Below are 1,049,482 nucleotides of genomic sequence, written 5' to 3' on the forward strand. Positions count from 1 at the left end.
GCTGGGAAAGCAGTAGGGGGTTAGCGCCAAGCAACCTGACCTGATTTGCCTTTTAAGAGGCTCACTCTGGCCAGCTAGTGAAGGGATGGGGAGGTGCACAGAGAGGTCACTATTCGGGTACCTCATTCCCCACCCATGCGCCCCTCATTCCAGGTAGTCGTTCAGGAGGGTGTGGTAGGGAGGGGACGAGTGGGAGGAGCAGAGCTCTGAGGGTGAAGCCCCAGAAGAGTTCAGGGTTCCCATGACTTGGCCCAGGGGAGCCCCAGTTCTCCATAGGCCCAGCCCAGCCCGGATGAATCGGGGTTTGGAGAGGGCTTCAGCTCACATCTGGGAGGCTGCAAGCCTGTCTTAGCCCAGGAAGCCAGATCAAACAGCTCCTGAAGGCTGTGCACAGAGCTGCTTCTGGGATCGGTGAGAAGAGCATGTGTGGACTCACTAGGGAAGTGGTGGAGATGGGTAACCCTGAGCTGAGCTTGGGAGGGCCAAGCTAAGACAGAGTCCTGAAGCAAGAGGGACTGGTCAAGCCAGGTCCCCTCCCTAAGGCCCAGTGTCCCTCACGGTCCAGCAAAAGGTGCCAAGTTCCCTAGAACATTCTCAGTCCAACAGACCTTGTACTCCAAGCCATGAGCTCAGAAATGTCCTATGTCTTGGTGTCTAGCTTCCCAGTCATGAGAAGCTCAGCTTTGTCATGAAAACAGTAAAACCGAATCATGGCTTTCTAGCACAGGAATTCTCTCGATGCCCCATATAAATAGTTGGGGGTCTTTTAAATAATAGAGATATACCCCTGACTCTCCTATTTTATTTTCCTTCAAAATCTCCCAGTGCGTGTCCATTTAAAAGCACATAATTATTCTGGAGAGCCAGTATACGGACACATAATAGACAAACTATTTCAAAACACAGGGTCCGTGCCCCTGGGAACTGCTAGTAAGACCACACTACGGCGGTAAGCAGCCTGTCTCCCCACTGGGAAGGGAGCACAGAGCCCAGAGCAGATGCCATCTGATGTTTGCAGGGTGAATGCACGACCCTTCGGCACGTGACCGATTCAATCCGAGCGCCTCATTTTGAAGTTGAGGCAACTGGGCCACAGAAGGGAAATGACTTGCTCAAGGTCACTTCCCTTCATTGGCTTACTGAACACGCAAACATAGCATAATTCGGTAGTATGTCTCCATGAAAGTATATACACGCATCGACATATGCTTCGGCATATATGGAAAATGCTCTTGGCTGCGTTGCGGTGAGTACCCCAGAGAGACGGGTAGGACATACAATCAAGGCAGCATTCTGAAGCACCGGGCTGGGCTTCCAGGAGGAGGTGACATCTGAGTTGAAACTTTTTTGTTTTTAAGTAATCTCTCCTCCCAACATGAGGCTCAAACTCAATGACCCCGAGACCAAGAGTCAAACGCTCTCCTGACTGAGGCAGCCGGGCACCCCCTGAGTTGAATCTTGAACACTGAGTAGGAGTTTGTGAGATTTTGGAGGGGGGCGGAGAGCACTGGGATAGTCCAAATGGAGGAAAATACACAAGCCCAGACCCCAAAGGTAGGTGACAGTGATCTGGGTGGGGGGCATCAGCGTGAGGTGAGGCAGTAGAGCGGGGTGCAGCGGGCTCTGGGAGCTGCAGGGGGACACCTGTGTGGCCTCTCCCGGGGGCCAATAGTCAATAGCAATATTAACAAACCACCTACCACTTACCCAGCGCCCAGAACGAGCCAGGGATGCTAGGCCAGCCCACATGCGCTGATCAGAGCAACCTGCTAAGATGCTAGTGAGTCCTTCTAGGATTCTGTGTCCTTTGACTTGGCTTGCTTGTCTCCACGAGTTCCGATGACCATGTGAACTTATGGGCAATGTTCAGAAGCGTGTGTACGCGCAAGGACTCTGGTACAGACAGCCGGGGAAAGGTTACCCGATGGCTGATTGTTTCTTTCTTCTCTGCTCACCCTGGGGGACCCTGAAAGCAGGGAGTCACCACGTAGGGCTGAAAGGCTTCCGTGCCTAAGAAATCAGGGCCCATGGAAAAGTGGCCATATTGCTTTTTATTAGAAGCCTCTGTGTAGGGGCACCTGGGTTGCTCAGTGGGTTAAGCCTCTGCCTTTGGCTCAGGTCGTGATCCCAGGGTCCTGAGATCGAGCCCCGCAACGGGCTCTCTGCTAAGTGGGGAGCCTGCTTCCCCCTCTCTCTGCCTGCCTCTCTGCCTACTTGTGATCTTTCTCTCTCTGTCAAATAAATAAATAAATAAATAAATAAATAAATAAATAAATAAATAAATCTTTAAGGAAAAAAAAAAAAAAAGACTCTATGTATTTATTTGAGAAAGAGCCTGGGGAGGGGAAGGGCAGCAGGAGAGGGAGAAGCAGACCTATGGCTGAGCTGGGAGCCTGAAGCGAAGAAGTACTCCATCCCAGGACCCTGAGATCACTGAAGGCAGACGCTTCACCAAGGCACCCAGCCACCCATGATCATAATTATTATTAATAAAGTGACTGAGCACTTTCCATGTACCGGCATTGCTAGGGTTTTATACAGCTTTGCACGGATTATGTGACTGAGTCCTAACTACAGCCCCATTAGGTGGGAGCCCTCGAGCCCCCTTTTATAAGAGGGGAAACTGAGGTAAACCTAGGTGAGTCACTTGTCCAAGGTCACACAGCTTGCAAGCTGGTGAGCTGGGGTTTGAACCCAGGACCACCTGAGCCCAAGGGTGCCCCTGACCTCACACACTAATGCCTCTTCTCAGAGAGGCAAGTGGGCCACATGCTTTGGGCATCCCCCGCACTGTGACTGTGGTCCTACCATGTTGGGGGCCTGCACTGTGCCAGGCCCACTGTCCCCCACACCGCTTCCTCCTGCTGCAGGCCTTCCATGTTGTAACCAAGCCACAGAGACTCCCCAAGCCTCTGGATGGCAGCCAGAGTCCGAGCTTCCCAGCTATTCCTGCTGACAAATCACTGCAGGTTTGGAGCGCCATGTCCTGGCTCCTCCACTGCTCATTTGCTGGGTGACCTCAGGCCACTCCTTTACATAACCTCTCTGAGCCATGGCTTCCTCCTCTAAGCCCTTCCCAGCAGGGCCAGTGTCAAGTACCTAGCAGAGCTCTTGCAAAGCCCTGGAAAGGTGAAAAATGCCCCTGCCCCCTGCATGTTCTTCCCATCCTCTGGACCAGCACAGTCTTCTGATAAGGATGTTTGCACCCATTTTCCAGAGGCCAACACTGAGGTACAATAAAACAAGGGCGGTCCAGGAACCTAGTGCTTGCCCCTGGCAAACTGGGCTACAAAGGATGTCGGGCAGGGCCCTGGGCTGCCACCAGCTTCCTTTGAGGATGGGAGCAGCCCAGAAAAGGGGAAACCTCAAGAACATAAGAGTTTGTGATCAAGGGTCTCAGCTCCCACGTTTCTAGGTGAGGAAACTGCCCAGAAAGTGGGGCCACCACTCAAAGAGTGCTTGGATGTTGGTCCCTGGAGAGCATCCGTGGGAGGTCTGGGGGAGGTGGGCTCCTTCACTCACACGGCTGACCAGTGTGCCCGCAGGGGGCAGGAGGCCTGCAGGGCACAGGACCGCTCCCTAGAAGCGCTGATGTTTCGGTGTGACAGGAGGAGCTGAAGCCACAGGACCGCACAGGCAGGCAAAACCCTGCAGCTTAACCCAGGGGAGGGCCCTGGGAGGCACAGGGTCCTAGAGCAGAAACCTGGCCAGACTTTTGTTTGGTAGAGAGCACGTGACAGGTGTGTTGGGAGGCACAGATCAGAGAGGGTCAGCTCAGGCTGCTAGGCTGCAAAACCAGGCCAGCCAGAGACAGGACAGAGGGATCCCCTTGGGTTCCTGGGGTGGAAGGCCCTAATAGGGACCAACTGGGAGGTGTCCACATCGACACCCCTCCCTTCCCAGCTAGAGCCCCTGAAATTCCCCCCTCCCCCTTCAGCTGCCGACATCCCCTCATAGCATTGCCCTGAGGAGCAAGGCAGGAAGGAGGCTCCGCCACAAGGGAAACTGAGTCAAGGAGCTCGTTGCAGGACTACCTCTTACCTTAACACACTTAAAAACGTTATTCTTGGGGTGCCTGAGTGGCTCAGTCAGTTAAGCGTTTGCCCTCAGCTCAGGTCATGATCGCAGGGTCCTGGGATCCAGCCCTACGTCGGCTCCCTGCTCAGCTTGCTTCTGCCCCTGCACCCCTGCTCATGCTCTCTCTCACTCTCTCTCTCTGTCTCAAATAAACAAATAAAATATTTTTTTAAAAACCCACATTATTCTTACTAGGAGCTATCTCAGGAGGTCTTCGCTGGCTCAGTCGGTACCACTCTTGATCTCAGGATCGTGAGATCGAGCCCCATGTTGGGAGTAGAGATTACTTAAAAATCAAATCTTTAAAAAAAAAGTGATAATTTTTAAAAATAAAATCTTAAAATTAAAATAAAAAAGAACTGTTTTATATTCTAACAAACAGAGACACAGCAGGAGCCGGGCAGCCGCGGCCCCGCGTAGGAAGCCACTGCCACTTTTGAAGGCTCCTGGGGCTCCTCCTGGTCACATGCCCCAGCCCACCTGACCCCACGAGTCTGAACGTTGCATTAATTATTCCGTCAGCATCCTATATTTCCCCCTTATAATAGACCGCTTGATGTTCATGCTTTTGAACCTTATTTAAACTGTATTGTGCTCTCTGTGTTCTTTGGCCACGTGCTTCTCCCTCATTATTTCCCTGGTACACAGAAGCTGTAGTTCACTCACTTGCTTGGCTGTGTAGCAAGGCCGACATCTTAGACTTTATGTCTTTGGCATAGGGACAGAGAGGAGCTGTCTTGTGCATCCTCAAATGTTTACCAGCATCCCTGGCCTCTATCCCTTGGGTGGTAGTAACGCCGCCACCCCTGGTCACTGGGGCTGAAATGACCTCCAGGTCTTGCCAAATGGCCCAGGGAAAAAATCGCCCCCAGCTGGAAATCTCTTCTAATATCCGCTGCATACCTATGTCACTTTTACCTTTCTCTTAAAGGACATTCGTTTCCCGTGTTTCGCTATAAACACCAACGCCGCCGTAGACATTCTGGTACAGTCAGACGTACGTGAGCTCGAACTTGGACCCTAGACCTAGGCCCAGAGTGGCTGGGTCGTACGGCACACGGCTTCTGTCCAACTGGCTGAGGCCAAACATCTTCACAGCCCGCCCAGCAGGGTCTTGAATGTTGTCACTCTGGTGGACGAACCTTCGTGTGCTTTCCACACCCACTCCGCCTCCCTCGGGCTGTCAGGGCACATGAGAAGCCCAGTTCAATTTCACACTCTACGTGCCCACTATATTAGGAAACAAAACAGAACAAACCAAAAACAACAGAAGAGGAAACAGTAGAGCAGGTTTGAACACTTGTAACTTACTTGAAATGTTTGTTTTGATCGAATTGATGCAGGTGCAATGCAACACTGTAGGGTAATTAGAGGGTTTACTGCCTGTGATAAGTTCCAGGTCCCAGACATTGGGTTTCTGAGCCCAGCTGTGTATCCCTGTGACTGTCACCACCGTCCTGGGAAGGGTGAAGCCCAGGCTGGCATGTCCCCCCATGATGGGTGGTTTCTGCCCGCCTCCCCCAACTGTATGCTCACTCCTTGAAGACAAACCTGGCCCTTCTCTGAGACCCTCCGGGCATAGCCGCGGTGTCTGCAGGCGTGCCATCTGTGTCAGAGACCTCTGGGCCAGACAGGGGGTGCTGCCTTCACCCCGGGTCTACAAGCAGCAATGCTCCCCGCTGCAAAGATCAGGGACCAATCTCCTCTGAATGTTTCAGTGCCGAGTGTGGAATAGAAGTTGGCAAAGACCTTAACTGTTACCGCAGCTTCTGCTGCTGCGGCCCGGCATCCCAGCCCCCTCCAGGCTGCCCCCCCATCCCGTCTGATACAATCCCATCAGTAACAGTAATTCCCTCCACCCCCACCTCCAGCTGAGCCCACTGCTGGGCAGAGAGAAGATGGGAGATGAGTCACTCTAACAACCGTCCCATCGGGCCACCATTTGGTCACCGCTCTTCTCAGGGCCCTCTCAGCATAGAGTCTGGGAATTCAGTGAGTGTTCGTTGAATGAGTGAATGATGAGAGGGAAAGTTGGGTTAAATAGAAAAGCCCAGACTCAGAGTCTGTTCTCTGGTCCGATACTTGCCGGCGGATGGCCCTGGGCAAGTCATACCCCTCTCTGAGCCTCCTGATCTCACCTGGAGATGGAGTCAATTCCAATGCACAAGAAAGGGCTGTTGGGAGCCCTAAGCCGCACAGTAAGGCAGGTGGGTTGCTGTTTTGCTGGGGGAAATAGCTCACAAGCCTGGGAATACACCGGAGTCCACATGGGACGAGCATCTTGAGACTCTGAAAAAGTAGCCGAAGAGCTGCACCCTCTCTCAAGAAGAGCCTCAACCTGGCTAAGAGCCAACACCAGGACCCAGCTTTGCAATGGAGAATCATCACCTTAGCATCCTGCACGTTCAGAGCCCCTGCAGGCAAGTCGGGCCCTAATGAGGCAGCTGGTCAGGTTCTGTAAACAAGGCCAGTGGGTCAACCCAGTGGTTCTTGGTCCCCGGCACTTGCCCCACCTCCCACCAATTCAATCAGAATATCTAGAGGAGGGGGCGCCTGGGTGGCTCAGGGGGTTAAAGCCTCCATCTTCAGCTCAGGTCATGATCTCAGGGTCCTGGGATTGAGCCCCGCATTGGGCTTTCTGCTCAGTGGGGAGCCTGCTTCCCTTCCTCTCTCTCTGCCTGCCTCTATCCCTACTTGTGATCTCTGTCTGTCAAATCAATAAATAAAATCTTAAAAAAAAAAAAAAAAAAAAGAATATCTAGAGGAAGGAAGCCTGGTGGGCAGGGCGGAGAAGCACTGCGTAGGTTCAAGGTCTTATGTACTGGCGTCAGGCTGCACCAGGAGACATCCTTACTTCAGGTGGGGCATGGGGTGCATATCGAGATAGTTCTCTAAGATTATCCAAATTCCCCCACATAATCCTCAAATGTGCTGCCTAGGATAGGGAAGGGGGCTAGGGATTCTGGAGTCTCTGCGGTGTTCACTTAACACCCCCTATTCTTTGTCCTGTATCTAATGGGAGACAATGGAGGGAAGGAAAGTATTAAAGATATAATACCAAACAAGTATCAGGGACTGCTGGACACAAAAGGCCAGCATAGAATTGGGTGGCGGGGGGCAGAGGGATGACCATACTGGAAAACCCTTGTGAAATTTCAGAACACCAAGACTGAGGCGATCCTAAAAGCATCCAGAGGGGCGCCTGGGTGGCTCAGTGGGTTAAGCCTCTGCCTTCACCTCAGGTCATGATCTCAGAGTCCTGGGATCAAGCCCCACATAGGGCTCTCTGCTCAGCGGGGAGCCTGCTTCCCCCGATCTCTCTACCTGCGTCTCTGCCTACTTGTGATCTCTCTCTGTCAAATAAATAAATAAAATCTTTTAAAAAAATAAAATAAAATAAAAGCATCCAGAAAGAGAGATGGAGAGAGGAGGCCACACACAGAAGATCAGGAATCGTAGTAACGTGGACAGTCTCAAGGCAACTCCAGGAGCTGGAAGATCACAGAGTGATGCCTTCAGTGTCCAGAGGAAAATACGTCAGTACCCACGCCATCAAAGGGGTAGGGTAAGACATTCTCAGATTAAAAAAGAAAAGAAAAGGGGCGCCTGGGTGGCTCAGCCAATTAGACATCTGCCTTTAGCTCAGGTCATGATCCTGGGGTCCTGGGATCGAGCCCCATGTCAGACTCCCAGGTCCCAAGTCTGCTTCTCCCTCTCCCTCTGCCCTGCTCATGTTCTTTCTCTCCCTTTCTTTCTCTTGCTCACTCACTCTCTCTCTCTCAAATGAATAAATAAAACCTGAAAAAAGAAAAGAAAAATTTTCCCGGACAACCTTTCTCCAAAATTAGGAATGAAACCAAGAAATAAGAAGACTCGAGGAAATGAAATTTAGGAAACAGGAAATCCCCAAGCGATGGGGCAGGAGAAGCCAGACTGTGAAAGTGCTGGAACCCAGAGCAATCACTGTGGAGTGGGACAGAGAGTGAGGGCTCTCCGAGGAGCTGGCCAAGCAAGGGAGCACAACTCATGGGCTCCCCCCAGAGCTTGGCTGTCTTAGAAGGAATATTAGAGCGCTGCCGGAGTTTGGTGGTTGTATTAGTGATAAGCACAAAAGTAAACCAAGCAAGTCAAACAAGGAGGCAATTATTAATCCCCTGGAAAACCCGAAAGTCCTGCAAGGAAAGATATGCAGTCATAGGACATCTGGTGGCTCTGTTGGCCATAATGTTTATATGTAGAGTATACTACATAGACAAAATGGCAATATAGCTATCCTAGGAGGACAGGGGAGGGCACAGCAAGTGCCTGCATTGACTAAACCCTCCTGGTCCCTAAGAGAAAGGCAGTGCTAACACTGTACTGGAGAGCCCGTGAAGAGCAGTGTGTGTTGTTTGCAAATATGTGGGTAAGTCACAGAAGGATCTAGTTGCCTCTGGAAAGCACACATCAGGGGTGGAGACAGGAGGCAGGGGACTAGGTTATTTTGGTTTCTTCCTTTAAAGTCATATAATTTTATTTGATTTTTGAAACTCTGCGCGTATGTTTTTAAATTAATAAAATATTTAAGAAGCCCGGCATTGGACTTCTCATTAAAAACTCTGCAAGCTAGAAGGTCCCAGAGCAATCAGTTTGCCTTAAAGGTCTGAGGGATAAAGGATTTCCTGCCTGGATTTTATGCCCACAGAGAGAATCAGCCAAGTGTCAGGCTGGATATAAACTTTTTCAGAAATGCAAGGTCGCAAAAAAAGAAGAAGAAGAAGAAAGTCACTACTGTATATCTTCCAGGAAGCTTTTGGAGCACATGCCCTCGTAGACTCTGAGTACAGACACTGGAACAGGACAGCTAACCTGGGGTGGGGGTAGGGGGGCTTCCCAAGGCTGGCTGGGCTCTAGCCCCCAGCGCTCAGAGGCCCCAGAGCAGAGAAAGGAGCCCTCAGCTTGCATGGGCCCCTGGTGAAGATTAGATAAGATAGCCACATGCCTGGGGCGCCTGGGGGGCTCAGTGGTTAAGCCTCTGCCTTCAGCTCAGGTCATGGTCTTAGAGTCCCGGCATTGAGCCCTGCATCGAGCCCTGCATCTAACCCTAACTCTGCATTGGGCTCTCCGCTCAGCGGGGATCCTCTCTGCTCAGAGGGTATCCTGCTTCCCCCTCTCTCTCTGCCTACCTCTCTGCCCACTTGTGATCTGTCAAATAAATAAATAAAATCTTTAAAGGAAAAAAAGAGAGAGAGAGAGAGAGAGAGAGAGATAGCCACATGCCTGAGCATTTAACACCACTGTCTCTAGGAGTATGCTGAATCAGCTGGAAAAATTAAGAAGACACATTTAAATGCCTTACGAGGTTGTTCTGTTTTGTTTTTCATGCGTTAACTGCAGGGCACACACAAACAGAACTACAAGAAAAGAACTGTCACGGGCCACTTGGTGACTCCCCCCACCTCCAGTTAACATTTACATAATCCTAATAAAACCCTTGACCAGTGGTTAAGGAAGAAGCGGTAGAGCCCTCCAGGGGCTGTGAGGGAGAGGGGGAGGATGGGTCGGCTGAAGAGAGCTAAGCCTCATTTGTCCTGACCGGGAGGCAACCGAAATGACTAGAATTGAAAAATCAAGAAGCAGCAATGGAAATGTCTTCCTGAGAAACATGGAGGCCAAAACCAGAAGGAACAAGTATGCGTGGAAACTGCTATTCCCGGGAGCAGGAAAGGGAAGGAAGGTGGCGCGGGGGACCCCCGGGGGCTCCGTTGGTTCATCTTCTCCCAGTTTCAGCTCAGGTCTTGATCTCAGGGGAGTGGGACTGAGCTCCAGGGACCCCGTGCTGGGGTGGAGCCCTCCTAGGATCCTCTTTCCCGCCCCTCCCACTCCCAGCCCTGCTCATCCTCTCGCTCTTCAAACAAATAAAGAAATCTTCAAAAAAAAAAAAAGGAAACACATTAAAAAAACAACAACACAGAAAAGAAAGGGAAGTGCTAGGGAAACATTTCATTTCCTTCTGATCATGTTGGTGTCCTTTGACTTAGTTTTTAACCTAACTGCATGCATTACTTCGTTTACAATATAAATATAATTTCTCTAAATTATCAAAAAGACATACCTCAGGGGGCGCCTGGGTGGCTTAGTGGGTTAAGCCTCTGCCTTTGGCGCAGGCCGTGATCCCAGAATCCTGGGGTTGAGCCCCACATCGGGCTCTCTGCTCAGCGGGGAGCCTGCTTCCCCTCCTCTCTCTGCCTGCTTGTGATCTCTGTCAAATAAATAAATAAAATCTTTAAAAAAAAAAAAAAAGACATACCTCAGGGCAGTGGGATGTGGACCAAGGGAGGGGCAGCAGCAGGAGAGGTCCCTGATGGGTGCTCCCAGACCTGACCGCCCCCTCGGCGGCCCCCAGGCCACAGGGTCTCGCCTGCTGGAGGGCCCCTACCGAGCCCCATGTGACCCAGAGGCTGTCCAGTTCACAGAGCCATTGTCTCCTGGGCCATTTTCTCCTTCTGTCCTCCCAGCAAGCCTGCTAGGGAAGCAGGAGTCATCATGCCTATTTGACCCCCAGAAGCTGAGGTTCAGGCGCATATTTGGGGGTCCGTGGTGGGTCCCTCCCATGGCAGGTGCACCCTCCTATGAACGCAGGTGGAGAACCTGTCCAAGAGCCAGGGAGAGGTGGCACACAAGGAATTTCAGAGATGGAGTCACCCCTCGTGGTCCAGGGGCTCTCAGCATGGTGGAGATCCCCACAGAAACATTCCCACAGCTCTGGGGTATTTGACGTCCTCAAACCAGTCCATGTGGCCTGGGTGGACTGGATTGATGTAAATTCTTTTTTTTTTTTTTTTGAGATTTTATTTATTTGACAGAGAGATCACAAGCAGGCAGAGAGAGAGGGGAAAGCAGGCTCCCCGCTGAGCAGAAAGCCCGATGTGGGGCTCGATCCCAAGACCCTGAGATCATGACCTGAGCTGAAGGCAGAGGCTTAACCCACTGAGCCACACAGGCGCCCCACTGATGTAAATTCTTTGGCAGTCCCAGGACAGGGAGAGAAGGGAGACCGAGCCCCAGGAAAGGGAGGGGGAGGCGGAGGGGGAGAGGGAGACACAGGCTCAGTGAGTGGTGACAAAAGCTGCCAGAGCCCAGCCTCATTGGGGCCATTGCTAACCCTGTCCCCACCCCAGGGGCAGGCTGTGGAGCTAGGCCCATTTCACAGATGCAACCACCGAGGCTTCACAAGGCTTAAGCAAATGGCATCCCTCAAGCTGTGATTTGAGCCAGGACCAGGGTTTCTCACACATACCTGGTGATAAGAATCTTGTGGGATGCTTGTCAGCCAGATTCCTTTCCTGGAGGTTCGGACCCACCCCCTCCGGGTGAATCCCGGGAGGGGAGGGGTCTCTTCAAGGAGTGCCGGGTTGGGGGTGGGGGAGGGGTGGAGATGCGGGGGGGTGGGGGGACTTCAGGATTCACAGAGGGGCTGATCCAGAGCCTCCAAGCCCCCCTCCCCGCCCGGCTCACCCTATCTCCTAACCCTGTGGTTTTTAACCAGCTGAAGAGCTTGGCGGCTCCCCCGCCGCTGGACACGGGGGTTATTTCCGGGGCTGGACCATTATAAATAACTCCTGTGTGGGACATGTTTGTGCACAGCATGGTTTTCCTGTTGGATTGTTTCCTTGGGATAAGTTCCCAGAAGTGGGATTCCTGAGTGGAAGATGGCCTTTTTCCCACTCCTAAGCCCCAAACCTAACGTAGCCCAGCCCCAGGACAGGATTGGCCTTCCCGTGGTTTCAAGGAGGGGCTGCCAGCACGTCCCACCTGGTGCTTCCAGAGGAAAAGGACTGATTCCTGGAAGGGCTCCGGCGATGCGGGCCCAGGTGACTCAGCGCCCGGCTTCCTGGAGCCCGCCCAGGCCGCTCACCAGCCGGGATGGGCTCTCCTGTGGCGGTCATGGCCAGCGAGGAAATGGTGCCTCGCTCCCTGGGGAAGTGGGTCTGTCGGCAGCTTCGGGAAAGGCCAGAAAGGAGATTTGGAAATCCGGTGGGCAGATCATTTTTGATGCTTTCTGACAACAAAGGGCTCAAAGGGCTCTGGCCCCGGCCCCTCTGACCTGCCTGACAGGAATGACCTGCTGTTCCCAGAGGAGGAGATGGCCCCGGGGCTGAGGGTTAAGGAGGCCCCTGCACTGACCTGGGCCTCTGGCCCCGTGGCCTTCCACCACCTCCCCTTCCAGGTTAGCGTGGCCTCAGCTTGGGGGCAGGTGTCCCAACACTTTGGTTTCTCCCCAAGGCCGTCCCTTCCCCCCACTGGCGGGGCAGGGCAGGAGTAGCCCCTGACTGCTGTTCCTGAAACATGCCTTCAGTTGGTCACCCCGGGGAAGGGGGTCCCCAGAGTCTGCTCTCTCCTGAGGGAGCGGCACGTGAAGGTGGGGTATGGTGAGTTGTGGAACAGTCCCACTGGGGGGCTCTGGCTCCCTGGCTCCCCACAGGAGGGTTGGGGGCCCAGCCTTTGCAGGCTCTGGGCCATCGCCTGAGCATGGAGGGCCACTTCCCCAGGGCCTCTCCATGGGAGACGGGACCTTCTCCTGGGAACACCCCCTATCAAGACGAGAGGAGTCAGCCCTGTGAGGAGCCTGATGCAGTTTGCTTCCTGCACAAGATTGGGAATGCTCTGAAGGCAGGACCCGTGTCTGCGGTGTTTCAGACTCAAGGGAGTGAGTTCTCCATCTCTGGAGGTAAAACAGCTATGGTGTGGACATGTCTCAGAAGCAGAGAGGGAGTTCTTGCTGGCTGGGTGGGGGTTCCCGTGGGCTGAGTGCCCAGCCTATGCCACCATTTGGCCAATACTTATGCCCCCTTACAGCTGAGCAAACAGGCACAGGGGCTGGAAAGGCCTGGAGATCTAGAGCAAGTGGGCTCTTCATGAATCATCAGCTGTTCACCCAGCGCCTGCCGCTGTGTGCCAAGCCTCCTTGCTTCCCGAGTCTCCCTTGACCAGCCCGTCCAGCCACTGCTCCTAGTCCATCACAGGCAAAAGTGGCTGCCCTCCCCCCGCTCCCACGGAAAGGGAGTCACCCCCGACACCCACCCCTGAAGCTGCTGTTCACCCAGCCGAGGTGCTGCCAGGTCTCAGGGCAGCCTGCATGCCCTCCTGGGTGGGGTGGGGGCCTGTATGTGGGCTCGGGGGGCCCCAGCCGTTGCAAGCTGCGGGAGCCTCACTAGCTCTGCTGGGCAGGACCCCTGCTGAAAGGCGTTGGCCACCTTCTCTGAAGGATTCTCCCGAGGCCAGGACACCCAGTGATGCAGAGCATGAGAGCAGTGGCAGAGGCAGACAGAAGAGTAGACTCCCCGCTGAGCAGGGAGCCCGCCTGATGCGGGGCTCGATCCTGTGACCCTGGGATCATGACCCGAACTGAAGCCAGACACTTAACCGACTGATTCCCCCCCAGGTACCCTGTGACCACAGACTTTTTATAGAAGACCTTCTGTGCACAGGGCCAGGAAACCCCTTTGCCTCGGGAGATGCACGTTTTAAAGACAATGGGGGCCAGAAAGAAGTCTGGGCAGGAACTTGTCAGTCTGGGCAATTGGCCATTTGCACCCAAATGCAGGTTATTCTGGTTTTCCCTCTTCAACTGTGTCCATGTCAGTCCCTAGTTCCATTTGCTGAGGTTCCTGGAAATGCCATGTTCCCATGCAAAGCAGCCATCGGCACATCAGCACAGCAAGCCTCCCACGGCCCAGTCCAGATGCTTGACTGAAGCAGGCAGGCCCGAAGGCTGAGCCCCGTGGCCGACCCTTGGAGACTCTCGGTTCAGCTGCGGTGAATTACAAAGCATCATCTCTGGCTGTCCTGTCCAGGGAGCTGACCTGCTCCTAACCGCCCCGCTCTCCAGCCTGCACTTTCCACTCTGCCGAAAGGACAACATAAAGAGGTTGTTCCCCAGACACACTATTATCTGTCACACCTCCACGACTCGGCCTACAGTGTTCGCTTTGTCCCGGGCATCCTGTCCCTCTTCCGCACCTGGCTGACTCCCACATCAGGACAAAGGTTTGTCGAGTTCTGCTCCCTGGCTCCCTGGCACCCTGTCCAGCTCCCGCAGGCCCCTGGGTTCCCCGACTGCGGTACTGCTGGGCTGTGCCGGGCCCCGTCTGCCTCCCCGCCCCACCCCTGTCTACACCCTGGCATCCCGGGGTCTCCTGAGTGCCCCCAGGGTCAGGCCCCTGGAAAGAAGGCACAGTGCTCAAGGTGAGGGCCCACCAAGGCTTGGGCAAGTGACCCTCGGATTCTTCCTCTGTCACAGGACGATCCTCACCACGTGAGGGGTTATGGGAAGGACCCTGGACCGATGAAGTGTTCAGCACACAACCTCGGTGTTCACCGGCCGATGAATGGCTGGGAGTGGCTGGAGTGGGGGGCAGGCAGAGGGACACGCCAATGTCCTCAGGGAACCTCCGGGAGGGCACAGTCGCGGAGAAGCGTGGCTGAGCCTGAGCGGGGCTCCTCCGTTTTACAGGTCACGGAGCTGGGGAAGAAGAAATCAGGAGGAGAGCCTGGGGGGCGTGCTGTTTCCTGCAGCCCCACCAGTGCGGATGTCCGTCGTTTTACTGGTGTGCGCCCCTGCGGGTCCAATTTCAAAGCGGTATAAGGGTGTTGGAACACCTAACTGCCTTTCTCTGAGCGTCTGTTTCCCTTTAAGGCTGGGTCTGAGAACTGTAATCCCTTAGGGAATGAGTCAAGAGAAGTCCTTCATTAGCTCAGAATTGTGACATGAGCTCAGCCCTGGAGAATGTGGCTGATTTGGGGGAAGTGGTCCTTCTGAGATGAAAAGGCCACCCTTGATGGGGGGAGGGGCCGAGGACCCGAGCCTGGCCCCGGGGGGCTACTGCCCCTGGGATCTGAGGAGCAGAGAGCGGTTTTCCCAGCTGCCGCCTGGCCAGACATGCCCCAAATCCCACCAGCACGCCTGCCCCTTCTTAGGACAGGCGCTTCTCTGAACACGTAAATATTTTGTCTGGGAGAGGGAGCGCTTTGCTCGACTACTGAGGGAAAGGAAGATGGAACTGATTTACGGCGTGCCCGCTGCGGGAAAACGGGCCACACCGCCGTTAGGATCCACGGGGCAACCTGGTGAGGGGAGAGGTACCCCCGCCCCTGCAGGAGGGAGGACAGGACGCAGAGGGTCAGCGTGCAGGCAGGCGCCTGGCAGAGCCAGAGTGCAGACAGCCCCGGCCCAGCCTTCTTGGCACGCGGCTCCCTGTAGGAGGAGACGAGACGGCGCAGCGCGAGGGTTCTGGGGGCACCCAGCCCTGGGTTCCTGGGTGGTGCTGCCTCCCACCAGCTGTATCTTGAACAACCTTCACCTCCTGGGCTTCTCCCCACCTGCGGATGGCAGATGGCATGGTCAGGGCACGGACACTGAGCCCCAGCCCCAGGCTATGGTGGGGACAGAAGGAGATATGCAGAGTTGGTGACACCCTGTCTGCACTGAGGCTTGGTAAAGTCAAGGACAGTGTGCTTATATTTTTGTTTGTTTGGCAAAGAGAGAGACAGCGAGAGAGGGAACACAAACAGAGGGAGAAGGAGGCTTCCCGCTGAGCGGGGAGCCCCAAGCGGGACCCAATCCCAGGACCCCGTGAGCATGACCTGAGCCGAAGGCAGATGCTTAACGACTGAGCCACCCAGGAGCCCCAGCCTGTGTATTCTTACCAGCTCACACAGGTTCAGGAATGTACAGCCCCAGCCCCCAGCCCAGGGATACCCCTGCCCCTTCTCAGACTCAGGCAGCAGCAGGAGTCCCCTGTGGGATCACCTTGGGATCTGTGCAGAGAAAGCAGGTGACGGTGGGAGCTACAGGCCTGGAGTGGGACCTTGTTCATGGGATGGATGGCTTCTGGAAGCTCCCTGACCCCCGGCAGCCACCCATGATCCTGCGTGCGAGCACTCTCTGTGTCCCATTCTTTCTCTGGGAGCCTAATTCAGGAACTACATTAGGGAGGCCAAGTTCAGAATCCTTACATGAACCCTGAGCTTTTGCCCCTAAGGCCAAATGCAAGGGACTGGCCTCCTGTGGGCCTCAGGCACCCTATCTCTAACATGGGCAGCCTGTCCGATTCCTATCTTCTTGAAGGAAAGGGATCTGGAGAAATAATGAGATCTGACCTAATTAAAATTGCAAGGTGCCTTGAGGATGAAGTATGTAAGCCGTCAGCCCGAGGGCTGTTGTCTCAGGGCCCGGAATTGCTTATCGGGTGATGACGGCAGCTGCGGAGGCTGTGGGAACTCTGAGACTGCAATTTCTGTGGGATGCAGGGGGCTCACTCTGAAAGCCCAAGGTGGGGGTTGCAGGGCCTCCCTTGCTCAGGCTCTGTCCCTGACAGGCTGGCCGGGAGCCCCAGGCGGCCCGCAGAAACAAACGCCCCCGGCAACTTCATCCCACCTTGCAGAGGAGGAAACTGAGGCAGAGGGAGGCCCAATCACTGGTCCAGGATCCTTCAGCAATAGGTGTGCCACGTCTGCCTGACACAGAGTCTGGTCTCCTGACCACGACGCCAAACTGTCTCCGTGGTTACTACCATCATCCCAATAGAATGTTAATGATAGCCCTAATTAGCATTATTGCTGAGGGCAGTGCCCCAGGCAGGCAGATCTGGGTGACTGCGTCACTGGGGCCCTGTCCTGGGCCAGTGCCTAGAACTGGGCAGCGTCCTGTCCCAGCCGGCCCCAGGACGATGCTGAGGATCAGAGGTCCCCGTCATGCAGCCTGGGTCACGGCATGGGGTTCTCCCCGCCCCCCATCAGACCCTGCACCCAGGCAGCCGCTCCTACCCACCTGCCCCTGGATGTGTCTGGTGACAGACCAGCGGAGATCTGTGAGTGGGAAGAAGGAAAAGTCAAGCAGAGGCAATCACTGTTTTTATAAAGCACCACTCCCTCCCTCTGCGCACACTTAGCACCCCTGCTCCCAAAGACGGTGCTTCCTGCTGGTTAAGAGCATGGACCAAGGCCCAGTTGGCCTGGCCTCAAGTCCTGGGGCTTCTGCTCACTCCCTGTGTGTGCCTGGACAAGTGACTCACTTTGCTGCCTCTCACCCTAGCACAACAGTACACACCCCAAAGCCCCTAGGTGGACTGGGTGAGCTCAAACTGTGCCTGCCCCAGCCTGGTTGGTGTCCAGGAAGGACATACATCTGGACCCTTCCAGGCCGTACCCCTGAAGCAGCTGTTGGCCTGCTGCTGGAGGGACACGGGGCTCCCTGGGATGTGACTGTAGATCGACTTTGTGGCTGAGTTTGACTCTGGAATGGCTGGCTTCCCGTGTACCTGATGAGGCGGGGACAGTCCCGCGGCCCCAGCAGGTGTTGGCTCTGACTAGGGGAAGCGGGGGGACGGGGGGGGCTTTCTGGCCGTGGGGACCCAGGCCCATGCTTTGTGATCCCCCAAGGCCATAGCAGAGCCCACGGAACAGGTTCCCAGCTTCCTGGCTTCAGGGCTCCAGCTTGATCTTGTTCTGCTAAGGGAAAGAGATGCAAATATCACATGATCCTGTCCTGGCCTCTGGGACACGGCCCACTCCCCTGCCTCAGCTCTGGGCTTGGAGGCAGAGTCTACAGCCTCAGAATGGGGACATCTCGGCAGGCATGGGGTTGGGAGGGACAGGGGCGCCCGGACAGAGGCACCAGCACCAGCAGGAGCAGGAGAGGTAGATTTTCAGGGAGGTTTCAGAAATAGGCAAAGGGCCAGAGCCGAGGCCATGAGGTCCCCCAGGGAGTGTCGCTAGCGCTGGGCCTGAGGTCCAGGTGTCGCAGAGGGGATAGGACAGGGCAAGGTGGTGGCTCTGGCTGTGTGGGTAAGACCACCTGTTCCTCTTCGTCTCTCTGAATGAAAGCAACAACAGAATCGATTGCTTGAGAACTTCTCTTCTTTTCAGGAGAAGTGAGGGGGTCTCAGGGGACCTCAGCGGCTCGTCCCCGTATTCGTGGACAAGGAAGACGGCAAGAGGGTGGAGGAGGACAGGGCAACTCTTCTGGGAATTGGAGACGCCAAGGCCCAGCCCAGGTGCCTGCCCGGGTGCCTCCCTCCCTCAAGGAGTCTCCCGGGTTGTCCTGGTCATCTCCGGTGGTTGGTGGCCACCAGCACAACCGGGCAGCTCCAAGGAGCCCCCTGGTGGCCCAAGAAGTTTCTGCAGCCACATGGGCGCGGGCTCTCGCCCCTGGACATCCCCTGATGTGGGACCTTTCTCAGGACCCAGCGCTGTGCCAGGCAGCTGGCTGGGTGCCACCAGGGAACCATCATCGTCGGCAGCCCTGTGAGGTGGGCGCTACCCCATGTTATAGACGCGGACCCCTGGAGGGGACTGGGTTAGCAGGCTGCTGCCCAAAATCCATTGTCAGGGGAAGAAGTGTATTTACTTCTATTTTTATTATTTCTTAAAGATTGTATTTATTGGGGCACCTGGTGGCTCAGTGGGTTAAAGCCTCTGCCTTCAGCTCAGGTCATGATCTCAGGGTCCTGGGATCGAGCCCCACATCGGGCTCTCTGCTCAGCGGAGAGCCTGCTTCCTCCTCTCTCTCTCTGCCTGCGTCTCTGCCTACTTGTGATCTCTCTGTCTCTGTCAAGTAAGTAAATAAAATCTTTAGAAAAAAAAAAGAAAAGATTGTATTTATTTATTTGAGAGAGACCATGAGAGAGAGAGAGCGCGTGCACAAGCAGGGGGGAGTGGTGGAGGGAGCAGCAGACTCCCCGCTGAGCGGGCTGCCAATGCGGGGCTCGATCTCAGGACCCTGGGATCATGACCTGAGCCAAAGGCAGATGCTTAACCACTGAGCCACCCAGGCACCCTGAAAGTGTATTTATTTTTAAAATAATGATCAAGCATGCAGATGCTTGCATAAACTCTAGAGGACCATGCAAGAAGCTGGCATCACCACGGGTTTCTGGAGGGCAAGCTGGGGGGCTGGGGTATGTGTGGGAATGAACCATTTTCACTGGGTTTAGTTTGTGCTTTTTGATTTTTGAACTATATGGAAATATTGCCTATACTTAAAAATGCATGCAAGATTTGAACATTCGTGGATCTTCAGTGACAAAAAGAACCTTGGGAGGGACCGAATTTCCTCCCAGTTACAGCAGCACGGATAGGACGCTGCTCAGCAACTACTTGTATGCCTCTGGTGGTGGGGAGCTTACCCCTTACTTGGGCAACTCCCAGTCTGGAGAGATCCTTTCTCTGTGGGCTGGAACAGATCTCTCTGCTCAAAACTCCCTCTTCTGGGATGAACTTCTGGCTCTCTGTAAGCTGTCTGCTATTAGCTGAGCACTCTCTGGGTGCCAGGGGACATGTTTCCAGCTCTCAGCAACCTCAGAGATCAGTTTTTGGAATTTTAGGAATGGCCAGGACTCTGAGGCCAAAGTAGGACTCACCCTCCCCACATGGGGCAGGTCCCTGTTTGCAACAATGGAGAGGAAGCCTTATTGCCCCAAATCCCTGTCTCCTTATTTTGTGGTGTCGCATCACCTCGCCCTCCAGGGCTGTGGGGGTGAGCCTGATCTGAGACCAGCCAGGGGCTCTCTGCAGCGAGGATTATGATGCAAACTGCTTTTGGGAAGCCCCATGGGTCGCTGTGGAAGGGTTCTGGGCAGAGGTGTGACAATCCGATGAGATTTGACAAATGTCCTAAAATAGGTTTCCCTCTCCCACTTATTGAATCATCAGGTAAGGAGAGCTGTCTCCGCGGACTCGGGGCTCCCGTCCTTGGGGGAGACTGAGAGAAAGCAGAGGAGGGAAGAGGCAGCCTCCCTTTCCCGTCTTTAAAATGGTAGCCTGGGGGCGCCTGGGCGGTGCAGTCCCGTTAAGAGCCCAACTCTTGGGGGCACCTGGGTGGCTCAGTGGGTTAAGCCTCTGCCTTCGGATCAGGTCATGATCTCAGGGTCCTGGGATCGAGTCCCGCATCAGGCTCCCTGCTGAGCAGGGAGTCTGCTTCCCTTTCTCTCGGCCTGTCTCTCTGCCTACTTGTGATCTCTCTGTCAAATAAATAAATAAAATCTTTAAAAAAAAAAAAGAAGAAGAAGAAGAAGAAGAAGAAGAAGAAAGTGTCAAACTCTTGGTTTTGGCTCAGGTTGGAATCTCAGGGTTGTGATCTCAGGGTAGTGAGATCAAGCCCCACGTTGGGCTCTGCGTTCAGTGCTTGAAACGGTCTCTGCTCCTCCTCCCATGGTCCTCCTCTCTCTCTCAAATAAATAAATAGATAAATAAATCTTAATTAAAAAGTTTAAACTAATAGCTTGTTTTCCAGCTCTGCTGTCCATGGATTTTCCCTGGAACTTTGGTTTTGAAACAAGCGCTCTGCTATTTTCTGGTTGGGATTCCCCCTCCCCGGCATGCCCAGGACAGGATTGAGCAAACCATGCACAGTGTGTGAGAAGAGCACTGGGCACAAAGTAGGGCAAGACCGTAGCTCCCACGTCTGGGAGCTGACAGGACAGGAGCAAAACTGGTGTTTACTCCTCTTGGGACCTGGGGATGAGGATGGGGAGTCTGCACTCGGCTTCCCAGGAGGCAGGAGCTCTCATGGTAGCCTCCAAAAAACTCTCCCAGCCCTAAGCCCATGGAGCAGGACACAGAGTTTGCATTAGGTCTCCCCCGGGGCTTCTGTGCAGGAACGAGGGTGGGCCTCTGTCTGGGGCAAAGGGTGGAGGTGCCTCTGCTCTCAAGATGCCGGGGGCAGGCAGCACCAGTCAGCCCCTTCTGGGGCCCCTCCCATGGCATCTTCCACCTAACTCTTCTCTGCTCCTGCCAGGCAAAAATTCCTTTTTACAGACAAGGAAACACAGCTCTGAGAGTTCTGCCTTAGTTGTGTATGAAGGCAATGGAGGAGAAGAGTATTAATAGGTGTGCTGGGAATCAGATGGCTTACTTGAATAAATGTAAGAACAAGGCTTTGGCTGCAGGACTTTTCAGAGCCTTTAGCATGCAGAGGTATGTCTTGAATCTCGAGAAGGGGCTTGGAATGGGGCGATTCCCAACTTACCTGACCGCGACACCCTATACAGCCCTGACCCCTGATAAGAAGACCCAGAACCCTTGGTCCGCAGAACAGAGCATGGGAAATGTCAAAGGAGAACCCTGGAAATCTCAATTCCCCAGAACATCTGGGCTGTCTGGTGGTGCGGATGTGGACACTGAGGTTTAGGGTGGGACTCCCTCAAGGTCAAGGCAGAAACAGAGTGCAGATCGAAGCTCAGGGCTATCTGGTGTTTGGGCCACTTTCCTGGGGGAGCCAGGGCCCTGGACAATCAGCAGGCAGTGCCCACTCCGAAGGAAGAGGAGAGTGCTGGGGCCAAGACCTGCTGTGTGCTCGTAACTGAACCAGCCACTCGGTCAAAGCCACCGGGAGCAGTGAAGAAGCAGCGGATGCTGGCCAGCCTGAGTCCTGAGAGGTGTCACGGAGGGCTGGAGCCCTGAGGCCCCACGCTGGTGGCGAGCGGGAGGACCCAGCAGGCCCCAGTGACAGCCCGCTGTGACTCCACCTGGGCTTTCACCCTAGGGGCCTCAGGGAAGGGTCCTGCCACTGAGCCCGGGTTCAGATTCCGACCTCTCCACTTCCTGACCCCACTACAATTCCTTGTTGTCAGAAAGCTGTGCCTCAGTTTCCCCATCCGCACATGCTGAAGAAAGCAGGGGCAACCCAGCCTGGTGTGGGCGGGGCAGGGAGGGAGATGGTGGGGCCACAGCACACCAGCAGATGTGCCCCCGAGTTCTTGTGAGACCCCTGAAGTTCAGAAGAACAAGGGAGACCCAGGGGGGTCCTGCCAGCCCATGGGTGGGGGTGGGGTAGCATCTGGGGGGAGGACGATCCCCGTTTCCGTGGCCCCACTGGTACCTGGGGCTGACCCGTGTCCGCGGCAGCTCCCCCATACAGTGTGTAGTACGGGTGTGAGGCCGGCAGGAGGTGGTCTGGGCAGAGCCCCCGGCAAGCCACAGTCTGCGGTAAACACGAGTTCTGTCTTCTGCTTTTCTTTTTTCTTTTTCCAGGTTTATTTATTTGTTTGTTTGTTTGTTTGTTTGTTTTTAAAGATTTTATTTACTTATTTGACAGAGAACACAAGTAGGCAGAGAGAGAGAGAGAGAGAAGCAGGCTCTGCACTGAGCAGAGAGCCCGATGCGGGGCTCGATCCCAGAACCCTGGGATCATGACCTGGGCTGAAGGCAGAGGCTTTAACCCGCTGAGCCTCCCAGGCGCCCCTCTTTTTCCAGGTTTAAACTTAAAAATAGAGGTTCTGAGAAACCAGCAGATTGGCTAGCAGGCCGGTCTTCAGGCACAGTCTGAGCTGCCTTTTGGGGATTTGTGACATCCGTAGAAGGCGGCATGTACGAAGATGGACACTGCAGACAGCAGTTAGAGAGGGTGCCCTGACTGGTGGGGACAGATCCCAAACACCGGACGGAGGGCAAAGAAGCGAGTCACAAAAGGAAAAGTGCAGCAAGAGATCATTTATACAAAGTTTAAGAACATAGCAGGTGACCTGTGTAGCCTGTGGTCTGCACCTTCAGGAGAACCTTCCAGTGCGGGCAGAGGGACAGGCCATGAGGCTGGTGGGAGGGCGCGGGCGTGGGTCTGTAATCGCTCCCACTCACTGAGGACACACTCTGTGCCATGCTCTCTTCCTACAGCCTCGCCCACCATCCCCATTTCTCAGATGAGTAAACCGAGGCACAGAGAGGTTAAGTGGCCTGTCCAAGGTCACAGTAAGCCAAGTCAGGGCTCGAGCCCATTGCTCTTGGTTATTAACTCACACGGCTTCTCGCCTGTGGCTCACAGTACCCTCATGTCTTAAAATGCCCGAGGGCCTCTGGAGCAAAGGCAGCGAAGTAGTCACTTTGGCAAAGTCTGGTGGTGTGATCTTGGGTGTTCTTTCCTCTCTTCTTTATAATTTTCTGTAGGTGTGAAATGTTTACAAAAGCCCTTAAGCTCTGGTCTGAGACCTCTGCTGGCCACAGGTCTTGTCCAGCCATAATCCACACCACACAGGCTAGTCCGTCCAGTTGCCAGGGTGGCAATGACCGACTCATTTCCAGGGCTCGCCAGGTGCCTCCTAGCATGTTCTTCTGCTGCAGCGGATGGCCACAGGAGGCCTGGGGCCTGGAAGAAAAGGACTATTCAACACAAGGCTTGAGACTGGGAGGGCAGGTCACTCAGTGGACGAACAGCCTGCCCATGGCCTTCTGATCATTCTGGAGAAGGAACTAATGACCATGTAATTAACAGAGGTCTGGTCGCCAGGAGCTGATGGCATAGCTGTCCCAGCTGACCCAGTCTGGGCAGAAGTGGGTGTCCTGCTGGCCTGTGTGTCCTGGTTGGGGCAGCCAACAGTGCTCACTAGGTTTCTGGAAATGTGGACAAAGCTCCTGGACCCTCAGGCAGCTCTCAGGACCGAAGGGCTGGGACCCAGAGAGGCTAGCAGTGGCCTGGGCTCACTCAAGAGGCGGGAAAACTAGGGCTGAGGGTGGAGGCCGGTCCTACATGGGGTCGGCGGGGGAGTCCACAGCAGAGCTGTGTCCCCTTCATGCCACGCTACCTCTGGATGGGCACCAAGGGGCCCTGAATCATTTGCTGACAGCATAAAGCCTGTATCGGGGGAGGGAAATCTAGAGGTTTTTCTCAGCCACGGGGCTGGCTTCCATGGTTGTTTCCTGGGGTTTGCGAACACACAGGCTCAAAGGATCAGCTTTGTCCCTGCTCCCAGGCAGTGTCCTCTCCCTGTGTCCCCATAACATCCTTGACTCCCAGAAGGCATTGGGTGAAATTGTCCAGTCCATCTGACCCCAGGCTGTGGGAGGAGCTCAAGCCTCACGGAGACAGCAAAGTCTGAGCATTCATTCATTCATTCACTCATTCACTCATTCACTGGCTCACTCCTTCCTTCATCCCACCCGTGTGCCGATGAGTCCATAAAATTGACAGAATGCCCGGCACAAGCCAGATGCTCCACCCGGGGGAGGGTCAACAGCCACGACACCTGCCCTCGGGGAGGTGAGTCTAGCAGGGACTAGAAGATCCAGTTCTTTTCTTTTCTTTTTTTAAGATTTTATTTATTTGTGAGAGAGAGCATGAGGGGTGGCGGGGGAGGGCCGAGAGAGAGAGAAACAGACTCTGCACAGCGTGGAGTCTGACTCAGGGCTCGATTCCAGGACCCTGAGATCATGGCCTGAGCCGAAGGCAGATGTTTAAGCACTGAGCCGCCCAGGCGCCCCCAGAGGACGCAGGTTTTTTTTTTTAAGACTTTATTTATTTGAGAGAGAGATTGAGTGAGAATGAGCAGGGAGAGCAGCGGAGGGAGAGGGAGAAACAGATTCCCCACTGAGCAGGGAGCCTGCTGCGGGCCTCAATCCCAGGACACCAGGATCATGGCCTGAGCCGGAGGCAGACGCCTAACGGCTGAGCCCCCCAGACACCCCTAGAACCCAGTTCTAATACTGAAGTTTGCTTTGTCTGAAACTAACATAGCGACTTGGGTTTCTTTTGATTAATGATAGTGTGTAGTATCTTTCTCAACCCCTTTATTTGCAACCTGTCTGAGTCTCTACATTTAAATTGGGTTTCTTGTACATAACCAACAGCTGGGCCTCGTTTTTTTGTTTGTTTTTTTTAGATTGATTTATTATTTGTTTATTTAGACAGAGAGAGAGACAGAGCATGAGTAGGAGGAGTGGTAAAAGCGGGGAGAGAAGGACAACCTTTAGCAGACTCCCCGATGAGCGGGAAGCCTGTCTCAGGGCTCGATCTGAGACCCTGAAACCACGACTGGAGCTTAAGTCAGACGCTTAATGACCGAGCCACCCAAGGGTGCCTGCACCTTGTTTTTTAATCCACTCTGACAATCTATGAACTTTAATTGGTTTATTTCAACGATTCACATTTAAAGTGATTAATATCTTAACACACTACCATTCCAAACTGTTTTCTTTCTTTTTTTTTTTTTTTAAGATTTTATTTATTTTATTTGACAGAGAGAGAGAGAGATCACAAGTAGGCAGAGAGGCAGGCAGAGACAGAGGGGGAAGCAGGCTGCTTGCTGAGCAGAGAGCCTGATGCAGGGCTCGATCCCAGGACACTGAGATCATGACCCGAGCCGAAGGCAGCAGCTTAATCCACTGTGCCACCCAGGCGCCCCTCCAAACTGTTCTCTAATGATTACACATGTTCTTGGTTTCCCCCTTTTTCTCTGCCTTCCCTGATTTTAATTGAGCATCTACTACTATGATTTCATTTTACTTCCTTTCAAAGAATATCAGTTGTGCTTCTTTTTTAGGATGACCTTAGTGGTTGGTCTAGAGTATGCAATTTACATTTTACTTATGACTTTATTTCAGAACAATTTTAGATTTATAGAAAAAGTCCAGCAAAGAATTTTCCCCTGTAGGACATAGACATTTTTATGGAATGTAAGTCCACCTTCAATGGATACCTTTTCTGTTCCCTGCATGGTGCAGGTACCTTGTAAAGAAGTATTCCCACTTCCTGCTTTGCGCCCAGCAGTCCTGCCGTCACACATTTACCCAACCATATGCTATCATCATCTGATACATTGAGTTTCTGACTCTTATCATTTTTCTTCTCCATGAAGAATTTCTTTAACATTTTTTTTGTAGGGCAGGTCTGCTGGTGAGGAATTTTGGGTGGATTTTGGTTTGGTTTTTTTTCTGTTGTTTCTGAAAAGCTTCTGCTCTGTGCTCTTCCTGCTTGCTTCAGCGATGTGGTATGGAGCTCCTTTGTCCCTCTGTAGGTAAGGAGTTGGTGTTTCCCCCCAACCCCCCCATCTGGCTTCTTTGAAGCTTTTCTTGTCATTGGTTCTGAATATGAGACACCTAGGTGTCAATTTGTTCGGTATTCATCCTGCCTTACATTTTCTTAGATTCCCAGATCTGTTGTTAGGTATTTGCCATTAACTTTCATTTTCAGCCCTTGTTACTTCAAATTTTTCTTCTGCTACGTTGTCTCTTTCTTCACTTCCTGGTTTTCCAATCACGCATGTGTTTCACCTTTTGAAATGGTCCCGTAGATCTTGGATGTTCTGCTCTGTTTGCCTCTTTAACATTTTTCCCCTCTTTGTATGTTAGTTTAGGAAGTCCCTACTGACACGTCTTCCGTGAGCAACTTGAGTCTCCCCTTTGCAGCGACGGGTCCTCTGATGATCTCATCAGAGGCGTTCTTCATTTCTGTTTCAGTGTTTTTGATTCCTTTTGAAATAGTTTCTTTTAAGTTTTTTTCATCAAGTTTTCATCTCTCCGCTTCCATTTCCCATCTGTTCCTGCACGCTGTCAACTTTTTCCATTAGAGCCATAACGTATTAATCATACTTATTTTAAATTCTCTGATGGTTCCAAATTCTGTGTCTTAACCTGAGTCTGGCTCTGAATGCTTTTTCTCTTCAGACTGTGTCTTTTCTTGTCATTTATCACACTGTGTCATTTTTTCTTGAAAGCCAGATGTGTTGTACTGGGTAACAGTGATTGAGGTAAATGGGCTTTTAGCATGAGGATTTAGGTTGATTGGGCTGGGGTTGCATTTTGGGCTCTGTTTGGCATAGCTGTAGGAACTCTCAGCTTCAAATTCCCCTGCTGGCCTTGTTTGGGTCTCCCCTGTTGTCTTTGAGACTCCCTAAGACCCTGAGATCCTATGATTCCCTTAGATCAAGTGTGTGACCATTGTTACTACACTGGAAGACTGTTCGGTGGCGGTAAAGAGAGAGGAGAAATGTTCTGTAACATTTCTTATGTCCTTGGGCTGTAACACTCACTAGTGTTTCTTAGTAAGCCTCCAAGTTTAGAGGGGGTCGGAGTTGGGAAAATGCCACCCCCCAGGGTGAATAAGTCTCTGGTACTGCCTTTTCCCCTGGAAAGCAAGTCTTTGATACCGAGAACTCTGAAGCTACGGTTCACAGGGGTAACTTGTCCTCTGCAGAGATTTCTGGAGGTCAAATCACCAACCTGTAGCCTCCTCCTTCGGACTGTGGCCCTCCCCCCAGAGGCCTCTCACTTGGCACTAGTCCATACTCAGCCCCCCACGGTTCCCAAAAATGACCATTCAAGCCATCCTAGGAGTTTCTGGCTTCCAAGACTTCCGCCGCAGGTGAGCAGATCTCGCTGTGACTCTCCAGGTCCGCGGAAGGCACTTGACTCTGAGACCTCTGTTCTCTGATGGGTCTGAGAAAAAGTCACCCATTTTCAGTTTGTTCAACTTTTTTCTTGTTGGAAGGACAGAAGCCACAACGCGCAGCTCCTCAGGTGTCAGCAGAAACAGAGGGGGCCTGGGCTCTCCTGGACAAGCTTGCTGTGTGAGGCTGGTGAGCTCTCCAAGCTTCTGGAGCCTGTGCTCTTTCATCTGTATGGCCGGACCCATAACCCAGGCGGGTGATGTAGGGCAGGAGCAGGGGCAGGGGCTGCAGGACGGAGAGCGAGGTGCCCATCCGGGAGGTGTGTAGGAGTGTTTCGCAGGGCAGGCCCAGCAGGACGCGGCTGTAGGGAAATCTGCTGGCTCAGGCAGGGAGAAAGGGAAGAAGCCTGGGGTGGGGAGCGGCCCCATCCTCCCTCCCCAACCCAGGTCTCGGTTTCACTTCTCCTACGAGTCCCGGGCAGCACGCCTGCCCCTTCCCCTGTCACACTCCTATTTTTAAGTGATTCGGTGAGAATTCCCGGCCACTAGCTCCCTTGTGTCCCTCCCCGGCCCAGTCGGAGGCGGGACGGAGACTCCGCATCTCCTGGGCTAAATAGCGCCAGGGGCGGGGGCGGGCCGGGGGTGGGGGTGGGGGGTAGGGGGGCGTTGGGAAGCCGCCGCCTGGGCGGAACCGGGAAACCGTTTGCACCTGGGGCCGCTCGAGGCCAGGCCATCGCCACTGTATTAAGAAAGGCTCCCGGTCCTGGAGGTAGGGGCCGCTGGAACAGCGGGAACAGAGCTGGCGCCGAGCTCCGAGTTCCGCGCCGCGCCCCTCCTCGTTCAACCCCGCCGGGGCGTCCCCCGACCAGGGGTGTCCTCCCAGCCGCGCCGGTCCCCAACCTCGAGGCCCCTTCCCCGCCGCGGCGAGCGCCCCGGGAGGGTGCGGGCCGGCGCAGGGCCGGTGTCCGGGGCGCGGTCGGCGGCTCCCGGGGCGCGCGGGGCCGGGACGCCCGCCCCCCGCCGCCGCCGCCGCCGCCTCCTCCTCCTCCGCGGGCCGGGCCGGGCCGGGGCGGAGCGGCGGCGGCATGGCGGGCGGGCGGGCCGGGCCGGGGGCGCTGCTGGCCCTGCTGGCGCTGCGGGCGCTCGGGGCGGCGGCGCACCCGCAGTGCCTGGACTTCAGGCCGCCCTTCCGGCCGCCGCAGCCGCTGCGCTTCTGCGCGCAGTACTCGGCCTTCGGCTGCTGCACCCCCGAGCAGGACGCGGCGCTGGCCGGCCGCTTCGGAGCCCTGGCGGCGCGCGTGGACGCCGCCGAGTGGGCCGCGTGCGCCGGCTACGCGCTCGACCTTTTGTGCCAGGTGAGCGGGCGCGCGTCGGGGCCTCGGTGGCCGGGCGGGAGGGCGCCGGGGACAGCCCCCGCCGGGCGGCGATAGAGGGCGGGCGGCTGGCTTTGGAACCGCGGGCCCCCGGGCGGGGTCATCCCGCGCGGGGCGGGGAGCCGGACTTTGCCATTCATTAGTTTCGTGACTTAGACATTCTCCCGGCCTCAGTTTCCCCTTGGGAAGCAAGAGGACCAGACACACCGATGTCATCTCTCCCCTGGAGTTCGGGGGTCCCCTCTGAACCGGGACCTCCTGAAGTCAGCCCCTCAGTGTCCCGGCCTCCAGGAGCCCCGCCCTTATGGGGGTACCAGGATGGGAAGGCTTTGTCCCTCTCAATGCTTCCCTCACCACCCCCCCCCCCCACTGCCCCTGGGGAGGCGGGAACAGTCTGGACCTGCGGGGAGCAGGGAGCGGGGTGATGAGCTAGACTTGGGTTTGTGGAGGAGTATGGGGGACGCTGCTCCCAGTGAGGGCCCCTGCCCTGCCCTGAGGACACCATCTCAGAGCCCCCGCCCCCTTCCTGGACCAACTAAGGGGCGCTCACACCCTGGGTGAGCCAGGGCGACGTCTCTGGCCCTTCCCGCCCCCACCGGTTCCTGCTGTACCCTCCCTGGGAGCGCCCCCACCAGGCAGAGGGGCTCTCATCCTTTCAGACCACCTGAGGGACATATCCCTTTGGTGTAACCTCTCAGTCCCATCCCCTCTGAGGGCAGAGCCCCTGCTTCTGCCCCCACAGGACTGTGCTCTGGCTGCTCCTTTTCCTCCTGCATGGGTCTGATTCTGGAGTGACTGACCAGAATCCCTGGGGAAATGGAGTCGAGGCCAGAAAGCCCTTAGGCTGGCCCTGGCCCACTGTCCAGGCAGTGAGACCTGGGTGGAAGTGTCTTGCCAGGCAGCCTAGCTGACAGCCTGCAGCCAGCCGGGGGAAGGGCAGGAGGGCAGGCTTGGAGTTAGGCTTACTGGGTTGTTCTGGGGCCTGCCGCTTCCTGGCTCTGCAGCCCTGGGGAGGTCACCACGGCACATCATTGCATCATCTTTAAAATGGGGGCACTCCTAGCCGTCCCTCAGAGTTGCCACACAGACTAAAGGGCACATACTCAGGGCTCAGTGGAGGATTCTGGTGGGATTTCTCTAGTGCCTCTTTGGCCTTCAGTGGCTTCTCAGCCCTAGGCAGGGACGCGGTGGGGCCCAGAGGCCAATTCAGAAAAAGCCCAGAGAGACAGGGACTTGCTCAGTGGTCACACAGCTCAGGCATGGCCATGCTGGGCACTTGGCGCACACTCGGTGCCATGTGAGTGGGCCATCTGGGTCAGAAATAAGAAGGCCTGGGAGTGGATGAGGAAGGGAACCCTGGGGAGCGCCAGAGTGCAAAGCCCCTGTGCTGGGCATCTCAGGGGAGCCAGAATGGTCTGGTCAAGCATCTGTCTCACTAGCCTGGGGGCACCTTGGAACCCGGCCCTTCCCCGCTGTGGTCACACGCTGGTTCATGTAGCTACGCCACATTTGGTAATTGAGCACTTACTACATGCTAGGCTCAGCAGGGCAAATCAGGTGGGCGGGTCCTAGGAGGAGGAAGGGAAGGGTCAGTCCTTCTACCCCTCCCTGCAGGAGGCTCTCCTCTTTCCTTGAGAATCTTCCCAGCAGGGCTTGGCCTTGGGCAACCAGTGGTGGAATGGCCACTAGCCCTTTACCCCAGGCGTCTCTGAGAGTGACCTCACGTCTGGAGTGAACTTGGATGGGAGTGGAGGTTGGATCAGTTTCTCTGGCAGGGAGGGCAGGAGAGTGCTCGGGGGAGGCCCATGATGCCTGTGAGCCAGGGCCCTGTCTGGATTCATCACCTCTTGATTTCCACCCTGGGAGGTGGCCACGGGCCTTATTTACAAAGTTCAGTCAATGACAGCACTGAAGCATTCGCATCTACCGTAGGGAGGCGGCGTCCCATGGAAACATGCTCACTCCCACAGTCCCCTCCAGAGCCTGCCCCCCGTCAGGCCCCTGCAACTCCTTCAGGCACCCAGAATGGCTCCTTAGCTGGAGGGTGACTGTCCCTTGTGGCCCCTTCAGACTCTTTCTGAGGGCTTCGCCCTTATCCAGCCAATGCCTGTGTCATCAAGAGGAGAAAAGGCAGCTTGGGACACATGGCCCCCAGGTTCCTAGTGTGCACACCACGACCTTCCTGGATAACTGAGCTTGCCTCTCTGTGTAACCAGAAGTCATCCAATCTGGTTTCTGATGGAAATCTATGTGGAACATCTCCTGCGGGCACATGTATTGGACCAACGTTTCCCCAGAGCCTATTAGGACCTGGCCCTGTGCTGGGTCCTGGGCCCAGAGGCAGTTGGCAAGTCACAAGCCCAGCCTCAAAAGTCCCCTTGTTCAAGTCAGGAGACAGACACACCGATCTTATCAGAACACATAAAAGCCTTCCCAAGGGTGACTGAACACTATGGGGCATGGGGACAAAGGCTGTACTTTCCTTGGAAAAGTCAGGGAAGCCTTCCTGGAAGAGGAAACATTGAGAGTTCATCTATTTTGAGCATTTACTGAACAACACATGCATCATCTCATTTATTCCTCCCAACAACTATGAGGTTGGAATTCCTTTCTCCTTTTACAGATGACGACGACACAGGCACAGAGAGGTTAAGGAACTTGCCCAAGGTCACACAGGGAATAGTAAACTCAGTTTGCAGTACACTCTAAGTCCAAAGCCCTTCCCTTAATAACTCTCTCATATTGCCTGTTTTCTTGGAGCCCCACTGTGTGCTGGGACCCCACTGTGTGCTGGATGGTCTCATAGTCTACGGGACAGATAGACATACCAAGAGATAATCAAGTCCTAGGCAGACAGACCGGCTGAGTCATCTCTCGCCATGGGGAGGTGCCAGCACAAGTGGAAAGTTCACCCCACAAGCCACAGTCACATTCTGATGATGTTGTGTCTGAGGTGCGGACAGAGAGCCGGGAGAGCATGCAATAGGGCCAGGGGTAGGAGGATGGGGGGAGTCAGAGAAGGCTTCTCAGTTAGGCCTGGAGCCATGAATAGGAATTTGCCAGATGTGGAAATGGGAGAGGAGGAAGTATCCTCCCAAGAGAACACTGTGTGCAAGGTCTCAGCCTTCCTAAGGAACAGGTGTAGACGATAGAAATTTTGGGGACTCAGGGCGGTGAGTCACGGATGTCCCCAAGCCCACAGTGGCCGTTTCTGGGCAGCAGGCTGTTTGCTTCCGTGCTGAATGGCCCAGGCGGCTGAGCAGTGTGATACTGTACCAGTTTTTCTTGGGTTTTCTCCTGCCTCTTCCACTGATCGTCCTTGCCAGCAGCGATCACGACACTCCCCTGTCCTGTCCTGCTTTTGGATTGCTCGGATCTGAGGACCACATTTGCATTGTGTTTAAGTAAGAGTACACAGGCCACGAGTAAGGGCTTGCCAGGCCCAGCGTTGGGTGCGTGGAGGCTCAAACTCCAGCCTGGCTGTCCCTGGAGGCCTCTGTGCTCCCTCTCTAGCTCTGGGCTGGGCTTTGACCAGTGGAGGGCACTCAGACTGGCTTCTAGAAGTCTCTTCTAGTCCTGTCATGTCTCTGGGGCTGAGGACAGTGTCTGGCACACAGTCTGTGTCTGGTCAATGCTTGCTAAAGGAAACACTGCTCACTAATCCGGGAAGAGTGGCAGTCCAGGCGTCATGAGGGCTGGGTCTGAGCCCTGGTGTAACCACTTCTTGGCACAGGGCCTTCCTAGAGCCTCAGTTCCTCATCTATAGAATGGGAGTCGCAGTGACCTTACCTTGCAAAAATTAAGTGAGGCGTGTGTGCGTGCCGACCCTTCCTAGCCCACCCAGAGCTGCTGGCTGGACATGTGGGAGGCTCCGGGGGGCTGTGAGGGAGATGGTACTGCGTAGCGACCTCATCAGCGAAGGGTGACACGGGAAACGTGGTCTTCGTGTCTGGGCCCAGGACAGCGGCTGACCAGAGACCAACCACACGTCGCCAAGTGGCCCTCAGCCTCACAGTAGCACTAATGTGCCAGGAGGACAAGGCCGTGGTGTGACCACAGTCGTTGAAAGGGAGGGCGTCACCCTTGGCCCAGGGCCTGAACACACACGCCAGAGGGCAGTCTGCCCCCTCCTGTCCCTGGAGGCCTCCTGCTGGAACCCAGCCTGGCCCTGCCAGCAGAGGGGGAGCGTGGTTCCAAGAAGCCATCCCCACCGTGAATCAGGACCTTCTGCTGGACAGGGTGGAGGGCAGAACACTTTATCCATCAGCTCCCTCCTCCCAGGGCTCAAAGTTTTGCCCCAGGAGGCATGAACACTCCGTATTCCAGATCGTGCCCATAGGGGTACTGCGTGGGGCCCCCAGTGTCTCATCAGTGGGGGACCCTCAGCAGGGGCCAGGGAGGCCGAGGGTGGCTGCACCATCTGCCCCCAGAGCAAGAGGTCAGCTCAAGACCCCACCTGAGGTTTCTGAGCAAGGGAGGAAGAAAGGGCTGGGGCCGGCGGGGGAGGGGGGGTGGGACACGTGGGCAGGCGTGTTACCAGCTTGCCACGAGCCAGACTCCTCAGAGCTGGGGAGGGCGGGGCTGACCCCAGACCAAACCCCTACCCCTCCGCGCTGACCGAATGGCATTGAATGACACTGGGGGGGTACTTGTGCCCTGGTCCCCCGTCTGCAGCACTCTTCCGTTCGTGGGCCTTTGTGAAGGTTGAGTAACGGAGGAAGGAGCGCCGCTCACTGTCTAGGGCAGGTCAGGTAAGTTAGTGCCCAGCACACGCCCTAAGCACTCACTCTGGCCCCGCTCTGTGCTAGGCACTGTGAGGTTCTGGGACACACAGTGACCAGACAGGCAAAACACCTGCCCTCGTAGGATTTAGGTTCCAAGGAAGATAGACAGTAAACACTCAGACACATTAAGTTTTATTATGATACCGAGTCCTGGTAAGGTTTTTTATTTGGGGTTTCTTGGGGGGGCGGTTTAAGCAGAGTCGGAGGCTAAGAGGTACTTGGGGTGGGGGATGTGTGCTCTTTGAGGAGCTGTCCCTTGAGTGGGGAGTAAGTCACGCCGATATAGGGCTGGGGCATCGCATGTAAAACTGTCTCAGACCCTTTCTGGCGCCCAGTAGGGGCTCAAGGTCAGCTGCTGCCGCTAGCGGTAATAGTAGTGGTTGTGGCTGCTCGTGCCGACAGAAGCAACAGGGCAAGAGGAAGAGGATAAGGGGACAGGAAGGTGAGGGTTGCAGCCAGCGAGGAGAATTCCCGTGTTGCTAGACAGATGGCGTTGTCCCCACTTTACAGGCCGGCAGCCTGAGGCTCTAGCAGGTGGGTACCGGGCCAGCGGTCACGCAGCTGGTATGCACCTGCCCACAGCATCCCGGGGCTGGCCCTGTCCCTGCAGGAATGCTCGCCATACGCGGCCCACCTCTACGATGCCGAGGACCCGTCCACACCCCTGCGCACCGTGCCCGGGCTCTGCGAGGACTACTGTCTGGACATGTGGCAGACGTGTCGGGGCCTGTTCCGCCACCTGTCGCCTGACCGAGAGCTCTGGGCCCTGGAGGGTAACCGGGCCAAGTTCTGCCGCTACCTGTCGCTGGATGACGTGGACTACTGCTTCCCCTACCTGCTGGTCAATGAGAACCTCAACTCCAACCTGGGCCGCGTGGTGGCCGACGCCAAGGGCTGCCTGCAGCTGTGCCTGGAGGAGGTGGCCAATGGGCTGCGCAACCCCGTGGCCATGGTGCACGCACAGGACGGCACCCACCGCTTCTTCGTGGCCGAGCAGGTGGGGCTGGTGTGGGCCTACCTGCCCAACCGCTCGCGGCTGGAGAAGCCCTTCCTGAACATCAGCCGGGCGGTGCTCACCTCGCCCTGGGAGGGCGACGAGCGGGGCTTCCTGGGCATAGCCCTCCACCCCAGCTTCCGGCACAACGGCAAGCTCTACGTCTACTACTCCGTGGGGTTCGGCTTCGACGAGTGGATCCGCATCAGCGAGTTCCGGGTGTCCGCGGACGACGTGAACACCGTGGACCACGGCTCGGAGAGGTGCTTTCCCTGGAGGGGCCCCGCCGGGGGGGGGGGGGTGGGGGGTGGGGGGTGGGCAGGGCTGGGATTGGGCTGGCGGGCGCCGGTACGCACAGGGTGGACCTGCACCGGTCTTAAACCCTCCATCACACCTGGTGAGGGGGGCTGAGCCCGTGTTTTGGGCTAGGCACCCCAGGATCATGTCCAGACTTCTGGATCAGCCACTGCGGGTGGTTTGTTGCATTCGATTCTCCTAGCGCCCGATGAGGGTAGCAGTAGGCTCCCCATTTCCCAGGTGAGGAAGTGGAGGCTTGGAGAGGTGAAATACCGGCCAGGCCACACAGCGGGAAGCCTCAGAGCTGGAATCCAGATGTGTCTGTCTCCTGAGCCCCACCTTCCGCTTCCCCTCCCCCGGACCCTCTGCCTCCCCACCCCAGCAGGTGTATTCAGCCCTCTCAACGCTCTCTGTGTATTATCTGTGCCCCCCATGAAGGGCATTTGCATCAGTCTGGGTCCAACGGGAAAATAAATCCCGTGCCAAGTAGTAGGTCAACAGGCAGGACTGGATACTGGAAATTAGTTCCTCAGGCATTAGAAATGAAAGAGCAACCTGGGGAGGAAGTAAGTTAAGCCTGAATTTCCCAACTGGAGGAAGCTGTCTCCACCTCCCGGCTAGAGGGTCAAGGTGAGAATGTAGGGTTGCTAGAGCCCCAGGAGGGAGTGGGGTGGGGTGAGGGGGTGGGGCAGCTGGAAACACAGTGGGTCTGGGCTGGGGAGCCGGGGCCAGGGAGGAAGTGCAGCTGCGGCCAAGGCTTGCCCAGCAAAGAGAGAGAGAGATGGGGAGAAATACCCTGGCTTCTCCCTTCCTCCCACCTTCCAGTCTCCTGCCAGAGCCTTCCATTGGCTGTCCCTAGCTGCAGGCCAGCCAGCAAAGAAGCATGGGAAATGTAGTTTGCAGGATCCTAGTCTTTGACTTAGAGAGCAGGTAGGGGCCCGAACAGGACTGACCTGAGGCAAAAAGGCAAATAATGGCACATTGGACATTTAATAAAACTAAAATCTTGACATTGAAAGTATAAAAAGGAGAAGGAATCAAATAGGCTGGCTAACATGAAGGCTAATGTAGGTCTTGTCATGCAGCGTTAATTTTGACTGTGAGCATCCTGACAGCCAGAGCGAAAGGAGAAAGCATAATTCTCATTATCTGATACGAGGCTGAGCAACCCGTTCTCCAAGAGATACCAAGTTATCACATGGCTCACACCGAGAGACAAAGGGACAGAATGGATGTGCTTCATTGCTAACTTTTCAAAAAGGATTCCTGGTAAAAACAGAAGGTGGGACACACAGTATAGAGAGAAGTCTATTTCAGAGTGAGTGTTCAGTGAGGGTCCTCTGGGGACCTGTCAAGCACAAGCCTCTAACTTGACTCACACAGGGAGAGGTAGGGGCTCAGGGAGGGGCCAAGAACAAGTGGTCACCCTTGCCCAAGTCAGCTGTCAGTCCTTGTTCCCAGGGCTGGGATCCCCGTGGTAGGTGGACGTCTCACAGTCCGAGCTGTCCTTTCCAGGGAGGACTTGGTGTCTGGGGCTCTGTTTCACCCCCAGGTGATGTATATTGGCCTCGATGGAGAGATTTCCAGTCTTGGTTCCGGAGCCCTTAAGTCCTGGGTTCAAGTTACTTGATCTTCAGTGCCTTGGTTTTTCTTCTCTGTATTAATAAGAGATTAGTTAAGTCAGTGACCTATCCTGGAAAACCTAAGCAAACAGGGATTTGGCTACAAAGGAACTGGGAGGATCTGGAGAAGGAAAAGGGGAAGGTCAAAGTGACCTGAAGATTAGTAATTGCAAGAACCCGGGGGATCAGAACAGAAAACGTCCTTCTGCTGCTAAGTTTGCTGCTCCTGGTACCAAGATGTCTGGGTGGAACCCAAGAGTCCCCCTTTGCGAGCCACTGTTCCCATTCCTGCCACCACCCCTTCTGGAGGCAGTGCCAGAAGCCAGCGAAGTGCGACTTCTCCTGTCTTCTTGCCCTCCCACTCTCCACTGGAACCCTAACCAGAAGCCAGCTGGCTGGCCATGCAGCAGAAGGCCACGGCCTTAAAGGAGATCCCTGAGGGCTTGAGTGTGTAACTGAGCACAACCCACCCCGTGCAGCCCACCTCCTTAGAAATTACAGTACACAACGAATGACAGGTGTGTGTAGAAAGTGCTCGTCTCATGTGGCTGGTAGGCAGGTAGTTATGATTAAGAAGAAACCTTTTGTGCCAGTGACTTGGGCACTGGGGAGGTAGAAGTGGGGAACAGTAGGAAGACCTGAGTTCTAGCCCCAGCCCTGCTACCTATGGGCTGTGTGACCTTGGACAAGTTGCTCAACCTCTCTGAGCCTCTGGTTCCTCCTTAGCACAATGGAGTGAATTATCCCTGCCCAGCCTACTAGACCCTTAGAAAAATCACCTGCTACAAAATATATGAAAAGTCTTTTCAAGTGCAAAATGGCATCCAAGAGAGAGGTTTTATTGGTGTGATCTTGTTTTGTGTTTTTGGCTGTTTTGTGTTTTTGGTGTTTTTTTGTTTGATGGGTGTGGCCTGTCTTCTTTTAGGATAATCCTGGAGATCGAAGAACCAGCCTCGAACCACAATGGGGGCCAGCTGCTGTTTGGGGACGATGGGTACCTCTACATCTTTACTGGTGACGGCGGGATGGCCGGAGACCCCTTTGGGAAGTTCGGAAATGCCCAAAACAAGTATGTTCTGCTTTGGGCTAGCCAGTGGGTTGGTTTATATACTGTTCTGCAGGGGGACTTCCTTCCTCAACCATGCAGCATAGGGAAGTAAGTAGAAAGGGCTTGGGGTCCCAGCTCAGTCTGCAGCTAGCCAGTGGGGGACCCCCATCAAGTCGCTTCCACTCACCGGTTGGAGGGAAGAATATAATCTCCAGGGGGAGGCTTGTCATAAGGAGTAAAGGTGGTTGTGTTTGCGAGGGGCAGGCATAGAACCCACTTGTCACGGATGCCTGATAAAGGACATCAGAGAGCCTCTGGGAAGTCAGCCCAGCCCTGCTCGAATCAGAGGAAGGAAAGGGAGCCTTCCCAGACCAAATGGGGAGTGTGAGCTGGTCAGAGCAGGGCTGTATGGGAAACTGAGGCTCAGGCTTGCTGTTGTACTTCTGGGCTTGAGCAGATGGCCTGCTGATCTTCGATCTTCTCCTACACACACACACACATACACACACACACACACACACACGCACGCTGTCAATGAGGATATCTAGGGCAGCCTCTTCCATTCTCTTAGCAAAAATGACAAAACCTTCCTTAGCCCAGAAAGTAAAAATAGCGAGGGTGATGTTGATTACAGTAATTAAAGTGTTCGCAGTCCGTGACGTGCGCTTTCATACGTGACAGTGTAAGAATCCCTGCAGCCTTCTCATGTTTGGGATGTGTTTAGTGATGTAGTGGGGAAAATAGAAATTAAGGATTTGGGGATAATTGGACGGAACTTAAAACATTATTTTGCTGCTGAGTTTTGCCCACTTGCATCATAAAGCTGGCTGCGAGGCGTGGGGGCTCAGGGTGGGATCAGAAGCTTCGTGCCCAGCGGGCTGGAGCACGTCAGGGGGCTCCTCAGAGCAAGACATAAGAGACCACAAATGGGGGATTAACCATGGGGGATTCCTGGGTGGGAGCCCCTTCCAGGGTTAAAGAAGGCAAGGCTGAGATGTCTGATGGTGAGCCGGAGGCTGAGGTGCGGACACTGGGCTGGAATGAGGGTACACAGCGGTGCACACTGCTCAGTCCTGCCGGAAAAGCAGTGGGGCAGGGCAGGAATGGGGGGGCACTAGAGTGCTCAAAGCGAAGACAAGAGCCGGGTGATAAGGAGGTGCTCTAGAGAGCTCTCCTCACTCTTGGGGCCCCAGAAACTGATGTTGCCTGGTGCCATGGGAGTGGCCCAACCAGCCCAGAGCTGCCTGGGGGAGTGGCAAGTTGTCCCACTCTGCAGCCTGGGTGGCCTCATCTCTGAGGTGGGGGTGGTGGGTGTGGCATGTGGGGTGAAGGGCTGCTGAGGCCCGTCTGACATGGGGCCGTTCTGCTCCCTCATGTCCTCGATGGTGAGAGAGAAAGCAAGGACCCCAGCCTCCCATTTCCTGCTGAGATCTGCAGCGTTTTCTCTCCCCGTGCCTGAGCCCTCCCCTGTACTTCTGCACTTGACTTCGATTACGGCCGTTCACTCACCAACCACTGAATGAGCCCCTTCCACATTCCGGTCACTGTCTTGAGTGTTGGGAGAAAACTGTCCATCTGAGTCTTGGGGGAGTGTTGTCACTCCCTGGGACAACGCTGTAAGAAGACAGGACGGAAAGAGAGCACCCTCACCTGGCGGCGAGGAGACAGGCATGCGGAAGTTGGGACGAGTGTTGTGGCTGTGAGCCTGGGTTTCTGGGGTCCCGCTGCGTGTGCCCACCTTTTACAGCCCACCCTTTACTAGCCGTGTGACAACAGGGCACGTTATGTGACCTTTCTGAGCTCAGCTGCCCCATCTCTAAGAGGGCATCACAGTGGTACTCACCGACCTAAAAGGTTGGTGCTGAGGATGAGATGGGACAGTAGAGGCTAAGTATGTCCAACGCTTCCCGCTGCTTGGCACATGAGAAGGTGCCCCAGAAATGCCGAATGAATCAATGAATGCATGCATGCCTGAATGCGGGTACCCAGCTGGTAAGCAGCTAGAGAGGACTTGAACCAGGGTCTCTGGCCCCACAGCCTAGGCTGGCCTTGACCTGGCCCGGCACCTTCCTTGGGCTGCCCCGGGTGCCCTGGGGTGAGCCCTGGCGCTGGCTGAGCCCGAGCTGCGCCTTGTCCGCCCTGCCCCGCAGGTCGGCGCTGCTGGGCAAGGTGCTGCGCATCGACGTGGACCGCAACGAGCGCGGCCCCCTCTACCGTATTCCACGGGACAACCCGTTCGTGGACGACCCTTCCGCGCGGCCCGAGGTCTACGCCCTGGGCGTGCGCAACATGTGGCGCTGCTCGTTCGACCGCGGCGACCCCGCAACCGGCGCGGGCCGCGGGCGCCTCTTCTGCGGAGACGTGGGCCAGAACAAGTTCGAGGAGGTGGACCTGGTGGAGCGCGGCGGCAACTATGGCTGGCGCGCCCGCGAAGGCTTCGAGTGTTACGACCGCAAGCTCTGCGCCAACGCCTCCCTCGGTGACCGCGCCCCCGGGGGCCCACCTCCCCGGCTCTGCATCCCCCCTCCCATGGTTGTGCTCAGCGCCTCCCTTGTGCCCCCCGCGCCCCCGTGGCGCATCGAGACCGCCCCGAGCTCCTGGAGATGCTCATACCCCATGCCATGGGGTGTGCGCCAGTGCCTGCCTTGGGACCTGGTGCGTCCCATCCTGGATCTCCCCTGGCCTCTCCCTGCCCCCCCAGCGCTGCAGGGCTCCTCCTGGCTCTCCCTACCCACCCCATCCCTGCAAACCCATGCTCTCTCTTCCCCACCCTATCCAAGCCCTAAGCACCTTCCTCCTTCCTGACTCCGTGGGGCCCCCAACTCCAGCCCTCCCGGTGACCTCACCTCCTCTTGCCCCTCTAGACTCAGACCACCTACCACGCTCATTGTGGGGGAGGGGCTGCCCGGCAAGCTCATGCCGGCTTCTCCCCTCTCTGCAGATGACATCCTGCCGATTTTCGCCTACCCGCACAAACTGGGCAAGTCTGTCACCGGAGGCTATGTGTACCGGGGCTGCGAGTACCCCAACCTGAACGGCCTCTACATTTTCGGCGATTTTATGAGTGGGTAAGTGGCCCGTGGGCTCCGGTGCCAAGCAGCTGCTGCTGCTGGCTTGCTGTAGAAAGCAGGGCACCGGTGCGCTGTGTGTGTGTGCCCGCAGGGGGCACATGGTCGCTGCCCTCTGACCGGGACCTCCGAGCGGGAGCCAAGCAGGTGTCCTCCTCTGGGAAGAAGTCGGGAGTCTCATGTCAGGAAGCAGCCTAACCCGTCCCCTGTCTCCGGATAGTCTTCCCGAGCCTTGCTGGCTGCCTCAAGCAGCGCCATGAAGGCTCGACTCGCAACCACAGACGGGAGGCTTGTTGACGTGCAGCCCCCTTGGTCTTTCCCTCCCACCGGACAGTCATGGGCTCCAAGCCTGACAGCGGTGCTGGGGGGCAGGGAGGGCACAGGTGGAAGGTGGGGGCAACAGGAACAGCTTCCTCAACAGACTCTGGGCCGCCTGGTTTCCCCAGAAGCCAGGACCTGCCTCTCATTTCACGGACTGACTGGGTTTCTGGGGAGAATTCCTCTAGAAGAGTCTGGAGAGGTCATTCTGCTGGGGAGGGGGGAGCTGGGGCTCCAGCCAGGGGCTGACTGTGGGGGTCCCTGGTGCCTTGTTGAGCCAGCCACGTGCTCCAAGTAAAGATTTCTCTTCCTTCCTTCCTTCCTTCCTTCCTTCCTTCCTTTCTTTTTAAGTTCATGGGGTACCTGACTGGCTCAGACAGTAGACTATGTGACTCTTGATCTGGGCCATAAGTTCAAACCCCAGGTTGGGGGTAGAGATGACTTAAAAATAAAATCTTAAAAAAAAAAATGTATCTGAGATTGCTGCGTCGGATCCTGGCCCACTTAGTCGCTGTGTGACCTTGAGTCAGTTACGTCACCTCTCCGTGCTTCCGTGTCCTCATCTGTAAGAGGAAGATGATAACAGTACTTGCTTCCTAGGGTTGGAGGACTGAGTCAGTTAAGACACATACACCACTTGGAATCTAGTTTGCGCTCAGTATCTGGTGGCTCCTAGTTATTCCTAGCTGGGGCGCCCGGCTGGCTCAGGTGGTAGAGCAGGAGACCCTTCATCGCAGGGTTGTGAGTTCAAGCCCCACACTGGGCGTGGAGCCTCCTCAAAGAAAAAGCAAAATTAAAAAAAAAAAATTATTCTCACCCTAGCCTCTCCACATGAGGACACCTGGACAGGGTCCCCAGGAGTAAAAACAAGGAGCTATGGAAGCTCGAGGCTAGCCAGATAATTCCCATCTCTTGCAGGCTGCTGCTGTGAGACTGGTTTGTGGCCTGCACATGGCCAGCTGGGGCCGAGGGAGAAGCCTGACCTGGGCCTCTGGGTGCTGGGGCCTCTTCCCTTAGGGTCTGCCTCTCCTGCTCAGCTTTCCCATCTGGGAATGGGTCTAGATGAAGCCTCTCTTTCTCTCTCTCTCTCTTTTTTAAAAAAAATTTATTCATTTGACAAAGAGCACACAAGTAGGGGGAGTGGCAAGCAGAGGGAGGAGGAGAAGCAGACTCCCCACCGAGCAGGGATCCTGATGCAGGCTTTGATCTTGGGACCACTGGGATCACAACCTGGGCCAAAGGCAGATGCTTAACTGACTGAGCCACCCAGGAGCCCTCTTTTTTTTTTTTTTTTTTTAAGATTTTGTTTTTTTTTAAGTAATCTCTACAACCAGTATGAGGCTTGAACTCACAAGATCAAGAGACACATGTTCCACTCACTGAGCCAGCCAGGTGCCCCGAAGCCTCTCTCTGTACCTGATTCTCTTTTCCCCCTCCTGCTGTCCCCTAGGAGTGCTGAAGCCTCCTGTCCACAGAGATTCAACTAATTTTGCTAGCTTTTCCCAAGCCCTTCTGCTGGGTCCGGCTTTGTGCCACAGTCAGGGCAACAGAGCTGAAAGCACCTTGCGCCCAAGTCAGGGAGACAGACCCATGCTTGGTCCATTCCAGTCCAGCCTCAGGGAGCCTGTGCTCGGTGCTGGGGGCTCCCAGTGCAGGGGCAGTCAGGAGAGCTTCCCAGAGGAGGGTACGTCCAAGCAGGGTCTGGTGACTGACGGGAGAAGAAGGGAATTAAGGGCAAAATGGGCATATTCTGAAGATGCCCAAGCTCCACCTTGTGTGGGAGTGGAGGCTGCTCCAGAGTCTGCCCGGACTTCTGATCACCAGCCCTGGAGAATTCCTCGGCTCCTGACTGCCTCCCGTGGGTCAGCAGCTGGGGCTGAGCTGACTGGGTAGGAGACAAGCTGGTCACCTTCCCCCGCCCTTCTCTGGTGCAGAGGAGGTACCCAGGGAAGGCTGCAGGCTGGGCCAGCTTTATGAGGGCAGCGGATCCTGACCATCAGACTACAGGGGAGTGTCGAGAGCCTGCACTGTGGGTTGCGGCCCGTGCGTTTGCCAGGACCCCGTGTTCCGAAGGCCCGCACTTGGTTTCATGTTCAGCTCTCACTGTCTTGAAATCCTTAGTACTTTTGGAACAAGGGGCCCTGCACGCTTTCTTTACACCGGATCCTGCAAATGCTGTAGGGTCCTGGTTCATGAATAACACATGAGTGGGTGGGTGCATGAATGGACCGTGGGTGGGGCTCCCCTGCCAGGCGTGACCGCACAGCTCCTGCTTCTTTGCAGGCGTCTGATGTCCCTCCGAGAGAACGTGGAGACAGGCCAGTGGCGGTACAGCGAGATCTGCATGGGTCGAGGCCAGACCTGTGTGTTCCCGGGCCTCATTAACAACTACTACCCTCACATCATCTCCTTTGCTGAGGATGAGGCCGGTGAGCACTCCTGAGGCCCCAAGGCCTCTCGTTTTCTGGGCCACATGCTTGGGACGGTTCCCCTGCCCCGTGGGTCCTCTGACCTGGGCGGAGACCTGCAATGGAGTCTCAGGCCTTCTGGCCGGGGAGCAAGTGGGCAGCAGCCCGAGACCTCGCTCGGGTGTCGGTCCTCACCAGCCTGGGCTTCTGTCTCCTCATCTGGAAGGTGGGAGCACAGGCCCCACCCCCACTTCCTGCAGACCTGCTTCTGGGCTGTGGAGTGAGGGGACCAGGAAGGGGTTTGTCATGGTGGAAATGCAGGCAGGTGGGGGCAGAGTGTGTCCCAGACCTTCACTGCCCTGGGCGCCTGATGGCCAAGAAACCTGGCCTGTAAAATTAAGCCACACGATCTTCAGAAAGTGGGTGGACACCACCTTCCTGTTAGTGGGTTCCCATTCAGGCTCTTGTATTTTCGTCGCAAGGAACAGGGAGGGAGGAGAGAGGATGAAGGCCCCGGAGACTGGATCCTGCTCCGGCCCCTTTGTCCTTGGCCCCGATTGTCCCTGGACAAAAGCTGAGGGGCCCCCAGTGGGGCCTGGGGGATGCTTGGCAGGGTTGCTAGGCAACGCCCACCCAGGGGCCTTTGGAGGGGTATCCCCTGCAGGGCCCAGTGCCCAGAGCCCCCAGGCCTAAGTCTGGGAAACCTTTGTTGGATGACACCATCACAGTCTACATTTTCAAAAGGGCAGCCCCAGCCCCCACTGCCCTGTCAAGCCCACTGGGCTTTGAAAGCCCTTTCTTTCGGTCAGTAGGGGGTTAATGTGTTTTGGAAGGAGGTGCCCCAGGGGCAGGGCCTGGAAGGTGCAGTTCTCAAGGGGCCCCCCGTTCAGCCGTCTGAATGACATCAAGTAACCTTAGCCAGGAGGAGCCTCCTCGAAATCGGCCCAGGGACAGCGTGCTAGTGAGCTTGGGCAGGCAGCCCCTGGAAGGCACAGAGCCCTGGGGTCCAACACAAACAAACCTCCCCCAGCCACCGGCTCTAGCTCTCCAGTTGTTCTTCTGACACTTGCAAATTGCAAAACAAGGACCTCTGCTGGCCCGCTGTCCTCCAGGGACAGTCTACACCCCAGAGAAGAGGACGGTGTGGCCTGGGTAGGGCTGGGCAGTGCTGGGTGGGGGAGGGGAGGCTCCTTGCCTATGCGTGGCGTTGGGGGCTGTTGTTCCCGCAGACGAGACTGACAGGCCAAGGAGTGGGCCTGGTGTTAAGCCTGTCACTTTACCGAGGTGGGGCTGGGGGTACCGCACCGGACCTGCCGCCCGGAGGCCTCCCAGAGGAGGGCCCTAAGCTTCAGCTTGGTCAGCCAAAGGAAGGCCCTGGAGAAGGGCATTCCAGCCCAAGGTAGCAGCCCGTGCAGGAGTCTTGGGTCGCTCCACAGGGCTGGACAGTTGGTGTGAGGGCTGCATAGCCCAGGAGGGGACAGTGGCTCCCAGAGGCTTCTCTCCAGAAAGAGGCCCAGAGAGGGAAGTGACAGCCCAAGACTGCACAGCAAATTCATGCCTGTGTCTCTGGGTTCTCCAGCAGGGGCTGTCTTGCTGGGGTATGTTTGCATCCCCTTGGAGACCTATTAACCGCCCCCAGCCCCCACCAAAGCAGGGCAGGTGCTCCTGGAGGGGGGTCAGAGGTCCCTGAGCACTCAGCACCCTGCCCTCCCCAGCCCCCTGCTCCCCCCACAGCAGGGTCTACCCCAGTTAACAAGTCGGCCCGCCAAGTGTCTTTGCCTTTCCTGACATCCCTGGGGTTCCGGGGCCTTGACTCTCTGGCCCCACCCCCGGGCAGCCCTCCTTGACTGCACTCATCCCCACAAAGATGCTTTCCTCAGAGTTCGCAGCTCTCTGCCGGTCTTAGTCTCTCCTCGGGGACGGCCCCCGTCTTTGTGAGAACTCTTCACTGTCTTGCAGAGAAAGAGGTGTTAGCATGGCTGAGCCATCACATCACGCATGGGCTGTGTCTGGGCCCCCAGCCCCCATGCGTCCTGCATGGGCACGCTTCGGGGGCAGCAGGCCTTCCTGAGTTCCAGGAACAGCGGTTGCTGGGGAGCTGGACTGTGGACCCTCACTCGTGCCCAGAGGGGTGTGCACCGGGCATAAGGCCAGACAGGGACGAGGGTGGGGCTGGGTCTCGAGGAGGAGGCCAGAACATGGCTAGGTCCACGCAGAGCGGCCGGCAGCTGGGGACACTGTTGCCTTTCTCAGCCTCTGGTTTCAGCTCTGGGCACTGAAGGGCTTCGCAGACCTCCTTGAGGTTGGGGTCCCTTTCAGAGCCTGAGGGGAGCTGGCCAGGGCGGGGCAGGAGGGCAGGGGACAGGGTCCTGGCCGGGACCATATTCTAAGCAGTGTTCTCACTCCTTGCCTGGTTTCTTGCCCAAAGGGGAGCTGTACTTCATGTCGACAGGTGTGCCGAGTGCCACAGCGGCCCGTGGGGTTGTCTACAAGGTGATCGACCCTTCCAGGTGAGCCCTGCCCACCGCACTGCCTGGGCTCCTGCTGTCTGCCAGCACCCCTCACCTCCATTGCCTTGTTTTCCTCTCCACCACCCCCTACAGGAGGGTGTTATCCATAGCCCCATTTTTCAGAAGGGAAAACTGAGACCCAGAGTAGGGTAGTGACCGGCCAGGCCCATAGTGCTGGTGAGGGGCAGACCCGGGGCTCAACCTGGATCTACTGCCTCAAATCTAGCTCTACTCACCGTAGGGGCTGCCGAGGATGCCGCCTGGGCCAGATAATCATGGGTTTGACCTCGCTTTCTGGCCTGCTGTCCACCCGACCCTGTTGTTTCTCCTCTCTGACTCCCCCCTCACCCCTCATTTCCTGGGCCATCGCACCCCTTGCTCCACCTCCCGAGCCCCCGACTTGCCTCTGAGACACCCTGATCTCCGCCTGTCCCCACCACGAGGCTCCCCTCCCCTTGCCCACCTCTGCCTGGGCAACCCAAACCACCGGCTCCTGTCTAGAACACGCTGGGGCTTCCAGAACTCCTCCTTGGCCCTCCCAGTGCCCGTCTCCATCTGCTCTGCTTCTATGTAGAGCCGCTAATTCGGTGCCAGGCAGTGCTCTGACTCCTTCCTTGTAAAACTCCTTGACAGCTCAGCTGCTTCGTTTACAGAGGTGAAAATCCTATAAAAGTGAGCACCCCCTCCCAGCCAGAGCCAGAGCTGGGCTCGGGACGGGCAGCTGGTTCCAGAGCCCTGCTCTGACCTCATGACTGCATGAAGCTACCCCTTCAGCCTTAGGCCTCACTGCCTCAGAGGGGCCTTTCCAGCCAGGCCTTGTCCGGTGCTCCCCGTGGCTCTCACCACTCAGAACCATAATCTGTACTCTTCCCCTGGCGGGAGAGTCTCCAGGGCTAGCTCTGCCCCTCTACCCCTTCAGAGGCAGTGCTGGCCCTGGGCCTGGTCGGGAGCACAGAGCAGAGACGCAGGCATGTTTAACCAATGAATGGGTGATTGGGTTTCTCAGTCCTTCTCAGCTCTTTGAGTTTTGCTTCTCAGGTGCTTCCCATTCAGCACCTGGGCGAGCTGCCCCACGTGGGCACATCGGCACCCACCCCCAGCACTACCCGCCCCCCCCCCCCCCCAGGGCCCTCAAATCATCCACTTACATCCAGCATTCAGCAGCCCCCCGACGTGGACAGTTGCCCTAACCTCTGAAACATCCTAGGTTTGGAAAATTCCTGAAACACCACCACGCTTCCAAAAAACCGTTTTAAAAAATTAGAGGAGGTTTAGATTGATGGACAATTTGCAAAGATAGTTCAGAGTTTCCCATGTACGCCTCGCTGATGTCCTCTGTCATTAGCATCTTGGAAGTCATGGTATGCTAGTCGCAGTTAATGGACTGATGTTGCCACATTTCTACTAATTACAGGATTTCTCTAGTTTTCCCCTACTCTCCTTTTTCTGTTCTAGAATCCTCTCCAGAATCTCACATTTCTTGGTCATAACATTTTTTTAGCTTCCTCTGGTCTGTGACAGCTTCTCAATCATTCCTTGTTGACCACATTTTTTTTTTTTAACACAAATCTATTCATTATTGACATCATTATCTATCAAGAAACACATAAGGACTTCCACCTTTCATGCCTCCTTCCCATGTCCCCCAGGTCCCCTCTGGCTTTATCTGCTAGCGCCTGTGGGACTTATGGCAATGCGGAGGACCACATGCAAACGTGGCATTTTTCTTTGTTCGTTTTCCCTATTTTGTGTAAACATTTCCACGTTGCAACATCACTCAAAAGCATCATCTTGAATGGCTGTGTAATTGGCTGGTGAGTCACCGGGCCACAATTACCTTACCCGTTCCTGGGACATTAAGCTTATTTCCCATTTTTGTTTTTAAAGAGTGCTTCTCTAAGGAAATATCACATATATGGAGCATGTAATTCATGCCAGATGCTGCCTTCGACCTACCCTCTCCTTTTGCCACGAGGCACCTTTCTTTCGCTGTTGGCTCCCCCCCCCCCCCCCCCGTACAACTGAAGGGAACTGAGGCTTAGGGGGTTCTCCGGCTCAAGGGAGCCAGAAACAAACTAGACTCCTTCCCTTCCCTTCCTCCCTTCTCTCTTTCGTGTTTCTCTTTTGGAATGCATGTCTTTCTTTGCACCCACAACATCCTGCAAAGAGGCTGCAGATGAACACCGGAACGAAGAACTGGGGAGCGGGCAGTGGGCGAGGAGGGTGTGGGCATCCCTCATTGCCCAGACAAAACCACTGTAGCATTTAGGGGTGCATCTCCTACCTTTTCCCTAACAGAGATTTTTTTTTTTTTTTTTAAACATTATTTCCTTACGGAACAAAACCATGCTGGGTCTGTCTGAAGCATGTGGGTATTATCTGGGCTTCAGAGCAAAACCCAGTCTTTCTGCAGCTTTGGGAAGCCTGTGTGCCTGGCTGTGTTTCTTCAACCTCGGGGGTGAGGGGAGGGAAGACCCATACCCCTCCTCAGTTTCCCTCTTTGGCCAAGCCTGCCTGGAAGCCACCTCCTGTCACATGGCCACTTCACCCCTCGGGCTTTTCCCTTGTGCTGCTGGAACCTATTGAAGTCTGGACCCACGTGGGCCAGTCCCAGAATAGTGTCGGTCCCATTCAAAGACTCACAGATCCACGGCCAAAAGCTAATTAAAATGGAATTCCACGCCTTACTTGTGCCCCTCGGGGATGTCAAAGGAGACCCGACTCAGAGTCCTGGAGACCCGACTCAGAGTCCTGGAGACCCGATTCAGAGTCCGAGTAACCCTTCTCAGAAGCGGGTCTCCCTCCTCTCTCTGAAGCCCCGCCCTCCAGGCCCCAGATCCCTCCGCTCTGCTGCCAGCCCTGCGGCTTTCTCCGACCCTTTATCTATAGATGACCTTACCTTTCACTCCACTGCGGCATCACCAAAATCCAGGGCCAGAGGAGCAGAGACAGAGAGCTCCTCAAAGGCCGTGGGGTGCGGGGGCCAGGATGGGGCGTGGGGGCCAGGGTGGGTGCGGGCATCAGGCTGCAGTCATGGTTCCGGCAGCAGCGGGGCTGGTGGTGGAAGGAAAGGGGCTGTGACTTCCCATCACGCTCCCAAGACAGCTCATGCTCTGAAGCAGAGGCGGCTCAGGAGAGGCTGAGCCACTGGCCTTCGGGCCCGTGAAAAGCAGATGCGGGCCGGACTCTAGGCAGAGCGTCATCAGGACTTCTGTGCTGGGGCGGCGCTCCCAAAGCCCTGGGGCCACGCGGCAGGTGCTCCGCCGGTGGCCACTGTCGTTGTTCACATCCCCTTGAATGCACAGGTGTCTGACTACCAGGGGAGAGCGGGCGTCTGAGGGACAGGCTCAGGGCAGGCTCCCAGGGTGGCACTCATGACCTCCGTGTGTTGGCAGACGGGCACCTCCCGGCAAGTGTCGGATCCAGCCTGCCCAGGTGAAGGTGAAGAGCCGCCTCATCCCGTTTGTGCCCAGAGAGAGTAAGTGCCTGCCAGCCCGGTCGCAGCGGGGGAGGGGAGCTCCTGCGACCAGGACCCAGCAGCTCCTCCCCAGATACGGGTCCTTCCGGCTGGCGCTGGAGGCCCTTTCTGGGCCCCAATGCCTAGCACTGGGAATGGCACCCATGGGACACTCAGTTAAAGTAGGTGCAGCTCCTTGAACCCAGGCCATGGGTGAGTGGCCCCAAGGGTGCTGCACGCCTCAGAGGGGACAAGCAACGGGGAGGGGTGGCTGGTGCCAGGGCAGGTACGCTCAGAGCCCTTGGGACAGACAGAGAGCGGGTACATGGTGTGGGAGCGAGGCTGGAGCGAGTCATCCTAGTTGCAGGTGCTGTAGGGGGAGGGGCACCTCCTGGGGCTGCTGGAGGCCTGTCCTGTCTGATCTGTTTGGTGGGGAGGGAGGTGGGCGCAAACCCTCAGGACCTGCGGGCCAAGCAAGGCCACAGATGATGACCCCTGGCATCTGGTGCCAACCGAAAGGGCAGGCATGACGACGGGTTTGTTCCCCTGGGCCCGGGCTATGTGGGAACATAGAGCCAGGGCTGCCCGGCCATCCAGGTCCTAAGAGAAGTGGGAGATGGATCCATCCATCCATCTGTCCGTCTGTGCAGTCACTTACCCCACACATGTGCTTCCTGCCAGGGACAGACTGCTCAGCCAGACAGACCAGGTCCCTGCCTCCTTGGGTTGTTACATACAATCTCTCCATTTGTAAATTTTGGCACCTTTGGCTCAAAAGCTTAAAAATCACCCTGCAGGCCAAAGGAAACACTTCAATGGGTCCAGTGGCCCAATAGATAGGGGACCCGTTGGTTGACTGAGGAGCAGGGGAGCAGCAAGGGGGGAGGCTGGGCACTTGGCAGCTGAGGGTAGGCGACCCTGAGAAAGGGTTGTCCCCAGCAAAGGACAGTTGGAGGAAGGAATGAGCTCAGTGTTTGAGGAAGTTAATTCTAGCTGCAGCTGGTTTCAGGCCTGGACCAGTTTTCCATTCATTCAGCAGTTTCTGGCACTTTTGATAGTCACCCCTTCTGTGCTGGATGCTGGGGCCACCGGAGAAGTCAGACTCTGTCCTGGCGAGGACAGACAGAGGAGTCAGTTACTGTCCCAGGGCTGTTACAGAAGTGTGTGCCAGCTGCCATGCGGACCCAGAACCGTGCAGGGCGGGGGTGGGGGCTCCTGCAGGCTGAGGGTTGAGGCCAGAACATAGAGAAAGGTGCGCTGGGGGTGGGGGTGGGGGATTCTGGGCAGTTGGACCAGCAAGAGCCAAAGCAGAAGGCTCCCTGGCAGCCCGCGGAGCCGGAAGTCCTTCCCTGCATGTAGAGTGGGGGCCAGGGCGCAGGGCGGGGGAGCATCTGGCCCATGTCCCTGTCTCCTGGCCCTGACCTGCTCCTTGCCTTGAATCAAGGCCCTTTCTCAGCCTTCATCTCAACTGCGGTGGGGGGTGGAGGACTTAGGACTGGTGACCCTGGCTGGGGTCCCTCCCCATAGTAAGGAACTAGTCTGGGCGGTCACCTCTCCTGGCGGAGTGTCTCAGGCAGGGTGAGGTTTATCTCCGTGGCTGACCAGGGCCGGGTGTGAATGTCGGGGTGCGGCAGGAACAAACGGGGTCTCTCCTCGGCTCCCCGTGCTCACTGTATCCAGGCCCTGTGGTGGGGTAGATGGGGGGCCCTGGACCTCACACTGGCTCTGGTCAGTGTGGGCCCCAGCCCCCAGCCAGCGAGCAGCCTTGGGAGTGTGGAATGGAGAGTTCCAGCCTGCCCTGACCGTCCCTTGGCAGCCCAGTTCCTATCCTGCCTGTCATTAGATCCTCAGCAGATTTTCCCCATCAGTGGGCCTCAGCTGCCTCAGCCTTAAACCAAAGACTGGAACCAGAAAGTGTCACTTGCCCCAGAAGCCCTCCTACACACTTCTCTTGCACTGGGCTCATGAGTTGACAGTGTGAGGGGCTGTTCCCCTATGCCTGCTTGCAGAGGAGGGACTCCCAGGAGGGCAAGACTAGGAGTGCTGGGAGATCCCAGAAGCCGACTGGCACAGCTGGGCGGCTGGGGTCCCTCTGACCGCAGGCTCTTCCTCTGCACAGAGTTCATCCAGAGGGCAGAGAGCACCCCACGGCCCACAGCGCGTGCACCCACCCAGCCGCCCCGACGCAGACGCCCCACAGCTGCTCCGCCCCCGCCCACCCCCCGGCCCGCACGGCCCACCCCGCGGCCTGCACGGCCCACCCAGCGGCCTGGGGGCCGGAGGGGTGGCGGGGGGCGGCGGGGGCGACCAGGCACGGCGGACCCCACGGCCTCAAACGGCGCGGTGCGCCTGGTGCGGCCCGCGGGCCTGAATCCCGGCCGCGGGCGTGTGGAGGTGTTTGTGGGTGGACGCTGGGGCACCGTGTGTGACGACGGCTGGGACATCAAGGCGGCTGCCGTCGTGTGCCGCCAGCTGGGCTTTGCTCACGCCGAGCGGGCCACCAAGCGCGCAGCATTTGGCGAAGGCCACGCGCTGCCCATCCTGCTGGATGACGTGCGCTGCGCCGGCACCGAGCGCAACCTGCTGGAGTGCACGCACGCTGGCGTGGGCACGCACAACTGCGAGCACCAGGAGGATGCGGGCGTCGTGTGCAGCCATGAGGACCCTGACCTGTAGGCGAGCACCATGCGTCCGGTCGCAGCCTGGCAGGGCTTCCCCGCCCTGAGTGCCCACAGCGCCGCACCACTCTGCGGGCAGAGGCGTCCCCTCTGTAACGCTGTCCTGTGGACGCCTGTGAGGTGTGTGCAGTGCTCACGTGCTCTGTGTCCCTGCCTGTGTGTCTCCCGCAGACCAGAAGCCACAGCGTGTTGGGGTCTGTGTGGCCGTGGGCCCCAGGTTTTCTTTTCTTACCTCCAAACATCTCTGGTTCGTTTAGGAATATAGTCTGGCCATGGACACTGAGTACTGAGGGCTACTACCTGTGAAGGGCAGACATGGTCCTTGGCCATATTAACAGAGGCATAGCTGGCAGATTGAAGGAGGGGATCAGGCCTGACCTGCCCAGGGCTAGAATGGAAGGCCCTGGACCATCTGGAACATGGCTTAAGGAAGGTGACTCAGAGAGCATGCGTAGGTGGCCCAGCAGGTAGAGAGGTTCTGAGGAGAACAGGAAGGTATCCAGTGGGGGCAAAGGGAAGCTGTCAGCTAGATGGGTCCAGGGTGAACTGTGGGCCATGGCCATCTGAGCAAGGAACAGGCTTGCCTGGGGAGGGGTGGCTGGGGGCGGGGGTTTCTGGATGACCCCTGGGAGAAGCCTCTTGGTCATCTTGGACTTCATCGTCACGCTGGGTCCACGGGCGTGCTCTGGGGACTCCATGGGACAGCAGCCACCCACCAGGGCACTCCAAGCACCGTGGCCCCCAGTGAGTGAGTGGAGTAGCAGGTTTCTCTAAAAGCTATGTTGAGGCCACTGAAGCCACTTTGGTCATCTCCATCCCCACACTGTGCAGGGAAATCCCAGGGGACCCTCTGATTCCTCCAGCATCTCCCACCCCACCCCACCCCCGCAAATGTCCAAAAAGACTACTGATGCTGTCACCCGAAACTGTGCTAAAAACGTGACTGTTTACAACCCCCTTCCTGCCTCCTCTTTCTGACCTGTACTGGGGGCTGGAGATGGGGGTGGAGGAGGGGGCTAGGCCTGGAGCTTCCCTCCTGCTCACAGGCGGGATGTTCCTTTGCCCACCAAGGGCCTCCATCCTGCCCCCATGCATCAAGTACAGTTGGGCTAAGCCTCTGATAGGGGAGCAGAGGGGATAAGCAGATGGTCTCTGGGCGGTGGGGACAGGGTATAGCCCATGTCAGGGTCTGTGAGGTCTCTGGGGGTGTCAGCCCAGCCCAGCCCTTCCATTATTCTGAGAGCTGAGCCAGAACCCAGGGTGGTGCCCCCAGCAGAGACAATGGTGCGGGCGAGTCTGGGGGTCTCCTGGCTGCTCGCCAAAGCTGAGTGTGGAGTACAGGACTGCCGAAGAAAGCTCAGGGTCACCTCTTGGACCCCTCACACCTCTGCCTTGAGTGGGGTTGGTGAGGGTCCTGGGCCTTCGCTGTTTGCCTGGCCCCATGGAGCCCCGTGCGGAAACCAGAGCCGTGCCATTGAGCATGGTCTGTGTGCGGGGCACCGTTTTGAGGACAGTGTGGCATGTTTGAACTCACTGGAGCCTTCGAGCAGCCCCTTCTCCTCCTCCCTTTACAGATGGGGAAACTGAGGTGCACAGCCAGGGAAGGGGGAAGCCAGATGAGAACCCACACGGCCACACGGCCTAGCTCTCGCACCTGAGGGACCCTGACCGTTCGTTGCACTGCCTGAACCTGGGTCTGCCATGCCAGCTGTCAAGGGGGCTAGACCTAGGGGTTCCTCCGGGGCTTCTGCCCACTTTGGGCTGGGAAGCCGCTGGTGGAGACCCCTGCTTCCTCCCACTGCCCAGCAGTAGCTAATAGGCATCTTGCCCAGACACAGGGAAATTCTGAACCATGCTAGGAGCTGGGAGGGCCAAACTCCTCACTGCATCCATGGAGAAAGGAGCCCGGGGGGGCTGAGTGTCCCGGGCCTGTCCCAGATAGGGCTGAGCCAAGGTTAGAGCCCAGCGTAGAGGGGTGGCCCTCCAGAGCAGGGTAGTGCTGTGGCCATATCCAGTGGGGTGACCCAAGCTGTTGGCTCCCCAGACCCAGAATGGTGGTGGTGGTGAGGGGGATCATACAGCATCTTCCTGGGGCTCCTCCGTGCTCTTCCCTGCCCTTCCTCCCCCTGTCCAGGCCCCTCTTCATTTCAGGGCCTGAAGGCCACGATGCCATCGGGTGTGGCCTGGGAAGTGGGACGGAAGTGACAGGGGGTATCTCCCGCAGCTGCTCAACAGTGATAGCCTGAAGTCACCATCTGGGGCTCCTGGTACCTCCCCCCAAGTGGTGGAGTGCCCCAGCCCTCAGCGGGGCCCTGTGTGTCACCACTGTTTGGTGGCAACTGGGAGCAATCTCAGGCCCTCCACTCCTCTGGGTGGAGCGCTGCCCTGCTCCAGTCCCCTCTACCTCCTGACCCCTCAGGCTCCAAACAAGGCTTAGGCTTCAGCCTGCCTCCTGACAAGGAGGTTGACACAGGCTCACTGTCCCTTAAATAGCAACAAGGGCGGACCGCTGACGTTTGCTGCATTCTCACTACGTGCCGGGCACTGCTGCAAAAGTTGTACTCAGTACCCACTCACTTAATCGTCATATGAAACCATGAAGGCAGTGTTCTGCTCACCCTTCATTGTGCAGATGTGGAAACCAAGGCCCAGGGAAGCTTTGTTACTAGCTTAATGTCATATAGTTAATATTTGACTATATGAAAAGTAGGCAGGAGGGTCCTGGAGCCCCAGCTTTGGACTGTCACCTTGCTGCCTGAAGAGCATTGAATTCAGTGCCCCCCCTTCCCATTGGCCCCTGTCATTGGGTAGATGGGGACACAAACCCAGAGAGTGACAGAGTTGGCTTCAGACTCCTTGTCCAGTGCTCCTTTCACTCCACTGCCTACAGCTGCCAAGGGAGCATTCCCAAGTGACTCAGTCCCCAGGGACTTTGATCCAGCCTCGGAGACCTTCATTGTCTCTGGGGATAGGGGCTGACCCTGGCCAAGTCTCCCTTTGGAGCCTTGGATCAGCCTCGGCCATCACCCCCCGTAATCGGGCTTCCAGTCACCTCTCAGAACCTGGCCCAGAGAGGGGCTGCTTCTACCCAGCATCACACAGCTTAGTTCTTGAGCCCTTGGAGTCCAGTGTTGCGGGGATGTCCAGGGGTGGCCGGCACCCAGGACGGCATCTGGGGTGTCAGCCTCGTAGCAACACCCCAGGTTTCTGAGGGGCCTCGCTTGTTCCTTGTGTGCCTATCTCCCCCTAACAAGCCTGAGCTGGGCCAGGCCTTGGTGCTGTGTTCAGAGGAGAAGTAGCTTTGTACCACTTGAGGGAGGGCAGCCCCTTTAGAGCCTGGCTTCGGAGCAGCCAGCTTTCGGAGTCTGCAGCCTCGCCCAGCGAACCCGCTGGGGAACTACGTCTTCTGTCAAACGTGAGCAAGAAACTCTTGCAGGACTCGTGAAAACACGAGGGACTGGGGGCCTGTCAGAGTTTTTGACTCAATAGATCTCAACGGGGCCGAGAATTTGCCTTGTGACACAGGATGATGCTGATGCTGTTGGCCTATAGGCCGCACTTTGAGAACCACCGTCTCTACCTGCACTGTCCGATAATATGAGCCACAGAGGTCAATTTAAATTTCCCAGTAGCCATATTGAAGAAGCAAAATGAAATAGGTGAAATTTATTTTAATCATATATTTTCTTTAACCCAGCATATTCTAAAATTACCATTTTAACAGTTAATCCACATAAAAATGTTAATGAGATTTTTAAAACTTTTTTTTATATGCAATCAGTGTAACCCAGTGTCTATTTTATGCACACAGAACACCTCAGTTTGGGCTAGCCATGTTTCAAGCGCAGGACTGGCACATCTGGCCAGTGGCTACCATATTGGAGAGCCCTGTCCAGACCTTCCTGAGGAAGCGCCAGGCTGTTGGCCACGTGCTTCCAGGCAGTGCCCTCTGCTGGCAGCTTGTAGTCCTGCCTGCCCAGGCAAAGGGCAGGAGACCCACCTGAGTGTTGGGGTGCCCTCTCATCGCTCCCCATGTGACCACAGAAGAGCTGGGAGAATCAGATGAGGCGGCAGTGGGACAACAGTAGACTTGATACATGGGGAAGGGACACTGGTCAGGGGCAGGGGTGCTCTGTTGAGAGAGATGCCAGGTGAGCCCCGGTCACATTGAGCCAGAGGTTACGGGGGTTGAGTGACGCACGAGAGATTTAACGCCCACTCCTGTCCTTAGCGCTAGTGGGACGGGCTTAGGCTCACAAATGTACCCTGAGGCTACCCCATGCCTGCCTCATGTGAGACCCCAGACTGTGCCCAGAGCAGTTTAAGATCTGGCCCTGTCTTCAGAAAACAACGGTCGGGAAGGGAGGACCCCCTTCAAATTGCCCCCAGGCTCTGGAGCTTTCACAGCCCAGGAGGGTCTGTCTAACCTGCACCCCCACCCCCCACCCCAAGCAGGACCAGCCAGCGGCTGCTTCTCACCGCCACATGGGGGCGCCCCGGCAAGCTAGCGTCTCCACGCCCCAGCGGCAGATGCGCCCGGCTCCCCGCGCCCGGGTGGACGCCCAGGCTGCGGTGGTCGCGGACAGAATTCCTGTCTCTTCTGGGTCCAGTTCTTAAAGCGTGGCCCTCTCCGTCACCCTGCATCCCACAGCCCCCACAGTCATGTCCCTGCTGCGGACTGTCCCCGGCTGCGCCTGGGAAGAGGTACAGACCTCGGTTTCCCAGCCCCCAAGCCTCTCCGGGACTGGCCCACGAACGGGGCAGCGGCATGTCCCCTTGTCAGGACCCGGCAGCATCTTTGGGCACCACCCCCCGCCCCCAGCCCCCAGCCCGTGGAGCTTTATCGGGACTAGGAGCGCGCACAGCCGGCCCTTCCATCCACGGCTCGCGCTCGGGGTGCCCCCCCCCCGCTCCCAGTGCGGGAACGAGAACCGAAAGTGCGGCGCTGGGCATCCGCCGCCGTCACACCCGAGCGGGCGAGAAGAGGGTTACATAAACGGCACGGAAGTCTCGGTTATTACCTAACAAATGCCCTCTGGCCACCGCGGGCACATCTGTCGCCTTCCGTCGCGAGCGACCTCGCGCACCCAGATTTGCGCGCGCTCCGACTCCGGCTCCTGGGGACTCTCCGGGGTCTGGAAGGCTCCGGAGGTGCCGCGACGCGAGGAGGGCCGACCGACTCTGGTCCAGCCGGGCGCTCTTCGCTCGCGGACACGGCCCCCCTCGGCCCCCGGGGTCCTCGCCACCTGGCCCGTGGGCCCTGCGGGGAGACCAAGGGCGCTCGGCGGGGGCCGGCCGGGCGAGGGGAACCACTTTGGGGCTGGGGGCTCCAGAGGGAGGCGTGGGAGCGGTCGGCGTAAGACGCGCGTGTGGAGGCTGGGATGGGTTCCCAGGAAGGTTTTGGGGAGAAGGGAGGGGGCCTAGGACCGCGCGCGGAAAACGCCGTTATTTCGGGGCGCCCCGGAGAGCGGAACCAGCCGGCGGGACTTAGCGCGGCCGCCGGGGCAGGAAGCGCGGAGGAATCGGGGTTGCCCTGGACAACGCGTTCTGGGCGGAGCTGCTGTGGGGCTGGAGCTTTTGAGAGGCTGGGGGCGGGGCCTGGGGAGGCGGGGAGGGGGCGGAGCATGGGGGTCTGAGCCAGAAACGGCGTTGTGACTGGCGGAAATCCCATGCTCTGGGCGGGGCCTGAGCTGGAGCTGTGCTGAGGTTGGGGCGGGGCTTGGGGAGGGACGGGGGCGGGCCCCGAGAGCGGGGGCTGGAGGCGGAGACGTGGTTGGCGGGGACGGAGCGCCCTGGGAGGGGTCGAACCGGCGGGGGCGGAGCCGAGCGGGAGTAGGCGGTGCTGGGTCGCGCCGGGCCTCGGGCCGAGGCGGCGCGCGGCGCTGACAGCTGAGTCGGCTCGCGGCCTCCCGCCCCCTCGGTGCCCGGCCCCGACCCTGGCCTGGCCTGCCCGGGAGCCATGAGCCCCGGGCTGCTGCTGCTGCTCGGCAGCGCCGTCCTGGTCGCCTTCGGCCTCTGCTGCACCTTCGTGCACCGCGCTCGCAGCCGCTACGAGCACATCCCCGGGCCGCCGCGGCCCAGGTGAGCGGGGGGTGGGGGCGGGGGCCTGGATGGGGCGCTCGAATGGGGGGCCGGGGGACCGCGTCCAAGCCGGCGTCGGGGCCGGGGGTCCAGCCTCGCCGTTGCGCGTGGCCGCTTGGAGACGGCGGCCGGGAGAGGGGCGCTAACTATTCTTAGTAACAAATTACTCACAGCCGCGGCAGCTGCTCGGCGCCCACCGCGCTCTGCTGGGCCCCACAAACGTGATGGCAGCGACAACCCTGTTAGGTAGGCGCTATTGTTACCCCATCGTTCAGACGCGGAGACTGAGGCGCGCGGAGGCAAAGTCACCTGCCCAAGGTCACACAGTTGGTAAGCCTAGATTTAAGCCCGGGTCAGCCTTGCCTCTGAAGTAGGCACTCTTAACTTTAAGACTCGGAACGGGGTCACTCAACCTGGATTGCAACACACTCTACTCTGGTACATTCCCCTTTGTATTTCTGTCCTGGTATATCCTTTTTGTCTTCTCCTTAGTACTTCCATTCCATCCTTGTCCCCCACCCCCACCCAACTTACCTACCACCCCCAACAGAAGCTTACCTTTCTGAAGCTAAATCAAACGTGTCATTTCTCTGCTCCAAAAGCTTTCCATCCCTTTAGAAGGAAATCTAATTCTAGATTAAGTCCACCCTATGGCCAGCAAGGCCCCTGCTGAGCTCTCAGAACCCACTCTGTACTGTTTTCATCCCCCCCACCCCCCGGCTTGCTCACTGCTGCCCCTGTCTTTCTGCAACCCCCCTCCTGCAGTTCCAGGGTCTTGCTGTTCCCCATCCACCCTGTGTAAAAGCCCACCTAGCCGCAAACTCCTTAAGGGGCCATCACCCCTGAAGTTACCTTCTGTTCACTTGTTGACTGTCTGTTCACCTGTTGACTGTGTCTGTCTCCCCCCCCTTTAGAATGTGAGCCCCAGGAGGGCAGGGACGCTGTGTGTTCGCTCGTGTATCCCCAGCACCTGGCACATTGCAGATGCTCAATAAATATTTGTTGAATGAATGAATAAACAATGGTATTAGACACACTTTTTAAAACCTCAGGACATGAACATTCTGGAAGGTGGCCACTTCCAGCCCAAGCCAGATGAACTGGCATTGGAAGCCTGAATCTCTATTTGGTGGGTTTGGGAAAGATCTCAGTGGCTGGTGACACAGGGAGGTGATTGTTCTCCCTGCTGGCTCTCTGTCTTCCCAGGTGCCCTCGCCCACTTGGGGGCTTCCTTTTCCCGTGCTTAGCAGCTCTGTCTTCCACGCCACTCAGATGGTTCTTCCCCTCACCTTCCAGGCTTGGCTTCAGTGCTAACTCCTCAGGGAGGTCCCACCTGCTTCCATGCCTGAAAATATCATGTTCGCTTTGTAAACTCTGTGTCATTGTAAGAGTTGGGTAATTATCTGTGCAACCTCTTGTTAAGTGTCTGTCTTTCCCATAGGCCTGTGTCTGTCTTGTTCACTACCATATTCCTGACATCTGGCACAGCCACAGCTGGTACGTGCATAGTAGACACTCAATAAACAGTGATTCAAAGTGGGTGGTAGAAATTGCCTACCAGCTCTGTTAGGTACACTGTCACCCTTCCAACTTTTCAAATCAGCCAAGAACAGCTTGGGGTTGAATGAACATTGTGCTCATTCTGCTGGGTCTCATCATGACTTGGTCTTCTCATAAACCCATGTACTTCCAGCACCGCAGACCTGGTCTAGTCTCTTTGTCTTGAGAAGGCAGAACTTAAATCAAGCCCCTTTTGGCCCCTCGCCCATCTCTCTTTTTTTTTTTTTAAGTTGCATTTTAAAAATAAAACTGTGCCATAAGATTTACCCTTCTAAAGTGTACAACCAGTGCTTTTTAGTATAGTGACAGAGTTGTTCAATCTTAACTGCTGGTTCCAGAACATTTCCATCACCCCAAATAGAATCCCACTAGTTGTTGCTCCTCATCTCCCCTGACCCCTCATCCCCCGGCCCTAAGCAACCACTAATCTGTTTTGTCTCTAGATTTGTCTGTTTTGCACATTACATATAAATGCAGTCATACAAGATGTGGCCTTTTGTGGCTGGCTTCTTTCACTGAGTACCGTGTTTTCCAGGTTTGTCCGTGTAGTAGTATGTGTCTGTATTTCTTCCCTTTTATGCCTGAATTCTCCCCCAAATCCTACACTGCAGAATCTACGTGTGACCTACAGGTGCGTGTGGGTGGGTGGAGGAGTGGGAGGAGGTTAATTATATAATCCTTAATTATATAATTAAATATAATTATAGTTGGGCGCTTTAGTCTAAGGAGTTGAACTGAATGAGGCATATGCAAAAAGATTGGGGATTAACAGTTGTTTGGTGGTCACATATAAAACTGCATTAAATGAAAGTTCTGGAACCTCTTCTAGCACAGATCAGCTGCTTTGCTATTCAAAGGCTGGATCCTCAAACCATGATTGGCAACACCATGACTGGCAAAGAAGTGTACATATCGAGTGTCTAGTACTAACATTTGCCGCTTGGTGCTTCCAGGCTTTGCCAACTTTCAGGCAAGCATCCCTCAGCCTTACAAGGGGCAGCTGCTGTGCTCCCCTGCCCCGCCCATCCTCCTCCTTATTCAGCGGGAGTCACCAGGATGCCCTCTCTTCCAGGATGCCCTCCTGGAGTTCCCCACAGACAACGTCCTACTGCAACCCTCCGTGTAACAGCTGAAAACTCAGACCCCATGTTCGGATCCCACACAAATACTTGTGGTTTCTTCATTTTTCTCTCACTGCTCTCAACTTCCTCATCAGCCCCCACTCTCCCGGTAGCGTGGGATGGATGTAAACTTGACAACAAAAAAGTCTCTCTCTTCCAGTTTTTACTTATTTTGGCATCAGTTTTTCAAGGGTGGCTCCTGGGGGGCATCATCTCCCTCTTCCCATTCCTACTTGCCAGGTTGCCCGAGGTGGGGTCTGTTCAACAAATTGCCAGTTGGCTCCTGTGATGGTGGTGACCCCTTGCTGGCTCCGTTGGGTGGCACGTCCAAAGGACCTTCGGGTGCCCAGCTGAGCGCTCACCACCCCATTCTGGCAGGAGGCACAGGCATGGCCCCTCACCCTCACTCAGCCATTGTGGGGGCTCCCTTCCTCCCTGGGGCTCGCCTCCCAGTGGGCTCTCCAGACGACCTCCGCTTCTCCACCAGCCAAGACTTTCCTCTGCCCTCAGGAAACCTTGGATTGCCCCAGTGCCAACCCCAGTGCCACAGACCGGGCTGGGAGGGGGATTTTCATCCTCCTCCCCCTCGCCCTGGGCGGCTCCGCCGTATCCCGTCTACCCCCAGCCCAGGCCCGGGGCGCTACCATCCTTTCCCCGGGCTTCCCGCGCGGCCTTTGCCTCCCCAGCGCCCCCTGCAGGACCTGGAAGGAACGGATTTTAGTTCCTTTCTTGCGGTGGGGGGGGGGACCCCACGCCACTCTGTCGCCTGGGCCTTCTTGAGGGGTCACTGCCCTTCGTCCCCAAACGGCAGCGGGCCCCAGTGTTCCCAGTGGAGGCTCTCAGACAGGCCTGGGAGGCTGAGGAGGGTCGAGACTCTGTTCTCGCTCCGGCGATTCCAAACAGAACGTTCTCCCGACACGTGCAGCTAAGGCGAGTGACCACGGACCCTAGATTATTCTGGAAACGCAGCCAGTCCTGTGCGATGTCCAGGGTCCGTCTCTCCGGCGGTGGAGCAGAGTGAGTTCACGGCTGCTCACCCGGAGTGCACTTCCGCTGCCCGCGGCCCCGCGGCACTTCTTTCCTCACGCATCTGCCCTCCCACTCTGCAAGTGTTCTTGCTTCTTTTCGGTCCCTGCCACCTCCCCCTCCATCCCCGCTCTCAGCCTTTATTCTTGCCTCCTACCTCCCGAGTAAATGGAACAGCCTGGAAGAACTTCCTTCCAGGGCCGCGGGCTGCTGCCCCCTTCCCTGCCCTGGGCCCACGCGCCCTTCCCACCCGGACCTCAGGGCTTGCGGCCGAGGAGAGCCGGCCCCTAAGTTCAGCGACACCCAGCAGCACCCCCGCTGCCATCGGTTTTCCTTGTCTCCTGCATCATTCCCATTTTTATATAACACGTTGTTTAAAAAAAAAAAAAAAAAAGAATGAAAGAAAAAAAAAAAAGGAAAAAAAACCCACCACCTGTCTCTTCCCTTCCGGTTCCCTCCAACTGCCGCCCCCTGGTTCTGCACCCCCTCAGCAACCCCCTGAGAAGCCCACCTACCTTTGGGCCCCCATTCCTCCTCCTCTTCCTCTCTTGGGCCCGCCACCCGGCCTCTCTGCCCACCCTGCTCTGGCCAAGGTCGCAGTGACCAGTGACCCCTGTAGCTCCATGCACAAAAACACTTCAGTCCTGGTCTTGCCTGGCCCCAGGGCAGCCTGGGGGAGCGCCCGTCCCTTCCCTGTCCTGCTCTCTCTGCAGCCTTCCCCCTCCACTCCCCACGGCTCGCCTCCAGCCTCCCCAGCAGCTCCCACGCAGTCTCCCTGGTTGGTGGTCCCTTTGCTGCCTGATGGCCTGGCTCAGTCGTTGGGTCTCTTCCCCGTCTACACTAACCCCCGTGGGGTCTGATTCCATTGCCGGGGCTCTAAGTGCTGCCTCTCTGCTGCGGACTGTCACATTCCCATCTGTAGCCTGGCTTCAAGTGCGTACTCACCTGCTGCTTCCCTTAGTAGCTTTCCTCTGCAGACGTGACACGTTCAGAGCCCAATGCCTAATTTAAACCACTTGTCTCAGGTTGGTCCCCAGGAGCCGATCCTGAGACAAAAATGGAAATGTAAGTGGTTTGGGGGGGGGTGATCCTGAGGGGAGCTGGCAATTAGATAGAGGGAGGAGGTCAGAAAGCCAAAAATCAAGTTACCTCTGGGAGCAACTGAGGTGCACCCCCTCCCCGGGGAGCTCTGGGAGCTTACCCCCACACAGATGGAGGGCACAGGGTCATTGGTGGAGGCTGCCCTGGGGGTGTGGAGCAGGAACTTCTGGCCCGCCCTTCCGGCAGGCAGAGCTGGGCACCCCCTGGCAGAGTCTCCATGCTGGTCCTCAAATACCCAAGGGCAGAGGTGCGCATGATGGGGTCTGCCACCCCCCACCAGCTCCTTTTCAGTCCTCCTCACCTTAGTAAATGGCAGCCCCATTCATCCTTCCGACACTCAGCCCAGGAGACTTGGGTCAGCCCTGACACCACTCTCACACCCACCCCCGCAGCAAGTCCGCTCTGCTCTTCCTACAATGTACACTAGAAATGGGGCTTCTCGACTGCACGGGTCTGAGCCGTGTCCCCTTTCACAGCCCCTCGCTGGTACCCCTGCCTCCCTTCCTGCCCTCCATCCATCCCATTTACTCCCAGCACAGCAGCTGTGAGTGTGAGCCATTGAAAACCCATCAGACCCTGTCTCTGCTCTGCTCGAAACCCTCCAGTGGCCCCAATTTCAAGGTCAAAGCAAAAGTTTGACAGCAGTCCACAAGGCTATGGGTGATCTGCCCCCTACCTTGGGAAACCTATTCTGTACCACATCTCCCTTAAACACTGTACTCCAGCTTCAACACCTGCCCCCCGTTCCTTGAACTTACCAAGTATACTCCTACCTCAGGACCTTTGCACCTGCTATTTCCTTGACCAGGAATGCTCTTCTCCCAGATACCCGGGCAGCCAAGTCCCTCACTTATGGCAGCTCACATGTTACCTTCTTACAGGGCCATTTCCTGACCCTGCCTTTAATTATCCACCCCTGAGCTTTTTCTCCCATTACTCTCCGACTGCATATTTACTTACCTATTTGTTTATATGCTCTCCATCTCCCGCCAGGAGGTGAGTTCTCTGACCCAGAAACCCCATCTGCAGTTTTGTTGTCCATTCTAGATGGTGTGCAGTCAGTGAGCTTGACTGGAGTAAGTCATGCAGGGGATAGGAAGCACCTTAAAAGTTGCCACAAGCTGACGCCAAACAGACTTGATCACATGCTGGTGATCACACCAGACTTATGCACACACTGCAGACTTAGCATCACCAAACAATCCCCTGGCGAGAAGGACTTTGGGGCGGCCTGGTCCCCACCGTGCCACGGTGAGCAGATGATCACCTCTGTGCCTGTGCTGCCGCACCTGTAAGACAGGTTAACAACAGATCTACCTCCCGGCAGTAGGGAAGGTCAGCTGGAATGAGGCGGAGGATGGTGTCCAGCCTGCAGTCAATGTTCAGTGGATGTCTCAAGGTAAATGCGCACAATAATACTGTCCACTTTCCACGTGCCAGCCCCCCGCCCCTGCACCAGGGAGATGGTCTCATCCTTCTCTCTCTTCTCTATGGAGACATCTGGAGCTGGCCGGACCTGACTTTGTGTTCTGCCTTCATTCTTACTGCCCGGTGCCCTTGAGCCTGCACCATACCTCCTCGCGCCTCAGTCCTTCCATCTGCGAAGTGGGCCTAATAACGCCGACCTCACGGGGTCCTGTAGGAAGGGGGGCACTCTTTAACGGTGACTTCTGGTGATCTTAATATTTCCCGTTTCTTCTAGTTTCCTTCTAGGACATCTCCCCTACTTCTGGAGAAAGGATGAGGTTTGTGGCCGCGTGCTCCAAGATGTGTTTTTGGATTGGTGGGTCCCAGTTGTCATTTGTTGCCCTTACTCCAACCCAGGTCCCTCATGGGGCACCAACCCCCTGTCCCCCAGGCCAGTGCATACAATCCCCCCTCCCCCGCCAGGTTACTGCTACCCCCAAAGTTCCTCCCCTGAGTGGAGAGGCAGAGGAGGCTGGTTCAGAAGGCAAGCTCTGCCTTCCGCCAGCCGTGCGACCTGAGACCAGCCATCAGACATTCTGAGCCTCAGTTTCTTCATCTGTAAGCTGGGTGGGGGGTGTGACTCGGTAATAGTCAGTGTATGTGGTGGTGTTTTACACTTGCCAAAGCATTTTCAAAGACACGATCTGGCTTGATTCCCAGCAAAGGAGAAGTGTAGCAACCCTATTTCACGGATGTGGAAATGGAGACCCAGTATGTGTTTGTGTGTGACTCAACAGGGAGTCCTAGGATGGGACCCTGATCCTCCTGCTGGGTGGTGATGGTGATGGTGATATTCACGTCTCTCATAGCTGACAGCCTCCTTTGGGTCATTTTGGTTTCTAGGGCTAAGAAGTATGGCCCTGTCGTGCGGGTCAATGTCTTCCACAAAACCTCGGTCATCGTCACGAGCCCTGAGTCGGTCAAGGTAGGAAGCCGAGTGGTTCCATGGGGAGGGCCCTTCCCTTCCCAGGTTGGGGGCATGAAACTCAGATCCCAGGGACTGCGGGAGATATGTCCTGGAGGCACCAGCATTTGGGCTGGTTTCCCAAGGATCCAGAAACGAGTGGTGTCTTTCTCTCTGACCACCCACCGTTTGGGAATGTGGCCCAGGTAGCACACACATTTAGCTCGCTCATCTCTTTTAGCCTTGGTTCCTTCATTTTCAAGGTGGGATCTTAACCCCTCTGTCTCCGGACTAGAATGAGAATTAACGATCAATTGATTTATTTCACAAATATTTATATAAACATATATTTACAAAGAAAGGGACAACAGATACCTAAATATGCACTTCTTTATGTACTTCACGATTATGAATCCATTTAATCCTCACAGGGGGAGAGCCTTTCATTAGCCCCCACGTTAGAGATAAAGAAACAGGGAGCATGGATCAGTCTGTACTATGGACAGGAAGACACCTGCCATGTGGGTACTAAGCACTAAGAATGGCCAGCAGATCATTTACCTTGGAGTTGGCTGAACTGGGCTCAAGTCTGGTGGTTCTGCCATCACTCTGGGCCTCTGTGTCCTCATCTATATAATAGAGATGATGCTGGAGCTGAAATAACACGTAAGAGTCACCCAGCCCGTGCCTGATACCCAGCAATTGCCCAATAAACATCAGTGCTTCTGTTCTCACGCTGGGTACTTAGCAGCTGAGCAGGGTGATTCTTGGCAGGAGACGGAGGGTCCAGATCAGGAGAAAAGACTGAACCACCATGGTGTCTCTAAGAGGATGCTGAAAATCATTTTTTGTAATTAATTTCAAATATAGACACAGTTTATGCATTTTTAAAGCACTAAAAACCACATGCAAAGAACTTGGTGATGCCCAGCGAGAAAAGTTGAGCGATATATGTTAATATGATGAATGCATTGGTTAGTGTTCAAGTGTTAAGCCAACCTTGCATTCCTGGTCATGATACAAATTACTCATCTTCTGCCAAGAATTTTTTATTTCTATATTTATTATTTTCTTAAAATGCCTTTGTCTGGTTTGGGAATCAGTTTAATAGACCTTGTAAGGGGAATTGGGAAATGTCCCCTCTCCTCTGTCGTCTGAGGGCATTTGTATGGGGTAATGCTATTTTTTCCGTGAATGTTTATAATGAGACTCACCAGTGAAGCCATCTGGGCCTGGCATATTCTTTGAAGGAATTGCTTCTTGTTTTGTTTTAATTACTCGCTTTCTTTAATTGATTTATGGCCATTCCAATTTTCTATTTTTCTTGAGTTTAGTAATTCATGTCTTTCAAGACATCTGTCCATTTCATCTAATTGTTAAAATTATTGGTATGAAGTTGTCCATAATATGTATTGATTAACTTTTTCATGTCTACTGGCTTTGTGGTGATATCCCTTCTTTCATTCCTACAAACAGTTATTTGGGTTTCTCTTATTTTCTTCATCAGGGTAGCAGAAGGTTTATCAATTTTATTTATCGTTTCAAAGAACCAGATTTTGGTTTTATTGGATTTCTCCATTCTATTTTCTCTATTCTTTATTATTTTTTTGGATTTATTGGATTTCTCCATTCTATTTTCTCTATTCTTTATTATTTCCTTCCTCTACTCACTTTGGATTTAATTTGTTCTTGTGCAAATTTTTTAAGGTGGAAGATGAGAAATTTGATTCTAGACCTTGTTTCTTTTCTAATATAAGTGCTTACAGCCATATATCTCCTTGTAAGTACTACTTTAGCACAAATGTAACATAATTTCAATATGTTGTGCTTTTATTTTCATTTGGTGCAAAACAGTTTCTAACTTCCTTTGTGATTTCTTCTTCGATTCATGGATTATTTAGATTATGTTATTCAATTTCTAAATATTATGGTATTTCCAAATACTTTTTGTTATTAATTTCTAGTTTATTTCCATGAGGCCAGAGAAAATACTCTTCATGATTTCAATTGATCTAAACAAATTGAAGCTTATTTTATGACCTCCCTTATGATCTTCCTTAGTGAATGTTTATGAACACTTAAAAAGCATGTATATTCTGTGATTGTTGAATGGAATATTTTAGAAATGTCAGGAGAAATTGGTTGGTAGTGTTAGCTGAATCTTCTAAGTCCTTACTGACTTTCTGTATAGTTTTTCTAGCAATTACTTTGAGAGGAATGTCAAACTCTGACCACAATCATAGGTTTTCCTATTTCTGCTTTTGGTTCTATCTATTTTGCTTCATATATTTTGAAGTTTTGTTATTAGGCATGAACACATTTGGGATTGATATGTCTTTGTGATGAATTGACCCTCTTATCTTTAGAAATGTCCCGATTTATCCTTGGTAATATTCCATTTCTTGTAGCTACTCCAGCTGTCTTCTGCTTAGTGTTGAAGAGTTGATCTTTTACCATCCTTTTACTTTTAGCTCATTTGGAGATATATATATATATATATATATATATATATATATATATATATATATCTCCACATACATACACACACATATAAATATGTGTGTATGTGTGTGGATATATACACACACATTTTTTAAAAGATTATTTTTTTCACTTGAAAAGGAGAGAGAGAGGGAGAGAACAAAGGGAGAGAAGAAGACTCCCCACTGAGCAGAGGGCTCAATGTAGGACTCAATCCCAGGACCCTGGGATCATGACCTGAGCCAAAGGCAGATGTTTAAGGAGTGAGCCACCAGGTATCCCCGGGTTTTTATATTTAAAGTGGGTTTCCTATAGATAGCATATAGTTGGGTTTTGCTGTTTTACAGTCTGACAATCTCTGCCTTTTAATTGGAGTGCTTAGATTATTCATATTTAATGTAATCACTGATATGGTGAGGTTTAAATCTACCGTACTGTTACTGTTCTCTGTCCTATCTGTTTTTTGTTCTCCTCCCCTCCTTTCCTGCCTTCTTTTGGATTAAGTATGTTTTAGTATTTCATCTTATCTCCATCATTTGCTTATTGGCCCTCTTTCTTTTTCTCTTAGTGGTAGTCCTGGGATTTATAGTATAATCTTTAACTTATATCAGTCTACTGATATACTACTTCATCTCTGTCTACTCTAAAGATTTTTTCTTTATCACTGGTGTCAGAAATTTGATTATGATCTTCCTTGGTGTACTTTTCTTTCTGTTAATGCTCTGTAGGAGTCTTCGAACTTCTTGGATATGTGCGTTCCTTGTGAGTATTTGCAATATTTGTAATAAATGTGTTGAAGTTCCTGTCTGCAAACTCCGTCATCTCTGTTATTTCTGGGCCTGGCTATAGGTAGACTTTTCTGCTCTTTGACATGTCTAGTGATTTCATGTTGGACCCTGGACATTGTGAGTTGTACATTGTTGAGTGCTCACTTTTGTTTCATTCCTTTGGGAAGTTGAACAGTTCTTGGGCTGTGTAAGCTCTGAGAATAGTTTAGCCTGTAGTTACTCCATATTTCTCCTTTTCCTAGAAGTTGTTTTGAATTCGGTCTTGTGTTCACTATATGCATGTATGGGTCATTCATCCAAAGATGTAGGGGATCCCTGTGCAGATTTCTGCATAGGACCTCTTCCTATGCATTGTTCCCTTCCCTCGGGTGCTCTGTCTTATAAATTCTAGCCTCCTCTGGCCTGTCTGGATTCTGATTTCTATCTTACCAACTTGGAAAGCCTGCTGGGCTATATTTCAGTTTTATATTTTATTGCCTTTATCTTGAAATTATAGAAAGTTGGAGTAATCTTAGGTTGTAGGGCTCACATCTTTTTTTTTTCCTTTTTCTTCTCTTGGGATTCACAGTCCTGCACGTCCTTTTGTCTAGTGTCTGAAAACAGACATTTCATGCATTTTGCCTTTAAAAAAATTTTCTTTTACTGCTTATGGCAAGAGGTCAACTTCCCAGCAGTTATCCCTTAATGTGCAGAAGAGTGCTGTCAGTATGGACACTCAGAGAAGGCAGCAAAGGTGCTGAGGGTGCCCCATTCACCCCTCATGTCCCAGAACCTAGCTCACTGGGCCTTCAAAGGATCCCCAGCCCCAGGGACAGCAGACATGGGGACCCCCTACTATGGGGACACACGATTGGAGCCTGTGTTGAGGTTGCTGTATCTCAGTGTGGAGACTCCTCAGTTTAGGTTGGGGGGTTAGCACAGACCTTGGGTTATTTAGGGATGTTTTAGAGGGACCTGGGAGTTGAGCCTTTATTGTCATAGGGATGGAAACTGTAGGAGTAGATAGTGACAAAAGTTGGTTTATAAGTGACAGTGTTTCGGGGATGGGGGGCTGGGGTTCTCAGGATATAGCTCATGATCCAAAGTCAGCCATTTTGGGGGTTTTCTTCCCCTGAAAAAATTGATATTACACCCCCCTAGGCTCAGCTCCCGGATACCAGCAGTCCCTGGATTAATGTAGAGTAGAGATATCGTCTTGCTTCTTTCCAGTGCCCACGGGATAAAGCTCAGTGAGCCAGAAGGCAGACCTCTGGGATCCAGCCCCGCTGCTGCCCCTCCCCACTTCTTCCTCTGCCTGAAGGCAGCATGTGGCCTGGGCTTTCTCTGCCTGGATCACAGTCTTCTCCTTCCTCTCTCCCATGGCAAACTGCCTGGATTCAAATCCTAGGTCCGACATTCACCGTGTGTGTGACCTCAGGCATTTTAAATCTCAGTTTCTTCATCATATGTAAGATGAGCATAAAAATAGCACCTACATCTTCAGGATGACTGTGCACTAAGTGAGCTATAGGATGCTGGTGTGGCCCTGGCATTTATGGAGCAGCTGCTGTGTCCCAGTGCTCTCAGACTTTTTATGCAGAGTGAATTTACTCTTCACAGCAACCTTCCCAGGCAGGCACTCTTCTTACCCCATCAGGGGAGATGAGGAAGCTGAAGGCAGAGGAGATGAGTAACTTGCCTGTGGTCATAGAGTTAACAAGTGGTAGAACCAAGATGCTGAGCCTGGGTCCAAATTCAAGCCAGCTGACTCCAAATTCAAGCCTGAGCTTTGGCTGTACTGGCTCAAGATCTGTCAGCCAATGTTATTATTGTTACCATCCAGCTTGCGGTGAGGCAAGTTGAGATCCTTCCTCCAAGAAGCCTTCCTTGACTTCTGTGCCTAGGTTGGCACTAACGATACTGAATCTGTGCTGAGGGTCTCTCCTGTGTCCCAGAAGGCCTCGCTTTGAGCTTCTCCCCTTCCCCACTCTGGTTCTCGCTGCTTTGGAAGATGGTGTGTCCTGAGGTCCATGCGTGGGCACGGAATTGAGGACCCCCCACACACTCTCACTGTGTGGCCACAGGAATATCACTGCACCCCTCTGTGCCCTGCTTTCCTCATCCCCAAACAAGATGCTGTTGCTGGAAGGCAGGGTTCCTGGAGGGTTAGGTGAGATTGTGCTAGACGAAGTCCTCACGCCACAGCTGGGACTCAGGTAATGGTGACTGCTGGGGCATTGTTTCCCAAGAGTTCAGAAAACTACTTAGTCCTTTGTAGCCTCTCACGGGTGCACGAGCTCATGTTGGCTTTTTGGGGATGTTTAGAAGTTCCTGATGTCCACCAAGTACAACAAGGACTCCAAGATGTACCACGCAATCCAGACTGTGTTTGGTGAGAGGTAAGGCTTGAGGAGGGGCTGGGGGAGAGGACGGGAAATTCTCTGGTGGCAGGCAGGGGGGCCGCAGGGCCCAGGGCATTGGGCATAGCATGAAGGCCTGAGCCCTGGCTTCCAGGCATACAACAGGTGCCCCATATAGTGGCCACCGCTCTTGTCATTGTCACCTTCCTTCTCCTCTTTCCCCTCTGGATAGTGGATGGGCGGGTGCGGGGGTTGCAAGGTTGGGGCACACGACCATCCCATTTCTTAGTTATTTTTTGTCCTGGTAAAATTCACAAAAGTCATCATTTTCACCACCTTGGAGTTACAATTCTGTGGCATTTGGTCCAATCACAATATGGTGTAGCCATCACCACTGTGTAGCTCCAGAACATTCCCACCATCCTGAAAGGGGATCCCATCCGCATGAAGCCATCAGTCCCCCTTTCCTCCCCATTTCTCACGTCAGACCTTTGTCTCCGGCAGACTCTTTGGCCAAGGCTTGGTGTCGGAATGTGACTATGAGCGCTGGCACAAACAGCGCCGGGTCATGGACCTGGCCTTCAGCCGCAGGTGAGTGTCTCCAAGATGGCGGGCTTTGGGAAGGGGGTGGGTTTCACAGGAGGGGCTTCCCCCCAGCTGAAGGGAGAGAGGAGAGGGCATAATAAGTCAGAGAGAGAGCAAGGCAGGCTGCCAGCGGTGTAGGACTGAACATCACGGAGTGAGTGGCAGTGATGCCTGCGGGTGGGGGTCTCCCCCCCCGCAGGGACTCAGCCACTTAGACCACATCAGTCCTCCTCTGGGTTTTTCATTTTCTTTATCATAGTTCTCACTTTGGGCTACATTTTGTGTTTTAAATAGCTTTTTATTGCGGTCCGGTTTCCATACCATACAATTCATCACTTACAATCGAGTGGGTTTTCGCCTAGTCACAAAATTGTACAACCATCACCACAGTCCATTTTAGAATACATTCATCACCCCCAAAAAGCAAGCACTCCCCATTTCCCTTCAGTGGCCTCAGCACCTGGAAACCATTAATCCTCTTTCCTTCTCTGTGGATTTTCGTATTCTAGACATTTTGCATAAAGGGAATCCTACAACATTTCTTTTGGCTTCTTTCACTTAGCATAAGATTTTGGAAGTTCATCCATGCCCAAGCATGATTCAGAATCCCCCCCTTTTTAAAAGATTTTATTTATTTGATATATATATAGAGAGAGCAAGCACAAGCAGGGGGAGTGGCAGACAGAGGGAGAAGCACGTTCCCCACAGAACAGGGAGCCCAATGAGGGACCCGATCCCAGGACCCCAGGACCATGACCCAAGCCAAAGGCAGTCACTCAACCAACTGAGCCACGCAGGTGCCCCAGAATTTCCCTTTTTTATTACCAATTGGAATTCCATTGTATTGGACATACCACATTCTGCTTATCCATTCAGTCAATAGACATAGTTGAGTTGTTTCCAATTTCTTGGCTCCTTCAACGGATGCTGTTTCCCCAGCTCCTTGGTCAGCTTGATGGAAACATTCAACGAGAAAGCTGAGCAGCTGGTGGAGATTCTGGAGGCCAAGGCTGATGGGCAGACCCCGGTGTCCATGCAGGATATGCTGACCTGCACCACCATGGACATCCTGGCCAAGGTGATGGAAGGCTGGTGGGCCATGGGAGCGGGGTCCGACATGGTCAGGGGCTGCTCTTCTCTCCCTCTTCCCTTTCCTGGCATCCCCCCCCACCCCGCCTCCTCCTCTACCGGTCAGCCCCTGCTCTGGGTGGGGAGCTTCGTACCTCCTTGAATATTCAACATGCGCTCTCGTGAGACCACACCTGCGAACTCATTCTCTGCGAGTGGACCCTTAGAGGTGTGGGGACTGGCCTCTGTCAGGTCAGTGGCAGAAGCTGGACTGGCTCTCACGTCTGCCTGCCTCCCAGCCCAAAGCCTACCTCCCCTTAAGTGCCTACCCTGGGTCTGGCTTGGCTCTGCACCCTGGTAGGCTCAGCAATGGCCCAATAACTCCCCCCGCGAGGTAAGGGCAGCTCAGGCAGCTGGAGGGCACGCAGATGGTGACGGAAGGGTCATTGTCACTCAGTAATTCACTGGGAGGCTGGGTATAGAAGGGACACCAAGGAAGCCTGCATTTCTGGGGAAACGCATCTCGTCAGGGAGGGAAACCAAGTTTGTGGAGTGGCTCCTGTGTGCCATGTGGTCCTCACTGCCTTCCGGGGGGTTGGAATCATTGTGGGTCATCGTAAGGAGTTGATGACATGATGCACGTAAACCCTTAGCCCTGGGGCCTGGGTCTCTCTAGCTGAGCAGTGCCAGGTTCTGCGCTGGGGTTTCAAGTCTCCCCACCAATCCACGGATGACCTCGCCCTTCTCTCTCCCCCAGGCAGCTTTTGGGATGGAGACAGGCATGCTGCTGGGTGCCCAGAAGCCTCTGTCCCTGAAGGTGAAACTGATCCTGGAGGGTATTTCTGCATCTCGAAACACTCTGGCGAAGGTACTGCCTGCACCCCCCTCCGGTGACCAGCCACCAGAACTGGCGTCCTAGTTTGCTGGATGTTCACCTCCTCCAGTGACCTTTTTCCAGAATGGGTTTTGAGCACTGGTATGAGCGAGGTGAATCTGTTAGGATTTGCGTACATCTTCTAACATAGAGAATCAAAAGCAAAGTGACTTAAGTAAATTAGGAGTTCATCTTTCTCTCATGTAAAATCATCCTGAAACAGACCATGGAGGATGGCTGTGATAGCGACACAGTGTCTGAGGGTCTTGGAATGTTTTGTCTTTCCGTTCCGCTGTCTCCGGCACGTCAGCTCATTGTTATAAGATGGCTGCTGCAGCTCCGGCTATCACTGCCTTGTTCCAGGCATGAAAGAGGAAGGAGGAGAAAGGTGGTACTTGAGTTGATCCTCAGACAGATGCCCAGGGCCTCTTCCTGTTCCCTGGGACTTCAGCCTCTGAGCTGGGGGTCCCCTGATGCCACCCCATCTTCTCTGCTGTTGATTCTACCTACTCCCCTCTGGCTGTGGCTTCCTCCTTCCTCGCAGTCCTAGCTGCCTCCATCCTCAGGCATCCCTTCTTATTTTCCAGGCATCTTTCCCATCATACCTAGGGATTTGGTACAGGAAGGGGAAGCCGATGCTTGGGCCCAGCCTGCCATGTTGGTCAAGTCTCCTTGGCGGCTTCCTCTTTGCTAGGATTTTCGCGCAATCTTCTCACCTCCCAGGTTGCCAGGGCCTCAGTGGGTTTCTAAAGCCGTTGCAGAGTTGGGGGAGCGGGAGAGGTGGACGCGTGTGCCTGGCCGGCGTCCTGAGTGGGAGCCCCTGTTCAGTTTATGCCAGGGAAGTGGAAGCAGCTCCGCGAGACCCGGGAGAGCATTCGCTTTCTGCGCCAGGTTGGCAAGGACTGGGTCCAGCGCCGCCGGGAGGCCCTGAAGAGGGGGGAGGAAGTACCTGCCGACATCCTCACGCAGATCCTCAAAGGTGCGAGGGCTCCCGCATGGGCCTGGAGAGGGCCGGGCGGCAGGGGTGCCCCCATCACGGGGGCTGATCACACTTGACTCCCCGCGTCTGTCTCTGACTTTCGGGGAGAAGGACGTTTGCTTCCTTGCTCAGCTGTGGGGAGAGGGAGGGAGGGGTGTGCGTGCAGCGGGTGTCTGCGGCCGGGCCCTGAGACCCTCCTTGTCTTTCAGCTGAAGAGGGGGCCCAGGACGATGAAATCCTGCTGGACAACTTCGTCACCTTCTTCATTGCTGGTCTGTACCTCCAGGGGTGGCCAAAGGCTCAGGACTTTGCAGGAATGGTGGGAACCAGGCATCCCCCAAACCCTGACTTGGGGTGATTTTTCAGGCTGTCTGCGCAGAGTTCAGATGCAGAAGTGAGGGGCCAGGATAGGGGGGCAGAAGTCCTCTCTCTGCTCGGGGAGGTCCGGGAGGCCTTCTTGGTGGCTGCTGACCTGGTGATAGAGCTGGCCACCATGAGGGGTCATGAAGCTGCCTTTTTTTTTTTTTTTTTTTTTGACAGAGGGATGCAGTGAGAGAGGGAACACAGAACACAAGCAGTGGGAGAGGGAGAGGGACAAGCAGGCTCCCCGCTGAGCAGGGAACCTGATGTGGGGCTCGATCCCGGGACCCCGGGATCGTGACCTGAGCTGAAGGCAGAGGCTTAACGACTGAGCACCCAGGCACCCCGTGAAGCTGCCTATTGGCCCGAGAGCTTGGCCATGTGAGCTCAAGGCTCCGCCCCACTCAGGATTTGTGGGGAGGCCTTCCTTAGACCAGCATAAAAAGATGTGCCCGGCAACTTCATTCCTTTGCTCATCAAATTTTTTTTAAGGATTTTATTTATTTGAGACCCAGAGAGAGAGAGAGAGAGAGAGCATGAGCAGGGGGAGCAGCAGAGGGGGAGGGGGAAGCAGATGCCCCACTGAGCAGAGAGCCCGATGCGGGGCTCGATCCCAGGACCCTGGGATCATGACCTGAGCCGAAGGCAGATGCTTAACCTACTGAACCACCCAGGTGCCCCAGAAGGAGCTTTTAGGGTGTAAAAACCAGATGCCTGGGAGCAGATGCCGTTTATTGGACTTACTCTGGCGTGCGCAGGGGATCCGCGGGTGGGCAGCCTCTCTCCTTCCTATCTGTACGTGCAGCGCAGATGCAGGGGGCAGAAGCGAGGACCTGAACTGCCACCACATGCTCAGGGTCTCAGAGGCGGGTGGGCCGGGCCAGCAGCAGCCCGGTAGCCCCATGTGGAACTGCTCCTCTCCATTCCTACAGGCCATGAGACCTCTGCCAATCACTTGGCATTCACGGTGATGGAGCTGTCCCGCCAGCCTGAAATCCTGGCAAGGTATGGAACGGGGACATTTGGGGGTCGGGTAGTGGCTCCCCTTGAAGCTGGTGAAGGGATTCACTGATGTCTTGTTCCTAGAAGACAGACAGCTCCAGCCTCCCACCACGGAGCCTCCTCCAGTGTGTCCTGCTTCTCTTTACCCCAGGGCCTTTGCACATGCCAGTTCCTCTTCTGGAAGCTCCTCTCCTTGCTTTTCTCTTAGAGAACTCCCTGTCCAGCCCCACAGAAGCCTTCTCACACCCCTAAAGTAGCCATTCTATGTTTTCCCCTCCTAGCTTCCTTCCAGCTCATGAATGCCTTTTTCTCCTGGGCCGGTTTGCTTTGAGTCTATTTCAGTCATGAAATTAAAGCTCCAAAAAATCAGGGATCATGGCTCTTTCCCTCTCCACACCATGCTCAGTGCCTGGCCAGGGGCTGGCACTGAGAACTGAACAGAATTCCCAACTCAGCACTGAGGAAGGGCTTATATTCAACTTGCAAGACAATGGAGGGTGCCTGGAGATGGCCTTTGAGCTGGGCCATTGGTTTCCTTAAATGCAGACGGTTGCGCAAACCAACTGCACCAATGTGAAAGCACTCTGAAAACGCTGATAGGCTTGGGGGTGGGAGCCCTGGAGGTGGGGAGAGCCTTGATTACAGTTATTAATTGGCAGTGTCCAAGGGCAGATGTGAATGATCGCTTGTGAGGATAAAGTGGTTGGTTAGGGTTTTAACTGTATCTGTAATACAGATACATAAAAAAAAGAACATAAATATGCTCTTTATAAAAATATGGAGAAAGCAGAAAAGTTATACTACTACTACTAATAATAATAATAACAATTACCGGTATTATTATTATTCTACCCACAGTGCCCTGCCCCCTGGAGGCAGCTCACAACTAGCTACTGAATTTCACCATGTATTTTATCGCATCGCCCCACATTATTTATTATAAACTCTTCTCCCAAATCCGCTCTTTTATATTGTGGATATAAACAAACACACACATACATGCATAAAATTGGACATTGTAATTTTTTAAGGGCATAGTTCAGCGGCATTAAGCACATTCCCATTACTGTGCAATTATCACCACCATTTCCAGAACTTTCTCATCGTTGCAACTGACACCGTCTCCAGTAAACACTAGCTTCCCAACGCCCTCAGCCCGTGGCCCCATTCTACTCTCTGTTTCTGTGAATTTAACTCCTCTGGGGACCTCATACAGGAATCACACAGTAACGGACGTTTTTGTCTGGCTTATCTCACTTAGGATAATGTCTTCAAGGTCCACCTTTGTTTTAGCAGGTGTCAGAACCTCCCTCTCTTTTAAGACTGAATAATATTACATCGTAATAGACCACATTTTGTAAAAAGACTTTTTTATTTGAGAGTGAAGGAGCAGAGGGAGGGACAGAAGGAAGGGAGAAGCAGACTCCTCACTGAGCAGGGAGCAGGACATGGGACTCGAGCCGGGGACCCCGGGATCAAGACCTGAGCTGGAGGCAGATGCTTGGATGACTGAGCTGCCCAGGCACCCCATGGACAGACCACATTTTGCTGGTCTATTCATCTGGTGACGGACACTGGGGTTGCTTCCGCCCTTCGGCTACTGTGACTAAGGCAGCCATGAACTTGGGTGTACAAGTATCTATGGGCCCCTACTTTCTATGTGGGGGCACACACACCCAGAATGGCACTGCTGGAGCATACGGTAATTCTACATTTCCCGTTTGGAGGAACCGCCATCCTATTTTCCATATACACCTGCAGCGGGTTCCATTCCTATGGACAGTGCACAAGGGTTCTCATTTCTCCACATCCTTGCTAACTCTTGTTCTTTTCTGCCTTCCTCGTGGGTGTGACGTGGTCCAAACCCACTCTTGGTGCTGCATATTCTTCTAACGGTCCCCGTCATTACTCAGCCAGCATCCCTGCACTGCTCATTCTGTTTCCAGCTGTCGGCTGCTACGAGCCAGGCTGAGACAGGCTGCTTGGTGCAGAGAGCTGGATCGGTGGTGCGTTTATTTTCTGCCACCAGTTCCAAGCAGCAAGCACAAAGGGGGAATTCGTACAGGCCCTGAACACAGCTGCCAACTGCTCAGGCATCTCGGTTGGGACACGGCGGTTCCTGGATGTCTTCAACAAAGGGGCGGACTGTGCGTGCGTGTATATGTGTGTGCGTGCACGCGATGGGCTGTCCCAGGAGGCTCACTTCTTGCTCCCCTCCATCCCCCCTTCCTAAAACTAGGCGGTGGGGGGGACCTCTCCTTGGGGACGAGCTTGTCTTCATCTGCCCCAACAGGCTGCAGGCGGAGGTGGATGAGGTCATCGGTTCTAAGAGGCACCTTGACTGTGACGACCTGGGGAGACTGCAGTACCTGTCCCAGGTGTGGGGGCGGGAGAGAAGCTTCTGGGCACTTGGGGGTGGTTCATCAAGCCAAGCCTTCTGCACCTGGAACCCTTTCTCTAACTTCACTGCACGTGAGAATGTCCCAGGAGATTTAAAAAAAAAAAAATTCCCATGACCAGAGCTGCCATGGATCAATGACATCAGAGTCACTGGGGCAGGCTGAGGTGGGTCAGGAGGGGCCGCAGCCTTTGTAAAGGCCTCCCAGGTGACTCCAGTGCACAGCCTAGGTGGGGAAGCAGCCCTTGATGGAATGACGCTGTTTGTACTTCCCAGCTGGGCTGGGCACTTCCAGGAGCCCCAAGCCGGCCTCCAGGGGCCAGACTCAGCAGCCCCCTCCCCACCCCGGCAGAGCACAGCCCGAGGCCTGGCTTGAGCTCAGGGGGGGCCCCTCTGGGATGGTGGTGCCCTGGTTCAGAGAGAAGGCCTGGGTCCTGGTCTAGGCTCCACCACAGGGGTTCTGCCCAACTCCCTTCTCCTTTTGGGTGTCAGTTTCTCCTGTGACAAGAGGGGTTGGACAAGAAGCTGAGGCGAACTTTGCAGGGGTCTGGGACCCAGTCCTAGACATGGGTGCATATTCAGCCTTGGGAGTGGGAGCAAAGGTGGGTCCGGGGCACGCCACTAGCGCGATCTGGGGAATCTCCTGACTTCTCTCCTTGTCTCCCCGTGTGGCTTCTGTAGGTTCTCAAAGAGTCGCTGAGGCTGTACCCACCAGCGTGGGGCACCTTTCGCCTGCTGGAGGAGGAGACCTTGATTGATGGGGTCAGAGTACCTGGCAACACTCCGCTCCTGGTGTGTGGGGGCCCTCCCTGCCTGCCCCTAGCTCTGAGGTCGGGATGTCCGTGGCCCCATTGTCACCACTGGGGGTTCTCATTCAAGCTGCACTATAGCCATGTGAGGTCTTTCTTCCCTTTCACACAGTCCAGTGTAAAGTTACAGTGGATGCTTCTGGAAGGGAGGCACCTTGTTTACATCTGAGGACACTGAGGCTTAGAGAGCTTAGGTCACTTTCCTGAGGTCACATAGCCGGCCAGGGACAGATACAAGATGTGCCCAGTTTCACAGCTGACCCCGGGCTGTCCAGTTCCTTCTCTCTCTCCTCCACTACCCCTTCTCCCTTGGAGGTGACTTCCCCCCTCCTCTCCTTGTTTGTTTTTGGGTTTTGTTCTTTAAAGAGCAAGCACGAGAGTGTGACTGGAGGGGCAGAGGCAGAGGGAGAGAATAATCTTTTTTTTTTTTTTCAGTTACAGCATTTTGCCTTTATTTACTTTTAAATTTATTTATTTATTATTTTTATTAATGTATAATGTATTATTAGCCCCAGGGGTACAGGTCTGTGAATCATCAGGCTTACACACCTCACAGCACTCACCATTTCCCATACCCTCCCCAATATCCATAATGCAACCCCCCTCTCCCTACCCCCTTCCCCCCAGCAACCCTCAGTTTGTTTTGTGAGATTAAGAGTCTCTTATGGTTTGTCTCCCTCCCAATCCCATCTTGTTTCATTTTTTCCTTCCCTACCTCCCAAACCCCCCACTCTGCCTCTCAAATTCCTCATATCAGGGAGATCATATGATAATTGTCTTTCTCCGATTGACTTATTTCACTTAGCATAATGCCCTCTAGTTCCATCCATGTTGTGGCAAATGGCAAGATTTCATTTCTTTTGATGGCTGCATAGTATTCCATTGTGTATATATGCCATATCTTCTTTATCCATTCATCTGTTGATGGACATCTAGGTTCTTTCCATAATTTGGCTATGGCGGACATAGCTGCTATAAACATTCGGGTGCACGTGCCCCTTCAGATCACTACATTTGTATCTTTAGGGTAAATACCCAGCAGTGTGATTTCTGGGTCATAGGGTAGCTCTATTTTCAACTATTTGAGGAACCTCCCTGCTGTTTTCCAGAGTGGCTGCAACAGCTTGCATTCCCACCAACAGTGTAGGAGGGTTCCCCTTTCTCCGCATCCTCGCCAGCATCTGTCGTTTCCTGACTTGTTAATTTTAGCCATTCTGACTGGTGTGAGGTGATATCTCATTGTGGTTTTGATTTGTATTTCCCTGATGCTGAATGATGTTGAGAATTTTTTCATGTGTCTGTTGGCCATCTGGACGTGTGCTTTGTAGCACTGTCTGTTCATATCCTCTGCCCATTTCTTGATTGGATTATTTGTTCTTTGGGTGTTGAGTTTGATAAATTCTTTATATATATTGGATACTAGCCTTTTATCTGATATGTCATTTGCAAATATTTTCTCCCTCTCTGTTAGCTGTCTTTTGGTTTTGTGGACTGTTTCCTTTGCTGTGCAAAAGCTTTTGATCTTGATCAAGTCCCAATAGTTCATTTTTGCCCTTGCTTCCCTTGCCTTTGGTGATGTCTCTAGGAAGAAGTTGCTGCGGCTGAGGTCAAGGGGTTGCTGCCTGTGTTCTCCTCAAGGATTTTGATGGATTCCTTTCTCACATTGAGGTCTTTCTTCCATTTTGAGTCTATTTTTGTGTGTGGTTTAAGGAAATGGTCCAGTTTCATTCTTCTGCATGTGGCTGTCCAATTTTCCCAACACCATTTGTTGAAGAGACTGTCTTTTTTCCACTGGACATTCTTTCCTGTTTTGTCAAAGATTAGTTGACCATAAAGTTGAAGGTCTATTTCTGGGCTCTCTATTCTGTTCCGTTGATCTATGTGTCTGTTTTTGGGTCAGTACTATACTGTCTTGATGCTGATGAGAATGATATTTGCTTTGTAATAGAGCTTGAAGTCTGGAATTGTGATGCCACCAACTCTGCCTTTCTTTTTCAACATTCCTCTGGCTATTCACAGTCTTTTCTGGTTCCATATAAATTTTAGGATTATTTGTTCCATTTCTTTGAAAAAAAATTGATGGTATTTTGATAGGGATTGCATTAAATGTGTAGATTGCTTTAGGTAGCATAGGCATTTTCACAATGTTTGTTCTTCCAATCCATGGGCATGGAACATTTTTCCATTTTTTTGTGTCTTCCTCAATTTCTTTCATGAATACTTTATAGTTTTCTGAGTACAGATTCTTTGCCTCTTTGGTTAGGTTTATTCCTAGGTATCTTATGGTTTTGGGTGCAACTGTAAATGGGGTTGACTCCTTAATTTTTCTTTCTTTTGTCTTGTTGTTGATGTATAGAAATGCAACTTGTTTTAGTGCATTGATTTTATATCCTGACACTTTACTGAATTCCAGTATAAGTTCTAGCAGTTTTGGAGTGGAATCTTTTGGGTTTTCCACATAAAGTATCATATCATTTGCAAAGAGTGAGAGTTTGACTTCTTCTTTGCTGATTCAGATGCCTTTAACTTCTTTTTGTTGTCTGATTGCTGAGCCTAGAACTTCTAGTACTATGTTGAATAGCAGTGGTGATAGTGGACAGCCCTGCTGTGTTCCTGATCTTAGGAGAAAAGCTCTCAGTTTATCCCCATTGAGAATGATATTGGCTGCGGGTCTTTCATAGATGGCTCTGATGATATTGAGGTATATACCCTCTATCCCTACACTTTGAAGAGTTTTGATCAAGAAAGGATGCTATACTTTGTCAAATGCTTTTTCAGCATCTATTGGGTGTAACATATGGTTCTTGTTCTTTCTCCTATTAATGTATTGTATCACATTGATTGATTTGCAGATGTTGAACTAACGTTGCAGCCCAGGAATAAATCCCACTTGGTCGTGGTGAATAATCCTTTCAACATACTGTTGGATCCTATTGGTTAGTATTTTTGTGAGAATTTTTGCATCTGTGGTCATCAAGGATATTGGTCTGTAATTCTCCTTTTTGATGGGGTCTTTGTCTGGTTTTGGGATCAAGGTAATGCTGGCCTCATAAAATGAGTTTGGAAGTTTTTTTTCCATTTCTATTTTTTGGAACAGTTTCAGGAGAATAGGTATTAGTTCTTTTTTAAATGTTTGGTAATATTCCTTGGGAAGATGTCTGGCCCTGGGCTCTTGTTTTTGGGAGATTTTTGATGACTGCTTCAATCTCCTTACTGGTTATGGGTCTGTTCAGGTTTTCTCTTTCTTCCTGGTTCAGTTTTGGTAGTTTACAGGTCTCTAGGAATGCATCCATTTCTTCCAGATTGTCTAATTTGCTGGCATAGTGTTGCTCATAATATGTTCTTATAATTCTTTGTATTTCTTTGGTGTTGGTTGTGATCTCTCCTCTTTCATTCATGATTTTATTAGTTTGGGTCCTTTCTCTTTTCTTTTTGATAAGTCTGGCCAGGGGGTTACCAATCTTATTAATTCTTTCAAAGAACCAGCTCCTAGTTTCATTTATTTGTTCTACTGTTCTTTTGGTTTCTATTTCATTGATTTCTGCTCTGATCTTTATGGTTTCTCTTCTCCTGCTGGGTTGAGGCTTTCTTTGCTGTTCTTCCTCCAGCTCCTTTAGGTGTAGGGCTAGGTTGTGTACTTGAGACCTTTCTTGTTTCTTGAGAAAGTCTTGTATGGCTATATACTTTCCTTTCAGGACCGCCTGTGTCCCACAGATTTTGAACTGTTGTGTTTTCATTATCATTTGTTTCCATGAATTTTTTCAATTCTTCTTTAATTTCCTGGTTGACCCATTCATTCTTATTAGGATGCTCTTTAGCCTCCATGTATTTGAGTTCTTTCCAACTTTCCTCTTGTGGTTGAGTTCTAGCTTCAGAGCATTGTGGTCTGAAAATACGCAGGGAATGATCCCAATCTTTTGGTATTGCTTGAGACCTGATTTGTGACCCAGGATGTGATCTATTCTGGCAAATGTTCCATGTGCATTAGAGAAGAATGTGTATTCTGTTGCTTTGGGATGAAATGTTCTGAATATATCTGTGATGTCCATCTGGTCCTGTGTGTCATTTAAGGCCTTTGTTTCCTTGTTGATCTTTTGCTTGGATGATGTGTCCATTTCAGTGAGGGGTGGTGTTAAGGTTCCCTACTATTACTGTATTATTGTCAATGTGTTTCTTTGATTTTGTTATTAATTGGTTTATATAGTTGGTTGCTCCTATGTTAGAGGCATAGATATTTAAGATTGTTAGAGCTTCTTGTTGGACAGGCCCTTTGAGTATGATATAGTGTCCTTCCTCATCTCTTACTATAGTCTTTGCCTTAAAATATAATTTATCTGATATAAGGATAGCCACCCCAGCTTTATTTGGATGTACCTTAGCATGGTAAATTGTTTCCCACCCCCTCACTTTAAATCTGGAGATGTCTTTGGATCTAAAATGAGTTTCTTGTAGATAGCATATTGATGGTTTTTTTTTAATCCATTCTGATACCCTATGACTTTTGATTGGGGCATTTAACCCATTTACATTCAGGGTAACTATTGAAAGATATGAATTCAGTGCCATTGTATTGCCTGTAAGGTGACTGTTACTGTATATGGTCTTTGTTCCTTTCTTGTCTTCTTCTTTAAGGCTCTTTCTTTGCTTAGAGGACCTTTTCAATAATTCCTGTAGGGCTGGTTTGGTGTTTCCAAATTCTTTATTTTTTCTTTGTCCTGGGAGCTTTTTATCTCTTTTATTTTCAATGATAGCCTAGCTGTATATAGTATTCTTGGCTGCATATTTTTCTCATTTAGTGCTGTGAATATATCATGTCAGTCCTTGAAGCCTGCCAGGTCTCTGTGGATAAGTGTGCTGCCAATCTAATATTTCTACCATTGCATGTTACAGACATCTTGTCCCGAGCTGCTTTCAGAATTTTCTCTTTGTCACTAAGACTAGTAAGTTTTACTATTAGATGATGGGGTGTGGACCTATTCTTATTGATTTTGAGGGGGGTTCTCTATGCCTCTTGGATTTTGATGCTTGTTCCCTTTGTCATATTAGGGAAATTCTCTATTATAATTTGCTCCAATATACTTTCTACCCCTCTCTCTCTTTCTTCTTCTTCTGGAATCCCAATTATTCTAACATTGTTTCGTCTTATGGTATCACTTATCTCTAGAATTCTCCCCTTCTGGCCCAGTAGTTGGTTGTCTCTCTTTTGCTCAGCTTCTTTATTCACCATCATTTGGTCTTCTATATCACTAATTCTTCTGCATCATTTATCCTAGCAGTAAGAGCCTCCATTTTTTATTGCGCCTCATTAATTCCTTTTTTGATTTCAGCTTGGTTAGATTTTAGTTCTTTTACTCCAGAAAGAGATTTTATTTCTCCAGACAGGGTTTCTCTAATATCCTCCATGCCTTTTTTGAGCCCAGCTAGCACCTTGAGAATCATCATTCTGAACTCTAGATCTGACATATTACCAATGTCTGTATTGATTAGATCCCTAACCTTTGGTACTGCCTCTTGTTCTTTTTTTTTTTTTTTTTTCTGTTGGTGAGTTTTTCTGCCTTGTCATTTTATCCAGATAAGAATATATGAATGAGAGAATAAAATACTGAAAGGGTGGCAAAGACCCCAGAAAAATGTACACTAACCAAATCAGAGGAGACCCCAAACTGGGAGGAGAAGAAAGGGGATAAAAAGAAATTTATACACACATACACACACACACACACACACATATATTAAACTGGTGAATAAAACAGAGCCACCCCAAGAATACTATATACAGCTAGGCTATCATTGAAAATAAAAGAGATAAAAAGCTCCCAGGACAAAGAAAAAATAAAGAATTTGGAAACACCAAACCAGCCCTACAGGAATTATTGAAAAGGTCCTCTAAGCAAAGAAAGAGCCTTAAAGAAGAAGATTTTGGGCGTATTTTGATCTCTTAGAAGAAACTACCTCCCAAAATTTTAAAGAAAGAAAAAGTTATATATATACGAAAATAAGGGTAAACATAATGAAGGGATGGAATATGACTGTAAAGATGAAAATTTAAAAAAAATTCTAAAAAAGGAATTGATAAGAGAAGTTGGTTGGGAAAAAAAAAGAAGATAAAAAAAGGGGGAGAGAATGTGCACAGGCTGGAGACTAGAATAAAGCCATGTGCTAGATTTAGAGTATATTTTGATCTTTTAGAAGAAATCGTATCCCAAAATTTTTTAGGAAAAAATAACCCTATATGTATAAAAAAAATAAGGTTAAATACAAAGAAGGATAAAATATGACTATAATAATGAAGGCATAAAATTTTTTTTTAGAAAGGTAGTGTTAAGATAAACTAGTTAAAAAATGTTAAAAGAGGAAAGAGGAAAAGTTAAAAAAATCAGAATAAGAAAAAAATAAAATTAAAAAATTTTAATTTAACTTTGAAAGATTAAAGGATCATGGAGGGAAATGCCATGAATTCTATGTGCTGCTTTCCCTGAGCTGTGGAGTTTCACAGTTCTCGCTGATCGATGACCTTGGTCTTGGCTGGATATTCTTGCTAATCTTCTGAGTTGCGGTGATTCTCAAATGTCTTTGCCCGAGGCAGAATCTCACTGCCCTTGCCAGGGGCCAGGCAAAGTGATCTGCTTGGGTTCGCTCTTGGGAGCTTTTGTTCCCTGAAAGCTTTCCATAGAGCTCTGGAGGACAGCAATGAAGATTGAGGCCTCCCATTCTCCGGCTGGAGGAGCCAAGAGCTGGGGCCCCCACACCTCAGTGCACCCTCAGAGGAAAGGGGTCAATCACTCCGATATCCCTGGTCTCCAGCCGTGCTCTGGGCTCACCTGGCCTGAGACCAAACATTTCAGTCTCTGGCACACAGCCTCGTTTGAAGTCTCCAAACCCAGCATATTCCTGCCTCCAGAGGAGGAAGGTGAGTCTCCCAGATGTGCCCCTTGTGGGGTCCCTGCTCAAAGAGCAGTGGCCTGACTATGCCATGGATCATGGTTTAAGGCAACCCCGAGCTGAGAGCTCATTCCTCAGCTTTGTCTCTGTAGCTGGCTTCCCTGCTCCGCTACCTGGGAGTTCTGCTGCATTCAGACAGCCCTGATCCTTCTGTGACCCCGCAGGACTTGAGACCACACTCCCTGCAAAGGCTCCACCCCCGCCTAGCCACTGGAGTGATGTCCCTCAGTGGAGCAGACTTCTAAAAGTTCTGATTTTGTGCTCCGTTGCCCACTGCTTCCCGGGAGCCAGCCCCTCCCCCCGTGGTCTATCTTCCCCTCACTTTGGATTCACTTCTCTGCACGTCCTACCTTTCAGAAAGTGGTTGACTTTCTGTTCCTAGAATTGCCACTCTTCTCTTCAATCTCCTGTTGAGTTTGTAGGTGTTCAGAATGGTTTGATGACTATCTAGCCGAACTCCTGCAACCTGATGTCATTTCAGTCCACTACTCCTCTGCCATCTTGCCTAGGAGAGAAGAATCTTAAGCAGGCTCCATGCTGAGCATAGAGTCCAAGTGGGGCTCGATCTCACGACCCTGAGATCATGACCTGAGCCAAAATCAAGATTCAGATGCTCAACTGACTGAGCCACCCAGGCGCCCCTACTTGTTTCTTTGTTTACACATACATTCTTTTATTCCCTCATCGGGCATCCCTTCATGCACAGTGACCTCCCAGAAACCCACCCCCAAACTAGAAATGTGTCACTGTCCAGCTGCCCTCCAGAAGCAATCACTGTTCTGAATTTTGCCATCACCTCGCCTTTTCACGTGCATGCACGTGCATGTGTGTGTTGTGTGTGTGTGTGTGTGTGTGTGTGTGTGCCCACATGGTAGTATCTCCCAGGATTGCTTTGTGACTGTGGGCCCTCAGTTCCCTGCTGTATCGTATTCTGCTGTGCGTAGACCAGCACCCCGTTCTCGATTCTGGGTCAGTGGGCATCCTGCTCTCCTGAGCACTGCTGGTGGCCATTCTTGCCAGCATGACCTGTGGATGGGGCAGACAGGGATGGGAGGGCTGGGATGTGGGATATCTAAATGGTCAGCTTGGTAAACTAGTGCCAAAGTGTTTTCCAGAGCACCTGGGCCAACCCAGATGCCCATAGATGTGGTTCCTTATCCTCCCCAGCACCTAGTATGGTTCAGCTGCCTTTTTTTTTTTTTTTTTTGCCAATGGAATAAGTGCAAGGAAGGTACTTCCCTGAGGTCTTGATTTGCACTTTCCTGGTTCCTTACTGTGAGGCTTGCAGCCCTGTGCTCCTTTTCTTCTTCTGGGTTGTCTCATCCCTGTGCAGAGCTCTCTTTAAAAATTCTTATGTTAATCCTTTGTCGGGTATGTATGTTCCAAATTTCGTCTTTAGCTTTGTGGCTTCTCTTTGCTAAAGCGTTTTAAATGATTTGAAGTTCTTCATTTTTTAGTGGTGCCTTCTCTTGTTTTGTCTTAGGGACCCCCCCCTCCGGCCCCGAGCCCCCATCCTGAGGTCAGCATTGTCGCTTAGAATGTCTTCTAACAATTTCACATTTTTCTTTTGCAAGTTAAGTTCCTATCTACCTGGAGTTGATTTTGTGTATGGTGTGAGGTAGGGATCTGGTTCTGTCTCCTGGGGCTGCCGGAACAAAGCACCACAGATGGGCACTTAGCAGTGGAAATGTCCTTTCTCGCAGTTCTGGAGGCTGGGGGTTCAAGTTCAAGGTAGGATTGGTTTCTCCTGAATCCTCTCTCCTTGGCTCGCACTTTCCCACGGGGTCCTCCCAAGACTCTTCTATGTGTGTCTGTCCTAATATCCTCTTCTTCTAAGGACATGAGCCAGACAGGAGTAGGGTCTGCCCTAATGACCTCATTATAACTTGAGTATCTCTTTAAGGAGACTATCTGTCACATTCTGAGGTTAAGACTTTAACATAAGATTTTTGGGGGGACACAGTTCAGCCCAGCACATGATCTGATTTTATTTATAAAGGAAAGCAACATGCCTCCAGTTCTATCCATTAGGCAGCCCCCTCCCCCCTTCCCCCTCACCCAGACTTCCCAGGACTCTGCTATGCCCTCTCCAGCATGTATGAGAGCTTCCCGATATGTGTTCTTTATTCTGTTTATCTGCCCCCTCCTTTTTTTCTGCACAATCCTGCACCAGTACTACCTGCCTGTGACCCAGGAGGTGGTTTAGAATCCCCTTATGTCTGGCTGGGCAGGGGTACAGATGTGAGGGCCTTGAGTGGCAGACCCCGGCTCCAATCCCAGACCCTCTCTGGCAGGCTGAGTCATCTCTGGTCCTCAGTGCCCTCCTTGTAAGTTGGGGATGATGATGCCTGCGTTGTAATTTACTGAGAAGAGTCAAAGAATGACATATGTCACATGTCTGGCACAAATCCCTAGCACACAGTAGGTGCTCTTCGCTGATCTCAGACCCCCTCTCCACCTCATGCTCCCCCTCACTTTTCAGAGCTTCATTCCAGGCCCTCCCTTCACCCTGCCTGCCTTGGACTCTCAACACAGAGAACCAGGGGACAGAGTGGGCTCAAGCCGCTCTTTTGTGCAGGAGTAATGAGGCAGAGGTCGGGAACCAGGGCCCAAGTTATGGGGGACACATATGGCCCATGGAGGTTAGGGGCACGGAACACTAACCCCAGTAGGGAGACAACTGAAAGCGTGGTGGGGACCTGCGGGTTCTCTGCCTCACTCCCCTCCCCAACCCCCCACTCCTGAGCCCCAGATGCAAACCTTGTGCTGAATAATGGCTCTCAGAGATCTTGAAAAAGATGCTCTCGAAGCAGACCTGAGTTTGAATCTCAGTTTGGCCAGGTGACTTCAGGCAAGTCAGCAACTTTCTCTCTGAGCCTCAGTTTTCTCATCTGTAAAACAGGGCTAGTTGTGGTCCCACCACAGCACAGGGCCAAGCATAGGATGATGCTGTAGCCAGCTGGCCCTTGTTGGTACCCTGGGCTGCCCCCTCCCGTCATCTGAGGCACTTTCCAGATGCTGGTGGAGTCCCACACTGGCCCACGTGTGTGGGTGGAGTAGAGGGAGGGGGTCTTCTGTGCTCCTGGTCCCTCCACGGGGTGGCCCTGGCGGGTAAGGGAGGTGTGAGGATGCTCACGTTTGGAACCAGAGACAGCTGGATCCTCTCCCCTCAGTTTAGCACCTATGTCATGGGGCGGATGGACACGTACTTTGAGGACCCACTGACTTTCAACCCTGATCGCTTCAGCCCCAAAGCACCCAAGTAAGTCTTCAAGCTGTGCATGTGCAAGAAGAGTGGCCCAGGGACCTCGGGTCTGAACTGCCAGTGACCCCTGAGCCCATGTAGCCTCTCAGATCACTGTGAGGGAGTCACGATTCCCTGCTCTGCCTCCTTTCATGGAGAGGAAATCACAGCGCAGAGAGGTTAGGTAACTTGAACAAGGGCACACAGCCAGGAGCCGCAGAGCTGTGGTTTGAGGCCAGCTCAGACTGGTTTCAAAACCCATGCTCATAACCCATCCCCGGTACTGGGAAACCCTGTGACTGGCGTCAGGGGACTGTCCCTCCCCCGGCCTTGATGGTCCTATCTGAGAAATGGGAATCCTGTTGGCTCCCTCTGCAGCTCGCTATGGGGGTGAACGCCTGAAAGTACAGTTGGGGCTGGGGGTGGTGGCCAGGGTCCGGGGACAGGCCACCTGCGTCCAGACCCAGACCCTGCCCAGAACTGCATATGTGACTGGTCGAACATAGAAGTGCCATCGGATTGCAAGCTCTTTAGTTCCTCCTTCTGTGAACTGGGGATAATAACGACTCCTTCTGGAAGGCTCCAGAGAAGGCTAGAATGAGAAAATGCTGATGCAGAGCCCGACAGAGCCAGCTGTTGATGTTTTTAGTGCGTGCACAAGCCAGCTGTGGTGCATAGCCATTCATCCGCGGGGGATGGGTTTGTCACCGCTGGGGTGGGGGGTCTGCGGCTGGGCAGCCACCTCCTGACCGCTCTCTCCCTGCAGGCCGAGGTTCACCTACTTCCCCTTCTCTCTGGGACCGCGTTCCTGCATCGGGCAGCAGTTTGCTCAGGTAGGAGTCCAGGGCTGGGGTTTCTGCCGGAAGCTGGCTTCAGGGCTGGTGTCTCATCCCGGGCCAGGAAGCATTTCCGAGCCCTGCTCTGGGACCCTTGGGCGGGGGGAGGTGGGGGGACGGGCCAGCCGGCTGAAGGCTCTGCTGCACGCTCATGCCCCGGGCCTCCTGCCCGTCCTCACTTCCGCACACAGATGGAGGTGAAGGTGGTCATGGCCAAGCTGCTGCAGAGGCTCGAGTTCCGGCTGGTGCCCGGGCAGCGCTACGGGCTGCAGGAGCAGGCCACGCTCAAGCCGCTGGACCCCGTGCTGTGCACTCTGCGGCCCCGGGGCTGGCAGCCCGCACCCCCACCACCCTGCTGAGTGGGCCCAGGGTGGATGGGACTCATCGGGCAAGGGCGCCACACCCACGCTCCTCTGCAGCCCCATGGCCACCCACCCTGCTCCCCTGCCCCCTTCCTCAGGGGCACCCTCCACGCTGGCTCCCAGTGGGTCCCCTGCTAACCACCACCTGCTTCACACCCCGCCCCCCAGAGCTCCCTGCCCACTGCTAACTCCACGCCCCTCCTGGACTGGCCCCCGCCTAATTCCCAGCTGCTGCCCAGATGTGCGGTCTCCTACCCCGAACCTCTTTGCATAGGCCACTCCCCCTGCCACACACCCTAACTCTTGCTCACTTCCTAAAACCCTCTTCAGGTGTCACCTCCTCTAGGAAGCCCTCCCTGCCACCCCCCGGCCGGGCCAGGGGCCCCTCCTACTCTGTGCTCCCTTGGTCACCTGTGCTACCTCTAACACCACACTGACCACACTGTATTGTGAGTGTCCTTTGATGTGACCGGCCGCCCTGCCAGGCTGTGAGCGCCTCGTGGGCTGCCAGGTCTGTGTATGATTCGTCTCTGAGCCTGCCCCCGGGCCTGACCCAGAGTCGATGCTCAATAAATATGTGTCGACTGCATGAATGAATGGTGAAACCCAGCCAGAGCGCTCGGGCCTCAGTTGCTCATCTGGTAAATGAGAGCGGTGTGGAGGCCAGTCCGAGGGCTCACGCAGCCTGGAAGCTAACCCCGCAGCTAATCCCAGACATCTTGGGAGAAGACTGCCCAGGGGCTTTCTGTGTTAGGAGAAACATATTCTCTTTGTTGGAGGCAAGACCATGTTTCTGTGTGTGGTGTGAGGTTGGGATTGCAGGCAGGGTTTTGAGAGCTTGAACTGACAGGGTCCAGGGCCCTGGGGCCTGTGAGGTCTAGGCGACTCCCAACAAGGCGCTGATACCCAGAGGGCCTCACACAGCCTAGAGCCCCCAGGACCTCTCCTGGGGACAGCTTGGTGGAGCAGGGCACCTGAGTGCCTGGCCTGGCACCTGCTCTCTTCCTCTGCACCTTCTGGCACAGCGCTTCCCTCCTGACCAGCTTGGAGGAGGCGAGACTGGGACTCCCACAGTGGGGGAGGTGCGTGGGTGAAGACGTCGTTGTTTTCTCCCCAGGGCCTAGAGGTGGCCAAGGGGCAGTAAATACTAGACCAGCCACATCCTCTGGGCCCATCCAAGGAAAAGGAACCCCTGAGTTTCTCCTTCAGCACATGGGAGCATGTTTTCCTGCAGAGAAAACCAAACACCTGAGCCCACTGCCTGGGGTACCTGCCCTGGAAAGGGCCCCTCTCTGCACCAGGGAGGGCATAGATCTGGGCTGGCCCTTGCTTTACGTCAGTCACTCAATGCCTGTGCAGTCTTGAACTGAGGCGATCTTCCTATTCTGCAGAAGAGGAAACCGAGGGTCAGGGGAAGAAGTGACATGCCAGTACAGGTGGGTATATTGTACCAGAGTAGAGCTAGGCCCCCAGCCCAGGTGGGTCATGGGACTGGTACCAGTAGTCTGCCTGGCCTCTGGGCAGAGGCTCCGGCCTCCAGGACCCTCTGTAGCTGCAGACGGCCTGCACACGGAGTGCTCCCGCTCCCTCAGCCCTCCGGCCACACTGAGCACTGGGCGAGGCGCTTCTCAAGCTACACTCCCACCCAGTTCCCTGTCTGGGGGGCTCCAGACCCTCTTGTGGTCTGAGAACAGTGTGCCTGGGCTCTGCCTCCAGCACTTGGCCAAACCCAACCTTTGCTTGTCTCTCCTCAGCTCTAAAGCGCCCCTTCCCACGGCCACCCAAATGCCACTGTTCTGAGCCTTCAGCCTTGCTGTGCTCCCAGGGACCTATCGTGCAGGGACCCCTAGGCCCCGTCCTCTACAGCCATCTCTGAGGTTCACCAGTCCCCCTGCAGCCCTCCAACAGCCCCACGGCTTCCCCCATCCCACAAACTTTATGGCCCACACGTACCCTAGGCACGGCCCACTAGGCCCCCAAGCCAGCCCTAGGCACGCCCCACTAGGCCCCCAAGCCAGCCATCCCACACCAACCCCCCAGTTCTCCACCAGCACCCCCTGCTCCATGCCCTACGTCCTGCCATGGCTCAGCTTGGCCCCACAGGACAGAACTTCCTTCAGTGTATGTCTAAGAGGTCCACAGGCTACCAAGCCTCAGCACTCAGGGGCATGACCTCGCATTGCCTGGAGGGGTCGGCTCCCACTGCAACTTCAAATTGCCTTTACCATGCTCTGACTTAGCAGATATCTATCCATTGCTGAACCTGAGTCTTCACACCATTATTTCTTCAAGTCCTCCTGAGTATGACCCATTTCACAGATGAGAAAGTTAAGGCCACAGCTCACAGCCAGGCCATAGTGGAGTAAAGACTCAAACCTGTAGCCCCTTGCACTCTGGCCTTCCACCATCTCAGCAAACCCTGTTGCTGAAGGCCTGGGCTTGCCTCCCGGGGCTGGAGGCCTGAGGTGAATGGGAAGAGCAGAGCCTGTGTCCCGCCCCGTGCTGCTTGGCTGTCACTGTCTGTGGATCAATGCACCCATCCTGACCTTCCGGAGCCCCTTTCTCCTCTGTTAAAAGGACTTTCTGAGTGAGCATGTGGTTCTCAGGCTTGGCTGTGTCGACGAGTGGCTTGGGCCAGCTGGATCAGCCGCTGGGGTGGGACCCCGACGCCTTTCCTAGGCCGCCTGGGGAGACTCCAGTGTGCACAAAGATGGTGTCAACCCTGGGGACCCAGGCCAGATGGAAGAGATTAAAACCAAGGCCTTGCAGCCAGGCTTCGTGGGGTCAGATCCGACCTGCACTGTCCCTTTTATGTTTATGCGACTTGGGCCTCAGTTTCCCCGTCTGTAAAGGAGGACGGATGATAGGAGATCCTAAGACTGATGGCAGAATTTAGAGCGTGAGTATCTTTATCACTTATGACCTCTAGGGAAGGAAGGGCTTTCCTGGGAGGCCAGGCAGTGCAGTTCCCAGAAGAGCCACACGGTGGCGCCCCAGCGCAGCTCTCGGGTCGGCGCGGCCGCGGCAGGCCGAGTGGGCGGTGCCTCCCCTTCCCGCGGGGACGGGAGGCCCGGAGGGGCGGGGCTCGCAGCATCGCGGGCCCAGCCTCCTGGGGGCGGGGCCAGCCGGGAGGGCGCAGACTCCCGCGGGCCCAGGCGAGGGTGGTCTGTGGGGTCCGCAGGCCACTCGGGTGCGGGTGGGCAGGCGGGCGTCGCCATGCCCCTGTCGCAGGTGGGGCCGCCGAGACGCGCAGCGGGTGGGCCCCTAGAGGGACAACCACGCAGGCGGGCGTGCCGAGACCGCGACCTCTCCTGGCGATGGGCTGGGTCTGGCGGTGAGACGCTGGCCGGTCCCGGTCCCGGGGAGCTTCGGCAAGAAAAGCCCCGCGGAGGAGAAGCACACTGAGAGGGGGACAGGGGAACCGGCGGCTTCCTCCTGCCTGGGAGAGCTGGGGCGGGGCGGGGCAAGGGCCATTCGGGGCGGAGCTGCTCTAACACTTAACTTGCTCTTGGCCGAACTGAAGCCACCACCAGGGCCCTGCTGCTTGAGGGTCCTGGAAGCTGGTGATGAGGGGGCCTCCCGGGTGGCCTGTGGCCAAGGTCAGGCTGGTGGTTGGACCCGAGAGCCTTGGCCTGCCTGCGCTGGGGCTGAGAAGCGCAGGGGCTGTGGGAGGTTTTCTTCCTCTCTGCTGCGCACACTAGGACAAGAGGCTGGCTCTGGAGTCACCTAGTGGCCCTGCTGGGCCTCAGAGGTAGCCAACGTGAGTGGACAGAGGGCCACAATTAGCTGACCCCCCCCCAGGCAGATTCTGGATGGAGCTTGGCCCCTCTGATTGTCTTGGCCAGTCAGGCCTGGTGTCCTTTATGGTGGCCCAGAGTTTGGTAGGGCCACCCCGGGTCAGCCTCATGAACAGTATGGGTGTGTGTTTCCTGCATGATTAATGAGAGAGAGCAGGGCCACCTGGAGGGGACCTCAGGACGGGAGCAAGAAGGTGCTCAAGCCAGTGCCTCTTCCTACGTTTCCTCCCCTCTGCAAAGACGTTTGCTTTCCTCTGGGGCAAGAATCCTGCCTCTTCAGCAGGCTTCCTGATGAATGTACGACCCAAAGGAGGCTCTCACCCCCCTGGGGCAGATGACTCCTAAATCCACATGTCTGCCCGGAAGTCATCCTGGGCTCCAGACAGCCTTGGGCATCTCCGCCTGGACCTCTAAATATAACCCGAGCTTGGAGGAGGGGCAGACACTGGGGGTATTTCTGGCAGGGAAGGGAGACTTATTGCCCGAGGGCCATTTCCCTGAATCAGGGCTGGGGTGGGCACACGTGGGGTCAGGGCCCTTCCCTGGCCTGGAGCTTGAGGAACATTTGTTTCTCCCAGAACACGGCTTCCCCTGCACTTCCTGTCCTTGCTTGAGGAAGCCATGGTCACCCTCCCGGTGTTGCCCACTTTAGGTAGTCCCTGCTGGTGGGCCGGACCCTGGGCCAGCCAGGCAGAGTAGAGTCACCGCCTGACTAGGTAGCCAGGGGCAAGTGTGCCAGTCCCTGCGGAGGTGCCCCAGAGCCCCAACCCACTGGCAGCCCCCACCGTACTGTGCCGAGCTCCCAAGCCTGACCTGGAGGGTGGTCCTTGGGCCACAAGACGGTGAGGCCAGGCAGGAGCAAGGGGGGCACTGGGGCCTTCCGTGCGGGGGCCTGGCTTCCCAGGTGGTGTGTGGAGGGTCCCCGGGTCAACGCTGTGCAGACAAGGGCAAAGGACTACGGTCCCAGCTCCTCTGCTGGTTTCTGCTTTTGGGGACAGAGCGGGACGATGCCAGCAGCTCTGCTAGGGGTCCTCTACCCGTGCCCAGGGGGAGAGCCCTTATCTAAGCCCCTTTGGTGGCCCTGGGACCATGGGTGAGGAGGAGCCCGAGATATCATGAAGTTGCGGATGATGCCTCCAGCTCACGCCGCCCAGCTCTGAGCCCGCTGCGCTGTAAGCCCGCCCCTAGGAGGCAGGGCCTCACTCTTCCTGTGGGGGGTCTCACCCCTGCTGTGAGCCCCAGAGCCCCAGGAGGAGGCCAGAGCCTCCCCAGCAGCCCCATGTCCCCGGAGCCATGCCCACCCCTCACACTCCCCAGACGAGGGCTGCTCCTTGGCCCCCACCCAGAGGTGAGGACGTTGCCCGCGAGGACCCGAGAGCGGCCCCCACCCTCCTAGCCCAGGAACGCCTCCTGCTACTGGACACCTCTCTGAGCTTCTCTGCGGGCTGCGAGCATGGAGGCTGTGGGGCTCCTCCAAGGCCCCCCGGGCGGCCATCAGCCTCAGGCACCTGGGCTGGACAGGGGCCCCCGGGGGCGGGAAAGCAGCTGCCAGAGCCACACCGCCCGTGTGTGTCTGTGTCTACTTGTGTCTCGTATCTCTGCGTTTCTGCAGCCTCCCTGCCACGGCCTGTCTGTCTCCTCTATGTGGGTCCCAGCGGCCATGCCTGTGTGTCTCAGGCTGCGACCTGCGCTGTAAGGAGGGTCTGTTGGAACCTAAGGCAGCGAGCAGACCCCGGAAGGGTCCTGAGGCCCCGCGGCGCCCAGGCCCTCACACTGCCGCGGGCCGCACCCTCCCTCCAATGTCTGGGAGGTGAGGGGCCCTGCCCGAGCTCACACACCCAGGAGGCCCCCAGTGTGGACATACACTGTCCTTCCTCATGTCATGGCCACTGAGGGCCCAGGAGAGGCTCTGTGTTCAAAACTTTCCTGCCTCTCTTTTGTGGGGGGCCCAAGGCCCAGGAAGACAGGATCTCCAGCAGGGAGGAGTTCCTGCCCCCCCCACCCCGAGACCAGCAGGTGTCCATGTGAATCTGGGTGAACAGGTGAGCAGGCAGGAAACGGGCCTCCTCCCTGACCCAGCATGCTGGGGTGCCCCCCTCCTTTGATCAGGCTGGGGCCCCCCCACCTTTGATCAGGCCAGCCCGGACCCTCCCTTCCTCCGGCGCCCTCCTCGAAGCACAGGGCTGGCGGGCTGCAGTGTGTGGGGGGGGATGTTGCCCTCCCTTGAGACCTTGACGTGAGGCAGGCCTGGAAGGGGCCTCGCCCAGAGCTGGCCCCACTATAGTCCAATAAATGTGTTTACACCCCCCCCCACATACATGCTCACCCCCCCACTCCCCTGCACGCATACACGCACTCCCACACATAGATGTGCACACACCCGTGCTCACTTGGCCCGTGCCCACCCACGTGCATTGTCACACACGTGTTCACCAGCGCACACACAGCCACACGTTTGCACTTGCGTGCCGTGGCCCATGGCTGCTGTGGTGACCTCAGGAGCAGAGGAATCGAGTTGTTTTTTTCCCCAACACATGTTCCCACAATAAAAAAACAACCAACAGGAAAGTGCTTGGGGTCGGGGACAGGAAGGGGAAGTGGCCTGTGCGAAGGGAGGCAGCTCTAGCGGGGGGACACGGGGCGGCCTGTTCGGGTGGGACTCAGGGGCCGGACAGGCTGCTGGCCACAGGGTGGGGAGGTGGAGGGTCCCTCCAGGGCATCTGGGCCTTGGGGCTCATCCCACCGCAGCCTCCCACTTTCGGATGAGAAGCCGAGGCTGGGGTGGGCTTGTCCCTGTCTCCAGGGAGGGCTGGCAGAGTGGCGTTCGGCCCCGGGGCGCGCTGACCCTCTGTGCATCCCGGTCGCGGTCCTGCGGTGGCCCCAGCAGCGGTGGAGATGAGGGAGGGCCTCGGTCTGGGACTCCAGGTGGCTTGGCGGGACTCTTTCTGTGGCACCGCCTAGTGTGTCCGGCCCTGGGCACAACCCAGTCCCCCTGGACTGGGCTACTAGCAGTCAGCAGACGCCCGAAGGCGCGTTCCCCATGTGCTCCTCTGTCCACACCACTCGTGCCAGGTTGCCCAGAGCAGGTGCTGCAGAAGACGAGGGCCGAGCGTGGCCCCCTGGGACCAGGCACACCTCTCGCCGGGGACTCTGAAGTTCTTCCTGCCCTCAGCCTGGCCCAGGGCCAAGTACACAGGAGGTGCTCCTACATACTCCCCCGATGCAGAGGAAGAGGTGCGGAAAGGGGCCACGACCTCCTGGGCGACCCCAGGAGCGGGTCTGACCCCACCCAAGGGCTGAGTGGAGGGCTTGGCGGGTGGGCTCCACTGCCCCTTCCTGGTCCCACACCTCCCTGGGGATGAAGCTGCCCCTTGCAGAGATGGCCACGCTGTTGCTGGGCTTCATCTCAGGTAATCCTCAAAACCCAGCAGGTGAGACTCTGCCCCATGTGCAGGTAAGGACGCCCTCAGGAGCCTCTCCTCTCCCTGCTGACCTGCATCCGGTTTCCACTCAGTGAGTTTCCACTCACTCCCAGAGCTGCCCGGGAGTGGGATCTGCTGGTGGGTGGGGAGGAGGGCCCTGCCTAGGGCGGAGGGAGGGGCTGGGGGCTTCCAGGGACAGCCCCTGCCTTGCTTCGTCTCTCTCTCTCCCTTTTTTCTTTTCTCACTTAAAAATCTCAGGAGGGACCCACGACAACCAACAGTCCTTGTTTGCCTATGATTGAGGGTTCCCAGGAGACAGGCAGGACTTCCGGGGCCGAAACAGGGCAAAGCCCATGGAAACCAGGACAAGTTGGTCACTCTAGAGGGGCCCCAACGGCATTGAACCAACCCAGTCTGATGCTTGAACTCCCTCCCCATGTCCTCTTGCAGTGGTTGTCCAGCCCTGTTTACATACCTCCAGGGATGGTGAGCTCATTATCATACAACAAGAGCCAACCAAGAGGTGTGCAAAACCAGGGCCAGGCACTGACCACAGTGAGGGCACATTGTGCAGGAGGATGCAGGGGCCCCGGCCCACCTTCAAGGACAGTTAGACAAGGCTACACAGAGGAGGCGAAGGGGGAGGAGGACAGGGAATTCCTGACCAAGGGAACAGCACAGGCAAAGGCCGGGAGGCCTGGAAAAACCTTACAGGGATTGACTTCCTACGCTGTTATCTCTGACAGCTAGTGTGACTCTGCAGGTCTCCCCCACCCCATCACCAAAAGGCAGTTCCTTTGGCACATGGGGGCCTGGGCCCTCCGGTGTTCATGCCCCAGGTGTCTGAGCTGAGGCCTCGGCGTCCGAAGGGCTGCTGTATGCCTCTGAGCTGTTCCACCCCCCTCTCATTTTTCTGAGGCTCATGGACCCTTGAGCACCAGCCTCTGCCCCCTTTTCCAAGAAGCCTCCCCTGACTTCCCTAGCCCTGACACCTCCCCTTCCACAAGTCCCAGCCTCCTCTCCTTGGGATGACCATGACCTCCAGCCCCTGCCAGGGATGCGTGGCCTTCTCCAGTCAGGCTTCCCCAGTTCTTACCTTCGCACCTGCTGGTCTCTTCCCGGAATGCCCTCTCTTTCCCTGAAAAAGCTTTCGTATTCTTCAAAGACATAACTCAAAGGTCAGCTCTTCCAGGAAGCCCTCCTGTATCTAATTGGGGTTGATTACCAGCTTCTCTCCTCTTTAAGCCACTTCCCTCCTTCTGTGCCCTGCAGGCAGAACCAGGTAGACCTTGAGCCCAAGGGGGCCCCGTGATGCCCAGCCCAAGGCTGATGTCTCTGGGAGTGGAGCCCAAAGCCCTCCGCTTGCCTCATTGCCCTCGTCTCTGGCCCAGGCCCTTGTGGGGACCCAGGAGAAGGCCTGCGCTACCTCTTAGGCAAGCACACAGCAAGTGTATACTAAGCACTTGCTGAGATGTTTCCTCCCAACCGGTATTTCCTGAGTCCCCACTCTGTGCCGGACACTGGGTCACGTGGCTCCCCCAGGCGATCACCTCCATCCCCCTCCGGCACCCCCAGCACACGAGGAACAGTTGGCACCCAGGAGGTGCCCAGAAGTGGCTGCTCTTGGTCTGCCAGACAAAGGCGAGGGCCATGCCTTCCGTAACCTTGGAGACAGACAGTCGGGCTCCAGAGTCCGGCTCTGGTCACACCCCTCCCTGGCCGGGTGGCCTTGGGTGGGTCATGGCTGCTCCGGATAGCCGAGTGAGAAGACACGTGTGGCAGCACCAGGCGTGGGCTCAGTGGGCAGCATCACTCTTTTTCTACAATGGCCATAAAAGCCCCTCACCGGCGCTGTGGGTCCCTTCCCAGAGAGAGCGACTCAGGCACTCTGGGGTCTCCAGGCCTGGGGCTGGGGTCTTGGGGACTGACCAAGTACCCAGGGGTACAGCAGTTTCTCAGGCAACATTCCGAGGCTGCCCGGGAGAGGCCCAGGGCAGGAGAGGGCAGGGCCCAGATTTATCCACCAATCCGGCGGGCTCCTAGCTCGAGAGCCTGTTCTTATCTGCCCAGCCCAGCATGGGGGGGCCGCTGGGCCGGCTGCAGCGGGACGCTGCCTGGGGACTGGACACGGAGCAGGCCCGGCAGCCCCAAGCCCCACCAGGTGGGTGACAGCCACTGACGGCTCTGAGCGTCCCTGCAGGCTGGTGGCCGACTGCCCGCCCATCTCCTGCACCATGTCGGACGGCGAGGGCCCCTCGGCCGGTGAGTGGCAGCGCTATATTTACCCACCACGGCTCCGGTTGCAGGGCCAATGCTGCTGGGTGCAGAGGGCACTGGGCGCCCCTGCCCCAGGCTGCAGGCAGCTGTGGGGCTGGACCCCCTTCCTCCTAGCTGATGCCTGGGGTGGGTGGGGGTGGGGGGTTGCTGCGCTCCTGGAAGGGGAACTGGCCTTTCGGAGCTAAGTTCTGCTGCACCGCGGGCTTCCCGGTGGGGCTGGAGCAGGAAGCTGTGCCCGCTGCGAACCCCTCCCGCCGCTAGCCAGGGAGTCGGGGGCTGCCCCATGGTGCTGCGGGCGCTGGACTGTGCCTGGGCATGGGGAGCCACAGACCCCTGGAACCGCATGCAAACGAGTGTGTGTGAACATGTGCCTGGGGTGGGGGGGCCTCCAGCTTCCAGCTGATTCCCCAAAGGTCGGAGACCTCTGGGAAGTTCGGAGGCCTGGGTCTGCTTGCACAAGGCAGGCCCTCCAGGAGTCCCCAGATCTTCTAGGTTGGAAATGGCCCGGGACACAAAGACAGAGGGCCAGTCAGAGTCTGTGGTCTGCACACAGACCCTCTGTCCTCCCCGGGGGACTGGCTGCCTGTGTGGCTGGCTAGCTGCCCTCAGCTCCCCCAGCTGAAGGCAGGTCTGAGATGGACATCCCTCTGAGCTGGCCATAGTGGGCCCAGGGCTGCAGACAGCCTCCTCCAGGCGGCCCGGGTTCAAATCCCCAATTCTCTCACTTCTAGATTGGGTGACTGACCTGGGGCAAGGAGCTTCCCTGTTCTGAAGCTCCGTATTCCCAAGTGGAAAAAAAAGGCAGCGCCCGCCCTCCCCGCAGGTGGTTGTGAAGGCTGAATGTGAGAAGGAGCAACCGCCGATCTGTATCGGGGCACTCAGTCATGGCCTCGCGGAAGCAGCAGGTGGAGAGTCCCAGGCAGGAGCCTGCGTCTCCCGGTCTGGCCACTCCAGCCGCACCTTCTTGCCTAAGCCACTGCACGTCCGTGGCCCCTGGAGTCCTTATCTGTCCCGCAACGCCACGCGGGGACGTGCCTAGACAGGTCCGGCCAGCCTGGGGGTCCTGGACTGGTTGTGAGGGACAGCGGTGGGGTCCTCCTGGCATGGTGTCTGGTAGACAGTCCCGGCGCCGGGGCCGGGCCAAGTCAGATTTGGAACAGAGAGCGAGAGTGTGTGTGCGTTGGGGAGGGGGACACCGACAAAACTGGCCTGACCTCACCCTCTTCCGCCAGGCATTAGGGGTGCAGGCTGCCAAGAATTGTCCGCCGAGGAGCCGGTATGTGGGGGCGGGGGGGGGCGGCAGACGGGCCCTTTCTGGCTGGCTCTGCCAGCACCTGACACAGACCCGGAATAGCTCTCTCCTTCCGCCAGGGACATGGCCCTGCTTTTAGCAGCTTGTAAAACCACCCGCACAGAGAGGGGTATTTCAGGAAGGCCAGAACAGTATTTAGCCTGCTGGGCCGATGGAATGGGCGCCGAGCGTGTGCGTGTGCGTGTATGTGTGCATGTGTGTGTGTGTGTGTCCAGGAGGCTAGAGGAGACACGGCCTTTATGCCCCTGTACAGTGTAGGAGAGGGTCAGCTGGGCGGGGGCCGGCAGGCGCGGTGGTGGCTGTGCCCACCCTGGCTGGGCGGGTCACTTGGGCGAGCGTGGGGCTTGGCTTCCTATAGAGCACTGTGGGATGGTTTTTTTCTCTGCTGTGCTGGACTTGCTGGGGAATCTGGTTGGCAGTAGAGGCAACACCTGGGTGCAAGGGCGTGTTCGTGTTTGGGGGGTCTCCTAGAGTGTGTTGTTCAAAGGTCAAGACTTTCTAGGATTCCAACCCCATGGCAGTGGTTGGGTCCCGGAGGATACCATGAAAGATTTCTACCTCTTTTCAGAAACCAGTCCCTGGGCCTCTGTCTGTAGCGAGAAACTTCTCAGCTGCCCAGCCGTGACCTGTGGGCAGGTTACTGAAGGTCACCGGGCCTCGGCTTCCTCATCTGTCCAGTGGGCACAATAATAGGACATTAGTTCCTCAAGTCCCAATGAGGATTAAGTGGCGGAGAGCATATAACCTGCTTGACATGACGCCTGGCTTACTGCCAGCACTGGTAACTGTAATTACTGTCCCCTAGTAAGTGAGCTGTGGCCAAAGAGGAGAACAGAGGGGACAGACTACGTGCTGCGTCTTGTCCTGGCCACCTTGGAGATGTTGTTTGATCCCTGGAGGGTGTGCATGAACTCCACCATACAGGTAGGGAAACTGAGGCTCAGAGAGGCAAATAGACTGGCCCCAGGTTGCCCAGCTGGTACATGGCAGAGTCAGGATTCGAACCCACCTCCCCAGACCCATCCAGGAAATCCTACCCCGCTCACCCACAGTGGGGGCTGGGGGGTCTTGTAGGCCCTTGTGGTTTTCATCTGAACTACAGCCCTTCTCCTTTGGGACGCAGCTAGCTCAGGATTGGCTCCAATAATTTGGAATCTGTGCCCCCAAAAATGTGGTACCTTGTTAGGGTGTCCAGAAAACTGCACGGGGCAGGAGCAGAGTGGCAGGCGGTCGACTCCAGGACTTGTGGCCCTGCGCCTGGACAGGGGAGCCTGGAGGCTAAGGTTACCACGAGGCAATGTTGTATTTATAGCAGGAAGCTGCCAGCCCGCACACGCCGTCCAGGGAAGGGGCTTCCCTCACAGCTGTCTGGATTCTAGACCTGGCTCCGCCCCTGAGCAAAGCCTAGCACAGGACGGGCCCCTTTCCCATCAAGACTCAGTTCCCCCATCTGTAAAATGGGGCCCTTCCATGTCCCTTGCTGGGTCTGGAGACAGTGTCTCTAAGGGCTGGTGTGGCCTGGATGGAGGGGCCGGAAGGTGCTGGCTCCAGGCACTCTGGGTCTGTTGATTGTCCCTTCCTGCCTTTGACCTCGTGGCCGGCCCCTCCCCTCCCGGCAGAACTCTGCAGGAAGAGAATCCAGCCTCTGCGCGGGCAGAACCCACGTGTTTGGGAGGGCTTCCAGCAAAGCCGTTTTACAATTCCAAGCCCCACAGAATAGGCTGTTGTTATTCTCAGCAGAGCAACGAGGGCAAGTCCTTCCGAGCCCAGGGTTCGAATCTCGGCTCTACTGCCCTGTCCCCAGGCTCTGTGGTCTCGGGTGAGGCACTTAGCCTCTCTGAGCCTCAGTGGTGGGTTTCCACTTGCCTCGCTTTGGGGGATGTGATGAGGACGTGATGAGGGCTCAGCCAACAGAGTGACTCTCTTTGTCTTTCTGCATAAACTCTCCCTGAGGCCATGGCCCCTTGGTTCATTGCAGTAGACAGTGGACAGACTAGCTACTGCCTGTCCCCCTGTCTTTATCCTCCTCCCTCAGCTCTGCAGCTCCTGGACCTGTTCTGAGCCAATTTACCCAGGGGGCCAACAGCTCTCTGGGGCCCCCCAAAGGTCCCCATAGTTGGCTCCCCAAGTGTCTGTCTTTGCCTGGTAACAAGGGTTTTTTCCCAAGGGCGGAGGACCTGACATTGCAGTAGGCCACCCCATATCCCACTCACTTCCTCCAGCATCCCCAGAACCCAGAGAGAACCCCACTTCCTTTTCCCTCCTCATCCTGGCCTGGATTTGAGTCTCCTTCTTTACCAACTGGCCTTGGGGTCTGCAGCCGTGTCTACAAAGAGATTTAAGCAAAACATTTTAGTTTAGGTCCTGCTCTTGGAAAGGAAGTGTCTTCCCCCAGGAGAGGCAGGCTTGGTTTCAGGGTCTTGTCATCTCTCTAGGGTGTCCCCTCCTGTTGATGAGGGCTTCCCTCTTTCTAGACAGGTAAGTGGATTCGGGTTTCATCTCTTGGGCAATAGGGAGCCAGGGAGGACCCGAGCTGGTGATACCTGGATTGCTTCAATGTGTGTGGGGCAGGGACCAGAATCTGGAGGCCAAGAAGCCCAGAAGGAGGCTGGCAAGGATGGCCCTGGGGAGAGAGGCTGAGGCTGACTCAGGAAGCGAGGGATGGGGGAGTAGGGGACTTAGCAACTGAGTGTGGGGGCCATCACGGAGGTCCAGAGGACAGATGCTTGTCTCCAGGGGACTGGGGGTGACCTGGCAAGGGCCCAGAGCTGGTCTGTAAAAACACATGGGGGTCAAAATAAAAGACAGAAACTGGGGGCATCTGGGTGGCTCAGTGGGTTAAAGCCTCCGCCTTCTGCTCAGGTCATGATCCCAGGGTCCTGTGATCGGGCTCCACATCAGGTTCCCTGCTCAGCATGGAGCCTGCTTCCTCCTCTCTCTGCCTCTCTCTCTGCCTACTTGTGATCTCTGTCTGTCAAATAAATAAATAAAATCTTAAAAAAAAAAAAAAAAGACAGAAACTGGTGGCCAAGGGGCGTCTGGGTGGCTCAGTCAGTTAAGCATCTGCCTACTCTTGGTTTGGACTCAGGTCATGATCTTGTGGTTGTGGAATCAAGCCCTGCCTTGGGCTCAGTGCTCAGTGTCGAGTCTGCTTCAGGTTCTCTCTCTCTGTCCCCCATGGGCTCTCCCTTAGATAAATAAATAAAATCTTAAGAAAAAGATAAAGGAAACTGGTGGCTGAGATGAGTTAGCGATACCCATTGTCATCCAATCCTGATTTCAAATCTTTGAAACGCAGACCGTTTGTTTTTTGCTGACTGTAGGGCTGGGACAGACTCAATGTGTGCTAGGAAGAAAACAAAAGCGAAAAACAAAACACATAAATCTCAGTGGCTTAAAGCAACAAAGGTGTATTTCCCGTTCATGCAAAGTCCTTTGCGGATCTGGGTAACTCCTGGGCGGGTTGCCTAAGCGGGAGCTCAGCCTGACACCTCCATACGGACCCATGCTTTCTGGGTTATGAGGCCCGGCAGAGAGACAGAGACACCGCGGGGACAAATGCTCCCACGCCCAAGTCGCCCGTCCTGCCACTGCGGGCATGTCATTGGCTGGGCATGTCACATGGCCACACCTAATGGCCGGGAGTGGGGGTACCGCTCTCCGTTTGTGAACGGCAGTCATATCCGCCCCCCCCCATGGACTTTTGTCCCCAACTGACTTTAAAAAAAAAAAAAAAAGTAATCCATTTTAATTATGAAATGTTGGGAGCGTGTCGTCGGAGCTGCGGTCCGTAAGCATCTGAAATGCAAATTATGAGTCGTTCCACTATGCAAGTCACAAAGCAAGGGACGAGATTTTTCAAAACGTGTTCTTTCCCACAGATTTGAATTTGCATTTAAAAGCACAGACATAAGCGACGGAGCGATTGTGTCACCACACCAATAAGGAAAAGCATAACCAAGAGAAACAGGAGCCGTTAATTGCCGCGAAGCTCCATGGATTCATTATTTGCTCGCGCACCGGAGGGGGTGCTGGCCGGACAGCTCCCGAGCCCGCTCGGCCACCGCGGTCCCGGGGTGAAGAACGGGGTCTGAGCTCAGGGGAAATGACGGTGGGGATAGATGGGGAGGGGGATTAGGGGTCCGAGCGCCATCTCTCTGAGGCAGACGCTGTTTCCTTGATCCCGCGCCGCCGCGCCTCGCAGAGGCTCGCCGTCCGTTTGAGGAGGGGCCGCAGGAGCGAAACCAGCGCAACCGGAGGGCTGTGGCCGTGAACGCCGCGTGTCGTTTCGTATGAGATGAGACCCGGCTTCCCGACGTTTGCAAACACTAGAGGTTGGCTCTAAGCCTTTCCGTAAGGGTCGATGACGTCAACCGAATAGCTAGAAACAAAGCTGGAATTTAAAACATTAATATTAGTAATTAAATATAATTTTTATTCATCGATTAATATGATTAATATTATAGTGATTAAAATAAGTTAAATATGAACCACATTCCTAAAGCTGGGATGGAAGAACTCCCTGCTGGGGATCACGTTCCCCTGAGCCCAGGCCCCCACAGTCCCGCCTGGAAGCCAGACTGTTTAGAGAGCTCTCGCCCCAGTTTAAACACATCTTCTAGGGTTCCCGCCTGATTTATTTCAGATGGAAAAACGTGTCAGCGCAAGGTGCAGTTACAGAAAACACTCTCCCTTCTGCTTTTCTCTGGAGGGGCCCATGGTCTCAGTGGACCACCTGACTTGGCGGTACTTATCAGGCTTATCCTGTGTGCATGGGTCCTGCCAGGCCCTGCCACGTGAGGGAGAGCTGGGGCCCTGGCCCATGGAGGCCCCTGGGGGGCCTTGTGCTCAGGGGACTTGTGCTCAGGCCCCTCTGAGTCCCCAGCAGTGCTCAGGCTGCAGGCTCCAGGCAGCGCCCTGGGGCCCAAGCCGGCACTATAACTTCTGGTTCTGGAAGCGGCGTTATTGAGCGGCGGTTCATACATCTCCCACAGTTCACCCACCTCGAGTGTCCAGGGCGGCGGATCTTACTCCATTCCCAGGGTTGTACCACTGCGATCACATAGCCCGCTTGGGGACATTTTAATCACCTCGGGAAGAGACCCCCACCCCTTTGCAGTCCTTCCCGGCGCCCCAGCCACTCCTGTCTCTGTCTCTGCGGATTCGCCGTTGTGGCCATTTCATTCTTATAAGCAGAATCGTGCAGCGTGGGGCCTTTCCCCTCGTGGGATGTTTTTAGTCTCCCCCTGCGTCTGTGTCCGTGCTTCATCCGTCGTGTGGCCAAATGTCCTCCGGTCGTGTGGAGAGACCACACGTGACTTATCCAGGCACCAGGTGACCGATGTTCGGGCCGTTTCTACGTTTCGGCTATGATGACCAACACTACCGTGGACACAAGCGCACGATTCGGGACAGATGTCTCCATCTCTCTCGGGCGTACGCCTCCAACAGGCTTGCTGGGCTGGAGGGTGTCTCCGTGGCACCTTCTGAGGACCCCTGGACCATCTTCCGCAGGGACAGCACCCCAGGGGTGCACGAGGGCCCCCCTTTCTGCACATCCTCACCGACGCTGCTTGTTACCTGTTTGATTCCGGCCATCTGAGCGGGTGGGTGTCTCACCGTGGTGTTGACTGGCCTTTCCCTGCAACTGGTGGTTTTGAGTGTCTTTTCCTTTGCTCCTTGGCATCACCCCCTTGGCTCTGAGACCGTAAGCCTCAATGTCCTCATCTGTAAAATGGGGACCAGGTTAGTGCCGCGTCCCAGGCTGTGGTGAGGTTTCACTGAGATCATGCCAGGGTCTTGGCCCAGAGCAGCTGCCCAGCAAATGTTTCCTGCCTGAAGCTGCGGTCTGGGCTTACAGGGCCTCCCCTGAAGGCTGGTGGGAGGGAAGGAGTCAGAGAAAGCTAGAAAACTGGAAGTTTCTGCAAGTTCCAAACCCATTTAGGAGAGGGACAAACCTCATCAGAGAAGGCGGTGACTGACACGGGTCCAGCCCTGGTGATTTCTTCCCCAGTTGCTCGTCTGAGCCAGCCAAGTGAGCCGGCCACGTCTGTACAACCCAGATGAGGCAGGTGTCCAGACCGCAGGCTCGGGGAAGATAAGCCTGCCCGCCATTCGGGTTTCCGGCTAGGGACACCTGTAAGGGTTTCTTATCTTGTTTGGCCTCCTCCTCTTGATTACTCTCCAGGCTGGTCATGTTGCCCTTCCTGGACTTGCAAGCCTCCGTCTGTCCATGGAGAGCTCTGGAAATAGGCCAGGAGCATCCTTGCACGAGCTTGGGCAGGAGCCTGGGGCCTGGCGGAGGTGCTGATGGGATGGTCAACCTGATTGTGTGGCTGTAACCTGAGCCGGGAGCTGGGTGGGAGGTGAGGGGACACAATCACCCCGTCACAGCGGAAAGCAAACCTGGCTCCAGATAGCAAGCTCATTAGGCTGCCCCGGAGGGAACAAGTCCAGTTCTGTTCTGGGCCCAGTGGGAGAAAGGCAGAGTTTACCCCGATAGCCCTGGGGCACCTTGCCATCCTGGGTCGTGCCCCAAGGGGACTCCAAGCTCTGGGGCTGGGTGTGGATGCTGCCACTGTGTCCACGGCCCCTCGGGGCAGCAGGCGAGAAGCAGGGACAGGAGTGTGGCTGGGAATCAGTGAGACTGGCATTGGCGTTCGAGCTCAGCTACCCAGTGCTGTGTGACCTTTGCAAGTCACAGAACCTCTCTGGGCCCTGGTTTGCTTGTGGGTAAAATGGAGCTGATGGTACCGTAGAGGGTGGCTGCCAAGCACGAATGGACTAGTGCTCATGGTCAAGGGCAGGGTGTGGGGGGATTCTAGAGGTGGGAGTGAAGGTTCGGGTCTACACATGCTTCCTTCTCCTGGGAAAGGTGCTCAGGAGAAAGCAGGGAAGGAGGGAGGCGGGACAGGGCTTCCGGCGGAGAGTAGCTTTATTTTGTTCGATGTCTGTACACTTGAGTGTCAGCCCAGTGAAGGAGGAGACCAGGCCTTTCTTGGAGCCTCTGCCTGTGTGTGTGTGGGGGGGGGGGGGGCGGTGGTCATCAGTCTGGCTGTGGCTCTGCATTTGCTTCCCGGGGCTCCCGTGACAAATAGCCACAAACTTGGTGGCATGAAACCACAGAAATTAATTTTCTCACCATTCAGGAGGCCCAAAGCCTGCAATTAGACGCACTGGGCCCAGACCAGGTGTGAGGAAGGCTCTGCTCTCACGGGTGAGAATCCATCCCTGGTCTCTTCCTGCGCCCTCGACTGGAGGCCGTGTCCCTCCGTCCCTGCCTCCTTGGTCACGTGGTCCCCCTTCTCTGCATCAGATCTCTGTCTCCCTCAGTACTCTCGCATGGCATTTAGGGCCATCTGGAAAAACCAGGAGACTCCCTCCCCCCCCCCATCCTTAATTTAATTACATCTACGAAGACCCTTTCCCTATATATGGTAACATTCCAAGGACCTAGGGAGTAGAGCTTGGCGCCTTTAGCCTGCTGCAGGCACCAACACAGATGCCCGAGAAGCTTGTGGCCTCCCAGGGCTCTGGCTGGGGACCCAGGGAAGCAGCCTGAGGGGCTCAGACCCCCCAAGAAGGAGCTTTGCGCCCGATACCTTCCTGGCCTCGGGGCCCTGCTCTCCCTCCCTCCTGAACCGCCCTTGGCTGCTGCACCGAAGCTGGCCCAGGGCCAAGGGCAGCTGTCTCCCCTTCCTTTCCGCCCCCTGTGAAGAAAGTGGTTGATGGCCTGGAGTAAGCAGGGTCGGGGGGAGAGGGAGCCCCATGGGCCCTGACCGCAGGAAGGAAGAGATGCTTCCTTTCAAAAATAACATGTTAATAAAATTAGACTTTTTGAAAGAGCAGTTTAAAAAAAATTTAAAAATAACGGAGCCTGAATAAGGAAATAAACCCGAAATTATGAGGGTGATGGACGACGTCCTCAGGGAAGCCGAGAGGGAGCGTGAGTGAGAACCAGGCCTCTGTGGGAGGCGCACGGCAGGTGACTGCGTCTGGCCGAGCCTCAGTTTCCCTGCCTGGAACTCAGGGCCTGCCTGAGGGCGGCCAGGAGCAGGACGCGGGAAGGTTGCTCGGCAGGCAAACACCTGGAGGGGTCCTGCCTGCAAAGACGGGGTGTTGCCTCTTCCCCCGGAGAGGCGCCCCCCACCACCTGCCCATCCCACGGGGCACCTCTCTTCCCAGCCCTGTGGCCCAAGCCCCCTGACACTTCAGCGGGTGGGAATTCTTGGGGACTTTTCTCCACTGGAGCGTGGTCTAAGCCCCTCGCCTGGCACACACGGCTTCTCTAGGGGACCGACCAGCCCTCCCCCACCCTCCCGCCCCAAGTACAGCGAGGGGCTAGAACTCAGCACTTTCTGGGCCATTTCTCACCTTTTGGTTCCTCCTCCGGGAACACCTCCTCATCCCTAGCAAAGCCTTTCTTCCGTCCTAGCCTCTCCCTTCCTGCCCTGCCCCTACAAGATGGTGATCACTGTGAGGGCGGCATCCACGTCTGAGTCCGTGCCCAGCAACTGGCACATAGTAGGTGCTCAGCAAATGGCCTCGTCATTCCCCCGACGCTGCTGGCTGCTCTTCCTCCTGCGGCGACCTTTACGAAGGAAGCACTAGAGTCCAGACCCGTCCAAGGCCCCTCTGTGCACCCCGTTCTCTCTCCCCCACAGTCCCACCACCAGGGCTTACCCTCACTCCCACTTTATGGACAAGAAAACTGGGGGTCGGAGGGTGTGGATCGTCACATGTGAGGACCTCCCTCGTCCCTTCCCTGGGTCACTGGGGTTCACAGACAATCCCTTCCCTCTCTGGGCCTCAATTTCCTGATGTGGGAAGTGGGAGAGCTCTCTGAAGCCTTAGCCCTGGAGGTGGGGGCACAAGACACCACCACACTGTGTCCCTTCTTGTGACATCCCCTTAATCCTGGGGCAGGGGTGCGGTCTGCAGGGGAGAGGAACACTCTCAGCCTGGAACGCCGCCTCCCCCACCCCTGCTTCCCCCAACACTGGCATGCGTGACTTCTGCGTGAGGCCAGGCCTCGACTCCCAGCCTGGTGTGCCTGGGGTGGGGTCTCCCCCTGCTGGAGGAGAAGAGGGGGGAAGGGTGAGGCACAGGGACTGCAGACCGACTCCCTGGGGCTCCCTTTGGTGGCCTGGCCTTCTTGTCTTCGAACTCTGCTTGCCCAGCTGTAAAGTTAGAGGTTCTGGGGTGGTGGGCTGGGTTTGAACACACGAATTCACTTGTTTCTTGTTTTGAGGACTGATGAATCAGCTTGCCGTCCTGGGGCCGAGAACACGGGCAAAGCCATCCACCCACTGAGTGGTCTGAGCAAGCCTCAGTTTCCCCACCTCTAAGGCGGGACTGGTAGCAGCTGGGCTGGGATGTGCTACGTGGACCCCCTCCCCCACACCCCCACCCCAGACCCCTGCAGATGGCAAGCGCCTGCCTCTCAGACACCGGCGTGGTTACAGGAGGGGACAGGTGGTCACAAGGAAAAGCTGTAAATCTAATCAGTCTTTTTAAAAACATCTAACCGCTCTTAATCCTGCTAATGGTTTCTCTTCCTTTCATGAGAAGGAGGTCCAACTTGCGGCACTGGGCCAGGAACAACAAGCCTTTGTGTTCTTCGGGAAAATCGAGACGGAGCTCAGAGAAGGACGAGTCAGGTGTTGGCGCCTTATCTCTCCTGGCAAAGCCTGAGCCTCTGGGCCAGGTCCCTGCTGGCCGCCGAAGGGAGGCGTGAATAATGGAAGGGCTGGCACTGGGCCCCCTGCCACCGGGGCTATGTCGGGAAGCGGAGGGAGGAACCATGGGATGGGCAGCCTCAGATGGCATCGGGCTCCTAGAGGCCCAACGGGTCTTGAGGCTGGGCTAACACTGGCTCTGAGAGGCCAGGTATCTCTGCATTAGGGTCCCGGTGAAGGCCCTGGGCTTCAAGCTCAGATTACACTGGCTGTGTGTCCTTGGGCAAGACGCCTAGCCTCTCTGAGCCCTCGCCTCCTTATCTATGACATCCCCACCTACATCTTGTGATGGTTTCAAGGGCTCCAGCAGGGGGTCTGCGGGGTTCCTGGCACACAGTAGGTGCCTCACAGTGGCAGAGATAGAAAAAAGCACTCAGGGCAGGGCCACTTCCCCTCCGGGGAAACGGGGGGCTTTTCCTGGTCCCCGGAGCTTCTAGACTCCAATTCTGATTTGCACTGTTGATGATCAGTGGCTCAGTCGCCATAGACCCCTCGCCATGGGGCTGGGGTGGGGAAACTGAGACGCGTCCATTGGTCAAGCAGGGGCTGCCTGGAGGAGGTGTGCCCGAGGAAGGCAGAGGGCAGGAGTCAAGCCCCAGCAGAGAGTTGGCACAGGGGCGAAGAAACAGAGGCTCGGAGAGCTCAAAGAACCTGCCAGGTCGCCAGCTGGTGAGGGGTCGCCCTCTCCCTGCCATTACTGTACTCAGCGAGGGGATAGCGTCTTGACCCTGGGACGGCTTTCAGTGAAATGGAGCTCCGGAAGGGAATTACCCTGGGTGAGGTCACCAGGTGCCATCAGTCCAAGGGTCAGCACCTGCCCTGAGGACCCTTCCCTGTGCTGCTGGAGATGGCACCACGGGGACAGGTGCTGCCGATGACCATCATCACTCCGATTCAGGGCAGCTCTGGGTGTGGGATGCCAGGCCCAGAACACAGGCAGGAGCATGGCACCAAGGAACAGGGTCTGCGGCGAGACCCCCCACCGATCAACTGGAGAAGTCACGGATAGCAGGTCTGGCCCCGCCCTGTGCTGCAGGGAGGTGGGAGGGGAGGGCTGGCCCTCAAGGCCACTCCGTCCCCCTCCAGCATGAGTCACTGCTTGGCTCAGGGCCCAGGCAGCCAAGGGAGGCCTCTGGCCGGGGTTCCCTGAGGTTAGCAGCCTTGGTGTCCAACCACTCCTTGGTGTTCCTGGCAGGCTTCTGTTCCTTTAAGAACCTGAACTTGAGATGCTAGGGTGGGTGGTGAGCTGGCTGGAGCTCGGGGATGTTCTAAACCTCCCTGTAGAGGATCGCGGGCCTCACTTTTCAGTGCTCCAAATGTACAGCCTGGGGTTCTCAAACTTTGGTCCTTACAGCTGCGTGGGGTGAGGGTGCTGCCCAGAACAGTGCATTCCTGAGCCCCACCCAGGCTCCTGGGACCTGCATCTCGGGCTTCCCCTGTGGCCCACGGTCCCGGTCTCCGGCCCCCCTTGGCCCATCTGCGAGGTTCTCCACACCCTCCTCGTGTTCACGCTCTCCAGTCCTCACACGTGCTCCTCATCCGTATGCTCACGCCCACACTGCCCGGGACAAGTGAGCCAGACGTGCAGACACACACACGCGTACACACACACGCACGCACATACACCCAGACCGGTCACATAATTTGCAGGGCCCCGTGCAAAATGAACACGCAGGCCCTGTTCAAGAATCATCAAGGAGGGGCACCTGGGTGGCTCAGTGGGTTAAAGCCTCTGCCTTCGGCTCAGGTCGTGATCCCAGGGTCCTGGGATCGAGCCCTGCATTGGGCTCTCTGCTCGGTGGGGAGTCTGCTTCCCCCTCTCTCTCCGCCTGCCTCTCTGCCTACTTGTGATCTGTGTCTGTCAAATAAATAAATAAAAATTAAAAAAAAAAAAAGAATCATCAAGGATCACGAGGTGGTGACAGAAGACATCAAACCAAGCCTGGGGCCCCGGGTGACAGCACAGGTCACACATCAACAAGGCCAAACCCTGCACACATGCAGGCCACACACCCTGGGGTGCTCGTGGACGAGCCTGCCCACTGCACACACACACACGCACACACATGCACACGTGCACACACACGCATATGCACACATACGTACGCTCACAGACATACACACATGCTCCTGCGTGGTGAGGCTTTCAAGACCGCTTTTTATTGGGCTCAGGAAGTGTGCTGGTTAATGTTTAATAAAGCAGAATCAAAGTTGAGTCACATGTGAGTTGCTTGTAAGCAAGAAATGCCAGATGGGGTATTAGCTGAATCACTGTCTTGGGTTTCGTGAGTAACATTTTAACCAGGTTGTGACTAGTTTGGGAAAACTTCTACGCTCCCTCCCACGCCTACTCCAACATCTAAGTTAAACCGGCCTTTATTTCACTCTTGGAACGCCACAAAGCGCACCGAATCAAATGTCGACTTCAGGATTTCTGCCAACAGGTTTCTCTCCCAGACGAATCCAGGAGTGGGAAGGGGAACCTTCCTGCTACCTGCCCACCTGCGCACTCAGTGAGGTGGCCTTGGTCTCTCACCTGTTCGTAAGCCCCGGGCTCCCTGCCCCGAGCACTCAGGGCTTTGGAAGGGAGCGCTTAGGGCTGTACAGACGCACCTCGGAGATGCTATGCGTTGGGCTCCAGACCGCCGTGATACAGGGACGGTCACTATAAAACAAGACAAATGGATGTTTTCGTTCGCATGGCATATATAAATGATCTAGGAAGTGTCCAAGAAAACAGCGCACATACCTTCATTAGAAAATATTCCTTTCTAAGAAATGCTGGCCACGCTGAACTTTCAGCGGGTGCTGATCACTGAGCACAGATCCCCTGTTTTTCTTAAAGATTTACCTGCTTATTTATTTTTGTGAGAGAGAGAGTGTGAGCCCACACAAGCAGGGGGGAGGGGCAGAGGGAGAGGCAGACTCCCCCCTGCACAGGGAACCTGATACAGGCCCGGATCCCAGGACCCTGGGATCGTGACCCAAGCTGAAGGCAGACACTTAATGGACTGAGCCACCCAGGCAGCTGAGCCCCGATCGCCTTAACAAATACAAGAATAACAAGAAGAATAATGAAATTTCTAGAGAATTATCAGACCGGGACCCAGAGACATGAAGTGAGCGAATGTGGTTGGGAAAATGGTACCAGGAGACTTGCCCGACACAGGATGGCCACAGCACTCGTTTGTAAAAATCGCGGTGTCTGCCAAGCGCAGCAGGACAAAGGGTGCCTGTGCTCCTCAGAGCCAAGGATCGCACTGATTGTCAGACGCACGTTCTCCTCTGGACCACTAGGAAAGGGAAAACCCGCCCTCCGTACCCCAACGCCAGCCGAGGCGTTGATGGGTGAACTCGCTCCCGGCTCGGAGGCGTTCAACTGTGAAAAGCGTGTCTTAGTGTGGGTGCGAGCAGGGCTCAGCCTCCCAGTCCACAGATGGGGAAGACTGAGGTCCAGACAGGGTAAGAACCTGCCAGGGGGCTTGTGGGCTCCTGCTATTATGTGAACAGAGCCTTAAGAGGGCTTATTCCAGAGTTCTACCCACGACGCACGCAGCGTTGCTTTTTCCGGGCTGAAGGGAGACTTGCCTCAGTTTCCCTGAAATGCTACTGGTGCGCCCCTCTCTGTGCAGCCTGGGGGCTCCAGGGTTCCCATGGTGGAGGCTCTGTTCTGGCACCTCCCCCACATTTGACCGGAGGTAGGCACAGTTGGGAGCATTTTCTTCAAAGCAAGTTTTAGAGATAATAGTAATTTTGAGGACTGAGTCCTGCTTTGAGCCCAGCCCGCAGCTTCCCATGCAATAATTCATTATGGGAGATTTTTCAGAGACAGCCACTGGCCTTGGAAGGCGATGAGCTCATGAATATGCATGGACTCATCCTCATAAATTATGCATTCGATAGGGAGGCTTCCTGGGGAGGCCAGGGAAGGCGGGGAGTGCTTGGTCCCTACAAGGCTTGCTCACAAGCCCTTCTTGTAAGCCCAGACCTGCACGCCCTCCCTCCCTGTGACAATGAAATTGCGGGGTGCCGCTGGGCTCCATTCAAACATGGCACTCTGGCCTTCTAAGAATCTGGAGTTTACTTGGCTGTTGCTTCTTTAAATTGGCAAGGCTGGCGCGTCCGGCGGGGGCAGAGCAGGTGTGCCCTCACCACCCCCCAGGGAACTCACTTCAGAATCGTAGACCTTGATAGTCTGACCACACAGAGTCTCCCACAGCTGAAAAGCTGAAGCCCAGACGTGTGATTTACATGTTGTTTAGATTTCAAGGGCTCGTATCCCTCTGAATGGGAGCGTGCTCCGGTCCCGGGGGCCCCGGCATCTTGCAATGAGCCCTGGGCTGAGAGTCAGGGTAGGACCCAGGGGGTAGCAGGAAGGGAAGGAGGTGTCTGGGGAGAGCACAGGCACTGCCCTCCCCCAGAGCCACCCTCGGCCTCCCAGATGGGTTGCCATGTGAGCAGTGGGCACAGGGGCAGTGGGTTCAAGGTGAGCTCTGCATGGTCTGCTCGGCGGGATGGAGGCCGCCCCTCCCCCGTGTCCGTCCCTCCTCCTGCCCAGCTGCTGACCCCTGGGCCCATCTTCCCCGGGCCTTTCCGGATGTTCCTCCATGTCTTACGGGTCACACCTCAGCCACCCTTGAGGATAGTGCTGCGCCGGGGGGTCGTGTTTTTCTGTCTACGTCCTTCTGGGACTGGCAGCTCCTTTTCTGCTACTCACAGCCTCTGTGTATGGGCACAGCAGAGCCTTCCTTTCTTTCCTGCCTTCCTGGTCATGACCCAGGCCTCAGCTGGAGAGGGAAGGGCCTGTCCTGGTGAGTGGCTGGGAGGCGGCACTGCAGGTTCGGAGAGCGCTAAAACCTAGGCTGAAACCATTCCATCTTTCAAAAAATAAACTCCCAAACACTTAGAAGAAGCAAAACCTCTACAGAAAGTTCGAGACGCAGAGAACAAGAAACCACTATCACGGCGGTCCCTTCGTTTGGAGATGCCGCGTGCTGGCCTGCGGGCTTCCCTCCCCGCCACGCCTGTTGCTGAGCAGGACGGTGCCCACAAGCCACCCGTTAGAGGGCGTCTCCCGTCCCTCGGTCTCACCATCACCTCCTGAGTGTTTCTCATGTTGCTGTGTCAACTCTAGAATTACTGCTTCTAATGACTGCAGAACCGAGTGCCTGGAACCATTCCCTTCTGTTTGGGCGTCACTGCGAAGGGATTTAAAAAGTCACTGCTCAAAGGAAGTGAATTTCATCCATCTACTAATTTAATTCTTCCGTCGTGTCACACGGAGGGCAGCTACTGACCCGTCCCTCGTCCACACGACTAGCCTCCCACGGCAGGAAACGCGCTTCCCTCCCCAGCCTCACTGAAAGGGCCTCGAAGTCAGGATGGGAGCCCGCTCCGCCCCCAGACGCACGCTCACAGGCCCACTGCTCGTTTTGTCCCCACCAAGGAAGCACCCATCCTGAGCCCGACGGTCCCCACGCTGGCATCACCCGTCCCGCATCCGGCTGAGCAAACCATGTCTCACTCTGTCCTTGTCTTCAGCCAGTAAGTACAGGGCGGGGGTTCAGATGCTGCCCAAGGGCCACCAATTGACCAACACCCGACCTGGGGGAGCCACAGGCAAGCAGGGGGCCATCCAGCCTGAGGGTTGACGCCGGCGGAAACTGATGGCCAGTCAGAGAAACACCGTGGAGGTCGAACCAACTCCACGACTGAACAGAAGTGGGGATGGGTCAGGAGAGGGACCCCACCCCCCGGCAGTGACCTGGACCGTCAGTGTCTTCACTGTCCCAGCAGGGCAACAATGCCGCCTGCGCCTGGAATTCTTCGTAAGTGTCCTTTTGTTTCCTTTAAGATTTTGTTTATTTGAGAGAGAGAAAGCGTGAGAGAGAGAGAGAGAGCATGGTCAGGAGCAGGGAGGCAGAGGGACGAGCAGACTCCCCACGACGGAGCAGGGAGCTGACACGGGGCACGAGCCCAGGACCCCGGGATCCTGACCTGAAGGCAGACACTCAACTGACTGAGCCGCCCAGGTGCCCTCAGTGTGTTCTTTAAAGATTCACATTTAGTGCAAACATACAGCAAAGCAAGCGCGTTGTAAGTGCTCTGCGTGGTGACTTTTCACAAAGTGTCACCACTTTTCACGCCTGTGTCACCAGTACCCTGACCAAGAGACAGGATGCGACCCCCCAAGTCCCCCAGAGACCTCCTCCAGGCACTACCCTGACGCCAGACACATTCCAGATCCCGCACTATAGATGGGCGTTGCTTGCTTTAGACGACGTCCTGTATTTGCAACTACGAAGGCTGGGCAAGAGCCGCGGCCGCTGGAACTCACATGCCTTCCGGCCGGACTGTCAGTTCCTGAAAGCATTTTGGAAAACTGAGATTAGCTGCTAAAGCAGAATGATGCCGTCAGGATGCCTGTAGACATCTGTGTGTGTGCGTACGTGTGGGCAAGCACGCGGGAACACACCTACGACTCCCAGGGATGGCCCCAAGAGACAGAAATACACGTATTTACTGAAAGACAAGAATGTTGGCAGCCGCAAGTTCACGAAAGCTTCCGACTGGACACTGGCTACGTGCCCGTCGACGTGAAAAATCGGTAACTAGACCAGCGCATCCCCACAGGAGAGCAGCGCTCAGCCGCGAGAAGGGCAGGACACACAGCCGGACCGATCGCACAAGCTAAGGGAGGCCGACCAACTGGAGGGCCCACCGTGAGGTTCCCTGGGCCGTTCCCGGGGTTACAGAGCTCGGGGCCGGCCCCCACATGCCCAGCGAGCGTGGCTGCAGTCGGCGTCACTATCCTCGAGGCCTCCCTCTGGAGCGTCTGCTGAGCTGGACAGATGTTCCACAGGTTTGGGCTTTTACCGTTCGTGTTCCTTCACCTCTTCAAGCCTCAGCACGAATAAAAACACATGTGGGAGCGGCGCCGGCAGGGCTGAGGTGGTGCAGCACCGACTCCTGATTTCCGCTCAGGTCGGGTCGCGATCCGAGGTCGTGAGATTGAGCCCCGCGTTGGGCTCTGTGCTCGGCGTGGAGTCTGCTTTCCCCGCCCCTCTGCCCCTCTCCCCACTGCTTGCTTGCGCGCTCTCTCAGATACATAAAATAAAATCTTTTAAAACGAAATGAGCTTGGGGAGTGATGTGGGATGGCCGCTCAGGGCTGTGGGGGACGCCCCTTCGGCCCCGTACGCGGGTCAGCACACCCACTCTGCTGGGCTGGACCAGGCCGGGCCAGGGGGAGGCTTTGGCTCCCAGAGGTCACTGACCTGGGGAGACCCTCCCTCCAAAGCAGGGTTTAGGTGTTGGGGCTGGACTTTGCTTCTTGCTGGACCGCAGGCCAGCTCAGGGCCTTGAGCACTTCCTCGAGGAGGAGAGGGTTTGCGGCGCGGAGGTCTGGGCAGCGGAGTGGGGGCGCCCGAGCCAGGCAGGAATCCCAGGCCGGCCAGGGATTTGCAGTGCGACCTCCGACCTCCCGGGACGCCCTCCTCCCGCCCTCCTTTCCTCCTCCTCCTCCTCCCCCCCTCCCCCTCCTCCCCCTCTTCCCCCTCCTCCCCTTCCTTCTCTCCCTCTCACTTTTTCCCTTCGTTGTCTCCGCAGCCCTGCAGACCGTAAAGTGCTGCTCACAGAGGCCACTGACCTACCCCAGGTCCCATGGACAGAAAGAGCCGGGGCCAGCATTCAGCCCTAAGTGTCCTCCCTTGTGCCTTCCTGCCCATCACTGGGGCTAAGGGTGGCCTTTCCCACTGGACACAAGCTAAGCTGCTCCTGCTGGGCCCTTGTTCACAAGACCTCCGCCTGCCAGAACCCCTTCCTTTTGGTCGCTTCCCCAAAGGAGCACAAAGCTGGGGCTGCTGCCCTGTGTGTCCCCCTAGACAGCTGGACCAGGAAAATGGTGTGAGACTCTGAGCAGGGGAGCCGTGCTGCCCCCGCTCTGACGCGGGGAAACCAGGCTCGGAGGAGGCAGGATGAGGCTCAGCCTTGCACCGTGGGAGGGGTGAGGCCAGATCCAGCCCCCACACAGCCAGTGGCTCTCCTGTGGGGTGCGACCTCCCAGAGGGGGCTGGGGGTGGAGGGCTCAGCCAGGGAAGCCACAGCACCTCTGTTGCTCTTTCTCTGTGGATGACAACCTGAAGACGTGCGTCCGTGTTGCCCCTTGGCCAAGACGCTGCTGTGATCTGTATCTAAAGGCTCCTGAGCACAGGCTGGTTCTTTCCAGGAAAGGGCTGCGGCAGGTGGTGGCCTGAGAGGCGTATTCTGCCCAATGAACGGTCTCTGCCCCCCACATGCACACCCACGTGGGGCCAGTCGGGGCCCGGCCTTGAACAGGGACAGAGTCGGGGCTGAGGAGCCCCTGGATGAACGCCCCGGACTCTGCAGACAGACAGAAGCGACAGGACGCGCGCGCAGGTGTCTCTAAGAGGAGATGCGCGGCAGGAATCGGCTCACCTGGTTACGGAGGCTGAGAGCCTGAGAGGTCCCGCCGCCTCCAAGCTTGAGACAGGAAAGCTGGTGGAAAAACTCAATCCAGTCCGAAGGCCTGAGCACCTGGGGGCCAGTAAGTCCCAGGGGGTGTGAGTCCCGGTCTGCATCCCACAGTCAGGAGCACAGGTGACCCAGGGGCGGAGCCAAGATGACGAGATGACATCCCGGCGAGCACACTCGCCCTTCCTCCACCTTTTTGTTCCATTCAGGCCCCGAGGGGACCGGGGGTCCCCCCACACCGAGGAGGGCGATCTTTACTCAGCTGTACATTCACACGTGCTTCCCGAGACACCGGCACAGTCACTTCCAGAAATAACGTTTGACCGCTGATCGGGGCATCCCTTGGCCCAGCCGGGTCAACGTGTGAATTCGCCGCGACACCCACGGAGGGTGGGAGGGGTCTGTGTGGAGAGCAAAGAGCCTCTGTCCTACAGACATCCCGCTCTCTTGGCTGGAAGGACGGACACCTTTGGGAAGAATCCGAGCTCTTCTCAAGATACGCTCATCGACGCTAAGCCATGGCGGTCACCACGCGCAGCGGGGGACGCCCCGTGCACGTTCCATTCCAAGGGGTAAGCGGGAAGGAGCTGCTGCCCTGTGGGTGACGTGGGGCCCCCAGAGCCATGCTTCCAGGAGAACCGGCTCCAGAGCAGGGACAGCAGGGCAAGGAAGGAAAGAGACCAAAGGACGCGGAACTGCCTCCCTCAGGGGGCTCTGCATGGGAATGGCACCTCAGTCTGCCCCGGGGCCAAGGGCAGGCCCTTCGTGCTCACTCTGTGCGCAGCTGTGGGTTAAGAGCTATGGGGTGAAGGGGGGTGTGGAGGAGGGGGCTGTGCTTCTGTTCACCTGCAGGACTGTTAAAGCTCCGATGGCTGAGCCCAGAGATTCTGAGTCACTGGGCGGTAATCTGCATTTCTCACAAGCTCCCGGGTGTGGCTGGTGTTAGGTTCTGCATTCCTGTTTTCAAAGGCCAGAGCCCAGCGGAGCTCCGGGACTTGTAGAGAGACCGAGGGCAAAGAGGGCCGTGGAGGGTCAGAGCAGGCTTCCCGGAGGGGACACCCGAGGTGCTGCTGGAAGGAATCTACTTGGTGGCTGAGCGGAGGAAGAAAGGAGAGAGGCCCCCACCAGCCTTGCAGGCCAGGTACAGGGCAGAAAAAGCGGGACGAACTGTGCATGGCCACGGAAGCTGGCATGCTGGGTGACGGATGCTAGACCTTTGGCTTGGCCAGCGGGAGGTCTGTGTCAGTGTCCTGGGACACCCAAACCATGGCCTTACCCGTTCCTCAACTGGCTTTGTTTTCTTGTGATAAAACACACCACATTGCCCGTGTTTAAGTGCGCAGTTCAGGGGCGTTAAGCGCATTCGCACTGTGAATTCGCCTCCGTCATGTCTCCAGAACTCTGCATTCCACAGAACAGAAACTCTGTGTTCATTATTCATTAGGCGCTGACTCTGCCTCGCCCCTCCCCCTGCCCACGGTAACCACTGTTCTACTTTCTGTCTCTATGAATTTGACTCCTCTAGGGACATCATAGAGGTGGAATCATACAGGATTTGTCTTTTGTGACCGGTTTAGGTGACTGCCTTTTGTGATTGTCACTTAGCATTAATGTCCTCAAGGCTCATCCATGCTAGTAGCGGGCTCAGAATTCCCTTACTCCCCGCGCCCCCGGCCTTAGGTGAAGAGAAGTTTATTCTCTGCAAGCACCAGAATTTCCTTACCTTAAAAAAAAATTTTTTTTTTTAAATTTCAATTCTAGAATAGTTAACAGTGTAACGTGAGTTCCAGGTGTGTAATATAGTGATTCAGCACTTCCACACGTCGCCTGGTGGTCATCACAATAGCGAGACTCCTCGTTTCCATCCCCTACTTCCCCCGCCCAGCCCCCCTCTGGTAACCACCCGCTTGCTCTCCATAGTTACCAGCCTGTTTCTTGGTTTCTCTCTCTCGTGCTCTCTTATTCCCTTAGCTCGTGTTTTATTTCTTGAATTCCACCTGTGAGTGAGACCATACGGTATTTGTCTCTCTCTGACTTATCTCACCTAGCACAAGACTCTAGCTCCATCCATGTCGTTGCAAATGGCAAGATTTCATTCTTTTTCAGGGCTGAGTAATATTCCGTTGTAGATATCTAGACACGACCTCTTTTTTATCTATTCGTCAATAGATGGACACTTGGGGTGCTTCTGCAATCTGGATGCATGTGTCCCTTTGAATTAGTGTTTTGGTAGAATGTCTTCACGCATTAAGGCTGAATACTATTTCGTTTTATGGATACACTGACTTTTGTTTCTCCATTCAGCTGTCCCTGGGCACCTGTTGTCTCTCGTCAGTAGTGCTGCTGTGAAGACAGGCTTGCAAATATCTGCTTCGCACTGTTTTGAGTACACAGCCAGAAGTGGGATTGCTAGATCTTATGGCAATTCTATGCATAATTATTTTGGGGAACTGGATCAGTATTTCTTATCACCCACAGATTGACTGAGAATTTCAGGGAGGCTTAGCAACGGTGGGATGAGCCGGCCATGACCCTCTCACACTATTTAATGCTTGATTAATAGCGTCATTATCTTGGACTTAAAAGCCAGGTTAGAACTCTTCACCGTTGAAACTGCATTAGACAACGTTAAATATCCACCCAAATCCGCATCAATAATCTGTTCCACTTGGCAAGGGAAAATGTTTAAAATGCAATGAAGCTAGCAGATACCCACAAGTCTGTTGCCAAGCAGCAGTGATGCTCACAAACGGCCCAAGCCTTTCTTGTAAAGAGAGGAGGAGGCCGGCATCCGCACGGAGACAGCGCGTCTGTCGCTAATGGAGAGAGGCCGGGCCGTGGAGCTTCTACAGGAGGCAGAGTAGTCCCTCATCTTGGAGTGCGTGCTTTGAAAGCGCGGCCCGTCCACTGGGAATCACAGTCTTCCAAGGTCCTCTTGCTGGTTTTGCTGATTCATATTCCCACAATTCCTTCACCGCATAATATTTTCCCATTGCCATGGTGACCGTGTGAGGACAAGGCAGAGGGAGAGACTTCAGAGTTTCCTGCTCGTTTCACAGAGCTGAGATCCGACCTTCTGCTGGACAGTGGGCTACATGTTTCTATTTTAAAGGGAAGAGGTAGCTTCCACCAAGCCCAGTTTTCTCGGGCTCAGAGAGAGCAGGAGTCAGGGAATGAGAACAGCTGGGCAACTGGTCCTGGTTCCAGCACTTTCTGGCTGGTTCTGGCACATTCTGATTGTTGATCTTGGGCAAGGCTCTTTCCTTCTCTGAGCCTTGGTTCCTTTCTCTGTGAAATGAGATGCAGAATGGCAACTAGGGTTCTCTGTGGAATTGATCGAGAAAATGCAAGACATTTACAAATTGTACAACTTTATTTAAAAAAAAATCCCCCCAGATTCCTCAAATACAAAGCCCCTTAGTTCCGGCCAAGGTGCTGCCGCAGGTGGTTTTAACTAGCGGTGCTCTTGGCTGTGTTCCTTCCGACCGCCCCAACGCCCCCATTCACACACACAGCAGCCTTGACCTCATCAAGGACAGGAACTTTATTGTGTCATTCCGATCCCTCCAATTTGCAGAACACACGCCTTTTCCTAGTGCAGGCTTCAAGAAATACTTCCATTGAGCTCAAACTTGGATCCAGCAAGCACTTGCCAAGTTCAATCTGTACCAGGCTGTGGGGCCACGGACACAACTTGGGGGAGGGAGCTGAGTCACCCCACTTCTGAGACCGGCCTTTGATTTCATAGCAGCCTTTCCTGTGGGTGGGGGACAGAGAGAAGCACACTTAACTTACAAGGGCACAGTGAAATGGAAGATTCAACCCTATTTCAGAAATGTTCCAAAGTGGTGTGTCCTACAGCTGCGAAACTGCTTAATTACAATGCCACGTGTTATGAGAACGTCTCAGAACCTCTCTGTCGGCAGAGGTGACCCAGAAAAGGGAAGGGGACATTCTGGGTGGTGGGGTGGGGTCTCAGAGAGTTTCGGAGAGCAGCTGTCCCGGCTGAGGGTGAGGGACTCAAACTGCCGCACTGACCAGGCTGCCACAGAGGAAGAGATTTCGTGGTGCCAGGACAGCTGTGCGCAAAGGCGCACGGCGGCCGGCTGGGATTGAAGGAGCTGTCGGTAGCTTCGTGGGTCCAGAGCGTAGAAGGGGAGGGAAATAGACAGACGCAGGCAGGTCAGGAATGACTGCACGCGCTACAGCACTCAAGTAATGCACACAAAGAGAATCCGTGCTCAGATCGTGTGTCCTGGGCACCAGACCACTGGCCAAAGTGGGAAACTTCGAAGTGCATTCGAAAAACCCCCAATGTTGGTTTGTCTTTTTGTCCCCAGTTTAGGGCTCCAGAGTGACTCAAGCTGGCATTGGCTGGGTGTTTTGATGTGGAGTCAAGACAGCCAAGAGCTGCCGACCCCTCCACCACTGAGGGGATCTCGCTAGAGGATCCTCTTCTGGTCCTTTCTCCGCAGAACCCACTTGACCAGCAACTGACTTGAGAGGCATAGAAGGGAGGAGTGGTCACCCTCTCTTCTGGCGAGTCAGCTCAGCAGGGATTTTTCAGCTGTGATGGGGACTCGGGGAACTGGGGCTGTCAGTGAGCAGACAGTAAGATCTGTTCTGCAGATGGTATCCTGGTCGCCTGTGCAAAAAACTGACCCAGTTTAAGGTCCTCCCGCGGGAAGAACCCATCCCTGAGATGCCAAGAAAAGCACTGTTCCAAAGGTCATGGCTCTGGTCCCAGGGACCCTGCCCTGGGCGCCAGGAGGAGAAGGCTCTGGAGGAGTGTGTGCAGGAGAGGGTCACTTGGGAAGTCAGAACAGAGAAGCCAGAGTCTCGGCAATGGGAGGGAAACAAGAGCCTCTCTCATTTCCAGGGGTCCCTTTCTCACCCCCCAGCCGTGCATTCAGAGCAGATAATCCAAGCCTGATGTCACTCTTTTGGGGGCCTCATAACCGAGGAAGGGGGAGCTCCCCACACTACCCATCCCCACCCTTTAAAACACCAGTCTGGACCAAGGACAAGGCGTAGGTGTTTCAGGATCTGGACAAACGTCGTGGTGTCCTCTAATGTACCTGCTGTTGATGCTCAGGTTTTCTGGGGACGGTACATTGGAGACACTCAGTTTAAAGGCTGAGAAAACTACCCCCGGTCCCCACTTTCCAGAGCCGCCCGCCAAGGAGGGGCAGGCAGGCAAAAACACTCAAGGCCCCTTTATTTGGTTACTATCCCCTTTCTTCCTTCTCGCCTGGAAATAGAAACAGGGGCCAGCTGGACTTGATCTAGCCCCCGTCACCCTTCCAGCTCAGGTCCTACCCATCCCTCCTGCTCCTCGAATTCCAGACACCGGACATCCATAAATGTCACACACAGACCTTCCTGTCTCCTCCTCTCGTGTCCACAGGGCTCACATGACATCTGAACCCCATTGTAATGCTGTTCCCCACTTTCCTCCAGAGTGAAGAGATTGCCCTCTCTGTCTCCTTCTGGTCCTTTTCGGAGAGTCAGGGCCACTTCAAATTCCGGTTCTGACACTAGACCAGTAATTTTACCTCCCTGGGCCTCAGGTGCCCCATCTGTAAAATGGGGGTCATAAAGCACCTGGCCAAATAATGAGAATTCTGTAACCATGTGAGGTGTTGAGCGTAGAGCCTGGCACCCAGCACCGATGGAATAAACATTAAGTCCTTCCCTTTCCTACCCTTGCCTCTAGCAATTTCCACTGTGATGAGAATGATCTGTGTCTGCCTCACCCACTAGATGTTGAATTTGAAGTGGCTATGATTTAGTCCTTAGTGTTTGCCCCAGCAGAGTGATTTTCTCTCTCTTTTTTTTTTTTTTTAGAAATGAGTCATAGTAGGTAATATATTTTATGTCATAACCCATATGTATAAATATCAATTAGGTCAAGATGCGTTGGGATCCTCTGTCATTACTGATTTTTTTTAAAAATGGTCTAACTGGGGGCGCCTGGGTGGCTCAGTGGGTTAAGCCGCTGCCTTCGGCTCAGGTCATGATCTCAGGGTCCTGGGATCGAGTCCCTCATCGGGCTCTCTGCTCAGCAGGGAGCCTGCTTCCCTCTCTCTCTCTCTCTGCCTGCCTCTCCATCTACTTGTGATTTCTCTCTGTCAAATAAATACATAAAAATCTTTAAAAAAAAAAAAAGGTTAACTGTTCTATAAATTGCTGAGAGAGGGATATTAAAATCTTGTATGATTGTGAAGTTATCTATTTCTCCCCTTTGTTACTTTTTCAAAGAATTTTAATTTTTAAGTCATCTCTATACCCAATATGGGGCTTGAACTCACAACCCCGAGACCCAGAGTTGCACGCTCTACTGAGTGAACCGGCTGCAAGTCCCTATTTCTCCCTTTTAGAACTGTCAGTCTTGCTTTGAGGCTCTAGTTGGCTCAGACACCTTTATTATGGGTATGTCTTCTTTTGACTCTTTCATCTTTAGATGGTGTCTCTCTTCAACTCAAGTGATATTCTCTGTCCTGAAGCCCATTTTGCCTGGTATTGATAGAGCTACTCCAACCTGGTCATACCTACAACTGGCATGTTGCATCCTTTCCAACCCATTTACTTTCTGTCAATGTGAGACTTCATATTTAAAATGGGTCTCTGGTAGACATATATGTTTACCTGTGTCTCACTTCTTGTCCCATTCTAGTAACCTCTGCCTTCTGACTGGAGTGGTTGTCTGTTCCCACTTAACATAATTTATTTTTTATTTCCCCTTTGTCACCTCTGTTTTTAATTTCTCTTATTCACCTTTCCTGCTCATTTTTTAAAGATTTATTTATTTAGTTACCGATTTATGTATTTATTTTAGAGAGAGAGAGCTCAAGTGAATGGGGGATGGGGCAGAGAGAAAGAGAATCCTGAAACAGACTCCCCACAGAGTGCAGAGCCAGATGCAAGGGTCGATCCCATGACCCTGAGATCATGATCTGAGCTGAAATCAAGCATCCAGTGCTTAACCAATTAAATCACCTGGATGCTCTTTTTGGGAATTATTTGAATATTTTGGGAAATTCCATTTTAATCTACCCATTGACTTTTTAGCTACACCTCTTCGCACTCTGTCTTTTTAGTAATCATTCTGGGGATTATAACATACATCTTAATTTTTCACTTATGCTTCAGGTTAAAGTTGGGTGATTCACATAAAATGTAAGAATCTTGCAACCATTTGGTGCACTTATCCTCATTCCCATCATCCTTACGTTGCCATTGTAATATGTATTATAGTTGTATCAATTATGAATTCCACAAGACGGTGTTAAAATTTTTGCTTCAGACAGAAACGGGTAATTTTCTTTATATTTTTATTTATTTATTTAGAGAGCAGGGGGAGGGATGGAGGGAAGGGGGAGAGAAAGAGAATCTCAAGCAGGCTCTGCACTGAGCATGGAGCCAGACACAGGACTCAAATTCATGACCTCACAAACTCACAACTCATACTCAGTTAAGCTGAGGTCTTGAGCTTAACCAAAATAGAGTCAGACACTTAACCAACTGGGCCATGTAGGCACCCCAGAAATGGATAATTTTTTAAGTAAAGAGGAAAATGGTCTTTTGTATTTGCTATTTCTGATGCCATTCATTCATTCATTCATGAAAATCTGAGATGTTCTCCTTCTTCCTTTGCCTTCAGACCGAAGAACTTCCTTTGGCATATCTTGTAGCACAGGTCTGGTGGGCATGAGTGACCGAAGTTTCCTTTATTTTAAAATGTCTTTATTTGAGGCACCTGGGTGGCTCAGTGGGTTAAAGCCTCTGCCTTTGGCTCAGGTCATGATCCCAGGGTCCTGGGATCGAGCCCCACATCGGGCTCTCTGTTCAGCAGGGAGCCTGCTTCCTCCTCTTTCTCTGCCTGCTTCTCTGCCTGCTTGTGATCTCCGTCTGTCAAATTAATAAATAGAATATTTTAAAAAATAAAATAAAGTGTCTTTATTTTATCTTTATTCTTGAAGAATACTTTTGCTGGATATAAACTTCTGGGTTGATAGTATTTTTTTCTTTCAACACTTTAAAGCTGTTGTTCCACTGTCCTCTGGCCTCCATGGTTTTCGACAAGATGTCTGCAGTCATTCAACGATTGATTTCCTTGTATATAATGCATGGTTTTTCCTCTGTCTGCTTTCCAGCTGTTGCCTTGATCTAGTTTCCAGCAGTGTTTTGTGATGTGTCCCAGACATAGCTTTCTTTATCCTATTCAGATGTGCTGAGTCTCTTGAAATTTTAATTTGTGTTTTTCTTCAAGTGTGAGAAGTTTTCAGCTATTATTTCTTCAGATAACATTTTCCACCCTGTTCTCTTCCTTTCCTCTGGAATTCTTAAACCTCTGATATTGCTTTACTGTCCTTGAGGCACTGTTTTATTGTCTTTATTTTCTCTCTCTCTTTCAGATTGGAAAATTTTTATTCATCCCTTTTCAAGTTTATAGATTATTTTTCCTTCTCATTCTGAGTCCAGTGAATTTTTTCATTTCAAATACCGTGGTTTTCAGTTCTGAAATTTTCATTTGATTAACTTAAAATGTATAATTCAGAGGTTTTTTAGTATGTGCACAAAATTGTACAAACGTCACCACTACATAATTCTAAAACATTTCATTACTCCCAAAAAACCCACAATATTCATTGGTAATCACTCCCATTCCCTCTTCATTCCAGGTGCTGGCAACTACTAATCTACTTTCTGTCTTTATAGAAATCTCCTATATATATTTCCTATTATAGAAATTTCCTATAATGGAATCATAAAATATGTGGTCTTTATGTCTGGTTTCTTTCACTTAAGAATATGTTCAAGGTTTATTCATGTGGTAGCCTATACCACTGCTTCATTTTTTTAATGGCTGAATAATATTCCATTGCATGAATATACCACATTTCGTTAACCCACTCATCAGTTGGATTTTTTTCCTACTTTTTAACTATTATGAATAATGAGGCCAATTAGTTCATTTTCATATTTTATATCTCTTGGTTGAGACATCCTATCTTTTCTTTGTCAGAACATACTTTTCTTGGTTTTTTTTAAAGATTTTATTTATTTATTTGACAGACAGAGATCACAAGTAGGCAGAGAGGCAGCAGAGAGAGAGAGAGAGAGGAGGAAGCAGGCTCCCTGGGAGCCCAACGTGGGGCTTGATCCCAGGATCCTGAGATCATGACCTGAGCCGAAGGCAGAGGCTTTAACCCACTGAGCCACCCAGGTGCCCAGAACATACTTTTCTTTACCTCACTGAATATTGTTATAATAGCTGCTTTAAAGATCTCATCTAATCATTCCAATATCCGGGTCATTTTAAGGTTGGTTTCCATTGATTGACTTTTTTTTTTGAGAATAGGTGGCATTTTCCTGGCTCTGCCTATACAGAGTAATTTTGGATTGTATTCTGGACATTATGGGTGTTCTGTTGTAGAAACTCTGGATTTGGTGACATTGTTTTGAAGATGGTTGATGTTTTTGTTTCAGCAGGAACTAACTTGGTTAGATTCAAACACTTGTGGTGGGTGGGAGCCCAGATTCTAGTTTAAGCTGCTTTTAATGTGCCACACGCCTGTGTGGTTTGGAGGTTGGCCAGAAACTTGGGCAGAGTTAACACACACAATTTTATGTACTCCTTCTCTGGCTCTCGCCATTATAGGGTTCCTCCCCACTATCCAGCCACTTTGGTTGTCCAAGCCTCCATCTTCTGGTTCCTCAGTCCAGAGGGACAATAGGCTTCCTACTGAAATCTACAACCCTGTCCCCCCATCACAAATGTGCCTGCCTCCAGGGAAAAGCCACAAAAATGGGAAATTGCCCTATGTGGGTTGATTCTTATAGGTTAAAAAAAAAAAAGATTTTATTTACTTATTTGAATGAGAGAGAGAGAGCATGAACAGAATGAGGGGCAGAGGGAGAAGCAGAATTTCCACTGAGTAGGGAGTCTGATGTGGATCTTAGGACACTGAGATCATGACCTGAGCCAAAGGCAGTTGCTTAACTGACTGCCCGCCCCCCAGGAACCCCTCTTCTAGGTTTTAATGTTTCTCCAAAACCCACCTGCCTATGTTTACTCTCCAGGACCCTCAAGATGTTGTTTTTGCTATTTTGTCCATAGTTTGTTTATTTGTAGACATTGTCTGTGGGAAGGTTGGTTTGTGAGGAATTTACTCCTCCATGCAGAAGATGAAAACATATATATGCATGTGTGTATGAATATATGTGTATATTTGAATATATTAATATATTTGAATATATAGTCAAATACATGTATATTTGACTAGATATTTAAAACAAATAGTTTCTGAATCAATACTTACCCTACTCCATGTTTACACATGATATACTCTGATATTTTCTGCTCTGCTTCATGGTATTTCATTTAAAAAATGCTGGTTTCAGTCCCTTGCTAAATTGATTTCATGAGCTAAGAGTGGGTCACGACCTACAGTTTGACCCATGGTTCTCTAATGTCTGGCAGGCAAGGGGCAGGTGCTCTTACTAGAAGAGCTCATTGAAAAAAATGCAAGAGGTCTCCCCTCCCCCGCCCCAGTTTTTGAACATCCTGGGAGCAGGGTCGTCGTAATGGACGTTCTCACAGATGGGTGAACATCTGTGTCCCCTCCCCTCCCCCTCCACCCCTGCCCCTACCCTAGGTTCTGCAGTGACCAAAACCCAAAGTAAGAGTCCTCCAGGGTCCACGGTTTGCTGCTACAGGTCATTCACAGGCTTTTGCTTGCATGGCCCTGACCCCACAAGGCAGCAACATAACGGTGTAAACTTTTTATTTCACTAAATGAGGACATTTAAAAATAATGACCATCTACTCAAGCCATCATTTCGTTAAAAAAAAAAAATCACAAAACATCAGCTAGACCATCTCAGAACAAGGCAGAGAACTGAAGTCAAATTCATTCTGCGCATCATGAAAACGCACTCCATGGTGGGGTGTTTGGGGGCCTGTGATCCAGCCAGGGACACAGGAGGCGGGACTAGAAAGGCACTGGGAGGTTTCAGAATCCCCTTCCCTCTTGTGTCAGGCCCAGAACAGGGTGGACATTTGCCCAGGGTCCCACACCTGAAAAAGAGAAAATGTTTTCCAGTTTTTCCGCAGAAAATTCACCAAAATTCCTAGTAGCTCTGACTGCAGACGCAGCGCTTGCTCCCAGATCCCATCTGTGCTCCGTAGGCTCCCCAGATCACTGAGCTCATTTCACTAACTGCCGCCCGTCCCCTGGGGTGGCTTTCTCTGCCCTACTTGCCACCACCCAGATACGCAGGGCCTTGTGGCGGAGAACAGAGACAGGGATGGGAAGAGGACCCCGCCAGGCCAGGTGGGTGTGCTCCCGCCACCCCCCGCCCCCGCAGACCCGCCCTGCTCCCAGCCGCTTGGGAGGCCCAGAGCCCCATTAGTGCTTGCATAATGGATGCCTCTCTGCTTGGAAATCACCAGCCCATCTTACTTAATGACGACGAGAGAAGCAGGATAACGGCACTCTGCTCCTGAGGCTGGTCTCTGCCTCCTAGCCCCCTTGGAGGAGGGGCAGCCAGGGGCTCCCGCTGGGAAGAACTGGCCAGGTGTCTTTCTTCTTCGCAAAGACTGGGTGAGCATCTTCTCCCTCCCAACCTCAGGCCGTCCTGCTGAGGGCTGGGGTACTGGGCCTCTGAACCATGCCCAGGGTGGATGGGGTGGGCAGGAAGAGCTTGGGTCGGGGAAGAGCCGTTCGCGGGGCTAAGAGGGGCCAGGGTTGGAGGGATGGAGTGAGGCAGAGCTCCAAGCAAAGAACAGAGGGCTTGGAAGCGACAGGGTGGGATTCTAGGGGTGGAGGACTTTCCCTTGCCCTCAGAAAGGGTCTGGTCATCAGAGCCAGCCATGTGGGCACGGCCTAGCACCCATCCCTGCTCTTTGCCGCGGGGTCCTGGCAGGGCCTGGAGTCAGCTGATGCACCTGGTTTGGCCGTCGCGATTGTTAAGATTCAAGTACTTGTTAGGACTCAGGACATTTCTGTACCGCTCCGTATTGCTGGAAGGCTGCCTCTTCTTGCAGTCTCCCGCTGAGTGCACTCTATTGTCCTGCCACCCGGCCTCCTTCCAGGGACCCTCCGACCTCCCCATGTCCAGCAAGGAAAGGGCTCCTGCCAGACACATCAGGGCCTCCAGGCCCTTGCTGCAGGCCCGGCCATACCGGCTATTGCAGAGTTCACGAAGTCCTTTGGGCCATCTTTATGCCGGGCTGCCGGCTGCATGACCGCCCACTTACACCTTGTCTGCTCGTGGGGACGAGCCAAGGATGTCAGCCTTGCTCATGGGTGACCCACAAGCTCAGGGGTAAGGAGCTGTCCTGGTGCATCCTTGGGGAGCCTTGGGTCAGGAGTAGATGCAGAAAGAAAGGGCTGGAGAGGGGGTGGGAGCTTGGGGGTGGGGGTGAGCACGTTGCTGGCATCCCCCTGAATGGTGGAGAAAGTTGAGAGCGAAAATTCTAATTGCAAATCCCACTGACAGCTTGAGTTGAAGGGGAAAGATGAGCTAAATTTAACCTAGTCAGTTAAAGAGCCAGAAATGCAATTTACTAATTAGCTTAAAATGGAAACGAGTCCAGTGACCATAAAGAGATTTTCTAGTTACAAAATACAAAAAAAAAAAAAAAAGAGGTTGTTCCTTTCTTCATACTGACATGCATTTTTATATTCTAATACTGTTATATAATTAGGAACGTAGCCTGCTGGCACAGTGTTAAGACAGGCAGAGCATCACAGCCCGCTCGTAAAGTTCCAGGAGGCTGTGTGCCCATGGCAAATTCATTTTCTAATTACGGAGCATCGGGAGGGATCTGGTCTGGATTCTCAGAGAATGCAGAGCCCACTGGGCACCCAGACAAGGTCCCACACTGGAGTTCCTCTCCACGGCACTGGGGGGCGCAGGGGCCCAGAGGAGGGGGTGGGGCATCTGGCAAGGAGGAAGGAGGGGTCCCCAGAATGGGAAGCATCTGAGATGACCCCTGAGAGAAGGTGACTGGGAAAATGCAGTGTATCCGCAGCCTGTTTAGGCTGTTGTAACATGATACTACAGCCTGGGGGGCTTAGACTCCAGAGATTTGCCCTCTGGCAGGTGAAGATGGAGGTGCCGGCAAGTCTGATTTCTGGGGAGACTCTCTCCGGTCCTTCAGATAGCCACCTTCCCATCGCATGCTCACATGGAGAAGAGAGAAAGCTCTGGTGTCTTCCTTTTCTTAGAAGGACACCAGTCCTGTCACATGAGGGCCCTACCCCGTGACCTCATTTAACCTTGAGTCCCTCCTTCTCTCCAAATGAGGGTGCATCAAGGGTTAGGGCTCCCATGTAGGAAATTGGGGGACAAAATTCAGTCTGTCGCAGGGAGCAACGAGAAGAAACAGCATGAAGTCTGAGATGGAACAGAGTGGGTGTGTACCCCGAGAATGAAGGGTTTCATGTCACAGGTGAGCAGGCTGAGGCGTGCGCAGACGTGCTAGACTCCCCACTGGAGGGTCTGACTTGAACCCATCACATCAGTTGGCAGGTCGGGCTACTCTTCGGTCTCCAGGCAGTGGGGGGTCTCTGGGGACTTCTGAGCAGGGTGGCGATGGCATTCGAGCTGCATTTTAGCAGACCAACCTGGCCATGCTTGGAGGATACATTTCCATTACCATGGGATGTACTTCGTTGAATATCATTTTTGGACCAATTTGGGAGGCATGCCTAAAACAGGGGTCTAACTTCTGAGCCTCTGCTGTTTCCCACATAAAGGCGGTGCTGGGGTAGCAACAAAGATTTTGAACACAACATTTGTAGATCGGTCCAGGACATTATAGTCATCGCACAAAAGGTAGCATTTGGGAGAAAGTGTCTCTTAGCAAATTTGCATGGTGCAGTTTATGTTTTTACTCTTCCATTTGAAACAGATGGTTTTCCCAAACTATGGCTATCTTTTAAGAATATTTCCTGCTGCTGTAATTTGGTGCAATAAAATGTCCTTTGGGCAAAAATAAAATCTTAGCAGATAAAACAGCTGTTCATATATTAAATATGTAGAAAAGTGTGTCCTTGAGGTCCTCATAGTTGGAACTGAAAAGAGGGAAGTCCTATCTGTTTTAAGTAGAGAAAGTGTAAAAACCTGTGAAATTAATTACTGCAGAATCCAAATGACGTCTAGATGAACATGTCATTATCCCATTCATCGGATATGGTTAGTTTTTAATCAGTAAATGACATCATCAAAAATGCACATAATCATGTAATTAAGAACCACATCACAGTATATGGTATATAAATGAATTCTAAGTTGTTGTCATTCGTAATATTGGTCATAAATTAATCCCTCTCTTCCCAAATGGCTATATGTTGGCCATAAATTTGTTCTCAAACTACCTTTCCTGCCAACACCTCTATTTCTTGTCAGAGTGGCCAATATATTAAAAATAGGAGCCTACACATTGACACACTATGGGGATTTTTTTTCCTGGCAGGTTTACTAGAAGGCCCTTCTTACTGGAAACTCCAACTACATTGTCCCAAGCCTTCCGCCAGTTTTCAAGTGCAAGAATTAGAGTTCTTCAGAAACCCACCTACTATGTAAAAACAAAGTAAAAAGACACATAAATCTTTAACCTCTTTGATGTTTTCTTATTAAAAAGGAAGTTCCTTTAAGGGCAGGAGTTGGCACCTTCATTGCTACAGCACCTGACTTTCAGAAGAAGGTTCCCAGTAAATGTCTGTAGAATGAATACACGAGCAAACAAACAAACTAAAGAACAAATACACAAATTGAAGCTCTCGAAGTTAGATTAAAATGCACATTAGTTTTTAAAATTAACTTCGGTTCATTAAAGCCATAGTGCACATATTTTTAAAAACCAGGTAGATTTACAAGGTTTAATACAAAAAAAAAAAGGGGGCAATTAGCTCCCTCCTGCTATCCCCACATTCGAACCTCCCAGATGTAACTGCTACTTCCAAATATTGTATCTCTTCCTTTTGGTATGCATTTATCTTTCTTGAAATAGCATGGGTATCCTGATTCTTCCTGATCTTCTAGGTTCAGGAATGAAGGTTCAGGAGGATGAAGACCTAGCTCTCATTTACGCGGCTCGTTACACACCCACACGTCCACACACACTCCTCCCCCTCTATCCAGTGTAGTAGTCATGCCGTAATTTATTAGTATTATTACTCAAGTATAAAAAACATAGTGGCGTATTAGTTTCAGGAGTATAATGTAATGGTTCAACGATTCTATGCATAAGTCAGTGTTCATCATAAGTGTATTTTATTTTTTAAAGAGATTTTATTTCTTTATTTGACACAGAGACAGAAGGAGAGAGCACAGGTAGGCAGAGCAGCAGACAAAGGGAGAGGGAGAAGCAGAACCCCTCCTGAGCAGGGAGCCTGAGGTGGGGCTCGATCCCGGAACCCTGGGATCATGACCTGAGCTGAAGGCAGATGCTTAAACACCTGAGCCACCCACACGCCCCATGATAAGTATATTCTTAATCCTTTTCCCCTATTTCACCTCCACCCCCGACCATCAATTTGTTCTCTATAGTCAGAGTCTGAGTTTTTGCCTCTTTTTTCTTTCATTTGTTTTGTTGCTTAAATTTCACATATGAGTAAAATCTGGTATTTTCCTTCTCTCACTTATTTTAGCATTATACCCTCTAGACCCATCCATGTTGTTGCAAATGGCAAGATTCTGTTCTTTTTTATGGGTGCATAAATATAAGAATATATCTTACCTCTTCTGGTTCATCTGTTGGTGGACACCTGGGCTGTTTCTGTATCTTGGCTGTTAATGAATAATGCTGCAATAACCATAGGGTCGCATACATCTTTGTGAATTAGTGTTTTTGTTTTCTCTGGGTAAATAACCAGTAGTGGAATTACTAGGCTGTATACTAGTTCAATGTTTAATTTTTTTGCAAGCATCTCCATGCTGTTTTCCACAGTAAGCCTATCAGTATGCATTCCCAACAACAGTGCACAGTTTCCTTTTTCTCCACATCCTTGGCAACACTTGTTTCTCGTGTTTTTTATTCCAGCCATTCTGACAGGTGTGAGGTGATCTCTCATCGTGGTTTGGATTTGCATTTTTCTGATGCGGAGTGATGCTTAGCATCTTTTCATGTACCTATTGGCCATCCATATGTCTTCTTTGGAAAAAAGTCCCTTCATGTCTTCTTATTTTCTCTCTATTTTTTAATGGGATTATTTGTTTTTTTGGTTTTGAGTTGTATCAGTTCTTTATATATTTGGGATACTAACCCTTTACTGAATACATCATTTGCAAGTATCTTCTCCCATTCAATAGGTTGTCTTTATACATTGTTGATGGTTTCCTTTGCTATGCAGAAGCTTTTTATTTTGGTGTAATCCCAATAGTTGAATTTTGCTTTCGTTTCCCTTGCCAGAGCAGTCATATTTAGAAAAATGTTTCTATGGTTGATGTCAAAAAGATTATTACCTATGTGTTCTAGGAATTTTATGGTTTTGGGTCTCATATTTAGGTCTTTAAGCGATTTGGGGTTTATTTTGTGTCTGGTCCAGCTTCATTCTTCTGCTCATAGCTGTCCAGTTTTCCCAACATTTGCTGAACAGACTTTTCCCCATTGTATGCTCTTGCCTCCTTTGTCATAAAGTAATTGACCATATAAGCATGGATTTATTTCTGGACTCTCTATTCTGTTCCTTTGATCTATATGTCTATTTTTGTGTCAGTACCAAACTTTTTTTTTAAAGATTGATTTATTTTTGAGAGACAGAGAGAGAAAGAGCAAGCATGTGTGGCGATAGGGGCAGAGGAAGGGAAAGAATCCCAAGCAGACTCCCCACTGAGCACAGAGTCCCACTTGGGGCTCAATCCCATGACCCTGAGATCATGACCTGAGCAGAAATCAAGAATCGGATGCCCAACTGCATGATCCACCAAGGTGCCCCCTAAACTTTTTTGATTACGACAACAATGTCGTATATCTTGAAATCTGGAATTGTAATACCTCCAGTTTTATTCTTTTTCAAGATCGCTTTGGCTACTTGGCATCTTTTGTGGTTCCACACAAATTTTAGGATTATTTGTTCCAGTTCTGTGCAAAGTGTTATTGGTACTTTGATAGGGACTGGATTGAATCTGTAGATCATTTTGGGTAGTACGGGCATTTTAGCAATATCGGTTTCCCCAATCCATGAACATGGAATATCTTTCCATTTGTCTGGGTCATCTTCAATTTCTTCCATCAGTGTTTTATAGTTTTCAGAGTATCAGTCTTTTACCTCCTTGGTTAAGTTTATGTCATGTCATTATTTTTTATTTGATCACTATGTGTTTATATTATTCTGATGATGAAATGCTTTCCATGGTTAAGCCGTGTAGTATATGATTGAATTTCCTTTCTTCTATGTTTTTTTGTTTGTTTGTTTTACTGGAATAACTAACTGTCTTTGGTTTTACATGTATCTATCACTAAGTCATTCCCAAATACTCCAGCTTCTGGGTAAATCTCCTCTCAGTAGTTTCCAGTTCCATCTTCTTGGTGTCATTTCTCCAGTACCTCCGTCCTCAGGCAGGCATCTGACTGGCTACCTACTAGCACGACAGATACTGTGCATGGAACAGCTGATGTCTTGAGATCTCTTGTCCCATCTTCCTGGGGGTTCCTTTCACCTCTCTGCCGGATCTGATTCCCTATTGTCATCGTTGTTGTTGTTTGGATCCTATATGTTTTTCTTTCTTGGCAACTCCCTTGTTTTGCTAGACCACATCCTGCAGTAGCTTCCTGAGAATGGAGGCACACAGGAGCTAAGTTTTGAGAGCTTGCAGGACTGAAAATAACTTGAGTCTACTCACACACCTGATCTGCTGGTTTGTCTGGGCCTGTGATCATAGGTTGAAAACAAGCAGCCCTCCAAGACTCAACTTTTTGCATTTCTTTATCATCAGCAGGTAATGAGCGCTATGCATTGCTACTTGGAAATCCAAGTAAATCCATTCTGGTTCTCTATCCTTTGTCTGAGACCCTTTGTTCACCCTGGGAGTTTTCTGGATGATTTCCTTATCCCCCATGTTCTAGAGTGTCTTAGGGTAGAAACTTGGTTTTCTCTCTCTCCACTGTGTTGCACATGTAGTAGGTCCTTCCAAACTAGGAATCTCTGTTCCTTTGTCCTGGGATTTTTTTCTTGAATTATTTCTTTGATGATTTCTCTAATTCTGTTTTTGCTTTCTGAAATTCCTGTTTTTAGACACTGAATTTTCCAATAGGATTACTAGATTTTCCCCCCTACATTCTACATTGCTTTATCTTTTTGTGTTATTTTGGGGGGAGATTTCCTTAACTCTATTTAGCCTCTTCTATGCACATCTTATTTCTGCGGTAATACTTCAATTCCCTAAAACTCTCTTTTATCATCTGACTCTACCACCTTGTCCTCATCTTGCAGCTGCAATAACTTGGATCATTGAGAATGTTGATGATTGTTTTATTTTCTTCTGTTCTCCATATTGTCTCTTTCCTCATATCCCCCTCCTTTTATCCTTTTATATGTTCTCAAGTCCACTGATGAGACTTATCAACAAGAGAGACTTCCCTGTGATTTCTGACCTTCCCCACCTCCAGGTCTTTTCCTGAGTCTGTCATATTCCCTGAAGTAGGATCTCCCATACTCTGCTCTGAAGAGCAGATACTTGGCTGCCCAGATTCTCAGAGCCGAGGGTGGGAAGAAATTGGGGTGATGGCTTCTCATTCAGCCTTAGGCAATGGATTCTTTCTCCTTTTGAGGATGGTGCCCCCTGGTATCCATTGGTGTAGAGAACCCCTTAGTTCCCCTGTTGCAGAGATTAAACTTCCAACCTTCTGCAGAGAGAAGAAGGGCATCAGGAAGGGTCTAACTGCTTTTATCAAAGTCACCTTGGGCTGCAATAACAAAACACCTTGACAAGCAGAGGGGCTTACACAACAGAAATTTATTTGCTCCCAGTCCTGGAGGCTGGAAGTGCGAAATCAGGGTGCCAGCAATGCTGGTTCCTGTGGGTGGGAGGGGGCGCTTCCTGGCTGCTGACAGTGGTCTTCTCATGGTGTCCTCACATGACGGAGTTGGAGAGGGTGGTGGGCAGAGAGAGATCTTCCTTTATAAAGCTTCCAATCCTACCAGATTAGGGCCCACCATCATGACCTCATTTGACCCTAATTACTTCCTAGAGCCCTATCTGCACACATAGCCACTCAGGTTAGGGCCTCAGGAATTTGAGGACACACAGTTCTGTCCGTATCAGCTTCCTAAGCATACTTTTGGCCAATACTTCTGTGCCTCTCATTTCCATAGGTGGTGGTGCTGCCCATGCTTGACTCTTTGTGTGTTGGGGGGGCTCAGTGGTAGCAAATGGGGTGCTTCTTTGGTTGCCCCACCCTTACTGGCCTTAGCTGCACTTTGTTGCGGGTACGTGAGCCCTGACATGTCTTGTCCTGGTCCCCAGCTTGCGGTTCCATGGATGGGCTCCCCTTCTGTCATCTCTGCCTGTGGGTGTGAAGAGCTTCAGAAGAACATGCTCAGTCTACTTCCTTTCCCTGGAAAGCCACTATTAGATCTTCTTTCCGAGGACAATTATGTTGCCAATCAAGACTTGTTGAACAAATGAATGAAACCTCACCTTTTTGGTGGCTTTAAACCCATTTTATCCTTCTCACCCTCTCTTCTTCCCAGAAGATGTGCCCTCCCTCCTCCTGTCCAAGGACACTCTCCTGCATACTGTGTCCTCCGGAAGCCTGTCCCAGTAGCCACCTCCCGCGTTCTTGAATCATCACCACCTTCCCTTCCTCTGAGTCTTTCTTCCTCCCAACAACTCTGCTTGCTCTTCCCTTCCTGACAATGTCCCTTCCGCATGCTGCCCCTGAGGTGGGCTTTCCTGCTCTTTTCCCTCTTCCCTTGTGACTGCCTGATCTCACCACCTCCAGCCCTCAGGCCTTGCCAGTGCTCAGCTGTCCAGCCTCCGTGTCCCCAGTGGCATCCTCACTGCCAGAGCCATGGCCTCTTGCAGGCGCCCCCCTCCCTTCCTGACAACCTACTCTGCCCCCAACCCCTTGTCTCTTAGAAGACATCCTCCCTCCGTGTCCTCTGAATCAGCAACCTGGTCTGACCAGCCCATTTCCCACCCAGCTGGGAGGCTAGCACCCAGGCCTTTACCACCTCACTGGGAAATATGCTAGGCATCCACTAGTTTGTTTTCATGACCTCAGGGTCTCCTGGTCCAGTTGACATGCCCTGCCCCATCAGCCCTCTAGAAGCACAGCCTAACTGTGTGGTGTTCAAGGGGATTCCTACTGCCCATGGGCCAAGCCCAACCCCTTTGTAGGTAGGGGCTCCCTGCCCCCCCAGTGGAGCCTCCAGTTTGACCTCCTCTCCCACGCTTGACTTGAGCAGAGCTGGATGGCTTACCATTTCCCAGACAGGCTGGGCATGCAAAGCTTCTTCCCTGGATGGCTTTCCCTTGTCTTCCCACTGTCTTGTCTCCCAGGCCATTAGGACTGGAGCTCTGGGTCCATCCACCCCGGGCTCCTCTCCATCTGCTCCAGCCACTGGGGAGGCAGTAGTCCTCCTGCCTTCACGTGTCCCAAGCCCAAGCAGCAAAGACTTTCTGCATGTGCACGATGAGTAAGGTGCGTTTGGACCTGGGGCTGCACCCTCCAGGATGTCCGAGGCCCTCCCTACCTTATCTCCGTGTTCTTCCTTCCGGCGGGCAGCGGGCGTCAGCTTTTACTAGAGTGAAGTCTCCCCCCCTCCCCCGGCTCTTATCTCATCCTCAGCCGCAGAGGGAGTAGTCAAAGCACAACAGGGAGGGTCTGGGCTTGATCAGACCAGATTTTAATCTTGTCTTCACCACTCACCAGCCCCGTGACCTCAGGCCAGGCACCTGCCTCTGCTACAGGGGAGTTTCCCTATATGTGTAAAAAAAAAAAAAAAAAAATTTTTTTGTTTAAGTTTTTATTTATTTATTTTGTAGAGAGAGCTAAAGAGAGCTGGGGTGGGGGAGTGGGGAAGGAGCAGAGGGAGAGGGACAAGCAGTCTGCACGCTGGGCACAGAGCCTTATGTGGGGCTGGACCCCATTACCCTGAGATCGTGACCTGAGCCTAAATCAAGAGTCCGACACTGAGCCACCTAGGCAGCCCCCTATGTGTGAAACTGAGGCAGTACTCCCTACCCCACAGGCTTGTAGCTTGGGCTGGAGCTGATTCACGGAGGGCAACTGGGGCGTATCCCCGAAGGGCTCCTGTGTGCCTTGGTCCCCTCCTGTGTGTTTGTGTTTGCTGTGTTCCCATGCATATGCTCCCTCCTGGACCCTGAGACCCCCAGGGGGTACTCTGGCGCCTTATTCCCCTTTGTGTCCTCTGTTCCCAGCACACAGTAGTCCCTCAGTGTGTGCAAGGGAGTGAACCAATGGTCAGCGCCGTCTTTGAGATGAAGCATTCAGTGAACAAGCCATGACGGAGAGGGGAGCTGCACGGCCTTGCCAGTGATCCCTCGTCAGAAGACCCTTTAACCCTTCGTCTTCTTCAGTAGGATAGCTGCAGTCAGAAGTCCAAAGGCAAATATTTTAGCAAGTCTTCCAGGACTCTTGGTTAATTACAAATGAGTACCGTGTGGCTAGCCCACAGAGATGTGAAAGCCCCTGCTGCGGGTGGTGGGAAGGAACCAGGCAAACCTCAGAAACAGGTCTATTTACTTGGAGTTCCAGATAAATATTCAGATTTCTGGCAACTTTCCTTCTTGCAGCTTTGATGCCATGAGGCAGTTTAAGGTAGAACTTTGAATATACCTGTGTGAATCTCAGTAATTTTTAAAACATACGATACAGATAGATTCTAAGTCTTTCCACGCTAGCTGGGATTACCGTATAACTTGTCATCCAAACCAGAATACCCCAGAGTCCCAGGGGGACTGCTGCTGATCACCCCGGGCACGGGCCCAAGGCCAGCTGCCTCGCACTCCGGGACAAACAGCCGACCTAACCCTGGTGTCTCTAACTGTGGTTAGTCGGTCGTATGACAAGAACTGCCATGAAACCTCGCGGGTAACACAATGGAGAACACGAACTCAGATTCCCAAAAATGACGTCATGCAGCGGAGCCAGTGCAACGGAAGTTTTGTTCGCAATCGGCTGCAACACCCGTATGACTCTTAGGAAACCCAGACAATCACAATGCCGAGTCTCCTCGAGGAAACAATATTTTAAAAGGGGGAAAATGGAATATGACTTGTAAATTTCTGCTTCATTTCAGAAACTCCCAGATTCGTAAATTATTCTGATGGAGGCAAATCCTCAAGAACATTTTTGAGTGAATGACCCGAGAGGAACAAAGCCATGGGTATCTCAGATCATGAGAAGTGTTCGTGTCCATCCGGACTACGAGCACATTAAGTTGGAAGGCTCAGATGTTCCCGGTTCTGCAGTGCCGCTGTGGGGTAATGAGGCCGGAGAGGCTCTCCACACACAGAAGCTGTGTGTGCGGCTTCTGCACCTGCGTATCTCACCTGTCCCTGCCTGGCCAGGACAGGTGCTGCACAGGTAGTCAGGTTCCCCGCACTGCAGCTGACTCACCTTTGTGAGATGGGCTTTGGATCTTCCCCCAAACGTGAGGACGAGGCTCCCAGGGGCGAAGCCAGGGTGAGCGCTATGGAGGCTCCATGCCAGCTGCTGCGGGGCTGGCGAACAATCGTGAAGGACCGTGAGAGGAACAGGGGCCACGAAGGACTCCGAAAGCCGTCTGCATATCCTGGACTTTGCTTTGTGGGTTTCTTTCTCTCCCATTGGGAGAGCAGCTGTAAAACTGGAACGAGTAGAAGAAACCCCCTGGAGGCATTGTCAAGAGCCCAAAGGCAGGTGAGAAATGACAGAGGCTCCTTAGTGACAGCAAATACGTCGACAAACCATCTTGAACCTCACCAGACGGGCGTTGCAGAAAACTGGGAAGGGAAAAATGTCATAATTTCCCCCAAAGCAGAAAAAGTTGGATTCTGGAAAATAAGGATGATAAATTTGATATTAATATTGGTTCTGAGCAAAATTTTAACAGATCTTTGAGGAGCTAATGTGTATGATTTGGAAGGAAAGGCCATTCCCAAGAGCCAAACCAACTTTTGTTCTCTGTTTTTCACGGGGTTACCAGACTGGATTTACAAAGCACTGGTAAAGATCCTTCACTGAACACTGTGCACGACAGAGAAGAACGGGCTGGGTGAACAGTTGGGAAATTTCTTTCTTTCTTTTTTTTAAAGATTTTATTTATTTATTTAACAGACAGAGATCACAAGTAGGCAGAGAGGCAGGCAGAGAGAGAGAAGAGGAAGCAGGCTCCCTGCTGAGCAGAGAGCCCGATGCGAGACTCGATCCTCGGACCCTGAGATCATGACTCGAGCCAAAGGCAGAGGCTTAACCCACTGAGCCACCCAGGCGCCCCACAGTTGGGGAATTTCATGTTGAGCTGGACAAACATGTTTAAGGTACAGATGAATAGATTCCTGGAGATGCGGCCTGCAGAGCTCCTCCCCCTCCTGCGGGGGGATGGCTTTGTCAATTACCAGTAAAGGGTTTGGTACTGCACACTTCCTGTCGCCAGCATGCTGATGCGTTACATACCAGAGTTCAGAGTTTAAAGATTTGGGTTGACTAAGAGGATGGGTTGACACCAACAACGTGACATTTAACGGGGGTAAAGATAAATCATCTTTAGTTTTTTTTTAATCGATTAGCTCAATACAGGTTGGAGAAGACGCAACAGCAGTTCATTTGGAAAGACTGATGGGTTTATCACTGGCCAGAAGTTCAACAGGAACCAACAGTATATATCCTGACTGCTCAAAAAGAAAAAAATCAATATGGACTTCGGTCGCATTAACAGAATCATGACATCCAGGTTGTTCAAGGGAAGGGTCACACAGGTCTCTCCTCTGAGGTTATTGTGTTCAGCTCTGGGTGCCAGGATTCAGGAGAAAAGAGCCCACTTGAGACAGGTGGGCATCTCTTGAGACAAGGGGTTGGGAAAGTACGTCACGGGATGGCTAGGGAGGAGATGGAGGGCTTCAGCCTGGAAAGCAGGAACGCTCTCTTCAAAGTCTTCAAAGCATTTGAAAGCTATTGTGTGTGAGGAGCAACTGAATTTGTCTAGCGGGTTCAGTCATTTCATTCATTCCTCAGCGTGTACTCAGAGCCAGCTATGCCCAGCATGAGGGATGTTTGGGGCATCTAATCTCCTGGGATGGATGGACACACACGCGCGCACACACAAGTTCCTACAAGGCGAGGCGACTTAACATAAGGGATGGAGTAAAATACCAGCAGATGTTGGAAGCGCAGCGGACAGGATCGCTTGGCTTCAGTGGCGGCGGGCGGGGAAGGCAGGCACTCGGGGCTGGGGCACGGGCAGAGGTCCAGAGCTTTCAAGTGCACGGCATGACTGAGAGTCCTGAACGGGAGCTGCCGATAGCGTGGTGTGGCAGGAGCGTGTCAGATGCCAAAGACAGCATTTGCCGCGGGAACTCAGACACACTTGAAGTCTGCGCCAAGATATTTGCACTTAATGGGGTAGGCAACAGAGAATGAAATGCCATCATTAACCCCTCTCTGGGCAAGCTAACCCTGGAGTCACAAAACAGAGCCGGGAAAACAGGACACAGGCTGTGACCGCAGCGTCTCGGAACAGACAGGCTGCACCAGGAGACGAGATGGGCCAGACGAAAGTGGGATCGCTGAAGGATGCTTTGGGGAAGGCGATTTGGGATAGGAATAACCAGCCATCTTTTCCATAATTCAAGCTTTTCAGCTTTGAAATGGCCAAGGGAGCATTTGTCGGGGATGTTGTAGGGAAATACAGCGGTCTTGGCAGGCAGGTGCGAGAGTTCAATGTTCTTTTCTGAGGCTAGGCATCTCTGATTGCCTCTCGTTTGATTCAGGGACAATCTTATCATAGGAAGCGTATTTTGTATTCCAATATCAGTAATGAATTTCTGGATCTATGGTATAGCTAATTCTTGACATTGGGATTCTATATTGACTCTGTTCGTTTGCCAGGGGGGTTGTAACCAAGTTCTACAAGCTGGGGGAGGGCAGAAGCAGCAGAAATTGACTGTCTCTGTTCTGAAGGCTAGAAGTCCAAAATCAAGGCGAAGGCTTGGTTGCGTCCTTCGGAGAGCCACGAGGGAACCATCTGTCCCAGGTGTCTCTGCTTGGTTTGTTGACGACTGCCTGTTACCTGTGTCATCACGTGGTCTTCCTGTTGTTTGTGTCTGTGTCCTAATCCCTTTTTCGTCTGTGGACATTAGTCCCATTGGATGATGACTGCAACCTAATGACCTCATTTTAACTTCATTACCTCTATAAAGACCCTGCCTCCAAAGAAAGTCACATTCCAAGGGCTAGAGGTTAGTGCTTCAACAAATGAATTTGGACCGGCACAGTTTAACCCATAACACTAACCTAAGGGCAGCTTTCCTTGGATCTTGGAATTTAATCAGAACCACCATGTGAGCAGGCCATTCTTCCTGCTGGGTGACCTTGGCGGTTCCTCAGCTGGTCCTGGGTCCTGATCTGGTAAAGCGGCTTCCCCTGCTCTGATTCCCTCTCTTACCCTCCGTCCGGTAGTCACGCTGTCTGGAATAATCTGAAACTCTTCTCTCTTCTGCTTCTGTTTCCTAGCACTTATCACAATTCATTATTATCTGCCTGTCTCCTTGACTTCGTGTCCTATAGGGAGAAACACATTTTACACCACGACTCAGTACACGTTCCAAGTAAAAACCAATGTTTCAAGTAAAAACCCTTATTCTTAGGGAGTTCAATGTATTCTGATATTTCTTATTCCATTTCTTTTTCATTGGTTTTAAAATATGCATAAAATTTGCCATTTTAACTTGCAAGAGCACAGTTCAGTACAATAACCCTGTTGTGTAATAAGCACCCCCTCCATCTCCAGAAATTTCCCATCATTCCAAACTGAAACTCTGTCCCCGTTGGACACCCACTTTCCTCCCATCCCCCTCAGCCCCTCACACCCACCATTCTACTTCTATCTCTATGAACTTGACTCCTCTAGGGACCTCGTGTAAATGTAATCACTTAGTATATGTCTCTTTGTGACTGGCTTCTTTCCCTTAACATAAGGTCCTCAAGGTTCATCTACATTGTAGCAGGTGTCAAAGTGTCCTTTCTTTGTATCTTATTTATTTTAAAAAAAAATTATTTATTTACTTATTTGAGAGAGAGCACGCACACGAGTTGGGGACAGGCAGAGGGAGAGAATCGCAAGCAGACTCCGAACGGAGCCAAATGTGGGGCTTGATCTCATGACCCTGGACCAAAATCAAGAAGTCAAGAGTTAGACACTCGAGCGACTTAGCCACCCAGCCTAATTCCTCTGGGTACAGACGCAGAAGTAGACTTCCTACTTCATTCTTTAAAGTGCACATATGAGGGACGCCTGGGTGGCTCAGTGGGTTAGGCCACTGCCTTCGGCTCAGGTCATGATCTCAGGGTCCTGGGATCGAGTCCCGCATCGGGCTCCTTGCTCCGCAGGGAATGTGCTTCTCTCGCTGCCTCTGCCTGCCTCTCTGCCTGCTTGTGTGTACTCACTTGCTCTCTCTCGCTCTCTGGCAAATAAATAAAATCTAAAAAAAAAAAAAAAGTGCACCTATGACTCTTTACATTGACGACACACGGCAACCTGCAGTCTAGAAAATACTGTGTTCTGTGGCTGTGTTCCCAGCCCCAAGCACGGTGCCCGGAACTGTACCAACTATTTCTGGAGAAACGTTGAATTAAACAATAGGTACACAAGCTACATTTCTGGGTAATTTTAAAAATTACTTCCCCACGAATAGAGGCTACAGAGCTCCTATTTTTCCTTTCTCTTTTTTCACGTCCTGTACAATATGCTGCTATTAATGCCACTGAATGCTGTGGTTAAGTTGTCCTGGAGAGGGTACGTCACTTATCACAGTGACAACAGTTCTTGGTCTTGAGCCATAAATGATCTCAAAGTGACAGGGAATAACAATCTGTTAAAATGTTTGGGCACAAAAATCACACATCATTAATTAAGCGTTCAGAGATTTTTTTTTTGGACTTTCCCCATGGATCTTTTTCAATGCTGTGTAGATTATACCTAATTGACTTAATATGCATATCCTTGTAATTATACTAAATTTTGCTTTTTTTTTTTTAGAGTGAGCTTTTGCCATTGTGGGAAAAACATAGCCGTTAAGTATTCTAGGTTAAGAGTGTAATAATGATCTTTATCATCTGAAAAGCAAGTGGACTGAGTTCTTCACTGTTGTTTGTAATTTTGCTCTAGCGGAAGTAAGATCTTCTACGAAAATCTCCAGCTCAATTTCTCTCCTGCCCTGCTTCTGAATTTTCTTTGTTCTTAACTCGTCTTAGCTGTGGTCCAGTAGCATTCCTTGAACACGATAAATCAAGAATATTAACATTCTTAAGAAGAGCCATGTTTTAATCATTTATTCATAATTATCCTTTCCTTTCCAATGTGAAGAATGCTGCAGTCAGCTTTCATGTCAATTATCTGCTGTATTCTCATGCACAAAACTGCAAAGTGGAGTGGAGGGGCTATTAGGACTGGGTTTGAAGCGGGGAGGGTGGGAAGCGAGAAGACAGACCAGAGCAAAGATCAAAGTGCACCTGTGTTCATCCCTGTGCTTCCAAAGCCCCTTCTCTATAGCACCTGTCTGACTTTTTATTTAATATTTTATTTATTTATTTGATAGAGAGAGAGACACAACAAAAGAGTCTACAAAAGCAGGGGGAGTGGGAGAGGGAGAAGCAGGCTTCCCATTGAGCAGGGAGCCTGATGTTGGGCTCCATCCCTGGACCCTGGGGGCATGACCTGAGTCAAGGGCATAAAGACTGAGCCATCCAGGTGCCCCCTACCTCTTGCTTCAGAGACGAGGAGGTTTCATCTGTGCTGGGCGGTGGCAGGGGTGGCTTTATGTGACCCTTCTGCCTCCCCAGCCCTCTGGAGTTGGCCTGAATTTCCTTTCCCTGCCAAAGTTCTCAAATGTGCACCCACGTATGCTCTCCGTTTGATGACCAGCCGCCCGGCTCCCCCCCCCCCCCCCCCCCCCCCCCCCGCCCCCGCGGCTCACCAAGATGCTCCAGGCCATCCGGCAAGCCCTCTGCTACCGGATACAAGGGCCCTTGCCCAGCCCTGTCCTTCTTGACCTGTCCTGCAGAGAGTCCTGTGAAAATACCCACCCCTCTGCTACTTTCTGTGCTCCCAGTTTGATGAGACTATATGCTATGCGAGCTTCCTGCCTCTCTTTCCAACTCCTTCGGACTTTCTCTTCTCCCATCCCAAGGCTCTGGCCAGCTTCGGTTGACCTACCATCTTCACCTTTAGAAAGTTGTTGTTTTTTTTTTTAAACATTTTCTACTCGAATCCCATTCTTTCCTTGGGACGCCCTCTCCACTCTCCAAATTGCTTGGATCATTTCTAGTGGGAAGCGTGCTGTCTTCTATCGGTTTTCCTGCCTCTCCAGCTGTCTGTCCTATAGGAAGGTCCCTCTGACCGTGGAGGCACTCAGGCCTCGCCAGGCCCTGGGCCTCCCCAGCTCCCAGCCCTGGCCCCCGCTGTCCTGTCCGCACACAGACTCCTCTCTCTAACGCAGCTCCAGCAGCCACTTGCTCCCACCTCCCTCCTCCGTCTGCCACCGGCTGCCTTCAGGTCCTCTGCAGGCCAGGGCCCATCCCACCTGGCTTGCCCCCACCGGTGCAATCTCATTTTTCACCTGTCTGCAATACAAGCTCTTCGTTCCTCTCAGAGCAGCCCTTTGGCTTGTCAGCAGACCCAGGTTCACGAATGCCGGCTTCCCACTGTCCTTGGAGCTCTGAGCCACGCTCCACCCCACACCTGCAGCCCTTCATGGTCCTACACACACTTTCCTCGTCAACGATTCCTCTTGTCCTCTGTGCCTGGTCTCCCTGACCAGGTCCAGGAGGTCTTCAACCTCCCTTCCGCCCACAGCTTGCGCTGCCGGTGGTGGCGAACCCACAAGCCAAACGTGCCACTTGCAGCCACAGAGCCCCGGATCGGAGCCCGGTGAGGCCCGCTCGCATTCCCGACGGTAACTTTTTACTCATGTCACCCACGGGGTGTTCAGGCCCTGCCGGCGAATACCTACGACTTGAAACCATTCAGGCATGTAGGTGAATTAGAACCTGTAAGCGAGTCACGTGTAGTTAAGAGGCGGAAGTGAATTGTCACCGTCGTGGAGCCTGGAGCACAAATGCTGGCAGTGTCTTCTGCGCCCTCCGGCCCGAGGGTCACTGGCGCACGTGTTCTTCTCCCCACTTCCCAGCACCCGGACTTCAGGAGGAGCGTGGTGGAGCTCCGGTCGTTCATGCAGTGCGTGTGTGCGCGCGTGGGCGCGTGTGATGTGCGTGTGTGCGCGTGTGCGCGCGTGTGTGTGCGTGTGCGCGCGTGCTGGAAAAGTTACAGAAGGCTGGTCCGGGGTCTCCCCCGCTCCGGAATTTCGTCGGAACTCTGTCTTCCCGAGGCAGTGCACGGGCCCTCCGCGGCTCCCGGAGCCGGTTAACAAGTGTGTAATGTGACAAATCTGTGCCGCGGGGGCCGATCAAGGGGAAGGAGCGGAGCAGATGTCGTGGCTCCTGCCCAGGCCGCCCAGACTCTGCGGCCCGCGGGAGCTGAGCCGCGGCCCTCCCCGCCCTCGAGCACAGCGCCGAGCGGAGCCCGCGCCGGGGGTCACCCCTCCCTCGGGGCCGGGCGCGCCGCGGCGGGGGACCTGTGGGGAGAGGGGCGCGCCGCGCCGGGGGACGTGGCCCGGACTGGAGCGGCTCCGGGCGCGAATCGCGGCCCAGGTTTGGTCCTGGAGCCGCAGGCGAGCGCGCGGACGGGGCCTCCGGGGAGCGCGGGCCTCGGCGCCCGCAGGGGAGGGCTCCCCCGGCCGGGGCGGCGCCCGGCTCCCTCCGCGCCCGCCCCGCCGCTCCCTTTGTCCCCGTGGCCCCCGCGGCCCGCCCTCCCGGGGCGCCCCAGCCGTGCGAGGAGGCGGGGCCCGGCGGCAACGCCCCCGCAGGCCCCCCGCGCGCCGGGACCCCGGCGGGCCGGCCGCGTCCCCAGCTCCCGGCCCCCGGCCCCGCCCCGCCCCGCCGCCCCGCCGCCCCGCCGAGGCCGCCCCCTGGCGGGCAGCGCGGGCAGCGCCGGCGTCAGGCCCGCGCGGCGGCCGCGGCGGTGGCGGCGGCGGCGGCGGCGGGCCCGGGGTTGCCATGGTAACCGGCCGCGGCCGCCGCCACGGCAGGGCCGGCCCCAGCGCCAGCGCCGGCCGCGGCTCGGCTCGGCTCAGTGTGGGGGTGAGCGGCGGCGGCGCGGCCGGGCCGGGGGAGCGGGCGCGGCCCGGCGGCCTCAGCATGGAGGACGGCTTCTCGAGCTACAGCAGCCTGTACGACACGTCCTCGCTGCTCCAGTTCTGCAACGGTGAGGGGCGGCGGCCGCGGGGGCGCGGGGCGGGGGGCGGCGGGCCGGGCCGCGGGGCGAGGCCGGGGCGGGAGGCCGCGCAAAGTTGCGGCGGAGGCGCGCGGTTCCCGCCGCCGCGGGCGCATTGTGCAGGCCCGCGGGCCGCGCCTGGCTCGCCCCCGCCGCCCGCGCCCCGCGCCCGCCGGCCCCGCGTCCGCGCCCGGCCAGCCGGGGACCCGCGGGGCCAGCGCACGGGTACCGGGCGGCGCGTGGCGAGTCCGGGCCGCCGCGGGCGCGGGGACGTGTTGCTCGCGGCTGCCGGACTCGGGTCCGCCCGCGAGGCTCCGCGGGAGGAGCTCGGGGAAGAAATCCCCGGGAAGCAGGACCTCCTCGGAGACCGGCGCCGGGTGGGGGGCGGCTGGACCCTCGCGAGCCGTTCGGGCTCCTTTGGTGCAATCGCCCCGGTGCAGCGCAGCGCGCGGGCGGAGTGAACCTGGCTGGAAAGTGCTCGCGCTGTTTTGTTGACGGGATGCTAGATTTTGTTGCTTTTTTTTTTTTTTTTTTTAAACAGGAAGGAAACAGTCTTAACTGGCAATGTGGCATCTTTTACAAAATGTAAAATCCTACGTGCTTGAAAGATTTTAGTCTCCCTGGCAGGGTGGAAAAAGATTTTCACATCACGCAGCATATTTTAGGAGAACACGATGTATGATAATTCATGATCAAAAGTTAACCAGGTTTTTTTAAATTTTTTTCCTACGTTGGATTTACTGCTTGATCAGTGGGTCCCAAAAGTTTGTTAAAGGAGAAACAATGTGTATTTTACAGAATTCGCCTGTAGTGCGATCGGAATGATTTAGAATTCTAGGTGCATTGACGACTTGAGCAATTTATTTTGCAATCGTGATTGTGATTTAGGGGAACTTTTCCAGCTCTTTGACACCTGTTTGCAAATAGGAGGTATTTGCTGGAGCCATAAAGATGACTGTGTGGATTTTTCCCTCCATGATGATATTTTGACCTCGGGTGGAATTGATCGTTATCTTTTTCATGGAAGAATTTTTCTGATAGTTTCAGCAGTGATTAATTTTCATGTTAAGCACATGCAGGCCTTCATTAACTTAGTAATGCTCTCTTCAGTGGAATTAAAGGAAGTTTTGACTCTCCAGATGTTCCAACAGTTTCCCAGAGCAGAGCCCCTGTGTTTTTGGTCTTCTGAAGATGTTGAGGCACACAGAATGTATTTGGTTCTCCATGGGCCACTGGAATCCCTTACAGTTTAGAGTTATGGGAGCATTTGGTTCTCCCATACGCTGAATACAGTTCCCAATTAAATTTTGAATGGTTTCCTTAAATGACCTACAATACATCCTATCTGAATTACTATTTTTGGTGTAAAGGCAGTACAGCCTCCCAAGCGTTTATGAGAGAATTCTCCTTATGTTAGTTGTGAAAGGCATGTGGCTGAAAAATTATATTAAATGAATTTCAGGCATGAAGGATTTTAAAAAATTAATATGTGGGCATATATGTTGACAGTTTGATTTAGGTTATGCAGATGAGCCTAGGTATTTTTATTTGAGCAGTTGTTAGGGAGCCTGGTTATTTCATTCCTAAATAGCACTTCATTCCTCAAGTTGACCTACACATCTGTTCGTGACTGTTTGGGTTTTCTGCCTTTTCTTGTTAATTGCTAGTTTAGAGAGATTGGTAACATAGCTTCCTGCTAATGAGGCCTAGAAGAAGGTAACGGTCAGCCCTTCTGTATTGTATGGGTAACAGTTGAAGAAAAATCACTTTCAAATAGCTAGAATCAAACCATAAGATCACTTCCTAACACAGTTGAATGAATCATAGCTGTTGAATTTCTTTTCTCAGAAAGTTCTCAGCTCTGTTTTTATTATGTTTTGGTTACCATATGAATAAACTTTACAGCAAGAGTAGTTTATGGGACAGAATGGGCGTTAACTAATGATGTCGCCAGCAACAGATGTTTTCATGTGAAATTATTCATTTCAAGAGGCTTCCATTAAGGAAAAGTATAAATGAATACAATTTAGCTAATTACTGTGATGATTCCATTAAGGCAGCGGATCAAGGAAACACCGTTTCACCAAGAATGAAATTAAACATGTGCGTATTTCATTAGCTGCACTGAGAAAAAAATTTTTTTCTTTTTAAATTAGAGATTTACATGACAATGGCCCAGCCGACAACAGCGTAATATGTGGATCCTCCATTTTCATATGTTGATGAAACCTCATGCTTCCGATATAATGACAGCCGCTAAGAAGCCATAGTTCTAGGTCAGCCTCAGCAACTACAACCCATGCTTATTAGCTGGATGACTGTCCCGGCGTCCTCCTGGGGAGATAAAGATGGAAACGAATGTCTATCGGAACGAGAAGGAAACTTTGTTCAGATGAATGCACTCCTAGTCTTCCTCTCTTCCTTTTTTCCTTTGCTCTGTCTCCTATCTAATTTGCAGTGGATTTTCAGTGTAAAGTCAGGGGGTGTCTAGCCTTCCCCCACAGACCGGTCACTCTCATCTTTCAGATACTGGCGCCCTCATTGTAGGAGGAAACTCATGCAGCATTTTTTTTCTCCGAAGTATTTAGAACTCTGCTCAAGGAGCGAGGAACCACAAACTTCTTTTATTGCTCCAAGAAAAACCACCGTTGTTGAAAAGTGAAGGAAAGTTACCATTTATACGCCAATTCATGATTTGGGAAATACTTACCATTCTTTACTCCATATTTCTTCAAAGCCTCCCTGTGCGGTAAATCATAGTATGTATGAGAAAACTGAGGCTCAGAGAGATTTGGGGATGCGGTACCTGGGAGGCCCCGGGGGTTAAGGGTCCGACTCTTGATTTCGGCTCAGGTCATGATTTCAGGGTTGTGACATGGAGAGGGCAGGCTCTGCACTCAGCAGGAAGTCTGCTTCTCTCCTCCCTCTCCCTCTGCCCTGCCCCCCTAAAAGAAATGAAGAAATCTTAAAAAACAGAGAGAGAGATTTGGTGACTCTCGAAGGCTGCATGACCAGTGAGGCTTAGACGCTAGTCTGAATCTTTCCGTTTGTTTGTTTCAATAACATCTTTCTTGAGATGATATTGACATCCCATAAAAATTCACCCTTTTTAAGTGTACAATTAAGTGGTTTTCAATATACTGACCGAACTGTGTCAGCATCACTGACACCTAATTTTAGAACATTTTCACCACCCCAAAAACAAGCCTGGCTAGCAGTTCCTACCATTTCCGCATCACTGTAGACCCTCATGACTGCTAATCTGCTTCTGGTCTCTGTCAGTTCTGGATGTTTTCACGTAAATGGAATCATGCTAATAGTTGACCTTTGCATTGGGCTACTTTCACTAAGCATCATGTTTTAAGGTTTGCCCGAATTTGTAGCACATGTCAGTACTTTGTTCCTTTTTATGGCCAAATAATATTCTGTGTCGTGGATATACCACATTTTATGTATCCATTCTCCTGTCCATGAGCATTTGGATTGTTTCCACTTTTTTAAACTATTCTGAATAATGATCCTATGAACATTCACATACAAGCTTTTATGTGTAGACATATGATTTCATCTTTCTTGGGTAGGTACCTAGGAGCAGAATTTCTGGGTCATGTGGTTAAGTCTGGCTTTTACTGTTTTGGGGAAACCAATCTGAACTTTTTGAAATCTAAATATCATCCTCTTTTTACATTACACCCTTGGATTAAACAACAAGGAGTTGAGAAGAAGGAAAGAAGTGGGAGCAAAGTATAAAATGTTGCCATTTCATTTATGTGAGTCACTTTGGATACTTTTCTTCAATTAGAGCTCACCAGAAGGGGTCTGCACTCACCCTTGCTAAGATGCAGTAGGTTAGAAGAATCTCGGTGTTTGAGGGGACTTAACAGACATTTCATCCTGTGGTTTCCTTTCTTCAGACTTTGAGCTGTTTCTTCAAAGTACCACTTACCCAGGAACCCAAATGTCAAGCAGATGAACATGGAGCTGCTTTAGTTGAAGTAGGAAGAGGACGGCAGGCTGGCTCTCCGATCCAGGCCACCCATCCCTCCAGGGCCTGGAATCTCTGGTGTATGTGAGAATGCTCCAAATGTTATTCAGTCTCTGCTTGAGCAGTTCCAAGGGACTGGAAACTCACTATCTCTCCACGCAGGCCATCGCTTCTATGGATAGTTCAGATGGTTGGTTCCTGTGTGCACTCAAAATTTGGCCCAAGTTCTGCCTCTTGGGTCCAGAGAATAGGTTTAATCTCTTTTCCATATACCAGGTTGTTACATATTTGAAAACAATTATGATAGCTCTTTCTGAAGTCTTCTCCTAACTACACCTTACCTTTGGAAAAAAGTAATTCCTTATAAGATACAGTTTTAGGCTCTTAATCATTTTGGATTGCCTGATCTACATGTGTTTCTTTAAAAGGTCCATGGACCTTTTAAAATTGGACACAACTGAATGTGGTATTCCAGACACAGTTTTTAAACAGAGCAGAATAGAGCAGGATATTTCACCTCCCTTATTTTAAAGTTTATACTAAGATGATATTAGCCTTTTTGCTTGTCACTTCACATTGTTACCTCTTACTGATTTTCACTTAAAACTCTTATCTTTTTTATATGTATGATGGATAAGTCCTTAATTTTCTTACTTTTACCTTTCTTTTTTGAGGGGGAGTTTCTTCCAGAAGACAGAGCCCTGTCAATTTATAATACAATGTAATCTGGGTGGTGATGCTGTAAATAATCATGGTGCTCATATAAAATACTTCTGCGCTATCATAATGTGGAAATTGGTCACCTTCTTAAAGGGTTATGATTCTGGATAGCAGCCTTTTCTCCATCTTCTTTTGGAAGGTGTCTTGAGAGACTATCAGATTCCTTCTGAAGCCTACACAGAGTTTAACGACCCATTCGTTCCCTGATCTATCATCATCTTTTGAGCTACTGCTATTTATTTTTTCTAGTTTTGAAGTGGAAAATCTTTTAAATTTCTAGGGACTTATATTTTTGAAAATTCAGAATAATTTATTTAAAATCTTGAATATCTTTTGGCATCTGTAACACATGACTTCCTCCTAACTAGGATTAGGTTGGGCTTTTCACGTGGGCACATAGTTGGGTATTCAACAGGATCAAGGAGCTCCTGTGAGGAAATCATCTGAACTCAAAACTAGGAAGTATTTTCAAACCTCTTCTGCATTCCTGTGTGGTGACTGGGCACTGACTTGGGCTTTCTGTGATAGCAAAATCAAAAGAAAATGCTTTCACGGAAAGTGCAAAGCAAGCCCCCGTGCTAAGTAAGAATTTCTTCTTGATACTTGTGGTACTCTGCCCAGCAAGGAATTTATTGTATAGCCAAACCACAAGCATTTATGGCGTTATAAACAAAACCGGGCATTTTGGTGGAAAATTCACAAAACCGTGTTTAAAAAATAACCATTAGCTGGCTATTGTTAATTTCTGAGGTAGCGTAAGCCTTTTCATATATTCTCTTAAGAAATAAACACGTTGGTTGAGTGAACGGCAGATAAGGACAGAGAAAGAACATCTTGCTTCCTAGTGGTACAGTCTGTTCGGGCCATAACACCAGTAGCGTGAAAAACTTCATCATGGTGGCATTGAAAATTCTACATTAAAGCATTGTTTTTATTAGTCAGGACTTGCAATAAATGGTATTTGTGCTACTAAAAATCTTTTCAGGAAAAATATTTTTATTCATCTTTAAAATCCTAGCTTATTATTAGAGGATTTCTAATAGTAGCAAAATGTTTTAAATGCCAGCAGAGAGACACCTGGGTGGCTCAGTGGGTTAAGTGTCTGCCTTTGGCTCAGGTCATGATCCCAGGGAGTCTGGGAACGAGCCCCGCATTGGACCAGCTCCGCATCAGACAGAGTCCCTGCTCAGCGGGGAGCCTGCTTCTCCCTCTCCCTCTGCCTGTTTCTCTGCCTGCTTGTGATCTCTCTTCTTTCTCTGTGTCAAATCAATAAGATCTTTTAAAAAATGCCAACAGAAACATTAGTAATCAAAAAAACTATGTTGTAAACTCTAAATGCTGTGTAATATGAATCAATACAGCTCCTGCCCCCCAGAAGCTTGGTGAATTTCTCACTAGATGTTTGACACCTGCATTTACTCTTCTGCTGGAAGCAACATAATTGTTTGAGTGCTGTCCTGGCCTGGGAGTGTTCTGGGGTCTGAGTGGCCACAGGTGTCATCCTCTTTGGCTTGTTGTAAAGAAATAGCTGTTTGAAAGAGCTTATCTTTCTTTAAAGTCCTACTTTTTAAATGAAGAGTTAGGTAGGCGCACTTCCAATTTTGTTTCCTCTACAGCTGTACCTTTATTGGAAAATGCCCTTGGTGTGGAAAACCACATGTTTGCAGAACACTTAGTTGTGTCTTAAAATGCAGTATTTATTCAGCCAGCTTTCTGGAAAAGATCTGAACTCTCTGGACTTAATAAACTACCCTAGATTTCCCTGAGAATTGTCCTGGACTTTTCTGTGCCACGTCCTTCCGTCTCAGTGGGCCCTGTGGGTTCTGCTCCCCCAGCGTCCGACAACCCAGCCCTTCTGCTCAGTTCAGAGGCTCATCTCTTCTCGGCTGGGTTTTTGTCTGGGTTTTTGAAAATGGCCCCAAACTAGTCTTTCTGCCTGCAGTCTCAGCCCCCTTCAGCGTGTTCCTTTTTTATTAAACAAGTAGAATATCCACGGTGCTCGTTATTTCAGTGATGGAGGGGGGTTCTGGAGGACGGACATGGTCAGTGTGGCCCTTGCCTTCCGGAACCCTGCACTGCTCATTGGGATCTAGACATTCCTTGCTTTCTTCTGATGAGTGACGTGATGAGCCCCGGGATGGACGGTCCTAAGTATCAGGAACCGGGTAGAGTGTTGCGGGGGACAGGACTCGAGGGATGTGCCTTGGGGTTTCTTTCCAGGGAGGATGGAAGTCACCCCCTGCAAGGGGGTGGGGAGAGAGCGGGGTCGGGGGAGAAGAGCCGTCCAGACCGGGGAAAGCGATGAGCAAGTGGACGGTGGGAGCACCTTTTGGAAACGGAAAGGTCTCATAGGGGGAAAGAGCAAGGAGTGGATTGAAATGAAGCTGGGAGTGTCCTGTGGGGCTTCTGGGCCACACTTGGGGTTTCTCGGCCACATTAAGGCATTTGGTCTTATTTTGAGGAGCAGAGAGAATATGGCAGAGGATTTTGAGGCAAGGGAGTGAGGTGGCCAGATCCTCAGGGATTTTTGAAAGAGGGGTCCCCCTTGCAGCGTGGAGGGTAGGCCAGGAGGGGCGGGGAGGGTGGAGGCGGGAGTCCGTGGAGTGAAGCCAGGGGACAGTGATGGGGATTTCCACTTGAGGGGTGCCGAGGGCCCGCCTCACCAGGACTGGTGTCGTCCAGGGCAGGGAGAGGAGGGAGTCAGGCTTCTGGCTCACCGGAGTGACGGCCACTTGCCGAGATAAAGGAGCTAGAAGGATGGGCAGGCAGATGACTGTTCCGCTGTGGCTTGCGGGTGTGAGGGCCTGTGGAACATGCCAGCTGAAGGGCCGAATGGGCTGTGGGGTCTAGAGCCAGGGAGAAGTCTGGAGCAGGAGTAAAAAATTTGAGAGCCATCAGTAGGTAGTAGCTGAATCCATGGCACAGATGAGCTCACCTAAGGAGAACGGTGACGTTTTCTGGAATGCTCTTTCTGGAAGACAGATCTGATCGTAGCAGGCTCCTGACTGAAAGTCTTCAGAGCACCCCCTCCCTCCCAGGGCGTCTTCGGGGTGGGGGGGCTGCCGGCTTAGCCAGCTCCCGGCTCCTCCTGGCTCCCACCTGCCTGAGCAGAGTGAGGTCTTCCCCTCGTGGCCATGTGGTTATCTGGCATAAATCTCTGTTACCGGGATTATCCCAGAAGCCTGTCACTGCGGCTTAGTGTCTCACGTCCCTCATGAGGCTGTCACCACCTTCCGGGCAGAGTCTCCTGGCGGATGCTCTTGGTGTCCATGCTTCAGGAACACCTGGGACCGAGGGGGTCTCCTGCTGAACACCGGTTGAGTGGGATCAGGGGCCGCCATCATCCCGGAGACCCCCTCCCCAACACACACACCAGCAAAACGGCTCCCGGGTAGCAGGTGCACGCTAAATTGTGGTTGGAGAATGGACTCACGCCACTTCTCCATATGCTTGAGAAGCATGTGTATTTATGTGTAGAGCTACCGGGTAGGCAGGTGGACCCATGTGTCCCGTGGGTGTGCATACGTGCATACATCCTGTGACGTTCAGCCGTTCCCCACATCAAAGAGCCAGTGGACTTGGGTGTTCAGAAGGGAAGGCACTGTAGGCCAGGGGACCTCATCGCGAAAGGCCCACAGCAGGTGACATGTGACGGGGACGAGCCCAGCCTGGTCGGCACAGACGGCCCAGAATGCCGGGAGCTGGACGCCAGCTCCCGAAGGCGCAGGAGGAACGTCTGCGAAAAGCACTTGGCGGTTCAACGGGCTTAAAACACAGTATTTTCAGCCAAAGTAATTGACACCGTGAAGTAGTTCTTGGCAAAACCAGCGTTTTTAACATCAGAAGAGATCTGGCGGTGAAACAGCCCCCCGAAAAAGTTGTTTTGTGTAACAAGAATTTTTACCATTCTTACAAAAATATGCTCCCGTCGGGGAACGGTTGGCCGGACTTAGGACTCGCTTGCACTAGAGCAGCAGGACAGGGACACGCTTTAGCCCCAATTACCGCCCTTCAAACAGCTGAGAATCCCTGGGCCGGGGCTGAGCGACGCCGCTCCATTAGGAAGCCCCTCGCGATGCCGGCCCGCGCTCCTCGGGGACCGGATGGGGAACCTAATAAAGATAATGACCTGCTAGCCTGGCTCCGCCAAATTAGTCCTTTAGAAAGTAATTACGCAGGACTGCCCACAGCCAGTGCTCTCGGAGGCCGATCTGGCTCCATGCGCGCTCTCTTCGCCTTCCCTGGAAATGGGCTGGTAGCGAGTGCATATAATTTAATTACATAAGAATATGCATTCATACCACATCCTGGACGGACGGCTAGTGCTCCCGCCACAGTCGCCACAGTCGTCGTGTCCAGCCTGGAGCCTGTGCTCTCCGAGGTGGGGCTGGGGCCTGCAGGGCTGCAGAGGGCTGGGGGAGGGGCGGTGCTCTCCGCAAGGCGCGGCGGGTGCTTTCGGGTACCCCCTCCTCCATCCTCATCACACCCCTTAGAGGTGATGCCTGTTACCGTCTCGGGTTTGACTGATGAGGCAGCAGAGGCCCCAGGCTTTGGGTGACTTGCTCGAGGTGCCCCGGCCAGTGCTTGGCAGACCTGGGATTTGAACCCAGGCACTGGACTCCGCTGTCCACAGCCTGCTGAGTGCTCGGTTCTGCTCCGCGAGCAAGTGATGGGTCGGGGTGGGGGCGATCACGGACACGGAGGGGGCCTAGGGGATGCGTTCGGTCTGGGCCTTGCTTCTCCAGGGGTGGGGGCACATGCCGAACCCTGGCTCAGACCTGTGTGCCTTTCTCTGGTTCACTGTGGGGTCTCAGGACACGTTTCCTTGTCTTCCCCCCGTTTCCCTTCCCATCGTCCCGCTTCAGCACTTTCTGAGGCGGAAGTCCCGTTTATCTCTGAGCTGTTCAGAGTCCCACGGAAGTTCCCCGTCGCCCGGAGGACAGGGGCTGGGTCTGGAACCGCCTCCCCCTGGCCTCCCTGGCCCGAGGCCTCCTCTCCCCGCAGGCGGCCTTGGATTCTGCCACCCCGACTTCTTCCCGCTGTGTCGGAAGGTGCCGCCTGCCTGACGGGCATCTCAGGGTCGGGGCCCTGCCTTCCCTGTCCTTCGTCACCTGCCCGCTCCTCGGCTGTTAGAACCCAGCTCCGTGCCCCAGAAGCCTCCGGAGCTCAGCGGCTCGAAGCCAGTTCACCCAGTGGCCCCAGCCTCCTGTCTGAGTCTCACTGCAAACCTTGCTGTCCCTCTGGACCAGCGGCTCCCAGACGACCACACCGCGGGCCCGCTGTGCCCACACACTGACCCAAAGGCCAAGCCGTTTTAGTCTGGTGACTGCCTGCCGAGGAAGCTTCGTCATTCTCTCTGAGCGGCCCCTGCGACGGCTGTCACCAGCCTCCGTGATGCTGGTCAGTCTCCCCGAAGGCAGCTCTGGTGCTTTTCGTTGCTCTCTAGCACCCCTTGTACTGTCTCTACTCCCTCACTTTCCCCCGAACCCTTATAAAAAATCTTTAACTGGGGTAAAACGCACATCGCCTAAGCCACACCCTTTTAACCGTGTGATGCTTGCCATCGGGTGGCACTAAGCCTAGTCACGTCACCACTGTCCATCTCAGAACACCTGTCATCATGCAGAACTGAAACTCCCTTAAACCCAGACCCCCCGTCCCGCCCCCAGACCCCGGCACCCCCATTCATCTGCCGGGAGTCCAACTTATTTCACTTGCTGAACACTTTTTAAAAACTCTTGTTTCAGGAAGTTCTAGAATGCCGAAACTGAACCCCGTCTAACTCAGGGTTCACAGTCGGGCATAAAGAGTGGGATAATTACCTCAAAGTTCAAGGCTGTCAGAGCGTCTGCTGATCACACCCACATGCCGTCCAGCAGCTCTGCTCAGACTGTTTAAAGTCTAAGCTTCTTATCTCTGGGATCCCTGCAATAAAAAGTGCGTTCTTTCCCCCAAGCTAGCGTCACTATGAGGCCCGGCTCTGGAAGGGCGGTGCAGAGTTCTAGAAGCAGGGCTTAGGCTCAGAGTCCTTAACACCCATGGAACAGCAACAGGGGCCCCCCTGACAAGCCAAGCAGGGTCACAAGTGTCTAAGTTCTCTTAAGAATGGAGGAGGTTGGGAAAAAACGTTAGAGCAGTTTAGAAAAAATGATGAGGGGCATATGTCTGCTAAAGAAATTCTGTGACATATGCCTTCTAATCACCAATAGCGTGCATTCTCTCGCAATTAGCTAAGAACCTAAGAAAGGAAACAGCAGATGTGAGACCCATGATCTAGGAGGGATCTGGGCGGGAGGCTTGGAATATCTCCTGAGTTTCTTTCTTTTTTAGAGATCGCTGCTACACATTCAGCACAATCCATGACATGACTGATGCGAGCGTCTCATCTGCAGGACCGTTTAAAACAAAAAACAAAAAAAGCCAAGGCTGCCTGTGTGCAAAATGAATCATTAGCTCTTGAGAATTAGCACAAAAGATTATGTGCATCTCTTCCAAGACCCTTGGTGGTCTATCAACGAAGCACTTTTTCCAAGGGTCAGAGCGTGGGCTTTGGAGAAGGACAGGTCTGCGCTGGGATCTCGATTCTGTCCACGCTGAGGGAGCCTGGGGCGTTGACACCCTGACCCCACGCTGCTCGCTCCCTCCCATCGCCTCTCCGTGCCCCGCCGGGCAGACTCTAAAGAGCCTGTTCCGCCACCCCCAGCCCCAGCAGCCTCCCGGCGCGGAGGACAGGGCAGAGGAGCGGCGGGAGGACGTGGACGGCCCACGCGAGAGGCCCAGCGCTGTGGTCCACGGCCGAGAGGTCCGTGTGGGGCAGTGAGCATCGCCCTCCTGCTGTCTTTTTTTTTTTTTTTTTTTTAAAGATTTTATTTATTTATTTGACAGAGAGAGATCACAAGCAGGCAGAGAGGCAGGCAGAGAGAGAGGAAGGGAAGCAGGCTCCCTGCTGAGCAGAGAGCCCGATGCGGAACTCGATCCCAGGACCCTGAGATCATGACCTGAGCCGAAGGCAGCGGCTTAACCCACTGAGCCACCCAGGCGCCCTCCTCCTGCTGTCTTGACGGTCGCAGCAGCGTTGATCTAGCCTGGTTCCTGATGCCACAGAGGATCCCATCGATGCTGGATTTGGGGTCTTAGCCCATCCCTCTGCCCACCATGTGCATTGTTCCTCCAGTGCGCCGGGAGCTGCCGTGGCTCGGTGGTCAGGACTTCTCGACCTCATCCCCTCCTGTTCCCACGCTGAGGTGCAGCTCCCCCTGGGCCCCGCTGAGACCGTCTCCTAGCGAACTCCACGTCCACCCAGGGCTACTTCTGCTTTCCTCTGCACCTCCAGACTGTGGCACATACACGTGTGGCTGGTGCGTGGCTCCCGCCAGCGTGCGCGGGGCTGCGGTTGGCTGCACAGCCTTGGTTCCCACCAGCAGCCCGCGAGTTCCGTGAGGGCAGGACCCTATGCTGTCCTCGGCTTCACTCCCTTCCGCTGCTCTGCAAGGTGCTTTGCACGCCGAGTATGTTCGATGACTGCTTGTCGAATGAAAAGTCGATGGTAAAATTTTAGAAAGGGCCATGCTACCTTTAAATCACCACGAAAGGCCAAGGGAGAACTTCCCAATCCTGAAGAGCTTTACAGTGTTACCGGAACCGCTTCTTCCTTGTTCACAGGAGCGTGATAGCTGCGTGTGCGCGCCGAAGCCCCTTAATGAGCATGGGGTGGGGTCAGTGCACAGACTCCCGGCACTCATGGACGGCACGTGTGTGTGCCCGTAGTTGGTGGGAAACTAGATATGTGAATAAAACCATATGCACAGGGGCACCTGGGTGGCTCAGTGGGTTGAGCCTCTGCCTTCGGCTCAGGTCATGATCTCAGGGTCCTGGGATCGAGTTCCGCATCGGGCTCTCTGCTCAGCAGGAAGCCTGCTTCCTCCTCTCTCTCTCTGCCTACTTGTGATCTCTCTCTGTGTCAAATAAATAAATTTTTTTTTTTAAGATTTTATCTGATTTCACCCCGAGATCATGACCGGAGCCAAAGGCAGAGGCCCAATACACTGAGCCACCCAGGCACCCCAAATAAATAAAATCTTCAAAAAAACCCCAAACCAAACCATATGTACAATTTTATTTTGTTTTATTTACCCGATTTCTATTCACCACGGCCTCTAAACATGGTCCAACTGTCATTTGTTCCAGCATTGGAAGGATTTATGGAGAGATGGGGCAGTTGTGCACAGAACCCCGTACGCCAGGCACTGTGGACTAAGGGAGTTTTCAAGGGTAATTTTGATGCTATTTTCATCCCCTTTACTGACCTGAAAATACAACCCCAATGGAAAACAATCTCCCCTCTAGTGTTTTAGAGTTCCAGAAGCTCCTTCAGATCTGTTTCTCACTTAATTCTCACAAGCAGGCTCTGAGGTGAGTAAAGTTCTTGGCATGACACGCATTTGACACAGGGTCCGGGAGACGGACGGATGCTGCCTGCTCACCACAGCCGCTCGGGCAGGGACAGGCCCCATGGGCAGGTCTCCATCCCGGGCCCTTGGAGCCGTGCCTTCCCTACCCCGTCCTCGCCCGAGCAATTACTTCCATCTGGTAATGTACCTTTAGCAGAGCACTCTGTTTAGAAACAAAACAAGGCCTGGATAACTGCCTCTCCTAGTCTGCAAGTGTTGCTGTTGTTCGCTGGATCTTGAAAATTATTAATGCGCTCCGCTTTAGGAAAAGCTGACATTTAGAAACCTGGGTGCCTAACACGTAAGCCGTTATAAGGTTACAGGATTCCATAGCATTTTCTTGAAAGTGTGAATTTCCTTGTCTTCTTAAATACCATAATTACTGAACGTGGACCTTATACTTCAGGACCACATTCTGGGTAGAGTGCCTTGGTTTTGTTTTGTTTTTTAAACTCCTGTTCTCTCTGAAATCACCATCTAATGGTTCTTAAAGGCTGGAGAAAGTGTTGGAGTCACAGCGGCACCTCCTTCTGCGCGTGGTTTTTCATCCCGGCCGACGTGTAGCCAGAAGTGTGTCCGGCGCTTGGACTGGTGCCTTGGAGCCCAGGCTGGGGCTTTGCCTGTTTGCTAGACCCACCCCTAGCATAGGCTGGATCTCGGATGCCCCGAGATCCAGCAGCCCCAAGGAAGAAGGAGCTACTAAGTCAGCCCATCTCCCTTATCTGTGATTTCAAAGTCCAGAAGGCTCTGAGCACCAAATGTTTTTTAGTAACTTGTTTGTTAGTCTTGGCCTGCTCTGAAATCACTTGGTGAGGAAAAAAACCCAGCTCATCTGAATTGAAGCATGTGGTTTTAATGGTTTATATTTCTTTCTTCTTAGATACGAGTTCTGCTTTCCTGTATTTTTGAGTATGTTTTTATGGACGCTATCCCAGGGGCTTCTGGGGCTATTGGGTAATAGATGTGTGTTCCGGGCTTCCGTTTGGAGGTCAGAATCTGAATTCAGAAGCATATCAGGCACCGGGGCTTTAGGGGGTAGGGGTTGTGCGCCCCTGGGACCCGACAGCCAAGCTGGCCCCGTGGCCAGGGCACTTCCTGGTGACACTCTGCACACTGGCCTGATGCTTGGCCGACATTCAGGGGAAAGCCTGGCTCACGGGTACAGGGGGTCCCCAGAGGGAACTGCAAAACCGAGATGGGGCAGCCACCTGCCCCAGGGCCAGCCAGGTGCCCACAGAGCCAGGCGGCCAGCTGTGCCTGATTTTGTGGGGAATTTTGTCCCAAGAAGGCAGAGCTCAGGGAGAGTGCCGGACTGTGCTGTGTTCCTCTCTCCCACCCACCCTCCCTTGCATCTGTCCCCACGAATTTGTGTGTCTCCTTTTAACGAGGCCTCGCGCTTGCCTCTCGAGAAGCAACAGTGACGTTTGGCATCTGCTTGCTGTCTCCAGCAGGTAGGCTGTTGGGGTTCCTCACACTGTTCCCGGTGGGACTGGGGCTGGCCTCTTCCAGAAGTAGAGGAGCGGGGGGTGGGGGCGTGCTGCGTGGTTTGGGGACACCCAGCTCTCCAGCCGCCGACGGCATGCTCGTGCTCTCCAGCCGGTGACCCCACCCCGGGGCTCTCGCAGCGGCCCTCCTAACGATTTGTTGATTTGGACCCATTTCTATCTTTTGAGATTCATCTTTTCAAAACCCAATCCTAATGGAGCAGGGGCTCTTTTCAGAGTCCAGGGACAAAGCCTCGGTTTTCTGCGCTGCAAAGTGGGCTCCCTGCTCCCTGCCCATGAGTTAGTCTTCGTGGTCCTGCCTTAGGGGGGCTTTTCCACCCCCGCAGGCAGGTGTGTCTTAGTCACCTGTGCCTGCGGGCACTTACTGGGCTGTGTCCCCAGATCGCCTGGGGATAGACTGAGGCAGATCGGTCAAATGCACATTGTTTAACTAACTCCAAAAATGTAGATTTTAGGCAACATTCACACGTTTCCTTTTTTGACCTACTGTAGCTAGAAATGGTAACCGGGAGGCTGGGGAGTCGGCATCTGCGCCCTCGAGGGGCGGCATTCAGGTGTTCCTGGGAGCCTGTCCCCTGCCAGGAGCCTCTCGGTGACCCTTTCTGGTTGATTGTGCACTCCCAGGGTGCCCGGCTCTCTTCCCTCCCCAGACAATGGTTCTACCAATTTGTCTGCCTCAGAGGTTTCCTCCATACCAACAAGACTCAGAGTGTTAAGATTTAGGGCCCTTTTGAAGTAGGTGGGTGGGAGCGGGGAGCACAGGCTTCTCGGCAGGGTTGCTGAAGGTTTCAGGGGTCAAGGAAATAATATAACCCTTTGAATGGAGGCTCCAAGTAGTTTGGAGTTCCCAGCCGCTAGCATCTCGGTTACGACTGCTTTGTCACAATTTGCTTTTCTTTAGCTAAACATTCTCACATGGTCTTAAAAGCAAGTGAAGGGGTGAAGCTTTTTAAGTGTGATGATTCTCTCCCGGGTCCGTTGCTCGCGAGGGGAGCGCGGGCAGAGGGCCCTTCAGCCAAAGGATCTCTAATTCACTCTGCCAAAAAATCCGTTCCACACTGTCAGCCCCACGTCTTTCTCCTCGAGGCTGAATAAATTAGGTGCCGCCCTTGGAAACGAAGGGCCCTCTTTGGCCCGGGGATCTTCGCTAGCTACCTTTCTTGAGGAAAGATGATTAATCTTATTATGCCCAGCAAAAAGGGTTACGTGGATGGCCGAACCAGTTTTGTGTGCTCTGAAATAGCAACCCTGTCACTTTCATGTTTCTTGGTGAGGGAACAACAAGTGACAAACTCGTGCAAGAGAAATACTGGCTTTGATTTAAGGGAAAAAATACAACAGTTGCTTAGCTTTCAAAAAAAAAATCTTCAAAGCAAAAATTCAGACGTTGTAACATGTACATTTATATGGGTTTTGGTTGCAGAAAGGACAATCTGGTAGATTCTCAGACTGACAGAAGTTAACTACCTGTTGATAAAATGTAGAGATGTAAAGAGACAGTAAACTTTGCATACGATTGTCCTAATCCCGGTCAGTAATAAGTTATCAACTGGAGGTAATAAACCTTGGACCACGTGGATCCTCAGGTTTATGCGCTGGGATTTCTGACCCAGACTCGGTTTTGCACAGGGCATGGAGGTGCTGATGGGGTTTGAGGCCGGGATCCAGGGGGACCCACGGGGGCCACGGTCCTATATCTGACACCCCTACAGACTTCTGCAGTGTTTTGTGTTCTTGTAATTCCTAACTCAGAGACCACACTGTTCTCCCCCCTCCAACAGTAAAGAATGCAAAGCCGTTGTCATTTTTCTGTAAGCCTAGAGATGGTGGGGACCTGCCAGGACTCAGGGCAGAAATTTACCTTAAAATAAGAACCCAAAAAGAAAGTCAAAGGAACCAAGTTTATCATAAAGCAGTTTTTAAATTAATAGGTCATAAGGCAAAGAGTGGAGTTTGTTAAAATACAAGTTAAGGCTGTTTTCTAGAACACGGAGGCCTGCATTCTCGCCCCATGGAGTCTGTTGAAGCTGGTCCAGCGCCCTCCCCTCTTCCTCCGTCCCCTGCACCCCTCCCTCCTTCTCCCCTTCTTTCTCCTCTTCTCCCCGATGTGGACAGTATGGACGGTATGGACGGTCACCTCCCATCCATGAAGATGACTCTTCCCACATTCCTAGGCCACGACTGTTCCTCTGCAGGGTGTCCCTCAAGCAGGCAGGTCTCAGTGGTCCTATCCGAGCGAGCTGGTACTAGGTACTGTGCCGGGTCGGCGCGCTCTCTGCTCTCCGGCAGTCCTGTGGCTGGGCAGGCTGAGTTAGTGCACGTTTATGGGTGGGACACCCGAGGCCCAAGGAGGCCTAGTAGTTTGCCCAGGGTCGCACAGCTAAGGGAGTGGCAGAACCAGCATTCACACTCTCTTGCTTTGGTTTCAGAACTTTCCTATGCAACCCACAGCTCGGGGTTTGGGGCATTGCCTTGTCGTTTTGAAAACTGTGAGCTTGAATGTTCCCCTAAACAATCCACGAGGCTTTGTTTTTAGAAACAAACGGTTCATCTTCTAATACGGTGGTGGTGACGACGTATCCCTTGTTGTGTGGTGGTTAGCACTGATGTATTTTAGAGAAAATTGTAATGATCTCTCTTTTGTCTATAAACAATGGTTTCTTTTTGTTTGCCTTTGTTAAATGGGAATGAATAGATATTTATGTTCAATAGCCAGATTTCAGCAGGTCTTTGTCATACTTTCTGCGGTCTGGGAGAACATTTCTGGTTGGATGGCAGAACTAGAGATTTGTAGTTTAACTCCTAAGTGATCACGGAGGAACATTTCCAAGTTGCTTATTGGTGGGTTACCATACACTAAGGGGATTTTTAGGGTGTTGGTGGTTTTTCTTCTGTCTCTTCTTTATGGTTTGAAAGATAAATCATGTTGGTGACACTTAACATTGCTTGTCTCATGGAGAAGCTTCTATCTAAGACAAGCATTTGGTGTGGTTTTTGCCTCGTTCAAGTATAATTAACATACAGTGTTAATTAGTTTCAGATATTCAATATAGTGATTCACCAATTCCATTGGTGACTCAGAGCTCCTAGTGGAAAGTTTACTCTTAACCCTCTTAACCTATTTCCCCCGTCCCCCACCCGCCTCCTGCTGGCAACCATCAGTTTGTTCTCCGCAGTGAAGAGTCTGTGTTTTGTGTGTAATATACATGCCACATCTTCTTTATCCATTCGTCTATCAATGGACACTTGGGCTGCTTGCATAAATTGGCGATTGTAAATAAGGCTGCTATACACATTAGACTGTGTACATCTTTTTGAATTAGTGGTTTTGTTTTCTTCGGGTAAATACCCAGCAGCAGAATTACTAGATGATACCGTAGCCCGATTTTTAACTTTTGGAGAAAGGTCCATACCGTTTCTCACGGTGATTGTCCAGTTCGCATTTCCACCAGCAGTCTACTGGGTTTTCCCCCACATCCTCACCAACACTTGTTGTTTCTTATGGTTTTGATTTTAGCTTTTCTGACAGATGTGCGGGGGTATCTCACAGCAGTGTGTTGTTTTTTTTTTTCCATTGTGGTTTTCATTTGCATTTCCCTGGTGGTCAGTGATGCGGAGCGTCCTTCGTGTGTCTGTTGGCCGTCTGTATGTCTTCTTTGGAAAACTGTTCGTGTCCTCTGCCCATCTTTTAGTTGCATTTTTGCGGGGGGAGGTGAGTTGTATGCATTCTTTATATATCTCAGACATTAACCCCTTATCCGATGTCAGTTGCAAATTCTCCCATTCCGCAGGTTGCCTTTCTGTTTTGTTGACTGTTTCTTTAGCTGTGTGAATGCTTTTTATTTTCATGTCGTCCAGTAGTTTAGTTTTGCTTTTGCTTTTCTTGCCAGAGTAGATGTATCTAGAAAGAAGTTGCCATGGCCCATGTCTGAGAAATTAGTGCCTAGGTTTTCTATTAATTTTATGGTTTCGGGTCTCATACTTAGGTCTTTAATCCAATTTGAGTTTATTTTTTCTGTGTGGTGTAAGAAAATGTTCCAGCTGCATTCTTCTGCATGTGGCTGTCCAGTTTTCCCAACACCATTTGTTAAAGAGACTGTCTTTTCACCATTGTATATTCTTGCCTCCTTTGTTGTGGATTAATTGACCATATAAACACGGGTTTATTTCTGGGCTCTCTGTTCTGGTCTCTGTGTGTCTGTTTTTGTACCAGTACCATACTGTCTTGATGACCACAACTTTGTAGTTTATCTTGAAATCTGGACTTGTGATGCCTTTAGCTTTGCTTCTTTTTCAAGATTGCTTTGGCTACTTGTGGTCTTCGGGGGTCCCACACAAATTTGGGGGTTATTTGTTCTAGTTTTGTGAAAGATGGCTGCTGGCATTAAATCCGTAAAATGTTTTGGATGGTATGGACATTTTAACAATATTGGTTTTCCCGATCCACGAGCATGGAATATCTTTCCATTTGTTCGTGTCGTCTTCAATTTCTTCCATCCGTGTTCTACAGTTTTCAGAGTACAGGCCTTTCGCCTCTGGGTAAATTTATTCCCAGGTATTTTATTCTTTTGGGTGCCATTGTACATGGTGTTGTTTTCTTCATTTCTCTCTCTGCTCCTCTGTTACATGTATAGGAACGCAAGAGATCTCCGTATGTTAATTTCAGACTCTGGGACTTCACTGAGTTCTTTCTGTGTTTGCCCGGAGGTAAAAGGTGGCTCCTGCAAGATAGAGATCTCAAGGAGGGAGAATGTGGGGATTCCTGTGTAGCGAGGGCTTTCTCGGGGGTGTCTGCTGGTGCTTCAGAGTGTGAAGGTTTACACGCTGTTCTACTTTTCCCTTTTCCTGGCCTTTCCCCCTTTCTTTCTTTCTTTCTTTCTTTCTTTCTTTCTTTCTTTCTTTTTTAAGATTTTAATTTATTTGGTGGAGACAGAGATCACAAGTAGGCAGAGGCAGACAGAGAGAGGGAGAAGCAGGCTCCCCGCTGAGCAGAGAGCCTCAGTCCCAGGACCCTGAGACTGTGACCCAAGCCGGAGGCAGAGGTTTGACCCACTGAGCCACCCAGGCGCCCCTCCCCCTTTCTTTCCTAATACTGTGTTTGTCCCATTGATCTTCTTTACACACCCGCCTTTCCGAGGGTTATTACTGATACCAGATGCTGTCGGGGAGACGTACAGTGTGGCCTGGGGACCCTGTAGTCAGAGGTCTGACAGGAGGTACTTTCCCTGTGTTTTACTGGATTCCCACGGGGCACTGCGCTCAGGCCACAGGTATTCCAAGCTGCAGACGCAGACATGGGGTTCCTAGGGTAGGATGCTCTGCTCAGCTCACCTGGTGTCCCTGGTGACAGCTGGGGCCCAGTTCCTGGGCTTCCTGCTCCCCAGGCTTTCTCCGTATCCCCTCTCAGTTTGGTCCAGGTTTGAAAGTTCTAGATCTTGTTTGACATGAGGAAAGCCTTCATTGAAATGGCATGTTGGTCAGCTGCAAGTACAAAGCACATTTCCCACTGTGAGGGGGCACAAGCCAGTTCCGAAGGAGAGAAGAGAGCCCATTGTCATGGAGATGTGTGTGCCTATCTTTCCCCTGGTCCTCTGGGTTGACACTGGGGGTCAGAGGTCACACCTTCTGGTCCATCTAGCATCTGAATGGCTCCTGGACCTCTGCGTGGTTTTGGTTGCTTGAAAAACCACTGACGCCCTGGATGGTGGGGCTCACCCAAGGGTTGACACGGTTCATTACATGATACCAACAAGATCACAGGGCTCAATGTCACCACCGATACCGTCAGAAAAGACTAAGTATTGGGAAGCTATCAAGCTCACGGACGCGGGTACAAATTTTCCAAAGTTCTGTCTTTTTCTCGAAAGCTCAGTTTTTTATCATTGGCAACAAATACTGTCAATTGTCGTTCCTGAAAGATCAAGGTCACTCCACTCGTGCTTGAGAAAATGACTACAAGCACTCACGTCCAGATAGCCACGCTCTGTCTCTCAGCTGCCCCTGCCGGTAGAGATGCTGATACCTGGGGAAAGGTCCAGCGCAGTTGCACAGAGCTTTGCCTGAGGACAACCAGTGGACTTTGGTCATTGCAGCAGAAGTGCTTTCTATGTACTTGCCGTTTGTCGCTCAGATTATTAGAGACATGTTCTTAATGGGGTGAGTTCTATTAAAATCACTGTTGTTTGCAGCTTCAGCAAAGATATCCCTACGTGCACTTGGCATTTTTACTGTCAGTGACAGCAAAGAGCCCAGTGACCTGGTGGCACCGCCTCGACTGGGCCAAGATGCCCGTGGTTTTACCCGCCGCCACTTCTGCACACATCCACACAGTGGCAAAGGCAGATAAAGTCTTGGTATTATGATGAAAATAGTTTTGACCTCATGACCTCCTAAAGGGGCCTCCTGGGCTCTCAGGGGTCTTGGACCTTCCTGTTAGAACCACTGCCGCCCGTACTGGGAGCACCTTCACACGGCATCTCTACCGAGGGCTGGCTTTGTGCCAGGTGACCCCCTAGGGGCTGGAGGTACCAATGAGGAACATCACAGTCCCTGTTTTCAAGCTCACAGTCTGATGGAGAATGGGTCAAGTCAGTGAGGTGATAAAGGTCAGAATCACCCAACGCAGCTCACGGATCTAGTGGTGGTGATGAATGTTTCTTGGAGGAGATAGCAAAGATCTGCTGCGCTTCGGAGAGTAGAAGTAAGCCAAGTAAAGAACAGGGGAAGGGGTTCCATGAAGATCAAGTGGCTTGGGAAGAGGCTTGGAAGCAGGAGAGAGCCTGAAGTCCTTGGGGAACTTGGAGCCCCGGAGCTGGTGGGGGTGTGGGCGGCAACCGTGTATGCAGAAGCTGGATCCCAAGTGCTAAGTATTTCCTCCCAAAGACAGGGAGACTGCTAGGATTTGGGCGGCGCTGTGAGGTGGTCAGATCACTCTGATGGAGCGAAGAATGGGAGGGAAGAAGGCTGGTGAGACTGTGGGTAGGTGAGCCGGTTGCAGTGCCCCAGGAGCCCAGCGAGCAAACCCCAGGACCCAGCAAGGTGGGGCTCACGGACCTGGGGTCCACTGACAATCGGACAGCTATCTCATAGTCTCAATGCTGAAAAATTTCGAGTGGGCAGGATTTGATGATTGATTTGACATTGAGGGAGGAAATATGGAAACAGTTAAGGACAGGCCGAGACTGTAGATTAATGACTGGCTGTCAGCAGTGCGTTCAGGGTTGAGGGAGCGCGGGAAGGTGAGGACAGCCAAAACGGCAACTTTAACTTCATGGATTACATTCATCTCTGCACATACACACACACACACACACACACACACGTATATATACTTACGTGTGTGTCTGTGTCTGCAGGTGAAGATGTCCATGGGCTGATGGGGTCAGGTCTGGAGATGAGGACAGTCTGGGCCACAGAGACTTCAACTGCGGAGTCATCCGTAGAGAACGGAGGTCAAGGCTGAAGCCCCAAGAGCTGACGAGACCACCCAGGAGGAGAAAGGCTCTGGTGCAGAGAGGAGTCAGGGCGGGTCGGCAGGTTGGGGGGAAAGAAACCCAAGACCTGGGTCTTCCTGGTCCTGACATCTCTAGGAGAAAGTAGAGAAAAGGTGAAGAAGCCGCCAGTCTTCCACTAAACGCTGCGTTCTGATCTGAGCGGGCTTCTAAGTGTAACGTTCTGAGCGGGACCCTTCACGAGCAACACAGCCGCATCACGCGCATATTTCTGTCTCTCAGCTAGACCCAGACTTCAGGTCTGGGCAGCGTGATTAAAAATACCCGTTTCAGTCTGCAGTCTACCCCTTCTCCCCCAGCCCAGCTATTTTGCTTTTGCAAACAGAGCAGCTCTTTTCCCCATCTATGGTTTCATAGTTCTCAGGCATTTTACTCTTCTTTCTTTATACTCATGATGTTTTAGAAATTAGGATTTTCATTCTGTCCAGTGGCCAGAGACGGAATTGTAATGTTGGAGGTGTCATCTTTCCCGCGGCTGTGGCCTTGCGGGGCGGGGCGGAGGGACACATGCTCATCTCAGAGCTGTCGTGTCAGGAGCATTTCCTGGAGGTTTCCATCCACAGCAGTAGGTGAAGCAGACATGGATGGGGAGAAGGGGGAGTTTGGAATGGGGCAGCTCAACCTCTCCGTGCTCGGCATCCCTGGTGATGCCCCCACCCACCCTGAACGATGGCTGGGCACCAGGCAGCCAGCCCCGTGTCCTGTTTTGCATTTCTCCTTACTTTTTTTTTTTTTTAAGATTTTATTTGTTTATTTGACAGAGATCACAAGTAGGTAGAGAGGCAGGCAGAAGAGAGGAAGGGAAGCAGGCTCCCCGCTGAGCAGAGAGCCTGATGCGGGGCTCGATCCCAGGACCCTGAGATCATGACCTGAGCTGGAGACAGAGGCTTTAACCCACTGAGCCAACCAGGCGCCCCTCTCCTTATGTTTAAAAATGTTTTTCTAATGTGATTCCGTACTTCTAAAATCAAGAAGGATTAAAGGTCAAAGGGGGTCCCTTGGTGGCTCAGTAGGTTGGGCATCCAACTCTTGGTCTTGGTTTGGGTCGTGATCTGAGAGCCCTGATGCCAGGGTCGTGGGTTCAATCCCCAAGGCAGGACTCCACACTCAGCGGGGCGTCTGCTTCTCTCTCTTTCCCTCTGCCCCTCCCCCCACTCACACTCTCTCTCTAAAATAAATATATTTTTTAAAAAGGATCAAAAGAATCTCCTAATTCCAAACTTGCGGCACACAGACAATTCACTAACAGTCGGGCTGTCTACTAGAGGTGTTTCCCCTGTAATTCAGCATCTGGGGGGCTTGTGCCAGAAGAACCTGCCACAGGAGTCGCTGTCGCCAGCCCAGGAAACTGGGCAGCGAGGGTTTCAGCAACCACCTGGGAGGGGGTGCGCACGTTCATCTATCTTGAGATATATTTTCATTTAAAGCTTTTTAGCTCTGCCTATACACTGTACTTTTTGAAGGCAGAGGAGGGTTAACATAGTATTTTATTTTACTGATAAATCATTCTTGGTTTTGTGTTGACTGAAACTGGACTGTAGGGTGTTACTCTTGCTGTGATCGATGCTGACACGTCGTGGAAAGCCAGTCGCTCACCTCGCTGCAGGTGAGAATACCTTCAGAAGGAAACTTCTGGTGCGCAGCTGACAGGTAGGGACAGCTGGCAGGGACAGGGTTCTCGGGGATAAAGAGGAGCACCTTTCCAGACTTTCTTTCTGCATCAGGGTTTTACTCTGTGGTTTGCAATGACTTCTTAGCAAACCAGTCCTACACATACCCAGACAGACCGGGAGCGCGTCCGATCAGAGGGACAGTCATCCTTAACCCACGAACCTCATGCACTTCCTATGAGCACACTCGCTCCTCCGTACAACTCGCACAGGGACATCAGACGAGGATCCGCAGGTCGGCTCAGAATCGAAGAAGTGGTTTGCGTGGGTCCAGCTCTGGGTAACAACTGTGTTGAGTGGCCCTGCCGCAGCCGTTGCCGGAGAGGGACCCAAAGCACACTGCTGCCAAGGCGATGGGGGGAGCATGAAAGGAGGTGGCCATGCTGGGAAGACACACAGAGCCCGGGGCAGGGTTCGGCTGTGATTTTGCCAAAGCCGGCGCACTTCCTAACCGTGGAATCACCTGCTTTAGGAAAGTACCATCCCCCGAAATTGTTGGCAGGCGGAGGCCGAGGCTGGGTGCTAACGGCTTTACTACTGCTGGACGCATTCTGGCACGGACCTCTAAATCTGTCCTGCTTTTATATAAAGCTCTTTAAATGTGAGTGTCTCAACATGGTGACCCCGCGAGATAGGGTCACTATCCCTATGATACAGACGAGGGCATTGAGTCTAGGGTTCAATGGTCTCTTTGGGGTAACATGCCTCAAGCCTGGGCCTTTCAAGGGCTCTTTCCCTTTGTCACACCTGCTGTCTTCTGCACCAGGAGAGAGGGGACACTTACTTTCTTCCAACTCGAGATATTCTCCCCCATGTGACAACAAATGATGAAACGGAATTGGAGCAGATCTAAAGATCACTTAGATAAGGACCGACAATTACATTTCTATTTGCTCCTACGTGGATTCCATAATGTACTTCCGTGGCTAACCACAGACCATTAACAGGAAGCATATCTGCGGTCAGATAGCCACAGTATTCACTCCCTATCAGGAGGGCAGATGAAGCGGCGGCCTCGAGTGATGGCACATCACCGTGGAGCACTGAGTGATGTGAGCAGACAGACAGCCTGGTGTGCAGAAATGAGAGATTGCGTTGCTCTTTTCTGAACAAAGGCATTTTGCAGCCTGTGAGGGGGTTGCAGATGATTGCAAATAGGAGCTCTGGCATCTAACCGGAGAGCAGACAATGTGTCTCTTCAGTGCAGTTAGAAGTACTTATCATTCTAGGGTTCTTTTTCCAAAAAAATTTCACTTTTTTTAGACCATGGCACTGTCGTTAATGGTATTTTTGAGTACCAAATGCAGGAGAATGCTGAGAATATGCAGGAGAAATTAGAAAGCAGGAGAAATGCTAAGAGAATATGCATGCGTGTGTGTGCGTGCGTGTGTGTGCGTGTGTAAGGGGGGACCCGGCAGCCCATGTAACAACATTCAGTTGTTTGAATAATGCCAGCAGTAATAACCGCTTACATACAGAGGGCACCGTGACATTTTCGAAGTACTTTCACGCGCGTCATTTGAATGGTAGTTGAGTGAGTCCTTGTGCTCCTGCCAGGGTGTGGCGGGGGCAGGAGATCTGCCCTCCCCACCCCTTCCCTGCTTCTGGCTCTGATTCCTTCCTTCGTCCGTCCACATCAGTTCTCCTTCTGTACCCTCCCCTGTACGACACCTCTTGCACGGGGACTTCCGTGCAACATCAACATCATTGATTTTCCTTTTGTGTTGATGCGGGTCCCCCATGGGAGACATTGGACTTGAACTTGCCTGCACAGGGTAGCAGGAGAGGAAGCTCCGTTGGAGGGGACTTGCTAGCCCGCCGTGCCCCGCGGCGTTCGACTGTGTTTCTGATTTCCATCGCTTGGTCCCCGTTTCAGCCTGCTGACACCTCCCTCCAGCCTCCTCATATTTTAGCACTTCCTCTTTTTGGCCCAGTTTGCCCCACCAGACATGCTGGTTGTCACCGGTCCAGTCCATCTGTGTCTTCTGGATTCGCACCGGAGCGTCAAAGCCTTGACAGGCTGGGCTCCCGCCTGCCTAAGTGCTGGGCCTCCAGAAGCCACCTCCTCCGGGAAGAAGACCAAGGCCCCCCTGCCTTTCCAGCTTGAGACTCCCCATCCGCCATGCCTGTCAGTTCCAGAGGACGGTGGGGGAGGCGGCCTTTGGATGCGTAGCTCGCGTCTTTATACTGACTCCATTTCTTTTTATAAAATTGCTGCTCTGGGGACCGTGCTGCTAGTGGGATAGCTTCCTCTCCCATGCCTGGGCTGGCTCCCAGCTCCCGGCTCCCGGCTCCCGGCTCCCTGCAGCATCTGCCACGTTTGTGGGCCTCCTTGGCTGCCGTGGGGGTCAATCTTCTCCTGGCCTCACCAGAGCCAGGTCCCAGCGTAGCCATCAGAGCCAGGCCCCTTCCCGGTGGGTCAGTGTGGCAGAGTCACAGATCTTGGAATCACAAGGCCTGGAGGAGACCGTGGGTCTCAGCCTGAATTTCTGTTGTCTACAAAACTGGATCGAGTGATCACATAGTACCTATCACGGTGCCTTGCCTCTTGTACAAGCAGGTGCAACAGCGTGTGCAGAAAGACTGCGGGCGAGAACAGCACCCGAGGACAGTCTGCTGTTTCCTCCAGCACATATTTACCGAGTGCCTCCTGTGGGCCAAGCCCACGTCTAGGCTCTAGAGAAAGAGCAGTGAAGGGAACAACAACAAAAAGGTCCTTATGGCCTAATAGGGGGATAGGGGAGGGACCACAAGCAAGGAAGCAAATCAATGAGCGAGGGAACTTCCTCGAGTAGTAAGTACTCTAATGAAGGCGAACTAGTGACAGAAATAATTTGGATTAGGCAGTCTGGTTGTCACTGTGGATCACTAGCATTCAGCACCATTTCCTCCAGGAAGCTCTCCCTGATTGCCCCAGGCTAAAACAAGAAGAGTTGTGATTTGTTAGGAGGAGGACTTTAGTAGGCATTGTTTCTTATTTTCACTCTTCTAGGTAACACTTAGAGAGCACTTATAATATATGTAACACTTTACAATCACAAGACCCAGGCTCAGAGAGATCAAGCCGTTGCCAGTATCTCCTAGCTAGAACATGGCAGAGCTGAGCACCTGTCTTCAGTGTCTGCCCTTTGCACCACCTCTCTGATCCTCCCAGTTCCCCCGGGACCTTCTGGCCACCTCTGTCCCATCGCTCCCTGTAGCCCATGGACTGACGGTTTCCTGTGGTTTTCCTTGTTAGCTCCGAGCTCCTGAAGGACGGGAGCTGTTACCCGTTGCACCTGGAGCAGGGCTGAGCACTTCCAAGTTCACCGCATTCATCACTAGCTCTAGCCAGCCCCTTGCCATGTAAAGGGCACCATGGATTTCCACTTACGGGTTCCAGAATTTTTCCCTGTAGACAGTGATGGGAACGGTCAGGTGGGGCATGTTTGGAGAGAGCACGGGAAGTGAAGTCTCCTAGACCCGACGCATCTCTGTTCACAGGGGCTCCGACTCTCTGGCCGCTCAGCTTTGCAGTGAGCAAGCGGAGATCCGTGCCTCCAGCTGCTGGAAGCCCTTGGCACAGTTAAATAGTAACTGGCCGTTGTGTCTGCCTCCCCGAGCCTGTGTTCTTGAGAGGGCTGACTGTCTGCTGCATGTCGAGGGTGCTTGCCTCTGTTGATTTTGAGCAGGGCTAGGGTGCAGGCAAGTGGTGGGGGTGCGCGGAGCAGCAAGCAGTCAGGGCTGGGGTCGGCCGTGACCCCTCCCTCCCCTGAATCCAGTTGCCCCGAGCACCTTTACGTAAGCAGCGCGTCACCACCTCCCTGGGTTCCCACCAGGCTGTGAGAATGCTGGTGCCCCGGACACGCGCCCTCGTTCACCGGCTGGAGCAAGACCAGCACCACAGAGCCAGTGCTGGTGTCCCAGGGTCACGTTGTCCTGCTCCTTGAAAAACATCTTAGGGGAAAAAAAATGAAAATACTGTTTAGACTATTTGAGGATTCTATGAGCACTACAAATGTGATGGCATTGTGGAGGGGAAAAAAGCCAGCATGCATGCACACTGAGGCCAAAGAGGGAAAGTAAGTCAGGAACAGAAGGTGTGCGTGTGACTGTGGTGCAGAGTACTGCAGAGGGCTCTTCGAGGTGGTTCCAGATACGATGTCATGAGTCTTTTATTCACTTGGAGCAGGGCATCGTACACTATTGTGGTTAAAATCAGGAGGGCAGTGCAGAACATGGTTTTCGTCCTGCTGCCAGGAGAGCCCCTAGCAGGCTCTAAATCCCTGGGCAGAGCAGCCCGACCTGGTGGGGACTAGTCGTGCGTAAATATCTTTGGGCGTTGAGGTCCTAACCGCCCAGCACCTCGGAAGGCGACTGTCGTTGGAGGTAATGTCTCTAAAGAGGTCATGGAGGTTCGGGGAGGTCCCTAGGATGGGCCCTGATCTATATGACTGGCATATAGGGGAGATTGGAGCGCAGATGGGTACAGAGAAGACCCTGTGAGGACACGGGGATGAGGTGGTGTCTGCTCACCAGGAGAAACCAGCCCTGCCAGCACCTCGACGTGAGGCTTCCAGCCTCCAGAACACTGGGAAAATACGTTTCTATTGTTGAAGACCCCCGGCTGTGGGTCCTCACTATGGCAGCCCCAAGAAACCGATCCCACCCTTGTAAGGCTGCTGGACCGTGTCAGCAGGAGTACTGCAACTATCCTAGCAGAAAGCCTGCACCCAGGGTCTGGACCCTCTGCAGGGCCCTCGCCCGGAGAGAGGAAGGCAGGAACTGGAAGTTGTACCTGTGCTTGCAGGCTGGTTCTTGATTTCTGGGCTCATTTCCTTGATGGCTGATAGTCACACTTCTTTCTCCTTATGGCCCCGGTCATCATGAGCTCATTTCCCGCCCCCCCATTTGTTCCATTTTTGTAACTCAAAAAATAGGGGTGCAGGCTCGTCAGCTGCTATTTTGAACCAGGCACCTGTTGGGATGCCTTCTTTTTTCTATTTGGCAAACTGCTTTTGGTCCTTGAAAACTCAGCCACCACTGACTTCAGCACCAGGATGCCCTCTAGATGCACCGAGCTCCCCTTAGAGCCCCATCCGTGCCTCTTGGGAACATTGGCTTGTACTCTCGCCCTTACACTTTTCTTGGCATTGTCACCTGTGCCCACGAGGATTTGCACTTCGCCTCTCCCTGACCCAGCACTGCTTCTGGCACGGGGGCGGGGATGCACAAGTATAGGTTACCCCTGAGCAGCACAACATGGGGCTAAACGGCACAGGTCCACCTGTGTTGGGGGGTTTTGTCGATACACACAGTGCTGTCACTATTTTCTCTTCCTTATGTTTTCCTAATAGCATTTACTTTTCTCTAGCTCACTTTATTGTAAGAATACAGCGCACAGTACATACAACATAGAGCATGTGCGTTACTAGACTGTTTGTTCTCTGTGAGGCTTCCCATCAGCAGCAGGTAATCATAGCTAGGTTGTTGGGGAGTCGAGTTCTAAGTGGATTTTGGACTCTGGTGGGGGTGGGGTCAGCATCCCTAACCCCGTGTTGTTCAAGGGTGAACTGTATATCATTTTCTTGGAAGCCAGTCATTCAAAATGGTTGAAGAAAGATTGCGGTACCTTTTTAATGTGATAAATATATGTAACAAAATTGGCTACTTTAACCATATTAAAGTGTACAAACCTGACGATGTGAATCACTTTCACAAACTTGTGCAGCCATCACCACCGTCTATTTCCAGCATTTTTTCATAACCCCAGACAGAAACTCAGTCCCCACGAAGCAATAGCCCCCTTCTTTCGCTGTATCCCCCACCAGCCCCTGGCTGTCTGCCTTTATGAGTTTGCCCAGGCTAGATATTTCATATAACTGGGATCATGCTCTATTTGTCTTTTTATGACTGCCTTGTTTCACTTTGGCATAATATTTTCAAGTTTCATCCACACTGTAGCAGGTGTTCGAACTTCATTTCTTTTCATTGCTAAATACTATCCATTGTATGGTTACACTATATCTTCTTTATCCGTTCATCAGAGAGTTGACACAGGGGTATTTTGGTCTTTAGGCTATTGTGAATAACACTGGTCTGGATGCGAGTGTGCAAATATCAACTCAAGTCCCTGTTTCTAGTTCTTAGGTGTACAGCCCAGGAGTGAAATGGTGAGTCTGTGTTTAATTCCTGCAGGAACCACCGCCCTGTTCTCCCCAGGGGCAGTACGTGGCGCTCGATCTCTCCACTTCCTTGCCAGGCCTTGTTACTTTCAGTTTTGTAGGTCTTGTTACTTTCAGTTTTGTCGCTTCTCGCCATCCTAGCACGTGCACAGGGGTGTCTTATTGTGGTTTTGCTGTACAGTTTTCTAATGACCAAAATAATGTTAAATATCTTTTCATGTGCCCATTGGCCATGTGTGCATCTTCCTGGGAAAAATGTCTGTTCAAGTCCCTTGCCCATTTTTTTGTTGGGTGGTTTCTTTTTGTTATTGAACAAAATGGTCAGAACTTTTAAAAAGTGGGCTCCAGAAAATGTGTACTCCTCCTAATACTTGACTTTCTAGGAAGCTTATTCTCTGAGGGTCTAGATTGACAAGGTTATTTTAATCATCTCCTGTTCCTCCCCACTCCCAGTCTCTTGACTTTCTTGTACTTTTTTCTAGTATTCATGTTTCAGATTGAATTTTAAATGGATCTCAAGTAAAAAATCAAACTGCAAAGTTTCACTTTGGAAAATGCTACAGCTCAAATGCACAGGTATCCTTTTCACATGCATTTAAGAAATTGGAGAATTCGATCGTCAATTCCTGTTACTCAGAAACGCTTTGCAAAGTGATAACATTACAGAAATGTACTCTGAGCTGTATTTCCCAGTGTATTTGATTGGGGTTGGAAGCAGGGTTTTGAATGTAGAGAGCCAGATGTCTTCTTGGCTAGATCTGAATACTCAGCTCCATGGTTTAGTAGGGTGCTCGAGGTCAGTATCCCCCTCCATGGAGGGGGAACTGGTGGTGATGGGCACAGCAGCCCCCAAGGGTGGGTGCAGCAGAACACATCCTGCATCCTCACCCTGAGGCACTGCTCCCGTGGGACTGTCAGCAGCTGTGGAATTTGGAATGAGGAATTCCCAGTGGGATTTTGAAAGCTAGTCTAAGAGAGTAGAATTGGGGTGGGTGGGAGGTGGGAGAAATACAGTTGCACTATGACTCCTAGAATATGTAATTCCTGGCTGATTAGAAATCTTCTCCTTTTTTAAAAAATAAAAAAATCTGCTATAACCTTTAGGTCCAGAAACAGTCCAATTTATCTTTTTTTCTTTCTTTGTTCAAACTGAATATTTTTCCTTCCTTCCTTCCTTCCTTCCTTCCTTTCTTTCTTTCTTTCTTTCTTTTTCTTTCTTTTTGCATCCTGCGTCATTTCATGAAGATTTTGATATCTTGTAACACGCAAGTAGGTTTTCTAGATTCATTAAAATATATTTAACTTTTTCTCTTCTTTTTTTTTTTACTGAAAGACTGGGAAGTGGTTGTTTGTTTGTTTTGCTGCTTACCTCCCCTTAAAAAAGAAACTTTATGGAAGTATCGTTGATGTACAGTCATCTGAACATATGTAAGTGGACAATCTGGTGAATTTTGACGTATGCGTGTATCTGTAAAACCGTGAACCGCAATAAAGAGAGTGCACGTCATGATCCCTTGAAGTTTTTTTTTTTTAAAGATTTTAGCCCCTTGAAGTTTTTTGTGCCCCTCATCCTCCTCCATGTCTCCCCGCACCTTCCAACCACTGACCTCCTGTCCCTGTAGCTTAGTTTGCATCTTGTGTCATTTTGTATAAACAGACTCATTCAGCACCTACTCTATTTTCTGGCTTCTCTCGCTTAGTGTAATTATTCTGAGACTCATCACGCTGTTGCTTCTATCAGTAAAGTGTTTTTATTCCTGAGTAGTGGATCCATTCTGAGGACACTTGTTTCATTGGGTGATGGACATTTGGGCTGTTTCCAGTTTTTGGCTATTACAGACCAAGCTGCTCTGAACTTTTGTGTCCAAGTGTTTGAGTGGACATGTGCTTTCATTTGTCTTGGGTACACACCAAGGAGCGGAATGGTTGGCCCAAACAGTGGGTGTGGGTTTAACCACTTTGCAAAGTGGTGGCACCATTTTGGATTCCCCCAGCAGAACATCAGAGGCGCAGTTGTGCCACCCACAAACCCACACTTTCTGGTAATAGATCTGATTTTGACGTTCGGGTCATGCTGGCATGGAGATTAATCGAGAAACAGTCTCTCTCTTCAGCTGTCTGCAGGACTTTGTATAAAGTTGGTATTATTTCTTCCTGAATAGTTTGGTAGAATCCACTAGTGAAGTTATCTGGGTATAGGGTTTTCTTCGTGGAAAAGTTAACTATAAATTCAGTTCCTTTAATAAAGCTATTTAGATTATCTGTTAGCTTTGGTAGTTTTATCTTTCAAAGAACTTCCATTTTATTGAAGTTGAATGTATCGGTATGAAGTTGTTCTTATTATACCCTTCTTGTCCTTTTAATATCTATAGATCTGTAATGATGTTACCTCTTATTCCGGATTCTAATATTTTGTGCCCAGTCTCTTTTTATCCTGAGTAATTTGGATTCAGTTCTGTCAATTTTATTTATTGTCTCCAAGAACAAGCTCTTGGTTTTATTGATTTTTCCCCATTGTTTTTTGTCCTGGCTCATTGATTTCCGCTCTGAAGCATATCACTTCCTTTCTTCCGCTTCCGTGGGGTTTCTTCAGTAGGTGAGGTCATTTTCCTTCACCTCCTCCTCTCCTTTTCTTTTAAAGACTTACTCACTTATTTATTTTAGAGAGAGGGAAAGAGAGAGCACGAGTGGGAGGGGCAGAAGGAGAAGGAGAAAGAATCTGAGCAGACGCTGCCCTGAGCGTAGAGCCCGACACGGGGCTCGATCTCATGACCCTGAGATCTCCACCAGAGCTGAATGAAACCACTTAACCCACTGCGCTACCCAGGCGCCCTAGACTGTATGTCTGTTCCTTTACCATAATATGATGTTTTGATTACTGTAGCTTTTAATAAGTCATAAAGTCAGGGGGTATCTGTTCTCTAACATTGTTGCCTTTCTTCAGTATTGTGATGGCTATTTTCAGTCTTCTGAAGTTGAGCCAGATGCTCAACTGAGTCACCAAGGTATCCCTAGAAGTTTAACCCTAAAAAGTTAACTTAAAAAAAAAATGTGTGTGTGTGTGTGTGTCTGTGTATGTATATATATATATCTTTCATGCCTCTATCTAACATAGTTAGTCTTTCCTCTGGCTCTCATAGATATAACATAGTTATAATAATTGTATAATTTTCCTTGTCTAATTCTATCACTGCTGTCATTTCTGGGTTAGTTTGCTTGGTTGATTCTTTCCCTTATTATGGGTCATGTTTTCCTGCTTCTTAGAATTCCTGGTCATCATTTTTCCTTGGATACCAGGCATTATGAATTTTACCTGGTGGGGAGCTAGGTATTTTTATCTTCCTATACATACTTTTAAGCTTCTTTCTGGGATGTGGTTGTTATTTGGAAATAGCTTGATCCTTTTGAGTCTTGCCCTCAAGCCTTGTTCCGGGTGGGCGGGGTGGGGACCAGCAGTTAGTCTCGGGCCAAATCCTCCGGGTTCTCCACCCAATGCCCTGTGGAGTGTATGGTTTTCCACCGTAGCTGCTGATGACAGGAACTGTTCCCAGCCCTGTGTAGGCTCTGGTGGCTGTTCTTTCTACTCTTTCTGGGTGGTTCTTGGCCCATCTTTTTTCCTCACACGTAAGTGCAGATCCATACCTGGCAGAAGACTCAGGGGTGTTCTCTGAGATGTCCCAAATGTTCTCGCCTTGTGGCTCTCTCTTCGAATGTTCTGCCCTGTGGACTCCTGGATTTTTCTGGGCTTCCAGCTCTGTCTCCCCAACTTAAGGAGACCTTCAGGCTTTACCTCGGTTTCCCTGCATCACTCCTGGGAAACTCCAGGCTACCTGTGGGACAGTTACAGGGTCTGACTCACTTCAGGAGCTTCTGGGCTCTATGCAGGGCAATTGTAGAGTCCCCTTCTTTGCTGAGCATTTCTGAGCGACCACTGTCCCTCGTGGTCTGATGCCACGAATGTCTTCAAAGGCCTTGTGTAATATATTTTGTTGGTTCCTTTTAGCCGTTGTAGGTAGAATGATACACACAGTGGATGCAGAAGTCGATGGCACTTGAGTAAAAAGTAGGTACATAATATCAATAAAAGGGCAGAGAAAGCATTTTATATATGGAAGACAGCAAAAGAATGTGGATAGTGGATAGGACTCAGATGTCCTTTGGATTCTGACCTCAGAATGTTGTGACCCCCACTTTTTTGATAGGAACCTGAAAGAGAAGACCTAGATTCAGTGAGAACCTAGGCATTTTCAGTTTTAATGTCTTTCCTGAGCCAAACCCACCTACTGAATTTTCTTGAAGACAGATTGCTACCTTGTGTGTTTTAGGAGGTTTTATCTTGGAGAACCAGTCACATGGCTTTTGCCCTATTCATGGATTTTCAACCATTTAAACTTTGCTTTTCTGGCTTTCCTCCCAACAGCTGAAGGACAAACTCGCATGCAGGGGACTATTGTGTGAAACAAACGGAAACAGTCCCGTCTAGAAGACGCCTGGTGTTAGGGAGAATGGAACCATAAAGTACTTTACATTGAACATGTTATACTAATGGAAATTAAAGAAAATAAGAAGATAAGATTAGCTTTTATTTTATTCTTTTTATTTTATTATTTTTATTCTTTTTGCTGAAATGGTTTAAAACCATCATATCAAATAAAAATTTATTGAAGTGACCTCTTAAGATACTTTTCTGTTAAGTCCGTTTAGGACCTGACCACATGGTAGCTATCTAGAAGTGGACAAATGTGACAGGTGAATATTGGGACAGTCTCCTTCTAAAATAAAATTGAGATGGCAGTTTTAGATCTCTTTCAAGGTCTATGCTATGCTCATGATTTTGTCCGCTCTCCCGTTCCCCACCTCCATATTTTTAATTCTTCCTTTTTGAGGTTGGGATTGGCAATCCTGTGTGATTTACGGCCCAGGGACCGGCTACGCCCTCCTGACCTCCATGTTCCTCACACTGCTGGACTTTGGAGTGAAGGCCAATTTTTAAAGCATCATATCTTCATGTCTTCACTTCATGTCTTCTTGGGGGTTTCTTTTTAGCTCAACCGCAGGATGTCGTTTGCTTTAAAAGTGGAAAGTGAAAAAAAGAGAATTAACAACCTTCAAGTTCTAAGTCTTTTCGTTTCTAGCAGAAACAAGAAACAAAATTACTTGCAAAGGTAGGGGTGTGTGCATGAGTGTGTGTGCGCACACTCCATGCATGTAAGTGTGCGTGTGTGTTGGGAGCACGTGTGTGTATGTGCCTGTGTGTGGAGGGGGCTCCTGCAGGGGCGTGTGTGTGTGTGTGTGTGTGTGTGTGTGTGTAGTGTTAATCGTGTTAATCCTTTAAGACATTTCAAGGAGTCTCAGGGCTTCACAGAAAAAGTCTCTGCTGGCTTGATAACTCTGGCTAGGAAAAATGAAATTAGAGTCTCCCTCAAGATAAGTGATTAACCCATTTTCTAAATGTTCAGCTAGAGAATTCCGAGGCTCTTCTTCCTGTGATTGTTCTCACTCACTCTCTTTGCTTCATTCGTTATTCACGGTTGAAGCCCAGCAGCGCCCCTGAAGTCCTGCCTCCCGCCTTCACCTGCGCGTTGATGCAGACGTGTCTGGTCCTCACAGGAGGGCTCCAGCTGGGCCCCGGCCAAGTCTGGGACGGGCCTGCGGCGGGGTGGGGTGAGGGCGGAGGAGGGCTGTGTCATTCATTGCCCTCTCGTCAGTGTTCCCGTATTTCTGTGATGGGTATTTGTGGGCCCGTCTCCTCTGCTGGACCCAGTGGGCGACAGGTGGGAAGGTCACGGTGTTCGCTGCCTGGGTCTGGCCCGGAAGGATGCTCGGGGGCACTTACCAAACGGGATGGAAAGTCTGTTGGCTTTAAGCTCCATGTCACTGAAATTCCAACCCCGTCCCTTGGTGCCTCTCAGGGTCTTCGGTCTTAGGTGTATTCTTCTGGTCTCCAACACCCTTTTTTCACAACCTAAGACTCCTCAAAGACCTTTATTTTATGCCATTGCTCTCCAGATTTCGATAGGCAGGGGCCACAGTTTTGTTCAGTCAAGGACTGCTGTAGAATTCTTCCCGGTCTAGAGAGGTAAAACGGATGTTGGCGTGAGTACCCATCAAGACACGCTCATTGACAGAGAGGGTCAGGTCTTGTCATTTTCTAGCGAGCGGTGAATTTCGGAGTCAAAACGTAGGTGGCAGGTCCAGCCCAGAGCTGAGCAAGACTCAGAGCATCTGACAGACCGAGGTGATCACAGGAGAACCGGGAGTCTGAGAGCAGAGAGAAGGCTGGCGCCCTTCGGCCAGGAGTGGTGGGCAGGGCTGCACATCCGACAGCACAGCTGGAATCCACGCCTGGAAATGACGGCACGGGAGAAAGAGGGCACGTGGCTCCTTTACTGACCGTATCCACATTGCTTTTGCGAGTGGATGCTCGGGAATGACTCAGAGTGTGACCGTCGAGCTCACACGACACGGAGCTTTTACAGATGTCGGCCGGCAAATCAGTGAGTGAGAAACTGCTACTCCTTAGTGCTTATATGACCTAAAATGCTAAAACCTGGTAACGAGATATTTCTCTAAATAGCATTTGTCTAATAGTTCAAGAGAGGTAAGACAAAACAAAAATTCTATGTGTATTTTACTTAGTATCATACAAGTCCCCCTGGAATTAATGCTTGTCACTTAGATGGGCAACGTGTGTGGGGGGAAGAGGAGGCGCCCTCCAGCTAGACTTGGGCGCCACTTTCCATCTTTATAAGATTTAAAGAGACGGATGAGAAACCTGACTTCTCCAACCTCATCTGTGGGACGGGGCTGACACCTGAGTGGGGGAGTGTCATACGGACGAGAGAGAACACGTCTGAAGTAGAGCGTCTGACAGTAGCAGGTCGGGGAGGAAGGGCAGATGGTGGGGTTTGGGGGCTCTCTTTATAGTTTTAAATAAAGAAAAGAGGGGCTCCTGGGTGGCTCAGTCAGTGAAGCGTCTGCCTTCGGCTCAGGTCATGATCTCAGGGTCCTGGGATCGAGCCCCGCGCCGGGCTCTCTGCTCGTCAGGCAGTGTGCTTCTCCCTCTGCCTCTCCCCCTGCTCGTGGTCTTCCCCTGCGCCCAAGTAAATAAAATCTTAAAAAAAAAAAAGATTTAAAAAAAGAATTAAAGAAAAGAGAGAACATCTCAAGATAAAGGGGACAGATTCTAAGTTAGCCTTTTAAAATTAATAGTCCCCCTTTGACCTCCAGGAACATTACTCGGAGACCAACATTACAGAGTCAAGAGCCTGTTTCTCTCTACGAAATGAGAGAATCCTATGAACAGGTGACAAAGTGCACTTCCCTTGCCTTTTAAATAAAATTATAAAAGACAAGTTACTGGATCTTTTTGTGCTACTTTTTACTGTCAAGCAGTAATTAAACCTAAAAGTCACATCCAGAGCTGGCTACATGAAGATCTAGGGCAAGGGCAGAGCCACAGGATCCCTCCCTGCCACTGGAGTCAGGGGTGACATAGGACCTACCTGGACCTGTATCCCCTCTTGAAATGCAGAAGCGGGCATAAGGCGAGGTTCTCATGAGAATCATGTCAGAGATGGGGCTGTGGAGGTAATGCTCAGTCCATCCCTGGCCGCTCACGGCGGGCTGTCACAGGAGGGCTTGTCTGGGACCCTGCCTTACTTTAGGTCAATGTCGTATTTCCTCAGTTGACCCAAGGTGCAAAAATTGCCCAGTAGCCGTTGTCAGTGCTGACCTCCCTGAAGTTCAGTGTTCACATTTGCTGTTATGAACAGGGGTGCTAGCCACAATGAATGGTAGTGATTCTGCCATCGTGTTGAGCATCTGTTTGCCACCATCGTGTTAGATGTTGGTATAAAGCCCACATTTATCTTCACAAGAACTTCCAAAGACAGGTGGTGTTACTGCTGGAGCAGCCAAGTCCTTTGCCAAGACTGCACAGCTAGTGAGTGACACACCGGGGACTGAACCCTGCCCAATTCGAGCTCCAAAGCAGTGCTCTTGCTCGGGCCCCAGAGCCCAGGCAGTCCAGAGCAGGATTCACTGAGTGTCAGCCTCCCCGAGGTTTGGACCTGGACAGAACGCCGACCCGAGGCTGGGATCCATGGCCCTGGGGGTCTGCTGCTGGCCGAGGATACAGGGTGTCCTCTAGAGCAGTAGGCCAGCTCAGACCTCTTCGCCACGGGCCTCACCCCGCCGTGGGTTGGGTTCTATCGCAGGTTAAATCTTGTCTGTCCCTTGCCCGTTCTGTCAGTTTCTGCAGCCTGATCACTGATGGTTTCCTGATCCCGAGATAAAGGGACTCTCTGCGTGTCCTGTGTAAACAGATCCCCGGTGACTTCCTGAGGACGTCAGCAGGCACCAAGATCCAGCGGCTAGTTCCAATTCAGACATAAGTTTAAAAGCCCAAGAGGTGAAAACGTGAAGAAGCTGGTCTTTTTCAGCCCCTCCCCCCAACTCCACAAAGTGCAACGATGTTGGACAGGAATGCGAAAACTTTGAAAAGAAGATAAAGCGGTTCTGTTGTTAATACTGTTTTAATGACATGCCTGGGTAGAATTTAGAGCTACAGGAACGAACGTTATTTTAAAATTCAGAACTCGCTAAGGGGTTCCTCATGCTGGATTCGCAATCGAACAGGGTTTGCTCTGGTGGAATGGACAGGAGCCCCCCCGTCGCGCGCCGTGGAATCCTGGGAGAGGTCCCGAGGCAGGAAGTGGTTTGTGTTGGTTAGACCAGGCTTTGGGTTTCATTTTTCATTATCACATCCCAGTTTTTTGCCGGCTGAACTTGAATTTGTAAAGTCATGTGATCGACACTGGCCTTTTCCATACGCAAGAAGGTTAAGAACTGTGGACAGCTCACGCTGCGGCCGGGGAACCTTCCGTCTGTTCCTGAGAGTAGCCACCCGGGGTGCAGAAGCAGGAAAATCCAGTGCAGGCTGCGGGAGGATTTGCAGAGCGCGGGGATTAGGTCCCAGGGACAACTTCAGCAAGTCTTGCAAATAGAGGTTCTCTGAAGCAGACCAGACTTTCCCGTTTTTAATCGTTTTTAATCGCTTGTATTTGAAGGCAAACATTGGGGGGGGGGGGCGCTGTGCTTTCAGTATGGGGTTTTTTTTTTGGTAAAATATTAAAATTCAATTTTTTTCTTACACACATTTGGCAGCATAATTAAAATAAAGTCTGATCTATGCACTTTCATGAAAGGCATCTACAGAGCTAACGGAGGCCACAGTGATGCCGTTTTGCATTGTGAATGTTTAGAACTCGGGACAGGCCTGCCTTGCCCGCCTTGGAATGCCGTCCGAGGTATAATATCAGCTGGACAGTGCGAGGTGGGGTGAAACCAGCCGACTCAGTCCATTTCGGTGCCGTGCTCGCCCCCACAGCCAGTGCGCACCGTCTCTCACACCTGCTGTTTACTCAGAAAACCGCCAAGTCGTAGAAATGCACAGGTCCATTTGCCAGATTCTTTTGTGACTAGGAAAACACACACTATTAATCAGACACAAATTTCTAATTCATTTTCCAGTGCTATTTTGCATAACAGGGTTCAGACCACACACATAGGAATTTTGCAGGAAATGTTATACGCAACTTCAGTGATTTTTTTGGTAATAATAATGAACACTAACAACAACAGTGGCCCGATTGTAGCTTGCCTTTATAAAGCATTTACCATATGCAAAAATGCATCCCAAGTGCTCTACGTGCATTAACTAATTGAATAGTACAAGAACCCGCGAGAGTACATCACTGTTATTGTCCCTGTTTTACAAATGGGGAAACTGAGGCACACATAACTTGCCCCAGGTCACACAGCTAGTAAGTAGCAGGGCTGGGATCTGACCCCAGGCGACCCACCGTCCAGAGTCCACACTGTCCATGACCAGAGTATATCCCCCCTCCCACAAGTACTCTCCAACACTAACTTGCTCTACGATGGCTTCTCCCAGTCCATAGATCTTTCCCTGCCTTCTTCCTGAGGCCGGAGACCTTCCCAGTTAGGTGTGTCAGGCCCGGGGCCCCATGTGACACCTGCTACACAGGCTTGTCCTCCTTTCTTTTATTCACACGTTAAAAGGTTTTGTTCAGCTGTTTCCCGCTTCCCTGGAGGAGGATGCCTTTGTGTCTCCCCTCATCTCCCCTCCATTTGGCTTTTGGTTGATCAAGTGGGACTTTCTTGCTTCCCCATCCGGCTCACAGGACGGACGGAGGAGTCACACAGAGCTGCTGTGTAGTCACAAGAAGTTACGTAGAACTTGAGGATGGTCTCTTTCCCGTGAGCAGCGAGTATTCCATTTGGAATATTTCTTTGCTGAGATCTCAAGGGATGAAAGCGACCAACCTTCACAAGCCAAGTACCAGCAAAGCCAATGGGCAGACTATATCTCCCTTGCACTCTCAAAAAGTTATTTAATTTTTTGTGTTAACATCCAACAAATCTGCTTTTTGGAGACAGTTCTATATATTTTGACACAGAATAGAGCTCTGTAATTACCGCCACGGTCAGGCTTCAGAACATTTCCATCTTTCCCCAAAACTTGCTAGTGCCAGGCCCCAACCCAAGCCTTGGCAGCCCCTAATCTGTGCTCCCTCACTGTAGTTTTGTCTTTTGGAGAATGTCCCATGGTGCAGTGGTACAGTGTCACCTTCAGAGACTGCTTCCGTCATGCAGCGTAGCGAGTGGTCCACCCAGACCCCGGTATCAGTAGTTCCTTCCTGTTTATTACTCCGTTCACGGTTCCCAGTTTTCACCAAGTATGAATAGAGACGCTCTCAACTTTGGTGTGCAGGTGTTCATTTCTCTAGTAAGTGCTTGGGGATTGCTGGGTCCCCAGCTAGGGGCGGGTTTAACTTTAAAAGGAACTGCCAACCTGCTCTCCCGCGTGAGCTACCATCTTACGTGTCCACCAGGGACATAAGAGAGGTTCTGTACCCCATATTCTGGCTGCATCTGGTTTAGTTGGCGTTTTGTATTTTAGCCATTCTAGGAGCTGTGTCGTGACACCTCATTGTGGTTTGAATTTGCATTCTTCCAATGGCCGGGAACACTGAACATCATTTTCGTGTGCCTGTTTGCCACTTGGTGAAGGGTCTATTCAACTCTTTTGCCTCTTTTTAAATTGGGGTGTTTGTTTTCTTTCTACTAGATTTTTGAAGTTATTTCTATGTCTCCATTCATCTACACAGACAGAAAAAACAAAGACATTCTCACCAGTGTTCCCAACTGAAACATACGACTCCTTTAGGAGCGTAGAGATCGGAGTTTGTAGTTCTTGGAGGGTGAGGAGTGTGTGTGAAGTTCATTTGCAAACTCGTACCTCAAGTTTGGTTTCTTTAGACAGATAGGTGTGTACATATTTTTAAAGACTTGTACAGTGTTTTCTTTGTAAGATCTTAGCAGTCCAAAGCGCACGTGAATGTTTGATGAGTTCTACGGTTGTGAGGAACTCTTGGGAGTGCCATAGACATACTTGAACAGTATTTCTGTGTATGAAACAAGGATCTGTTACCCAGAGTGTTGACAGAACCTGAATTTAGGGGCATGGCAGATTTATATCCAGTAAGCAGAAACTACAAAGTGGTAGACTTCAATTTCAAAAGCCATGATTTTCTGAGTACTCACTATGCTTCCCTGTTTCCATGTTTTTGTTCCAAGTATTTCCATCGCCTAAACACTGTTCTTCTTGATTTCCATGTAGGTGATTTTGTCCATCAGGGCCAACCCCTACTGGCTCCTGTTTTCCCAGATAGATTCAATATCCCCTTCTCTATGTTCACTTGCTATTTTATATATTTCTCAATTATATAATTATTACATAATTATATTATATATTAATTACATATTATATAATTATAATTATATGATTATCAAATTGTCTTAGACATTAGTGGACATGTGTCTTCTCTACTACACAAAGAGCTTTTGAAGGATAATAACTATGTTAATCCAATCATCTTCATATCCCCAGCAACTAATTTGATGCCTGCTTCATAAGAGATGCCCATTTACCCAGCTATCCATTCATTTACCAAGTATCTTTTGAGTTCCTAAGAGGTGCTACATAGTGGGAAGACAGAGCAGTGGACCAGCAGAAAAAAATTTCTGCTGTTATGGAGCTTACATTTTACTGATGTTTTCAGAGAGCTGGCTTCTGATTTCATTTATTTTCTTCATTGTTTGTCCATATTGTATCCCTTTGATTTCATCTCATTATTTCCCTTCTTTCTGCTTGATTTTGTTTTAATTTGCTCATCTTTTTCTAGTTACTTAATGGGAAAGCTGAGAATCATTGATTTGAGAATGCTCTTCTTTCCTAATAAGGAGATTTTAAAACTATGAATTTTCCTCAAAGACCTGCTTTGCTGCAACCTACACATTTTGGTGTGTTACATTTTCACTATCATTCAATTAAAAATATTTTCTAATTTCTCCTGTGATGTTGTCTTTGACTTAATGATTATTTAGAAGTGTGTTGTTCGGGGTGCCTGGGTGGCTTAGTCAGTTGGGAATCTGACTCTTGAATTTGGCTCAGGTCATGATCCCAGGGTTGTGGGATATATTCCTGTATCGGGCTCTATACTCAGCAGGTGTCTGCGCTGAGCAGGAGTCTCCCTTTGCTCCTCTCCAACTCATGCTCATTCTCTCTCTCTCTCTCTCAAATAAGTAAGTGAATGAATAAATCTTTTTTTTTTAAGTGTGTAGTTTAGAAGTAGTAGCAGTTTTCATGGTTCTCTTACTGTTTTCAATTTCTAATTTAATGCCACAGTGGTCAGGAAACATACTCTTTTAGTCTTTAACTTCATTCAGGTCTGTTTTTTGGGCCCAGAACACAATGTGTCCCAGTAAATATACCATGTGCACTGCCATTGTTGAGTGTAGCTTTCCATACTATCCAGGAAGTCAGACTGGATTATAATGCTGTTCAAACTTTCTATTTCTTTACTGATTTCTTAAAGTAATTGTTCTATCAGCTGCAGAGAGAGGAGTGATAAAATCTTCAGGAATAATTGTGGGATTGCCTATTTCCCACTTTAATTCTGTCTGGTTTTGTTACATGTGTTTTAAAACTCTATTATTATGGTTGTCTTATCTTTTTGATAAATTGATCCTTTTTTGATTATTAAATGACCCTCTTTATCTCTGGTAGTACCATTTTTTGGTATCTGTTTTATCTGATTATCAATATTGGCACTCTAGCCTTCTTATGCTTACTATTTGCATGCTGTGTCCTTTTCTCTATTCATTTCTTTCAACCTGTGTCTTTGTATTTAAAGTGTGTATCTTGGGCGCCTGGGTGGCTCAGTGGGTTAACCCTCTGCCTTCGGCTCAGGTCATGATCTCAGGGTCCTGGAATCAACTCCTGCATCGGGCCTTCTGCTCAGCAGGGAGCCTGCTTCCTCCTCTCTCTCTCTCTCTCTCTCTCTGCCTACTTGTGATCTCTCTCTGTCAAATAAATAAATAAAATCCTTTAAAAAAAAAGTGTGTATCTTGTACATAGCATATAGTTAGGTCTTACCTTTTCTCCCCCTGACATTCTTGGACTTTGAATTGTTAATGTGTTGGTTTTCTTTTTTTCTTTCTTTCTTTTTTTAATTAATTCTTTTTAAAAAGCTTTTATTTATTTATTTGACAGAGAGATAGAGAGCACAAGTAGGCAGAGTAGCAGGCAGAGAGAAAGAGGGAGAAGCAGGCTCCCCGCTGAGCAGGGAGCCCAATGTGAGGCTTGATCCGAGGACCCTGGGATCATGACCCAAGCCAAAGGTAGCCACTTAATCAACCGAGCCACCCAGGTGCCCCATTTATTTATTTTAGAGAGAGATGAGCATGTGGGTGGGGGAGGGCAGAGGGAGAGGGAGAGAGAGAATCTCAAGCGGACTCCCTGCTGAGCATGGAGCCTGAGACAGGGATCAATCCCAGGACCCTGAGATCATGACCTGAGCCCAAATCAAGAGTTAAACTCAACCAGCTGAGCCACCCAGACACCCCTTAATTGGTGTGTTTAATGCAATTATTACTTTAATGTACCATTTAATGTAATTATTGCTGTAATAAGTTTACATTTCTCTTTCTACTTTTTCCCCCCATTTGTTTACTTTCAGTTCCTCTCTCCCTTTTCCCTCCTTCTTTCAGATTATTTGAATATAGAATTTCAATTTAATATTTCTGTTGGGTTTTGTTTTTTTTTAGCTATCCTTATTTACTATTCTCTAGTAGTTCTCTAGAGATTACAATATACCTCTTTAACTTTTCACAGTTGATAATGTATACTATTATAATACTATTACTGTTAAAATCTTACATAAAATGTTAAAGCCTTATAGACCCAGACTTTCCCCATCCTTTATGTTATGGTAGTTATATATATTACACGTACACCTCTCATGAATCCTAGCAGACAATGTTATAACTTTCATCTTCAGCATTTTAGTGATTTATAAGAACATTAACAAGTAATGCAAAAAGGAAAAAAAGTCTTGAACTCACTCAGATATTTATCATTTCCAGGGCTCTTCATTCTTTCTTGACTGTCTGAGTTTCTCTCCTATGTAATCTTCCTTTACCCTGAAGAACTTCCTTTGGTACTTCTTGTAATGTTGATCTGCTGGCAATGAATTCTTTCAGTTTCCCTTTATTTTTAAATTTTTTTCTTTGCCTTCACTGTTGGAGGATATTTTTGCTGGTTATAGAATTTTGGATTGAATTTTCTTCATTCAGTACTCTATTTTTTTTTAAAAGATTTTATTTATTTCAGACAGAGAGAGAGAGAACGTGTATAAACAGAGGGGAGGGGCAGAGGCAGAGAGAGAAGTAGACACCCTGCTGAGCAGGGAGACCAATGTGGGACTCAATCCTAGGTCCCAAGCCGAAGGCAGACGTTTAACCAACTGAGCCACCCAAGCGTCCCCATTCAGTACTTTAGAGATGTTCTACTGTCTTCTAGTCTGCATGGTCCTTCCCCAGCATATACTATGCCCATTTTCTCTTGCTGCTTTCAGTAAGTGTGTTGCATCTGGTTTTCAGCAGTTTGATTGTGCAATACCTGGAGGTGGGGTTCTTGTGTTTATTTTGCTTTGTGTTTGTTTAGCATTTTGTTGTTTTACATTTCTGTCTTTCATCAAATTTAGGATATTTGGAGCCTTTTATATTTTAGATATTTTTTCCTGCCTCATTCTCTTTATATTCTAATGTAATATTTGTTGGACTATTTGAGACCATCTAACAAATCCCCAAGAGACTCAATTCATTTTTTTTCTCAGTTCTTTTCTCTGTGTTCTTCACCCTGGAGATGTCCCCTCCTCAGTCTCAGGTTTATTTGCCTTTCCTCCATCATGTCCGTGCAGCTGCATCCAGTCAGTGAATTCTCTACTCCAAAACTTGTGTTTTTCAGTTCTAGAATTTTCATTTCGTTCATTTTTTTATTGTTTCTGTTTCAGTGCCAATGCTTCCCACTTCTCTGCTGAAGTTTTCATTCATTGGAAATATCTCATTTTCCTTATCTGTTAGTTCCAATATTTTGTTCGTTTTGGAGTCGGACTCAATCTATTTTCTTTCCTCTTGAGACTGTGTTTCATTTCTTGATTCTTAGAATGTTGAACAATTTTGGATCATATCCTGGACATTACAAATCTTAAGTTGTAGGGATTTTGTCTTCTATTGTTTTCCTCTGAGAAGTGTTCTTCCCTTTGTCTTGGTGGCTGTGTTCCTTGGCTAGACTTGAACTGCACACTGCTTCTTGGGCTGTGCCTCTCATCTGAGTTCTGCTCTTCTGCTGTTAGGGACGGTACTTAAGTCTATTCCATGTGGGTATAATTCCTGGGTCAGCCCAAGCTCAGATAGAAAGAATTTGGGAATCCCCCTCTGGTGTCTTCCCTTCTGGAATTTCCCCTCTCCTCAGTGTTCACAGTTTTTGGACTTCACTTCTTGGTTTTCTTCAGACAAAATGGCTACAGGGTTTCCCACATATACCCCCACCCCTGCCATGTACTGCTTAGATCTGGCTAGAAGCCACACAAAAGGGATTTACTTGTTTATTTTTCAAAGTGAGTGTGTGACCCCCCACAACAGAGTCTACATACCTGTGTCTCCTCTCTGGTACTTTCAGATAGTTTTTTGGGTTTGGTTTGGTTTGGTTTGGTTTGGTTGTAGTTGTTTAATTTCCAGGCTTAAAATTGCCCTCTGTGAGCAGGTGGGCAGGTGGTCCTGTCCATAAAGGGTCTGTCATGCCTAAAGGTAGAAGCAACTCCATGATGCTTAACGTTTTAGTCAGAGGACAGGAGATAAGCTAATGAGAGCACAGTAATGTTGTAGAAGAAATAAATTAGGTTGAGGTGATCCAAGGACTGACCTTAGGTTAGGAAGGTCACTGAAGAGCTCCAGTTGAGCTGACACCTAAAGAACAGAAGAATTTGGTCCTTCAAAGAGCCCATGGAGAAGTGTTTCAAGTAGGGGCACCTGGGTGGCTCAGTCCATTGAGTGTCCAACTCTTGATCTGGGCTCAGGTCATGATCTCAGGGTCATGAGATCGAGCCCTGCATCAGGCTCTGTGCTAGGCATAGAGACTGCTTAAGATTCTCTCTCTCCCACTCCCTCCACCCCTCCCCTGCCTCTCTCTCTCTCTCTCTCTCTCTCTCTCTCAAAAATAAATAAATAAATAAAAATTTAAAAGAAAAGGAAAAGGAAAGACAAGGTGGGGGGAAAGAGAGAGAAAAAGAAATGTTTCAAGTAAAGGCAACAGCAGATACCAAAGCTGTTAGGGCAGTTGCGAGAGGTCAGTGTGACCAAAGCTCAGAGGATGAAAGGAGGAATGGCATGAAACGAATTCCGGAGACAAAGAGACTGTGTGGAACTGGGGAGGCCTTGATAAGGAACTGGCAATTAATGGTTCAATGTGATAGACTAGGATGGCTATCGCTGTAAGGGGATGCTTACCAAACAGATCTGACCCCTCATGTTGCTTTGTCCGAATAGCCAGACCTTAGCAGGCATGACTGATAGTGTAGTCTTGTGTTTTTTCATTTTTAACGAGGTAAAACAATTTTATTTTTATGGTCTTAGATTCTGCATTGCAGCTAACTTTTGTAATGTTACCATCTATTGTGTTTTGACTGAATAACAAGATTACCCCTAATTATCTGAAGAGGCTATTAAAGTACTTCTTCCTTTTCCTACTACATGTCAGCATGAGGCCAAATTTTCTTTATATATTCCAACCAAATTAACATATCACAGCAGATTGAATGCAGAAACACATCCAGTTATTTTCTAATAAGTCAGACATTAAAGAAAATTTTTAGATATTCAAAATGTCAATCTTTTTAAAAACTATTTTTGTTTTTAAAAACTCAACAATTTTCCATAAAAATGTGCTATTGAACATGTCGTGCTTTTGCCATTTTAAATAGGTCATAATTAAATATTTATAAAATGCCTGTTTTAATTTTCAATACAGTAGATATTGATGGACAGAATTCACACAAACAGTCGCTGTTTGTAGTCCTCAGTAATTGTTACTAATACACATGAATCCCGAAACCAAAGCAGTTGATAACTGCTATGTTAAAGCTATGTTACCTGGGAAAGATAATACATTAGTTACATCGTGAAATCATGCAGAAAGATTTTTTTTTCAAATTTTTATTTAAATTCTAGTTAGTTAACATACAGTGCGTAATATTGGTTTCAGGAGACAGTGTAGTCGTAGGATTGTCGGACCACCCCATCTGCTAGCAACGACAGCTCGAAAGCTAGAAGGCCGTGCGGTGGATTTCTGCAGTGTGTGCGAAATTGAAGTGGGTGACCCTAGCTGCCCCCTGCCCCCACCCCTGAGGTCTCTGACGTCATAGGAAAGAAAATAACATTGCTTTGTATCTAGAATAATATAGTGACCAATAAAACCACAACTAAGGGCGCCTGGGTGGCCCAGTCAGTTAAGTGTCTGCCTTCGGCTCAGGTCATGATCCCAGGGTCCTGGGACCGAGCCCCGCATCAGGCTCCCTGCTCAGTGGGAGTCTGCTTCTCTGCCCGACCCTCCCCACTACTTGTGCTCTGTCTCTCTCCCTCTCTGTCTGAAACAAATAAATAAAATCTTAAAAAAAAAAAAAAAACCCACAGCTAAAAAGAAATGAAAAGCACAAGCAGAATGAAAGAGACCGTAGCAGAATGAGGGGTCGTAGTTCTGGGTAGTCGCGCTGTCCCATGGTTTCTGCGTTAAGAGCAGCTGCCTTCTGTCGGTAAATACGGTTATGCTTTAGCCGTGTGTGTGCACACGGGGGCCGGTCTGATTTCTCTGGGGAGCACTAAAGAGTCCCTGCTTCCTCTCCTTCGGTTTAGATGACAGCGCCTCGGCTGCCAGCAGCATGGAGGTGACAGACCGCATTGCCTCCCTGGAGCAGCGCGTCCAGATGCAAGAAGATGACATCCAGCTGCTCAAATCGGCGCTGGCGGACGTGGTTCGGCGGCTCAACATCACGGAGGAGCAGCAGGCTGTGCTGAACAGGAAAGGACCTACCAAAGGTGGGCATTTCTGGTGCGCAGAGCAGCAGACACTTGGGCTGGAGCAGGGGCTCGTCCCTAGTGGACACACGCGGTTTTCAGCAGTGACCAGTGACGGAGACGGGAGACCAGAATATCAACGAGCTGGTCTCAGGGTTGCCAGAACCCTCCCACGAGGTGGGACAGGGTTCCTTTGGCTGGAAGTCAGTGAGCTGTTCAGCCCAGGGCTGTACACGTGTAGGTGATCAGGAAAGGCTTGGAACCACCCACAGTGGACGGCTGGGGGCAACTGTTGACAAGTTTAGGTCGGGAGTACATTGCGAGGCAGAACCTAGAACCAAAAACCCCACAATCCTTTGGGCTTCCCAGAGGCTGTTCCCCCCTAGAAACTTCTCAGTGCCTCTCCTCTCTTTCTCTGTACTCAGCTTGTCTGCTACCATTCAGTTCAGCCCAGCCAATAGCTAATTATCCTACGCCACAGCAGAGCTCGGAGCCGAGGACTGGGGGCCCAGAGGGCAGGCCCTTCCCTGAGGAGTTTAGAACCCGCAAGGACTTTAGAACATCCCTCACTGCGCCCGCTTGGAGCTAGTACGCTCCTCCCGGGCACAGCCTCCTGTTCCTTTCGAGCCTCCTGCTCTGCTGTCCAGGAGAACGGAGCCTGCTACAGAATCCAGTACCTAGTGGGTTTCCGGCAAATTCAAATCATCATTTCATTTCCCCGTGGCGTGTGTGTGTGTGAAACATAAAAAAAGCAATATTTGTGTTTGAAGTAACTTTGTAGTGACCCTCTTCTTAAAATTTGGAAGTACAACGTCTCATAAAAGCTTCTGTCTTGCTAGTCGCAGTCAGTCCCTGATGTCTGCTTGCAACCCATATCCACTGCTCATCGTCTGCTCCTCGTGGCTCACTTTAGAAAACAGAATGCATCGTGGCTTAAATCCCTTTGATTAAAACATTTGAGATCACACTGGCATGTAAATGTCCCTTTAAAATTAGCTTTTTTTTTTCTTTTTTTTTTTGGTTGTTTGGATTTAACAAATTATTTCACAGTTACCATGTTTTTCTTGGAGTCAGGAGAGGGTACTGTCTGATGGTGCATATGTTACTTTTTTCTCAAGTACTTGGCTACGTTTCACATCTCCATGGAAAGAAATCTATTTCTTTGTCCTTCTGGGTAATTATCACCAGCTCCATGAAGAGATATGTGCTGGGCAATGTCTCCAGATTTCCGTAATTTTATTTTTATCTGAGTATGGTGGACGTACAATGTGGCATTAGTTTCAGGTTTACAACATAGTGATTTAGTATCTCTGTATGCTGTGTTCACTACAAGTGTAGCCATCTGTTACCATGTAACACTACCTCTTGAAAAACCCTTTTATTTATTTATTTAAAAGATTTTACTTATTTGAGAGACAGAGCGCAAGCTGGGGGCGGGGAGGCAAAAAGAGAGGGAGAAACGGGCTCTCCATTCAGCAGGGAGCTTGAACAGGGGTTTGATTAGGACCCGAGATCAGGATCTGGGCTGAAGTCAGATGCTTAACTAAATGAGCCACCCAGGTGCCCCTTAAATAATCCTTTTTTTTTTTTTTTTTTCTTATCAAGCCTTTTATCAAATATAAGCATAATTTTGTTTGTAAGCATAATTTTAAAATTTTATCTTTAAGTAGTCTCTATACCCAATATGGGGTTCAAACTCACAACCCTGAGATCAAGAGTCACATGCTCCACTGACAGAGCCAGTCAGGTGCCCTGTAAGCATAATTTTTTAACTGACTTATTTTGCTATCTAAAACAGCAAAAATTTTTTTTTGCCTAAAACAAAAATAATCCTTTTAAATCCTGTTTTTTTCTTCCTGCTAAGTTAGAGCAATCAGGGTATTCTAAACAGAAAGCAGGTTACTTTAGGAATTCCTGACCTGCTCAGCTTTCCAAAAATAAAACCCTAAAGAGTATATTCAAAATTGTTGCTTCCCATAAAGTGTCAGACTTCCAAAAGTTCTGTTTTTTGTTTTTTTTTTTAAATTCGGGAAAAAATAATACAAGACGCCTACTAAGGAGTTTTCTTCTTTTGATTAAGAGTAAAGTTTGGTTTTTATAAAAGTTCATCTAAGAGAGTAATTTGTTTTCATAGTGAGCTCTATTTCTGTATAAGATTCTCTTCACGAGTAAAAGTAAATCGGAGCATACTAGCCAGGGGTCACCCCCAAGAGATAGAACAGAGATAAGAAAGCTGGTGAGTGGAGTGCAGTGGGCCAGTTTCGCCCAAGCAGGTGATTGCAGGACAGGGAAGCGGGGGCCTGTCCGAAGCTCTGGGTCCCGGCTTCCCTTCTGGGGGAAGCCATGGGGGTGCCTATGCACCTCTAGCTGGAGAGCTGTCCTCAGTAGCCACAGCTCATTTGGGGGATCAGACAAGACGGATCGGAAGCAAACCTCCTTTGCTTGTAAAAGGCCCCATTATTTTTAGTCTCACACTCTCCATTATTTTGGCCTGCCCTCCCCATGCAGACTTGAAGAAGACGAGACACACGGCATGCGAACGAACTGGTCAGAAGCTTCGGGTTCGGCATTTCGAGCTCTGGGTGTACATCTCTGGGCTGTTTGCCTGTGGCAGGAACGGCTGTGCCCCCCCCCCCGGGGGGCGGGGAGCTTTCAAAGCGCTCAGTGGGGTCCAGCTCCGAGACAGCCTGGGCTGGGTGCCGGGTCTGCACAGTAGCCACAGTGTGGCCTGCGAGGCCGTCCATCATGATTCTAATCTCTCTGTGTGACAGAACTTCACTTATGTCAAGAAAGTTCTGTGACCTTTTAGCTTTGACTTACTTCATTATTCTTCGTGGGGCTTCACTTGCATAACAGTGAGAACTACAGTCTCGGGCAAGTAATCACGGTCAGATCAAGTTCATGGCTTCCCGAGACAGGGGGCAGACTGTGGCCAACCCAGCCGATGCCGGGCCTGTGGACGTGGAGTTTACACAGGGGGGCTACGTCGCGGACCACTCTGCTTTGACAACGTTCTCCTGCCCCTGGGATTTTTAACCAGTGATACTGCCCTGGGCCTCAGGAGGTGCTCAGTCTCTACCTGAGCTCCCCAAATTTCGCTGTTCTTCTTTTCTTTTGCCTTTGGTTTTTGTTGTTGTTGTTGTTGTTTGAATATTAAGGGCCGCTCGCCCTGTTCTCCGGAGAACCTCAACCTGCGAGGTTTGCTTTCCTGACATTCGACGGACTCTCAGACGGGGACGTTTGGCATTTTTTAATGATGCTGAGCTTGGGTGACCATATAGTGGAGAAAAGGGAATCAGCTGGTTGGTGAAGGCACATATTTTTAAAATTCTTGACAGTATTAAAGTGCTCCTCACCAGCAGTGAGAGAGACCCCCTTCGAGGTGCTCTTGTGAGTAAAAATTCAGGAGAGCTTCGTGAGTTAGAGTTCACGGCCACAGCATGCTATTGGGGGATAAATGGGTAGAAAGGGGTGGAAGGAGTGCGAGCCATCAGGGCACGGCTAGAAAACCACAGCCCGCCCTTCCTATGGCCTCATCGTGAAGAACGTCTGTGTTATTGGTAACAACAGGGAAAGTGCCTGTACTTTGCATAAAGTCAAGGGCAAGATATAAACATGTATATGTGGCATAATTCAAGTAAATAGTTAAAATCTGTGCAAAAAGACGGAAAAGAACTGAGCCAAGAGTTCACTGATGGCTTGTTTTCCTGAGTGGTAGGATTGGGATTGCTTTTCTTTTTGTATCTTTTAGTTGGTTTCTAAATATTCTTTAGTGTAATAAGCAGAAGAAATTTGTGTTTTAAAAATGACTCCTTGGGGTGCCTGGGTGGCTCAGTGGGTTAAGCCGCTGCCTTCGGCTCAGGTCATGATCTCAGGGTCCTGGGATCGAGTCCCGCATCGGGCTCTCTGCTCAGCAGGGAGCCTGCTTCCCTCTCTCTCTCTCTGCCTGCCTCTCTGCCTGCCTCTCTGTCTACTGTGATCTCTCTCTGTCAAATAAATAAATAAAATCTTTAAAAAAATAAATAAATAAAAAATAAAAATGACTCCTTTCTGGGACACCTGGGTGGCTCAGTCAGTTAAGCATCTCCCTTTGACTCAGGTCATGATCCTGGGGTCCTGGGATCAAGGCCAGCGGGAAGTCTGTTTCTCCCTCTGCCTCTTACCCGGCTTGTGTGCTCCTTGTCTCTCTCAAATAAATAAAATAAATTAAAAAAATAAAAATTACTCCTTTCTTACTCCTGACCCTGATCTTCACTGTGCTGAGAACAACAGCAGGGCTCAGGGCAAATGTCCTGAGGCCAGCATTGGCTCACGCGTGTTCTCAAGAAGGCGAGGAATTGTGATTTGGAGTTAAATTCATAATAAGCCCATTGTATACATGCATGGCTAATTTCCATTTCAGTGCTAGGGGAATGCTATAAGATTTCACTGTAAAATGTAGTCACTGTCCCATGTATCTGGGATTGTCCACTTTGTTATGCATTAACTAGCAAGTAATTCCAATTTTCATTTTACATTTTGCTTGTGGGTACAGACCATAATCTGGAAGCTTGCCTTCTGTAAACTTTAACATACCTTTTGCAGCCTTTTTTATTGGTTATATTCTGAGCCCCATTAATTAACAGATCAGAGAATTACTAAGTAGAACCAAAACTTTCTGGTAGAGACGCTCATCTGCACGTGGGTCCTGCTGTTCTGGGACATCAAGACCTTCCGGTGTCAGGACTTAGCCCCTGAGGCCACTGCTAAAAGCAGCCTGCGGCTCACCTTTCAGTAGCCTCTGCTACCCTGATGCTCACTCCTGATTTTCAGAATCAGTAGGTATGGGTGTACCTACCATTTATTGATTGGCTGGGTACTAGACATCGCAGTAGATATTTTGAATCTGTGATCCCGTCTCCCCGCTCCAGAGGTCTTTGAAGTAGGTGCTGTCAGGCCCATTTTACAGATGAGAAAACAGCCTCTAGGAAATTGGATTATTTACCCTGGGTTACACAAATCCGGGACTGGTCCCCAGGGCCTGGCTGGGCATGCCTTCTTCCCACCATCTGCGATGTGCTGCTTAACGGTATCACTCCAATTTGCATTATTCAGATCAAACCAAATATTCAGGAAATGAATAACCGAAGGACTTCAAACGAGAGCTCTCCTCTCAAGATCTGCAAAGTGCCCCACACAGCATCACTCGTATTTGGCACGTGATGGTGCGAGACATTATGTGTGGTCCCTTCACAGACTTTAGGAGCGAGGCACAACTCACTAATTAAAATTGTACACGCTCTGCAGCAAACGAAATGAACAAATAACTAGTTCTTTATCCTGGTTCAGTGCAGTCAGCAGTTTGAGTCCCTCTCTCTCCTACACTGTGCTTTCTCCTTGTCTTTCGACTTACAGACGGCTCTACTACGGAGCATAACTTTTGGGTTTTTGTTTTTGTTTTTTAATTTATTTGACAGACAGAGATCACAAGTAGGCAGAGAGGCAGGCAGAGAGAGAGGAAGGAAAGCAGGCTCCCTGCTGAGCAGAGAGCCCGATGCGGGGCTCGATCCCAGGACCCTGAGATCATGACCTGAGCGGAAAGCAGAGGCTTTAAACCACTGAGCCACCCAGGCACCCCACTTTTGGGGTTTTTTTTTAAGACAACACACTGTGGTTTCTCTCATTTTCCCCATGAATTGCCTTCCCCGGTTTAGATAGGCGTTATTAATGAATTGTGAGAAGGCTTGGTAGATGTATTCAGTTTCCCAGAGACTAAGAAGGATTGCGTTCAAACTTTGTATTATGATGGGGCGCCCGGGTGGCTCAGTCGGTTAAGCATCTGACTCTTGATTTTTGGCTCAGGTCATAATCTCAGGGTTGTGAGATCGAGTCCCACATCAGGTTCTGCACAGAGTCTGCTTGAGATTTTCTCTCCCTTTCCCTCTGCCCCTCCCCCATTCTCTCTCTCTCTAAAACAAATAAAGAAAATCTTAAAAAATAAAATAAAGAACTTTATATTATGAAATGTTCAAATGTATATAAAAGTAGAAAGAAAAATTCCTTTTATTTTTTACCTGCTTCATTATTGATCAACATGTTGCCAGTTTCATTTATTACCCTTGTGACTTACTTCCCTCACCGCGTCAGGATTAGTTTAAGACAAACCCAAGACATCATATCATTTTATCTATAAATATTTAGTATATATTTCCCAAGATATAAAGATCCTCTTTTTTAAAAAAATCTCTCTCCCTCTGTCCCTCCCCCTCTGTGCTCTCTCGTTCTCTCTCTCTCTTAAATAAATAAAATCTTAGGGGCGTCTGGGTGGCTCAGTGGGTTAAGCCTCTGCCTTCGGCTCAGGTCATGATCTCAGGGTCCTGGGATCGAGCCCCGCATCAGGCTCCCTGCTCAGTGGGGAACCTGCTTCCTCCTCTCTCTCTGCCTGCCTCTCTGCCTGCTTGTGATCTCTGTCTAATGAATAAATAAAATCTTTTAAATAAGTAAATAAATAAAAATCTTAAAAAAACATGCAAGAAGAGTTAAGATTTTAAATCTGCTGAAAGTTGTCAGGCTTCTAGCCCAGCAGATAGCACTGTTTTGTGCTCCCTCTTTCCCCCCGGGTGTAGCAGGATCTTCCTTACTCCTTGTGCAACAGCCGCGGTGAGAGTCCCCCACGGATCACTCCACCCATCCCTGTGCGTGGTCTTCTGTCTTACAGGTGATGCCACACTTCACCTTACAAGTTAATGCATTTTGCGCCGTTGTCCGTACGTCTTTAGGACAGGTTCCTAGCGCAGGACCGCCCATCAGAGGATGAGAGCACGGGTCACGTTGCTGGGTCGTCAGCGACGGGATCTTCCCCAGGACTTAATGACCCACTTTGTCTCACTCACCAAGTAGCAGACACAGTCTGCCTCCTCCGGTTCCAAACGTGGACATCTCATAAATTTTGAAATGGATAATTAGGGTCTCAAGCTCAGGGTCGTGAGTTCAAGCCCCACATTGGGGTCCACACTGGGTGTGGAGCCTACTTATAATAATAATAATAATAATAATAATAATAATAATAATAATAATAAATGAAGCCTATAAATTGATTCCTTCCAGTTTGGGGTCCCTGGGTGGCTCAGTCAGTGAAGTGTTGAACTCTTGACTTTGGCTCAGGTCATGATCTCAGGTCTGTGAGATCAAGTCCCATGGTGGGCTTTGTGCTGGGCATGGAGACTGCTTGAGATTCTCTCTCTCTCTAAAAAAGAAAATAAAATAGGGGCGCCTGGGTGGCTCAGTCGTTTAGCATCTGCCTTCAGCCCAGGTCATGATCCCGGGGTCCTAGGACCGAGTCCCCAAAGTGGGCTCCCTGCTCAGCAGGAAGCCTGCTTCTCCCTCTCCCACTCCCTTTGCTTGTGTTCCCGCTCCTGCTGTTGCTCTCTCTGTCAAATAAAAATTTTTTTAAAAATCAACAAAATAAAATAAATGGATAATTAAGAAGCTAGATTCATAATGGTAAGATATGCTAAAATTAAACTTTGAATTTCTACACATAACCACATACATAGTCACACTTGCATAATTAAATTTATTTTGAAACCTACGGGGATGTTTCACCTATCAAATATTGCATATTGAGTTATTGCTGTGATGTGAATGAAAAGGGTTTTTTGGTCTTCAGGTTGTAACATCTCATGATAATAAGCATTGGTAGGTTTGACTAGTTACCCTCGAATTTCTGCATTTATATCAATGGTAGTTTTGAAAATACGTCATCACAGGTAGTCATCCTTGAAGTCTGAATATTCCAATCCTACCACCTAGAAGGATTTAAAAGAAATTCATTTCAGGCTTAATTGTGACTGTTTTAGACCTGAGATGGCAAATACAAATTTTATTAGAGCCGGAGACTTTCAGCTACCGTGCTGTGGAGTCATTTTGCAGAAAATTTAACTCCTGGTAGTTTATCGAGGACCTTCTCTGAAAGCATATGCCAAGTAATGACCAGCTGTTGGTCCTGCACGTGTGGCTGGACCAGGGGCCTGTCCCCTTCTGCCTTGTGGCTCAGCTCCCTGGTGGGCTATCAGGTCTGGCTACGAACCAACTCAGGGTGGCGAAGTCATGGAAACTCAGAGCACTCTTCCTACATCATTAGGATCCGATTTCAGGGTGGGAAGAGACATCCTTAGAGCACATCTGAACTAAAAATGGGACCTCGGGTCACACTGCCAGCTGGGGACACACTGGGGCTAGCACTGTGGCCCTCGTACCCAGACCTGTGGTCCTGCCCCTACCTACACTCCCCTGCCGCCCTCACTTTGCCAGGCATCGTCCCCTGTCCGTGCCTGGGTGTGCTGGGTGCGGCTGAGGGCACTCGTGGGTCTGACTCTGCCAAAGGTACCTCTGACAGTAACTGACATGAGACGCTAATTCCGCTCCCATCACGTTCTGGGGGTTCGACTGCACCCTGATGGCCAAAAGCATTTCATCATCTGGCTGTAGCCATAGGAGGAGAGCCCCCACTTCTTGTGTGCCTGCAGCAGCCCGGACATGCTGCGCACAGCTCCCACTCTCACTCCTGATCCCTGCAGCGGCCCTGCAGGCTGGCTGGCTGGGGCTACCCATCGCTCACAGGGAAGCTGGGGCTCGAAGGGTCGTGAGTTCTCCGAGCCTCTGTAAGTCAGCCGAACTGCGAGGGAGGCCAGCATGTCTCACCCCTCCAGTCCTCTGTGCTTCTCAGTCTCCCACGAGATTTGAGATTCCAGCCGTCCTGATACGGCTCCAACGAACGCATTCTGAATACACACCGTTTATCATTCCTTCCCCTGTTATTTGAGAAATTCTTCTTTCATGCCGTGTGTCTATGTTTTGCCCCTAGGAACAATTAAAATGTTATTTAAAAGATCCCTTTTATGAACCAGAAGAATGTCTCATCTCTGAGTGTCACGTGGTGGCAAAGGAGTCATTTCTCTTCACACCTGATGAGAGGAAATTATGTCTGAACCTTTCCCTGTGCTGCTTCTCTTCCTCGGTCTTGAAGATCACTTGTCTGAACATGACCCCTTGTAGTGGCTCTTGTGTCCTCCCCATCCAGGCCGGTACTTGTTCACACTGGACACCGGGAGGCACTTTTTTCTTCCGGAACTTTCCCTTTATGGCGGCCCCCTTTCCTCCTTGAGTGGCTGAGCGCATCTAGGTGAGGAAGCACGGAAGCGACCTGCTGAGGCATCATGAGCACAATGGCCACTTGGTTGCAGGCACATTGGGGGCAGCTCCAGCGCTATTAACCAAGTGAGTGGTGAGCAAAACCGGGGGATAGTACCCAGATAGGCATGTGGCCCTAACGAGATCTCTTCACCCCCTCCATCACTCCAAGGTCGGTCACCGTGCCCCTGCCCCATCCTTGGTTTTTCTTTCATGATTTCTCATCAGAACTTAGAGGATTCTGTTTGCTTCTGATGATGCCCTGTTATCGATCATTTTTTTAAAGATTTTATTTATTTTTAAGAGAGAGCACAAGTAGGGGTTGGGGGGCAGCAAACAGAAGGAGAGGGAGAAGCAGGAACCCCACTCAGCAAGGACCCCATTGCAGGACTCGATCCCAGGACCTTGGGTTGATGACCTGAGCTGAAGGCAGACGCTTAACCGACTGAGCCACCCAGGCATCCTCTGTCATAGTTTAATGTACAAGATCTGTTGCCCCAGGTCAGAGAGCCTGCCCATGGAGCTGATCTTTCATGGGCTTCTACAATCACAGCCCCCTTTTTGGGAGAAAGACAGAACTAGGTGATTATGAGACTGAACTTTGAAATTATGACTCAAGAAGAAATGAAATTTTCATAATGACTCAGAAATGGTAACATAACGCCTTCTCTTGGAAGCAAGGCTTTGTTCTTGAAATCCAGCACAGGCCGATCTCCAAATCCTGGCTGAGCACCTTCTGGGAAGGCGTGCCACCTTCACGGAGCCTCCCTCGTCGATGGAGGGGACAGGGGAATAAACAGGCGGTTGCCATATGGTGTTCCGGGGCAGCAGCACAGGCCAGGGCTTTGGAAGCAGGGAGGAGGCTCACCTGGAGCGTGAGGGGACGGGTGGGCAGTCTGGGCCAAGAGGAGCCGCGTGCCAGATGTCCTCTGTGAGCCCCTCTGGGTCCTTCCTGTCCCCTCCTCCAACCAGCTCTGCCCTGCAGGCCGACCCGTGGGGACCTCACCGGCAGGCCCTTGGCCTCTACCTCCCAGTTAGTCTGGGGCATCGGGAGCCCTCGCTAGGGCTTGGAAGGAGAGGAGGGAGAGAGGCCAGAGTATTTACTCTTCCTTGGCTCCTTCCACACGGGGGTCCCTCGGCGGGCCATGTCCTCCCTGAGCATTGCCGCTGCTCCCCAAGCAGGTTTCCTCGCTTTACGTTCGGGCAACTGCTCCTTCCCTCGGTCCGTGGGGCCTGGGACGGGCGTGAGGGCTGCTGCTCTGCTCTCAGCCCAAGGACAGAGCTGTCCCCCCAGGCTGCCTCCCTGGCACACACACAGGGTGGTGAGATCTAGGCGACACCCCCCCCAGCACAGGTGTCCACTGTTACTCTGGAAAGTAAGGTTAGCGTCGCGCCCCCCCCCCCACTCCCCGCAGTATATAGGCAAGGGATAAATTGCCAGGTACAAACTGGCGTGGGGGCGGGAGCTCAGAGAGACCATCGGGAGGCCAGGGATGACAAGGGGGCACAATGGCCTCGGCTGTGGGTCTCAAAGTGTGGTCCCCAGAGCGATGGCCGCACGACCCATGAGCTTGTTAGAAAGGCAGATTCTCGGGCTGCACCCCAGACCCAGCATCGGAAACCCTGGGGCTGGAGCCCCGCGGTCTGTACTGTAACGCGCCCTCCGGGGGAGTCAGGGCCCACTCAGGTGCGCGAGCCTGGCAGAGGCAAAGCTAAGGACGTGGCGTTGTGCTTGTTGGTTTGTGGGGGGCGCACGGAAGACTCTGGGCACGCAGGGGGAGAGAGAAAGCCATACGGACAGAATGAGAGCAGCTTGCAGAGGTTGTGGGAAGCGCCGTAACCCGGGGGTCGGGACCGCGTGCTCTCCTCTCTGGGCGGCTGTGAAGTCGGAGCCTCCGCCCACGCAGGTCCCAGGAGGACGAGACCGCACCCTGCCAGTGGTCCCACGCTGCCCCACAGCGAGCATGTGCAGCTGCCCTTCCGTTCTGTGTCGTCCTGACCACCTGTACCACCATGGGTGGCTCCGGGGCACCGTCGGGGATGGTGGCAAGGGACATCAAGGTGAGGGCCACGGGGAGACGAGCCTGGACGGGGCTGACCGAACTCCCAGGAGACCCTCCCTCGGGTCTAGGAGTCATGCTTCGGAGCCAGGCTGCACAGGCAGGAGCAGCAAGAATGGAAGGGACAGCCGGCGGACGGATGCACCCGCCTCACCTCCTCCAGCTGCTGTGACCAGGGGCCGCACGCTGGGCGGCCTGAAACAGCAGACTCCCTCTCTCACGCTGCTGGAGGCCGGCCGTCCAGGACCAGTATCCCTGGGCTGAGGGCAAGGCGTGGGCACGGCCAGTCGGTGCCTGCTGGCGGCTCTACGAGAGACTGTTCCAGGCCTCTGTCCCAGCTTCTGTGGCTGTTGGCCATCCTTGGCATTCCCTGGCTTCTAGATGCTTCGCTCCCAGCTCTGCCTCTGCGGTCACCTGACCTCCTCTCCCGGGGCCTCTGTGTTCCTTCTCTGTTCCTCACAAGGACACCATCACTGGGTTCGGGGCCCACCCTAATCCCGTATGACCTCATCTTTACTAATTACTTTGACAAAGACCTATTTCCAAATAAGGTCACATCCAGGGGTTCCGGTGGATGGAACGTTGAGGGAACTCCGGTTAGCCCCATCCATATACTAAAACAAAAACAAAAACCAGAATGGAAACAGAAGTAGTGGGCAAAGCAGAGAGAGAAGGCAGGGCAGTGACAATGCCGGTGACGACAAATTTCCTCCTGCAGGGGAGAAGGGTCCTGTCCAGGGGGCATGGCAGATGGGAGAGAAGATGGGGGTCCCGGCTCGGGAGCCGCAGTGTCTTGCTGAGGGAGGCTGGTTCTCAGCATGCCGGGCCCCCGGGTGGGCCGGTGCTCAGGAGGTGAGGAAGGAGAGGGCGCGGAGTGTGGTGGGGCACCGCCTGTGCTTTTTGCTGTTCTCTGTCACTTCTGAAAAAAGAAAGAAGCCCAACTCCCTGCCTTAGGAACCAAAAGGTGTCGGTGTGTTAAAAACATTCTGTGCAGTTTTGCCATTGTTTTCAAGAACCTCCGTCAAGGCAGCTTTAATTCTGTGATGCACAAAATAAATTCTACTAGCATTTCAAATCGATTTTTTGATTTCAGAATAGCGTTAGATTTACAGAAAAGTTGCAAGGATCATACAGAACGTTGCCATCAGCCGCACCTGGTTCCGCCTACGAGTAACATTTTACATTCATATGCCACAATGATACTTGCTTTATTTCTTATTTCACCTTAAAAAAAAAAAAAAGATTGATTGATTGCTTTGAGAGAGAGACAGCGTGCAGTGGAGAGGGGCAGAAAGAGAGCAAATCCTCAAGCGGACTCCCCATTGAGTGCAAAGACTGACGTGGGTCTCAATTCCACGACCCTGAGATCATGACCCGAGCCAAAATCAAGAGTCACATGCTTAACCGACTGCGCCACCCAGGCGCCCTAATGACACATTTTTTATTAATCAGAGGCACACTTTATCGGGATTTCCTTAGTTTATCCCTAACATCCTTCCTTTGTTGTTCTAGGATCCCCTCCGGGATTGCATTCGGTCGTGCTCTCTCCCGAGGCTCCTCTAGACTGACCTTTTCCCAGATTTTCCTTCTTTCTGATGACCGACAGTTTGGAGAAGCCCTGGTCGGAGCGTTCATTGTCTTTTGACTTGGGTTTGTCTGGCAGGCCCTGGGGTTTAGGGAGAAGACTGTAGAGGGAAAGGGTATTTCTGTCCCATCCTGTCCAGGGACCATACTGTCGACGTGACTCATCACCATGACGCTGGCCCGAATACAGTTCACCAGGTTTGTCCACAGTGAAGTGACTGCCCGCCCTGCCGCCACCCCGTGCTGCGTGGAAGGCAGTCACCATGCAACCCACGCCTAATAGAGGACTGTGCGCCACCTCCTTGGGGATAAACCATCTACGTAAATGATCTGGAATTCTGCACGAGAGAAATTATCTTTTCCCACCCATTTAATTATTTATCCAGTCATTCTATCAGTCTGGAATCCTGGGTATTTATTTTATGCTTTGGGCTATAATCTGGTGCTACTGTCTGTATTCCTCACTGAAGTGATCCCAGCTCTGGCCACTAGGGGCGCTCTTTCAGTTGACTCCTGGGGCCCTTTGACTTGGCCCCATCTGTTTTGGGTTTGGGGCTTTACTCTTGCTTCCGAGCCCGTCCAGACTCTCTATCTGTCCAGGTGGCTCCAAGCTCATGATGGAGCGCCCTGCCCCAGCCCCAGATCTGGGCATCTCCCCGAGGAGTCCTGGTTCTTAGTTGTTGCAGAATTGTGTTAGTAACCAGGGCTTGGGTGCTGGGTGCCCTTGCGTCCGGTATTCTCAGCAGGCAGAGCTGAGGAATATGTTTATCCTGGGGCGCCTGGGAGGCTCAGTCAGTTGAGCATCCGACTCATGGTTTCAGCTCAGGTCATGACCTCATGGGTTGTGGGATCGAGCCCCATGTCAGGCTCCACGCTCAGTGGAGAATCTGCTTGAAGATTCTGTCCCTCCCCCCGCTTGCATGTTCTCTCTCTCTCTCTCTCAAATAAATAAATCTTTAAAAAAAAAAAAAAAAGAAAAGAAGTGTGTTTCTACTGACCCATGTTTACATACATAGGTATAATTTGTACCTGTCGCCGCATCAGGCTAAACATGGCTTCATAGTGAGGTCTCCTACCGTCAGCTGGTTCAGCGCCATCCCCCTTGCTTGTCTGTACCCTCCCTCTGCAACAGTGAGACGCTGGGCTCCCACCATCTTCCTTGCTGCTCCTTAATTGTTCACTGCTGGGCGCATGACAGTGGTTTCAGGGATGTTGACCGACCATGCCTGGTGGAAAACAACATTACTGATCCAAGCACAGTGCACAGATGGGCTCCTTGGCCATCTTACATTCTCTCCCTGTTTCCACAGCACCTTCCTGGCCACCCCTTTCCAAGAGGTTAGAGCACATTCTTGTGGCATAGTTCCATTCTTTTCTCCATCGTGGGTTCCCCCAGCCCCTAACGGATTTTCATCAGCATACATTAAATTTCCTTCTTTGTGCTGTAAGAGTCTGGAGGTTTCGACAGATGCTTGGTGTCACCTAGCCACCATACAGCCTCATACAGATTACCACCTTCAAATGCTCTCACATCTTACCTAATTCAGCTTCCCACCTTGACTTGGCCAACCTCTGGCAACCACTGGTCTGATCTTTGTCTCTGTAGTTTTGCCTTCAGTGACATCATGCAGATGGAGCCATTCAGCCAGGCTGCTTTCACGAAGCAGTGAGGACTTAAGGCTCGTCCCTGTCTATGCGCATTGCTTCCTTCCTTTCTTTCTTTCCTTTTTCTTTTTCTTTTTTTTCTGAATCATATTCCGTTGTCTGGATGGGCCACAATTTGTTTAGCCACTCCCCAACTGAAGGACATCTCAGTTGCTTCTGGTTTTTGACAGTCATGAATATAATTGCTGTAAGTATTAAATATAGGTTTTATAGAGACATAAGTTTTCAGATCAGTTGAGGACCTCATGCCACGCGATGATGGGCTCATTTAACAACCACCAAACTGTCTTCCAACGTGCCTTCCATTTCACATCCTCACCAACAATGAATGAGAGTCCCTGGTGCTCTGGTCCGGGCCAGCAATCGCTATTTTGTTTGTTTTTTGGATTTTAGCCACCCTAATAGGTGTATAGAGATATCTCATTATTGTTTTAATCTGCATTTCCCTAATGACAAAAGACGGCGGGCATCTTTTCATATGCTTATTTGCCATCTGTAGATCTTCTTTGGTGAAGTGTCTGTTCAGATCTTTTGCCCATTTTTTTAATTGGGCGGCTTGTGTTCTGCGTGCAGAGTTTTCAGCATTCTTTTTTATATTCTGTATACAAGTCTTCTGTCAGATACGTGATTTGCAAGTATCTTCTCCCGGTTCGTGGCTCTGTCTTTTCATCCTTGTAACAATGTCTTTCACAGTGCAAACATTTTTATAATTTTAATGAAGTCAAGCCATCATTTTTTTTTTTTCCTTACAGGGACTATGCTTTTGGTGTTGTATCTGAAAAGTCACCAAACCCGAGGACACAGAGTTTTCTCCTGTGTTTTCATCTAGAAGTTTTACAGTTTTGCATTTTACCCCAGGTCTTTGGTCCATTTCCAGTGTGTTTCCGCATAAGGAGGGAGATTGTGTCCAGCCTCATTGTTCAGCACCCTTTGTTGACAGTCTCCTCTGAGTTCTCTTTGCACCTTTGTCAGTTCTGCCAGCATTTTAAAATCGATGTCCCTTGCCGCCCCATCTACCGTGAGTTCTGTAAAAAGTTACTTTGACAAAGGAGGAAAGCTCTGATTGCGTTTTCTGCTTGTCTCACAGCAAGACCACTGGTGCAGACCTTGCCTTTAAGGACCACTGTCAACAACGGCACTGTGTTACCAAAGAAACCTAGTGGCTCCCTACCGTCCCCCTCGGGGACCAGGAAAGAAACTGCTGTGCCCGCCTCAACCAAAAGGTAGGTACCGAGTACCTTAACCCAGCTTGAAAAGGTGTTCCAGCTCAGGTTGGAAATAAATATTGCCTTTTTATGTGACACCACTTAATTTCTTGTCTGAGTTAAAACTCAATAAAAGTACGATGTTTGGTGTGTTGCTGTATCAGGACCTCTGTAAATGTATTTTTCTGCTTCTTTTAGACTTAATCTTACTGTCTTTGAAACCCCTTTGGCTAACACCACAGTGTGCCATTTTGTATTTTTGCTCGAGGGTCTCTTGAAAACACAAATGGGAGTGTAACCTGTGTTAAAAATGAATATGCTCTTTAAAAACTAATAAAAAATGCAGGTGAACCTGCGTGGCTCGGTCAGTACCTGCCTTTGGCTCAGGTCATGATCCCAAGGTTCCCAGATCGAGCCCAGCATCAGGCTCCCTCCTCAGCGGGGGTCTCCTGCCTGTGGCTCCTTCTGCTCACACGCTCTCTCTCTCTCTCCAATAAATAAATAAAATCTTTAAAAAAAAAATGCTCTTAAAAAAAAAGATATGCTCTTCCCAGCTTTATACTTGGCATAGAGCAAAATTCAGATTGCCGTACCAACCTTAACTTTTTCTCTATAAAATCCGGATAAGCTCATACTTTTAAATTGTGTTTAATGGTGAAGTTGTACATATGGATGTTGTCTGTCAGATAGAGCATAGTCTGCTTGTAACGTTTCTATAATGTCATGATTGTCGTATTAAAATTTCGTATCTTATATGCCAGGCCACTTGTCTAAGCTGTTAGGTTCTAGAAAATTAAACACCTGATGGTAATAGAGTCTAGAAAACCTTAAAGAAATTCTTGAGCATGTTGCCTGCTGGGCTTGCAGTGAGCCCACGGTAGAAGCTCTTAGGGCTCGTTACGGTACCAGCTGCCTAGCAGGGACCGGGTCAGGGTGCGTGAGCAGGCTCCGGGCCACACAGGGACCACCAGCGGGCTTGCAGGCTTTGGATCAGATGCTGGGCTGTGACTTGGAGGAACATGGCCATCCCATTCTCTCTTTCAAATATATAGTGTTCGTGCTCTCACTCAACAAGTGAACTTCCCTTGTGTGTTTATCAGATAGAGTTTCATGTGCTTAGTGTTTGGGAATTTTAAGAAAATTGATTTTGGGGCGCCTGGGTGGCTCAGTTGGTTGGACGACTGCCTTCAGCTCAGGTCCCGATCCCAGAGTCCTGGGGTCAAGTCTCGCATTGGGATCGTGGCACTACGGAAGTCTGCTCCCTCTGACCTTCTCCCCTCTCATGCTCTCTCTCACTGTCCCTCTATCAAATAAATAATCTTTAAAAAAAAAAAAAAAAGAAAATTGATTTTGCAAGGCTTTTTGAAACTTAAAAATGACATTCTTAGCCTCATGTTGTATCTGTGTGATAGTTGCTTGAATCATTTTTCTAATCAGCATGAAGTGACCTCTCCTGCATTCTAACGGGTGACAGTAGATACGGACTACCTTTTTTTTTTTTTTTTTTGGTCTAGATTTCAAAGATGGTCAAGGCCGACTTTATTTTAGGATTCCGATTGCCAGCTGTTATAATACACAGTAAATGTACCGTCTCGGCCATTTGTAAGCGCACAGTTCAGTAGCATTAAGGACTGTTGCACTATGTTGTGCAGCAGATCTCAGGAAGTCTTTCATCTTTTCTTTCTGTTTCTTTTTAAAATTATGTATTTATTTATTTAAGTTTTAATTCCAACCCAGTGAACCTACAGACTTGTATTAGTTTCAGTGAGAAGTGCTTGTAGAGCGATTCAGCGCTTCCGCACGAAGGCCGGCGCTCGTCGGGACAAGGCCCTCCTCCGTCCCCAGCCCCACCCCCTCCTCCGGCCACACCCCCCCCCCCCCCCCCCCCCCGCTTCCCCCAGCCCCACCCCTCTCCTCTGCGCACCTTCAGTTTGAAGAACTTCTTCACCTCACAACACCGAATCTCTACACCTGTTAAATGGTAATTCCTATCCCCAGCCCTTGGCAATCACCTTTCTGCTTTCTGTCTCTGGGACTCTGACTGCTTTCCATTTATTTGTCCCTTTGTGCCGGAGTCCTTTCAAGTAGCATCCTGTCCTCCAGCTTCATCCATATTGTGGCATTTCACAGGACTTCCTTCTTTCTTTTTTTTTTTTTTTTTAAGATTTTATTTATTTATTTGACAGAGAGAGATCACAAGTAGGCAGAGAGGCAGGCAGAGAGAGGGGAGAAGCAGGCTCCCCGCTGAGCAGATGGCCTGACTCAGGGCTTGATCCCAGGGCTCTGGGAGCATGACCTGAGCCTAAGGCAGAGGCTTAACCCACTGAGCCAGCCAGGTGCCCCAGGATTTCCTGCTTTCTTAAGTCTGTGTCACACACCCCCACACCCCCACACCCCACATTTTCTTTATCCATTCAACTGTTGATAGCCATTTGGCTTGTTTCTCCCTCTTGGCTGTTGTAAATGATGCTACAGTTACTGTGGTTGTACAAATAGCTCTTCAAAATCCTGCTTTTAATTCTTTTGGGTATATACCCAGAAGTGGGATTGTTGAGTCACAAGGTAATTCTATTTTTAATGTTTTCGGGAACTGCCATACTGTTTTCTAGAACGGCGACACCATTTTACATACCCACCACCAACTTTTAGTACAAAAGTTCTAATTTCTTCTCATCCCTGCCAAAAACTTGTCATTTTCTGTTCTTTTGCAAGTGGCCATCCTAATGGATATGAGGTGATACCTCATTGTGGTTTTGATTGGCATTTCTCATACGATAAGTGACATTGAGCATCTTTTTTTTTTTTGTAAGTAATCTCTATGTCCAATATGCGACTCAAACTCATGACCTGAGATCAAGAGTCACAGACTTTACTGACCGAGCCAGCCAGCTACCTGGATATTTAGCATTTTGTTATATGCTTGTGGGCTGTTGTGTATCTTCTTTGGAGAAATGTCTGTTCAAGCCCTTTGCCAATGTTAATTATTTGAATTATTTATTTAAATTAAATTATTGTTTAAATGATCATTTAAATTATTCCTTTTCCTGTCCTTCTTCCAGAGCTGTAGGATTTGCTTATGCATTTTGGGTGTGAGCTCCTCATTAGAGACGCCGTTTGCAAACATGTCCTCCTGTCCCGTAGATTGCCATTTCACTCTGTTGTTTCCTTGATGCACAAGAGTTTTTCATTGTGATGTAGTTCCAAGTGTCTATTTTTGCTCCTCATGCCACATCCAAGAAATTATTGGCAAATACAGTATCCCAGAGATGTCCCCTGGTGTTTCCTTCTGGGGCTCTTATGGTTTTAGGTCATGCATTTAGGTCTTGAACCCCTTTCGAGTTAATTTTTGTGTATTGTCTAAGGTCAGGGTCCAAGTTCATTCTCCTGCGTGTGGATATTCAGTTCTCCCTTTGCCATTTGTTGAGAAGGACTGTCCTTTTCCTGTCGTGTGCCCTTGGCTCCCTTGTTGAAGATCATTTGGCCACATACTCAGGGGTTTATTTCTGGGCTCTCTATTCTGTTCCATTGATCTATTTTCTCTCTTTGTGCTAATAAAGATACCCCACCAAGTTGATTAGTGTTACTTTGTAGCTTATTTTGAAATCAGATACTTTGAAGCCTCTGACTTTGTTCCTCTTTTTCAAGGCTGTTTTGGCTATTCAGGATCCCTTGAAATTCCTTCTAAATTTTAGGATTTTTTTTCTATTTCTGCAAAAAATACCACGTTGATGCATTGAATCTATAAATCATTTTGGGTAGGATAGACATTTTAACAATATTAGGTCTTCCAATTCATGAAAATGGGGTGGATTTCTACTTATTTATGTCTTCTTTGATTTCTTTTAGCAACGTTTTATAGTTTTTCATGTACAAGTCTTTCACTTCGTCAGTTAAATTTATTCCTGAGTATGTTATCCTTTTTGATCGGGCAGCAAATGGGATTTTTTCCTTTTTTGTGTTAGTCGTTTTTATTGTATAGGAATGCAACTGATTTTTGCTGATTTTTGTATCCCACAACTTTGCTTAAATTATTTATTAGGTTTAAAATGTTTGTGTGTGTGGAATCTTTAGGACTTTCTACATGTAAGGTCATGCCATCTGCAAACAGATAACTGTTTCTCTTTTCTAATGTCAGTAGATTTCATTTCTCTTTCTTATCTAATTGTGCTGGCTAGGATTTCTAGTACCGTGTAGAACAGGAGTGACACAAGTGGATCTCCTTGCCTTGTTCCTGATCTTAGAGGTAAAGCTTTTAGTTTTTCAGTGTTGCATAGGATGTTAGCTGGGAGCTTTTAATTTAAAAGCTGTGAACTTTTATTATGTTAAGACAGTTTCCTTTTATTTCTAATTTGTTGAGAGTTTTTAACATGAAAGAATGTTGAGTTTTTCTGCATCCATTAAGATAGGGATGTGGTATTTCTCCTTCACTATGTTCATGTGGTGTATTACATTGGTTTTTGTATTTTGAACCATCCTTGCATTTCAGGTCTAGATCCCACTGGGCTATGGTCTAATGGTTCCCTCTTACCTGTGGTCTCACTTTCTGCAATTTCAGCTGCCCATAGTCAGCCTCAGTCCAGAAGCACATGACCCTCCTTCTGACATACCACCAGAAGGTCAGCAGTAGCCTGGCACTATGTCACAGTGCCTACCTCATTCATATCACATCAGCCCATCACATAGACATGGTACTGTGTCACATCACCACAAAAAGAAGGGTGAGTAGAGTATAATGAGAGATATTTTGAGAGACAGAGCCCACAGTCACATAACTTTTATTATAGTATGTTGTTATAATTGTTCTATTTTATTCTTAATTATTATTTTTAATCTCTTACTGTGCCCAATTTATAAATTAAACTTGATCAAAGATATGTACTTACAGGAAAAAGCTGTAAAAATAGGGTTTGGTACTACCCACTATTTTGGGCATCACTGGGGGTCTTAGAACATGTACTCCATGGAAAGGGGGGAGACTCCTGTAATCCTTTTAATGTGCAGTTGAATTCACTTTGATAGCATTTTATTGAGGATTTTTGCTTCAAGCTTCATCAGGGATATAGGTCAATAGTTTTCCTTCCTGTGTCTTTGTCTGGTTTTGGTATCATGAAATGAGATTGGAAGAATCCCCCCACCCCCCACCCTTCAGTTCTTTGAACAAGTTTGAGGAGAATTGGTGTTAATTCATCTTTAAATGTTTGGTAGGACTCTCTGGTGATGTTCTCTGGCTCTGGGCTTCTCTTTGTTGAAAGATTTTTTTTATTACTTTTGCAATTTCCTTCTAGTTATTGGTCTGTTGGGGTTTTTATTTCATCATGATTCAGTCTTGGAAGGTTGTATGATTCTGGGAATGGATCCATTTCCTCTAGGTTATCCACTTTGTTAGCATATAATTGCTCATAGTAGTCCCACAGAATTCTTATCACTTCTGTGGCGTCCACTATAAAATCCCCTCTTTCATTTCTAATTTTAGTTATTTGGGTCTCTTTTCTTTTTTCCTAGTCAAGCTGAGGATTTGTCAATTTTGTTGATCTTTTTTTTAAAAATATATAGTTTCATTGATTTTTTTTTCTTTTTTTCTATTCCTTGTTTTATTTATCTTTGCTCTAATCTTTATTAGGTCCTTGACTTCTACTAACTTTTGTTTCAGTTCTCCTTTTCCTTGTTCCTGGAGGTAGAAAGTTAGGTTGTTGTTTGAAATCCTTCTTCTCAACGCACATCTTTACTGCTGTAAAGTTCCCTCCAGTATTGTGTTCTCTGCATCCCACAGTTTTAGGGTGTTTTGTTTTTATTTTCATTTGTTTATAGATATTTTCTAAATTCCCTTGTGATTTCCTCTTCGACACATTGGTTATTCAAGAGCGAGACATTGTATTTCAAGAGTGACTTTTTTTTGAGAGAGAGAGAGAGAGCACACAAGTGCACATGAAGGGGGAGGGAGAGACCCTTAAGCAGGCTCCATGCTCAGTGCAGAACCCAACATGGGGCTCGATCTCACAACCCTGAGATGTTGACCTGAGCCGAAATTAAGAGTTGGATGCTTAACCAGTTGACTGAGCCACCAGGGCACCCCCTCAAGGGTGACTTTTTAAAGTAGCAAATTATTGTGGTGCCCAGCTGGCTCAATCAGTAGAGCCTGCGACTCTTGATCTTTAAGTCGTAAGTTTGAGCCCCACATTGGGTGTGGGGACTACTCAAAAAAAATTTCTCTTTTAAAAAATAAATAAAGTAGCAAATTACTAATGGAAAATGAGAAATTCTTTCCCTTTATTCTTGGATAAAATAAAATTTTATCATTTATACCTCTTATATATTTGGAATTTAAATAAAATAAAAACTTTTTTCAGGGCAAAAAAAAAAAAAAGGAAAGGAAAAATTGAAATACAAACACCATTACTGGCTTTCAGTTCATTTCATGAGAGCTTACTTCCAACATTCTTGCTCCTTGATTTTGTAGAATTCTCTCTGGTCCTAAGTAACTTTGATGTAGTGTGATAATGCCCTTCACTTTATAGACTGTGGATGGCTTTCTTAGACCTCGTAGGATTAATGCTAGATTAATGTGGCATAAATGCTAGAATTCCTGGCAAATTGTACTTTCAGTTCTAGTGTTTGAAACGTGTACTCAGAGTAGGGTAAGGCTGGGGAGTAGGTTTCTGAAACTGACCAGAGAAGTGAGGCGGGGCTCCGGAACCGGACAGATGCTCTCCGTGGGGTGTGAAAACATGGAGGCATCCGTGGGTGCTTTGGGCCCCCCTAAGTCAGTGAAGCTGGCAGAAATCATTCGTCAATAATAACAGAAGCATATAAAGTACCATGTTTTTAATATTGGTATCACTAGTCCTCAAAATGACTTGGAAGGTAGATATTAGTATTTCTATTTTATAAGAAGACTGAAGCTCAGAAAAATGAGGAAACGTCCCCAGGTCCCACAGGCACAGAGCTGGGAAGGGGCTCAGACCCAGGTTCACGTGCATCTAGAGCCCGTGCTCCTCCCGCGACGCTAGGCTGTTTCCCCCAGATGTCCAGGTCAGCATTTACATCGGCTCATAAAAAAGCACTTGATATAATTACCGTTTGGAAATGATTCCTCTTGTATGCCCCATGCTGTCTGCGTGCTGCTGTCAGGACAGCGATGTTCTCAGATGCCCCCGTTGGTGCCGATGGGAGCAGCTGATGGGACCTTGTGGCAGCAGGTCTGGGAGATAGGACTGCTGGGTGCTTAGGGGCTCAGGGGCTGGACTCCAAGGACAGAACTGGCCATCTGCTGTGAGCAGAGGCCTGGGTCCTCTGCCCCCATGTCAGCTTTATTCACGAGAGCTCATGGTTAGTGACTGCTCTCAGCAAGATTAGCTTAGGAGGAAAGGAAGGAAAGAAGGGAGGGAGGAAGGAAGCCTGGTTATGTGTGGTACAGCCGCCATATTGTGTGCCTGTGTACGTGTCAACACTTAAACAACAACCTTCCTTCCAGAAATATTCTAAGGCCTTTGCAGATGCTTCTTTTTACTTTACAGAATAATCAGTTTGGTTCGTCTAATCAGCTGTTGTCAAGCAGCCAACCAGTAATACGTGGTTTTCTCAATTGAGTGTCCAAGACTCTTGGTTTTCAGGGTAGGACATGATGATCCATTAATTTTGTTTTTCTGGCTTTTATGGGCATCCGTGGATGTGAGTTCCCATCCAGTTGGATGCTGGAAACCCAAACTGTAGCCTCTAATTATTCCTCTGTGGTCAAGTTCCTATACATCTCTCATTAGGAGAGAATTCTGAAAAGAGCAAGAAGCACTCTGGGCATCCTGAATATTAAGAATAAAATAGCTTTCAGGACGTTTCAAATATGTTTACAATCATGCAGGAATTTTTCTATAATCCGAGTTCCAAATTAACCAAGTCGGGGCATCTGCACTGTGTGGATGGATATATGTTTGTTTTCTGTCCTATGGGTTTTTTCAGCCTGGTGCTTAAGAACAAAATCTCCTTTGGAAATTGTCCAGCCCCCAGCGGTTGTGCTTTGTGTCACCAATTAAGACTTCGATTGGGGGCTTGATTTGGAATCCTTGGGAAAAGCTTTGTTTCCATTAGTCAAAGGAAAAAAGGCAGAAAATCCGGGGAAGACATTCTAGGTCATACCTAGCTCAGCGGGGTGCTAACGCGGACAATAGAGTAACATTTCCACTGGCTCAGAACAGAGACAATCACTCATTCTTTTTGCTCCTAAGTAGAGTTTTACAATAGCGGAGCTGTGAGAAGAGAGATCAAAAGAACAAAACTGGTACAAAACAGAGCATTATTTTAAAAACACGCTGTTCCAAGTGTAAAATAGGGGGGATAAGCATCTATCGCTTCCAAATAAACAGCTGACAGTGCTTTGGAAAAATGGTTACACCTGTTAGAAAGACCCATTTGTAAATGCTGGACATGCACGCAATCTCAAAAAGTAGAAAAGGAAATCTGATTTTCTGGGGGGAGTTTTAATTATTATTATTAGATCCATTGAAACGTGATGTTAAACTCACCTTTTGAGTCTGTTTCTGTAGCAAAATAGAGATAGAGTCATTCTGCCATTGAACAGAGGAAGATGACTTGGCTCCTGTCGCTTGATCAGAAGTGACACAGTCACCCCCTGGGTTTAGGGATCTGGGTTCACATGGTAGAACAGAAGTTTCTGAAGATCCGTCAGATTCTCCAAGACCACTAGCCTTCCTAGGACATGACGAAGAGAGGGAGATAAGAGCATTTTGTAATTATGAAATGAGTGATCTCCTGCAAGAATTGGAACTTGCTGGGGCACCTGGGTGGCTCAGTCGGTTAAGTTTCTTCCTTCAGCTCAAGTCATGATCTCAGGGTCCTGGGATCGAGCCCCCATGTCAAGCCCCACATCAGCCCTTCCTCCTCAGTGGGGGTCTATTTCTTCCCCTCACTCTCCCTCTGTGATCTCCCTCTGTCTCCCCCCAACCCCAAAATATAATATTAAAAAAAAAAAAAAAGGAATTGTAACTTGCAGGACACATTCCAGATTGGTCCTTGTCCCATGCTGACTCACCAGTGCTCAGCCCAGCATGCCTCGTAAGGTCAATGCCTCAGAAATATCTGTTGAGGGGTGCCTGGGTGGCCTGGGTGGCTCAGTGGGTTAAAGCCTCTGCCTTCGGCTCAGGTCATAGTCCCAGGGACTAGTCCCAGGGTCCTGGAATCGAGCCCCGAGTCGGGCTCTCTGCTCAGCGGGGAGCCTGCTCATTCCTCTCTCTCTGCCTGCCTCTCTGCCTGCTTGTGATCTCTGTCTGTCAAATAAATAAATAAAATCTTAAAAAAAAAAAAAGAAAGAAATATCTGTTGAGTGGATAATTGTTCCAATCAAGGATCATCACCCCAGTGGGTGATGACAGGTGACATCTCAGGAGACCTCTGGTGGTATGCAAGCGCTACCTGTCTGTTTTCTGTTTTTTCATTTGTAAACGTTTGGGATCTTCTTACACAATTCTGGAAAGCCAATCCTTGATTCCAGATCACATAATGAGAGACACATAACTGTAGCTTGTTGCTCAGAGTTACTGTCTAACCGTAGGAAGAAAGCTTGCCACCAGTCACCCTTGCATAAACTTTCATTAAGTCTACAATTCAGTTTAAATTGTCAAAAACCTTCAAATGGGTGCAGAATGAAATATAAAGAACCATTTTATTTTCAGAACTTAGAAGGTTTTTGGTTTGGCCCTGGGGTTAGAGACCAGGAGCAAAAGGCAGAGAAGTTGGGATCCATGCATTTTTATACCAAAAATGTTTTACTTGCTTTAAGTGCTAAAAAATGTATTCCATTATGGTACAGTCTCTCACAAGCCAGACCTTCTACCACTTTCACAATGAAGAGAAATATTTTCCCTTGCTGTCCAGAGGGAACGTAACTTCTTCGATTTTTCGCTGCTGGTTATCGAAGGAGGCTTCTCGCAGTGAGCGTGCGGTGTTACTCCCTCTGGCTGCCCTCGATCCTGTGAATGTCTCGTCTTCCAGCTTTCTCTTCTGTCCTTCGATTAGAGTCCTGGTAAATCCTCTTTAATTCAGAAGAGCTCTTGGCTCTCAAAAGGAAATATCTTGTTTTTCCTCTGTATCCAACAATAGTGTATATATATATATTTTTTAAGTTTCACATTTTAATGCAAATATGCAGATGACTAATATCTGGGAAGAGCTGTGATGAATTACATCCCAGTCTGTACAGGCAGACGGAAATGTTCTCGTTTTGGTGTGTGCTGTGTGTTCTGTTATTTATTGAAGCTTCGCAAAATACTTTTCCATGCTTCTGTCGTCACTCTCTGTGTCTTCCACTTTGTCCCCGTGGCTCTCGCGCGTAGATCGAACAGGTCTGTGGGTCTCCTGAACACGTGCAGATCAAGTAGAAGGACTCGAAGGCGAGGGGCCCTTCAGCGGAGCGCACAGTGCGGGCGCCGGAGGTCTCGTTACCACCGCAGCACGTCGGTCTTCAGGGTCTCCTGTTGGTCTAGCCTCAGATCCGTAACCATGTTAATGATTGATGCTCGTTGGATTTTCAGATGTTCAGCAGGTCCTCAGCCCTGTGTGCATGTAGCTCCTGAACCGTGTGCAGGCCTGAGTAGGAAGCCCCGCAGAGAGAACGAGGAGAGAAATAATCCCACTGGAGCTCCTGTGTCCCTCTGTGTCCTCATCTGTAGAAGGGGCTCACCTGACCTTTGCGGGGGACTCGATGAAGTCCCATATGCCAGCCGAGAAGTTCTTAGTTTATATGGCCCGTCCCTGCCACCTGCTAGTTCCTTGTTCCCATCCCTGGTGCCTCCTGGTAGATCTGGCCGCTAAGCTCAGCATTATTAGAAAATCGGTTAATGTTTGCTGTAACTGATGAACACTCATGGTTCTTCCAGCTCTGGAAGCGTCTTCTATACTAGTCTTTAAGTTGCCATGAACTTGCCGTGAACTCCCCGAAGGACACCACATGGGTGACGCTCAGGCTGGTGGCTGCTGCCACTGCTGCTCTCCCGGGGGGCCCGTCGGGGACCAGGCAGCGTGCCTCCGAGCCCCATGCTAGGTGCTTGGCAGAGAAAGATCCCGCAAGGTTAAATCAGCTCACTGTGTCTTATCTCTGGAAGAAATTAAACTTTAAGCACAAAGATTTCTAGAATTTTTAGACCTCAGTCCCAAATTTGAGAAATGCAGTGCTCTCCTAAGATCTGTAATTTCCTTGTCCCCAAATTGAGCATTCTAAAAATGCACAATTTTGACCTTAAGGCATCCCCGTTCAGATCGCAGTTGTGAGATTCTGGTGCTCCAGATCCGAAGCTTCCTTAGTTCCCGGAAAGTCTGTGCGGAAAGCGCACTGATGTCATCACAGTGACGGTCACGTGGCTTGTTTTTGCTCACCCAGAGGGCGCAATGGTTTTTCAAAAGCTGATACGCAAAAAAAAAAAAAAAAAAGATACGCCACGCAGGTTTTAAAAACATGCAAAGAGATCCTTCTCTGAGTGCTGAGCATTTCCAAAGGGAAAGGGACTGAACCTGGCCTGAAGGAAGGGGGTGAGGACAGGCGAGTCAGAGTGTGTGTGTGGGGGGCTACTGAGAAACGCCAGTGCGCAGCTGTGCTGTGTCATTAGGAGAAAGGGGGCCTCAGACCCTCCCCCCAGGAGTGTAGCCTTGGTCGTAACTGCCGTGATTCCCGTGTTCCCCGGTTGAAATGGGATCTGATCGGCCACCCTCCCTGGGCCCGTCCTGTCGCAGCCACCTGGCACTAGTGTCTCGTCCCATCTCCACCGGCAGCCCCGGCTCTGTCTGCACCTGCTTCCTCCTGCCTGCAGGCCCCTCTCCTGGCTTCCTCCTCCCGCCTCTCCAGCCTTCTCCACGGGCTGGCTCACATGCCGAGAGCAGGTGTTAGAGCGCCTCGCGACGGGCTCTCTGTGATATGCCCACTTACTGATTCACTTATTTCCGTCTTTTTCACTGAATGAACATCAAACTTCTGTACCTGGTTCTCAAATTACATAAGAAGGCCCACGAGCTAAGGTCCCGAGGAACGCGTGGCCTCTCGTGAGGACCTGGACATCACAGGGATGCCCGTAATTCACGGCTGTGCTCCAGGCACTGCGCGTCCCACCTGCAGCCCAGGTCCTGGCTGAGGTACCTCGTGCCACACGGGTCTGCCGCTCTCCTAGCACATCTCTCCCCGCCTGTGGGATGACGACACATTCATGCCATTCATTTCATCTCTCCCAGAAATTCGCCATCTCCAGGAAGTCTTCCCAGACATCGCCCCCAGACCCCCACCCATCCGGCTCCCCCTGGCTACACTGCAGGGGTGCTACCTCCACACTGGGGCATCACACACAGGGTGGACCGTGTTTGTCATTACCAGGGGTGTCCTATTTCCATTTGTCCCACCTGTGCCCTTAGACCAGAGCTCCTCCGTCTCGGCGCTGTGGACTTTGAGGGGCTGTGTGGTTCTTGTCGCCAGGTTGTCCGGGGAGTTGTGCAACTTTCGGCAGCATCTCTGGCCTGTCCACCTACTTGATGCTGGTAGCAGCCTTCTCCCCGCAGTTGGGACCATTAAAGATGTCTCCAGACATCGCCAAATGCCCTCTGGGGGTGTCACCCCTGCCTTAGACTGAACCCTGCTCCGGGGCAGGCTCCTTCTTGCGAAACTGCTGGAGTGCGCTCAGCCTTGGCTGGTGGATTTCCCTCGTGGTTTCTGCTGTGACATTGAACTGGGTACCAGTTGCCACTGTTTCAAAGGCAGCGAACAGAGGCATTGATTCCAAGTGACGTTCTGCAGTGAAGAATATGGACAGACAGACACACACACATAGAGACAGACATTCTATAGGTAGGATCAGAGCCGAGCTCTTAAATAGCCATGTGAAAGTACAATGTTCCGTGTAATATATTTTTATGCTTGGCAGTAAAATAAAAGCACCCCATTAAGAATCTCGTTGCCCTTTACCTCTCCCTGTAGCACCATCAAGAGGACCAGCTCCTCCGAGAGAGTATCTCCTGGCGGCCGGAAGGAAAGCCATGGGGATTCCAAAGGAAACCGAAACCGCACAGGATCCACGAGCAGCTCTTCCAGCGGCAAGAAGAACAGTGAGAGGTAAGGGGCTTCCCCTCTGGGCTCCTGCTGTCGGCATGTTCTGTTACTTCTTTTCCCCAGAGATGAATCAGAAGATCCCCTAAAATGCACGCGAGCTTCGAGCTCTCCACGGAGGGCAGGCCTTCTGAGAGCGCTGCGGGCACTCAGCCACTGGCCTGTGGCGGCAGGCCCTCAACCCAGCTCCCACCGTCACTGTCCAGCTAGAGGGCAAGATCTTCAAATCCCACCACCCTGATGCCGACAGAAAGAATTCCCAAGAATTCTTGGGAACTGGGGGAAAAACCATTCTGAATTTCCTTATGGAGCACTCTGTACTTCTAGTACATTCTGCTGCCATTTTGAAATTAGTTTCACTGGGTTGTTTAACTTTGTCAACCGTATTTCCCAAGGCAGACTGGATGAAAAGTTGAAGTTTTATCATTTGTCAGAAACCATTTTTAATACGGAGCCGATAGCAGGTATAGAACCGTTTCTTTCTGGTCTCACAAAACACGCTTACTTCTAATTCTGAATTTTCCCTTTGAGGTTAATTTATCATGGATTATGATAAACACCTACACAACTACTAGTAGCCTTTTATTAGTGAAAGGGAATTGTTGCCGTTTTAATGGCCCGTGTCAGGTGTACTAACGTGTGAGGCACGGGAGACCGGTGTCTCTGGGCACATACCTGACGCTGCACTTTATTCTCTTTTTAAACATCGTTCTACTCTCTCTCTGTTGAGCAAGGCTGAGGAAGGGATTTCAGCTTCGCAGGCTAACCGTGGCTTTTTCCCCCCCAAATGTTTATGTAAGAAGAAGGCTTAGTCATAAAGCGATCGACTCCAACCCGCAGGCTGGAAAAATTCCAAGTTTGTAAACCCACTCGGATTCAGTCCTGCAAGGAACCTTAAATTCTTTTTGAGTTTTATCCCTGAAAGGTACCTTTTGTGGAAAAGATGCAGGCACTTTCCCCAACTGTAGCAGGTTAGGGCCCCCCACTGTCAAATAACAGCCTCAGAGACTGACATGGGCCTCTGTCTTCTAATTTAGACTGTTAGTACTTCTTATCAGAAGATTATGTTAAGTGGACCATAATATCTTAGAAATAAGGCCACGTGGCTCCATTGGCAATAGAGCGTAAATGGGCCTTGCCGCAGGCTCCTCTGAGTTTAGGGTAAGCTTGGAAGTTGGCCTGAAATGTCTAGATCTTGGCAGTTCTTAAAAACTTGGCTCCTTCTGTGCACATCTGATTTTTATTAAGAATTTCCAAAGAGAATCTGCCTTGTGCAAACTCCAGATCTGTTTTATCTTTCAAATCCTATGGCATTGATAAATGCACTGGGTAAATATTTCCATAAAAGATATTTGCAAAAGGTTTTGTTTGGCTTTGTTTTGTTTTTACTGCCACGGTAGGAAATTTTGATTTGGAAATGAGGGATGGGGAAGATCTTCTCATTTTCTAAAAATAACTCAAGCAACTAAACATGTCCATTTAAAAATAAATCCTTTGTCTCGTTCGGACCCAGGAAAAGTTGAGGCCTGTGTGCCACTGAACAGTTGAGTTGCACACACCTGAGAAGGAAAGTTCTTGCCTTCTCGTAGGTAATTGCTGGTGTGGCAGATACCTTCAGGGGCCCAAGGGAATAACAGCCCAGTAACTGAGACAGGAAGAAGCAGCACGGAGAAGGTCAAGTTGGTGATTCAGTCTCTGCCTGACTCTACTTCCTTCCTCCTCTCCCTTCCCCGGTGAGCAGCCCCCGTCCTGGGCTCTGTTGGCCTGGCCCCAAACCAGAGCTGGAGTCTCCCGGACCAATGCCCGGTGGCCAGGACTTAAAGTGTTCAGAGAAAGCTGTAGGGACGTGGCCTGACATAACCGTCTTTAAACCACCGTGGTCTTCGGTGCTCTAAGACGGTGTGCTCGTCCAATGTCTGTCTGTCCATGGTTCCAGGAGGCCGTTGTCCATTTTCAGAGCTGGTCTTATGCGGTTCCTGGGGACAGCAAGACAAAATGGAAAGGGCACAAACTCTAGAGTAAAAGAAAGGTCTGGGTTTGTAAACCAGGAACTTCTCCAAGCTTCAGCTTTCACCTGGGTGTCTGAGGGATCTCAGACCCAGTCGCCTCGAATCTTGTCGAACTGACTGCCAGGGGAACCCCCAGCCCAAGGTTTGGCACCTGGTCGCGGGCATTATGGTGGCATTTATGGTGGTGGCGCCTGTTAGAGCACAAGGCCCGAGCAGAGCACAGGAGGATCGTTGACAAGGCTTCTGGAACTGGGAACTTACGTGGGGGTTACATGGGGGTGGAAGCAATTAGCCTTGTTTCTGGTCCGACACACATTCACTGAGGTTCGTGTGCATGATACAGTCCCAGGAACACAACCTGAGTTCGGGCAAGATCTAGAAGGGCTCAGGGGGGCAGGGGGCAGGGGGTGGTCAGAAAGTGTGACACGTCCGCACGGTTGTTCCCGCTGCACCAGAGGTGAGCAGGGCTGCAGGCGAGCTGGCCGGCATGCAGGGAGGCAGAGTGAGCCCAGGGGTGACCCTGTATGGGCCCGGCTTTGTGCAGCAAGTGCGCCGCGCACCCACGCCGGGGCCGTTTCTTGGGAGAAGCAGACTCTTGGCTCCCGAGTGCACATTGCCGCACACCATATGCAGAGCTGTCTTCCGCGCATGTGGCCCTTGTACGGAAATTGGAAAAAGCTTCCTCTCGCTCGAGGAAAACAATCCCACGTCAGCACGTATAGTTCTCGATGAGAATTCCAGCAAATATGAACACTCCATAAACCTCGTCTAAATCCTCATGTCAAACATAAAATAATCGGTGTTTTTGAGGTCCTCAATGTTCACAGTTTCCGAGATAGACTAATTTACTTGAAAATAATGGTGTGTTTTACTTCCATAGAAACCATGTTCTTTTATGAGTATCAATGTTCCTGTGTCTCATTTTCTTTGGAAGTGGTCACTGGATTTGACGGTCATTCTTGTGACCTTGTAGGCTTGTCTTCGAGTGTCTAACACCTTAAAATACTCTGCTTATAACAACAGCATGTAATTTTCACACCAACAAGACTTACATAAAAACAAAAGCAATATATGGCAAGGTTAATGTTTACTCTATGGATTACTGATGATAAATATTAACAGTTACATAGTGATTTGTGTTGTAATGAAGTACGTATTAAATTTAAATAGGAAATCAACAGTAACATTCTGATGAATGACCTGTGCTATCTAACATAGCCTCTGTAGTAACCCAATAGGGATCTTTTTTTAATTTTAAAAAAAAGTGTTATTATCAGACAGAAGAACAACTATTACTTAGAATGCAGTTTTATGTAAAATGTTGCTTGACTGCTTGAGTGTTTCAGTTAGAAAACTGGTCCTTCCCCCTCTTTGTAATTCTAACTGGAGTGACATATATCCGTTTTGTAAACTAGATACTTTGTTTCCATCAAAAAGTTGTTGTAATGGGCTCATTTTATTGGAACAAGAAATGTCTCAGCTGGAAACCTTGTTAGAACACACCTTTATTATTAAGACACACACACATACACACACACACTTAAACTCCCCACCTTAAGAGTCAGCAAAAGTGGAAAGAAAAAAAAACCCAAAACTTCAAAAAACCAAAAACCAAAACTTCCATCCTTCCTCCAGCTCTAGTGTTCGATGAAATAGTCTTTTCAGTGACACCTCGAGGTCCCCAGGGCTAAAATCTGTTGTTTTACTTGAACATCACTGAGATTGTAATCTGAATCTTGACCCTCAGTCTGGCAGCAAGGGCCTTTGTCTGCTGGCACCCCTTCTTCTCTTGGGCCCCGATATTCATGCGTCTCTAACACCAGCTCTTACCTGTCCCCAGCAAGAATTTTTTCTCTGAGATAAATGGTGTATTACACAAGTAACGTGTGCTCCCCCATGATCAAACCCAGTCTGAATTAAAGAAATGCAAATCTAAGTAAGAAGATAGTGTATTTAGAAAAACCTTTCTTGTGTAGGGGCACCTGGGTGGCTCAGTCAGTAAAGCATCTGACTCTTGATCTCGGCTCAGGTCATGATCTCAGGGTTGTGAGATCGAGCCCTGCGTCAGGCTCTGCACTCCACGCAGAGTCTGCTTGTCCCTGTCCCTCTCCCTCTGGACCTTCCCCAACTCTCTCTCTCTTAAATAAATAAATAAATAAAATCTTTATTTTTTAAATAGAATCTTTTAAAAAAGAAAAATCCTTATTGTATTATAAAACAGATTTTTTTTTTAAAGGCTAAAACCCCCACACAAAGAAATACATAGCTTAATGAATTACACCTTCTAGCACTTAGTGAGTGGAGGGTTTTCCCCTTCTAAACTGCATGATGTGTATGTGTCTGGAGATTTGGCGGGGGTCGATGGTTGGGTACATTTGAAGGAACTCCAGCTGATGCTTCAAGACCCAGCGCAGGATGCCCTTCTCTGGGAAGCCTGCCCTGGCTCTTGGGTCTGAGTCAGTTGCCTTTCTGATTGCTTAGTGCCTGCTCATTCGCTTTATCTGGAACTTCCTCCCCGCTCACCCTATCCCCACGCAGGCCTCTTGCCCTCCCTGGAGCTTTGGGAAGGCAGAAGTTGCCCCTTATTATTCTTTGTATCACTAGCATCTCACAGGGCCTGGCAGCCAGTTACTGCTCAATAAATATTTCTGGCATGAATGAAAGAATATATATTTAATTAAAAAAAAAAAAACAGACCCAAAAAAAAAAAAAAAAGTCATTTAAGAAAATGTGTGAACAGCACCACCTACTGGTAGACAGGTTTGACACGACCCTTCGGATTCCAAAATGTTTTGCACTGGAAATGAGGTGACTTGAGTTACGCATCTTCCCTTTATGGAAAAAGAGGTTCACTTTCCAAGCTGTGGGGCCATTTATCTTTTAATAAATGTTAAAGTGATAAGTGCTAATATTCTGTATGTTGTTATCATTAGGAGGCTGGCAGGCAGAGGGCCTGGAAATATGTGCAGCTTCTTATCCATGAAATTCGGAAGAGGGAAGGGACATTAAGTAATCACCGTGTCCTGGGCGCTCTGTGACACACTTTATCTGATCTGGCCTGTACCTGACAGTGGATTTAGTCCCATTTTGTAGATGAAAGAAGGTAAGGCTTACAGAGGTAAAGCTTCTTGCCTGACCTGGGTACAGGAGCCGCTGACTTCAAAATCTGGGCTCGTTCTGCCACATTAAGCTGGAAGTATTGGCTGCAAATGTCTATGAAACGGTCTTTGTTCCCAGCGAGGTCTCCAGTGACTTCTAAACTCTTTTAGATGGTTCCTAAATGACCCTCTTTCTAGCAGAAAGCCGCGTAAGGGCATTTATATGGAGAGTCATTACTTACGCGGTAAAGTATTTTGATTTCCAGTGGAAATGTTATTTCAAGTGGGTCCTTTTCAGAAGGACTCATGGCGTGTGTGCCAAGAACAACAGTTTTCACAGGTGAGTAAGTTTCAGGGAAATAACACGTTGGACCCTGGAATGGTGTCCTCCTTGATGGAGCATGAGCGGTCACTTTCAAAAACAAGCGTCTCTCCTCAAACAGCCCCGGATGCGTGTTGGCTCTGCTCTCATCCTGGCCCCCCAGGGGTCCCCCTCACACATGGCACTTGGGTGTCAGACCTGCAGTGCACAGGACCTGGGCCCCTGAGCCCCCTTTCAGGCACGTGGGACAAATTAGGTAACAGATACGGAGGTGCCGAGCACAGATCCCACCACAGAAGAGGAGCACGGTGGATACGGCTTGCATTGGAGTCCGAGCAAGTTCTCCACCAGACGCGCCTCCCTGTGCACACCCAGCCTTCCTTGGGGCAGGGGAGTGTTAGTGGATGAACAGACAGACAACCACTGCTCCCGGAGTCCACAGTGGACATTACTGGGGCGCTGGTAACGCGCAACGTGGACCCAGGTGGCTGTAGCTGCTGCGTGGGTGCGAGCTCACAGCTCCCAGCAGGAACTGTTCCTTTGCTCGGTGGCTTGGTTTCCACCAGATCCAGCTGCTGGTCTGGTAAAGGCTCTCGGCTGCCTCGCCTCCTCCGTGAGTCCCCAGGTACTGCTTATAGTGTCTGAGAGTCCTTCCGATCGCCTCCTGAGCCAGCTGCTCAAGAAAACACAGAGCCAAACTCTTCCAGCAGATCTTCCTGCCAAAACAGAGCCGTAAAAGCCATACCCGACTGCAACACTGTTCATTTTGGAGGGATGGGCCACCGCCCAGTGCAGAAGAGCCAAGAAGCGAAGGTCTGCCCAGCAGAGGGGAAATCCTGTCTCCTCCGTGCTCAAGTCACTCCAGGGAGAGCGGGGGGTCGGGGGGACACGCCTGCCTCAGCCTCCCCACGGGGGCACACTTACATTTCCCTACTTAGCTCACGCTAAGGAACAGGTCACAGGAGACCAGTCACGCAACACTGGATGGGACCAAGCAAACTTGCAGCCCAGGCAACAGCATGGGGTTTCCGGGGTCCGCTCGCAATCTGCCAACGGCGAGTTTTGGAAAGGACGGGTATTCTGAATGGATTTTGACTGGAGGCCGTCGAGTCTTTAATCTTGGATCGCTGTCGTCATTGTCCCTTCTGGGGCTCGTCCCTCTGCTGCTAGTTGCAAAGCTTCACTGTCTGTCCATCCATTTGTACCTACAAGACATGCACACAGGAGTGGGACACCCTCTCCCCTGGCACTCCGGCGCCGTTTAGGAAGGGTGCTGGCGCAGATGGCAGTAACGGGTTCACAAGTAAATAGTGTGTATTCTATAACAATGTAGCTTTCTAGAATTGTGAAACACAGCAGTAGTATCCTTTCTAAATGTAATCGGCCCAAAATGTGATGCACAGTTCAGAGCAAAATTTAAGAACTAGGAGCAGCGCTACCTGGAGTCTCTCTCTGTGACCCTCAATTGTTAACACTCACACTGCCGTTTCTAGTACATTTTACTTATTTATTTGAGAGAGAGGGCGTGAAGGAGGGGGTGAGAGCAGAGAGAGAGGAAGAAGCAGACTCCCTGCTGGGATCATGCCCTGAGCCAGAGGCAGACGCTCACCGACTCAGCCACCCAGGCGCTCGTTTCTGGTGTTTTCACAGAGAACCTTTGATTGTTCTTCTTTTGTTACAAAATCAGCCTCAAAAGTCCACGGGCCTTCCTGTGTGTGGAATTCAAACTGCCCTGTGGATCTCTCTCTCTGAGGACAGAGTTCATAAATTGCACTTTTCAGTCTCCGGGAAAGGTTCTGGATGGCTTATTCCTGTGTTCCTGGTTTTCGTGATCGAAGTCATGATGGAAAAACGGCCTTCGTGTCTTCGATTCCCTGTCACGATGTCCCTCTAACAGTCTGCTTGCTCTGCAGTCTTGCGGTTCAGCGTTAACCCTGCGTGCCCTCCCCCGCCCGGGAAGCTAATAGTACGTCAAAGTCAGAGGTCAGCCTCCTGCTTTGACTCCGGCGATCCCAGAAGCGTCGCTCCCGCCGGGACAGGGAACCCAGGCCGGTGATCTGCAAAACCACGGCTATTTTAAACCCACCCTGGAGCTGAGGTCGCAGAGTAATCATACTGAACTAGAAATCTACACGGTGACAAGCCTGTCTTGGGAGAGACGGGCCCTGGGCTGTGCTCCTCTTGGGCAGAGCGACAGGAGGAGAGGAGCCTTCCCGGACGCACGTCGGAAAAAACAGCTCACAGGATAATTAAGCTGAGCGTGGACAGGCACAGTCGTTTGGAAGTCTTGGGAGACCCTGGCACGAGGGACACACACACACTCTCCTGCCTTTCTGTGAACTTGCAGTGAGCTCGGGACAGACCGGGAGCAGGTCAGGAGTGCAGGACACCCTCTCTGGGGCACAGGCACGTCAGGCTGCTGTCGTCCGAGGACGGAGCAGGGGAACCAGGAGAAATGCTGTCCCTGTGGGGCTCGCGCAGATGCTGGGCAAGAGCCAGCCACCCCTCCAGGAAAGACCAAGAGTCCATAGCCCTGGAGGCGCGGTGCACGGTGAAGTCTGCGGACCCCACGGGGGAGCCAAGGGAAGCCCCCCCCCACGACCCAGCCTTATCAGGTGCAGGCAGGGAACCCAGCTGTGAGACCAGCAGAGGTCCCTGCCCTCTGGAGGTGCCTCCCTGCAGCAGCGGCCAGGGGAGTGGGGGGGTGGGGGGGGTGGGGATGGAGGGGCAGCACCGGAGGGGGTTGCAGAGCAGAGTATCAGAGAAGCCTCTCCGGGCAGTGCCTCAAAGTCCAGACAATGCAGGGGCTGTGGGACCTGTGTCCAGGAGGCAGGGAAGCCAAGGCAGAGGCTTGACACAGGAGCTGAGGTCCGGCACGAGCGAGGGCCACCACGGACAGGGCAGCTCACTCAGTGACCAGGGGACAGAGGAGAGGCGGACAGAAAGAGAGTTGTCGGGAGAGGTGACAATAGGGCCTTAGAGGCCAGTGGAAGACAGACTGTCACAGTCAAGACCGTCCCGTGCTTCCAGAGTAGTTTTCAGTGACCAAAGGTCAGCGTCATGCCACGGATCCGACTATTTAAAACACATTTGAGCAGAGCGTTTCTAAAGCATCAGTCCAGAGTCCCGTCCTCTCCTCCCGCCCCTGTATGGCATAAAATTTTCTGGGAATAAAGGACATTGATAATAGCATTTATTATATTGTGGGGTTACAGCTAATTCGTTTCCTTTATAAAATTCCATTTGTTTATTCGAGAGGGTTGGGGGAGGAGCAGCGGGAGGGAGAGAATCTTGAGCAGAGTCTGTGCTGAGCGTGCAGCCCGACGCGGGGCTCGATCCCACGACCCCGAGATCACGCCCTGAGCTGAAATCAAGTGCTGGTCGCCCAACTGACTGAGCCTCCCGCGCATCCACAGGTCACAGCTAATCCTTACTCGTGGTGTTTCTCAATGTATTTGGAAAAAACGGAGGAGAAAAGTAGTATTAGCGCTCTATCGGCTCAGGTACTTTCTAAAAAAACATGGCGCACACACACATCAGTGTGCTTCCTCCGGCTCTCTCGCGGGGGGGGCTTTCCTTTACGCCGGCTGTCTTGTTCGGAGTGTGAAAGCGGAAGGTCCTCCGGGAAGCGAGGTGGCACAGGGGAGCATGGAGCAGACACATGAGTCTCGCAGACCGGGGACCAGGCACTGGCTCTCTATTTGAACAGGACACATGAGGTGTCCTGCCCAGGAGTCCCTTCCCTGGCCTGGCGGGGGGCGGGGGGGGGTAACCTCTCCCTGCAGGTGCTTGTTGCGGGAAGGAGCAGGCATATCCTTCTACCCAGGGCCCTCCTTGTGGGAGCTCCCCGCATGGAAGCCTGCCCCGAGGGATGATCTTGAATGCACCGGAGGCTTGGTTCCCCCAGGTGCAGTCGGGGTGGTCCCAGCCTGGCGGAAGTGCGCGGCGGGGTCCCCCAGCACTGAGACGGCTGCACCCCTGATATCCTTATTCTTGTCGTCTTTTTCTTCTTAGAGCAGCTGCCCTGCTAGGAGCTGAGCTCTGAGGGTCCTTACGCAGAAGGCCCTGTGTCAGGAATTCGCTGGTTTTAAATAAATTATTTAAATAATCTATCAGAAGAGCACGGGGAAGGAGAGCAAAGCTTTACACCTGTCGATGCGGCCATTCCCGTCTTGGTGAAGCACATTTTCTTCCTAGAGCCTCACGTGCTCTCGTACACAGCTCAGTCGTGGGGAGAAGGCTGGGATTATAGCCTCTCACACCCGCTTTCAGACACGCTCCTCTACCCATGTTCCTTTTTGCTGCCACGTGGTTTTGTTTTTCTCCTTAACGACCGTCACCCGTGTGGCGTCCGGGACCGGCCTCCCCGTGAGCGAGGCTCACCGTCCCCCCAAGCCTCCCTCTAAACCTGTCTCTCTTTTGTCTCCACAGCAAACCCAAGGAGCCCGTCTTCAGCGCAGGTAAGTTGGATTTTGTCTTTGTGTGGGCCCCACACTCCCCTCAGGACTCGAGGGATGGATAAGTAGCTTGTCACCATCGCTGTCCGCGTGGTGGGGCTCACGGGCTGAGTGCCAGCAGCCGGCAACCGGGCGGCGGGGCTCAGGCCACAGAGACCGGCCATACAACGGTCATAAAGACTGGACCCTCTATTCACCCCCTTAAACCCGATTTAAGTTGCACCAATAAGGAGGAAGAGCAAAATGCCACCAATAAAGCAGAGGCAGAATTTCTGGAGGAAAACACTGTGTTGCCTTGATAGTCCTCCCTGACCCTCGGGGCTTCCGGCTCAACACCTGCCTCTCTCCGAAAGGGAAGCTTTCTGATGCATTATGTTATAACTTTGTCTAAAAGTAGCTTTTTCCCCTCTCTTTCTGCCTTTGATTTCCTAAACTGCAAACTAATAGTTCATTGGACCTTTCCATTTACCTTTTTTTTTTTTTAACACATTTTATAATAAGGTAGATGCTGTTTTTAGGATCATAACCTGATTTAAAGACGCATTTAAAATGCAAAACCATTGACAAGTACGGCATCAATTGAGTACAATCATTTCGTTTTAACTTTTCCAGTTTTTTCCCCTTCAGTTCAGAATCGAAACCTCTACAGAAGTCAATGTCTGTGTGTGTTGGCATGTGCTTGAGTATTCATTTCATTTTCAGGAGGCATGAGATCACGCCCTGAAAACGTAGTTGCCCCAAGCCAGGCGTTGAGCGCGCTGGTCTGCACCCCTGCACTGAAGGCAGGCTCTCCTGCCGGGGGTGGGGCAGCGGCTCCGACGAGAGCCAGCTGCTCCCCAGCGAGGCTGCTCCCCAGCGAGGCTGCTCCCCAGCGAGCGGGCGGGCCGGTCCCTCTCGCAGTTCTTGCCATCTCTTTATCTAGCGCTTCTGTCCCTGTCTCCGAAATCACAAGGGAAACGCCGGGTGACACACTGCAAAGGTAGGCGGCATTTCTGAAACCTCATAGCTCTCTGAGCAAAGCTGCTACCCAGGCTGCAGAAACTTCTTCATACAGGCAAGCAGATACTCTCCTGGTATGAAAATGTTTTGGGCACACGAGCCACTCCAACTTATTTTCAGTTAAAAGCATCCCCGTGCATTGACTTGGATGGGTTTTAATAAGTAGCTTATACATTTGATCTGGCTTGATTATTGGCTGGTTGCAGGCACTTTGAAAACGCCAGACAAAACTTAAGAGAGCTATAGGGCAGTGCTGAATGCCCCACTGCTTGACCTGGTGTCTTGTACCACTGCTGGCCTTCCCCTCCACGCCTTCTGGTTGGCCGCTGTGAGCTATTGTCCTAACATGCCTGGAAAATACTTTTGCTTTCCCTTGCTGCATTTTGATTTGATTTTTTTTTTTTTTTTTAAGATTTGTTTATCTGGGGAGAGAGGGGCAGAGGGAGAGAATCTCCAGCAGACCCCATGCTGAGCGCAGAGCCCAATGCAGGGCTCCATCCCACGACCCTGGGATCACGACCTAAGCGGAAACCAGGAGTCTGTCGCTCAGCCGACTGTGCCTCCCAGGCGCCCCTGCGTTTTGACTTTAGATGTAGAACGTCTGAACTACCAGCGCAAAACAGTGCCAAGGCAAAACCCCGGGGCTTTTTCCCCCAGTCAGTGATTATAATTGTGCTAAGCAAGCGTTGTTGTGGTGACTTCGCCAGTGCACAGCCGTAACAGACCCAGTATTTCACGCGCACGATTGTGGCAGCTGCGGAGGGCTCCGCCGAGCGGCAGAGAGGGCACAACAGCCTCTTTATTACCCATGCACGCGCTCTGCCTCCTCTCGTACAAGGACAGTGCATGTGACCGCGTGTCTTCCAGCTCCGAGCTCACACGTCCCTGCTTTCTTTCCCCTCCTGTCGTCCACCGGGGGCTCCTGGGTCCTGCAGGTGTGGCGGCCACACGGCCCCATGAGCTCAGACTCGGGTGAGGGATTAAGGAAGGGAGGAGGTTTCGGCAAGGGCAGAGGCCCAGAGCAGAGTGCAGGAGACACATCTGGCCAGACAGGAGGATACGGGCCGGGGCTGCGGCCAGAGAGACCCCCCGGGAGGGCAGGCAGGGCGCTAGACGCCAGCAGGTGGCAGAGCGGGCGAAGGACTTTGCGTGGAGGAGGGACTCGCTGAAATCCACTCTGGGCCTCGATGGTTTGGCAGCATAATGGAAAATGCCCCGGGCGAGCAGTAGGAGAGCCTGGGGTGCCAGACCTGAGAAAGGCCGGCCCCAGGGGATCTGGGGAGGACAGCCTGGCGGCGGTGTCCTCACAGGAAGGTCCAGGGACCTGAGTGGCTGGCGTGGCGTCTGCAGGACGAGCACATGAGGGTTCTTAGTCACAAGTCCGACTGTGCAGAGTGAGCGAGCGTCCCACGCGTGCATGTGAGCCCAGAAGCGCACGCACACAGGAACATGCAGCCGGGACGGCCCCTTAACCTGCAGGCCATATCGCATGTGGCGTTGTTTGAAGCTCCTTGGGGACAAGACTTACAAAACTAACCCGTAAATGCCGTGCTTCTGGCGGTGTAACCCCTCCGTGACCTCACCTGTTTCCTCTCCACGGGTGTTTCTCTGTTGAGTTCTGTGCTGCCACACCGGTTGCAACTCCCCGATTTAACTGCCACAGGGGCCCGGGCGTTTGGTCTGCTGTGAGTTTTAACCGAATTCACCAGGAGCTCACAGACATTCTCTCTGGTCTCACCACCTCCCGGGTGCCAGCAGAAAAGCCCACTTGATTTCTTTGTAAAACCACTCTTGCCCCATGCTGCTGTGCCTCTGGGTGTTCCTCTTGCCCCTTTATTTCCTGAAACGCCACAAGTGATTTTATTATAAAAATGTTTGTTCTAGAAGGTTCTATTTCACGATGCCTCTCTCTAATGGGCCTTTTGTTCTTTTATTTTCTTTCTAGTTTTTCCTTGAGCATTTTCCTTCTCGCGTGCACCCTAGCATGTACTTCTGCCGATTTTGTGTTCTTTACACTCGAAAAGGCTGTCCACTGTAAAAGACACATAAAGATACATTACATTGCAGTATATTGCATTACATTGCACTATACCAAACCAATTTAAATATCGAAGGAAATCTTACGAATTTTGATACTGAAATTGTACATATGTTGAAATCAATAAAAAATTTCAGTGGATTTCTTGTGTTAGTTGTAATTTTTTGAGGTGGCATTTTCCCCCTCCTGATGATAAAGAAAATGCAAGCTACCAAGTCTCATGTGGAAAAATAATGGAATCTAGTTTTTCCTGCCTTTTACGGTTTCTCATGTATTTCGTGTATTTAGGCAGCCTGTCAAATATAAACAGGGCAAAAACTTTTGTTTTAAACTCTTCAGCGTTGTGTTTTGGTTCCATATTAATTAGAAATCACACGGAGGGTTAAGTTTTTGCTTTTACATTAGAAGGCTAAAGAAAAAATAACAATTGTTTTCAGAGGCATGGGGCACTGAGGTGTCTTACTGATCTCTATGTTCTTTTTGTAGAAGAAGGATACGTAAAAATGTTTCTTCGGGGACGCCCCGTTACCATGTACATGCCCAAAGACCAAGTGGACTCCTATAATTTGGAAGCAAAAGTAGAGCTACCGACCAAGAGACTGAAGCTGGAATGGGTGTATCCTTTATTTACTGACCGGACCTGGCACGAGGTTTAAGTTGATTCATGCCCGGAGCTTAAAATCTAACTTAAAATTAAGTGATGTAACTTAAGTTCTCTTAAGCATGTATTTATTTACTTGGCGGCAGAGGAAAAGAGAGAGAATCCCAAGCTGCCTCCGCGCTGAGCACAGACCCCAGTGTGGGGCTCAATCTCACAACCCTGAGATCATGACCTGAGCTGAAATCAGAGAGTCAGAGGCTTAACCGATTGAGCCACCCAGGTGCCCCACGTTCTCTTAAGTTTTAAGAAAACCAAAGTATTCTATTCTCACTTTTTAAAAAATTAATTTAACAAAAGGGCCTGTATGTGAACACGCAGTCTGGTGTTCGAGCAGAAGAGAGGCTCTGGGAGGGGCTCCTGATTGTGGGGGACGCTGTCTTACGAGTCCCGAAGGAAGGGTCGTAGTCCTGGCTCAACTACGTCCAGCTTACTTTCCCGAAGAGAAAATAGTTAAATGCTGGATGGGGTTTGTTTGTTTTTGTTTTGTTTTGTTTTGTTTAGAGAGTCATAAGAAAATGCATCACTTTCTGGCCTGAATCTTAATCTTTCCGGCAGAATAAATGTAGTTGAAAACTAATAGAAAAGCAGTCTTAATGATAATAATCATAAATGGGCAAAGTTTAGGATTCTAATGAAATTGAAAGAACGGATCTTTTTTTTTTTTTTTTTAAGATTTTATTTACTTACTTGACAGACAGAGATCACAAGTAGGCAGAGAGGCAGACAGAGAGAGGGGGAAGCAGGCTCCCTGACGAGCAGAAAGCCTGATGCGGGGCTCGATCCCAGGACCCTGGGACCATGACCTGAGCCGAAGGCAGAGACTTTAACCCATTGAGCCACCCAGAATGGATTGTTTTTAATAGTAGCTGTCATAGGCTTGGCCAGCTCTGCAGGGCAGGTGGGAAAGCCAGAGCTCTGCCTGCTTACCTGGACGCAGAGGACACGCAGGAGGACACCAGACTTACACACTTAGGAAAATGAGACTCTCAGAGATTGAAGTACACTGTGTGGCAGGAAGTCCTTACACCCAGACAAGGAGTGATAGACACCCTGGAGGGAAGGACAGACATTCCCCCTCAAACCAGCGGGGGCCTTGGTCAGCCTTGGGAGACTATCTGAAGGAATAACCAGGAACACCCCGGTACTGAATGTAGGGGGTCCAGTGCGGGCGTAAAGAAAGTCGACATTAGCATAGATAGAATGCTGCTTTAAGAGAAAGAAAAGTCCTCCCCTGCCCAGAATCTAAGCCACAGAAATCCGAGTCTGCCCTAGGACTAACCTTCTTGAGATAAAGCTGCCGGAGCCTTCATCCTATGAGATTTGGAAACATGAATGAGCTCCGAGGAGAAAAAGCCTGAAACACAAAGAAATAGAGCCTATGACAAAGGGTGAATGAAGCGTCGGGGTTTTTTTAATTTTTTGCTCTATTTTTCCTTATTTAATTTTACTTTATTTTATTTTATTTGTTTAACTTCAGAGCAAACCCTCCAGTCCATGCAGATTTTAAGACAAAGATCAAAGCCTTTCTTCACCCTCATATAGATTTTCATTGAGTACCAGTTGGATGCCAAGCCCTGGGTATAAATTCTAGGAAGTTGGTTTAAATCGATGGTGGTATCAATTCAGTTGGAAAAATTGCTATTTGAAATGATGGTATCATATTCTTTGGGGACATGTTTTTTACATTTTCAGACTCAGGTCTCATAAGCATTTATGGGCATCTCTTTTGACGCGTGAAATCACAGTGATTCGGTTCTTCTTTAAGTCAGTACTGGTTTACATGTTAGGTTCAATCATGGCTGGAAAGCACCATTCAAAACATATTTTTTTCAGAGACTATTCATATTTTCAAGATGTAAAACAGTGGAATTTACTTCAGATAAATGGGACTTCTGTTAGATTCATTCTTCACATCTAAGTTCAAGTGATGTTTTGCTCCCAAAATAGTTTTCGGGGTTAGACAGTGTACACGCCAGAACCTTCCCAGAGGTCGTGATCTCCAAGGAGGTAGGATGGTTGTGTCAAGGAGGAGTGCGTTTGTTGACCCTTTCCGTACGTATGTGGGAGTGTTGTTTGCACCTTTTACAAGTACTTTTATAACATAAGAAAAAAAATTGAAAAGATTTAGCTCCATGATGACAATAAAAAGTAAGTTTGACTCAATAACTAAGTTATACAAGTCAGTTACTAGTATCTTAAAATTTACTTTTGAATACTTGATAAAGAAAGTCAGAATGCAGAGGTTTTGGGGGAACAGTCCTTCTGAGCTCACAGGGCTTGGTAGTTGAGACAACGCAGTCACCCCGCATTCTCAGATCTATTTTGTTCCAACCGAGCTGCAAATGCCACTGCCTGTCCTAGGGATTCGATTCGTTCGCTGGCCGGGATTCTAGAACCACAGCGAGGCCTCTGGTGAAGCCGCGGCATCGTGGTGACGTCAGTCCCCAGGCTGGCCAAGGGAGGCATGGGATAGGCCTTGGGAGATGGTGGCCCGCTGGCCCCACCTTCTCTCCTGTCCTTACAATTGAGCCCTCACCTATGACAGCTGACACCCAAGCAGGAAGGAGAATGAATACAGTTTAGACCCCGAGACACGGAGGTAGAGCTGAGCAGGTGGTCTGACAACTTTCAGAGAACAAATTCTGGAGCAAAACATTCCAGCATTTGTGTTAAACAGTGTCAAAGTACAGTGCCCAGGTGATTCAGTTCTTGAGTCAAACTGGTTAGGGGAGCAGGCCTTTCAGGAAACCAGCTTGGCAAAAAAAATTTTTTTTTAAGATTTTTATTTATTTATTTGACAGACAGAGATCACAAGTAGGCAGAGAGGCAGGCAGAGAGAGAGGAGGAAGCAGGGTCCCCGCTGAGCAGAGAGCCCAATGCGGGGCTCGATCCCAGGACCCCGGGATCATGACCTGAGCGGAAGGCAGAGGCTTTAACCCACTGAGCCACTCAGGTGCCCCAAAATTGAGTTTTTTAACTGATTTTATTTTTAAGTAATCTCTACACCCAACGTGGGCCCACGTTTGAACTCACAGCCCCAAAACTGAGAGACCCACAGTCCAACCTTGGCAACATTTAAAGGCAGACTAGTTGTAAAGAAGCCAGGCATCCGAGGATAATCCAAACAATTCAACAAAGAATTCTGGCCCTGGCTGTGGCTCCCACGGTCTAGGATTGATTGACTCAGTTCAAAATAGTTCACTTTCTGGCGACTTCACCAATAGCCCCTCCAGGGACCTTTAATAAATAAAATAACAAGTGACATTTTTGATCCAGCTGAAAAATTCAGCTTTCAAGATGAACATAATTTCTAAAAACAAAGCCCCATCCTTTAGAAAGACCTATTCACCTCGGCTCGAGGACCATTTCCAGCCCTACAAGTACCTGTTGAGAGTCCCATGTATCTGGCACCGAGTTTTTACGGTTTCATGTTACTGAAACCAAGAGAAATAGATGGGAAGGGTCTTAAGGAATTGTGTTGTCTGTCCCCGGTGAATAAAGCTGACGCGTTGTCCGCTCTCAAAGGAAATCGAGTTTCTCTTGACACCCACACCAAGCTATGGGTACCGGGGCCGCGACTGTCGAAACAACCTGTACCTGCTCCCGACGGGGGAGACGGTGTACTTCATCGCCTCCGTGGTGGTGCTGTACAACGTGGAGGAGCAGCTGCAGAGACACTACACCGGCCACAACGACGACGTGAAGTGGTGGGTCCTTACCCCGTGCAGCAGACGCCACAGCAGAGACGCCAGGGCTGAGAGAGAAGTAGAGACCATCGGAGAAGAGCTCTCCCTTAGGGTCGCAGTCATAGCTGGCGGTCAGCTAGTGAGCTGGCTGTCTAGGACACCAGAGACTCGTTTCTTTTCTATCCATGTAACATGTAATCGCAACCAACTGCGTCACCCAGGCTTCCCACAGACCCCTGTTTGGAGGCCTCCTTAGCAAAGATGCTAATGGCTTCTGATTGGGAGTTCTTATTTTTTAAATAAAAACGTCCACGCTTATGCCTGGGTGGGCTATAATTCATTCACTTTTTATTCACTCATAAGTCACCTATAGCTTTTGATAGAGCTTTTATGTATCTCGGAAGGACGGGTGGTTGAATGGGCGGCTTTCCCTAATTCTATCCGTCCTAGAGCCCTGGTCAAGTACAAAAATCCTGTTGGAAAAAGATGATGTTTCTGCTGCTTAACATACTTGATAAAGGTGGTCGTTGGAGACTTGGTATTTCCCAAGCAAAGGATGCTTTCTCCTTGAGTTTGGAAATTCTCGAGAAAGGGTAGAATGAAACAGACACTAATTGGCCAAAGGTGTTGGTGTGCTCAAGAAGCTTATCCTGAGTCCTTGAGAAGTCAGGCACCGTGTCAGTCTCATATTTAAATTTTTTGACTAGATCGTATTTGGCCAAGAGAAAAGTAAGGCTTATCTTTAAAGAGCAGCGGTTCTATAAATACTCTCTCTTTTTTTTTTTTTTCAGCCTAGCAGTTCACCCCGACAGGATCACCATCGCAACGGGACAAGTTGCAGGCACATCTAAGGATGGAAAGGTGAGTTGTGTGATCTTTTCACATTTCTCTAATGAACGGGTAACTGGATATCCTCTTCTGGAAGCATTTCACTGATGAATAAGTCCACCTAGATATAAAGTATCTGATTCAAATTTTTTCTTGCAAAAAAATTTTTTTATTTTTTATTTTTTCATTTCTTTGAGAGAGAGAACACGAGCAGGGTCAGGGACAGAGGGAGAAGCAGACTCCCCGCTGAGCAGGGAGCCCGATGTGGGGCTCGATTCTGGATCCTGGGATCATGACTTGAGCTGAAGGCAGAGGCTTAACCGACTGAGCCCCCCAGGCGTCCCAAGCAAACTTTAGACCCTCAGCCTGAGTACCCTGTACTCCTGGCGTCACCCTGGAGCCCTCAAAGGCTGCAGGAGAATTTGGGCCCACGTTTTGTAAGCACCTTGGCAAGGCTTTAACTTGAATTTTAAGGAATCAGAGTAGGAACTAGTGGATTCTAACAAACTGAAAATAACGTGACACTGCCTTCCACTTGGTTCTTGACCACAGTCTGTGGTCCTTGCCATGTCTTACCCAAAACTCCTGGTAGTTTCTTTGCTATCTACTTTGCACAGCTTATTCTTGTACCGTACATGGGACGAACCTCATTACACGGAGCATGTCCAGTTTTTTTTTTAATGTAATTTAATTTAATTTTTATTTATTTATTTATTTGACAGACAGAGATCACAAGTAGGCAGAGATGCAGGCAGAGAGGGAAAGGAGGAAGCAGGCTCGCCGCTTCCTGAGCAGAGAGCCCGATGCGGGGCTCGATCCCAGGACCCTGGTATCATGACCTGAGTGGAAGGCAGAGGCTTTAAACCACTGAACCACCCAGGCGCCCCACACATGTCCATTTTTAGCAGCATGTTTTCTTCCTGAAACATGAATGCTGCCATTTTTCAGAAAACGCTTTAATAACATCAAATTTTAAATATTAACTTTGTGTTCATTCCCATTAAAATTCTATACTTAAGGAGCACCTGGGTGGCTCAGTGGTTTAAAGCCTCTGCCTTTGGCTCAAGTCATGATCTCAGGGTCCTGGGATCGAGCCCCGCATCGGGCTCTCTGCTCAGCAGGGAGCCTGCTTCCCCTTCTCTCTCTGCCTGCCTCTCTGCCTCCTTGTGATCTCTCTCTCTGTCAAGTAAATAAATAAAATCTTTTAAAAAATAAAAATAAAATTCTATACGTAAAAAGAAATAACAGGAACCATGGAAGTCAGTTTATAATGATGTAACACATAAATGGAATAGGGTCTTCTTTTTTTTTTTTAAAGGTTTTATTTATTTATTTGACAGAGATCACAAGTAGGCAGAGAGAGAGGAGGAAGCAGGCTCCCCCCGAGCAGAAAGCCTGATGTGGGGCTCGATCCCAGGACCCTGAGATCATGACCTGAACCCAAAGCAGAGACTTAACCCACTGAGCCACCCAGGCACCGATATCTTTTTTTTTTTTAATGTGAAGTGGCTTTCAGGTCTGGAAATGGTAGCAAACCTTGTATTCCTCCCTCTAGTGGATTGAAAGGGTATTTCCGTCTCTGGCATTGAAATCCAATCAGAATTTCGAGCTGGGGAAGACGGAATGGCTCTCCCAGCCCAGCCTTCAGATCAGGCGCACAGAGACACAGAGAGGTCGTCTGACCATCACAGACACACAGCTGCTCAGAGCAAGTCCTGGCTAGGGGTCACCCCGCTCTGTCCACCTGGTATAATGCTAGCTCTTCTCCCGATCCGCCTGCTGATGGCTCTAGGACACTTTCTTCCCTTGAGGGAGAGAAAAATTGGGACTGTTCATCTTGGAACACAACTTAGAGGGCTTGGAACTAATGGTAACGATTCTAAATTTCACCTGTGCATAATCAATTGCCCGTTTTGCTCTTGCGAGGCCCAAGAGTGTTAAACTCTCAGTACTATTTGGTGGGGACTGACTTGCTGGATTTAGGTGTATTTACACTTAGTGACAATAGAGACTTCACAGGAATAGCCCTTGGGTGAGTTCCCGCTTTCCTTGTCATTCTTCATTTTTAAAATTTGGGCTCATCTGGGTGGGCAAGGGGGAGCCTCCGTTCCTGCGGTACAGTCAGGAAGAATGGGCTGTTCAAAACGTAAAACCCGCTGGCCCTGCCCCGACGTTCAGCTGGTCTCAGGGGCCACAATGTCCAGCAGCCACCGGCCACGTTTCGTTGATGCTCAAAGGCAGAGACTTCAAATGCAGGAAAAGACCTTTCGTTTTGACAGAACTGAAGTAGTCTTGTAGCTTCAAGGTGAAGACAGATGTGTACGCCCCACGCAGCCAGCGACTTTCTCTCCGCATTTCCTTCTAAACAGCAACTGCCCCCACACGTGCGCATCTGGGATTCGGTGACGCTGAACACGCTGCATGTCATTGGAGTCGGGTTTTTCGACCGAGCCGTCACCTGTATCGCGTTCTCAAAATCTGTAAGTGCGAGTCCCATGGGCGCGGGCGCCTTTGTCCGAAGGTAGGAGAGCAGCAGGTCAGGGTTGAAGAGGGAGGAAGTTAACACACTCGCTGGCTGCCGGGTGTGTGCGTGGGTTTGCAGGCTGACACCATCCTGCACCTTAGGTCGCCTCTTCAAAGGTCACACGTGTCCCCTCGGGGTCACACACCTGACGGGAAGAGGCCCCGCAGCACTGCCTTCGTGTTCCTCGGGGCGGTTTTGCCCACGCTGACCTTGAATTTCACCTGCTCCTTGACAAGCGGCCCTAGTGTCTCTGCTGTCCCCATGCCGGCTGCCTGTCCGTTAGCAGGAGTCAAAGGGGCCTCGTAGTCTCCAGATCTTCCTCAGGATGTGCCCATTCAACAGATCCACCCTGGAAAAAACTGTTCCAGAAAAACAGTCCCTCACACGTGCATGTGTTCCCTCAAAACAGCACGTGCCGCGGCCCGAGGGCCTTTGCTCCCACATAGCCTCCTGGTCACCCTGCGCGTTAGTCACAGACGTGTGCTGTGTGTGCGGTGGACACCGGCTCCTCCAGGAGGGGGCCCTGCAGCCCCTTTGGACTTTTCCTAATAGAGCCAACGGGGCAGGACCACCCCCGACCGCTCTCCGCTGCTCACGTGCCTCCCTCACCCACGTTCACCCCCCGTCCCGCAGTGGCCGGAAAGCAGGTCTCAGAGCGGTGCATACGTATTCTTTAGCCCAAATGCACGCTATTAAAAGGAAAATTAATGTTCACTGTTAGTCACTTTTAACGTGTTATATTCTCAAATGCAGCCTTCCTGGGAACACCTTTTGTTTTCCAGAACGGAGGGAGCAGTCTGTGCACCGTGGACGACTCCAACGACCACGTGCTGTCCGTGTGGGACTGGCAGAAGGAGGAGCGACTGGCCGACGTCAAGGTCTCTCTCTAAGCCCCACGCCGGGCTCCACTGTAATTTCCCCGAGCGGAGCCTTTGGCTCCCGCTGGCTCCCGCTGGCTCCCAGACCCAGGTCCCTTTTCTTGGTGGGCCACAGGCTCCCCATTCCCGGGCCGGCCCTCGGACCTGACACCAGCTCCCCGGAATCCCAAGCCCGCCCCTCTCCCCTCCCAGGGTGCGGTCCCAAGTCCCGGGCAGGGTCTCCTCCGCCTTCATGACACCCGTAAGGTTTCCTCCTTCCTCGCGTCACAGCCCCTCCCCTTCGGAGCCACTCCTGTGTTCCCTGTTCGCTGCTGCCTCGTTTTATTCCACATGTGTGTGCTCGCGCTGTCATGGGGGCGCTGCAGGTGTGGCGGTACGGGAGGTGTCCTCCTTGTGCCACAGGGCGGGGACAGGGGAGTGGGGACGGGTCAGGAGCAGCCAGGGCTGAGGGAGAGGCCAGCGTGGCCAGTACGGGTCTTGGGCAAAGCTGAGTGGCCTCTGCGAAGGCGAGCGCCCCTGCAGGACCCCAGCACCTCCCCGTGGGGCCCTTCCGACGGGGGTGCTCTGGGCTTCTCTTTACCACCCCGGTCCATCATGTGCGATAGGTCCCGCAGCTTTCCTTACGCTCTCTTGTATTTTCCTTCTGTGGAAATCATGAATGGATCCCGGTCGTTACAGACCTGACTTCAGAGTCCCCATCCTGTCCTGGTAGCTTTAGACCACTTTACTTCCGGGCCGTCAGGACCACCACGCATTGCCTTATCTTTCTCCCTCGAGTGTCTGGGATGCTGGGTCCATATTCTAATCTGGCATGTTTCCTAACACCAGCTTGCTAACATTCTGGTTGAGTATTTAAGTTCTTGCTAGGTTGCTGGGTTGAAAATGGTCAGAGGCAAATTATCACCTAGGTTTAAGGCTTGTGACTGAATTTCAAGCAGAAGGAACAATCAGGGTCAGATTCATGCAGCCAAAGTGCAGGAGCTGAGAACCCAGTGAACAGGTCAGGGACGGTGCAGTGACTCCCAAGAGCCAGATCCCCAGCCCTGGAGCCCCGGCCTGGTCACCAAACCACCAGCAGAGTCCTGGGAATTACCAGGAGGGAATCCCAGAGCAAACAGGACAGCCAAAGTCAGCCAGGAGCGATAGGGCTGGATAAAATCCAGATTCCTGGGTCCCTGCCAAAATTCCCATCCCCAGATGGGGCTGAGGCTTGACACCACGTTGTAACACACGTCAGGCGATTCTGTTTTCAGCCTCAGCTGGGAATCCATGACGGGAGATGAGAGCAAATTCTTGGGTTCTTAAGTTTCCAGCCGGCCCTTCAGCAAAGGCGTGCTTCGTGCCCGCTCCTGCTGGGCGCCCCCCTCCCCTGTAGAGAGAGAGGAGCTGAGGTCCCTGTCCTCGGGGCTACGGCTCAGCGGGGGAGACAGACAGACAAGGAGAGGTTATGACACCCAGCAAACATAAGCTGAGTGTTTATGGAAGGTGAGCTCAGTGGGGAGAAAAATCAAAAGGCTTTAGGGCTCGGCCCGGACAAGCTGTCTGTGGCTCAGCTGTCACTTATTTTCTGACGTGTCCAGAGATTTGAGACATTTGATTCTCCTGTTTTGCTCAAAGTGTTCTAACGAAGCCGTGTTTGCTGCGGATTTCCACCCCACGGACACTAACATAATAGTTACCTGCGGAAAATCACATCTCTACTTTTGGACATTAGAAGGAAACTCCCTTATTAAGAAGCAAGGATTATTCGAGGTAATGTTCCATTCCATTTGTTTGAGTCTTCACTGAGCGGTGCATGTTGTCAGGGCTTCTCTGGGAGCAGTGAGGCGTACCGCAGTCTCCAGAAGTTGCTGTGATTGGCAAATCAGGACATCTATCTGGGGGTGTAGTGATGAAGATTATTCCCGGGGACCCCTCACAGAACTGAGGGCCCCCTGTGTCTCTGTGGGTATCCTTGGTGATGCCAGGAAGGAAAGATGAACCAACAAGGGGAGAAGCGCAGGGACAGTTGCTCTGGGGGCCGGGTGCTGCGCCCCCCACCATGCATGGTCCTTGCAAAGAACAACCAAGAAGGTCCTGGGGCTTGTGAGTACCAGGGATAGCGCCTCCTTCCCGGCAGGGGCCCAGTTAGAGGACTGCTTTGTTCCAGTGCCGGGGCCCTGTTCTGAGGCTCTAGTCAGGACAACACAGCCCGTCCCATGACACCTTCCTCTGCCCCAACTGTCTGCAACTTTAAAATTGCCAGAAACTTCACGGTTTTAAAGCAGATAGTCTTGCAGCATATGTTATTTAACAGTAGATGAAAATGAAAGGCACGTGCGGCTTTGGAGCACCGTGCCTTTAGGTCAGAGGAATACAAATTAGAGGGCGTCTTGACTAAATACGTGTATATATTTACAACATCCCGCAGAAGCAAGAAAAGCCAAAGTTTGTCCTCTGCGTGACTTTTTCCGAAAACGGTGACACCATCACTGGAGACTCGAGCGGCAACATCTTGGTGTGGGGAAAAGGTAACACAGACTTGTCCCCAGAGCAAAAGATGGGGGGCGAATATTATACGAGGCTAAACGCAACTTCTCTAAGAGCCGTCTGTGAACGGAGTTAACAGAATTACAGCTAAACCACAAGTTTAATAAGTGCCTACGAATATGGGTGCGTGTGTAACCTGAAACCTTAAAACTAGAACAGAGGAAAACAATAGCAAGAATTGTACACTTTCTATCACTGCAGAAGGCTCTTTAAGCCTAAAATATTTTGATGGGATAGCTTTAATAAGAGTTCTATTAACCAATTATAATGGTGAAGGTGTCAGTGACTACTTAGCTATAAGACACTTAAATAACTTCCCTGGTTCCCGCGGCTTCTGGCAGATAGTTATTGAGAACTAATTGTGTGCTAGACGGCAAGTTAGCCACTAAGCACACGGATGATCACAAGGCCGTGGTGCCAGGGAGCCCACAGCCGCGTAAGGAGGATTCGTTACTCAGAAAACACCCATCCGGGCAAGTTCAACGAGCGTTTGCAGCAGGAAGAAAGGGAAAGCACACCATCCCTGTCCTCAGAGGGCTTCGAGTTTGGGTTGGGGGTGAAGGCAGAAACAGACTCCCGGATGTGACTTCAGGGTAACGTGGTGACTTCCCTAGTGTCCCTACTACTGTGGGGGCAAGTGCTTCCCACGTCACCCCGTTTTACCCTTAGCAGGCTCCTGCAGGATAAGCAGGACACAAAGGGGAAACTGAGGTGTAGGACAGTGAAGCCACTTGTCGAGGATGTGAACCCCAGCCCCCGTTCTTCCCTGTGCACAGTCTCGCCACGCTTCCTCCGTCCTCGGCTTTCCAGGAGCGTGTCCTCCTGGATCGTGACGTAGCGCAGAGCATGCCTGTCTGCTGCTGCACAAGCTTCTAGAAATTGCGTCCCTTGTAGATGCACACTGCAGAGATGTCCTAACGGACAAGATGCCACTTTAAAACCAAAGAGAAATGGGAGGGACGGAGGCGACCTCTTGGATAACGTCCTGAGGATGGTTTCCTTGGTGTGTTTAGGTACGAATCGGATAAGCTACGCTGTTCAAGGGGCCCACGAGGGGGGCATTTTTGCACTTTGTATGTTACGGGACGGCACGCTGGTGTCAGGAGGAGGGAAGGACCGCAAGCTCATTTCCTGGAACGGAAACTATCAGAAACTTCGTAAAACTGAGGTAAGATAAAGCAAGCAGCGTTATCGAAATTCTTTTTTTTTTTTTTTCAAAATTCATTTCGAACCTCCCGAAACTGGTACACTAACCAGTTTCCTTGTTAGTTTGAACTCTTCGTCTTGCTGTTTCAAAAATGGTTTAGATAAAACTTTATTAAAAAGAAATATTTGGGGGCACCTGGCTGGCTCAGTCAGTTAAGCGTCTGCCCATATCAGGCTCCCTGCTCGGTGGGGAGCCTGCTTCTCCCTCTCCAGCTCCTCTGTGCTTGTGTTCCCTCTCTCCCTCTCTCTGTCATGAATGAACGAAATATTTAAAAAAAAAAAAAAAGAAACCTTTTATTAAAATCATTGGAAGCAGTTTAAGTGTAACTACTAAAATGGAATTAAGTTTGTAAAATTTTAGGTTGTAATATATTGCCCATTTAGAATATTTTTGTAAGAGAACAGTCTCACCTTTCTAAGAGAATATTATCCACATTTTTATTTTTCATTCAAATCTTTCTTCTCGGGGTGCCTGGGGTGGCTCAGTCCATTGAGCATCTGCCTTCGACTCAGGTCATGATCTCCTGGTCCTGGGATCCAGCCCCATGTTGGGCTCCCTGCTCAGCGGGGAGTCTGCTTCTCTCTCTCTCTGCCCCTTCCCCTGCTCATCTCCCCCCTCCTCAAACAAATGAATAAAATCTTTTAAATTAAAAAAAAAATCTTCCATCTTTTTCCACTTTAATTTCCAGGTGTGACTCTGGAGACATCACTACCTGGAACTAACATTTACTGAGTATTTACCTTGTTCATGGCTGAGTGCCAACATATTCTCTAAAGCTCTCTCTCCTTTCACTGTCGATTTTACCACCTTATTACCCTGCACACCAGTAGGAACCACAGGAAAGAAGTTTAATCTGCCTCGTACACACTCACTGGACCCCCTCCCCCAGGCCCTGGGGACCTAGGAGCAGGCACATATCAAGGCAGGCATCGGTGCGAAGGTGAGGGTCCCTATCCATAGCGTCCAGTGGACACGTTATAGACCTTCTCCAGCCTCTGAGTGGGTGTGTACAACACTCACAACACATCACATTACATCTAACCCGTTCTATCAGAGGGCAGCGTGACCCACTGCTTTGGCAGTATTGATACGGTTCTATTGATTATTGCTGTTAATAAAGGAAGGCCTCTGGGTGAGCTTTGGAAATCGCCGCCGCGTTCATGGAGATTTTCATTGTGATGCCATTCTCTATCCTAAGATTTGACCAGCATTTCACTGAATGGGCTCCTATGTTAAAAAGATTTTATTTATTTATTTGACAGAGAGCATAAGCAGATAGAACAGCAGGCAGGGGGAAAGGGAGAAGCAGGCTCTCCATGAAGGAGAGAGCCCGATGTGGGACTCGATCCCGGGAACCTGGGATCATGACCTGAGCTGAAGGCAGACGCCCAACCGACTGAGCCACCCAGGCGCCCTGGGCTCCTGTGTTAAATCGTAACTGCAACAGAAGCCTCAAAGCGTCATCCAGTTTCTAGAAGATTCTCATCATTTTTTTAGCATCCATGCCTTCCTCTTCCTTAGCATGGATTATTGTCACCTTTTCCCAAATGTTTGCCATCTGCGCTGGAGATGGAAGGTTTGTGAGAGAGCAGGCGGTGTCTTTCCTTTCCAGAACTGGGGTGCCCAGAGTCCCCCAGCCGGGTCTCTACGTTTGTTCCTTTATAAAGTGCGAGAACCTCTGTTTATTTCATCATGCAGCAAATTAATCTTGGCAGGCATATTTTGAAATTGTTTGTCTTAAAATTTAGGTAATTCCATACGTTTACCGACATGAACAGTGGATTTCAGAACTAAGTCATACGGAGTTGCCAAAGAATTTACCATTTTAAGTTACAGTAAATTTTAGGAACTCTTTTTTTTTTTTTTTAAGATTTTATTTATTTGACAGAGATCACAAGTAGACAGAGAAACAGGCGGGGGTGGGGGGGAGCAGGCTCCCCGCTGAGCAGAGAGTCTGATGCAGGGCTCAATCTCAGGACCCTGAGATCATGACCTGAGCCAAAGGCAGAGGCTTAACCCACTGAGCCCCCCAGGCACCCCAGGAACTCTTCTTACGGCTTATTATTCTATTCTCTACTTTCCAAATTGTACCCGCTACTGCTATCCAAAGCCACGAAGAAAAGAGTAAACTAACCAGTGTTGTTTCTAATTTTTTACTGCAACCAAGAAAAAGATACTTCATTTTTCATTGTTTTTGTTTAACAACCTTACTCTTGCCGATTCTTTTACACTTACATACATGTGTAGAGTTCAAATGTCCCATGTGGGGTTTTGATCGTTCACTCAACAAGTCCCAGCTCTGGACCTTGCTCTCTCTCCATGTTATGTGTGCGTGTGTGCACACGTGCGTGTGCATATGTGCACGTGTGTGTGTGGGAGGGAGGAGGGAGGGGCTGTCATCATGATATAGAAACACACACTTGGAATGGTGGAGCTAATATTTAAGGACATTTTCGATGTTTTCTTCTCAATGCAGATTCCAGAACAGTTTGGCCCGATCCGGACAGTGACCGAGGGGAAGGGTGACGTGATCTTGATAGGCACAACTAGAAACTTCGTTCTGCAGGGCACTCTGTCAGGGGACTTCACACCCATCACTCAGGTGCGCTCCCGCCCAGCCAGCCCAGCGCGGCCTTCACCGGCTGCGGAATCAGAGGCTCAGAGAGCATGAGAGAGGCTTGCACACAGGGGATGATCCCTTTGTCTTCTAGCAGCGAAGCCTTCCTTGGCATCAGTTTCAGCTGCTGTCCTGGCTTAGGTCGGGTGGGAAGGGAAACTGGGGAGGGCAGCCGAAGGCGTGCGGATGCCACGGGCCCCGCCCCCGAGTCTCCCCGAGTGTTTCAGAGAGCTTCCTCTGTCTTGGTCCTTTGCAGGGTCACACCGATGAGCTCTGGGGACTGGCCATCCACGCCTCCAAACCTCAGTTTCTGACCTGCGGGCATGACAGGCACGCCACTCTCTGGGACGCTGTTGGTCACCGGCCCGTCTGGGACAAAGTCATAGAGGTAGACATGCACGTTGTGTAGCGTTTTTCTTATGAAAGTTCATCTGGAACACGTTTGTTTATGTTTTTGCATGCAATGGCTAGAGATAGAAAATTGTCCCAAAGTAAATGTCACCCAGTTCACCCCGTTTGGCCGACATTGGTTTAAACATGGCCTCAAGTGGTCCCCTCCGTGTCATCCTGAAGTTTGCTGGTGAGTTTTTCAACAGCACGCTAGCCTTGCAGAGTTGGGGGGTTCCCCTGAGTGCAGAGTTCCTTCACCAGCTTCCGTGCTCAGAAGCCTGTTGTGAGCCCATGCCCCGCCTACAGCGCACTTTTGCAAGGAGAATTTACGCATCCGATGTAATTATCTCTACGATTGGAGTTTGACCCTCGGGCTTTAGACTTCCAGTGGGCTTCTCTGGGATCCTCACAGAAGGAACTCAGATTACATATTGGAGCGCAGGGATGTCCTTGTCCTGCCCGCGTGGAGCCAGCAGCGGGACAGTTACTGAGCGCCGGGCACTGGGCATGCAGGAGCTGGAGCCTGCACCCGCGAGGGAGCCAGGTGACCGGGTTGGAAGCCGAGGCTTAGTCAAGTCCACTGGCTGGCCGTGGCCGCTAGGTCAGCAAGTGACAGAGCCAGCGCTTACACGCAGCTCAGTCTGATTCCCTGACCCCGGTCTTCCCCTGCGTGGAACAGACTGTGAAGCACCGTACGTCCGTGTAGCCCGTGTCCTTGCTGACGTGTCCCGCCCTCTGCAGCCCCCACTCCTCCTCACAGCCCCCACCGAGGGCCCGGCACTCCCCAGCATGCCACATCTGCATTTCAGCCTTTTACCCCCTGGCCCCTTGCCCCCGAGAAGGTCACCGAGGGCCTAGAGCTGGCCGCCACTGGTGGAGCTGAGCACTGAAGTGACAGGACCCGAACCCCTCAGATGGAAGAGTGGGTCGGCCGAGGTGGCAGGATGGGCTGAAGGAAACGGTGTCCCGTGTTGGACCTGTCCCCCTGGGGGTTGGAGGAACAGATGGGGGGACACAGCGGGGGGGGGGGTGACCTCCCCTGCTGCTCTTCGGCCGCAGCCCCTCTGAAAGCAATCCCAGAGGCTCCATCCCCCTCCTGCTCCCCTGACCAGTCACCCCTCAGCCCGACAGAAGGGAAAGGGCTCAGAACCAGGCGCCAGAAAGATCTCTGGTTAAGTCCTCGCTCCTTAACCCACTGCCATGTGGCTTTGGACGAGAACCTCCCTGTGCCTCAGTGTCCTCAATGGGGAAATGTAAGGAGCCTGAGAGAATTAATGACACAGCAAAGCTCCAAGCGGAGGTGGCTCTCTCTGTATCTCGGGGCGGCCCTGAGCTTGGTTGCAGCTCCCACCTGAAGAACGCATTGCCCAGAGCAGAGTCAGTACCTGCCATCTCGTTTTCCAGTTGACGCGGTCACGTCTCGATGCCCGACTCTATTTCCATTCCCGCGGGTGCTGCTTTCTCCGTCTCCCTGTCACCAGTCCCTCTCGCTTGGGTCCATTCGAAGCCCTTCTGCCAAGGGACCTTCTATCTAAAGCAGACTCAATGATGTCATACTTTTCAAAGATTCTACTGTTTTTAAGTCCTCTCTACACCCAGTGTGGGGCTGGAACTCAACACGGAGATCAGGAGTCACACGCTCTACCGCCTGAGCCAGCCAGGCACCCCAGTCACGTCACACTCTCTACGGAAAGAAAACAGTCAGTGTCACCATGCTCTTGTTTCCCCATGATCTCAGCCCTGACCGTGGAGGCACAGCCTTCCTTAATGACGTCCACACACCTTCCATCCCACCGGGACATCCCAGCTTGGGATGCCCTTTCTACCCGTCATTCCTCAAATACGCCCCAAACGGGGTCGCTTCGGCCTCTTGGGTCACACTCTCGTCCCCGTTGCACCTGATCCCAGAAAATACTGATCGGGGTGTCCACTTCCTCTTTCACCAGCCTGATCCCTCCTGGACCGGAAGCTCCAGTTCTGAGGGTCTCGGCACCAGGAAGCGTCTGCCCAGTCTCCCAGTCGAGCTTCCTCTAACTCTCCCTCTCCTGCGACTTGACAACTTGCTTCTTCCTCTGTCACCCACCTTGTGCCAGAGTTAGTGACGGACACGTTAGTCAGGGACACTGGATCCAAACCTGAATGTGCTTCCTGGCTCAAGACCCTTCCGGGCCTGCCGAGCGTGCAGCATGCGCCCCGGGGGGCTCTGATCCAGTGTCACTACTGGCATCGGGCTCAGCGGTCCTGTTCCAGGGCCATCAGGCACACCATGGGGGTCAACCCAAGGGGCTGCCAGGACTGGGAGAAAGAGCATTTATGTTTGGTCTGTCTTCTGATTCCTGTAGGCATGAAAAGATAATTCAGACAGAAAGAGGAAAGCCTCTAAAGGGACCCATATCTAGTGTGACGGATACGTGACCTTCACCGGAGTAGAACATTTTCCTCTCTTGGGAGCACAGAGAGCCTTGTTGTTTCAGTGGGGCCACGAAGCCCCTTTGGAACATCCTGTGCATGTGTGTTTTCTGCGGTAGTGCTGTGTCTGGCCATCAATTTACACTTCCTTTACAATGTTTTAGGATCCAGCTCAGTCTTCTGGTTTTCATCCTTCAGGGTCTGTGCTTGCAGTGGGAACACTGACTGGCAGGTAAGTCCGTGTCGCCAGGGCTCTGCTTTGGGTCTGTGGTCCCCCAGGGTCAGGCGCAGGGTGGCTACCCCATCCAGCTTCTAGCCACCGCCTGAGAATTAAGCCAGAACGCAAAACTAACAGGGAAGACGGTGACCTTTGCATTCAGGACAGGCCGGGGGAGGAGGTATCTGACGAAAGCTCTGGACCTTCCTGCCCATGCACAGACACACATGTACACGCACACGTGCACACACACACGCACACACAGACATGCTTGCCTACAGTTCCAGGGGATTTGTGGAGCTCCCCAAGCCCTGATCTGCAGGCTGTGGGTGGAGCCTCAGCTTTGGAATTGGGCGAGAAAGCATTTCAAAGCCCCAAGAATTTAAAAATGCTTTTCTTGCTGCCCTTTCGAAATTCTAGAAACTTCCCAGATCCCGAGCCTCGCGCTCAGATTCTGCCAACGTGTATTTACCAAGAGTCTCCAACAGGCCAGGCAGTAGGCCTGCACTTGACTCCCGGCTCCACCACTCAGCAGCTGTGTGTCTCTGGGCCAGCCAGACAACCTTTCTGAGTAGTTTCACATCATAAACCGTGACAGTATTACCTGCCTAGACACGTGGCCCTGGTAGTTGGAGGAGGTGGCATAGGGGTTGTTCTCTGGGGTGTTGGTGGCTCTGGTGCTCAATGTTTCGTACATTTTGATTACACTTTCGTATCGTTTGTCATGGTACATATATGCTTGTTGAGGTTTAATTCAGATAGTTTTAGTGATTTCCTCCCATCCTTTCTCTCTAGAAAGCAAACCATTTAGACTCTGTTGGGATGACTATGGAGTGTGTATGAGGGAAGAGGAACCATTTATAAGTCACAGGTCACAGCATCTTAAGAGCAGGGCACCTCATAGCCAACAGAATTCTTCACGAAAATATTTTGCCAGGTGTGCATTTGTGTGCGACACCCACACATTCATACACACACACATACACACACACACCCTCCTTTTAACTCTCCTGGGGACAGTGGAAGCTTCAGACTCCACGGGCTCTGATGAGTGGCTGACAGCCAGTGATCACTAGAGCCACGTGCTGACTGTGAGCGGTAGGACAGGGCCTGGGGGCCACACCAGGGTGCCCAGAATCACAGACAAGGTCCCGTGGGTGGGAGAAAGGGCACGTGGACTCTAGTGCTTCCCGCCGTGTCTGCCTCCCACATTCTGGTCCTCGCGCCAGCCTTGGCTCTGGATGGGGCCATTCACGGGGCTCTGGAGCATAGCCCATCAGCCCCAGCCCCTGCACTTATGTTCTGGCCTCTGTTCATGGTCAACAACACGTCAAAGGTAAATGGTTGTTGAAGACACAAGTCGAGAAGCGAAACCCAAATATCGAGGGTCAGCCCGTCCCCTGAACTAGGAAACAGAGAAACTCGCACTGCTCTCTGGCCGAGCCCGTGGAGTGTCACCTGTCTGGGGTCCCCTGGGTCTGAAGCTGCCACAACAGGGCACCCACAGTCCTTTCCATCCCTGGAAACACTGGAGTCCCGTGACTGTCACCACCGAGAACACACAGGCCGGAGATTACATGCACCGAGTACCGAGTCCTTGTTGGCAGATAGAGAGCACGTCTGTATCCCTTAGCGTTTGCTTCAACACTGTGCCTCCACGGTGGACTTGGCCCTTATCCTCATTTTATAATCAAGGACGTGAGGCCCAGACCAGGTCCGTGGCCGCCCTTCTGCCACCCTCTCCACCCAGGCTTTCCCTGGGCTGTTGCTGCCAGCATCACTTCCGGGAGGCCAGACACCCCAAGGCTGGCCCAGCCAGCCTCTGGGACCCACCCTGCTGCTCTGGGGCCAGATGTCTGGGGAAACCCGTGCAGGGGCCCCTTTTGCTGCCTCCCCTGGCCGGGGGCCTAGCCTCCGGGCTTTCTGTCCTTTGAGATACACATGACAAAACTCCAGCCCTGAGGTCCCTGTCACCGAGGTGGAACCACATCATTTCAAAGGAAAGCCAGCGTGCTGCTTCTTTCTTTAGGAAATGCTTATCTGAAGGAATTTTTCCTGAAAGAAAAGCCAAGAATAAGCGTTCTTGTTAAGCCAACAAGAGTATTTATGAAGCCCTGAGAGGAATGGTTTTTAACATTACTGTCAAGTGTACTAGTCTTCCTTTATCTTCTCACCAAACAACTTACCGTGCTTTTTCTTGTGTTCCACCAGGTGGTTTGTGTTCGACACGGAAACAAAAGATCTGGTCACCGTTCACACGGACGGAAACGAACAGCTGTCCGTCATGCGTTACTCCCCAGGTGAGAGCTGCAGTCCGCTGGCCATACAGTTAGGAAATCCTGCGTGGATGTCTTTAACAATTTTTTTTTAAGATTTTATTTATTTATTTGACAGACAGAGATCACAGGTAGGCAGAGAGGCAGGCAGAGAGAGAGAGAGGGAAGCAGGCTCCCTGCCGAGCAGAGAGCCCAATGCGGGACTCGATCCCAGGACCCTGAGATCATGACCTGAGCCGAAGGCAGCGGCTTAACCCACTGAGCCACCCAGGCGCCCCGTGTGTGGATGTCTTTAAAGGAAGAAATCTCGCAAGCCTCCTGAGCGGAGCTTAAACTGTCCTGCTTCTAACTGTCAAACGTAGACAAAATTAGACCGACTCGCGTACTGAGTCCGGGCGGTCACCACCCAGCTGCAGACAGGACCCACGCTTAGCTGTTCTGGCTTTGCCGGAGCCCCTTCGAAGCAGTTCCCAGAAATTAGCCCTTCATCCGTTAATATGACCAAACAGATCTTGAAAAGATGAGGCCTTTTTATTTTTTAACACCTTTATTCAGGTGTAATTGACAGATTCTGAGTGAATTCAGGCCACCATACAGCCGTCACCACAAACCTTGCCATCGCCCCAAAACTTCCCTCCCTGCCCCTTAGCGATTAAGCTCTACTCCCACCCCTCAGCCTTGGGCAACCCCTGATGTGCTGTCTGTTCTATAAATCTCCTTTTCCGGACATTCCCTATCAATGGAATCATATACTACAGAGATCTTCTACCTGGAATACTGGTTTTCGAGATTAATTTGGGTTGTTAAGCATGTGTCCGTACTCGATTCCTTTTGAAGTGCTAGAGAGGATTCCACTTCGTGGATATGCCTCATTACATGCTTATCCATTCATCCGTCAGCGGCCGCGGGGGTGGTGTCTGGTTTCTGGTTAATAGGAAGAGTGCCCCTGGGAGCACTCCCTGTAGGTCTCCTTGTGGTTTGTTTTCATTTCTCGAGGGTGAATTCCTAGGCAAAGGACTGGTGGATGGCGTGGTAAATCTGTCCAACATTTTATGAAACGGTGCCCAACGGCTTGCCAGAGAGTCTACAAGGTCTCGGGTTCCCACCAGCAACGTGTGGGGATTCGGGTTTTTCTCTGCATTTCCACAACACCCGTTATTACCTGCCTCTTTCACGACGACCCTTTTGGTAGGGGTGGTGTAGTATCCCGCGCGGTTTTAACTTGGCTCCCAAACTCGGAAACGCTGGGAATGTTCGCCTGTGCCTGTCAATCCCGCCCGTACCTTTGGTGAAATACCTTTTCAGGTATTCTGCCTGTTTTCTACTCAGGTTGTTTGTCTTACTCTTGAGTTGTAAGAGCGCTTTCTAGGGTCCGTGTATACGTTCTTTATCAGCTCTGCCACTTGCACGTTTTCTCCCAGGTGTGCCTTGTCTTCCCATCTTCTTAATGGGGTCTTCTGAAGCAAACGCTTTCCATTCTGATCAAGCCCAGTTTCTCAGGCTTTTCTTGGAGGGATCACGCTTTTCGTGCCACGCCCAAGTCCTGAAGTTTTCCCCTTGGCTTTCTTTGAGAAAGGTGGTTGTTGGGGCGCCTGGGTGGCTCAGTCCGTTAAGCATCGGACCCCTGGTTTGGGCTCAGGTCATGATCTCAGGGTCGTGGGATCCAGCCCCGGGCCGGGCTCCACGCTGGGTTGGAGCCTGCTCCAGATTCTCTCGCCCCCTGTCCCTCTGCCCCTTCCCCTCCCTTGTCTCTCAGAGTATTTCCCTTCGAGCGGTTTCAGTCACATGCCATAGACTTTGATAGATGTGCTTCCACGTCCATTCCTTCAAAGCATTTCCTAGCGTCCCTAATGATTCCTTCTTGGGCCTGCGGGTTCTTGAGATGTGTGCTGATGAGTCCCGATCGTTGGGCAATCCCCATGTCCCCTCCTGTCGCGGCTAGAGCATATCTTGTGTGGCTCTAATCAGGCTTGCCTCATGGAGACTTGTTCTCACGGCCTGACACTGGTCGTCCCGGACCGTGGCCCAGGCGCTCTTGAGGAGACTGTGCGTCGTGCCCTCCTGGGGGCAGTGCCCTCTGCGGGTCGGTGGGACACGCGGGCGCCCAGCGCCAGGGCTGACCCATGTGTCGCTGCGGTCGTCCTGTCCTGTCTGGCTGCTCCGGCCGTGGCCGAGAGGGAAGGCTCGCCGTCTCCCGCGGACGCCGTGGGACCTGTCAGTTTCTCTTCCCGGCCCTCTGTTGGCTTCACACGTTTCGGGCGGAGGACAGGCCAGAGCTGCACCCCAACACGGCCAGCCAGGGAGGCTCGCATCCTCCGCCCGCGGCCGTGCGCGCAGGGCGTGTCCGGAGTTCAGGCCGTTTCCGGGTCGGCCTGGCTCCGACTTCCGCTGGCGCGGCGGCGTCTTCCCCGGGCATGCGCACAACCTCGCCGTGGCCGCGAGCTCCGGGCGAGCCGGGCTTCTCTCCTGGCTGCCCCACGCAGGCACGTACACGCATGCGCGCGGCCTCCCACCGCCACAATGGACTCACTCCAGCGGCAGCCGCGAGTGCAGCCGGCGGGAACCACGGGCGCTCACCGCTCCACCATCCTGGAGATGGTCACTTCCGTCCACAGTGCTGCAGGGCAGAGGCCTCGTCCAGAGCTTTGTAGGGAGTGAGCCGCCTGACCACGGAAACAAAGCCGCTGGTGCTCAGGGCCCTGCCCGGCCAGAACCTCGGACCCCCAGCCGGTGGGCGGGGTGAGCACCGCCCCAGGCACGCGCCCCAGGGACTCATGCTGTCCTTCCCCCCAGGTTCAGCAGCTTTTTCTTTTTTTAAGATTTTATTTATTTATTTGACAGAGATCATAAGTAGGCAGAGAGGCAGGCAGAGAGAGGGGGAGGCAGGCGCCCTGCTGAGCAGAGAGCCCGATGTGGGGACTCGATCCCAGGACCCTGAGATCATGACCTGAGCTGAAGGCAGAGGCTTTAACCCAGTGAGCCACCCAGGCACCCCCAGCAGCTTTTTAAGCATAAACGCTTCTCGGATGGATTTATGCCTTTGATCATTTCCAGAGTACGGAAATGGTTATTTTGGTCGGTTTTGTACGTCTTTATAATCGCTTTATGGGGAGAGGATTTGCCAGGCTTCTCCCTGGGCCACAGCTGGAAGCCCTGCCTACTTATTTTTAACATAGCCACAGTGTCACTGTCACCTGCGCAGCTCAAATAGCATTAACTTCTTAATATCATCAAGTATTCGAATAGTCAGTATTCAAATTTTCACTTGACTTCTTAACAGTTTAAATTGGGATCCAAAAAAGTCTCACACATAGTAACTGCCTGGGATGTCTCTGAAGTCCTTTTTTTTTTTTTGAAAGATTTTATTTATTTATTTAAAAGGGAGATAGTGAGAGAGGAACTACAAGCAGGAGAAGCGGGCGAAGGAGAAGCAGGCTCCCACTGAGCAGAGAGCCTCATGCAGGGTTGGATCCCAGGACCCTGAGATCATGACCTGAGCCGAAGCAGACGCTTAAGGGGCTGAGGCACCCAGGCACCCCTGAAGTCCCTTTTAATCCACAGTTCCTCCTGCTTGTCCTCTCTCTCCCTCCCCCACCCCCTCCCCGCTCTCATGTGTACAATGTTCACTTGAAGGAATGGGCTCATTTTTCCTGTAGTTGTTTTCTCCACTCTGGATTTTGCTGAGTGTGTCCCCATGGTGTCCTATTAACGTGTTCCTCTGTCCCTTGGACTTCCTCTGATGTGATGTTTGCTTCTAGAGCTGGATTCCATCTAGGTTCTGCTTGTATTACTGTCTTCCAGTACCAGAGAGTCACATCTTCTCTCACTTTGTGTGATCTTAAGAGCTGTTGGTGCCCAATCTCCAAATCCACACAGGACTACAAATGAGTGGTTTGGCGATGTTAGATATTCTTCTTCACTTATTAGATATAACAGTTCCATAAAGAAAAACTGCTGATCATCTACTTTGTTATCCAGAAGCATAGCAGCATTCATTAAGGAAAGTCAAGTTAAATGCCTGATTTCTTTTTTTTTTTTTTTTTTAGATTTATTTATTTGAGAGAGAGAGTGTGCAAGCAGCAGGGAGGGGCAGAGGGAGAGGGAGAGACAGTCTTAAGCAGACTGTGTGCTGAGCATGGAGCCTGACGCGGGGCATGATCTCACAACCCTGAGATCACAACCCAAGTGGAAACCAAGCATTGGACACTTAACTGCCTGAGCCACCCAGGTGCCCCTGCTTGGTGGCTTTTACTTTATTTACCAATTTCCAAAATAATGAATTTGTTCTCTGTACCCCTTAACAGCGATGAGTCAGTGGTGGTGGGTTGGATGCCATTGTGAACTGAAGTATATTTGTTCTCTTTCCGTCGGGGATAGTTATCACAGGTGGAGCTGTTTACTCATCACGGGCCAGTGGAAGCCTGAGCCCTTCTGACAGTGTGGGTGCCAGGAGGGCTCATGGCTGCTGGGCAGGCGCTTGCTTCTAGGCCTTGTCATTGGATGCTTGTGTTTTAGGAAATGCTATTTTTCTGTGATATGCAGGATATTCAGCTACACAAACATTCTCGGAAATAGCAGTTTTGTCCTTGGACATGCTTGGCCAAGACTGAGCTTCTACTGCTTTGTAGGAATTCTCTATTTTATAGGCTGAACGGTCATCCTCTCTACGTCATGGCGGAGCTGTGTTCTTAATCTCCTCTTATATCATTAGAAAAGGAGCACCCCTTCCAGATGTGTTTTCCTGGTGCCTGAGCAAAGTTCACACTTGTCACCCTAAACAGACAACCCCCCCGCCTCAGGCACCTTAGAACCTTTTCTCCAATGTTGAGAAGATGTTTACTCAGCTCAGAATGCCTTTCATTCTTGATGTTTTAAGTATCATATTTTACTGTTAATTCTGGCAAATATTTCGCATTCTTCTATGCGTATTACATGTTTGTCCTCATTTCCTGGTTATTTGAATCTTCTTGAAATGCAAGAAGCCCTTGTCTGCACTCTCTTTCCTAGGAATCCCTCAGATCTCTACCAGCTCCTGTGGACATGAGCGGAGATCTTTGGGGAGTATATTTGCATTTCTTGTCAGTTCTCTTGGCCATCCCCTGGAGCAGGGAGCCCAATGTGGGGCTCAATCCCAGGAACCTGGAATCATGACCCAAGCTGAAGGCAGCCGCTTAACCAACTGAGCCACCCAGGTGCCCCATGGAGCTTTTCTTCATTAACCAGGGGACCCTTTTCTCAAAGAGGCTTTTGTACACCATGTTCATGGCACTGTTATTCTATGAGAACTCTTCTAAGTGGTAGAAGCAACCCTCGTGTCCATCAGTAGACGGATGGAGAAGCAGAATGTGGTCTAGCCATTCAACAGAATAGTATTCAGCCTTGAAAAGGAAGGAAATTGTAACACATGCTGTTACAGGTGACTCTCGAGAACGTTACGCTGAGTGAAATAAGGCAGACACAAAAAGACAAATTGTATAATCCCACTTACAGGAGGTACCTAGAATAGTTGAAACCCTAGAGCTGGAGCAGCTAAAATTATAACAGATGGTTCCATTATGAAAGAAAGTTAACAGATGATATGGTAGTTCTTACCTTGAGGTCATTTTAGGAGTGTACAAGCCAGCATGCCGACATATCGTGTGGCAGGCTTTCAGACGTGCTTTGCCCTTAATCTATGTCACAGGGGTAGCAGAATCAGCAACAAAGTCCTCCAGGCTCTGGAGTCAGACTGCCTGGGTTCAAATCCCAGCTTCCGTAAGCCTGTGTGACCCTGGGCAAATTACTTTACCACTTTTTGCCTCAGTTTTCTCTCCTGTAAAATGGGCATAATATCTGCCTGTCTTCGGGGTTTATGAGGATGAAATACATGAATACAGGAAGAATATAGGAAGAGTTTAGGATGGTACCTAGTGGACACTACATAAATGTGAACTGTTGTAATTTGATAATAATTATCATTAGCCTTTAGTGTTTATCATCATCAGTATTGTCAGGGCCCTGTCAGTTGGAGGACTCAAGGGTAGATGGTTTCCCATGCAGCTCTGCGGCCTTCTCGAGAACCATCACCACAGATGGTCTCCCCCTCCAGGCCTCCGCTGTCCTTGGCCTGTTTACCCCTATTCCATCAGGATTCCCACCTGGGACAGGCTGACTTGGTCTTGCCAACACCCTTATTTTGACCTGGCCCAGGCTAGGACTTCCTGAAACAACGTTTCCTGATGGTTTGTTTCCTGTAGGACTCCCTACCTTGCAGAAGGAAAATCTGATGACAGTGTTCGGGGGGGAGAACCTTTCTTAATGACTTACGATGGCCAGTGACCCCCAGGACCTTTCCAAATGCTATTCAGGGAATCCTCTGAATTGCTATGAAACGGAACCATTGCCGTGCTCTGTGGATGGAGGCGCTGGTGTTTGGTGTGAGAAGGGATGCATCTCAGTCCCCCAGCCGGTGCACAGAGACCCCGCTCCTCGGGGTTCCATTCCAGACCCTGGTGCCCGCCCCACACGTGGTTCCGGTCTCCTTCCTTCTGCTTCCTGGCCTCAGGAAAGTCTGACCCTCTCTGGATTAGGCTCTTGGTCCTTGTTTCCTTCCCAACATATCCTGCATCGCCCCTCTGTGCCTTCACACTTGGCAGCTCCTCTGCCGGCTACGAAGGTGGGCTCTGCTTTTATGCTACATTGAGCTCCTTCCCTGTGTTTCCACACAAGCACCAAAGCCCCATTCCTTAGGCTTTCCTGAAAAACCAGGAAACCCAGGCGAAAATGGTAACTGATGGCCTATTTGGAAGAGAGGGGGATAGGGCCTTCCAGGCAGGGCAGGGGTGTGGGAGGGAGGACAGAGCGTGCAGAGATGAGGTAGGAGGGGTCTTCCAGGCAGGGCAGGGCAGCGTGTGCAGAGGTGCGGTGGGAGGGGCCTTTCAGGCAGGGCAGCGTGGTGGAGGGAGGACGGTATGTGCAGAGGTCTGAGAGCCTGAAGCTCAGTGAGGAGCGAGGTGGCCCCATCCTGGAGGCTCTTGTCGGCCCATCACTGAGGGAACGAGTGTTGGCCCTTCCCTGTGGGAGTGGCAGGGACGGAGCTGCTAAGGGGAGAGATCTGGTCAGGAGTGGATTTCTTTTTTTTTTTTTTCTTTAAGGATTTTATGTATTCGACAGACAGAGATCACAAGTAGGCAGAGAAGCATGCAGAGACGGCGGGGGCGGGGGGGAGGGAATCGATGCGGGGCTCGATCCCAGAACCCTGGGATCATGACCAGACCTGAGCCACCCAGGCACCCCCAGGAGTGGACTTCTAAAAGACAGCTTTGGAAGTGGTATAGGACTCCCTGAAAAGCAAACTTCTCTTTAAGTCCCTGATTTGGCTATTTTTTTCTAGGTCTGTGATGTCACTAGCATTACTTCTTGTCATTGATAAGTGTTTGTATTTAAAATAAACATCAGGGGCGCCTGAGTGGCTCAGTGGGTTAAAGCCTCTGCCTTCGGCTCGGGTCATGATCTCAGGGTCCTGGGATCGAGCCCCGCGTTGGGCTCTCTGCTCAGCGGGGAGCCTGCTTCCTCCTCTCTCTCTGTCTGCCTCTCTGCCTACTTGTGATCTCTGTCTGTGTCAAATAAATAAATAAAATCTTTTTTAAAAAATCAACGTCATTGCGTATTTCTGCAGACGGGACCTTCTTAGCCATCGGCTCGCATGACAACTGCATCTACATCTACGGGGTCAGCGACAACGGGAGGAAGTACACGCGGGTTGGCAAGTGCTCGGTAGGCGCTCTTCTCATTCTCGCGGGGATGTGTGTGGTCACCACGTGTCTGCCGTGCCAGGAATTTACAAGGCACATGAAACACATCCCGCTCTTCCCTCCCAGGGTCATTCCAGCTTCATTACCCACCTGGACTGGTCTGTGAACTCACAATTCCTCGTGTCAAATTCTGGAGACTATGAAATCCTTTACTGTGAGTACACCCCAGGGCCTGTCTGGGTTTGGATCACATAGAACATTCACTCCAAGACCAAAACGGGGTCTCCTGCAAAACCCCACTTCCCATACTGCCTCGGCCTGTGCCGTCGCCTCCAGGCCTCCGTTGCCTTTTCTATAACGCAGGAGAGTTGGGAAGGGCCACCTCTAAGAGCCTGCACACCACTGAGATCCTTAGGGGCCCAGGGTAGTGTGGGCCCCTCTGGAGCAGAAGATGCTGGGCTCCAAGGAGAGGGACGCCAAGCCCTGAAGGGAGAAGCCCGAGGGGGGCAAGTGGGGCGGGAAAGAGTGGGTTGCGAAGGCGTCATCCCAAGCAGGCAGACACAGTGAAGTCTCTCCTGCCTGGGGGGACAGCAGTCCCGGGGGCCCCTCCTGCTTCTCTCCCCACCCCTCCTGGCAGTGTCTGTGTCCAGGCAGGACCTGAGGACACCGAGGATGATAAGGCTGGCACTTCCGGAGCACAGGCCACACCCCATGCACTGGTCCTTACACGTGTGCCCGGCACCTGCCGTGTGCTGAGCTCTGGGCTAAGCACGGGGATCGTGGGGCAAAAGGAGGGTCTCGTGTGCAGCCTGCAGGATGGTACTAAAAACTTTATATACATTTTCTCTCATGATCCAAAGCTCTCCAGGCTTATCCCTTTTATAGACAGGAAATCTGGGCTCAGACACGAGGCCACAGCATCAAGAGCCAGTGCACAGGGAGGCAGCTGTCCACTTGCTGGGGAACCCAGACAGGTGGAACTGCTGGCTTGGAGGAAAGAGGGAAATAGCACATGCCAGGTGGTACCCGGTCTTCCCTCCCTGCCCTGTCCAAGGTGCTGCCTGACACAGGGCAGAATCAGGGGGAGAGACTTCAGAAATAGGCCATGGGTCTAGAGTCTTCTCAGACGGTCTCATACGCTATGAGTGAGAGCTCGTTTGAGGAACAACAAATCACCTGGGTATGACTGGTTTCCATAAGCTGCTACTCCTAACCCTGGGCTGCAGGGTTGTGTGCGTGTGTGTGTGTGTGTGTGTGTGTGTGTGTTGGGGGACAGCTGGGGGGCCTGAGTGACAGCCTGTGGCAGCTGTTCAAGGGCTCTGTGGGGGAGCGGGGAAGGGAGACACTGACCAGTTGGAGGCCAAGGTACCTGCGGATGGTCAAAGAGAAGCCAAACTGCAGGAAACAGCCCCAAAGAGGGAAATGGATGGGAGGTGGAACCCGGAGGCCCCAGGTGTGCACAATCGCGGCCGTGAGCCCAGCTCCCACCGGGCTGGGAAGCGGAAGGGGTCCCACTCCACAGGGCTCTGTCGCTGGCGGGACAGGGCTCTAAGGGCCAGCCTTGTCAGGGGAGGAAGGGGGGCCTGTGGCTCAGACGTCACCAGACTTGGATCTGCTTGTTCCAGGGGTTCCCTCTGCTTGTAAGCAAGTCGTAAGTGTGGAAACTACGAGAGACATTGAGTGGGCTACTTACACCTGCACTTTGGGGTTCCATGTCTTTGGTAAGTTTTCTGAAGCTTCCATTCAGTTCAAAATAACGTGTATCCACTTTTAGAATATTTCTCTAATAGTTACAAGCTCTCATGGTCGCCGGTTTTGTCCAGCTGCTCTGTTGCCACATGAACCCTACAAGGACATGCTCCCTGCTGCTCCCAGGGGAAGAGCCAGGCGAGAACCAGAGAGAGGTTTAACCCTTATTGTATGAGTCCTGAGATAATATTCTAGAATCTTCTATGAGGTTGTGCCAGACTTCCTAGAAAGATAGGCCAGATGGCACTCAATCTATTTATCATTTGTTAGTTATATTTTTTTTGGTTCTTTAAATTTTTCACTTCCTGTAAAGTTGAGATTGGAATATATTTATAAATGGTGTAAAATAAACTACCACAGTGTAGCAGAATAAAAAAGAAAAGACAATATTTATAATCTCTTTATGTAAGACCATAAGTCAGTAAGGTGGTCAGAATTTCACAAATCTCTTTAGAGCTAGCATTTATCATTTTCTGGTATAAATGCTAGGAACTCCTGGCTTTAATCTAGATCTGTCAGTTGAGAAATGGAGGTACAGTCAGCTGTCTCAGATGCAAAGTTATTGGGACCAAAAGGGTCTCCCAGAGCAATGATCAGCAGACACTCCCCTCGCCAGACTCCAGACCCATGGCAGGCAGACGCCACACCTGCCGGATGCCACCCGAGTAGCCACAGAGGGCAGATACCGAGAAACACCGAGGGTGCCTGGGTGGCTCAGTCTGTTGAGCGTCTTGATTTCAGCTCAGGTCATGATCTCAGGGCAGTGGATCGAGCCCTCCGAGCCCCCGTCCTCGGGCTTCATGCTCAGCTAGGACTCTGCTTGTCCCTCTCCCTCTGCTCCCTCCTCCACTATACACACACACTCTCTCTCATAAATAAAGAGAATGTAAAAAAAAAAAAAAAAAAAAAACCAACACCTGAAAGGCACATACCGGGTTAAACCGTCCTTTGGAGAGACTCATATAGAGTTCCCCCCAAAAACCCAAAAGTTAGGAAACTGTAGGCTGACAACTGGTCAGCTTCCCCTCAGATGCTTTGGGAATAAAGGAAAGGCATTGTGTCCCAAGCCAGAGTTTCTGACATGCTCTGTGCTGTGGAGTGCAGAAGGAAGGGGCCCCCAAGAGTCATAGGAGCCCAGAGAGCCTGCCGTGGCTCTCGCCTGGGACCAGTGATCTGGGAGTTGCCACGGCGGAGACGATCATGGGCAGGCTGGGAGCTGGCCCGGGCTTCGAGAGCCAGGGACTCCGGGCGATCTGATCTCCGTGGCAGCTCAGTGACGGGCCCCGCGCAGCGTGCCCCAGTGTCTCTGGACTTCAGAGCTCTGTCTGTGGCCTTCATTTCAGGAGTGTGGCCAGAGGGCTCTGACGGAACTGACATCAACGCCGTGTGTCGGGCCCACGAGAGGAAGCTGCTGTCCACCGGCGACGACTTCGGCAAAGTGCACCTGTTCTCTTATCCTTGCTCACAGTTCAGGGTATGGTCTTCCCCGGACCCTGCCCTCGGGGCGCGTGCGTCGTGGCCCCACCTGGCCGTCTGGTGATTGACTAGAAAGGCCGCCTGCATGAACCTGCCAGTCTCACATGCAGACACAACCCTGTCGTCCCGCTGTCCTGGAGCTCTTCTGGGCTCCCCACTGCTCTCTGGGGAGAACCCCCACCCACAGAGCCCTTGGAGCTGGCTTGTCCACCTCTTTGGCTTCCTTCATGGGCCTCACGCCCCCCACCAGCCTCTCTCTGCTCCAGCCCTGCTGGAGCTGAGCCAGCACCAGTGCCAAGATCCCCCTGCCCCGTCCTTCCCAGAGCTGAAGCCCTTCGCCTTCCCCCTCAACCCGGGGCACCTGGTTGGTCCCTCCTTTGGGCGGTCCCAGGCCTGGTACAGCGCTCGGGCCCTGAACGTGTGCCCTGCCCGTCTCTGTCCCCCCACGAGGCCAGACTCTGGGGCTGCAGGGAGGGCCTCCGTGCGGTTTGTCGGCACGCCCCTACTGCGCCTGTGCACGAAGCAGGTGCACGTGCGAGAGCGGCTGCGGGAGGGAAGAGCGAGCGGACAGTTCCAGGACTTTCCGACTGCACGGGACACTCTGCGCTAAGCTCTTTCTCTGTCCGTCTTCCCCAGGCTCCGAGCCACGTGTACAGCGGACACAGCAGCCACGTCACCAACGTCGATTTCCTCTGTGGCGACAGCCACCTCATCTCCACGGGCGGCAAGGACACCAGCATCATGCAGTGGCGGGTCATTTAGTCCAGCAGGAAGCGCGGGGGCAGGACAGGGGCAGGCACGCGTGCTGGGCTCCACCACTGTGATTTCTGTTCTGTCAGAAGTTCCGACAGACCTCAGGAAAACCACTCCCTCTACCGGTTACCTTAGCTTAGCGAATCAGTGAGCGTCACACCAGAGCAGCGGTTCACGGTTCTCCTCGGTTGTACCGTATATAAAACAGTGCACATTTCATACTAAAACAACATGCCAGGGTTTACATTATGGCGACATCAACAGAAGCGACTGGTATATCCTTCATACCTTTTCTACGAACCCTTCAAAAATGGTCACAGAAATGCCTTTTAAAATATTGTACATAAGCTTTACTCTCTCCCCACCTAGCTCGCTAAGTCAAATATTTATGATGATAATGAGGTACTGAATTGGGATCACTATTGAGTAACTGGTCCTAAGGGGATGACGGAGGAGAGCGAGGCGGACTGAGCTGCACAGCTGAATCGGGAAACACACATGCGGCTTCATTTGGTTACATCCTCCGAGGGTTCCTTCCACCCTCCCTCCGGGAGGCTGGCGAGAAAAGGGTTGCAGTCTTCTTGCGTTAAGCAGACTGTACTCCAGAGTAACTTCCGCACTTCAGCAGGGTATGCAGGCACCGTAGAGTCTCAGTGAACTGTCCGCCGACCCCAGGGCAGGCCCCCGCCTCACTCCCTTCTGTCCCACACTCACTTGCCCGGAAGAGCGGTGGAGACATCTAAGCCACCTTCTTCTGTCTCCGAGTCGGCATGATCTGGTATTGTATAGGACTGTAGAAATTCATCCTAAAGACGTAAGGCTAGGCTTTACTATTTTACGCTTATGGACATTGTATATTTGTATTCTAAGACCAAGTAGACCAAGTCAAAACACTATCTCTGAAGTGTACAATAAACCTGCGGCGGGGAGAAGTCCGGAAGGTTCCACCGGGTGCCGAGGGCAGCTTCTTTTCCTGTCTTCTGTGCGTGGACGGCTCTCTACACTACAAAATAAGACTGCACTCTGACGAGTCAGACAGGTGGCGTACGTTTGTCAAGAAGGCCTTATCCATTTTGATTGTGTGACAGGTTGAAATTTATTGTTTACATTGGGGAATGTATCTCAGATTTTAAAAACAGAAGAGTAATAAACAGACTTAAAAACAAACACTAAGATTTCTACTTGTTCTAGGCAAGTAAATGAATGGAATTACCTGAACTCCACGGCGCTGATTGTCCAGAGTGGCTGACTAAGCATATCTGGAGGCATGTTTGTCCCATCTCCAGCCTGCGGCGCAAGTGCGGGCCACCAGTAGAGACGTGTATTAAAGATGAATCTGTTTGTATGTATCCTTATCAAATATATTCTATAATGAAATTAAAGCTGAAAAGGATTTCTTATTGACCTATAATCATGAAAATATATAAATTAAAATATTTAAAATTAGACATGATTCACACTATATTCTGTTTCATAGACATACTTTTTTTTGTTCTCACCTGGGTCATTTGCAAATGGGACTTTAGCTGGCATACAGTGTGTAAGCATCATCGGATTCGAGGACTATAAAGAATTCAGCTTAGGGGCGCCTGGGTGACAGCGGGTTGGGCATCCAACTCTTGGTCTCTGTTTGGGTCGTGGTCTTGGGGTCATGGGACTGTGCCCCACATTGGGCTCCCTGTGCACTCAGTGAAGTCTGCTTGGGACTCTCTTTCTCCCTCTGTGCCTCCTGCTTATGCTCTCTCTCTCTCTCTAAAATAAATAAATCTTTTTTTTAAAAAAAGGAATTCAGCTGAAGGATGTCTGCCGGGCTCAGCTGGAGGAGCATGCAACCCTCAATCCCAGGGCTATAAGTTGGAGCCCCATGTTGGGGTTAGAATTTCTAAAAAAAAAAAATTTTAACTTAAATTTTTTTTTTCAGCTTAATTACCATACCTAGTTGTTATTTTACTTGGCTATATAATACTGGCAAAAACAATTACCTTTACATTAATAATTAGGGGAATCACCAGGTCAAGGAAGGGGAAAGGGACCCATTATTGATCTTATAAGATCTACTTTTATTTCTATATAATTCCACCCTTTTCCAGGTTCATAAAGGAAAAGGGATATTTATATAAACTATTACTGTTCAGATTTGTCCATATTTTATTTATTTACTTACTTTGGGGGGTGGGAGAGGGAAAAGGAGAGAGACTCTCAAGCAGGCGCCACACCCAGCACAGAGCCCGTTGTGGGGCTCAACCTCACAACTCTGAGATAACGACCTTCCAAGATCCAAGACTCAGCTAGGACAAGAGGCCCAGAAGCAGGGGCGGCTGCCAGGCCTCTTCCTCCCAGTGGCCCAAGGCCCCATCAGCTTAGCTGGGCTATGAAGAGTGACAGCCGAGGGGCTGTTGCCCGAATCTCCGTGAGGCGCTGAAATCGGCAACCAGGCTACAAGCGGCGGCTGTGGAGAAGGGCTGGTCCGGGGGAAGTTTCCAGGGGAGGCATGCCAGCAGGTGAAGGACCGCCTATGGCCGGTGGGTGTGGTTCAGGCCCCTCCCCATTCTGTGGTCCAATGGCCGTGTCATTGGCCAAGATGCAGAGCACTGCTGAGTCTGAAGGTGGATGACGCCTGGGACAGGGTAAAGCCAGGGGAGGGCCTCCGTGACATCCAAGTGCAAGTGCAAGCGTAGGCATTTGGCTAGCAGGCTAAGGACAGAAGTCCAGCAGCAGGTGCCACAGTGCCACAGAAGAGCGCCATGTCTGACACTGGGGTGTGGCCAAGATTGCGGGAAGCTGGTCCAGTCGGGTGAGGAAAGGGCCTCTGCCCCAGCCAGGGGTACTCAGAGTCCCAGGACACCCAGAGGAGCACCGGCTGCCTGCAAGGAGAGGGCTCATTCCAGAGCCCACACACGCACCTTCCCCACCCCCAACTTTTTTTTTTTTTTTTTTGAGAGAGTGTGGGGGGCCGATGCAGAGAAGAGGGAGAGAGAGGACCACACCCAGCGTGGAGCCTGACATAGGGCTCGATCTCCCCACCCTGAGATCATGACTCGAGCTGAAATCAAGAGTCAGATGCTCAACCAACTGAGCCACCCAGGCGCCCCTAACCCCCTAAATTTTTGAATGACTACTTCCACTGCCCAGAAGTGACACACTGCACCCATTAACCATGTTTTCTGTCATCTGGGAACAGACTAACATCATATGATCTCTAAGGCTTCCAGAAGAGCCCATAGAAGAAGCAACGTTTGAGCTCCTCTGGCCTCCTCAAAGGGGGTCTAACTGCACAACCGGGAGGCAGCTGTTTGGTGAAAATGACAAGAAACATACTGATTCTCTGTGGTTTTGCTTTTTATATATATATATAACTTTATGGGAAATTTGGAACATACACTGAAGTAGAGCCTCTCACCAAGCTTCAAAAATTATGCACATTCAGAGAATCTTGTTTCCTCTGTCTCCCCAAATCTGGATGACATAGAAGACTGGGATGTTTTCAAAGCAAGTCCAAGTCCTGTAATGCCTCCGTCTGCAGCTCCCACAACAATTTATTTCAGTAAGCACCGTAACACCATCACCACTGACCGGCGACAGTGAGTCCTGATGGTCTGCTACCCAGTCCGCCTTCCGGTCTCTCCAGTTGTCAGACCAGCCATGTCTCCATGCCAAGCACCACGCGGGGATGCCACCCAACCAGGCAAAGCACGGGATGCAGAGCCCACCTCGAAGCCTGGCACAGGGGCTCGAGCACCCGTGTGCAGCTGAGCTCAGGACCCTTCTCCAAAGCCCACTCTGACCCCCAGCTCAATGCAGCTTTGCACCCTGCCCCTCCCCACACCCTGCCTCTGGTCCCTGGGGATGCCCCCTTCTGGGTCACCCGACCTAGATTCTTCCCACCTTGGTTGGCCGGTGAGAGGGAGACCAGACAGAGGACCAGCTCCGAAACCTTCTTTCCCCTTGGAGGGCTGAGCCTTGTCTCCAGGGAGCGGCAGTTCCAGCTCCTCCCAGAGGGTCCCCGCTGCTCCAGCTGGAACCTGGGAGGGCTGGTGGTGGGGAGGGTGGTCTAGGTACCTTCCTGCTCTCTTTGGATAGGTGAGCGCCCTTCACTCAGGAAGCCCAAGGGAGGGGTGAGGTTGGGGTCCCGTGAACACAGATTTGCCTGAGTTCAGGATGTGGACGAATTAGCTACAAATATGGTTGTCTGGGCTGAGAGCAAAGTAAGGGCCGCAGCGCCTGCCAGATGAAGACGGCAAAGGCAACCCTCCCCGCTGAATTGGACCCTAACCCCCTCCCCGGGCTCCGCCGGCTGCAGGGGCGCCACCTTGTGGCGGGAATCAGCGCCGGCTTCTCTTCCTCCGGCTGGAACGACGCTCTGGGTTCTCACCTCGGTAGGCGGGGAGTGTGGGGCCAGAGCAAGAAAATGCTTCCACGACTCTGTCGGACTTCCACTCGCTGGATGGGGCAGGCGTTTCAAGCGACTGTCCTCAGGGAGCTTTCGAGGATCTTGGGGAGCCCCAACATTGCAGACAGCCTCACCCTGAGTCCCCTTACACTGGATAAGGGTGTTCTATGAGGGGCCTCTCATGCCCCCCCACTCCCAGCAGGCCTTGATCACCGGGAGTCGCTCCCCAGTCCTCTTTTGGTGGGAGCCCCCCACCCCCACCCCACTCCAGGAGGCCCTGTGGGCAGAATCCAGGCTCTCTACCTCAGTCAGAGGAAACCTCTGTGGCCCCCACCCCACCCCCCCGGCCCTGAGACTGGCGGGAAGGAGGTTCCTTGCCCCCACACACAGCCTTCTCTGCACATCTGGCTGAGAGCCACCTCCTGCCTTTCGATTTTCAGCCATCAGCTCACCAATCCCAGGGGTCACCCACCAAGCTCTCCCCTCCCTCTTGGGAGGAAGGGGGCTGGAATCAACAGCTCAACTTTGCCCCAAAGAAATTCCCCTTACAGAGACTTTTTTTTTTTTTTAATTCTACTGCCAGACACTTTTGTCCCCATAACATGGATGAGGGAGGCTCAGAGGTCTCTTGGGAACGTCCTTGGGTAAGCTCTGCCCGTAGCCCAGCAGCACCTTCAGACGTCCCTTCCGTCGGATCTTGGCTCCTGGACTGGCATGTCAGTTCAACAGCTGGTGACACAAACTGCTGCCGTCAGGATCCTGCAGTTTCCTTGTGCATGAGCAAGACTTTGGCATCGCTGCCCGGGAGGGGGACCGCTGGTTTTCTAGGGCACGCACCTGCTCGCTCCTCAAGACTCTGCCCAGTCTTCACCCTGGGCACCAGCGGAGTGCCTGCTACCAGGCTACAAGGCAGCACAGTGGCTGTGAGAGATAGCGTCACTGGCCCCCCTCCCTTTGATGAGGAAGAGGCAGAGGGCTAGAAAGAGGAGTTTGCCCCAGGCTGCTTGGGTGACAGTCCCAGGTTCTCCCAAGCTGTGTCCTCCGCCCCCACCATTGTTCTCAGACTGACGCTCTGCTCCTGCAGGCTCTCCGCGTGACTTTGGGAGTGCCCCATTCTATATATGGTGTGTCGCAGGTAGAGACTCAGGCGCAGGTTGCCTCTGTAACACACTGGAAATTCTGTAACAAAGAAGCCTGTTGACCCCGACATTTCCCATACTCATGCACTGGGCACTTCGGCTCCCACGACGCTGATTATTGGCCAGGATCGATGTTCCGCGGCATACCATCTTGGGAAACACTGTGGGAGAAGGTTAGTCATGCAGAAGCTTAATATAACAGAGAAGTGAAAGGGAACCCAGATGCCCAACAACTCTCCACTTCCTCCTCTCCCCTCACCCCCATTCCTGATAGGAAGGGGTTCAAGGCCAGATTCAGAAGAGCGACAAGGCACAGGGGTGCTTTTCTGTTATCCTGGAGTTCCTGGCCAGTTTATCTCGCTCTGTGCACCTGGCTCGAGAGCACTCAGCCTCCCTGATGTATATTGTCAGCAGCGGAAGGGTCAGGGTCCGAGGAAGAACATCCGGGGCATTGGAACAAACCCTCTCCCCCCACCCCCAACAAGGGAGGATCTTGTTGTTTGTTTGTTTTTTTTAAGATTTTATTTATTTATTTGCACAAGCAGGGAGATGAAGCAGCAGGCAGAGGGAGAAGCAGACTCTCTGTGGAGCAGAGAGCCCAACATGGGACTCGATCCCCGGACCCAAGATCATGACCTGGGGTGAAGGCAGACGCTTAAACGACTGAGCCACCCAGGCGTCCGTAAGATTTTATTTTCATTTATTTGACACAGAGAGAGAGCACACCAGCAGCGTGAGAAGCAGGCTCCCCAAGGAGCAGGGAGCTCCACGTGGGGCTCGGTCCCAGGAGGGGTCAGGGGTGATGGAGGATACTTGAGCCTAAGCAGTCAGTAAAGTGGTTTGAGCAGAGATTTAAGTGGTAGAGTGAGGACCCAAGCCTGTGGCCATCTGGGGGAGACGGAATGCAAGGCAGAGTCCCTGGGAGCACATGGTGAGAATAAACAATGTTTTGTTCAGCAAGACCCTTTCTCTGTAAACACAGAAACCAGAGCCCTTGTTAAACAGGGACTTGCCCAAGGCCACTGTGACCTTGGCAGGGAGAGAGCCTCACTGCTCTAGTTTGTTTCCTTTTATAAAATAAAGTTTAGGGACACCTGGGTGGCCCAGTCAGTTAAGCCTCTGCCTTCAGCTCAGGTCATGATCTCAGGGTCCTGGGATCGAGCCCCCATCGGGCTTCTTGCTTGGCGGGAAGCCTGCTTCTCCCTCACCCTCTGCCCCTCCCCCTGCTTGTGCATGCACGCCCTCTCTCTGTCAACTAAATAAATAAAATCTTTAAAAAACAAATAAATAAAATGAAGTTTACTGTATTTTTCAATGATAAGATGTATCATAGCAAAATCAAGATGCCCTGGCATATCCCACCACCTAGAAGCAGCACTACTAGGTTCTTAGTGCGTCTCCTTCCCGTATTTTTTCTCTGCGGACACTTCCGGACGTGTTTCCATAGCTGACGTAGTGCATGGGTGCTGCTTTATGTTGCTTTTCTCTTGCACCATTGTAAGCATTTCCCAGTGTCATTACAGACTTGTTATAAATAATTCCCATCGGTTGTGTGACTGGCTGCTGCGACCGTCCAGTCCTCCCACACTGATGACGGTGACAAGACAAGAGAATCAAGGCCACCCTTACCGAGGCCTTTGTCCCTGGTGCTGCAGGTTCTGCCAGGGCCCCCCTCCCGTGGGCCACCCCATCGGCTCGCAAGGTCTGCCACCTCTGCAATGAGGATAAGGCTCAAATCCACATCTTTACGTTTCCTTAGCTTCACGCACCTGTCCTTCAGCTCAGCCACGAGAGCCACGATCTCATGCCCCAGACCAAATTCACCCACTTCCTTCCCCAAACCCTGGACTCCCAGATCCCAGTAGCCCAAGCCAGCAATGCGTGCATCCGTCCAGATGCCTGTCTCCGCCTCACTGCCCGGATCAGCCGCACCACGTCCAACAGCATCACTTAACTCGTGCCGGTCACGGCTGGGTACACCTCACGCATGGGGACCCTGCAGTACGCCCAACAACCCTGCCACAGGGATCTTCCTTCCACAGTGAGGAAAACAGAGAGGCTGGTTAGCTTGCTGAGGGCTACACAGCGAGTACGTTGGGATTTGAACCCAGGCAGTCGGTTTCAGAGTTCATACGCAACTGCTGCACCACTCCGCCTGTCCCTCCAGGAGCCATCCCCCGTGTGCCCATCTTCTCCCACCAGCACGGCTCTGCCCGGGCTGGTGGCATCACCACCCCCCCACCTGCAGCTACACCAGCCCTACCCCACAGGGCAGTCGGGCTGAGTTTTCTAAAGGCATCACTCTCTCGCTTAAAATCCTTCAAGAGCTCTTAGGAGAAAACACCCCCCCATGGCAAACAGGGCCTGTTCCCTGCTTTCCCCCTTTTTCTCCCTCAGCTCTCACAGCCGAGCTTTTCTCTGTCCGCACACGCAATGAGTCTGCCCACAAGCTCTTCCTCCCATTTTTCCAACCACAGTAACTTTCATAACACAGCTCATGAGACACTTCTTCCAGGAAGCCTTTCCGGAGTGCCTCATCTGGGTTCTGATCCCTCCCATGGATCCTCCCCTTGTCACACTGAGTTATAAGTGGAGTCTACTGCCTGTACCCTTTCCGTGGTAAGCTCCCCAAGGCATAAACACTCAGGACCACATACCCTGGTCTTTCTTAGCACAAGGTCCGGCATGGACAGGTTACCAGCCAGTGTCAGGTGGAGGCATAAATGGACGGGGCCATGGGCTGCCATGGGGAGCATTTGGACTCGGATTAGATTCCTGACCCTTTGCCCTTAAGCCCAAGTGTCTTTTCCTGCTTCCAGTGGTTTACTATTGCAAACGACACTGCAGAGAACAGCTTGTCCATGAAGCCTTTCTTTTTAGTTAGACTTGCTTCTTCAGGGCAAAATCCCAGAAGTGCTATTACTGAATTTGAGAGCAAAAACATCTTTATGACCCCTGATAGATTTTGCAGAAGTGAATTCCAAAATTATGGTAGCAATTTGGGAGGCTTTTTCTTTTTTAGCAAACGAATCCTCCCTCCGTTTCTACATGTCTTCCTGGCACAAGCCGCACAAAGCTATTTTTACCTAAAGGCTGTAAACCTCATCCTTCTGAGAAGAGAAAGCCGGGCGTGTGTGCGGAAACCCGCTGCCTGCCTCGCCGCCCAGCAGCCCCTGCGCGCTAGCCTAGTTCTTGGTCATTTGGGAAAGGCAAGTTTAAATTATGTTCCAAAGGAAGCAGTGGGTTTTTAAAGAAGAAAAACACACACACACACGTGCACACACACACACACTCATACCTATCTCTGTGGGGGGACTGAATAATGAACATCTTTACAATTCTAAGAGGCCAGACGGTTAAGCAAGTGGATGCTGGGAAAAAATCAGGACTGAAAGCAGCCCCAGGGGTTGGAGCTATCTCCTGGTTTTCAAACTTTGGACAGCAACAGCTTTATTAGGATGAAACCTTACAGGAAAATCCACTCTGTGGCGTGAGTGAGAATGTCCCTGCTTTGGCAGGGGCAGTCAGAGGGTGGAAGTGACCAGAAACACTCATCCTGTGTCCAAACCCTCGACCTAGTCCACCCCCTAAACATGCCACCCACCTCTCCTTTCCTCCCCACCCCGCCCCCACCGCCTCCAGCTGCCACAGGGGTCTCCCAAGTCCACTGTCCACGCCCAGCAAGGGCCACACAGCGAGCGGTGGCAGAGCCGGGTCCTCCCGCCCCGCGCCTAGCCCCCTCCCCGGTGACTCTCCACCTGCTGTCTTGCTGACAGCCAGCTCAGCGGCCATTCCCAGTCTCAGGGCAGAACGTCCTCGTCCTCGGAGGAGGCCCCAGAGACGGCTCACATCTCCCAGCACCCGCCAATCCTGTGCCCCAAACACCAGCGTTCTCCCCGATTTCTCAGGAAAATCATCCATTTCATGTAGATCCTCAAATTTATTGAAGTAAAACCACAGCAATATTCTCTTGTAATTATTTTCTTATCCATTGTTAATGTCAGTTAATGTTAATGTTATATTAATGCAACACAATGACCCTGCAGTTACATACACTGCAAAACAAAGCAGTTATTGTATTCTCCCTCACCCTGCAGTTATAAATCCCTTCTCAGGCCTAGTGCCCGCACTTGTTTTCCTGTCTTTTACTCTTAGTTTTTCCTGTTTTCCATTTCCTCTCATCTTGAAGAAGTGGATTTTACTTTCATTTCTCAGGATTCATGTTTCTAATTCGTTATTTTCAGATTTCATCTTGATAAGCTCCCCCTCATAATTTTTTTATTTATCTTGTTGTGTGTGTGTGTTTTTTTTAAAGATTTTGTTTATTTATTTATTTTGACAGAGACAGAGATCACAAGGAGGCAGAGAGGCAGGCAGAGAGAGAGGAGGAAGCAGGCTCCCTGCTGAGCAGAGAGCCTGATGCTGCAGGGCTCGATCTCGGGACGCTGGGATCATGACCTGAGCCGAAGACAGAGGCTTTAACCTGCTGAGCCACCCAGGCGCCCCTATTTTGTTGTGTTTTAAGCATGTATGTATACCCTCTGTTGTATAGTAAAAACGTATAAGGTATGCTTTTGCCATATCCCGTAAGTGTTGCTTTGATGTTTTCTCATTTTCATTAATTTATAGTTTTCGTACTGATTTCTTCTTTCAGCTTAAAGTTATCTCGAAGAGTATTTTTACATTTCTAAGCTAAAGTTTTATTGTTATTTTTTTTACGGTAATTTGGGGTGTCCCTGAACTCTGGTGAAATTTCCAAACTCCAAGGTCAACAAGAAACCTCCTTCAGCTTCTGGGAGAAAAAACAGATTGCCTGTGTGTGAAATGCCCACACCCACACCACTCTGAAATGTCCAGTCCTGACCTCTGGAACCCATGAATATGTAGGTTCCACGCCCAAGGGGGAATTAAGGTTGCAGGTAGAACTAAGGTTGCTAATCAGCTGGCTTTAAAACAGGGAGAGTACTACAGATTACCCAGGTGTGCCCAATATAATTGCAAGGGTCTGTAACTAGAGCAGAGGGAGGGAAAAGAGGAGGTAAGGAAGATGTGAGAGCAGAGCCAGAGAGCTCTGACCCAGACTTGATCCGTACTTGATGCTGGCTTTGCAGATGGCCCTTCCTGAGGGACCACGAGCCAAGGAATGCAGGAAGCCCCTAGAAGCTGGGAAAGGCAAGGAACAGACTCTCCCCACCGAGCACAGCTCCACGAACACCTGGATTTCAGCCCAGTAGACCCGCATCAGACTTCCGACCCCCCGATCTGCAAGAGAATACATGTGTGTTTTTTGAAGCCAGCAAGCTTTGGTCATCTGTATGGCAGGGACCGGAAGCTAATACATCTTGTAAAGAGAGACTCGGGCTGGTTATCGGACTTCTTGCCTGAAATTTGAAACTAGAAGTTTGCAGATCCCTGAGCAAAGGGAACTGCAGGCATGAAATCCTTCCTGGTTGAGGGCCTCCTCCGCGTGGGAGAGGAAAACAGGCATTTCTACCAGACTGTGTCTAAATGTGTGTCGTTCTACACTAATCCTCTCAAACACCTGGTGAGCTCTCTTTTTCCAAACAGCTTTGTTGAGATGTAATTCACATCCCATGCAATTCATCCACTTAAGGAATGCTATTCAGTGGTTCTTAGTATATCCGCCGAGCTGGGCAACCATCTCCACTATGTAATTTTAGAATATTTTCATCACCCCCAGAAGAAACTCCACAGTCCCTGGCACGGTATTCATCTCCTGGGGCTGACAAAGCAAAACATCCCAGGCTGGGGTGGGGTGGGGGCAGGGGTCATGGAGGTAGAGGGGGCGGGGGGCAGGGGTCATGGGGGTAGGGGGGCGGGGGGCAGGGGTCATGGAGATAGAGGGGGCGGGGGGCAGGGGGCAGGGGGGTAGGGGGGGCGGGGGGCAGGGGGCATGGAGGTAGAGGGGGCGGGGGGCAGGGGGCAGGGGGCATGGAGGTAGGGGGGGCGGGAGGCAGGGGGCAGGGGGCCTCAAACAACAGACATTTATCTCCTCCAGGCCTGGGGGCTAGAAGTTCCAGATCCAGAGCCAACACGGCTGGTTTTTTCCAGAGGCCACTTCCCATGGCACACAGACGGCCACTTTCTTGAGATGCCTTCACATGGCCTTTTCTCTGTTCCTGGCATCTCTCTGGGGGGCCTAATCTCCCCTCAGTATAAGGACATCAGTTAGATTGGCCCACACTAAAGGCCTCATTTTAACTTACTTACCTCTTTATAGTTCCTATCTCCAAATGCATTCTGAGGTGCTGGGGTAGGGTTTCAACATATGAATTTGGGAGAAAGGGGAACACAGCGTCGAAGAAGGGCTAATCTGTTTTCCCAAGTGGTTGCACCATTTTACAATCCACTAGAATGTATGAGGGTCCAATTTCTCCACCTGCCAACCCTACTTATTTTCCTTTCTTATTCCACTTTCTTATTATTTTCTTATTTATAGCCATCTTATTGGCTGTAAAGTGGTATCTCATGGCAGTTTCCATTTGCATTTCCCTGACAGTCATGATATTGAGCATCTTTTCATATGTTTATTGGCCACTTGTAGATCTTCTTTGGAGTCGTAGCTGCTCAGACCCTTTCTTTGCCCACTTGTTACTTGGCTTATTGGTATTTATATTATGGAGTTGGAAGCGTTCATTATATACTCTAGGTACACACCTTCTTCAGAGATAGGACTTACAAATATTTTTTTCCATTCTGTGGGTTGTCTTTTCACTTTGATGGTATTATCTGCAGCAGAAGTTTTTTAATATTGATGAAATTCAATGTATCTGTTTTTTCTTTTGTTACTTGTTCTTTGTTTTTTGGGTTTTTGTTTTTGTTTTTATTTTTGGTGTCATAGCTAGGAAAATTTAGCCTAACCAAAGGCTAGAAAGATTTTTTTTTTAAGATTTTATTTATTTATTTGACAGACAGAGATCACAAGTAGGCAGAGGGCAGGCAGAGAGAGAGGAGGAAGCAAGCTCCCCGCTGAGCAAAGAGCCCCATGTGGGGCTCGATCCCAGGACCCTGGGATCATGACCTGAGCTGAAGGCAGAGGCTTAACCCACTGAGCCACTCAGGTGCCCCAAGGTTAGAAAGATTTACACAGCTGTTTTCTTCTAAGGGTTTTATAGTTTGGGCTCTTCCATTTAGGTCTATGAACCATTTTAAGGTAATTGTTGCATATGATGTGAAGTAGGGATTTCTACTTGTTTCAGCATCATTTATTGAAGACTCCTCTTTCCTCCACTGAATTATCTTGGCACCCTTGTTAAAAATCAACTGCACATCAATGTAAGTGTTTATCTCTGGACTCTTTATTCCATCAATCAATCTGTATCTATACCTAACCCTCTGCCAGCCAGTACTGTACTTGACTACTATAGCTTTGCTGTAAATTTTGAACTCAGGTAATATGAATCTTCCAACTGTGTTCTCCTTCAAGACTGTCTTAGTTGTCCTAGATCTTTTGCATTACCAAATGAGTCTTTGAATCACATTGCTAATTTCTGGAAAAGAATAAAGGGGGTGATTTTGACAGGGATTGCATTGTATCTGTATCTTGTACTCTGTCTGCTTTGTGAAATAGATTTTTTGTTTGATCCCCTAGGGCATGAGTCAACAAACTGTGACCTGCAGACCCAATCCAGCCTGCCACCTGTTTTTGTAAACAAAGTGATATTGGAACACAGTTACATCCATTCATTCATGGATTGGCTATGGCTGTCTTCAAGCCGCAATGGCCAAATGGAATAGTCATGACAAAGACTGAATGACCTGCAATAAAGCCAAAAATATTTATTATCTTATCCTTTGTAGAAAAAGTGTGCCAACCCTTGTTCTAGATCAGTGTCTTTTCTGGTTTTTACTACCTCTAACTAACTTTTTCAATTTTGAAAATAATGTTTTTATTCCTAAGAATTACTTTTTGTTCTCATATTGCTCTCAAGCAAGATCTTCTTGACTCTTCTTATAACTTCTCTATCATTCCCTCCATTAGACATGACACCTGCTGACTTCTCTTTCTCTTGGTAGAACATCATGTGAGGGGATCAAAGACTTCAGATTTCCCAAGTCTTCTAAAATATGTGCTCAGAGGCCCAGGCCTCCCAGCCCCATTGTAGGCAGGTCCCCTCAGCCCCACAAAGGCCTGGCCATCAGGATCTCTAAGCAGGTGTGAGACAGCTAGGAGAGAGGAGTGCCCAGGGAGTCTCTTCCCCAGGGATGACAATGACAACCTCCCCCACCCCCATCAAGCTGAGACCTGATCTCCAGGGCTGGGAAGGCCCAAGGGAGGTTGGGCCTCCCTAGGGTGGGCTGGATGGGACATTCTTTCCCAAAGGCCTTAGGGCTCCCATGAAAAGGATCAGCAGCTCTCTCCTGGGTTGCTGGCCAGCGTGGCCTAAGGGATGCCCTTGGCTCAGCTTTCTGAACTTAATTGAGTGGAAACACTCAGGCAGCCTGGGAGGGCAGGACTTGGCTCCAGGCACCTCCAAAAAAGTAGGCCTGCTCCAACCTGGGTCCTCAATCTGCTTCTCTCATTGCAAAGAGTGGCACTAAGAAGTTGCCCTCTATGGGAAGGGTACACGAGGTCCTCCTCTCCAGCCCCCAACACACATACATCTGGCCAAGCTTCCCCTCGGTTGGTCCAGGTCTTTGAGACACTCAGCAGGAAGCTGGAGTCATCCCCAACATGACCACCACAGGCCCCTCTCCCAAGACTTGCCTCTTCCTGAGCCTTCAAGAGGGTGAAACAGGACTTTCAGGAGAGCTGCTTTTTGAGCTGAAACGCCTGAGAGGTGGAGTCAAAAGAGAAGCTCCAGCTATGAGCCACAGGCCATCCCTGAGTGCGGGGAAGGTAAAATGGGCCAGAAGTAGTTTCTGTTTCCTGCCAGATGGAACAGGAGCACAAGCAGGAGCTTGCATTTCCAAAATGACCCCCTCCTGTAGGCATTGCTTGGATGAGGGCAAAGAGACAGCAGGGTCTCCTCACTTCTGTGCTGTAACAGACATGGGGTCAAAAGAGAACTAAGACTTGCATGCTGTCCTCATGAAGTTCACGGTCTAGCAGGGGAGCCAGCAGGTCAAAAAGACCATTGCAATATGAGACGGTAGAGTGTGATGGGGCCGAGCCCCAAACCCCCAAGCAGTACAAAGGATGGTGCCTGCAGCCCTGGGGAAAGGAGGTGTCTTGGGTTCTGAGAGAGAAGTGACAGGTGAGTGGGGGGTTGAAGATGGTTTGCCAGATAGGCAGAGGCAGCGTCCTGGGCATCAGCAAGGCCAAGATACATAGGTGCTCAAAAACTTTGGATGAATGAATGATTGAAAATGAATTGTGTTATATTCAAGGAAGACACTGTTGGTAATAAGTGAGTTGGTCAATGAGGTTAATGGTGCAAAGGCAGATTTTCAAAAAAAAAGGTGCCGTGTCACAGGTGGCCCCCAAGGTTCTCTGAGACATCTGTTGTCTTCACTTCAAAGAAGCATGTCTTCACTCTGGGTTCTGGCATGGAGCAGTAATTGACTTCTGCTGTTAATATAAACCAGACATGGTCTCATTGGTGAATCATCGAAAACAACTGTGTTTCTTTTGATTATTTGGGGTGAGTGAGGTTTTGTTTGGCAACACCAAGAGAGAGAGAAGATGGTGCATAGGGTTGGTTCCTCAACAGTGACCCCCCACCCCAGTCTGGAAAGCCTCAAGAAACAGGGAGGGAGCAGGGGGTAAGGTCGGCAGTCTTGCAATGTGGGGTCTGCAGGAACATGTGTCCATCTGGCTCTTCATCCACTGGCCTGTGTGACTTCACCAGGCTTCAGTTTCACCCTCCAGACAGGAGGTTAGACAGATATCTTTGAGGGCTTCCTGGCTCTATTACGTGGCTCTATGGCTAGCCAGGGCTAACAGCAGAACACCTGTGTTTCCTGCCTCCCCCACAAATGGGAAAACCAGTCCAGGAGGGTCTTCCAGTTGACCCATGGGTAGTAAGCCCAGCTACGTGTCCTACACCCCCACACGTCACGTGTCACAAAGTCACTGGCTTTGGTGAGCAATCTTTTCAAATCTGAGGAATGGTGACCTTCAGACACAAATCACTTGGGGGCCATATGTGTCAAAAATAGTGTTAATGTTCTTTTTATCGGAAGAATGTAAAACATGAATTCATGTGCCTTTAAGGAGTCAAGGCTTTTTCAGTAAATGGGAAACATGCTAAGTAGATTCGTTTCAAAAACGTATAGTTAGTGGGGAGGGGACAAAGAGGCAAGAGTGAGGCTGCTGGGAGGAGGGTGGAAAGACTTTTCAGGAGCCTACATTGTGCTGTTCCGCAGCCATGCCTACAGGGATGTAGGAGTCCCACCTGTGGGGTGACAAAGGGAGGCTCAGAAGGGTCTACACTGTCAGTGGAGCGGCAACACGTGGCGTTCTCCTCCCTAAGCATCCTGGTCTGGGTGGGCACGACCAACACCCATTCATGGAGGAGCAGCCCTCTGCTTAGAGCACAAGTGGTCCCTACCTGTCCTCCCCAGCCCTGCCTGCTGCTCATGAAGCCTCTGAGGCTCAGACACAGGACCCAGGAAGTGATCTCTCCAGGAGCCTCACAGCTGATCTTACAAATTCACTGAGTGATGTTGGACCCCTTTCACTGTCTTGGGGTCCCACCCCTCCATCTCCTACCAACAGAAGGATTTGCAGTTCCCTTCCAGCATCAGAATTCTCTGTCCTCCTGTCTTTATTGTTCTAGGATCTTGGTGGTTAGCAGAGAAGATTGACAGGAGGTGTATGTCCCAAATCTTTGGTGCTAATGTTCCAGAGTAAATCTGTTACCAACAGGGCCCTGTGATGCTTTTCCAGTTACAGGATAGTAACAACTTACCAGACTCCAAGGCACCAGAGAGGTCAGAGTGGGCCACAAGCTCCAATAAATCAAGCTGGGAACAAACGAGCCAATATCCCATGGGCCAGGGGTGGTGATCTCCCACAGTCCAATGTGCACTGACCAAGGGTAACACTGCCTATATAGAACACCCCTGCATGTCTCCAGGTGCCCTGCAGATTGACCATTTTACTCATCTTTAGTGTCTAACCAGTCCCTTCTGTAGCAGTGAGCCAACCTGGACCCTGGAATGAGGGGGACAAATAAGGTGAGAAGGAGCCGAAACCATCTGGACCTGCTAACAGGACCGTAGGGGACAAATGTGTCCTTTTGAGTTTGAAGACTCCAGCTCCAACAAATAGAAAGGGAAAATGTGACCATCAGTCCCTAAGGAACTCATGACAGGTGGATGCGGAGGGAGAGGTAGGTGATACGGAGGGGAGTAAGCGCCTAGAGAGCCTTCCTCCTCCCCGCGAGAACCACGTTCAGCTGCGGCAAACCAGAACGAACGGGCACTGGGATTCTGAGTCAGAGAAATGCTGGACTGAGAACCGGCTCCACCACTTCGTGTACCGGGGGCAAACCCACAAAACTCACAGAGCCTCTTCATCCGGGTCAGGAGTAAAACAGCGACCCTTCCCCGCCCTAAATTCCAAACGTCGCCAAATGCTTCATACGCTCTTGTTTCGACTCAGTTCTTAAGAAGGTGGCTATGATTCCCATGTTACTGTGAAAGACAGGAGAGGGAGCATCAGCGGCAGAATTGAGAAAGCACGACGATCTGTGTCCACTTAGATATGGGGAGTGCGACCCCGGAAGGTTTCTAGCCAGCAGTGAAGATCGCTAACCTTTAGGAAGGATGGGAACTTAACCGGTGAAAACCCGGAGCGCCTACTTTGTGCTGTGATTTTTCACAGGTGTGGTTTGGGGGCGCCTCATAAGGCGCCCCTTGGGCTAGGGGACGTCCTCCACGTGTTGCTGTAACCCCAAAGCTTCGACTCCGGTCCCAGACCTGGCTATTTACAAAAAGAGTGCTCACGGGTCGGTGACCTCGACACCCCTCGAATCCCGACTGCCCCCTTCGTCCGAGCAGCTGGGGAGCGGCGCAAGTTGGGGGGGGAACCCCCGGGCCCACTCACACGGACGCCCGCATACTAAGCGCCCTGGGTGGATGCCGGGGGCGCCCCGCGCTGGGCGGGGCTCCGCGCTCCACGTGCTGGCCTGGCGCCCCGCCCCGCCCACGACGCCACCTCACCCTCACGGCTCCGCCCCTCGCCGGTCCTCCCCCGCCCCCTCTGTCCTAAGCCCCGCCCCCCGCGGCTCGTCCTTCGCAGGAAGCCCCGTCCCCACAGCCCGGCCCCCGAAGCTCCGGCCTGTCCGTCGCGGGTCCTCCTTCCCCAGAAGCCCGGCCCCTCGCAGCTCCGCCCCGCCCCTCGCGGCCCTCGGCTCGGCGCTCCCGGAGGCGCGGGCGGCGGGGCCCCGCGCCTTTTGTGTCGGGCTCGGGCCGCCGCGCGCGCGCACTCCCCTCGGCGGCCGGGGGCGGCGGGACGCAGACGCGCGCACCCCCGTCGGCGGGCGGAGGGCGCCCCCTCAGTACCGGCTCGCGGCGGAGCCCGCCCGCGCGCGCCCCCCGCCTCCTCCTCGGCCGTCGCCGCGCCGCCCGCGCCCGCCCGGGCCGGCGCCCCGAGTTAAGGCGGGCGCGCGCTCGCCCCCTCCCGTCCGCCGCCCGCCCTGCCCCCGGCGGCGCGCGCACACGCCGGCCCGGGCACGCGCCCGCCAAGATGGCAGGGGCCGGGGCCCAGCTGTCAGGCGCCGCCGCCGCAGCCCGTCTCCGCAGCTAGCGGCCCGGACGCCCGCCCCGAGAAGATGCTCCCCCGCTGCCCCCCGCAGCCCAGCGAGACGCGGAGCCGCCGCGCCCGGGGCCGGCTCCCCCGCTAACGCCCCGCGCCCCGCGCCGCGCCCCCGGCCCCGCGCGCCCGCCCCGGCAGCGACAATGAGGTGAGTCGGACGAGCCGCGCGGCGGGAGAGGACGGGGCGGGCGCGCGGGGCGTCGGCGGGGGCGCCGCGGGGCGGTGCGGGGGCGTCGAGGACAGCGGGCGGGGCGCCGGGGGCGGCGCGGGCGGCCGGTGGAGGCGGCGGGGGGGCACCTGCGGGGCGGGGGGCCGGGCCGGCGGGCAGGTGTGGCGGCGCCGGGCCGCGGCCGTTCGGCCTCCCTCCCGGGCGCCCCCCGGCCGCGCTGCGAGCCCCGCTTCGGCGGTTTCCCGCAGCCGCTCGCGTCTCGCGCCCCCTCTCTCTGGCTTCTCGCGCGCGGGGCAGTGCGGGACCCCAGGGCAGCCCGGCCCGGGCCGTCCGCCGGCCGGGGCGCTGCTCGCTGTCAGGCCAAGAAATACAGCCCTGCGGGCGCCCGCGAGCCGGAATCCTTCTGCCGCGGTCGGCGACCCTCGCTGGTCGGGCCAATCACCCCCTTGCCTTTTTTCGGGGTAACGGTGCCTCCAGACACGCAGCCCGTCGCACCTACGGGGTCTGCGGTTTCATCTTGCTTGTTTCGTGAACTTTACGTGAACGGAACGATACAGTGAGCGTTCTTTTGTGTCCGCCTGCCTTCCCCCAAGTTGTTTTCGAGGTTCATCCATTTGCTCGCTAACCTGTAGCAGCCCCATGTGTGAACACTCCGCAGTTTGCCCAGTCCCCTGTCGGTGGGCGTTTCACTTGGGTCTGCCTTTTGGCTATCATGCATTCACTTCTGTGTCCCCCGCGCGCTCATTTCTGTCGGGGACATTTCTGGGTCAAAAGATTGGCATGTCTTCAGATGTAATAGATGATACCGCGTTTCCAAAGCGTTTGACCGATTTATACTCCTTCCCGCAAGCGTTTGAGAGTTCTTGTGCGCCACGTCCTTGCCAGCACTAGGTATTGTCGGTCTTAAACTTTAGCCATCCTACCGAGTGCGAAGTGTATCCCGCTGTGGTTTTAGATTGTACTTTCCTGCCGACCCAGGAGGTCATGCTCATGTTTATTTGGTAGCCTCTTTTATTATTAAGTGCCTGTTCAGATGTTTTGCCCATTTTTCTTTGGGATTTACATGGCTTTTCTCTCCTAATTTGTAGTTCCAGTCTGAAGTCAAGAAGAGTGCTTCTTATAACACCTTGCAGAAATCCTGCTGTTTTGCCGTTCGGATTAAGATCTTCACAGTCCACTTGGAATTTGTTTTTGTGTAACTTTGTGTATTTGTGTGTGTGTAACTTTTTGTGGAATTGATTTTTTGTGGGAAAAAAAGGGGTTACATTTCACTTTTACCAGCACCATTTATTCAGCACTGATTATCAAAAAGGTCATCTTTTCCCTGTATTTCTTCAATGCCTTCTTCCTCATCTTCCAGATTTCCATGTGGGACCGTTTCTTTTCTCTGAAGAATACCCTTTAGTGTTCCTTTAGTTCAGGTGTGGGGTGACAGAGTCTTAACTGTGTGTTTGTCAAGCAGAGAGAGTCAGTTACCATATGGTTTCACTTATTCCTGGAGCATAAGGAATAACACAGAGGACATGAGGAGATGAAGAGGAGAAGGGAGTTGGGGGAAATCCGAGGGGGAGACAAACCATGAGAGACTTTGGACTCTGAGAAACAAACTGAGGGTTTTGGCAGGGAAAGGGATGGGTCTTGGGTGAGTCTGGTGGTGGGTATTAAGGAGGGAATGAATTGCATGGAGCACTGGGTGTGGTGCATAAACAATGAATTTTGGAATACATAAAAAAATTAAATTAAATTTTTAAAAAAGGAAAACAATAGCTTAATTGAAATACAATTCACACAGCATAAAATTTGCTCATTTAAAGTATACGATTCCATGGTTTTTAGTATTTTCACAGAGTTTTGCAACCATTACCGCAATCTAATTTTAGAACATTTTCCTCCATTGTGAAGGGCCTTTTAGGTACTTAAAGAATTCTTTGTTTGCATTGTTTTCTTTAAGCATTTCAAAGACATTTCATTATCACTGACTTGGATTACTTGTTTTGAGAAGCCACTTGTAAGTCTGTCATTCTCTTGAAAGCAGTCTTTTTCTCTGGGTGCCTTTAAAATACTCTCTTTGTCTTTGGTTTTCAGCAATTTTTCTATGCTGTTCCTGGTAGGGCTTTTATTTTTTATATATATATATATATATATATTTTAACTTATGACTGGAGCGCTTAGGTCTTCTTGAATCTGTGGCCTTAACATCTTTCATTAGGTTTGGAAGTCATCAGCCATTAATACATGAAATGTTACTTCTGCCCCATTCTATATCACCTTTCTTTTTGGGACTCCAGTTAAACATGTTACATCTTTCATTGGATTTTCTGTCTCTTAACCTTTCTTCTGTGTTTTCTTTCTTTTTTTTTTTAAAGATTTTATTTATTTATTTGACAGAGAGAGATCACAAGTAGGCAGAGAGAGAGAGAGAGAGGAGGAAGCAGGCTCCCTGCTGAGCAGAGAGCCCGACGTGGGACTTGATCCCAGGACCCTGAGATCATGACCTGAGCCGAAGGCAGCGGCTTAACCCACTGAGCCACCCAGGCGCCCCTCTTCTGTGTTTTCTGTTTGTCTCTCTGTCCTCATTCTGGGTATCTCCTCACTTATCTCTTTTTCTTCTGCTATAAATGATCTATTAAACCATCAGTTCAGGGTGGGGTTCTTATTTTGTTTTTTAAAGATTTTATTTGTTTATTTCAGAGAGAGAGAGGGAGAGAGAAAGCAAGCGCCAGCACAAGCCAGAGGGACAGGCAGAGGGAAAAGCAAACTCCCCACTGAGGAGGGAGCCTAATGCGGCTCTATCTGAGGACCCCAAGATCAGGACCTGAGCTGAAGTCAGATGCTTAACTGACAGACACCCAGGTCCCCCTTTGTGGGTTTTTTTGGTTTTGGTTTTTTTAACACCCAAGATGGGGCTCTAACTCACAATCCCAAGATCAGGAGTCACATGGCTTTATTCACTGAGCCAGCTGGGCATGCCTCAGTTGAGTTTTTCATTTCAGTTGTATATTTTTCAATTCTTTAATTTCCATGTGGTTTTCTTTTTATAGCTTACCATTATCTGCCAAAATTATCAATCTTGTCTTTTATCTCCTTGAATATGGTATGCATAATTATCTTAAGGTGTGTCCGATTATGGCATTAATTGTGAGTCTTGTCTGCTGTCTGTTTTCTGTTGGTTTTCATTCATTTCATCTTATCTCCTTATGTGCCTAGTTTTTGTTGTTGTTGTTGTTGTTGTTTTTTAATTTTGTGCTGGCCATTGAATTTGCCTAATTATTTTGTAGAAATTTTTGGAGATCTAAGGTGATGTTTTCCTCTGCCAGGGAGAATCCACATTTGCTTTCGTCAGACGAATGGGGCACTTGGGATCTGGAGTCACTTCAGTGCAGTCTCAGGGATCGAGCTCTTTCTAAACCGAGCTGCAGTCCCTGTGAGGACCAACCTGTTTGGTCCACCTTTACCCCCAGGGTTCAGCTCTCCACTAGCACCTTCCCTCCCTAAGCCAACACCAAACTTTTAGCGTTCCCTTAGGAACTGGTAAACACCCCCAGGGAAAAGTAGCTCTGAATACTGAGCTCACTTTCCTGACTCTGATGTTTCTTCCTCCTCCAGGCATCCATGCAAACATTTATTATATTCTTTCCCTGCTATATTATTTCCCTGCTTTTCTAGTTCTCTTCGGTTAGACATTGTTCTGATTTACTTAGTCCAAGGTTGTTAGTAGTAAAAGCTCTTCATTCATGTGGGTTAGGGGCAGTTTGATTCAGGATTGAATTCTGCGGGAGATTTAAGCTAGCAGGCTATAGAAGCTGTGGAGAATTATAACAACTATTTTCAGGGAGCCTGGGTGGCTCAGTCAGTTAAACCACTGCCTTTGACTCAGGTCATGATCCCAGGGTCTGCCTCTGCCTGCCACTGCCTGCTTGTGCACGCACGCTCTCTCTCTGTGTCAAGTAAATAAATAAACTCTTTAAATCAATAAATAACAGCTATTTTCATGTGTATGTCAACTCTGTTATACTGTCAGTATGTGAGATACTCTTAGAATCAAGATAATCTCAAAAATAAATCTTTATTTTCCTGTAATATGTAATTAGTTGAAAAAATGGCACTTTAGTGCAGGTCATTACTGTGATGCAAAAGATATTGGAAGCAGATGCTTTCCTCTCTTTTTTCTGTATTTCTTTCTTTTGTTTTAATTCCCTTGTTTATTTGTTAAAAATTACCCTTTATCTGGTCCTCTTGAATATAACATTTAATCTTCTGATCAACAATAGCATAATAGCATTCTCATATTATGTTCTGTTGGATCAGATAAAATGGCATGACTGTAGAAATGAAAGTTTATAAATGGCTTTTCCAAAATGGGCCATTCAGTATTCTTTTTCTTTAAGTTGTCTGTTTTTTACACAGATTTTTTTTCAGGGATCATTTCTATAGTTTGTTACACCGTTTTTTGTTTTTTTTAAATGCTGCTGACCGTTCACCATGGTTTTCTGTCACAGACTGTTTATAGTTAAGCCCAACGTGCGTACATCGACTTGTACCCCAAGTACTTGGCTTTTGCACAAGGACCTAAATTAGTCAAAGGAGTATATTCATTACCTCTGTTGTCAGCTCATTTGATTGGGATATTTATAAGCAACTTGGTTCATCCATGAAAAGTATTTTGCTTTCTGTTCAATCCTGAGTTTTTTTCAGTGAAAGTGATGCATTTTTCTTGCTAGATAATCTCATGGGGGTATGGAGATGGGACCTCTTCATAAAGGTATGCAAGGTAGTTTCCAAAGCATCCCTTTTCAGGAGTGTCTAAGAAAGGCATAGGGCTCAAGATGCATCCTTATGAATAAACTGAACATTTGAGGCACATATTTTAGGAAAAAATTGTCCTGTTGAATCAAACTCCTCAGATAATTAAGGCTGTATCTGAGTTTTTCTTTCTTTTGTAGACTATTGCCTGAATCCTTCCCTTTTCCTAACAGACCTTATGTATTTTCATGTCTTCATTCAAAAAATCGCTTTTTGAGGACTTATGGTTCCTGATGCTGGATTAGGAGGGTAGGGAGGTGAAAAGAACCAGACCTCCCCTCCCAAATAGTCCCCATCCTTAAATGATTTGCAGTTATACTAGATCCCTTTCTGCATCCTTTTTCTTAAAAACCAAACCCCCCACATTCACAGTATATGGTGTATTTCTGTTGATATGCTTTTGCCATTTATCTTTGGGGAACATTCTTTTCTCTGAACATTTTCCTTGTCTGCCTTTTATCTTTTAAAGATCTGATATATAGAAGGTTAGGATTTTTATGTCATTAAGTCCTTTTCTTTGTGGTTTTCCTGTCATTTTTTTATGTTGAAGATAGCATTCCTCTAGAAGTTTGATAAGTATTAATTTGTTTTTCTATTTTATATATAAAATAGAAAAAAGTCATCCTTCGGGGTTCCTGGGTGGCTCAGTGGGTTAAAGCCTCTGCCTTCGGCTCAGGTCATGATCCCAGGGTCCTGGGATCGAGCCCCGAGTTGGGCTCTCTGCTCAGCAGGGAGCCTGCTTCCCCTCCTTCTCTCTCTGCCTGCCTCTCTGCCTGCTTGTGATCTCTGTCTGTCAAATAAATAAATAAATAAATATCTTTTTTTAAAAAAAGTCATCCTTCAATTTGTCTGGACTACGAGGTGAAGATCAAAATTACTTTTTTCTTCAAAACTGCTGGTCAGTTACTTGACTGTACCAGTCGATACATGGCAGAGGTGTCAGGAACATTTCCTTAGTTAGATGGCGATATAGGCATCTGGATCTCACAGTGGTCTTCAAGGGTGCATGGTTGCAACCAGTAACATCTGAATGAGGATCACCCCCCAGTCCTCAGAGCAGTTACCCGCCCCCAGCAGGGCCCGCCCTGTGTATGTAAGACATAGCTGGTCCAGCACCCCACAGGTATGGTTTTGTGCCAGGGATCCACCTCTTCTGGGCCAAGGGCATTTCATCAGTCTTGGAGTTAAACAGACTGCAGTGGGATTGCGGGGCCCAGGACCAGATGCACAGGCACAGACACAGTCCTTACTTATCACCGTGAGCCTGTACTGGCTAACACATGTGGGTCCAAGTACATTTCTGAACCTAGCGCTGCGGAATGGGAACAGAAGAGCATTTCCCCAGGTCATGGAGGGAGTCCTTGGAAGTCATATTAGGGAGCCTAGGAAGACCTAGGCTCTCTTCTGTTGTTCTGTCTGCCTGTTTTTAGGCTGGTGCCACTGCTTTATTGACCTCATAGACAATAGTTTTTACTTTTTTTTTTTTTTAAAGATTTTATTTATTTATTTATTTTAGAGAAAGAGAGAGCGTGTGTGCGTGTGAGCAAGGGGAGGAACAGAGGCAGGAAACAAGCAGGCTCCATGCTGAGTGCAGAGGCCAACACGGGGCTCCATCTCAGGACCCTGAGATCATGACATGCGCTGAAATCTGGAATTGGACTCGCAACAAACTGAGCCACCCAGGCACCCCGAGTTTTACTTTTAATGGAAATTTTAATGTCAGTAATTTGTCGGAGAATACAGAGCAGTTTAGAAACCTATCTCAGAGTGTTTGAGAAAATACTCATTCAAGCCTGCAATATTCCAATGTGCTTTGTGTGAGACATGTATGGAAATGGTTCTAAGAGCTTATGCTGGTGATTTCCCGAGCTGGTGAAAAGAAGTCACCATGAATCATAGTGCCATTTATTGTATTTTATTTTAAATTTTTACTTAAATTTAGGTTAACATAGAGTGTAGTACTAGTTTCAAGTGTACAGTAATTCAGTCCTTCATACAGTGCCCGGTGCTGGTTACAGCACGTGCACTGCTTAATCCCCTTCACCTGTCTCACCCATCCCCCGCCCAGCCGCTCTCTGTAGTTAGGAGCTTGTTTCTTGGTTTCCCTCTCTCCCCTGCTTTTTTTTTCCTTTGCTCATTTTTTGTTTGTTTCTTAAATTCTTTTTTTTTTTTTTAAGATTTATTTATTAATTTGACAGAGAGAGATCACAAGCAGGCAGAGAGGCAGGCGGGGGGTGGAGGCGGGAAGGAGGCTCCCTGCGGAGCAGAGAGCCCAGTGTGGGGCTCGATCCCAGGACCCTGAGATCATGACCTGAGCCGAAGGCTGAAGCTTAACCCACTGAACCACCCAGGCGCCCTTGTTTCTTAAATTCTATGAGTAAAATCATTTGGGGCTTGTCTTTCTCTGACTTACTTCACTTAGCATAATACTCTCTATCCACACCATTGCAAATGCCAGAATTTCGTTCTTTTTTATGGCTGAGTAATATTCCATTATATGTATTTCTGTGCATGCGTGTATCTGTGCACACACATCACATCTCCTTTATCCATTTGTCAGTCCATGGACATTTGGGCTCTTTCCCTTTATTGGTTATTGTAGATAATGCTGCTGTATACCTCAGGGTGCATGTCTCCCTTTGAATTAGTATTTTTGTATTCTTTGTATAAATATCTAGTAGTGCAATTGCTGGGTCATAGGCTAGCTCTATTTTTAACTTTTTGAGGAACCTCCATACTATTTTCCAGAGTGGCTGCACCAGTTTGCGTTCCCACCAACAGTGCAGGAGAGTTCCCCTTTCTACACAGTCTCGCCAGCATGTGTTTCTTGTGTTGTTTTTAGCCATTCTGACAGGTATGAGGTGATACATCATTGTAGTTTTGATTTGCATTTCCCTGATGCTGAGTGATATTTTACACCTTTTCATGTGTCTGTTGGCCATCTGTATGTCTTGTTTGGGAAAATGTCTATTTGTGCTTTCTACCCATTTGCTAATTGGATTATTTGTGGAGCTTTTTGAGTTGTATAAATCCTTTATGTGTTTTTTTTTTAAGATTTTATTTATTTATTTGACAGAGATCACGAGTAGGCAGAGCAGCAGGCAGAGAGAGGGGGAAGCAGGCTTCCCGCCAAACAAAGAGCCCGATGCGGGGCTCAATCCCAGGGCTCTGGGATCACACGTGAGCAGAAGGCAGAGGCTCAACCCACTGAGCCACCCAGGTGCCCCTGTATTTTGAATATTAACCCTTTATCGGATATGTCATTTGCAAATATATTCTCTCATCCCACAGGATCCCTTTAATTTTGTTGTTTCCTTCACTGAGCAGCTTTTTATTTTGATGAAGTCCCACTAGTTCATTTCTGCTTTTGTTTCCCTTGTCTTCAGAGATGTGTCTAGAAAGAAGTTGCTACAGCCAATGTCAAAGAGGTTACTGCCTGTGCTCTCCTCTAGGATTTAATGGTTTCCTGTCTCACATTTAGATTTTAATCCATTTTGAATTTATTTTTTAAAAAGATTTATTTATTTATTAGAGCTCCTGCATGTGCACGGGGGTGGGGGAAGAAGTAGGGGGAGGGGGAGAGAGAGTCTTAAGCAGACTCCTTGCTGAGCAGGGAGCTTGACCCCCTGACTGGGGCTCGAGCTCATGACCCTGAGATCATGACAGGAGCCAAAACCAGGAGTTGAACACTTAATCCAGGTGAGCCCCCCAGGCGCTCCTATTATGAATGTATTTTCGTGTGTGGTGGAAGAAAGTGGTCCAGGTTCATTCTTCAGCACGTTGCTGTCCCGTTTTCCCAACACCATTTGTTGAAGAGATCGTCTTTTTCCTTTGGATATTCATTCCTGCCTTTTCAAAGATTAATTGACTATATAGTTGTGGGTTGATGATGATTTTTTTTTTTTTAAGATTTTTATTTATTTATTTATTTATTTGACAGACAGAGATCACAAGCAGGCAGAGAGGCAGGCAGAGACAGGAGGTAGCAGGCTCCCCGCTGAGCAGAGAGCCCGATGCGGGGCTCGAACCCAGGACCCTGGGATCATGACCTGAGCCAAAGGCAGAGGCTTTAATGCACTGAGCCACCCAGGCGCCCCTGATGATGATTTTTAATATGAGCAAAATCATCCTTTTGTTAAAGGACTGTCATTTTGAATTTTGCTGGTTTGGTCATTTTGTTTGTATCTAGTTGTAAACATAATAAATTTAACCATACATTTGTAATTGTGCATAAATAAACTGCATGAAAATAAATCAGGTTCCTTTTAAAGGGAATCTATATACTACCTAAGTTTGAACTTTGCAGTAGACTATAAGCTTAATGGTAACTAAGTTGTTAAATGACTATCATAAGTGCTAGAGTAATATGAAGGGGACCTCCAGCTGACCTCAGGGTGGGGGGCTGGGAAGGGCAGTGGCCCCCTCAGCAAACAACTCTTCGTTTTCTCTTTCCTAGCCCAAAAGGAGATCACCATAGAAACAATTTCTATTGGAAATTTTCTCTCACTTTTTAGAAAAATAACTTTCCTGATTTGAATGTGGTATATATTACATGCAGAGAATTTGAAAGCATAGGAAGGTAGAGAAGACGATACAAATCAGCATTGATCTGTTATTTAGGGAAAACCACATTAAACATGGACTCTGGTTCCTTTACATGCGTAAGGGAACATTTTCACAAAATTGATATTGGACAGTGTACTTGTATTGGATATTTTACATTTAACATGTATGTATTACCCCCTTGTTAAATAGTCTTTGGAAATATTTTAAGTAGGCGAATAGTATCTATTATATGACATACCATACTTTACCAGCACTCCAATTTTGGGACCTTTAACTTGCTTTTAGGATTTCATCATTGTAAATAGCACAGTGGCTAATGTCTGTGCACATAATTCTTAGGGCATATCTTTGATTATTTCCTTAAGATAAATTAGTAAAATGGTATTATTACTGGCATCAAAGGGTATAAATATTTTAATTTCGAATACTAACCCTTTATCGGATATGTCATTTGCAAATATATTCTCTTATAATTAACATTATCAGAATGTTAGTTTTAAACAGAGAAGAGAGAAAGAAAGAGATAAAGTTATAGTAAAAGGAAGTTTAATCCTGTCTTAACTTAGAGGTTCCCCCCCAAAACAAAGGACTAGAGAAACGTCAGAAGTAAATGGTGTGGTTCCATGTGCTCACCAGTGGGGGGAGCCCCGTTCCCAATTCCTCTATAGCTACAGAGGCGTGCAGGTGGACAGTGTGTCTTTGTCTTTAAGGCTGTGTGAAAGGCATTTTCTCTTCATTTGGAGTTCATGTTGGAGTGTGGACAAACTTTCTAAAAAACTGTTGTGTTATGCCACACTTTGCCCCCTATTTTCTAAGCAGCCTGGATTTTAGAGTCAGACCTGATTCTGCTCCAGAGCCGCTCCTTACCTGACTGATCAAATTACTTAACCGTTATGAGCCTCCGTTTTTCTCACGTGTACTGAGGGTAATTCCACTTCCCGCACAGGGTTTTGTGAGGATCAGTCGAGAATGCATAAAAAGTTCTTAGCCTGTGGTGTCCAATAAAGGTTAGTTACCTACCTCCCCCACCCCAATTCGTTATGTCTGCAACCCTGAAAAATCTGGATCAACCCTGAAAACCCTGAAAAATCTGGAACAATTCTAAATTCAGATATTCTGCTCGTTGTCAATCACTAAATCACTCATCTTCCGTAAGTGGTAATTTTTTGGTTTAGAAGCCATAGTTGTTACTAATGCTTCAATTTCTAAAAATGATTATCTGTAAAAGATTCAAAGGAGAACTGTTAGAATAAAGACAAAAAAGGACGTAGGCTATTTGGGGGGAGAAGAGATCATTGTACCAGAACATTTACGTTAAGAAATAGTTAACGTAATGTAGTAACGTAATGTAGGGGGCACCTGGGTGGCTCAGTGGGTTAAAGCCTCTGCCTTCAGCTCAGGTCATGATCCCAGAGTCCTGGGATGGAGCCCCTCATCGGGCTCTCTGCTCAGCAGGGAGCCTGCTTCCTCCTCTCTCTCTCTCTGCCTGCCTCTCTGCCTACTTGTGATCTCTCTCTCTGTAAAATAAATAAATAAAATCTTAAAAAAAAAAAAGAAATAGTTACTGTGGGGCACCTGGGTGGCTCAGTCAGTTAAGCATCTGCCTTTAGCCTGGGTCATGATCCCGGGGTCCTGGGCTCAAATCCCACAGGGGCTCCCTGCTCAGCAGGGAGTCTGCTTCTCCCTCTTCCTCTTGCCCCCCCCCCCGCCCCGCCCCCAGCTTGCTCATGGACTCTCTTTCTCTCTTTCGAGTAAGTGACCGTATCGTCACTTCCTCCAGGAGTTAATCCTTGAGCCCTTCCCTGAAGGCCCTTCCCTGTTACTTGCCTGCATGACATCCCATATCTCCTCTTCCCTGACTCTTTATATTTATAATTCTTTACATTTTTTTCTCCTATACTTCATGGAGGATTATGCTTGTTTTGATCACTGTTGGGTTCCTAGAGCCTAGCACTGTGCCTGGCACTTGGTAAATACTTCATCAATATTGATGCTGCCACCTATACCTAAAATGGTTAGTGAATCATGACATTGTCATTCCAGCTAGGCCTGGGTCCTTCCAAGTACAACATTCCAGGCATCCACCCCCAAATTGGGGAAGCTGGCATCCAAACGAGAGCGGTTTCATTACGTGAATAATGACTTACTGCCCAACTGGGGTGATGGTGCTTTAGTCCATTGTTCCCATACGGCTGCTGTGGGGCGTGATTGTTTGTTGATGTGTGGCTGGATTGTTTTTCCTGTTATTTCCATGTAAGGACATTATGTGCTGTAACTTTTGGTGTCTTGGATGTTTCTCAAACTTTACCATGCCTGGGAATCACTTGTGAATGTTCTTCCAAAACGCAGATCGCATTGCCAGAGGTGGAGGAATGCTTTCTTAAAATCTCTTTTTCTCTTTCTATTAATAGAATTTATATTTTAGAACAATTTTGTGTTTACAGAAAATTTGAATAGATAGTATGGAGAGTTCCCATCTACCCTGCACACATCTAAATGGTGTCATTTCCCCTGGTACTAACATCTTACATTTAGGGGACATTTGTTATACTTAATGAGCTAATATCGACACATTCTTATTAACTAAAGTCCAAACTTCACTCCTGGCTTCTACCTTGTGTCCTTCTCCTGTTCTAGGGTCCCATCCGGCACACCACAGCACATTTCATTGTTGTAGCTCCTTCAACTCCTCTTGGCTTTGATAGTTTTTCAGCCTTTCCTTATTTCTGATGACCTTGACTTGTTTCAAGGAGAACTGGTTAGGTTAGTGTAGGATGCCCCTTGTTGGTATTTGTCTCAGGTTTTTCTCAGGGTTAGAGTGGGGTTGCGGATTCTGGGAGGAAGACCACAGAGCCAAGGCACCGAGGTGCCATTTCTTCACATCACACAGAGGGCATGCTCCTGCGACATGGTCTACGGCTGCTGATACTGACCGCAGTCACCTGGCTAATGTCATGTTTTCAGGTATTGCCCTTGTGAAGTTAGTCTCTTCGCCCCCCCCCTTTTTTTTTAAGATTTTATTTATTTGACAGAGAGAGATCACAAGTAGGTAGAGATGCAGGCAGAGAGAGATGGGGAAGCAGGCTCCCCACTGAGCAGAGAGCCCGATGCAGGGCTCAATCCCAGGACCCTGAGATCATGACCTGAGCTAAAGGCAGAGGCTTTAACCCGCTGAGCCACCCAGGCGCCCCATCTTCGCCCCCTTTTTAAGAAAGCTCATGGCACACACTTAAGCAGTAGGGAGTTGTGCTGTTTCTCCTGATGAGTGCTTTTTAAATATTAATAATAATTTTTATATGCATTAGAAGAAAATAGTGCATCACATCCACAGTATTTTAACTGAGTTCCCCAGAGGGCTGTATCTGAGACAAAGGCCCACGTGAGAGGAGCTTTCAAGGGAGTGTTCCCCCTGGGAGCAGGAATGCGGGGAGGGCAGGGCGATGGAAAGAGGAAGAGCCGACATAGGCATTCTGTCCCGATCAGGCCCTTGCTTTAAGCTGCCGACTTGATGATGACTGCATTGCACGGGACTCGCATTTGTGGGGTGAAAGGGAGAAGCATAGACCCATCAGCTACTGTCTGCCTTTGACAGTGGGTGGCCCCGAGAGGGCTCCCATGTGTGGTTTTCTGTTAGTCAGCAGTCATTGTGGACTGTTTTCCCATAGCCCATGGCATTGGCCGGAGCAGGGACAGGGAAGGTAGATCAGAGCCTGGGCGAGACTGGTCACTTCAGTGGTGGCTAGAATCAGAACCAGTGAGGCAGGAGGAGCGGAAGCCATGTAGAAAGGTTGCTTTGTGCGTGTGGTTTTGCGAATATTATTACTAAATAGAAAGGAATTATGTTTCATTGCTTTCATCCCCTCCTGCATTGCTTCTTGATTTTCAGCCATTGCTACAGTTTCCGATCCTTCCAGGTTGGCTTTGCCTGGGTTTTTCTAGTGCTTGAATGCTTTCTTTTCTTTTTGTGGTACCCAGACGTTTTAATCTCTGACCCAGTTGCAATGACGTATACAGTTGGAAGGAGGGATCCAATTTTATCCTTTTTTGTCTGTTTTTTCACTTTTCCCAAAAACACTTATTGAAAGTTTCATTTTTCTCCCACTGGTTTGAGATGCTGTCTTTTGTCATATTTAACTAATTTGACCTATTTCTGGATTTTCTGTTACATTCCATTGGTCTCTATTTATTCATGTGCCTCTTTTAATTAAAGAGGCTTTATAATGGGTTTTCATATTTAGTAGGGCTAGCACTCTTATTGTTCTAGTGCATTGATTTTAAAGAAAAAGTGTAAGTAATAGCACTGATCATGAATGACTAGAGTTTGGGAAATAGTGCTTTGGCCCAAAGGAGCAAATCTGGAATGGAATGACTCCGGCATCTATATACCCCTTGGGGAGAATTCTCATTGATGACATAATACATATGGCTTTTGAATATGGTTCCCAGAGATATGAGTGAGGCTAGAGATCGCTCACAGGAAGTATCACTTTTGAGGATAGCATTGTTAGCACGTCAAGACAATCCCTACCCTTCATCCTCCTCCTCCGAAATTCCTGATGAAAGCAGTTTATTTTGGAGATTTTTGACCTGTTAAAAATACTGATTTGTAGAACCATAGAAAGTTAGAAATCCTCCAAATCTGGTGGGCTTTAATCCTCACCGGGAATCAGAAATGCTTGGAAAGGATCTCTTCCGTGGCTTCTCCCCATGCCGGGCCCTCCCTCAGAATACTCCGTTAATCTGGGATAAGGTGTTCTGTTGTTGTTGTTGTTTTTTTTTTTTTTTTTTTAAAGATTTTATTTATTTATTTGACAGAGAGAAATCACAAGTAGATGGAGAGGCAGGCAGAGAGAGAGAGAGGGAAGCAGGCTCCCTGCTGAGCAGAGAGCCCGATGCGGGGCTCCATCCCAGGACCCTGAGATCATGACCTGAGCCGAAGGCAGCGGCTTAACCCACTGAGCCACCCAGGCGCCCTCTGTTGTTGTTTTGTTCTATTGTTAAAGTCTCTCGATTATTTTTACATGAGCAGCGGGAGTGGAGCACTGCTGACCCAGTCAGCCACCAGGTCAGGAGCAAGGCTGATTTTTCTGACACTGTAGTCCCAGCACCCAGCAGTGTTATATTATTATATTATTACAAATAATTATATTTAATTACATTATTACAAATAATGATTCATTGACTAATATGTGAAGCCCTCCTTTCTCAGACTCCGGAAGTCACTTGCCGAGGCGCACGAGGCAGTGGGCCAACAGGGGCAGGAAGCACGGGTCTTGACTCCCCACTGTCCTCTGTCCATGTCCTCCCCTTTCCTTACGGGCCGATGTGGTCAGGAGCAGGGGCTGTCGTGACTTCTGCGTTGTCCAGTCTTGTGACCTTGACCTTAGCTCCTCCTGTCAGTCCAGCAAAAAGTACAGCTCAGGGGTGAGCCTGAGACTTTGTGGTAAGATCGTTGGATTGTTTCAGCCTGTCTGCGGTGTCAGCCCACCTCGGGCAGGGGAGGCCGAGGGCCGAGCGGGGGGAAAAGGCACAACCAAGTGCTGTTCCCTGGCCTGCGAGTTTACAGCTGTCTCATTTTTTGACAGGAGTTTCACACCCTCAGTTCATAAAACACATTAGAGTTTTGATTAAAATGCATAATGATGGGGCGCCTGGATAGCCCAGGTCATGATCCTGGGGTCCTGGAATAGCCCCACATTGGGCTCCCTGCTCGGGAGCTTTGAGTTAGGATGTGTGGTTTTCTGGCAGTCAGCCGTAATTGCGTTTTTCCCATAACCCATATTGCTTCATTCGGTCCTGATTTAGGTGGTTCCCTGGGAAAGCCTTGGATTTCAAAGCCAGTGCGGTCTCAGACTCAGGTTGTGCTAAATGTGCTGGATTGGGGGCTCTTCTGGCAGTGGTTTTTTGGGTTGTTTGGACCAGTCCTGGTAAGAAAGGGAGAAGGTGGAAAGTCAAGAAAGAGGATCAGATTGAGGGTGTGAGAGAGCCACCGGGCCGGAGGATCTGCGGAACAAAGAATCAGGAGAGGGCCGACCGGTATGCCTGACGTTTGGCCCCGTTTCTCCCCTTGAAACAGTGCTGGAATCGTCGCACTTGCCACCTGAGAAGATGATTAGAGCTGTAGGCAGAGGGACACGGCTGGGGAGACATTGGTGTTGAGAACCTGCCAAGGAGGAGGAGCCCTCATAAACTCGCCAGGTTTTTGCTGTGGGCTCTGCTTAGGGACAGGGGTGAACCAGAGGAGACTGGCCCTCTCAGAACGGGAGGAATCCATATCTGATTATCCTCAGGTGACGTGGGGTTGTTTGTAGCCCCGACCAACCTGCCCGTTGGAAGCAAGAGCAAATCCTCTCAGAGGAGTCTCCCACCGCCTGCGTGGTTTCTTGTGCAATGGGTGGCCCTCAGTCAGAAATGACCAGATCTTTGAGAGGTAAAACTTAACCGAAAACCAAGGGGAAATATAGACAACAGGCACAGACAAAATAAAATCATCAGACTTGGGTTTTTTTTTTTAAGATTTTATTTATTTATTTGACAGACAGAGATCACAAGTAGGCAGAGAGGCAGGCAGAGACATGGGAGGCAGGCTTCCCGCTGAGCAGAGAGCCCGATGCAGGGCTCTATCCTAGGACCCTGGGATCATGACCTGAGCGGAAGGCAGACGCTTAACCCACTGAGCCACCCAGGCGCCCCCGCCTTGGATTTCAAGAGAACTGAGAGTAGGATGTTTAAGGAAATCAATGTGCTGTACCTTTCCTTGTTCATCGTGGCCAGCCCAGGTCCAACGAGGCTGCCTCCGACTCCAGCCAGGGTGTTCCGGGTCTGAATGGTGAGCAGGTGCGTCTGCTTCATGTCCTCAGCTGTGTTTGCACGGTTGTGAGCATCTTTGCTCCATCCCATCCTGGACAGCTTTGAGGTTGGGACAGGAGAGGAGCTGGAATGCTGACCACAGGCTCTTAGACCTGAGAGCTAAAAGAGTGCCTGATGCTGTGTTTGGATCTTACTGTGCTTTTTTATCCTTGGGAGACGTGGACATTGTGATTGGGTTAGGCAGCGTAAACACTCAGGGAGGTAATTTTATACCATAAGGGTGGTGTTAAATATTTAACATAAACATCATTTCAGTAAATGTGAATTCTTGAAAAATACTTTAAAATTTTACATTTACTATAGTCAATGTGATTTTTTTAAAAAGTATAGACTTCTTTGTTTTAAAATTTACATGGCTACTACTTACTGATCTGTTTTTGCGTATCAGATCTGCTTAAATTTTTACTTGAAATACACCCGTTGAGTGCTTACCACATGCAAGGCAGTGGGCCCACGACAAGGCTACAGACGTCAGTAAGAGCCGGCCTTTAGAGAGAGAGCCAAGACGGGGAGCCGAGCCTGAAACCAAAATGTCAGAAAGGAGGTGCGAATTTTTGGTTTTATTTATTTTTATTTTTTTGCATTTGCAGTGGGCCAGGCTCGGAGATGTCATCTTCTGTTCTGGTTCTTCCCTTTCGCACTTCTTTGAGCTGGTTCGTTTTCTTCCTGTTGGCTTTTCAGTGCTTAAAGACCAGTGGTCTTCAGAAAGCCTTGCCTTAGCTTAATATCCTCAGTTCTTCCCGTTTTTCATGATTTATCTCTAATTAGTGTCCCTTTTGAGGGCCTTCCTTTCACTGAGCTCAGACATGACCCTTAGCAATGTAAAAATTTAAATTCTGTAACTGGGTTGGTCACAGAACAATGTTGGCCCCGGCCACAACCGAAACCCTTTATACCAAATGGAAACACACCACACCTTGGAGCCTGTGTGCCTGCAGACAGATCGTGTCCCGCGGGCCTCGCCTTCTCTTGCCGGCTGGGATTTCCCACAGAGCAGCGTCGGGGCCCGGTGTATAAACACTTCCCTTCCTGGGAAGAGGGAAAATGCTCTCTTCAGTTCGTGTCACTACATAAAATGGAGCTGTAAGCGACATACGGAATCAGATGAAGCATCTCCAACAGGAGAGCAGCCCAGGAAGGAGGACCAGCGGGTCCCCTCCCCAGAAGAAAGAGTGATGTTCCTCCCAGTATCTGAGTCCGTGGCTGCCGAGGCCGCGCTGCCGTGACTCGCACAGATGGGTCATCGCTCACCGAGTGTTTATCAGGCGCATTGGGCCGATCCTTAGGCTGTGGGTAGAAGCCATGGTTTTCTACATGGGGAGCTCAGTCCCAAGGAGACAGCGCACAGGCACCTTCAGTTCGGCATGTCTGACACTGGCCCCTCTGTGGCTAAATTTATGACCAATTGGTTGTTGTTGGTTTTTTAAGATTTTATCTATTTACAAGAGAGAGACACAGTGAGAGAGGGAACACAAGCAGGGGGAGTGGCAGAGAGAGAAGCAGGCTTCCTGCCAAGCAGGGAGCCCAATGTGGAGCTCGATCCCAGGACCCTGGGATCACAATCTGAGCCGAAGGCAGATGCTTAACGACTGAGCCATCCAGGTGTCTCTTGACCAATACGTTTTTGAGAAAAATGACAAGAGAGTTGAATGGGAAAAAAGAGCTTTTTGACAAATGCTGAAACAAATGAATATCCACAAAAAAAGAATGAAGTTGAACCTCTACCTCACTTCTGGTGCAGAAGTTAACTCAAAATAGATTACGCACTTCAGTGTAAGATCTGGAACTTTAAAACTCTTGAAGGAGAAAATAGGAGAGAATCTTCATGGCGTGGTGTCAGGCAGTGGTTTCTTAGAAATGACACCAAAACACAAATGATAAAAAAAAATAGATAAATTGGATTTCATCAAAATTAAAGGCTTGTCTGCCAGGTGCGTGCACCTCCTACTTTTGAGAAGTTGGGAAGACAGCTCACAGCATGGGAGGAAATATTTGCAAATCCTATCTCCAGTAAGGGACTTAGATCTAGAACATATAAAGAATACTTATGACTTAATAATAAAAAGACAATCCAACTTAAAAATGGGCAAGTGATTTCAAGGGACGCTTCTTCGAAGATATACAGTAAGGTGCTTAGCCTCCTTGAGACATGAGCAAATGCAAACCAGAGCCACAATGGGACACCACCTCCCCACCCACTAGGAGAACTAGAATAAAAACGCTAGTATCAAGGGTTTGTGAGGACACACATGCTTGTCACACACTGACTAAGTGGCTATGTGGGTAAGTCCCCTACTGGAACACTACCCCGTTGCTGGGGAGAACATAAAAGGGTGCCACAGCTCTGGAAAACAGTCTGGCAAGTCTTCAAATCCTGAATGCACAGAGTTACCGTATGTCTCAGCATTTCCACTCCTAGGCGTATACCCAAGAGAAAGTAAAACACAGGTTTACACAAAATTCATATGTGATGTTAATTGCAGCATTATTCCTAACAGCAGACAGCAGCGACAGCCCAGATGTCTGTGCACCGTGAATGCCGACAAGGTGTGGTATAGCCACACACTGGAATATTAGTCCACAGCAAAACGGAGGGAAGTACCAGTCCTGGCACAGTGTAGATGAGCTTTGAGCCCACGATGCTGAGTAAATGAGACCAGTCACAGAAGACCACATACTGTGTGACTCCATGTATATGAAATGTCCAGAAAGGGCAAATTCATAGAGACCGAGGCAGATTTGTAGTTGCTTGGGGTGCAAGGGGTGGGAATGGGAGTGGCTGTTAATAGGTTTCTTTTGGGGGATGACGAAAACTTTTTTCTTCTTTTTTTTTTTAAGAGAAGAGAGCACGAGTTCTCTCACACAGGGAGGGACAGGGAGAGAGGGAGACAGTCTTAAGCAGGCTCCACACTCGGCACAGAGTCCAACGCGGAGCTCAGTCTGTTGAGCCTGAGATCATGACCTGAGCAGAAATCAAGAGTTAGGCGCTTACCCGACCGAGCCACAATTTTTTCTTAAGTGACCTACTCCCAACATGGGGCTGGAACTCACAACCCCAAGATCAAGAGGCCCACGTTGTACTGATGAAGCCAGCCAGGCGCTCCGGAGACGTTCTAAATGTAGACTGCAGCGATGGTCGCACCATGCTATGAATACCCTAAAAAATCATGAATTGTGTACTTCAAGTGGACGACTATCATGGGATAAAAATTTGTTTCTCAATAAATCTGTTTTTTAACTGAACTCACTGTTTTCCTTCCCGTTCTCCGTGAGGCGTCCACTGGCGTCCACAGTGGAGACCTGCCAGTCGTTCAGTTACCTCCCGCCACATCCAAGCGGCCGTGCTGTGGCTCGAAATCTCTCTCGTCTGTCCCCTTCCCCAGAGCATGATACTGAATTAAGTTAGGTCTTCATCATTGTTAAAACACTCTAATTGCATTCCACTTTTGTTGTTTACCTCTTAAAAAATCTCTCTGTACTTTGTTAAGTTGGTAATAGTCACATCTGAGTTAACATTCTCTTCCTAAGTCTCATTAGGATAGTTCTCTGTCTTTCTGGATGAAGTCACGACTCCTCAGCTTAGTATGTAAAGTCTTGCGTGAACTGGCCTCTCTGCCTCTTCAGCTTAATTTCCTCTACTCTCCTTATGAGGAATCTACCCTCACGTGTTCTTTGCATATGATATTCCTCCTGATTGTAATGCCAGGTTTCAAGTGACGGACAGCCCCATGTGGCTGGTGGCTAGCATGTTGGACAGCACAGACTGTAGAACTTCCACGTTGTATCATAAGCACTTAGTAAATACGTGCTGAATGAGTGAATGTGATTGTAGCTGTCACGGTGACGGGCATTCACCCAGCTTCTGCTTTTGTGTTCCCTGGGTCATGAGGCTGCGTAGCGGACTCCCCAGTCGGCCCTAGCTATCTGTTCCTTCTTGTTACACTTAGCTGGTATTTACTTCTCCGAAATTTCTGCTGATAAGAAGCTCAAGTTCTACATCATCCAAAACAGCACGCACATTATTAGGCTCTGGGTGTCATTTCCTCAAAATCTGTTCCACCTTGGGTTAAACACTTGGCTCACTTAACCCTTGTGTAACAGTCAGCGGTCTCCAGCTTGTTGGTGCCCCTTAACAGTTACTGACTCCAGACCGTGTGACCAGGACAGAATCTGGGGCTTTATCAGCTCTCTCTCTGATACATGCGTTTCAGGTTGCGCAGCCCTAGTCAGTGGCGTCCGCGTCTGCCGCGGAGTTCAGCAGTTGGCACAGGAGCTGGCTGAAAGGATTAGTCATTGAATGTATGTTGAATTAAGACTTTTTAAACTTTTTTGGAGGACAGTGTTTTCTGTCACTGCGTGTGTGATCAAATAAATTTTAATCGTATCTGTAATTTTTTCTTTTTCCAAAGCTTTTATTTATTTGAGAGAGAGAGAGAGGGAGGCGCATGCGTGAGCGTGGGGAGGGGCAGAGGGAGAGTATCTCAGGCTCTCCAGGCTAAGCACGGAGCCCACCGGGGGATCAGTCCCATGACCTTGAAATCATGACCTGAGCCGAAATCAGGAGTTAGACACTTAACCCACTGAGCTACCCGGTGCCCTGCAATTGTTTCTTAATTGCTCTTAAGTCACCTCTTTTTTTTTTTTTTTTAAATCATAAAAACATTTAATCACCATGGAAAATTTAAAGAACATGGGTAAGCAGTGAGAGTAGAGGACAGGCACTCATTAGCACTTTATCCAGAGATAGTCGCTGTAGCTTTCTGCTCTGTGTCCTTTTCTATAGCCACACATTTTTTAAAAAATGTATATATTGCAGATGAGTACTATGCACACAGCTTTGTCACTGTTATTTGCCAATATGCCGTGTTTAATGATGTATTTGTGTCATTAAATATTCCAGAGCTTACCTTTTCTCAACGTTTTATCATGAACATTTTCAGACTCAGAGCAATTGAACTGCCTAGTAAACACCTACATTCCTGCCACTATTTTACGTTATTTGCTGTGTCACTTTTCTGTCCACGTCGTTTTCTTTCCATCCTTCCATCAATTCTTCTGTTGTGTGTGTGTGTGTGTGTTTTGTTTTGTTTTGTTTTTTGATAAGAGTTTAACTTTTTGACAGCTGCGGAGTGTCTCACTGACTAGAGGTATCTAGGTTATTTAGCCACACAGCCAGCCAGTCATTGGTATGCAGGTTTTTTTCCATTTACATGATGCTTGTTTTCTCACCGTTGACTTTGAGATTTTGTTACATGTTGTACATAGAAGTCATTTATCAGATCTACAGTCTGCAGTGTCTCCCAGTGCATAGCTTTCCTTTTCGTTTTCTTTTCTTTCTTTTTTTTTTTTTAAGATTTTATTTCTTTATTTGACAGAGAGCGGGCGTGTGAGCACAGACAAGAGCAGGGGAAGGGAGAACCAGACTCCCTGCTGAAGAGGGCTGGAGACTGGCTCAGTCCCCAGACCCTGGAATCATGACCTGAGCCAAAGGCAGATGCTTAGCTGACTGAGCTACCCAGGCACCCTGGCCTTTCATTTACTTAGTGATGTACATATATTTTTAATTCTGATGAAGTCCAGTTTACCGAAGTTGTCTTTTTTTTCTTTTTAAGATTTTATTTATTTATTTGACAGAGATCGCAAGTAGGCAGAGAAGCAGCTGGGGGTGGTGGGGGAGCAGGCTTCCCGTCAAGCAGAGAGCCTGATGCGGGGCTCGATCTCAGGACCCTGAGAGTACGATCTGAGCCGAAGGCAGAGGCTTAACCCACTGAGCCACCCAGGCGCCCCCAGTGTTGTCTTTTATAGATCATTCTTTGCCTGTGCCCAAATCAGGGAGATTTTCTCCTGTGTTTGCTTCTAGAAGGTTGATACTTTTAATTCTCACACTTAGCCTATGATCCCTTTTAAGTTAATTCTTGTGTATGGTGTGAGATAAGGGCCTAAGTTCACATTTTTGCCTGTGGATTTCCAATTATTTCAGTGCTATTTGTTGAAAAAGACATGCTTTTCCCCATGAGTTTTCTTAGCATCTATACTGAAAATCATTTGACTCTACTCATTCATTTTTAACTTGGTACGGAATAGAATAAATCTCATTTCTGTTTAACTGTGTTTTGCCTGTGTTCTGATGGCTTCATTTATACCAAGTGTTTTGGAAACAGCTTATTTTCTACGGTAGATCTCATCTTGATTGCGATGATGGGTGCAGAAGCATGGGGAATGGTAAAGAATTGGGAAAGTACTGGTGGGACCCTGTTCTTGCCTCTTGTCCCTGTCACTGAGGTTGGTTATTTGCCTAGGAGCATGAGTGACAATTACCTACTCGGGGAAGTGTTCACAGGAACAGTGATGGAGTAAATGCTTTAGTTGTGGGGGAAACAAACAAACAAACATCTTCTGGCATGTACCAGGATACCAGCAAAGTTCAGAAAACTTCCTTAAGACTAAAAGTTACTTTTTTCTAGTGCTCTCTTTTGAAGTCTGCTTTCTATGGAGAGTAATTACAGTTTGTGAAAATATGACAAATTGTGAACTTTGAGTTTAAAAGTGTAGTTTGGCAAGAAGTTCTGAACTCTATTTCCTAATTAATGCCCTTGGTAATGATAGCAGTACTGGTATTAATGAGCACTGCTCACGGGCCAGGTACTTTTCTAACCACTTCACGTACATTGTCTCTAATCTTTGCAGTCACCTTTGAGGGTAGGTACTACTGTCTCTCTCTCTTTCTTTCTCTCTCTCTCTTTTTTCTCTGAATTTTATTTTATTTTTTTTCAGGGATCCAAAATATTACTGTCTCTCTCTTTATGGGTGAGGAGTCTGAGGCACAAGAAGATAAGACACTTGTGCCTTTAGCAGGAAAGCTGGGGCCCCACCGCACATCCTAAGCTTGTACTGTTTACAGATTCATGCCTGTGGAGTTCCAGAGACTTCCAGAGACTGATCCGCAGTCCAAGCCTTTAGTTTATACTCCATATTTCCCATCTTCATTATTGCATTCATTTTTTTAACCACTTGTAAATATAATTGTTTGCCCAGATGTCACTCTCTTGGCATTTCTGGTGGGGCTGGCATAGCTATCGGGCTTCTCACTGAGAATTTCAGGCTTTCAGTGAAGAAGCTGGAAAGAAAGGGTCATGTAGATGTTTGGACTCACAACTGAGTTTCTTCTGTCGGTTGTTTCTTTTCCAAAAGACCAGGTCGTGGCCTCCTGCACATATTAATTGGCAGGTGGGCTCATCCTTTGTATAGTAAAGGTCCGGAAACGGGGGCTTTTACTGCCACGGTCACCCGTGGCATCTGCTCAGTGTCCGTTGGTCAGGGTACATGACTATGATCTGGGGAGGACAAAGGGTTAGGGCAGGGGATTCCTGGGACTGGGAATGGGAATCAAGTGGTTGCCCGTGGAGGATGGGAGAAGGGAGCTGGGCCTTGATTCAGGGGAGCTAGGGGCTAGGCCTGGCTCTGCCTGAACTTGCTGCTGATGTTGGAGAGTCGTCGCCTGCCTCTGCTAAGCCTCATTGCTACCATGTATCTGCTTATGAAGGGGGGGATCTCATGTCTCAGAGCCCTTCTGCTTCCACAGCCTGGGGTTCTAGGGGGACTTTCTGACTCAGGAGGACAGACTGATTCAGGCTGCTGGTCGTCCAAAATTAGGGCAGAACCAAGTCATGTGAGCGTAAACATAAATGTCTCCTTTTCTTGGTTGGTCTCATTAGGGAGATGTGATTCCGATGTAAGTAAACTCCAAACCCTGCTGGCTCACTGGCGTCCCCGGCCGTACTCCTGAGTAGGGCTGGAGGCCCGGCTTATGTTCCTCCCTCCTCGCCTTTCCCAAACAGATGGACTATAGAATCTTCCTTTCTGTTGTTGAGCATGGTGGACAGTGCAGAGCTTGCCTTTGACCAGATTCGCTTAACTGCCTGGATCCGTGGTTTCCTCTTAAAATAGGGATAGTAATCCCCGGCTCGGCCACCCTGCTGGATGGTTCTTTGACCATAGAAGACAATGTCTGAGAAACGCTTTCAGAGCGCTCTGTAAGTGTTAGCACTCATGATGGTCTGATAGCAAGAGTACGGACGTGCCCGCTGTGTAAGGGTTTCAGCCTATAGCACCTTGAAGAGGTTAGCACTTCATCTTAGACCGAGGAAAAGAAGCAAGGTTCCCATCTCTCATCGGGGAACCAAACTGCAGTCGTGGGTGCCGGCACTGCGGCCCCTCGCCTGCTCTGTGCCGGGCAGTCAGGACCCTGGGCCAAGCTGGACCCGGGTTTCTCAGGAGGTACCAATTCCAGTCCCATCAAGGCAGACAGGAATTAGGCTTTTCTGGGCAAGGTCAGTAAGTTATTACAATTAATAAAATCGGCATGTTTGTTAGATTTTTAAAGTCTTTCTAAAATTAGTTCTTTGAAGCCAAGAGGCTGTAAAATAAACTGACCAAAAACACTCCCATAACAATCCTAGCAAGTGTTCCCATTAATACTGTGCAGGAATCCTGGACATAATCAGCACAGCACCCCGAGAGGTGGCTAAATGTTATTCTCATTTTATTTATTTTTTTTTTTAAAGATTTTATTTATTTATTTGACAGAGAGAAATCACAAGTAGATGGAGAGGCAGGCAGAGAGAGAGAGAGAGGGAAGCAGGCTCCCTGCCGAGCAGAGAGCCCGATGCGGGACTCGATCCCAGGACGCTGAGATCATGACCTGAGCCGAAGGCAGCGGTTTAACCCACTAAGCCACCCAGGCGCCCTGTTATTCTCATTTTAGAAGTGAGAAAACTAAGGCTGGGGAGACAGCTTGTCCAGCGCCGCCCAGTTTGTTATCGGCACACCTGGGCCTGGGGTGGGTGGAGAAAAACTAGCTTTTATGGAACTTTTACCAACTGCAAACTGCATTCACGTGTACGATCTCCTTTAACCGTGTGATGGCCTTCCAAACTGGCACAGGACAGCAGCCAAAGATCAGCAGGGTTAAAAAATCGGGGTAAGGGCACCTGGGTGGCTCATTTGGTTAAGCAACTGCCTTCGGCTCAGGTCATGATCCTGGAGTCCTGGGATCGAGCCCCACATCATGCCCTCTGCTCAGCAGGGAGCCGGCTTCTCCCTCTGCCCCTTGCCCCTTTCATGCTCGCTCTCTCTCTCTCAAATAAATAAAATAAAAAAAAAAAAAAAACACGGGGTAGCAGCTCAGAGGATGGAGCTGGTATTTCACGGCAGCTGTGGAAGTTTCCAGCTCGGTACTACTGCGCTTTGTGGCCTCGCAGGTCGTGGATGCCTTCATTCACTCAACACGCGTTTGATGGATGCCTGGTGATGTCCCAGGCCTTTCAGTTTCCCCAGCTTGCCCTTCTCGTTTCCCCGGGACCTCTGAGGTGTCGCCTGTCCTGTTAGTGCTGTTGGAATAGTCTGTTCAGGGTGTACCCTTATGTGTATGTTGGGAGGGCATATATGAAATGGCATTACTGTTTTTATAAAAATCATTCCCGTGCATCGTAAAAATCAAGCGATACAGAAAAGTACAAAAAAATACAGTACAAATGACCAAGGATGCCAGTTCCCTAGAGATAAGTGTTATTAGCATTTTGCTGACATGCTTCCAGACATCTCTATGCACACATATATACACACAGAAGAGCACAATAGTAACAGAGCAGCTATGTTTACTGAGCTGTTCCATAGCAGCTCTGGCCTGAGCAGCTCCGTGGTTCTCACCAAAACCCTTTGAGATAAAAATGCTACCCCATTTCGCTCAGAAGGAAGCTGATGTCTCAGAACAATGAAGTAATTTAATTTGCTCAAGGTCAAGTTGTGGCAAGCTCTCTGAGTCTAAAGGCTGAGGCTGTGACCACGGGGCAGGGTCATATGGATGTGGTCGTGCGTCCCTGAGAATACACTGTACTAGAGGGTCTTTTCTGTAATGTGCTTTTTTGTTTGATTTGTGGAAGTGTTTGTTACACAGCAATAATTCATACTTTGTAACAATTCTCTATAATGTTTTTATTCAACAATATTAACCATAGGTCTGTGTTTGCAGTGACTCTATTCTTTTTTTCTTCTTATTTTTCTAAACCAAGTGAGCCACCCAGGCTCCCAGTATTTTTTTTCTTATTTTTCTTAAAAGATTTTATTTATTTATTTCAGAGAGAGTGAGAGCACGAGCAGGGGGAGGGGGAAAGGGAGACTCTTGAGCAGGGGCTCCATCTCATGACCCGAGATGAAACCAAGAGTTGGCGCTCAATGGACTGAGCCCCCCAGGCGCCCCGTACTGATTCCTTGTAGATACTGTATTTTATTTGACCAATCCCTGGTGATGGATATTGAGTTTATTGCTATTTTAAGTCATACAAAAATCAACATCTTCGTGCCCTTTGGTTTTAACTTGTTCTGTGGTGGTTACAAGTCCGGTAGCCTGTGTTTGAGTATGATAAGCTCTGCCATCTTTGAACTGTGTGATCTTGGGCAAATTGTTTCACCTTTCTGTCCCTCAGTCTCCTCATCTGTAAAATGGGAAAAATAAGAGAACCTGACTCCATGCTGCTCCCCTAGGGTCAAGTTAATTGACGCAACAGGCAGAGCCGAGCAGGGGACATCATAGCAGCTCAGTGAGTGCTGACCCTTGCTTATCGGGCGCTGGTCGGTGGAGGGGGCAGGAGTTTTTCAACTAAGGCGCCATGGATCGCTGCTGGGGAGGTGTCTGTGGATCCAAGGAAGAAGGGGCACCTGGACAGGGTCTCTTTCGTCCTGTGATGGCAGCGTGAAAGTTTGTATTTTCCAGGAACAACCAGTGCCCTCAGGGCAAAAGGGGACTTCTGTGCCCAATTGCCTATTCAGACCCTCATCTTTCTTTTTCAGTTTTAACCTAGAAGTTGCTTGCCATCTTGACAGCAGTTTGATGCCTTTAGAAATGCCAGCTTGTTTTTTAGCAGCGTGACCTGGCTTTTCGGGTTCTTTTCACTAGGAGGGTTGATCTGAAATCCCCCGTTCCTCCACTGGAATTGAGAAGTCGATCCAGCTTTGTTTAAAGATCCGTGTTGATTATAGAGGGCACGGATTGCATGGAGCACTGGCTGTGGTGAAAAGATAATGAATACTGTTTTTCTGAAAATAAATAAATTGAAAAAATTAAAAAAAAAAAAAAGATCCGTGTTGATTTCTCATCTCTCATCCCATGATGGCTGTCCCAAAAAATGACAGCACTTGGGTGGCACACCTGGGCCGTGGGTGTAGCTGTTTGCCGTGGGAGGGACTGGCTTCGGGGTCTGGGCCTCTGGCCTCATGGGGAGCTTAGGGCGTCCAGATGCCAGAGCCCCATACCTGGTGGAGGCACACCAGCTGGGGAGCCCAGCCCCAGAGGACACATTACTGACAGGAGAACCTCCGACTGAGGGGACAGACACTTCCGAGGGAGAGAGTGCAGCGTTAGCAACTTCGGCCTCTCCTGTAGGAGCAAGTGTGGGGTTTCTCCGCCTCGGCACGATTGATATTTTGGGCCAGCTAATTCTTTGTTGTGGAGGGCTGTGCTGCACATAGTAGGGTGTTGGCAGCATGCCTGGCCTCTACCCACCAGGGGCCTGTAGCATTGCCCCGTCCCCAGTTGTGACAGCCGACGGTGTCTCCACACAGTGCCAGATGGTCCCTGGGCCGTTCAGATGACCCCAGTTGAGGCCCCCAGTGATAGAGCAGTCCACGGGTCTCCGACTTCAACGTGCGTCCGTCCGAGGCCCCCGGGGAGCTTGCTGAGACACAGGCTGCTGGGTTGCATCCTCCTTCCTGAAGTCTCTGATTCTTAGTCTGGGAGGGGCTGAGAATGTTCCTCTCAGACAGGCTCGCAGGTGGGTGATGCCCGACTGCTGGGGGAGGCGCCTGCTTTCGAGAGGCGCCGGTTTAAAGGACAAGCGCCTCCACTGGAAACCAGGAGACTCCGTTCTGACTCCATCCGTGACGGTAACTGTGGAGCCGTGGGGACGGTGCTGTTTCTCTCTTTCTGTGGTCCGAAGGGGGCCGGCATTTTTCTTAGAGTCACCGATGCCACTTAATGAAATCTAAGAAGCCCTTCAAGTTCCACGTTCTCATCATAGAGTACAGTGGTTCTCAAAGTTTGGTTCCGCCAGAGCCTGTGTCCCTTTTGCTCTCCTTTTTCTTTTTTTATGCCGTATTTGCTGTGGGGTCCAAGGGGAGCTAGCATCATAGGAGAGTGAATGGTTTGAGAAGGAGGCATGGAACACAATCTGGTGCTTGTATTGTTTCGTGCTCACGGAAATATATTTTTAAAAAAGAACTACAGCTCCAGCTGTAGTCAGCTTCCTGGCAAATCCCGGCTCAGCATTAGGGCTGCATGGGAAGATCTTAATCACTTTATCCCGATACCTATTAATTTAACAGCAGGGCTATAGGCTGGGCGTCAGAGCTTTTTGTAAGAAGGAATATAAACACCATTGCAAGACTTATGCAAATGAAACGTTTTTGGAAACTAAGAAGCAGTGCTATTTTGGAGGAGGAAAAACACCACCTTGTACATTTTAGTAGGGAATCAGAAATAGAGAAAGCCTGATTATCAGAAATAAAATGTGAGAAAGAATAACTAGCTTTTTGAGGGAACAAAATTTAAAGCAGGACTTCTCAAATTACAGCTCTCTGAGGTTTATATTCATGCGATTTCTTTACCATTGTATGTCTTTCCTGTAAGTCCTTCTCTAGGGAGGACATGCGTTAAATGAAGGTTCTCCCTTTCAGTGCTTGTATAATTGGGAAAGAATTGCATGGTCAGTTCTGGTGTCTGGACTCTAGACCTTAGGTGCCCAAAACACAGGGCAGCTCCCCTCTTCGAAGGCGGCACAGACCTCACATCTCTGTGGCCTGGTTTTAGATGGACGTGTCTAGACCCCTCCTTAACTTCCTACCCTCAGAATGAAACATCCACCCTGCCTTGCCAGCAGGTGCCAGAAATTCCCACATCATTCATTCACTCGGTCTCTACCATGGCCTGAATGTTTGTGTCCCACCGTAAATCACTTGTTGGGATCCTAAACCCCGTTTGCGACCTGGAAGAGGGCACTTTCCTGCCCATGCTGGTACCCTGATCTTGGCCTTCCCGCCTGCAGAACTGTGAGAGAGTCATGACTCTTTACAGACTCCCCAGTTGGTCACACTGCAGCCCGAGCGGACTAAGGCAGTGTCTGTCTTCCAAAGGCTCCCCCCGGACTGGTCTCAGAAATTCCCTTCCTCACTTAGCTTCTGGGAAGACATTTCACATGGCAAAGCCTTTGGGATGCACTCCTTCCTGCAGCTCTTTAAAACATTTAATTAATTAATTAGTTTGTTCGTTCCCATTCCCTACCCTCTGTGGAAAATACAGATATAAACAGGACGTTCTCTGATCTGCTCAATTTCTTCTTTGACTTCGCATTATTGTGCCAGTTAGTGTGGGTTGGGTGTGCCTGTGTCTCTATAGTGGGTTTGGTTTGTGACTTCCAAGCACTATTATATGGGAAGGAAAGGGATGGTAGGCTGGGTTTGTGAAGTTGGGGGATTAGAGTTAATTATGGTAAGTGCTTCAGAATAGCCAGATCTGGGGGAGGGGGAGGGGCTTGTGAATCAGCACCTATGAATCAGACGGTCCCTTTTTTGTCTTAAGAGACCCACAAGTGTGATAGTTGGAGAGAATTCAGAGAAGCACTGAAAGCTGGAAGTTCTGGAAAATACCACCACCACCACCACCACCTCCTCCCATTTCAGGATGATTTGAATTAAGAAAACTAGGCAGTGATTTAGAATTGACTTCAGTCATTTGAAGGATTTTCACAAAATAAGAGGATGTAAATGGGAAAAAAGCAAAAATGGGCCAGATAGGAAAGAATTTCTTAATTACCTGTTCATGGGGATGGATGATACGCTGTGGTGAGATATTATAGGAAAACTACCTACAGCTTGTACAAAGGCAGAAAGATTATAGTGTGCTCTTTTGGTACACTCGAGAGCATCATTTAGCAAGCCCACCTAAGGGACACCTAACTTTTTTGGTTGTTGTGTTTAAAGATTTTTAAAGATTTTAAATACACCCATTTCATTTTGGGTGTATTTTGATCTCTTAGAAGAAACTACCTCCCAAAATTTTAAAGAAAGAAAAAGTTATATATGTACAAAAATAAGGGTAAACACAATGAAGGGATGGAATATGGCTGTAAAGATGAAAATTAAAGAAAAAATTCTAAAAAAGGAATTGATAAGATAAGTTGGTTGGAAAAAGAAAGAAGATAAAAAAGGGGGAGAGAATGTGCTCAGGCTGGAGACTAGACTAAAGCCCTGTGCTAGATTTAGGGGGTGTATATATATACATATATATATTGTTTTTGGTTTTTTTATTTATTTAGTTGACAGACAGAGATCACAAGTAGGCAGCGAGGCAGACAGAGAGAGAGAGAGAGAGAGGGAAGCAGGCTCCCCGCCAAGTCAAGCATAGAGCCCGATGGGGGGCTCAATCCCAGGACCCTGGGATCATGACCTGAGCCGAAGGCAGAGGCTTTAACCCACTGAGCCACCCAGGCGCCCCACACCTAATGTTTTTGGAGAAGACTTCGTTTTGTAAAGTTAGATGCTAATCTGTAGAAGATGAATGAGTTACACGTGATTTCTGTCTGCTAGAGAGCTAAATGATTGTGTTTAGTACAGAAGACAACTACAAAGGTTCTGGTGTCATTGCTTTGTGGGACATGAGCCAGTTTTCGATCTAACTTTGCAAGAGTATCACAACATTCTTTTTTTTGCCATTGACTCTGTGTGTTTCTTGTGTAACCTTTGAACCAGCTTTGTCATCCTACTGTTCCCTCATCATGACTTAAATCAGTCCTTGCCACAAGCATACTATATACTATATGACCGTTAGGTTTTTAGCTTTTGAAAATTACACTTTGACAGAATGAACACATGAGGAGATAAGCATCTTGGTTAGGTAGCTAGGCTGTTGCCTGAAGTAGGGTTTGACTTATCTGACTGTGAGGTCCTTTTAGCCCTGAATTCCCACACTTACGTGTGTTTTTAAACTCTCTTGGTCACTTGGATAGTTGGTTGCATTTATGGGTCATCTAATTATGTGACCTGGATAAACACTTAAAATTCCTGTCTTGTCAAGGCCTCAGTGGCACCAAGTGGAAAAGGGTGATTTCCTGTGTTGTCGATGATAATATGATCACTAATATGATCATTTCCTTATCTAGCACATGTAATTGGCACACTGTGTGTTGTATTTGGCCGTTGCAGTTTCTTTGTGAGGGAGGAAGACGGGAGTTTTTACCCACACTGCGCAGGCGAGCGGGCTGAGACTCTGATAGGTGAGGTGACTTGCTGTGCAGCCAAGGGCTGGAGCTCAGGCCGCCACTCAGCTCTTCATGCTCCAAGCTCACGGGCTGCTGCACACCGGGACCAGGATGCGAGAGGATCTTGAAAAGAGCCGCGAGCCGAGGTGGGGAAGGAGACCAGCGCAAACAGGGCCACTAGAAAATCCTTTGTCCCCGCTGCAGACGCCTTCATAATGGCTTACCAACACCGACGCTCCCTGAGCTTTCCGAGGCCCTGTGGTCGGCTCCCAGCTTTCTGAAAGGCTGCAGGTGTGACTGTCTCTTCTTGCCCCTCCTCGACTCTCAAGGTCGTGTGGCGCTGGGCCTACTGGCAGGGACCCAGTAGGGACCTGATGGAATATGTGAATTTGCCGCACACGCTTTTATCTCCGCGATTCTCCCTGGTTCCTGGTAGGATTTTCTTGGCAAAGTTGTATCTGGGTGACATTGGAGCAGATGCACTTGTTTGTTCAAAAGGATAATCTGCCCTTTATCTGATGGCTGCCCCAGAAAGAGCATGCAGACCTCATCCAGGTCCGCCTTTTTATGAAATTCTCTTCATCTGCAGACAGCTGGCTCATGAATGCCGCCATATTGACGGAGCAATTCCGGGCGCTGTCCCTAATGTAGAGCCCTAGAGATGGGACAAGGTCCTTGCTCACGTGGCGCTAATTTGGCACACGATCCTCATGGGGTGCTTAGTATTTCTGTTGAAGTGTTTCCCATCTTTGCTTTGTTACTAACCTAAGAACCACATGAAACCATGGGATGGTGAGAAAGACTATCTTGTTTTCTGCTCTTGTGTCCTGCACCCCGGAGTCCAGACCCTGTCTGCTCTTACCTGCACTGCTGCGGCAGCTTCTGACTGGTCTCCCCACTTCCACGTTCCTTCTAAAATCAAAAATCTGTCATGTTACTCCCTTGTCTCGCACTCCACAGTGGCTTCCGCGGCTACTAAAGCCCTGCGGACCTCTCTGGCCTCCTCTCCAACTCCTCTGCTCCTTCCTTTTCTGTTCCTTACTCCTCCGTTCCAGCCGCGCTGCGTAGGAGGGCAACAGCCAAGCTCGTTTCCTCCCACCTCAGCTCATTCTTCACCTGCAGTAATCCCTCCTTGAGGTTTGCACAACTGTCTCCTGTTGTCACTCAAATCTCACCAGAACTGTCACCCCCTGAGGGGGTCTTTCCTATTACCTCGGTTAAATTCAGTAGCTCCGGCCCTTTGCCCTCTTTTCTAATCTCTGTTCATTCGTGATCTGCCTTCCCCCCTTCTCAGCCAGCTCTGGGAGACTGAGGACCTCCGTGTACCCACTGTTCTCTCTGCAGCCCCTGGAGTAGCGCTAGCGTCATGGCCCTCCAGCTGTTGGTTGAGTGAGTGCAAAGCTAACCTCCAGTAACGGACACAGGTATCTAGACAGTGCTGATCTGCTGAGAGAGACGCTGCGGACGGAATACAGGAATCAGTACCAGTGACCCCTCCTGTTGAGTAGTGGTAGACTGAAAAATATAGTTGTGTTTCCTTTGTAGTAGAATGCCTTTGAGGGGTAGCTCTTCGTTTAAATAGAATTCTCAAAATAGAGGTGAGGGACGGCTTTATTTAAAACTTTAATTTTAAAAAAAGCAACTTTTTTTTAAAGCTAAATGTCACTGTAGAAGTTCACTTGAATTATGTAACTTGGGGGGGAGAATTAGTTCGGCGTGTAGGACTCACATTTCTTATCAACTGAAGAAGGGATTTTTGTTGTTGTTTTTAAATTTTTGGAAAGGTTAATTCAACTGCAGTAAAGTACATTCAGTGAATTCAACAAGTGTTTGACCAAAGGCCTACTGTGTGCCTAGGAATGTTAGCTTTCCCAGCTTGTCAGGAGCCTGGAAGCACCTCCTGTGTTTGGGTTCAGCATCCACACGTTTGTTTCTCTGGAGGCTCCTCAGGCAGCCCACTGTGGCCAGTCACCGCAGGAGGAGAACAGGGCCCATCAGGAGGCCTTTATTCTTACAATGAGACTAGAAAAAGAGGGGTGTGTCCAGATTAAGGAGGGTGAACGTGATGATGAGCCCCACCCCTGCCCTCGGGGCTGCCTGTCCTGGAAGCCCGGCATTCTCTGGGCTGCCCTTGCTAGAGGCCGAGGAAAGCCTGTCGGCCGCACCTTTCCCCCTTCAGTCCTCCTTCAGCCAGAACCCTCTGCATTTATCAGCTTTATGTCCCATGTAAGGAACATTCCAAAAAAAAAAAAAAAAAAAAGTCCCATGGCAGAAACAGGCTTTGTCTGAGCCTTGAGTCGTTGGCAGTTGACCTGGGATGACCTTTTGATTTTTAACATTCTCTGGTCACAGAAGTGTCTTCCTGGCCTATTCATGTAGGCGTGGAGCTGTCAGGAGGCGTGGGCTCTCACTGTGGCCCTCTTCCTGGCACTTTGGTGCTATCTGATCAAATGGAGTGCCTAGCCTTTGAAGCCCACTCCATCCCGGGTCTGGCCCTGTGTCAGCCCAAGATCCTAGCCCTTCCTCCCTGCAGCAGCTGACGCACCCTTGCAGCCCTTACAGACGCGTGTCTGGCCATGACATTCAGGCACTAGACTGGACCAGCTGGGTGGAAGTACCCCAGATGGTCACTGTGGCCCAGCCTTGTCACAGAGCCACAGGCTGCCTGACCGTCTACGGGATAAGCGCTCTACTGGAGGCAACCTGAAGCTGTTGGGTCATTGGTGTTGGGACCCAAGAGGGCACAGGGCTGGCAAACACTGGCATTAAGCTGACCTGGCTCCACGTCATTGCTCTGCGACTTGACACCAGTATGACCTTGGGCAAGTTACTTAACTTCTTTAGCCTCTATTTCCTTATTAGTAAATTGGGAGATCTCATGAAATTTTGTCTGCCATACATTTGGTTCTTGGATTTGGAGATTTTTCACCAACTCTGCTTGAACTCAGACCTAATGAATTGCCCTTAAAGTATAACCAGCATTCCAAGAGGAAATTCTTGTGTTACTGATGGAAAACAGGCATGAAGTCCTAAGGTCTCCGTCCCCCAGGCTTCGGCCACACTGGACCTGCCACGTGGCCAGGCTAAAACACATCTGGCCGGCGCCGGCGGCGGCAGACGACTAGGAGCTAAGAGCACGGCTGCTCCTCCCCACACCTTGCAGATAATGCCAGCGTTGTCGGCTCTGGCCGTGAGACCAGCCAGCCCCTCTCTCAGTTAGGAGTGGTTGTTGAGCATCTGCTGTTTACTAGCCCCGTCCTTGAGGCTGAGAAGGACCGGTAAGAGAATGCCCTGAAGCTCCTTTCCCTCTGGAGCTCGTGTCTGGTTGCGCAGCAGCTGCCCCTACCCCCGTGCCGCTGTGACTGTGCCCAGGTTGTTAGTCAATAGCGACATCATATCGTTGTGTTTGCTGTGGGGGACTTGTTCTTCCTGAACCTTGGGTAGTCCCTGCTGTTTTTTTAAACTTAGGATTTTGGACAATGATTTTATACATATCTCCATACATGGGGGGTGGGGTGTCTGTACACACACACACACACACACACACACACACACACACATATACCCCTGTCCTGAGAATCCTGGACAGAAATACCTTGACCCCCACCCAAAAAATAAATGAGCTGCCAGCAAGCAGACAGAACACAGCACTGAGGAGGGCGGCCTCGCGGTAGAGGAGATTGTCCGGCTATCAGTCCTGGAGAGGTGGCCTCGTAAACCGGTAACGGCAATGGAGAACGTTCCGTAATTTGAGCCACTCGACCCCTGTGGGGTCCCGACTGCCATCCTGTGAGAGGGGCACGGCCAGCATCTGCCTTCCTCCAGCTGTGCATGCAGGGCGTGGGGCGTGGGGCGTGGGGCGTGGGCAGCTCGAGTCACCTGCCGGTGATCACAGAGTCAGGAAGTGGCAGATCTGGGACGTAAACTCAGTTATTTAATGACTCCAGATCTCTGGGGTATTCTGTTATATCATGATTCTGCCAAGAAGCTGCTGTCACTGGAGGGTCCCAGGCAGAGTCTTGTCAGGAATATTGGGCAAGGCATTCTGGATCAGCTCAGTTGATGATTGCTGTGTGGTTTGAGGGGTCTCAGGATTCCCCCCAAATCATTCTCACTGATCAGTTGGCCATTACCACCTCATTTCTTTGAGTCAGGCTCTGGACTCTGGATGCTCTTCAAGGTAGAAAGGACGTGGGAAGGGGGCATAGTCGTCCCAGAGCACCTTTGTATGTGGATACCTGTGCTCCCATCACCCTCCTCCCTAACGGAAGGCTGAGGCGAAAGGTAGTCCCTGCTGCAGACCTTTACTGAATGGCTCCTCTCTGTCCGGCTCTGTGCCAGGCTCTGGGAATGCACAGCACTGCCCCACGGGCCTCAGGGATGTGTGCGGCCTGCAGGGTGCTGTGCGGTGGGTCAGTGGCAGTAGAGCGAGCTGACTGGCCTGGGGGTGTGCAGGCCCCTGGGGGCAGAGCATGCATGAGAGGACACAGGTCACACAGGCAACAAGGAATCATCTGCGGAGTTGCCTCATGGACCAAAGGATGGTGGCCCTGGCACATTTTGGGGACGGGGACTGTCTTCCTGAATTTGGGGGTTTGTGGACAGTTTTGAAGGAAGGAAGTGTTGGAGAAGTAAGACGTTCTTTGTGAGGCTGAGGCATTTTTGCATAATCCCATGGGTACTGAAGAACTAATGCAGGGTTAGAAGGGGCAGGGGCATCAGAATCAGATTTAAGAGGAGAAGGGAATGAGGAAGACCAGTTATAAGGCACAAGGTGCAAAAGAAGTGCTGAGGGCATGGGGGTGGGAGGGCCTGGGCTCAAAGAAACCTTCTGGAGGCAGAATCAGAATTAGGGACTGATTGTATTTGTGTTGTGAGGGAGAGAAAGTCAAGAGTGACTCACAGGTTTTTATTTGAGATCTGTCTTCCTTACTTTATAGAGAGTTGCACTCTAAATGCTGAACATCTCCTTAATGGCAAGTTGCAGAATACAGCTGAATCTTGCCAGCTCAGGCTTTACAAACTGGTAAACCTTTTTTTTTTTTTTTTTTTTGGCTGACATCTTTTCCTTTTTCTTCTTTTCTGAAATTATTATAGTAATTTTTGTACCTCAAGGAATTGAAGAGTCTGGTACATACTAGACACTCAATAAATGAGTAATTAAGTCAATGAGATCATTCATCACAGTTGACCTACAAGGTCATGCTGTTCACGGTAAAGTGGTAGCACAGAACGTGACTTCTGTGATTCTGAAGCGGTCTGTGCATTTGTGGCTGGGCAAATGTTTGGGAGTGGAACTCTGAAGAATTTTCAGTAAAATGCAGCCTGATATCACTCTATGCTGTTCACTGACCGACTGGCCATACCTGGTGGTGACAGCAGCAGACACGGAAGATGAGGTCATCGGGCAGGTTGCAGGGAGCTGGTGGCATTCCTGCAGGCCTTTGCCTCCCACGTCCCAACCTTTGAATTTCTGGTTTGGGGGAGGAGGGGCACTTATATGTGATTCACCCAGGATCCCAGGCGAGTCCCAGGGTTCGACTTATTTCTCTGGGTTCCTCCAGCTCCCAGCCTGGAGCCTAGGCAGACACTGCATTAATCAGACTTGCAGGAATGATCACATGGTTTTCTAGCTGCCTCCCCTGTTAGCTGCCGCTTGTCAGCAGCTGGCGGAGCTGGCGGCTGCAGGCCCCTGTCTGCAGAAAGCCTTTTACTTCAGAATATTGGGGGGGTGTGGAAACCCCGCCTCTTTTTCCTGCACTTTGCACCATCTGACTGACTAAATGGTTGTCCTCCGAACCAAAAAGGCTACCAGACAATCCAAGGAAATTGTCTCTGGCTAGGTCATGTTTGCATTTGAAGAATTCAGGTACGTTCTGGGCTTCCTACATCAGGCTGCCGCTGGGTTTTTGTTCTCGCTTGGTTTTTGCTGTGTAATGACAGCTTAGGCTCTGGCTGGTTCTCACCCAAAAAAAGCGTTCTTTTCTGCCTTCGGTGGGGTTGATCCCGGCTGTGGGGGTGGGAGGCAGAGAGGTGGTGCAGGTGGGGGGGGGATACTGTGTGCTCGAGTGCGAGGTGGTGCATGCAGGTGGGGGGATACTGTGTGCTCGAGTGCAGCGTGGGTGATTGGTTTGCCGGTTTGGTTGGGGGCACATCGACTGAGGACCCCACCTTGTGTCTCTCTCGAGCTGCCGTGGATGGTGTAGAGTTAGGAATGCAGAGCAGCAACTGTTTATCCAGAATGAGTCTCCTGCTCTCTTTTGTTTTTCTTCCTTTGTCAAACTCATGGAGTCTTCGGCTCTTTTAAAATGCTAATCGTAGCAGTGAAGGTGAAAAATTCGGCAAGTCTGCTTGCTTAGTTGAGATTTGATTTGGCCTCTGATTGTTCCCTCATTGTTAGTAGTAATCTCGTGCCTGGCCGGTTCTCGGGGAAGTGCCCTGATGGTGTTTTGTTAGCAGGGTCCTTCTCTGCTTTTGTAAGCTCTCCAGCTGCTGTAATTATCAATGCTCCAAAGGAGTCTTTTGTGAGTCTTACTCCTTCTCTCTCTCCACCTCCTCTCCGCGGACTTGTCTCCGGGTATGAATGCGGGCAGGCGCTCCAACAGAGAGAGTTTCTAAGAAATGAAAATAAAGGAGGCGGAATGGGAGGGTGATCTGATCATCCGTGTGCAGGTTTCCACCTTTCGGAACATGGACGCGAGTGTGTTTGTGTGTGTCTCCTCCGGACACCCAGCAGCCTCTCATTTCTCAAATGGAATTTCGGTCTATTTTAGAACAGAGTGTAAATAGCATATCGATGGGCTGTGTGGGGACCTCAGCTCTGTCTCTATAGGCTTCTTTTTTGTTGTTCCCTCTGAAGGACGTTGCTGCAATAGACATCAAAATGGTAGTAGAATAAGCACCTTTCGTTATTTGTAAGAGGAAATTAGAGACCTTCTAATCAAAATCAAGGGAGTGGATGAGAGGATCCCCAGATTTGCATGAAGAAAAGCAGAGCTGGAAAGATTGTCCCCCACCCTTTCTGTAAACTTGGAGCTCTGGATCTAGGAAGTTATCCTTTGTTTAAGAGAGTGTCTCTGCATGATTTCTAATGCACTGGGTTGTGAAAAGGACATTCTTTCCGTGCGTAGCATGCTCTATTGACATGGGCCTGTGCCCTTACACAGTGACCAGCACTTACTGTTGTATTGTAGCTCCATTAGATAACTAACAAGAATTTGTTTTAAGCATGACATGTTACGGTGGATAGGTCCATGGAGAGTGAGTCAGGAGTCCCGGGTTCTAATCCCAGTTTGAAAAGTAGTTTTTCTGATCTGCTGAGAAGTACAGAGGAGTTTGGGGGATTGTAGAAAGTAATATAATTGGGAGGTTCATATCTTATTGTTAGTATTGATTCTAGATGGAGGACGCCTTTAGCTAACTGCCTGAGCAGAGCTTGGAGCCAGCTAGCTGTTCATCTCCTTGCCTGGTTAGGGAAGCGGGTTGTGCGTTCACAAGCCTGTCCCACTTTGCTGAGCTCCTAGCCCAAAAGCTGGGTCTGATGAGTTGGAAGGGGTGAGGTTGAAGGCTGCTGTACTGCTGTACTGAGAAAGTGGGGGGCCATCTGTGGAAAGTAGACCAGAAGGGGGAGGTCTGTTACCTGTGCTTCCAGCTTTACCACAGCTGGCCCTGAAGAACTTTGCCGGGTCTGATTGTATTCTGTGACTGCTGCACGGACCAGACAAATGGTTTTCTTCTTTAGTCACAGGCCAAGTGGTCGTGGTGGGGTGACACAGGCTCTATCGAGGAACTTATTAGCTTTTTAGCTTAGGTCAGGGTGACGCTCAAGGTCTAGCCTTCAGCAGAATCACCTGCAGAGCCCGTGAAAACCCGCATTGCTAGGCCCCCCTCCCAGAGGCTCAGATTCCGCAATAGGTCTGGAGTGGGCTTGAGGATCTGCATTTCTAGCAAGTTCCCAGGTGATTCTGACGCCATAGGTCTGGTGACCAGACTTTCAGAACCATCGCCTTGGGGAGAGCAGACTGTCATTACTAAGATGGGAAGTCTGAAGCAAAGGCAGGGAGGTACAGGGAGGAAAGAAATCCAGAGCCAGAAGCCGCAGATCAAGTTCAGGCAGATGGACCAGAAGCAGGCATGCTCGTGGGAGTTGATATTCCCAACAGCCCCCTCCTCTTGGGTAGGTCTGAGAGTTGTGGAATTGGTTTATAACCTAGCTTCTGCCATGCACGGCCTGTGTGGACTTGTCAAGTTTCTTTATCATTTTTTAAGAAAGTCTATAATGCTGTTAGAATTAAACGAGATGGCATGAACTTACTTTATACATTATGTTGTTCTTTCTCTGTGAGTACAGTGGTGGAGAGGACCTGGGGCAGCTCTGTCAGCTTACGCACACGTGTCTCCGGGCCTCACGGATGCACATACTCCTCCATGCACTCACCCCAACCCTGACAGCACACGGGCTACGTTCACTTTGATGGACACACGGACACACCGTTGTTCTGTATTCTATTCTGTATTCTGTAGACTATGAGTTCCTTGAGAGCTTTCGAGTCTTCTGTGTTTTTAAGTTTGTCTCCTTTGTGCCTAAAACTGCTTGATGCACAGTAAGGCCTTACTAAGTAAGCAGTTGACACAGGTCGTTTTCAGAGGGTTTCATAAGGAAGGAGAAACAAGCAAGTGACCCGGCTAGCTCAAGGGCAGCCTGATGTTGATGCCGGCTGCCCAGCGAGTGCGCTAGTTCGGAAGAGCATGTCGAAAACCTGACAGTTGACCTCCTGAGAAAACTGGGAAGTGTCCTCAGCGCACCCCGGCTGCTGGAGTGCCAGAGAACTCGGTCACATTTCCTAAGGAATCTCTGCGGATGATCTCACTCTAGAACGTGCAGATGATTGTCATGATTTGCCGGGCCCAAACCACACAATTGCAGAATCCTGAGAGCGTGAGTGGTTGGGCCAGTGTTTTCCAGATGGTTAGAGCCTTTTTTTTTTTTTTTTTTTTTTTTTTTTTTTGCCTGCCATTGACTTCAAGACTATTGTTCCAACACTAGGCAAGCTGTTCTAGCTGGCTTTTGTGGTAGACACACTTCACCTGTGTTTTTACCTTTTTAAGAAAAACTTGTTACATGAGAAGCTCACTGGATTCATAGTTTAGTACACATTTACGAGTTCCAACAGACGGCAGAGACCGCCTTCTGAGCACCCCTAGAGACAGCTTTGTGGAACACTTTGTAGTTTTCTTTCCCTTTCTAGACCCAGAATGGAGACTACATGACTTGCCATCCCCAGAATAAACAGTTTTAAATGTGATTTTTGGCTCCATAATCTCCCAAGGGAGAATGGAACCCAAATCAGAAACCACTGTTTCTCAGAATTCCTGATACTTGTTCTGATTTATTTCTAGAAGGAATGTGGTATACCAGCTCCAAGATCTAAAATCCACAGTTGGAATGTGTCAGTCACCTGAAAACAGGAAGTCACTACTGCGAGTCTGTCTGCTTCATGGAAGCAAACTCCAGCCAAGCTCTTTCTTTATTCAGATTGATATCTAATCTTGGGAAGGGTTTTAACTTTTCTTGCTCTTTCACTGCATTATGGAAATGAGTCAAAATGAGTGGTAGGGGCACCTGGGTGGCTCAGTGGGTTAAACCTCTGCCTTAGGCTCAGGTCATGATCTCAGGGTCTTGGGATCGAGCCCCACATCAGGCTCTCTGCTCAGCAGGGAGCCTGCTTCCTCCTCTCTCTCTGCCTGCCTCCCTGCCTGCTTGTGATCTCTCTCTGTCAAATAAATAAATAATTAATTAAAATTTTAAAAAAAAAACAAAAATGAGTGGTATCAGGGAAGACCTGAAGTTCGAGCCAGGATAGCCCACCCAATGTGGAGCCCAAGCCGGCCTTCACCCCTCTCATTTCCTGGGCCCTGCAGTCCACCAAAGAGACAGGTGTTTCAGTTCAGTGACTGTCAGCACTGCGGCGAACAATTAAGCCTCATCAACGGGAGATGGGGACTGGGCTGGCCAGGGATGGGGAAGGCGTAGGGCTGGATCGGTGCATGCCTCTCTGCCCCACACAGCGCTGGTTTCTTCGCCCATGGTGACTCTGAGCCACATAACATCAATGAAAGCAGAAGCTCAGGGAGACGGACAACCCAAACATATACCTCCCGCCCCGACATTTCCCCGCGCTCGTCCCCTGTCTTCCCTGCTTGGTTGGTGTTGCTGTCTGGGAGTCTCTGGGGCATCTCTGACTTAACACATCTAGCACTGTTCTCATGGCTTTTCCTGAGCCATACCTTCCTTAGTTGTCCACAGCCCAGCCTTCCTTCTGACTGCTCAGTCATCCCCGACTCCATTTTTCTCCGTGTCTGAGCCATCACAGGGAGTTCTTCCACCTCAGAGTATGCCCTGTGTCCCACCACTTCTCAGTGTCTCCAGTGCCACCAACCTGGTCCGTGCTGCCACCATCTCACACCCAACTCCCCGCCATGGCCTTGGAACCAACCTCCCAGCTTCCTGTCTGCCTTGTCCTCCTGCTCCCGGTTCTTCACTTGTTTTTCTTTATAAAATGTCAAATCAAGTGTCAGTCTTGCGCTCAGAACCTTCCAGTGGCTACCTGCCTGCCTGCACATGCCCCAGCTCTCAGGGTAACTTGCAGGCCTGCTTACCCTGGCCCGGTCGGCACCATATTCCGTCTCTGACAGCGCCATGTGTCCTTCACACCCTCTGTCACACCGGCCTGTTCTTGAGCACACCAGGCATCCCCTCCCCCGGCCTCTGCTCTAGATGCTAGAGCGGTGTTCTTCCTTATATCCTGGAGTCTCTGCTCGGTTATGGCCGCGACTTCTCTTTTTAAGGTGCCCCCCCAGCAGGCACTCCCTGCCCCCTTACTCAGCTTTTTCTTTTCTCCAGACCACATACCACCGTCAATGTGCTGTGGATTTTAATTTTGTGTTTGTTTATTGTTTGTCTCTCTTTAGCAGAATGTAAGTGCCACAGGTAGGGTTTTAAAAAATCTATTTCTGAGGGGCGCCAGGGAGGCTCAGCCCATTAAGTGTCTGCCTTCGGCTCAGGTCATGATCCCGGGGTCCTGGGATCAAGTCCCGCATCGGGCTCCCTGCTCGGCAGGACCCTGCTTCTCCCTCTGCCTCTGTGCCCTCTCTGTCTCTTTCTCCCTCTCCCTCCCCCTCTCTTAAATAAATAAAATCTTCAATAAAAATAAAAATCTATTTCTGTTCGCTGCTATTTCCCTAGTGCGTTGCTCATGGCAGGTATCTAGTAAATACTTACTAAATGAATGAAAGAAATGAAGACAGACACTCAGACAGGTTGGGTAATTTGTGTGAAGTCACCCAGCAAGGAGGTCTAGTCAGTTTCATTCCAGTTCATCTTCCCAGACACTCTGAGCCTGGAATGCCATCGCATGAACTGACCTTCTGTCTTCCAGCTAGCACACCTTCCTGAGTCTCTCCAGTGGGCCCGGAGCCGGTTGTCGCCTGGCTCTTGGCACCCCTGCATGTCTGTGGAGAGTGGAGAACAGGAGGAGAGGACCCCTCCAGCTAGGGTGGAGTAGACCGCCCCTTGTCCCGCCTCCTCCGACCCTCCATCCCGTCTCTGTGCGGTACTTCCTAGAGGTTGATTGTACAGCAGTGTTTCTTTCCCACCATTCTGCCCTCCTGTGGTCTGAGCTCTTGGCAGTCAGGGAGCACGGCTCCAGCCTCTTCTATCACTACGGACTTAGGAGTGAGTGGGAACACTGTCCGTAAGACTGACATTGCAGGTATTAAGATGATTCGAACTATGTACGTCACATTCCCTGAGAGGAGCTTGTGATCACACTGTCTGTGGCCCCCCAGGGTCTATTAGAAAGCACAGCTGTGTGGGTCTCTAACAGGCAAGAGCAGGAGCACCTGGTTGGAGGAAGTCGTAGAGGAGGGAGAGTTCAGGGAGAGAGAAGTAGGCAGGAGAGCGGAAGGACGGACGGGTTGCATTGACTTGACAGTTTTGCCTAGTGCTGGACTAGCCACAGCAAAACGTTATTTTGGGAAGCACTTTAGCTGTTGAATGGCAAAGCAGACATATTTAAAAATATCAGTCTATCCTCCGTTATTAAGTAAGTATTAAAATTATTGTTGAGTTTCCTCAAAGAGAGGCAATATCATGGTCTGGAGTCCAAAGGCTTGGGTTCAGTTTATATAACATAAACTTAAAAGCTGTGATCTTGGGCAAGTCACTTTATTTCTCTAGGCGTTAGTTACTTCATTTATAGGAAAAGGGCTATTTTGAGGATAATATATAGGAAAGAAGTATGTAAATGACAAAATTTTGCTATAATGTTTGTATTTTCTATTTTGCAATTAGTGGACGCTTGATCAGTTAATATATGACTGGCCCAGAGGTTACTTTTTAAAACAGTCCTGATTTCCGTTACCCATTTTTTGTCATAATCTCTTAGGTTAAACACAACAGAACAACACTTGGAGGATAGACTTAAACTGGACTCATTACCCAGAGGAATGTGTCCCAGAAGAGGATGCCAGCCTGGATCCTTGGGCTTCTTGCTGGCTGTGTAGGGTACTTGCAAAATCATCTCCCAGCTGTGTAGGTTCTGAACACTTCGTCCATGTCTTTGGGAAGGAAGGAGGATGACCATTCACTGAAAAAACACTTCCTAAACATTTACTAAATAGAAGCTGTAGTAGAAGCTGCAAATGCGCAGACATTTACTGTCCTGAAAAGGTGCTGAACCAACACCAGCAGTACAGAGTGGGGTAGCCAAAGACAAATGCACTTGGAAAAGTAAGGTGAATTTCTTAGGGACATTGATGAGGCACATGAGGAAGAGGAGTATATGGTTTTGCTGTATGGACTTAAGGGGGACTTTTAGGAGGACCATGTCTTAAGTGTGTCCTGGAGAAGTATGGGGTGTGGGTGGATGAAAATCAGGATGGGGAGCGGGCTACAGTGTGTGCTCCCAGCCACGCTTGGACTGAAAAGCAGAGATTTTTCTCCTCAGAGTAACCAAGTCTGTTTTGTCTTTTCTTCACGATTGGTGACTTTCTGCCCTGAAGTTCACTACTTTGTGGAGGTAAATCCTTTTCACCCTCAGGGTGTATGTGACATTCAGAGAAGCAGAGCTGGCCCTTTGGCTTCTCCACTAGTCTTAACTACCGTGAGCAAGTTACTCAGACCCTTTGTGCTCTGGTTTGCCTGTCTGTAAAATGGGGGTATTGCCTACCTACCAGAGCTATGTTGTTGATTAAAGGACATTACTTACATGCAGCCTCTAGCAAGGTGCCTTAGCAGATACTCAGTAAATTAATTCCTTTAATCTCCCTTAAGTTACAGAGCATTTAGTTAGACCCTCATCCCTGGGCTAGAAATTGTGCAGGAGCCAGGAGAGAGGACTGCCACACCATGAATGGAGCACCTCCCAGAGAGGGCAGACTCATAGTGCCAGAAATCAGGCCTTGGAAGATAACCCTGTTGGTTGAAATGTTTATGCCACAGCGAACCAACCATGATGTGACTAATCGGCTGCATGCCTGGACCCAGGCTTGGTCCGCTCACAGGTTCATTGGTCTGAGAGATTAATTAAATTCCTTGCAGTTGACAGACTGAGAGTCTGGTGCTTTCTGTCTAATTAGGCTAGCAGAGCTAGAGCCCACCCCGAGTGTGGACATTCCTTCAGTGCCCACATGCTCTGGCCGTAGCTGAGAACTCATTGTTTTGTACCCCTCGGGGTTGTATCTCTTTATTTCCGGAGCCTGCCGTCAGAAATAAATGTCTGTTGAGGGAACGTGGGCTGCTTTGGACAGGTACGACATATGAGGTCTCTTCCATGGGGGCGGGGAGCGGAGTGAATTACAGACAACAGAGTGGCGAGCACCTTTCCAACAAGAAGGAGTTGTTGCCCACCTAACAGGACACGTTGGAAAGGGGCTTCTGTTCTGTTGGGCGTCAGGAGAAACTACTGAAGATCCTCACGTCAAGGATTTTGTGTGCTGGTTCTCGACTGAGAGGGCCCATCAAGGTCTAAACACAGGGGTCCAGGCTGCACCTCAGCCCTACTGAGTCCAGATTTCCAGACGTAGAACCGAGACACATGCCTTCTGTCAGCTCTGCCAGTAATTCTGAGGCACTCTCACTCCCAGCTAGAGTTTGCAGGAGGAATTGAGGTCCGGAGTCTGGAAACCCTCAGCTCTAGGGATACTGTGTTATACCGGGTAAGTCACTTGTCTTGCCTGGGATTTAGTTTGTCCCCCCAGGAAAGAGAAATCATATTTCGTTTACAGAGATGGGGAGAATAGGACGATGGCCATATGGGAGCTTTGGAAAGTTGAGAGCCCCGGACCCGGAGACGTACGAACTCAGAACCCGGGTGTGCACTGAGTTAGAACTCAGGAACCCAGGTGTGGCCGGTGTGTGTGGCCGGTACAGACTACAGCATCTGGTCCGCACTGAACTGCCGCTGGTTCGTGGTCTCTCTTGGGTTCGGTAACTGCACGACTCGTCGTTTGGCTGTGAGGAGTTCATTTTGTGCTTGTTTACAAGCGAGAGGAATGTTTTCACTCCCGTCAGCGGGTTGAGACTGCGGAATGCCACCGTTGATGCGGCTGTGCGCTCTTCATCATCTCGTCCCTCCGTCTTCGTCGGCGCAAGCGCTGGAAGAGAGGGCGACCTGCGTGTCCTTGGGGAGCCCCGGAGAAAACATGAAACCCGGGAGCTCCTCCATCTTCGAAGGTCCCGGCCCCTGTTGGCCACTGGTATGCAGGCTGTATGCCGGGGGTGCCAGGAAGGGACCAGGAGCGGGAAGATGGGCCCTCTGGGGCGCCCTCGTGAGTGTTCGCAAGTTGTGGCCTGGTGTCCGTCTTTCCCTGGACAGTAGTTCAGAAGCTGTGTATTAAGTCGAGATAGAGCCTTCTTGAGGGAGATGGGAGCGGAGTAAAACTGTGTGGTGAGGGGACTTTATGATGACCAGAACACCCAGCAGACTCTGATTTAGAGAAGTCTTTGTACTCGGTGATGAAATTCCTTTTCCCGGAGAGAGGATGCTTCTATAGTCAGAAACCTGGAGCCCTTCCAAAGCCCCAGTGGAGCAAAGACCTGGTGCTTTACACTGAAGTCAGGAAGGTAGAGATGCCCAGGGAAGAGGAAAGTAGACGCATTTTGCTGTAGACAGTAGCCTCTTTTCCCGCTGTTGGTTGGAACATTCATGATCATCAGATCCTGCCGTGAACCAAGTGGGAACCAGCTCCTCCCTGCCCTGACTGAAGACTTTGGCTCTACCGGCTTCAAGAAGGCCGCGGACGGAGGGGAAAGTGTCCACTACTCTGGGGACCAGGTTGTGCTATCACTCTGTCCACTGCCAGTCCGGCTTCTCTCGTCTCCTGCACGTGGAGCCCTCCACGGCCTGCTGCAGGCTCTCCTAGAGCTCAGCTCCCAGGAACCTTCCCGCCGCCCCAGCAAGCCTGGCTTGGATATAGCCCTGCACGCGCCACCTTGCTTCCCCGTCCACAGCCTTTGTTGTCTGCCCGTGAAGTCCTTGGAAACCTAGCCCTGTGCACACTCCCTTTCCTGACCACTTTATCCACACGAATTTCTCTGTTCTTCCTAAACTCCTGTATAACACTGGAGGTCCATCGCTCATAATCCGGTATTTAATCTTTCTCAGTCTTACTTATTTGCTTGACTAGAGTGAGGGTTACTTGAAGGGAGAAAGAATGCTTGCTCCAGCTGCCTCCCATCTGTCACACTTTAGGGAGTCTGGGTGCATCGTGCCTTCTCCGCACCTTTTATTACCTTTCTCTTTAACCTCCTGCCATATGCCAGTCGTTGTTAAAGGCCCTGGAGGGGGACATGCAGTAAAGAGGACCATTCCGGGGGCGCCTGGGTGGCTCAGTGGTTTGGGCCTCTGCCTTCAGCTTAGGTCATGGTCTTGGGGTCCTGGGATTGAGCCCCACATCATGCTCTCTGCTTGGCAGGGAGCCTACTTCCCTCTCTCTCTGTCAAATAAATAAGTAAAATCTTAAAAAAAAAAAAAAAATTCCTGCCTTCCTGGTGTCTGTTCACTTGGCAGCATGGAGGCCTGATTCGGATTCGGAAAGAGCTACTGAGTCCAGTGAGTGGGACCTGCTTTCGAAGGAGCAGAATTGGTCTAGGCAGTAGATCAGCAGGAAGGCCTGAAAGTGCTAGGTGGTAGATTTCCAAAACTGTCGGGATTTACAAAAGTGTATGAGCTAATAAAAATGCATGTGAGGCTTAAAATGCCCTCACGTATTTAAATGAAATATTTCTGACCCCTCCTTATTCCCATACACACAAGATCCCACGCGTGTATTGCAGGCCCTTCTGTTGCCACCCCCCGTTTTCCCAGCAGGCCTTCGGGCTGGGGGTTACCATTACCGGCTCCCCTCAGAGGCACCCCAGTAGATTCCGAGAGGCTAGGGCGCTTTCCCAGTGTCAGACTTGTGCTTAGCTGGCAAAGCTGGAAATCGGATCCGAATCTTCAAGCTAAAGAGCCAGTGCTCGCTTTGTCATTTCGTAGCCGCCTCCACCCTGATTTCGTAAAACAAGGAGAATCGGTCAGGTTCTCTAGCAATGTTTGTCTTATATACTGTTTCATGGAGGAAATGAAACGGCACCTTTATTGAGCCTTAACTATGAGCACCGCAACCTGCTCGGCACTTCCTATGCATAAACACATGTACCACTGTCCTCATAAGGATCCTGGGACAGAGCTGCTGTTTCACAGATAACAGAAACGGAGGCACACGCCAGCTGAATCACAGAAGCAGCCTCACACGGAGCTGGTGTCTGAACCCAAGCTCATCGGTCTCTGGGACCTGTGCTTTTGACTGCCATCCTAGTCATACAGAGGCTTCACATGGGACAGGAGTTCCGTGGTCAGTTGTTTGAGAAGAACTGTGTACCAGCTCCCCTGGAAGAGCCCAGCACACAGTAACACGAAGGCTCTGGGAAGTCTCATGGGGTGGTACTTTTGCCCCTGGCTTTCCCACATACGTGTAATGAAGGAACTTTTATTGCCTAACACTTGATTTTTAGTTGACACTCTGGAAAATCGTGCAACAAAGGGAGATTCAGTGCCTGGAAATTAGAAATGGGGGGCATGGTTCAGGGCAAAATCCATTAAGTGAAAGAAGTTAAAAGAAGTCTCATACAGCATGAATCCAGGGTCCTGCTCTTATTGGCTATTCATTTTTTTCTTTGAGGGTCTCTCTTGCCCTTCCTGTAAAAATGGGATCATTGTGAGGAAAATTGGGGTTTTTTTTTTTTTAAGAATTTATTTATTTATTTGACAGAGAGAGATCACAGGTAGGCAGAGAGGCAGGCAGAGAGAGAGGAGGAAGCAGGCTCCCCGCTGAGCAGAGATCCTAATGCGGGACTCGATCCCAGGACCCCGGGATCATGACCTGAGCCGAAGGCAGGGGCTTTAACCCACTGAGCCACCCAGGCACCCCGATAATTGGGATTTTAGATGCAGAAATGCTTTGTAAACAACGAAACTCAAAGTTGTTGTTTTTAGGGCGCCTGGGTGGCTCAGTGGGTTAAGCTTCTGCCTTTGGCTCACGTCAAGATCTTAGGGTCCTGGGATTGAGTCCCAAGTTGGGCTCTCTGCTCAGCAGGGAGCCCTGCTTCCTCCTCTCTCTCTCTCTCTCTGCCTGCCTCTTTGCCTACTTGTGATCTCTGTCAAAAAAATAAATAAAAATCTTTAAAAAAAAATTTTTTTAAGTTGTTTTTAATTGTTATTTACCAGTTCATTTCTGTCCTGGTACCTTAGCACGGCCTCTCCCAGCTGTTTGAAGGACAGTTAACAGTTTTTGAGTGAGTGGATTTTGCCTTCTTTGTCTCTGGGTTCTATAACTGGTGTGTTACAACTGATTTTTTTTTTCTTTCAGTTTTATCAGGATCTAATTGACATACAGTGAATCTTCCTAAAAAATGATACTTTGAAAAAAATGACGTTTTGTTCCTTGAACTTTCCTTCTAAATTGTGTTTTTGCTGGTTTCTATGTTTTTGGAGTTTAATGAAATCATGCAGTTGGAAAATCAGGAACCACGTTGCTCTCATTCACTTTGTTGTACCCCAAGTTGGACTGCTAAGGCAGTTTATTTTGTATTTTTCTGACATGTCCCTGGCAGCAAGAAATTTTTTGGACAGTTCCAAAATGGTAAATTTCATTCAACAGCATGCATGTGTTGGTTTTGTTGTTGTTGGGTTTTTTTTTTTTTTTAACACTGCTCATTTCCTCAGATGTGCCCATCTGCGTGTGTGTTTTTTAAAGGAATTTCTAATGTGTCACACTCTTGATGTAATTACTCTTGATGTTTCCTCTTTTCAAAGACTGTCGGGAAGAGAAACTTGCAGCAAGTTTGCATGCCAGTGCAGTTCCTTCTGATGGAGAAAGAGGTGAGGGCACTCTTTACCTGGTTCAGATTGGTCATTTGTTTCTTAGCCCTGGCCAAAAGAGACAGGGAGGAGTTTAAGACCATCTTGATAGGTAAGATGGTGCGCAAAGATCTAGAAATTAAACAGAAGTGAACAGCGAGCAGATCCTTCCTTAGACCACCACGGCTCTTCTGCCTACAGAGAGACTGTGTGGCAGCAGCCTGTTTGGAGAGGAGGGTAGGGTGGAGGGGCCCAGCGTTCCACCCCCAGCAGTCTGAGCGGCTGTGTGGTGTGCACGGTCCTAGCCCCTCACCCCTGCTTCGGTCTGGCACACCCCTGGGCCCGAGCCTCCTGGCCATGGAGATTTGGGGGGCAGGTCTGTTCTCCAAGAGTCCTCAATGGCACTTGGGCTAGGACTGTTAGGAAACGTGGTGTTTCCTGTGTTTTGTTTTGTTTTGTTTTTCTGGGATCAAGAGCTGTTGGGACCAAGGGATTTTAAGTCCCTGGCCACCAGCTTTTGAGGAAGAGTGAGAATGAAGCTGACAGAGAGGGAGGCAGAGGTCAGTGATGGCCAAAGACATGGAGTTCTCATGGCGTCATTGACCGTGTACTTCAGGCTCTGCTGAAGCCGGACTTAGTCCAGAGCCTTTATTTATTTTTTTCCTGCTAAAAAGAAATTCCATCTTTCTCCATTAGTATCTGTCAGAACCTAGAGAATCCCAAAGAATATACAGGACTGGGGGTGCCTGGGTGGCTCCATGGGTTAAAGCCTCTGCCTTCAGCTCAGGTCATATTCCCAGGGTCCTGGGATCCAGCCCCGCATCGGGCTCTCTGCTCCGCGGGGAGTCTGCTTCTTCCTCTTCTCTCTCTCTGCCTGCCTCTCTGTCTACTTGTGATCTCTGTCTGTCAAATAAATAAATAAAACCTTTAAAAATATATATATACAGGACTATGCAAGATAAATGAAGAGCAGATGAAAATTCTATCACTTTTCCCCTCAGGGAGGTGACCATCCCTTCCGTCTTCAGAATTGCCAGACCATATTTGCAGTTTTGTATCCATCTGGATGTTTAACTGAGGTCTGTGGTCTGGGACCCTGTTTTGGACTGAATTGAGTCCTCCCCAAATTCATAGGTCGAAGCTCCTAACCCCCTAGTGTGACCATATTTGGAGATAAGTAGGTAATGAAGCTTAATTAATCAGATAAGTAGGTTAATCAAGAAGGTAATTAAGGTTAAATGAGGTCGTGAGGGTGGAACCCTGATCCAGTAGGATTGGTGTCCTTGCAAGAAGAGATGCCAGGAGAGCTTGCACACAGAGAAGAAGGTGTGAGAGGACACAGGGTGAAGTGGCATCTGCAAGCCAAGGAGAGAGGCCTTAGGGGAAACCAGCCCTGCCGGCACCTTGATCTTGGGCTTCCAGCCTCTAGACCTGCGAGAAAGTACATTTCTGGGGGGCTTAAGCCCTGCAGTCTGGTGTTCTGTTATGGCAGCCTGAGTTGAGTAAGACCATTAGAAGAAAGAAAGGTACCATTAGAAGAAAGAAAGGCTGTTCAGGGTACTCAGGACCACATCTGAGGGACAGCTCATGAAGGCCTGCGGGGAGCGCTTCGAGGAAGGAAGGGCAGGTTGAGAGCCAGCAGAGCCGCTTGGGTAAGCTCTGGCTCAGAGCTTGTTTAGACGCAGTGTCTGCTTCTCACTTTCCTGAAGCGCACTTTTCAGGGTCCCTTGAGGCATTTCCAGTGGGAAAGAGAGGTGACACTAAGTGCCCTCTGTGTCCAGGCAATACATAGTTATCTTCTTTTATCCATTCAGAGCTAGACCTGAGGATGCAGCTGGGATAGCTTCTGTTGACTCAGCCATGAAGTGCCCAGAGCTCATTTACAATATACTAAGTGACACCATACTCAGCTAGTTGGAGATGACCTCCCTTTTACAGATGAGAACAAACCTAGAAAGGGTCAAAACTTGGTCATGTTCACCAGGGAAGTTAGTAGCAGAGCCAGGACTAGAACTCACATCTACTAATTCCTATTCTGTTGCCTTTCTTCCCTGGCCCCATAACACGGGGAAAGTATGGACCAGGGAAGGCTGTGCAGAAATCAGCCCTGGATAGGATGCCTGTGGATGGAGAGCTGAGGGCTGGATCCTGGGCACCTGCTGAGGGAGCCAGAGGCACTGGCGACCAGCTCCGTACGTTTAATAAAGCACCATACTGAGCATGCCCTGTAGAATTAGGAGAAGAAACCAGAAATTAAAAAAGTTGTGGCCGGTGGAAAGAATTGCTAAGCATGGGCAAAGCTAATACAGCAGGTTTCAGACTAACTGATCTTAATCCTGCTGTTCTCTGGGCTGACGTTCCCAGCTCTGCTGGGCTGCAGACGGATGAACGCCCTGAGCTGCCATATCAAAGAGCAGGGGCGAGGCGGTGAGGGACTGAGGCCAACGGGCATGGTAGGCCAGTACCACCACCCCTTTAATGCCCACTTGGTCATGACCACCAGGGCTGTGACACATTTGCATTTCACCTGCCCCTTTAAACATTTTTTCTTTTTAATAAGTTCTATTAATTGAAAAATTAATAACAGCTCAAAATAAAGAGCTCAAACAGAATAATAGTAGAACCTCCACTGAGATCCTTAAGGACTCGGCAGAGGCCCCAGCCGGGGTGGGAAGCTGTCTGGGCTGGTCTCAGGCACAACTTCAGACCCTGTGTGCCCTGGGATTTCAGTGTGTGTGTGTGTGTGTGTGTGTGAGAGAGAGAGAGAGAGAGAGAGAGAGAGAGATGCTGTCATGAAAGAATATGGCTGTGTTTACCCACAAGGATTAGAAATTCGGTAGCAAGTTTTAGTTTCTTGATACTTTCACGACTTCCTTTGGGTTATGTCAAATACAGCAAGGACTGTCCCCTCACGTTAACAGTTTAGAGAAGGAAATAATCATTAACCAGGACACCGACTGAGCTATGAGATGTGCAGGAAATACAGATGGTGAAGAAGAGTCGGGCTTTTCGGAGAACCTGCAGATGATAAACGCTGTTTAAACAGGGGTCCTCGCCTACCCCATAATTCCAGGTTTTCTGGCTTTCCCACCATTGGTTAAGATGAAGTTCAGTCATTTTCGGATTGCAACAATCTTGTTAAGCTTCATAAGGTGGAACTTGAGATAAAATGAGTAACTTGGGTGTGCAGCACAGATAGAAGAAGAGCAGCGGAAGTGTCCGGGAAATCCATGCAAGAAAGTTCCAGAGAAACAGCCATGGTGAGGCCCATCCCCCACACAGGGGTGGCCAGTGGTTTCCTTGCCGGGAATCAGCTGGCGTCTTAGCCCATCTCTTCTTTCTCGCTGTGCGTCTGGGGGTGCGGCCGACCCCGCCGCCTCGCGCTTGGCCTTGATGGTCTCTGGCCCCTGAGCGCGCTTGCCTGGTGCCTCCACACAGAGTGGGCGTGACGCAGGCACTTTGCTCCCCTCTGCAGACTCCCACAATCTCCATTTGTTTCTCTGCGTTCTCTGTCCTGCTTGGTTTTGAGCACTCTGAACTTATTGTACTTGTTCCTCTTCTGAGCTCCTCCTTCCTCCTTGATGGTGGCACACCGGGCAGGTACTCCTCCGCCCGGTCCGCGTCCTCTCCCTCTGGCTAGACCCGCCTCCCTCTTTGGGCTGCACTCGGGCTACACCTGTTCCTCTTGGATTCTCATTCCTTCTAGTTCTGTTTTCCACTCGTTTTGACTTGCGGCACTCGGGCACAGAGAGGGCAGAGGGTGGCTGCTCACAGCTCTTAAGCTCACCTGGACAAACAGAACCAAGCGATAAAACACAACCTGACTCCCACACAGTGAACACAGCTCATTCCCAAGAAATTAAGCCTTTTTATGGATCTTCCTGTCCTTTGGCTTTTACAGTTCCCCAGTCTGCACCCAAGTGGGGCTGGCCAGACACCTTCCCTAGGACTTAGGGACCAAGAGGAAAGGTTTCTCTTCAGTGCTGCTCCGTTTCACCCTTTGTGACCTTTACTGCCTGTCTTCTTAATTTGTTTGATCCGTAAGTCGTTCTGTGCCTCAGTTTCTTCCTCTTCCAGGTTGGTATGATACCACACGCAGGTTCCAAAGCAAACCAAATAATGTGTATAATAATGATACATACGAGAGCACGCTATAAGGTCACAGTGCTATTGCTGCAGTAATAGTAGAAGAATGTATAATAAACAGTAATATGTGTTTAGAAACTGTTGCACTGTCATTGAATATGAACATAATTATTACTGACAGTGGAGGCCCTCCTTCCATTGTTCCACTGAACTCTGAGACCAGGAAAGCAATCAGTATTAATTAAAAGGAGAAAGTTACGGTTGGTAGAGCAGAGAGGAAACTTTTGAAAAGATACTGAACTTCTTTCTGGAACTCCTGGTGTAAGATGACGCTCTACTTAGCTGTGAGCCGTAGGGCAAGCTCTTCCCCCAGGCTTGTAATGTCCTCCTTTGAATATGGTGACGGATAACCTCGTCTACTGCACAGAACAGCAGTTTGGATAATTGAATGATGTAATACATCTGAAAGTAGACTTTCAGACTGCAAAGACTTTGTAGACTGCAAAGTGTGATGCAAACATAAAAAATGCAGAATGTCAGCCAAGGGAGCAATGAGGCAGAGCGTGCTGTGGTACGCAGACCCGGGTTCAGGGAGGCTCAGAGTGGGCTATAGCTGCTCTCTGAGCCTCGGTCCTCATGTTTAGTGGACATCATGATGACAAATTGAAGGGCCCAGCACACAGAAGGAGCTCAGTAGACGTCTTTAAAAAGAGATTATAGGGGCGATTATAGTGGCTCAGTGGGTTAAGCCTCTGCTTTCGGCTCAGGTCATGATCCCAGGGTCCTGGGATTGAGCCCCGCATCGGGCTCTCCGCTCTGCGGGGAGCCTGCTTCCTCCTCTCTCTCTCTCTCTGCCTGACTCTCTGCCTACTTGTCATATCTCTCTCTCTCTCTATCTCTGTCAAATAAATAAATAAATAAAATCTTTTTTTTTAAAAATTTTATTAGCGGTATGTCCTGGATGTGACATTTCTAATTTCAATTGGGTATTGCCAAACAGATTTCACCCTGAACTTTGACCCCGTAAATAAATGCATCTGACTTAGTGTATTTTCCCTGGCATTTTTGGTGAACTAGTTTTTCATGTGCCAGTTATAATGCCAACTTAGAAAATTCCATCTGAAAGCTTTGCTTTTAATTTGCAGAAAATAGAACATTTCATAAGGTGGAAATTAGATACTCATTGCTGGAGAACATAGACCAGTGCTGTCCAGCGAAGACAGCACAAGCCACAAATGGGAGCTGTGCGTTGGAGTTGTAGATATTTAGCAGGCCATGTATGCACTGCAGGTGTGGAGCAGGACGCACACATGCTTGAGGGCGCACAGGGCGCTTGGAAAGAATGTGCATGAGAGGAGTACCCAGTACTAGTACCCAGCACAGGCGCCTCTCGTCTTACTGCGGTTCCCTGATACCGCAGGTTGTTTTTCCAAATTGGATGGTCGTGGCAATCCTGCTGTCTCCTGGTGCCGTTTTTCAAGAGCTTCACGTTTTGGTAATTCTCACAATATTTCAAACTTTTTCATTATTACATTTGTTATGGTGATCTGAGATCAGTGATTATAACTCGCTGAAAACGCAAATGATGGTTAGCATTTTTTAGCAATAAAGTATTTTTAATTAAGGTATGTACATTGTTCTTGACACAGTGCGGCTGGACACTTCCCGGACTACAGGAGAGTGTAAACGGAATTTGTGTGGGCATCACGGCGTTGCAGTAGTCACTCGATCGCGGTGGTCTGGAACTGAACCCACAGTATCTCTCAGCGTGTGCCTCTGGCTGCCTCCAGCTGAGGGAGCTGGGATCGGAGGGAGATGTTTTATTCTCTTTTTAGGTTTTTTAAATTTTCACATGTAACATTTCTTAAACATAGAGATTTTGTGGGGTGCCTGGGTGGCTCAGTGAGTTAAAGCCTCTCCCTTCAGCTCAGGTCATGATCCCAGGGTTCTGGGATCGAGCCCCACATCAGGCTCTCTGCTCAGCAGGGAGCCTGCTTCCTCCTCTTTCTCTCTCTGCCTGCCTCTCTGCCTACTTGTGATCTCTCTCTGTCAAATTAAAAAAAAAAAAAAAAAAAGAGAGAGATTTTGCTTAAACACATTCACAAACACACAGAACAACAGCCCCTTGCTCCCGGATCCCACATGAAAAGTGTCCAGACGGCTTTGACCAGAATCTTGGGAAAATAAATGTGGGTTGAGCACACTCGGGCTGGGGCTGCAGAGAGGAGCCAGCACGGGCCCCGCGCCAGCTCGCGCAGCCCCTCAGCCCGCTGCGCTCCCCCAGCTCCAGCCGTGCCCTGCAGAGGTGCTGGCCGTGGGCCGCCACACAGGCTTCCCAGAGGACAGAACCACAGTGACAGACACCGATGGACGTGGCAGGGGTGTCTGCCCCTCTGTAGGCCCCCTTGCGGGGCTCCCAGCGGTGTCTCTTCTGAAGCAGTTTGGGCAGAACCTTGATCACGGGCACATTTCCTGTCGGCAAACTTAGTGTTATAAAGACAGAGATTGGGTGAAAGTAGAGGCGGGGTGTTACTAGTAACAGCTGAAATGTTTCGTGATGAGCGACAGTTTATGAACTCCGTGAGGCTCTGGCAAAGGGAGAAGTTGCATTGAGTCACTGTCTAATAGATGACTCCGAGACCAATGACTTCGAGAAGTTTCCGCTGGAGTGTTGTGTGTGTGGACACCCAGTGTGCAGACGCCAGCAAACCTGGGTGCCTCTTGTTAATAGGAAAGATTTTAGTGGCATGTGTCAACGACAGATACGTCGGTTCATAGATTCTGGCCTGGATGATGGGATTTTGTTGTTGTTGTTGAATTTTTAAATCCTGAACTCTGTTGTTAGCTAGATCGAGACTGATGAGCTGGAAGTGGAATCCACCGGAAGCTGATGGGAGAGAGTACCGCAGGCTAGGAAAGGAGTGCCAGATGGTGGCCGTTGCCCAAAGGACGCACACCTAGGGTCATAGGGAACGTAATTCCCCCTCTTTAAGAAGACCCCGGTAGCTTGTAAGTGAGAATGAGGCCACAGGGACAATTTTGGCTTTGTGGCGGGAACAGTGTATCTCCTGCAGATGGGGACAGTCCCACTCAGTACCCACGGTGCCGTCTGTGTAGGACCCTTCTGGACACACCCATGAGTGTGCTTCCTAAGTGACGGACCGGCGCCCAGGGCCTTGCGGGAGTCCACTGGTGTTAGTACAAACCCCGTTACTATGATTAATAAAGCAGAGTTTTCAGCGTCCCATCTCCCTAACAAGCTTCTCTTGCCAGTGAGGTGGTCTGCTTTTCAAGAACCTTTCCCATTCCTTGTTGTATGTAATCTTCATAAGCAGAGTAGCAGGGAAGACACTGAGACTGAGACCAGTCGAGGCTTCGAATAGTTCTGGGGCGTCCACACCAGGTGTGCCCCGATGGTCCACGCACCCAGTCCCTCATGTGGCAGAGAAGGGAAGCAAGGCCCTGAAAGGTGACCGGGCTGCCAGAGGCCCCAGAGCAGGTGTGGTCTGTGTCCCACGGCCCAGCATGGGGCTCGCCCCGCAGCACCCTGCCGCAGGCATCTGGAGGCCTGCGGGCCACCACCACCACTGGCCACACGTTGGTGTACCGTTTGTAACAGAAATGTTAGCATGAGAGGGAATTAAATTAGGTATCTGTGCAACTGCTTGAAACAGCAGTCTGGAAACTTTGGACAAAGATTTTTTAAGGATTTCGGTTTCTTGAAAAATAATTCATTAACAAAGTGATTTTATTTCCTTTCAGCCCAGACTAAGGAACTACGCTATCCCAGCTGCCCTCCTAGTAATGGTTTTTGTTGGCCATACTTGAAAGTAGTGTCATTGGCTTCAGGACAAGAAAATTTTAAAATAGAATGGACTCCAATCAGAGCGGCAGTGCTCCTGAGGGCGGTCTTCTGGCTCTGGCTGTCGGGATGGGCGGGGGTGCCCAGACTAGCCAGGGACTCCCCTGCCGTTAGATCCCTGGTCCTGAGACCCAGGGAGTGGAGCCCAGTCTGCAAGGCCTCTCTGTTCCTACGTCGGTTCCGCAGCTTCTGAGGGCCTGCCCTCCTGTACCTAGTTTCTTCTTTGAGCTCACGGCAAAGTCCCTTCAAGACTTGTCCTGCCCCCCGTGGACCACAGGCAAGTCAAGGAGCAGGCGTCTGGGGCGGGGCTGGCATGAGGCACCTGCCGCCTGCAGCGGTATGCACCAGGGACTTCTCCCTCTCAGAGCTCTGGGCCTTGGGTAAAGCCCTGCACTCTTCCAGGTCCAGGAAGTGAGAATATTCATTGCTGCCTCGCCCCATCCCTGGTTGTGATGCTTGGGTGTGCACCCAGCTTCTTCAAGTGCAGATCGCTATAGAGCTGAGAGAGGGGGCTCTGTCTGAGAGCAGAAATAGACCGACGGCTGCCCACTTCCTTCCTCTGCTGCTTCCTGTCCCCCCTTTCTCTCTGCCGTCCTCGCTCGCAGCCCTGTCTGGTGCTGGTGCTCCTGCATGGAGGCGTGACTTTTTCTTGTCCCGTCAGTCAGCCGTGTTGTCCTCTGTGCTCCTTTCCCGTGCTGCCCAGCTGCAGACCCCTGCCCCTGTCACCTGGGAGACCTGTCTGAGATGCTGGGCCACGGGAGACCTGCGTGCGGGTTTCAGCCCTGTCGTTAACCCACTGCAGCCTTTGGGACTAGTTGCTTCTTATGTGCGGGCTTCAGTTTCCTTCACAGCAGGCTTTCGCGGTCTAGCGCAGTTGACACCGGGTTGGGTGACTCTGTTGTAGGGGCTGTGCGTTGTGGGATAGTGGGATAGTGAGACAGCTTCCTTGAAGCCACTGCTTTGTGACGCAGTAGGGGTCATGGTCATAAAATCAGTGCCCACTCTGCAGACCATTTTCAGTATTAAATACCTTCTGGAACCTGGTGCACTGTCTCCTGCCTTAATCCTCTCTGTCCGCACTCGGTCTTCACAGTCACCTTCTCTTCCTGCCCAGACCGGCGAGGCCTCGCCTCAGTCTCCCACCCTGTGCTCTTCTCACCTTCGAACTTGCCACATCGCATTGTCTTCTCGAGAGCAGGGATCTGTTTTCTGGAACTGGATATCCTTGGTGTTCGGCAGCATGCGTGTCCTTTAATCGGTGCCCAACACATGTTTGTCAAATGGATAAATCTCTCACCTGGGTGCAGTGCTTCTCGGTGTGCAAGGCCCTCTGCCTGTCCGTCATCTCCACTGATCTCTCCAGAACTCTGTCCGCGGGGAAGCGCTGGAGTCACTACTCCCCTTTGGAGGGAGCACAGCTCAGAAGGGAAGAAGCGGCCCAGGGAACCTCGAGTCCTTCCTTTCTCCTGCTCCTTGCTGCTCACGTGAGGGGCTTGGGAGAGACTAGCCTTAAACCAAAGTGTTTTCCTGCTCTGTCTTGCCCTGGGTATGTTAGTACCACTAAATCCGTCAGTGATGTCTGCTCTCCCTGTGTGTCTGTGGTTAACCAGTGGAATGAATTATGGAATGAATCGGTGAATTCCTGGAATGCTCTGAGCCCAGTGTGAGCACTGATGATCTTAAGTAGTTTTGACAACTTTTTCCTCCAGCCATATCCGAATCTCATGAAAGCCAGGTTCACTTCCAGCATAATTAGAGCAGTAGGTGACCCAGAAGCAGCTCAGAGCAGAAATAAAAATCTTCAGAAAAGACCTGTCTGATTTGATATCATTTTTTTTCTTATCTTGTCACTGAAAACAAGCGTTGAAATTTCAAAGTGAGGGATCCTTTTCTCTTTTAAAGGCCTCTGAGACAGTGAGCCTGCAAGACTGAAAACCTAAAGGGTCAGAGGAAGCCCGGAGACAGGATTTGCAAGAAGGCATTGGGTTGTTTACTTTTCAGCAGACACAGTGCTGATTAAGAATTTTAACAGATAGTGAACAAGAATCCTGATCTAAGCATCAGGAGGCTTGGTTTGCAAATGCAGCTGTGCAAGCACTATTTGAGGCCTTGGGCAGATTTCTTTCTGTCACCTGACCTCAGGACTTTCATTTGGCCATTAGACCCAAAGACAGAACGAATCATTTGTTGAACATAGAGCTGACAGGCCATCTTTGGCAATCATGCAAAATCAAAATCAAAGCAAGTCATTTTGTCCAGTCTTCTACAATTGGCTGGATGGCCTATGTCAAACAAAAGTAGTTTTCTCTGAGGCTCCCTCCTCCTGCAAGAAAAAGTGTATCTTATCCATCCCAAGACTCCCAGTACCTAGCACAGTGCCTGCTTGTGGCCACTGCGCCTAATCATCTGCTGGGGGTCACATGAAAGAAAGACCCTTTCTTTCCAGGGAGCTCCATTTCAGAGGCCCAGAACAAGTGTTGTTATTTTCGATTTATCTCTCCAGGCTAGACGCCCCATTTTCCTCAGCCTGTCCTCTCGTGTTAGGATCTCTGTTGGCCTCATCGGCTCAGTCCCCCTTCCAGAATGTTTTCGGGTTGCCAGTACCTCTCGCATTGTGATAACAATAACTGTCTTAGTATTCCATGTGCAGTCCAACCCGCGGAAAGGCGTACATACTCTACAGCCTACGTCACAAAATAGGTGAGTCAAGGACCCCATCACGGTCTAGTTGAACTAGTTGTCTAGTTCTCATGAGATGTGTCTGCAGTACCGACCAGCGTGCCTGGGGATTTTTCAAGATGACTTATGGAGATGTTGGACACTTAGATGGAAAAGTCCAGAAATGAGTTGTCAGTTGATGGCTGGCAAAGGCCATTCCATGGAGAAATACTGTCTTGTCAACAGATGGAGTGGGAACAATCAGACATTGATACGCCAAAAAAAGGAACTTTGGCCCAGTCCTCCCTCGTCGCACCCAGGCTACCTTGAAATGGATTCTAACCCTGAATGTCCAGCCATGGCACTGCTGGACAGAAACCTGCAACGGCCCTCGTGACCACGGGGCTGGGCAAACAGCCCACATGCATAAGAGCAAAAGCACCATCCACAGAAGATGAAGTAAGGCAAATTGGACTTAAATTAAAATTAAAAATTGTCACTCTGTAAAAGATGACGTTAGGAGAATAAAAAGACAAGAAACGGATTTGGAGAAAACATTTGCATATCACAAGGCCTTGTCTTCAGAATTTGTAAAGAACCCTCGGAACTTAACTGTAAGAAAACAGCCCTGTGTTTTAAAGTGGGCAAGACTTAGGTAGACATGTCACTGAAGAGGGTATACAGATGGCACACAGTCACGTGGAAAGATGCACAGCACCAGCTGTCATTAGAGAAATGCAAATTAAAATCACAACGAGCTTTCTGCATCCGTGTTAGAATGGCTGAAATAAAATATTGAGGACACCAGAGGCTGATGGGGTTGCAGAGCAGCAGCTGGTAGGAAGGAAATGGTACAGCCATTCTGGAAAACAGTGCAACTGTTTCTTATAAAATTCACCATTTAACCCTGCAATCTTAGTCCTCTATGTTTGCCCTATGGAAGTGAAGACTTATATTCAATAAAAACCTGTACGTGTGTGCATGGCTGTTGATAGCAGCTCTGTTTATAATGGCCAAGACCAACTCAGACGTTCATGAACTTAATGGAGAAACAATTTGTGATAAGCCATACAACAGAAAACTAGCTGGCAAAAACAAAAAAAGACTAAATTAAATCATTGAATAAACACAGCAACTCAGATAAGTCTCAGAGGCGTTAATGCTGAGTGAAGGAAGCTGTCATAAAAATGGTTACATGCCGTAGCTTCCAGCAGTGTGGCACTCTCCAGAAGGAAGGGACTGCTCTGGAGGACGCATCAGTGGCTGCCAGGAATACGTGGAGGGGGTGGGGGTTGGGGTGCCACCCCGGGACAGCTGGAGGGAGTTTGGGGAGGGATGGAGGCAGTCTCCTGTGCCAGGGATTCCACAGATCTGTACAGGTGTTAGAGTCATACAAATGACCCATGTCTAAAACTAAACATGTGGACCGTTTGCCTACGTTATAACAAAAAGTTCTGAGAAACAAAAACTCCAGTAATTTGATGAAAAATGGTTGCTCATTATTATGTTCCTCTGGATTGATTTTATTTGTCCTCAGCTAAATCTAACTGAGTGTCCTGTTTTCTTCAAATGCTCAGTAAAACCATTAGAAACCATTGAGAGGAGGCAGGAGGTTTGGAAGCATTAAAGTACTCAGTGTACGGCTTGAGAAATGAGTAGTTGTCAGATCGAGTTCTTAGACTCGCCTGGAAGCCTGAGCACGGGCACTACATCTGCTGTGTTCTGGAGAGGCCTCTGTAGTCAGAAGTACCCTTGCTTCATTGTATTTTCTCTTCACTTTCTGGAAAGCTGAAATAATTTAGAACCGTCACCCTGGATGAGGTCCTTTCTACTGAGCACTGTTTCCGATGGGAGACTAAATGGTGGGATGATTCTCCAACAATCCTAAAGTCCCCCTGTTAATTCATAATTCACTTGAAAGCATTTTCCATCTGCATTTGGAACATTTAAAAAAAAATTATGTATCTGAAAGAGAGCACATGCAGGGGCACAGAGAGGGGCAGAGGGAGCAGGAGAGAATCTGAAGCAGACTCCACGCTGAGAGCAGAGCCTGATGCGGGGCTCAGTCTCATGACCCTGAGATCATGACCTGAGCCGAAACCAGGAGTCAGACGCTTAACCGACTGAGCCACCCAAGGTGCCTCTGGAGCTTCTTCTTTTTTTTTTTTTTTTAGATTTTATTCATTTATTTGACAGAGAGCGATCACAAGTAGGCAGAGAGGCAGGCAGAGAGAGAGGAAGGGAAGCAGGCTCCCTCCTGAGCAGGGACCCAATGCAGGGCTCCATCCCACGACCCTGAGATCATGACCTAAGCCGAAGGCAGAGGCTTAACCCTCTGAGCCACCCAGGCGCCCCTGGAGCGTTTTTTAATAATGACTTTATTGAGATGCAATTCACAAACCGTGGAGTTCCGCCCAGTTCAAGTGTACAATTCCATAGTGTTAGTATATCCAGTCTTGCCACCATCATCACAGTGTATTTTAGAACATTTTGGTTACCCCAAAAGCGAGCACTATACGCATTAGCAGTCACTCCCCAGGTTCCCCTCAGCCCTTTCCCCCAGTCCTAGACAACCTCAGATCTGCTTCTCTTTAGAGACTCGCCTGCTCTGCTCGTACCACGTAATGGCTGGCTGCTTTCCCTCGGCCTGGACTTCATGCATCACTGTTTGAGGTGTTACATTGTTCAGGTCCCTCTGTCCAAAGCAGGACTGACTGTAGCACATCCTCCTCGAGGGGACACAGAGATGTAACAAAAGCAGCAGTGGGCTGGGGCACTGAGAACTGGAGTCCGCACTCCATTTTCCTGGGCTCAACAAGGGTTGTGTTTGGGGAGAGAGGACCGGGGGAGGGAAGGGCCTTAAGTCACCGACTGCGTCTGCGTCTGCGTCTGCAGTAGTTTGAGTTTTCTGACTTTAAACAAATAAAACTTTAAAATAAGGGCTGAGTGGGTAGCTAATGGCTCCCACTTTTTTTTTTTACTTTGTATCTCTCTATTTTTAAAAATATCCAAGAAATCATGTGTTTTTGTCTTCACTAGGATTGTTTATTTAACTCTTTATCCCCCAAATTTTTCAGTTACTTTACAGAGTTGCATCTATAATACATACATACACGTTCATGATTATTTTTCCTGCTAATTAATATTCCTCTAGATCCTTGATCATGTCTTTCTCCTTAAATTCTGTTTGTCCCATGTCAGAATTGTTAACATGGTGTTGTTTTATTTATATTTGCCTTATAACTTTTCCATTTTTGAAGTTGCATTATTGAATTATCCTGTTGTTTTAACTGTCTTGTGTAAACTGCTTGACTCTGGTCATTGTTTTTTATCAAAGCCAAAAATCCCTGTCTCTCAACCAGTGATTTTTAACCCATTTGTGGTAGGTCCCTGCTCTCACAGGAGTGCAGCTGCCTACAAACCAGGCCACGTGTGTTCCTGAGACTACCCGGGCAAGGACTGTGTGAGGAAATCCATTCCCAGAGTTGCCGCTTCCACACATCCTCCGTCCCGACACAGAGCTGTCTGGCAGCTTGCCTGTGACGTGCTGCCTCCCCTTTCTCCTGCCACCTTTCAGGATTCCTCTGTTCTCACCCGAGCAGAAGGACACACCACCTGCCTTTCCAAATCTTTTTTTTTTTTTTTTTAATTTTACTTCTTTTATTTGACAGAGAGATCAGAAGTAGGCAGAGAGGCAGGCAGAGAGAGAGGGAGAAGCAGGCTCCCCGCTGAGCAGAGAGCCCGATGCGGGGCTCGATCCCAGGATCCTGGGATCATGACCTGAGCCGAAAGCAGAGGCTTTAACCCACTGAACCACCCAGGTGTCCCTGCCTTTCCAAGTCTTAGGAAGATTCAGTGCCTTGGGCGCTCCCAGCAGTCAGCAGACCAAACAGAAGACTCGTGTGAGGCTGCATTGGCCCTGAAGAAGAGTTTCCGGAGAGCAGGGGTAGCGGCTGTGGAGAATGTTGAAGAGGGAAGCCTCCATTTCAGCAAGGCCCCGACTCATGGCCAAGCACCACACCTCATCTCTCTGGTTGTCTGTTTAAAATTAAAGACTTCAGAGATGGTGTGCTCTCACTCTGAGGTATATAAGCACGTGTGAGTTGGAAAATTAGTCGAAATTTTTTTTATAGCAAGTAGACTTGATGTGGCTGAACAGTTTGACCGAGTAAACAGGCTCTGCCCATTCAGTTTGCTGGCAGACCTTCATCCACTGAAATGCTTAGGGATGGCTGGCTGGCTCAGCTGGAAGAGTGAGCAACTCCTGATCTTGGGGCTGTGAGTTCCGAGCCCAGCACCGGGTGTAGAGATTATTTAAAAATAAACTCTTCAGTGGTTCCGGGGTGGCTCAGTCAGTTGGGTATTGACTGTTGGTTTCAGCTCAGGTCCTGAACCCTGCACTCAGCACAGTCTGCTTGAAATTCTCTCTCTCTCCCTCTCTCTCTGCCCTTCTGCCTCTCCCCAGCTTGTACGCACACTTTCTCTCTCTAAAATAAATAAAATCTTTAAAAAAAAAAAAAAAAGAGCTGGGGCACCTGGGTGGCTCAGTCAGCTCAGCATCTGCCTTCAGCTCAGGTCACAGTCCCAGGATCCTGGATCAAGCTTCATGTCTGGGTCCCTGCTCAGTGGGGAGTCTGCTTCTCCCTCTGTCCCTCCCCCTGCTCATGCTCTCTCTCTCTCAAATAAATAAATAAAAACTTTTAAAAAATAAAAGAGCTTAAGCTCACATGGTAAGTTGTATTCGTAAATTCAACATACTTAATGCACATATACTACGTATAATGTTTCTAAATGTTAAATACCTTGCAACCATCTCAGGAAAAATTACAGATGCCACCAAAAAAACATGCAACAGGATACAGAATTTCCCTAAATATTTCTAGAGGGTACTCAAGCAGAAAAAAGTGAGAGATGAGAGTAATAGCACTTGCTTCTGCTATCTTATTCTATATTTTCTCTCTATGTGTTTTTTAATACTTTTTCTCCTTTTTTTTCTCCTGCCCCACCTTCTGGGTACATATATTAAATTTTCTAAAAATACAAATTCAAAATCATACATTCTATTTTCATTCTCCGGCTTGCTACTCCTAACTTACTGTGACCTCTGTTCACTCTTTTTTTTTTAAGATTGTATTTATTTATTTGGCAGAGGTACAGAGAGAGAGCGCACAAGCCGGGGGAGCAGCAGGGGGAGTGGCAGGGAGAGGGAGAAGCGGGCTCCCCACTGAGCAGAAGGCCCCATGTGGGGCTCAATCCTGGGACCCTGGGATAGTGACCTGAGCCGAAGGCAGACACTTAAATGAGCCACCCGGGCGCCCCACTTGTACTTATTTTTTGTTGTCATTGATTTAAGGCTCTCAGTGTCCACGGCCTCCTCAGTCTTCGGTTTTCTCTCACCTCCCTCCATTCCGTGCAGACTCATACCCGCGTATACAAGGACTGGCGCATCTGGAATTTCCCTCCTGAGTTACAGATACGCTTTCCTTAAAAATGGCTATTGATTATTACTGCTCATCAAACAATTAAACCTCAGGCAATAAGAAACTTTATTAGATCTTTGCTTCCCCCATTTTTTTTTTTAACTATTTTTTAAAACCATCTTAATCTGCAATTCCGTGTTACTGAGTACATTCTCAGTGTTGTGCAACCATCACCATTATCCGGTTTCAAAACATTTTCACCTCCCCTAGAGGAAGCTCCATACCCACGAAGCAGTCTCTTCCCATGCCTCCCCCCATTAATTATATTTTTTTAATGTTTTTTAATGTTTTGACATCTTTGGGGAACCTTGCTACCTAGGGGCTCACCGAGCTAGCTAATTCCTAGAGACAGTAAACTGTTAGGGGGACCCCATTTCGGGTGCGAGCCAACCCATTCCCAGTCACATCCCCACCCCCTCCCTTATCTGACTCACAGTCCCCAGGCCAGGACTTCCCCTGCCCGAAGCTACCCTGAACAACTAGGGACAGCCCCTGTCCCCTCTGGCCTGTGGGAATTATTCAAACTAGCAGTTCTAATCTGCTTACCCTGCCCTGCCTTTCCCCCAGAAACCCCCAGAATGGCTGTGGCCTGTTCTTTCCCCTTGCTCCTTCCTGCCTCCTGACAACACTGGTGCTTCCCTAATACCATGCCTCTTGTTTCACAGGGGAGCTGAGAGTAACATTAAACTTTCCTTTTGGTGGCATTGTCATCATTCGGTCACCTTTATAGACTAAGACCCAGACACAAAGTATTGCTGCCACCCACAATGACATTAATCTGTGTTCAGAAACAGAGATCAAAATGTATTTCTTATTATATTATCACAGGTTACTTCATTTGTTCTTTCTCTTCCAAGTCTTATATAGTGCTTGCACTTCTCAAAGATGTTCTGATTTTCCCCTGTGAGTTCATCATTATTTCTTTGGAACATTCAGTTGACTTGGCTGGTAATGTCTGTTTATGCTGCAGATGAGTTTCGCCAGGAGCTTGGTCGGGATGGAAGTTACTTGGGGCAGAGTACCCTGTATTGCAGAACAGATTCAAGCATTCCCTTTCCAGATGCTGACATTTGAAAAACAAGACCATGTCAGTACCCTCTCTGTACAATAGTAATAGTAATTCACATGCTTCCTGAGTACCGGTCTTTTCAGCAGAACAGCCTAACGAATATTCTGAACGCACAGTATGTATCCCAAGAATTGTGCTGAGCGCAACTGGTGATAAAAGATGAACAAAATGTGGTAGCCCCTCCCTAAAGAACAATCATCTGTGACAATTAAATGGATCATATTACAAACTGCAGGAGAAACACCACAGCAGGAATAACGTTTGTCTATCTTGGGGCTCGATAAACACGTCATTGAAGAGGTGATATGTAAATTGGGTCCTGAAGGGCAAAGCCAGGTGTGACTGCCTTTGGTCACGCAGCATGGCTGGGAGATTTTCATCATGTGTCACTGATGGTAACTAGTTCTGTGCTCCGTCCCCTTGTCCTCCACTCCAAGGACACGAGGACCTTCTACTCAGAACACTGTCTTTTTGTCTTTTTGTCTTTTTTTTTGACACAAATTCTCATGAAAAACTAATATTAGGAAGCAGAATTTTTTTTCTGTATTTCTTAGTCAAAGACCATTTTACACTCAGACATCCCACCAAGAGAGTAGAAGAGAGAACAGTCTGTTTACAGAAAAACAAAACAAAGATCCACGGAAGTTAGGTGACTCCCCCAAGCCACAAAACAAGCCTTTGAATTTGATCTCTTAAGTAAAGCGTCCTGTAGTGCGGTTCCCTGATTTGTCATCAACCATTCTTCTCTCTCCTGGGATCTAGACACATGGGAAACATCTCTTTCCATCCAAGCCGATACAGGTGATGCTGACTGAGCATTTACTATGTTCAAGATGCAGAGCCAGATGCCTTAGCATTTAGTATCCTGCGTGAGACCTTCCCGTTCCTTCGTGTAGTCATCAAGCAGTCAGCATTAGCACCTGCTGCATCCTGAAGCGTGTACTGAGTGTCGAGCTCAAGTCATAGTAATGTTATAAGGTGCTGCCTTAAACAGGACATCACTTAACACCCTCACTGACGGGTTCTTCAGATGTTAACAGTGCCTGTCCTATTTTTCCTACATTTTCTATTGCCTTGACACTATTGAGTTAGGAATTGGTGTTGTACCTGCATTCATAATTATGAATATGGACATTCCTTTCATTGAACAGATGAGGAAACCAGGATTGAGAGTGGGAAAATAAATGCCCAGGGATGTATGGGATATCAGTAATAGAGCATGGGCTAAAATCCGTATCTCATAACACCCCAGCGGAAAATCTTTCCATACTTCTTAGTCCTCATAATTTACATAAGTGCGTTCTTAAAGCTAGATGACAGGGTTAAAAGAATGCCCTCAGCAGGGTCACTCTTACCTCTTTTCTATCTACGGAAACCAAGAAGAGTCCGTAGAAACATGCCTGGAGGACCGTGGAATGGAGGATGGAAGGGAAAGGCATCTTCTTACAGTGAAGATGTTGACACTCAGGCTAGCACCTGCAGGAAATGCTCAGAAAGTGAAAGAGAGTACCCTTTGGTAGTTTAATAATCATTGACTTCTGCTTCAGACCATGACACAGGAATGATCGTGGACTTACTCTCCTGACCAAAAAAAAGGCGGGGGGCAAAAAAAAACTATGAACTGAACAAAATATATGAAGCACCTGAATATACGGATACTGAAACTCACATAAGATGTTAAATTCATGCTGTTTTCAGGCATTGATAGGTAGCACAGGGCTCTTAGTCTTGAGTCAAGAAGCACGTTAAGTCCCACAATGGCTCTGGCTTTCTGCCTGGGACCTCTTTCTGGTTTGGGCACAGAATGGTGGGGCTCAAGATCAAAGTTGAGCTCAGAAGGCAGATAATGGAATTCTAGGCTACCAAAATAGCTGGGTGTTGCAGGACAAAGAAAAGGAGCCCTTGTGGTAGGAGCAAGGATAGAGTTTTGTGTGGGGATTCGCTTTGGGTTGTTGGCTGAGGGCTGGCTGGCTGTGCGTGTGTGGAATGAGACTTGTCTGTGAGCCCTGGCACAGGTTACCTGCTGTAGGGCTGAGGACTGAATGGCGATGCCAAGTTCATGGAGTTCATGCAAGTACTTCCAAGTTGCTATTATACATATGTTCAGAGAGTCCAGTCGCCTGAATGAAGAGACTGCACCGAGCTCCTCAAGCGTCCAGTTGACTTCCCAGAGCAGCCATATCTTAGAGTAGGGACTGTGCCCTTGAGTAAGGGCCATACCCTGGGGCTAAGGTCAAAATGGAAATACAACTTTAAAAGACTTTAAAAAATTAAGGGTGCCTTAATTAAAAAATTAATTTAAAAAAATTAAGGGTGCCTGGGTGGCTCCCTGGGTTAAAGCCTCTGCCTTCAGCTCAGGTCATGCTCCCAGGGTCCTGGGATCGAACCCCACATCGGGCTCTCTGCTCAGCAGGGAGCCTGCTTCCCCTCTCTCTCTGTCTGCCTCTCTGCCTACTTGTGGTCTCTGCCTGTCAAATAAATAAATAGAATCTTAAAAAAAAAAAAAAAAAGAATACACACTTGACTTCACCAAAAGAATCTGCCAGTAATTTACCTGCCTGCCAGGGCAAATTCAGTGCCTCTAAAGAAAGACTGTATTACCCAGACTCTCCGCACTATGACATTACAGTGCTTAATATACAATCATAAATTAGTGGACATAGAAAGATTCAGAAGGTGTGGCCCCTACTTAAAGGGAAAAGCAATCCGTAGACCCTAAAGTGACTCTGAAGTTTGAGTTTGCAGGCAAGTACTTCCAAGTTGCTATTATACATATGTTCAGAGACTTAGAAGATCGATAAAGTATGCAAATGTGCAGAGAAATGGAAATGGTAAAAAAAAAAAAAATTAACAAATAAAAATTCTGGTACTAGAGATGAAATTTTAAAATTTTACCACAGGAGATCAAAAGTGGATCAGAGATTGTATTTTAAAAGGGCTAGTGGACTTGGATACTGGTCAGTAGAAATCACCTATTTTGCAAACCAGGGAAATAATATTGAAAAAAATTAAAAGCCGTGGTGACTTTGTAGGATGATACCAAGATGACGGGTGTGGTTGGAATCCTGGAGGAAGAAGAGAAAGGACATGGCCAGAAGAATAATGCTAGAGGAAATAATTACCAAAACCTTCCCAGATTTGCTAAAAAACCTTAACTTACATATCTAAGAAATCCCCCTCGCAGAGAAAATACAAAGAAAACCACCCTTGAGCATGTCATAGTTCCACACCTCAAATATAAATTATACGTATCAATACAGTTTTGTCAGTTATACCTCAGGAAGGGTGGAAAAAATAAAAGCCCTTCTCCCCGCCACAAAACCCAGATGTGACAAGGACAAGAAGAAGCCAGCAGGGGAGAGACCCTTTCCTGGCTGTGGTCAGGAAGAGACCTTGGGGTGGGAGAAGGAGTTCTGGTGACACTGTCCTGCAGTTCGCAAGTGGAGGAGGGGGCATGAGGAAGGGGGGGGGCCCTTGGCTGAAAGGCCAGGAATTATTCTGCAGAGCCTCCCGAAGGAAAGCCGGTGCTTCCAACACCTTAATTTTAGCTCAGTGAGACCCTTGGGATCTATGTCAGACTTCTTACCCTGTTATCTCACCAAACTTCAGATCCTGACTTGGTGTTACAAGCTCTAAGTGCACAGTAGTTTGTTACAGAAACAACAGAAAACCAGCACGGGGTGGAGAAAGATACACCAGGCAATAAGTAAACCCAAATGCCTACGTTAATACCAGACAAAGTAAATTTAAAGACAAAAATGATACAGTGATAAACAGGGACATTTCATACTGATGAGAGGGTCAGTTCATCAGGAAGATACAATAACCATAAAAGTTTATGTACCGAGCAAGAGCTCCAAAATACATGAGGTAAAAATGGACAGAATTAGGAGGCCCCTGGGTGACTCAGTGGGTTAAGCCTCTGCCTTTAGCTCAGGTCATGATTCCAGGGTCCTGGGATCGAGCCCCGCATCAGGCTCTCTGCTCAGCGGGGAGCCTGCCCCCCCACCTCCTGCCTGCCTCTCTGCCTAGTTGTGATATTTCTCTTTCTCTCTCTCTCTCTGTCAAATAAATAAAAAAAAAATTTTTTTTAATGGACAGAATTAAAGAGAGTAATAGACAAATCCACTCTCACCAGCTGGAGACTTTAACCCTTTCTCTCAGCAGTTGACAGAACCATTAGGCAAAACAAATCAGTAAACCAGTAAGGACTTAGATCTGAACAGCACCTGACCTGACACTTTTAGAACACTGTACCCACATTTAGCACACACGTCCTTGTGCACACAGTACATTCACTGTGTAAACTACCTGCCGGGCCACTAAACAAGTGTCCATAAATCTGAAAGGATTGAAAGCCTACCTGGAGAAACAAAGCAAGATGTGCTAAGTATGTTCTTTGTCCACAATAGAATTAAGTTAGAAATAAGTAGCAGTAACAGGTGTTTCCGAAACAGAAACTAAAATGCTTCTAAATAACCCATAGATAAAAGAAGTCCTGTGGAAAAAGAGAAAATATTTTGAAGTCAAGGAAAATGAAAAGCACAGTTATGTCAAAATTTGTGTCTTGCCCCTACAGCAGAGCTCAGAGGGAAGGACCTGTCTTTGCAAGCCTTTTACAAGACACGTTCAACATCCAGAGTGCTGTCAGCTGTCCCTGAGAGCTGTTCCTTCCTTCCTTTGTGGAGCTGTTTTTCCCTGAACCAGTGATAGCATTTTAACACATGTATTCACTAGCATGGCAGTGTCTTCCTTTCTAGACTCCGAAAGCCCGCCCAGGACTTGAAAGACTGCCGTCCTCTTGGGCATTCCGTCTCCTGGTTTGAGCACAGGCCTGAATGAGGGACTGGGAATGGGCCTCTTGTCCACGACAGCCCCGTGGAGGCGGGCAGGGTCGGGGCCGCGAGCCCCCCCACAGCTGCGGAAGCCAAAGCCCCAGGGTCACACAGTGAGCAAGTGACGAAGCCAGCTTTCCAGTGCTCCTCGCGCCTGTCCTGGCAGGCCCTCAGCTGCGGACGGAGCTCTCTGCATTAGAGACAAGCGTCTCCGCTTGGAGGAGCAAAACTGATACCAGAGTCAACAGTAAACCTTCAGCAGGTCCCTAAACATCGCCATGCGGCCTGCCTTCTCCGGAGGATCGGGGAGGGCACGTCTGAGCTCTCCGAGGCTTTTCACAAAAGCCTCCACGAAGCCGCCCACAGGGACCCACCCCACCCCCACCCCCGCTAGCAGGTGGAAAGAGCTAGGCCCAGGCCTGTCAGGCAGCTGTGGCCGAGCAAAGCGGCAGTGAGCAGGCGAGGGGGCAGGTGGGGACCACCGCAGGTCCCACTCCCAGCCCCAGCCGGCGGCTGCAGCCTCCCAGAAGGGCTTTGCTTCGGGGCTGGAGGCCGGGCCGTGGCCCATGGGAGCGCCGTGGGGTGGCGCGGTGGCTCTGCCGCCCACGCCAGGAGGTGGGGGCTCTGCGCTCTGAGCCTCTCGTTTCTCTCTCTTCTCCCTGGGTTTCAGTTTGTAACTGGGGTTTGTTTCCCCTTTGTCTCTGGTTCAGCTTCCTTTTCCTGTTTGGTCTTAAGTAGAGTCTAAAAATCAAGTAGCTGCCCTCCGAGGGTCTGTGGTCCTCTGATCGACATAGCCTGTGGGTGGACAGGACTCACCTCCTCAGGGTTCCCTGTGCTTAAGCCTTTCAGCCATGGCCACGGGGTGAGTATGGGGACCAAAAAGGGGACAGAGGAATGTCAAGAGGAAACCTAGACTCACAATCGTGTAGAGCTGAAGGGACCATAGAAATCATCCCAGACCCTCTTGTTATACTAAGGGGGAGATCAGGGACCAGAGGGCGAGGGACTTACCTGGGGTCTCAGGGCAAGTTAGGCACAGAGCCCACCCCCTCTCCATCTGCTGGTGTGTCATTACATGGGCCCATGCCCCTCGATGTCTGTGATCTGTAATGGCTTCTGTGTTGAGGGCACTGCTCAGAAGTCAGACGGCTGCCTCGGATTGTACACGGGCTCTGAACCATCTAGGGGGTTGTGGTTGGCTCTGAGGTCCTGGGCTCTTCTCTCGGGTTATTTTCCCTGAGTACTGGGCAAAGAGGGAATCACTGAGGTTCCTTTTTATAGGAAACTTCAGGAACTGACTAACAGAGTCCTGACCTGCTTGAGAGACTGGTGACCGAGGCCATCGGCCATCAGACTCCCACCACTCCGGCTGTGCGCGGGTGACAGCCAGGCCACACTGTGTCTCCTTGTGGGCACTCTCTCTGATGTTGGGGTAACACCTCAGCTGTGATTCTCCCCACCCTGCGACCCCAGGAAACATGGTCGGTGATAAGACAATTCTGTCCCCCGGGAACTTGGGGTATCAACTTGATTAACTCAGTACTAACTTTGTGTCGCCCTCGCTGTACAAAGTGCTGCTTCACTGGTTTCCTTACTTGGTTCTGTTGGCCGTGTCGGTAGATCAGGAAGGTGTCAGCACTCGGCTTTTGAGGAGGAAGAAGCCAGCCTCTGGAAAGCAGAGGCGCTGGCCTAGGGTCGCAGGATGGCCGCCCCCTGCGTTTTTCCCAGGGCGCCGCACAGGCGTTCTGGAAGAAGCGTTTGGCAGTGAGCTAATAGAGCCGGCCCCGCGGCGAGCGGATCGTGGCCCATACGTCTTCTGCTCCAAGCAGGTATTTTGGTGAGGGGGCATCGCAGCCTCGGCCAGCCTGTCGGAGTCCTTTCCTCTTGGCCCAGAGTCGCCAGGGCCTGTCTCTTTGTCGTTGGCTTTATTCCTGCTCCTTTGCAGCCGGTTTTCTATCACTTTAGTAATTTTCATATAATTCCGAAGGACTTGTGGGTGGAGCTGTGGAGAACCAAATACTTTGATTTCAAAGGCGTGTGCACTTCCAGAGTGGGTGAGGACCAGAGTCGTTCTCAGCTGTGAATTACAGTTTGAAAAGCTCAGGCAGTTTACTCTACCCTGTCCACTGCCGCTGCAGAAAAACGAGTCCGAAGTAAAGGGAGAGGAAGCAAAACAGGTTTTTTTAAGGTTTTTTAAAATAGTAAGAGTCTTAGAGTTCTCCATCTTGAAGGGCCCTTAGAGCCGGCCCACAGTCGGGCTACCAGGTCAGTGGTGCTTTGGGCCTCTTACCCTCCACTTCAGCCAAATTAACTGTCTTTTATCTTTATAAAGTATTCTTCAGGATCTCTTTGAGGGGAAAAAACGTGTATTGGCAATGTTGGTCTTGAAGTCTGGATACTTCCTAGCGAGTCCGTTTTGAGGTACACAGATCAGGAAACTGAGGTAGAGAGCACTGGCAAGACCGGTCTGGTGAAGGAGGTGGTGGCCCAGCCAGGCGGAAAGCCTGGGGTCCTGCTCGGCCTGCCCACACCCAGCCGGTGGGGCTGCATCAGTAGCCACGAGCAGAGCCACTGGAAAACCTGCAGGCTTTTTGGTCCTCCTGCTGCTGACCTAACGGGGTACAACATCTAGATTCCATTCACCCGCGTGTCTGTAGCAGGCATCCACAGGGCCTTTGGTTCATGGAAACTTCTTCTGGTGCCCGCTGTGGCCACCCAGAAGCCAAGCAGCATTTCCCCAAGCACTTGGCCATGGGCTGGGAGCAGGAGTGCACGGAGCCCATGGCAGTGTCCGGCCCGCCCGGAACACGCTGGCAGCGTTGCCTTTCATTCTGTCGGCAGTCCTGAGGGCGGCGGGGCTTGGGTTTTTGCTTCCATTGCACAGAGGAAGAAACCAAGGCAGAGAGGAGCGACTTGCTGGGAAACATAGCCTTGAGCTCTGGCTGCTGGCTCCGTGTTGCCCTTCCACACTGAGAGCTGCTCTGCTCGGGCATGCAGAGACACACAGGGTCAGGGGACAGCACTCGGGAGTGGAGAGCCCGCGAGTCCCCAGTGCCACACGGCACACACCGTGATGAGTGTAGACGGAAGGAACAGCAGGAGTTGAGACGTTCGGGCTGTCGGGACCGACTTTGAGGAGAAAGTGGGACCTCAGTTGAACTCCAAAGGACAGTGCATGATTTTCAGAAAGGCACCGAGCGGGGCAGGTGGGCAGCTCAGTGGGTTAAGCCTCTGCCTTCGGCTCAGGTCATGATCTCAGGGTCCTGGGATCGAGCCCCGCATCAGGCTGTTTGCTCGGTGGGGAGCCTGCTTCCTCCCCTCTCTCTGCCTGCCTTTCCTCTTGCTTGTGATCTCTTTCTCTGTCAAATTAATAAATAAAATCTTTAAAAAAAAAGAAAGAAAGAAAGAAAGAAAAAGGCACCGAGCAAGCATCCCAGTCAGCGTCAGCCAGGGGCTGCTCCAGGCGCCAGGGAAACGGGGGAACGAGAAAGACCGTCCTGTCCTGAAACGGCGCTGGGGGCAGGGTAGGGAGCGGACGCAGTCAAGAAACCATAAGCCAGAGACAGAGACACCAAACTGCACTAGAGGCTGGTTGCAAATGACCAGGCCATCGCCTCACCTAGCGCCCAGGTGGGGGACCTTTATCCAGATACCTCCGCTGTGACGTCGTGAAGCCACCGTGCAAAACTCTGGAGATGGAAGCATCGGGGGGGGGCATATAGGGAGGGACAGCAAGTGTAAAGGCCCGGACGGGAAGAGTTCGGTGGGGTCAGGGGTCAAAGAACAGGGAGGTTGAAGCTACGTGAACCAGGGGAGTGGGAAGGCCAACACCAGCCAAGACGTGGACAGGCCTTCTCATGCAGAGCCCACAAGCCTGGTGAGGGGGTTCGATTTTGTTTGTTGCGTCGTGGGAAACCTTTTGGAGGGTGGTAAGCACGGGGAAAGGCATCCGATGGAGGACGGAGAACAGTCATTCGGGTGGCTCATGATCTGTGTTGTGGCAGGAGCAGAGGCAGAGAGCCCTCTGGCCAGGCTTAGAGTCCAGTCCAGGTGAGAGGGGGCAGTTGGGGCTGGGGAGGGGACAGTCCGTGCAGGTGGGGAGCAAGAGCCGGGCTCGGGATGCACCGTGGAGATGCGGCCCCCAGGATACCCCGCTGGGTCGCCTGTGGGTGTTCAGGAAGTGCATCAAACCCGACTCAGGTGGCCTGTGGTTTCCCTTGCCACGGTGGGGGTGGGGGGCGCCATGTAAGCAGCTGGAGTGCCAGCCGGGGGGTCCGTGGGGGTTGTGAGCCTGTGCAAGACAGGCTCCCAGTAAATGGTTGTCGAATGAGTCTGCGCTGAGTGGGAACCTGCTGATTCCAGAGTGTGGCAGGAAGGGCCACGGGAGAGAATGTGTCTGCCCCTTTCTGGTGGAGCCGCTAATTTCAGTCCCTTCCCTGGCCTCCCTCTTGTCCTCATTGTGTTTCGTTGGTGTTTGGTTTTTTCTAAAGGCTTATCAGCTTCCAACATACTACATAACTTATTTATTATTTTTAATACTTTATCTCTCTCTCCACACCTGTAAAATCTAAGTTCCAGGAGGGGAGGGGCTCTTGTCTGTTTTGCTACATTTATCGAGTTGCTGGATTTAATTAACTACGTTGGATGTGTGTGCTGGAGATGCCCGGCCTACCGAAGCTCCTTCTCAGTGCAGCTTCCCATGTGGCATGGTGGAGAAGAGGCCAGAGAGCAGACGTTTTTCTCGCTCTCGGGTGGTGGAGGCACCAAGGCTCTCTGTCCAGTTGCTAGCCGGTTGGCTGCTCGGGTGCGCTAACTGCCCCTTGTTCCACTGCCCTCAGTGTTGAATGCGTAAAGGTCTGAGAAGCCTCACACAGCCCAGGTCCGACCCACACCTCTGCCTCCACAGCAGGGCTTGAAGACTGCCTCTAAGAGGAGCATTTCCCGAATGTGTTGTCGTCACAGGCGAGTCAGAGTCCAGAGCTTACAGTCAGACGGGCCATCGGAGAGCGCGCTGTTCAACAGCTGCTCCCGGGGGCGTGTAGCTAGGTCACTTGGAGAGCTTTTTGAAACTTCTCTGTCTTCTCTTGTTCCAAAGAATCAGATGTGCCTCCAACTGAGACACATTACCACCTGGGTTCCGGGCCACTCTCATGAGAGTGTGTGGTGTTCCTCGGGTGTCCTGGGCTGAAGACGGTTGGCAACCAGTCTCATCCAGTGGTTTACTTTGGTGGCTGAACCCAGAAAGGCAAAAAAGAACAACAGTTATCCTTTCTAGAGTGTTCCGTGCCAGGCACTGTGATATATGCTGTATTAATCCTCATCCTCTGAGGTGTTGTACTGTTGGTCCCAGCTGACAGGCAAGAACAGGGCTCAGCAAAGAGGTCACTCACTCCAGGTCACGGCGGTCTCACTTGACAGTGTTGGATTTGAAACCAGATCTCGTGTTCTCAAAAGCTAAGCTTAGCTGTAGCCTCTTGAAGGAACTCACCCCGAATTGCAGAGTCAAGGTTAGGACCAGGGCCTCCTAATGGTTGTTATCCTGCGGTCTCTGATCTCACACCATTCATCCACGAGAGACACAGAGACCTCCCGTGCCCTCCTGTGGCACCCTGCGCCTGTGTCTGTCAGTCATTCGGCATCTGCGCACCCAGGGCATGGGTCACTCCTTTCAGCCTGTCCCTGCGCTTGCTCAGGTGTGTAATGAACCGAGCCGATTGCCATGCTAATGATCGGGGGATCTGCTGGGGCTCAGCCAGGCCTCATTCCTCAGCTACCAATTTATCCTTGGAGATGAGCCTACTGCCCCAGTCCTGGGTCCAGCCAGATCTCCGTAGCTGCCCCAAGGCTGTGTTGAAACCCGTTCCACAGGTAAGCAGGATCACAGACTGCGAGGACACAGGCATGTACCGGAATTTATAAACATTTCTGAGGTTTGAGTGGCCCCAGTGTCCTCATGGACTGTCGGGCGGCTCCCCACAGAAAGGGTTATGTTGGTGGCCTGGAAAGAAAGTGTGGGAAGTGGGTGTGAGACAGCTTCTGTCTGAGAATATCAGACTCTCGCAACAGTTGGTTGGAGTGTTTTTTCCAGATTCCACTAGACTCCGCAGAGAAGTGGAGAACAGCTGCCCAAGCATCTGGGCCGGTGGCGTTATAGCAGAGAAAAGGCAAACATCTCGATGGTAGGTGACAGAGCAGGCTGATCCCCCCAACCAGTTCGGATGGAAGGAAAGATGTCTGGGCTCACGCGGAATTTAGGCTTCATGCAGCCAAAGCCTTCCTTTCATTCTGACACAAACAGTCAGCATTTGAGTTTCTGCGTTTGAAAACATGCAGGCCTCGCCCACTGTTGTAGTTCCCGTAGTTCAGCCGTTCTCAAATGTGGTCAGGAGAACCGCCCTTTTAGGGTTTTGTGAGTCAAAACTATATTTATAATAACATTAAGACATTGTTTGCCTTTTTCACTCTTATCTCACAAATGCACGGTGGAACTTTCCAGAAGCTACATGACATGTGTTGACATTGTCACTGTGACAGGTAATGAAATGGGTGCTTGTGCATTCTTGTGTTTTAGAAAGTTCTCAGTTTTAGTTTCAACTGTGGTGACTACAGACCTACTTAAGCTATGTAAACAGAAGCTTTTTGGCATCCTCAGTAGTTTTTATGGGCGTAAAGCGGTCCTGTAACAAAAAAGTCTCGAGAACCTCTTTTGTAAAATAGCCCATTATGAGCGTGAGCTGCAGGAGGCGCACGCAGAATCGGCGAGCCCCCAGTTCAAGATGGCGGCGCCTGCGGGAGAAGAGGGGCCCTGAGATCTGGGGAGAAGGTGCCCGGTTTCACTTGAGGTGACACCACCTCCCAGACTGAGTGGTGGGATTGTGGGAACCCACTTCTCACAGGTATGAAATATTTCAGAATACACATTTTAAGTTGAGAACCTAACATTAAACATATTTCGAGCCTGTTGCCACTTAGAAGGAAAAAAGCCACCCTATGAATGGTTGACTAATTCTCAAGGGGGGAAAGCACCTTTCCACTGGAGAGATCTGGCGGCCATTCCCTTAATCCACTTTGGGTCTGGAAGAGGAGGCCACTAGCATTGGGTGCCTCCTGCTGGGCTGGGGTCCAGTAAGTACCACCATCACCTGTGCTGGGTTCTCGCCAAATCCAGTCATGAGAAACAGTCCAGAACGTGGACAGCCTACAAGGCAATTGGCCTGAGCTCTTCACACAAAAAAGTCAACATCGATGAAAAAGAGAAAATGGCCTAACATTCTAGCTTAGGAGAGAAAAAGCAGACAGTGCAACCAGTGTCATGCGGTAGATCGTGGACCCCTACAAATCAAACATTTGGGGGGAAATTGGGTGACTTTAAGGTGGGCTCTGTATTAGCTATTAGTAAAGTATTTTCTTAAATGTAATAATGGTATTTAAGTTATACATTAGAATGTCCTTATTTTAAAGAAATGTGTGCTAAAAACCTTAGGATTGAAGTATCACGGTATCTGCAACTTTCTTTTTTTTTTTTTTTTTTTTTTAAAGATTTTATTTATTTATTTGACAGAGAGAGAAATCACAAGTAGGCGGAGAGTCAGGCAGAGAGAGAGAGAGAAGCAGGCTCCCGCTGAGCAAAGAGCCCGATGCGGGGCTCGATCCCAGGACACTGAGATCATGACCTGAGCCGAAGGCAGTGGCTTAATCCACTGAGCCACCCAGGCGCCCCGGCATCTGCAACTTTCAAATGGTTCAGAAAAAAAAACAAAACCATAGAAGAGATAAGTCACATGTGGTAAAAATGCTTTACTAAGTAAAGCAGAAAAGCCCTGTTGTATGGCAGAAAGGAAGATCTGTGGTCTAGACACGGCCCTTCCACGTAACAGCACAGGACCCTAAGAAACACTCCCCTTCTCCAGGCCTGTTTCCTCCATCTGAATAAAGTACTTGTCATTATCTCTCAGCTCTGACAAAGCTGTGATTCCAAGTCCCTGTATCCCTCGGTCACCGAACTGAGACATCGCGGTGTAGGCAAATGCTAAAGCAGACATTTATCCGAAGGTGTTTACTGAGCAATCACTAGTCACAAGCACTGGGGCTACCGGGATGAACAATATTTTTAAAACAAACCAAAAAGGAACTATCCTCATGGGGGACAGAGAAAACCAGCAGACCTCCAGTACAGTGATAAGTGGCGTAAGGAAAGGTGAAGCAGCTCCTTCTCAGTGGGAAGGGATGGCTGTCAGGAGACGACACGGAGGACAGGCGGAGGAGGGACCCGGCAGAGCAGGGCATTTGAGCTGCCTGGCATCAAGGCCTGGCTGGCGGGGCCCCTCCTGGGGATGAGCCCAAGCTCTGGACGCTCCACAGGACAGAACCTGACAGCCCAAGTCCCGCCTGGACACCCGAGGTGATTCTCCAGGCCACAGGGAAGAACCTGCTGGAGACCTTGGTTTCCTCTGTAGAGACTGACAGAATAAGGGGTCATGCCAGCTCCACGTGTGGGTACAGAGGCATGTCACGCTGATTCCACCCAAGTCTCCGCTCACACAGGCGTGCCATTACCAGAGCCAGCATTTGCTCGCCCAAGATGGTAGCCGGGGGCCGATCATGTTAGTAAACTGTGCTCCGGTTTACCTCCTCAGACGTATCCAAGCTCCAAGAAACTGAAAACCTAGTCAAGAAAGATCACGCCCCTCATTTTCCAGAGCCTTGCGTGTGCTCCCCTGAAGCCAGGTCGCCAGCTAATGACAGGCCAGGCCCGGGCTCCCTTCACTCCCCACACCGTCTCTGTGATGGACAGTGTGACTTGACGCCCCTGGCCTGTGTTTCTGATACATCTCTGGTCCCTGGCTCACACCAGCCCCCCAGATTTTTCCTTTCTGCCCCTGTTCACTGGGAACGACTGGCCAGAAAAGGGGCCGAGTAGAAATGAACCAAGCTGCTAGCACTGGCAGCCAACGGAAGGGTGCAGCAAGGGGCCAAGAGGACTAGAACGAGGGCAAGTCTGTCCCCTCTTGCAAACGGAAGGCCAGCGGTGGCCCTGGAGAGAGGGACTGGAGTGGAGCGGGTAGGGGGCCTGCACTCTGCTAGTAGGGCCCGGAGCAGACGGCCCAGCAGGCGAGGGCCGAGGGGTGCGGCGTGTGTTCGTGGAGGCAGAGTTGAAGGGTGAGTGGAAGCACCCAGCGAGTAAGGCCCTAGAAGCCAGAAGCAGAGGCCTCCAGAGAAGGGAGGAAGACGGGGTCCGAGCTAGTGGTGCCTGTTGTTGGGGACAAGTCACTTCATGTAACATGGGGACAAAGGTGATCACTTGCTCATGAGGGTCGTTGAGTATCCCATGACATCACACGGGCTTTGACACGAGGGACCTGCACATCGGGCAGGAGGGGCACTTCGTGCTTCAGAGAGAGAGGGTGACGGAGAGGATGGTCCCCTCTGCGCCTCGCCGTGGTGCTGGGGAGGAGCCTCGCACGCCAGAGCGCCCAGACAGGTTTCCATGGCCCCCACCTCCCGCGGCGGCTGCCCTCCTGCCGGCTGAGGGGCTTCCTTCCGGATGATTCTCAGCCCGCTTTTCAAGTCCACTTTCATCACTTTCATGTTGAAAGTAAACAAGTCAGGACTTTACCAGCCGCCTCAGAGTCTGGCTCTGTTTCTGCTTGGCTTTGGGAACATTTATTTGTGGCCACTTCTCTCTGGCCTCCCCTGTTCCCTCGTCACTTAACTAGTTCACTCAGCGGCTGCGGAGCCTGGGCTCGCGAGGGCCGTGGCCCTGGACTCCATCGGGAAGGCCATGCGGGAGCTGATGGCTCACCCTGGGGCCTGCCCTCCGGCAGCTCTGCTTGGGAGGAAGAGAAGTCAAAGAGCTATCGGCAAAGCTTGGACGTGATCGGAGGACACAAGGCCAACAAGGGGGCCAAGGGGCAGACGCACACGTGTTGAGCACGTGGACTGTACTGGATACTGGGCACCTACACAGAGAAAGATGCCTCCATTTTCTTGGCTCTGTTTTACGGAAGAGAATTCCTCCTGCAGAACCCCGTGATTTCCCTGTGACGGTATTAGCATGCCCATTTCGTAAGTGTTCATGTTTCCTGCTAGACTGTAATCCCTTCGGGGCAGGGACATGTTCTTTTCCTCCCCAGAGACTTACATCCTGCTGTTCCCTTCATAGTTACCAAGTGAATGGGAATGAACCAGATGTTTGCTGAAAGCCGTGGCACTTGGCCCGAGCTTTAAGGTGAGGCGCAGACCTGTGGACACAGGAGGGAGAAGAAACCTTAGGCAGAGGGAACTCCTTTCTTCTTCAGTTTCTTGAGTAATTCTGGCAAGTCGTTTTAACTGGCCCAGCGTCAGGAGGATGCTTTCGCCATCAGACCTGGCTTTACCGCCAAGCTGCCGTCTGGGCCATGGACAGACCGCTCTTCCTCACACTTGGCACCAGGCACGGTGTGGGCAGCCCAGTGTCCGGAGAGCACAAGGAATTTGCTCTGTCGTCCTGGAACACCCAAGGTAAACAGGCGGGACAGGAACTGTGGACTAAGCCTTTGACCACCCCACAGGGAAGCCTGTCTTGAGGAAGGGGTCCCTGCCTTGGTGGCACTCATGCCCAGCAGAGGGACCCAAGGTAGAAGGCTGTTGGACGTCCCCTGCCGTGAGACCTGTTCTGTGCCAAGGCATAGGATATGCCAACTGGGTTCCACAAAGGACCATCTACCTGAGCCTGGGGCTTCCAGGAGCGCTTTCTAGCAGAAGTAACGTGGGTCTCAGGTCTGTAGGATTGAGCAGGAATTACTGGGAAGCTAGGCTAGGAAAAGCATCCCAGGCGGAGGGAACAGCACGAGGCCCTGGAGCAGCGAGGCCATGGAGAATGGGGACAGCGAGTCCTGAACAAGGTGGGCAAGGCACAGTGTGAGGGCCCACGGGGCTGCCGAGAGCAGGGATCGGACCCTCGTCTTCCGTGTAGGCTGCAGGGCTCCCGGTACTGCTCTCAGTGCTGACGCTCGGGAAGGCTCTCTGGAGGAGGGTCTGAGAATTTGCGTTTTAATGAACACGTCACCTGATTCTCACGCCGCACACAGTTTCGAGAACCGTGAGTGCAAAGTGAAAAGAGGAGAAAGTCTAACTGGTTCACATCGGGGAGCACCGAGGTTTAAAGCGGCTTCACAGGCGCCGGGGGCTCAGGGGGTGGAGCCGCTGCCTTCCGCTCAGGTCAGGATCCCGGGGTCCTGGGATCCAGCCCCGCATCGGGCTCTCTGCTCAGCAGGAAGCCTCCTTCCTCCTCTCTCTCTGCCTGCCTCTCTGCCTACTTGTGATCTCTGTCTGTCAAATAAATAAATAAAATCTTTAAAGTGGTTTTACAGTCTGGTTTGGAGCAACGGCCCCTTGAGAACACGGTGAAAACCTACTTTGGAAAAAGTTGTACACTCACTTTTGCAAATAATTTCAGGGAGTTCTTAGACTCGTTAAGCCTTTCTGTGGCCCCCTTTTTAAGCACCCCTCCTGTAAGTGGCGAGTAGAAAACCTCGAACGAAGAAGCCTTTCAAGGAGCACCAGAGAGAAGTGGGAGCCAGGGAGGAGGCAGAGGCAGAAGCAGGAGACATCTTCAAAACTATGGACATTGTCGCAGCATTGTTCAGTACGACATGAGAGGTTTGAGAACTCCAGAGCAGCCGCCTGCCCTGGGAAGTGTGCGCCAGCGACCTTGCGCGGAGCTGTTTAAGTGTCCGTCGGGGACAGAAAGCGGGTTCCAGAGGGGCCTGGAGCATGAGCAAGTGGCAAAGAAATGGGGGAAGCAGGCAGGCAGGAGCCTGATGGAAGAGATGGAAGAGCCAGAGGGAGCAGCGGGGGTAGCAGTGGGCAGCTGCTCACACGGACTCACATCAGCCAAACTCACGTTCATGGGTGCTTATTGGGTGCGTAACCCTGTGACGGCTGTTGAGTGAAAGATAAAGAAGGAGCTCCCAGGAGGGCGACCGCTGACCCCGGTCTACCCAGATGTGCCAGATAACCTGCCTCCGGGAAACCCCCAGGCAGACCCTGCCCCCGGTCCTGCTGGGGAGACCGAGGGACAGTGTGATGACTTGATCTGTCTGCAGGGGGCAGCCACATCAGGGCTGAGCAAGATGCTCTGGCGGAGCTGGGGGACAGGGAGGTACGATCCTTGACCCTGAAGGAGAGATCTGAGGACAGGGCACGTGGTTCCTCGGCCAGAGGGGCTGGGAAGAGCAGCCCACCCTCGCCCAGAACAGCCTTTAGTCTCTCCAGGCCTGGGCGTGCAGGGGGGTGAGGCCGAGGGCTCCTGCAGAAGCAGCCGCCCCCCGGCACTGGGCATGGTGAGCACCTCAGATCCCGGGCGTCTTGAGACAGACAGCAGTGTTGGGAAGCCGGAACAGATGCTTTTATGTGGCAGCTGCTCGCTCTCTGAGAATAAACCGAGTGGCACTGTAAATGGGACGTTGGGACGTTCCCACGGGCCCACGGTCATAAACGCACTCACTCAGAATCGTGCATTCCACACACACTTGGTGTCTGCATCATATAAGCCAGCAGGGTTACGAAGGGGAAAACAGTGGGGTCCTGCCTTCAAGGCACTCACAGTCTCCTGAGGAAGGGGGTGTGTACGCGGACCCAAAGGACCAGGACCAACGAAAAGGGCTGTGATACGCCTCAGAGACAGCCCGGGGCTGCAGGAGCCACCTCCGGCCTGAGGGGTCCCCATGCTGTAGGGATCCCCATGCTATGCCCCCAGCCCCCAGCCCAGGCCCAGACGTAGTTCTCCAGCAAGCATCTGTGGTTAGCCTCGTTCCTCTCTGTTCCCTTTTTGGCCTTATGTCCTCTGTCCTTAGTTGAATTTACACACTGTCCTCTAAGTTTTTGTTGAAAAGAGACCCACAATCACAGTTTCTCTCCTCTAAGGCTCCTAACAAAAGGGTTCTTTAAAGCTTCGTCAGTGTCTCATGTGCCACTTGGAGGGAAATGCGGGCTTCAATTTTTTATAAATTTCTGTGCCCACAAATACCCGTGCGAAAGCCCAGATGACAATGGGATTGGACCATTTGTTCCGAAAGAACCTTCTTCTGGGAGAGAGATTCTGGTAGTTCCTCCTGCTCAGAGCAGGCTTATAGGTAGGTCCCCAGGAGGAAAAGTCCACTGACCTAGTGACGCAGCACCATAGAGAACAAACCAGACACTGAGTTTTGGCTGATTCCCCCCGCTAATCAGCTGGTGGTTCTGATCACAGAAAGACAGCCGGTCAGAGAGGAAGCCCTCCTCAGAACTAACCTCAGCTTTCCCTCTGGCTTCCTGCACTTTGGGGTTCCTCAGAGCTGGGAAGGGCGGCAGCTCTGAGGCCACACGGGCAGGGCTACGGACGGTTATGTGCGACGGCTGGGGGGGGCGGGGGAGGGATTGCCTGTTTGCATTCATGTGTGTGTTTGTCCAGTAATGTTTTTAAAAGAAACATTTCTCTGACTGCCCTCAAATGATAACTGATCTAGACAAATGAAGCGCATGATGCCTGTGGTTAGTACAGGGTTTTCATGTCCAGGGAAGATGCGGAGAAGACCGTCGTCTCGATGGAGCTCAGAGACAATGTCCAGGCTGGGCAGCAAACAAGATTTTATTAAAACGAGTGCCTGGGTGGCTCATTTATTAAGTGCCTGTTTTTGGCTCAGGTCCTAATCCCAGGGTTCTGGGATTGAGCCCCAAGCCGGGCTCCGTACTCAGCGGGAACCCTACTTCTCCCTCTCCTACTCCCCCTGCTTGTGTTCCCTCTCTCGCTGTCTTTCTCTCTCAAATAAATAAATTTTCTAAAAAAAAAAAAAAAAAAAAAATTTACTAAAACAAATCCCAGAGGGATATAAACAAGGTGAATTGTAAGTAGAAGAAATGAGTATTTTCTTGCCTTTAGGTTTTGTTGTGATAAAATAAGCCTAGACATGGGCGCCTGGGTGGCTCAGTGGGTTAAGCTGCTGCCTTCGGCTCGGGTCATGATCTCAGGGTCCTGGGATCGAGTCCCGCATGGGGCTCTCTGCTCAGCAGGGAGTCTGCTTCCTCCTCTCTCTCTCTGCCTGCCTCTCTGCCTACTTGTGATCTCTCTCTGTCAAATAAATAAATAAAATCTTAAAAAAAAAAAAAAAAACACTTTAAAAAATAAGCCTAGACAGGCGCCATTCAAATAGGAAAAAAAGAACCTGTTCTTATTTTGGCTAACTCCAAGTTCAATTCGAACCTGAAGTGTTAACGACAAGGAACTGTGGCCATAACTAGAATAAGAAAATGAGTTCTTGGGCGCCTGGGTGGCTCAGTTGGTTAAGCGTCTGTCTTCGGCTGAGGTCGTAATCTCGGAGTCCCCAGATCAAGTCCTGCATCGGGCTCCCAGCTCCACGGGGCATCTGCTTCTCCCTCTGACCTTCTCCCCTCTCTTGCTCTCTCTCAAATAAATAAGGAAAATCTTTTAAAAAAAAAAAAAAAGAAAAAAAGAAGGAAAGAAGAAAAAAGAAAATGAGTTCCTGGGTTCTTGGTGTTTCAGCACGTAGCAGGGGCGGGCACGGTGGTGGGTACCTTCCATCGTCACGTAGCAGGGGTGGGCACGGTGGTGGGTACCTTCCACCATCTCCTGCAGCACCGGGGAGATGGGAGCCCAGGCCCGCGCCGGCCCCCAGGAGCTGCGGTTCCCCGCAGACGCTGTTCTGGCCTCCCGGCCCCCGCCGGCTCTGTGCCTCCCCCACCGAGAGTCCCACATCCCCTTCCTCAGCTCGCCAGGGGCTGAAGGTCTGCGTCTGAAGCGCACGCAGCATTTTCTTCAGAAAGTCTCCCGGCTTCCCCAGTCCCTCCAGTTCACCAAAGCGTGCCACGAGTTGTCTCGTGTTCGGGGTCGTTGCGAGCTCTCTGAGGTCAGGAACCGTCATGTTCGCCTCTGCGTCACTAAGTGTATTTGACCCGCTGGCATCTGTGCTTGTCAGACTGAGATGAAAACCTGCCACCCCGACGTGGGACCCGGACGCTACGGGAGCTCGCAACAAGGCGGGCCTCACCGGAGAAGAGTGACTGGCAGCTTTGTCCTGTCGATAACAGTGGGGGGAGGGCCACGTGTCCCTTCAGTTGCCCAGTGGACTGTCATGGGCTGTTTCAGACACTCTGTAACGGAAGGACTGTGAGTGCCGTGTCGCTCAGAACGAGGGAGGCGACGGCCTCACAGCTGAAACCACATCGCAACCAAGTGGGCTGCTTTGGAGAGCAGTTTCTGTCGAAGGCTTCGTCTGCACGCGGGCTGCTTTAGAAGGCGAGCTGCACGGGACGGGAGAATGTCCCCTCTAGGCCCCGAGGTTCTGCAGTGAGTGACGTGCCAGGCTCTGGGCCCTCAGAGAACCGGGTGGGCATGGCCCACCTGCACAATGGCAGGGCCGTGTCTCTCTGGTGCTCCCAGAAGCAGACGCCAAGACCCTTCAGATGATGACGTGCGAGAGGTTTACAGGGAACCGTCCGTGAAGGACGGAGGGAGCAAGCAGGGGGAGCCCCAGGCCAGGAGGCAGGAAGGGCACAGGGCTGAGTAAGAGGCATGTCAGGCTGGTGCAGGGCCCCGCGGAAGAGCCGCACGTCAGGCAGGAATGAGCCGGCTCCCGCTACACCAGTCATTGGTAGAGGACCCTGAGATCATGACCTGAGCCGAAGGCAGCAGCTTAATCCACTGACCCACCCAGGCGCCTTATTGTTTCTAATTCTTAAATTGTATTAATATGGCCATCCTTTCTGGTAACCACCACTCCTCACTGTTCTGGGCATGCCTACCTAGAACAAGCACGCCTTACCTTTTCAGTTTGAGCCTTTAATATGCTGGAGACTAAGAAACGACACGTTCTAGGCCATCTGGCTCCTATGCGAGTGGAGAGGCCAGTGGGCTCTGAGACCCCCTCAGAACGCCCTGACAGGAGCTGTAGCACTGATCGTGACGATGACCATCTTCTCTCTCTGGGGGCTTCTAGTGTTTCTTCCCTGCTTTTCTGTCATGTTCTGAACAGAGGGAATGTCTTCAGCGAAGTTGGATGCAGCTGTCTATTAGTTTTACTTGTATTGCTGGGTTCTCTAGAAGGTCGTCTATTCATTTGATATCTGCACAGCTTGTAGGATAGTATCGTGTCATGGTATCATAAATAGAACATTTTGCTGGATGTTGTGAAGAATATTATGTGCTTTAGAGTCAGACAGAACTGGTTGGAAATCCCAAATGGAATCGCTGAATACCTGTGTGAATTCGTGAAACTCTTCCTAAGTGTCTGAGCCACCCTTTGCTTGTCCACAGAATGGGGGCAGTGAGTGGCTGTCCTGAGTTGTGACAAGTAAGTGCTTTAATGCAGTGTCTTATTTAACATAGTGTCTAGAATGTTGTCGGCAGTCGGCAAATTAGAATTAGAATTCCTTTCTCATTCAGCACTTTTTTCCTGAGAGGAAGGCTGTGCGTCTTTTGTAAGCCATGTAAGCTGTTGGCACAGACCCTCCTTTGGTGGTCATCGGAGAATGAGAACTCATAGGTCAGCCCCTCCAGGGACAGTTGGATGCTCTTGGTATCAAGGGGCAGTTGGCCTCTAGTTCAGAAAAGGGAAAGCCTCAGAGCGGAGCCTGACGCTTAGCTTTTCTCTCGGTTTGCAGCGAACAGAGTATCTGCCAAGCCCGGGCTTCCGTGATGGTCTACGATGACACCAGTAAGAAATGGGTACCGATCAAACCCGGCCAGCAGGGATTCAGCCGCATCAACATCTACCACAACACTGCCAGCAACACCTTCAGAGTGGTCGGGGTCAAGCTTCAGGATCAGCAGGTGAGCGAGGGAGCAACAGGCTGGGCTCATGGGCGTACCCCCCCCCCCCCCCCACACACACACAGTGAAAAAAGTTCAGGAAAAAATAAGGTCGGGATTTGGGGTCGGAAGGTCTGGGTTCACATTCCGCTGCGCGGTCTCAGACTGCACGGTATGAGACCTTGAGCACACGCTCTTTTCTGAACGTTGTTTTTCACATCTGTCTTGCAGAGACAGTAATCCACACGCAGTGTACCTCACTGTGTGTCATTATCCCATTAGAATAAAATAATAGACGGGAAACAGCTGTGGAAACGCTACCGCGGGCCGTGTTAGTGTCTCCATCCGCCTGCACAGCCGTAAGTGACGTGTTGTGAAGATGTTTGGCTCCTCAGCCCCCGAGTCTTCCTTTGGAAAGAATATCAGGATGGTTGGGGGCGCCCGGGTGGCTCAGGGAGTTGAGCGTCTGGTTCTTGTTTCAGCCCAGGTCATGATCTCGGGGTCATGGGGTGGAGCCCCACTGTTGGGCCCTGCGCTGGGTGTGGAGCCTGCTGGAGATTCCCTCTCCCTCTGCCCCTTCCCCTCCTGTGCTCTCTCTCTCTCTCTCTGTCTCTCAGAAATAAATAAATAAATCTTTTTTGAAGACTCTGGGATCGTTTCTGCCCCGAATGGTACCTCCTGAGCGAATCAGACAAGATGGCGAGTGTACTGGCTAATTCCATGCAAACCCAGGGCCAGCCCCAGCAGAAGGAGCTGTGCCTATGTAACCCGAGTACTCTGACGTGACACGGACTGAAACACACGTAGAGGAGGGGACTGTGTAGCTTCGCCACAGTGACTTTGGCTCCCGCTTCACGGTCTGCCTCCAGCTCTCTTCGAACAGACTGACAAGGACGTTTTCAGCAGTGAAATGAATGCTTCTGCGGTTTTGGCACTTATGAAAAACTCTACTCAAATAACCCCTCCTGCCATCCTTTGTTGGTCAGGGCCTTGCTAAATTGAGCAGCAGGTTAGCTGCTATCTCGGTAAGAATCAGCACGTTAGCCATTAGAAGACAAACAACAAAAACTGAGGACTCTATTTTTAGTATGTAGCCTGTTGAATGGGTTTCTGCTTTGGCCAAAACGGCCCTGTTAAGTTTCAGATTCTTGGGGCCGAAAGGGACAACCCCAATGAAAGGTCCAACCTGGAACTCTTGGTACCTTGAGAGGTGTCACTTTCCCTTGTCAATGAGCCATAATGGTAGAAAGGGTTTTCTAGAAACCTTCTGGAGGCTGCTTCCCTGTTCTTCCAATTCATTGGTTCTGTCTCTGCCTTTTAAGTGTACACTGTGCTATATATTACAGGATACATATGGCGACAGTTATGGGCACGTGTCCCCAACACCCATGGGTTGGTATAGCAGAGCAGTACCTCCCTGCTACGTGCTTTGACTTCAGGTCCATTACCTAGTGCAGCTCCTGGATCACAGTGGGTGTTCCCTGAGTGATCCCCTTTACTGTGGCAAGTTTCCCCGGCCCTCACACCTCATGGCTGCCCTCCAGGGTGTGCCAGGAAGCCAGCATGGTGTGCTGGAAACACCCCGGCTCTGGAGAACCGGATTCCCTGCCACCGACATGCGCCTTGTGCATAGGAGCCTCGCGCCTCCCTGCCCCTGTCCCCAGAATCCATGCGCCGAGGCTCGTGTGGGAGACCTTTTCCCCACACAGGGAGGGACTGGTGGCAGTCCTCAGTGGCCTCCTGGGTAAATTCGGAGGCTGTGTTGTGTTGTGGGAATCTAACTAAGAGATTCCCAGAGTCTGACGGAGAAGTTACCAGCACAGCCACCACCTGGAATTGCACGTTCAGGAGACAGGCTCCTAGAATGTGGCTGAGACTGTGTTCCCCAAAGCGATGGAGCGTACGTACATAGTATACATACCTGCATGTGTACATACATGTACATACATACATGAGCACGTGCACACAGCAGCACACAAGGGATCCTTAGGAAGCCAGGGCGTTAGAGAATGTGGCCAGAAGCCTGGTCCACAGCAGCTCCTGTGACCTCAGGAGAAAAGACTGATTTTCACAGATCTGTCTCCCAGTCTACCTGGACTACAAGGTCAGACCCGTCAGACAGAGATCCCTCAGGTTATAACCAGGTCGGAATATGTTACACGTTTAACGTGATTATGGTTCCTGGAGCACTTTTCATGTCTATTACTTTAGTCTCCTGGGAACCCCAGAGGATAACAGCATAAGCATGTATCAGCCCCACTGTGCTAAATGGGTAGGCATAAAGCCCGGTGATCACTTATTGGAAGAAGGGACAAGTACATGGCAGTATCGTCAGCTAAGGGCTAACCCGAGTCTCACATTGCAGGTGGGAAAACATCAAAAGATTTTTAGTTTAGAATGAATTATGATCACCATAAATGTTAGTGAGTTTTCAGGCTGAAAACTTTCAGGCTGAACAGTAGAGGTCCAGAAGGGAGCTACAGTCCTGCTCTGCTCTGCCCTGGTCACACTACACCAAGAACACTGGGACCCAACGCAAGTGCCACAAGCGGAGTCAGTAAGGGGAAGGGCGTCTGGTCTGGTGAGAGGTCTGTAAGCAAGCTGAAGGGGGCAGGGCCGCGGCCCTCAAACCTCCCACGGGCTGCGTGGGGAGGAGTAGGCGGGCTTCTCTTTGTACCCTTGAGACAGGGCTAGGAGTCCTGTGTGGACACTGTCAGGAAGAAGGTAGCTCGGTGGCCAGGAGCACGTTCTTTCGTGCACGCTGTTGGAGGGTGAACACATTCCTTTGCAAGCCCACGGGCTAGCTGGCTGCTTGGTGAGAACTCTGGGAAGGACGTGCCTTCGTGGAAGGGTAGAGATTTAGATGAGGTGAGACCTTAGGAGCCTTCACCAACCAACAGGTTCTAGGGGTTTGTTTTTTGTTTGTTTGCTTTTTAAAGATTTATTCATTTATTAGAGAGAGCGAGCATGGGGTAGGGGAAGAGGCAGGAGAGAGAATCTTGAGCGGACTCCCTGCCGAGTGTAGAGCCCAGCGCGGGCTCAGTCTCGTGACCCTGAGACTATGACCTGAGCAGAAATCAAGAGTTGGACACTCAACTGAGGCCCAGGCGCCCCAAGGGGTGTTAGATCTAGGTGAATGTGTGGATGAGGAGGATTGTTTTCCCCGAGTAAGTTTCTTTTTTTGTAGGGCTCTTGGTTGCTTATACCTCAGAAGCATGGGGCACGACACTTGGAGTTTCTGGGCCTTCTCTGGGAAGACAGGAAAGGCCCTCTCTCTCGGTCCTGCACCCCTCCCCCGAACACGGCACCTGTGGGCTCTTAAGCAAAAAAAGTAGGACCTTTTTAAAATAAGTTTATCCTGGGGTGCCTGGTTATCTCCATCAATTAAGTGTCTGACTCTTGACTTTGGCTCAGGTCACGATTTCAGGGTCGTGGGACTGAGCCCTGTGTCAGGTTCCGCTCTGAGTGTGGACCCTGCTTGGGACTCTCTCCCTCTCCCTTTGCCCTTCCCCTCCTCCCCCGCCCCCTGCTTATGGGCTCTCTCTTTCTCTTTCTCTCAGTCTCTAAACTAAACTAAACTAAAATAAGTCTACCCTTCAGCAGTTGTGCAGATCAGTCCTTCCAGAGCTTGGAGAATTATTTTAAAAATAAAGCTGATAAGGACACAGGCTGAACATGGGAGAGTGGAAAAAGGCAAGCCTTCCAAACACGGGAGGGCAGGCTACCAACCGGAAGGAGCTGGTGTGACTGTATTAGTGTTAAATAGGAGAGGCTTCCAGACCAGAAGCATTACGAGAGGTAAAGACGGACCTTTTCACTGATGAAAGGTTGATTAAAAGGAAGACCTAATAATTCTAAATTTGTACACATCTAATAATATATCTGCAAATATATAAAGCAAAATCGGACAGATCTAATGGGAGAAATAGACAAATCCAGAAGCAGAGCTGGAGGTTCTAATCGTCCAAGGTTCATAACCTCCAAGAAACTGACTGAACAAGCAGAAAGAAAGTCAAGAGATAGAAAATTTGAGTAGCATCATTGGCCAACTTGACCTAATTTGCATTTATGAAACTATAGCCAACAGCGGCAGAATGTACAGGCATCTCAGGTGCGAACTGAACATTTCCCAAAACAGACCATTCGCAGCAGTTGTCACAGGTACACTGCAGTCTTCTCTCATCATGCTTCGAGATCCCTTAGCCATTCTTTTTTTTTAAGATTTTATTTATTTAGTTGACAGAGATCACAAGTAGGCAGAGAGGCAGGCAGAGAGAGAGGGGAGGAAGCAGGCCCCCTGCTGATCAGAGAGCCCCATGTGGGGCTCGATCCCAGGACCCTGAGATCATGACCTGAGCCAAAGGCAGAGGCTTTAACCTCCTGAGCCACCCTGGTGCCCCAGCCATTCTTGACATAACGTGGTTTCCAGACCTCCTTCCATTGAAAACATTTCCTTCCGGCTTGCTCTGGTTTTGTAATGTCCACTAAAAGTACAGCCCAAAAATGGAAGCACCTGCACACAGAACTTCCGGTATGGCCTTCCCGTGGCAGAAAGGAACAGGTCTGCTGCCTTGCTGTGGTCCCTACACCGCCGTGGGTGTGCTCTCCCCTTAAGAGCGTTTTAACCCGAGGTCACTGTGCTCCTTACTGTGCATACACGCAACAAAACCTCCAGCCCTTTCCCTGAGGATTCGGAGCTCAACCTAGAGAGAGACCCACCCCAGGCACCGGGGTATAGACGCTGGCCAAAATTACCTTGTGTCAAGATGTGAAACAGCTGCATTTTCATTAGCGGATTCAGCTCGCCTGTGCTCTCTCTCTGGACCGTACAGTGACCCAAACGCACCTTCCACGTGGCTAGGACCTGGATGTTGGCCATATCACATCTGCCGTCCTCTGGCCTTAGCCACAGCGCAGCAGGATGGAGCACTAGAGGAGAGCGGTCGAGCAGAGGCCACGTTGTAGTGCCCAGCCCGCGAGTAGGGGGCTTGGCCACGTCCCTCGGCATCTCTGAGACTTTCCCTGAGCTCCCCTTCCTGACCAGGGGGGCACAGCAGGCATAGTTGTCTCTAGCTTCAGGTCACAAAAACCTGCAGCCCTAGAGCCAGAGGAGACCTGAGCAGTCCTTCTCAACATCTCCTGAAACAGGCTTTTCCCATCGCGTTGCCCACAGCCTCCTCCAGACTCTGCTTAAGTACTTCCTCTGTAGGGAGCTTGCCATCTCAGCACTGACAGCCTGCTGTGTGCTCTCACACGCCCCATGAGGGGGCCGGGCCGCAGCCAGGGCTCCCTCTTCCCACTTTCCAGGCCGGAAAACTGATGGCTCGTAAGTCCTTGAGGTTGGCTCACATGACTCCAAGTAGAGAATAAGCACTCCAGGCCTCGTACTGCCTCCCTGAGCCGCACTTACCACCTGTCACCTTGAAGAACTTGGAAGTCCTTCTCTGTCAGTTGTCTGAGAGAGCAGCTCTGAGTTCAGGCAGACCCGGCGCGGCTGCCCTGACTGCTTGGGAGCCCCCGAAGCTCTGGGCTCAGCCCTGGTCTACTTTACCTGCACTGCTGGGCCTGGCTTGCTCCTTGCAGACAGTTGAAGTTTGTTGATTGACTAATAATGCTATGCATTAACTTTTCTGAGTTATCCTTTTAATTAATAACCCATTTATTAATGCATCCTAAATGTTAGACACTGTGCGTGGCTTTGGGAGGCATAGATACCCCAGGGTCTCCAGGCCTGGAAATCTAGATAAGGTATGCATCGCAGTGTGGCCTTCCCAGTAACCCCAGTAGGTCAGTAAAGCATTATTACCCCCATTTTATAGTTGGAGAAACTGGGCCCCTAAGAAATGCCGTGACCGCCTTGGGTGACGTGGCTGGACGGAGGGACCGGCCCCTGGGCTCGGGAAACCTGCCTCCCAGCTCAGGCCTCTCATCGGGAGGGCGTGATTACACCGCATTGTTAGTGAGATGAAGTAGCTGGTTTTCAACCCCTCAAGGTTCTGGAGGTCATCCTGAAAAGCTGCCTGGCCTCGCTGTCGCCTTCTCCTGACCCCACCCCACCTCCCTGTCCTCTGCTAGTTCCAGGGGACACAGTATCCCTGCCCCAGAGCCGCGCTCTCCAGCTCACTTACTCCCCTCGTATTTACTTACACGTATTTCTGTCTCTTTTCCCCTCCAGGTTGTGATCAATTATTCAATCGTGAAAGGGCTGAAGTACAATCAGGCAACGCCCACCTTCCACCAGTGGCGAGATGCCCGCCAGGTCTACGGCTTGAACTTTGCAAGTAAGGAAGAGGCAACCACGTTCTCCAATGCCATGCTGTTCGCCCTGAACATCATGAATTCCCAAGAAGGAGGTAAGTGGGGCTTTGTCTCGGCCCAGTGCCGAGACCCCTCCTTCCCCCACCCTCCCCTGGCACTGGCTCCCTGGGGTCCCCGCCGTAGCTGCATCAGGCTGAGGTTACGTGGGCTCTCAGAGAGGCCTGCTGCCTGACTCCCCCTCGAAGGGGCATAGTAACAGTTTGAAGAAGGAGAGAATGGTGCTCACATCTTGCCGTTTGTGAGTTATGGCTTCGTACTGATGCGTGCCTGAAGCCAAATGTCCCGATGGCTCACGGGCATCATCTTCCTTCTGTATTCTAAAACACGTATTTAAACGGGCAGGCTCCATAGCTCAGTGGTTAGAGCACTGGTCTTGTAAAACATGTATTTAGCAGAGATGGGAGGGAACGAGCAACAATTTGAATTAAAGTTGAATTAAAGTATTCATTCACGTCATTAATGAACTTGTACCAAATATTTACTGAGCGTAGGAAACTGGCCAGACCGAATAGGTAAGAAATGCATAGATGGTGTCCTTCTGCCCAAGATGCACCTGAGCAGATAGCTTCGTGAACTGCTAGCACTGTGGGTCGTGGTGAGTGCTCCAGCTCGGGGTGGGCAGACTTAGGGAACCCCGAGAGGGACGCCTGGGCTGCAGTTTGGAAGGGTGAGGAGCTCCCAAGGCAGAGGAGGGACAGCAAAGGTACCCAGCGCATGCGGGAGAGTGCCCTGCAGTGTTTCTGGGGCCTCGGGCACACATAGGAAGGAAAGTGGACTTGAAACCTCACAGTGAAGGGTCCCAAGGACCTAGAAGGGGGCTGGGGCCAGGCTTGATACTTGGAGTAGACAGTGGGCCTGGAGGAGGGAGCAGGGCGGGGCTGGCAGAAGTTTCTAAGCAGAGCAAAAATGCATGTGGCTTATTGGAAAGTCGCAATGTTAGCTTCAGGGGAACACAAGCCTTCTGGGGTGCAGGTGTCTTGACGTCCACGCATACAGTCCCGCGCTTCGCTAGAGGTCTTAGCCTTGGTAGAGCGAGTCAGGAGCAGGGTTATGTTTGCGTCCTGGTTCTGCCACGCTCCGGCTGAGGACAGTTTGGACAAGTTACTTCATTTTCGGGGCTTCAGTTGTCTTCGTCGGATGGGGGTGATAGAGGTTGTTAAGTTTTCACCGGGCGGAGTGTACATTACCTAGCAGGCTGCCTGGCGCACAGCGGCCACCACTGTTGGCGCTTGACTGTGCTGTCACTAGCATTGCGGCTGCTGCCAGAGTCAGGGTGGGAAGGGGGACATGGTGCTTAGAGGGAGACGGCTCTTATAGACCTGTCGGTCCTGACAGATGGCAGCTGTGGGACCCAGTGTGAACCCTCGGAGATTTTTTTCTAAGTAAATAAAGAACACGATTTGAGTTTGCTCCCCGGGGCTCACACACAGAACGGGGACTTGTGGAATGTTCTCTCCGCCTCAGAAAGGCTCCAGGGTTTATGGATTTCCCGCTGAAAATTTGGGACACATGCTGGGAAGCTGCGCAACCACAGCTGAAGCATCGTAAGCACCCGACACAGTTTCTCAGGCTGTTTTCCACCGGAGAGCCTCGTACTTCCGGTAAAGTGAGCTGGGTTTACGGTTTCTGATCCGAGCCGCCTCACCTGCCCCAGCATGTGAGAGCTCGACTTTATTGGGTCTGGACAGGTAGACACGCTGAGAGTCAAAAACAACATTTTAATTTAATCAGACCAGTAACCCTTGCAAAGCAACTGCTCATTAAATAGAAACTACTAGTTGCTTTCTTAAGTTTACCATAGTCACAGGGAAATTAGCTAATACGACCCTCATTTCCAAACGAGAAACCTTTAGGAGGCAGTCCCTCACGCGTGTCAGCTACGAGCCCAACCTCCTCTGCCTCCTTTGGGCAGGATGCACGCCCTCGTCGGGGCAGGGGTAGGGCCCGCGTGTGCCGCGGCTTCGTTGGCAGCTCACATGGTGAGTAGCGGCGGCCTGTCCCAGTTCGCTGGCTGGGACCCGATGTCCTGCTCCGGCAGGCGTGCCCTCTGGTGGACGGAGATGCGGGCCCCTGAGCGAGTTCGGCGTTTCCTTGCCCTGAGTTCGGCGTTTCCTTGACCTTACCGAGCAGCGGCGGGAGGTGCGCAGCCCGACTAGCGGTTGCACACGTACATGGCGGCAGCCCCGGCTGCCGCAGGTCCCCAGAAAGACCGTATCCCTCTCCCACTCCCGCAAGGACAGGGCACAGCAGCTTCTGAGACGACAGAGCAGTTTTGCCTGCGTTTGAACCGCACTGTGTGTGTACTTCGTACAGTGCCTTCTTTGTGCCTGACTCTCCCTCAGCTTTGTGTTTGCGGGAGCCACCGGGGCATGGCTCGGTCTTCTGCGGGCTGCTTGTGGCCGCCACATGCCCCTGCCACCGGGGCATGGCTCGGTCTTCCGCGGGCTGCTTGTGGCCGCCGCATGCCCCTGCACCATGGGGCTGTGCCTCGTGGATCCGCGCACCTCTGTCCGGCAGCCACCGCCGGACGTGCTCATGCTGCCGGGTCACTGTGGCGACGCCCCACGGGTCAGGAAACCTCAGCCTCCCCTCCCCTGGCAGGAGGCAGTTCACCATAGCATGAAAAGCGTTCGTTGGGGGCAGCGAGATCTCATAGTAAGTTTTTGTTCTGCCACCTATGGCCCTGGCATCCTAGACCCTACTCCCTGGGGTTGTTCGGAAGATTCATTGTGAGATGTTGATAAAGCACTTAGCATCTGGTGCCTGGCATGTGATAGGCGCTCAAATAATACTGGCTCCTTGCCTTTTGTTCTTGTTAAACGTGGTCATCTTTTATAAGCTTCGGTGTCCTTCTTGGTCACATAGGGTCATCGGTCCCACTGCAGAGCTGCGGAGGGGGCTCAAGGACACGGTGTGGTGTCCGGCACCTCGTAGGAGCTCGCCTGCTGCTCCTCCCTCCCCTCACTGGCAGGCCTCGCCCCTCCGGCAGGCCTCTGCGGCTGGCGCCTTCAAAGACTCGGCGTCTTCTCACATTGAGTCCCACTGGGCATTTCCCACCCCTGCCTCCTCCTGTGGGGCAGATGCGAGCGGGGCCCCTCTGAGGTCTTTAGAACCTGGCAGATATGAGATGCCAACGTATAGACCTGGAAGTCACCCGTCAGAGCGAACCATGGACGCCCCCTGCCTTCCCCTGACTCTCGCCACCACCCTGCAAGAGGGGGGCCCAAGCAAGCTGCGGCTCAGGAAAGAGGGTGACTTCCCTGTGGTTCCATGGCTGAAGAGGTCGCTGAAGTCCACCCCCAGAGCACCGAGGACCTGCCGGGAGCCGCGGGGCCTTGCTCTGCCTGTGCTTCTTCCCGCCTCTCCGCTGTCGGCCGGGGTTCCTGAGAGTAGTCCAGAAAAAGAACGGACACAACACAGTCCTGTTTTTGCTGCCTAACACCAGTGTGGACATGATGGTCAGGCTCTGGGCCCTTGGAAGATCTCTTTACTGACTTGTTCCTTGTACCCACAAAATCAGCTTTTCCTCAGCAGCAGCTTTTAGAGACGCATTTGTCAACTCCAGGCCCCAACCCAGAGAGCCTGAAGCCGGTTTAGCAAGTAAAACAGATCAGTAAACTAGTCATCCTGCAGCCCGGTGGCCTCGGTCCCCTGGGTGGAGGACAGGGATGCAAAGCCGGCTTGGGGCTCTCTGGGGACCCACAACATCGAGTAATAATAATGATACCTGCAGTTTCTCTTAAAAGCCCGGGCTCTTTGTTTTTACCAGGCTTCCTCTCCCACATGCCCTTCCTGCCCTTCTCAAGAAAAGGTCTGCACTAATCAAACAGCCTCGGCTCCGGGGGCACGGGGGGCTGGTGAGAGCCACAGAAAGACCTTATCTGGCTAAGGAAGTACTTCCTTACACTCCAAAGTACTTATAATTTGGCTTCTTTTCCCAGGCCAGAGTTCAGGATCTAGTGTCACACACAGTTAGTGGAGGGCGAGGTGCGAGCACGGGAGATTAAAAGAGGTGGCACACCCACCAGAACCTACCAGTGGAAGTGAGACCCAGGTTCCGGGCTTCTGGCGAGATAGCCAGTGTTTTCTCTATGCCTCTGCCTCAGTCGGTCAGGGAGGAAGGCCAGCTGGGTTCTCCTCACTTTGGGGATCACAGGGGCTTGGGCTGGGTGGCGGGCACCGCTCCTGGTGTGTTGCAATGCCTCACAGGATGGCCAGAGACGGGGGCTTCTGTGCCCTGGGTCCACATCGTCCCGACTCCTGCATCACTGACGTCAGCTCCAGAAAGCGCTTCCCCTAGACTTGCTCTGGGGGCTGTCCTTAGCAGGCGCACAGCCCCACCCGGGTAGAGCCTGTTAGCGGGCGAGGGGAGAAACGTTCACAGGCTGCACTTGGACACCCCAGCCAGGCTCTGCTTCCCTCCCCTGCAGCCTGTTCCCTCAGCAGATGCCAGTCCACAGCTCAGTAGCCTTAGCAACGCAACAGCTTCTATGTGCTTCTGTGTGGGCCCGCTTCTGACCCACCATGGAACCTTAAACACGGCCCTCTCTGTGGGCCTCGGTTTCAGTGTGGGGAAGGAGGGGGCTACACACTGAGCAGATTTCTGTAAGTCCTAGTGGTTCGTGCGCACTGTCGGACAGGAGTGAGTTCTCGTTCACTGCTGAGGGACCGTGTCGCTATGGCCGTTGCTGGGAGTGGGCAGAGCCCTGTGCGGACGCTGGAGTGGAGGGATGCCCTCTTTACCCCTCGCAGAGCCCAGCACACCTGGAAGGCAGGGCGCCTCCATGTCAGGCTCCCTGAGCAAGTCCATGCTCGGTTATCATGGAAAAGAGAAAGTGCAAACAAGCAAAAGTGGCCTGTAACCCTCCAGCCCAGAGATGAGTGCTGCTGACCCTACAGACGTCCTTCCAGACGTGTTTGTGTTCGTATGTGACTGAATAGCTATTCCTCGGAAATGGTCTGTGCCTACTGTCCGTAACCCTTTCTCACGTCGCGCTAGGCTATGCATGGCTCTGCGTGCCAGGACGGTCCGACCTCCATGCCATCTGAGTGGCCAAATACTGCACTCGGTGCCGAATGATGATGCACCGTGACGTCACCAGTCTTCTGCTTTTAAACCTAAAAGCTGACCCCATTTTTCACTGTTCCATTTGTGTCATAGAGGGTCTTCTTGTACCTTTATGTGAGTATTTATATGTGTGTGTCTCACAGGTGCAACCTTGCACACTTGTCCCGTTACTTCTTGGCCATATTTCTGAGTCAAACAGTACGTTTTTAAAGCTTTGATCTATTTTGCTAAAGTGTCTCCCAGAATGAGAGCACTAGCTGATACTCTCCCCAGCACGCGTGACCGTCACGCTCTGCCCCAGCTTCCCCAGTACAGAGCATTCACCTCTTGCTAATCCCAGTAAGCACAAGACAAGGGAAGACATAGCCTTTCAGCTGGTGTTTTTGTTCGTTTGGACAGGTGAACATTTCGTGAACGTTAATGGCAATTTCAGTTGTCTGCTGTTTGCAGCAAATGCTGGACAGCAGGGCCGTGTGTGAGCTCCCTGCGCCTTTAGTCATACCCACGTGACTTCCCACTCCCAAAGTGTGTGCGTCCTCGAAGGACAATGGTCTCTTGTGTTTGCTTGGGCAGATGAGCGGAGGCAGTCTGGCCCCATGTGGCAGGGATCAGGCAGGGTCCATCATAAATGCACCTTCCTCCGCAGGCCCTGGGAAGCCGCACCTGCGCTGTGTGTCAGGCGCTGTTACGGTTCCTCGTGTCTGCACGGCTGTAGAAGGGAGACCTCGTACTGTCCTTGCACTGTCTTTCGTTCCCTGCACCTCTTCTCGCCGGAGAACTTGTTCAAGTTCAATATCTAGAGTCACATGGGTGGGTCACAGGGAGATTTCTTGGCTGTTCTTCGGCCGGCTTCTTAAAAGAGGGGAAGGAGGTCTTGGAGTTAGAAGACCTAGATTGTGCCGGAAGCACAGGTGGCAGGTGGGGTGGCCTCCCGCTTAGCACAGGCCCCTCTCAGCCTTTTCCCCCTCTTCAAGGGCACGTCTGGCCAGGGTATTTCCCTGCTCGCCCTGGCCCTGGCCCCCATCCTCCTGCTGTCCCCTGCTTTAAAAATGGAAAGAAACCAGAGAGGCGGGATTCTGTGGCTCTGGTTTGAGGAGGTGGGTAATGTTACCATTTTAAATTATCTCAGGAATATTTAAAATAAGAAAGGCTAGCAAGGGGCTCCTGGGAGGCTGAGTCAGTTGAGTGTCTGACTCTTGGTTTCAGCTCAGGTCATGATCTCCGGGTTGTGAGATCCAGCCCCACATCCAGCTCTGCGCTCGGTGGGACGTCTGTTCAGGATTCTCCCTGTGCCCTTTCCCCAGCTCACATGCGCGCGGTCTCTCTCTCGTATAAATAAATACATCTTTGAAAAAAAGAAGAAGGAAAGATACCAAAAGTGACAAGAAGGGCACACGGACAGCCTTCTGATAAGCTTGTGGTCTTTTCAAACAACGTGCAACCAGTAGAATAAGGGCACATTAGCCAAGGACAAATCTAGAAAGGGCAGAGGGGTTGATGCCAAGCTTGTTCAAATATTGCTCCTTCCCTGGGGGTGTTTCTTTCTATCTCTGCTTCTCCCAGTCCTGCCCTCCCCAGCCCAGCCCATCCAGCCCTGCCCTCCCCAGCCCTGCCCATCCAGCCCTGCCCATCCAGCCCTGCCCTCCTCAGCCCTGCCCATTCAGTCCTGCCCTCCCCAGCCCTGCCCATCCAGCCCTGCCCTCCTCAGCCCTGCCCATCCAGCCCTGCCCTCCCCAGCCCTGCCCATCCAGCCCTGCCCTCCTCAGCCCTGCCCTCCTCAGCCCTGCCCATCCAGCCCTGCCCTCCTCAGCCCTGCCCATCCAGCCCTGCCCTCCTCAGCCCTGCCCATCCAGCTCAGCCCTCCTCCACCTTCTCAGCTCCTTCCTTTGGCCTCTCTTTATTCATTCCTTCTTTGTGCTTCCTTGTGTACTTGCCTTTTCTCTCTCACTGGAACTTCTGTGCACCACGCCCCTCCCCAATTTGTGCCTCTCCTGCCCCTTTCCATGCTCCTGGAGGCTCCCTGCCCATGTTGCCTTTGCCAACGTAATGCTCAAGCCTGGCTGCTGTGAGAGGCAAGGTCATGTCCGTCATGTCCCCAAGGCACCCCAGTGCCTTCATAATGCTTTCCCCAGCACCCAGAACATTCCCAGTACTGAGAACAAGCTGTGGAGTGCTGAGTGCCCGCTGGGAGGCCTCCGTGGTGTGAGTGGGGTCGGTACGGGGAGCAGGCTGCTTGATCTCTGTGCGCAGGCTTCTGAGCCGTAAAGACGGAATGTTAGTCATCACATCATGCTTCATGGGATGTCCTAAGGATTAGCTGTGCTCTTCCCCACCCAGTGCCCAGAATAGTGCCAGACACAACAGTACATGCCTGACGAACATACGCTCGTTCAAAACCCACTGCAATCTTTTCGTGGGACTGGGCTGGGGTTGCCTGCGGGAGTTACTGGCCTCTGCATTGCTCAGCCCTGGAGGACTTCCCTCTTCCAGTTCTGTCTGGTGGTGGTGGCGGCTTAAATCTCCTTCCTCTCTCTCGGCTGGGATTTCTCACTGTTGGTCAGATCCCTGGCTTTGGTGCCGGTGATTCTGTCCCAGACCGTGAGATACCTCCCAGGTCATGCCTCCCGATTGGTGGTGTTGACCCTTCGGTTTGTTCGTGAAAATCCCGGGGAACGTGACGCTGCCGCTCCAGTGGCCCAGAAGGCCCCATGCCCCAGCAAGGGGCAGTGCTCCGGGCCACGGCAGGGTCTGCTCCCCTGCGGTTCTGACCCCTCTTTTTCCCTCTCCCGTGGACAACCTTTCATAACCCTCGCGAAGCTCCCAGTAGGGTGCAGGGGCAGTAGCTACACGTTAACAGTGGTGGAAACGGGAACAGTAGTGATCTTCGTTCTGTACGGCGGGGGTGTGGGGCTCACCAGAGACGGCATCTTCCTGTGCCCGGGAGTGCCCCGGGGAAGAAATGCAGCTGCGCCCTCGGAAAGCCACACGTGCAGGTCAGTTACTCCCTCGCTGAGCTGTGTTTGCCTTTCCTTATATTTAGAGATGAGCTTAGGGATGCCTGGGTGGCTCGGTTGGTTAAGCATCTGCCTTTAGCTCAGGGTCCTGGAATTGAGTCCTGCATCGGGCCCCAGTTTGGCAGAGAGTCTGCTTCTCCCTCTGCCTGCAGCTCTCCCTGCTTGTGTGTGCTCTTTTTCTGTCTCTCTCTGACTAATAAATACATAAAGTCTTAAAAAAAAAGAAAGAAAGAAAGAAAGAAAGAAAGGAGGTTAAAGATAGGAAGGATCTTAGCGATACTCAGTTTTCATTTTTCCCCAGAACTCCATTTTGACTGTAGCGCTGCTTCTGTGGCTAAAAGGGGGGACGTGGGGGAGCCCCCGGCTCTAAAGAGCACAGACCTCAGGGGTCATGCTGCAGCCCAGCCTCGCACCTGCTGTGATGCCACTGTCTCTCACTTGGGCGGCTGCAGCCAGAGCCCTGGCCTCACCCACACCCGGCCTCCCCTCGCTCCCCCACTGCCCTCCAGAACTCCTCTGGGGTGGGAGGGGCTGCGTTAGCCTTCTGACCTGGCCCGCAGTGACCCTGCAAGGAACAGAGTCCCCAGGTTCTATTGTTCGGGACTGGGACTCAGGAGGCCTAGCTCTGGTTCTGGTTCTGCCATTCACTCACTATGGGACCTCAGTCAGGCCCAGGGACCTCTGTGGGCCTCCACTCCCTCAGCTAAAGCATGGAGTGTCGATTGTCCCCTGAGGTCTCATACCAGGCTAGCGGCCGGTCACAGCCCTCTCTGTGTGGAGCTGGGTGAGCTGCCGTCTGCTCAGGGACTAACAGGCATGATGACGGGGAAGTCAGTGGACCCAGATGCTGAGCCTGGAATGACACTTAACCGACAGGTGCCCTGAGCCAGTCACTTTCCTTCTGTGGGCCTCCATCTCTTCGTCTGCGCCGTGGGCGGCATGTGGGCCCGTGTGGCCCCCAGCACGGGAGTGCAGGGAGGTAGAGGGTGTGGATGGCTTCGGGGGCGTCCCGCACAGCACAGGTGTGGCGCGTGTGTTGCTCACCAGGTCGGCCAAGCCCCAGTAGCTAAGGAGAATGCCTCGCCTGCTCCAGTGCCTGGGTTCTGGGAAAACCCGACCCTCTAGGAGTTCGCTTGAGCCCTTGGAGGAGCCTGGCCTAGACATTAGGAGTCCGGTTCTTGGCTCAGTCAGCCATTGTCCTCCACATGCCTTCAGGCCGGCGGTGGCCCCCGTGTCATCCAGAGCTGAAGTGGCAGGGCTGATCACAGCAGGGACAGCTGAGACACAGAGACGCGGTAAATGGGGGGCGAGAAGCGTGCGTGTCTTGCAGCGTGCGCAGCAGGCCTCCGCGGTGAAGAGAGGCTTCGCATGACCCACTGAGCACATGCAGGTAAAAACTCACTTATCTGAGCCAGAACGTAGCTCTGTTCGAAGAAGTGCTGCTTCCTTTTTTCCACCAGGGTTTAATGTGCACTGAATTTTCTAGGAATGCCGCTACCACGTACTGCAGAAGAAAATTGTGCTTTAGCTTGTTTGTAACTTTACCAGGATTTGTTTTCTGCTTTCCGTGAGCACTGTCACTCAGGACTGTTCGTGGTGCACACGGCTCCCCTCGGTCACTATGAGTCCGGGCCAGGGGCAGGCATCTAGGGACCACGTCAGCTAGTGGAGCCAGACCTGCGTGCTTACGTTCTGCAGCGCGCACACTGTTGCGGGTCCCTCCTCTCTTTTTCTCCTTTACAGTACACTAAAGGCATCAGGTTTTTTCTAATTTATGTGGATAGTTTATATGACCTGTGAATCTCACTGGGGATGACATAAGGGACCTTATAAAATGTTTGTAATAAAAAGAGACTATTGAGTCCGAAAGGGTGGGCCAGAAGTTCTGTGAAAATCAGATTCCTTCTTTCTTGATCACGGCTGGCGTCTCGTGTGCTTGTCACGTGACAGAGCCAGGCAGATAGTGCCATGTCTGGGCCCATCTTACAGAGGAGGAAACTGAGCCCCAGAGGGACTCAGTGAGCCCGTGGCCAGGCAGTAAGAGAAACTAGATTAGCTCGCTTTCCCCTTCACCCCAAACAAGGAGGTGTGGTGGAAACAACATGCCACAGTGGGAAGAATGTCCATTTTGGCACCAGGGTCCCTTAGCGGAAGGAAGGCCACTCCTGTCACACTCCTGTGTCTCCTCTCCCCACAGTCCTTCACATCTGACACCGGTTGTGTTGTGGTTTCCACACATCAAGCAGTCGGCGGGCCGGCAGGCTGTCCTACAACCACATTCAGTCCTGACCCCGTCCACCACGAGGTGGCGTCAGACCCCACAGGTTAAGGCTCCATCCCACTAGACAGCCCGGCCGGCTGAGGCAGATAGATGCCAGTCAGACCCGGGTTGTCACCTGTGCGTCGGGCCAACAGGCTGTAAATTGAAGGCTCCCACACCCCCCTGGGGCTTGGTTAATTTGCAAGAATGGCTCATAGAACTCAGGAAAACATTTTACTCACAAGATCACTGGTTATCCTAAAGGACATTACTCGGAAGAAGCCGAGGGATGAGAAGCCGAGGGCAAGGTGCAGAGAACGGGGAAGGAGCTTCCAGGCTCTCTGGGTGTGCTGCTCCCCACACCTGGGCTCAGACTTCTGTGCTGCTTACAGCAAGCCAGGCCGTCTGAAAAACGGATATAATAATGGCCCCGGTTGTGGGAGGACTGCTGGACGCAGCTCCTGCGTACGACGCTCCCGGGTGTCCAGTAAATACAGCTGGTTTCCTCCCAGCTGCCCGCAGCCCTGTATCATCTTTTGTCCCCAGTCCGGCGCACTTCTGTTAGACGACTTGAGTTCTCCCAGAATTACCACAGTCACTGTATCATGTTCCAGGACAGCAGAGCCCTAGCGACACCTGAAGTGAGACCCCAGGTTGATGGCATCCAGCCAGCTGGTGGGGGGGATTTCTGAGCAAAGCTTCCGCCTCGAAGCCACCGCTGGTGTAGAAGACAGATGGTTGAGGCCCAGCTGGGCCGGTGAGTGGGAACCAGGAGAGAGCCTTGGGCGTCATAAAGCAGAGCGGACGTTCTGCAGATGCCAGAACTGAAGCCGGGGGGTTGGGGGCCGGGGAGGACTTGCAGGTCACACAGAAAGTCGGGAGCAGAACTGGGGCTGCTCCCGAGGTCTCTCCTACTAGCCCCAGAGACCCAGGTTTGAAACACCTGTTCTTTCCTTAAAAAGGATTTTCCCTGGGACCTAGGACCAGGGGTTCTTTCAGAAGAGACCTAAAGAAAGTGCTCAGGAAGGCTTGTGATAGCTTCTTTTGTCCACTGTTTTCCCTTTTGGTTCTGATGACATTGAGTCTGACGTTCTCGGTGGTAGAACAGCCTGCCCTTGTGGGCAGGCCCTTCCCCATTCTAGCCTCCAGGAGCCGGGGGCCTCATCTTTCCTACTGTCAACTCAGGACCGAGTGGGGAGACCCCAGACCAAAACAGACGGTTCACTTCTCAAACTCCCGCTAAGACCCCAAGAAACATTTGAAATCAGAAGATCCAGCAACCTGCAACTTGTGCCAAAGTCATGGCCTGTCCCAGTAGGTCACTGGGAATGACAGGGGAGGGGGAGAGGGGTGGCTGGCCAGACCTTATGTCGTGACTGAGCCAGGCTGTGTCAGGAAGGGTAGAAAAGAAAGCCCCATGGTGGCTATGAGACCTTCTGCAGAGATCGCTGGGGTCTGCGCCCATGAGCACTTCTGCTGCGCAGCCTTTGTGTCTAGAGCTGGGGAAGGAGCCTCTTCCCCAGCAGGATGTTCCCCAACGAGATGTCCTGGGGCACGCGGATCCCAGCACCCAGACTTCTGTAGCAGGACGGGCTGCCTGGACAGCAGCTCTCCAGCAGACCGTGACGTGAAGCAGCATCACTGGGCCGAAGTCAGGCTGTCTGGTCTCCGACAGGCCTGTTCTCTGGGCCTCAGTCTCTTCATCTGTAAAATGAGCCAGTGATGCCCATCTCAGTGGGATCCAGGGTGTCCAGCAAAGCCCGGCGCTGATGGCAGGAGTTCTAAAGGCTGGCTGGCTGGAAATGAGGAGTTCACGCCTCGTGTCTCCAACTCGGTGCTAGAAGGCAGCTTTCCTTTATAGGCCTGAGGCCCAGACTTGACCCAGGAATGCCCAAGAAGGTTAAGGCCTGGTGTTGGGCTGGGCAGGGGCTGGAACAGAAGCAGAAAGTGGAAGGCAACTGTTTACGCTTTCTGGGGGGAAGGCTGTGAGTTTCAAACTGCTGTTCCCAGCCAGGTGCGTGCCGGAGAACCACATGCTGCCGCAACCAGAAGTCTTCCCCTTGATCGGGTCTCTCTGTCCGGGCTCTGGAAAAAGGAAAAGAAAAACCTGGTAGCTTGTGGAAATCCATGTGGAGTGAATTAAAACCCATGACGAAGGAGGTATTTTTGTTGGCCCCGCGGAATGGAAGGGGACACCCTTTCCTCTCTTGGTTTGCTTGTAATGACCTCATCGGGATCTCCCGAGACCTGGTTGTCCTGGTGCTGGGCGGGCAGGGTTCTCCCAGTTGTCCTAACGCCCGGGACCTTCGCCGATCCCCCGAAAGGCGGCAGCACAGGCATGGGAAGGAGGTGCAGGAGGGACGTCTAGACACGCCTTCTCATGGCTTCTACACACGCCTTCTCACGGCTTCTACACACGCCTTCTCACGGCTCCTACACACGCCTTCTCACGGCTCCTACACACGCCTTCTCACGGCTCCTACACACGCCTTCTCGCGCAGCAGGCCCGGCCCCGTTTCTTCACGTTGTTCTACGTCATGGCTTCTCAGACGTGGCGCTGAATTTCACTTCTCATAAACCTTTCTGTGGAAAATGACCTACTTTTCCCCTAAGAAAAACACCCGGCTCTCTTCCTCTTCCGCCTGCTGAGGCCTTTGGCGCTTTCTGCCCCACCTGCCACACAGCGGCCCCACCTGAGTGACGAGCTGCCTCCCACGCCCCCTCCTGACCGCCCTGGTGGCTGGTTCCTGACCAGCCTCGGTGCTGGGGGTTCCCGGACGGCGGGACGTCCACGCCCAGTGCCCTGCTCACCACACTCTTCCCAGAGCGCCCCCGCTGTGGCCCTGCTCGCTGCCCCCCACTCTCAGGCCCCACCCCCCACCCCCACCCCCCGTCCAGCAGTTCCCCCTCAGATGAAGCCTTCCCAGCCACTGTGGGGCCTCATCTACACCCACCCCCGTGTTTTCCTTCTGCCTCCGTCACCAGGGTCACCCCACTTGGCATTGTCCCATGGGAATCCGGTCGGGGTGGGTGTCATTAAGTGTCCTGTTTGTCGCTGGACCCTCAGAAACCAGCACACTGCTGGCCTGTCCCAGTAAGTCACTGGGAATGACAGAGGAGGAGGAGAGGGGAGGCTGGCCAGACCTTATGTCGTGAGGAGCCCTTGCTGTGTGCATGCCAGGCCTTGCTGTGTGCATGCCAGGCTGAGGGAGCACATCGAGGCCCAGGGCCTTGCCGTGTGGCAGGACCCAGCACAGGCCCCCAACCCCATGCTCCATCGCACCGGCTTACACCGATGAAGGTGTGCGCACACCTCGCCCCGCCACATCTCCGACTCATCCCGTGTGCTCGCTGTCTGCCCCGAAGGCCCGTAGCAGGCCGCTCACCGGCCAGCCTCTCTTCCCTTCTTCAAGCCGTCCTTCCCACTGGCGCATCCGGCATGACCTTCCTGCAGAGCCGGGGTCAGGTTGGCAAGCCCCGCTTACCTTGTCCTCAACCCTTGCCCATGAGTCACACCAGCTGTGTCATGCTGTCCCCTCTCGGTGCCGCCGTACTTGGGTCTCCTCGCCTATGTGTGTGCTGCTTCACAGTGCTGTGCTGGGGGGGCCTCCCCGTGCCCCCGCCGACCTCGGGGCTCGCTTCTCGGCTCCAAACGTGCAGTCCTCTGTCCCACTTGGTCTAGACTGTGAGCCCCTCAAGGGCAGGCATCTGGCTCCTCACCTCTCCAGCGCCCCAGGGTGGGGGAGCTGGCCACTCTGTTCCTGTGTCTGTCATGTGCCTCCCGTGGCCAGGCGCTTCCTGCCATCAGCACGCCATCGTCTGCAGACCAAGACGGCGCTCCTGAACCAGCATCGCTCACAAGCCTGTGACACTGGGCGCAAGGTGAGGGGTGCTATCTGTGATTGAGGGACATGGCAAATAGAATTGTCTCACACAGAAATCGCACCCGTCACCTTGGCCCGCCTACCGCCACCCCTAAACGATGGAGCGCTCCTTCCCAAGCAGCCTCGTGTTCGTGGACCTACGGCTGTTTGCGGCCCGGAGGTGCGGGCACGTCGGACACGGCGCCGGGTGGATCTGGGTTCAGGCACTGCTTGTGCCAAGGGTGTGCCCTGGGGAAGCCACGGTCCTTTCCTGAGACCGTTTCTCCGTCTGTACGACGGGCTCAGACCTACCTCACAGGGCTGTTGTGAGGGTAACAGGACGTTACGTTCGTGAAAGTGCTTTGTCACCTGGAAATTACTCTAACAATTTAAAGTTACTCTTTTTTTTTTCCCCATATTTGCTAAGTTAACGAACAACATCCACTTCTGTGCTGATGCTGACCCCCTGCTTTGGGGCACGGAGGGAGGCCGGGCTCAGGACTGGGATGGTCCGGGGTGCGTGGTGGTGGACATGGCGGGGCCTGAACACGGCTGTGGTGCTGGGACTGAGCCGGGGTAAGAGCAGCCAAGGTTGAGGATGGGCTCTGTGGTTTGGAACTTCAACTTGAGGCTTTGGGAGGAAGCTCTGCCTGACCTTGGGGTCTCCGTCTGCCCACTCACAGGACTTGGTATCCTTCCTGGGAGCCCCGATTGCCGACATCCCTCCGTTGTCTTCCTCCAAGAGCTGCCGGTTGGTTTGCAGTTCACTTCCGGCCCCAGATGTTCTCCCTAATGCTGGTGGGCAGATGTGTCCAGGGCTTGGAGTGTTCCGTAGCTACAGCCTGCACACCAGGGCCCAGTCAGGGCTTGGGATGCTGCACGGTCTGCCTCACTGTCCCTGCCCATGTGCCCGGGTTGGGGCATGTGAGTAGCCTGTGGTTGGCACAGGTGACTGGCAGAAATGACAAGGACTCTGGCAGCAGGTGACAGGGGGGCAAGCCCATGCTGCAGGCCCGGCACTCAGAGCAGCCAGGCAGCCTTGAGCAGGCCCCCGCGGCCCCGTCGCCTTATCTTCACTGTGGATGCGGTGGCCGCCTACAGAGTTGTGGTGAGGCCCCGTGAGACAGTAGACGGGAATGTGACTCGTCAGCTGGAAAGCACATGAGAACACCAGCAGAGTGTCATTGTCCCCGGAGGACCCAGTCCCAGGAGGCCGCGCTAGGGCCTCGCCCCTCAACAGTGGCAGAGTCATTCTTACGCTGCTATGGGAGAAGCTGAGACGTGCCTCAGGGGCTCACCCTCCCGCTCCTTGAGGAGAGCACCGGCCCCTCGCCACACGCGGTCTTGCTGGCTCGTCCCACCGGCTCCTCGCGGCGGCGGTGTGAGGGTTGTTGTCCCCATTTAAGGAGGAGGACATATGGCTCAGAGCAGTAAGTGCCTTGCCCAAGGCCACGCCAGGAAGGGACACACCCCCAGGCTCCTCACTGCCAATTCAGGTCTCTCCCGTCACTCAGAGAGCCTCTCAGAAGAGACGCTCGTTGGCTGGCGCCCTCCATGCTTCCCGCGTGGTAGCCCAGCTTCATCCCAGGGGGGCGGTGGCAGACGCTCAGCCTGGCCCATCTCTGTAGCCAAATGCCTGTGTCTTCTGAAAGAAGTCAGAAGTTCGTCAGCATCTGTGTTCTGATGTCTTAGCTAGCAACGACTTCTTTCCTAAAGAATGACCCCTTCACAGGTCAGCCTCTGCCAAGTTCAGCTCCCGCAGGAGAGGAGCCCGCTGGTATCTCTCAGTAAGTGATTGTCGCGGGACTCAGACCCAAGTGCCGACCTGGAAGTAGGACTCGCAGTCTCCGGAGTGGACGGCGTGCGAGCATCCGAGGCCCCCCACCCCCCCGTTTGCCGCCTGACTTCACGCTGCCTCTTTCTTCGCCAGCACGTGGCGGGGTTTTCTCGGCGGACACCCCCTTGATTTGCCTGCCTCTGTGCTCAGCCCGTGATAGTCTGTTCTTCACGTGCAGGCAGATTGGTCTTTTCTAGTCTAGCCCAGGGCAGGTCAGCCTTTGCTCAAGACTCTCCAGAGACTTCTAGTCTCACTCAGAATCAAACCCAAATCCGTAGCAAGGCTTGCACAGGCTACTCGGCCCCGGCGCCTTTCAAACCCACCTCCCCCCGCTTCTGCTTCCCCACTGACTTCAGTCACACTGGCCTCCTTGTGCTTCCCTGTGCTCCTGACACAGCGTCTTCAACCTGATGTCCCTTTGGCCTAGAATGTTCCTCCCTGCAATAGCCTGTGGCTCCCTCACCTCAGCTCACACATCCCTAGATCGTCACCTGCCACCTCAGCTCTCGTCCCTGCCATGCTCCCATTGCGCGCACGTCTTTGTTGCCTGACTTCCAGGGCAGCGGTGTGTGTGCGCCTCGCACGGTGATACTTGTGTGGTCAGTGACTGCACAGACATCCGTGGCGCGTCCGGCCTGGGCTGTGCCCCAGCACACAAAGATGAGTGAGCAGGTTCCGGGGTTCCTGGGGCTCAGGGGAAGAAGGGAGACTTGACGGCATGGCGTGGCAGGTGCTGTGGCAGAGGCCGGAGGGGCCTGCGGGGGAGGAGGGAGGAGGCCCAGCCCGCAGGCTGAGGTAAGGGAACGGGGCCGGCAGGCGAGCCTCTGCAGCAGGCAAGCCTGATCTGGGTCTTAAAGTGTGCGGAGAGAAGACACAAGCAGCTCCACGTGCGGCGCACAGAGGCGGGCGCCCTTCCCAGGAGCGCTGCCCATCCTGGGCGTTGTGGGAGATGAGGCTGCGGAATAGGCAGGGCCAGGTCCTGAAGGACAGCCTTTGGGTAGAACATTCTAGAGCGGAGACCTTTCCCCAGAGCCGTGGGGGAGGAGCCCCCCAGACCCAGGCCTTCACAGCCTCATCTCCCAGCCAAACAGATCCTCAGAGGTGAAGAATCTCCGCCGGGATCTCTTTCCCCGGGCGCCATGGCTCCTCTCGGGGCCTAGAAGGTACACACCTGGCTCGCAGCTTCCCGAGGCCTGGGAGCTCTGGGCTATGCCCGCCCTGCTTCTAAGCAGCCCGGACTTCTCCCCAGTGGTGTCCTCAATGGTCTGCCCTGGAGGCCAGCCTCGGCGACCGTAGAGCACAGACAGCGCACCTGCCTGTCGCCCAGCTTCACAGCGACACGGGCCCTGTTTGCGGTGGCAGAAAGGTGTAGCTGAAAGCCTCCTGGCTTGACCCAGCTCTACCACCGATTTACGTGGCTGACTCATGCCTCTGAAACCCCATTTTCTGATCTGTCACACGGGGTGATAATAACAGCTTGTCACATTGTTTTGAGAATTCCACACAGTGATGTGGAAGCCTAAGTACAGGGTGTTTCTCTTATGCGAGGTGCTCGGAGTCCAGCAGGGGCGCAGACAAGCGCCTACGGGGCTCTAATAAAAGGCAGCCTGGGCGCCAGGTCGGGCAGGGCTCACAGGAAGCGCGTTCCCTGGGAAGATGTCATGCGGTGCCTCGTACAAGCCCAGAGCCGACCTCGGAGGAGGGCGGGCTTATGGGGCGGAAGTAGGGACATGCCGTGTCACAAGCACAAGGACCACCAGGGAGAGGCAGGAAAGACAGAAACAGCTCAGGAGGATGCAGGTGGGGCACTGAAGAGCAGCAGCCCTTAGGCGACAGGACCCCTGGGGCTGGGCTTAAGCTACACGGCAGGAGGGGGCCCTCCTGTGCTGGTTGTGGTGTGGCCCAAAGTTCCTCCAGCCTCATGCAGATTTTCTGTGCTACTCCGTGGACCATCTGTGCTTATTTCCTGATTTTAAATTATTTACCTTTCAGTAAACCTGATCTCAGATGGTCTGTGTTCTCCATTCCTCCACATACCCCCAGAGCACCACCAAGCTGTCGGGGTGCCCACCCGCAGATGGAAGGGGCTGCTGCCGGCATGGGAGCCCCTTCCAGCTTAGGAGCAGAGGGCAGAGAGTAGCGCGGCCTCAGAAGCAGAAGGTAGGAGTGCCTGGCACAGGGAGGACTGCCGGCCACCAGGTCTGACCTGGGGACTCGGCACAGCTGGAGATTAACCAAGCCAGGCGCCATCAACAGAACATTCTTACAGGATTCCGTCTAGAAATTACGTCCCTCTATTGCTCTCTTCCATCGGAGTGCAAAATTGGTAGTAAACACTTGTTGAAGAAACAAATAAATGTCATTAACTAGTTTGCAGAAGGCCTCCACAACTGCATCAGCCAAGACCCCAGCTTCTTTTTTTTTTAATTTATTTTTGAGAGAGAGAGTGAGCACAAGCAGGGGAGGGGCAGAGGGAGAAGCAGACTCCCCACAGAGCAGGGAGCCTGATGCAGGGCTCGATCCCAGGACCCTGGGATCACGACCTGAGCCGAAGGCAGGTGCTTAACTGACTAAGCCCCCCAGGTGCTCCCAGACCTGGTTTTAGAGAGGAGAAACTAGCCAGGAAGGTCAGACTGCAGAGGCCACGCTCCGGTCCTGCTAGCTGCCTGCGGCCTGTGCTTTGGGACACACGTGCTCTCCCTTTTGCAGACACTGCTACTGGGACTTCACTCCTGGGCTTCTGGGGCACCAGGTGGCTGCAGGCAGGGCGGTGGGTATGGCCACCGCCCAGCTGGGAGACCGTGCGAGGCCGCAGGCCCACCCAGTGCGCCCTCCTCGGCGGTGGAAGTCCCGAGAGACTGAAGCTGAAGCAGAATCGGCGCGTGGGCCCGCTGGGCCTGTAGCCCACACGTGCGGCCTTCCCTTCCGTTCCTGCAGCTCCTTTTCCCTCACAGGCACTGCTTTTTAAGGAGAAGAGGCCCACTTCCAGCGGGCAGACCTGAAGCTGGTTTTCGGACTCCGCACCCCGGAGAGCCTGCCGCCAACGGCCTCTCCCTGAGGCGGTTTCTGTAGTGGCAGCCTGGGGGAGGCGGCAGCGTGGGACTGGAAGCTGCAGGACCCCATTCTGGGTCTGACTCTGTCACTCACAGATTTGATGTAGGCAAGTTTTTAACGTCTTGGGGCATCCCTGGCCTGATGTGGTAGTGATCACACTGTTCCTGGGCAGGGTCATGAGAATTTCACAGACACAAAGTGTCACTCACACGGCACTACCTGAAACAGAAAGCAGCCCCCATCGGTGGTCGCACCTCATCGGACTGGAGGCCGACACTAACGGGTTACGGATCCACACCCCCGGCAGAGGGCGCTTTGGTTGTTTTTCAGATAAGAAAACAAAGGAACAGTAGCCCGTCAGGCCAAGAGGAAGTGACAGAGCCAGGGCTGCGTCTAGCTCTAAGTGACCTCAAGTCCAGGCGCCCAGAACAGTGCCAGGCACATGGTGAGCTCGTAGTAAGCGGTGGGGCCGCTGTCGGAACTGGGGTGCCGCCTCTAGTTCAGCCCGCAGACGGGAAGATGCAGTCCCAAAGACGGACCGTGACTAGCTAGCCCCAGGTCCCAGAGCCCCTTCGAATGGATGTCAGCTGTTTGGGGAAGGATCTGGACAGGCAGGACCGTGCGAGCCCTGTGTCAAGGAGGAAATAGAGCGGGAGCTGAGGTGCCGGCCTTCAGGCCACCCTCTCAGGTGGTGTCTGGGGGGAGAGAGAGAGAGAGAGAGAGAGAAGCCAAATTCCTTTGAAGTCCAGTGTCCTCCTTTACGAATTTGTGTGTATTTCGCATATTTGCGTTTTATACCCAGGGAGAGAAAGAGGGAACAGGGAACGGTCCGTATCCACAAGGGAAGATGGTGAGGACGGTGGGGTCTGCCCCAACGAAGGCACCGGCTGGGAACGAGGGAGCTGGAGAAGATAGCGGCGGGCCCAGGCAAGTTAGAGCCTAGAAGGCCCTGGGTCCGAGAGTGAGGATATTCCGTGGGTGCTGAGCGGCCCTGCTGGGGCGCTGGCTGCAGAATGGCACAGGAGAAACCTGCTTCCTGATGTTTCGTCGGCAAACATGGCTCAGGGCAGTGAGCCAGAGGCTGGGAGACCCCGCCACTCGAGCAAGCTGAGGCTAGGGCCCAGACAGCCCAGGGAAGGCAGACCTGAGGGCCAGTTTTCAGGAGAGCCGGTGTTTCTTGGAGACCCGTAGAGGACACAGAGTGGAAAGGCGGGTGGGACCGGGGCTGAGCGGGTTCCCACAGGGAGAGTGTGACGCCAGCCTTGGGCAGGCCACACAACCGTGCTCTGTGCACTTCCTGCCGGGCCCTGTGCCGGGCTCGCGTATGAGCAGGGAGAGGCCCGGGGTTTGCTCTCAAGCTCACAGCTGAGCGGAGTACACAGAGGAGAAGCTCAGGGAGTGGCAGTGGGTGCGCTCCCTCGGCGCAGTGGGTGCGCTCCCTCGGCACAGTGGGGCAGGCAGGACACTGCGGCAGAGCAGGTGGCGGGAGGAAGGGGAGCGCTCCCCACGTGGCCTCCAGAGAAGCCAGGGATGCTGACCTCACCTGGGCTCCGGGTCCCGAGGGTCGCCAGTCAGGGAAGTATGGACGAGGCCACCCGGCAGAAGGAACAGCCTCTGTGCCCACAGCTGTGGTGACGGGACAGGGTCCCAGGGCAGTGGAAGAGACGGGGCCTGCAGGCAGGGTGAAGGATTGAGCTCTCGCAGGCCTTGGAACTGGTTGGGCGGGGAGAGAAGGCAGGAGCGGCGGCCTCGGCGGGGAGGAGGCAAACATGACGGCAACGAGGGGCGGCAGGAGCAACAGCAGCCAGGACGCTGGGCGCCCCGGGCAGAGCGCGTGGCTCGGCAGACCGTGCCCAGGCTTCTGCCTTCGGCCGCTCACCTGTTCCATTCTGGCTCTGTGGCCGCCCCAGCCATCCCACTGCCCGCAGGGGACAAGAGCCACAGTGAGGGGGTTCTTCTGGCAGACACCTGGTGTCACCAAGGCCTGTGAGCTGACCCCCCGAGGGGCTCTGGACACTTGTCCCCAGCCCCCAGAGCTTGCTGGCATCAGGTAGGCCGGAGGGTTCTGATAGGTTAGCTGGGAAGCCTCATTAAAGATTGAGGCGGTGAAGCCCATTTGACGGCTGGCTGGCGTATCGATTTCGCACTGCATAAGCCGGGCGGCCAAGGAAGGAGAGGTAAGTGGCCAGGATGCGAGAAGCGCCCTCCTGCACCGCGCCCGGGGGCCTGCCCGTAATGGTCAGCAGAGAGTGGGCCTCCCACTGCTACTGCTTCTGCTTCTGCCACTGCCACTGCTCCGTGCTTTGCAGAGTGAGCTGTAGGTGACGGGGCCCCTCCCTGCTCCTCACGGGGTGGGAATGGGGCCTCCTCCGGTCCTCACAGGGGGCTCCTCCCCGCTCCTCATGGGGGGCTCCCCCTCCTCCTCGTGGGCCTCTCCTTCTGCTCCCGTCTGCTGGGGGTGGCGGACATGAGCTCTGGATCTTGGGACGAAGCCCACATTAGTGGCTGACCAGAGGGTAAGCGCTGCTTTGCACTGAGGCCTTGCAGAAGTGTGGGCAGAAGCAGCAGGGCGCAGACTGGGCTCGGGAGACGTGGACACCGGTCCCAGCGGCACCAGTCACTTGAGGCGTGCGTGGCCCTGGGCGGTTGCTCCCCCTCTCCCAGCCTCTGTCTGCTCACCTGTAAGGAGGTCTGACAGGCCCCACCCTGGAGAGCTGAGCAGATTAGTGGCCAAAATCATGCAAAGGCACTTTGTCACCCACGCTGTAAAGGTGTGACAGATTTTCGTCGTACTTTATTTTGTTTGAGGTTCTTGTCAAGGTTTATCATGTGTCCTGAAGTGATCTTGTGAGGAAAGGAGAGAAGTTATTTCAGCAGGAAAGTGGCCTAAGGCAGCCTGAGGAGATGAGGCAGGCTGGTTGGCTGTATCCTGGCCTGGAACCTGGGAGCCTAGGTCTCAACCCTGCTTCTCCCGTGAGCAAGTCCTCCTTTTCCCCGAGCCTCCAGGGCCTTCTGTGCGAGGACAGGGGCAGGGAGGTGGGGCTGCAGCCTCCACAGGCCTCCCGCGACCATCAGCACGGTGCAAAGGCTGACTCTGTCTAGACTCCGGGGTCTGCGTCATTGCCAGAACAGCAGGTGCTTCTGCCTGTGTGGCCCAGGCCTTGGCTCCTGTTTGGAATCAGCCCGCATCTGCATTGGCTGACCTGCAAGGACTGCAGGCCATGTAGACTCTGGCTTCTCTGATGCAGCCTTAGCCATGGGTCACCACGGGTTGATGGCGGAACCATGATTGGCAGCCTCAGCTGTGAGGGTCTGTTACAGGAGTCTGGTGGGCGACACCTCAGCTGCCTCCAGGGGTCTGAGTAAAGGGAAACAGGCTGCCTCACGTACCAGCCCACTGGGAGCCTCCGTTCCTTGGTGCGGCCTGGGCAGGAAAGGTGCTGGGAGATTGACCCAGGATAACTCTAGGCAAGCAGCTGAACTGTCATTAAAGCAGGAGGTGGCAGGGGCACCTGGGGGGGCTCAGTCGTTAGATGTCTGCCTTCGGCTCAGGTCATGATCCCAGGGTCCTGGGATCGAGCCCCGCATCGTGCTCCCCTGCTCAGCAGGGAGCCTGCTTCTCCCTCTCCCGCTCCCCCTGCTTGTGCTCCCTCTCTCGCTGTGCCTCTCTCTGTCAAATAAATAAAATCTTTAAAAATAAGTAAATAAATAAGCAGGAGGTGGCAGTCAGGATTGTCTAGTGCCGAGCCACCTTGGCTTTTTAAGCACGTAAGTGGGAAGACCGCTGCTTGTCCAGCCAGAGCCTTGGGCTGGGAGATATTTGTCCTGGGCGCTGGTCCCAGCTCTGCCACCGATTCCCCTGTGGCCTTGGAGAGGCCACTGAAGACTCAGGCCCAGACCACAGACCCCATTCCCACACAGACACCAGCTTGCTCACAGTGGGGGCCCTGAAATGAGAGGGGAAGGGGTGCCCAGGCACGGGTCTAGAAAAGCTGCCTCCATCTCAGGGTGCCACTCTAAGGCAGTGCACAATGCAGGGACCCTCTGGAGAGAGGGGAGGAGGCAGACAGAGACCTGGAGAGGGGAGGAGGGCGCCTCAGCGGGGCTCGGGGCTCTGCCCAGCCCAGATTAGGTAGGTGTCGTTTGCTGGCCAGAGATGCCATCAAGCCTCACTGAGCAGGTGCTGGATCCTTTGTCCTGGCACTCCTGGGAGCTCAGGTTCCATCTTTTCAGGAGGCCCAGGGGATGCCTTTCCTATAGAGACTAACTCGAAACCTAGCCTGTCCCTTGTGTCCCAGAGGAGCTGGGGGGCTGGTGTCCCAGTACCTCATGAATGTTAATGGGCAGGCAGGAGAACAGCCTCTCTCAGGAGGAGGTGTTGGCCATGCCCCGGCTTATCTGCCCAGCTCGGGCTGTGTAATTCAAAGTGGGGTACCCAAGTGGGGTACCCAGGCCAGGAGCGGTCAGGGCCTCTGCCTGCCCTGCACCACCGGACTCATGGGGAGAGCATCATGGAGTCCCCACGTGTGCCCTCCTTGGGGACTCCCAGCCAAGTGTTTGTTTATTTTAAGGTAATACATCCCACCTGGACAGACTTTGGAAGTTCAAGAGAGAAATAATCTCTCATAATCTACAGATAACCACTGTCCCCATCTTGGTGTATTTCCTTCTTTGTCCTTTTCAGTGTAGAGATTTAGAACTAGACGGTCTTTGGTTCCATTCTTCTCACTTCGTCGTAAACTGAGGCCCAGAAAGGGGAGGGACTTCCGAAGGCACCTAACTACTTAGAGCAGAACTCCAGCAAGAACTTGGGTCTCCTGACCCCAGATTCACGCCGAAGGGGGTTTGTATAAATGGGAGCAGCACGGAAGAGACCAGCCAGAAATGTGGAGGGACTGGAAAGTGGGTGCCAGGGGTAGTGGGAAGCCTGGGCTATCTTCCCAGGGGTGGGGGCTGGCAGGAGCATGCGCACTGCCCACTGTCCAGAGGCCCCTGGGCCAGCACTTGGAAGACCGCCTGTCTGGTCCTGCAGTGGACCCTTAGGGGCAGTGCTAGTAAGACTCCAGCCCACGAGGACAAGGAGGAAGACTAGCAGGGAGAACCCCACACAGAGCCTGGCCCCAGAACATAGTAACTACTCAATAACCTTGGGCTGTGTCTTCCCTTATCCCATCTGTGGTCCTTTCCGAGCACCACTTCTGCGGGCGACCCGTGGTGTGTCTCCTGCTGTCCTAGCTCAAGGCTCACGAAGCGCCGTCGCCAGCTTGGCCACTGACCATTTCCAGCCGAGAGCCAAGAACTTTTTAAGAATGTGTCGCCTGCTGTCGCCTCAACGTTTAGTTGGAGAGCTTCACACAGTCTGCCTAGGGCCTAGCCGTTCACTCGTTCAGCAAATGCTGAGTGTTGACCGGATGCCAGGCTACAGTATGTGCTGGGAATACAGAGGACGAAAGTTCTGTCCCTGGAGAGTAAAAGTCAGACTGCTCTGTTTGCCTGGGTCCGTTTCGCCGTCTTTCCTGGTCCGTGCAGGTGGACACACGGGGTCCTGGTGGACAGGGAGCTGGGCACTCGCAGAGTCCCCACAGGGCTGTGCCCCTGCAGCCACGTGGAACCCAGGCCCAGCCTGTGACCCGTGTGCCTCTCCACTGCCCAGTGAGGCTGGTGGGACTGTGGCATCGTCCACATCTGGTTCATCCTCCTGGAATTAGTCACGCGACCGGGTTTTCTGTTAAACAAGAGTGGCTTTCCTAAAGATGACTGTACCTCTGTCAAGTCTTTACACCCAGGACAGGCACTATAGAAGGCTCTAGAAAGGGCCAGTGCCCAGTCTGCTCTCATCCCACCTCAGACCGGCCCTGGGAAGGGTATGTTGATCATTAACACCCTGCTTGGGGGCTCCCAGTACACTGGGGTCCCAGGGAGAGCGGCCACCCCTCAGAGATGACCTCAGATGGCCTGGCCCCACTTTCTCCTTTGGTCTGGCTAACACCACTGCCCCAGGTCAGTCACATGGACTCTCCCTCCGGTCCCTCGGCCTCTGTGGGACCACCTCTGACGGCCAGCCCCGTCCCCTCTGCCCAGACTCCCGTGTCACCCCTCCCAAGCAGGCTCATGGCTGGAGTCTGGCCTGGCCTCAGCCCCGTCTAGCTTTGTTTTCTCCTCTGTCTTCTCCTACCTCATGACCCTTAAGGATGAACAGTCCTCCTGTGGATCACCACCGGGTTTGTAGGAGCAGGCGTGTGATGGGACTTAAAGCCATCTGGAAAGCGGGCCTCAGAGATAGCGGGGGCTAGCGCCTTCCCCAGGAAGCGTCCCTGTCCAGCGGACTTGGCGCAAATGGGCCTAAAGCTGCTGGTGTCAGCGTGGGCCTCGCCTATGAGCCACGCTCTGCCAGGCCATGGGCCGGACCGCACAGCGGTCACGCACGGGCACCCTGCTCCTCCCCACCTTTGTTTGCGGCCCCAGCTCACATTTCCCTTCCTCTGGCTCGCACATCTGCGGTGCTGATGGGCTCTTTGTTCTGACTTCGGCAAAACGTACATGGGGCAAGTGAGAGAGGATCAGTCGTCCTAGGTAGAGCCCCGGACCAGCTCCCGCACTCGGCAGGCTGGCACACTGAGGCCATCACCAGGAGCCCTCACCCCCTCACCTTGGCCTCCACAAGTCCCCTCACCTCCCGGAGACACGCTACCCCTTCTGCGGGGCTGTCGTGGGACCAGAGAAGGCAGCGCTCTGTAAATGGGGAGTGGGCGCCTTCCTAAAAGCCCCAGCAGCCTGACGGGTCAGGGGCCATTTGAGTGTGCGAGGACAGAGGCAGGTCAGTGACCAGCAAGAGATGTTGGACTCCTAGGAGAGGCCAACCAAAGAATTTGCTTTTAGTTTTTTTCTTTTTTTTTTTTTTTTAAAGATTTTTTTTTTATTTATTTATCAGAGAGAGAGAGGGGGAGAGAGCGAGCACAAGCAGACAGAGTGGCAGGCAGAGGCAGAGGGAGAAGCAGGCTCCCTGCCGAGCAAGGAGCCTGATGTGGGACTCGATCCCAGGACGCCGGGATCATGACCTGAGCCGAAGGCAGCTGCTTAACCCACTGAGCCACCCAGGCGTCCCTTGCTTTTAGTTTTTAAGTAGGCTCCACGCCCAGCACGGAGCCTGACACGGGTCTCAGAATCACGCCCCTGAGATCAAGACCTGAGCTGAGATCAGGAGTTGGACGCCTAACCGACTGAGCCCCCGCAGGTGCCCTAAGAATTTGCTTTGAATACTAATAAAAACGAATAGTTTTCAAATAGTTTCAAACCAGTTTATGGTTTACAGAGGACTTTTTCATGTAGCTCGTTTATTCCTTGCAGCAGCTTTGTGGGGCGCCCCCGTTGGCTTGAAGGGTCCTCTTCACATTCGTTCCGTAGACAGGGAGGCCCAGCTGACTGGTGAGGGGCAGAGCTCTGGCCAGGCCTTCTCCCTCCCCACTCTGGGCGCCTCCCCCGTCTGCCTGCACACGTCAGTACCTTGTGGGGACAAGGCGGCTAAATGACCCCCCTGATGAGTGTCTGCCATCCCGTACAAAGCGGGGCGTCCGCACACAGCTGCGCGCAGAGCTCATCAGACCCCATACCCTGTGACAAAGGCCAGGTCAAGCTGTCTCTCAGGTGTCAGGTTGGCAGCTCGGTCCTGGTTATGGCACAGAATCGTTAGCCTGAGATCTGCCCCTTGGTTGGCCTCCTCTCTGAACAAGCCTGAATTTGGGGGTCACTTATCTGAAGCTTATGTCTCCAGTGATTTTTATTCTTATCTGAGTGCGTTCAGCCCCGTCCCTTCCGCTGTGCTTCCCCAGCCTGGGCCGGCAGTCACCGTTCGCTCTAACCGTCCCGACTCAACTCAGCAAAACAGAGCAGGGTCCCGTGTGCGCGAAGCCCCGTGCGCGGGGTGACGAGGACGAGGTGTGCTGTCAGCCCTCAGGAGCCGCGAGAGCTCCCAGGGAAGAGGAGGCTGCTTTCCGCTTCTGTCGTATTAGTGAGAGCTGGGTTGTGACAGGGGCCCTTGCGTGTGGAACACTGAGGAGTGTGAGGGTGTGGGGAGGCTTCCTGGAAGAGCGGACGACAGAGTCGAGCCTTGCAGAGGGTCCCCAGGCCGAGTGAGGGCCCCACACGAGGACAGAGGGGTGGGGAGCCCAGCAAGCGGTCCGGCTCAGGGAGCAGATCGAGAGCGCTGCTGCGGGGCGGGGGCTGGCGTCCTCCTCCACAGAGCGTGGCCCCAGCCCCAGCCCCCTGAAGGTCAGGCTTGGGTCTCCCACAGACCCCAGAGGGTGTGATGTCCGTGTGGAAAGCAAGGAGAGAGAGTGAAGGCACAGGGTCCCACTGGCGGCCTGAGGCATCGATCAAGGAGAGAGATGCCAAGGCAGGCACGTGGGGATGGAGAGGCGGTGGGCTCTGTCGGGATCTCAGTGCCACGGTAAGACCTGAGAACCAACTCGCGGTGGGAGGCAGAGGAGCGGGGGTCCCCACCTGCTCCCTCCTTTGGATCCGGAAGGTGGGGGCGTGGCTGGCGGGGGTGACTCTGTGGCGGGGGCTCTGCATGGCCTCCACCCTGGCTGCCAGCGGCACCGCACAGGGACTCAGAGAAATAACTCAATGCTGGGACAGTGTTCTCACTGTGCGATTTCCCACCGAAGCCCCGAAAGGGGCTGTGCCAGGGCCTTCGCAAGAGCCCTAGATGACTTCGAAGGAGAGATCCTCCTCCCGGCCCCTCACCCCTGCCTCTGCCGGTGGGGCCGCGGGAGCCAGTGAGGGGAATCGGCCAGGAGTCAGGAGGCAGTGGGAACCTCATGTCTGCGGCGGATACCCCTTGTGACGCTGCCAGGCCCCTTCCCCAGGCCCCAGCTCCCACCTGAGAGAGGGACCATGCTTCCTAACGGCAAGAATTCTCAGAGCTCGAAACAGACTCACATTTTCTGAGTTGAGAAGAACGGAAGGCCTCACGCAACCAAGCCCTGTCTTTCCCTGCTCTGCAGAGTCTGAAATTCCAACTGTCTGGTTTTGAAGTATGTCTGCCGTGCAGGGGGCCAGAGCCCCCGGGAGCAGCCAGGCTCCTCTCGGATGTCCCCCTGCCCTCTGGAGGAACAGAGGAAGGAAGTCCAGCCCAACAGACAGCCATTGGCTGTCACGGGGGGGTCCCAACAAAGGGATGGGAAACAGTTACAGGGACCGAGACCAGACCAGGCTGGCAGACACAGAGACATCTGAGTAGCCGGCAGAGCCCAAATCCTATGACCTCAGTGCTAGAGGGGGCCTGGCTGGGGTACCGGAGGGTTCCAGTCCTTACACCAGGTGCCAGACAGGGTCTCCAGGATGGGCTCAGCGTGGAAGAAGGGCGACCCCAGAGTCAGGCAGAGCTCGGCAGCCGGGGCCGGGCCCTAGAGTGAGGCAGAGCAGCTCAGTTTTCCAGAAGTCCAGCCAGCAGCAGAGCAGCTCAGGCCCAAGTCCCAGAATGGGATGGGGAGGGGAGGCTGAGTTGTCTTAAATCCCTCCTGCCTTGGCCAGGACACGTGGGTGGAGGCACAGAGCCTCTGGGTGGGGTCAGAGGACATCTGTCCGACCTGTGGACGCTGCGGGCTGCAGCCGCTTGTCCTGTGGCTCTTCTGGTGGTGTGTCCCAGAAGCGCACAACCCCATGATGTAACTGAGAAAGAGAGTGGCCTTTTGTGGGTCGTGTGGGTCTGGCTCTGACACTCGCTGTCTGTGCGACCCAGAGCAAGTTATTTCCCTTTTCCAGCCCATCTCCCCCAGGACAAGTCGTCTCGGTGGCCAGCAGGGTTGTGAGAGTGAAAATGAAGTTAAATTAGGGAAGTGCCTTGGCTCTGCTGGGTAGCGGGGTTCCCCTGCCCCTGCTTCCTGAGAACAAGGCAGAAGGCACTAGGACTGGGGCCTTGCTGAGGAGGAGACAAAAGAGATCCCTTATCAAGGATTTGTTTTTTAATTTGTTTTAATTTTTTTTAAGATTTTATTTATGTATTTGAGAGAGAGAATGAGAGGGGAGAAGGTCAGAGGGAGAAGCAGACTTCCCATGGAGCCGGGAGCCCAATGCAGGACTCGATCCCAGGACTCCAGGATCATGACCTGAGCCAAAGGCAGTCACTCAACCAACTGAGCCACCCAGGCGCCCTGTTTTAAATTTTTTAATGTCTGTCCTGAACACATATGTTACTTACAGTCAGAAAAAACAATTCTTGTAAAAAAAAGAGCAAAGTGGTATATGTTTAATAACTTCCTTTTACAAATGTGTTTAGTGATGGGGAGAGAAAGCTCACGATCTCATGCCTGTTGCGTGCCAGGCCGCCCCACCAGCATTCACAGAAGCCATGTCTGTCCGTGTGCCGACCCCTTCTCTGCCACCCGTGCTCTGAGGGCAGCAGAAGGCACCAAGCAAGGGCAGGGCTGGGCAGGTCCACCCCGGGAAGCATCTTCCCTTGAGTGCTGGGAGGCCCTCTCCTCCCACCAAGCAGCAGGCCCAGGGCCTGCCGTCTGGATCCTCTTCTTTCCCTCACTGGACACTGACACGGGCTAGCAAGGCAGCAAGGCGTGGCTCGCTGAAACTTGACTGGAGATGATCCTGGGGCCCAGGACAGCGAGGTCTGGAAGCTGCTGAGCATGGAAGCTCGCTTTGGGCATGAAAAGATTCGACCCATGTTGTGTCCCACCTCGTGGTGGGGACGAGGCCTTTGAGGATGGGTGGGTTTGAGACTTCTGCGGCAGAAAGCCTGTCGTCACGGGAGGTAGTGTCGTCCGTTGCTGGGATCAGGCAGGAGGACCGGCCTGGGAGCCACACAGGAGACTCCTGTGCTCTGGCCGGAGGCCTGCCTCAGATGATCCATCTCAGCTCTGAGGTTCTTTTGCTGTCTCTCCCGCGGTGCCCCTGATCCGGGGGACGACGTGCTCATCACTCAGCAGCTCAGAGCGCTTGCGCAGGAAGCCTTCTACATGTGGTGGATTTTGTTGTGGGCTGAGTGGGCTGCCACTCTGTCCTAGGGAGGAGACAAGCCCCTTCGCCATGTGGTCAGGGAAGAATGAGACCCGCCTGCCCAGACTCTGCCCTGTCCCTGTGACTCTATGCCATTCCCCAGTGACACCCGAGCTGGCAAAGAGAAGGAACAATCAGCCTTTTCTCAGTTTGGGGCGGAAGCCTGTCTTTTCTTGTGAATGTGGCTCGGCACCCACTCCCCCTCGGAACACAGGGCACTTGCAGCAGGCCTGGGCTGCTCTGGGCCCTTGCCTGCAGGGCCAGGGTGTGGCCTGGCCAGTGACCACCTCTGCCATCCCTGCCTCGCTGTGCCCACAGCTTCAGGCTCCCAGATGGCGGGCAGATGGGCCCCACATCATGGTGAGGAGCCGGGGATGCGGCTGCACCAGACCAGCTGCAAGTCCCTGGCTCGGACGCTTAACCCACCATGAGGGTCTGTCCTTTGCTCACGAGGAGGACAGAACGGATCTCCTGGTTTGGTGAGGCCGAGTGCGCTGGTGGTCTTAGGAGGAACGGCCTTGTGGTCCGAGAGGGAGAGGAGAGGGCTCAGAAGCTGGACCGTCTCTGAGCCGCGGGAGCAACACGGTCCGGTTCATGGGCTCTGGAAGAAGAGCCCCGGGACGGGGACAGAGAGGTGGTTGAGGGGACAGGCTGGGGGCGGCGTTGGGCCTGTTGAGAGGTCAGGGACGGCTCCTGTGGGCCAGGAGGGCAGAGGCAGCAGAGTTCCAGGTTCGCTTGCCAGGGCCTTTCTTCGCTAACCTCTGTGCTTCTGTGCTTCTGTGTCCCACAGGCCCCTCCACACAGCGTCAGGTGCAGAATGGCCCCTCTCCTGAAGAGATGGACATCCAGAGAAGGTAATCCTGCACCCAGCAGGGCCGATGGCCCTTCGACTCCCAGAGACGGTCACTGGCGGGGGACAGGCCTGACCAAAGGGAAGGGGGAGCCAGGCCTCTGCAGCTTTGCCAGGGTGAGGAAGGGAACGTGTGGTCTCATGGAGACTTCCAGTCTGCAGCACCCCGGGTGCTGATCCATCTTACTGAACTCAAGCCTCCCCTACGTGTCCGGAGGTGGCTGTCACGCTGTGGAGGGGTTCGGTAACATGACCAAGGCCACGCTGCTGGAGCTGGGCAGTGGACGCCCAGGGCTGTCTGCCTGAGGCCTGTGGCCTAGGCTCCATGCTGGGCTGCCCGACACTCCCTCACTGGATGCCTCCGGCAGGGGCCACAGCCTCAGGAGGATCGTAACCCCAGCCCACTGACCTCGGCTGGGACAGAGGCCGTGAATGCCCTGCAGGGGCTGCTGCTGCTCTCCGACAGCCTGGCCGGGGCTGTGGGGGTGTCCTTGTTTGCCAGCCTGTGGAGCCGGCAGCTCCTGTGGGATGTGGGCCATAGGTTGACACCCACCCGCACTCCAGGGAGTTTCTAAAGCGCCTGAACTGGGAGGAAGGGCCAGTGTCATTGCCCAGGAGTTACAGAAAAGTTCATGGTGGCCGAGGAGGGAGCAGCTGCCCAGGTCATGTTGCCAGGGAAGGCAGGGCCAGGGAGGGCGCCCAGCCTGCCATCGCCTTGGCAGGGGCTCTGCGTCTCTGAGAGGCTCTGGATCGGGCTCTGTGGGAGCTGTGTCCGGGACCTGGGCCTGGTGCAGGCCCTCCCCACCCAGGTTCTCAGAAGAGGGGCTGAGCCGGGGGCCTGCAGCTAAGCTCCTGGAATCCTGGGCTGGGACTTGGGGAGGCCCCGTGCCCACCCCTCGGCTGGCTGGGAGGATCTCCAGGGCCCTCCTGCCTCTAGCCTCTCCCTCACTCTGAGGAGTAAAGGCCACAGCTCGATAACCTCTGGGAGCCTGCTGGCTGTGACGGGGTTCTCTGGAACCCTGGGCAGGTTCCTGCTCTAGGCCTGTTTCCTCTTGGGACACGACAGTGCTGTTCTCGCTCCGCCGGCCTCAAAGACGTGAGGCGGAGACGGGAACGCGCTTCTACGCTGCCTGCAGGCAGGGGACACTCCTTTCCTGACTTCCCACGGGCCTCTCAGTTCCGTGGGCCTGTCTTCTGGTCTGCAGCAGTACAGCACGTTGCCGTTTGTGAAGGGCTCTTACAGGTTTGGGCTGGTTTTACTCCTCACCCTGACCTCCCGGGCTCCTGCTTCAGGTACCGTCCCTCACACGAGCCAGGAGAGCAGAAAGGACTTGCCTAAAGTAACGAAAAGTTAGGGAGAACCAGGACCAGCAGCCCGCCTGGCCCCCGCTCCACCCTCTCAGGTGCTGGGGCTGCTTCCACCCCAAGAAGGGCGTGCGTGAGCCCCACCAGACTCAGGAGTCAGTGTAGGCAGCAGATGGGTCCAAGCAGGTCTCTCGGAACTGGTTAACCACTGCCCTGCATTACCTCGACCGCCCACGCCCACCCACGCCCACCCACACCCACCCACACCCACCCACACCCGGCATTCCTTCTCCAGGCCGCCTGCAGTCCGCTGCCCGTGGGCCGGAGCACCCCCTGGGGGCCTGTCTCTCAACTGCAGGAGTCAACACAGGCCACTGGGCGGGAGTGTGGGGGGGTGACACCTGCTTGTCACCTCACACGGAGGGAGGCCCCAGGGAGAGGTGACTCATGTTGACACCAAGCACCAGAACCTTGTATTCTCTCGAAAACAAGTTCTTAAGTCCACACCTGATTTTTAAGGATTCCCAAGCGCCTTCATTTTGCTGAGGACGTCTAAGCCTGTGGATCCTGCTGGGAAGGTCGAGTTTGGGGACGTTTCAGCAGTTTGGATAGAAAAGCTGATGTAAGCACTGCTGGGAGCTTTTCAAACACGTTTCGTCCCAGAAAGGTCTTTTCCGTTATCTCGTAGGGATCACGCAGAGCCCTTCCAAGAGCCCCCTGGACACGTGTTGTCGCTGCCTCTCCAGAGAAGCAGCTGAGGCCCGGGGAAGGGGTGCTCACAAAGCCACCGTCCCAAAGCAGGAACCAGAAAGCTCACTACCTCCCCGCAGTCTTTGCAGTGATGTCGGGTCCCTCTGGAGGAGGCGCTGTATCATCGGCCTTTCTCGCAGAGGAAAGCAGCCGCGTTTTTTCCTTCCTCCGCGCTCTTACCACTTCCCAGAGCACTTGCTGAGCAGTGGCTGCGCGCCGGATGCCCCCACCAGAGACGCACCAGCTCGCTCTGAACCGAGGACACAGCGCGACACGACCGCCAGTCCCACTCTGCCCGCTGCCCTTCCCGCCTTCCCCGCCAGGCGGAGACGGCTGCTGGCCTCGCAGAGTAGCTGGCCCTGTGCTGCCCGGGCAGAGCAAATTAGAGTGGCTGAACCCCCGCTGAAGCCCGGCCCCTCTGCAGGGTGTGCGTGACTCCTCGAGCCCCCTTCTGCCCCGGCCTCTGAGTCCCAGGTTCCGTAGACATATCTGGGCGTCAGTGACCTCACACGACCCGCCCGCGAGAGCACCAAGGTCACTCTGCCTGAAGGCGCCGGGACGTTCCTGCCCACTGAGGCGCACGTAGCATCGCTAACAGAGGCCTCGTCTGCGGCTGCGTCTGGGGTGAAATGACGGAGGACGCGCGGCCTTAGTGCCCGCTTCTCCGGCAGCCAGCAGTGCCGCAGCTGTTCCAGGAAACTTAGGTGTAATAAGAATGGGGGCCCCTGAGGTCAGGTCTGCTGAGGCCAGAGGCCCCCAAAACCCAGATGGGCACGTCCAGCCTGGGGAGAAGCTTAGTCACTCAGCCAGATGGCCGCCCCAGCCTTTATGAGGGGCTCCCTGTTCAGGGGGTGCCACCAGCCCTTGCCTGTTTGGGGACCTGGAGCCAGTCACATGCCCCGCCTCCTGTGAGTGACGACAGTGAGCCCGGCGGACAGGGCTGGGGCAGCCAGGGCGAGCTCATGGCCAAGGCCCCCAGCCCCGGGCGTGCAGCGGCTCTCGGGAGTGCCAGCGACACCCGACTCTGCAGCCCGCGCTCTGGACACAGAGCCACATTGTTCTCGGCTCCGGGGCGTCAGGCTTGCTCTGCTGTTGTTTTCCAGACAAGTGATGGAGCAGCAGCACCAGCAGCAGCGGCAGGAGTCTCTGGAGAGAAGAACCTCGGCCGCAGGTGAGCGCCCCTCTGGGGCCTGCTGCCCTCGCCATGCCCAGCCCCTTCGCGGGGCTGCTCACGCCCTCCGTGAAGAGCTGCTTGCTGCTTGGGTCTCTTTGTGACAGTCCCATCCGCTGAAAGCAGAGGGACAAGGGGACAGAGCTGGGGGAAGGGGATGAGCTCAGCGCGGCCCGGCCCTCGCCCGCCGGCCTCTCGTCCCCCAGCACTGGCTGTCCGAGTAGATGCTGCGTGGACATGGGCCGTGGCTCTGGCACCGTGTGGAGGGCTAGGGACACACCGCACTGAGCCAGGCACACGCGGCCCCGGCCCCAGGGAGCTCGGTGTCCGGTCAGGGGCACAAACGAGTGGAGCACACTGAGCCGTCCCGGCGCCCACGTGGTGACCGAGTCCGTGCGAGCTGCGAGGCCACACGGAGGCGGGCCCCGCCTGCCCCGGGAGTCAGAGCCCTCCGGACGAGGGGCAGGATCGTCCTCACCGTTGACTGGACCCGAGCCCAGGGAGGCCGGAGAAGGCTCCCTGAAGGGGGGCAGTGCCGATGAGGAAGCCCGGGACTCCCCCGGCCAGTGGGCGCCTCCGGATCCTGCGTTTGTGCACTGGCCTCCAGCACCCTGTGCCGGGAGCGCACCGCGGTTCACTGACGGAAGACCGAGCAGCACCCCCCTCAGACACGCGGCCGGTAGCACCTCCTCTCAGCTGGACTTCTGCACCAAGACCCCTGGGGCCCCCAGTCACACGTCACCCCTTTCCATCGCCCCAACCAAGCTGGCCTCCAGGTGGCCCCTTCCGTGTTGTCTAGTGTCTCTCTGGCACTTCCCACCCTCTTCTGACCCCGACCTCACTCCTTCACCAAACTCAACTCCTGCCCCTTTGTCACCATCCCAGCACCGCGGCCACTTCCCTGGGGAAGTCTGAACGTCTGGCTCTGCTGTTGGAGCCCCTGCCCCACGGGCCCCCGTGTGCCCACCCCAGGAGCTCCTGCCATCCTGCCACCGTTACAGACGTGCCTCCGTCTGTGTGGCCGGCTCACTCCTTGCCCGCAAGGCCATGACCGAGAGCCCATGGCCACTTTCACCCGCGCTGGCACCGTGCTGGCCACACGGTGCGGGCTCACTGGGTGCTGGGGGGTGCTGTGTGGATGGTGGGCCGAGGACAGCTCAGCACTCAGCATGGCTCCCTAACATATGCCCCACAATGCCCTGCGGCCTCAGTTACCCACCACAGGCCACGGGTCAGTCACGGCTGCCTCTCAGGGACCCACAGGGGCTGGTCCCTGGGGAGGCTCTGGGTACAGGGAACGAACAAGAGATACAGTTTGTGCCACCAAAGCACCTCGTCTCTCATGGGAAGACCAGCATTAGAGCAAGAGAAGGCTGAGCTCAAGGGATGTTAAGTACGTGACCCTCTGGGTCCCGCCAAGGCCCAGAATGCTGGGGACACCAGGGTTGGGAGTGACGGACCAGGGCTGGGTTCATTCCACGGGGGCTTCCTGGAAGAAGCGCCTTGAGCTTATCCCTCAGAGGACCAGGCTGCCCTCTGTCCCTCCTTCAGAGAAGTAGCATCTGGGAACTGGGGACCGGCTAAGCCCCACCCTTGCCTTTCAGGACCCATCCTCCCACCGGGGCACCCCTCCTCTGCAGCCAGCGCCCCGCTCTCGTGTAGCGGACCCCCACCCCCTCCCCCACCCCCTGTCCCACCTCCCCCAACGGGGTCCACCCCCCCGCCCCCACCCCCACTGCCAGCCGGAGGAGCCCAGGGCGCCAGCCACGACGAGAGCTCCGTGTCCGGACTGGCTGCTGCCTTGGCTGGGGCCAAGCTGAGGAGAGTCCAGCGGGTAAGCGGGGTGGTAAGTCCACAGGGGCAGGCGGGTGGGCCGGGCACCGCTTTCTAGCTGCCCAGCGGGCAGTGCCTTCCCTCGTCTGCAAGGCACGGGGAAGGCCCCTCAGCTCTGCCACCTGGCAAGCAGCAGCCCCAGGCCAGTGGGGAGACTGACGCACAGCCACGGGTGCAGTTGGCCCAGCAGGCGGTGGACGGCTGCAGGGTTGGGACTCAGGCCCAGGTGTCCTGGATCCGGGTCCTCCTGCCTCCCACGCCCGCCCTAGAGGCCGGCGGCCTGGAACGGGGAGCAGCCACGGGGCAGTGGAGTGCGGCTAGGGTTCTGGCAATACCTCCAAGACAGAATTTGGCTTCTTTCCCAAGAACTGCCTCCTCCCGGTCACGGCTCACCCACCTTAGCAAGGGCACTGACATGAGTCAGCAGAGCTGGGCAGTGTCTAACTGGGACCAGCCAGTCCCGGGCCCTTGCTGGGCTCTTGTTGGGTCGCCTGTGAGGCTGGGGGCTTAGGGCAGGGAGATGGGGAGAGCCTGGGGCCTCTTCCAATGCCACCATCGTAGGAATCCTGTCCACGCTGGCCTGCACCCGCCCCCAGCGACATCCCACCACAGACACCAGCCTAAAACGCTGCGTCCTTACCCCTTAGCCAGAAGATGCGTCCGGAGGCTCCAGTCCCAGCGGGACCTCCAAGTCTGACACCAACCGCGCGAGCAGTGGGGGTGGTGGAGGAGGCCTCATGGAAGAAATGAACAAGCTGCTGGCCAAGAGGTGGGTGTTCAGCGCCCCCCAGACCTAGCTACTTGGCAGGGATCTCCTCCTCGGTGTCCAGGTGCAGCCTTTGCCCAGCCCCAGGGCCCACTGTCACCTGGGCTCAGCCAAGCAGGGGACTGTCAGTCAAGCTTCCCTTCTCCAGGGCCCAGCCCGAAGCAGCAAGCCGAGCAGAGTCCTCTCCGGCTCTCAGCCCCTCCTCATCTGGTTCCCACAGCTTCCCCGTACCAGCCTCGCTCCGAGCAGAGGGAAATTTGGAGATCATCTTAGAGATCGGTTCCGGGGAAAGAGGCTCATTCCCCACACTTAAGATCCCAACAGAAATGAGATGTCCTGGAGCCGGCACGGCCTGAAGTGTCCCATGGCGAATGCAAGCTGGGGGGGAGTCCTGTGGGGGCGCTCGCTGGGGGGCACAGGGAGGGGCCTTCTGAAGTGGCAGGAGCCCAGAGGACACCACCCTGGGAGACAGAACAGGAGTTCCGTCCATGTGCTGGCTGGGTGCCGGGGCCCAGGGCTGCTCAGCCCTTCGCCACACCAGCAGGCGTGCTTCCGGCCAGCGGCCTGTCACTGTGCCTCACAGTCGCTCCCCCGCTGACACAGCAGCCGAGGGGCCAGGCAGCTCCTTCTCAGAGGGGCTGCGGAGCTTGGCTGTCCCTCACAAGCGTGGCGCGCCAGCAGGAGTGTGCTGGCAGAGGTTGCCGGCGCCGTGGCTCCCCGGGCCGATCGGAATGCTCCTTGTGCACAGCTGCGCCCGGGCCTCGCTCCAGCTGTGACTCCCACCCCCACACCTCCTCTCAGTCTCTGGCTGCTTCCCTGCCCTCAGATGGGCTCGCCCTGCGCACGAACCAGACAGCGGGGCAGCCCCTTGTTAAGTGCGCACAGCTCTGTGGCAATGATGGGAACCCAGGCCCCCGCAGGGCAGGCGCTTGGCCTGGTGCTTTGCAGCAGGGGCCGAGCCAATGCAATGGTTCCTGCCCAGGGCCCCTGCACACATGGCCAGGGACAGCAGAGGGAATCCGCTGGGAGTGGCAAAGGGAGCCGTCAGGTTGACCCATGGGGCACGCAGGTAACCAAGAGCAGGGACAGTGAACAGTTGTCACACAACAGCGTGGAGGCTCGCAGGGCATCGGGGCTACATGCCAGTGCAAGCCATTCTCTGGGGAAAGCCAGGAGGCCTTCACAGAGGAGGTTCCACACAAGCGCAGCCGGAAAGGAAGCGAACTCTTGTCCAGGCTAAGGCGAGTGGGCGGTATTACAGCACTGGGAAGGCTGAGAAAGCCACTGGGCCTGGAGCCCAGTGGAGGAGAGTGACCGCAGGTCAGGCTGCGGGAGAGCGCCTCGCTCGCAGGCATGTCAGGCTCCATCTCCCAGAGCTGAGCAGGGCCTTGTGTAAAAGTATATTTGGGGGTGGGAGGGTGTTGTTTTTTGTTTTTGTTTTTGTTTTTGTTTTAGATTTTATTTACTTATTTGACAGAAAGACCACAAGTAGGCAGAGAGGCAGACAGAGAACGGGGGAAGCAGGCTCCCTGCTGAGCAGAGAGCCTGGTGCAGAGCTCGATCCCAGGACCCAGAGAGCATGACCTGAGCCAAAGGCAGAGACTTCACCAACTGAGCCATCCAGGCGCCCCAGAATTGGCTTCCTTCTTGTGAGGAAGAGGTTAGCGGGGAGGCATCCCCCGGTGTCTAGGAGGAACAGCTCCCTGCGGGCTTGTCCCTCGGCGGTGACAGCCTCGCCTCCTGAGTTCCACGTGCTGCGTGCTCCGGCAGCTTTGCGAGCCCGAGTGGCCTGTCTCCGGGGAACACTAAGGCCCTGTAGATACGGGAGTCAGCCGGATGGAGATAACCACCGAGGCTGAGACATAGGGACAGGCTTCAGAGGCTGAGAGATGGCGTCCAGGCACGTGGGGAGCAGGCAGACGGAGCAGAGAACATCAGTCCCAGCTCTCCGGGGTCCTCCCCTTTCTGAGCAGGGCAGGCTCACAGTGGTTTTCCAGAGCAGGAAGGGTGTGGCTGTAGGACTAAGTTCCAAGGTCTCTCTCCTTCCCAGAAGGGTGTGGGGTTCCCTTACCCAAGCCAGTCAACCTGAAGACCGAATGCTCCCCGAGCGCTGACCTGTGACCGGGGGATGCCTCTCCCGGTCCCCGGGGGCCTGGCCTTCCTTCAGTGTCCTAGGAGCATAGCTGCCACGTGGCCAAACCCGGGCCCCCAGGGAACCTGGACAGGGTGCAAACCAACTTCTTCCCATCCTCAGGTGCTGTAAACAGATGTAGGAATGTCCCCCGGGCCCTGTTCTCCCTGCCCAGACCCGTCCTGTGCCCAGGGTCATGGGACGAGCACAGAAGGCCCGGATCCTCCCCCGGGCATCGCCACGGCCGCTGGAACTTTTGCCTCCTTCACACCAAAGTGGTGTCAGATCCCCACCACAGGTTCCTCTGAGGACCAGGCTGTGTCTGGCAGAGGCATCTGGGTCCGCGTGAGAACCGTCAGGAGCTGACTGGCACCTTCTTCCTCCTGTGTTAGGAGGAGAGCAGCCTCCCAGACAGACCGGCCGGCGGACAGAAAGGACGACGACGGCCAAGCGGTAAGCGGACCCCGCGCCTGCCGTCCCCCGCGCCTGCTGGTGGGAGACACCGGGCCTTCGGGGCGCAGACATGCACCCGGCTTGGACATACCTGTGACAGAAACTTCACCAGGAGGTTCACAGGAGGGACACGAGAGTGTGGGGGGACCAGGGAGCAGAAGGTGCCCAGAGCTCGGGCCGCGTCTGTTCTCCTGCGGCCGGCTGTGTGAGCGGGCGGGGACTCCCTCGTGCACGGCGCTTGTGGCCGGCCACTGAGAAGGTCTGCCCTGCTCGGCAGGAGCCCGCGTCTCCCCGCACAGCCTTGTGCCTCCCCGCCTACCCCGGGGCTAGCCCTCTCCCCACCAAGGTGGCGGGTTTGTGCCTGTTGATGGCGGTGGTCATCGTCTGGCTGATTCTTTTTTTTTTTTTAAGATTTTATTTATTTGACAGAGATCGCGATCAGGCAGAGAGGCAGGCCGAGAGAGAGGAAGGGAAGCAGGCTCTCTGCTCAGCATAGAGCCCGCCGTGGGGCTCGATCCCAGGACCCTGGGATCATGACCTGAACTGAAGGCAGAGGCTTAACCCACTGAGCCACTCAGGCGCCCCTGTCTGGCTGATTCTTAAGGCAATACGTGCTCGTTAGAAAATGTGAGGAACAGATGCTACCCCGTGGCCGGGTCCGAGCACCCTGCCCCCGCCCCGACTGCCTTCCTCAACAGAGCGTGAGGGCAGAGCTGCTCTCTCCCGTTTCAGGAAGAGCCGAGCACCTCTCCATCCCCGGGGACCCGAGCAGCCAGCCAGCCACCTAACTCCTCAGGTAAGGCGCCCTGTCCCGCCCTGCGACGGGCACGAGGTTGTGGAGGCCACAGGTGGGGAGAGGCTGCCTCGCCCGGGCTCCGCTGGCTCAGCACACTGTGTGCGGCAGCTGCTCCGAGCCGGGCCGGTGCTCCCCAGCGAGGTGGGGGAGGCAGAGAGGGCAGGCGGGCCAGCGCCGCACAGCGCAGGGCTGCTCATGGGCTGGTGTCGCTGTCTCCGCCATGACACCGCCCTCCAGGCCCTCTCCGCCTCAGAGCTGCCACCAGGGATTCAGGATCCTGCGCATGCCTCCCTGTCCCACGTCCCTGCCCCAGGGAAGGGGTCTGTGTTTCCCGATTAGGAGGTGACGCATTCTGCTCAAGGCCACACGCCTGGAGCCTGGATGTGGTCCCACCTAACGTGCGTGCAGGACGAGTGTGCATTCCCCTGTGTGACCTTGGGGAGACCCTCCTCAGACCCACAGCGGGCCTCCCCGCGGCCCCTTGGGGTTTTTCTTCTGCCTCTCTGCTCACCTGCAAAGCCAGGGAGTTCAGTGGAGTCCAACAGCTCTCTCGAAGTAAAATGGAACACTAATCCGGCACCACTTACAAGATGGAAGGAGCAGCAGCTTTCAGGGCCTGAGCAGGAAGGGAGTGTGGCGCACAGGGCGTGGAGCAGACGCGTGTCTCGGGCCACGGGTGTCCATGTGGGGCCCACGGGCCGCCCCGAGAGATGCCAGGCCCAGCACTTCCTCCGCCCCACTTGGCCCTTTGCTGGAGTCGTGGGTCGACCCCAGAGGTCAGTTAAGAGGCTCCCCGACCGCAGGGCTCACACTCCTGAGCAGAGACCCAACCAGGGTGAGAGGACTCAGAGCCAGGCCGCAACCAAGCCGAGGGACTGGGAGCTGTGTCCTTAGCCGGGAGACACAGGGTGACAGCAGGGCCCTCCGCAACCTTGCAAGGGCCACCTGGCCCTAAGGGAGGCCGGGAGCAGAGAGCCAGGTTTCCAGCTCTACCCGAAGCCGACCTTCCCGACGGGGCAGCTCTGCGCCCTCAGACGTGGGGGGCCTCCAGCGGCCTGGGGTGCGGTGGGGGGTGGCCGCTGAGAGTTCTCCCAGCTCTGAGGCTCTCCGTCCGCTGTGTGGATTGACAGAGGCTGGCCGGAAGCCCTGGGAGCGGAGCAACTCGGTGGAGAAACCTGTGTCCTCGTTACTGTCCAGGTGAGCGGCCCTGGGAAGGCATTGCTGCGAGTCGGTGGGGCCAAGGCAGGCGACGGGGCAATTCACGTGTCTGTTTCATTCCGTGCCCTAGAACCCCGTCTGTGGCCAAGAGCCCCGAAGCTAAGAGCCCCCTTCAGGCGCAGCCTCACGCTAGGTACCGAACAGCCCCGTCTCAGGGGCCTCCTCCGTCCCTGCCTGTGACTAACACTCCCAAACCTGCCCCGTGTCCTGTCACCTAACAACTTGCTCTGGGAAAGGGTGGCCTGTTCCTTCAGACCTGGGGCAGGCAGGGCTAGAGGGACTCCGGGGCTGTGCAGTCCTGCCCCTGGCTGTCCCCTCCTGGAGGGAGAGACCGCAGCCTGGGGGCGCGGTGAAGTGAGGCTGACATCGAAGCCCGGCTCCGGGCTCACCGACTGACTTCCAGCAAGCCGGGTGGCCTCTCCCGGCCTCCGCTCCTCCCCTGCCCCATAAAGAGGCCCGTAAACCCATGCGTCCTGCGACAGCTGTGTGGTGGCAGCCGCTGGACACGGGACGTGCTCACCAGCCACAGCCGTGTGCCGCCGCGCAGCTGATCCCGGACGGGCGTCCCCCGCCCCCTGCCCAGAGCACGCACAGCCGCCTTCCCCCAGAAGAAGCACGTCTCCCTCACTGTATTCCCAAACCAAAAGCTGGCGTGATAGCAGGATGGAATATTCAAACCGGAGGGGCCCCAGAAGGGAGAGGAGGACAGCCACACGGTCTTGCAGGCCAAGTGTGGCCTCAGGTGCCGGTCCCTGGAGCCCGTGCTGGGAAAGGTCTCCACTGCCACGCCCAGGCTGGACGGGGTCGCGCTTCCCACGGAGCGGGGCGCCGGGTCTTGCAGAGGCTAGCGAGGCTCTCGGGGAGCTCCGGCCGGCTCCGGCAGGAACAGGGACGACGGGCCAGGCGTCAGGAACGGGCTCTCAGTGGTCAGCCAGGGGCTGGGCTGGGTCCGGCGCGTCCCTGCCAGCAAGGAGTTCCTTTTCTATCCGGAGGCCTGTGCACAAGGCAGCTGCAGCTGCCCACAAGGCGCTATGTGGAAGACGGGGGGCATGGCAGACCGTGCTGGGGACAGACGTGCTTTAGCACGTGGGCTGGGGCAGGCCTCTCAGAGCAGCACCGGAGTTGCCCCGGCTGAGAGCCTGCCCTTGCAAAGAGAGCGGGGACAGCCTTCCAAGCTGGAGATGGTAAGTGCTGAGGTCCTGTGACCAACCTGCCAGCTCACAGGACAGACAGCCACCAGGGGGGCTAGCAGGGGGCGCAGGTGGGGAAGGCTGAGGGAGGTGAGCTCCGAGGGGGCACAAGAGGTCACGCGGCAGGAAGGCTGAGTTTCCTTGTGTGTGCGGGAGGCCTGGTCTTCGAGCTGTAGGCACAGGGCACCGTGGGGAACCAGCACTTTCCCTCTGGCTGTGAATGAGCAGGGGGACAGGCAGGGGGCAGGAGCCCAGCGAGGCCCCAGGACCAGGAGGTGGGCGGGGCCCAGGCCTCTGGGGCTGCACCGCAGCGGGCCCAACACTTCCCGCAGGTGCAGCGCGATGGGCAGCCAGCTGTCCCTTGCCCCGGCAAGGACACTGTCTGGGGGCTGTTCCCCCTCGGGCTGGGGCTCTGCACCCCTGAGACCCTCCACCCCTGAGACCAGTCTGTCCTCTGCTTTCACAGAGGGCTCTGAAGGAGGTGTGTGGCGACAGTCCGTCTCGGGGTGGGATGGGGGGCGTTGGTGCACGTGGGGGAACTGAGGCCCCGAGAGGTGAAGCAGTTTGCTCAGGAGGCCTGGAAAATTGCTGCTGGGACAGACACTGCGCCCACAGGCCAGATGTGTGGGGCCGGGGTCTCAGGCTGCACCTCGTTCCTGTCAGGATCCGAAGTGAGGCTCCTTCCGAACCGCACTGGGCCTCCTCGAGTTCAGCCGGGGGGGGGGGGGGGGGGGGGGGCGTGCTCTTTGCTTCCCCCCACTGAGATTTTATACATTTATGAGAAAGAGGGACGGGGGAGGGAGAAGCCGCTCCCCGATGAGCAGGAAACCCATCTGGGGCTCGATCCCAGGACCCTGGCATCATGACCTGAGCCAAAGGCAGACGCTTAACCCACCGAGCCGCCCAGGCGCCCCTGCTCTTTTTGAATTCCTGCTTGGGCACTGTACTACTGATCTTGACTTACTCAGGGGATCATTTTCCGAGCTCTAGTAAGGTCTGACATCGAACACTGCCCAGTTTGCATGCTGACCCACGAGCACGCGGCGAGGCGCTCCCCAAGGTCAGGTTAGCTGACACGGCCGCCGCCTCAGTTTCCAGATCCACTGGCTTAGCAGCTTTCGGGTGCATGACACCGTGTGCCTCCCTGTAGACCCCACAGCGTGCGGGAGACCCCACATCTCCCTCGTCCCCCGCAACGCTGAGCTGTGTGCTCTTTGACACACACACACCCCCCGCCTCCTAGCTCCAGGCCGCCAGCCACTGCCTCTGTCTCTGGGTGTTTGGCCTCGTGCGATGGCACATGCTGGTCTCTCTGCCCCACCGGTTTCACTCTGCGTCGCGCCCTAGGGTCACCCTGTTGTGGGGGCTGGCGGGCCCGTGTGCGTGCCCGTGTCTTCCTCATCCGTCCGTCCGTCAGCAGACACCTGCGTGGTTTCCACGTGGAGGCTCCTGTCAGTCATGCGGCCGTGACCTGGGTGGGGAGCCCTGGCTTCAGGACGGTGGTCTCCTTCCCTTCAGACATGCGCCCTGAAGCAGCCCTGGTCTGCCTTGTCGGGGCCCTCACCCTGCTGTCCGCAGCGGCAGGCCCTGCTCTCGCCCTAGAGACCGGCCCCTGCAGCCAGGCCGGCCCGACCGGGTGGTGGAGTGTGTCTGCCGTCCTTCACCCTGAGGGGCAAAACATTTCCCCAGAGCTGCAGGCCCAGACCGCCATTCCCCCCCCCGGGGGATGGGGGATCCCAGCAGTGGACCCTTCCGCACGGGTTTAAAAGACTGAGTGGTCAGAGGAGCATTTTGTTAGGATTTTCCAGGACGGTTCATGTATGAGACATTGAAGAGCAAACTAGCTAACCTTACAGCAACTTTTCAAAAAGTACAGTCCATGCCTCAAAAGAGCAAAACCACTTCCAAGGATGTTTCCTGAAAAGAGTTACACACTAGGACCGGACCGGTTACCAGCAGTGGATGCCTTTAGGAGGAGTGTGGTCTGTGCAATTTTGATTTTGCAATTGTACTTAATGCCGTCATCACTAGCTTTCCCTAAGCCTCAGGTTAACCAGGAACCCAGAATCCTCACGAGTAGCAGGTGTTTCTCCAGAGGGGGCGGCGTGTGACCTGCATTGCCACATCTGTGTACGAACTCAGATCAGAAACAGCCCGTCCTAGCCCAGAGTTGGGAAGTTCGGTCACAGGACCCACGAGACCCTCTTGAGGTGGAAACGAGCCATTAGAATCCTTTTAGAGTAGCTCCAGAGTGGCCAGAGGTCAAAGCAGAAAGCATTTGAAAGACAATGGGAGGAGGACCATGCTTGGCCCTTGGGTTCTTGGCCCTGCTAGGAGGCTGTCCCACACAGCCTGCTTTCCCACACTGTCCCCACACGGTGGGCAGGCCCTGCTGCCCTCTTACCGCGCCCTGCTGTCCTCTCCAGGATGAAGCCAGTGGGGAGCGTGAATGATGTGGCCCTGGATGCCTTAGACTTGGACCGGATGAAACAGGTAAGCGTGACCTTTCCTGCGTGGCCATGAACGAGCCAGTGGTTGGGACCCTCTGGGGTCCACGCAATGAGGCAGGCTCCACAGGGCAGCTGGAAGTCTGTCAGGGCGCCAGCAGAGGAAGGGGGCACCCACACGCAGCGCTGGGCCCACAACCCCGTCATCACCAGAAAAGCACCCTTGTCCTGGACACTCCAGCCTGCTCTAGGGCTCCCCCCACCCCTGGGACCACCCCTGGTTTCTGCAGGACTGGGAGGGTCCCATTTAAATTCTCTCCAACCCACGGGGCACCTGGGTGGCTCAGTGGGTTAAGCCTCTGCCTTCGGCTCAGGTCATGATCTCAGGGTCCTGGGATCAAGCCCCGAGTCAGGCTCTCTGCTCAGCGGGGAGCCTGCTTCCTCTCTGCCTGCCTCTCTGCCTACTTGTGATCTCTGTCTGTCAAATAAATAAAATCTTAAAAAAAAAAGAAAAAATTCTCTCCAGCCTTGCCCTGTGGGGACACACAGCCCCTGGCAAAGCTGCCCCCACTCTGCTCCCTTCAGGAGATCCTCGAGGAGGTGGTCCGAGAGCTCCACAAAGTGAAGGAGGAAATCATAGATGGTGAGTGGCGGGTCTGCCCTGGGTCCCTGGGGAGCAGCAGGACAGCCTGTCCCCCAGGGATATAAAGCAGCCGAGCTGTGGTGTGGCCCAGCCAGAGAGAGCATCCTGGGCCCGAGGCCAGCTGTTCCATCCTCACAGTTCCATTCCCCTGACCCCCACCTCACCCCATTCTGCGGTCCAGCAAACTGAGGCTCAGTTAAGTGACTTGTCTAAGATACGCATCTCCCTGGCGGGGTGGCATTTAGTTCTGCGCTCACCCAGCTTCCTGCCTGGGGTAAACGTGTGAATGTGTGCAAGGGGAGAGGGGTCCGAAAATGCTTTCCAGCGCGAGACTGTGGAAGCCACCTGAACAGTCATGTCCCTTGTCTGTCTCCCTGTCCGTGCACTCAGACTGCTGCTGCCTTTGATCACCGGGTTTGGGCTATGGCGGCAGCTGCCTCCCCTCGGGGGGCTGGGGGGGGTTGTTGCGGGACCAAGAAGTGACAGCACTGGCTGTGGGTCTGATGCAGTCTCCAGCTGGCTGGGCCCCACGCTGGGGGCCAGGCATGTGCTAACCCGAACCAAGAGCCTCTGGCTGCAGGGTCAGGCCCTGATCACATTCGTTCTTCCGGTTCCTGCCGGAGCCTTTGATACAGCCGGCTCAGGTCTGGAGCCAGAGGAAAAGGAGGCACTTAGGAGTCACAGACCGGCCCACCCCACCTCCCTTCGCCACCAGAGGCTGGGCCTGGCCCCATAGCAACAGCGGGGTACGTGGGCCAGAGAGGGCTCCATGAACTAAAAAGGGTGGGTGCTGTGAAGACAGAGGCGGCCCCCCACTATGGGGCAGGCAGCCGGGAAACCCGGCCCAGAGCTAGGACCGGGCCACGCCCCGTCCTTGTCCCAGCAGAGCGCCCTCGATTCCTGGTTGTCCGTCCACGCCCCCCACCCCCCCCACGGGCCTGGGCCAGGCAGATAAGGGAGTTAATGAATGAAGAGCAAGGCCAGGCCCGGAGCCAGAGCGGAGACACAGGCCAACCATTAACTCCGCTTTATTGCTGGGGGCCCCACCGGGGAAGGGCCGGCCAGCTGGCCCCAGGGCCAGAGCCGGTATGCACTGTGAGTGCACCGCCAGCCTGTGTGCAGGGATGGAGACTGTGGGAGGCAGTGGGGAAACGGCCCCCCGGCCCGTGCCCGGGTCTGCGGGAGGCAGAAGGGGCACAGCCCCAGGCAGAAGTGACCTCGGGGTGGGTCCTGCCTGTGGCCGATGGGCCTGTGGGAAAACGCAAGCAATGTGGTGCTTCTTGGAAGCCCTTCTGGCAGCGAAGCACCCAGCACTCTGCTATTTCAGCTCCAGGCCCCAAGCTGGGGGACAGCCATGAGGGGTGGGGACAGGAGGAAGCTGGGGAGAAAGGCCAGAGGCTTTAAGGCTCTGTCTCGTGGCCTCTGGGAGCCCAGCTCAGGCTCTCAGAGGACTGAGCAGGGCAAACAGCAGGCAGGCCTTGTCCCCACCGCCCTGAGCCGCCCTGTCCTGTCCCCCAGCCATCCGGCAGGAGCTGAGCGGGATCAGCACCTCCTAGGGCCCCCGGCCCCTGCTGCCACCGCCCAAGACCACAGGCCCACTGCCGGCGGGGGACAGCGAGGAGCCCGGCCGGCCCCAGGCCTGCAGCACACGCGCACGCACTGAAGCCGGGACGTGCTCCATTCAAACGTCTTAACCTGTGATAAAATATTCAAATGAGGAAACAAGTTCAATTTCTGGATTTTTTTAGATTCTACCTGACACAGAACACCAGGTCTACTCGCCTTTTTTGTATTTTATATTTGCCTATTTAAGTGTACATTTCTTTTGGTTTATAGAGGACTCCCCAAATCACGCGCTTCATTAGACGGTTTCCGAGTTTTCTCCTAGGTGATGCTCTTAGCAGCTTGGCTGGCAGGGGCAAGCGGTCCCCAGCGTCGTGGTGGTCAAGTCTGTCCACGCACCGCGGTGTCTGTATCCACATGGTAATAAACGCTTTCTGTCCACACCCCCGGCTCCGGCTCAGTCTGTCGCGCCAGCTCTGGGCCACTCCGTGCCAAGGATACCCCTCTGGGTAACAGCCCACCAACATCGTGGCCCGCAAGAACGAAGCGGCCACCTTGGTGGGCAGCTGGGCTGGAAGCAGACAGGGGAAGAGGGGAGCAAGAGTGGGGGCCGCTCGGCTTCCAGCCAGGGCTCCTGGCCACGGCCACGGCCCCGGGCCCCCCCCCCGCCCCCGCTCCCCAGATGGGCCTGAGTGCGGCCCACACCTGCAGCATGGAAGCGCCGGCTCCACTCTGAGCACGGTGCGGCAACGACGGCCTGGGCTTAGCAAACCCACAGGAAGTGACAAGGGGCTTCGTCCAGAAAGGACCAAAGCCCTGCCCTATGCCCCCAGCTCCCACCGAATGCACAGCCCAGCACTTCTCAGTGTGCGCCCCTTTGGAAGCCAAGAGTATCTGCCCCGGGATGAGGAGGAAGAGGGGCCCAGCCAGCGGGCAGGCCTGCAGGTACCATCTCCTGGCCCCCAGGGACACAGCAGTTTGCCCAGCTGTCCTGGGGCGGCGGGGTGGGGGGGCTCCTCAGGGAGAGGGGGATGAGGCTGGGGACCCCCGTCTGATGGCGGGACTGCTGTTTTCTGGACACCCCAACGGATGGAGTACTCCAAACAATCTGGAAGACCGAAGTAGGATGGCTCTGCCTGTGGGGGTCAGCGGCTGGGCCTCCTCTCTGAGTGGCTGCCCCACCCCCATCCCCGTCCAGCAGACACTCTAACCCAGGCCATCAGATTCCCGGCCAAAGCCCAGGAATCCTGACCTCTAGGGGCGGGGGTGGGGGCAGCTGGCAGGTCGTGACTGAGCTCACCCAGCTCCCCGGGGAGCCTCCTCCCCAGCACAGCCCTGCAGGTGGGTGTGCCGGCAGCCCCAAGGGAGCCCCCAGGCCGGCAGCAGGAGGAGCTGTGCTCCTGGGTCCCCCGACTCAGGCCCACCTGTTTGCATGGGAGGAGACCACTGGTCCACCCAGGCTAAGCACTCCAGCCACGCTGCACGCGCCTCACAAAGCAGGCCCTGGGGCCGGCGCCTCTTCCCAGGGCCATCTCAACGTCTGGGGGATGGGGTGGGCGTGGATGTGTATCTGGCATCCCCAGCACCCACCCACCCCACCCCCCTCACCACACCCCCGCCCCCCCCAGCCCCCGGCCTCGGGGCAGCAGCAACTCGCCTTCCTCCTGCCCTCCCTCTCCTGGGTCAGCTAGCTCAGCCCCAACGCACCCGCCCAGGGGGTGGTCCTCTGCCCCCCAGCCTAAGGGGCCACGCCTGTCCGGGGGCCCCAGGCACCCCTCCTGCTGCCTGCCTGCCAGCCTCTAGGAGACCAGGACCCCACACTACCCCTCACAGCCCCCCAGGTTTCAGCCATGCCCCCACCAGTCAGGACATGCTGCGTCCCAGCAGCGGGCAAGGGCCCAGCCTGGCCTCAGAAGGGACCGGTAATGACTTGGTAATGTCCATTACCAAGGACATCAGCCCACTGCCCCCGGAGCTGCAGGTCCCTCTGCCAGTCCCGTCTGTCCGGCCACCCGGCCACCCTCCGTCCATCCAGCCTGCGGCACCCGCTCCTAGCCAGCTCTTCTGGGGAAGCTGGTCAGGGAGAGACCACCCTCGGGGGCTCAGAGAGGGCTCCCCTCAGGCCAAGACCTCGGTGGAGTGGGGGCAGGGGCATGGCTGAGAGGTGACGGCGGCCTTAGCACTCAGGCTGGAGAGCAGGGAAAGCTGCACACGAGGGCTTCAGAGCCCCTGGGACTTGGGACCCGGCACTTGACAAGTCTACGAAGACACAGAGGACGACGGACACCCCAGGGCGTGCAGGGGCCAGCCGGCAAGGGACCACCCCCCACCCCCACCAAGGATGTTGCCTAAGCACACAGAGTGGGGGGAACAGAGGGACTGTAACCTGGGCTGGTGGGGAAGGTGGCCTGCTGGGCTGGGCTGGGCCGGGCCGGGCCGGTCCCTTCTGAGGCCAGGCTGGGCCCTTGCCCGCTGCTGGGACGCACATGTGCGGGTGTGGAAACCAACACTGAATCAATGTGGGGCCCGGAAACCCCCGAGAAAGCGGCCCCAGAGAGACCACGGCCCGGAGCACCCAGGGCAGGGCCAGGCCGCTCTCCCTGAGGCCCAGAGTGGGGGCCTGGCCGGGGGTGGGGAGCTCCCCAGGCTGCAGTCTGTGCCCGCTGTGGCCAGACGTGGTCTCGGGCTCTGGGACACAGAGCACAGCCAGGGCGTGGGAACCAAATGCAGCCAAACCAGTTCTGGGCGCCAGGCTTGGGGGGGGGGGAGGGCAGGGCAAGTCAGGTCCTCAGCAGGGGAGCGAGGGTGCGGGGCGGCGGCCGCCAGCAGGTCTCACAGACGGTCCTCAGCCAGCTTGCACACCCGCTTCACCCGGGCGTAGGGCCCCAGGGAGTCCTCGAACACAAAATCCCAGAGCACCTTCACCCACGAGTGGTGCTGCGGCAGGTGGTCGTAGTACTCGGGGGCGATCTTCCGCACCTGCAGGAGGGCGAGCGGGGTCAGAGACGGGGGCCGGGCACGCCTCCCGGCCGCACACACGCGCGTGAACACACAAGCTGCATGCACGCGCACACACACACACAGGGACGGCCTCCCAGGGGACCCATGTCCAGCAGAGCCAGGCAGCTCAGTGCTGCCCGACGCGGGTGCCCCCGGCCTGGGACATAGCAGACCCCGAGCCACAGCCCTCCTCTCCGCAGCCCGTGCCGAGTTCCTGATCCAGGAGCTCCAGGTGGGCCCGGCTTCTGTGCCCCCAAGCAGCCCAGCCTGGCTTGAATTCTGCTGAGCCACAGTCCTGGCCACACTCCTCCGCCCAGCGTCCCCCCCCACCCCGCTCCTGCCCCCTCTGCCCCCACCCTCAGCCCGCCTCCTCCAGGAAGCACTCCCAGCCTCATTGCCTGCACGGGCACCCCCACCACTCTTCACTCCCCCGGGGGGGAACGCACCCAGGGCTCACGGCCTGCTTTAGAGGGGAAGATCAGGGAGCGGGAGACCAGACGACCTACTTGAAGCACGAGCAGGGAACCCTGACTCTGGAAAGGCTCACAGCTTCCGTGACCACCTGGGGTCCAGATTCCGGCTCTGCTACTCCCGGCCTGAGCCTCTGCCTTGTCTGTGAAATGTGCACAACAGCAACAAGGACGCCCCCTGCACGGGCCTGGGGGGAGGCTGAGGCAGCGCCCCGCACAGAGCAGGACCACAGGAGCTTCGGCAGGAGGTGCAGGGGACACGAGGAGAGCAGGGGTCGCACAGCCAGGTCGGACTCCTGAGCCACACAGCCCGGACAGGTGCTCGCACACCACACACACACACACACACACACACGCGCGCGCGTGTGCCTGCCACTGCGGCACACTCAGACACACATACCAGCACCTGCACACACGCGTGCACACCCGGACAACACTCACGCCCGTGGAACACGTGCACACCGGGCAAGCACGCACGGACTCCAGCGCTCTGACACCCTCCCCACCGGAGCCTCCAGCCACCCCGGGTCTCGGGTCACCCCCGCGCTTTCTAACCCACCAGCCCAGCGGCTCCTCCTCCTCTTCCTCCCTCTCTCTCCTCCAGAAACTCCCCAAACCTGGGGGGGCTCCAGCTCAGGCCCAGTCCTAGGGTCCATGGAGTGCCAGGCCCACCCTGTCCACTCTATGCCACAAAGGGGCCCTGCACGGTCACAGGGCAGGGACCAGAAATGAGCAGGGACAGGGGAGGTGGGAGCCCAGAATGCGGTACAGCCAGGCCACCCTGCCGGAAGGGGCGGGCAGCGGACGCGCAGAGAGGACAAGGGGCTGGCCGACGGCGTCCAGCCTGCGTTCAAACAGGTTTTCATTCCCCCACGAGCCCCTGCCCTCCCAGGAGCCCCCCCATTCTACAGCCAGACCCCACCTATCCTGGGGGCCTCTCGCGTCGCCCCAGGAACCACGACCCAGAATGCAGCCAGACAGTGATTCACAGCCCGTGCGCACCTGGCAGGGCCCCCCGCGGCCCCCCGCGGCCCCCCGCCGTGTGCCACGCACCAGGGGCAGGTTGCAGCCCGGGATGCTGGGGAAGTCGTGGTGCTCCACGTGGTAGCCCACGTTGAAGGTGATGCAGTTGAGCGGCCCGTAGTAGGAGTAGGTCTCGTGGCCCTTGAGGAACATGTAGTGCTCGGCCACGAAGTGGCCGGAGATGGGGTGCAGGCCGAGCCCCAGCAGGGAGCTGGCCAGCAGGTAGACCACGGGCTTGAGCCCCCACAGGGCGAAGAGGGCGGCGTCGGCGGCCAGCTGCACCAGGGCGTTGAGCACCTCCATGCGGGTCACGGCCTTGGGGTGCACACACAGCGGCCGCAGCGAGTAGAAGAAGGGCTGCAGCGCCAGCCACAGCAGCTTGCGGGCCGGCGTGCAGAAGAGCCAGCCCTCCAGGCGCGTGGGCACGTCCACGTCCAGCCCGTCGCCGCCCAGGTAGCGGTGGTGGTCCACGTGGTACTTCTTGAAGGACGCGGCGTAGGGCACGCCCACGGGCAGGTTGGCGAAGACGGCCAGCCAGCGGTTGTGCGCCGCGCGGCCCGAGCCGAAGGCCGCGTTGTGCGACAGATCGTGGATGGCCAGCGTCAGCGAGTGGTTCACGCAGCCGCCAAAGGCGTAGGCCCAGAAGAACAGCCAGCGCCACGCCAGGCCCCGCACCAGGCGGCAGGCCAACAGCTGCACCAGTACCAGCCCCAGCACCGTCCACTTGAGGCGGGGGTCCGGCCGCATCAGGGCCTTGATGGCCGGGTACTTGGCTGCGGGGAGAACGGAGAGAAGGTCACAGTGAGGGCCGCGCGCTGGCCTCCTGGGCCTCTCCCTCCCCCCATCATCCACTGAGCCCCAGGCAGGGACACGAGGTCCCTCCAAACCCGGGCCTGCAGACATCTGGGGATCCCCGGAGCCGCAGAGCCAGCACACCGGCCTCCCCACCAACTGGGGGCTCGGGGGAGACTTCCCAGAGCAGGGAAGGTATCTTTGCCACGGGCCTGAAGAGCGAGCAGCTGTCACAAGTCACAGTACCAAGATGCCCAAAATCCAAGCAGCGGCCAAGAGCTGCAGGCCAGTGCGCTGCGGTGCCAGGGGCTTCCGGCCCGAGGGCCAGGGTGCGTGGGGCTGCCCCACGCGCTGGGAACCTTGAAAGGCACAGGGCTGGCCAGGGGCAGGGACATGGAGGGCTCTGGCTCTGGCTGCAGTGTTTCAGTTCTTAAACAAGATCTAAGGAAACACGATAAAATGTTGAATTCATTTATTTTGGGGTGGGGGGTGCTCATTACAGAATCTTTTGTACTTTTCTGTAGTTTGTTCTATAGGAAAGAAAACGACAATGATGGTGGGGGTGGGCGGAGCAGGGGAGGGCCTTCTGGCCGGAAAGCAGCCAGGCCCTGATTGGGGGTGCCCCTGGGGCAAGACAGAAACTTCCCGTGGGAGGGGGTACGGAGTCTGGTGCTGTGTCCAGGGGTGGGGATGCACAGGGCCAAGGGGTCATCCCACGCTCAGGGTGACAGACCCAGGTCTGCTCCGTACCCTGGTTCCCAGGCCCTGGGACACAGAGCAGCACTCTGATGCATGGATATGGAAACTGAGACCCAGGTCAGCAGGGCGTATCCTGGGCACCCTCGGGAAAGCCAGTGCTGGTCTCCAGTGTCTTCATACCTCCTGCCCACAGAGCAGCTGGGCAGCCTCGGGCTCCCTTCCCCGGGCTGGTCCACGGACAGGCCCCAGAACCAGCCAGGCCCAGGACAAATCCTGCCCAGGCCTGTCCTCCCACTGACCCAGGAAGTTACTTCCCCTTTGTGCCTGGAAGGGAAAGATGTGACAGCTCCACTCAGCAGAAAGTCCCCAAAGCCAGGCCCCTCCGCCCTCCTCCCAGCCCACAGGCCTTTCTGAGAGCCATCCAGCAGTGCAACAGGCTGCTTCAGAAGTAATGAGCTGCCTGTCCCTGGAAGTATGCGAGCAGAAACACACGATGGGAGCAAAGGGAGTCTGCTCCAGTCAGAAGGGAGACTCTGGCTCAGAATCCTCCTGCCTGAGCCGCCTCCCCGCAAGTCCCTCTTGGGGTCCCTCGATCTTGCTGTGTGCCCCGGCCTCCATTCCCACCCTCTCTGGGCCTCGGTGTCCTGGTGTGTGATGGCAGGGGCGTGATGTGCTTCACAGGGTGTCTGTCCCCAAAGAAAGCAAACAGCCAGCATCTGCTGGAGATGCTGCAGGGAGCTGGGGTCCCCCTCTGCCCAGAAGCCAACAGAGGGCCGCAGGCAGCCCCTCTCCCAGCGCCACCCCCAAGCCTCCGCCTCGTCACACAAACCGCGGTGCGGGCTGCGACACGGGAGCAGAGATTTCCACGGCCCTGAGGACAGCCCTCGAGGGGCCGAGGTGGGCTGTGAACCCCACCGTGGACACAGCCAGAGCCCTGCCCCACCCCCGCAGCTCCCCCAGCCGCGGCCCTCCCCCTGCATACAGAGGCTGCCTCCAGCTGGGGACAGTGCCAGCCCCCCCCCCCCAGCTGCAGGAGGCCACGGGCCCCTTTGATCCCAGGAGCTCCTCCCTGAGGCTGGGCCACGGACCGGCCTGGACCCCGCCTGGACCCCGCCTGGATGGTCGCAGCAAGTGTAGATGCAGTCGCAGGACTGCAGGACTTCAGAAATCGCAAGCCAGCCCAGGGACAGGTGACAAACCTCAGCCCCAAGAGCAGCACAGGACCCGGTGTCCCAGGCGGCTGGGAGAGGGCAGCATTCCGAGCGCGTTCAAATCCTCGCTGTGGGTGCACGTTTCCGGCGCACAAAGATTTCCTACAACTCAGGGGCGAAGACAAACCACCCAACAGCGGGCGAAGGACCCGCACAGGCGCCGTCTCCAGACACCAGCCAAGGAGCCCAGAGAGCCGCTCCACGTGGGCAGTCACGGGAAACGCAAACTAAAACCACAGGAGGTCCCGCCGCGACCAGCCCCCCAGAAGGGCCAGAGTCAAAACCAGACAAGGGCAAGTGGCCACAAGGATGGGGAGCGCCCGGAGGCCGCGTTCCGGGGCTGCTGGTGGGGAAAACAAGCTGGCAGCTACTGGAAAACCGGAATGTAGGATTGCCGTATGGCCCAGCAAGCTCACCTCTACACAGACCCAAAGACTTTTTTTTTTTTTTTTTTTAAGATTTTGTTTATTCATTTAACAGAGAGCGAGCAAGCTCACAAGCAGGGGGAGCAGCAGAGGGAGCGGGAGAAGCAGACCCCCTGCTGAGCAGGGAGCCCACGCGGGTTCAATCCCAGGACCCCCAGATCAATCCCAGGACCCCCAGATCACGACCTGAGCTGAAGGCAGACACTTATGCGAGTGAGCTACCCAGGGGCCCCCCATTCCCACCATTTCACGGAGGAAATGAAAACCCAAAGAGGGGCTCCTGGGGGGGCTCAGTCGTTAAGCCTTGGCCTTCGGCTCAGGTCACGATCCCACCAGGATCGGTCCCGCATCGGGCTCCCACTCGGCGGGAAGCCTGCTTCTCTCCCTCTGCCTCTCCCCCTGCCCATGCTCTCTCTGTATCTTTCAGTCTCAAATGAATAAATAAAATCTTAAAAAAAAAAAAAAAAAAGAAGAAGAAGGAGGAGAAAGAGGGGCGCCTGGGGGGCTCAGTGGGTTAAGCCTCTGCCTTCGCTTCAGGTCATGATCTCAGGGTCCTGGGATCGAGCCCCGCATCGGGCTCTCTGCTCAGCAGGGAGCCTGCTTCCTCCTCTCTCTCTCTCTGCCTACTTGTGATCTCTGTCTTCCCAATAAATAAAATCTTTAAAAGAAAAAGAAAGAAAAAGGCAGAAAGTGCTGACCCAGGCTGCACGTGGATGAGCCTTGAACGCATGAGGCCGAGTGAAAGCCGCCAGCCACTGGGGCCACGAACTGTCGGGCCAGGACGAGTGAGGGGGACAACAAGCAGTTCCTAGGAAGGAAAGGAGGGGTCAGCAGGGGTCAGCAGGGGCCAGGAGGGGGTGGAGGGGGAAGGCGGAAGGGGGGGGCCGGAATGGGTCTGCGCGACTCCGTAGGCAGGATGTGGAAACAGCCACGGCGCACGCCGCCGTGAGTACCACGGAATCAGACACGCCAGCGCGGTCGGTTCCCACAGCAAACTGCCGGTTCTGTGTATTTTGCTGCAGTTTGGAAAAACTTGAGGAGAAACTGGCCGCTCAGGGCGGGTGAGCTCAGTGGCAGGACTGTGCAGGCACTGCCCGCTGGGTCACGGGCGGGGTCACAGGCAGGGTCACAGGCAGGGTCACAAGCAGGGCCACAAGAAGGGCCGATGGATCAGGCCCGGCAGGGCTGGGCTAGCCAGCCCAGGCAGGCACGAATGGTGGCCTGGCTGCAGGGTGACCGCCAGGGCATGCTGGGGACACCAGCCCCACCGAGGCCAGCAGCTGTGTCGTCGGGGCACAAGGACTGAGAGGGGACAGAACGCTGGGCTGATGAATAGCTTACCCTGCCCAGGGGTGCCGCCCACACTGGGCTCACAGCCTCTGGCCTCCTGCCTGCGCCGTGGGAGGGACCTGGCTGCTGTGAAGGTCAAGGACTCTAGGGCTGCTTGGCGCCCTGCAGGCAGAGTAAGACTTGGGGTGGCCAGTGCCACCTTAAGCCAGGAGACCCCATTCACAAGCTGGAGACAGAGACCACTGGCAATGTTGGGGGAGAGGGAGGTCAGTCGTGGCCCCGAAGATATCCGTGTCCCAATCCCAGAAGCTGAGGAGGTTCCAGACCCCAACATGAGAACAAGGTCGCACTGGGCATCCAACGCCAGCCACTGACCTTGCAACAGGAGGGTGACCTGGACCGTACAGATGGCCCAAGGTCATCCCAGGGCCCTCCCTCCCAGGGCAAGCGCAGGCAGGAGAGGGGGTCCCCCCGGGGACAGAAAGGACCCCATTGCCCCTGCTGGTCATGAAGGTGGAGGAAGAGGGGGGCTGAGAGCCCAGGAGCACAGGTGCCTGGAAAGGGCTTCCTCCCCGGAGCTCCCTGGGACGTTGCTCTAGGACGCATGACTTCAGCCTGATGAGACCCACATCAGGCTTCCGCCGCCCCAAGTTGTTAGAGAGCATGTGTGTGCTGATGCCCCCCAACTTGTGGTTACCTGTCACTGGGGCCCGGGGAGACTGAGGGCACCTAGACCAGACAGGAGTTAACAGTGAGCACTCCAGCAGCTGGGCCTGTCACAGGGTCCACTCCTCCGGCCCCAGCCCTGGTCCGTCCTGGCACCGGCATCGCAGGGCCCAGGGAGACTCACACCCCCCCACTCCAAGCCCCCCGCCACCAGCCCGCCAGTCCCCGCCCAGGGGGACCACCAGGTGGGATGAGAGACAAAAGGACCCCAGCCTGGGAGCCAGGAGCGGACTCAAGGGGCAGGCCTCATCCCAGCCTGCTCCCCTCCCAAAGGGCGTGAGAGGAAGAGGGACACTTCAGAGAGGAGGCCTGGCTGCCTGGGCAGAGAGGCACTTCGGGGCAGGGGGGGACTTGGGGCTGGGGGGCCCGGGAGGGGGGAATCCAGCAGCCCCAGTGGGGAGGGTGAGATCACAGTGGGAGAAAGAATGTCTTCCCGAAGGCCAGGGTGACGAGAGGTGCTGGCCACCTCAGCCAGCAGGAACGCGCTCGCCCACAGCCCAGGGCCAGGGAAACCGCTCGCAGAGCGCCCCCGCGACCTGTGCACAGGTGGCTGGCAGGGCGGACCACAGGCCACAGGGCTCTACCAACCTCCCTCTCAGCAGGGGCGGACTCCGGGCACCAGCCTCCCCCTGGTCAGCCAGGAGCCTGGCCCTTGAGGCCTCCTGAGGCACACCTAGGAGGCCCAGGGAGCTGGAGGCCAGCGGCTTCTCTCTCGGGCCTGTTCCCATGCATGCCCTTGGAAGGCGGCCAAGCCCGAGGCGGGAGGGCAGGGCAGGCCACACCTGTGGCAGGAAGGCAGCCTGGCATGCTCTGAGGCAGTGGGACCCCAGCTCGGGCACCGAAGCCAGCACACAGGCCACTCCTGTGCTCCCCAGAAGCGGCTCTGACTTTGGACAATGGGCCCCAGATGCCCCATCTGTCCAACGAAGACAGTAACCCCGCGGGTGGGGAGCTAGGGCGCACACCCCTGCGGTCCCAGCTTCAGGGAGCCTCTTGCCCCTTCCTCCTTTTCTTAACAGTTTCCCAAAGACTCAGGTGCCGCCACTCGGGTGGCCCCACTGCCTCCCAGCCTTGTCTCCACACTGGAGACAGGGACAAAACTCTGGCCCGCCCACCTGGGCAATGGTGCGGCGGGGACGGGGCTCTGAGCCCCGCGAGCCTTCTCACGGCTACTAAATGCAGTTTTCTGAGCCGAGAGTAACAATGTTCCATCTTCTGTCTCGGGGCCTGGGTGCTACTCCCGGGCGGGTCTGGGTGCTACTCCCGGGCTGACCTGGCCCAGCTTGCTCTGACCTACCCCAGGCAACAAGGGCCACTGGGCCCAGCCATCCTGCTGGAAGCCCCGAAAAGATGGGGCCGACGTCCAAACAGGACTCCAGGCCGCGCAGGGCGATCCCTACAAGGGGCCAAGCACCTGCGCCCCGGACCGCAGTGCAGGAAGGAGCCCCGCAGCCAAGGAGAAGGCAGAGCCCCGGGGCCTTGGCCGGAAGTGCCTGCGCGCCGGGGAGCTGGGAGCGCCGCGGACTCCAGACAGGCCCCGGCTCCCCCGGACGTCCGGCAACCCTGCCTCCTCCACGGCGGGCGGGACGCGCGGCACGTTCTCCCGCCCACCTTAAGGTCAATGTCTTGCTGGAGGGGAAAAACTACCTTCCCCTGACAAAAGCACGGCCTCCGGTATCGCAGGTCGTCTTTAGCACATGAAAGTTCTTTTGAGGGACGCCCGGGAGGCTCCGTCGGTTAAGCCGCCGCCTTCGGCTCAGGCCGGGATCCCAGCATCCCGGACCCGCCCCGCAGCAGGCTCCGTGCTCCGCAGGGAATCGCTTCTCTCTCGGCCTCTGCCTGCCTCTCTGCCTGCCGGTGTGTGCTCCCTCCCTCTCTCCCCCTGACAAATAAATAAATAAAATCTTAAAAAAAAAAAAATCCTTTTGAAACCTTTTCTCTCCCTCTTCCAACCCCACAGTGTATAATCTGCCGCCCTCACAGCCTGGGCCGGCAGCTCCTTCTGCCCACGGACCCCGCCCCGTGCTTGAACAAACCTCCATTTTGCACGAGGACGACTCAAGGATTCCTTCTTGGTCCTCGGCTCGACTCCTCCCCACTGAAGCTCACCTGTGTTCTAAAACTTCATCCCCACTGGACACCCCGGGCCTTCCGTGGGGACCCCGGGGAGGCCCTGTCTTAGGAGTGGGGCTACTCCAGACCTGCCTGCCAGAAAGTCAGTCCGCACACAAGGGCAACCGTGAATCCCAACTGCTCACGCCCAGAGCTTCCTGGGGAGCGGGGGGACCTGTGGGGACGTCCCACAGGAGATGCTCGGGAACCCCTGGCCACTCAGACCAGAGGTGGAGGTCACGGGGCATCGGAAGGACTGGGTGACTGCAGCCATGGGCTTCAGGTGTCTCTCCCGGGGTCAGAGACAGTCAAGGGCAGGAAGACAAGACAGGTGCCCCATCGGACCTAGCAAGGTCATGAGGGCCCCAACAGGAGCCACGTCCGCACAACCTGGGGCGAGATGGCAGGAGAGGGGGAGTGCGGACGTGGGGAGGACGGGAGGTCCAGCTGGGGGACAAGGGATGTCAGGAAGCCAGACAGAGATGCTGGGGCAGGGGTCACGGAACGGGCAAGGGGAGCCGGCCCAACAAAAGCGGGACGGCCCGGGCCTCTTCCAGGGGCCCAGAAAAGGAGGGCAAGACGGGGAGAGCCCTGAGGCCGCACAGCGCTGGGCTCCATCCTCTCTGGGGGGTGCCCAAAGAGGAGGGACAGAAGCACATACCCCACCCCACCCCCAACAGCCCCATGGAGGAGCCCTGGCCCCGAGCTGGACCCCCACGCCTGGCCAGCCTGCCGGGCGCACCCAGGCCCCCGGCTCAGAGACAGCAGGAGGTACGGGGACATGCAGGCTTCGAGAGCTCAATACGCAGGGGGGAAGCACAGACGGCCACCCGGAACAGAGACAAACAGACCCATGCATCATGCAAATGTCTGCGGTCGCCCAGGCGTGGCCCAAGGCAACTGGGCACCTGGCCAGGAACAGCAGCCGTTGTTACAAGTCACACTGGCTGGGCTGACACGGGAAGGAGGGTCCGAGGTCCAGGGAAGCTCGGGGAAGCGTCCCACAGAGCAGGGTGAGGCCCATACTGCCAAGACATGGCCTTGGGAGCCCCAGCTCCAGCCCCCCCGCCCCCAGCAGGATGCCCGCTGGGGCCCAAGCGAGGGCTGGGACACCAGCAGGTGCAGGGAACCTGAAACATTCACCCTGCCCGGGAGCGGGCCCTCCCCGCTGGGGAGACAGGGAGACGAGGTTCCCACAGCAAGGTGAAACTACGTGCCTCATTTCCAAAGCCTCCCCAGCCCCCCACCCACCCAGAAAGGGGGGAACAGCGCTCTGCAGGGATGCTGGGCTGGCAGGCAACCTGTGTCCTGGGGCTGAGAGGTGTGGTCGCCAGGACAAAATAGCCAGAGAAAATGCTGGGTCCCAGGTCAGACTGCCTGCAGCCCGGCTCACCCCCACAGCTGGAGGTCCCTGGGCAGCCCCTGTCCCTCTCTGGGCCTGCTTCGCACTCTCCCTCTTGAAGGTGCTGGCTCGGACCGGCGAGAAGCAGCCTGCTACCAGCAAAGTGACTTCTAGGTGACTTCTACGCATCCCAAGGACCCAACACACAACAGACTTGTTCACAGGACCCAGAGAGCAGGGCAGGAGGGTGGGCCTGGTGGGCCCCGAGGGCCCCCACACCAGTCTCCGGAAAGGCCTCCCCACAGATACTGGCTCACCCCCCACCTTCTCCTGACAAAGCCCGCAGGGGGAGGGGAGGTGGAAGCAGGTAGTGCCTGGGGAGGCTGCTGGGCCCTTCCCTTGCCCTCCAGAGGCAGCCAGGGAGGTCGAGGTCCCCAGGCTCCAGGGTCTTCCTCCCAGGTGCAGGCCTCCCACCTGCCCCCTGCTGACCTGTGGACTCTGGCAGGGGCCCCAGGAACACAAGGGCCTTCTTCCCGCCAACACTCTGGACCCATCCCTGCGTCCAGGCCTGCCACCACTGGACCACACACTCCTACCACCTCCCCAAAGAGGCCACGTGCCATGGTGTGACAGTCCCAAGGACTATAGGGGAGGTCCCTGTCATTGCTACTCATTGCTACTCACCACCTAAGTATTCCCAAGTCTAGAACATTCTATGGCACACAGCAGCTCACTGCTGACCACCTGCTTCCAAGCCGGGGGCTCCAGCTCTGTCCCTCCCAACCCCCACCGGCTGTTGAGTAACTTGGCAACTCTCCCAAGAAGGCACCTGAAGCTCTCTTAATCCCCTGAAGGGCTTCCCTGCAGCCCCGCCCCAGGCTCCCCTTTGGAGCCAGGAGGAGCCAAGCCCGACACCTACGGTCAGTCGGTGGGTCGGTCGGGAGGCACCCTGGAGACCTGGTTGCACACAGAACGTGTGGAAAGTGGCCCGAAGTGCCTTCAGGAGCCACCGTGCCCCCCCTCACCTGCCTCTCACTGAATCTGTTTTTTTTTTTTTTAAGACTTTTATTTATTTGACAGACAAAGATCACAAGTAGACAGAGAGTTGGGGGGGCAGGCTCCCCGCTAAGCAGAGAGCCTGATGCGGGGCTCGATCCCAGGACCCTGAGATCATGACCTGAGCCGAAGGCAGAGGCTTAACCCACTGAGCCACCCAGGCGCCCCTAAATCTGCTTTTTGTTCAGTGACAAACATTTGCTGAAAGTCTCTGGCAGCGAGATGGGAGGGGTTCCCCGGCTGCTGGGGGTGGGGTGCGGCTCTCAGGGCGCATCCCGGGAGAGGGACACACGGACACACACACACACATGAGCACATGCACATCTGACATCAGAGCCCAAGGACCGGTGTGAGAACCTGGGGGGCAACGGCACGTGTTCACAAGGGACCGCCAGGTGAGGACAATACTCCCCGACTGAATTATGCAACTTCACTGAAGTCCCCGGCGTGTGGGATTTACGGTTATGTAAACTGGGCCTCATCAAAGCTGGTACATGTTAACGGAACAAGGGGGAAGGTAGGCCCGGGAAGGACGGGGCATGCAGGGCCGTGCAGAGGCTGGGATCCCAGAGCCGGCCGCCATGCGTGCATCACGTGGCAGGGACAGCAGCTCTCTTCAGGGGCCTGAGACAGAAGAGGACGGACAAGAGGCTGCCCGTGCCCCGACCGGCTCCCCGAGCAAGCGACTTACCCCACAGGGAGCGTCAATGTCTGGAAAGCAGACAGAAAAAAGAAAAGGTGGGGCGCCTGGGGGGCTCAGTCAGGTGCTCTGCTCAGTGGGGAGCCTGACGCTTATTACGCGTGCCAAGCACAGGGCCACAAGAAGTCACGCACAAACCCTTACCCAGCGGGGAACAAGGACTAGGACTGCTCGGGTGGAAAAAGGAGCTGGGGCAGGAGAATGAAGTTCCCAGGGGAAGACAGACAGTGAGATAACAGAGAGTCCTCGCCTCACCAAACCGCCTAGAAATGCGGGTTCTGCTGGGTTGTCTCCCAGCTTCCCGGGGGGACAGGGGTGAGCCCAGGAGGGCAAGAGCCAGAGCGTGGCAAGTCCCAGGTCGCAGTCAATGCTGGAGGGGGGAACCCGGGACCTCCTGGCAGCCTCTGCACAAGCGCCTGTCACAGGCCTGTCTGGGGAGCCCTGCAGGCCAGGCCAAGGGGCCAGGCCGAGGGAACCGTGGCAGAGCTGCGCCTGCTCTGACATGGGAGCCTCCAACCCGGAGGATGAAAGCTGTCGGCCACAGTCGCCTGCAGGTACAGAAGAGGCCGGAGGTGAAGGCACCTTGCAGGGGGGGAGGGAAGACGGGGAGCCGTGCAGGTCACCGCATGGCGATCCTCCCTTCGCCAATCTCTGCCCGCACTGCGCGCTGCCAGCTGGAAATCGGCCACGAGAGAAGTAAGTGCAGAAACTGCCAAGTGCCAATTTGCAAATCAGGAGCTTTTTGTTCCCCCCAGAGAGTACCAGCGTAATAACACCGTGTGTGTGTGTGTGTGTGTGTGTGTGTGTGTGTGTGTGTGTGTGTGTGTGTGTGTAGTTTTTGGTTCCCTCCAGAGCAGTGTAGTATTTCTGAGTAAAGGACATATAGGCTGAGACCTGAGGGACATGTATGAGTTTGGTTCATGAGGAACAGGGGGAAAAGAATTCAAGCAGAGGGAACAGCATTTGCAAAAACCGTAAGGGAAATGGGCAGATGGGGTATGTTCCACAGAAGTCAGAGAACAAGTCAAGAGAAAGGGCAAAGGCCAGAGTTGGGCTGCCTCACAGGCCAGGGCAGAGGTGGTTTTTTCAGAAAGGGAAGCCAAGTCCTTGGACGATTTCAGGGGAGGATGTCCCCAGGCCAAGGAGGAGGCAGGTGTCAGCCCTGAGTGATCACCAACGGCCTGCGCTGCTATGAGCCCCTGTACCCTGCCTGCCACTCCCGCTGCCCACACCACTTAGGGTGACAGCTCACCTCCCTTTTCTTGGAGAGCCATTCCTCTCCCACAGAACAGCCCTGACTGTGTGGTACTGGGGGGCTTGCCCATCACAGCCCCCTGCCCCCTGCCCAGCCACACCACTCACAGCTCCAGCCAGAGGTCGGAGGCTCCAGGGGCACCGGGGAGGGAGCGAGCTCACTCTCTTCCTTGGAATCTCAGAGTTGGGTGGACACAAGCCCCCCTGACGGGGAGGCGGCCCAAATGCCACCCGCGGCAGGGGCAGAGAGAGAAAGGAGCCCCACGGTAGGGTGGGGAGCAGTCGTGAATTCCCCTGAGGGCTTCAGCCCGGTTCAGTTCTGGATTTTCCCGCCCCGGCCCTGAAAAAGCAGCCGCAGCAGGGGCCTTTCCTACCCAAATAACCCAACAATTGCCAAGAGTCTGACTTCCTTGTTTCCTCTTTTGTTTTCCTTTGATTATTTGAATTTGTGTGTGTTTGGTTTTGTTTTGTTTTACTAAGCCTGCGCCCTGTTTTCGTGAGGAAAAAAAAAAAAAAATCACAAAGCTATTTGTTTTTAAAGACCAACTCAAAGCCTGCTTCTTTCCACCGCCCGCCCAGCTTGGCCTCCGGTCGGCCCTGGGATCCCAGTCCTGCTGGCTCTGTTCCTGCCTTCAAAGTACAGGGAGGCTCAGCCAGTGGCCTGAGAGGTGTGGCTCTTAGGGGCGGCGAGGGCCTCCATTTACTCAGGACACTGTACCTTGGGGAGCCTGTCCCCATGAAGGCAGGGGCTGGAGATGGACTTTGGTTCTGCGGGTCCCCCCGGCCCCCCGGAGCGGGTGCCCCTGGGTTCTGACTCCTTCCCACAATAGGCCCCGGGGGGGGGGGGGCTGGAGCCCTAAAGCAAGTTCACTGCACACCAGCCTGGCCCCGGCTGCCTCCCATGCAGGTGGCCTCAACCAAGCCCCTTCCCCTCTCTGATCCCCACCCCACTGCCCCTTCCATAAAGAGGTACTAGCGGCTACTGGGCTACTCGCAGAATTTCTCCCGGGCTGGGCACAGCGCAAGCAGCCGGAGATGAGAGGTGGGAGGTACTCCAGTCCTCGGGGAGAGCTCGGGCCTGTCTGCAGAGGTGGTCATCATCATCCGCGGCAGAGGTGGTCAACATCATCCGTGCTACACTGCAACATTCACTGCGTGCAAGGCTAAGTACTTAACACTACCTCACTTAACGTGCACATCTCTGAAAGGAGTATAGCCCTTTTAACTCAACCAAGCCTCTGTTTGCTCATCTGATGACTGACGTGCCCAGGGTCACAAGGCTCAGGAGTGAGGAGTGTTGAGCTGCCAGCACGAGCTCACAGCCATGCTCTAGACCCTCCGAAATCTACTGCTCCACAGAGATTAAGAACCTTGAACTAGATTCTAAAACGGCTAGGACTCGCAGAAGACCACGAACAGCCAAAGCAACCTTAAGAACAAAGAAGTCATCCGAGGTATCGTGCTCCTGAATTTCTGACTATACTACAAAGCTGAAGTGATCAAAACAGTTAAGTTAGCATTAAAACTAAACACGCAGATCAATGCAACAGAACAGAGAGCCCAAAACCAACATGCATGTGGTCAAGAGGATGTGCCCACGAAGGCGACAGGAACACGCAACGGGCAGACAGTCTCTTGGCAGGTGCTGCTGGGGAAACCGCACAGTACACGCACCACGGACACACCCGGACCGCCTTCTTACAGCACGCGCGAAATAAACTCAAAATGGATCGGAGACTTGCATGCAAGACGGGAAACCCAAAAACTTTAGGCAACAAGCTCCCTGACATCAGTCTTGGCAGTGATTTCTTTGACTTCCACGCCGGAAATAAAGGCAGCATCCACGAAAAAACAAAACAAAGGGAGACTGCATCAAAGTGAACACTTCTGCACCGTGAAAGTGACAATCAGCACAAAAAGGCAGGCCCTGGAATGAGAGCAGAGACCTACAAATCGCGTCCTCAATAAGGAGATGATACCCAGAGCACAGGAAGAACTACACCTCAACAGCAAACCAAGAGAAATTTGATTAGAAACTTGCATAGACATTTTTCCATGGAAGAGACACACAAATGACCAACAGACACAGAAAGATGCTCAGCACCTCTTATCCTCAGGAACATGCAGATGGAAATGACCAGCGGTCACACCTGACACCTGTCAGAATGGCCAAAACCCACAACGTAAGAACAGGTGTTGGCCAGGATGTGGGGAGAGGGGAACCCTCGTGCGCTGTCGGTAGGAATGCAGACGGAGGCAGCCACTCTGGAAAAGGTTGGAGTTTCCTCAAAAAATTAAACTAGAAACTACCCCACCACGGTGCAGCAGTTCCAGGGCTCGGTATTCAACCACAGAAAACAAAAACAGAAATTTGAAAACATACAGCCCCCCACTCCGTTCGCTGCCCCCTTGTGTACGAGAGGCGAGACCCGGACGCAGCCGGAGTGTCCATCAACAGATGAAGGGAGAAGACACGGCTCTCCCCAAGCCGAAGGAAGGGACCATGAGGGACCCTCACTGAGGAAGTCAGACCAACAAAAATACCGCAGGATTCCACTTACACACGCACGATTCCACTTACACACGCCCTCTGAAGACAAAACCGAACCACACCCAGACTCCAAAGACAAAACCAACCCAGACTGGTGTTTGCCAGAGCCAGAGGGGTACAGAGGGAGGGCGGAGGGCATCGGAGTCCAAATGAACAGTTCCACGGGAGCGGGGGATGGGCACGTCCCGTGCAGCAAGGAGCCTAGAGCCCACGAAACTGCACTAACTTTGTACTGTGCCCGGAAACATCCATAATGGCATATGTCAACCACGCTTCAATGAAACAAACAAACATGGGGCGCCTGGGTGGCTCAGTGGGTTAAAACCTCTGCCTTCAGCTCGGGTCATGATCCCGGAGTCCTAGGATCAAGTCCCTCATTGGGCTTTCTGCTCAGCACAGAGCCTGCTTCCTCTTCTCTGACTGCCTCTCTGCCTACTTGTGATCTCTCCCTCTGTCAAATAAACAAATATTTTTTTTAAAAAGGAAACAAACAAACAAACAGAGCCAGTGGGGCAGAGGAACGAAGGACAGACGGACGGACGGACACCTAGGCAGGGCAGGAGCTGTCAAATGCTGGTGAGGGAGGGTAAATGGCTCATTAAGGCCAAGTTCACGAGTCCAAAAACAGATGGAACTGGAGGAATCCCCAGCCCCCAGTGGAAGTGGGAATGAGCTAAACTGCCCGGGAGGGTCAGCCCTGGAGACCTGGTGCTGTCCGTTCCCTGGCCCGCATCACCTCCTCTCCTCCAAGTCCTCCAGGCTTCCCCGCCGCCCTGGCCAGAAGCTTCCCCCCATTGGTTTCAGGGCCCATGGTTTCTCTCTTCAGAGATCCTTTTCTCTATGTCCGGGAGTGCCGAGTAGCACACTGGGCACCTCTTAACATCCTAGATCTCATTTAAATGTCACACCCTCTCTGCCAAACGCACAGAGCCCAGAGGGTCTGGACCCCTCCTCCAGGTAGCTCTGCAAGTCAGGGTAAGTTTCCCAGCCTTCTCCACCCGGGGCCAGGTGCCCAGCGAGCTGTTAAGGACGTAGGGGACAGTCAGGGGAGGGGAAGGAAATGGAGCCCGGCCTTGGCAGCAGGGTGTGGCCAACACACCAGCCCTCTCGGGAGGGGCAGGACCAGGTGATCCCCGAGACCCCCAGGAGTGCACGGGTGTAGAGAGGACGCTCCACAGATCAGACCACAGTAGTGCCGGGTTACTGTCCACCTCCCAGCAGAAAACCACGAAAGTCACCCACCCACCCAGGGACACCAGCCAGGGTAAGCCACAACAGCCCCGCACTAACTATGCGGCGTATCTGGGGTCTGAAAGCCTTAGAAGTAACAGGATGGGTATCTCATAGTCTTGGAGTGGGGCGGGACACCAAAGAGAAAACTCTCTAAAGAAAAAAAGCCAATCTTAAGGGGCTGCCTTCAGCTCAGGTCATGATCCCAGGGGTCCTGGGATAGAGCCCCACGATCCTGCTCCCTGCTCAGCGGGGTGCCTGCTTCTCCCTCTCTCCCTCTACCCTTTGCCCTGCTTGTGCTCCCTCTCCCTCAAATAAATAAAATCTTAAAAGGCAGGGGTGGGGGGGGGCAATCCATTTGAATGCAGTTAAAAAAAAAAGAAAAGAATGAAAAGCTAAGCTGCTTTGAGAGCAAAACGGAGAAAATACATGCAACATGTAAGGAAAGAGTTAAATCCTGCTGTACAGAGAGCTCTAACCAACAAGTCAGAGACCAACCCAAGAGAACAAAGAAAAAAATCTAAGTGGCCAATTAAACTTTGGAAACAATCATCCCCAAACTGCAAATTAAACATAATAAAATAGCACATGTCGCCTAGTCAATCTGATGAAAAGCTTTGCCAACCTCAGGTGTAGGCGAGGGAGTGTGGAAGCCACAGCCCCGCCATTTCTGGGGAGTGAGAGTAGCCTGTCCAGGCTGCTGCACACCCTGGGGACTGTGGGGACAGTTTGGTGGCATCTAGTGAAAACCAGGCTGGAGGAGATCCCTGGCTGGCTCAGATGGCTGGGCGTCTGCCTTCAGCTGGGGTCATGATCCTGAGGTCCTGGATCAAGCCCCACATCAGACTCCCTGCTCAGGGGCGAGTCTGTTTCTCCCTGTCTGCCTCTGCCTCTCCCAAATGGTATTTAAAAAAACAAAAAACCCGCGAAGTCGAGAGCCCGGTTCCCCGTGGTCCCCAGCAAGGACACTGTACGTCCCCAGTCTAAAAGAAGCCCCTGGCTTGACTGACCACAACTGCGTTGGCAAAAACCACTTTAGAGGACACTAAATGACAAGAGGAACGGCCACCACGTACTAAGCTGTAAAATATACGTGTGACGAGACAAAGGCATTTGGGGGCATATTCTTTTCTTAAGTCGTCTCTCTCGCTGCGCGCTTGCTTCCTTCCAGGCGCTCGTCGCGCCCGAACCCCGGGACCCGGCTGAGCTCAGCGGGCTCTACCTTCGCGGGCAGGACGGCGCAGCCCGTACACGGACGGTCCCGGGAACGGACCCTTGCCCCGCCCGGACCCCGCCCCACGACCGGCTCGAGGCCCCCACCACGGGGACACTGCGGCTGAGGCGCGCTCCGCAGGCGCGCGGATCTGGGCTGGGGTCCTCGGATCGTGGACTCCAGGACGCAGCCCGAGACGCGACAGCAGGTTCCAACCGGGCGGGGGGACCCTCGGGGACCCGGGCCGAGGACCCGGGGGCGGAGGGGGAAGCGGCGCTCCCACCCTCCCCGAAGCGGGGGCGAGGAGTGCCCGCTGGAGATCGGGGCCGGCGCCACAGGGACCGCGGGGCTCGGACTGGCCCGCGCCTCCCGACGGCCCCGCGGGTCTGCCCCACCCGCGGCAGGGGCCGGGCCGCGCTCACCGAGCATCTCTTTGCGGCGCTGCGTGTGCGGCTGGTCGGTGTAGACCCACTCGAAGTCGGTGCGGCCCGCGCGGTTGCCCATGCTGCGGCCGGGAGCGCAGCTCGCAGCGCGTCGCACCACTCGGCCCCGCTGCACCTGTCTGCCCTGCCGCGCCCGCGGGGACCCGAGTGCGGCTCGGGGCGGGGGCGGGGCCTCTCGCGGGGCGGGGCCAGGTGCGCCCCGGGAGGAGCGAGGGGGCGGGGCCCGCGGGGCTGGGGCGCGGCCCAGATCTGGGGCGGGTGGCGGCGGCTCCCCAGCCTCGGTCGCGTCGGCTGGACGTGGGACTATCAGCGCGCCGCCCGCGGGAGTCCCCGGGCCCCAGGTCGTGCGGGGACGGCCCGGTGCGCTCCTTGCTCCCCACCCCGCCTGGCTCGCCCGGAGCGCCGGTTCTGCCCGCGGCCCAGACGCACGGGCGCGCCCGCTGCCCCTGCGGGGGGGACGAGTCGGGTTAGCGCTCACCTGGGGTGGGGACAGGGGCCAGGAGGCTAGAGATTAAACGCCTGTGACTGCTTGTAAACAGGAGGTGCTGGGAGAGATTCACCACGGCGGCAATGCTGCCTTCCCCTGCCTGTCCCCTACCCGGCCCTCCCACGCAACGCAGTGGGCAGATGATGGGTCTGTGGCAACCTGAGGGAGGTGAGTCAGCCCCACCCCTACCTTCAGGAAAATCGAGGGACACGGGGACACGGAAAAGGCTTATTATGACTCAGTGTGAGACGTGCCCTGACACAGGGAGGGGTAGCCAGGATCCAGCCCCGGAGTCTTTTGCACTGGGCTCTGAAGGATGAGTAGGAGTCAGCAGCTAGACAAGGGAAGGGCACTGGTGGAGGAGGGAACAGCAGATGCCAAAGGCTCAGAAGCGTAGAAGAACCCTGACATTTTTTAAATAATAAGAGTCCAGGAGTGGGGGCACAGGGCTCCTCATTTTCACCTTTTCAGGGATTCCTCTCACCCCTCCGGAGCTTTGGAGAGTATGGACAGTTCACCTTTCTAGACCCTGGAGAGCCTGGCCTGTGCTGGGAGATGCCCGGGTAGCAGACTCGGGGTAGCAAACTGGCCCGGTAGTCAGTCTGGGCAGGGAGGTAATAAGGGTGAGTTTTCCTCCAGCCTCCTTAAGTCCGTGGCCCAGGGGTGTGGTACACTTGGCAGGCCTCCCTTAGCCCCAGGCCAGATGCTGTCCCACCCAAGCGGGAGAGGAGAGCAACTGTGTGTGACCCTCAGGTGGTGGCTCAGGTGTAGGCAAATGGACCGGCAGGAGGCTGGATTCCCAGTCCAACAGAAAGACCCTCAGAGCCTAGCATTGCCACCAGCCCTTGAAGCACCCAACGGGGTCCCCTGGCCCAGCCTGCTTGGCCTCGAAAACAGAACTCACTGCTCCCCAGGGCAACCTGTTCTATTCCCAGCCAAAGGGACCCTCCCACCAGCTGGTGCTTCGCGGGTGAGTAAACCAAGGCTCAGAGCTCAAGAGGGCCTTGCCTAACCACACAAGAATAAGGCAGCAAAGCAGGGAGAGGCCCCTGATCTTCAACTTGAAAAGCCCAGAGGCAGCGTGTCTGCCCCCACATTGCCATCAGTGAGATCTGTCTCAGCTCTGCCCTCTGGAATCCCGTCTCGCCTGCCAGCTCCCTCCACCCCAGGATGGGGATCAGAAAACTTCATTCACACACTGACCCCAGGACTCAGCCTGTCCAGATGAAACTAGCCCAGTGCCTCCATTTTACAGATAAGGAAACTAAGGCCAAAGAGGGGACAAATGTCTAGTATGTCAAAAGACGTACTAGAGAGACAGGAGGGTCGAACAGGAGTTCAACATATATGACTCTCAATCCTGGGCCCTGACCAAGAAATTCCCAAGTCCCTGACGCAGGCCTGAACCAGAGAAACGGAATTCAAGATGGTGGCCTTGATCACAGCACCCGTGACTGCCTTCCCGCCACATCCTGGTCCTAGCAATGACAGAGAAGATATGTTTGTCTGTAAGGTGGGTTCCTGGAAAAAGGGCATTAGGTAAAAACTTAGAGAATATGAATAAAACTTAGAGCTTCAGTCAATTACAATGTACCAATAGTGATTCACTAATTACAACAAATGCACCATACTATTACAAGATCTTAAAATGAAGGATGTTGGGTGTGGAAGCTATGTGAACTCTTAATGCTATCTTCCCAGTATTTCTACAGATCATAAAGTTTATTTTTAAAATGAAGTTCATTGTGGGCGCCTGGGTGGCTCAGTGGGTTAAGCCTCTGCCTTCGGCTCAGGTCATGATCCCAGGACTCTGGGATCCAGCCCCGCATGGGACTCTCTACTCAGCGGGGAGCCTGCTTCCCTCTCTCTCTCTGCCTGCCTCTCTGCCTACTTGTGATCTCTCTCTGTGTGTCAAATAAATAAATAATTTTTTTTTTTAAAAACTTAAAGGGACGCCTGGGTGGCTCAGTTGGTTGGACAACTGCCTTCGGCTCAGGTCATGATCCCGGAGTCCCAGGAACGAGTCCCGCATCCGGCTCCCAGCTCCACGGGGAGTCTGCTTCTCTCTCTGACCTTCTCCTCACTCATGCTCTCTCTCACCGCCTCTCTCAAATAAATAAAAATAAAATCTTTTAAAAAAAAATTTTAAAAAAATGAAGTTCATTGTTCAAAAATCTTTATCATACACTGTATGTATAGCCACTCCTCTGTGATTCCCCCCGACACACAGAACCTTCCCTGCCCCCATTTCTCCTGGGAGCAGCAGCAGCTGCTGGTGGTGGGACGGGGGCAATGAGCACACCTGGGGAGGGGTAGGTTCACTGACTCCCAGAAGGGACCCTGACTGTAAGCCTACGTGTCTCCCACTGCTTGGGAGGAGCAGGGGGTACCTACACCCAGAAGTCTTAACTGTAGTACTTGCCGTCCCAGCAGGAAGCCCTCTCCTGCCCCAGGTTTGCACATTCCCAGGAACAGGCCAGAAGGCATTCGGTACAGCCCCTCCCACTCCTGTTCTGAACCCGAGGGAAGCTCACAGCCCGTGACTCACAGCTCACAGTCAGCCCACACAGGAGGGAGTCACATCCCCCGGGGGGGGGGGGTGGCAGGGGGCAACCACTCCAAGAAAGAGAAGAATGTCCCACCTGGGGAAACAGAGCTATGGGAAAAGCAGAACTGGGCTTAGAAATGAGAATGACATTTCCATTTCAGGAGATTCACAAAGCCACTGAGTCAATAAATAAATAAACCAGAGAGGGGTAGGTGTAAGTGGCTTGTTTAAAAGCAAAAAACTTCGCTTAGAAGAAAACACAGGCAGGAAGCTCTTGGCAGTACTGACAGTATGGGGTGGGGGGCAGTCTCCCCAGGCAAGGGCAGTAAAAGCTTAAAAAAACCAAATGGGATTGCATCAAACAAAAAAGTCTTCTGCTCCAGTGAGAAAAACATCAGCAAAACGAGAAGGTAGCCTAGTTAGTGGAAGCAGATATTTGCAAGTAACATGGCGGATAAGGGGTTTGTAGACAAAATATATAAAGAATTTATACAACTTAATATTTAAAAAGAGGCAGAGGACCTAAATAGACATTTTCCCAAAGAAGACAGGCTTGTGGCCAACAGGACACAAAAAGATGCCTCATCAAGGAAATGCAAATCAAAACCACCATGAGAGATCACCTGGCACCTGTCACAGACAGCAGGACCAAAAGACTGAAAGTAACAAGTCTTGGCGAGGGTGTGGACAGAAGGGAACCCTCCTGCATTGCTGGCGAGCATGTGAACTGGTGCAGCCACCGTGGAAAACAGTATGGAGGTTCCTCAAAAAGTTAAAAATAGAGCTACCCTATGATCTAGTATTCCCACTTGTGGGATTTATCTAAAGAAAAGAAGATACTTTTCTTTTCTTTTCTTTTCTTTTTTTTTTTTTGGCGAAAAAGAAAGACCACAGAGGGGGTGGTGGTTGGAGGAGGGGGAGGGAGAGAATTTCAAGCGGACGCCCCGCTCAGCACGAGCCATACTCGGGGCTCGATCTCACAACCCTGCGGTCATGACCAGAGCCGAAACCAAGTGTCAGACACTTAACCAACTCACCACCCAGGCACCCAAGAAAAGACCAATTTGAAGAGATACATGCCTCCCACTCCGCAGCATTATTTGTAATAGCCAAGATCTGGAAATAGCCTAAGTGTCCACGGACGGATGATGGACAGAGCCGTGGGACACACGCACAGTGGACTATCAGCCTTAAGAATGAGATCTTGCCGGGGCGCCTGCGTGGCTCAGTAGGTTAAAGCCTCTGCCTTGGGCTCAGGTCATGATCCCAGGGGCCTAGGAGCAAGCCCCGCATCGGGCTCTCTGCTCAGTAGGGAACCTGCTTCCCTTCTCTCTCTGCCTGCCTCTCTGCCTACTTGTGATCTCTGTCAAATAAATAAAATCTTTAAAAAAATAAAAATAAAACGGTTAAAAAAAAAAAAAGAATGAGATCTTGCCATCTGCAACAACATGGACGGACCTAGTGGGTATTATGCTGAGTGAAGTAAGTCAGAGAGAGAAAGAGACATATGGAAGATTTTGTTTCCAAGCGGAATCTAAGAAACAAAACAGAAACAGACTCACAGATACAAGAAGGAAACCGTCAGTTGTTGGAGGGAGGGAGACTGGAGAGCAGGCAAAAGAGCGCGGGGGATTAACAGGTCCCTACCGGCTGGGCCGCACGGAAGCTGTGGGGATGTCCTAGAGCACAGGGAATAGAGTCAGTAATACCGTCCTGACGGCGTGTGGTGACAGACGGTAACTGGACCTATCGTGGGGACTGTTATGTTTCAAAATATTGAATCACAGGGCGCCTGGGTGGCTTAGGCAGTTAAGCCTCTGCCTTTGGCGCAGGTCATGATCGCAGGGTCCTGGGATCCAGCTGCGCATCGGGCTCCCCGCTCAGTGGGGAGCCTGCTTCTCCTTCTCTGCTGCTGCCCCTCTCGTGTGCACTCTCTCTCTCTCAAATAAATAAAATCTTTAAAATTTTTTTAAAAGTTAAAAAAATAATCAAATCCCTACAATGTAAACCCCAGACTAGCAGGATGTTGTGTGTCGATCACGCTTCAGTTAAAAAAAACAATGCTCTATTGACATGGAAAGCCATGAAAGTGGAGAGACTTAAGAACAGGTACAGGACCCCAGAATCTGTCTGTGGAGAGTTCTAGAAGGGTAGAGAAAGTGGAGGAGGGGCGGCAACTGTGCCTCTACAGTCTTCACCTTCTTTACAGAAGTCATCTCTCTCTGGGATTACAATTTTATGGAAGCAAGATTATTCCCATCTGAAATAAATCTGTGTAGCGCGCACTTATGTTCTTGCTTCTGTCTGTTCCCTCCTACAGAGCGTCTAGTTCTCGAGGGTCTGCCCCTGGCGTTCCTAATGCCCAGAACCGGGGATGGCCTCTATAGCAATGTACTCAGTGAAAGAACAGATGAATCCTGTCGAACAAGGAATCGATGGGGACTCCCCAGATCAGAAGCCCCGAGCCTTCAGCCTGAAGAGGCTTCAGGGTGTCCCCAAGACTAAAACTCGTTCAACCACTTTGGGTCACTTGCAATGACCACCCCCCCAAAGCATCACCTCCCCCTGCCTCACCACACAGGATGCCCTGGCTGCGCATGGGCCCAGACGTCTACCAAAAACATGCATAGGAATATTCATAACAGCATCCGTGGTAGAAGCCCCATCCTGGAGACAGCCCCAACCTCCCACCACAGCGGAGCGGACGGGCAGACTCCCCATGGTCAGTCCACGCGTGGACTGGTGGGCAGCAGTGAAACAAATGCTCTAGACGCACCAACACTGGGGACGATTCGCGCCTTCTGGCTCTCTCTAGCCTTTTTTTTTTTTTTTTTTTAAGTAATCTCTCCACCCACCGTGGGGCTTTAACTCATGACTCCGACCCCGAGATCAGGAGTCACGCACTCCACCAACAGGGTCGGCCACACTCCGGATTCTCTGTATTCCTTATGCTTTGACGTCCCAGGGCTAACCAGTTCTTCGCGCTGGTAAACGCCCGGCCTGGGGGCCTTCAGCAGCCCGGAGCCCACGCACCACACCACCTTCTCCAGGGGCTCACACTCCAGGCCAGTGTTCCCGGCCCTCGTCGCCACAGAGCCAGGTTCCAGACAACTCGACAGACAACTGGAACAGAATTACTCAGACTGGCCAGTCCTAAACCTGTTTACCTTGCCTCGCCACTCCCGGGGAAACCGTGTGAAAGGTTCCTGCCCAGGCTTTCCCCTGGCCCCTCGGCTAATGCCCACCACCCCTCTTCACCCCCCTGGCTCTGGCCTCCAGGATGAGCCCCGCCTGGGAACTTACCTAACAGACTCCCTTGCAGCCCCAGCCGTTTCCAAATCTGATGGCCTCAAGACACCTGAATAATAATAAAATCAACATTATAAAACAAGCAGGCGGGGGAGCCGGGAGGGCCGGCTCAGGCTGTGCAGGTATGTCCCTAGGCCATAGGTGCGGGTGCGGAGGGGGGGCTGCGCCTCCTGCCTGCACCAGGCTTGAGCTGCAGCCTGGCCCGTGGCCACCCCGCAGGTGCCACCCCAGCTGGCACACGTGCCTGGCGTGGCCGTGGACTCCCACCCGGAACTCGGAAGCCGGGTCCTCCCTAGGTTCTGCTCCAGCTGTTACCTGCCTGGATCACAGGATGACCTTGCAGCGCACCCCCCTTTCCTCAGGGGTCTCGGTGAGTTTCTGAGAGACCCCTCCGAAGGGACCGAGGTATGTCTTACGTCCCTGCCAGGGCCGAGGCTGGTCCTGAGCCGGGGCATTGACAAACCCAACTGCCGTGCTCCCTCCTCTTCAGCCTCCCCAGGGAGGGGGAGCACTCCTCCGAGATAACCTGCGAAACTTCGGACCACAGACTGAGTCCGTGCCAGGGCACCGCGCTCAGGGGCCGGGCACCCCACAGGCCCCTCCCTGTGCTGTTTGTCTGCTAAAGGCCCCACTCCTCCCGACTTGGGGGGACAGGAGGGATCACATCCATAGGGAATCGGAGGGGGGAGGAGGACAAGGGGGAGGAGGAGCGAGAAGACGGAATCACCCCAGCTCGCGGCTGCTGCCTAGAGGCAGGCCACCGGGTCCCGTTCCCCATTCCCGATACTGGTAACTCAGCAGAATCTTGCTCTCACAGATTCGGCTAATGCGCTCCGCTCAGCGCCCGTTTCAGGCCTCAGCCCGGCCGCCTTCCCCCTGCAGGACACACATCTCCAGGCTACCGTGGGCCTCAGCAGCTTTGCCTTCACACCATCCACCATCATCCAGGAGCGCAGCTGTGACCTCCCGGGGACCGCCGCTTCCTCCAGCGAGTGTCACTGGACCTGCTGCTTCGGGCCCGTCATCTGTCCATTCTCTCTGGCTTCTGACGACAACGTGTCCCTCTTCTAGGATTTCTGTTTCAGTCAGACGCAGGCAGCTCCTCAGAATCAGCTCCCGGGCAGGAAAGGCTCGAAGAACCGGCCAGACTCGGCCAACGGGCCCTCCCTGCGGGTCTCAGAGACTCCTTCACCTCAGAGACCCGGGCAACCTCCCCTCCTGTTCCCGGGGGCTCTCTGGACCACCCCGGATGGCCCTTAGTTGTCCAAAGGCTTCTGATGCAAGAAACTGCCTCTCTCGGGGCACCTGGGTGGCTCAGTGGGTTAAACCTCTGCCTTCGGCTCAGGTCATGATCTCAGGGTCCTGGGATCGAGCCCCGCATCGGGCTCTCAGCTCAGCAGGGAGCCTGCTTCCCCCTCTCTCTCTGCCTGCCTCTCTGCCTACTTGTGATCTCTGTCTGTCAAATAAATAAATAAAATATTTTTTAAAAAAAAGAAAGAAAAGAAAGAAACTGCCTCTCTCAGCCTCGTGCTAAACACCATTAAAACCAGAATCTCTCCATATTGGGCTTTCCTGGAAATACGAGCACTGACAGCCCCGGAGCCCGGGACCCTTCCAGTGCAGCTGCCCCTTAGCTGGGGTCAGGGGCTCAAAATGGCTGATGAGGCCTCTTACAACAGGAAGGAGCCAGACCTGAGCCCCCTGGCACATCCCACTGGGCCTCCCCTGTCCTCAGTCCCTGGCCAGATGCCATGTGCTCCACCCAGAGGGGAGGTCATCCCTCCCCCAGGTACCTTGGCTAACCAGCAGCGCCCCTGACTGAATGAACATCAACCAGAGCTTGTGGACTGTGTGGCTTGCACTGCCAGCCATCGTAAACATGACAGCACTCGTTGGAACCCTGCTGCTTTCCACCCCTCAGGATGTCCCAGACGAAGGTCAGGACCCAATGGTCAACACAACTGGCCAGACTTCAGGCAGCCATCTTGGCACTGGCGCCTTGGCCCGCAACCACCCCCCTCTGCACGTTGATTATACACACTGTTGGGTCATTGAGGGTAAAGGATTCAGAATCTCTTGCCCCACAGATACCCCAAATCACAACTGTCTCCTCATACCTGGAGGCCAAAAGCAAGGCCTGGCCAGCCCACTCCTATACCGTCCGGAGTTACAAACGGGACTGGCAATGATCAGGTACACATGTTACTTCTCAGAATCCACACTGCTAGGCTCTTGGAAAAGGCACTCGGTAGAACTTTTCTGTCCCTGAGAGGGGCCCCGAGAGGCTGAGCTCAGGGACATAATGGTTTCCTCAAACATCTTTTCAAATTCCGATCCAGCAAAGGGACCCCAAACAGGGCCTCCTTCTAGCCCCAGGGCTTAATCTCGCTTAATTCAAGGTCCTTGGGCAACTCAAAACTCAACGTCAAATTTTAAAGTGTCCTACACTCCCCTTCCTACATTTAAAGGGGGATTTGTCTCCTCCATGGTCATAAAGACATTATATAACCTATAGAGGCCTCTAAGACTGTCTCCCCTATCTTTATAAATTTCTAATCTTGCCCCCATCCCACAAGGGCTGGCGGCCAGAGCCAGGGCATCTATCCTCCTAGACCCCATTAACTATAGGTTGTCCTGCGGGCCAGATGGCTGCTCATCTGACATAGGGGCCATCTGAGCTTAAACTTCACACACACACACACACACACACACACACACACACAGAATAAACACAAAACCTGTCAAGTATAAGCAAACACCATCCTGTTGGTTACTGGTCTCCGTACTCTCGGCCTGGGATTTTTCCCTGGTTTGTAATCCAAGGCCCAAACCGTCCAGGTGAGCCATTGCCTCACCAGGCATCAAGTTTGCTTAGCACAAGCCCCACAACCCCAAGACCACACCACTTTTCTATCCCCAAACAAACCAGCTGAAACAAAGAGCCCACAGTAACTGGCCAGATGGGAGGGCCTGCCTATAGGCTCCTGCCAGAGCCCAACCCAGCCTTGTCCCAACCCCACTGAGTTCCAGGAACAGCGACCACACCCCCACCCCCCTGAGAAGGGACCCGAGCCCACACCGCAGATGACATCTCCACGGCCCGCGAGCCAGCTGCTGGCGATCCCCAGGACAAGTTCACCCCGACTCTTGAACTCCTGCCCCAGCAATGCCCACAGACTGCCTCTGTGAGGCACAGTGGATGCAGACCCTGACTGCTTTCCTTCCTTTAGGATTAGGGATTCTGGGATGTTTCTGAACTTGCTGTCTGCTTTGCCAGGATCCTGGTTAACTCCTTGCTCCCTGTGGAAACACACACACCTACATGTCTGTGCAAACATGCCACACCCAAAGGCAAATCTGGCCCAGGTCACTCTTCTGGGCCAGCCAAACAATTAATGGAAATAATGCTTTCCCCCAGGGGGCACCTGCCTCATACTAGTCAACCCCAGGACCCCCTTGAGGAAAGGACTGCCTAACCCCTACTGCCTTCCTTATTAACCCTCCAGCCTTCCACCAGGATCTCTGGCCCTGCGGTTCCCACCAGGACCACCACCACCTGTCCCCCTGGTCACGTGCAACACCATGTTGCCTCACACAAACTTCACTAAACCAGGAGATCATACTCTGACAGCATCACTGCTGGACCTGCCAGCTTGACTCCCCGCAAATGATAATATTAGTGAAATAAAAAAACGAACAATAACAAAACAAACAACTATATATGTGCACACTTTTAACACTCTCCAACCCCACTGAGATACTGTTAGAAACCCTGGGAATTTCAGATTGATTGCCTTGGACAGTGCCACATAAACTGAGAATCTTAGGTATGAGCCAGCCCAGAAGCCCTGATACTTCTAGTTGTGTCACTCCCTACTATTCTTTCTTTCTTTTTAAATATTTTATTTATTTATTTATTTATTTGACAGAGAGAGACAGCAAGAGAGGGAACACAGCAGGGGGAAGGGGGGAGGGAGAAGCAGGTTCCCCACGGAGCAGGGAGCCCCATGCGGGGCTCGATCCCAGGACCCTGGCATCATGACCTGAGCCCAAGGCAGACATTTAAGGACTGAGCCACCCAGGCACCCCTATTCTTTCTAATGATACAATTTTTTTTTTTTAAGATTTTATTTATTTATTTGACACAGAGAGATCACAAGTAGGCAGAGAGGCAGGCAGGCAGAGAGAGAGAGAGAGGAGGAAGCAGGCTCACCGCTGAGCAGAGAGCCCGATGCGGGACTCGATCCCAGGACCCTGAGATCATGACCCGAGCCGAAGGCAGCGGCCTAACCCACTGAGCCACCCAGGCGCCCGATACAATTTTTTTCTATGCTGTCCAGGAAAACTTGTGCCCTACGCTCTAGAAGTCCCCTTATCATCACCACAAAGATTCAACACAATGTCAATGCACCAGAAGGCCCACAGTATTCCTGCCTTTTTTCTTTTCTGGTATTTTCCTGTTTGGCTATCTTGTTCACCCGGGGGAGACCACCCCTCCTGGGGCCAGTTCCTAGAGATAGTTAATGACCAGCTTGGAAGGGTGCCTTTCACATGCAGATTTAGCCAGGTGGAGCTAAAGCACCACAGCAGGACGTAATAACAGAGGACTAGATTTGTAGACTTAACTCTGGGCCAGGGTCCTGGGATCTATCCTGTAAGGGGCTCCCTTCTCAGCAGGGAGTCTGCTTCTCCCTGTCCCTCTGCTGCTCCTCCTGCTTCTGTGTGCACCCTCACTCTCTTTCTCTCTCTCAAATAAAATCTGAAAGGAAGAAAGGAAGGAAGGAAAGAAGAAAACAGACACACAAATCAATGTAAGAACAGAAAGTGAAGATACTGACCCACACACGTGTACTCAGCTGATGCTTGACGACAGTGCAGAGAGAGTTCAGTGGAGCCGGGACAGTCTCCTCGGAAAGTGGTGTTACCGCCACCGGAGGTCCATATGCAAAAGAATAAATTAACCTAGACCAGACCTTACATAAGAATATGATCAAAATTGGGGCACCTGGATGGCTCTGTCTGTGGAGCGCGGCACGCTTGATCTCAAAGTTGTAGGCCCGAGCCCTACGGTGAGTATAGAGATTACTTACAAATAAAATCTTAAGGAGGGGCGCCTGGGTGGCTCAGTGGGTTAAAGCCTCTGCTTTCAGCTCAGGTCGTGATCTCAGGGTCCTGGTGATGAAGTCCCAGAAAACCTCACACGGGAGTCTTAAGATTGGCAGCCGTCCTGGTGACTTAGGTGGCTGTCCCGTGCCCAAGAGAGACAACTTTCTATAAGAACAGGAACAAAGAGAGGGTATCAAGTTTCTGGGTCTTATTGCCATTCCGGCCAGGGTACTAGCTTACAGCCAAAAGGCAGACGCTCTCCTCCCTGTGGAGTAGCCACGGGCTAGAGGATTACAGCCTGAGCAATTGACATGCAAGTGTTCCAATAAGACCATACTCCTTGAAAAAGCCCTGGAATGAGAGTAAAGGAAAAGGAGAGAAAGTACTCACCAATTTTGCACCGAAGCTCAGAGTCCAAATGTGAACTCACAAACCTCCTGGCTGGCTCGCCAAAAATGATGAAGTCCCAGAACCTAAGTCAGGTTCGGTGGGGTGAGGAGGTTCGGAGCCGACGACTAAAGAAAGAATTCTTAAGACGTCATTGGTGCAAAATGGTGGTTTATTAAAGCACGGGGACAGGACCCGTGGGCAGGAAGAGCTGCTGCCCCGGGTTGTGAGGAGTGGTTGGTTATATACACAGGAGTTGGGTAGGTGAGGACAAAGGGGTGTTCAGAAGGGCTATTGGGGCAAAGAATACTATCAGGATATTGAAGGCTTAGTTGCTATCAAGTAAAGACAATTGGAAGTCTGGTGGAATGTTACATTCCTGCTATCAAGCATCTTGTTAATGAGATTTAAGTTTAGAAGAAATTTAACTTTATTTACTTTTCCTTCTACTTCCACCTCCTTCGTTTTTATGGAGGGGAGGGTAACATTAGGCTTGAGGAACTGAGTTCTGTGTCTTTGGAAATTGGGCTATTGATAAGGTAACTTCTTTGTTGTAATCTCAAGGAAATTTGCAAACCAAGGGAGACTCCTGTCTTGCAGGATTGCGATCTCAGCAAGTTAACTATTTATCATTTTATGGCAGTCAGGGGTGCCTGAGGAATGCTACACATATGGAGGGGAGCGGATGAAGGGGGGGGGTGCAAGGCGCCAGCTTTTGCTTTGTCCTCAGCCAGCCTCCTGCTCCCTCATCACTGGGATCGAGCCCCACATCGGGCTCTCTGCTCAGCGGGGAGCCTGCTTCCTCCTCTCTCTCTGCCTGCCTCTCTGCCTACTTGTGATCTCTGACAAGTAAATAAATAAAATCTTAAAAAAAAAAATCTTAGGGAGAAAATTTACTCAAAATGGATCACAGACCTAAATGTAAAATGCAAAATGACAAAACTTCTTGAGGAAAACATAGGAGAAAAATCTACCTGACCTTGGGTTTGGTGATGAGCTTTTAAAGACAACACCATGGGCGCCTGGGTGGCTCGATGGGTTAAGCCGCTGCCTTTGGCTCAGGTCATGATCTCAGGGTCCTGGGATCGAGTCCCGCTTCGGGCTCTCTGCTCAGCAGGGAGCCTGCTTCCCTTCCTCTCTCCCTGCCTGCCTCTCTGCCTACTTGTGATAGATCTCTCTCTGTAAAATAAATAAATAAAATCTTTAAAGACAACACCAATGGTATAACCCATGAAAGAGAAAAAAATGTGTAATTTCAACTTCATTAAATGTATAACTTTGGTTCTGTGAAAGACAATGTTTTAAGAACACGTAGAGAGGGGCGCCTGGGTGGCTCAGTGGGTTAAGCCGCTGCCTTCGGCTCAGGTCATGATCTCAGGGTCCTGGGATCGAGTCCCGCATCGGGCTCTCTGCTCAGCGGGGAGCCTGCTTCCTCCTCTCTCTGCCTGCCTCTCTGCCTACTTGTGATCTCTCTCTGTCAAATAAATAAATAAAATCTTAAAAAAAAAAAAAAAAAAGAACACGTAGAAAAGGGGCATCTGGGTGGCTCAGTTGATTAAGCGACCGCCTGCAGCTCGGGTCATGATCCTAGAGTCCCAGGATCAAGTCCCGAATTGGACTCCCTTCTCGACGGGGATTCTGCTTCTCCCGCTGACCTTTCTCCATTCATGCCCTCTCTCTCTCAAATAAATAAATAAAATATTAAAAAAAAAAAAAAAGAACATGAAGAGAAGCCACAGATGAGAGAACGTAAGAAGATACTTGCAAAACACAAGTCTGATGAAGGACTTGAGTCTAAAATATATAAACAGATATTAAAAGTCAACAGTAGATAACAAATAACCCAACTGACAAATGCGCAAAAGATCTGGACAGCTCCCTGCAGGAGACACAGATGACCACGGACACTAGGTGACGATAGGCACATGAGAAGATGCTCAGCGTCATTTGTCACCAGGGAAATGCAAATGAAAGCAATAATGAGCCACTACTACAGACCTACAGGAATGGATAAAATCCACAACACCAACCCCAGAAGCCACCCACAATGTGGAGCCACAGGAACTCCCATTCATTGCTGGTAGGAATGCAGAATGGCATGGCCACTTTGGAAGACAATGTGTCAGCCTTTGTTTGTTTTGTTTTAGCTTTTATTTATTTATTTGGGAGAAACAAAGGGAGCATGGGGGAGGGGCAGAAGGAAAGGGAGAAAGAGTCCCAAGCAGACTCCCCACTGAGCACGGAGCCAGATGCGGGACCCTGAGATCACAGCCAGAGCTGAAACCGGGAGGCAGACGCTTCCTTACTTGACTGTGCCACCCAGGGGCCCCCGAGGGTGGCAGCTTCTTACAAAATTAAACAAGGTCTTACCATATGATCCAGCTGCTGCACCCCTCGGTGTTGATCTAACTGATGTGAAAACTCTCCCCCATACGAAACCTGAATGTATGTGAACGCTGACAGCAGCTTTATTTCTGGTTACCTAAATAGGTGAAGGGATAAACACACTGTGGTCCACCCTGCGAAGGGAATATCAATCAGAGATCAAAGGAAATGAGGGGGAGGGGCACCTGCGGGCTCAGTGGGAGGAGCCTGTGACTCTTGATCTCAGGGTGAGCCCCATATTGGGTGTAGGGATTACTTAGAAAAAAATGAACATTAAAAAAAAGGAAATGAGCTAACAAATTACTAAGGGGTGTGGAGGAATCATAAATGCGTACTGCTATGTGAAAGCAGCCTGTTTGAAAATACTATGTACTGTATGATGCCAATTCAATAACATTCTGGAAAAGGTAAAACTATCGAGACTATAAAAAGACCAGTAGTTGCCAGGGATGCTGGGGTGCTGAGGGTTGAAGAGGGGCAGCACAGGGGAATTTTTCAGGAGGTGAAATCATGATATAGTAGACCATAACAGTGGATAAAAGACACTAGTGTTTGTCAAAATTCATATACCCTGATATTACAGAGCAGACCTCCATGTACACACAATTTTAAAAAACCATTTAGGAGTCAGGAATCCCAGGAAAGAACACAGAATACAATGGAAGAATCTAATCAATTGGAAAATAACCTGAACCAGCTTCGCTGAAGGACTGAGGAGAATCAGACACTGCCCTGAGTCACTCGGGAAATGAGGAGATGCAGGACTGTACCCTACCGAGCTGATGAAGTGGCTTCCCATGTGAACACCAGCTAACAATTCTAGAACCACTAAACATGTACTGGAATTGAACAATTAAGTTCTAAAAAGGAGGTGAGCGGATGATGAGAACCAGGTTTCTCCAGGTTGGAGCAGATTACAGATAAGCAAGGGGAAGAGGCTAGAATGTTCCATGTGGTAACTGATCAGAGGTGGAGACACCAATATAAAATTAGGTTCAGCTTAACGTAGATACAGATGGTTACTTGTAGAAATAATTCCAGATGCGTATACACAGGGGTTAGAATACATACATGTACTCCCTTGCTTTGTCAGCAAACAGCTCCCAGAGGCAAGGACATCCCAGTACCTTTGATCACATGTGATCTTGATTTTTTTTTTTTAAGATTTTATTTATTTGACACAGGCGTGAGATCACAAGTAGGCAGAGAGGCAGGCAGAAGGGGAGGGAGAAGCAGGCTCCCCGCTGAGCAGAGAACCCAATGCAGGGCTCGATCCCAGGACCCTGATATCATGACCTGAGCCGAAGGCAGAGGCTTAACCCACTAAGACACCCAGGCGCCCATGATCTTGATTTTTAATACCCTTCTCCGGCAAGAGGAACCAGGGCTCCTTGGAGAAATGGCAGATTCTAGGACCAGAACAAGGAACTACTCAGCACACACACACACACACACACACAAACACGCTCACGTGCCACACATGCCACATACACACACACACCACATACACACCCAATGATGGGGCACATCAAAGGGACACAGAAGTCAACTGAAAGAGCTCCCAGTGGCCAAAGCTAGAACCATTTGAGCAACAAAATAGTAAGACAGCATTAGATTATAGCCGGAAGTATTAAACAAATCTCATGAGTCCATACTGGTATCAACAAATAATTGCATGGGGTGCCTGGGGGGCCTGCTTCAATAAATCTTTATAAATAAATAAATAAATAAATAAATAATTGCATAACCAAATGGAGAAGCGAGATCTTCCACGCAGAGGAATTCCAACTAATTCAGGCCAATGCCCCACCTTCAAGGAGGCGGAGCCGACCTCCCGGCTCCTGAGGCATGGGCTGCACAGAGACTTCCTTCCAAAATGTGGAAGCCGCTCCACATACCTCCACCAGGGGGCCAAGGTCAACAGGAAGTACCCTTGCAGTGATGAAATCAATCCTCTGATGAGGAGGGCACCTGGCCTCTGGTCTTCCTCTCCCAAACCCACGACTCCAGTCCAACCCCGAGGAAGACATCAAGGCAAATCCCAGGTCAGGACCGTGACACCAAATACCGGCCGGCACGACGTAAAACTGTTAGGATCATCAGAAGGAGGGAGTGGCTGAGAAGGTGTCACAACCAAGAGGGGCCTAAGGACACAAGACGACTGAAGGCAATGTGGTGTCCTGGCCAAGATCTTAGAACAGAAAAAGGACATTAAGAAAAACTGAGGATTTCTGATTCAGAAATCAACCCAGTACGGGTTCTAGTTGGTAACAGCGTATGAAGATTTGCTCATTAGTTGTGACAAATCTATTATACTAATGTGAGATGTTAAGTAAAAAAGTCAGGCAAGCTGCCTGCCTGACTCAGCGGGTAGAGCACAGGGCTCTTGATCTCCGGGCTGGGAGTTCAAGCCCTATGTTGGACATGGAGGTTACTTTAAAGCTTTTTTTAAATAAATTAAAAACGGGCTCAGTCGTTAAGCCTCTGCCTTTGGCTTAGGTCATGATCCCAGGATCCTGTGATGGAGCCCCACATCCAGCTCTCTGCATGGCAGGAAGCCTGCTTCTCCCTGTCCTACTCCCCCTGCTTGTGTTTCCTCTTTCCCTGTGTCTCTCTCTGTGTCAAATAAATAAATAAAATCCTTAAAAATTAATTAATTAATTAATTAAAAGGGAAACAGAAATGGAGTATACAGAGTTTTCTCTACTGTCTTCCCAATAACTGTGTAAATCTGAAACTGTTCTAAAATTTAGAAGTTTACTTAAAAAAAACAACAAGCAGGGGCGCCTGGTGGCTCAGTGGGTTAAAGCCTCTGCCTTTGGCTCAGGTCATGATCCCAGAGTGCTGGATCGAGCCCCGCATGGGGCTCTCTGCTCAGCAGGGAACCTGCTTCCTCCTCTCTCTCTGTCTGCCTCTCTGCCTACTTGTGATCTTCGTCTGTCAAACAAATAAAAATCTTTATTAAAAAACAAAAACAAAAACAACAAGCAGACAAACGCATACTGCTCTGTGTTTTCATTTACGAGAAGAGTAGTTAAATTAGTCTGTGATATTAGAGTACTGAACAGTGGTTTCTTCCAGGGATGAAGGGGAGTAGGGGGGAGTGGAGTGAGGCTTGGAGTCTGCCTCTGGCCCCAGGTGGTGATTACCCCAGTGTAGACAAAGGTAAGACTTCACTGAGCTGTATTGTTAAGATATATCCATTTTACATGTTGTACTTTAATTCAAAAGTACACACAAAGGGTGCCTGGGTGGCTCAGTTGGTTAAGTGTCTGCCTTTGGCTCAGGTCGTGATTCCAGGGTCCTGGGACAGAGCCCCATGCCTGCCTCCCTGTTCAGCGGAGAGCCTGCCTCTCCCTCTCCCTCTGCCCCCGACCCCCGCTCATCCTCTCTTGCTCTCTCGCATGCTCGATGTCTCAAGTAAATAAATAAAACTCTCTAAAAAAAAAAAAAGGGTAACAGGGACGCCTGTGTGGCTCAGTGGGTTAAAGACTCTGCCTTCGGCTCAGGTCATGATCCCAGGGTCCTAGGATCAAGCCCTGCATTGGGCTCTCTGCTCAGCAGGGAGCCTGCTTCCCTCTCTCTCTCTGCCTGCCTCTCTGCCTACTTGTGATCTCTGTCTGTCAAATAAATAAATAAAAATCTTTAAAAAAAATAAAAATAAAAAATAAAATAAAAATTTAAAAAAGGGAACACATGGGGCACCTGGGTGGCTCAGTGGGTTAAAGCCTCTGCCTTCGGCTCAGCTCATGATCCCAGGGTTCTGGGATCGAGCCCCGCATCGGGCTCTCTGCTCAGCGGAGAGCCTGCTTCCCTCTCTCTCTCTCTGCCTACTTGTGATCTCTCTGTCAAATAAATAAATAAGGGAACACAAAGTAAAATAATACCAACAACCAAAAAGCCGGACATCACCATCTAGAAACACTGTGCAGAAATTTCTGAACGCCCAACAAAGACAAAAATCCCAAAAGCTTCCAAGAAGAAGCAGAAAAGGGGCGCCTGGGTGGCTCAGGGGGTTAAAGCCTCTGCCTTCAGCTCAGGTCATGGCCTCAGGGTCCTGGGATCAGGTCCCACTTCAGGCTCTCTGCTCAGCGGGGAACCTGCTTCCTCCTCTCTCTGCCCGTCTCTCTGCCTACCTGTGATCTCTGTCTGTCCAATAAATAAATAAAATCTTTAAAAACAAAAAACAAAAAACACCCAAGTGTTGGCCTGTGCACAGACTTCACCAGCAACACAGTGGTCAGGAAGGTGGTGGAGCAGGGGGGCGCTGCTGCTCACCGCCCCCACACCTCTCCCACCACGGACCCCCAGCCTGCCTCCCACGCATGCACACACACGTGCGCGCACACACACGTGGCTAAGCCTACACCCACCCCCTCCCCGTGTGCCCAGATCTCTCATTCCACCCGCCTGCCTCACTGTCTCCAATCTCTCATGCCCAGTCCAAGGGCTGCCTTCTCCCAGAAGCTTCCTTTTTTTTTTTTTTGCTGAATATGAACTTTTTTTTTTTTTTTCATAAACATATATTTTTATCCCCAGGGGTACAGGTCTGTGAATCGCCAGGTTTACATCCCAGAAGCTTCTTGATCTGCGGGCCGAAGCTAGAGGCCCAACTTCCTCTCCCCTCCCCTAGGTACTGGGCACCAGGCCCCCAGTCATCGGCAGGGGTCCGCGGGGAGAACCCGGCTGCGGAGAACAGGAGCGCATGGGGCTGTAGGAGGTCACCAGCTGCCCGTGAAGCTCACCAGATCACCCGAGGCCATCAGACCCTGGGAGCCGGGCCAGCACAGAGCCAGGCCCCGAGACCGAATTCAGGGCTCCACTTTGATTAAATCATTTTTCAGCCATGTGGCTTAAGGACAAAATAAAAACCGGTTGGAGAAGTCGGCCCTGTTTTGGGGAGGGGAGTGGGATTTCAACTGCACACCACGTACAAACAAACTTATTCGGGTATGGACATTTGGGGCCTATCATGTGGTATCAGCCCCAGAAGTCGGGCCCTTCTCCAGCTCCATGCCAGGGCCAGCCTGGGTCAAGGACAGTTCCTGTCCTGCTGTAGTCTGGGGACCCTCACTCTCCCCTGCCCCAGAGGAGGAACCGGGCTCAGCTAGAAGCAGAGGCATGAGCTCTGGCCCGGGCCTGTCTGGCTGGTGGGCACTCCACCAGAGTATTGACGGCCACAGAGCTGAGGCTTCCAAATCATCGTTCTAGAATGTTCTTGGTCTCCAGGGCTGGATCCCCAGGCCCGGGTGTGACCATGTGGCAGGCACTGGAGCAGCCTGGGGTTGGTGCACTGCACACTCATTGCCCTCTTGTCTCCTCCCTGCCACCTGTCCCTGGGTCTCATCAGGATTCACCCTCCAGGGGGCCAGCTCCTGGCTCTGACAGTCCCAGAGACCCAGTCGGAAGCTCAGATCGCATGCGGGTGCTGCTGGCACCGCCTGGTGCTGGAGCCTGGAGCTGGTCCCTGGACAGCGGAGGCTGATGACTCCAAGGCCAGCCGGGGCGGCAGGAAGATGCTCAGCTCCCCTCACCCAACACCCCCCACCCAGCACCCACACTCAGAGTGGAAGTCACTGTCAGCCACCGGACCGGCCCCACTGATGGACTCTGCTGGGCTTATGGTCACCCTCCCCACTGGAGGACAGTGGATTTGAAGAGGAAAGCTCCCCAGAGCTTTACAGAGTGGGGGGTAATGGGGAATGCCAGGCGGAGTGAGCAGGGCCGCATGTTCACGTACACCAAAGCCCTTGGACACGGGACAGCCCTCCCCTTAGACGTCTCAGTTCAGCAGGACTGCAGTTGCAGGGGGAAATTCCACATTGGTGACTGTTACATCTGGAGGGCCCCAAAGGCCTCAGACAGGTCCCTCGCGGAGGTCCAGGGTCAGCCCCTGCCCAGCTGCTGACCTCCGCCGTCTCCTCCGGTCGGCTCTGCCCTGACGTCCCTGGCACCTTCCTGAATCCCAAGGCGTGGGTGAGCCCCCAAGCCCGCACGCAGGGCACCGCGTCACCACCACCCAGACAGCCCTGGCAATGTGTCATCGGCCACCTTGCACCCTGCGCCTCCAGCCCCGCCTCGCCCGCAGCGGGATGCACGGGTTGGAGAGGTGGGTCGCCCCGCGGATGGAGGGCGGGGAGCAGAGCCGGAAAACCTACAAGACTGTGTGTGTAGATTCGTCACCGGACACGTGTCTGCGTGGACACACCCACAGCCCGGAATATTCCGACCAACCTCTTCCTGCAATCCGAGTGTCCCCACGGGTGTGCGTCTGTCTGCGCGCGGGGTGGTGTCTGCCGGTGAGCGTGCGCGGCGACCGCGACGGAGCAGCTGCTCCACCTGGAAGGGAGCTCCCAAGCCCGAGGCAGCGGTGACTTCCCGGGGGTGAGGCTGTGGGACCAGGGTGGTTGTTTTACCGCCCCTGCTGTTTCACAAGGGCGGATCTCTTAAAAGAATAAAAGATACCTAATTAATGTTTTGACACTAGCGACCCCTCACCTAATTAATGCTTTAACACTAGCGACCCTGCAGGGCCAGCATCCCTGAGCCTCACCCTCCTCCCGCTCCCCGCCCTGCACCCCTTGCAGGCCGGAGGTCAGCCAGCGCGGCCCTGCGCCTGCGCCAGGGTCCCGACCGCCCCTGGGCCTTTGCGCCGCTGTTACGTAGCGGTTACGCCCCTGGGAGCACCGCCCTTGGATTCCGAAGTAAGGTGCCTCACCTTTCCGCCACCGGGGCTCTTCTGGGGCCGAGGTGTGCCTGCGGTGGGTAGGAACCCCGGCGCCCATGCCCAGGGGCCCCCATCCCACCTGCCCGCAGGACCACAAAGGCAGAGGACATCTCAGCACTAGGCCAAAGGAGGAGCAAAGAACTTAGGTTTCGGAATTCTCATTTTAACCTCTTTTACACCGGTTCATTGGTCCCCTATCTGGGGCCGGTAGGTAACACCCCCTACCCCTGCCCTGTCTCCACTCTGGAACGTGGTCTGGGCTCTGTGGACCTATTCAACGGAGGGGAGGATCTCCAGTGGCTAAAGCAGTGCCACGGCCGGGGGTGGGGACGGGTGATTCCTGAAGGTGCAGGTGGGCCCGTGGGTTCCGGCATCCAAGCACAAGGAAGAGAGTTCCTGACCCACAGAAAAGAGATTTACAGGAGAGGAAAGGCCTGGTGGTGGGAAGGAGCCATCTTGCTGTGTTCCTGGGTGGGGAAGGGTCATCTGGAAAGGCTTGGGAGGGTCTCTAGCCCTGGGGTGGGGTGGGGGGGGTGAGAGGCTGTATGGAAGAGATACAGCCACACGAGAGGACCATTAAAAGTCCTGGAAAACAAATCCATCCACCAGTGACTCCTCCTGGAACATTTCTTCTTGGGTCCCCTGGTCCTGGGGCCAACTTGGGAGAGTCTGGGTCAATGACACTTCCAGCTCTGCAGAGAGCAAAGGCACAGGGGGCACTGCAGCCGAGATCTTGAAAGAGACAGGCACATTTAGCCTGTTGATCACTGATTGAACCAGGGGCTGCCAAGGCTCTTGCCTGCCCCACCAGATATTGGCTACCCTGGAGAGTGGAATGCAGGAATGGCCTGCTCCAGGAGGTAAGACTAGACAGCATGCCTGGGACTAATCCTCGTGCTGACCTAACTGCCTCATAGGCCACGGGTCCTGGCTCATTCAACCCTATCTGCCTACCTGGCCCTGCCTGCTCTTATTTTATTTTTTTTTAAATTTATTTATTTGACACAGAGAGAGAGAGAAAGATCACAAGTAGGCAGAGAGGCAGGCAGAGGGAGAAGGAAGCAGGCTCCCTGCTAAGCAGTGAGCCCGATGCGGGGCTAGATCTCAGGACCCCGAGACCATGACCTGAGCCGAAGGCAGAGGCTTAACCCACTGAGCCACCCAGGTGCTCCACCCTGCCTCCTTTTATTTTATTTTATTTTTTTTAAAGATTTTATTTATTTATTTGACAGACAGAGATCACAAGTAGGCAGAGAGGCAGGCAGAGAGGGAGAAAGGGAAGCAGGCCCCCTGCTGAGCAGAGAGCCCGATGTGGGACTCGATCCCAGGACCCTGAGATCATGACCTGCACCGAAGGCAGCAGCTTAACCCACTGAGCCACCCAGGCGCCCCCTGCCTCCTTTTAAACCTCACTCACTCACTCAGCCCCCATTCATCCCTCTGCCGCAGAGGATTTACTGTGGGCCAGCACAGGCTCCACTGAGGGTGGGAGAGCCTAGAGGTGAGGTCCTGCATCTGCCCCAGAAAGAGTCTCCGCATTCATCAGCACATTCATCAGCAGGGTCTTTGACCAGCCTCATCCAAAGCCCTTCTGAGTGCTCTGCTGTCAGTGAAGCCCATGGCCTTCATGCTGGTACAGGTTTGCTTGGGCAGTTCCTCTGCCGGGAATGTCCTTATTTGGGGCTGGCACTCACACTTCAAAGGCCGCTTACTTGGTGAGGATTTCCAGGACATCTCTCCTGAGCATGGCTGTCCTTGGCCCGGACAGGTCATCTTAAATCTGAGTTGTCAGTGCTAATACAGGGCACAGAGTAGGAACCTAATAGGTGCAGATCCAGGGCAGTCCTCATCCAACGCTGCATAAAGACTGAGTCTGCACTCTGAGCCTTAGTTTCCCAGCTGTAGAGTAGATGCTGGGAAGACCAGCTATGGCCTGTCCCTCTAGAAGTGGCCTGGTGCACAGGGGCCATTGGGAATCCACCCCCTAGGAGCCCCCTGGCCTGCCAGCAGCCCAGAGATTTCTATATGGGGGCTTTGGGGCAAGATGAGGGTATATTTTCTCCCTTTGAGAACAAACCAGGGGCATCTTGCGTGTTTCATCTCCTGGGTGCTCAGTCTAGACCACAAAGGACAAGAGCAGGAGTCCTCTAGACTGGCAGAGACACCAAGCCTAGGCAAGGAGCTGGCCCTTCCCCCCACCCCGCTGGGCCGGGGAGAAGAGTAGGAGCAGGGCCCAGCATGACCCTAAGGGAGGATCACAGCCACCACCCAAGGTGACCCCAGGATGCTCCAGGGGCATTTATAACCAGCCAAGCCAAACCACAGATACCAGTGACCTGTAAAATGAGCTCCTTAGTGAGCTCTGATGTTCCAATTTCCACCTCCAGTGCCTTTTTCAACAATGGATTTGGTTCCGGTCACATTCGAGTGTACAAAATAAGCTGATGGGTCAAATTCCCTCAACCAAGTGTCTTAACTAAGCACTTTCCGTGCTATTATTCTCATTACAACAACATACAGATAAATAACGTATAGTGTGAAAGGCGCTAGATGGGAGAGAGTACATGCGGCGTGTGCCATTTAAATAAAGAACCAAAAACCGGAAAAATTAATCTGTAGTGGCAAAAGGCAAAGAGCAGTCGCCCCCAGTAGAGGCTCCTGGGGACCTGAAATGTGCGAGCACTTGACCTGCGCAGTCGCAGGGTGGCGTCCCGCAAGGAAACATTCATCTGGTTGCTCACATTCTGATTTTGTACTTTATTAATTTTTTAACTTTTAAAAAAGTTTTTATTTATTTATTTGACAGAAAGAGAGACAGCGAGAGAGGGAACACAAGCAGAGGTAGTGGGAGAGGGAGAAGCAGCCTTTCCACGGAGCAGAGAGCCTGATGTGGGGCTCGATCCCAGGACCCCAGGATCATGACCTGAGCCAAAGGCAGATGCCTAATGCCTGAGCCCCCCAGGTGCCCCCAGATTCCGTACTTTAATGTAAATACACCGATAAAGCTACAGTAAGAACATATCGAGGACTAATGTTAGTTTGAGCCTCTTCCATGCTGGCAGGCAGGGCTGTCTCCACTGCTGGGTCCCCAGGGCCGGATGCAGCTCTCCCCACCCATCCGCACGATGGGGACCACTGATCCATATCCCCTTGTACAACCCTGGAGACTGGCGTTCTGGGGAAGCCCGTCCTGTCGGACTCCAAAGCCCTCCCCAGAGAGTTCTGTAGCCCACCCCAGCTCGGGGAGGGGAGGCAGAGATGTGAGTCAGAGGATGGAACCTGAGCGTCCAGGGAGCACAGGGCCAGCTCCCCCAGCCAGGATTGAGGAGCTGGAGGAGGAGGAACGGAAGCTTCTGGGAGGTGATGTACAGGCTGAGTCTCAGGTAAGTTCTGACCAGCAAAAACAGCCCAGGGGGGTGGGGGGCGGGGAGCAGCAGCCAAAACAAAGGCCTGGAGAAAGGGGAGTGCAAGGTGTGGTCGGGATGGCGGTGCTCTGGTCCGGCTGGCACACGGGAGCTAGAGGCGGCTCAGCAGGGAGGGTGTGGGTGTGACTGGCACAGCCACAGGCGGGAGCCGGAGAATGCTGGGTTCTTCTGGGAACTCTGGGGTCCTGAGAAATGTCCAGAATGCTTTAGTAGGAGGACATCAAGCCTGACTTGCTTCTGAGCTAGTGTCAGCCGGCTATGCCCAGATTCAGAAAAGAGGAACGTCAGGCAGGATGGATCCGAGGTCAGCTGTCTCCGCGCAGAGCCTTGGGCCACCTGAAATCCAGGCTGACACAGCCCGGCCCCTCCACACCGGTGGCTCCTGCTGAGACACGCATGACTGTGGTCCTTGGCAAGGACACGGGATGCCTCCTCCAAGTGGTGTTAAGGAGGACAAGGATCTCAGGCAACCTAGGCAGGGACATAGGGACAGAGGGAAGGAAATCAAGATGCCCTTGAATTCCATCTCAAGCACGGCCACTGTTAACCCTCCTCAGGGCATGTGGGATGGGTCAGAATTTTATTTTCCTTCGAGAAGCTGTGAACTACCTCAGTGGCATCTTAAAATCGATGACATCCTAGACACAAGGATGTCTGTGTATAAATGACGTTTGTTTCCCCTTCAATTTATATTGTGATAAGGACGGTAGAAGGACAGAGATCTTAATAGTGTCACCATGACTCATAGTGGGGCCAACAGAGAATCTTTAGAGAAATAAAGGATGAAGTGTGTTATATATAAAATTATAAAGGTAATCACGACACAGCTACAAAATCTCCAAAAGTATCAAAAGAAACACTTGTACCCAAATTAAGCAAATATTTTATAGCCTACAAAAATAGAAAGCATAAAATAAGACGGCTTAATTGAGACTGAGACGGACCTGTCACGGGGATACGTGCAAATGGGTTAACTCACCTGTACAAGGAAATGCCTGGAAGGTGGTTCACGTTCAGCTATAAGCTGGGGGCAAGAGACACTCCCCAAACAAGAAGACTCAGAGAATGAAAATAAAAGGGCGGTGCAAGGGGCAGTGCCAACGAACAGAAAGCAGCAGTCAAGTTCAAGGCAAAATATTGGTTTGAGGTCAAGAGGAACATTTTGTAACGATGATGAATGCAAGTCACGATGTTGATGGAACGTATCTACTGAGTGCCAAGGAGCAGACGTTAGTATGTGTGCTTGCAGGAACATGCACCTGCACTCACACAACGAAAGGGATACGAGGAAGAGTAAAAAGTGTATCAGTAGCAGGAAGCATTTTTTTTTTTTTAAGATTATTTGAGAGAGAGCAGGAGAGTGATAGAGAGCACAGGCAGGGGTGAGGGGGGAGGGAGAGAGAGAGAAGCAGAGTCCCCACTGAGCAGGGAGCCTGACAGGGGCTCCATCCCAAGACCCCAAGATCATGACCTGAGCCAAAGGCAGAGGCTTAACCGAATGAGTCACCCAGGTGCCCCTACAGCAAGAAGTATTTTTTGAAGATTTTATTTAGGGGCACCTGGGTGGCTCAGTGTGTTAAGCCTCTGCCTTCGGCTCAGGTCATGATCTCAGGGTCCTGGGATCGACTTCTGCATTGAGCTCTCTGCTCGGCAGGGAGCCTGCGTCCCTCTCTCTCGGCCTGTTGCTCCGCTTACTTGTGATCTCTCTCTCTCTGCTAAATAAGTAAATAAAATCCTTTTAAAAAATAAAGATTTTATTTGAGAGAAAGAGGATGTGTGCTGGTGAAAGGAGTGGGGGCGGTGGCGGGGGACAGAGGGAGAAGGAGAGAGAAAATCTCAAGCAGACTCTTCGCACTGAGCACGGAGGGCACAAGGCAGGGCTCAGTCTCACAACCCTGAAATCATGACCTGAGCGCAAACCAAGAGCTGGATGCCCAACTGACCGAGCCACCCAGGTGCCCCCGTAGTAGGAAATTTTAATACTTCTCTCACAGATAAGTGTTCCAAAAAATCAAGATTAGAGAAGACCTAAAACTTAATTATTGAGCTAGATTTAATTAATTTATATCAGACTCTCTACCCTAAAAACAGACTATTCCTTTGTTACTGGACATCTGAATATTCACAAAGATCGACTATATGTTAAATTTTTTTTTTAAGATTTTATTTATTTATTTATTTGTCAGAGAGAGAGAGAGAGAGCGCACAAGCAGGCAGAGGCAAAGAGAGAAGCTGACTTCCTGCCGAGCAAGGAGCCCGATGCAGGACTGGATCCCAGGACCTTGGGATCATGACCTGAGGCGAAGGCAGAGGCTTAACCGACTGAGCTACCCGGGTGCCCCTAGAATTTATATATATATATATACATATACATATACATATATGTATATATATATGTATATGTATATGTGTGTGTGTGTATATATATATATATATATATATATATATATATATTTTTTTTTTTTTTTAAAGAAAATGATTTGACATATGGGACGCCCAGGTGGCTCAGTCGGTTAAGCCGCTGCCTCCAGCTCAGGTCAAGATCTCAGGGTCCTGGGATCGCCTGCTCCCCACCCCCACCCCCCACCCCCCGCCTACTTGTGATCTCTCTTTCTGTCGGATAAATAAAATCTTTAAAAATAAATAAAATAAATAGTTATAAAAAATAGGAAAGGGCTAAAACACGAACACGCAGGAAAGGATCGCGGGGTGCACTTTCCACTGCACCACGTCGGGTGCCCTGGAAGCCGCCGCACAGAGCACGACGAAGCAGTACCGTCGGATGGCACGGCCCCTGCTTCGGCACGGCCCCTGCTGCCACCGGGGTGAGTGGCCCCGCAGCGGGGGCCGCTGCCCTCCAGGAGAGTCGCTTTTCCGGACCCGCTCGGTGCTGTGCGCGTCCCAGCGCGTCCGAACCCCGACGCCGAGCTGCGCGACGTGCCCGTGGCTCGAACCTGCGCGCTAAGGAGCATGTCCCCTCCCCCACCCCCGACCGTCTGGAGGGCCCGGGCCCCCAGCCGTACCCCATCCGGACCAGCGCAGGCGAGAGTCCGGAGAGGGCCGGCGGGGCTCCCGGCCGCCCAGCCTCGCACGCCCCGAGGGGCCGCCCGCGTCTCCCCGCAGTCAGCGGAAGGTACGGGACGAGAGCCGGCCCCGGCCAGCTTCCGCCCTTCACCTCGCCTTGACGGGCCCCCGGCGAGCCTGGGGTCCCGGCTGGGGAGGGGCCGTTGCCCCGGCCGTGCCCTCTGGGAGAAGCATCCCCAGATGACGATACTCCCAGGCCCGGAGATCGGACGTGCGGGGAGTCCGCCTGCAAGACTGCCAGACATCGGACACGCGCGGCGGGCAAGGAAGGCTTCCCGGAGGCGGCGGCCTGCAGGTCGGGAGCTCACGGAGGGGGAGCGGCGTCCCCGCTGGCCCCCGACCCTCAGAGGCCAGGAGCTGCGGCTCGGCAGGGCGCGGTGGGACGGCGACGAGGTGCCAGACCGCGGCCCGGGGACGCCGGACGCGGGCGGCCTCGGAGAACACACGTCACAGGAAGTTCGTGGGAACTGGTCATTCGGCCACGGGGACGTCCGGGGAACTGCTAACTGCGGACTTGCCTTGGGGCCGGAAATGGTGTGTCCCGGCCGCCTGGCCCGCCCTGTGCGCCCCCTGCCGGTGCTCCTGTCCGCGCTCGCCGCACAGTCCGGGCCGGGGCCGGGGTGGGCGGGGCTCCGAGACCCGGCGCGGCCATTGGCCGCTCCGCATCAGGTGTCCCCGCCCCGACCAACCAGCGATGGAGGCGGAGCCTCGCCGCCGTGCTGTGGGCGTGGTGGCAGGGCCGAGGGCTCCGCCCAGGGCCGTGGGGTGTCGGGGAAGCGGTCGGTGGCCGCTCCCCTCGCGGACCCCAGGGCCCAGTGCCTTGGAGCCGCCGCGGCCGCCTCCCTACCCCACCCAGTGGCCGTAGCTAAGTTTTCAAACCTCGGAGTGGCTTTCTGGGGATAAAGACACAAGTCCTTGCGAGGGCCCAGTCCCTTCCGATCTCAGCCCTGTGGCCTCCGGGTCCCTCCGGGTCCCTCCTGTGGCCTCGAATTTCCCGCCAGCTCCTTCGCTCCGCTACCCTGGCCTTCTGCCCCCACCCCCACACCCCCTGCTCCCTCCAGCCCCAGGCCTACTCCCGCCCTGAGTCCTCTGCCTAGCCTGCGTTTCCCCCACCGACTCCCCGTTCTCCAGGCTTGCTCTGACTGATCTTTCCAGACCCTGCAGCTGGGAGCTGCTGCAGACCCTGGACATCTTCCTTTTTCCCTGCAGGGACCCCCCCCCCCCTTACCCTGGGCTGCTGGCCTGCTTGTTTACTCCCCGTGATCTTTCATCTCTCTACCTCCGCGCCCCAAGGCGAAACCCTGGTATATGACAGGCACTTAGCCCTGCATGGATATGAACCAAGGAGAGAGATGATGGCTAAGGAAGGAACACCCCTGGGCATCACCTGAGTACCAGGCCCGGTGCCAGGCACATCTCAGGGGTGACTACAGTTCTGTGATAGCCCTGGGAGTGAGGAACTGGGATCCCCTCTTTCTGGGGGGAATGCAAAAGGCTGAATGGCTGGCCCAGGGTTCCTCAACAGCACTAGTTAGGGGAAAACTGATGGGTGTCCCCCACCCCCAGGGTCGGGTCAGGGTCGGGCAGATTGGAAAGGGAAGGACACCTGGGGAGGTAAATGCTGTGTACACTCAGCACAGCCACAAGCTTCTTCTACTGTCCAGTGACTGGATGGCCACCTTGAAAGTCCTTCAAAGCCCTGCTGCCCCCCTCAGCCCCCTCTTGTCACCTGCTACCCTGACCCCTTCTCCAGCTACACGGACTCATATCGGCTCCAGACCAAGGCCCCTGGACCTTTGCACATGCTATTTCCTCCTGAGTCCCCCTAGTCCTACCCCTTCACATTGTCAAGACCCATGCCTATTTTCCAGACCAGATCTTGCTCAGCACTCCCCCACAACTGTCCTGAGGACAAGCAGATGCTGAGACCCGAATTCAAACCCAACCCTTCTGTCTGACACATGTGTGACTGCCCTCAGTGGGCTTGCAAAACAGGGCAGTCTACTTAGGGCACACTCTGCTAATTTGCTGGCCTTGAGCCAGGGCTTTGGTGGACATTGAATCCCCAGGACACAGCCTGCAAGGTCAGACATGCCAAAAGGGCCTTTTGGTTTCCAAGAGACTTGTTGATACAAATCCCTCTCACTTCAGCCTCATCTGAGAGTGAAAATAACCTGCTTCCTCAAAGGCTGGTCCCTCTGCGCAGACAGCTTACCTCCCCCAACCGGCATCAGGCCAGTCCTTCAGGGTCCTGCCCCATCTTGAACCTGAACTCAGGACAGGCTCAGCTCTGAATCCTGTGTGACACCCAGCAAGTTACTTCGCCCCTCTGAGCCTCCGTCTTCTTCCTCTAGCTTTCATTTCCAATAAAAATTGTAACGGGTGCACGCTTTTAAAGGACCCATAAAACTATAAGGCTTATCCTGGCGAGCGGCAGTCCCCTGCTCCTGCCCAGCACAGCCCGGTCCTCCCTCAGAAGTGGCTGTTTGTGCTCTTGTAGATGTTTTCTCTGGCTCTCGTCTTGACACATGGCAGGTTTCTGCTGACCGTTGCCGATTCTCTGCCTTTAGATACGATCTGATGACTGCCTGTAGCTGAAAGACAAGGATTGTTAATCTGCTGTCTCCTTAGATTTGCTGGTTCTGGGAGTTTCATATAAATGGAATCACACATGTGGCTCTTTGTGGCAGGCTTCTTTCCCCGAGTATCATGTTTTCAAGGTTCATCCGTACGGTAGCCCAAGCCACTACTTCATTCCTTTTTATGGCCAAATAATATTCCATTGTTGTTATCCATTGTTTGATCCGCTTTTTAAAAAAAATAACTTAAGGCACATGGGCGGCTCAGAGGGTTGAGGATCTGAGTCATGGTTTCAGCTTGGATCAGGATCTCGGGGTCGTGGGATCGAGCCCTGTGTCGGGCTCAGTGCAGAGTCGGCTTGGGATTCTCCTTCTGCTTCTCACTCTGCCCCTCCCCCTGCCTGCCCTCCCTCAATCTCTCTCAAATCAATACATCTTTAAAGAAAAATAACTTTTTTTTTTAAGTGTATTCGGAAGGTAACAGGTCAGTGTGAGGCCCACAGGGAGAGCCTCTTGCTAGCAAGGTGTGGCTTTATCATTCATTCATTCACCCGCTCTGTCACTCATTCATAAGTTTATTCAGCAAGCACCAGCTGGGCGCTGGACACATAGAGATGGGGCAGCACACAAGCCCCTGAGCTCAGTGTAGATGTTCTGAGCAGACGGAAGCCCTGACAAGGAAGCCCAGGAGTCCCACAAGCTCCACAGGGCCCAGCAGCAGGGGATGGGGAGTCCCCAATGGGGGCCCAGAGTGTCCTATTCCAAGTCTGGACTTGGAGATCGCTGGGCTCTCTGGAGCAGGAGAGAGCTTCAGGAAGACTCCCTAGGGAAGCCTGAGCAGGCACCCTGACAGGGACACACGGTCTGGGCAGAGTTGGTGTGGTCTGACAGGATGAGAAGGGGATGCGATTTCTGCGAAAAAACGCAGGCCGCGAGCTGACCTTCCCACAGAGCAGACTCCAGGCCCAGGCGGCCCCATGCGGGGTTCTCATACGCATTTTTAAAAAAGATTTATTAGGGCACCTGGCTAGCTCAGATAGTTAAGCATCTGCTGCCTTCAGCTCAGGTCATGATCTCCAGTTCCCGGGAACGAGCCCTACATCGGACTCCCTGCTCAGCGGGGAGTCTGCTTCTCCCTCTCCCTCGGCCCCTCCCCATGCTTATGCTCGCTCTGTCTCTCTCTCAAATGAATAAAGAATATATATATATATATATATATTTAAAGATTTTATTTATTTATTTGACAGAGAGGTTACAAGTAGGCAGAGAGGCAGGCAGAGAGAGAGAAGCAGGCTCCCCGCTAAGCAGAGAGCCCGATGTGGGGCTCGATCCCAGGACCCTGAGATCATGACCTGAGCCGAAGGCAGCGGCTTAACCCACTGAGCCACCCAGGTGTTCCATATTTTTTAAAAAGGATTTATTTGAGAAAGCCAGCGAGCAAGCCAGAATGCGGAGGGAGGAGCAGAACTTCAGGCTGACGCCCCACCGAGCACGGAGCGCCCCGCAGGCTCGATCTCACGACCCTGAGATCCTGACCTGAGCCGGAACCGAGAGTCGGACGCTCAACCAACTGAGCCACCCAGGAGCCCCCTCGAATGCCTTTAGAAAGGAGCAAAGAGCTCGGGTCTTAGGTAAACTCAGAACACGGGGTTAGAGGAAACTTCCCTGTATGTCTGTATCCTTGACACCTAACTCGGATCACGAAGTGTGAGAAAGACAAGCGCAGGCCCATCGCATTGACGAACACAGACGCAAAAGTCCTCCACGAGTAACAGACTGGACTTGGCCATACATGAAAGGCTCATATGACACAGTCACGCTGGCTGTGTCCCAGGAGTGTAAGACTGCTTCGGTAACCGGAAAATTCAGCTTCGGTGACTAGAGAAAAAAGAAGTCAAAGTGATGCCATCCTCTCCACGGCTGTAGATGAAGTTGGAGATCCAATCACGAGAAGAACCCTCAGCAAACTAGGAACAGAAGGGACCTCCTCGCCCTGATAAGGGGCAGTTACAAACCCCCATCACATCACAGGCCATGCTGTGAGCAGGGACACACAACAAAGAGGCCCATTGTCACCATTTTCAGTGCGGGTCGAATGGTACTGGAGGTCCCGGTCAGGGCACTAAGGCATAGGGAAAAAAAGGTAAAAGATTCCAAGGAAGAAACAAAACTGGCATTATTTAGAGACTATCCAAAAGTCAAAGGATTAACAGATAAGTTGCTAGAACACAAGAGCTTAGCAAGGTTGCTGGGAATAAAAATTACCATGCAAAAAGAGCCCCCTACGTCTAAAAAACTCTAGCTACAGTTAGAAAATGAAGAACAGCCATTTACAATGGCATCAAACAATAGGCATCATTTTTAAAAAATTTTACTTATTTATTTAGAGTGCACACCCACACGAATGGGGGTGGGGAGTTAGGAGCAGAGTGAGAGGGAGAATCCGAAGCAGACTCCGCACTGGACCTGGAGCCCCCTTCGGGGCTTGATTGCAGGACCCTCGGATCATGGTCTGAGCAGAAGGCCACCACCCAGGTGCCCCTCTTCCCTGGGTTTGTAGTTTTCTCCTACATGAAATGGTGGGAATGAGGGGCACCTGGGTGGCTCAGTCGGTTAAGCATCTGCCTTCTGCTCAGGTCATGACCCCAGGGTTCTGGGATCAAGCCCCACACTGGGCTCCCTGCTCGACAGGAAACCTGCTTCTCCCTCTCCCTCTCTCCGGCTGTCTCTCTCTCTCTCCGCGTCAAATGAATGAATGAATGAATATCTTTAAAAAAGAACTAAAGAAATGGTGGGAATGGTACCCTGACCCTCGGGATGACTGAAAGGCACCTGGCACCCAGCCAACAGCCCCTGGAAGCCTCTAGAGGAAGAAGGAAGGTTGAATCACTTTCCCTTGCCCCGCGCCTCTGGGGGACGACGGTCTTAAGACTGATGCAGCTGGCAGGGCTCTGACCGGCTGCCCAAGTGCACTGGAGATGACGTCCCACAGTTTGGAACCCGCACCGTTCTGCTCTCCATGCTTCACCCCAGCTGCCTGCTTCTTGACCCCGGTGCGGTTCTGCTAGCCGCGTCAGCTTGCCGAGCACCCCACCTGCCCGCTCCGTCCCACATGGGCTCCAGCGAGGTCCAGCTGTCACTACCCAGCAGAGCCCCCTGGGCCAGCTGCCAGGGCTCGCCAGAACAGGTCCTGTCCATAGCAGGGCACCTGCTCGCACACCTGTTAGGTCTGGGCTGGACCCTGCTTCAATGCAACTGTGTGCCCACCCACTGCAACTCACATCTGTTTGGATCCATAACCATTTCCGGCACTTCCTGTGCCCTGGCTGAGCATGGGGCAAGAGACAGGTGGCCCCTGTCCCCAGGCATTCATGAGCTCCTGGGCGAGTTAGTGACCCCGCTCCCAGGTGAAAGCTCTCTTCCTCGAGGACGGCCTCCATAGCCAGAGGACCCCACCCACAGACTCGGGTTAGATGGAGTCCGTGCCTAGTCCTGCTGAGGGCTGCTCCATGGTCTGCAGTCTCCCCTGGTCCTGGGTCCTCTGGTCCTGAGCCCTGGACGCTATTGCAAGTTAGAGAGGAAAGTCCACGTGGAAACCAGCAGAAATGGGCCATGTTGTGATTTGGGGCTGGGGGTACTTTTCACAGATACTGTAACATAGTACTTCAGCCCAGAGGGGACCGCCCCGAGGACACAGGGAGTTAGCAGCAGAGACAGCTAGAATTCAGGTCGACTGTGGGCCAGGGCTGCCCACCCCGCTGCTTTGCTCTGTGCTTCCACGCGAAGCCCTGGGGGGAGCGCCCCCCGAGGCAGGGTGTGCGGCTGCTCCCACGGGGTCCCCTGCGCCATCTCCCTCCACATCCAGAAGGTAGGGCGGATCCAGCTCCAGAGACCGGGACCCCAGCCACGTGAGCTCTCACACCGACAGCACAGGCCGCTCAGCTCTCTCTCTCCTATGCTTTGTCCCACTTAACTTGCAGTCTTTTTTTTTTTTTTTTAAGATTTTATTTATTTATTTGACAGAAAGAGAGAGATAAAGAGCACAAGCAGAGTGCTCGCTTCGGCAGCACATATACTAAGAGCACAAGCAGGGGGAGAGGGAGAAGCAGGCTCCCTGCCAAGCAGGATCCTGAGGCAGAGCTCGATCCTGGGACCTGGGATCATGACCGAGCTGAAGGCAGACACTTAGCCGACTGAGCCACCCACGTCCTATAACTTGTACGTCTTTCTTCCGTCCTTTCTTTCTTTTTAGAAGATTTTATTTATTTATTTGACAGACAGAGATCACAAGTAGGCATAGAGGCAGGCAGAGAGAGAGGAGGAAGCAGGCTCCCCGCTGAGCAGAGAGCCCGATTGGGGCTCGATCCCAGGACCCTGAGATTATGACCTGAGCCAAAGGCAGAGGCTTAACCCACTGAGCACCCAGGCGCCCCACTTGCACAGTCTTTACTACAAACCGTGAGGTCATCCTGAAGCCCGACACAGGACAGATGCCCACAGGGAGGCACTGCCTGGTAGTGGCCCCAGGAAGTCTCCACCCATCTGCCCCACTTATCTCCCCTGTCGGCCTGGGGGCTTCCCCGCCTCACCTGGATCCTGAGACGGCAGCTTCACTGCAGTCATAGCATTACTTGCTTACAAGGTTTGAGCTGATGTAGGTTCCAGCCTCGCGTAATGCCGAGTTCTGTCCCTAGGGTCAGTCTAGAAAGCTGCTCTTAGGACAAGAGTCACACACCATGACCCTGGTCTTCCTACCGAGTTGCTTGATTCCAGCCCGGGTTTGGGTTGTTTGGGGCATCAGAACCTTGCAAAACCCAATCCACGACTTGGCCTGAGGCTGGGGCCTGGCCAGCTTCAAGCAACCCCCAGCATGTGCAAGGACTCCGGGCAGAATTTAGAGGGGGAAGTTCGCTCTGCCCCCTCCCGGACACCGAGGGCCGAGGGGGGGGGGCGACCGCGGTGGGAACTGGGAAGGCAGAGGCTCCTGGAGGGGCTGTGCCCTCAGCCCGGTTCCGAGGGAGGACGGCTGCAGCCAGGGGTGCTGCGGGGGGGGCGGGGGCAGACAGACTCTGGCTTTTCCTCAGCACGCCCGGAGCGAGCCCTTTGTGGGGACCCCCGATCAGCAATCCCCGCACTCACGTGGCTCCCGATCAGACGGTGGGGGGGAACCGGCACCCACGCCTGAACACGGGAGGGGAGGGTGCTCCTTTCGGGGCAGCTGTATCAAAGTCCCAGAGGTGGGGAGGCTTCCCAGCGACAGACACCCCATCTTACCATTCTGGAAGCAGCCACGTGCAGACGGCCTCGGGGCATCTCCCTTGCGGGACTGAAGGAGCAGAGGCGCTCTCTGGGGTCTCACTCCTAAGGACGCTGACCCCACTCGGGAGGATCCCACCTGCGTGACCAAATCTCCTCTCAGAGGCCTCCTCACACCATCATGTTGGGGACCAGGTTGCAACAGGGGACTCTGGGGCGGGGGTGGGGTGGGCACAGACATTGAGTCCTTGGCGGGCTCTCTGCCGCGGTGGTATTTCCGACGGACAATGGCCAGCACTGGGAATTAGCTTACGGGACCATGGGCTGGGCTGGAGACACGCGCCGGAGACCCGGGAATGGCCCACCTGCCAGAAAGGGCTCAGGTCAGAAGGTGGGGGAGCAGGAGGTCCCCCCCCAGGGCCATGCGTGCGCAGCAAGGTGGAGGCGGGCAGGGGTCGGAGAGCCCTGTGGCCGCTGCTGCAGCGCGGCTCGGGGCCCAGAAGGCAGAGGCCTTGACTCGAGGGCACCACGCAGCTTGCCTGGCGAGGCCCAGAAGACACATCCCAGGAAGCCTGGTGCCGAGAGGGGCCTCCGCCTTCCCAGAAAGCAGGGGCCCTCAGTGACGGGAGGGCGGGGAGGGTGCAGAGCCGCTTCCTGCCTTCAGTTCAGCCCTTAACGCGTGCCCTGCGTAGGCCGGCACGCTCCGACGCTTACCCTTACCATCGGCCTCCCAAATTGGGCATCCGATGGAAGGAACCCGACTGTCACCCACAGCCCCAGTTACCAGGGAGCCGGAGAGCGGGACTTGACCTTCCTGGACTCTGCCTTCCCAGAGGTGGCACGGGGAAAGGAAGTGGGCAGCCGTGGCCTGGAGACCCCGTGAGCGCTGTGGGTGGGCGGGAGACCTGACCCCGCCTGCCCTGGCTGGCGCGGGCGGGGGGTGGGCACGAGGGGCCGCTGCCCGCTCCCCGTGAGCGCTGTGGGTGGGCGGTGAGGGTGAGCAAGAGGCCTGGGGCTCAGCTTTGCATACACAGACCTCAGAAGCTCTGGGACTCTCTCTCAGGCCTGCATTTCTCAGGGTGGTGGTGAGCTTTTCTGCTCAAGATCATTGATCCATGGGGAGAAAAATCAATGAAAGCCCGTTGGCTGAAAAAAATAACCCAGTGGAATTTTTCTAGGGGAATAAAAAGCTCCAAACCATAAGTCATCTACCGGCTCTATTAATAACCCAGGAAGCCATGGCTGGCACGCGACAGGTGTGGGACGCACACACACGGCCTCTGCCTCAGGGAGGGAGGGTCTGGGGGAAGCTGTGCAGGGGAGGCAGACACATGGGGACAGGAAGGGCCAACAGCAGAGGGGGAGAGGGACACAGAGGAGGGCCGGGCGCAGGGAACGGGACGAGCTGGCGAACAGCCACCCAGGCAGGGACGGGCGCGGGGCGGGGGCGTGAGGCTGTTCCTCCTCCTGGAAGTAAGAATCCTGCTCAGTTCACTGTACCTGTGAAAGGTAACAACACCGTGCTTCTGGAAGCGGCTCCCAGCTCCCAGACTGGTAGGGACGGCCTTGAAGCCCTTCTCCCAGCGACCCAGGGGTGGGCCACCAGCTTTCCTCCAGCCCCGGGGCCCTCGCTCCCCAGCTTGCTCCGGTCCCAAAGGGAGGCCTGTCTTCAGTGCACAGAGGCAGAGCCTGGAGGAGGTCCTCGCAGACGGCAAGGAAGGCAGGGTGGGTGGGAGAAGGCACGTCGGGGCCGCAGAGGGCCGGCTGGCAGAGGAGCAGGGCCCACCAGAGGTTTTTGAGGGCAGGTCAGTGCACACGGCTGGCTCGGGCTGGTGGGGGGGGGGGGGGCGCCAGGTGGCGGGAGAGAAGGGTAGAAAAGGCGTTTTCAGTGCAGCCTCACGCCTGGGCACCCGGCCTGGGTATCTCAAGAGGCTGTTTTCTGTTTTTTTTTTATTTTATTTTATTTACGTATTCGAGCGCGAGAGTGAGAGTGAGCGAGTACGCATGTTGGGGGGGACCGAAGGAGAGAATTGCAAGCCGACTTCCTGCTGAGCGTGGAGCCCAATGCGGGGCTCCGTCTCAGGACCCCGAGATCATGTCCTGAGCCGTGGTTGAGTCCGAAACTTAACCGACTGAGCCACCCAGACACCCCCGGGGTTTTTATGCCCCGAGTGTTGTGCCCCCACCAAGCTAATGACTCCAGTGGCACCTCTCCACCTGAAGAGTCTCCCCCGAACCCCAGGTACCCCCAGGGGGTGGGACCCCAGGGAGCCCCCGGTCACCGGTGAACTGGCCTGTGGCTGCTCTGTCTTCCATACCGTCTCCTGCGGAAACAGACGGCCAGCCCGCCACGGCTCGGAAGTACGAAGGAGTGTGCGGGGCTGGCGGCCAGCCTCTCTGGGAACGGCGTCGGGCTGGTCACCAGTGGGCCCAGCGAGGGACAGGAAGGACCCACGCAGGAAGCAGGGGGGGGCGCCTGGACGCGGCTAACCCTGTGCGGCCGTCTGGCTTTCGAGTGGGGAGAGAGCACCCAGGTACCAAGTCTCCCTTCTGGCAGGGCAATGTTCCTGGGGGCTGAGTGTCCGAAAGATCTGATAGAAAACAAGAAACGGTGGGGGGAAGGCGCAAATTCAATATATAGAGGACTTGGCTTCCCCAAGATTTTCTTCATTTGCTACTTTTCTCTCTCTCTTCTCATTGGCCGCCAGGCCATATGTGGGGCTTGAACTCACGACCCTGTGATGAAGAGTTGCATGCCCTAGGACCAAGCCCCGGCTACATTCTGATTACGAAACACATGCTGATTTGCACACGTGTGCACCGCGCCCTCTTCACAACAGCCACAACGTGGAAGCAGTCCTGGGTGTCCCCGAGACATAGGGGCGGGGCACACAACATGCGACTACCTCGCCTCAGGCAGGGATTCTGATACCTGCTCCCACAGGCGGGGACCTGGAGGACTAAAACAACTGATAAATCAGTTTATTAAAAAGGTTGATTGAAGGGACCCCTGGGTGGCTCAGTGGGTTAAGCCTCTGCTTTTGGCTCAGGTCATGGTCTCAGGATCCTGGGATCAAGTCCTGCATCGGGCTCCCTGCTCGGCGGGAGGCCTGCTTCCTCCTCTCTCTCTCTGCCTGCTTCTGTGCCTACTAGGGACCTCTGACAAATAAATACATAAAATCTTAAAAAAAAAAAAAGATTTTATGTATTTATTTGACAGTGCACAAGTAGGCAGAGAGGCAGGCAGAGAGAGAGGAGGAAGCAGGCTCCCTGCTGAGCAGAGAGCCTGATGCGGGGCTCGATCCCAGGACCCTGAGATCATGTCCTGAGCTGAAGGCAGAGGCTTTAACCCACTGAGCCACCTAGGCGCCCCTATATCAGCAATTCTTGACATTATCAAAACCATTTACAAAATTAAAACCCAACACACGTAAAAATCAATGGTTTTATAATATTCCACATGGATGGACCACCAGATTGCCAAAACACTGCAGCCATGCTGAAGAGAGACTCTCCTCTGGTGCACCATCCCCTCTATTCCACTCCCCACCCTGTTCCCAGAGGGAACTACTGACAGTCTGACCTGCTCCAGTGCGTCAAGAACAGGTCCGTGAATAGCTCACATGAGCCTGGTGGTACTGGTGGGTTTCTAGGTCCATGGTGATGGACTGATGAACCGAATTCCCTTAGTTTTTTCCTCACGGTCCTAAAATGGCTGCCACAGTCCCAGCCATCATGCTTGTTTTTCGGCAGGAAGGAGGAAGAGGGGCTGTCTTCTCCCAAGGCTTTATCTTTTCATTAGGGCAGCAAAGCCATTCCAATATTACACACTCTCCTTAGTATTTCATTGGCCAGAACTGGGTCACAGTCCCTCCGACTCCTTCTCAGAACCGTCACTGGCTGCAGGAAATAAGATGGCCTTGGATGTTCAGCCAAGCAAAATTTCTCTCTCAGCCCCTTCCTAGGGGGATCATATTTCTCCATGCTTCCTGACATGAAAAAATTGGAGCTGTGTAGGGAGGGACAGTGGGTGAGAAGAGCCATCATCAGCCCGCAACAAAGTGACGCCACAGGCCCCCCCAACACACATGCGTGTGACACACAGTACTGCAGTCAGCCGTTCCTCCAGGTCATTTCTAGACCTTTCTGCTGTGGCACCCCAGTTTACATGAGGGCCCCAGAGAGCTGGCACTGCAACCCGGAACACTGGCAGAGGGCAGGCCAGATGAACTCGGACACCGTGAGCTCACTCCTGGCCACAGCCACCTGCCTCGCTTGCAGTCTGGAGTGGACGGCTTCTGTTCTCTCAATGAGTGGGCTTTGCATCTAGAATTCAGTGGTTTGGGGGGGCAAAAAGGAGTGAGCGGTGGCCGAGGGAAATCACTACTTACAGCTGGGAGAGGGATGCGTGAGCAGGTCTATGAAATACTTCGAGCTGCCGGGGACGCCGACAGCATGGTCAACCTGCTGACTGCTGGATTAATACATCAATCAATACGGCATTTATTCTCACCGGAAATGGTCTTTTTATGTGGACTCTCTCTTTGTTGTGGTGCTTATGACAGGACCTGACTTATAACACCATTCTCTTCAAAAGGGCTGGCCGAGGGGCACCGGGCTGGCTCAGCTGGTGGAGCCTACAACTCTTGATCTCGGGGTCATGAGTTTGAGCCCCACGTAGGGAGTAGAGTTTACTTAAATAAATAAAAACTTTTAAAAAATAAAAGGCTGGATGAGAGATTGGGTCAGCTTCTGCTGAGCAGGTCAAAATATGAGCGGTGACCATTCACTGTATTTGAAATGAATTTTCTAGAGTTCTGTCTAATTTCTAGGTACTATTTGCTTGCCAATGTGGACATTCACATTACACAAAAAATCTTACGGGGGAGTAAGCTGGAATTCGGAGTTCTCAGAGGGTTTGATTCCTTAAAGGTGCAGACAACAGGTTAACCCAGTGAAGAAGCATTCTTCCGACCTCCTAACACCCACCACAGTGAATAGTTCTTCACTTAACACTTAGGATGTTCCAGGCCCTGAGCGCTTGGAAGCACGGAGAGCTGCGAAGCTTAAGAAACACCCCTGCCCTCCCAAAGCTTTCATCCCTGGAACCGTCGACAGGTAATGAAGACCTCTCGTCCTGTGGAGCAGCTAGAAATACCATCTGCTATGGGAGTTATTTCTACCTGAGGATCCGGGCATGTCTTGAGGCAGAATCTGAACTGGGCAGGGACACTGGTGGACCAAGGAAAGCATTCCTTAATGGAGAGAGAACCAGTAAAGGGGCGAAACCAGCAAGGAGAACTTTGTGAGGCTCCGTGTTGGGGGAGGGCGCAAGAGGGGGCAGGGAAACCAGTACCGAGGGGGCAACTCTCTAGCACCTCAAAAGCAGGTGCTCTGGGCATGATTCCAACGGAAGATCAATATTCCTATTTTACAGATAAAGAAACTGACCACAGAGATTAAGAAACTCCTCTAAGATCACTCAGCTAATAAATGGGGAAACAAATAGTCAAATCCAGGCCTGTCTTCTGTCATTTTTTTGCTATGCCATGCTACCTTCAAACCCAGCGAAGGGTCTGGACTTCATCCCGCCGGCAGGAGGAGGGAGGAGGGCAAGGTAGCAGCATCACCGAGTACTTCTGCTCGGACAGGCCCGCCCTGTGTCCTGCACTGGGCTGGCCCGGATTCCCTCCAGGAACAAGATGCAAGCCACACACCGTCCCTGTCCTCAAAGAACGTCCAGTTTTGTGGGAAAGCAGAGCTGGTAACAGCCACTTTCATTATAATGTGGGAACAATGGTAACTGGAAATACCCTTCCAAGGAAAGCTTTCCAGAGAGGTCACCTGAGCAGCTGTGGAAGACGAGTAAAAGTTGGAGGAGGTAGGGAAGGACGTTCTGGAACAGTCTGGAAAGGTGTATGAGCTAGCGTGGTGCACATGCCTGCAAGTGGCGTGAAGGCTAGGAAAAGAGGCAGCAGGGCCAGGAATGTCTTGCTAGTCCCGAGGCTCCCAGAGCCCCTGAGAAGCTGAGCAGGGGAGCAATGTGGTCCCGTCTGCAGGTTAGAAGGGGGACTGGTGGCGGGGCGAGCCCTGGTTGGCAAAAATGTAGGTGACAGAGAACCAGAGCCTACTTGACAGCAGGAGTGGGAACGGAGAAAAGTTGGTTTTGAAAAATGCCTAAGTCAACTCGTTAGGATCTGGTGGCTTCACATGGGGGGTGAGGGAGAGAGAGGAATCCAAGATCAATTTCCAAATTTGGTCCCGAGCTGGGGCGTGCTGGTGAGGGGAAATCACTGGGGTGCAGGGCTGGCGCAGACAGACAGACAGGGTAGGCAGGCTGGATGTCCGAGGGGCCGTGGGACACCGAGCAGGGCTGTCTGGAACAGTGCGGTGTACAACAGCGCGCTGGGGTGCATCCAGGATAGACGCGGAAGCTGTGAACAGTCGGCACGCGGGGGTCGGCGCGCGGAACAAGGAGCGGGGCAGGAGGAAGAGAAGTCATGAGCAGAAGCTGGCAACCAAGCAGAGTGGGGAGGACAGCCGCGGTGGGAAGTCCGGGGACACAGCAGCAGCTGGTGTCCGGTGCAAAGACAAGGTGAGGAGCCTTCATCAGTCTGGTCGGTGTTGGGACAGCCGGCAGACTGCCGGGAGACGGGGGCCTGGGGCCGCTCAGACCAAGTCAAGGCTGGAAAGACAGATGGGCTCAGGACGCCTAGCTGGGAACTGAAAGAGAGGCAATGGCGAGAGGGAGACTTTTCAAAGGACAGGAGAGATGCAGTCCAACGAGACAGTCGGGGAGTGCAGGTAAGCGATGGCAGAGGGGCCCGGAGGAGCGGGAGCAGGGAGCGGAGCACAGGTGGGGGACGCGGGGAGCACGCGGGGTCGCAGAACGGAGGGACCTGGCTGGTCAGTCTGTAGGGGAGATGGCTACAAAGGGACAGCTGGCATCTGGACAAACAAATCGTGATTCCCCCAATTTTCAAGTAGGAGGCTACGGGGGGGGGTGGGGGTGGACACAAGCACATCATTTTTTTTTTTTTAAGAAGATTTATTTATTTGACAGACAGAGAACACAAGCAGGCAGAGAAGCAGGCAGAGAGAGAGGAGGAAGTAGGCTCCATGCTGAGCAGAGAGCCTGATTGGGGCTCGATCCCAGAACCCTGAGATCATGACCTGAGCCACAGGCAGAGGCTTTAACCCACTGAGCCACCCAGGCACCCCACACAAGCATATTTCTTAAGGACTTTGAGGAAAGTAATTTAGAGAAATTGCTGAACAAAATGATGGAGGGAGGTGGGGTCAGGCTAAGCAAGAATTGCCAAGTGACGTTAAACAGAACTGGGCCCGGAGACCGTAAGCTACAAGAGCCTCCCTACGTGCGTGGCGTTTCCTCCAGCAGGTCCCAGGATTCCAGAGGTACAGGGACGAAAGTGGGTCGAAGCAAGGGTGAAGTTTTATCAGACAGGAGCAGGACAGGATGCTGAGGATGCTGGGGATTAACCACAGATTTCCAGTCTGCGAAGGAGAGGACGGATCAGAAAACTGCAGGTCTGAGGCTGAAGCAGAGACAAGGGGGCGGGTGGAGAAGGCAGCGCGTTGGGGTTTCAGATTCCAGGCGTGCGGCTGCTCTTCGGAGTGACAAGGACTGGGAGACGGCAGCTGAAGGGGGGGAATGAGGAAATGGAATCACAGAGGCCGAAATACAGACCCGAGAGCTGGTGACTCAAGTCAGCTAAGGGCTGACGTGGCTCAGGTTCAGGTTCAGGTTCAAGAGGAAGAGTGTAGATTAGGCACCAGGGGGTCCGTAAATGCGGTAGCAGACGAGGAGATGGTTGAGAGTGGGTCTGGAGTGGCTCTGGCCTCACGGCACGTCAGGGTGAGCGCTGCCTCTGGAAGGATTTGGTCAAGACGTCAACTAGGAAAAGAACCAGGCCACCCACGATTGCGTTCGTGCCGCGAGGTCAATGCCATTTGTGCCGAACAGCGCAAGGACACTCCCGACCCACTGCTCGGGTAGTAAGAGGATGGCAGGGTGCAGACAGGATAGTCCTTCCTGCCCACCCTCGTCCTTTAAATTCCAAGTTCGAAACTGCACGTGACCGAGGGAAGGAATGAGCCATGCACCCAGGCGTGCCAAGGAAGTCAGGTGGTAACTGCACGAGACCGTGGCCCGCTGGCACACAGAGGAGACCACCGGCCCCCCTCTTCCCGGGACCCACCTCAGACTGCTGCTTCCGTGGCAGCTGCTGAAGCCCCATCACTACACCCGGGCCAAGTCTCCTTGGGTTTACCCCCTACACCGGGCAAAGCCCCTGTAACACAAGAAAAGTGAGCAGTGAGCCACTGGCAGCCGGACTGCAGTACAGACCTTTCCAAAGGGAGCTCCGATGTGGAGAAACCGAGTTCTGATTCGCTCGGGAAACACAAAAGCAAGCTGTTTATTCTACTTTTAATGGACAGTAACCCACCTAGCTCACAGAGATTAATTACTTACAGCCAATATGGCAAATCTCTTAAAAAAAAAAAAAAAGTCTGGCTAGTATGTGATTTTTTCCTCTACTTTCAGAAACCAAGGGATCGCTGGGTCCGGTCTACAAACATCACGGGTGCAGCCAACAGGGCCCGAAAGCAAAACGCAGGCCCCAAGCTCTGGTGAGTAGCCGGAGCTGGCGCGCCCAGGGAGGAGGAGAAGCAAGCACGACTGGTTCTGAAGAGTACAGCATCTTCACACCGAGCGGGGCACGTCAGCACGGTTAACGCCCGCAGACGGGCACAGTTAGGCCTGTTTTATAGCTCAGGAGATGGAGGGTTTAGTGGTTACGAGCCTTTGCTGATGTTACAGCAAACGGTAAGAAACGGCACCACGGGGACCCAGAGCCAAGCTCCGGTGACTCGTCTGCCCGTCCCACCCACCGGCTTTGCTCTTGGTCTATCTTGCGGGGCCTGGAATTCCAGAACGATTTCTGCTATGAATCCCCAAGTTCAAGTGTGAATTCTGAATGGGGGACTCATAAAAAAACCCCAGCAAAACAAAGGACATGATGTGAGGAACCACGTGTGAGGGAGAAAACCGCAGCCAACCCCAGCAGCACTTACAGTGGATGAATCTGTTAATTTGAATTTCCAGGGCTACACAAGAGTGTTATGGGTTTGCCCCAATATTTACAAATTTATCACCTGATTTATTTCATCTGCTCCTTTTTCACACAGAAATTAACATAAACGACATAGACTGGTGGGCAGCCACGTGCTGGGTCAGGCGCTTTCTGATTCCTTCCACCTGTGAGTCCCTGTCAGCCTGCCCCTAACTTAAGAAGGCCTTTATCGGACAGCATCCCCGACCTCTCCCCTTCTTTTTTTTAAAGATTTTATTTATTTGACAGACAGAGATCACAGGTAGGCAGAGAGGCAGGCAGAGAGAGAGGAGGAAGCAGGCTCCCCGCTGAGCAGAGAGCCCGATGCGGGGCTCGATCCCAGGACCCTGAGATCATGACCTGAGCCGAAGGCAGAGGCTTTAACCCACTGAGCCACCCAGGCGCCCCCTCCCCTTCATCTAGGACTTCACACAACCAGAATCATGGCAAGTATCTGCGATCCATCGTTCACCACCTACCCTCTCCAGGCCACAGGCTCCAAGAAGACAAGTCTGTCATTCCACTCAGGCGCTGTGTCCGCGGGGCACTGGCAAGGGGAACGACCAGCTGGACTCCCCGAACTCCCCAGGTCACTCCTTTTTAGAGAGAAAACCCACCACGGAGGCTGGTATCCCCCTCCTCAAAGCACGGTCAAGGTAACCCCCTCTCCCTTGCGAGCTGTCCCACTCCATCACACTAACCCGTCTCAAGCACCCAAACGTGGTGCCTTGGCCGTGAAACAGCGTGTGGCTGTGAAAGCTGCCTAGGACTGGAAGAGAAATGCCTCCTCACTCCGCTCAGAGGCCCGTGTGGCACGTGCCTGGCTGCGCAGGTGGGAAGGGTAAGCAAGGCAAAGGAGTCGACTTAGCATCTCCCCCAGGGGCCACTGGACCAGCAAAGCGGAGGACAGCTAGTTAATTTTTTACTAAAGACTTCAGCTCTCCTTAGAGTTACGGGTAGTAACCGATCCATTCACTGGCCTCAGAAAGAGAATTTGATGAAGATCTTACAAAAGTAAAGGACAGGGCGCCCGGGTGTCTCCATTGGTTGAGCGACTGCCTTCAGCTCAGGTCATGATCCTGGAGTTCTGCGATAGAGTCCCGCATCTGGCTCCCAGCTCCACGGGGAGTCTGCTTCTCCCTCTGACCCTCTCCCCTCTCATGCTCTCTCTCTCTCTCAAATAAATAAGGAATCTTTACCAAAAAAGTAAAGGACATAAAAGGACACATAAATGTCAGCTTAAGAGACAGGTCCTTAGGGTATCTTGTGGGGAGTGTCCTTTTTTTTAAAAAAAAAAACGATTTTATTTATTTATTTGACACACAGAGAGAAATCACAAGTAGGCAGAGAGAGAAGGGGGAAGCAGGCTCCCCGCTGAGCCAAGAAGCCGATGTGGGACTCGATCCCAGGACCCTGAGACCACGACCTGAACTGAAGGCAGAGGCTGAACCCACTGAGCCCCCCAGGGAAATCTGGCCACACAGCCCAGATTTCACAGACCCCACCATCAAGAACTCAGGTTAGATGACTGAGACCGGCACACCTGTAGTGCTTCGTTTGACCTGTACTGACACACACTAGGCATCACTAATTTAGATGCACAAACAGGAAATTTCAACCTGATTTTCCCAAATATTTTACTGGTAACTCAGTGTGGACCTAAATTGGAGTAACATTCAACCTCTCCCCACCCCACCCCAAAATGCAGATTCTAGCTCTACTTGACCTGGCAATGTGACCTCGTGACCCAGCTGCTTTCCCTGGGGACAAAATGCAAAAAAAAAAAAAGCCCATAGCTCTAACTTTCTTCATCCTGCGCCTCAGGCGGAAAGCACTAACGGCCTACTGAAGGGAACCTTGTAAGGACTACACATTAGAACAACCCAGAGCGATTTCACAAAGAAGCTACACTCCTTCGTGGTAAGGGAAACTACTTGGCGTCATGAGCTCGTTACCTGAATCAGTCCCAACCTGTGAGGGATACACACAAAGTGGGATGAGACTGAACAGCCTCCTTATAATCCACAATAAGACACGGTCTGAAAAGGGGAGAAATACCAGCATCTTTTAATTCACATCCTTTATTCTTCGGCTCACTCCTGACCTTCGTCCTCTCCATGAGTGTCCCTAAACCACACACTCTTAAAACTGAATTTGAGCTTTTTTTTTTTTAAAGATTTATTTATTCCACAGCGAGAGAGGGAACATAAGCAAGAGGAATGGGAGAGGGAGAAGCAAGCCTCCCGCGGAGCCAGGAGTCCCATATGTGACTCAATCCCAGAACCCCAGAATCATAACCTGAGCTGAAGGCAGATGCTTAATCACTGAGCCATCCAGGCGTCCCCTGACTTTGAACTTTTAATGGAGGTTTCGGGAAAGAAACGACTAGGAAACGAGAGGCAGAAGACTTCAAGGATTATGGCTAACAGTCTGCATTTTGTCCTGCTTGTCCTGATCAGGTGGCCAAAGGGCACATTCCAGGCAGGGTATCTGCCACCACATCTCCCAGCCATTACTCAGCTCCGACTTCCCCAGCTCCGAGAAAACAGCACAACTTTTAGGATTCTTATGATATTCTAATTTTTTCCCCCCGCAGTTGCTGACATTCATCTCTGTAGTAGCCTGGAAGCCTTGTGCAAAGTCAGAGCCTCTGAGACATTTGAAACAGTCAAGCATGGTGCTTTCAACTTCATTTTTTGATGAACCAAAAAAGCAAACCATCATTCCACGTACAAGGCACTCCGCTGTAGACAGACACAGCCATGGCCTTCGCCCTCATAGCTGGAAGGGTAAAAGCATTCAAACGCTGGTGTAAGAAATGCCAGCTTAATTATGCTGTTTGTCTAAACGCTTGTGGCCAAAACAAAAAGGGACTCTAGACATGCAGAGGGAACACTCATTGGCTCAATTCATCCCACCCAAACCGGAGAGTAAAAGCAGGAAAATTATCCCTACGAGTCCCATGGCTCTGAAGTGTCAACTTACTTTTTTTTTTAAAGGTTTTATTTATTTATTTGACAGAGAAAGAGTAGGCAGGCAGAGAGAGAGGGAAGCAGGCTCCCCGCCGAGCGGAGAGCCTGCTGTGGGGCTCCATCCCAGGACCCTGAGATCATGACCTGAGCTGAAGGCAGAAGCTTAACCCACTGAGCCACCCGGGGCCCCTTAACCTGTCTTTTTAATTGATTTTTCACCTTTAGGAGCAAGCGCAAGCAGGCTAGGGCAAAACGTAGCACACCGTCTTTGCAAATCTAGTCATTCGATCCTTCACAGCTAAAGAGCTGAAGGCAAGAATACCTTCCACCACAGAAAACTCTAGGCCTATGCTAACAGGTCACCTGCTCTGTGGCAAGTTTTGTTGCTACAGCTCTTGTTTTAGAGAGAGGGGGAGTGTGAGTAGGGGAGGTGGAGGTAGGGGAGATGGAGAGAAAGAATCTCAAGCAGGTGAGCCCAGTGAAGGGCCTGACTTGGGGCTCAATCTCACCACCCTAAGATCACCACTTGAGCCTGAGATCAAGAGTGAGACACGTAACTGACTGAGCCACCCAAGCACCCCTGCTCCGGAGCAAGTTTTTGTTCTTTTTAAAAAGATTTTATTTATTTATTTGACAGAGATCACAGGTAGGCAGAGAAGCAGGCGGTGGGGGGTGGGGTGGGGGAGCAGATTCTCCACTGAGTGGAGAGCCTGATTCGGGGCTCGATCCCAGAACCCTGGGATCATAACCTGAGCCAAAGGCAGAGGCTTTAACCCACTGAGCCAGCCAGGAGCCCCTGGGGGAAGTTTTAAAAGCTATTCGTGGAGGGGTGCCTCACTCTCGGTTTTGGCTCAAGTTGGGATCTCAGGGTCACGGGATGGAGAGTGGAGCCCGCTTGAGTCTCTCTCTCCCTCTGCCCCTCCCCATCCCACACTTGCTCCTTCTCTCTATAATAAATCTTTAAAAGCTATTCATGGAGCAGGCGCCTGGACAGCACTTTGGGACATCTTAACACTGTGTCACACTGGATACCCTTCCCAAGTTTTAAACCCTTTCCAGCTTTCTCCACTTGATGGTGAACATCTACAGGTCTACTTGCTTAGAAGCAGGGCCTCCCCCACCATCTGTCTTGCATCCATGTGGATGTATCAAGTACTGACAAAGACATTTTTCCGTCAATTACGGGAGAGTGGGGAAAATGAAATTAAGCCACATAAAAAATTCTCCCACAATTGGTTTTCACTTGTGAAATATTTATGCACAATTTATAAGCTATGAAGCCAGAAATGACTTATTTCAACAGATCTGACTTTGCCAAACTGTGTGGGTGCAGCACTCCAAGGGGAATTACTCAGGTTTTGAAACTCAGATTAAAAAAAAAAAAAAAACCACCTCATTTTCACTCCTTACACTAAAATTCTCAAGTCTTTAAACGGCATTGAGAAATAAGAACCAAATTGATCAAGTCATTCTTTAGCCAGAACACATCGCCTTGTCTCTACCGTCATCGAGGACCCCTGCCTGCCGCAGCGAGTGCGCCCTAAGATGAGCGACCGCAGCGCAGAACCACGGTGGGCTTCACCGCAGGACCCAGGTCCGGGAGCTCCGGGCACTGGCACGGCGCTGATCCGGCCGCAGGAGAGCGACAGAGAGAACGCCTTCCCAGAATCTCAGCTTTCCGAGATGTTCTCAAAAGCCAGGGAGTCTTTATTTTTACTGCTTTAAACCCACTGCCGGGTCAACCAGACGGCGGGGGGCGGGCAGAGCCACGTCGGGCGACACCGCGGCCGGTCCCTCGTTCGCCCGCGCCCGCAAGCGCCCCGGCTCTGCGGCGGCGCCGCGCGGCGGGAGCGCGGCGGGCGCACCGCGGGGCTGTCGAGGACGAGACGGACGCGGAGCCTGGTGGGCAGCAGGAGGAGTGTCCAGAAAGGGAGAAATAGGTGAAGGCGGCGGTCACGGCACACACTGATTGGCTGGAGCGCGAAGAAAGGGAAGCTGCGAAGGAAATTCCAGACCGCGCCAGGAGCCGAGCCGCGCGACGAGCGGGGCCGCCGGCTCCGAGCGCCCCGGGCAGCGGGCACCCAACGGCCCGGCCTCGGGTTGCCGCGGGTCACAAAAGGATAACGGACATCCTCCCAACGGCGGGCCCGGGGCTCCGCGCGCCGCTTCCGCCCGGCCGCCCCGCCCCGGCCGCCCCGCGCGGCCCACCTGCGCTCGGCCCCCGGCCCGCCGCGGCGCGATGCGGGCCCGCGGCCACGCTCCTCGGCGGCCCGCCCGCCTTTGTCCGCCGGGCCCTCCGCACTCACCGCCGCCATCGCGCCCGGAGCCCGGCGCCACGAGCAGACGCCGCCCGACGCGAGAAAGGAGGCACAGGCGTTTCTCGTCAAAGCAGACTTTATTGGGCGCCGGGGCCGCCGCGAGCGCGCCGCCCGCTCCCCCGCGCCGCCCCCGGGCCGCTCGCCGGCCGGGACCCCGCGCGCGGCCCGCCCGCCCTCCCCTGCAGACCCCTCCCCGCGGCGCCGGCGGCCGCGCACCGCTCACCGGCTCCCGAGGCGGCGGCTGCAGCGGCGACGCCCCGCTCCCGAGGGCGGCCCGGGCCCGGGGCGGCGGATTTCGCTGCTGTGGCACCGCGGAGGGAGGGAGGGAGCCGCGCGACTTGCGGCGGCGGCGGCGGCGGCGGCGGCGCGCTGACGTCACACGCTGCGGCCAGCCGGCGCGCGCGGGGGCCGCCCCGTCGACCCCAATCCGGGAGGAGCCCGGGTGAGTGGGCGGGGCTGCGGTGGCGAACGGGCAGATCGATTGGCAGAGGGGGAGGAGCGAGAGGGCCAGCGGGCGAGTGGGAGCGAGGCGGGGCGGGCCGAGGCCAGCGCGGAAGTCTCGCGAGGCCGAGTCTGAGCGGAGTGTGGCGGCGGCGGCGGCGGCGAGATCTGGGCTCGGGGTGAGGAGTTGGTATTTGTGTGGAAGGAGGCGGAGGCGCAGGAGGAAGGGGGAAGCGGAGCGCCGGCCCGGAGGGCGGGAGGAGGCGCGGCCAGAGCGGGCGGCCGAGGCGCGGCGAGGCGGGGCGCCGGGGCAAGCAGCGGCCGAGCGAGCGCGGGGCGCACCGAGGCGAGGAGGCGGGGAAGCCCGCCGCCGCCGCCGCCGCGCCCGCCCCTTCCCCCCGCCGCCCGCCCCCTCTCCCCCCGCCCGCCCGCCCGCCCGCCGCCTTCCTCCCTCTGCCTTCCTTCCCCACGGCCGGCCGCCTCCTCGCCCGCCCGCCCGTAGCCCCGGAGCCGAGGCCGCCGCGGCCGTGGCGGCGGAGCCCTCAGCCATGGCCTCGGGCGACACCCTCTACATCGCCACGGACGGCTCGGAGATGCCGGCCGAGATCGTGGAGCTGCACGAGATCGAGGTGGAGACCATCCCGGTGGAGACCATCGAGACCACGGTGGTGGGCGAGGAGGAGGAGGACGACGACGACGACGAGGACGGCGGCGGCGGCGACCACGGCGGCGGGGGCGGCCACGGGCACGCGGGCCACCACCACCACCACCACCACCACCACCCGCCCATGATCGCGCTGCAGCCGCTCGTCACCGACGACCCGACCCAGGTGCACCACCACCAGGAGGTGATCCTGGTGCAGACGCGCGAGGAGGTGGTGGGCGGCGACGACTCGGACGGGCTGCGCGCCGAGGACGGCTTCGAGGACCAGATCCTCATCCCGGTGCCCGCGCCGGCCGGCGGCGACGACGACTACATCGAGCAGACGCTGGTCACCGTGGCGGCGGCCGGCAAGAGCGGCGGCGGCGGCTCGTCGTCGTCGGGCGGCGGCCGCGTCAAGAAGGGCGGCGGCAAGAAGAGCGGCAAGAAGGGCTACCTCGGCGGCGGGGCCGGGGCGGCGGGCGGCGCGGACGCGGGCAACAAGAAGTGGGAGCAGAAGCAGGTGCAGATCAAGACCCTGGAGGGCGAGTTCTCGGTCACCATGTGGTCCTCAGGTGAGCGCCGGCGCGCGCCGGCCCCCGGGATGTTTTTGTTTTGAAGGGAAGCCATGTTTTATGTGTGTGATGGGCGCCGCCATCTTCTTCGCAGGGCAAGTATGGCGGCCCCAAAAGATGGCGGGCCGCGGCGGGGGCGGCGGGCGGCGGGCCGGCGGGCCGAAGATGGCGGCGGGAGGCGCGGCGCCGCCCGCTAGGCCGCAATGGCGTAGTTTCCCCGGGCGGGGCGGCCGCGCGGCGCGGGGCGGGGCCGGGCGGCGCGGCGGGGCGGGGCGGGGCGCGCTCGGGCCAACGGACGGCCGCCGGCCCGTTGTCCGCCGCCCCCGCCCGGCCGGCTCCACGCGAGGCCCGGGGGCGCGCGGGCAGCGGGGCTGCGCGGACCTCACGCCCGGCCGGGCGGCCCGCCGCCGCCTCCCCCCAGCCCCAGCTCCCCGCCCCCCGCCGTCCTCGGAGTGTGGGGGGGGGCACCCGGGCCCCGCCCCGCCCCCTTCCCCGGACTCTCAGCTGCTCCCGGGACGCGCCTTCCGCTCCCACGCCCGGCGCGCCGGCCGGACCCTGCCGGCGGCCGCGCTCCCCGCGCTCGCCGGCTGGGGCGGGACTTGGGCGGCACGTAGGGCTCGCGTGTGCGGGCTCCGCGCCGCCGGGGCCTGTCACCGCGCTGCCGGCGAGGTCCTCGCTCGGGCCCCTCCCCGCCCGCGGCACGGTGGGGAGCGCGTCCGCGAGGTTTTGTAGGTTGTTGCGAACCCTCTACGTTTGGGGGAGTGTCCTTAGGTGTGTGTCGGTGGAGACGGGTCGGGGAGCTGCCCAGCTGCGGACGTGTGTCCCGGGATTAATGCCGCGAGTGCTCGAAGTGTCCGCTCGCTTTCCGGTGCGTGGCAGGCGGCCCGCTTCCTTTCCCGGGGAGGAGAGGTTCTGGAAGGCCGGAGGGACGAGGGCAGAAGGGACTTGCCTGCGTGTCGAAGTCTGCTCTTCCTCGCTTGTGGCCGTAGGACGCTGCGAGTCCGCGTCCGGTTACTTGATGCCCGTGTCCCCTGGTTCAGCCTCCGGGGCGGTGGAGGGACGTGCGAGTGATCCTGCCGGCGCTTACACTAGTTCCACGTTGTGGGACACCCCCCCCGCCCCCACCCCCACCGTAGGGCTGTGGCGGCTGTGGGGATGGAGCCTCACGTGAGTGGGTGAATGGGTGGCTGACTGCGAGGGGAAGGCTGGGCCGGCGCGGCTGCGAGGGAGCCCTCGGGGAGCTACCGGAGTTGCGCGGCTCCGGGACTCGGGCCGGCAGGGCAGAGGCTGCTGCTCTGCGTTTCCGAGTGCTCGTGGACGTCGGGGCACTTTGCGTTCAGTGAAGGTGCGTGTTGAGACGAAACCTGCCCGCTTATTCCGTGGTTACCGGAAAACCTTCCGGAGAGTTGGTAGCGTGCGCACCCGTGGTGTTGGAACCCAAAGTCTTCTCTCTCCATTAATACGCAGAGTAAGGGTCGGGCCAGTCCGTTGTTGCTGAGTTTTGCTGAACCCAGGGTCCCATCTGAAATTAGATTTTTTAAAAAATTTTATTGGTTTATTTGACAGATCACAAGTAGGCAGAGTGAGAGAGAGGGGGGAGCAGGCTCCCTGCCAAGCAGAGATCCCGTCTTGGGACTCGATCCCAGGACCCCGAGATCATGACCGGAGCTGAAGGCAGAGGCTTAACCCACTGAGCCACCCAGGCGCCCCTGAAATGAGATCTTGCTAGAAAGATACTTTAACTATAAAACTAAATTTGTTTTTTCTCATGGTGAGGACTTGTTGGTTTTATAGAAATTTAGAAAACTAGGGTGTTTTAAATTTTCTGTATTCAATCTTATCAAATTGCTTGCCTACTTCATACCCAGAAAACCTGGTAATGGAGGGTTCACTGGATGAGGTGATGGGTATGGAGTCAGCCAGGCGAGGGGGAAGGTCTGAGGGGCCTGACTAATGGGAGTTAATTTACAATTAAGTCAGCATTTCAAAGTCATTATTTCCCCTGTGCAAGTGGCTTCTTACAGAGTTGCACAGTTTGGGGTTATTTTAATGCTCATTTCTTTGCAGAGTTAGTTGCCTGGCGCATTACAGAGTACTCGGTGTCTAAAGGTACTTATAAATATTTGATGGCAATAACATAGTAAGGCTTGATTCCTCAGACATGTTTTGTGGTGAACTAGTCCTCTTCCTTGTCCTTGTGGCTTGGGATTATTTACCAAAGAGAAGCCTAATAGTTGGTGATTAACTATGCAGGCCCCAAGTTCAAGTTCTGAATATAGTGGAATCTTAGGAACTGAAATGAGGAGGTAATTGATAATAGGTGAAGAAATCAAAGCAGTTTAATTGTTTTTTTTTTTTTTAAGATTTTATTTATTTATTTGAGAGAGAGACAGTGAGAGAGAGCATGAGAGGCATGAAGGTCAGAGGGAGAAGCAGACTCCCCATGGAGCTGGGAGCCCGATGCGGGACTCGACCCCAGGACTCTGGGACTGTGACCTGAGCCAAAGGCAGTTGCTTAACCAACTGAGCCACCCAGGCGCCCCAAAGCAATTTAATTGTTAAGCTGAATTTCTCGGTGTGTGTGTGTTGGCTGCGGTAGCCAGTATGCTCAGTGCTTTCACGGACTCCGTTTCATCCGATCCCAGGCTAGAAGGTTTGAACGCCGCTGTGGTTTCATGGCACAGTCCTTTGGATGGGAAAGAGCTGTGAGGTGACCATTTTGCCCAAGTCTAAGCTTAGTTCCCTGAAGTCCTTATTTAAAAAATTGTACACAGGGTATTCTCAGGACTCTAGTTATTGTTAGTTTCTAGGCTAAAAAAACTTAGTGGGAGCCAGCGCGTTCGTGGAAACCAAATCTTTGGATTTTACGGGTTTCTTTTGCTTGTGTGCTGTGTTGCTCTAATTGCCCACAGAGTCACAGCGGTCTGTGTGACTGGCATCTCTTTACTGGAATAACGGGAAAGGAATCTAGTGGATCTGCTTTTTTCTTTCCTCTTTTTAACTGATGTAATTCACGTGGGCGCAGTTCCGTGGCTTGTGCTGTATTCACCAGGTTGTGTGGCCGTCACCGCCAGCTAATTCCACAGTATTTTCAACATCTCAGAAAGAAACCCCATATCCGTGAGCAGGAACTCCCCATTTCCCCTCACCCTCCAGCCCCTGGCAGCCACTAATCTACTTTGTGTTTCTCTGGCTTTGCCCATTCTGGACATTTAAATGGAGTCATAACCATCTGTGTGCTTGTGTCTGTGGCTTAGCCGGTGTGCAAGATTCAGCCACATTGTCGAGTGTACTTCATTCCTTTTTAAGGCTGAGTAAGGTTCCGTAGTGTAGGTACTAGAGCAGGGCCTGCTTGTTTCTGCGTAGATGAGGGCTCAGTGAGGCTGAGCGTGTTTTGGTGTTTCATCACACCTCAGCTATGTCTTAAACATGCTTAATCCACTGTTTTAAGGCCCTTGTTTATTTTGGGGTCTTTTCCTGGCACATGATGAATGAATATTTCCATGTTGCCTGACGTAGGGCACAGTCTCCTGTATGTTTTTCCCTAGATTGTCATCATATAGGACTGATCCTGTTCTAAAGATCTAACTATAAACTAAACCGCTTAATCATGGACAAATAGGGACTCTCATGATAAAAGCTGAGTATTTAAAACATTTAGGGCTTTTAAATTTTTTACTTATTTTTTTTAGAGAGGGAGAGTACCCCCACCTGTGGGAGGGGGCAGGGAGAGAAAGAGAGATTCCCCGCTGAGCACGAAGGGCTTGATCTTGGGCTTGATCTGGGGCTCCATCTCAAAACCCAGAGATAGGACCTGAGCAGACATCAAGAGTCAGATGCTTAACTGACTCAGCCTCCCAGGTGCCCGTAAAACATTTAGTTTGGAGAGAAACCTAAGAAGACTGTAAAATCGGAGGCTTCATGTATTTATTTATTTATGACTTTATTTATTTGACAGAGATCACAAGTAGGCAGAGAGGCAGGCGGGGGTGGGGGTGGGGAGCAGGCTCCCCACTGAGCAGAGAGCCCGAGGCTGGATCCCAGGACCTTGAGATCATGACCTGAGCCGAAGGCAGAGGCTTAACCCACTGAGCCACTCAGGCGCCCCGAGGTTGCAGGTATTTGGAAATCGTGACCTTCACTCAAGGCTGTTGGTATTTTACTTATCTTTTGTTAGACCAAATAGTGCTTCATGCTGGATTGAGCAAAACATCTAAGACCAGAAAAGACCATCGATATTAAAATCAGTAAAGCGAAAGAAAGTTGAAAAGTATTTAACTGTTTGTCAGTTCTTTATATTCAGAAAACCCAAATTGGCTAAACGTTACTAGTCCTGATCATTGGCCACTCCTGTGCGGGTTTTCCACCTCTTCCTCCTTTACCTGTTTATCCTTAGCTAGAGATGCCATGCACATAAACTCCCACGGAGCCAAGCTGCAGAACAACCCCTGCTTCCGCCCCGCCAAGTGATCTTGTCAAGCCTGTGACCTACATAGGGCAGTCTAAGTCAGAGATCCTGATTCCTGACCCAGCAGCTTTGGAAGCTGGCTCGCTGATGTAGACTCCGAGCTGCCGGACTCCAGGTGCTTCACCTGTCGTCTTCCCTCCCACCGGCGGCGGCAGACTCCCCCTCCTGGCAAAGGAAAATCCCTAGCAGGAAAAGGTCAGGGCTCCTGACCCTTACCTACTGGCTAGCATTTTAGACTTTGGAAGAGAATAAGTAAAATGATAAACTTAAAAATGTGTGCTAGACTCCTAGGTGTTTATTCACCAAAAGCTTCCTGGTTTTTTGTTGTTGCAGTCTGTTTAGTGAGGTGGGCTTAAGGCTGAGAAGTTTAGGGTCCTGGAACAGGTTATTAGCAAAGACAATGACTAGAAGGATCATTTCTTAGGATTTTCATTCCTTCGTTAACTCCTGTTCCGCTCTTCTCAGGGCACCATTTTGTGAACTCTGCTCTTCTTCCCATAGGAGTATATGAAAGCGAAAACTTGTTATAATTTTTCAATCTGAGTATTTACCAGTGGGTTGTATTCTCTAGTATTGTTGGGTAAACGTTCAAACCTTGTATTTGTAAAATTTGGCATCTGAAACGCTGCTTCGAGGTTGACAGTAGCATTCATTTCGTTACTGTTAGCAGAATATCAGAAAGGCGTGTGGAGGTTTTGGAAGTTAACTGACCATACCATATGAATTTGTACCTTCCTTCGTGGGGAGGACTTCATTACAGTCCATGAGAGGACCGTTCCCATTCCCAAGTGCCGCGTTTTAATCGTCCCATTCTGTTTAATTTGTGATTAATTGTCAATAACAACAGACCCAGTGGTTTCTGGTAATCACGTTAGTAACAGCATCAGATTTCCACTTTACACAGCACTGACCAAAGTATCTTGCCTTGGAGTATCTTAACTTCTGACCTCGGTGTCCTTGTAAAATGACTTCCTTTAGAGAAAGAACTTCTTCCCAAACTCCTGAATGACCATAGGAACCAGTGTACTCACTTTCTTAAAGCAGAACTCTTAAATTTTAGCGGGACCTGCTGAATGAGGTTTTAGGAGCTCTTGAGTAAAATTCTTTTTTTTTTTCCCTTGAGTAAAATTCTTGATAATCACTCGATGCCTTTGAGGTTACATACACAGTGCTCTTAAGATTAACATGAAGACAGTGTAAGTGGTTGTGAAGGACTTTTCTTTCTTGTATTAATGATGTCCCTTAGAGACAAGAAGCGTGGAGAAGGGGAGGAGGCTGCCATTGCTCTTCTGTTGGAGCCCGGACCCTTTCTCTTCTGGGAGAGCCACAGACTTGAACAGAATCTCCGGTATTGCACAGCTGACCGCGCCTGTGAAAACACCCTGAAGTGTCTCTCTCTTTGTAGTTCTGCACTCAGTCCTCTTCTCTTCCTTCTGTCTTCCAGCGCCTAAGCACCCAGAAACTCTGAAGGAGAAGCTGCTGCTGCTCCTCCAGTTGACAGTTGGCTTTTAATTTCTTACTTTGCTGGCAACTCACTTACAGTTTGTGTTAATACATATGATTCCTGTATTAAATAGATGTTACAGATTCTTTTTTTTTTTCCTTAAGATTTATTTATTTTAGAGAGCAGGAGTTGGGGTGGGGCAGGAGGCAGGGGGAGAGAGAATCTGAAGCCGACTCTGTGCTGAGTGTAGAGCCCCACGTGGGGCAAGATCTCATGACCCCAGATCATGACCCGAGCAGAAACTAGGAGTCATACAGTTAACAGACTGAGCCACCCAGGTGCCCCAGTTTTTATAGATTCTTAACAAAGACCACATACAGACTTCTGGATTGCATGTCTGGGGAATCTAGGCGTACACTCTCTCTACCTTCCTGAATTTTCTAAGACTTCATCAGATGGCTTCACTCCTCTGCTTGAAAACCCCTCTAACAGTGTGGATATAGTTAATGTCACTGAACTGTAGATTTTTCAAAGGGTAAATACTGTATTTTGTGTCTTCACCTCCGCACACAGCCTGCGCATGCCACATCATGTTCAGTTGAAGTGCAGACGCCGTATCACGGGCAGCACATGATCTGGCCCCTGCCGTCCTGCCCTCTTTCCTCCTTCCTCCCTCCACGCCCTTCATGCTCCGGCCTGACGAGCCCTCTTTCCATCCTTGGGCTTGTTTCTCTGCTCTCACCTCTGCCTTCAGTGCGGTGACCCCAGATGTCCCGTTCTTGTGCTGCCGTGTTCCCATCTCCGCTCTGGGACGTCTTCCCTGGTCCTCTACTGTCACTCTCACTCCTAATAAAACTCCTGTTTTAGTCTCTTTGTAGCAGTGTCTGAAGCTATCTTGCTTTTTTTTTTTTTCTTTTAACCTGCTTCTTTCTGCTTCCTCCAGGGAGTAAGTAGTGGGCTTGTGACCCTCAGCCTTAGGATGGCACTAGGCATTTAGAAGATTCTCGGTCCGTAACTGGGTGAACGATCAGCACATGGAAATTATGCAGTAAGGCAGAATCGCAGCCTAGTGACCCGAGTACCACCCTCCTGCGGGACCGCATAGGTGGGAACGAAGTCTAAAGGGTGAGGAGAGGGTGTGCAGGAGTGTTCCCTTTTTAGGAAAGGCATGGGCTACACAGTCCATCCTAGTTTCAAATCTTAGATCGGCCACTTAACTGCGTTTCTTCAGGTACATGACTTGGCACTTCTAAGGCTTGTTTCTTAAGCCAGATGCATGAAGTTAGTGTCTTTGAGGTTTTGTCTGCGTCAGGGATAGGACAGTTACTAGCCTGAAGCAGGTACTCAGTAAATGATAGTATCTTGTCCTAAGGTCTCTGTTAGTGGGGAAACATGGAAACAGCCTTTGACTGATTTCTACCTGTTGCTTAGCAATGAATCTCAAATAGTTAGCGGCGCCCCCCGCCCCCGCCAAGGTTTCCCCAGTGAAGGTTTGGGTGAGGGCAGTGGTGAGTTGGTGATGATGTTTTTGCCGTAAGTCTCCCAGAAGGGTCAGACCGAAGCTGATCGCCTAAGATGAAAGGTGTGGGGGAACAAAATCTAGCCAACCCATATAAGTAAGTAGTTGGTAAATAAATACGGGAGTTGGTGAAAATAGAAGATCAGGGTCACAGGAAAAAAGGAAGTGTGAAGGTCAACCCTCTTGAGTTTCCTGGCAGTTGAGATAAAAAAGGAAAGCATACTACTGATAACGGATTCTAGCTAAGATGAGAAAAACGTGTAGGGAAATCAAGCTTTTCTGAGGACTGAATTCTTAGGTAAACTGCTTCTATATGAAGGGGATCACCGGGTCACAGTGCAGATTCCAGCCGGTGTGGTGTCCAGAATTTCACGTGGTGTCTTAGAAGAGCCAAAGACTGAAAATGTAACCTAATAGAAGGTGACTCCGAATTTCCATGCTTCCTCTCCCCCGACAGAAGTCGAGCATTCTTTCACAACCCCTAAGTGTGGGACCTGCTGTTCCCCTTAAGCCCAGGAGGGTGGGGAGAGTGGAACAGAGGGGTCTGGCTCTCTCCTTCCTGTGTTGCTAGATGCCGAGGCTGCCCTGTAAAGCATTCTCGGGCTTCAGCCTTACCGGTGCTCTTCTCTTTTATAAGAAACGAAGAAACCAAGCAAGGTTCACTGACAAGTGAAAGACCTTTTGAAGGAAGGAGGTCTGGGCTTTGGAGAGCAGTGGATGCAGGGGTGCGGGGTGAGAGGTGGGCAGAGGGGAAGGTGTCGTCGTGTTACCTGACACCTTTTCTCCCACGTTGAGGAACAGGGCCAGAGGGCTGCTGCTTTGGTAGGGCTGGGGAGGGCAGGTCAGACCACTTTTTAAACCTCTTTATGGACCTGTTAGAGTGTCCAGCCTTTCCATTTAGTTTAATCCCCTCCCTCTCTCTCTCTTTTTAAAAATATATTTGAGTCTTTATTCAAAGATTATTTACTTATTTAAAGTATAGTCCTCCTCCCCCATGTGGAGCTCGAACTCATGGCCCCAAGATCCAGACTCACATGTTTTGCCAGCTGAGCCAGCCAGGTGTCCCGTTGCCTTTTTTTTTTTTTTTTAAGATTTTATTTATTTATTTGTCAGAGAGAGAGCACACAAGCAGGCAGAGTGGCAGACAGAGACTGAGAAAGAGAAGCAGGGTCCTTGCTTACGGGGAGCCCAGTGCGGGATTCGATCCCAGGACCCTGGGATCATGACGTGAGCCAAAGGCAGCTGCTTAACTGACTGAGCCATGCGGGTGCCCCCCCCATCACTATCTTTTTGACCAAAGTTATTCTGAGTCTCTGCTTTGCCTCTCAAACCAGGCTGAGAATGAGGCTGGCTTCGGTAATGAAGACGTGAGCAGAATAGTTGAGAGGTGGGGATAGGACGGGCTTGTTTATACAGGAGCCCCTCCTTAATCTGTGGGGGTGCGCTCCAAGACCCCGGTAGAGGCCTGGCACCACACCCACTTAAAACTTAACTGCTGAGGGATGCCTGAGTGGCTCAGTTGGTTAGGCAGCCGTTGTGATCCCAGTGTCCTGGGATCGAGTTCCACATCGGGCCCCCTGCTCAGTGGGGATCCTGCTTCACCGTCTGCCTTCACCTGCCACTCTGCCTGCCTGTGTGCTCTCCGACAAATAAATAAAAATTGGAAAAAAACGAAACAAAACAAAACATAACTGCTGAGGGGCAACTGGGTGGCTCAGTGGGTTAAAGCCTCTGTCTTCGGCTCAGGTCATGATCTCAGGGTCCTGGGATCAAGCCTGTGGCCAGCTTCTTGCTCGTGGGGCGTCTGTTTCTCCCTCTCCCTCTGCTCCTAACCGCCCCCATAAATAAAACCTTAAAAAAATTGCTGATTAACGATAATAATAGAACGATTACAAACATATGCTGTAATAAAAGTTAAGTGAATGGTTTTCCTCTTAAACTCCCTTAACCCTTGTGATGGTGGGAAATGGTGAACTGCTTCTGTGAGGAGACTAGCGAGGGAAGGACTCGGAGCACGGGAGGTAGCGGAGGGCACCTGCGGTTGGCAGAAAGAGGATCCCCTGCCTCCAAACCGTTTGAATACAAAATGTGTGCCCCATTTATAGGTGGCACTGGCTAGATTTTGTTTTTCCATATCTTCCAGCTAAGGCCATTTTACTTTGGTCCGGTTGTTGTAGGATCATGTTCAGAAGTGTAGGTGTGCGTGTGTGGTGGTCATCCGAAGCAGATTGTCTTCAATCAGTTTTATTTTGGTTTTACGTACAGACCATGTGGTTATTGTCTGTACTCAGGACGGACGGCCTCAACTGTGCATCACTTGCACTTGGTAAGTCGCTGAGTTCAGTACTCATGAGGCAGAGCATCTAGACTTTTCTTTGCCGTCTCCCTCAGGGTTGCTGTTACCCAGGTGTTCATTCTGCACCCTCTTCTCTCTGTCTATATATTTTTTTCAGTAGATACCATTTATCTCTCTGGCTTTAAATACAGGCCATGTGCCAGTGATGTCTGAATTTCTCTTCAGCCTCAATTTCTTTTGTCCCCACACTTGCATATCCAAGTACCTCCTTGAGGTCTGTCTGTCCACAAGGTGTCTCCAGGTCCTCTGCCGCACGTGGTCTCTTTGCCCCTTACTCTCCTGCTTGGCCCATGACCTCCCCCCAGAAGTGCAACCCAGAAACTTAGAAGGCATAGTTAACCTCCTTTTCCTCCCACCGTACCCCCCACTCGTTTATCACCCAGACTTGTGTAGTCCTCCTCCAAAATAGGACTCCAATCTGACCTGTTTTATTTTACTTTATTTTTTTTTAAAGATTTTATTTATTCATTTGACAGAGGCAGGCAGAGAGCCTGACTCGGGGCTCGATCCCAGGACCCTGAGATCAAGACCTGAGCTGAAGGCAGAAGCTCAACCCACTGAGCCACCCAGGGGCCCCTCTAACCTGTTTTATTATTTATTTATTTAAGATTTTATTTATTTAGTTGACAGACAGAGACCACAAGTAGGCAGAGAGAGAGGGAGAAGCAGGTTCCTTGCTGAGCAGAGAGCCCGATGCCCGGCTCGATCCCAGGACTCTGAGATCATGACCCGAGCCGAAGGCAGAGGCTTAACCTACTGAACCACCCAGGCGCCCCTCTCTAACCTGTTTTTTTGTTTTGTTTTGTTTTGTTTTAAGATTTTATTTATTTATTTGAGAGAGAGACAGTGAGAGAGAGCATGAGCAAGGAGAAAGTCAGAGGGAGAAGCAGACTCCCCGTGGAGCCGAGAGCGCGATGCGGGACTGGATCCTGGGACTCCGGGATCATCACCTGAGCCGAAGGTAGTCGTCCAACCAACTGAGCCACCCAGGGGTCCCTCCAACCTGTTTTAAAGACAGGTTGATGTCTCTTTTGGAAGTAAATCCCATCATTGGGTAATCTCACTGTTGTTCCTGTTTCCCTAGAAAAATCTCCACTAGAGTTTTAAATCCTATTTTCTAAGTAAAATTCCATCACGTAGGTGAGAGGTCAATAAACTTTTTTTCTGTAAAGGCCTAAATAGTAACGTTACAGGTTTCATAGGCTATCCTAAAGCACCTAATCAATGCCAGTATTATTGCAGCAGGAAAGTAGCTAAAGGTAACATGTGAACAAACAAGCATGGCTGTGTTTCAGTAAAGCTGTTTCTAAAAATAGGTGGCATATGTGCACACCATTGTCCATAATAGCATGATTCACAGCAGCCAGAAGGGGGAAGCAGCTCCTGTGTCTATCAGTGGATGAGTGGATAAACAAAATGTGGTATGTCCATACAAGAATATTATTCAGCGAGGCGCCTGGGTGGCTCAGTGGGTTAAGCCTCTGCCTTCAGCTCAGGTCATGATCTCAGGGTCCTGGGATCGAGCCCCACATCGGGCTCTCTGCTCAGCAGGGAGCCTGTTTCACCCTCTCTCTCTCTGCCTGCCTCTCTGCCTACTTGTGATCTCTGTCTGTCAAATAAATAAATAAAATCTTTAAAAATACATATTATTCAAATGTGAAAAAGAATGAAATTTTGTACATGCTCGTACATGGGTGGACCTTGAAGACATGTGGTCAGCCAGACACAGAAGGACAAATACTGTTTGATTCCATTTATAAAAGGTACCTAGAGGGGCACCTGGGTGGCTCCGTGGGTTAAAGCCTCTGCCTTTGGCTCAGGTCGTGATACCAGGGTCCTGGGATCGAGCCCCACACCAGGCTCTCTGCACAGCGGGGAGCCTGCCCCCCCCCCCACGCCTGCCTCTCTGCCTGCTTGTGATCTCTGTCAAATAAATAAATAAAATCCTTTAAAAAAAAAAAAAGGTACCTAGAGTAGACAGATTTGTAGAAAGAGGAGGTAGAATAGAGGCCACCGGCGGGCGGGGCGGGTGTGCAGTGGGTACCGGGTATCTGTTGGGGACAAGGAGTCTCGGATATAGATGGTGGTGATGGGTATACAGCATTGTGAGTGTACCTGATGCCACTGGATTGGACATTTCACAGATGGTTGAAATGATAACTATTATGTTCATGTCTGCTTAACCAGAATTTGTTTAAACTGTAGAAAGGAGGGGGCACCTGGGCGGCTCGTTACGTTGTGTCCAGCTCTTGATTTCAGCTCAGGCCATGATCTCAGGGTTATGACATCTAGCCCCACATCAGCTCTGTGCTGGGTGTAGAGACTGCTTGAGATTTTCTGTGTGTATGTGCGTGTGTGTAAATAAAAGATAAAATAATAGAAAGGAAACCATAAGTGGTGGTGGGAAGGCTGTCAGGCTGGGTCGGGCCCACTTGCAGTACTTGGGGATCGTAAAACTTGTCGGTCTCTGCTTAGACTCACTCCATACACGGCTTCCAGTTCGTGGTGATGTTGGCGACTGTGCTGGCATTGGCGTCTGGGTGCTTGGCGTTGTTGAACGTTGGGTCTAAGAACTGAGTCTCAAGCCTCAGGAAGCATTTCCTCTTTTGACTTGTTTGTGTCTCCCCAGAATTCATGAGTTAAAGTCCCAGTCTCCAGTGTGAAGGTATTTGACAGTGGGGCCTTTGGGAAGTAATCGGGTTAGGAGGGTGGAGCCCTCCTGGTGGGATTAGTGCCCTTTTAGGTAAAAAGAGACAGAGATGACGATCCGTCTCCCCGCCATGGAGGGGCACAGCAAGAAGGCTCTTTGACAAGCCAGGGTAGCACACCTTTACCGGGAACTGAATTGGAGGGCACCTTAGTCTGCAAGACCATGAGGGGTAAATTCTTTTCGAAGCCCCCTGTCTGTGGTATTTTGTTAGAGCAGCCTGAGCTAAGACGGCTTCACCCACTAGAATAAAAGTTCTTTGAGGGCAGAGGCTTTGTTTTGTTTCGGGGGCCTTGGAACAGTGCCAGACGAGGAGACCCTCAGTTAATAGGCGTTGAACTGTGCAGGGAGTGTGAGCTAGCCTGTGATCCCTTTTTCTTTCTTTTTAAACGTTTTATTCATTTATTTGACAGAGAGAGATGCAGCGAGAGAGGGAGCACAAGCAGGGGGGCGGAAGGGGGAGAAGCAGGCTCCCCGCAGAGCAGGGAGCCCCATTCGGGGCTCGATCCAGCACCTTGGGATCATGACTGAGCCGAAGGCAGCTGGTGGCGCCCCTAGTCTGTGAGTCGGTAATCCCGGCATGTGTCCCGGCATGTGTCCCGGCTTACTGGAGACGTGGTTCTCTCATCACAGCTTCCTCGCAGCGGCAGGGGCCCTCTGCCTTGCTTCCATTCTTCTGTCGGAAGTACCCAAAGTCAGGGCGGAAAAACAGCTCTCCTGCCCGCCCAAGCGTTTCTGGAGCACCTGAAAGGCGAGTGGTGGTAGTTGCTCCTCGGGGAAGGCTGGAGGGTGAGGGGATGACCACAGCCCCGAGAGAAAACCGGGTTACAGTGCAGAGTCCTGGCTTTGTCACTTAGGATCGCTAACCACGTTTCCTGCCCTTCGTGAATGATCTGGCTGTTCCCTTGGGCTGCGTCGTCCGTACGGAGGTTACCGGCATGTAGAGATGGTTCTAGCTCGGAACTGAAGGCCGCTGGGCTTGACAGCGAAGGACCCAGGGCCGGCAGGGAGGCTTCCTGTGTTCACGAGGCCCCTGGCTGACTAGTTAATAGCCCAGAGCGAGCTGCACCGCCTGTCTGGGCCTCCGCTTTCTCCTGTGCCGGGTGGACTTGCGAGTTTGCCCACCTCTCGGGGGCTGTGCCCGGTGATGAAAACCGCCTGTCGAGTAACCTTTCAGTGCGATGCTGCTGCCCTCTGATTCCTGGCAGAGACGTGTAACGTTTTCCAGAATGAGGGGGCAGTCCTGGATGGCTCAGCTGGTGGAACGGGCGACGCTTGATCTCAGGGTCAACCCTACGTATGAGTAGGGGATGACTTAAAATTTTTGAAAAATAAGTGAGTGGTGGGAGAGAGACATTTATAATGTAAAAGTATCGTATGCCCGGGGCGCCGGTGGGACTCAGTGGGTTAATAAGCCTCTGCCTTCGGCTCAGGTCATGGTCTCAGGGCCCTGGGTCTCAGAGGTCTCAGAGTCCATCGGGCTCTCTGCTCAGCAGGGAGCCTGCTTCCCCCTCTCTCTGCCTGCCTCTCTGCCTACTTGTGATCGCTCTCTGTCAAATAAATAAAATCTTTAAAAAAGAAAAAGTAGGGGCGCCTGGGTGGCTGAGTGGGTTAAAGCCTCTGCCTTCGGCTCAGGTCATGATCCCAAGGTCCTGGGATCGAGCCCCGCATGGGGCTCTCTGCTCAGCGAGGAGCCTGCTTCCTCCTCTCTCTCTGCCTGCCTCTACCTACTTGTGATCTCTCTCTCTCTCTCTCTCTCTGTCAAATAAATAAATAAATAATCTTTAAAAAAAAAAATAAAAAAGAAAAAGTATCCTGTTCTTTGTTTTTCATCTGAGTGATTGAACATAGTGACCGCTTGAATCAAATGAACCTACTTGGCGGGGCTGCGTGCTGAGTGCGGAGCCCGACACGGGGCTCAGTCTCACAACCCCGAGACCTGAGCTGAAACTCGGAGTCAGAGGCTTAACTGACTGTGCCACCCAGACACCCCAACATTTTGTCTTTAACTTGCGTTGTACCCTGATGTCAGAGAACCTGATAATAAGCAGCTAGACATCATATTTTGATAGTGATGTCCCTTGTAGGGTTTGGTTTGGTCTTGTGTTTTGTTTTTGTCTTAAGATTTATTTTAGGGAGAGAGAGTGTGTGCACATGGGGGCCGAGGCGGAGGGGGAGAGAGCATGTCCAGCACACTTCGCGCTCAGCACGGAGCCCCACGCGGGGTTTGATACCCTCAGATCATGGCCTGAGACGAAATCAAGAGTCAAATGCTTTAACTGACTGACTGAGCCTCCCAACGCCCCTTTAGTCTTGTTTGTTGGTTTTTTGTGTTTTTTTTTTTTTAACTCTGATGGGGGGGTGAGAATTGAACAAGCCAATTTTCACTTCACCGTTTGTGAAACATTTTCATGGAGAAGCAGGACGTTTCAGTCAGCAGGGAACACTTTGGAGTGTCTTTATTTTCTGCTTTCAGCACAACATAGTTGCAGACCAACCGGTTTGGGCCTCTGGGTGCTCGACCCCAGCGTAAGAGGCGAGGCCAGCAAAAATTCAGAACAGCATGATTTAGAGTTTGTCAGTGTCGTTATCAAGACCTAACGTAGGTTCAAGGTAGAGGTAAGAAGCTGAGGCCAGAGCAGTAGAGTCAACAAGCCCTGGGCGGAGCACGGCCTGGTTGTGTTGTGGAGGGCTCCTGCCTAGGAGAAATGGAAGGCCCGGCTAGCTGTGTAAACGGGACCCAGGCACAGGGGGCCCAGGAGGCCAAGTGTAATTTACACTTCTGAAGGGTTCGTACAAGGTGGAAATACATCAGCTGCATTTTCTGTATCAGTTGATCCTTTATAGCATCGTTACGGCAGAGAACAGAATGGGGAAGATAAGTTAAAAAATTACGTTAGTCGTTGAGGTATGAGATACTAAGAGCTAACTTGATGGCCGTGGGACAAAGGGCGAAGACCTTCTAAACACCAATAGGAGGGGCGCCTGGGTGGCTCAGAGGGTTAAAGCCTCTGCCTTCGGCTCAGGTCATGGTCTCAGGGTCCTGGGATCGAGCCCCGCATTGGGCTCTCTCCTTGGTGGGGAGCCTGCTTCCTCCTCTCTCTCTCTCTGCCTGCCTCTCTGCCTACTTGTGATCTCTCTCTGTCGAATAAATAAATAAAATCTTTAAAAAAAATAAAAACCCAATAGGATTTGGTGTTTGGGATGTAGGAGATGAATTACGGGGATCCATATTCCTTTTTTTTAGCCTGTTGGATTTGTGACAGTAGTCGTACAAGTAAAGATGTCCTGCATTCCTTGAACACACGACTGTTGAGGGCCAGTTCTGTGCAGACTGCGCCAGGCTCTGGGGATACCTGGGGATCGAAACTGACAAGCGCTCCTGTCCTCGTGGCACGTGCTGTCTAGTGGGAGGGGCCAATGAAAATCACATTGCTGTGATTGTAACTTGCCTGCGTCCGGGTCATGGGATCAGCGTGAAGAGCTGAAAGGGCCGCAGAGCGGGATGGGAGAGGGAGGGGAGAGCCGCGAGAGGGAAGGCTGCAGGGCGGAAGCGGGGCATCAGACTCGGGTCCACATCGCTGTGTCGCTAACAGAATGTGTGGGTGGACAGAAAGCAGAACTCTTGGGGAGTGGTGGGAGGAGGAGAAAGGAAGCTTGACAAGGAGCAGTTCAAGAAGTGGGAGCCGAACCAGGCAAGTGACCGCCGCGTCAGAGTGGGGAACATTCCCGCCAGGCTGAGGAGCACGAGCGCAAAGGTCTGCTGGTTGGGCATCGCGGATATTGGTGACCTTGAAGCAGAACCAGGATTTCAGGAGACTGAGGAGAAAGACTGGGTGGTTAAGAAGTTGGGCTAGCAGCTCTAAATCATCCGCTCCTGAAGCTGCTAATGAAAGCACTTTTCATAGTTTTTAGAATGTATTTGCCCAATACACATTTTTCCTCCACTAAAATAATCAATCTTATGGTGTGTTTCAGATGAAAAAAAAGATATTGACCATGAGACAGTGGTTGAAGAGCAGATCATTGGAGAGAACTCCCCTCCTGATTATTCAGAGTATATGACAGGGAAGAAGCTTCCTCCTGGAGGGATACCCGGCATTGACCTCTCAGACCCCAAACAACTGGCAGAATTCGCTAGGTAAGCCCTCAGAACTTTCCTTTCTCTCTAACAATAGAAAGTACTTGAGAGTCGGCAGCCGTGTTCCTTGTGCGTAAGTTACAGTGGTGGCTGGTAGTCTTAGTCAAGGGAAACTTGGGAAAACAAAAGCAGTTCGTTTTGTTTGTGGGGGTAACTCTGCTAGTGATGTGTGTGGCCCCATTTTAGATCCTGGCAGACAGTAAGGTGAGGCAAATGCTTCTTAATTCCATAGCTCCTAATTGCTTGTGAATACATAAAATTGCACAGAGGTTGATTGGAAATATGGGTCCTCACACCAGCTGGACGCCTTGTGAGCTAGAGCAAGCTGCGGGGGCCTGGCTTGGAGCCGGGCGGGCAGAGCTGACCGGAAAGGAGTCATCAGATCCTTTTCCAGCGTGTCATCAGTTACGCTCCTGGGGTTTGCTTCACTGAAGCAGGCATGACAGGAAGAGATCAAATATTTATGGTGGGGGCCCCCTGTGACCGACCAAGGTGGGCAGTCAGGAAGGTCTGGAGGCGTGTTTGCCTGAAGCGGGCAGGGCTCCCGCAGAAGCCGCTCTCCCCTTTTGTAGTATTTGTTCCCCAGCACTGTTGGGCAGTTTCTACAAGGACGTGAGAACACACTCAGAGACCATTTTAAATAAAATGTGAAATGAACTCATCAACTCTGGGGCAGACGGATGATTTTTTGGCCCGCCCCGAGGTTGCACGGATCCTGGAATAGCCAGGACGTTTGGGCGAGGGCAGGAGGAGGAAGAGAGATCTCTTTGTGATCCCACCCATCCAGAAACAGAGCAGGGGCGCCCTTGTCTGTCTTTATCTTGCGAGCAGAGTGGAGTAGATAAGACTGGAGGCCCTGGAGTGTGCCCTGCCAGAGAAAAAAAACAAGGTGGGTGTCCTCCTGCCATTTGGAGCCTCATTTTCTCCAAGTGTCAGATGGGTGTCAGAGCCAGGGGTATAATAATAAAGGGGTTTGTGCCCTTTTCTCCTATCCTGTGAGACTGCGGCCGTAGGGAAACTACACCTGAACTTATTTCTGATTGACCACGGCTGAACAAAAGTGTTAAGGCTTCTGTTCTTTTGTTCGTGACATTGTGTCTCCCAGCTTTTGTTGGCTTTCGTATTTTAAGTACGGGTATGCTATGTAACTCCATCCCCCCACCCCCTCCACCCCCCCACCCCGTACAAATAAAAATGGAATCTGTAGATAGAATTAACAGTGAGGTTTGAGTTTTGGGGCAGATTGAGTCGAATTGCATGCCAGTGTTTAGTATTGTCATGTGTTTTTAAAGTTAGTCATTTCTTGTTAACGTCTTTGGAGTTTATCGAGGGTAGAGGCTGCAGTCCCCACGGATAGAGCTATGGAAGGCAGGAGTCAAGGAAAGCCTTGTAGAGGGGATGGCGTCTGACCTGAGCCCTGAAAAACACTGAGGTAGGGGGATTGGGGGGGTTTCCATGGTGGGCCTAATGCTAGTGTGGCGTGAGCGCAGTGGAAAGGGAGATGCTCCACACCCACTCGGCATACGCTCCGAGAAGAATAAGTAGGTTTGGCTGGGAATTTGGATGCCTGCCTGTAGGAAGATAGTTGAAGTGTAAGAGATCTCTGAGTTCTCTGAATACTGGCCCCACATCTGTGGATGTTTTTAGTGCGTGGTGGACTGCTGCCGGAGTCCACCCTGTGAGCAGTAGAGAGAGGGCTCTGTGATCAGGGGTTGATGTGGGGGGAATGACATGTCTGCTCTCTCCAGGCTGGGTTGGCGCGGGCACAGACCGCGAGTGGGAGAGGTCCTGAAGGCCTGAGCCAGGATTGCGGTGGCCAGACGGAAAGAAGAAATGAGATCAGGGTGTCAGGAGATGGTGGGAGAGATGGAGAGCCACCCCCGCTGTGTGTCTCCAGGAGGGGAATTAGAATGGAAGCTCAGCGCCTTGCGAAGCCTCAGCCGGCGTGAGATTGGAAGAGTGGTGCTGGTTTGGGGCTCAGGGTGGGCATTGTTGGGGTTTAGGTGTTAGTCATCCCTGTTGGACTTGGAGGTTTCAGGAGGTAAGTCAGGGCTAACTCATCTTCTGCACTGTGACTGCGGCTGAGAGTGACGCAGCCGTCCGCGGTGTGGAGAGGGCGGTTTTGGAGAGGAAAGTCTGGGTAAGACCCTATGATCGGTGGCTGAGGGAACCAGCAGCAGGACACGGGGCTCGTTTAGACAAGCCGTGGTGGCTTAGGGCCCTAAGTACGTACGGCATCACAGAAGCCAAGGGCGTGCTCAGAAGGTCCAGGAGAGGGACGGGGCCCATTTCTCTGAGTTACTGTTGCGGAATGATTTCAGCGTAGGAGCAGAGGGCTGCGGCGGGATTTCGCAGAGAGCAGGAATCGGGGGGTCGTGAGCAGATGTGACTAGGTGTGGTGACCCTTGGCGTTGTTCACCCTCACTGCTGAGTTGAGGCAGCAGATCTGAAAGCTTGTCCCCAGTTTCCTGAACAGAAGATCTGGGGTTTCAGCCCTACACTCAGGGGGTGCGTGTCACTGTTGTCAAATAGAAAGAAGCTTCTGCTTGTTTCCCAGGTGGCCTTGCACCTGCCTCAGGGCTGCCTTCAACCCTACCTGATCTGAATGAGACCTTTCTTGACCCACAGTGGATAATTAGACGACAGTGGAGCCAGGTTCTGAGAGTTGCAAGGGAGAGTTTCTGTAAACAGCATTCTTGATCGAGCAGAGCTGCCAGTCAAATACAAGGCAGGAAAGTGGCCATTGTAGACACCTAAGGATTCGTTTTATGTCGCGCCTACCCTGTCTGAGGGGGTTACTGGAGGATATACTTCAGGGGGACGACGGCACACATCAAAAGGAAGCCTTCCTGAAGAATCTGGCGAACCAGAAAATTAGGGGGGCAGCTCTGCCGCAGGCTGGACACCCATTCAGTTGAGAACAGACAGTCGGTGAGTTGTGGGGCTTTGTTCAGGAGAACTCGAGTTCATCCAGCAGCGCGCAGAATGAGTAAGAAGCCAGAAGGTCTTGGTGGTTTGGGAGAAGAGTTTTGTAAAAAGGAAGATAATCAGAAACCCCCTGAAGAGAGAGGCAGTGCTAATAAACCGTGGCCTAAAAGTGGGCGTAAAGTTGATGGTCATTGAAGTTCAGAGAACTTGTTGGCCTGATTCTGCAAGTCTCTCCTTGGTCCTGAAGCTGCTCCGTTGGACTCACAGAGCAGGAAATGTGATCCCAGCACCCAGTTACGGTCCACAGTAGGCGATCTCTTTCCATAATCATCTGAATGTAGTGTGTTGTCTTTTCTGATCATTCTGCAAAGGTTTCCTTTTGTGCACTGAACGGAATGAGATCCCGCTCATCCCGACGGTGTACACAAAGAGAAGGGGAGGGTTGCCCTCCTGCTCATCTCCGTTGTCCCCCGCCCTCGGCCCCCCAGTCCTAGAACAGATCACAGAAAACTGTCACGTCTCTAATTGGACGGTGGCGGTGGTGAGAGAGACTGGAGCCTGGAATGGCCTCTCTTGTTAGGTCTTTGCATTTTGAGGATGTGTAGAACCAGCCTCTCAAGAGGGTTTTCCGGGGTCCCTAGCCGTGGTGACTGGGACTCTGAAAGCTGAAGACAAGAGAGGCACCAAGTTGCAGATTGTTGGGGGCCAGACCCCGTCTTCTCTTGGAAAGACGCACAGAACCTCCTTCTTCCTCCTGTACCCCGTGGCTCAGCTGTCGGCTTGGGGTAGCGTGTTGGCTGCTTTTCCCTCTCCTCCGTGTGCTGGGGTGAGGGGCTTCTGCACTGGGCTTGGAACTAACCAAAGAATGGCTCAGATTCGTGCCGCACGGAGCCTAGAGAATCAGTTAGGAGTAAGTAAATCAGTTACGGGGCGGGTCACGAGTGTAAGAAGTCCTGGTATTGGGGGGTGACTGTCCTTTTTTAAATACTTCAGAATGTGGCCAGTAGGTGGGACCTGGCAAGTTCTTGTTCCAGATTAAATGAACAGCCTTTTTGCCTTTTCCGTTACCTGTAGTTAGCCCTTTGGAAACTTCTGGTCTGGCCAGATGAGAATTAAAAGTGGTTAGGTCAGCCACAAGTCGGTTATTTTTGTTGTCGTCCGCCCTGAGACTTCTCAGGAGTAGCTCGAGGATGAGCCGGGGTGGCGGGGTGGAAAGAACGTGGCAGGGCTGCGTGCTGCCTCCCTGGGACGTACTTGGTCTAGCAGTAGTCTGGTTTGTCCAGGGGCGCTGCTCTCCTCGGCACCAGGAAGGAAGGGGAGTTGGCGGTTGCAGAGGGGAGAGCTGGAGCTGGGTTTCGCTGGGGCTTCTGGCCACCCCCGTCCCCCAGCGCAGGTCCCCTTGGGGCTTCCAGGCTGCCGGGGACAGACTTATCCTCGTTTGAGAATCTTTGCTTCAAAAATGGTCCATCTCGGTGTCTGGGACCTAAAGCTTTGACTTAGAACTCTGATTTCTCCTTGCTGGAAGCGGTGCCAGGAGACTCCTGCAGGCTTCTGGTCCCAGAGTCCAGCCTTTACAGCGCTGCCCCCACTCCGCCCCTCCGCGGCCCCCCCCCCACTCCGCCCCGCCCACAGTGTGCGGAGAGCCAGGGCTAGCAGCCGTGCCGCACAGAGCGTGCACTCACCCCCCTTGTTGGCACCTTGCGCCTCCACGCCACTGGTAATCTGCCCAGGGTGCCTTTCTGCTCACCTTAGGCCATTTTCCTCTAATCTCTCAGCCCTTTAGTTAGAAATGGTGGCTTGGAGCGCTGGAACCTTCTGGGTTGTTAAGTATGATTGGCCCTTTTTTTTTAAAGGCATGAACTAATTTTTAGCTAGACCCATGTAATCCACGGCTGGGGATAAGAATAGCTGTCATTCCCCGAGAGCTTCACGTACAGGCTGTCTTTGAGTCTAGGCAGCTACAAAGCTGGTAGCATTCCACCTTTTTACAGAGTGAGAAACTGAGGCTGAGAAGTGCAGTGATTTGCTCAAGGTCGTGCATCTGGTAGGAGTTGGCGTCAAGCCCGCCCCCGTGTACCCCGCTGCCATTGGTGGCCTCCTGTGTAAAGTATCCAGGAAAAACTCCGATCTTGGTTATTCAGAATAGTTTGGGCGGTAATTTAAGGGATGTTCCAGGTAGCAGTATATTATTTTAGTCTTTTCAAAAATGACTTTTTTAGGATTTCAAATACTTCTTTTTATTTTGTAGGTTGGTGCCTACAAAAGTTGGTGCCACGAAGATATTAATTTTAGTCTTTACTCACCAAAAAAACCCCCGACTTTGAATCTCGTTTTTGGAAAATGACCTTTTCAGTGTTTGCCTTCGAATATATAAAGGCACCAACACACACTGCCTCGTTCGCCGCTATGGTGAGGAAGGCCGCTTTGCCAAGGAGCTTGAGAGAGCTGCAGTTCAACCTTTCACTTCCTTCTTGTGTCCGGGGGTGTTTGCCCAAATACATTTTAAACTTTCATTCTAAAATCAATTACATTGCTACGTGCTGGCCCCACACTTTGCAAAGGACATTTTAAGAAAAATCCCACTTAATGATAACATTTAAGAAATCGAGTGTTTGGTTAATGGCACTTGGGGACCATGCCCTTTAATTTTGTGTATGTTTGAAAATCTCCATGATAAAAGGTTTTTAAAAATCAAGTTCCTGGGAATAAATTTAAGAAAATGTGGGGGTGGGGAGTCGGCTGGTCACATCTGTCCCACTGCAGCAGGTGCCGCACTGACAGGGACCCCGCATTGGAGCCCCAGATGGGTGGGGCAGGCAGTGGTTGTCTTTGCCACTTACCTGTCAACCCAGTGGGCATTTTAAAAAGTTGGTGTATTAATAGAATTTTCAAACAATAAAAGTCACCCTCTTTTAGGTGAGTACCACTCTTGTAAATTTGGACAGACACGATCACGTAGCCATGTCCGCAGCCAAGAGAGACAGAGCATTTCCGTGCAATCATCAAAAGAGGAAATGTTACTCTTTGGGAAGACAGAAGCCTGGTTCTTAATAATACCCTTTTTTCTTACTTGATTGGAGTAGAACCCATTCATTTGGGTCACTGTTGTTTTCCAAACTCTGCTCTGACCTCCAGGTGGCGCAGTGGCACCAGATTTTTGTCTTAAGTTCGTGAGCTCAGAGCAGCTCCAGGGTTTACGGGTGTTTAAGATAACAGGCAAGTTCAAAGCTCTGTATGCAATAGACATAGGCATTTAGAAAACACTTGCTTACTGATGGCGTAATCCCCCAAGTAGAAGAAAGAGTGAGTGTTTGCCGGGTTGGAAAGGGGGCAGATAGCAAGCTGGAAATACTCTGAGAATTTTGAACAGACTCCCCTTAGCAGTAAGTTCCAGCCACCAGATAAATTGGTTCAGCAACGCCCCTCCAGGGTTGGAGAGTTTAACTAGATGACTTTGTCAGTTCAGGTTTTATAAAAAAAAATCTTCAGGTCATCTTTTTCCCAGCTCAAGAGTGAAGAAGGACTTTGCACTAGGGCCTTTGCTAACTTAAAGATGACTGCAGAAATCTTTTGTGAGGAGAGAGTGCTGGTAAGTTAGCTCTTACTGGTAAGGCACTGCTGACCTCGTGACTCATTGGCGAACTGCAGCCTCACGTAGGACAGTGAGGGGGCAGGCAGTGGGACAGAAGGAACATCTGTCTCAGAGATGTAAATCTGTTTTTCTAGCTTCTCTAGGAGCTCTTAATCTCTCACCCTCTAGCACACACAGATCTGTAGGGAGTGTTCGGAGAGAAAGTTTTGACAAAAGACCAAAGGTTGGTTCAGTGGAAATAGCAGGTAGGTAAGCTACCAAGTCAGAAAGCTCCCTGGGCCGGCCACACAGGGCTCTGCTGCCCGCAAGATCAGGACTCCTCTGTTATACCCCCATCCCGAAGCAGGGCCAGAAATCTCTGTCGTTTAAAAAAAAAAATCTTATTTGAAAAGCAGTAACCTCCCTCCTACCCCCACCATCAGAAGTAGTAGCATGATGAAATTCAGCAGTGGGGAAGGGCATGGGGTGTTCCCACCTGTCCACCCGTCCCTGGGGGCTCCTCCCCAAAACACCAACACCAGGTTCATTTACTATGTTTCTTTCCGGAGATAATGTATATAAATGATCTTCTGTTTACAAGGACTCTTCTGTACCCTTTTAAAAAATTATCTCTCGAAGATAACGTCTGTCAGTATGAAACGAACCCTCCTTTTTTTTTTTTTTTTTTTAAAGCAGTTTCGTAGGATCTGTGTTTAAGACCCTCCCCCATCTGCTGCTTCCTTTTCACAAGGTGTCTTTGTTATCACAGCAGCTGCTTGTGGACACCTTGCTCTGCTCCCACTAAGAGACTCCTCTGTGGTTTGGGCTGGTGGTCTTGTGTTATTTAAAGGGCTTAGAGGAAAGAGCAGATACACGAAGCTCGCAGACCTCACTTCCGGTCTGCGCTGCCCCAGCTCGCTCACTGCGAGACCATGGCCGCGACTCGGGCTTTGTGAGCACCAGCACCCGCGTCTGGCGAGCCGGGGCGGGCGTGCCCCAGTCACGGGCACCCAGTGAGTGTGGTCGGTCGTATCCCTTCCCTCCTGGACACAAACTGTAACCGTAGATGTTTGTATCTGTAAGGAGAACATTTTAGGGACTAAAATGATTGATGCCAGATGAGTCTACCCACTCCTACAAATCTCTCTTTCTCTCTCTTTTCTTTTTTTTTTTTTTTTCTTTTTGGTAAGAATGAAGCCAAGAAAAATTAAAGAAGATGATGCTCCAAGAACAATAGCTTGCCCTCATAAAGTAAGTAATGCTAGGGGAAAAGTGTTCGTTAGACGCCGATGAAGATCTAGAGAGCCCATAATCAATCTGCACTGTTATTTCCATTGAATAATTAAATGAGGAACTCTAATCTTTGTTTTTGAAATTCAAGAGGCTATATATGTGATGTAAGTTTTGTTCAGTAAAGGCCACTTAAATTTAAATACTGTAAAATGGGGCTGCTGTAGGGCGCCAAGTGTTTTTGCTCTTACTGTATATCGAATACACGATGTTAGGGTTTTATTTCTTCTTTTTGGATGATGAACAAGTCAGTCTTAAGACATTGGGTTTTGTCTCACCCGTGGACCTTTGTGGGGCTCTAAACTCACTATGAAAATTTGGATAGTATTTGGATGCTGCTAAAGTAAGCCTCATAAAACTACATTCCCTTCACGATTTTCTTTATTTTCCCTGTTAACTCCGTGTTACTTACAGGGGTGCCTAATTGTTTTCAAATGCGGTGTCTTTCGAAGAAAACGATCACCTAAAAAGTACTTGGAAGTGTTGGTTGGGTCTGTTTCACACTTAATTGGATGGGTATAAAACTAACAGAAAAAGAAGTATCATGTAGGTGGGCAGAAAGTTTTCATGGGATAAAGAATTTTTGAAAATCAGTAATTGAGGAAGAATGGGTTTCATTCGGCGATGACCGTCGAGTGACCGACCACCCACAGCTTCTTTGTGTGGTTTTTCGACACGCTTAGTGTAGCGATTTTGAGATATAAAATGAGTTCCTCTGGGGGCCAACACGTAAAGAAGCATTTGAAAACAGTTAGGTCCTAAGTGCCTGTGCTCTTTCTAGCTTCTCCTTGTACTTCCAAATTACATTTTTAAAAAAATTCCATTTGCTAAATGGAAACACAGCCTAGGGGTCAAGGTGCCAAAGCCGCAGCTTCCCTCTCCCTCGTGCCTGTGAAACCCTCCTCCTCCTGTGCTGTCCGCCCGTCCCCCGCCCGCTCCTCCCTGGACAGCAGCTGCAGAGGAAACCGGGCGGGCCGCGCTTGTCCCGAGAGCCCCCCGCCCGCCCCACGCCTCCCGCTCCGGTGTCCGTGTGCTGCTGCTTTTCCTAGTGTCTCACAAAATCAGTTTCTTCTGTAGTTGCCATTCCTTGGAGACCCTCTTCTCTGTGAAGGGGAAGGAGGCAAAGAGAGAAGAGGGGACAGTGTGCGACGGAGAGTGGCAGCCCGCTCTTGCGGCGCAGAGTCCGGGGCCCACCAAAGGCAGTGGTGGACGGCTGTCATTTCAGCCCCGTGGTTTGCCGGGGCTTCTGGTACTTGGTCTGGGGACAGAGTTGGCTGAGGCAGCTGTGGTGTGGCTGGAAGCCAGGCTGCTGGGTTCTAGCCCCAGCTCGGCTCCTCTGAGCAGTGTGACCTTGGGCAAGTCTACTTAAAGACATCTCTGAGCCTCAGTTTCCTGGTCTGTAACACAAGGGCTTGCATTGAACGGGAAGATCTTTTCCAGCTGTCTGGGTTTTGTCTTAAGTCATTTAATATTTCTACTGTGCTGCTGAGGAATGGAAGTGGGGGTCGGCGGGTGGTTTCGTTCTTGGGTCGGTGAAGGCTGTTTCCCGTGGTTGGGGCCTTCGTAACAGTTCGCAGTGCGAACCGCTGAGCTGCTCTCTCTGTCCGAAGGGCTGCACGAAGATGTTCAGGGACAACTCTGCCATGCGGAAGCACCTGCACACCCACGGCCCCCGAGTCCACGTCTGTGCAGAGTGTGGCAAAGCTTTTGTTGAGAGCTCGAAACTAAAACGACACCAACTGGTTCATACTGGAGAGAAGCCCTTTCAGGTAGAGCTGGTCCCTTCCCCCTCCCCACACAGCTGGCAGGTGGAGGCGGGGCTGCGGGCGCTGGGGAGACGGACACCCGGAGACCCCGGGGGCTCTCAGTGGGGCTCTCGGTGCTTCTTAAGGGAGGAACCGAAGCGGTGTCCCATTGGAGGGCCCGGAAGGGCTGCCCCGGCGCTTGCCTTCCCGGTGCGCAGCCGCTCTGGTCCTGGAGGGGGGCACGGTGTATCGGGGTGTCAAGGGGGTGTACTTCATATCAGCAGAAAAACTGGATTGCTCAAGAGCAAGCCTGAAACTGCATTTCCAGTGCATTCACTGTGGGATGGAAGCAGTTTGTCTTCCGTAGTTGATGGAAGGCACCGCATCACTCATTGATGGAGAGTTCCAAAACAGTACCGTGGGGAGTCAGCGCAGTGACGTTCCTCTCGTTTTAGAAACCGTCTCCAGGGACGGACGGGCAGGGCAGCTCCCGTTTCACAGGGCTCTTTCGGCTACTTGACACCAGAAACCTTCCTGCTCAGCTGTATTTTATTATCTGGAGCACCCGCACAGTGCTGAGACCTTAACATGAGCCCGGGAGAGGTTCTTGGTGTTTGTTTTGGCAAGTGCTTCTCTTACCCCGTATTTAAACAGTGAGGGCTGCGCCTGGGTGTTGGAGAGATCCCGTGTGCAGAGTTAGAGCTCCCCACCCACTTGTCCTGGGATGGGCCTGGCGCATGTCCCTGAAGCCAGGGGCACGAGGTGCGCGGCGAGCCAGGCCGGCTGCTCCCCGCCGCCCGCTGCCTGCCCTCTCGGCCCCATCACGGTTGCTGAGTTGGGTTGTCTCTGGTCTCTCCTCGACAGTGCACATTCGAAGGCTGCGGGAAACGCTTTTCACTGGACTTCAATTTGCGCACGCACGTGCGAATCCATACCGGAGACAGGCCCTATGTGTGCCCCTTCGATGGCTGTAATAAGAAGTTTGCTCAGTCAACTAACCTGAAATCTCACATCTTAACACACGCTAAGGCCAAAAACAACCAGTGAGAAGAAGACGGAGAAGACCCTTCTCGACCCCGGGGAGCATCTTCCAGGAGTGTGATTGGGAATAAATATGCCTCTCCTTTGTATATTGTTTCTAGGAAAGAATTTTAAAAAATGAATCCTACACACCTAAGGGACATGTTTTGATAAAGTAGTAAAAATTAAAAAAAAAAAAACTTTAATAAGATGACATTGCTAAGATGCTCTATCTTGCTCTGTAATCTCGTTTCAAAAACACGGTGTTTTTGTAAAGTGTGGTCCCAACAGGAGGACAGTTCATGAACTTCGCATCAAAAGACAATTCTTTATACAACAGTGCTAAAAATGGGACTTCTTTTCACATTCTTATAAATATGAAGCTCACCTGTTGCTTACAATTTTTTTAATTTTGTATTTTCCAAGTGTGCATATTGTACACTTTTTGGGGATATGCTTAGTAATGCTATGTGTGATTTTTCTGGAGGTTGATAACTTTGCTTGCAGTAGATTTTCTTTAAAAGAATGGGCAGTTACATGCATACTTCAAAAGTATTTTCCTGTAAAAAAAAAGTTATATAGGTTTTGTTTGCTATCTTAATTTTGGTTGTATTCTTTGATGTTAACACATTTTGTATAATTGTATCGTATAGCTGTATTGAATCATGTAGTATCAAATATTAGATGTGATTTAATAGTGTTAATCAATTTAAACCCATTTTAGTCACTTTTTTTTTTCCGAAAAATACTGCCAGATGCTGATGTTCAGTGTAATTTCTTTGCCTGTTCAGTTACAGAAAGTGGTGCTCAGCTGTAGAATGTATTGTACCTTTTACCACCTGATGTGTACACCCCATGTAACAGAAAAGGGCAACAATAAAACAGCAATCCTACAGAAAGAATACGGCAGAAAAAGATCTGTAAGCACAGTCTTATTTCCTTTTGTTGTCCAGCATAATTATAATTCTCGAGCCTCCCAGAAATTGGAAGCTAAATAAAGCAACTCAAGTTTCCTTTATTTTGCACTCAACGACAGTGACTTGTGATGGCAGCGGTGCATGGAGGTTGCAGGACTTCCTGTGCGTGCTGAATTCTGGGAGAGAGTAGGTGACAGGCACCCCGAGTTAAGGAACTACCTCAGAGTACCCCAAACCGGGCCCCGTTGGTGGTAGGATTTTGATTTTAGCCTCCCCACCCCCCTCCCACCCCCAGCAAGAGAGTGACTGGAGCAGCTGCGCCCCGGCCCGTGGGCGTGCGCTCAAGGTAAGCGGTCCCCGGGATGGGCACGAGCAGAGGGGAGACCCGAGGGCACCTGCCGGCGCGGGCTGCCTTCAGGGCGGCCCCAGCAGGTCCTTGGCTGGTCTGGCGGGAAGCGCTTTGGGTTCTCGGCTGTCCTTGGAGAGCCTTGGTTCCTCCGTCCCATGGAGTCTCTCAGGGCAGGCCCAGGTGGCAGTTGCGTGCCGGTGGCTTCCTTTCCCGGCTTCTCCCCGGCCACCGAGCACAGGCCGGCAGGGTGATTGGATGGTGAATACTGTACTCAGTGAGTACTTTACCTCTCGCGTTGTGACCTCCTAAGCGTACGATTATAATTTTTGCATTTTACTAAGAGTCGAGTATCAGACTCGCTAGACTATTATAAACTGCCATGATACAGCAAAAATCGCATTTATTCCAAACGCAAACATGCCGTGTGTGCCGCACGCCTGACTCCGCGAGGTCACTGGCGCGCTGGCTGCGGTCTGAGGTCTGTGTACCAGATGTCCAGGACACCCGTCAGGTCAGAATCGCAGCCCTGTCTCTTACAGCTTCTCCATCGGTCAGTGACCTAGTAACAGTGACCCTGGGGCTCTCCAGAATTTTGAAGTGCCTTCTGAATCCTAAATGACAAATTTAACTTGAGACACTTTTTCTTATTCGTTCAGAATCTGGTATCCCTTGGGTAGTTTGATGGAACTGAGTTAATCAGAAGACCCCCAATGTTTTCGGGATAAGCCCGGCTTTGCTGTATCTGGCAGTCAGGAGAGAGGTAAGCCGGTGGCAGAGGTCCCCTTCGAAGCTGCGTGCCCCAGTGCCAACATGAGGTTCTCTGAGCAGACCTGGGGCGGAGGCCTCCCCTGAGGCCCGTGGTGTAAGTGCCCTCACGTCCCCTCTCCACCATCAGGGGAGCGGTCTCGGGGCGATGACTGCATTAGGAGTCCGGCACCACGCCACCCTTGCCCAGCACTGCCACATGGGAGCCTGGGCCCGGCGCTGTCCCCAGGACTCCCGCCCTGGGGCCCACGGCCAGGCTGACTTGGCCGTGGGGAGGTGTCACCAGCAACCCTCACCCCGAGCCACGCCGAGACCTACAGAGAAGCCGGGCTCCCGTGTGAGCAAGGTCCCCTCTTCCTCTGTGCCTTGACCCCTTAGGGGATGCCCTGGTCATCTCTTCCACCCCTTCTGTCTCTGAGGGGAACAGCCGTCGCTCCCCCGGCCCCTTTGTCCGTGTGTCTTTCTCTCACGGTCTGCAGAGTTCATCTCTGACAGGAGTTGAAGTGGGGGTTTGAAGGCGGTGGCGTGTCCCAGGTTCCTGGTTGGCGGGCACTCTCGATTCCCGTTAGTGTAGGAAGCTCCTCGGGGAGCGGCAGTGGAAGAAGAGCCGTTGTCCTCGTGGGCTGTAACCGAAACCCGTCGTGCTTGTGGTTAGAATTTATAATTTTGCTAAAGATGTAATTTACTGCAGTTTGAAGTGGTCTTCTAACAGTGAGTCCCTTGTCTGGAGAATTAACCTGATTTGTAAGTAATTACTGATAGACATATTTTCTTACATCCGAACTGAAATAAATGCATGTTTCTAGCATATGTAATATAAAAGCTCCAGAGGATAAGTTTACATTTAACAAGATGTTGTTTTCTATTTTTGGATTTCTTATGATTTTCCCCCCTTTTTTGGTAGCGGGGGCTTAGGGGGAAGCATAATATTTGTATAAAGAACTGTCACCCCAGAGTGACATTTATTTTCCAAGGTGACATTGAACTCACGCTGTTGGTTTCATATGGTGTTTGTGTGCTGTGCCTAGATTCGAGGCCTGAGGATTTGAGGAAAATCAAGACTTTCCCCCGCTGTTTGGTTTTCACGTGCGGGTTCTTTTAAATGTCACTTTGCTGAATTTGAGTCAGGCGAGGCCCTTTGATAGAATAGTATCTCGATGCCTGCTGGGGTTGCCAAGCAGAGTTCTAGATGGTTTCTTCACAGGTAGAGTCACTCCCGTTCAGCAAAAACCCAGAGACCCTTCGGGCCGCCCGAGGGGTCGCTGCAGTGCGGATGGGGGGCGGGGGGCTTGCTGGCTGCCCCCGCCCCGCCCCGCCCCACCTAGCTGTCCTCGCGCACCTCCCAGTGTGTGTCCGCGGCGCCGGAACACCTGGCCGCCCCCGAGTTGCTGAGTGGGAGACGATGACCGCCCGCGCCGCAGGTAGAGAGAATCGATGGCTCCTTGTCTGACTCCTTTGTGGCCTGGGATTGGCAGGGCTCAGGAAAGCCGTGTTACGAATCTTGGATTCCTGAAGTTCCTTCTGTTTTCTGGACATCTTGACCACCAGCAAGAGCAAGGATCCCGAGAGGTCAGTAGAGCGGGGGAGCCGAAGCTGCTGACAGGCGTCCTCTCCATGCCCCGGCCCACCCAGAGGCTTCCTCCTTGGCTGCGCCGCTGGCCTGCGGAAGCCCGCGGCCCGCCTGTCGTCGGATGGCCTCGGACCGGGCGCTTGTCTGACGTGGTCGCCCGCGTCCCAGCTCCCGCTGCCGTTAGTGGAAGTCCAGCGGGCCGGGGCCCGTGCGTGCCGCTCAGACTCCAAGCTCTGCTTCCTTGCAGCTCCGGTCATGCATGCCGTGGCCGGCACTTGGACTTGCCAGAAGGTCCTTCAGATTCCCTCTCCCGTGTGCAGACGCAGTTGACTGTCTGGCTAGGTCTCCTGCACCCGAACTTACTGGCCTTGGCTAGCTTGGTTACTGCTCATGTTAGGTTCAGGTTCCCTGGTTGCGTGAATTCAGTGTGAGTGCAGGCCCATTAGAGCAGCGGCATCGGGCTTCTAGAAGGAGGCTGGCCCCTGCACAAGACGGGTATCCCTGGCTGGAAGGCTACGGTGTCCTCTCCAGGGTGGAGCGGTCAGCAGGGTGCTGGAGGAGATGTTTAAGCTGAGACCCTGTGGAGATGTGGGAGGGGTGGGTGGCCTGTCGATGCACCTTCTCCATTCCCCTTGTCAACACGGGAAGGGAATGTTGACCGTGAACATGGCTGTTAGTTTAGGGCAGCAGGCAAATCTAGCTTACTGCGGGCCAGTCACCCTGCTTCCCGTTTCTGACCAGCATCCTGGGAGTCTGCCGTGGGCCAGTGTGTGGTGGTGCCACGTTCTTCTGAGTCCCAGTGATTTTCCATCAAGTGGCAAGTTGGATCCAATTGCTTTTCCTCCAGGACACTCAGACGCCATAAGAAACAGCATCGGGATGTGGTGGGGGGGGGCGGCTGCCGTGCTGTGTTCTGTTTGCTGCTCTGTCGGCCGCAGTGTTCGCACACAGAGCAGAGGGGAGGGGGCATCAGTACCAAACAGAATAACCTTTTTCTACAACATCCATAACTGTTGTGAGGCTCTATGATCTGCAGATGGTGATTGGTCAAGCCATTTTCATAGAACAATTCTGTTTTTATTCACTTTCTGGTAACTTCTGTAGGCCCTGACTCAAGGACTTAGCATTGTGTCTCATGTACATCTTTTCTTAAATGTTCTTTGCCATTTCTGGAATTGTCGTCCTTGGTTTTTCCTTAGCTCATAGATCATAGATGCAGAAATATTATAGTATTTAAGGCATCAAGCATCAGATGGCTTTGCATCCAGAGAAACACTTACCGATAACTCCGTTTGAAGCACCACGCATGTGTAACATGGCTCTATAAAATACAATAAACGCATAATGTTGTGAAGCTTTCTAACGCGTGTGGTTCTTGTTTGTCCCTCCGTCCTCCAACCCTCCTGCGGAGCCTGATGACAGCCTGGCGGCAGGCTCCTGCCAGGCCCGATGGCTACCCGGACCTCCCGGGCCAGCCCCTCACGGCTTCCCTTCTGGCGCAGGAATGGGAACTCACACGCCTCCGCTCACACCAGCCGGAAACGCGGCCTCCATCTTTCAGCTCCAAGATGGGCTAGCGGGCCCGAGTTCCAGTGAGAACATCACCCGCTTTTCGGAAGGCACAGCCCAAAGACATGCTCACGCACTGGGGCCCACGACCCCTAGTGTTAGTTCTGGGAGCTCCGGCACCAGAAAGGACTTAATGATGGGGATGGGCTTAGAAACTGGACCAACGGGACGCCTGGGTGGCTCAGTTGGTTAAGCAGCTGCCTTCGGCTCAGGTCATGATCCCAGCGTCCTGGGATCGAGTCCCACATCGGGCTCCTTGCTCGGCAGGGAGCCTGCTTCTCCCTCTGCTTCTGTCTGCCTGTGCTCGCTCTCTCTCCCTCTCTCTGACAAATAAATAAAATCTTAAAAAAAAAAAAAAGAAACTGGACCAACTAGACCGAGAGCTCGTGAGGATTTGGCCAAAAGGCAGACGAAGAGAAGGGCCTCGCTCTGCTCTTCCCTGGCTGGAGCCCTGGTGTTTGAGGTGCCGCACCGGGAGCTTTAGTCTTACTCTCCGTAATTCGTGGGTCTGCCCCTTCTTTCTGTTCATGGCAGAAGGGGCTGCTGACAGTGCCGGGGAGGTGGTGGGTTCCGGGCCCACGGAAGGCCTGGAGCTGCTGAGTGATTTGAGCTGAGGGGTGGCCGCGGTGAAAAGTCATGTGGGCAACTTCAGATTTTAGGTTGGAAGGAACTGAGGAGGTCGGGGGCTGTGGAGCTGCTTTCTGCGGGCGCCCCCAGGTAACAGTGAGGCCAGTGTCCCTCCACGCTCCTGCTGGCTGTGGCCACGTGTAGAGGACCTACGGGGCCCAGGACTGTGTTGAGCATCGAGGACACGGTTGCGTGTACTCCCGACTGAACTGAGGAGTTCTGCCGCACTGCCTCACGGAGGGGCGAGAGCCACGGGCCCCTCTGACCCCTTACCGGGAAGCCCCCGTCCTTACTGATACGACAGGAACTATGCCGGCCTCCACCCCAGCCCTGCCCTTGGAAGCTGGCTCCCCGGTCTGCCCATGGCCAGCGCGCCTCAACCCCTTGTTCTGGCCCGAGCTGCTCCTCCCCAGCTTCTGGGGTCACCGGACTGCGCCAGTCTCCTAGCGGGCTCTTTGACCGGCCCAACCCCAACCGCGCAGAACAAAACCCAGAGCTCTCACCTACTGTGGAAACCGGGCCACAGCCCCGACCCCCGGCTCCGGCCTCTCCCACCTCTCCTCCCCTTCCCTTCGCAGTTTTCATTTCCAAGCCTTACCCTGTCCTGGAATTCCTGGGTTCGCTCATTCATGCAGCAATCTGGAGGCCAAATTCTGTGTCAGGGGCTAAGGAACCCGCTTCACACCCGGCGGGGCGGTGGCAGGGCCGGCTCCGAGGACGCTAGCGCCGGGCAGCCAGTGACCTGGCCCGAGCCCCCACGCCCATCGCCTGCTGCTACATGTTGCTTGTGTACTAGACCCCGTGAGACCAGCCCCAGCGGGGGCTCCTGCCTGTGCTGCGCCTTGCAAAGGCCTTCTGGCCTCGGCCCTCCCCTCCTGGCCCTCCCCTCCTGGCCCTCCCCTCCTCTCCCTCCCGGGTCACCCGGCCCCGGCCCGGCCCGCCGCGGCGGGTGCGCCTCCACCTCCGGCCGCCGGGGGGCGCTGCTCCCGGCCGCTCTCGCGCCGCGCGGCGTGGGGAGGGGGCAGGTGCGCGTGCGCGCGGCCGGGACGGCCGGGACCCCGGGGAAGCCGGCCCTTCTGGGGACGCTCGGAGGCTTCCCGGGCCCGCTGGAGTGGGGACGCTTGGGGCCCCCTCCGGCGCGGCCGTCCCTGCCGCCGAGTGTGCCAGGGGCGCGAGCACGGCCGGTGGGAAGGTGCGGGGGAGCGCAGACCGCGTGCGCATGACCTTGGGTCCCCGGGGCTTCATCTTCCTCCGCCCGGGCCGGGAGGCCGGCTCGCTAGAGACGCGTGGGAGGGTAGCCGGGGTCTCGAGAGCCCGTCGCGGAGGGGGAGGCTCCTGCCGCCAGCCAGCGGCCGCCGCCCGAGCCATCCCAGGAGGGTCCTGGTGCACCCCCAGACCACCGAGGGGGTGGCTCCCCCGGAGATGGGGGGAGATGAGGCAGGGCGAACAGAGGTCCCCCGTGGCCGACCACGGCCGTCCTGGTGAAGTCAGGACCTGGAGCCGCGGAGGGTGGGCGCCGAGCGGCCGGGCCGGTGGGCTTCAGTGGGAGCCGCGGCCGGAAGCCCCCCACCCCCGCACCGCATGGCGGCGTGGGCCGGTCCCCCTCCACGGAGCATTTCGGCTCGCGTCTTACCCTGCCCCTCCAACACGCCGCTGTGCCCGTTCAAATGACTGGTCACTGGCCCCCACACATCGTCCCTGGTGACCTCAACATCCGGCCCTAGGGATGGGCCACCTCCATCTGACCAGGCTTTTCTTGGCCTCATGGTGACCCCACCACAGCCTGCGTTGGCCATCGGGGCTCCCAAACCTTGTCTTCCCGGACACCTGCCCGCTGTAGTCTCTGCCCTGGGGTCCTGCTCTCTGCTCCTCCTGCCTCCTCAGGGTCTCACCGCAGCCTCAACCTGGGCTCCCCAAGCCTCATACTGTCCTCCAAGCCCCTTGTTCTGGCTTCACTTCCTGCTACCTTGGCCCCTGCTCCTCTGACTTGCCTGGCAGAACCCCACGGGGCCTGTACCCCACAGCCTTTGCCCTTATCCATCCACCTGCTCACGCATTCGCTAAACCCCTGTGCCCCAGCAGGTCCCTCCACGTGTGCTCCCTGTCCTGTGTCCCCATCGTGTGAATGTTCCCACGACATTGCAACCAGAATTCCCGTGGGCCCTGTCCGATGGCCTCCTCGCTTCCCTCCGCCACCCCCTTCCATACACTCGGGTATTAGTCCTGCCCACTTTGCTGCCCAAACCTGCTCGGATGTCCCCAGGGAGGCTTTCAGGGTCTGCCCACCAGGCCAAGGAGCCTCCCAACCCTCCCACACGATGGTGACACAGCCAGGGGGCTCCAGGGACGAGATGCAGCTTGGCACTGCAGAGGTTTCCTGCCAGGCTTCCCATTTGGTGGCACTTTCATGGAAACTATAGAAACACCGTGGCCTTGTGGGGCGGGGCTTGGAGGGGGCCTTCCTTGAAGGAAGACTGATGATCATAGGCCGAGTGAAGTCAGCTGGCCCAGGAGAGTGTGGCCAGGGCAGGGTGGGAGCCAGTGTCCCCACAGGCTAGGCTCTCAGCCACTGCTCCTTCTCTGGTGTGTCCGGGACACGGTGGACACCAGCATCACCAGCCCCAGGGTGGGTGGGTGCCAGGAGGTCAGGGTAGGGGGCTGTTGTTGAAAGGAAGCGGAGACCAAGGAGCACCCAGGGTCCCAGTGCTGTCCACGTTTCCCGGGGCCGATCCTGGCTCTCGTGACACTCCTGCTGCAGGGGCAAGGACAGCCCATCCGATGCACCGCCAAGTCTGCAGCAGGGGTGTGGCGAGGGCTGTGCAAGCCCCTCCCCCCACCCTAGCTGGTGCTGCAAAGGGAAGGTTGCAGTGCGGGGGCGGTAGAGGCTGCCTGAGCTGTCCTCACTCGCAGAACCTGCCGGCTACAGGTGGCTCAGAAGGCCCCGCTCTGGGACGAGGGGCTCCGGATTTCCGAGTGCCGCTGCACAGCTCCGTGAAAGTGGCCAGCGAGGAGAGGGGCTGAGCGGGACGATGCCAAGTCGGTCCTTGCGCCGGAGGCCCAGAGGGGAACGAAAGAGCAGTCAGTCCCCATGTGAGCACTAGAGGAGGTGGCCGGTACTTGCTACCATGGCTGGCCTCCAGCACTGGAGCAGTTGGGGGAAGACAGTCTGCGTTGACTCAGTTTCCCTCAAACAGCCACCGCGGGGGTTTTCATCCATCACCGTTTCTTTCTGTGTGCTCCGGCCTGCCTGCGGCTGCGGCCCTCCCTTCCCAGCCATGGGCTGCCCTTTGGTTCAGACCCCATCCCCCTGGCACTCAGGCCTCCTCTTCTTACCACTGTGGCCTCCTGTGGCATCTCTAAGGCACAAACCAGAGCCTACTAGCCACCCCCCCCAGGGGGGAACACCAGCAGACTCCTGGCTGTGGCCATGATGCATGGCAGAGACCCCGAGGAAGGAGACCAGACTGGGCCAGGCCTGCCTCTGCCTTCGCTGTCCCTGCGGGCGTCCCAGCCCCGTTTCCTTGGGTCAGAAGTCACGGGGTGTGCCGTGGGGCATGTGTCCCTCCTACAAATCTTTCTCAGAAGCCTCAGCCACTGCTTTCCCTGCCCAGACCTGGAACACGTGGCCTCCTCCAGCTGCAAGGGAGTCTGGAAGGGTGTTCTCATCCAGACACGCTGAAGCCCAGAACATTCTGGGTCCCATCAGGAAAGGACACCTAGGAGGCTCCGCACCGCTATGTGACCTGGCCCGGTGGCCCTCTCCAACCTCATCGCCCCTGCCACGACCCACACCGCCCTTCCCCTCCTCCGCCCTCCGCCTGTGGAACTCTGCTCCATCTGGTCCCGGGGCTCCAGCCCCACTGTCCCCGCTGTGGCCCCATGGGCTGCGGCCCCACTGAGAGTTCAGATACCTCCAGGAGGACTGTCCTGAGCCTGGTGGGGTAAATAAAGTAAGAGAGCTTATCTGGCGAGACCCCATGCAACTATTAACAAAACCGTGGCCAACTAGAACCCACTCATCAGGGAGAAGGTCACTGTTGTGAGTTGAACTGTGTCCCCCAGAAAGGTTGAAGTCCTCAGCCCAGGTACAGGGTCTTTGCAGATGTGGTCAAACTGAGGTCATACTAGAGGAGGCCTGGGCCATGTGCCAGTGACAGTGTCCTGATAACAGCAGGAGACACAGGTGTCCAAGGGGGCAGCCGAGTGCAGACAGAGGGGCAGTCTGGAGCACGATGTCTCCCAGCCAAGGTCCACCGGCCACTACTGGCCATGGGATCCCACACTCCTGGCCTCAGACCTTCAAGAAAATTAACGTCAGGTTGCACCACCGGTGTGTGGGATTAGGTCATGGCGGCTCTGGGAAACTCCTGAAAGTTCACAGTCAAGTGAAAAGCGCAGAACAGAGCTGTCAGCGCCCACCCCCATCCCCACCCCCACCCCAGAACCGACCGATCAGGGAGGTGGGAACCTGTCCCGCCTGCGTTCATGTATATTTGTAGTTTGTTTTTTTTTAAACACATTTATGTATTACTTATTCCAAATAAATATAAATTCCAATCAGGGAGAAAATAAGATGTCCCAATTCATTAAAAAACCCACAGCTCTCCCGATCTTTCCTGCCTGATTCGCTGGGAATGTTCTGCCACCGGCACCTGGGGCGGGAATGGGGGCCCAGGTTTGGAGCATTTGCCAGGGCTCTTTCAGAGGAAGGAGAATGAGAGAGATGGGGGCGGGGCGATCTCCGCAGGTGGAGAAGCTGTTGCCTGGGACTCCAGGGAGGGGACCCTGGGGTCACCAGCCGGCTTCTGCAGACAAGCTCAATGTCACAGGTGGATGCAGGACATTAGGTTGGCTGGGGTGAGGCAAAGACACAGGAGAGCCGGTGCCCCTCTTGGAGAGCTGGGGGCTCCCCCTCTCCTGCCCTCCCTTAAAGTGGGAGTTGGGAAGGAAAGGAAAGACACCAGGCTCATAGCTATGGAGACGCGGGGTGCCCAGCACTGCCTCCAGAAAGGTGAGCAGCAGTGAGGGTGGGCACACAGTGAGAGACACCCCTGTGGCAAATGAGGTCTCCTCCAGGACCTCTTAGGCTGGATTAGGTCTAATCTCATATGGAAAAAGATCCACTCACCTCTGAGAGCTCTACTTAGACCTCCCCTTCCGGCCTCAGTGAGTGTCCCCTCTGTGCCCTGACCATACCTCCGTACCCCCAAAAAGCTCACAGCACTGTCTGGCCTGCCCAGGTGAAGGATGAGCAGGGCCCAGGCCTCTCCCTCCCAGGAAACCACAGACATCTGAGAAGCATGTGCCGAACGGCTGACACTTTGCCCAGCACTTTCGTGAGCTTACTCCCCTCATCCTCATCCCTATGTCAGCCCCATTTTGCAGATGAGGAAACTGAGGGTGTGGACAGACGATGGCACGTGCCCAGGTCACACACTTCCGGCTGCCATTGGGCCAGAGAGCACAGACCCCCAAGCCGGCCCCTCTGACTCCAGGAAGGGGGTGGGGAATGGACACAAACAAGGCTTCACTCTTAAGAAAACAAAGAATATTTTATTCCTTCAGCGGGTTCTACACAACGACACCACGTGAACAGGGTAGGAGTCTTGTCTTCCTTGACCCCAGTCAGCCTCCTGGGAGACCGTATCTCACTGCCCAACAGGCTGAGCCCCGCTCAGGGCAAGGGAGGCCATAGTCACCTCCAACTTCTGCAAAAGCATCTTCCTCCCTGTGCAAATACACGGCCACGCTGTACCGTGTCCATTAGCAGGCCCTTCCCTCGTGGCCTCATGGGAACACCAAACATGAGGAGAATCCCTGGGACAGACACCATTTGCTGGGGAGTGGGGGGTCCTCCTGTGCCCATGTCCTTGAAGACTCTTCTGCACAGCTTACGGAACCCCGGCCAGCAGCCAGAGCCCCACACAGTGGCTGACCCAAGTCCCCATTTTACAGAAGGGCAGCCTGAGGACGGCAGGGCGACCAGCCTTCCCCTCCCGCAGCTGGACTTCACCCTGGAGCTTCCCTCCCACTGGCCCCTGCCTGGTCCCCCAGTCCAGCCCCTAGGCTACTATGGGGTCACGAGCGGGGGCACTTCCCCCTGTGCCACGTGGAGAAGCTGGAGTGCATCAGTAGAGTGCTGGGTTCTGGGACACCAGGAGGTACCCGGAGCTGCCTCTCCGTCCCTAATACAGAGACCGGACAGGTGGCCGAGGAGTGCCCCCAGAGCTCTGCCAGGGGGGCGATGTGAGGTTGGCCGCGGGATGGCCCATCGGTGCGGCATCGAAGACTCCGCGGTGGCAGTGGCCCGGATCCCAGGCAAGGGCTGGAGCGTCGGTGGTGACCCCGGGAGACCCCAAGTGACAGCGCCAGGCTCCGCGCTGACACGCCGTCCTCCCGGAGCTCGGTGACCGTACAGTGCGGGCAGGAGGCTCCGTGTCTCCGGGAGGAGGCCGCCGCGGACGTCAAGGGCGCGGTCAAGGGCGCCCCCGCCTCCCCCCCACCATCCCACCCCGGCCCAGGCCCGCTGGCGACCCGGGCGCCCTCCTCACAGGCTGGAGGGCTGGGCCAGACCCCGCCCCGACGGGGCGGCGGGCGCGGCGTCGCCGTCCGGCCGGGCCTCGGGGCCGCGCGCGTACGTGAGCACCACGGTGACGGTGGCGAAGGTGGCGGCGTTGACGGGGAAGGCGCGCAGCAGCGTGGAGGCCAGGCCGCGCGTGAACACGCGCCAGCCCTCGGCGCGGTAGCTCTGGCGCACGCAGTCCACGAAGCCGCCGTAGCGCGGGGCGCCGCGCAGCCCGTCGGCCTGCAGCCGCGACTTGACCACGTCCACGGGGTAGGTGGACAGCCAGGACAGGATGCCCGCCGTGCCGCCCGCCAGCAGCAGCTTGGGCACGAGCAGCGCGTCGCCGGGCTCGCAGCCGAGCGCGCGCGTCAGCACGTCGTACGCCAGGAAGTAGACGCCGAAGCTGGGGGTCTCGCGCAGCAGCGTGGAGCCCATGCCCCGGTTCACGCCGCGCAGGCCCTCGCGCCGGTAGATGTGCGCCAGGCAGTGCAGCGAGCCGCGGTAGGGGCGCGCGGGGCCCGCGTCCTGCAGCTGCAGCCGCGTCTTGGCCAGCTCCATGGGGCAGCAGATGACGCACTGGATGGCGCCCGCCGCCGCGCCCGCCAGGAACTGGTGCAGCGGCGTGTCCTGGCCCAGCGCCCGCAGGGTGTTGCCCTGCACGCCGAACACCAGCGCGTTGATGAAGGTGAGGCCCATGAGGGGCGAGCCCAGGCCCTTGTACAGGCCCAGCACCTGCGGGGGGAAGCGGGGGGCACACGCGCGCGTCAGGTGCGCTCCTGCTCCTGCTCCCGCTGCCCGGCTCGCTTCCCCCACCCCTGCGACCCCCGCGTGCGCGACCCCAGCCCACCCCCGCGCGTTCCGGAGGACCTGAGCCGAATTCTCCCAGAAGCCATGTCCTCAACAGCAGAGGCCGGGGCGCTCGCACCTTCCCCTTTCCCAAGAGAAGCTGCTTCCCCACCGCCCACCGCCCACCCCCTGGGCCCAGGCCACTCACACTCTCCTGCTTGATGATTGACTGGAAGCAGTGCAGGGTCCCTCGGTACTGAGGCTTCTCCGGGTTCTGGACCTGAAGCCGCACCTGCAGGGACAGGACCCCGTGAAAGGCGGCAGGCGGAGCCAGAGCTCCCGACCCCTTGCCCCAGCACTCAGGACAGCCCAAGGGGGATCCCTCGGGGAGGCTCCCTCTGGGAGGCCCAAGGCTGCATGTTGGAGGCAGGGAGCCAAGGAGCTTTCTGTGGGTTTTGGAAGTCCAGGGTGGGGCTAGGGCCGGGTGTGCCTCCTCAGGGAGGGTATCAGTGCGCAAACGGCCACAGAGACAGCCAGCTGCAGAGCAGTAGAGGGTCCCTGAGATTTCAGGCAGAGGCTGAGCCTCTTGCTGCATTCTATCTAAACGATGTGTGTACACTGGGACACGAAGCATTTTCCCAGACCTCCCCACTGTCCTGGTGGCAAACCGTGGCCAATGGCGGCGGCGGGGGGGGGGGGGGGGGGGGTTGTTCCCCACCTAATTCCCATCACCCAACTTCCCTTGGGGTCCGACAGTGCCACAGTGGATGTTAAAAGCAGTAAGCGTTGGACTCCGAGGGACTTCTGCTTTCTGCTGGTAGACAGTGTGAGGACAGTGGTCCTGAGTTAAAGCAGCGACAGGAGAGCAGCTCATCGCCTCTGTGACCATGTCACCACCTTCGGCACCTGGGGCTTCATGCCCAGCTGCCCTTGGAGCCCTGTAGTCCAGAACCTCCTACTGTGAAAGCACTCTTTGTTGACAGCTTATCTCTGCAACAGATAGCCCGGCCTCACAGTGGGCCTCAGAATCCAGGTCACGCGGACGGGGGATGAGCTGGGTTAAGTCCTGTTCCCAGGGGCTGACTCGGAAATCGCGACCACAGACAGGGCCACAGCACAATCACCTCTTCGCGGCTGGCAGCACCGGAGGGCCTAACCCAGGAATCACCAGCCGAGGTGGGTGGAATTACCCGTCCTCCCACTTCAAAGATGGGAACACTGAGGCTCAGAGAGGTTTGCACCTTAGCCGGGGTTGCCTGTCCTTTCCAGTAATGGGAGTGGGCTCGCTGTGTTGGTCGGGGTCAGAGGAGGGGAGCTGGCGGGCAGGAGCCTTCCCCTGCCAGATGCACTTACAGAAGAATGCCTTTGAAGCACAAAAAAGCATCATCTGGGCACACGAGGACCTCTGCAGCTGGCAGCCACTGCTCTGCGAAGCAGCTGACAAGCAAGCACACCCTGCAGCGGGTCACCCCAGCGCCCCGTCCCACCCTGGCTGCCTGCTCGGCCAGGACCTGGTGGGGGAGGGGTGCATGTTCAGTGGAGAAAAACAAAAGGACTTGAGCAACGTGTTCGTAACATATTAACACCTTAAGACTTCATAACCTGTTACCCCCTTGAGCTCTGCTGGGGTTGTTTTCGCCATGTGAGGCTTTTCACTTCCCTCCCATGTTCTGGGGTTTCTGGTGGGACATTTCTCCTGCTCATGCAGCCACTAAACGGGCCGTGGGAGCAGAAACCACGACTGCGGGACACGCGGACCGTGGCTCGTGGTCTCCGCAGCTCCCAGCTCTCCACCGGCTGAGACCCCCGACATGAAGACCCTCTGGTCCGGCAGGAGCTGATTTTTCTTCACCAGCCCCACCTGGGTGCCCACCCCAGGACCCGTGCTGGACCCAAGCTCACCTCACGCCCTCCCTGTCCCCTGCCAGTCAAGAGGAGGAGAGGTGTGGCGGGGTGTGGTTCAGGCCCGGGGTCTGGGATCAGCAGGGACAGAGAAGGGTCGGGTTCCCCTGGTCTATACTGACTAGCTCTCCAGGGCGAGGCTTATGCTTGTCTACAGCAAAGTCACACTTTTGCTCCCGTGCAGAGAGCCCCTAGGAACATAAAATGTCAACATCACATCCAGGTGCAGAGCCCCCAGGGCCCAGCCCCTCCCCTGCCCTGGGATGGCCACTCCCCAGTGAGAGTAGTTTTACACTCAGTGACCCTGCTTAATGTCCTGTCCCAGGCAGAAGGGGGAGGGGGGGAGGGGAGGCGGGGGGGCCTCCTGGGGACCCTGTTCTCTCCCCAGACATGTGCTTCGCGATGAGATGATTCATAGACTCATACACTTGGTGTGCGCGCACTTTCCTATATGTGTCCGATTTCGGTTAAAACAACAGTAGAGTTATTGAAGTAAATCCCACTTTCGCCAAGCACGAGGAATATATATGGGTCTGTGTACATTTCTGTTTTTCAGCAGAAATCACTAATGAGGGGCGCCTGGGTGGCTCACTGGGTTGAGCCTCTGCCTTTGGCTCAGGTCTTGATACCAGCGTCCTCAGATGGAGCCCCGCATTGGGCTCCCTGCTCAGCGGGGAGTCTGGTTCTCCCTCTCCCTCTGTTTACCCCTCCCCCCACTTGTGCTCTCTGTGTCAAATAAGTAAATAAATAATCTAGAAAAAAATCACTAAGGATTGGGGAAGAGGATTTATGAAGGACTGTTTTTATTTTTTTCCTTTTTAGTTTTGTTTCTGTAATGGTTAAAAATTTCTTCACAACGTATGTTACTTTTGTACTAGAAAGCCAACCAAAGAACTGTAGACAGGCCTGATGATGAAATTCATTTCAAAAAAATATCACATGCCCATGACAGGCACAATGGTGGAGGGAGGATCCTGGAGGAAGCGTACAGAATGGGAAACACGACTTGTCAGTATGAGAAAAGGTGTTTTTCTACCTGGAAAAGAGCCAGTAAAAATTAAGGCCATTGCGGAGGGCGCCTGCGTGGCTCAGTCTGTTAAGCTTCTGCCTTTGGCTCAGGTTGTGAGCCTAACATCGTGGGATCGAGCCCTGCATCCAGCTCTCTGCTCCGCGGGGAGCCCGCTCCCTCGCCTGCTCCCCTGCTTGTCCTCTCTTTGTCAAATAAGTAAATAAAATCTGAAAAAATAAAAGGCCATTGGTGACACAGCATTAAGTTAAACCAAAGGAGCACGTTCCCTGATCAGCCCCGTGAGAGGGGTCACGAGCTGGGTGACAGAGGGGATTCCTGGGGGCAGGTTTTTTCCTATTTGTAAGAACCCTGGTTTATATAGACAGGTTTCCCCAGATGTCATGCTGGTGGACTGCAGTGGCCAAAAGAAGTCACCAGTGGATTTCTTCAAAGACCACGCTCCGTGGGCGAGGTAAGGGCGGGGCAGGGGTGTCCGAGGGACAGGAGCCCTGTGGGGTGGAGAGGCTCCGCCCCCCCTCCCCCTGTCAGTGCTGGGGGTATGGCCATGGCCCAGGAGCTCAGAGTGGCCAGGGACTCCAGGACAGAGCCCTCCCCAGCCTGCGGGCACTGAGGAGGGGGAGTGGGAGCGGGGCTAGCCGAGGGCCGAGTCGCGGCTCAGAGAGGCATGGCCCCTGTAATGCAGGGTTAACAAAGTGAATCCAGAGCCCCTGTTTGGCCGGACACAGAGGCATTTATGACATGTGACCACGAGCTATAAACACAGCGGAGTGGGGGCCGGTGCCAGGCTGGGCTGCTTTGGCCTGGGGGCAGGCTTCAGGCCCGTAGTGCCCAGGCAGCTGTGCAGACAGGTTCTCGGCAGGCTCTGGGGGGACACGGGCTGCCGTGTGGCAAGAAAGCCTGGTCCTTCGGCCTTCTCCCGGAACTGCGGATGATGGGATAGATTTGTGCTCTGCAGAACCAGCATTCCGCGTAAGCCCAGCCTGACCGTGGAGCACCCGGCATCACAAGGGCCTCTGTGATCTTGCCTAGCGCCTCACTTGGCAGATGAGAAGCCTGGGCCCTGAGGTGAAGCAGCTGGCCCAAGGTCACAGGGCAGATGGGCTAGCAGGGGGCCTGGGCCCGCATAAGGCCTCAGGCAGAACATGTGCAGGTCAGAGCCAAAACATCAAGCCAGGCCCTCATGCCGGCGTTGAAGGCAACCCCAGCCCTGAGGTCCCGAGTCCTTTCCTTGCCCAAGGACCACCTGACTTCCACTGGAAAGAGGGGACAGGAAGTGACCTCAAACTCCACTCGGGCTGACATCCTTGCCTTTGCTGTCCCCGTAGGCACTGCCAAGTTCAGTGTTTACAGTGCGTCACGGGGTCTGGCCTGCTGCCCTGCTGCTTACAGCTCGCCCTGATTCCCCGGGGGGAAGCCGGTAAGGAAAACTCCAGACGTGGCTCATTTCAGGACTTAAAACCCCAACCACAGGGAGAACATTCTATTTGGGAATTTGCAGCTGGACAACACAGACCTCCTCTGTTTCCACTGCGAGCCTCTGAGAACCCGGATCTGGACAGTTTATGGAGGAGGAGCCGTGGGAGGAGTGCCTGCCCTGGGCCACACGCTGGAGCCATGAACTCCACGCGCGTGCACACCAGCCCCTGGGAACCGATGGCTCAGTTTCGCGCCCGTGGAGATCACCATTCAGAGAAGATCATGTTCACGGGAAATACTGACAAGTTCCGGTTCTTCTGTCCTTCTGTATTTTCTCTCTGAAATGCTCTTTCTTTCAAGATGTCTGGAGGGCTTCTGCAGGGAGGAGCCCCCGCTCTGGGCAAGGGGAAGCCTTTCTTTCGGCCCCTCAGGCTCAGGGCTCACCGTGGACCTCCAAGTTCAGCTCTGAGCTGGGAGGTGTAAGGCCAGACCCAGAAGGAAAGCGGACACGCTGCCGTCCACCTGGGTGTCACAGAACCTAAGTCTACCTTTATTCCAGAACCTATGGGAAGACCTCGCGGGGGTTCCCTGGTCACTGGAAAGGGGCCTCCAGACGCCCCAGCCCTTCAGGCCTCTGTGTAACGTCTGCGCCTCCACAAAGACCTGAGAGTAAAACCAGGACAAGACACTCACCTTGACCGTGTCAAATGGGTGTCCCACGAGCACACCTGCCACACCTGGAGGGAAAAAGGAGGACCGTCACCCAGATGCCTGAGATCTGCAGTGGTGGGGGGGCTTCCGGCTTGGAGGACCGCATGGGAGCCGCCTGGTGGGAACACAGAACGTTTACAGGCGCCTACTGTACGCAGGCGCCTCTGAGCACCTTTGTCCTCAGGTCTGCGTGAGCAGTGGGGTAAGACAGTGACATCCCTGAGGACAACCCAGGATCTGTCCAACTCACAGCTGGTGTCTCTCCCTCCCCTGCTGCTCCCTGCACTTGACTGACCACAGCTGTCTCCCCTGCCACCGCTGGGCTCCCTCCCACCCCCCTCCCCGTGCAAACACCTCCCAGCATGGCGGGGGACCCAGGGGTTTTGGACTTGGGGCCAGAGAATCACGCAGATTTGAACTTTCAGTCTGCCACTCAGCAGCTGGCCAAGCTCACAGGGAACTGGGACTCCGTGGCTCACTATCCACCCCCTCACCCTGCTGACCCAGGGCCGGGGAAGAGGCATCGAGGTATTACAGACACTGGCTGACCACTCCCTTCCCTGCAGGGGAGTCACCTGCTGCCCAGGGAGTCTGAGCCAGACTTTGTGATCAGGTGATATGCATCAGTCCAAGCCAGGCCCCAAACCCAGCCCCGCCTGGAAGGACAAAGGCACACTCTCCAAGTCGGCTCCTGGGCCTTTCAGAGTCCTGAGTGCTGTTCTCAGGCAACCGTCCCTGGGAGGCAGGCACCTTGCTTCCCCAGTCACGAGGCTCAGTGAGGTGGCCTGCCCCGTGCACCAACTCCCACACCTTCCTCCCTAGAATTCCCTGTGGGAATGTCTTAAGGTTCCCTTTTTACTGCTGGGGCATTTATAATGAAGACAGGTGCTATTTGTTGAGATAATGAAGACAGGTGCTATTTGTTGAGTGACAAACGGTAACCTTTCTACCTGGGGTCACTGTTGTTCATTTGGCATGTGTAGTAACTCTCCCTCTCACATGTAAAGAAAGGACTATTAGCCCATTTTACAGATGCGGAACAGGAGGCTGAGAGACTATGTCTGTGTTGCACAGCTAATAAGTTGGTGCGGTGAGAACTGGAACCTCTGGAACTTCTGGGCACGGGGCCCTCCTCCTCAACCACTCATGTCTCCTGCCCCCTGTCGGGGCTGGGTATCATGGTGGTGGGCGCCCCGAGGTTAGACTGGATTACTATGCAGCCGCTTTCCAACCTGTGATCCCTGTAGGGGGTCCTCTCCATCCCGTTCAATGCTCTGGGCCTTGAAGGATCCACTGTGTTGGATACTACCTTTGCCGATCCTGCTTTCTTTTTGGTTATGTGTGCCTGGTATAGCTTCACAACGGCTCGTTCCAACCTGGTCCTACGACTTTGTTTTCCGTACTCCCGGAAACAAGCTACCGCTCGGCTGTGGTCTCTGCTCCCGTCTGAAGCTGTCTCTGATTTTGCCAAGATGGGACATCTGACCTGACTCATCCTATTTTACGTGAATGAATCCTTTTACTCGTCTTCCTTTCCCCCATTTTTGCTCAGGCAAACTGCCACTTGTCCTCCTGCTTGCTAACGTTCCCGTTCAGCTCCAGGTTACTTCTGATTTCTAACACTTAGAATTATTATGTAGACACAGGATAAGAACCGTCATGTCCCCAAGGCTCTCTCTGCCCCCACAGCTCCCCACCCCAGTAGCTTTCCCCTCCACCCCCGCCTCTCCCACACCCAGAGACCCCCCAGACTCAGAGCTGTTCCCTGTCCTCACCTCCACCCCCTCCTGCAGGTCTCTAGTCTGATCAAGTGCCATTTGCTTGCTGCCTTCCTGGGTTACTTTTCTCGGAGGTAACAAATACAGCAATGAATAGCCTCCGAATTCCTGCTTCTCTGCAAAATTTATTTTGTTAACACTGTCGGGGAGCCACGGTCCTGTGCTCTGGTGACGCTCTCAGCCCGAGGCCAACATCGCAGAATCTTCTGGCTCCTGGTGCTGCCGCTGAGAAGCCTGTTGCCAGTGCATTTCTTCTCCTTGTCAGTAACATATGTGTTTGACCAGGAAGCCTCTGAGATTCTATCTGTAGATTTCAGGAACCTCATTGAGATGCCAAGGGTGTGTCTTCTTCTAATTTTTTTTTTTTTCTTAAAGTAACCCTGCCTGGTACCACACCAGCACTTTCCCTCTGAAGACTCAGGCCTTTTTCTTATCACAGAAAATTTCCACTCTTACGTATTCATCCTTCTCCTTCTGGAACCCCTAACATTCACAGCAAGACGAAAAGGCATCCCCAAGGCATCTTGTCCCTTGAGACTTCTATACCTGCGTCTCTGGTCTTTTGAGACACACAGTTTCTATCTTTTGCAAGCCACCTTCTTTTTCCTGTCGTGTTGTGAATTTTCTAAATTTGAACAGCCTAGTTCTAGAATTTACTTTCTGGGGCTGTAACTGATGTCCTGGGATTTTGGAAACCTCACACTTGGCTGGGGTGTGCTGTTTGGCTTTGATTCCCTCTCCAGCTGTGGGCCCCTCTGGTCCTTCATGCCCTGGTCACCCAGGCCTAGTTGTGGGGTCCCCAAGAACCACACACATGAAATGCTGGAGGTCCCCTTCCCGTGAATGGACCCTCCTGCCTCTGGCCCCAGACCCGCTCAGGTTCTAGACCAGCCTTCATCAGCTTCTGGGATGGGAGGGGTGACCCCTCACCCCACCAGGTGGTTGGGAGGCCCCAGCAAGGCCTCCCCAATGGCAGCAACTTGCATTCCTACTTTCCCCAGAGGCTCAGTTCACGGCCCTCAGGGGAGGGGCTTTGGGCCTCACCTAGGACATCCCCATTCACAGGAACCGAGAGGGCCTTGGGGCCTGCCTCCATCCCAGCCTCCAGTCCCACAAAGCTTTGTCTTTTTAACCTCACAAGTACCTTGAGAACCAGGAAGCTGTGCCAGAGCAGCTCCCCAACAGGTCACTGGGGCAGCACAAGGGGACCCTTTCTTCTGCCTCCAAAGCCAGTGCCCCACTGCCTTACATAAGCTGGATTCTTGGAGGCACCCATCATGGCCCCTCCAGGGGACCACCTTCCCCAGGCAGGGTTCCCCGCCCCACCATGGAGCTGCTCGCCCCGCATCCTCCTATCCACAGCTGGGGCACAGAGAACTCCACTCAGAGCACAGGGCAGGTGAGTGGGCTGAAGACCTGGGACCGACCCCCGGTGGGGAGTGCTGGCAGGCCTTCAGACTGTCCCACCACGTGAGCGCCCAGATGCTGTCAATCAAGGTGCTTGCCCCACCTCCCCGAGGTGAAGCTTAAGCAACCCAACTCTCAGCCAATCCGAGGTGATCTACTGTTCTCCCGCCCAGGAATCTGAATCTAGAGGGACCCCAGGCCACCAAAGGGAAGCACCCTCATCACCCTGCCCTGGCCTGCACGCCTGGAGGATCCCAAGGGGAAGGAACTGGGCAGGGGCCTTGAGAGCCCAGGGGTCCGAGGTGGGAGCGCTACCCGCGCATGGTCCCGCGCATGGTTCCCAGACTGCCCCTCTGCGCAGGCTAGCCATGCCAGGGACCCAGAAGGCAGGCCGGGGACACAATCAGGTCACTGTCCCACTAGTCCCTCCCCTTCTCAAGACCAGGATTATTTGACCCAGGAGTTCTCCTAGGTCAAATAAAAGCAGGAGAGGAGGGGCACCTGGGTGGCTCAGTGGGTTAAGCCTCTGCCCTTGGCTCAGGTCATGATCTCAGGATTCTGAGATCGAGCCTCACATGGAGCCCCACATCGGGCTCCCTGCTCAGTGGAGAGCCTGCTGCTTCTCGCTCTGCCTCCTTGTGCTGTCTCTCTATCAAATAAATAAAATATTTTAAAAAAAAGAAAAGAAAGAAAGAAAAAAGCAGATGATCCCAGGGGGAGAGGGGGGCCAATGACCCTCACAAAGAACGTGGCAGCCACTTCTATCCTGGGGGACTCAGGTTTCCACAAGCACAGTAGGGAAGTGGGGCTTACCCGCAGCCCCTGGCCGGATCTCTGGAAGGCCGTGGGGGCGGGGGCTGCCGCCTGCAGCTGGGTGTGGTACTGGACTCTAATCTAGCCCCAACCTTGGAGCTGGGACGAGATTTCCTAGGTGGGCCTGGTAAGGATGGACAGAAGGCATTCCAGGAGGGGCCCTTTAAGAGTAAGAGCCTTGAGTGACCGAATACGTGTGTCTGGGTCCCGGTGCAGGCCTGGCCTTACGATGAGTAGTGCTACCCCAAACCCTGCAGCGTGCAGGGGGCTCCCAGGACACCCGGGAGAAATCAGAAGGAATCCTGCCCCTCTGGGGAAAGAATTCACACTCCTGGGTGCCTGGGTGGCTCAGTTGGTTAAGCAACTGCCTTTGGCGCAGGTGATGATCCTGGAGTCCCGGGATCAAGTCCCACATCAGGCTCCCAGCTCCACGGGGAGTCTGCTTCTCCCTCTGACCTTCTCCCCTCTCACGCTCTCTCTCACTCTCTCTCAAATAAATAAATAAAATCTTTAAAAAAAAAAAAAAAGAATTCACACTCCTGAAGAAGAAGAAGTTGGGAAGCCATGGGACAGCCCACCCTCACTGAGCCGTCACTTGGTGGGGGAGGGGTAGAGGAGGGCCTGGGGCCCAGCAGGAGCCGGCAGGGGCAGCCACAGGAGGCTAACAGGAAAGGCAAAGTGGGGTCACAGTGGGGGGGATAGGGGTGCTGAGAGCTGCATCTGCAGAGGCTGCCCGCCCCCTCCTGTTTCCTGGCCTGGGCTTGGGAGAAATGCACCCATTTATGAAAAGCTCTGGGGTTTTCCCCCTTCAGCAGGCTCCAGCCCAGGGGTTTCCTGAAGCCTGACTGAGTAACAGTCTAGGAAGTTCTTAAAATCTCTTCACTCAGATCACTTCCCTGGCAGCTCTCTTCTCTGCCAGTCTCCTCCTGCCCAGAGCAGGAAGCTCAGGATGCAGAGGCCATTGCTAGTCCCTCCTTTGCCTCCAGGGAGCCCAGCGCCAAACCCCAGCAGATAGGTGCTGGAGGAGAGAAGCCCATCAGCGCAGGACCCCGCCGGGGGTGTCGCCCCCGCAACTCTGCCACCTCGGTGCGGAGTACCTGCACTGAAACCTGGCTCGCAGTTAACATCAATCGAGTGAATTAGCTCTCCCAGTAAAAGCAGAGAAACCCCAAGGCACAACAGGGAAGCGGCCGTCCCGGTGTCCCGGGTGGCCCACAGCAGAGCCAGGACTGCACAGTGGTTGCCACTCTCTCGGGGACACAGGCTTGGGGAGGGCCCTAGGAGCCCGGCGCGCGTGAAGAGACCCCACCCCGGTGACACGCACGCGTGAGCACAGGGGCTAGCCCACGCCGCGTGTCAGGCCCACGCCGCCACCTGGGTGGAGTCGCCCCCCAGCAGCTCACCGAGCGGCGTAGGAAGGCGCGGCGTGCCAAAGCGTGACTCGGCGCCTGGGGTCGGAACGGCGCCCTTCAGGACCCTCCAAGGCCAGCCCTCTAGGGGGTCGTCCGCGGCCCCAGCCCCGCCCAGGCATCGGCGGGGTTAGAGGGTGCAGCGAACCCCAAACTTCTCCGGCCCTGGGAGGGGACCCTGGTGCGGGTGGGCGCGGGCTGGGGATGCAGGAGCCGGTGAGGCAGATGCGCAGGAGGCCTCGGGCTAGAAGCGCGCACGGGGCGGTGGGACATCCTCCTGGGAGTCCCCGCCTTGCAAGACACCGTGCTGCCCCGGCGCCCCAGACCTCTCGTCTGGACGTGCCTCGAAGGGTTTGAACGACGCGTGCCCCCGCGAACTGCGTGCTAGACGCCCTCTGGGCCTGCTGTCAGTTCACGCCCGCGAGAGCCCCGTGACACGAGAGCACTGTCACCCCCATTCTGCAGGCGACGAAACCCCGACCCGAGGGTGGGCCGCCGGGGCCCCGGGCCCGCAGGTGAGCCGGCCTCCCACCCCGCGCCGGAGCCGGCCGCCTCCTTACCCCCAGCGCATCCAGCAAGGAAGTCGAGCGCCATTGCCGGGTCCCCGGTGAGGCCGCCCTTCCTTCTCGTCCTTCTCCTTTGGCCCCTCGCCGGGTGGGTCACCGTCGGGGATCCCCCGGGTACGGGGGATTGGGGCTCCGCCTGGCCGCCGCCTCCTGGCGCGGAGCCCGGGGCCGGCCGGGGTCGGGGGGCGGCGGCGGCGGCGGCGGCTCAGTGCGCGGCTCCTCGGTCAGCGAACGACCCTTGCTGACCCGCTCGCTTGCCCTCGCGGCTGTCCCGCCCGCAGCCAGTGGTCCCTCACCTCGGGCCGCGCGCCCCGCCCCTCGCGCCTGCCGGCCGGGCCCCGCGGGGTGCAGAGCGCGGCCAATGGGCGGGCGAGGAGCGGACAACACCCCGGGCCCTGCGCGCCGTCGCCGCGCTTCATTGGCTGGGCGTGTCCGGGGCGGGCGGGGTTGGGGGGGGACTTGGCGGGCGGGGGAGGCGCGCGGGCGGGGGAGGCGCGCGGGCGGGGGAGGCGCGCGGGCGGGGGAGGCGCGCGGGCGGCGGAGGCGCACCGGGCGGGGGAGGCGCGCGGGCGGGGGAGGCGCGCGGGCGCCGCAGACAAAGAATGTGCTTCGTGCGCCCGCCCGCGCCGTTCCGGGCGGGAGAGGCGGCCCGGTGCGCGCGGCGGCGGGACGATGGGGCCGGGCCCGGGAGCGCGGGGCCTGAGCGCGGCCTGTGCGGGGCGGGAACCTCCCGGCGTGCGCGCGACGGGTCAGCTGAGCGGGAGGCGGGGTGTGCTCGCTCTGGACCGGGCCCGGGGACCTGGGGCCTGGGGCCACATCCCGACTCTGCCGCCAAACCCCTGGTCCCTGCCCGTGTAATGGGGACGCGGGCGCCTAGAGCCTGGATCCTCCCAGGCTCGGACACCACTAGCTGTGATGCTCCGCGGGCGGCGAGTCGCCCCTCCGCCTGCGCTCCCGCCCGGCCCGGTACGCGGGATGTCCGGGTCCGAGCGCGCCAGCCTTCCCGGGCGGCGGGGAGGGACCTGGGACGGGGAAGGAGGCCGTGGGGCGCCCCTCGGGGGTCCGCACCTGCCCGCGCGCTGCGGGGCCGTGGGAGCCGCGAAGGGTGCAGAGTCGGGCAGGTTCCTGGACGCGCCCAGAGCCGCGCGGCGGAGAGGGGGCGCCGGAGGCCTCGGGACTGGGCGAGCCAGGCGGCGGGGGAGGCGGGGGCACACGGTGCGGTCAGAGGAGGAGCCGGTCCACGCAGTCCGCCCGGGGAGAGAGTCCCTGAGATTGGCAGTGGCAAGGACCCCCGCCTGGTCAGAGACCTGTCCCCTCCTTCCCCAGCGCCTCAGGAGGCCTGGACTGTCGGGTTGGGACTGGACTTGACTGGACACTTTCTCCTCCACAGTGAGGGTGAGATAACACCTTTTCGGCCTGGGGCCCAACTTCCTTCTTCATGGCCCTGTGGTTGGGACCACACTCCCAGCGGTGTTTCCAGGGCATTGCAGATCGCACAGTTTCTGAAATCGCGAGGGGGGTTACAATGGATCTGTACCCAAGGTTTTAAAGATTATGTATTTCTGGTGCTAGGGGGGATATCAGCTAAGCCGTGATCCATGGTGATACAGAGGCCACCAGGAATCCCACAGTCACCAGTCACGTGTGGTTTCCTTTTTATTCTTTAAACTCTAGGTAAGACTATTCATTAAGCAGAGACCCAAACCCAGGTCTGCTGACTCTTAGTCCAGTGCTCGTGATGGCTGGTGGGCCCTGAACTAGGGGTCTGGAGGCCTGGGTTTGAATATCGCCAGCCTCTGACCTCAAGGAGCCAGAAAAGCAATAACATGGGCCCCAGGAGAAGCCCAGACCCAAGACAGGCAGGAGTTGACAGTGGGGATGCTTGTGTGGCTGGAGGCCTCCAAGGCCTGACAGTTAAGCTATACCCAGGTGACTCACCCCTAGGGACACTTGTCCCTTGGTTGCCAGTGCCCCGGGAGGTGGAGCATAAGGCCTGCAGCAGCTACCTTTAGTTTTGGAGGCTTGAGAAGAAAGTCCTGTACCTTAACAGGCAGTAGGACAGAACGCTATGATGGGACAGCTGAGAAGGAAGCTAGGACCATCCAACCTGCTTTATGTGTGTGTGTGTGTGTGTGTGTGTGTGTGTGTGCACGCGCGCGCACAAAAGATTTATTTATTTATTTTAGAGAGAATACACAAGCACGGGGAGGGGCAGAAGGAGAGGGAGAGAATCTCAAGCAGGCTCCGACTCCCCCTGAGTGTGGAGTCCCACACTCTCATGACCGGAGCCAAAACCAAGAGCCGGATGCTTACCCAACTGTACCACCCAGGCACCCTGCTTTACATATATATTTTCATCTACATATTTAAATTATATTATATTTGTATATATTTATATGTAAATATATTTGTATATATAAATATATGTGTATATATACATATATATATATATATTTAAAGATTTTATTTGTTTGACAGAGAGAGAGAGAGCACAAGTAGGTAGGCAGAGGGAGAGGGAGAAGGCTCTCCACTGAGCAGAGAGCCTCATGTCAGGCTGGATCCCAGGACCCTGGGATCATGACCTGAGCCAAAGGCATCTGCTTAACCCACTTAGCCACCCAGTTGTCCCTTTTTTTTTTTTTTTTTTTTTTTTAAGAGAATGCATGTGCCTTGCAGTTAATGTCGCGCTTGGGGCAGGTAGTATGAGCCTGGACTCCCTGGGAGTCATCAGCCTGACCTCCAGGGACTGGTGGCAGTTCAGGAGAGACCAGAAAGGGAAAACAAGGAAGTCACGGCCAAGTAAATGAGTGCGCAATGCCTGTATTTTGAAACCTGTATTACGACATCAGCAGTCGGGTTTTGTGTCTGTTTCATTTCCTGAAGGTAAAATTAGAGCACAGAATGTGGTGGTTCAAACCCCTCACCGGTCCCTAGCTCCCCAGGCCCCACCTCTGTTCTTGGGGAGGCCACCTGGCAGGGCTCTTCTCAGGCCCCAGACTTTAGGGGGCAGGAGGGGCTCAAGGCCGGAGCAGTGGCAGGACAACAAAGGAGGGAGGGAGTGTGACGACTGTGACAGGGGACTAGGGATTAAGCCAGGTCACTGAAAAGTGCGTGGTGCAAGTTTTTACTTTGTACGGCTTTTTTTTTTTTTTTAAGATTTTATTTATTTATTTGACAGATGGAGATCATAGGTAGGCAGAGAGGCAGGTAGAGAGAGAGAAGGAAGCAGGCTCCCTGCTGAGCAGAGAGCCCGATGTGGAACTTGATCCCAGGATCCTGAGATCATGACCTGAGCCAAAGGCAGAGGCTTTAACCCAATGAGCCACCCGGGTGCCCTACTTTGTACGGCTTTTATAATTTCTTACACAAGATGGGTCCCGTGCGGAAGAAGTAGAAACACCAGCAGGAATAGAGGTGAAGAAAACTCACCTCTGTTTCTCGCCTCCCGGGAGTCACTTGGATTCAGTGGCCGGAGGCTGTTTTGACCCTGGTGAGGTGGGGATGAGGAGGTCAGGGCTGTCAACTGACTCCCCACTCACTTGGGATAGAACCTAGGTTCAGTGCCTCCAAGCCCAAGGTGACCTGGCCGCACACCCATACTCCAAGCCCATCATCACCCCAGTGCTGTTGCACAGGCCGCTTCCTCTGCCTAGGACGCCCTTCCTTTGCCAGGATCGCCTCCAGAGCTCAGGTCCCTGTTCACGCCTCACCTCCTCACAAGGGGCTTGGCTGGCCTCCCCCATCTAGCGCAGACAGCCCTCCGCCCCTCCCCACACAGCTTTCAACTCCTAGGGTGACATTAATTTTCTCCTCTCTCCCACTAGAATGGGAGCTCTACCAGGGCAGGGGCCTTCTCTGTCTTCTTTATTAACCCTAAACAAGGCGGGCACACAGCAGGTACTCAATAACTGTGCAAGCTGACAGAATCCGAGCCGTGGAAGGTGATGGACCCTGGGTGGGGGGTGAGGCCAGTGGGAGGCCCCGCCGGCAACAGCCTGAACCTTCTCCGGGGACCTGTGTTCTGTGAAAAAGAAGTGAGGGGTGCTGGGGGTTTGGGGTAATCGCTTTTTCTAACATGTATTTTTAGAATTAAAAACTTCAGAAACAAAGTTTCTTCCTGCTAGGCTACAGTCGGCCCTGATAAGGAGGCAGAGAGGTGCAGAGAGGGGGACCTACCTCTCCTGGCCCGGGGGGGGTCTGTGTGTATGCACACGTGTCCCTGCAGAGCCAGACCTGTGCACACCTGCCTGTCGGTTTTGACTCAAGAGCGGGAGTCACAGGGGCGCCTGGGTGGCTCAGTTGGTAAAGCATCCGACTCGATCTCAGCTCAGGTCTTGATCTCGGGGTTGTGAGTTCAAGCCCCACATTGGGTTCCATGCTGAGCTTGGTGCCTACATTAAAAAAAAAAAAAGGCAAGGAGTCATGTTGCCAGCTCTGGTAGGGCAAGCAGGCAGCTGAGGAGCCAGACCTGGTGAGGGGAGCGGGACCCTGGCCCGTCCTGCTGTGGGGCCCCAGCCACAGGCTCCCCATTCCAGATCTCCAGGATTGGAGTTTCCCAGGATGCTGGCTAAGACACAGCTTCCCAGACCTAAGGGATCAGACTCCGGGAGCAGCGGGTCTGGGTCTCGGAGCCTGAAGGGCCGGGGACCTGATGGGGACACCCAGCCACTGTCCTCCAACTCCGCGGGGCCCAGCGTTCTCTCATTAGGTAGACGTGAAGTGATTGCTGGGATGGAGTCGAGCCCAGAGTCGCTGGCGTGCTGCGTGGGCGTCCAGCATCTTCATGCCGTCGGGCGTGTTGCAGCCTTGCGCACGCTGGCCAGACCGGGTGAGCCCCGGGCCTCTCTTGTGCGTGGCACCTTTCCCAGCCCGCTGGGCCTTGGAGAGGTCGAGAGACCGGAGAGAGGGGGGCTCCGGCCAGATGAGGAGATGACCAGAAACTCAGGACGGGGACGATATAAAGAGACTCATAGCAAATGCTTCCAGGTTAAAAGCAGAGCGTACAGGGGGCCTGCCTGCGGGTGCCCCCAACCCGGAGGGCCCCAGGGGTGATCCAGGTGGGCCAGCCTGGCGGGACAGAGGAGCCGGGCCCGGGGCATCCAGCCACGTGTGGCAGACACTGTGTGCCCGCCGCACATTCAGAGGTCATGAGGCTTGTGGGGCCCCTGGAGCCCACGCTCAGGGCTGGCGCTGGGGCCCGACGCGAGCCGGCCCAGCTCTGCCCCGCCTGGAGTGCCACACTGTCTGGGGGGTGGAGGAGCAGACCATTGTCCCCAGCCGAAGGGCCGTGTAAACGGGCACCCGAGGGCAGTGTGCCCCCACCAGGGCCCTGGGCTGGGCGGCCAGGTGAGCTGGAGTTGGCACCCCGGGAGGCCGGAGGGGGCGTGGCAACGGGCAGAGCACGACGCATCCTGAGCCCTGAGGCGTGTTGGGACAGTCATGGACCCGGTGGGCAGACCCACGGGGAGCACAGGTTTGGGGGGAAGCTCCAGAGACAGGCAGAGGATGGGCCACTACCCTCAGCTTCCTGGAATCCAGGAGCGCTGGCGTCTTGCAGGAGTCCTGGAGTCGGAGTCCCCCTATTCCAGAACCTTCCGCAGAAAGGCCTTGTGCTACCTCAGCATCCCTCCTCCTCCATGGCTCTCCTCCTGTCATGGTCGCTCAGCTGGGCAGCGTCTTCCTGGGGCAACTGCCCGGGGACCGTCCCTTCCCTCCCCCGGCCAGAATCTCCCCTCTGGCACCTGTCCTGCTGCTTCGGGCTCTGTCCTCTAGAGTGCTGTCCTCAGCCCCCTTGGGAGCCGGGCCGTCGGCTTCTATGCCGCGTGGCAGGGAGCATGAGGGCTGGTGAGGGGTCAGGTGTGCCTCCGAGGTGTACCCCTCGGGGGGCTTGGGGGTCTCTCTCTCTCCTCTCGTTCACCTGGTCTGTGTTCTTGAAGATTTTCGCGTGCTCGCCGGCCCCCCCCCCCGTGAGCCTGCCCTCAGGGTCCACGCTGGGAATCACACTGCCCTGCACTCCTGTGGGACCCTCCCTGCTTCATGAGCAGCTCCGAAGTGCCCCTTCCTGGAAGCCTCCGTGAAGCCCCAGCGGAGACCGGCTTCTCTCGGCGGCGGGCTGGCCACGCTCACCTGTTCCCATTGCCGCCTCTCCGGGGCGGCCGGAAGACCCGTCCGCTCATCCTTCCACACGTGCCTCTTCCAAAATCCTCTCTCACTGAGCCTGGGCTGGAATGTCCGGGTCACCTCCAGGGAATAGAAAGCAGTAGGAGTGACCACGTGTCACTTCCGAGACAGTCACCGAGGCATCGTGGCCACCTCCTGCCTCCCTGTCTTCGATCTCCAGCTCTGGGGGGGATGTTGGGAGCCCCATCGGGAGTCGTCCTATGGAGAGGCCCAAGGGTCGAGGGCCAGCGGCAGATGCCAGAGACACCCGCCTCCCAAAGGTGAGTGCGTGCTCACTCCCCGCCTCCCTGGGGCCCTGTGGTCTGCGGCCACCCGCAGGGGGTCACAGAGATCCCAGCGGAACATGGCAGGGCCGAGCCCCGAGAGGACGCTCTTGTCTCCTGTCCCGCTTTATAGATGGAGAAACCGTGACTCAGGGCAAGGTGGCTTGCTCCCGGCCACAGAGTGACTGGGTGAGAAGCAGGGCTCTTCTGATCTTGGAGCCCTGTTTCCTGGAAATGCCAGGGCTGCTAGTCTCTGGAGCCAGCCTGGGTCCCCATGCCCACTCGGGGGCTCCTGGTCCATGTCCAATTGCCCGGAAATCCCACTGCCCTTCGACCTCTCCAAATCCTACCCCAAAGTACGTGAAAATGAAAGATAGATCGGGTATCTTTGACTCGGCCGTCTCCCTCCGAGAGTGTACCCCATGGAAACAAGGGAAGACCTCAAAGCAGGTCTGTGGGAGGACTTTCTGTTCTGAGCTGGAAACAAGCCAATTTCTATCAGTCGTGAATTAAATCGTCGCGGTGACCCGTGGCGCGCTGACGGCCTGCCAGGCTCGGCTCCCAAGGTTTTGCCGACACTGACCTCTCAGCACTCCTGAGTCCTGAGTGCTGGAACCCCAACTTCACAGCTGAGGACCCTGAGGCCTAGGCTCCCGGGTCACACATGAGGACGGGAAGACCAGGGCCAAGCCTGGCTCAGCCTCTGTCCCCGCCCCCTGGCCCACCCTCGGCCACACCCCAGGACATGCACAGTGGGAAGTCCTCGGAGCCATGGTGGGCAAGGCGTCCCAGGCACATCGGTAACAGAAAGAAGCAAATCACAAAATGACAGTGAAAAAGGAAATGTGTGGGGCGCCTGGGTGGCTCAGTGGGTTAAGCCGCTGCCTTCGGCTCAGGTCATGATCTCAGGGTCCTGGGATCGAGTCCCGCATCGGGCTCTCTGCTCAGCGGGGAGCCTGCTTCCCCCTCTCTCTGCCTGCCTCTCCATCTACTTGTGATTCCTCTCTGTAAAATAAATAAATAAAACCTTTAAAAAGAAAAAGGAAATGTGTGGGGGCACCTGGGGGGTTCAGTTGGTTGAGCATCTGACCTTGCTTTCGGCTCAGGTCGTGATCTCTGGATGGTGAGATCAAACGCAGTGCTGGACTCTGGGCTAGTGTGGAGCCTGCTTGAGATTCTCTTTCTCTCTCTGCCCTTCCCCCTCCCCAAACAAAGTAAAACAAAAAACAAAACCAAAAAACGACAAAAAAGATAATGTTTATGTTTGCCCGCCTTTGATTAGAAAGCAGGACCCAGACCTGAACTGCGAGCTGTTTGCTTTGTGTGCTCCCTCTCATCAGTCTGGATTAAAAAAAAATAGGGGCTCCTGCGTGGCTTAGTTGGTTAAGCGGCTGCCTTCAGCTCGGGTCATGATCCCAGGTCCTGGGATCGAGCCCTGCATCAGTGGAGACCCTGCTTCTCCCTCTCCCTCTGCTGCTCTGCCTACTTGTACTCTCTCTCTCTGTCAAATAAATAAATAAAATCTTTTAAAAAATTAAAAAAAAAACAACAAAAATAACTTAGAGTTATAGTTTTTCTTATCAAATGTAAAAATTCATTTTGGAATGTGTCTGGCCCCTTGACGGGCAAGTCCATGCGCCCAGTGGGGCCAGCGCCACCCCCTGTTCCCAGAGCCCTTTGCGGTGGCCCAGGCTGGGTCTTCCTGTGCGATGTCTGCCTCCTCCTGCAAGACCAGCCCCGGGGGTGGGGGGGCCGCACTCGGAGGGGTTCTGGTGTTGGCGAAGGAAGGCCTTAAGCTGGCCTTCATGCTGATCAGTATAGCTGTCCGTTGAGAGGAGTGGCCCCAGAAGGTTCCCTTGGACTCTGCCTTCTGCTCTCTGCCCAGCACCCAGAGAGGTAACGCTGTGGGCCCAAGGCCACCCATGTGGGAGAGGCGGAGCCTGGAGCCAAAGGTTTGGGGGGCCCCACCCGAGCTCTCCCCCAGACTGTGTGGGCCTCTCCCCGGCCAAGACCCCTGCCTGCCCAGCCACCAACGGCCTCTTTGCCACCTCCTGTGTCAGCTCAAGCCAAGGATGGGCAGGTGACCCCCCCCGACTCTGGTCATTCATTGGTATTTTCCACTGTCAGTCCACTCACCCCCCACCCCGCCACCCCATCCATTCATCTGTCCATCCTGCAGTCCCTCTGTCTGTCTGTCTATCCCTCCATCTACCTACCCCCCCGACTCTCCCCTCAGCCATCCATCCATCTGTCCGCCCGTCCGTCCACCGGCTTGTTTCCCCCGCCAGCATGCCCCGTGCTGGGTGCTGTGGGCTCAGAGATGGGTCCGGCACGGCCCTCCCTGCCCGAAGCTCACAGCAGGCTGGGGAGCTGCCGCCCCGAAGGGCGAGGTGGTGTGTTTTCCGGGTCGGCTGAGAAGGGTGAAGTTTGGGCACGTTTGTCCGGGAGACGAAGGGCGGGTGATACTTGGCGGCAGTGGCGGGGGAAAACACACTTGTCTCCTGTGTCACCGTCTTGGGCCGCCCCCCACCAGCCCACTCACTCCTTGTCTCCTCCCTTCTCTGCCGCTGTCCTTGGTGCTCGCTGCTGTTTTCTGTCTCTGTGCTCCTGTCACCTCATCTCTTGGTGTCTGTCTCCCCAGAATGGAAGAGCCACGAGGCAGCGACTCCTGTCTTGCTGTGGTCTCAGAGCTGGGCTTTGAATGCCAACAGCCCAGGCGGGACGCCTGAGTGGCTGAGCTGGTGAGCCGTCGGCCTTCGGGTCAGGTCGTGATCCCAGGGTCCTGGGATCGAGTCTCACATCGGGCTCCCTGCTCAGCCCGTAGCCTGCTTGTCCCTCTGCCTGCTGTGTTTGTGCGCGCGCTCTCTCTCTCTCTCTCAGTCTGATAGATAAATAAATAAAATCTTTGAATGTAAACAGCCTGGTTCCCAAGCAATGGTGAGGCTGGGCATCCACACACAACTTGTGTGGATTCCATCCTGCCCTTTGCCCTCTGACATGGCGGGCGCCACTGCCAGCCTGACCCCCTTCACCCTGCAGTGGCCAGGCAGGCAGGGATGGGGCTGTCCCTCCATCAGCACCCAGCCTGTTCAAGGCCGGCCTGCGTCCACCCATCAGAACACAAGAAAACAGGCAGACACACAGTCCCTGACCCGAGGGCCACCCAGACGAGGCGGTCTGAACCCTGGATCCCTCCACTCTGGTCCTGCCAGCTTTCTGGCCAGCAGGACACTCACTCTGTGTGGCCCTGGGCACGTGCACAGTCTCCTTAAGCCTGAGGGCCCCCGCGGCCACCTCGCAGCGTTGCCGTATGGCTCATATGGGAGAATGTGCTGAGCCCCTGGGAGGGCCCACTAGGTGACGGCCATGGGGACCAAGCTCATGGGCATCAGGGCCTGGCCCTCGGCATCAGAGAGGGGCTGGGCATTCCAGAGTGTCTGGCGATCACATCTGGCCCTGCCACCTGCATGGCCTTGGACAAATCCCCTTTCTGTGCCTCAGTGGTTCCATCTGTAAAATGGGGACCATCAGCAACCCCCCGCTTCAGGAGCGCCCTGGCTTTGTGAGAGGCCCAGTCAGCAACATGGCCACTGGTCCCTAGCAGTGGGTCCTGTAGGGCTTGGGGCCCTCAGGGCTTGGTCAGTGCTGAGTGCTGGGGGCTGAGCAGAGGCAGAGCCAGTGGGGCCGGGAGAACAGGAAACAGATGTGGGTGCACACGGACAGCGTGGGGTCAAGGCAGTGTGAAGAGCGTGGAGCAGACACCAGCTGGGACCCGTGTTTGCTTGTGATGGGGAAAGGGGGGCTCATGCGGGCTTCCTGGGCTCGCCTCCACTCCCTCCTGCCCGCCGGAGCTTCCTGAGGACGGCTGGTCCTTCTCAGGGCAGCCCCAGCTCCGATGGTGTCTGCTGAGTGAGTAGGATGGAGCTCCAAGGGCTGCTGGGGAGGCCCGAAGACCCCGTGAAGGCCCCAACTTGGGCTTGGAGGGACAGGGGCACCACAGCCCCATCCTCAGACCTCCCTGGAGGTGTCTGCACCTGGCCCCAGGGCCCAGCCCTGCAGGCAGTGTGGACAGTGAGCCTTGCCACCTCCTGCGGCCTCTCGAGTATTTCCCTGACCCCTGGGTCCCCAGGGCACTGGGACAAGCGTCCTCTGGGGAGGTGTGTGGGAGGGAGTTCAGCTGCCCAGTGCCTGCGTTTGGGCATTGACCCGCGGGCCTCTGCCTTCGAGGCCACTGGTCAGCAGGCTCCCGTCTCTTGTTCCTCCCCCAGCCCCAGCTATTTAAGGCCGGCCAGCAGCTGGCGAGTTGGTCGAGGCCACCCCGGTGGCGGCAGACCGCTGTCAGGCAGGCAGACGCAGGGCCTCTCCCAGCACAGCGCTGTCAATGGATTTTGTGGCTGGAGCCATCGGAGGTAATGGACATGGAGGGGCTTGGGGGGGGCGGGGGACCAGGAGGCGTGGGGAAGTGCTGGGCCTTGGCAGTAGACCCTCCCGTGGCAGTGGCAGTGGGGTGTCAGGGGCTCCGGAAGTGGTTGCGCCCTGGTGTGGGCCGCACGTGCTGGGGGGCGGCCCAGGGGGAGGTGAGTCTGCACGGCCGGACCCTCTCAGCCTGTGGCCCTCAGGCGGGGATGGGGGTGCGCAGAGGGTGGTCTCAGAGGGAGGCAGGGAGGGGTCCGGGCGGGGAGGGCTCACAGCCATCAGTGTGGGGAGGAATGGCCCAGCTGTGGGAAGGAACGGTGGGGGGGGACGGGGGGGGGGGGACAGTGAGGACAAACTGGCCTGGATCCGGAAATGCAGACTGCAGGGGGTGGGTGGGGAGGGGAGAGGCCCTGCGGGAGCCCTGGCCATACCCGCAGGCTGGTGTGCGCGCTGCCCCCGCCTACTGGCCTCCCAAACTATTTTCCCTTCTGGGGAAATGGCTGGTTACAAAAGACAGATCCAGAGAGATAACAGCCCGTTGGGAAACAGGTGGGGGACGGTGTCCCCCCACCCCCGACCCTCCATCCTGCAGGCTGCAGCCTATTTTGGGCGAGGCACCCCTGGCCTTGCCCTGTCTTGTGAAACAGCGAGGGTACTGGTCGATACTTCTGGGAATGGTGTGGGATGTCCTCCTCCCTCAGGTGGGGAGGGCAGTGCTGACCCAGGACAGGCTGGAGCCCCGGGTCTCTGGTGACATTTCTGAGGTGTGACTATGTGCCGGGCCTAAGACCAGCTGCCTCCCTGCACGTTAGCCCCTAAGGAGGGGGCTCAGAGAAGGAAGGGGCTTGACTTGGTGAAGATCGCAAGGCCAAGAATGGCTCTCGAAGACCTGGGTCTTGTCCCTGTGGAGGACAGACAGGCACGCGTGGGACAGCAGCAAAACCACGTGATCGGGGCTGTGATCAATATGTTTAATGGCACAGAGGCAGCCCAGATTCAGGGGTCAGGGAGGGCTCCAGAGAGGAGGTGAAGCTGTGGCGGGGCTTTGACGAGTGAGTAGGAGTTCGGTGGGGTCTCTGCGAGAGTCAAGGAGGATAATTCTAATCAAGTCATTCAGTCAGTCCTTTGATCATTTCCTCACACTCCTTCATTCATTCATGCACACATACTGAGTCTTGGAATGCCTACTAAATAGGGCAGAGCCCCCAAGTGCCTTGTTCTCAGGTGGCCCTCACCACCCTTTGCCCCCAGGGTATGTAACCTCAGGGCTCTGTGGGTCTCTGGCTTCCCCATGGCAGTGCTGGGGGCTTGGACATTGAGGTTCTGGTGGAAAGAGAAAGGATGGTGGCACCTGGCCCTTGGCAGGGAGAGGGCCCTGGTCTAGAAAGCCTCGCGTCCCACTCTGTTCCACGCAGACTTGTGGTTTCAGGCATTCCTTCGCACAGCCCTGGGTGACCTGGGATTCCCTACCTCCTGGCCTTTGTAGGGTCTGTGCCCTTCTTCTGCATACCCAGCCCACAGGTGAAGCACAGACAGACCCTTCAAGGCTTGAGGACAAGAGCTGCCTGGCTTGGAGACAGGGCCCGGCAGGTGTCGAAATGCATCCCTGGCTGTTGGAATGAGGCATCGCCGGGCCAAGACAGGGAAGGAGAAATTGCTGGCGGAGTGGCTGAGCCTCAGTTGCCTTCTCTGCATCCGTGCGCTCAGGGCTGATGAGACACGGTGTGGACGGGGAGCGTGTGTCCAGGCTCGGCGGGAGCTGGTCGGGGCTCACCCTACTTCCTTCCATGAGACAAGGTCGGGCTGTTCCTGCTGCTCACCCGGTCCCTCTGATTTCCTTCCAGGTGTCTGCGGTGTTGCTGTGGGCTACCCCCTGGACACGGTGAAGGTAAGGCAATGGCCTCCACCGCCCACCCTAAGGCCCCTGACTGGGGTCAGGCTGCCTCCCAGTCTCCTGCACCCATCCGGGGCCAGGAGACCTTTCTGGCCGGCTGATCAGACCGGCCGTCCCCACGCTCCTCGGGACTCCGTCGGCCCCTCTTCTCACCTGTGCGCCAGGGTTCTTGTCTCACGCAGGCTCTCGGTCCTTGCTCTGCCCGAGGTGTGCCAACACGCCTCTGACAATCAAGGCATTGGCTTGTCCCCTCCCCCAGGCCTACTGACCTTGCTGTCGGCCTAAAGCCACCCCTTCCTGAAGTCTGCTTCTCTCGCAGGTCAAGATCCAGACAGAGCCCAGGTACAGCGGCATCTGGCACTGCGTCTGGGACACGTATCGCCACGAGCGGGTAGGCCGGGGCCCAAGGTAATGGGCAAGAGGATGCGGCCCCAGGCCTGCCACACCCAGTGAGCCAGCCCTGTCCGAGATCAGCTGTCACCTTCCAAATGGGAGGGATTGTACCAAGCTGCTGGGTTTCTCTGAGGTTGAGAGCCAAGTGTCCAGCACATAGGAGGTGTCCAGAATGAGGTCCTGCCTTCAAGAGAGGGTCTACAGGTGGCATCTGGGGACTTGGGGGTCAGGGAGGGACCCCGAGTGTTTGTATTTCTGTCTCCTCCAGGCTGGGCACTCCTTGAACGCCATGGTGGGTGACACTGTTCGTTGTGCCATGTCCAGTTCAGAGCCCAGTCCAGGGCAGGGACTCAGGGATACTTAGCAACGTGAACTTGGGGCTCGATGTGGGCCAGGGGTGAACGGATGAGACAAGAGCAACAGTAAAGCACGCTATGCAACGCCATCATCGTCATCAAATAGCTGTCCTAGGTCCAGCCTGGCCATCTGACTCTTCAGTCCCTCACATCACCTGGAGAGTGGGGGGTTACGATTGCCAGTTTAGGTCACAGAGCCTTGGCTGTGAGAGACGGGCCTGAGGTCCTGGTCAGGGAGGCCAGGGCAGGGCTGAGACACGGCCCACTCGGCCTGGGCCCCCTGGGGTGGCCCTCTTCCTGGCTGGGCCTCTGGCCTGACCAGGGCCCTCGGGTCTGGTCTGTCTGCCCACCAGGTGTGGGGCTTCTACCGAGGCCTCTCGCTGCCCGTGTGCACCGTGTCCCTGGTCTCGTCCGTGTCTTTTGGCACCTACCGCCACTGCCTGGCATGCATCTGCCGCTTTCGCTATGGCAGCCCTGATGCCAAGCCTGCCAAGACTGACGTCACGCTGTCCGGATTTGCCTCTGGCCTGGTCCGCGTGAGTGGGGTGGGGGACGGGGCCCCTCAGGACTGCGGGGTCCGGCGAGGCTGAGAGAGCCGCCCGGGAGGCCACCCTGCCCCACAGCGGGGGAAACCCAGGCTTGGGGCAGGGCAGAGACTGGATGAGGGCTGGGGGTGGTGGGAGGGGGCCCAGCTGATTCTCATTAGCTCGGCGACCTTGGGCGACTTTGGGCGTGCCCGGGAGCCTCTCTGAGCTTCTGTCTCTTCGCCAGTAAGAGGCGCGGTGAAGCTCCAGTAAGGTTCTCAGTGGAGAGCCCCCGGGACGGAGTCAGGTATGAGGACCCACAGAGCGGCAGCCAGTATCGTTAGTAATATGTCGCTTATTCATGTTATTAATATGTCACTCACTCATATCATACGGTACCGAGTAAGTCTTCTGACGACTTCTGCTAATTACATGGTACACGGATGTGCTTTGCCTGTTAACTACGTGACAGATACTCCATGAACCCGAGTCACAGGCATCTACCCAACACCTCTTGCGTGTCGGGCCGCTCCGAGCCAGAAGCGGAGCTTTGAACCCCATGGCACCGGGCCTGGTGGGCCAGCCCTGGAGGGGCCCCTGGGGACGTTGCCGTGGGGGCACGAAGCCAGCGGGGTGCAGGCAGCGTGGCCGGCGCCTCCTTACCCGCCTCCTTCCACGGCAGGTGTTCCTGACCTCGCCCACAGAGGTGGCCAAGGTCCTCCTACAGACGCAGACGCAGACGCAGCGGCGCCCTTCGGCCTCATGGCCCTCGGCTGCGCCCCCACTGTGTCCCGCGCCCCCACTGTGTCCCGCCCCCCCTGCCGGTTCCAGGCCCAAGTACCGAGGGCCATTGCACTGTCTGGCCACGGTGGCCCGCGAGGAGGGGCTGCAGGGTCTCTACAAGGGCAGCTCGGCCCTGCTCTTTCGCGACGGCCACTCCTTCGCCACTTACTTCTTATCTTACACCATCCTCTGTGAGCAGCTCACGCCCGCTGGCCACAGCCAGCCAGGTGAGGGGGCCCGGGGCCTGGCAGGTGGGGTGGGGCCCAGCACAGTGGGCCGTGGAGCTGGGGGAGGTGGTGTGGATGCGCTCGGGCCAAACACGGGTGCTGCGGAGCACCCCCACCGGGGGTGGGAATGTCTGTGTCCTCCACCCCAGGAGTGGGACAGACCTGTCGTGTGGCTTCACATGTCGGGGGCGTGAACCCCGAGCTCCATTCCGGGGACCCCACCCCATGTCCCCGGCCGGCTGGCAGGGTGTTGAGGTGTCACGGCTCTCTCCCTGCAGATGTGTTGGGCGTGCTGGTGGCCGGGGGCTGTGCTGGGGTCCTGGCCTGGGCTGTGGCCACCCCCATGGATGTGATCAAGTCACGCCTACAGGCAGATGGGCAGGGCCAGAGGCGCTACCGTGGCCTTCTGCACTGTGTGGTGACCAGCGTGCGCGAGGAGGGGCCTCGGGTCCTCTTCAAGGGGCTGACGCTCAACTGCTGTCGCGCCTTCCCCGTCAACATGGTGGTCTTTGTTGCCTACGAAGCCGTGCTGAGGCTCATCCGGGGCCTGTCAATGTAGCCAGTCCTGATGCCCCTGGGGCCGACCCGCCGCAGCTTCCTGAGGTCCTGGGGGCTGGAGGAGGCGCTGGAGAGTCTTGGGGTCTGGGCCCACGGAGCCGCCGCCCAGGACAGCCTGAGCCTCCCTGGAGCCTGAGTTGCTGTGCTTGGGGCTACAGGACCACAGGGAGTCTGAGAGGCCCATCTGCCAGCAGCCTGGGGTTGGTGTGAGGGTCATATGGCCAGGGAGAAGTGGGCTTCTTGGATGAGGACATCCGTCCCATGGAGTCGCTGGAGCACGTCGTCGGAGTTCCAGCTTCCTGGTCACCCCTCCCAGCCGCCCGTGTCTTCGGAGCATCCCTGTGCCTCCATCCAGTCCTCTGCTGTCCCCTGGCCGCCCTCCCCGCGGGGCCCCCACACAGCTCTACTTGGCTGTTTGGTGAGCTCTAGGGCACCTGCCCGCGTGCTCCCCACACGGGGCTGCTCAGAGAGGGCACTGACCGGACGGCCAAAGCCAGACCTGCTCCTGCGCCCTTGCCCTCTGGGAGATCCTGGAGATCGAGCAGGGAGCTGTTGATAATAAAACGTCTTTGGGCCTGCTCGGTGCTGCTGCTCCGTGGTCTGTGGGGCGGGCGATCTGCTTGTCCTCAGAGGCCCAGCCCTCCGGACCTGTATGGCCAGTGTTCCCACCACGCGGATGGGTACACTGAGGCCAGCACTCTGGCTGGCTCCACTCCCTTGGCCTTCGGGGCGCTGAGCCCAGCCACGGGAGGCCACTCAGCCTTCAGCGTGAGGTTTGCTCTCCTCACTACCCCCACCCCAAACCCACCCCCTTTTGACCCCTCTGCTGCCTGAATAATTGGCTGTGAGCCACCTTTCCACACGGGCCCGGAGGAGGGGTCAGGGAGGGGGTGGCAGGTCCTACATGGGTCATCACAACAATCGGACACCACGGAGCAAACAGCTTAGAGAGGGAGCTGGGCCTGCCCACCGTGGCAGGGGTGGGGGCGGACTCGCGCCCGCATTTCTGGAATCCTCCAGTCCGCAATGCAGCTTCCAGTCACGGGGGGCTATCAGGGCTCAGGGCTCTGGTAAAGCCGGCCAACACCTGCCTCGATTATCCTCACTCACAGACCCTAGCCTTGACCATGTCTTTGGACCGAAGGACCTCTTGTGTTCTGGGAACGCTTTCCCGGTTCCCCTCCTGTCCCGGTCCGCTTCCGTCATACTGCCCCCAGCATTTGCTTACACCCAGTGCTCTCCGCCATGAACACCCTTTCCCCAGGCATCACCTCCTTCAGGAAGCTCTCCCAGCCCAACCACTGGGCTGCTTTTTAGGCTCCCACGGGGTCCTGGCTCCTTGGTCACTCATCTGCCCTCACCCCACACCCTGCTCGACCCATGTCTGACTCGGACTCTGTCCAGCACAGGGTCTGGAGCACGGTAGGTGCTCACCGGGTGTGGAATGAGGAAGTCCTGCCCTGGATTCCAGGAAGTTCATCCGACTTCGAGTGAAAGATCCTGGCGTTCTAGCCAGGTGCTGGGAAAAGGGTACCTACCAACTGACAAAAGGTCGATAATTCATCAAAACCCTGACCCCACGTCCGCTTCTGGCAAGAAGACCTCTAGTACCCGTTTGCTCTAGCCTGGGAAGAATTACTGGCGGCACTCCAGGCTCTGCAGTCTGCCAGTCACCAGGGGGTAGTGCCGGACGGGGTCACTGAGCCACCGGCCCCACCCCATTATCAAATTGGCTTGGCAGGAAGGCCTGGTCACAGGTCCTCATGCTCTCTAGGCGACAAGGCCCTGTGCAGAGCTGACCCAGCCCCTTCTTTTAGAAATGGAGACGAGAAGGTGGGCCCCTGTGGGTCTTCCCATTAACCGTGGTCGCCTTAACGAAGTTCGGGCTGCGCCTGAAATTTCAAGTGTGAGACCAAGGGTGGTGTCCCCAGGGCTCCCACAGCGGACCGGAGAATTGTGCGCCTCTGGGAAGGGCCAAGGCGCACAGAACTCCCTGGGAGAGCTCATCTATCAGATGTCCGAGAGCCTCCTTCCTTGTTCTCGTCCTGGACTGTGAGCTCCCTGCTCCCCACCGTGCCCCAGCCCCAGCCCCAGCCCCAGCTCAGCTTCGATCCCAGGCTGGCGGAACTCCTCTGGCAGGAGTGCCCACACCATGGGGGCTTCGACCTGACCTCCTGCCAGCAACTGCTGGGCTGTTGCACCTGTCTGTCCTAAGCCAGGGGGTCCCCTTAGAACCTGCTTTTTTAGAAAACTGTGGCAGTGGGAGGAGCTGTGGCCCTTGCCAGCAATGACAAGATAGAGGTCACCTGACCTCTAACCCAGGGCATGGTCTCAAGACCCCAGCATGAGGTATGGTGGGGTGGGGGTCCCCAGAGGTAAGGTGGCCTGCCCAAGGTCATGTAGCCTGTGCAGGGAGAGGCAGCGCAATGGTAATGTGCTCTCCTACCCTCATTTTATCCATTCAGTGCACCTGTGACATAGGTGCAATCGAGCGACAAAAGGTAACTCAGCCATGGAGGGCCGCAGCCAGCCAGGTGAGGGAGCTGGGGGCGCTGGCCAGGGCTGGTGTGGAGGCCGGGGAAGGACCCTCGGCACACTCATTTGTGCAACAGGCCCTCTGTGCGTGTGGACACAGCAAGTAAGAAGCAGGACAGGCCTGCCTGTCACAAACTCAGTGGGTGGCCTTGGACAAGCCACACTGCCTCTCTCAAGTGTCAGTTTCCCCACCTGGAAGTGAGCCTGGGCAGGCAGAGGGAGCCTGGGGCGCCATCCCTGCAAGGGCTGAGGCAGGCGGCTCCCGCACCAGCCACACTGCCCAGCTCATGGCCGTGCCCCGAGACATCCCTGCTGGGTGGCTGGAGGCGTCCCATGAGCTGTGACAGCCAGCAGCCGGGCACTTGCCAAGGGCTAGAAGGCAGACAGGCTACCTCCCAGCAGATTCCTGGGAGCCTGCACCTCGGGGCCACAGGGGCTTCCAGGCTGTGTCTCCACTTCATGTCCCCTCTGGGTAACCCCGTGGACGCGAGGGCCACCCTTGGAGCAGCTGCCACACTTGGCAGCAGCCCCGCCCTGGGCCCGAAGCCCCGCCCTGGGCTCCTTGAAGCCCAGACAGACAAGAGCACAGCGACACAGGCAGGACTGAAGGAAGTTTATTCACGCCAATGAGCGGCATGAGGGAGTGGACCCCGCATCTCCAGAAAGCACAGACCCCTCAAGCCTGGGCCTTCCCTGAGATAGGTCTTCCGCTTTTCCAAACTACACAGGGTGCACGGTTTACCAAGCCTCCCGGGGACAGGCTGCTCGGGGCCTGGAGCGCTGCCGCGCACTTTCTAGCTACGTCCACCTGGCCCGGGGCACTGCTCTGTGCAGAAAGACTTCCACGCCAGTCAAGTGTCAAAACAAAAGCATCTGCAAAGACAACAGAGCCCTCAGCATCTGGCACGACCAGCACGAAGCGGCCCTTGGCTTTCAGGGCAGAGTGTCAGGGATTGCTTGGTGGACGGAGTGTTAGCACATTGGGGAAAAGCATGATTCTTGGAGCGGGTGCATGCACGGTCTGGAGTGTGGTAGGGGAACTGGAGTCTCGCCCACAGAAGACTCAATTCAATAAAGCCCGGCCAACTTGGGCCAAAATTCAATGTGGAAAGCAGCTTTCAAGCTGGGAGCTCTTGTAGCCAAACGTCTCGCAAAGCTTTCAGTCGGCAAGTCTTCTAAATTCCCTTGGGCACGGCCTGAATTACACCTGTGCCCACCACACTGCCGCTCGTAGACTTTTCAAAGCACACTTTAATTGATGCTAATGCGTTTTGATTCAGGGATGCAGACAGACACCACGCTCCTTCAGAAAGCAGGTCTGAAGAGTGTGTGGCGACCAGCAGCTGTCCTATGGACCTGACAGGCTGGCCTGTGGACACGGAGCCAAAGGTCCCACATGGGGGTCTGCTCTGCGGGAGAGACTCCAGCTGGACTGACCATGGAACGTTAGCCGGCACCCAGTGACCCCAAGGGTTTGGCCCACGAGAGACAGAAAGGGGGACGTCATGGGAAAAAAACGGCACAGACACACACAGGGCTTCCAGATACCATCCAGTAATTACCGTGTGACAGAGCCTATGGGTAGTGCTGATCTGATTGGGCTGGAATTATTGGTAAATTACATCCTTTATAAGCACATATAAAAGGGGTGTTACTGGAAGTCGTAGGACAGCTTCCGGGGGGTCATGAACTCTTTCACTATCTCGTCCGTGACCTCCTTGCGCCTGGCCTGGTGCTCGGCAATCAAGGGCTGCAGAACCTCTATGAGCGTCTTCTTGAGCTCGCCAGTGAGCATGTCGCCGCTGGTGTAGTCCTACCCGGAAGGAGACAGACCACAGTGACAGGCGGCTCACGCGCCTGGGACCCGCCTCCTCTGGGCGCCAGCCCAGCCCGCAGCACCTGCGCAGAGCCTGGCACAGGGGTGGTGCCCGGAAGTCCAAAGATGTGCACCTTCCCCGGTGCTTTTCTCCAAATGCCGGGCCCTGCCTGCCGCGCAGCCCCGCGTCGCCGCCCCCGCCCTCTCTGCCAGTCGGAGCTCCACGCGCCCCAGCTGGCTGGCAGCTCCCTCCTGGCCTCCCGCTCCTGTGGCTCCGACACAGCGTCCCCTGTGCTGTGCCGTCTGCTCTGCACTGTTCGCTACAACCAGGTTTAATGTGTTTGCGCGCAGAGTCCTCGGTCAGGATCACCTCCGTGGGAAGGTTCCGAGGACTGGAAACCCGAGGAAAGGCTACACGTACTGTTTGGCCTCCTCCTACCTCTCACCCAACTGCTGCCGAGAGGCCACACCAGGACCCTCGCCTCCCCCGGGCGAGCCTCGGGGCCCTGCCCGCACCACAGCCACGCATGGCCCCGCGGACTTGGTGTGGGCGGTGTCGGAACTGAGATTCTGTCCTGTTGGAGTTCCCTAGTCTGCGGTGTCCAGCCAGGGAGACCGCTGTGGGTGGCAACCACAGCCTGTGCGTTGCTTTGTGTACTGTCACCGGGCTTCCTGGTGCATGGCCAAGGGCAGACAGACCGCCTCGCTTTTTACCTCGTCTCAGCTGAGGGTCTGCTGCCAAAGCCGAGCCCCGAGGCTCCGACCACCCTAAGCTCGGCTGTCAGACCGCCCCGTCCGCCACGTCCCCCACGAGAGAGGCTGGACCCTGCGGCCTCACCTTCCTGATCTGCTCGAGCTTGTCATCGTCCTCGAGGAAGAAGGTCAGGTACATGAAGGACACGTCCACGTCACAGTTGCCTCCGAACTGCCTGTGCTCCTCGACGGTGTCTCTGCCTCCAGAAAACGCATGCTTGTTGACCTGCGGCGGCAAGAGCACAGAGATGCAGGGGCTGGGCCGCCGCGCGTGGAAGCCGGCTGGGAGCCGAGGGTGCAAGTCGGGCCAGGGGCTGCTTCTGCCCCGTCAGGTCTCTCGGCAGGAGGCTGGGGCTCACAGTCGGGAGGAGGAGCCCCGTAAACTGCTCCTGCCTGCCCGGTGAGCCCGGGTCCGTGCCAGTGTGGCCAACTGAAGGGGGGCGGGAGGTTAGCTCTGGACCCCCACCCCCACGACAGACAGAACAGAGCTGGAATGTGGGTGAAGCATCCTCCAGGGATGGACGGACACAAGGTCCTTCGGGTAAGACAGACAACCTGGGAACGGGGGCGCAGACAACCTGGGGTTCCTGACTCTAGGCCATGGGAGGGCCCATGCAATGGGGGAGCTGGGGTCCGGTCCTAACCCCCACACTTCCCAGCTGTGTGGAGGTAGGAAACTGCCTGGTCCCTCTGAGTCTTGATGTCCTTGCTTACAAGACAAACATGGCCTCCCGGTGGTTGGTAGGACTCAGTGAGAGGGCACACGCGAGCACGTGGCAGTGCCCAGCATGGCTGCTGCTGCTGTTTGCAGGAGGCCTGGGGCAGATGCCCCGTGCCGGCTGGTGTGAGGTGGATTCTGGACTGGAAGGTGGGCGTGGGGACTGACCCTGTCCTGCCACACAGGCTGCTCACAACTCTTGTGGCCTCTGCAGCTGTGTGCTTCCTGATCTCACGCTACTGCCGGCCCACCCTCGGGGCCTTTGCTCATCCCTAAATGAATGAAAAATGCTTTGGTCCCAAAAATGACCTCCTTAAAACAACTAAAAAACCAAAGTGCCTTCCCTCCTGGACAGAAGAGGAACACCCTCCCCCGCCTCCCGCCCCTGCGTGTGGACTCCAGGCTTTGGAAGGTCCAGCCAGTAGAGAAAGGGCAAGAACAAGCCCCGAACATAGCAGCTTCTACGAGAGGGCGGCAGAGTCGGCGGGGCTGTTTCCTGGAAGAGGCTCGGGACAGGATGGGTCCCCTCGCTGTCCGCTAGGACCCGCCTGGGACGCCGGAAGGGCCAACACCAGTGGAGGGTTGCATCACACACCTCAGATACAGATTTAGTCACTCCTGCTGTGAAGTTCCCACCCACAAACACACACTAGATTCCAAATAAAATGTCAGTAGCTTCATGGGACAGGGAGGGGGTTGTACCTGTACTGGCAGTTCAGACCCTGCGAGCAGCAGAAGCAGGGTCCTGGGAAACAAAAAAGCTCAAATAGGTTCCTAACTCTCATTTCTTTGGTGACCTGACAAAAATGTGCTGAGTGCCCGATGCATGCTGGGACGGCCACGACTGTCCTGATGAAGGACCCTCACCCATTCCCAGTCTCTGTGGGAACATGTGCCCCTAAGCCCCACCTTGGCCAGGCTGGTCATCCTCTCTGGCCCTCATCCCTCTAAAGGTGCTCCCCACTGTCTCCCCATGAGAAATCAAGCCAGAAGACATAAAGCACCCGGTCCATCTGCTGGACTACGGCTGCTGCTTGGAAATGTAGTGGAATACGTTCCATCATTAAATACACTGCCATGGGACATCCGGGTGGCTTTGTCACTTGAGCGTCTGCCTTAGCTCAGGTCATGATCTCAGGGTCCTGGGACGGAGCCCGCTTCTCCCTCTCTGGTCACTCCTCCCACTCCTGCTCTCGCGCTCTCTCAAATAAATAAAATCCTAAAAAAAGAAAACTGCCAGGACTTTGCTTCCAGAGTAGAGCACTGGTGAGAAAAGCAGAGAAGAAAAATCCAAAATTTTGCCTAAATGAAAGGTCAAAGTTAAGTTCATCTGGTGTCTGGGCGCAGGGACAGGCCGCCTGGAGTTCGCAGGCAGTGGCTGTAACTGACCGTGGAACCCAGCGCCGTGGCAGAGGACGCTGGAAGGACAGTCACGTGATGCGTGTGCGTCTTACGCACGCCTACTCTGTGCACGCGGGCTGCCCCTCCGGCCCGGACAGTGCTCACCTTGGTCTTGATCTGCTTGGCGGTGTCCGTGAGGAAGATGGAGGAGTTGGGGTCGCTGGCGCTCATCTTGGTCTGGGCCCCCTGCAGAGCGGGGAAGAAGGTGGAGTGCAGCAGGGCTGGTTTAGGGTAGCCGATCCTGGGGGCGACGTCTCTTGTCATCCTGAAGTATGGATCCTGTGGGGGGAGAGGGGACTGAGGACAGCTGGCAGAAATGGGCCGCCTGTCAGCCTCGGAGTACGCCCGCCGCCTCCGTGGGAAGCTCCCAGCTCCCAGGCAGCTTACAGGATTGCCCCCCGCCCAGCACCTTTTAAAACCTCCTTTCCCCTCAGGAGTGCAGCACCCCGGACCGATGGACGCCTCGCCCCGCCTGCTGACCTGGTCGATGGCACAGGGGATGAGGCACTGGATGTCCGTCCTGTCTCGGAAGATCTGAGGGAAGGAGTTGCTGAAGGAGGGGGCAGCCTGGATGGCGGGAAAGCTGATCTTCCCTGGAAAGCATAAACGAAGTATTTTTACACACGACGTCGACTCCCGTTCTGGTTAACTCACCCAGCAAAGGGGTGAACACGAACAGGCGTCCTCCCCTTTAGAGAAGCAACCGTCACGCAAGAGAATCTGAAACCACAGAGCAGTAGGGAAGAGAGATGATCTCCAGTCCCAGTGTGGATCGATCCGTTTTCTCGGCTTCCCTCCGCATTTCTGCTGTGACTGCACACTATACTTTTCCCTCCCTTGGGTGGTTGTTACGTGTTTCTGTCCCGTAAACGTGGCAGCGGGTGTTTCGCCCGTCTCTACCCACAGACACATAGGTTGTTCCTCACCTATAATCGTATAAATTCTGATACCTGGAACCCCAAACTGTTTTCAGTACTTTGGACGTTGCTGTTACCATCACGGCTGCTATTTACTCAGACCTGTACAAGGGGTCCAGGGGCACCGACCTTCATGCGACCTCTGACGAGCGGTGCCGGGCCAGCCCCTGCCATCCGTGCAACATGGGCACACTCACGCTGCCACCACCACCAGCGCCCCGCTCACAGAGCAGCGGTGGCCATTCCCTGCGTGTGGGTGCCAGGCTGTGCTCGGGGCCAACCCTGGGCCTGTCTGCTGCTCCCAACTCTACGAAACAGTGCCATATGGCTCCCATCTTACAGCCACGGACTTTCAGGCTCAGACTGCTGACACAGCCGGCTGCAGCTAATACACCACAAACAGGCGGCTGGGCCAGGATTCAAACCCGGGTGCTTCGCAGCACAGTGTGCAACTAGGCATAAGTCTCTCGTTTGCCCAGTGCCGCCTTCCCTGAGACATCTTCCCAGGAAATGCTGGCCTTCCAAGGATAAAAGCCCTTTCAAAAGCACAGGGTTTATGCCCCAATTGCTAGGAATGCATCTCACTGAAACATCCAAGGGTCTTGCTCCTGTGAAAGGACTCCCAGTGAGGCCTCTCCATGGCATTTCTGCACTTGTCCCTGAAGGTCCCCTCACCGCCAGGGCCCCAGGCGGTGCCCCTTCCCAGCGGGGCAAACTCTCCCACGCGGCACCCACACGCACACTTGGGGATGCTGTCCGGGCTCGTGGCTGCTCGGCCTGGAGCCGTGTCGCAGAAACAAAACACGGAAGAGGATCAGGAGACCCACAAGTCTCAGGGATCAATTCTTAGCTTCGGGAGCTAAGGGTCTAGAAGGAGAAGGCTGATGTGTCTGACAGGCACGGAAGTACACGGAAAGGGACACGAGTGTGTGTGCAGGGGGCCGAGCCGTGGAAGGACAGTGAGGGCGGGCAGGGTGGGCACCACAGGGCTTCTCGCCAAGTCCCTCCTCTTATGGGGGAAATGGAGGCTCTGGCCTCTACTAGAGGCGCCTGCATGGGCTGGGACCCCACGAGCAGGCAGAGGAACTCTAGTCATCCCCACCCATCTCCTCCTTTCTTCTAAGCCTTTTAGTGGGTGACTGAGGGGCGACAGATGGTCCCCGGAAGTGCAGCATCAAGGCCCGGAAATGGGGCTGCAGGCATTGCTCCAGCTCCTCCGGTTCCCGGCAAAGACCTGCCTGTGGGGTTGCTGTGGGGAGGCAAGGGGCGAGGGATGCCACCTGAGAGGCCGCTGGGCCCCGGGGCAAACGCTGGTGCTTCACCCCGGGACGCAGGCCACGGTGAGCTCCTTACCGATGGAGTCACTGTCGGTGAAACCGAAAATGCCTTTCACTTGGTTGAAGGTAACGTGCTTCTGAATCTTCACCACGTTCTTGTAGAAGCCCGGGCTCATCCTGCAGACAAATGGGATCAAACCGCAGGCTCAGAGGGTGGCTTCCCGCCGAGGCCGAAGCAGTGGATGGTGAAACCTGAGCGTGCACGTGTGGGCCGAGGACACGGACCGGGCAGGAAGGTGCCCAGAAGGCATCTTGAGGGAGAGAGAGCTACCGCAGGCCAAGCGGAGCTGCCAGGGAGGTGTGGAAACCAGTGTGAGACCGACATCGGATGCCGGGGCCGATGAGGCAAGAACGTGCTCGGACTCAGGGACGGACGGGGAGCATTTAAACTCTGCCCGAAAAGAAACCTAAAACCACCCAACAATATAAAAACTCTGTCAACGGTCAGGTATGCTGCAGAGCTTCCAGTCTGGGAGCCCCAAGGGAGTCTTCCCGCAAGACCGACTCTGTTCTGTGTTGTGCTGCTAGAGAGTATCTGCAGAGAAACCAATACGTCCAGTTACCACGGCCCTGTCCACCATCGGCAGCCATGCTGTCCAGGCAGGCTGACCCCGTGCCCAGCCACAGGGCTGGGCCACTGTGGCTGGTTCAAGCAACCGGACGCTCTCTCCTGGATGGTGAGGGATGTGGGTACGAGGCCTGGAGCTGTGGCAGCCATTCTGTTGCCAGAAGGACGTAGGCTAAGGATGAAGCAAATACAGGGCAGGGCAGAACCCAGAGGAACTTCTTACACATGCTCAGCAGCTCTACTTTCCACCTAACCAGGTGTCAGGCCCCACAAAGGAAGGGGAAAAGTGGCTTACTATGTGTTTGCATCCCGTGGCAGGAGCCGTGCTAAGTGCTGGACACAAGTTAACACCTCTCAACTCCCCCTTTGACGTAGCAGCCTCGCCTCCACTTTCCAGGGAAAGGCTGAAGCTCTGAGAAGTTTAGGATCAGGGCACAGACCCAGCGAGTACACGAGCTGGGATCCAAACCCAGGCTTCTCCGGCCACAATGCCTACGCTTCTCTCACATCTCACAGTTTTAAAGGTGAAGACTTTTGCCCCTGGATGGAGATTCCTGAATGTCTTTGGACAGACAGCGGGGTGTGGGGCTGGGGTATCAGAAATCCAGAGGCACTGGCTGCCTGGGGCTGGGTCAGCCACGAGGCAGGGAGAACCGTAAAGGCAAAGGCTTCACACCACGGTCTGTGCGGAGTGGAGCGGAGTCCCACTTGGGAGGGAGAGAGGGACTTTCACTTAGCACCTGCTCAGTTTTGGCCCAGGGCACTGGTTGGGGGCGGGGGTGGGGCTGTGTTAGAGAGAGGGGAGGACACACCGGGAACCTTGCCATAAGCGAAGTGCTCCCAACATGGGTGCTCCCCGCAAAGATGCCTGCTTTGTGGTCCTGCTGACACAGGAACTATTTCCTGTCGGAGGGGTCCTGGGAGACTGCAGGAGGCCCCACACCGCTTACACCTGGTGAGGACAAGCAGCCGTCTGCCACCCAGGGGAGAGGGCCATGGCAAATGCTCCGTGCATCCTCAGGGAGAGGCAACGGCAAATTCTGGCAAATCAGCCAGTGGCCAACCTTCCTCCAGCCGCGGTCACACTGCGCAAGATGGCCTCCAGTCCCCACGGGAGGAAGAGTCTACAGCACCCCAGTGACAGGACTGCAGCCCTGTGGTGTCTGAGCAGCATTTCTGAGTAAGACAGCCCTGACCTTTCTTGGAAGGGGAGTTCCTTCTTTGCCAGCCAGTGCTCGTGCCGTGCAGGCTGGAGGCTGTGAGTGCATCCAGGAGGGGCATCGGTTCCCTGCGTGCCCGGTGACCTTACACAGGGAACCAGGGACAGGGTTTTAAAGCTGAATGTGATTTGAGATCGTATGTTTGCCAAGCACTCACCAGCTACTGCTCGAAGGCCACATTATGTGTAGTACCTCATCAAGTCCTCATGACTCTGTTACAGGCACCAGGACCTCCTGACCGCAGGGTGAACCCCCTTCCTTTGTCCTCACGACACTCATTATCACCTGGTTGTCACCTGTTAACTGCCTGCTCCCGCGCCACAAGTAGCTAACAGGACACAGTTGGAGGATGATGGCCTCGCCAGCAGCGGTGTCCCTGGCACCAGTGTGGCCTACTGACTGTGTGAATGAGCAGGCTGAGCCGTCCCTCAGGGCTCCCGGCAGGAAGGGCTCTCTGGGCCCACACTCAGGGCCAGAGATGCGTGTGGGGCCAGGGTGTCTGGAGCCAGCTGGCCTGCTCTGGGCTTCTTGGCCTGCAGGGCCCTCACCACTCTGCTCCTGCCCAAAGACAGGGTGGAGGCTGGCCTGGTTGTAGTACCAGCTCCTGAAGACCAGGAAGGAGCTTTGTTAAATCAAAGCTCTGGATTTTGAGTTAAATTTCAAGATAAAAAAGAAGCTCAACTTGGGGCGCCTGGGTGGCTCAGTGGGTTAAACCACTGCCTTCGGCTCAGGTCATGATCTCAGGGTCCTGGGATCGAGTCCCGCATCGGGCTTTCTGTTCAGCAGGGAGCCTGCTTCCCTCTCTCTCTCTCTGCCTGCCTCTCTGTCTACTGTGATCTCTGTTTTTCAAATAAAACAAATAAAATCTTTAAAAAAAAAAAAAAGAAGCTCAACTGTTAAAAACAAAAAACAAAAACCTCTTGAAGGGAATAAGATGTTTGAAACAGGATTTAACTTTTAAAACTTCCCTCTTGACCTTAGGTTAAACCTAAGAGCTCTTTCTGGGAAGAGGCAGCACAGACCCTTCGGTTCACAGTTGTCTGGGCTTTCGTCTCCACTCGGAGCTCAGCAAGGGAGAGAAGCTCCTGCCGAGCAAAGAGGACGCACAGGGCGGCCAGTGGAGAGGCAGGCCACCCAAGTTGCTGCAGGTCCCATGTTCTCTCAGGATCTGCCAGGAGCATGCTGGGTCGTGGGGCGGACCCTCGCGAGCACCATTCTGGTGTCACCACTCGGTCATCTCTGCGGATACAGAGGGTGTTCGTTTCACCCCACCAGTCCCTCGGCTCAGCGAGGCAGGCACTCCGCTTGGCTCAATGCTGGGTTCCCAGGGCCCCGGAGGACGCCGGCCGCAGAGAGCGCTCCGTGACTGTTGGTCTTACTGACCCAGCGGAACAGGGCCACCCCTGACCCCGAGGATGACAGAAGTGGGAGGGGGTGGGGAGTGACACAACCATCTGTGCTTTACAGGGAGCGCCGGCTGGTGGGGGACCGAGGCTGTGAGGGGCTGCCATGGGAGGCAAGAGGCGGCACCAGAGGACACGGTGACTGGGCAGTTGCCAGCTCGGCCCGGCACTGAAAAGAGCAGCAGGACCCAGGGTGTGGCTATGCGCTCGAGCAGGCGAATCAAGAATTCTTAAGGAATGAGGGGCGAGAGAGAAAATAAAGCACCATGAAAATGACACCAGCGATCACATCTAGGGTCTCGTGTAACCCTACTTCGTGGACCAGGCTTGCTGTGACTCATGAGCTCTAAAGAGAGGTGCCAGGGCTCGACCTGGGTCTGTTTCCCTCCTTCAAAGATCATGTCTCCTCAAGGACACAATGCCTCTATGCCCAGAGAGAAGAGATTTTAAAAATCTCACAGGTAAAATGAGAAAGTTAGGAACTCAGGTACTAGTTGGTGGAAAGGCCAGACCTCTTACGAAGGCAGCTATTCCTGTGGCTATAAGCCACCCTCGGAGGCAGTCCTGTAGCGGGCCGTCTGGTAGTGAGCAAGTTCCTCACGCCCCGCCCAACCCGAGCTTCTACAGCACTCCGTCCTGGCCTGGTAGTGAGTCTGCCAGGATCCGGCCACACCCCGCCCCAAGGACAAGTGTCTGGGGGCGGAGTGGGGGGGCACTGCCGCTCAGGTGCTCAGAAAGTACCTGCCCAGCAGAACAACGTATTCTTATTGGGACACTTGACAGAGTCTTGTTTTTCTAACATAGTTCTTGGCAATTGTCTGGGATGAAGACCTCGGAAATTTCAATTCAGGGTTGCCTGGGTGGCTCAGTGGGTTAAGCATCTGCCTTTGGCTCAGGTCATGATCCCAGGGTCCTGGGACTGAGTCCCACATTGGGCTCCCTGCTTCTCCCTCTACCTGTGCTCCCCCTGCTCACGCTTGCTCTCTATTTCTCTGACAAATAAATAAATAAAATCTTTAAAAAAAAGTTTCGAGGATTTTCTGGATGCGTATTTTAGCTATGGAGTGGCTGACTTAAAGAACTGGACTGTGAGGGGACCGTGTACCAGCGAATCTTTTCTCTGTGAGGAAAAAGGGACGCCAAGAAAGAGAAAGACCCTCACTGGCCAACTGACCGTCCTTGGAGAGAAACTACAATTCTGTCTCAAGCTGGGGATGGAAACCTCAGCTGGTGAACGAGAGCAAGAAACCACATCTTAACATTTCATAAAGGAGGGAAAACATTCCCCAGATCTTAGGACCATTTCAGACGTGTCTGACTCTGCCGTGGCCCCAAGGAGCCGCTTCTGCATCCGCTTCTCTCTCTAGAAGGCAGCCGGGCGCTCTCTCCTTACCCCATGTAGTCCAGGTCAGAGAAGATGAAAGTCTTGTTGATGTCAAAGCCGCAGGCAATGATGTCCTTGGCGTTCTCCACGGCGTAGCCGTAGGCCTGGTCCAGGGTCAGGTCTTTCCACAGGTACTTCTCATCATCCGTCATCTGGATGACCAAGGGCACGTTGAACACATCCTGCAGCCACCTACGAGACACATGGGAAGAAGGCTGCCACCTCGTTTCCCCGGAGTGCATCTGAAATCACAGTTCCTACTGAGAGTGTACGCAAAACTTTCTTGTCTACACAGTCACATAGTCTTACGTTGTGGAGCTGGATACTACATTTACTTAACGCGGAAGGGCCTGCGCTCAGCTCTGTGCCAGCTGCTTTATGCTGGCCACAATTTTAGGAGGGAGGTGTTATCACTGCCCTCCTGCAGATGTGGAAACGAAGGCTCAGGGAAGTGACTGCTACAGTCACAGGGACAGGGACAGGTGGAGACGGGCTGGCTGACTCCAAAGCTGGGCTTGCTCCATGACGCCACACTTTCTAACGTGACAGCGGGACCAGAGTCACCAAGTCACAATAGCACCCGTCCCCTCGCACCTTAAGGACACAGACGAGATCTGTCTTGTCATCTAACATGGTCTGTAAGTACCATTCCAGATTCACTAATAAAAGGGACAAAAGGCATACGGTTTAATACTTACTTTGTGAAGATAAACGGGATGAGATGACCTACATGCATTGCTTCAGAAGAGGGGCCCCTGCCCGTGTACAGATAAAACGGCTTCTTATTCTCGTAGGCATCGAGAATCTGGTTCATATCTCTAAAGGAAAGAGGGGAAAAGGAAATGGTGTGACTTTTTTGAGAAACACTAAGGCGCTAATGCTTGGAAAAGACGGAGAAAACACGACACCGTGATTAGTTGCCCTTGCTGCCTGTCTTAGAAAAATGGCAGGAAACATCTACTGACATGATGTGTTTCTCCTGTGATTGTTTAAAAAGTGTAGACATGCAGGTCTGGAATAAAAGCGGGATATGGCTGGGCAGCTAATGGAATCCCTCTGTAAACTTCAAATACCAACGTCCACACACCATCTACTTTACGCCCGTTCCTGGGAATGACACCAAGCCGACACTACACAATCCTTTCAGAACCCCCAGCCTGGAGACTCTGGAGACCCAGACTGGGAGACTGTGAGTTCCACACACTCCTGACTCAGGGACGGGAGTGAGGAAGACCTCCTGGGAGTGTGGAGAGGCAGGCCCTAGCAGGAAATCTCCTCTGGGCTTCCTCAGCCAGGCTGGGGCCAAGTGTCTTCAGCTGGGAGTCGTTCTGGATTCATCTGCTCTTCCCCAGGACTGGGGTCCAGGCAATGCACATGAAGGGTTTCCTTGTTGGGCATCAGAATCACTGGTCACGTTACATCTACCCGGGTCCTACCTTCAGAGATTCCGATTCAGGGGGTCTGGCGTGATGCCTGGGGATCTGTATTTTTAAAGAGCTCCCTCAGCGATCGCCAAGTTTGCCAGGGTGTGAAACCACCGCTCTAGGGTGTAAATGTTCTTTCTCAACAACGTGTCCCAAAATAAAAGAGGACCTTTCCGGGGTTTCTAAAAAGTGACTCCTCCTCACACCCCTCACCAAGGGTTAACAGTGCTCCTGGGATGATGGGTGTGTGTGTGTGTGTGTGTGTGTGTGTGTGTGTGTGTGCCTTTTTTTTTTTTTTTAACTTCCAGGCACCAGTCATACACTGCTTTTAAATAAGGGAAGAATTTAAAAAACTTAATTTTGAAAGAAAAGAGTCCTTCTCTGGTTTTTACAATTAACCAAATGTAACTTTTATGGGTTTACAGGAGAGAAGAAACCCAAAATTGAAAATAGCCCACATGTCCAGCAACCGGTGAATGGATAAACAAAAAAACGGGGTGTACCTACTCAGCAGGTCTTCAGCACCTCCTTCTTATAACTACTCGTCAGGTATGAGGGAGGGACCTGACGCCACAAGGCAGAACCTTGAAAACATGAGGGTTGCCAGTGGTTGTGGCGCAAGGAGGGGGGTTGGAGGAGCGACTGCTCCTGGGGACGGGGTTTCTTCCTGGGGTGGTGAGAATGTTCGGGAATTAACAAGTGGTGGTGACTATTGCATAACCTTATGAATATACTAAAGGCTACTTTAAAAACGTGAATTGTATACTTTAAAAACGTGAATTAAATCTTAATGAAGGTAAAAAGCTGTGACTGTATTTCGTCCAGAAAGAGGGCTGAGCAGGGTCTGGAGTTTTCTGCACATGGAACCCGAAGTGTTCTGGCAGGCTGCCGCGTTCCGTCCTGTGTGTGCTCTCCCATAACCAAACATGCAGAGCAAGGAGAACAGAACAACCCGGCCATGGACCATAAAATGGGCTAACTGGTGGGGTGGGTGAGGCAGGAACACTTCCAGAACCTGCCCACTTTCTGATAATTATCTGCACAGAATTTACAGTCTCGGGTAGGGATAGTCTCTTCCATGTACACTGTGCTAGTTTCTCTTTTGGTAACAGGGTTTAGGAGCAGGCCAGGACAATAGCAGGAAGGGGCATAGAACTTCAGGAAGCTACTGCTTATCTCGTGGGAAATGCTGAACTTGGATATACTAATCTCTTTTGTCTTTATGACATTTTATGATTTAGAGCGCATAATCTGGCATAATCTCATCTGTGGCGTATGTGACCTCCAACTATGAAGGGAGTAGTTGATAAATGAATGAAGTAAGGGCCCAAGGGTGAAGGGACAGGGCATAAACCCGGAGCCAGTTTTGGGCAGAAGGTGGACCCCAGGCTACAGATGGCAGCTACCACTGTCCCCACAGGAGTAGGTGGCTTGAGGGAAGAGCCTCCTGATCACATCTGTAATTTGAAGGAGAGGAGGGCAGAAGCCCTGACCTGTGTGAGAAGAAGATGCCTCTGCGCAGGAAGCGGTGTGGTTTCTGGCCCGTGGCTCGCTCTATCCGGTTTACCAGCTCCTTGTCAATTTTACTGCTTCCGAACCGAACTGGAAAAAGAAAATTGGAACAAAAGAGATATAGCCATGTTAGGTGGTGTGAGGTCTGGCGATCCAATATTACTGAAGGGGAGAAACTAGCGTATTGTGTACAATCTTGATGAACTCAGGCTCTTTAGGCTTTCTGCTCCCAGTCCCTTCTCTCAACCCAAAGTCAAATGACTTTCATGGTAGTAAGGAGCGTTAAGATCACAACCAGACAAAGAGGAAACAAATTACAGAATAAAACGCTGTTTTCTGGGTGCCTGGGTGGCTAAGCCGGTTAAAGCCTCTGCCTTCAGCTCAGGTCATGATCTCAGGGTCCTGGGATCGAGCCCCGAATCGGGCTCTCCTGCTCAGCAGGGAGCCTGCTTCCTCCTGTCTCTGCCTGCCTCTCTGCCTACTTGTGATCTCTGTTTGTCAAATAAACAAACAAACAAATAAATAAATAAAATCTTTAAAACAACAAAAAACACCCTGTTTTCTCTGGGATTGGATTTTGATGGGAAACATATCCAGAATTCAGTCTTGCTAGCCAACTTTTCACACTTCCCTTCCCCCAGTTGCTTATTAAGGTATAATCTGTTGACACTGACACAGTATTTTAGTATCCTTTAATTGTTGCACTGAATTACGTCTTCAAACGAATTTTCCCTCATTGACTGTCTATACTTAAATTATGGAAAATGGCTTTTGACTTTGATAAACACATGTCAGCAATGTTTCCTCACTGGTGATTACCAGTGATCTCAGAGTTAGGACTTCCCTGAGCAGAAAGCCCCGTGAGGAGGTGCTTGCCAGTGGCCACCTGCCCTGTGAGGAGTCACCCTTCTCAAGGTAACTTCCAGCTTTTCAGCTCTACAATTGGTATCACCAGAAGAGAGACTCTGACTTAGGTAATTCATTCCTGACTTTAATCATTAAGTGAGAGGTGATCTATCTATCTATTTTTTTAAAAAATTAATTAATTAATTAAAAAAATTTTTATTTTTTATTTTCTTATTTGAAAGACAGAGATCACAAGTAGGCAGAGAGGCAGGCAGAGAGAGAGAGGTGGAAGCAGGCTCTCTGCTGAGCAGAGAGAGCCTGATTCGGGGCCCGATCCCAGGACCCTGAAATCATCATGACCTGAGCCGAAGGCAGAGGCTTTAACCCACTGAGCCACCCAGGTGCCCCGTAAGAGGTGATTTAAATGACTGCAAAGATGCCATTCTAACAGACCTTCCCCTCAAGTTCTAAATCACTCAAAAAAAAAAATAAAAGAAAAAAGGGAAAAACCTTCTACTAAGCTCTCTACTATGGACGGTTATTTTGAACAATGGTTACATTGTTATTTCAGTTGAAAAGAATCCTTTGGGAAGGACTGCATGACCAAAAAATTTTAGGATCTATTTTTTTCTTGGCATTGAGCTTGACTGAGCTTATAATTCAAAATTAAAAACAAAAACACACCAGTGGGATCAACTTGAGGTAATCACTTGTATAAGCTGGGGCTTCTCCCAGGACCTACCAATGAGCTTGTCATAGTCAATGCCCTTGGCGCTGCTCGTCTGGACTGTCCACGGGTCCACAAAATCCTCCTCAGCTTCTGCGGATCCCAGGCCACTATCGCTCTCAGGTGCTGAGTTCTCTGGAGGGCAGTCGGCCTTGTAGTCCTCCCCCACCGCCGCTTTGTAGCTCATTTTCAATGATAACAACATCTTCACTGCAGAATCGATTTCCTCCTGGACAAAGGAAACGAGGATGAAGGCCAGTAATACACCAAAGCGAACGTTCTGCCGAAGGGGACTACTGTCACAGGGCAGGCACCACGTAAATGCCCCCACATGTGTTCCCTCCTTAGCCTCACAGCACCCCTCGGAGGCAGGCACCGTCGTCCCTGTGCTGTTCCAGCTGGAGACGCTGAGACTCAGCGAGGTGAAGGAGCTTGCCGGTGGACACACAGCAAGTCGTGGTCCGAAATGTCTCTCATTTTTGTGCTGTTTTAGCGCTGCAGATCAGTACCGCAAATGCTATGGGACAAACAGACACGGCACACACTGTTCTTTATGACACACTGAATATACTCAAGATTTCTCAAATGCCACCGATGCCAGAGAATGTGTGTGACAAGCTCCCTGGACTGAGTATAAGGAATTCTACATCGGATCTTGTTTTTATGATTTACAGCTGAGAGGAGTATTTGTGGAGGCTTAAATAATGCCACTGAGGACAGTACCGCAACTCTAGACATCAGGGAAACAGAAAAAGGCAAGGAAAAACACAGGCTTTCAAGTCCTAAATTAAGGAGGGATGCAGTGAGAAACAGTTGTATTACTGTATTTTGGAGTCTTATCAAGCTGTCCAGAGTGTTTGCACACTGAGTGTTTAAAAATAAGCATAAGAAAAACAAATGTAAAATTATATCCTTGGGTACTCTGGAAATCTGGTAGAGACCTCGTGCTCCAGAAGCCCACACGAGCCACCCACGAAGGCCGGCCCCTGGAAGAGGAGGCCTAATTAGGCAGATTAGTCATGTTGTGCCCCAAAACTCTGCTCCTGTAACTGGCCTTGCTGGATTAGATCACAAACAAAGAATATACACAGGCCAATTTGCTTGGCAAAGGAAGTACAAACATTCCCATTCAGAGTGTACACATCCTGTTCTATGAAGCAGACTTCCTAAGTGGAGAGACATATCACCGAACTCCATTCAGAGGAAACTGCTGCGTGAGGTACGGCCCCGAGCCACAGAGAACTATTGCCATGGGGCACTTCTGCAGAAACAGATTTGTGTTTCAAACTCTGAAACAACCAGGAATTCGTTATTACAATGAATTAGAATTGTGGACTTCGTAACTCCGTGGACATATCTCCTAGAAGAGATAGGATATCTGCCCAGGTGGGTTAGGTATGTTTTACTCACCTCATTTCTGCAGTGCCTAAGCTCAGTGCAACAAAATAAATGTTTAGCAAGCATGATTTATTGAATTATCCATGGGAAGAATTACCCTGCTCTGAAGGACACTTTAGTCAATACCCTTTTATCAACTGGCTGTGTTGACATTGCATACTCTATCTGGTCTAACTCTGCTTGCAACTAGGAAGCTCTCTGAAAGTCAAACACCAGTGTCCCTGCTCAAGAACTGTTTGTAGTCTAGAATGTGATTTAAATGGATAGGCAAGTTTGTGACGACATGGATGGAATTAGAGGGTATTATGCTAAGTGAAATAAGTCCATCAGAAAAAGATAATTATCATATGATCTCCCTGATACGAGGAAGTTGAGAGGCAACATGGGGGTCTTGGGGGTGTAGGAAAGGAATAAATGAAACAAGATGGGATGGGGAGGGAGACAAACCATAAGAGACTCTTAATCTCACACAAAAAACTGAGGGTTGCGGGGGGGGGGGTGGGGGTGGGGGTGGGGGGGTGGGGAGGGGAGAGGGTGGTTGGGTTATGGACACTGGGGAGGGTATGTGCTATGGTGAGTGCGGTGAAGTGTGTAAACCTGGCAATTCACAGACTGTCCCCCGGGGTTACTAATACATTATATGTTAACTAAAAAATAAAAAATTACAATAAATAAATAAATAAATGGTCAGGCAACCTTGCCTTTCTATTTTCTTGTTCTCAATTTCAGAATACTGGAACCTCAATTTAACATGGACCAGAACACGGAAGCACAATTTAAAAGCTGATGTCCTGGGGGGAGAAAAAAACAAAAGAACACTATGTACAACCTGATTTTATCTAAAGTTCCAACAAAGGGAGAACTATCTATGGTGGAGGCCTAGGGTAGAGAATAGAGGCAGTGACTGGAGGGGCCTGAGGATGGCTTCTGGGTGCTGCTATCTTGTTTCCTGATCTGGACGCTGGTTACAAGTATGGTTATTTTGTGAAACTTCAGTAAGCTGATTATGAGCTCTGTACGTTTCTGAATAAATGGTGCACTTCAATTTAAAAAGCTTACCTTGGGCGTCTGGGTGGCTCAGTTGGTTAAGCATCTGCCTTCAGCTCAGGTCATGATCCCAGGGTCCTGGGACTAAGTCCTGCATCAGGCTCCCTGCTTAGCAGGGAGACTGTTTCTCCCTCTACCCCTCCTGCTCGTTATCTCTGCCCAGCCACTGACCCTCTCTCAAATAAATAGAATCTTAAAAAAAAAAGTTTATGTAAACTAAAAGGACAAGAAAACAGACCCTGCTGTCTTGACCTCTGTGATCCAGCATCATTTCTTGAGTTCTGCCTAAAGTGCTCATGCCCTTGGCCACTGTCTCCCCCCAGAGCCCCTAGATTCTGACCTATGCCCGGAGACACCTTGGTATTTAGTAAGCTGTTACTGAAGCTGGGGATCTTCGCCCTTAGTATACGGAGCAGAAGAGAATGTCGAGGGCCACGGTCAAGACACATGGCAGAGACTGCTGGAGAAAGAGCCCACGGTGTCCTCACTGCATTGGTGTTCCCAAAGTGCTCTAGCATTTTGCATAAAGTGAATTTCTAAAATAGGTGCTTCTGTTGTAACACCTTCCAGGATCAAATTTACTTCTGAATTTTCATCATTTAAGTCTGACTTCATTGTGCAACCTCTGATCTCTCTTGTTGAGAGTCAGTGGACTGCACATGTCAAAGAACATACTTGGAAGAGTAAACTGAACTGTGTTAAACTGAACTGTGTTAAGTACTGCTTGTTTAGCAATGATTATAACTGCAGGTCACTAAGAACTGCTAGCTAAGAACTTATTAAATGTTACTCAAACTTAACGTTACATCAACACATATACCACTGCCAAGTTGCCAAACATGGATTTAAAGAGCAAACGGTTAACATGTGGGTCCTTTATATATTTCGGATTTTTTTTTTTTAAAGATTTTATTTATTTGACAAACTGAGATCACAAGAAGGCGGAGAGGCAGGCAGAGAGAGAGGGGGAAGCAGGTTCCCCGCTGAGCAGAGAGCCCAATGCAGGGCTTGATCCTAGGACCCTGAGATCATGATCTGAGCCAAAGGCAGAGGCTTTTAACCCACTGAACTGCCCAGGCACCCCTATTTATTTCGGATTTTTAAAAAATAACTTAGTCTCACCCACTGAGTCCTCCTAACTGGTGTTCCTAACTGGAGGATTCTTCCTGTGATTAGCTAACCCCTTCCCTGGGACATCACTTTCACTGCTATTTATCTCTTTTAATGTGTGATGGCTTATTTGGGGTCCAAATAATCAAAGTAAACTGCCAGGGTGGGTGGGAGATGGTTGGCCCCCATCTGGGGAGGACCCGCAGGGTGGGGGCTTCTGAAAAGGATACACGGGGGTTGGAAGTGACGGACGAGGAAGTAGTGGAAGCCGAGTGACCGAAGAGCGGAGGCAGAGCAGAATGAAAGGCAGTGCTCATGTGCATTAAAGACGCAGATGGCACGGATCACACTTCTGAAATGTCCTGCAGCAAGAGCAGAGACCTTTCAGAAAAGCACAACCCCATGAGGACAAAGGCAACAGAAAGAGGACCCCAGCAACAAGATTTTGGAAGCCACAGAGTTGCTGGACAACTGGCCACGGACCGGGAACAACAAATGTGAGGATGTCGTGGAAACACTGGAATTACGCTGCTGGGGGATCTGGGACCGGGGCATCTGGGGAAGTGAGGGTGAACACCGGCTATGAATTAGGAGCACAGGTAGAAAGTCCTTTTAAGAAGCAGCTGCTTGGGGGCACCTGGGTGGCTCAGTGGGTTAGGCCGCTGCCTTCGGCTCAGGTCATGATCTCAGGGTCCTGGGATCGAGTCCCGCATCTGGCTCTCTGCTCGGTGAGGAGCCTGCTTCCCTCTCTCTCACTCTCTGCCTGCCTCTCTGCCTACTTGTGATCTCTCTCTGTCAAATAAATAAATAAAATCTTAAAAAAAAAAAAAAGCAGCAGCTGCTTGGCTCTCCACCTCCTACCCCCTCCCACCCCCTCCCACCCCAAGCCAGAGGTCCTGTGCTGGAGAGGTCAAGTTACAAGTGTCTAGACTGGGGGTGTTCTGTACAGCAGGGGCAGGGGCAATGCACCGTGAGCAGGGAGGGTGGAGGAGGGCCACACAGCCCAGCTCCTCTGTCCCGCAGAGAACATCAGGAAAACCATCAGCAAGAGCTCAGAGATAAAAGGATACTTATTGTACCTAGGAAATGATAATGGGGTGCAACGAGGAAAGAACATCCAGAAAGCAATGAGCTCATGGAAGTTAAAAATGACAGGATAAATGAAAAAGAGTTTACTTAAAAAAAAAAAAAATGGCGGGCGCCTGGGTGGCTCAGTGGGTTAAGCCGCTGCCTTCGGCTCAGGTCATGATCTCAGGGTCCTGGGATCGAGTCCCGCATCGGGCTCTCTGCTCAGCAGGGAGCCTGCTTCCTCTTCTCTCTCTCTGTCTGCGTCTCTGCCTACTTGTGATCTCTGTCAAATAAATAAATAAAATCTTTAAAAAGATTTATAAAAAAAAAATGGCAACATAAGAGGTTGAGGAAATATATTTGAAAGAAGAAGAAAACAAAATGGAAAGCACAAGTCAAAACATAAAAGCAGAGGACCAGTTTCTGGGGGAAAAAAAGTGCATAAATAAGGAAAGAGAAGAGAAGAATCAGAAACAGAATTTCTCAGAATAAGGGTCAGAAGTTTCTAGTTAGAAAGGATGTACTCATCCCAAGAAATTTCAGAATACTGGAACAACGAGACCTTCCTGCAAATTTCCAGAGAAAACCCAAGGGAACGGAATCTGGTTTCTCACAGCGACCCTGGGAGCTCGGTGAAGACAGATCCCTGGCTTCCGAATTCTGTGAGGAAATCCCCTCTGCCCTAGAATTCCATACCCACTCTTGCTTATCAATCAGACACTACATAAAGATACTTTCAGACATGCAAGATCCCCCCACATTATTTCTGTAGCAGGATTTTTTTCAGAGACCATTGGAGGACTTGCTCTATCAAGAGAGTACATACACAAAGGAGTGCCACACAGGATCGGAAACAGCCACCGAACAGGGAGGTGAGGGAAGGGCCCACGGGGGCAGTGTGGATGGTGAGAGGCAGCAGTCCATCTGAGGCGGGGGAGTCGAGAGAGAGACCTTCGGGAGGTAAGCTGCAGGCTGGCTGACGTGAGCACCTCGGGAGGAGACTCACCTAACTGAAGGGGGCCTGGAGAGCTACAACCATTGCACACAGAAACATGGAACCACCAGGAATGGAGATAAACAGCAATTCCGGGGCAGGCAAGGAAAAACACTCAAACTCAATTCAATGGGGTCAGCTGTCAGTAGCATGGATGCTGTCAGAAGAGCGTCCATGTTGACGCGGGGACATGCACGGGACACCAGAGGGATGGGGAGTGCTGACAGAAGTGTTAACTCTTCCTTTTCTACAGTTAAAGCCCCAAACTTGAATATCAACAAGGAGCAACATAAAAGTGTAATTCTGAGAATCAGCAGAAAGGACTGAAAAGTTCGTTCCTGGGAACAGGCAGGGTGGATGACGGCTGGATTTCAGGGGCTTTTCTTTCGACCACATGTATCGATAAAGGAGGAAATGAATTTAAAGTTAGAGCCAAAATACCTCAGTTACTGAGGGAACAGAGTCTTGGGGACAGTCTGTTCCGGGTAACATGACCCCAGACTTGGCCCAGATGCACAGGCAGAGAATCCAATAAAACCACATACCTTTGACGCCTTTCCCGCTTTGAGGGACCTCACGAGCTCCCCCTGGGCAGCTATTCTGTTGAACAGTTCCAGCGGGGAGGCACACCCCTGCTCACCGTTGGGCACGTCGGCCATCTCCGGGACCTAGGTCGGCAGCTGGCTAAGAGGCTGGAAGAGCTGCTCCGTGGTCCAGACAAAACTGTGGGGAAGGGGGGACAAGGGTGTGGGGAGGGAGGGAGAGACTGGTTAACGAGCCGCTGGAGTTTTACCTTTCCTGCGTCTACCCGGTCCTTCGTCTTTCCACAAACGCTGGAGTTATGATAAAGGACACGGATCAAATGACATTAGTAAAAGTGTAAGCGCAAACGCGGGGCCACGAAAAAGGAGGAAAGAGGATGAGCAGGTGCCCGCGATGAGGACTGCAGGAGCTGCGGGACTCACCGGCTGCAGGACTCCTCTGACTGGGACCAAGTGTGCTTCACCCAATGCCAAGCACCCAGGAAAGACTCGAGTTCGGACACGGAGCAAGTACTGAAGTGCTCTGACAAACCCAAGCTCATCGGAGCCGGAAACTTTGGGCGGAACTGCAATTGACTCTTTATCTTACTGTATCGGGGATGAGTTCCCCGCCCTTGCATCCAGAGCCAACAGGTGACTGAGCAAATGGCTTCTTTTGCAGGCCAGCTGCTCTGTTCTCAGATTCAGCAAGGTCTGGGGTCAAGGATAGTCTTATCTAGGATGAGGGTAGGGCCTTATCTGTTCTGGGCTCCAAATGAGGAAAAGATGTACAGCTTGTCCATTCTACACGCTGTCTCACTTCACAGCAGCCCTCTGAAAAAGGCATACCTGCACCTTTTATTAGTCGTAACTTTTAACCTTGAAAAAGGTGGGACAGAGGGCAGGCCACCTGATGCTGCCTTGGTGCAGAGACTGGCCAACCATTCCCTTTTGGGTCAGTCACTTCCCCTTTCTGAGGGTCAGCTTCCTCATCTAGAGAGTGGCACAGTCAGGAACCTTTTCAGCTACCTCAAGGGCTGCTGTGAAAAGAAAGGAGGAAAAACTAGAAGGTACCATGCTGTAAACTGTAAAGCAAGATATAGATCCATTATGAGTATTATCTGTTAGGGCTCCAGGGCTTGGCTGAACCCTAGCTCCATTTACAACTTGCTGCTTGGCTCCGAATGAGGAAAGGACAGTGACAATGGGCTGGGCCAGGGCAGCCAACTGCCAGCACCTCCGCACCTGCTATCTTTCTGAACACCGTATACACATCCATTCACTGAAGGCTCATAGCAATCCTGTGAGAGAGATGCTCTTTCCATTTCACAGATGAGCACACCGAGGCACAGAGAGGTTACGAACAACCCCGAGACCACGCAAGTGGAAGGGATGGGCAGCTACAACTCACTCTCCAGGTTATTGAACTGTAAGGAGTCTCAGCCTCTCAACTGTAAAGTGGGGCCAGCGGTAACACTACCTGCAGGATTGCTGTGTGGATGGTGTGATGGTGCAGGTAAATAGCCAGCCCAGCATGGCCCTCGCCCGGCAGGAGAGGTGCAATATGTGACTGCTTTGTGTCCTTAATTATTCGAATTTTTTTCTATGAACTCTACGAACCAAAACCCCAGACCTGAGGGGTCATTCTTTTTTTCTTTCTTTTTTTTAAAGTTAAACCTAGCCCCAATGTTGTGCTCGAACTTGTAACTCCGAGATCAAGAGTCACCAACTGAGTCAGACAGGCACCCTTAGGGTAATTTATTTTTATTATTTTGTTAAATGTTTAAGAAGGATGTAAATTTTAACTAGGCTAATCTTTATATAAATCAACTGATAGCCTAATACCGAAACCAGGATGAGACAGTAACCAGTTTCTTTTCCCTCCTGGCTGAGAATCACCTCGTTTCTGAGAAAAGGGAAGCTGGGTGCCCTAACTACCTCAGAGAGCACAGCCCGGTGTCAGGAGGCCTGCAAGAAGGAATGCAGAAGCTTTGAGGAGCGCTGGAGAGGAGAAACACGCAGGCCCGTATCAAATTACAATCAAAGGGATGAGAATTCCTGCTAGCCACACCTGATCAAACATCATGTCCAGTTCCTTTACACACGATCCCAGATTCGTCCCGCCTTCAAAGCTGGATGGCTTGGTATATGCTCTGCGCTAGCAGATGAGAGATGATGGCTCAGGGAAGTCAGAAGGCCCCTGGGATCCCAGCGCCAGAGGAGCTAAGCCAGGATCTGACCCCCAAACCCCACTACACCATGTGTTCCCTCAGCTATTTCAGTGGCCCCCCCTGCCCGGAACGGGACAGTTTCCTGTCTCTGCCTGTGCACTGCAGGTGATCTCACTAATTCAGGCGTCAGCTCTTCTCTGCGGCCTTTCCTGGCTCCGGCAGCCAAGCTGATCGCTCCACCGTCACTGATCCCCAATACTCTGGTAGGAACTCGATGCCAGCACTCGCATGGCATCGAGTTATTCATGTCTTCTCCACCGGACAGTGAGAGCAAGCTCTGGGTTTTTTACTCTTTTGTGTGCTTCTAATGCCTGGCACACAGCACTTTATCAAAACACACTTACAGAATTAATCGATCTCACAAGTCACCCAGTTCAATATTCTCCCTAAAGCTCATGTCCTCTCATGTTATGTTCACAAGTGCTTGTTCCAGTTTAAGGTAGATTTCCCCCGCATGGACCTGACCCAGCCTCATTTTTAGCATCTTGCCACTGTGCTGACCCTGCTAGGATTTGGGAAGGGCCAGGCTGATGGCATGGCGCCTTCTCCAGGTCTCACACCCTAAGACTAGTTTCTTCAGCCTCTGCTAACGTCCACTTCCCATTCTCGTTGCTGTCTTTGGAATCCCCTTGGGTTTATCCCTCTCCTTCCTGAAGGGTGGTATCTGGCATGGAAGGCAACGGGTGACAGCAGTTAAGGTTCTGAAGTCTGAGGAGGACCAGAAGCATTAGCTTTAAAAATTCCTAAAGAAAGTACCAGGTAGAATCACTGGGTGCGCCCTGGACAGATAATCTCCCCCTGCTACGGAGCAGGTAAGAGGAGCAGCTAGCTACATGAATGGGACCTGCACCCAGGGTCCATGTTACTAGGGAAAAATGTTTTCCCACAGCAGAATTCCGTTCGAGAAGCACATATGAGCTAAATCTGACGAGGGAACAGCAGATAAGGTCTGCTAGCTCTCATGATCATAAGGTAAACACTGCGTGGGAACCACCCACATGATAAATCTTTTGTGCGTGTATGTATGTGTGTCTGATGCAACCTCTTGAAAGACGGGAAAACCGGCGCCTCTGGCTCAGTCGTTAGGTGTCTGCCTTTGGCTCAGATCATGATCCTGGGGTCCTGGGATTGAGCCCCAGGTCCGCCTCCCCGCTCAGTGGGCGGCCTGCTTCTTCCTCTCCCACTCCCCCTCCTTCTGTTACCTCTCTCGATCTATCTCTGTCAAACAAATAAATAAAATCTTAAAAAAAAGAGAAGACTTTATTTATTTATTTGACAGAGACACAGCGAGAAAGGGAACACAAGCAGTGGGAGTGGGAGAGGGAGAAGCAGGTCCCCCGCTGAGCAGAAAACCTGATGCGGTGCTTGATCCCAGGACTCTGGGATCCTGACCTGAGCCGAAGGCAAACACCTAACAACTAAGCCACCCAGGTGTCCCAATAAATAAAATCTTTTTTTTAAAAGAGAAAGAAAGAGAGAACAGAGTCTCTTAGTTCACACGCCCATCCATCTGCCCCCGTTTCGGGTGTCCACTCTCCTTTTTCTCACCATCTAGTCAACACGCTCCTTTACTTCTTTGATAACTTTTGGAATGAAATTTAACTTGAGGTTTATAACACGGAGTTCAGCATGTCTGAAATGACATGGACAGTCTGCATACACACTGGTATGTGCCTGGCTCTAAGTAGAATATCCAGGTTACTTTTTCAGAGGGGTCCGAGGTGCCAAAATTCTATGCGTGACTGTCTTAGTGTTTACTGCGTAAAGTGCAAATAGAGCTTTGAATCTGTTCGGAGAGTTGTTTTACCTACTTAACAAGAGTAAAATCTAAAACGAAGAAACAAAGGTATAATCTGTGGAGTTATCTACCATCTGCTCTGAAAGAAGTATTGGTCATTAGAGTAAAACCTCACAGTCCCTGGCAGATCCTAGGGCACCTTTAAAGAGAAAGCTAAAAAGCTCTTTTAAAGTTAATTCTTGGGCGCCTGGGTGGCTCAGTTGGTTAAGTGACTGCCTTTGGCTCAGGTCATGATCCTGGAGTCCTGGGATCGAGTCCTGCATCAGGCTCCCTGCTCAGCAAGGAGTCTGCGTCTCTCTCTGACCCTTCCCCTTCTCATGCTCTCTCTGTCTCTCCCATTCTCTGAAATAAAAAATAATTCCAATAAAAAAATTATCAATTCCTCTTTTTAAAGATCTGGAGTCTTGTGCTCATTTTGAAAGGTTCCCTCGTTCTGGAGGAATGTTCTGGAGGAATGACAGGCACTTGGAAGATACTGGGTGGTTTTGGGACCGGGAGTAGAAAGGAGACTCACAGAACTGTTTCACAGAACATGACCGTGGCCTGGACCATCCCGAAATCGTCTCACCATCAGGACACACTGATCTACGATTCGGGGAAAGGGGGCATAAACCTAGCCAATTCTCGAGGCGCCGGGAAGCGCATCGCTGCCGGAGGCCTGGGACACCACCGGAGGGGGGACACCCTCCTTCCCACCCAGGCCCCAGAGTGTGCATGTCCGCGGCTTCGGACCACCGCGTCCCCAGGGGACGAGGAAACGGCTTCTGTCCAGCGAGGCGTCCGCTGACGCTCTGAACCTCGGGACAGGCCACGTTCACCTTTCCTTTGTCCGACGCTGGGACGAGAGGTCGTCCCCCTTCCAGTAATAAAACACACGTTACCGTCCACGGCGGCGAAGACGTGAATGGTGAAGCCGGGCACAAGGCAGCGCTGTGCGTGGCGACCGCAGAGCTCACCCTGACGGTGCAGCGCGGTAAGGGGGCCTCGCCCGCGGAACCCCTGCGCGGGAGCCAACCCCGAGACGCTGCCAGGGGAACGCCGCCGCCCACAGGCCGCTGCTCACGGGGTACCTCGGCTCCCGGGTCAGCCGCGCATCCCCGAACCTCGGTCGGCCGGGGGACATACGGTGCAGGACCCCCCGATCGTCGGGGACACGCGCCGTCGCCCCACGCCGAGTCTTCAGCGCGCCGGGGAAGGCGCCGGGGAGCCGCAGCCTGGCGACGCCGGCGATACGTACCCAGGACCGGGGAGGCTCGGCGGGCGGAGGCGGCCACGGGTCCCGCGAGGCGGAGGAGCGGCGGCGCCGGCCCCGAGCGGCCAGCGGTCTTCCTTTATAGTCGCCCCCGATGCTTTCAGTTTCCTTTTCAGAAAAGGGTCTTTTTTCCTGTTTACCCCACTCGGCACGGAGGAATTTCTCACAAACCGCTCCGTTTCTCAGAAACACTTAAGATTCGGGACCAGCCTCCTCGGCGGGGCGGTCCCATCAGGGCCGGCGGGGCGGGGCGCCGGGCGGACACCGAGGCCGGGCAGGGCGTTGCATCAGCCGCCCCGACCCCCGGCGGGCCTCCGAGGGACCTCCCCGCCCCGGGCCCGCCCCACCCTCCGCGTTCGAGCGGCCGCGGGAAGGCGACCGGGCGCGGGGCGCGGGCCGCAGCCGCTCCCGCCGCAGCCGCTCCCGCCGCAGCCGCTCCCGCCGCAGCCGCTCCCGCCGCAGCCGCTCCGGGCAGAGCCCGAGCTCCGGGGCGCGCGGCCCCAGCGCTCGGTCCCAGCGTGGGCATTCTCCCGGGCGGCGCCGTGGCCGAGGGCCGTCCCCTCTCGGCTTCCTCCTCCACCGAACCGGCACGAGAAAGCCTCCTCCCCGACCGCGGAGGGGACCGAGGGCGACGCCGCAGGCAGAGCCCCCAGCACGGGGCGCGCACTCGTTCGGCGTGCGGAGCTCTCGCCTCGGGGCAGGGCAAGAGGGAGGAGGCGAGCGAGGGCCGGGGCCGGCGGGGGTGGGCGGCCGACGCGGACGCGGGCGCTCGGAGGGAGGGGGCGAGGGGCGCCGGGGCAGCCTCGCGCCCCTCGTGGTGCCGGACCCCGGCGGGCGGCGAGCCGGGCTCCGAGGAGGATACTCCGGGCCCTCGCCTGCAGGCGGCGGCGGCAGAGCCGGGTCATCCGGCGCCGCCCCGAACTCCCGCCCGCCCTCATCCCCTCACTTACCGGCCCAGCCGGGCCCTTCAGTGCAGCCGGCTCAGCCACGGGCGGCCGCCTGGGCGTCCGTGGAAACCCCGTCCGGCCGGAACGACTTCCGGCCAGACTGACCCATCATTGGCTGTTCGCGTGGGGGCGGGGCGGAGGCCGCGGATGATTGGCTGGAGGCTCCGGAACCAGCGGAACGCACCTTGGCCGCGGAGTGCAGGCCGGACCGCCTCCCGCAGGACCGAGCGCTTCCGGTGCGTGTGGTGAGCGGCGGGCCCGTGGGCGGGAGGGGGCTGGGACCGGGCGGCGGCCGCGGCGGCGGGGGCGGCCCGAGCGCTCCGCGCCCCTCAGGGAGGGCCTATCAGTGTCCGTCGCCGGTCCTTCTTCACCACTGCCCTTCCGGACGCTCAGAGCTCCGGGCCCTGCCTACCTCCACTCTTGACAGCTCGGCTAACTTCTATTCATCCTTCAAAACCCGTCCCCGGTCGCCCCTTGGCCGCCTCCGCCGTCTGGCCTGCGGCGCAGGGTCGGTGCAGTGTGTTGACCCCCGGTGCAGGCCAGAGCCCCCAAGGCTGGGCGCGGCGTGGGCGGTCAGGCCGCGTTTGCCGAGCGAGAGTGTTCCGTCCTTTCCTCCGTGCCCGCCGCCCGGGCCGCGTTTCCCCAGCGCCTCCGGCCGCCGGCCGCACCGTGGGCGGGAGGTCCTGCCCTCCTGGGGCCCGGCTGCCGGCGACTCGCGGCGCCGCTCCCCGGCCCGGGGGCCCTTTCCCCGGCGCCCCGGCCTCTCCCTCGTGGTCGGGCCCCCGCCCCCAGCACGAAAAATGTCCCTCTCGGCCCCGTTTGCGGAGCAAGCCGGAGGGCCGCGAGCACTGCCCGCGAGCACTGCCCGCGGGGCTTCCGTCGTGCCCAGTGGCTCCCGCTCTCGGCCGTGCTGCTCTGCTTTCCTCGAGTCCCCTTCGGCCTCCTCGCCGGCCCCGTTGCGCTGGTTCTGTTGGGTCCTTCCCCGGGGCTTCTCGAAGCCGCCTCTGCGCCCTGGCCGCCTCCTGCGCTTTGCGCCGCCTCCCCTGGCGGCTCAGGTCCCCGGGAGCGGACACCCCCAAGCCCACCGCCCCTCTGCTCTGCTCTGTTTTGCTTCTCTCCCTAGGACGTCTCGCCGCCTGACACCCGGTATTTCCCCGAGCGCGGCCTGTCTGTCCCGGTGGGCCTGTGCGCCCAGGCCGCTGCTGACCTCGGGCTGGCCGCTGCTGACCTCGTGCCTGCGGCGGGGCGGGGTGAGTAGCCGGTCAGTGCTGGACCACCAGGTGCGCACGGAGCGGGCCGGGTCGGCCGCCTTCGCACGCACCTCCTGCTTTCCTTCCGTCCTTCTGTCCTACTGCTCTCTGTTTTGCCATAGACCCCCCTTTAAAAAAATTATTTTATTTAGAGAGAGAGAGAGAAAAAGAGAGTTTGCACGAGAGGAGGGGAGGGTCTCAAGCAGACTCCGTCCGGAGCGCAGAGCCCCACGCGACCCTCGATTTTGCAACCCTGAGATCAGGACCTGAGCCGAAATCGAGTGGGATGCTTAACTGACTGAGCCACCCAGGCGCCCCACGGTGGACCTCTTTTTAAGTTCTGGCCCCCGGCCCCTCTCGAGTCAGCCGCTGCAGACAGCTGGGTCGGGGGGAGCCTGGTGCGTTCCCTGTGACCTGGAGGAGTGGCATGCTCTGCGCTGTGGGGCTATGTACAGGGGTGGAGGCAGGTGAGATGTCTGGGCAGCACCAGGCTAAGTAACAGAGAACAGAAATGCCAAGTTGTTTGCGGGGCACGGTCCGCGAGTTTATAATTAGTCCTTTACAGAAGTTTGGTTTAGACGATGGCATTGTGTGGGGAAGGTGTTACCTGCCTAGATTAAGCCGCAGGAGAGGGGTGGTGCTGGGATTTCTGGAGGAGTTTGGATGGTGACCTAGTCTGTCGGGCCGTGGAGGGTTCAGGCGGTGGGGGAGAGGTGTGGATGGGGCGAAGTGGCAGGATTGCTGCGGTTGTGAGACCCACTATCTAGGGGAAGAGCTGGGTGATAGGCAGGCCGAGTGCCTTAACAAGGGACCCAGGGGGAGTTTCTGGCGGTGCCTGGGACCCCACATGTGGGAGGAGGGGCTCCGTGGTATGCTAAGGTCGGGCATGGAGGAGGTCATCAGGATGTGTTTGGGCATCTCAGAACCTGGCATGTGGCTGTTGGTGCTGCTCCGTCGCGCCCTCTGCTGTCCGGGATGCGCTGGGCATCCTTGTTTTCCTCCTGACGGTGCTTCCTCCTAAAAGCACAGAATTGAACTCGTCCAGACTGAAGCACTTCTTTCCAGAAACTAGTTGGCAGCAATTTATCGTGTGTGATGGTTCAGAATTTCAGGAAGAATTTTTTAGAAAGGGGCAGTTCAGTGCTGGGTGAGTGTGTGTTTGGAGTGAAACTGGCAGATTTGGACCTTACCTTTAGAATTGGGGGACTGGTGCCTCGTATGCCAAGGTCTCCTGTTATGGGTGTGTCTCCCCCGCTTGCTTATGGTTGAGATGGGATATCTAGGCAGGGGGTAACGGAGGCACTGGAGCCCCAGGCAGGGCGGTGACATGCTTTTCCCATTTGGTGGGTTCTGGACATCTTTCCATTTTAGTATTATTTTGAGACCTACCCTCAAAGGCCCAAAGTCACCTTCCAAAAGGCATCTTTAAAATCCTGAATCTTTCTGCTAAATCCAGACTCCATTTAGTTAGGCCCTATGTTTATGTCTTTCAATAAAGTTTTAGTATTTTCCTGTAGCTCTTGCTCATTTTTGTTTAAATTATTTGCAGATATCCCATAGTCTTCATTAAAAAAAATTAAAAAAAATTTTTTTAAAGATTTTATCTATTTATTTGACAGAGAGAGATCACAAGTAGGCAGAGAGGCAGGCAGAGAGAGAGAGGGAAGCAGGCTTCCCCGTGAGCAGAGAGCCCGATGCGGGACTCGATCCCAGGACCCTGAGATCATGACCTGAGCCAAAGGCAGCGGCTTAACCCACTGAGCCACCCAGGCGCCCCCCAAAAATTAAATCTTCTAATTATGGTTGGTGTATAGAAAAACCTTCATTTTAAATTTCTATTTATTTTATTTTAATTTTTTTAAAAAAAGATTTTGTTTATTTATTTCACAGCCAGAGACACAAGTAGGCAGAGAGGCAGGCAGATAGAGAGGGAAGCAGGCTCCCTGCTGAGCAGAGAGCCCAATGTGGGGCTCGATCCCAGGACCTTAAGACCATGACCTGAGCCGAAGACAGAGGCTTTAACCCAGTGAGCCACCCAGGTGCCCCAAAAGTCTTCATTTTTATGTTTAATTCTGTAAATTTACATAATTAGTTTAATTATATAAATATGTTTATTCTTAAATCCAGTCGTGGATTTGCTAGGGGGCATGTTTTCTTTTAATTACATGTGGTGGTAAATATTCTTTCATGCATGTATTCTGACACTTAACTTTGTTTGGTCTCAGGTAGTTTGTCCTCAAAGGACAGCAGAAAACTGTCTTCAATGGCTTCCTTGGTGGCTTATGATGACTCGGAGTCAGAGGCTGAGACTGAGCCCGTGGGAAGTTTTAATGCCTCTGGCCAGAAGAAAGACAGCTCTGATGGGCTCCAACCTCCTGGGCAGGATTTTGCATCCAAAGCCCCAGGTGTGGCGGAAGGGACAGCACTGCCTGCAAAGCATGGTTCTTGTGAAGACCCAGCTGGCCATCGTCTCCCACTGGTTCGGCTCTGGAGAAGTGACCCAGGATCTTGTCCCAGCCAGCGGTTACAGTGGCCCAGGACGGAGCCTGATGTCACCGTCCCTGCAGATAAGCCTCCTCGACCTTCCCTGTGGACCAGCCACACTCCAGCTGGCCATGTGCCCCTGGCAGCTGCCCGCTTTAGGCCGGTGAAACTCTCCTGGGGGACTTACAGCTCCCCTGAACCATCCTTTTGTGCCCAAACCAAATCTGAAACCCCGGGTAAAAATGGTAGCTCTCTTCAGAGGACCAGGTGTGAGGACTGTATTGTGCCCTACACCCCAAAAAGACTACGGCAGTCACAGGCATTAAGCACAGAAACTGGCAAGAGTAAAGATGTGGCAGCCCAGGGTCCGTCTGCAGGGCGTGCCCCTGCCCCTCTCTGTGTGGCCCCCAGAGTGTCTGAGTTTATTCAGCCGTATTTGGACAGTCAGTATAAAGAAACCACGATTCCCAGGAAAGTGCTCTTCCACCTGAGAAGCCACAGGGGCCCCGTCAACAGCATTCAGTGGTGTCCAGTCTTTGCTAAGAGTCACATGCTTCTCTCGGCTTCCATGGATAAAACCTTCAAGGTAAGGCTTGAGTGATACCGCCTTTTTTCAGGGACTCTTAGAAGTAAACTGCTGGGGTGTTTTGTTCCTCGCCGCAGTGAGGCAGGGGAGCTGAGCATCTCTGGGAAAAACGCTCTCAAAACCCTGGCACAGAGCTAGGGACCCCACGGGTGCTCCTGGAATTCTCTCTGTCTTATTCAGGAGCGGGTTCTCAGTGCCCACTCTGGACTCTCGGTCCCTTCTGTGCCCTCCACGCTGATGCTGCCTTGCTTAGGCCACCACAGAATGCTAGTCCTTAGTCGTCGTGGGGACACTGAGGACATGCAGACACACTGGCGCCCTGCGGGATGAGGTTGCTGAGTGAGGGCAGTCAGAGAGGGGAGGAAAGCAGGCTCAGGGCAAGTCCTGGGCCCCTTGTGAGCCGCATGGAGTGTTGAGCATGCCAGTTATGTGCTGGGCTCTGTGTTGGACGCCAGGGGAGCAGAGGTAGACAGATCGGTCCCTGGCTTCGGGGCATGTGGTGTTGTAGGGCCATGGACAAGTGGAGAGGCCTTCACAGCCCCGGGCTCAGGAGTGTGAGGACCAGACTCCCACTGGGACACAAGTGCTCCGTGAACCCACTGGGAGGGACAGCAGCCCAGTCTGGGAGGGCTTGGTGAATGCTTCCAGGAGCAGGGGAAGGTTCACTTGGTGGAGGGGGTGAGACGGGGCAGAAGGATGTTCTTGGCCATAAAAGTCTTGGGGGCCTGGGGCGCCTGGGTGGCTCAGTGGGTTAAGCCACTGCCTTCGGCTCAGGTCATGATCTCGGAGTCCTGGGATTGAGTCCCGCATCGGGCTCTCTGCTCAGCAAGGCACCTGCTTCCCTCTCTCTCTGCCTGCCTCTCTGCCTACTTGTGATCTCTGTCTGTCAAATAAACAAATAAAATCTTAAAAAAAAAAAAAAAAAGTCTTGGGGGCCTGTTGGCTGGAGGGGTGGGGTGTGCAGGGAAGGGCCCAAGGCTGCGGAAGTAGGTAGGGGCCAGACCGGGAATGGCTACGGATGCCCTGCCGAGGACTTGCGGTTTATACAGAAACTCTTTTGTTGTTGTTGCTTCTTTGTTTTGAAAGCTACTGAGGTCGTGCAGACTTGCAATAGGCCGGCTGCACATACGCAGGGATGGAAGGGAGCACGTGTGTCGCAGCTCCTGTAACCTGTCCCCGGCCCCTCTGGGCTATACTCTGTCCTCCTCCTCACCCTCTTCAGCACCTAGCAGCTCACCTGTATGTGGTACGTGCCAAGTAAATGAGAGCTGAACCAGAGCTTCGTGGAAAGAAAATGGCTTTGGAGTCGAAGGGACGTGGCTTCAGATCCAGCTTTATTGTGCAGCAGCTGGTCAGCTAGCCCCCTGCGAGTCTGGTGTCTCATCTGTAAAGGCCATAATCTTTCCTGCATCATGGGGTCATGTGAGAAAAACGCTCTCAAAACCCTGGCACAGAGCTAGGGACCCCACGGGTGCTCGGTAAATGCCAGCTTCCTCTAACTCTGTTCCTCAGAGTTCTAGAACCGTCCTGTCCAGGACATCGTATTTGCAAGTTTTTATTTTATACACACACACACACACACACACACACGCACGCACACATGTTTTTTTAAAAATATTTTATTTATTTATTTGACAGAGAGAGATCATAAGTAGGCAAAGAGTCAGGCAGAGAGAGAGGGGGAAGCAGGCTCCCCGCTGAGCAGAGAGCCCAATGGGGGGCTCGATCCCAGGACCCTAAGACCATGACCTGAGCCGAAGGCAGAGCTTTAACCCACTGAGCCACCCAGGCGCTCTGATGGGTGTTGTTTTTAAGCAGCCAATTTGAGTCCTGAATCCACTAGTCTGTGTTCTCTTTTGGCAAAGTGAATAGAGTTTTGCAGGGACAGTGCTATGTCCTGCCTTTAGTCTGGAGCCTGGGGATCTTACACCCCGGGCTTCGGTGCTGTTCCTGTGGGGGGAAGAGGGGGTGGGGCTCAGGTCCACTCAGGAGGCTTCTGGTGTTCCTGGTGTGCATGGTAACGTGCTTGGTTCAATCCCGCAGTGCTGGGGCTTCTCAGCGCTCCTTCCCGAGTCTGCGCCGTGGAGGGCCGAGAGGAGACTTGGCCCTTTGGTCAGGAGCACATCTGGAGGGTTTCTGGTGGGCCCGTGTAGGGTCTGTGTAGTGCCAGGCCGTGTCTGGCTGGCCCTGGAGGTGGGCTGCAGTTAGCGTGATCAGGGCCTCGTCCTGATCCATCCCCAGCAGCTTTGTGACCCTGGCAAGACACTTAACCTCTCACGTTCTGTTTCCTCCCCGATAGAACAAACTCACGAGACCGGTGGTTGGCACTTCTGAGGTGGGACCAACGCCCGGGTGTGTGTGTCCGAAGCACCCAGTCTAAGGCCAGGCACGGGTTTTTGTGGACGGTAGTGTGGTTACAGGTGGGCTGCCTGAAGGGCACGGGCAGCTTCTTTCTAGAGCCTGCAGGGAGGGGGTTGTCTGGCAGATGCCGGCAGCACAGGCTGGAGGAGGAGGCAACCTCGCCTGGGGGTGTCGAAGGACAGGCTGGGTGGCTATGGGCAGAGATGGGTGGAGGGGCGTAGGGCAGCAGGTACGCCCTCGTGTGTGCCTGCCACCTGCCTGCTGTCTGCGGGGTCTTGTTCCTGATGGCGAGGGGCAGGCTTGGAGCCCTGTGAGGACTGGTTTGCACCCTGCATCAGTGAGGTGCTCTCCGGGCCCTGCTTGCCTCACTTGCCCTCCAAGTTTAGGTTTCCCCTAGGCAGAGGCGTCCCCGCTGTAGTATCGTTTTTTAAACAGAGCGTGTCTGAGTGAAGCCGTGTTTGGGTGTTGTGTGTGTTCAGTCGTGTGGTGGGTGTTTGTGGAGTAGATGAGTGTGCTAGGTGCTATGCATTGGGGATGCGTGGATGTCCCCAGGGAGGGGACCCTGGATCAGCCAACCAGCTGTGACACCTTGTGACCAGAAGGGGGCGCAGTTGGCCCAGCTTTGGAAGCTGCTCAGGCGCTCCGTGGAGCCACTGCGTAGGAAAGCTTTGCCTGCGGTGATGCACTCAGAATGGGTCCTGGGCTGTTGGCTGTGGAACTGCTCTCAGTGGGGCCCGGTGCAGCTGTTGTGCCCGCCCTTCCCGAGGAGGTGGTGTGTGCGCTGCAGGTGATGTGGCCACCCGCCTCTTGCTCAGCCCGGCAGGCTCCGGGGAGCCCTGTCCACTGCCCTGTCTGGCAAGGGTGGCATTGGAGGTGGTCCAGGGACAGGGCGTGGCTGCCTTCATGCCTGCTGGGGTCAGTGCCTCCTGACCTGCTTCTTCCTTTGGGATCCTGAAAAAGCAGGGCTTTAATAAGCCATACGTACCAATGGTGGACCAGGATCCTCACTGCTTTCAGATACTTGACAGCTGGGACGCTCGAGAGGCTCCGTCAGTTAAGCGTTTGCCTTTGGCTGAGGTCATGATCCCAGGGTCCTGGGATCAAGTTCCACACTGAGCACCCTGCTCAGCCAGGGGCCTGCTTTTCCCTCTGCCTGCCATTACCCCTGCTTGTGCTCTCTCACTCTGACAAATAAATAAAATAAATCCTGAAGATATGTGGCAGTTTCCAGTGACAGAATTGCTTGGCAAATTGATTTTGAGCACCTTTTCAGTGTGAAGAATGTGTGACGGGCCGGAGGAGCGGGGATGGGAAAACCGACTGGGGACTAGGTGGGAGCAGGGCTGGGAACCGGGGAGGGAGGTCCTGGCTGAGGCCTCGGTTTTGCTGGGGCCTCAGCTTCATGGATAGCCCGGTGTGCAGGCCGCAGCTCCAGGCAGGATGGTGTTTCTCCCCTTCCCTGGGGTCGTGGGGGAGGGGAGGCGCTGCAGATCTTGGGGGCCTGTGAGGTGGGTGGGGGGAGTGGGAGGCATGTGGATGCTGAGTCTGGAGTGAGTATGGGGCTATGGGCGCCGGCAGGAGCCCTGGCTCCCTGTAGCCCAGTCCTGGATGGAGAGCAGACAGTGCAGTGGGGGAGAGCTAGAAAAGGTGGGTGACAGGGTGCCCCCCAACTCTGTGCTCCCTTCCTAAGGTGCCTTTCCTCTTGTCTTTTGGTTGAAGCCTGCCAGAGTGACTTCTTGAGCCCCACTGCATCAGGAAGGAGGGAAAAGCCTGGGGGCTGGGGTCCCAGCACTTAGTTTGAATCCTTCCTCTGTGGCTGACTGGCTGTGTGACCTCGGGCAAGTTACTTCTCCGAATCTCAGTGTGTGTGGTCGGTGGAGATGACTGTGCCTGCTTTGCTGTGTTTTTGTGGAGAAGAAACAGTGTTGGATGTGATCTCTGGTGTGGTCCTTGGCGCATAGTAGGCACCTGCTGTGTGTGTATGGTTTTGCTCTCCCCAAGAATCTTCTCCCTTCCTTACCCCAAAGTGGCATCTCGTTCTGCCTGTGTAGCCATGAACTGTATCTGTGACACCTTGTAGATTTTGAGCCTCTTGAACATGGAAACTGTGCCAGACCCATTTTTATATTTTTCATAGCACCTGGCACAAAGTTTTGTACATGCTAAGTGATCAGTAAAGATTAAAGAAATTTTTTGGATTTTATTTCCAGCCTCTGGGAAAGGATGGTCTCTTAAGTGCATAGATTTTATTTGCCACTAGGGGGCACAGTAAGACTTAATATAAGCTCAGTCAAGCTTCTAGAATGTGAAAGAATCCTTGATTCAAGGTGGTATTTACTGAAATATGATTTCTTTTCTGATCAAGAGAAAAACAGCACAATCCATCTGATTAATCTAAAGAGCGTGAAGTGCCAGTTCCTTCATCTCTTTAAAATGTAGCTTTGGAATTCATAAATTTCAATTGGGCACATTACAGTGGAAAGATACTTATTTTAATATGTTCTAAATGTTCTGTGAGCTGTAAAATATGCTTATATTAGTTTTGAAAAATTTACAGCTGGAGAAATTAAGTAGAATCAAACAATGACTCCTGGCTGCACCGATGCTCAGTTTTCTTTCCTGATGGTCCCTTCCTGCCCCTGTCTGCGGCACGCTTCTGTTTCTGACAGTTGTAATCCCAGCACGGATACCCTTTTATCTACTCTTTTCATTTCCCTGTGTCCTCATTTGGCTCAACACGTCTGAATACCCACTGTACGTAAAGGTAGAATTCAGACTTTGAAGCCCTTGGAAAAAGTACAAGTGTGGCCTGTTGCGTTCAGCCAAATGCAGGCCCCCTCACCGCCAGCCCCATGTGCAGAGCCCTCTGCTAGGCACCACATACATTCTCACAGGCGTCTGACATCTTTTGTGCTTCCAGGGACCACCGTCCGTGCATCAGAACTCAGAGTTCTGAAACACAGAGGGATTTTAAATAAAATGTTTGAATCAGGTGTTGTTCATTTGTTTTACAAAATTGTTTGCTTTAGGAATTTTTTCAATAATAGGCTTACCTATGATACCTAAAAAAAATTTTTTTTTTCATTTTTGATCATGAATGTAATGAAAGCTTATTGTGAAAATCCCTGAAGATGCACAGAATATAAAGAATGAAGGAGAAAACAGAAATCGCTGATAACCCTAACCCTGAGTCAGTGCCTCACGAACACTGCGGGCCTTTCCTGGTCTGGACCCCCGTCCCCGTGTGTTCACGGAGCTGGGCTCACTGCAGAGCGGACGCAGTTTTGATTCTTCTCTCTCCGTCCCATCTTTGTGCTGTTTGTAAGGAGCATTTTTATACTTTATTAAAAACTTGCCCCAAATGTATGTTTATGACTGTCTCAAGTTCAAGACTTTGCTTTGTCATTTCTGTGTTGTTTCCTTTCATTACCTGCTTCTCTTTCTGAAATGGCCAGTACTTCAGTGAGCAGAGCTATACGTAATGCTTTTCTGTTGCCTTAGTGGAGGTAAGATGGGCTTTGATTTACACCCGGGCTTGAGCTAAAGCCTTTGTGTCTGGTAAGTGGAACCCAAATAGATTGGCAAAGGTTTGGTGCTGTTGTTATGTGAGACCCTTGAGTTCCTATTCCGTATCTGCTGCTTGGTAGCTGTGTGACTTTGGGAAAACCACTTTGTCTCTCTGATTCCCCGGTTTTCTCATTGGTAAAATGGGTATAATGGCTGCCCGTGGGGGATGTTGCTACATAGGAGAAATGAGAAGATGCTGCGCAGTGCCTAGCATGTGGGAGGGCCCGAAAGATCTGTTCTTGATTCCCCTTTTCTTTTATTGATTAAACAGTTAGAAGAAAGGCGAGTCACCCAGAATCCTCCAACTTAATGTAACTATTGTTTTTGTGAATGTTTTTTTAAGCGATTTTATTTATTTATTTGACAGAGAGAGACCACAAGTAGGCAGAGAGGCAGACAGAGAGAGAGGGGAAGCAGGTTCCCTGCTGAGCAGAGAGCCCGATGTGGGGCTCGATCCCAGGACCCTGAGATCATGACCTGAGCCGAAGGCAGAGGCTTTAACCCACTGAACCACCCAGGAACCCCTTTGTGAATCTTTTAATAATCTGTCTACAGATACATGTTTTTCCAAGTGTTCCATGTCAGTACTCCTGAATAGATATTTTTAAAATTTGGAAAGTTTTTGGGTTTTTTGTACCAAGCTGTTTACCTGTTCCCTTTTCAAAAATGGCACATTTATTTGGAAGGCATGTACTGGGGGGCTGGGTCTGTGTCTCCAAACTGATCCCGTTTAAAACGTGGTAGAAGAAAACGAATTGGAGAGTGGTTTGCCAGCTCTCAGCACGTTTTGTGTCTGCGCCTCTGGCATCCTGGGGAGGAGCCATTTCGTCCCTGAAGAGGCCCAGGAGAGGGAGTCTGGGGGCTGGGAAGAGGTGCCCACCTAGAGTGGCACCAGGATCCATTGGGTCTGGGGCCCCCTTCCCACATGCGTTTGAAGGAAAGGATTTTGTTGTGGAGGCTGAAGACCCAGATTGGGGGTCTCATTGTGCTGTTTGCCAGCTCTGTGGCCTCTGACAGTGAGGAGGCTGGAGAGAACTCACCATCCTCGAGTGCTTACCACCTCCTAGGAACGGTTCCAAATGTTCCAGCTCCTCTTTGTGACTGGCCTGTGAGCAAGGGCTGGTCTTCTTCCCACTTTACAGACAAGGAGGCTGGGGCACAGAGGGGTTAAGGGGTTTGCCCGTGATCACACAGCTGGTGTACTGGAGAAGCAAGACGGGAGGCTGTCAGACCACAGAGCTGGATGGGAATGCGCAGCCCCTCTCCCAAGTTGTGCCCGGGCTCTGTGCCAACCTCGGAGTCCTATGGTTCTGCTAAGGGACATAAGGAGAAGACATGATTTCCGTAGTGGTTTGGATTTGCGTTTTTATGTATTACAGGATCCCGTTGATTTATCACTGTTAGCAGATCTGGTTATATTAGGGGATCTTAGATGTGCTTTGTAGGAAGTGATATATCTCAGATTCGAAGACAAGGAATTTATGTGTTCGAGTGCCAGAGTGAAGGTTTATTTCAGTTTTGAAAGAATTATTCTTGATGGATTTTACAAAATGAGATTGAGAAATGATTTGATGTGTAGAGTGAGGAGGAGTCGAGCATTATGTAGATGATTGGCGATTTATTCCAGGCACGAGGCAGATCTATTGGAAATGAGAGCCGCTCAGCGGGGGAGGAGGGCGGGGTGGTGGTGGTGGGCGTTAGGTATTTGGGGAGTGGGTGATTAACAGTGCGCTGAGGGCAATTAGGTGGAGGCCAGGAGAGACTGGCGCTGCGTGTGCACGTGCGCAGAGATCACCTGGGTCCGTCTTCGTTTTACAGAAACCCAGGGAGAGGAAGACACTTGCCTGAGGGCACCCAGTGAAGTCAGGTGGTGATGGACCTGGAATCTTCTGTAGGAAGTGCTGGGATGCTTCTCTCTCTGGACACGGCTCCTCTCCCTTCCCACCTTTGTATTTTTGTTTCGGGGAAAGTTCATGGTCATCTCAGTTGTCCCAGGGGTGGGAGTAAGGGCGTCAAGCCCAGTGACAGCAGGGTTGCGGAGCTTCTGGGAACTGCTGTGAGATCCTGAGCTGGAACCTTCTCTTTGTGGGAAGTGATTTTTTTTTTTTTTTTTTTGACACTCCTCTCCCGCATATGAAAGCTGCAACGTTTCTGAGGCCAACAAATGAGACATTTCCCACTTTCCCTTTGCTTGCCAGAAGGGCCTTGCAAGCTTTCGCCTTGCAGAAAAAAACCTTAAGTTGAAGGAGGAATAAGAAAAGGAAAATGTGGCAGAACACCAGCTGTGTTTTCTGCTTTTTGAAAACTTCATTCCGTTGAACTTTAACAGCATACGCAGGGCAGGCCGTGTGCTTGCTAGATGCTGACGGAGAGAAAACAGTGCTGTGTGAGGGTGCAGCCTCTGTCCTCAGGGAACCAGCCTCATCCAGTCTCATTCCGTGTCATTAAGGGAAGAATAGAGCAATTTGGGAAAATGCTTTTAATGTAATTGAAAAATACAGATTGCAAAATTGGCACGGTTAAGAGTTGAGGCAGTCTAGTAAATTATTTCTTGCTGCTTTTAAAACTTGGACACAGAAGATTCTTAAAGGCACTCATCTACTGCCCAGTGATGGCTTTGTCCCTCTCCTTTAAAAGAATAAGTTATTTTAGATTTACCTTAATTTTATCATAAAAGTGCTAAAATTTTGGGAAAAATACAAAAAAAGGTAGAAGTTAAAAAAAAAACAACCCATAGGTCTCCACTCAGGCATAACAACTGTGGATTTTGTAAGCAGCTTTTCCTTTCCACATTTTTTCCCATGAGCATTGGCTGGTTTTAATTATACCGTAGGTACTTTGTTTTTGTAAGCAGCATTTACAAATTTTGTGATGGTTATCTTCTCCCCATACTTTCGCCCCTTAAAAGAAGGGCAAAGTCCAACCTTGTCACCTTTTCTTGAAGCTTCTGCTGTCTCTACTTAGGCTTCTTCCCCAGGTGCAGACCCCCGTGTGAGGGTGCAGGGGTGAGGGCATAGAGGGATGGTCAGAAGTGCATGTGAGGGAGACCAGTTGTGTCCGCCCAGGATTCCTGGAACTCCCACCCCTCACCCCCCTCACAAGCGCTGTGAACCCAGGCTGAAACGCGGGAGGACCAGATGGTCCAAGGATCCCGGGGCTGCTTCCAGGATGGCCTTCCGGTCTTCCCTCGCTAGGGGCAAGGCGTTGGGCACCATGTCCCCTCCTGTGGAGCAGGGGCCTCGGGGAGATGGGCCATACCCCTGGGGAGGTTCCCTGTCAAGGGCTTTGCTCTGGAGACTCAGATTAGTTCCTTGCTCTGGGTGTCCCTCGATGGAGCTTCTAATTTCCTTTTCTTTCTAGTTCTCTCTTTGCCTTAATGTTTTGTTTTTCTGGGAAATCTCCTCCACCTTTTCTTTCAATATATATATATTTTTTGATTTTGTATTTCTGCTGCCATATACTTAAACTTTTTTTTTTAAACTGAGTATAACTTATATTCAGAAAAGTGTTCTATTCTGATCTATCATATTTTTACATTCCAAGAGCTGTTTCTTGTTTTCTGAATGTTCCTTTTTTAAAGAATATGTCATTTTTTTAAAAAATTGCATATTTACAAGGTCTTTTCTTAGCTGTTGGAGTTCTTTGAAAGTTTTCCTATGTTTCGGAAAATGTTCCTGCCCCTTGTCAACTCCTTTTACCCTTGTTTCGGTGTCTGTGTTTCATGTGAGAGGACAGGGACCCTGCCCTGCTGATCTCCATTCACGGGGGAGGCTGGTGAAAGCCGGTCTAGCCAGAGGCTCTGTGTGTGTGTGTGTGTGTGTGTGTGTGTGTGTGAGAGAGAGAGAGAGAGAGAGAGAGAGAGAGAGAGGATGGAGCCTGTCCACAGGGAGGTTGCTGCAGGGTGATGAGGTGGCCGGCTGGCACCTAGGGCAGGACCGCCATCCATGTGAACCTCCCGACGTGTTTTGGGTACCCTGGTCAGTTTCCCAGACGGGACTCTTCATGCCGTGGCTGCTGGCACGCAGGCATCTGAGCCAGGGAGAAGGCAGGGGTCGCTGTGTGGGGTGTGCCGATGTCACTCTGATGTGTCGTCCTAGCTGCTAGCTTTTCCTCCCAGCACACAGATCTACTATGTTCTTTCAGCGCCTACAGTGGCCTTCCATTTATGACACACGCCATCCGTTATGTGTAAATGTGACTGTGTCTTTTTCCCCTAGACAGTGGAAGAATTATTAACTTTCCTAAACATTTGCTAATTGAGTAGTGTCTTATTTGAGAACCAAATGAATTCATTCACATGCCGCTCCTTTAAAACCAGGTCGGCAGCTCGTTAATGCTCAATAAGTGTTTGTGGGTTTTGTCCATCAGTCTCCTGCCATCTTAGCATTTCTCTTCTGCAGCAATTTACATACTAACAGTATTGACCTGTCATCATATCCCTCCCCCCGCCCACCATGTGTTGTTTGACTTTGCGTTTTGGTACTTTGTTATTATTATTTTTTACAGGGAAAACCTGACATTTTTTTGGGTCAAGTGTATAGACCTTTCCCTTTGTAATTGTCCTGTGGCCTTAGAGCATGGCGTGTCCTCCCCCATCTCAAGATCTGATAGATAGTCACCTATGTTTGACCTTCATCTAGCAGTGATTAGCTTGAGCCAGTTTCAATTCTCATCATCTCTTCCAGGCTTTCTGTGGGTCCGGGGCCGGCTGTGCCCGCCGTGATGAATGTGCGCTCGGTGCCAGGGATCGATTGGGATATTAAGGAGCGGCCCTGCTTCGTGACGCTCCCCCACACGGATGCTGGCTACTAATGATTTAAAATGACCTTCTTCCCATCCAGCTTATTCCGCAGGGCACGGGTGCGCCATGACCGCCTCAGCCTTTCCTCAAAAATGAAATGTTGTTTTTGACCATAAAAGAAATACATGTATGCTATGGAAAAAACAGGAAGGTATAAAGAAAAAAACTGCCCATTATCTCTGCGCCCAGAGGCAATGACTGTAGACTTTTGGTATATTTCCATCCAGTCTTTGGAAATAAAAGGCACCACAGTCGAGTTCCAACTATCCATGTGATTTTAATCCCCTCCTTCCCCCCCAGCGTACTGCGGCAGCGGGGTTTTAACGCCGTGACTCACTGCGTGGTTTTCAGTGCGCTCTGTGAGCCCCGGGGGTCCTCGAGACCCTTTCACAGGGTCTGGGGGGTGAAAATTGTTTTCATAATAGTACCTAGAAGTTATTTGCCTTTTCCACTCTCCTTTTCTCATGAGCGTACATGGAGTTTTCCAGAGGCAACAGGACGTGTGCTGTTATAATAGATTAAGTACAGAAGCAGCTCTGCGAGCCCAGCTGTCTCTATTAAGCCGGCCGTTAAGGAGCTGGCAAAAATGTAAACAGTGCCTTCTTGCTGATTTTTTTTTGTCTTGGAAAATAAAATTAGTTTTCATAAGAGATGTTGTTTATGTTGACATGTAATGGGTTTATTATTGGTACTTTTACATAAATTAATACTCTGAAGTGTTCTCAGTTTTAATTTCAAATGTGCTAAACGTGGATTGATAATAAACCACATTAAGCAGTAGCTTTCTGGAGTCCTCAGTAACTTCAGAGAGTGTGAAAGGGTCCCACCAAGAGGCCTGGGGAGCACGGTTTGATTCATATCTGCAATTTCTCTTTAGCGGGATGTACGTGTGGGTAATAGCGGTGTTGTCCCGCGGCTCCGGCGGAGGGCACGAGTCAGCCGCTGCTGCGTCACTGCCTCCTGCTGTGTGGTTAGATCTCCAAACGGCGTGACTAAAACATGATCGCGGAGGGTCCCAGCGCCCCTTGGCCTCCCTGCCCCTTCTTGCTGCCCTCCCTTCTGCCTGTTGTGAAGGTGATTGAACATTACAAAATGATGGGAAAAACCTCCCAGTTCCAGCGTACATACACCTCAATTACGGTGATCCTTTCAACAGCCTCCTATCCGTTTCTGGTCCATATGGGCTTATGTTTTGCACAGAGTGCGCGTACAGGTTTGCAGCCTGCTCCTCCCACTTAACATTCTCTCCCAGCCTCTCCTGCTGCAGCGCCGCCGGCCGCCTCTGCGTCTTCGCGGGGCTGTCAGTTTGTGCCGGGTCCAGGATGTTCTGCCGGGCTGATTAACTGTGATTTACTTAGCTGTCCTCGGACACTTAGGTGGCTTCTAATTTTTGCTATTGTAGATAATACTGAAGTGGTTGTCTTCATGCATGAAATCCTTTTCTGTCGGATTATTTCTTTCAGATTGATTCCCAGAAGTGGGACTGCTGGGTCAAAGGCTGGAACATTTTCACGGGTCCGGATGCTTCTCTCCTCAGATTGCTTTCCAGAAGGATTATACCAATTTGCACTGCCACTGCAAAGCCTGCGTAATAACCAACTATTTTGCTTAACTATCATGCCTAGAATTTTCCCTTGTAGCCCCAAGGGGGCAAAGGCCCTTCTCTAAGTGAACGTGATCTATAATTATTTAGACTAACACCACAATTGCTTTCAGAACATTTTTAACCTGCTGAGTTTAGAATTCTGATTCGCATACAAGCCAGCACTAACAGTATCACAAGGAGCAAGTCTCTCCCTGCTCAGTGTGTTTACACAGCCCGACAACTGCAGGGAAAACTGAAGGGCTTTTATAAACACAAGTGGTATCTTTCTGAACTAGCGGAAGTATTATTTTGAAAGGTACAGAAACACAAATTAAAACACATTTTCATTGTAACCTTTGGTTAGAAAAGTTGTTTGTTTTCGTCCTGGTCTCTTTCCATGTTCTTTGCTCTCATTCAAGCATGTTCTGAAATATCCTGGCTCCTTGGAGTCTTGCCATGATGCTTCGAGCCCGGTGACAGGGACACACCAGGGAGCGTGGCGGCTGTCCTCAGGTGCTAGTGGGGCTGTGGTGGGAAGAGGAATGGGCTGTACTCTGGTTTACTCCGGGGCAAAAGCAGGACTACTGGTGGAAATGTGGGGGATGAGGTTGGCATCCTGTGAGGAAGAACTTTCCAGCACTCAGGACTTGTCACCTTGGGGAGTATCCACCTCTTGGAAAGGGGTGAGGATGGACAGGTTCAGGGCAGGTTGGAGCCCGTGTCGCCAGTGGGCTGGGAAGTAGATGCAGGTGGGGTTGGGGACTCTGAGGGCCCTTCGGGAATGCTCTGGGCCTGTGGTCGGGCCCCTGGTGGCTGTGTGCTGGCCTGGAGAGGGTCCTGAGCCCGGCGCTGGAGGCAGGGGCAGAGGCTGGCACGGTGCTGAACATAACTGGGAGCGCGCGTGAGGCATACCAGTCCCGACCCGGCTTCTCTGGGCGTCCACACGATGTGAAAGAAGGGGCTCGCAGGGCTGTCAGGGTCAGACAAGGTCAGATGTGGGAAGCCGCTCGGTAAACTCTAAAGCCCATACAAATGGAAGGGATTATCAAGAACTTCTGGCCAGGGTTTACTCTGTGATTGCCTGCGAAGCCAAGTTCTTAAACACGGGAGGCTTGCCATCCGGTGTACCTCCAGCTACCTTGATTCGTTGAACAAATAACATGGTGTATGCCCAGGGATGCCAGCAGGCCTCTGCAGGAACTTAGGCTCTTCCAGACATGGCTTCCTATTTTCTGGCTTTGCAGCGTGGTGTTGGCTCCTGGTGGTTGGGATGTGCCACGAGACTTGTGTGGCCAGTGAGTCAGTCAGGCCTTGGTTGGGCTTTCTGTCTGCGGTATGAGCGGTGAGGGGCCTAGGGACCAGGTGCCACAGAGTGCGTGAGAGAGGTGGCCCTTGGGGTCAGTACAGACGACTTGGTGTCTCCACTTCTTTCTTCATTTGGTCATCCATTGATCCAGCCGCTGATTCAGTGCTCGCTCTGTATACGCTCTGGGCTCAAAGGGACCAGACATACCCTTGCTGGCAAGAAAGCACACAAGGGGCGTGGGGTGCGTCTGTCAGGGTAGGGGCAGCAGATAGGACAGGCTTCTGGGGAAGGGGAAGGTTGAGCTGGGTCTTGTTGGGTCTTGGAAGATGAGGAGATGAGGAGCCAGGTTGGTCGGGAGGAGAGCCCTGGGCTACGACTCTCGTCTGCGGTGGGGACCGGTGTTGGCATCCGCTGAAGGGAGCCAGGCAGGACCTGTTGCAGGCTTTAGGCCTGGACAGGGCACAGGGCCGGCTGCTGCCCCTGGGGCCTACACTAGGTCAGGCACCACACTAGGGCTTTGTACCTCGTTTACCCACAGCTAGGGTGCAGGATAGTCACTCCGGCTTGGGAGTCCCACTGTGGGGCTCAGCCCCGGCCTTGTGCTTTCTGTGACTTGGACTAAGTTATATAACTTTTGGGACCTTTGCTTTTCCATCCATAGGCAGGGATAATAATAGCATCAATTGTAGTTTTCTGAGGTTTAAACAAGAAAAACTGGGACGCCTGGGTGGTTCATTTGGTTCAGCAGCTGCTTTCGGCTCAGGTCATGATCCCGGTGTCCTGGGATCGAGTCCCGCATCGGGCTCCTTGCTCGGCGGGGAGCCTGCTTCTCCCTCTGCCTCTGCCTGCCTCTCTGCCTGTGCTCGCTCGCTCTCTCTCCCTCTATCCCTGACAAATAAATAAATAAAATCTTAAAAAAATAAATAAACAAACAAGAAAAACCATGGAGAGCTCTTAGGGGAGTACCAGGCATGTAGCAGGTGCTTCATCATGTAAGCTGGCATCGGCAGCTTCCTCAGGCCCGTTTTACAGATGAGAGAATTGAGGATCAGAGAGGGACAATGAAGGACATGTGACTCCTAAAGACAGAGCTGGTGTTTGGACTTACCCTTGTCCGCCTCTGCATTCTGGGGTTGTTCTGTGTCGGCTTCCTGCTTGGGAGCTCCAGAAGGTAGTCACATGAGTGTGGACAAGGGCCTTCATCTTTTTTTTTGTTTGTTTTTAAGTTTTTATTTGTCAGAGAGAAAGAGCAAGTGAGCACAAGTACAAGCAGCGGCAGAGGGAGAGGCAGTCTCCCCACTGAACTGGGAGCCTAATGTGGGACTCGATCTTAGGACCCTGAGATCATGACCTGAGCCCAAGGCAGCCACTTAACTGACTGAGCCACCCAGGCGTCCCAATCTTTTTGAGGCTTAATTAGTTCATCTGCACACTGGGAAGAACTCTGAAGTTCCATGATGCAGGGAACTTGTTTTCTGGATTGTTGTATCTCCAGTTCCTGGAGGAGCGCTGAACATGTAGTAGACGCTTAAGCAGCCCGTGTAAATGAACGAATGAGCCCTGCTCAGTCTGTCATGCTCTTGTGGGCCTCCTGGAACTTCAGGGGGTTGGAGAGTCTCGGGAGTGAGCTTGCCCACATGCCTTGGCTCTTCCTCCCACCTCTGGCTCCTGCAGGAAGTGTCCTTGGGGGTGATGGGGGTGGCAGTCTTTGGGGCTTTGAGGAAGGTAGCTGGGAGGTGACTCAAAGCTGTGGATCCTCCCCATCTATTGAAATGCTTGCGTTTACACTCCAGGTAATGGCTTTGGGCCGATCCTTGCAGCCTGTGCCTTTGTTTATTATTTATTTATAAATCATAAATCCAGAAAGGATTTCGGGAGGCTTATGGTAAAAGATACGAATATAGTAAAGCTGTTAGAACAGACCATGAAAAGCCACCCTGAAAAGAGGAGACACATAAATCAAGTTCAGAGCCGACCACTGTTACCCGGCTGGTGCCTTTCATCTTCCTTCAAGGTTCCTGCAGCCCCAGGGCAGGGTGTGGGCATGGGAGCCAGCAGGAGAGGTTTTGGGTGGGGAGGTGGGCTCGCAGGAGGGTGGAGCTGAGAGGAAGCCAGCTTCTAGGGCCCTGTCTTGGCTGCCCTGTGATGAGATCCAGGGACCAGAGGGGAGGCCAGGGGGCAGTGGGGTGCAGCAGGGCTCAGGGCGACAGCCAGCTCCAGGAAGCGCCGTGGGGATTACATGCAGCCATGTTTGACCCGGGACCTGGCACTTGGAAAGCGCATTCATGAATCTCCCTGTTTGGGCTGGGGGGCCTGTGGTGAATGTCGTCCTGGGCGGAGGGCTCAGTTCCTTCACTCGGGCCCCCATGTTCAGAGGAGGTGCTGCTAGAGGGCAGGATGGGGTGCCCTGTGCACCCTCGGCTCTGTCCATACTGATACTGTCTGCACTGAGCGTGGCCTGATCGTTATTACTTAAAAACACTTACAAAGTTCGACACGAACGGAACATACTTTTTAATTATTTCCCAGCTTGTCTCTGGCAGTGCTGTTGTCAAGGAAACCAAAACCTTGGGAAAGCTTTTCAGCTTCCCGGTCAGAAGAGGATACTTGTACAGCGCTTATGTCTGTGGAAATGGACCTGTCATTCTGTAACAAAGTCTGTTTTTAAAAGGACTGGCTCCTTCACTTCTTACAGATACCACCTTTTTGACCTTCTAACACAAGATGCAAGATTGTGGTTGGTGTTTTCTCTTTTAAAAGAATTGCTGGCGCTCTTGACTCGATTCATTCATTCAGCATCTGACGCAAGAGTTGGGTGCCCGGGGCGGGAGCGGGTTATGGAGATGGATAGGGTGTCTCACCCTTCCTTGAAAGGCTCCGGGACTCTGGGAAAGAGAGACTGGTAGACAGATACTTACAGTGTAGCATCATTCCTGTCTCAGGGAGTCGAGGATAAAACACTGTGGGGCACAAAGGACAGCCCCAAGGGGGCAGTGCAGGGAGAGTCACAAGGAGTCTCAGAGGATGGGTAGAAGTAGTTCTGTGGCAACAAGATGGAAGAGCATTCTGGGCCAAGGGAACAGACTATGCCAAGGCTGGAGGGTGTGGAGGACTGTGCTGCCAGCCGCAGACTGCAGGGGTGTAGGGTGAAGGTGCTGGCCTTGGACATGTAAAACAAGGGAGCCAGGACTGTCTGGACAAGACTTGGGAGGCGGGAAATCAGGAGGGTGATGGAAGAACAGAATCTGATTTTAGAAGGACTGGCTCCCTTTGCTTCTCGCAGACAGAACCTTTCTGCCTGCTCATGGAGGGCCATGAGGTTGGGAAGGCAGGTTCCTCAAAGCTGTCCTCATTCTGTTGTACAGGGCCCTTGCTCCTTGATGCACGGGGGCACGTCACGTCTTACAGCTCTGCTCGGGAGGGAAGAGACACTGCTAACGCGTCTTGAATTTAATCATTGGCTTCTGCTGCAGGAGTACCGCATTTAGTGTAACATGTCAGCCAGCATTCCAGTAGAACTTGATGATGGTTAAACCCTATCAAGGGCATTGGTTTTATATGAAAAAGATAAATCATTGTTAGAAAAATAGGACTCTTGTTTTTGAACAGCCCTTGTTATTTCTTTTAAAACTTTGGAAAATAGATTTATAGAAGCGTCGTGAAATCCAGAGTTTCTATGTACCTATCACCTGCCATCCCCTCCACTTGATGTAATCCTGGTGCATGTGTCAAAGCTACGAGATGAGTATCAGCATAACTCTGTTCACTGCATGGTAGAGTTTTTCAGGGTTCCCCAGTTTTTCTGCTAATGTCCCTTTTCTGTTTCAGGATCCAGCCCAGGACCTGACGTTGCTTTTAGAACCCTGTTCTTTTTATTGTTAACGGTTTTGGGGAGAGGGGTGGGGGCAGGGAGCAGACTGAATCTCACCATTGTTGAATCTCGAGCAAGACCCGTGGAAGGTTTTCGCCTTAATGAGGCTGAACATGCTCACCTGTCATGGGCCTGTTGTCTCCGCTAACTGGCTGCTCAGGTACTAACCCGTCTCCGTTTCCTCTCCTTTTTTGCTGTTTTCCTTTTGGATTGAACCTAGCCAGACCTGTGGGCTCGTGTGAACCTTCATTAGGGCTTGGAGTTGGACCTCTCTTCGGCTTCCCCGTGTTTACCAGACGAGCGCGTCTTGAAGTGGTGACTGGGAGGGAGTGTGCCTGACCTTTAGTGAGGGAAGTGAGAACATTCTTTGCACAGAGGTGGATGCACAGCCTTAGACAGAAGTCCCTGCTTTCCTTTTGTCCCTCCCTTGGGTCACACTCCTCCGTGCCTTGCCCCCTCTCCCATCCTCTGCGCCACCATTTCCATCCTGCTCTCTCGGGCCTTCCCCCGCGCCTACCCCGGGACTACCCTGCTGGCCTTCTCCTCTGTGCTTTCCCCCTGCCCTCCCCCCTTCCGTTTCTCTCTCTCCCTCTCAGGCTCCCATGCCCTTCCTCCTTTCCTTTCCCGCAACAGGCCAGTGAAGCTGTTGCCACGGAAACCAGCCCAGCAGAAGCTCTGCTCTGCTTTCTGGATGCTTCTAACGATGATGATGACGCAGATACTGTTGAATTCTAGAATCAGCTAAGCCCTGGCCTATGGCCTCTGGAGTCCTTTCATTTTCCAAAGGGCAGACCGGTGCCACAGCTTATAATTCTGTTCAGTAGATGGTCATTTTTGATTTGAAAACTTCAGAATTTGAGTAATCATTTCCCCCTTGCTTTGGAAGACGGGTTGCAACCAGTGTGAAAAACACTCAGCTGAATTTCGTTATATGAACGGAGGGAAACCACCCCACGGAAGGTGGTGGCTCTGTAGGCTCCCGAGTATCTTAAGTTTCACGTGGGAGGTGGGTCTACACATTTGCTGAATTCTTGAGATGGTGACTGCTTTTAAAGGGTGTTGGGGAACAGGGAAAACATAATTGGGGGCCTAAAAAATCTTCTGATACTTAGTTTCACTCAACAAATGTTCTGGGACGAGTTGTGGGTCCAAGCCCGGAGAGGGGAGGCTGTGCTTGAGCCACAGATCTGCGTGTGCGTGCGCGAGTGTGCGTGAGCGCGTGGGGTGTGGCAGGTGCTTTAGGGCGGAGTCACTGTCACCCCCTGGCATTTTTCTGAGCAATCCAATGAGCCTGCGGGACAACGCGGGTGCCCGCAGGTTAACTGGGCTTCGGGGTCCCTCGGAGGGCTGTTGGCTTCCGGGCCTTCGTGGAGCTGGTTTGTAGCAGTGGCAGCCTTGTTCCTTCCTGTTTGTTCAGGGTTTGACTGAGGCTCAGCTTGTTGGCATTAGCTGGGATTTGGAGTCGGGCCACTGAGCCAACACCACCTAATAGCCCAGCAGGGAAGAGTCAGTTTGCGGATTATGTTTAAGTTAGTACTTATTCCCAAAGGTAGCTTTGCTTAATAAAAACCTTAAGCCTTTATTACTGTGCTTATGGGTATCCTGGCTCCAGGGTTTAAAAATAAGACTTATAAAATCCAAACGTTATTTGTGGAAACGCGAAAACATTTTCATTAATAGAGAGTGTGATAAAAAGCCACGGCTCTTCCCGTCTGTGCCTAAATGGTCTTCCTGCACTTGGGTCTTTTTATTTTCCTACTCATTCCAAAGCTTATTTAAATATCACCCGTTCAGTAGTGAATTTTAAAGGAAGGAAGCTTTGGTGTGTGAATAACTTTACAACTACCCGCCGTATTTCTAGTCAGTTGCTGTGACTTAAGTTGATGATGGACCCCACACAGCAGTCACTAATGGATGATAATCTGGAGTGTTTTTGTTATTGTTGTTTTTATTTTAGAAGAAAGGTTTGAAATTAGCATAGTAAATCTCTGTGGGATCTTTGCAAATAAAAGAATATTCACGTTAAAAACAACTTTCAGGAAAGATGTATGGTAATGAATAAAACATCAGTGAGTGAAAATAAGCGTGTTTAATTATTCAAGTAGAAGTAGTAATTTAAACTAATTATTGCTTGCGGATTTCATAATTCAGTTTTTGTCTCGCAATAATATTTCCTCTGGGCCTCCGGGGCGCATCAGCGGCTGCGGGAGCAGGCGGGGCCTCTCCCCCTCCCCCGAGGCCGCAGCCTCTGCTGCACTGAGCTGCTTCTGCTGGGCCTCCTTGGTGGCCGCAGCCCTGCCTGCACCCCTCCTTCACCACCTAATTAAGCATTTCCTTGCTTATCACCTCTGGTTGCTTCAGGAGTCTCAGACCAGTCCTGCCCACGAGTTTTGATTGCCCTGGGGGCTAGACCCCTCTCTTCCCCACCAGTGTCTTAGGCTTCTTGCCCCTCCCATAGCCCTGGCGGGAGTGACCCTGAGCTCACGTCCCCATGTCCCTACTTCCCTGTGATGCAAGTCCTAGCCTGTCTGGGCTCCTCAGGTTCTGTCTTCTCTGGATGCCCCCTCCACCCCACTCCCGGGCCCCTGCTGGACGACTGCCTCCTTCTCCCCATAGCTTTGTACCAGTAGGTTCTTGTGCTCCTTTAAAAAAAAAATGTTTTAATTTTTTTTTCTTGATTTTGGCTTTTCATTTTGTTTCTATTCTAAAAGAAAAACTTCATAGAGAGGAACTGAAAAGTACTGGAGAGTTTAAGAAGCAGGGGCGTGATGAATCACCCCTAACTCTAACTTCCGGCAGCTCTCTGTCCTCTTCTCTGTGTGCTGGCGCTGGCCCTTTCCCCCTGGAGCTTTCGGGTGTCATCACAGATTCCTGGGAGGGGCCCCATGTCATCCTCCTAGGTGCCTCTTCCTGGGGTGTGACTGCCATTAGTAGGTGCTGTGAAGGTGTAGCAAATACCAGCAGTAAATGCTGGATAGTACTTTTGCTCAATTGTGCGAGGCTTTTTAAAAACCCAGTTTTGACTGCTCTTCTTATGACTGCCTGTGATGGCATGGTTGGGGGAGAGCTTTCTGTCCCTCTCTTTATTGCACAGATGCTGCCTGGAACAGATCTTGGCAATTCAGGCGAATTACTATTTTACCCCTCAGAAGGTAAAGGGAAAGGCTTCTATCTGTGACTTCTTCCAAGTGCCCTCTGTCAAAAGGTAGTGACATCTGCTCTCCTGACACGTGACAGCCATTATTACCTCCGAATAACCACGCAGCGTCCCATCGCGTGCCCAGAAGCTTTCCATCCGTCATGTCAGAAAGACAACCTTTATTTGAGATACTTTTCTCCCCTTTCCTTTGTTATTACTTTTTCCTAAAAGAAATCACCCTCTGACTTCACCGGCATGATCTGGGCAAGTGAGTGACTCATTCTTTGTGGGATTATTACTGTGGACAGGGACAAGACAGGTGGGCCGCGGGGGATCGAGAGAGCAATGAGCTGGCTGTCAGGGGCCAGGAGTCCGTGTTGTGGATCTGCCATCCACCAGCTGAGGCCCTGAGCAAGTGAGGTCGGCTCTGGCTCTGGTGTCTCATTTGGAAAACAGAGAGAGGTTTGACTGTGATCTCCAAGGGCCTTTTATGCAGAGCGGTTTTGTGATCTCCAGACTACCTTTAGCTAAATGAGGTGAAGAGTGGGTTACAGGGGTCTCTCCCGTCTTCCTGCAGGGTCACTCAATGAGTTTTTGGGATTCTGAATCAGTTTTCTCTCCATGTGACCTCCAGGGGACGTCATTAAGCAGGTAGAGAAGTTGCTAACATCTGTGGCCACAGTTGAGCAAAGTCATGGGATGAAGTGAAATGCCAGGGGAGGAAACCTAGGCGGCCAGCCTCTGGGGAGACCCACTGGGAGGATACCCTTATGTCATGAGGTCCTTTCCTCTCCAAGGAATTGACAGCTGAGTTTCACTACATGTGTGTATCTGTCTTGAGTAGCTCAGGGCTTGCACACCAAAAGTGCCCAATAAATGTTTGTTTGGATGAGTAAAAATTTCCTTTGTAGACCCAATCTGATCCCTCCTGTTTGATTGTAAGTTTCCTCAAGGGGAAGAAACCATTTCTCCTTACTTCATTTGAAAGATTATTTTTAAGAATAGGAGTACATAAATTTTGGTACAAGATTAAAAAGGGACAAATAGATGTATGGAGAAAAATGGGTCTTCTTCCCCTCCACCCCATGTGCCCCTAGGTCCCCTGCCCTGGCTCTGGAGGATCCGTTTCTTGCTCATCTCTGTGTCTTAGGGAGTACCCAGTCCCCACGCAAGAAGTAAACCTGACTTGGGCTCATTTGGATTAGAGCGACCTAGCCACCTCTCCAACAAAAGCACTTATGGCCAGATACTGAGGGAGTGAATTGGATGCAAATCCTCAGGAATTATTGGGATCAGTGGGACTCCTGGAAGGAGCTGGGCAGGCTTGTGCTTGAACTGTGGTTCTCTGTAGGGTGCCTACGGAAGGTCTTCGGCCTTTCCCACCTATTTCTTGTGAAGTTGGGCTGTCGTGCTGAGTCAGCAAGATGGCAGCCCCGAGTGATGCTCGGAGCTCGGCATAGGCACAGGTAACTCTTGCTTCCTTTCCCATGCTTGAAACTGAAGATGGAGAATGAATGTGCATCATTTCAAAATGATAATGTAAAATCAATCTGGAGGTGTGATTCCATTAATAGATAGTGATTAACTCAACTTTTTAGGAGCCCATTTGTTGCCCAGAGTGAAGCCGGCTGGAACGAAGCAGAATTAGAGTGAGAATTAGGCCTCCTCTCCTAACTGAATTAGGCCTCCTCTCCTAACTGAAGCGCGCATCAAGTGCCTGGCCCTCAGACTTGGACCGGGGTGGTTGCTGCGATCAATATTCCAGTTTGCTTGGCCGGCAGCTTCCAGGGGATCAGGAGGGATGACGGACCTAGAGAGACACTGCCAAATGGAGCATTGAGTTAATTCCTGTTGGCCTGGCTTCTGGCCTGCCTGATGAAGGCCCTGAGTGAGAGGGTGCTGTGCCAGCGTGGACTTCATCTGGTATCACAAGAACTCAAGGTGGTCGGCTTCCCAAGACTGAATTTTGTTAACGATGACAGCTCCCATATGCTGAGATCCCACTCTGTGCTCACTCAGCTCAGTGCCCGGCATCGTGTACCCCGTGAGTCCGCCGGAGCCCCCTGAGATGTCAGTAGCATGCTCGTGCTGCGGCCAAGGGGGATCGGAGGGCCGAGGAGCACGCCACTAGCAGGAGACCAGGACCATTTACTTCCAAAGCCTAAGTTCTTAACACTCCCCCATGTGGCCCTGATGGGACTCTCCCAGGGCTTGGAGGCTCCAGCTCAATCAAACCATGTGGGCCGAGGCTCGAAGCAGAGGACAGAGGAAGGAGGTTTGAGGTGCTCATTCTCATATTAGAAGTGTGTCCCAGCACAGAGTCTGGGAGGGACTGGCTTTGGAGGCCACTTGGATTGTTCGGTATCGACGGTGTGGGCTTGGGTGAGGAGCGTAAGGCAGGTGTAATTCCTGTTCTGGGGGCCAAGGTGGGATAATTCAGTGATACACTAAGAAAGCAGCCGCCATCTGCTTACCATTCACTATATGCTGGATAGCCCCACTTTCCACAGGTCACTTTTAGGCATTTTCTCTTCATTTTGCAGGTGAAGGGGAGACTGAAGCAGATGGAGTCTCTATTTAGTGTGAAGAGGTGGGAGTTGAGTGGGGAAGGCCATGTGGCAGCAGGGTGGCTGATACCACGTCCCTCTCAGGTGGCTTGCCCAGGGTCACACTGCCATCAGGTGACAGAGCCGGAATCCACCCCCACCAGCTTCACTAATTCCTGTCCCTCTGTACCTCCAGAGCTAGTGCCTGCCATCTGTGTGCGGCCCCTACGCCCATCTTCTCTCTGTGCCCCGGGCTGAGCTCCTTAAGGTCAGGGCTGCAACTTCTGTGCTCTCTGCCTTACACTGAGTGGTGCCGGGTAGACATTTGTGTCGTGAGTGCGTGAATGAACGCGTGAATGAATGACACACATGGCGATAGAGAAAGAGGGGCAGGTCCAGGGCAGTTGGACAGATGTGAAACGTGATTTAAAGATGGGGTGGTAGATCTATGGCCGCTCCCCGCCCTGCTTCTGGTGATTCAGAGCTGCTCCCCAGTAGAGGGTTGATGGGCAGGACTGAATGTGCTGAGTGCGAGGAGCCTGACTCATTAGCTCCTGGTGTGGAGTCAGCAGGATGGCGGCAGCAGTTCCAGGGCGGAGTGGGTTATGCCCAGAAGTCCTGCTGAAGTCCTTCCGGGGAAGAAGATAGATGCTGGGCTGAGCTGGCGGTTAACATTGTAACAGTAACAGGAGAGTTTCTGAGAGTTTAGGTAATGATACATACTCAGCACTCAGACATTTAATTTGCATTGCGTCCTATATTCCAGAAAAATTGCTTCTACTTTCTTATTGATGTGCTTACATTTTCGGGGTAATTATCCTCCTTTGACATGAGTAACCCCTTGTTTACTCTCAGGTCCACGTGCCTTTCATAGTCCAGGAGGCAGGAAAAGCCTTTAAATCCAAAGCCCTGTTCATGTCCCCAGCTCAAGGTGCGATAGGGATTGGAAACTCAGTTTGGCTGAGATAAGCCTGACTGGCTTCCTGGGTGGGAGCTCTGGGCTTCCGGATGGGGCCGATGGCGGTGGTGGGCACGGGCGGAGGGATGCCTTTAAACTCCTCCGCTACCTTCTTCAGGTGTCCTTTTGGAAGTGGTACATGCCCAGGGCAGCAGCTACTGGTGGCTGCGTATTACATGAAAGCCGGAGAAACCCTTCGGATCAGGTGTGCCCTGGGAGCTCTGGCTGTGTTCTTTCTGCAGGTTTTGGTGGCAGCTTTCCCCTGAAGCATGAAATTATCAAGAGGCAGAACCACAGTTTCACACTTTAGGGCCTGAATAGGATCCAATGCCCAGTTTTGTTAGATCGAGTCCGGATGCTCCAGGTTGGATGGGGACTCTTCCCTGAGAATCTAAGGTGCTTGCTGAGTGTCCAGGCAGATAAATTGAGACAGGCCTTGGGAAGGACGCTTGGCTGGTGTTGGGAAGCAAGGAGGAGGAGAGCCGCACCGGTGGGCGGGAGAAGACATTTGAGCTGGCCCTGGGGCAAGGGCCAGTGGGGCTGGGAGAGAGGCAGGGATGGCTGAGGAGGGCCCTGGGGCCCGAGCACAACTGTTTGTTCAGCAGGCACAGTCGGGAGCGCTAAGGTAGAGAGTAACGGCAATACGGTAATGGCTGGGGTATGGGGTGCTGTGGCCAGGGCTTTGTGAGCCACGGGGGTGAATCTAGAGCTTCTCCTATAGGAACTGAGAGCCTTGGAAAGTTCGAGAACGGGTGGTTGTGGAATTGGAGGGAAAGCCGTGGGGAGGCCTCCCATGATGCTCTGTGCTATAATCTGGGCCCTTAGGATACAGCGAATAGGGGGAGGGTTGTGTTAGCCCTGACTTTAGGCAGTTCTGCCCCTATTCCCCCTTCTTTATTACAGACTCCCAAGGTGTAAGTATAAACACAGTTACAGTTTTGGGGCTTGAAAATGCCTCCATTTATTGAAAACCCACTTTTACCTAGATTGAATTCCAATGTTGCTCAGCCCCGTGTGGTAGATAGGGCTGAAGAGACCCGAGATGGGGAAAGAGCCACAGCCCAGGCGCACCCCTCATTCTCTCCGAGCCATTCCTTTTTCTTCCAGTCCCACCCCCACCCTCTGCCTCTCCCCCTGCCCGCCCGTCCCCCCCCCCGCGCCCCAGTCTCTGAAGCCCAAGGTTGGGGGCGGTGTATAAATATTAGGAATATTTACGTAGGCCTGCATGGGATTCAGTGACGCAGCTGAGAGCCACAGAGCGTTTGGTGACTCATCAGACCTTTCCAAACACTTGTGATATTTTGCTGCTCTGAAGGGAGGAAAGTAATTAGCAGTTAGCGCTGGTATATGACGCGGGAAGGATACGCAAACCTTCCCTGCCGGGCTTTTCTGTGCCTCGGGTATTTGTGATTTTTTAAAGCTATGTGAATTATTTTCTTTTTAATAATGTTTGTTTTCTTCTGATTATTAAAATAATGTGTGCTCATTGTAGAAAATACATAAATGCATTAAATAGGAAATAAAATGCATGAATTATTTTTCCATTACAGTCTTATTAAGAATGTTTTGCTTCTGCGCAGGAAATTTGGAGCACTAGACTTATTTTATTTGAGGGGCTTGTGAGATGAGTCACATCAATGGCTTGCAGCCTATGCTCTGGGGGCTTCAGGGGCTCCATGGAGATTTGGGGGGGCTGCCTCTGGGGAGGGTGAGGTAGGGGCCTTGAGACATGTTTCCCCCGCTCCTCACCCCTAGCAGTTCTGCATTGTCTGTGTCACGACCTGGTTTCTTCACTTGGCCGCCTTTGAGCAAATGGCTCCGTGGCTTGTCAGGTTGGGGACTCAGTGATCCAGACCCAGCCCGTAATTTTATAAGTGAGGAGTCTGAGGACACTGGGAGATGTGCCTGGCCTAAGGTGACATGGTGGCTCGGGGCTAGTCTTTGTGCTTTCTGACTCTACATTCATTACCTTTTGGAATATGCATCAGTTAGAAATATTAGCAGTTAAATTTGAATGTCATTGTTACGAGCTCTGTCCCCATGCAGAGACCCCCAGGAAGCTGATCAGGGGTCTCTAGAGGGCTTGCTCTTGAAGGAAGTGGAGGCCTACAAGCAGCTGGTGCTCAAAAAGATGAAAAGTAAAAGCCCCATCATCGCTGTTAGGCACACAAAGGAGGAGAAATTGCTCTGGGTGATCCCTGGTTGTATGAATAATGAGAAGAAATTAAGTAAAGGCCGTGTTTCCTGACACTGATGTATTAGAACATGGAGTAACTTTCTACAGGAAATTGGAACAGGAATCCCTTTAAATTGAATTTGAAGCTGTGAATAGTAAGCCTACATTGGCCCTGCGTGTCCTAATGCAAGTTAAGTAAGCAGTTTCCTGGATAAGAGTTAAGTACTTTAGGGATACAGGTTAATGCCGAGGCCAACATGGCACAAGTTAATAAATTGCCTCTCCCGTGTATTGTCTGTGAAGACGCAGAAGAGTAATTTGCTTCCCGCAGAGCTGTGCCAGAATTCTCATACTTCTTTTATTAGATTTTTGGCCCGATACATTTGTTCCCTCTCATTGGTTTTGTTGATAATAATTACCCACCCCCCTTCCATCTCCCCATGGATCTCTCTCAATTTTAATTGTTTGCAATAGCCTCAAAAGTTCACCATTTTAGAAGATAGGTGTTTTAAAATAAGAATACTCCGGGACAGAGCCCTTCTGAGTTTCCAGAGGGAGATAGTTAAAGCTCTATTTTTAAAGTGATCTTGGGGACTGCAGCCACTGAGATTAGGAAGAAGCAAGAGCTGCTTCCATCAAACATGTAAGTGCTAATCCCTGGCCTCCCGGAACTCTCTGGGAACCCTTCTGGAGTTTGGATATGCTCAAGGGCCTCCCGTGGAGGGTGGAGGGTATAGAACACGGGCCTCCCATGCTGCTTCTGTTTGGCTCTTGACCCTGCGGCCCAGGGGAGGAAGGACATTTATGATAGCAGCCACTACTCAGTGAGGACCTGTGGGGCGCCAGACACCGTGCCGGAGCCAGCTCTCCTAGCTCACAGGCTAGTAGATTAATTCATTAACAAGCTAGTTATTAATTACAAACTGCTATTTATTGGGAAATGGAGAAAAATGGCCAGTGGGTAGGGGAGAACCCCTGAAAGATGCCGTGCAGGCAGAGATTGGAGATGGGAGAAGGACTCGGGAGTGTGAAGCAGAGGGAACAACCAAAGGACCATCATAGGCAGAGGCTGAGAGCAGTGGTGTGGTGGGCAGCATCGTGCAAGGACGGGCTTGTCTTCAAATTGTCCTTAGAGAAGATGTTTTCTTTTCTTTCCTTTTCCTTCTTTCTTTCTTTTTTTTAAAGATCATATTATATTATATTATTTATTTATTTTAAAAAAAGATTATTTATTTATTTGACAGACAGAGATCACAAGTAGGCAGAGAGGCAGGCAGAGAGAGAGGAGGAAGCAGGCTCCCTGCTGAGCAGAGAGCCCGATGTGGGGCTCAATCCCTGGACCCTGGGATCATGACCTGAGCTGAAGGAGAGGCTTTAACCTACTGAGCCACCCAGGCACCCAAGATTATATTATTTATTTGCCAGAGGGAAAGGGGAGAGCACAGGCAGGGAGAGCGGCAGGCAGAGAGTGAGGGAGAAGCAGGCCGAGCAGGGAGCCTGAGGCAGGGCTCCATCCCATGACCCCGGGATCATGACCTGAGCCAAAGGCAGACGCTTAACCAACTGAGCCCCCCAGGCATCCTGTGAAGATGTTTTCTTTAGTTGAATGTGTAAAGAGTTTCTCAGATGACAGCACACTGTCCTAATTCCGGACTACAAAGCGTAAGACCTGTAAGTAGGTCTTCGGATACTTCGTCCACCACCTAATTTGTTTGAACGTTTGCCTGCCATGCACGTGGTTTGTGGTAGACCAGTTCATGGCGGCTGGGTTTGTGAGGGGCGTGCTGCTTTGTGCTGGGCTTGAGCCTTAGCTCTGTAACCTCTTGGTGCCTCAGTTTCCCCATCTATAAAGTAGAGAAAATCGTACAGACAGCCTTAGATTTTCTCAGTTCACAGTGCCCTTTGTGTTACAGTGACCCCCCCCCCCCCCATTTTCCAGGCCCAGACAAAGACACAGCAGTCCTCTGGTCCCGCTGACGAAGGTGTTAGGGCCCGACGGTGCGTAGTATTTGGGTCCTAGCAAGTTCACAGCTTCTCCAGTCGGAGGCTGGTTGGGCACTGTGACCCTCCTTTCATGTGGTACTTGTTCTTTATCACCGTAACTGCTGAAAGCCCAGCTTTGCAGAGATACGATGCCGTTAAAAGAAATGGAGAGCCATCTAATGTTGGAGTGGTTAAGAACCTCAGCTAGGGGGCGCCTGGGTGGCTCAGTGGGTTAAAGCCTCTCCCTTTGGCTGGGGTCATGATCTCAGAGTCCTGGGATCGTGCCCTGCATCGGGCTCTCTGCTCAGCGGGGAGCCTGCTTACCCCCTCCCTCTGCCTGCCTCTCTGCCTACTTGTGATCTCTGTCAAATAAACAAATAAAATCTTAAAAAAAAAAAAAAAAGAACCTCAACTAGTAGTCTGCATGGTGTTAACAGATACTGCTGTGTTTTCTTTAAAAAGTTGAAAGTGTCCCTTGGCACCTCTGTGAGTTTTCTGGGGTTCCCTCGGGTGTCTTGTGCACAATTTGGGAACTGCAGTGGTATTTGCTTTGTGTGGTTTTGTGAAAGTTGAATGAAATGATCCACAGAAATGCCCAGGGCACTGCCCAGTGCTAGGTGCTTAGTCATTGTTGCTGTTCCTCTACCTCCGAGGTTCACTTTAGCTGGTGTAGGAATGTGTCCTGTAAGCGGGGAAGACATGAGTCTTTTTCTTTTTTTCCTTAAGATTTGTTTTTTATTTGAGAGAGAGAACGAGCAGGAGCAGGAGCAGGAGCAGGAGCAGGAGCAGGGGGAGGGGCGGAGGTGGAGGGAGAGGAGGAAGGAGACTCCACAGGAAGCATTGAGCCCCGTGCGGGGCTTGATCCCGGGAACTGAGATCGGGACCTGAGCCAAAGGCAGATGTTTAACTGACTGAGCTACCCAGGTGCCCTTCATTGTTTTTTTCTTTTTTAAGATTTTATTTTTTTAAGTGATCTCTGTACCCACTGTGGAGCTTGACCTCTCAACCCCAAGACCAGGAATCACCTACTGCTCCGCCTGAGCCACCCAGGCACCCCAGGATGTCTTGAGGATCTTTTTTTTTTTTTTTTTTAAAGATTTTATTTATTTATTTGAGAGAGAGACAGGGAGAGAGAGCCTGAGTGAGGAGAAGGGCAGAGAGAGAAGCAGACTCCCCGTGGAGCTGGGAGCCCGATGCGGGACTCGATCCCGGGACTCCGAGATCATGACCTGAGCCAAAGGCAGTCGTCCAACCAACTGAGCCACCCAGGCGTCTCTGTCTTGAGGATCTTGAGGTTTTATAGGGAGGGGTGTGGTATTGGAAAAACACAGTATTTTAAAAATCTGTTACAGTAGGTGATTTTAAATATGCATGTGAAGCTGTAAGTTAATAAATACATAGATATTTGATAATTTTTTTGTATCTCTACAAGTATACATACTTAAGATGGTCTCTAGCCTTTTTCTTTTGTTTTTAATCTTACCATTGGACAAATAAGGGAGGTCCCTGTGGTTTGCCTTAGATCTGGAGTATTAGCAAAGGGGAGAGTGGTTTGTGTTGAGGTCGGTGATCAGGTAGAGATCAGATTGTGAGAGGTCTCTGTGACATGCTTGGCTTTAGGATTTTATTCAGAATGAAGCAGAAAAAGCCATTGATAGTTCAGATTTAAAAAAATGAGTTAACTTTTAAAATATTTTTAAAGATTTATTTATTTATTTGACAAAGAGAGTGAGAAATCACAAGTAGGCAGAGAGGCAGGCAGAGAGAGAGGGGAAGCAGATTCCCCGCTGAGCAGAGAGCCTGATGTGGGGCTCGATCCCAGGACCCTGAGATCATGACCTGAGCTGAAGGCAGAGGCTTTAACCCACTGAGCCACCCAGGCGCCCCATGAATTAACTTTATCGAGGTAATTTACATACAATAAAATGCACTCATTGTCAGGGTACCTTTGGATGAGTTTTGAGAAATCCCTGTAATCGTGCACACACCCTCCCCTGACCCCATCAAGATGGAGGACTTTTCTACCCGCCAGAAAGTTCCTAGTGTCCTTTATCAGTCTATCTCTTCCTTCCAACCCCAGCCCCAGGCAACCACTGATCTGCTTTCTGTCACTAGAGATTAGTTTTGCCTGTTGTAGAATTTTATATAAAATAGAATTATACAACATGTAATTTTCTGGGTCTGGCTTCTCTCACTTGACATAATGTTTGTGAGATTTATCCCTGTTGCTGTGAGCCTCAGTCTTCTTCGTTGCTGAGTAGTATTCCATTGGGTGAAAAGACCACACTTTGTTTATCCATTCAGGCGCTCATGGGCATTTGGTTTGTTTCCAGTTTGGAGATATTAGAAATAGTACTTCAAAAAAATATTTATTTATTTATTTGAAAGAGAGAGAGAGAGAGAGCACGCGAAAGAGAGTGCAGGAGCTCCAGCGGGGGAGGACAGAGGGAGAGAATCTTCAAGCAGACTCCCTGCTGAGCACCAGCCCGAGGCAAGGTGTTATCTCAACTCAAGAGATGCTGACCAGAGCTGAAACCTAGAGTTGGACGCTTAACTGACTGAACCACCGGGCACCCATAGAGGTAGTACTTTTTTGACCACTTATGTGGGCCTTTGTTTTCATTTCTCTTCGGTTAGTATCTGGGAGTAGAACTGCTGAGTTGTGTAGTAAGTATATATTCAACTTGATAGGAAACCTCCTGTTTTGAACGGGGGTGTGATGTTTCTTTATTTGCATCTTAAAAATTTTTTTTTAAATTTTAAATTTAAAATTTTTATCTTTAAAAGGTTCCTTTGTCCCTGGAGAAGGGGCTGGGCTGGAAGCAGGGAGAGCTGTGAATTGGCTATTAGTAGTGTCAGGCGAGTGAGGCCAGTGGCTGGATGGGAATGACAGAGGTGGCATGTCCGGCTCTGAGGGATGGTTTGGGGGCAGAGTGGCTGGGCCTTGGTGATGGAGTGCATGATGCTGGGAGTCACAGGTGACTCTAGGTGGTCGGCAGAACTGGGAAGACCCGGGTACGTTATATCTTGGAGGCTCATTTCTCTTCTGCCCAATGGCACTGGAAAGTAAATGGTAGTTTTGTTTTCTAAATAAGAAAAGGGGAGGAGATGCTCCTATGGGAGGCAGGCAGCTAATGGTGTCCAAGCGGAGGTAGGAGTCATGGCGGCTGCCCGCATGTGATGCCTGCTGGGGGCCGGTACTGGGGTCACTCACATTTCTGCACAGCCTTCTGAGCAAAGCCATGAGCAGTTAATTTCCTCTTGCCTATCTTTTCAAAGATGTTTATATAGCCAGCAGTTTTGGAAGATTAGAGATAGTGTCAGCATTTGGAGTGAATTTACTTGTATTCCAGGAATAAGGACAGTGTTTCCCTCCAGGAGAAAGGTTGGTCAGGTTTATTGCAGCCCCTTATCTAAGATGGGGGCTTCGATACCAGGATTCCCATTCTGTAATGCATCCCACTCTGTGCAGGTCACACTTGGCCTTCGCCGAGTCACCCTGGGGGACTACATTCTTACTCTGGCTACTACTGTTGGTATAAGTGATAAACTGGTTTTTTTTTTTTTAAAGATTTTATTTATTTATTTGACAGATCACAAGTAGGCAGAGAGGCAGGCAGAGAGAGGAGGAAGCAGGCTCCCCGCCGAGCAAGGAGCCCGATGTGGGGCTCGATCCCAGGACCCTGGGATCATGACCTGAGCCGAAGGCAGAGGCTTAACCCACTGAGCCACCCAGGTGCCCCGATAAACTGTTTTTTGTCTCTGACCTGGAGTCTCATGTCTTCTGCTGGTATGTGTAAAACCGTGACAGACTAACTTGCTAGTTGGCTAGCAAGGTAATCTCAGAGCCTATACAATTTTTGTTTTTGTTTTTGTATTTTTAGAGAGAGAGAGAGAGTACGTGCTCGAGTGAGGGGTAGAGAGAGAATCTTAAATAGGCTCCATGCCCACCAGGGAGCCTGATGAGGGGCTGATCTCATGACCCCGAGATCCTGACCTGAGCCAAAATCAAGAGTCTGATGCTCAAACCGGCTGAGCCACCCAGGTGCCCCGGAGCCTCTACAGTGCAGCTGGCTGTGTCACCTCTTCCTCCCTGCCCTGCTGCTGTTCTTTCCTTCTGCATCTCTGTTGATGCTGCTGCCCACATCTTTGTTGAGTACCTGTTAGTGGCAGGGAGAGGGTCAGGAGACAGTGGGAATCAGACACATAGGGTTTCAGTCCTCACGGAGCAAACGTTGTTCAGCCTTTGCTGTTCAGTCCGTTGCTAAGTTGTGACTTATCTGTTCGCCTGACCTCATCCTCTCCATCTGAACTGCCTGTTAATCTCTCTGTGGGCTGTGTATCTTCATGGTGGCTGCAAGGGCAGGAATCTGTCCTAGGGAAGGGCCTGGTCCGCTTCCTGGCAGCAGTAGGTGCCCAGATGCTGTTGGTATCCATGTTATCGTTAAGTCTGATTGTCGCTCCTTGGTGTAAGCCCTTGATTTTGCCCCAGCCCATAGTATGGAATGTGGCCCAGAAAATGCAGGATGTAAGCTAAGCCCTGTTTCACCTTCCCTGGTTGCTGGGTGGATCACCAGCCGCCTTCCGTGGGCCTGAGCTATTCCCGGTTGGTCGAGTTGCTGTTCCCTAAACATGACACATCCCTCCCTGCCTTTGTCTTTTCCTTCCTTCTTTTTCAGCCGAAGTCCTGTTTATCCCCCAGGACTCAGCTGAACGATCCCCTTCTTTCTGTACTTTCCTTAAGGTTGCTTTTCTCCCTTATTCTAGGCCGGCATAAACTGCCGCCTGGCGCCCCTGACCTGCCTTTGTGCTCACTGGGAAGTGACTGCTGGGCCGTGTGACCCCAGGGAGCAGCACAGCAAGGTCACGGGCTGTGTGAGAGACTCTAATCTAGCAGGCAATTCAGCCTTGGCAGCCATGAGCTGCCTGATGGAAACTGAAGAGAAAATGCCATGGTACCCATCCCAGGGAGAGTCACCCACACCAGCCGTGGTCTGGACCCATGCTGGCCCAGGGGTAAGATCTGGGCCAGTGACTTGAAAATCACATTATTCCCCAAAGCCTGTGACTTGGCAGCATCATTTAACCTTGGAGGAAAGAGGAGGAAAGAGTCTCTGCAGGACAGTCCAGCGTCACCAGTCCAGGGGGTGAGCCTTGGTGAGCCAAGCCTGACTCCTACCTGCGCCCCCCTTCTCTGTGGGCCTGGGGGAGCAGGCTGCTTCACACCTGGGCTATTCTACGGGTGTGTTCCGTGGCCAGTTCTGTTCATAGCCTCACCCATCTGTTACCGTGGGTGTTTCCTGTGCCAGTCCTGCGCTGACGCCGGCTAAGGGAGGAAGCAGCCACACCTCCAGGAGCTCTTGGGCAGGACACTTTGCGCACGCCAGCCCTTTCCATACTTCAGTCTCCCGATCACCCAGTGAGGTCAGGAGAGAGGACCTCAGGCCTGCAGAGCTAGAGGTGGAGCAAGGTTTGCAGCTAAGCCCTTTCCCACGGCTTGGTCCTCCCCTGGAAGGACCTGAACAGCCAGACTATTGCCCCATCCACCCCCTCCTTGCTGCGAGGCTGCTGTGAGCCATTTTTCCTCTGCAGGGAAGGAAGAGCTGCCTGACTGTTACCTCCTCTTGCAGATAGGGGTGCTAGAGCCCGAGTCTTTTCTTGGTTGGCTGCCAGTGAGGCGTGGAGAGTGAGTCAGGAGCACGTCTCCTGGACCTTGATGCTGTGTGATGTGTCTGCATGACAGATACAGAGCCATGATCCCAATTTCTCCCCGACTTCTTGCTCGCTGTGGTGACCCTGAGCTGTTCCCGGCCACTGCTGTCCGCCTTCCATCACCTCCGTCCCGGATGGGCTTGTCATGGTGACTGATTCCCCTACACTGGGGGGATGCTTAAGCTCTGTGCATGTTCTTTTAGATTGGCATGAAGGCCTTATTGAGGTCCTTATGTTGTACTTTCTCAGTGCCCCTGATTTTGTACATCGTACACACAGGGACCACCCCCGCTGCTTTCTGACTTCCATGCACGTATGAAATGGAAATGTTTGACCCCTGGTTGTGGTAGTCTCAGCCAGGAGGATAAAGGGCAGGTTTTACGGTTTTATGGGACAGCCATGGGGTTCACCCTTGGGCCACATTTAGTGAGTGAAAGTCCCTTCCCCCTCCGGTGGGCCCATGAGGGTGGTTGCCTCTCCTCTGTTTTCTCGGGACTCTGGCCTTCACATTCCATGCTCTAGGAAAGTTCTGTTTTCCTTCTCCTTGGGGGCCTTCTGTCTGTGGCTTCCCGGGCTCGTCTTATTCCCACCTGCCTCTCACTTCCTTCCCCTGCTGTCTGCCCTATAATGTGATAGCCTTCTCAGGGAGTCTTCAAATGAACAGTTTTTAGAATTGTTGAAAGCTCTGTTGGAAAACAGAAAAGGCTATTTCATGGGAAGATGATGACCTTATTAACTATAATTAGGCAATTCACAGAGGTTTCCAATATAGTCCAGCATCTTGCCTTGTTGAAATGGGGGGAAAATTCTGTGGTAATGTCTTTGGGGATGTATTAGTCTTTAACACATTACCAGTTTAATTTCTTCTAGAAGGTTTGGCAGCCTGGCGTTTTCATTTAGAAAGCCAAGGTATAGTTTTACAGTCATCCACATTAATATAATAATTACAATTTTGAGCAAGTAATTTCAGACACTGACATCAAGAGTTGTTGTAATAGCTGGAGGAAGAGCTCGGGAAAGGAGGTGACACCTCACATCTCATCTCCCATGAACGGCGCGACATTGCAAACACAGGCAGTACACGTCCCTAGGCTAGGCTTTGTATTTTGGGCCAGGCATGGAAATGCACAGAAATTCTTCCTGTGTTCGATCCTCCGAGAACAGACATAGTCGAAGTTAATGGGGAATTTTCTTCTCTGAAGATTTCTCGGGGCTCCTCGCGTCAGGTGCCCCACGTGCTGGAGCTGTGTGAGAAGGCAGCTGGGAGCGGATGGCACCTCGGCACCCAGCTGCGTCTCCCTCGCCCAGCTGTGTTGCCCAGACCTCTGAGGACACCCGGAGGCCTGCAAGCTGCTGCCTCCTGGGCAGGCAGGCCCTTCCAACCTCCACGGTCCCACGCTGCACGCGGTGTCAGGCCCCTTCCTCCCCCAGCTCTGTTGGCGGGCTCAGGCGTCCCAGCCCACAGCAAATAACTTGGGTTTGGTGTTTTACCCTTTCCTCGTGAACATATTTTCTACAGTTCTCTAAGCATTCATATATGATTTTGGATCCTGTTTTTGAAACTTAATCTCTATCCCTATTTTTACAGCCTTCAAAATAGTCATTTTCTTTCATGTGGTTGTACCACAATTTACTAAATTGCATCCCTATTGCTGAACATCGAGCTTTGTTCCAGCAGGTTTTTTATTGTTGTTTTATAGGCAAGACTTCAGTGATCATCTTTATGTACATAATACTTAGCTTCTGTGTAGTTATTTTCTTAGGCTTGATTCCTAGGGCCACAATTACTAGCCAAGACTGAGAACAACTTTTTTCCTTTTTAAATAAAATTTTTCGTATTATGATATAGTATTTAGCAAATAGAAGAAGGTCGAGAAAGGAAAATCAAGATGGTCAGATTCCTTTTGCCATGTTCACCACTTTGTCAGCTAGGAGTGTGTTAGGCTGCAAATACCAGGAGACCCACTGAGCGCTGCAGCTTAGCAAGGTAGAGGCTGACTGTCTCCAGGATTGGTTTCTGGGTGAAGCCATGTCCGGAGGCACCCTAGGTGTTTTCCTCCCCCTGCCCTTCCGTTCCGGGCCATGTCATGTCTGTCCCCTTTGTCCTCCTCCTCTGTCCCCCGGCAGCTTTACCCTGCCTCTCCACTGCCTCTTCCACTTCTTACACTGGGTGAGCCTTTTTATTTCTGCTTGCTTTTTGTCCTCAGACAGCGTCTCATGCATTTGGGGCCATTATAGTGAGATATTTACTTCTCTTTTTTTGCCTATCTTGACTTTGCAACTGCCTATTTTTTTTTTTTTTTTTAAGATTTTATTTATTTATTTGCCAGAGACAGAGGGAGAGAGAGCGAGCGAGCACAGGCAGACAAAGAGGCAGGCAGAGGCAGAGGGAGAAGCAGGCTCCCTGCCGAGCAAGGAGCCCGATGTGGGACTCGATCCCAGGACCCTGGGATCATGACCTGAGCCGAAGGCAGCTGCTTAACCAACTGAGCCACCCAGGCGTCCCGCAACTGCCTATTTGTGACATACCATTCGGCCAAGGCTGAAATTTTAGTAGTGCTAAGGCAGAGAAAAGAAGAGTGCACTCCAGGACTAGGAAGGAGCTCATCTTTCTTTCTAATGGGATTGTCGTCTTTTATCCTGTGTTTGTAGTCCTGCCAAGCCCCTTGGGTTGGAAAATATCCTTTGCTCTCTGCTTGGTTCTCTTACTCCAGGGGAGGGAAAAGACTCTCCCTGGGGCCTCTCCATTCCTTTGAATAGTCTTGCAAGGGAAAGTCTGTCATGTGCCTACCGGGTGTAGGGGGACTGTGAGTGCCAGCATTGCCTTCAGGGAGCTCCCGGAAGAGTGGAGGAGACAAGCAGAAACACCATTACTGTTAGTCACATAAACCAAGCCAAGCGGGCATGGAAACGAGTGATTTGTGACTTACTCTAATCCTACAGAAAATAAAAGGTAATAAAAGACTCCCATGGACCCCGCACCAGATTTAACAGTCACTAATGTTCCGCCATATTTGTGTTAGGTCTCTCTGTTTGTAAGGAGTAAAATATCGCAGCGGTAGCTACCGTCCTGCCTCCCTCGCGGCCTGGCAGTGGCTCCTCTGCTGAGGCCGGTGGTGTGCTCCTGAATGCTGGCCGCTGTGTTTGACATGAACAGTATGCAATACTAGCTTTATATTTTAAAGACTTAGAGAAATGTTACCACATTCAGGATTCTTTTGTAGTTCGTAAACACGAAACCTGCTTTTGCAGATTTTCCACACACACGCCCACATCCGTTTGGAACATTCATTTGTAGAGGCAGTGCAGTATTCCTCTGTGTGGATAAACTAGAGTTTATTCATTCCTCCACTGGCTGAAGGTTAAATTGTTCTTCCTCTTTTGTCTCGTCAAACAACATGGCAGTGAACATGTGTTCCAGGAACCTACTTCCATATGCTAAAGCCCCTCCGGACTTAGTGACTTCAAACGGCGATGTTTGTTTTGCTTATGAACCTACAGTTTGCACTGGGCCTAGTGAGAACTCATCGGCATTCTGCTTGGTGTCTTGTGGGCTGGCTCGAGGGCTGCCGTAGCTGAAGGTGGTTCTGCCTGTCTGCCGGGTCTCTGGCTGTGTTGTTGGCCGCAGCACCGCCTGTGGCCTCTCCACGTCAGCCGGGCTTCTTCTCGACACGGTCGCGAGAGAGGCAGGCCACAGCTGGGTCGTCTTTGTGAGCTCAGCTCAGAAGGCAGGCAGCGTCTGTTTGCTGCACATGGTCGCTAGAAGCAGGTCTCTAAGGCTGGCTCCCGTAGGGGACATAGGACCCGTTATAATGGGTGGGTGTCCCAGAGGGTGCATGGCTGTTTTAAAACCAACACCCTTAGATGGGTGTCCTCGTATGCACCTGCGGGAGGTTCGCAGACCCCTCGGGGTGCATGCCCTGGTGTCCAGGTGGCATGTGGCCAGGCAGCTGCCCTGGCTCAGGACGATGGCGCCACCGCAGTGCGTAAGAGCTCCATTCCTTCACCCTCTCCTGCACTTGCCCGTACAGAGTTTGATTTCGGCCTCTCTGGGGGGTGTGAAATAGGATCTTGTTGTTTTAATTTGCCTGCCCACCGGTGAGGCCAAGCCCACCACTGCCCTCCTGGGATGGTGTTGGATTCCCTTTCCCAGCTGGTCGCCCTTAAGAAGACAGAAACGTCAAAGTGCTGTGTTTTTGGCTTATGATGTCAATTTTTCAAGAGGGAAGTGGTGAGTATCCCGCAGAGTTTATTGCAAACTATGATGAAGACCTTGGAGTTACTATTGGTATGACTCACTTATGAAAAAAATATGATTTCAGTGACTGCAGGCTGTCTCTGTAATGTGAGGGATTTTCATTTAATCTCTCACCTCTCTGTAATTTGCCCAATTTAAAAATGCCCTGAAGCTTGCTTTCTCCTTGTCTGGGAGTCCTGTTCTTGCTATGTGTTATCACAATAACAGTAATAAGAAATGGTGCCAATATGTGTCTCTTTTCGAGTTCTTGCTGTCTCCATGGTCATTTAATTACTTCTGGTACTGATTCCTCCCACTCTGGTCTCCTGCTAGAACAGTCTTTGCGGGAAGCTTCCAGGGAGAATGAACTGGCTTGCTGTCAGGGCTCGGTAGGCCCTGGGTTAGGAGGCTCACTGGGTCTTGAGCGGGATTGGGGTCCCCTCTGGGCCTCATGGCACCCCATTGCTCATTCACACCTTGTTTAGAGACACCACGAGATCACAGTGGGCAGTCCATCACTGTTAGGTCTGGCAACAGAGCCTCGTACCTGGGAGCATTCAGGAAATATGCACTGAGCCAAATAATTCAGAATGCTTAGTTATAATGATCAGTCTGACCTACTGCCTCTTAAAAACATCTGGAGAAAGGCCACGTCTGCCCAAGAGCTTTAAAATGAATTTCTAAGCTTTCCTTGAAAAGTGAACTTTTGGCTACTTTTTAAATTTAATCAGGTTCTGTCTGAACACTCTGTGCGTGGCTTGCTAAAGAACATTATCTTCTCAGCCGCTCTGCGAAGGGGTGTTCGGCTTCTTATCTGTGTTTAGAACCAGAGCCTCTGCTGCGGAAATGAAGCCTCGTCTGTGCGCCGAGTCCGCTCAGACCCTCTCCAGGCGTTGGGAAGCAGCCTTTGCATCCAAAGCAGGGCCCTGGTGAACCAAGTGCGCTGGCCACATCTTCTGGATTGGGTGGGTGTGGTATGACCTCCCAGTGTCGCTGGTGCCTTGCAGGGGGTCACAGGTCACTCCAGGAGGTGCAGGGGGATCATTTGCCCAGGCCAGGCTCATGGCTGGTTCTGGGGAGGCTGGTGACCAGTGTTGCGTCACGGGATCGGGGGACAGCCAGTGCTGCTACTGCCCATCTCACCGGGCTCTGCCTGTACCAACCAGAGGGGGTATACATGAGGAATTCATTATCTCTTGTTCTTAGAGGAGGAAGGCTTTGGGGTGTGTTCATTTCCTCTTTTGTGGAAAGCTGCTAGGTCGGCCCAGGCTGGTTGGGCAAGGCCTCCTGGCTCGTGGAGTGGGTGCCCCTGAGCCCAGGCACTGTCAAGGCCATACCGCTTACGGGGAGCCGAGTTTCAGAGCCTGTGGAGTTTTCACACCACATTCTAGGTGCCAGCAGAAGTCTAACGGGGGCAGGGTGTTAGCTCCATTGCTGTGACAAGTTTGTTCACGGCCTAACGGTTTGTACCGTGTAAACAGACACCAGCTCCTGCTGTCCTGATCCAACCTCAGGCCTCATTTGCATGTTGTACCCTACCTAGGCTGTGGGGGACCTACCCACTGACCCCTGGGCCTTTTTTCCGATGACCCCGATGTGACTCACCTGTGCTTAGCTGAGGGACCCTAACCACCTCTGGGGTCCCGAAGGTGAGGACTCTTCCTTCGGCTTGGTGTCTGGGCTGGAGCAGCCTGGGCCTTGGGGGCCAGCCTGGCTTCTGGGATCAGCCTTTCCTGGTCAGGGTTTGGTTTCCTACTCAGTGAGATTCAGGAGTTGGGCTGATCGCAGGGCTCCTTCCGGCAGCAGCCGCTACCCTCACCAGCTAGGGAGCACCTGCTAGGGACCAGACTCTGCCGGGCGTCTCACAGCCACGCAGAGCAAGAGTTTAATCATTCCGTTGTGCTGATGGAGAAACTGAGGCCTGACAAGCTGACACCTTCCCTGCACACGTGCTTCTTCTGCCTGCCTCTCATGATGAACGGTCCCTTGCCTGTCTGGTGACTTCCCTGTAGTCCACCCCTCCCTGCTGTCACTGCATCGGGTAATATAGCCTGTGGCTTCCCTCTGAAGGGCCTCTTGGGTCTGTCTCCTTCAGTCTTCATTGATAGCCCCTCAGTCCAGGCCACCACCCTTTCTTACTGCAGTCTGAGAAATGTTCTTCCTTGCCTCTCCCTGTCTGCCTAGGCAGCCCGAGTCAGCATGTCCCTCACTAGCCTCACAGCCTGCAGGGCCCCGGATCAGGCCTGCCCTCCTCGAGGTGATGTTTGCCTGCTCTGCAGCCCGCTGCCCTCAGTGTGCACATCTAAGGGCTCCCGTGGGCCTGAGCTATGACAGGGCGGGGCTGTCACTTGTGCTGACCAGTGCCTAGCGCGGGGGAGGCATGTAGCAGATAGTAGGGAGTAGCCGTTGGGCAAATATACCAGTGTCGCTGTAGGGGTACAGCTGAAAATGACGGAGACGGGGGTTTGGACTCACAGGTGTCAGATTCTAAAACCTCTACTCTTCTTCCCCTCCCCCTGATTACTGAATTATTATTATTTTTTTAAAAGATTTTATTTTATTTTATTTGACAGACAGAGATCACAGGTAGGCAGAGAGGCAGGCAGAGAGAGAGGAAGGGGAAGCAGGCCCTCTGCTGAGCAGAGAGCCTGACACGGGACTCGATCCCAGGACCCTGAGATCATGACCTGAGCCGAAGGCAGCGGCCCAACCCACTGAGCCACCCAGGTGCCGTGATTACTGAATTCTTGACAGGGACACATACCCAGGCCAAAGCCTGACCTGTGTATTTCACAGTAAGTGTCCCTGGCAGCCTGGCTGGCTCGTGTGTGAAGCCCATTAGGCAGTGCTGTCGCGCGTCGCCGGTGGTGGGAAGGGCCCGTGTCAGCATGTGCTCAGCAGGCTGTTATGAAGGCCTTGTCAAGTGTTTGTTTCAAAGGACTTCTCAAAAACGACAGGCTTCATTCAGGGGTCTTTGTTCATCTAACAGTGTTTCCTGGCTGAAACATGTGGACTCTTTACCAGAGCTTTTGTATGTAGTGAGCTGGGGGCAGAATTAAAGTGATATCAGCTTCATTTCAGACTAGAGTTATGTAGCCAGAGAAGTCGTATGAGGGGAGGAGCCCTCACCATGAACCAAGGGACATCCGAGCAGGGTCAGGGTTAGTCTCTTCCAGGGGCTCTGTGCTGACATTTCCGCCCGGAGCTGGATTTGCATAAGCACAAAACGAGGGTACGGTTTTTCTCAGGACAGTGTTGTGGTGTATGTGCCCATAGCTTCGTGTGGGGCAGTTTAAAGAACTAATAGATATGTCCCTTATTTCTCTCTCTATGAGCCGATGCTTGGAATTAATTTTTTCTGGCCCACTAACTCTTGTGGTTAAAAGTACAAATTAAGCTTTCCGGGAGAATCCATCACAAAATTATTGAAAAGTCAGTGTGGAAAAGATAATGGGCTCTATATTGGGTTATGTCTATAGGGTTATTGTTTTCTGCAATTACACTTTTCTTTGTTTTTCTTTCGTGCTTTGGGAAATCAACCCGAGAATGGGCTTCCAACTCGGAAGAGTTATTGGCTATTTTTCCCAAATGGGATTGTCCTCCCAGAGAACAGTGGGCATCTATTTGACAACAAGTTATAAATTTGTGCTCCAAGTTCTCTGAAGAAAGCATGAATCTTAGACAATGGCGCTGTGGCCCTATATTTCAGGCGGGCGTGTAGAGCTGTCAGAAGTCCATAAAGTCCTCAGGCGCCAGTTTGTACCCAACCAGCATTTGTCAAGTGTTCTGCATGTACTTTGTGCAGGATTAGAAGGTGGATTAGAGTGAGCCCTCCCCTGCTTCCTACTCTGCAACTTCCCAGGGCCCCAGAGCCTGTTGGAGTGCCTGGTGTGGTCGAGCGCCAGCACCGTGGGATGAGCACCTGCCCCACCCTGTTTCTTAGCATCTCTCCCATTGACCGGCAAGAGCCTCCACGGCCCATTTACCAGGACCTGCTAGGTGCCTGGTGTGGCGCCAGGCGGTAGAGCACCCAGAGCGAAAGGTGGACCCTTGCCGCAGAGATGCTGCCTGGTGTCTCCCTACTGTCCGCGTCCCAGACCCCAGGAGACCCCGCCGGCTCTGCCCGTGGCCTGCTGTGCTTGTTCCTCTGGCAGCAGTCACTGCATTTGTAAGTAGAAGGTCTTAAACACCAGTTTAAGAGTACCCAGTGTCTTGCCTAAAACCCTCCAAAGGCTCCCCTCTGTCTCCAGAATAGAGACCAGGTCCCTCACTGTGCCTCTCAGGCCTTCTGAGACCCTCCTCTTCACCACTTGTGCTTTCGCTGAGTAATTCTTTCTTTTCCTTTCCCCAGCAAGCCCCCGCTCGCACTCCCCAGGCAGGGTCAGGGGCCCCATCCCACTGGCCCTTCATCTTCTCTCTCACAGCACTTGTCTGTCCTCTTTCAGACTGCGTCCCGTCCGTAAGCTGTGTCGCAGGGATGCATGGCTTTGCTGATTGCCGTATGCCCAGCGTGGTCCCAGTGAGCGATGCGCAGTAGGGGCTTTGTAAACATTTGTGGATGACACACAGTGCCCTGGGGAAAGGAGCTGTCTCTGTGGGGCCGGCCTCCCACTGTGGCGCAGGTGACGGCCTTGGCAGCTGTCAGTGTGTTAATGGAGGTTGCCAGTGGCGTGTGGTGAGGGATGTGCGCCGGGGCCCCAGTCATCACTTTCGTTATTAAACTGGGCCTATCACTTGACATCCGTCACCACTGCGGGAAAAATAGCCCGTTTCAATGTACAAGTTCAGGGGTGTCTGGGCTGCAGCCGCCTGTGTGAAAAATGACTCCTGACCAGAGCACGGGGCTCGGTCACGCTGGCCAGTAGGCCCACACCCTGCTGTAGGGACAGGGACCCTGAGGTTGGAGAGGAGGGGAGGGGCTGCGGCGCTGGCCTCCTGACCTCTGGTCTTGGCTCCGTCCGCATCTCTGCTGTTGCTCCGGGCGGGGAGCAGGAGGGCCAAGCCCGGGAGAGGCCCAGGGACTGGGACTCGGGCGGGGACGGGGGCGGGTTACCTTGCAGGACGGCCAGCTGGCGCTTGTGGTGGCTTTGCTGTTCCCTCACTCTGGTGCTCCCTCACCTGCAGCTGGAGACTGCTCCCTTTCCTTTTCCAGTGACGCCTGGCTCCCTGGGGAGTGCTCACCGAGGCCACTTTTCCCTTCCAAGGGAATATCTGTCGTGTGCTCTGACCGAGGTCTGGCCCCGGTGCGGGAGAGCTCGGCGTCCAGAGGTCTGAGTGCGTGGGGCGCCCGGGAGGAGACTTGGGGCTGTGCGGTGGCCACCGGGGGTCCCCAGACACAGGCTAGGTGCAGGTGCCCTCCGCCTCCAGACAGCAGGGGTGGCCAGGGAGGTGGGCGACCCTGTGGGGCAGGGAGACCTGAGCTCAGGTGCCTTCCCCACTGTTCTGTGTGTGTGTGGCGCTGTGGGTCAGCGCGGTGTCCAGGGTCCGGTGGCCTGGGCGCTGGGCCTGGCTCTGCTGCTCACTAGCCATGTGCGTGGGCCACCATCTCAGCCTCTCTGGGCCTCGGTTGCTCTGTCTATGGATGGGGTGGTACCTGGACATTGAGTGCTAAGCCCTGAGCTGGTCACTCAGGGGCACTGACTGCGGGCCTGGCCTGTTAAGCCTCCCCAGGCGAGCAGACCCTTCCCTCTTGCGTTTCCTCTGAGCTGCCCTACCTGGAGCTGCCCCTGTGAGGAGCCATCTCACTTCTTTAGTCAAAAGGAAATGTATGTCTTTTTTTATTTGATGCCTCTTTCGAAAGTACAGTACCTTAGTTTTTATTCTACTTTGAATGTAACTTCAATTTAGTTGCACATTCATTTTTAAAATCTCATATGTATTAATTTCATGATATTGGTTTGTTTGTCTTCTTACCTTTCACGAAGCAATATTACTGAGCTTTCTCTGGCGTCTCTGGCACTGGAGTCATCGTGGTCCCCCGGGCACTGTGAGTCATCTAATGTAGTTTTCCAGAGCGCGTCAGCTTCACTTCCGTCTCCGTCATTTCAGGCCCGCACTTCCTGAGTCAGTGTGTGGTGCGGCCACTGGAGACTTTGTACCTAGTGCGGGTGTGCATTTGTAAAACTTCGGGACATTTTGTTTTTCCATTTGTGTTTTCTTCCCCCAGCTTTGATCTGCGGCTGCAGAACAGGACCTGTCCCCACCCTCTGCCTTCAGCTGTCTGCTCTATCAGAGGAGGTCCACCCCGCTCCTGGGGCTCACCACAGCTTTTCTTCATGGGGGCAGCACAGTATGGCAGGGGCCAGCTTACCATGAGGAGAGGGGGCACTTCGGGTGCTCCCCACTCACGGTTGACTGGAGACTCACTTTTAGCAGCTGAGTGGGACCTGGAGTGAAGGGAAAGAGACGGAGCCATCCCTTCCCGTCTCAGGGGCTCAGGTGGTCCGGGATGTATGTCTCTGCCTCCTCTTACAGGAGGACTCGCTGTTTATCTCTCAAGATGCCTTGTATAAACAGGATCCCAGTGGCATGGGGAAGGCCTGTGCTGTCGTACCCTTACTGTCTTTGAGCCTCAGAAAATCAGGGATTCGATCCAGTAATATATATGAAATGCTATATCTCAGTCTGCCTGGGCGTCCATAACAAAACACCACAGACTGTGTGGCTTACATAACAGAAATTTATTTTCTCATGGTTCTGGGGGCTGGAAGTCCAAGATCCAGGTGCCAGAGGGGGCAGGAGCAGATGGCGCCCTTCCCACTGTTCCTTCACATGGGCTTTTCTCCTGTGTGCGGAGAGGGAGTGAGCGAGCTCTCTGGGGTCTCTTACTGAGGACGCTAATACCAGATCAGGACCCTACCCTGATGACGTCATGTAACTTTGCTTACTTTCTTAGAGGTGCCATCTGAGTACAGCCACACTGTGGGCGAAGCTTCCAGTATGTGAATTTTGGGGAGGATACAGTTCAGTCCATAACACATGTAGTACCTCACCTGACACATGCTGGGTACTGCTCAGTGAATGTTCATTGCATTTGAATTTGAAAGATTTTAGGGTCCTGGAATCGGCCCCAGAGGTTCTGGCCAGATCCTAAAGACCAGGAGTCCCCAGGGAGTGTTGTGTATTCTCAGGAAGGCAAGTCCTGAGGTCAGCCTGCTGACTCTGGCCCGTGGCAGGCGGCAGGCTGGAAATGAGGTCACCTTGGCCCTTCCAACCTGAGTCCCTCCATCTCCAGACCTCCCGACCCTCTCTGGGGAAACAGAAGAATCGTATATTTACTTGCTTTTTGAATAATTACCTCCAAGAAAGCAGGGAGCTTGACTATTTTATCACCAGCATGGCACTAAATAGGTGTTCTCTCAATGTGTGTTGACTTCAAGCAATGGAGAGTCCCAGTAGTAGGCAGAGTGACTTCCTGCACTGGCAGCCTTGCAGCTTAGGACAGGCAGACTGCTGTTCCCATTGGCATTCGAGGACACTGAGGCACAGAGGGGACTTGTGACTTGTTCCAGGTGACCCAGTGAGGGAGCTGCTGCCCTGCTGGGCTTGGGGAAGGATGTAGGTTGAGCCTCTGGAGGACCAGGCTGGGTGGGCCTTGTGGATGGGGCTTATTCCTCGTTCCCTGCACCTGGCGCTTATGTCTTTCTGGCTAGTGGGGAGGGGCCCTGGCGGCGCCCACTCCGGAGGCGCCCCCTAGCCTCAGCTCGCTTGGACTAACTGTTGGGGAAGGCCTTCTTTCTGGCCTCTCTAGGGTCTCCAGGTGGCAAAGATTTCCTGAGTCACGAGTCAGTGGAAGGAAACGTTAACCACACTAACAGGTGTAAATCAGTGCTATTTTGGCTCAGCTAGTTAACCTGTCACTCTCTCTGGCCCCTGATATTCATTCTCAGGTGCATTCTTATTTTTTTCGTGTGGCTAATTAATGCATGACATTAAGATATTGACATGAATTGATTTAGTTATCTGTATCCTTGGAGCTTCAGTTAATAAAACAACTTTTGATAAGACCAGTGGTTTTAGAACATTTAGACTTAATTATATTTTCTAAAGGATTTTTCTAGAATTGCATAACTGCCTGGAAAACTACTTCAATTCCCTAGTTAACTGAAAGAAATTGGTTTTTCACTTGGTTTTGCTTAATACAAATTAAAAGTAATATACATTTGATAAAAGGAGTTAAAGGATTACTTATTAAAGTCTCCCTCCTTATATATTGGAAAAAAGAATCCCTAAGTGCTGAATTAATTCTGAGGGCGGTGTGCAGAGGATCTAACAGTCGGAGAGCTATTTGACCTGAAGAAACAGGCGTGCATTTCTGATCAGAACTTCCGCCGGGACTCTCCCTCAGGGATGAGCACTGTTCCCGTGCGCGTGACTTCCGTGCAGCAGACGCGCTACTCTTGCGAATCTCAATTCAGCAGCGTCTGGTGGTGAATTAGGCCAGCGCTTGAAAGCGGAGAGCTGGGGAGAATTCTGGGGTTTATTCTCATCTCGCTTAGGTTAGGAGCTAAGAAGCCTGCCAAAGATAGCTGTTGAAAATAAAGAAAGAGGTGAAAAGAAAAGGAAACTATTTTGTAGAAACACTAACTGTAAAGAAGATGTAATAAGTCAGGAGTTGTTACCCCACTTGTAAGACTCAATTCCTCTCAGTTACTAGTGGTTTTTAGAAAGCTTAACTGTCACAGTGCCAGTCCTCTCCCCAAACTAGAGCCTGCCACGGTAGACCTTACAAAGAATTCCATCAAATTTACCAGCCAACAAAAAACAGAAGCAAAAACAGAAACCTCACAAAACACTCACCTGAAAAAGACAACTTCTCTCTTTTCTTCTTTTTTAAAAAAGATTTGGGGTACCTCGTTGGCTTAATTGGGTAAGCATCTGCTTTTGGCTCAGGTCATCCTCCCGGAGTTCCGGGATTGAGTTCTGCACTGGGCTCCCTGCTCAGTGGGGAGGCTGCTTCTCCCTCTGTCCCTCACCCTTCTCTCATGCTTTTTCTCACTCTCTCTCTCTCTCTCAAATAAATGAATAAAATCTTAAATAATAAAAAATAAATTGTTGGGGTGCCTGGGTGGCTCAGTAGGTTAAAGCCTCTGCCTTTGGCTCAGGTCATGATCCCAGGGTCCTGGGATCAAGCCCCGCATCAGGCTCTCTCCTCAACAGGGAGCCTGCTTAAAAACAAAACAAAATAAATAAATTGTTAAAAACATTTTTTTACATAATCTCAGACTTACAGACGAGTTGTGAGAATAGTAGAAAGAATTCCCAGAAAACCTTGACTCAGATTCCCCAGATGTTAATATTATTTTGTTTTTTTCTCTCTGTATATAAAGATTTGTAGAGGTATGGATATATAGGTGTGTAGATACCTGCACATTCACATACGCACATACATTTTTTCCCTTGAACCATTTAAAAGTTAGTTGCAGACTGATGGTCCTTTACCCCAAATACTTCAGTGTGTATTTTCTAAAAAAAAGGATTTATCTCACATAACCATGGCATAGTGATCAAAATCAGGAAAATAACCCTGAGACAACATTATTGTCTAATCTACTCTATGTACCTTATCAAGATTTTTTCCAACAGTGTCAGAATAATGGCCTTTATAGCAAAAGAAAACTCAAGATCATATGTTACCATTATTCTGTCTTCTTTCGTTTAGTAAAATATGACATTCATGTATTTGAAGAGTGCAAGCCAGTTATTTTGTAAACTGTCTTTCATTTTGGGTTTGTGTGGTGCTTCCAGATTAGATTCAGATTAGGGACTTCCTGGCAAGGATATCCCAGGGGTGGTGTTGTGTCTTCTTGGTGTATTATATCAGGAGGCACATGCTGTCAATTGGTCCTATTGCTGGAGTTGTTAATTTTGATCTTTGGTCAGGATGACACTGCCAGGTTTCTCCAGTATAGTTACTGTTTTACTTTTTGTAATTAAGAAGTGTCATGTGGGGAGACACTTGGACACTACTTAAATAGCCTGCTTTTCCTCAAACTTTTATTCAGTAATTATAGCTTTCATTGATGATTCCTACCTGTATCAGTTCTTATGATAGAATTTATTTTAATAGAATTTATTTTAATAGAATAGAATTTATTTTAATAAATAAGCTTCTATTGGTCCTGTAGAGCTTGACCAATAGAAGTTTATTTATTAAAAATTTATTAAAATAAATTCTAGTCTGATTTTATAATTTGACCAATAGAAGTTCCTTCCTGAGTCCAGTAGAGCTTTCTCCATCATTCTTTGAACATGTTCTTACTTTTTACAGAGCAGGATGTTCTAGTTTCATCTTGTTCATTTCTGCCCCAGCTCCAAAGAGCTCCAGGGAACTCTGGTTTCTTTTAGTGGAGAAAGGTATTTAGAAACCAAGGTTTGGGTGTTGAGTGTGCTCATTGCTAGTGGGACGTCCGTGCTTCTCAGAAGACAGATCTGGGCAGGAGATGTGTGCATTCACATACCCATACACACCTCTGTCTGTTTCTTTCTATTAAATCTGCCGGTTCGTATGGATTTTTCATTTTTCTGTCTAGTACTGTGGGATTCATTCTGCCTCTTTCCATTTATTTATACTCCCTTCTCCGGGAGTGTGAAACTTGACTCCCGCTTTTACAGTGTACTTACATACTTGTTCAATCCTAGATACCAAAAGGTGTTTCAGAATTGCTGACCTCTGAATTGCTTACTAATTTGAATTCATTCTTAGAGTTCTTTTGCCTTTAGCCTGAGAACATATAGACCAAATGTGTTCATATGTTCCTTGGCCTGGTTTTGTTTTGTTTTATTTTTTTCTCTTTCCTCTTTCTGTGTGACTTTATTATTTGTTTGAAATACAGTTTGGTTCATTTGTTTTTCTTTGAATTCTATTTTAGGGTTTCTCAATCTTGTAGACTTCCTCCCCTTACCCTTTCCCCACTCCCTGCCTCCTTCCCTTCTTCCTTCCGTAGATCCATGCAAACCACTAACGCATCTCCAAAAGTCAAGTCTGTACAAAAAGTTCTATTTAGAGAGGTATCCCCTCCACCCCCATCTCATTTCCTTTATCCCAGCTGCCCAGTTCACATCCTTGCTCTGTAGGTAGCCAGTAACATTAGTCTTTAGGTTTTCCTCCCATGTTTCTTTTTGCTCAAAAATTTCTTATTTGCTGTTCTTCATAAGAAGTAGCATATTCTTTAGATCCTCTTCTGCATTTTGCTTCCTCCTTGCTCCCTCAACTTACCAACATGTTCCGTCAGCATGTTTGTCATAGCTGCAGAGTACTCCGTTGTATTTCTCTTCTTTATGGTTGTTATTTGGATGCATGACAGAGAAGTGTACTCTGTGTATCTAGATGCTGGTGATAATCTTCCCGGACATAATCTTGTTTCCATCTGACGTTAGAAGAGTAGCAGTGTGCTTGGAGGAGGAAACTGAGGCGTGACCACATGTTACGCACATGAAACCTGGATCCTGGGGTTTGAGGTCAGTTTGTGTGGGGGTGGATCCAGTTCAGGATTTTGCATCTCTGGGTGCCTGTCCGTGGTCAGAAGATGAGGATCATTCAGAGGATGCTCCTAAAAGCAGGGCTCTTATCCTTGGTACCGTGTAAACAGATCCAGGAGACAGCACTGGACGTTTCACTTAGGTGTTTCTCATCTCATTTTTCTGAAATTTCTGTTTGTGTGTGTACATGTTTTGTAATGGCTGTAATATGTTAGAATAGAATTTGGGTACTTAAAATTATATGCTCAAAAAAATCTTTTTTAAATAATAGTGATAATGTGATTAAAAAAAACTTTGGAGGCCACTGAACGAATTGCTCTCCCAGCTGTCTTGGGGTGGAAAGAGCATGGTTGGGCCTCAGGTCCGGAGGTGGGGGGCAGGGTTGGCAGGAGGCACACATTGCTTGACTCATTCACTTAGTTCGGCCCTGGGCAGTGGGTTAATTATTGCTTAGACCTCGAGGAGCAGATTCCATTCCAGATGGGGATCCCCGGGGCTTGAAGGGCAGTTGGACTGCTTGGGGGAAGAATGCTGTTTGTGGATCTCCTGGGAGAGCCGCCCGTGTGACACGATGGTCCTAACTGTGGGTGAGTGTCTTCATATGAAGAAGGGCCAGCGGGTCCTCTGGGGCCTGGAGGAGGTCGGAGAGCCATGGTGGCTGACTGGGCACAGTCATTAATCTCATTCTTTGTGGGGAGCTGTCATGCCACCAGCCCCTAGGGTGTGCCCTTCGAGTCTTCTCGGGCTAGTGGAGAGGCCCAGACTCAGGCCTTTTCAGGTTAGTCTGAGGCCCAGACTCAGCCATTGCATTCCTTGGCTCTTCTGCTAACCAGCTACGTGTCCTTGGGATGTGTTGGGTCTGAGCCTTGCTGTGTGACTGTCTCTCTCTCATCTCATTTCATCTAATCCTCCCATCAATTAATCAGTGCGGTGTTTCTCATACAGGACCTTGAGGCTCTGAGAGATTAAATGCTTGTGGAAGAGAATGCCGCTAGCTGGAGGGTGAGGCAAGGTGGGAATGCAGGGCTGACTGCCGGGTCTGGGCTTGGCTTTTCACCATTGACTGCGTGCTTTTCTTACTTAGAATTCTCTTGTACTTGAAAAAGGGGTTCAGGGACGCCTGGGTGGCTCAGTGGGTTAAAGCCTCTGCCTTCGGCTCAGGTCACGATCCCAGGGTCCTGGGATCGAGCCCGATGCTGTCTGCTCAGCAGGGAGCCTGCTTCCTCCTCTGTCTCTGCCTACTTGTGATCTCTGTCTGTCAAATAAATAAATAAAAATCTTTATTAAAAAAAAGAAAAGGGTTCAGTTTGCTTTATGTTACTTTAATGCTTTTTGGATTCCATTTCCTTTATTTATTTTAGAGCAGTATAATTTGCAATGAAATAGTTTTACATTGAGCTCACATGTTTTAATGGTGTTTTAATGGCATCTTAATGATGTCTCTGTGGATATGCAGTCAGATACTTTTGTCATCCTAACTTCCCGTGTAATGGCGCTGCGTGGTAGCATGGCCACGAACTGTGGCCTGAGCTGCCCTTCAGGCTGGTCGAGGAGCCTCTGAGTTCGGGTGTTCAGTGTCTCTTGGGGTGAGAAGGCCTCCATGCACTGGGGAGAGAAGAGAGTACGTCTCTATGTAGCTCGACTTCACTTTGCCAGGTCATTGGGTTGTCCCTGAGGCTGTTTGCTACCTAGTGACATCTGACCAGGCATCATCTCTGTGGAAGAGAAAGTCCGAGTGTCCGCCTTCAAGCCACTTGAGATGGGCTGGGCACGCACACCCTGGAAGCTAGAAGAGAGGGCCTCGGTTTGCTAGGGTGCCCTGCTTTCAGTGCTTGTCCCTGTGCCATGCCACATGCTGAACCATCTGTTCTGCCTTTTTGTTTTGGAAAACGTGGCACAACAGTTAGAGTCTTGCCTAGTGGAGCACAGAAGGCCCTTTTAGGGCTGGGGCTGCTCCTTAGCCATTTGGGTCTCTCAGTGCTTGGCACACGGCTGGAGCTGGAGTAGGGACTCAGTGCTTGGCTGTTAAATGAATGAGCGAGTGCATGGTTGTTATGACTCAGGGCCGAAGGTGATGATGAGAAAGGGGGAGGTGAAACTGATCCCAGGGACTTCTGTTTAGGACTAGACTGCTCTGGGAAAGCATCCAGCTACAAAGAGCTGGCCCCTACCATCACTGCCGCCGTCCGGCCTCAGTCTCTCCTTCCCCTTTAGAGACCCCACAGCTTGGCTGTAGCAAGACCTACATTGAGGCACCAGCTAGTACGTTTTGGGGCCGCGCCTCACTGCAGCCGTGGTTTCAGTCCCCAGTACTTGGTGCTGCTGTGCTGGAAGCAAGCCCCGAGAGCTAGGCTCCTGCGCTGGTTTTGGTGCTCACTAGCTGTGTGGCCTTGGGCAAGGTGGTCGCTCAACTTCCGGCAGCCTTGGTTTCCTTATCTGTAGATGGGGATCCTGCCTCTCAGCCAGCAGGGGGCGGTTGTGGGAATTTGGGATAACTTGGGTACTCCCCAGCACCCAGACACGGGGACATTGGTTGCTGTAGTCGTTGTCATTGCTACTACTGTTCTACCCCCATTGTCCCTCGCTAGCACTCGCCATCCCTGTGTTCAGCTGCGGCCCTAGGGTGTTAGCATGTCCTTCAGAGAGAGAAGAGAGGTGCACAGTCAGCACAAGTGGAGGCACAACTGAGGCTCGAAGCTGTCCCGCCTCCCTCCTTGCTCTCCCGTGCTCCTCTCTCCTGGAGCACCCCTGTTTGCTTAAGGGGGGGGAAAAAAAAAGGAAAAGAAGATAAGAAAAAAAAAAGAAAAAGAAATGGTTTGAATCAGGGAGCGCCGTCCCCAGGGCCCAGTTGCACACGATTGTTCCATTTCTAAACTTGAGTTAATAAGAGTAAACAAAGCTGTAGGTGGATTTGCACAGAAGAGTGTTATTCTGACGATCATGTAAATATTTATATGTTCTGGTTTTCTCAGTTTGTTACTGGTGTCTAATTTCCTAGTCTCATAAGGAAGTGTAATTTGGAGGAGCTTTGCAGAGACAGGCGTAGTAGTGGAATAATTTGATTTGTTCAGTAAACTTGGATTTGGTTATTCCTTTTCATCAGTTCTTTCAGAACCTTCGAGTTCTTTGTGATTTGACAACAGCCTTCAGCCCAGTGAAGGTACAGCTCTTACGTTGCCAGGAATTCAGAAGAGGTTTATGATATTGTCGCTTAATAAGAAAATGCATTCATCGGCAGGATATAAAATTTATGGGCTTCAAATGGATTTGAGTTTGTAGTTTTAGCCCTCCGTGCTCCTGCCATTCTCCAGGCTGAGAGTAAGGTTTTTTAATTAAGTCAAATTGAATTGAATGAGTTTTTATTGAGCGCCCACTCCCTGCCAGGCGTAGTCTCCTTAACCCTTGCACTGCCTGCATGGTAGGTCTTGGGGGGGAGGTGAACCAGTGGAGGCCCAGCCAGGTTATACTCCATGTCCCTGGTCGTCCAGCTGGCAAATACGAGAGGTGGTAGTTGAGGTGAGGTCCGGTTCTTAAGCACTTTTATCCCCAGCTGATTACATTCAGGGCTGTTTAGAGGATGAGACGTGTTGGGTGACTTTGTATATGTCATCTCACTGAATCTTGTTTAATTTTCTCAAACCGTTGTTCCTCTGTGAAGTTCAAGTTCAATTCATTTTCCCTATTTTACATCTAAGGAAATGAAGATTCGGAATGCTACAGTGATGTGCAGGGGTCACAGAGCTGGTAGGAGACAGAACTGGGATTTGAACACAGAACCCTCTGGCTCTAAAGCCAGAGTTCCTTCTGGAAACCCTGTGGGGTTCTGCATGTCCTCCAGCACATGACTGACCACCTGCCTGTGAAAATGGCCTGGCCCTGTAAATAGAGGCATGGGATGGTGTGCAGGTGGTGTTGGGCTTCTGTTTCCTGGGCACTTTCTAACTCTGGGGCTCCTGGGAAGGGGCCTCTCTCCCTTCCAACCTTTTTTCCCCACTGATGCCTGAATGGCTATCAGGGTTGTCCTCCTGGGTTTTTGGTAGGATGGCGAGTAATATGTGTGAGCCACCTGGCTGTGTCTGTGTCTGGCACCTGGTGGGTCCTGCAGCAAAGAGCCCTGCCCTCTGGGGTTGTTGCTGGTTCGCTGGTACCAGCCTTGGCCAGGAAGTGGCCGTTGCTTCAGCCCCCGGACTCCTGGGCATCACAGTGCTGATTGCCAGTGGAGACCGGTGACTCATTTGATGGCATTTTGTGTCGCATTGTGCGGTTCATCCTGGCACAGCACACCACACCCACAGCAGGTACTCAAGAGCCATTAGTGTTTATGAAGGTGATAAAATTGCCAAAATGGAGGGAAGCCATCAAAATAAGAGCCTTTGCCTGTCTTGTGAAAGTTAACTTGCAAACCTAATGACTGTCAGGCTGTCGAAAAAGTGTCATCTGGATTTCTCACTGGAGACAGAACTCTCTGGAAGGGCAGTCGGGCAGCCCCTGATGGTTGTGTGGGGGCGGAGGCTTTTTATATGACAGTGAGTTGCAGAAATTCACAGTGGCCTCAGAGGACTGGTGTTCAGCTTAACCCTTCCAACTGCAAAAGCTTTCCAACAAATCCGGGAAGTACTTGTATATTCTTCAGACTCCCTGTATTTTCTCTGAAAATAAAAGCGATTTTGAATATTTGAGGTTCAGGTAACAAAAAGTCCTCCCACTTGTAAAGCATGTTGTGGTAGACAGAGCAGCACCAGTGTATGCCATCCCCATGTGCTGGGGGGTGACCAGGAGGTCTGTCCCAGCCCGACTGGAGCGGGGGAGGACAGGGACCCTGACTTTTGGTCTATGGCCAGATCTACATATCAAGGAAAGGATTCATTGTTTAAAAACAAATGTGGGAAACTGTCACTTGAGAGCCCCTGGGTAGTCATTTTCACATCATTCTCTGATAAAGATAGAATGCTTAATTTAGGCAAATGGAACGATTTCAGAGCATTTGAAGTGGTCCTGGGGTAGAAAGCAGTGTTTTTGCTTTTTCAATTTCAACCTGACTCCATTCCTATCTCTATGTGTTAAGTGTCAGTTGTACCAGGGGAGCATTTTCCTCTTGGATGCGTTCGCACCTGGCAATTTGAATGTACAGGAATTCCTTGATTGCAAAATAGCTACTCTCAAAATGTAGACAGGCGGCCGCGCTCAGAGTCCCCTCTGCCGCGGGCAGCGGGGTGGCGCCAGACACCTGGGTTTGAGTCCCCGTGGTGGCGCACTTAGACTGTTCTCAGCTGCCGTTTGCTGGCTTCTAGAATGAGGGTAGAATGGGACCCCCCAGAGGTTACAGAGGTGGGGGTCTGGCCAGTGTGATGCAGACTGTTAGCTCTGTGGGGTTGTGCTGGGCACTGAGGGACCTTGGGGTGGACAGACGGTCCCTCCCGGGCTGTACCACTCCGCACCCACACCCAGGCAGTCTGTGCCCTCAGGGTATTTACGGCCTCATTCCTTGCTTTGTTCTCCTTTCTTGTTTAGGGAGAGAGAGCAGCAATTCTTCGGTCAGATTATTTGGGAGATCCATATTACTTTTGATTATTTACGAAGGGACAGGCCAGGGGGAGGTAACCAACTCGATTAATTTGTCAGCGAGGCAGCTGGAGGGATGTGTGACAAACAGACCAGGCTGTCATTTGGCCAAAGATTGTCTGAGCTGGGATCGTTCCCCCAGGATATCCATGATGACAAATGTAATTGACATTTTTTATTAACCCTGAAATGATTAAAGATGCCGCTGCTGAATTTGTGTCAAAGTGCTCGGTCCCTGGCATTTTGAGCAAGGGTTCTGTGTGCAGCCAATAAACAGTCTTGTGTTTACTTCCTGCTCATCGCTTTAATCAAACAAGGCACACAGAACCCTGCCTGATTTGGTCTTGGAACCAGGCCAGGGAGCCAAGGCTTCGCTTCCTGGAAGAAGTTTTCAGAACTTTCTGGTTCCAGCATCATGGTGGACAATGAGGAGACACTCTGTTCATTTGCACACTTAGGCATCAGGCATTAGCTGAGCTCCTACTGTGTGCTGGGCCGCGATGTGCAGAGGTGTGGATTGAGGGTCCCCTCCTCAAGGGAGCCATCACTGTGGAATGGGGGATGCCATGGGAATAACCGTGTGACCTGAGTCCTTGGCGGCAGGACTAGGGCTGTTTCCACTGCTGCAGGGAGGTGGCGCGGGGCTGATTTGGATATCAGAGGGAGGGGATCTCTTTTGCCTCAGGGGCTTTCCAGGCAGAGGCTGGAGTGTTGGCACGGAGGGTAGGAGGGTGAGGGGCGCCCTGTGTGTGACTAGAGTGTCCTGGGGAGCTCAGCTTGGCTCTGTGGATAGGCTGGGGGCTTAATGGAAGACAGTTTTGCTGTTTCTTAGCCTGCCTCTGAAGTTACTGAAGCTCTCTGTTGTGTGTTTCCCCATCTGTGAAATGGGGACAGACATGACCTCACATCTCTCAGGTCCGTTTTAGGATAGAAGGAAAGCTCTGGACCAGCCTGTGCTTGCCTGGGGAACCTGGTCCGTGCAGTCCTGCAGGGACGCCGCCTGCGGAGGAGGCAGGAGGGCAGATGTATAGCTGCCGCAGCAGCGGTCACCTGTCGAGCTTATGGCGTGCCTTGTGCTGGGCTTGGTCAGGTATTTTGATTCTTGTCTTATAGCTGAGAGAGCTCTTAAGAGTTTTGCAGTTGCTCTGGGTCACACAGGGCTGGAGAGAGGCTCTGACACAGGGCTGCTGCTTGCCCTCGAGTGCTTCCTTGCAAAAGAGAGAGAGCCATGGAGGCAGTGCAGGGGCTGGGAGTATGGGGGGCTCCTGTAAGGGGAGTGGATGTATGTGGCAGAGGGGGCTTCGGTGTGGCCTGCCCCGAATGGAGCAAGGAGTTTGACCTTTCCTGACTGCCTGTTCTGTGGCTAGCCCTCTGCTGGGGTACACACACTCATTCGGTCCCTAAGCCAGCATTTATTAAGTGCCCGTGGCAGGCCAGGCATGTGGCCAGACCCTGTGTACCCTGGTGGGTATCTAGAGGGGAAAGAAGGAAAGAAAAAAAAATTCGCATGTGTCTAACAGTGTAGATAAATAAGTGACATTTTGGGGCACCTGGGTGGCTCAGTGGGTTAAAGCCTCTGCCTTCGGCTCAGGTCATGATCCCAGAGTCCTGGGATCGAGTCCCACATGGGGTTCTCTGCTCAGCAGGGAGCCTGCTTCTCTTCCTCTCTCTCTCTGCCTGCCTCTCTGCCTACTTGTGATCTCTGTCTGTCAAATAAATAAAGTCTTAAAAAAAAAGGTGACATTTCAATGTTGAAGTTGTGGTATGTGTTACTAAAATTTTATGTTAGGCCCCCCCAAAACTCCAGGCAAACCCCCTCCATTTCGCCATGGTACAGACTTTGAAGGAGATTTATCACAAGTGACTTGGACCTGTTGCTTGGAAGCCTTTCCCATCAGTTTAATTTCTTCTCCCTTTTAATCCTGTGGCTGGCAGGATGTTGCGAGGGCAGTAATTTAATAAAAGTATGCAGTTTGTAAAGCAGCTGCTATTCTGTGTACTAAGCACATTTGCCAACCTTTTCAGGGAAACCTCCAAGCTGTTCTTGGAACTTGGCGATATTGCAGGAAAAAAAAGTTATATTTAATAACATTTCATCCTTTGGGTTCTGCAGCTAATAGAAGCGTAAAAGGAAGCCATGTCTGAAAGCCATTTCTTTCTGTGATTCAGAGAATCAGGACGCGGCAATTACAGTGTGTATGAGATTTATGAAAACATTAATGCCTAATGAGAAGAAAACATCTCAGTAAGTTATTTAATTTGAAGTTGCAGGCCTGGTTGCTGGTTCCTAATTCAGACCTCGTGTTCTGCTCGTCAGGCCCCAGGCGCTGATTCACCAGACGCTCACTCACTGCTCCCCTTTTGCCCAGAGGTGGGGGGGCCTGGATCTGCAGCGGGTGGGGTGGGTGGGGGCAGTCAGGGCACCGTGGAGCTGAGTTTGAATCCCATCCGTCCAGCCCCAAGCCTGTTTCTCCCCTCTTTCTCACATGTGATATATTCACACGTGCTCCCTGCAAAGGACAACCTTGTTAGGTTTGTAACGTGTGGCAGCTGCATGATCTGCTTGGTAAGAGACACGCATTTAAAAAAATTTACGTGCCACATGCTTTTCCTTTATTTCTCCTTCCCCTGAACTGACATAAAAAGGAGAGTCACACACAAGCAGATGTCAAAATGACTGCCGCGCTTTGCCTCATCAACTGGAAAAGCCACCGATTGAATTACTCCCGACACCGTTTCTGTTTCTGGCAGATGCGGAGCGGGAGTGCGGGGTGGGGGCCATATATTTTCCTGTTTTCCGTGATAGCTGAAGCCTTAATTCAAAAACAAATTAAGTCCTTCAGCTGTCACTTGATTGTTCCCTCTGATCTTTGGGGACAAATATCATGGCTCCTGCCTCGTATCTTCTTCTCTTCCCTTTTCCCCGAAGCTTCCCCCTTACTTTTTCTCTCTGCCCAGAACTCAACGTTTCTTTGACAAAAGCATGCATTATTTAGAGCCTGTCGCCTCTTGAAGTTCTTTAATTACAGAATTAAAGCAAAGTAATGACAGTTTAATTTGTTCTTTCATTAATTGGGAGCGCTTGGGGCTGATGTGAAACGAGTGCATTTGGAAAGCACGAAGAATGTTTGTTGAGTGATTGGAGCACGAGTAATCATAATCTGTCGCTAGCGCGTGGCGCTCTGCATGTTCTCGGTTAGCCTCCCAGCAGCCTTGGGTGGGGGGGATCGTACCTTTCCTGTCCTACAGATTCGGGTCTTGAAGCTCAGAGAGGGGACGGAGCCAGGCCCCGACACTAGCTGTCTGGCCCCCAGGTCCCATTTGGTCCTCAGGCCACCAATGGTGGCCTCAATCCCGCAAGTGGCTGCCCAGAGGATGATAGATAGGATGGCAGAGATGCGCCTGAGAAGCACGTAGTCCTGCCTGGCTGGGAGCTGAAGCTGGAAGACACGTGGGAGGGGCTGGGGCTGCACTGAAGCTAGTGGTCATTTTTCTACTTTGAAAGCAGTGGTTTATCCTTCTGAGAACTGTGGAGACACAGAGAGGCGTGCTTTCAAGCACATCCCATTCCCTAAGTGGTGGGTCAGGAAAGTGGCCACAGCGAACAGCAGGACTGACGTCTCTCTAAAGCCTGTGGTATAAGCCTGGTCTTCTGGGCACTTGGGCTTCCCTCTATCCAGGGCCCGGGTTGGCTCTGTCCTGGCTTAGGACAGGTCTCATCGCTCGCTGAGGCCAAGGCCAGGGCAGATACCGAAGGCCAAGACAGTAGCTGTCATGGCACTTGCCTTTATGATACACGTGGCCCAGGCATTGTCCTCCTCACACTTGGACAGTGGATACATTCGCGCATGCTCCTGACTCATCTGGTTGGCCAGTGTCCTAAAGGACGGCGCCCAAACCTCTCCTCTTCAGTCTTACTCTTTAGGGTCTCTTTTTTTTCTCTTCAGGGTCTTAAGGCCTGTGTGTACCATCTCTGGGTTAGTCCAGTGGCCGGCGGTGAAGGACAGGAAAGAGAACCGATGGTTCCTGGTGCCTTCAGTTGTGCTTTCTACTTTGTGAGCTGCCCCATGACTTTGGGAAGTGGTCGCGTTGGCCCCACTTTCTAGCTGTGTAAATGGCAGCTCAGAGACATGGTCCTCCGCTCTGGCTGTGTTGCTTTGAAGGGGCACAGGGGGGTTAGGATTCCGTGTGTCTGATGTGCCCTGTGGAACCCCAGCCCTGACGTCCTACTTGTTGTCCCCCGGTGTGTGTCATCCCCCCCCACCCCGCTTCCTCAATGTTCCTGTGCCCTGGAGTCTCAGAGTCCTACACTACGAGTTGTCACATGAACTCTGAATTTATTATTAATGTATTTCTCTGCAGCAAAGTCTAGATGAATTTAGGATTAGAGGGTTCAGTTACACTTTATTATTGTTTGCCATTAAAAATCATGCAGATAAGCCATGGAATAAAGCAGCTCGTATTGTTTTGGACATCGGATTTACATGTTTACTGGAAGAAAAATGACACTGAGCTCCTTCAAGGAGGTAATAAGATTTTTGCCTCAGAGCCTTGGCTTTGTTGGTCTTTATTTATAATTTATGCCACAACTTCCAAAAGAGATTTTTAACTAGTTTATCATAAAAACTTATACACAGCAAGAGGTCTTTAACACTTTTGTCAAGATGAGAAAGCTTAAAAGCCATAGAGCACCGGGCGTGGGGAGTGGTGGAGGAGAGCGGAGCCCAGCCATTAGACCTAGGGTCTGGGAGGTCAGCCGGCGGTGGCCTAGTTGCCAGAGCTGGAGGGGACACCTGCTGGGCCTCAGGCTCCTCATTTATGGATTAACAGGAAGCTTCCACACACGTTTGTTCTGAAGCCCTTTGGTTGCTTCGCTGAGCTTTTGACTTTCCTGTGGGAAGAAGGGCTGGGGTAGGAAGACCGCTCCATTCTGACGTGAGTGTCAAGTGTCAAGTGTAGGCCGCCCCACGAGCCTCTTTCCCCTGCTGGGGGGTTTAGGACCCTGCACTTGGACTCAGCACTGTGTGCCAAGTGAAAACACCGGCCTTAAGAGGAAGGACTTTAGGTTAGCAGTCCTGGTAAAGGAAAAGGACGCGCAATCCGCATAGATTCCAAGCCTTCAGCTTGTTAAGTTTGGCCTTCCACCCCCACCCCTGCTGACATTGGGACCCTCTGTGCTGCCCCCCCCCCCCACCATCTATTTCAGTCCTGTGGCCCATCCTCTTCCTGTGGAGGTGGGAAGGAGTGGCTTTGAGGTCCAGAGGGGAATTGGGCAGGGCTTTGTACACGCCTGCTTCTGGGGACTTGAGGCGTGTTTATGAGTGACACAGGGACCCAGCAGGTACATTGCCCGTGATCAGCATCAGTAAAAATGTGTAAATTGCAACGTGGGGCACAAGCCCAGTACTGATAATACCTAATCTAAAAATAATAGCTTAAAAGTTAAGCGGCAGTTACATTGTTTTTCTGTTAAAAAAAAAATTGGAAGCCATGTGTCCTATCCAAAAGCTAGTGAACAAGAATGCAGGAGAGACAGACAGACAGATGAACTAATAGACAAATGGGCTTTCCGTGGTCAGTACCGATGTTGCGGATCACACCTGGCTCTTGGAGGAGCTGCTGCTCCCTGATACGGAGGTTCCTGTTGCTGTCAGCACAGCCGCAGATAAAGGGATTTCTGACTGCCGCCCTCACAGCCAGGCAGCCTCTGTAAATTACAGGCTTTGTGACCACAGAAGTCATTGACTTAAGTGCTATATAGACTTATCACTGTTATCTCATTATGTAACTCTTTTTAATCCTTTAGAATCACTTGTTAAACTTTTATAGGTAAAATAATTTCGTGTTCATTGAAGTAATGTGGTGTAAGACTAATTCAAGACCGTTAGAGATTTGGTGGGCTCCATTTGTAGCGTCACTTAGTGTGTTCAAGCTATGCTTTGTTGGGGGGTGATAAATATTCAGCCCCAGGGAACCCCAGGCCTGGCCCGAGCTTGGGTACTGAGGAATTTTGAGTGAACTGGTTGGATAGTTCTTAGCTGGCCCCTTTTAGAAGTAATTACACTTGGGGATTATATCTGAGCCTTGGACTTGAGACCCATAAATCTACTATGATTTTATTTTTGGACAGCAACCTGGAGATCACAGAGATTATTTCCAGGGAGTTAACAGTGGTGCTGGGCTGCAGGAAGCAACTTCAGGCTGAGGTGTGGGTGTGTGAACCTCTAGGTGGAGACAGGAGTTGTTCCTTGTCAAGTTTTAGCCCCACCCCCATCCCCCTTACTGCCGCTTAATTGAGCAGATCAAGGTGGGCCCAGAGAACATTGTGCTTGTCTTTCAGGAGGGATTTGGGGTCCTCTGGGTCCAGGGGCTCAGTCTCCTCCCACCCCAGACTTGAGTGCTGTGAGTTTGCTGAAGCCTGCTGCGGGGATAGGCAGGGGGGGGTGGCGGCAGAAGCCGGGCGGGCAGGATGACATTTCTGTGGCCTAATGATTTTTGAAAACCATTTGCGAGATTGAGGTAATGTATTTCCCAGACTCAAGTAATTTGCTCCTTCCCACCGTGCTGAAGCAGGCTGTTAAATCCTCTTGCTGTGTGCATGTAGTTCTTGGCACCAGGGGAAAATGGTCAAGTTCTGGGCCCCTGCTGTATCTGTGCTCGGCTTTTCTGGAATTGATGAGTAACTGTATTTCTGAAAATGAAGTTTTTAAGAACATTGGAAAATGTTAAGTGAAGAAAGCAGGATGCCGGGTTTGTAATTCGGAAGGATCTCAGGAAAAAACAAAGTATGCACAGAAAAATAGTGCAAAGACACTGCCGGCAGGTTCACAGCGGTGACTTTGAGTGCAAGGATTAGACTCGGTGTCACTCTCTGTTCCTCTCAGTGCCTTACTCCCTACCCTTGGCCCAGGGTGGTGACCCTGGCATGGGGAGAAGCACATGGACTCTGGCCAGGAGTCCCGGGCCTGTGACTTGCTCACTGTGAAACCTTGGATGGCTTCCTTTGTACCTGGAGCCTCAGGCTTCTCCTCTGTCAAATGGCCTGGGTACACCCCCTGGAAAGGGGTGTGAACATTTCCTCACCTGTTGGTAATGAAGCACCTGGCAGTGTGAGACATGTGGGGATCGAAAGAAATGATAGCTCTTGTGGTACTGATGGGGGTTATAAAAACATTATTACAATGCATAGATTCCTTTCAGAATCAGAACAGTGTAAATAAGATAATGGGGGAAAGGAGTAATGACTAAAAACAGAAAAACCAAGCAGTCCCGCTAGATGCACGACCCCCCTGCCCATTCTTTCCCAGCCACGATGACCACTCTTGACTTACTTTTAGTTTAATTTTTTTTTTATTTGTTTATTTGACAGACAGAGATTACAAGTAGACAGAGAGGCAGGCAGAGAGAGAGAGAGAGGGAAGCAGGCTCCCTGCTGAGCAGAGAGCCCGATGCGGGACTCGATCCCAGGACTCTGGGATCATGACCTGAGCCGAAGGCAGCGGCTTAACCCACTGAGCCACCCAGGCGCCCTTGACTTACTTTTAGGAGAGAAGAGGTCAGATGGCAACCAGACCCTTACCACATGGTGCATCCAGCTCACCAGAGCGAAAGCATGGAGCACTGTGGGAACGTCTGCTGGGACCTTACCTTGGCCTGGGGGTTCAGGAGGGCTTCCTGGAAGAAGGAACATCTTAGCTGAGACTGGAAGGAAGAGTAGGGGCCCACCTGGCGGGGAGGGAAGAAACTGCTTTAAGTAGGGGGAGGGGCTTGTGTAAAAATGTGCCAAGAGTAGGACACATTTGGGAAAGGTGGCTGGAGGGGGACGTGTGAAGGAGGAAGAGGTGAGAGGTGGGCTGAGCAGGTGAGTGGGGCCTCCCACATCAGCCGAAGGCTTCCTATTAGCCTGGTCCCATCTACAACCCCACTCTGAGCCCCTGAGTGTGCCTAGCAGAAGCCTGTAGCCAGAGAAGTCCTTAAGACCAGAAGACTCCTAGAGTCTCCTCGAGTACCTCCTTACTGGGTTTCTGGATAGAGTTTTGGAAGCGAGGCATTGACGTTCGTTTTTATGCATACTGGGGAGTCTTGATGGAAGTGACCACCCCTATCCCAACCCCATCATGGAGGGCTGGTGGCAACCATGGCTTTGGTCAGCAGCGTGGGCCTGTCAGAGCTCATTCTGGTGCTGAGTGGAGACAGCCTGGCGCTGGCCTGTGGCGGTTGCCATGGCAGCAGGACCTGAGTGACCTCCCTTTCTGAGAGTGGTCACCTCTCTCAGAAGGCCCTGCCCTGGCCGGCTGTTGGGTGCGGGTGGGAGAGACTGTCTCAACTGGGCCTGTGGCAGAGCTGTCCGGAGGCTGCCCCTGGGACAAGGCTGTGTATGACAGCCAGGACACCAGGGTTCCTCCCCAGCCACCCCCCCACCCCCCCGACTGGGCCTGTGCGAAGAATTAAGCTGGAGGCCGTTAGAACTAAACAAGACTGTGCTCCTGGGAGCCCCCAGTAAGCAGCCGCCAAGAGGAGCCCCCGTCTCCGCGTGTGGAAGAAGCAGATGCAGTGACTTTGAGCCTCAGCTCTCACCTCAGCTCCTCGTCTGGCTCAGGTGGGGTGCACCCCACTCCCTGCTGCTGCCATCACTTGTAAAGGTGGAGGTGAGGAGGAGGAGTCCCAGGTTCTGTTCTCCCTGCGGCAGTCACAGTGGGATCGGGCGCACACGCTCCCCCACGGCGGCCCCGCGGCCCCAGCACCCCACCTCCCAGCACATCTCCTTCCACTTCACAGCCCACTCTGATCCTCCCCCAAGTCCCGGTGACCCTTCCCCAGAATGGATGTCCTGTGTGTCCTCTGTTCTCTGGCTGGCCTGTTGCCCCCTGGGACCCAGCCTGTTTTGTCCCTCTGGACACTCTCTTCACACGTCCGCCCATTTTATTCTGGCCTCTTAAAGAGCAGCATGAGTTTTCTAAGAGGGAAAATCTGATTATTCCTTTGCTCTCGTGCATTGAACCCTTTAGCCTCCTGCTGTTGTATACAGAGGGAGATAAGCCGGCCCCCTCCCATCCCTGGAGGCTTCCTCCCGCTGGCCTCCCTCCTCCCTTGGAAGCCTGCCCACCTCCCCACTTGAAGGTGTATTTCACCTGCTGTTAACTGCCTCCAGAGCCCCGTTCTTTCCTTCCATGGTGTTTCTCTCCAGGGGTATCTACTCATGCACTTGCTCAATGTCTGTCTTTTTCACTAGGCTCTCGTGAGCGTCTCTGTTCCCCTGGGGTTTTAGCAGTGAGCAACGTTCCTGGCATATACTGGGCCCTGAGTAAGTCTGTTGAATAAACCCAGTGAATGAACGAGAGTGGTGCACCCTTTCTTTCTTTCTCTCTCTCTTTCTTTCTTTCATCTGTGCATGTATTTGGTGCAGGGTAGGGACAGAGGGAGAGGGAAAGAGAATCTTAAGCAGACTCCCCAGTGAGCACGGAGCCTGAGGTGGAGCTCCGTCTCATGACCCTGAGATCGTGACCTGAGCTGAAACCAAGAGTTGGATGCTCAACGGACTGAGTCCCCCAGGTGCTCCTAGTCCGCCGTTTCTAAGCCCCCCTTACGGGATTTCCCCACCTGTAAAATGGAGGTGACTTCCCTGCCGACTTGTGAGTCCGTGTGAGGATCACATGGCTCTGCTAGTTGGGAAGTGCCGTGGGATGTTAAAGTACGAGATCACTACTGCTTCTAACCACTTCAGGCTGTCCTCTTTTCCCCTCCGGTTTGTGAAGGAGAGAGTACTTAGCATGGAAGAGTGGAGAGCAGGGAGTATTCTCTTAGGTCGGGACGGCAGAGAGGTGACTAAAGGATCATGTGACAGGCAGCCTGGAAAGTTCCCTCTGTGTTTTGCCCAGTCCCCGGCAAGCAAGGCTGGTGAGCAGGAGCATCTGGCTGTGCTGCCAGCTGCAGCCATGCTGAGACATGGGGAGTGAGTGGCAGAGCTGGGAGACTGGAGGTGGCAAGTGTGCAGCCTGTTTTCTGAGAGAGAAGAAAGATGGTGTAAGAAGCCGTCAGTAACATTAGTGTTGACTCATGGCAAAATTCTGGAAGGATCAGAAGGATTAGTGTGAAAACTTTGGGTTGCAAGCAACAGAACACTCAGTTCCTAGTAGCTGAAGCAAAAAAGTGAATCTGTTGGCTCATAGGTGACAAGGTCAAGGACTGTGCAGCTTCAGGCATGGCTGCACTCAGGGGCCCAGGTGTCCTTGTGTCTTGGTCTCACCTTCTGTGTCCCTTGGCATGCCCTGGTCCCAGGAACATGTCATGCCTCTGGTGGCCCCCTTTTGGCTTCAGGGCAACTCCTTTGCTACCCCAGTGGAGAGGAAATGCTTCTTCCCTTTTATTGCCCGCTGATGCCCTGGGTTTGTACTTCCCTGCCTCCAGTTGGCCAGGGCTGGGTTACATGTCCTGTGTAGATGTTAGAGGCAGTGTGTCATGTGCTCCAGTGCTGGAGTGGGGTTTGAATGGTTCTCCTCGGAAGGGGGTTGCTCAGCCCGGAGAAAGGGCAAACAGACATTTGATAGGCAGTAGAATCCAGGGCATTGCGGGATTAAAGATAGACGTGCTTGTCAAGAGCCAGCAATCATTTACCAAAATCATTCATCCTTCTGTGAGTTCTTAGGCTCATAGGATCTGTGTGTATCGAGGCCGGAGATCAAGTGAATGAATCTTGATTTGGAAAGTTATGTGACACTTAAAGAACCCCGCCTTTAGGACCTTAGAGATTTCTTTCTTTCTTTTTTTTTTTTTTTTAAGATTTTATTTATCTATTTGAGAGAGAGAGCAAGTGCACGAGCAGAGCAGCAGGCAGAGGGAGAGGGAGAAGCAGGGGCTGCATCCCAGGACCCTGGAATTATGACCTGAACTGAAGGTAGTGGTTTAACCAACCGAGCCACCCAGGTGCCCCGTGAACTTTAGAGATTTCATCTCATCCTATTTTACAGAGGAACAGGAACCAGCCCAAAGTCCCCATGGTGCCGGAGTCCAGGCTGTGAACGTAGAGAGAGAGAGGAGAGGCAGAGGGAGGTGTTTACCAGGTGAATGACCATGGCTTGTTGAAAATAGCCCCCGCTGGAACGAATTCAGGGTTTACGCTAAGAGAAGGGAAGGTCTCTCATGGCCAAAGGGCATTATACTTAGCATTCCTCTGTTCCACAGCTTAACAATAAACAGACAGTTGTGTTGACTGTGGGAGATGTGCTTGTCCGAGCTGGAGATGACCTTAGTGAGGACAGTCATCCTCTTACCTATCTGCACGTCTCTCCATCCGTCCGGCATTCATCCGCTCCCTCTGCCCTTCCGTTTGTCTAACAAGTATGTATTGAGCCAGACTCTGTTCAAACTCTGAGAATATAGAAGTGAGCAAAAGAGAAAATAGCATCCTCACTCTCACAGAGCTTACATTTTATTGGGAGAAGCACCCAAACAACATATTAGGAAGTAATGCCTGCTTTGAGGAAGCGTAGAGCCAGCTAAGAAGAAGGAGAGCAGGGGAGCCGTGTTGAGATTGGGCGATTTAGGGACTAGGTCTGAGTAGAGACTTGAGTGAGGCCTGTAACTGTCTGGAGAGAGCATTCCCGGTTCAAGGACAGGAGGTGTGCGGGCCCTGCAGCAGAGCGTCTGAAGTGTGCAAGGAGCAGCCGGGTGGCTGCTATGGCTCGAGTGGGGATGGCGTGGGATTTATTCCAAGAGTGATGGGGAACCTCGGAGCTGGGGGGGTGGTTTTTCAGCGGGGGAGGGGTCTGACCTGACTTCTGACTCCGAGGGCCACTCGGCCTGCCGTGTGGCAGCAGACTGTGGGGCTGAGTGGAGGCTGAGACCCTAGTTTTGAGGCTCTCATGGGGGCGGGGGAGAGGTGTCGGTGTCTCAGATGAGCGTGGCAGCATGGGGCTGAGGAGAAGTGGGTGCATTTGGGATCTGTTGGGACAATGGAGCTGATGGGTGAGGGGGAAGCGCCCAAGGAGGACCATGGTACTCTGGAGCATCCATCGGGGGGCGGGGGTTCAGTGGGGGAGTGAGCGTGAAACAGCTAAGGGCTGTCCGTGGGCGGACGGGGTCAGTCTGGCTTGGCGCTGTGCTCTCCACAGTGCAGGGTTGGGAGCAGCCGGCGGACCGTGGCGTGTGCTGCGCGTGGAAGGTGGAAGAGTGTCGGGGTCAAGCCCGCAGGCTCTCCAGCCGCGCTGCCTGGGCCCGAGTCCCTGCTCTCCCTCCCCCGGTGTGGCACTGGGGGAGACGACCTCTCTGTGCTTCCGCTCCTTCTTCACCAGATGGCATTTGTAATAATAACCACCCCGTGGATTGTGGTAAGGTCTGGGTTAATTCTTGCAAAAGGCCTAAAAGCATGCCTAATGTGCAGTAAGTGCTGGATTCACGCTGACTGTTGCCCGGAGGTGGGAGGTGAGGTGATATTTTTTCTCAGAATGATGTCAGGATTGTGATGCTTTCAAAGGGGTCTCCGGCTCCTCTTGGGAGTCCTGCACTCATCACCGTTGGATGTGCTGTACCACGTGCCAGGGACTGTGCGGACTGCTGAGGGGTCACCCTGCTCTGCAGGGAGGGTGGACATGATGACCTCCAGCTCCCCACGCAGTCTTTAGCAACCTCTGTGATGTGTCTTGCTCTCAATCCTTTCTACTCTTAAGAAAATTCTCCTGGCCCTTCTGCAGCTTCTGCTGACATTTAAAACTCCTTCCCTTTGTGCTGACCTTATCGAATGGAGAGAATAATTTCTTGGAATTCTCTGTATAATGAATGCTTATGTACTTATAGATTCGGATGGAGTTTCTCCTCATTCTTTCCTTTAAGAGACCTTGTATCATTTGGTATAGAAAACATTTTAGGAAGCGCTTAGGAAGGTGGTAGAAAATGAAAAGACTCTTTTGGTTCTCACTATTTCTGCAGGTGTGAGCCCTTGTAACACATCTACCAGCCGAGGTACCCTGCTTTTAGGGAATCAAGTGAAACTGGCCCAAACTTCTGTGCCATGTATCCTAGGAACCCTCCAGGTTTCTCAGGCTCTCTATAAGCTTTCCTGAAGCTGGCAGGGCTGGGGGAGTAGTATGGGCGGGGTCCTCTCCTGCAGTCTTTCCTGGCCCCTCGTTCCTGCCTGCAGGTAATAACATCAGTGTATAGATCACTCTTGGCTTTCTTGTCACCTCTGTGACATAGCAGCTCACACACATTGCAGATGCTTCTGTCTCCTCACTCTGCTAATATTCCGACCTGAAGGCAGGGTGCAGGGAGATCGTTACTGAAGTACTAGGATGACGGGGTATGTGTGTAGCAGGCATGGGGGTGGAAGTGAGGAGGTGGGGTGATGTGTTACTCTCCAGTATTGCAAAACAGATGCTTAAAACCGGGTATTAGATGTGGCTTCCAGTAATGAAATAGCAGTTCCTATCAGAATAACTGTACAGCTTACAACCGTAAACTCTACACCAACAAGAAGCTACCCGGAGAGGGCGCCTGGGTGGCTCAGTGGGTTAAGCCGCTGCCTTCGGCTCGGGTCATGATCTCAGGGTCCTGGGATCGAGTCCCGCATCGGGCTCTCTGCTCAGCAGGGAGCCTGCTTCCTCCTCTCTCTCTGCCTGCCTCTCTGCCTACTTGTGATCTCTCTCTGTCAAATAAATAAATAAAATCTTTAAAAGAAAAAAAAAAAAAAAAGCTACCCGGAGGTATTGGAGAGTGACAAAAAGTAGGCAGGCACTGGAAAGGAGCTCTTAGAAGAAGGAAGTGGCCCCTGGTGAGTCTCCTGCTTTTGTGTTTTCCTGCCTGAAGGTGGGCTCCAATCCATGCCAGGTAGAGCAGCTAAAAGGTGGATAGAAAACCTATAGTGTTACTGGCTTGAAGAAGCAGAGGACAGACTTTGGGGCAACCACAGAAGCTGAAGAGTAAGGAGGGAAATCTCAGAAAGGAAAGAGTCAAAGAAAAGGAGCCATAAATTTGGTGTATAGGCTCTGCCTTGATCTCTAGATGACTTCTGAACCCAGGCATGGAAGAGTTGTCTCAAGGAGCTCATTTGAGACTAGGAAAACTGAATAGAAATTTCTGCTATGCAAACAACAGAGGAGATAGTTTAAAATGTGATTAGAGCTAAGTAAGCTGATTGTTTTTTTTAAAAAAAAAAGTTCTTCAGAGAAACGTAACAATCTAGAGTTTATACAACATAAATTTGGTATATCTAGTATTCCACCCCAAATTTACTCACTATAGGAAGAATCAGGAACTGGGGACACCTTGGTTAGAGAAAGGCAATCAGTGGAACTTGTCTGCAAGATAGCCAGATGCAGAAATTAGCAAAGTATTTTAACACAGTTATTATAAAAGTTCTGAAGTACACAAAGAAAAATGTATTTACAATGAATAAAAAGATAGGAAATCTCTGTAGAGAAATAGCAACTATAAAGAAAAACAAGTGAAAATTCTAGAACTGGAAAATACAGTATCTGAAATAAAGAATCCATCTTTTGGACTCCACTGCAGAATAGAGATAGCAGAAGAAAGAGCCAGTGAACTTGGAGAGAGAACAAATAGATATTATTCAACCTGAAAACAGAGAAAAAGACTAGGGGGAAAAAAAAAATAGACACTCAGGGACCTCTGGACAATAGCCAAAGATAGTTCTATAACATATATATTGTAATACTTTTGTATAATTGAGTTCCAGAAGGAGATGAGAGAGAATGAGGAAGAAAAACTATTTGAAGAATTAATGCCAGAAAACTCCCCAAATTTGATGAAATATGTATATTTACAGATTCAAAAGAAAAAAAAATTGCAAATCCCCAGCAGGACAAATATAAAGAGAATCACACCATGGCATATCATAGTCAAACATCTTTTTAAAGTAGCCAGAGAAAAATCAGTTATCACGTGGAGGAGACTAATAATATGAAAATCACTGACTTCTCATTAGAATCCATGGAGTCCGGAAGCAGTGGAATGGTGTCTTTAAAGTGCTGATAAAACAACAACAACAACAAACAACAAAAACCAAAAAAACAACAACACATCAACTCATGATTCTTTATCCTCTTAAGAATGAAGGTGACTTAAAGACATTTTCAGATAAATGACAACTAACTGAGAATTCATAGACAGCAGACAGGCACTACAGAAATGTTAAAGGAAGGTCTTTAGGATAAAGGAATATGATACCAGATGGGAACTCAGATCTTCAGGAAGGAGTGAAGAGCCTGGAAATGGTAAATATGTAGGAAAATATAGAAGACTATTTTTTTCTTCTTAAATTAAAAAAATATATATGACTAAAGCAAAAATGATCTTATTACTTGTGGTGTTTATAACATGTAGATGTGATACATGTGACAACTATAAATAATGGGCTTGGATAAAAGACATGGTTTCAAGCTTCTTATATTTTCTGTAAACTGGTACAATATTAACAGTAAAAAGACTTTGAAATATTAAGAATGCATACTATAAGACCTAAAGCAACCAGTAAAAAAAAGAAAAAAAGCAACACTGAGGAACAGCCAACAAGCCAATATGTAAAATGGAATTGTAAAAATAGTTATTTCAAAAGAAGGCAGTAAAGGAAAAAGAGAGGAATAAAACAGAGGTAAAAACAGAAAATAGATATCAAAATGATAGATGTACATCTAATCATATCAACAGTCACATTAAATGTAAATGGATTAAATACTACAATTGAAAGAGATTGTCAGAAGGGATACAAAGTAAGACTAAATTATACACTGTTGAAAAGAGGTGTACTTAAAGTAAAAAAGAAATAGGCTAAAAGTAAGTAGATGGAATAAAGAGGTACAATCCAAATAGTAGGCTTAAGAAAACTGAAGTATTGTTAATAGTAACTAGTAAAATAGACTTCAAGACAAAGGACATTACTAGAGATAAGAGAGAAGACATTTCATGGTGATTTAAGAATCAGGAACTCATCAGGAAGACATAACAACAATGTATGCACTGAATAATAGAGCCTCAAAATACATGAAAAGTTTTTCATAGAATTAAAGGGAGAATAAAAAGATTCATATTTGTACATGGAGATTTTAACACTCCTCTCTAAGTAGTTGGTTGAGCAACTAGACAGATCAATAAAGATGGAAGACAAACTACCTTGACTTAATTGACATTTATAGAACACTATACATAACAAGTACAGGATACAGTTCCTTTTTCTTTTAAGATTTTATTTATTTTAATTTGACAGAGAGCACAAGCAGGGGGAGCAGCAGGCAGAGGGAGAGGGAAAAGCAGGCTCCCCAAGGAGCAGGGACCCTGATGTGGGACTTTATCCCAGGATCCTGGGATCATGACCTTTGCCAAAGGCAGATGCCTAACCCACTGAGGCACCCAGGCATCTCTGCTTTTCAAATTCAAATAGTACTTTACTAAGATAGGTTGTAAACAAAAGATTGAATGCCATTTAAAAAGATTGAAATGACAGAGAGCCTCCTCTCTCTTTATAGTGGAATTAAATTAGTAATAAGTAGTGAGCTACTGAACAATAAAAAAAAACTATAAACATTTGCAGTTAAACCACACACTTCTAAATAACTAATGGGGACTTACACATTCAGCTAAGATGGAGTAATAGGGACCAGGTTTATGCTCTATCTTAAACGATGTAAGAAATCAGACAAAATGTAGGAAGTGGTGGTTTTTCAGATAGGAAACACTAGGCAGTGTAGACAGTGATGCCTGAGAGGGGGAAGCATAATGATATGGGCCCTGTGACTGCTCCAGCTGACAGCCTGGTGAGAGGTTCCAGACTGCAGCACAGGAAGGAGAAACCCAGATGGGTCCCAGTGGTCATTCTGACCCGAGGAGTCCAGGAAGTCGTGGCCCCCTGAATTCTCAGGACAGAGAAACAGAGATTAGAGATCTGCACCAAGAGAAAGCTCCAGAGATCTGTAGGAGGCTCCTTCAGAGTCATCAGTGGAGTACTTGATCAGCATGTGTGTGAGAATGTTCTTGAAGCAGGAGAAGAACCCCTCAAAAATAACAGGATGAACAATCTTCAGAGCTCACGAGGCCAAGAATAGTTCACAGTGCCACAAGCCAAAGTGGGAAATCCTCACAGCTCATCAGAGTGTTCCCTCGGTAGCAGGGTAAAATAACCCTAGACTAAATGGTGCTCTAGTCCCTCCTTTAAGAGCTTCGAAACTATCCTGGCAAGGAGTGAACTGTTTCCAAGTAATTTCACTGTGTCCCAGAGTAAACCGCAGGAATACATAAATATAGGAATACATAAATGTCAAACATCCACTAAAGTAAAATTCACGGTGTCTGGCATCCAAACACGGATTACAAAGCGTGCAAAGAAGTAGAAAAATCGAAACCATGATTAGAAGAAAAATCAATCAATAGAAGCGGACCCACAAATGACACAGATGGTGCAATTAGTCAATAAGAATATATTTTTTTTAATTTTTAAAAAAAGATTATTTATTTATTTATTTGAGAGAGAGACAGTGAGAGAGATCATGAGCGAGGAGAAGGTCAGAGAGAGAAGCAGACTCCCGGTGGAGCTGGGAGCCCGATGTGGGACTCGATCCCGGGACTCCAGGATCATGACCTGAGCCGAAGGCAGTCGTCTAACCAACTGAGCCACCCAGGCGTCCCTAGTCAATAAGAATATTAAGCCAACTATTATAAATATGCTCCATATATGGAAAAAGGTAGAGAAAAGCACGAGCATGTTAAGGAGAGACAAAGAAGATAGAACAAAGATCCAAATTGAACTCTAGAACTGAAAAAAAAATCTCAGATGAAAAATGCTCTCTATAGGATTAGCAGTAAATCAGAGACAATAAAATATTAGCAAAATTGAAGACAGAATAATAAGTACATTTAGAATAAATATATTTTAGAGTAAAAAGCTTGAGGAAAGAAGTGAACAGATTATCAGTAATTTCAAGCTCACCTGATAATCATGAAATTGAAGTCCTCAAAGAGCAGAAAAAATATTCAAAGGGACAACAGCTGAAAGATCCCCAAATTTGATGACAATTAGAAACCAGGAACAGAACCAAGAACCTCAGTGAACCCTAAGCACAAGAAACATGAAGAAAAAAGTTCACCAAAGTACTTAATGGAATTTCTTATAACCAATGATAAAGAAAAGCATTTTGAAAACAGGCAGATGGGGAGAAAAAGGCAAGTTACATACTGAGGTATGAAGATAAGGATGACAGCGGACTTCTTCCTGGAAATAATGCCAGAAGCCAGTGGAACAGCTACTTTAAAGTACTAAAAGGAAAAAGACCAAACCAAACCACTGTCAGCCTAAAATTTAATACCCAGCAAGATATGTGTTTAAAAGAAAGGCAAAATGCTTTTTTAGATATTTATAAGCTGAAGTAATTCATCAACAGCAGACTTGCACTATGGGAAATGTTAAATAAATTTCTCAAAGCAGAAGGAAAATGATGCCAGATAGAAATTTACATTTACACAGGGGAATGCTGAGCACCAGAAGTGGTAAATTTGTGGGTAAATGTAAGTAATTTTTGTTCTTATTTAAAAATCACTTTATGGGGCGCCTGGGTGGCTCAGTGGGTTAAGCCACTGCCTTTGGCTCAGGTCATGATCTCAGGGTCCTGGGATCGAGCTCCGCATCGGGCTCTCTGCTCAGCAGGGAGCCTGCTTCCTCCTCTCTCTCTGCCTGCCTCTCTGCCTACTTGTGATCTCTCTCTGTCAAATAAATAAATAAAATCTTTAAAAAAAAATAAATAAAAATCACTTTAAATGATGATCATTGAAACTTAAAACAATAACCACATTTTATAGGGTTTGTGTAAAATGTATGATAATGCATACAGGCTGAGATGTAGGGAAATGATATGTATTATTATTATGGTTCTTATAAAATGAGCACTAATATTATTTGAAGGTGGACTGTGATAAGTTACAGGTGTATGCTCTAAACCTTAGAGCATCTAGTAATAAAATAAAGATTCATGGTTAGTAATCTAACAATGGCAGATAAAGTAAAACAAAAAATGTTCAATTTAAAAGAAGGCAAAACAGGGAAAGAGGAAAAAGAACAGATGAGATGAATGGAAAACAAATAGCAGAAGGTGCCTGGGTGGCTCAGTTGGGTAAGTACCCCACTCTTGATTTTGGCTTAGGTCATGATCTCAGGTTCCTGGGATCTAGCCCCCCATGAGGCTCTGTGCTCAGTGTGGAGTCTGCTTATCCTCCCTCTGCTCCTCCCTGACTCCTACTCTCTTTCTCTCAAATAAATAAATAAATAAATAAATAAATAACGTCTTAAAAACAAGAATAGCAAATTAAGCCCAGACTGTATTAGTAATAGAAGAAATTATTTAAATACATACGTATGTATGTATGTATGTATGTATGTATGCATACAGAGAGTATGCAAGAGTGGGGTCAAGGGGAGGGGCAGAGAGAGAGAGAGAGAGAGAATCCCAAGCAAGCTCCACACCCAGCAGGGAGCCTGACTTGGGGCCTGGTCTCATGACCCTGAGATCACGACCTGAGCCAAAATCGAGAGTTGGATACTTAACTGAGCCACCCAGGCACCCCAGTCTAAATACCCATTTAAAAAAAAGGTGAAGATCTGCGATGATGTGGATGGAGCTAGAGGATATTACGCTTAGTGAAATAAGTCAGTTAGAGAAAGACAATTATTATATGATCTCCCTGATTTGAGGAAGTTGAGAGGCAACGTGGGGGGTTTGGGGGTAGGAGAAGAATAAATGAGACGATGGGATCGGGAGGGAGACAAACCGGAAGAGACTCCAAATCTCACAAAACAAGCTGAGGGATGTCGGAGGGAGGGGGATAGGGAGAGGGGGGTGGGGTTATGGACACTGGGGAGGGCGTGTGCTATGGTGAGTGCTGTGAAGTGTGTAAACCTGGCGATTCACAGACCTGTACCCCTGGGGCTAATAATACATTATATGTTAATAAAAAAAATAATGAAAATATTGTTAGATTGTATAAAAAGGCAATTATGCAATGCCTACAAGAAATCCACTTTAAATATTAAGATGCAAGAAGTAAAATGTGAAAGGGTAGGATAAGATATACCACACTAATACTAATTTTTAAAAGTTAGAGTGGCCATATTAATATCAGGCAATAGATTTCAGAGCAAAGAATATTAGCAGGAATAGAGTTATAATGATAAAGTGGTCAGTTCATCAAAGGACATGCAATTAAGTGCATAAATATTTATACACCTAAGCAGAACTGATAGAACTGGATGAAGAAACGGTCAAATCCACAATTATAGTTGTAGGTTTCAACACCCTTTTCTCAATAATCAATAGATCAAGTAGACAGAAAATCAGTAAAGATATAAAATATTTGAATATCACTATCACCCAATTTGGCCTAATTGACATTTATAAACACTCTATGTAACAACAGCAGGATGTGCATTCTTTTGATGTGTACATGGAATGTTTACCAGGGTAGATCAAATTCTAGGTCTCTGTAAAGTAAACAAGTCTCAGTAAATTTGAAAGGATTGAAATCATTCAGAATATATTCTCTAATGATCATGGGATTAAATAAAAAATCAATAACAGGTATCTGGAAAATTCCCAAGTATTTGGAAACTAAAAACACTTCTCAATAATCCCTGGGTCAAGGAAGACACTGTTAGGGATATTAGAAAATATTTTGAACTAAGTGCAAATGACAGTATAACATACGAAAATTTGTGGAAGGTAGTTAGAATAGCTCTTAGCTGGCAATTTATATTAATAAAAATTGCCTATATTAATAAAAATGCCTGTATTAATTAAAAAAAGAAAATTGCAAATCCATGATCTCAGCTTCCACTTTAAGACATGAGGGAAAAAAGGAGCAAATTCAACCCAGTGTAAGCAAAAGAAAGGAGGTGAATGTAAGAGCAGAAATAATTGAAATAGAAAAAAAATAAACATAGAAAAATCAGTAAACCCAAAAGTTGATTCTTTGAGATCATTGAAACTGATAAACCTTCAGGCACTCATCAGAAATAAAATAGAAAAGACACATACTAACATAATATGAGAAGTGACTTAATTACAGATTCTGAAGATATTAAAAGGCTACTATGGTAATGTTTTGATCAACTTTATGCCAGTGAATTCTACAACTTAAATGACATGGATAAATCCCTTGAAAGATCCAAACAGGAAAAGCTTACTCCTGAAGAAACGGATAACCCTCAACGCCCCTTATCTATTAAAGAAATTGAATTAGTAGTTAAAAACCTTCCCACAAAGAAAACTCCAGGCCCAAATGACTTCAGTAGTGAATCTTACCAAACATTTAAGAGAAATAATACCAGTTTGTTATGGGTTGAATTATGTTTCTCTTAAAGTTTATATTTTGGGGTCCTAATCCCCAGTGCCTCAGAATATGTCCTTATTTGGAGATAGGGTCTTTACAGAGATAATGAAGTTAAAATGTGGTCATTAGGATGGGCCCTAATCCAGTGTAACTGGTGTCCTAATAAAAAGGGGAGATTTGGAGACAGACAAGCATACAGAGAACACCATGTGAGTGTGAAGACAGCCATGTACAAATCAAAAGGAAAGGTCTGGGGACACCTGGGTGGCTCGGTGGGTTCATCCTCTGCCTTCGGCTCGGGTCGTGATCCCAGGGTCCTGGGATCTAGCCCCGCATCAGGCTCTCTGCTTGGCAGGGAGCCTGCTTCCCTCTCTCTCTGCCTGTCTCTCTGCCTACTTGTGATCTCTCTCTGTCAAATAAATAAATAAAATAAGATTAAAAAAAAAAAGAAAGGAAAGGTCTGGAACAGATTCTTCCCTCACAGCCCTCAGAAAGGGCAACCCTGCTAACACCTTGATTTCTGACTTCTAGTTTCCTTAATCATGAGATATGAGAATTTCTGTTGTTTAAGCTGCTCAATTTATGGTACTTTGTTATGGCAGCCCTAGGAAACTACTACACAATTCTATTCAAACTGTTTCAGAAAATCAGAGGGAAGGAAACTCTTTACAGCTCATTCTGTGAGGCTATCATTACCTTATACCTAACAAGAAAAAGACATTGTAAGAGAAGAAAATGATAGATCAATATCTTTCATGAACATAGTTACAGAATTTTAAAATAAAATTTTAGCAGGTAAATCTACCTATAGGTGTGTGTGTGTATGTGTGTGTGTGTGTGTGTGTGTGTGTGTGTTTGTATGTGTACATTCATACTTATTTCTATGTGTTTATAATACCATGTTTATAATACCATGACCAAGATCTGTCTCAGGAATGCAAGGTTTACTTAATATTTGGAAATAATCAATGCATTTGAGTATATTGATGAACTATAAAAGAAGAACCAAATGATCATGTGAAGAGATACAGAAGGAGCATTTGACAATATACAGTATTCATATCTGATAAAAACTTTGCACAAACTAGAAATAGAAGAGAATTTTCTCAAACTAATAAAAGGCATTTATGAAAACATTGGCTTTCACATTATACTTAACTGTGGAAAAGACTGATGCTTTCCCCATCACGTCAAGAACAAAGCCATGGGTGTCCACTCTTACCATGTCTAGTCAGCATTGTACTGGAGATTCTAGCTAGTGCAGTAAGGCAAGAAAAAGAAACAAAGATATTCATATTACAAAGGAGGAAGTAAAACTGTCTTTTATTTGCAGACAACCTAATTGTCTATGTAGAAAATTCTACTGAATCTACAAAAATAAAAAAAGCTTCTAGAATTGAAAAGTTGGTTTAGCAAGATTGCAGAATTCAAGATCAATATGCAAAAATTAATTGTACTTCTGTGTATTGTAAATGAAGAACCTAAAATTAAAAATAAAAAAATACCATTTACAATATCATCAAAAACATGAAGTAATTAGGGATAAGTTTGACAAAAGATGTGCAGGATTTTTTCATTCAAAAACTACAAACCATTGCTTAGAGAAATTAAGGAAGACCGGAATAAAAGGAAAGACATATCCTATTCATGCACTGGAAGACTCAGTATTGTTAAGACACCTTCCCAAATTGGTCTGTAGATTCAGTGTAATTCTAGCCCTGACACACCCACTGTAAAGGAATCCGAAAGCTTTTGCAGGCAGATGACTTGGTGAAGGCTTGGGCACTGGTTGCACAGGCTTGCTGAGCTAGTGAGCTGATCACGGTCTCCAGAACGATATCCTGGGGCAGCAGGGCGTGTCAAGGGGTGGGGAAGAGGCCAGGAGGTGCGGCTGACTAGGAAGGTCTGCAAGGAGCTGTCAGAAAGGGGCCAAATGGGAGGCAAATCTCACCCAGAAGTTTGATAGTCATAATGTCTGGGTGGTAGATGTATGGATGATTCTTACTTTCTTCTTTGTGTTTCTGTGTCCCCATCCCCCTCTAGAGCAGACTTCTAATATAATCAGAGAAACCACAATCTTGTAGTCGATTCCTATGGGATATTGTTGTTTTGTTTTGTTTTGTTATTTTTGCACATCATATAATTTGAACATTTTACAAGGAGATTGTTTTTGTTTTGTAGTAAAAAACAAAAGACAGACAGGTAGGCAGGAAGAACATTGCTGAAGAAACAGGTCTTAAGAGACTGTGGGGAACTCCTGGTGGGGCCAGGTATCGGTACCCGGACATGGGAACCACAGTAAATACGGGATAGCCAGGCAAATGCACATTTTGCTTGACATGTTCTTCCCGAATCTGACTTCTGTTGGACACAAAATGTCTCTTTCCAGTTAATGCATCAAGTCATCTTAGAACATTTGACAGAAGATTTAACTCCTTAATTCCATGGAGGCAGATTGGGATCTCTAATTACTTAATTGAAAAAAGGTACACACTCCAGGCTGCCACAGTGTTTGGGAATTAATCTTTAAAACCTGACAGTGAACATTAACTTCAATTAGGGAGAGCGATTAGCAGAGATTGTTCTGTTCCTCCAGCCGGGGTGGCTTTGAGAAGTGGCTGACTGGTCTGCATTGATCCTGATGCTATCCTTGTGTATACATCAACCAGGAGAGCCAAGCACGCATTTTCACTTCAGAGGGGAGTTATCGGACCATTTACAGCTTGATGGATTTCCTTAACCCCGTCTCCACGGCTGATTCGGAAGGCCCCCCGACCAAGAACTCAGCCTGACCAGTTTGCTGCTTGGGGCCTCGGGGCCTTCTCCCCCGCTTCTCTCCTTCCTCCTCCTCCTCCTCCTCCTCCTCCTTTCTTAACTTTCTCCTCCTCCTTATTTTGCTGGTTCTACCTTCCAAGTGAGGCCGCTTTCGCGCTGCCTCCAGCTGGTCCAACCGTGCTCCTCCCTCCCCTGGATTCTTGCAGAAGCCCCACACTGGCTGCCTGTGTCTCCCTTGCTCTGCGCGCTCCTCCTGGCAGAGCAGCCGAAGGGGCCCTGTTTCTGCCTGCGGCGTTCTTCCCCGGTTTCTGTGTAGCTCCTGTCCTCACCCCTTCAGATCTTTCTTCGAAGCCACCTTCTCTGAGAGGCCCTTCCGGGCCACCATTGCAGCTCCTTCTTCTGACGTGAGAGCGCCTTTCCTGCTCGCTTACGCCCTCGGTCTTTACCACTGCCTGTATGCTACATAGATTCTGCTTGTTTAACTTGTCTAGCGTCATCTCATTGAAGGCAGGGATTTTGTCTTACTTGTTTCCTGCTGAACCATGCCTGGCTGTTGCAGGTACTCGGGAAATGTTTGTTGAATGAATGAAAAAATGAGGGTTTTTTTTTTATATGTATGTATGCATGTATGTATTTAGAGTTGGGGAGGGGCAGAGGGAGAGAGAGAATCTTAAGTAGGCTCAATGCCCAGCACAGAGCCCACTATGGGGCTCGATCTCACAACCCTGAGATCATGAGCTGTGCCGAAATCAAGAGTTAGATGCTTAACTGACTGAGCTACCCAGGGGCCCCTAAAATGAATAGTTTAATAGATGGAAACCTTTGGGAATTTATGCTTCAGAGCATAGTCATTCTCTGTCTCTGACTCTCTCTTTCTCAGAAATACAGCGTAGTGTTCGCAGTGGCCTTCTCTCAGCCCCGTCCCTCCGCCACCACTCCCTGGAGTGACTGTCATCTTCAAATGTGTTGCTACAGTCTTACTGCAAATGTACAAATAAACATCAAAGGATTTTGCATCATATGTGTTTTTAAGGTTGTGGTAAAATGCATATAGCACAGGATTCTCTGTTTTAACCATGTTCAAGTGCACAGTTCAGTGGCATTGAACACATGGACTTTGCTGTGCAACCATTATCACCATCCATCCCTACAACCCTTTTTGTCTCACAAAACTAAAACTTTGTCCCCCATTACACACTGACTCCCCAATCTCTCCTCCCCCAGCCCCTGTCCCCCTCCCTCTTTCTCCTTTCTATAGCGATGATTTTGACGATTCGGGGAACCTTGTGTAAGTGGAATGATAGTGGTATTTGCCCTTCTGTGTCCGGCTTATGTCACTCAGCACGTGTCTTTGAGGTTCGTCCATGTCAGAACCTCCCTCCTTTTTAAGGCTGAATAGTATGTGAACGGTATACGAATAGTGTGTGAATGGACCATGTGTGGCTGATCCATTCATCTGTCGATGGACACTGAGGACGCTTCCAACTTTTGGGTCCCGTGCATAATTCTGCTGTGGACTTTGGTGTGCAGCTACTCTTTGAGACCCGCTTTCAGTTTGTTGGGAATATACACACACAAGTGGAATTGCTGGATCCTGTCGTGACTCTGTGCATAATTTTTTAAAAGATTTTATTTATTTGAGAGTGCGAGAGAGAGCACAAGTGGTGGGGAGGGGCAGAGGGAGAGGGAGAAGCAGGTTTCTGGCTGAACAGGGAGCCCAAGGATGACGAGGATGATGCGGGGCTCGATCCCAGGACCCCGGGATCCTGACCTGAGCTGAAGGCAGAGGCTTTAACCCACTGAGCCACCCAGGCGCACCCCCCCCCCCCCCCCCGGGTATAATTTTTAAAGAAACTGTCACACTGTTGTTCACATAGGCTGTACCATTTCATATTCCTTCAACAGTGTGCAGGGCTTCTCGTGTCTCCACACTCTCCCCAACATTTGCTTCTTTCTCTCTTTCTCTCTTTTCTCCTTCTTCTTCTCCTTCTTTATAGAAGCAGTGCTTCCTGTGTTTGTATAACTCAGATGGTATCTTGCATATATGCAGCTTGTCTTATTGTAATCAATATTGCTTTTTATTGTTTAGCCGTGTTAACCCTGCAGGTGTAACTCATTAATTTTACTCTATTTTTTCTATTAAAGAGTCATACTTGTACATAGTTTTGAAAAAAAACTACACTCTGCTCTTCTACCACAAACTCCCACTCCACTTTGAAGGCTTCTGGCTGTTTCTTCCATTATTTCTGTCCATATTTCTAACTTTTTTTCTTTTTTTTTTTTTTTTAAAGTAGGCTCCATGCCCAATGTGGGGCTGGAACTCACGCTGAGATAAGAGTTGCTGCTCTACCTACAGAGCTAGCCAGGCACCCCTCTGTCCGTATTTCAGATGTAAATGCTGCTCTTTCTTGATTTTTCTGTTTGAGACCCCGGCTCTTAGTTCTCAGAAGACAAAAAGATCTGAGCTCCGTTGCATTCTTCCATGGCTGCTGTTGACTTCTTGTTTTCTTAAGCTCAGACACTTACATACGCCCAGGAAACATGCTTTCTGACTGTGGTCCTTTGCATTTTGAGGACTTTCAAGATACAGCAGGATGAATTTTCCCATCTTGAAAGGGAAGTCTGTCTCGGGTTGGGTCTGTGGATATTACATTTTGGGTTATTAAGAAAATGAAGGACATGGAGCTTGGGTTCCCTGATGCAACTGTGAGAGGGTCCGAGAGCACTGCTGTTAAGAACTGCGGGTATGATTCACCGACCTGTACCCCTGGGACAAATAATACATTATATGGTAATAAAAGTAATTAATAATAATTTAAAAAAAGAACTGTGTGTATGACAAGCCCCAAAGAGCACGCCCACGAGCCCCACTCATTCCTCACCACGGTCCTTGGGATGAGGCTCTTCTTATCGCCAATTTGTGGAGGAGGAGAGTGAGGCCCAGGCAGACCAAGGTGCTTGACCAGGTCACTTAACCGGCAAGCAGAAGCATCACATGGCAGGCGCTTGGCTCGGATGCTTGTGTTCAGGCTGCATAGCTTCTCCTGCCTCTCACGTTCGATCCTCCGAGCCAGCTCAGATGGTGGGTGGGAGCATACCCTGCTTCCTGTAGTGGCAGCGAGGCGGGAGACTAGCCCTGCTGAGTGTGCATGCCAGGCCCAGAGCCCGCCGGGTCAGGCTCCGTGCTAACGGGGTTCCCGGGAGAGCTGGTGAAGGGCTCTCATGCGTGCAGTGGCCCTGGCTCTTGGAACGTGTGGTTCTGTACTTAAGGACTTCAAAAATGTATCTCAGAAGTCATTGACTCTACATGGGGCTTTTTGCCATGGGCTTCATCACCATGGAAAGCCAGGGTGAGAATGAGGGACCACACCTTCTCCCCAGAAAAAAGAAGAGTTGGTCCTTTGGGCAGATGCTGGCTTTTTGCCCCCATGTAAGCGCAGGTGTGGCAAGGCTGTGTTTTGGATCTTACTCTTAAAGTGGGACCCGTGAAGCTAGGTTGACATGGTGCAGTGTCCCCTCCAGGATTCACAAAGCCCCGTCTCAGAGGACAGATGTCAGAGATGCGGGTGAGACTGGGCTACAAGAAGGTGAGCAGAGCGTGAGGTTTGCAGCAGCTGCAAAGTGGGTGGGAAGGGCTGGGTGGCTGAGTGGCAGAGCTCCGACATGCTGTGTTCTGGTGGGCTCCCTTAACTCCAGGAGAGGTCTTGGGAAAAGCTCCCCTTCACCTCGCCAGCCCCAAGCCTTTACACTTTAGCAAGGAAAAGTCTTAACAGCTAGGTATTGTTTTGATGGTAAAATAATAAGAATCTAGTTCCACTATGAGACCCTCTCCTCCTGTGGAGGGGCCACCCTTAGCCCCGGAGATCAGGGCCTGTTCTGACATCTGTTACTGTGTTTACCTCGTAGGTGTGGAACGCTGTGGACTCAGGCCGCTGCCTGCAGACCTACTCCCTGCACAGCGAGGCGGTGCGGGCTGCCCGCTGGTCTCCCTGTGGCCAGCGCATCCTCAGTGGTGGCTTCGACTTTGCCCTGCATCTAACAGACCTTGAAACAGGTGTGTTTCATTGCACTATTACCCTGAGGCCCCCCTTCCTTTTCGGGAAGCTTCTCGGGGTGGGGGGGAGGTCAGCAGCCACAAGCTGCATATGGCTTCAGGGCGGTAGGAGACAGCCCTCAGGAGAGGCCCACAGTTAGCCTGTTTCCAGGGCATTTGGCTGGAACCAAGACTCTCCACGGAGGGTTCGAGGTGGGCCTCTGCCAGCCTGCCGAGAGGACAGAGCCCCAAGGTTGTCTCAGCCCCAAGCTGTGGGGCTGGATAAAGAGGTGGCTTTTTAATCAACTTCTGACATGTAATTTGTACCAAAATAGATTTAGCTTTATCACAATGTCCTTTGGTTGAAATCAGTTTAGAATTCCTGTCAATTCATTATCGTTGAAAGGCTGTAAGGAATGATTCCAGCTCATAAGGAAAGTCTGCAAACGAGTTCTGCTTTAATGCCTACACTGAAAAGGCATTTGGGCAAGATGGATTTGTGCTGGGTAAATCCTTAGGGGGTTCTTGACAAGCAGGGCGAGAAGGAGAGAGGAGTCAGCAGAAGGGACTCGATGTTCCCGAGTGCTCCTGTGCAACAGGCCCTCTCTCTGCACCTGCTCCACCTGCAGCCCCCGAGTGGGGTTCTGTCCGCGCTCTTCTGGTGAGGACAGAGCCAGGAGGTGCCCAGCTGGCTTGAAACCTCTGCCCCTGACTCACGCTGGCTGGTCTCAGCACCCACGTTGCCTTTGCCTCCCTGGGCTTCTTCTGGTCACTTCACTGCCGGACACTACTGCCAGGGTCAGGAGGGGAGGCCAGCATTCCCACCCATCCCTGGGGTGTTCCCTTCAGTCTCCGGAGAGGCCTCCCACGCCCGGCAGTCTCCCAGGGCCCGGCGAGCAGGAGATGACAGTTCTGGGCTCGTGCACACAGCCCCTCCCCAGCAGCTTATTGGGGGCAGGGAAGGAGTGCAGTGGATGGACTGGGGTAATTGTGGGCTTTGTTTCCTGCCTCGAGCACCCTCAGTTCCTCTGACCGAGTCCCGTGTGCCCCCAGTGGGGTGATGACAAGGCCAATGTCTGTGTCAGCGGCCGGTACCGTGCCACTGGCTTTCTACGTGTCAGTCATCACGGCCTGCGGCCCATGGTTCTTTCCCCCATTTCACAGGGGGGAAGCGTGAGGCCCACAGCGGCCGGGAGCTGGCTCAGAGCCTCCCCGTGGTGCGTGGCAAGTGGTGTGTGGAGCCCTGTCTGCAGTTGCAGATCTCGGGCCCTTTCTTCCGGGCCGAGTGTCTGGTGGTTTTCTTCTTGACAGAGTGTTTCCCCAGAGGTTTGTGGTCTTACCGTGAGCCGCAGGGCTGGTGAGGGCTCAGGGGTTTGGCCGGTGGCTCAGGGGTTCGGCACTACTTAGTTGGTGACGACTACAGCAGGTGAGGCTCCGCTCCAGCCTTCCATCCGCAGTCTCGTTTAGGCCCTGCTCACCCTTAGGGCTGGCACCACCAGACTTCTTTCTTCGCGCATGGGTGCCAGGCTCGCTGGGGTGCCTGTGTGCCCAGTAAGCCATGCTCAGCGTTGCAGACGCCACCTAAGAAGCTCTTGTTTGCTGTGGAACACAGAAGTGCAGAGAGAATCCCAGGTTCCCTGGGGGTTCTCAGCGATGGAACGAGGTATAAGAAGTGCAAAAACATTGGGCCTAGAAGATCAAGAAAAATTTCCGGGAGGAAGTGGAACCTGCCCTGGGGCAGGAGCTGGGGAGACAGAGAATCTAGGTGAAGGGGGTATGGTTGAGGGAGAGCGAAGCGGGTTCTCAGTAGACAGGACAATGAGGACAGAATTGTTCCAGGAACACGAGCTGCATGGTGTGCATGGAATCGTGGGGTGCAGGGAATCTGGGGCAGCGAGTCTGGAGGGGCAGGAACAGGAGCTTGAGCTGCATGCCTTTCCTGGCCTGTGAAGAACGCATTCTACAGGCACTTCTCCCCACTCCAGGGTCACTGACCACCCATAGGGACCTGCGCCGCCCACCCACAGAGTAAAGGAGTGATGCTTTTCACATACTGGCGGGGGGCGGTGATGCTGGATTAATCAAATACAAGTTCATTTGATAACATCAATGGATTCCTAGTGGTTCTGTGTCCTAATGGATCTTCTCAACCAACAGATGTTATATAGTGCCATTGTGTGTGTGGGTGTGTGTGAGTGTGTGTGCATGTGGGGACTGGTTCTGAAATTTTAGATGTTGAGAGTTTCCCTGCCTCACAAGTTAGGGACTGCCACAGCAGATGGCGGCAGGGGGCCACTGCTGAGTTTGGAGCAGAAGAGAATCATGGCACTCTGGGCAGTCCTCCCTGATGTCTGGGGCTGGTTGGGTGTGACCCGAGGGCGAAGAGCAGGAGGAGGGAGGAGGCCTGCCTCTCCCGGTTGGTGGCAGATCTTCACTGGAGAGAAGCTTGTGTGGCCTCAGGCCCAGCGTGCTCCTCCAGCTGCGCTGTGTGGGGTGGTGTAGGGCGGGCACGGCCTCTGTCCTCAGGGCTTTGCCGGAGATGGAGGACTTTTCCACTCCACCCGTCTCCCAGGAACAGCACTCCTCCCCTCGGGTTCATCCTTTCTATTCGTAGATATAGTATCTATTCGTAGATATAGTATCTATTCGTAGATATAGTATCTATTTGTAGATATAGTGTCTATTCGTAGATACTTACTGAGGACCTGCTGTGGACAGGATCTGGTGGGGGCTGTAGTGGTGAGCTTATTGGACATTTTCTGTCCCTTGGGGGCAAGAGTTTCGGGGTTTGGACCTTACCCTTGGGGAAGCCCTCCAGTCCCTAGGTGGGGGGACTCCAGTCCCTCTCCTGCCAAGAGAGTTGCTGGTTTCTGTGTCTGTCTCCCTGACTAGTGTGGGTGCTCCTTGAAATGGGTCCTGTCCTGGTGGTCTCCGTGTCTCCCATCATCTGGCTAGGGCTGGCTCGGAGCAGCTGCTCAGTGTGTGAGTGGAGGCTGGTGCGTGCTGGGCAGTGAGAGCCGTCGGTGGCTGCCAGGGTGGGCGAGGAGGCTCTGCCCGGCTCTGCTTCCCACCTCAGCTCTGCATCCTGACCCAAGTTGTTCTAAGGGTTTTCTTCAGAAGAGGTCGGTGGGCTTGGGCAGCCCCTGTGGCTCTCAGCCTGGTTTGACTCATCTCGTCCTTTCTCATCACTGAGTCTGGTTTTCCTTTTTACTTGATCTGCCTCTTTCCGCCCTTGGTGATTTGGCTTTTTCATTTCAATCTAATTAGAACTCCCTGCCAGGAGAAGGCAATGCAGGGCGTTCTCACCGCAGTGCTTTGGGAATTAGTCACTCGGTGCCCATTGTCGTTAATGGGAATTTGGCGCCAAGGCCATTTATCCTGGTGTCCTCAATCAATACAGTTAAAAATCTGTGGATTCTAAAATGTCAATACCCAGCCTGAAATATGGAGGGCCAGCAACATTTTATCTCGTTAATTTATAGTTCTGACGGGCTGTTGGCTTATAAGACAACCATGAATCAACACCTAAATAAAATCCGCTCACAGATTCATTATTTTTGGTGCTCCCGCTTCAGTCTGTAATCTTCCTAACAAAAAGTCTCCAGTGCATTAGGCTGAGGTGGCCTCAGGGAACCCTGGCCGACTCCATCAGGGCCCAAATGTCGCCTGGGCGACATGAGTCAGCTGTCCTGCACATCAAATGAGCCAGTTGCCTCAGAATCCCCCGAAGACCTTGCTCGGTTCAGCTCTGCTGGTGCTGGTGTCTTGCAGGTTCCAGCCCCTTGGGCAGTTGCCCCCAGCCTGGCTATTCAGGCTTCAGAGGTACGCAGGGCCTCTTACTTTGCATTTGTTGGCTGCAAAGGAGCCAACAGATTCTCCCTGGAGCCCCCAGGGCCCTGGCTGGAGGAGGCACCCCGTCCTTCTTCCTTTGGTCTGGTCAGCTTTCTTGATGTGTGTCCAGCCTGTTCCGGACGTCCGTGCAATGCCACCTGGTCCCAGGTTCCTGATGCTGGAGGCAGTGCAGTGGGATAGAAGGAGCATGGGTGGCGGAGCAGATGCGTCCTTCCACTTAGTTTCCGCCTCTGTGGGAGGGGGGCGCTGCCCTTGGCTGGTGGTGGGCTGGTTGAAGGGAATAGCTGAGATGGTGTTTGTGGTTGCTTTACAGAATGCCTGGCCCAAGGTAGGCACGCAACTAAAGATGTCCCTCCCCGCCCTCCATCACTGCCTCCGAACCCCTTCAGATGGTGGGACAGAATGACCTTGCTGCTGCTGTGTGTCCAGAGACTCTGGTCGCTGGGCTTTGGTGGCTCACCTTCAAAAGCTCCCAGTCCGATGATCCCCCAGCCGGCTTACTGGTGTGGCCCCTGATCCCCTGTGTGGGTCTGGGGGGCAGGCTGGGAAGAAAACAGGCCTTCCAGGGCTCTCCCAGCTTCTCCTCCATGTTTTGCTTCTCCATGACAACATACTACTCGTGGTAGCTAGCAGCTTCCTCCTGGTGATGCACGGCAGCTGCCCTTCATTTAGGGTGCGCACGCAGACCTCCCACAGCCCAGCCTCCAGGCACCTGGTGCTGGAGAAGGTCCGTGGCCTTCTTTACTCAGATACCCACTGCTAGAAGCCTGGGCTCCCCGTCCCTAGTTAACTCCTCCTGCTCTGGGGGTCCCTGTGTCTTTCAGTGGGAGGCTGTGGGGCATGCAGACGAGCAGCCAGCTGGGACTGGACCCACACATAGCCATTGCTCTTGTTTTCCAAGAAGTGTGTTCTGGTCATGGTGTTTGGGGCCCCCATCACAGAAAACTCCAGGAAAGGGGAATGTCCCATAGGCAGCATGCACCGTGGGCCCGGCCGGGGGTGATGCGGCTCCGGTTCAGCACTCTGCTCGGCCTGTATCAAACGGAGATTAATAAAGAGATGTTAGTCCCTTTGCTTATTATGTATTTAGTCTCTACTCCAACCTTGGAAGACAGTGTTTTTATCCCCATTTCACTGACCTACTAGACACTGAGGCTGGGACTATTCAGGGACTTGCACAAGGCCTCACAGCCAGCAGGGACAGAGCTGGATCCACCTCTGGCCAGTGGGACTGGCAGAGGCCACCACGTCTGCTTCCCTGCTGTGGACAAACCGTTTGCTTAGGGGAGCCTGCTTGCTCCCCCTACCCCCGCCAGCAGCTGGCTTGCCTCCTGTGGAGATAACTTAGGGCCTCCAGGAGAAAGGCGCACTGAGATGGAGCTCGACTGGACCTTCTGTAGGAGGCTTCTCTGGCTGCTGACGGCTGCCGCTCCAGTGGGAGAACTGTTAGCTGTGACGATCTGAGGACGCTTGGCATAGGAAGGGCGAGAAGTATCCAAATTCGAACGCTGATGAAGGGGACCAGGAGTTCATGGGGCTTTAAAGAAGATGCCGCAGATGGGACTCCTTTTGTGCTGAGGAGTACCACCCGCCAGGTCTTGGAGGAGGTGCCTGGGCTTCTCCATTCTTTGGCTTTTGAGCACCATGTGTGTCCCCCCAGTACAGCTCAGAGAGACTCAGTTAGGCATCCTTCAGGTGTCTGTGGAGGCAGGAAGGCACACCCCCAGTGGCGTTGTGAGCCCCTGGCCGGTGGGCACACGTGCAGCTCCTAGTGGTCCTGGCATGTCTCGTGTCGTCTGTCCTTGGGGCCCAGGGCTTTGCCTGGACGGAGACACGGAGTCTCCGAGGGGCTGGAGCCCAGTGAGGGCTGAGCTGACGTTGGCCCGGGTGCTGCCCCTCCAGTACCTTCTCGCCTAGAGCAGCTGCCCACGCTCCCTCCCACTGATGCAGGCGGGGCCCCCTGCTGACCCCCCTGCTCTTCCCTCATCCTCAACCACCTGTTTTTTTCCTAAACTCATTCCTTCGCCGACGCCCCGCTCCTGGCCCGCTTTCAGATGAGCTTGTTCTCAGGGCTGTGCCCTCTTCAGCCCCAGACGCCGGCCCCATTCCCATGCACACCCTTTCTCTCTCACTCTGAAGCCTTGTTCTCTCCGGTCTCAGGTTTCTTTTCTCCCCTCCTTCTGTACAGCTTCGGGGTGAAACTGACCCTAGTTCTGGATATTAAATCCCATGTTCTTGGACTTCGGTGAGACACCCTGCCAGCCCCTATCTCACACTTTGGAAGGTGCCTGCAGGTCCTGCCGCCTGTCCACACACAGCCAAGCCATCACCCTCTGGGGGGAGAAAAGGCGGGTTTTCCTCAACGGTGCGAGTTCCCTGGCTTCCACCCAGTCCGGGCGGCGCATCATATCGTCTCTGTGTGCGCTCAGTGGCTGCCCCCCGGGGTCAGGCAGCCTCCGGGGACCGGCCAGGAGCCTGAGCACCGGTGCTTGTGGGGCCCCAGAAAGCCAGCTTGCGGCAAAACTTTTGTACACACCTTGTTTGCAAGTTGAGAACTTTTTTTTTTTTTTTAAATTTTAGAAAACTCAGTCTTGTCCAGGTCCAGATAACGAAGAGCTGTGGCCAGACTTGGTGTAAACGCGGTCTCACCGCTGCGGCCGCCTGCTCTTGTTCGGCAGCTGCGGCCTGTCAGCGGGCTGGGGCCCACCAGCTTCCACGCCGCTCTCTTGGTTCAGGACCGGCTTCAGCACTTTCTTACCCCGGTTTTGCGGATTGAAGAGCCCCGCTGGGCTGAGCGGAAGGCCCCCTCTGCTCCGCGGGGGACCTGCAGATGCGAGCCTGTCTGCCTCTCACCCGGACCCTTCCCAGGACTCTGCCAACGCGGCCGCTGCTTCCGATTCACAGAGTTTGATTTGGAAGTTAGTAAGCCCCTTTTCTTGTTAACTTGGAGTCAGGATGGTTAGATTTACAGCTGGCTGAGTACTTCCCAGAGGATGAGTGTAACGATATTGATTTTAGCGAAATGAGTCATATGCCGCCTGCCTGGAACACACGCTCAATCACCACAAGCCGACGGCCTCAGCTTTCCCCGTCAGCGTCTCCCCTCCATGTGCGGGAGTCTGTGGACGTGAACAAAGAGCTGAGGAGAAGGAAAGGTCACAGATCGCTTGCAGTCGGGCGGGGCAGGGTGCAGAGAGCAGGGCTCTGGGTCCAGCGTCCCTCCCAGCAGGGCTGACTTGTGTGGCCTTGTGAGGGCCTACTTCCCTGAGCTTTCATTTCTCCTGCTGTGAAGTGGATGAGTCACACCTACCACAGTGGGTTGCGGCATGGCATGTGCGAGCTGCACGCAAGCCTGGAGGTCGCAGGTGCCATCTCCCTGGAGAGGAGGGCGAGAACTTCCCCTCTCTTTCTTGGGAACCCATACTTGGGTTTCATCTGACCTGGATCAGATGTCTCTTTTGTGCTGGGAGCCGGGCTGGGGGCCAGAGATGCTGAGTGGAAAAGGAGGACCCTTGGGGACGCAGAGCCCTGCATGATGATAGGGTTCCCCAAGGTGGCATTAGGGTGGACAGGCAGTGTTGCCCCAGGCACGTGCGTGGTCTCCTGGGTCTCTGCCTGAGAAAGGAAGAGGGGAAACTCGGATGAATTCCCCGGCTAGTATTACCAACTGCCTCGTCTTAGCAACACTGGTGATGGAAGCTTGGGCAGTCATAGTAGTGTCAAGAGAACAAATTGAGTTTCTGCATTCTGTTTTAAACATATTTTTGCTCTAATAACGATTTATAGTTTATTTGTATCATTATTGATTAAAAGAGCGAAAGACGTGATTTTTCCTAACTCCAAGAGGATCTGAACAGTTCTTCTACTGGTTGAGTTCATTATAACCAGATCAATAAAGCCAGTGTTAGTGGATTAAATATTTTAAAACTCAATTTCCTGTAAGCAGCATACAGTGAACAAATAGAACTTTCTATAACAAACATGTAAACAAGCAGAGATAGTCTCAAGGTTAAAGGTTAGGTAGCAACTAGTCATTGTGCTTAAAGTGTCCTCGCCAGAGAGGAGATGCCAAACAAGGTACTTGATGTGTGGAAAGGTAGAGTGGGAACAAATCCGATGAGAAAGGACCTTCACCTCCACTGTGGCTGGTGTTCAGGTTGGAGATCGTCTCTCATAAATACCTCCAGCCTTTGTCCATGTCTCTACAACAAAATGTTAAGGCTAGCCCAGGGAATCGTGTTCTCATAGTCTCAAAACAGAAACTCCAGATCATTCCTCTCAAGGTTCCTGCTGTTAAAAACTTACAGCCTTTGGTTTTAGCTTTTAATTTAACCCAGGATGAATTCAGTAATGGGTTTAATTTCTTTCAATCAAAGGCTCCCTTTCGTTGTTTGCTCTCCTCCGTGTCCTCTGGAACACTTGTGTAATGTGTCGTGTGTATGTTGCATGTCGCCCTCCAGACAGCCTTATGTATACGAGGCTCTGCACGGTTCCTCCCCTGGAAGTGACAGGGCTGGGGTGGCACCTGGGTCTGTGTGGCTCTCAGCCCCTCTGCTGCACCACCTCCTGCTCCGAGCACAGCGTCGGACCGTGGCGGCTGGGGTCCTGATTTCTGAGCCACAGTCTTGTGCTCGACCTCCTTCCCTTTATGTTTCCCATTGCAGATATGGAAGCTTATTAAAGATTTTATTTTTTTATTTGTTTGAGAGAGAGAGAGCGAGGGAGGCAACATCAACAGGGGGAGTGGGAGAGGGAGAAGCAGGCTTCCCGCTGAGCAGGGATTTCCCCATGCAGGGCTCCATCCCAGGACGCTGGGATCATGACTTCAGCTGAAGGTGGATGCTTAACCATGAGCCACTCAGGTGCCCCCAGAATTTTAAAATCTTTTAGTTTGGACCCTTTTAACAAATACAGCAAAGACCCAGTTCTTCCAAACAAAACTAGGAGAAAAGGCATAAGCCATAGCTTGTCTTCTAACCAGGAACATTTTAGTACTTAATAGACATCGATTCTCTTCTTAGTCTCTTCAGGAGGTTGAAGAACAACATGCAGAAATACATGGGTGTTTGTTTTATTTTTTTAGCAGAAAAGGTCCTCATCTTTTAGCAACTCAGCTTTCGCTTTCCTCCCATCTTTCCCCCATTGCTGGCAAGTCTATATCACTGCACTTTTTGAAAAAATTGGCTAATTCACTGCCATTTCTGAAATAAGCATGTATACCATGGTCCAAGAAACAAGGAACACTTCCCTCTAGGCAGCTGGTTTGTTTTTCCTTTTGGGCTTAAGGACTGGCAGTGAATCTGAACCAGCAAGAGCCAGTGGCGGACTCGGTTGCCTCTGTCAAGAAGACAGATTTCTGGCCTGCTGGGGCCTTCTTGGTGTGGGGGCCATAGTGGCATTTACGTGTTCCTTTTCCATCTAGGGGACACGATGGTTGTCCCTTCCCTCATCCCACCATAGATCCCCTAGCTCCTTGTCCGGAGCAAGTGTCCTGAGGCCTGAGCTGCAGGTCTGAGGCCCATCCTGAGAGCTCTGCGTGTGCGTCTCTGAGTCCTGGCCTGGGCATGTGGAGACTCGGGTGGCAGCTCTTGGCTCCATCCTCCCGAGGAGGGTTTGGCTGCTAACTAGGCACGTGAGGGGTGGTTTCTGACCTCCAGCTGTAGCTGGAACGAGTTTCAGGATAGAAGAGGAAGCTCAAGGAGTACCAGGTTTCTAGTTAGATTAATTCCTGGGGAGGGCAGTTCTTGTTTATTTGAGAGAGTTGCTTATCTGTGGACCTGATGAGAGAGACACATGGGACCCAGACTACTGTGAGTCTGCTTATCTCTCCGATGCCTTTTTGGAAGAATTCTTTGTTAAAAAAAAAAAACAAAAACAAACAACTCCAACATTATGACAACAATATTAGTATAATTTAAAAAGTTATCTCACTACCCCTAGAACAGTTCATTTCAAGTTGGTGAATCTCTTCCCAGTCTCTGTCCATACCAATCCCTACTTAATACTTACGTAATTCAAGAATAGGTATCAGGCATTGTCCGTCTTGCCAAAGAGCACTGTTTGTGATTCCAGTTTTAAACAGCTTTTCAACATTCCACCAGGCAGACACCCGCATTTGCCTTAACTGCTCCCCTTGGGTTGGACAGCGATGCTGTTGCTTGTAGTCCTGTCACCATCACAGATGATAACGCAGTGGCCGGCTCTTGACAGCATCGCAGTGACATAGGATGACCATGGAAATCTTTGTGCACTGCGTGTTTCAGCAACAGGGGCTTGTTGAGCTTAAAGAAGTGTAGAATCCTCATTTACAAAACCCCAGTGTTCTCTGATGGCAAGTAACTGCAAACTATGGGCCCCTGGAAGCTGTTGGGAAAAAAAACCACAATCATCCATCATGGAAAAGGTGACACTTCAAGAAAGAACAAGAGTGACTGCTTTTCAAGAAGTTTGTACTATGGGAAGGATGTTTTGAAAACTGATGTTTCTGTTTCCATCATTTTCTAAGTTTTATTGCTGAAAACTATGTGAACGTGTCCCCTATTAAAAATGCTAAAATCTGTACTCTTAACTTGGGAGCAGTTTTTCTAGTCTGCTTTAATATCCTTTAAGTGAAAATTCTGGTGGATTTTGAATTTGGTTGTTAAAAATATGCAACTGCAGTGATACCTCTCTGATTAGTCGCAGGAACTGTTCTTTGACCCGAGGGGAGCCGGAGCTTCCCTAGTAAAATGTTCACACAGTCCTTTGGATCAGGAGTGGGTAGAAGTAGACATCATCTCCCTTGATGCCAGTGGTGAATGTCTTCCGTCCAGGTCTGTGCATCGCTGGGGGAAGTCTTTGCTGGCTTTGACAGTCCTCAGTGAGTAAACTCAAGCTGTAACTGGGCTACTTTCAAATCATTGAGTCACTGAAAGTTCCCTACGTCCAACTGGAAGTGGAGCCAGTTCGGTAGCTCTCACTAAAAATGTTGTAACTGATTTGATTTAATGATTTCAAAGGGCTTTGTTGGTGCACTTAATAAATGGCATGTTAAAATATATTTGAAAATGCTGGTCATTTTGTCCTTGTCTCATCCTTTAAAGTAGTTTATTTTTGGTATTTTATTTATTTATTTATTTATAAAATTAACATATAGTGTATTATTTGCCCCAGGGGTACAGGTTTGTGAATCATCTGGCTTACACATTTCACAGCACTCACCATAGCACATGCCCTTCCCAATGTCTATAACCCAGTCATCCTATCCCTCCCACCCCCCAACAACCCTTAGTTTGTTTCATGAGTTTAAGAGTCCCTTATGGTTTGTCTCTCTCCTGATCCCACCTTGTTTCATTTTTTAAATTTTTGGTATTTTAATGCTCATAATTTATTGGCATGGTAGCACATTGTGTAACTTACAAACAAACACACTTCTTGAAGCTACGTGCTTAAGGGCTTTTTCTTGATGGGGCCATGCTGTCAGAAGAGTGCAGAGACCACGGATCTAGGCAAATTGGATTTATAAAGGCTCCTGCTGTAACTCGAGAGTACCAATCGATGACTTTCATTTCCTTACCTGGTGAGCTGGTAGAGCACTGTATGGGGGTCCTGAACACAAAGCAGGGCAGCTGGAAGTGCTTTCTGAAATGAATGAGCAAACACGGTTTCTGGGTTCCTAGAAGAGAAAATGATGCTTGAGATCTTGGTGTCACAATGGTCTTCTTCTTGGGCACCAGCTTCTTGTGTCTCTAACTGCCCACTGCCTCTCTAGCGGAGGCGTTTCTGTGAGCTGAGGGCAATCAAGGTTGTCCCTCTTGGGCTGGGGGAGCCCTCGCTGACATCCCTGAGGGATGTTACCTTTAAGTTCCTGGTGGGTGTGGTGCATAGCAGGTTCCATGCCTGGGATGTGTGGAATGGCCTGGCCTTTGGGGATATGTTCAGAGGCAGAACCGAGACCGCTGGTGGTGAGAATGGCTTCCAAGGCCAGTCTGGTTTCTGAATACATTTTCAGCGGTATTGAACTGAACACATAAGAACTACAGCCAGTGCCCTGGGCTCGCTTTGGAGCCCAGCAGACCTGAGCTCAGGGTCAGAGATCCATTCCCCACTTTCCCTGAGCCCAACCTGTTTATATAACTGACCTCTAAAAGATCCTGATGACAAAACAGACATTTTTCACACTGTACGTGTGTATGTACACACATTTGCACATGCACACGAGTGCATGACAGCAGTTTCACGACAGACAGGTAAAGGGCAAGGACTGTCTTGAATCATGCTGAACCAGGGAGACCGAGGTTGGCCACACCATCTGTCCGTGCTGGCACTCAGGACCCTGTGGTGTCATGTTCTCATTTGTTGCCCAGAGTATCACGACATCCCCTACTTGCCACACCCTGTAGCAAACCATTCATGGATTGTTGTAAGGTCGTGATTGTAAGACAGCTGATCCTGAAAAGACCGCTTTGGAGCATCCTGCTTATTCGTTTTTAGACTCCTAGGTAAATAATCTCTCTACTAATTGTACAGCTTTGGTAATGTTATGTAATCTCCCTGAGTCTTGGCTTCCTCCAGTTGTGGAGCAGGGGTAGGGCATTGTGTGATTTAGATGAGTTGATGCTCAGTATTTACGGAACACAGGAAAGGTGGCGGCGTTCATGCATCCGGCCATTAGCTTAGCCCTTGGGGAGTTCAGCTAATCAAGGGTGGGGATGCTGGCTCGATCTTGAGGCCGAAGTTGCTGCTGCCCCTGTTGTACTTCCAGAAAGTCTTGTGGCCCCCTCGGGCCCAGATAGGTGGCATCTGCCCGTAGCTCTGCGTCAGATGGCATCTGAGTTTTAAGATATTCGTTTTGTGATCGAGTCTTTTTTAACTCACTCTTCTCCATTTTGTGTTGTAGGAACCCAGGTCTTCAGTGGTCAGAGTGACTTTAGGATCACTACCTTGAAATTTCATCCGAAAGACCACAGCCTTTTTGTGTGTGGAGGCTTCCACCCTGAAGTCAAAGCTTGGGATATAAGGACCGGCAAGGTGATGCCCATCTCCCTTCCGTGGCCTCTCCAGGGAGAGCTTGCCGCGGCCGTGTGATTGCCTGGGGTGGGCCGGCATCTAGGTGCAGGACCCCGGAGAGGGGCTAATTGCCATTCCTGTTTCATCACTGCTCAGCGTAATAGAAACATTCTTGAGTTGTTAGAATATTGAAACATCAGAGGTGCGATTCTATATAACCTGTTACTGAACACATTTACTGAGCATCTATTGTGTGCAAATGTTTCTAGATGGCATAAAATAAATCAGCTTCTGGGTTACTAAAGGGAATAATGTTGGATGCAGGTAACTGGTGTGGAGTTGCAATGTGTGTGTGTGTGTGTGTGTGTGTGTGCATGTGTGCGTGTGCATGAGAGAGAGACAGAGTTGGGGGGCAGTGAGGGAAGGGCAGCCACAGTTCAGAGAGGAGTACTTTCAGCTTGGTGTGAGGAAGGCTTCTTAGAGGCCACGTTCCTTCTGGCGCTAAAAAGCTGGTCATGATCAGTCTGACAGGAGTGATTTCCACTGCACTATACCCACCCTCTGCCAAGCCGCTGCTCTTGTTGCCTTCACCCACTTAAAAAATGGCAGCTCTGCCTATCTAGGGGTTCAGGCCAGACCCATCAGAGTCATCCCTGTCTCTGCTCTTCCTCTCACCCCCACATCCAAACCGTCAGCAGACCCTGTGGTGACTCTGGTTTAAGCTGCTGTTGACTCTTGCTGGGATAATTGCAGTAGTTTCCAATGCGGTATCTCTCTTTTCCCCACTCCTTACAGTTTGTTCTCAACAAAGCAGCCAGAGTCAGCTGTCACTGTGTATGTCAGATGTGCTCCTGGTCAGAACCTCCAGGGTCTGATTTTGCTCAGAGTAAAGGCCTTTGTCCCTGCAATGGCCGATAAGGCCCACATGATCTTCCCTCACATCCTTCTCACCATCTCCAGCCCCACCATCATCCTTGCCTTTCCTAAAACACATCAGTGCATTCCTACCTCAGGGCCTTTGCGCATGCTGCACTTACCACCTAGAATGCTCTTTTCCTGTTTTTTCTGTAGAGGCTCTCTCCCTCTGTCCTACACAGTTCGGTTCACCTCTCCAGTAAGGCCTTCTCTGATTTCTCTGACTTCTCTGACCACCCTGATGGTCACCCCCTGGCATTCACTAGTCCCCTTTGCTACCTCACTATTCTCCCTACCCCTTTATCACCCTCTGTGGATTTTATATCTTTATATATTTGCCTGTCTGCCTTCACTTGAACATAAGCTCTGCCAGAGGAGGGATTTTTGTCTGTTTTGTTTGCTGTTGACTTCTAGCTCCCAGAATGGTGCCTGGCAAATAGTAGGCACTTGACAAGCCTTGGTTGACTGAGTGGAGGGATGAAGGAAGAAGGCACCCATGCAGAGTATATATGTGTAGAAGGTAGGAGTATGAAATGTGTACGGGGACCAGTGACCGACTTGACCTGGCAGGGCCTGGGCTCTGGGCAAGGGGACTGGCCCTGAGGAGAGAGGCTCTCAGTCATGTGAGTCTTGGTTTGGGTTAGCAGTGAGAAGCCAGGGCTGAGGATGAGTTCATGGAGGGGTAATGAGGAAGAGGCATGGCCAGGCTGCCTCTGGGGTTGCCCCATGACTTTAGGATGACTCATTTTCAAGATCTAGGAAGCACTGCCCTGGTCTAAGAGGCACCCAACAACTTGAGTCATATAGAATAGTTTATAAGACCCATGTTAAGCTGAACTTTGAAAGAAGAAGGTACAGACTGTAAGAGTATCCGCTGCATTTGGGATTCAGGGGATTCAGGGAGCTTTGGGGTCCCACTCCGAAGAGCTCCGGCCTGCTACAGTACCATAAGGTTCTGCCTTGAAGGCTTCCCCTCTAGGACTGCCTCCTGCCCCACCTTGGACTTCCCGGATTCGAAGGTTCAGTTGGCTGCTGCAGGAAGATATTTTCCCAACAGGCTGGTAGTAGGGACTGCTGGTGCTTTGAGAACCCAAGAGCAGAAACAGTTTCTCTAAAGAAAATGTAGTTTTGCCTATAGGTATCTTGTGGGAAAATTAAAGCATGGAGAGATGTACTCTTTAAAAAAGACTCATATTTTTCTTTCATAAAGAAACTTCTTTTTACAAAAATATTTGGAAAAGAGAGAAAAGTTACCCATAAAGGAGTGGACACAATGGATTAAAAAAAACACACACACACACAATTACTGGAACATTTATATTTGGGCTGCGTGTGTTGGAAACTCTTAGTCATGCTGTTTGAAGAGGGACCTTCGATTACTGAGCCTCTGCTGATGACCACGTCCCTTAAAGGTGTGCTTACTGTTTTTAGCCTCAAAGACCGAACACGTAAGAGATTACTCACCAAAGACGCCATCTGATTTAAGAGCTTGTTAAAAATATTGGATTTTCTCCTAGGGCAGACGCCATCTGACAAGCTCTGAAAAAGCTGGGGGAGAAGCAATTAGAAGCAGATGTTGCTGTGACTGGTATTGGCATGTTTGCGAGTCTCTCCCAAGCTAATAATGTGGGTAAAGGGATCCGTGCAATGTTTGTTTTTATTTCCTCTTTACCAGCAATCCGAATGCCTCTCCTCACCGTCTGGGTCACAGGGCTAGTTCTATTTGCATCAGCAGGCTCAGAGACAGCTCTTTCTCCTGCTTCAGTTATGTTTCCTCTAACAGGTGTTGCCCGAGTGTCTCAAGTGGGCACAGCCAGAGGAACAGAGAGGAAAGGCCAAGGCTCTCTGACCTCCTGGATCCCCCTTGGGATGGCCTGGGAGTGCCAGGGTATGTGGTGCTGTCCCAGGTGCTGAACTCTGCAGCCCTCTCTAAGGATGAACATCTGGGGCTGAGCAGCTTGACTTTTGGGGACCACCCTCAGAGACAGTGGAGAAAACTGCAGGTGGAGGCAAGAGGGACACAGACCTTAGAGTAGAATAAAAAATCAAAACCAGCTTCCCCTTTTAAATATGACGTGAGGGACTGTTTTATTCTAAGAGTAACCCGTGATCACATAAAAAATGAGAGAGAGAAGTAAAGAGAATAGTGGGGCCAGCCAAAGGTAGGCATTAGTAACATTGTAATACCTTTTTTTCTTTGTTCTTTTCCGTGTGGTGTGTGTGTCTTTTTAAAAATGTTGTTTGGACTTATATTTATATATTTATTTATTTTTAAGATTCTGTTTATTCATTTGAGAGAGAGAGAGAGACAGAACACAGGCAGAGGGAGAGGGAAAAGCCCACTCCCTGCTGAACTGGGAGCCCGATGTGGGGCTCGATCCCAGGACCCTGAGATCATGTCCTGAGTCAAAGGCAGACGGCAGCTAACTGACAGACTCACCCGGGCGTCCCTGGTCTTATTTTTATACACGGTTTTATATTTTGCTTTTCACATAACACTGTAATATAAGGGTTTTCTTTGTTATCACAAACTCTTGAAGAATTTGCAGTCCCTCCCTTTGATGCAGAGCGCTTAGCTGACTCCCTTCTCGCCTTATCCCTGGTGCTCAGAGCCGAGTCTGGCATAAACCAGCACTTGATAAAAGTGGATTGAATGGGTCATGTTAAAACAGTTTAACTTATTAAACCATTTCCCTAAGTTGGACATTGAGGATAATTCTTTTCTTTTCTTTTTATTGCCACTTAAAATGAATAGACGTGAAGGTGGAGATCAGGGTCAGCAAACTAAAGCCCAGGGCTGAATCTGGCTTGCTGTCTGCTTTTGTAAAGTTTCATTGGAACATAGCCATAAACACTCATTTGTGTATTGTTTGGAGCTGCTTTCACACTACAGTGGCAGAGCTGAGTAGTTATAATAGAGACCACATGGGCTGCAGAACCTGGCTGGGCCCTGCTGTTGGATAGGTCTGGCTGTGACATCTGTCACTCTACTGATTGTTAAGACTCAGCCTCCCGATCTGGCTGACACGGCGGGAGCCCCTGTGCCTCTCTGTAGTAGAGGCATTCTTTTTCTTTTTTAAGTAACATATAGTATATTATTGTTTCAGGGGTAGAGGTCTGTGATGCATCAGTCTTACACAATTCACAGCACTCACCATAGTGCATACCCTCCCCCCGTGTCCATCCCTCAGCCACCGTATCCCTCCCACCCCCTCCACTCCAGCAACCCTCAGTTTGTTTCCTGAGATTAAGAGTCTCTTGTGGTTTCTTTCCCTCTCTGGTTTCATCTTGTTTCACTTTCTCCTTCCTGCCCCATGTATTAGAGAAATCCTTACAGAGACCTTGTGCTCAGAGAAGGTCTTTTTCAGAGAACTGTTCTTCAGTCACATTTCTCTCCATCATTATAATCTCCAAACAGACCACCCAGGTCTGTAAGACACACATCTGTGCATCTAGTGCTGTCATAATGATGTTTATTTGCTTCAGCTTAAGTCCTAGAACTCAAATCACTGGGTCAAAGTGAATCAGCATTTTGAAGGCAAGGGGTGGGTTTCCAAGGGCAGAGGTGAAGTGTGCTGTGGTGGGCTAGAACCCATCACCAGTGCATGACTGCGGGGCCAGGCTGCCTCTCTCCACCGCGGTCTGAGAGAATGGAGCCTGAGTAGTTGGAACAGATAACTTTTAAGCTATTTTCCAATCATATGATTTTATGACCCTTAAGCTGAGCCAAATGATGAATGTTGGGATTCTGGACTTCTCAGGGCCGGCCCAATTCATCAGAGCCGACGGGCTGTTTGGGTTCCCTCTCTTCTTTTCTTGGACGATCTCTCTTCGCCTCGGGTTTGATGATTGGAGCACATCTCTCATCGCGGCAGAGTGCCTTGACTTCATTTCCAGCAGGCCAGCAGGATGTGTTCTGTGTGAGTCGGCTGAGCACGCATGCTCGAGCTGGCGTAATACCACCAGCAGGATCTCTGACTTCTTCCTCCAGCAGTGTGCTTGAACGTGGGTGTGGCCTGGTGTCCAGGAGGCCCGTGGGCTGGACTTCGCGTCGCTGTAAGGTCCCTCTCTCCAGAAGCCCCTCCAGCTTCCAGTGCTGCTGGCCCGAGCTGCAGGAGACCTGGGCTCACGGCCTCCTGTACCACGCGTGCAGCTGGGTGATTGCAGGCAGACCCTGCAGACTGCAGTCTCTCTCAGCCGGGGTTTCCCTGTTGGTATAGTTGAGGGGCAGGACAAGGCCATCTATAAAACAAGGCTTTGCATACTGCCCGTTTGCCGGCGAGCACCTGGGGCTCTTGTTAGGATGCAGATTCCGTGTCAGCAGGCCGGCGGTGAGGAGGACTTCTTAGTCTGTTAGGGCTGCTAGAACATAATAACCATGGACTGAGAGGCTTAAAAAACAGACATTTATTTCGGAAAGTTCTGGAGGCTGGGAGCCTGAGATCAGGGTGCCAGCATGGTCAGGTTCTGGTGAGGACTCTCCTCCTGGCTGGCAGAGGGATTCTTTTTTGCTGTGTCCTCACGTAGTGGAGGGAGAGAGCCCCAATCTTTTCATCCCCTTAGAAGGATGCCAGTCCCATCATGGGGGCCGCACCCTCAGGACCTCATCTAAAGCTTAGCACCTTCCAAAGGCCTCTCCTCCAGATACCCTCCCACTGAGGATTAGGACTTCAACATACAGATTTGGAGGGACACATCCAGTTCATTGCACATGGGATCTTATATTTTTAACAAGTTCCCAGGAGATGCAGAGGCAAATGGTCCATGGACTGCACTTTGAGAAGCCAGAGCCCAGAGGGCCTCTGAACACAGAGGTTACTTGCTTCTGTCCTGTGAGCTCCCTTGGCTTTCATCCTGGATTGGTCTGCACTGTCTACGACCTGTTTCAGTGTTAGCGCCTTGCCTTCTTACTTGACTGTGGGTTCCTTCAGCTGATAGGTATTTACAGCTGCCCATGGGGGGCCAGGTTGGGTCATGTCAGTGCCCCAGCATCTCTCACAGGGCCTGGACCAGACAGGTGCTCAGGTAGTATCCTGGGTCAGTTGTCCCTCTGGTCGTGGTGGAGCCCTGAAGCAGTACTCCCCCACCCCTCCAGCCTGAAGGCAGTGGCTACGCCGGGATCTGTACAAATGAAATGGCCCTCCAACAAGTGGGAAGTAGAGGCTAGCAGCAGTCAGCTGCAACTGGTCACTCAGGAAGCAAGGACAGAGGCAGGGACCTTGGGTGACCCTGCCTCAGGTGAGGTGTGTCACTGTGACACCCTGACGGGTAGGAGCTGGCCGGCTCTGAGCCCTGGTGCTCCCTGGTGTTTGGTAGGTGACAGTAACTGGCCTCCCTTATCTCCAGCCTCACGGGTCTCTGGCTCTGCCTGCAGCAGGGACCGAGGGTTGTGGACCCACAGAGATGTCAGACAGGGTCCGGCTCTCCAGTGCCTGTGGGAAATGCTCAGGACGGTTACTTTGCAGTTACTTCAAAATTCACTTTAAGATGACTATGTAGTTTGAGCCAAGTTAACATAGGTATTAAATTCATCCTTGTATCATGAATCAAATTTGTGAGGAAACTACAGACACTTCAGAACCATACTGCACAGTTAGTGAATTACCCTTTTTGTAAAATTAAATTACGGAATTCCAAGCTCAGCAAATTACCTGTCACTTGAGCAGGATCGAGCCCTGGAAATTAGAAAATCTCTGGCAAACCTAGGTCATATGGCTCCTAACCTGGGATCTTGGCTTCTGCCCTGGTTCCTCTTCCCTTCTGTGGGCAGAGCCGGGGTTCCGCTTGGCTCGCGGGAGAGTTGGAGATGCATTCGTAGCCCTGTTTGGGTCTCCAGAACACTGACCCCCACCAGTTCCGGGATAAATTCTCATGACTACGTGGCTCTGACAGGCTCACTTTTGCTGTAGTACTGATTTGACAGGAATCATCAATATTTAATGCTTGTTCTACATTTTCTTCTTTCTCTTTTATAAACCTTGTAAAGGGCCATCTTGACTTCCAGATCTTGTGTTAGTTTCTTGACCTTCTCCTGGAGCTTTGTTCCAGCCCCTCTGCCGGTGTGTGTCTGACATTCAGGTTACAGTGGGGGACGCTGCGGACTCTCCCTCCTGACTCCTTGGACACTCACCACAGCCTCTCCCTCGTGTGTGTAGTTTCCCAGCAGAATGGGGAGCCCCCTGAGGACAGCGATCGTGCTTCATTTGCTGCTCTATTCCCCACACCTAGAAAAGTGCCGACCTGATAGTAGACCCTGGGTGGGTGGGTGGGGGGTGCTCGTGCATGAATAACAGCCCTGATCAACACCAAGTTTTATAAATCCCATCTAGTGAGCCCATCCAGGAAGCAGAAGCTGAGCCACCATTCATTAATCTGGTTATTTGACGCTTCTCCCGTGGGCATCCCTCCCCCGAGTGGGGATGCTGTGAGCAGGCAGAGCCGCCACCAGCTGCTGACCTGAGCTGATGCAGTGGCCAGAGGCACCGTGGGGGCATCAGTGAGCACTGTTGGCCCAGCACCCACCCTGTCCAGAGGCAGACAAGGCATGAGGTTCAGAAGCTCTCCTGGTGATTCTGATGTTGAGGCAGAGCTGTGAACCACAGCCCTGGGGGCCATGGTCTAGGGGCCTGGGTGAACGTCCTGAGGGGTGTCGTGTAGGGTCTCTGCCCTGCAGCGTGCACTCGGCAGCTGTGCAACAGGCTCCGTACCATCAGTTTTCGTGGCATTGCGGGCAGGTTGCTTATTTGCCCTAATGAGGTTTTGATTACTTTCCATTTATCTCTTTCATCAGCTTTATATTAAAAAGACTTCTTATTTGGACTCATTGTGTTTTCTGCAGTTCAAAGTTTTGCCTCAAACCAAACTTTGTGTGCAGAGCTGAAGAGTTGGGGAAGGGCCTGGAGAACCTGGTGCAGAGAGGAGCATGGCCACTGCACTCCTTGTGACTTTGGCGGCTGCCCATCCTTTCTGGACTGCTGGTGCCCCATCTGTTGAGTGGGGGTGGGGCTGGGTGCTCTCCGGCCTCTGCCAGCAGTGGGTACTGATCCCTGCCACCTGCTGGCCCCTGTATGGAGGACCTCTGTGTCCCAGCTCCTCCAGTGCCCAGCAGTCCAGGGCGGCTGTCTCCCCAGTCCACTGACAGGGCACCCAGGTTCAGAAAGGTTCAGTCTAGCATTCAGCTCGCATATGGCCCGCTAATAGTGGGGCAAGACCTTGAGCCAGGTGGCTGGACTTCCACAGTCTGGCAGGGCTTCCTGTTCACAGCGTGAGTGAAACTTGAGTCTTGTGTGTAAGGACAGCACCTGGTCAGCGAGTGCCGTGTGCTTTGTTCACTCGGCCCGGCTGCGTGCCGTGTCAGGGCTGTGGTGGGTCCTGCCGCCTTGGGCCTGAAAACATAGCCCAGCCTGTCAGTAAGCGCAGCCTTTCTGCCCCCAGGGTGTAGGTGAGGAAGCTGTTCTGAAGGGGGTAGCACTCGGTGCAGGGGCTGGCAGCCGCTGTGGGGCATGGATCTGAACCCAGGGCTTATTCTCAATTTTCCCTCCCCCTAATTGCACATTTTGTTTATTGATGTCATAAAAATGTTACGGGCCCCCAGCAGACCCCAGGCATGTGGTGTGACAAAACCCAGTTAGTCCTAGCTCCCTAGGAGCAACCGGTGTGGAAGACGGCACTATGGACACCCCCCTGAAGGCATACGTTTCTTCGATGTGTGATGGATCTTTCCACCTCACCGGCTGCCATCACAGGTGGCTGGGGGGGTCTCTGTATGTCTCCTGGGTCCTCCAAAGTTTTGGGTAGAGCTGGGGGAATGCTTCCTAGAATCCAGAACTTAGAGACCTGCCACCCAGCCTGCCCTTTCTCTTCAGCTCCACTCTGCTGCCCTTTCTTGGGGCTGCCACACTCCTCCCTAAAACCTGACATGTGAATGGAGCTTGGTGGGTGGCAACAGGAGACCCATGGGACTCAGGAGGGATGGCCTGAGACTGTTAACACCCCTTTGATGACTTCTGCCCTTAAAAATGCAATAAGATATATCAGAAAATAGAAAGTGTTGATTCTGGACCTGTAATGCCTATATAAATATAATATTTATATAATTCTAACTTATGAGACCTTTATAATGCATTTTGTCACTAAAATAATCTGTTACACTGAGCACCACTCCTTGAGATTTTTGAAATCTTCATATTTTTATTGAAATTGACTCATGATTTGTTTTACTTGAAAACGTTTTTTAGCTTGCTGTAACTATGGCATCCAAAGAAATCATGGGTTTGATGCCCTATCTATTTTTATCTTACTATGCTTTAAATACTTACTACATTTTTTGGTAACAGCTTCATTGAGATGTAGTTCACATACCATACAACCCACTCATTTAAAGTATACAATTCATTAGTTTTTAGTATATTCATGGAGTTCTACAACTATCACCGCAGTCAGTTTCGAATGCTTTCTTCACCTCAGAAAGAAGCTCTGTGCCCTTCAGAGGTCGCTTCTCATCCCCTGTCCCCTCCGCCTCCTGCTCCCTGCAGCCCTGGCCAACCACTGCTTTTGCTGTCTCTGTGCATTTGCCCATTCTGGACAGTTTGTGCAAACATAATCCTGCAATGTGTCTTCTTCTATTTAGCATCATGTTTTCAAGATTCATCCATGTCATTGCAGGAGCCAGGATTCCCTTCCTTTTTCATGACTGAGTACTATTCCACCACATGCCTCACCACTTTGTGTTCACCCATTCACAAGACGGTGGGCGTTTGTGGTGTTGCCATGGTTGGGCTATTATGCGTTGTTATGGACGTTCATGTACAAGTTTTTGTGTGTACATATGTTTTCATTTCTCTTGGTCCTACCTAGGACTGAGATCACCAGGTCGTAGTGTGGCTTTACTGGTGACCTTCTAAGACTCTGCCAGGCTCTTTCCACAGTAGTTGCACCTTTATTATCCTTCAGGTTCTGTCATTTATTATTAGATTCTGTCTCCTCTTTCATTCCTCACACTGGCATTTGGGTTTTCTTCTTTAAAGATTTTTTTTTTTTTTTTTTTTTTTTTTTGAGAGAGAGAGAGAGAGAAAGAGAGACAAAGTGAGAGAGAGCGTGAGAGAGGAGGTCAGAGGGTGAAGCAGACTCCCCGTGGAGCTGGGAGCCTGATGTGGGACTCGATCCCAGGACTCTGGGACCATGACCTGAGCCGAAGGCAGTCTCTTAACCAACTGAGCCACCCAGGTGCCCTGGGTTTTCTTCTTTTTCCTTTTTTCTCAATCAGTACGGCTAGAGGTTTATTGATCGTTTGACCGAGGCACTGATTTTCTGCGCCGTTTTTCTCCTCTCAGCGGCATTCATCTCTGCTCTTGTTCTCCTTTTCGTCTCCGTGCTTCGGGTTTAATATTCTCTGTCCCTAATTTCTTAACGTGGCAAATTAGATGACGATAGCAAGTTTTTTTTAAATATAATAAGCATCTTAATGCTGCCCATTTCCCTCTAAGCATGCATCCCACAAATCTCGATATGATATATTTAATTTCTGTTCGATTCAAAATATTTTGTAAGTTCATTTTTACTTCTCTTTGACCTGTGGGGTATTGAGAAGTATATCATTTAGTTTCCAAATGTGTAGAGATTTTCTAGATATCTTTCTGGTATTAATTTCTAGTGTAAGTGTGTTATGATCAGAAAATGTACTTGGCATGAATTCGGTCCTTTAACACTTGTTAAGATTCACTGATGGCCCAGGATACTATCAGTCTGTTTGGTGGAGTGTTCCATGTGCTCCTGGGAAGAATGTGTGTTTTTCTGTTGTTAGGTATGAGGTAGGGAATTCTGTAGATGACAGTGTGTTCATATGAGTTAATGGTGGTGTTCAGTTAGTTCTTCTATCTTTGCTGATTTGTTGTCTCTGTTGTTTTAGTTATTGAGAGAGGAGAGCTGAGCTCCGAACCAGTATTGTGGATTTGTGTCTTTCTGTTTTTTGGTTCTTTTTTTTTCATTTTGCTTTTTGTATTTTGAAGCTGCCACCGGGGCTCCGCTGGGAGCATGCTCTCAGGTCAAAGCTGTTAGAGAAAGTAAGAGAAAGAGACGGAAAATAGCAGCTTACGCCTGAGCCGGCCACTTCGTCCTTACCCTCTTCTCGTCGCCGTGAGAGTCTTCAGGGAGTTGCTTTTTGTGTTTTACCCAGAGTTTTAGTTGTGATCAGTGGGTGGGCAGGCTGCAGTGGGCTTACTCTCCACCTTGACCCCACGTGGATTTTGAGCATATTTTTCTCTTGGCCTTGGCTTTCTGCTCTTTTACTGGCTGGATGCCGCCTGTCCTGCAGTCTCCACCATGCATCTTTTCCAGGGGCTGATCCCGAACCCCACTGGTATGGATGCCCCCTCCCTCCCTCAGTCTGAGTTCTAGCTGCCTGTCAGTGTCCTCTCCCGACTGGCCTGTGAGCCACGTGAAGGCTGGGGGACACGGCGGTCTTGTCTAGCTTGGCACCTCCAGACCTCCTGTGTGTTGGCACAGGGTCAGTGGCTTAGGAAGTATTTCTGGAACAAATTACTGTGAATCTGTGACTTAACTCCACAAAGATTATGACTTTAAGAAGGTTCCTATAGCCCAAACCCATGCCCCAGCAAATAGATCCTTGGGTGCAGGATGGTGTTGAGGGCTGTAGGGTTTTAATAAGCACATGGGTCTTCTTTGTGCCCCATGGCACGTGGACAGACTGTCCCGGCAGCCACAGCCTTGCCAAACTGCCCTCAAGGAAGACTGCCTGGTGCTTGTTAGCAGGCCTGGCGTGAAGGCTGAGAAAGGAGGTAGGATGTGCGGAGAGGAGGCCGCCGTGTATCCCGTGATTAGGCTGCGCCCAGTGGTCCACTCATTATTTTGTGCTCAGGGAGGAAAGACAGGGCACACATCTCTTCTCACCTTCTGTGTGCCCTTTCTACAGCAAGCACATTTCTCAGTTTTTAATTATAGTCTTTGACTTAAACGTTTTCTTTAAAAAGGTCTGATTATCTATCTCGCCTCATTCATTTATTCATTGAACATTTGCTGAACACCTGCCATGTGTAGGACTTCTTCTTAATTTACAGGATTCAAAGAAGCTACAGGAAATACCTCACGCCCAGCTGTTGGCATCTTGATCCACCCAGTTGCTAGACCAAGCCAGAAACTTCAGTAGCAGGTTTAGGATTGCTCTCCTCCCACCACCTTGATACCTATGCTTTCCTCTCCTGGGGCGAACATGTAAGGTTGTGCAGGTTGTTCACTGCACACAGGCTTCTAGCTGAGGAGTGGGTGGGGCTGGAATCTAGCCCATGCTCTGCTGGCCAAGTCATGCCCTGGGTGTGGGGTGGTCTCCACCTAACGGGGTGTCTTTTTCTACTCTGCACCAGGGTGCCACATGAGCCAGGGGTGGTCCTGTCCCTTCCCCTCTGTCTGTTCTCCAATCTGATGAAATCCACTCCCTCTCTGTCCCCCAGCCTCACCGCAGGACTGTTCCTCACGCTGTCTTCTGGGGCCATCAGTGCCACTCCCTGCCCCAGGACTGTCCCTCACGCTGTCTTCTGGGGCCATCAGTGCCGCTCCCTGCCCCAGGACTGTCCCTCACGCTGTCTTCTGGGGCCATCAGTGCCACTCCCTGCCCCAGGACTGTCCCTCACGCTGTCTTCTGGGGCCATCAGTGCCGCTCCCTGCCCCAGGACTGTCCCTCACGCTGTCTTCTGGGGCCATCAGTGCCACTCCCTGCCCCAGGACTGTCCCTCACTCTGTTCTGGGGCCATCAGTGCCACTCCCTGCCCCAGGACTGTCCCTCACTCTGTCTTCTGGGACCATCAGTGCCACTCCATGCCCCAGGACTGTCCCTCACGCTGTCTTCTGGGGCCATCAGTGCCACTCCCTGCCCCAGGACTGTCCCTCACTCTGTCTTCTGGGACCATCAGTGCCACTCCCTGCCCCAGGACTGTCCCTCACGCTGTCTTCTGGGGCCATCAGTGCCGCTCCATGCCCCAGGACTGTCCCTCACGCTGTCTTCTGGGGCCATCAGTGCCGCTCCCTGCCCCAGGACTGGCCCTCACTCTGTCTTCTGGGGCCATCAGTGCCACTCCCTGCCCCAGTACTGTTCCTCACGCTGTCTTCTGGGGCCATCAGTGCCGCTCCCTGCCCCAGGACTGTCCCTCACGCTGTCTTCTGGGACCATCAGTGCCACTCCCTGCACCAGGACTGTCCCTCACGCTGTCTTCTGGGGCCATCAGTGCCACTCCCTGCCCCAGGACTGTCCCTCACTCTGTCTTCTGGGGCCATCAGTGCCGCTCCCTGCCCCAGGACTGTCCCTCACGCTGTCTTCTGGGGCCATCAGTGCCGCTCCCTGCCCCAGGACTGTCCCTCACGCTGTCTTCTGGGGCCATCAGTGCCGCTCCCTGCCCCAGGACTGTCCCTCACGCTGTCTTCTGGGGCCATCAGTGCCGCTCCCTGCCCCAGGACTGTCCCTCACTCTGTCTTCTGGGGCCATCAGTGCCGCTCCCTGCCCCAGGACTGTCCCTCACGCTGTCTTCTGGGGCCATCAGTGCCGCTCCCTGCCCCAGGACTGTCCCTCACTCTGTCTTCTGGGACCATCAGTGCCACTCCATGCCCCAGGACTGTCCCTCACGCTGTCTTCTGGGGCCATCAGTGCCACTCCCTGCCCCAGGACTGTCCCTCACTCTGTCTTCTGGGGCCATCAGTGCCACTCCCTGCCCCAGGACTGTCCCTCACGCTGTCTTCTGGGGCCATCAGTGCCGCTCCATGCCCCAGGACTGTCCCTCACTCTGTCTTCTGGGACCATCAGTGCCACTCCATGCCCCAGGACTGTCCCTCACGCTGTCTTCTGGGGCCATCAGTGCCACTCCCTGCCCCAGGACTGTCCCTCACTCTGTCTTCTGGGACCATCAGTGCCACTCCCTGCCCCAGGACTGTCCCTCACGCTGTCTTCTGGGGCCATCAGTGCCGCTCCATGCCCCAGGACTGTCCCTCACGCTGTCTTCTGGGGCCATCAGTGCCGCTCCCTGCCCCAGGACTGTCCCTCACTCTGTCTTCTGGGGCCATCAGTGCCACTCCCTGCCCCAGGACTGTTCCTCACGCTGTCTTCTGGGGCCATCAGTGCCGCTCCCTGCCCCAGGACTGTCCCTCACGCTGTCTTCTGGGACCATCAGTGCCACTCCCTGCACCAGGACTGTCCCTCACGCTGTCTTCTGGGGCCATCAGTGCCACTCCCTGCCCCAGGACTGTCCCTCACTCTGTCTTCTGGGGCCATCAGTGCCGCTCCCTGCCCCAGGACTGTCCCTCACGCTGTCTTCTGGGGCCATCAGTGCCGCTCCCTGCCCCAGGACTGTCCCTCACGCTGTCTTCTGGGGCCATCAGTGCCGCTCCCTGCCCCAGGCCTGTCCCTCACGCTGTCTTCTGGGGCCATCAGTGCCGCTCCCTGCCCCAGGACTGTCCCTCACTCTGTCTTCTGGGGCCATCAGTGCCGCTCCCTGCCCCAGGACTGTCCCTCACGCTGTCTTCTGGGGCCATCAGTGCCGCTCCCTGCCCCAGGACTGTCCCTCACTCTGTCTTCTGGGACCATCAGTGCCACTCCATGCCCCAGGACTGTCCCTCACGCTGTCTTCTGGGGCCATCAGTGCCACTCCCTGCCCCAGGACTGTCCCTCACGCTGTCTTCTGGGGCCATCAGTGCCGCTCCCTGCCCCAGGACTGTCCCTCACGCTGTCTTCTGGGGCCATCAGTGCCGCTCCCTGCCCCAGGACTGGCCCTCACTCTGTCTTCTGGGGCCATCAGTGCCACTCCCTGCCCCAGGACTGTCCCTCACGCTGTCTTCTGGGACCATCAGTGCCACTCCCTGCCCCAGGACTGTCCCTCACGCTGTCTTCTGGGACCATCAGTGCCACTCCCTGCCCCAGGACTGTCCCTCACGCTGTCTTCTGGGGCCATCAGTGCCACTCCCTGCCCCAGGACTGTCCCTCACGCTGTCTTCTGGGGCCATCAGTGCCGCTCCCTGCCCCAGGACTGTCCCTCACGCTGTCTTCTGGGGCCATCAGTGCCGCTCCCTGCCCCAGGACTGTCCCTCACGCTGTCTTCTGGGGCCATCAGTGCCGCTCCCTGCCCCAGGACTGTCCCTCACGCTGTCTTCTGGGGCCATCAGTGCCGCTCCCTGCCCCAGGACTGTCCCTCACGCTGTCTTCTGGGGCCATCAGTGCCACTCCCGGCCCCAGGACTGTCCCTCACGCTGTCTTCTGGGGCCATCAGTGCCGCTCCCTGCCCCAGGACTGTCCCTCACTCTGTCTTCTGGGGCCATCAGTGCCACTCCCTGCCCCAGGACTGTCCCTCACGCTGTCTTCTGGGGCCATCAGTGCCGCTCCCTGCCCCAGGACTGTCCCTCACGCTGTCTTCTGGGGCCATCAGTGCCGCTCCCTGCCCCAGGACTGTCCCTCACGCTGTCTTCTGGGGCCATCAGTGCCACTCCCTGCCCCAGGACTGTCCCTCACGCTGTCTTCTGGGGCCATCAGTGCCACTCCCTGCCCCAGGACTGTCCCTCACGCTGTCTTCTGGGGCCATCAGTGCCACTCCCTGCCCCAGGACTGTCCCTCACGCTGTCTTCTGGGGCCATCAGTGCCACTCCCTGCCCACGCTCTTCTGTCTTCCACCCTGCGGCAGTGTCATCTTCTGGCGATGCAAATCAGAGTGTATTCCCCTTTTACTTGGAGCTCCTTCTGACCTTACGGTGCCCTCAGGGCAGGTCCAAGTCTCCTGTCCAGGCGTGGGCAGCTCTGCACAGCCTGGCCTGTCTCCATTGGTGGCCTTGGTCCCAGCACGGGGCCTGCCCCACGCCCTCCCTGCATCCACCAGCTCACAGCACTGGCGTGGGCATGGTGGCAGCAGAGGACTTCACACCTCCCAGACTGTATGACTTGTTTGCTAGGAGTTGGTCTGACACTTAGTAAAAAGAGTAGGTCAGTTATTTTCCAAAGCAGGTGGAGGAGAGGAGTCAGTCTGCAAAGGAGCAGCTGGAGATCTCGGGCCAGATCCCGGGCCGTAAGGTCGGGGGAGGGGCCATCTCAGCTGAGAGAGGGTCCCTGTGACCCGGACACACTTGTGCCCCTGCCTGGAGAGCAGATGGGCTCATCCCCTAGACACTCGTTCTGACTGCAAAAGCGATGTGCTCTTCGTAGGCTCCTTGGGAAGTGGAAAACTGAGAGGGAGAATCACTCACTTACTCCCAACCCGGCCGCAACCACCACCGACAGCTGGTCTCCCTCTTTCTGGGGTTTTTATGTGCATATTTACATTTTTATGTAATTTTCTCCCAGCTTAATATGATAGCATTAGCGTTTTCCATATTGTTAAAAAGTTTTTGGATGATATAATTTTTAATAATTACCCAGTATACTATAATGTATTTAACCGGTCCTCCATAATTGGGTATTTATCATACCAGTGTTTCCTTTATTATAACACAAAGGCAAACTCTCTGTGTAAATCCCTAGGTGCAGAATTGATTAAGGGGTATGCATGGTTTTAGGTCCTGGGTACCACTGCCCCCTCCCTTATAGGAGCAATGATCTGTTTGTCCTGAAGGACGGGCTTGGCACCTGAGTTTGTTTTACCCTTGGTGTGGCTTATCTGTGCCCACCCCGCCATCCTCAGCAGAGCCGGGGTAGAGGCGTGGATGGGTGAGGGGGTGGGAGAAAGCGGGGTGGCTGAGGGAGCAGGGGGTGCTGGAAGAGGGACTGCCATCTACTTGAGGCAGAAGGAGGTAGGCCTGAGGGCCAGCGCAGCAAGGACTGCTTCTTTCTGGGGCCCCTGTCTTGGCTGTGGACCTGGGCCCAGGGTACAGTGTCCTCTGTGCTCTGGTTCACCTTCCTCAGCTGTTGGCATTAGCCAGTCACCTTGGCCTCGGGCCTTACACGGGCAGCCGGCATGGATCGCAGCCTGATGGCTGTAGCATTCAGAATGTAGAGTCAGGGGGGATAGCAGTATTGGAAATCAGCAGAGGTGTCCTTGAGATGCCAGAGCGGGGGCCTGAGCTCTCCTGGACTACCAGCACTGGGAAGTGGGGCTCCCACCGGGGGGTATGTGAGTGGTTCTGAGGGCAGACCAGGAGGCACTTCTCAGAGAAGGTGCCTTTCCATATAGGGAGAGATTGCTGGGCCCCAAGTCTCCGATAGCTGTCAGTGTCACACTCTCCCATGCACCCTCCCTAAGTGGCCCACAGGGACTTTGAACAATAGTAGTGATGCAGAGTGTGTAGCCCTATAATGACACAGACAGCAGGATGCTTGTCCCTAGATGAGAGTTGCAGACAAGGAGTGGCCTGCCCAGAGTTTCCCTGCCTCTGGGCCCAGTGCTTTCAGCATCCCCCAGGGCTGCCATGCCCTAGCCCCACCCGGGGGATCCCTAGGATCCCACTGCTGTCCTCCAGGAGGACGCCACAGCCCCGTGCTCACAGCTCACCTCTTCTGTGTTCACTGCGGATCCTGATCAGATGGGTCAGCTCCTGCTGGTCTCCAAATGTGCTCATGGGTGTGAGGACACAGGAGGTGCCCCGGGAGACGGGGGTGCTCAGTCACCCTCCTCTCCACCTTACTGTGGTTCTGTGCACTTGCACCCGGGAGACGGTCCTGCCCTTCCCCTCTTCCTCATCCTTTCCTGCCCAGGGACTGGCTGCCTGGGAGGTAGAGCTGGCCTCTTCTGCTCCTTCTTCCAGAGCCTAGTGGTATGAGATCTGCTCTGGCTTTGGATGGTGAGAAGCAGGGGCAGGGGTGATGGTCGGAGAGAGGTGTGCTGGGCATGGTGCATTCTCTGTAGCCCAGCCCAGAGCCAGTGCACTGCACAGTGGCCTTTGTTGGTTCCTGTGACTTATTGGAGAGATAGATTACCCACTCCCCTCAACCAGTGCCCTGGTTGGAGTCATCAGGACTGGGCAGGACCTGGTGTTTGGGGTTAGGCGGGGCATTTCTACAGCCTCCATCTCTCTCTCTCTTTTTTTTTTTTTTAAGATTTTATTTATTTATTTAATTTTTTATTTTATTTTATTTTTTTTAAAGATTTTATTTATTTATTTGACAGAGAGAGATCACAGGTAGGTAGAGAGACAGGCAGAGAGAGAGAGAGAGAGAGAGAGAGAGAGAGAAGCAGGCTCCCGCTGAGCAAAGAGCCCGATGCGGGGCTCGATCCCAGGACACTGAGATCATGACTTGAGCCGAAGGCAGCGGCTTAATCCACTGAGCCACCCAGGCGCCCCTGAGATTTTATTTATTTATTTGACAGAGAGAAATCACAAGTAGATGGAGAGGCAGGCAGAGAGAGAGAGAGGGAAGCAGGCTCCCTGCTGAGCAGAGAGCCCGATGTGGGGCTCGATCCCAGGACCCTGAGATTATGACCTGAGCCGAAGGCAGCGGCTTAACCCACTGAGCCACCCAGGTGCCCCTACAGCCTCCATCTCTTGTCCAGAGTAGGCCTGAGCCTGGGTGCACTGCCTCTCCTTGCTGCTTGAGCACAGCGATGCTGAGAAGAGGTGCTCATAGGCCGTGCATAGCACAGGGGCCCAGACTCTGCAGGGCTGGGCTGCCCTTTGCGGGTTGGCTGTATTGTTAGAACCCATTTAATTCGTGGCTCCATTGTAAAGTGAGGAAAACCAGTTTTTCACTTGAGAGGATCAGTAAGGTGGATACATATGTAATTGTCTTTTTTCTGCTTTTCTTCCCTTCCCTAGTGTTCTGTATCCGTAATTTAAAATTTCACGGTCTCCGATGTGACGGCTTCTCTGTGGGTATGTTCAGATTCGTTTCAGATTCGGTAGGCCCTAATTGAGCAGCTACTCTGTGCCCCTGGCTGGGCAACCTGTGATGCGTAGTAGGGAGGGGCCGGGCTGTGGTGCGGATTGGCCTCCTGTTGGTCCCGCCTCCACCAGCTGTGTGAGCCTGGGCAGGCCACTTTTTTCTCTGAGTCTGGGCGTCCTCGGCAGCACGGTGGGACCAGTGACCCCAAAGCTCTGGTTCTGAGGATGGAGTGAAGTCACATGTAAAGCACTTAGTAACGTGCGTGGCACACAGGTGTTCACGTAGTGCCGCCTCCGTCCTGGTCGTCACGGGGTTGCGCGCCCATGAGATCGTGGAAGTCGTCCTTCTGAGCTGCCTCTCGGGTTGCTGGAAGCTGAGCAGGGATTGTGCCTCTGGCCTTGCCAGGTTGTTTGCCTGACCGTGATGTGGGGCGTCTGCCCTTGTGACTGAGGACGGTCTAAACCCAGTGTGAGAGCACGGCCCTGGCTGATCAGAGACTCTGAGGTACACTCCCCTGTGTCTTCGATTAACTTTTAAAGGAGAAGTGAGTTAATTATTGCCTAGGAAGTACGGATGCTCCCAGTGTGGGGGAAGACCTGAAAGTGGGACCTCCGGAGATGTTGCAGTGGGAATCCCAGCCGCAGGGACCCCGGCAGCTGTCCGAGCATCTGTGAGGCCCAGAAACCTGGCCGGTAGATACCCTTAGAGACAGAGGAAGGTGGCAGCTCAGGACCTGTCCAGGGGTGGTTGGTGGCATTCCTGGAGAGTGAGACACAGGTGGCTGCTTCTCTCTAGGGATCCCCTTCATGTCCCCGTCTCCCCAGGCCTGAGGCCCCTGGCCTGCCAGCCTACACCCTGGTCAGCAATTCAGGCTGAATTGAGGGGTCACACTTAGGAAGGCTGCCCTTGGGGGTATATTATGCTTCTGATTGGACCCAGAAAAGGTGCCTCAGGCAGGACCCCCAGACAGTTCCAGGAGTTTCAGGGAGAGGTCTACTCCTCGCCGTGCTGGGCCTCATCCTCGCCCTCCCACACAGCCCCAGACGGATGGTGCCATCCTCCTCTCTGAGTTGTCCGAGGGGCCGTTTCACAGACCTTCCCGCCACTCCCCCCAACCCATCCCTTTGTGGAGAAGGCCCAAGTGGCCCTTGTGAGTCCCCTGTATTTGGTGCTCTCATTATCTGGGCCTCAGTTTTCCCATCTGTCTGGAAGGGGCTGAGCTTTGTGATGTGGTCTGTATGGAGCAGACTCCTCTCTCCCAAGCACTAGGGTTTCACTGGAAACGGCTCAACTGAGGCCACATGTGGTGTCCGCTCCTCTCCTGGGGTCAGGGGCCTGCAGGGCCCAACATAAGTCACTATTCGTCACTTGCTCACTCCCACCAATGTCCTCTGAGCTGCTCGGTTTAGATTGATTTATCAGGATCCTTCAAACACTTACTGAATACCTGCTGGGTGACCAGTGGCCACGGGATGGGGAATGAGGCTCATCCCTGCCCTTAGCCCTGAAGTCACAGTGGCGGGGAGGACACAGATGCTACTGGGCAGTTAGGATATAGCATGATGAGAGCTGCCCTGGAGGGGTAATGAGAGGCCCACAGAAGGAGCTCATGAGTCTGCTTGGCACTTTGGGGAGGCTTAGTTGGCAGAGGATTTTAAAGGATGCATAGGAGTTTTCTAGGCAGCAAAGTCAGTGTAGGGCATTTTAGAGATAAAAATACACAAAGGCATGAAGGTACAGAGGCATAAAAGAGCTCAACAGGTGAGGGAATGGTAAGGAGTCTGTGTGGTTGGAGTGCACACTGTGTGTGTGTGTGTGTGTGTGTGTGTGTGTGTGTGTGGTGTGTGTAGGGGGGTTAGGAAGCAAGGTTAGCCTGGCAGTGCAGGCAGGGCCTTCAGCCTGGCCATTTTAAGTTGTGGCCCAGACCTGAACACCCGAAGGGAGGTGTTAGAGACAGGGAGCCCTTCCCAGCCGTGTAGACACTTAGTGGTCTTGCTACTCCCACTGAGGAAGCCTTGGAGCCGAGGCAGATCCTCTGCGAGCTTGAGCCAGCTCCTCAGTTACACTAAATGTAGAAGGGAAGGTGTCCTCCCTCAGCGTATGGTTATTAAAGCACGCCATCTTTAAGCCTCATTAAGGCATGTTAAATGCTAATGAATTTAGAGAGGGGCATCTTGGGGCCTCTGTTTCCTTGGAAACGTTTGAGAGCAGGTGCTTTATAATGAGCTGTACCTATTTTAAAAGTGAGCCATGAGGCCTGCTTTGATAGGCTGGATCTCAGATGCTGATGGGTAAGTGTGAACAAAGCCGGTGGAGGCCAGTAGAGACGCTTTGTGCTCTCTGAAATATCATTCTCTGGTGGTTTCTATAGAAACCACTGGCACCTAGGTAGGAGATTTGCCAGGCTCCGTAGTCTCATTACACAACACGTTGCCTCCAGCCTGGGCAACTCAGCCCCAGCCTCTGAAGGCCACTGGGGTCCTGTTGGCAATGTGGAACAGGGTTCTGGACAAAACAGGACAGGTGTGTATTGCTGTTGATGTAATTCCACTTTAATTGTGTCTGTTCCATACCTACTGCTTGATTTCAGCATGTCCCCACTTTGCTTACTTCAGGCCTCGCTGACACTAAGAAAAGCTAGTGTTAGCTTAGCTCACTGCTCCCCACAGAGCACTGTAAAGGGACCTTGTATTACTGAAGAATTTAAATATATATCAAAGTGGAGAGGCTCTTGACAAATCTCCGTGCAACCAGCATGCTGTCTCAACAATTACAAATTTACAGCCAAGCTTTCCTCTATAGTCATACCCATTTTCCCAGCAGTCTCCTCCCTCCAGCCCCCAATGCTGGATTATTTTGAAGCATATCCCAGGAACACGCTGTTATTTCATTTGCATATACTTCAGTTTCTTTAGGAGGTAAGGACTTAAAACAGTGTTACGATAGCATCGTCACATGAATGGTTTAGCAGTAATTCCGTAATATGGTCAGACATCCGACCCGTATTCCGATTTTCCTGATTACTTCATCATTTCAAATACTTTCAAACAGTTGCTTCTTTTAAATCAGAATCCAGACATTTGGTTGATAAAACTCTCAAGTTTTGTTTAGTATGTTTTCCTTTTCTTTTTCCTGGTAACTTATTCATTGGGGAATCGGTTGGGTGTTCCTTTTCCTTCCTGCATCCCCTCTAGTGTCATTTATCACATTCCTCGGTTCCCTGTATGTCTTACAAACTGGCGGCTGCAGCTGCAGCGCTGTTCCCCACACTGTGGTGGACACATAGAACCCCGGTGCCCACTGCTCTGCTTCTGGGTCTGACTCCGTGGGTCTGGAGTAGGACAGAGAAGGTACAATTCTTTTCTTTTCTTTTCTTGTTTTATAATTTACCTGTTTATTGGAGAGAGAGCACACACATGTGAGCAGGGGGAGGGGCAGAGGGCGAGGGAAAGAGAAAAAATCCTCAAGCAGACTGCCTGATGTCTGACTTGGGGGTAGATGTGAGGCCCTGAGATCATGATCTGAGTCGAAATCAAAAGTCAGCTTGAAATGACTGAGCCACCCAGGTGCCCCTGTTTTGCTTTTTCTAAGTATCATTATAAACTCATGGTTCATTATAAACTCAGGGATTTATAACATTTGATACATTTCAGTCAGTAGTGGCTGTTATTCCAATACTCAATTTGCCCTTTATTTGGTGAGTGAACCTCTTTAAAAGTAGGACCCCCTGTCTTTTTGTTTTTAATTTTTCCCCCACCCTTGCCCCCTAAGTCTTGTGTCTTTTTTTGTTTGTTTTGTTTTAAAACATTTTTTTTAACGTGTAATATATTATTTGCCCCAGGGGTACAGGTCTGAATCGTCAGGCTTACACAATTCATAGCACTCACCATAGCACCTACCCTCCCCAGTGTTCATAATCCAGCCCCCCTCTCCATATGCTTCTCCCCCTGGCAACCCTCCGTTTGTTTCCTGAGATTAAGAGTCTCTTATGGTTTGTCTCCCCCCCCGATCCCATCTTGTTTCATTTTCCCTTCCCTACACCCGAAGCCCCCTACTCTGCTTCTCAAATTCCTCATATCAGGGAGATCCTATGAAGATTGTTTTTCTCTGATTGACTTATTTCACTCAGCATAATACCCTCTAGTTCCATCCACGTGGTTGCAAATGGCAAGATCTCATTTCTTTTGATGGCTGCGTAGTATTCCTGTATATATACACCACATCTTTATCCATTCATCTGTTGATGGACACCTAGGCTCTTTCCATAGTTTGGCTATTGTGGACATTGCTGCTATAAACATTCAGGTGCACGTGTCCCTTTGAATCTTTGGGGTAAGTACCCAGTAGTGTGATTGCTGGGTCGGAGGGTAGCTCTATTTTCAACTTCTTGAGGAACCTCCATGCTGTTTTCCAGAGTGGCTGTACCACTGCTAGAACTTATACAGGAATTTGGTAAAGTGTCAGGATATAAAATCAACAACAAGATAGAAGAAAGAGAAATTAAGGAGTCCATCCCATTTACAGTTGCACCCAAAACCGTAAGATACCTAGGTGTCTTTTTTTTTTTAAATGAGCTTGACTGCAGTATCACTTACATGCCGTAACTGCCATTTGTCCGCATGCTCCGTGTGACAGCCGTGTCCGTCCATGGAGCCACCACCCCAGGCAGGATCCAGAATATTTCTATCACCAGAAATTCTCTCCTGCCCTCCCTGTCCTTCATCTCTGAGGCAACCACTGATCCACTTTCTGTCATTAAACAGCAGTCTGCATTTTTCTAGACTTTTATATAATTGGAATCCTATAGCAGGTATCCTTTAATATCTGGCTTCTCTCAGTTCACGTGTGTTCCGTGCCTGTCCGTATTGTATGTATCAGGATACCTTGTGATTGCCAAGTCGTGTTCCGTGGGTGGTTATGTGTTTGTGTCTACATTAACTGTTTGTGGACAGTTTGGGTTGTTTCCAGTGTTTGGTTGTCGTAAGTGAAGCTGCTGTGAGTATCCATGAGCAAGTCTTTGCGTGGATGTTTCTGTCCATTTCTCTTGGTCAGTAACTGAGAGTGTAATTGCTAAGTGGTATGCCATGTGTATGTGTAAACCTATGATAAATTGGCAAGCTGTTTCTTATTAGCAGTGTGGGAAAGTTTCACTTGCTCCACACTCTCATCAGCCCTTGGCCTTGTCAGTCTTTTCCACTGTAGTCACAGTACTGGGTGCGCAGTGATGTCTGCTTGTGGTTTTAATTTTACATTCTTGATTCGTGGGTTTGAATATTGACTCTCTTCTATGAAGGGTCTATTCAAATCTCTGACCCACGTATGATGAGGACGATGGTGGTGTTGGTGGTGGTGGTGAAGGACAAGTAGTCGTTCTAGGAGTTCTTTGTATATTCTTTGGTTCTTTCCATCCCTTCCATGGTTTCCTGTGTTCTGTCTTAAGAGCCTGCTCTGAGGTTGCGAACATTTTCTCCTATGTTTTCTTCTAAAAGTTTCACACTGTCGGGGCACCTGGCCAGCTCCGTCAGGGGAGCAGGTGACTCTTGATCTCAGGGTGGTGAGTTCAAGCTCCATGTTGAACGCAGAGATTACTTAAAAAATAAATAAAGTATTCCACACTTTTGCTTGTATTTTCAGGTCTGTGATCCTTTTGAGTTAATTGTTGTGTATGGTAAATTTTCTTCTATATATATATAATTTTTTTAAAGATTTTATTTATTTATTTGACACACAGAGAGAGATCACAGGTAGGCAGGGAGGCAGGTGGGGTGTGGACGGGGAAGCAGGCTCCCTGCTGAGCAGAGACCCTGAGATCATGACCTGAGCCAAAGGCAGAGACTTAACCCACTGAGCCACCCAGGAGCCCTTCTTCCTATATTTTTGTTGTGTGAAATACTCTTGTTTTAGCACCATTTGTTGAAAAGACATTCCTTTTCAATTAGATTGTTTTTGGATCTTTGGTTGATAATCAGCTGACCATGTAAGCATGAGTGTCTTTCTGGGTACTCATTTCTGTTCCATTGATTGCTTGACCACATTTTCTTGGTTACCATGGCATTGTAGCAGTGTTTGAATTTTGGCAGTGCAAGTCCTCCAACTTTTTCTTTTTCAAAACTGTTCTGGCTATTCTAGGTTCTTTATATTCCCATTTCAATTCTGTAGTCACCTTGTCAGTTACTTGCAAAAGACAGGGGCTGCTGGTATTTTGATTAGGATTGTGTCTAATTTACAGACCAGTTTTGGGAGAATTGACATCTTAACAGTATTGAGTTCTCTCATCCGTGAGCGTACCATCTCTCTCGATTCATTTAGGTCTTCTTTAGTTTCCCTGAACCATGTTTTGTAGTTTCCAGTGTTTAGATGTTGGACATACTGTATTACATTTATGCCTTTGTATTTCGTGGTTTGGGATACTATTGTGAATAGAATTTTATTTTAAATTTCATTTTCCAATTGTTTATTGCTAATATATAGAAATACTATTAACTTTCTTAACCTTGTGTTCTGTGACTTTACTAAATTTATGTCTTAGTCCTAATAGCTTTTTCATGAATTATTTAGGAATTTTCACATACACAATCACATTGTGAATAATACAGTTTTAGCTTCCTTTCCAGTGGTTATGCATTTATTTCTTTTTCTTACTGTATTTCAATAACTAGCATCTCCAGTACAATATTGAATAAAAGTGGTGAGAGTGAACATCCTTATCTTGTTCCTACCTTATGGGGAAAGCATTCAGCCTTTCATCATTAAGAATGATATTAGATATGGATTTTGGGTAAATATCCTGAGTCAGTTGAAGGGCATTACCTTCAATTCTTAGTTTTCTGAAGGGTTTTTTTAAAAACCATATATTGGTGTTAAACTTTGTCAAATGATTTTACCACATCTGTATTTTTTCCTATATTCAGTTAATATGGTGAATTACATTGATTTTTAAAAGAAATGTTACATAAACCATGCATTTCTGGAATAAACCTTGCTTGGTCATGATGTATTTTTTTTTTTTAATATATGGATAATTCTAGTTGCTAATAATTTGTTAAGGAGTTTATATTTTTGTTCATGAGGATTATTGGCTTATACTTTTTTCTTGTGTTGTATTCATCTTGTTTTGATGTGAAATTAATATTGGCCCCCAAAAAATGAGTGGAGAAATCTCTCATCACCTACTCCCTGAATGTTTGTGTAGGAGTGGTGTTATTTCCTCCTTAATGTTTGATGGAATTCACCAGTGAGGGCATCGGGACCTAGGATTTTCTTTGTTGGAAGATTTTTCATTACAAAAAAAATTTAAAGGTATATATAGGGCTGTTCAGGTATTCTGTTTCTTCTTTGATCACTTTGTAACTTTTTTCTTTCAAGAAATTTGTCCATTTCATCTAAGTTGTTAAATGTGTTGGCCTCAATTGGTCTTAACATTATTTCATTACTATTTTTTAAGATTTTATTTTATCTTATTTTTTTTAAAAAGACAGAGATCACAAGGAGGCAGAGAGGCAGGCAGAGAGAGAGGGGGAAGCAGGCTCCCAAGCAGGGAGTCCGATGCGGAGCTCCATCCCAGGACCCTGAGACCATGACCTGGGCCGAAGGCAGAGGTTTAACTCACTGAGCCACCCAGGTGCCCCTATTTTATCTTACTTTTTAAAAAGATTATATTTATTTATTTGACAGAGAGAACAAGGTAGAGAGAGAGAGCACAAGCAGGGGTAGCAGCAGGCAGAGGGAGAAGCAGGCTGTTCGTTGAGCAGAGAGCCCGATGTATGGGTTGAACTCAAGACGCTGGGATCATGACCTGAGCCGAACGAAGGCAGACGCTTAACTGACTGAACCACCCAGGCGCCCCTTTTTAAGATTTTATTTATTTGGGGGGCCTGGGTAGCTCAATTAGTTAAACATCTGCCCTTGGCTCAGGTCATGGTCCCAGGTCCTGGAATTGAGCCCCATATCAGGCTTCCTGCTCAATGGGGAGCCTGCTTCTCCCTCTCCCTCTGTTTTCACTCTCATGCTCTCTCTCAAATAAATAAAATCTTTAAAAATAAAAGTAATCTTTAGGAATAAAAGATTCTGTTTATTTACTTGAGAGAGAGAGAAAGAGCAAGTGAGAGCTCCAAGGCTTCATCCCAGGACCCTGGGATCACGACCTGAGCTGAAGGCACTTAACTGACGGAGCCACCCAGCTGCCCTTGTTTCATTACTTTATATTATTATTCTTGTTCATTCATTCATTTACTATTATATTTCATCTATCTGTTGCTACTATTAATTTATTAATTATTTATTATTTTTCATTCCCCCAGTTTGAAGAACTTACTTTAGCATTTCTTTTAGTACAGACTTCCTGGTGGCGAATTATCTCAGTTTTTGTTTATCAAAAAAAAAAAAAAAAAATCTTTATCTTGCCTTCGTTTTTTCCATGTCAGCCCTTCGTGAAAATACCTTCATGGAAGTATAATTGACTTACTTTAAACTGCATATTTGAAGTCTGCAGTTTGGTAAGTTTTGACATATGTATACATCCATGGAACCGTCCGCACAGTCAAATTAAGTGATATATCCATCCTCTGTAAACATTTTTGGGCTCCTTTGTAATTTCTTCTTCTGCCCCTCCATGGCTTACACTTGTCTTCAGGTACCACAGATCTGTTTTGTCATTATAAATTAGTTTCCGTTTTCTAGGATTTTTTGTGTAAATATAGTCATAGGGTATGTACTCTTTTTTTAAGGTGGCTTTCCCCCCGATTCAGCATAGCTATTTTATTTTGAGGTTGATCCAAGTTATCGTATGTACAAATAATAGTTTATCCCATCATATTGATAGGTGGGTTCCACAGTAAGGATATACCGTAGTGTACTTATTTACTGCTGATGGACATTGAGTTGTTTCCAGCTTTCGGTTATTACAAATAAAGTTACTATAAACATTCACGTACAAGCCTTTTTGTGAATACATGTTTTCATTTCTTTGGGTGTTACAGATTACATTGTGCCCCTCTCCCATTCATATGTTAAAGCCCTAACCCCTAGTGTGGCTGTGTAGGGCCTTTAAAGAGGTAATTCAAGTTAAATGAGGTCATAAAGGTGAGGCCCTAATCCCAAATAGGACCCATGTACTTAAAAGAAGAGGAAGGGACAACAGAGCTTTCTCTGTGCTGCAGAGAAAAGGCCACGTGGGGACACGGCAAGAAGTCAGTCTTTAAGCCAAGGAGAGAGGCCTCAGCAGAAACCAGCCCTGCTGGCACCTTGACTCCCAGCCTCCAGGGTTGTGAGATAATAAATGTCTGTTATTTAAGTCCCAGACTGTGGTACCTCTTTATGGCAGCCCGAGCAGACCAAGATATTGGATAAATATCTAGGATTAGAATGTCTAGGTCATATCCTAGTATATATTTAGTTTTTAAAGAAAATTCCAGTTTTCCAGATGGTTGCACTGTTTTACAGTCCCACAAACATTGTGTGAGGGTCCCACAGCTCTGTGTCATAGCCAACACTTGCTATGATAGGCCCTTTAAATTTTGGCCATTCTGAAATGAGTGTAGTGGCATCTCCCTGTGGCTTTCATTTGCATTTCCCAAATGACTAATGATGTTGTACATCTTTTCATGAGCTTCTTTGCCATCTGTGTATTTTTTTGATGAAAGTCTTAAGTGTCTTGTCCGTTTTAAAAAAAAAAAGACTGTTTTTGTGTTACTGAGTTTTGAGAGTTCTGTATATATATATATATATATATATATATATGTTTATCACATGTATGATTTGCAAATACTTCCTCCCAGTGCGTGGGTTATATTTTCATTTTCAATGTATTTTTGGAAGAGAATTAAAAATTTTTGATAAAGTTTAATTTCTCATTGTTTTTCTTTTCTGATCATGCTGTTAGTGTCATGTCTAAGCAAACTTTGCCGCACCTAAGGCCACCAAGATTTGCTTCTGTGTTTAGTAGCAGAGGTTGTATAGTTTGGGGCTTTATATTAATTTGTGGTCCATCTCATATTAATTTCTGTACATCGTACGAGGTAATGGATAGAAATTCCTGGTTTTGCACGTGGATATTCAGTATTCCTGCAACATTTATTGCAAACAATACCCACACCTTTGTAACTATGGGAAAATTCTTGACTGAATATGTCTAGGTCTATTTTTTGTTTTAGACTAAATTTATTTATTGGAAAGCACAAGCATGCAGAATGGCAGGCAGAGGCAGAGAGAGAAGCAGGCTCCCTGCTGAGCAAAGAGCCTGATACGGGACTTGATCGATCCCAGGACCCTGGGATCATGACCTGAGCCGAAGGCAACTGCTTAACCAACTGAGCCACTCAGGTGTCCCTGTGTAGGTCTATTTTTATCATATCTTCTCTCCCGTTACTTACTTTGTCTTTACACCAGTACCCCATCGTTTTCTTTTAATCTTTCTCATTATTTTCATCTAATGAGTCTTGAAATCAGATAGTAGAAGTCTTCCAATTTTTTTCTTGTTCAAAATTGTTTTGACTGTTCTAGGTTCTTTGCACTTATATTTCAATTTTATAACCACATTGTCAATTTTCTACCCCAAAAGGCCTGTTTGAACTTTGAACGATATGGTATATAATCTACCAACCAGTTCTGGAGGAGAATTGAATTCTTAACAATTTCGAGTCTTTCAATCCAGAAGCATAGTATACTTCTCCATTTATTTAAATCTAGTTTGGAGTGCCTGGGTGGCTCAGTCTGTTAAATGTCCAACTTGATTTTGGCTTAGGCCATGATCTCAGGGTCCTGGGATTGAGCCCTACTTAGGGCTCTGCGCTCAGTGGGGAGTCTGTTTCTCTGCTTCTCTCTCCCTCTGCTCCTACCCACCCCCCACATGTCTGTGAACACTCTCTCTCTCTCTCTAAAATGAATAAATCTTTAAAAGAATATATCTAGTTTAATTTCTTTCAACAGTGTCTTAGAGTTTTCACTGTATAGCTCTTCCACATTGTTGTTAGTCTTACCCTTATGTATTTATATTTTTACACTATTGTAAGTTTCTACTTGTATATTGGTGGTATATGGAAATACACCTATTTTTGTGTATTCATCTTGAATTCCCTAACTCTAAGTCATTTATTATTTCTAGTTGCTTTTTTGTAGATATTGTATTTTCTGCAAAGATGATCATGTCATCTGTGAATAAAGGCAACTTTAATTCTTTTTTTTCCAATCTGGATGCCTTTTCCTCCTCCCTCCGATGCTGCGTTCTGTCCCTTCCTTCCAGCTTAGTGCACTGGCTTAAGCCTCCAGACCTATGTTGAAATGAAGAGGCGAGGTGGACATCCTTGCCTTGTTCTTGGTATTAGAGGGGAAGTATTCATTCTTTTTCACGGTTACATATGTTAGCTATGTGTTTTTGTAGCTGCCCCTGTGAATTTCAGGACATTCCATTTTATTCTTAGTTTGCTGAGAGTTGTTATTGTGAATGAATGTTGGATTTTGTCAGTTGCTTTTCTGACATCTTTTGAGGGATAATATGTTTTTCCTACTTACTCAGTTAATGTGGTAGGTTTTGTCAATAGAGTTTTCAGTTATTAAAATAACCTTGCATTCTTGGGATAAATGCCAGTTGATCATGACTTATTATCCCCTTTGTATCATTTGGGATTCTGTTGGCTAAAATGTCTGAAGAATCTTCACATCCGTGTTCAAAGGGATCTTGCTCTTTCCTTCTCTTGTAATATCTTTGTCTCCTTTTGGTATCAGGGCAATGCTGGCCTCATAGAATGACTTTGGCATTGTTCCTTTCTCCCCAGTTTGCTGGAAGAGTTTATTTAGAGTTGCTATTATTTCTTCTCTATTTTCTGGAAGTGACTAGTGAAGTTGTCTTAGCCTGAAATTTTCTTTCGGAGAAGATTTGAAACATCAGACAAAATTTATTTAATAAATACAGGATTATTCCAGTGTTCTCTTTCTCTCTGAGCGACTTTGGTAGTTTGTATCCTTCAAGAAGTGTTTTTCTTTCATCAAAATTAGCTAATTTTTTGGCATGAATTGTCTAGAGCCTTGTTAATTTCATTGACCTTTCCAAAGTACCAGATTTTTGTTTCATTGATTTTTCTTTGTTTCTTTTCCTTTTAAAAACTTAATGATTTCTTTTCTTAATTATTTCCTTCTGTTTAAGCCTTGGGTTAAACTTTGTATTCTTCTTCTAGTTTCTTAAATTAGAAGTTGAGACTTTTGTTCTTTTCTAACACAGATCTTCAGTGCCACAGGAGCTCTCCTCCTTGTCCATGAGGGACGTGTTCCAAGACCTCCAGTGGATGCCTGAAGCCACAATGGGACTGAACCCTGTATATACGATATACTGTGTTTTTCCCTATACATACATGCTTATGATAAAGTTTAATTTATAAATTAGGCACAGTAATAGATTAGCAATAATAACTAATAATATAACAATATAATAGTTATGTGAATGTGGTCTCTTTCTCAAAATATCTTATATTGTACTTCCCCTTCTTTTTCTTGTGATGATGTGGGATAATAAAATGTGGAATGATAAAATGATAAGGTGAAATGAGTGACTTGGGCATGTGACGGTAGCGTTAGGCTACTACTGACCTCCTGACAATAGGCCAGAAGGGGGATCATCTCCATCTGGACCACAGCTGACCTCGGTGACTGAACCTCTGGGAAGCAAAACCGTGGGAAAGGGGGGATTGTTACGTTAATTTCCCTCTGGGAGTCACAACTACGTTAATGTTAACGCAACTGTTGATATATTGTGGTTTCAGTTTTATTCAGTTAAAAATACTTTCTAATAGCTTTTTATTTTTTTAATTTTTTTAAAAGATTTTATTTATTTATTTGACAGAGAGAGATTACAAGTAGGCAGAGAGGCAGGCAGAGAGAGAGGAGGAAGCAGACTCCTTGCTGAGCAGAGAACCCGATACGGGACTCGATCCCAGGACCCTGAGATCATGTCCTGAGCCGAAGGCAGAGGCTTAACCCACTGAGCCACCCAGGCGCCCCTCTAATAGCTTTTTAAATTTCTTCTTGCTCCCTGGATTATTACAGGAGTGTGCTGTTTAGATTCTGAATACTTGGGAATTTTCCAGATATCTTTTATTGATTTTTAATTCCATTGTGGTATATAACATACATTGTGTGTTTGAATCCTTTTAAGTTTATTGAGACTTGTTTGACGTTCTAGAATGTGTTCTACGTTGGTAAATGTTCCGTGTGTAATTGAAAATAATGTTTATTCTCCTGTTGTTGAGAGTAGTGTCGTAGACGTCTCAATTAGGTTGAGTTGGCAAATTGTGTTACTCAAGTCCTCTGTATCCTTTCTGGTATTTCTGACCATTTGTTCTCTGAGTTAAGAGCAGCTGGTTGAAATACGTGACTAGAAGAGTGAATTTGTCTTATTTCCTTTTTAAGTTCTATTAGTTTTCCTTCATTTATTTTGAGGCTCTGTTATTAGGTTCATAACCATTGAGGATTGTTATGTTTCCCTGATGAATCGACTCTATAATCATTATGAAAGACTTTCTTTATCCCTGGTGATATTCTTTATTCTGAAATCTCCTCTGTCTGTTATTAACCTAGGGGTTCCTGATTTACTTTGATTACTGTTAGCATAACATATCTTTTCCATGTTTTTACTTTTAATCTATTTCTTTTTAAGATTTTTTTATTTTTATTTTTGTTTATTTGACAGAGGGAGATCACAAGTAGGCATAGAAGCAGGCAGAGAGAGAGGAGGAAGTAGGCTCCCTGCTGAGCAGAGAGCCCAACGTGGGGCTCAATTCCAGAACCCTGAGATCATGACCTGAGCCGAAGGCAGAGGCTTAACCCACTGCGCCACCCAAGTGCCCCACTTTTAACCTATTTCTATCTTTGTATTTAAAATGTGTTTCCGGGAGCACCTGGGGGGCTCAGTGGGTTAAGCCTCTGCCTTCGGCTCAGGTCATGATCCCAGGGTGCTGGGATCAGGTCCCGCATCAGGCTCTCTCTCGGTGGGGGGCCATCAGGCTCTCTCTCGGTGGGGGGCCTGCTTCCCCCTCTCTCTCTGCCTGCCTTTCTGCTTACTTGTGATTTCTCTGCCAAATAAATAAATAAATAAATAATCTTTTAAAAAAATGTGTTTCAGGGCACCCAGCTGGCATTTGTTGTAGAGAGAGCAGGTCTGCTGATGATACATTTACTTAGCTTTTCTTCATCTGTGAAAGTCTTTATCTCCCCTTCATTCCCAAAGACATGCTTTTGTCTGTAGCATCTTGCGCTGGCACTCCATCCTGTCACCACTTTCACTGTGTCCGCAGTCACCTGGCCGCCACCGTTTCTGATACCCCTAGTCCTTCAGATTGCTTCCTGTGATGCTTCGTTTCTCTCCCGGTGCTTTCAAGGTTTCTCCTTTAGCTTTTCAGCAGTTTTATTGTGATGTGTCGGGGCTTGGTTTTCCTTGGTATCCTCTTCGTGGCTTGTGGGCCTCTTGACTCTAAGTTTATACCTTTTGCCAAATTTAGGTACTTTCAGTCAACAAGCATATATATTCTTCTGCACTGCTGTCTTTCCCCTTTCCTTTAGGAACTCCAGTGACAAAAATACTTAAGTTTTTGGTATTATCCCACAGGTTCCTAAGGGTCTATAAATACTTTTTTTTTCGGATTGTATCATTCCTGTCGATCTGTCTTCAGGTTCACAGAGTCTTTCTTTTGTCACTTCCATTTTGTTATTGAGCTTATTCTATGATTTTTTTTTTCCAGTTCTAAATTTTTCTATTTAAAAAAAAAATGTAGTTCCTGGGGCACTTGGGTGCCTCAGTTGGTTAAGCATCTGCCTTTGGCTCAGGTCATGATCCCAGGGTTCTGGGATTGAGGCCTGCATCAGGTTCCCTTTTCAGTGGGGAGCCTGTTTCTCCCTCACTTGTTCCTCCTGCTTGTACACTCTCTCTCTTTCTGTCAAATAAATAAATAAAATATTGTTTTGGAAAAAGAATGTTTATCTTATGTCATTGGGGATCATTATAGTCACTATTTAATTGTGTCTTGTAATTCCAGCATCTGGGTCACTTCAGGGCTGACATCTGTCATTTCTCTTTTGTGCTGGTTACTATTTACATTTTCCTGGTCCTTTATATGTCTAGTTACTTCAGAATATATTGGGCATATTTTGAATATTATATGGTAAGATCCTGGGTCCTATTAAAGTCCTATGGAGAATAGTGATTTGTTTGTCTTAAGAGCAACTAACCACGTTAGATTCAGACTCCAAGTTCTTTCTTTCATTAGGCAGTGGCTCCATTTTCATTGCAGTGTTCTGACCCTTTGTGGTGCTGGGCCATGAAGGGGTTAGTTTCAGACTTGGGCAGTGGTTATATGATATTCTGCTTCTCCTGTTTTCGGTTGTGCTTCTGTGATTGTGTCTGTGACTGTATTGCTTAGGGATTGTCCTGCGGTGCATGTCGGCTCAGACACAGAACTAGAGGATTCTCAGCTCTCTCCTCTTTGGAATTTCTCCCACACCGTCTGGCCCCAGGGTATCCTTCCCTGGTTCTTCTGGCAGAGAGATGGCATTGTCTCAGACTGTTAGCCTTCTGCCTCGCCATGGTATATACTAACTAGGATTCCTTTCAAGGCGAAGCAGCCAGAGAGAGTAGAGGAGAAAACCAATGCGGTTCTCCCCCTATGGTTGTTATAATAAAGGCCCTTTCCCCCAGATCCTCTATTCAGATGTTTTCTGTCCGAGTTTTGGGTACTTGTGCTGCACCCTCAGAGCACTGCGGTCCTGCGGCTGGGGCTGGTGTTGGGTCTGGGTAGGAGAGAAAGTGGATATATTTTAAAATTTTCCCCATACTCTCTGGCTTACAAGGGCCCATTTTCTTGTTCCTTTGACCAGAATGACAGATTTATTTCAAAATTTTTGCTGTCCATGGTCACTATGTAGTTCCTTAATACAGTAAGTCCATTTGTCAAAGACAGGAGTTAAAAGCCAGCAAACAAGCAAACCCCTTCCCCAAACCCCACAAATCTAGGCCCTTAGCTTTCAAATTTTTCTTTCCCTCCCCAGCCTACTTGCTGTTATTTACTCTTTAAAGCCTTTAAGTAGTTGCTTCTTGAATTTTATCCAGAGCATTTAGTTGTAATTGGTAGGAGAGAATAAGAAGCCATAACAGGCTTATTCCATTTTGGGTTAAAAGTAGATTTCATATTTAAATCCAGTCTTTTTTTTCCCTCTTTGCTATGTTTTGAATAATTTCAATTGTTCTGTCTTCTAGTTTACTTTTTTTTTTTTTTTTTGGCAGCATCTCATCTGCTGTTAATCCCATCTAATGTGTTTTTTCATCTCAAACATTGTGTATTTCTTCCCTAGAAGTTCAGTGGGGGACTCCTACATCCTCCACGTGTCTACCGACCATGGTCACTTTTGCCTCTACCCTTGTCTTTTTCTTTTTTTCTGTTTTTAAATTATCATTTATTAATTTAAAAAATTAACATATAATGTATTATTTGTTTCAGGGGTACAGGTCTGTGATTCATGAGTCTTACACAATTCACAGCACTCACCATAGCACATACCCTCCCCAATGTCCCTCACTCCCTCCCCCTCCTTTTTTTAAGAGGGAGAGCATTCCTTCCACACGTTGGGAGGGGGAAGGGCAGAGGGAGAGAATTTTAAGCAGCGCGGAGTGTGACAGTGGGGCTCAGTCTCACAGCTCTGAGATCATGATCTGAGCAGAAATCAAGAGTCAGTGCTCCACCGACTGAGCCACCCAGGTGCCCCGCTTTCCTTTACCTTCTTAAACATATGCTAGACAGATAGAGCCACTATTGTGGTGCTGTGGTCTGTCATCTGTCACTTGTGGGTTTGGCAGGGTTTAGAGGCCATAGTATGAATGGTGTAGTTGCTCCTTGTTTCTAGGCCCCTTCTGTAGACAGAGCTAGGATAGGTTTTTGCTGTTAAGAAAAAATACATCATGGGCACTGGGCTGGCTCGGTTGACGGAGTGTGTGACTCTTGATCTCGGGGTTATAAGTTTAAGCCCTGTGTGGGGTGTGGAGATTACTTAAAAATAAAATCTTAAAAAAGAAAAAATACTGATTTTTCCCCCCCTCAGTTCAAATTTAAGATTATAGAATTTTTCTTTAACTTCTTTGGTTTTATGTATTTTTTCTTTTTTATACTGGAAATTTTTATTTCTATCTGCCTTTGCACAGTTCGGGGGATATATATATCAATATGAGCTGTGCGATGACTGAGGACAGGTTTGTTTAAGGTTTCGTGTGGGTTTTTTGATCTGCAGAGCATGTCCAGTTGGGATCTACCATCAAATTGCTGATTTTCTGTTCAGAATGTGTATTCAACCAAGGATATGCCATTATATTAGTGAGCTTTAGTGTCTCAAAATAAATCCCGTTTGTGTGGTTAAGCTACCAGCTCAACACACGGTTAGTTTTCTTCGCTTAATTTTACTTTCACATCTAGAGCCTGCATTATGTTAATTTGGTTGCATTGTTGTTTTATAAAATATGTACATGACTCTAGAGGAGAAACTGGAAAACCTATAGCTTGTAGGCCCTCTCTGGCCTGCCACCGGCTTGGTACGGTCCTTGAGCTAAGAATGGTTTCTAGGGGTGCCTGGTGGCACAGTCGGTTAAGTGTCCCAGCTCTTGATTTCCAATCAGGTCGTGGTCTCAGGGCCGAGAGATCGAGCCCCGCTGTCGGCTTCACACTCAGCAGGGCATCTGCTTGGGATCCTCTCTCCTGCCCCTCCCCCTTGTGCTTGCACGTACTCTCTCTCTAAAATAAATACAATCCTAAAAGAAGAATGGCTTCAGCATACACATGTCTGCACATGTGTGCACACACCTGCACCCACGTACACGCACACAGGAGAGTAAGCAGCAGTAACATGGTATGTGTCCCCAGAACCCTGAACTATTTACTGTTTGGCCCCTTGCAGACATCTTTAATTTCTGTCTCTAATCCTGTCTCCTCCATTCTCTTTCTCTCGTTATTTACTTCTTTAGTTTCTGGTTTATCTTGCTGGGTTTTTTTTTTTTTTTAATTTTTAAAATTTATTTTCAGTGTAACAGTATTCATTATTTTTGCACCACACCCAGTGCTCCATGCAATCCGTGCCCTCTCTAATACCCACCACCTGGTTCCCCCAACCTCCCACCCCCCCGCCCCTTCAGACCCCTCAGATTGTTTCTCAGAGTCCACAGTCTCTCATGGTTCACCTCCCCTTCCAATTTCCCCCAACTCCCTTCTCCTCTCTAACTCCCCATGTCCTCCATGCTATTTGTTATGCTCCACAAGTAAGTGAAACCATATGATCATTGACTCTCTCTGCTTGACTTATTTCACTCAGCATAATCTCTTCCAGTCCCGTCCATGTTGCTACAAAAGTTGGGTATTCATCCTTTCTGATGGAGGCATCATACTCCATCGTGTATGTGGACCACATCTTCCTCATCCATTTGTCTGTTGAAGGGCATCTTGGTTCTTTCCACAGTTTGGCGACCGTGGCCTGGGTTTTTTTTTTTAAGATTTTATTTTTGTTTGACAGACAGAGAGCACAAGTAGGCAGAGAGGCAGGCAGAGAGAAGGGGAAGCAGGTTGGCCGCTGAGCAGGGAGCCTGATGTGGGGCTTAATCCCAGGACCCTGGGATCATGACCTGAGCCGAAGGCAGAGGCTTTACTCCACTGAGCCACCCAGGAGCCCCTTTGCTGTTGTTTTGAATGGAAGGAAGCCACACACACACACACACACACACACACACACACACACACACACGTTCCTGTCCCCACTTCCGTTCACCTCGTACACTGCTTCTCTGCCACCTGGGGCTTTTCTTACGGGACTGTGTGCCTTAGAGGCCTCCCCGCAGTAGGGGGGTAGGGCAGGCCCCGCTGTTGGTGGCTGCATCATCTTCCGGAGTGTGGGTGTTCGAAGGTTTATTCCACTGGTCCCTTCTAGATATACGTTTGGGTTATTTCCAGTTTTTTATTTTTATAAGTATTGCTGCTTTCATTGGGGGGGGTACTTACATCTTTTTGGGGTTTTGCCGGTAGACCTTTGGGACCGTTCCTGCAGGTTCTTTGCTGGGTCCTGCAGATTGCTGAGAAACAAGGCATGTATTCTTCCTCGATGTTGCCCCACTTCTCTCCACGGGGATTGTGTCATTTTGTGTTTCTGTCAACAGCGTGTCCAGTTAGCTACTGCCCCACAGCCGCCTAATGGAGTGTGTTGTCAAACTGAGATTTTGCTAATTTGATAGGTAAGAAGTGCTACCTCTGTGTAATTTAAATTTGCATTTCTCTTGTTATGAGCAAATCAAAGGACCAATTACATTTCCTTTTATGTGAACTCTGTGTTCCCTTCTCTAGCACTTTTTTGTAGAGCTACTGGGTCTTTATCATCTCTTTTGAGAAACTGTGTAGTAGGGATGGTAACCTTTACCTCTAACGTAAGTTGCAAATATTTCTCCCATTTGCCATTTTTATTTACTTTTTTTTGGTGCTATGCAATAGTTTTTAAAATTATTAGTATTATTTTCATGTAGCCAGGTTAACCCATTTTTCTTCTCATTGCTTCTGGCCTCAGAGTCATGGCTAAGAATGGTTCCCCCAGCTCCAGGTTGTAGAAAAACTCATTCAGGTCCTCTTTTCTATTTTTTTTTTAACATAAATTTCTGATCCTTTTAAAATTTATTAACAGAGCCCTTTTTGGTGTCCACTGTGCTCTGTGTTTGGCTGCTTCTGTGAACTTCACCTATAGAAAGGGGCCCTTTGCTCACTTCTCCTGCCTTATTTTATGCGTAGTTCCTGACATCTTAGCATTTGAAGAGACCTCAGGGTTTATTTTCAGGGAGAAGAGATTGAACTCTGGGGAGAAGAAACTTGCCCAAGGACCCATGGCTCCAAGCTGGGCACACTGGTTCCGGCTGGCTCCAGAAGAGAGGGTTTCTGGACCTCTGCTTCGGGTCAGCGCTGACCAGGCACATTGGCTTTGTTTGCTGCCGGCCCCGTTACTCTCCTCGCCTTACAGGTGCGCAGGCTGAGGCAGACGGGCCTGGTTGCCCAGGATGGTGAAGTTCAGCAGCAGGGCTCCAGGGCGTCTGCCTGAGAGCTTGGGCGCTCTCCCAGGGAGGGAGGCCTCCACCAGCCTCCACAGGGCAAGCGGGGATGTGACAGTGAGCGAGACGGTCTCCTTCTGCCTCCCACGCCTGCCGTGGTCTCAGAGTTCCTTGAGAGTCAGGTTTCCTTTGTCTCCGTGTCCAGGACCACAGGAGGACCCTGAGAATGAATGTCCTCTCCAAGGATGTCTAATGGAGCCAGTGGTGGCAGCTCCCCAAGTGTTGGCTCAGCCCCAAGTTCCAGGATGTCGCTGGGAGCTAGTGACCTTAAAGTCGCTGCTTTTCACGCTTTCTGTTAGTTCGCTCGTCCATTTGTGCAACCACTCATTCCTGTATCCTCCAGCCATCAGTTCAACTCAGCTTCGTAACTCCTGTGCTGTGCAGACCCAGTGCTGCCCTAGGGGCGACCCGGAAATGGGACAGGTGCCAGTCCCCAGGAACTCATGGTCCTGTGGGGTAGGCAGGTGACTGAGGGAGCACGGCATCCCACGGGAGCCAGAGCACTATGTCCCCTTGCCTTTCCTCAGGCTTGGGTGCAGTGAAGTGGTGGGTTGGGGTCAGGGAGCTAGGGCACCCCAGCCCTCCTCCTCTCTGGGGCCCAGCAGCTCCCAGGGGCTGAGGTTTGCTTTGCCAGTCCAGGCCCTTTGTGGTGATGACCAGAAAGCCAGGTCTGCGGAGGGAGGGGACTCTCCGAGGCATCCAGAAAGTCAGCAGCTGGGCCAGGACTGGAGCCCAGCCTGCGCCTCAAACCCATGCACTTTGGAAGGGGCAGGGACACAAGGAAGGGCAGCCTGTGCTTTGGATGAATCAAGAGTCCGCCCAGAGTTTCCCAGGTTTGTCTGCTGGGCCAAGCAGGTGTCAGAGTTCAGGGATGTTGCGTGATTTTCATACCTGAGTATGTCGTGGTGTGGATTACGTCTCCCACTTTCCCCAAAGCCAGAGCCTTCAGCCAAGTATCTGCTTACCTGACAGAGGCCGCCAGCTGCCAGAAGAGTCCGAGGAGGGCTCCCTTCTGGATCCAGCTGGTTAGGCTGCGTCGCACCGTCCCATGCCCCTGGGGTGGGACACACCAGCTGTCGGTGTAATTAAGGTCACCATAAAACCCACCAGCTAGACACACAAATGGCTCCTCTGCTCTTTCCCGGGGCAGGAGCAGTTGTGAAGGCGAGTAAATCACGTTCAGCGGCGATCACTTCAAAGGTCAGCCTGCCACTTACAGCAGCGTTATTGGCGGGGATCGCCCGGAACACGGCTTGTTTCTCGGCCATTCAGTTGTATGGTGCCCTAATGATTTGGGCCGTTCCCATCCGCTCTCAGGAACGTACAGAACAATGGTTTTCATTCTCCTGGAAAGTTTGTCTTTGGAGGCAGGTGTGTTGGTGGGCTTGCGGGTAGTCCCGTCAAGGACAGGCCGAGGGCCCCTGGCACCTTGCTTTTCTCTGGGCCCTCATGCTGCCCTCTGGGAAAAGCTACCTCTGGGCTGTCATAAGCTAATTTATGTGGCACGCCTGCTCAGCGGCTGCCACTTCCTGGGCACTCGGAAGTGGCAAGGAGAGCCCTCTTCTTCCTCTGTCCTTTCCAGGGTCAGGAAAGGTATTTCCCTAGCCCCTATAGGGGTCAGGGTGCTGCGGCCAGAGAGAGGGCTGCAGTGTGTGGGCCGGAACCTGCCCACGGAGCCCACGGTCCCTGCGGGGAGATAGGCACTGCCTGGCATGTGTGCGCACCCACTAGGGGCCATTATCTGTGAGATGCTGTAGCTCTGGGGGCTCCTCTGTGCCTCCCCCACCGCTGGGGAGGACAAGCTGCCCAGTGTGCAGGCCACAGCCAGGGACGCCAGTCGGGCCAGACGTACTCTTCTCTTGGTATTTGCTACTGCGGCCATCTCTGGGTTTCCTGCCCCTCACCTGAGCGGCGGTGATGGAGAGGGCTTTGGGGAAAGGGGAAGAAAGAAGATGAGGCCCAGGCAAGTGGAGGCCTGGGGTGGCTGAAGTGAGGGGTGACTGGAATGATGCTGGGATGGGAGGAGCTGCCCAAGAGATCGCTCCAGGGCCGTGATTATGGGGCGTCGCTCCCTCTTCTCTCCCCTCCCACCGAAGCAGATTCCAAACACCGCCTTGGAAGGCACTTTTGTGAGTTGGACTGTTGCGCAAACTCATGGGAGCTGGTATTGGAGACTGTGAAGGCGTGTGGCACCCCGCCCCAGGCCCTGGCCTCAGACTGGGCAGGCGGAGCATTCGGCTAGCCGCACCCCTGCTGGGTCCCTCCGGCTGGGGAGACATCTCCCCCTGGCCGCCGCCTCCTGTCCCGGTCCACACGCTGTGAGGCTCAGGGCAGGGGAGCAGCCACAGGTTGGCTTTCTGCCCCGTGCTCAGAGGCCTGGAGGGCTGCCCTCTCTTTTCTGCCTAGGGACTGCTCTTCAGGCTCCAAAATCTCCAAAATCTCCTGAAATCAGCTTAGCTAGGGGCTACTTCCGAAGAGGCTCAGAAAAGAGCAGCATTTGTCCTTACCCTCCCCAGGGAAATTGTCCCATATTTATCGAAGTAGGGAGTGGCCAGTAGGAGACTGGGTTGTGGGCCCCAGGGAGGCAGCAGGGATGGGGAAAAGCCTACCACCCTGGTGGTGGGACTTCGAGCATATCCCTACATCTCTGAGCCTCAGTGTTCCTCATCTGGATAATGGGTCTCAAAACTCCTAAACTGACTTTATAGAGTGCTGCATGTAATGTGAATTTGACTTACACACATTTAAAAGAGGATGATAGGAAATAATATCTGCAAAATTTTAAAGGTTGTGAACTCCAGTTTAAAAAAAAATTTGTCAAGACTTTCCGAGGCCCAGGCGAGGGACCAGAGAACTGTGTTTATGCTGTGGCCACATGGTGGCGCCCTGGGAGCTGGTAAACAGGCCAGCCAGGACCTGCAGGGAGGCCAGAGGCCACCTTGTCCTGGCCTCTTGCTGAATGTTGCAGTCTGGAGTGTGCTGTCTGTGCGTTTGTAAAGTGGAGCTACTTGTCTGTACTGGGGCCGCCCCCAACCTAAACCAGTTGCTTTAGAATGGAGGGTGATTGGTAAAGTGCTCTGGAGAAAACAGAGGTGCTTGACAGTTAATCACATTGGTTTACAAGACAGGAAGCTGTGAAATATTGGCCGCGATGCTAAGAAGTAAAAGTGTCTTTAAAGCTACTCTGTGTACTGTGGTTCTGGCTTTATGGTCTCCAAGGACTCTGGCTTTCTGTAGTACAGTTACTGTTCCAGAGAGAAGAGGCTGGAATTTTGTGAGGTATGAATTATGTGACATCTTTAGAAGCAAGAGCCTCTCACTAAATATGGCCTGGTGTCAAAGGGCATCATTGATGCCCTTTAGGTGCCCTTGGGCAATGGGTCCTTCTCAGAGCTCACTTTCCTTAGTCTCCAGCTGCTCTCTCTAGGTGACTGGCGTGATTGGAAAGATCATCACGCCTCCCTGGGTGGCCAGTGGATGGTGGCCATGTGTCAGTAGGTGGGTGGGCACGTGACAGGGAGGACTGTCTGTGGGGAAGGGCCATAGGCAAGGCTGTATCTCCTAGCAGCCCAGCACTTCCCTCACTGGACCCTCCTGCTGTCTGGGGGCCAGTGAGGGCAGTGCTGGGCTGCTAGGAGATACAGCAGCCTTGGTGGCCCTCCCCGCGCGTACCTGCCCTATACTCCTGGGGCCCAGCAGCATGATAGGTGCCCACTCTTGCAGGTCGTGAGAAGCTACAAGGCGACCATCCAGCAGACCTTGGACATCCTCTTCCTCCAGGAAGGCTCTGAGTTCCTGAGCAGCACAGATGCTTCGAGCCGGGACTCTGCTGACCGCACCATTATTGCCTGGGATTTCCGGAGCTCTGCCAAAATCTCCAACCAGATTTTCCACGTGAGAAACCCTGTTTGGCATTGCTTTTCTCTTTGCTTCAGCTGCAGGATGTAGCCCTAAGCTGTTGGGATCTCAGGATACTTCTTGTGAGGATGGTTCAGTGGCAGGATCTTTAGAGACCATTCAGGTGCCTGAAATCTCTTGGGTCAGGGACACAAGCTCAGGTCCAGGGCTGCCTGGAAAGCTTTCCAGAGGCTCCAGATCACAGCACCTCCATGACTGTCCTAGTCCTCCTCTGTCTGGCCTTGCCACCCAGCAGGGGAGGGTGTGGGGGGCCATTCATCCAGATAAGTAGAAGATAGCCACACAACCCAAGACACTCCTGCTTTCCCTCTGCCACCCCAGCCAGCCCCCAGGTTTCTGTCCCGCCCTTGCTAAGTGTGTTTGGCAGGAGCTGTGACTTGGAAGTTCAAGCAGGGACCCAAGGTTAGACCCCCTCTCTTAGAGTCCCGGATTCACCACTTAGAAGTCCATCCTGTAGCCTCTTTGATTCTCATTTTCCTCTTAGGAAATTGAGGATGAGAAGGCTATTTACCTCATAGAGGGTTTCTGAGAATTGAAGGAGATGATGCTTATAAAGGATCTAGCACATGCCAGGCACAGGGGGCTCTCCATCAGTGCATTACCTGTCACCACCGTCACCACCATCAAATCCAACATCATGACCACCACCGCCACCGCCACCACCACCATCACCATCACCACAAACACCACATCACCACCCCAACCACCATTACCACCATCATCACCATCACCACCATCATCACCATCACCGCCACCGCCGCCACCACCACCATCACCGCCACCATCACCACCATCACCACCGTCATCACCATCGCCGCCGCCATTACCACCATCACCACATCACCACCACCACCACCACCACCACCACCACTGTCACCACCATCACCGCCACCGCCATCACCACCATCACCACCACCACCACCACCACTGCCACCACCACTGTCATCACTATCACCACCATCATCATCACCGCCACTTCCATCACCATCACCACCACCGCCACTGCCATCACGACCACCACCACCGCTGCCACCACCATCACATCACCACCACCACCACCACTGCCACCACCACTGTCATAACCATCACCGCCACCATCATCATCACCGCCATCATCATCACTGCCACTTCCATCATCATTACCACCACCCTTGCCATTATGTCTGTCATCATCATCTTATAAGATTTTAATTAAGCCATGGCTAATCTCTTTGGTACTCCCTCTGCCGAATTTAAAAATATATACTAGGTGTATATATATATACCTGCTCCCCTTCCCTGCTTTTCCTTTTCTCTGGAGCTTCTACATGACCCTGAGCAAACCAGCCTCTAGACCTTTACAGCAGGGAGCTCGTGTAACCCGCTGGGAAGGACAGGCTGTGGGGGGGCTGCATGAGCCCCCCTGGCCACCTGGCATTCGGCGTCCAACAGCCTGTGCAGAAACCAGGGCAGGTCGTGGAGGGGGAAGTGCTGAATGCCCCAGCCGTTGGCCCTCTTAAAAATCACACTTCCGCCTTTCCGCTCTGCTTGGTGGCAGCATGCGGGGGAGCTTGTTAGCAGGCGGCCATGGCTGCTGCGCCCCCGACGGACACAGGAGTCCACGGATGTATTCCACCTGCTCCCCACGTGGCTCCCCGAGTTTGGGCTCTTTTAGACCATGTGGCTTCAGGGCGACACTTAGAATAAAGGAAGAACAGGTGCCTCGAGAAGGGAGCTTGTGGGGGTGTTTCCATGTGACCCAGCCTGTCAGACAGTGCCGGCTCCTTGCCTTGTGCTTTGAACACTTGCTTCGTGCCTTCGTCTTCTCGCCTGGCCATTCACCTCCTAGTTACCGTGTGTGGGGGCCACGGCTACCCTGAGGGCTCCCCGTGGAGGCGGGAGGGGGTGTGTGGACTTGTTTCTTGTCACTCTGTAGCAAAGTATCTCAGAGCTGGTGGCTTAAACTAACAGATTCACTCTCAGTTTTGGAGGCCGGATGGCCACTAAGTCTCACTGGGTTCAAGTCAAGATTTGGTCTGGAGCCTCTGGGGGAGTGTCTGCCCCCGCTTCTTCAGACCCTCTGCTCTGTCTCTGTGTCACCTTTTCTGGATGTCTGATCTCCTGGCTTCCTTCTCTAAGGACACGTGTGATTGCATTTAGGGCGATATTAGGGGATAATATCCCCACCTCAAGAAGCTTAACTTAATTACAAAGACAGCTCTTCCACATTTAAGGTGACATTTACAGGGCCCAGGAATCAGGGGATAGAGGTAGTTTGGGGAGCCATTTTTCAGTCCGTCACTAGGGCCCTGAACCAAGGGATATTAGGAAGGGCAAGAAAACAGATTACCCTCCGAACCTCCAGAAGGAACGTGGCTCTGCTGACACTTTTGCTTTTAGCCTGGTGAGACCTCTGACTTCTGAGACTCTAAGAGCAAATGTTAGTAGTTTTCAGCCAGCAAGTTTGTGGCATTTTGTCACAACAGCCCTAGGAAATGCGTACAGACCCTGAAGCCCAGGTGTGTGTGGGGGCTGGACCTGAGGATCCAAGAGTAGAGAGCTGGTGGCGTGTTTGTTGGAGCTGCGGGGCAGTGGGAGCCTTTTCGACCCTCTCTGTGGCCTCACTGTTTCTCAGGAGAGGTACACCTGTCCCAGCCTCGCCTTGCACCCCCGGGAGCCTGTGTTCCTGGCGCAGACCAATGGCAACTATCTGGCTCTCTTTTCTGCTGTGTGGCCCTACCGGATGAGCAGGAGGCGGCGCTACGAAGGGCACAAGGTACTGAGTTCCTGTCCCCCAGCTCGAGAGCAGAGCCCTGACCCCATAGCCTCCCGCGGTCGACCTGGGGCCCCAGAGTGCACAGACCCTCTTTCTGGGTAGTTTCTCTTTTCTGTTTCCCAGGGGACGCATGCCGTGTGGCCTGGTCTTCACTGAACGCCCTAGGCCACCCCCGGCCCTATGTCCAGGCCCCAGCTGCCCGGCAGGAAAGGTTTTCCCTGACTTAGTGGCTCACAGGACAGGCCATGGGGGTGGGGGAGGGAGGACAGGACAGGGGTGGGGGCTCTTTCTGCATCTGTCCCCTTATCCCACTGAGGCTTGCCTCACTGGGGCAGAAGGGGTCGGGGGACTCCGTGGCTGCCGGTGAGAGACCAGACACGCAGCTTTGCTGAAGCCATTCCAGCTGCATTCCCCTAAACCAGCTCCGCGCAGCAGGCTCCTTGCTGGGCCCCGGGCTTATGGAGGGAGCCCGGGCTGCCTGCCGAGGCCGCTGCTGTGCGGCCCGCTCACCCTCTGTGTTGCCCTCTGCAGGTAGAAGGCTACTCGGTGGGCTGCGAGTGCTCCCCGGATGGTGACCTGCTGGTGACGGGCAGCGCCGACGGCCGAGTCCTGCTGTACAGCTTTCGCACCGCCAGCCGGGCGCGCACGCTGCCAGGGCATACCGAGGCTTGTGTGGGCGCCGCCTTCCACCCTGTACTGCCCTCTGTCCTCGCCACCTGCTCCTGGGAGGGCGACGTTAAGATCTGGCACTGAGCCTCCTAGTACAGAGCCTTCTGGATGCTGGCCAGGCCCCGGGCTTCCATTGTTCCTCGGGGTGGGTGGGGGTGAGGAAGTGCTGACGTTGCCTCTGGTCAAACCTTCTGAGCCTCGGTTTCCACATCTGTAAAATGGGAACAGAGACGTGTTTGCCTCAGGGTTGCGAGGCCTGCATTAGCGGAAGTGGCTGGCAGGTGGCTGTTCAATAAATGTGGGTGTCTGCTCTTTCTTAGGTTACCTCAGCGACAGATGCGTGCTGGCCGCCGCCTTGTGCCTGCGCCCTCTCAGGCCCTCTGGGGCTCCAGGATAGACCAGTGGGAGCTTGAGATGGGGCACCCCCTCTGCTGATGAGGGACCTGATGAGGGACCTGACTCTTGGGGCCATGGGGTCCCAGTGGGGGCTCTGGGTCTTAGAGCTGCCCTCAGGAGCTCCGTATGGGAGCACGGCAGTCCCCACCAGTGTTGCGGGGCCCAGGCTGCCTCTCTCTCCCCACCAGGCGTGGCTCGGGGAGTCCCACTCCCTGTAGGGTGTGCACACCATCCCAGTGAAGAAGCGCGTGCAGAAGGCTGCTGGGGAGCCCTGAGGAGTTAGGCTGGCAGGAAGACCTGGCCCCCCCGGGGCCTGGTCAGGCAGGTGAGCCTTAGCACTAAGTCTCACCAGGGCCAGCACTAAGTCTCGGGACCTCCCGAGAGCCCGAGGATCCACTGTAGGTGAGGAACTGCAGGGGAGCAGGGGTGTCCCCGTGGCTTTGGAAGGCTTCCTGCTGGAGGGAGACTGTGAGCAGGTGAGGCGGCATCCCCAGCAGGGCAGTCAGTGAGGGAGCGCAGAGGACCCGACCAGGAGGCCCGTGGGCAGGGGAGCCATGGGACTGGGAGCCACGGGGTACCCAGCTTTGCCTCTGCAGAACCTGGGTTCCAGGTCAGCTCTGTGGTCAGCACAGCTGAGACCTTGTGAGCTTCATTCTCCCCATCTGTAAGGCGGTGGCAGGACCCTCTGCCTGCAGGCTTGCTGTACGGCTCCAAGGAGGTCAAGTCTGTGGTAGGTGTCACTGCACCAGGGGTTCCAGTCCTAGGAAGGGAACTGGACAGGTGGGAAAAGGCATCTGGAGCTTGCAGAGGGTTGGTGCATAAATATGTTTATTTCAGTATGTCTAGCTTGCTCAGGGGTCCATGAGTCAGGCATTCTGGGAAGAGGGAAGGGTAGCTGAGGTCAGGCTTGTCCTAAGGGCCCACTCGTTTTCTAGCCTTCATCCCTGCCCCACAGTCAGTGGGGAACCTGGCAGGCAGTGGGTGTTGAGTGGATGTAGCACTTGCTGTGCCTGAACTTGGCGGGGGGGCACTTGCTTTTCAGGCTGCTGAGAGAAGTGAACCCCCAGGCTTGTGCGGGATGCAGGGGCCCAGTGACTCTGTATGCTGCCAGGCTGGAAGTTGGTGGAGCTCAGGTTGGGAGCACTTTCTTTTTTTAGGCTCAAGAATGGCCTATTTGGTGAAAAGAAAGAGAATCATGTCCCATGCTCTGAGGCCCTGGTCCCTACAGAAGTGGAGCCGCCCATGAGGCCCTGGACCTGGCAGGGTGGCAGGGGGAGCGGAGGCCAAGCGAACGTCCATTCAGAACGTGGTGCAAGTGATGGGCACTCCCTCCCTCACCCTCCCGTGGCCGCCCTGCTGGGCCTCCCGCCCACACGCTTTCTCACCCCCCCGCCCCCGATGAGTTCCCTGCTCTGTGTGGGCAGCTCAGTGATCTTAGATGCCCGGACTCAGGTCACTTTATCTGTGAAATGGAACCTTCCCATATCACCGGTATCCCTTATAGGCTAATGGCTCCCTCCATGGTGCTCCCATGATGTGATGCCTCAGGGCGTTTGCTCCTGCTGTCCCTTCCGCTGGGTCATGGTTTCTCCCAGTGCCCCCTGGCTCCCTGCCTGTCTCATGGGATGTGTAGACAGTGGGCCTTTAGGGAGTTTGCCCTCACCTCTGTGTCTAACATGCTCTTGTCATTCTCAGTCTTTTTATCCAGAGTGCTTTGCTCTGCCTGAGGTTTTCCCTGTCCCTGACACACAGGTGTGTGCAGTGGAGTGTAAGCTTCCCAGGACTCTGGGTGCCTGTTCCCTGCTGTACGCCTGGCCCCGGGCACACAGTAGGTGTAAATGAATAACTGCACATGTGGCCCATTGGCAGGACACAGGCTTTGGGGTCAGATATGCAGACTTAAATCCTGCCGTCACCTTTCATTGTGTGGCTGCATGGAAGTGCTGAGCCGCCCAGTGCCTCAGTTTCCCTGTCTGTGAAATGAGAATTGGTGATACCCAGCTTGTGAGGGTTAATGAGGTTGAGGTCTGTACAGCTCTTGGCGGGATGTGTATGCAGTAGGCACTCAGGAAACAACAGCAGGGAGTATTGATAATAATAGTATCAGACCACCATTGGTCGCAGGGCCGAGCCAGTTTGGACCAGAGGGTGCATGCTGGCCCCATTCTCAGGCCTCCTCGTGGCAGGCCAAGGATGGACAAGTCCCTCTCTTGCCCTTTAGGCCTTGGCTTAGCCTGCTCCACTCTTACGGCAGCAGCCGCCGGCAAGGGGCTGCCTCCTTCCTCTGTTCCCACTGGACAAGTCTCAGGGAGGAAGGAGCTGATCACCTGGCTTCTGGTCACGCGCACTCCGGACCAGGGGTCTTTGGCCAGGTGCAGCTCTCACCATGGAGCCAGAGGGAAGTGTGGCGGGACCCCCACAGGTGTTTTCATGAGGGTGTGTCTCCTCAGATCCAGCCTGAACAGGTCCTCGGACACGCTTGTCAAGTGACTGAGTGATTTGTGAAGGAATCTGGACAAGGCCAGGAGGAAGGGCTGCCCTTGTCTGCCCTTGTCTGCCGGGGGTGGGGGCGGGGGGGTGGTGGCTGCTTTCCCAGAGCACTTCCGTCTGCCTGTCCCGCCTCTGCTCTCCGCCGTCCGGCTCGAGATCCTAGAGTCCGGGCGTCCTGCCGTCTGGCGTAGCCTGAACTGCGTGCTTTTCTGCCTTTCTTGTGTGGAGTATCTTCTGAGTCTGGATTCCAGCTCATGGTTTTCTGATTGCTTTCCCTGCGGTGACATATTATTATTACTACTTAAAAAAAAAAGAGATTTGTTTGTTTATCTTAGAGAGAGAGCACAAGCAGGAGGGCCAAAGGGAGAAGGAGAGAATCTGAAGCAGACTCTGTGCTGAGCGTGGAGCCTGACACGGGGCTCAGTCCCAGGACCCTGAGAGCCCCACCTGAGCTGAAACCAAGAGTCAGATGCTTAACTGATTGTGCCACCCAGGCGCCCCGTTACCGCTTGTTTAATATGAGCATTGTTTACAGACTGTATTAAATCAGGCTTTGCTGTGAGGGTTGGGTATGGCCCCAGCTGCCACCCGGTCTCCTGCACTGAGCACACACCCTGGCTGCCTGCAACCCTGTGGGGTTTGGAGTCCGGAGGCCGGCTCAGGCCCCAAGCCCAGCACTCACTTGCTTGGGATGTTGGCGGGTGCTTTGCTTCTCTGAGCCTGCTTCCTCATCTATAGACGGGCCTCTGGGAACAAGCAGGGCAGGAGACGCAGAGGAAAGCCCTGGCGGATCGCTGCCCTCTCTCTCCGCTTCACTCGGGGCCAACAACATCCAAGTCTCTGTCGGCCAAGTCTGCCGCTTTTCCACGCACGTCCCCTTGAACCAACCAGAGCTCTGATTTTCCTGGGGCAGGGTACATGCAGGGCTCCCCACTCTGGCTGCTGCTTGGCGCTCTCCTCTGTGGACTTGGTGCCTCAACTACATGTCTGCGGGTGCCAGCTGCCAGCACCCCCAGCCCCCACAACTTTTGTAGGTTATTTTGTTGGGAAAGAATGGCAGGCATCCTCCGTGCCTTCATCGCTTTCTCCGAGCGCCGTCTTCCAGAGAGCCTTCTTAGAGGCTTGCTCGCATCCTCTGCAAGGTGTTGGGGAGTTCATCATTTGCAATTTTAAAATAAGGGAGCTAAATTTAGACCGTGTGGAGCTGGAATGAAAAGAAGCGTGGGCCGTGCCTTCCCCTCCTTCCCGGGCTGAGTGCTTCCTTGTACCCTCACCTGTGCTCCGGGACAGACCTGACGCGTTCGTGGGAGAAGAGCAGTTTCCTCCAGAGGCGCCGGCGTGTGGCTGTGTGCTGCCGGCCGGAGGCGATGCTCGAAGCCCTACCCCTCCGCCCAGGGGGGCCCGCTCTGCTGTCCAGTGGAGGGTACTGCTGCTTGAGACACCGTCGGACTCTGAAGCGTGGGCTCTTTCCCTCTCGCCAGCCTCTCCTGTGGCTCCTTGTGCAGCGGGACAGCTAGCGATCATGGAGACCCCTGGGGATCTCCTAATGTCCCTAGGCTGCAGAAGGGGAGACTGGCCCAAGGTCACCTGGCGAGCAAGTGGCAGAGCCAGCCCAGCGCTGCCCTAGCTGGGGGTGGAGAAGTATGCACAGCTTGGCAGGAGTGTGGTAGATGCACGGCTGGTGGTTGGCTTGGCTGGCTGCCTGGGTAGATGGGGCTAAAAAAGTAGAGGGCAGGGCCTCACCATAGCCCAAAAGTTCCCGTCCAGCAGAACATCCCAGGACAGATCCAGAGGGAAACTGGTGGCCCCTAGGCTGAACCCTCAAGCAGGCATATATCACATATCACAGGCTCTTCCCTTTGTCTGAAGTGCCCGCTGATGACTTCATCCTTCAGTACCCGGCATGAGCGTCCTCCTGGAGGGTTGGCTTTCTACCCGCTGGAGCAGGCAGGACCTTCGTCTCTCTGCACGGCTCTGTATTCTTGAAGCCTTGGGCCTAGAGTCACACCATCTGCCTCCGCCCGACCTTTGAGCTCGTTGTGGGCAGAGCAGGGACCCCGTGGCAGCACAGGGAGGGTGCCCGCCAGGCCCATTATCAGGAAGAGGAGGGATGCACCAAGTCCCCCCTGAGGGGGCTTCTGAGAGTCCCTGACCAGAGCCACCTGCGCTCCTGAGACCCAAGGTCCTGCGGAGCTGGTTTGGAGCCTGGGGAGATTTGAGCGAAAACCAAGTTTTTCCAGTTCAGCCCCTCAAGATTGGTTTGGGGGCGCCTGGGTGGCTCAGTGGGTTAAGCCGCTGCCTTCGGCTCAGGTCATGATCTCAGGGTCCTGGGATCGAGTCCCGCATCGGGCTCTCTGCTCAGCAGGGAGCCTGCTTCCCTCTCTCTCTCTCTCTGCCTGTCTCTCCATCTACTTGTGATTTCTCTCTGTCAAATTAATAAATAAAATCTTAAAAAAAAAAAGGAAGAGTGGTTTGGGACCATAGCATCCCATGCCAGCACCCACTCAAGGTGGTGTCAATTTGACCCTGCTCGAAATCACGTGATGGAACTCCAGACACCCCACCCCCTTGCTCTGTGTGGCCAGGTCAGCTCATCTTTGTAGGCTGCCTGGCTCTTGGCCAAAGAAGTCACTGTTCCTGCCCAGCCCCGAGCAGGCCCTCTGGAAACAAGACCCCCTCCGGGCTCCGACTGTGGTTGGTTTTGGAGGGCATGGCAGGGCAGCTCTGTGAGGTCTGTAGGATGCCTAGGTGGCCATGTGGGGGCTAGAGCCCCCAATCCCCCTCGGCCCAGTCTGCAAAGCCGCAGGGTCCCTAGCCCTGCTACCAGGGCCTGACACTTCTGAGTCCATCGGCCCTTAGGAGCGAGAGAACCAGGCGGGACTGTGATCACCTGGAGGAGGGAAAGCAGAGGCCGGAAGAGGCAGCCCCACCCCCCCTCACGCAGCCAATGTGTGGGCCTGACTAGATGCGGGTTCCCCTCTGGGAACACCTTGGAGGGTGTGCTGGGTGCCAGGGGCCACGTGCTTTTCCCTGCACGCTTCCAGTTGCTCCCCAGCTCATTCAGGGTCGCTTCCCGTCTGCCCGGGAGGAAACTGGGCCCCCAGAGGGGAGCCGACTCCCAAGTCTCTTCCGGTTCCCTCTGGCTGGAGGAGACGGCTTCCTGGGGCACAGCTTCCGGGCAGGGTGGTTGGGCCGGCGCTGGGCTCTCCTGCAGAGGCAGGTCAAGTGCAGGGATGCTGGGAGCCCCTGCTGATGCCCACCCTCCTTGGAGTCCCCTGGCAAGAGGCAGACCCGCCCTGGGGCTGCACTGCGGGGTGAGCCAGGCCACTGCAAGGCCAGCACCCGGAGCAGGCTGGTGTCCAGCAGGAAGGGTCCAGGCCCTTGGAACAGACCCTGCGAGGACTGGCCTCCACCGTAGGCTTTGCAGAACCCCCAAGTAGATTTTCGAGGACAGGAATGAGCGGGCGTCTGAGATAACCAGGCTCAAGAAGAAAGGAGACGGCAAGAGCAGGAACCAAGAGAAACCCCGTGAGGGAAGTGCCGGACCCGGCTGTGCCCACATGTTTAAGGAAACAAAAGGCAAGCGAGAAATGATCTCCAGGGAACAGGACACGGCGGGGCGGGGGTGGGGAGCGTAGGTTTGCGAGACAGCCGAACAACATGAACATGTAGGACAGATTCACGGAAAACTACAAACGCAGTGGCTGTGTTGGGCGCGGACAAAGCAGAATGCATGTGAAGGAAGGCAAACCACGGGGGCTGAGCTTGGGGAACCCCCAGTGCAGGACACGCAGCGGGGAGGGCAGCGTACCCCGAGGGTGCCGCGAGAGAGACGGCCAGGGGTCTAAGGCAGTCCCAGGAAGAGAGAGGAAACAAGAAATTAAAGTTGAGCATTTTCCAGAACTGGTGAAATGCACCAATCCGCAGGTACAGGACTCCTGTGACCCCCCCAGGAAGGACAAATGCACAGCGACGCGTCTCAGGACCTGCAGACAACCGGAGGGACATTCCAAAGGGGCCAGAGAGCAGAGGGCAGGCAGTCGTCCCGAGGACAGCTCCCCACGGATGGACAGACGGACGGACATCCCCAGACCAACAGGAGGCCGGGGACCACGCAGATGGCATATGTGTGTGTGTGTGTATGTGTGTTGGGGGGGAAGAGCCCCCCGCTACCCCCCTCCGCAGTGAGAACACCCTTCACAGTGGGGCCAAACAAAGACGTTTCAGAGAAGCGAGAGCTGCTCTGAAGGAGATCCTCGAGGCCCTCCCTGCAGAAGCCAGATCGGAGACGTGAGAGGGGGCGGGGGGCAGGGGGCAGCAGGAGGAGGGGAAGAGAGAAGACCCGTCCTAGAAAGGGCGAGAAGGCCCAGCAGGGTCAGACAGTGGAGGCGCTCGGATGCTGCCCAAGATGCTGGGTCTCTGGTCAGAAGGCGGTGGGGAGAAGAAACAACCCGGAGCCCGGTTCTTTCCACCGATGTCTTTTATTAATGAACGGAAGTACAGTACTAACAGACCGGGCATGCATCGCGGACGACAGGAAAGCGAGCCACAGACGCCGGGAGTCGAGGGCCTCATTACGTCTGAGGTAGAGCGAGGTGGTGCCGGGGAGCGGGACACTGGGGGACGAGCACCGGCCCCACTCGGGACTACGGACCACGGGAGAGCTGGGGTGGTGTGTTGGTCACACGGCGAAACGGTTTAAAAACATTGCACATCCCTCCACCCTTTCCAGTCCCCCTCTTCGTGGACAGAGTTTCGGGTTCCCTTGTCACCGGCTCACTGGGGGTGTCCCCACAAGACCCCGTCCTTCCCCTCCCAGGGGCAGGCCCTACTTGTCCTCCCCCGAAAAATAAAGGAGCTTTGTGTTGAAAACGCCAAGGCTGCCATCCAGGGAGCTGGAGGCCAAGTGCGTTAAGAAAGACCCTTTTTCTCTATAAAAATAGTTTCACTTTATAAAAGGGGGGAATGCTCATCCCAGGTGGGGAAGGATGTTGGGGCATGGAGAACATTCCACCGTGGTGGGGCTGGGGTGGACAAGACGGTGGGGGAGGGGTCCTCCTCTCAGGCTCCACCGAGCTGCGTGGAAGAGGGGGTGCTGGTTGGCGGGGGCTGGGGAGGACAGGTGTCTGGGGAGAGGCGAGCTGTGCCCTCGGGGGCCCAGGGGGGTGGGAGGGGGCGGCCCCGTGGCCGCGGCCTGCAGGCAGGCGCTCAGTTGAGCAAGGTTCCGTAGAGCTGCGCTTTCGTGAGGCTGTCCTTGCGGCTGAGCCCCGAGCCACCAGTCCGCGGGAAGGCCGGCTGCGGGCTGAGGCGGGCGGCGGGGTGCATCTCCGGGGAGGCCTCCATGGAGCTGGGCTCCAGGGACTCCCTGGAACTGTGGGGGCTGTGCTCGGGCTCGGGGCTGCCGCCCGCCCCGCACAGCTGCACCCCGAGCCTCTCCGCGTCCCCCTGGCTGGGCGCGTAGCCGGGCAGCGGGTCAGCCGCACGGCCGGGACTCAGGCTCAGGTCGCCGCCGGCCCGGAGGAAGCGGGGCTCTGCCAGATGGCCCTGGGAGAGGTCGTCACCCTCCGAGAAGCTGTCGGCCTTGTAGGTGGCATAGAGCGGGCTGGCGCGGCCCTCGGCCTTCTTGCCCGGGCTGCCCCCGCTGCCATAGTAGCGTTCCGAGAAGCTGCAGGGCGAGGCGCGGCCGGCGGTGGTGGCCGGGAAGGAGTAGGCGCCCACGTCCTCCACGCTCAGGGGTCGCCACTGGCCCCGCACGTCCTCCCCAGCGAGCCGGGCCGTCCCCGGCTTGGCCCGCAGGCTCCACAGGTTTGGGGGCATCAGGGCCTGCTGGGGGCCCGGGGAAGGCGGGAAGCGGAAGGGCTCGGCTGGGTACGGAGACATGGTCCGCGCAAACCCCGGGGCCACCTCGGCCTCGAGCGGCGCTGCCACGCTGGCCGTGGCCTTGGCGAAGCGCGGGCTGCCCTCGTAGGCAGTGGCGGGCGGCTTGCGGTCGAAGAGCTCATCGCGGCTGTTCAGGTAGATGGCCTGCTGCGAGGCCGTGAGCGTGCTGGCCTGGGCGTGCTCCTTCTCCTCCGACGTGGCGCTGAAGCTCGAGTAAGAGCTGGATGTGGGCAGCGAGCCCGCGTAGCCTGGGAAGGCCTCGTGCCGGAAGCCTGCGGGGAAGGCGGCCGCCTCAACCTCCTCCTCCTCCTCGGCCGCGCTGTCGGTGGAGTTCTGGGCCCTCAGGAAGCCCACGTCGGTCACGGGTGCGTCCACGCTGGGCCGCCGGGCGCGCCGCCGCTCCTCGGGGCAGTAGAGGGCCGTGTCGCTGCAGTAGATGTCCCCCTTGTAGGGGGGCCGTGGGCCCTGCTTCTCCGCCCCCTCCCGGAAGGCCAGGTCGCGGGCTGAGGCGTCGGACAGGCGGGAGGACAGGCTGGTGGGGTCCGGCTTCTCCAGCACCTTGGCAATGACGCAGGTGGGGACGCTGTCGGCATAGGCCGGGTGGCAGAGCGGGGAGGGCAGGCTGCAGCCGTGCTTCTCCATGTGCAGGCTCACGCGCTCCTGGAAGTCGGAGGGCAGCTAGAACAGGTCAGGTGTGGGGGAGGGGGGCAGGGACGGGGGAGCAGTCAGCCCGGCACTTGTAGCTGTGGCCGTGACCGACAGATGCACAGACAGAAGAGGGCCCCGGCCACGGCTTCTCAAACTACACCGCTAGGGCCAGCACCCAGGATTCTGGACGCCACCAGCTCCTGGGGAAGGTTCCTGAAACTCGCCCAAGGACCCCCTGGTCACCTCTGTCTCTCCAGCCTACAATAGCTGGGCTCCGAAAAGCCCAGAAGGTGGAACCAGGGTCTGGCTTGGGCCCTTCTTGGGGCTGCAGCCCCCTTCATCTCTTCCTACTGAGGGGCCCGCTTGCTCTCCCGGCCCCAAGGTCTGTCGGGGGTACCCCTACCAGGTCATGAGGCCTGGGTGCTCCTGAACAAGACAGACTCAGATGCAACACACACTCGGGCCAGGTGCCCCGCGGCTTCTGCACGAGCACCTGGTCCGTCGTGGGGCCGTCCCGCTACTGTTTGATCCATTTTGTGAGTATCTTAGGTGCGGCCCAGGCCCGGGGGAGAGGGTACACGGGCCGAGGCCAGGCTGAGGGCAGTGTGTGAACCTGGGGCAGCCTGGCGGAGGCAGGGGGGTCCTGGGGCCTTGGCTAAGTCACTCCATGTGAAGCCAGTTTTCTTGTCTCTGAAATGGCCACTGTCAGTAATGGTGCCTAAACCAAAGCCTAGAGTTTCTATGAGGCTCAAACGGGGGTCGCTCTGCCCCATCAGTGCTCCGTGGACAGGGAGCTTTGGAGCAGGGTCAAGGAGCAGCCCCCAGAGGCAAGCACGGGGAGTGGGCAGGCCGTCCAAGCTGGGTGAGGAGGCGTCGGGGTTGGAGGGGCCCTGCACCACGTTCAGAAAGGCCAGGATCCTTGCGGGACAAAGGAGGACAGGGGGTCAGGCTTACGTGGCGTCTTCCCCTCAAAGGGGAGAAGTGGCCTTGGGGTGGGGCCTGTAGGACTGGAGCCCCAAGGCGTCCTGGGGGGCGAGGGCAGCCTCGCGGGGGCAGGGCTGGCGTTACCTCGGACACCTTATGGACCCTGCCGTAGCTCTGGCCGCACTGCAGCAGCTGGGCCGCTAGGTTGCAGTCCTTCCTGTAGAGCTCCTAGAAGACAAGGGAGGCCATCTGGCGCAGGCTTGCCCCTGGTCCGGGGCCCTGCCGTCCGGGGCCAGCAGAGACCAGGTGCGGGGGCAGCTGGCTGGGCAGCAGACTGGGCAAGGACCCTCACTGGGTCTCTCGTGCTCGCCTGCAGACTGGACTGGTGGGGGCTGTTGGGGGGAGCCTCAGTTCGGACCTGGAGCTGCTGGTGCACGGGGAGGGCCCTGCCAGGCCTTCCGCCGCCACCCCAGACGGGAACCTCCCACAAGGAGGAGGCTGTGTGGAAGAAGGGCCTCCAGTGGCCCCTGAATTCCCAGAGTCCCTGGGCGTGGAGAGCATGGCTGTTCTGTCCCCGCCGTCGCCCTGAGCGGAGAGGGCCGGCACCAGCTGGTGGTAAGGAATGTACGTGCAGCCCCTGCCTCCCCGCGTCTCGGACTGGCTCCACAACCCCTTTCCTAAGTGTGGCCTGCTTATGGGGGTGGCTGCTGGGCTGGGTGAGGGGCAGGGCGAGGGGGGACAGAGGGCCTGTGTGACCCGGGGTCGGGCCGGGACCGGCTCAGCCTCCGGAGCTGAAAACAGATGCAAACAGTAGGATTGGCGAGGCTCTGCTTTCATCTTTGTTGCATGTGCCTGTGGTCGGCCTTTCAGTCCTGTCCCCTGCCCTGGAGGCCCTCCACCATGAGGAGGGTTCCCTCACGGGAAGCCGGGGTCCACCAGCGGGCCCTGAGATCCGCCGGCTCCCCCGGTCTCAGCTCAGCCGGGACCAGGTATCCTGCAGCTCGAACAGGTTGTGGAAGGCACAGGCCCCGCTGCCCCCCATGCCGTCCCCCATTCCTGGAGGCTCCCCCACCTCCACCGTCTGTGCTGAGCTCGTGCCCCCAGCTTGGCCTGCAAAGTGGAGAGTCACTGGGTCCCCAGTCTCCTCGATGTCTCCTCGAGCCCCCTGGGAAGGACACAGTTGGCCGAGAGCAGAGACCGGACGCCCCCCCTCCCTCGAGAGGCCTCCGGCTGGCCCTGGCCTCATAGGGCTGTGCGCACTGGCTGGCCAGCCTGGGTCGGCTGCCACACCCACTGCAGATTTGCAGCATGGCCCCAGGCCCCAGGCCCCACGCAGGGCCTCCCCCTCTGCCCACGCTCCTCGGCCATCTCACCGCCTCTCTACCCTCACCTCTGCCATCGGAGCGTGCCCTGTCCAGCCCCATTCCTGCTCCTCCCCAGGCGGCCCCCCAGGAGACAGCAGGTCACTTCTTTCCTTCGGGCTCTGAACCCTGTAGTTGGGCTAGGCCCTTCTATTCCCCCACACCCCACGTCCAAATCTCTGGTAATGCAGTGGGTTCCATCTCTGAACCAGAACCAGAACCTGAGCCCTTCTCCACACTCACGGGTGGCATCCTGGCTGAGCCGCTGTCAGCCTGGACGGTTGCCACAGCCACCTCCTTGAGCCTTCTGCTGTGGACCTTGTCCCCACTGTCTTTTCTCGGTGAGCCAGGAAAAGCATAGGTCTTAGTCATGTTACTCCTCTGTTCAAGAAACTTCCATGGCTCCCTACTCATTCAGAATAAAACCAAGAGGGGCACCTGGGGGGCTCCGTGGGTTAAGCCTCTGCCTTCGGCTCAGGTCAGGATCCCTGGGCCCTGGGATCGAGCCCCACATGGGGCTCTCTGCTCAGCAGGAAGCCTGCTTCCCCCTCTCTCTCTGCCTGTCTTTCTGCCTACTTGTGATCTCTGTCTGTCAAATAAATAAATAAAATCTTAAAAAAAAACAACCCGGGATTCCTAGAGAAGCCTGCATGGTGTGGCCTCCTGTTCTGTTTCTGACCTCAGAGCCTGCGACCCCGACCCCCCCGGAGCTCCCTCCGCTGCTCTTGCAGGGGCGTCCTCTGCCATACTGGTTCTCTCCACCCGAAGGAAGGCTCTTCCCCAGAGCGCCCGTGGCCAGCTCTCTGGCCGCTATCAGGTCATGATCTAGCAGCATCTTCTAGAAGCACCCGACGGATTCCCCAGCACCGCTTGCTGTGTTGCTTTCCCGGTGGCAGTGAGCACTCACAACACGCTACACGGCTTGTGTGTCATCTTGTTTGCTGCCTCCCCTGCTCAGGCGCAAATTGCACATGGGCAGGGAGAGTTTTTGTCTGTGTCCTTCACACCATAATCTCACCGCCTCGGAGGTCCAGGCAGGAAGCAGACACTCCTTAGTGAATGTGTGGTCAGCTGTCAGGTGTCCTCCGAGTGGGCCTGGGCCCATCTCACGGGGCCCTTGAAATCAGGGCAGCCACATGGCTCTGACGCCCCCGGAGGCTGGCTGGGGCAGGAATGAGCACGCCCCAAACCTGGGGTCAGGACGCCCCTTCCTGAATGGAATAATATGGCCTAGTGGTTGCTCCCTCGAGCCCCATTTCCTTCCAGCAGAGGGTCTCTTCCCGAATACCCCTGGCAGTGTATCTCTGCTGGGAGGTAGCCTTGTCCTTCCCCCACTGCCCTGTTCTCCCATCTCACGTGCCAGCCCCTGAAGCCTCGAGGCCACAGGGCCCAGGACCCCAGGGGTCACGGCGGTCCAACACTCACATTGTCCTCCGAAAGCTTGTCGATGGTCACCTTGGCCTCCAGCAGGTGGCTGTTGAGGGCAACAATCTCGTGGCTCAGTGCCCGCTTCTCTTCCTCATAGTGCTGGCCCTGGGACGAGGGGTGGGGGGTATGGGAAAGAGCTGGTCAACGGTCAGCCAAGGCCTGGGCCTCGTGCCCAGTTGCTCCATAGGCCTCCTGGGTGCCTCCTGCAGTCGATAACGATGAGAGGTTTGCAAGGCCAAGGAAGGTGGGAGTAGGAGCACAGACCGCCAGGTTCGAATTCACCTGTGCTCCCACCCCTGCCGAGCCAGATGGCCCTGGGCAAGTCACTGCCTCCCGGAGCCTCCTGCTCACCCACACCACGGGGACAGTAATCCCTCCTCCTGGGTCTAAGGGGAGTCTGCCCTCAGCACAAAGCCTGGCCCTGGCCCTGCATGCACCTCACCCGCTCCTGCCTTGAACGTGTCCCCTTTCAGCCTCCACCTGAGCTCAGAAAGGCCAGGGTCCCAGGCCAAGCTGTCTCGGCTCTGACAGCACTCTAAGATAACAGGTTGAACAGCCATTTCTGATTTTCAGAAACAAAACAAGCCCATAACCTACTAGAAAGACCTGGAAGTCCTCTCGATGAGGGGAGGTGCAAGAGCCTGCTGGCCCCTCCCCACCACACCAGCCATACAGGACCGGGATGCCTCTGCCACTGTCCCCTTCTCTTCCAAACTGAGGTCCCGACAGCCCGATCAACACAAAAAAAGATGCCGCACTTGCAGATAGTGGAAGTGTCTCCCAGAGGGTCTCTGCCCGCGCAGGAGCCAGGAGCGGCACTTTTCCCTTTATTCTTTACCGTAAGATGGGGTGACCCTACAGGTGGCACAGTTGGGCTCAAACATCATTCTGGCTCACCCAGGGCCCGAACTCAGGCCTCTGTCCCGCCAGGTCTGGGTCTCCAGGCCAACGGCTAAAGTGGGGTCACCGTCCCCAGCTCACGTCCTTCCCACAGCCCTGCTCACACAGGAGGCTCACAGGGCAGCTTGGAACCCTACGACTTCCTAGTCCCAAGAGCACCCACCCATGCATGCATTGCAAAAAGGGTTGGGACTGGTCCTGGGGACGGGGGTTGGGGGGGTGGAGGCCAGGAAACAAGCCCTGTGAGCAGCTCCTGCACAGGCGAGGGGACGACAGCTTGGCTGGTGGCTTGCCACCAAGGATCCGAGAGGGGCACGCTGGGGCGGGGCCCGGGGCGGCCGGCGAGGGGCCCTCACCATGCGGTACAGCTTGTCCTCCAGCTCCTGGTTGATCCTCTGCAGCGCCATGTAGTTGCTCTGAATCCTGGAACAACGTGGTCGCTGCGGTGCCAGGCCGGGCCACCCATGACCCCTGCGGCCCCCCAGCCCGCTGGGCAGAGCAGGACTGAGCACAGGCTGCCTATGCCCGCCCCCCGCTCCTGTCCGGGTGTGCCTGCACCTCTGCACACAGCAGAAAGCTACAGCGCGCAGGGCTCTCCGGGGCCAGGGACGAGGACACTGGGATGAGAAGGGAAGGCCTGTACCCACAGCGGCTCTGTCCGGTCCTTGCTCACCGAGTTCACTCACATTTACTTACTCGGCCTCCAGGTGCGGGGTGGGGATCAGGGGCCGTGTTCCCACCACGGCAGGTAGTGTGAAGGTGGAAGAGAATTTGGGAGGGTGTCCATCCTCTTGACAGCCTGGGTGGAGGGTCACTGTGGGCCCCCCGCCCAGTATTACCAATGGGGAAACTGAGGCCGGAGGGGCTTCGAGCAGTAAGTGGCTGAGGAGAGACCTTAACGGAGGTCTGACTGAACGGCCTAAACTTGGTTCCCTCGAGACTAGATGGAGCAGGGGGATGTTCAGGGACGGACAAACAGCCCTCCTGGCAAACCCTTCCCCGGGGCAGCCCCAGCCTATAGGCCCCATCAATGTTGAGAATAAACCGAGGCAAGGGCAAACTCCGCATTCTCTTTGTTATCTTCCTAAAGGCTGGAGAGTGTGTAATACTTTTTAGGAAAATGTCTTCAACATGAAGAACCAAGTTTTTAGAAAAGTTTGGTTTCGGCACACCTGGCCCAACCCTTGAGGCCACGCTGCTCAAGGGAACGGTCCCGGACCACTGGTCCATCTCCGGGGCTAGACATCGTTTTTCCTCTCAGACACCCAGGGGCCAGTGGGTGGGGACCCGGAGGGCTGGCGGGGGGAGGGGCCTGCAGGTGGCTGCCCGTGTGTCGTGCTGCTGTCCCCCATCCCCCAAGATTAACTGAGAGGAATGAGCAGACAGACGAGGGAGAGGTGTCTGGGAGGAGCCTGTCCGGCGGTAGCTAGACCCAGAGTCCAGTCCCGACCCAGCCGCTCTTGGCACAAAGTGCGACTTCGGAAAAGGAGCCTGCCCTCGCCGAGCCCCGGGCTTGGCAGCGGTGAACCGGGCCCCTCGCGCGGAGCCAGCAGGGTTCCCCGGAGCCGCGGCGAACCCCGGGCCCCGCCCCCCGCCGCCGGGCCCCGCCCCCGCCCCAGGCCCCGCCCCCCGTACCTGCGCAGCTTCTCGGTGACCTTCTCCAGCTCCTCCTGCGCGCGCCGCAGCTCGATCTCCAGGTAGTGGCGCGTGGAGTCGAACTCGGTCTCGAGCTTCTCGAGCTTGTGCGTGGTGTAGGACAGCCGCTTGCGCAGCTCGCCCTTCTGCTCCTGCAGCGCGCTGCAACGACACGCGGCGGCCGGCCGGGCCGCGGCGCTGAGCGCGGGAAACCGGGCCCAGCGGGCCAGCCGCGGGTGCGCCCCGCCGCACGAACACACGCGGGTGCTCACCACGCGCGCACACACGCACGCCACACCCCCCTCCCGCGGCGACGCCCAGCCCCTCGGGGGTCAGAGAGGCCGTCAGGCCCAGCGGCGCCCTGCCCTAAGTAAATGCCCGCGTGGCCCCCCTGGAGGAGCGACTGACCCCGGGCCCTCCCAGCTCCTCGTCCCCCAACCTGGCAAGCCTTTGGGGGCGGTTTAAAGGACCCTGGTCTGAAGAGCGCTCATCAGACCCCCGGGCTCTCCGACTCGAAGCCGGCTCTGGCGGGCACAGCTTGCAGGGGCCCCATCCTTGGGCTCCTCCACGGCGCCGGGTGGGGAAGCTCAGGGCCAACGGTCTTGTCCTCCCCAAACTGGCTGTGTGACTCCGGGCCTGGGAGAGGGGCTGTGTGCCCCATGGCCAGGCAGCCTCCGCCGCAGTGGTCACCTAGCTGCACACCGCTTCAGAAATTCTGCACAGCCCTGGTCTGCTCGCGTCCCCCTTCCTCCAGGAAGCCTTCCAGAGCCCCAGCCGCAGCTCTTGAGGCTTCGTTTTCTCCACAGATGACGGGCTCCTCTAGCACGCCAGGACGCTGGGCCCCCAGCCCAGAAAACAGAGACACAGGCTGATGGCCCACTGACAGCCTACGCTCGATTCCAGAGTCAGGCAAAAGGCAAGAGGGGCAAGGCTGGTAGCCACCCGCCGTATGGTGGCCCCGGGGCAGTGGGGAGCTACGCCGCACAGGAGTGAAGCCTGGAAAGACTCTGAAACACACACGGACTCATGCACGTCCCCCCTTCAGGCTGAGCACTCGGCCAGGCTGGCCGGCGGGTGCCTGGCACCAAGTGTGTCTGCTGGGTGTCAGGCATGACTGGCCCTGCGATTCCAGCTCTGTTCAGGCCCCCCCAGCCCGGCCCCAGGGCTCCAGGGCCAACGAAGCCCCCCAGGGCCATGCGGCCCACAGCTGAACTCCAGCCTGGCATCATGGGTGCGCGGGGCCGCTGCTGTACACTGACTTGCCGCTGGCCCCCACGCCATGGGACCCCGGGTTGCCCGCTATTGTTTCAGGCCTCAGCTTCCCCCTGGGAAGAGTGGACTGCCCCCATCTTGCCCCGCGGACACAAAGCCCTGGTTCTGAGAACAGTTCTGCCCAGAGAGGTGCCCAGGTCAGAGGGGCGGGAAGGCAAGCAGCCCACTGTTTGCCAGAACAAGTGTGCACCCCCAGGGGACAATCTGGAGCCAATACCGTCTTGAATAGTCATTTCTGGCGCGTTTGCTGTGGGCCCAGCAAAAAGGGGGTGGAGGGGAGACCGCAGGTGTCCCGCTGCAAACCGGCGGGAACAGGGCTTGGGAACTCTGACTCTGCCCAGAGGTGTTGTGGGAGCTTGAGCAAGAAGAGCCCGTGTTCTCAGGACTTCCGATACCCAAACCCGAGGGAGGGGACCAGGGAGCAGGCAGTCTCCTTCAGCCTCAGGCCCAGCGTCTAAGCCACTCATGTTACCCCGGGCACACACCCAGCTGATCTCCATCACATACTCCTGGATTCCTGCCCACGTCTGTATTCTTTTAAATAAATAAAAAGTTGCCTGTGTTTTGAGAACCTCAGAGAAGGGTGGGGCAGGTCCCCACAGGGGTCAGACTGCAAGGGAGATGCACAGCATTAATCCAGGAGAGCCCCGCACCGCAGTGCCCACGGCTGCCCACGCGGGTCTGGCTGCCTCCTCCAGGCAGCATGCTGGACTGCCCCACTCTTCAGCTACAGATCCCAGACGGTCCTCGGCCCCCAGCTTTTCTGCCCAGTGGAAAGCTTCTTAGCTTCCGAGGGACTCTCTCATGTTAGCCAGCCCCACCCCTGCAGGCACAGTGTTGGGGGAGGGGGTAGGGCAGAAGCCTCTGAAGTCAGTTGCCCTGGGCTGTGGGCCCATCCACAGCCCTCTATCACAAGGTACAGGTGGGGTCTGCCCCTTGGGAAGAGAGGACAGCATCGTCCATCCACTCGTGCGGCCACCTGAGTGGCCACGCCCTGCCACCCACAGCCGGTGACCTTCCCCCCCAACCACGGCGACCCACCTGCAGCCCCAGCACGGACCTGCCATCATGCGGACTGCACAGCCCTGCTGTGACCCGGCCACAGGTCCCACCCATCCCGGACCGTCTTTCCTTCCTCTCCGGCCCCGCCCCACCCCGTCCCCGGCCCCCCAGCAGCCGTGGGAAGGGCCAGCGCAGCCCCCACCTGGTGGAACCCACTATCTGGAGGGAAGTTTCCGCGGGGAGACAAGCGCACGACAGGGTTGGAAGGTGGGCACCCGGTCAAGGCCTCCCCCTCACCAGATGACCGCTTCACCGAGCTGGTGCGTCCGGGCCTCATGGCACCCAGTGGCCTTCCAGACGTCCTGGGGTGGCTCTGTCCCGCCGACCCTCACACAGTACTCCCACCCGTCTCCAAGCCTCACCCTGGCCAGGCCGGAGACCATAGAGTCCCGGGCCCCTGACTCCCGCCCCTGGTCGCCCCCAGACACACCTCCGAGCCCTCAGTCACAGCAGATGCCCAGGCCCGCTGCTGGAGCCCACCCCTCTCTCCCCATCTCTGCCATCGGGCTCCGTCCAGTCTGCAGACCCCTCGGCTTTGCCTGGGTGATGTCAAGGCCCTGTTCGCACCCAGCTCCTGCCTGAACATCTCAGGCTCCTTTTCCTCCCTGCCCGCCACACAGGGAGCCCCCCGCCCCATGCCTCCATCTCCAGCACAGGCCTCTCTCTGGTGCCCCCCAATCCAGACATCCATGGCCTACAGGCACCTGACACTCCATGCCTCGGTGCTGCCCCCTCCCTGCTCTCGGTGGTCCCCACCCCTGAGAAGGGCACAGCCACCCTCAGTCCCCAGTCAGCCTCCGAGAAGCTGTGGTGACCCCTCCTTGTCCTTTGCCCATCACAGCCGGTCACCAAGTCTCGGTGACCAGCTATGCAGAAGCTCTGGACACATCCCCTCCTTGGCCTGGTCCAGGAAGGTCCAAGGCTGGTCCTGGGTTGGGTCCGCAGTCGCCTGGGTGGTGTCCCTGTTGCCGCCAGCGCTCCCCCACCTCCCTGAGCATCCACCTGAGCCCTGCCTGACCTCGGCCTCTGTCTCCAGATCTGTAAAGCAGGGGTGCAGGCACCCACCCACATGCTGCTAGGGTAGTTGTGTGGTCTGTGCACTGCCCCAGCTTAGGATGCCAGAGGCAAGTGCCGCGTGGACCTGGGGCTTCCAGCCTCCTGGGAATCTGGGGGGATCGCTCGGGGACTGGGGCGTCTGCTTCCCCCTGAGCGAGGAGTTGACTTAGGAGGCTATGACATCTGGAAACAGCCCCTTAATGGAAACACAGGGAGGGCGCGGGAGTCCTTTGCGACCAGACCAGCCAGAGCCAGGCGGTCAGGTGAGAGCCACGCCCCCTGCCAGGCTCTCGGCCTGCAGCCTGGTGAAGTCACCTCGCTTTGCCCTGTGTCTTGGTGAATTCATCAGGACGTGCACCTAACCTGATGGGGTGCGTGTAGGGGAGGGGTGTTTTCCAGTCCCCCCCTGGCCCATGAGAAGCCCCTGGGACCGTGTTCCCGCCTCCCGGGGAAGAATGATGTACTCAGGAGCGCAGGCCTCAAACCAGGGCGGCGCCTCTCACCCCGCTTTCCCCCGGGAGCCCTCCCGGGACACTTGGGGGAGGCTGGAGCCCCAGGACAGTGCTCGGCTGGGGCCAGGGGTGCGGGCTGTGGGGGCCTGTGGGCCTCGCGTCGGAGACGGACGGCACAGGAAGGTGCAGTGGGGATGAGCTCGCTCGTGGCCCTTCCCCATCTGTCTCGGGCGAGCTGACGCAGACACGGGAGGGATGTCTGGGGGCAGACGCAGAGACACCAGGGAACCGGGGAGACAGCAGGCATGTTACCTGTCCCAGAGCGAGGGCGAGGACCTGGCCAGTCGGCCCTGCAGGACACGGGGCTGCCCGACGCACGAGGGCACCCAGGGGCTTCGCAGCCTGTGGGCGAAGAGGACAGAGCTGCTCAGAGAGGGGGTGGGGGCCGCCCGGGCCCACCATGGGCACGGAGAGAGGGAGGCGTGGAACCCGCCCCCCACCGGGCAGCAGAACTCCTCAGCGAGGTGTCAGAGCGCAGGTGCCGGAACCCGAGTGGGGGGCCCAGCCGTGGCACCGCCCTGCCGTGGCTGCCTGGGCCCAGCGGGGGCACTGCGTCCCACCACCGGCAGGCCTACCTCCTGGTCTCAGCTTCGGAGAAGAGTCAAGGGGGCAGGGTCCCACCTGGCAGGACCCTTCTGGTAGAGAGCCCAGGAGACAAGGAGCGTGATGGGACAGCCTGACACCAGGCCCCACCTGTGCTGGGAGGCTATGATGGGCTCACGCAGGGGAGGGGTGTCCTGGAGGGCCGAGGACCTGGCAGAAGTTAGGGGTCCAGGGCAGAGCCCACTACACCCTCCCTGAGACCCCTTCTCACCCAACTCTGTGGCCTGTGTGGGCTGGGCAGCGGGCGGGCTGCAGGGGAGCCGGATCGGTCAGACGGATGTAGGAGGGGGCCCAGGTCTGCCCTGCCCTGCTTTGGTGCCACCATGCAGGGTCACCAGGACACTGATCGGCACCCCAGCCAAGTCCACTGCGGAGTGCTCCCCCCACCCACAGTCCCCCGCAGTCTCTCCAGGGATGCTTTGGGGGCCTCGCCGGCCCGGAGCCGGAGCAGAGACCCCATGAGAGGCTGCAGCCCCGGAAATCAGGCTTCCGAAACCCGTGGAGAGACTCGGGTGTGGAGAGAGCACTATTATCCCATCTCAAAAGACCCGTATACGACACCCGCCAAGAGTAAAGCAGGGGACAAGTGTGAGCGTTGTCCTGGGTGCTGGGGGGAGGGGTTCTAAGTAATTTGAAAATCCTCTTCCCTACTTGCCTAGATTTGTCATATTTCCTATAGTGATGAGAAATCAGAAAAAAATTTACTAAGGATCAAATTTTGCACTCCCCCTCTGAAAAAAAAGACTTGACAGGTCAAGGGGGAAGTGGGAAAGCTCTAAGCCCTGGGCTGTGTCCCGCTCACTGGTCGCCACTTCCGGAAGCCCCCCATGCCCCCGCCTGTAAGATGGGCTGCCCTTGACCCTGGTCTCCTGAGCTGGGCCCCAGCACTCTGTGGAGGAGGGGCCATGGGCAGGGCCTGGCTGGGTCTCCGGGTGGACAGGACTTTGAAATTCTAGCCCCAGTGTCCACCCTTGGCCAATGACCCCAATACTGCTGAGTGAACAGAGCAGGGGCAGGACAGGCCTGTGCCCGTGGGAACATCCGGAAGCTGCCAGTCTGTCCTGGGGGCTTTGACCACAGCCCAGTCTGTGGGAGTCCCCCTCCCGGCCCTTAGCCAATCCTGCCTCCAAAGGGCTTCCTCGCAGGGGGGCTCCTGGCCCGTGAGTTTTCAGAAGAGTAGTGGGAGGCTGGGGTCTGTGGGGAAACTGAGGCCCAGGGAAGAGGCAGGGCTTGCCTGGAGGCCCAGCGAGTAGGGGGCACGGCTGTGACTTCACCCAGACACTGCTTCTGGTCACACACGGCATTTTTTTTTTTTTTTTTTTCTGCTGAGAACCCACTCTTATTCTGACACAAAGGCTCATTCCCAGCCTGAGGCTGGGAGTGCCCCCCCCCCCCCACCATCCTAGAGATGAGAAAATGGGAGCCCAGAGGGGCTACGCAACTCTTCCACGATCACACAGCCAGCCTGGGGTGAGGAGGAGAGGAGACCCAGGTCTGCTGACCTCTCCTGAGGCTGCCACCCACTCCCAGGGCGTCTGTGCCAGAGGACGGGATCAGAGAGGGAGAAGCCCCCCTGCCCACAGCCTGCCTAAGTGTCGCAGCGGAGAGGCAGCAGACGAGGGAATTAACTGCCTCCCCCTGGGCTCTCCTGGCCATGCCTGCTGCCACCAGGGCCAGTGGCTGCCCCAGTGGGGGCTGGCATGGCAGAGCCACGGCCCCGGGGAGGACCAGTCACAGTGTCCCCCCTCACTGGGCACGCAAGGCTCCTTCCCACCCATGCTGGCTGCAGGGCCTGGTGACCACTGGGTGGACAGATGGACAGAGGCTGGCCCAGGCTGCAGAAGCCAGCCTGCCTTGCATTCCTGGGGCCTCAGTGACCCTGGGCTCCCCTCACGGAACACAGGTGTCCTCAGGTGGGGCACAGTGGCTACCTGACCATATGGGCCTCCAGGTGGTCCTGGGAAGCACCTTGGACCCTAGCAGGGCAGCTGGGAGGGGCAGGAGGTCTGCCTGCGCAGGGAGCTCGTAGGGAGATCAGCCTGGCCAGCTCAGAGGGCTGGGGGTCCGAGGGGACGGAGACAGAGAAAGGGACACAGGGAGGGCTGGGCGCTTCTCCTACCGCATCTCCCCATCATACAGGTGGCTGCGGCCAGTGTGGCTGCCCCTGACTAGTCCAGGGTGGAGGGAGGGGAAGGGGCTTACAGCCTCACCTAGCCACACCTGAGCGCCCCGCCCCCACACCCCAGGCCCCCTTCCTCCTCTCCCTGCAGGAAAGGACCCCGGCCTCTCCATTCCTGCTGATCCCGCAAATGTGGCCACACTCACACCCACCATCAAGGCAGTGGTCCTTGCTTCTCTCAGTCCCCAGAGCCTCTTTTTTCTTGGGAGGCTCTGTTCAAATGTTACCTCTTCTGGGAAGCCTTCCTTGGTTCCTGCTCTCTGAAAGTTCCCTCTCTTTCCTCCTCTGTCCCCATCAGACTGTGACTACCTCCGGATGCCCTTCACTCGGGCCTCCTGGGGCCCGGGCCTGGGCCGTTTGCCCTCTCTGTTCCCCTTGATGTCTATGGCACCAGGTGCCATGCTGGGCATGGGGAGGAAGGGCGTGTGACTTCCGGGAGCCCTGGGGTGTGGGGAGAGTGACTTCGGGGAGCCCTGGGGTGCGGGGAGAAAATCCTCCCCTGCTCTGTGGGGTTGACAAGGTTACCGGATCAGGTGCACCTGGAGGGCCAAAGTCTTTCTGGGGATGAGGCGCGCAGTGGGCGGAGGCCAACGGAAGGCACAAGGCACGTTGGCTGAAGGAGCCTCAGGGCCCCAGTGTCCCGGCGGCGCCCCCCCAACCCCCCTCCCAGGACAGCCTGTCTTCCGGCTCGCGGAGCTCGGGCCCCACCCAGCAGTCACGCTCCAGCAGCCCTAAACTGCTTGTCACTGCTCATGTGCTGCAGGCAGCTTCTCATCTTGGTGACTTTGTCCCCATGTCCCCTCTGCCCGGATTGCACGCACTCCCTCCTGCTCCGGGTTAACTCCTCCACACCCAGGATCCCCCAACACCCGGGCTGGGGCAGCCGCCCCCAGGGCAGGGATCGGCCGCTGCTCACAGGTCTCGAGCACAGGCCCCACAGCCCCCCACGCCCCCTGCATCCCGATCTGCCCCCCAGCAGCCAGATGGCACGCCAGGAAATGCAGCCACACACCAGGGGCCACCTCTGGTCAAAATCCCCCCACCTGCGCCCAACCCAAGCAAAAACCCCGGGGCTCAGCAGGGCTCTCCCCTCCCCGTGCCGCCCCCTCACTCAGCCCGGCGGGAGCCCCTTCCTTCCCACCACAGGGTCGGCCAGGGACATGCGCCCCCAGCTTTTTTCCGGGCCTGCCCCTCCTCTCCCTCAAGCCCCAGGCCCCTGGCACAGCCTGCCCTCCCCACTCTGTCTCAGTCCAGAGGGGGCAGCACCTGCTCACCGGCCTGCCCGGGGGACTCGCCCTCCTTATTTGCCAGCTGTCCCTAGCGCCCAGCGCAGCCCGAAGGATGTCCCACTGGAACCGGGATTCCCAGGAGGAGCCAGAGACAATCCCTTCAGGACTTTGGTGTCCCTTCTCCCGCCTCCGAGCTCTGTAGTGTGTCCCAGCCTCTGCCGTGTTCAGCGATCCCCACTTTCCTGCCGGCCCCCAAAGAGTCTTTTCTCTGTTCCTCTGGGGAGCCCACCCTGGCTGGATCTCTCCTGAGGAGCAGGTGGGCGTGAACGGCCAACCAACATCTCCAGAACCTTCCGAGGGCCCACCTGCCCCAGGCACGTGTGTAAAGCTGCTTGTCTAGTCTCAGACTGCCCCAACAGGGAGGTGTGCACTGCACCCATTTTATAGATGGGGAAACTGAGGTTCATGGTAATCAAGGAGTGAGGTCCCTCTGAGGTCACATGGATTCAATGCCAGGTCAACTGCTCTTCCCCTGACATTGAGATGACAGGTTTTAATGCAAACTGCTGTGCTCCATGGTTTTCTTCCAACCACCTCCCAGGCACACGTGCTCACGGGGCGCCACCGTCCCTCCTGTGAGGGCCTGTGAGCGCTGCCTGTGGTCAGCCTGATGGAGGCGGGGCCTGGAGCCCAAGACGGGAGGTGACCCAAGCACGATCCGGGGCAGATGTGTGGGCGTGGAGCCCCACAGGGCACGCCATCCAGCTTCCTGTTGGGTCCTGGAGCTTCTCCCCAGAGGGAAGGAGTTCGGGGCCCCAGCAGCACGGCTCTGGGCCTCAGATATGCCCACCCAGAGCCCCCCAACAGCCCTCAGCTGCCCTCTGTAGCAAGGGCACCAGCAGTGCCAGAGGCATGGAGATGGGGACCCCACACCAGGCTGTCACCGCCATCACCGAGCTGTTGGCAAAGGTCCTGGGGAAGGTCACGTGCATGTGCGTGGCACGTGTGTGTGCCCATGCATGTGCCCCAGGACAGGGGACTGTCCCGGGGCTGACCTAGGGGCCCACAGCCAGGAAGGGTCACCAGCTCAAGCTAGAGGATGTAGGAGCTCCTTGAACTCCGCACCTGCCCGGGTCCTACTCTCTCCTGGCCCGCTAAGGTCACCCAGCAGGAGCGTCATCCCTGCCCTCCCCACGGCCCCCCGTGACATGGCTGTTCCACTGCGCCCTCTCGCGTCAGCCCTCCTCACCTTATCAGGTGGCCGCAGCCCAGCACCTGCGTCCCCCTCTCTCTGCCAAGGCAGAACCACGTGCCAGGAGCTGGGGTCCCTGTGACCTAATGAGCCCTTGGAGGCTGGACAGACCCAGGAGGTGCCCAGGGCTGGGACATGGCAGGGTGACCTGGGCACATGGACAGAGTGGCTGCAAGTTACCCCGAGCCTTTGCACATGCTGCCCCTCCTGCTCAGCACACCCCTTCCCAGCTGGTTGGTTCTTGGGTTCACCTCGTCCAGGAAGCCCTTCCAGACCTCCCGCTGGGTCACATGCCCTCTTCGCTATCCTGGTCCCGGTCTTACAATGCAGGGGGTGCTGTCTGGGTACAGGGGCTGTGTCTGTGCCTCCTCCTCAGGGTCCCAGAGCCTGGTGCCAGACCAGGCACATGGCAGAGGCTGGCGGCCACGCACTGGAGGAGCCCACGGCCTCCGGGCAGCCCTGATTTCAGCTGAGCTCCCAGCAGCCCTTTCAGGAAAGGCCCATCAGGAGAAGGCTGAGGACTCTGGGCCCTAAAGAGGCGGCCATCAGTGGCAGACAACGTGGGTCCCCAGCATGTGGCTGGCACGCGGCAACGCAAACTCTTGCTGCAATGATGACCAGGGGTGGGGGTGACGCGGCAGAGGGCTGGCGCTCCACGGGCGGGGGGGCACCCACGCCAGCTCCCACGCCCGCGGGGATGCCCCGCTGGCCTTCCCCAGCGCTGGCTGCCTGCAGTGATCCCACTTCCGACACCCTGCTCTCTTCCCAGCTCACGCTGGGGACGCCCCTCCCTCCAGCACCCAGCTGGTCCCCGTGCACCCGGCTCCTCATCCGCTCCCTGCCTCTCCCTTCCTCGCGGGAGCACTGGGACCAAACCCCAGCCTGGTGAAGGCCACCTCTCCACGGACAGCAGGAAACCACACAGCTGCCTGTTGGGACTCGCTTTGTGCTCATCTGACGGAATGACCTGGAATCGTCTCACATTCCCAGCTCGTCCCCTCTCCCACCCGCCTGGAAAGCGACTTCACACCTTCTGCTCCCTGCTCAGCCTCCCCATCCCTCCGCCCCGCTGAGGAAACGAAGCCGCCCCGAGGGAACTCACACAGATGTCCCTGGCCAGGTGTAGCCACCTACCCACATCTGCCCCGACACCCGGCACCGCCCGCTGGCGTGGCTGGCAGCCCTCGACCCCCTCTGGGTGCGGCTCAGTGACTCCCCCCTTGCTCCCTGGCCACCAGCGTCTCTCTCTCTCTCTCTTCCAGAACATTCTCCCACATCAAAAACCACCTTCTCTTGACCCTCTAAGGACTGCCCCTTTCCCTCGCTGCTCTGTGGGGATGCTGCCTGTCCTCATTCTCAGTCTGCTGGGACCAACGGAGCCCACGGTGGCAGGGCTGAGCCTTCCCCCTCCTGAGAGCACCGCCTTCTCCTTCTCCTTCTTGAAGGTCCGAGAACATCCTGGCGGGGGGCCAGGGTGCATCCCAGATCCCTGGCCTGGGGGGAAGGGCCGACTCAGTGCTGGCAGGGGAGACACAGGCCAAAGGCGCTGAGTGCAGGCCAAGTGTCTGGTCCTTTCCCTTGGGGCACCAGGCTGTGGCTTGGGGCTCTCCCTCCTGTGGCTGAGCCAGGAAGGAGAGCCCAAGGAGGCTGACTCTGGCGGGGGGCAAGCCACAGAGCCCTCAGGAAGCCCCCCCAGAACCCCTGGCTTTGTAAGGGCTCCTTGGGCACCCCTTGCCCAACCCCCTCTTTCCCAACACCCAGCTGGGCACTGCGCGTCTGCTCTTTCTTGAGTCTCCTCCTCTGGACTGGGGGGCCTGGAAGGCGCAACCAGGCACACTTGGCCCCAGACCCCTCCCCTGCCCCGAGGCCAGACCTGCTCTCCACCCAGAGTCGGGGTGCCCACGGGGAGACGGGTGGATGGAATGACCATAGGGTTGGCCCCACAGACGATGAGGGGCTCCCAAATTAACCTCCCAGCACCTGAAATTCTGCCCTCGAGCCCCCCGGCTGAGAAGGCACCACCATTCAATACTTTGGTGATGGCGTTCATGGCCGCCCACCAAGGATCCCACAACGGCTTCACTCATTTGCCCCTCCACCAGCCGGCGTGCCACTGCAGACAGACATGGGCACATGGTAACTGGAGCGGTGGGGGGGCCTGTTTTTTGGAATCTGGGGATCACGAAGGTCATCAGAGCTGTGGGAGGCTTAGTGGTGACCCCAACACCGCAGGGCCGCAACCCTGCGCTCCCTCCATGCCCTGCCACTCTGGGCTCCTGGCTGGCCCCGCCCTCCTCTCCTCTCCTCAGCTACCCCGCCCCTCCCCCTCCCCACACACCTCTCCAGGGCAAGAGACACTCCCCAGGAGGCCAAACCCCATTTGGAGGAAAAGGGGAGCTATGATGGTGGGTTTTCACCACGAGGACGGAAAGAGCCGCCTTTCTGGGCCTCAGATTCAAAACCCACTTGTGGGCACTTGTGACCACCATGACCTCCTCCAGGAAACGGCTCCCTGAGATTACCCTCATTCAGTTACTCAGTCCCCTAGCGAGACCTACTGTGTGCTACTGGTGCGTCGAGACCTACTGTGTGCCACTGGCAAGTCAAGACCTACTGTGCGCCACTGGCGTGTTGAGACCTACTGTGTGCCACTGGTGTGTCCTCACTGAATCCTCACCTCCCTGGGTTGGGGGTGCTGCCCATCGGCAGACAGAGGAGTCATGGCCAGGGGCAAGGGCGTCTTTCAAGGGCACGGGGCTTGTACAGGCTACTCTCCCAGGATGGTCTCCCCACCCCAGGGTGGCCCCTGCAGACGTCACCATGGTCTCCCAGCCCTGGTCCCCACCCTCTCCTGCCAGGACACTGGACCCCAGCAGAGCACCCTCATGCTGCTGGCCATGAGGGATGTGGGACGAGGGGCTGAGGACCCCAGGAGACCCGGCCCCACGTCCTGCCGCCTTCATCCAAGAGCCATCTTGTCTTCCCCACCTCAGATCAGCGACTCCGTCAAGACGGTCTCTACACTGTTGCCCTGGGGTGGGCTCCCTGACTGGCTCACCAGCCCCAGCACCAGCGGGTGGGGGCAGGCAGTTAACAGGCAGACCATTAACCCTGTGCCAAGATCCATGGTAACAATGAAATCTTGGAAACAACCTTCTAATGTAGGTGCTCTTATGATGCCCACTCTGTGGAGGCAGAAACTGAGAATCAGAGAGGTGCATAAATTTGTCCAAGGCCCCATAGCCAGTAAGTGACAGAGCCGGGATTCAAACCCAGGTGAGTCTACCTTCTTAATCACATGCTTTATCAGGGAGGATTTCCAGAGTGGGGACTCAGATGTGCTGTGAGGGTAGGCGATTGGGAAGGGCAGGGCAGAAGAAGAAAGAATAGTCAGTGTGGAGGGTCTCTTTGTAGTGCCTGGAAACCCAAAGGGGGAAGTCAAAGCAAGGTAGTCATTCACACCATAGTAAGAATTAGCACATAAATCTTCCTCCACTAGGGTCAGGTTTAGAAGTGGGGCAGAGAGCCTTGGGGCCCCCACTTAAGGAGGGATTGGGCCTGCCCGGTGGGCAGAGAAGACAAGAGGCAGAGAGTAGGCAGTCTGAAGGGAAGGAACAAGAAAACCCAAAGGCAATCCTGGAGGCATCAGATGGGTCTCAGCAGGTGGCTGGTCCCCAGAAAAGCTCTTCTTGACTTGGCAGCCAGTCCTTCAACCCTCAGTGAGCACCTACTGCGTGCTCACCCTGCCCAGAGAATGCGGATGGCCTCCAGGACAGGGGGCCTACCCAGAGCAAGTATGGAGCAGGGGTACCCCAAACCCATGGGTAAGACAGCAGCCCACGTGTCCCAGATTTGCTCTCCTCATTGCAGGTGACAATGGCTCTATCCTTTGCTCTGGCCCAACACCCAGGAGTTGTCCTGGATGCCCCGCCTTCCCTCACACCCATCAGGAGACCCTGTCCGCTCTCCGCCCGAATACACCAGAACTCTCGCCCACCTCCATGGTCACTGCCCGGTGGGGGGCAGGGGGGCGGCGGTGTCCAAGCTGCCATCACGACTCTCCTGGTCCCTGCCCTGCCCCCATCCTGACCTCCCAGCTGTGCCCCCTCGCGCCACACAGAGCCGATCCCACCATGGCTCTGCTCGCCAGCCCTCAGCCATCCCCACTCAGCCGGAGCCTCCACCGGTCCCCCTCACCTCCCTGGCCTCCTTATCACTCTGCTCAGCTACTCGGGGCTGTCCCCATGTCTCGCAGGACATCCCCTTCCTCTGTACCTTGCCCCTGCTGTTTCCTCCGCCTGGAGCTCTCCCCCGCCCCACGACTGTGGTGGCCCGCCACCTGCTCAGGCCTGCACCCAGCTATCGCCTCCCTGTGTGTGGCGGGCCTCCCAGGCTGGGCGGCCTCAACCCCAACACACTCACTGCCCTTCTGTTCTGGGGATATTTTTGGTCTCCACAGCACTGGTCACCGTGATATATATTTCAAAAAGTTTTCTGTCTCCCCTAACGAGAGGAAGTTTTTGGTCACTGCCATATCCTCTATGCCTATGACAGCCTGTAGCAAACCGTAGGTGCTCAATAAATACTTGTCAAGCCTGTGATCGATGAGCAAATTACATCAACAGTGACAACGCAGAGGGCCAAGGCACTGGAGACTCGCAGATGGGAAAAGGGGTCCCTGTGGAGGGAGGCAGAGCGGGCCACCTCTGAGCGACCCGTGAGGGGAGCAGCCGTGCACTGAAAGCGGCCCGGGTGCCACGCAAGAGTTTGGGTCTTCTGGGGGGGCCAGCAGGGATCTGGAGCTGTCAGAGGTGTGTCCTCAATTCTGGGCTTCAGGGAGGGTGCTGCTGTGGCCTGGAGGAGGGGGACATTGGAAGGGAGGGTGGGAAGCCTGCTTGTCTGAGGGGACCGGGTGTCACAGGCATCCCCAGGGGGCTGGGCTGCACCATGTGGTCCAGACACAGAGAGGCCTCTTCCAACCGGGCACCGTCCTGATGCTTGGGGATGCTGTGGCCTTCCTGGCCCCAGAGATCCAGACGAGTCCCTTTCTGGCCTCAGTTTCCCCCGAGCCCTCCAGCTCTGTGATCCTTCACAACAATCCTCCGCCTCCTGAAGGTCAGAGCTCAGCCCCCACGTGAGGAAGCTGCCCCACCTTTAAGACCCGCCTCCAGGTGCCCGCTCCCACCTGCCCCAGGCTCCTCCCCCTTCCAGAAGGTTCCTGTCCCTGCTCTTTGTCTCAGTAGGGCCCCCACCTCCTATTGAGGCCAAATCCCTCCACCAGAGGCTCTCACAGCTCTGAGGGCCTCCCAGGGGATGATATAAAAACATAATAATAAACAATACTCCTCTCTGAGGGCCCAAGGAGTCAGGTAGGGGGCACAAGCAAGGGAGAGGCTCCCTCTCGAGCACTGTGAAGAGTGAGGAGCGGCTGTCCGGCTCCTCCTTCTGCACTGTTTTGCCACAGTGTGGCCTCATCCAGAAGCATTTACTGAACACCTACTATGTGCCAGTTCTAAACACTGGAGGTCAGCAGTGGACTGGTGTTCTGGACAGGGGAGTGGGGAGACAGGTAATAAGATAAAAAAAATAAAGCAAATCACTAGTCAGCTGGAGATCGGGGTGGCAGGGAAAATTGAGGCAGAGAGGGGGCAGGGAGGGGGGTTGATATTATGAATGGAACAAGCAGTCAGGAAACCAGATGTCCCCCTGACATCTGAAAATCATGTGGAAGGAGGGAAGGCAGGACTCATATGGATATCCGGAGAAGAACATTCCAGGTTGAAAGGAAGAGCTTGGGCAAAGGCCCTGGGGCAGGAGCCTGTCCAATGTGCTTGAGGAATGGCAAGGAGGCCAGGCGGCTAGAGGGGAGAGTCATGGCAGAGGAGGTCAGTGGGACTGGACGTTTCCACCATGCCGTGTCGTCTGTGTCTATGTCCCGGACACCAGGTTGGTGTTTCCCCACAACGTCCCCAGCACGGAGAGTGGCCATTGGCAGGGGCACAACCACAGCAAACATCAGTCATCACAGTTCGTCAAAGAGCAGCGACGCGAACATTGGGGTGTCCCTGGGCAAAAAGCTTTACTCCGAAAGGACAAGCGGAAAACGTTCAACCGAATTAAAAAGTTAAGAACTTTGTTCATCACAGGACCGTTTCAAGAGAGGGAAGCTAGTGGCCGCTGGGAGGTGAGTGGCACAAGGACCTGGCCCAAGAAGCCCCACAAGCTGGTCAGAGAGCCTGGTGGGAAAACACGCACAGAACTTACAGAAGGGGAACCCCCAGTGAGCACCAATCCAGGGGAGTGCAGTTAGCATCTCCCCATCCTGAGAAACAGCAGCATGTCCCCCCCACCTCACCCCCAAAGGTGATGCCAAGATGCCAGGTGCTGGTAGGTCATGGACCTCCCAACGGCCCTGGGCTGCGCTAGGAGCGTGGCCCACCCCTTCTTCCTGACCCTACAGCTCTGCCCTGGGGTGGGGCGGACCCCGAACCATGCAGCACATGGGCCCCCAGAGCACCTGGGCAGGACCATCCTACAGCTCGGTCCCCAGGGGTCCAGGCAGGAAGCCAACCCCACTGCTCCAGCAGAGAAGAAGGGACAGCACTCACACCAGCTGCGGGCCACCCCGCCCCGCCGCCAACACGCAAACACACTGTTCTGGCGAGAAAAGGCCAGCCTTTGGCGCACAGGCTGCAAGACTCCGTGGACAGGAGGTTCTAGACCAGGCAAGAAAAGGGGCTCTGTCTGTTAGAGAATCAGAGACGCTCTCAGGTGGCAGAAGGATGCAGAAAACAAAGAATGGATTGTCACAAACGCCAGCCACCTGCCCCCCCCAGGCCTCTGGGGAGCCGGAGGGAGCCGGGACAGGGGAGGGGTGTTGGGGTGCCCCTAGAGGGCCAGCGGTATTCATCTTCTTGACCCGGGCGCCTGCCGTTCTAAACTTGATCTCTAGACGGCACAGATATTTATTCCCTTTTCTGTATGCTGGTCACAGTTCACAACTTTGAAAAATCCTGGTTGGGGGAGAGGGAGGGGGGGCCGCATAGCGGGAAGAGTTCTGGTTTCCGGGGCACCTGCTCCGTCCCTGCGGCGGCTGACCCACTTTCCTACATCACAGAGGGGACGGGGCCGGCCCAAAGGCCTGCGGCAGACAAAGTGGCCACGGCAGGAGCACAGGAGCGAAGGCAGAGGGGACCCTGTGCAGGGGAGAGTGGAGGAGGGGACTGATTTGAGGATCGACCTCCCTGCCCTGCAAACAGACAGCGGCCCCGGCCTCGGCCTCGCCAACAGCCACAAATACAAGTGTCGCAGGCAGAGGCAGGAGGGCTGAGGGAGCAAGGCAAGAGGACACGGGACCTCAGGTCAGAGGTGGCCAGACCTGGGGGAGCATGACCGTGGGTGAGCCCCTGCTGGGCGCTGGGGATGGAAGACTTGAGGGGGCAGACCTCTGCTAGAAGGGGCTCCCCTTCAGGGCACACGCCAGAGGGGGCTCCTCACCCCCTCCCCTGTTTCCCCTGGAATGCATCCCTGTGTCCTAGGGCCTCCTATGCACTTTGTGCCTCTTGGGAGTTCTCTCTGGTCTATCCTCTTTGCTAACTCCTATTTATTCTTCAAGCCTTGGCTCAAATACCCCTGCTTCCAGGAAGCCCTCCCTGATATCCCAAGCCAGTGTCCCTGGCCTGGGATCCCTGGGAAGATCTGTTGTTGATGGGCCTGTGTCCCCACCTGCTCTGGAGGATTGGCCTGGGTCTTATGCGGTCTCAGTGCCCAGTGCAGGACTTAGTACGCAGAAAGGGAATGATTCCACTCAAGGGTGAGGGACAAGAGAGTCCCAAAAGCAACAGAGAATAGGTGACAGGGAGATAAAAGTTTACCCTGTAGACAAGAAGGCAGGTGGAAAGGCGTTCTGGGCAGGGGAACAGCACAGGCCGAGGCAGAAAGGCTTGGCAGCTTATTTGGGACCGGGAAGGGGGGCTTCAGTATGGGGTGGGGGGTGAGCAGAGGGAGTCTGCGGAGGGGCTGGGGCAGGGGAAACCCACGAAGGGAGCCCTGGGTTCCTTTTGTCCACTCATCACCTTTCCTGGACCCTTCCTCAAGCTAGACTTGGCTCCAGGCTCCACAGTGGGGGTGGGATGTTGTAGGGTGGGGGGAGGGGAGGACCTGCCGGGAGCTCAGTTCAGATCCCCAGGCCTAGCCTGCAAAGTGCAGAATTGCACTCTGGGAGTAGGAGGTGGGGTCCAGGACCCCCGAAGACCCCTTCATTTTGACCACAAACGCACCTTCTCCAGCTGAGGGAACCCACCGAAGTATGGTTCAGACGCCCCACAGTGATCGCCCACCTGGGCCCCTGCTATGGGCCAGGTCTCAGGTGAGGCACCTCGTTCTCCCAAGAGCCCTGCCGAGGCACGGGATGATTAGGACATGCGCTTCACAGATGAGAAAACTGAGGCCAGAGACTGGCTCTGTGGGTGCCCAAGCCCCATGACCTTCCCCTACCTCGTTTGAGGCCTCTTGGTCCTGGACCCCTGCCCCGCCCCCCACCAACGGCACTAAATGCAGAATGGAACCCTGCAGGGGCAGTCCCTGCACTGGCTGGTAAGGAAGGGTCTGGAAAGGCCCTTAAGGCAGCTCTGAGGACACTCATGGGGGTGGAAGGAGAGGAGGTCAGGACCCCCCTGTTCTGGGATGCTGTGCTGTGTCCTGACCCCCACCCCCAGGTGGGGTCCCCACCCCCACCAGCTCCAAAATCCTGCCTCAGGTGAAAGCCCAAGTGGCCCAGAACAGCCCAGAAGCCCAGGCTACTGCCACTCGCCTTTGGGACTCTGCCCAGGGAAGCCCTCAGCCCCCCATGCCCTTAGCATCTTAGGGAGTGTGTCTACCCAGATGGCTCCCTTCCCCCCTCACTCACCTGCCCACCTGCATGCTCTCTGTCCCCACGGCCCAGAACACAGGGGTGGGTGGACATGGAGAGCAAGAGAAAGACACAGAGAACCACAGAAGGGATACCCCTCCTCCAAGCTGGTCTTGGGGTGCCCCATGAATGCTACCTTTCAAGTCCCAGCTGAGTTAAGCAGTGTCCCCTCTTCCTAGGGACCCATCCCAGGTCGGGAGATGGGTGAGATGACAGCCAAGGTTGGGGACCAGGGAGGACCCTGGCCTGAGGTCAGAGGCCTAAGCTCATCATCTCTTTGGGCCTCACTCGCCCCACCTGGACCTTGGCCATGCTCAGGTGGGCCAGACTGAGCATCAGAGTTTGGGTCTGAGCTCCAATTGACCTAAGAGACCAGGCTCCCTCCTCCTAGCCAGGGACAAGTATGTCCTTGCCCAGTGGGACCAAAAGAGCGCTGCACTCCAGCTCAGTGGCCAGGAGATGGCCCTGCTCTGAACAGCCCGACTCTGGCTTCTGTGAGCCCACCTGTCCCAGGCTCCCACCTGGACATTCCCAACTCACCCACAGCACTTAGGGTCAGCTGGGTCTCTTTCCCTGAGACCCTGGGGCATGTTCTTGAACAAGCCTGGGCTCTGCTAGGTCCCAGACCCGCAGGGGATATGCGTCCTGGCTACCAAGCAGCTTTCCCCTTGGATGCTGATTCTGGCCTTGGGAGGAGGGGCAGCTGGAGCGGGGGGCGTCAAGAGACCCTCCAGACTTTGGGGGATGGTGCCGAAACCTAGCAGTCAGAGCTGGGCCTGCTGCCCACACAACGCCTCGGCTCAGACTCCGGAAGGAAAACACAGGAGGGGTGTTCCCAAAGTGGGGGTCAGGGTGGCCAAGGGAAGTCGAAGAGGAAGTCGTGAATATTCACATCGGCTGATCCCGGGCCGGCCGAGAAGGGAGCCCGGGGCAGCCCAAGATGGCTCAAAGTTTAGTACCCCGAGGGAGGCCTCAGGGGACACTCCGGGACTCGCGGGATTCCCCCAAAATGGCTCCAAGACGCGCCCGCCACGGCTGGCCAGCCGCGAGGACTCCATCCCCCACCCCCGCCCCCACGAGGCGGAAACTTAAAAGCTCAGAACCAGGCAACTGTCAGCTGGGAGTGGGGGGGAGGGGACCCCAAGCCGGCGCGGGGACCCGGCGCGAAGAGCGGGCGCAGAAGCCCGGAGGGTCCCGGGGAGGGGACAGCCGAGAGTCCCGGGCGGCGCACTGGGGCGGGGGTGGGGGGGGCCGTGCAGGCCGTCGCGGTGCACCCCCTCCCCCCGCCGCGGCCGCCCCGGGCCCGGGCCGAGGAGCCCCCACGCGCGCGGGGCTCCCCATTGTCTCGCAGCGCGCACACACGCACCCCACGGCTGTACGCCGGCCCGCGCCAGCCCCGCCGAAGCGGCCCGGGCCCCGTGGCTGCGCCCGGGCGGCGCCCTCCGCACCCCCCCCCCACTCCCAAGCGCCCCCACTCCGACCCGACCTCGCGAGCCGCGCGGCCCGGGAGACGCTGCACTCACCTGAGTTTCTCCATGTCTGCGGCAGAGGCCTGCGAGAAACCAAACGAGAGGGTCAGCAGGCAGGAGGCGTGCGCTCCGCGGCCGCGCCGGGCGGAGCCGGGCACAGCGGGCACGGGCGGGTGCGGCGGCAGGGCGCCCCGCGCGGCTGGGTCAGCGGCAAGCCCGGCCCGCGCGCCCCCAACCCCTGCCCTCTCCGCCCCCGACCCGGGCCGCGGTCCCCGGGACTCAGGGGTGCGCCGGGCCGCGGCCGAGTAACAGGTGAGCCCGCCGGGGCCGCCGCGCTCCCGGGCACCGAGTTACGCCCCCCGGGGGAAAGAGGGGGCCGGCCCGGGGACTCGGGATGGCACGGCCCGGGGCGATCCCGGTCTCGCCCGAAGAAGGGGGACCCGGGCCGGCCCCGTTAACTCTCCGGCGGCCGCGGCCCCCGCCGCTCCCCGCACACCGCCCTCCCCGCCCCCCCCCCCCCGGCCCGCCCGTTAACCCTTCCAACCCCGCGCTCCCTCCCGGAGGAAGCCGAGCCCGGAATCGCAGAATCTCCTAGTCGGAGAATGTTCGAATCCGGGAATTGGGAACCATACGGGATTGCAGAACCCGACACTCAACACGATCCGAGGGTGATGGCATTTGGGACCTCGGACTGCTCAGTCAGAGACCCCGCTGCCCTCAGATTCTGGGGTTCTGGGCCTGGCTCGCCCCTCCCGGGCCCGAGGGATTAACCCTTGCGCGCCCGGCTCGCCGGCGGGGCTCCCTGCCGGGCTTGCGCAGACCCGCCCGCGCGCGGCTAGGAGACCCTCCCTGCCCAGCCCCGCACAGCCGGGCAGCCCCTCCGCGCGCCGGGCGGGGAGACCCACCCGCTGCGGTTAACCCTGCGGGCGCCGGCGACCGATGGGGACCGCAAGCGGCCCGGGCGGGATCGCACTTCCTGCGCGGAGCGGGGGGCGCGGGGCGGGCTCTCCATCGCCCGGGAGAGGCCGCTCCCGGGAGCTTTCCCCCCGTCTTTCCGTGCCACGACTGGCACTAAGGGGGGACAGGGGTCTGAGCCCAGGGACCACGCGACACACCTGGGAAGACTGATGACTGCCCATCCCGGCCCCTCGCTCCGGGCGCCGCCGCCGCGTCCGCCGGGAGCGCGCTCCGCTCCGGTCCGGGCCCCACGCCGCCTCCCCCACCGCCCCGCCGGGCGAGGGCGCAGCCCGGCCAACGGCGCCGAGCTAGGAGGCCCGGCCCGGGGGCCTCCGCCGGGCTCGGCCGCCAACTCCCCGGGTGCTCAGGCAGGCCCTCCCGGGACTCCGCTGGCCTGTACCCTCACCTGCGAGCCGGGGTTGGGGGCAGGGGGAGGCGGACGAAGCGCTCTGCTGCCCTTCAGCACCAGCGGGCAGTGGAGGGGCTGGGTAGGGGGGGCGGATTTTAGAAGAAAGGATCCGCCGGGGGCCCGGATTGGTCGCCAGACACGACACTGACTCTAAAAGTTGTCGGAGACCCCGAGCCCAGACCCCCTCTAAAAACCCTTCTCCCCTAAAGACGGAGAATTGGCCGCCGAGCCAATGCCTCCCCCGAAAGCCCCCGCATCCGTCCCAGCCCACCTTTCCCAGGTCCCCATCTCCGGGCTCCGCACATTAGATCCCAGCATACAGCAGGCGCTCAATAAACACGGACAGGGCATGCCTAGATCCTACACCACTGTGGCGTGTCTTTTCCTGCCTGTCCTCTCTGGCTGTGAGTTCCAGGCAGGAGCTCTGTCCCTTCACTGGGGCACCCCCAGCACCCAGCAGGCCTGGCCTCCACAGGGCCCGCGCCGGGTGGGAGGAGCCGTGCTTCCTCGGGGTCAGCCCCAGCCAGGTTCATACCCAACCCCAAAAGCCCAAGTGTTCCTCCATCCCACGGCGCTTTCGTGCACAGGCGTTAGCTCTGGGCTAAGTGCTTGCGGTGGGAGCGGACAGCCAATGAGGTGAGCCGTGCCCTCTGGGGGCTAATGGTTGAGAAAGGAAACCCCCACTCGGTCCTGGGAGTTCCCCCTCCGCGGAGGGGCAAGGATAAATACTGGCACTACCTCCCCGACACCCCCCGCCCCCAAAATGGTGGCTCCTCTGGACAGCTCAGCAGAGAAGCCATCATTCCCATTTCACGGATAAGGAAAGCAAAGGCCAAAGCCCAACCCAGCCCAGCAGGGCCTGGAACCCAGCCCTCAGAGAGAGAGGCCTTCCCCACCCCCCCAGCCGCAAAGGCTAGGGGCACCCCTCCTATGTCTTTGGTTGTCTCAATCACTCACAGTGAATGACCTGCCAGGGAGTTTGTCTAAAATTAATAAGAATGTATTAAAATTTAATTTAAAAAATCTAGCATTAATTATTTATAGTGAATGTTTCAGCTTCTCTAAAAGGTCTGTCTGGGAGTTTCATCCCCAAGAAGACATCTCTGGGGAGGCTGCTGAGTTGTCCTGGTGGTGGGGGAGGGAGCAGGCCAGGAAGGCTTGTGGGGAAGGAGAGGGGGTCTAGCCCTGGCACCCTGGAGCCCCTCCCTTCATGCTGCTACTCCAGACCCTGAAGCCTGGCTCTGACCCCTCCACGAAGACTCAGAGTCTCCCCAGACCCAGTGCCTGTGCCCTCATCCTTAAAAGATCGCCTCCTCCAGGCAGCCCTCTATGGAGACCCAGTGGAGTTGTTTGGTTTAGGTCTCCATACCAGACGCGTACCCCCCTGGGGCAGGGCCTTTCTTGGCCCTGGCCCAGGACTAGCCTAGCGCCTCACCCAGGGTTTGGGAGCCTGGACGCAGCTCTGGATGCCCATGTGATAAGCAGTCACAGCTGTACGTGGCTGGGGAGCAGTGAGGCCAGCCCTGTGTGGAGGTGTTATGCCTTTGGCAATGGTCTTAGTGTTGGGGCCAGACCTCCAGATTCAAGTTGACTCTGCAATTCAGAAGCACAAGATTTGGGAATATTCCTGAAATGCCCCTTTTACGGATGAGAAAAACAAGACCAGAGCCTGAAATGGGCTTCTTCCAAGTCACCTAAAGTAAGCCAAGGCCTGCCTGGTAGAGGGGAATGGGGGCACCGCCCGGGTCTTGGGCCAGAGGGGGGCCTCCAATATTGGAGGATGGCTATGAACATGAGGGTCCTGTGGGATGTCCAGGGTCCTCAGTGTGAAATGATGGGGCAGGACATACCCTCTGGCCCCTCTAGGGACCTACAGGCAAGTGGAATCCCAGCACTCTTCTCCAGGGACTCCCATACCCATGGCCCCACGCCTCCTCCTGCGGCACACTGTGACCTCGATCCCTCCTGGTGGTCCAGCTCAGTAGCCACCTTATTTCCCCAAAACATCCCATGAGCCCTCCTGGCCTCAGCCCACCTGCTCTCTGTCCTGGCCCCAGAAGGCCATCCTCCTAGTGCACCTAGGCACGTGAGTGGCTCACAGGAGGCGCTCCCAAGAGGCAATGGAGGGAGGCCAATCTACCTAACCCTCTGACCTCACCTCCAACCTGCCCCTTACTTGGCACACAACGGCCACACTGGACTCCTTGCTGGTCCCAAGCTCACCCAGCTGGCTCCTGCCTCGGGGCTTTTGCACATCTTCCCTGTACCTGGAATGCTCTGCCCCCGATCTCGAGTGGCTAGTGCCTTCTGTCTCTGACGACTCATCTGGAGTAGCTCCTTGCCCACCAAAAGACTTCTCATCTCACCAGTGTCCTCCTTGGTCATTTGCCTCCCACTCTGCCCCTGCCCTTCGAACGATATTCTATCCCCAGCACCTGGCACAGAGGGCCTCCAGTGGCAAGCGGTGACACCAGAACCGCAGCAGTTGCCCCTCCCCCTCCCCCGATGCACCTGCTCTGCGCCCTGAGCGCCTTCCTGGCCTCCTGGCCCCTATCATTCACTCACCACCCTGTGACCCTCCCCAAGCTAGGCGGCGCCTGAGCCCAAGGGCGCATCTGCACGGAGTCCTGCCTGGGGAGCCCCTCTGAGGCTGTGGGTCCTCCCGCTCCACACTCCCCCCACCCCCGCCAGCCGGTGTGTCACTCTTCCACTGGACCATCTGGCTGGGTTGCATTGCTGCCCATTCCACTCCAAATCCTTCTGTTTCCAAACTACAGAGAGAGGGAATGGGAGTCTCTGTCTGGGGACGGGCCTGCTTGGTGCTGAGAGCCAGGCCTGGGACACAGGGAGCCTGGGTTCTGGTCCCAGCTTGGCCTCTGTCTCACCATGTGACCCTGGGCCAGTCCCTGTCCTTCCTTGGGGCCGGGGGTTGGCCTCTCAGACTCTGACCCTAGTGCTCCACTGCCGAGGTCTCCATAAATCCACTCAGGTCTCTGGCTTCCTCAGTTTCCCCCTTATCGTGCTCCCCAACTTCCAACTCCAGGGGAGGAAACAAGCTGAACAATGTGGAGGGGGCGTGGGGGGTTCGAATCCCAGGTGTGGCTACCACAGAGGTCACCCACCTCCCACTGATGAAGACTCCTATGCAGCTGTGTGACCTCTGGCAAGTCTCTCAACCTCTCTGAGCTCAATCCCGCATCTAGGGAGCATGGAAAAGTTTCAAAGGACATTGCAAGTGACAAGGTAGCCATGGGTAAGGGACTATCTTGGGGATAGGGCTCCTCTGGAGAGGCAGCCTTTTCAATTTCACGATCTGGGGTGGACAGCCTTCTACGATGCCTTCTTGCCCTCATTCAACAAACACGGACCATGTGCCCTGTTCTAGGAGACTCAGCAGAGAATGGGCCAGAGGATGCTCCGTGCCCCGACGGTTTGGATATTCTCGCTAGAACGCGGATTACATGGGAGGTCAGCACAGCGTCCCCGCAGCCCCAGTGTCTGCTGGGGAGGAGGGAAGCCTGGGGCTGGCTGGAACTGTCCAAAGGGAGGTCAAGAGGAAGGAAGAGCCATGACAGGGGGCTCAGGAGAGCAGCAGGCTCTGGGCGGGGTGGGGGGGGGCGCTGGTGAGTCTGGGAGCATCTGGTCACCCGTGGGGAGCAAAGGTGTGTGTCACGGGCTACGATCAGGACTTGGGCTTTTGTCCTGGGTGGGTCGGGAGCCCCACAGGGCCAAACAGAGGACTGTCCCTGGCGTCACTGTGTGTGGGACGCACTGAAGGGTAAGTGTGGGGCCCCAGAGGTCCAGTAAGCGCCAAGCCCGGCCTGCAGGGCGAGGGCGCAGGTGGGACAGGTGCTCCCGGCTGGAAAGGGGGAGAAGACCGGGGCTCAGGTCCGGAGGTGACAGGCGTCCCGGTGGAGACGTGGCCAAGGGCGCAGGGGCACACACGGTCCAGGAAATGTGAATCTGGGAGTGGCTGGGGTAGACGCAGCACTAAAAGTCGCAGGACTGGGGGAGATACCACGGGAGGGAGTGTGGGGTGTAGAGATGCTGCTTGGAGGTCAGGGTGCAGGGAGGGGCGGAGCCTGAGAAGGACGCGGAGACGCAGCAGAGGAGCAGAGGAGGAGAGCGGGGCTTTCCGGGAGAGGAGGGGGCACCGGCGTTCACAGACCGTGTCCTGGCTAAGAAGCTGGCTTCGTGTCCCTCAGCGTCCCCCACCGGGCTGGCCTGTGCTGGCCACATAGCAGGTCGCCTGCCCATACCCTCGTCCCAGGACCAAGGTGAGCTGTGTGTGTTCCCGGCCCTCCTCGACGGAAGGGAGAGGCGAGTGCTTGTCCCAGGTACCCCCAGTAAGTTGGGGAGCTGAACTGGGGTCCTGGCTTGGCACGGGTGCCTCCAGATGGGGCTGGGAGTGTCCTTCTTCCTGGGATTCCAGAGGCCCTGGCCGCCGCCTGAGCTGAGCTGAGCTGCGCTCCGTCTGGCTCCCCACCCCGCCTGCCTCTCCCTGGGCTCCATGGTAGCCTCAGGCAGGGCCTCGGGTTTCCATCCCAGCCGAGCGGCTGCAAGCTGGCCTCCGGAGCTAAATCTGGCTTGCCAGCATGTTGTATTTGGCCTGCAAGAGGTTTTAAAAATTTTTTAAAAAACATTTGAGCCAACATTTAAAAATTGGGAGAGTTTACATTTTAAATTCCATATTTTTGGCTTCTACTGAAAATTTGCAAGATCTGGCAACTCCGGCCCACATTCCCACGTGGCAACAGTTGGGGAGCTGGGAAGCAGCTGCCCCCCCCCCCGAGGCACCTCGGGGGGCTCCCACTAGAGAGAGGCACCGTCCACACCTAACTTACCTGCCAGCTTAGCTAGACGGGGCGGGGGGAACTGAGCCCTGGAGGGCGGAGGGACTTGTCGGGGTCACTCAGTGGGAAAGCCCGTGGGACAGGGTCTGGGAACCTCCAGGCCTGGCATCAGAGGTCTTGTCACCCACTCTACCTGGGTAGAGCCCCCAGCCTGCCTCTCCGTCCCGGACCCTGGCTCTGGCCCTCCTGCTCTCTTCTCCTGACCTCAGGAATTGGCTGGCTTCGGTCCTCCAGGCTGTCACTCAGGCCTGGGGACCATGAGAGCTGGAGGTCTCAGAGGCCTGTCTTTTTTGGGGCTTCGTGTTTGCTAGACAATGAAGGGGAGAACCAGGGTCACCCATGCCACTCAGCCAGATGGGACAGAGTCCGGCCTAAAATTCAGCCCCCCCCCCCCCCCCCCGGTGTGTAGCTGCCCACCTCCCTCCATTCAGGTGGGAATGGTGAAACTCCAGGCATTATCCTCAAAAAAGGGCTTTCAGGTTAAGGACTGGAGGCCAGGGGTCTGCCCCGCCCCCCAGCCTGGGAATAGTTCTGGGGACACAGGCCTGTCCAGGCCGGGAGGGCAGGAGACACACAGCAAAGTGACCACCAGCATGACCTTCTATCACCGTGCCAGAGACTGAACTCCTACTGTGTGCCGGGCACTTTCACCCACAACCTCTAACCCTCCTGCCCCCACGCACCCTGGAGGACGGAGGGCTCTGCTGTTCTCTGAGCTGCTCCTGGTCTGTGAAACAGGCCTGCTCCTGGTAGCTCTCTGACCCTCCTATCTGAGCACCTGATGTGAGGCTGGGACAGAGGGGACTCGGAGCAGGGGTTCCCCATGCTGTACGGAATCTTCCAGAGACCTGGGTGTCATGGCCCCCCCCACCCGGGCCCAGTATCCCCAGAGCAAGGGCTGCCCTATGTGCAGGGCTGAGTGACAGGGAGGCGGGGGTTCCCCATTGCCAGGCCACCCGTTGGGTGCGTTTCCTGTGACAAGGCAAAAGAAGGTTCATGACCACTCCTGCCTGCTCTTCCTGGCCAGGGAAACCGAAGCCCAGAGGGGGTGGTGACCTGTCATGATGACCAGCAGGCAGGGGTCCCTGAGCTGAGTCTGGCTCAAGCTGAGAGCTCACGGGCTGGGCTCAGGGGAGCGGGCCTGGCAGCCATCAGGGAAGGCTGCCTACTGGCCATGCTGCTCCCCGCTCGCCCTGGAGAACAAGGCAGGGGACTCTGAGGAGCAGAGGGGCAGAGGGAGGGGTTGAGACTGCCTGGGTCTGGCCCTGGCTGCTCTGCCGTGACCTGAGTCTCGGTTGCATCCTCTGGACATTGGGAGCATAATGATGGCACCAGCCTCCTGGGGGTGCACTGTGCCTGGGATCAAGCGTTAGAAGAACACCCAGAATTTTGTTTTTAATAGAAGCTGTCCTGGTAGGGAAGCCATCCTCAAGAGTCCTGGTCGTAAGTTCTGCCAACCTGGTCCTCTGGCCCCACCTAGGTCCTGCGTCCAGAGAAGTCTGGAAGGGGCTCTGTCCTCGCCTGGCCCCAGGGAACACAGATCGTTGGGGAGACTGAGGTCAGCACCAGGGTGGTGTGCATGCACCTGGGGCTCTGCTCAGCACAATGAGATCTCCGGGACAGCTAAGTGGGGTCCACATCTTTCTGCCCATCGGGGAGGCCAGGGCGTCTGGGTGTGCAGGGTGGGTGGGGCACAGGTGTCGAGAAAGACACCTGCTTTGAGATTTGAAGACCTCGGTCCCAGACCCCCGCCATGTGACCTGGGGCATGCAACAGCCCCTTAGAGGCTCAGTTTCCAATTCTATAAAATGGGGGAATTAGTGAAGGACATGGATCTATCTATCTGCCCGATAGGACAGGGACATACCACCTCACATGGAGGGGTCTCAAATGCAAAAATTCAAAGCAACAATCATATGAAATCCTGTGATAAAATACGGAGGCAAAAATTCATGTGCGCTGGGGTCACAACGATCCGCCTGCCCCAAGCCAGAAATGTCACCGTAGAGATCCATTCTTTTGGTTCTTAAGGTCTTGCCCATCCCAGCGAGGATAAAGGGGGTGTGATGAGGGACCCCGGAGGTGGTCAGCCAGGACTGATGGAGAAAGGACACAGGGAAGGAGGAGGGAGGGGACCCCAGCAGCCTCTGCTGAGCTGCCCGAAGGGGGATGGGCTGAGGCCAAGACTCACCCGGTTTGGAGGCTTTCGGGGGGAGGCCGCTGGGCCCCCATATTTGCCGCCGGCTATTCGAGAACCGCTAGTCTCCACGGCCCGGCCTGGCCCGGCTCTGCCAGCAACCTCAGCTGGGGACAGCGGAGGGTTCAAGGCCAGGGTCTTCTCTGGGCCTGCAGCTCCTGTGAGGGGTTCCTGGGTAGGGCCTGGGTCTTGCTTCCCCCCAGAGGGCTCCGGGCTACGGCCTCGGGGCCCCCGGAAGGCCTCCAGTGTCCCAGGATCCAGCACTCGCACAGTGACCTCATCTAGGAACCTGGAGAAGGGCAGCCTGGCCTCTCTTCGGCGGCACAGCCGGGCAAGGGGGCCTCTGGCAGTCCTGCTGCCCGCGCTCAGGGGCTCTGGGGTGGACCGCAGGCCGGCTGACGCCTGTGTCTCCTCCTGGCCTGGCCCCACCGCCCAGCTGGGGCAATGTGTCTGGCCCTCGGGGTTCCGGCCTAGAGCGGGACTTGGTGCGCGGCTTTGAAGGTCCTCTCTGCATGCTTCTTTCCTCGGGGCTGTGGCCCGAGGCTCCAAGAAGGAGTTGTGACCCTCTTTCCTGGGGCTGCCAGGGTCAGGGCCCCCGGCCTGAGAGTCCGCCCCGGAGAGCATCCTCCTTAGTCAGTCCAAGGTCAAGCCACTCCAAGTACCTCATTGACCCCCACTTCTCTTCTCCCACGGGACTGGGATCCCCTGGCCTCTTGCGAGGGTGTGGTCAGGGCCACCTGCCCTCATTGGCCAGAGCGACCTGCTGAATCCCTGCCTGCCATTGATCCAGAGAGCACGTGGCAGGGGGGCTCCCACCCCCTCCATTGATTCTCACTAAGTGAGAGCTGGGCTTCAGGGCTTAGAAAGTGCTACAGAGAAGGTCATGTCCTGAGCTCTATGTCTGCTGGAGCGGCGGGGCGGGGGTGGGGGTGGGGGAGACAGCCTGCACTGAATGAGCGCCTGCTGTGTACAGGGAAGGGGCTGGCCTGGGCCTCACATACGCCACTCACAGCTCCTCTGCCAGGTGTGGTGTTGGATGCATGGAGATGGAGAGGTGGGCAGCACAGAGACAGCTATGACAACTGCCAGGACAGGGTGAGCACAGGGCCTGAATAAGGGGAAATTAGAACATCATTGATCTGGCCAAATGGGAGGGTATGGTGGAGACTGCCAGTTGCCCACTGTTTTCCTATCTGTCCTTAGTAAAGAACCCATTTTATTCGGGAAGGAAAGATACTCAGCTAAAAGACTGCATTTCTCAGGCTCCTTTGCAACCAAGGGTTGCCAGGGATATATAAACAGAAGTTATTGGGTGTGACTTCAGGCAGAGCTCCTTAAAAGGGATCAGACAGCTTGCATGTGCTTATTTTGCTCCCACGCCCCACCCTCCTGCTTCTTAACTGGAACATGGAAGTGATGGTTGGAGCTATTGCAGCTACATTGCACCACGAGGCAAACTTGTAGCAGAAGCTATTTACAAAGGTGGGAAGAGCAGAAAAACAAAAGGAACCTAGGCTCCTAATGGCTACTGAGTCATCACAACAGCCCTGGACCACCTGCCTTTGGTGCTTTAACTTGAGAGAAACTTGTCTATTGTGAGCTGTAGTTACTTACTTCCAGGTTTCATTACTAGCAGGTGTGTGCCATTCCTCAACAATACACAGGGGATAAGGCAAAGAATAGTGTTTGGTAATGCAATGAGGGAAGAGCCTTTGGCACATAGGTCCCAGAGTGTAATTAAATGGGGAGTAGAGGGCGCCTGGGTGGCTCAGTGGGTTAAGCCGCTGCCTTCGGCTCAGGTCATGATCTCAGGGTCCTGGGATCGAGTCCCGCATCGGGCTCTCTGCTCAGCAGGGAGCCTGCTTCCTCCTCTCTCTCTCTCTGCCTGCGTCTCTGCCTACTTGTGATCTCTCTCTGTCAAATAAATAAATAAAATCTTTAAAAAAAAAAAAATAAAAAAAATAAATGGGGAGTAGAATGGAGAAGATTAACCTAGAGAAAAGGCCCGGGAAGATACGAGGCAGGACTCCTTCCTGGGATGTACCTGCATGAGTCAAAGGAAGTCTCACTGTAGGGTGGCAGCCCCAGGCCCTTGGCTGGCCAGCTGCTGGCCATCAATACCACCTGGGCTTCTGGTGCTGCTCAGAGCTTGGCCTTGACTCTCCTTGGCAGTGCCTACTCATGGCTGTGACCCTGGGGCCCCTGCCCACTTGGTGGTGCCTAGATGCCTCTTATCAAGTGCTAGGGACCCCTTCTTTTCTGGACTCAATTGGACACCTCTCTGAATGTCCCCAGAGCATCTGTGGCTGAATGTCTGAAAAGCTCCATAAGCTCAGCTCCACAGGAGCAGCCTGGACTCCTCCTTCTCTCTTCCCCCTCCCCCTTCCAACCAGCAGGCCCTGGCAATTCAGCTCCTCTCAGACCTGACCACTTCCCTCCATCCCCAACATCACCTTGCTCGTCCCAGGTGCCACCATGTCTCACTGTACACCTGCAATCACCTCTCCCCAGGCCTCTGACCCTCTGCTGGTCCAGCTTGGTCCATCCCACAAACATACCAGTGTGAATTTTAAAATTCACAGACAAAATAACTAGATAATGTCACATGATCATAATGCCCTGCTAATCCCTGCCAGCCAATGTATTCTTTAGAAGCACCTAAGGGCCTGGAACCTTTATCAAGTTCCTGACTGTGCTAAGCTCTATCTGATCTCAGGGCTTTTGCAAGTGCTGTTCCCTCCACCAGAATCACTCTCCCTCCCTGTCTCTTTCCCTCTGTCTCCTCACCTAATTCATATTTAACTTTAGGTCCCGAGTCATCAGCCTGTCCCCTTGAAGCCCCCAGATCAGATCAAGTCCCCTTGCAAGAGCCTCTTGTCACTCCTGCACTTCTCATAGCACAGTCCCCAACTGCAAAGGGTACATTTGCAATCATTTGTTCATTCTCTCTGTCCCCAGGAATTGAAGCTCTGTTCCATCCTCACTCTCTACATAGGCCTAGGCACATAGTAAGTGCTCAATAAGTAGTTCTGGAGTAGCCCTTTCTGGGCTGAGAACTGGGGAGGAGAACATTGAAGAGCATGGATCACAGGCTCTTAGAAAACCAAGCATCCCCCTAGCCTTGCAGTCCCCTGATAGCCACTCCTTGACACCTGGATAGCCCCCTTGGCAGTGGCTGTCCAGCCCCTGCCCCATCACCATCTCCATTACCACCATGGTCTCTTTCACCACCCCATCACCATCTCCATCATCATCACCATCACCATCTCCATTATCATCACCATCACATCTCCATCACTATCACCATCACCAACCCCATCTCAATCATTATCTCCGTCCCTATCATCATTGCCATCTTGAACTCCATTACCACCACCACCATCACCTCCATCATGATCTCTATCACCAACTCTATTGTCATCAGCATCTCCATCTCCATCACTATAACCATCCCATCTCCATCACTACTTTCATCACCATCACATCTCCATCACCATCCATCACTATCCCCATCTCCATCACCACCACCAACTCCATCTCCACCAACAACTCCATCCCCATCTCCATTACTGTCACCATCTCCATCACAATCTCCTTCTCCATCCCCATCTCCATCACGATCTTGATCACCATCAATATCCATCTTCAAAAAAAAATCTATCTTGGGGCACCTGGGTGGCTCAGTGGGTTAAGCCGCTGCCTTCGGCTCAGGTCATGATCTCAGGGTCCTGGGATCGAGTCCCGCATTGGGCTCTCTGCTCAGCAGGGAGCCTGCTTCCCTCTCTCTCTCTGCCTGCCTCTCCATCTACTTGTGATTTCTCTCTGTCAAATGAATAAATAAAATCTTAAAAAAAAATCTATCTTCATTACCAACTCTGTCTCCATCACCAAGTCCAACTCTATCACCATCTCCATCACCATCACCATCTCCATCGTCACCACCATCTCCATCACCATCCATTACCATCTCCGTCACCATCACCACCTCCATCACCATCTCCAACAATATCCCCATTTCCATCACTATCACCAACTCTATCCTCATTTTCATCACCATCCCCATCACCAACTCCATATCCATCAGCCATTTCCATCACTATCTCCATCATGATTTCCATGTCCATCACCTTCCCCATTCCCATCCCCATCTCCATCACCACCTTCATCACCATCACATCTCCATCACCACCACCAACTCCATCCCCATCTCCATCACCATCCTTATCTCCACCAGCATCTCCATCACCATCTCCATCTCCATCACCAACTCAGTCTCTATCACCAACTCTGTCTCCATCATTAAGTCCATCTCCATCACTATCTTCATCACCATCAACATCACCATCACCACCACCATCTCCATTGCCATCACCATCTCCATCACCAACTCTGTCTTCATCTCCAAGTCCATCTCCATCATCATCTCTGTCAGCAGCCCCATCTCCATCTCCATCATTGTCTCCATCACTGTCAACATCTCCATCCCCATCCACATCTCTATCACCATCACCAACTCCATATCCATCAACCATCACCATCTCCATCACTACCACCATCTCTACCAACTCCATCCCTACACCTGTTACCATCCCCATGTCCATCAACATCACCATCACCATCACCAACTTTGTCTCCATCACCACCACCTTCATCACCACCATCTCCATTGCCGTCACCACCACCATCTCCATCATGATCTCCATCATTTAAACCATCACCAACTCCATCACCATCACCACCTCTGTCAACATCACTGTCTCCATCTCCATCACCATCACAATTCCATCTCTACCACCATCTCCATCTCCATCACCACATCATCACCACCTCCATCACCATCATCACCATCACCATGACCATCACCAACTCCATCTCCATCACTATCTCCATCGCCATCTCCATGTCCTTAACCTCATCATCTCCATCACCATTTCCAACTCCATTGCCATCTCCACCACCATCATCATCTCTATTACCATCACCATCATCTCTATTACCATCACCATCAGCATGTTCATCACCGTCATCATCTTCATCACCATGGCCATCACCATAGCCAACTCCATCACCATTTCCATAACCATCTCCATCACCATCCCCATCTCCATCATGACCACCATTGTCATCATCTCCATCACCATCTCCATCTCCATCAATATCATCTCCCTCACCACCACCATCTCCATCACCACTACCTTCTCCATCACCATCTTCTCAACATCAACATCAACATCAACATCAACATCAACATCTCCATTACCATCACCATCAACACCATCTTCATTACTATCTCCATCTCCATCACCACCACCATCTCCATCACCATCTCCTCAACATCAACATCAACATCTCCATCTCTATTGCCATCACCATCACCATCACCAAGTCCATCACTACCACTGCAGCAGGAGGCTGCAGACTCAAGGTCAAATCCCTCTCCAACACTCCCAGCAGGACCGTGGACAACTCATGTCCCTTCTTTGCCACATGCCCCATTCAGGGACAGTGGTGGGAAGTGGTGTGAGAACACAGGTGCTGGGCGCCTTTATCACAGAGCCTGGCATCTCATAGGACCTCAGGATGCATAAAACACAGGGCTCTAATGTGTCCCATTCCCTGTGTATGTGTGGTCACAAGAGTGTTCTAGGGACTCTGGCCAGCTGGTCCTCCTAGCTTCTCCTAGAGTTGCTGGCTGCATCAGACAAGTTCCGTTGTCATAACAACCCACTGGCTCTCTGCCGCCTGGGCCCGAAGCCTGGGAGGATGCTGCTGGCTGCCGAAGCTTGCATCCTGGGCCCGCTCACCTCTCAGCAGCCTGGACTGTCTCTCCTGAAAGGGCCCCACAGCTCCTAGCACAGCAGCCCCTGCCTCTTGACTCATCTGTTGCCGTCCCACTTCCTGACTCTCTACTGTGTGTCAAGCTCCGTGTTTAGCTTGCACATGCATCATGGCCCAAATCTGCACCCAGCTTGCAAGTTGGGACGACTATGAACTCAGTTTCGTGCTAAAAGAAGCAGAGTCTCAGGGAGGCAAAGTGACTCGTCCAAGGTCCCATGGCTCTGACATTGCAGACCCAGGAGGGGAACCCATAGGTCAAGCCCTCACCCTGTCTCCTCTCTAGCACTCCTGCATCCCCTCCACCACTGCCAGGCCCCTCCTTGAGCTCATGGGCGTGAAGCTGGCCTCTGTGAACTTGGAGAGAGGAGGGCCACAGCTTCCTGTTGCCTCTTGGGCTGGAGCAGGAAGACCTGGTTAGAGGGTATGAGGGGCACCCTGAAGGATGGGCCGGGCGGCTGGGTTCCAGACACCACGTCACTTCTTCTCACAGTAACCCTCTGAGCTAGGATTTGTTACCCCCATTTCACAGAGAAGGACTTGGGCTCTGAAGGGTCACTGGTCAACAGCCATGGCTTGCCAGAGGCCAAGGCCTGCAATAAACACTGGCAGGGGCGCAGTCCCCTTCCTGGGGCCTCCCTCCTGCCCCAGAAGTTTCTATTACCATCACCCCCATGGATGAGGGCGTGGAGGGCCTGCGTATTTTCACACTTGCACTTTTAACCACTCTGTCTTGTTGCTTCTTAATTTTTCTCCACTGGCCCGAGAATCCTAGAGGGCAGGGGCGCCTGGGTGGCTCTGTTGGTTAAGTGCCCAACTCTTGGTTTCGGCTCAGGTCCTGATCTCATGAGTCGTGGGATGGAACCCTTGTGGGGTCCTGCGCTCTCAGAAGGAGTCTGCTTGGGTCGTTTCCCTCCACTTATTCTTTCTCTCTTTCGAATAAATAAATAAATCTTTAAAAAACAAAACGAAACGAAAAAAACGAATCCTAGAGGGCAGCCCCAGGCCTTAGGTCTCTTGAGTCCCCAGCGTCCATGGGCATGCTCTGTGGCAACAGTATTCATATTCTAGATTCTTCCCCAGTCTTTCTTCCTCAGAAGGGGCGAGCACTTGAGCAGTCCAAACCTTCCAGGATGCAGGACTCCCTGCTGGTCACCTGTCTTTACAAGAACAGCCCCTTCCGTCTCTCCAGCCCCGCAGCCTCCCCATTAGGCTATCACGGAACCAGAGCCCTGGGGGTCATGTGAATAAGACAGCAGCATCCAGGGAATCAAGATGCTTCACCCATCGAACCAACCAGCCTTCAAGCCATCCATCCCTATTGTCACTCATCTGTTAACATGTGCCCATTCGAGCATCCTTCCGTGCCCGTACCTGCTAGCTGCTGACCTGTACTCGCCCAGCTGCTAATTCTCTAATTCCTGTATCCATCCACCCACCCATCCATCCACACATCCATCTGCCCGCCCGTGGATGCATCCATCCATGGACATGTGTCCATTTGTGCATTGAGCCATCTGTCTATGCCCATATCCACGCCCTCATCAACATCCCGCTCAGGTACCTACTCACCCCTTTACCTGCACCCGTCCACACATGTCTACAGCCATCATCTTACCGATTCCCGAGCACCCCTCCGTCTGTGCCAGCCTCCAAGCGTTGACTAATCCATTTAGCATCCATCTATCGTGGCATGGACGCCTGTGTCCATCCATCTCTTTATCCGTCTATCCGTCTGTGGACGTCTGTCCATCCACTTCAGATCCTTCCATCCAATCACCCATCTGTCTTGTCATATGCATCAGAAATTCACCCTCCTGTCAGTCCACCGATGCGTCCGTCCACCGATGCCTAGTTCTAGTCATCCAGTCGCGCATCCTTATCCGTTCCTCCGTCCGCTTGCCCTCCCATCCCCGTCTACCCTGCCACTTACACCCATCAGTGTCCGCTCCCACCCATCTACCCTTCTACTTTCTGTTCATGCAGCCACCAGTCTGTCCTGCTGTATGCTTCCCACCACTGTCCATCTGCACACTCTCCCCTTTGGTCCATTGCACATTCCCGAGCGGAGTCAGGTGCGTGGGGAGAGTATGCTAGGTGAATACAGAATTCATTCCTTTGCTCACTCATTCATTCATTCCTATAATATGGAACCAAGGGAGACAGCTCTGGTCAGCTCCTCCCATCAACTACCATCTGGAACCTGCTCTGGGACAGAGGTCACACCGACTGACCATGATGCGTGTTGCATCAGCCACTGAGGCCCAGAGAGGGCCAGGGCCTCGGTGAAGGTCACACAGTGAATCAGTGGCAGAGAAGGAAACGGCACTCAAGACTCCAGATTCCTATCCAGGCCTTTCTACCAGGCTGCTCACTAGCCTCGAGGAGGACGGGAATACCAGGAAGGGACGTTAGGGACAGTTCTAGATCCAACACAGTGAACCTTGAGGTCACCCACCCCTGAATTTGTCCCTGGGAATCTTTATGTGCTTTTTTTTTTTATAAAGACTTTTATTTATTTATCTGACAGAGATCACAAGTAGGCAGAGAGGCAGGCAGAGAGAGAGAGGAGGAAACAGGCTCCCTGGCAAGCAGAGAGCCCGATGTGGGGCTCGATCCCAGGACCTTGGGATCATGACCTGAGCCGAAGGCAGAGGCTTTAACCCACTGAGCCACCCAGGCACCCCTCTTTATGTGCTTTGAAGGGAGAGGTCACCTCTCCCCGCCACATGGCCATACCCTTGACATTCAACTCCAACAAGACAGCCTCTCCTGATCCCGAACTCTTCCCTCTTACCCCCCGGGGTCTTGAGCCATGTTGCCCCCCAGACATTCCCCTACCCTCACCTGCTCAGTTCTGACTCAGTCCTAGGACCTCCCCTCCTGGGATTTGAGAAACTATTTGTGGGCTGTCTCCAAAACAGGATATGGATTCCTGGGCTACTCTCATTTCATTCATTCATTCATTCATTCATTCATTCATTCTTCAACGTCAAGTGCCTACAGGAGCAGGGGCGCTCCTTCAGAGTGCTGTTGTGGGGATGAGGCATGAAGCTCATACTGGGCTTGGCACACAGTAGTTGTTCAATAAATGGCGACGATCGAGGGCCAGACTCTGTGCCTGAGTCGCTGCGATTGAAAGGGAGATGATCGAGCAGACGGCTTGTGACTCACTTCCCACCCAGACCTGGAAATGTCTCCCATCCCACCTCAGCCCATGGAAAGTCCATCCCCTAAGACAGGCTCCTGGCAGCCCTCAGCCTCCTTGCTCAGTCTCCCAGGTGTGAACGGCGCCAGGTTCTGAGGCTCCGCAGAACACAGAGCTATGCTATGAATACGAGACAGTAGCCCAGGAGGTCCCTCCACCGAGCCACAGCCGCCCCTCGCCCAGCACCGATGTGCCGAGCAGACGGGAAGAAGCCGCGACTGCCACTGCGCTTGCTTTTCTCTGTCGCCCTGATTACAGTTAGAGTCGGGAAAATTAAGGGTTTTCAGGGACGCTGCCAGGGCCCTTGCTGCTGCCTCCCCGCCCAGCACGTCACAGATGCCAGGCAGAGCCGCCTCCATCGGCCACTTGCCCCAGCCAGCCGTGCCACTCTGGGCCTGGCTGGGGAGCCCCCCACAGTTCTCCAGGGGCTTTCTCCCACTGTCCCCAAGGACCCTGGGAACAGAGGGGGTCTTTGCTGGGATTGGCAGGTAGTGTGACTGGGGCCAGTGAAGGGAAGCCATCTGTCCGTGGCCCCTAGAGATGGAGGGCATGGGACCTCAGAAGGAGCCAGGCCGGGGGAGCCCCAAGGCCTTGACCCTTTCTGTGCACAGCGGGCGACCCCGGGCCATGCAGGACCCATTTACAGGCGCTCCTCCTTCGGCCACCCCCACTCACTCCTGGGTGCCTCCTCGCTCCCATTCCGCTCCTCAGGAGACTCCAGGAGGTCGCCCACGCTGTTCCTGCCCCAGAGGAACCCACTGGGGATGGGGTGGGGCACAGGCGAGGAAGGAAACACCTCTAAATCAGGCAGGAAGCGGAAGCGCTAGGGCAGAAATTCCCATCCAACGCGCCGCCGGGGTTCAGGGCGGGTGCGAGCGCCAGCTGAGCAGCCCTGGGCCTCAGTTTCCTCGCTTGTCACCGAGGGGAATGTCTGCCCCTGCCTTGCAGGTCCCGAACCAGACGGAGGGGTCTCTGGGCCGGGGGCGCGCCCACGCGCTGCAAACGCTCGGCGACCCGCCCGGGGTCCAGCCTCCTTCCGGCCACTCGGCCTTTGGGGCGGCCTCCGCGAGCCGGGTCTGGCCCTGCCCCCTGACGCAGGGCAGGACGAGGCCTGCCGGCACCCGGCCACCTGTCCCCTGTCCTCGCCCTGGGCCCCCGCCCCACCCTCTCGCCCGCCGCAGGGACGCGCGGGTCGGGGGCGATCGCCAGCAAACCGGACCCCTGCGCTCAGGCCGGCGGGGGGCGGGGAGCCGAGCCGCGCTAGGAGGCCGAGCCCCCGCCCCGCCCTGAGACTGCCGGGTGCCCGGGAGCGGCCGGCCGGCCCCCCCAACCCCCCAACCCCGCCTCCTCCCCGGGCCAGCGACACCTCCGCGGCGGGGCCCTGGCGCCCCGGCACCGGAGGGGGCGCCGCGGGCAGCGGAGAGGAGGCTGGACAGCCACCTCCCCCCACCCGGGCCGGAGCGGGGGTGCGGTGCAGAGCCCGCCCCGGGCGTGGGAGGCGCCCGCCCCGCCCCCCGCCGGTGCCCGCGCCGCGCCCTCCCCGCTCGCAGGTACTCACCGCCCGGCGGAGCCGGCCCGGCCGGCGGCCGCCCGTCCACATGGCCCCGGGGCAACCGCGCCGCTCGCCGCCGCCGCCGCCGCCGCCGCCGCTGCCGCCGCCGCCGCCGCCGCCGCCGCTGCCGCCGCCGCCGCCGCCGCGCTCGGGTCCCGCCGCCCTCCCCACCGAGGCCGAGCGCGCCGGGAGCCGGCGCGGCCGGGGCTCCCCCACCCCCCGGCTTCCCGCAGGGAGCGCCCGCCCCCCGCCCCCAGCCCGGCTCCCCGCCAGCCCGGGCCCCGCGCAGCCGCGGCTGATTCAGCGGCTCCCCCCGCCGCGCGGGGCCGGGGCGCACTCGAGGGGCGCGGGGCCGGACCGCGGGCGCGGGGGTGCGCGGGGGGCGCAGGAGCCGGGGAAGGAATGGCGGCGGGGCAGAGAATGAATGAACGCGTGCGAGCATGAATGGTGGGGCGCATGAATGAGTGAGTGCCCGGCGTGCGCGCGCGAGGAACGAATGAATGAGGAACGAATGCACGAGGGGAGCGCAGAGGGAAAGCGTGAATGGGCCCGTAAAGCCGGGAAACCCTAGGTACTGCCCTGTCCAACCCATTCATCCATTCATTCACTCAGTTCCCAACACTTATTGGACACCTACTGTATACCAGCCCTGCTCTAGGCCTGGGAACGCCGCGGGGAACGAAGCCAAATTGCTGAGCTCGTGGAGTTCATAGTTTACAAATGTAGAACCGGCGGGAGTGGGAGCCCAGGTGGGGGCGGGGGCGCGAAAGGCGTGACTCGGCCAAGATAAGCTACCTCTCCCCGGGCCCTTAGTCGGCCAACCCAGCCCAAACTCAGTGGCTCCCTTGGGTCACCGCAGGTACCTCTTCGGCCTTCCTTTTCAGCCGAATCCAGGCACCTGGGCCAGGAGAGCCGGGTGATGGGGAGGAGCTTCCTTACTTCCCCAACTCTCCGAAGGGAGAGGGAGCTCTGGAGAGGGTCAGTGTTGCTCCGGGAATGTCCTGGTGGAGCATCTCCCTCCCTGCCTCCATCCAAGCCCCAGGGAAATCCGGGTAGGGGAATGAACCGCTCCCTCTCCCCGCTGAGACATCCGACCAGTTATTCTTCCTCAAGAAACAGCCTCAGTGCTGAGGACAGAGTTCCCTGGGACAAATCTGCCAGCCCAGCCAGCCCAGCAGCAGCTAGCCTTTGAACCCAGGAAACCATTCCGGCTTGGGGAGAGGGGGGAGTGGGGGGCGGGGAGAAGAAAGGGTCCTGCCAGTTGGAAAGAGAGGTCCCAAAGCACATGCACTTTACTCCTGTCCTCCCTCAGGACCTACAGGGGTGTAGTTTACACATTTATATCATTCCCAAGCACATGGCAGATTAAAAATGCTGCCAGTGAATACTTCATATATTTTTTCATCATGGTAAAAGACACATAATATTTCCCATTGTAACTCCTTTAAAGTGGACAGTTCAGGAGCAGGAAGCACATTCACACTGCTGTGTAGCCATCACCGCTGTCCGTCTTGAATTTCATATGTCACATACTTTGCAGTTTCTACTCCACTCCCTTAATTAGGGGAGTAGGTTGCTACATTCAGGCACAGGACAGCGCTGAGAAAAGGAGCTGGCAGCAAGGGAAGCAAGAGAAACAACAGAAGACAGGAAAGCACCAACAGCCACTGAAAACTCCGGTTTCTAGGCAGAGCCCTCTCTCCTCTGCCTCCGGCCCCGGGGGGGCCATTTTGGGGGGACAAATAGGAAAAGTGAGGTTCAGGGAACTTTCCAAACCTCCAGGACATCAGGGTGACCTTTTGCCTCTGGGCTCACAGGGTCAGGACAAAAGGAGAGGTGGCAGCTTGGTGTGGGCTCTCTGAGTCCCTGCTGTAGGTTCTCTGTGGGACTGGTGTCTTCGTTTGGGGTTGGTCTCCCCATCATGAGTAGGGGTGGGTTCCGTGATCTCCGCTCCCTCGGATCCTGACACTGGTCAGACCACACGGAGGAGTGGAGCCCAGCCTGCCAGCCCTAATGTCCCCTGCCCTCCCTGGGCCCCAGGGGGACAACAGTCGTGGTGGAATGTGCATGGAGCATACAGGCAGGGCTGTACCCACATTTCCTCCCCAGACACTGGTCCTGTTCAGATGGAGCCAGAACGTTCGCCACCCGCCCTGGCTCGGCTGCTGCCAGCGCCGCAGATGGCTGGGGAGGCGGAGGAGGGGCAGGGTGGGGTGGGGGAGGCCCATGCCTCAGCTCAGACAGCTTGCTCCACGGAGCTTGGGCCTGCCTGGGAGGGCCCAGGAGAGCCCCTCCCCCACACCGCTCCTCTTCTCGCCTGCACCCTGCAAGCCCTCTCCTCCCTCCTGTCCCCCAGTTCACAAGGATGGGAAGGAGAGGAGAAAGCTGGCACAGTTGGGGTGCTCAGTTAACCGCCATGAAGCTCTTGGGAGGTGGCCTAAGCCTCTTTTGGCAGATGGGGAAACTGAGGCTCAGAGAGGCACAGTCTCCTGCCTGAAGCCACGCTAGCAAATAGGGACTGAGCTGGGATTTGAATACCCTAGTCATCGGGTCGGGGGTCACCCTTATTCAGGTTTTGTCTCCCACCCGCCCCACCTCCAGGTGTCTCTGAGAACACCCAGGGGGGCAATCTGGAGACCCTCACCAGATGGGCTGATCCACAGAGGCCTCTGCAGCCTGTGCAGCTGGCCAGAGCCTAGAGCATCAGCAGCACCTGGGCAGGCTTCCTGGAGGAGGTGGGGTTTTCGCTGTGGGTGGGAGGAAGGGAATAAAAGTGGCAGGCCTGTAAAAACCACGCCCTGGGACTTGTAGGTTTCTTGTCCACGTGGCTTCCTGCCCTCATTTGGGTCTCTGCCGACCACCCCGGTCACAATCCCCACCCCACCTCTCAATCGCATTCCATAGTTTTGTTTCCGACACGGCTCTAACTACTCTCCCGTGTTATCGGCTGTATTTATGTGTGTACACCGATCTCCCAGCTGGAGAGCGAGCTCCTGCGTGGGGGGCGGTGCGGGGAGAGTGAACAAATGATTGCGAATGGTTGCAGGGAGGAGGACCCGAGGAGGCTGGCCAGAAACCGGGCTCCAGGTCGCGGTCGCGGCGGTGGCCCAGTGGAGGAGGGAAGGGGGCCACGCGATGGGGTCACGGAAAGCAAGGCTCCGGCAGACACCCTGCCCCAGGGGTAGGCAACCAGCCCCTCCCAGCCCCTTGGGCTCCAGACCCCACCTGTCCTGCCGTCGAGGCCTCAGCCTTCCTTTCCCTGCTGCCTCCCTCAAGCTGGACTGGAGAAGGTTCTAAGCACAGGAGCTCAGCAGACCCTCCAGGCAGCTGAGAAGCCGGTTCCCTCTGTGCCCCCGGAAGCTGCTGTAACTTTCCCTCCAGGCTTCCCCGCAGGACCAGGGCCAACCTTCTCCCGAGTGACCCCGCCTCATCCTGCTTCCTTCCCCCCGGCCATCCCTCACCTGCTTCTCCTGCGAGCACACCCAGAAAAATCGAGGACTCAGGTCTGCTTCTGGATGACAACCTAAGGCAGAAATGAAAGGACAAAAGGGTGGTCATTTCACTAATGGGGGGGGGGTCAAAGCCCTGTAGTACGGGCTCCACACAGAGCCATGCCCAGCACCTTCCTTGTCTGCCACATAGCAGGCCGGCCCTGCCTCCCCCAAAGTGTCACCCAGAGCTGAGACGCCTGAAGTCGGGCAGATGTTAGTTGAATGACTGAAGGACCGGATGAGAGGCCTGGGCACGCCAGAGGACAGACCCTCAGTGTGACAGAGACCCCTGTTCCCTACTCCCTGGTCCCTCCCATCTGGCACTCGAGGCCTCCATGGGGTCCCCCGAGTCTCTGACATGGCTTCTACTCGTGACCGATGCTGAGGTCCTTTGCCCCCTTGTGTGTCCTCCAGACTGCCTTCTACCCCGCTGACCCCCAGGCTTGCCCACTCAGCCTCGCTTCCTCTCACCCCTGCTCAGAACAGGAGGCAACCCTCCAGCAAAACAGAGGTGCATGGGATTGGGCTCGGGCCCCTGGAATGGAGGGGTGCACCCAGGGAAAGGGGTCAGCATGAGCCACCTCTGCCCTGACTGCCATTTCCTGCCTCTCGGGACTCCTTGGATTCCATCAGTGTGATTTTCAGGGGCCCCCAATCGTCCGGATGGTGCTTGGTTGTGGAGGCCTCCCGTGGCTATCTCCCAGGACAGGCCAGTGAGCACGCAGGCGACCTGTCATTCCCTGAGATGCCCAGATGGCCAAGGGTCAGGCCTCTGGTTCCGGCCCTGCCCGCCGCCAGCGGCCCTCTCCGAGCTCCGTGTGGGAACGCACCACCCTCCTGTGTTGTCGTGTGACGGTTTGGAAACGCTTCACTGTGAGCCGAGGGACAGAGCGGGGAAAAGCCCGGCCCCAACCCGGAGTTTGCAGTCTCGGTGCCTGGGGCCAAATAATGGGGGGGGGGACCCCAGGGCTGGGGTGCCCCTCTCTGTGCCAGATGCAGAGCTCCTCACATGGGCAGCGAGGCAGCAGCAGGGCCGAGGCTGCTGGGCTGAGAGCGGGCTGCCCTCATTGAAAACTGGGCGGCAGAGGTGGCCACCAATTTTCTCCACTCCACTGGGCAGGAAAATTATTTCTGCTGATTCCTCTGCGTTCCAGCTGGTTCTCATGCTTGCAAGAGGTCCAGCGGCTGGTCAGAGCAGTGGCTGCAGCGGGCTTCAGCGGCATGCAGCGGCAGGGACCGAACTCTGGCCGAGGTGGAGGGCGGGAGGCAGGAGCCGCTGAGGCGGGGGGACCCTTGGGCATCTCAAGCCCCTCTTCCCTGGGCTCTGCCCTCATGACTCCCGAAACCAGGGCGGTGGACTCACTCTGGCTTTCACACATAAAAAGCAAAGGACCAGAAAGAAAAGGGCACCGAGCCCACTGCTACTTGTGTCCTCTATGACTGATCCTGACAGCAGACCTGTGAGGAAGGGAGTCGCAGCCCCCCTGCAAGGGGGAAACTGAGGCATGGGGATTAGGCGATTGTGCTCAGGAAGTAGAGGCTGGATTTGAGCCCAGATCTGTCTGAGCTCTTTGCCCACAGCCAGTGGCCTCACTTGACCACAAACAGGACCAGCCGAGAGGAGGGGCCCGGAGATGACGTGACAGAGACAGACAGTCCGTGTGGAGGAGGGGCCAGAACTTGATGTATACCTCGAGGAGGTCAGACTCATGGAGGACACAGCCAAACCCCACACCCGGGAGTGCCGTGGAGTGGTGCCAGAGCTGAGGTCCCTGAGCTACTGGCCTGTGACTGCAACGTGGCTAGTAGGGTGACTGACCCAGTTTGCCCATGACCGACAGGGGTCCCAGGACGGGGGTTTTCAGCTTTAGAATGGGACAATCCGGGGCAAGTCAGGATAAGCTGGTCACCCTAGGCAGGATAAAGAACGTTTGATGGTTCGGGGCGTCGGGGGGGCTCAGTGGGTTAAGACTTTGCATTCGGCTCAGGTCATGGTCTCGGGGTCCTGGGATCAAGACCCGAATCAAGCTCTCTGCTCAGCAGGGAGCCTGCTTCCTCCTCTCTCTCTGCCTGCCTCTCTGCCTACTTGTGATCTCTGTCTGTCATATAAATAAATAAATAAATAAATAAATAAATAAATAAAATCTTAAAAAAAAAAAAAGTTTGATGGTTCAAGGCAAAAAGTTAAATTGAGACGTAGTGAGGGGTTCCAGCCCTCAAGGGACCAAATCAGGGAGGGCTTCACCTGTGGAAGCATTTGGTTAGGAGGGAGGTCAGGGTGGTGTTTTTAGGATGACCAGTTCCAGGGTTCAGCTAGGACCTAAGTACACTCCTGCTTTTACTCGTGGAACTGCCCCTCTGGGAGCCCTCCTGGACCTTACTCATCCCCTAGCTGGCTCCGTCCAGACTTGAGGGACGTCTGGATGTTGACCCCCGTACTCTGTCATTGCCTGCCCGCCTCTGGCCAAACAAGCAGCCCTGGGCAGGGAGGGGTTTGTGCGGAGAGAGCGCTGGTTCCGGAAGCAGTCAGGTCTTTGTCCCGATCTCAGCTTGTGTACCCCCTCACCCCAGCAGAGGAGGTCCCAGCAGAGCCCCTGGCAATGCGAGGAGGCCCCGGGGTCTGGGATCCGGGAGCTCAGAGCTCAGAGACAGAGGGAGCAATTCTGAATTCAGTCCGCGCTAGGCTGAGGCCAGGGGCCACACAGGCTCCCAGACTCTGGTCTGTGCCCTAAGACCCTGTGCTTACTCCCCAGGGGGTGCTCTTTTGGTGGAAGGCGGGGTCTCCCGTGGGTGCTGCCCCTCCCCCAACAGGTGCTGGCTGGCAGTGAAGCAATGCTGACCTTCCCCAGGGTCCCCACGGCCAGGGACGCCAGGTGCCTGAGTCCTAGGAACCGTGTGGAAGGAGTCTTCCAGAAAGATCCCACTGCTGTTTTGCACAGCTTTCTTCAGGCATAAGAACTTACAGTAAACGGCTCAATTTATGCAATGTGCACAATCTGATAAGTTTTGACATATGCGTACACTTGTGGAACCATCACCACAATCAAGATGGAGAATGTTTCCTTCAACCTCAGTCGCTTCCTTATGCCTCTTTGAAAACCACCTGTCACTTCACCCTGTCCTCAGGCAACCTCTCATCTGCTTTCTACCCATGTAGGTTAAGTTGCATTTTCTAGAGTTTTCTGACAGTGGAGTCATACAGTATGTTTCTCTCTCTTCTGGGCGTGCGGTGGCTTCTTCCATTCAGCATGATAGCTGACTCCCCTCGGTGATAGAGTCATGTTCTAGGATACGCCCTGATTTGTTTCTCCAGTCACCTATCCATGGATGGTTGGGTTTTCCCACTCTGGCTACGATGAGCAAAGCTGCTATGAACATTTGAGTCCGAGTCTTCGTGCAGACATTGCTTTCACTTCTGGGAGTGGGATGGCTTGATCAGAGGGTAGGTGTATTTCTAACTTGTTAGCAGCCGCCACGCTGTTTTCAAAGCAATCGTATCACTTTACGTTCCTGATAGCAAAGCATGAGACACACATTTGCTCCACACCCTTGTCAACACTTGGTATGGTCTGTCTTTTAATTTAGCCACTCCTAATAGGTGTGTACTTATATCTCACTGCGGTTTTCATTCTCATTTTTCTAATGACTGATGATGTAAAGAATCTACCTTAGTAAAGTCTTTCACCTGTTTCAAATCTTTCACCTGTTTCTCAGCCGGATTGTGTGTGTGTGTGTGTGTGCGCGTGTGTTATTACTCAGTTGTAAGTGTTCTCTTTATATCCCAGACACGAGTTCTTTGTCAGATACCTGCTTTATAAAAGTTTTCTTTCCCAGTCTTCTGCTTGCCTTTTAATTCTCTTAACAGTGTCTTTCAACAAGAAAAGTTACAAATTTTAGGTTTAAAATCCACTTTATCAATTTTTTTTCTTTGATCATTTGTGTTCATTGTGGCAAGGAATCTTTCCTAACCAACAGTCTGTTGCTAGTGTGTAGAAATAGAATGACCTTGTGTCTAGCAATGTTGCTAATCTCACACATTCATTCTATTTAAAAAAACATTAAAAAAATATTATTTGTTTATTTGACAGAGAGAGAGAGCACAAGTAAGGGGAGTGGCAGGCAGAGAGAGAGGGGGAAGCAGGCTCTCTGCTGAGCAGAGAGCCCGATGTGGGGCTCGATCCCAGGACCCTGAGATCATGACCTGAGCTGAAGGCAGAGGCTTAACCCACTGAGCCCCTCAGATGCCCCCACACATTCTTTCTATTACACTTTTTGTAAGTTCCTTAGAAATTTTTATAGAGATGACCCCTCCCTCTGCATGAAAGAGCTACTTTCCTTTTTCCTTTACCGTCTATGTAACTTTCATTTTCTTTTGCTTTCTTGCCTTGTTGCGCCGTCGGGGACCTCCACTGCAACGTTGAATAGGAGTGGAGAGACCTTACCTTACCTTGTTTTCTGCCATGGGGGCCAAGCATTTGGCTTTCACCTTTAAGTGTAACTTCCTATTAAGTTTTTCTTAGAGGCATTTTGTCAGATTGAGACAGTTCTTTTCAGTTCCTTTCTTCATTTGCTGTGCCTTTATTAGGCATGGAAACTGAATTTTGTAAAAAAAAAAATAAAAATCTGCGTCTATTGAGATGATCATATGTTTTTCTCTCCTTTTTTTTTCCCTTTGGCTGTTACTATGTTGAGTCACACACTGATATTCAAATGTGAAACCGATCTTGTATTGCTGGGCTAAACCTCACTTTGACATGATGGCATTCCTTTTATATTTTGTCAGAGATAATTTGCAGATATTTTGTTAAGAAAATTTTTGTGTATGTTCAGGAGGAGTATTGGTCTGTAGGTCTCTTTGATAATGTTGCTGTCCAGTTTCAGTAACAGGGTAATTAGCTGGGCTCAAATGATGAGCTGGAAGATTCCCTTTTCTTCCATTTTTTGGAAGAGCTTTTTTTTTTTTTTTAATTTATTTATTTGACAGAGAGAGAGAGAGAGAGATCACAAGTGGGCAGAGAGGCAGGCAGGGAGAGAGGGGGAAGCAGGCTCCCTGCCAAGCAGAAAGCCTGACGAGGGGCTGGATCCCAGGACTCTGAGACCATGACCTGAGCCGAAGGCAGAGGCTTAACCCACTGAGCCACCCAGGTGCCCCAAGAGTTGCTTTAGAAAGAGTATTATCTCTTCCTTCAGGGTTTGGTAGAATTTGGTAGAAGCAAGATGAGTCTAGAATATTCCTACTGAAAAAACAATTTTTTTTAAGTCTTTTTTATTTATTTAGAGGGGGAAAGGGGCAGAGGGTGAAGAGAATCTAACGCAGACTCCACACTAAGTGAAGCCCAATGTGGGGTGGGGCTCGATCCCAGGACTCCGAGATCATGACCTAAGCTAAACCAAGAGTCAGACACCCAACCAGCTGTACCACTGAGGTGTCCTTCTTTAATGGAGGGTTTTTAACTACACATGCAACTTATTTAATGGACATGGGGCTCTGCAGCTATCTATTTATTTTTGAAAGACCTTCAGTAGATTATATCCTCCTGAAAATGTGTCCAGTTCACCTAAGTTGTTGAATTTCTTGGCATAAAGTTGCTCAAAATATTCACTTGCTAGCTTTTCAGTGTTTGTAGGATCCATAGTGACGTCCCTTCTGCTGTTCTTGATACTGGTGATGTATGTTCTCTCTCTCTCTTTTTTCCCTGAGCAGTCTGGTTAGAGGCTTATCAATTTTATAAACTTCTTGAAGAATCATCTTTTTGTTTCATTGATTTTTCTATTGTTTTAGTGTTTTCTATTTCATTGATTTCTGTTCTTTATACTTTCCTTTTTCCTGCTCATTTTGGGTTTCCCCCTTCTTTTCTCTAGTTCCTTAAGATGAAAACAGAGGTCATTAATTGAGACCTTTCCTCTTTTGTAATAGAAGCATTTAATGCTATAACATTTCCTCCAACCATTGATAACTTCATCCCACACATTTTTATAGGCTGTGTTTTCACTCTATTTGGCTTAAAATAGTTTCTAATTTCCACCGTGATTTCTTCTTTGACCTATGGTTTACTTAGGAGTGTGTTGTTCACTGTCCAAATGTTTGGTGATTTTCTAGGCATCTTGTCTGCCATGGATTTCTAATTTAATTCCTTAGTGATAAAAGAATACACCTTATGGGATTTCAGTCCTTTAAAAAACTTACTGAGACTTGTTGATTGCCCAAAATATGTTTTATTTTAGTAAATGTTTTATGTGTCTTAAAGAGAATGTGTGTTCTGCCATTGTTGAGTATTCTACAGATGTCAAATTCATTGGTCTCATTGTTCAGATCTCCTATATACTTACTGATTTTTATCTGCTTCTACCAGTTATTGAGAGAATAGTGTTAAAATCTCCATTAATAAATGTGGATTTTTTTTTTTTTACTCCCCTTAGCTGTGCTACAGTTTTTACATAACTCATTTTGAAGTCCTTTTATTAGGTGCATCAACACTTAAGGCTGTTATGAATACATAAGGAGGACTTAACTGTTTATCATTATGAGATGACCCATTTATTCCTGGTGACATTCTTTTCTCTTAAATTTCCTTTGTATAATAATATAGCCACTCCAGGTTTCTTTTGAATAGTGCTCATGGAGTATATCTCTTTCTGCATTTTTACTGTTACTCCAGAGTAACAGTAGAGTTGCTTTCTAGTAGTCCCTGTATAATTGGGTCTTGGTTCTTCATATCTGGAAATCTCTGCTTTTTGATTGGTGAGTTTAACCAATTTATATTTAGTATGATTATTTTTACAGTCGATTTAAATCTATTACCTTAATACTTATTTTCTATTTGTTCTATATGTTCTCAGTTCCTTTTTACTATTTTTCTGACTATATTTTTGATCAGTTGAAGAATATTTATTATTCCCTTTTATCCTGTTATTGGCTTATCCACTATACTGCCTTGGGTGTCATGCATGTGAGTTTTGCTGTTTGGTGGATTCGAGTTTACAGTATACATCTTTAATTTATCAGACTCTCCCTTTAAATAACACTGTATTGTTTCATGAATTATATAAGAGCACTACCACAATATACTTCTATTTCTTCCCATTTATGACTTTGGGTTTTTTTGTTGTGCATTTTACTTCTACTTATGTTGTACGTTCCACAATACATTGTTATTATTTCTCCTTTAAACAGTAAAGTATCCTGTAAAGAGATCTTAAAAAGCAAATGAGAAAATGTTTTATATTTACCCACATAATCACCATTTCTGGTACTCTTTGTTCCTTGGTGAGCTCCAGAGTCCCTCTGTTGTCATTTTCTTCTGCTGGAAGGACTCCCTTTAGCATTATGAGCTGGTCTGCTGGTGACAGATATCCTCTAAATTTCTAGGGTCTAGAAAAGTCTTATTTTACCTCCATGTTTAAAAGATAAATTTCACTGGGTATTAGGTTGTACATTGACAGCCTTTTTTCCTTCAAAAAAAGATGTTACTTCATACGTGTTTTGGCTCAGAATGCTTCCAGAAAGAAGTCTGTTGTCCTTCTTATCTTTGTTACCTCTATACCTAATGAGACTTTTTATTTTCTCCTGTGGGTTTTCAGCAACTTGATTATAATAATGGCCTGGCATCGTTTTCTTCCCTTCTCCCCACTGTGAAGGGTTCCCTGAAATTCTTGGGTCTGTAGTTTTATAATTTTCATCGCATTAAGGAAAAGTTGTGGTCATTATTTCTTCAAACAGTTTTTCTGTCCTCTTTCCTTTCTCCTCCTTGGAGCTCCAGTGACATATATATTAGGCCAATTGATGTCCGACAGCTCAATGACCCTTGGTCCACTTTTCCTCCCACTCATTTTCCTCCCTATGTTTCATTTTGGATTGTTTCTATTGCCATGCCTCCACATTCACTAATATTTCCCTTTAAAGTGTTTAATCTGCTGTTAAATTCCATTTGTGTGTTTTTAAAAATCTCACACATTGTATTTTTCAACTCCAAAAGTTCAATTTTGGGCCTTCAAAAATATATTCTGTTTTTTCCCGTCTTTACGCTCATGATTTTCTCTGCTTTCTTGGACATGTACCTGTTTTACCATCTATTTGCCTCATTTTCTCATCTGGTCATTTCTGGATCTGTTTCTATTGCTTGACTTTTCTTCTTCTTAGGGGTCACATTTTTCTCCTTTTTGGCATTCCTGGTAGTTTTAAAAAAATATTTTATTTATTTATTTGAGAGAAAGAGACCGGGATAACAAGAGAGCACGAGCAGAGGGGAGAGGGACCCTGGGATCCTGACCTGAGCTGAAGGCAGACGCTTCACCGACTGAGTCACCCAGGTGACCCAAATTCCTGGTAATTTTTTATTGGACACAAGGCATTGCAATTTTTCTTTGTTAGGTGCTGAAGTTTTTCATGCGCCTTTAAATATTTTTGGTTTTGTTCTGAGATGCAGTTAAGTTACTTGGTTACAATTGGATCCTTTCAAGGCTTGCTTTTCGACTTTGTAAGCAGATCTAGGTCAGCCTCTAGTCTAGGGCAACCTTGACCTCATTACAGAAGCAGTTCCTTCTGAGGACTCTACTCATCGCCCTATTGTTATGAGCTCTTGCCACTTTGGCTAGTGGGAAGATGACTAATTCTCATTCCTGTATGACCCGAGAGAATGGTTCTGCCTCTTTCTTTCTGTGGCTCCTCCCCCAGCCTTATGGTTTTCTCACCCTCATACACCGTCAGTATTTACTAATCAGTGGTGATTAGTAAGGACTGGAGGAGATCTTCCTGTAGATCTGCAGCTCTTTCTCTCTGTCTGGCTCTCCCTTCTCTGGTGTTATACACCATGAATTATAGATGTCTTGGAGTCTCTGAACTCTGGGTTCCAACTTAGAGTTCTGAACCTCATTTGGGTTTCCTTCTCTGGAATGGAGGCTGGAAAAGCTCTCCAGGGACAATTGTAGTGTTCACCTCACATATTTACCTCTTCTCTCGACTCACCGTCCTGGGCTGCCTCTTATCTAGTCTCTGAAAACCATAGTTTCATTAGTATGCGTGTGTGTATGTGTGTCTGATTTAAGATCAGAGGGTAAGTCTGACATTGCTTACTCCATTTTGGCTGGAAATAGAAGTGCTTGTTAGGACTTCTCAGAAGGGATGCAGACAGCTGGGCAAAGCCTCCTTTTGTATTCCCCTTTCCTCTTTTCTGTTGCCTGGGATTCAGACATGATGGCTGGAGCTTCAGGAGCTTTCTTAGACCAGGAGGTGACTTATAAGATGGAAGTTACATGCTAACGGTGTAGGAAAGGAGAGATGGATGAAAGGAGCCCAGATCCTCAATGACATTGCAGAATAGTCCCGCCACCTCTGCAGAGCCAACTTCTCAATTTCTTTTACTTGAGACAATAAGTCCTTGTGTGTCTAATTCTATGTTATTTGCTACTTTCTGCTTTGCCACTAAACCTAATTCTAATGGGTGTACCTCCCGTCCCAGCACAGTGGGGAATGATGAAGCTGGCTTTGTCCTCATCCACTGATCATTCTACCTGCTTCCAATCTTGACTTCTCTTCCATTCTCTGAAGCTGGGCCCATGGAGGCCTTGGCTCCAGGCTCTGCCTGACTTGGCCCATGCACATCAGAGCCGACCCACAGACAAGGTTCTACACTCCCCGTTCCCCTCTTCTTGCAAGGTACAAGGGGTGCAGATTGAGCAGCCCTGTAGCCCTGTGAAGAACATGGTGGTGAAGGTGGTCCTGAGGGCTGAGTGGTGCAGTGGGGGAGTCATACGGGGGAAGGAGGAGGGTGGTTTGGTGGTTGAGGGGCACAGAAGGTGGTAGAGGTGGTGCAGGCCATGCGTGCAGCGTGATGCAAGGGCAAAGCTTGGGGCGTGTGTGGATGATCTGACTTCATCCCGTTTCTGCCTCCCGCTGACTGTCGTTGCTTGGCAAGGGTGACCAGCACGGCTGGGTGTTGCCCACCCCACATCCTTCCTCTCACCCCCTCACCTGCTCTTCCTCTTGGCCAACAGAGTTCCCATCTGTTCTGATCACCCAGTTCCTTACATGCAGCCACCAAGCCAATCACAGCAGCCTCTCTTCTCTCGCCAGAGGTGGCTCAGGAAGGGGTGCTCCCCGAGGCCACGGGGCAGGTGGAGGAAGAAGAGGTGGGGCGAGTCGTGCTGGAAAGCAGTGGGAAAGCCCAACAAAGAGACTCAGAGCAGAAACACCTCCTCATCTCTCTAAAGATACATAGTGCACGCGGGTGATGCTGGGCCCCAAGGGCCCCCCGAAGCACGTGGCGGCCTGGCCGACATGTCAAGTCTGGGGGAACAGATGGATGAAAGGTTCTGAGCCCTGGTGATGTTACTGCCAAGGTGCCAAGAGAACCACCCTATACGCCCCCACCTTGGGTAACACACCTCCTTCCAGCTTGCAGCCACATCCCAGGTCGTAGCAGGTAGCTTGCCCTCGACAGGAAGCAGGGACAAGAGTCACCCCTTGCCGCGTCGTCATGAAGGGCAAAGGTGTCATGGCGGCCGACGGACCCCTGGACTGGCTCGGGCATGCGATGCACCCGGAAGTGCTTGTCTCCTTCCTTGAAGGGGAGGGGAGGGTCTTGATGACAAGAAACCCCCATCCCCGGAGGGTCTGCACCCCACCCTGAGGGCGTGCAGAGGACTCCGTTATCATCTAGGAAGTTTCTATATTTTACATTAGAAAAGGGAAAGAGTTAAGACAATTGGAACAAAATGCTAGTGATTGTCATTTCTGCACGGCGGGCACACAGCTGTGCGCTCTTTGTTCGTGTACTTTTCTGAAATGAAATAAAAGGCGGTGATGAGCTGCCCTTCTTCCCTCCCCTGTGCCGGGTCCGCCGGGCCTGTTGGCTCGGCACAGGGTGGCCCCTGCTCTGGCTCCAGGATGTGTCCCTGGCTGTGCCCCTATGGGGGGGGGGCGCTACCAGCCCAGCAGCTCCCCCTCCCCGCCGCCCCTGCTCCAGCTCGAGCTCCTCTCCGCAGCCCCCCGGGCTGGAGCAGAGAGCAGATGGCAGCCCCGCGGGCCACCAGCGTCCTCCAACACTTCCCTCCCTGCCACCATGGCCAGGGCCCTGTCGCCTTCCAGCAGGTCCAGGGCTGAGAGCTGGTAAGCTCCACGGGGGTGGGGGGTTGGGGGGGTTTGCTGGGGAAGGATAGGGGGAGATGGGGTCTAGGGGGGATTCCCTCTCTCTGCTTCTCTCCCAGTGAGCTGCTTTTGGACCACAGCTGAGTGTGGGTGTTGGGGGCGGGGGAGGAGAACACGAGGGACATAATCGGGGATCCCAGTTTGACTCCGGGTCCCACATGACTGCTTGGGTGTCAGAAGATGGCCCTGGCTGGGTCCCAAAGGGCTTCTCGGTTCCCATGCCTGATGGCAAGAAGCCTTGACCCCCACTTCTGCCCAGTGGGTCCCCTTGCTCCAGAGTGCCCTGGCCTCTCCCATCCCTTTTGCAGGGCTCACTGTCCCCACCAGACGTCCGTGGACCCCTACCACTCCCGGGCGCCGGGTCCATGACGGGATTCAGCCAGTGACTGATGAGGGGCAGGGTAGGTGGGGGTGGAGGCAGGGGGAGCAGGAGCAGGTTTGGGGAGGACAAGTGGACCTCTGAGGGAGACAGAGGGCTGTGTTTGTCCAGCTCTGGGTGCTTAGAGCAGGATTCAAATCCCACTCTGGTTCAGAGGGTCTGAGTGACCTTGGGCAAGTCACCCTGACTCTCAGGCTTCAGCGTATCCCTTTGTAAAATGGGGCTACTATTGGTGACTCCGGGGTTGTTCAAAAAACATCCTGCATTCACCCTGGTGCCACCTGCCTCGTGTGATAATCTGCCACCCTCCTCCCGCCTCCATGGGCTGGCGGGTCACCTGCTCCAAGAGCAAGCACTGAGCTCCAAGAACATGCCCTCCGGTTCTGGTCATTTACTCCATCTCTACTTGGCCCTGTCCAGGGCCTCAGGGCCACCAGGTCACCTCCACACTAAACAGATGACACCTTGAAAGTTGGGCTCTGGCGGGCCATTTCGCTATTATTGTTACAAAACGAAAATGCGCCATTCCCCCACTCAAGCTCCTTGCCGGCATCTCCGGAGGCACACCTGTGTTAACGGGGTTAAGCCAAGTTGGGATTTCTAAGCTCCAGTGAACCCCACGCCTCTCTCACCCCACCCTGCCTGCTCCCCACTTCCCAGCTGGGACTGCTCCCTGGTCTCCAAGGACTTGCAAAGTGATACTCGTGGACCATATCACTGGAGGTTTTCTCCAGCTCTGAAATGATGGAGAAGGAGGGATAGAGCCCCTGGGGGTCTTTCATGGGTCGTGTTTGCTCAGGGGCATGCCAACGGCCTAAAGCGGCATGTGTGGGTGGCACCCCCTTCCTCACTGCTCTCACCTTGCCTCTGGGGACTCCTGGCCAGCCACCAAGCCGGTCATTCAGGTGCCTCGGGGCTCCGGAGTCTCTGAGTGATTCTGCTGCTGTGATGAGCGAGAGAGGACAGCCAAGCTTTCCAACCTCCTCTTCCGCCCACTAGCGTAGTCTGGAAGGGGCTTGCTCTCCACGCTCGTTCAGTGAATCCCATATATTAGAGTCTTGCCCTTGGGGTCCAGGCCACGAAAAGTGATGCTCTATTTGTTATAGGTAGGACTCTTGACAGAGGTAAAAAACCCAACTCCTGGTGGTTTCAACATCAAGGGAATTTATTGGCTTATGTTGCTGAAAAGTTAGAAGCTTCAGTTAAGGTTCGATCCAGCAGCTCAAAATGCTATCGCCCCAGATCCAGTGGGACTCAGGCTCTCTACTGTTTCATCCCTGGGCTCTAAATGGTGCCTTCCCAGCAACCCAAGACATTCCCCTCTTGGGGGTGACATGTCCACCCCTGCTGTAAACTCACACACTTAAATCTCAACGGCAGCTCAGGGAGACAGAGTGTCATTCATTGCTGGCATCACTCAGCACATCCCGAAATGTCGTCTTATTGACTAGAATTAGGTCACATGCCCACCCCTGACCACTCAGGATAGCCACAGGGTGGGGCACGCTTACTGGCTTAAGCCAACCATGGCCACTCTCAGAGCAGAATTGGGGTCAAGTGTGGAAAACTGAGGCTCCGTGAGCCAGAGACACAGACCGCCAGGGAAGCACAGTGGCAGTGACTGTTTACTGAGCACCTCTCATGTCCAGGCCCTGCCTGCTGCAGTCCTGCGCGTCATCTGATGAAATCTTCCCAACAGCACTGAGAGGGGATTTCAGCGAGGAAGTTCAAGCGGGGGGCGGCGGGGGGCGGCGGGGGGTCATGCCATGGCCACTCACTTCAAAGGCATGGGGCTGTGGGGCGCGGCACCTAGGTCTGGCTTTCTCTTTACGGCCTGTGCAGATCTGGAGCAAGACCCATGGTGAGCTAGACCCCTGGCCGTGCCCCCGGCTTACCCCGGGGCCACTGGAGTGTGTGGCCATGTCCAGAGGCGCTGTCTGCTTCCTGTTTGCCCTGTGAGGCTTCCTCTGAGCCCAGACCACTGGGCAGTCGTGGCCCGTCAGAGCTAACAGCCCAGGAGCAAAGAGCGAGGGGTGGGAGTGGCGGATAGGTGCCCCAGCTTCCCTCCCCGCACCCCCAGTCCCTGCTGTGGGACGAGTGAGGTGTGCTCCCCACCTTCTCTCCGAAGGTTCCCGCAGACTGAGCCCACCGTGGTCACGGTGGCACCTGTTCCTTGACACACCCTTTATCAGCCTATGGCCTCCCTCCTGCCCCCCCCCCCCACGTCTTCACATGCTTCCTAGAATGACCTCCCAAATAAGCCCCTGGCATCCAGGGAATCCAAATTGAGACGGCAACCTCTAGGGTCTGGGTGTCTCCCGGAGTCCTGGGACTACATGCCACCAGGCACGTGGGTATTGATTTTTTATTCAACTCTGGATGACCGTTCCCTGGGCTGGGCTTGAGGCCTGGGGCACGGCCAAGGGAGGAAGCAGATGGGACCCAAACCCCTAGGTCTAGCTGAAGACATAAGCCTGCAAATTGTTTATATCTGGCCCAGAGTGTGCTCCCTACCCAATGTCTAAATCTTCTGTACAGCTTCCCTGCTATGGTCGATCCACTGTTTGCACACCCGTAGGGATGGGGAGCTCACTATCATTTAAGTAGTCTGATTCATCTATAGAGGGTCCTGAAATTTATTAGTCACTTAACAAATATCGGGTGTGGAATAAACGACTACACAAAATAATTATTTTAGTATCAAATTTCCAAGCACCTCTTTTGGGAAGCAACCAGCCAGAAACGTCCAAGAACGCTGGGGACGAAGGCGTGAAGGAATGCTTCTGGAATCTAGTTCAGGGACAGCCAGCGATGACCAGTGGCCCCAGTCTAGCCCGCTCTGCTTTTGCACATCCTACAAACTAAGGGCAGCTTTTATGTTTTTAAACGGTTGGGGGAAAAAATAGAAAGAAGCCTATTTCATGACATGGAAAATTATAGGAAATTCAAAACCCAGTGTCCATAAATAGCATTCCAGCGGAGCAAAGCCATGCTGTCACTCCCGTCTCGCCTGCGGCTGCTTCCCTGCCCTGGGGCACATAAGGGTCTGTGATGGAGGCCGTTTGGCCCATGAAGCCTAAATATTTATATCTGGAACTTTCTAGAAAGAGTGTGCCGCTCGTCTGGTTCATACATACAACGTCACTCCATTTTACAGGTGAGGAAATCAAGACAGCACGGGATCAGGGAGCTCAGAGTCGAACTGTGACAGGACGAGAAGGGCTTGGTTCCCAGAATAGCAGGCTGACCCCAAAGCCCCAGGACAGCATCAGCCTGGCTCCCAGGCCCCCGCATCTCCTCCCTCCTGTCCTGGGGGCCCAGCGGCCGGGACGGCCTGTCCTGCTGGGTGGCTCCTGGCCTGGCTGAAGCTCGCAGGATGCCAGGAGCTGGGCCCCGGGCGCAATCAGAGGCTCATTGATGCGGCAGCCCCGCGTGTCAGAGGAATCGATGCTGCTTCCCAGAGCAGCTGGTGGAGCCTCGAAAGTGGGTCAGGCCCCGGGAGGGACGGTCCATTTTTAGCCTTTCATTAGGGCCTCATTCATTAATTCCTTCACTTAATATTTCCTGAGCAGCTACTCTGGGCCAGCCCTTGCCATGGGGACAGAGAGCACTGGTCAGTCACTGGGGAGGAGTGGGGTGTCCCAGCCCTGCAGGACGGTCACAGACACCAGCATGAAGCCGAGATGTGGCCCAGAGTAGCCCCCAGCGCTGCCTTTCAGGCGAGGGCAGAAGCACCCAGGTTGGACAGAAAGGGGTCTGCCAGGTGGAGGGGGGAGGGGGAGCCTGCTGGGCGGAAGGAACAGCGTGTGACTGTGACAGAGTGCGGCTGGGAAGGCTTCAGCAGGCCAAAATCTGTGTAAGCTTGGGGCTCTGGCCATGCGGGGGATGGAGGGGGCACTGAGGGCACTGATGGCTGGACTGGGGGGGTCTTGGGAAACATGAAGCTTGCCCTGGGTGCTGTGGGTGGGGTCCCTGTCCCAGCTCTGGGATGGGGTTGGGAGCTCCGACAGGCCAGCAGGTGCAAAGCTCATCTTGGAGCCACGATGGGGAGGGAGCAGTGGAGCCAAGGGTGACGGAGTCCTGCGTCAGGCAGCAGGGACAAGAGGAGGAAGAGGAAAGGAAAGCCAGACTCAGAAGGGGTGGGTCCTGGGGGCCAGCCGTAAGTGGGAGGGGCCCGGGGAACAGGGGAGAAGCTTGATGCAGGCTTTGGAGGGCTTCCGGACCCTCCGGGTACCCTCTCCTCTGCTCCAGTCATGGGGCTGGGGCGTCGGCAAGGGTGGGGCTGGGGGCTGGGTCCTCCAGAATGTCCCGACAGCCGCCTGCCCTCAGCCTCCATCCCAGGTCCCCTGGGGGTGCACCTCCCTCCTTCCTGCCAGCCTTGGAGAGGCCCCCTCCTGCACACGTGCCTTCCCAACCTCACCGCTGGGGCCTTGCAGGTGCATGGCTGTCCCGTGTGACTCTAGACAAGGCACAGGCATATCCCCATCAAGCAGGGATGGCCGGGGTGTCCCCATCCATGCCTTCCGCTCTGAAGGGTTGATGAAGGAACCAGCATCAGGGGCAGAATGTCTTTGAGCTACTGGGAAAACGGCTGTCACCCCTCTGCCTGGGTGGCCACCCTCAGAGTGTCCTTGGATCTTGCTGAGAAAATCAAACATAGAATTATTGTAGGCAGGAAGCCCCACCAGCCCACCTCTGGGTGTGGATGCAGAAGAATTGAAAGCAGAGACTCAAACATCTCTTGCTGAGATGCCAGTTGCCTGGCCCAGCTCGCATGGCTTGGGGCACGACACCGTTGACCCTTACTCCCCCCGATCATAATTCTTAGTTCACTTGTGTGACCCACAGGAGGCTGGAGCATGGTTTCCACCTCAGCCCCTCACCCAGCCCTCCTGTGCCCAAACAGCCAAGGTCACACGGACAGAGTGATGGGCATCTCAGGGAAGCAATGGGGTAGAAGACGGGCCCCTGGAGCCCGGCCAGAGACCTCATGCGTCCCATCGCTTTCCAGCCCTGGGCAGGGCCCAGGGGATGGGTGCGTGGGGTAGGGCAGGGGTGGGGGAGTCAGAGGTGGGGGCGCTGGGGAGTCAGTGGCTGGGGAGAGTTTGCCGAGCCCCCAAGGGCCCCTGCTCAGTCTCCTTGGTCCCATGTGAACCTGCCGACCCCTTCGGCAGCACATGGCCCCTCCACATCTGGGAACCCTGGCCCCGGCACTGGGTGAGAGGGTCCCATCATGGCAGGAGTTGGGCGCTTGCCCCCTCCCGTCTCCACCCGGACCGGAGCGCACTGGGTGTGGCCCACGGTCGTTCACCGTGGGAGATCGTCACAGTTCCAGCCGCAGAATATAAGGTTGTGCTTGTACCGCCGAGGGCTTCAGCGGGGTGTGAAGAGGAAGATGGGGACCCCAGGCTTTCTGAGCTCTGCCACGACCGTGCTGGGGAAGGACCTTCTCGTGCAGCCTTTAGCTCCAGCCTTTGGCCCACGTGCTGCCTGTGGCCGTCCACGCCCGTATGGGAAGGGCTCTTGGGGAGCTGAGGACCCTTCCCCCAGGCCCGTGCCCACCCCCCTGCTCACCGCTGTGTCTGTCAGTGCATCTGACTTGGGGGCTTCCCTGCCGCGGGGCAAGAGGGGGCAGGAGCTGACTCCAGGGGGACCCCGAGAAGGAGGCTGGCACTCGGGACTACACACCTCTGGGTGCCTCAGCCCTGACTTCCGGCACACGTCGGGGTTAGAGGTCGTCTCAAAGAGAACGATCTAGAAGGGTCTCTTAGGAAAAGGCCCCGATGAGCTCCTTCATCTCCCCTGGGGTCTCGGCGCTCGGACTGAGCCCCCTCTTGGGCCGCGTCCTTCCCCTGCCCACCCGTGTCAGGTAGCCCCGTGGTTTCCTGTCCAAACTGAAACACTTGATACCATCAGTGCTGGGCGGACAGAGGAAACTGAGGCAGACTGTGCCCCTCCCCGACGTGTCATCCTGTCTGGGAGGCTCCGCGCGGCCGCCCTCACCCCCAGAAGCCTCCCGATGCTCCCCCGTCCTCATCTGCTGAGCCCGTGAACCACCGCTGGCTTCTGCTTTCATTCATTTGCTCGGCAATGATTTCCGCAGACAGACTCTGTGCCGGGCTTTGCTGCGGGCGCTGGGGGGCTGCCGTCACGGCGCTCACATGTTAGGAGGGAAGGCAGACATAAACCAGCAAATCAATCATGTTGGAGGGGTGACTCCTGCCACCGTATTTGGACACAAGACCGCAGTCAGGAGGGGTCTCCGCGGCATGGCAGCCTAGGAGCAGAGGCTTAGATGAAGACAGGGCCTGGCTGGGAGAGCGGGGGGAGGCCGGGGGGCTGCGTGGCTCTCCGTGGCAGGCGTGGAGCTGGGACAGGATCCAAGGCTGCCTGAGCCGCCCCCAGCCCCCGCAGGCCCTGGTTCCCAGACACGTAGAAGCCGGGCCGTGGTGGAGGGGCAGGTTTGGGGCAGGACAGGGCCTCTGGCTAGTGTCACTTGAGCAGGGGAGGGGGAGTCGTGGGAATGAGCAGGTCCGCCAGCATCCACGTGGGTGACCATCAGGACAGGCCGCAAGAGCGCTATAGCAACAGGATGTGCCTGTTCTAGGACATTCTTGCCCCGGAAGATAAGAGTCCCAGAGAACATTCCCTGTGTGCTCTCTGCACTCCCCTTGCTGGGGTCTGTTGCCCGTAGCAAGTCATGGACCATGAACACCCACTTTTCTGCACAGCGGGTCCCTTTCACAGGACAGCGGGAGCCCATAAACACCAGCATTCCCTTCTCAGGACTCTGGATCCCTCGAGGGAGGCAGCTTGCTTTCGGGGCAGCTGTTCGGTCATCAGAAGCCCTTCTAGACCCTTCTGCTGCCGTGTCCACCCCTCCCAAGTCATTCTATTCCAACCTTCATTGAGTTTCCCCCAAAAAATCAAACATAGAATTACCATAGGCAGGAAGCCCCCCCCAGCCCACCTCTGGGTGTGGATGCAGAAGAATTGAAACCAGGGACTCAAACAGACTTGCCCGCCCCCGCCCCACTTTCAGAGTAGTGTTGTTCACAGGTGCCCAAAGGCGGAAGGAGCCCCAGCGTCCACCCATGGGTGAAGGTTTATCCATGAATAGCATGTGACATACGCAGACAACAGGGCATCATTCAGCTTTAAGAAGGAGGCGGGAAGTTCCGACACCTGCTCCGACCTGGTGAACCTGGAGGCCTTCTGCTGAGCGACATAAGCCAGACTTGGAAGGACAGATGCTATTGGCTTCTCCTTGGCCGACATCCCTAGAGGAGCCAAATCCATGGAGATGGCAAGTGAGTGGGGGGTACGAGGGGCAGGGGCGGGCCTCGGGAGTAGGAGCGTGGACTGGACGCGCGTGGGGCCACCTGGCTGTACCCTTGGAAATGGTCAAGATGGTAAATTTCATGTTACGCATGGCTTACCAAAGTCTGAAAACAATAGGAAAATGAAAAAAGTGACAATCTGTGCCAATCCCTGAATCAAAAGACCTGCCTTAAACGGCTGGAGCCCAGACCCCCACACCCTAAAGAGATGAATCAGCGACGCCTTCCTTGGTTTGCCTGGGACTTTGGGCCACACGAGAGAGTCTAACCAGTGTGAGTTGGGGTGGGGACTCTGAGTCACCTGGTCTCAGCTCACTCTCCAGAGGGACCAGGGACTGAGACTGGGGTGAGCTTCCCGGGCCAACAGTCTTCCACGGTGTCGGGGACCTAGCCCCGTCCCCGAAGATGCTGCAGGAGAAGTGCGAGTTCTGTGTCCGGAACTGTCCTGACGTGCCCGTGCACCTGCGTCCAGGTGAGTCTGAGTCCTTTTCCTGTTGTCAACTGAAACTGAGTCAGCAGCCCTCTGTGACTCTGTGAGTCCTTCTAGCACATGGTCAGAGCCAAGGCTGGGCTTGAGAACCCTCATACTCGCAGCTGGTGTCAGAAGTGGGAGCAGCCTTGGGACCGTCCCCTAATCTCAAAGAGACTCCTCTTGCTGGCGGGAGACCCAGGCAGGACAGACTGCTAAATCCGGGGGCAGGATTTTGAGGAGGAGCAGGTGATGGTGAGTGGGGGTGGGCGTCCCTCCCCACTTATCTGTTATCCTTGTGCGCTCGGGGAGAGAAGAGACAGTGAAGAGACCTGCTCACCTTAGCCCCGGACTGCTAGTGGCCCAGACGCTGGCCCCCAAGCTGACTTGTGTCGAGGTGCCATCCCAGAGCACAGACGAGGGGGAGGGGACGTAGGTGGGGCATGTTGCTGTGGGTTCTGTCTCCTGGGATGACCTCAGAGAGGCCACCTGAAAACCCTTATCTCAAACACATCTGCCCCCAGCCACTGGAAAGATCTGCAACTCTAGGAAAAGGAGAGATGGAGAGACTGCGTGCCCCAGGGGTGTGCGGGAGGGAGTCAGGAGCACAGGGCGGGAAGCTGGAGTTTTGCAGGCGGACCTGGCCAGGAAGGGGCAGGTCCCCTGGTGAGAGGGCCCGAAGCTCCTGGGAGAGCCTGGGACTGAGCTCGGTCATCTTGGCCGTTGGACTTCTAAATGAACACCGCTTTATAAATCAGAGGGGAGCCTGGAAGACTTTGGTCCTTGTGGTAGAACCAGAATTAGTAACATCTGAGCCGAAAACAAAGGCCCCTTAGGGACGGTGGGCTTTTAGTGGAGTCGAATGTGTATGGGAACCGTTCCTAAAATAACACTCTTTAGAAGAAAAACAAGAGCTCGGTTGTGCGACCGGGAGGAGTTTCACATGTGCCCACTTGTGCCCCCAGCTCTGCACGTGCCCTGACTCGGAGGCCAGGCTCCAGAGGGGGTGGCAGCCATGAGGGCTTCTTTCAGAAGCGGGAGCCCCCTCCCCTCCCCCCACCGCCTCTCTGAATGATCCGCAGACAAGGAAAGAGGCTGTGGGCCATGAACAGGGCGCTGAGCAGCCTGGGGATCCTGCCCATAATCCCTTTTAATGGACTGTTGCTTTTTAGTGACTTTCTGGTTTCAGTTAGCGCGTCTGCTCTCCTGAAACGGGATTCAGCCCCCGCCCCCACCACCCCGTACCTTGGGTTCTAGCAGGGGTAGGGAGCTACTGCCCTGGGCTCGCTTCCTCTCGAGCCTGGCTGCTGCCCTGAGCTTTCCCCTGAGGTGGGTGGAGGCCGTTCTCTCTGCCCGGGGACCTTGGGGAAGCCTCCGCTCCACTTCTCTCCTGCAAGGAAACTGCTGATGACCTTTGTGGAAAGAACTCAGTGTCCAGAAAGGACAGGGTGACTTGCGAGGGGAACTGGACTCTGGGTGCCAACAAAGCCCCCCAACCTTCAGCCACCCTGTGTCCCCCTGGATCCCTTTAAGCACCCCCCTCCCCCGCAACCAAGGCAGAGCCAGCTTGGGGGTACCTAGTACTCACCTGCGGCTGCAAATGCAACCTGGTTCGTCACTGTTGATGGAAGCGCGTGGTGGTGGTGGCCGCTGCTGGGGCCCCTGGGGCCAGGATCACTGCCAAGCAGGCCACGGCTTCCGAGGCTTCCAGTGGCCCAGCCTGGAGACTGAAACCAGCCCCTGAGTTTTGGCAGCAGCGCCTGACCTGGGTGGAGGAGACACTGTTGTGGTCTTTCGGGGTCCCGTGGGGTGGAACTGGCACACACTTCACCGTGGGGATGTTGGTGGCTCCATTACGAGGTGTGACCCCCGGCCCCGCTGGGGTGGGTTCCTCATGACCTCTCTGAAATCTAAGGAATTCTAAATTCGGGAAGACACTTGGCCCTGAGGGTCTGTCTGGCTAAGACAAGAGATTTGGGATCTGTAATCACCTTGTTCTGAGGGGGAGTAGGGGGTGCAGTGGGGTGGGGGTTGAGAGGTCGGAGTCCGCGAGGAAAGTTGGGATTGACTCCCAGCCTAGTCAGACGTGAAGCCTGGGCACTTCGCCAGCTCGCCATGGACGTGAAGTCCCGTCTGTGTTCAATTTGCTTCAAGGAAAGGTTCTCTCCAGCTCTCTTGGAGTCTGGTGGCCTTCGGGAAGTCATAGGGCTATGTTCAGCTCATTCGGTTTTTCAAAACTGGTAAGTGGCATTGACACCATGATCGAGGTCACGGATGATCTCATCCAAACCTCACGGCCCCCCGGGAGGAGGGCGGCGTCATTCTTATCTTACAGCCAGATGCAGGACTCCCGTCACAGTGCTCACAGGGAGCCCAGCTGGGAGGAGAAGCTGGGCTATGGGTTTCTGCAAGGTCTGTGGCAGTTCCCTGCTCCTAGACAACCCTCAATCTAGATCAGGGTGGACAGAGGGGGAAATCCAGCATCAGGCGGGGCATCTGCAGGGTCCAGTGGAAGGCCCCAAGAGCACGGGTGTGCAGGTCCTGGTTGGATGCAGGGGTGTCTGTGGCCTCACCCCGCACCTCCCCTGTGACTCTGAGCCTGCAGGGGGCCTGCCTGGGAGTGGGTGGAGAGGAAGCAGCCCTTGCCTTGCACCGTCCCTTGTAATTTAGGGGAAAGGGGGACTGGCTTCTTGCACGCACTCGTTTTCAGCTCTTGTGTTCATGTGGAACCTGGAAATTAATTAGCTCAGACACGAGTTCCACAGCCCAGGTGCATGAGAAGATTCCTTGTTAGTAAAACTTTGCCCTTTGGCTGGTGGGCGTTCGACGGCTGGATGTCGGACGGTAGGTCTGTGTGGGGCCGGCAGCCACGGCAGAAAGGTCCGGCCTGCCCCCAAAGGCCAGCTCATGCCCACTTCCCAGCAACATGGGGTGTTTCCAAAGCCAATCCCCACAACCGGAATGTTCCTGGGGATGGATCTGATGGGGACTTGGGAGCCTCACAACCGGCTCCCAGGGGTCTTGGGCTGTGCAGTTAGAAACTCTACAATGAGGACCTCATTTGGGCTAGAGTCAGGGAAGGCTCAGAACAAAGTCACTTAGGTGGGGACACTTAAACCGAAATTGGGAATCAGAATTAGCCAGGTAAGGGGCAGAGGGAACAGCATTCCAGGCAGGGGAACAGCACTTGCAAACTCCCTGAGTCAGAAAGGTGGATGGCCAGAGCCACTAGAACACAGGAAATGTGTGGGAAGGGGGCAGACCAGGAGGCCGCAGGCATGGGTCCGGGGTGGGGGCCCTCCAAGGCCTGCTGGGGCACTGGGTCTTGACGGGAAGAAACCTGCATTCTGAAAGCATCCGGTGAGGGAATGAAGGCCCGGGCACCTTCCAGAAAGACCCCCTCCTCCACCACCTTCCTAACGAGGGAAGAATGAGCTGATCCTTCCCCCACAGCTGCATCTGGTTCCTTCGCCATCGTCATTGTGGGTAATTGTTAGGTGGGCTGGGCGCGCTTTCCCTTCTGCGGAGGCTGCGAGCCAGCGGGGATAATCGCGGCTTTTCACCACCCTCCCCCACCCCCACTCTGCCCCACTTCCTCTCTATCATTTATCCAGGAGGGCCCAGAGGAGACGTTACACGAAGCTCGGGGGGCCTAAGGTCTGGAAGGGTTCTGGGAGGCCGCAGGGCGTGGGTGCGAGGTCAGGCCCGGGCCCTGAATACCATCGGTGATGGCGTCGCACCGAGCCTTGACCGCGCTCAGGCGCAATCACGCCAGCTTCCTCGTTCGCCCTGAACTTCATCCTTACGAGATGGAGATGCTCGCGACCTCGCTGTACAGAGAAGGAAACAGGCGCAGAGAGGTGGAGCAGGTTGCCCGAGGCCCCAGCGCCGGGCAGCTGCTGCTCACGCCCCCAGCCCCTGCCCATCCTGCCTCCCCGGTTAGCGCCGACGCCACCGCCCTCACCGCCAAGGGGCTCCGAGGCACCCACCCTGCGGGTTTGGGCTGAGCCCCCTTTTGGGGATCTCTCTGCCCAGGAGGGCCACGTGTCCCACCCACGGCTCCAGCTGATTGGTCCAGGCAGACACTAGCCTGGAGGGCAGCCCGTGGGAGTGGCAGGGCGTGCCCTGCAAAGACGAGTGGGGACCAATCAGAGTCCCTCTCTCTGGCCGGCCTGGGAGAAGCGGAGAGAGGGAGTCCGGCTGGGCGAGGGCCAGAGGGCCAATGCGCAGCGAGATAAAGCAAGCCCAGGGCCCAGAGCGGCAGAGGCCAGACCCCACAGCCAGAGGGAGGAAGAGGCTGGCCCACAAAATCGGGGGCCCAGTGGGAACCCAGAACAGCTCTCTCCTGCTCCAACCCAGACCGGCTGCCCAGCTGTCCCGGGTCCTCTGTGGGGCAGAGACCCCTCTCGCTTTATCCACCTGCCCTTACAGAAGGCGGGTCCCTCAAGGGGTGAGAGGAAGTCCGGGAGGAGCTGCTAAGAGGCACCTGTCCCACCGGCCCACTTGCCCTTCCTCCTCCTCCTCCTCCTCCTCCTCCTGCCGGAGGCAGGAGGGGGCCTGAGGGACGGATGTCATATCCTGACATCAAGCATGGAGCCTGGGCGCCCCAGATACCCTGCAGCCATGCCTCCAGGCTAGCGGGCTCCTCCCTGTGCCCAGGATACCATTAGCCCCGAGGGGACAGCTGAGGGTATCTCCTCTCGGAAGCTGTGCCCGCTGTCCTCACCATGCTCTCGCACCCACCCCAACGCACAGCGGCCGCAGGGGTGAGGAAGGGGTTGTTGTCCTTATGGCGAGGCCCACGTGGATTCCTGGGAGTGGGGATGATGGCCCCAGCAGGGAGGGCTGAGGGATGTAGGTGAAGTCCCCGGCCCAAAGCAGCAGCACCCCACCCCCGCCATAGGGGGAACAAGGCATCCCTGCGAATGCCAGCCCTCTTTCCTCTGAGACCTCCCGGGTCCACTGACCTCTCTGCCTCTTCCCCACACAAGCTGCCCCTGCGGGGCCTCGTGAGGGCTGGGTGCGGGGGTTCGTGCGCGGAGGATCCTTGAACGTTCCCGACTGCCTGCATGTGATCAGGGAAAGGTCGGACAGAGTAAACGGTCGTCTGCCCTCCGGAGCTGGCGAGGAGGGACAGGGGGAGCGATGATCCGCTGCTGGGGGCCTTCGAGCTGCAGAGACATGTCTGTATGGACACACGTTGGCGAGAGGACTGTGCGGTGGTGACGCTGGCTCCCCGAGCGGGAAATGTTCCCTGCAGGCCCGGTTTGTGTCGCTTTTGGCCAAAGGAAGTGGCCCAGCCCGGGTCTCCGTCCATCTCGCACAGCCCCTCGGGGGCCACTTGTGACCGGCCCTAGGTGTGTGACGCTCCACACCCAGAGGTCCCAAAGGCATGGTCACGATGAACTGTAGGAGGTCCAGCGCGGGGATGGTGGTGGCGGGGACGGCCATGCCGCTGGCCGTTTATGAGAGCTGACAGCAGGCAAGGTGCCTGCTAGGGCCCTGGCATGTGGCCCTGGAGGGCTGGCATCATTATTATTTTCATTTTTCTCACACGGTCCCTGAGGCACAGAGAGGTCGATAACCTGCCTCAGGTCACACAGCAGTGAGTGAGTGTTGGAGAACAGAGTTGAGTCCAGGAAGTCTGGCTGCCGGACCCGCACTTCTGAGGGACATGTGGGTCCGTCATCTCTACCCACCTCGACTGATGCTGAATTTCTTTTTCTTGGACCCTGAACGCTTGGCCCTTGTTTTAGTCGCTCGGGCTGCTGTGACCATCAGTGGAGAGTGGGGAGCTTGAACAGCTCTGTCAGGAGGCTTGTACCCCACAACTCCAGGCAGCCCTGCACCACGGCTTTGGTCCGAGGCTGTCTGGCCCCTTGAGACCCAGGTAGGGGCTCTGACCATCTCCTGATCGCCTTTGGGCCGTTCTCCTCTCCTCTCCCCTGCCCCCAGTTTTCCGGAGAACAAATGGACGCGTATCCGTGTACACGTGTAAGGCGTCCAGCACGGTGGTTTGATTTGCAAAGTCATGAAATGACGCACGTAGGGTTCGTTGACCTCCGGCACCCAGATCGATTTAATAAGAACAAGAATTTCTTGAGAGGAGGGCTCTTAGGATCTACTGTCTTAGCAGCTTTTTTAAAAAAAGATTTTATTTATGTATTTGAGAGAGAGAGTGCGTAGGGAGGAGCAGAGAGGGAGAGAGAGAAGCCGGCTCCACGCCCAGCGGGGCTCGATCTCAACCCTGAGACCACGTGAGCCATCATGACCATGTCGTGGGTTGTGTCCCTAGTATTCATGAATCTCATAACCTTTGGGCCCCTCCCCCGAATTCCCCGCTCCTCTGGTCCTGAAGAACAGCGCATGTTTGCAGTCCAGTAACTGTCCTGTCCCATGGGGTCGGAGCATTCCCCTGTCCCGTCCTGTCCCACGGGGCCAGAACAGTCCAGGGCGCTTCTGCCTTCATCCCACCTCCTTCCCTCCTGCCGGGGCACTGGCCAGTGCACGGGGCCACCCTCGCACTCTCCTCCTGCCCGAGGCCGGCCATGGCCCCGGTGTGCTTTCCCATACACCCTTCCTCATCTTGTGCAATACGGGATAGCTGAGACTTTTCCCAGTCTTCAGGCTCTGGTCCCTCTCTGCTGAGTGATTCCATCTTCCATCCATCACTCTCGTCCTGAATGTTGCTGTCAACAACTGAGAAGCAGCAGCCACTTCCTCCACACTCTGCGTAGAGACCTCCTCTGCCAGATGCCCGGTTTCGCCTCCCACGAGTTCTCCCTTCCACAAAAACCCTGGGACTCGAACACAGCTCTAGTTCGCAGTGGGATCCCCTCTCCTCCGTGGACTGCTCACTCGCGTCTCGTTTCCACGGGAGCCCTCGAGAGCCCTCGCCGGACTCTCCCTTACCGTCCGCGTCTCCCCAACACTCGGCTCACGCCCACTGGAAGTGGAGGCTGTCGCTCTGGCTCTCTGTCCTTTCGGAGCTGCCACCGGAAGCATCGGCCAGTTTTTTCTAGCATGCGTCTCAAACCTCCTCCGGCCTCTGCTCATTATCTGGCTTCAAAGCCACTTCCACGTTTTGGATATTAATCATAGCAGCGCCCATGCCTCAGTACCCATTTCTGTCTTCGCCGGCTTGGGTCGCAACAAACACCGTGGTCTGGGTGACTCTCACAATAAACGTCTATTTCTGACAGTCATGGAGGCTGGGAGTCCAGGACCGAGGTGCCGGCTGATTGGGTTCCTGCTGATGGCTCCCTTGCACACGGCTGCCTTCTCTCTGTGCCTCCTGTGGTTGGAAGTGGGAGAGAAGACCCTGCCTGGTCTCTTCTTATAAAGGCACTGATCCCGCCATGGGACCTCCACCCCCATGACCTCATCCAAACCTAATCACCTCCCACAGAACCCCACCTCCAAATACCATCAGGATTAGGGCCTCGGCATAGGAATTTTGAGCGGACACAAACATGAAGTGCACAGCCGTCCTAAAGCCAATGGTTGGCACTTGGAATTTAGCTGGGGCTGTGCTCTGGGTCACAGCTATCACAGCTGTCTATCTGGGTCACGGCTAACTATCTTCCGCAGTTACTCATCACGTTGTACAGATAAGCAGAGGAGGCTCAGAGAGGCTGGACAGCCGGCCCAGGGTCACACGGCCGGCATGCAGACAGGCAAGAAGCAGAACCCAAGATGGTGTTCTTCACGGTGGCTCCCTCCCGGGGCTCCTGACTTGGGGAGGAGTTGTGGAGAAGAGGTGGCTTGGTCGGCCGCCCCTATCGGCTGGCCCGCAGCCCCCTGCGTGGTAGAAGGAGAAGAGTAAAACACCCAAGAGCTGCCGGAGTGACAGTCAGCGGAGGAGGCGAGGAGGGCGTGGTCTGCGGACAGAGGCTGGGCTCCCGCCACGCCGCTGAGAAAAGCTCCTGGACCGTTATCCCTATTCTGTCTCCCATCGGTCCCGTGGACAGAAGGGCCCCTTCAGTTTGGATCCCAGGCACCCCTGCTGCCCTCTACCCCCTGGCACCCTCACTCCATTCCTGGGTCGCAGGAGCTCCTCCGCACTGACTTCAAACTCAGAATCTGGTGGTGAGTCCCTGGGTCTGTTTCATTCTTCACAATGCAGTCATGAGTATATATGTTTCTGATGCCTTTTCTGAGTGTCCTTTTGAAGCCAGGGTCCTTTCTCGCATTACAGAACTGACTCCCCCCAGCCCTGCCGGCCCGCACGATCCCCATCTCAAGGACGAGGCCATGGAGCCCAGAGAAGGTGACCGGCTTACGCGGGGCCTCCCAGCTGGGAAGCAGCAGAGTCTAGATTCAAAGCCAGAATTTGCTTACTCCGGGGGCTGGGACCTTGCCCCGCCTCAGTCTGCCTCCCATCCTATGGGCAGAGCAGGCTGCAGATCGTGCATTTCTAAGACAGCGAGAACCTGAGCTGCTGGCGCTTAGACTACAAAGCTAAGTGGGCTGAGCGGTATTGTCGAGCCCGGGCACCTGGGGACGGCGCTCTGATCCTGCCCACCTGCCCACGACGCCTCCTCATTAACCAGTGCCCGCAGCTGGATGAGGCCGAGTCAAAGCGTTGTTGCAAGAGTCCCTGGGCAGGCCCGCTCTTGCCCAGGGCTGGTGTCCCAGCAGCCGGGTGTCTGCTCTGAACCCGGCAAAGGCGGCGGGGAGGCCAGCGCCGGGAGGAGAAGATCACAACACCGGAGCAGGCTGCGTGAGCCCTCTGCGGGGCTGCGGCGGACGCCCTAGGAGCCGGCCGTGAACTGTCGGTATGTCTCACTCCCGCTCCCTCCTGCAGACAGACGTCTCCATCCATCCGAGCGCCAAGGAGCAAAGCAGTCGTGGCCTCTGAAGGCGGCTGCAGGCTGGGCTGGCCTTTGTTTCCCTGAAGTGGCCTGGAGCAGCAGGTGCCCGAGGCCAAAAAACATTGTGGGGGGGCGGACTCACATGGAGAAAACGCAAATGTAACCGTTTTCTTGCGAACTGAGAAATAAATCCCCATTCTACTGTTTCTGCAGCCCGGCCCTCCCAGTGCCTTGAGCCCCAACACCGGGCAGGAGAATGGTTTCTAAACTGGGGGTGCATCCTGGCCTCCTTCACGACGGAGGGTCAACGAGAGGCAGAGACACCTCCCCGTGGTGGCACTCGTCAGTTTATAAAATGCCGCACTGACATCCTGACGCGTCTGACAGGGCCGCTCTCCCGGTTTCCGTCTGTCTCTTCGGACTCCTGTTTTGAACTTTTGGGTTGCGGGCTTTATCAAGGGCAAGGTTTGGGTCAACAGAGGTCCTTGGGAAGAAGCAGAAGTGGGCGAAGCTGCCTGGTGTTCCCGACCTCTCAGCACCTGTCATTGCAGAGAGAGATCTTGGATCCCTGCAGGGGTTCGAGGGGACAGGGGACTGTCCCCTCCCTGGCCCCAAACCATCTTGCTACGAGGCAGTCAGGGTGGGCAGGGTGCCCGTTAGAGACACGCTTTTGTGTCATGGAGGGGATATTGCCGGGGAAAGCTCCAGGTGTGGCCCGGTGTGGCCCCCACCGCCTCCGACCCGGCCACAGGGCGTCCCCCCGCCGGGGCTGCCGCCGGCTGCCTGTCTGAGGAGCAGGAGCCCCGGAGTCACTGGCCTCCCCATCACACCGAAGCCTTGGCCCGGGCTGCCGCGCAGAGCCCTGCTCCGCCGCCTGCTTTTGCTGGGAGGGCTCGGGGGCCGTTGGCAGGTGATGGAGGGGAGTAGTCAGGAGGCCCAAGAGAGTCCGGGGTTTGAGGGCGGGCTCTGTTGTTCTGCTGATGTCTGAACCGCGGAGGCTATACTTTTCGGGTCTCGGTTATGAAAAGGCCGCGATTGGCCTCTTGGCTCCTGAAAGTGCAGATGACTCACCTGGGGCTGGGTGGCGTGCTCTGGTTAAATTGTCCCCTTGTCACCTCTGTCCCCACCTCCTTGCACCGGAGACCCCCCGCCCCCACTGCATTCCCCGGAGCGGGGGCTTCGCCTTGGCCCTGCGCCCTGGCAGGAGACTGAGAAGAGCCCCACATTCCTCGGAGGCTGGGAGGGGGGCGGGGACTTGCCGAAAGCTAGACCCGAGGCGCTGGGCGCCAGCTCCGGGCCTGTCACGTGTCCACCAGGCTCAGGAGACCGGGGTCTTGACCATGGCTCGCTGCCTTGGGTGAGGGTGAGGGGCGGGGGTCTCACCTCTGCGGTGTTCGCTGGAGGGACTCTAGCACCCGCTGGGGCTCTCCTGAGGACACCTGTGCCCCCCTTAACCAAGGTTGAGTGAGCTGGGGTGCCGGGGGAAGGGGTGGAGGCAGAGGGAGAGAGAGAATCTCAAGCAGACCCCCTGTTCCGGGCAGAGCCTCATGCAGGGCTTGAACTCACGACCCTGAGATCACAACCTGAGCTGAAATCCAGACTTGGACATTTAACTGACGGAGCCATCCGGGTGACCCCAACTTAAATCAAATCGGCGCCTCAGGCAAGTGGCCAGACGCTGGGCAGCACGGTTCTAGGCTACATCCAGAGCCCGACTGCGTCTCCCCACCTCCGAGATGCCCACCCTGCCCAGCCACCCTCCCCTCCGCCTTGGACCACTGCAGTAGATGCCTTCAAGTCTCCTGGCTCCTGTCTTGTCCCTGCAACCTGGTCTCCAGTACATCTTCTCGAAACCCTGCAGTGGGCCACCTGCTGGGGCTGTTACGCATCCGTTGGGCTACCTGTCACCTGCCCTGCTGTTCCCTGGACCAGACCAGCACGCTTCGCTCCTTCCCCGGCTTAGCTCCACCGCACTCGCCTCCTTGCTCTTCCTGTACACACAGTTGTGCTCCTGCCTCAGGACCTTTGCAACGGCCATTCCCTTTGCCTGAAGGCTTTTTCCATAGGTGGCCACCGGGTTTGCTGTCCCTCTTCCTTCAGGCCTGTCTTCCAACTCCGCTTTCCCAGGGAGGCTGTTCCTAATGACATGTAAGGAATATAGATTAGCAACCCCTCAGCCCCTAACCCGTCTCTTTTTAGCAGATGTATTTCTTTGCAAAGTACTTACTACCACCTGGCATTGTAATGGTTTTGATTTATTGTTTATTTTCTACACCCCTTGACTAGAATGTAAATTCTGCGAGAGCGGGGTTTTTTTTCTTTTTTTCTTTCCTGTTTCATTTACTGATACTATCCCACGCTTCTGGGACAGCCCCTGCCACATAGTATGTGCCCCGTAAGCGCCAGCTGCCTGGAGGAAACGTGATCTCAGTCACTTCTCACTATTTCTGAGGGGAAGGTGTCCTTTGCCCTCAGGTTACAGGTGAGAAAGCAGAGCCTGGGGGTTAGCCGTCAGTCCAGACGCATCCAGCTGGGAAACCCACACACACATCCGTGAGAGGGAGGACCATTCCACCATGGAGCCGGGGTGTCCTTGTCTGGGGCTCAGTGTTTGACACAGTGGCTCCATGGGCTCTGGGCCCCAAAGGGATCCACCACAGCCCCATATTAGGGGGACGTCTTGCCAGACAGGCATGTCCCTGCCTGGAAAACTCCCACTGGGCAGACAAGAGGAGGTGGTGGGTGATGTCACTTAGGACCTGTTGGGAGCTGGGACCTTGGGAGTGGCTGGACAGGGGCAGCCAGGAGGAGCAGTGGGCTGAGGCCAGGAGGAACAGACCTTGAAGGCCACCCTCCGAGTCCTGAAATATATGTGAGAGGTACAAGGAGAATGGAAGAGGGAGAGATAGACATCAGTTATATACCTGCTGTGTGCGATGCTGGATATCTGGGACCTTCCATGGGCTCCCTCACTTGGTACTCACGACTTCCCTGCAAGTCAGTGTTATCATTGTCGTCCATTCATTCATTCACTATTGCCCCAGGAGCTCACCATCTGGCTCTAGAGAATTCCAGGGACCTCTGGGCATAGGGAGGCCTGTGGGTCAAGGAGAAGTGTAGGCCCAGCAGGTGTGCAGTCCACTGTGTTTGGGGCCCCCTGCCTGATGCTGAGCTCTGCTGTGCTTATGGGATCTGCCCTCCCCAGGCTGGGCCCCACCCACCGCCATCCAGGCCACCTCATCTGCTTCTTTGCGCCTGACTCAAGTCCTGGGTATGTGACCTCTCTGCCTGCAGGGCCTCGGCCTTGGTCATTGTCTGTATCCTTGATGCTGGTCTTGCCCCGCTCTGTCTAGCCTGGCAGAGGCCCCTCCCGACATTTATCCCCCATAACAGACTTCTGAGAATCAGCACAGCCTAGCGTGTGCAGTCAGGAAGATCTAAATGACTCGAGTCTACTGATTCAAGTGCGAATCTCTGTCTGAAACACCATCACAGACACACCCAGAAACAGTGTTTTACCTCCTATCTGGGCATCCCTTCGCCCAGCCAAGTGGACACGTGAAATTAACCACCACGGCCTCGTTTTCTTCCAAAGTCCGTAGTTGACATGGTGTCGTCGTCTACAGGTTTGGGCAAACGTGTAAAGACATGGGTCCATCATTAGGGAATCACACAGAGTAGTTTCACTGCCCTACAAATCCACCATCCTCTGCCAATTCGTCCCTCCTCCCCCTACCCCCGGCAACCACTGATCTTTTCCTGCCTCAATAGTTTTGCCTTTTTTAGAAGATCGTATGGCTGGAATCACAGAGTTCCCCTCTATTCCTCATTTAACGGGAGTTCATCATGAATGGGTTTGGGATTTTGCCAAATGCCTTTTCTGCATGTATTAGCACGATCACATGATTTTCCTCCTTCAGCCTGTTAATGGGTTGGATGCCACTAATTGATTTTTGACTGTTGAGCCAGCCTTGCATATCTGTGATAAATCCCACTTATCCAGGTTCTGTGATTTTTAAAATACATCGTTGGATTTGATTTACTAATATTTCGTGGAGGATATTGGCATCTATGTTCATGAGAAGTATTGGTCTGTAGTCTCGGGTTCTTGTAACCTCTTTCCTCTTTGTCTGGCTTTGGTATTCAGGTAATGCTGGCCTCGTAGAACGAGGAAGTATTCCCTCTGCTTCAGTGCTCTAAAAGGGATTGTATAGGATTGGTATAATTTCTGCCTTAAATGTTTCATAGGCTTCACCAGTGAACCCATTTTGGCCTGGTGCTTTCCACTTCGTAAAGTTATTAATGATCGATTTAATTTATTTAATAGATATAGGCCTTTTAATATTGTCTTTGTCTTCTTGTGAAGATTTTGGCAGATTGTGTCTTTCAAGGAGTTGATCCGTTTCATCTAGGTTATCAAATGTGTGGGGATAGAGTTCATAGTATTCCTTGATTATCCTTTTAATGTCCATGGGATCTGTAGTGATGTCCCCACTTTAATTTCTGATGCAGGTAATTGGAATTCTCTCTCTTTTTTCTTAGTTAGCCTGGCTAGAGGTTTATTAATTTTATTAATATTTCAAATCAGCTTCTGGTTTCATTGATTTTCTGTTTTCAATTTCATTGATTTCTGTTCTAATTCTTGTCATTTCTTTTCCTCTGCTCACTTTGGATTTAATTTGATCTTTTTGTAGTTTCCCAAGATGGAAGTTGAGGTGATTGATTTCAGGTCTCCCTTCTTTTTCAGTATACTTACCCGATGCTATAAATTTTCCTGCATCTCACAAATTTTAACAAATTATGTTTTCATTCTCATTCAGTTCAAAATGCTTTTACATTTCTCTTTGGACAAGTGTGTTATTTAGAAGTATGTTGTTTAATCTCTAAGTGTTTTGGAATTCTCCAGTATTCTTTTTGTTTTGTGCCCATGCTCATAGTGAATGTTCCATGTGAATTTAAGAAGAATGTGTAATCTGCTATCATTGGATGAAGTAGTCTATAGATGTCAATTTTATCCAGGTGGTTGATGGTGCTGCTGAGTTCAGCTATGTCCTTCTGGACTTTCTGACTACTGGGTCTGTCCATTTCTGAGAGAGGGGTGGTGAAAATTCTGACTGTGAGAGTGAATTTATCTATTTCTCTTTGAAATTCTGTTTGGTTTTGCCTCACGTATTTTGATGCTGTTATTAAGGTGCATGCATGTTAAGGACTGTGATGTCTTCTTGGGGAATTGATTCCTTTATCATTATGTAATGTCCCTTTTTATCCATGGTGACATTCTTTGCTTTGAAGTCTGCTTTCCCTGAAATTAATATAGCAATTTCTGCTTTCTTTTGATTGGTGTTGCATGATATATTTTTCTCCATCCATTTACTTTTTATCTGTTTGCACCTTTGTACTTAAAGTGGGGTTCTTGTGGAGCACCTGGGTGGCTCATTCATGTAGGTGTCTGACTCTTGATTTCAGCTCAGATCATGATCTCAGGGTCATGAGATCGAGCCCTGCAACAGGCTCCATGCTGGACGTGTAGCCTGCTTCAGGTTCTCTCTTCCTTTACCTCTGCCCCCTCCCCTCTCTCTGTTTCTAAAGTAAATAATAATCATAAATAAATAAATACAAATAAATACATAAAGTGGTTTTCTTGTAGGCAACATAGTATTGGCTCTTTTTTTCTTTTTTAAAGATTTATTTATTTGTTTCAGAGAGGGAGGAGGGGAGAGGGATAGAATCTGCAAGCAGACGCCCCACTGAGCAGGGAGCCCAATGTGGTACTTGATCTCCCAATCCATGAGACCATGACTTGAGCAGAAATCAAGAATCGAATACTCAACTGATAGCCACCCAGGCACCTCTTGGTTCCTTTTTTAATCTGCTCTGACAATCTTTGTCTCTTAATTGATACACTTAGACCATTGACATTCAAAGAGTTTGTTGATATAGTTGGATTGATATCTACCATATTTGTTACTGTTTTAAATTTATTACCCTTGGTCTTTGTTCCTATTTTTGTCTTCCACTCTTTTTCTACCTTTTGTGGGTTTTCTTTTTTGAGTAAGGAAATTTATTGTGTTAAGTACCTGGTGTTGGGAGATTTAAGTGTTAAAATAAGTATTCTTTCCATCCCTCCAGCTTTATTGAGGTATAATTGACAAGTAAAAATGTACAAATTTATGGTATGCAACACGGTGATTTGATATACATACATATTGTGAAATGATTACCACAATAAAGTTAGTTAACCTGTCCATCACCTCACATAGTTGCTTTTGTGTGTGGTGAGAACATTTAAGGTCTACAATCTTAGCAACTGTCAAGTATACAATACAGTATTGCTGACTATAATCACCAGGCTAGCTGAGCACATTAGATCCCATGAACTCTTTCATTTTACACCAGAAAGCTTGAACCCTTTGACCAACAGCGCCCCATTTCATCTACCGCAACCCCCGTTTTACTCTGTTTCTGTGATTTCGACTTTCTTAGCTTCCATGTAGCAGTGAGATCGTACTGTGCTTGTGTTTGTCTTTCTCTGGCTGATTTCACTTAACATGATGTCCTGGAGGTTCACCCATGTTGTTGTAAATCTGCCTTTTGTGGTTTTGATTACCCATTAGGGATGATTTTATTTTCTCCCCTTTCTTCCCGTATCAGTTTTCTTCCTTCCTTCCTTCCTTCTTCCCTCCCCCCCCCGTTCCGTCCTCCCGTCCGTCCTCTCTTCTCCTTCTCCTTCCTTCCGTCCCATCTATTTCGTGGTTGCCCTAGAGACCGCGACGCGCACTTACAGCTGATCCAAATCCACTTTCAAAAACACTGTTCTGCTTTATGGGAATTAGGAACCCCTTATAATAACAAAGTGACTCTGATTCCTACTTCTTCTCTCTTGTACCATTGTTGTCATTCATTTCACTTATACATAAGGGTACATAAGAATACACACACACGCACGTATGTATATGATGCATACATAAGCATACATAATCAAATACATCGCTAGTATTCCTTTGAACAAACTGTTATTGCTTGAGTCAATGAAGAATTTTAAAAAGGCTTTATTTTACCTTCACCATTCCCTTCCCCCGTGCGCTTTCTTACCTCATTTGATCCATGCTTCTGACCTATTTTTTTCTTCTCCCTAAAAAACTTCTTTCAACATTTATTGAAAAACAGGTCTTGGGGCGCCTGGGTGGCTCAGTGGGTGAAGCCTCTGCCTTCAGCTCAGGTCATGATCTCGGGGTCCTGGGATCGAGCCCCGCATCGGGCTCTCTGCTCAGCAGGGAGCCTGCTTCTCCCTTTCTCTCTCTGCCTGCCTCTGCCTCCTTGTGATTCTCTCTCTGGCAAATAAATAAATAAATAAATAAATCTTTTAAAAGAAAAAAAAAAAAGAAACAGGTCTTCAGGCAACATATCCCCTCAGTTTTGTTTGTCTGAGAAAGTCTTTATTTCTCCTTCACTTCTGAAGGGTGATTTTACAGGATACAGAATTCAAGGTTTGTGGCTTTTAAATATTCCACTCCACTCTCTTCTCGCTTGTGTGATTTCTGAGCAGAAGTCGGGCATAAGTCTTACCTTTGCTCTGCTTCAGCTAAGGTGCTGCTTTCCTCTGGCTTCTTCCAGGATTTTAAAAAATTTGTCTTTGATTTTCTATAGTCTGCAAATGAAATGCCTGGGTGTGGTTTTTTAGGCATTTATCCTTGGTGGGTGTTCTCTGGGCTTCCCGGATCTGTGGTTTGGTGTCTGACATTAATTTGGAGGGAAATTCGTAGTCGTTATTGCTTTAAATGTTTCCTGTGTTCCTTTCTTCTTTCTCCTGCTTCTAGCCTTCCCATTATGCCATGCCACACCTTTATAGTTGTCCCACGGTCCTTGCATATCCTGTTCTATGGTTTTTGGTCCCTGTTCTCTTTGCTTTTTAGTTTTGCAGGTCTCTACTGGGCTATCCTCAAGCTCAGAGATTCTCCTCAGCCGTGTCCAGTCTACTAATAAGCCCATCAAAGGCGCTCTCCATGTCTCCAACGGGGTGTTTGATCTCTCACAGTTCTTTCGGGTTCTGTCTTAGGAGTTCCACTTCCACCGCGCACCCGTGCTCGCATGTTGTCTGCTCCATCCCTGAGAGCCTTCAGTGCACTCATCATTGTTTCAAATTCCCCGTCTGAGCATCCTGCCACCCCTGCCATGCCCGAGTCTGGTTCTGAGATTTTCAAACGGGTTTTTGTTGTTGTGGTTTTGTTTTTTTTGCCTGTTAGCATGTCTTGCGATGCTGTTCTGCTAGCAGGACATAATGGACTGGGCACAGGGAACGGTTGTACGGAGGCTCTAGATGGGGGGGCCGGGAGGGAAGACTTCTGTGGTCCCAGGGGTGGGTCCTGGTTTTTTAGTGAGCCTGTGCCTCCCCACGGTGAGCTTCTCACGTGCTTCTCAGTGCCTCGCCCTTGGGTGGGACAGGCTGGCTAGAGCTGGCTGGAGCTGGGTGTTTCGCTGCGCCCAGGTCAGTTCCCTGACAAAACCCCAGCAGGTTAGGCTCTGGATGACTGGTCCCTCCCAGGGCAGCTCTGTCTGGTTAAGAAGTACAGAGTGCTCTAGTGTACTTCCTGATGGTTCCTTTTCTGCTCATCCTGCCAAACACGAAGGGATTTTTCTCCGATATTCCCTGCAAGAACATGAAGGTGAAAACTCTCCAAAGTGGGAAGGCCCTCTGCGATGGGCCCTTCTGGAGTCTTGACTCAGACCGTCCACACCGAGCCTGCAGCGTTTCCAAAGCTCAGATGTCCATGAAGGTTTCTGCTCCCATAAGTTGTGGCGCTGTGCTCACCTGTCGGTGTTTCTAATTTTGGGGACAGCAGTTTGCACTGTGACCTTCCTCCTTTTATGGGTCTAAGAAGAGTGCTTTTCTTGGGGGCTTGTTTGTTTTTTTACCTGTCAGGACTGAGTAGCCACTGCCCAGTTTTTTTACTTGCCTGAGGGAAGATCAGAAGTCTGGGGCTTGGTTTTTAGCTGCTCACCTGGCCTTGGGGTAGAGAGTGGGTTGGCGGGGGTGTCCGTGGGCAGAGTGGTGAGGAGCTGGTGCACGGTTTTACCTGAGACCCTTCCCCTGTCATTTCCAGACCACCCTTTCCCTGCCGCCGAGGGGCTCCATGGAGGCCTCCCAGGGCTCTGGCCACATTTCTGGAATTCTCTGGGGGCTTCGGGAACCCTCATCACCACCACCTCTTCCCACTCCTCCAGCTTCTTCTTCCCATCAGGTGGGAAGTTGTCTAGGTTAGAGGCCCCAGCCCCAGCCCCAGCCCCAGTGAGGCCCTTGTTCTCAGCAGTCACCACTGTCTCCCAAAGCGAGAATTCTCAAGGCCTAGCCACCTGGCAGAAGGGCAAGGGAGAGATTTCAGAAATGTCCTTCTTCCTATGATGGCATCAGGCCTCTGAAGATGGGACTCGGGTGTTACCTGCAGGTCCCCAGGGCCTGGGGCAGAGCCTAGCACAGAGTCACCCAGTGACTGTCGGCTGAGCGTGAAGGCAAACCCACCAGCTGGGGCACCCGCAGGATGCTGGCTAACACCAGAGCGAAACAGACAGGACCCTTCCCACCTCGTGCTGTACCCCTGTCCCACCATCCCCTCCTCTCCTCAGGCACCCTCCTTCTAGAAGTTTCTGTCCCCTACCCCCGCCCTGAGAAGCCTTCTGGGGCCTGGGCTGGTGAGAAGCGTGTTGTGGGCTTCCCTCCCTGGCTCTCACTGCAGGGACACTTAGAGCAAATCGTGTGATGACTTGTCCATTTTCGTCCGCATCTGTGGTCTCAGGATCTGGGGGGTGCTTGCCCCACGCAGGGACACAACAGACTTCTGGTGGGTAACGGGATGAATGCCAACCGCATAGGGAAGGGCAGATACCGGTTCATGCCAGCCCATGCCTGAAGTCACTGGGCAGAAACCCCAAGGTAGGGACCTGCACCCTGCCCTGTGGGGCTCCCCGTTCCCCAGGCTGGTAAAGCGGGTGCTGGTCTGCAGGGAGCAGGGCTCTGCTCTCACCCCCACCCTGGCTCCAGGCAGGTGGCTCTGAAGGTGGTCCCCCTCCAGCCTACTGCTAGGGTCCTGGCCATTCCTTGGGGACGTGAGAATCATGGAAATGCAACCCCCTCAGTCAGGCTATCCCGATGATTGCATTCCTCCAGTGTGGGCCTCAGAGAATGCCCTGTTCTTGCAACATGGTGTCTCCAGAACATGAGTCATGAGTAAAAGAGAAAACAAGCAGCAGAGTCTGCCACAGAAGGTTCTAGAATGAGGATGTGGTGGGGGCCGCACCCAGCCCTGCTGGGCCAGGCTCTGGAGTCGGCTGATTTAGGTGGAGGTGCTGACCCTGCCTGGGGTGGGGGGGTGTCTAGGCTGCCCTGGAACTCACATTCTAGTCTGTTCCACGGGGATGGGAATCTTTGTCCTCCATCGGAAGCCCCTGCAGGGAGGACACGGCCCACACCTGGCAGGTAGGAGATGCTCACCGCGCCCTGGGACCCGGGGGCAGTTCCCCTCCCTCTGCTGGTTGCTTTCTTCATCCATAAAATGGGAACGTGCTGCTCCTCCCAGGTTGCTGGGTGGACCCCAGGAGGTAACCCGCAGCAGCGGAAATCACTAATAAGAGCCACTTGGCAAGGACCTACCGAGTGCCAGCGTCCAGTCCAAGTGCTTGGTTCGATATCCCTGTTTTTTGGGTGGGGAAACGGAGGCGCTAGGCGTTCGGTGATCCGCTCAGGCACCCAGGGCTGGAGGGGAGGGCGGCTGCACTGCACTTCCCGCCAGTTCCGCCCGGAGCTGACCTTCTGGCTGCGCCGTCTCCCCACAGCAGGAGACCCAGCCCTGCAAACCCAGCTCCTGGCCCCCAGCCTCAGGTCCGGCTTAGCCCCGGCCCAAGTCACCGCCACTTACAGGGAGAGCCTCAGGTCTCCTTCCCTCAGGTCTCCGGGCCTCTCGCACCCCTCCGTGGTGGCCCGGGGCTTGGGGGGGGGGGCTAGCATCTCCATGAAGCGGTGCTGGAACGGGGCCTGGGGTCCCTGATGTTTTAGGGAACTGTAAAAGTGTCTTCGTTTTAATTTCCATTACGTCAAAAGAAAAAAATGAATATAGTAATAATGAATCCAGCCTGGGTCCTATTGTGTTCATGCCAACACAGTTACAAAATTCAATTAATTTTTTTTTTTTTTTTTTTATGGCCAAGGTGCCTTGGGTCCCTGAAATTCACCATGTGGCCCCAACTACGGTGTCACCCACTGCCCACAGGCACACGCAGACGCTTGGCCACCCTGTCTCCTTCCTGTGCCACCAAGTGACAGGACACTGGCCTGAGTGTGGGGCTGTTCAGGGACAGTGGGAGCAGCACATTTGGAAAGAGCTGGCCTGGCGAGCTCCAAGGCACTGGGAGCTGGGGTCCTGGGGGCCAGGGGCTGGAGGCCAATGTGGGGCAGTCAGGGACCATCTCCCAGGGCCGGACAGATCCAGGGATGAGAGGTGCGTCCAGGGGAGTGGGAGTGTGTATATGGAACACACACCTGTTCCACATACCTGGCTGGAACAGGTATGTGTGGAGCAGCGAGGGCCAAGGAGAGAGGGAGACTGGGGAGGGCATGGCGAGCTTTTCCAAGGAGGTCCCTCGGGAAGTGGTGTCTGGAGCTTACTCCCACAGGGTTCTCTGGGGGGACAGCGTGGACCATGCCGCAGAGCTGACCACTCAGGTGGAGGGCATGTGGGAGGGCTATCATCTGCTTGGGCTGCACCCTGACTTTATCTCTGAGGGCCTCCTCGCCCAGCAGAGCCCAGGGGCCTCCTGAGACCCTGGTCACTCCAAGCAATGAAGGTGAGGTAATGTGTATTCAGGACGATTGGGGTCCTGGACCACCCCTCTTAGCATCCTGAGATGCCCAGAAGGTGTCGCAGAAATAGTGGGAGGGGCATGGACATGGGCGGGGCAGGAAGGAGAAGCCAGGAGAAACGGGTCCCACCCCGTGTGACTCCCTGGACCTCAAAAATCAGGAACCAGGTAGCTTATGGCCAATTCTGGGAGCTCCAGCATGGCTCCCGTGATGGGCTGATGAGTGCCCCCTTGCCCCCCACAATGTACATCCATCTGGAACCTCAGAACGTCCCCTCATTTGGAAGTCGGGTGGTTATGGATGGCATTACGTTGAGATGAGGTCATACCGGAGTAGAATGGGGTCTAAATCCATGTCTGACCTGCTTATGGGAGGACACGAGCACGGACCCTGATGCCCTAGGATGGCCCCGGACAGAGACACACCTGCGGGACCCTAAACCCCCTGGGAACAGGATGTAAAGTCAACATTACCTCCACGGGGGGAAAGCAAGCGTTGCTTCTGGGCCCCCCCTGAGATTAGGGACGAGGCTGAGGCTGCAGTGCCGTGGGACTCTTGGCTCGGCCCCTGGAGAAGGCAGGCCCACCTGCACTGCCCCCAGTCCCCCGCCACATGGATGAGTCTCCTGTCCCCGGGTTGGCATCATCCCTGACCCCTGGGGCGGGCCGCAGCCCCGCATTAATATTTGATGGTGTTGAATCGCTTTCTTCTGAGACAGAGAAAAGAGGCCATTACATGTGGGTAATAAGACGCTCTGGGCTGTTCAGTGAGCTCCTGGCTGGCCGGGTCCTGAGGAGGTTGATGATGCCGTGAATAATTCATCCACCGGTAATGATTTTCCTAGCTCTGTGTCCCTCTTGGCCAGGGAGAGCTTGGCTCCCCACTCCCTGGCAATCCGGCCCAGCGCTGGGTCACTCTTGGTCACACCGACTTGAGTGTGGGAGGTCCACGTTCCCCCTTGTTGTGGGATCTAGGCCTCAGGACTCAGTTTCCCCAGCTGCACCAGCAGGGGATCTGTGTGACCTGCCCCTGTCCCTCTACCCTCCTGCTGCCCCCCACCCACAGGAGGTGCAGAGGAGCCAGGCATGATGGCATGGAACCTGGAGTCTGAACACTCTATGTGCTGTGTGACCCTAAGCAAGCTGCTTCACCTCTCTGGGCTTTGGTCTTGTTCCATTGAATGGGATTGGGGTTTATTTCTGCTGCTTCCATGAAACATCTCTGAGTGTCTTCCTCGGCCACAGCACAGCCCCAGCAGCACTCAGTTCATCTTTCCAGCCTCCCCTGGGCTGGATGTTGCTGTCCTTACTGGGAGGGTGGTATCCCAGGGTAGCGGTGTTTGTGGCAGAGACAGAGGTCTGCCCTGTGTGTGGAGTGGGAGCGTCTAGGGAGCCGTACCAGAGGCCTGGGAGGGGAGAGCAGAGGATGGGTAACTATCACCGGCTCTGCCCCAGCGGGTCTGGGAAGGCTTTCGGGGAGACAATTCCAGAATCCTGACCGTGGGAACAAAAGCAGCATGTGGGATCACTGTCGACGGCGACGCTGGTGACAACGATGATGGCAATGACAACAGTAAAAGGAGCATTAGGATATTAAGTGGAGAGCGAACTTGCCCATACCCCTCCAGCTCTCCTAGAGATCACCTTCACATTTTAAAAATGCTTTTAAAGCAATCTTTGATTAAAACCCTCCAGGGGCTTCCCATTGACTTCAAATCACATTGGAGCTGCCTGCTAGGTCACCCACGGTCTGTCCCCACCCGTTTCAGACCCTCTTTCCCACCCTTTCCTCCTCTTTTTCTGCAGCCCTGGGTCCTCTGTCAGCAGCACAAAAATGTCAAATCAATTCTCACCCCAGGGCCTTTGCAGTTGCCATATCTGTGCCCTTAATGGTCCTCCCCCGCCCCATCTTTCCCTCTGCTCTCAGATATCAGAACCAGCACCACCTCCTCACAGAAGGGTTCCCTAACCCACCACCCGTGGTGACCATGTGCCAAATCACCTTGTAAATTTTGCATCAAAGCACCTACTGATGTCAGCAGTTCTCCAGCAAGTTCATTTCTCTGCTGTTGAGTGTCTGTCTGTCCCCCTAGGTTGTAAACTCACCAGGGCAGAGACCACGGCTTACATGTGCCTGCATCAGGGTATAGGACTGTCACACAGTAACCCCTCCAGGAGCTCCTGCTGCAGATGGGACAGTTCTAGGTGACATCCTCTCTTCTTAGTGTTCTGTTCAGTGTGTCAGAAGAGAGAGCTCACATAGTAATTGAACAAGGAAGATTTATATAAATATTACCCTAAGAGCATCCAAGGAAAATGTCACCCTGCTCCTCTCAACCCAGGGCTGAGATCCAGAGGTTGTGGGTGTCATGGCTATGCCCAGTGGCGGTGGCGGTGGTGGTGGGACTGTACCAGCAATACGTGCTAGAAATCTGCCCTTTTGGGAGAGGGAGATTATTCATGGGGAGATGTCTTGCTGGAGCAGCCCGCTACAAAACCACCTGGAGAGAGCCAGGGGAAGTTGCTGACCACAGAGCTACAGGCACTGGATGCTGGAGAACCTGCCGCCAGGGCAGGAGCCCGGAGCGGGAGAGCCCTGCATGCTGCAGGAGGCTGCCCAACCAAGCACACCAGAGCCAGGAGAGGAAATCCCTTCCACCTGCTACATTTCCCCAGGGCTCCTGCCAGTAAGTCTAATGTGCTGCCAGGGGATAAAGGGCAAATGTTTCAAGAGCCCTTCTCAGTTGTCAGACAGCAGGCAAAAAAGGGCAGATTTGGAGCTGAGGAACGATGCACTGGTAACCGACACAGTCCACCCCTTGGTCTACTCGAGCTCCTTCTCTGCACTTCGCATGGTGGAATTCCCACGTAGCAATAACGCAACTTTGCACCCCCCCCCACCCCCCGCAGATGAGACCCAGCTGCACCCCTTACACACACAGTGAAGCCCTTACCCTCTCCCCAAGAGGAGGAGACATACAGTCCCAACAGTTTTTGTTTGACTTTATCAATCCTCCAATTCAGTCACGGGCTCACTGGACATGTTCCCACCTACAGAATAAACAGTAACATTAACTTCCCACAACTTGTATGTGAGCTAAAACTGGGGAGAAGGAGTGAGAAGAAGGAAAGAGCAGGTGTAAATAAGCACACACACACAGGTCACACCGACAGGAGACAGGCTGAGCGACTACACGGCTCATTTCCGTAGTTTAACCCCGCAGCCCTAATTCATAGGGATGGCTTCCTTCCTCCACTGCCCAGTTCGTGCTCCCCACATCCTCAGCCAGAGCCTAGCTGGTCCTTAACCAGTGCGATGACCCACAGCTTCCTTCCCAAAGGCTCTGGATCCTCCATTATCCTGCATTGTTTTGGGTGGTATGACCTTCCATCAGCCATTACTACTGGCTATGGATGCACCAAGTGGTGCCCTACAGAATCTTCCCCATTCCAGAGCTAGGACTGCTTGTCCCCATGATGCAGCAGCAGCCCATGGTCCCCTTGGCAAGCAGGATTGGTCGTTCTGGTAGATACAGTTCTTTCTTTCTTTCTTTCTTTCTTTCTTTCTCTCTCTCTCTCTCTCTTTCTTTCTTTCTCTCTTTCTTTCTTTCCATGTTGGTTCAGTGTCTTCAAAATGGCCAGGTGGTAGCCTTCATCTTCCAAGCAGTGAAACCACTGTGTATCTCCTGTGGAAGGTTTCCTCTGACTTCTAGGTTTCAATAGCCCTGCTCCTCTAAGTGACTTCCTCTCTGCAGTGTCCGCAGGAATGAGGTATCACTTCTACTTCACTGTCTTGGATGGGAGTGGAAGCTCCAGGGGCTTTCACTAAGTTCTTCCGACCATAATCACCCTCACCTCGTGAGTTGGAGATCCTGTGTGGGCCCCTGACGTTTGCTCACTGTGTCTATTCCAACTAGACATTTAAGAACTGGAGGAACCATCAGAGGTTGGGTCCATGGACCAATGGGGAAAATCTGACCCGAGCGAAGACTCCAGCTATCCTATCCACCTGCTGAAATCAGGGCGCCATCCCTGTGGCAATGTCTTCGATGCTCTTGCCTGGCCTAAAAAGAAGAGGGAACACAGAGATTTCCTAGGATGGAGGCACTCTGTCTGTGAATGTGTTATTCTATTTCTTCACGGAGCAAGGGTCTTCTGAGCATCCTTGTACAACACACTGGAGAGTCTGGTGGGTAGGTTCCACACTCTTGTGTCTGTCCACGGTCCTACCCAGTCAGCCCTGGCCTCTGACCTCATTAACTGCAGGTCACCAATGAACCCCAGCTCCAGTCTGCCAACTGAATAAGCTATCAGGGACACTTCCAACTGGTGGTGGGCAGACTCTAAGCCAGAACCCGGGGAACCCTACCTCTTGGTGTTCATACCTTTGCATAACCAAGCATGGGCAGGGGACCTGTGACATACTTTTTTTTTTTTTTTTTTTTTGAGATTTCACTCATTCATTTGACAGACAGAGATCACAAGTAGGCAGAGAGGCAGGCAGAGAGAGAGGAGGAAGCAGGCTTCCTGCAGAGCAGAGAGCCCGATGCGGGGCTCGATCCCAGGACCCCGGAACCATGACCTGAGCCGAAGGCAGAGGCTTTAACCCACTGAGCCACCCAGGTGCCCTCCTGTGACATACTTCTAACTGATTCAACATGACCGAGGCAATAGGGTATCACTTCTGTGGTTAGGTCACATAAGACGGTGACCTCTGTCTTGCCAGCAGACTTTCTCTATTGCCTCCTCAGCTTGTAGACTTTGGTGAAGGAGGGCGGCCCCCAGCCGACAGCCAACTAGGCACTGAGTCCCTGTTTCAACAGCCTGTGGGGACCCGAATTCTGCCAACAATCCCTTGAGCATGAAAGTGGATCCTTCCCTGGTTGAGCCTTTGGATGAGACCCCAGTCTAGCTGACACCTTGAGTGGTAACCCAGTGAGAAGCCTTGAAGTAGACATCCCATTTACCAACCCATTGAAACTATGTAATAATAAAAGTGTGTTGTTTCAAGTCTCTCCATCTGCAGAGATTGGTTACACAAGCTTGCATATTAATCCAGTATCTCCAATAGGTACAGCTACGTCCACCATATATGACCTGACCTGATACTGTGTTCCTCTTCCTTGGTCTAATGCCCTCAGAACCCATGCCCACATATGTTCTCCAGATTTCTGCCAACATATAGTAGAAAGTCTTGCAGTTCCTTTGGCTAAACTTTTGATGGTTGAAGTGTGTCCCTGTCCTCCTGGGATATATTGAGTTTGGGGCCTTGCTGGGGTCTGTGAGCAACAGGGAGTGGGTATAATGGCTCTCAAGAAGAACGAGATCTCCTTCCAGACCCCTGGGGAGTTTTCACAAGGTTTTAGGCAAGAACTTTCATGCTCTTTAGACATGAGAAGGAAAGCTACTTCCGTCGGTCAGGGAGGCTCAGCGTGATGGGCGTCCAAGACTGACAGTCTCGTTTGGATCTGGTGAGATGTCCCCATGGCAAGGTTCAGGATCCTGTTCTGTACTAATCAGTGCCCTGACTTTCTCCCCAGAAACTTGTTGAGACTGCAAATCCCATTGTTATTTCAGCAGCCTGCACAATTAAATTCTGTATTTGATTTTCAGCAACATCGGCCTTGCAACTCAAGGAAATTAGAGCTCCTTTCAGAGCTGTCATGGAAGCTCACTGGCTTGCAGACCATGACTGGAGCAGAGAGCTAACGGATCTGAGCTTGTCACCATCTCTTTGGAAGTGCTCAAGTCCACTCAAAAGAATCCAGAGCTCACCAAAATCCCTATAGTCATCATTATGGGCGTATTGGTTGGGTTCAGCATGGGCTGGAGCCCCTGAGGCAAGGGCCACTGCGTTCTAATCAACCACAGGTGATAGTTTGTTTCACTGTAATTCTTTTACACGCGTGGATCACTAAGGTCCCCTTCCCCACTGACACCTAAGCACTGGGTTCAAGTCCTCAGGTAGGACCCAACCAACCCCAAACCCCATCTGTCACCTGGGACCACTCCTTGTACCAATAGTGGACGAGTCAGGGTCCAATCAGGAGACAGAAATGACACAGGGAAATTTGAACAAGGAAAATTTAACATAAAGAATTATTATCTGGAGCACCTGGGTGGCTCAGTTGGTTAGGCGTCTGCCTTCGGCTCAGGTCATGATCCTGAAGTCCTGGAATTGAGCCCACGGCAGGCTCCCTGCTCAACGGGAAGCCTGCTTCTCTGTCTGCCATTCCCCCTGCTCGTGCTTTCTCTCTGTCTTTATTAAATCAATAAAGAAAATCTTAAGAAAAAAAAAAAAGAATTGGGGCACCTGGGTGGCTCAGTGGATTAAAGCTTCTGCCTTCAGCTCAGGTCATGATCTCATGGTCCTGGGATCGAGCCCCACATCAGGCTCTCTGATCAGCAGGGAGCTTCCACCTCTCTCTGCCTGCCTCTCTGCCTACTTGTGATTTCTCTCTGTCATAAATAAATAAAAATCTTTAAAAAAGACTTCAATAAAAAAAAGAATTATTACCCATAACAAGGTTTGGAGTAGTGAGGAGTGGCTGGTAAGAAGTGAAGAGAACCCAAAAAATATCTCCAAGGACCAGCAGCTATGAGGACCAGCCGCTGTCCCTAGGTCTGAGCGAGAAAGCACCCAAGATGCTCCAGCCCTGGACTGAGATCCCGATATTGGGAAGGGCGTGTGGTTGTAGATCACTGAATGTCAAAGAGGTCACTGTAATTGGTGCCAAGCTGGCAGAATGTGTTGGAAATCCTCCATGAGAACTCGCTGGAAACCTGCCCTCTGGGGTACTGGACAAAGCTGTCCATGGAGAAGTATCTTGTCAGAGGCTGTTACTATAAAATCACCTGAGGGGAGTGCAGGGAGAAACTTCTAGATGCCCAGTAGGTGCCGTGCACCCCAATGGATTAGGCGCTGCAGCAGGCACACCCCTGCAGGAACTGGGTGCTGGAGAAGCTCCATGGGCTCTGGGACCCCCTGGTGGAGCTGCTCGTGCCATGAGGACTGATGCTGGAGAAGCTAAGCCCCTTCCAGGAGCCTCCAGGTCACCCCCAGAACCAGGATGGACAATCCCCTCCTCTCACACTGTCTTTGCGATGCCTGCTGCAGACAGCCGAGCACCGTGCAGCGGGCGGTAAAGTGTAGACGCGGACCTGAGAGGCAGTACCCAGGCAGTGGGCACAGACGCAGCCAAGTGGGGCCCCAGAGATATTTGCTCGCTTACACCTTCGGGGTTTTGTTCACTCTATTACGATTTTTCATTTCTCCTGTTGGGTGTCTTTGGCTCCCTGCAGTGACGGTCTCAGAGCTGGTGCATCAAATAACAGAACTCGCTGGGATATGGTGAAAGGGGTCCTGTCCCCCTCAGCTCGTGCAGGCTCGGCGGAAGCATGTGGAGAGCCATGTGGGAGGTCTGGGGGGCTACTTCTAGGGACTTCTTTAGAAAGTGGGTCCCTCAGATCAACTGTTGCAACTTCAGGGGGTAGGGACCCTGCTGAGAGAAGCGAAAAGTCCCCTCAGCTTCCTCTCGCCCTTCCACGCCGGCATCGGGTATCAGAGTCTCTGAACTCTGGTTTGGGTTGAATCGTGTCCCGCCACACTGTGGCGTCCTAACCCCCAGTGCTGTGACCTTGTTTGGAGACATAGTCTTTACAGAGGGAATAAGTTAAAGTAAGGCCATTCGCGTGGGCTCTCACCCGACAGGACGGCTGCGGAAGTCTGGACACAAAGCCACACAGAGAAGGGGAAGGCCACTTGAACATGAAGACGGCCATCTACCAGCCGAGGAGCAAGGCTCCCTCGGCCCTTGGAAGGAACCCACCCTCCCAGCACCTTGATCTCAGACTTCCAGCCTCTGGAACCGTGAGAGACAACAGTCTTGTTGTGTGAGAACCCCTGGTCTGCGGTATTTTGTTATGTCACCCACGCACCAGCTGTGTGACCTTAGCAAGCTGCTCAACCTCTCTGGGCCACACAGTGGGAGAATAACAGTCAGTACCCACCCAAGGGGCTTACTTAAGTGAGCAGCATACTTGGACCGCACAGAACAGTGGGGCCATCGGGCCCCCGCACAGCCCTGTGGGGCGGGCAGAGAGCTGGTAGGACTCCCCAGGGATGGGGAAACTGAGACGTGGGGAGGAGAAACGATCACCTGGTGATCACCTCTCAGTCAGAACTCAAACTTGTCACCTCTCAGTCAGAACTCAAACCCAGGTCTCTGGACTCCAAACTCCGTGCTCTTGCTCTGTGGGGCACTGCCTCCTAGTGGCCGCCTCAGCCAGGAGCAGCTGGGTGACGTGACCGGAGCTTTGAGGCAGGGGTGCGGACTCCCGCCCAACACCATCTCTGTGAGCCTGTCCTCACCCCCGCTCCCCCTTCTCTAGAAGCCACTGCTCTGGAAGCTCTAGGCAGTTCCCACAGATTGAGGCCCCACTATGTGCTAAGGGACTGAAGATAGTTTGTGCTCATCAAACACTGCAAGGTGGGTGCTCGTATCCCCATTCTAAGAGGGGTGCCAGGTGACAAGGGAGGGACCTCCCTAGGCTCAGGGCCACGCCGTCGGGAGGCTCTGGCACTGGGGTTCCATCAACACTGGTGGAAAGCTAGGCCTGACACCCCATCCCTTGTCTCTGGGAACCCCGGCCACTCCCCTCCCTGGAGGCAGGGCTGGGTCGGGAGGGATGAAAGGGATGTGGGTCCGGGCTGGGCGAACAACAGGTGCTGAAGTAAGTGAGTGTGGGAGCGGACGAGGAACGGGCTGCCCACACTCCTGGCTATGTTTTGGGTGGGCTTTATACAGGAGTCTGGCTGGGCAGCGGGGGTCCCCTCTAAAGGGCCCGGGGGGCCCTCCGGTGTGAACTTTGCCACCCACCACTCGCGAAAGATCAGAGCAGGAGCCCATGGGGCCTGGCCTCTTAGTAATTGGCTGGGGGCGCTGAGCCTCAGCTCAGCCTAGGGGGCAAAGGCCCTCGCAGTCACACAGCCAACGCACTTGGAGGGTCAGAGGCCACCTGTCCTCGCCTGGCCCAGGATTAAACTTTCAGTGGCTGCTTTTCAAGGTTCCCCACAAAAGAAGGGGGGCAGAAAGGGAAGGCGTTGTTTTCATGCCTCTTGCTTCATTTGCATAAGGTGAAAAATGTTTCCATAGAAACAACCAGAGTCTGTAATTTTTGAATAGCGATTTCTGCACAAAGCACAACCTGTCTTTTTGCGAAAGGGGATTAAGAAATTCTCAGCAGCATTTCTACCACAACAAAAGGCAAAGTCATCCAGTTTTGGGAGAGCTGCTCCGGAGGGGAAGGTCTGGCTCCGGCCTCTGCCCTCTGCAGGCCTCAGCTTCCCGACCTGTGAAATGGGGCCAGGGAGGGCCATGCTCGCAGGAGCCACCCCCATCCAAAGGGGGGCAGGGCTGCTAAGAAATCCCCGCCCCCAGGGCCCTCAGCGGGGCTTCGGATGCCGGCCTCTGGCAGAGTTTGAGCAGGCTTTCCAGAAGAGGCTGGAGGAGAGGCCTGAGGGCCAGCCAGCTCCAGGGAGAGGCCCCCCTCTGCAGCTGTGTCCCTGTGGGCCCCCCACCGGCTAGTGGAGCGGAAGGCGGGCGCTGTGCCTGGGCACCTCTGCCCCCTTGTGGCCTGAGGGCCCTGCAGCACCCACTTGCCCCGGCACCCCAGGCCCGCCAGCAACCACCACCCAGGGCTCCGCCAGGGGCTGGCCTCCCCAGGGTGGGGGCTGCGGGTTGGGTCAGGCAGGGAGAGAAATCCCCCAAATCGTCCTGAAACTGGTCTCCCCCGCAGGTCTCTGGGCAGGTAGCGCCCCACAAGTGCTCACTGGGGCACCCTGGGGAAGGCAGGGTACTGGCCGGCCTCTGCAGGTCTGACTGGGGATCAGGATGTGGAGGCTGAGTCCAGAGGTCCTTGTCTGCTCCCCCATGTTACAGATGGGAAAGCTGAGGCCCTGGGAGGCCTCTGTCCATCCTGTGGACCTGGCTGTAGTGACCCCACGGGCTGCGGGACAGCGTCCTGGGAGGACCCCAGGCATCTTCCTTCCTCCTCCTCCTCTAGCTCTGGGCTGCCGGGGGAGCTGAGAGGGAGCCCTCCTCACCCTGAGGGTCCTCATAGCCAGCGCAGGCGGCACAGATGAGCCCTGAGCAGCCCGTGGCGCCGGTGCGGGAACGAGCCTTTCGATGGTCTTCCCCTTCCAATTTTCCTGACGACTATTTCTTAATGAGCAATATTGACCACAGGGGATGGTGGCCTTGGGGGGGGGGGTAGAAGTGTCTGTCTTAAGTCCCGCACTTTGGGAATCCCTCCTCCTCCAGGAGGTTTCTGGAATGTTCTGCCACTTACCTGAGCACCAGGTCAAGGGAGAACCGACCGTGAATCCAGCCCCCCGCGTCCTGCGGTGGGACAGCCTTTAGACAGATGCCACTCGGGCACAATGGCGTGCAGGGAGCCCACGCAGACGGGGGTCTGGGCCACTCACTGTGTAGGAGCTTGCCGGGAGACACACAACACCTTCTCTGCTGTGTGACCGGGGCAGACTTCCCTCCCCCTCCGAGCCTCAGTTTCCCCATCTGTGACATGGGGCTGGCTGTGAGTGAGTTTCTTTTCTGATGGACTGAACCAAAAACTCGGGTAAGGATCTCAAAACGGTGTGGTCCCACCTGCTTCCGCAGCGCCCCATCCCAGGACAGTGAGGGGAGGGTGAGCAGAGCCATCAAGGAGCTCCCTCCCCTCCCTGGTTGCGGAAGGCCCGGCTCCCCCAGGTAGATAAAAGATAAAAGCTTAATGCAGTCTGCCGAGGGGACGGCCTCACAGGCCGCATCAAGGAGCCAGGCAGATGGGACTCGGCAAAGATGAAAGCACCCTCAAGCGTTGCGGGACATAGGCAGTGCTCACAGTGGCTGTGAAGGCAACGAGAGAGGACCCCGAAAAGAGGGGAGAGGCAGGAAGTGTTCTGGAGTGTGGGGGAAGGTGTGTGGTGAGGCAGGGGGAGCTGGCCGAGGGGAACACGGGGGCTCCTGGGCAGGAGGTGCGGAAAAGCCTGGGCTCACCTTTGAGGTCCAGGAGGCAAGGGCGGGGGGGGGTGCTCTCAGGAACCCAGGGAAGTCCCCCCTTAGGTGAGCCGTGTGCAAGCAGTGGCCGGGGGAGCTAGGCTGCTTGGCCCTGGCGAGGGGACAGAAGCCACGGGTCTGCTGAGTCCCTCGCTGGCTTCAGGGTCCCCTTGGCCTGGGGTGAGGCTTACCTCCCAGGTGGACCCCCAGTGGGAGAGTGGGAAGGGGCGGGTGTGCGGGAGGATGGCGTCGGTGGTGTTTCAGGCGAAATGGCCCCTGAAGGGGAAGATGGTTTTACTCTGGGTGTGGAAGGATAAGCCTTTCCCCCGTCTAGGTCATTTAGTCATTGAACAAACATGTGCTGAGCTGTCTCCTAGGCTGGGCCGTCAGTGCCCCAAGAAGCCCCAACCTGGGCCCAAGGCTGACTTGTGGCAAACCGCAGTCCAGGTAAGCTGGGGCCCGGACTAGGCAGAGGGGGTGCTGCGAACGACACTGGGGGCCGGGGAGGAGCTCCGATGCGCAGAAGGTGGGAGGAAACAGCCCAGCAAATGCTTGGGGGTGAGTGGGACGCCCCCCCCCACCCCGCACCCCAGGCTCTGCCAGGCAGGGCAGCCAGTGTGGCTGGGAGGAGCCCTGGGAAGGGGCATGAGGGGCCTCCGCCGGCCCCGCCCTGGGTGGGAGGACTTGGGACCCATCCGATGGACCATGGGGGGCTCCTGCAGGGTCTTGCTGGGGGTGATGTGGCTCAGGTGAAGGGCGAGCCAGGAGCCCGCGGTGCCCCAGCGAGGAGGATGGAGGAGCCGCGCTGCTTCGGGCCTGCGGGTCTCTTGACCCGGCTGCGGCTTCTGGGGGTTTCTTCCCTCCTCCCCTCCCCCCTCCCCCCTCCCCCCTCCCCCTTTCTCACTTCCGCCCCCTCCTCTCATTTCCGCCTCCCCCCCCTTCCCTCTCCCTCCTACTCCTCCCTCCTGTCCTCCCCTCCCCCTCCCCCTCCCTGCCCCTTCTCCTTCCGCCCTCCCTGCCCCCCCTTCCTTTTCCCCTCCATCTTCCTCGTCTTTCCCTCCCACAGCCGGCAGCAGACAGTCTTTGTCCCGGTGGCCGGGGTGGGGGTGGGGGGTGTGTGCAACCTTCCCTCCAACCCAGTCCCGGTGACTTTCTTCGCAGCCACCTCACCCACGACAGCCCGTGTGTCCCTTCCCAAGCCTGGGCTCTGGGCCGCTCCTGCGAGGATGAAAGGGCACAGGGCAGGGCCCCCTAAGTCGGGTCCAGACATCACGGCTTCCACTCTGGGTCTCCTGCCTCAGCGGCAGACCAGCAGCCGTGCGGGCCGTGAGCACTCGGGGCCTGGTGGAGCCCGCCCCACCTTAGCCCAAGCTTAGAGGGCAGCAGGCCAGGTGGGGGGGCACCCTGGGTATTGGGGGTGGCAGGACGGCTCCTCGCCCAGGCGGGCCCCTGACCTTCACCCTGATCATGCCTGGGAGCCGCCCAAAGGAAGCTCCAGGGCTTCCCTGCTGGAAGCAAACTCCAAACCCACGGGGACTGAGCCCGATGGACGCTGGTGGTCTCGCTCGGCAAAAAAGGGCGCTGTTTTTCCCAAGGGGGTTGGACTCCTCAGGAGCACAGTTGTATTTGTCGGCTACGGGCCACAGCCCTCAGAAGTCTCCTCCAGCTCTCCTGCCTGACCGGGTGCGGTGCTGGACTGAAATCCGCTCTGCCCACCCCGGCTGCTTCTCAGGCGGATGCAGTGGGGCCAAGGGAGGGGAAGCGTTCGGAGCCATTAAGGGCCCCCAGGAGGCCCAGGGCTGCCGTGGCGAGGGCATGGAGATGGGTCCACATGGTTCGAGGAAAGCGGGAACCGCCTCCATGGAGACGCTGGTCCCTCGGTCTGCATCCAGTGTGGGGTAGTGGTGGTGGTGGAGAAGGGCTGACCCACCTTCAGGGAGTGTAGCCAAGACGAAACTTCCAGAAACTTCCAGGCCTTGGGGCCCCAGCCCCAGGCGGGAGGCTCCATCCAAGGGGACAGCTGCTTCTCTGCTCCCTCCCAGCTGGGGGCGGATGTGAGCTCATCTTGGGGCCCAGGGATTTGTGCAAAGCAAGGAAAATCACCTCCAATCCCCTTCCCCCCCACCCAACCCCTGGACGTGAACTGGGGCCAGCGGGCGGCCACTGCTGGGCAGGCCTGGGCTGCAGCTGGGGGCTGCCACTGTTCTGACCGCTTCACTGCGGGCCCTGCCAAGCCTCCTGCTGCCCGGGCCTCCCTCCGCCCGGCTCTACTGTCCTGGAAAGGAGGCTCCCGGGGCCAAGAGGCACCCGGTCAGCCCGCACGGACGCCGGCCAAACGGCAGGGTAGACTTTCCATGCGGGGAGCCAAACCAAAGCTCTGGGCTCCATTTTCTTGCAAAAGTAAAACAGAAAATCTGGAACCCATCAGCTGTCAGTGCAGACGGAGGCGCAAGGCCGCCTCTTCGGAGGGACCCAAGATGGGCACCGTGGCTGAGGTGTGGGGCTGGGAATGAGGCCAGGTTCGTGTCCTGCCTCGGCCATCCCCTCCCTGGAATCCAGGCTGGAGGAACTGGGGAGCCCGAGGGCTGTGGGGGTGCCGGGGCCAACAAGATGCCAGGGGAGAGCCTCAGTGCTCGGGGGCACACCACAGACGCTCAGGACGTGCGAGCCCCAGGGGCTGCCCGCTCAGGGCCTCGGTTTCCCCACCTAGTCGAAGGACAGAGCTGCCCAGAGCAGAAGTTTTCAGGGGCTCTGTGCACGCCAGGGCCTGCTCTAGGGGTCTCTATGTCCTTCACTCCTCGACTGGGGCAACCTCTTTGAAATCTACTCCACACTGTGTCTACTGGGAAGCCCAGTGAGGATTTGCTGGGATCCTGCTGCCAGCCGGGATTCCGGGGACTGTCCGATACCAGAGTCGAATGTTCCTCTCTGTCCTGAGAGGTGATAAAGGACAGGACAGGACAGCCAGTGACTCCATCCACCAAGGCCCCGCCTCCTCATCTGTACAATGGGTATAGCAAGATTACCTCCTTACAAGAGTCGCAAGGATTAAATGAGATGATGCCTCTAAGGTTCTTAGTGGGGGCAGTCAGGCGCGGAGTACGTGCTCCATTCATGGTGATGTTTCTGATGCTCCCTATCATTAATGTCCCCAGGGCCCCTTGGGATCGCCTTGGGCTTCCGTAAGATCACACACGGAGCCGTCCTCGGGGGCCGTTACTCACCTGGGTTCATCGTTGGAAGGACGCTGAGAGCAGGAGGCTCACCGAGCGGAGGTGCCCAGCCCAGGACCTCAGAACTGGTTTTCTGGCTTTGAGTTACCCCCTGCAGAGCGTCTCCCTTTCCTGAGGCCACGTCTGCAAACCGTATCCCCCACCCGCTGTGTGCGCGGGGGAGGGAACCAAAGCAGCGTTGATATGTCTTCTTGGGGAATGAGCCCGTCACAGAGGACCACGGGCGCTGCTTTCTGCCCCAGCAAATGGCTAAGTGATGCTCTCTGGGCTCTCCTTCTAATGCACTGGGTGTTTATGGTTTTTTGAAGGGCCTCATCAAAGAAAATGCAATAATGATGCTTCTTGCTGAACAGCGGTTCTTTGGAAGGGATGAATGATTCACATCAGAGACGATGCGGGGACTCTGCGAGCTGGGCCCGCCGAAGCCGGTTTTCCTTGGGACTGGTTTTTATCTCCTTTTGTAGTCTCTTATCTGGGGAGACTCACGGCTTGCGAAGTGCAGGGGAGCCCTTCGCACGAAGCCCCAGTAGGCAGGATGTGAAGACTGACGTACTAGGTGTCTCAGAGCGTCTGCCTTGATCCAACACAGAACTGAGGACGTTGGGCAAAGTAGGGAACACGGGGCGGGGGCAGCGCTGGTGGGGATGACTCTGGTGTTCTGGGACCTCCTTGTCTCTCAGTCCTCGAGGGCCCCTTGAACCCTGGGCCCTCCTCACCGGCCCGGGGTATGAGGAAGCCGTTTCCCCCTTTCTTCTGTCGGCACCTGCTTATTCCTGGCTTTTGTTCTGTCGGGGATGGGGCGTGGAGCTCTTGGGGGAGGACGTGTGGGTTCCATGTGGGGTCCTGGAGCAGCTGGTCCTGGGGGAGAAAGGGCTTTTGTCCTTGCAAGCTCAGGGTCAAGTGTGGACCAGGAGGTTCCCAAGTTGCAGGTCACGCCGGCCCGATGTGGTCAAGCCCATTCGTGCCCACTTGCTTTAAAAAGCACCCCACACCAATGCTGCCGAGTCTGGGAGCCACAAAACTTACGGAGTGGAGGCTGCCTAGCCCTTGAAGTGTGGTTGGTCCAAACGGAGGGGCCCTGTGAGTGTGAACAGCACACCGATGTCAAAGACCCAGAGCGTGACCTGTCTCATCAATCACTTTTTACATCGATCACATGTTGAGATGATAATATTTTGGAGACCGTCCGTAAAACACAATTTATTGTGTTTTTTTTAAAAAAGAGTTTATTTATTTTTTTGTCAGAGAGAGAGGGACAGACAGACAGGCAGGAGAAGCAGGTTCCCCGCTGAGCAGGGAGCCCCATGTGGGACTTGATCGCAGGACCCTACCATCCTGACCTGAGCCAACCAGGTGTCCGAAATACAATTTTATTGTTAAAATGCATTTCACCTGGTTGTTTTCGCTTTTGAACGTGGCCACCAGAAGATTCTTAGTTACCCATGTGGCTGCATTTGTGGCTTTATTTAGATTTCTACTGGAAAGGCTTGCCCTAGAAGAGAGCCGGGGAGGTGTTCGGCCATCATGGCTCGGTGGTGGAGTTATGGCAGACTCTTTTCTTTCCCCCTTTTAGACTATTTGTATGTTTTCTAAGTTTTACTGAAACTCGAAAACTGGCCCAAAAAAAGCACGGTTCCTGTGGCTCTTAAGGCATGGGGGCTCTCTGGGAAAGTGGAACTGAGCTGTGCAGGCAACAGTGTTACCAACTGTGAGCCGGGGGGAGGGGGGGAGCAGCAAGAGAATGGGGGCTGCCAGAGCTCAAGGGCTGAGAGCGAAGGGTTGCAGGCAGGGTTGTTGGGGTGACCCAGGAAGCGGCTTCAGAGGCAGCTTTGCCTTGATCGGGGAGCGTCTTGGGGGTGCAGGGCGGGAAGCTGCTCTTCCTGCTGGAGGCAGCCTGGGCCCCCTCTGTCGGTCACATCACTCCTGCAACTGGGGTGGCCCTGGAGGAAAGCATGCCCCCCCCACCCCGGGGCTCCACCTCCTAGACAACAAGATGTCACGGGTGTAGCCAAGCCTGACTTAGTTCCCTGAATCCCAGGATGTACCTGGGCCTCTGTGTGCTCCTCCACCACCGTCCTATGAGGTAAGAGCTGTCATGCTTCCATTTCACGGAGCAGGACCCAGAGCCACAAAGTAGCCCATGGGTGGAGAGGGAGGGGTGGGGCTCATCAAGGAAAACCTCAAGCCCTTGGCAGTGACTTTGTGCTGCCCGCTGTGGGGCCACCCCCTTCCAAATAGCCCGAACCCCGGACCACTGCTGTCCCGCTGAAAGAGACCGTGAGCCCCGTTTGCAAAATTAGGGTCAGATCTTACTGGCCTGTTGCCCGTAACTCAGTACGCCCTAAGTCGTGCCGTCCCTACGTGTCATCAACATGAAATTACTGATAAGATATTTCACCTCCTTTTTATGTTGTGTGACTGGCTAGAAATCCGGCATCCTGTCCCTGCTTAGAATCCATCTATCTGGTCTCTCCGTCTTGGGCCCCCGAGAGACCCAGGCAGCTTTGGCTATGGTACGAGACATGGAGGCCCCAGAATCTGGAAACTTACAGGACTGGCCTGGGATAGCAAATCCGTCCATCCCGCAGGCCAGCCGGTTGGGGGGGCCCCCCAGGGGCCCAGGGTTGAGGGGGATTCAGAGGCAGCATCTGGCTTCAGTGAGGACGAGTGCCGTGGTTGATTAGCAATGCCTGCTGTGAACACTGAAGACCCTGGGCCTCTCCTCCGTGGACTGACAGTGGGTGGGCACGGGGAGCCCACGCTGAGGGCCATCTGGGGAGCCCCGCTTCTCTGCACTCCTGCAGCCTTTACCGTTTGAATCTGGCCTGAGGCCAGGCATTCAGCCTGGGTTTCGGGCCCAGATCCCTGCCCCTTCACTTCCTGTCTGTGTGACGCCAGAGAAGCCACTTTACTTCTCTGAGCCTTGGGCTCCACCTCCGGAGAATGGGCACAACGAGCCCTACTTGGCAGGACTGCAGTTGAGGGAGAATGCAGGTGCAGTGCGTAAAGGGCAGGTGCGCAGTAGGTGTGGAGTAAGGGGTGAGATCCCCGTTGTCTCTGGGCTTCCGTTCTACTCAGGACACATAGGCAAAGTCCGTTCCCGCCCGAAACCCTCTCGGAAGTCACGCAGCTCCTTACCGTGCTTGCCCTGAGATTTCTCTGCCTTGTCCAAGGCCGCGCGGGGCCTCCTGCTCGCTGTCCCTCTGATAGTCCCCTCCTTCAAGGCCAAGGATGGCCTCGGCCCTCGGCAGGCTAGCACAATGGCCCTACCATCTTGGGCTCCCTTGGCAGACACGCCGCTGTCGGCCCCAGGGGGGACCTCCACACCTATCAGACAGTTGACGGAGTCGAGACACTCTGCCAGCCCCGTGTTTTTTTAATTACTCCCTCCCGGCCACTGTAGACAAGGACGTCCTCTTCCCGGCCTCCCCGTAGGACGCTGGCTCCTCTCCAGCCGAGCGTGCCGTGGTCTCCCGTGGCCTGCGCGAGTTAACACCTCTCTCAAGACACTCTGGGTTCTCTTCTGGGGAGGAATTTACATCCAGCAACATCTGGCTGAGAACAAACGGGACACGGCGAACGCGCCGGCGAGCCAGAGGCTTCAATTAGGGAACAGCCAGCTTTCTCTGAGTATGACGGGGAAAGTAATTCTCTGGCCAACGGAGTTTAATCAGAATGTTTTATGCAAGACGTATCCCTAACCCCGACAAATCTTCCCCCTCTTGCTGGAAATTAAACAAATGTATTGTCAGTGCGGATTCCGATGAGTGCATAGACAGACGGGGGTGCTGGAGGGGTCGGGAGCCTGTGGGTTTCCGCGACCCGGGATGAGAAGGGACCCAGCGCGCGGGGTTTGTGGGGTCCGTTGGGCTCATTAGCAACTCCTGCGAGCCTTCCTGTCGCTTCTGTGGCTTCTGCCTCCCCCCAGTCCCGGAGCAGGGCCCCGTCTTCTGAATCACATCCTGAATTCCCTCTTTCCACTCCTGCCACCCCGTCCTTCGAACATGTGCTCGGGCATTTGTCTGCCCAGGAAGACTGTGTCCGATTGTCTTCATGCCCCTGGCACCGAGGACAATGCCTGGCACGCAGAGGGCCTTGAACAACTGTTTGTGGGAGGAAGAGGGGGAGGAGGGGCCGGCGGTGGGGCACAGGGGCCTTCCTTCAAGGGGTGGTGTGGTCTACACTGCCTGCTGTCAGTCTGGCGAGCATAGCTGTAATTTGGCAGGTTTTGACCTGGAGAAATTCAGTTGTACCAACCAGGACAGTGGGCACAAGGCTGGATGGCCTCAGCTCTGGGTGCAGGGGGAGTAAGCGGGGTGGTTGACACATCAGGGGGCAGACAGATCTCGGGTTGGTGGTAATGGGAGCAGAGGGAGGGCAGAAGAACAGCTTCATCCCACAGAGGGGGCTGCTTGGCTGTGTCTTGAAAGCAGAGGGACCGAGGCCCAGAGCGGTGACTTGCCTAAGGTCTCCCAGCAAGGACATTAGTGCCCAGGCTTGTGCAGGAGCTCTGAGCTGAGCACCTGTGGGTTCCCTGTTACACTTCCCCAGGTGTTTCTGGTAGAGTGCAGATGCCTGGATCCTCAAGCGGGTCTTTCCAGGGGCTGTAGAAGGATCAGCCAGGGAACGTCAGCAATTCCAGCCCTCCAGCCCCAGCCAGGCCCTGGGGAGCTGTGGTTTCGGGGAGGCAGGAGGGCCCTGCTTCCGGGGCTGGGACAAACTTCCCAGGCAAGTCGGATGCCTGGATGGACTGGGGGCAGTGGTGTGGACCAGCCATTTATAAATGACTGTAAATATCAGTGTTTTGGTGACGTGAGTGCTCACTTGTGTCAAGATGGGAAAGCCAGCAGGGACGCGGGTGGCCAGCCCTTGCCACCCCTCTTCCTGGGGGCCAGGGATGCCCACTGCTCCCAGAGCATCTGAGGCCTAGGGGGAACGTGTGGTGCCTGAGGAGCCTGCGGACCCCCTCCAGCAACCAGAATCCTGTCCCCCACATCCTGCCACAGGAACGCCTGTGTGTCCTTCTCTCTTTAAGTTGGTCTTATTATCTCAACAGCTCTGACTTCCAGGGTGAAAGGCAGCCGCCACCCAGGTGGGCATTGCAGAGTGATGGATTCTGGGGTCAGACAGGCTGGCGTCCTCCTTATGTTATTGGTGCAGAAAAAGAGCTTGAGGTCAGAATGGCCCTCATCCGTGTTCTCGCTTAAGGTATGAAACCAAACTGCTTGGGCTGAGCCTTTCCTCATGAGGGACAAGAGAATGGGAGAGTGTAGGTAAAGACTGTGCTGGTGGCTGACAGACAGCTGTGGCCTGGTTCTGAGGGGTTTGAGGGGCTGGTGGCGGGAGTGGGGGTGGTGGAAAATGCTGAGGTTTCTTCACACTCCCCAAGCCCGTTGCCTTCCCCTCTGCCTCTCTCCGGCTCACGGCTCCCTGTCTTCAGCGGTCTGCAAGGACAGTGACCACCGTCAGATCGTGGTGGGAGGGTGGTGGGTAGGGGCGAGGCCCTCCCTTCTCCAGACGGGAGCTCGTGGAGCCAAGAACATGATAGAGCCTGCGAGACACCGGAGAAAGGACGCGTGTGCGGCCTCTACCAGGAGGAAGAGGTCACACCCGTTTCTCAGATCAGGAGACTGAGGCTCAGAGACGCAGCAGGTCCCCTGGGGCTGGCGGGAGGAGCGCTGGCTCCCCTGTGGCCCAGCCCGCTTGAGCCGCTTTGATCTGTTCTGTGCATTTGGGACACGTATGTGAGAGCATGTGTAAAGAATCAGGCTTTAAAGCAAAAGGGTGTGACGGTACCAGACTCAGCCTTTCCCTGTCGGAGGGAGACCGAGGGTGAGTGTGGCCCACATCGGGGCAGGGAACCCCCCCCACCCCTGGGCCGTGGACAGGGTGCGATTGACCCTCTCCTCCTGGAGGGACACGGACACCCGCACGGTTGTTTAGAAGGGGTGGCTGGGCACCCTGCCTGAGATGTCCCCAGTCACCCCTACATGCTCCAGGAGGCCGCTGGCCCCAGGGACCGGATTCTCCAGGCCTTCCCCGAGGCGCATCCATTCGCCACGGGCACAGATGGAGAGCCGCGGTGCGCTAGGAGGCAGGAAGCTTACCCACGCTCCTCGCCAGCAGATCAAATGTGCCCCGGCTGGGCGGACATGGGGATTAGTGCTCTCTTGTCCCCCGAAACCTCGATGCTCGGTCTCATCTCGCAAACACTCTCTCCGTGGCAGTGCCAGGCAGCTGGGCTCTCACGGAGGGGGCCACTTGGCCCGTGGGGCCCAGAACGCAATGGCCAGATCTTCCCATGGCCTGTCCGGCTTGACCGCCTGGCCAGTCATGTCCACACCTGGGCCTCATCCACAGGAGGCCTGGGCCCGGGGGCTCACCCAGGGGGCTAATGAGCAGCTGGCCTGGCCCCGGGGGGTGGCTGGGGGCGGTGGTGTGCAGAGAGCACTGCTCAGGGCAAGGGGGCTGACCAGGAGTGGGGGTGACTGGAGGGCATGAAGGAGACCGTTAGAATCAGGCTCAGGAGGGGAGAGGTCAAACAAGGGACTCCCAGCTCCTTAGGAGACCGCGCTGTGGTGGTGGCACTGGGGGACATCCCGAAAGCCACGAATCTGTGACACCCCCGCCCCCACACACCCCACATCCCCATTTTTGCTCCGTCTCTCCCTCAGGCACACAGGCTGGGCTATGCCCTGAGAAGGGGCCTGGCCCTGCGTCCGAGGCCCTTGTTGGAGGCTGTGGTGGGGATGGCGTGGTCCGTACAGGCCCCTGGAGGTGGGCGGTCCCCAGGTGCACAGCCCATTATGGGGCCAGATTCCCCGGGAGCCCCTTCCCCAGGCTCAGGGTGGTGGGGGCCTTCCCACTGCAGCGGCAGGACAGCAGACCCAGAGAAGAGCTGGAACACCGTTGCGGGTTCCCGCCATCTCCTTGGGTAATCTGCATGGGGTCTCCTGGCCCCGGAGTCCGGCCCTGTGGCCCGGGACACCCGGGATTTGGGTTCTCTGCCCCTTGGAGTGGCCATTGGCCCGAGGAATGGTTTCTGCCACAGGAGCAGCTCTTCCCTCTTGTTCCACTGGGGTCAGCCACCCCGGCGGAGGGCTGGGTGGGGGGCTGGGAGGCCCAGATTCCTCCTACCCTGGGTCCTTCTCCCTGGGCCTCCCTGGCTTGGGATGCAGACCTTTCCTCAGACTCTCCGAGACCCCAAGCTCCTGTGGGAGGTGGGAGGGGGGCCTGAGGTCTGTCTGCGTGAAAGCCTTCGTTTGGTCCCATTTCTGGGCCGCAGCTTCGCAGATAAAACCCAGGTCACTCTGGGTAGAACCTGGGCAGGGGGCTGAGGGAGCCTCGGTGTTCCACAGGCCCTTCCCCTGGGGTTCTCAGTGGGGGAAGTGAGGGTGGGTGGCCTGCACAGACATGGGTTCTGTCCCCTGACCCCTGACTCTCAGCGCCGGGGAGGCGCCCTTGGGGCTGACCTTGCACAGTGGGGGGGGCTGGACGGGCATAGCAGCTGGTCATCGGGGCTCCCGGCATTGGAGCTCCCAAGAGCAGGTGCCCTCAACTCCCTGCATGACACAGGGGACGCGGTGGCCTGCTAAGGAAGGGGCTTCGGTGGGGATGGGGTGGGGGGGTCTAGCTCGGTCCTGAGGTGAGGAGGGAGTGATGGACATGAGACTTCCCTCCTCAGCCTGCCCCCGGTTCCTGGAACTTCAGTCCTGCCTGGTGGTGGGCCAAGCCAGCCCGCCGGCGCCTGTCTTCCGGACTCTCTTCAAGGCGATCCACCTGCAGCAAAGCCCCCGTGGGAGAGCATCGTATCGGCAGAAGGTCCCTGAGTCAAGCATGGATGTGTCTTCCTGGGGTCTTTGTTCACGTGTGTGCCCAACCCTAGGGACAGCAAGTACTGAGGACCTACCCCTATGTTAGAGCAATTGTATAGACGAGTAAGACTGGGTCCCTCTGACAGACACCCCCTTACCTGGGCATGAGCTGTGTCCTCCCTCTGTCCCCTCTGTTCTACCTGACACACAGGTTCGTCCTACCGTCCTGGGGCGGGGGTTGGGGGAGAAGCCCTATAAACATCTTACCCAGCTGGAGCAGATGGAGGAGGGGCAAGCACTTGGGCTGGATTGTTGAAGGAGGGCTTCTCGGAGGAGGTGGTGTTGGAGTGGGGTCCTGAGGGGTGAAGAGGAGTTTGATGGCCAGACACGATGAAAAAGAGCAGTCTGGACAGTGGAGTCTGCAGATTAGGGAGAGATGGAAGCCAGACCCACAACTCTGGAGCTTTGTGAATGAGACTGTTTCTGGGAGGCCCACTGAGGACGTTTTTGCCTGATAAAAGTGAAGATTCAGGAAGGCTGGCTGGAAGCACTTTTCAGGTGTTCCCTGTGATACCCCCTCCCTAGCCCAGTGCCTGCACACAGTGGAGTTCTCTGAATTCCAGCGGAGTACATAAACGGGCAGACTCATTCTCTTTCTCTCTCCGACACGCATGCACACACATCCCTCCCCCCAATACTTTTGCAAAAACAGAATATTGAATGGTGGCTGATATGTAGCAAGAGACAACTAGGGGGAAGCTACTCCTGCCTGCTCCGGGATACTCACATATGCTGTTCCAGCGGCCTATGATGCGGTTCCACACTCCGCGTCCACCGCCATTTTTCACGGTGTCCTATGTCCACTGCTCCCATTGTGTTCGCCTGGCCAAGCACAGGGCTGTCTGTCAGTAAATGATTGTTTCCCGAGTTCACGTGTCCAACTCCCGGAAATAGACGTTCAGTACCATTCAGTAAATGAAGTTCTGGAAATGTTGAGGTGTGGGAATTCCCACACAGAGATCCCGGCTAATGTCAAAAGACTGAAGGGCGTCCAGTAAGCAAAGGGGAAAACCGGGGAGCAAAATGGGCCAGGTTTTTGGCGAGCAAACGTTTCCAGGACTGAAACACTGGTAGGGAAGGGGTTCCCGGTCACTCATGGAAGGGGCTGCCTCTGTGCGAGGAGCCCAGGGAGGCCCAGTCGTCCAGCCTGGGCCCCCATCCGTAGCCTGGGGGGCAGTGGCGACCACAGACAGCCACTGTGAGGATTTCTGATTATAACTGGAGCAAAAGCCTCCCTTAAGCCAGTGTCTGGTATGGAGCGGGGGCCCTAGCGGAGGCATGGTTACCATGGTGGGGGGACCAGGGGGACACCTGTCTGGACTTAGGAATGCCGTTCTTCGCTTAGAGACAGTGTCAGACCTCCAACAGGACATCCTGGCAGTGGGACAACACTGGCCTTGGGTCCTGAGCCCAAATATGCCCTCTTGGGGACACCCCCCCCCGCCAGTGTCTGGCATCCCGATCTCGCTCCCTGGCCGCCTGGAACCAGTCCAACCCCCTCTTACGGGCCCCAGACTCAGTTTCCGCACACAGCAAATGGGGGCCGATGGAATGGGCTGACATTTACCAGCAAACAGTGCGCCGTTCTCTTGCCATCTGTTACGAGCGCATCTTTCAGTTTCTGCGAAGAAGGACTCAGTCTCCACAGCTGGCTGGCATTCTCGGGCTTGCTCATCGAGGGCAGAGGCGGCCAGGACCCAGGGCTGAGCCTCTCCTCCTGGGCTCCGGCCCACGTCCTCCCCGGGGGGCCCACCTCTGCGGGGGCAACTGGAAAGGGAGAAGCAGGCTGACTCTCCCTCGCCCACTGAGCCCACTGCCAGCCCAGAAGCAATTTGCTTTCATTATGAAGGTCACGCAGAGTGTGTTTGCAGAAGGACGCGGCTTCCCGGCCGCCTGTACTGCGGGGAAAATTTTCCTTAATTATTTTTTTATAGCCTAACTTTTGTGTGAGAGGGTTTGTTATTATCCCTGCGTCGCCGGAGAGGGATGAGCCCGCAAGAAGAACCATAAATAAAACTTTACTTAATATTCAAAGTCTGCGAGATGGGGTGATGGATTTGGGGAGGGGAGACACTCCCCCCTCCGTGGTGGAACGCCCCCGGCTTTCCCCGGAAAGGCAGTCACTTGCAGGTCTGTAATCAGAACCACTTCCTGCCTCTGCATTTTGTTTTTCTAACTTTCTCATTTAAAACCTGGATGGGCGACATTGTATCCCATTTGTACAACGTCGAGAGCGAGATGACTCTGGGAGCCGCTGCGCACCAGGCCCCTGGGATGACAATATTTTACCTGGGAATCCGCCTTTGAAACATGGGAGCGTGTCAGTGGCAAAGACAGGGCCATGATTTGGTCCCCAGATTCCAAAGCTCTGGGGACCAATTCCTGGCAGTGGAATTAATTTTTCTGGAGGAATAGGAGAGCTGTAACATTTCCCTCTATTATTTCGAAGCCACCAGCCTGACTTTCCCTGGGCCTGAACTACAAGCCAGCAAAGTAGAAACAAAGAAGAGGCGGCAGCCATGGGGACCTGGGTCCTCTTGGCCAGGGGCTGCTGCTGTGTGACCTTCTGCTCGTTCCTACCCTTCTCTGGGTGGCAGTCACCTTACCCAGAAAATGGAGGGGACTGGGCAAGAAAAAGACATTAATAGCACTCTTTTCTGAGTCACCATTTTATTGAGTACCTACTGTGTGCCAGGCATCACATTAAGCCCTCAGTGAGCATTATCTCAAGAAAGTCACAACTACCTGAGAGACGGGTCCAGGGATAATTCATTCCACAAATATTACTGAGCCCTCCAGGGGCTCACATAGCTAGCTGTAGGCACTGGGTACACACGATAAACCCGACAGGCAAGGATCTGGCTTACCGAGAGGTTCTCCTAGAGGTTCTGCTCTAGAAGGGGAGATGGAGAATAAACTTGTAAACAACCAAGATCATTCCAGAGAATGAGGGGGGTGGCATGCTTTGGAGAAAATAAAACAGGGTGGTATAGTAGATGGTGACTGGAGAGAGGTAAAATGAGAGATTTTTATGACAGCCTGCCTCAGGAAGTGATATCCAATCAGGGGTGAAAAGACAAGGGGCTACCCAGACACATGAAGATTGGGGCAGGTAGTGGGCATAACCTGTGCAAAGGCCCTGAGGTGAGTGCAGGGAACACCACAGATCTGGTCACTCAACACCGCTCCAACCCCCACCCCCTTGCCCTCCTGTCCTATAGAGCCTGAAAAGCTAGAGCAATGTTTTTCAGAGGTCCTGTGGTTAAGATCCTACATGAGGGACCCCTCAGGGGAGACCTTAGCACTAGGCTGACGACTAGGCTGATGAGGGAAAGGCAGACAGCATCAGAGAACAACTTGCTGGTGAGCCTGGAGGCAGGCAGTTCTCTCCCTGGCATCACAGATGCTGAGCAGAGAGACGGTAGCAGAGGAATTCTGCTAGCACAGTAGGGGTCAGGGCTGCCCGTAGCCCCTGGCTTGAGCCTTGCCCTGCCCTTGGCCCTGACTTCCCACTGGCATCGCCTGCTGTGCTTTCCCCCCGAGTGCTCCCGTACACGGGGCAGGTGGCAGAGACTTCTGCCCTCTCCTTGGGTTGCAGCCTTTGGCTAGCGGCGGACGCCACGTTTCCCTTTGGTGGAACGCAAGTTCCCTGCTGGACCCAGAGCCGTTGCCCATAGTGATGCCCGTGTTGGAGGGTCCTGTGTCATCTCCCTACTTCCCGGTCTCCTTCCCCACGCCCTGGAGGGGGCTTCCAGCAGTCAACTCCCCCAAGAAGCCACTCTTCCTTGAATTCTGACTTCTGGGTCTGCTTCTGGGAATCCCCAAGAGCTGTGCGCGGATGTCTCTCTTGGTTGTGTTTCGATGCGGGTGGGATCAGCTTTCATTTCCCTGAGATTCCACGAGGCTTCTCATCTCCCCTAACAACCCCTCCTGATTAAATTAGCAAGCGTGGATGCTGACTCTGGTGACTGAGGACCCTAAGGGGTGCTGTAGCTGTCCTCATTCTCAACAGCCCACTCGCAGGTGGGGGCACGGAGGCTGGGGGCTGGGGTGGGGGGCTGTGGCCCAGGTGGGGCTCCGGGCTCTGGGCTCCATAATCGCCCTGTCGGTGGCCGTTCTGCCTCTAACAGAGATGGATTCTCGGGCCTTGGTCCTGGACTGGCCCATCTGGAGCAGAGATCCGTCATCCTTTGGTAAACGCACACTTTGAAAGAACTGAAAAGGTTAATGGGGCTTCTGCAGGCTCCCAGCCAGCTGCCAGGTAGCAGCTTGGGCAGCCAACGATGGAGCTCATTAGGGGACAGATAGATGAGCACGACGCATTATCTCGCTCCGCAGGCTGAGAAGCAGCCACAGGCCTCCCCTGCCAGCCCTCTCTCTGCGGGCTCTGCTGATAGCCGTGCTGTTTGCTGGGCTTGGAAAACCGGCAGAGCACCTGCTCTGTGCCGGGCGGGGCTGGAGGGCTCAGAAACAGCTCAGCCTCTTCCCAGGAGCCCAGGAGACAGAGAAGGCGCTGGCTGGGACCCATAATGACAGGGGAGAGGCGGGCTGGCGTGCCACTGCCTCCCGCAGGCTCCGCATTGGAGCCCCCACCGATGTCTTGGGCTGAGTGACGGGAGGGGACAGAAAGAGCCTGGGCCCAGCTGAAAGCGAGACCAGCCCTGCTTACCTCTGGGCATCTTGCTAAGTGAGAATCGTGCCTCGTTCCTTAAAGCTCCTGCTAGCTGGTTTCTGTAACTTGCCTCCTAGGTCTTTCCTAATTTGTAAGCCTGGGTCCTGGCCCACGGACGAAATCTGAACACATTTAAGAAGTTTAAAGGGTTTGAGTCACATTCAAATCATCGCAGACCTCCTCCCAGCTGTAGCAGAGGTGACTGCTCCCCACGCCGCACCCCCACCCCTGAACTGGGCCTTGGTCCAGGTCGGAGCACTAAACGTGCTTCCCCATCGGGCCCAGGGCAGAGCCTGCCTTGGAGAAGGGGTCAGAGCACTGTTTGTTGAATGACTGAGTGAGGTGCCTGGGGACACAGGATGGGACGCTGAGGCCGTGGGAGCACCCACACCCACCCAGGGCTGTGAGTCTGCCATTCTGGGTTGCCAGTGGGGGTCGCGTGGGCACTGTTAGGAGCTCGGTGGGTGGCGGGCGGGTAGATGGGCTCTCTGGGGCACAAGGTGCTCCGACTTAGAGCCCGTGCCAATTTCCCTGGTGTAAACACTCCCACCAAGGCACGGGTTCCAAGCGAGCTGTTCAACAACCAGCTCACGGAATCTCTTGAAAATGTAACCGTTAGCTGGTCCTGGTGAGTTAGCACAAACCGTCTCCAGCGCCACTCATTTCCCCTCCTCCCTCCCCCCTTCCCCCATCCCCCTCCCTTTTCTTCCTTCCCTCCCTCCCTCCCTCCCCCTCCCCCTTTTTCTCCCCTTCTTCCCTCTCTCTCTTCCTCCTCCCCCTGCCTCTCTCCCTCCCTCTCCATTTTCTCCTCCAACATTGCCAGAAGTCGCACCGGGGTCTGCTGGGTCCTGCCTGGGTGCTGGGACCCCGGGGGAGGAAACTATTAGGAAGCTGCCACTCTAATGACACTCCAATAAAAAAAAAAATTGATTAGAAGGAGGAGGAGGAGGAGCGGCCACAGCGGCAGCAGCTGTGGCCCTGGGGGTCCCGTTGAGAGCTACAAAACAGTGAGGGATTGTACTTTGGTGAGGGGCCCCGAAGCTGGCTTGGCGGGGAATGCCGTGGGGACCCGGCTCCCTAAGGAAGGAAGGGGTGCCTCATCCCAGACTCTGAGAGACTGACCGGAGGACAGAGGGGAAAGGCCAGACCCTGGGCGGTGACCCTGTGCTGAGGGGCTTGAGCTTTGTCCCAAGGGCAATGTTAAGCTATTTATTTTTGAGTTGGGCAGGATCAGATTGGCAGTTTAATATGCTTCCCTGAGTGCAGGGAGGGGAGCAGGCAGGCAGCAGAGGCAGGGTTGCAGGGGGAGGGGCTCCTGGCTGCAACCTCAGGACCACAACAGGCAATGGGTCTGCTGTGGGAGGCCCACTCCGCTCCGCCGGCCATGGGATGGGTGCTGAGTCATCTTTCAAGAAGAGAGAGATCTGGGGGAAAGAAGAGAAACTCTTGCCTGCCGGCCCTCCTGACTTTGCCTCTGGGGCAGGGGTGTGTGTGGTGGTGGGGGGGTAGGGGCCTCCGTTCCAGGCCAGGGGGCTCTCGCCTAAGACACAGCCTGCCCCCTGCTTGAGGGAAGTGTTGGGGATATGAGGAGAGGCCGATCTGACGGGTCCTCACGTGAGGGGAGGGGGGATAACACCCCACTTTCCGGCTCTGGAAAACAGGAGACCTGGCTTGAGATCGGGGACAGATGGAGGCTGAGAAGCTCTCCAATGCCAGGATGCTAAAGGGGCCCCGAACACGAGCAACCTGGACCCCCCCATGGGTCCCACATGCCCCCTACTGGGTTGGGGGACCCGCAGGGGCGACAGGGGCCCCGCTCTGGCTGTTCTCCTGGGCACAGGGATGCAGCCGTCTCCCCGGCCAGACAGGTACACAGGATTAATAAGGCCGACACGCTCTCCCGGGGGTGTGCGGTGAGCCCGCCGTGCTCGGAGTGAACCATCCATCACGGCTCCCTAATAGCTCGCCGGCTGCCGCTCCCCCAGCCGCATTGAAAGCAAGAAGCAGGCCGCCGGCAGGAAGATGCCGCAGCCCTTAACCACCGTAATTATGAAGTCTTGGTGGAAAGAGATGCTTATCGTTAATGTTAAGTGAACAGAGCAGGAGACCAGATGCCCTGCCCGTGTGCGTGCGGCCGTGTACGGCAGCGTCTGCCTGGAAACAGCTGGGCTGCGAACCAGCCACGTCCATGGTGGGCGCAGGGTCGGGGGCTGCTTTCCCAAATTCAGAAGCGCAGTCAGCAATATAGACGTAGTGTCTTGTTATGAACATTTTTATCTCCTTTTCTGAGCCATAAAAAGTCTTAGTTCACCGTGGATGAGGTGGGGAAAATGGGAATAAAGAAGATGACGGTTCTTGAAAGTGTCCCCCCTCCCCAGGCAGGTCCCGGGGGGTGGGCATGTGGCTGTGGGTTTTCTAGCCTATGCGTCTGCTCTGCGTTGTTGTTTTTACATAATAGAGATGATTCACTGTATTTTTAATACGTATTCTTAAGTGAACAGCTAGTCTCAGTTGTGGGGCTGAACTGAGGATGTAAATCTTGTCAGTTGGACTGGTAAATCCAATTTACAAGGGGAGAAAGAATATTTCACTCACGCGAAAGCATTAAAGACCCCCACACTCCCCCCCACACCCCACCAACTAGCAAGATTGACCACGGGCTCCTCCCACGCTTCCGGAAGACCCTGGGAGTTCAAGGTCAATGCTGGGAGCACCAAGTACCAGTTGATGGGGCAGAGCCCACACCATCTTGCCCTGGGTCCCGTGGTCCTGTCCTAGGATGAAGAGCCACCAGCAGCCACTGCAGGAAACACGGAGGGTGTCTGGGACCTTCGCAGGCGCTGGTGGAGCCCCAGAAAGAGGAAGGAAGCTCCCTTCCAGCCCTCGGTCACTGTGGCTTAGAAGGGCCAAAACCTAAGGGTGGGGAAGTCGGTCCTGGAAAGGCATTCCGGGAGGCAGAGGAGGAAGAGGCGAGCAGCCCTTGGTTCAGAGGCAGCTGTGCAGTTTGCTTTTCTCTGTTCCAAGGATAAAGATTTATTCCTCTCCACGGTTACTGCCCACTCTCCCTCCAAATCCCAGAATGCCTCCTTCAGGAAGCCCTCCTTGGTTTCTGTGACTCCTTCTCCAGGCCCAAGCTGCTATGGTAATGCCACATCCATGGGGTTGACTGCTTCATGTGCATCACCCCCCCCTCCCCTGGCTCCCCGTGGTGTCAGCCCCATGGGGCTGGGGCTGCTTTGCTCACTGTCCCCTGAGCCAAGTCCAGTGCCTGCCCACCAGGGCCCTTGGTGGCTGAAGGAAGGTTTTCAGAGTCTCCAGACCTGGCAGCCCACTTTACAAACGGAGAGGAGGGGGCCTGGCCCCTGTGCCCCCTGCCCGGCCAGACCCGGCCCTCTGCTGTCCCCTTTGCTCTCTGTTACTTTGTTGCCAAGTTCTGGGCACGGAGAGGAGGTTTCTAGACGCTCTGGGTTTTTGTTTCCTTTTTTTTTTCCTGGTGACCTTTCTGTGTAATTAAAAGGCCGCTATTCCAGGAGACGAGGCAGCCGGAAGTGGAGATGCTGATCTCTGTGTGCGTGTGTGGAAATTTATTGTCTGGAGCACAGAATGCTGCTCAGGGCTCCTGGGCTAAACACATCCGCTGCTTCCCTCGGGGGTAAAGCCCCCTACCCAGAAGCCTTTCCCTCTGTGGACCTACTGTGTGTGCAACACCTGCGGCCCCGCAAGGCCAGGGGATGGCCGCTTCTTGTTCGGGGGGTTAACTCCCCAGAGTCACGCAGAGGCCCACTGGATGGGCACAGCAGGGGCCTGCTCTCGCCCAGCTCGGATCCCCATCCGGGCCTCCTTTGGCCTGCCGTCTGTGGGGGGCATGGAGGGGCCTCCCTCACCCCAGAACTGCCCCCAAGGGGCCTCATCAAGGAGGGGCATATCCAGCTGGGAGCAGTCCAGCCCAGAGCACCCGGGTGGGGGTGGGAGGTACAGCTCTTGCCTAGGAGAGCTGAGTTCAAATCCCGACGCCCCCGCTCCTTCATCACCTGACTCAGCCCCTCCTCGGGGCTGAGCCTGCGCCCCATGAAGGGACTGGCACGGGGCTCTCTCACCCCACCCTGGCCTCCAGAATCCTGGGAAAGTTTATTTTCTGGATGGAAAGCCTTCTTTGGCTGTATCTTCCCAGTGCTGCTCTGTGGGCCCCTCCCTCCCCTGTACTCTGGAAAACAGCATCCCCCTGCAGTCCCTGGGCCTCAGGGCGGAGGGTCCAGAGTCCAGTGGCCTGTGAGCCCCCTGTCCAGCTCGGCCTCCACCCCTTGGCTCTCAGCAGCCTGCAGCTGCCGAGGATAATGCACGGACTGGCGCAGGGCCAGCTCCCCTAAGCCACGGAGAATTGCAATTTAGCAAGTTCCTCAAATCCAAGGAGGCAGAGCCCAGAGCCGCGTCTGCGGCATGAAGGCATCCCAGCGGCTTGAGGGGCCTTCCTTGTCCCCAGCCACCTCTGCGCCCCATCCGCTTCCCACAAGCCTGGATTAGGCCCCGGCAGCTGGGCGGGGGCGGGGGCCCGGGGAGCCGGAGGGCGCCGGGCTGGGGGCCCAGACTTGGGGGGCTGGGGAGATGGAAGGGGGGCTCTGGGCCTCTCTGCCTCTGCTTTGCCACGTGGCCCCTGGTAGGCTGCAGCATCCCTACAAGCCTCGGGCATCCCATCTATAAAGGGGGAGGGGGTTTTTCTGCTTTTCCACGTGGGCCCGGAGGGGGCAGCCCCAGCCAGGCAAGTCCCCACCCTCATGTCGGGAAAGAGGAACAGGGAGGGCCTCTTTCTTACAGACCTGGGGTGACTCTGAGGGCGGTGGAAGGGCTTGGGAAGGGAGCGAGTGGAGAAGCCTTACAAACGGGGCCTCGTGTGAGCCAAGACACAGGGACCGGAGCGGGGATGTTGTGGGTAAAGTCTGATGGTCAAGGTCTTAAGGGCTGCCCAGGGGGTGGGCAGTGACCTGGTGAAGAGGGGGCAGGGTGGGGGTTCTGGGGCCCGGACAGATTGTGCACAAGCCCTTCTCCAGCATTCGCAGCCTGGAGACTAGGGATGTGACACTTGGAGTCACCCATATACCCATCAAGACATCTGGGGGTACATCAGGCACATCCATGTCCAAGAACACGAAAGGTCCCTTCTCCAAGATGAACAGCAGAGGCCTTGGGAAGCATAGGACTGAAGGGCCAGATTACTTCTGCGAGCCTCTCTGGGCACAGCCCAGGCTGCAGGGGCATGCCCAGAATTCCAGAATCCCACGCAGAGATTTGCTTGCCTCTAGGGCTGGAGAGGTCACTATCTCACCTGGGGCCCATTCCACTGTGGAGGAGTGATCACTGCTAGGAAAGAGGTTTCTAGAACTGTTCTTTGGGCCCAGCGTCTCTAGAGGCTGTAACCTGACCTTCTCAACCTCTTTCCTCCAGACTAAGCCCCAGGGCTTCTTTCTTCATTCCAGGCAAGATGTACCTCAGTGCCCTCTTCTGAATAGGAGTCAGTCGTCAGCTTCCCCCTGAATTTTGCATTAGTACCCCAGCTGCTGTCTATAGCAGACTCTCACCTCCCAAGCTATGAATGCTATGCTCCTGTTAATTGAACCCTAGGCCACTGGTGTCTTTTTCCGGTGGACCCATCACACTGTTGAGCCCCGTACAGAGTGGAGTTACGTTCTGGTGGTGATAGCGGATGAAGCAGGAGGACAACACGTCCGTCTTCGGGAAACTGAGGCCCAGAGGGCAAACGCTCAGCTCCAAGTTACGCAACGCATCAACAGCAGAGCTGGGAAGAGCGCCGGGCCTCCTAGCTTCTGCCTGCCATCTTAGTACACAGTTCCTCCATCCAGACAGAAAGGCAGGCCTCCATCTGCCCTTCCCTCCCTCCCCCCCACCGCCCTGCCTCACTTCCTGAGAACCTCTCAGCTAAGCCGGAGAAGGTGAAGCCCATGGCCTTCAGATGGTCATGATTATTAGTGGAGGGGAGGGACCCCGGCCCCATGTTCTGCTCGCTGTTCCAGGGAGTCAGCTGCGCCCAGGGGCCCCGGGGGCCAAGGTCCTGCACAGTTGACCTCGTCCAGCCCATTCTGCAAGCTCTGGGTGTTTCCAGAGCTTGCTGGGACTGTGCATTCCTTTCTGCTGAGGGAGCTCCCCGGCAAGCGTGGCGAGGACCCGGCCAGCTCCAGGAGGCTTTGTGGTGGGAAAGGAAAGGCAGCTCACGTTCATGGGGCAGCTAATGTATCCCAGGTGCCGGGTAGGGCTCTCTCCTGTGCCACATTCTCATTCTTGGTCCAGGAGGGGAGCGACGGGATGCGGAGGGTGACAGGGGCGCCTCCCTCCTGGGGCCGTTGACCGATGACTTAGCTTGTGGAAGGGCCCAGCTCAGAGTCCAGGGCCAGACAGTTTGACAAGGGCTCCCCGTTACTGTCCCATGCCCTGTGGCCAGGTGCCGGCAGACCTGGGACTCGAACCTGTGTCCACAAGCCAGCCCCCACTACCCACGGTAAGGACCATGTTGCTGCCTTTTGGAGCGGGGGCGTTTCCCGCATGGCTTCCAGCCTGGTCCCCAGCCCAGAATCACGCCGTGGTCCTTCGGACTCAGTGGGTGGGGGGCCACAGCCCCTGCCCACATCCCAATGGGGAAGCTGGAGCTAAATGCCCCTGAACTGAGGCTCCCCTCCCCTTCCTTATCCCTGCTGCTGCCAGAGGCCACGCGGGTGTCCTGTGGGCAGGCCGCCGCCGCCGCCGCCATGAGGGCTGGCCAGCAGCCCTCGAGTTTCCACCAACTAATAATTTTTACAAACCTCCAGCCTCATAAAAAAGTGCACAGTGGCCTGAACAACCTTGGCCAGGAGCCTTGTGGGAAAGCGGAAGGTACTGAGGCCAGGCAGAGGCGATCTCGGCCAAAGGCCACTTCCTGCCTCTCCTGGAGATCTTGCCTCAGGCTTCAGACCTGACCACGTCCCCTGTGGCCCTCAGGAGAAGGGCTGTCCTGCTAACCAGAGGCACACAGGCCCTCAGCCCTGCCCCCCCGCCCCCCCGCCCCCCCTGCCCTGACGTCCTCCTTCCTAGAGATCTCGCCTCCGACTACCCTGCGCTCTCCTGCTGAGTGCAGGCCTTCGCACGTGCTGTTCCTTCACCTACAATGCCCTTCCTGTCTCGCCACCAGGGACGCAGGAGTGATGACACCTCCCATCCCAGAGGGCCTCTGAATGCCTGGAGGTCACAGGCTGTGCCTGGGGACCTCAGAGACGTGACGTTTGATCCAAGTCTGCCTCGATGCCCTTTAAAGAAGGGATGGGGTAGGGAGGTAGGAAGGCAGGCAGGGGAGCTCCTGCTACTTTGGACTCTACCCAGACAGCCATGGGGGAGCTCCTCGGGGAACGGGCTGGGGACAGGTGGGGCTAATACCCAGAGCACCCAGACCGGAGCAGAGGGTAGAGACGGAGGGCCGGAGGATGGCTGGGTGGGAGGGGGATTGTCAAGACTAGAGATTACTGGGGCGCGTGGGGGGCTCAGTGGGTTAAGCCTCTGCGTTGAGCTCAGGTCATGATCTCAGGGTCCTGGGATCGAGCCCCGCATGGGGTTCTTTGCTCCGCGGGCTCCCTGCTCTCTCTCTCTGCCTGCCTCTCTGCCTACTTGTGATCTCTGTCAAATAAATAAATAAAATCTTAGGAAAAAAAAAAAAAAGACTAGAGATTACCTGGACAGGGAGAAGAGAGAGGCTTGGTCTCTGGTCCCAGGAGAGGGGTGCTGGGTCGTGGGTGCTGGGTGTGTGCTTGCAGGGGTGTCGGGGGGTAGAACGGTCCACAAGGCTAGTGGCCCCTGGGTGTCAAGGGACCTGGGCGGCAGAGGGGGTCTGAGAGCCACTGGCACACAGCGGGGCTGAAAGGCCAGGACAATGGTGGTGGACGAGCGTGGCCGACAGAGAGGGGCCAGACAACTGGGCCAACCCTCCCCTGCGAGGCAAGGCCATGGGCAAGAGCCAGGCCGGCACACAGTCTGGGAGACGTCCCAAAGAGGCACAAAGAGAAGCAGGTGGATCCCAAAGCTGGAGGAAGAGAGTTCTAGTGGGAGGGTGACCTGCTGTCTGGAGGTGGGCGCGGGCATCGGGCTTGGAGGGGTGCGGGCTGGAGCAGTTCCGTGAGGAGGGAGTGGAGAGCCGCTAACGTCCGCGCCCCATGACCTTGACGCTCGGGTGAGCACTTGAGGGCAGAGGGTTCGCTCCAGACCCTCCTCAGCCCTCCATCCCCTGCCACGGTGGGTCCGTGAGTCTGCGGGACAGCCAGGGCTCCAAGGAAGCGGGGGAGGGGGGCGCAGCCTGGGGGGGATGCCATTGCCCCCGCCCCCTGCAGAATGGCAGCCAGACTGCGTGCTCCCTGGGGCCGTGGTCAAACTTTCCTGCACCTACAGGAGGGGCTCAAGGCCCCGCGGCACCCACCTCGGAGCTGGAGGTGGACAGCTGCCCTCTCTGGAAGCCTGATTTACGGGCTCGCCCCTTGGCACACACGGATCTGGCCCTTCTCTAAGTGCGTGTTCAATCAAATTAAAAGTGCCTGAGGTCAGAGGAATCATCAATTACCTGAGTCTCTTGGCAGCTGGCCCTGGGCTCAGTGCGCTGGAGAAGGCTGGGAGCAGCACTTTCTTCTCTGCCCCCCAATAGCCTGGCCCCGGGGAGGGCCCAGAGCCCTGTCCGTGGGGCCTCGGCCTAGTTGAAAGCAGGACTGGAGGCCCCTGCCCCCCAAATCTCATGGGACTTCCCATGAATCTTGTCCCCAGCAAGGGTTTTCCCTCCGCTGGCCTCAGTGACGGGCCCTGGGCCTGGGCCTGGGCCCAGCAGGCCCGCAGGGGGAGGCTGGGAGGGCGGGAGCCCACCTCCTCCCCTCCCTGCATGGTGCTGCCCACTGGGTCTCAGAGCCCCTTCTGGAAAGCTCTCTCCGGGGTCAAGGAGAAGGGTCCGTGTGTCAGTGAGGCTGCGCTCTGCTCCCAGCCCCGCACACGCGGTTACAGCGAGCTCCGTGGGTGCCCTGCCGTGCCACAGCGGGGCTCTCCGGAGCAGCCGAGAGGGGCGAGCCGCCTCGCGTCCGCCGACGGAGCCATGGGTACTCGAGCCGCGGCGCACCTGTGCGATGGGATAGTTCCAGCCTTAAAACAGGAAGGGAATTCTGACACCTGCCCCAATGCGGACGAACCGTGAGGACCTTGTGCTGAGGGACAGAAGCCACACGTGAAAAGACGGGACTGGTTGATTCCATTTCTGGGAGGTCCCTGGAGGACTCACGTTTCTAGAGACAGAAGGAAGATGGGGTGGGGGGCACCAGGGCCAGAAAAGGGGGTGGGGGCCGCTCTTGAGTGGAGACAAGAGTTTCAGTTTGGGAAGAAGGTTCTGGAGCCAGGTGGTGGGGAGGGCTGCCTCCCGGCGGGTGTGAGCTTCGTGCCCCGGAGGGACAGCTGGGCCGTGGTTAAGATGCTCAGTGTGATAATATGTGCGTATGTGTGTTTTACCGCAATATCAGAAACATGCTCAGGTGTGTCTCATTACGAGCTCACGAAATCGGTGTGGGTCAAAAGAAAAACACGCTTTGCAGTCCAGAGCGTCGGTGGTGCCCGCCGGCGGCCCGCACGTCTGTTTTCTTTGCTTCTTTCTCCCTGGGCCTCTGTGCTCGTCCTTAGAGGCCACCTCCCTAGGGAATGGCCTGAGACTAAAGCCCCAGCGGCTGGACTGGCCCAGCCCGGGAAGACACTGCAGAAGGCAGGGGTCTTGGCGACACCCTTCCAGCCGGGAAGCCCCAGTGATGCTCTCCGTCTGCTGCCCACCCAGCCGGGCCCGAGACAGACACACAATTATAAGATGCACCAGAGCTGGGCGCGCCTGGGCCCCTGTGACACCAGACGCTTCGGAGACCTCCAGCTGTCTCGCTGTGCGGCTGACACCAGCCTTTAGAGAACATGCAGGTCGGGGAACGGAATTAATTTCCTAAAATTGAATGTCATGTCGGGGAGTCACCTCGGGATCTCTTGCCGGAGACGGAAGGAGTGATGGCTGTTCGGTCTTGGCTCTCCCGACAGCCTGCTACCGCCCGCCGCTGAAATCCCCAGTTCTGGGTGAAGCCAAGGAAAGTGCTTCTCTGTAGGGCAGCTAATGTACTTGCTGAATTGGCAAAAGACCTCGTTTTCACAACAGCCCCAGCACTGGAGAAGATGGCATGGGATTTGTCACAAGGGCTTTGGAGGACCTGAAAATGACACGCAGCCTCTGGAAACCGGTAAGAACACACAGAGTCACAGAAACGCGGGAGCCCTTGGGTCAAACTGCCGTCCTTCCAGAAGCGTGTTCCGAGAAAACCACCCAAGAGGAGCAAAAAGGCATGTGGGGGGCTAGAGTCTGACAGACCAGGATCCACCCGCCCGTCTAATGATGAGGGTGGGGGCGACAAAGCCAAGGAGCCGGAGGGAGGCCAAGTTCAAGGCTGTCCCCTGCGGTCCCTGCACAGAAGGGAAAATCAGACGGGCAGGGCCCCAGACCCCAGGGGACCATGCACCCACGTGATATTTCCCTCCGGAGAACGTTCCTGGTTAGTCACACTGTAGTTAAAATGTGTCAGGTGCTCTGCTCCAGAGCGAAAACCTGAGGGATTAGGCCTGCCTGTGCGTGAGTTCGTGCTTTCTTTTTTTTTAAGCTGGAGAACAGAGATGGTTAATGGAACAGCACAAGACAAAACAGCCTGGTGTGCTCTGAACACACACCGAGAGCAGACAGCCCTGGCTGAGCCCGGGAAGGTGGAGGTGGCTGGGTGGGGAGGGGGGTCACGAAGCGCTGCTCCTATGCTCTTATAACTATTTTTTTTTTAAGGTGAAAAAACAAGAAAGCGGCACCCAGGGTGAATTTAGACTTGTGGGCTTGGCTCACACTTTCTGTCCTTGCCAGGTAGCCTCTGATCGCTCCTGGGGCCTCCCCCACGCGCCCCCCCCACTCCAGACTGGAGGGGACCAATCCCTCCTGCCCACACACCCCCTCCTCCACCTCAGGCCACTCTGTTGTCACCCTGGCCCCATCAGGCATCTGGGTGAGGACAGGGAGTTGGGGGGTGGGGCAGGAACATTGGTGTAGGGGGTTGCTGGCTAGCTGGAGGAGTCGGGGGCTGCTCTGGGGCACAGGGCCCACCCCTGACTGACTACACTCACCATCTGTGTATCCCCTCATGCTAACGACCTCTGCCTCCCCCACAGCTGCACTCCCCTGTCCTGTAAGCTCCTTGCGGGGGTGGGGGTGGTGTTGGGCCTCCTTCTGGGCCTGAGCCCACCTTAACCAACCCCCCCACCCCCGCATCAGCTGGGAGCTACCTCCTCCTGGTCCTACTTTTTCGCTGAATGCCTTGGACTGGTCACCACTCCGGGGACCTAGAGCACAGGGGGGCTCAGGAGCTTCCTCCTGGATCTGACCTTCGAGACCTTTCTAATTTGGAAAGAGATGGATTAGCCCCCAGGAGAAATGACCTCTGTGTGGGCCACTCCGGAGGGGCTGCCAGGTAAGGGGCAGTGAGGCAGTGAGAAGCAGAGGCTGTCCTGTGTCCTTGGGGTGCCGGGGAGGAAACAGGGCTGAGTTCCTGGTGGGGGGCCCCCGACCTGCTGCGAGTGTGGTCACAGGGGATCTGTGTCACCATCCCCTCCCCCAGGAGACTCCGGCAGAGCCGGCTGAGGCCCCAGAAGGTGGCAGACGGACGCAGCTGTGTGTCTGAGGATTGCAGAGCAGGGAGGTGAGGCTGGGACGCGGCCCCGTTCAGGACCTGTCAGTCGCGGACGTGCCCGAGCATATTGTACAAGGTGAGGAATGAAGGGTCCCTCTCAGACAGGCGCCAGGCAGGTGCGGAGACTTTCCAGCGGCCCTCCTGTGACCTCGGTGTGGCCGGCTCCCATGGCTGCCAACATGACTAGCTCCGGGAGCCCCCTGGGAACCAGGTCCTTGGCTCTGTTGGTCCCTCTGGAGCCCTGAGGACACCTGGACATGTCCCCCCCACCCCAGTCACACACCACTGTCACCTGGGCTCCAGCGGGGCCCGCCACCTCTCTCGGCCTTTGCCGTCCTGGCTCTAGGTGAAGCCACATCCTCGCCCAGTGGGCTGAACTACCTCCCAGTGCCCACCAAGCTCTGTCCTCCTCTCGGGTCTGCTTGGAGCTGGGAAAGGCTGTCTAGATCCTCACTCTGACAGAGCTGTTGCCTTAGCAGCCTCTGGGGACAGCCTGTGGCCATGGCCCCCGGCCTCTCCCCCGGACTTGCCTCCCTCCGACCCTCCACCAGACCCTCCGGCTTATCCCATCAGCTCTTCAGCCTGTCCTTACGCTCAGGCCTTCACATCCCCAACCTCATCCTCCACTGCCCGGCCACCTCTACCCATCCCAAGGCTCAGCCCACCTGTCCTCTCCTCCAGGAAGCCCTCCCTGACCACCTCCCTCATAGGACTTCGCATGCACGTCGAGGCAAACTCTCTTCTTGTGACTCTACCCCCACCGCACCCTGAATGGGTTCAGTTCAGAGCGGTGGTCACCGAAGGACTGAAAAGTCAGCAGCTGTGAATACATGAAGATAGGAGTGAGCACACAGACGTGGGGAGAAGAGGGGCCTCTGCAGGCCGGGGAGCTGGGAAAGGGTGAAACCCACAAGCCTGTCCTCCCCACGCCCGTCACGAGCACGGGTCCTCTCGTCGGATTTGTTCCCCAGTGCCCGGCTTCCCAGCAAAATGCAGGACTGCGGTCTCCGGAGTTGGCGGCGAGGCTGGGCTCTCCCGTGTCCTCTGGGCCTGACTTATGAGTCGCCTCAGCCCCTGGGGGTGGGGGGAGGGCGGAAGCCAGGGGCTGGTGGGCACCAGCAGGGAGGGCGACTCGGCATTGCTTCCCCGAGACCCTGAGGGCACTCGGGGAGGGGACCACATCCCGGGCATGCTGGTGCCGCCCCCCTGCCCTGCGTCTGTGGAACCCGCGGGGGCCTGAGCGGGCTTCACATTAGTATTCCCTGTACAGACGCTTGCAACGAAATGACTCACACACCGGTTGACTAATTTGAAAGTAAGCTGTTTTTGCTGCAAGTGGAAAGGTTCAGTGAATCTTAAAAACCAAGCGATGGAGATTTTATTCCTCGTTCTAGACCTTTCCTTCTGCGTGGGGGTGGCTCGGCCACTGAATGATTTGGTTGGCTTCCCTGCAGCTGCCACGGCTGGGGGCAGCAGGGACAGAGGCTAACGGGACAGACCCTGCAGGGTGCGCCTGCTACACAGAAGGCCCGTTTGTGGGCTGGGATCGGGGTCCGGGCTGTAGGTCTGCAGGGCAAGCAGGGGCTCTGGCAAGCCCACCGGCCCAACGCCACTCCTCTCGTGGGCTGGGGGACTGTCGAGAGGGGAGGCGTCTCCCCCATGAGCTGGGGGCTTACGGTTAGGAGGGGCTATTACCCCCCCACACACACTTTACGGACAGGCAATGAAGAGGCACAGAGAGGGAGGTGACGCGTCTGAGGTCACACAGCCGCTATGGACAGAAGGTGGGATTACACACCTGGCCGTGGGCTGCAGCTGGTTTTCCTGATTTAGGACACACACACACACACACACACACACACACACACACACCCCGCCCCTGCCCCGAGGTTAGAGAGGAGAAGGAGAGCCAGACATTTTACCCTGAGGGGGTGACGTTTGCATTTGTCCTGGGGGAGGGAGACCCCGAGGGGACACACTGCAGGAGGCAGGGAGGTCCCAGGGTGTGCGTTGGGCCGGGCGAGGCGGAGAGCGGCAGGCGGCCCAGGCTGGGTGGTGGCAGAGAAGGGAGCAATGAGGTCACGTTCAGGGTATGCCTCCGAGGAGAGCCAACGGGACTCTGACGTTGGAAGGGAGGAAGTAAGAGGACGAGCCACGCCGCAGAGCCCCAGAGCCTGTGCTGAGCACCACACCCCTGCCCTTCCTGGCTCTCCTCCTCTGCTCCGCACTCCAGGCACATCGTCCGAGGCAGAGGGGCAAGGGGGCCCCCAGGGGCTGGTCACATGCCACCTGCCTACCTGGGGTCAAGCACCAAAGCCCCCCTTAGGCAGCTGCTCGGGCCGAGGGGTACACTGGAGCCCCTGGGAGACGACCTCGGGGAGAGAAGTCATGGAGCTGGTCGAGGCCAGACTGGGGATTGCCTACCCCCTCGGGGCCCTTCGGTCACTGCCCGCGACACCCTGTGTTCGCCAAGTGACGCTGGGAAAGCAGGTCTGCTCTGCAGCCGCCTCACCTTCCTAGCAAGCTCTTCCTCTCCGGCAGTAGAATGATGGGCAGAAAATTGAAAAACGTAGCCAAACCAGTGTATTACTTTCCCAGAGCCCCCTCCTCCCCTCCGCCGAGACACAAGCCAGAGATAACACTCTCCAAGTAGGTTTCCCGAAGTCAACCCGTTACAAGTGCGAACGAGCCTGGAGATAACAGAAGCCTGTGAGTTCTTAATATCCTGCCCGGCACGCGGGAGGAATAAATGAGGGACAGGGCAAGACAGCCCCGACTGCAAATACTCTGCCAATGGCCCTCGGCCATCCATCAGCCCCGCGCGGCAGCCACTGTCGCCGGCCCTGGGTTCGGGAAGTAGGGTCGCCATAGGGATGGAGTCAAAGCATCCTTTCAAAAATAGATCTGCTTAAAATTCATTAACTTAGACAACTTCACCAGAAGAAGCAATCAATTCCTTGAACTCTATAATCATGCTTCTCCTAGGGACCTCTTCCTCAGCGTTGGTTAAGCTAATAAAGACTGTTTGGGTCCCCTGGAAGGAGAGAGGCAAGAAGTCTAGCCTAGACATTCTGCGGCCGGCTTGAACCCAATTACTGCCCCACGTTTTGTCTCTGGAGTGAGTCACTTGTCATGCCCGCTGGGGTTGGGGGCCCGCTCGGCCCATGCCGGGCGCCAGGCTGGGCCAAGGGTGCAGAGTGACCAAGAAATGGTTTCGTGCACCAGAAACTCCACTGGGCAGGGAGATGCGGGGACAAGCGTCTGGGCTCACTCTTGGTGATCTCATCCTGCAAGGGGCCGTAAATCCCACTCACTAGCGGACGGGTCTGGGATTTACAGCTGCAGCCAGGACCTCCCCACTGAACCCCAGACCCCACTATCCACATGCCCATTCTCCATGTCCCCTGGGGTATCTAATGGGTGTCCCAAACTCACCCTGTCCGAGCACAGCCAGACCTGTCTCAGGTCCTTCTGGCAGCTCAGGCCAGAGACAGGAGCCATCTGGAATTTCTCTCTTCACCTCAGCCCCACACCCAGCTCCACCTGGGGGCCTGTGGGACCTGCTGTCCGAGAGCTGTCAGGCTCTACCTGTGTTTCTGGGCCTGCATGCTGGGCAGGGCTGGCCCGAGCTGTGCCCCTAGTATCTGGAAACCCACCCCGTTCCACCCACACCCCTCTCTCAATCTGACAGCTGGAGAAATCCTACTCGCATGTAAGCCACATCACCCTCCCCTCTGTCCAAACCTTGCTCAAGGCTCCTGGGTCACCTTAGACCGTATGAAGCCTTCCAAAGTCCCCTCACCTCCCTGGCCTGGCCTCTTATTACTCTCTGCTTCCCTCATTCCACTGCAGCCCCATTCCTGCCCCAGGGCCTTTGCACTTGCTAGCCTCCCCTGTAAATCTCGTCCCCCAGGTGGTCCATGGGTCTGTCCTCAGAAGTAAGACTCTCTCGTCACCTTGTCCAAAAGTGTCCCTTTCCCTTGGCACTTTCCACTATCTGTTTGACTCATGCCTCGTGTTTGCCGTCCATTGATCTGACCACCAGAACGCACAAGCCACAGAGCTGGATGGGTACACTCTGTGGTCACTGCAAGTGCCGTGGACCTCCCCTGGAATCTTTTTTAAAAGATTTTATTTATTTATTTAACAGACAGAGACCACAAGTAGGTAGAGAGGCAGGCAGAGAGAGAGAGGACAAAGCAGGCTCCCTGCTGAGCAGGGAGCCCGATGCGGGGCTCGATCCCAGGACTCTGGGACCATGACCTGAGCCGAAGGCAGAGGCTTTAACCCACTGAGCCACCCAGGTGCCCCAATAAAGAAAATCTTTAAAAAATAATAATAATAACGTGAATCAACCCCGAGCGCATGCTCCCCTGCAGGCCGGCGCCCTCCCAGGCCTGTTTGCGAGGATGTCCCCAGAGCCTCCTTATTCCCATTTTACAGACGGGCGAATGGAGACATAGAATGGTTTAGTGTCCTGGGACGGTCACAGTGCAAGTGCGTACAGAGCCGGGGTTCAAACTCCGGGAGAAAGGAGTCCGCAGAGGTCTGCGGTGTTGACAAGAGAACCGACGTGCTGACATGTTCCCACGGGCCTCTGACAAGGGGGTGGGTGACCAGAGCCGAGCCCTGGGCCTGTGGTGGGGGAGGGGGTGGGGAGCAGCGGGCTCTCTTCTTCCCGGCCTGGCCCTTGGCCCGCCGATGAGAAGTGGATTTGCTCAGCTCCCCGGGCTCCCGCATTTATCAAGCCCGAACCGAACACCTAAGCACGGGGGATGCAGGGACAGTTGAGGCCCAGCCCTGTCCTCCCCAGAGTGGATGCCGCCCGCCCCCCGCCGGAAGGAAGGTGCCTAGAAGCAGCAGCGCAAGAAGCAGGTGGTAGGAGTCATGGCCGTGGCCCGCACAACGAGGAGGAGGCCCCGGGGTTGGGGGCAGGCTGAGCTGCCAGCTGCAGAACCCTCCCGTCTCCTCTGTCGGGTCTGGGAGACTCAGGGCTACACCGCCCGGCATGGGGAGGTCCCGCCCAGACACCCAGAGGCCCAGACCCCCCGCCTCCCGCCTTGTCTTCCCTCTCTCGCCTTTCTGATTTATCCAGCGGCTCTGGTGTCACTTCTAGGCCTTCCTAAGGCCTCCGCGGAAGGAAGTGGAGATGGATTACGGAACCGTGGGCCCCCGCGGTGTGGTGGGACCGCGCTCTGCCCGCCGTCCCCGGCACCTGGGCCAGGAGGTGATCGGGAGAACTCGGAGGACTTCATTGTTCCGAGACTTGATTTTATTTTTTTTTCATGCTGGCCCAGAGGCTAAAATTGCGGCCCCGACCCACACCTCCCCTCACCCATCCCCCAAAGCTCTCTAAATAAAATGTGCAAAAATCGCACGTGGCGGGGGAAAGCGGGTCCCTCTTAAATTGCAGAGCGGGTACACAGCCTTGAAAGGTTGGCCTCCACGCCAGCCGGCTGTGTGCGCCACTCTTGATGGCTCAGGTGACAAGGGAATCTGTCTGCCTTATCTGCATTTTTGTCTTTTGTCCTGCGGCATGTCCCTCACATTCTCTCTGAATAAGAATAAAAACTTGACCCTGAGTTAGAGAGCAGGGGGTCCCCGTGAAGCCTCCCCACGCCCCGCTCCTCCCGGGTTACAGCTGGAGAGTGGAGCAACTCCATTTCTTGCCAGATGAGAATTGTAAACTCTGACTGTGGACAAAAACCGGTCACCTGCCTGCCCTTCCCGACAGAGGCGGCAGGGTGGCTGTCGATGGATTCGGGGCATCAGGGCCAACATGAGGCTCCCATCTGTGGACATTTCAATACCATCTACACTCCCTTTAAAAGCTCAAGTGGCTGAAAATCCCAGCCCTGTTACTTTACCACTGTCTCTCTCACTGACATGTCTGCATAGACAGAGCCATAGACCCAACACCCAAAGACCAAGAAGGGCGCAGATCGCCAGCACCCCGCCATGAAGAACCTGAGTCACGTCTCGCCTGGGCTGCGGGGTTGAGTTAGTGGAATCAACAGAGGGACCGCGTTTCATCTCAGCCACCTGTTAGTGACACATTCCTCAGCAAGTTCCCATCAGCTTCCCGGGAGATGGAACCACCTGGAAGGCAGCGGTCTTCAACCCACCCTGTGACTGTGCTCTCCCGCTGCAGCAGGAGCCCAGCACTCTCTCTGTTCGCAGCAAAACCCTCCGGTGCTGTTCCTTGACGACCGACGTGCATGACCGGCTTGCAAATGTCACTGCTGAGGGCTGCTTTCTTGCAGTTTCTCGGTGGAGAAAGCACTCAGGTTTTATCAAGTACTGGGTTCACGTGGCAAGGATCTACCTTTTAAATGGTATCTCGAAGAACGTCTTCCACCGTCAGGGGGCCGCGGCTCACTAGGGGCTTGGTTGTGTTTGCGCCAGGGAGAATAGTCCCCCGTAAGATGGCCCCAAGGGGCGCTTGGGTGGCTCAGTGGGTTAAAGTCTCTGCCTTCAGCTCAGGTCATGATCCCAGGGTCCTGGGATCGAGCCCTGCATGGGGCTTTCTGCTCGGCAGGGAGCCTGCTTCCTCCCCCAATCCATCCCCCGCCTGCCTCTCTGCCTACTTGTGATCTCTTTCTGTCAAATAAATAAATAAAATCTTAAAAAAAAAAAAAAAAAAGAGCCGGCACCAAGCCAGAGCCTTTCAGGTGCCGTGGGGACCAGCTTCTCGAGTTCCACGGGCATCCCGCCTGAGAGAAACCATTTTTTAAAAATGTAAGTGAAATTCCAATAATGTAGAAGGAACCCTTTTTTTTTTCTCTTTCTTTTTTTAAGATTTTATTTATTTGTTTATTTGATAGAGAGAGAGATCACAAGTAGGCAGAGAGGCAGGCAGAGAGAGAGGAGGAAGCAGGCTCCCCGCTGAGCAGAGAGCCCGATGAGGGGCTCGATCCCAGGACCCCAGGATCATGACCTGAGCCAAAGGCAGAGGCTTTAACCCACTGAGCCACCCAGGAGTCCCAGGAACCCTTTTTCAATGGCACTCAGCATAATCGCAATGTTGCACAACATTGTGACGTCAAACCTTGTTCCAAAATATTTTTATCACCACGAGAGGAGACCCCACACACAGGAAGCAGGGGGTCCCCGTTACCCTCCCCCAGCCCTGACAACCACCAGGCTGCTTGCTGTCTCTACGGCTTTGCCTAGTCCAGACGCTTCATACAGTTGAAATCATACAGTGTGAGGTCTTTGGTGCAAGGTTTCTTTGACTCAGTGTGTTTTAAAGTTCCATCCATGGTGCGGCTCAGGCTGAAGCAGGAAGGAAGGCCTGGCCATCTCCTGCACCCTGGGCCTGGGGGGCCATGCCAAGCCCCAGTGTCTAGCCCAGCTGGAAGCCAGGGAGTCTGCAGTTCTGGGGCAGGGACACCTGCCAGGAGGTTGCGGGGTGTGGGAGGGGTTTCCTCTAAGCAAGGGAGGCAGGTGCTGCCCATTGGTAGAAAGGCCTGGAAAGGTAGCAGGGCCCAGGTGTGACAAGTGGAAAGGGCTCCTTGTGCTCTGGGCAGCTGGGCTTTTGCTGATTCTCCTCCATTGTTAATATGTCCTCCTGGAAATGTGAAAATGAGGCACGGAGTGCGCAGCTTGGCCGAGGCCGCGCAGCTCGGGCTCAGTGGCGGAGATGGGATGGGGCAGCTGGCAAGAAGGGGAAGGGGTTCTAGGGCACCCCAAGACCAAAAGATGCTGGATCTCAAGACGACGAACCTATTTTCCAGAAGCAAAGTGAGCTGCGCAGGCCCAGGCGTGTGACCAGAGGCCTAGCTCAGTGCTCAAGCCACCCGGCTGCCCAGAGCTGTGGCGCCGGCCGTCATCCGACCTGGAGGTTGGGTGCCCCATCCCATGTGAGGGCCCAACCATCCAACCACTCCGACCTTCACTGAGGCACAGGGCGGGGGAACATGGGGAAAGCGAGATGGCACCACTTTCTCTGTGTTGGTGACTCAGTCCCTCAGAAGGGCAGATCGGCACAACCTTCCTCCCCGTGGGTCTCGGCAAGAGCCATGTTCCAGAAGGGACAGGCTGGGTCCTGTTCACCCTCCTGCCAGCAGCCACGGGGCCTCTCTTCCCCTGGGCTGCAGAAGTTTGGAGAAACTAGGACCACGCAGAGGGCCTTTTCTGTTCCTGACCTGCTTTGTTCCTTTAACAGCTGTATTGAGGCAGAAGGTGTGTGTATATATAACGATCACCATTTTAAGTGTGTAATTCAATAGCGCTTTAGTAAATTGGCAGGTTTGTACAACCGTCACCACGATCTACTTTTAGAGCATTTCTACCACTGAAAAGAAGCCTCCTGCCCTCCTAATCTGCCTTTTGTATCTTCACGGCAGGCGGCCCTCCCCTCTCTGCAAATGATGCCGGACCCTCACCCAGCACTTGCTCCCCAACCGGGTCTGAAGTCTTTCCAAGGACACTGTCCACGAGAGGCCACAGCTGCCCCGTGGGGTCAGGTCTTTTGCTATGACGGTCCACTCACAGCCACGGAAGCAGAGACAGAGCACAACTGAAGTCCGTACTGTCGTGGGGTGAATGGTGGGGCCCCCCAAAAGGTTTGCCTGCATCCTAACCCCCAAAATCTGTGACTGTGACCTTACGGGGGAAAAAGGTCTTCGCAAATGTCCTTAAGGTAAGGATCCCGAGCAGAGACCAACCTGGATTCTTCTGTGGGGCCCGGAATCCGGTGGCACATGTGGAAATAAAGGAAGACCAACCCAATGAGCAAAGCAGAGGCTGTTTATTTGGAACTTGCTGGAACAGGGTGACAGCCGGCCCTGCTTTCTTGGGTGGTGCCTCATGGGTGTGCCCCGACGGGACCATAGCCAGGGAAGCTGGAGGTGGCTCCCTGGGAACGGGGTGTTCTGTGTGATTATTAGGGGGCACGGGTGGCTTTTGCTAGTTGGCGCTAAATCAGCGGGGGACACACTTTAGGGCGGCTGTGAGTTCCCAACCCTGTCAGCTTGGAGCTAACTGCCATAGAAGTCATCTTTCAGCTTCCCGGATGGTCCCTGGGGGTGGTCTTGGGGGCTCCTGCAAGTCCAACTCTCGGCAGCCTGGCTTCTTGGGCTGGTCACCAGAGAGAAGGGGCTGGTCTCCAGGGCAGGGTGCTGTAGGCTCAGGGTTCTGTTTCTCTATGGGGTCTGGCCACTGCCCCTTTGCACAGTCGGTCTGTCCCGGGTGTCCTCAGGAGAGGTCAAGTGTGGAGGGAGGCAGAGAGGAGGGGATGTAGCCCCAGGCCGAGGACGCTGGAAACCGCCAGAAGAAGTTGGAAGAGGTAGGAAGGGCCTCCCCCTCAGCCTTCGGACAGGGCACGGCCCCGCGGACACTTTGACTTTTGAACTTCTGGCCTCCAGAAACAGTGAAGCATACAATTCTGTTGCTTCCAGCCCCCCGAGTTTGCGGCCATTGGTTAAGGCAGCTGTGGGAAATGAATGTGCTCCTCCCTGGGGGTTGGAGTCTTTGCTGAAGTCCCCAGCGGGGAGCTCTTGGCCATCCTGCCAAGGTGGAGGTGGGCAGAGGTGGGGAGGGAGGAGCAAGTGGGACTCATAGAGTGACAGGGCACAAGGTTCTGGGCTGGTTTGAAGTCTTACCCGTCTGTTTGTTCGTTCCTTCAATATTTGCTCAGACTCCAAGATGGCTTTGATGGCTCGTGGGTCAAAGGTCTGAGTGTTGCACCAGACCAGGCTTGTCCTTTAGGCCCAGCCTGGGCCCTGTCAGAACGCTGCACCCCCCGAGGGGATTGCCTTCAGCCTAGACACCCACCAAAGCCCCTTCCGGGCTGTCTGCCCTGAAGCTCCTGGACCATAGGCTTTCCTCGGATCTAATACCCTATGAATCGAGGTGCCATCCGGCTAGCCCGCCAATGACACTGTTGACAGCTTTGTTTTATTCTCCCCCATCTCCGCCCCAGAATGGCCTTAAAGTAGCTTATAGAGTGACACTCAAACATCGAGTTAATTTGAAGGAGGTGGGACTCGTGGAGACAAGACATAGGGACGGGAGCCAGCACCCAGAGGCCAGCATGAAGGCCAGTGTAGACCTCCACAGGTGGGCCACGGGGCGGGGCTAAGCGTCCTAGCAGCCAGAGGGAAGATGGGTCACAGGCCGAGTGAGGAACCAGCAGAGCGAGGGCTTGGCTGTGTCTTGGAGCAGCCCCACCCCCACCCCAGACAATGGCATGGAGTCACGACACTGTTTGGAGCCAAAGCCCTAAGGCTAACTCCTGTCTCCGCTGGGCTGGCCACGTCTGGCCTGTGGGTTGGGGGAGATGGTCTGATTTTGTTTGTCAGTGTCTTTTCCTGTGGGGAGCTCTCTCTGCCCATCGAGGTGGCTGACTTCGCTTGAAGGGGTAAGGATGTGACCCAAGAGAGCCATCAGAGTCCAGCTGGGAATTACGCCACACTGGAGGAGAAAGGGGGGACTTTCATGCTCCAGACAATCACAAGCTATGGTGACAACATTGTTGGGAGGGGGCTGGTCCACTTTCCAGGACACCCAGAGGCGGCCATGTGCTTCCAGAAGGAACAAGGCACATTTCTGCAAAGCAGACGTCCAGATGGCCAACAGACACATGGAAAAGTGCTCCACATCACTCGGCATCAGGGAAATACAAATCAAAACCACAATGAGATATCACCTCACACCAGTCAGAATGGCTAAAATTAACAAGTCAGGAAACGACAGATGCTGGCGAGGATGCGGAGAAAGGGGAACCCTCCTACGCTGTTGGCGGGAACGCAAGCTGGTGCAACCACTCTGGAAAACAGCATGGAGGTTCCTCAAAATGTTGAAAATAGAACTACCCTATGACCCAGCAATTGCACTACTGGGTATTTACCCTAAAGATACAAACATAGTGATCCGAAGGGGCATGTATACCCGAATGTTCATAGCAGCGATGTCCACAATAGCCAAACGATGGAAAGAACCTAGATGTTCATCAACAGATGAATGGATAAAGAAGATGTGGTCTATATACACAATGGAATACTATGCAGCCATCAAAAGAAATGAAATCAGTGTGCCTGGGTGGCTCAGTGTGTTAAAGGCTCTGCCTTCGGCTCAGGTCACGATCCCAGGGTCCTGGGATCGAGCCCCACATCGGGCTTTCTGCTCAGTGGGGAGCCTGCTTCCCCCCACTCTCTGTCTGCCTCTATGCCTACTTTTGATCTCTGTCTGTCAAATAAATAAATAAAATCTTGGAAGAAAAAAAAAAGAAATGAAATCTTGCCATTTGCAATGACGTGGATGGAACTAGAGGGTATCATGCTAAGCGAAATAAGTCAATCAGAGAAAGACAATTTCCATAAGATCTCCCTGATATGAGGAAGTGGAGATGCAACGTGGGGGTTTTGGGGGGGTAGGAAAAGAATGAATGAAACAAGATGGGATTGGGAGGGAGACAAACCATAAGAGACTCTTACTGTCACAAAACAAACTAAGGGTGACGGGGGGGAAGGGGGTAAGGAGGGGGTGGTGGGGTTATGGACATTGGGGAGGGTATGTGACATCATGAGTGCTGTGAAGTGTGTAAACCTGGCGATTCACAGACCTGTACCCCTGGGGCTAATAATATATTATATGTTTATTTAAAAATAAATAAATAAATAAAATTAAATAAAAAGAAGGAGCAAGGTCAGGGCCCCAGGGTGGGCAGTGTTGAGCAGAAAGGAAAGGCGGTTAGGTAAAGAGAGAGACCCATTGACATCCCTCCTGCTCCTGGATCCCGCCATGCCTGACATCCTGACATCTTCTCCCAGACCTCTTGGCGTTGTGGGTCAACAAAGTCTTCACAAAGTCCTTTGCACAAACTGTGAGGACCAACTTGGGCTCACAACAGCGTCTACCATGGGAAGAATGGAGGAGGGGGTGGTGCTCTATGGCGACTGCTAATTCCCATTTCTCTCATCTGGGGCTTTCATGGCTTTGGGGCCCAGCTGTGCTCCCTGAACTTGGGATCCAGTGTCCCTCACTGACCTCGCCCATGAACAATGGGCTGACACTGACGGGCAGGGAGGTGGTGGGCCAGGCCCTGTGCAGGTGGGTTTGGGGGAGATGTCTGTAGTAACGATCAGGACAGACAAGTACCAATCCATGGAGATCACAGCATATTGGGTGAGGGTCCCCAGAAGCTCCCATGAGAACACAGCATACCCCCACCCCCATGAGAGGCCATTGACTTTCACTAGTACAAGAATAAGACTAGGGTTTGTTACTTTTTCCTTGGAAAATATTTTGTGTCTAGCTGGACACAGAAGGGAGGTAATCAAGATATTTTTAAGGCCTTAATGTTTTCTGTTTAGCTCTCTCTGGTCCTTCCCCCCAGAATAGGGCTTCTCCAACCTGGTTCTGTTGACTTTGAGACTAGATCATTCCTGGTCATGGGGGCTGGGCTGGGCCTCACAGTGGCCTTGGTTTACTGGATGCCAGTCGCCTACTTCCCCACTTCCCTTTGGGACAACCAAAGGGCATTGTCGAATGTCCCCTCGGGGGACAAAATCACTTGGTTTGAGCACCGTCTCCCAGGGCCTTCTGCCTCCACGGTTCCCACACAGGAAGATACAATGCAGCCTGAAAGGGGGAGGAAAGAGGTGAATTTTTTTTGGGTGACTTTTTTTTTTTTTTTTTTTATCGTAGTCAAATATACATAACATAAAATGTACCATTTCAACACTTAAAAAGAGCTCTCTTCTGTGGCATGAAATGCTTTCACGGTGTGGGTGGCCATCTCCAGCATCCATTTCCAGAACTCTGTCACTGTCCCAAACAGAAGCTTTAGACCCATACAAGAGTGCCCAGCCTCGGTCACCTCCTCCCCTCCCCCCTGACCCCCGTTCTACTTCTATCTCTGTAGATCTGACCACTCCAGGGACCCATCCAAGGGGAATCAGTTGGTGTTTGTCCTGGGACTGGCTTAGTTCCCTCGGTGAAACGTCCTCGAGGTCTGTCCCTGTCCTAGCAGGGGTCAGCACCTCCTTCCTTCGTAAGGCTGAACAGACCACGTGCTGTCCCATTCATCCACAGATGGCCCTGCAGGCCGCCTCTGCCTCCGGGCTACTGTGAATAACAGGGGTGTGCCGGCGTCTATTTTCGGCCCCTCCTTCCAACTCCTTGGGGTGTACCCCAGAAGCGGAATCGCTGGGACATATGGCATTTCTATGTTTAACTCTCGGAGGAGCTGCCGTACTGTTTAGAAGTAAATTCTTGACTTTTGCATTTCACAAGAGGCTTCTGAGGTTCGGAGGCAGAGGCGGAAAGAGAGTTGGGGGGGCAGGTGGGCGACGCACGGGGAGTCTCGAAGTTATCACCAAGTCCCCAACCTCGGGGATCGGGTGTGGCCGGAAGGACACAAAACTGAGGGTTGCCTTTTGCCACCAGCGGGATGGATCCTTAGCTGAATTGTAGGAAAACAAAGTCCTCCCTTGGCTGAGTGTGTGGCTTGTACCGTTACCCTGGGCCCCAGAGTTCTCCGCTACGGAGTGTGACCACGGTATTTTTAGCCTGGAAATATTTGCAGGAGGGGTGTTGCCCAACACCTACATGGACCATAAAATAATTTCCATCAGGCAGCCGTGGAGCACCTCGCTTGGGGCCCGGTGAGGGCCTGCGAGTCCTCCAAGATCAACACGGCCCCCAAGGCCCGCCAAGGTCCGGAACAAGGAGGGTTGCTGTCTGGGGCCAGACGGGCGGCCGGACGAGCCACGCACCGTCGCTCTGGAACAAGGCCCGCAGTCAGGCCCGTCCCGTCTGGAGGCCCCTTTCTTGGTGGTGGTCAGTGGCGGGACCAGCTGTGTGGGAGGGATGGATAAAGGCCATCTGTCTGTCTGAACGGGCCCGTGCGGACCATGGCTGGACTTCAGTGGCCCCACGGAAGGGAGCTGGTCTCTGACCATCAGGAGTGACCCCCTAAGGTGGAGTCGGATCGTCTACACAGCTTTCCCAGAACCCTCGGGGTAGGAAGGCTGCTTGCAGCATCCCCTCATAGCGGAGGAATCCGGGCTCAGAGGGAGCCAGGCCCCATCAGCAGGGACCTCTGGGCTGGCGGCGGCAGCCGGTCCCCGGCCCATCCCCTGACCTCACCAGCTCCGCTCCGGGCTCTGGTGTCCATTTGGCTCATTTCAGGCTCCGTTTCTATGGGTGTCACCGCAAAGAGGCCACGGTGTGGGGGCAGGCTGTGAGGGTGGGGAGGGCAGGGCGGCAGCTCCACAAGACCCCGGGTGACAGGACTTTCTCGGGCAGGGGCCGTGAGGCTCGGCTGTCTCCCCTCTACCACCCAACCCCAGGGCGACTTCGCAGGGAGAGGCTAAGAGCCCCACAGTCATGGATTTCGTCCTGGTTCCCCCCAGCTGATGGGCTCCTGTGCCCTAGAGCAAGGCTCTTACCCCCTCTCAGTCTGTTTGTCCCAGGACACTTGGGGCCTTCTGTCAGGCAATGTGGCCCACGATGCAGGTAAGGGCCCCACAGGATGCCTGGCACGAGGTCCAGGTGTGCAGTAAGTGTCCCCTTGAGGTGACGCTGGGGCCACCATCACCAAGGCCACGCGGGAAGGCCTGGTGTGGGGCTGACGTGGAGGGAGGCGTCGGCGTGAGTCTTCCAGGGGAGAAAGATTCTGGCGAATTTCTAGAGCCCGACTCCGTTAGGGAGGGGGGCCGAGGGTCGTGGGTGGACACGAGATTCCCCTGGAGAGCAGAGGCCAGCTCCGTGGCTCCTGTCCCACAGGATGCCCCCTCTGGCGACCCTCTCCTGATGTCACCCCCGCCCCCTGCAGTTCCAAGGCGCAAAGGGAGCATGGGTGCTGGGCAGACGGCTTACCTGGAGCCCAGGTATGTGAGAGCCTGGGGGCAGGTGGAGGCAGCTAACTCAGCCCGCATGGGCACTGACCCCAGCCCCAGCACTGACGACGTGGATGCAGACGCAGGAAGCCGAGAGCCGGCAGGGGGCTGTGACAACGTGGTTGTTCTAGAAGGATTTCAGGGGTCTGGGCCTGTGCCCACGGCAGGGCTTTCCTCACCACAGTGAACGCACCCTATGGGTCACGTCTGTTTATAGGGGCCCGGCGGCACCCCAGGGTGCAGGACTGTCAGGGACTGGCACGCGGTGCTCATGCTGTCTCTGACCCTGGGAGGCAGAGGGGAGGCTTGGAGATATTATTTGCAGGGGTGGGTCTTCCCCAGGCTTTCCAGAATTCCCCGGGGTCCTGGGAGAAGACAGCGGAGGAAGAGATGGGAATCTCTTTCCTCTTACACAACTGGGGACCCAGGGAGCCACGGATGTGGCGCCTGCTGGGTGCTGAGTTCCTTCCTAGGAGGTGGGGACCAACAGCTGTCCCGCTGCCTGCCGGGATGGCTGTGGGCGTCTGAGCAGCTGCAAGGCTTTGCTGGCAGGAAGGGGCTAAACAAAGCGTGGAAGGTGGTTGGTCACTGAGAAGGTGCCTTTGAGAGACACCTGGGGTAGGTGAAGGAGAGAGCTGGGTGGGAACCTGGCTGGCAGAGGACACTCGGGGGCGGGGGAGGCTGTGCAAAGGCCCAGGGGTAGGAGCCTTCCCGCTGTCTGAGCTGCAGTAAGGAGCCAGTGTGGGCAGAGAGGGCTGTCCGGGGACAGACTTCGTTCCCAGCAGCAGAGAAGCAGGTAGGCTGGCAAGACGGCATCGCTTTGATGCGGGCGAGAGGCTAAGGCTCTCGCCGGTGGCAGTGTGGAGAGGGGATTCTGGGCACATTTTGAAAATCGAACCCACGTGACTTGCTGATCGTTTGAACGTGGGGTGTGAGAGGAGAGAGGTCAGCATGCCTCCGAGGGTTCGGGCCGGAGCAGGGGGAGCACAGAGGTGACTGCCCGCCTTGAGGGCCCGCGAGGGTGACGAGGGGGCAATGGAGACACACGGTGGCCGAGCGGCTGAGGTGACCTCCAGGTGATCGACTTCCAGGCCATGGCAGCTCTCATGGCTGGCGTTTGCACAACCCGCCCCCCGCCCACGAACTGAGAGGAACTGAGGCGGGGAGGTGGGGGGCAAAGGCCTCAGAGTCCAAAGCGAGGGCGGACGGGGTCCACCCGTGGGCAGCCCCCAGCAGCCGGCAGCCCGGGTGCCCTGACGGCCTCACCTTCTGGAACCGGTGAAGCCTTGGGATGTATCACCACCTATGAAACGCCAGCCAATGAACCTCAGAAGGCCTCCCCTCCACAAACATGGCTGTGCACACTCACACGCACACTCACACGGGGAGCAGCCATATATTACTATGCACGAGGTCACTGGTGACTTGCGTTTTGCTCTTTATACTTGTCTCTAAATTTTCTAAAATACAAACGTAGGACTTGTAGCAGCCCCTCCCCAAAGCAGCCTTCCTTGGTTACCCCTTTAAAGATTTCTATCATCTTAAACACAGAGGTTCTACTTGGAAAAACAACTGGAGGGATGCCTGGGGGGCTCAGTCGGTGACACCGCGAAGCGTCTGTCCTCTGCTCAGGTCACGATCGATGTCCTGGAACTGAGCCCTGCATCAGGCTCCTGCTCCGCGGGAAGCCTGTGTCTCCCTCTCCCCCTCCCCCTGCTCGTGCTCTCTCTCTTTCTCAAGTAAATAAAGAAATAAAACCTTAAAAAAGAAAAGGAAAAAATGATGGAAAGGAATCCGTCTGAAACAGGAGAACACTTCATCAGGACGGGGACAGGACGGTGCCCTCCCACTAATCAGCAGCACCGCTCTCCCCCCGCCCCCGGGGCGCCCTGAGCGAGAATTATCCCTGACCCGCTGCGACCACGGTGCCCACGCAGCCCCTGCTGTTTGGGAGCCGTGGATACTGGGTCTCTGTTCCATTTATATAAACAGAGGGAAACATTTCTGCCCGAGAACTGTCGAGAAACAAGATCACCGGTGACGTCACATTCCTGGCATGCAAAGCAAAACCCAAGGAAAATGAACAGAAAAAAAAGACTGGAAGGAAATGCCTTGTGGCTGTTGTCTGGAGAGGAATTACAGATGACTTGCTTTTCCTCTTGATTTTCAGACTCCTCCCGAATTGTCTTGAAGCCGTGTGCATTCCCCTTGAGAAAGAAAGACAGTCACTTCTATTTCTACGCATCCCGCCCAGTCCTCAAAGCCCGTCCATCATGAGCCTCCTTGCCCCCTTCCCCCCGCCCTCCTGCTCGAGGTGCCCTGTCTTGTCCATGTTGGTGTCCAACGAGGGGAATGGAAGAGTCTGGATTTGTCCTTCCGGTCCCCCCGGGACCCTCAGTCCAGAGAGGCAACAGAAGAACCCGAGGTGACGCCCGCTGTCCAGGCTGCCCCCGGCGGCGCCGAGCGCACACCGGGCAGGCCCCGGGACGCAACGGAGGGTGCCAGAGCCAGGAATGCTGCTGACTGGTCCCAGGCTTGCCCCTTTCTCTGCCCTCACCTGGTCACCTGGTCCCAGAGCCTCCTGGAGGTGCAAGCGGGAGTCAGTTACTGGCCAAGGCCTCTGGGTGGCTCCACCTGCCCTAGGCTAGGCGACTGTCCCTGTCCTGCCTCTTACCCCTCCCAGCCGGCTCCTTCCCAGAATGGAATGTCCGTTGTCCCTGCCAGCGGCCGCTGAGGACTGGACAGCCACGGGGCTGGCGCTGGGGCTGGGGAGGCCTGCAAAAGTTTCTGTCCTCATTCTTGTCAGGGTGGCCTAGGAGGGGCATAAGATGACCTTTGTGAACCCCAAATCCCGGCATGTTGGGAACAGGACTAGATGAGAAATACACTCACTTAGCTGTAGAGAACTTCAAAGATCGGGGACCTGCGGGGATGGATGAAGGTGGGGAGGCCCTGAACACTTTGGGGGTGGGCAGGGCGGACCCCAGGCCAGAGTGCGGGGACCAGGCAGAGGGCTCGTCTCTCCCTCCTTCCCCCTCCCTCCCTGTCCCACAGGACCCGGTGGCCTCGGACTTCTCCCTGTCCTCCTCACACATCCCGGTGCGCCCCTCCTGTGCACCCCTCCAGCCAGGGTGGCCGGACCTGGGGCCGTCCCGACCCCAGGGGAGCCGCTTGGCCGGGCTTTGCCAAGGCGCAATGGGAAGTTTTATGGACCAGGCCCCGAAGTCTGGATTTTGTCTAACGCAGCTGTCCGAGCTTGCTCCCAAGGGGGGTGAGAACATCCAGCCACCTGGCTGAGCTGTGCTGGGAACGGACGTCAGGAGCAGGGACTGGAAGGCCGTGGGCCGCTCTGGGGGCCTGGCAGGGGGAGACCAGCTTCCCGGCCCGGGGCTGCCTTCCCGTGGCATACGGCTGTGGACCCCATGACTGGCGAGACAAAGACCTTTGCTGTCACTGTCCCCCCACGCCCTGGAGCCACGGGGTCACCCCTGGCCGGGCCTGCCAAGCCCTGGGTCCAGCCCCCCCCCCAGGTCTGCAGGGCCGGAAGGAGCTGCCCCTTGCTGGGAGGGGCCGGTGGCCACAGAGCGGAGGAAAGAATCCAACTATTGTCATCTTAATGCCCGCGCAATGAGGTGTGAAATTCTGTTTCCAAAATTTGTTATCAGCCCCGCTCCCTGTCCTCCCCGCGGGCTGCATTGAGAAAATTCGGCAGAAGCGTGTTCCTCCTGGGACCTGAGTTATGACCTGCTTGTGGGGCCATGGCTGGGAGCGCTCAGGCGGGGGTCTGCACCCCGGACAGAGCCTTCGCCGGCTTCGTGAGGCCGGACACGATGAGGATCTTCCCTCACCTGTTTCCACGAGCACCGGCTCCCTCTTATCTTGTTGCCGCACGCACCCCTCGGACGCGGGAGGGACGCGGGGTGCCCGGCCCAGCCCCGCGCCCCGCGTCCGCCGCCTGCTCCGCCTCCTCCACGTGGGCGCCGGCAGGGGGCGCCGCGGGCCCGCCCAGAGCGGTGGTGGCGGGCGGGGCAGTTGTCCTGCCCTCGGCGGGGCCGCGGGGGGCCAGGGGGGGCCGCGGGGGGCCGCGGGGGGCCGGTGCCAGCTAGGCCTGGAGGGAGAAGCCTTCTGGAAACTTCTAGGCCTTTACTTCCTCCTGGATTCGTCCAGCCATGCTTGAACCTCAGCCAGACGCAGACCTTCCGGGCCGGCCCTATTTTGTCCCCTTTCTTAGAGGGAAAGTGGGGTTCTGGGCGTGAGCCCCTGCAGGGGAGCGAGAGGAGGGGCGTGCGAGGGGGGTCGGGGCAGAAATCACCTCCATTTCTCCTCCAGGCAGCCCCTCCTCTGGGTCCCGGTCCCCCTCTGCTCTTCTTGCCTCCCCTGGGGACCCCGTGGCGGCCTCATGGCTGTGCCCGTTGTCCCCACTCCCACCGTGTGGCTGGACCTTTTTAAGGCTCTGTCCTCGTCCTTCCCCTTCTCAGGGCCCACCCGAGGCTCCCCCAGACACTGCCCAGCGGCCTGGCATTCGGGACCCTGACTGGGCAGCCCCTCCAACCTTCAGCCTCAGGGACAGCTGCTCCCCTCACTCCACCGGGTCTCTGACAAGGATCCCAAAATAGCCAGGCACGTTGGCGCCCTGGCCATCCCTGGCTCGAGCGTGTCGCGCTGCTGGGAAGGCCTCCCCCTCCCCTGCATTTGGCAAACTCACTTGTACCCTTCAAGGCCCATCCCCAAGGTCACCTCCCATGGGAAGCCTTCCAAAGAAAGGCTCTCGGGCCTTGCTTGGGCCACCTTGGCGCTCTGGCAGGTCGGCTAGGGGGAGACAGCTTCCCATCCAGCTCAGGGCCATGCCATGTTGGGGGCTTTGGGTCGGACGGGCCCTCCTGGTCCTCCTTCTCTGGGCATTCTGGGCCAAGTGGACTTCGAGGTTGGTCCTGATGTCATTGCCACTTTGTAGGGCAGGACTCTGAGCCTCAGAGGGGAGATAGCAGCCTGCCTGGGCCCCATAGTCTGTGGGTCTATCTGGGCTCTTCTGTAGGATGCCCCGCTCTTCACGTAACCCCAGCTTCCCCCAGCAATAGGATGCTCACTTCCCTGGGCGGCACTGAGGGCCGACTCGCCTGGCTGGAATCTGGACAAGGGGTCCCAGTTCCGCCACCAGAGGCCCCTGGGAGAAGGTCCAGACTTGGCCCCAAATTCCGCGTTGCTGGTGAACATGCTGCCCCCCCATCCTTAGAGGCCCACAGATGAAGGGACAGCCTGGACTTTGTGTTTCATCTGGCTCAGACTGACCCTTGCACGATGGGCTTGGGTTTTGACAAGTGACGGGCTTGAGGAAGGGTCCTCGGGGAGCAGCACATACGAGGCCTCACGGTGGGACCTCACGGGCATGTGGGAAGCAGAGAGCAGCCAGTGGGTGGCACGGTGGTGGCATCAGGGCAGGAAGGCTGGCTGGCCCTGGGAGGGTCTGGGAGGGGAATGGGGGCTCTCACTGCCGGCTTGGGTTGCTTGGGCCAACAGGGAGGGCTCGAGACTCGACAGAGGGGCCAGAACAAGGATGCAGGAGGGGGTGGTCTTTGGGTTTTGTTATACCCAGGTCCAGGAACGGGGGGCAGGGCGGGGGGCTGTGGGGACAGTGACGGGCCAGCCTGCTCTGCTTCAGAACGCAGATATCTGCCCAGGCCTACTCCCCACCAGCCACAGGCTCCTGGTGGCCTGTCCCTCACCTGTGGCCCCCTGTTCCCCTGGGTCGCGGGGGGGTGTGCCCATGAAAAAGCACAGCAGCCTCTGGGGCTGCCTTGCCGGACCCTCTCCCCATGGCTCTGTGGTCAGGGTCCTCAGAGTTGCTAATGAGCCCTATGCCTGTCTTGACTGCACCGAGTGCTTTCCAGCGCTTGGTTCCGCGGCTGTCCCGGCATGGCTTGGGGAAGGAAACCAGCAGCCTCCCTTCTCTCGAGGAAGAGTCACCGCAGATGTTTTTTCAAAGTCGAGGCCAGGGAACATATGAATAAATGCCACGATTCATGTTTGCAAACCCCTCCCTGCCAGCTTCTGTCTTGACGAGCAAGGGGGGGCTGGGGCGGAGGCAGGCAGATGTGGAACCTGGGAACGTGGCCAAGCGCTTTGTTCGCGACTGTGTTCCCGATCGCGGGCAGCACGAAGCAGCGTGCAGAATCGGGGAAACTCCACGACCATCAGGGGCTGCAGGGTGCCCCCGGGCCGGCCCACAGGGCCGTCATCACCTGGCCTCCCCAAGCAGGTGGCCTGGCTCTGAGGAGGGGGGCGCACTAGCAGGGAGGTTCCCACCCTTGGGAGAGGCTCCATTACCCCAAAGGTCAGGGGGCACATTCCTCAATATTGTAATAACAGCATTTAGTGGGAGTGGTGATAACCAAGTCCTGGCTTCCAGACTCGGCCTCCCAGCTCAGCCCCATGGCCTCCGCGGAGCCCAAGAGGGGCCGCTCAGAGCAGGGGTCCTTAGCCCCATCTTACAGATGTGGACACTGAGGTCCAGCGGGGTTCCAGACATGCATTGGAAAGGCACCAGCTGGGCCAGCATAGGTGGAACCGGGTTCCAGCTTCCTTTCTGCTAATTGGGGAAGTAAAGCTTGGTGTGGGCATCAGTCCGGGGTGAGGGGGGCATCAGTTTCAGGGTTAGGGGTGTCCCTGAGGTCATGTATGGAGAGTGATCACCTCCTCTGTTTTCCTGAAAAACCAGCGCTGCCCAAGGAGAATGGAGTGCCTCACCGCTTCTGTGGGCGGCAGGTGAGGGGGGGGTTCCCTGACATTTATTGAGCACCTACTTTTTGCCTCTGTGGAACAGACTACAGTTTATAGGGGTTCCTTTCCCCACAAACTCTCACCAAAGGGAGGAGGACTTTTGTCTTCAGGGAGCACCCCCAGTGACCAGGGACCCTCCTGTCCCTGGGCATCCAGCTCCCTGGCAGGGTGAGGAACAGCAAAGGGCCAAGGGCTCTGAGACCAGAGGGCCCAGAAGAGACTGTTTGGAGCCTGGGGGTTTGGGTTGAGGCTTGAAGCCATTAGAGGGGGAGGAGGGAGAGCAGGAGAGGGAAGACTCCTTTCTGTGTTCCGTTGGGAGCAGAGTGGCAGGGACAGGTCCACCGGGGGTTTGCATGGGGGCCACTGAGAGGGGCTGCATTCCGAGAGGAAAGAGTGGACTGCAGGGTGGGGGAGAGAGGTCGGGAACCAAGAACCTGGCAGGCAGTGAAGTGCCCAGAAAAGAGAGCCATGAAGAGCACACCGGTGAGGGGGCTGCCTGGAGGAGGTGGCAGGGTCTGAGATGGGGTGAGGCTACCGGGAGGTGTTTGTGGAATGGGCCTCCTCCAGCAGCCCCTCTAGGTATCGTGGACTTCCTGACCGGTCCTGGGGCCCAGAAGCAGCGTGGGCCTGTGTTTGCAGAGATGGCCCGGGAGACAAGGGCCCTCCTTGGGACAAGACCAGCCACACAGCCTTCTCTTCGCAGACTCAGAGCCATGTTTTAATTAGTCAAGTTCTCAAGTCATTGTTTACTGCTCCCCACACACAGGGGATTTATTAAAAGCTGGGCCAAGTTAAAAATACCAGGGACAGAGAAGTGCAGGCCGAGGGAGCCGCGAAGACAGGCGCCCTGATGGTGGGGAAGCTTCTTTGGGGAATCCTGCCCGTGTCCTGTCCGTCGACCAGCTGGAGGCTGTCACCGAGCAGGACAGCCCCCCTCCACAGCACCAAGTGCAAGACCAGACCTCACGAGCCTGGGCACCACAAAGGTGTGGGCAGGGACGAGGTGCAGCTTCCCCTCCACCGTACCTCCAGAAGCTTCCCGTCCATGGGGAGCTGGCATGGTGTTGGACATAAGCAACCAAGCAGCCACACAGCTTGGCAGGAGCCCTCAGGGTGAGTAGAAGGGCAAGGAGCCCGGCAGGTGTTCATGGAAGGCGGGGCCCCTGGAGAAGGTGGCCTCAGCGTGGGATGGGCGTGTGGGGTGGGCCCAGGGGGAACATTTTGAATGAAGCCCAGCCTGAGCCAGGGCACCGAGGTCAGAAAGTGTGGGAGTTCAGTGGGTCCTGCTCCTGGACAGATGTTGGAGGCAAGGATGAAGCACTGGCCTTCACCAGAGAGGCCTGGGGGCCGTGACGGGAGCGGGGAGACCCCCCCATGAAACCCTGAGTGGCCTCCCCAGGAACGGGTTCTGTCTTGCCCGGGGCCTCCCAGAGGGTTCCAGAGTCAACATGTCCTTGGACAGGGGTCACTGAGCCTAAAGCCAGCTCTACCGCCTTTCTCAGAGCGAGTGAAGAGGAGGAAGGGTACCATGACTCTTTCTGGGGACCCTGGATGGCTGACTCCTGGCTGAAACAGAGCCGTCAATCTTGTGACAAGACAAGCATTAATGCTTCCAAATATTGGCACCATGCCACACACAGATTTGGACACCAGGCCTCAGTTTCCCCAGATGATGAGAGACAGAGCTTTCCATTCAAACATATGGTACCATCCCTCCATCCGTCTGTCCGTCCATGCATCCCTCTACCTGTGCACTAATGCATCCAGCCATCATGGATTCACTCGACAAACACTCTCCTGGCCCTTACTCTGTGGCCAGGGCATAGATGAGAATCAGACGGGCGCTGTGGCCTCCAGAGCCTTCTCCCTCTACCTCCCGCTGCGTGAAGCAGCTCCCTGGTGTCTGAAGCGGGACGTGACAGAAAAAATCAATATAAAATCGCTTTGAAAGTTAAAAGCGCAATGAATGCCTGTGCCCTGCCTATAGGGACGGTTGTCGGGAGCTTTCTGGGGCCCGGGCCGCAAGGGGGCTTTCTCTGCCTGGGGTCAGGTGTCTGGGCACCGGGAGGGGCGTGCAGAGGGCGTCCCATGTCCCAGACAGCTGCTGGATGCTGTGATTCAATTACAGACGTCTCCCATGAGCGGAGGTGTCGGTTCGAATCCTTGTCTTCCCACCAGCCCAGGAACCCACATTGGAGAGAGACCGTGTTCTCCTGATTCAATTAATCAATTATGCCCTCCCTCGACATCTACAGCCTCCTGGCTTGTAAACACCTTCCAGTCTCTGCCGTCTTTAACTGCAGACACGCGCGCGCACGCACACACACACACACACACACACACACACACACCATTTTGCAAAATGCAGACCTTTCCCCTCTCTCCCTCCCTGTTCACAAGCATGGTGTCTTGCTGCGCTGCCGATGCTCGCCTCCCCGTGCACCCCCCGCGTCCCCCTCCCACGCCCACAGCCTCTGCATACCTCCCCGGCTGCCCCAGAGGCATGCACCTGCCCGCCCCCCCCCCGCCCCCGTCCCAACCAACCCCGCAGGGGCTTCCTTCTCAATCTCAGCCTTCACTGGTGTCCCTGATGGCCAGTTGCTTCCTCACATATTTTCCTACTTGGTGTCTGAGATGCCTCTCCTTTTTTATAAGGGTGGGGGGTTCAAGGGTGCTTCTGGGGGTCAAGGAAGGGGCCGTGTGGTGAAGGGTAGTGGACATTTGGAGCTGGGAGGGGTGATGGGTAAGCATCACCCGGTCTCTGGGCCCCCCGTCTTCTAGCAGCTTCTGTGTCCTTGGCGAGTACGTCTCCTTGTTCATCTCTTAAGTGCTGCTGGGCTGCGTGGCTGGTTTCCCTCCCGAGGAATCTCTGGATTCCCCTTCTCTGTGGGCCTTCACCCGCTCTCGCCCGCCCCAGCTCGCTCTGGAGTTCCAGCCACATCCTTGGTCTCTGACGGAGCCCACATGCCTGCTCCCATCCCCGTGCCCCTCTCCCACCTGGTCCGTGGTTCCTGCACCTGTCCAGGCTCCTGGGGTCACAGGCGCTGACCCAGGCCGTGGGATGTGTGCCCAGCCCAGGAAAGTCAAATGGGGAAACTGAGGCTTGGGAGGGCATCCCTCAGCATCCTGTCCAAATCCCATTACTCAGCCCGCAGTGGGGATCTTGCCAACACGGAGCTTGTGGGGACATCCCCGCCTTGTGGCCAACTGTGGGGCTCAGGCCATGTGGACGAGGCTAGGGGTGCTCCCTGCAATCATGGCCCAGGGCCCTTCAGCAGGGCACTGTGCCCAGGTCAGCACGAGCGCCCAAGCCCAGAGGCCTGGCTTCAGATCTCTGCCCTGAAGGGGCTTTTCAGCCTTGGTTTCCCTAACCTAGATGGAGGCGACTGGGTTCGGTGAAGCTCTGGGTTGCGTGGGCTCTTCTTCTGCTGTCCTCCTCGTTTTGCTCTGTCCCCCGGATGCCCACCCCAGCAGCTGCAGCTGGCTCTGTGTCCTCGACTCCCAGCACGTCGAGAGGACAGGAGGGGCCGCCGTGGACTTGACCGGCCTCAGCCCCCGCCTCATCCACCAGCAATCCTGGCTTCCAGTTCAGGTGACAGCACCTCCTTTAGGCCCCCAGGGTGACCGCCTGCTGCTACCCCTCCTGCTTCCTCACACCCCGCCTACATCTCTGTAAATAGCCCTTTATTAAACCCTCCCTGCCTTAACCACCTTGTGCTGCCATCTGCTTCCTGCTGGGACCCTGCCTGGATCCCGCTGTAGGGCTCTGGGTCCCTCCAGTTGGGTTCCTGGTCTCCTCGTTAACGTGAGCTGTCAAGCGGGGAAGGGACTGGGCACAGATCCCCAAGGACAGACGGACCGGAGGTGCTGGCGGGGGGGCAGCAGGCCTCGGTCAGGTGGGTCTGAGGACAGTATTTCAGGAACCCTGAAACCTCTTCTGCTCTCACGGTGTTTGCGACCTGCGGCCTCTACAGCATCCTATTCAGAGATGCAGCAAGGCCAGACCCGGAGCTCCTATAAGGGCCAGGGCTGGGCAGAGCCTCACTTCCACTCAGGGGTCGGTTCCCCAGCCTCCACCCACGCCCCACCCCACCCCCCACTCCACCCCCGTGCACCCCTTCCCCCTCCCACTGCCCTGGCCTGGTGCAGAGGAAGCACAGAGAAAACCCACACGAGATGGGTCCCCACCCTCCACAGTTAGCGGGGACGGGCAGGCCGGGTGAGAGCGTGCCGGTGGCCCCCTGCGTGGCGGGCACGGATCGATGGGGGCCCCGTTGCTGGCCACAGCCCATGAAGGCTGTTGCCTGCTGCTCATGGAGGAAACGGCAGAAGGAAGTAAAATACAATCAGAAATAATTGGCCCATCTGAGAGAGACAGGGGAAAGGTGTTGAAAAGGAACTCATCTACAGGCTGGAGGAAATCTTTGCCGGGAAGAGGGGCTCCCCAGGCTTTAAAAGACCCTTTCTGATCTCCGAGGTGCCCCCACTCCTGGCTAGTGCTTCCTCATCGATTTCTTGATACGACGGTGCAGCTCAGTTCCACAAATACTTAGTGCGAACCGGCTGCGGGCCTCATTCCGAGTGTGCAGACCTGGGAGGGAGCGGGGTGTGGAAGAGGCCGACTTTCCCTCGCTCGGCTCCTTCCTCTTCTTCCTCCCGCCCTCCCCTCCCCTCCAGCCCGCCCTCCCGCCCTCTCTCATCCCTCCTTTTCTCCTTCTCTCTACCTTCCTTCCGTGGAGACAGGACCACGCTCCGCGCTGTGCATTTGGAAAACCTGTCTCGGACTCCTGTCCTGAGGACTCCAGGGACTTGGAAGACCCCGATGTGGCCTTTGGTGGCAGAGTCTGGTAGCTTGGGCCGGGGGGGGGGGGTGGTGGCTAGGATGGGGTAGGGGAGTGAATGGGAGAGCCAGTGCAGAGGTACTTGGGGCCTGTGTGCCCAAGGACAGCGGCAAGGCCAAGGGAGAAGAGTCCAGATCTTGGGTTGCTGCAGGGCTCCTGGTGGCTCTCACGAGGCCCGAGGATGACGGATGGAGATGGCCATTTCTGAGAGGTGGGGGGGGGGGGGCAGGCAGACATTCTGAGGCAGTGAGGCTGTCCCCACCCCCTGGCAACGGCTTTGGAATAATAAAGGTCCTGGGAGCCAGACTCCATCACGCACGTGACTGAACAGGCCAGGCCAGGCCAGGGAAGAAGAAGAAAAGGGAGGGAAGGTGAGGAGAGCATGAGCCCAGCCCCAGGGGAGCACTCGTTCCCTTCTAGTCATGCTGCAGGACACCCGGCTTCAACAGCCTTGTCCTGCTTTGCCAGTGCCTTGCTGTGTGACCTAGGGAGACTTGCTTGGCCTCTCTGGACCCCAGCATCAAGTTCTGCGGCTAATAGGGTCCCCAAGATAGAGGGGAGGAACCAACATTTTGGCACAGGGATCAAATTCACACTCACTGCGAAAGACCAGACTGGAGGTGGGGCACCAAGCAACCGTATGTGTGTTGGGTTGGGGGAGCCAGGGTCAGATAGGGCTGGATGTCCCCTGCCCCCCCCCCATCCCTAGCTGGAGTGTGACTGCCAACAGTGAGGTTGGGCCTCTGGAGGCGCGGAGCGTCACCATAGGAACAGGCTCTTGGAGTGCAGAGAAGCCGGGCTCTGGGGGAGGTGGGCGGGGGGGGTGTGGGTAATGGGGGGGCACTAGCCTAGGTCTCCGGCAGCTGCTCCCCACGTTCTCCATTCCTAGTCAAAGAACTAAGAGGGCCCCACTGGGGAGAGGACAAGGGGGGAAACCACTGCAACCTTAGGGTCCTCCGTCCTTCAGGAAGCCCAGTTTGGGGGGTCAGCAACCCCAGGAGCCCGGAGATCAGAGGTGGCCTGAGGGCACTGGCTCGAGAGGGCCACCTGGCCTCGGCCAGTTGCTAGGACACAGGATCTCTCCAAGGGGCCCCTGGTAACCCTCAGAGAACACTTTGGGCCTTATTCATTTACTCATTAATTCACTTAATCCACCGGGACCTCGTGGGTAGCCCTGCAGGCCCCAGGCGGAGGGGCAGAGGGCCCAGGAAGGCGCCCTTGGCCCTGCCGAGGTCCGATGCACGTGCACAACCCATTAACACCAGGCGGGGAAAGGCGTCCGAGGTGGATGGGTGGTGCTGGAAGTGGCGGGGATGAGGCCAGAGGCTCACCGGGGTTCAGTCCTGGGCCAGGACCCACGCAGGGGGACTGGGGCCTTTGGTGGGTGGGGGCTGGGAGGCCGGGGGTGGGGTGGGGAGGGGAGGCAGGGGCGGACACCCGACCTCTGACCTCCCACCTGGCCTCCCAGGGCCCCACCTGGGCAGGAGACCATTCCTTCCTTTGCAAGTGACCCACGATGCTTAGGGTGTAGTAACAGGGGGGACAACACTTTCGAATGTAATTGAATGAAAATGCTAATACCTCCTTACAAATAAGAGATAAATACAGAGCAGGGACGTCTTCAGTTCTTCAAGAGCTCTGTTTTCACATCCGTAAACTCGACAGGTACGCCAGGCCGTGCCACGCTGAATAGCTCTCTTTCCCTAGGCCAGGCCAGCGGAGACGGAGAGAGAGGTCGTGATCCTGCTAGGGTCTTTTTTTCCCCTCTGCTACGATCTTAAACTTGCGTTAAGCTGGGGCTAGGACGGGGGTCCTCCCTCCGGTGGCTCAGGGCTTGAGAAAATGATTTCTCCTCTTTCCACGTGATCGGCGACCCTCGGTCTGTGCCTCTGAAGGGCCCGGTTTGCTGTGGCCTCTCGGAAGGGTGGGTAGGTCGGCATGGCTGGGGTGGGTGGGAGCAGCTTGGCCCAGGGCCCAAGCCTCAGCACAAGTCTGGGCAAGACACGTTCGTGGGTCAGCCCTGGTATGAGAAAAGGCAGATTCTTGTTCCCCAGATTGTTGGCCAGGGTAAGGGAGTTTGTGGCATCGTCAAGAACAGTCAAGAGGGCTTTATATCTAAAATGCTGCCAGTTTCGTAACCCTCCCTCTCCAGCCCCCACTGTGACCATCTCGGTGTCATGCGTGCGTGGGTGTGTGCGGAAGTCCCCCACCGCCCCGGAATGGCACACCTTGGTGGCCTCCTACACATTCCGCCATCCCTCAGCCCAAGGACCCCTGCCCTCCGGGAAGTGCTCAGTCCCCCCTCCCAGCAGCCACTCCCCCTTGGCTCACCTCCCCGCCTTGACAGGTCACAGGACTCTAAGCATGAAGTGTCCCCAATCCACCAACCCTTGGAGGTGAGGGGTCACCCTGGGCTCCCTCACTAAGCACCCCCCATCAACGCTGTCTGGTCCTGCCCGCCCCCACCCCGCGCTGTGGGAGCTCAGCCGGTGCTCAGTGCACAAGGCGACGAGATTACGTTTAAAAAGGTGAGCCTCCGCTCTATGGAAAATTAACTTCTGGGAATTTCTGATGAATGAAGAATTAATGTAGTTTCTGCCCAAGCCTGCATCGACAGGCGAAGTGATGAAAAGACTCCTTTCTCCTCTGGTTGTGATCCTCTCCCTCCCAGGCGCTGGGGGGGCCGGTGTCATTTCCCTCCGAGGGCGGGGACAGGGCGGGGAGCTGTTGCTAACCCCTCTTGAGACCCCGCGAGCTCCCCACGCGCACAGCATGACTCAGTGGCGCCCTTTAAGAGGAGAATTTGATTGATGACGTGGACAATTAGACTTGTGAACGTGGCATCCGCGTCGATGGCAATGGCGAGAAAGGAAGCGAGAAAATCTATTTTTGCTCCCATCGATGGGGCGGCAGGCCGCCGGGGGTGCGCAGGGCAGAGGTGCGCCCCCCGTCGCTCGGCCACGTGGGCCCCGGGCTCCCTCGCAAGCCCTGAGGCCCCGTGGCCCCTGCAGGGCCGTCACGCGCCTCTCCTGGCCCTGCCACGAGGCCTCGGCTGCCGCCACCTTCCCTTCTTGGCTCCCTCCGCCGAGCGCCGGGCCGCGGCCACTCCAGCCTGAAGAGGCTTCTTTGTGATTGAACTTGAAACCAAGCCGTCTGTGTCGTGTTCATGGTGTTCTCGAGCCTAAATGCACCCGCGGCGCCTCGCCTTCCCTCCATCCTCTGCCTCCCCCCCCCCCCGGGGCCCCCTCCCCTCTGCAGGAAAAAAGAGAATTTCTCTCTTCAAAGATGAACTTCAGCTTGGGGCAAGAATGGGAATCGGGGCTTCTGGGCACCTCTTTGGTGTTTGCCCTCACGCTCCCCCCCCCCACGGAAGGGAGGGCAGGGTCCTGGTGGTGCCCTTGGGGTCTTCCTGCTGACTCCCGCGCCACCCTGCTTGCTCTGGCCACAGCCCTCGGCTGAGCAGACAGCCCAGGGCACCGACTTCGGGTCCCAGCTCCACTCCCCATCAGCTGTACACGCAGCTCTGCGTCTCCCGGCCTCCCTGCCCTGACCCAGCCCAGACTGGAGGAGGCTCAGATAAGACGGCCTCTGCTGGGGAGCTCAGCCAGAATCGAATTCCAAGGGGACAGACAGAAAAGGCAGGGCCCGCTTGCCTGTAACCCCCCTCACTCCTGGGCTGTGTGTGTGTGTGGGGGGGGGGGTAGCGGGGAGATCCCTGCCCTGCGGTGTCCAGATTCCAGGCGCAGGGCTCCAACCAGGAGAGCTAGAGCTCTCTGGGCAGGGCTGGGGGAAGCTGCGTCCTCTTCCGGAGGGAGGAGGGTGTGGTGTTTGCAAGAGGGAGGAAGAAGAATGAACAAATGGCACCTGGCAGTTTTTTGCCACGCCTCAGTTTCCCCAACTGTATAACATCCCGCTAAGACTGGACCCGTTGGGGAAGCAGAGACTTCCAGAAACCACAAACAAAGCCTCAGGTTGTGGAGATTCTCAGCTGTTTGGGGGGGGGGGTTGCAGAGCAGAGGTCAAGATGGGGTGAGGGCGAACCCCCCCTGCTCCCCCCCAAGCTGCCTTGTGCCCGCCCGGGACTAGCTGGTCTCGGAGGCCACTCCAGCCGGACCCTGCTGGGCTTCCTTGATCAGCAGTTTTGCCTTTAATCAAGTAGTCTGGTGCAGGGGGGCGGGGGGATGAGGAGGGAATCGTCTGGAGATAACATTTCTTTGGTTCCCTCAGAAAACTTTCGCCCCTCACTGGCTCCCTTGCTGCCCGCTGGAGGGAGGTCTCTGGGGTTGCCGACGGCACCGACGGCCACTCGGCAGGCAGAGGGAAGGAGCCTGGCCTCAAGCCCTGGCCCGAGTTACCATCCAGCCCCACGGGGGGCAGGCTTTGTCCCTGATCCCCGTGCAGACCACCGGTGGAGCCCTGCTCTGCTGCCCAGTGGGCCAAGCGTTTTCCGAGAGTGGGGCCTGCTTGCCTTCTCTGTCATCTCCTCTTTTATTCTATTTTACTTATATTTTTTTTTTTTTGGAGGAGAGGGGAGGGCGGGGAGTGGGGCACAGCTCGAGAAGGTCGTCCTGACTCCTCTGGTCTACTTGCAAACAGCAGGCGGTGCTGACTTCTCCCCAAGGGACCTGCTTGGCATTTTCAGACTTTCTATGCAGCCTTGAAGCCTGTGACAGGCACCAGCGTCCCCTCTCCCCACCGCCCCTCAGCTACCCTTTTTCACTGTCTGCCTGCTGAAAAGAAATCTCCAGTCTCCCGTATTTACAAACACTTCCTCCTTGAGACAGACAGAAACCAACAGAAAGCCCCAGGCCCAGCAGCGGCCCTGCAGGAGGCTCTCAAGAGGGCAAGGTCAGAATCCACCCCCCCCCCCCCGCCCCCGGGGCTCTCTAGCCTACTGGGGTGGAGGCCCAGTGGCAGCTGTTGGAGGAAGGGCAGGAAGGCGCCAGGCCTTGTAAGTATAGTGGATTTTTACTTAGGAAAACCCAAGTCCCCTTTGGGGACAGGTGTGGCTTCCCTGTTTATAGGCAAGGAAACTGGGCTCTGAGGGGCAAGTGACTGGCCCAGGGCCCTCAGCAGGCTGGGGATGGAGCCGGGATCAGCGAGCAGGTGCCAGCCAGCCAAGACCCTGCCCTTTCAGCCTAAGCCCCTGACATTTGGACACGGATGCCCTTGGGTGAGACTGCCCTCCTCAGGCCTCCCTCCCTTTCCAGAACTGGGGAGGGCAGCAGTGGGAAGGGACTGCCATGGAAAGGGAGGGGTCGAGGTGAGGGTGCACTTGAGGGCCTCAGCAGGGCGCCTGTGGCGCTCCGCACAGTCCATCGGGCGGCACCTCGTGACTCGGTCTGGGAGGAGGTCCTCGCCCCAGGCCGTGCAGCCCAGAGATCCCCCGCCCCTTCTTCAAGTCTGGCGGGGAACCCAGCCCTTCCCCATCTGCCAGCGGTGTAGGATAATTTTGGAGGCTGAGGTCAGGGTCCTTGGAGGGAGGAAAGGAGGGGGTCAGGGAAGCTGGGGCGATCTCCATGCCGTGGACAGTTAAACCTCCAGGCCTGGCCTGCCTGGCACGCCTGTTGGAACCCCCCGGGGCCTTGAGCAAAAGACCTTCCAGCTCAGAACTCCAGTTTCTTCATTTGAGAAGAGTTCCTGGAAGAGACTGGGGTAACGGAGAGGAAGGGGCACAGGGTGGGTGGCGGCTCCCCCAGCCTCTCGCTCAAGTGAGTCCCAACCTCACCCTGGCCCCTTCTGGGTCTCCTGCACCCAACACCCAGGAAGAGGCACCTTCCGAAGGGGACAGGGGGTGGGGGCTTCCCTCGTCTGTCCTCCATGGAGTCTGCCCAGGGGGCTCCAGGGTCTGCACCGGGGCGTGTGCCCTCCCACAGCTGTCCCACTTCGGAAGCACAGACTTAGGGCCTTAGGGCCTGTGGGCCCGTGGGCCCAGGGACTCCCGGTGGTCTCTCTTCCCACCGCTGTCCTGAGATTGGAGAGTATGTCCTCAAACCTGCCAGGGCCAAGGCCCCCCACCCCATGACCCAAGTGGCAGAGAGCACGCGCTCAGCTCAGATGACAGGGAGGCCATGAAGGGAATCTGTTCCCAAACTAATCTATGCCCATGAAGCCCATATAAACGACCCATCTAAAGGTCATGACCTCCTGGGACCCTTTCCCAGCAAGTTAAAGACCTTTGATACCTTCTGCCACCCCCCCCCCCACCCCACCTACCCGTCCCTATGCCTCCTCTCCACCCCAGCATCCTGATCAGGACAGGGCCTGGAGATCTGCCCAGAGAGGCTCTAAGCTCAGGCTGGGGGCTCTTCCCCAGGAGCTCCTGGGAGGGGAGGATCTCTGGCAAGGTCAGCATCCCCACCCCCACAGCCCCCTCGTGACTCTTCTGGAGGCCTCCCAGTGGGTCTGGAATATGTGCCGAGGGCTTGGTGTGCAGCTGCGTGAGTGTGAGCGGACTTGTGAGCTCGCCCACATGTGTCTCTGCGTGTTTGCGTGTGTGCTGGGCGGCAGTGCCTCCGTGTTTTGATGAGTGTGCCACCGAGAGCCTGTGACTCGTGAGTCTGGGGTGCTTGTGACTATCACGTCTGGGGGGCCCTACACCTGCGTGCGGGAGTCTGTGGTCTCTGTGTCTGCGTGGCTGAGGGCCTGACTGCTCTGCCCGCGTCTGCCCGCGTGGGAGTGGGGGTCTGCGTGTTTACCAGTGAATGCGTCTGTTCAGGTGTGCACGTGGCTCTGCCCGTGTCTCTGTGTGGCCCAGACGGGTGGGCCGGTGGTGAAGGAGGCCCAGGGTTTCATAACTGTGTGTCCCCCTGCCTCTCTGCGTGCCCATGCCTGAGCCTGTGACGATCCCGACTATTTCCATAACCTGTGATTGCGTTGCAGTGTGTGCTGGTGGTGTAGGGTGTGTCTGGCTTGTGGTGTGTGTGTGTGTGTACGTGTGTGTGTGTGTCTGCATTTTCCTGCGTCGATCCGGCTAGGGGTAGGGGGGTGATCAGGCTTCTCCTCTGTGTTTTCCTGAGTGCGCATGTGGCGCCAGCGTGTTCCTCGTCTCTAGAGTGTGCGTTTGTGTCTTCCTGGCCGTGTGAACCATGGCATGCGTGCTCGGGACCTTGGCGCTCAGTGTTTTGGTGCTTCTCTGCGTGTTTCTGTATTCTGAGCGCGTGCTGGCCCCTTCCTGGGGTCTGCGGCCCAGCCCCGGGTCGGTCCCTGCCCCTGGTGCTAAGCGGGCCCGTGTGTGTGCGCCCGCGGGCCGTCCTGTGTACAGATCGTGTGCCCAACGTGCGCGGGGTACCTGTGCCCGTCTAGCCAAGAGCGCTCGGCGCGCGCGAGCCGCTTTCCGGGACGCCGCAGTGGTGGGGGGCGGCCCCGCGAGGGGCGGGGGTCACCGGGACTGGCCGGCGCCGGCCCCGTGCGCGCGGAGGCGGGGGCGGGGGGCGGGGGCCGCGGGGGGGCGGCGGTACGAAAAGGGCGGCGCGCGCGGCGGCAGAGGCAGCTCGGCGGCGGCGGCGGCGGAGAGCGCAGCGCGCAGCCCGGTGCAGCCCTGGCTTTCCCCTCGCCGCGCGCCCGCGCCCCCTTCCGCGTCCGCAACCAGAAGCCCAGCGCGGCGCCCGGAGCCGGACCCGCGCCAGCGCCGCTCCCGGGACCGCGACCCCGGCCGCCCCGCGATGACCGCGACCGCAGCCCTCCTGCCCGTCCTCTTGCTCCTGCTGGCCTTCGGCCACAGTGTCCATGGTGAGCGCACCCCCCCCGCCCGGCGGCCTGGCTCGCGCCCCCTCTGGGGAAGCCTGCGACGCCCCCCGCCCAGCCGCCGGGTGCCCCGCGCGCCCCGTCCCATGCGCCCCAACTCACGCCCGTCCCGCCTAACCCTAAGCCCCGCACGCTGCTGCCTCGCCCTCCCCGCCACCCTCGCATGCCAAAGCCCCGGCCCTGGGGTCCCGGAGAGGGGTGGGGGCAGGGGAAGTGTGGGACCCCTCCCAGTCCCTTCCCGCCCCGCAGAAGTGGCGCTCGCAGGGGTGTCGGTGCGCGGAGAGAGGAGGTATGGAGAAACGAGGTGATGCCCGGGAGCCCTGTGTGGAAATGCTCTGGGGTGCAACTTTGGGGTGTCGCTGCGTGCGCGTTCAGGAACAGGTCTGTGGGGGCAGCGGGGGGTGGCTTTGCCGTCGCAGCCCCGAATTCCCAACGAGGAGCCCCGCGCGAGCCCCTCCTGCGTGGCGTTTCTCTCGGTGAGGGGCTGCGACACTTCTGTCTGCAGCGGCCATCTGTCTCTGACAGTGAGAGAGTTGCCCCTTCCCGCAGTGCCCCCCGCCCCCACTGCACCAGCGCTGATGGGGGAGCTGTCTGGAAAGCTGGGGAGCTAGTTGGAGTGAATGCACACAGTAGGCACGGAGGAAAGTGTCCGCATCTCTAAACAGTGTCAGAAATGCAGAATCTGTTTTGCAAAAACCCTTGCGTCTTTCTAATAGGAAGAGTATGGGGTGGGGGAAATTGGGGGAATTTGACCTGCGCACCTGGTTTAACGGGGATTAACCTTTAAGAAAAATCCTGAAGCCTTACCTGCGAGGCTGCCAGGTGAAACTGTCTGGCCTTTTCGGAAGCTGAATGCCTCCAAACCTGCTCCCCATTTAAGGCTCACTTTGCGAAAGTGAGGGCTTGGCTGTGGGCCCAGGGGTCAGAATCTTTCCACTCACTGTCTCCATATCCCCGCTTTTAGCATTTGAGGTTTCATGTTCTGGGGGGGTGGGGGTGGAATTAGGTGTCTAAGCTGCTCCTAGGAACTAGGCGGTTTACTGTGGTCACTTGATAACCAGGAACATGGCAGAGATTTTTTTTCCCCTGAGTGGGCTGATGTGAGATGCCTACTGTGTGCCAGGCTGCTGGGACCAGAGAGGGTGTTTGACTTCCCCCAGGGTGTCAGCCGTGGGCTGCTGGGGAGAAGACAGACTTTGTCTTGGCCTCTGGGGCCTCTTGGGGTGAATGGTGTAACGTTTCTTGTGCCTCAGGAGCTGAATGCTTCCCGGCCTGCCACCCCCAAAATGGATTCTGCGAGGATGACAATGTTTGCAGGTAATGGGGTGGCTCTCCTGACGTAGCTCGTAGGTGGTCAGGGCAGAATCCCGGGGAGTCGGGGTGTCAGGCAGGAAGAGGGGGGCTTGGTTGCTGGGTTGCGGCAAACTGCTTCCTCGCCCCCGCAGGAAACTGGTGGGGGGGGGAGGGGGAGCAGAGGAGGAGAAGAGGGCAGGGGACAGGGGACAGCCATGACTCCCCTCTGCTGACTCAGAAGTGGGGGTGTTGAGAGAGCCCCTCGCAGGGTGAGACCAGTGCAGGCCACTGCGGCAAGATGCAGTGCTCCCCCCCAGCCCCCGGGCTCTCAGGGACCCCGGAGTCCTGTTCAGGTGACTGGTGTTTGCTTCCTGGGACCTGCTGGCATGGTACCATGCAGATACCCCCAAGGGATCTTGGCTCCACAGAAGGCAGCCTGAGCTCCCCCTGCATTCCTGCTCCCCCATATGTCCCCATCTTTCTCCCCCCCACCCCTACAGGTGCCAGCCTGGTTGGCAGGGTCCCCTGTGTGACCAGTGCGTGACCTTTCCTGGCTGTGTTAACGGACTGTGCGTGGAACCCTGGCAGTGCATCTGTGACGATGGCTGGGACGGAAACCTCTGCGACATAGGTGGGCGCCCCACCCCATCCCTGCCCTGGGCGCCCAGCCACCTCCTCCCAGCCCGCGGCAGCCTCCCCTCCCCCTCCCGCCTCATTCCCACAGCCCAGGGCTCTGTATGGTAACGATCTGTTAATATACTTCCCGCTGGTGCCCAGAGCCTCCTCACTGGTGGACTTAGATTTGCTCCCCTCTGCTCCCCCAGCACCCAGAGATGGCCCTCTGGGTTGGGGGGGTGCCCGGCAGGGAGCTGCCTGTTGAATAAAGAGGCACGACATTAAGCACATGCCACACAAAGCTGAACGGGTAGAGACCTGGGTATCCTCTTGGGGTCACTAAAGCTCTGAGGGGGTAGAGACTGGGGGTAGGGGGGGTCACAGAGCCAAGCCTCCAGGAAATGCACACAGGAGGCTGCAAAAACACATGAACAAACAAACAAACGAAGGGGCGGGGGCGGGGGTGGGGAGCAGGCGCTGAGTCAGGGCCTGTAGGCAGTGCCGGGCTGGTGTGGTCCGTGGGTCAGGTGTAGGGGGAGGCTGGGGGTGGGCAAGGCTGAGATGCTGTCAGAGTACAGATCGGTGTTATCGGCTGATTTCATTAATTTATGCAACCTTTGCCCTTCGTTACCCCAAGCAAATTGAGAGTTGGCTGTCCCTGCATTTTTAGGCTACAAAATGTCCATTAAAGGCCATTCTCATTTGGCAGGACCTGCCCGGAAGCCTGGGCAAACGGGAGTCCTCGAAAAACATCCCAGCAGCGTAGGGCAGCCGCCACAGGGCCTCTGTCCTTCGGTCGGTCCTCAACCTTAGCAGGGCATGAGGGGTACCGATAGGGAAATCGAGGCCAAGGGAAGTCAAAGGCTGCACTTAGGGACACAGAAGGTGTTGGGAGAAAAGCCAGCTAAAATCCCTTGTCCTAGCCCCAGAACTGGGGTAAATCTCTTCTGGGGTCATTCGTAATCCCCACCCTTAAGGACCACGGAAGAGCGTGTTGTGACCCCCCACCCCCGCCCCCCATCACCAGGGCAACAGGCTTTCCTCATCGAGCCCCCCCAGCACAACGTTGTCTCAGGTCCTTAAAGGCCCTACAGGTGACTCATGCTGGGATCAGCAGTAGCCTTGCTGCCCCTCCGCCCCCTACCCTTGGAGCTGCTTTGGGACCCACAGGATCCCAGAAAAGCTACCTCTTGAGGTTGGGACTTTAAGCCTGGAGCCCACCCTCCTTGGTGTCTGGTTCAGGATTGCCCCCTCCCTGCCCATGGAGTTTTCCAGACAAAACGTTCCCTCCTCCCTGGGTTGACAAAGCCTCTCAGCCTGGGCCTCTGGGTCCAGAGGAAACAACCCTCCGGGTAATTAGCCTCTCTCTCCTTTCTCCGGGTCTCTGAGGGTGTCCGGGTCGCAGCTGCTGCCCCGGCAGAGACCCCCGGCGGCTTTCTCCCCTGCCGCGGCTTAATCTACCCTACTTTGCTGCTGGAGGCCCAGGAGTTGGAAGAGTAGGATCGTCCTTTGGACCAAGCAGGGGGTGGTCTCCGGATCCCGAGCTCAAATTTGAGATTCCCAGTAATGGAGTTGCTGAGAGCCAGGACTGGGAGCCGCTGCCAAGGCTTCTCCAGTGAGCCGGGCTGGCACCTTTCCGTTATGGTAACGATAAATTCTCTTGATGTCCCCTTACACCAAGCCAGGCTCCCAGGGAATGCCTTGTGGGCTCTGGACAGGCCGTCAGCATGATGTTCCGGCTCTTCCCTGTTGACGGATTGCCACCTTCCCTACACGAGGGCACGGGGCTCCTTAAAAAGGGGGGGGATCCGCACACGTGTGGCCTCAGCACTGCGGACCCCCACCCATTCTGCCTTAACTTACTGCCTTTGTATTTGATAGGTGCCCCAGGGCAGCTCAAACAAACGTAGGAAACGAAAAAGGCCCCCCCCCCCCGTACCTCCCCCAGGCCCACCAGGGAGAGCCCCTCCTTTTGTCAGTGGGGAAAGTGAGGCACAGAGTGGGGAGGTGATCAACCCTGAGGCCAGTCTTGGAGAAAGTCCCTCCCCACCCTGCCTGGGGGCTGGGGTCCGCACTGGCAGAGAGCCCCTGACCCAGGCCCCTTTGTTCTGCGGTGCCTGGCTCACCGGTCCCCACATAATGAAGGGTGCGTGACGGGAGGTGTAAAAGGCCGCAGACATGTAGCAGTGCTCATGGAAACCCGCACGGACGGGAGAGCACTCAGACACTTCTAATTTCGCTGCCTTCAAAAGATGCAGCCTTTTCATCGGGAGCCCCTCTGCTCGCGCGCGCAGAGAGAGCGACCACCAGGAGGTGGAGGCATTGCTGGGGCTAAATCAGGTTTCTTGATTCCCGGCAGGAGTCTTCCCCACCCCCCACCCTGTCTCCTGCGCCCTGTACCCCCCACAACGGCCCTCCGTGATGGCGGAGTGTGAAGGGCAGCTGGTGTTTCTAACAGCTGGTGGCACGCTCGCCCTGAATGGCAGGGACCACCCCCCGCCCCCATAGGAGAAGCTGGACATGAAAATTTGTCTGGGGAGGCAGGCCCCGGGGAGCCTTGGCCTGGCACACATCCTGTTGTGCGGGGAGGGAAGGGGTCTGCAGTGAAAGTCTTGGGGCCGGACCAGAGAGGTGACCTGGTGCCAGGAAACGGGACAGCTGTCCTGGGTTGAGGAGCAGTGGGCAGCCGTGATTTTCTGTCCCCGTGACCTACCCCAAGGGTGCCCCTTCATCTCCCTGAGCTGCTTAAACCGCTGCAGAGTTTCGGGGGGGCCACTACACCCTCCTCTTCGGGACCTCATTTGGTGACCATTGGTGGTGGCCACAAACACAAACACCGAGGCAGCTCACGTCGGGTCCCCCCACCCTCGCTGACCAGCCAGAGGGCTCTGTCCCCCCACCCCCCCCCCGCGTCCCCTTCTCCCTCCCTGGAGGAGGGGGTGACAAAGTCTGCTTTTCCCTCCCCACCCCAGATGTGCGGGCGTGCGCCTCGACCCCCTGCGCCAACAACGGCACCTGCACGAACCTCGACTCCGGCCAGTACGAGTGCTCCTGCGCCCCTGGCTTCTCGGGCAAGGACTGTCAGAAGAAGGACGGGCCCTGCGTGATCAATGGGTAAATATTCTTTCCGACTCTGGGATCTGATGAATGCTGCTTTGATTCCTGCTTCACACCCCTAAAGACCCTTTCAGCCCAGCCCTGCTGGACCTGTCGCCTGACAAAGAAGGAGTAAGTGCCCGTCCTGCAGCCCCGCGGGAGGCCGTCCAGGATCGGGGTACTTATGGGGGAGTGTGTCATTTCCATCATTGCCGAAGTGACCCTGAAGGTGATTTCGTATTCCTTCCATGCCCCCAAGTCCCGATGCGCGTGCGTGATGGTGGCCGGGGCCGCCGACGGGAGCAGGGAGCCAAACGGTGTTGGAAGGGTAGCCCCGGGGGGGCGCTGAGACTTCTTGTGAAACCCACTCACTGCGTTTTAGGGGGTGGTTTTGGGGGGAACTGACAGACTCTGCAGCTGAGTTTTTGGGGCTGTCTTGGGGGATCCTGCTAGGCAGAGAAGAGAGGGGTCTTTGGCCAGTGGGGCTGGCGGGGGGGTCAGGGCTGGAGGGGGTGTTCAGCTCTCAGCTGCCTTCGGTGGGGCTGGGGCTCTGGGACTTCTGAGCAGTGGGCACGACTGACAAGAAGGGCCGCTTGCTTTCTAGCCCCCAAGCCATTTCCTGCCCTTATCTGTTCAGCTACACGGAGCCCACCCAGCCTTCTGCTGGGGCTTAAGCGGAGCAGGTCCGGGGCCAGGAGCCGGTGGGGTGGGGGAGACAGCCGCTACCAGGCAGAAGCAGCTTATCTTGACCTGACATTCCAGGGGGCTGTGGAGGACCCCGGAGCTGGCAGAGGCCACAAACAGGCATTTGTGCAGCCTGTAAAGATCAATGTTCAGAGGGGGTCAGAGGAGGGGGGGGGGTCACACCCGAAGTCCGCGTCTGCTTATTTGTGGGATGGGAAAATACGGAGCGAAACCTTTACAATGTTTTGCTTTTCTCCCCAACCAACTTGAACCAGTCTGTCAAAATAGAGCCCAGGGTCCTTGAAGTTCCTTCAGAGCCCAGCTCTTGTACAGACCCTCCCCACCAAGTGACAATGCTGATTTCTCGTGCTTACAGCTCCTTTCTTTCCCCGGATTTGGTATTTATCAGATGACAAAGGGTCTGCTCCTTTAAAAGCACTTAAATTAAATGCTCCTGTGCTCCGCTCTGAGCTAACAGCCCGTCTGGTCTGCATGCGGCACTCGGGTGAATGGGCCACTATCAAACCGCCGGGCACAGACGCCGGCCGGGCCAGCAGACAGACCGAGGCTTTCTTTCACTCCGAGTGTCCCCAGGGGCTTCCCGCACAATAGTCTGCAAGCTCTCTCCGCAACGACAATAGGATCACAATCAGGGTGGTGGTGTGGCTCGGGGAGCTGGTGGAGAGTGCGGGGACGTAGGCCCCCCCTCACCGCCCCCCTGCCCAGCGGCCCAGGGATGGAGCTAAGGGAGGGGGCTCGCTCCAGTCCTGGGTCATCACTAACTTTGCCTGTGGGCCTCAGTTTCCCCACCTGTCCAGGTGGGAGAGAGGACCTAAGAGGTGGGAGAGGAGACCATCCTCGGCCGGGGAGGTCAGGCCCCTTCCAGGCTGGCCGCTGGAGGGAGGGTGAGGCGCAAGCCTGTGCACGTCCAGCTCAGACCGCCCGGGAGCCTCTCTCGGGCAGGCAGGACAGCGCCTGGCGTCTCCCTGGCCGGCCCCTGGCACCACCGTCCTAGTCCAGCCGCCGAGGGCCCTTTACCGTGTCCCCCCTGTTGTTCTGCAGCTCCCCCTGTCAGCACGGAGGCACCTGCGTGGATGACGAGGGCCGGGCCTCCCATGCCTCCTGCCTGTGCCCCCCTGGCTTCTCCGGCAATTTCTGCGAGATCGTGGCCAACAGCTGCACCCCCAACCCGTGCGAGAACCAGGGCATCTGCACCGACATCGGGGGCGACTTCCGCTGCCGATGCCCCGCCGGCTTCGTGGACAAGACCTGCAGCCGCCCTGTGGGGAACTGCGCCTCCGACCCGTGCCTCAACGGGGGCACCTGCTGGCAGCACACCCAGGTGAGGTACGAGTGTGTGTGCAAGCCCGAGTTCACGGGCCCCCTCTGTGGCCGGAAGCGCGCCCCGAGCCCCCAGCAGGTCACCCGTCTGCCCAGCGGGTACGGGCTCACCTACCGCCTGACCCCCGGGGTGCACGAGCTGCCGGTGCCCCAGCCCGAGCACCGCATCCTCAAGGTGTCCATGAAGGAGCTCAACAAGAACACCCCCCTCCTCTCCGAGGGCCAGGCCATCTGCTTCACGGTCCTGGGCGTGCTGACCAGTCTGGTGGTGCTGGGCACCGTGGGTATCGTCTTCCTCAACAAGTGTGAGGCCTGGGTGTCCAACCTGCGCTACAGCCGGAGGCTGCGGCAGAAGAAGAACCTGCTGCTTCGTTACAACAGCGGCGAGGACCTCGCGGTCAACATCATCTTCCCCGAGAAGATCGACATGGCCACCTTCACCAAGGAGGCCGGCGAAGACGACATCTAAGCGGCGTCCCCGCCGGCCCCTCTCTGTTCTCGGGGTCCCGCAGAGCTCACTCTATGCGGTCTGTTCTCCTCTTTGTGGTGGAATTTGCTCTATTTTGTGTCGAATCTGGTGAACGCTACGCTTGCCTGTCTTACCTTTGTGTTGCTCTGTGACAAGTGCCGCGCGCCCAGAGCGTCCTCTTTCTCTCTCTTAATGCATGATCGAAAAACAATAATAAGAATTTCATCTTTAAACGAGTAAAAGATATAAGTATGTTATTCTAAACTTTAACTTAAAATCAAAAAGACCAAAAAAAAACAAGGCAACGATGCCGGGACTCGGCGCCGACACCCCTCCCCGAAGGGGTCTCGGCCACGGTCCTCGTGAAACCGTTACGAGTGCTGTGCATGACCACCCACTGTGACAAAGGCGAAAAATCTCTTCGTTCGTTCGTCCTCACACGCCACGTCCAACGCGCACTCACATCAAGTCCAACACCGCAACCTTTAGATCTTTCCGATTGAGTTGAGATTTTGCAGAGTGCGGCGGCCGTGTGTCAGGCAGAGAGAGCGCCCCGGGTTGGCTGCTGGGGGGGGGCCGGGACCTCGTCCCAGCCCTGCCACTGACTCGCTGTGTGATCCTTGGCGAGCCCCCCCGCCCGTCCCCACCCCGGGCCCACCTCTTCCCTCCCCCGCCCCTCGAGGGAGGGGGCTGGAACGCAGTGACCATCCGAGTTCTCTCTGGCTCTGAAAGTCTGAACGAGGAACGAAGGGGTATGAACCAAAACAGGTCCTGACCCTAAACATGAGGATCTGATGATGACGGGGTCTCGTCCCGGGACCCACAGGTTTTGGCCTATCCTGGAGGCACACTTGACGTTTTGAGATCGATCCTTGCTGCCTCTCTCAAAGTGGGGAGCCTCCTGGCTCGCTTTCGGTCTGGAAGCCATCGGCCCCCTTTGAGTCACACAGTGCAGCCTGACGTTGCCACTTGGGCAACCCCCAGCCACCCCTAAATCCTCAGCACTTTACCTGCCTTCCCTGTAGCTTAGAGATGTCCCTTGAAATTTAAATGCCCCTTGAACCGCAAGTGCCCCCCTGGCGATATCTGAGCAGCAACACATCCTCACCAAGGTTTGCACAGGGTTTAGTGGGAAATTGTCGCTCGTGGGGCGTCTCCTAGTTCTGTGGCCCCAGGTCCCAGACCTTGGTCTACACAACTGTGGATTTAATTTGTGTTGCTGAGTTAATAACTCTCAGATCCCGGAAGACCTAGCCAGCTTCTGAATTATAAATTTGACTTTTTTTAAAAAAGAGCATCTATCTTTTTTGCAAAAATAGAAAGAAATGGGACAGAGCTCTGTTTAGCTTTCCGACTCTTTGGGGTTGGGCAGCTAAATAGCCCTTCGGTACCAGTGAGAAATATTTTGCTTCTTAAATTATTTGGATAGGAAGCTATAGTCTCAGCTTTGTTGAGTATTACCTGCCGAGTTTACCTTGCTCCGAGTATTTATTTCCAAATCATCATCACCATCTTCCTGGTCATTCAAGCCATCCCCCCACACACACGGACATGCGTCACCGTCACTGTACAACCATTGATCGTCACCTTCAGCCTCCGACCGCTGCCCCCTGTCCCTCATCATCCTGAGTCAGAGCACCACTGTCATGTCCTCCAGCTCTCTGTGCCCCACCCAAGCCCCTGACCCATCGCTCCCAGTCCCCAAGCCCCTCCCACCCTGCCCCCCTGTCCCTGGTCCTCTGCAGGCAGAGGCCTGTCACCCCTTGAGCCCTCCCACCCCCACAGCTCTCGCCCAAGTCCCTTCCTCACCCGCCTGCCTCCAGGCAGTTTATCCTCAACCCCAAGACCCTGACACCCTTGCCCGCCACCGCCTCCCACCCCAAGCTCCCGTGCCCCTCCCCTTCCTGCCCTCACGCCCCGCCACCCCACCCCCGGACTCGGAGGGCGCCCGCCCCACGTCCCTTCTCCCCCATGTCATTCAGTCGTCATCTCGTCTCATCCTGAGTTCGTTTTGAGAGAGAAAAAATTTAAAAAGAGAACAAAAAAGAACCCTTGGCATGGCCGGGCGGGCGTCTGGCACCCCCGCCCGGCCTCTCTCGCGTGAGACCTTGACCGAGTCTGCCAACTGTTCTGACCCAGTTTCCCCAAACACAAAATTCTGAGATTGGCCCAACTGATTCGGTTCTCGTCCCAGGCTTCCCATCTCCGTGCTGTCAAGAGCAGCGCCTGCCCGCCCCATCCTCTCCCTACCGACGACATGGGAAAGCATCCCAGTGTCGCTCCTCGACCCCCTCCCCATCCGTCCACCGACTCATCCTCCATTCATTCGATCAGGAAGCATTTCCAGCACCTGCTGCGTGCAAGGCAGCGTGCCGGGAGCTGTGCGGCTCGCAGGATGAGGGCAGTCTGGGGGGGAGTGGACACGCCCGTGTCCCCAGGAAGCCAAGCAGTGCAGGTAAAATGCCGTGGGAGCAGGGGAGTCCTGACCAGACGCCCTTACAGCCTGACCATCATACCTACCCACGTGACAGATTATCTCTTACCAGCACACGACGAGGCCACCCCACCCAAATTCCACCACGCCCACTCGCACGCATCCCGCGAAATCAGAACGGTGTCCGCAGCCTCGACACGGTCTTCACGTCATGCAGAAATGGTCCAGTCCATCCTTTATGGGGTAACCAGATTCTGCTGAGAGTGTTGGGATCTTTGGCTGCCCAAGCGCACCTCGTGTGTGTTTGGAGTAGTGTGTAGTTTACGAAACAAACGGAGAAGCTCAAAGACAGCTGTCGAAGACGTGACCACCATTCGGTCCCAAAATTGAGAGAGGAGGAGGCGTGATGATCTTTTCTGTAACCAAAACATTTCAAAAATGTCAATGACGCTCTTTTTAGCTTTCCCGTTTCCTTAAACCAGACAAGCAAAAAATTTTGTTTATTGAAAAATAAACAAAACCCAAGGGCTATTGGTGTGTTTCTTTGATTTGCTGTGCGCCGGGCTACCGCGGTCCCTTCCCGCTGGCGGCCTTGGCCCCGAGCAAGCGGGGTCAGGGGCCCATGCTTTGGAGGGCCCTGCTGGGGCCCAGGCTGGCCCTTCCCACGAGGGGAGGAGACCACAGGCTAAGGGCTGAGCACTTCCCACCCCCCGCCCCTTCCAGATATACTCTGGGTGCCTAGAGCATGGATATTTCCTGCCCAATTGGCCCCAGCTCTTCCTTGGCTCTGTTTATAACAGTGGCTGTGGGTGGGGGGTGCGGAGGGAGCTGGGACTCCACGGGGAGGGGGAGGGACAAGGGGTTCCACACACAAGTGGCCAGAGGCGAGGGTAGGCTCTCCTATCCACCAGGTTCCGGCCCAGAGCTCCTGGGTAGGGGTCCCAGAATGTCACGCTGTTCTGGTCCTTCCAGAACTTAGTGCAGTTGGCATTGGACTTTGTTTGGTAGTGAGAGGGACTCAGAGGCACATCAGTACACAAGCCCCATTTAGACTCCTGGGCACGGGCTGCGAGGGACCTGCCGGTCTTACCACCCTGGCCTCGGGCCACAGGCTTGCACACTCAGTGCACTCTCAGCGCTGAGCCCTGGAGTGCTGACACTGCTCAAGCCTGCCCACCCCCCGCCCCCGGAGAGGGGTCCCCTGAACCCTTCCTCCTGGACACAGGGGCTGCAGTCCTGTCCCTTATCCCTGCTGGCCCAAGAGGTCACCCTGGGGCAGGGTCCCTTCCCCTACTTCCTCCCACAGGGCCTGTCCCTGCCCTCTACGGCTCTCCTCGGCCGGGCCCATGCCACGGCCCACCCGGCTGGCCAGCCTGGATCCGGGTGTCCCTGAGCCGCCTCCTTCCTTCTCTCCCACCGGCTCTCCCTTCTGTGCTGCTCTGCTCTCAGCTGGTGGGGGGGGGGTCCCGTCAAGGCCGGGGACACATGGGAGGGACAGACAGGGCGCTACAACCTCAGACATGGAGGCTATTCTGCAAAGTGTAGGAAAAGAAGATAATGAGGCTGAGGTAACAAACGTAGAAACTTCTAAGAAAGGGATGAGTTTTCCAGGAGAAATAACAAAATGGGGCCAGCAGGAAAGGCCAGTTACCTGGAGGAGACCCCCAAGGTGGGCCAGCTGTGTGTTGCCTGACTCGGGGTCCAGAACTTTTGTCCCTTTGACAGAAGGTGGTGCCTGAGCAGAGGTACAGCTCCAGAGCAATGAGAAAGAAAAGATGAAGCCTTCCCAATTCTCCCTCCCTTTTTAAAAAAGATTTTATTTATTTATTTGACAGAGAGAGACACGGTGAGAGAGAGAACACAAGCAGGGGGATTGGGAGAGGGAGAAGCAGGCATCTCGCAGAGCAGAGAGCCCGATGAGGGGCTCGATCCCAGGACCCTGAGATCGTGACGTGAGCCGAAGGCAGAGGCTTTAACCCACTGAGCCATTCAGGTGCCCCTTTTCAACTCTTTTTCCAAAGCAAGGTGAACCCCCGTGCTCAAACCTGACAAAGTCAATGGAAGGAGAGAAAAGCCACTGTCCTTACTCCCAAACAGAGAGGCGAATGTCCTCAGTGAAATAACAGAAGCAGGCAAACATTAAAAAAAAAAAAAAAAAATCGTGACCAAGTAGAGCATTTTCTGGGAAAGCAAATATAATTTAATATTAATCAACAGATTCATAGGCCGTGAACCCTGGAGAGGCCCCAGGAGGGAGGAAACCGTGGCAGATCACAGGTGACCTGACCTGGAGAAAGCCAGGAGGACCATCTCTGGCTGATTGATTGGGGCTGAAAAAAGGAGTATGACCTTGGAAACTGGGTGCTGTGGTGGTGGTGGGGGGGGGGATGTGCGGAGGACCCCAGAAGGGGGAAGGCCCAACCGTGGGGCAGCTGGGGTCAGCATGGGGGACACACATCAGGAGAGGCTGTGGTCATGAGGGGTGACCCACGGTGCCCCCAGTGCAGAGCCAGCCAAGGAACATAGCCAGCGATCTCCAGGTTCAGGAAGAGACAAGCGCGGCCCGTGGGCAGCAGGTGTACCGACTTCCCGGGAGGATACGACGAGGGGTGCAGCTGGACGGAGATCGAAGAGAAGGTGGCCCCCAGCACGGAGCCACCTCAGGTTGGAGCCCTGTTCGTGACAGCCCGTGGGTCCGGGGCCGTCCGCCCAGCCAGCGACTGACCCCGCCGTGCTTCTGACGCGAGTGTCTGTGGCTTTCTTCCCTTTAGCCACTCTCTCCCGCTGCTGAAGAGGAAAACATTCGCCCCACTTTTCCCATCCGAGACCCTCCGTTGTCCACAGCAGGGAGGAGGCGGAGACCCAGCGGCGCCCTCACCCCCATCCCTCACTGGGTCAGGAGCTCCCAGCAGCGTCGGGACTGCCGAGGGCTCTGTCCTGAAGCCGGAGCGGCCCCAGGCGTTGCTGTGCTGGGACCAGCGAAGATGCAAACGTAAGGACGGACTAATTTCAGCCCCAAATAAGTCAAAAGATAAAGAAAAATACCATGTCAAAGGAATTGGTGCCAGAAGAAAGTAGATGATATGCAATCCTGATTTAAAAAAAAAATATATCTAAGCAAACTGGGAAAGAGTGCATATATCCTTAATGTCACGAAGAATGTCTATCTTCAGCCATGTTTACTTTCCTACTGGTGCACAAAACCAAGGGCAGGTGAGGCCACATCTTACGCCCAGCAGCGAAGGGCTCTGGCTTGAGAGTCAGTGAGCCTGGCTTTGCACATGGCTCTGTCCCTGAGCCACCGACCCACACCCCCATCGGCAATGAGCAGCACCTCTGTCGGCTCTGACAACTAGACCAAAATGCCATAGCCCTGGGACTTCTATGACAGACACTTTTCTCTCACAGTTGCGGGCAGTCACATTCTAGTCGAAGGCCCTCTGCCTGGCTTGGAGATGGCCGCCATCTTGCTGTGTCCTTAGGAGGAAGAGAGAGAGAGACAGAACTTGCACTCTCTGCTGGCTTCTTACAAGGGCACAAGTCCCATCCTGGGAGCCTCGTGACCTCCCCAAAGCCCCAACTCCAAGTACCATCACACCGGGGGCTTAAGTTTCAATATATGAGCCCTATGGGGCCGGGGGTGGGGGTGGGGATGCATTCAGTCCACAGCACGCAGATAAGGAGAGCAATCCTTCTACTGTTGTTCTAGAACTTCTAGCCCATGTAATAGATAAGAAAACCCAAAAAGCCTGAGGTCCGGAAAGGAGATCACATGATGATTGAAGAATGATATTATTGTCTGACACGAAAACTCAAGAGAATGATCTAAAGTGAACATGAAAGTTAGCAAGAAGGTACACGTCCCCAACTTATCCAAAAGCCTGTATACCAGTAGTATGTCCAAAAATCGTAATGATGTACAATCCCAATGTTATAAAGATGTTAATTATCCCCCAAATTAATTTATAGCTTTAATGTTATTTATTGATACTCAATCACTAGACACCTCAGGTCCTAAAGTTGATTCGAAAACGATGAAGTAGGAAGAAGAACCATGAGAAGAAACAGTGAAGGGTCAAGCTGCGCCATCAGGTATTAAGCAGGAAACTGTATGAGTAAAAATCGCACAGGACAGACGCACAGCACTGGTTTCCTGAAGAGGGGACAGACAGACAGATGCCTGCCTAGATGGCAGCTTGGTAGGAATCTAATCTGTAGCCTCAACCGCTTATTTACAAATGTGGAAACTAAGACAAAAGATTCATGAGCCTCAAGTCCTCCCTTGAGGACAACTTGGTCCCTCAGGAGATGTTTGACAATGTGTGGAGTCTTTTTTTCATTGTCAAAGCTGGACGGGGTGTGATTGGCCCCCGATGGGTAGAGACCACTGATGCTGCCACCCAGCCGACAAAGACGAGACAATCTGCTTAACATAGAATTATTTGGCCCCAAATGGAGATTGTGCCCACTTAGAGAAACCCTGGTCCAGGTTGATGGATCAGGGACGAATCCACGGCAGTGCCATGTTGAGTGCCTCAGCTCCAAGTCGGCGGAGCTGTAACGTACACACAACGTTGTGCCAGTTTCAGGCGTCCGACGTGATGCCGTGATGCCGTGATGTGCGTGTATATTGCAAAATAATCACTGCCGTGAGGTTGGTTGACACACCCTTCACTTCTCATCGTGACCCTTTGGTTGTAGTGGGGACAACAGTTCAGATCCACTCTCCAGGTGACTTTCAAGGGTACAATTCAGTATTGTCACCTCTAGTCACGACACTGCACGGGGCTCCTGGACTTAACCGTGATAACTGGTGCTTTGTCCCCCTCGGCCAGCATCTCCTTGTCCCCCCACCTGCACCTCTGGTATCACCAACCTACTCTCTATTTCTAGGAGTTCAGCTTCGTCTGATCACATAGCCTTTGTCTTTCTCTTACTTCGTTTAGACTTACACCCTCAGGACTCATCCGTGTTTTCACAAATGACTTCCCTCCTTTTCATGGCTGATTAATACCCCGTTGTGACTATATTGTGTATCTCTCCATCTGTCTCTTTTTGTACATTTTCCTTATCTACCCACCCATTGTGGACACTTAGGTTCTTTCCATGTTTTTCTTATTGTAAATCTGCAATGAAACAGGAGTGCGTGTGTCGCTTCGAGATGGTGATTTATCCCTTTTGGATATGTGGCCACACCTCAGAGATACTGTGGGCTTGGTTCCAGACCACCACAATAAGGCAAATGCTGCATGAAACCCATCAATGTATTTTTCGGTTTCCCGTTGCATTTTTTTTATCCTCAACTTTAATTATGATTCAGAAAAAACTTAAGTCAATAACTTTCTCTGAAAAAATATGCTGACTGTAGGTAGTCTGCAGTCATTTGAGACAGGGGGAGAACTGGTAAGTTAAATTGCCCTCTTTTCTAGTCTGGAAACCATAAAAAGTCCCAGGTCCTGTCTGATTATAGGTATGCATGTGCCCAAAATGGATGAGAAGAAACAACTAGAAAGGCAAAAGCTACAAAGCTTAGGGCATGCAATGGGCTCTGAAAGTCTCAGAAATGTCCAGAGCAGCAACAAGGAACACGTGCCTGGCATTGAAGCCCTTTTCCGCCATCTTTGTCTCTTGCTCCACGTCTAAGGGCGCATGTGCCCTGGAGGGAACAGACACTCCCCTTTCTGTCCAGCTCATCCACCCCCTCGTCTGTAACTCAGCGTCCCACTGTTGTCGGCAGCTCTCTTGGCTCATCTTCCTGAATGGGGCCAGTTGCTTTGCCATTGAAGCCAGCAAAGGCATCTCTGAGTATGTGTTCCGATCGGTGCCATTAAGCTTCTCCCCAAACACAGTGAGAAATGGTGTGGTGTGAAGTATGTGGAACCCGGAGCCTCATTCGTCACGGTGTCCTGATACTCATCAGTCGGATTTTTCGCAGGGAGGCAAGTATATCATGCAACTCCTTGTCAAAATGCCAACAGAACTAAAACAAACAATCCTAAAATGTGTAGGAGGGGCGCCTGGGTGGCATAGCCAGTTAAGTGTCCAACTCTCGATTTCCGCTCTGGGCCTGATCTCAGGGTTGTGAGATCGAGCCCACGGCAAGCTCTGCACTCAGCAGGGGTCTTGCTTCTCTGTTTCTCCTCTCCCTCTGCTATTCCCTCTGCACGCTCTCTCTCAAAATAAATAAATCTGAAAATAGGGACTGCTGGGTGGCTCAGTTGCTTAAGCATCTGCTTTTGGCTCAGGTCATGATCCCAGGGTCCTGGGATCGAACCCCGAGTTGGGCTCCCTGCTTGGCAGGAAGCCTGCTTCTCCCTCTCCCTCTCCCCCTGCTTGTGTTCCTGCTCTCGCTGTCTCTCTCTCTCTGTCAAATAAATAAATAAAATCTTGAAAATAAATAAATATATCTAAAAATAAACAAAATAAAATTTTTAAGGAATCACAAAAGAGCTCGAATAGCTAAAGCAGTCTTGAAAAACAAAAGTGGAGGTCACAATGCCAGACTCCAGGTTATATTACAGAGTGGTAGTAATTAAAACAGTATGGTACTGGAATAAAAATAGACACATAGCTCAGTTAGATAGAACAGAAAACCCAGAAATAAACCCACAATTATATGGTCAATTAATCTTCGGCAAAGCAGGAAAGAATATCCCATGGGAAAAAGACCGTCTCTTCAACAAATGGTGATGGTAAAATTGGACAGCCACATGCAGAAGAATGAAACTGGACCATTTCCTTACACCACACACAAAAATAGACTCAAAATGGATGAAAGACCTACGTGTGAGATCTGAAGCGATAAAAATTCATGAAAAGAACACAGGCAGTGATCTCTCTGACATCAGTTGAAGCAACATTTTTCTAGATTTATCTCCTGAGGCAAAGGAAATAAAAGTCAAAATAAATTATTGGGACTACATCGGAAAAAAGGCTTCTGCACAGCGAAGGAAACAATCAACAAAACCTAAAAGGCAACTGACAGAATGGGAAGAGGTATTTGCAAATGACATATCTGAGAAAGGGTTAGTAACCAAAATACATAAAGAACAGACACAACTCCACAACCAAAAAACCAAATAATCCATTTAAAAATGGGCAGAACACAGGAACAGACATTTGTCCAAACAAGACATCCAGCTGGCCAACAGATACATGAAAAGATGTTCAATGTCACTCATTGCCCAGGAAATGCAATTCGAAACCACAGTGAGATCCCCCTCATGCCAGTCAGAGCAGCTGAAATCAACAACACAGAAAACAGCAGGCATCAGGGAGGGCGTGGACAAAGGGGGCCCCTCTCGCACCATTGGTGGGAACCCAAGCTGGGGCAGCCACACTGGAGAACAGTCTGGACGTTCCTCAAAAAGGTAAAAATAGAGCTACCCCATGACCCAGCAATCGCAGTACTGGGTATTCACCCCAGCATACCAAAAGACCCCACTAATTCAAAGGGATACATGTACCCTTACGTTTATAGCAGCCTTATTTATAATTGCCAAATTATGCAAGTCGCCCAAGTGTCTGTGGATAGATGAATGGGTAGAGAAGTGGTGTGTAACTATAATGGAATACTATTCGGCCATAAAAAAGAAGGAAATCCTGGCATTTGCAGTGACATGAGTGGCGCTTGAGAGTATTATGCTAAACAAGATGTCAGTCAGAGAACGACAAATACCATATGCTCTCAGTCGTGTGTGGGATTTGAGAAACAAAGGAGCAAAGGAAAAAAAAAACACAGAGAAAGAAACAAACCAATTAACAGACTCTTCACTGGAGAGAACACACTGATGGTCACCAGAGGGGAGAAGGGGGGTCTGGTGGAAATTTAGAGGATGGGGTGCACTTATTGTGCAATTACCATAATGAAACAAAAACATAGAATGAGGGAGTGAGCCCAGCTGTTCGGGATGATGAAAACGTGCGGCTTGCCATCTTTGCCAACACGCTGGGTGTGCCACTCTTCCTGCTTGTCCTTCTCTGTCACTGGGAGGCCAGCAACAACCGCAAGAAGCAGGAGTAGAAGTGGCGCTTTCCCCACGCCAGGACTGTGGCACATGATCTGAGGCGAGATGGCCGGTGTGAAGGGGCTTCACGTTCCCCTCCGTCCCTCTACCCACGACATTCAAAATAGCTGCACTTGATTTTTCCAGACAATTTTATTTCCTTGGAGTCTTCCTTAACCCTCTGGGGCAAGAAGTTGCCACTGAGTAGGACCAGGATAGGGGCTTTCTTTTCTACTCCCTCCCCCGGTATAAAAATATAGATATGTTTTCTGTGGATTTCCCCCACCAAAAAAAGAAATAAAAAAAAATAAAACAATGAAGAAAGAAAAAATAAATAAAATTTAAAAAAAGAAACGTAGTGGTGACTAGATTATCCTTACGACTCTGTATTAATTCTATAATATTCTTTGGTTTTGTTTGTTTGTTTGTTTGTTTTGTTTTGAGAGAGAGAGAGAATGAGCCAAGGCAAGAGAAGCAAAGGGAGGGGCACCTGGGTGGCTCAGTGGGTTAAAGCCTTGGGTCATGATCTCAGGGTCCTGGGATCAAGCCCGTATCAGGCTTTCTGCTCAGCAGGGAGCCTGCTTCCTCCTCTCTCTGACTGCCTCTCTGCCTACTTGTGATCTCTGTCTGTCAAATAAAAAAAAATTTTTTTAATAAAAAAAAAAACAAAAAGAGAAGCAAAGGGAGAGGGAGAGAGAGAATCTTAAGCAGACTCCATACTGAGTGCAGAGCCTGACTTGGGACTTGATCTCATGACTCTGAGATCATGACCCAAGCCAGAATCAAGAGCCAGGCGCTCAACAGACTGAGCCACCCAGGTGCCCCTATAGTGTTCTTGATATTAAAAAAAAGTTATTTATTTATTGACAGAGACAGAGATATCACAAGTAGGCAGAGAGGCAGGCAGAGACAGGGGGAAGCAGGCTCCCCGCTGAGCAGAGAACCTGATGCGGAACTCGATCTCAGGACCCTGAGATCATGACCTGAGCCAAAGGAGGAGGCTTAACCTGGGGAACCACCCAGGCACCCCTGTTCTTCATTTTTTTAAGACGTATATTCATCACAGAAATTTAGTTAACATCTTAGAACTGAGTATGTATATATGTTGCTTAGATAAATGCAATCACGGTGAATACCTATGTGATCTGGGATTTTGTTTTTATTTGAAATGGGAGCTTTTTCGTTTACAAGTTCATTAAAAACTAAAAACCATTTCTGCATCAGAAAACAAAAAGTCTCCTGGAAAAAAAAAGTTATGTTTAAATTCTGTTGTAGTCTATTATGTGTGTAATAGGATTATGTCTAAAGAAAGCCTGTACCTACCTTCTTGTAAAAATACCTCATTGCTGAGGTGCCTGGGGGACTCACTCATTAAGTTTCTGCCTTCGGCTCAGGTCATGATTCCAAGGTCCTGAGATTGAGCCCTGGGTCGGGCTCCCTGCTCAAAGGCGGGCCTGCCTCTCCCCCTCCTGCTGCTCGCCTCCCCCATATGCTCTTTCTCTCTCAAATAAATAAATAAATAAATGAAATCTTAAAAAAAAAACAAAAAACAAAAAAACCCTCCTCCTTGCTAACCACGCGCACCGCGGCCTGGGCTCCCAGCCCGTCCCCGTCTTCGCTGGAGGAGGGTCCGGCCCCCACGGCGCCGGCTGCTGACCGGTGGCGGGGGCTGGAGGCGGGGGTGCCCGCGGCAATTTCTTAAAACGAGACAGGAAGGACGTTTGTGGCACCGGCGGCTCTTCCCTGCACGAACGATTTCTCGGTAGCAGGCGACGCTGCTGGACAGCATCCGACCCACGGGAGCACTTCTTCCAAAACGGGAGTCGGTCCTCCCCAAGCCTGCCGCTGCTTTGTGACTCGGCGTGCGGGACAGTCTAGGTCCCCTGCTGTCATCTCGGCCGCCCGCGCGGCCTCTCCCCCGGGAGCAGTCTCCGTGTCAGGAACACACCTTCTCTGCTCGCCCGCAAGAAGCCTCGCCGCCGTCTTTCAAGACTGATCGGGAGACTGTGGCCGTTCAGTCCCGTCTTCCGGCCCCGCTTCTGGCTCTGGTTCTCTCGCTGATTCCACCACAGCGGCAGGGACGCCCCCCACTCAAGACTCGGACCCTCACCGTCACCCACGAGGGCTGGAGTCCACTTCCTCCGAACCCCCGTGGATAGTCTGACTCTTCCCAGACGTCGCGGATCTTCTTGACAGCATCTGGAACGGAGAATCCTTTTCAGGACGTTTCCATCGACTTTGCTCCGATCCATCAGAGGAATCACTCTGATGGCAGCTCCAGCCTTAGGACAGGCGTTTCTTGATAATAAGACCTAAGATCAAAGTGATTCCTTGATCTGTAGGCTGGCTGTCGCGGCAGCAGGCGCGAACCAACATTAATCTCATCGTCCACCTCTGTTCAGGCTCTTGGGCGCCCAGGTGCCCTGCCAGTGAGCACTAATGTCTGTTGGACTTTTTATTTCATTTTTTTTTTTTTAGATTTTATTTATTCATTTGACAGACAGAGATGACAAGTAGGCAGAGAGGCAGGCAGAGAGAGAGGGGAAGCAGGCTTCCTGCTGAGCTGAGAGTCTGACGTGGGGCTCGATCCCAGGACCCTGGGATCATGACCTGAGCCGAAGGCAGAGGCTTTAACCCACTGAGCCACCCAGGCGCCCCTTTGTTGGACTTTTTTTTTTTTTTTTTAATATTTTATTTATTTATTTGACAGAGACAGATCACAAGTAGGCAGAGAGGCAGGCAGAGAGAGAGAGGAGGAAGCAGGCTCCCCGCTGAGCAGAGAGCCCAATGCGGGACTCGATCCCAGGACCCTGAGATCATGACCTGAGCCGAAGGCAGAGGCTTTAACCCACTGAGCCACCCAGGTGCCCCTGTTGGACTTTTTAAAAAAATATTTTATTTATTTATTTGAGAGAAAAAGCATACGCAGGGGGAGCGAGAGAAGCAGATCCCGCTGAGCAGGGAGCCTGATGTGGAGGTCAGTCCCAGGACCGTGGGATCATGACCTGAGCCGAAGGCAGACACTTAACCGACTGAGCCACCCAGGTGCCCCCGAGCAGTAGTTCTGGCAGGAGAGCTCTTGTTTTCTGAGCAGCAGGTCTCAACCGCGGCTGGAAATACTCACTAAACCGTGTCATCGGGGCTTTGCGGTTCCGCTCGTGGAGCACAGGCAGAGTAGAGGCAGGAGGACTGTAGGGGCCCAGACGTTCAGGAGGGTAAGCGAGCGCGGCTTCCACTCCAAGTCACCAGCTGCGTCGCCGCTAACTGGAGGCTCAGCCCGGCCTCCGAAGCTTAGACGACAGGCACTGGGCTCGCCTCTCCGGCTGTGGAAGTCCTAGACGGCCCGGGGTGGCTCGCTCTTCTGGAGAACGCACTCGGCCTCTCCATGGGCACGGCGGGCTCCCCTCGCACGGGTCTTACGGAGCCGGCTGCTTGCCTTAAGCCTCCCGAGCCCACCTGTGCCGCCTCCAGTCTTTCCCCGTGCAGGCTCGTCCCCTCTCCGCCTCCAGGGGACGGACGAGTCGGGGCCTGGCTCTGGACCAGGCTTTGGCGGGAGGGAATGTCGTGGCGGCCCGTTTGATCCCTCAGGACCACTCAGCCTTTCTCCGATCTCTCGCTTTCTTACCCCTGTGCTCGCTGGAGTGGCACTTTTCATTTCCTTCGAGAACTTCTCCTTTGCATCCACGGCCAGGCTCACTGTCTGGGGTCAGAGGCCAAGCTGTCGGCCTCTCTCGCCTGCCGCATGCCTTCCTCTCCGCACTCACTTCCAGCTTTGATGTAAAGCGAGAGACGCGGCTCTTCCTTCACCGGACACCACTTAGCGACCACCGCAGGCTTCTCTAACTGGCCGAATTCCAACACTGTTGTGTCTCAGGGACCGGGGAGGCCCGAGGAGAGGGGGAGGGAGGGGGAACGGCCGGTGTGGGGAGCCGTCAGGACGCACACGACATTGATGAAGTTCATGGTCTTCCGTGGGCGTGGTTCGCCGTGGCCGGAAGCCACTGCAACAGGAACACCGAAGATCACGGCTCACAGATGACCGTAATGGCCCAAACAATGAGTCAAGTTTTGAAATGATGGGAGAATTACCAAAGTGTGACCCAGAGACACGTTAGTGAGCAAGTGTGGTTGGACGGCATCCGCAAACCACGGTAGAGCCAAGGGCAGACAGACGGCGTGTACCTGTGTCACTCAGGAACAAGACAGCTACATCGCCCGGGGGTTTCTATTCTTCCTTCTTAGAGCACTGCCTCACTCTTTCTAGACACGCTGCTCCAAGTGACATTCCCGCCGACAGTGCCCAAGAACCCCTCCTCTCCAGGTCCTTGCCAACACTTGTTATCTCTTATCTTTTTGATAATGCTCACTAAGTACTTGAAATGCACAACCTTTTTTTTTTTTTTAAAGATTTCATTTATTTATTTGACAGAGATCACCAGCAGGAGGGCGGGGGGGGGGGGCGGGGAGCAGGCTCCCCACTGAGCAGAGAGCCTGACATGGGGCTCGATCCCAGAACCCTGAGACCATGACCCGAGCTGAAGGCAGAGACTTAACCCACCGAGCCACCCAGGCGCCCTGAAATGCACAATCTTAAGCAGTTTGCTCAACAACCTACGGGGGAGATAGGATTCTAGGACAGATGCCCTCAGCAATTGTCAGAATCCCCATATTGATCCTCTGACCCCCGGAGTGAGGTCTCTTACGGTGGGAAAGGCCAGCTGGAAGTCACTAGCACTGCCTCTATCTATGAAAATAGTATACCCAAAGTATGAAAATAGTACCGCCCTGCTGGGGGTTGCAGAGATCTGTGCCAACATCAAGGACTTGACCGATGCAGGAGTGGTGAGTCCTACAATACACTCTTTCAACTTACCCACTGGGTCTGAGAAGAAAATAGATCCTGGAGGGTGGCAGTAAATCACTGAGCTCAATTAGTTGGTGGCTCCCATTCGCCACCACCTCCCATTGGCTCACCACTCATGGTAAAGCAAATCAGCACATGGCTGGATGCCTGGTTTTCAGGTGTTTAGCTGGTGAATGTAGTTTTTCCTCTGTACTTGTTAGTTAATACCAACAAACCAGTTGCTTTCAATGTATCAGCTTTCCAGCCATGTCATAATCTTCCTCAGGACTTTGCTTGCCTTTCCCTTACCGTCATGCTGATGCTTGACATTGACGATATTCCGCTGATCGGACCTAGTGAATAGGATACACTGGTAAAACCCTTGTATGCCAGAGGGTGGAAATAAATTCCACAAGAATTCAGAGGCCATCTGCCTCGGTGAAAATCCTGGGAGTACAGGAATTTGGGGACATGTTGAAATATTCTTTCCAAGGCAAAGGTCATGTTGCTTCATCTGTTACCTCTGATCTATAGGAAAGAAACACAAGTTCTAATGGAACTCTTCGAATTTTGGAGGCAACATAGACCTCATCTGGGCCTTCTCTTCTGATTGCTTTATTGAGTGACCTGAAGGTCTGCTGGTTTGAGTGGGGTCTGGAACAAGAGAAGGCTCTACAACAGGTCCAGGCTGCCTTCCAAGCTGCTCTGCCTCTTGGGCCCCATGATCCAGCAGAGCCAGTGGTGCTCAAAGCATCAGCAGCAGAGGGGCTGTTAGGAGCCCCTCATAGGTGAATCATGGTGCAGAACATTAGAATTCTGGAGCCAATTCCTGCCATCCTCTGTGGATAACTATTTTCCATTTTTTAAGAAATATTTCATTTATCTACTAGAGAAAGAGAGAGAGAGAGAGCACAGAGGGAGAGGAAGAAGCAGACTTCCCACCAAGCAGGGACCCTGATGCGAGACTTGATCCTAGGACCCTGGGATCATGATCTGAGCCAAAGGCAGAAGCTTAACTGACTGAGTCACCCAAGGGCCCCTAACTATTTTCCATTTGAGAGTAGTTGAGAAACAATTTTTGATTTGCTATTGGGCTTTCATAGAGATTGAAGTCTTGACCATGGGCCACCGAATTACCCTGTGATCTGAGCTACCCATTGTGGGTAAAGTGTACTCTGACCCAGAAAGCCTGAAATTTGGCTGTGCACAGCAGCACTCTGCCATCAAAGGGAAGCGGTGTGTAGAAGTTCAGTTTCAAGCAAGGCATTAAAGCAAAATTAAGTTGCCCGAGGAAGTGACCCAGATATTCATCGCCCCTGTTCTTTGATATCATCACCTTCTCTCTATCAATCCGTATTTATGGCCTCTTGGGGAGTTCCCATGAACTCCCAGGTAAGTGAGGAAGAAAATTTTCCATTTGGGCTTATAGATGGTTCTCAGGATATGCAGGTACCATCTAAAAATGAATAGCTACGATACGGAGAACTTGCCTTGGGACTGCCCAGAAGATCAGCGATAAGGGGACCTCCTACCAATAGGCAGAATTTCAGTTGTTCCTTTTATCTAGAAGGAGAGATGGCCAGAGACACAGTTCTCTGTTGATTGATGGACTCTGGCTAATGGGTTGGGCTCTGGCTAATTGTTTGGCTGGGTGGTCAGAGAACTGGGAGGAATACAACTGAAAAATTGGTGACGAGAACCTCTGAGGAAGAAGGAAGTGGGTAGACCCTTCTAATTCAGTACAGAGTGTGAAGATATTTGTCTCAAGTGAATGGTCACCAAGGTCATTGAAGGGTGACCTCGGCGGAGGAAGAGTTTATTATCTGGGTAGACAAGATGACCTTTTTGGTAGATATTAGTTTTCCTTCTCAGACACTCTTGTTTTTCACAGGCGCGGGGACCAAACAGCTTTGTGGGAAGGGATGTAGGGCACGCACAGACTCATCACGCACTTCCAGCCTCTGAGGCCAGTCATTGGTAGGCACCGCTGAGTGCCCGATTTGTCCACAGTGGAAACCAACCAGGTCCGGACACGGCTCCATCCCCGGGGGCTCATCCAAATACCTGCAGGCAGCTTGATAACACTGGGCCCCTCCCCTCAGGGAAGGGGGCAGCTCTCTGTCCTTCCTGGAACAGACATTTACCCTGCCTACGAACCTGCCTCCCCTGCCCTCTCAGTGCCTCTGCCAAAACGAACATGGATGGATTTACAGAATGCTTCCGTCATTGACACAACAATGATTCTATTGAGCGGGTGGTTGAGACCGCCATCTGGCCACTCCAACTCCCCGCGGTGCTGAATCAACAAGCAAAGAAGGGGGTCACTGTACTGGTGGGGGGATTGATGCTGACGAGCAGGAGAAATTGGACTGCAAGTACATGCTGGGGGTAAGGAGAATTGTGTCTGGAATGCAGAAGGTCTCCCTGGTGCTTCCTATTCCGCCCATGTCCTGTGAGCAAACCCAGTGACACGTGTTAACAACCCAGAGCAGGTAGAACTTCCATTAACCCCAGTGCTTGTGAGTAAACGCCTCACGAGGCAGAGAAGCACGACTAGCCGAGCCGTTTGCTGAAGGTGAAGGGAATGGGAAAAGGATAAAAATAATAAATAAAAAATTTAAAAAAATAAATTTTATATACGATTTGGAACTATACTTTTGAATACATATGTACAGATGTGCCCAATATTTTATTCCTCTGACTCTCTCCCCTCCTTACCATCTAGCGTAAGACGTGGCAATAATAGTTAATTTTCTATCTCAGTATTTTGACCACAGGATTTAAAAGGAATGTGGACATGGGGCGCCTGAGTGATGTTGTCAGTTCAGTGTCCGACTCTTGGTTTCGGTTCAGGTCATGATCTCAGGGTCGTGAAATCGAGCCCTGCATCAGGCTCTCTGCTCAGCGTGGCGTCTGCTTGGGATGCTCTGTCCCTCTGCCACACCCTCAACCCCTGCTTTCTCTTGCTAAAATAAATAAATAAATCTTTAAAAAAGAGAGAGAGAAAGAGAGTATGGTGCTCCTTCAGTCCCCGACTCCTGGCCAGGTGTGTGTGTTTGGTTTGGTGACGAAGGATCTAGGACTCTGGGGGACACTCTTACCACCAGCTTTGGAGGCTGCAGGACTGCCCCAGGCCTCCTTGTCCTTGTGAGGTTCAGGCTTGCTCTTGGTCCCCCCCGATCACATCGACCTCACCCTCCCAACTCTCTGCCTTGTGCTCTTCCAATCCAGCATCAGAGGAGCTTACCAGCCCCCTGTGCCGTGCAAGGTCAAATCCCTACAGCAGATTTCTTTCTCTCTGCCTCCTCTCCTTGACTAGTTCAACTACTCTGATGGAACCCTAGTGAGTACAGCTCCCGAGCTCTGGCTCTCGACTCCTGCGTGACCCCAGCCTGCCATCTGAGTGGGCATCAAGGAAGACCAGCACAACAAAACATGTGTGAAAGGGACCGTCTGCATTCATTTTGGCAATCGTCCTAAGCACCTGGAAATAAGGTGCCAAGCACTGATACTGAGCCTGTATCCCACTCAGTCTGTGATCTGAAGTTGTTTCCAGCTCAGGCCTTGTAAACACCACGTGTCAGCAGAGGTGATTGTCAGTCTCAGAGGTCACGGTCTTGTGCAATCATGATTTTAGACAGGAGTGTCCAAAAAAGTTTAACAACCCATTCATAGGGGCGCCTGGGTGGCTCAGTGGTTTAGAGCTTCTGCCTTCGGCTCAGGTCATGATCCCAGGGTCCTGGGATCATGCCCCACGTCGGGCTCTCTGCTCCATGGGGAGCTTGCTTCCTCCTCTCTCTGCCTGCCTCTCCGCCTACTTGTGATCTATGTCTCTCAAATAAATCAATAAAATCTTAAAAAAAAAAAAAACAAAAAACAAAAAAACCAACCCATTCATAGAACAGTTGCCCTCATTTTTTACAGCTGTCCTTCAGGCTTTCATTTGGTTTTGGTGTTTTGGCCACTGTCCTCTCCCTCCCCATGGCCAGGAGGATTGAGAGGAGGGAATTGGTTCATAAATGCTGTGCTTATTCAGTATGATTGACTCAAGATGGTGCAGTGTCAGCTATTGGAGTTCGGGCGCCCCGGACGTCTGCTCCAAGTGGAGATGTGTGTACCAGAGGTTCGTTGAGAAGTGTCCTCAAGATCCACAACTCTGGGACGCCTGCGTGGCTCAGTTGGCTGGACGACTGCCTTCGGCTCAGGTCATGATTCCGGGGTCCCGGGATCAAGTCCCGCATCGGGCTCCCAGCTCGGCGGGGAGTCTGCTTCTCTCTCTGACCTTCTCCTCGCTCATGCTCTCTCTCACTGTCTCTCTCAAATGAATAAATAAAATCTTTAAAAAAAAAAAAAAGATCCACAACCCTGTGGGGGGTTGGCAAGGAACCAGGAGCGGACAGTGGGCTAGGCTGAGTTGTCCTGCAGTTTCAAAGTCCTCAGGCAATGGTGTGTGGACCTCTGGCACCTTTCAGAGCTGTCCTGCCTCGGGGGAAGGGGCTAGACCTTTGTACATCTGTATTAACCAGTCTCTGGATGTGGATTGCCTGAGGAAGGGGGTTTTGACCTTGGACAGGGAGGTTCTCTTCAGTCAAGGGCACTGGGAGAAGTGAGGGGCAGGGACTCAGCAGAGAGCTCTCAGCTATCAACACACCCAGCAGTGGGGGAAATGGACATTTCTGTCCCAAATGGTGTCCAATAGAGTAGAGCTCCAGGGCCACTTGATTCCACTTGCTTCACATAACTGTTTCTGAGAGTACTCCTCCAGGATTCTAAGAGCCTCTTTTCCTGGGAAACCTCCCAAGAGAAACAGTGAAATGAACCGACCGCCCTGTAGTTATAGCTGACCTTGAGGCCGCCATGGATACTCATTGTCTCCCACTTCTCTGACCGACCCGAGGTTTCTCTCATCGTCATCAATGGTCTAGGTGGCTTACAGGTGGGGAGACTGGACCTTACCTTTCTCGCCTCGTCCTGCTCAGGCCATGCCTGTTGCACCTGTCCATTTACCAGTCCAGTGGACAACGCAGTGCCCAGGAATAACCCAGGTGCCCTGTATGTTTCTTCCTGTTCCCATCATTTATTTGAAACCCCATCTCCTCCTGCCAGAATGGTTACTCTTCCTTGTCTACTGGTCTCTGCACGAAGGGCCTGAAATGACTGGCCAGGTGAACGGGGGAAGTGGTGAGTGGAGGGCCTCAGCAAAGCTCACGTCACAAAGCAGTGGTAACATTGGACAATATCGTCAAAACCGACCATCTCAGAACCCTGGAAATTAACCAAAGGCACATAATAAGTCGAAAGACATTTCTTCAAGAAAAGGTACAAAACCTTGTTGACAATGATGGAATTTGTGCCATTTCAACATGAGGCTGCTCCCGTCTCCTTTTGCCCCATGGACGTGGAAGCCTGCCGACCAGCAGTCTCGAGGCTGCCAGAGAGCGTTGATCTAATTTGGAGCTCCAGAGAAAAGCCCCTTGTCCAGGGGGGCCGTCAAAAACAATTGTCGTCTCTCTGGCAAACAATCAAGGAAGGCCAATATCACGGCTGCCTGAGGCTGTAATACTGATTTGGGGAAGTGACAGACTCACCAAAAATTTAAAAGAGAGATCTGAGGAGTGGGATAGCTATAGGGTATAGCTTTGATGAAAGTCTTGAAGATTCCTGGGGATCTGGAAGGCTGTGCACATGTGCACGCTCGGGGAAGATGGGAGAAGGCCTGGTCCGCTACCCTCCCCCTGGCTGACCACGGGCCCTGCACAAGCAGGCAGCGAAAGGCCGGACTTTGAACCTCTGCCTCATCACACCGAAGGGTGAAATCTTACTGGCTCGGGGTGTTTAAGCAAAACCTTGACCAGCTGCTGGCTGACTCCTAAGCTATCATTATCCAGGGTCAGCTTCTAGGGAGCTGGGAGTAACAACAGAGCAGGAGAATTTTAAAAAGCATAGATGTTAGTCTTTACACCCTGAGGAGGGGATAGACTCTAAGTAATCCATCCAGGGAAGTTGCTCAACAGACTGATCAATGCAGCAACAACCCCGAGAGGAGGCAAATCAGGATACAGATTTGTTCCGTTATCCAGAATGTCCACTTTCCGACAGAAATCGTGATGCACAATGAAACAGAAATGTGTTACCTCACACAGGAAAGAGGCAGTCCATAGAAACTGTCTCTGAGGAATCCTAGGTGCTGGGCTTGGTGGACAGAGACTCAAAACATGTTCAAAGATCTACAGGAAATCGTTTTTAAAGAATTAAAGGAAAATACAATAACATTGACTCATCCATTAGAGAACACCAAGACAGAGGGGCGAAGCATAACAGAAACCAAACAGAAACTCTAGAGCCGAGACGTATAAGAACCGAAATGAACACTTCATGGGAGGGGCTCAGTGGCAGGTGTGAGCTGGAAGAAGGCTCAGCAAATCTGAAGATAAAGCAACAGAAAGCCATCTGGCCTAAAGAGTAGAAAGAAAAAAGAATGACTAAAATGAGCAGAACCTCAAGATCTCATGAGAATCTCATGAAAGGCCTGGAAATTTTATTTTTGAAGAAATAATCACTGAAATTTTTGCCAGTTTGATTTTAAAGGCCAATCAGTATATTGCATACAATAAGCTCAGCAAAATCCAGTAGAAGAAACAACACAGTCCACACCACACACATCACAAAAATTGGGCTATGGCACATATCATCGCAGACAAAGTCTTAAGACAAACAGCAACAAAATTATCCTTCCCATACAGGAAAACCACATTCACATTCTCTTCAGAAACAGTGGAGGTCAGGGGCACCTGGGTGGCTCAGTTGGTGAAGCATCTTCCTTGGCTTGGGTCATGATCCCAGGGTCCTGGGATCAAGCCCTAAGTCAGGCTCCCTGCTTCTCCCTCTGCTCCTCCCCTCACTCATTCTCTCTCTCAAATAAATAAACAAAATCTTAAAAAAAAAAAAAAGAAAGAAAGAAATAGTGGAGGCTAGAAGGGAGTAGGATGACACAGTCAAGGCGCCAAAAGCAAAAACAACCAAGAATTTTATATCCAGCACAATTATCCTCAAACATGAAGGCAAAATAAAGACATTCCCAGATAAGCAGAGACTGAAGAATTTATGACCAGCAGATGCCTCCCAGAAAATACTAAAGGAGGTCCTTTAGGATAAAAAGACATGACACCAGATGGTAATTTGAATCTGCTGAAGAAATATGGAGCGCCTATAAAGGCAATCATGTAGATACATATAAAAGGTATTATGAGGGGTGCCTGGGTGGCTCAGTCGTTAAGCGTCTGCCTTCAGTTCAGGTCACGATCCCAGAGTCCTGGGATCGAGCCCCACATCAGGCTCCCTGCTTCACAGGAAGCCTGCTTCTCCCTCTCCCATTCCCCCTGCTTGTGTTCCCTCTCTCACTGTCTCTCTCCCTGTCAAATAAATAAATAAAATCTATAAGAAAAAAATAAAAACAAATAAAAGATATTATGAGTATATTTTACTCTTTCCTTAATTGACATGAAACACAAGTTATAAAATGATAATTACAGGGACACCTGGGTGGCTCAGTTGGTTAAGCAGCTGCCTTCGGCTCAGGTCATGATCCCGGCGTCCTGTGATCGAGTCCCACATGGGGCTCCTTGCTCTGCAGCGAGCCTGCTTCTCCCTCTGCCACTCTGTCTGCCTGTGTTCACTCTCTCTGTCTGACAAATAAATAAAATCTTTAAAAATAAATAAATAAAATGATAATTACAAAACTGTGTTGCTGGGCTTTAATATATAGTGATGTAATTTATAGGGTAATATTAACCCACTGAGCCACCCAGGCGCCCTATAGGGTAATATTAACAAAGAGTAGAGAGGAGGAAAGGAGATCTATTAGAGCAAAGTTTCTGTATCTTATAGGAATTGGTTTAGTATTAATCCTAAATAAATTGTTTGAAGTTAAGATGTGCATTGTGGGGCAGCCAGGTTGGTTGAACATCTGCCTTCAGCATCTACCTTCAGTTGAGATCATGGTCCCGGGGTCCTGGGACTGAGCCCCACACTGGCTCTGTGCTCAGTGGGGAGTCTGCTTCTCCCTCTGCCCCTCCCCCTGCTCATGCTCTCTCTCTCTCTCAAATAAATAAATAAAATCTTAAAAAGAAAAAAGATGTACATGGTAATCCCAGAAGAACCACTAGGGAAATGGTTTTTAAAATACAGTTAGAAGAGGGGCACCTGGCTGGCTCAGTTCATAAAGTGTGCAACTCTTGATATCAGGGTCATGAGTTCCAGCCCAACTTTGGGTGTAGGATTGCTTAAGAATAAAATCTTTAAAAAAAAAAATAGGGGCGCCTGGGTGGCTCAGTGGGTTAAAGCCTGTGCCTTCGGCTCAGGTCATGATTCCAGGGTCCTAAGATTGAGTCCCGCATCGGGCTCCTTGCTCAGCAGGGAGCCTGCTTCCTCCTCTCTCTCTCTGCCTGCCCCTCTGCCTAATTGTAATCTCTGTCTGTCAAATAAAATAAATAAAATCTTAAAAAAAAATAAGGGACACTTTGGTGGCTCAGGTGGGTAAGTGACTGCCTTCGGTTCAGGTCATGATCCCAGGGTCCTGGGATCAAGCCCCGCATCGGGCTCTCTGCTCATCAGGGAGCCTGCTTCCTCCTCTTCCACTCCTCCTGCTTTTGCTCTGTTTCTCTCCCTTTGGAATAAATAAGTAAAATCTTAATAAAATAAAATATGGTTAGGGGCGCCTGGGTGGCTCAGTGGGTTGAGCCTCTGCCTTCGGCTCGGGTCATGATCTCAGGGTCCTGGGATCAAGCCCTGCGTGGGGTTCTCTGCTCAGTGGGGAGTCTGCTTCCCCACCCACCCCGCCTGCCTCTCTGCCTACTTGTGATCTCCGTCAAATGAATAAATAAAATCTTAAAAAACAAACAAACAAATAAAATATAGTTAAAAGAAAGGGATGACAATAGTACACCAGAAGATATTTAACGTAAAAGAATGAAGTAACAGAAGAACAAAATAGACCTATAGAGAACAGCAAAATGGCAGAACCATACCAGTAAGTAAATTCCACATAAATAAACAGGCAAAAAGCAGATATTGTCAGGCTATAAAAATGAAAACAAAAACAAAACCAGGATCCAACTTCATGTTTTCAAAATAGGTAGACACTTTAGCTTCAAAGATACAAAAGGTTGAAAGTAAAAATATAGAAAAATTACATCAAGAAAACTATAAGAAAATTGGGGTGGCTGGGGCGCCTGGGTGGCTCAGCGGATTAAGCCGCTGCCTTCGGCTCAGGTCATGATCTCAGTGTTCTGGGATCGAGCCCCGCATCGGGCTCTTTGCTCAGCGGGAGCCTGCTTCTCTCTCTCTCTCTGCCTGACTCTCCGCCTACTTGTGATTTCTCTCTCTGTCAAATAAATAAATAAAATCTTTAAAAAAAAAAAAAAGAAAAAAAAAGAAAATTGGGGTGGCTATATTTATTTTTTAATTTAATTTAATTTTATTTAAATTCAATTAACATACAGCAGAGAGTATAGAGGTAGAGCTCAGTGATTCATCAGTCTTGTAAAACACCCAGCACTCATTTCATCATGTGTTCTCCTTAGTGCCCATCACCCAGCTACCCCGTCCCCGTGCCCCCCTCCCCTCCGGCAACCCTCAGTTTGTTTCCTGTGATTAAGAATCTATTAGGTTTGTCTCCTTCTCTGATTTCGTCTTATTTTATTTTGGGGGGTGGCTATATTAATATCAGAAAAATTGACTTTTAGGACAAAAAGAGTTACTACAAACAGAGAAGGGACATTCTATAATGATGAAAGTATCAATGATTCAAGAGGACAGAACAATCCGAGTCTTCTATGGGCTTCTGAAGAGAGTTTTAAAACATACAAAATGCAAGCCAAGATAGAGGCAGAGGAAACAGGTGAGGCCCGCTTGCGGTGAGAGGCTTCAGCATCCCTTCGGGTAACCCAGGGCAGAAGCAGACAGAAGGTCATCGAGGACATAGACTAGGGGTGGGGGGGACACGCCCTTCTCAAGTGCATGAGGCATATGCTCTCAAACCATCTTCTAGGCCACAACACATGTCACAGTGAATATTTAAAAGCTGACATCATACAAAGTATGTTCTCCAAGAAGGAACTTCGGGAAATACATAGAATTTTGAACTGAATGAAAACAAAATCACAACCTACCCACATCTACTGGATGCCCTTGAAGGAGACAGCTTTGAAATGCCCATGTGAGGAAAAAAGAAAGATCTTGGCAGATCATTGACCTGATCTTCTGCCTCCAAGAAGCTGGAACCGGGGACGCCTGGGTGGCTCAGTCGGTTAAGTGTCTGCCTTTGGCTCAGGTCACGATCCCGGAGTCCTGGGATCAAGCCCCACATGGGGCTCCCCGCTCAGCGGGAAGCCTGCTCCTCCCTCTCCCTCTGCCTCTTTGCCCTGCTGGTGCACACGCACGCTCCCTCTCAAACAAATAAAATCTTATAACAAAACAAAACAAAAACACAAAGAAGAAGCTGGAACAAGAAGCATGACCCAAATCCAAGGTGAGCGGAAAGAAAGAAAGAGGGAAAGTCGGAATGGGCACAAAAACTGCAGGAAAGAGATAAACACCAGAGAAAACCTATGAAGACAGAAGTTCATTCTACAAAAAGACCAACAGAAGAGAGAAGTCTGGCTCCCTTGGTCCAGAAAACATGAGCAAACGCACAGATCATTAAAATCATGGCTGGCAGAAGAACAGGGCGTCCGACCCCCCCAGAGTGCCCAGTGATTACAAGGGATGTTACCAACAGCTCTCTGCCAAGCGGTAAGGCAACTGAGGCAGTGGGTGCATTCCTAAAATGAAATAAAACAAAACAAAACCCACAAATCATCAAAGTTCACTGGAGAAAAAATAGGAGATCTGACTATGCCTATACTAAGAAAATAAATTAATTAGTAATTTATTATTTTTATTTTTTTTTAAAGATTTTATTTATTTATTTGACAGAGAGAGATCACAAGTAGGCAGAGAGGCAGGCAGAGAGAGAGAGAGGAGGAAGCAGGCTCCCTGCTGAGCAGAGAGCCCGATGCGGGACTCGATCCCAGGACCCTGAGATCATGACCCGAGCCGAAGGCAGCGGCTTAACCCACTGAGCCACCCAGGCGCCCCTAATTAGTAATTTAAAGTCTTCCCACAAAGAAAATCCCAGGGCCAGATAGGCTCACTGGTGAATTCTACCAAAGGCTTATTTTCTTTTAAATATTTTATTTATTTATTTGCTAGAGGGAGAGAGAGCATGAGAGTGACCTGGGGAGGGGCAGAGGGAGCGAGAGAATCTGTGGCCGGACCCCCCCCCGCCGCAGAGTCTGACGGGGGGGGGGGGGCGGGGAGGGGGCAGGGTAGGGGGGTGGAGCTTGATCTCACAACCCAGAGATCATGATCTGACTTGAAACCAAGAGTAGGACAGTCAAGTGACTGAGCCACCTAGGGGTCCCTCTACCAAATGTTTACATTTTTAAAAACATTTGATTTATTTATTTGAGAGAGAGAGCACAAGCAGAAAGGAGGGTCAGAGGGAGAGGGAGAAGCAGACTCCCTGCTGAGCTGGGAGCCTGATGTGGGGCTCCATCCCAGGACCCCGGAATCATGACCTGAGCCGAAGACAGACATTCAACCAACTGAGCCATCCAGGAGCCCCTCTACCAAAAAAATTTTTTTTAAAGATTTTATTTATTTATTTGACAGGCAGAGATCACAAGTAGGCAGAGAGGCAGGCAGAGAGAGGGGGAAGCGGGCTCCGGGCTGAGCAGAGCGCCTGATGTGGGGTTCGAGCCAGGACCCCGAGATCATGATCAGAGCCAAAGGCAGAGGCTTTAACACACTGAGCCACCCTGGTGCCCTCTACCAAATATTTAAAGAAGAAATAGGGTCAGGGCTGCCTGGCCGGCTCAGTTGGAGGAGTGTGTGACTTTTGATTTAGGGGTCGTGAGTTTCGAGCACCACATGATTACTTAAAAATAAAATCTTAAAAAAAATAGAAGAAATAACATCCTCCTTCCCTGAACTCTTCCAGAAAATAGAGGAGGAAGGAACACTTCTCAACACAGTTTTTGAGGTCTGTATTACCTTGGTACCAAAGCCAGACAGAGGCATTACAAGAAAATAAAATTACAGACCAAAATCCCTCATGAGTATAGGCACAAACATCCTCAGCAAAATATTAGGGAAGTGAATTCAGCAACATATAAAAAGGATTACATACTGCGACCAAGTGAGATTTATCCCAGGAACGAAAGGCTGGATTAGCATCCAAAACTCAATTAATGTAATGTGCCAGATTAATAGAATAAGGAACAAAACCCACATGACCATCTCAGTAAGATACAGAAAAAGCATTTAGCAAAATTCAACATGCATTCATGATAAACAAACCAACAAAGTAGATGGGAACCTATCAGCCTGATAAGGGGATCAACCCAAATCTTATACCCAAGGTCACTCTTTCTCCCTAAGATCACCGACAAGGCAGAGGTTCTCCCTCCTGCCACTTCTACTCAGCATGTGCGCCCAGTCTTGGACAGTACGACCAGATATAACAAAGAAACCGAAGACATCCAGGTTGCAGCAGAGGCAATAAAATTGTCTTTATTCCAGATGACATTTCCTTCCGGCTGTCGGCAGAGAAGGATACGTCGACAGCCTGAAGGACTCCACGAAAATTCTATTATAATTAATAAACACATTCAGCAAGGATATAGGATACAAGATCCACATACGAAAATCAATTGTGTTTCTCTATACTGGCGGTGAACAACCTAAAAATGAAATTAAGAAAAACAATTCTGCTCGCTAGCATCAGGAAGAATAAAATACTTGGGAATAAATTTCATATAAGAAATGCAAGATCCGTACACCGAAAGCTGCAGAACATTGCTGAGGGAAATGAAAGGGTACCTGAATGAACGGAGACATTCTGTGCTCGCGGATTAGAAGACCCATACTGCTCGGGGGGCGATTCTCCGCAACATGATCTACAGCGTCCGCACCGACTTTATCAAAACCCCAGAAGGTTTTTTTCACAGAAATTGACAAAGCTGATCTCAAAATTTATAGGGGGATTTAAAAAGAAAAAAAAAAAAAAAGAACAGAAAAGCAAAACCAGTTTTGGGGGAAAAAAAAAAAAAGAAGAACGCCATAGGAGGACTTTCACTTTCTAATTCTAAAACTTACTTGAAAGCATTGGAGATGGAAATGGTGCTAAACCAGTTTAAGGACATGGGGACCAGTGGAACAGAACCAAGAGCCCAGCGACTAGTCCTCTCATTTACAGTTGATTGACTTTTGGTAAAGATGCCAAGTCCATTCAGGGGCACCTGGGTGGCTCAGTGGGTTAAAGCCTCTGCCTTAGGCTCAGGTCATGATCTCAGGGTCCTGGGATTGAGTCCCGCATCAGGCTCTCTGCTCGGCGGGGAGCCTGCTTCCTCCCTCTCTCTCTCTTCCTGCCTCTATCCCTACTTTTGATCTCTCTCTCTGTCAAATAAATAAATAAAATCTTAAAAAAAAAAAAAGACGCCAAGTTCATTCAATGGGGGAAGGACAGGCTTTGAACGGAGGGTGCTGAGCCATCGGAGAGCCACACGCACAAAGCTGGACCCAGATCTTCACACCATATACGAAAATTAACTCAAGATCGACTACAGACCTAAAGCTATAAAAACCTGGGGTGCCTGCCTGGCTCCGTCAGAAGAGCGTGGGACTCTTGATATCAGGGTCGTGAGTTCGAGCCCCATGCTGGGTGTAGAGATGACCTAAAAAAAACAAAAAACCTCAAAGCTCTAAAAGCTTCAGAGGAACACATCATAGAAAATCTTGATAACCTAGATGCAGCATCACAGGCGCTATCTATAAAAGAAACAATTGATACATGGAGCCTCATCAAAATTAAAAACGTGTACACTTCAGAAAACATCATTAGGAAAATGAAAAGACAAGCCATGGAGTGGGAGAAAATATTTGCAAATCATAGACCCGATAAAAGGACTTGTATCCAGAATATAGAGAGAACTCAACAAGAAGACAAACACCAATTAAAAAATGGGCAGAAGATTTGAATAGACGTTTCACCAGAGGAAATAAACAAATGGCTAATAAGCACTTGAAAAGATGCTCAACATCATTAGTCATTAGGGAAATGCAAATTAAAAGCACAATAAGATCGCACTTCACACACACTAGAATGGCTATAATTAAAAAGATAGACAATAACAAATGTTAGTCGCAACGAGCAGAAATGGGCCCCCTCGTACACGGCTGGTAGAAGTGCAAAATGGTGCAGCTACTTTGGAAAGTGGGGCATCATTTTCTGAAAAAGTTAGACATAAATTTACTAAATGACCCAACAACTGCACTCCTAGGTATGGAGGCCATGGAAACAAAGAGATAAGTCCACACAAAGCTGGCACCATTGCGATGTTCACACCGGCTTAATGTCTAATTAGCCAAAAAGTGCAAACAGCCCAGTGTCTGTTAACTGAGCTAACAGACCCCGTGAATGGCCAAACCCAACACGCTCGATCCCGGCAACTGGGTGGCGCTCATGGAGAGAGGGATTGGCAAGCAGGGGCAGGCTACAAAGTGGAGGAAACTTGACAGCGCGTCGGGCAAGGGAGGCCAGACACAGAAGACCACATGTCATATGCTCTCATTCATGTGACATGCCCAGAAAAGGCAGGTCTCGTGAGACCTGATGTCGATGGGCAAATTTACCGAAGATCGTCGCCGTGTACGCTGAAGATGGTGACTCGTAATGAGCGACGAAGCTGCCATGGTCCAGTTTCTTGGGACTCTTTCTGTGTCCCTGGCAGAAGGCTCCACCTTGGAGGACCAGGACATCGGTGATCACAGCACACAGAGTTGCAGGAATGGGTCCATTCTCCAAAGGGGACCGCCGGGAGTGATTGTAAGCAGGGCGTTGGTACTTCCGTGCTTGGTTCCTAGATCCATACATTTTCCCTAGTTGGGGCAGGACGCCAGACAACAGTCCTGCCCTGAGGTCATTTCTGTCCTGGAGGACAGCCTCCCTCCCTTCCAGGAGACCACCTTCAAGCTAGCATCTTGGCTGTGCCTTCCACAAACCAGTCCACCTGCGTCCAGCAGCTTTTGGAGAGCCTGGTCTCTGGCAGGACCGGTGGACTCTGTGGCTGTGTCCACAGTACCATACCTCCTTTGTTGAGATTTTATGTGGGCTCTTGCATCGGTAGATCAAATACCCAATAAACCTTCAGACGGGGTGAAGAGGGACAGGCCTGGAGGAGGCTCTGTGGCCAGGAAAGGCAAACCTTTTCTTGGGTGTGACATTTTAATTTTCTGGGTCGGCTTGGAGGGTGATTTTGGTTGAGATGAACATTTAAACTGGTGAATCTCAAGTAAAGGAGACTGATGCTCTGGTGGGTGGGCCTTATCTCATCAGTTGAAGGCCCGTCTTGACTAAAACAGCCTCCTGGAGAAAGAGGCGCTCCTCCAGCAGACTGACTTCCACCTCCCTCTGCTGCATTGTGTCCAGGGTCTCCAGGACCCCGGACTAGAACTGCCCCATTAGATCTTCTAGGTATAAGCCTGCCAAACACTGCAACTTGGAGCCTGCCAGCATCTTCACCACACGAGCCCCCCTATATAATAAACCTCTTTCTGCATATATACATACCCTCTCCATTCTGCTTCTCTGGACAAAGGTGGCTAATATGCTAGGTGTGCCAGTTCCAACCAAGAGGAGTCACTGCTTTTCCAGTGTCTACGCAGTCGAGTTGCTGCACCAGGAGACGCTTGGTGTTGGTTTCTGTGGCAGGCAGGCTGGACCTTCAGCCGTGGTCAGTAGGTGGCCATGCTGCTGGGCCTATGGCTACTCTGGCCCCGCTCCCCAGCCACTGCGAGAGGGCTGACAACAGAGGCTGGCTGACATCCGATGGTCTAGTTACCTTATGTCCTCGGGCACGCACGGCCTTGCTTCTTCTCTGGTGGATGCTCCGGCGCGGGGGGTGTCCGCTGCACCCTGGAAGTCTTCCCACATCATGCCCTGTCTGAAGCCTGACCTCCTTCTCGCTGGTCTCCTAATCTTCCTTCTCCAGGTCCCCGAGAAGCCCATCCAACCACTTGCCGGAGTTCGAGGATCCATTCGTCTTCAAACCTTGAGCCGGCGTGCCTTCCGGGTGACACGGATGCCGGGGTCATCACCTGACAGGAGCTCTGTCCTTTGGAGGATTGCCCCCACTACTGCTTTAAGTGACAGACCGTGGAAAAGTCATACAGGGCTGTGTTAACTTCCACCGGGCACGTACTCGCTCCTGGGACACTGGCTTTGAAGCCCTGAGCCATGGTGTACGAGGGGGAAAGCCGGCTGGGGGTCCCAGTCCCAGTCCCGACCCTGACGCACCTGATCTGCCGGGGTTGAGAATTCAAACTTACGTTGCTCAGCAAACCACATAATTCAGTCCTGAGCCGGATCTGTAGCTCTTCCTGCCGTTCAGCGGCAGGAGACCAGAGCCTCTAATTCACACGGCGCTAAGGAGACCCTCTGGTTATCTTAATTAGCCTTTAGTTGGTGATTAACCGCCCTCAGCCGTGGCTTGTCTTCCTCCAACGCTTCCAGCTGCCCCCAGCAACAGCCGTCCGGTTCCAGAGCAGGAGGCTGACTCTTTCCCGGTTCTCAGATACCTGATGTGCCTCAGTCTCCCCAGCATGCCTTCCTGCTGGTTTTAACTGCACTTCAACCTCACGGCCGTGGCCATCAGTGCTTCCCGACCAAGGATAGAGTCCTCATTGCCAGCCGTCTGGTGGCTGAGCCAGATCCAAAATCCCATTCCAGAGACTCTTGGAGCCCTCAGGGTCCATCTGTTAGCAGGCTGGCTTGCCGGGGGGCCGGCTCGGAGATGCAGACGTGCACGCCCGCCCGAGGTCTGTTAAGCGGAGTCCTTGGACCCACCCACCGGGAGGGGCTGTGGGAAGCGCAAACCCCGCAAACCCCGCAAACCCCGCAAACCCCGCGAGGCACGGTGAAGGCCTCCATTGATCGCACAGCGGCCGTGGCCTTGGGGTGGCTCGTCAGAGTTGTCCCACATAGGGCAAGGATGCCAAGCCTCTCTACCCCCACACCTACTGGCCGCTCCCTAGGGGCTGCCTCTGCCTGGTGAAGGGGTGTGAGCTTGGGTCAGGCAGGCCTTTTTGGGTGAAGGCAACGGCCAGAGAGGACTCGGGGGGCAGCTGTATGCCCCCGACAGTGGGCAGCCGGGGGATGAGTGCCCCAGGGCCGGGGCGGCGGAGAGTGAACATGGCCGCTCCGACCGCCGGCGAGCATCCCCTAGGCAGGTGACACTGGGCTCACACCCAAGTTCAGACCCTCAGATAGAGACCTAAGGTGCATTTGGTTAACTTCCGGGAAATCCAAGAAGAAACAATGGTAAGATCACTGTCTTGGTAATCAATCATCACCGGCTGCGCGTGCCTTGTTCTGAAAGATTCCTTTGCAGAGGTAAAGTCTGTCACTGTGTTCAACGTGGGAGAAAATACAATTCTCAAAGCCCTGTATCCAGGGGGACCTAAGGCAGAAAGAAATAGGATTCCTTTTTTTTTTGTTTAGGGAGGGAGAGAGAAAAAGAGGGGCAGAGGAAGAGGCAGAGGGAGAACCTTAAGGAGGCTGCACCGCACCCAGCATGGAGCCCGATGAGGGGCCCAATCTCACCACCCTGACCCCAAATCAGGTCAGACGCTGAACCTACTGAGCCACCCAGGGCCCCAGGATTGTTCTTTTAAAAATAACAGTGTAGGGGCACCTGGGTGGCTCAGTGGGTTAAAGCCTCTGCCTTTGGCTCAGGTCATGATCTCAGGGTCCTGGGATTGAGCCCCCCATCGGGCTCTCTGCTCTGTGGGGAGTCTGCTTCCCCCTCTCTCTCTGCCTGCCTCTCTGCCTACTTGTGATCTCTGCCTGTCAAATAAATAAACAAAATTTTTAAAAAATTAGGGGCGCCTGGGTGGCTCAGTGGGTTAAGCCGCTGCCTTCGGCTCAGGTCATGATCTCAGAGTCCTGGGATCGAGTCCCGCATCGGGCTCTCTGCTCAGCAGGGAGCCTGCTTCCCTCTCTCTCTCTCTGCCTGCCTCTCTGCCTACCTGTGATCTCTCTCTGTCAAATTAAATAAAATAAAATCTTTAAAAAAAAATTAAAAAATATATATATACAAATATAAGTGTACAATATATAATGTAATACAGTAATAGATTATGAAATAAATATATAACAAAATATATTTTGTTATGTGATATACAATATATAGTATTAATTATATTATTTATTACTTACATATTTTTGTTCTATATTAACATTAATTGTATATCATATAATTTAAAACATATTAAACATACATTTTAAGATACGTATAAAAATATACACATACTTCCTAGCGGCTTGTTTTGACAGCCTGACATCCTTGCTTGAGGGAACCAGCGCATCAGGTCGGGGTGAGGCCACGCACCACTGATTCCACTGATTCCTCTGCTTCCGCCGGACGGTCACTGGGCTGCACGTCCTAAGCTTGTGCTGATAAACGGAAGCAGGGAGAAAAGAGCCCGTTTCCCTGGAATCGTTAACCTTGTATATATGAGCATCGGGTTCCGAGCGGGAGCGTCTGTACTGGGGCGGGGGGGAGGGCACCTGACAGAGAAGAGAGATGGGAAAGAAGGGTAGAGAGAGGGCGAGACGGATAGAGAGAGAAGAAATCGTGTTTGAGCCCCTACATTTCACAACTGTGCAAGTTCTTAAACTCTCCTTCTTAAGGGAGTTTGAATTGTATTTTTTCATTAATTAAGTTTTTTATTTAAAATTTATTTTTATTTAAATTTGGCTAACATGTAATGCACTGTTGGTTTCGGGAGAGGAACCCAGTGACCGCCAGTCACCACCCAGGGCTGGGGACGTCCCGCGCCTCCTTCACGCGCCACCCAGCTCTCCCGCCCCCGCTCCGCCCTCCCAGCAGCCCTCAATCTCCTATGCCTGATAGTCTCTTAGGTCTGTCTCCCTCTCTGATTTCCTCTTGTTTTGTTTCTTTTCCGTCTTCTCTTATGATGCACTGTTTTGTTTCTTAAATTCCACCTATGCGTGAGAGCAACGAGGATTATCTTTCTTGGATTGACTTGCTCCGCTCAGCACGACACCCTCTAGCGCCCTCCACGGAGCCGTCTTTCTCCGGCTCCCAGTCCCAACCAACGGCGCTGCCGGGGATCCCCGGTAGGGTCCGCCGCTGGCCCCCGCCGCTGCCCCTGCTGCTGCCCATGCCTGGCGCGCACGCTCCAGTGGACCCAGGGCTCCAGGCACAGGGCGCCTTCTCCCTGTGGGGAGGGACTATGGGACAGTTGTCTCTGACAGATGAGGACACTGGTTTTCTTGAGATTTTTAAACATGGGGTGGACTGAAAAACGTGTCGTCAACCGAACAAGACCGATCGCATAGCTACTGCTGGTGCAGCACGGACGTCCCCCGCAGAACTGGACACCCCACGCGAGACACATTCTGTGCCCCTCACTCCTTAGGAGCCTGGCGTCAGGGGCTCCTCAAGGCAGGGGTGGTGTTTTCCATTCTCCGGAATGGAAATTCTCAGAGGCTGGCCCAGTGACAGCATAGAACAGGTGCTCCCGCTGGACACTCGCTGACGGGAGCGGGGCGGGGCGGGGGCTGGAGGGCGGTTGCTGTCGCTGGCCTGGGCAGCCAGCAGCCCAGCAGTGTCCCCCAACGGGCAGATGTGGACATAGGGAGGAGGGTGCCATGTGCTAGGGCAGCAAGTGGGGGACCCCGCTGGACCCAGGGCTGCCTCTGCTACACCGTGTCATTGTGAGTCTGTCCCTGCCCTGTCTTCACCTCCGTCGCTCCCCCTATATGATGGGGAGGTCAAGGTCCTGTCCGGATCCCCTTGGCTTTCACTACCTCCGTGGGCGCTGACCAGAAGGCTTCCCACCACACTGTGCGGGATGCGTTTCCTGGCGGCTGGGACTGTAGGATAGGCCAGAAAGGCTGGGGCGGCGAATGCCCCCAGAGCAGCATCCTGTGTGCCTCCAGGGAACCGCTCACCCCGTCAGCTCCCTTCCTTCCTCCCTCCCAGACTCACTCCCGGCAGGTGCCTCCTGGAACGGCTTCTCAAACAAGGCAGCTGAGCTCCTCGTGCGGAGAGGGGCAGGCTGTCTTGTCTCTGAGGTTTGCAGCGTGGAGGACCTTTGCATTTACTCCCCAAGGTAACCCGCACCAGACGGCTGAACTATAAGGAAGGGGCATTGGTCCTGGAGCCCAGGGGAGCCAGGAATGGCCGAGCCAACAGCATTCCTCACGGGTACCAGGTGCCTTCCTTCTCGGAGTCTCTGGGACCCTCAGCCTCCATGCCCATCTCCTTCCTGCAGCGCTTCCATTTCCCTTTGGGGGTTCCCTCCCCTCTCCAAGTTCCTGAGGTTTGGGTGGCAGAGTCTCTCCGCTTGTCCCTCAGCAGCTCTGGGCACAGGTCCCTCCAGCGGGGCCAAGCCGCTGACCCCACAGCGGGAATGTCCCACAGAGTCTCAGTGTGGCACTCAGCCACGGGGTGTCCCTCCTTGCCGCCCCTCAAGTTTTTTGTTTTGTCTTGTTTCATGGGCCCCTTGGGGGTGCCCCCTCGCCTGGGACTCGCCCACCAGGGCTTTCTGGCTGGCGTGTCTGTCACATCTCAGGCTCTGTCCGTCATGCCAGGCGCGTGTCCCTCCCCTGGACAAGGTGGCGGCAGCCGCGGGCGCTGGTGACCTTCCCTGTGCTCCCAGACTCTTGTCACTTTCTCTCCCTGTTGCAGATAACAAGGGCGAGCTGCTCCGCTGGTGTCTGAAGAAAAGGAGACCGTCTTTACACCCAAGCTTTCAGAATTGCTCAGGGCACTCCTGCTCAGACCCCCTCGAGTAAGGGGCTGGGGGTGGAATTAGCAGAATGTGGGATAATTTGAAGAAATTAGACCTAGTTTGTCCAAGATTAAGGATAGCTCTTAATTAAGTGGCCCAATCTTTCTTGCTGGGGGAAAAAAATCACTTCAGCCCTTAATTTCCTTCAGCATCCCTGTAAGAACGTATGTGCAAAGGCTTCTGGGGGTGCTTATTAGGTTGTTTCATTTTAATCACCCACGGCCCGGCTTGCCAGGAGAAATCACAGACACTTCACTGAATTCCCAATCAGCTACTTCCAAGAGCTCACCCAGAACCTTCTCCGGAAGTCCACCAGAGTCTCCAGCGGGGAGGAAATTTCCATTCCCCTCCGTGCCTTTGGACAGGCTGTGCTCAGGCTGCCCCACTGGGGGTCCAGATCCTGCAAGGACCCCGAGGCCCCACGGTGTGTCTTTGCCCTCCGCTCTGTGAGAGAGTGGGATTGGGACAGGCTGAGAGCAGGAAGAGGGGAAGCGCATTCCAGAAGCTCCCCCATGAAAGCAACAGGAAGGAGGCTCTAAGAGTGGCCTTGGGGTTGGGGCAGTTGTCTCTGAGGAGGTGACAGGTTCTTGGACAGGAGGAGGACGGCAGACGGGAGCAGCGGGGTGGAGACCGTGCTGACTGGCGGGGGCGCACCAAGGGGAAAGGCTCGGGGACCTCAACAATGGAACCCCGGAGGGGAGACAGGGCTGAGCGTGCACGTCTCGCCAGCGGTCAGGACCTGAGATTTTGTTCCTGGGGTTTTAAGCAGAGACCCATGTGCCCTGACTGACGGTCCTGGGGGCGGGCTGACAGCAGGCTCGCCTGTGGGGCTGTGGCAGGGTCCCTGGGCACGAGCTGTGTGAAACGGCCACGCAGGGGTCCAAGAAGCTGACCCCAATGCGGGGGAGGTAGGATGAAGTGTCTGGGGACAGATGGGGCGTGTGGGTCAGTGGGTGCCTTTGGAGGTCCCCAGAGTCCTGGCAGAAGACAGGATCCCACTTGGTTGGTTCAGACTGGAGAATGAATGGTTCACGAGGTGCGGTGTGGAGAGGCTTAGCCCCCGGGGCCGGGCAACCACAGGAAGCGAACACACACACACACACACACACACACACACACACACACACACATACCCCTTCCCGGGCACGAAAGCGCATAAGGACCAGAGATGCCCACTGCCTGGCCAGGAGCAAGAGGACACGCCCAGCCTCTCCTCCTGGCTGGTGCCTCCCCAGGGAACCTAGGCCAGAGGAGGCAGGAGCCCAGCCAGCAGGGGAGGGGGCGACCGTCAGGCTGCGGTGATCCCGTGGCTTCCCCTTCATGATCTGTCCCGGGAGAGAGGAAGAGGCGCTGCCAGCCGCTGCCGCCAGGGTGTAAAGCAGCAGGCGGGCACGTCTCGCTGCGGGACAAACGTCAGGGGCTGCGCTGCGCCGGGAGTCCTCGCTGATTGACGTTCCGGCATCCGGATCCACTTGGGAAGCCTGCCCCGCTCGGGGTTGCCTCCCTCCGGCCTCCTCCTCCTGCTCTATGACGGGTGTGGGGGGATTTAGGAGGCTGACGCATTCATCCCTCCCTGAGGGGCCCTGGGGAGCTGGGTGGACCCCGTGTCCCGGACATGCCCAGGGAGGGGGGCTGCCCCTTCCCGCCCCTTCGCACACCTTCCTGAGCAGTCGCTATCCTTACTGACTCCTCAAGTGTGCATCTGATCCCCGCGGGACCCCGACGGCTCCAGCCATGGCCTTGGGCTGCAGGGTCCCAGCTGTCCCTGTGGGAGGGGAGGGCGATCCTGGGCAGGGGACGAGAGCATGGCATGGGGACCCTGAGAAGAGGGCTCCTGCACACAGCACAGTGGGTCAGGGGCCGAGGTGAGGCTTCTCCTCTCTGAAACCTGCTTTCCCTCTGAGGCAGGGTACTCTGGACGGGGCAGGGGAGAGGGGAGCGGAGGTGGTGAGGGGTGCCCTGGTGAGGGGCTCTCAGGGTCCATGGAGGAGAACACCCTTCCAGGACGAGTGAGGAAGCAGGGCGGGGAGGGTCCCAGGTGGCCGAGCCGGGCCGGGTCTATGTCCTGCTCCCCCTCCCTACTCCCTCCACTGTCAACCTTCTTTGAAAGGCCCTGGGATCAGGTTTGCCCATCCAAATCCCCCGCCCACCCTCTCACCCTTGGTCTGACCCTGGGGCCCCCAGGATGCGGCTGACTGGCCAGCCCCTCTGCCAAGCCCATCTGGGCCCGGTTAGGCCTGCAGCCTGGGACCAGAGATGCCCTGGCCAGGAGAGGGTCCCAGTGGGGGTCTGGGGGTGTCCCACAGCTCCTGGGACGTCCAGACTGGGCCTCCACACGATGGCAGCATGCACGCACTGAAGCCCGCTGGGCTGCCTGGTCTGGGCCCGGACCCAGCACCGCCCTCGGCTCTCTGGCCCCGCTCCCCGCTCTCTGTGGCCGCCGTTGCTAAGATATCATTCCCAGTGCCGTCTGGGATTCGAATCACACCCCCCTTCACGTGGTTCCCCCGGGCCCACCAGCACCTCCCGGGATCCCCCAGGCCCGTCATGTGTGGCTCCCGCATGGGGAGGGCACCCCACGAAGGGGGTGGAGGGGGCATGAGATTGGGGGGGTCTTTGGAACCTTGCCTAGGCTCAGCTGGGGCCCTCCCTGCACTGCCCAGAGCCTCCCCAGCTCTGGCTGGCCTGACCACCCCTTCCCAAGGCCACACTCAGCTGTTGGGCCCTGGCCGTGCGGCACAGTTAATAGACATTTCCCGGAGAAGGGCTGTTTGTTGTACACGGGAGAGCCTCCATCTGGGGGGGGAAAAGGATGGATTCCCCTGCAGGGCTGATGGGAAGGAGAGCCCCACTTGGAAGGTGAAACCCAACCAGGCCGGGCTCCTGGGGGCCCTCCTAGAGGGTGTCGCTGTCTTGGCCAGCTGGTGCTGGCTCCTGGGACAAATGACCACTTCGTTTTTCTGCCTTTAGGTGTATGCTTTCAACCCCGCTCCTCCTGTGAGCACGTCTACACCGTGTGGGCACCACACCAAGGTCAGAACCTCTCTGCAGCCGTGGTTAGCCAGCACGGACCCCCCGGACAGGGAGGTGGTGACCTGACCTCAGAGCCTGCTGGTGCCATGACAGCAGCAAGGAGGGAGGTCCAGTCCTCTGCAAGCTCCTTTCCCAGGGCAGACAGGGGCCTGTGGCAGTGGCAGCGGGGGTGGACAGGGTGGTCACAAGGCTGTCTCATCCCTCCACAGCAGGTGGCTCTTGATCTGGGGCGATTTTGCCCCAGGGACACTGGGCAAGTCTACTGGGTTTTTTAAAATTTTATTTTATTTTTAGATTTTATTTATTTGACAGAGATCTCAAGTAGGTGGAGGGGTGGTAGTGGGGACGCAGGCTCCCTGCTGAGCAGAGAGCCTGATGCAGGGCTCGATCCCAGGACCCTGAGATCATGACCCAAGCCAAAGGCAGAGGCTTTAACCCACTGAGCCACCCAGGTGCCCTGTCTATTCCTTTTTTTTTTTTTTTTAAGATTTTATTCACTTATTTGACAGATCACAAGCAGCAGAGAGGCAGGCAGAGAGAGAGGAGGAAGCAGGCTCCCCGCCAAGCAGAGAGCCCGATGCGGGACTCAATCCCAGGACCCTGAGACCATGACCTGAGCCGAAGGCAGAGGCTTTAGCCCACTGAGCCACCCAGGGGCCCCTCTACAGACATTTTTGATGGCCACGACACAATGCCACTGGCGTGTGGTGGCCCGAGGCCGGCCCGGGGTGCCACCTAATGTCCCCTGTCCCTCGCTGCAGCCTCTGCAGCTCCGACTGATCTGGCCCCCCAATGTGAGCTGTCACATGGGAAAGGCTGCTATCCGTGTCTAGAAAGTGGGGCTCAGAGAGGGGCATCCGGGGTCTTCTGGGGACATGCTGATGGTCCTCAGAGCAAGGGTCAGTCCTGTGCTCCAAGCTCCGTTTCTCTTCAGGATGCATTCTCAAGAACCAAGGGCGTGTCCCCATGCCACCAAATGGGACACAGGCCTCCTTCCCGCAGGAGGCCTTCCACGGAGGGGTCCCGTTCCCTGACTGTCCTTCTGTGAATCCTGGGGCAGGGCTGGTGGATGAGGCGTGCAGACCCCTGGGTCCCCAGTTCCTGGGCAGCTCCTACAACCTCTCTGGGCTCAGTTTCCCTCTCTGTAAAAATAGGCGGCTGGGGTCAAGGCCCTGGAGCTGGGCTCCTGCCCGTCCTGATGTCCGGCCTATAATTATCGATGTCAGCCTGCGCGGAGGCAATTCATCAGAGCCGGGCCAACATGGGCACTGACATCAGCCCCCAGCCATGGCAGCCATGTGGTCTGCTGACCCGGGGCCCCCCGCAGGAATGAGCTCTGTAAGCAGCACCTGCCGTATTGATAAGTCCCAAGCACACACCAGACGCCAGGAATGCTTAAATGATCGGGTCCGTCCTGTTCCAGAAGATGCCGTACATACATCAAGGCTATTTTCGGGTGCCAGCGGGGCCCAGAAGGAGGAGGGCAAGGGGCTCTTTGCCGATCTGGTTACAGCCATGCGCGGGGACAACAAATGCCACATTTCTGTCCAGTGATCTAATGGGAAGAGTTGCAGACGGCAGGACTTCCATGCAAAGGCCTCTGCAGGCCCAGGACAGGGACGGAGGGAGGGAGGAGCAGGGTGGCAACGGACGGGGGGACAGCTGAGCCCTTTGGTTGTTCTGTGGTTTTCCCTGGAGCTAAGTGCACCCCCATACCCACAGCAGGCCCTGAGGGCATAGCCCTGGGAGAAGAGGGTGATAGAACATGTCCTTCAGGCATTCCAAGGGACAGGTTGCTTGCTACACACACCTTGCTTTCTGGCCAGGCCTTGGTACCTGCCTCTCTGAGGCTTGGTGGATGAAACAGGACCACATCAACGCTCTGGTGGGCTCTGTGAGAAGATCTCATGAGAATGTTTGCGTGGGACATCCCAAGGGCCCCTCCAGGGGTTCTGGCTCTCCTGTGCTCCTTGGAGCTGTCCCACCCTCCCCTGGGCTCCTTCTCCCTGCCCCTGCCCACCCTCCCTCCCAGCCTGATTCCTGGTTTCCTGCAGATGCTGTAGGGAGGGCGGGAGGGTGAGGCAGCATTAGGAATTCGTTGCCAGTTTACACTGGGGTCTATGGGGTTCCGCCGATGCCCGGGGCCCCGGTGTCTGTGCACCACACCCAGCTCACAGCTGCCCGGCAGAGGCTTTCCCACTCGGGCAGCTCCGGGTGCCTGGGCTCTCCTCTCCGGCCCCTAGGTCGTTCCCACTCTGCAACATGAGCATGCCGAAGTGCTTCTTTTCCTCTCCCAACTCATGGTCGGACAGGGGGCGAGACCGGGCTGAGGTCGTGTAGGTCTGTCCCCTCCTGTGCTATGGAGATGTCACCCTATTCACGCAGCCCAGAGGGGGAGCGGCAGGCGGGAGGCACGCAGCCCACTCGGACCCAGACTAAACTAAACTATCCCATAAAGTGCCAGGACTCCGTGGGACCCCACCCTGCTCTCATGGGCTCGATCTCCACCCCCACCCCCCTCTACAGCCCCCTCAATCTTTTTCTTTGCCTCCGGAAGACTTTTGGTCACCCAGAAGCTTCCCTTTGGCTTTCCTACCGTGGCCCCTGTGTGGGCAGGGGCGCGGGGAGGAACGGGAGCCTTGGCCGCCCGGTCTATTTTCCACCCTGGAGATGCAATCACTTAGGGAAGCAGCCCAGAACGAGGTCACCAGTCCCCATCACAAAGGCTGTGCCTCCCTTCCCCACCCAGAGACGTAGTTGAGGCTGGCTTTCATCTATTTTAATTTGGTTGACAGACATCAGACCTAAAACAGATCTGCAGTTGGAAGGGAAAATTCCTCAATGTTTTAATTTGCTCCGTCCGACGCGAGCCAAAGAGGCCATGGGCTTACTTTTTCCACCTCCCGCCCCCCTGGAAGGGAGCGTGTGCTCAAGGCAGACACAGAACACCGCCTGTTCTCGAGGCCCCTGGAATGGCTTGGCTCAGCACGTAAAAAAAGATCCTGACATTCTCTGTCCTGTTGACTCTTCCCAAAGTGGCATCTCTGCGGACAGTATTACCTTGTAAGGCAGCTGAGATGCGCAGGCCAATGAGTGTGCGCTCGGATCACGGAGGACAGGGACAGGGGCAGTCATAAACGGCCCGGGGATTATCTCTGGCTCTCGGAGCGTTTGGAAGCGGGCAGGAATGAGGCCAGGGCACCAAGGGAGGGAGAGCTGTTGGTGTGTTTTTCAGATGCCAGAACTATAATTAAGGGGTGAGAAGGTCCATGCTAGCCACGGCAGCGGGACAACCGTGAAACCCTATAGCCCCCGGAGCCTGGGTTTGGAACGGCCAGTGGCACTTGCTTTGAAGCCTATTTCGGAGCTGAACACATTCATCACAGTGCCGGGGCTCTGACCGAGTCAGGTGGCACTTGGCCATCTCTCGGTGCCCGAAGTAGCTCTTGCTGTCTTTCACGCACCTGCTCTGGGGCCACCTCAAAAGACTTGGAGGTTCTTTCCAGAGAGCACCAAGCGCCTGTGCGTGGGGGGGGAGTTCTGAACAGAGGACTTTCCAAGGGCATGAGCCCAGGGTACAGAGAAAGCGTCTAGAAGAGAGCCCACCAGGCTGGCACATACTTCTGTTCCGTCGTCCCACACTGTGAGGGGAGGGGGATGTCCTTGGCCCTGGCCGCAGGTTTCAGCGTGGCCTCCCACGGGGCCCGCTTCCACGCCCTCGGATCTGGATCAAAGATGTCTGAACGCTCGGTCCTTCTTTCTACCCGTGTCCGTGGGCCACTTGTCATCATAAAAAGGGAAGAAAAACAAAACCCCAAACTGGGCCCTGTCTTCTCCCTACTTGCGTGAACATCCACGCTTCCTTCCCTCGGGCTTGTCGACCACAGCCCGAGGCCTTGAAACCCTGGGAGTCAGGCCTTCTGCCTCTTCCCTCCATCTCTGACCACATCCTCTGAGACAAACGATTCCTGGAGAATCCCACACAGACAGACTCGGTTGTGGCCAAGCCATGTGGTCACGCTGTTGCCACAGGCGTTGGCCAAAATCCTTTCTTAGAAAGCCACGGGCTTGGTGTTCCCCTGATGCGAGGGGGGCAGCCCCGCCCTGCACGGCAGCGGTGCCACCGCCTTCCAAGCTGCTCCGGGGGAAAAAGGGGGTCCCGGAGTCCCTGCCGGGATGGCCGGAGCAGGAACCAAGCCGAGGGGGTGGCTCGCCTTTAGGTGACCCCATTTTAACTCAACAGATGAGAGCGCCTGGGCCAAGTTTGGATAAGGCCCTGTTCTGCCCACGGGTATCCATGTTGCTCGCCGGGGCAGGCAAAGGCACGAACTTGCAAAGTCTCGGCTTAATTCCTGGCGCTCTGAAGTCCACCTCCTTCCTGAGGCTGGTGGTTACTGTGCTAATCAGCTAGGCCGCAACGGCAATTAGACGTGACCGCGTGGGGAGCCGTGCCAGCCCAGCGCCACCGAGGGCCGCCCGAGCAGGCTCCCTGGGCACCAGGCACTCCAGAGCGTCCTCGGACTGCGCCGGGTTGCAGAATGTGTGCCCAAAGGACAGACCTGTCCCCCCTGCTTCCCAGCACAGGGGTCCCTGGCACGGAGCCCCATCCTCACTGGGCACCGATGGAGGGATGAGGCTCCACGAGGCTGAAATGTGTCCTCCCCAGGAACCTGGAGCTTCAGGCAGGGGATCGGATCCCGTGGCTGTTTCAGGAGGAGCGGTTTCAGGCTGCCACCTTGGCCTCCTTTCTCTCCGAACTTTCCCCTCGGCATGGCAAGCGCCCCCCTTTGCAGGGCCGTGCCCAAGGCCTGCTCTGGGGCTGAAGGCATGCTCAGAACCATGGCCACCATCTCTGCAGCATCCTGTCCCTCAAAGGGAGTGGGGGTTCAGCCCCGTAGCTCCCCCAGCTAGGTTCTCTCCCGGCTTCTCTCCGGGAGACAGAGACTCGGGGCCATGGCAAGCTTCCACTTCACCAGACGTGTTTCCAGCAAGAAGACCACGCCATAGAAGGCCACGGGAGCAATTTCCAGGGAGCTGGGCCCTCCCTAGGACCTCACCTGCTTCTCCCTGCCCTTCCTCAGGATTCAGAAGTCCTTTCCTCCCAAGAACGCCCACCCCATCCCCCACCCTCAGCCTCATCCAGAGTCCCAGACCCGCCAGGCTGTTCGAATGGATTCTCTCTCCCCTCCTCACCTTCTCCCTTCCCTTCTTTTTCTTCTTTTTATTGAAGTATAAAGTACACACACAAAAGGGCACATAATAGAAATGCATTTTCACAAAACCAACATACCTGTGAAATGGAGCCTGGGCCCAGAACATGCCCCACCTCTGGAGCCCTCCCTTCCACGGACGAATGTCCACCCCCAGGGGTGACCCCCGATCCCACATCTGATCGGTCAACTCTCAGTTTGCTTTGGTTTGCACGTGTCCCGTCTCTGCACGAGCTGTGCCCTGTGCTCTCCCGTCCACGAGCTGGGGAAGATGTGGAGGCTCTTCCCCAACTCTTGGGGTCCTATGCCACATGGGGCCACCTCCTCCAGGGGACCCACCAGGCCACAGAACCATGCTGGGCTGGCCGCGGGGACCCTTCTTGTCCGAACCTCATAATACACGTTGTTAAGTGGGTGTGTCCCACTGTCCACCCAAAGGGCTCTCTGGGGACTCTCCACTGGTGTTTTGTTTTATTTTTTCTCAAGAATTTATCCTGGTTAGGGCTCCTGGGTGGCTCAGTCAGTTAAGCGTCTGCCTTCGGCTCAGGTCATGATTCCAGGGTCCTGGGATGGAGCCCCACGTCGGGCTCCCTGCTCAGAGGGAAGCCTGCTTCTCCCTCACTCCGCCAACTTGTGTTCCCTCTCTCACTATCTCTGTCTGTCAAATAAACAAATAAGTCTTTAAAAATAAAATAAATAAAAACTTAAAAAAAAAAAAAAAAGAATCCATCCTGTCACTGTCTCTACACTGAGCTCCGAGCTCCAAGGGCTTCCCTGCCTGGGCCCAGTGCTCCCCACGGGGCTTGCTGGGGACAGAGCCTGGCAAACTACAGCCACCCTATGGTCACCGTCCTTTCTAGTCACAATGGGTATTTTACAAAAGCGGAAACTGAGGCTCAGTGCAGCTGACCCCAAAGTGGCTCTCCCTCTGAACGAACAAGTAGAAAGTCAGGAACTCAGGGCAGCTCCAGCCCTGTATGAAAGTCTCGTTCTGAGACCCTGAGAGTGAGGGAAATGTCGGTTGGAGTGTGGCCCAGGGCTGGAGGTCCTGCCCCCTGGGCCTTACCAGCAAACTTCAAGGCCGCTGTCCCACTGCCCAGAGCACATGGCCTGGGGGAACTGCTCGGAGGGGCTGGACGGGGGTCTGACTTCCCTCTCTGCTTCCCTGATTTGCACCCCCCCATCCCTGGGAACCTTGGCGGGACGGGGCTCCGAGTTCTGGAGAGCTGGAAGTAATAAAGCCAGGGGAGACCTGCCGGGAGTTGGGAGGCCAGCAGACACCCCAACATTCATGGCTTCCTTCATTTGTTCACTTGGTGCTGTGCTGCTGTGTGTGGTGCCAGGCGTTGCCGGCCCTGTGGGGAACTCAGGAAGAGCCAGAACAGGTTCCAGCCCTTGGAAGGTGCCGAGCCAGCGCACAGGTGCAGTGGGCAGGTTTTCGGGGAACAGAGGGCCACCTGAGCAGAGGCAGAGAGCTTGGTGGGGGGCTGCTACTCAGTGCGACGGATAATTTGTAGCAAATTGTAGTAAGTATCCATAACAGGAAATTCACCGTCCTACCCATGTTTAAGTGCCCAGTTCAGGGGCCTCAAGCACATCTACCATCCTTCTCTAGAACTTTTCACCTCCCCAGACAGAAACTCTGCACCCATTCAACACCCACCCCTCATCTACTCTCTGTCTCTGTGAGTCTGAGTCCTCTCGGGACCCTGTGTAAGTGGAATCAGGAAGGATCGGACCTTTTGTGACTGCTTCTTTCCCTTAGCATAGCGTCTTCCAAGTTCATTCATGCTTCAGCACGTGTCCATTTCATTTCTTTTAGAGACATTAATACTGCGTTGTGTGCACCTGCCCCGTTTTCTATACCCACTCAGCCACCGATGGACCCGGGGGCGCCTTCCACCTTTTGGCCATCGTGAATGGTGCTCCTGGGAACGTGGGCTTGCAAACATGTTTGCCTCCCCACGTCCAGTGCCTTCGAGGTTATACCCAGACGTGGAAGTGCATTGAAACACACAGACGCTCATACCCAGTGTTGCATTTCCCAAACCCCCTCCGGGCTGACGGGGAGGATGGAGGATTTTGGAGGCCGTGCCTCCTGGGTACAAGCTGGGCAGAAGCAAGGGCCAGAGACAATGAGGCCTGGGCCGGCGGGGTGGGGGTGGGGATCGGGATCTGGGGGCTTTCTCTGAGTCGCCCGGATAATACACTGGCTGTGGGCGGCCCGAGGGGGGAGAGGGAAGTGGCCCGATGGCAGCTGGGTGGGCTGAGTGGTTGGTAATGACACCATTATCCCAGATGCAGGCTGCGAGGCCTCCCTTGTGGGCAGGGAGGAAGGGGGAGATAATGAGTTCAATTTGGCCGATTTAATAATTTCTTCCTTCATGAATTCAACAAACATTTCTGGAGGGTCCATTATGTGCTAAGCGCTGCGCTGGACGCCACAAACACAGCCGAGGGGGGACAATTGCCGCCCCCCACCCCAGCTGGAGCTGCCGCGTAAACAGATGCTTAGGATGCATTGAGATAAGAAGCCTGTTGGAAGACAGCCTGCGTGCCTCGAGAAGTGGGAGACACATGTTTCCAAAAAAAAAGGGAAAGGGAAGTCTAGGGGTTTACTGGGCAGGCAGAGGTGGGGTCGTGGAGGCCCGGGAAGGCATCTCAAAGCCCGAAAGGCCAGGGACGGGGCAGGGTGGTAACAGAGTGTGTGTGTGTGAAGAAAGAGAGAGGGCGTGTAAGGAAGGAGACAGGGTAGAGGTCCTGGGGACTTGCAGCCAGGCTGAGGGCCTGCACTTGGCCAAACCCATAGGGAGCCATGGACTGTTCAAGCAAAAGCTTTGTCACTTTGGGCAGGTGCCTGAACTGGGGTCGAGTTAGTGAGGGTTAGTGGATGGACTGTCTCACTGTGGGACAGGAGATCAGAGGGAAGCAAGGCAGGTGAATGCCTTGGAAACTCTCTGGACTGCAGATCAGTGTGGGTCCCACCACCTCCCCTTGCAAGATTCAACCAGGACGGCCCCCGCCAGCTGCTTGCAGCCCCTCACTGCCCTCTCCAAGTGCAGAAGAGAGAGTTCTGATAGGAAGCTGGCCCTGGCCTCCCTACAGGGCTTGTCTACCTCCTGAGGAGCCCTAGTCTTCCTTCTGTGCCCAGGACAGAGCAGCGGTGACAGCAGAAAGCCCCGTGGGGTCGCTCTGAGTCCAGCAGGAGCCCTGATTTCAGCCCAAGAAGAGGGAGTGACATAGCAAGGCCCTGGGTGGTTGGGCAGCCGGGGCGATGACAGAACACTTATTAAGCTGGGGGTCCAGGACCTGGAGGTTGGGGATCCCGGAGGGGGGGCGGGACAGCAGCCCCCGCGTGTGGGGCTGTGCACCTGCTCCGAGCGGGCTGAGATAGCGGCGTGGAGGTGAGCGGGCTCACTCTGGGGGGCAGGGGATTAGTGCTGACTCAGAGTGGGTCAGGTGCATGGGGGCTTTGTTCAGACCTGTTTGCCTTTTGTCCCCGCCTGCAGAACGCCCAGGCTGCATGATGTCATTTCAGATGCATTAAGCTGGAACAGCTCAAAATTGAATAATTAATTACACTCAGCTTCAATCGCAGTGACTAATTGATCAGGGGCTGCCAGCAGACACCTGGACGGGATTAGCCGTGCACAATGAGGGCTGCGGGCAGGTGGCACGGCCCCTCTGGACCCCCGGTCCCTGTGAGCGGCTTAATTAAGACAGCCTTGATTTCTCTATTCTTGCTGGTGATCTCAGGCAGGCCCCATCCCACGACCAGGGACTGCATGTGGGCTGAGCCCTGGACGTCGACACAGTGAGCTGCCTAAGGTCCAGGAAGATGTTGGCCCTGGGGCTCTGACCACTAGCCACCTTCCGTGCCTGCGTCCGAATCCTCGGTCTGCCCCTGTGTGAGCACTTCATCACATAGACCGAGGCTGGTGCTGTCGTGCCCAATGCCGCATGCAACTTCGAGCTCACGCTGCTTCCATCCCTGGATCGTTGGGACCCTCTGGGGAGCTTGCTGTTGCTCTCACCTCCCCTGCCTGGCTGCACCCAGAGTAGCCGGCATTCCCAGCCCTACCCACAAGCCCTGCGGCTCCTCATTTACTTCCTACAGAAACCACTTCTTCAAGTTTCTACTCATAGACATTACTGCCTCCTTAGCTGTCCTGTGCCATCTTCCTGTGTCCTCAGCAGTATCTGATCATTTGGGGTCCTGATTCACATTCCTGTTCTCAGAAATTCACTGCCCATTGGCACATCTGGCTCCTGCAAGGGGCAGCATGTACGGTTGGACAGGTTGTGCACTGCACAATTCAGACTTTGCCTTGTGTGTGAGCATGTGTGTGTGTGCGGTGTAATACGTAATTGCATAATGGGGCAACACTGGCCTGTGTTCTCTCTGTCTGCACCCTTACTGATTTCTGGTCTTCTCAAGTTCAGTTACCTCTGTCTCCATGCCCCTTCAGCCCCGTTCCCAGAGCCTCACCCCAGGGTGGAACTGTGATGGAGAAATCACAAAGTCCACATCCCACCTTCTGCCCTGCTGGCTCCCAGCACACTTGCTGGTCTGGGTGGAGAACCCTGTTTCCTGGGCCCTCCACTTTCCTTCATGTCCCGAGGCCTGTTTCCATCTCCCCAACCCCTTTCCCTCTTGCAGCAGCTTCCTCTTGGCCTGCAAGCACACTGGAGATGGGACCTAAACACGGCCTCTGGCCTGTCCTTCTCAGCTTCCTTGTGCACACCTGGCGGCTTTGTCTCTCTTCTACTTCATACCACACGTACTTCTCCGAAGGCCTTCTGCTGCCTGTGCCAGACTCTATCCTTATGCCCCATGACCCATCCAGGAGACACTCTCATCCCATCTGACACCTGGGACACCGCCACCCCCTGGCCTCCTTGCAAGGCCCCTGTCCCCAGTCTCCTTGATTTCCTGCTGGGCTGCATCCCTGGCCTCCTGCCTCAGCCTCTCCTCCTGCCCTTTACTGTTGTCATTGTCTGGGCTTCTGTCCTCGGCCTTCCGCTCTCGCCAAGTAGCTGGCCCAGCCCAGTCAACCACAACCAGCTGACTTTGTTTCCTGCCTGTTCTTTGTCATAAGCATGTTCCTTTCCCTCTGAAACATGGGAATGTCTCAAGTGTGTGGACGGCACTGTCTTCAGCCCTCCCTTGGGTACAGTGAGGCACTCCCGACATGCCATCGCTGAGAGCTCCCCCTTGCCATGGCTTCCGGCACATTCCCCAGCCCCGGGCGGGTCCCAGAAACTGAAGCAGGGGCACTGCCGAGCCCCGGTACCAGAAGCCGTGTTCCTTTTCAGGCACCATGCTGGTACCCGCAGTACCGGTCACGCACATGCATCTGGTCCCGCGATCCTACAAACCCCTCCTCCACCTGGGGAGCAGAGCGGACAATTGCCCTGTCTTTTTTTTTTTTTAATATAGAATTTATTTTTTTTTAAGATTTTATTTATTTATTTGACAGACAGAGATCACAAGTAGGCAGAGAGGCAGGCAGAGAGAGAGAGAGAGGAAAGGAAGCAGGTTCTCTGCTGAGCAGAGAGCCTGATGCGGGGCTCGATCCCAGGACCCTGGGATCATGACCTGAGCCGAAGGCAGAGGCTTTAACCCACTGAGCCACCCAGACGCCCCTGCCCTGTCTTTTTTGGTAAAAACCAGAGGGAGCTGCTTGTGAATTTCTCAAGACAGAGGGAAGAGACCAGTGAGTTGCAGGAACTGTGTGTCTTTGTCATCACTGGGGGCCCCTTTGGATTGCTGAATGAGAGCTGGGGGCAAGGACCAGCATCCTCTTACCCGCAGACAATGGGGTCCATTATCTTCCTCTGGGGGCACTTTCAGAGGCATCTGCCTGGCCATCCACCCACTTCCAGAAAGAAGGGAAGAACTCAGCCAACCTAAACAGAAGCCATCACTGGACGATGTCCTCCCTGGTGCCTGGCCAGGCTGGCCTGCAGAGGCCCGCGTCTGGCCCGGTGCGCATGCTGGGGACCCTCTGAGCTGCCCGGTGGCCAGGCCATGTGTGGGGGTAGGGGGTGCCACGCTTCCCCAGCTGGACATGCAGATGTTCTGGCCGTGGGCTTGTGGCCAGGACCCACGGGGTGGTAGGGGGCGCTTTCCTGGAGCCCTGATCGTCCCCAAAGGTAAGCGATGTGTTTCTAATCTCCATGGTACAGACATGGTACCGGCTTGTTGTAACAGATTCAAATACAGAAGAATGTGCGCTCCTCAAAAGTCGTCAGCTAGTTGCTGTGGCTCCTTCCAAATATTTTTAGGCATATACAGTCATTTAACTAAATATGTACATATGTGCATTTTTTTAACAGATGGGATCATCCAACCCATACAATTCTTCAACTTGTCTTTTCTCTTGACAAGCCACTCAGTGCTTCCCCAGGCCCGTACACGTCGCTCTGCTTCACTCCGTCTATCAACCGAGCACACACAGTATTCCTTAAATGGATGTCACCGTGGTTCGTCCAGCCATTTCTCTAATGATGGACAAAGAGGACGCTGTAATTTTTTATAATTACAAATAGTGCCGGGGGAGGGGGGGGAGCCCCAAACACCGCATCTATCTCAGCAGAGCCCCATGAGAAAGAGCATTTGAAATGGGCTTCTGGAAAGGTTACACAGATCCACACTCGATAATGGTGTGTGATTTTAAAAATAAGATTAAAACTAGCGAAGCTACAGAATGGCATAGGAAGCGAAATTGACATAAATTTTTTAAACTTAGTATCAGCCGGGGAAGGCTACCTTCTCCCTGGAGGTTCCCTTCCAAGCTGAGCCCAGCTTCGGGGTCCATGGTCTGGCATCTCGGGGACAGAGGGGGTGGCCGTGACCCTGCGTGGTCTGATGACCACCCCCATGCTCCTGTCAGGGGGTCCCCAGCCCATCTGTCTTCTCGTTTGTCGACTGCGGGCAGAGTGTGGAGGCTGATGGCATTTCTTAAAAGACTCCTTTCAAGCGAGGTAACATGCCTGAGGTTTCAGGAGGCCGAGCCTCTTTAACCAAACTCCATTTCCAAGGGAATTCTGTTAACTCTGCTGAGAAAGGAGACCAGAACTTCGCCTCACGCCTCCTCCCCTCTGCTGTCCTCATTTGGAGGCCTGTCTTGGAGGCTCCACGTGGCCGAATGGGGATGTCATGTCTCTTTCCAGATCTCCCCTCTGTTGGGCCTCAGACCCACCAAGGGGAGCAGGAAGCCGCTTCTGTGTTCTCTCGTCGGCAAACCCTACAACCGAACTGGGCCCCTGCCTGGGAAGAGGGAGGCACTCCCAGGACATGTGGGGTGGGCCAGGACATGAGGCACCGTGGGCCCTGGGCCTGGCCACGTGGAGCACCTTCTCTGCCCTTTGGCCATCCCCTCCAGAGCTATAAAATGAGGCACTAGGCTTCAATCCAAGGGTCACCAGGCACCCTCCTCTGGACAGCTCTCTTCAGAAGTCAAAGGTCATTCAGACAACTTTGCTGCTAGTCCTGGGCCGGCTGGGGCCGGTGGCCTCCCCATGTATAGACGCCGGCTGGTGGAGGCTTCTGGGCTCTTTGCAAGCACACACATGACCCTAGGGTCATCCTCCTCTGGAAGCTCCTCATCTCCACCCTCCTGCCACGAGGGAGGCAGTCCCTCCTGCCTTACAGTCCCTGCTTCTCTTTCCTGGCCTAGAGAACAGAGCCCATGGTGCCCGTGTCCCTTATCCAAGTACGTGGCTGGAGGCCGGGCTCTGGAGCAGAAGGCTCTGTATCTGGTCTTCTCATTGGTTGTCGCCCTGACCTGGGCACGGACCTTGTGTGTTTCGGAGCCCCAACACCTCTTCCTGTCCTCCTTTCTAAGGGGATGAAGAGATAAGCCCCAGACCAACCCAAGTTCAATTCTTCCTCTAACATGGGACGGGGACCGTCCTGGTCACTAGGGCCATCATCAGACACAAGTCCTTCTCTGACCATTGCTGAACGCAGGAGCATGGGCCACCCCCGCCCCCCCACCCCGGAGACACGGAAGAAGCATCTTTACTAATTCAGCACGAAGTTGTGAGTGGAGTGGGGAGGGGCACCTTGTCTCGCAGCCTGAACAGCACCCACCCCCTGGGCAAGCCCAGTCCGGCCCCAGGATCCAACTTTCTTATGTATTTATTTAAACCCTGCCTCATTCCGGAGAGAATTTAAGGCCTCAGCATGAATACCATCTTTGTGTGGCCTTCCAGTGCCAAAGGCCGGGAAACCCAAGCCAGGCACGTCTGGAGGTGGGGCCTCCATATGGCCTGAAGGCCTCGACCAATCACCCCGGTGGCTGCCCCAGCCTGCCTGGGGAGCTGGGGCCCCGGGGGGGCTTCCCCCAGCACGCATCCTGCTGTCCTTGGTAACCCCCCTCTCCTATGCGCCCCAAGGCCTCCGTCCCCCACCAGGCTCTCCCACCCTAGGAGAAGCACTGGCCAAGTTCTCTTCATCGGAAGATAAATCGAAATTCTCCGTAGAGCCTATCCGGGTGTATGTGTGCACAAAGATGGCCCCCAGGCCCCGGGGCTCTGAGAGTGGTGGCTGACCCGAGAAGGTTTCTGGGAGGCGCCCCTGCCCCGGCTCCGAGCCAAGTCTTGTGACCACTGGAAGTGGGTGCAGCCCTCAGCCGCACCAACAGGGCACAGCAGGTCGGCATGGGGGCCTCCTGCACCCAGAACCTGCCCCGTTTTCGGGACGGAGCCCCTTGACTTGGAGCTGCTGCTCCTTCCCAAGTAGTCACGGTGTCCCATGGTCCTGCCACGGCTGGGATCCGGAGGGGGCCAGCGGGGACTGTGAGGAGTGCCCGGGGTTGAAGAACCCCGACTCCCTTACATCAGGGGTGGGGTACACAGCCAGGGTTGGGCTGGGTTAAACAGAGAGAGTCCCGCAGGGAAGAGGAGCCCAGGGTCAGAGAGCTGGGTCCACCAGGGCCCTCCCAGGGGAGGTCTAAGCCCAGCGCGGACTCTTGTCCCTCGCCCCCCAAAGGAGCAGGGGGCTGTGAGCCTGGGGGGACCGAGGGCTGGGTGGCCTCCCTTTCCACCCCCGGCCTCAAATCTCTGAAACCCTTCGATTCTGAACCCTGTTGGCCTCCAGGAGACCCGCAATGCTTTCCTGGGCTTCTCACGTGATGGGGGGCCTTCCAGGGGCCCCTGGGACGAGAAGATTCCCCTCACAGGCTCCCTCCAGGTGTGGGACCCCTACAGCCCCTCGGGAGAGAGCCCAGAGAAAGCGGCCGCGGGCGAGGGCCGGTTCTGCGCCAGGCGGTCCTGCGGGCCTAGCGAGGGAAGGCGGCGCTGAAACCAGACTCCGGGCACGTCCACATACCACATTCCCGCCGCATCCCCTCCCCTCGGCGCCTGCTCCTCTGGAGGCGGGGGACATTCGGGTGGTCCCGCCACCTGTCGAAAGACCTCGGATGCTTGTAACCCAAGCAGGGCCTGAAAATAGCCTGGGACACGGCAGGCCACGTCGGTGCTGCCCTGGGAGCCTGCTAGGAGGTGGCTTTGGTGTGGAATTGGAAAGGTGGGCAACGCTGAACCCCAAAAGACAGGAGCTGTGGATTTTAGACAGACACAGGCCTGGACTCTGAGACTGTGGGCATAGTCGTGTTCCTGGCATCCTCTTGTGTGGGGTGGGAACAGGAGACCTTCCTCGCGGGGTTGGTAAGGGCGTGACGGACAGCGTGTTTGAGATGATACATCATCGCTCACCGACAGTGTGGGGTCCCACGGGCCCAGGCCCCCCGCCTTGCGGCCCCTACCTACCCGGCACCCCCTGGCCTAAATATGAACACAAGTGAGACCTGCTCAGAGACTGTGGACTGTCACTGCGCCCAAAGAGTCACACTAGGACAGAACTGGAGCCACTAGGCTTCCCAGAGACAGGACCAACTATTTGGCCGGCTTCTATGGTCTCAAGGAGGCCACCACTTTAGAGAAAACTTTTGGCACCGTCCAGAGGTTACAGGCCATGAGCAGAAGGTCAGCGGGTGTCCACAGGTCCTAGGCTTTGAGCCGCCTGACTTTCTGAAGGGGCAGGGGGTTTTCAGGGCAAGACCCTCACCCTCCTACCCCAGGCCACCAGGGCATGGACGAGGGCCTTGGGGTGGGCTGAGGAGAGCCGGCAGGGCGGGAGAGAGTGTCCAGTGGTCCTGGCCACATGCTCAATGTGCACGGATTCCTGACACCTAAAATAGCCTGGGACATGGGACACGGCGCCAGGAAGCTCTCGTTCAACATCTCGGCAGCTGGTGGCTTCAGGCTAGGAATAAGAAATCATTATTAGCTGCCTCTGTGGCCCTAGAAGGGAAGAGCAGGCTTTTTGGACTGAGATGGAACTGAGTACAAGGGTCAAATGTGATCATTGTGGGCTGTGCGGACTTGAGCGTGCTATTTCTCAGCTCTGTGACTCAGTGTCCTCAGTGGGAGGGGACGGTGAGCTGCCTGGCCTGGTTCTTGGAAGAATGGGGCACCATGGGCGTGCATACTTCGCCATTAGTAAGAGCTGTGCCCTCTCCTGTCCCCCTGCCCAGAGGGAGACCGGACCCCCCGAGCCTGTCGAAGATGACGCGTGGTGAATCACGAGCCCTGAGCTCCAGGAGAAGAAGCAGGCGGCCTCGGCTCTGTTCCGCCTTTGTCAGCGGGGACATTAGGAATCCAACAGAGGACAGAGGCTTTAGGCGGAAGTAAATTGCAGGCTTCAGAGCACAGGGCGAATTTGGACGCAGCAGAATGCTGGGGTGCTGGGTGCATGGAGGGAAGTGAGTGATGTCTGTGGGACTTGGGGAACGAGAAAGATGGCGAGTCGCGGCACTAGGGAGAAGGACGAGTCCCCAGGCCCCGCACACGGGAGGGCATAGAAAATGAACCAACGGGAGCACGAAGCTCTGAGGACTTAGGTGACTTGCCCCAAACACCCAGGTAACGGGCAGCTGAGGAACACAGGGCAGGCCTGCCTGTGCTCTCCTTACCCCCACAGGCTGGGGCACCCGAGGAGTTATTCCCTTGGAGTCTGCGCGGAAACCCCAAGGCCCCTCTCAGGGAGGCAGGGCGCCGCGGGCGCCGTGTGTCCTGTCCCGGGCTATTTTAGGGCCTCTGCTGAGAGCACAGGAATCCAGGCACATAGGTCCAGGGGCCGGGACCACCTGTCAGATCCTTCCCAGCTGAGGGCGGGGGCTAGATGATCCAAGGCCGGAAAAAGTCAAGGCCACCTCCACGCCTTCCAATTTTAGACCCACACGTCTCTAACTCCCGGGCACAGAGTATCCTGCTGGGGACTGAACATGACCTATTTAGGATAGACCCTTGCCCCAGTTGCAGGCCAACATCCCTCAATCTTTCATTGGCCATCTCTGATGCCAGGAGGCAACTGCGGCTTTGTTGTACTTATAAGGCCTGGAGGAGCACCGGAGGGTCTCGAATGTCCCCGCTCTGTGAAGGCACATGGCAGCGGGCCAGGAGTTGGGGCCTGGGGTCCATGACCACCTAGCCTCCCAGATGCCACTCAGACAGGGAACTTGGGGACAGAGGTTTTGAGCCCTCAAGGGCAGAGAGGAGGACACGGATGGCTGGAATACAGGCAGGCTTCAGGCAGGCCCTTCAGCTGGCCTCACGTATCAGCTGAGTAACTCGGGAACTCTGGCTCTTAATCTGTAAAATGGGGCCAAGAACCCACCCTTACCGGCCTCTTGTGGGGATTAACTGATACCTTGGCAGCTCCCCTACTCGGGCAGCGCAGTCTCCAGGCCGCGTGAGGCCCCAGCCCGCACTGCCTCAGCCCTGGGCTGGCCCTTCTGTCCTGACAGGCTCCTACCCGGCGAGGGTGGGGGCTTCCAGGCCTCCCTGGGGCTCAGCGGCAAGAGGGACAGTTGGGGAACAAATCTGGCCAGGGGAGCCTGGCCCACTCTGGCCCCTCTTCCAGACCTGGTCCCCAGTCCCGGCGGGAGGAAAACGGGTGGTTGGTGCAAACCGTCAGGCCGGAAGGCAGAACACACCACGCGCTGCCGTCCTTGTCACCCCCACGTGCCCCGTCCCCGCAGAGCTGCTCTCTCCTGTGCTGTGCAAAGCCTCGCTCAGGCCTGCTCTGACCTTCCCGAAAGCACAACCACCATTGCCCCAACCCTCTTAGAACCTCCTAGAATTTTCACCCTCCTTCCACCCGGGGCACAAACGCGGTTCCTCTTTGCCGCCTTCTTGGCCTGCGGAGCTGGAGTTTGCGTGTTTGTGAGCTCACCCCCACCCCCCCAGTCAGCCCCACGTGCCTGGACAGTTTCTTGGTTTTCTGGACGAAGTAAGGAGGCTGTTTTCATGGCCAGACAGTGGGAGTTTGGCCGAACACAGGCAGGTTTCCTCCATTCCTCAGGCGGAACAGAATCTATCTAGAACGAAAGCCGAGAGGCTGTGGGGCAGGGTGGGCACTGGGGAGGGTGGCGGCCGTCTCAGAACTGCTTTCCCGGTGCTGGGGGCAGGGTAAACCATGCAGCCCCGGGCCAGGAGGAGCTGAGAGCGGGAACTCTGGAGTTCTCAGAAATGTGCTCTGAGGGGAGAGAGAGCCCTGCCGGCTGCAAAGGTACCCTTGAGTGTCTAGCAGGGGACTGAGAAACACCTGCCCAGAAAAAAAGGCCATCTCAGCCCGGGAAAACCAATTTGTTCAAATCCAGGAATAAAACAATCTCAAAACACCCGAAAAGATTAGAGGGAGAAATCCCAGCGCTCACAGAGGGCTGGGGAGAGTGTCTGTTTCCACGACCAGACCAGAAAAACTCCTGTTCTCAGGGTCGTGGGTACCATTGCCTCAGCAGTGGCAAACGCTTGGGCCTGGACTCAGGCCACCTCCGACCTGCTCAGCAGATCATTTCATAAAACCAAGACCCTGAGGATCAGATTGTTTCCAGGTAAGGTGACAGAATCCTAGAACAAAGCCCCGAATATTTATGGGAGTACAAAGATACACAGCAGGGGATAAGGGGAAGTGTGTAATGTCCAGGCATCCTATCGAAGTTTCCCAGGGTTCAAAGAGGCAGGGATACGTGACCCACCATGAGGGGGGCTAACGGATTAGTCAAAACTGACCTAGGACTTCTGCAGCTGTTAGCAGGAGCAGATACAGACACCGAACGGTTTTAACTGGAACCTCTACGTTCAAAAGGTTAAGGAGAGATGTGGAAGATACAAAAGAAGAACTGAACTTTTATTTTTTTTTTTAAAGATTTTATTTATTTGTCAGAGAGAGAGAGAGCACAAGCAGGCAGAGTGGCAGGGAGAGGTAGAGAGAGAAGCAGGCTCCCCGCTGAGCAAGGAGCCCGATGAGGGACTCTTTCCCAGGACCCTGGGATCATGACCTGAGCCAAAGGCAGGGGCTTAACTCGCTGAGCCACCCAGGCACCTCCCAGAACTGAACTTTTTTTTTTTTTTAAAGATTTTATTTATTTATTTGACAGAGAGAAATTACAAGTACACTGAGAGGCAGGCAGAGAGAGAGAGAGGAGGAAGCAGGCTCCCTGCTGAGCAGAGAGCCTGATGCGGGACTCGATCCCAGGACCCTGAGATCATGACCTGAGCAGAAGGCAGCAGCTTAACCCACTGAGCCACCCAGGCGCCCCAGAACTGAACTTCTTAAAGATGAAAATAACAATGTATGTGATGACTCCGATACTGGGTGAGAATACTGGCCGCTGAAATATTGTCAAATGAAAAAGACAAATGAGTGCGAAGATTTAGTTATAGAAACTGTCTTAGTTATAGAAACTGTTTGAGAGAAAACAATCCCCCCAAATTAAAATAGGAGCAATGGGTGTGGGACAATTTCAAGCAGCCTAATGCAGAGGTAACTAACTCAAGACTGTAAAATGGGGCTGGGAAAAGCAGAAAAAATATCTGAAGTCATAATGGTCAAAAATTTCTCTGAATTGGATGTAAACCCTCAGATCCAAGAAATTCAATGAACCCGAAGCATAAGCACTCAAAGAAAGCTACATCAAAACACATCATAATCAAATAGCTCAAAGCCAGTAATAAAGAAAAAAAAAAATCTTTTTTTTTTTTTTTTTAAGATTTTATCTTTAAGTCATCTCTACCCCAACATGGGCTTGAACTCAAAACCGTAAGATCAAGAGTGACAAGCTCTACGGACTGAGCCAACCAGATGCCCCCAAGGTAAAAAAAAAAATCTTAAATACAGTCCAAGGGGGGCCAAAGACATGTAGTGGAGAGGAATTAAAAATAACAATGAATGCATAGTTCTTACTAGAAACAATGCAAACGAGGAAACACAGATCAACAATTTTTAAGATGGTGAAATGGGGAAAAACTATGCATTTTGAATATTCTCACTGCTATAATTGGTGAAATAATCTTGCAAGAACAAAAGTGGAATAAAGCCTTCTTGAGATACACAAAAGCTTCAAGAAGAGTTCACCCCCAGCAGGTGTACAGCTCAAGAAATGTCAGAGGAGTCCTTCAGGAATAAAGAAAATGGTATTAGACAGAAATACAATCTATGTCAACGAAAGAACACCAAAAATGGTAACTCTGTAAGGAAATAGTCAAGATTGTATTGTGTTCTTTCAATTTCTTTAAAAGAGAATTGACAGTTAAAAGACGAACAATTACTGTAGGTTTTGTAATATATGTAAAAGTAAAATTTATGACAACAGTAAGGAAGTAGGAGTGGGGGAAATGGAAGCTGAGTTTATAAGGTTCTTGTACTAAGTGGTACATACTAGAAGGCAAACTGTGATAAATTAATGGGGAACAGTATAAACCTGCACAATGACTAAAACAGGGGTGCCTGGGTGGCTCAGTGGATTAAAGCTTCTGCCTTCGGCTCAGGTCATGATCCTGGGGTCCTATGGTCGAGCCCCGCATCGGGCTCTCTGTTCGGTGGGGGGGGAGATCTGCTTCTCCCTCTTGTGCTGTGTTCTCTCTGCTTGTACTCTCTCTCTATCAAATAAAAAAATAAAAAATAAAAAAAATGACTAAAATAACACAGCTTCGAGTTAGAGCTGGTAAGTCTACAGAGGAGGTAAACTGGAATAATATAAATAACAATTAGTTGCAAGAAGGCAGAAAAAGGGGTGCCTGGGTGGCTCAGTGGGTTAAAGCCTCTGCCTTCGGCTCAGGTCATGATCTCAGAGTCCTGGGATCGAGCCTCACATCGGGATCTCTGCTCAGCAGGAAGCCTGCTTCCCCCTCTCTCTCTGCCTGCCTCTCTGCCTACTTGTGATCTCTCTGTCAGTCAAATAAATAATAAATAAAATATTAAAAAAAAAAAAGAATGCAGAAGAAAAGAACAAAGAGTTGGAGGACCAAATAGCAAATAGTAAGAAGATAGGCTTAAACTTAAGCAAAATTGATAATCATAGTAAATATCAGTGGTTTAAACTGTTAACAGGCGAGCGGGAACTGATGCTCTTCATGACACACTGAAGTACAAAGACACACCCTGGGGAAAAGTAAAAACGGCAGAAAAAGCTATCCTGTGCTCACGCTCATCAGAAGAAAGGTGGCGGGGGGGGGGGGGCTCCATCAGTGTCAGACAAGGAGGGTTCAGAGTGAGGAATACCACGAGGGCTGAAAACAAGTTCGTTTTATAACGATAACAGAGTCATTAATCAAGAGGACCTAACAATCCTGAGCACGGTCTTCTAATAACAGAGCTTCAGAATACATAAAACAAAGACTAAGACTAAGAAGAGAGCCCCAGAGGAGATATAGTTGTATCTATGATTATCGCTGGGTGTTTGGATAGCCCCCTTCTAGTAGTGGATAGAACAAGTGGGCAGGGAATCAGCACGGATCCAGCCGACGCAAACGGCGCGGGCGGCCAACTTGACGTGACTGACATTTATAGAACACTCCACCCAGCAACTGTAGAATCCACGTTCCTTTCAAGTGTGCGTGGAACATTTACAAAGATAGATCATACCCTGGCCGGTCAAACGAGTGTCCGTGTATTTAAAAGGATTCAAGTCATACAAAGTACGTTCTCTGACCCCAGAGGAATTAAATTAGGAATCAATAACAGAAAGAGGTGGGGGGGGGGCGGCGGCGGCATGGGGTGGGGGGGATTCCCAAGCCCTTGGAAACTAAATAAGACGCTTGTAAATAACTCATGATTCAAAGAGAAATTAAAAAGGAGAGTAGGAAGTGCTCTGAATTGAGTGCAAATGAAAATACAGCATATCAGAATCAAGCGGTTGTCTCTCAAGCTGAAGTAAGGCAGAAATTTATAGCATCAGATGTCCCGGGGGTTAAAAGGAGGAACAATCTGAGATCGATGACCTCCACTTCCAAATTAATAAGCTAGAAAAGGAACAGCCAATTAAACTCCCAGTAAACAGAAGAAAGGAAATAATCAAGATCAAAACAGAAATCGGCGAACTATAAAACAGAAAAATGATAGAGCAAATCAATGAAACCAAAAGCTCGATTCTTTGGAAGATCCATAAAATTGATAAACCTCTAGCCGGGCTGACTAGGGAAAAAAAGAGAGAAAATTGGGAAAATCGTTATGAGCCGTGAGAGAGGAGACAACACCTCATGGCTATCGCTATTAATAGGATAATAAGGCAATATTGTGAACAACTCTATGCTATCAATTCTGCGATTTGTATGACGCGGAAAAATTCTCTGTGAGAATCAAACTACGAAAGCTCGCTCGAAAACAAAAACAAAAACAAAACCCAGATACCCTAAATAGCTGAGTATGCATTCAAGAAATTTAATCTGTAGCTAAAAACTTTCCCACAGAGGCAGCTCCAGGCCCAGAGGACTCACCAGAGAATTCCAGCAACCATTTAGGGAAGAAATAATACCAATACTACAGAAGTTCTTCAGAGAATTTAAGGGGAAGGAATACATCCCAACTTACTCTATGAGGTCAGCATTAACCTGATATGAAAAGCCCATAAACATATTACAAAAAAGAGAAAACCACAGGCTAATCTCCCTCATTCCTATAGACGCAAAAACCCTTAGCAAAATTTTAGCACATTGAATCAAACAAATGCATAAAAAGGAAAATATTCATGAGCAAATGGAACGCTTTCCGTTAATGCAGGATTGGGTTAACATTTGAAAATCAATCAATGCAACTCACCATATTAATGCACTAAAAAAGGAAAAAAAGCGTGAGAACATTTTAATGAACTCAGAAAAAGCATTTAATTAAAGCTCAACATCCATTTGTGATAAAAACTCTCGGCGAACGAGGAGTCGTCACTTCCTCAACGTGACAAAGAGCATCAATAAAAACCCTACAGTTAATATTGTACTTAATGGTGAAAGACTGAATGTTTTCCCCCTGAGAACCGTAACAAGACAAGGATGTCTGTTCTCAGCATTTATATTCCACACTGCGCGGGAGGTCCTAATCTCAGCCAGCTTCTCTATTTCAAAACATAAATAAGTAAATAAAAAATAAAAGGCATTCAGATTGGAAACAAAGGAGTAAAACTACATTTGTGGATGGCAGGATCATTTTTGTGGGAATCTCATGGAATCCAGTACAATGAAGTCCCCAGAATTAGTAGGTTAGTTTAGCAAGACGGCGGATTAAGAGATCAATATAAGAAATTGTTTTCCTATACACTAACAACAGATCATCATAAATTGAAATGAAAATGCCACTTACAATAATATCAAAATACATTCTTACAGCTAAATCTGACAAAACATGTGAAAGGTCTGCATAAGGAAAACTACAAAACCGTTGAGAGAAATTCGAGATACAAATAAACGAAGAGCTACGCCTTGTCCCAGGCTGGAAGGCTCCGTGTTGGTAAGATGTTGTTTCTTCCCAAATTAATCACTATATCAACACAATCTCGGTCAAAATCTCAGCAGGGATTTTTTAAAAACAGTAATGGATAAATTCATTCTCACAAATTCCAAGGGGGCACCTGGCTGACTCCGTGGGTGGAGCGTCAAACTCTTGACCTCGGGGTGGTGGGTTCGAGCCCCACGTTGGGTGTAGAGATTACTTGCATAAATAAAATCTTTCCAAAAGTTAATAAAAAAAAAAAAAGTTAATAAAAAATAGGGGCACCTGGGTGGCTCAGTGGAAGACTTCTGGATCCGCTGTAATTCAGTCCCCTGGAGACGGAGACAAATGAAAACACAGAGGGAGTGTGCGGTTTCCAGAACGCTCTTTCTTTCTCCCCCAGGTCCAGACCAATCCATATCGGTCCCCGTGGGGACTCAGAGCTGGAGTCTTCTAGTTTCCAGCTCTTTGCACTTTTTTCTCACAAATCTCTCCACTGGGGCGCCTGGGTGGCTCAGCTGGTTGGGCAACTGCCTTCGGTTCAGGTCATGACCTCGGAGTCCCAGGATCAAGTCCCACATCGGGCTCCCAGCTCCATGGGGAGCTGCTTCTCCCGCTGATCTCTCCCCTCTCATGCTCTCTCTCTCTCAAATAAATAAATAAAATCTTAAAAAAAATCTCTCCATTGTCCACCATTGTCACGGAGAAGGATGAGTGACCTTTGTCAACTGCGTTAAAACTACGGCCACCTAGAAACCCCCGTGAGCGCTGCCTCCTTCGTCTTTCTTTTATTCTCTGGAGATGCTGGGCCAGTGATGTCTGTGGGTCACGTCTCTGAGTGGCGACCGGGATTGCATTCCAGTGCCCAGCCCCTGCTGCCCAGGCCAACCCTGACTCCTGGGCGCTGACCCGACCTAAGGGCTCCATTCGAGAAGCGGACACGTCTAGACCTCTGTGTCTGAAGAAGGTGGTCAGAGAGAGGTTCCTAGGATCACAGGGTGGTTCTGGGTCCCGGCAAAGCACTTCCGTTTGGGGCGGTTTCCCCGGGGCCTCCTTATTCTCAAGCCCCTTCTGGGGGGGTTGCTGTTCTCCTGAACCACTGGGGATCACCGTGGAGATCTGGGTGATGAGATCTGGGCATTTGTCGCAGCCCGCACCGCCCACCGCATTCTACCTCCACGTCCCCCGGAGTCCCACCTGAGGCAGCAACCCCTTTGGCTCCTGTGGACACCCTGGCAGGGAAATGAAAATGTCCTCAGATCCTGTCGAACCTCCTCCCTGGGTTGGGGGCGGACACCTGGACAAGGAGAAAGGAACGGAGCTGGAAGTCAGCCCCCCAGACCCCCCAGGCCCCGTATCTCTGTTTAGCAGAGTGGCTTGTACTGAACCCAACTGCCTCTTATTTCCTCCCCTGTTAAAAGGGGGTCTGCGAAGCAGCCCCCTGGACGTCGCTGGTGCCCTGTGTGGGACCATCACATTTGGTCGCAGACCTAGGAGGGCCCAGAAAGTACTCTTGGGCGTAGGCAGGGCGAGAGCGGGAGAACAGCCTCCACAAAACAGACAGGTTCTCTGTTGGCCGGCATCCTCTCTGGTCACGGGGAACCCCCTCCCCCCCAAACTGAACATGCCCCTACCCCCCCAAGCGGTGTCGGGGTGCTCTAGGGAGAAGCAGCACTTCCCTCCAAGACCACCTTCTATGCACGTCGCACCTGGAGACCCCACTGGCCCAGGACCCCTCGTGGGGCGCAGGCTGGCGGCCGTGGTTCAGAAGGGGAGTGAGGGTCACACCTTGCCCGGTCACACACCGCACGTTCTTTGGCTCTGTGTTGTGTGGGCTTCTTTTTTCCCCCAACAAGAAACAAGAATTATTCCTGTAATTGTCTTAAATGTTAAAATATTATGACAGTTCCCTGATCAGGCCATTGGGAGAATTAAATGACGACACTCCAGGGAACGTCAGGACGGCTCTTGGGAGCTTCCAGACCATACAGGAGGAAGGATAGCCCTTCTGCCGCCTGCCAGGCTCCTCTGCCTCAGTGGCCCGTGGGGAGCTGTTTGGTCCCGAAGCTTGTCATTCACCCATGCTTGCTCTTGGCATCTTCTACCCGACAGATTCCCTTCCGGGTTCTCCAGGGAGGCCTCGCGTCCGAAGGGCACACTTCCGTCTTTGAGTGGAATCTGCAGTCATAAAGGACTGGCAGGTGCCACCCTGGCTACAAGAGCCCTTCGCTCTCAGCCTGCCGTACACCCACCCCCAGCTCTCTTCCCCAGTCAGGCCCTGCACCCCTAACCCGTGGCCTCGACGTCACTGGGTGAGGGCTCCGCACCACGGCCTGCCCCGGTCTGTGTGTCCGGGGTCCTGCGCTAGGGTGGCCTGTGCCCCCCGAGTAGGCCTGCTCGCCAGCACCGGGGGCTGGGGCCATCACAAGCCTGGGCCTGAGGCCATCACAAGCCTGCGACCCAACCCTCGTGCTGCCGCTGAGGGAGGCCCAGTGGTGTCCCTTTTCTTGTTTAGGCCATCACAATGTTGGAGAAGCGAAAATACATCTGGGGGACCGTCGGGAGAATTCAGTGAGATAAATGCCAAGTAAAGACCCCTGCTATCCCAGGAAATCGAGGAGCTGGCAACGACCAGATGCCTGGGCCCCCCGAAGAGCTCGCCTCCCTTGTGGCTCCTTCCAGGCCCCCAGAAGGAGTGCGGAACGGGCGGGCTCTGGGGTTTGGCAATCTGCAGGCCCCTCTCCCGGCCCAGGGCGAGGGGTGGTAGCTCAGCCGGGAGGTGGGAGGAAGCAGAACACCCCCAACAGAAGGTGATGCTCAGGAGCTCGAGGCTCCTCCTTTAAGAGGGGAAGTGTCACCTGTGCTCACGAGCTTGCCACAAACAGAAGGTAGGTTTTCCTTGCCTCTACCTGGTGGCGCCGGTTGGCAGACATCAGAGGAGGGCGGCTGGGAGTGTGGGGAAAGGAGGACTGGAGACCTCAGGGGACTGAAGACTGGAGTATTGACCCTTAGGTGCCCGCAGGGGCCGCCCCAAGGCTGGCCCTCGCCCCTTGGCTGCTTTTTGCCCACCGTACTTACTCCTGGAGCAGAGAGATTGGGTCGAGATGCTCAAATGCGCGGTGGGGCTGCCTGCTGACCCTGGGGATAAAAGGCACGGAAGGCCCCAGGCCCGCTTTCAGTGACTTCGGTCACTGGGACACCATGGAGACACGGCCAGCCAGCAGTGCCAAGGTGTGCCGGGTCCCAGTACCACGATGTGCTGGCTTCCCTGGTCACCGGTGGCACCTGCCCAGGTCACCTGGCACGGGTCGTCCTGCCATTGTTCCTGGTGCTGCACTCACAGGCTGCCCATCACCAGCTGTGCGCTGGTGCCCACACATGCTCGAGGTCCGCCGGGGGCTCTGGGGCCTTGAACCCCTGTGTGTCACGCTTTGGGGCGTGGGAGTCCCGCGTCCTCTACAAGTGTATTTGCTGCAAGGCTGGAGGGAGAGAAGGGGGTGGGGGACACAGAAATTGCTGCAGGTCTTTGCCCTGAAACTGTCCCCTGTGATCAGGGGGCCGGCGGTGCTTGAGATGGACCAGTTCGGGGGTTCTACAAAGCTGGAGACTAGCATTTCCATTCCCAGATCTGTTGTGTTAAGTAAATGCTACGGTTCAGGAGAGCATCATACGTTGTAAGGGTGTGCAGGAACCCACCCCTGTAGGACCCCCCCACACACCTCTGATAGAGTGGGGTGTAGGGAGGGATACCACGCTACACCCCCCTCGGACATGAGGAAAGGAGACTTTAGCCAGAATGACTTAACCCGTGTTACTCCAAAAATCTGTGGACCCCACTCTGTGGACGCCCAACAGGGAGAGCATAGGATGAATACGTGTGTTCCCCACAGGCCGCACTCGGTAAGTTCCAATCTTCAAGTGCCCCCTTTAAGGCCGTCTGGAGAGACCCGGCTCCTTTAAGAAGAGAGGGCCTACCGAGTTCGAAAAGACCCGCTGAAAGAAATACCGTATTCCTGCCGCCCTCCCACAGCTTTGTAAATGGCTCTGTCCGCCGGAGGCAAGAGTACTGGGACTGGCAAAGCGCTCCCGAAGAAAGAACAGAACCACCCCTGGGTCCAAGAGTGCACAATTCTCTTTTTCAGCCCTGGTTACTGTAAAATTGAGCTTGGGGAGTCCTGACAAGGTTTGGAACCTGCAGCATTCCCCCAAGACCTCCAAGAGCGCTGAGCCCAGTGCAGGGCAGGCTGCGGGGTGGCTAGGAAGGGAAGAGATTTTCACGCCCCGGGTCCTGAACAGCGACTGCAGTCTGTTGGCCTATGCGAGGCAACTTCCCCTGGGCCGTGGCTCACCAGTGGCCCGCGGTCCAGCAGCAGCCAGCACTGTAACCCTGCATAAAGGCTGAGGTCCACCGCAGTTCCTCTGCTCTCCCTGCCCCACGCTTACCAGACCGGGGTTTGTGCCACAGTTCACCACGATGTGCCAAGTTTCACCGGTGTTTGCTCAAATCTTGATACTTGGGAGTGGCGTGTGACCATTGCCCAGGTCCGGGGGACTGGTCTCCAGCTGCTCCACCTGGAGAGAGAGAGCGAGAATAATGGCAGCGGCAAAGCCTCTCTGGGTGACTTTGGTAAATTTCATCCTGAGGCAGCCCCCTAAATGCCCTGTTCCTTTAATTAAAGGAATTGCAAAAGCCAACTGAATTCCGGAGGCAGCTCCACACTCCCCTTACTGTTTTGCAAATGACTTTCTCTGCCTGAGGCAAGTCTGCCGTTTCCTCTTGGAGTCCTGGGGTCCAAAGAATGGTCTATGGGAGCTCTGGGGGAGACTTTGTACCTGAAGCATCTTCCCCAGACTATCATCTACCCCTGTGGGCAAAGAGAGCACAATCTGTTCCGGTCGGGGTCAGCGGGTTGCCTGCGGGCCGCCTTTTACCCATGGTGCACCAGTTGCCCGCGGTCCGCAAGTGACCCGTAGCCTGTCGGTTCCCCGTGGTTCCAGTTGCCCCCGGTCCCCCAGCTGCCTGCATTTCACCTTGTAGTCCACGGTTCATCAGTTGCCTATGGTCCCCCAGTTGCCTGCATGGTCTGCTGGTTGCCCGCGGTCCCCCAGTTGCCCACATGGTCCGCCAGTAGCCCGCGGTCCCCAGATGCCCGCGGTCCCCCAGTTGCCCGCATGGTCCGCCAGTAGCCTGCGGTCCCCCAGTTGCCCGCATGGTCCGCCAGTAGCCCACGGTTCCCTAGTTGCCCACCGTCCCCAGATGCCCACAGTCGCTCAGTTGCCCACATGGTCCGCCAGTAGCCCACGGTCCCCAGATGCCTGCGGTCCCCCAGTTGCCCGCATGGTCCGCCAGTAGCCCGCGGTCCCCCAGTTGCCTGCATGGTCCGCCAGTAGCCCACGGTCCCCAGATGCCCGTGGTCCCCAGTTGCCTGCATGGTCCTCCAGTAGCCCACGGTTCCCTAGTTGCCCGCGGTCCCGCACTGCCTGCAGCCCCCAGATGCCTGCAATCCCCCAGTTGCCCGCATGGTCCGCCAGTAGCCCGCGGTCCCCCAGTTGCCTGCATGGTCCCCAGCTGCCCGCATGGTCCTCCAGTAGCCCGCGGTTCCCTAGCTGCCCGCAGTCCCGCACTGCCTGTGGTCCCCCAGCTGCCCACATGATCTGCCAGTAGCCCATGGTCTCCCAGTTGCCCGCGGTCCCCAGTAGCCTGTGGTCCCCTTGTTGCCCGTGGTCTCAGTCACCCACGATCCCCCATTGCCTGCGGACTGCAATAGCCTGTGGTCCACCAGTAGTCCCTGGTCCCCCAGTTGTCTGCAGTATGCCATTGCCCGTGGCCCGTCAGTTGCCCGCGGTCCTCTGTGCCATCATCCCGCAGCACCATAACTGCCACACCAGATCTGCTCTGACCCCCCTCCTGTCCCTTCTTTGCTTGGAGGCGGTTCTCTGTAGCACAGTTCACAGGGATTCACTACCATTCACCCTGGCTTGTGACTTTTTTTATGGGTCTCTGCCATTCTCAGGGGTGCAGGATCTCCCGGGGAGGGATCTGTATGTCATCATGTCCATCTCAGCAGTCCTTGGACAATTCTGTGCACCCTCTCGAGGACCTGCTGAAATTCTGCATTGCTGATGGCTCCTGACCTTCATCCTAACTTAGGAAAACTGTTCAGATCCTGTTCTCCTGCTGAGAGCCTATCTGAAGCCCCGATTCTCTTCCCTTATTGTTTGCATGGTCCTGGCACTAGCCGGTTCCCGAGAGGGGCCAGTTCGGGACTCTCCAAAACCGGATGGCAGAGGACCGATTTCCCAGCATTGTGGTAATGAGTAAATGAAATGAGTGACAGGGTACACTTACTGAAAACACGATGAACTGTGAATGTGGCAGCATCAACCCCACCAGGAACCACAAAATCCTTGACCCACAGGTGGGGCGCGGGTGGCCACACTACCTTCTCCCCACGTCTGTGGAAGTTAGCGTAACCAGAATGGCTTTGCCTGCGCGGCTTCTGAACGTTTTGTGTCTGCTCTGTGGCCCTCCAGTGCCGGGTCCACATCAAGATAGACTCCATAAATTTTCTCCTTGGGGTCATTCCTTACCACCTGCCTGGGTCACCCCATTCCTTCCAGAAGAAAAAGACAGTCTAGAATTGAACAGACCAACTCACCGCCCAAACTCCAGGAGTGGAGCTGCCCACCCCACCCCCCACTGCCGCCCCATAGTTTTGCAAATGACTCTCCTCAGCAGGAGCCAGAGCCACTGGGGGCTGGCCAGATTGGCCGCAGGAATGAGATGTGTGTCACCCTTACCTTGGAGGCCAGGGATCTGAGTTACTGAATTTAGGGATCGGAGTCTGTTTGGCACCTGTAGCAAACTCTACCTTTTGAGCAAACAGAGCACAGCCCTCCCGTGCTGATGGTGGGCTTCTGGGCAGCATGGGGGCCCGCGGGATAGTCATGTCTCAGACTCAAATCAGAAGTTGTCAAGAGATTGTGGGCATGTAAGAGGAGACTGCACTTGCCAGGATGGGGTCCGCCAGTCGCCCGCGGTTCACCAGTCGCCCGTGGTTCCCCAGTTGCCGGCGGTTTCCCAGCTGCCCGCAGTCTGCCGCCACACCATAATCCTGCAGCGCCGTAAACGGCCACAGAAGTCTGCCCCGACCCCCCCACTTCCTGGCCCTTCCTTGCCTCGAAGCATTTCTCTGCAGCACAGTTCAACTGTGATTCACCACGATTCGCCACGGTTTGCGATTTCACGGATCTCCATGATTCTCAGTTCCGCGGGTTATCTACAGCCCTTGGGCAACTTTGTGCAAGGTTTGTGGTAGTTGCCGAAAGGCTGCGGCAAGATAGCTCCAGGCCCTTGGTTTTCACCTCCCCCCATCTGAAACTCTGCATTTCAAGAGGAATTGATACTTGACTCTTAGCTGACCCTCCCCCCAGGCTCTTGGTTACTGGTGAATTATTAGCCCTCGGTGGGGGATGGTGGAGCCGGATAGGGGCGCAATCTTTCCCCTTTCCCCTGGCAGGTTTCAGCTCTCTGGGCTGTTGGAGCAGAAGTGGTGGAGTCCTAGGGACCCTGCCGGAGCTTAGATATGGTGCCAAACTGGGAATCGCGTTCACAGGCGCGGCTGGAACCATGCCGTGGTCTGTAACCAGTTCATGCTCACCCGAACACACACGAGCATGTGTATACATGTGTGTGTGCACACACAAGCTTCTGTTTGGCCCCCCTCCGGAGACGGAGACGGACTTTCACCATTTCCTAGACCCAAAGGTGCAGGGACTCAAGCTATGTTTTCCTACAGGAGGAGCAATTCTTGGTCTCCTTCAGGAGAGAGCAAATTTTGAAGCAGAGCCCTGGGTTCCGCTGTTCCAGAAGGGAATGCAATAGCCATCAGAGGAGACAGAAGAGGCTGGCAAGAGAGAAGACTGGCACTCACCGGGAAGAGTTTCTGTGCCCCCTGGTTTGCCCATTTCGCCGGACGATGTTTTCATGAGAACTGGGTCTCTTTCAGTGGACAAGTCACCCCTGGAAGAATCTCTGTCCCCGACCTTCCCCACTCCCTGGGGCTCTCTGCTTTCTCAGTCTCACCTGCTATAAGGTGTAGGCAGTGCCCCAGTTTCTTTTCCTTTTGACCTTTGACCATCGACATTGACCTGTTGCTAGTGATACCAGAAGAGAGTATTCTGTGAGATCCAGCCCAGTGGCCCCCAGCATCCTATGCAAGTCCCAGGCCCCGAGCACTGGGCTCCTTGTCCCCCAACATCTCCTCAAGCTAGTGACTTGGCTGAGTCAGTGAGGAGAAGGATCTGGCTTCCACAAACTGGCCCTTATCTTGGGGCCTGCCAGACCAGAGTTGGAGAATATGGTCCAATCTCTGGGCTTCTGAGAACCTATAGAACTGTAGGGATCTGTAGAACGCAAGAATGGAAGCTTTGATGGATACGCTTTGGGGATAAAAGCAAGAATACAACACCATCTTGTGATCCTGGAAGTCCTGATAAATTGTGAGGGGGAAGTCTGAGCTTCGTCCCCAGGAACCCCCAAAGAACTCTCACAGCCCCTTCCCGGTGTTGGGTCAGGTGCCAGCCCCTTCCCAAGCTCTAGCAGGCCCCAAGGGCTCCTTCTCCCAACCAGTGTCATGGCTGGTGCCGCTGAGCCCAGGAAGTGGACGGGAAGGTATTCCCACAGGGGAAGTGGTCTTTGGTCCCCGGGCTACTCCCAGCTGGGGTTGTTCTGTCCCTTTAAGAAAGGAAGGAACTCCAGCCCTGCAGTTTTCAGGCCCCCATCCTGGTCCTGCTAGTTTGCAAATGACTGTGTCTGCATTGGGGGAGGGGTGAGGCTGAAGGCTGCCCATCCCCCCACTGCTGCTCAGCCCCGAGGACAGAAAAATCGGCTGGGTCTGGGAGTCTCGGAGAAGGCTAGGCACTTGGGGCTTCACCCCGAGAACGGGGGCTGAAGTCTCTTGGCACTTCTTGCTGGCCACGCTCCTCCTGGACGGAAACGTTGGGACACGCAAATATGCAACGGGGCTGTGTGGTGGCCTTGACAATAGGATAGTGTGAATGCTGTAGGTTCTAAACCAGCAAGCAGGAACCATCAGTGGGCCTGTGAGGGGCCAGGTCACTCACTTGGCTGCCGCACCGTGGCTTGCAAAACCACGTGCCTCGCGTGGCTGTGCCGTGGCTTGCCGGACTCACATCACCACCCGCGGGGCCTGGGCCCCTGCTGCCATCGCCGTGGGGCCTCTGGGTCCAAGGGCAGGGCTCGCTCAGAGCCGCAGTGCTGGGGAGCCCTGGAATAGCGGGTCTGGAGTTCTCTGTGCTCCAGCCTGTGGCGAGCCTGTACCTCGACGGCCAAGGACGCAGGCGACGTCCCGCCCCTCCTAGTAGTTGCCGCAGAGCTGGGTGGGAGCGGCTGCAGGCCTTAGTCTCCGGACAGGTAAAACCCAGCTCGCCCGCGGAAGGTCAGGTCGAAAGGATTTCCGAATCCTTTTGGGGGCGACGTTTCCGGCCCCGCAGTGCCCCGCTCCCAGGTCAAGTGTCGGGGGCGTAAGGGCCTTCTCTCATCTGCAGGGAAAGAGATCAGTAACTCCCAGACTGCAAAGCTGCGTGTCCCCCGCGTGGCCGAAAAGCTCAATTCACCGTCCTCATCTTTTGCGTGTTCAACACGCCCTGGGGGAGTGGACATAGGGGTCGTGAGAAATGTGAATGCAACGCCACGGCGGAGGAAGTGCTTCCTGGCATACATCCCCCCGGGTCTGCTGCTCACTGGCTGTAGTTCTGTGCCTCAGTTTCCTTTTCTGTAATCAGGCGCCCGAGAGCCGTTGGCTTTCCGGTGAAAATGAAATGAGCTATTAGGAGGCACAGAGGAAAAGCGAGGAAGCGAGGTGGTCGTTTTGCCGACCAGACACCACCACTCTCTGCACGTTCACACACTTGCCCAGTCTTTGTGTGGGGACCACGTCTAAAGAAAGAGGCCAGGCTGGGGCTCACGTGCCACCAAGCATCTGGTCTGCGTGGCCAGAATGCCCAGAATGCCCGTTTCCACCGCAGACACAATTTAGAGCTGGTGAGGGGAGCTGTTGGGGGCGGGGTGGCCGTGGCATTTAAAAAAAAAAAAAAGATTTTATTTATTGATTTGAGAGAGAGCATGAGCGGCGCGGGGGATGGGGTCGAGGAGCAGAGAGAGGGGGAGAAGCAGACTCTCCCGCTGAGCCGGGAGCCCGAAGCAGGGCTCGATCCTAGGACCCTGGGATCAGGATCCTCACCAAAGGCAGACGCTTCACCAACTTGAGCCAAGCCGGCACCCCAGGCGTGGCATTTTCATGCTAAGTCTCTCAAAAGTTGAATACAAGAGTGGAAATTTTAAAAAACAAAACAAAACCCTGCAGGCACATTTTGACAGGTCCTAATCAAACGTTACCCTTTTGTGCTTTCTACAGACCCCGAGCCTCCCGGGCCACCACCCCTGGCTGCAGGTTGGGGGTGAGGGGTGCCAGCGAGTCACAAGCTGAACTTGGCCAAGCAAGGAAATAAAGCAAAGCCAGGCTCTGCGCAGAGTCTCACTGTGCAAGTGAATCTTGGCGCAGAGTTGGGAGGGACGAGACGGGCTTTTTTTTTTTTTAACTTTATTTGGAGGGAACATGGGTTCACGAGCCCCAGTCTAGGGGGCACACATCTCTGCCTCTGTGCTCTGCTCAGCACGGATTCCTAGAGCTGCCAGGCGGCTTGATCCCGGATCCCGGGCTCAGAGATCTTGTCCCAGCCTGCCAGGAGCACCCCCTTTGGGGATGAGGCCATCCTGATTCGATTCAGGGGCTCCCCTAGCAGACTTTAAAGTCCTTTACATCTTGCTTTTGCCTCACATCGCCTTCCACTGAGGTCGGAAAGGCAGGCACAGTGTCGCCTTCAACGTCTGGAAACGTGATGATGACTTCTGCCAAGCGCCCAGCCCCCCTTCCTGGGGACCCCCGCAGTGAGGCTGGGGGCTGGCGGGGGGGGGGGGGCCTGACCCGCTCTCATGCGAGCTGCCTCCCGTCCTCAGCTCCACCACAGACCCTCCCATTTCTTGGGGCAGGAGGGGCACAGCGGTCCCCACTCTCTGGGGCCGCCTTCCTGGAGACCCTCAAATCCTGCTCTTAATTCACAGAACGTGCAAGCGTCCCAGGGAGGCCTGGAGTGACCAAGGGCTGTCAACTGTGGCTCTTTTCCTTGGTGCTTAGACAGCCTCCTTTTTAGGGCGTGTGACTCCTTTTTTTTTTTTTTTTCTTTTTTTTAAGATTTTCTTTATTTATTTGACACAGAGAGAGATCACAAGTAGGCAGAGAGGCAGGCAGAGAGAGAGGGGGAAGCAGGCTCACAGCCAAGAAGAAAGCCCAACGTGGGGCTCGATCCCAGGACCCCAGGATCACGACCTGAGCCAAAGGCAGAGGCTTAACCCACTGAGCCACCCAGGCGCCCCAGGGTGTGTGACTGTTATTCTGTCCTCCAGACAAACTCCTGGGACTGGGGAGAGAGCCGCCCTCAGGTTCCAAGTGGATACAGTCTTCCCCTACAGAAACCTCTCCCAGAGAGAGAGGGTTTAGGGGTGGGCTTGCCACTGAACGAGCGGCTGGTGGCCTTGACCCCTCTGCCCCCTCCCCTCGGCTGCCCTTCTCCCCCTCTTACCCCCACCCTCTGCTCTGTTTCCTTTCCAGCCTGGTGGGAGAGGACAGCTTATACACAGTCCCCCCACCCCTGCACCCCAGGAAGCCCCGCTTCCTGACCCCCATCAGCCCAGCTCCACTCAGGTTTCTCCAAATGAGGGCCCTCTTTGGGCTACAGAAACCAGCCCCGAGTGTGGGCCTGGGTCTGCGCGGGCTGTTCAGGGCGTGTGTGAGGGCCCCCGGAGCGGGGGACCTGGCCGTACACTGAAGCCTTTCAGGGACAGCTCGGGCTGGGCAGCCAGACAGTTTTGCTTGGATCTCTGGGTGGCCACGTGGCCATACGTTCAACGCTCCGAGATGTCTGTGCCCGGAGCCAGCCAGAAAAGTGACTTACGGCTGAAAGCAGGGCTTGAACGGCTTCTGCTGTGGAGAGGCCCCTCAGAGTAAACAGTAAGAATTTCTGGGAAATGTACATAAGGCCAGACTGTTGGGAAAGACGCGGGCCCAGAATTCCTGAGCCTCAGCCCCGGGGCGAGACGTACCAGCTTTTCACAGTCATCCCAGCCCCCGCCGGGCTCTGTCCTCGAGTTAAGTGACGGTTTTCTATTTGCCGAATCCTCTTCCCAGGGAGGGCAGAGTGGCTTCTTCTTGGACCTGAATTGAGCACACTGTCTCCCTGAAAGACAGAGGCAGGGGCAGCCGGAGGCGGGCCTGGCACATAGTAGGAGCGCAGCCCAACGCCTGGAGCGTCCGCTGCTCTGGCCGGGGGGCTTGTCCCATCGCTTGTCATTTCATCCCCAGCAGCTAAGACAGTGCCAGGCCCAGGAACCCAGAGCTTCCCTGAACAGAATGAAGGCGTGTACAGATATCTGAACTGCCCTTCAAAGTTGATAAAAACTCAGCTAAAGAGGTCAAAACCTCAGCCGGCCTCTTTTGGGGGCGGGGGACAGCCCACTCTTGAGAGTGCCGGCCTGGCCCTGCGGCCCATGTGTCACCTACTAGGTGACTGGCTCCCCAGGGCCCCCACTGCCCCAGCTGGGGACTTTGACCCCCAGGGTCCCTCCAGAGAATGTGCAAGGCTTTTTGTGTTCAGAGCAAAACTGCGGCCTGAGTATTTCATATTTTTGCTGAGGCTCCACGGGGTGAGGCGGGCAAGACCCTCCTCCAGCGGGCCAAGGGGTCCAGAGACTTTCCCAAAGCCCTCCACCCCCACAGGTTCACAGAGGGAGAGGTGTCTTTAGGTTGGGAGCCGGTGGGAGCACACAGGCCTTTGAAAGGCGGCCTTTGTTTGCTTTTCTTTATCATCAAAAGTGCCAGGGCAGTTCCGTTTACCTAAAGGCAAGCGCCTTTAAGCTCATCCTTTCTGCAAACACCTAAAGGGTATGTTGAACATTTGAGCCCTGTCTCGGAGGGCAAAGCGTTTGCAGAGCGTAAGCCCCAGCAAGTTGGTGGATGGGGCGGACACTCTGAAGCCCTCCGTGACCTGCAGAGTTCTGAAATGACCTTCAGGGCCTGGCTGTCACCCCCAGCCCCCTTGGTGATACAGTTACCCCAGTGTGTTGTGGGGGGAACCAAGCTTTTCGGTGGGCTGCGGTTTCAAGATGTGTGTGCATTCCAGCTCTAGAAAGAGCATATGCTGCAGGGTCTGGCATGGACGGCGTCTCCTCGCCCGCAGAATTATTGCCCCTGCCTCTCTGCTGGGGTTGCCAGGACTGAGGGGCTCACGACTGTCCTCTGCCAGGCCCGGAGCTGTTCAGCCTCAACTAGGGGTGAGGCCACGGCCAAGGCCCCGTGCTTGGCGTAGAGGGCTGTCTTGCTAGATCTGCTCCCCTGGGGGCAGTTCGGCTGTGTGTAGGGGGTGGAAGGACATCACCCCAGGGACTGAGCATCTCCCCAAGCCCTCCCTGCACCCACGGCTTCCCATGTCTGGCCTCATTCAACCTTCTTAACAAGATGCTGGCGGAAAGGCAGATGCCATTATTATCCCCATTTGGCAGACGAAGAAACTGAGACACAGAGACTCCAAAGATGCCCTCAGAGCCAAGCAGCCAGTGAGCAGCAGTAACAGAGTTTGAACCCGGACTTAAGGTCAGAGCCTGTGTTCTTGCCCACCCGGCCTCACCGCTTCCTTGCCACGTGTCCACGCCTGTCGTGTCCTCCCAAGGCTAAGAGGACAGCACGGAGGAGGAGGAGGAGAAGGGACACGTGTCCTGGGGATATTTTTTATTGGAAAGATCTCTTTTCCCCCTGAGCTGACAGACTGTATCTCAGATCCTAGACTTGGGGAGGGGAGGTCACACCGAAGAAGACAGATGTTCCTTGGTGGTGCTGGAGATGGAGGGTGCTGGGCCATGGACAGGCCACGGGGCCCAGCAAAGAAGCTCCAAGTGGGGAGGCTGGTTCTCTTTTCTTTCTGGCGGATCGTGGGATCGAAAAAGCCTTGTCTCCAAACTGGGGGGTTCAGCAGCCGTGCTCCCGGGCATTTTGGAGAGAACGGTGTTCAAGGCTGTCCTATGCACGTGACAGGGGCGCCTTCATGTCCGTGGCAGGCCCGCAGGGCGCACAGAGCCCAGATCTTTCACTCACTGATCTAGTGATTTTACTGAATTCACTTTTTAAAAAAATTAAATTAAATTTTATTATTATTATTTTTAAAGGAGGTGGAAGTTTATTGAACACAGCACAAGGGAGTGACAAGCAGGATAGCAAGGGACTGTCTTTACTTTTTAAAAAATTACTAAATAAATTGATTCTTCCTATAAAATAAAGGCAAACGACAAAAAACCAAGAAGATCTCTTTGGGCACTCTTTGTGTCCTGTAGCTGGGGACACACGGTGAATACAGCACTCATTTTTTTCTCCCCATTTAATCTAAGTAACAAAAGGAGGCATTTTATCCCCATTCTACAGACCATGAGAATGAGGCCCAGGAGTTTGAACGACTAAGCCAAAGCCACATGTGAAGCAAACAGACTTGCACCCGAGGCCTGCTCTCAGGGCCCAAACCCTCAACCACCAGGCGAGACTGGCCCACCAGAGGCTGCGAAAGAGGACTGCGTACCCCTGGCACCCCTGCCTCTTGGGCAGATGGCCCCCAATTGCCACGTCTCCTGGATGCCCTTGACTTTCCACCAAGGAGACGGTAGCTTCTGGGTGAGGCTGAGACACAGATATCACCAGGCCTGGCCCAGAGAGGCCGACTGTGCTCTCTGGAAAGATCGAGACCTTGAATGTTTAAATTGAAAGCCTGCCCAGAATTGGCCCCCTTCCCTTTGCCGTTAAGACAGGTCTTGCTATAGTCATCACTGAAATCTAGTACAAATGTCTTCTCTTGGAGCCTCTTGGGTGGGGTGGCCGTTTTTCAACTGTCAGCGATCTTTTAGTTTAAAAAAAAAAAAAAGAAAGAAAGAAAGCAAACTTTCCAGTCCTGTTCTACCTGGAATACATTTTCCTCTCGGGGGCCCCTCCCCCAGGCCTCGGTGGTTCTGCCAATACCGTAAAGCCAGCCCCCTCCCTAGCCGCGGGCAGCTGAATGAAGCAGTTCTTTGCTCCACCGAAGGAAATATTTCCATGGCGTTGGGCCAAGAAAACCCCTCGCTTGAAGCTTGAATCCGGGGGCTGGCCCACGCCCAAAGCCAGGGGGGCCGGGTGGGGGCGGGTCAGGTCGACGTGGCCACCTTTTCCTTGAGTCGGGATGTGACTGTTAATATCCCAGCCATGGCGGGGTTCTGCTCCGCCGAGATCCCGTTCTTGGCCTGCCTCATCCCCTGCTAAATGGATCTCTTTAGGCCCCTCCTGTAGGAATGAAACCAGTGAAGTTCACTTGGTTTTGTGGCTACCAGCTCAGAATTTGCCCTCCTCTGGTGCAGGTTCGAGAAAGCCCTTCCAGAAGTTGGGTGTGGCCGTAGGGCTGCCCCAGCCCTTGTGGGCAGCACCCCCCCCCCCACTCTTGAAAGCTCCGTCCAGGGACGGTGCCTGAGGAGGGGAGCCCCGAGGCTCTTGGTTTGTGTTTAGTTCAGAAAGAAATTTCATGGGGGGATGCTCATATGGCCCAGTCATTTTGCATGGCTGCATTTTTTTTTTCTTAAACAAAAATGCAATTAGAAAAGCAGTACAGGCAATAGAGACATGCATAAAAGTAGAAGAAAAATCTCCCAGAGTCTATTCACCCAGAACAACTGATGGTTTTCTTGAGGGGGCTTTTGAGGGTAATTTTGGGCTATTACCTTCTGGTTCTTTCTCATTGGCTCTAATCATGGAAAGTACTGGTAAGGAACAGTGTCTACCGTCTCTCTCCCGCATACCACAAACCCCCAGAGCCAAACACATACACGCACTGCCTTGAAGCCCAGCAGCCTACCGGGAAGTAAGCTTTATCCTTGGCCTTTTGCAAAAGGCGCTGACTTCTATTTGTCTTTTAATATCTACAATTTGACAAACTCCTCTATGCAAAGGTTGAGGCTGCACCCAGAAACTCAGGTTTCCGGGAAGCGGGGCATTCCTGATATTGGCGCCCTGGGTGGGAGAGGCCCAGAAGTACATGGGCACCCCTGGTGTACGGCTCCCCATTTCCCAACCCCAGAATCACAACATCCGGCAGGGACCCCCAAGCAACCAAATCACAGGGAGTGTGGGTATGAATTGTGTTTGGCTAATAGATAACTAAAAAAGCAAGCCCCTTGTCCAAGCCCTTAAATGGGAAAGATGTTAGACTTGATTTTGAGGGCAAACTCAATTTCCTGAGAGGAGCGCCTGGCTGGCTCAGTCAGTAGAGCATGCGATTCTCGATCTCAGGGCTGTGGGTTCAAGTTCCACGTTGGGTGTAGAACCTACTTTAATCCTCCTGAGGGGTTGTTCGCATCAGAGCATCAGAGCAAGGGGTCGGTGTGCATTCTAGCAGAGCCACTGTCAATTGCAAGACCCTGTAAGATGGGAGCATTATTTGATTATTTCCCCCAAATCCTGACTGCTTGAGGTCTAATCTCTCACCTTCTAGGAGGCAGAAAGGTTGTTCCTGACAATGCTCAGGTGTCTGTACCCCAAAATAACTTCATGGGAAGGTCCTCTGAATTCCAGGCTGCTTCTCTGACTTTGGCTCCGGTCTATGGGGGCGGGAACGGTAAGGAGTTCAGAGATGTGTGATTTTGGCGCGTTGAAATTGCCAGAGGCTGGCTTTGTATATTAGCGATTAGGAGCGCCCAGCCTCACTGTAGCCACTTGTGGGAAGTGCGGAAGGGGCCTCAAGAGATTTCTGGGGAACACTACCATTTTCGGGGTACCCGGAAGACTGGGAAAATCTGCTTAGAAGGGTAGCCACCCAGGAGATGCTATTTTGTAAAAGCTTGCAGTGTGGTTTTTGAGACGAGAGTGCATTTACCCATGGCTGGGAGATTGCTACAGGAGGACCTTGTCTCCATTTCCTGGCCAAATCTTAGGACATTTGTATACTTGCCCACAAGTATGTACATGTGGGTAGGAGGCTGCTCACACAGCTTTTGAGGGCTCCAAAGTATGAATTAAAAAAAGAAGAAAAATGTGTGCTTTGAATTAGATCTATGTGAAAAAAAAAAAAAAAAGGCAACAGGGCTAAACCATGTGTCTGGGACACTGGCTCTCCTCCAGGGCCCTTCCAAGAGAGCTGGGTTTCAGCATGTACAGAAAGAAAGCGAGTCATTTCTCAAGCCTGGATTTCCTTGTCTGTTTGGCCCTATTGATATCAATCTGAGCCCTTAAATGTCCTTTTTTGAGCAAGGAAAGCATTCACGACATCACTCAGATTGAGAAACAATTTGGATCCAAATATTACCATAGATTTGGCTCTTTAAGTTATTTCTTCCATTGCTTTGGACCAATAAATATTTAAAAAGTTAGGTTCTGAGCTCCAGAAAAGCCAACAAAAACATTTAAACATATGGATATCTTTTTTTATTGTGGTTAAAACCATACTCAGTAGAGATGAGTTTACAGCAGTGTTTTCTTTCTCTCTCTGCCTTTTTTTCCCTATCTTTTTCTTTCTTTCTTTCTTTCTTTCTTTTAGGAAGCCAGGAGGATAAACATGTTGCCATGGTGTTCTGTTTAAAATAAAATACAATGGAAAGAAAAGCAGAATGATGAAGTAGCCACATGGACTGCAGGATACACCTGATACTAATTACTGTCATGCAGAATGTTCTGGAAGGCATTTGACTCGCCTGATGTATACATTCAAATCAAGCAAAGCAGGACTGGAAGGCTCCTTGGGGACCATCTTGTCCAACTCTTTCCTTTTTCCAGATGAGGAAATAGGGGCCCAGGGAGAGGCCTGGACCTCAGCCTCCCAGTTAGGAGGGAGCAAAGCGGGATTCTACCCCCCCCCCCCCCCCACCCCGCGCGTTTGTCGGAAACACATAATTTCCAGGGTCCTTTACCTTTGCTTGTCAGTAAGACCCTGAAAAAGAGGAGTGGGCTTTACTGTTAAACTCTTGAGCACGGGGCTTTGGGGCTTTGGAGCCAGGGAGCCCAGAAAAAAAAAGAAAGAAAGAAAAAAAAAAAAAAGAGAGAAGAAAAAACAAGAAAAAAACCCAGAGAGGCTGATTGTGCTAGGAGGCCCAACTTTCCTCCTGGGCGCCAGGCCCCGAGAAGAGATGCGCATGGACGTCTGCAGTTTCTCCTTCCTGGGCCTCCCGGGGGCACCCAACCCAGGCCGGGGGCTCCTCCCAGAGCATCAGCTCCGGTCCTTTTGGGGCTGCAAGGCTGACGCCAGGAGGCACTGTCTCTAGGGCGGCCTCCAGGGGCCCTGAATGCGTGGCTACTGACGCTCTCTGGTGGCCGCCCGGGCTCCCACGCAGGCCTCCCACGCGTGGAGGGCGAGCGGGAGCCCCCGTGACAAAGCGCACCCCTCGCCTCTGCCCCCGAGAGGCTAGCAACCGGGCCTGCCGGCGTCTGATTGGCTGCGCAGGCCTGACGACAGGGGCTCCTGGACGCTGATTGGTCCCGGGCCGCTCCGGCTGTTTCCTAGCTATTAATACTGAGGCTAATAAACGTTCTCCTGTTGACAAGGATGCTCGGAGCCATGATTTTTTGAAGCTTTCTTGACGTCTGCGGCTGGTGCAGGCCTTTCTGTCTCGCGAGTTTTGGTGGGGGACGCTAGTCTCTGGGACTCCTGGCGCGCTCCGCAGGCTGTAAATTGGGTGTTCTCCCCCACCCCAACATTATCTGACCCTTTAGGGTTGGCACCCCGCGATGCCCCTAAAGCCCGCTCTGTCTTCGTCTCCCCAGCGGCGCAACCGGTCACCTATAAACGAGCCCCCCGCCCAAGGCTCGGGGGCTTCCGTGACCTGGGGGTCCACTTCCACCTCCCTTACGGATAGCTCCGTCCCTTCTTTTCAGCCCCGGAGTCTCCTGTGTGTGTGAAAGCCACCGCGCAGGACCGCTGGGCACGGCGGGGGGCGGAGGGGGGTCGCTCTGAAGCTGCCCTGAGACCCCCCCCCCCGCCCCCCGCCAAGTAGTGCGGGACCGAGCTGTTCTAACTTGATAGTCCCCGCAGGCCCCTCTGCCTTTCCCCTTCGGGACCCATCGCTCATTCTCACCCCTCTTCTGTCACTAGGCGCTTCATCCTTGCCCTCCCGGCTGCCACCCACCTGTCACCCTAAGATAGATCCCCAGTCCCTTTCAACAGCATTTTGACCTTTTCGAGAGGACATTTGATTGACGGCCCTGCCCGCTTTGCCACTCGGTGCCCGGCAGAGCTGCTGAAGGCACCACCTGTTACGGATTAAATCTCATGTGCCAAGTCCCGGAGCACGAGGCCGTGCAGCTATGCTCGGCCGCAACATGTGTCGCTGCCTGTTTCCCCGGGGCGGCACGGGGAGGGGGGCTGGCTTTTCAAAGTGTCCGTGCGGGGGAAATCACCTCGATTTTGGGGGGTACCCCACGCGCCTCCACGTGGGACACGATCTTCCTCGAAAAGTACTTTCCCTAGAGGGACACGGTTCATGTCTGAATCATTATTACGACCCCAGTTTGAGAGGGGTACCCCCTTGTCAACATGTAGGAAACGGACCCCCTGGCAGAGGAAGGGACATTGCCAGGTTCTTGTGCACAGGTTGTAAGCGGCAAAGCCCGGGACTCAAAACCCGTTTTTTTTTTTTTTTTTCTCCCTCCCTGACTCGGAGATGCGAGGCTGTGCCGAGTCTTCCATGTCAAAGATAACCAATCAGAAATGGACGGGTGGGCTAGAAGGGGGTGACAGCCGCCACTTACATGTGGGTACTGGTTCTCCTGCTCGGGGCGTTTTATTTTCCGGGACAATAAGCAGAAAGCATCATTTTCCTTTCCCTAAGCCGCATCCTCTGGTAGAGGTTCCGAAATAGTCAGGTGTGTGATGTGCCGCCCCCGGCGCCCCAGCTTTACCCTCGGCCCGCCTGAGGAAAACCACCCCTTGTCCCGTTCTCCCAGCAAATCGTGCAGCCAGATCGCCGTGCTCGGCGAGCGGGGCTCGGGTAGGGCAAAAAGCACCAGCGAACACAGGGTGTTGGTCATGGCGGCGAGGGGCACTGCGGCAGATTTTTTTTTTTCCTCCCTTCTTTGCTGCAATCTGGGTGCGGCTAGAGCAATTTGTCATAGAATCTGGGGGGCTCATTTTTCCGGCCAATCACTTTTGGAGAAATGAGCGCATTGCAGCAGAATGCGCTGACGTCAGAGACCACCCCTTCTGCGCCTCCATATAAACCCCACCCAGCCAGCCCCTAGCGCAGACGGCGGAGAGCGGAGATGGAGCGCGCCTTGGCCCGCTGGCCTCGGCTGCAGCTCCTCGGGAGAACCGGGGCGCCCACGCGAGAATCTCCCCACCTGGTGAGTGGTTGGCCATCCTTGCCTGGAAGGATGTGCAAATCGAAGACGACACCCCTTCGAGGTTGGGCTCTGTCCTCCTGGACATGCCGATGACAGACGCCGGGGACCTCCTCTCGAAGGCGGCCACCTCGCCTGGTCCCCGAGTGTCGGCGGTGAAAATTCTGTCAGGCAGAAAGATCTCGAGGCACATTTTCCTGGGGGGGAGAATCAGGGCCCTTTTCTCGTCCAGACCCTCAGCTTGAGAGTGGGCTGGGTGGTAGGGGTTTAGATGAAGCCCAGGGGACGAATCCGGTCAGATCCCCGTTAGAAGCCAGTGTACCGCAGTCACCGGGGTCCAAAACCCCGATTTTCTGTGCTCGAAGGCACCTTTAGGTTCCCGGTTGGTGGGAGATATGGCGGCGGGTGCATTATGCATGCCCCCGAGTCGGGGGGGAAGAGCACCTAAAAAGAAGAGTCTCCCAGGTAGATGCCCCCCCAATTTTTGGCCAGGTTCTTGGTGGCCCGTAGGCGTGAGGGGTGCAGGTTCCCATCCGCAAGGGATTGCGGATCCAAATACCCAGGTTTCGTGCAGAGCAGACTCCAGTCAAAATTTAGAGTAAAATACCTAACTGTTAATCATCTGGTTTCCCCCGATCAGTCACTTTATTAGTGGAAAGATATGGCGCCCAAGTGCAGACCCATCAGAAGCCCCCTAGGACCAGTTCCGTAGAGAAGGGCGGCTGGGGGGGGGTAGGTCAAGTCACTGGGGGCCCTGGCAGAATAGCAGAGTGGTGGGTTGGGGTGCAGAGAAGACCGTGTCCTTGGGGCTGGGGGAGGCTAATCTAGAGGGAAGAGAGAAATACAGAAAAGGGGGCGTGTTGGGGTTGTCCAGGCGCTGGGAGTTGGGAAATGGGGGCCGGGGGTCGTTTTAGCATTGCATGATGGTCGTTACAAGATTCTGACATGTTGCGGGATTTTGAGTTTTGATAAAGTCGTCTTTTGCCGTTTCCTTTGTCCCTGTCAAGCCCCCCCACGCCGCCCCCTCCCCACTCTGGGCCGGCGGGCTCGGGCGGGGGGGGGGGGGGCCCGCGAGCGGGTTGCTACGTGGCAGGTTTCTGGAAGGTTCTCTTGTTGGCCGCCAGAGGGCGCTGGTGGCACTGCGGAATTTTGGGGGGCGGGGTGGCGAGGGGAGGTGGCCTTTGTTCTTCTGCTGGAGGGGGTCGAGCGCGGAACTTACTGGAGAATTCTGGATTCGTTTACCTGAGGGGGAAATGTTTTAAGATCCCGGGGTTCCCTGGGCAGCCGCTGGAGCGCTGGCGCCGGGCGGAGATGGCGTGATTCGCGCGGGCTGTGTGACTTAGGGGGTCGTGGAAGAGCGTGGACGCAGATGAGTTGATCTTAGCGGGCTTTGGTTTTGGGGGTCTTAACAAGAGGATGTGGCGCATTTGAGCAAGACGAAGGGGTCGTCAGGTTGTGCAGTAGGTGTCGTCGCGCGGTCTTGAGGTTCTTGCTGTGGCGAGCTGAGATTGCGGGGGGGGGGGGTCGGTGGCGCTCTGGACGATTTTAGGTGGGTTTGGCTGCCTGCGTATTATTTTTTAGCGATAGTATTTTGTATCATGTGTCCAGAAGCCCCGCGAATGAGTGAAAACGGTGTGTCGAGAACTGGGTCTTTATAATTTTAATTAATTTATGTTTAATTGGACTTACCGAAGGTCGGAGCCAAGATTTCTGTGTTTTCACTTAATAAAAGGGGAATCGTGTTCTGGAAAGATCTTTGGCGAGTGCCTTCTCGGTAGCCTTACGTGTCTCTGATGCAGGCTGACCCCCCCTCAGAGCTGGGGTGCCGAAGGGCCCCTGGACGTGTGTTGGGGGGGCGCTGATCGATGTCCACAGGTGGATTCTGGCATGCGATGGCGGGTGTAGTGTTTCGAGGACACAGTGGCCCTGCGCGATGTGCTGGTGGGGGCTGTGGCCTCCCCCACCCCAGCCCCAGACCTGTTGGGCGCCCCCCCCCCCCCCGTTCTATGCCAGCTGTGCCCCTGGCAGCTGTGGGCCAGGCGCTGCGGGGGCGCGGGAGGCTCTGCTGCGCGCGCGCGCCGCAGGTGGCTGCGCTCCTGAGTCCTGGTGCTGGCCGCGCGCCCCCTAGCGGTCTGTGCCTGCAAATGGCTCGCGGCCCGCTAGACCTGGCTCCAGGTTGCGCATGCGCACACTGCTAACACTTGCGCTCTGTCAATCAAGTCTTCCTTACCCCCTCCCACTTCTCTCCCTCCTCCCCTTTTCAGTTCTTTCCTTTCTACCCCTCCCATTTCTCCTCTGCCTCCTCCCCTCTGCTTTTCCTCCTCCCTCTTTTCCGCTCCCCTTCCCTCCTCCTTTCTCCCCCCTCCCCCCTCCTCCCCCTCCCTTTCCTTCTCTTTCCATTCCCCTCCCTCTTCCCTCCTGACTCCTCCCTCCTCCTGCCCCCTCTTTCCCACTGCTCCCTCCCTCTCCCTCTGACTGCCCCCTCCCTCTCTCTGCTGTTCCTGTGCTGACCGTTAGAGGTCATCAGGATGGTTTCTAATCCGGCCCCCTTCCCGTGCCTTAGGGTCTCTTCAGGGATGACATCACCTGTTCACCTCCTTGTCTTCAAGGACCACCTCCCGATGCTACGCTGCTGCCAAGGTGCTCGCTGATCACCTCCCCCTGATGGTACCTCCGCCCCACTTTGGGGAAGTGTAGAACTCCACCTGCCGGGCAGAATCCCCACCCCTGCCGCCCTCCCGGCACCACCCCCAGACCCATTAGCAACTAAAAGACCATTTTAAATGTTAACTGATTAGTTTTAGTTATAATTAATTCATTTAAATTTAATTACTACATAGACTTGGGCTTTTCAGTGGGGCCTCTAACCTTTGATCAATTGCAGAGGCCACTAGGAGCTCGGACCCCTGGATGGCACCAGCGTACAAAGCAGCCACTGGCAGAGACCACCCCCCCCATGCCCACACCGCCAGACGAGGATGACTGAGGATGAAGAGGACCAGAACCGACCAGCCAGTTCTTCCCTCTTGGCCGAATGTTTAAACCAATGCCCTAGTGAGGGGGCATTGGTCATTAACCCCTGACCTTTGCTATGCTTATGCCTTGATGCTATGAATACTTTTCTATAAGTCTTTACTTGTGTTCACTTGCCAGCGACCTGGAGTGTTTCCCTCCCCAAGGAGTTGTCAGTCTTTCTCCGATGACAACCCCATTGTTGCCTGTATGATGTCCTGAATGGAAGGATCCCTTTGGGAACTTCTCAGGAGGGGGACCTGGGCCAAGGGCTCGACCAGCATCTCACTGGCAATTCCAAGGCCCAGGGTGGGCTTCTGGAATGAGCATGTGCCCTGACGCCTGGCTACCGAACTGCCAAGGGCCTCCCCGCCTCTCCCCACCTCTTCTCAGATCTCCCTGTTCATTCTGGGGAGTGGGGACAAGAAGAGCAGCCTCCCAGGGTTGTTGTGAGTATTGAATGATACAAAACCACCGCAGGCAGGGCTGGGCATAGAGGAGGCGGTCAGCAAATGTCTGTTGAAGAGTTGGGTAGGTCGGTCCCTTCCCAGCCCTGTCACTCTCGCCTCATGCTTCTCGTTTATTCTTCCGCAGCGCTCCAGGCAGCCCCTGTCCGCGGGGCTCTCCTTGAAGCAGGTAGGGGTCCACCGAGATGGGCGTTGGGCAGACCTGAGTAGGACCATGAACCTCCCATGTGGTCATGTCCAGAGCACTTTCTACGTTCTATGAGTGTCTTATTTCCGTGTCGTACACACACACGAATGAAGCAGCCACATTTACAGATGAGAACGGGTTTGACATTGATTGGAGGGATTTTAAAAGAGTCCGGGTGGGGGGTTAGGAGTGGGGTGGGGGAAGAAGAGGGGTTAGGAGAAGCAAGTGCCCCCTCCCACAGCACAGGACACGCTCACATTCACAGCAGGGACACTGAGGCTGGAGGAGTGTAAGTGTTCGGTCACATTGTTGGCAAGAGAAGGGGTCAGAGTTGGACCCTGGGTGCCCTTGCGGCCACCCCTTACCTCCCCTGGGCCCAGAGTTGTACTAAGAGCCTTTTGATTTCCAATCAGGCATTTGACAGTGGGATAGCCTGTTTGAAATCCCAGCTGTCAAGCATGGTCTGGGGAGGGTGGGGGGTGGGGGGCATCTGGGTGGCCCTGTGCGGTGCCGTGTGCTGGTGTGACCTTAAACAAGTCACTTAACTTCTCCAAGCCCCAGTCCCTTTCATGGCTAAATGGGGATTTAAGGGGGGGGAAAAAAAAAAAAAGCACCCGCATTTATCTACCCCACAGGGCGCTTTTGAAGACCAAGTGATGTAACCACCGTGAAAGTGCTTTGTAAATAGCTGTGGAAATTGCTAGATACTTAACTCCCAGCGTTAGTGCCTCGTTAGTGCCTCGTGCTGCACATGCCCAACCCCATTCTCCCTCAGTAATAACGGCACCCAGTAGGTGCTGCGTGTGTTTGCGCTCAATAAATAAATTCCAGAGTAAATAAAAGCAGAATTAATTGAACAAACATTTTCTGGAACGCCGACAATATGCCCAGCACACCAGGCCTGGTATGTGATCCAAAGATGATGAAAACAGTCTCCTGGAAGCTAATTGGGGTCCTCCTTCGACCCGCACTTTCTTTGGTCCCCTTTTAAGCCAACCAGTTTTGTCCGGACAAGACAAAAACAACTCAGGCGCTTTAGAGAAGCCCGGCTCCATGGAGACAATAGCTCCCGGGCATCTAAAAGGGCCTGATTGGATTATGTGGCAAATAGAAGGTGGAAGGGTGACTTGGAAGGTGACAAATGAAGTGGGCGGAGAGCTGCTTTGAGTTAATCCAGGCTATTAGGAGGGAACCTTTTGTCTTCCAGGGGCTGCCGGGAGCTTTTACCACTGGTTTTTACATCCTTAATGTAAGGACGCATAATTTATGGTCAGTGAAAACCCAGGCCCCGTGAGGTTTGAGTGGGCCTAACGATTGCGCGTCCTGCTCCCAATGAGTAATTAGAGAGAACATTATGGCCCCCTTTGTGGTACGCAAAGGCCTTTTGATAACCACGATTCATTTGAACCTCACAGCTCCCTGTCCCGACCCGGGGCTGGCCTGCCACCTCCAAGGGGAACAGAGGTCATCAAGGTGTTCTTCCAGGTTGGGGTCCTACGGCACATTTGCACCCCTGTCACCTCTTGGGTAGTGACGGAAGAGAGGTCTCTCCTGTCTCAGGCCTACCTGTCTCTCTTGGCACTCACTAGTTCTTTTCCTCTCGATTCCTAACTTTGCTCTCTCCACAGCCGGGAGCCTCCCAGGCCCCCTCACTGTCCCCTCCTTTCCAGCCACTACAGCCTGTCTCTTTCCTTTTCGCAGCCGAGCTTCTCGAAAGGCCTGTCCACACTTGTTGTCTTCCTTCCTCACCTCCAATTTCCTCTTCAACCCACTGCTTCCTGACTTGTTCTGCTCCGCCGAACGACCCTACCTCAGGTAATGACTTTTCTGTCACTTGACTCTGGACACGTTTCCAGCTCACGGACACATGGACACATTCTCATTTCTTGGCCTTCATGTGGCTTTTGGCTCTGGTTCCCTCCTAGGGGCCTCTGTGCCTCACAGAATCACCTGCTCCTGGCTTCCCTCATTCTTAGCTTCTCCTTGGACCTGGGGTATCCACAGCTCTCCTGTCTGGGAGCCTGCCTCTTACCGTCTTGCAGGGTTTGAGGCCTGGCCGAACTGCCTGGTGTTGAGGCCTAGGGCTTAGTCAGTTCTTCCAAGCCACTTTTTTCTCAGTTCTGGAATAGCGTTACTACTCTTTACCTGGCGGGTCAGGTGGATGTGTCACAGGTAAGAACCAGACACTAGTCAAGGGACTTGAAATAAGGTCAATAAAATGTTCGTGAGAAAATTGGAGTCCCCGTCCGCTTTTCTGACAGGTTAAGTTCCCACGGGGCGAACCAAAGAGAGTAGAAAGACGTGGGCGGCGGCGGTGAGGTGGGGGAAGCGTAGCAGAGAAACAAAAAGTAAGAAAAGACACTAGAGGCCCCCCAAAATGGGGAAGGGAGCCTTAGAAAAAATACTGAACTTTACGAAAAACCCATCCAGTGAAAGGTTTCCTCTCGGGTCGGGTCTGGCTCAAAGAAAGTAAACAGGAAAAAGGCTTTAAATTGATTATCCCAGTGACAAATCCCAGGAAGCTTTCAAATCAAATTGCCCCATTTTGGGTTTTTAACTCCTTCTATCAAGTTGAACCTCTTTAGGTCCCGCATCCTGGCTAAGCCCTCCCCCAGCCCCCCCTCGCTGGTGATTAAGTCCCGAAGGTACGCGACGCCTTTCAGGGATGAATGGCCCACAGAAAGCGCCCTCCCCGTCCCCCCCAGTGGTGGTTTTCTGTTTTATTCCACTTTCCGCCCTTTCCCCTTAATGAACGCAGGGCTAATCTTGGGCCTTGTCAGGGAAGAGGCCGCGGACGTTAATGAGGTAGCTGCTGGATTCCAATATTCGTCTCATAAGGAGCTCTTCTTTGTCTGGGGAGGAAAAACACACTGGTTATCATAATGAGGTGAGCCGGCGTCCGCAGGCAGGGCCGACCAGGGCTGAGGCCACGCTTCTAATTCTGGTGCTGGAGCCCGGGTTTCATGCGCTCCTCATTTAAGGCTTTGCCTCTGTCCCAGTCAGGGGTCCATTGAGCGGGGTTGAAAGTTGAAGGCCGCTTTGGGGAGTCCGCCGCAGATAGGACTGCTTTGCAGAAAGTTCCTTTGTTCGACCCTTACTACACACAGATGTCGCAGGGGTCCCGGCCCTCCGCGCCTCGTGGATTCATTGTCCGAGAAGCCCGGGAATGGAGGGGTGCATGTTTCCTACTAGAGCACGGCCCTGACTTGTTTCAGGGCTCACGGATCATGAAAGACTTCATAATCTACCTGTAGGACCCATGGAATTGTCCCAAGGTTGACACTGACCTGGAAAGCCCCATCCTCATCAAGAAATAGATGGATATTGGTGCCCCTCCCACCCCCCAGCCCCTGCCCTTGGAGTAGTGAGTTCGGGGTTCACCTTTGCCTCCCATGTACTGCTGCACGTGAACTTCAGAGGCCTGGGGTTTTGTCAGGATCACTCAGGGAGTCAAGTACAAGAGGGGACATGACAACTCAGATCTGGCAGCAGAACCCACAGCCCCTGCTTTTACCTGCTTCATACCTCCTTCCCCCATATGTCCTGTGCCCCAGTGGAAGGGCCCCCACCAAGCTTCTGTCCTGATCTTTGAACTCCCCAGAGCCCATCAGTATCTTTAGAGCAGGTATTCCCAGCCCACTAAGTCTGAAAACTGCCTCTCTGTGTCCGAAGTTCTGGGCTTTTCTCACCCCAAGGCTGATCAAGATCAGATCACTCCCAGTTAAGCATCAGACTCGAGCCAGACCTTCAGCCAGATGGAGAACTAAAGGAGAAGGGAGGTGATGAGAGCGAGCGGAGGAGGCTCACGGTGCTCTGCTGCCTAAAGGTTCTCTGGCATCACGGCCTAGAATTCATGTACTCTTTTTCAAATCCGCGAACCCTACTTGTCAAGCACCTGAACCACGTCCGAGGCTGTCCTAGGGACCCAGAGGTTGCCTGGGTGAGGGGGATGGGTGAGGCTGAGCACCTCTGAAAGTAGGGATCCTGCCAAAACCCGCTGGTCTCAACATCCCTCCTTAAGTCAATCCTGGGGACTCTGGACTTCTACGAAGAGGTGGTTTCCCCAGGTGGAGAAGCAGAGAATGCCTGAAGCCAGGAGACGCCCCCCACCACCCCATCCTGAGTTTCTGTTTTTTCTCCTTTTCCTGCCCACCTCTGGTGTCCACCGCTTTCTTCCTCCTCCCATCACCCATTTCCTGATTCGGTCCTCCGGGGGTGCCCTAGGCCAGCCCATTGCTTCCTCTGGGTGCCCCAGCCTCAGCTTGGCACTAAGTGGGGTTCAGTAAGAGTATGTGGGCTGTCTGTTTGGACAGGTGAGTCAGTGAAGGAACCGCCGTACTCGAGATGCTAGGCGGGAGTCTTTGGGAACCGAGGAGCGTCAGGCAAACGGGAGGAGGCTGGAATTCGTTCCTCTGAGGGGAGCGTGGGCACCGCCCTGCCCCCAAGCCCCATTTGAGCCGGGCTTTGCTGGCCCTGCCCCTTCACTCACTCAGGCGTCCATCCCGTCATCCAACAGTTGATCCTTACTGAACGAGCCCATGGCCCGGCCCCGGCTCAGCCCCAGCGTCCCTTAGCGTGTCCCTTGATGGCCTCTGCCTCCCCGGGAGGGCTGGCCGGGGGGTTGCTTCTGCTGAGGGCGGCCTCGTGCCGCCGCAGGCGCCGGAGCAGCAGCCTCTGGCTCTGGAGAAGGCCGGCAGAGGGGCGTGGAGGGTAGGCCTGCCTTGGGCCACTTGGCCCTGGTGACCTTTCATTTAAGCCCTGGGGGACACTTGGAGGTGCCCATCTCCAGGGCTCTGCCCCCTCCTGCCCTCTCTGCCTCCCGGAGATCCCACCCCCCATCCCGTAGCTGAGTGCTGACGGCTGCCCTCGCCTCCCGCCCTACAGCTCAGGACTGATTCGGGGGCGCAGGAATTGCTGTGACGTGCGTGTGCCCCTCGGGCTCCGGCCCCCCGGGTCTCCCTCTTGAGTCGGGGTCTGTGACCCTGACCTCCCTGTCCTGGGGCCAGATGCAGCCCCTGTGCACCAGGCGTTGGCTGGGAACCTCCAGGGAGCTCTGCAGGCTTGCCCTCTGCCCGGTTGCCTACCTGCTCTGCTCTGTCTTGGTGGCCACCTTGACCCACTGGTAGCTCTGCTTGCCACAGTCTGTCTGTTGACTGGCACGACCCATCTGCCCCTTCTCTGCACCCAAATCACTGGGCTCCTGATCCTCTGGGCCTCCGCTGTCCAGCCCTCCGCCCAGCTGGTTGGTTTTCCTTGCTGAGCCCACGCCTGTGGTTACCTGGTCTTGCCTGCTTCCTTGTCCGCCTCCTGCCTGCTTGCCTCTTGGCCTTCTATAGGGTGTAAATGCCCCTTCCCCAGGTTAAGGAGCCCCTTCCCCTGTGTGACCAGAGAACCGGTCCCCAGGGTGCATGGGACAGGCCCCTGCCGCCACGCCACCTCCCGCAGCCGTCCTCAGATGCCTCCTCCCATGGGGGTGGGGGGGGTGGGGGTTCGAAGTGACCGTGGCTGCAGCCAGACCTCTGTCCTGCCCCTCCCCATCCCCCAGGCCCCTCGTCTCGTCCCACTGGGTGTTCGCCACAGCCTGCCCCTGGGAGGCCTGGGCTCTGCTTGCTCCAGGCCTCCCGGCCGGTGTGGGGGCTCCCGGCTGGGCCGTCGCTGCTTCACCTCTTCGTGTCCTTGCTCATGTCCACGAGCCGCCTCCTTCCACCGAAAACCATGCAGCAGGTGAGGCTCGGCTCACGTGTGTGTGTGTGTGTGTGTGTGTGTGTGTCTCCTCTGAAGTGCCGGCCTTGTCATAACCCTAGTCTCCTGCCTCTCCTGCAAGGTCAGCCCTGTCCCCGGCACACCGGCTGGGCCGGCCGAAGACCCCGATGGAAGAGGCCAGAACAGCCCCCAGAGGACCGCCGCTCTGTACCAGGGAGCCCGCTGAGCTGCCTGTCGCCAGTCCCGTGCCTCTCCACTTGCACCCGCGTTGGGGTGAGTGTCTTGCTTTCTTGCGACACCAGAATTTCACTAGTTTCAGTTCACACATCTCGATTCTCGAAGATACACATTTAGCCTGGGGAGGGGGCCACTACCAAGAACAAATCTTCTGCTCCACCGACCCTGCGGCCTGGCGGGGGTCTGCAAGCCGCCTGGAGCCGCTGGGACCGTGGCCACATGGAGCCGGCACATGTGGGGCCCACCCCGGGGCCGTGGCATGCTGTGGGCCGGGCACGGTAAGTGAGGGGTGTCCACAACTCTGACCACGGGCCCCCAGGAACCTGCTCGGGCCAGGCACACAGTAGGTCCCCAGTGCAGCGTGGCTAAGCACAGGAAGGAATTGAAGTACGGTACAGGTACCCTCTCTGGTGTCTGAGGCCCGGCCAGAGGGCCAGCATGGAGACGTGGAAACAGGAAAGCTTGTCTGTCTGTAGAAAACCTTTTTTCCCTGAAATCCAAAGCTGTCAGTCCTCGTGAGTTCTCACACACCAGGCTTTGATAATGTCCTTTAATCACAGAGTTGTTTTTGAGTGAGTTCTTCCCTTGGCCCGTTTTCCTCACCCCTGAAATTGCGACGGGATGGGGATGTTTGTGTCTGTTTAAATAAAATCAGTAATGGTGGGGAAGAAGAAAGTGGAGGATTACAGCCGTCCGGTTCACGCCAGAACGAGTCATTTGTTTATCTGGGCTTTCCTTATTCCAGACGCATGGCTGGAGCCATGGGGGCTCAGGGCTAGGGCTCTGCTGGGGTGCCTGAGACCAGCTTTGTCTTAGGGACTAGAGGGTCTAGCAGGGTTCCCCGGGAGATCCCACGCAGCGACTTGGCCCACGTAGCAGCTGAGCAAGATGGGCAGGAAGAAAGGAAGCTTGGCCGAGGGCACTTTTCCTTTTTCGGATCCCAGGAACCGAGGCTCACAGAGGGGTCTGGGGGTGGGGGCCGTTGGCAGAGTCAGCAAAGCAGGGGGCCGCGCTAGCGAGGCTGACTCTGTCCGAGCCTGCTCTGTCTCCCGCCTCATGCTCCTGGGCTAGCCCCTGGGCTGATAGACGAGGCCAGTCAGACTCCGGGGTGGTCCGGTGGGAGATGGGGAATGGCCTGGTGAGGCCAACTCGAGCCCACGGAGATTTACGGAGCCTCGGGTGGGTCCCCCAGTGTCCCTGGGCCAGGTGCCAGTGCCCCTCTTGGTCCTCAGGGGTCCCCAGGGTCTGTGAGAGGGCCGGCGATGAGCAGAGCGGGGCGGGGGGCCTCCTCCGGGTGCCGCAGACCCCCAGGGTCTCTCGCTCAGATCCCGTAATGCCCTCTCACCGCATGGAGCTTTCAGAGACAGGTCTGCCCTGCCCTTCTCCCCTGAAAGGGAAATGGGTTGCGGATATTACTTTTCCTTAGACCCCGTCAGTGTAGGCGACCAGGGGTGGAGGCCTCCGAGCCCAGGGACCGTCGTCTTTGCTTGTTTTTGTTCCCTAGAGAGCCAGTCGGGCTGCCTAGAGGTGGAGAGTGTGTGCCCAGGGCTGAATCCAAGGAGGGGCTCCAGGAAGGCTCTGCCCTGTGATATTTACTCCATAGTTGGCATTTGCTGAGCCGTTAGCAAGCAGGGTGACGTGGCAGAGAGAGAGGCCTAGGAGGGAAGCTTTACACAGGGCAGAATGCAGGTCGGGGGGCGGGGCTCTGTGGGGGTCGAGTTGGGTGTCATATCTGGAGCTTCCCAGACAGATCCACAGAGCTAGTTTGAGCTAAGTGCCCATGGTTTCTGGATTCTTCTGGAGGGTCATCTCAGCAGGCCCTCCAGGTGGGCTGAGCTGAGGGGCGGAGTCACGGCGAAGGCAGGTGTCCAGCCCACTCCCAGCCTTTGCCAGCCCCTGCCCCTCATCGTCCCCAGCAGGGTGGGGTGGTGTCTCTTTGGGCCTGGCTGTATCTCAGGTACACTCGTGAACGTTCCGTCTCAGGCAGATAACACATTTTTGTGTGTGTCCCATGTTACTTTGCGTTTTGCATGTCATTAAGCAGAAAGTAAAGACTAGATCGAGTATTCTTCTCAATTAAAGGAGTTAAAACAGTACATCATCAATAATCAGCCTCACAGCCAAACATTCCAGGCATTATTAAGAAATGATCATTTTCGGGAAAGTTCTTTTTGTAGAGGGATTGGCCCATCCTTGAGCAGTTGGGTATGGATTGGAGTCCCAGACAGGCTAGACAGAGGGCAGAGGGCCCTGTCAGTGTGGCGGGAGCGGGTCTCTTTGTCCTGCCTCTAAGTGGATGCTCTGAGGAGGGCACAGATTTGTGGGGGAGATGGTGGTCTTGTCTGGAAGCTGGCGGTGCCATCCCACTGGCGTCCCCCTGAATGGGTGGGAAACGGAGCCTAGAACAGAGCTCAGCCTCTGTAGTCCTGGAAGGACACAGAGTGCCCCCTCGGCCGCGCGTCTTCCCACCTGCAGGTTGCTTGCGGGGGGCTCCCTGCAGCTTTTGGGGCCCCCGACCTCATGCCTCCTGACTTGTGTTCAAACCCCGAATGCATTTCCAAGCACATTTCTCCAAATAATGTCAAAACCTGGCAAGACTTACGGGCAACGGGGTGCATGTGTTTCTTATTCGTTTACATGAAGTAACTTCAATGTGTTTTTTATGAGCAATCTGACTTCCAGAAAGAGAAAAAAAATCGACCCATCTTTAATGAGCTTGCTAATGAATTTTTCCTTGAAAAGAAGGAGGCTGCTTTCCACAGAAGGGGGTGTGGAGAGAGACAAATTAAGGTTCCAAAGGGTTAAAGGGCATTGGGTGATGGCGAGACCAGCATTGTCAGCTGAATTGAGAAAGGCCTGCGGTCCTGGGGCCCCTTCTTTTTAGAAAACCCATGTTTAACACAGTGTGAGTCCATCCCGGGAGGGAGCGGTCCCCTTCCCTCCACGGCTTTAACCCCCGTCCTCTCTCCTAGAGGGGAGAACAAGGAAGCATCGCCTGGTCTCCCATCTAGGGTGTAAGCAGATGGAAAATTCCGGAAAAGAGTTGTATCTTTCCAAACGAGGTCATCTTGAGTGTGGGGTTCCCGTTTTGAAAGGGAGACACGAGTGTGGGCAGGGCAGGAGGGCCAGCTCTCTCTAAAGGGCTGGTTCCCAGGGGAACCAGCCCTGTGTCCTGAGTGGCTTGAGAAGCCGGGCTCTTTAGGGAAGTCTGAGGGACCGGGTGTTGCCGGGGCATGTGAAATGAGTCCGTGTTTCAGAGCTAGGAAAGAGTTCCGAGAGCCCCTGGGGACTCTGTTGGGAGATCTGTCCCCAGAGGTGTTCCCCACCAACCCCCTGGTCCCGGCGCCCTGCCCCCTAGCAGGACAGAGCAGCACCAGCGAGAGGGGTCCCAAGTTCAGTTGGACCAAGCGGAAGCAGGTACGGAGTGGGGGGGCTCCCCAACTGTGCCAGGGTGAGAGACCCATCTTTGAGGAGCCCAAACATTCTGGAATTTCTAGCACCTTCTTCAGACGCTTGTCTTGTAGTCCCATATCCCAGTCTTCGCTGAGGAAAACAGTGGAAACCACGGCTCTAGCCATGGTTTTGGGAACTGACTGATGGGAAAGTCTGCAGAAAGATCTCTCTTCTCAGCTGCCCCCTCCCCCGAGGCCCGGGCTCATGAGGGTCTGGGGCCGGAGCAGGTGCAGAGGAGCTGGGGCTGGGGTCGGCGGCCCCCCCCCCCCGGGATGCGGGTGGGAGAGGGGAATTAATCGGGAGAGGAGGCTGGGCCGGGGGGTAGCCCCGGGTCTCTTAATTGCTCTCCAATTTCTTTGGGCTTAAAAACAATCCAGATGGAGAGTTCTTAAGTCCTCCCAGCCTGGGGGTCGGGGGAGAGGAAGGCTGCCCACCACCTTTGCCTCCTTCTCGGGCAGTGAATAGGGCCTCTGGCAGGGGCTTAAGGAGGAAACTCTTAGCCTGGGAGCTCCCAGGGCCGTTTGAGGCGGAACAAAGGCGCAGGCAGAAAGGAATGTGGGGGCGCCCCCCGCGGAGAACAGCCACCTGGGGATAATCGAGGGCTGAGTGCACAGGAGTTTTCCCAGGTCCTGTGAATACATTCTTTCAATAGAAGGTGCCTTTTCTTCAGATGAAAAGGAGAAAAGCTCAGTCACCTTCCCTGTACTGGAGTGTGTGTGTGTGTGTGTGTGTGCCCTCTGGGGCCATGGTGGCCCCTTCCTTGTGTGTGTGCGCGCGCGCGCGCGCGTGTGTGTGTGTGTGTGTGTGTGTGTGTCTGTTTTGGGGGCCGCGCCACGCAGACGAGAGGCCTCACAATGGCACGGTTAGTCAGTCACCCCGCCAGCGCGACCCCAGACATGCTCCTGCTCCCCAGGTCTGGGGCTTCTCTGTGCGTGTCTCAGGACGCAGACTGCTTGTGCCTCTGCCCCTAAACCAGAACTGGATCACACCGGGCCTGATGCCCTTAGAGAACACCGGACGGGCAGATGGGGCTGGGGACACAGGACTCCAGGGTGGGAAGGAGGGGACCGGGAGGAGGGTCCGAGGGGCTGCAGGCTGACTGCGTGTCTACCAGCGGGTCAGGCTGCTCCTCCTCCCCTCCCGCTGCCCCCTGCCTTCTCCCCATTCTCCGGGCCCACCTGATGCTGGAGGCAGTCACGAATGGGGGGCCAGTGTCCACACTTAGGATGACAGGGCTCGGCACGGCTCACAGGCCCGGGGCAGCATTGAGCAAGGGGACCCAGTCAGATGGAGGGCAGAATTTGCGTCAGCGTGATCCCCGACTGTCCTGAGGGCTCTGGCCCCTTTGGGGTGACTGAGGCAGAAATCCCAGCCGTGAGAGGAAAGGAGTCCTGGTCTCAGTCTTGGCCGGAGCCTCTTGCTGCCGGCTTCTGGGCCTCAGTTTCCCCATCTGTAGAATGGGGCAGTAGCCTGTCAACTCTGTATTCTCGAAGGCAGAAGGAGCATGGGATGTCAGTTTGGGAAAGGCAAGGGCCCTGTTTCAATAGAGGGGGCGGTGGGTGGAAGGTGTGTCCAGAGAGGGCCCCCACTCGCCTCTTGGCTGGAGGAAGGGCGCACCCCCACTACCCGCGACTTGTTCAGTGGAGAAGGTTCTGAGTGGGTGTTCTGGATACGGTCTTTTGGTGACCTGGTTCCAGCCCATGCTCAGCCCCAACATTGGGTGTGACTTTGGATCCTGTCTCTAGCTTTCTGGTCTCAGTTTTCCCATTGTAACATGGGGCAGTGCAGGATCACTGTCAGCTGAGGCCCCTGAAGCTCTAGGTTCCTTCCAGGTGCTTCGTTGGTCCTCTGTTGTTGGTTGTTGGTTTGCAAGTCAGGAGATCAGAGATTGCTGGTGCCCTGCTGGCCCACCCCCTCTGCTTTAGAGAGGACACAGAGAGTAGAGAGGGCTGGTGCCCTTTCTCGGATAGCAGGCCCTGGGTGTGAAACCCACTGCTGCTAGCCACCAGCTTGACTAGCATAGTCATGGGTCAGTCCCCACGGTCAGCTTTCCGTGGACAGGATCCCCACAGCGCTCATGCCCCAAGCTCGCTCCCAGGGGCTTGCCGGCGTACTCTGGGGCCAGGATGGCATTTTATGGAGCATTTTTTTCCGTATGGGTGGGCCGCTGGCCAGGCCTGGAAAACTTTCCTGGGCTGTGGAGTGGTCAGCGTGCCACGAGACGGGCCCCGTGGCGGCAGTCCCAGGAGGATGCGGCTGGCCGTGCCAACCCCTGGGGCTCAGCCCGTGCCCTTTGGTCATGAGACGCTGGGCAACACCTCTTGCCGGTGCCCTCGCCCGCTCAGCTGAGAACTGAAAAAGCCATCAGGATGGCAACTTCTGGAATAGTGTTGAGTAACCAGGCCTGTGCCAGCTGCCTGTCCCTGACCCAACTTAGAAGCCGCCTCTAGGTAGCCCTTTGTGCTTCGCCTGTGCTTGGTAAATAAATCCCCGGAGCCCTGGGCCGTTGCCGTGCCTGGTTATTGCCACTGTGGGCCGCGGCCTTTGTTTCGTGACCTTGGTTGCTAATATAATACCTGGGAGCAGAAATGAGGAATCGAGAAATCGCTAGTCTCAATTAGACGAGCGGCCGCCTTTCCCGAGGCTGCCTCCACCACTCTAGCCATAAACCGTAAACATACACCAAATAGGCCCTAATTCTCTCTAATTGCCCACTCCTGTAGCAGAGAGCGGGTTCCAGGAACAGGCTATGTAAACATCCTCCGTGGTCCGGCCAAGGGAAATTAGAGGGCTGACGGGGGCCGGCGAGAGAGGGGACATGATTTCAAAAGATGTCCCAATTACCGCTCCCATTTTCATAAATGGGTCCGTAATGTCCAGGCCCCCGGTCTTCACAAAGGTACAGGAAATTAGTTTTGCGAAGAGCCTGCGTCTGTAAGGGAAGTTGTGGGAGGGCGGTCTTCACTCAACAGGTAGGAAGCCTGAGATCTGAGGCGAGGCTGATTATTTGTATAAACTACGGGCTCTAGTTCTGGAAATCACCATTTGATTGAAAATAATCCTTTTGTGTCTCTCCCCGCTCTTAAACATCCATAAGTTCTTTGTATCAAAGGCATGCCATGCCAGACCGTTAGGTCCTGTTGGCCGCTGGAAAAGGGCCGCTGGCCGCTTTTAAAATCTTGATATGAGGAGTTAGATTTTTCTTTTCTTTTTAAAAAAATATTTAATTTATTTATTTGAGAGTGAGGAAACACAAGTGGGGAGGAGGGGCTGAGGGAGAAGTAGGCTTCCTGCTGAGCAGGGAGCCCGATGCGGGGCTCGATCCCAGGGCTCCAGGATCATGACCAGAGCCCAAGGCAGATGCTGAACCGTCTGAGCCCTGCAGGCGCCCCCAGAGCTAGACTTGGCTAATCCCGGAAAGCCACTGGGATATTTCTGGGATGTCCACCAGGGCTTCCTGGATCAGGAGCTCAGGGCAGGCATTTAGGAGATGAGATCAAATGCTGGTGGCCGTGGTGTCTCTGGGCCTCATAAGGAATCCTTGTGTCTTCCTTGGGCTCCAGACAGTGACTCATCCCTGTGGCTTCCCTGCCACATCTGTTACCCTTCCAGCCCCACGCTCTGTTATCTTCGATCCCGGCAGACCCAGGGCTGTGCTGCACACAGCTTTGAACTCAGGGTCTGACTTGGCCAGCGCCATGTCTTTGCAGGCAGCCTGGGTCTGCCTCAGAGTTAATCCAGGACTGTCAGGCGCTCTGGGGGTGGGGGGGGGGGCACTCATGGAGCCCCGGGGGCAGAAGCAGGAGAAAAAACACAGATGCCCCAAGCGACCTGATTTCCTTGGTCCTATTAAACACACCAAAGTACTCCTCCCCCCACCCCCACTCCTACCCCTTGTTCCCACGGGAATTGGCAGTGCTGGGGGAAAGGAGGGTCTGGCTATGTGTTCAGGGTCTGGAGTCCCAGTGTCCCCTTGGGACTGTGATCGCGAGCAGAGGGCCACCCCAGGTGCTCGCAGGCTCCCAGGGAGGGCTGGAAACGAGCTAAGGTGGTCTCCAGCTCCAGGTAGGGGGCCAGGGCTGCTGTATCACCATAGTCTGTCTTTGGCTGTCTACCAGTTTACGACTCTTCGGTTAACATTTATTTATTTTTTAGTGACTTTTGTTTTTTTGGTTATAAAATCAACTGATTAGGGGAAAACAGGGTTTGGGAAGCTCGAGGCCAGGGAAGGAAATTTTAGGAGGATTTAAAAGCAAGAGGCGTACCCCTCGGTGTCCGGGCTAAGTCTTGGGGAGGTGTAGACAATGGAGGGTACCCCACAGGGCTTACGTCGGGCAGGGGGAGCTGCACAGGGCCGCCTCCCTACCTTGGAGCTCCCTGCCTTCGCGCTCTCTGGCCCCACCTCTGGCTGCGCCCTCCCCCACCTCACAGCTGTAGAGACCTCATTGGGCCGACTGCCCTCCGGCTGGGGCTACTCACCCTCCCTAGACTCGACGGCACGTGTGTTTAAAGTCAACTCACTTAGAAAAATCTGTTTTGTTTTGTGTTGTTTTAACAAATAGATTTTTTTTTTTCCTTTTCCTGAGCAGCCTCAGGTTTATAGAAAAAGTGAATGGCCAGGTACAGAGCATTCTTATACCTGTCCCCGTCCCCGAGTTTTCCTGTCACTGACAGCTGGAACAGCTGGCGTTGTGTGGCACATGATTAACTGGTTAGCCAGTCGTCGATACGTTGCTGTGGACTGAAGTCCAGCACTTAACGCCATTCTTTGGGTTCCCTCTTACCTCTCGGACCGTTGGTGTGTTTTGACAGATCTGTAGTAACTTTTTTTTCTTTTTTTTAAAGATCTTATTTATTTATTTGACAGACAGAGATCACAGGTAGGCAGAGAGGCAGGCAGAGAGAGGAGGAGGCAGGCTCCTTGCTGAGCAGAGAGCCCTAGGTGGGGCTCGATCCCAGGACCCTGGGATCATGACCTGAGCTGAAGGCAGAGGCTTTAACCCACTGAGCCACCCAGGCACCCCTGAAGTAACTTCTGTTACTGAACTCAATTTTTTTTTTTTTTTTTTAACTTTAAGGCAAATGCTTGAAACATAAGGTTTGATGTGCCTGGACACAGCTTGTCATGGTGCTGACTGAAAGGTGCATGTAATCATTAAAGAGGAGGCATCTCTGCAGGCACCACGGTCTTCTGTCCCCTGACTGTGTGCCCCAGTTTGAGGACACACTGTCCATTCAAGACTCCACAGCCCGGGGTCCCCAGCCTGCTGCTTTCGTCCTGCCCACGTTCACGCCCTGCCCTGCCGACTTCGGCCCGAGGACACGCTGTGTCTCAGCGCTGCTCTTCCTCCGTGGTGGGATGCCCTTCCAGGGAGTCTGCTCCGCACCCTTTTGGTGTTCAGATCAGCTGTCACTCACGTGCTAAGTCTTTGGCACCTAGTTGCATGCGTCGCACTAAGCCAAGGGCTCTTGGGTCAGGAGTCGCATCCCTGCCTCTGGGCCTGTGCCCGTCCACTCTGCCGCCGCTGAGGCTGGGGTGGGGAGCTTGGTAGGTGAGTGGGCCCGCGAGCGTGTACGGAAAAGAGAAATGGTTGACTTCACCAGTTCCCCGCTTGCTGGGGAGTTGGGGAGTCCCTGCTTTAGTTGGGTGAGTTTCCAACCAGTGACCCTGCGCGCTCTGATTCCAGCTGAAGACCCCATCCGGAATCCTCCACGGAAGGAGAGACCTTCACGCGCCACCCAGCACCCTCCGGCGTTCAAATCGTAAGTTGCTGGGGTGTGGGGGACACATCTGTGGGCTCGTCACTGAGGGTGGGGGGGCTGCTGCCCAGAGCACATGGCCAGGCGAGGCCTGGGTGGGTGGGGCCTGGTGAGCGCTGGCCAAGGGGCCGCTCACGGGGAGGTGGGTGCCCAGTGAGGCAAACTGATCGCAGACCTTGAGGGGGGGCTTGTGTTGTAAGGCAGGACCCCCAGCCTCCTTGTGTTGTCTCTGTGGCAAAAGAATTCTATAGGCGGCTTCGAGTGCCGGACCCCCAAAGAATTCCTTCTCTCTAGCTCCTCTCCATGAATGGCCCTTTCATTATTGAGTGTCCCTTTGGCTCTTGTGCCCCAGGGCAGACTAGGATGGAAGTGCCCTTGTGAGCTGGGGGGCCCTTCAAAGGGCCGAGGAAAAAACGCGGGCCGAGGGACCAGCCTCTCAAACGGGCTTCCAGCTCCAATGACCTTCGCTCACCCCCTTGAAATGTCTGGAAAACAGAATGGGCAGATTTTCTGTCTTCAAAGTTTCCGGCTAAACCTCTTCAAGTTCTTTATTGTTTGGGACTGAGACACTCAGCAATGGTAATGGGTAGTTTCTTTTGTATTTGCCTTGAAAGGCCAAAATATTTTCATATTGCTACAGACAAAGCCGTCTATTTAGAAATGAACGCCATGTCTGTCGTTTCCCGCTGGGGAGACTGTGTACAACGTGTGTGTGTGTGTCTCTGTGTACTCTGGGGTCTTGAAACAGGTTTCTCATGGGGATGGCCATTCACTGGGGTCCAGGGGGGATGCGTCTGCCCTGCCAAGGGGTTCTGGGGAAGCTGGCCCTAATTATATATCTGTCCCGGTTGGTCTAGGACGTGAGCCCTGGGGGCGGTGGTGGGGGTGGGGGGCAGGCCGGCTGCACTAACCTTGACTCTGCCTGTGCCTACATCTGCCATGTGTATGTGTTAGGGACTGTGGCTTGTGCCTCGGTGGTCAGCTTGGTGGGAGCAAAGCAGGAGGGTCTGAGATACGGTGGGTGTTCTGTTTCTCTTACCGGGAGGTCATTTCACGGGTATCTGTTACCTGATCCACATAAGGGCCCGTGGCTGGATGAGTGAAAGCAGGGAGGAGTAGATGAACACATAACCAGGTAAAGAAGGGAGCAAGCCGGGGCGGGGGGGTGCCGTGACCGAGATCCCGTGCCACCCCAAGGCCGTTGATCTCTGAGTCAGTGAAGTGTGCAGTCAGTGTGTAAAGAGAGCCACTCGCCAGCCGACACCCAGTCACCACAGACCCAGACATGGTGTGGGTCTATGTGGGTCATCACACGAGAGGTGTGATGCAGATAGACAGTCCCTGAAGTTTACCAGGAAAACAATAAGATGTAAATAGGAGAGCCGAGGACCCAGAGGTGGAGACGCAGAAGCCAGTAGCCACAGGGCCGTGTCATGCACTTACACACCCTCTAGGAGGCTAGATCTTCTGCGAAGTGCTCTGATCAGGAATGATGGCGATGATAATGATCCTTCCAGGTGGGAAGAAGCTTCTGGAGGTGATGGGTAGGTTTAGGACAAGGATCTCGATGACAGGCTCATGGTGCACGCTTCCCTCTGGTCTCACTGGGGTCCTGTACGTGGCTTTTGGTGTGTCAAAGCACAATTAAAATGAAAGAGCCTCAAAGGATTGCCCCAGCCCTGGTGAGAACGAGAGGGGGGGGTCCCATGAAAATGAAACGGTGAGGGAGCAGGCAGTTGGGGGGGGGGGGAGAGAACACGGCTAAAAGTAAATAGTAAATGAAAGGGAGAACTAGTATTTTCTTAAATTAGGGCATGCGTGAGTATATAAGGAGGAGTACATGGTGATCGCAGACCAGGTGTTACAACGCGTCTGCAGGGGGCCTCCTGGCAGAGACAGATAAATCAGCAGCCAAGAGTCTGAAGAAGAGGTTAAAAAAGAAAAAAATAGAGAGAGAGAGAGGACCCAGGACACCAAAGAAGTGAGTTAACTTTTACCAGAAGTTTTCTAACTCCAGGCACACGTAAATGAATAAATACCGAAATGAAAGAAAGCCAAGAAGAGAGAGTGACTGGTGGAAACTCCTAGACCCGGATGGGAGCGTGGTGCAGGGGCTTGTGGTGTCCCCCAGTCCTGGGAGCGGAGTCTGTCCCGGGAAAGGATACAAGGGAGAATAAAGTAAAATATCCAAATTAAAATCAAGCATAGACGGAGAAGGAACAGGCCCCCAAGTCCAGGAATGGGCGCACACTCCCGTGGGGAGGCGGCGGTGGGACTCGGGGTGCAGGGCTGTCACGCAGCAGAAGTTAGAGTGAGTCCGGTGCCACAAGCCAGGGTGCTGTCCAAGTAAGACGTCTGTCAGTCAGCAAGTAACTCAGGACCCAGAGAAGGCGAGGGGGCAGAGTGAAGGGGAGCCGGGAACGGGGGCAGCAGGGTTGTCCTTCATGTATCTCATCGGGGCCCCGAAGCCCCTGGAGAAGGAAGGCAGGCGAGTGGAGGGGGTAAGCAAAGCTGGCATTGGGGGGAAGGACAGCTCTCAGGGTGGCTGGCAACCACCCAGAGAGATGGGGGCCAGGGCGGAGATCCGTGGGAGGGGGTGGGCTCGAACCATGGATGGTCATAGGTCAGTCCCAGCGCTCACGTCCATTACTGGTGGAACAAGTAGCTGATAAAGAAAAAGAACAGGAAGGGAGAATGGTCGGAAGGAAGGAGCCACGGAGCCTCAGAGGTCAGGGACGGCCATTTGCAGGAGGCATCAGGATTCAGGGGTCTGCGCGACTGAGTCTCAGAGAGCGAAGGAACGCGAGAAAGGAGAGAGGCAGAGAGAGGCAGGAGGATGGGCTGGGGGTGGGGCGGGCGGTGGGCAGTCGATGAGCGGGTACGCGGTTCTGTGTAGACACACCTGACTCTAGGGGCAAAAGTGTAGTTGCTTAACTACGGAGAAGGCCCGGATGGATACGTGAGCGCTCCAGGGAAGGGGCAGAAGAGAAAGCAGGTTGATGTTTTCTCAACCCAGTGAGGAAGGTGTCTGATTTCCAGCAGAGTGAAAGGGAGTGAGAAGATTGAAACAGTGGGAGGAAAACAAAACAAAACAAACAAGAAGGGGAAAAAGTTAAAATAAAAAAAAAACAACTATGAAAAGTAATAAATCAATAGGTCAAACAATGAAGTCTAGGAGAGGGAACTGGCTTAGCACGGATCGTCCACATTCATTCAGATCTGGGGCCCCAGAGTTATATAAATGATAAAAACGTGACCATCAATAAAGAGACTGACCCACGACCCACGAGAGACAGAGGCCCGCCCAGGGGAAGACCACGAGCAGACGGCGTGAGCCCGGAGTTACGACTGATTCAAAACTGGGCTCTGGAGACGGGGAAGTAAATCCTGACCCGAATCACCAGTGCGAGGAATGAATGAACAAAAGGAAGCCTCAGGTCCACGGGCACTGCGAGGGCTCCGGGCGTCACCCATTACGGCTAATCCAATTCTGTGCACCTGAGGTCCATAAATAAAAGAATAAAGACTGAAATTAAAGGGTGACAGAAAGAATGAATGGACCCAGGGATGACTGAATTAGATGCCAGGGACTACCAGGAGAGCACTGCCCTTGGGACGGTCACTCATCTGACTCTGGCACCTGAGCACCTCCCCCGCCCCCCCAAGAGCAAAAAGACCCAGGGACCCAGCCGCAGAGGGGAAGAGAGGGGAGGAGAGCCGAGGCAGAGGGGCGGACACCGGAGACGGTCACGGCCGGTGTGTCCCAAAGAGCAGGGTCTGTTAGGATCAGCCATGAGCTCCTCGGTAAGGTCCATGAGATTGATCAGTCCCTGTTTCTAGAACAAGAGAAGTGGAGGGAGTGGAAAAAGAAGCAAAAGACCCAAAATGGAAGATAATAAACGTGCAAACAACCACAGTGACCAGTGCGGAGTTGGGAGAGCTTGTGTGACGAGGGATTATATATAATTAGTTCATGGACACGCTCCTTAAATAGATGAATGCGTTACTCCCCTCAGAGCATAAACGAAAAATAAAGGAAATAGCTCGCCCGAGGACGAGGCTGCGCCTTCTCGCACCTCCACGAAATAGATGCAGCGGCGGCCAGAGAGGAGAGAATAAATACCTGCGTGTAGTAGCTGGCTCCGGGCAGGAAGGGAGCTGGCGGATGGGCGCGGGGCGTGGTGCTTGGTGTGCACCGGGTGGGGGGCTCACCCAGGGGGCTCACCCAGGGAGCTCTTTCAGGGGACCAGGAAGGGAAAGGAGGGCCCGGGATGGGGGAGCTGGATTCATCTCCCTGTGGGCAGGAGTGATGGAAAGTCAGGAAGGTGAGATTTGGGAAGCAATAAGAGAAAGGAATTGGGGGCAAAATGAGAGGTGAGCACCTAGCTAAGGAGTGTGAAGCGGGGTCTGCACACCCAAGGCTCGCTCTGCGGAGGACTGCAGAGGAGGAGCTGGAAGCGGGGCGGGAAGGAACGAGGGAGGAGGAGGAGGAAGGAAAGAGGAGGGGGAGGCAGGGGTTCCTGGGGCCCGGAGTCCATCTCGGCACGTTGTGTGCTTGCCGTGCGCACTTGGCCCGCCACGGAGTGCTGGGCTATGTCCTGGCCGCGGGCCGGTTCCCCTCCTTCCTCCGACCCTCCGTGTCCCCATCCGTAACCTTGGGGGGGCCTCAGCTTCCCGCTCGGATGGATCGTGGGGGCAGACGCCCACCCGCCTGTGGGCAGTGCCCTGTCCGTAGCCATGGGGAGGCGGCAGGCTCGGTCGGGCTGGGGCCTTGCAGAAGGCTGCGTGAGCCAGGGGTGCGGGGCCAGGTGGGGGTCTCAGCCCCTCCCCGGGCTGGGTCACCTGTGAGGGAGGCTCTTCCCGCCAGGGGGCAGCAGAGGGCAAGGGAGCAGGAGGCCCTGGAGCCGCCCCTGGGCTGCAGGGGGGTGTGCGGGGAAAGGAGGGCGCCCTGGGCCAGGAGCACCTGCGGAGGTTGACCCAGGAGCCTCGTGACCCAGGTGCCCAGGGGCGGGTCACCAGAAACCTTGTTCATGAAACCTTCTGGAAGGTGCCCACGCGCCCTCCAGCCTGGTCTCGCGGTGGCCGCTTGCCTTTCTCAGTGCGGGGCAGGTGCACCTCGGCCCGGGGTGCAGATGTGGTCCCGGGATCCCGGCCCCTTGACATGGCATCCCCAGAGCCCGTTTCAAGGCCTCCCTGTCTTCTCGCCTGTTCTCTGATGTCTTCTGTATTGGGCAGCGATTGCGTTGGGGTGTGCGTTGGGGTTGTCCTCTCTCCTCCTGACCTGCCCTCGGGGCCCCCGGCAGGTCGGGAAGGTCTTGTGTACTGACATCTCTGACCCCGGGGCCTCCAGGGTCTGTCCGGTCTCCTCTCTCTCTGTAGTGGACAGGATTTGTGCAGTTGTGTGTTACGTGCCTGTTTGTCTGCGAAAACTACAACCCAAGTCCCTGTTGACCTCAGTGTCCCTTCGGGACGTGAAACCAAAATTGGATTTGTGACAAGTGCCCTGAGCAGGAGGTACCGCCTAGGTGCGGGGCAGGGAGCACGGGGACACCAGAGGGGCGGGGCTGGGGCGGGGCGAGGGCGGGGCTAACGCCTGCAGTGGCTCCGGGCACTGGGTGGGAGCAGGCACGGGGGTGGGGGTACTGCTGCTGGGGGGGGGGGGAGCCATGCTGAAGGTGTTCACTCGGGGCAGTGCAGGGGGGCTCAGGATTCATAGCTGTAGAGTTCGAGATAGGACGTGAGGAGGGAGTGAGGGGGGCTGGGGTGACTTCCACCTCTCTTGGGTGGCCCGGAATGGAGGATGGCATTCATGCGTCTGGAGCTACCTTCTGTGCCTCCAGGACCACATGCCTGGGCCATGGGAGCAGGGCCACGTGGGCCTAATGCTGGGGCTGCAGGGCTCAGGAATCTGGGGGCTCTGCCTTAATTGGCTGGAAGCCTGGGGGCCTGCGCTCAGGAAGCCTGAGGGACCTGCTAACCCAGGGACCCCCCTCCAAAGAGCTTCCCTGACCAGCCCACATGTCACCATGTGCACTAGGGTGGGGCAGGGCAGGGGAACCTTTCTGTGGTTATTTGAAGTCAGTTGAGGTGCAGGAAGGCTTTAAAATGTTGGGTGTCCAGGGAGGAGGAGGAGGAGGAGGAGGCGGCGGCCACAGCCAAACGCCTGGAGGAGGCAGAGGAAGAGGAACAGACCTCTGGGGGAGCCTTCTCCCCGTGTCAGAGGGGCTGTGGAGGGGTCCCAGGGGCTGGAAATGAGCCAGTGGGAGAAGCTCCAGGGAGACCCGCGGGTGCCCTGATGGGTGTGTGGTTTGGGATCCAGGCGATTGTCTGTTCTTGGGAATGCAGAAGGCGTGAGGGGTGTCAGGTCAGGACCCTCAGAATCTTTGGCCCTTTAGAGTTTTAAATCTGATGTTCTAAGGGTCTCCACTTCTGGGGTGCTGAGATTCAGGACAGGGCTTCCCCCCCTGATGCCCCCCACCCCAACAGGGGCTGCAGAAGCCAGAGTGGGGATTCCCGTGGGGCCCCCATCGTTCCCGACCCACCCACGAGCTCCGAGTTGGGATCTCCGTGCTCCCCTCTGATCAGGGCACATCTTCAGTGTGTTTTTCTTTCTTTTAACTTACTAAAACAAGAGCCAATTTTCTCTCTTGGACTTGGACGTTTGCATGCACTCCGTGCACAAATCCTTCCCCCTTAGACTCCTCTGTGACTCCCAACTCCCTCCTCTGGAAGCTCAGCCCCAGGGCTGGCCTTCCAGAGGCTGGAGGCTGGAGGCCGGAGGCCGGGCCTCAGGGGCAGACAGGCCAAGGCCCCCCTTGTGTTCCTAAGGTAAACGGTGTGGATGGCACATGACCTAGAGCAGGAGGTCACCCATCACCCTGCCACGTCACGCCGCTGTCTCTTTCCCCTTCACATTCTTGTCTGTGGGCATACTTTTTTTTAAAAATGGACATCCTTTTTTTTTTTTTTTTTTTAAATAAGCATTCAGTTTTGAAACCTTTATACCTCGCCTTCTTCACCACATATATCCTGCATTTTCCATGCAATGTTTTTGTCATCAGCGTTTTTCTTTTTTCCATAAAAAAAAAAATCATCGCCTCACTGGCTGTGTTGCGTCCCATTGAGCGGTTATAGGTCATCATTTGCAATGCCTACTTGCTACTGTGATGTATAACTCATCTTTTTGTTTCTTCCCCTAACGCTCTGAATCCCACCACGGCGAATGGCTTTGCGCACATCCTCTCTTTCTCATTCTTAACGAATTGCTTTCCTTCACCCCGAAATGACCATTGCTTCATGGCATGCCAGTTTCTCCTGCTAGACTGTGAGCCCCTGAAGGGCGAGGAGCTTGCCAGATTGATCTTTGTACCCCCAGTGCCCGCCATGGTGTGGATGCCGCGTGGTGGACGGATGGGCGAAAGCGTGAGTGCTGAATGTGACTGGCTTTTCTGGGGTCGGGCTGCTCGAGTGAAAGGCCGGAGAGTTTGTGTGGGTGTTGACGGATTTCCGAGGGCCTAGAGCATTTTACAATGTCCAGCAATGTATTAGCATTTTGTTAAGATATTGCTAGTTTCTCTCTGTTAAACAGTGCTTTTCTGTCATTTTAACTTGCATTGCTTTGATTACTAATGAAGGTTGAGCATTTTCACGTATCCTTGTTAACCAATTGTATTTTCTCTTCTGTGAACTGTTTGTCCAAGTCCATTGGGTCATGGCTTTCTGGTGAGACTGGCCAAGGACGGAATGGGAGGGGCTGTAGTGAGCCCTCTGTCACTGCAGGCATTCAGGGGGCAGGCTGGGCAGACCCTTGATGGGGGTAGTTTAAAGGGGATTCACATAGCAGGTGTGGGGTGGGTCTAGATGGTCTTGGAAGGATGCTTCTTCCTGGAGATGGGGGGTGGGGACATTTTCCATTTGGCAGCCTGACAACATTTAAGATCGCATCCCCTGGGTGGGTTCATGCATTTATGACTTACAAACTATACCGCACCCTCTGGAACTCTCATGGGACAGGAATAGCTCTTTGATCCTCCGAGGTCCAGAGAACCATGCCCAGCATCTCAGGCCATGAGCTGGTGACTTCCCACCAGCCCTGACACCCAGCCCTGTTTCCTGTTGAGGGAGTCAGCCCCCTGGACCGTCATTTACCCCCTCGTAGGCAATCAGGAGAGGCCATCTGCTGTCCTTAGCATTCCCAGTGTCCTGTGATGTGTCAGCAAATGCCCCTGAGTCCTTAGACGGATGGGACATACTGGATCGGGATTGGTGGAGAACCCTTCAGGTTTTCTTCAATGGGGCGATTAAATTCTGTGATCCAAGGAGCAGGTTGGACCCCATAGTCTTCTTGGGTTTCCGCTCGTGCCCCACCACAAACTAACCTGGGCTCAAAGGCCATCGAGACCATTTGGGGAGGGTATGTCACCCACGGAGGGCTTGCCCTCCCTTCCAGAACGTGCCCTGCTGCTTCCTACCGAGCCCTCTACTACAGCACTGAGCGCTGTTTGCCTGCGTCAGAATGAGTCACGCACCTGTCTGTCCCAGCGTCGAGGCTTGGGAGGCCAGCGGTGACTGCCAGCGTTGATTTAACCCATCCGTCCATTCATCTGCGCACTTGGCCTCCATTTCTTGACCTGGTGCTTGGGCCTCTCCCTTCCCTGAAAGCAAGCCTTTTCATCTTGGGCGGGCTGTGCAGCGCCATGGGCTGTGGTCATGAAGCGAAACACCCTTATGAGAGCTTTCTCCTCCGGGGTCTCTGCTCTAAGCACGTCCCAGCTGGACTCATCTGCCACCGTCACCCACACGGCTTTCTGTCCCCATGGCGCTTTCCCAGGCATCACCCACCGCGGCGGATCCGGGGCCGGGGTCCGAGAGGGCCCCCCGCCGGTGAGCGGAAGAGTCCTCCCCGGGCCGCCCTGCCTGGTGCATGGTCCCTGCCAGGAGCTTTGCTTTCAGCCTGCCTGCTTCTCCGCCAGGTGGCAGTGGTTGTAACTCATGTAACTCACGCTTCATTCCTTCATCACCTCATTCCTTCACAGTCTGCACCCCATTCTCTCAAGTTAGCCGGTGCTGTACTGGAGCCGGCTCCCAGGGGCTCATCCCGATGATCTTCTGGAAGAAAAGACGAGCCCGTCGGCAAGGGGCCGCGTCTTTGTGTCAGCACAAGGCTTGACCCTGGGCTCAGCTCCCCCAACTTCAAGACCCAAGTTCCATGGGAAGCTTGATTGCCCTCCCTGACTCTGTTCCTTCCAAAACTAGGTGGATTGGTAATCAGCAAAGTGTGTCCCCAGGTGTTCAGAAATCATAACCTGTGTCCTTAAGAGGCCGGAGTGACGGCCAGGGGGTCTGAGATGGACGGCTGCTTCTGGCTGTGAGCTGGCTTTTAAGTCATTAAGAACCCTGGTCTTGCCCGGTGGTGATCCTAGAGCCATTCCTGTCCCATTCGAAAGTAGTTCATGGTGGGTTCTATTTAGAGAAAATTGGGAGAGATGATTGCACACAGAGGTGACCGGGTTCATGCCCCGTGCGGGGGTCTGCTTGGAATGATCTGTTGGCAGACCTGGGCATCCAACACACGCGGTGCTTCGCAAACCTGGACATGGCCCTGAGTGTTGACGCGGGTCCCAGGCTGGGGGGGACCCCAGCCCCCTTTAGCTCACTGCTGCCCGTAGGGAACAAGGCAGAAGTCTTGGGGCCTCTGCTTAGAATTCTGCGGTTTATTCATTGCATTGGAGAGAGGGCGTAGTAGGCAAAGCCAGGACCCCGGAGCTGGACAAACGTGTGTGGTTTAAACTGACCGTGACAACTTGAGTCTGTCTTCTGGGGGGACAATGGCACCCACCTCGCAGGGCTGTTGTGAGGATTCTTGTAACCAAGGCTTTGAACTGGGATTCTGACCAGGCGGTGTGCGTGCCCCCGGGGGGCTGCTGGGGGTGGATGGCAGGCCGAGGAGGGGGTAGCCTGACTCAGCAGGTTAGCGGGAAATCGCTCTGCCAGATGGACAGCGGGCATCGTGGGATGGGGTGCTACGTTGGCGTGACGTCGTGGGTTAGACAGAAGTCATTGTGGCAGGGACCTTTATGTCAGGGGGATGGGGGCCTCTTTGGGCAACACCCTTGCCCCCCTGGGGTACGCGTTCACGCTCGCCTCTGTAAAAGGTTGGAAGCACCCACTGGGTCTAGCCTACCGCTGCGTCTGGCCTGTGGGCGGCACTTAACACACATCCCTCCTTCCGTAAGAGATCTCTCCTTAGCAGGGCCTGCCTCCCCGCCCCGCCTGGCTACCGCCCACCGAAATATTAGGTACCGGCCATCAAAGACACTGCAACGTCCCCTCTCTCATTTACCAACATTTGGGCTCAAATGCCAGCAGCCCGGGTGCCTAACACAGTACCAAGCCAGTGGTAGGGGTCACCTTCCATTTTTGTTGACTGGACGCATGGGTGAATGGCCAAACCACAAACTGTAACCAAACGCCAGCGGCAGATGTTAAAACCCTTCCTAAGAGCTTTTATTTCACTCCTGATTAACCTGTTAACAATTGTTGTATTGTATCTTACGGACTTCTGTATGACGTGTGTTGTCAGAAAAGCAGGATTCTCGTTTGGGGTGCTGTGTGATGAAACTTCAGCTGTCTGTGTTCTGTGTTAGAAATTAGAACCTGGCAGACCCCCACGCGGTGGGGGGGGGGCACCTAGCGAACTGGGCAGTGCTGAGCGAGTCACTTCTCCTCTCTGACCCTCGGTCTCCTTTTCTCTGCTGGGTCACCAGAAAGCTCCTTCCACTGGGTGGTTGTGAGGCCAGGGGCTAGGTCCATTCCAACAGAGCTGATCCAACTCTGGCTCTCATTGGGAATGGTCAAATGCTGAGGGTTGTCTGGAAAGTTCCGAACCTTTGCTGGTTGTGTTTCAGCAGTCAAAGGAACGTGTAAGACAGAGGCTGAGCGGTCTGGTCTGCAAGCAGTTAGCGAGCTGGCCCAGGGTGAATACTGGTTTGATGAATGAGTGACGGCTTTTTTCCTGCCTTGGAGCCTCCCCCTCGTCCCACTTTCCATCCTGGCTGCGGCTTCTCACATGGAGGTTGTTGCTGCCTGGGGAGGACTGCTTGGGGCTTTGCTGTACCTGTCGACTCCATGTCTGGGGCGGCTTCTGCAGACGTCTGTGTGTGCCCAAGGTCGAGTCTGCCAGGCAGGAAGAGGGACATCTTCTTCTGCCCTGCAGGGGAAAGGCTTGTGTTCCTTATTTCCTCACCCCCCCCCTTCCCTCTTTCTCTGGCCGGAAGATGGAGAAGTCAGTCTGCAGTCTGGTCTGGGGGCGGGGCTGTCAGCCGCGCCACCCCACAAGCTTCCCGCTTGACTGGGGTGTGGGCCCAGTTTCTGGATGAGGGAGCTGAGATCAGAGACAGCGGGGGATCAGAGCCAGGCTGAACGGTGCCCTTTGACCCTGGCAGCCAAGCTCTCCCAGTGACTGAGGCCAGCCTCTGCTGGCCCGCGTGTTCTTGCCCCCTGGCAGGGGTCAATTGTGTTCCAGAGCTCGGTTGGCTCCAAGTGGGACTTGGAAGCTTGGCTGCATTAAATGAGGTATTAGGAGTCATTTGGGGGTGGAGGGTTTTCTCAGGAGACCCCTGAGTTTCTCGCCTGGTCCTTGTCTCCTGCATGAGGGGAGCAGTGTTCTGCCGCCCCGGGTGGGTTGGAGTTCTGCACCCCAGCCTCTCTCCTGCCCCGCCCTCCCCCAGCAGAAGCCTCCCTGGCCCCCCCTCTTTCTGCCTCCTGCTTGCACAGCCTCGGTGGGCAGGACCTGGCCATTCTTGATGGCCATCGCAGCTGGCCACCGGGCCACTTCTGTTAGCGTTTTTTTTTAAGATTTTATTTATTTATTTGACAGACAGAACTAGGCAGAGAGGCAGGCAGAGAGAGAGAGAGGAGGAAGCAGGCTTCCTGCTGAGCAGAGAACCTGATGAGGGGCTCGATCCCAGGACCCTGAGATCGTGACCGGAGCCAAAGGCAGAGGCTTTAACCCACTGAGCCACCCAGGCGCCCCTTCTGTTAGCCTTTGATTGTGAGGTCTGGCCTCATGCCAGACCTGCACCTGCCGCTGGGGGCACCAGCTCCCCCACTCTCCCCTCCCTTGGGCTTCGCTGTGGGGGCTCGCGCTGTGGGGGCTCGTTCTTGCCATCTGGCCCGTGGACATCCCACATCCTTGAGAACATGTCTGAGCAGGGCAGGGCGGGGGGGGGGGGGGTCCTGCCTCCAGGCCCCTGAGGGACCCCATGGGAGGGACAGGTAGGTAGGGCCCTCCTCCCAGGGGACTCTGTGTGCAGGTGTCTGCTCCCCAGTGGGCCTCAGGCTCCTGGAAGCTTAGGCCTTTGTGTGACCCATTGTTGATATTCCAACCACCCCTAGAAACGGGCAGGACTGGGTCCCCATTTCCTGAGGGCAGGGGAGATCTGTGCTTCTCTGACCCTTCAAGGCACTAGTAGGCGCCTAATAGATGCTCACGGACTGATGAGGCAGGGTTTTTCCTGGGCGGGAAGAACTGAATTGACAGCCAATAGGCGAGTCTAGTCCACACTGTTTCTTTAGGGGGAAAGTGTGTTTCTTGGCAAAGACTCTTCAGGGCAAATCCCGAGGGTCTCCACGTGTGGTGGGGGTCTCCCCCGCACCGCCCGGGGAAGGTACAGCCCAGAGGAGGGTTCCTCCCGATAGAGATGTCTGTCTTCTGCACATTTTTGGATGTATTTATGTCTAGAATAAAACTTCATTTAGGCTCAAGTGTCCTTGTTTGTGCTGTGACCCAGGTGTTTCTGGAAACGTGGCACTGGGTATCGCCCAGGCCGAGGGAGGCCCTGGTCCTGCCCACACCCTCCCTGGGACTGTGGACGTGTCCCCCTGAGATGTCTTTGTTCCCACTGTGGGTGACAACCTGTAAGGCATGGGCCAAGTCTGAGATGCAGCTGTAGGCACCCCCAAAACAAGGGGGGATTGGACTCCAGACCTAGGTTCCTTTCATCCGCTCTCACCCCCTACAGCCCGGTGCCTGGGCACAGGTTGAGGGACAGGACTCTCTAGGTTTTGCTCTTTTGAATTCTGGTCCTGGCGCCACCGCTTGCCAGCGTGGTGGCCTTGCGCAGGTCACTGGTACCCCGAGTCTTGGTTTTCCCACCTGTAGAATGGGTACGGAACAATAGAATCCGCTCAGAGGACGCCGGTGAGCCCCGAGTGCAGAGTGCGCCTTGCTGCACCCCGTATGCTGGTTCCGAGAATCAAGGCCTGGGTTCGAGGCCACTTTTGGGCGTGGCTGATTTTTGCTCCCTTGTACCCTGGAAATAGTCACATTTCCCTGGCACGGTTACTGTGGGATTCAATGACATTGTTTCTGTGAAAATAAATGCTTTGTTACCTGGCACACCGGAGGCCTCACCCCTTGTTCTCCGGTGAGCCCTGGGTCTGACCACAGTGCCTTGTGGCCTGTGGGCACTGGTCACCGAAGCCCTGTGCTCCCCAGAACCGTGGCGACCCGAGTGACTGGTGTGTGGTGTGGAGGACGTCACGGAAGCACCCGGCCGGCTCTGGGAGGCCGGGGGGGGAGGGGGGAAGGGTTGGCTTTTCAATACAGAGGTTTAACAAGGTTTCGGGGGGTGGCGTGGGTGGGGGAGGTGGGATCAGGGAGAACTCCCAGGAACCCCCAGAGGAGGGAGAGGCTGATATTTTAGAGAATATCCAAGTTTAGTTGGCAGTGGTTTGGGCAGGAGAGCTGGGTGGTGTTCAGAAAGGCCAAGTGATCCGGAATCCGGGGGTGGTGAGGTAAGGACCTGCAGAGGTCACGGGTGCAGGAAGGTGTCAGGTCCTAAGGCTACGCTTCTGGAAGTCTCTGCGGGTGGGGGAGCCCAGAGATGGAGGGGCACTAGCTAGATGGGGCTGGAGCAGGTTCCTGGGTGCTGCGGGGAGCCCCGGGGCCTTCTCCCTGTGTTGTCCATTGGCGCCCTGTCCCGGGGGCTGCTCTGCTCTCCTCGTCCTGCGGCCTGCCTGTCTGCATGAGAACTCTTGTCAGCCAGTGAGACGGGGAGCGGGCCCCTTCATCTGCACCTGTGTCTCTCTCAGCCTCCGCAGCCACAGGGACACCCTGCACACGTTCCCGCGGGACAGGCCGGACCCAAAGACTCTGGACCAGGGCCACCCCGTGCGAGGAGGGGCAAGCCCTCCTGGCCTCTCCTTGCGTAGCCACCCGTCCTCTGACTGATGGACTTCACTGATCTGAGGCTCAGACACGTGGGCTGGACCCCTGCCCACCCCTCAGGAGCCCTGAGACTTGGGGGAACCGCGGAGCGTTCACTGGCCCACACCTGAGGACACCTACCTCACAGGGTTGTTGTGAGGAGCGAGCCATGTGGTTTGAAAGCGCCTGACCTGGGGCTTGGCACACCCTATTGTGCTCTCAATAAATGTGTTTCTTGCCTTAACAACAGCAGTGATGGGTGTGCTACTAATATGAGGAGGGGGACTGTCGGGGGGTCCTGTCTGGCTGGGGTGCTTCCCCCCCCAAGGTGTGTGGCGGGCGGGGAGGGCGGGGGATCCCACGCTGACCTCCTGTGGCTGATGCGTGTTGGGGTGCACTAACTCGGCTGGGTCCCCCTCCTTCTAATGGTTTATGGGATGCCAGTTTCCTTTCCAGAAAGGAATGTAGCTGGGGAGTGGAGGAAGTCGGAGCGGAGCGCAGTTTTGGGGTCCCTAGAGCCCCAGGGGGGCCGCCCTCAGGCCGCAGCTCTTCCTCCCCTTCTCCGGCGCTCCTCCCAGGGTCTTGCCGGGGCCAGGCAGAGCTGTGGTCCTGCTCGAGCTGACGGTGAGCGTGAGGCCAGCCGGGAGCGGACCTGGGCCGACGCTCACCGCACAGGATGGTTACTGAGCTCAGCGGGACCCAAGGAGGCTGCAGGGGTGGACCCCCAGAAGCAGCTGCTATCCCCACCAGCATGGGCACTGAGCCTGGTGCCCCCGAGACCCAGCTCAGGAAAGTCAGGCTGTTGGCTGAATGGTGACTGAGAGGAGCAAGGGCAAGGGAGCTGTGGACCCAAGTCCCCACCGAGTCCTGGGGTCGGCACACCAGGCTTTGCCAAGGAACAGGTGATCTGGACACGCAGCCAGTGGAAAAGGAGAGGCTGACCTCTGCCACTGCCGCCATCAACATCAAAAACGTCTCCACCGCCGCCTCCCTCACCGTATCCTTCTCCTTTACCTTCTGGCTCCCTCTTCCTTCTTCATCACCTTTCTCCTGCCTTCTCTCCCTCCTCCTCCTCCTCCTCCTCCTCCTCTTTCTTCTCTTCTTCCTCCCCTCTCCTCCTCCCCTCCCCACCCCCACACAGGGAGGTGCCCCAAGAGAACTACAGGAGAGTCACACCATGAATGCATGGGGCTGAGTATGGCCCCTTTGCAGAAAGAAAGAACCACCTTGGTGCCCATGGCCATGTTTCAGCCAAGGAGACTTGACTCCAGTCCCTGATGGAGATGATGACACCCACGGCGCAGAGTATGGGCCAGGAAGCATGGAGACAAGGAGAAGAAGGCTTCCAGAGTGTGTCCCACTGAGATAAGTCCATCCCAGCCAAGATGGGGCCAAGGGGCCAGGAGAGTCCTGCCCATGGTGGACAGACCCCCCCAGGTTCTGGTGATGTTCAGATGTCCATGATGGAGGGCCCCCTTGATGTTCCAGAGCCAAGACCACCGCTCCAGCCTCCGATGAAGCTTAGATGTCCATGATGGAGGGCCCCCTTGATGTTCCAGAGCCAAGACCGCCGCTCCAGCCTCCGATGAAGCTTAGATGTCCATGACGGAGGGCCCCCTTGATGTTCCAGAGCCAAGACCACTGCTCCAGCCTCTGATGAAGCTTAGATGTCCAAGGTGAAGGGCCTCCTTGATGTTCCAGAGCCAAGACCACTGCTCCAGCCTCTGATGAAGCTCAGATGTCTGTGAAGAAGGGTCCCTTTGATGTTCCAGAGCTGACACCCCCAGTTGTTGTGATGCTCAGATGCTCAGAGGTCTCTTTGATGTTCCAGAGCTGAGACCCCCAGCTCCAGCCTCGAGTGATGCTCAGATGTCCATGAAGAAAGAGCCCCCTTGATGTTCCAGAACCAAGACCATTGCTCCAGCATCCATTGAAGCTCAGATGTCCACAATGAAGGGCCCCCTTGATGTTCCAGAGCTGAGACCCCAGCTCCAGCCTCTAAAGAAGCTCACATGTCCATATGAAGGTTCCCCATGATGTTCCAGAGCCAAGATCCCAGATCCAGCCTCTGATGAAGCTCAGATGTCCATGATGAAGGAGACCCTTGATGTTTCAGAGCTGAGACCCCAGCTCCAGCCTCCCATGAAGCTCAGGTATCCATGATGAAGGGCTTCCTTGATGTTCCAGAGCCAAGATCCCAGTTCCAGCCTCTGATGAAGGCCAGATGTCCATGATGAGTGGCCCCTTGATGTTCGAGAGCTGAGACCTCAGCTTCAGCCTCCAGTGAAGATCTTGCATCCAGAATGAGGGTCCTTTTGATAGTCCAGAGCTGAGACTGTATTTCCAGCCTTTGATAAATCTCAGATGTCCATGATGAGTGGCCCCTTGATGTTCTAGAGCCAAGACCTTAGCTCCAGACTTCGATCAATCTCCTGCGGCCAGAAGGAGGGTCTCCTTGATGTTCCAGAGCCGAAACCCCAGTTTGAGCCTTCAGTGAAGCTTGAACATCCAGAATGAGGGTTCCCTTGATGTTCCAGAGCCAAGACCCCAGCTCCAGACTTTGATGACATTTGGGCATCCAGAATGAGGGGTCCCCTTGATGTTCCAGAGCTGAGACTCCAGCCTTTGCCTCTGGTGAAGCTCAGATGTCCATGATCAGTGGCCCCCTTGATGTTCTATAGCCAAGACCTCAGCTCCAGACTCCATTGTGGCTTGTGCAACCAAAGGAGGGTCCCCTTGATGTTCCAGAGCTGAGATCCCAGTTCCAGCCTTCGATGAAACTTGGGACATCCAGTGTGAGGGGGTCCCATGATGTTCCAGAGCCAAGACCCCAACTTCAGCCTCTGATGAAGCTCAGATGTCCATGATGAAGGGTCCCCTTGATGTTTCAGAGTTGAAACCTCAGCTCCTGCCTCTGATGAAGCTCAGACATGCAGAACTTGGTGAGAAAGCCTCAAGGCTTTCTTGGACAGGACTTTGCTTGGGCAGGACTAGGTGTGTTGAGACTGGAGATGGCAGAGGGGACTCTGCTCTCCACCCACGGCCTGCAGCTCTCCTCATTACACCAGAGGTAGCATTTGGATCCCATAGGAAGCTGGGTTCCAGATGCATTAGGAAAGATGTGGAGTGGGGACTCCTGGCAGGAGGAAACAGTGTTAGGAAGAGCATGGCAGACGAAATCATGGATTGTGGGTGGCTACTGCTGACGAAGCTTGCCCGTGAGAGGGTATCTGTGCAGCAAAGCACTGTTTTATGCCTTGTAGCTGGGCTGGATTCATGGCTGGCCGCACACCAGCCTTGACCCACGGGGCTGCCAAGTTGGCTGGACCCTGGAATGTAACCCAAGCTTGTTTCTGCGGCTTAGCTCCTCTCCCAGGGGAAGGTGCTAAACGCCCACTCGCCAGACCGGCAGGAAGCTGTGACCTTGGGGTTGGTCAGATCTGGTTGCCTCTTTCTAGCAACGGAAGCTCCATTGAGGTTGGGACTGAGACAGGGCCAGGCCATCACGATGGGTTTGAAGACAGCATGGGGGGGTGAGGGGCACCTCCAAGTACATGGGGACATGATGGCAACTTCCCAGATGGAGCTGCCTTGTGGGCTAAGACTCTGCCGCAAGGACCTTGATAGCTGTGGTCCTTCAGGAACTCAACTGACACCAGACTGTCTGCTAAGCTGAAGAGACATGACAATGAAAGAGATCGGGCCAAAAACATTGACTTTCTCAGAGCCATGAGAACTCCATGGAGTTGAAGCCATGGAAAGTGTCAACTTCGGGAGGAGAGAATTCGCGGTCTCTGCATGTGAGGACTCTGAATCTCTAGACCAGGAGATTCTGAGAATCCGGTATCATCAGTCATGCCACCGAGACACCGCTCCAATAACATATCCCAGAAACTGACTTATTTTATGCAGTTGGAGCATGCCGGAAAAGGGAGCAGCTAGTAAGAGTTCTTGAAAAACACACCCTAACGATGCCAACATCATTTTGGTGCTATTTCCTGGAAATTCATTAGCATTTGGAACTATGCACACAAAAACTTCTTTTATGAGTAACTGGAACTCTAGACTTGGGACGGAGCAGAGGAGAAATGTCATCTTAGGAGACGGCCCTGCCCTACCCCCACCCTCATTTGGCCAAGTTATTTTAGGAGGTTTCCAAGAACAAGCAATTATTAGAATCACTCATTGCTGATTTCCTAGAAGTCCCCACAACAAATTCAAAGCCAAATGCAAACCGGGTGAGCCGGCAGGCTTGCAGCGCTCGTGAGGAAATGTGGAATCTGCTATAAAAAGTCATCTGTTTTGGGGAGCGAGGCTCAGAGTAGGCGTTAGGGATGGATGGGTAGAAGTTCTGGGTCATCAGGCAGAGCCCCTGATGTAGGGTCGCTTAGAGACTCCTGCACGGCCCCTCTCAGGAAGGTCATCCAGCTTGGGGATGTTTCCCGAGTGTGCTGGGCATTGTGCTGGACTCGGGGAGGAGATGAGTTTGACACAGCCCCTGTCCTCCAAGCATGAGAGGCCGGCTTCTAGATGCTACCATAGTGGCCTCAGTGCAGAAGGCTTCCCTTGCGTCAGGATTAGATGGCCCTGAGAGGTCTCCCAGTTAGCTCCCCTATTTTCCGGATGGGGCCCAGAGAAAGGTTGCTTCCTTGGTGTCTGTTAAGACCAGTCCTCTCTCTGGAGGTCAACGTTCCCTACCGCAGACTGCCTCTGATTTTACTGAGATTCAGGAAAAGCCCCAAAGGCTGAGTGGGTGGTCCACAGTCAAGCATCAAGAGAGAAGTAGGAAGCCTTGGTACCGGAGCTCCCTCCTCCTCAGGCAGAATGACTGCGGTTGTGACAGCCTCCAGGGGCTCAGCCCCAAGCTCCATGCTAGAAAAGCAGACCAGAGAGAGTGAGGATGCTCTGGGGGTTTCGGGGGGGCGTGGGCCAGGAGAAAGCCCGACTAGAAGTCTAGGGAGCCAAGCCCAGTCACGGTTTGCCCCATACCCTCTTCAGGGCCTCAGTTTCCCCATCATTCACTTTGTCCTCCTTTTGCTTGTTGGAGCGGCTGTCGCTGGCCAAACAGATCAGTGACAGGGAGTCTGGGGCTCCTTCCTTCCCGGGAGGGACCCAGTGTGGCCCCAGACTTCACTGATGCTCCTAGCTCAGCTCTTAGAGGAGGCAGGGGGCTACTGTTTTCTCCCCAGGGATGACCATTTTCCCCTTCTCAGTCTTAACCACCAGGTACCATTCTGGAGTGGGGGGCTGGGGTGAGGCAGTGTCAGGTGGGCCCGGGGCAAACTTCTCGCAAGTTGTGCTCGCAGCCAGCCAGCCAGCGAGGGGACAGTGTTCCTAATAGTGTCCTCCGTGTACTTCTCAGGAGACACTTAGGGCTCTACCCCTCTCTGCACCCTGCAGTCACGTGGGGGCTTAGGAGAGGCAGTCCAGTCCCAGCAGCAGCAAAAGCCCCCCTATGGAGACGGGGACCCCCACCCATGGGTGGGTCAGGAGGATAAATGGGCAGGGCACCAGCCGGCTAGCCCAAAGAGTCAGGCCAAATTCAAGCTAAATGTTCTGCAATCAGCAGAGGAGGGGGGACCCCACACCCCAGAGAGGCATTTATTAGGCTGCTTTGGGGGCTCTGCATTTCACAGACAGCCCGCAGCCCTGTAGCTGCCTTCCTGCAGCCGAGGGGCCTCGAACTGGGGTGGGTGTGGGGCGGGCTGGGGGCTGGTAGGGTGTTGTGGAACGTTACCTCTATACCTGCACTTGACAAAGCAC

The 1,049,482-nt window shown here is 53.5% G+C and overlaps 15 protein-coding genes and 6 long non-coding RNA genes across 59 annotated transcripts; 13 read left to right on the forward strand and 8 right to left on the reverse strand.

The window, feature by feature from the left end:
* The first annotated feature begins 11,720 nt into the window (after nt 1–11,720).
* Nucleotides 11,721–15,620, forward strand: LOC116590049. Its single transcript, XR_004285513.1, has 4 exons — nt 11,721–12,286; nt 12,609–12,787; nt 13,502–14,106; nt 14,573–15,620. It is a non-coding gene; the product is annotated as an uncharacterized LOC116590049 (long non-coding RNA).
* A 12,673-nt stretch (nt 15,621–28,293) lies between these two features.
* On the forward strand, nt 28,294–52,726 carry HHIPL1 (HHIP like 1). 2 transcript variants are annotated; one of them, XM_032345241.1, is made up of 9 exons: nt 28,294–28,566; nt 33,979–34,625; nt 37,207–37,350; nt 39,480–39,808; nt 40,271–40,397; nt 42,999–43,144; nt 45,552–45,633; nt 49,029–49,111; nt 51,210–52,726. In XM_032345241.1, exons 1-9 carry the CDS (start codon nt 28,297–28,299, stop codon nt 51,764–51,766), a joined length of 2,385 nt encoding a protein of 794 aa, XP_032201132.1. In that variant the 5' UTR covers nt 28,294–28,296; the 3' UTR covers nt 51,767–52,726. The 2 variants fall into 2 exon arrangements, with proteins under 2 accessions (XP_032201132.1, XP_032201133.1); XM_032345242.1 differs by lacking the exon at nt 49,029–49,111 and having other exon boundaries at nt 51,210–51,619.
* LOC116591884 lies at nt 49,766–58,051 on the reverse strand. Its single transcript, XR_004286194.1, has 3 exons — nt 58,021–58,051; nt 50,642–50,773; nt 49,766–50,199 (listed from the first exon to the last, which is right to left on the reverse strand). It is a non-coding gene; the product is annotated as an uncharacterized LOC116591884 (long non-coding RNA).
* Nucleotides 57,571–90,684, forward strand: LOC116591883 (cholesterol 24-hydroxylase). The gene is made up of 15 exons (XM_032345243.1): nt 57,571–57,849; nt 64,360–64,440; nt 64,968–65,049; nt 70,602–70,675; nt 71,141–71,227; nt 72,161–72,299; nt 73,047–73,157; nt 73,992–74,142; nt 74,352–74,414; nt 75,435–75,507; nt 77,798–77,882; nt 78,584–78,694; nt 88,827–88,915; nt 89,664–89,730; nt 89,925–90,684. The coding sequence occupies exons 1-15, from the start codon at nt 57,728–57,730 to the stop codon at nt 90,090–90,092; spliced, it is 1,503 nt and encodes a 500-aa protein (XP_032201134.1). The 5' UTR covers nt 57,571–57,727; the 3' UTR covers nt 90,093–90,684.
* LOC116591885 lies at nt 73,589–95,883 on the reverse strand. Its single transcript, XR_004286195.1, has 3 exons — nt 94,852–95,883; nt 89,462–89,469; nt 73,589–73,602 (listed from the first exon to the last, which is right to left on the reverse strand). It is a non-coding gene; the product is annotated as an uncharacterized LOC116591885 (long non-coding RNA).
* A 3,270-nt stretch (nt 95,884–99,153) lies between these two features.
* Nucleotides 99,154–273,161, forward strand: EML1 (EMAP like 1). 4 transcript variants are annotated; one of them, XM_032345246.1, is made up of 23 exons: nt 99,154–99,576; nt 197,989–198,171; nt 213,718–213,853; nt 226,800–226,934; nt 236,789–236,817; nt 237,737–237,793; nt 240,338–240,467; nt 244,070–244,219; nt 244,990–245,059; nt 247,396–247,506; nt 248,333–248,428; nt 250,046–250,180; nt 250,839–250,938; nt 251,971–252,125; nt 254,641–254,766; nt 255,038–255,169; nt 257,745–257,812; nt 260,009–260,097; nt 267,731–267,828; nt 267,933–268,020; nt 269,432–269,527; nt 270,899–271,029; nt 271,668–273,161. In XM_032345246.1, the coding sequence occupies exons 1-23, from the start codon at nt 99,549–99,551 to the stop codon at nt 271,791–271,793; spliced, it is 2,469 nt and encodes an 822-aa protein (XP_032201137.1). In that variant the 5' UTR covers nt 99,154–99,548; the 3' UTR covers nt 271,794–273,161. The 4 variants fall into 4 exon arrangements, with proteins under 4 accessions (XP_032201137.1, XP_032201138.1, XP_032201135.1 ...); XM_032345247.1 differs by lacking the exon at nt 99,154–99,576 and adding an exon at nt 130,346–130,741; XM_032345244.1 differs by lacking the exon at nt 99,154–99,576 and adding an exon at nt 149,413–149,635.
* Nucleotides 261,749–262,908, forward strand: LOC116591887. Its single transcript, XM_032345248.1, has 2 exons — nt 261,749–262,626; nt 262,662–262,908. Exons 1-2 carry the CDS (start codon nt 262,051–262,053, stop codon nt 262,722–262,724), a joined length of 639 nt encoding a protein of 212 aa, XP_032201139.1. The 5' UTR covers nt 261,749–262,050; the 3' UTR covers nt 262,725–262,908.
* A 16,365-nt stretch (nt 273,162–289,526) lies between the features above and the next one.
* Nucleotides 289,527–432,913, forward strand: EVL (Enah/Vasp-like). 6 transcript variants are annotated; one of them, XM_032345249.1, is made up of 14 exons: nt 289,527–290,185; nt 378,783–378,951; nt 385,106–385,283; nt 416,145–416,208; nt 419,363–419,430; nt 421,035–421,276; nt 421,911–422,032; nt 424,553–424,613; nt 425,346–425,409; nt 426,540–426,606; nt 426,698–426,760; nt 430,244–430,310; nt 430,850–430,907; nt 432,426–432,913. In XM_032345249.1, the coding sequence occupies exons 1-14, from the start codon at nt 290,181–290,183 to the stop codon at nt 432,461–432,463; spliced, it is 1,266 nt and encodes a 421-aa protein (XP_032201140.1). In that variant the 5' UTR covers nt 289,527–290,180; the 3' UTR covers nt 432,464–432,913. The 6 variants fall into 6 exon arrangements, with proteins under 6 accessions (XP_032201140.1, XP_032201144.1, XP_032201145.1 ...); XM_032345250.1 differs by having other exon boundaries at nt 289,926–290,185; nt 421,035–421,264; XM_032345251.1 differs by lacking the exon at nt 289,527–290,185 and adding an exon at nt 327,424–327,622.
* LOC116591891 lies at nt 356,083–363,468 on the reverse strand. The gene is made up of 3 exons (XR_004286196.1): nt 363,156–363,468; nt 358,665–358,890; nt 356,083–357,303 (listed from the first exon to the last, which is right to left on the reverse strand). It is a non-coding gene; the product is annotated as an uncharacterized LOC116591891 (long non-coding RNA).
* A 1,501-nt stretch (nt 432,914–434,414) lies between the features above and the next one.
* DEGS2 (delta 4-desaturase, sphingolipid 2) lies at nt 434,415–454,165 on the reverse strand. The gene is made up of 3 exons (XM_032345256.1): nt 453,987–454,165; nt 436,994–437,736; nt 434,415–435,449 (listed from the first exon to the last, which is right to left on the reverse strand). The coding sequence occupies exons 1-3, from the start codon at nt 454,066–454,068 to the stop codon at nt 435,303–435,305; spliced, it is 972 nt and encodes a 323-aa protein (XP_032201147.1). The 5' UTR covers nt 454,069–454,165; the 3' UTR covers nt 434,415–435,302.
* Nucleotides 454,166–460,244: 6,079 nt separating this feature from the next.
* On the forward strand, nt 460,245–461,688 carry LOC116590050. Its single transcript, XR_004285514.1, has 3 exons — nt 460,245–460,473; nt 460,571–460,721; nt 461,169–461,688. It is a non-coding gene; the product is annotated as an uncharacterized LOC116590050 (long non-coding RNA).
* Nucleotides 461,689–492,630: 30,942 nt separating this feature from the next.
* Nucleotides 492,631–504,723, reverse strand: LOC116591893 (WAS/WASL-interacting protein family member 1-like). Of its 3 annotated transcripts, none has more exons than XM_032345259.1 (2): nt 503,948–504,723; nt 492,631–493,309 (listed from the first exon to the last, which is right to left on the reverse strand). In XM_032345259.1, the coding sequence occupies exons 1-2, from the start codon at nt 504,713–504,715 to the stop codon at nt 493,271–493,273; spliced, it is 807 nt and encodes a 268-aa protein (XP_032201150.1). In that variant the 5' UTR covers nt 504,716–504,723; the 3' UTR covers nt 492,631–493,270. The 3 variants fall into 3 exon arrangements, with proteins under 3 accessions (XP_032201150.1, XP_032201149.1, XP_032201151.1); XM_032345258.1 differs by lacking the exon at nt 492,631–493,309 and adding an exon at nt 496,461–496,959; XM_032345260.1 differs by lacking the exon at nt 492,631–493,309 and adding an exon at nt 496,461–497,612.
* On the forward strand, nt 504,695–533,599 carry YY1 (YY1 transcription factor). Its single transcript, XM_032345257.1, has 5 exons — nt 504,695–505,380; nt 521,853–522,015; nt 529,705–529,765; nt 531,415–531,573; nt 532,414–533,599. The coding sequence occupies exons 1-5, from the start codon at nt 504,714–504,716 to the stop codon at nt 532,594–532,596; spliced, it is 1,233 nt and encodes a 410-aa protein (XP_032201148.1). The 5' UTR covers nt 504,695–504,713; the 3' UTR covers nt 532,597–533,599.
* On the forward strand, nt 505,664–511,211 carry LOC116591894. The gene is made up of 2 exons (XR_004286197.1): nt 505,664–506,725; nt 511,095–511,211. It is a non-coding gene; the product is annotated as an uncharacterized LOC116591894 (long non-coding RNA).
* Nucleotides 533,600–543,899: 10,300 nt separating the features above from the next.
* SLC25A29 (solute carrier family 25 member 29) lies at nt 543,900–557,159 on the reverse strand. Its single transcript, XM_032345261.1, has 4 exons — nt 556,744–557,159; nt 550,759–550,802; nt 545,926–546,009; nt 543,900–545,663 (listed from the first exon to the last, which is right to left on the reverse strand). The coding sequence occupies exons 1-4, from the start codon at nt 556,775–556,777 to the stop codon at nt 544,914–544,916; spliced, it is 912 nt and encodes a 303-aa protein (XP_032201152.1). The 5' UTR covers nt 556,778–557,159; the 3' UTR covers nt 543,900–544,913.
* A 3,970-nt stretch (nt 557,160–561,129) lies between these two features.
* Nucleotides 561,130–572,922, forward strand: SLC25A47 (solute carrier family 25 member 47). Of its 3 annotated transcripts, XM_032345271.1 has the most exons (7): nt 561,130–563,189; nt 567,461–567,601; nt 569,453–569,496; nt 569,822–569,844; nt 570,605–570,787; nt 571,458–571,785; nt 572,064–572,922. In XM_032345271.1, the coding sequence occupies exons 1-7, from the start codon at nt 562,786–562,788 to the stop codon at nt 572,342–572,344; spliced, it is 1,404 nt and encodes a 467-aa protein (XP_032201162.1). In that variant the 5' UTR covers nt 561,130–562,785; the 3' UTR covers nt 572,345–572,922. The 3 variants fall into 3 exon arrangements, with proteins under 3 accessions (XP_032201162.1, XP_032201164.1, XP_032201163.1); XM_032345272.1 differs by lacking the exon at nt 561,130–563,189 and having other exon boundaries at nt 567,490–567,601; nt 569,822–569,893; XM_032345273.1 differs by lacking the exons at nt 561,130–563,189; nt 570,605–570,787 and having other exon boundaries at nt 567,489–567,601; nt 569,822–569,893.
* A 2,552-nt stretch (nt 572,923–575,474) lies between these two features.
* Nucleotides 575,475–603,375, reverse strand: WARS1 (tryptophanyl-tRNA synthetase 1). 2 transcript variants are annotated; one of them, XM_032345270.1, is made up of 11 exons: nt 603,274–603,375; nt 597,067–597,244; nt 590,920–591,133; nt 589,313–589,421; nt 587,094–587,213; nt 586,405–586,587; nt 581,837–581,937; nt 580,047–580,159; nt 579,672–579,845; nt 577,533–577,673; nt 575,475–576,691 (listed from the first exon to the last, which is right to left on the reverse strand). In XM_032345270.1, the coding sequence occupies exons 2-11, from the start codon at nt 597,178–597,180 to the stop codon at nt 576,530–576,532; spliced, it is 1,431 nt and encodes a 476-aa protein (XP_032201161.1). In that variant the 5' UTR covers nt 597,181–597,244; nt 603,274–603,375; the 3' UTR covers nt 575,475–576,529. The 2 variants fall into 2 exon arrangements, with proteins under 2 accessions (XP_032201161.1, XP_032201160.1); XM_032345269.1 differs by lacking the exon at nt 603,274–603,375 and adding an exon at nt 602,309–602,548.
* Nucleotides 603,376–603,384: 9 nt separating this feature from the next.
* WDR25 (WD repeat domain 25) lies at nt 603,385–750,314 on the forward strand. Of its 7 annotated transcripts, XM_032345267.1 has the most exons (8): nt 603,385–603,515; nt 604,394–604,520; nt 606,746–607,590; nt 690,878–691,025; nt 703,735–703,865; nt 746,381–746,551; nt 749,190–749,330; nt 749,862–750,314. In XM_032345267.1, exons 3-8 carry the CDS (start codon nt 606,784–606,786, stop codon nt 750,081–750,083), a joined length of 1,620 nt encoding a protein of 539 aa, XP_032201158.1. In that variant the 5' UTR covers nt 603,385–603,515; nt 604,394–604,520; nt 606,746–606,783; the 3' UTR covers nt 750,084–750,314. The 7 variants fall into 7 exon arrangements, with proteins under 7 accessions (XP_032201158.1, XP_032201153.1, XP_032201154.1 ...); XM_032345262.1 differs by lacking the exon at nt 604,394–604,520 and having other exon boundaries at nt 603,390–603,515; nt 606,750–607,590; XM_032345263.1 differs by lacking the exon at nt 604,394–604,520 and having other exon boundaries at nt 603,390–603,506; nt 606,750–607,590.
* A 7,041-nt stretch (nt 750,315–757,355) lies between these two features.
* BEGAIN (brain enriched guanylate kinase associated) lies at nt 757,356–804,254 on the reverse strand. Of its 11 annotated transcripts, none has more exons than XM_032345276.1 (8): nt 804,224–804,250; nt 785,261–785,289; nt 769,816–769,905; nt 765,662–765,823; nt 764,383–764,449; nt 763,124–763,231; nt 760,482–760,565; nt 757,356–759,443 (listed from the first exon to the last, which is right to left on the reverse strand). In XM_032345276.1, the coding sequence occupies exons 2-8, from the start codon at nt 785,272–785,274 to the stop codon at nt 758,094–758,096; spliced, it is 1,875 nt and encodes a 624-aa protein (XP_032201167.1). In that variant the 5' UTR covers nt 785,275–785,289; nt 804,224–804,250; the 3' UTR covers nt 757,356–758,093. The 11 variants fall into 11 exon arrangements, with proteins under 11 accessions (XP_032201167.1, XP_032201169.1, XP_032201170.1 ...); XM_032345278.1 differs by lacking the exon at nt 804,224–804,250 and adding an exon at nt 786,844–786,960; XM_032345279.1 differs by lacking the exon at nt 804,224–804,250 and adding an exon at nt 786,570–786,631.
* A 116,001-nt stretch (nt 804,255–920,255) lies between these two features.
* On the forward strand, nt 920,256–928,244 carry DLK1 (delta like non-canonical Notch ligand 1). 2 transcript variants are annotated; one of them, XM_032345287.1, is made up of 6 exons: nt 920,256–920,489; nt 921,758–921,821; nt 922,298–922,428; nt 925,385–925,526; nt 927,255–927,534; nt 927,760–928,244. In XM_032345287.1, exons 1-6 carry the CDS (start codon nt 920,423–920,425, stop codon nt 928,000–928,002), a joined length of 927 nt encoding a protein of 308 aa, XP_032201178.1. In that variant the 5' UTR covers nt 920,256–920,422; the 3' UTR covers nt 928,003–928,244. The 2 variants fall into 2 exon arrangements, with proteins under 2 accessions (XP_032201178.1, XP_032201177.1); XM_032345286.1 differs by having other exon boundaries at nt 927,255–928,244.
* Nucleotides 928,245–1,010,566: 82,322 nt separating this feature from the next.
* Nucleotides 1,010,567–1,043,971, forward strand: LOC116591903. 8 transcript variants are annotated; one of them, XM_032345294.1, is made up of 9 exons: nt 1,010,570–1,010,694; nt 1,013,255–1,013,358; nt 1,013,576–1,014,152; nt 1,014,298–1,014,339; nt 1,016,059–1,016,172; nt 1,017,980–1,017,982; nt 1,020,182–1,020,333; nt 1,029,438–1,029,513; nt 1,043,605–1,043,971. In XM_032345294.1, the coding sequence occupies exons 3-9, from the start codon at nt 1,014,026–1,014,028 to the stop codon at nt 1,043,754–1,043,756; spliced, it is 666 nt and encodes a 221-aa protein (XP_032201185.1). In that variant the 5' UTR covers nt 1,010,570–1,010,694; nt 1,013,255–1,013,358; nt 1,013,576–1,014,025; the 3' UTR covers nt 1,043,757–1,043,971. The 8 variants fall into 8 exon arrangements, with proteins under 8 accessions (XP_032201182.1, XP_032201185.1, XP_032201179.1 ...); XM_032345288.1 differs by lacking the exon at nt 1,017,980–1,017,982 and adding an exon at nt 1,019,903–1,020,081 and having other exon boundaries at nt 1,020,187–1,020,333; XM_032345289.1 differs by lacking the exon at nt 1,017,980–1,017,982 and adding an exon at nt 1,019,903–1,020,081 and having other exon boundaries at nt 1,013,255–1,013,331; nt 1,020,187–1,020,333.
* Nucleotides 1,043,972–1,049,482: the final 5,511 nt, after the last annotated feature.

Source organism: Mustela erminea, chromosome 5, assembly GCF_009829155.1.
Source record: "Mustela erminea isolate mMusErm1 chromosome 5, mMusErm1.Pri, whole genome shotgun sequence".
NCBI lineage: Eukaryota > Metazoa > Chordata > Mammalia > Carnivora > Mustelidae > Mustela > Mustela erminea.

Excerpts from the sequence above, each read along its gene's own strand:
- HHIPL1 (XM_032345241.1), top strand. The coding sequence starts at position 28,297 with ATGGCGGGCGGGCGGGCCGGGCCGGGGGCGCTGCTGGCCCTGCTGGCG. Across the intron at positions 39,809-40,270 it reads CTGCGCCAACGCCTCCCTCG|ATGACATCCTGCCGATTTTC; the intron begins GTGACCGCGCCC and ends CCCTCTCTGCAG. Across the intron at positions 49,112-51,209 it reads CCCGTTTGTGCCCAGAGAGA|AGTTCATCCAGAGGGCAGAG; the intron begins GTAAGTGCCTGC and ends TCCTCTGCACAG.
- LOC116591883 (XM_032345243.1), top strand. The coding sequence starts at position 57,728 with ATGAGCCCCGGGCTGCTGCTGCTGCTCGGCAGCGCCGTCCTGGTCGCC. Across the intron at positions 65,050-70,601 it reads CGAGCCCTGAGTCGGTCAAG|AAGTTCCTGATGTCCACCAA; the intron begins GTAGGAAGCCGA and ends GGGGATGTTTAG. Across the intron at positions 78,695-88,826 it reads CTGGCAACACTCCGCTCCTG|TTTAGCACCTATGTCATGGG; the intron begins GTGTGTGGGGGC and ends CTCTCCCCTCAG.
- EML1 (XM_032345244.1), top strand. The coding sequence starts at position 149,428 with ATGGTAACCGGCCGCGGCCGCCGCCACGGCAGGGCCGGCCCCAGCGCC. Across the intron at positions 245,060-247,395 it reads GCACATCTAAGGATGGAAAG|CAACTGCCCCCACACGTGCG; the intron begins GTGAGTTGTGTG and ends CCTTCTAAACAG. Across the intron at positions 269,528-270,898 it reads TTTGGGGTTCCATGTCTTTG|GAGTGTGGCCAGAGGGCTCT; the intron begins GTAAGTTTTCTG and ends CCTTCATTTCAG.
- LOC116591887 (XM_032345248.1), top strand. The coding sequence starts at position 262,051 with ATGGAGACTTGTTCTCACGGCCTGACACTGGTCGTCCCGGACCGTGGC. Across the intron at positions 262,627-262,661 it reads AGCGGCAGCCGCGAGTGCAG|CCTGGAGATGGTCACTTCCG; the intron begins CCGGCGGGAACC and ends CCGCTCCACCAT.
- EVL (XM_032345251.1), top strand. The coding sequence starts at position 327,600 with ATGTTTGCATTTGAAGAATTCAG. Across the intron at positions 424,614-425,345 it reads AGGACGACGACGGCCAAGCG|GAAGAGCCGAGCACCTCTCC; the intron begins GTAAGCGGACCC and ends CTCCCGTTTCAG. Across the intron at positions 430,908-432,425 it reads GAAGGAGGAAATCATAGATG|CCATCCGGCAGGAGCTGAGC; the intron begins GTGAGTGGCGGG and ends CCTGTCCCCCAG.
- DEGS2 (XM_032345256.1), bottom strand. The coding sequence starts at position 454,068 with ATGGGCAACCGCGCGGGCCGCACCGACTTCGAGTGGGTCTACACCGAC. Across the intron at positions 437,737-453,986 it reads GCGCCGCAAAGAGATGCTCG|CCAAGTACCCGGCCATCAAG; the intron begins GTGAGCGCGGCC and ends TTCTCCCCGCAG. Across the intron at positions 435,450-436,993 it reads CGGGCTGCAACCTGCCCCTG|GTGCGGAAGATCGCCCCCGA; the intron begins GTGCGTGGCACA and ends GCCCTCCTGCAG.
- YY1 (XM_032345257.1), top strand. The coding sequence starts at position 504,714 with ATGGCCTCGGGCGACACCCTCTACATCGCCACGGACGGCTCGGAGATG. Across the intron at positions 522,016-529,704 it reads CAACTGGCAGAATTCGCTAG|AATGAAGCCAAGAAAAATTA; the intron begins GTAAGCCCTCAG and ends CTTTTTGGTAAG. Across the intron at positions 529,766-531,414 it reads CAATAGCTTGCCCTCATAAA|GGCTGCACGAAGATGTTCAG; the intron begins GTAAGTAATGCT and ends CTCTGTCCGAAG.
- LOC116591893 (XM_032345258.1), bottom strand. The coding sequence starts at position 504,715 with ATGGCTGAGGGCTCCGCCGCCACGGCCGCGGCGGCCTCGGCTCCGGGG. Across the intron at positions 496,960-503,947 it reads AGCCGCCGCCTCGGGAGCCG|CTGCCGTCTCCCAGTCCTTG; the intron begins GTGAGCGGTGCG and ends CCCCCCCTTCAG.
- SLC25A29 (XM_032345261.1), bottom strand. The coding sequence starts at position 556,777 with ATGGCGCTCGACTTCCTTGCTGGATGCGCTGGGG. Across the intron at positions 550,803-556,743 it reads CCTTGCTGGATGCGCTGGGG|GTGTGGCAGGTGTGCTCGTG; the intron begins GTAAGGAGGCGG and ends TTTTCCCTCCAG. Across the intron at positions 545,664-545,925 it reads CAATCATCAAGCAGGAGAGT|GTGCTGGGCCTGTACAAGGG; the intron begins GTGAGTGGCCTG and ends TTCCCCCCGCAG.
- SLC25A47 (XM_032345271.1), top strand. The coding sequence starts at position 562,786 with ATGAGCAGCTCCGAAGTGCCCCTTCCTGGAAGCCTCCGTGAAGCCCCA. Across the intron at positions 563,190-567,460 it reads GAGACACCCGCCTCCCAAAG|CCCCAGCTATTTAAGGCCGG; the intron begins GTGAGTGCGTGC and ends TTCCTCCCCCAG. Across the intron at positions 570,788-571,457 it reads TTGCCTCTGGCCTGGTCCGC|GTGTTCCTGACCTCGCCCAC; the intron begins GTGAGTGGGGTG and ends CTTCCACGGCAG.
- WARS1 (XM_032345270.1), bottom strand. The coding sequence starts at position 597,180 with ATGGCCGACGTGCCCAACGGTGAGCAGGGGTGTGCCTCCCCGCTGGAA. Across the intron at positions 587,214-589,312 it reads GGCATCTTCTTCTCACACAG|AGATATGAACCAGATTCTCG; the intron begins GTCAGGGCTTCT and ends TCTTTCCTTTAG. Across the intron at positions 586,588-587,093 it reads ATCCCGTTTATCTTCACAAA|GTGGCTGCAGGATGTGTTCA; the intron begins GTAAGTATTAAA and ends TGTGTCTCGTAG.
- WDR25 (XM_032345262.1), top strand. The coding sequence starts at position 603,418 with ATGATTGGCTGGAGGCTCCGGAACCAGCGGAACGCACCTTGGCCGCGG. Across the intron at positions 607,591-690,877 it reads CCATGGATAAAACCTTCAAG|GTGTGGAACGCTGTGGACTC; the intron begins GTAAGGCTTGAG and ends TTTACCTCGTAG. Across the intron at positions 691,026-703,734 it reads TCTAACAGACCTTGAAACAG|GAACCCAGGTCTTCAGTGGT; the intron begins GTGTGTTTCATT and ends TTTGTGTTGTAG.
- BEGAIN (XM_032345274.1), bottom strand. The coding sequence starts at position 772,640 with ATGGGGACAGAGGAGGAAAGAGAGGGAACTTTCAGAGAGCAGGAACCA. Across the intron at positions 763,232-764,382 it reads AGGACAAGCTGTACCGCATG|GGCCAGCACTATGAGGAAGA; the intron begins GTGAGGGCCCCT and ends CCCTCGTCCCAG. Across the intron at positions 760,566-763,123 it reads ACAAGCTTTCGGAGGACAAT|GAGCTCTACAGGAAGGACTG; the intron begins GTGAGTGTTGGA and ends CTTGTCTTCTAG.
- DLK1 (XM_032345286.1), top strand. The coding sequence starts at position 920,423 with ATGACCGCGACCGCAGCCCTCCTGCCCGTCCTCTTGCTCCTGCTGGCC. Across the intron at positions 921,822-922,297 it reads GAGGATGACAATGTTTGCAG|GTGCCAGCCTGGTTGGCAGG; the intron begins GTAATGGGGTGG and ends CCACCCCTACAG. Across the intron at positions 925,527-927,254 it reads GGGCCCTGCGTGATCAATGG|CTCCCCCTGTCAGCACGGAG; the intron begins GTAAATATTCTT and ends GTTGTTCTGCAG.
- LOC116591903 (XM_032345291.1), top strand. The coding sequence starts at position 1,014,026 with ATGAGCATGTGCCCTGACGCCTGGCTACCGAACTGCCAAGGGCCTCCC. Across the intron at positions 1,014,340-1,016,058 it reads CGGGGCTCTCCTTGAAGCAG|CCGAGCTTCTCGAAAGGCCT; the intron begins GTAGGGGTCCAC and ends TCCTTTTCGCAG. Across the intron at positions 1,029,514-1,043,604 it reads CACCCTCCGGCGTTCAAATC|CCTCCGCAGCCACAGGGACA; the intron begins GTAAGTTGCTGG and ends TGTCTCTCTCAG.